We start from the raw sequence: 896,227 nt of genomic DNA on the forward strand, positions 1-896,227 counted from the left end.
TATAAAAATATGTCCCTTTAAAATCAGACCTTTTAAGGATCCAAATGTTTCTTATGTTCCCTGAACTAAAACTAGGAGCCATAGTTAAAAATTTTCCTAAAGTATCTAAGTATCCCCACAGATTTGATGAGGAGTGTAACATAGTCATTTAAACATATCAGTTTCATTTCTCTGACTTATATCAGCTAGTTCCTATGCTTGTTCAGTGAAGGCTAGATCCAGCGCCGAATGGAAATTGCTAATTGTGATGCTCTCAGGAAGTCTTTAAAATTACAATCTGGGGGAAAACCACTGTTGCTTATTATATGATCAGAATCAGGAAATTGCCAGATAACTCCATTTCCCAAAGCCAGCTGAGAGAAAGAAAATTCAAGCTTGTACCCAGAAGCCCAATGAGCTGTTCATGGTTGTTATTGCCAGCTCCAAATTGTCTTAAAAAAAAAAAATTCTAGTCTTCCTTTGAATGTTGAATCCATTCAGGTGGCCTTTAACACTATGTTGGTTCATGGGCTAAACCAGGATCTTTCTCTTCAAGTTAAAAGCATCAGGATGAATGGGAAATTACATCTTCTCCATATTTAATTAATTTAGCCAACCAGTTCACCCACACCCCGGATGATTCAACTAAAAGCCCACTAAAATCCTCAATTTTCAACTCTAGCAAATAGAGGTCCCTAAACAAACTTTAAACCTTCTTTGTCATCATTACAAACAGCAAGGATGTTAGAAGAAAGCCTATTATAAGCTGAAGTGCCAAGGTGCCTTCAGCCTTCTATCCAGCCTTTCAAATGCCCTCCTAACCCCCAATGATAGGACTCAGAAATTACAGAGTTTTCTCAAGACTTCCATTTAGTCAACTTGAAGAAGCCACTTTCCAGATTGGGAATGAATTTCTCTGTGTTTTTACTGACTCTGGAGCTATGCTCTTGGTGCTCAAATACTAAGATTTCTTACAAAAATATCATGCTGGAATTTCATTCTCCAAAAAGGGGAAATAACTCTAGAATTTGATATCAGCAAGGAAAATGGACAACTAGCCAAAACAAATGATCCTTCAACATCTTTTATTTGTTCTGTTTCTGATGATTCTAGAACTAATTCTAAGGACTAGTTGTTTGTCTCTATTGATCCACTACCACCCTCCTTAAGGACAACATCCTTAAAACATTAGTATAATCCAAGGTGCAACTTCTATTAAGTTGATTCCTCAAAGCCTCTCCCCAGAATTAATAGTAATAAATATTCTATAAATATGGAGGCCCTACATACCACTAAGCCAAAATCAGAATACTATAAGGCTCGGGCCTCATTTTCCCCCATACTAGTTCCTGCAGTACCCCTATTTTACCTGTCAAGGAACTCAGTGGCTAAGAATGGAGACTTTTTTTCAGGACTTCTGTGCCATAAACGATATTGCTACCCTTCATCACCTTGTTCCCAATCCCCATATTTTACGAGCCTCTATCCTCACTGAAAGCAAATTTTTCACTGTGGCTGATTAATGCAGTGCTTTCTTTAGCATCTCCATGGATAAAGATAAGTCAATATCTCTTTGCCTCTATTTGGGAATGACAACAAGAAGCATGGATGGTAACATCCCAGGGTTTTTTTTTTCCCCCAGGGTTTTACTTAAAGTCCTTCTTCGCGAACCTTAAAAACTGAGATGATATAAATTTCCTGGAAGCTCTACTTTATTACAACATATAGACAATTTGCCTCTCTACCCAGCTTCCCTGGTGGCTCAGATGGTAAAGAATCTGCCTGCAATGTCAGAGACCTGGGTTTGATCCTTGGGTTGAGAAGATCCCCTGGAGAATGGAATGGCTATGCATTCCAGTATTCTGGCCTGGAGAATTCCATGGAAAGAGGAGCCTGGCAGGCAGGCTACAGTCCATGGGGTTGCAAAGAGTTGGACACGATTTGGCAACTTTCACTTTCACCCTGTTTCCCAGGTCTACTCTCCGGAAGATGGCAGTCACCTGTTAAAACTTTTAGCCTCAAAGGAACATAAAGTTTCTAAGGAGAAACTACAGTTTATTCAGACCCAATTTTAGCATTTGGGGCCCTAGTCTCAGAAGAGAAGAGAAGCAAAGGGGAAAGGGAACGATACACCAAACTGAATGTAAATTTCCAAAGAAAAGCAAGGAGAGATAAGAAAGGCTTCCTAAATGAACAATGCAAAAAAATAGAGGAAAAACAATGGAATGGGAAAGACTAAAGATATCTTCAAGAAAGTTAGAGATACCAAGGGAACATTTCATGCAAAGATAGGCACCATAAAGGACAGAAATGGTAGGGACCTAACAGAAGCAAAAGGTATTAAGATGGTGGGCAAGAATACACAGAAGAACTATACAAAAAAGTTCTAATGATCCAGACAACCATGATGGTGTGATCACTCACATAGAGCCAGACATCCTGGAGTGTGAAGTCAAGTGGGCCTTAGGAAGCATTACAACGAACAAAGCTAGTGGAGGTGAGGAATTCTAGCTAAGCTATTTCAAATCCTAAAAGATGATGTTAAAGTGCTACACTCAATATGTCAGCAAATTTGGAAAACTCAGCAGTGGCCACAGAACTGGAAAATGTCAGTTTTCATTCCATTCCCAAAGAAGGGCAATGCCAAAGAATGTTCAAACTATTGCACAATTATACTCATTTCACTTGCTCAAGCAAGGTAATGCTCAAAATACTTCAAGCTAGGCTTCAATGGTATATGAGCTGAGAACTTTTGGACATATAAGCTGGGTTTGGAAAAGGCAGAGGACCCAGAGATCAAATTGCCAACATCCATTGGATCATAGAAAAAGCAAGAGAATTCCAGAAAAATATCTACTTCTGTTTCATTGACTACATTAAAACCTTTGCCTGTGTGGACACAACAAATGGCGGAAAATTCTTAAAGAGATGGAAATACCAGGCCATCTTACCTACCTCCTGAGAAACCTATATGCTGGTCAAGAAGCAACAGTTAGAACCAGACATGGAACAATGGACTGGTTTAAAATTGGGAAAGGAGTATGTCAGGGCTGTATATTGTCACCCTGTTTAAATCTATGCAGAGTACATCATGCGAAATGCTGGGCTGGAAGAAGCACAAGCTGGAATCAAGACTGCTGGGAGAAATATCAATAACCTCAGATATGCAGATGACACTACCCTTATGGCAGAAAGTGAAGAGAAACTAAAGAGTCTTGATGAAGGTGAAAGAGGAGAGTGAAAAAGCTGGCTTAAAACTCAACATTCAAAAAATGAAGATCATGGCATCTGGTCTCATCACTTCATGGAAAATAGATGGGGAAACAATGGAAACAGTGAGACTTTAATTTTTTTGAGCTCCAGAATCACTGCAGATGGTGACTGCAGCCATGAAATTAAAAGCTGCTTGCTCCTTGGAAGAAAAACTATGTCTCGACAAACCTAGACAGCATATTAAAAAGCAGAGAAATTACTTTGCTGGCAAAGGTCTGTCTAGTCAAAGCTATGGCTTTTCTAGTAGTCATGTATGGATATTACAGTTGGATCATTAAAAAAGGCTGAGAGCTCAAGAATTGATGCTTCAAACTGTGGTGTTAGAGAAGACTCTTGAGAGTCCCTTGGACAGCAAGGAGATCAAACAAATCAACCCTGGTTTGATCAGGAAATCAACCCTGAAGATTCATAGGAAGGACTGATGTTGAAGCTGAAGCTATAATACTTTGGCCACCTGATACAGAGTTGATTCACTGCAAAAGACCCTGATGCTGGGAAAGACTAAAGGCAGGAGGAGAAGAGGATGACAGAGGATGAGATGATTGGATGGTATCACTGACTCAGTGGGTATGAGTTTGAGCAAACTGGGGGAGATAGTGTAAGACAGGGGAGCCTAGCATGCTGCAGTCCATGGGGTCAAAAAGAGTTGGACATGACCCAGCGACTGAACAACCACTCAGAACAAGGACTGAACTGAGATCCAGATATGCATCATGGCATCCTGAATCTCCCAAAAACCAAAATCAAGCCCCAACTACAAAGTTTTTTCAGATTGGCTGACTGCTGGCAGAACCAATTTCTGAACTTTTTCTCTCCTGGCCCAGCCTTTATATACATTACTAAAGAACACCAAACTTGACCATATTGACTGAAAAGATCAAAATTACCTAGCTTTTAATACCAGAAAGAAAAGCCTGATAAAAATTTCCCTGCCCTGAACCAACAGTAGAATAATGGAGGCAGAAGATAGGATAGATAAGTGAGGTAGAAGAGAATGGTAGAATAAATGAAGCAGAGAAGAAAAAGGAAAAAAGAATTAAAAGAAATGAGAACAACCTCAGGGACCTCTGGGACAATGTGAAATGCCCCAACATTCGAATCATAGGAATCCCAGAAGAAGACAAAAAGAAAGGCCATGAGAAAATACTCGAGGAGATAATAGCTGAAAACTTCCCCAAAATGGGGAAGGAAATAGTCACACAAGTCCAAGAAACCCAGAGAGTCCCAAACAGGATAAACCCAAGGTGAAACACCCCCAGACACATATTAATCAAATTAACAAAGATCAAACACAAAGAACAAATATTAAAAGCAGCAAGGGAGAAACAACAAATAACACACAAAGGGATTCCGATAAGGATAACAGCTGATCTATCAATAGAAATTCTTCAGACCAGAAGGGAATGGCAGGACATACTTCAAGTAATGAAAGAGAAAAACCTACAACCCAGATTACTGTACCCAGCAAGGATCTCATTCAGATATGAAGGAGAATTCAAAAGCTTTACAGACAAGCAAAAGCTGAGAGAATTCAGCACCACCAAACCAGCTCTTCAACAAATGCTAAAGGATCTTCTCTAGACAGGAAACACAGAAAGGTTGTATAAACGTGAACCCAAAACAACAAAGTAAATGGCAATGGGACCATACTTATCAATAATTACCTTAAATGTAAATGGGTTGAATGCCCCAACCAAAAGACAAAGACTGGCTGAATGAATACAAAAATAAGACCCCTATACATGCTGTCTACAAGAGACCCATCTCCAAACAAGGGACACTTACAGACTGAAAGTGAAGGGCCTGAAAAAGATATTTCACGCAAATGGAAACCAAAAAACAGCAGGAGTCGCAATACTCATATCAGATAAAATAGACTTTCAAATAAAGGCTGTGAAAAGACACAAAGAAGGACACTACATAATGATCAAAGGATCAATCCAAGAAGAAGACATAACAATTATAAATATATATGCACCCAACATAGGAGCACCACAATATGTAAGGCAAATGCTAACAAGCATGAAAGGGGAAATTAACAATAACACAATAATAGTGGGAGACTTTAATACCCCACTCACACCTATGGATAGATCAACTAAACAGAAAATTGACACGGAAACACAAACTTTAAATGACACAATGGACCAGCTAGACCTAATTGATATCTATAGGACATTTCACCACAAAACAATGAACTTCACCTTTTTCTCAAGTGCACACGGAACCTTCTCCAGAATAGATCACATCCTAGGCCATAAATCTAGACTTGGTAAATTTTAAAAAACTGAAATCATCCCAATCATCTTTTCTGACCATAATGCAGTAAAATTAGATCTCAATTACAGGAAAAAACCTATTAAAAATGTCAACATATGGAGGCTAAGCAGAACAATTCTGAATAACCAACAAATCATAGAAGAAATCAAAAAAGAAATCAAAATATGTATAGAAATGAATGAAAATGTAAACACAACAACCTAAAACCTATGGGACACTGTAAAAGCAGTGCTAATGGGAAGGTTCATAGCAATACAGGCTTATCTCAAGAAACAAGAAAAAAATAAAATAAATAACCTAACTCTACACCTAAAGCAACTAGAAAAGGAATAAATGAAGAACCCCAGGGATAGTAGAAGGAAAGAAATCCTAAAAATTAGGGCAGAAATAAATGCAAAAGAAACAAAAGAGACCATAGCAAAAATCAACAAAGCTAAAAGCTGGTTCTTTGAGAAGATAAATAAAATTGACAAACCATTAGCCAGACTCACCAAGAAACAAAGGGAGAAGAATCAATCAACAAAATTAGAAATGAAAATGGAGAAATCACAACAGACAACACAGAAATACAAAGGATCATAAGAGACTACTATCAGCAACTATATGCCAATAAAATGGAAGAAATGGACAAATTATTAGAAAAGTATAACTTTCCAAAACTGAACCAGAAAGAAATAGAAGATCTTAACAGACCCATCACAAGCAAGGAAATCGAAACTGTGATCAGAAATCTTCCAGCAAACAAAAGCCCAGGACCAGACAGCTTCAGAGCTGAAGTCTACCAAAAATTTAGAGAAGAGCTAACACCTATCTTACTCAAACTCTTCCAGAAAATTGCAGAAGAAGGTAAACTTCCAAACTCATTCTATGAGGCCACCATCACCCTAATACCAAAACCAGACAAAGATGCCACAGGAAAAAAAAAAAAAAAAAACTACAGGCCAGTATCACTGATGAACATAGATGCAAAAATCCTCAACAAAATTCTAGCAAATGGAATCCAACAACACATTAAAAAGATCATACATCATGACCAAGTGGACTTTATCCCAGGAATGCAAGGATTCTTTAATACCCACAAATCAATCAATGTAATACACCACATTAACAAATTGAAAGATAAAAACCATATGATTATCTCAATAGATGCAGAGAAAGCCTTTAACAAAATTCAACATCCATTTATGATAAAAACTCTCCAGAAAGCAGGAACAGAAGGAACATACCTCAAAATAATAAAAGCTATATGTAACAAACCCACAGCAAACATTATCCTCAATGGTGAAAAATTGAAAGTATTTCCTCTAAAGTCAGGAACAAGGCAAGGGAGCCCACTCTCACCACTACTATTCAACATAGTTTTGGAAGTTTTGGCCAGCAATCAGAGCAGAAAAAGAAATAAAAGGAATCCAGATTGGAAAAGAAGTGAAACTCTCACTGTTTGCAGATGACATGATCCTCTACATAGAAAACCCTAAAGACTCTACCAGAAAATTGCTAGAGCTAATCAATGAATATAGTAAAGTTGCAGGATATAAAATTAACGGACAGAAATCCCTTGCATTCCTATACACTAACAGTGAGAAAACAGAAAGAGAAATCAAGGAAACAATTCCATTCACCACTGCAACAAAAAGAATAAAATACATAGGAATATATCTACCTAAAGAAACAAAAGACCTATATATAGAAAACTATAAAACACTGATGAAAGAAATCAAAGAGGACACAAATGGATGTTCATGGATTGGCAGGATCAATATAGTGAAAGTGAGTATACTACCCAAAGCAATCTATAGATTCAATGCAATCCCTATCAAGCTACCAACAGTATTTTTCACAGAACTAGAACAAATAATTTCACAATTTGTATGGAAACACAAAAAACCTCGAAGAGCCAAAGTAATCTTGAGAAAGAAGAATGGAACTGGAGGAATCAGCCTGTCTGACTTCAGACTATACTACAAAGCTACAGTCATCAAGACAGTATGGTACTGGCACAAAGACAGAAATATAGATCAATGGAACAAAATAGAAAGCCCAGAGATAAATCCACACACCTATGGACATCTTATCTTTGACAAAGGAGGCAAGAATATACAATGGAGAAAAGACAACCTCTTTAACAAGTGGTGCTGGGAAAACTGGTCAACCACTTGTAAAAGAATGAAACTAGAACACTTTCTAACACTATACACAAAAATAAACTCAAAATGGATTAAAGATCTAAATGTAAGACCAGAAAGTATAAAACTCCTAGAGGAAAACATAGGCAAAACACTCTATGACCCACCTCCTACAGTAATGGAAATAAAAGCAAAAATAAACAAATGAGACCTAATTAAACTTAAAAGCTTTTGCACAATGAAGGAAACTATAAGCAAGGTGAAAAGACACCCTTCAGAATGGGAGAAAATAAAAGCAAATGAAGCAACGGACAAAGAATTAATCTCAAAGAACTAAACAGACAGTTCTCCAAAGAAGACATACAGATGGCTAACAAACACATGAAAAGATGCTCAACATCACTCATTATCAGAGAAATGCAAATCAAAACCACAGTGAGGTGCCATCTCATGCTAGTCAGAATGGCTGCTATCCAAAAATCTACAAACAATAAATGCTAGAGAGGGTGTGGAGAAAAGGGAACCCTCTTACACTGTTGGTAGGAATGCAAACTAGTATAGCCACTATGGAGAACAGTGTGGGAATTCCTTAAAAAACTGGAAATAGAACTGCCATACAATCCCACTGCTAGACATACACACCGAGGAAACCAGAATTGAAAGAGACACGTGTACCCCAGTGTTCATTGCAACACTGTTTATAATAGCCATGACATGGAAGCAACCTAGATGTCCATCAGCAGATGAACGGATAAGAAAGCTGTGGTACATATACACAATGGAATATTACTCATCCATTAAAAAGAATACATTTGAATTAGTTCTAATGAGGTGGATGAAACTGGAGCCTATTATACAGAGTGAAGTAAGCCAGAAAGAAAAACACCAATACAGTATACTAACACATATATATGGAATTTAGAAAGATGGTAATGATTACCCTCTGTGCGAGACAGCAAAAAAGATACAGATGTATAGAACAGTCTTTTGGACTCTGTGGGAGAAGGCAAGGGTGTGATGATCTGAGAGTATAGCATTGAAACATGTATATTGTCATATATAAAACAGATTGCCAGTCCAGGTTTGATGCATGAGACAGGGTACTCAGGGCTGGTGCACTGGGATGACCCAGAGGGATGGGATGGGGAGGAAGGTGGAGGGGGGGAGGGTTCAGGATGGGGAACACATGTAAATCCATGGCTGATTCATATCAATGTATGGCAAAAACCACTACAATATTGTAAAGTAATTAGCCTCCAACTAAAATAAATAAATTTTTAAAAAAAAGAAAGTTTTGGGAAGATGGAATTATGAAGTTGCCTGAAAAATGGCACAAGGTAGTGGAACAAAACTGTGAATGTGTTGTTCAATAAAGTTAGTGATAAAAATGAAAAAAAAATTTTCCTGCCTTTGAACACCTTAATTAACAACGTCCCCCCTCTCCTCTTCATATATGAGAAGGATTGAAGCACCCTTGGAGTATTTACCCAAAAACATGTGGGTTACCATTGCACCATAGAGTACTACAGTCAGCAGTTAAGTACTGCTCTTAAGTACACTATTAAGTACTAGAGTATAGCATTGGTTCAAGGATACCCCCTTCATTTCAGTCATTCCTGCCACTGTCCTTTTAGTTAAGGCCACTGAAGAAATAGCCATGGGATCCTCTCTAACCATCTTCATATCCCATGCAGTAGAAGCCCTCCTGAATTCTCAGCACACTCAACACCTTTCAGCCAGCTGTCTCACCTCTTGCTAACCACTCCTCATGTAACTCACTGTAATACTTTAACTCTGCCCTCCTCCTTCCCTCTTCTAAAAATTATACTCCTTGTGACTGGTAGACTCTAACAGATCACTTTTTGACCCCTCACAATGATTTACAGCAAACTTGGCTAACCAATGCTGAGTTCTCATGGTTTACCAATGCTCTGTATTTAACGTGGAAAAGTGGTGAACTTCGAGCTGGATATGTTGATGCAATTACTTTTGAAGTCACAGAGGCAGCATCTTTGCCTTTGGCTATCTTGGCCCAATAGGTTGAATCATATATTGTCACTTGAGCTTGTACTCTAGCCCTGGGCAGAGACATGTTTATTCCAGTAGTCTGTATGCCTTTGGAGTAGCCCATGGCTTCAGAATGCTATGGAAACAGGTTTCAACCTCATTTCTAATGGGAATAAAATGAAAAAAAAATGCTCTTATGTCCAAAACTTATTAGATGCCACTATCTTACTAGGCATTTTGGCTATTATTAAGGCCCCTAGGCATTCCAAACTTAACTCCCTGGAAGCTAAAGGAAACCACCTCACTGATATTTCCACGAAGCATTCGGCTCGCAAAGGAACCAACAACCAAACTCTATTATGGTCCAAAGGGATATTTCTAGATAATCTAGAAAATTTGACTAGGGGCTTCCCTAGTGACTCAGACAGTAAAGAATCTGCCTGTAATTCAGGAGACCTGGGTTTGATCCCTGGATTAGGAAGATCCCCTGGAAGAGGGACTGGCTACCCATGTCAGTATTCTTGCCTGGAGAATTCCATGGACAGATGAGCCTGGCAGGCGACAGTCCACGGAATCGCAAAGAGTCGAACACAACTGAGCGACTAACACTTTCACTTTGACGCCCAAAAGTCAACCCCAGAAGAAAAAAATTATTGGAATTTATTGGAAATCTAATAAAAAGAGAACTCTGATTTGAGGCAAATACTAACCCAGTCCTTCCAGAGACTCTAAGATTCTCATTACTGATCATTGCACATACATAAAACCATTAGTCTGTGGATAAAGTGATGACATTTATGAATTAATACTGGTGGGGAAATATTAATAAGGCTGAAAGGAGTGCCTACTTTGCTTGCTCTGCCTTCCCAAAATATAATCCAGGGAAACATGTCCACACTGCTGCTGAGTAAATTGCCAAATGGACCATTTGAAGTTTGACAAGTGGATTTTATGCAGCTTCTTTGTCTCAGGGATATAAATATATGATTTAGTCACGGTTTGTTTTTCCACTTGGTGTTAATCTTTCCATGTACATAAGCTACTACCACTTTGGTGGCTAAAATACTATCATAAAAGATTATCCCTAGCTGGGGAACCCTTCTTGAGCTCCATAGTGACTGGGGAACCAATTTTACTGGTCAAATATTATTTCAAGTCTGTGCTGTTTGGCCAGTTATATAGCACTTTCCACTGTGCTTATAATCATTCTTAAATTAGTCTTTAGGACTAGATGAAAGAACTAATGATGTCATCAAAATGCAATTGACAAAATTTATAGAAACCCTCCAAATCCGTTGACCAAAGGCATTGCTACTGGTCCTTCTAAATCTCAGATCTACCTTCTCTGGAACTCATAAACTCCCACCCTTTGAGATAATTGCTGGGTGTCCCATGCATCTAGGTCCTGCCTCTTTTGGTCCACAACTAATAAAAGGAGATAGACTTCAATATTGCAAAGGTCTAATCACATGCACTAAAAATAACCAGGCTTTAGCAGAACAATCTTTCCACAGCAATCTTTCCACAGTATGCTCCCAAAAGAGGAAGACCTCAAATACCACATTTTGCAGCCTAGAGGTTTCATCTATCGGAAAAGATACCTCCAGAAAAATTCTCATCAACCCCAATGGAAAGACCCCTGTGGGATACTGATAACCAATCCTTATGCTGGTACACTCCTGGGAGTGGACTCGTGTGTCACATCTAAACAGAGCACCAAACCTTGACTGAGCCTGTATACCAAGTGCTGACCTGAAAATAAAGATTTTTGGGAAGTGAAGCAGATGACAGCTGAAGGAGGTGGCTCTTGCAAGGTGACTGTACCAGATCTGCATACATTTTCTCCTCACTATTGCTTCTTAGCTTGTTTTCTCCCTTTCTTTCTTGGAAAGACAATGCTCTTATCCACATTTTCCCAAAAGGGAGGAATCTTCCTGAATGTTAGATCAGTCACCAGAAACTCTGTTCACTATGGCATAGACCACTTGGTCTTACATGTAGCCAATTTCTCTTTAGTCCCACATGGCAATGCCAGTTATACCTGTGAGCCTATGGATGTTAGCTACTGGGTTAGGCTGTTATGATCAAAGCTTGGTTTAATCTTTCCTCAGTCATAACCATACTAGCTCAACTAAACACCTCCACCCTTGTTAATTACATGACTGTTGTTCCCCCACATCTTTCCTTTATCTAAACAAGATGTGTCCCCCCTGCATCCAAGGGAAATACAAACAGGCTAACTCTTCTCTACAAGGCTTCCAGGAAAGATCTTTTAAGATGGAATGGCATCTCACAGAATGTCATCCCATTTCCTCTGATCTTTGGCTTAAAAGGTTAATCGAGAAATTACAGCAAATGGGTCTATCAATAACTAGATCTTAGCTAGGGTTCTCTGCATTACAACTGGTTTCATTTTTGTCTTCAATGAACAGCATCTCCCATGGGAATATGAATGTTTATATAACTGGTGAACTGGAGGCCAGTGCTTATTAGGACATTTAACTGTCTCTGTTAACATACATAACCAAGTCTCTTACTGTCCCACCCTATTAAGCCTCTGTGGCTGTCTTAAATGGAAACTTCTAGGAGGCATTCATGACTCCAGATTGCCTCTGAAGGGAGAGTGTTTCTCCCTTGGGTTGCAGTAAGTGCCAGTGAACGTATTATCAGAAATCCTTCCATAACATTAGGAGAGCTGTCTGATTCCCCAGTCAAAGCAAAAATGACCCAACAAAAATTACTTGTTGGCTAAACTGGTGCAGACTGGTTCCAAATAGGAAAAGGAATACGTCAAGGCTGTATATTGTCACCCTGCTTATTTAACTTATATGCAGAGTACATAATGAGAAACACTGGGCTGGAGGAAACACAAGCTGGAGTCAAGATTGCCGGGAGAAACATCAATAACCTCAGATATGCAGATGACATCATCCTTATGGCAGAAAGTCAAGAAGAACTAAAGAGCCTCTTGATGAAAGTGAAGGAAGAGAGCAAAAAAGTCGGCTTAAAGCTCAACATTCAGAAAACTAAGATCATGGCATCTGGACCCATCACTTCATGGCAAATAGATGGGGAAACAGTGGAAACAGTAGCTGACTTTATTTTTCTGGGCTCCAAAATCACTTCAGATGGTGACTACAGTCATGAAATTAAAAGACGCTTACTCCTTGGAAGGAAAGTTATGACCAACCTAGACAGCATATTAAAAAGCAGAGACATGAGGGAGAAGCCAAGATGGCGGAGGAATAGGACAGGGAGACCACTTTCTCCCCTACAAATTCATTGAAAGAACAATTGAATGCTGAGCAAACTTCACAAAACAACTTCTGATCGCTAGCAGAGGACATCAGGCGCCCAGAAAAGCAGCCCATTGTCTTCGAAAGGAGGTAGGACAAAATATAAAAGATAAAAAGAGAGACAGAAGAGCTAGGGACGGAGACCCGTCCCGGGAAGGGAGTCTTAATAGAGGAAGTTTCCAAACACCAGGAAACCCTCGCACTGGCAGGTCTGGGGGAAGTTTTCGAATCTCGGAGGGCAACCTAACTGGGAGGAAAAATAAATAAAAACAACAGATTACGTGCCTAAAAGCAACTCCCAGCAGAAAAGTACCCCAGACGCCCGCATCCACCACCAGCAAGTGGGGGCGGAACGGAGAAGAGCGGGCAGCATTGCTTAGGGTAAGGACCCGGCCCGAATGCCCTGAGGGCAATTGGAGGGAGCTTTCCTGAGATAGCAACTTAAACTGTGGGATAGCAAGAGAGAGAGAAAATTAACCGGCCAGAACACACTGCCGGCAGTTCGCAGGACAAAGGGACTGAGCAAGTCCAGAGAAGAGCAAGCTGGCAGCAGACTGGCCCATCCCCGCCGGAGGCAGAAGGCACGGGGGAGGGGAAAGGGACAAACTCTGCCCCAGAGACGGCATCCCCTACCACAATGCAAACAGACCTCCAGTTTCTAACCAAAGACTTCCTGAGATTCTGGATAGTCGACATCCGCCGGGAGGGACACGGCTAAACACAAGGCGCACGCACCCAACCGGTGCGGGTGGAAACTGAGGCTGGGACCGCGGAGGGGAGTAGGCGCACCGCACCTGGGGAGAGTGCACCCATCAAGCTCCTGGCTGCCTGAGCTGCCTCCGCTGGGGAAGGCACAAAACGCAGGCGCAACCAAGTCCGCGCTTTTGTGGAATACCCGAAAACTGGAACCACAGGTAACGCAGGGCCCGCTCCATATAGAGCAGCCGGGAGCCTGAGCAGTGTAGACGGGGACAGCACACACCCGTGAGTGGGGCCAAACCCAGTGTGGCCAGAACACTGCGAGTGCTCCACACACACAGCGATATCTGCCTGCAGCGCCCCTCCCTCCCCGCAGCAGGACTGAACCAGTGAACCTAAACAAGAGACCACCTCCACCTGCCTGTGTCAGGGCAGAAATTAGAAACTGAAGAGACCTGCAAACAGAAGCCAAATAAACAAAGGGAACTGCTTCAGAAGGGACTGGTGCAACAGATTAAAATCCCTGTAGGTAACACCGACTACACAGGAAGGGGCCTATAGATATTGAGAAGTGTAAGCTGGAACGAGGAGCGATCTGAAACTAAACCAAACCCACACTGACCGCAACAGCTCCAGAGAAATTCCTAGATATATTTTCACCTTTTTTTTATTAATTAAAAAAATTTTTTTCTTTTCTTTTTTATTTTTTCTCTTTTATTTTAAAATTCTCTATTACTCCCCCATTACTCCTTAACTTTCATTTTCATTTATTTTTATGATTTTTTTAATTAGGAAAAAAAATTTTTTTTTCTTGTTTTTTTTTCTCTTATTTTCTTTTAAAGTCCTCTATTACTCCTTAATTTTCATTTTCATTTCACTATAACCTTGCAAAAAAAAAAAAGAGAGAAGCCTTATTTTTAAACCGAGCTTCATATATATTTCTAAAATTTTTTGTGTTTTTGTTTTTAATATTGTATTTTTAAGAGTCTAACATCTACTCTAGATTTTTAATATTTGTTTTTCAGTATGTGATATAAATTTTGGACATTTAAGAATCCAATATTCAGTACCCATTTTTACTCAGGACTGTGTTGATTACTCTCTCCCACTTTTGACTCTCCGTTTTCTACCTCAGAACACCTCTATTTCCTCCCTTCCCCTTCTCTTCCCAATCCAATTCTGTGAATCTTTGTGGGTGTCTGGGCTACAGAGAACACTTTGGGAACAGAGAACTGCGTAGATCTGTCTCTCTCCTCTTCAGTCCCCCTTTTTCTCCTCCTGCTCATCTCTATCTCCCTCCTCCCTCTCCTCTTTTTCATGTAACTCTGTGAACCTCTCTGGGTGTCCCTCACAGTGGAGACTCTTTTCACCATTCACCTAGAAGTTTTATTATCAGTGCTGTATAGTTGGAGAAGTCTGGAGACTACTAGAAGGGTAAAACTGAAATCCAGAAGCAGGAGACTTAAGCCCAAAACCTGAGAACACCAGAAAACTCCTGACTACACGGAACATTAAGTAATAAGAGACCATCCAAAAGCCTCCATACCTACACTGAAACCAACCACCACCCAAGAGCCAATAAGTTTTAGAGCAAGACATACCACGCAAATTCTCCAGCAACACAGGAACATAGCCCTGAGCGTCAACATATAGGCTGCCCAAAGCCACACCTAACACATAGACCCATCTCAAAACTCATTACTGGACACTCCATTGCACTCCAGAGAGAAGGAATCCAGTTCCACACACCAGAACACCGATGCAAGCTTCCCTAACCAGGAAACCTTGACAAGCCAATCGTCCAACCCCACCCACTGGGTGAAACCACCACAATAAAAAGGAACCACAGACCACCAGAATACAGAAAGCCCACTCCAGACACAGCAATCTAAACAAGATAAAAAGGCAGAGAAATACCCAACAGGTAAAGGAACATGAAAAATGCCCACCAAGTCAAACAAAAGAGGAGGAGATAGGAAATCTACCTGAAAAAGAATTTAGAATAATGATAATAAAAATGATCCAAAATCTTGAAAACAAAATGGAGTTACAGATAAATAGCCTGGAGACAAAGATTGAGAACATGCAAGAAATGTTCAATAAGGACCTAGAAGAAATAAAAAAGAGTCAATTAAAAATGAATAATGCAATAAATGAGATCAAAAACACTCTGGAGGGAACCAAGAGTAGAATAACGGAGACAGAAGATAGGATAAGTGAGGTAGAAGATAAAATGGTGGAAATAAATGAAGCAGAGAGGAAAAAAGAAAAAAGAATCAAAAGAAATGAGGACAACCTCAGGGACCCCTGGGACAATGTGAAACGCCCCAACATTCGAATCATAGGAGTCCCAGAAGAAGAAGACAAAAAGAAAGGCCATGAGAAGATACTCGAGGAGATAATAGCTGAAAACTTCCCCAAAATGGGGAAGGTGAAACACCCAAGGTGAAACACCCCCAGACATATATTAATCAAATTAACAAAGATCAAAAACACTCTGGAGGGAACCAAGAGCAGAATAACGGAGACAGAAGATAGGATAAGTGAGGTAGAAGATAAAATGGTGGAAATAAATGAAGCAGAGAGGAAAAAAGAAAAAAGAATCAAAAGAAATGAGAACAACCTCAGGGACCCCTGGGACAATGTGAAATGCCCCAACATTCGAATCATAGGAGTCCCAGAAGAAGAAGACAAAAAGAAAGGCCATGAGAAGATACTCGAGGAGATAATAGCTGAAAACTTCCCCAAAATGGGGAAGGTGAAAAACCCAAGGTGAAACACCCCCAGACACATATTAATCAAATTAACAAAGATCAAACACAAAGAACAAATATTAAAAGCAGCAAGGGAGAAACAACAAATAACACACAAAAGGATTCCGATAAGGATAACAGCTGATCTATCAATAGAAACCCTTCAGGCCAGAAGGGAATGGCAGGACATACTGAAAGTAATGAAAGAGAATAACCTACAACCCAGATTACTGTACCCAGCAAGGATCTCATTCAGATATGAAGGAGAATTCAAAAGCTTTACAGACAAGCAAAAGCTGAGAGAATTCAGCACCACCAAACCAGCTCTTCAACAAATGCTAAAGGATCTTCTCTAGACAGGAAACACAGAAAGGTTGTATAAACGTGAACCCAAAACAACAAAGTAAATGGCAATGGGACCGTACCTATCAATAATTACCTTAAATGTAAATGGGTTGAATGCCCCAACCAAAAACAAAGACTGGATGAATGGATACAAAAACAAGACCCCTATATATGCTGTCTACAAGAGACCCACCTCCAAACAAGGGACACATACAGACTAAAAGTGAAGGGCTGGAAAAAAATATTTCATGCAAACGGAGACCAAAAGAAAGCAGGAGTCGCAATACTCATATCAGATAAAATAGACTTTCAAATAAAGGCTGTGAAAAGAGACAAAGAAGGACACTACATAATGATCAAAGCATCAATCCAAGAAGATATAACAATTATAAATATATATGCACCCAACATAGGAGCACCGCAATATGTAAGGCAAACGCTAACGAGTATGAAAGAGGAAATCAATAGTAACACAATAATAGTGGGAGACTTTAACACCCCACTCACAACCATGGATATATCAACTAAATAGAAAATTAACAAGGAAACACAAACTTTAAATGACACAATGGACCAGCTAGACCTAATTGATATCTATAGGACATTTCACCCCAAAACAATGAATTTCACCTTTTTCTCAAGTGCACACAGAACCTTCTCCAGAATAGATCACATCCTGGGCCATAAATCTAGTCTTGGTAAATTAAAAAAAATTGAAATCATTCCAGTCATCTTTTCTGACCACAGTGCAGTAAGATTAGATCTCAATTACAGGAAAAAATTATTAAAAATTCAAACATATGGAGGCTAAATAACATGCTTCTGAATAACCAACATATCATAGAAGAAATCAAAAAAGAAATCAAAATATGCATAGAAATGAATGAAAATGAAAACACAACAACCCAAAACCTATGGGACACTGTAAAAGCAGTGGTAAGGGGAAGGTTCATAGCAATACAGGCTTATCTCAAGAAACAAGAAAAAAGTAAAATAAATAACCTAACTCTACACCTAAAGCAATTAGAGAAGGAAAAAATGAAGAACCCCAGGGTTAGTAGAAGGAAAGACATCTTAAAAATTAGGGCAGAAATAAATGCAAAAGAAACTAAAGAGACCATAGCAAAAATCAACAAAGCTAAAAGCTGGTTTTTTGAAAAAATAAACAAAATTGACAAACCATTGCAAGACTCATTAAGAAACAAAGGGAGAAGAACCAAATTAACAAAATTAGAGATGAAAATAGAGAGATCACGACAGACAACACTGAAATACAAAGGATCATAAGAGACTACTACCAGCAGCTCTATGCCAATAAAATGGACAACTTGGATGAAATGGACAAATTCTTAGAAAAGTATAACCTTCCAAAACTGAACCAGAAAGAAATAGAAGATCTTAACAGTCTCATCACAAGCAAGGAAATTCAAACTGTAATCAGAAATCTTCCAGCAAACAAAAGCCCAGGACCAGACGGCTTCAGCGCTGAAGTCTACCAAAAATTTAGAGAAGAGCTAACACCTATCTTACTCAAACTCTTCCAGAAAATTGCAGAAGAAGGTAAACTTCCCAACTCATTCTATGAGGCCACCATCACCCTAATTCCAAAACCAAAGATGCCACAAAAAAAGAAAACTACAGGCCAATATCACTGATGAACATAGATGCAAAAATCCTTAACAAAATTCTAGCAAACAGAATCCAACAACACATTAAAAAAAATCATACACCATGACCAAGTGGGCTTTATCCCAGGAATGCAAGGATTCTTTAATATCCACAAATCAATCAATGTAATACACCACATTAACAAATTGAAAGATAAAAACCATATGATTATCTCAATAGATGCAGAGAAAGCCTTTAACAAAATTCAACATCCATTTATGATTAAAACTCTCCAGAAAGCAGGAACAGAAGGAACATACCTCAACATAATAAAAGCTATATATGACAAACCCACAGCAAACATTACCCTCGATGGTGAAAAATTGAAAGCATTTCCCCTAAAATCAGGAACAAGACAAGGGTGCCCACTCTCACCACTACTATTCAACATAGTTTTGGAAGTTTTGGCCACAGCAATCAGAGCAGAAAAAAGAAGTAAAAGGAATCCAGATAGGAAAAGAAGAAGTGAAACTCTCGCTGTTTGCAGATGACATGATCCTCTACATAGAAAACTCTAAAGACTCTACCAGAAAACTACTAGAGCTAATCAATGAATATAGTAAAGTTGCAGGATATAAAATTAACAGACAGAAATCCCTTGCATTCCTATACACTAACAATGAGAAAACAGAAAGAGAAATTAAGGAAACAATTCCATTCACCACTGCAACAAAAAGAATAAAATACTTAAGAGTATATCTACCTAAAGAAACAAAAGACCTATACATAGAAAACTATAAAACACTGATGAAAGAAATCAAAGAGGACACAAACAGATGGAGAAACATACCGTGTTCATGGATTGGAAGAATCAATATTGTCAAAATGGCTATTCTACCCAAAGCAATCTATAGATTCAATGCAATCCCCATCAAGCTACAAACGGTATTTTCACAGAACTAGAACAAATAATTTCACAATTTGTATGGAAATTCAAAAAACCTCGAATAGCCAAAGTAATCTTGAGAAAGAAGAATGGAACTGGAGGAATCAGCCTGTCTGACTTCAGACTATACTACAAAGCTACAGTCATCAAGACAGTATGGTACTGGCACAAAGACAGAAATATAGATCAATGGAACAAAATAGAAAGCCCAGAGATAAGTCCACACACCTATGGACACCTTATCTTCGACAAAGGAGGCAAGGATATACAATGGAAAAAAGACAACCTCTTTAACAAGTGGTGCTGGGAAAACTGGTCAACCACTTGTAAAAGAATGAAACTAGAACACTTTCTAACACTATACACAAAAATAAACTCAAAATGGATTAAAGATCTAAATGTAAGACCAGAAACTATAAAACTCCTAGAGGAGAACATAGGCAAAACACTCTCGAACATAAATTGCAGCAGGATCCTCTATGACCCACCTCCCGGAATATTGGAAATAAAAGCAAAAATAAACAAATGGGACCTAATGAAACTTAAAAGCTTTTGAACAACAAAGGAAACTATAAGCAAGGTGAAAAGACAGCCCTCAGATTGGGAGAAAATAATAGCAAATGAAGAAACAGACAAAGGATTAATCTCAAAAATATACAAGCAACTCCTGCAGCTCAATTCCAGAAAAATAAATGACCCAATCAAAAAATGGGCCAAAGAACTAACATTTCTCCAAAGAAGACATACAGATGGCTAACAAACACATGAAAAGATACTCAACATCACTTATTATCAGAGAAATGCAAATCAAAACCACAATGAGGTACCATTACATGCCAGTCAGGATGGCTGCTATCCAAAAGTCTACAAGCAATAAATGCTGGAGAGGGTGTGGAGAAAAGAGAACCCTCTTACACTGTTGGTGGGAATGCAAACTAGTACAGCCGCTATGGAGAACAGTGTGGAGATTTCTTAAAAACTGGAAATAGAACTGCCATATGACCCAGCAATCCCACTTCTGGGCATACACACCGAGGAAACCAGATCTGAAAGAGACATGTGCACCCCAATGTTCATCGCAGCACTGTTTATAATAGCCAGGACATGGAAGCAACCTAGATGCCCATCAGCAGACGAATGGATAAGGAAGCTGTGGTACATATACACCATGGAATATTACTCAGCCAATAAAAAGAATTCATTTGAATCAGTTCTAATGAGATGGATGAAACTGGAGCCCATTATACAGAGTGAAGAAAACCAGAAAGATAAAGACCATTACAGTATACTAACACATATATATGGAATTTAGAAAGATGGTAATGATAACCCTATATGCAAAAAAGAAAAAGAGACACAGATGTACAGAACAGACTTTTGGACTCTGTGGGAGAAGGCAAGGGTGGGATGTTTTGAGAGATCAGCATCGAAACATGTATATTATCTAGGGTGAAACAGATCACCAGCCCAGGTTGGATGCATGAGACAAGTGCTCGGGTCTGGTGCACTGGGATAACCCAGAAGGATTGGGGAGAGAGGGAGGTGGGAGGGGGGATCGGGATGGGGAATACATGTAAAACCATGGCTGATTCATGTCAATGTATGACAAAAACCACTGCAATATTGTAAAGTAATTAGCCTCCAACTAATAAAAATAAATGAAAAAATAAAAAAATTAAAAGCAGAGACATTACTTTGTCAGCAAAGGTCTGTCTAGTCAAGGCTATGGTTTTTCCAGTGGTCATGTATGGATGTGAGAGTTGGACTGTGAAGAAAGCTGAGCACTGAAGAATTGATGCTTCTGAACTGTGGTGTTGGAGAAGACTCTTGAGAGTCCCTTGGACTGCAAGGAGATCCAACCAGTCCATCCTAAAGGAGATCCGTCCTGGGTGTTCATTGGTAAGACTGATGTTGAAGCTGAAACTCCAATACTTTGGCCACCTCATGCGAAGAGTTGACTCATTGGAAAAGACCCTGATGCTCAGAAAGATTGAGGGCAGGAGGAGAAGGCGATGACAGAGGATGAGATGGTTGGATGGCATCACCGTCTCAATGGACATGGGTTTGGGTGAACTCTGGGAGTTAGTGATGGACAGAGAGGCCTGGCATGCTGTGGTTGATGGGGGTCACAAAGAGTCGGACATGACTGAGCAACTGAACTGAACTGAACTGTTGGCTAAAATATTTTTAGATGATCACACAGCTCTTGATTACCTGCTTTGTGAACAAGGAAGCATTTGTGTAATAACAAATACTACCTGTTGCACATGGATAGATGCCCCTGGAGGGGCAGAAACCCAAGATCAGAGAATAGCGCACTGGTTACAACAGTTTTCAGTTGGCTACCTTCAAGTCTAGAGTCCTGGTTTAAAACCATAATATACTCTGGATTTGTCATAAACTTTTAATTTTGCTTTGCATAATTGTTGTTAAGTTTTGTACCTACTGCTTGTCAAACCCTTATAGAAATAATGTACTAACAAGGTGATGCTAGCTTAGTGCTTCAAGATGATCTCCAACATGACTTCTATAAGATACAGACTTTTGATAAGAGATGCCTGAGAGTTCTCTCTCCTACCCTTTCTTGTTACCCAAGTGTGAAGTGCATCCTTTCCCTCCAAAGTAGGATATGACAACCAGGAAAGGTTCTTTCTGGCATCAAATGAATAAAACCACTAAATATGGAAAACTTGACTCTTGATCAGTGATGCTTTAGAGGAAAGATCAAAAGGGTGAAATATGAAAATGAATAAAGGGAAACCTCATTCAAAATTGAGTCAGGAAATCCTGAAAGGGGAGCTCTCACACAGATACCATTCCTTATAGCATACCTCAGCAGGAAGCTTACTTTACATACCCCAACAGAAAGAAGGAAAATATTCTCCTTGCCCAGAAACAGCCAGCCAATAAAACCCCAGGCAACTCAACCAATAAGAGAACTCTCGTTCTCCTCCAATGAGCTTTAACTCAAAACAGTCCCTCCCATCTTCCTTTCCTATGTGAAAAAGGATGCTTTTTCTTTGTTCTCTGGACTTGCCTATGAATTGCCATGTCCCAAATTTCAATTTCTCTGTTATTCCCAAATAAAGTGGATTTTGCTAGTTAAACCACTTACTTTTATGTTTTAAAAGTTGACCTTATTTTAATATCTTCATTAGTTAGTTACATCATCTCTTATTTCTGAGTATGTTCCTACTGAATGAGTTTTATTATGGCTATGGGTCATATTTTCCTGATTTTTTGATTGCCACACACTGTAAATTTTACACTGTTGGTTTCTGGATTTTGAAGCATTCATTTAATTAGGATTTGATTTTGATATGCAGTTAAGGTACATATAATAAGTTAATGTTTTTGAGGCTTGTCTTTAAACTCTGTCTTGGCATGTCCAGAGCAGCCTTAGGCCAGGACTAACTTAGCCCCACAACTAAGGTGATACCCATTCTGAGTATTCTAATCAAGACCTCTTATATTGCAAGAGCTTTCCACCCATGCTACGAGAACACAAACTATTATATTTACATTCCTGTGTGAGTCCTGTGTTCTATTACTGTCTATCCTGTACTACTACTTTAAAAACTTGGATAGTTCTCTCTCACATGTACCTGGATCAATACTCAGCCAAAGATCTGTAGATCTCCAGAACTCTCTTCTGCAGAACTCCCTTTTCTCTGGTTCTCCATCCTACAAACTTCAGCTTCCTTTCCTCCCCAAATGCTACTCATTGTCTCTTCAACCCAGTAAAAAAATCAGACTTATTTGCATTCCACCTTCCTATGCTGCAGACTAGACACTGTCTAGGGCTTCCATGGCTCAGTGGGAAAGAATCCACCTGCCAATGCAGCAGACACAGGTTTGATCCTTGGTCCAGGAAGATCCCACATACCATGGAGCAAGCCCATGCATCACCAACTACTGAACCTGAGTAGTTCTCCAGAGCCCAAAGTTGCAACTACTGAGCCCATGTGCTACAGCTACAGAAACCAGCATGTCCTTACCACAAGAAGAGAGGCCACCACATTGAGAAGATGGAGCACCGCAACTAGAGAGGAGCCCCCGTCGCCACAATTAGAGAAAAGCCCATGAAGCAACAAAGACCCAGCACAGCCAAAAATAAAGTAAAAATTATTTTTAAAAAATATATAGAAACTATCTGGTTACTAGTAAACTGGTGCAATTGTAGGGCTCAACTTGCTTGCTTCCTTTCTTTCATGGATCACAGTCCTATGATTCCTACTGTCCAACATCTGAAAGTATCTGCTTCTTTTTACTGCTTTTTATTTCTTTTCTAGGTATTTACTTGGCAGGATAGATCTGAACCCTGTTACTCCATCTTGGTCAGAAGTAGAGACCTATCACAGCTTTTATTGACCTTTTGGTTCTCTTAGCGGTCAGGCAGTGGTTCGACATTCTCCAAAGTAACATCCTCCAGAATGGAGAAAGCTAAGTTCCAGCTCAGCCAATAGAACCAGCAGGGCTACATTCTCCTAAGAGTAGGAAGAGGGTGTTGGGCAAAACACAGACAGTTCCTGGATGTCCCAGACAACATCTCTACCTCTAATTTCCTACTGTTCTAAAAAGTTCATTCCCTGATTTTGATTTTGCTGTTGTTGTTCAGTTGCTAAGTCATGTCCGATTCTTTGCAGCTCCATGGACTGCAGCCAGTCAGGCTCCTCTGTCCTCTACTCTCTCCTGGAGTTTGCTCAAATTCGTGTCCAAGTTCATGCCTTTGATTTAACACCATTTAAAAGAGTGGTTCAGATACCAAGTTTGCTTCAACTACAAGTCCACTTCTCCAAATATCTTAAAGCAAGGCTCTGTGGGAGTTAAAGTTTCTATCCTCTTATATCTGAAAATGTCTTTGTCATCACTCTTGACTGACAGTTTGAATTATCAAATTTCTATGTTCAAAGTCCCCCACCCCCGCCCCAGTGCTTTGAAAGTATTTTTTTTTTTGGACTTTTTTCTAGAACTATTGTTATAGATGAGAAATCTAACGACAATATTTTCTCATTCCTTGTAGTGTTCTGTGTTTTCTTTATGGAAGTTTAATGATTTATTTTACTTTTCACAAGTTTCATCATGAGTTTTTATATGAGTTTTTAAAAATTAATGTTGTTTAGCATTAGATAAGCTTTTAAAATACGAAGACATAGGTCTTTAAAAAAATTTTTTCTCCCACATTGATAGTTACTTTCTATTCAGATAATGCCCATTCTCTCTAGTATTTCCTCCTGAAAATATGTGTCCTAAGTGTCTTTTAAAACTTCTTTTATATTTTATGTCTTTTAATAGCTTGGTTCTGGGAGTTTTCCTCAGTTCCATCTTCCTGTTCATTAATTTGCATTTCATCTGTATTTTGTCTGCCATTTAGCCCGCCTGCTGAGGTTTTTAAATTTAAAATGTAGCTTTTATTTCTAAGATTTTTTTTGGCTGTTTTGCTTTACTAGGTTAATGTGTATGTTTCAACACCTATTTTTGTTGATTTTATTTTTCTCTTTGAAAATATTAAATGTATTTATTTAACATTTTCTAACCTAGACTTCTATACTCTGTCAAGCATCTGCTGGATAGTTTCTCCCTTGGATTGTATGGGGATAACTTCACCTACTTTATAGAGTTGTGAGCATGAAATTAGATAATATAAAAATTTTCTCAGGCAAGTGGCTAGTACATACAATCAGTCTACTATGTTCTTTTAAACATTTTTCTCAAGTTATGTTACTATATTCCTTTTTTTCTCACTAGTATTCACATCCTAATCTTTCTTTTTCAGCCATCTATTACTTTATAAAGAAAGAAATGAAAAGTACACGTCACTCATTCCTCCTCCCAATTGTTTCCCTCTTCCATTTTTAATTGCCTCTGAGAGATTCTACAACATTTCTCAAGATCAGAAAGTGTCTATTGGTGTATCTATTGATTGACTAGCAGCAGCTTTTCTTATATTCTACATTTATTTAAGGGAAACCTAAACCTACTTACCATGTTAATAAACTGATTTCTCATGCCTAGCTGAAATGAATTACTTTTCTTTTTTCTCAATCATGCAATTATCTTATATTGAATGAATGCATGTAAAATGCTAGAACACTATGCCATGCACATAGTGAGTTCTCAGTAAAGTTGGCTGTTATTATTAACATCTTCATCTTTTTAAAGGGAATGATACTCAAAATTAATAATATTCTTTAAATAACTCATTCTACTAATATAACAACTTAGATTTTTTTTTTCTTCACCAAAGAACATAATGAAAAGAGTGATTTGAGGGCTTCTGTCTCTAACATTTAAAAAAGATGCAAAGAAAACTTTCTATAGATTTTTAAGGACTGTAAAATTAGAACTGTTCTCAAAGGCAGTAAGATCAGCTACATCAAATCAAACCCCTTCTGATCCTGTGCCTGCTTCTAGTATTTGATAAATATAATCTTGTAATCTTCCCTGAGAAAGCACCCTGAAACACAAAAAATGTTTTGAGCATAAAGATATCCAAAATATCTTTTTATGTATACATGTTTAAAAATTAGAATTATCTTATGCAGTTGTTCAAATGATATTTAAAGACTCAGAGGAAATGGAAAATGGCTGTTACAATGTCAAAAGAAAACAATGGAATAATAAACTTGTATGGAGTGTTAGCTTAAACACTGGAATAGCACATAGAAAAAGAAGACTGAAGGAAATTCACCAAAATATTGACTATGATTGGTTTAGAGTGATCATTTCTATGTATTTTCCTGTATTTAAATTCTCTACAATGACTATGAATTGCTTGAATAATCAAGGAAATAGAAAAAAATCAATGGGCTAGTGTTAGCTGCATGACTTAAAAGTTGCTCAAATCAATTGAGACAAAGTATGTGAAAAGTACATTGTAAACTATAAAGTAGTAAGGTAAATTATTGTTATTATCAATAAGTGAAGGGTCATATAATTCATCTTCTGAACTCTCATCTGGAGAGCTCTCTTTTTGGTCCATTTCATCTAATTTATATTTGTCAATATAGATGGGGTTCCAAAACACTTGGAAATTCTCCCTGAAGATAATAAAAATGGTATTATTTCCTTAGTTTTGCTTTGAACTATTACAGTGATGACAATAAATGAAACTCTTTAACCTGGTTTTATTTCCTCTTCTTATACCCCAGAAGCAGCAGCACCCACCCCCCACAAGCTAAAACTATTGAGATTTAAAATACAGTTTTACAACAGCTTTCTTTAAAAGGTGAGTTAGTTAAATCATGGGCAAAGAAAATACAAAAATTTACATGAAGAAACATATGCCTATTAAGCAACACATTAACTGCAAGTGATTTCCTATGTAGATTGCCTATAATTTGAATGCAATTTTCTAAATTTTTTTAATGTGAGTAGTTCCAAAAGTTCTTTGGTGTTTAATAACATGCGCTATTATTAAGATAGTTGTTAAAGTGCAGATGTTTTGTTCAGTGCCTGATCCATTAAGATACTGCCTAAGAGAATGATATTACTTACAATTAAAAGTAACCATCTCTGGACCATTTCTGAGATGGTTGGATGGCATCACTGACTCAATGGACATTAGGTTGAGCAAGCTCTGGGAATTGGTGATGGACAGGGAAGCCTGGCATGCTGCAGTCCGTGGAGTCGCAAAGAGTCGGACACAACTGAACAACTGAACTGATTCCTGGACCTCCTGGCTTCTTTCCTTCTCAACACCAATTGTATATCTGATACTTTGGTAGGTAATGGAGATGTAGCTGAGAACAAGCCAGACACAGACTCCTTGGGTGGCATGGAGCCTAGTCACACACATATTTGTGTGTCTGGTATGAGTCCAGTCCTATCCTGAGAATTTGAGGGTTTCCAATGGAAAACATACTCCCTATACTTGAAGAGTTTCGTGAGTTCTTATCCTTCTGAATGTTATTTTCTTGACTACTACATAACAATTTATATTAACCACCAACCTGGCTTCCTTAAGACAGGAATTGAGAACAACCAGAGTCAGTCAACTTCTTTCCATTAAAGACTAGGAACCCATCTAAACTGAGGAAAATCCTGGTGTCGGAAAATTGGCTTAAAATAAAAGATACTGATTCTGCCCTGGGCTTTAGAACAGTGATGTATTCAACCATATCATTTGTTAATAAGCTAATGAATACCATTTTGTCATATTTTCTTGGAGTCACTTCAAATATTCAGACACATATATGCTATGCTTAGTTGCTCAGTCATGTCTGACTCTTTGCGACCCCACGGACTGCAGCCCGCCAGGCTCCTCTGTCCATGGGGATTCTCCAAGCAAGAATACTGGAGTAGGTTGCCATGCCCTCCTCAGGGGATCTTCCCGACCCAGAAATCACACCAGGGTCTCCTGCATTGCAAGCAGATTCTTTACCAGCTGAGCTACCAGGGAAGCCTGATTCAGACACATGGAATACATAAATCTAAATAGATGACGAGCAGCATAAATGAACACGATAGCAGCTAAATCAGTAGAGACTGTTCTTTAATTTGAACAGATTTAATGTCCTCTGAAAGGGTCTCCCATTTATTCAAAACAAGGATTTAGAGTATGGAATTTCCAAAATCTCACAATGGAAAGGTAAATATTTTTATTTAATATTAATTTTAAAACATCTTGCATTCAACTTCATTCATAGTTTTATGAAACTTTAAGATAGGAATCTATCATAAGAGGATACTTCTATGGACATTCTGATATAAATAAAACAATTCTAAAACAGGTTTACTGATGGTAAAACTATTTCAGAAATCAGTTTAGAGTAGTCAGTTTAGAATAAAGCAATTGTTTATGGTTTAAGAATATGAGGGAAGTATCATGTGATATCAAATCAAGTTGTATGGAGGACAGGGGGTCTGCCTTTAGCAAAATGAGAAACTCTACTTTGCATTCCTTAAACTCCTATTTTTATGCCACGCCATTCCTCACCATCAATCACCACCCTACCCCTTGTGTTTCCCCGAGTCTTCTCCTGTACTACAGAGAATTTTGTTAAAATAGTATTCTTGGAGAAAGTCATACCACTATGTGTACCCCTGACCCACTGCAAAATCAATCCGTGCTGCTCCAACTGGCTTCTCATTGCTGCTTGACAGTCTTGATATTGATCTCCCATTTATTCCTCAGCACACTTTCCTTAGCAGGTGCTTCGCATCTGTCTGCTCACACATCTCATTCACTGCTTATCCATTCCATTATCACCAGATAATAACCATCCTACTTTACAGAGAAATTTACAGATAATCGATTGTGCTTTCTCATTTTTCCTTATTCCCACCTTAAAGCAGCAAAATTTTATTGAGTATCAATCACGTGCCAGGCACTGTGCTTGGGCAATCATATGCCAAAAATGATGTAGTTGGCTGATCTTTGTATGCACCATGCCCTGCACAGTTCCCAGCACACAGTAGGTGCTCAAAAAATGTCTAAATGAATGTACATATTGATGGAAAGATAGGTCTAAAGGCTAAGATACTATAGGATGTATTTCCTAAAGAAAATACCATTCAAGAAGAGAGGGGGAAATACAGAATAGATATTATGACCCTAGGAATTCTTTCTTAGACAGAAGAGCCTGGCGTGCTGCAGTCCATGGAGCTGCAAAGAGTCGGACACAACGGTGACTGGACAACAACAACAAAAGAAGGATGATTCCTATTTCAAAGGGAAAGACATTTTTTTATTTCCAAGTCTAAACTCTTCATACCATTCCTTTCTGCTTCCTCTGTGAACTTGATTCAACTCTCAAAGGAGGACAACTTCACAATACTTAAATACACCTCTCCCTGCTGAAACCTTCATCATCATCATTAGCAAATGCTAAAATTCTGACACTGCTGACTACAAACATCCTATATTCATACTTAAAGAAGCGGTCTGCAATTACTACAGTATACTCAGCTTCTTGCCACCCACATTGCTCCCTTGCATTCATTTTGTCTATTTGACTAATCTTATCTATACCAACTGAAATCTCACCTATTTTTCAAGACTCAGCTTAAGACTCATCTTTCCCATTAAGCCTTCTCTGGCCTGTTAACTGACAGCTTCCTTGAACGAGCCAGAATTGCCAGTGCCGACCCTATGACATACATCCTAACCTGCCCCCTCCCTCCACTTCTGTGCAATGCCATGGTGGCAAAAGGAGTAAAATGGTTAAAATTATCGTTTTACAAAATGAACTTTTTTTCTATAATCACTCTAACAAACAATTCATTTTAATGTTACTTCTATTCATGTCTTGCTACTCAAATGAATAAAATGATCAGCAATTTGGCTAGCTTCAATCTTTAGCTAGCAGGATATTGTTGGAAATAGTGATATCAGAACATAGCCTTAGTTCCCTTCCTCTACTATGGGAGGAAACTAATGCCTTAATATCACACGTGTTATTAAAGTCTCAATTTCTTCAATGAAACATCAAGGGAATTGCAAACTACCTCTGAAACACTGGTTTCTGAGATAATTCTAAAGTGTATTACTTAGACTATAAATAGGGATTTCTGGTTTGCTTGTAAATAGTTCTGTTTTTCATTTTGTATGTTTTTCAGCTGGTACTGGTTATCACTGTACTTTATCAAATAGAATCCTCACTTCAACAAAGAAAGAAGAGATTCTTAGATAAAGAATTTGTAAAATTCGGGTACATAAAAAAATCATGGATGGTTCTTAGAACTTGCTAAAATGAAAGGCTGCATCTAAGTGCGATATAAGTGTAGCATCTTAGCCATATAAGATCATTATCATAAAGTAATCATCATGATTAAAAAAACTCTAATTGAATCATTATTCTTTCTAAAAGATCGGAATTCTAAGAATACTTCTCAGAAGCTCTCAAACTTAATATGGAGCAGGAAATATTGCAATGAGTCCTCAAGAGTGAGAAATAAAAAACAGTTGTACTGTTCTTTCATTATACTTTTTAATCATTTCATTATTCATAACTATACAGTACTTATGTGTGGTGGAGAATGTATTCATAGGAGAATGTATCTGTCAGTATATTGGTATATTAAAAAGAATAAAAGTAAAAACAAAATAAGTAGACTCAGTATGTTCTCATACTTCATATTTGAGACTTTTTATATATTTTCCTTTTTTGAAACAAACATAAGAAAACAATAAATATTTTAAAAGGTGTATTTATGCCATAACTAGGTGAAAGCTACTCTTAAGTCGATTAGTAAAGCCAGATCTGTGATTTCTTATTTTGACTCTCTGGACAACACCAACAGCAAAATAATGCCAAAATATGCATATCATTTTGTAGTTGGACCTACAAGGACACTAATGATATTTTAATATTCAATCAGAATAATTACATACATAAAAGTTATAGAAATCTATCACTGAACTTTGTGGTGATTAAGATTTTAGTGGAGTCAGTGGTTTCAAAATTATGTGCAGAGTTCAAAGGCAAAATGGATACCAAAGAGGAGAAAGGAAAGAAATTGTAAACAACTCAACAACAAGATGTTTAAGGATCTACTGAACTTGATTCTTCACCCATCAGTTTAAGAAATGAAATGACTAATCTTACATACTTCTGGTTCCTATTTGTAGATGTATTCATTTAGACACTCATTCTGTTCTTTCACTCTTGTTCTCATCACGACATTCTGAGCCGCATCTTGACTTAGTAAGCTGTTACATCAGGGAGCATAGAGTAAGCTATGCTGCAATAATAAAACTTAGTTGTTTAAAACAAGACAAGTGTGTTTAGTCTCTTGTTGAATGAGTTGGCTGGAGACTGCTATATATTATCCTTATTTAGAGACCCTGGCTGAGGGAAGGGCTCTACCTACATTCTTTCACAATCACTGCAGAAAAAGTAAAATGGCAAATAGCACAAGCTATTGAAGCTTCTCCCTATAAGTGATATTTGTCACTTCTAATCACATTTGTTGGCAAAAGCAAACCACATGGCCATATTAACTTCAAATAGGGTCATGGGTAATCCTCTCACGTGCTCAGAAGGAGAAAAACCAAAAATATTTAGCACATTTCAGTAGTTCTACAGCTACCTATAAAAGATTGGAGATGGCAACTCTTCTAACTTACTCTCTGTTCAAGCCAGATTGGAGGGTGGATTCCTTTCTCAGTTGTAGAACTAGAAGGGATATCAATGGATGACAACTTTCTTTGGAGACTAAATGTGAGAGAATATTACATGGAGCATTAGGATAAGCTGTTTTACTCTTCATTCGTCTATGGATTTATAGTCTTCTTTTTCCCCCCAAGGAGGTTATCATTTTGTGGAAAAAGGAAACAACTATAGGTCTAGTGTCCATGAAACAAATGGAGATTGAGGCATTCTATCATATCATTCAAGCAAATGGTGACAGGCCACATAATAATGTAATGGGGCAGATGAAATTAACTTAAAGATTAGTGTTGAGTGGAGTGAGTTGAGAAAATTTCCTTAGAGAATGTCTAATATTAGATGGACATGGAATATTAGGTTTAGACTTATAGAAGGAAGGGAAGAGGGTGTTTTTAGTAAGAAACAAAGCAACAAAGCAAAGAGGCCAGACAAGAGGATGAGGAAAGAAGTAGAGATGAGATTTGCTCAGCTGGAATGTAGGGTGGGATTAGGGGTTTGGGATTGGTTTTCTATGAACTTGAACATCATGATAAAATGTTTATATTTGACCTGATGGGTAGCATCAGGAGGCTTAAACCAAAGAATAAAAGTGCTTTAAGTTGTTGGAATTTTTAGGATATACCTAAAGAAGAAATTCCTAAGAGGTTATGTTTTGTCACAAAAACATCTTGAGGAAGCAGACAACATACAGAGTTCCTCTTAGACCTTTAAGGCATTTCTATGTGGTTGGAGAGATAGACTGTGACTTCGAGGTAAAAGCAGTCTTTGGTTCAATTTTTCAAATATAAATTTGGTTATTGATGGAAATTCTTTCCCTAGGTAAAACAATGAATAATATTCTAACTCAACTATCCAAAAAGTTTTAGTGATTCTACCTGAAGACAAGAAGTTGATTTAACTTAGAATGATTGAACACGTACATTTATAATAAAATATAAATATATATATATATGCTATTTAATAAAAGAACATATTGTGTTCTCAAATCATGAATAAGTAAAAAATATCATGTTCTACTAGTTAAAACATGAACCAGGGTTTCAGTACATAGGATTGCAAAGAGTCGGGACACAACTGAAATGACTTAACATGCAAGCGCAGGGCTTCATAGAAAAACCATGATCTTTAGAAGGAGACAGATCTGTGTTCCAATTCAAGCTCTACAACTTAGTAGAGAAACACAGAAGGTTCAACTATTGTATCTTGCAGCCTCAATGGTGAAGATGACTATATCTGCCTCAGAGAATTGTTATGAAGATTAAACAATAAAACACATATAACACCCTTAGCATATAATAGGCAGGATAGCAATAATGGCAATGATTGCATATAAGCAGTTATTAAATACTGAATTGAATTAAATTTAAGGAAATCTTGTCTTTACATTCGTAAGGATTATAAAACTAATAAATCAATGCATTAACTATTAACTAAAGTCAACCTCATAATTTTATTTGTATTCTAGAAATTGAAAAAAGAAGAAATAAAGAAGAAAATAAATGTTAATTCAGAGAATGCAGTGTTATATTTCTAAAGTGTTCATTATCCTTGGTTCGTCCTACTCCACTTAGTAGAAGTTCTCTCTTCCTACCCTAAGGGTAAAAGCTATCAACAATAACTATTTCCCCAAACTGTCTGTGGTACGCAATGCACTCTATTTAAGAAGAAGAAACAAACATAATAAGTAGCACTCAAGAAATTAGTTGAAAAATTAGTACTTTAACTCAAAGCATTTCGTTTACAGATTTTGTTGTTGCCAGGAGTTTTATGGTACCTGGACTTTCAGTGGAAAAGTTATGGTCATCAGTGTGGCCATCTTCAAACTGTATCTAAAGGGCCATATTTAGTCAATCTAAAGTCCCTGAGGATTTAATGACTTTGTTAAGTCGTGTTCCTAGTTTTTTCATTATAGCTGCTCCATACTTTGAGTATAGATGTGAGAATATGGAAGTGAAAATGAAATAAAATAGAAATTCATATTTAACAACCTTAAGGCAGTAATCACAAAATTTTAATTTAAAATGTCTTGCTAAATTTCAATTTAATTTAATTTGAAAACATCCTGTATATATGATAATGGGGCCACTGACTTAATGGAGTATTGAGGTCTGATACTTCCTCTAACTGGATAGATCAGCAGTGTGGAGTTAATGTTGTTAGTTGAAGCAGTTATGAAGAAATGAGCAATGGTAATCATTCTCTTGAAGTATTTACCTTGGTGGTTTCTCAGGAGTTGGTCCAGAATTTCTACTTTACTGGAAAATCATATAGCCAATAACCACTTTTGCATTATTGATCACAGACCTTAAAATGGAATGTATGTGCGTGTCTGTGTTAAAAAAAAAATGCTTAAGGTGATAAAGTAAATTCTTTGTGATTCCATTGTACCAGGTAAGTATTTCAGCATTGATGTGTGAAGGGGCTTTGGGGCAAATATATTTAATAAGTGAGTGATGAAAAAAGACCTCTGTAATTAGACATGAGTGTTGCTATGTCATACAAAAAAATCTATACCTCCTCCCTCCCAAAAAAAAAGTCAAGAGAAGAGGAAAGGGGAAAAAAACACCACCACTTCAATGACAGATTTTATAACTGTTCCGCTGTTTTACATTTTTTAGTTGGAACTACAGTTTCCTTTTTCTTCTTTCTACTTTTATACACACAGCCCAGAAGATGGACATTTGGCAAGACATAATAGACTGCTCCTTTCCCAGGTATCTCCTGCTTGCTTCCTTTATCTGTGAATAGGAAATGGCTTAAAGGCACCTGTGTGATGAAGGTCCCAGGGGCAGCTGCCTGACTAGTGAATGCCTGATTATGTGTTAACATGCTTTGTCAGATATTGGCAGAATCTGTTCTCTTCTTTTGCCTTTTCAGCCGGGGTACCATTGACAGCCTGGCTACCCATTTATAGAAATGTTGTCCATCAAACTTGAGGAAGGACAATAGTGTTTTTCTGTGGCCAGTGACTGTGGGAAACTTTTCTTTGGCTATTCAGGCAATTTTTGTAGCTTGCTCTGAAGAGGAGAGACTGATGAGTGCAAAAAGTACAATTAAGCAAAGCCAGACTTCCATTGAAGGCTCTAGTGTAGTCTGCTGTTCTCATTTTTTTTTTCTTTTTTTTTTTTTTTAATTTAGAGGAGGAAAAAACCCTATGGGTTTTCACGTTGCTGTGTGGCATTCAGCAGGGGGCTATTACAATCCTAAATTTTTTTCTAGACCACCTAATTCTAAGTTAAAATTAAATGTAATGAGAGCCACTTGGAGTTCTGAATATTTTAAAGCATAATTCCCACAGAAGGGATTCGACCTAAACTGCAGTGCGCATCAGTTGGCTAATTATAGCTGCATTTTATATTACAGCAGGTGTCAGATGCAGTCATCTCAATAAAGTCCACATAATACTCTGGAAATAACAAAGACTTTTCTTTGAATGTGGGTACTAATTTCTGCTAGGTGTCATATGAGCCTCGATACTTCTTATTGGCATTAACAAGAGAACTGCTGCACTCAGAAATGCTTTTTGCTTGGGATGAATTGATACTGTAAAGCACTTACCAGTCAGACTTGGCAGATGTCAGTAGTTAATACTAATGTTGCAGAGGTCGGAATATAATGCAGAGAGTCTTATGTAAATACTCTTAGATGATGGACTGGTTTTGAGAAGGCGCCAGAGCACTGCACCAACTTACTTAATGAAAGTTAAATAGATAGCAGTGGGGTATCTGCATTTACTTGTTCTCCTGCTTTATTGCAAGTCCTCCAGAAGTGAAGGGCAGATGGTAAGGCAGTAAACTAGGTGAACAAAATACACTGGACTTGGGTAAGGACTTGCTATGTTCACAGGACTTTCCCTGAATTTGTGTGGGTGATTCAAATTACTAACATGATGGAGAGAGCAAAAGCATGCCTGAGGATACAGACTCCTGCACATATCCGCACATAAAAAGTAAATTTAATTTAGAAAATATGTCCACAGTTGACATATAATTGGACAGTAATATAGGCAGAAGGGATGTCACTTTAAAATCATGACAATTGTCCTGCACTGTTCCATACTTCTAGGAGATTTACAGTTTATCCAGACTTTTGTTGTCCCATGGGATCATAGCAAATCAGATCGAAATGGAGGACCTATTAAAATCTTATTACAAAATACCAAGTAAGATATGACAAATGTGAACTCTTTATATGCTATCCACTCTGGAATCAACACTGTTTACTTTAAATCTAATTCAGAGCTAACAAAGCAAAGACAGTGTCCTTAATTATAATCCCCTAAATCAGCTCTGGGTTCTCATTTCGGCAGGTTACAGTTTATGTATATCTCATAGCAGACCCTACAGTGTGCTGTCAGCAATTAGGCAGGACTTCAAGGAATTTAACTGTTCATTCAGCATTGATTCAATCAACACCTGAGCACTGGTGTGGGCAAAGCTCTGGTAAGCCCAGCAGTGGAATCTACAACGGGAAAGAGGACACAGAGTCTGTCCCCAGAGTGCTGACCATCTATTCACAAAAACAAGGTCCCTCAAGGCTCTCCTGAAAATTTCTGCTAATTTTTGTTTAGATCAGATATGTCCATGAATTTTGATACAGTCCAGGACAAAACTGTTAAATAATGTCACCCAGAAATCACTACAAGGAGCACAAGTAATCTGCTCATTGACAGTTGATTTCTTATAGTACTCAATGCAGCCCCAATTAATTTGGTTTACATAAATATAGTATTTATTGTAGAAAATTTAGGAAAGGCTTAAAAGATCCACAAAGAAAATGACCCATAATTCTACTACCTAGATTTAGATAAGATTATTAATATTTTGGTATGTATCATGTATCTTCTCCATTCTTCACTTACATACATATACAGTGTATATGTACATTTAAAAAAATGGGATTGTACTATTTTGTAAATATCTTTTAAAGCAAACCTTATGATATATTTATAATATATTTTTATACTATTATATATTCTTCCACAAGATAATTTTTATTGATTACATAATATTCTAGTTCATGAATATGCCACACTTTATTTTTAAATTTATATTATTATATTATATTATATATTTAGCTTATTATATATTTAGCTATATATTATAGATTTAGCTTATTTCCAATTCTTTGCTAGCAAAAACCAACATTGTAACACATACTCTTGTGGATTTTTTTTTCTAAGTCCATGACAATTTGCTTATTCCTGGTAGTGGGAATGCTGGCTCAAGTGCAGTTTTAATTAAAGATACAGATTTTAAGACACTTGTCATAAAAAAGAAAAATGTATTTCATACGAAATTCTTTATAGCTTTCCATCCAGGTATGAAATTTTAATTGTTGAGAGAATTTAAAGTAAAAATCAAGCCTTTAGATTAAATACTAAATTGTGAATAAAAGATATTCTGCCTAACTAGGAAATTGATCAGCAATTATCCAATTAGTAAATAGTCACCATAAGGTAGCTTTTGTAAGCCATGAGATTCTCAGTTATATAGGATCTATAAACTGACCTATAAACACACAGTGCCTGGCAGTAAGTTTGAGTATCCAAGGTACTGGAGACATTATTTAAACCTTTATGTGGAAAGAGTTCTGGTACACACTGGGCTGGCCCAAAAGTTCGTTTTGCAGAACATGTTTTCAAAGAACCAGAACTAACTTTTGGGTCAACACAATATTTAAACATTATATATACGAGAGAGAGAGAGATCTGGTGAACATTGTAATATCATATATGTACACATTAATTAGTACTGTGACTATAATATCATGAATTTAAGAGTAAATATCAAGAGTGAAAAGGCCATTAGTCTGGGATTGCCTCCAATTTAAGTGCTCCAGTTTCAATCAGCTTTCACAGTGGCTTAGAATCTTTTGGTACATCAATTTTTACCATGCTTCCCATAACAATTATTCCAAATCCTTTTTCTCCCCCAGGCTAATCCAACAAGACTCAGAAGAACAAGAGAAAATTAAAGGCACTAATTTCAGTTTTGCATTAATAGCAAAATAATGCATATTTTACTTTTTAATAGAAAATTAGGGATAGTAGATGATCTTGGAAACACTGTTGGGCTCTGTTTTCCAAGTCAGGTACTGTAATTTTAATCACTGAAACTAAAGAAGTGAGAGAAGTTAGATGATCATATTAATCCTTCATCTAACCCTCACTGAGAGTTGAGATATCCTGCTTTGGAATATTTTCAGTTAAATATCTATGTTCTACCTTAGTGGTGCATTTCATAATTTAATAAGTTCTTTAAGTCCCTTAAGTTATTTCACAAAGTAGACACAAACTGAGAGTTGCCCAGCGCTTAGCATTGCTACAGCAGTCTGTCTGGGCTGCCTGTCTACATGCTTTTGAGGAATCAGTTCTCTTTCACCCCTAGACATTAGTAGATTTTAATACCTGGTTGTAATCATGGAGAGAATAACTATGGACATACCCTGAGATATACTTCTTGAAGAGCAACATCAGAATAAAGGAATGTAAAGGAATATAAACTTTACTAAAATAAACCAGCAATCCAAATAAACAAGCAAAAGAAAATAACAAAGCCCAGAGTGGGAGGCCAGTATCTGCAATACCTAATCCTCCTTCCTTACATGATGATTGATTCAGGGATGGGCAAAATACCTAAACAGCTGCAGAAAGCTACCCCTAGCATTTTTTATAATGTGAGATACTGGATAAGATTTCTCTCCACTCTAAGACCTGAGGATGTAAGCTTAAAACTGCTGACAGTCATGCCCCCTACCCTACACAGAAACTGCCTGCAACAGGAGAGAATGAACCCAACACGGAAGCGAAAAAGAGAACAAGAGACAAAGAACAAGGGATGAGACCAAGAGAGAAAATGGATGCGAGAACAGCTGGGCAGACAGATTGACCCATCTGATTCTAGGTATCCTGAAGCCAGTTTCAGGGCCTCTTTTCCTGTGGTATGGCTATATAAGCACTTACATCTCCCCTTTTCCTTTTACATGAACTATTGAGAATTGGGGTTCTATTATTTTTGTAACAGAGCAGGATTCTATGGGGCCTTCCCAGGACAGAACCCTCCCACCCCAAAGTCCTCCATCTGCCCCCTTTCTGTAGAAAAACTTTAGCCAAAGAATAAATTTAATCAGTGAAGTAAGAAAACACAGAAGCAAAGAAAAGCAATCAAACGTGACAAAATAATAATAGCTTAGCCATTAAACAAAGTCAAGGATCTTTAGTTCCTCCTCAAGGGCTACAGAGGATATTTTGAGCTATTTTGAAGATACTGAAAGTCCCACCAGGTAGAAGAGGTTAACTACATGATGATCAGATTGTGGCTACAACATAAGATGCTGGATCTCACACAAATCTAAGAACTGTACTCAAAGAAACAGGAACAAATCATCCCTAGAACTAATGATTAACTGTACTTAAAAAAATCAAGGTCACACCACTGGTTGACCAATTTCAAGATGATTGTCAGAGCTGACTGTGCTGTCTCCATGTAGCCCCCTCCATCCACCTGTACATCCCTAAAACTCCCCTTTAAAAGCTCTTGCTCCCTGACAGTGGGGAGCTTTTGGACATGAGTCCTCTTCTCCCCAGGTTCCTGGTCTCCTGAATAAAGCATTACCATAATTCCTTTCCTTTCCTACCAACACTTGTCTCTCATATATTGGCTTTAGAGCAGTAAGCAGCCAAACCTGAGTTTGGTAAGACTTTCATACAGGGTCTTGGCTAATATACATTCTAAGTTTGTGGCTTACTTGTGTGCCCTCAGTAAAATTTCTAGAGTTTACAGTAAAAAATTAGAAGTGGATTTCCTTCCTCAGAGCTCTTAGTAGAGAACCAAAGAGAAATACTGACAGAAATTTTACACTTGACAATACACAAAATCTTCCAACTTTTGATTTAGTCACGATGTAGTTCTCATTTCAATTTTAGTCCTCAGATTAGTTAATCCTATTATTCATTCTATAATCATTTACTGATGTTTTTCTATGTGCTCAAGGTAGTGGTCAAGAAGCTACCATAAAGAAGCTTCCAACTTGGTAATAATCATGATAACAAATACATAACTGGGCATAGTTCTAAGTGCTTGACACATTTAAAACATACCACAACCCTATGAAACAGGAGTTATTATCACATTTATTAGGAGTTATTATGCATTTATGGATAAGGAGGCTGAACTACAGAGGTTATGATTAGCTTGTACACTGTCTCATAGCTACTAAGTGATAGAGCTGGGTTTGAACCTGAGTTGTGTGGCCTGAGCCCAAGCTTCTAAACTTTACTCTGCCATCTTTTCTAGTAGTAAAGACTAAAACTATCACCATAAGCCTTTACATAAGAAAGAAAGGTATAGTCATCCAGGCATATTAAGTTCTCTATGTAATAAGTTTCAGATGTAGCAGATGATAATTGTACCTTATAAAATGAATCTCTAAGTTGTTAAAGTAGTTACATATGCAGAAACACTCATAACATGGAGGTAAACAGCTTTATTTACATGTTTAGCAATTAAGGTTTCTCCCCATATGAACACAACCTTCTCTAGTGCTAACATTTAACCACTCCTCTTCTGACTCCAAAAAAGATACATTTATTTCAAATATATAGAAAATCTTAGAAGTCAGTTCTAATTTCAGCACCAATATATATACTCAGTGATAATACTTATTATGTAGTTCATGGTATAATCTTATCATTTTTATTTCTGCTAGGTAAGACAGTAATACCAGCACATGCTGTTTCTCTATTTCACTAAGTATGGTTTTAGTATGTATCATGAAATTTCTACTGCAATTTGGCTTTAAAGGGATGTTTTTCAGTATTGGGGTTTTTTTTTTTATAATTTGCATTGAGATTGGTTGATGTAACACCCAGCTGCATTACCATAATTCCTAGAAATTAAGAGTGTGCACTAATTGTACATTTCACAGCTATTATACCTCATTTAATTCAGAGCATGTTGCCCATAAGCAGGGCAAATAGGCCATTCTTTGAGAGGCACCAAATTTCTTTTCTTTAAGAAATAATTCTATCTCCTGTTAGAAATGTTACTTTAAAAAAAACCTGAAGGCATTTAATTTTTAAGATTTAATCATGAAAACGTGAATATTATAGAGTCTTAATAAACCTAACTAGTGTCAACAAATGTCTTTTTACATGTTAAGTGGAAATAGTTGCATTAATGCTCTGGAAAGCAAACCAGTATCTGGAAGTGAGAAGAATGGAAATTCAATCTAATAGTCAAGTGGCCTGGGTTCAAATCCTGCCTCTACTATATGCTGACTGCATTCAACTTCTCTGTACCTCAGTATCTAGAGAGTAGGAAGCATTGCTATTAGTTATTATTATTATTTTTGATCCTAGATCTACTTTAGACAATTTAACACATGTAAGGTACCAAGAAGATTATTTTAACAAAAAAATTTTAGTGCCTACTATGTTCAGGACACTTGAAGTTCTAAGGATTCAGCAGTGAACAGAAAAGGTTTTCTTGTTGAAGTCCCTGACCAAATAATAATGCAAAAGGCGAATAAGATTGGGGGTGGAGAAGTCAATGTTAAATTGGGTGGTGAAAGAAAGCCTTGCTAAAAAGATGATTCTTGAGCAATCATCTGAAGGAGGAGAGGGAGTACATTATGCAAATACCTGGGGAAAGGGTTTTCTTTCTAGGCAGAGAGAACAGATAGTACAAAGGCCCTGAGGAAAGTGGCAATTATGGATAATGTAAAACAACTTTGATGGGTAGAAAGTCTGAAATGTATATGAGCTACGCATCATGCTTATACAAAAACAATGCAGCTAGTTAAGAAGTTGAGAATTCAATTTAAAATTCTGAAGATTTCTGAGATTAATTTCTGGTATGATAGCATGAGATGCTCTGTTGACTTGTTCCCCAGTGAAATGGTCAATACTGTTTATAATCACAAACAACAAAGAAACAAGCCAAAATAGACCATTTAAAACCTCTGGAAATGATCCTAATGGCAAATGGCAAACGGGAAAAAAAAAAACCTATTTAAGAAAATCTAGGTTAGGGGCTTCCCTAGAGGCTCAGTAGTAAATAGTCCATCTGCAAATGCAGGATCGATCCCTGATCCAGGGATGGATCCAAGATCCCACATGCCATGGAGCAACTAAGCTTATGTGCCACAACTATTGAGCCTGTGCTCTAGAACCTGGAAGCCATAATGACTGAGTCCATGTGCCCCCAACTATTGAAGCCCAACTACAAGAGGAACCACTGCAATGAGAAGCCTGTGCACAACAACTAGAGAGTAGTCCCCACTCGCTACAACTAGAGAAAAGCCCAGACAGCAACAAAGACTCAGCACAGCCAAAAATAATAATAAATTAATAATAAATTAAATTTTTTTAAAAAAGAAAATCTAAGTTAAAAATTAGGGGAGAGGGGAGGAGAGGGTGAGATGTATGGAAAGAGTAACATGGAAACTTACATTACCATCTGTAAAATAAATCGCCAACGGGAATTTGCTGTCTGGCTCAGGAAACTCAAACAGGGGCTCTGTATTAACCTAGAGGGGTGGGATGGGGAGGGAGATGGGAGGGAGGTTCAAAAGGGAGAGGATATATGTATACCTGTGGCTGTTTCATGTTGAGGTTTGACAGAAAACAACAAAATTCTGTAAAGCAATTATACTTCAATAAAAGAATTAATTAATTAAAAACAAAAGAAAGGCAAGTCTGTGGTATTTGAACCAGAAACACCCTTCCTCTCTCTCCCCCAGTCAGTGATGCAGAGACTCCACTCCAGCCCGGAAGATAAGGCTTCCTCTCTTCCCAGGTCCTCAGACTAGCAGGACTTCAGCATTTTCACTCCGCCCTTATCTGCCTATTGCTGAAGTTAAGTCCTGAGTCAGTGCAGGCAAGAGGTAAGGGATCCCTTCTGCCCAACCCTCATTTGTGGAGCAGAAGCTCTACCTTGGGCCTGACATGCCGGAAATACTAGGGCCCTGATAACCCTTCCCCCAGTGCCCCAGAAGAAGCAAGTTAAGAAGACCTCATTGTCTCTGTGCCCAACTCCAGTGCCCCGACTCAGAGACTTTGCCTAGGGGGAGAGGCAGGCCATGAACCAGATAGCTCCTAACCTCTTCTCAAAGGAACAGACTTCATTTGCAACAGAAAATGAAAAAGTTAAGCCTAAAGGTACTCTTAGGAATAGCAGACTGGTAGTGAAAGGCTGAGAAAGATTGAGGGTAGGAGGAGAAGCGGGTGACAGAGGATGAGTTGGTTGGATGGCATCAACGACTCAATGGACATGAGTTTGAGCAAACTCTGGGAGACAGTAAAGGACAGGGAAGCTGACCTGCCGCAGTTCATGGGGTCGCAAAGAGACGGACACGACTGAGCGACTGAACAGCAGCAGCAGTAAAAGGCAACTGGTAGGAGATCTGATTTACAAATCTAATGAAGATATAGCCAAGACTGAGGCTGGCCAGTTTTCAGGAGAGAAAAGAGAATAAAACAGCTGTACGGAGCCCTCCTGGAGTCAAAACAAGTATCAGACACTGACATCAGAAACTACTCCTAGGAGACAAAACTCATTTTTGCTTCCCTGGAGGCTCAGTGGTAAAGAATCTACCTGCCAATGTAGGAGACATAGATTCAATCCCTGGGTCAGGAAAATCCCCTGGAGAAGGAAATGGTAATCCACTCCAGTATTCTTGCCTGGAGAAGTCCATGGACAGAGGAGCCTGGTGGGTTACAGTCCATGAGGTTGCAAAGAGTCAGACATGACTGAGCAACTAACACATTGTAGAGGAACTAGTTCCCCAGGGCATTATTGAAAATGATCATCAGTCGGCAACAAGTAGTTGAACAGCTGCATGTACTCAGAGAAAGAGCGACTCTGAGTGTCCCCAAAGTTGTACCTCCTTGAGGGGCAACATCAGCAGCTTAACACTGTGGGATAAAATCGTTGTTGTTTAGGCGCTAAGCCATGTCTGACTCTTTTGTGAACCCATGGACTGTAGCCCACCAGGCTCCTTTGTGCATGGGATTTCCCCAGGCAAGAATACTGGAGTGGGTTGCCATTTCCTTCGCCAGGGGATTTTCCCAACCCAGGGATCAAACCTGAGTCGCCTGCATTGGCAGACAGATTCTTTACCACTGAGTCACCAGGGAAGCCTAGGACAAAAACAGACTTCATTAAAATAATCCAGCCTATCAATAAACAAGCAAATAAGCAAGTAACAAGCACTGGGTGGTGGGAGTGGGGACCTACAGTACCCAGAGTTGCTGCAATATATTATCTAAAATTTACAGTTTCCAACAAAAAATTATGAGGCATACAGAGATTCGGGAATATATGACTCAGAAAAAAAAAGCAGGCACCATAAACTATAAAAGCGACTAGATGTCAGATTTAATAAAAAAAAAAAAAAAATTTCAAAGTAGCCATAACATATATGTTGACAGAACTAAAGGAAAGAATGACTAAAGGAGTAAAGGAAGGTATGATGCCAATGCATATCAAATGTGAAATAGCAAGAAAGAGAAATTATAAAGACAAGAAGCAAATGGAAATTCTGAGGTTGAAAACTGTAATAACTAAAATAAAACCTTCACTAAAGGTGCTCAGAAGATTTAAATTGGCAGAAGAAAGAATTAGTGACCTTGAGGATAGACTGACAGAGATATTATGGAAGTTGAAAAACAGACAGAAAAAAGAATAAAGAAAAATAACAGAACCTCCAAGACGTGGGACACCATTAGTGTAATGGAAGTATCAGAATGAGAGGAGAGAAGAAAAAAATTCAAAACATAATGACTGAAAACTTCCCATATTTATTGAGAAACAATAACCTACACACCCAGAAAGCTCAACAAACTCCAAGGATTATAGGATAAATTCAAAGAGACCCACAGATACAGCCCAGTAAAAATGCTTAAAGTCAAAGACAAGGAGAAAATCTTGAAAGCAGCAAGATAAAAGAGATGAGGCAGATATAAGAGAACTTCAATAACATTATTAGCTAATTTCTCAGCAGAAACAAAGGAGACCAGAAGACAGTGGGATAAAACAGGTAAAGTACTAAAATGTTAAAAATAAAGATCAACCAGAAAGTCTATATCTAGCAATGCTATCTTTCAAAAATGAAGGTAAAATAAAGACTTTCTCAGATAAACTAAAAGCGTATATTTTTCTCAAAGATCCAGGTGTAATGGAGCCACCTTTGCCCAACAACCACTTTGATACAACACAATTTATTGCCATCTTTTCCTTTCCAGTCCCGCTCCCACTACTCCTTCCCAGAATTATCTCCCAAGTACCCGCAGATAATTTCTTGTCTTATCAGGGGGGCACTGAATCTAAGACAAAGGCATTCCCCAGAACTGAGGATACTCAGTTCAAATTCTCCTCCTTCAAACCAACATGAGTTTGCACATGGCAGGGGAGATTATTAGAAAGGCAGGACTGGAGCCCAGTGGGTATGACTCTCCTGTTTTCTGACTTGGATCACATTGCCAGATAGTCAGTGGCACCAAGAATGCACTGGTTTAACAGACTGATCTTGAAGAGCTCTCCAGCTACATTTCCGTTATTGGTACCTGCTCGCCTTTGTTTTACTGTGTGGACATACAGCTAGGTCTCCTTACAGTACTAATGAGGAAAGATCTCTAGTGCTTAAATCCTCAGTCTGTGACTCACTAGATAACCCTGGACCTGCCTCAGTTTCCACATCTAGAAAGAGAGGATAATAATTCCACCCTCATTAAGTTGCTGTAAAAACAAAATGAACGTCATACAAATAAAAGTACTTTATAGATTGCAAAAGACTTAAGAAAACATTGGAGCTGCCACAGTATATTCGTTAAGGGTATTAGGAGTAAAGCTACGTGAGTCCAACTTACTAGATGTATAACTTTGGGTAAATCGCTCTTTGTGCCTCAAATTCCTCATCCTTTAACAGGGACAATGACAATACCTACTCCAGAGGGTTCTTGAGAAGATAAAATGCGGTGATGCACATAAAGAATTAAAATAGCACCTGAATCACAGCAGTTAACACATATTAAGTATTAATAGTACTACTAGTAGATATTTGTACAATGAAACAAGTTATTAAGTACCTAAAAATAAGCAAAGCTCTACACAGAAAGGATTGGGTCATTGTATTACATTAAAAGCAGCTAACGTTACCTATCCTGGTGAATACAGCCATATACTCAGATATGTATGATACCAAGCAATATGTACAAAATGTTGGTGGAGAGTTGGAGTTGAGCTGGGCAGGCAATGAGGGATGGTTACTATCTTGGTATATGAAGATGCAGGGCGTAAGTATTTTAGTTAGTGAGAGGTACATAAGCAAAGCCACAGATATGGGAGTGTCCTGGGATTTAAGGCTAGACTAGTGTGTTGGATTCAGGTTGTGAAGAGTCCAGAATGGCAGGATCTAGGTCTGGATTCTCTCTTTGAGTGCAGGAGAGAGCCACTGAAGGACTTTTGAGCAAAGTGATGTGAACAGAGCACCACATTAGGAAAATTAATTTGATGGTGGTTTGTGTAAAACAACAAGAGTGGGCAGCCTTAGATACCAAAATATGATTGGGAGGAAAAGTGTGGTACTCCAGTAGTGAAGGGATAAGGGCCTGAATCAAAGTGGAGAAGTGGGACCAGAAAAGTCAAGACAGATATGAGAAGCATTTTGTTGAACAAGTCAAGAGGGTGAGTGGTTCTTTAGGTTTCACTCCTAGAAAAGATCTTACCTACCTGTTTCACTTCAACACATAGCAACCAATACACAAATAACCAGAGATTTGTACCCAGCTACACAGAACATTTATCCTTATGGAACACTTTTGTGGGGGTTGCAAAAGGTCACCTTTCCACTAGAAGGCTGATGCCCTATCTTTCTAAAGTGCTTTGAAAGGCGACCTGGAAACATAAACAATGAGTTAATAGATAGTGGCAAGTGTACACATTCCTTGAGAAGTAACTATTATTTATGAACTATCCATGAAGTTCAGTTGATCCTGTAAACATTACTACAGAATAGTCTGTGAGAAGTACCATTATCCCTGTTTTACAAACGAGAACATAAAGACACAAAACGAGAGTTCTACAAGCTCCCTTTAGAGATCCTATCCATCCTTCCAGTCTGAGCTGGCATGCTATCTCTCCCTGAGGACTTTTCAGAGCAGAGAAGCAATGTGAACTCCTGAACACTTGTTTAGAGTCTTTCGTGGTATTTAGAGTTTGTATTAGATTCCTCTGTGTGTATGTTTGATCTCATTTATTGGATCATAAGTTTCTTTAAGATAGAGGCTATTGTAGTCATCTGTGTATTCCCCATAGAGCATAGTCCTAGTGATGGACACATAGTAGGCGGCTCAATAAATGTTTGTTGAATTGATTGAAGTATGAACACTAATAAGCCCTTGTCTGCTATGGGTATGTTTATTTGAATGTGTAATTGGTAGTTTCCCCATGGATCCCTTGAAGAGTGTGTTGATACCTTAGCCGCTCTTTAAAGTTCTGGTGCATTTAATTAAATGTATAATCTTTATCATATATTTAATTAAATGTATTTAATGTATTATACATTTAACAGAGGATAAGATGGTTGGATAGCATCACTGACTAGATGGCAGAAAGTGAAGAATTACAGAGCCTCTTGATGAAAGTGAAAGAGGAGAGTGAAAAACCTGGCTTAAAACTCAACAGTCAAAAAACGAAGATCATGACATCTGGTCCCATCACTTCACGGCAAATAGAAGGGAAAATAATGGAAACAGTGACAGACTTTATTTTCTTGGGCTCCAAAATCACTGCAGATAATGACTGCAGCCATAAAATTAAAAGATGCTTGCTCCTTGGAAGAAAAGCTATGACAAACCTAGACAGCATATTAAAAAGCAGAGACATTACTTTGCCAACAAAGGTCTATCTAGTCAAAGCTATGGTTTTTCCAGTGGTCATGTATGGATGTGAGAGTTGGACCACAAAGAAAGCTGAGCACTGAAGAATTGATGCTTTTAACCATGGTGCTGGAGAAGACTCTTAAAGTCCCTTGGACTGCAAGGAGATCAAACCAGTCCATCCTAAAGGAGATCAGTCCTGAATAGTCACTGGAAGGACTGATGCTGAAGCTCCCACACTTTGGCCACTTGATGCGAAGAACTGACTTTTTGGAAAAGACCCTGATGCTGGGAAAGATTGAAGGTAGGAGGAGAAGGGGATGACAGAGGATGAGATGGTTGGAAGTTTGAGCAAGCTCCGGGAATTGGTGATGGACAGGGAAGCCAGGTGTGCTGCAGTCCATGGGGTTGCAAAGAGTCGGACATGACTGAACTATTGAACTGAACTGAATGATACATCTTTTCATGGCAACTTTGCCTCCTCTGCCTAAAGAGATGCATGAATGCATGCCCTAAATTTTAAATACCAATGTGTTTTCCTAATTACTAGTGAGAGTGAACCTTCATAAATTTTGTTGTACTTTTGCCTAGTTTTTATTTACCTGAATCAATGTTGCCTCTATTAGACTGCATATTCCTGAAATTCAAGGATTTCCTTTTTTGCCTTGTCTTACAGAAAACTGCTGTACAAATGCATAAATGCATGAAAAATATGATGCTGATGTTGGTGGTAAATACAATAGAACTGGCAGGGTATGATATTGTCTTTGTTTCAGTAAAATTCGATCCTGAGGTATATCTGCCTGATTCTTTTTCACTTCAGAAACAATTTAATGTACAATCTTTATCTCTGCATTTCAATTTTAAGAACTTTGTGTGTGCTAATTTGTCAAGCAAAACTTTTAACAAACAACTCCTAGAAATTTAGAATATAGAATTTTGAGGCATTCATTTGCTTTTTCTGGCATTTACTTCCTTAAAGAAGTCAAGAAATTATTGAAGCATGACTTTTTCATTCCAGAGACTGCATTGGCTATCCTTAATCAAGCTGTGCTTTTCTCAATGTTCCCCATTTAATCTCCTAAAATACTTCCTAAGACTTTGCCCCCCACAATGGAATCAAAACTAAATGGTCTGTAATTTCCTCAAGTGTTCCCAGATCCTGTTGTAAATAATGACATTGTGCTGGCCACTTTCCAGTCTGAATGAAGTGACCTTGTAAAAATGTCTGCTCACTCTTCTATAATGTCTTTTCTACTTTCTGTAGGGCTCTTGGATACGGCTCAGCAAACAATACCTATTCCAAGAAACACCATTCTTCACCTCAGTCATGTTATTTCCTTCATATAGGCAGTGCTGTATCCAGAGCTAAAGGATTATGTTTAAAAGTTAATTAATATTTTAAAATAAGGAATTATAGGTGCACTGTGGCAGAAGGCCAGACCAGGACACCTATGAAAATCTGAATTGACAGAAAGAAAATCTATTGTTGTTTTGTAAACTCTAAGAAACTGCTGAACTTTCATTCAGATAGCTTTTATTGTAATCATATTCAATACCTCTTTTTTTTTTTTTAAGGAAAGAAACCATTTCCTACTTTATAATACAAATGCATTTAAAATTATTTATTTCAGGCTAATGAAATAGGAGTATTTCACCTTATTAGTAAAGATATTCTGAACAATTATGTCGCATTCAAATGAGAAATACACGATGTTCTGGTAGTCCCCATGCTTGCCCTCTGCAACCCCCATAGGTCAAAAAAAGAAGAAAAAGAATTAGGACATCTGGCAAGGCCTGGGGAAAAGCAGCTAAACTCACTGAAGGGACAGGGTACTTCTCACATGAAGACAGACTAAAAATACAAAAACCTATTAGTGTGAAATAACAAAAGCTGAAAGGGGAAGAGGTAACTGGGACCTCTGCTGAATTCCCAGCTATGCCAGACCACCAGCTCAATGAGCTAATTAAAATCAGAAACCCCATTTTTTGTGTATGGCCTACGTGTATACAAGTTTTATAAAATTACCTACAAGTACTGCAACTAAAAGTAGTTTAATAGATAAAGATACTGGGAATTTTCAACCAGATGGCAGTGATTTTTTTTATTATTTTAAGAAAAACTAAGGGGTAATCAACTTGGGAGAGTGTTTTACTTCAGAAATCAAACAAAACTTAAGGACATTTTTAAAGAAGAATTTGTAGAGCTAGCAGATAAGACAGAAAAATTTTTTCCTTTTAACATAGGAGCAAAGTAACAATTATTCTAAAAAGTGGTTGTTCGGTTTTGATTTTGAGTAAAGCAATTGCTTCTGCTTGTGTTTCATAACTATAAACATCACATGCACTAGTGGGGGGTCAGTGTGTACACATTTACCTTCCCTGGCATTGTTCAGCTCTAGCAAACACCTACAACACAGTATGCTCTGTTGTAGGAGACTGGCAGCGAGGTCCCATTTAATTAACTAATTAGACGGCTACATCTAAATTAGCATTATTAGATCTTTTATAATGCTTGTTGAAACATTGCAAATTAATTTTCTTACTGGCTATGACCATCATTTGCTGCTATCACAGTATTAAGAGATAATGCCATGCACAGTAGGAAATCTCTATCGGCAGAAAATGAACATGGTCATCCTTGGATCACCAATTAGGAAACCTATTGTGTAGCAAAAACATCATTTTCTATGCTGTAATATGATCAAATAACCATTAATTACCTTCACTAGTGAGAATTACCTTCTTTGTTGGAGAAGTATTGCATTCCATATTATAGTTCAAAAATGTCAGGAGAAACCAGCAACAAAAACATCAATTTCTAAAAATGATACATGTAATCCAAATCATATTAACCTAACATACTCCATGTCAGGTTAAATTAACATAAGCTTTGTTACCGAGCCTGAATGATATAGCTTACCTCTTAGCCTTAGATGTATTGATTAAATAGGTCATCCTCACCTGCCTACAAATACAAATATAATCAAACTGTACTGTTCTCCTGGGAACCGAATGGGAAAAAAAACCCTGATAAATATCCAATCCAGATTCATGACAACTGAGAGCCTGTTACAAAGATGACAGAATGAAGATCAGCAAGTCCCTGGAGCACGCATGTATGTGTCCATCTGTGTGAATATACATGCTTCCTATGACCAGATTCCAGGAACTTTCATGAGATTCTCAAGTCAGTCTATGACAGACTCCCCACGGCTCCCATCCCCGGCAAAGTGCACGGCTTTAGATGGCTCATGTGTAAAGCAGTCACTGCTTGGGTACGATTGTACGACTTAGCAGCCATGAATGATGGGTGGGGGTATGATGTGATAGTCAGAAGAGGCAGCCCTGGATTAGGTTGCCAGGGTTTGGTTCCAAGTTCTACCCTTTACAAGCTATATTCCCTTAGCAAAATGCCCAGACTTCTCTGTGGCTCAATTTCACTCATCTGTAAGCTATCACCCACTTAAAAGTTTGCTGTACCTATATATATCCTCAGGGGTTTCTGAGATGGTAAAACCCCTGTTGTGTTGGTAATCTACACAACAGAAAGCATAAAATGAATGACTAATAAATTTGTCTATGCAAAAATTAAAGTCACTGTGGGAATAAATTACCAAAGCCAAAAAGAAAAACATAAAATGATATCTTTACTTAAAAATAATCCTGCAGGGCAGAGGGACAGCGGTAATGCAGGAAGAGCCAGTAGTAAGTGAATTCAGTTTGTCTATATATTGATAATGCTGGGTATTTGGCCCATAAAAACTTATTAATCTATCCTATTTTTGTATATGTTTAAAATTTTCTGAGATAAAACATCTAAAAAAAAAAAAAAAAACATAAAAATACCATAGACAATATCAGAAAAAATGATGACAAATTAAGGGGAAAATGCTTGTAAGGCATATAATACTAATGGGTTAATTTCCCTAACATATAAAGAGCTCAAACAAATTGATTTTAAAAGGGAAAAAAGCCAACATAGAAATAGAATCAAAATAGAAAATAAGCCCAATTACGGAAAAAAAGGAAAACTATATATAATAAAAATATATATATCATTTTATCTTTATAAAACATTTAATAGTATTTCTAGTATTTATTTTAGACTATTTAAACTTTAAATTAAATTTTAATTAAAGTATTATAAATGTCATTTATATTTTATGAAATAAAATTTCATTATATTTAAAATTATCAAGTAATGCTCATTTTACTCAAAATAGGAGAATTACAAATTAAAACAACAGGAAAAATCCATTTTTGACCTATCAAATTGGCTAAGACCAGAAAGCTGAATAATACATTGCGGGTAAGAATATAAAGTAGAATAACTTCTTTGGAGAGCAATTTTACAAAATCTGTGAAAAGTTAAAATGTACATTCCCTTTAATGCATCAATTCTTTCCAGGAATTAGCTTATAGACATACTCACACGTGAAGTAAAAGCAAAACATCTAAGGATATTAAATATAGGTGTTTGTAATAGCAAAAATTTGCAACATCCTCAATGTCTATTGGGAAGGAACTGGTTAGATAGATTACAGCACATCCATATTATGGAATACAAGGAGGCAGTTTAAAAGAAAGAGACAGTCCCAGAATATGAGTTGATCTTTGACACATTAAAAGTGAACAAAAAAGGAGTAGAAAAGCATATTAGTACATGACCAATTGTGTAAATATATATATATATAATATATATATTTATAAATACATATGCTTCCATATTGGAGAAGGGAATGGCAACTCACTCCAGTATTATTGCCTGGGGAGTTCCATGGACAAAGAAATCTGGCAGGCTACAGTCCATGGGGTCACAAAGAGTCGGACTCGACTGAGTGACTTTCACACACACACACACACACACACACACACACACACGCTTCCATATACACAGAATAAGGCTGTCTAGAAGGATATACGAGACAACAGTAGCAGTGGTTGCTTCAGGAGAGGAGAAGGCAGGTAGACGAAAATACAGGCAGGGAAGGAGTCCTACCTTCATTTTATTTAGCTATTAACATTTATAAATGTATATTTTTGCATTTAAGTGTTTAGAATTGAGTTGGCATGTACTAAATGCTCTGTAAATGTTATTTCCTTTTATTATTGTTACTTCACTTTTACTCCAGCCTCCATTTCAGGCCTTACCTTCCACTACACCATTGCACATATCCTTTTAACAATACCAAAGTCAACAATAACTAGTCCCCAATATGCCCTGTGCTTTGCTATTTCCCTACTTATATTCATGTGCTTATCTCCTCTTTGAAATTCCCTTTTCATCTTGTCAAAATTCTACTTACCCTTCAACTCAAATACTGCCTCCTCCTGAATTATATAATGGCTGTATAATCTTGAGAAATGTATGTAACTGCTTAAGCCTTGGTTTTCACATCTGTTAAATGGAAGGTAATAGAAATCATAAGGATTAAATGTGATAAGACAAGTAAATCTGCTTATGCATTCATCCAACATATAGTTCTTGATCACCTATTTTGTGCAGGCATTGTGATATGCACTAGGGCTAGAACTGTGAAAAAAAAATTGACAATATCTTTGCCTTTATGAAGCTCATAGTCCAGAAAAGAAATTTCCATTCTTAATAGATGCTATGAGACAGGGTATGAAAGTACAGGGGAGAGGCACCTACTGAAAAAAGTCAAACCTGCAGGGGAGAAAGTTGAGCTGGAAGACCTGAGAGCTTTATGAAAGCCACCACCTAAAATAGTTGGAAGAATGGGTAGCAGTTCTAATAAAAGCCAGTAAGATCCTTTTGACTCTAGAAATCCTTCTGATAGAGGTTAGAGAAAGGTTTTGCTGGTTCACAGAGCCACAAGTTGAATCATTTCGCTATCAAGAATTTGTTTGCCTTTTTCCCTACACACACACCAAAAAGTAAACAAATAAACAAAAAACCCATCTCTGAGCCAAAAATGAAAGTCTGTGATTCTCCAAGGAAACCAGGAGTAAGCCTAGAGGTCTCCACATGACATCCGTAACCACGCCCTGCTGAAACAATAGACGAGAAGCTTTCATTCGTTTTGATCAAGTAGTATGAACTGGAGATATGATTAGGTTTCACAACACAGAATTGTATGTTGTCCCAGGGACCCCTGCCTGGGTAGGTGAGGAGACACCGGGAGACCTCAGTCGGCCTTTGGAGAAGGGGGCTGCCCAGAGCCTCTCTGAGCATGTGCAAGGCAGCAGATTTATGCTGCCCTCTGCTGGTGAGCAGCTTTACTGCAATTTTTTTTTTTTAAACAGGGCGACTAGGACCTGAGTAGGTCGACTATTGCCACATTCCCAGCAACCTGAAAGAGAAATAATCTGCTAAGCTTAGAAGCTGAGGAGGGTGGGGCTTAGGTGAGAGTGAAGTGATGGACAAAATAGGCCAGGAGAAGCAGAAAGACCACACACGGGGATATGTCATGATTAGAATCCAATATAGCTCACAGAGTTATCTGTGTATTTGCTTTGTGGAGAGAAATTTTCATTTGAACTCTTGTGACATTCGAGTTGCTTAGTACTGAATGCATTCTGTGATGTATTTAGAAAATGCATTTCACTAATGCTTCCCTAATTCATGGAGGCTGCTGTTTTACCAGTCACCATGATCCTTAATCAGTAGAGTTGTATAGCATGTAGATAGTTTGTAAAAGTGCTTAATAAAAATCATTTAATTCTAAATTACATGAGTGCACTTAACCCTAAAGATATTAAAACTGATTGTTTGATGTATTGCCATGAGTAGGTAGAAATTCAAAAATAAAAGCTTCCTGCACTTAAATCAAAGAGCACCAAGCTCATAGCCACTCGGTACAAGCACATGCATCAGTGTCATGAAGCTGGGCTATGATAAACTCACCCATTTTAGGCTTTTAAACTGTAAATATGAAGTACTTGAATTTGATCAGTGATGAGATACATAAGTGAGTTTTTCCCGAGCAAAGTACTGTATGTGACCTGATAGCCTGTTAGAACCCTGTGGAGATCACCTGTCGCTTCTTTGCAGTGTTAGTGAGGGCAGCAGTGGTGGGGCCAGCCGCTGGTGTATGGCAGGGCTAATATGAGATGCTTGTCCACACTCTAGCCTCGAGGCAGGTCTGGTCTAAGTCAATAGCAAGGCAGGTATTTTCACTGACTTCATTTTTCCCCTTGGGATTTCACCACGACTACATTCATACTTGCTTGACACCTTTAGTACAGCCCTCAGCACAAGACTATGCCCGTGAGAAAACTTAATTGTGGGCTTGATTATGGGTCAAAAATAAATTTTGGAGGGATATGCCTATCCAATCTGCATTCGCCTTAACTAATTCTCCAATGATTTGCTACTTTTTTCTCAAGTTGTCTGGTTAATATGATGTCATCAACATAGGGAACCAATATGATGGGTGGAATATCCTCATTTTCTAGGTACCTTCAGATTACATATGACAAAGAGTGGAAGAGTTAGCCTAAGTCTTGACCAAGAAGGTAAATGTACACCATTATCTGTCCCACACGAATGCACACCACTTTGCTCTCACTCACCAGATCACATTTACAAGGCTGTGCTAATCTCCCCTAGCAAGGATACCACATCAGGCATAGCAGTTGCAGTTGACACTACTATTTGATTTTGCCATAGTCCACTGTCATCTTCTAGAATTCAACTATTTTTTGTATTGAGCCAGACTTGGGAATTAAATGCAGATATGAAAGAATCCACCTGCCAATGTAGGAGATGTGAGTTTGATCTCTGGGTCGGGAAGATTCCCTGGAGAAGGGAATAGCAACCCACTCCAGTATTCTTACCTGGGAAATCCCATGGACAGAGGAGACTGGCAGGCTATAGCTCAATGGGTTGCAAAGAGTCAGACACAACTTAATGATTAAACAACAACCAATGATGAGGACCACTGCCCCTGCATCCATTATATCGCTAAGGGTGACATCAATCTCTGTCATTCTCTCCAGGATATGATGATGCTGTTGACTTATAGCTTGGTAGGGGAGGACGCAGGTTCAGAAGCTTCCTCTTGGCTTTTCCAACTATGACAGATCTTACTCCACAGAAGAATGAACCAAAATGAAGGTTCCCAAATATGTTCATTACAAATATACATTCAATGACTAGCAAAATGACCACAGGCTAGATCTCTGTTCTTGCTCAGGACCCATTCTTTGTCTGGTTTTCACACAATCTCCACTAATAAGAGTCATTCAAATACTTCAGGTATTAGTATCAACTGAAATCTTGTGTCCAATTGTCATGAAAATGTCTGGGAGAGGGGAATTCCCTGACAGTCCAATCACTAAGACTCAATGCTGCCAATACAAGGGGCAAGGCTTTGCTTCCTGGTCAGGGAAATAAGATCCCATATGCTGTGCATCACAACCAAAAGATTTTAAAAGAAACATCTGGATGTTCCCTATTGTCCACTCTACAATTACCTTAGTGAATTGCCATTGGTCCCCCTGAGGAGACGGATCATTATTCTATGTTCCAGTCATGGTGATACAGGGTTGTAGCCTCTAGTTCAATGAATGGATTCAGGATCTGAGAACTGGCTCAGGTCCAGAAAGGAGGCAGAGGATCACAGCTTTTTGTTTTTTATTTGGGTAGCTGCTCTTAGCCTCTAGATTATTCATCCTTGATTTAAGTGTATAAATTAAGAACTATCTTTGTCAGCTTCACATCCATCCTGCCCCTTGGGAACACCATGTTCTATAAACCATCTTTCTAGCTCTCCGAACCTCAGACCATGCTGGCTGCCAATCCAACCTGACTGCTCATTACAAGAACTATGGTCATCTTGCTGTTGACAGGTAAGTGCCACCATCTTGCCTCTGTATTTGCAGGATATGATCAATCCCATTCTACTATGGCTAGTTTTATAACAGATTTTCTACCATGAACCATAGCCTATAGAGGACAGCATCCCTGAGCTTCTCAGTAATGCCAGTGGCCTCCCCACCAGCACATAGCATTATCACTTTGATAAATAGTGTCCCCCAGACCCCATCCATAACTGCTTATTTCCAGTCTTACTTAGCATATCTGTTCTAGCATGCCCATTTCTCTATGTGTTTGATTCCATCTGTCATGGACTTCTCATTTAAATGTGAGGTCTTGCTTTTTCCAGACTTCCCTTGTGGCTCAACTGGTAAAGAATCTGCCTGCAGTACAGGAGACCTGGGTTTGATCCCTGGATCGGGAAGACCCCCTGGAGAATGGAAAGGCTACACACTCCAGTATTCTGGCCTAGAGAATTTCATGGAATGTACAGTCCATGGGGTCGCAAAGTGTTGGACACGACTGAGTGACTTTCACTTTCACACTTTTTCCAAGCTTCCTAGATCACACTAGCACTGTCTCCTGGGGCCCTGCCAGGAACAAAAATCTGTGACCCTGGTGAGTGTCCTTTTATTGACAAATTCTTCTTTATCCAACTTTACATTCCACCCCACCTTTTATCCAGAATCTTTAGGCTCCAATCTCATAAAACCACCCTGGGTTCTGTCAATACATTTTGGCTAGGTCCCAAAGATCTTTCTGCATCTAATCCCTTTTCTCCCTTCCAGGCCTAGCACTTCCCCAGCACTTGGGTTGTGCTGTGATTTGATCCTAGTGATTGGTCCGGTGGCCAGGAGGGAAAATGAGCATAGATCCTAAGTAGGATTTCTGAGATCTAGCAGGCAGAGACCTCTGTATAATCTTTGGGGGATTGTGGGAAGGAATACTAACCTTTAGCAGTAAGGAGTGGCTCCCTTCTGCAGGTCTAGAAGCTTCAGACTCCTCTGTGTTTTGAAAGTTCTTGAGTACAGTGACCCAGGTGTCCCCATATCAAGTCCCAGGATCCCAGTCCTTTTCCACCAGGACCCTGACCGTAGTGTAGGAGACTTGCTGTGGTTAAGAAGTCAACCTTCTTCTTTAACCCTTAAAATTAAATCCTGGATCTGGTCCTCAACATTTTCTGCCCTCCAGCTATAAGAACAGTCAAGGAGGCCCTCTGACTTTCACAGTTTGCCTTTAATTGGTGACTATTTAATCTCTCTGCCTTTCATCATCTTTCTCTAAAGTATTGATAATAGCCAACAGTAGTCAACCAAGTCTATAGTCTTTGTAAGGAGCACTTTTCCCGTTCCTCGACAACACCTAAGACTGTGTACCTGTCAGTACATCCCCTTCCACTGGCACCTGCTCCAGTTCACTACCTGTAAAAGTTCTAACAATCGCATTAGTATCATGCCAGGCCTATCCGTCCTTCACTTAGCACCAGTCATGGGATCCTAATTACCAGGTGGACAGTGCATAAACCAACCTCAAAATCCTATTGCAGTTTCCTAGGACCATTCCTGGTGCCAACTGTCTTGGGTTCCTGAGAAATAAACCCTGAGGTAGAGATTTGCTTGCAGTATGTTTATTGGGGAATTTATCAAAACACGTATAAGAAAGTGAGGGAAGCAGGATTGGGGAGAAGAGAAATTAAACTGCAATGTAGGTGCCACAGAGGCTTCAGTCAATCCTGTAAGATGTGCTGGTGCTGACCAGGGCCTTCTGAGTTATGACAAATCAAGGCAAAGGGGCCAGGGTTTAGTAGCACTGCCCTGGGTGTGGACTGGCCCTGGAGAGGAGGTGGAACACTGCGCAAGAGAGCTTCCTTTGGCCAGGTCAGGATTTCTCCACAGCGGCACTACTGCATTTTTGACCAGATAATTCCCCGTCGAGGGGAAGAGCTGTGTATTACAGGATGGTTAGCAACCTTCCTGGCCTCTACCTACTACATGCCCGTAGCATTCTCCTCCTCACCACCGGTCAATCAAAATACCTCCAGACAGTACCCATGTCTCCTAGGGGCATATGTGCTCCCAGTTCAGAGCCACTGAGCTGAGGGCATTTATACAAGGAATGCAGTTGTGAGCCCTTGAGAGTCAACACCCCCAGAAAGTGGGGGAACAGTGGGGTCCTGAAGGAGGCAGCATCCACCGCATGCCCCATGCTAAACCAATCAACCAATAAATGCAGGAGGAAAATACAAATTTCAAATATTATAAGGTTCCAACACCTTAGTAACTAAATCTTTAATCCATTTGTAATTTATTAGGGTATATATAATGAGAGGCAGAACATTAATTTCATTTTTAAAAATTTTCAATTAATTATGTAATATTTTTAATTGACTAGGTCATCACTTCCTTATTTGAAATGTTCCTCATCATATTGTAATCTCCAGTATACACATGGGTCTGTTTTTTAACTTCTTATTCAGTTCTGAAGATCATGTATCTATCTTGGTACCAATACCCTGCTATTCTGAAATTATGAAGTTAGTTTTCTTTTCAGTTAAGTATTGTTGTTCTTCAGAATTTCTTGGCTATTATCACCTATTTATTCTTCCAAGAAAAACTTAACATTAACTCATAAATACCCTAATCTCCAAAAACAATGATTTGAATGTTTATTAAAAATGTATTACATTTATAGGCTATTTCAGAGAGCATTGACATATTTACAATATGAAGCTTTCCCTCTAGGAACCTAGTATTTTGCTCCAATTACTCAATTTTTACTTTATGTACTTCAGTAAAGTTCTGTAGTTTTCTTCAATACAAATTCTGATGTCCATTGTTGCTTGTATGTGTGTGTGGGGGGGGTGCTACTGTGGGTGAGTTTTACTCTTATGTACAATAGCCTCCACTTATTTTTTGACATTTTTAATGTTTTACCAAAGATGATTGATTTTTATATTTGTGCTGTTTATCTGTTCCTCTTACTGAATTTATTAGTCTAATTGCCTTTAGTTGATTCTTTTAGGCTAAATAAAAATATCATCCTTCCCTCTGCAAACTTTATACATCTTTTTTTTTTTTTCTTGTGCATTGCCTGGATTCTCCAGAAGAGCACCATCTTTGTTTCCTTCCTGTTTAAAAAGAAGGCCTCTAACATTCTTTTATCATTAAGTTTGATGCTTGTAGTCTCTTCCTGATAAATACATCATTTTGTCAACATTTTCATCTCTTTCTAGCTTATTATGAGTTTTAATTAGCATGCATATTAAATTTGATCAATTGCCACTGGGATATTAATAAACTCATTATTGACCTAGAAGGTGACTGGCAGAGTACCACTCATACCAGAAGTATACTGAGCATGATGTTGGGAAAGTAATTACCTTTCTTTCTCAAATGCCTACCAGATATAAACCCCAAAATACGAAAGAGCATGTACTCCAACCTGAACTCTAGTGGGAACAAATGTGTAAGGAACACACTTGGGAAGGATGGAGAAAGTCGACTGTGCAACCACAGCCCCATCTGAGGGCAAAGGAACACCAAGAGATACAGGCAGCAATATCAGCAGCCAGAGATGAAGAAAAGGGGCCAAGTGCCGAGAATGTTATTTTGTGAGCACACTGGATGCCTGGTCAGAAAAAGGGCCCTGGGACTAGTTGGGGAGAGAACCTCTGTGCATTTATCACGGTGTTAGATGACACTATGGCAGCCACACATAGTGCAAGTCCGCACATAACGTAAATTTCAAAACCCTAGTTCCCCTCCTTAGCCTTAGAGTACACTGGAGAAAACAAACTTAGAAACTGAGACTAAAGACAGCCTTCTCAAGGAAATAGCAAATGAAAAGTGAACTTTCAAGGAAACAATGTAAATAAAATACATGTGGGCACCACTAAAGCATCTTTAGTTGAAGCTCACTTGAAACTTAGGTCTTTATTATCTTGCTAACATTTCCATTTACTGTTCAAACTTAACTTTTCCATATACTGTCAGTACTTAAGGAACTTGTATCTTTCTATGACTAGGTTATGCAATCTTATATGAGTTTCCACAAAGAAAGAAAAAAAGCTGTTATGTTTGCAGGGTGAACAAATATCATTTTTACCTCTTCTATTAAAAATATAAGCCCTAAAAAATCAACAAATAAATGAATTATGAAAATAATAAGTCCCATATTACCTAAGCAATCTACAGATTCAGTGCAATCCCTATCAAATTACCAATGTTTGTTGTTGTTTTTTTCCCACAGAATTAGAACAAAAAATGTTACAATTTGTTTGGAAACACAAAAGACCCTGAATGGCTGAAGCAATCTTGAGAAAGAAAAACAGACCTGAAGGAATTAGACTCCCTGACTTCAAACTATACTACAGTATTCAAAATAATGTGGCACTGGCACACAAAAAAAGAAATATAGACCAATGGAACAGAATAGAAAGTCTAAGAACAAACCCACACAACTATTAGTTGACCCACCATAGGTCAACTAACCTATGACAAAGGAGGCAAGAATATACAGTGGAGAAAAGCAAGCTCTTCAGTAAGTGAAAAACTGGAAGCTACATGTAAAATAATGAAATACTGAACACTCCCTAACACCATACACAAAAATAAACTCCAAATGGAATAAAAATCTAAATGTAAGGCCAGACACTATAAAACTCTTAGAAGAAAATATAGCAAAACTCTCTGACATAAATCACAGCAATATCTTTTTTGACCCACCTCCTAGAGTAATGGAAAATAAAACAAAAGTAAACAAATGGAATCTACTTAAACTTAAAAGTTCTTGCATAGCAAAGGAAATCATAAAGAAAACAAAAAGACAACTCCCAGAATGGGAGAAAATATTTGCAAATGGAGCAAACGACAAGGCATAATCCCCAAAATATACAAACAGCTCGTGTAGTTCAACATCAAAAAACCCAGTCAAAAAAATGGGCAGAAGATCTAAATAGACTTTTCTCCAAAGAGGACATGCAGATGGCCAACAGGCACATGGAAAGATGCTCGACATCACTAATTATTAGAGAAATGCAAATCAAAACTATACTGAACTCACACTAGTCAGAATGGCCATCAGCAAAAAAATCTACAAACAATAAATGCTAGAGAGGGTGTGGAGAAAAAGGAATCCTCCTACACTGGGAATGTAAATTGGTACAGCCATTATGGAGAATAGTATGGAGATTCCTTAAAAAACTGAAAATATGACCACAATATGATCCAGCAATCCCACTCCTAGACATATAGAACCATAATTTGAAAAAAATACATGCACCCCAACATTCACTGCAGCATTATTTATAATAGCCAAGATACAGAAACAACCTAAATGTCCATCAACAGGAGTGAATAAAGACACGGTACACAGATATAATGGAATATTATTCAGCCATTAAAAAGAATGAAATAGTGCCATTTGCAGCAACATGGATGAATCTAGAGGTTATCATACTAACTGAAGTCAGACAGAGAAAGACAAATATCATACGATATCACCTATGTGGAATCTTAAAAAAATGGTACAAATGAACTTATTTATAAAACAGAAATCAAGTCACAGATGTAGAAAACAAATTTATGGTTATTAAAGTTGAAGGGAGGGGTCCAGGGATAAATTAGGAGACTGGCATTAGCATAGACATACTAACACATGTGAAAAAGATAACTAATAAGTGTAGGGTAAGGGAGTTAGAGAAGGCGAGGTTTGGGAAAAGAACGAGACCGGCACTTTACAAGAACAGATCACCTGTAATGAGGCGAGAAGGGGCAGCAGTCAGATTAGTGAGCTACTGCACTAACCCAAGAAAAGAGTAAGTATATACAGGCATATATGTGGAAAGCTACTGTCTTAAGGGGCCCTGTTCTCCAAGCTTGTTCGGAGTAGTTATCTCTTAAACGGCGGGGGCAAGGAATTCTGGAGATCGGCCAGAGGCTGGACCGGCTGGGAGCTGGGGGTAATCAACCTTAACGTCCATTTTTTTTTCCTTCAGGTGAGAGTGCTCTTTGTTTTGCATAGCATGGTGGGGAGGATCTGGAGGGGAGTTTTAACTCCAGGCTATTTTGAGCTATGTAACTTTCCTTCAATAAGGACCTACTGTATAGCACAAGGAACTCTACTCAATATTCTGTAATAACCTATGTGGGAAAAGAATCTAAAAAGGAATGGATATGTATAACTGATTCATTCTGCCGTACACCTGACACTAACACAACACTGAAAATCAACTAGACTCCCAACTTTTTAAAAAATGTAAGCCAGCCTGGTCTCAAGGCAGCCAGGAAGCTCTGGGAAGGCTGGCATACCTCCTCTCTGGTCTGTTCATTTTACGCAACTGCGGTCAGGAGTGCAAGCAGCAGCTTAGGAAAGGTATCAGAGGAAGGTTAGCTTTAGTGTCCCTAAAAATGCCTTTAATAGAAGGAAACTGAAGCCTCTCAGAAACAGAACCCTTTATCAACTCTGCCTTGTAAGTCCTCATAAGAAGACTTTTGTGTTCTAAAGTGGGGGATAATAAGCAAACAATAAAAACCAGTGCTCCAGATATGATCCTGGGGCAAGAAACAAGGGTCATGGAAGAACCAAGTCAGTCAGCAAGGCCTGATAATTTGCCTCTCTAAATATCTCTGGCAATCATCCCCCCTTCCCATCTGAATTTCCACCGCCCTACTTCAGACCCTCCTCACTTCTCACCTTGCTTACTGAACAGCTAACACCATACAGGCTCAGAAGACCTTCCCCTGTCCACCTGCCTTGGGTTCTCCCAGGATCTTCCTTCAGTGCAGACATGATCAGGTCACTGCTTCACTAACCCCACCACCTTACCTGCAGTAGCATTTTCCCAGGTGGGGTCTGCATTAGTCACCAGGGGTGCTGATTTTAAATGCTGATTCCACGGCTTGGCACATCAGGACCAAAGTCTCTGGGTGTGTGATATTTTGGAAAGCTCCCCAAGTGACTCTTCAGCACATTTTGATGAGAGAATTCCTAAACTACAGTCTAAGTGCAGACTCCTCTAGGCAGGAGAGACCCATCCCAGAGCCTCATCTCCTCCACTCAAGCCCCACTATTATTGTTAGAGCTGCAGGCAGCTGAATTACATGTGTTGTGTTGAAGCAGGCCAGGCATGCCCCGCATTTGTCTTCATAATCACTGCCTTCTTTTCCTCGGACTGCTAAGACCCCTGTGTATCCCACTCCCTCCTCCTTGAAGCCTTCCCTGATGACGCCTCCACCCGGATGTCTTTCTTTCCTTGGGGCTCCCGCAGCACTGTGCATTCTCCTCTTCCAGGACGCACCCCAGGCTGCTGCTCTATAAACACCTGCCTCTTTCCTAGACTGGGAGTGTCTGACAGCTGAGTTTGGGTCTTATCTATTTCAGCACATTAGCTGCTCACTGACTATAATGGTACTCACTCCAGACTAGTGCTGTCCAACTGAAGTATACGTGCAGGCATGAATATAATTTTTAATTTTCTAGTAGCCATCGTGAAAAGATTAAAAAGAAACAAATGAAATTAATTCTAATCATATTTTTTGTTTAACTATCTAAAACATTACCACATTAACATATGATCCACATAAAAAACTACTGAGATAGTTCACATTTTTTTCTTATACTACACCTTTGAAAGTTCACTGTGTATTTTTTACTTAACATAATCTCAAAACAGGCCAGCCACATTTCAAGCTCAGTTGGTACATATGACTAGTGGTCCCCATATTGGACAGCACAATTCTGCAAGAAGATGAAACCAGTCAATCCCAAAGGAAATCAGTCCTGAATATTCATTGGAGGGACTGATGCCGAAGCTGAAGCTCCAATATTTTGGCCACCTGGTGCAAAGAGCTTACTCACTGGAAAAGACCCTGATGCTGGGAAAGATTGTGGGCAAGAGGGAAGCAGGTGACAGAGGATAAGATGGTTGCATGGCATCACCGACTTGATGGACATGATTGTGCAAGCTCCAGGAGTTGGTGATGGACAGGGAAGCCTGGCGTGCTGCAGTCCAAGGGGTGGCAAAGAATCGGACACAACTGAGCGACTAAACAAGACTAGAGAGGATGCTTATCCACATCTATGTAGGAACCGCTGCACATATAGAAAGCTACAGTCCAGTCCAGGGTTCATCCTTGGTGGTTCCACGGCACTGGAATGGTTGGTTACCCTAGGTCTCCCTGTGTGCTACACAGAGCCGTGAGACCAGGTCTGGCCATGAGGGTCCTGCATGTGAGCTGTGCCCGGCCAGCAAGCAGGCTTCAGGACCGTTAGCAGCTAACAAACCTTTGCTACCAGGCATTGAGCTGAAATGCCTGTAAGGTGCTCCTTTCAGGAACATTAAAGGCATTAAGTGAGAATGCGGCATTCTTTGGCATGCAAGGCCACACCCTCCATGCCATCATCAGGGAGGCTGGCTTGGGTCACCAAAAGAGAAAGCCGCAGAAGAGTAAATACAGCTCATTTGTAGATGCCTGGGTAGAGGTAAGCTCCAGATATCCACGCCCTCTAGGGACACCATTCCATCTGAGGGAGGAGACTTTAAAAAAATGTCTTAAGCAGGAAACTTAGAACACTTCCCAGACGTGAGCTGTTTGTCTTGCTCAGGCCTGTCTGCTGACTCCCTCTAACTCAGACGCTGGGAGTGTTTGCTGGGCCCAACCTCTACTCTCTTGGGGTCAGAAATAAGAAAACGAGTCTCTGTCTCCCGGCCCCACACTCTGGTGACCTCGATTGAGAAGTCTAGTGCCAGCTGGCACCCGGAGTAGGGTAGAGCCAAGTCGACTTGGCACTCCCAGCCTGGCACCCTCTTGGTGGGCAATAACCCAAAGCAGTCTTTCCCCCTGCTCCCGCTCCTGTAGGCCCTACTTTCAATTAAAACAGTCAGGTACACAAATTAGCATCAGAACCAAAATGGTTTCCTGGGAAACTAATGACAAAAATCCCAGTTTTAAAACATTTTCTTTACAACCTAGAGAGCAAAGCCATGCCTTTCACGAAAACAAAAGCCCTGAGCTAAAGAACTCCATCTCATAAAGAAGTGTCATTGACCAAAGATTCTGAAATAGATGAAAAGTGCTATTGGAAGCTTTCAGGACATGCTTTATGTCATTTCCTATACCTTGCTCCCATATAATCCCTGCCCACCATTCACTCATGCCTATTTTCCCTGAAGTGAAATGTTTCCTTGTTAATTTCTTTTCCCAGCAGTTCTCCTTCTTGCAAGAAGCTGAACTCTTTAGAATGTAAGCAGATGAGGATGGTCAGACATTTTTGCCCTCATCAGGTAGAGAAGATTCAATATCATACCTCTAACCATTAAAATATATTGAATCTGATTCAATATCACACTTCTAACCATTAAAATATACTTAATCTGATTCAGTATCATACCTCTAACCATTAAAACATACTCCTAGAAAATTATCTGAGAAAAATTTGCCAGTAATAATAATAATGTGCATTTATGTAGTGATTAATAGTTTATAAATGCCTTCACATATATTTCCTCAATGCAACTTCACCATAGTTGCAGTAGAAACAACACGTTCAGCCTTTATATGAGGTTTTTCCTAGGAGGGTTCATTCAACTGATGAACGAGCTGAGGGCTTTCTGGGTGCAGACTTGTGGGATGAATAGAAAATATACAATTAAAATTCACGTAAGCCTCTGACAGAGGTACACATCACGCTATGTGAACACGTTAAGAAGGGCCCTCAGTGAAGAATTTTAATATCAAATAATCTCTTAATCTGAAGAAATTAAACTCCTTTATAATGGGATTTCTGGAATCCTAACAAGCTAGTAAGGGAGGTATTGGTAGAGAAGCCCACCCAAGGATCCCTGAATCTCACTGTGCTGGCTGTGTCTTACCTAGAGGGTATAACTATAGTATGCACGTAATATGTATGTATTATATATGCAGTGACAGCATGAAACTAGAGTAGTGTGGTAATCATAACATCAGGTATGGCTTGAAATGGACAGGCTTGATTCTTTCACATTATACCACCATCCATGTGCTCTTAGCCTTAGACTCCCACAGTCTAGTGGTAACTTCTGAATGTAGCCACTGCTTAAAATATTTTGTAATTCGCCTTTACTGACTTTTTCTCCATATGCCCTTCATCTTTCCTCTTGTTTTCTAATTATAAAAGTAACACCCATACATACTCATGGTAAGCAATTCAATATTACACAAATATGAAATTTCAAAATGAAAGCCTTCCACAGTCACCCACCCCAAATATTGCTTATACTTTGGAGGCATATCCTTCCAAGGTTTTTAAAATGTATGTATTTACATATATATTTCAATAGGAATGGGACCATATTATGCATAGTATTTAACAACTTGCTTGAGAAATAGCTCCTTTAGATACTGTTCCATGCTTGTATAGACTTAACAATCATTTCCCCTTTATGGATCACAGCCTTGTCATGGTAAAGGGGCTTGTGTAACTCAATGAAGCTATGAGCCATGACATGTAGGGCCACCCAAGATGGATGGGTCATGTGGTCCCCTGGAGGAGGGAATGGCAAACCACTTCAGTATTCCTGTCGCAAGAACCTCATGAACAGTATAAAAAGGCAAAAATACATGACACTGGAAGTTGAGCTCCCCCAGGTCAGAAGGTGTCCAATATGCTACTGGGAACATCGACATCTTAGGAGTCAGTGAACTAAAATGGACAAGAAATGAGCAAATTTAATTCAGATGACCATTATATCTACTACTGTGGGCAATAATCCCTTAGAAGAAATGGAGTAGCCCTCACAGTTGAAAAGAGAGTCCGAAATGCACTACTTGAGCACAATCTCAAAAATGACAGAATGATCTCTGTTCATTTCCAAGGCAAAGCAATCAACATCACAGTAATCCAAGTTTATGCCCCAACCACTGATGCTGAAGAAGCTGAAGTTGATGGGTTCTATGAAGACCTACAAGACCTTCTAGAACTAACACCAAAAAAAGATGCCCTTTTCACCATAGGGGACTGGAATGCAGAAGTAGGAAGTCAAGAGATATCTGGAGTAACAGGCAAGTTTGGCCTTGGAGTTCAAAATAAAGCAGGGCAAAGGCTAACAGAGTTTTGTCACGAGAACATATTGGTCACAGCAAACACCGTTTTTTAACAACACAAGAGATGGTGCTACATATGGACATCACCAAATGGTCAATACGGAAATCAGACTGATTGTATTCTTTGCAACTGAAGATGGAGAAGCTCTATACAGTCAGCAAAAACAAGATCTGGAGCTGACTGTGGCTCAGATCATCAGCTCTTTATTGCAAAATTCAGACTTAAATTGAAGAAAGTAGGGAAAATCACTAGGTCATTCATGTATGACCTAAATCAAATCCCTTATAATGATACAGTGAAGGTTACTAATAGATTTAAGACATTTTATCTGGTAGACAGAGTGCCTAAAGAACTATGGACAGAGGTTCATAACATTGTACAGAAAGCAGCAATCAAACCCATCACAAAGAAAAAGAAATGCAAGAAGGCAAAGTAGTTGTCTGAGGAGGCTTTACAAATAGCTGAGGAAATAAGAAAAGTGAAAAGCAAGGGGGAAAGGGAAAGATATACCCAACTGAATGCAGAGGTGCAGAGAATACCAAGAAGAGATAAGAAGGCCTTCTTCAATGAACAATGCAAAGAAGTAGAGGAAAACAACAGAATGGGAAAGACTAGAGATTTCTTCAAGAAAACTGGAGATATCGAGGGCACATTTCATGCAAGGATGGGCACAATAAAGGACAGAAATAGTAAGGGCCTAACAGAGGCAGAAGAGATTAAGTAGAGGTGGCAAGAATACACAGAAGAACTATACAAAAAAGGTCTTAATGACCTGGATAACCACAATAGTGTGGTCACTCACCTAGAGCCAGGCATCCTGGAGTATAAAGTCAAGTGGGCCTTAGGAAGCATCGCTACAAACAAAGCTAGTGGAGGTGATAGAATTCCAGCTGAGTTTTTTAAAATCTTAAAAGATGATGCTGTTGAAGTGTTGTACTCAATATGTAAGCAAATTTGGAAAACTCAGCAGTGACCACAGGACTGGAAAAGGTCAATTTTCATTCCAATCTCAAAGAAGGACATTGCCAAAGAATGTTCAAACTACCATACAATTGTACTTATTTCGCATGTTAGTAAGGTTATGCTCAAAATCCTTCAAACTAAGCTTCAATAGTACATGAGCCAAGAACTTCCAGATGTACAAACTGGACTTAGAAAAGGCAGAGGAGCCAGAGATCAAACTACCAATATTTGTTGGATCATAGAGAAAGCAAGGGAATTCCAGAAAAATATCTACTTAAGTAGATAACTTTAAGATAACTTAAGTAGATAACTTTAACTAAAGTTAAAGTCTTTAGCATAGTCAATGAAGCATAGACATGATACAAAGGACTAGTTCCAAATTGGGAAAGGGGTACATCAAGGCTGTATATTGTCACTCTGCTTATTTAACTTGTATGCAGAGTACATCACGCAAAAATGCTGGGTTGGATGAAGCACAAGCTGGAGTCAAGATTGCTCAGAGAAATACCAATAACCTCAGATTAGCAGATGATATCACTCTAATGGCAGAAAGTGAAGAGGAACTAAATAGCCTCTTGATGAGGGTGAAAGAGGAGAGTGAAAAAGCTGGCTTAAAACTCAGCATTCAAAAAATTAAGATCATGTCATCTGGTCCCATCACTTCAAGTCAAATATAAAGGGAAAAAGTGAAAGCAGTGACAGATTTTATTTTCTTGGGCTCCAAAATCACTGCAGGTGATGACTGCAGCCATGAAATTAAAAGACGCTTGCTCTGTGGAAGGAAAGCTATGACAAACCTAGATAGCATATTAAAAAGAAAAGACATTACTTTCCTGACAAAGGTCCATATAGTCAAAGCTATGATTTTTTCAGTAATCATGTATGATATGAGAGTTGGAGCATAAAGAAGCATGAGCACTGAAGAACTGACACTTTCAAACTGTGGTGCTGAAGAAGACTCTTGAGAGTCCCTTGGGCTGCACGGAAATCAAACCAGTCGATCCTAAAGAAAATCAACCCTGAATATTCATTGCAAGGACTGCTGCTGAAGCGCCAATACTTTGACCACCTGCTGTGAAGAGCTGGCTCATTGGAAAAAAAGCCTGATGCTAGGAAAGATTGAAGGTAGGAGGAGAAGGGGATGATGGAGGATGAGATGGTTGGATGGCATCACTAACTCATCAGACATGAATTTGAGCAAACTCCGGGAGATAGTGAAGGAAGGAAGCCTGGGGTGCTGCAGTCCTTGAGGTTGCAAAGAATCGGACACAACTTAATGAATGAACAACAGCATTTATTTATAACTGCACACCTATTCACTTTATAGATGTACCATAATTTATTGAAGTCACCTTCTACCGATAAATACTGGGCTGTTCATACATTTTTTCAGTCTTATGAACAATGCTGCAATCAATATCCTTATAAATATTCATTAGCACATTAGTTTGAGTATTTCCAGAAAATAAATTTCTAGAAGTTGAGTTGATAGCATATCCTCAATAAGGGCAAAGCTTTAAGATCTAATAATAATAGATCCTGAAAATATTTTTGGTCAAAATAAAACTTGACAAAAGGTGAGGAGGAGAGGGAAGACTTATTGAGCGGCTGCTATGTACCAGTCGTGGTGCTAAAAACCTGCATTATCTCATGCGCTGTGATTAGTGGCTCAGGCATGCCTGACTCTTGGCGACCCCGTGGACTGCAGCCCGCCAGGCTCCTCTGTCCATGGAATTCTCCAGGCAAGAATACTGGAGTAGGTGGCCATGCCCTCCTCCAGGGGATCTTCCCAACCCAGGGATTGAACCCAGGTCTCCCTCACTGAAGGCGGATTCTTTACCAGCTGAGCCACCAGGAAAGCCCAGGAATACTGGAGAGGGCAGCCTACCCTTCTCCAGCGGATCTACCCGACCCAGGGATCGAACCGGGGTGTCCTGCATTGCAGGAGGATTCCAGGTGAGCTACCAGGCAAGCCCACATTATTTCGTAACTCCTAGAAATTCTGAACACTTGACATTATTGTTTCTATTTTAGAGAAGAGGAAGGTGCAGTACAGAGGCTGAACTTTTCCCAGGTTACACAGTCAGCAAATGGCAGAACCAGGACTGGAACTTGGGTCTTTCTGCTTCTTTCTACTTTCTACTACCGCCTCTAAGTAGTATAAAATCACATTGCTGGCTTCTTGGTTTAAACTTCAGTTGACTCTGAAAAAAAAAAAAATCTCAAAAATATTTTAAGCAGTTTCAGAACTGCTGAAATAAATATATATCTTCTCAAACTAATTCATCAAAGACATTACTCCTCTGAAATGTACATTTTTCACATGTTAATTATAAAATATCTCATTAATTTAGTCTCTTATTTTTCCTTTTCTTACTGAATAACAGTGCTGTACATAAAAATAACGCATCCAAAAATACATACATTTCTTTGTCCTTAAATCCTTCTGCTCTGGGTTTATGCAAATTCTATTGTTTAAAATAACAGTAAGGAAGCAAGCTCGTTCTGAAGCCAATTTGGCTACATGCTTCATTGCACTTGAGTAGAACTAACTTGTCATCTAAAGGGTCTATTCTTTGCTTATTAATTACCACCTCTTTTTTTTTTTTTAACCTGCTTTTGAAAAACAGGACTTCCCTGATGGCTCAGTGGTAAAGAATCCACCTGCCAATGCAGGGGACATGGGTTCGATCTCTGCTGTGAGAAGATCACAAATGCCTCGGAGCAACTAAGCCCGTGCCCCACAGCTATTGAGCCTGTGCAACTCCTGAAGCCCCTGTGCCTAGAGCCCATGATCCATGAGCACCACAACAAGCGAAGCCACTGCAACAAGAAGGCCATGCACTGCAAGGAACAGTAGTCCCTTCTCCCCCACTCTCCACAACTAGAGATAGCCCGCACACAGCAATGAAGACCCAGCACAACCACAGATAAATAAATAATAACAAAAAGAAAGAAAACCCACAAGTTCTACACTGTTTTTAAGATTTTTTTGTTTTGTTTTTTGTTTTGTTTTTTTTTTTTTTGCTGGGGCAGTTTCTTCTGGAAACGAAATACAGAAACCATGAGACAAGATGGTTGGGGAAAAAAGTGAAACCAGGAGGCCAAAAAAAAATAACATTCAGATACTCTTCTTTAAATAGTAGTGTCTCAATTGCTTCATTTTGGATTGTCAACTCACAAGGCAATAGCTATATTTTCCATTGTAATGTTTTACTTGTAAATGATTTGCTCATCAGCACCGGGTTTGCCCTTTGGTCCAGACACAATCCTTCTGTATTCCCATGGCACCTTCTGCATACTCCCATCATTTCACTGGGCACACCATTTCTCAGGCTTCTTCCCCATCAGACTGAAGGTTTTTGATAACAAAGACCAGATCTCTGTTATCACTGTGCCCTTGGCTCCTGGCAGAGGACCCAGCATATGTAAATGCTCAATAAATATGTTGCTTGAATGAATAACCTCAAAAGCATTGCTTTCCCTAATCTTTCTACCTGACACAACTTCAGTCAAAGAAGCAGACTCTCAAGGTGGCCTGATTTAAGGCAGGGATGTACAGTCACAACAGAGACTGTCAGGAAATTCAATGGCAGCTTCCTCAGATGCAGCCTTTGTTTTCATCTTTCACCAATATTAACCCAGAGCTCAGCTCTTTACACTCCCCCTAAAGAGATTCATTCATACCACAAGCATTAGCAGTCAAAGTTGATTTCACTGAAGATTTTGTATCAATATTAGGGAAGGGTGGACTCCTTAACAATCCTGATCAAACACCTCTGTTCCCAAAGGTTCTTTCTACCCCAGGGTGCTTCAACCTCACAAGCCTCTTCCCTGTATCACACAGAACAATGTAGCCGTTCCCTGGCTTCTTTCTCCAAACTTCCATGCTCACACCTATCAGAGCCCACAGTAGACACAAGCAGACACAAGGCTTTCAAAGATGGTGGGCGAGTGTGTGTGTGTGTGTGTGTTAAAAATAACATCTTCCTCTTACATCAGCATTTGCAGTTGTTAGTATTTAAATTTGATTTTCAAATCATTTTAGGCAACCTAACATAAGCAAAAACAAGTGATGAGGAAGCTAGACTTGCTAGTTTTGTAACATCTTACTGCTGCTGCAAAGTCGCTTCAGTTGTGTCCGACTCTGTGCGACCCCATAGATGGCAGCCCACCAGGCTCCCCCATCCCTGGGATTCTCCAGGCAAGAACACTGGAGCCGGTTGCCATTTCCTTCTCCAATGCATGAAAGTGAAAAGTGAAAGTGAAGTCGCTCAGTCGTGTCCGACTCTTCGCAACCCCATGGACTGTAGCCTACCAGGCTCCTCCATCCATGGGGTTTTCTAGGCAAGAGTACTGGAGTGGGTTGCCATTGCCTTCTCCGTGTAACATCTTAGGGTAGAATAAATTCCCCAAGGCCATCCTTAGAAGTGGCTGGCCTTCTTAGTTTTCTTTGGCTTGGAGATGACCAAGGGTTGACACCCCATGTCCCCTACCCTGAGATCAGAATGGGTTGGACATGACTTCAGGCTTCTCGGCATTCAGATCCATGTCCCTGGTGACCAGGGCAACCTGAACAACCCCTTCTACCTTTCGCTCTTGTGTTGATTTCAGGTTACTTAGAGGCTTTAACCTTACCCTTGCCTTACAGGCCACCTATGCCCTGGTCGACTGTCTTGCCCTTAACACAGGCTATGTGGTTTCTACCCTAGCCATTCACACAGTTGACTCTGGACCCTTCTTTTTCCTCCTTCTTGGGAGCAGGATAAATGGCAGCTCTTATAGCAGTTTATATCATGTGATGCTCATAGCAGATGGGATTTCACCCGGATAGTATTTTAAGTCTGATTTTAGAATCTTAAAGTGACTAAAAACAATGGGAGTAATGTGAAGCTAACTTTCAGGTTTGCCAATTCTAAGAGCTGTAGACAACCTCTAGTGGATTCAGTGAGTCCCAAGTTATTCCAGAGTGGGATCACACAGAGACTGGCAGTGGATATCTGGGCCCTTTCATTCCAGGAACCTAAATCTGAGATAATTATTATAATATCTGATAAGCAGTCTGACTTTTTGTTTTTCTTTTAAGAAAGACTTTAAATATTAAAAAAAAAAAAAAAAAAACACTTCTAAATCTACCTTGGGTTGCAGGCAGGTAGTTTATCTGGAGAATGCTATCAGTAACAAAACCTGTAAGGGAGTGAGGGAGGCAGAACAGGGCAAAAGGAGAGGCTGAACTTAATTCAGTCACAACAGACTTCAGCTGACTTCACCTGGGGAGCTTTGAAAAACCTGGGGTGGTTTTTCAGAGCTTTCTGGAACTGAGATAAGAGGGTCTTCTATCTCTGCATAGACCAGGCACTGGATACAGGCTACTGTGAGCTGCTGAGGTAGCTCCCTTAGGCTGCAGGCAACTCCTGAGGCAGGATTCATCTGCAGGTAGTCAGCAAGCACAGTCCTAGCAGCTGAGAGAATAACTACCTCAGACCTCCCAGGGGACCTGGGTGGTGCGAAGTAGCATCTACTACATAATCAAACACCAAAATGAATACCAAAAAATGCATCACAGCTCTGAAAGTAGCATGCAGTTAGTCCCAGGGAATAAGGTAGTATGAAATTTGATGGAGCCGTGTCCTGACTGAATATGTTAGGAAAGTTCTTGAAGCCATAATCGTCTGTGTATGATTACCTTCTGACTCTGAAATTGCCAGTTCAGTAAGCAAAAGGAGGCTGATTAAAAGTCATATATATTCTAAAGCCCTTGGAGGCAGGGCCTCTTGGGGCCAATTCAGGGAATTCTTACTACAAATTCTTCGGTATTTTTTCCATTTCTGTGCATTCCCTGAGCAGGTGGCCACTACCTGCAGCTGATAATTACAGGCTTTATGCATGCTGCACTGTGAAAGGAACTTGTCTGTGGTGCCAGGGCTGATGGGGAAGTACACAGCATATGTTTGACCCTGTGAAAAGGGGAAAATATCCTATTGTTATGGGCTATAGGGTTTTCAAGGCTGCTATCTATGGCAAATGTTCACCATGCTTAAAGGCTAAGGGCCCAGCATACAACCTTTTAAGAGCCTGTCAGCAGAAAGTCCATTCATTGAAAGCCTTGGCTGTCCCACGCGATCGGCGGGTAATCAAAGCCACATTGTATTCTCCCTTTGTAAAAAGGTAAAAGTTCTATGGCTTCCACCACTGAAAATATTTAATATTGGACCTTTATTTTCCAATGATAATAGTAATAGTAATAATAATAGAGAAAATGTTGCCATGGACTTTGTAGATAAAAATGGATATTTGGATCTTTGGTAAAACATTTTCTCTTCTGCGATGGAGCAAGGCAGCCATTTTGGCAATAGCTAGGAAAACGACCCAGCAGTTCTGGGCAGGAATATTGCAAAAGTTCGACTGAAATTACAAGAGGAGTTGAAACAAGGGATTGGCCCCAAGCTGGGTAATTATGCCCCTTCCCTTTTATTTCACTTACAATTCACATTCACTGACAGCTGGCAAACAGATGTTTGCTTGATGATCATGAGGCTTGAATCATATCACAGCATTATATTACTATCACTAGAATTTTATTCAATATTATTGGTCACTTAGATCATTTATAACAAGATGCTCATAATCTAAAAATTGGGTCACAAAGTGATAGTAGGAGACAGCAGAGTGACTGTTTTCCATTATGACAGCAATAGTTTTGGTCCTCCTGATTTCAAAAACAATTACTTGAGAATAAGCTAAAAAACTCACAACTTATTTGTTCAATCATATGAATATTTTGGTATTAGAGACAAAACTGTAGAAATAGAGGTTACCTCTGAGGTTACTGATTACAAGTTCAACTTTTACAAATGAGTAAGAGGCCAAGAGAGACAGAATTTAGCAGGGTCTTACCTTCAGAACAAAGAGCCAAGCCTCCTGAACCCCTTCAGTCTTCTTTCCACTAGAAGAAACACATGCTCTGGTTACTATTGCATGTCTATGTTAGTGGCAATTTTTTATTGACTAAAAGAAAAGGAAGGCTTAGATGCCTTTTGACTAGGGCAAGTTCAGGATTGTTTCCTACATCCCAGAGAAAACTGGATTTGAGACTGTGAAACCCAGCTTGACTTGAGCTGATTATATAGTAGCTTACGAAGCTTGTCAGCATATAACCAGCCAGGCTGGGAGCTCCAGCATTCTGGGTTTTAATATCACTGTGTCCAGAACCCTTGCAGACCTTAGAGGGTAGCATGACAGCAATACCCAGTGAGATCTCTAAAACCCCCAATAGATACGGATACACTTGAGGATTCCAGGGCCCCATTTGTTCAGCTTCCCACATAATGGCACACATTCACAAACCGATGACTTGGAGACATTCTCCTACAAAGAAGAGTGGAATCATTGTGTTCTGCTAAAGCTAAGCCAACAGATCTGGCCCTACACACTCCAAGGTCCTAGAAGAGTGGAAAAAGCCACTAGAGAAGTCAGAAGGCAAGTCACTTGTGTGAAAAAGCTCCAATTTTATAAATGTAGCCTTGCAAGTGGTATAGAGCTCTTCAAAAATAAAGCACCAACTCTTCTTACTTTTATTTCATAGGGCTTTTCCATGACTGTTGATTGCTGGGGATGGAAATCTATATTTCCCAATTCTTTATATGTCTTGAAAGTTTCAGTGTGGGCGTGGAGGTGTGAATGAAGATCAGAGATCTCCTTTAGAACGACTTGCAGCTCATCCTAACCAGTCCAATGCAGGATATCAATATGTGTGGATTTGTAAGCAATGTGTTTATTTCTTAAAATGAGGGTGTTGCAGATCTGTGATGCCAGGACCTACCAGCTGATGGTTGGTATATTACCAGTTGAGTTCATGTTAAGTCTGAAAATGCTGCCTTCATGTGCACCTCCTTTCTGAAAGGCTGTAGACCCTCACAAATATCCCTTCATTTCCCTTCCCTTCTTGCTTAGAGATCTTCACCAAGGTGGGTCTCCATATAGAAAAAAAGGGGTCCCTGAGAGTTTCATGACTTGTAAGCATGAACCACAGCCCCAGACCTTTCGGCTGTACCTGAGTTGGGGATGGAGTTGGGATCTTGGCATTAGGTTTTGTATTAGTTATCTAAGCCCACTGTAACAAATTACCACATTCTAGGTGGCTTAAACAACAGAAGTTTATTGTCTTACAGTTCTGGGGTTAGAAATCTAATATTAAGAAGCAGGATTGACTTCTTCTGAGGATTGTGAGGAAGAAATGGTTGCACAGGTTCTCTCCCAGCTTCTGCTGGGTTACTGATCATCTTTGACTTTCCTTGGTTTGTAGGAATAATCACCCCAGTCTCTGCTTTCATCTTCATGTAGAGTTTTCTTTGTGTGTGTGTCTGTCTCTGGGTCTAAACTTCCCCTTTTTCAAAGCACAAAGTCATTTTGGATTGGGGCCTACTCTAATAACCTCAGGGGCTTCCCAGGTGGTTCAGTGATAAAGAACCTGCCTGCCAATGCAGGAGACGCAGGAGATGCTGGTTCGATCCCTGGGTTTGAAAGATCCCCTGGAGGAGGAAATGGCAACCCACTCCAGTATTCTTGCCTGGAAAACTTCACATGGACAGCAGATCCTGGCAGGCTACAGTCCATGGGGTCGCAAAGAGTCAGACACAACTGAGCGCACAGAGGACTGTGACCCAATAACCTCACTCTAGCTTGATCATATGCAAAGATCTTATTTTTCAAACAAGGTCACACAGGTACTGGGGCCTGGAACTTTAACATCTTTGGGGAGGGACCTAATTCAGCTCACAATTGGGCTTCTAATGTAGATCCAAGCATTGGATTGGGCATGCTGCTGCTGCTAAGTCACTTCAGTTGTGTCTGACTCTGTGTGACCCCACAGACAGCAGCTCACCAGGCTCCCCCGTCCCTGGGATTCTCCGGGCAAGAACACTGGAGTGGGTTGCCATTTCCTTCTCCAATGCATGAAAGTGAAAAATGAAATTGAAGTCACCCAGTCGTGTCTGACTCTTAGCGACCCCATGGACTGCAGCCTACCAGGCTCCTCCGTCCAAGGGATTTTCCAGGCAAGAGTACTGGAGTGGGTTGCCATTGCCTTCTCTGTGGATTGCGCATATATAGTGCTAATCTCTCCCTCTTTATGCTATCTCACTGGGAGCTTCTTCATTCTCCAGCCCTATCTAACTGTCCCCTGGATGGGCTTTCTTTTGGAAAGCTTAGCCCTATTGGCCTAGGCTGGAGTGGAGCTTCCTTCTGTCTACTGAGCTCTTGGGCCTGCTGCTCAGAGTGGAGGCCTGGATTTCAATGGTTCTGATACCCAGCATCTGCTTGGGCTTCTGATCCCAAATTTAGACAAACTGCCTGTGCTCCTGGTCCTTTTCATCTAAATGTGTAGATAAGGCAATGTTATGTAAGGGTTAACTACATAGGCTCTGGGACTTCCCTGGTGGCACAGTGGGTAAGAATCCTCCTGCCAGGGCAGGGGACAAGGGTTCCATCTCTGGTCCAGGAAGATTCCATATGCCGTGGAACAACTAAGCCCACGAGTCAAACTACTAAGCCTGACCTCTAAGGCCCACAAGCCACAACTACTGAAGCCCATGTGCCCTAGAGCCCGTGCTCTGACGCCAGAGGAGCCACCACAATGAGAAGCCACAAAAAAGAGCAACCCCCACTCACTGCAATGAGAGAAAACCTTCACAAAGCCCCAAAGGCCCAGCACAGCCAAGAAAAACAGAGAATCTAGGCTCTGAAGTGAGACTCTCAGCTCGGAAGCTTAGATGTGTCTCCTGGACAAGCTGCTTAAACTGTCTGTGCCTGTTTCCTCATCTCTAAACCCATCACTCAAAGGGATGTGAAGATGATAACATGAAATAATTCATGTAAAGCACTTAGAACAGTGCCTGGCACCTGGTAAATGCTCACAGTAGAGAGCTGCCATTATTATTAGCATACCCCTGGCGCAATAAGCTAGTCTTGATTCTTGGAGAGGAAGGGAGGGCAAGGGTGATGGGTCAAGTGGCAAATTGGGAACTGGGCTCCAAGGACAAGCAATGGAGGAATCAAGCCCTTGAAGGGCAAACATCTACAGTGGAGATGGGAGGAAGCCAGAACTCATCAATAAAGGGGTAGGTGAGGGGGCACCAAGGGATATGGAATTATCTGGGCAGCAGACTCTGAGAGGCCATCAGGCAAAGAATCTGGAGAAATAGGTCAGGGTCTCTTGTTTGTATCCTCCACTGGAAGCAGAATGATCTCAGAGTGTGGGCTGGCTTAAGCCTCAGCAGGCACAGCACCCACAGGGAGGTAGACCAGTAGTACAGGATGGGTGGGAGGATGTGGTGTGACGGGGGTGGAGGGGGTGATGTGGGAGGGGCGTATAGGGTGTGTGTGTGTGTGTGTGTGTGTTTACAAGTCACCAAGAAGTTCCTCGTCCTCTCCCTTCAAGCCTCCCCTCTGGTTTTTCAGCATCAAGTCCATGCCGTTCATCCAAAGCAGCTGCCGCCACCAGTAGAGGCACTCTGCTTGCAAAATTCTCTGTTTCATTGTCACTGTTTGGCTATTACCCCACTGCAAAGGAACAACTCAACAAATGAGTTTAAACTATTCGCTTTTCAAATATTAGGTTAAGGCTATCTGAAGTTTGATCAAGATATGGTGGATAAGAAATTACTGCCCCTCCTAAAAATTTAGGTTATGATTCAAGTGCTCTTTCAAGAAGTGTTTCAGAATGTTGACTGTATGCATTATCCCAGTGCCCAGCAACCGCAGCATAACTGCACTTCATCAGTCTTTAGTGATGAAAGATGTGTATGGGTGAAGCATTTGGTCATTCAAAAAAGCACCAACCTTCTCCTGACCCTGCTATTCCCTTAAGGTACCACCCTACCTCTCGCTTTCCTTCTACTCCCAAACTGTTAAGAAGCTAGCCCATACTTGTTTCCACTGCCTCGCCACCCGAATCACATTGGACTGTTTAATCCTTAGCTCTTTGCATCCTCACCACTCAGCTAAAATTGCTCATTGCAGGCTGTCATTACCAGTCACATCACCAAATCCAATGGCTGCGTAACAAACTTTCACCTTCCTGAATTCTCTGTAGCATTGGGTATATTTAAGAACTTTCTCCTCCAAGGCTTCCATGACCCTGAGCTGCTCTGGGCTTCCTGTCTCTGTGACGGCTATTCCTCTGGATCCCTCTTTAACTAATTTTCCTGTCTTCTTGTCCTTCTCCTCCCTCTTGCACTCTCTCTTTGGCTGTGTCTAGTTAATTGGACACTGAAGGGCCTCCAGACAGTGGGTTGTTGGAAACAGAATATCCAAGGCTAAATATGTTTAGCCGTGGGATTTTGCAGAATCTTCTAGCAGGAAATGACAGCAGGCATTAGCCCAAGCACCAAAGCAGGAGGAACCAGCATAGCAATGAAGTGATGGGTTGCCACACCTAGATGCAAGGTAGAACAGGGGGTGGGCACCAGGGTGTTTGACCACAGGACAAAGGAAGGGTTCAAAGCAGTTTTAAGCTAGCATGATTGAAGAAGCTTATTTCTGATGGTTGTATGCAGTAGCTTTAATGGTGTTTCTGATCTCTCCATAGGGGTTAGATATCCCTCTTATACACTTCCCATCAAGATCATATCCCATTGGATATGGTGTATTGTATATTTAGTAGTCTATATCCTCCTGTGGGCTTCCTGGGTGCTCAGGAGTAAAGTATCAACCTTCAGTGCAGGAGACACAGGAGACAGGGGTTCTATCCTTGGGTCAAGAAGATCCCCTGGGATAGGAAATGGCAACCCACTCCAGTATTCTTGCCTGAGAAATGCCATGGACAGAGGAGCCTGGTGAACTACAGTTCATGGGGTCTCAAAGAGTTGGACATGACTGGGCACAGCACACACATATACACACATCACCCCCAGGAGATGGCAAGATCTGAAGAGAAATGACCATAGATATCATTTTTGCCATTGTATTTCTAACACCCAGACCAGTGTTTGTCCCATAGAAAGGGCCAAGTAAATATTTGTTGAAAGAGAGAATGAACTGAATTTTTAAACTTGGAAATAAGCAGAAATTATGGGAAAGAAATCATATGTAAACCAAGAAAAATCTGTACAAAGTACATACCATATTGTCACACAGCATCATTAGCGGTGGGCTGCAAATTCCATTCTGAACTACCTATCAGTCAAAGCAAAGCAAAAAAAAAACTTGTTAAAAATTTGATTTAACAAGTACCTACAGGATTTAAAAAGAAAAGTTGCTCAGATGAAGCGTAACCATCCCTGTGTTAGCTTAAAAGAAATGTCCCCATGAAGTCTCCCCAAAGGGTTGCTGGCTGGGCTACAGTGTGTTCCAGGATATACCTGTATTAGATACAACAGTAAATTCTTTAGGTCTATTTTTATAATGTCCTTCAATATAGACTTATTAAAGTAATTCTATGACAGAGAGACTAGAATAATGTAGCCAAGTACCCGGAACACCGATGAACTGACTTGATCCAAGGATAAAATTTAGAATATCTAGAATAAGGTATGTTGTGAGGAACATGAGTAGTCCTTGTAATATGATTAAAACAAAGATCTCTGTGGTCAAGTATATTTGGGTAATGTTGCATATTCTTATTAGACCTACCCTTTTAGATATTTATATAAACATATGCTAAATGCTCTAAGAAGCCCTTCAGTAAAGAAACTTTAATCCAGAGTTTTACCAAAATAATAATTCGGTCCTTTCATCATGTAATAGCTGTTTACATTTAAGGGAAATTTAAAGATGACACTTTGGGAAACAATTATATAGGGAAATTATAGACTACATGTTTTCAGGCAACTCTCTGTGAATATTGTTTTTCATTTCTTAAAAAAATTCCATTTTATCGAAGTATAGTTGATTTACAATGTTGTATTAATTTCTGCTGTTACAGCAGTGACTCAGTTATACATATATAATTCTTCATCTTCTTTTCCATTATGGTTTATCACAGGCTATTGAATATAGTTCCCTGTGCTATACAGTAGGACCTTGCTGTTTATCCATCCTATATGTAACAGTTTGCATATGTTAACCTCTAACTCCGTCTCCCCCTCTGCCTCCTCCCCACTTGGCAACCACAAGCCTGTTCTCTATGCTTATGAGTGTTTCTGTTTTGTGGATAAGTTCATTGATGTCATATTTTAGATTCCACATGTGTTATCACATGGTATTTGCCATTCTCTTTTTGACTTAGTTCATTTTATGATAATTTCTAGATCTACCCATGTTGCTGCAAATGGCATTATTTCATTATTTTTTTATGGCTGAGTAGTACTCCACTGTCTATATGCACCACATTTTCTTTTTCCACTAATCTGTCAGTAGACATTGAGGTTGCTTTTATGTCTTGGTTACTGTGAACACTGCTGTTATGAACACCAAGGTACATGTATCTTTTCAAATTATAATTTTTTTCTGGATATATGCCCAGGAATGTGATTGCTGGATCATATTATAATTCTATTTTAAGTTTTTTTTTTTTTAAGTTTTTTAAGGAATTTCTATACTGTTCTCCATAGTGGCTGCACCAATTTACATTCCCATCAACAGAGTAGGAGGGTTCCCTTTTCACCACACCCTCTCTAACATTTGTTATTTGTGGACTTTTTAATGATGGCCATTCTGATCAGCGAAGTGGTACCTCATTGTAGCTTTGATTTGCATTTTTCTAATAGTTTGTGATGTCAAGCATCTTTCATGTGCCTGTTGGCCCCCTGTATGTCTTCTCTGGAGAAATGCCTATTTAGCTCTTCTGCCCATTTTCTGATTGCATTGTTTTTTGTTATGAATATTGTTTTTCAGCACTAAATTCTTAAATAAGAATCTGAGTGTTCTAAGTTATTTCACCTGGCAAGAACATGGGAGTACAGATATTTTGTACTGTCAGATACAAATGGACATTTTGCTTTGACAGTCATCTAAATGACAGGTCATCTCAGGAAAGTAAAGGCTCCTAGTCAATCTCTGTGCCCACACCCTCCCCAGGTAGGGCCCAAAGGCAGGATAAATATTGTCTTCAGAAACAGTCATGACTCCCATCTATTTTAAAAACCAGCAACATAACCTAAATTATCTTAGTGGCAAGGAATCTGAAAATCAAAGTTAGTGTGAACTGCAGTAATGGGATTCTAGAAGTAGTGAGGAACACACTGCTATTGCTACTAAAAATAACTTCCAAAGATTTCTTTCCAGTGACTCCACTTTTCATAGGTTAATGGGCCAATAATTCCAGCTGCTTGACTTTCTCCACTGAAACTAAGATTTAAATCACTAGATCATAGAAAAATTATACATTAAATACATTAAATGTATTTTTAAAATATATTGTGGGCTGGCATACTTCAGACTAACAATAGTGGCTAAGTGTAATTTCTGCGGCAAGAGGGAGCGGAAATGAATTTTGTGTCCTGGTATATTCCTTCTAGGCACATGCAGTTAATCAGAAAAAACTTTAACTGAATGAAGGGAACAGAGACTTTCAGAGTCCAAATCACCCAGCCTAATTGGGAGAGAGTCCTAAGAAGGAAGAGGAAGAGTACCTTTGTGTCTTTTTCTGTTACCAATCTCCTTAAAATGTCTAAAATATTTCCCACCCTAACTTACCAGGTTTTGTAAAGCATCTTATAAACATATCAGAAAAGTGAGCTAATATCAGTTTCACATTTCATTCTGGATTTCATTATATTTTTGGCAGCAAGTTTATCTCCCTAATTATATTTTGCTTAGATTGAAATTAATTTTAATTGGTGTTTCCTGTGAACACACTGAATAGGAAGCAGGAAAATTTCCTGAGATTAAAAGTTGACCTTGAAGATTCACATTCACCAGGGATGACCTATTCATGCCTATGACTTGACCTGACTGATGTTTTGAGGGCTCCCCAGTCATCATTTCTCCTCCAACCTCTCTCTTGAGCTAAGCAGTGCCTCCCACAGATGCCTCCTCCATCCATCTGTGACATGTGCAAGGAGAGTTCATCTTTCCTACCATCTATCACCTCTGCTCCCTCCCCATAATCCCAGCCTCAGCGATTCAAGCTACCTCCCAACCACCTGTCCAACCAAAATCTAGAGACCATTCCAGACTCCTTATTCTCACCACCATCTTTCTCAAGACAAAAATCCAAATTCCCTGGCAAGATTGTGAAAGGCCTTCATGGTCCAGCCTAGTGTTTCTCCATGAAGGCCCTATTGGCTTTGCTGTTGTTTAGTCTCTAAGTCACATTCAAGTCTTTTGCAACCTCATGGACTATAGTTTACCAAGTTCCTTCTTCCATGGAATTTCCCAGGCAAGAATACTGGAGAGGGTTGCCACTTCCTTCTCCAGGGGATCGAACCTGTGTCCCCTGTGTTAGCAGGCAAACTCTTTACCACTGAGTCACCGGGAAGCCCCCTATTGGCTTTGGGACACAGCAATTTTCCTCTTTGTGCACACTGTCTTTCTCATTCCTAGGTCCACCTATGAAATGCCAGTAACAATCCCTAATCACCATGACAACCAAGAAAAAAAAAAGATCTCCACAGTTCCTAACGTTCCTTGTTGGGGTCACAAGTCTAGCCCTCTCTAGCTCTCCAGCCTCATCTCTTGCATGCTCCTCCACAGACTTGCATTTCAGCTCCACAGACTTGGCATTTCAGCCACACAGGATGATTGGCTCTTCCTGAACGTTGTGTGCTATCTCAAAACAAGCCTCTGGGCCTTTGTATGTGCGTTTCCTCTGTCTATAACGCCCCCTTTCAGGGCCTCTCCTTCCTAGACGGGTCAAAAGTCTATACCTCAAGATCCAATCCAAACCCATTTGTCCCTGTGAAGTCTCCCAGCCCCACCTCAACCACAATGACCCATCATCTCTGCAAACTTAGGTGGGAATTACTCTACGTTTCTCTCCTTGAGACATGAATCATTTTTCTGTACACCAGAAACTAACATAACTTTGTAAATTAACTCTACTTCAATAATAATAAAAAGATGAACTAGGCTCATTAGATTCTCTCTCCCTCTCTCATTTCTAGTAAGAAAAACAAACAGAATGAGCTGTTTTGTACTGTCAGGAGCTGCTATCACTGAAAGATCATGGGGAGAGATGAAACCAGGAAGAGGTCACAGTCAAAGTCTGTGTGGACCATGAGGGGCATGGGGAACGCAGCAGAGTCACACCGCTAGCACACAGCCTGGGCTCCTCTCCACCATCATCCCACCAGTCCTGGCAGCATTGACAATGATATTGGGAAACCCTGAGAAGCAGCACAGAGGGAAATCAGGGTACCAGGGGAACTGAGCTACTCCGAGGGCAGAGGTGATGCTTGTCTCTGATCTGCCCCCAAAGACCTTCCCAAACCCAACTGTCACAGGTCTGGCTTTTCTGCAAGGCACTGACCAAGACGGAAATGCAGGCCAAAGGCAAAGTCTGTTTCCTCATTCAGCTTCCACTGATCACAGTCCTCATGGTCTCAGGCAAGTGTTTCTGGAGCATTTTTTTTTTCTCATTTATATCATGGGAATTTTAGTATCTGCCCTGCCTGAGGTCCTTCTCAATGACTGACTATATGATCTTGAGCAAGTCATTTGGCCTCTATGAGTCCAGTTTTCCCAATTTTAAAATAAGATCTATAAAACCTACTTCACCAAGAAGATACAATAATCAAAATAGATAATAAATTTAGAAAATTATCTTGTAAATTGGTAACTGCTATATAGATTCTTTGCCATCTGAGGCATTAGGGAAGCCCCAGGAATACTGGAGTGGGTAGCCCTTACTTTCTCCAGATCCTCCCAACCCAGGGGTCGAACCTGGGTCTCCCGCACTGCAGGCAGATTCTTTACCATATGAGCCATCAGGGAAGCTCATATGTGTATACACATGGCTATTATAATTTCCTTTTCCCAGGTCTTCCAAGTAATGTCACAGAAGATAATTTTAGATATTATGTATTCATGAGCATTATTCTAAAATCTTACTCAGTTGTACTCTCTTGGCGTCACTTAAATCTTAAACCTCATTTTATACTATTTTGTAACCGAAGCTTATCATTTAAGTTCAGCAATCTGTCAAATAAGGGACTGCTATACTTCCAAAAACCATTATCACTTGCGTTTTATCATCACATTTTGGATTTAGATTCCTTGAGACTCAACCTTAAACATAATAACAGATGTTTATGGTTCTGAGCAGAAATGCCATGGAGTGATGTGAATGCAAGTTAACGATTTATTGTCAACAGATGCCTCACATTTGATATTTTGCTATATGGAATATAAAGGGGGGAAAAAAGTATGATATAGCAGCCGTCTTAGGTAACTCACATGATCTGAGAAGGCTGCTTCCCTGCACTCTGGTGGGAAACCTCTTCAGTGGTAAATTCCAGAGGTGGTTTGTAAGAGATATTTCTACTGAAATATCAAGTTTCTCAACTCCTGCGTCATTAACAGCATGAGCCCTATTTATTTTATGTGCATTTTACTTGTTTTAAGAACTTGAGGTGATATAGGCATACATACACCATGAGATCAATCGTAAAATAAATAAGAAAATAGAAGTAAAGGGATAAGTAACAAGGGTAGAAAAATAAGATGAAGCTGGGAGTGAATGATCACATAGTTTCCAACGTCTTCAGTTTCACTGCTGTTGGGCAGAATGCAATTTTTATATGTTTGTTAGGAAGATTTGCTATTATTTCCATGTTATGTGTACTGTGTACCCTCATTTAAGAAAATAACTAGAATTTACCCACATTTTCCCCCTAATTTTGTTTCTATGTTCCTAAAAGTAGACCCTAGCTGATACTACTATCAACATTTGGGTCATTAGGAGTAAATATTCTTTTCAGTTCTTCTATATTTAGTAAATATGGTTGATGAATTTAACACTGATAATAGTCTCTCACCGGAATGACATTCCCTGGTAAGAGTAAAAGAAATGTGATTCTGTCAGTTAAATAATTTGATTCTCCCAACGCATCTGGCCAGTGCGCCCAGAGCTCACAGTTCCTGCTGTAGGGGTATTGTGCTCTCCCAAGCAAACGTCTCTGTGCTGCCCAGGCTGCCTTTCCTAACCCACCAAGGCTCACAACTGTGGCCAGGGTTAAAGGGTACCATCATGGCAATATCCTAGGAAGCCACTAGGTGGAAGGGATTTTTTTTCTTATTTCATGAAACCTTTTTTTCCTCAACCTAAGCCACCTCCACAGAGGACAAGCATTTTAAATGACTTCATTTTTTGTCACTGTCCCTTCCAGGCAAGTTTGTGGTAGTTGTTGCTTTCTCTTACAAAGAGACTCATTTTGCAGTACTGATGAAACTCTTTGCAGGGCAGGAATACAGACACAGATGTAGAGAACAGTCTTGTGGACACAGCGGGGGAAGGAGGAGGCAGGATGAACTGACAGAGTAGCACGGACATATATACATGGCCCTGTGTAAAAGAGCTAGCCACTGGGAAGCTACTTTATAGCACAAGGAGCTCAGTGCTCTGGGATGACCTGGAGCGGGGGGACTGCGGTGTGTGGGAAGGAGGCTCACGAGGGAGGGGATGTATGCATACTTACAGCTGATTCATGTCGTCATACAGCAGAAGCTAATACAACATGGTAAAGCAATTAGCCTCCAATTAAAAAGTACAGCCTATGATAAACCATTATGGAAAAGAACATTAAAAAAGGATGTATATATATGAATAACCAAATCACAATACCACACAATAGGAATTAACTTCCGTAAAAACAAATCAGGAAAACAAAACAAACAAATAAAAAGAAACCCTACTGTATAGTATAGGGAAGGCTACTCAACACTCTGTAATAACCTATATGGGAAAAGAATCCGAGAAAGGATAGATATATGTATACGTATACCTGAATCACTTTGTTATATACCTGAAACTAACATAACATTGTAAATCAACTATACTCCAGTATAAAACTTTAAAAAATTTTAAATATAAAAAAGAGACTCATTTAAAGGGCACATCGTAGCATTCTCCCCAGTTACCTGAAAAAGTGCAAACATCATATTTGAAAGGAGCAGGGGTAATTATCCTGATCTGTTTCTCATGCGTCGGAGCCATGGATAGTGTTTCTCATGTGTCAGGATAGTCTGTTAGGTTAAAGACCAGCAGACAGGTAGGTAGGTAGGTAGGTAGGTGGGAAGGTGGGTGGGTGGGAGGACATGTGTGTGTGAGAGAGAGAGATCTGGGAAGATGGAAATGTCATGGCCAGGGAATCGGGAAGCAGTATCCCAGGTGCAGTGGAAAACTGCCTCAGGGTATTTATTACTAGTGTGTTCAAGAACACGGACTGATGTGAGTAGTATTAAGTAGCAACATGAGGACAAGGCAAGAGCAAGTAATGAAAGATTTATTCTTCAGTGAAGGAAAGGAGAAGTGAAAGATGTTGCCCACCCCTCGTGCTCCCTTCCCCAACAACATTAAGAATGCTGAAGCAGCAGCCAGGCTCAGAGGAACTGTCCTGGATTGCACAGTTTGGTTCAGTGTGAGGGTTCAAACCCCAGTCTAAGGAAGCCTTATTTAACTTCTTCAGAGTACAGGCAGTTTCCCCAAAGTTCTGCTCTACATCCTAACTTTTTACCTTAATAGTGGTCAACCTACCTCTTTAATAAAAAAGAGGGAATGAGGAGGGGGAATTAGTGGAGTTAATGGAAACAGAATGGCAAGGCTGAGAAATGTTCAGATCAAAGATTTCTGCAACCTGTTGAAAGCTGTTGATACTTTCCTTAAAAATTCACAGCCTCCCAGTTCACCTGATTGAATCAGAAATGACTGACTAGAGGATTTTATTTTATTTTTTAATTTTAAGTCGAATCATAAAAATAGAGAATATGCTCTTATTTTTAATAACATTTGACAAGCTGAGTGCACCTAGAGGGGTATTTAAATATTGGTTTGAGATGGTTTCATAGAATATCTTGGTTTTAAAATTAAGATAAAGATATAGAAGATATAGAGAGAAAAAGCATATAATGATTCTCCCCTCTGGCCCCAGCAAGTGTCCTGATGACTCCCGGCCTCCCTTTCCCTTCTGTAAAATAAGGGGACCATGTGCTGACCTTATATGGTACTGGAACACTTTTAAGTAGCAGCCTGAGCTGTTTCCTGGGAGAAAGGGTGTTATCATTACTAAGGGCTTCCCTAGTGGCTCAGATGGTAAAGAATCTGCCTGCAATGCAGGAGACCCAGGTTCAATCCCTGGGTCAGGAAGATCTCCTGGAGAAGGGAACGGCTACCCACTCCCATATTCTTACCTGGAGAATTCTATGGACAGAGAAGCATGGCAGGCTATAGTCCACAGGGTCTCAAAGAGTCAGACAGGACTGAGTGACTAACACTTTCACTTTTCATTATTACTAAGACCCTAAAGCCCCTCAGGACCAACATGAAGGGCTGGGGTGGGAAGCAGTTTACTTCTTCAGGGAAGGCAGTGGAGAGAATTCAAATTGTGGCTGATGTGAACAGAGTACCCAAGCCAACCTAGACAGACTTGGGGCTGAGGTTTATCCAGAAATTTGATACTTCAGAAAGCTGCCCTGAAGCTGTTGCCAAATCAGAGAGTCCTGAGTCCTGTTGAATTCAGCGTTGTGGCAAGTCAAATGAGCTCAGACACCAAGTCTAATGAGGCTCACTTTGTATGACTGTCACTGTGGGTAGCAGAAAACAATCTCCTCTTTCCTTCTGCTTCCAAGTATGGAAAGTGGATCTGGCTAAGCAACAGGAAGAGGCTACAAGGAAGTGTAGGAGGGCAGGGGGGAGGCTCCCCTGCAGTGAGGCCTGTGCAGGCATCAGCTTGATCTGTACCACTGGAGGTTTTCCCACCACAACCTGCATCTGGCTGGTGTGTCTTGCCTTTCTCTGTTTCACCTCAAGGGGTACAGTGCTCCTACATCCTCACAGCCTGGGGCCGGGGCATGGTGGGGGGGGGGGTGCATCCAAAAGCTGACACAAGCACCCAAGAGCTCAGTATAGTCAAAGCCTGCAGGTCACAGTCGTCACAAAGAGCAACCGTTATTATGGCTTATGTTCACCACACCTAAGAGGGATACAGAAATAGCCGAAGGCAAAATGCTTGCTCTGTAGGAGTTAACAATCCAGCTAGTGATGTGGAATATAGCAGAGACCACAATCTAGGACCACGTGAAGTCAGTGCAAGGGGGTTTCCCAGGTGGTGCAAAAAGTGACATGATGCAAAGGGGTCTAAAGAAGACCATTCTAAAGACTGAGTCCAGTGAGTCACAGAGGAGAGACTATGTGTATGAGGTGAGGGGGCACCAGTTCACAGGCCATATCTGTAGCTCCAGAGTACTGTTGTCTGATCCTAAGGCAAGTTTGCTGATTTGGGACTAAACTACAGTATTAAGCTTCCTGGTCTATTACATTAGGTGTCAACATTTCAAGTTTAAAAAAAAAAAAAAGATTGATGCAGTCTATTCAGCTTTTGTCTCAAGATATAGTTCACAATAAAACAACACCAACAACAAAAATCACTGAAATTGTGGCCTCTCAGTGTTATTTATCCCTTAGGTCAGATTAAATATTATCATAGGGCTTGAGTTATCCAGAGGGGATAAATGACCTCACAAAGAGATTAAAGGCATGAATTAAGACAGAGTTATACCTTTGCTGGTGTTAGCAGTATTTTGGTCAAAAGTAGTATTATTTCAGGAATCAACCCTGAGCAGAGAATTTACAGACCCAAGAAAGTGACAACTATATTCTGTATATGCAATCAACCATTCGGACACCTTGTCACTATGGCGTGGCACACAGCTCATTGACACCTAGCAGGGCACAAAAGCCACAAAAGCCAAGAATATTATGATGAGGGCATTCAGTGACTGGTTTTGCTTAGGCTAGTGATTCTCAGCCTGACTGGGCATCATAACCTCCTGGGGAGCTTTTCAAAGAGGAAGGATGCGGGGCTTGTACCGGAATCTGAATCTCAAAGGATGGAGCCAACATTTGTCTATACCACTTTTTTCTTAGCTTCCCCAGATACTTCAGTTGTGAGCCACTGGATTAGACTGTGAAGCTGAAATACTCTCACACAAAACACATGTGTGTTTGGGCACACACATAGACACACACACCTTCTGTGATAGCCTGTCAAGCTTGCCCAATTTTTTTTTTTTTTTTCACAGACAGAGGTGGTCACAGATATTCTGGGATTATCAGGGTATCAGAATCTCTAAATCCTTCCGTTAATAATAAGATCTGTCTCCAGGGTTTTCTTAAATCTTGTCCTATTAGATTACAGTACGTTCCCAACCACCATGGTGTCTTAAAAAGCAGTTTTCCTAAGTGAAGATGCAGTCAGCAAAAAACAAGACCTGGAGCTGACTGTGGCTCCTGATTGCAAAATTCAGACTGAAGTTGAAGAAAGTAGGGAAAATCACTAGGCCATTCAGGTGTGACCTAAATCAAATCCCTTATGATTATACAGTGGAAGTGACAAATAGATTCAAGGGATTAGATCTGATAGAGTGTTTGAAGAACTATGGACAGAGGTTTGTGACATGGTACACGAGGCAGGGGTCAAGACCATCCGCAAGAAAAAGAAATGCAAAAAGGCAAAAATGGCTGTCTGAGGAGGCCTTACAAATAGCTGAGAAAAGAAGAGAAGGGAAAGGCAAATGAGAAAAGGAAAGATATACCCGTCTGAATGCAGATTCCTAAGAACAGCAAGGAGAGAGGAGAAAGCCTTCTTAAGTGAACAATGCAAAGAAATAGAGGGAAACAATAGAATGGGAAAGACTAGAGATCTCTTCAAGAAAATTAGAGATACCAAGGGAACATTTCATGCAACGATGGGCACCATAAAGGACAGAAATGGTATGGACCTAACAGAAGCAGAAGATATTAAGACAGTGGGCAAGAATACACAGAACTATACAAAAAAGTTCTAATGACCCAGAAAACCATGATGGTGTGATCAATCACATAGACCTAGACATCCTGGAGTGTGAAGTCAAGTGGGCCTTAGGAAGCGTTACTACGGACAAAGCTAGTGGAAGTGATGGAATTCTAGCTAAGCTATTTCAAATCCTAAAAGATGATGTTAAAGTGCTGCACTCAGTATGTCGGCAAACTTGCAAAACTCAGCAGTGGCCACAGGACTGGAAAATGTCAGTTTTCATTCCAATCCCAAAGAAGGGCAATGCCAAAGAATGTTCAAACTACCACACAATTATACTCATTTCACAGGCTAGCAAAATAATGCTCAAAATCCTTCAAGCTAGGTTTCCACAGTATGTGAACTGAGAACTTCCAGATGTACAAACTGGATTTAGAAAAGGCACAGGAACCAGAGATCAAATTGCCAACATCCATTGGATCATAGAAAAAGCAAGGAAATTCCAGAAAAACATCTACTTCTGATTCATTGACTATGCTAAAGCTTTTGACTGTGTGGATCACAACAAACTGTGGAAAATTTTCAGAGAGGTGGGAATACCAGACCACCTTACCTGCCTCCTAAGACACCTTTACACAGGTCAAGGAGCAACAATTAGAACCAGGCATGGAACAACAGACTGGTTCCAAACTGGGAAAGGTACGTCAAAGCTGTATATGTCACCCTGCTTATTTAACTTGTATGCAGAGTGAAAAGTGAAAGTGAGAGTCGCCCGGTCCTGTCCAACTCTTTGCAACCCCATGAACTATACAGCCCATGGAATTCTCCACGGGCCAGAATACTGGAGTGGGTAGCCTTTCCCTTCTCCAGGGGTTCTTCCCAACCCAGGGATCTAACCCGGGTCTCCTGCATTGCAGGTGGATTCTTTACTGTCTGAGCTGCTAGGGAAGCCCTGTATACAGAGAACCTAATATGAAATGCCAGGCTGGATGAAGCTCAAGCTGGAATCAAGATTGCCATAAGAAATATAAAAAACCTCAGACATGCAGATAACACCACACTTATGGCAAAAAGTAAAGAGGAACTAAAGAGCCTCTTGATGAAGGTGAAAGAGGAGAGTGAAAAAGTTGGCTTAAAACTCAACATTCAAAAAACTAAGATCATGGCATCCAGTCCCATCACTTCATGGCAAATAGATGGGGAAACAATGGAAACAGGGACAGACTATTTTCTTGGGCTCCAAAATCACTGCAGATGGGGACTACAGCCATGAAATTAAAAGATGCTTACTCCTTGGAAGAAAAGCTATGACAAACCTAGACAGCATATTAAAAAAACAGAGACATCACTTTGCCAATGAAATTCAGATAGTGAAAGCTATGGTTTTGCCAGTAGTCATGTATGGATGTGAGAACTCGACCATAAAGAAGCCTGAGCATCAGAGAATGGATGCTTTCAAACTGTGGTGCTGGAGAAGACTCTTGAGAGTCCCGTGGACTGCAAGGAGATCCAACCAATCAATCCTAAAGGAAACCAACTCTGAATATTCACTGGAAGGACTGATGCTGAAGCCCCAGTACTTTGCCCCCTGATGCTGGGAAAGATTGAAGGCAGGAGGAGAAGGGGGCGACAGAGGATGAGATGATTGGATGGCATCACTGACTCAATGGACACGAGCTTGAGCAAACTCCAGGAGACAGTGAAGGACAAGGAAGCCTGGTGTGCTGCATTCCATGGGGTTGCAAGAGTCAGACACGACTGAGTGACTGAACAGCAACTGAGATGAGCCCTCGCTCACCACCCTGTGGAATGTCTGGAAGCTCTTTTCCTTGCTGTCCTCATTTTAAAGCCAATCTTTCATTTGCTTTCTGTCCTCCTCCCAGCAGTATTCACTAAGATTCACATTCCTCACTGATCTCTTCCAAAAAATAAGAAGGGGGAAGGTAATTGTTTCTAGAGCCTGTGGGGAAGAAGTTGCCTCCTAGGGAGGAAGTCACAGAAGAGCCCCTGAATTCCTTGAGTAATCTCCATTGAATAAAAACACAAAGAGGGAAGCTAATTTAATTAGCAAGTGATGCCTTGTCCTAGAATAAACTTTTTGGACAAGAAAGGGCACAAGACCCGTAGGGGCTGGTGCCCAGACTGCCAACAAGAAAACATTGGCAAAGCCTGCAGTCTGCCACCCAAAGGGCAGTAGTTGCTCACTTGAGTATTTTTTTATTGAAAAAGTACCAAAGTGTTAGGCTCTTTTTGGACACAGAGTTGTGTTCACAAGATAAAGTACACTGATAAAACACGGAGAAAGAGAAGGGATAAAAATATTCTTCAAGGAAATGGAGGTCTAAAGTCCAAAGGTGAAGAGCTTTAGGGAAACATTTCACATTCTGACTTTTAAGTGAATTGAAAACACAATTCTTGAAAGAAATGCATCTTGAGAGAGCACTCAGTGTAGAGCAAAGAGTTCTTACAAGACAATTTTTGAGGAAAGGTGGGGTTGCTTATTCAACCTCTAATGTGGTTATCTCGCATGTAATAGAACCAGAGAAATGTCTATTGAATAGAACATTATTTCAGTATAGATTGGGGTTATATTTTCACTCTCTTGAATTTGAAAAAAAGATACTCAGAATATTAGAGCTGATGCTTTGATCTTGATACTATAAACACCTCATCCAGAGTCCCAGCATTACTCTATTAGATGGGATGAGCATCTCATGGTGGGGGTGGGGAGGGTGGCTCTGGGTTTGCTGCTAAAGTTGTCCTCTGTCGTGGGCCCTGAACAATCTTGAGCAAACCCAAGGGCTTGGGGGCCATGGTTTGGAAGCCTCCAATCTAGCACCTCTGTCTTTATAGGTGTTTCCAGTGTTAATCGCTCAGTTGTGTCTGATTCTTTGTGACCTCATGGACTGGAGCCCACCAGGCTCCTCTGTTCATGGGATTCTCCAAGCAAGAATACTGGAGTGGGTTACCATTCCCTTCTCCAGGGGATCTCCCGACCCAGGGTTCGAACCCAGATCTCCTGCAGTGCAGGCAGATTCTTTACTGATTGAGCCACCAGGAAAGCCCATTTTTATAGGTGAGGAAACAAATTCAGAGTGTGGGAGCTGGAGTCAAGTGCTCTTTCCACCACACCAAGGTGAAGTCCTACTAGGAGGTCCATTTCTTTTCCACGCCTGTGAATGTTTTGTCCGGGGCCTGTGATGCAGAGTGAAAGAGCACAGAACTGGGGGTCAGACATACCTGGGTCTGAAGGTTGGCTCTACACTTCTTCGCCCTGTACTCTTGGCAGATTACTTAACTGCACTGAGCTTCCACTTCACTTACCAAGTCGGGACACAGTGCACATTTTAGATCTTAGCCATGCACAGAAGTGCCTGGTGTATGACCTGGGCTCAGTTTATGTTAGTGCCCTCTTTCAGGCAAGCAATCGAATATTTGAATAAAGTGACAAGAGCGGTGGAAGGCACTGTCATAATACTAATACCTAGCATTTACTATCTGTCACAGGCTATACTTGGCACATCACTCATGTTAACTCATTCAATCTCCAGAACAACCCCATACAGGAGGTACTGTATTTTATCCCCATTTTATCTCCAGGGAAGGAATCTGAGGCACAGATGGGTGAAATAAGTTGTTCAAGGTCACAAAACTAACACATAGGGAAGTTAGTATTAAATCCCAGCAACACGACTCAGAATCATGCTCTTAATCAACATAACATTTCTGGGTAGGATAGGAGGCAAGGGAGGACCAGAATAGAGATATATGGGAGGGGTTTGGTCCATTTAGGTAATTGGACCATGAAGATCTGGCATTAAAGGGTGTGTTTACATGGAAAGAGATATCTAGGGACAGGTATCTCATGGTTCTAGAGTGAGAAACTGAACTCTCCCTCTTTATATATACATAAAATTTGGGCTATTGCATATAAATATATATATGTATATAAACACACACACACACATATATGTTACACTTTCATGCATTATCTAATCTCCACAATAGTATCCTATAAGACAGGGCTGATATCCAGAAGGTAAAATAACTTGCTCACAGCCATATGCTTTCTAAATCATATTGCTAGTAAGTGAAACAGCTGGTGGACCCTTACTGCTGCATGGGTCCCCAAGCATTTTTTTCCCACACCAGTTATAAAACTACTTTTCATAACCCTTCTCTACCTTCGAAGGATTTGTTACCCACCAGCATTGAAGTCATCTATAGATATCAGTGGTCATGTAATTCTTCACTTGTGGCCTTTCAGGCTCTTTTCTAAGTTCACAAATGACATCTTGGTCTTTTCCTCTGCAAGAAGAGCCTCTCTTAAGGGCCCACAGCAACAACTCTTTAAACATCTGACCTCTGCCCTGTCGTCACTCTTTCATATAGCACCACAGTGGTGCAAATCAGCTCCCCTGTCCATAAACAACTGCACTTGTGAGGCAGAAATGACTACTAAAAAGAATGGTGGAGACCCCCTGTTGAGCGCTCTAATAGGCTCTGCCAGGGACCAGGGAGAATTTCTATCACGTCCATATGTGTCCTCTTACAGGGTCAGCCTCATGGAAACAGGCACAATACCAGCTTCAGATAAAAGCCAGGGGTGATACTAAACTCACTTTCCCAGGAGAAGCCTTTCTCAAAAGGCCACCACATTCTTGATTAGGGCCAGCAAGCCAAAGGGGAGGAATGGATTTGAGATTTTTTTTTTCATTTTTAAAACTAGTGAAATTAATTTGCATACACTCCCCCAGGTTTGTTGTTGTTGTTGCTTTTTTTTTTAACTGGGCATTTTAATTTGTAGACTCAAAGTAAGGGGCTCATCATTACTCACAAAGCCTGCTCCTTTCACCACACAGAGTATAGCAGGAAGCGTTCTTGCTATGTATTTTCTAAATGAGGCAGAGAAGCTAAAAGCCCTGCGTGTTTCTGACTCGAGTGATCAGATGCCAGGTTTCCAAAAAAGTTTTTGAAATATAAAGCAAATTTTTTTGCAGTCTGGTTAAAAAGAGTATTTGTTTGCCACGTAGGGTGTTAATGGTGATGACAAATAGAAACCCGGGTGACATCTCCATTTCTATGGAACACATGAAGCAATTCCACAAGGGCATTTTCTATGTGGATCCAGTTTTCTTTTCTGTTGCCAATGAGTGTAATTTCAGTTGTCATGTGTCAAAGTTTATACTCTTGCTTTAGAGCATCTCTTCAACTTGAACAGCATGAGTGAAATCACCCAAGTGTATGGCCTCACTGGTAATATGGCTTTTAAAATATAAGCTCTTCTCCTTTATACCCCTTGTCATTAACTGGTAAATTACTAATTTATTTCCTATTAGAATTTATATAGTTTTCAGCAATTAAGGAGAAAGGCATAATTGCTGACAAACCCAGGGCACTATTTAAATCACTTCCTTGTTGACAACATATTTCTCTTTCCTCAAACTGAATGTCACTGAAATCTGATTTGTGCAGAACCCTTGCGGACGAGCGCACTGCACCTGTCACCTGGGCGCTAGCATTCTGCTGAGGATCAATTTACATAACCTCATTTAATGGTTCATAAATCATACCCATTAAGCCCAGCTAACAGGAACCGAGGGTTCTAATTTATGCTGCCTTTCATAGCAGAAAATTGGGAGGCTGGAGCCTGTGGATAAAGAACCCAGGTCTTGCCTTTGATTGTTGATTGTGATGGTAAATGTATGGATGATGAGAACAGATTTTCACTTTATTGATTTCCTGCCAAAGCACAGCATGCTTTATTGTGAAAAGGCGCCTTTTGGCAGCAATGCTAAAAGTGGCAGTTGTTTAGGAGCCCTTTGCCAAGATGAGGTCTAAGACAATACAGAGTGGTAAATACTAAAATAATATCAAGCTGAAATGGTATTCTTTGGAAGAAAAAGAAAGCATCTCTAACCTTTTGGAAATCAGTGACCTTTTCTCCTCAGGAGCACCTCCTCCCATCACTGCCCCCGCCCCAACCCCAAAGCACGTGAAGCCAAGAATTGGGACAAGATGCTTTTAAGAAAAGGAAAAAAACAATGCTTTTCCTCCCCACTCTCTAAGTCACTTGCTGATGGAGTCTCATGCAAAATAATGCAAATGTCTAGAATCCTTCAGATAATGACATTTCAGCCAGCACGCTCTACTGGGCCAAGTTTACAGCCTCTGCACTCTCTCTTCTGCCATGTACTGCTTTTTGGTTGAATACCCGGAAACACCATTTTTCTCTCTATTTCATTTTTCCCCTTTAGGTCAAGATATTGTATCCAACTATATATAGCTCTCTGCAAAATGCAATATATAAAAGGTCATCTCACAAGTGCTTGGGCTGGATTTCAAAATAGCAAAAGTGGTCCTAAGATCATTTCCCAGATGAAAAACATCTCTTAAGTATTGTTGAGGCATATTGATTCCTTTCTCTCATCTTGGTTCTGCCCTATAATGGACATTGTATACTCTCATTTTACCTCGTTCTCAAAATCTTTGTTAAACATGGTGATTTTTTTTCGCTATAAAATGTAATCTCTTCCCCCCCCCCCACCCCCTTCAACTCTCCTCAAGGCAGGGTTTTCTGAAATGCTTGTATTTTAGGTTGTGGGTGTTGCTGTGGAGGTTGATTTAGCATGAATTAGTCCACACTGTGGACTCCTCTCACTCCCATCTCTAAATTCTAAAGCTACCATGTAGAAAACCAGTTGGAGCTAAGCAAGAGAATCAAAAAGCTTGGCAATCATTCTGTCTGCTTCTCCATCCAGCATGAAATGTCTCCTCCTTTGTTACTGCTCCTTCTTCATAAGGGGAGGAAAAGAAATCAATAGCATCAGTGTCTTTTCTACTACCTGGGAGGGTTTGTCCACAGTTAGATACACAGTGCTACTAATAGAATGCAAGTGAACATGGTTCTTTGCTCTCCCAGCAATAGAACTCTTCTTTCCAAGGGGAACCCATCCCATATAATGATGGGTTCCTGCTCCCAACTCTATCCAAAGAGAAAGACCCACAATGTGAGCCTGGCCAGAAGGAGGGTAACTGTGCCCCTTGTCCAGCAATCAGTTCAGGAATGGTCACTGGGCACAATGCCAGGAGTTAACTGGAGCTATTGTCAGGAGAGACTCTCTCTGTTCTCTGGAGATATTAATCTGTGGATAATATCTGGATAGAGTGTCCAAGAAACAGAGGGAGGGTGACAGAGTTTCACAGATGTCATTTGGGCCCCTGGATCCAGCAATGTCTGAAGCCCTCCTCTAGGCTTGTACCACATCACAGTGGTGCCACAAGATCATGATGTACCACCATCTTGGCCATATTTTTAATCTATTATAGGTAGGGTTGCCAGACAAGGCCCCACTGAAAAGATGATATTTATGTAAAGACCAGAGGGACCGAGCCATGTGTGTGTCTGGGGGAAGAACATTCCAAACAGAGGAAATAAATGTAAAAAGCCTGAAGTGGGAGGAGGAGGAAACTCAGGAAGTAGGAGGAAGGGGGCCCACGTGGCTGAAGTGGGATGAGCAGGGTTGAGAGCTCGGAGTAGGTGAGCTCAAAGTGATCATGGGGAGCTGGGCCTTGGAAAGAGCTTTGAAGGCCTCTGACTTTTACTCTGAGTCAAAGGAGGGTCCACTGGGGTTGGGGACAGTTGAGCAGAGGGGTGACATCACTTTACTTACAGACTAGAACAGGCTCACTCTAACTGCTGAGTTTTGAATAGATGAAAGGGTCAGGAGTAGAAGGGAGAAGAGTGAGAAATAAGGCCAGAAGACAGTTTGGAGCCAGTTTGTGAAAGATCTAGAATGCCCAACGGTGGGCTGGGGGAGTAGTGAGTTCTTCCAAATTGGAACCCAGAATTTCTTACCATCCACAGAGGAAGTAAAAGAGGACGAGAAAGGGGGACTAGTTTCAGTCTGTGAACCATATTCACCACTTCAGAAAGTTAAACGAAAACATTAAGTTTCTTTGCTTTTGCTTAGCATTACCCTCTTCCTGAGGATAGATAATCTTGGTTGGATCATGTTAATAGGAAACTTGGCTTGATTATCGCTGGCATCATAGGCATTTCTGGGATGTGGTTGGGATACTCAGCTCTTTATCAAACCTAGAGGCCAGGCAGTCTCTGCACAAAGACCATTTCACAAATGGGATGGTGTGGCCACCACAATTATGAGATATCTATGAACAAACAGTACTTAACTATACTTTCTTAACTTCATTGTGTTTTCACACTGCAAATTATTAATCTTATAATATTACTGTGTAACCTCTATAACCTGATGAAACTTAATTCTGAAATGCAAATTATGCTAACACTTACAAAATGCTGTTGGGTACATAGGCAGGGTGAAGATGAATTGCTTTTAGTTTAAAAGTAATAATGAAAGACATAGGTCTTGTAACTCTTTTTGGACCTGGATTTGGCACAAGTTATAAATAATAATGTCCTATATTTTTATTTTTTTAGTTGACATATGGTTTTGGCATCATAGGGCAAAAAATGAGGGAGAAGAAAATTTTCCCAATTTTGAATTTTGAACTTTTCTATTCTTAGAAAAGTTATTTCTAAGAGTCATTCTAAGACTCTAAGAAATAAACCTATTTCTTAGAGTCATTAATCTGGAATTATTTTTCAAGCAAATGAAACTTACAAGGGTCATAAACACTCAACAATCAGAGATTTGTTGATACATTATAGAACATCTGTAGATGGAATATTATACAGCCATTAAAATGATATTGTAAACCATTTACCGGGTGAACAAATTTAAATTGTAAAACCACAGACATGACATGATTACATTTTTAAATATATGTGTGTATGTATATATACACATATGTGCTTATCCAAAAATAGGAAGAACAAAGAAAAAAATCTATTAAGTTATTTCAGTGTGGTGAAATATAGGGTCTATATTCTAAAAGTACATCTACATTTTATATAATTAGCATGTGTTGTTTGTATGACTTTTACTGCTTGACACAGAATCAAAGGATACATAAATATGGCAAAGTTACTTTTTAGACCTGACATCCTAATTTTGGCTCATCAGACAAGATGGGTTTTCACAAAAGGCAGCCTGAGATCCTTCCAAGAATTTCCTTGAGCTACTCTTTCTGTTTGGGGTTTGAGGGATGTCTTTTGGTCATACTGGGTCTCACACCAAACCATTCTTCTTGGAACAACAATTAACATCATCAAGGACTGGGATTCCAAGAAATCCAATTTGTAACCTGACCTAAACATTTTCAAAATTATAAATCATTGCCATCATTAAGAGCCTTGTAGAAAGTGTCTTTTTCAAAGACACTGAGTCAAAACATTAGAGTGAGCAAGGAAGGGCTGACAGTGATGAAGGAGAAAAAGAATTGTTGATGGAAATTATAAATGAGCAACTTGGGAAATAGAAATCTTTTCCTTCTGATCTTATATCTTATAAACCAGTATAACAAAATGTCAATAAAAATATTCAGCTGCATCTAGAATAGAACCCTTCAAAACTTTTATTTGGGAGGACTTTTAATAACAAGAATTCACTTACATCCCATGCTTTTGAATTGGAAGAATTAATATAGTTAAAATGGCCATACTACCCAAAGCAATCTACAGACTTAATGCAATCTCTATCAAATTATCCATTACATCTTTCACAGAATCAGAGCAAATAATCCTGAAAGTTAGATGACCACAAAAGACCTAGAATTGCCAAAGAAATCCTGAGGAAAAAGAACAAAGCTGGAGGTATAACCCTCTCAGGCTTCATACAATTTTACAAAGCTACAGTAATTAAAACAGTGTAGTACTTACACAAAACCAGACATATAGGTAAATGCAACAGAAATAAATCCACACACATATGCTCAATTACTCTCTGACAAAGGAGGCAAGAATATATAATGGAGAAAAGACAGTCACTTCAGCAAATGGTGTTGGGAAAGCAGGACAGCTGAATGTAAATCAGTGAAGTTAGAACACTCCTTCATACCATATACCAAAATAAACTGAAAATGGATTAAAGACTTAAATATAAGACATGACACCATAAAACTCCTAGAAGAGATCATAGGTAAAATATTCTCTGACATAAATAGTACCAATGTTTTCTTAGGTCAATCTCCCAAGGCAATAGAAATGAAAGCAAAAATAAAAAGTAGGACCTAATCAAACTTACAAGCTTTTGCACAGCAAAGGAAACTACCAACAAAACAAAAAGATAACCTACAGACTGGGAGAAGACATTTGCAAATGATGAAACTGACAAGGGATTAATTTCCAAAATATACAAACAGCTCATATAACTCAACAATAAAAAACTAAACAATCCAATCAAAAGGGCAGAAGATATAAACAGACATTTCTCCAAAGAAGACATCCAGATGTCCAACAGGCACATGAAAACGCTCAACACTGGTAATTTTTGTTGTAGTGCAGTCACTAAGTCATGTCTGACTCTGCAACCCCATGAACTGCAGCACGCTAATTATTAGAGAAATGCAAATCAAAACTACAGTGCAGTACCATGTAACATGGGTCAGAGTAGCCATCATTTAAAAGTAATAGATGCTGGAAAGGGTGTGGAGGAAAGGGAACTGTCCTACACTATTGGTAGGAATGTAAATTGGTACAGTCACTGTGGAAAACAGTATGATTTTAAAAAACTTAAAAAGAGTTACAATATGACCCAGAAGTCCCATTCTCAGGTATATATCCAGAATAAAACATGGGCCAAAAGGATACAGGCATTCCAATATTCACTGCAGCACTATTTTACAATAGCCAAGACATGGAAGCAACCTAAATGTCCATTGACAGAGGAGTGGCTAAAGAAGATGTGGTACATATATACAATGGAATATTTGTCATTGTTGTTTAGTCGCTAAGTCATATCCAACTCTTTTGCAACCCCACAGACTGTATCCTGTCAGGATCCTCTGACCATGAGATTTCCCTGGCAAGAATACTGGAGTAGGTTGCCATTTCCTTCTCCAGGGGATCTTCCTGACCCAGGGATCAAACTTGCATCTCCTGCATTGGCAGGTGGATTCTTTACCATTGAGCCACCAGGGAAGCCCCTCAATGGAATATTAGCCAGCCATTAAAAATAATGAAATAATGCTATTTGCAACATGGATGGACCCAGAGATTGCCATACTGAGTGAAGTCAGCCAGAGAAAGAGAAGTATCATAGGCTATCACTTATATTGCCAAATCTAAAAAGGAATGACACAAATGAACTTATTTATGAAACAGATACACACTCAAACTTAAAGAACAAATTTATGGTTACCAGGGGGAATGGGTTGTTAAGGAATGTGGGATTGACATGTACACACTGCTATATTTAAAATGGATAACCAGATTTGGCTGGTGGTCCAGTGGTTAAGAATCTGCCTGCTAATACAGAGGACACTGGTTCGATCCCTGGTCCAAGAAGATTCCACATGCCGTGGGGCAACTAAACCCACGTGCCACACACTACTGAGGCCACGTTCCAGAGCCTGTGAGCTGCAACTACTGAGCCCACGAGCCTCAGCTACTGAAATCCACACACCCTAGAGCCTGTGTGCTACAAGAGAAGCCACCACAATGACTAGACTGCCCACCAAAACTAAAGTGTAGGCCCCGCTCCATGCTTACCGCAACTACAGAAAGCCCACACACAGCAACAAAGACCCAGCACAGCCAAAAATAAATACATTTTTTTAACCTGAAAAAATAAAATGGATAACTAACAAAGACCTACTATATAACGCAGGGGACTCAGGTCAATACTGCGTATTAATGACAACCCAAACGGGAAAAGAATTTGAAATAGAATGGATACACAGATACGTATAACTGAATCACTGAGCTGTACGCCTGAAACTATCACAACATTTTTAATCAATGATACTCCAATATAAAATGAAAAGTTGAAAAAAAGCAAAGTTACATGCACACTAATGTTCATAGCTGCACTATTTACAACAGCCAAGCCACGGAAGCAACCTAAGTGTCCATCAGCAGAGTAATGGATAAAGATGCAGTACCTACATACAATGGAATACTACTCAGCCATAAAAAATAATGGAGTAATGCCATTTGCAGCAACATGGGTAGACCTAGAGATTACCATACTAAGTGGAGTAAATCAGACAAAGAAAAACAAATATTGTATCACTTATATGTGGAATCTAAAAAATAGTACTTGTGCTTAGTCGCTTAGTCACGTCTGACCCTTTGGGCCCTTTGCACTGTAGCCTTCCAGGCTCCTCTGTCCATGATATTTTTTTCAGGCAAGAATACTGAGTGGGTTGCCATTTTCCTCCTCCAGGGAATCTTTCCGACCAAAGGATTGAACCCACATCTTCTGTGTCTCCTGCACTGCAGGTGGATTCTCTACCCACTGAGCCAAACGAACTTATTTACAAAACAGAAACAAACTCACAGACTTGGAAAACAAATGTACAGTTACCAAAGGGGACAGTGGGGAGGGATGAATTGAAAATATGGGATTAACAGATACACACTACCTTATACAAAATAGATAAACAGCAAGGATTTACTGTATAGCACAGAAAACTATAGTCAATATCTGGGAACAACCCATAATAGAAAAGAATATAATTATATATATATATATATATATGCATATATATAAATATATGCATAACTGAATCACTTTGCTGTATGCCTGAAACTAACACACTATTGTAAATCAATTGTACGTCAATAAAAATAAAGTAAAAATTTACTTCCCTTTCCCTTTGCAATAGAAGCACATTCTTAGATTTAGACTTACTGATGGCCCTCTTTACTCACAACCCTGTTCTCTTCCCATCTGCCAAATCTGGAGAGTATAGTCATGAGGTCCTCTGGGCAAGAGGCTGAAGGAGTACCTGCAGGCCTGAGGAAACTCAGCTGCATTTCAGGAACAATGCAGAAATGTTTCACATGCTTCATCCTCACTCTTGTGGCTTTTACTTAGAGCATTAGCAATATGTTTGATAGTATCAAATAAATAAGATTCTATCAATATATCAATACAGATATTATTTCATTAACATTGATTCCCTTTGATCATGGAAATGCATTCCTTCTCTTTAGGGAAGGATTTTGGTCAACTGATATCATCAGAATGTAGAAGTCTGACAACAGTGAGTTGTCTGTATTTCCTCTTTTAAATCAAAGTAGCCCGGATATCGTTTAGCAGTTGGATTATATGAAAAATCCCAAAACAACATAGCTCTTCTATTGAAAATTGGATTAATTTCTTTAGAGACCATCTGATCTCTAAAGCAGTCTGTAAAAAATCCTCTGGACCTTGAAAGAAACTAAAATTAATGGATTTTTTAAAAAATCTAAGCTCTCGGTTTTTTGAGCATAAAGATTCCTACTCCCAGTAATTTGCATCTAAAAGCAAAAATCAAAGTGTACGTGTCTGTACATATAAAAAAACCTAGTACTCCGTTCTTATGCTAAACTTTTTGATTTCTCTATTTACTAAAGAGAATCACCGTATTTTCAAACATGCTAACATTTTCTTTGAAATATCTCATCAACCTATAAACCCAAAGTTCTCCCAACTGCATACACTATTTTTAAATGTGCATAGTTTTTTAAAAAGGAATTGCCATGTGCTTCCCATGTTTAGATACAGAAACTCATTAACTATCTCTCCAATACCGTGTCAGGGTTCTCAACTTAAATACATACATCTTTCTCTTAAAGCAACTTGAAACCAAAACATGAAATTTTGAGATCTTTACAGTAAAGAATGATTATATTATGGTGATGATTCAAGTTAAGAAAAGACTTCTAGGTTTTTTTTTAATTGGTGACTTTCTCTGAAAGTTTTAAAGCAATTTAATTTGAAAACACGTTGTACTTTTTAGAAATACATATATCGTATGGAGCAACATTTCCCAAATCTTGAACTTTTGTATACCATATTTTTGGCCATATCTACACATCGTTTGTTCATTATTTACTTTATCGTTCTCTTTAAGAGGACTTTAAACCAAATTACTCTAGTTACTCCTTCTTGTCTAAGACTCATCCTAAGAAACAATATTCATGTTTAATATATTGATCATCAATTTTTCTGATACAAAATAAAGTTATAGACATTAAAATAAATATCTTTATGTATATGTCCTTGAAGATCAGTGGTAAATGTATCCCAGTTTGGGCATATAGGCATCAAGAAGTTACAGTATCTCTTTGATAGCAAGTTGTATGTGTCAGCTTGCCTGGGCTAAGAAATGCCCAGATTATTGGTAAAACACTAGTTCTGAGTGTATCTGTGGAGGTGTTTAAGTAAAGAAGATGTCTCTTACCAATGCAGGTAGGCGTCATCCAATCCATTGGGAACCCAAGCAGAGTGGAAAGACAAATTCTCTCTCCTTTAGTGAGCTGGAACAACTGTCTTTTCCTGCTTTCAGATGTTACACATCAGTGCTCCTGATTCTGAGGCTTTCAGACTAGGACTTATAGCAGCAGCACCCTGCTTCTCAGGTCTTTAGCCTCCAGCTGAGTTATACCACCAGCATTTTTGCTTCTCCAGCTTTCAGACGGTGGGTTGTGGGACTTCTTAGCCTTCATTTTGGTTAAGAAAGGGAGGAAAAAACAAAATTTGATATACATTTGCTTACACTTTTCTAAAGAAACTATAAGAAACTAATCAAAGAATTGATCAAAAAAGGAGATGGGGAACAGGGTGGACAGAGATGAAGCGATGATCAAGTCTTTTCAAGGAATATACTTTTATTTAACATTTATTTTTGAGCTATGTGACTATACTGTCTACTCAAAATGAACAAAGTCCAGTCAGAGATTAAGGGAAAATTAAGACTGTGTCTTTAAGGGGGATGGGAGACAGGAGGTGGCACAATACCAGTCATTTCGTCACAAGGTGAGGGAATTATCAGACAGCCATGGGCAGGATGTGGCCACTTAGGATCTGGAGGTTAACTTCAAAGTTTGATGAGAACCTATTTGGTATCTTACCAGATGCTGATCCTTGTTCCCAGTCAGGCATTTGGGACACAAGAAAGCATTTACCATCTGGGATACAGGTTACTGATCTGCAGCTCTGGGATGCATAGAACCTGGGCCCTTTTAGCACCTGTAGTTGGTCCCAAGTTACAGTTCTAGATTAAGGCGTCATTACCTGTGGTTTCCCCTGTTAAGTCAACAGCCCCAGGGGGCCTACTACCACTGCGACTTACGTACTAATATGTCTATAGGCATAAAGGGGTTGGAAAACATGATTCATATCTGTAGGTGTATATGTTACAGATACACTGAAGTCTTGATTAGCTACAAATGGAACCTTGTCTAGCTGGCAAGGACAGGCTCAATCAGAAATCTGGGACTGGGTACAGAAAATCTGGATACATGCACATAAAGGACAAAAAAGTGAGCATACAGAGGAAAGAGAGAGGAAGAGGGCCAAAACCAACAGGAAGGATGCTGCCTCTCCTTTCACTAACCTGAATACAGAGAGATCAATCAGAGGCCATGAAATTTTAGGGCTCAGAATGACATTAGAAATAAATTAGTGGGACTGCTTCAATTTACAAATAAGAAAACTGAATATAAAGCCTCTGGGTGGTAGGTGGGGGGAGGTACATATATGTACATAGATGTAACATGTATGTGTTATCTACTCACACAAAAATACACCTTGGGATGCTTTTCTGTTTCCCAGGCTTTATTTATACTTAGGTTTCTTTAAAATTGTAATATCAGCTCATTCTTTTTGCTAAAATGAGCCAAGAACAGCAAGCATCTATGTCCATTTATTATTTTGAAGCAATCACTGTGAAAATGGTTTCATTTACCTCCAGAATTCACCCCCTCCCACCCAAAAAAATCTGATGATGACTGAAACCAGTAATGACTATTTTCTGTTTTCTTTTCCCTAAGTAATTGACCATTAATTATAATATCAATAGGCAGTGGGTAAGGAAAGCAGACCCATGTTAGGGCTATATTTCATTTGTAACTGTTTTGTATATATCATAAATCTCTAATATTGGGCTATTGTCAACCATGATGAATTATTGTAAGCATGTCAGCACATGGTGGAAGTCAAGTACATTCAAATACTACTCAGTCAGAATTGAATTTGGCATGATAGTCTCATAAAAGGGGGCTCAATTGAGAGTTTCCACTTGCCTGCTCTAAACTTGTCACTTGTAGGTGCTAAAGAGCTTGTTGTGTTGGTTTAATTAGTCAACAAATCGGTCCTTACTTGATTGCGTGGTCGTATCACATATGTTAACACTTCAGTGTTTGATGGAGATATTAACAAGTGACAAGAGTCTCTTGGTCTGTGGACTTTAAAGAAGAGAAGCTCTTCTATATTATTTCATTTGGCCCTGCCAATATTTATTAGATCATGCAGCCCGCAGGCTGCCAGTTAAAGAAAGACAACACAAACATTTTTCAGGGTTATGCTCATCAGTATCCCAAAGAAGGGTCACTGAACAATCGATGGGAGAAGAGCATGAGTAAGATAAGTGTTTTCTTCCACCGCTTACAAATTCATTATTTGATACAGTTTGCTGCAGACCTCCTTTGAGCTTTTTTCACTTAAAGATAATTTATGACAAGAACAGAGAGGTTCTTGAAAATGCTATAGCAACTGAAGCTGAATGATACCATGCTGGTACAAGACGCCGAGTCACCAGAGGCGGGTAAAGAGGAGGTTTGTATTTATATTAAAAAAAAAAAAAAAAAAACCCTATTATTTAACATTCATCCATGGTGGATAAAATTCTCCTATTAATGGTCAATAAGAGATTCAAGAAAAAAGATTCAATGAAATGATTATTCCCCAGAGTGGGAGAAGGAGATAAAAAGTTGGTACCCTGAAAGTTTGCAAAAGACCCGTCTATTCACTTTTTCTATAGCAGAACAAACAAAGAGCCATGCTTGCTTTGAAGGACGGGCTTCATTTGTTCTGTCACCATTCCGTTATGGCTTTTATCTGTGCCCTGGCAAGAATCAGTCTCCACGCCATGGGCAGGAATGATGTAGAGCCTATGAAACAGAGTCATCCGGTAGTTCATTTTGGTTGGACATTGGTTTGCAAAAAAGCTTTTAAATAAGTGTTATCAATTCAAAATTTGCCAGCAGTGACTTAACCAGTGAATATGGCAGATAAAAAATCATGAGTGAAAGGTTTTCTGTGAAGACTCTCTAGTGGGAACTTCTATAATCTATTTTTATCTGTCTTAGGAAACTGAAAACCCAAAAGATCCTATCTCTTTGCCTCACAAAGGATAAAAGCTGCCATTTCTCTCCTTAGAAGAGCTCACATTGATGTATTCAGTATCTAATTATGTGGTGGTCAACCATCTTGTTGGGCTTCCCAGGTGCCAATGCAGAGACTTAAGAGACTCAGGTTCGATCCCTGGGTCGGGAAGATCCCCTGGAGGCGAGCATGGCAACCCACTCCAGTATTCTTGCCTGGAGAATCCCATGAACAGACGAGCTTTGTGGGCTACAGTCCACAGGGTCACAAAGAGTCGGATATGACCGAAGCAACTTAGCACACATGCACAAACTTGTTGGTCAGAGACCAACGTTTATCTCTTCCATAACTACCACCAGCTGAAACCCCATGGGCCTGGCCTAAGTGTTCATCTGCTGGTCAGCTGACAATTGTCTCGAAGCTTTGGCACAACTAGGGCAGGGGGTGGGACGGGTGGGAAGGTCGGGTGGGGTTGGGGGTTGCAGTGAGGGTAGTGGTGCTACACGTGAAGAGTTGCAAATTTGGAGAGCGTGAACAGCCCTGGGTTAAGGAAGATTTCCTCTAAATAATTAAAAATACTCTTCAGATAGTTATAGCACCTCCCTCCCTGAGGCCACTCCATTTGCAGCCAAGCTCTGGGGTTGGAGTAGCTGCGGCGTCCATGACAAAGCCTTTTCCACTCTAAAGTCTATGGAGAGAGTTGAAAAGGAGGAATGTCCTCTTTCTTACTTACTTTTGCCTCAGCTTTTGCTTAGCCTGTGCGCCAGATGAAGTCACCTTTAGATGGTAATTCAACTTCATAACTTCCTCAACCCATCCCCCACCATCACAAATGCTTTCTCAGGAGAGTTACAAATCCATCCACTCCCAGAACCAGCCAATCGGGTTTTGCTGTGAAGCGGGCCTTCAGTGAATGCTCGTTGATTAATTGATTGATTGACTAGGGTAAATTATGAGTGTTAGTCTACCCAATAGAAACAAAAAATAATCTGACTGAGTGACAGTGTTAATAGTGAAAGGTTAAAGGGGGCAAGGTGGGGTGTGCTGTGGGGTAGCACAAATTGACGTTCAGAATGTGAAAGCTTTGACAGACTATTTTCTTTTGAGGAGCTGGAGATGGGAAATGGGTTGGGTAGCTTGCAAAAGACATGGGTGCTCTCAGGGCAAGAATTTTCCTGCCTGAACTCTGAAGAAGAAAAAAAAAAATAAAAGAAGAAAGGCAAAGGATGCAGAGAATGAAAAGCCATTTGATGTGAGGTGAAGAGGAAGGGTTAGGAGGAGGGGAGCGGGGAGTGAAAGCTGTTATGAGGGAAGCAGGAACATGTGTGACTTAATCTAAGGCTCAAACTCCCACAGCTTCCAAGTTTTGCTGTTACCATGATGCTAAAAAGAACAGCCTTCAGAGAATAATTAGGAAGAATGGAAACACAATGACCTTTCTTCCTACTTTTTGTAATTCTGTAAGATTGGGATTTCATATAATCAAAATGGATTGATTTTATAGCTGGAAAAAAAATTCAGAAACAGAAAATTAAGAGATAATTCTTGGAGCTGTGACTATTTTCAGAGAAGGAAGTACCAGCCTCTGAGGTTTAATGAGTTAATAATGAGATGGGACTATTAAGAGTTTTTCAGTTCATTTAGGAATTTTTTACCTTTGCTTCTGAAATGGTTTTATCTCCTTAAGCGTATCTACTTTCCCAAAAGTTGTCATCTTATTCTTCAGTTCTGAGAGATTGTTACTTGCTGTTCCAGTCATATAAAATCACTTCCCCCTGTAATGGCAGAAAAACCTTATTTCAATTATTTTTCTAGTCCCATACCCTCCACAGGATGGGAAACTGTTCCTAAAAGTGAAATGGGCTGACAGAAAGCAGACCTATGTTGTCTGGGGCCAGGGATGAAGGGCAGGAACCTCCTGCTAAAGGGGACATGGGAACCTATTGGGGTGGTAGAAATGTTGTATATCTTGATTGAGGTGGTGGTTACATGATTGTACACGTGTCAGAATTCATCAAATGCACATTTTAAGTGGGCGAATTTTATTGTATGTAAATCACATCACAATAAAGCTACTTTTTAAATAGCTTTACAAATAAAATGAACTAGAACTTTTTTGAGTGATCATTTTACAAGAGTATTCCAAATTCTGGAAGATTTCAGGAGCCTTCTCTTTTTTCAAATGTCCTCAAACTGGTATCAAGAGATGTGCTAGGTTGAAAAACTATAAAGACTTTACCTACTTAAATGTCATCTTTACTTGAGGCTTAGTAGAAAAAGAAGAAAAACATTTTTTAATCACAGATTCTTATTCAGTAATTCTTGTGGTTCTTTTTTAATTTTCCTTGGAGGGAGGTATCGTCATTTGGGTACTGATATTTTGATTAAGACAAATATCCACCCATTCATTAAAAGTTTCTCTCATATAAAGGAATTCAATTTTTTTTTTTTTGATTGGTGCTAGACAGACAGAAATAAGCTGCCATTCTTCCATTTGATAGCCAGACGCTGCCAGTTGTAGCCAGGGCAGTCATGCTGTTAAATTAGGTCTAATGAAGGAGTAATTGCTTTAGATATAGTGAACCATTTCAAAGAAAACAAGGATTCTAATTGATTTGCAATTTGTTTGGCACATTGCATTGTCTGCGGCTATTGATTAGTCTTCTGGATTTCACACTGCATGTGTTTCCCTTTATTAAGGGAATAACAGGTTACTGATTACTTTCTTTCTGGGTTTAATGTAGCGGTTAATGTCTACTTTGTTCTTGTGTCATGTCACAGGCGAGAGAGGAATAATAGGCAAGTGGGTGGCCCTTTGCTAAGCGACTTCCCTGCTGCTCTGAGCTGTGTGCTCCGAGACAGGCTGAAAAGCAGATCAAGAGAAAGGGTTAGAATAGCAGGACTCACAAGTTAGGGCCTGAGTCAGGCTAGACTCGGCTCGCAACTTGGCTTTCCCCTCCTAGTCAAAGCGGAGCAGGGGGACGAAGCAGCTGGTGGTAGATTTGTTCTTGTATCATTCGATTATTTGGAGACAGGATATGAATCTATACCCATTGTTTTCTCTAATAGGTGGGCTCACTAAATGGGTGCAAGAGGAGAATATTTGAGGCTGAGGCCTTTGGGTTCATTTAACCCTTTGCAGAGTGACAGTTTGTTGGCACCTGGAAAGCACTTGCTGCCGAGGTGTCGATATGATCATCAAAATGGCTCTTATGTTTATATCAACTGCAGGGGAGGAAGAAGTTCTCAGGGCTGCAGTCATTTCATTGCCCTCAAAGCACAGCGGGAATTATTAGCTTACCCTGGCGCGCCCCTTTGTTTTCCTAGGGCTCTGCTCCTCCAGCAGACACTCATTTAAGGCGAATCCACTGCTTTCTGAAATGTGTTTAGCAATGGAGCACAGAACAGCTCTCACTTAGCGGATCTAATCCTTTCATGGCTCAGCTTGTTAATGTAGCAAACTGCTGAAAATGGGAAATGGATTCTTTAATGAGACCGGTTCCTTCCTGGCTTTATTCTCCCAGTTCAACCCTCAGGCATTCATTCATTCGAGTCCCCCCCTCTGCCCGGCCCCACCACCACAGTCCCTCCAAGCCAGGATCAGACACCTCCACTTCCCACCCAGCAAGGCACCCGTTTTCCAGCATGCAATCCCCCATCTCTAGGCCCCTTGCCTCCTTGCGACCTTCCCAGAGCCCTTGGAAGCTCACAAATAACAAAGGCGTGTGGGCAGTAAAAGGTTCTCTTTTCTCGGCACTGGTTACCTCCTTCCTAAGCCAGAGCCCATCTTTTCCTGAGCTCCTAAGCTCACCAACAAGGTGGGAGAGGGGAGCAGCATTCATGGGAGCAAATGCCCGGGGATTGCATCTAACATATCAAATAAACACAATATGACCCAACATATTTATACACTTAGTATTCTTATGTTGAAGAAGGAAATGGCAACCCACTCCAGTATTCTTGCCTGGAGAATCACATGGACAGAGGAGACTGGTGAGCAACCATCCATGGGACATGACTTAGCGACGTTGTAAACAACATTTTTATGTAATATAGTTTTGGGGCCCTATTGGCTTTTACAGTGATCCTAATTACAAATGATTTGAAAATAGAGCCAAGAAGTGAAGGCAAACTTGGACCCTGGTCTTCACTCTTTTTCTTTTACCATTTATACTACCCTGGGTCTTCCTAAAGACTTCATACTTCTTATCCAAAAATCACACTTTCTTGAAACAATTCTAACCAACCAAGATTCAGGTTAAGAGGAATATTAAAAGCAACTTGGAATTCATAACAAGCCAGTCTTCAGTTGGAAGCAGGCATTGAGAAGACAATGTGAGGAGAGTTCTGCCTATTTTGCTCCGGAGAGCATTGATTTGGGAAAGTAAATTATATATGCATGAGCTCAGATCTTCCTTTAGTCCAAATTCATAACTTTTTTCTTTTGTGTGTACCATGGAATCCTCTGGCAATCTGTGGATCTCTTCTCAGAATGCTTTTAAGTGCATAAAATAAAACACTCAGGATTACAAAGAAAATCTATTATACTGAAATAAAGTTATCAAGAGATTTAAAAAGCAAATTTGTATACAAGCAATTCTATGATGATTTAATGTTAATGAATGTATTGCTTTAAATATTAATAGTAAGATCTAGGTACAAAAGTAGCAACTCCCGTAATTTTTTAGTCATAATGAGTAATGAAGCTTTGAATGTTGATAATAACTTTAATGTGTTATTTTAAAAATCCTGTGATTTCCATTGGTGACACAATCACAGGTACTGATAGTCATTATTTTTGTTGCTTGCATCTATAATTGAAGGGGTAATAAAAATATTCATTTTTTCCCACCCAAATTAATGGACTTCTGTATTCTATCCACAAACCCACAGGAGCCCTGCCTCCTGAAGGAATGGCCTCTTTTAACACTTCATTAGGTGCCCAGCAGCCTGCCCTTGTAGCTGTGGGGACAGGAAAAAGAGGAGAAATGGGCCCAATTTGTGGTGCTAGGATCTGACCCACCACATGGAGTACAGAATTTCATGGAGTATAGATGCCCTCCATGTCTTCCTTGATTTTGGCTCCACCCCTGTACCCTCCTCCTACAAAACTCACGTCTAGGCCACACAGCAGAGACACATGGAAAGAGAAGAGCTGGCAAAAGCAAAGCAGAATAAGCACGCAAATGGTGCCTCTCTGCATTATATTATAGACATGCAAATTTATAAGATACAATTCGAGAAATACAATCTGGGGATTGGTAAGATGTGAAAGTAACAAAGTCAAGATATTATCATGGAGAACTTAGCGCACATTGAGTTAACTAGGGTTGACAGATTTAGCAAATAAAAATACCAATATTATGCAGAACATACTTAGATTGCAAAATTATTTCTTGCTTATCTGAAATTCAGATGTAGCTGATTGTTCTGTGTTTTAGCTGGGAACCCTGAATTAAGGTTTTGTCGAAGGCATGGAAGGAAAAATGTAAACAGTGACAGATTTTATTTTCTTGGACTCCAAAATCACTGTGGATGGTGACTGCAGCCATGAAATTAAAAGATGCTTGCTCCTTGGAAGAAAAGCTATGACAAACCTAGATAGCATATTTAAAAGCAGAGATATCACTTTTCCAACAAAGTTTTGTATAGTCAAAGCTATGGTTTCTCCAGTAGTCATGTATGGATGTGAGAGCTGGACCATAAAGAAAGCTGAGTGCTGAAGAGTGAATGCTTTTGAACTGTGGTGCTGGAGATGACTCTCCAGAGTCCCTTGGACTGCAAGGAGATCAAACCAGTCAATCCTAAAGGAAATCAACCTGGAATATTCATTAAAAGGACTGATGCTGAAGCTCCAATACTTTGGCCATCGATGCTGGGAAAGATTGAGAGGAAAAGGAGAAGGGGGTGGCAGAGGATGAGATGGCTAGACGGCATCATTGACTCAATGGACATGAGTTTGAGCAAACTCCAGGAGGTAGTGAAAGACAGGGAAGCCTGCAGTGCTGTAATTCATGGGGTCACAAAGAGTCAGACACGAGTTAGTGACCGAACAACAAGGCAAGTAAATCCAAGTGTAGATGATAATTGAGTGATGGGAGAGAACTTTTGTTTTACTGGTCAAATAATCTTGAAATAAACAGTGGCAAGTTTTGGGTGATTTGTTTTCAAATCAAAGAGGATTTTCAGGATTGAAAGGGGAATAAAGAGAAGAAGGAAATTCTCTGGCAGTTCAGTGGTTAGGACTAGGCACTTTCAAGCCCTGGTCAGAGAATTAAGATCCTGCAAGTCACATGGCATGGCCAAAAGATAATTGGAAAAAAAAAAAAACTAGTAGAGGAAGTTAAGAAGTGAGGAGGAGGAATGAGATGAGACAGGAGGCAGTGCAGAGTTATCCTGGCTGAGAATCCAGGGCCAGGTGGCTTCTGGTGGGACCTTACTCAGTGACATCTTCCCGTCTTAACACTTTTGCAATCGACAAATGAAACCGACACGGCCTGGGCTTGGTCTTCAGACTCATAAGACATAAAGGAACCAAGGCTCTTAGAGGTCAAGCAACTTGTAGGCAGCTGTAGATCTGGGATTCAAACTCAGGGCTGACACACCAAAGGCCTCATGCTTGCCACCAGACCCCACCACCTCTAGCAATTAATACCCTGGGATTTGCTACCTCACTGCTCCTTCCACTTCTCCTGTTTCCTATAGAGGATTGACACTGTCAGAGCCAGGAGGTTTGTGTCATGTGTCAAATATCATGAAAGCCCCACTCCCTGGGGGCCTTTCCATTGTCCAATAGAGAGTAATTAAATGAACCAGCTAGAAATCGTACTTCCTGAGAAGGAAAAGACAGGCTCAGCCTAGTTCCTTATTAACAACAGCAACGGCAGCAACAACACATAGAGTCCCATCACGACAGCATAACCCAGCCTTTCCCTTACTCTCTGGTCACTGGAATTTTGGGGGCTTCCCCAGTGACTCAGGGTTCAAGAATCCACCTGCAATGCAGGAGACACAGGTTCAATCCCTGGGTTGGGAAGATCCCCTGGAGAAGGAAAGTCGGACTACCCACTCCAGTATTCTTGCCTGGAGAATTCCATGGACAGAGGAGCCTGGCAGACTACAGTCCATGGAGTTGCAAAGGAGTCTGACATGACTTGGTGACTAAACAACAACATGGAAATTTAGACTTTCTAATTGGCAGATCCATCTCATTATGATTTTTTTGTTTTTATTTATTTATTTGGCTGCCACTGGGTCTTAGATGCCTAATGTGGCATGTGGAATCTAGTTCCCTGACCAGGGATCGAACTGGAGACCCCTGCCTTGGGAACTAGGAGTCTTAGCCACTGGACCACCAGGAAAGTCCCTGGACTTGGAGTTTTTAAATCGAGGAGGGTGCACATTCAGACTCCAAGAGCAGCCTGTGGACCCAGGTACTCTGAAATGGTTCATTTTTCCTAGGCTGGTTCCATATCCCAGAGATGTCCGGGTGCCATGTTCTGGAGTCCTGAGATAAAGCCTCTACAAAAGAACACGTTATTACATTAATTCCTTTTATGCTACAGAACACAAGGGCAAAGGCAGTCACAGGCAAACCTCAGACACTCTCTTTGGAAGTCCAGACTTGCTGTAAATCCCCTGAGGTGGTGATGCTGGGTCAGCCCAACCAGGGCCCGCCATCCTCGCCAGGAAGCAAGCCTGTGTTTAAAGCTGCTCCAAGGAAGAGCTTCCCTGAGTGAAGTCTCAACCATCACCCCGTGCTGATACTCAGATATTTCCCTGCTTTTAAAGGCATTTTCTTTCACTTTATCACAAGTGTCATCAATAGGTTATTTATATTTTGAACTCTATTGAAAAGGGGATTATATCAGGACATTTAATTTTAGTTAAGAAAATATAGAAATTACTCCCATGTATGAAAAGCAGTGCTTTAAAATGAAAGAAAATAGTTCACTTCTCACTGTCACAGCAGTAGCACTGGTAAGTACTTCTAAATTGCTCCACTCTGCTATTGTCTGAGGTCCTTGATAAGCATTCTGCATTTTAAGCTTTATCTATTTCCCATCATTAAAAAGCTCATTAGTTAGTCAGCATACTGGTACTTTCTTTACAGTTCATAAATTCAGATTATAACCTTATGGCCTATAAATGGTGCCACTCATTAGATCATCCAAAACACTAGTGTACAGACATTTAATGGGTAAGATTTAAAATTAGATCTCCACCTTTAGAAGTCTCAATAAAATACTGGACTGCTTAATGTTTTTATTGAGAGACATAAAATCAATAGTATTTTATTGTATGACAGGATTCTGCATCTCACTGAGCTATTGCAATGTTTAAATTAGGATTGGGACATATTGACTTAGTGAAGCTAAGCCCAAATTTTTGATGCTAGGTTCTTTTTTCCTATTTTCATAGTGCTAAAGTTTTGCCGTGATATCACCTCTCATATGGCTTCATTGTGAAGTGAACATATCTTCAGGATTTGGGCAGTCTATAAGAAGCAGCCCACCAGTCATAGACTGATAAGCCATGGGTCAGACAAGAACCCAATGACCTCCATACCCAGGTAACCTCAAGATGTGGAGAACGTTACTAAGGATATGACAAAATGCTGGATATCTTGATCTGAGATCAGTAATTGGGAGGAAGAAAAGAAAGTGGCAAAGAGTGCATTGGAAAAATGAAACCCATGTTAGACAAAACATTGTTCTGTCACCCTGGCTTGAACCAGTGGGCAAATGCAAACTTACCAAACTATGTCCTGAATGGAAGAGAAGGAAACTAAGTGCCAATAAAAACTGGGAACGACATCAAATGAAAAAGAACCAAGAGCAAACATTTTCTGAGGGTCCCTAGAAAACACAGACCTGCACCACACCCCTACATCCTCTTCCATGCTGTTATTCTTTCTACTTGATATTTTGTCCTAGACTGGATATCATCAATCTGAAAGGACTCATAATACACTTCTACTGCCATCTTTCCCTAAGGGGACCTACCCAACTTCCATTGCCTCTCTGTGTAATAGTGAACTACATCCTGGTGTAGTGTGTGAGAGAATGAGGCTGAAGGATGGTGGCAGAGCCGCTTGCAGGTGGTGGGCAAAGGTGGGGTGGTTCTGGTTACAATCTGTGAGGCATGGCATTCCCCAGTGAAGTGCTCTAGGCTGGGTCTAAAGTTTCTTAGGCTGGAGAACTTGAGGAACTATGATTCCTGTCCTGTGCTGCACTTGACAGATAGGCACATAAGTCATTTCACCAAAAATAAACTTGACTGCTTAGTTCACTTACAAAAACTACCTAAATTGAGGAGAGTAGTCTCTTTCCTGGCTACTTAGCTCCCTGTTCTTCCATTTCCTCTAATCACCCCTGAATATTCATTGGAAGGACTGATGCTGAAGCTGAAACTCCAATACTTTGGTCACCTGATGTGAAGAGCCAACTCATTGGAGAAGACCCTGATGCTGGGAAAGACTGAAGGCAAAAAAAAAAAAAAGAAGCAGGTGGCAGAGGATGAAATGGTTAGACAGCACCACCGACTCAGTGGACATGAATTTGAGCAAACTCTGGGAGTTCGTGGAGGACAGAGGAGCCTGGCGTGCTGCTGTCCACGGGGGTCACAAAGAGTTGGACACACACAACTTAGTGACTAAACACCACCACCACAGTGACTCTTAACAGTTTCCCTTTCCTCAGCTATCCCTCAACACCAGGTAGCATCTGGTTCAATAAATTTTATTCATTGAAGCCTGTCTTTAAGAATCTTCTGTAATGCCCAAGTCCTGGGGCTGCATGGGCCCTCGCTCCTTGAGAAGCATATGACTGTTTTCTAAATACCAGCCTCTCCCTCTCCCTTGCCATGTCCCTCCCTGCCTACTGAACCACCCCCTGCCCTCCACTCTCATCCCAAAGCTGTGCACACACAGCCCAAAGACACCAGCGTCAGAGCACAACTCTAGGAATTCTAGGTACTATTCCCAAGTCTACTGGGCCCGCCTCTGGGAACTTAAAACTATGTTCTAACACAGTGCGGCTTGGCATCTGTAAATCAATAATAATAATAACCTAAATACTAAATACTGTTAAGAAGCCAGCAGTGAAAAAACAGTGCGGGTCATGGAGAATGAAGGTGTTACACCTATTCTAAGCCAGTGTAGCTCCTCTATGGAAGCTACAATTGTTCTTGTGTGAAATAAGGACAGTCCTCTGGGGAGATGCCTCCTTATGAGAACACCTATTTCCTTAAACACATTCCCGAACTTTATTGCTATCATTCTGACGACCTCGCCACACCACTGAAAACATCATCTCTACATCTTGGCCAGCCTCTCAAATTGAGGCAAACACCTTGAAATCTTTAGCAAAACATTTTAAAGCTCTGACTCCAAATTTCCCTTGGTCTGCTATTTTTCAAGAATCTTAGCCTGTGTGTGAGGCTTGCTTTATACAACAGATATGCTTTTGGGAGTGGGCAGTACAATTTCTGTGGTTAAAATTCCGTTTTAGGTATACCAGAGGACCTCATTATACCAACAATCAATTTGAGGAATTGTCTTGTAAAGCAAAAAATCCAACGCGTTTCTGTTTTGGAGAGTAGATGTTCTTAAGCCAAGGCACATCTCAGCACCCCCACCTCCTTTAAAGCTGCCTGACCAGGAACATCTGTGACTGGGTGAGGTCTCACCTCAGTTCAACTCGGTAGCAGTTTGTTCTCTGGATGTTTGACTCCTACCTGCTTCACTCTTCTGGGCAGACTCTGCTCATTCCAGTTTCCTCCCGTTTAAGCAAACAACACGTTGCTATGTTTCACCACCGCAAGCCTGGCCCCCGTCTCTGCCACTGCTCACCTCCCTGACCTCTCCTACGAAGCCTGGCCCTCCTCAGCCTCTGCAGCCCACAGCCAGTCCCAAGGCCCGATTCCCCAGGCTTATCCTCATGTCTGCAGATGCCCTTCTGAGCCCCAACAACCGGCTCATACGCTACACAGACGAGGTATCAGCACTTCTCAGAAATCCGCCTGTTGGGCGGCACCCCGCAGGTCTACCAGGCCCGTCCTTGCCCAGCTCCAAGACCAAAGAACAAGCTCGGCACCAGTGACAGGGACATCAGTGGTTTAAAACTGCGGGGGAGCTTACATGTCGGAAGCCGGTCCTGAAGCAACACCCCCCCACCGTGCACTGCTGGCGGCCAGGCTGCGGGCAGAACATGGCGGCCATCCTCGCTCCTTGAAGCATGGGGAGGTTACCAGTTGGGGAAATTGATATCAGATTGGCGCATTGGTTACCATGGAAACCAGCAAGCCGCACGCCCCTCACCAACCCTTTGATAAGCATTGGAGAGTTCTGAGCTAACACTAGGACAATCACCAGCTGAGGCAAGGGCAAATAGGTAAGGGTCAGTCAGGTGAGTAGGGTGTAGGTGAAGCAGGTTCTGGGCAAAGGATGGATGTAGAGAGAGCAAGAGAACAGCCATCTTGGATGGCCTGAACTTCCACCAGAGCTTTGCCTCTCCCATCCCTGCATTTTAGAAGTCAGGGCTACAGCGGGTGGTGTTTCTTCCTATTATTCAGTTTTTTGTGGACAGCAATCCATGTCACTCATTCACACAGTAAAGCAGCGTGTTACAGCCCAACACCATAATAAAGCAGAGAACACATGATGACAGCTCTTAGCCTGGCCATGCCCGGCTCTAAGAGGCAGCCCTCTCATCAAGAGGCTGAAAAGGCCCTCCAAACTCAGGAGCCTAGGAGGGAGGGACAGGACAAAGCCTGGCCTATGCTGGTCCTGTGTTAGTTAAGACACCTGGCCCAGAAGGGCCATACAGAGTTATTGTCTATGCAAGCCATGGAAATCCACTGCCCCCAGCCTCCAATGCCCACCACTCCTCAATAACCCAGTTCCCTGACATTAAATGTGCCATGACTCACAGCTGTAGAGAAGTAGAAACTTACCTACCGCATGTATATTTTGCATAGGTTTGTGTGATAGGCAGAATAATGCCCCCCCTAAGATGTCCCCTGACCCTGTGGATAGGTTACCTTGCCCGGCAAAAGAAACGCTGCAGATGTGACTGAGTTATGGATTTGTGATGAGATGATCTTGGATCATCCAGGTGGGCCCAGTGTAATAACGTAGATCCTTAAAACTAGAGACTCTTTCCCACCTGTGGTCAGAGGGAAACGTGACTACTGAAGAACAGTTAAAGAAAATGTGGCTATGAAGAGACACAATCCAAGGAGTGTGGGTAGCCTCTAGAAGTTGGAAAAGGTGAGAAAAGGAACACAGCCCTGGTGACACCTTGATTCTAGCCCAGGGCGACCCTTTCCAGACCTCTGATGAGAAAAGCCAACTCATTGGAAAAGACCCTGATGCTGGGTAAGAGAAGGGAGTGACAGAGGATGAGATGGTTGGATGGCATCACTGACTCAATAGACATGCTGCTGCTGCTAAGTTGCATCAGTCGTGTCCGACTCTGTGCGAACCCACAGACGGCAGCCCACCAGGCTCCCCCGTCCCTGGGATTCTCCAGGCAAGAACACTGGAGTGGGTTGCCATTTCCTTCTCCAATGCATGAAAATGAAAAGTGAAAGTGAAGTTGCTCAGTCGTGTCTGTTTGAGCAAACTCAGGGAGATAGTGGGAAGGCTGGACAGGGAAGGCTGGCGTACTGCAGTTTATGGGGTTGCAAAGAGTTAGACAGGACTTACCGACTGAACAATAGGAAACAAACACAGTCTGGAAGAGTAATCTGCTGAAGTTGTTGCTACAGTTTATCTTACTTAAATGCTACAAGAGCTTTCATCACATCTTACCTCCCAGAGGTCTTCTGGAAACAAATTACTCCCTTGCTGCTTTTCTTTTTCCTTTCACATGTAGACTGAGGCTTCATTAGACTTATTCTACTGGAAGGCTCCAGCAATACTATCTCAAGTGTATAGAGATAGAGATCTCTCCCCAAATAGGAGAGCAAACCAGTCAATCCTAAAGGAAATCAGTCTTGAATATTCATTGGAAGGACTGATACTGAAGCTGAAACTCCAATACTTTGGCCCCTTGATGCAAAGAACTGACTCGTTGGAAAAGACCCTGATTCTGGGAAAGATTGGGTTGGCATCACTGACTCAATAGACATGAGTTTGAGCAAGCTCCGGGAATTGGTGATGGACAGGGAGGCCTGGCGTACTGCAGTCCATGGGGTCGCAAAGAGTCGGACACGACTGAGTGACTAAACTGATAGCCCCTGACAAAAACAATCCACACAGGATGCTACATTTTCTCCCTCAAAAAGGGGATATGGAGGGTATCATGTAGGGGCCAGCGAATGTATTAACCAAAGACACGCTCCAGGGAAGAAGAATGAAAAGAAGATGTTTTGACTAGCTTGACTATGGCACTTCATCCCTGGAGTCATTCCCTCAAGTCTAAATTGCCGCTGACTGGGTAGTTTTCCCTCTAAAAGCTTCGGGATGACCGCGTGTGTTGCCCTGGAGGAAGGCCTGAGGGGAGAAGACAATAGCTGTGAAAGAATCAGAGCTCTCACCCCTAACCACTCCCCTCCCCAACCAGGAAAAGTTAAGAAAACCACCAAATGTGGCCTCAGAAAAATGCCTAGTCAAGCAGTTGTTTCGTCCCTGCCTGTTGAACATTTGGGTTGCCCAATGCAAATGTTAAAGCTGTGTTCAAACCAGAAAAAATAAAAATAATAAGCTGTCAGAATAATTACTAAGAACATGCAAGGATTATACAAAGTAAACTGCAGCCTGCAAAAAAGAGAATTGCATGTTAGCTAATTGTTAATTTTAGCAATCGCAGTGGCTAATTACCACGGCTCACATTGACTATTAGCTTGATGCCCCAGCACCTGCTTTCTCCAATGAACAGATTTCTTCATCGCTAGCACAGGAGCAAAATGTGTAATTATTGGCCATCATTGGGGCGATTTTTCAGTGATTCTTTTGTGCGATGTGAATAAAGCATAATGACATATTTTATTAGAGGGCAAATAGCTGTTTGTTAATGGAAATGATTTGAAATCCAAAAAAAAACTAGAAGCTAGGAGCATGTTTTCGGTATCAGCATGAATTCAAATGTATTTTCTTTTAACTCTTTATAAAGGGAGCATAGAAATCAAATCTAAACTGAGTATAATATATTTAATGATATGTACAAACACAGCATTGATTAATTACCTCAAATGCTTTCACTGGTACACCATTTATTTTGTTTCAGTCATGTGTTAAATTTTAGTATTTCATATTTAAATTCTTATTTCTTGGTCCGAGAGTCTTGGCGAAGCTGGCCTGCGTCACACCTCATTTCCTAGAGAACTCTCTTTTCATTGGTATATGTGGCACTTTGGGAGAGCTCTGAAAACCCAGGCTCATTGCTTTGAGAGCTGACGTACCAGCATCTCCCTAAAAAGATGGGCAAGAATTAGGTTATCAACACCCAACTGTCAGCCACTGGGTGGACTGGACATTGTAAATAAGGTGCCCTGAGGATAAGACTGGAACTCTTTCAGGCTTGGAAATGACCTTCTTTTCCTTTTCCTGACAAAATTAATAGATCTACTACTGGAATCTATTAAATAATAAAAGCAACGTCCATCCTCAGCTAAGGGATATAAATGAAGAGTATGTCTGTGTGTGTTTACTTATCTGCTGGAAAACAGTACTTCCATTGGTCATAATGCAACATAGCAGGGTCTTTTCTTTCAACTCTGTCCCCGACAAGGTTCTCAAACCTCCGTCTAGCCTGTTTTCTTCTCCTACCCCTAACCAATTTCTATGTTCTCATAATGCACAATAATTCTAATTATGGTGCTATGAAGTTTGAGTATAAAGTCCTCTGAAACTCTCAAATGCAAAAAAAAAAAAAAATCCATTTAAGAATGGATTCATGAAGAATTAACGCTAACATGATCAGCTCACCCTGTTGGTTTGATCCAGCTCAGGGGTAAAAAGCTGGTTTGGAGTGTTTAATTCCACCACATATTTATACCTTATTTGTGTGTCTAACTCTGAACACCCTGTGCTGAATTCTTCCTAAACCATGACACAAGAAAAGGCGCCTCTCGTTCTCCACAGAAAAGATTAAAGGGCTGTGCTTGAGATGTGTTTGCTGAGCTTTCGTCACTTCATTCCACTCAGGTTGGATTATGAAAGTTGTGTATTTTCAAAGGTCACTGGAAGGCAACCCACCTCTGTTTCCTGAGTGTGGAGAACTGGCTCCTAATTGCCAGGCTTATTGTTTTATTACCACTGTTTACAAACAGGGAGAAACTCCCTTGAAGGGGCACGTCCCTTTCCTACCACAGGCCTCCCCACTAGTTTAAGATGTAGATAAGTTCAGTATTCAGGTTCACTGTTTGACCCATTAAACTGGTATTGAGGTATAATTTGTGTGTTTTCCCAGTACCGTAGCACATAGAATGGGGTTCATTTCCACACGTTTGAATAAATTTATCCAGTTCAGTGAACCTGTTGTGAAGCTCAGCAAAACTCAGTAGGTGGCTTTAAAGTCCTGTAATTAGCCCATTACAGAAAATCTGTACTTTGGATTTTTGCACATTGGTTAATAAGCATAACATGCTTCATATATAAATAACATTACATTAAATGATGCAATATAAAGGAATTAAAGGCCAATGGAATTAAACAAAATACTTGAAAGAGACCTCAAATTAGCATGCTTAATTCCAACTCACTGCGCAGGAAAAGCCCCTGGCTCTTACTGTACAGCGCTCCCCACGAGCTCAGGACGCCGCCGGCTGTGCGCGAGGGGCCGGGCTCTCGGGCTGCGTGGCCTAGCGTCATCTGTCGACTCTGTTCAGTTTCGGGTGGGTTTATCTTTACCTCATTTCCTTTTGCTTCTAACTATGGACAAGGAGACGAGTTGAGGGGACAGAAGAAAAAAAAATAAGATATTCACCTCTCTGCAGAATGAAGTTCTATTCCCATTTAAACATCAAATATAGTGTAACAGTAGGGTAAACCTGCTCCAATGACTCAAGAACAAGAACGACACAAAGATGAAGTCGCCCTACGGTCATATAAACAGTAACAGGAAAAGAGTTGAACTACCACTCCATAGAGAAGGTAAGCTTCCTGAAAGCAAAAACCCTGATGGTCTTTGCCTTTATATTCCACACCCCGCCCCCGGCGCCGCACCTCCACCAGCGCAGTTTCTTCATTCGTTTATTCACCCCACTGTTAATTGAGCATCTTCTGCATATCAAGCACTGCAACAGGTTTTGGAAACGGTAAATAAAAGAAACAGCAGAAAAGAAACTGACTAGTTAGCCAAAAATCGATCCTGCAAAATTAATTCATCAAATGATCAAATACTGAATCACTAACTTGTCCGATTTACCAAATGTAATGATCAAAACCCATTTCTTTTAACTATTTATACAATTTACATAATTTTTATAGGATGGTCTTAGTTGGTCAGTTTTTATTGGCTTTTTATAGCAGCATTTTGAAGAACCATAATGTATCAAAACCTATGGATACTTCAATCTTCTCATAGACAAATTTTATATTCATAAAATGTCATATTTTACCCAATATTTTAGTTATTATCTGAAGAAATATTTGGCCTTACACAGATTTCTTCTTTAACTCATTTACAGTTCTGTCAACTCTTTAGCGTTCTGGGATTATTTTTGTCAGTTTCCTAAGACGAATACTGGCTTCAGTATACGATGCTGTTGCTTCATTATTTCCAAGCTCATTTCTAGTTTTACCTGCCATTTTAGCATTTTTAGAAATTTTAACCAAGGTTTAAATCCTTTTTTGAAAACTTCAGTTTTATGGTAACATGTAAATCAAATTTAAACTTCTGCCATTCATTTAATCTTGCCAACCCCTTATGAGCCTCTTGATTTATGCAACTTTGAATACATGTGCCCTTTTATTTTAGATTTTTTGATGCATTACAACCATGTAAAAGTACCTTAGTTTTACCTTGCTAGAAAATAAAAATTGAATCTTCAGTTCAGTTGCTCAGTCACGTTCGACTCTTTGCGACTCCATGGACTGCCGCACCCCAGACCTCCCTGTCCATCACCAACTCCCGAAGTTGACGCAAACTCATGTCCATTGAGTTGGTGGTGCCATCCAACTATCTCTGTCATCCCCTTCTCCTCCCACCTTCAATCTTTCCCAGCATCAGGGTCTTCTCCAATGAGTCGGTTCTTCGCATCAGGTAGCCAAAGTATTGGAGTTTCAGCTTCAGCATCAGTCCTTCCAATGAATATTCAGCATTGATTTCCTTTAGGATGGACTGGTTGGATCTCCTTTCTGTCCAAGGGACTCTCAAGAGTCTTCTCCAACACCACAGTTCAAAAGCATCAATTCTTCGGCACTCAGGTTTCTTTATAGTCCATCTCTCACAGCCATACATGACTACTGGAAAAACCAAAGCTTTGACTAGACGGACCTCTGTTGGCAAAGTAAAGTCTCTGCTTTTTAATAAGCTGTCTAGGTTGGTCATAGTTTTTCTTCCAAGGAGCAAGAATCTGTTAATTTGATGGCCACAGTCACCATCTGCAGTGATTTTGGAGCCCAAAAAAATCAAGTCTGCCACTGTTTCCACTGTTTCTCCATCTATTTGCCATGAAGTGATGGGACCAGATGCCATGATCTTAGTTTTCTGAATGTTGAGTTTTAAGCCAACTTTTTCACTCTCATGTTTCACTTTCATCAAGAGGCTCTTTAGTTCTTCTTTGCTTTCAGCCATAAGGGCAGTGTCATCTGCATATCTGAGGTTATTGATATTTCTCCCGACAATCTTAATTCCAGCTTGTGCTTCATCCAGTCCAGCATTTCTCATGATGTACTCTGCATATAAGTTAAATAAGCAGGGTGACAATACCCAGCCTTGACATACTTCTTTCTCGATTTGGAACCAGTCTGCTGTTTCATGTCCAGTTCTAACTGGTGCTTCTTGACCTGCATACTTCTAATTTCCATAATTGTCTAATTTTTTTCAAATATAACCATGATTAATAATCTTTTTACAATTGCTGGGGCTTTCCTGATAGCTCAGTTGGTAAAGAATCCACCTGCAATGCAGGAGACCCCGGTTGGTCAGGAAGATCCCCTGGAGAAGGGATAGGCTGCTCACTCCAGTGTTCTTAGGCTTCCCTTGTGGCTCAGCTGGTAAAGAATCTGCCTGCAATTCAGGAGACCTGGGTTTGATTCCTAGGAGAAGATCCCCTGGAGAAGGGAAAGGCTACTCACTCCAGTATTCTGGCCTAGAGAATTCCTTGGACTGAATAGTCCAAGGGGTCTCAAAGACTGAGTGACTTTCACTTTTAATATCACTTAAAATTGCTTGGTAGACTTTTGCTGTACAATTGCCACTTACAATTGGCATGGTAGACTTTTGTTTCTAGCGATTAAATTTTTAAATTTCAGCATTACACATAGGATGAGATTGTTTCAGTTGACTTAGTTTCCCCATCTTTCTGAATATCATTTGGGATTGCTCTTTAAACATTTTTACATTCTTTCACCAATCCTTCAAATGGCATATTACCTTAATTTTATATGACTAGCAATTAGTGTCTAAGATCCCTGCATTTCATATGAATTCAGTTACTCTGAATTCCTCTTCAGCAATTTGATACTTAAAGGCATGAATGTTAGATTTGGGGTACTAATCTTTAAGTTTTGATTACTGGTTATTAATTACTCTTTCTTAAATATTTGATATATACTCTAAAAGGCTAACCCATTCTGTAATCCTTAGCTTTTAACAGTCCAATATTCTTTAAAATGCTGTTAAGAAAAAATTAAAACCAACCAAAAAAACCTTCACGGAAATCATCAAAAGCTTTTAAAATATTCTCTCCAATAAAACCAGCTGTATAATTTATAACATAAAAATAAATTACACTGTTGAACTGGTACATTGCTAAATGTAGCCATCACTCCAATCACTGGACTTCAGCAAATTATTTTTGTAAGTGACTCAGAGCTAAAAATAATGAAAAAATAACAATAAAACAGCCTTGCCCCTGCCCTCATGGAGCTTACCACTGAGACAGACAGGCATGAATCAAGGAATCCTATTTCCCAGGTTAATGATATTAGGAAGGCATATTGTGGGGGAACTGCCTCATTAGGGAGGCCAGATCTGGAAGCGGAAAATTAACCAGGCAAAGCTGGGGGAAAGCAACCCTCCAGGAAGAAGGAAAAGTGTGAGCAAGGCCCAGACCTACAGCATGGATCCGGAAGAGGCCCCTGCGACTGTCGAATGAATGATCTGCTGTTTGTGACTTCAGATTCAATGAGCCCTCCCTCAGAGAATGATCCTCCTCGAAGCTAAGGGGTCCTTCGAACTGCCTCCTGCAGAGTGTGTCTGGTAGGCCTGCCCAGCTAAAATCAGCCAGGGCACAGGTGTCTACCCTCTCACCCACACAGGGAGGGCTTCTGTGTCCCTCACCCCACCCTTGGTTCTGTCTCAGAGTTTCCCTAGAACAAGTTTTTCTTGTTGAAGAGAGAGAAACTTACTGCTAGTTGCTGAAGGCATTGTCAGCCATCACCAATTCTCCACAGACAAGCATTCCTAGAGACTGTTATTAATTAGCTTCATCCTAAATAACCCCACAGAAGATCAGCTCTTGTAGCACTTGCCTGATTTTCAGGCTTATTTTCTCTGAATTTACTTCTCTGATGAGGGAAATGAGATTCTCTTCTGGGGGTGGTCTGAAATGCAGAGCCCAGAAACTCACCCCAAACTCACAGAATCAAAATTTTACAGGGAAAGGATCTGGGCCTATTCATTTTAATAACCACACCCCCGCCAGGTGTTGGCTCAGCGGGTAAAGAATCTGCCTGTGATGCAGGAGACACAGAAGATGTGGGTTCAATCCCTGGCTCAGGAAGATACCCTGGAAAAGGAAATGGCACCCCACTCCAGTATTCTCGCCTGAAAAAAAAAAAAAATCCCAGACAGAGGAGTCTGGCGGGCTACAGTCCAAAGGGTCTCAAAGAGTCGTATATGACTGGACAACTAAACACACACACAGGTAATTTTACATTGTAAAATTGGAGAACCACTGGTATGAATGTTCAATAAATAAAACTTGAAGAAAATATTGTGGCAGGGTTTATCAGATGGGTTTTTACCTGTTATTTTGAGTAATTGTTGGTTTTTCTCTTGCCTTCATGTTGGAAAATATGGGTTGGGTGAAGGGCATTGCTGGTCTTTCTCTCCTAACACCAAGTCAAATGCTTCTCTGGGAGCTCTGTTCTAGGTTCCACATGTCAGCACCGATTTGCTTTGCACACACACTGGGGCTTTAGGGTGTCTGGATCTTGGCATATCCCAGGCTGAGAGCCACAGGTCCTCAGCGGGCTAGGGGAACACCTCTTTCATGCCTGAGCCCATCTCCCTGCATCAACTATTTCCATGCTCAATTGTGGGGCAGCACCTTCCCCACAAGAAAAATGTCTGCGCCTTCACTCAGCATCTTTTCATTTCCTAACTGCCCTCCTAGACCACGCGCAGTATATAAATTAGGTAGAAACGAGATTTCTAGGTAAGATATTTTTGGTTGACATCCATAGCATTATTGCCCAGGGCCCCTAGAGTTTGGTTTGCTCTGGGTAAGCAGTTCCCATAAAGGTGTACAAATACCCACTGGGTTCAAGTCTTCCATGGGAAGTTCACTTAGGAGAGGAGTCAAAGGAAACTGTGAAGCTAGAGAAAAGGAAGAAGTATTAAGAGCTCAGATTATGGATTGAAACAGACCTTGGTCCTCCTCCTGCTCTTTCCCAGAATTGTAGTATAACTTGGGAAAGCCATCCAGCTGCTCAGCGTAGTTCCCTCCCAGTGACATGGGAGTAATAATAGCTTTTCCCTCACGTCGTGACGATCAAATGAGACAATGTTTATAAAGTCCTCAGTACATCTGGCACACAACCCTCAAATATTTTCAGTTAGCTTTCATAATTTTTAAAATAAACTGACTAGTCCTGCCTGATAACCTGAATGGCAAACAAACATTATAGAGTTTATCTATCTTTAACCAAACAAGGGTACAAAGTGAGAAATCCCATGATGTCACCTATATTACACACAACCTTTTTGCTCTAGAAAGAGGGGCACTTGGTGGTACCTGGTTATTTCTCAAGGAATGAGGCACAACAGAAGCACAAGGGACTTTCTGTGTGTGTACCTGAAAGTTTTGGGGCTCTTCGTTTACAGCTCTTTGCTATCATAATGGGCTTTCCTGGTGGTTCAGTTGATAAAGAATCCGCCTGCAATGCAGGGGACTACCTGCAATGGAGGGGACTGCCTGCAATGCAGGAGACCTGGGTTCTACCCCTGGGTCGGGAAGATCCCTGGAGAAGGAAATGACAACCCACTCCAGTATTCATGCCTGGGAAATCCCATGAACAGAGGAGCCTGGCAGGTTACAGTCCATGGGGTTGTTCAAGAGTCAGACACGACTTAGCAATTAAATCACCACCAATGATAGATCGATAAGAGTCTTACAGGTAAAATTTATTCACTCAAGAGGTATTTATTGTATACTCACAATGTGTAAGGCACTAAATTGGTTTAGACTGGATCCTCCCAAGATGTCTACAGTTACTCAGGGTGACGAAATATATAAAAACAACAGAGAGGTTGAAAGACAAGTTGCTTTCACAGTTCAGAAGAGGGACAGATTCCTTCTTAGCAGGACAACAGAAAGCTTTATGGAGAAGACAACATTTAACCTAGGACTTGAATGAGGAAAAGGAATTGGACAACCCGATGTGGGAGTGAGGAGATCCCCAAAGAGAAGGCCTAGTGAAGCCAGGAGGTAGGAGAAGAGACACAGAAAACATCATCTATTAGTTTGAGTGAACTACAGTGAGATACTTTTCACTGAAGTTTTCCATGGAAACGCGAGGCATTTACTTGGGAGTTTCCTAGGGAAACAAGAAAGCTTCTTTATTAACGTAGACAGTTAAAACAGGAAGAATCCCCTACATACGTATTCTACCCAGTTTTTGAAAGAGGTTATCCCTTGGTAAAGACTTCCCTGATGGCTCAGATGGTAGAGAATCTGCCTGCAAGGCAGGAGACCTGGGCTCAATCCCTGGGTCAGGAAGATTCCCTGGAGCCCCAGAGAAGGTAGTGGCTGCCCACTCCAGCATTCTTGCCTGGAGAATCCCAGGGACAGAGGAGCCAGGCTGACTATAGTCCATGGGGTCGCAGAGTCAGACATAACTGAACGACTAAGCATGCACGCGTCCCTTGGTAAATATTCCAGGTGAAAATATTGTCATTAGATTTTTAGGGCAATGATATAAAACCTCCAATGATGCAGAGACTAACAGTTTAACATACAACAGATTTTCACCATTTGTGCCATCCTTTTTTTTTTTCTTTCTTTCTTATTTTAATTAACTATAAAGCCCTACTGTGTACCTCTCAGAATGTGGTGAAGATTTTGTTAGTTGATCAGGACGTGAACTATGTCATGAAAAGAATTATCCAGTAGTGCACTCCTTGGTTCTGCAGCTCTGTCCCTTGTTTCAACAATATTTGGACAGAACAGACCCCAGGGACACGCCTTGCTCCAGCCTCAGACCACCCCAACAGTTGCAACCTTCGAATCAGCCAATCAACCATCCTTGGCCACTGGGACCAGTTTTCTGAGGTTATTTCCTTATTACCGATCACCATGAACTTCCAGGTCGTCAGAATTATTCCACGGAGGTGGAGGCCGCCGTCAATATACACCTACGGGTCTCCGATACCTACCTCTCTCCGGGCTTCTGTTTCCACCAGGAGAATGTGGTTCTGGAGGGCGTGGGACCATCTTTTCCGCGAAATGGGCGAGGAGAAGCGCGAGGATGCCAAGCGTCTCTTAAAAATGCAAAACCAGTACTGCTGCCACGCAGTCTACCAGGACGTGCAAAAGCCATCTCAAAATGAGTGGGGTCAAACCCAGGACACTATGGAAGCCGCCATGCCCAGGGAGAAGGGCCTAAACCAGGCCCTTTCAGATCTGCGCAGCCTGGGTTCAGCCCAGCAGACCTCCACCTCTGACTTCCTGGAAAGCCGCGTCCTCGAAGAGCAGGTGAAACTCATCAAGATGGGCGACCACGTGACTAACCTCTGCACGCTGATTGGTCCCCAGGCTGGGCTGGGCGAGTATCTCTTGGAAAGGCTCACCCTTAGGTAGGACTAGGAGCCTCCATGCCCAGCGGCCTTTGGGGAAACCCTCTGATATCAGGGCTTCTGCTTGAAGCCTCTCTCTGCAGCCACAAGGCAGCCTTTTAACCACCCTGGAGCCCTCTCCGAAGCCGTGGACCAAATTGATACAGGCTTTTTGCGGGGAGCGGGAAGAATTACCCAGCTGATCACCGTGACTAGAACATTTGGGCTTCCCAGGTGGCGCAGAGCTAAAGAATCTGCCTGCTGATGCCGGAGACGCAGGAGATGCGAATTTGATCTCTGGGTCGGGAAAATCCCCTAGAGGAGGACATGACAACCCACTCCAGTATTTTTGCCTGGAAAATCCCATGGACAGGGGAGCCTGGCAGGCTGTAGTCCACAGGTTTGCGAAGAGTCAGACACAACTTAGCGATTGATCACGCACACAGTATGAAAATGCAGTTGACATTTCTCTGTGTTCTAACATTCCAATATATTACAGTTGTTTTTATAACCCTTGCATATACCCCACAAAGATAGGAATGAAATTTTACCCATAGTCCACTCCACTACATTGTTCTTTAGGAAGTCCGGTAGAAACATTTCACGAAGGAATAATTAGAAAAATGTTATAACTCACAGTCTTTCATTTTAAAATAGATTCTTGCAATTTCCTGGGTTAACTATAAATCATCTTGAATGGTAAAACTCTAATTTTGACTTGTTATTTGTTCCATTGGTTTAAAAAAAAAGAGTGAAAATAGAACAGAAATCACGCACAATTCTTTCTGGGCAGTGGCTATGCAGTTTGTTAAAGTTCTTAAGCATGACCTTTGGGCAAAAGCAATAATACAATGACCCAGAAACCTCCCTGGAGCTTGTTGTGAGAGAGAGTAGCAAACAAGCCTTGTTTGTAAAGTGAGAGAGGCCTGGTATCTGCTTGCTCTGTGAGAACATCATTTACCCAGATTAGATTAACAATAACTAATTGGGGCTATTTCCAATTTTGCAGTATCACAGGTTGGATTCAACAGATGAGCTAGGTCATTTGCTAATGAGTTGCTTTCATTATAGCATTTGGCAGAGGAATTTTTGGCATCACTGGATGATCTGAGTAAAAAGTCCTGTGTGCTTAGGTCTTAGGTAAAATGAAAATTAGGAGAGACTGTTCTTCCCTTTAGCTAAAAAATAATCCCCAAACATAATTTTAAAGACCAAAAAAAGTTACTGAGCTAGAAAAGGTGCCTAGGAAAATAATAAAATTCTTGAACCTTAAGATATTATGTGGAATACTTAGAATATGCAAATAAAATGTGTGAAGAATGGAAATAAGAAAGGACTTAGAAGTGTGAAAGAGAACATATAAGAGACCTGCTAAAGTAGTTAAATCTGGTCAGAGAACTCAGGAAAGTGGTCAGTGGATGAAAGAAACTTTCTTCTTTGTTTGAACAGCTAGCCTTTAAATGATTATATATTATCTTAAATTTTTTTAGAATAACTTTTGACACATTGTTCAAGTGTTCTTGTAGTGTTTGCTTTATTATTATTTTTATTCACAATGAGCTTACTTCAAATGAATTTTTGCAAGTTGTTGGATTACAAATGATAAGTGAAAAAAATAAATACATAGAACCCTATAAGAAAGCAGTTGGAGTGGGGTGGGCTAAGGGAGATTAAAACAAAATATTTCACTGCTCTGACTTTTACTCATTCCTTTTTTATATTCTACATTCTAAACCTCTTAGAATCACTCTGCAGATTTCATAATTTCAGTTTTACCAAACTCATCCACCTTGTAATTATGAATATATGGACATAATTAACTGAATCACTTTGAGAGAAGAAAAAAAATACCCTATTTAAGGCTAATTAGATGAATCATGAATGCCTGGAAGAATGCATTTCAATAAGGTGAAAAACTTTGGATAAAAATTAATGAAGTTTCCAAATGCATTTGACCACAGAGAATATTGATAAACATTCATTCCATGCAGATTATTGAATTGTATTGATTTAGAAACTCAACGTATCAACAGCGCCATTGCCTCCAGAGGAGACCTGATTGCACTTACATGTCACATTCATAAAAAACATGGTGTACTAATTGGGAGTCTCCCGCCATCTGCACACTTGCTTCCAGGCGCACATGAAATGATCAATGGGAAAGCAGGGTCAGTCCAGGCAGACTGTGAGTGAAATTAAAATAATAAAATGTCTAAACATTTAACTGCAAATAGGAAATCTTTATACCCACCCACACCCTATTCTGTAGCATAAAGCTAAGGCACAATTATTCATATACCTCAAGTAATTTGCAGGCTCCATACAAAATCTCATTTAAAATAAGAAATTGCTATTTCTGCACATTTATTCTACCAAATGCCAGCTAATTGCTGCAATGGCCATTATAAAGAATAATTTTCGCTTAGTGAAAAAAAAAAAGGAATGAAGAGAACATTTTCTGGTTTTGTTCCACTGCGAAGGCTCTATTCAGTGAATGCTGAATGCACAGCGTTTCACTGCTACATTTATTATGCTAAGAGGTCAAGTATTACACAGCATCTTGTATTACGCTTTGCATGCTAAGTATTTCACTTCACAAATTGACCCTCCGGTGTACTTACTACATAATGCTTTAAAAACCCAGCTAAAACGCAGGACAATTAGCAATACTTTCACTCCCAGTGAACAATGGGAACACCAATGTAGGTGATTGCATTTACAGTGTAGCTTTCTTCACAAAACATTTTTGACACATTAAGGTACTTTGGAATTGTGCAGTACCAGTCCTCTCTTGTGAATGGCTTTCCAGCATTTGCAGAGAGAAACAGTTACTGTATGTTAGCGCTTAATTGAAAAGAATTCAGCCACGGCCTATGAAGCACCAATTAGGGTGATATTATATCATAAAAAGCTGTAATATCCATTTTCAGACTTGTGCATCAGCCAATACAAAGTAGGACACAATTAAAAAGGTATACAGTTTAAACTCTTGAAACTGTTAAATTTAATTAGGAGTTCAGTATGGGGAAAAAAAAAAAGTGGGGGTGGGGTAGAGAGAAAAGGAAGTTCTCCGCAGAGCTGGAGGGCCAGCAGGCACTAGCCACCCAGGAGGACCGCAGAAGATGGTCCTTCCTGTTTAAAACACCTTGAGTTAATACAAGGTATTTGCTTTGCCCCAGTGACTATTTCTTCAGGTCAGATGAATATTCATGCTTGTCCTCGGGAAGCGCTGCTTTCCAGTAATTCTGGTATCTGCTGGTGCCTGGGAGGGAGAGAAGGCAGAACCTGCTCTGGCCAGGGAAGTGGGAACACGGTACTGATGAGTCTCTTGCCCACACAGATCAAACACAATTAAAAGGGAGCTAAATGCATTGCTTTTCACGAAGAAATTCACAGATAATTGTGAAATAAAATGGACATGGCCAGATTGGTATAAGTGTCTTTGCAGGCTTGGCTCCGAATGTAATGTTTAAATACAGGAACCTGCATGAAATCCCACATTGAGGTGACAGCCGGCAGGTAATTATCAGTAAAACAACATTATCAAAGTTCTTGTGCATAGCGTGTTTGATGGACTGGAGTGCTTCTCCGTACAAATCCCACTAATATCCATTTCAATCTGTTTTAATATGTTCACAAGTTGGGGCTTATTTTGAATTCCACTGGGTAAATGAGGACAGCACACTTTGAATTTGCATACTATACACATTTCTTTCATTTATAAAGGGTTTCCTGGGTTTTTTTTTTTTTTTTTAAAGGAAACTGCTAACATCCAGGATCCAAAAACATTCCTTCACTATAACTAGATTGAAAATATAAAGTAACTTGTTTATTCATTGTATTTACTCCATTTGAAGGTATATAACAGGTCTAAGAAAAATGGTCTTTATTATGTTCAAAGAAGAAAAAAGTGATTTTAATGATTTATCAGTGATCACACAATTTTCTAAGGTTTCAAGGTGTTGAAATGAAAGGTTAATTTATTATTTTTCAAGTCTGTGTTTGAAAACTGCTGGTGAAAAAGTCCTCATCTCTGATTTGGGGAGGTTTCTCTTCAATCCACAGGTCACTCCAGGCCTTTTTAAAGTTCCACCTCTATCCTGTCCAACAAATAAGCAGACCTGAAGTTGACATTTTATTGATGAGGCAAGTTTGGGATGATCTAAAACCAGATATTCCACGTTCCCTTCTTTCTCAGCCAACTCTTCATGACCTTTAAAAGAAATCAGCAAACAGAAAAGAGGTGTCCATTAAAAATCCAAGGATGCTCCCCTTCTCAAACGCACTCTGAGTCCTAGATAATTCAGAAGACACAGTCATTACTTTGGAGCAATATCTGATATTCAGTTTTGTTTCTAATGCTTTAAATTAAATTAAAACATTAATAAAATAGTGATAGTATTGTGGAAGTCTGCAGTAAGGTTATATTAAATTGTACATGCTGGTTTTATTTTATTGGTTGTACATATAATGAGAAATATTTTTACTAGGAGATTCTGCCTTTGAAAAGGGGGTCAATCAACAGATTCTAAGGTAGTACTGGTCTGAAGATGTCTTCTCTTTTAGTGAAAGTAGAACCAGCACATTTGATGAATGTGATTAACATGTGAGGAATTTTAAGGGATATGATAATGCTTGAGCAACTACATAGGAATTAAACACTGAATAGTCTAGATTCTAGACCTCTCTATCCAACCCCATTTCTGTGTTAGATCCCCCTTCCAAAATGAACAAGATGGGAGGTTCAGTTCATAAGTTTTAATGACAGTTCAGTAGCTTGTTGTATTAAGATTCTTTCTGAGATGACAGGAGATTTTACAAATGTTTTCCTGAGTTCATTTTCTAACTAATGGTATTTTTAAAATTCTCAACCTCTGAGGGGGCTGAAAGAATTAAGTATCTGATGTGGTCTGGAACTGATCTGATGATGAAAATTGCTATTGAGATACTGAAAATCTTTTTTTTTTTTTTAATGGACGAGAAATGTCTCTTCCTCCACTAATCAGCTCTATCAAAAAGATACAAAATGGCTTAGGTGGCTGTACCTCATTTTTCCTTTCATTGTAGTGTTTTATCTTCTTTATACCTAGAGCTCACTCTACTGCTCAAGAAACCATCAAATGTTCATTCACTATAAGTGCCCATCTATACTATAGAAGTAGTAGAAGTAGCAGTATACCAGTTGACTTGGGGACATCTTCTGGAGGCATTGCCCAGTGAGAGGAGTATATAATATGGTCCTATTTTTCAAAAAGAAAAAAAAAGGCCCCAAGAAGCCCGTTCATGGGAATGTATATATATACATATTACTGCATACCTATATATACTTACATAGGATTACATGGTCATAGATTAAAAATATGCAAAGATGTAAGCTAGTTTGATAGCAAGGGTTGTGTCACAGGTAAGGGTAGCAGGAAAAGAGATGAGAAGGAAGGAGATATGAAAAGGAAAAAGAAAAAATAGTCTGCACAAAACCCCAACATTTGTGCTGTAATCCCATTCATTCATTAATGCAAAGACTTACATATAATGTATGCATGCATGCTAAGTCACTTCAGTCATGTCCAACTCTTTTGCCAGGCTCCTTTGTCCATGGAGGGCTTCCCAGCTAGCTCAAATGGTAAAGATCCTACCTGCAAAGTGGGAGACCCGGGTTTGATTCCTGGGTCAGGAAGATCCCCTGGAGAAGGGCATGGCAACCCACTCCAGTATTCTTGCCCGGGTCGCAAAGAGTCAGACACGACTGAGCAACTAACACTTCACTTTTGTCCATGGGATTCTCCAGGCAAGAATACTGGAGTGGGCTGCCATGCACTCCTCCAGGGGATCTTCCCAACCCAGGGATCAAATGTATATGTACACATAATTTTTAGTTATAATAAAAATACAAATTTGATGGTATAATTACAAATGAAACATTCCAAACTAATGGCACTGACTATGATTTAGGCTTTTAGATTGTGGGAAGTCAATCAGAGAAGTTCTCACCTAGCTCAGTCTCCAAAGTTCATTACAGTTGCTGTTAGCTAACCATTGTTTATTAATGGTTCATTTTTATTTAAGGGCTTTTTTTTCCTTTTTTGGCTGTGTCGGGTCTTAGTTGCATCAAGCAGGATCTCCCGAGTTGAGGAGTGCAGGCTTAGTAGTTGTGGCACTTGGGCTTAGTTGCTCTGTGGCAAGTGGGATCTCAGTTCCCCAATCAGGGATCAAACCCTTACCCCCTGCATTGCAAGGCAGATTCTTAACCACTGGACCACCAGGGAAGTCTGTTCATAATTTTATTAATGATGGTTTCACTTGCGTTTTCTTCTAACTGATAAGCCAAGGCAAAGATTTGTAGCAGAAATTGATAGACATCTGGACTGGATCTTCCATAGAAACAAAACCACTTGTTTTACAGAAAAGTAGACTCAGGGAAGCTGTGAACCTGGTTGTGGCCTAGAAATTTTACTACAACTGTTTTCCTTTAATTGTGGACGTTGTTACTCCTGCAAACCATTTTCAGCCTCTAGTCAACCATATTGCAAGCAGAGATGCCCTAAAACAATTATTTTTAAAAATTGTTAAAAAAAACAATTTTCAAAAATTGTAAGCTTTCATCCTTAATGCAGGTATCTGGTGTCTCTCAAGGTTGCCCAACATTTCAAAGTAGTGAAGATGCCAATAAAGAAACTCATAGATTTCTAGTTTCCATCACTTGGCCCTGACTATTTGCCTAGGCTTCTACAACCAAACTGGTGAGACAGAGAGAATACGTGACAGTAATGCCAGCTCCTCAGTGACTTGAGGCCAGTCACTTTCTCTCCCTGCAGCCTAGTGTCTCATGTGGTCGCTAACACATGACCTCAGAGAAACCTGTTCTTTTACTTACTAGCATTTATAATAACTTGTAGTTATATTCTTTCAGGCTTATTTGTTTAATCAATGGTCCTCTCCACTAAGACATAATCTCTATACAGATAGGGACAATATACTAGTACCCCAACATCCAGCATAGTAGCTGACACACTTGGTTAAAAATTAACTGATTTAATTGATGAGTGAGTATATGAGAAAAGTGATCTTAAAGTATCCCCTTGACTTTTATAGTTTATGACCCTCTAAATGCATGAAACTGATTTTTTTTTAATTGGACCATAATTCCATCATTCTCCCCAAACATCATCTAGTAGATTAAGTGCCTAAGTGAGCTTGGTTCTTTTCTGCACAGTTGCTCTGAAACACAAAACAAGCAAAAAAAAAATCCCTAGACCTAGTCATAGTAGTCCCATACCTCTGTCGAGGGTCAGCAAGATACCATTTCTGCTCATTTTTGTTGTATCTTAGCAGAGCTACAACTCCTGCGAGATAGATACTTGTTGTATGTCCTAAAAAAATATTCCACCTTCTCTTGCTATTTTGTTTCTGGATCTTAAAATCCTAATAGTAATCAAGGCATTCCTAGAAGGAAAGGATTCATAGAAGGAAGAAGACTTAGAATTATCTAGTTCAGTGATTTGCAAGCTATATTTTAGAAGTGGAACCCTATTTTATGAAAAGAAATTGTCTGCATAAACTCAATATTTCTATGTGTTAAGGGAAGGGAGAGAAAAGGAGAGACAGAGAAGGAGGGAGGAAGAGCAGAAGGAAGGAATAAAAGAAAGAAACGCTCTGTCCTGGTTGCTGTGAGAACAGGAACTCCTGAGTCCTGCTCCTCAAACTGCTTCCACCTCCACCTTGGGCTCCTGCTCCACCACCCTCTCTGCCCTCTCCACCTGCCCTGCTGGTCCACGGTGTCCCTTAAGGTACCATTAAGACCAGTCATTACAAATAGCTTGAAAGCCACTAGTTGGAACAAATACCTCCTTTTTTAAAATTTATTTTTAATTGGAGGATAATTGATTTACAATCTTGTGTTGGTTTCTCCTTTTAACAAATAAGGAAACTAAGACTTAATGGCTGTCACATTCCTCTTTAGTATTCCTAATCCTTCCTTCCAAAAGTCAACCCATTTTCTTTTTGTTTCTTATTAGCAAGTTACTCTGTACATTTATCACCAAGATAATTTTAATGGACTCCAGATCATCATGGTTCAGCAGATTCTTCCTTTTAGGTAAACCACCATAATTTAATTTTACTCATATAGTTTTATTTCAATGAAATTTTCAAAAATGAAAAATTTTTGTATCTCACAGGCACTGCTTTCCTATTACAAAAATATAAAATTTGTTTTCAAATAAAAACAACATTAACCCTTATAATCACAAGTCTAAATTTTACTTATGTTCATTATGAAGATACAGAGAGAATTAAAAGAAGGTATCATTTAATATTGTCAAATGAAACAAAGATCTCCTTCTCCAAATAAAGTGGATGTAGATATGGTTACTTAACAAAGAAAAAGCTACGTCTACCAAAGCACAGACATGAAGTTATTGATCTGGACTTGGCACAATGACAAACTACTCTCAAATCTTCCTCTTCCCAATTAAGGTGTCTCTCTTGAACTGATTGAAAGCTGTTTGATAAGTATACTTTTTTCAAGATGGTATGCTCAGTTGGGGGTCTTTTTATTAAACTGAAATTCCATCATTAGCTTTGACTAGTACCAGCTGCTGTATAAATTCTGTGTTGATGTAGACCTCCACTGGTATTCCAAATATTGCAGGTGAATCTCTGACTCCAAAATCCTCAATCATGCAATATGAATAATTAACATCTGATAAATGCAGAATGGAAAGAGCTCTCATTAGAAGACACTGTGCTAAGTCGCTTCAGTCCTGTCTGACTCTGCGATGCTATGGGCTATAGCCTGCCAGGCTCCTCTGTCCATGGGATTCTCCAGGCAAGAATACTGGAGTGGGTTGCCATGTCCTCTTCCAGGAGAAGACACTGTAGTAGGGTCTTAATCCCGTCTCAGCTCCTCAGAACACTGAACTAAATAGGACTTTAGTTGTGGGCGGGGGAGGCGGGTGGAAAAGGCATTTCTAAATCTCTCTGCTTCCTGATTTTGCCCTATACCTGACTAGAAATGGAAACATTAGACACAAGATGAAAGGTTTTAGTTTTGCAGCAAACTTAAAGACAGAATCCAAGATTTAGCACGGTCCAACTAATGTTTATGTGAGCATTCTAATTCCTGACCAATTCCAAAGAATTTAGAGCTCATTCCAGCCATAATTGTTTACCCTTCTAAATAGTTTACAGTTTGTCATTATTTTAACACAAAGGCAAAACTTTCCCATTGATGAATCTAATAACATATTTACGAGATAAATGGTAATAAGGCAGGACAGAAGAATCTTAGGAAAGTTCTTTGCAATGATGAAATTATAAAAAACATCTACTTTATATATGAGGTGTGCCTAGTGAGACTTTTCCTAAATATAGTTGGTATGTTCAGGAGATAAGTTTTAAGTCATGATAAACTTGAATCTGTGAAATAATAAAATATATTAAAATGAAACATGCCATGATAGTACAGTGGTAGACAGCAGACTGTTCTGGAGCTCAATGTCTGAGCCTCAGTTTCCTCATCAGTAAAATGGGAATAATATCAATATCAGCCTTATGGGGCTTCCCTGGTGACTCAGATGGTAAAGAATCAGCCTGCAATGCAGGAGACCTGGGTTCAATCCCTTTGTTGGGAAGATCCTCTGGAGAAGGCAATGGCAACCCACTCCAGTGTTCTTGCCTGGAGAATCCCATGAACAGAGGAGCCTGGTGGGCTACAGTCCATGGGGTTGCAAAGAGTCAGACACGACTGAGTGACTAAGCGTGCGCGTGCACGCGCGCGCACACACACACACACACACACACACACGCGCTCGTGAGGTTATTATGTAATTCATGCACAGGAATATAACTAATAAAACAAAGTTGAAAAAAGTTTAAATCTAAGATGGATGGACAAACAAGAAAATGTTAAGTACCAATCCATAATTTGTGTTTTACTAGCTGATCATTCTGAGATAGTAAACTGTAAAATAAATTGCATTAGTATTATCCACCAAACACCTGCCACAACTTGTAACTCCCCCTCAGTGGATGAGTATTTGATGATAATTACCTCTTATTAGTCAGTGGTAAGGATGACTGCATACCCAGATAATCAAAAAACTCCTTTTCAGACCACAGGATCATATTAACTTGAAGCCAATATAGAGGAGAAAAAAGTTCTTTCTGATTTACTTCTACTACACTCGGAGCTGAAACACAGTAAAAACAGATATAGATTAGACTCAGGAACAGCAAGAAGACTAGGTAAAAGGATTTGCTGTTCCACGGGAAGAGAATCTGCTCAAAAATGAAGCCAGTGCGTTTCTTTCAGTGAATATTCTTAATAGCAACACCTCGGCTTCTGACATCCGGCTTATCTGTGATGGGTCACTGGAAGCAGTAGGCAAGCACCATCTCTGGACTTGGCACAGACAGTGAGACAGGGAGGGGTCTTGCTTTTCCCTCTCCTTGGGCCTGTTCTGGGTAAATGGAGTATTACCTTTTGTGCCCGTGATAATACGCTAATATGTTCATCCACATGTGTCATCAGATCTCTTCAGGATTAAGTTATAGCCTGTCTCCTGTCATGGCCAAGAATGGAAGGGCCAGAACCATTAAATGAATAATAGTAAGCACTCACTAGAGTTTCCCAAGGGGCGCTAGTGGTAAAGATCTGCCTGCCAGTGCAGGAGATGCAGAAGACACAGGTCTGATCCCTGGGTCTGGGAGATCCCCTGGAGGAGGAAATGGCAACCTACTCTAGTATCCTGCAGGAGAATCCCATGGACAGAGAAACCTGGCAGGCTTCATTCCATGGCAAGCTTCTCTGTCCATGAGGTCACAAAGAGTCAGACAGGACTGAATGTCTGAGCACGATCGCTTCAAACACTCACTAAATGTTTTTTGTTACTATCAGTGTTATCTTTATCTTTGGCAGGAATGAGGCAGACCAGCAAGGATTTGTTCCTAGAACCAAGAATGGGCTCTCTCATGTCAAGGAGGCGGGCCATCATAGGATACCTGCAGTGGAGGGTGGTAGGCGAAGGTCTGGTCCTGTGAACACAGTACCTGCAGTTGATGATGACAGACAGGCAGCAGATGGTGTCTGGGAGGGCTGCTAGTCACAGTCAGGGCCTGTACTTTCCAAACACAACTCCAGGGAGACAGGAGATCCGGGAGTGCCACTCATCACCTCTGATGATAAAGGGCAGGATTAGTCTGAGACCTGAGGCTGGGAGACAGGAAAGTGACATGGGAAAGGTGGGTCAAGAGGGAAATGGGGGAAGAATTAAAGAACCAAGAAGGGGGTTACAGTGCATTTCTGAGGGCAGCCGCTTGGTATTATGAACTGGAAGAGAGGAGGAAATAGGTTATAATAGAGACTTTAGAAGGAATGAGCAGGCTACACGTTTGGTCCAGGTGAACACTGGATGTCCCAGCTGGTCCCCACTGATCTCTTCTCCCTTCAGTCTATGTAATAAATGTTAATTCGGTCCTGATCCTTTAAATGTGATTGCCCTAAACTCATTGAAGTTTCATCCATGTTGTAGTTTTAACAGTCTTGGTAAATCTTAAGCATGCATGCCTGCACTGGTATTTCTCTCTTAGATTATAAACTTTTAGAATATAGGGATCAAATCTATATAGTTCTCTCTGAATAGTGACTAGGTGAAAGCCTTTGACTGAGTGGATCACAACAAACTGTGGAAAATTCTTAAAGCGATGGGAATACCAGACCACCTTAATCTGTCTCCCGAGAAACCTGTATGTGAGTCAAGAAGCAACAGTTAGAACCAGACATGGAACAATTTGGACTGGTTCCAAATTGGGAAATGAGTACCTCAAGGCTGTATATTGTCTCCCTGTTTATTTAACTCACTTGCAGAGTACATCATGCACAATGCCAGACTGGATCAGTCACAAGCTGGAATCAAGATTGCTGAGAGAAGTATCAACAACCTCAGATATGCAAGTGATACCACTCTAATAGCAGAAAGTGAAGTGGAACTAAAGAGCCTCTTGATAAGGGTGAAAGAGGGAGAGTGAAAAAGCTGGTTTGAAACTCAACACTAAAAAAAAAAAAAACTAAGATCATGGCCTCTGGTCCCATCACTTCATGGCAAATAGAAAGGAAAAAAGTGGAAGCAGTGACAGGTTTTCTTTTCCTGGGCTCCAAAATCACTGCATATGGTGACTGCAGCCATGAAATTAAAAGATGCTTGTTCCTTAGAAGAAAAACTATGATAAACCTAGACAGCATATTCAAAAGCAGAAACATCACTTTGCCAACAAAGGTCCATCTAGTCAAAGCTATGGTTTTTCCAGTAGTCATGTACAGATGTGAGCTGGACCATAAAGAAGGCTGAGTGCCAAAGAATTGATGCTTTCAAACTATGATGCTAGAGGAGACTCTTGAGAGTCCCTTGGACAGCAAAGAGATTAAACCAGTCAATCCTAAAGGAAATCAACCTTGAATATTCATTGGAAGGACTGATACTGAAGCTGAAGTTCCAATACTCTGACTACCTGACAAGAAAAGCTGACTCATTGGCAAAGACCCTAATGCTAGGAAAGTTTGAAGGCAAAAGGAGAAGAGGGTGGCAGAAGATGAGATGATTAGATAGCATCACTGAATCAACGGACATGAATTTGAGCAAACTCTGGGAGATAGTGAAGAACCAGGAAGACTGGCATGCTGCAATCCATGAGGTCGCAAAGAGTCAGACATGACGTAGCAACTGAACAACAACCAAACAGCAAACAACCGAACAGTGTGTAACATTACAAACAAATAGATGATTAGTATTGTAAATATAAGGAAGAGGATGCTACTTACAAAATATAAAAGATGAATGAGTCAAAAAGCCCCCCACTTTGGTGAAAAGTTAGTACTGTGCTGATGAAAAAACAGCCGTATCACTTTCAATCCTTAATATGAAACTAGCTTTCTTATTCCTCTGAAAATGTTTAACATTGTAGTCTCACTTCTAGAAGCCTGGTGTAGGGAAATAATCAGCAACAGGAACAAAGATTTGTTTGGAAACACAGGAGCACCTAGATGCCTAACAGTGGAAAAATGGCCAAGTGAAGTTTGGTATATCTGTAAGGTGGAACTATCTAGCAGTTATCAAAAATCATAGTTAAAACAGTAACATTAAAATAGCAAGTGAAAAGAATATATACAGTATGTTTTCAACTGTATTTTTCCAAAAGCATAGAATTATTGGAAAGAAATATACCAAAATGCTTTAAAAATCAAAAAAGTAGGAGACAGAGAAGAGGTGATAGCAGAGAAATGGTTTGAGGGTGAGCAGTGAGGAAACAGGCATGAGGTAAAGGGAAAGTATGACTTTAAACACCTACTGTATGCTGATTCAGCTTTAGGGTCACATGTCTAGCTATTCAGTGGACACTCCCAGCTTCTTCCAACCTCAAATTCAATATGTTCCAAACTGAACTCATCTTCCCCCCAAAACTACCCTAGTTTCATGTCTATGTTGGTAACTGGGACCACCAGCAAAGCCAGAAACTTTTGAGCTTTTTTGACATTTTTTTTTTTTTGGTCAGTGCTGCGCAGCTTGTGGGATCGTAGTTCCCCAACCAGGAATGGAACCCAGGCCCACTGCACAGGAAGCATGGAGTGCTAACCACTGGATGGCCAAGGAATTTCCTGGGCTTTAACCAGTCTTTCCTCTCTCCCTCACCCACAAGGCACTCTCCTTGTGGCACTACAGTCAACTGAGAACCTACCGTCACTCACCTGTATGCCCGTTCCCCCATTTTCCCACCACTGTCTCTAATCTATCCTTTGAAATACAGTCCAAGGGATCTTTCTGATGTGCAAGTCTAATTATGTCAGCCCTTCCTTTAAGACTTTTTCCATAGATTGCTACTTTGCCTAAAATAAAGTCTACACTTCTTAATGCGGCTTGCAAGATCCTCTTCAAGTTCATTTTCAACACGCCCCTTTTGCACACCACGGCCCAGTGATACTTCCTGCTCTTCCCACCCTGTAGGTACTCTCTTCTCTCTCTGGCTGTTTGAGGGGCTTGAAACACCATCTCCTAGCTTTCTGGTTAGACTGTTTCAAACCTTTAGATCTCAGTTTATAACCACTTACCCAAGCTCAGGTTAATAACCTTCTTATGTTTGAGCTGCTCTCCATGGGTCTGCAGGGCCTGGCAAAATCTGGCATACGATGTGCTCTATCTTTGTTGGGCTAATTCACATCACCAAGAAGTTAATTAATTTCTTCAAGGACACATAGCTAGTAAATGGTGAGTCACAATTTAAGCCTAAGTCTTCTCTCATAGCACACCAAGCAGAAAATGGGGCCTCTTGGGGGGTGAATTTAGAATTATCAACCACTCTAGAGTTGATACTGGGGAGGGCTCACCATGGGCCTGCCCAGTGCTGTTCTAAACCCTTTCCAAGTATTACCTCATTTAATCCTCCAACAACCCTACAAGATAAATACAACTATTAGCCCAGAAATTCTGGAGGGGGAGACAGAGTTGCCTACGCCCAATCAAAGAATCAGAGAGAACCAGAGGAAGGCTTTTAGTCCAGGAGTACTTTAGTCAAATGCCAGGAAGTAACCATCATTTTATCACTTTAGTATTAATAACAAGTTTTAGGACTGGTTTTAGAGAAAAGCAAGTTAGGTAAGATGACTGAAATGGAAACTTCTCTAGAGTTTGCCATCCTATTACACATATCATGTATCCATATTACACACATATCCATACACATATCCATATTACACACACATGCACATGCATCTGTTGGGTTGTGTGTCACATGTGCTTGGTTATAATGCTTGTGGAAGATGCCATTGTTATGCTTTTTGGTTCTTTTGAATACAGCAGCATCTTACAGGTACAACTACATCTACTGTACACTGGAGGGCAGAGTTCGGGATATTTGTCTTCTTTTTGCTTATCCATATTCTCTAGTTTTCTATAACACATATATATTGGTTACAGAGTAATAAATGAAGCAAAATTAAACAAGGATAAATATTCTCCATTTAGAGTTGGTACCCAGAGCTCTGAGGACTCAGTCCTTCCAAAGCCTTCACCTTCCTTGAGCATAGGATGGAAATGCCAAAAAAGAATCAGAGGACCTCTGGTACAATTTTCCTCTTTCGCATTCTCTGCTTTATCACTGAGCAAATGGATAGACTCAATACCTCATAAAAGCTTTCTCTGTGCATCAAAAACTTCAAGCTATAATGTTAAATAGTAACAACAATAATAATGTGTCTGAGGCTTGTACAAAATAAATAGATTGGTTGTTGAGTGACTATTCACCCAAAATAAAAGGCTTTAAACAAAATGCTTCTCAGAACGTCACTCTATTTTCCATTTCTTCCATGTAATCCTAAGTAAATTATACTGTAAAAATCATATTTTCACTATATACAAAAATAAATGAAAAATGGATATATAGACCTAAATCTAAGACCTTAAACCATAAAACTCTTAGATGAGAACATAGGTAGAACACTCTTTGACATAAATCATAGCAATATTTTTTGTCTATACCTCCTCAGTGAAAGGAAACAAAGGTAAAAATAAACAAATGGGACTTAATTAAACCTAAAAGCTTTTGCACAGCAAAGGGAACCATCACAGAATAAAAAGGCTACCTAGAGAATGAGAGAAAACATTTGCAAGTGATAACGACAGACAAGAGGTTGACAACCAAAATATACAAACAGCTCATACAGCTCAATATTTTTTAAAAATTTAAAAATGGGCAGGAGACCTGAAGAGACATTTTCCCAAAGACATACAGATGGCCAACAGGCACATGAAAAGATGCTCAACATTGCTAATTATTAGAGAAACACAAATCAAAACAAAAATAAGATATAATCTCACACCTGTGAAAATAGCTATCATCAAAAAAATTTACAAATAAGAAATGTTAGACAGGATGTGGAAAAAAGGGAACCCTCCTAACATTGTTGGTGGAGATGTAAATTCGTGAAACTACTATGGAAAACAGTACAAAGGTTCCTCAAAAAGTAAAAATAGAACTACCACATGATCCAGCAAATCCACTTCTGGGTATATATCTGGAAAAAATGAAAACTCTGCTGCTGCTGCTGTTTGAAAAAATACACGTACCCCAATATTCATAGCAGCACTATCTACAATAACCAAGACAAGGAAGCAACCGAAATGCCCCTCAACAAATGAACGGATAAAGATGTGGTGTGTATGTCTGTCATAGAACATTACTCAGCCATAAAAAAGAATGAAATTCTCCCATTCGCAACAACATGGATGGACCTTAGTGAAAGGAGTGCTTAGTGAAATGAGTTAGATAAAGACAAATCCTGTATGATATCATTTACATGTGAAATCTAAAAAATACTACAAATGAATGTATAATAAATGCAAAACAGAATCAGACTCACATATAGAAAACTAACGGTTACCACAGAGGAGGGGAAGTGGGGAGGGGCAAAATAGAGGTATGGGATTAAGAGATACAAACTATAAAAACTACTATGTACAAAATAGATGAGCAATAAGGATATACTATATAGCACAGAAAATTGCAGCTATTAAATTTAAATGGAGTAAAATCTGTTTTAAGACTGAATCACTATGATATACATCTGAAACTAATATAACATTGTAAAGCAACTATACTTCAAAGTTTAAAAATTTTATTCTTATACACAAAAGCTTTTAGTAAGCTCTCTTCTAAAAGCATATGGAATTGGGTTTTTTTGTTTCTATCTTTCTTTCTTTACTCAACCCATATACAAACAATACTCTTCTGTATAATTATCTTGTGAACCAAGTAGGTATTAAAATTTTTAGGGTCTGAATTAAAATCTCTTTAGGACTTCCCTGGTGGTGTGGTGGATAAGAATCTGCCTGCCAATGCAAGGGACACAGGTTCCATCCCTGGTCCGGGAAGATTTCACGTGCCGCTAAACAAGTAAGCCAGTGCGCAACAACTACTGAGCCTGTGCCCTAGGGCCCGTGAGCCACAACGACTGAAGCCCACTCCCTCTGGGCCCATGAACCCTAACTACTGAGCCTCTGAGTCACAACTACTGAAGCCCACTCGCCTAGGGCCCATGAGTCATGACTATCGAGCCTGTGTGCTATAGCTACTGAAGCCCGCGAGCCTAGAGCCTGTGCTTTACAGAAGAGAAGCCACCGCAGTGAGAAGCCCATGCACCACAAAGAGCAACTCCTCGCTTGCCACAACTAGAGAAAACCCCCCCAAAAGCAACAAAGACCAGCAGTAGCCAAAAATAAATACATAAATAAATATTTTTAAGTCTAAAATAATTAAGTATCTCTTTAACAAACGACTTCCTGTAACGTCTCTTTATGTCTTGGCCATCATCGTCTTCATCATCATCATCACTGCAAACATCTAGATTGGACTTGACGTTTACACATCATTTCTATACAGGTATCTCTCTCCACATTTGCCCCACTAAGCCCTCTTTGTTACTGAGGAAGAAACTGAGGTTCACGGAGGCCGAAGGACTTGCTTAAAGTACACAGCTGCTGCAAGTACAGAGCCAGACCTCAACCTCAAATCTGACAGCTCTACATTTGTTGTTCTTTATTCTACCATACTGCTGTTCATTTCCTTACCATAACATGCTGTTCATGTTACTGGTGGTGGCCTTCGGCTTGACCTAAAAATTTTAAATTAAACCTTTGAGAAACTGCCTTTACCACAATCCCTAGAAACCAACCCAGGCATACAAGCTTTGTCAGAAAAAAAACCCTCCTATCTTATTTCATATCTGTCCACCCTTTTAAATCTAGCGCTAAACCTTAAGGACAGGCCTTTGAAAATTCAAAATTGGCAGAGAGAGAGAGAAAGAAGAAAGTAGGTTTTAGCGAGTTTTCTCTGTATTACAACTGATGGGAAGGCAACTTTTGTCTCTCTCCAATCACTAACATTTAAAAAGTTCTTTGAAAACAAGCAGTATGAACAAAATGCTCTTTTGGGAAGAGGCTAATACAGTCATGGCTGACTCTTTGTGACCCCATGGACTGTAGCCTGCCAGGTTCCCCTATCCAGGGAATTTTCCAGGCAAGAATACTGAAGCAGGTTGACATTCCCTTCGTCCGGGGAACTTCCCGACCCAAGGATTGAACCCAGGTCTCCTGCATTGGAGGCAGATTCTTTAGCATCTGAGCCACCAGGGAAGCCCTTAGGGAAAGGCAAGCTTAGGCAATAGAGGATAAGGCAATACACAATAAAAGAACCAGACTATAGTGCTAGAGGGAAATTCTGGATTTTGGGGTTTCGAATGTGTGAAGCATCTTGCCTGAAGAGTAAGCACATAAGAGCTACAGCGTATGTCTGCCTAAGCATGTTGCATGTAATGTCTGGGGCATATTTATACTAAAAATTATTCAGTGTTTACATGAAATTAAATGTAACTGGGCACCCTGTATTTATCTAGCCACCCTACCCAGGGGCTGGTCCCCAAGGCAGCCTTGAGTGAGGTACAGAACATGCTTGCTTGGAGACATTCCTGATAAGCCAAGAGCTAGAACTCAGCTGACATGAGACATCTAAATTAAGTCCTTGTATATATATGTCTATTTCATGTGTTTTATCATCCACTTGGATATTTTGTCTTTGACTGAAAGTCTCTATAAACTGTGCCTGAATACCATGGCGTTAATCACAAGCTCCTGAAGTATCTTTATATTGTGTGAAATAAATGCCTATATACTTAGGAGTTAAAGTAAGAAATACTCGCCACAACATTTAGTTAAAATTACAAAGGGAGTATAAATTAAGCCATCATTTTGTTAAAGTGTATACTGTAAGTCTTATTTAATTTCCCCATGTTCTTAGATGTGTGTTTGTGTAACTGTTGTGTCAAGACTTTCACTGATAAAGTATTTCAATTAGCTGGTAAAAGAATACATTGAAGGAGTTACAACTGATGTACATTTGAGCTAAATACCTATAATCAGAGTTCTTTCTCACCTGAGTTGCTCTTACTGATGCTATGTTAACAAGTGGCCCTGATTGCTGGCAATAGCTCACCAAACATGTTCATGTTTGCATGGTAATCACATAAAAATAGTGACTCACTAGTACTTGGAAAAAGAACCTGATACTAGGTTTAGGCTGAATAAGTTATAAGGCTACTTTGTCATCTCTGGAAGCCTTGTTCCCAAGTCACCAGGATTTTAACACAGGACTGATTTGAGACCAATTGAGAGATGAAATGATACGGGGTGGGCAGAGGGGCACTGAAGTAAACTGGTGAATTGAAGGTGCCGAGTCACCTGCTTTCACGCTCACCCACCCCCACGTTTCCAGCCACTTGCCACTGCTCCCTGGGTAGTCGGGGCTTATCACTTGGGTGTAATCTTATAGACAAAAATGGCTGAAATAAGCCGAAAAGGCAGGAAGAGTGGCAGCTGTAGTAGTCGTCGTCACTGACATCGTAGTGGGGAAATTCAGGGCAGACACGTACAAGGAAGTAAAATCTCCTTCATCCACCAGCAGTCTTTTCTGTCCCTGGGTGGTTTGTGTGATGATTATATCACTCTTCAACAATCTCCTACCACTGTTTTATAATCATGAAATTATCATCAACACTTTTTTCCTCACAAGCTATTTATTCTCTACCTCATTTTTTCATAACCTCATAATCTCAGTTCACAGAAATGACCAAAGAATTCTCAAGATCTAATTCTATCCCGCTACTTTCCCCCAAATCACCTTAATGTGGTATTCTGGGAAATTTAGGGAGCACATCGTTGTCATGTAGAAAAGTAGCATTTCTGTGGCAAGGCAAGTAATCTCTCTTCTTTGCAACTCAGCATAAGACCTGCGTGTAAAAATTAAAGAAGAAAATGTTCACATGGCTCAATTTCATGACTTCAGCAGGTCAACTCAAGGTACGGGCAAATTATGCCTTTCCGACAAAGCCATCACGGGAAACCTGAGATGGCCACTCTGAACAGCCTGGCCTGTAGGAAGTTTAAAGAATGAAATCTACCCCATGTCTTAGATATGTTCCATGTTTATAAGCAATTTCATCACTGAGAACTTTGTAGAGAATGAAGTTCTTCCTCCTAGCTCTGCTGAATATAATTTCCTTGGGATAGTGGGTCTAACAAGACAGTAAGAAAAAGTCAGTGGTCTCTAAAAAGGCTACTTTCTCTTGCTCAGGGTCTCCTTGGCTAGTCCCATGTAGCTTTATCCCAAATCAATGTAGCTAAGCACTCCCATGTACCTCCAGAGCATGCAGAGCTTTGAGAGGGGGAATTTTATCTTATAATGTAAATATGCTTAATATAATTTTGAACAGACAATACATTTACATTGTACAAAAGTTAAAATGACATAAAAAGGCATGCATTGAGAAGCTATGCTTCACCCCTTTTTCCCATCCACCCTACTAATTCCTGATGCCCCCTAGAGGTAAGCATGTGCATTAGTTTCTTTGGGAGTCTTTAAATATTTTTATGCATATTCAAGCAGACATTATTAATTCTCCTATATTTCCTATCTCATTTTCCTATATTTCATATACAAAAAGCAACACATGCTATACATATTCTGCAGTTTGCTTCTTTCATAGAGAAATACACCCTGGAGATCACTTCCTATCAATAGATAGTGAGCATTTATTAAAACTCCATAAAGCGTCCTTGTCAACAGACACTCAAAATGTTCCTAACTCTTACCATCACAAACAATGCTTCAGTGAACAACTGGTTTATGTGTCCTTTCATACACACACAGATATATCTGTAGGATACATTTCCAGAAGTGGGACTTCATAGAACTTTTATTAAATACCTCCATCTTACTTATCAAAGAGTAGGCTGTACTTCAGTTTGTGCTCTCTTCACTATTTTATGAGCTTTTGGAAGGCATGAGCTGTGTTTCATTCGTCTTTGTATCCACAGCCCCTACATAGCACCTAGCATGTTAATGCAGAATACAAACTAAACTTCCACATGTAACTATATCCTTAAGAACGTTAAAGCAACCCTCAACTTAAAAGGCTGAAATCGAGGGTGTAAATTAAGAGGCACTTCCAAGTTTCTATTTAAGGATAAAAATGGGACTTACAAGATGCCAGGCCAGATGAAAATACTGAATAAGGAGTAGAAGTTTCAAGGATGAGAATGTGTCTTCAAATCCAGTGACTGGGACATGTCACATAAGTGTTCTGGGCTATTTGAACACAGAGAAACTGAATAGTAAATGGAGAGGATGCCTGGAGGACCCCTGCCTGCTGAAGACCAGCCACGAGTGACTGAGACCAGCCCTAACTTAAAAGCCCAGCCCAAGATGCAAAAAAAAAAAAAAAAAACGTTAAGTACACAGCTGGCTAAGAACCTGAGCAGATAAAGCAACTATACTCCAATAAAAATTAATTAAAAAAGAATCTGAACAGAAAGAAAAGCTGTGTTACGGTGTGTGTATGTGTGTGTGTGTTTGATATGACTCTTATTCTCCTCCATCTCCATGCTCATGATAGCCTGTGTGAATGACTCCTGATCCTGCTCTGTGACCACCCCCCCCCCACATTTGTCGGAAAGACTGTCCAGCAAGTTGGGGTGAAAGCTCAGATCTGGTCCTAATGATGGCAGCTGTACCTCCCGGCTCATTCCCTCACCATCCCAGGGCTGCGCCCGCCCAGCCATCGCTGCCACCGCAGCACACAGCCCACAGGAACGTTCTCTTTCTCCACCAGGCCTTCACGTACCATCGCGGCTGCCACTGAGCTATGCAGAAAAGCCACGCTTGAAGAGACAGGATGGCGGGCGAATGTGCCACACACAGAACTCCCCTCAGCCCTTGTCCAAATACCTGCCTCTCAACAGTGAGTGAAAAGTAAATTGAAAGACCCTCTTTGGTTGTATCAATAATGTGACAATATCATTCAAAAATTGTAAATGTGTTTTTATCTAGTACTTTCACGTCAAGCAATTAATTTTACCAAAATTTATGAAAGTTCACAAAATACACATATGTTTGCTAAACTATTATTTGAGAAAGCAAAAAGTCTAAAAGAAAACACTCTAAATATGCACCAAAATGGGTACATTAGATCCATAATATCATATTACCTGATACCCTGTGCAACTGCTAGGAGAATGGGGTAGACCCACATATAGGGCAACATACAGCCAAAATACATTGCTAAGTGAATAAAAGGAAGTTCAGAAAAGTAAATATATTGTATGATGTTACTGAGATTTAAAAGAAGATACACTTGCTTGTGAATTAAAAAAATGTCTGTTAGAGGCCTCCTGGTGGCTCGGTAGTAAAGAGTCTGCCTGCCAATGCAGGAGACACGGGTTCGATCCCTGGCCAGGGAACTGAGATTCCCACATGCTGCAGAGCAACTAAGCCCATGAGCTGCAACAACTGAGCCTGTGCTCTAGAGCCCGGGCACCACAACAACTGAACCCACATGGGCAACTGCTGCACCCCACTTGCCCTGGAGCCTGAACTCTGTAACAAGAGAAGCCAGAGCAGCAACAAAGACCCAGCGCAGCCATAAATAAATAAATAAAATTATTGTTGTAAAGTGTCTGTTAATGTATATGAGAGGGAGTTTCTTGGAGGTCCAGTGGTTAGGATTCAGTGCTTTCACTACAAGGATTGAGAGGGCTAGGGGGAAAGAAAGGAACATTTTAAAACTTTATATCCTGTTTGTATTGTTTTTATAAGTAAAAAGTTCACTCATAACCAATCTATTATTTCTTAGGTTGCTATGGTATATAGATTTTATGGGGTTTAGCAATCATTTTTGAAATTTTGGTCATAGTGAACAATGACCACTTAAAAAATCCTCCAGAAGAGTTCTGTGTGGCTGAGGGAAAAGTTATGGTTGATCTCAGTTGAGGCTCACAGACACAACTACAACTTTATGGACATACACTCAAAATCCAGGTCACACAGAGAGGTTAGTGAAATTTCCCATGGTTTCAAAAATCCAGGTGTTGAGCTTTCAGGTTGTTGACGAGATTAGCAGTAATTTTAATATCACTCGACCACCCCCAAACTTAGAACTGACACTTACCTACACGCATCTTTCAAAGGATGCATTTTAGCTTTTACATTGTGTTTGCAACGAGATTTCCCATGAAGTTAACTTTAAAAATTATGAAAAAAAAATTGATCACATTTTACAAAATCAGGGAGAAGTGAAGAAGAAATGATGCTCCCATATTATGCAAGTGTCCTGTTGCTAAAGAAGAAACTGCTCAAGGCAGACATACACCAAGTGGTAGGTTCTGAGATTTGGTTTTTCAAATCCTGATCAGTGGAGCCATTCAATCAGTTTCTGTGTCTGATCCTGAAGAAAGAAAACCTGAGATGAAGCAAGAAAAAGAGAAAATGTCAAAGCAAGAAAAAAAATTGACAGTACAACTGGCAACAGACCTAAATATAGGTTCCCTTGGGGCAAGGCTTTAATCAAGAAGCTTGAAAGTAGCAACATTTCATTTGAAATATCAATTTCCAGGTAACCTACCTTTTCCAAGATTTTCTGTAGCTAAGATGATGACATCTTTGGTTACTAATCTAACCAAGTTTTCCAGTGTCAAAAGTTTTATCAATTAGTCTTTCTCTCTGCAATACAGAAAAAGGAAGTTGTAGGGTATACAACAATAATTTAAATGCTTTATATGACTCTTCTTTTCTCTGGAATAGTATTTTGTGTTTGCAAATGTTCCTACCTCTCTTGGTACTAACATGGTAGGTCTATACTAGAAGGTAAATAAGACAGACAAACCAAGCAAACAGACAATTCCTCTTGCTGTGATTATAACCAGGTCTAGTTTATGGAAGTAATGCAAGCCTAAAATTCATAAACAATCTTAATAGATCTTTAGAACCAAAGCATACTTTTTAGGTTAGCCCAAAAACTAGCCCCAAATCTTCCCTTATAGCTCAGTCAGTAAAGGATCTGCCTGCAATGCAGGAAACCCGGCTTTGATTCCTGGGTCAGGAAAATCCCCTGGAGAAGGAAATGGCAATCCACTCTAGTATTCTTGCCTGGAGAATCCCATGAACAGAGAAGCCTGGCAGGTTACAGTCCATGGGATCACAAGGGTTGGACACAACTTAGTGACTAAACCACCACCACCAAAACTTTTGAGAACTTTCATTTTACAACTGAATGCTAAAGCACAATAATAACCTTTGAGATTTAAAAAAAACAAAAAAAACAAGAGAGAGGCTGAAAGATCAGCAACTCAGGAAGGAATAATAGAAATTAAGAGAAATAATCAAAACAGCAAATATATCAATAATTGTACCTTTGTTTGCCTAATTCACTTATTACCAAGCAATTGTGTATGTATCCTCAGTTACTCAGTCATGTCTGACTCTTTGCAACACCATAGACTGTAGCCTGCCAGGCTCCTCTGTCCATGGGATTGTCCAGGCAAGAACACTAGAGTGGGTTGCCATTTCCTACTCCAAGGGGCCTTCCTGACCCAAGCAAGCAAATAATCTTCAATTATAAAAATGAGTGTAACTATTTGAGAAATGTTTACTTCCACAAAGTACGTTCTAAGCATGTTTGGTAATTTAATTTTAAATACATGTTATTGTATTTTGGGGTTTTAAGGCACTGGCCTCCAATATTTAGATCAAGAAATCTAGAAATAAATTATCTTAATAACTAATATTAAGTTATCCAAGGTACATTGCTCAAATTATTAGAAAGGTATGGCTGAAAGTGTATTTTTGAACTCAATTATCCAGATAACTTGCACATAAATATCCAACCAAAATCCACAGAGTTGGGATACCTGTATATTCTGTATACACCTGTTTTGATATACAATGTTTTTTCCTTTGAACCACTAATCAAGTTTATTATGTGCAATTTCTACAATACAAGTCTATTTGCCCCAATGTCTTAGCATCATAGGACCCTCTCATCAGAATATTGGTTAGATTCCCTAGTGTGAATCACTTATCCAGTTGCTTGCCTGATTATTCATGTGTTTTTGAGATTTGTGAAATGCAGCAGATAAACAGGTTTATGCTGTGTGCAGCTTGGAGGGCAGCCAATGTCTGTCTGACTATCCAGTGTATTGACTCTCCTGCCTCAAATCTCTCTCATACAGAGAAGCTGTATTTTAAGTCTAAAATCAGTGTAGAATGCAATCCAGGAATGTCACTGCAGAAAACAGCAGGTGCTCATCCACTCATTTGCGGTGATTCTTACAGAGAAGAAAGTGAATCAATGATTCACCGAATGGACAAAGAAATGTCACAGTGAATATTTGGAATAGAAGTCAAATGCGGTAAAAGAACATTCTCATCTAAAAATGTGCTCTTATTTTAGAAAGGAAAACCTCCCACAAGAAAATCAGGAATTCTGCTGAAGTGCTCTGATTGTACCTGCAGTAAGCAATAGCTCCCTTCTCCCTGCTTCTCCTGTTTTATTGCTTTTGTGTTGTACTTCTAAAATAAATATCAATAAATCATTGCAGTTAGATACTCTAATATAGACAGAAATGTACTTGACTCCCTACAGTCATTACAATTGGAGGGGACTCTGATTAGGATGCTTTACTTAATTAAGTGATATCGTCTAAAGAGAGTTCTTCCCTCCATTTTCTGTTTAACAGTCTTATAAAACACCAACAGAGGAAATTCATTCTGTTGTTTGCTTTCCTTATTGTAAATGGTTTCTTCTCATTCATAGTTTACAGAAGATGTTGTGTTAATGAAACGGCTAATAAGCCAAAGGCTGTGGTTCAGGTACACACAGAGCCTTGTTCAAAGCTGCCCAAGCCACACTAGACTTCAGAACATTTTCCCTCTCAGCCCTAGAAATGTATTCTAAGATTTATTTTTACAGCGTCTGTAACCTAAAATTAAGACGATTCCAAAGGACATTTTTTCCTGAGAAATCACACTTCATCTGGTCTATACAGGGTTCAGCAGAGACCTTCAAAATCTGTTTCTTTGGAAAAATAGAAAAAAGATGGGCAAAGAATAAGCAGTCCTTATGTATAAGATGCTATTTGTGAGGCACTTTAATTTTACTGAAAGAAGTCATTAAATTTGGATTGCCAATACAAATATGATTATATATGTTTTCTAAATAAAATGTTATTATGTTGCAACTGAACTCATCCATTTATTGTTTGTTTACCTAGTGCTCAAACACATGTTTTATTCATAGATGTCTGGGAGAAAAAAATTTTGCTTGATAATCACACGAAGCATATTTAACAAAAGCGATTCTCCTTTTATTAGTGAACAAGTTTAAGCAGAATGATTTCATTTTTTTTTTTTTTCCATTTGGTTAATTCAGACTTGCAGAATCCTCAGTATACAGCTTTTGTTTCTCCGCCTGCTGGCTTTTATGCCTTTAATGTATGCATGCCTATCCACTGATGGGAAAATATCATTTCCTCCAAGTCTTCCTTTTTCCTTCTTGACTATACTCTCCGTTGATTTCTGGTTTTGGTTAGATTTCACTAGCTACTTCTGTCAAATCATATACAAGACAGTCAAACTGAATCCCAGTAAAAAGTTCACTATCCTGTTGGAGATTTTAAACTCTCCTTTACTGAAGTGAATGCGAATTCTAAATATATTTACTTATCCCTTTAAAAATAAATATCTGCATTCTAAAATAAATTTAAAATGTTAGAAAGTAGCCAAGAAAGTGAAGATTTATTAATATCTATGAAATTGTTTTCATTAACAAATAAAACATTAACAAATGTTTTTACATTTAGCAACTTTCTATTAAAAAGCAACATAAATATAAACACTCTCTTAAATGAAAAAGCGTACAATATATATATTCTTGCCATAACACAACATGTAGCTAAAATCATTTAATGATCTTAAATTTTTAAATTCATTTGAGTCTCAAAATATAAATATGAATATTAATGAATCACATGCAAGGGGCTTTTAATTAATTTCTAATCTATTAGAGAAACTTTAAACCATTGCCAATAACCTGAATTGTTTTAATTCCTTGCTTGTATATAGTTTGGTCATTTCTCAGGCAAAATAATAATAGCAGTAATAATAATCCACAATTGATAAATGAGTCAATTAATCTTATATGACTCTAAGGTTTTGGTTTTAAACTGCATAACACTAGCCCTGCATAAAACCACTACCTGACAACAGTCTCAAGTTATATAGATTTTCTTAACTCCCAACTTTAATCAGCTTTACCATAGAAAACCAAAGAAAAACAATAAAACAATGTGTCCCTGGACATGTTACCCAAAATGAATTCTAGAAGTTGCTTGTAACTGCTTTTATTTTTTTTTAAGGATGCTCTTTATTAAATATTAACCTTACAGTAGTACTAAAGTTCATTAGATTAGTTATTTTCTAATTTTGTAATGTAGATAATTTTTATAACCAAAAGTTTAGTGAGCCTACTTTCTATTAAACAACCTTCTTTATAGATTTCCTTAAAGCTCGTCATTTAAAAAGGTGCCTTTGTCCTGAAACTAAACATATGACATTCTTGTCCCCTAGGAAAATGTTTAAAGAATTGAATAACAGTAAGTAAATTCGGTTAGAAATTTTATTCCATCTTCCCTGCATTTGTTTACTTTTTAAAAAATAATTTTTAAAAATAAAGAAGGTGGCTCTTTTCTTAAGACTTCAAGATGAATGAGAATCGCGTCTAATGAAGTACCACTGAAGAGGAGCTGCTGAGTCTGGCAAAAGAATGTGAGTCCCATTTTACGTGAACCAATTATTTTTATCAAATGACGTTTCTATCTAAATTGTTTGCTTTAAGAAATAACAATGTTAGAGATAGCAGAGTTATTTTAATATATGTTTTAGAGCATTATTATTCTAATTCCTATAAATCAAATTAACTGCAACGGAGCCCATTTCAGGCTGTTATTTATTGAAACTGCTTTTCATGGAGCAGTGAACATTTGCAGCGAATGCTCCAAAGCTGGCAAGCAAATAGATCAGATTTTTAAAATGTAAACACAAATATTACTATGCATTTAACAGGCTCTATAGTCAGAAAAAAATTTATATCCTAACATAGTCTTTTCCTGTACTTGAAAGATGAGCATTCTAAAGTATTTCTCATCAAAGCTATCTGTCTATCTAAAGCAGTAGAAAGAGTAAATTTCCTGGAGAGAACTCAGCTAAGAGACACCCTTGGTAGATCAAATCTGTACCAAGAAGAGTACAAGAAACATGTAGTTTTAAAGAGAAGTTAATTCTTTGAAACTATTTTTTTGTTGTTGTTTCTACAGAGATAGTGAATGCTCAAGAAAGAAAATATTCAGCAAAAAGCTTTTTTGGGGGAACAGAGAGAAAAAAAAAATCTTGTGTGATGTGATAGGAGAAAGTATAGAGACTGAAACAAAACAAACAAAACCCAAAAACAGTCAAACTCGGACTGTATTCTTCTAAAGCATGTCTCCTTTCTGTAAGAGATGACTGCGGTCTGAGGAGTAAATTACTGCTGTCAGTGAGTTGCACTTTATAAATATAGGGGAAGGGATCATCCACTCCTTTGGAAGACAATTCTCTTATTAATAGCACCAGTTTCAGAGCTATTTTTGCCTCTAAAAGGGGCACCTGCTAGACATTTACAAATTACCTTTTATAAGGGAGAAAAACTTATAAACTGTTGTCAAGACGTATATATTTCTGACTCCAGTTAAACATTTTTAACAAGCCATTTTACCAATGTTTTGAAGCACCTCAGTGGCCCCGAGGGAGCTCTACCTTTAATGTAAAAAGACAACAGAGAACCAGACACACACCCAAAAAATAAAATTATAAAATAAAATCAAACATAGGACACACAGGGAAAAGAAAAGGGAAACACGTGTTGTTTATAATGAACAAACCATGAACTTCATGAAAATATGGCAAAAGCAATATTCGTGCCCTAGCAGAACAATTTCTGACGTATAATAAATGAAAGAAAAGTAAAACTTCTGAGTAGAACCAAGCACTGAATAAACTGTAGGAATATAACAGTGTTAAGTACTGCATATCCTTTTAAGACATAGTGTGATATAAATGTTAATGCAGTTAACTTAGTTCAGCATTCTGTTAATATAAAAATAGCTATAATGTAGTACGTCATTATTTGTAATTAATCATTCATAAAATAATGACTCAACAGTCCAGGACAATCCCAGTCATGTTTCACAAGTACAGTAATCATACATAAATCATATAAAAACTCAAATTCACATTTTAAATGTTATTTTCAAAATCAATATTTTTTTCTCATGTTCAAACGCATACAAAATCAAACCCCCCCCAGCTAAAAAAAAAAAAAAAAAAAGTTACTAAGATTATCCTCCTAAAACACTTACAGATCAACATTTGGGAATTTTCAAATCTTATTTTCACAGCAATAAAAAATAATCATTGAAAAGAGCAACTGAAATACATCATATATTTTAATGACTCAAATATTTATTTCTAGTTCTTTTTGCATCAAGGCTGTGGGAAATTTGTATTATGAAGATCAGATGGTGCACTGATGTGAGGAATGTTGCAAAGCATTCTGTTGATTGGTTCTAATTAACTGCAGTGCTCTTGTGTTCTCAGTTTTAGCCGGCACACACTACACAATGCCTTTTATTTTGCTTTGAATGGATTTTTACTTAAAAACAGCTGATCTCAATATCCAAAGCATTTTGGCTTTTTTTTCTTGAAATCTCTCAAAATTTTCTTGCAATATTTTCTTTTCAATTTTAAAAGATAAATTTGAAAATATTTCTAAAGCAGAAATTATAATCAGTTAAATTAACACCACTCGTGTGGTCTTTCACATGTATTTTGCATGTTCTATAGTACGTGATTACATTCTCAAACCACATTTCAATTCCTCTTTTAAAGTTACTCATCTGAGTGATGGTTTAAGCAGGAAATTCTGAAAAGCAATTTAGAGCATGCTGCTAATTTTTAATTTTTTTATTTTTGTAATCAGTCTACTAAATAGAGCAGAACTAAAACATGGGAACATGAGCAAGAAATGGGAAGGATTCCAGAACTAAAAGTATTAAACAAAATTCTTTACACTCACCTTTCTCTGATGATTTAAGCTCAAGCAGCCCTGACAGAGAGTGTCATGAATTTTCATCAACTTCACACATGTCATACATTTAAAAACATTTTGATTTGTCCTGGGCCCCCTGCATGTCTCTGGAGCATAGTAAGTGTGCTGAGCTGTTTGGTAGGTACAAACCCTATGAACTCCCAGAGCCCTGGAAGATATATTACTAATGTAAACAGGTCCTTAAGTCGGGGAAGAAAAAGGTCATTAAATAACTGGAAGCTTCCAAGGAAATGTTGAATTTAAAATAAGGAAAGTATTACTAGAAGCAGCGCATTTTCTATAATTTTTAAGGGCCACAGGTTTATCCATGCGTTAGTTTTCTGAGAATATACAGTTATCTGACCTGAGAATCATTTCGGAAAGGAAAATCCACAACCTAAAAATCGAGCTAAATTATTAACTTAACCTAGTAGACATTGAAAGTGATTAGTCATCTTTTTGTTCACATGAGGATAAGATGTGACTCATTTGAGCGGAAATTCCACAGTTTCAAAACGGCTAGCAATATCCTGCTATTTCCAGGAGGAAAGCTGTGTTCAATGCAGTACAATAAAAACAGAATTTCGCCCTAACAAATCCGGGATTATCTTCCAAATATTTCTGTCCCTTTTAAAATTGTGAAAAATCATTCAGATGAAGTAAGAAGGAGAGGTTAATAAGTGTGAACAAAGTCACAAGTCATAGAACAATATAAATATAGTAGCATTACAAATAACTTACACTGTGCCCTCACTTTATGACTAAGAAAAGTGAGAATCAAAGAGAGGAAAGTGACTCCCCCAAGGTCTTACAGAGACTAGGGAACACAGCAGGAGACACAATTGGCGGAACAATGTCTATAATACCATAGAGCCTTTCAGCACGGGAACAGAGATGGCAGCTCAGGCGGACGTCAATCATACAACTAAGTAAAACAATGAGCAATGCACCCTTGACCCCAAAAGGAATATGCAGTGCATACAAAATTAACCAACCATCTTTACCCAGTGTCAACAGTTATTTTTGCCTCTTTGGAAGCTATCCTTATGCCTTTATTCTTTCCAGGGTTTGAGGATTTCTATCTATTTAATGAAAGGTAGTTCTCGTTAGCACTCTTACACCAAGCAGGCAGGTAAAAACAATGATCATATGGTCTCATTGTCACTAATTTGTCCCCACTTCCAATCCATTGTCCCGTCTACTGACAAGATGGTCTTTCTAAAATGCACAACTCATTATGTCTGGATTTTTTTCTATGGCTTTCCATGTGCTACAAGATAAATAATCTACATTACCTAGTCTAGCATTCAAGGGTCTTCAAAATGTTTAGCTGGAACCATCCCTTCAGTTTTGCTCCTGACATTCTTCTTACACTTTCTGCTTCAGGAATACAAACTAGATATGACTCCCTAAACACAACCTGCTTTTCATTGCCCCCAAGCCTTTGCACATTCTGTATCCTCCAGCTGGGATGCCTGATAAACTCTGCTCTCTCCTCAAGAGTGAGCGCAAGTCTTACTTTTTCTCTTCCTGCTGAACATAGATGCCTCTTCCCATGGGATTCCACTGCATTTTTGCACAGACCTCACATTACTCCACTCATCGCATTGAACTCTGTCTAAATACATGACTGTTACCCCAAACACATTGTTTTTGAGGTCAGAGACATAGCTTTTTCTCCATGTCTAGTACTTTGCCTGGTGTAAGCCCTCAGTGAATATTCACTGACTGAATGAAAAAAATAAATAAATCACCATATTTTTGTCTTGTCACAAATCACCTAGTTCTTCTATATAAGGTCTAAACTGGATGTACACTGACAACAGGATATTTGTGTCAACCTCTGTTTTTGGTTTCTATCCACTGTTTGTTTTAAGCACAATTTTATAATTACCCTCTCACCATAGAAAGCTGCTTTTGGCATGAAGGTGGTGACAAAATATCAACTCCTATCTGTGAATCAAGAGGAGAATTCTTGGGTAAACAGTGGGTCACCAGTATTCGAGATACAGCATAGAAGAGTTGGTAAATGACAGTTCCTTTTATGGCTCCATTTCTTATTAGAAACACTAGTTGAAGGATTATCTGTCACCCCCTAAAACAGAAAATGCTCATTTGGATATAAACTGGAAGTGATATCAGTATCTTCGTGCCAAGTGAGTCCTTTAAAAGAGGATTTTTAGTCTGAAACAAATGGAATTTAGATCTGAGAGTCCGCTTATTCAGGGTTCTATTACTGTTTAACTCCTTCCAGTCTTTGTCATCTTGCTGAGAAAATGCTGCCCAAATACTAGTGTCCTCTCCGAGCCTGCTCAGCTGAAGTGGGGGACGTCCTTGGTACATAAGCACATATTTTGCACTTGAAATAATACCCTCACACTCATTGATAAAAGGCTTCATATTCAAAATAGAGAAGAATTTGCCAGTATGGTCTTCCCTTAACATGTATAACATCTTGAGCAGACTCCAAATCAATGAAGAGTGACTCCAGTAGAAGCTGTTTGGGCCAATAAAAGGCACAGGGCATCCCAACTCTGAACCTACTTCCAATGTTTTGATTATTGCCCCCAGTGACTTCATGCCAGTGTTCCATTTTGCCCCAGAGCTACAGTCCCTACTCAAACATGAGGGGTGCTCATAAGGACTAGAAGTTGGGAACACAGTTAACAGTAGCCATTGTGCCTGCATAACAGATTCCTCTTGGTCTTCGACCACCTTCCTTAGAGCAGCCCTCTGTGGCATTAATATTAACCGCCAAAGTGAGTTCTTGAATTCTTTTCTAATAGGTGAGACCACACTGGCCAGTTCCCACCCCCACCCTTTAACGAATGATAGGATTTGTGACCTTCTGGTCTCCTCACCACTTCAGAAGATGACTACTCTTTAGAAATTTAAAAGTCTTGAATGGCGGGTGTGCCATAGAAAGTTTAAGGCTGGAATGTAAAAAAGAGATTAGCTCTGTGGATTTTCCAAGTCATTAATTTTTAGGGTTCATCTTGTGTTACATCTAAGCTTTGGGGGGGGGGGGAGTTGTTTGTTTTAAACATTGCAGCATTACCTAAAACAGTTTTGTTTTCAATAGGCAGTGAGTCAGAGATTTCTCTCTTGCTAACCAGCATAGAATGGGGACACTTTTCTGTCATTCTGAGTCAAACCCACATAGAATTTTAACAATTTTTTGTTCATATTTTTAAAAAGGAAAGAAAAATGTTAGTAACACTCCTTTATTTTTACATTTTCATATATCAGAAAAAAATTACAACCAAGGAAATAGTTTCATAAGTTTATTCATCAGCAAACTTATTGAATAACTATTATGTGTCAGTCACTACACAGGTGTTGATTAACAGCAGATATACAAAAGAAAAAAAAAGAATATGTTTATTTTGACTTTCCTGGTGGCTCAGCTGGTAGAGAGTCTGCCTGCAGTGCAGGAGACCCAGGTTTGATCTCTGGGTCTGGAAGATACCCTGGAGAAGGAAATGGCAACCCACTCCAGTATTCCTGCCTGGAGAATCCAATGGATGGATAAACCTGTTAGGTTACCATCCATGGGGTCACAAAGAATTGGACACAACTGAACGACTTTACTTTCACTTTCACTTTACAGCTCTAAATTTAAGAATGTGTATTCTGACTGTTATCACATCACATAAGCTTAAAATTTCCTTTTGTCCACTTGCTATCTGTTCACTTGGAAGAAAAACTTCTCTGGCAAGAAGTGTTAGTCAATATGGAAAATACTCATTGGCATAAATTCCAACTTTTAACTTAAAAAGCAAGAAAAAATATATCTATGTCTCCAACTTGGGTGGGACCAGTTGAAAGTTCCTCATAAACCCATAAAAGGACATAGGCTTTGGTTTCCTTGAGGGTTTCTGAAATGAATCCATTACATTAAAATGGCTCTTAGTAGCAAGAGCAAGTAATGATTTGCATTATAAGCTAATAAAATGGGGGATTAGGTATATCTGTACAATAAGATCTTTTTTATTCACTTTTATAGAGATTCTCTCCCTATCCCTGCTTAAATGAACTTGGAAGATTATTCACCATTCAGTATTGCTTAAATTATAAGGCACCAATCTGTCATCTGGTTTTTAAATATTTTTCCCCTTTGGTAATGTAGATGAGTAATGTCTATCTCCATTCTTTAAGAATACACTAATATAATGACAGTCTAATTTTGAAAAAAAAATTAGTTTTTCTTAATATCTCACAGCTAAAGATTTCCTGACATATTAGAAACAGAATATTCTTCCAAAATACACTTTTCCAGCCATCCTGAACATTCATAGTTCAGTGAATTGTACTTTTCATTCCTGTTCAATAAGTGCTACAAGTCCTCTCACATAAGCAAATCTCCTGGAGAAGACTTGATTGATGAAGTCAGTGTACTTGTCACGGTGTGTGTTAAGTCACTCAGTCGTGTCCAACTCTGTGTGACCCCATTGACTGCAGCCCGCCAGGCTCCTCTGTCCATGGAATTCTCTAGGCAAGAATACTAGAGTGGGTTGCCATTCCCTTCTCCAGGAGACCCACTAGATCAGTCATGGTACTCACCAGTAAAAGTGATGGCTTTATCATCAATCATGATAGTTATAGATCCCAGAGTCACTTCCAGTGTAAAAGTATGAGAAAAGGGCCTATCCTGCCAACAAAGGGAACCTAGAAAGTTTTGTTTCACCCTTGTGACTCTTTCATGCGATATTCCTAGATTTTACATCATCAAGGTAAGAATGAGAGAGATGTATTTTGCTTTTGCAATTTTCCAATATGCCAAATACCTACTTGTTTCAATTTAAGAAAGCAAGAAAAATATTTTTATACATTTCAATTTCACTTTGCTCTGAAAGTTGAGTACTTAGATCTTATCAAATTAGCAACAATTTCTCTGGTAAAACAAATGTGAAAAGCCAGAGGTTTGTTCTATGGACAGGAAGTGATAATCCTCTAAATTTTGCTAAAGGCTCTTGATTTATTTTCCCCTCTACTACCTGATGAGGGACATTTTTCCTAATTGTTGCTCCCTGTTAGTAACGAAAATCCTATTTCTGTTTGTGGCAATTTTCAAAACTGAAGCTATCAAAGAATGCGCTTATAACTTACTTTCCAAGGAACCTGCTTGAGAGTTTCTATACCTAAGTCACTTCTTAACATTCCCCTCCCTGACCTTCCTACAAGTGAATTTTCCCAGAGGAATTTATTACATATATGAAGAATTTAGAAATGGATCTGCCTGCTGCCACTAAAGTTTTCCTGGTTCCTTCTAGCTACTAAGGGATTACATGACTGATTCACTCCTCTCCTTGTCTCCTGGCAGCTAAATGGGAATATTGGAGAGCTGCCAGAAGGGTAGGTAGCCAACCTGCTTGCCCTTGTTTGAGCCCGCCAGCTTTTTAATAACAGAAGTAGGGTCAAGTAAGTGAAATCACAAACTGAGGAGAGTATTCTGAGAATGCAAAGGCAGTTAATGTCCTTCCAAACCTCGGATGGCTGGCAACCCTTGGCAGAATAATCTATGATTTGTGGCACCTGACCCTTCCACTGTGACTGTTAGCTGTGTATTCACTAGAAACATATTTACAGAATCTCTCCATTAGCAAAGATGGCTAGTGTGTGATTACCCAATTGTCATGGTCACACTAGGATTTTGATACAGTCCCTATTCACAAAAGAAAAACTGCACTAAACTGCACACAGGACTCATTTAAAGCAGGGATCCTCAATCAATAGATCAAGACTTCTGGTAGATCTCAAAGAGATTATCACAGTCTGGCTCCCCCTCCCTCCCCACCCCAAGACCAATTCCCACCTCCCCCCATCCAAAGGCAAGACAGAATCTCCTTTATTCCTTTGAACCCTTAAGAATTCTTAATAAAGTTAAGAATAATTAGCTTTAAGAATTATCCAAAGAGATGAGACTGTTTAAAATAGACTCCACCTCAGAAAACACCGGAAGAGAAAACTACTTGTTTAAACTAGCTATCATTGCTCACATTTATGTAGCACTTTCAGCAAAGTACTTTTTCCTCATTTAAAATGCTTTATTTACAAAGGCAGAGCTAGGCTGTAGGCTGGCTTTCCTTCATTACTAGAATCAAATACAAAGAACATTAAAAAAAATTTTTTTTTGGTCTGCAGCAAGTGATAATGACAGCACTTGCTATTAAAAAGTTTATTGGGAAGTTTCAAAAGTGGTATCTCCCTGCTCCCTTTGCAGATACATAACATTGAGGTCTAGGCACCAGAAAATTCTTCTTGTTTACATCCTATGTTGGCCGGTTCCAGGGTGCATGAGAAAGGTGAAGCAGTCAATTAGGGAACTGAATCAGACTCACTGGGAGCAAATATGTGGTCGTGAATCAAAACAGAAAAATCCCGATAAACCGAAGTCACTGGTATATGTCTCCCAGATGAGATGATCTGAGTGACAAAGTCGCATCGGATAAATAAATGAAGGCGATAAACTCACCACAGTTCAAGAACTACTACTAAGGTGACCTGATCTGATACTAACCGCAGGCGACCCTGGGGAACCGCAGTGGGGTGAAACGCCCTGAGAATCGCTGACATCCTGCCGGCCCGGCAGGGGATGCCTGGAACCCCGCGTTCTGGACCGAGCCCGCCGGAGAGAGGCTGGAGGCCGCCCAGGGCGCTCCGGGCCTGGACGCTGGCCGGAGCCAGGCAGCGAGGCCCCACGCCGGCCGGGCCGGTACGAGGGCGGAGGAAGCCGGAGCGCGGAAGAGACCACCGTCCCTCTCCCACGTCCAGGCGCTGAGGGGCCACAGTGGATCCCGGGAGAGAGGGGGGTGAAGGAGCAGCTCCGGGCCACGCGTCGGTTGCAGTAACCGCGCCGCCTGGCAGTGGCGCCGGGCGCCTTAGAAGCATCGGCTCCACCTCGGAAAGCCGGACGCCGGCCCCGACCGGCGCCTGCTGCCCGGAGCTCGCGCGGGGACCAGCAGGCCAACCAGCGCGGGTGGAAAAGCCCCGCGCTCCAGCGGAACTGAGGAGCCCAGTCGGGGACTTGGGGACGCCCCAAGAGTTTGGGCGCCCCTGGAAGCAGGGAGTCATCTCCACGCGGTTCTTCCCAGGCGACCTGAATTCAGCCCTGAGAAGAAGCTCCGGGCATTAGCGTGGCCACAGGGGAAGAAAGAAGAGTTATTTACATGGGGGGAGGGGCGGGTGGGAGGACTGTGAGGAAACCTTGCCGAAAAGAAATCCCCCATCACCACCAAAACCGATCCTAAGAAGTCCTGAGGTTCTTCGCCTGGAGATTTCACTTTAAAAGCTGAAGAACAAAAAAAAAAAAAAAAAAAAATTATTCCACTGCTTTTAATTGAAGTAAACAGTGCAACAAATCCTAACTCAAATATGATTGCAGTGAGATTAGGGTCTAATTGCTTAGGGTTCAGGTGGAATCTGCGGGCTAAATCCTACAGGGCCAATCTGAATTTCACAATCATTCTGTCAAAAGGAGAGCGATGAGAGCCCACACGCTTCCTAACAAGTCATTTTTAACAGTTACAAGCTTCGCACAAAGACCACACAGGGCGTCTAAGAGATGCAAATCTAATCCCTGGTCATTCTACAGGCCTTCAACAAAGATGTGCTAAACCCTAATAGAAAAGAAATCAGTTCTCTGTCACCAGCTCCTGGTAAAATCTATTAGAGAATGGACAGAGCCGCATCTACAGCAGTTGCTGCAAAGGTTAAGGACAAGTACAAATAAGAGGGACCCAGTTTTGTTTTCCGTGTGAAATATCGGTCGAAGCTAACCCCAAATGAGTGACGGGATTCGATCCGTGGCTTCGCATTCATTTGAATGCTAGAAAATAATAATAATAAACACACGCATTAAGACTTTCGAAGACTCCGTTTCTGAATTTTAGGAGATGAAACAAATCCCTGCCCCCACCCAAAGTTGGATGTCTTTGCCTCCGAAATTATCGAAGAATATTAACGGAGGTGAGAGGTCCAGGAGGGAGGACCTGGGAGTCTGGAGCCGTCTGGCCGGCCTTTGCTTGCATGCGATGCCTCTTCATTCGCAGGAAAAAAACCCGACGGCGGAGCCGCAGTGGGGCAGGGGCCCGGGATGCGCCACGCCTCCGGCCGCTGGGGCCGAGCGGCAGCCGCGCTCGGCCTGGGTCCCTCTCCTCGGTCCCTCTCGAGGGCTGGGGGAGGGAAGGGGCGTGAGGCCTGGTGCCTCACAGGCCAGGAAGCATCTCAAATGTGCCCTTCTGCAGTCACCGAACACATGAGGTCCTCACGAACAGTGTCATCATGCTGAGGTATTAAAAGAGTTAATACATTTCCGCTCAAATGTATCACACTGTGCGCGAGACCCTTTAAAAAGGGAGGGCCCCGGGGAATCCAGGGCCCTGGGAGAAGCCGGCAAGCCGGCTGGGCGAGGGGAGCAGGGGATGCCGGGCCGGTCACTGAGGGTTGAGGGGATTCCCTTCTCTTCCCCGAGGGGCAGAGACCCCGGGGACCCGGCCAGCCCTGGCCCCTTCCCGGGCTGCGAGCGCCCCGTACAGCCGGGCGCGCCCGGGTAGAACCTGGGGAGCGCGCTCCTGCACAGACGTAGTTCTGCCCGCAGCGCGTTCTCCGGGGTCACGGGGAATCGACCGTCCCCTGCGACCCGCCTTCCACCAGGGGAAGCGGCCCAGGACCCGAAGGCAAGGGTTGCGGGGCGGCCTGGGATCCGAGTCCCAGCGGAATAGCCCTGCAGTCCTCCCAGGAGGCTGGGACCCTCTCCACGTGGCCCATCCTTCGAGGCTGAGTCGAAAGGACGGCGACGAGAGGGGGCGCTATCCAACAGTCACGGTCGGCAAGCATCAATTTTTCGGAAGTCCCTTCTCCACCTGCAGGGAGGAGGGCTAGGGCACTTGTACGAAGGAAAAAATTTTTGTATGTTTCCACGGAAGTTTCCAGAAGCCACTGTTTCCTCACCGGGTGGTTCCGCCCTCTGCCACCACCCTTTCCCGCAACCTCCCCCCGACCCCCATCAGATCTCTCGGAATTTGCTCCTCCCCGGGGTTCACCGCCTCGAGCTGGCCAGGCTGGAATTTGGAAGGCGAACTCCAGTCCCTAGCCCCTTCGCTCCGTAGCCCTTTAATTGGCTCTGGCAGAAAGTCTCCATTCGTAAGATATGCCTGCAGGGAAGGAAGGGGTTGTTAGATTCGCCTCTCAGTTCAAACACGGAACACCATACACAGACCTGTTCCCTCCTCAGCCCATTCAATGCCTGCCCAGGCCAGGCGTACCTATGCTTTAGGTGGGGGCTGTATTCCTTCCTTCCCATCTATTGACATTAATTGGATTTCTCGGCGCTTGCTGGTTCTCTTTGCTTTCCTCATTTTTCTCGCTAGTCCTCTGATAGGCTGACCTTGGCGGTTCTCTGGTCTCCTTACCCCCCAACTGGCCTCCCATATGGGTCTTGCTGGCTTTCATTCTTTATGACTTAGCACATCCACTTTATCTGCTTTTCCTTTTAGTACTGACATTAGGAAAATGATACCGGATTACCTATGAAGTAATACTGCATCTATGAGGCTGGAATTGGGCAAGTACGCAAGGAAAATGTAGGCACTGAAATGAAAAAAAAAAAAACAGAAAACGAGGAGGATGAGGAAACAAGGGGAAAGTAGATACTGAAGTCACTTTGGGCTATAAATACAAGAATATGATATTTCCTGCAGGTGATCTTTGGGTCCTAAGGAGAGTCTGCCACATCAGCCTTGCAAGTCAGGGACAGAACTTTCTGAGTAAGGCAGGCTGAAGTTTCCTCCCCCTGACTAGGATTGCTGCGGAAGATGGGCCAGCAGTTCTAAACGCTGTATGCCTGGTCCCCAGGGAGGTCCAGGAGGCCGGGAAGGAATTATCACGTATAGACCTGTGCTCCTAGAAATGGTCTGTGGTCAGCATATCTCTATGGGGCTGTCGGGTGGCTGAAACTTCCGGCCAGGAGTCTGCTCTGGCTCTCTGATTCTTTGGAGGGCCATTCCTGTGCTTCCCTTCTGACCACCCAGCCAAGGCCCTTGGGTGGATGAGCTACTGCCAGTCAATCACGTGGACTCTTTGTGAGCCCATGGACTGTAACCTGCCAGGCTCCTCTGTCCACAGGGGTTCTCCAGGCAAGAATACCGGAGTGGGTTGCCATGCCCTCCCTCCGGGGAGCTACTCCCCTACACCTAGCAGATTGAGTCCTACTAGTCCAGCCCCACCCTCCCCTCCTGTCAGTTGTATGAGTTCCATCCTCCTGCTTTGCAGAATCCAGAGTGTGGAGGCTCCCTGTGGTAGGAGACCTGTCCTGCCCCCACCCCTTGGCTCAGGGTGAACATGTGCCTGCAGACCCCTCTCGCTTATCCACAGAATGAGTCCTGGAGGGACGGCCGGATGGGGAGGAACCTACAGAGTTTACAGCTGGTGTGTGCACGTGGGATGTCTTTAGATCTGTGTGGTCCCTATAATTTGACATCTGTTAAAGAGAACATCTCCCCTGGAGGAGGGCATGGCAACCCACCCCAGTATTCTTGCCTGGAGAATCCCCATGAACAGAGGAGCCTGGGGGGCTACAGTCCAGAGGGGTCGCAATGAGTCGGACAGGTCTAAGCAACTAAGCACAGCACAGCGCAGAGAGAACACCCAGGCTTTGGGGATGAGTTTTGCAGAAAATTGAGCAAGTCAGCAAGCGCTGTACAGAATCTCCACCACACACACAGCCCACCCCGCCTCCACCTATGGGTTCTCCTGAGATCTTCCCGGAGGCGAAAATGCTTTGCAAGGACATCTAAAAACACAACGCCTGCCTAAGAGGCACTATCTTGAGGTTAATAAATTATCTCCTTGCAACAAAAAAATGGAATCGACATTAAACACACGCTATTATTAGACCGAATTTCAGCCTAATACAAAGTTCGTTAGATGTTGCTATCTGGGCAGCGACGACGGAATCTCTTTTCCTTAGGAACACTCATCAGGGAAAAATCAGCAGTTCGCTGGCTTTGTTTGATTTCACTTGTTCAAAAAAAGGTTGTACGGTAAGATCGTTTTAAAAATCCCTTCAGGTTAGGGTTTGGATCATCGTCATTACCCAGTGAAGCTAATACATTCATTATATAATCTGGGGTCAAAATACACGGAAAATTTTTTCTCAGCCGCACACCAGACTTCTTGGGGAGCTTTCCAGAAGGGGTTGGGGGCCGGGTGGACAGGCGGCGCTCCGGTCCCCAGCTAGGAACCGGGTGGAGTCACACAGGCTTGGGGATGGGGGAGAGGCTGGGTGGGAGGAGAAATTGGGGCTTTGGGCTGGGCGTTGGGGGTGGGGGAAGCCGCAGTGGGCGGGGTGCTGTTTGCAACCGGGGTTGGAGGGGAGACCTGGGGGGTGGGGAGAGCTGAGGCCGCCGGCAGAAAGGGGCGGAGGGGGGGTGCGGCGCGGTTTGCGGACTGCTGCTTCAACTGATCCTAGAAACCAAAACTTTCTACAGCGAGAGACCATACAACAGCTTGAGATTTTAAGTGCCCACCCTTCTAGCTGAGACCGCTGACAACCAATACGAAACCGCGGGGTCGGAATGGGGCGAGGGGGGGGCTCGGGTCTCCGGCGGTGAGGCTGGGAGGCCTCCGAGCCTGCCCCTGGGTTTAGGTGGCAGCTCACCGCCCCCGTCGCGCTCGGGAAGGACATCGTGGCTCTAAACCGCGAATCTTGGCCCCAGACAACCTCTTCAGGCAGCCCTTCCTTAAAAACAAGTTTGAATTTTTCATCAAATCTTTTACCTGTGTGCTCTTCACGAAATGATTGTTAACCAGCACCTAGGAAAAGCACTAACATGGTTTTTGTCACCTTTCCTGCCGGCTCCCGCGCCACCCCTATCATGGAAGCTCGATATTCTAAGCAATTAAGCTATATATTCAACAGGAATATTCGATTAAAATACATCGGGACTAGAGGCTGATGCATAAGGTCTGAGGCTAGAAGAAAATATTTAGTGCTTGCCTGCAGATTCTGTCACCCATCATCTGCTCAGAAAGCGCTCTGAATCTTTCAGCGTGTCCGGCTCTTATGATTGCAAATGGCCCTGTTTTCAAATGGAAATAAGACTTGCAAACTGATTATGTGTATTGAATCGGAATCACTCACTAGATCCTCTTGTTTAAAATGTATTGAAAAAAGGATGATGGCTGCAGACCTCTGTAACCAGCTCCCTCTCTTCTCAGGGAGGTCGATCTATTTTGCAACTTTTTGCCATTTGAGCATGTTTAAGCTGGATAATTATGTTGCCCTTGTGTCACTGGCCCAACGCAAAGACATGGTACACACACTATCTCCTATTCCGCTCCTTGGCCCTGCTTACTAAAAGCACCATCCCTTAAACACCAGATACACCAAGACACACCACCCACTCATCCACCCTGCCCCAATGCTTCCATCTAAAGACCAGCTCTAACCAGGGAGTCTCAGCTGTCACAAACACCAACAGAACCTCACACACTTCCACTGGGCACAGTTGTTCCTCTCTTCTCCCCTCCAGTCTCCTCTCCTTCCTCTCTCGTCTTAGCAGTGATCAAAACCACAAACACACAAAGCCCCAGCTTCCACAGACACCCAATGAACAGAATCTAAGTACTCAGCCATGCTGAGAATTTTCAACAACTAATTTTAGGTTGGCATGACATTATAGTTGATAGAAAACAGTTCATACAGGAAGGTTAATGTCAACTGTTAGGGATACATGATGGTCCTTGTATGGGACCATTGATGTCAATGATTTTCTCTTTACACCCCTTCCCAATCCTGTGCTAGATGATGGCTGTGGGTGAGTTGGCTTTTGTTAAGTATTTGCAAAGGTTCTCCTGTTTGATTTGCAGACAGACATCAGAGTTTTACCCACTGTGTGAGTTGTAGGTATGACACACTACAGCTCTTCCAAAATTTACTACACCCTGGCCTCAGCCTCAACAGTCCTACCAGGGAGCAGTAATCAACATTTCAGTGACTATTGCAGCTTGGTAAGTAGTAAGGAACTGGCTACAGTTTCTATTTGCCCTGGCCAGAGGCACTGATGTATGCTCTGTGCACACCTGTTGTGCAGTTCTTTCTGAAGCACACTCTCACGGAAAGGAAGAAGCCAGTCACTGCCCAGAACCACCCACCCTCCTTTAGACTCCACCCAGAAAACAGTGCCTTGCAGACCTAAAGGCACCAGAGTGCCCCAGAGGGGAGAGAGGTTTAACCCTCTAGGCTTCAGAGTCTCCTCTGAAAAACCTGCCTGAAAAAAATGTCTGTTCAGAAACCTGGTGCTTTGGGGGCACCTCAGGGGCCCCTAACTTGGAAGTTCTCTCTATACACAGCCATAGCCAGATTTGTAAAACCATTGCCTTGGTCTCCTAGGGTAGAGGAATCAACTTACGGGGACCAGCTCTTAGTCCTCTTCATATCATTACGGTAATTCCCAGTTTTATATCTGTGCTCGAGCGCACACACCTAGCCTTGTGTGTGCCCAGATCAGGTAAATTGGTAGCACACAGACCAAATAAACTCTTGTTTTCCTAGAGCTTTGGACACCTTCACACGACCACACTGGTGCTAGGTAAGGTGGAGGCTGGGCCGTTCTGGGTGACTCTTCCACAGGATGGCTCCAGGATGTAGCACCCAGAAAAGGGTATCCAAGGATACTTTTCAGGTCCTGACATCTTTCGTAGAAATGACATCATCAACAATCACCCCAAACCCTAGAAATGCGAAGTTTAACACTTCACCGACAGCCAGGTGTTACTGACAATTCCATGTAGCAATGAAAGACTGGACTAGCAGAAATGTACAAGATGTACAAAACGGGGAAAGGAGGAGGGAAAGTTTGTCTTTTTATTGTCAAACTCAGACCTGCCCTCTTATTTCCAGTGCTCTGTGAGGGCCAGAAGAGGGGGAGCTGCTAGGGGCAGCAAAGTTTCCATCTGTTTTTGCTCATACTAATGAACAAAAAAACCGTTCATACTAATGATTTCTACTAGTGGATAATGTAGGTGAAGCATATGACAACAACAATTTTTGTTGTAGATTTCTTCAAGAAGTCTCATCTACAGCTGCGTGTCTCAGGCAACAAGTTCATTTTCTTTAAGGACAAATTTTAATATTTTCCCCCAAAATAATTAGTTCTGTGACATGAAAATAAATTAATATTCCAATTTGAAGTGGGAAAAAGCTAACAAAGGTTTCTGTTTACTTGATTTTCTTAAGGAAAACTGTTTCATGTGACCTCTTCCTTGAGATAGTAAACACATTCAACTTTCTTACATCTAATGGTTTCTATAAGATCCCCTACTAAGAAAATCCTATGTTAATTTTTTCTTTTTGAAGATTTTATAAAGTAGATACATAAGATACATACACATGTACATATATATCTATAATACACATATAGACAGGTGTCTTTTTTTCAGACAAGTTGTCTTATGCAGCCTATGTACATGTGGACAGTCAGATGTGAATATTGTATTGGATAAAAGAACCCTCTTTAACAAAGTCTGTTACTGCCTGTGGTTTTTTTTTTAATGTTTGTTTCCATTTCAAGCAGAACACTAACAGTGTCCTGCAAATAACTAAAAGAGAAATAAAACAAGACAGTCCATTTAAATCTCAGCCTTTCCAAAACTTTGTTACAACTCAACTAATAACAAAGATGATACACGTTTAGGAAGCAGAGACCGAATGGCAAACATTATCACATGGGAAACCCGGGGCTGTGCCTAGATGCCCTCCGAGTAGGGCATTAGGTCACTATCAGAAAGAAATGCATCCAGCCACTCCAACTGTGGCTTCAGAGGAGGCAGAAGCTGTGCTATCAAGTTGCTGAGACTGGCTCCTCCTCTGTTTCTTTGAGAATCATAGAGGAAAGTTTAGAAACACAACTACTTGGAGGGGAGATGACATTCAGACCTGGTCCTCCCCTTCAATAAACACATTCTGTCGTGTACTCCCATCCACACCCGGTTCCTTCAGCGACTTGGATGGACAGGCTTGCCACAGAGGGTGGTTGGTGAATAGGACACTTTCCTGAAGCTACCTGCCAAAGGGACACCAGAAAACTTTCCGTGCTCCAAGTTGAGGCAGAAGCCCCAAATTGAGGCCCATAGAGGATGGCCCGAAGTCACAAGAATACATTTGCACAACCACAGGCACATCGGTCAGAAGGCAGGGAGGACCAGAGGGAGGTGGTATCCAGTATTTTCTAACAGGGAACTGATCAAGGAACACATTCAGTCTCATCCTTCCCAATACTGGAGGCTGTCGCTTTCCACCCATTCTGAAAGACAGCAGCATTTGAAACAAACCAGCTGGCAAACCATGCCCAAGAGCCACATCATCTCAGATTCACATTTCTCAACAGGCTTTCTACTTCTCAGCAAATAATATCCTCCATCCTTGGCTCCCGCTGCCACCCCCCAACACACACACCAATCATTGGGGGGAGGGGAGAGTGATGTCTAGAGAGACTGGTGGCATCAGATCAGAATTCAAGGCAGCTTCCCACAACTCTCTTGTTTATAGAAAATGAATGTCTGCCTGGCTTGCTTTTAGTTCAGGAAAGGGGTCAGTCTTTATCAGCAAGGTTCACACAGATCCTGGATCCCCCCCCCCCCCACCTCCTTATCTTAAATTGACCCGCTTTTAAGATAAAGCCATAATAGAGAAAGCATTGACCTTACCTGGTCCCTATTGAGTTGGAAGTCAGAAAACCCCGCTCTCCTCTCCTCTTAGCTCGGGTCGCCTGAGAAGAGACTCGGCGCTACCTTTTGGGCACTCGCGACTGGAGAAGGCCGCTCATCCGCGCCCAGACGCCCGCAAGCGCGCTCTGAGAGTGTGCGGCCTCTAACGTCTGAGGCTTCTTCCCTGGCGTCTCAAAATCGGACACCCCAGTGCCGAGCCCTAGGCCTGTCCCCGCCCCGGGAGGATTTCAAATCCCTTGGAAGGCTCCCGAGCCAGTCTTGCCCTTAGAAAGGCCAAGCCCTTAAGCAGTGGGAAGAAGAACTGCCTCCGGCGAAGCCCTTGGAAGTGGAGCGCGCGGGGCCTCCCCCGCCTCCAGGAGTTAGGGAGCGTTTCTTGCGGAGTCGGCTCCGGCCTGGCTCTGATTTCACTCCTGGGCCCTCGAGTTACTTCCCACCGACCCGGCCCGGGTCCCAGAGCCTCTGTCCGGGCTGCTGACGCATTCCCTGCCCCCTCCCGCCTTCTGGGCCTGGAGGACTCCAGCTGTACCCGCCTGTGTCCCTGTTGCGGGGTGGCGGCAGGCCGGCCTCCCCCTTCTTTCCTGCTCAGAGGATCTCTGTCCCAATCTTCACGCCGCCCCCAAGCCCGGCCAGGCCAGCTGAGAGGGTTGCTTTCCTGCCTCTCCGACCCACAACTCCGGGCTCCCAGGCTGGGGCGGGGGTGGGGGAGTCGCTTTGGGATGCTAAACATCAAACAAGCCAAGCCTGGGGTTTCAGGCCCTGAAGCCACTAGAGCCGCTCTCCAAGACTCTCCACAAAGTCCTCGTGTTTACATGGCGGCGTTGGGGGTGGGGAACAGGAGGAAGGGGGGTGGGATGCCGTCTGCAAAAATCTCCCCCATTTCCTGCAGCAGCCGTCGGGACCTCGGGATGGATGGGGTGCTTAGGTGGCGGCGCTCAGCTCCTCCTGGATCTGGGGGCAAACTGCGCGGCCCCCACGCGTGGGGAAGTTTCCCCATTAGGGACATCCCCAGAAAGCTGAGTTCTTCTTAGCAGAGACCAGAAGCTCCCCGGGCCAGAGATGCTGCAGACTTAGGGGAGGTCCATGACTGAAGAGGACAAAAGATCGAAGAGGCTGGCAGGGTGTGCGGGTAAAGTGGATCTCCAGTCTTTGGTGTTTTACTGAGCCCAGCGCTCACCCATTTCCCTATCGAGACGCTTCAGATTGCCTTCCAGGGCCGCTTCCTGCAGCTACAGCAGTCTCGCGGTCAGAAACGGAGTGAGTGGACCCCGCGTGACCGACGGAGAGAAGCGGCCAAGGCCCTGTTCGTCTCGGTCCTGTCTGCAGACACGACTCCGTTCGCCCTTTTCCCGGGACCAGTAAACAGACTTCCAAATTAAGTCAGCTCTAGACGGCGGGGGGGCGGGGAGGGGAAAGAACATATTCGGTAGTAACTCCATCCAGGGCAAGGGTGATCAGACTGAGTGCCATAGCTCACTAGAATTGTGAATCTCAGTGGCCCGCTCCGCAGCCAGTTGGAGTGGGGTGGGCAGCCCCGCTGAGGGCCCGCCCGGCCCCTTCCACGCTCCTGTGTTGGGCGTGGGGGCAGGTCGAGCGTAAGCTCCCACCCCACAGAATTCAGACCTTAGCTGTAACATCTTCCCTGCCCAGCCGGGTCTGACCTGGGTGATTTAACCACCTTCACAAACTGCCCCGGGGGCTACTGCTGCCCATTCCAACACCAGTGTTCAACCTTTCCAGATTTTCCTTTGTTTTCCAAAATGTGAGGCCTCCTGAGAATTCTCCCAACCAGCACACCCTGTAGATCCAACCAGTCACCCTCTTGAAATCTCTGAGTCTCTTCTAGATACTGAAAACAGTATCTCAGCAGTCAGACACGAGAGAGAAAGCCCTCCTCGTCCACAGTTAGGGCACCACGAGAAAAGAGTCCCCAGAAACTCAACAGAAAAGACTGCTGGTGCTAGCAAGCGGCACCCCCCCCCCCCCTTTTTCCTTACAAGTTCCTGGGGCTTGAGGGTGGCGATTCAGGAAGACAGAGATGGAATCAGAATGAGCTGAAAAAAAAGAGGAAGAAAAGGTAGAGGCAGGCGAGACAGGAAAAAAGAAAGTTGAAATTCTAGGCGATAAATGAGTACATGCCAAATAGGATCACACCCCCCCCCCCATTCAAATACTTTCGGACCTAGAGAAAAGTGCTGGGAGGGGCTCTGTCCACGGTGCACTCAGTCACTTTTCCTGTAGGTACATCAGAGATGACACAGAAGGAGCAACAGATTACCTAAGGACTATGACTTCTGTCTACACCTCTCTTTCTTCTTCCCCTCCCCAGAGCAACTAAGAGTTCCCCAACAGCTACATCAGTGTACCAAAGAGACTGAGAAATTAGAGGTAGCAAGAGAGGTCAAAGATTTTTTTTTTCCTTCCCAGGGGTGGATGTTGAGAGGGGATGTGATGGGGGAGAAGTGGAGAGTTGGGAATAGGAGAAAGATTCCTTGCTACAAAGATTTAGGAGGCCAGGAGCCCAGAGATGAAAATCTTGGAACAAAGCAGAAAGCCCTGCCAGGGGTGTTCCCAAGGCCAGCAGCCCAGTCAGACACCTTCCCGGGCCACAAAAGCTACAAGAAGCCGCTGCGCAGCTTGTGTGGGGGAATAACTGTTTTAGAGCAGAGACGAAACCCACGACTTCCCCACTTTCTCAAAAACAATCTCCCACCACATCCTAGTCCCAAGGAGGCTCTGCCAAGGATTAGAAATAAAGAATTAATGTTGAAACCTACAGGGATGATCCGTCTATAAAAATAATTGTTTATTCAGGATTCTTTAAAAATGGAATGTCCAAGGTCGACTGTTTTAAAAGGTTGGCTCAGCTGTATAAGACCACTGTAGATACTTCTGTGGTTTTAAGACACAGAAGTCTGGCTTTGAAAACTAGTCCTTTGGTGTCTTTCTCTTTCTTTTTCCTCCTGGTGGAAGTAGTTTAGCTTTTCTACTCTCTATTGCCGAATCCCAAGACTGCTCAAGGTTTGGTTCGACTTAATTCAGAAGCAGAACAAAACTCTCTCTTCCCGTGGGGCAAAGACTCTGGTCTCAGCCTCCTTCACTGGTTCAGGATCCTTTGAGCCCCCACACAATTCGAATCCTGTCAGGCCAATGCTGAGCCACTCCCCCTACTACCAAAAAATGCCATTTAAAGCCAAATCAAAACCAAACAAAAGATGGGGTTTTTAATCAGAAAAAGAATCCTTTTAATTTGTATAATTTATTAGAAGCCTCTTAGGAACTATATTTAAGCCAGATATCTACATAAGTTACAACAGAAAAAGACTGACGCTGCAAATACCAAACTGCCAAATATACACAGATTTGTCTTGGCCCATAAAAAATATGATGGGCTGGGGATGGGGACGGGGACTGGTTTTCTTGTTTTTGCTTTTTACAACAAAATGTACAGATTACTAAAAACTAAGTGTTTAGTCCAACTTTTGACAGCGTTTTACAACTACAAGTTCACATCAAACATAAAACGATTTTAACCAGGGCCGGTCTCAGCTGAGCCTGGGTGGCCAGAGGGGGCAGGAGGGGGCATTTCCTTTGTGTCAGTGGCAAGTGGGTTCCGTCTTTTCCTTTCCCCAGCCCCCTGTCGCCCCTTCAAAGAAATCCCAGTATTTACAAGCGAGTCCACTTTCCTGGCACGGTGTACCCAGAGTGAAGATTTCGATCTTAAGTGTCCAGAGCCATGTCAGCGTAGAGCCGTCTCCAAACTACATCCCGCCCGAGCGTGGGAAACCTATTTGAATCACCCCAAAGACACCCCCAAAGCGGTTCTTGTTATGTCCTTCTCTGTTTAAAGACTCCTTAGAAGAACTGGATTCGCTTGGTCGTTTTATTTTCTTTAAAAAAAAAAAAAATCCTGCACATTTTAGAAAAAAAAGGAAAGAAAAGAAAGACGTCCAGCAGTTTGGTCTTTGTGTTTTTTCCCTTGGTCTCAACGGGACAGGTTCTTAAGAAAAGTCGAAGCGCGGGGTGTAGCGGCTGGTTGGTGGTGTGTGGCCGGGCAGGAGGGGAAGCGATGAGGCAGAGCGCTGGGCTAGGCCGGCCCGGCGTGCTCTCACCAGGTCCGACCGTACAGCAAGGTGGAGCACGACATGGTGCCGTAGTCCGAGCCCGAGGAGTTCAGGTGGGGCAGACTGGAGACCTGGCCCTGCAGCGCCGCGGGGCTGGCGGCGTGGTGCGCCAGGTCCGGAGACTGGCCCGCGCTGCCCGGCTGGTGGCCCGGGTGGGCACCCAGGCCGGGGCCACCGCTGCCCACTGAGATGGCTGCCGCGGCCGCCTGAGCGGCCTGCGCCTGCTGCTGCGCCTGCTGCTGCGCGTGGCCTTGCAGGCTGGCGGCGCCCGGCGCGGGGGCGCCCGCCTGGCAGGGTTTGCCGTCTTTCACCAGGACCGGCACGGCCACGCGGCGCGGGGACTGCTGCTGCGCTTGCTGCTGCTGCTGCTGGCACCCCGCGCCCCCGCCGCCGCCGCCGCTGTCCTGCTGCAGTTGCTGCTGGGCCGCCTTGTCCTTGGCTTGGCGCTTCATCTTGTAGCGGTGGTTCTGGAACCAGATCTTGACCTGCGTGGGCGTCAGGTGGATCATGCTGGCCAGGTGCTCGCGCTCCGGCGCGGACAGGTACTTCTGTTGCTTGAAGCGTCGCTCCAGCTCATACACCTGCGCCTGGGAGAAGAGCACCCGGCGCTTCCGGCGCGGTGCGCTTGGCAGCGGGGCCATGTTCTTGCTCACGTCCCCCAGAGAGCCCAGGCCGCCCATGCCGCTCATGTTCATGCCGCTCGCCGGGCCCATGAAGCGGGAGACTGTAAGCGACAAACGCATAGCGTCGGCAGGGGCCGGGCCGGGCCAGACCCCCTCTGCCGCCTGCGCCCTTGGCCAGCCCGGCCCGCCCCGACGGTGCCCTTCTCACCTAGGTCGCCTCCACCCTGAGAGGCCCAGCCGCGGCGATCGCCGGCGCCTGCCTCGAGGCCGCGCCGTCGAGGAGGTTTACTGGAGAGCTCCCCGCCTCAACCCCGGCTACCTCCCTCAGTCTCGGTGGTGCTTTACCCAAAAAAGCAGAGTGGAGAAAGCCTTCCCTGTTCCTTTCCGGATTCGTGGGGTTAGCCGGCAGCAAACTGGGCTCAGGTCCGGAGCTGGGGTCTAACGGTAGACCCCCAGCTTTGGGAGCTTGGGAGAGGGAGGTGTTCACTTTTGAAAGCTTGAGACCCCAGACTCTTTGTGCCGTGGCCACTGTTTCCTGTCAAGCCCGGTGAGGGCACTGGCTCTGCCCATTTAGAATCCCGTCTGGAGCCGCGCGCCCTCCCACCTGCCTAGCCTGGAGAGTGGGCCAGGCCCCGGGCCCGAGCGCGTCCCAGCAGGGCACCCCCCTCCCGGCCAGGCCGCGCCTCTCCAAGCTCTGCTCAGCCCGGTTCTCTTAGCTGGGGGGACGCCTGCCTCCGCGCTCTCCCGCGCCGGAGCAGAGCGGCCAGTTGGCCGCGCCTGGCAAACGCCAAATACCAGCTCCTGCCCTCAGGACCCCAGGGGTACCGAGTCCCTCTTCTTGGACCCCTCAGCTCAACCAGGGCAGACTCCCCAGCTCCTACACCCGACTCCTTGGCGCCACTGCCCGGCCGCCCACCCCTGATGCCCAGCGCGCAGCCGGCAGGCGCGGCGCCTTCCCGGCAGGTCTTCCCCGCGCCTCCTGCGCTCAACCCGCGGCCCCGCAGTGGGGCGGCCTCACTTACTGGCGGGGAAGCGCGGGTCTGGGTTGGCGCCGTACCATCCGGGGCCCGAGGCGCTGTTCCGCATGGTGTCCTGGTACGGCGGCAGCTCGCTCATGTTGCCCAGGTTGCCGTTGCAGTAGCCCCCCACGGCGGAGTGCGAGAGCTGGGGCACCCCCGCCGCCGTCATGTGGTAGGCGGCGGTGACTGCGCCGTGGTGCCCCACGGCGTGCTGCTGCATGGCCGCGGCCGGCGGTGCCGCCTGGCCCTGCCTGTAAGCCGCCAGCGGAGCCCCGAGGCCGCCGCCCTCCATGCCCACTTTCTTGTAGCTTTCCTCCAGGGGACTCAAGATGTCAGACACTGAGAACGGAGTCGTGTGCTTTGGACTCATCGACATGATTCGGCGGCGGCTGGAGGAGGAAGGAAGAGGAGGAAAAAAAAAAGGGAGAGGGGGAAGGCGAAGCCTCGCTGCTTTTTTTTTTTTTTTTTTCTCCCTTTGCCAAATATTCTGGTGTTACCTTAACGCCGATCTTGTTGGATGTACACGTAACCGAGTGGACCGAGTCCGCCTTAATTGGCTTGAGTGGAGGCTCGGGGGCTGCCTCGCGTTTGTTTTAGCCCGGCGCCAGGTTTTAGGCAGCCACCAGAGGCGGGGCGTAAGCGCTAAAGCAACAAGACAATAGAAGCCTACATCTTGCCCGAGATAATTAGCTTACATGCTGATGACAAGGTAAACACCTTTAAGTTTCACTTGTCAGGATTTTTAGGTCTCAAAGAGGGAGAGAGACAGAGACAGAGACGCGACCCAAAGCATTTCTCCCCCAGACCCCCTACCCTCATTTTTGTGGGGTACGCTGGCGCGCGGGAGGGGGGGTGCGGAGGGGGGGAGGAAAAGGAGGAGGGAACCGAGAGAGGGGAGGGCGAGAGGTGGGATGGGGAGTAGCCGAGGAGGAGGAGGGCTGCTGGGGAGGAAGGAAGGTGAATGCTGCTTTGCAACCAACTTGCGGAGTTACAAAGTGAACCACTTTCCCATTCGGTCGGGGCTCCCGGGGCGGGGACAGGGAGTGGGCAGAGGACGGGGTGGGGGTTTCACCTGAGCCTGCCGGGGCCGCTCCTCCCTCCCGCCGCGGCCTCCCAGCCCCGCGCCTTCCCACTGCCTCCGGACCACATCTGGCTTCGCGGCGCCGAGCCCCAGTCGCCACCAAAGAAGCTCGGGAGTCAGGGGCCGCACCCCGGGGCCGCACTGTTGGTCTGCTTGTCTGTCAGTCTGTCTGCCTCTTCTGCCGCCGTCAGAAGGACACCTCTGCTCCCCGCCCCCTTTCCCCCCTACCCGGGAGAGAATCCCAGCGGGCGGAGGGGGCGCTGAGCAAGGGGGGGATCGGCTGCCGCCGAGAGGCTGTCCCAGATCCCCGCGCCCCCACCCCTTCTCCCCAGCTCAGGGTCTTCTCAGAGGCCCAGGGCCTTCGGCCTCATGCCCACCCCGCCCCCCCAACCCCCACGCGGCTATGCTTCCCCACCCCCACCCCCAGCTAAGGCAAGGACCCACCACTGGCCGCCCGAGCTGAGAAGCTGCGGGAATTCATGCGAAGGGACATCGCTGAAGTTGCTCCACCTCGAACAAACCTGGTGTCCCCGACCCTCGCCCATCGCCCAGACACGGGCAGGTCTGGGACGGGAGCTGACTTTCCGAGGACATCACAGCCCCGCACCCCAGCCCGGGGTCACATAGTTTTCCCCCCTCAGATGCTTCAGGGAGGCCTCGGGCAGGGAGCGGCGTGAGAGTCAGCTCGCCTGTTGCCGGCTGGGACGGAGCCTGAACCCGGCTGGACGAGCCGGCCGGGAGGGGGCGAATCCCCCGGCGTGAGCAGCCCCGCGGGCGGGAGGCAGGGCTGAGGCTTGCCTCCACCCGGAGCTCAGTCATGCAAAAGTGCACTTGCTTCCCGGGAATAACCAAATATCTTTGTTTAAAGTGGCGGCGTAAATGGCCAGTCGCTTTGTGGCCACGCTGGATATTAGTAGATGAGGATCATTCTGTTTCAATTGGGCGCCTCTCAGACGGCTAGCAAGAAACTGCTTAGGAGGAAGTGGGTTTCCTCTCTGCGCGTTCCCAGGCTTCAAGTGTGAGCCCCGCGCCTTGAGGGTCCTTGGGCGCCTGGAGAGGAGGAGCTGTAGGCTGCGCTTTCCGAGCGGGCGGGCGGGCCGGAGGCATCCGCCGCGAGGCTCCGGCCAGGCCCTGGCCTCCAGCGGAGTGGACAGCGGAGCCGAGCCCTCCGCCGTGCAGATCCTGAGACCCGCTCCGACTTTTCCTCTTGGATTTTAAACGTTTTGTTTTTACTCTTTTCTTTTCTCTTTGGCTGTTTCAGCCTCCTTCGCGCTAGGGGTTGGGAGGGCGGAGCGCTCCCTGGTCGGGCTGGGGCCGCCAAGACACTGCGGGGGCCGGTTAAGGAGGCTTCTCGATTTGGGTTTCTGTTTTCATATTTTCTTTCCCTTCCTTGTAGAGGAGCTCCTGATGATGAAAAGGCGCTTTTGAACGATTTAATTCAGCAGGTTAGATGCCTTTTCCATTAATAGTGATTATACTAAGGAAACTTATTGGCTCATTTCAAGATTTCAATCTTCCCCTTGAGAACTGCACTCCCTCAATACAAAGCCAATTTACATGCTAACATTGTTTCCTTGCCACCTATATTCCTTAAGAGGGGAGAGAAAGCTCAGGGCACCCCATCTCCTGCCTACAGCACAGGGCCATGTTTCCCAGCCCCCTTGGCCACTTTGGGGCAGGCAAGCAGGAATCTGAGGGTCCAGACAGCACTCCTCAGTTGTGCTTCGAAAGTCGGGTGCCAGGTCAGCTCATTGCGCTCCCCTCCGAGAGACTTCTCTGGGGGGTGCTCTCAAGAAGGACTCAGACTCCCATCGAGGGCGCCTTGGCCAAAGTGATGCCTACTTAGGCGAGGAGGGAAGAGGATGACTCTGGGTCCAAGTGAAAGGACAGAGGAAAACACTGTAGGGAGCAGACAAAACTGAATATAGGTCTTGTGTGCAGGCCAGCCCCCAGCCCTGGGCCTGCGCCTCAACTAGGGTCTTTAGGCCAAGGTGGGATGGGTCTCCGAGTCTCGAGTCTTCTCTCCTCCCTCTCCATTATTTTATATTATTACTAAATGTAAGAAACACTAGGTGTAGAACGTTGTAGTCTCTCCCGGTTTCAATGCCATTTAGAAATGGAGGTCATTCTTCACCAGGTTTTTGTAAGATCCAGGTAAGACAGGGCACATGAAAGTACTAGCTGGGTGAATCTTCCGCAGTCCTTGAGCCATGCCTCCTCGGCACGCGTATCCTCGCAGCTTTCAGCTCCGAGGCAGGCACGTGGCTGACAGCTCCCCACCCCCACCTCAAGCTTACTGTGGGGAAAGCTACCGTGTAGGTAGCTGGCTGGCGTTGGGTTCCGGCACTGAGCGGGAGCGGGAGCTCGAGGGAGGGAGTGGAGGGTAAGGGTCCCTGCTCCCCCCTCCTCCCCGCCGCTGCCGAGATTGTGCTGTGCGCTAGCACCAGATCTCGTCTGGACTTGGCCTGGGCCATCGCAGCATCTTGAGGCACCTGCCTCTTCTGCCCCTACACACACACACACACACACACACACACAGCTCCGCACCTTTCAGATGCGCTTCGCTGCCAAGAATAAGCCGTCTTGTGGGGAAAAGGCGGATATCCTTATCTCCGTGCTGGTCCAGGTGAAAGAGAGTCCCTCACCTGGCCCCAACGCCTCTTTCTGACCAGAGGGTTCTCTTTTAGCCGGCCTCCCCACTCCCCCGACTCATCTCAAACAGGGCAGACCGCAATTACGCCAGCAGTTTCTTTAGGGGATACTTGGGAACCCGAGTTCACCATGTAGGGCCCGCGCATCTTCCCTTATCTTTCAGCCAAGGTGGGGCGGTGGGGCAGGCTCAGAGCAAGGAGGATCTCAGGCCTCTCAAGTTTTCCCTGGGGCGGCCGCCGGTATCCGCCTCAATCTTGACCACGCTCTGCTTTGCGGCCTGCGGCTCAGACCGGGATCTAGAAGCTCTGTGGGTGCAGGCCCAGGCCGGGCCGGGGACTCGCGAAATTGCCTTCGGTCTTTGCTCACCACCCGCCCGGCTGAAGAGAAACGCCCTTCTTTCCCTTGAGCACCAGTTCTTTGAGAACTTAGGACAGAGGGCTCAGACAGAAGGCTAACACCGGCTCTATAGCTCTCACCAGGTTGGGGATGATGAAATAGGAACGCCTATTTTCTCCCCTCCCCCAGTTTTCTAATTTCCTTCATGGTCCTTCCGGCTTTCCCTAGGGCAGAAAGCGACCCTCTTTCCTGGTCGGGCTTATTCCGGATTATTTTGCCCCGAGTTACTGCAATTTGTGAGTCATTCAACAAATAAATAGTGGGCTCTGTCCCAGGCTCCCTGCTACTTTGGAAAATTCAGCCTTAAATCAGCTAGATGCGGTTCCTACCTACAGGAGCTTACAAATTAACAAATCCCTCAAATAATATGTAGTTCCTTTGTGACAAATATTACTTCCGGCTTCCACTGAGATAGACAGGGTTGTAAGGAAGGTTTGTGTGCGTGTGTCTGCACCATTTCCCGATCTTGAAGCGCTCAGGGGCGTGGGCAAAGCTCTGGAATATAAACTCAGAAGTCCTGGTTCCAGCCCGTTTTGCCACTTTCCAGCCAGGTGGTATGGCTCTTGTGGACGTCTGGAGCCTTAACCCTCAGGGCCAAAATATGCTAGGGTGTTGTTTTCAGCTCCCCCTCCCCCAAGGGCAAGTCCTTGCTTTATTTATCCTCCAATCCTTCAGTGTCTCAAAAAATGTTGAATTAAGGAAATAAAGCATTTTAGCACCTGGTTCCTGAGCTGCAAAAATGGTCATAACCTGTCCGATGTAGCTCTCAGGTTGTGCTAGGCATGCACGTGAGTCTGTGAACTGTAAAACTCGCTAGCACACAGAAGGGGTTATTACTTCTGGTTCTAAGCCTTGGGTTTCTAGAAACAGTCTCTTGGCATGAAGCTCTCGACCCCTCGTCTGCTCCCGAGCCCAGACCCTAGGCGGGCGAGTCTTCCTTAGTCAGGCGCAGGCTCCCGAGCCAGGCTGAGATGGGTTCCCGGGTGCCGTCGAGGCAACCCCGCCCAGGGAGCAGAAAGGAGGAACACAGCCGAGCGCTGGGGGTCGCTGGTCTCCAACTCGGAGGTGCAAGGAACCGAGGGAGGATCGGGAGCCCCCTGGGGCGGGGGGGCGTCTTCCTCTCCCTGAAGGATCTCACAGGGCCCCTCAGCCCCCTTTCCCCAGGCACCACAATCGAAAACCTCTGGAGAATCTGCACAAAGCCCCAGGGCGCGGCAGTCTGGCGGCTTTCCGCACGAGGATTTCGCAGACACGGGGAGGAGGAGAAATCTGGAGATTTCTCTATTGCTCTCCATCTCTCCTTGACCATCTAGGGTCTTTGAGGGGAGTCTTCCCACTCTCTTTAACCGTGGCCTTTGGGCAGGTCGTGAGGGCAGGAGAGAGGAGGTGGATGACCCTTGGACGTCCCGGCGAGGTTCCCGTGCAGCCCTTCCCTGCACACCACTCGGCCTTCTGGGGTGGGAATGGGAGGCGAGTTTGCGCCTGTGAAGGCCAGCACCTGCCAGGAGACGAGGAGACTCCCACCCTCAGGTCTTCGGTGTCAGAGAAACCTCTCCTGTCAGGTCTGGCCCTCCTGAAGTCGACACTAGTGGTCTTGAAACCCTCCTATGTTCCTATTCAATCCTAGATTCAACTTACGTCAGGGCCCCTAACCTCTCCACTAACTCCGGGGGCGCCCCCTGGAGGGAAGGAGTCTGGGGTAAGGAGAGAATTTGGGGTCTGGTTTACAAAGCGCGGGGTGGGGGGGCGGTCCCAGGGCTAGCAGCACCCTTTGAACGGAGGATAACCGAGATGCTGTAGGTGGGATGTGGGGGGCGCGGGCCTGCAGCTGCTCCGACACTCCGCAAAGCCGACGCAGGGCGCGGAGGAGTGGACTCAGGAGTGAGCCTGAGCTCCACATCGAAGCGGCTTCCGTTTCTTCCCATTTCTTCCCATTTCTTCGATACTCTTTAAAGGCCTCTGAACAGGCGAGAGAGAGGATGGTGGTGATCCCACCACATTCTGGACCGACACGGGAAGCCCCCTACAAAGCTTCCCTTAAAAGGGAGAGGGACACTCGCGGACTCGCTCTGGGGCGCGGGCAGCTCGAAGGAAAGTTTTGCAGTTGCTGCGGAGACCTGAGACCAGAAAGACAGATTTGGGAAGGATCCTCGTGGCGGCACCGCTGATTCGCCCCCAGGCTCCGTATGCAGCCGCAGTCAGTTTTAGATGGGCGAAACCCGCAGCTTTTTCCACCTTCTGTCTTCCAAATAAACCGCAGCCCCAGCGGTGTGCTCCCATGGGCTTTGAGCTTTCGCGTTTCCCGCGGAGTCACCAGTAGCGCTGGGGTTCCTTTCTCTGGTCCTTTCTCCTCTCCAACTTCCCACCATTTCCCCACCCCCAACACTTGGCTCAGGCAGTTTCGGGGAACCGAAGCACCAACCCCAGGCGCTCTCGGGGAGACGTCTGCAGCCCGGGGTTTTTCCGAGACCTGACCACGCGGGCTTCCCCTTCGCGCCCCAGGACTCTAGGTCTGTCTCTGACAGTAGCAGACCGAGACGATCCGCAGCGCCCTCTTCCGTCCATCGGGAGAACTGTATCCTCAGGGCTGTCCTGGGGACGCTTTGTCACTGGGGATGCTTTGTTACTGGGGATAGTTCCGCCCAACAAGACTGACTGGTCGTGTCCAGAGACTGACAGTGGTTCGTCCATCACGAATTTGTCTACCTTACTATTCACTGTATTATCTATCTGACCACATGTCTGGTTGCCAAAGCCGTTGCAATGTAGGTTAAAAACGACCCTTGGAATCACCCAGCCTCAATGCACCCAGTATTTGAAAGGATCATGGAAGGCGCTTTGATACAAAAAGCCCTCCTCTTGTTAAGTTTTGCCTGGGAAGCTCGTTATGAAAACTCCCCCTCCATGCATGATGGCAGCTGGACACATATTTGGTGGCCAGTGAAGAGGCTTGAAGTTTCTGCATGTCTGAAACCTGTAGAAAGCAGTGGTCCTACTAACTGTTGCAGCTTAATATGCTGCAACAGGTGCTTAGGGCCTAAAAAATACTGGAGCAAGAATACCCTATACTAGGGTGGGCGCTTCCCCTCCCCAACCTTCTAATCTCTGACACAAACTCAGCCAGCCAGGCTTTCTCCCCTATTATTCTCCTCTCCTTGGACTCTTGTTAAGACTGGATCCTCTCCATCACTCCCTATGTACCCAAATTACTCTGCTTTCATTTTTTCCATTTATCCAGAGTATCGTTATTCACACCTCTGTAACTCAATCCTGCCCTTCTTTTTATTAATAAAAAGCCCAATTGGTTACTGGCTAAAGCCAGATACACAGTAGGAGCTCAACATCTTTGTAGAATAAATGGATGAGCCTTTATTGCACTTCTCTGTTACACTAAGACAATTTACCCTAGTTGAATGATTTCCTAATTGTTTCATATGCATTTGTATTCTCTTTTTCAGCTAGACTGTACGGTCTTTGATTTTAAAAGGGCCATGCCAGACACTTAACATGTCCCCAGAAATATGTCCCATGTGCTGCAGCATTTGTTACCATTAACTCTTTTCAAAATTATCTCATTGGCTTTAGAGTCACCACTCAGTCATTGTTATCGTCCTTCTGTCTCTGGCCATTCCCTCTCCCTCGTTGGCCTTTCTGCTCCTACTGTATACCCATCTCATGGTTTCAACTGCCACCGATTGCTGACGGTTCCCAAATATGTACATGCTACATGCTAAGTTGCTTCAGCCATGTCCTACTCTTTGTGACCCTATGGACTGTAGCCCACCAGACTCTGTCCATGGGGCTCTCCAGGCAAGAATACTGGAGTGGGTTTCTGTACCCTCCTCCAGAGGATCTTCCCAACCCAGGGATCGAGCTCATGTCTCTTAGGTCTCCTGCATTGACAGGTGGATTCTTTACCACTGGCTCCACTTGAGAAGCCAATCCTTAACATGTACCTCTAGCCAATCTCTCTTCAGAGCTTCAGGCCTATATCTTAAATGGTTTATGTCCTCATGTGAATACATATCTCAGTCTGAACTCATAACTGTGCCAACTTGCTTCACATTCTGCATTCTTGATTTCGGTGAGCACTATGAACATATCTGCACTGCCCCTCCCTCCAAGCTCACAAACCCCCCAAAGCTTGTGTTAGTCTTCTTGGGCCGCCATAACAAATACCATAGACTGACTGGCTTCAATAACAGAAATTAATTTCCTCACAGTTCTGGAAGCTGGAAAGTTCAAGATCAAGGTTCTGCAGAGTTCACTTTCAGGGGCAGACTCTTCCTGGCTTACATCCAGTTCCTTCCCACCAGGTCCTCACATGATGGAGAGAGATTTCCATTTACTCCTCATCTTAGAAGGCTATAGTTCTATGGGGTCAGGGTCCCACCTTAGTTAACATATTTAACATTAATTACCTCCTAAATACCCTATCTCTAGATGTAGTCACATCAAAGGTCAATGCTTCAACATGTGAATTTAGAGGAACAAAATTCAGTCTAAAGCAGCTTCCAAGCCAGATATCTGACTATGTACCTTTTCCTCTTCCTTATCCAACTGGTCCTAAAGCTACATCAATTCCATATCTGAATTGTCTCTCAGATCCAGCCCCACTTCTTCATTACCAGTTCTTCTCTCTTACTGCCTCCCTCAACAGCGTCCATCATCTGCTGCCAAATCACTGAGCTCTTGTCTCTACCATCAGGCTCCCTCTAGTCTGCTTAAGCTCTCTCTGCTACTCATGGGCTTCCCAGGTGGTGCTAGTGGTAACGAACCAACATGCCAATGCAGGAGACATGAGATATGGGTCCCATCCCTGGGTTGGGAAGCTCCCCTGGAGAAGGGCACAGCAACCCACTCCAGTATTCTTGTTTGGAGAATCCCATGGACAGAAGAGCCTGGTGGGCTGTAGTCTGTACGGTCACAAAGAGTTGTTCACGACTGAAGTGACTTAGCGCAGCACTGCACCAGAGCCTACTCCATAAATCTGTCCATAGGACAGAGGCCAGCCTCAGTCTCCAGACTAATTTCTTCCTGCCTACTACCTGCCCCTTTACATTCTACTCTCTCTAAACTTTTCACAGTCTTATTCATTTTATATAGCTTTATGAGGTATAACATACAATAAACTGCACATGTGTACAGTGTAAAATTAGATGTTTTGATGTAGGTATACACCTATGGAACCATGATGACAAGATAATAAACATGTATAACACCCCCCAAAGTTTCTCATGACTCTTAGAGTAAGCCTTCTCTTTTATTCCTCCCTGTTCTCATATTGATGACTAGGCGAGCAGACTAGTGGCTTTCTGTCCCTATAGGTTAGTTATCATTCTCTAGAATTATATATAAATGGATCCAAACAGTATGCAGTCTCTTTTATCTGGCTTTTTTCACTTAGTGTAATTATTTTGAGATTCATCAATGTTGCTATATGCATCTATAGGTTGGTTTATTATTACTGCTATTGTTGTTGTTATCATTGCTGAGTAATAATCATATCGATATATGTGCTTTATCTGTTCACCTATGGATGGACATTTGGTTTATTTCCAATTTTGGGCTATTACAAAAAAGATATTAAAAACATTTATGTTACACATGATGTTTTCATTTGTCTTAGGTAAATACATAGGAGTGGAATAGCTGGGTGAGATGTCAAAATGACATCTTTTGTCACTGAGCATGATGTTAACCATAGGTTGTATGTAGGTGCCATTTAACAGTTTAAAGGAGTTCTTTTCTGTTCCTATTTGCTGGAGAGTTTATGTCAGGAATAGATGCTGGATTTTGTCCAGTGCTTTTACTGTATCTCTTGAGATAAGACCATTTGACTTTTCACTTTTGGTCTGTTAATCTGTTGCATTACATTAATTGATCTTTGAATGTTAAACCAATCTTGCCTTTCTGTGATAAATTCTACTTGGTCATCATTTGTTACCCATTTTATATGTTGCTATATTTAATTTGTTAAATGTTACTTAAGAACTTTTGTATCTATGTTCATGAGCACATTAATCTATAGTTTTCTTGTAATAGTTTTGTCTATTTTTAGTTTCAGAGGCTGGCTATACAGAACAAGTTGAAAAATACTCCTTCATCTTCAGTTTTCCAGAAGAATTTGTGAAGAACTTGTATGTCATCCTCAAATGCTTGAATGTTTGGTAGACATCACCAGTGAAGTCATCTGGCCTGAACTTCCTTTGTGGAAAGATTATATATGTGTATTATGAAAACAGATATTCGAATTACCTATTTCTTCCTGAATGATCTTCGTTTGGTAGTTTGTGTCTTTCAGTGAATGTATCCATTTCATATAAGTTGCTTAAGTAAAATTATTCATATAAGCTATTTCCTTATTATTCTTTTAATATCTGTAGGGTTTATAGTTATGTCATCTCCTCTTTTATTGTTATTGGCAACTTGTGTCTTCCCTCCATCTCTCTTTTTTGAAGAGTCTATCAATTTTACTGATCTCAAAGACTCCACTCTTGGGTTCATTGATTTCCTTATACTGATTTTGTGTTTCCCATTTCAATGATTTATTCTCATATTTTATTATTTCTTTTATGCTGCTAACAGTATGCTTTCAGTTTCTTAACATGGAAAATGAGGTCACTGTGATCACTCACATCCTGGAATGTGAAGTCAGGTGGGCCTTAGGCAGCATCACGATGAACAAAGCTAGTGGAGGTGATAGAATTCCAGTTGAGCTATTTCAAATCCTGAAAGATGACACTGTCAAAGTGCTGCACTCAATTTGCCAACAAATTTGGAAAACTCAGCAGTGGCCACAGGACTGGAAAAATTCAGTTTTCATTCCAATCCCAAAGAAAGGCAATCCCAAAGAAGGCTCAAACTACCACACAATTGCACTCATCTCACACGCTAGTAAAGTAATGCTCAAAATTCTCCAAGCCAGGCTTCAGCAATACATGAGCTGTGAACTTCCAGATGTTCAAGCTGGTTTTAGAAAAGGCAGAGGAACCAGAGATCAAATTGCCAACATCCACTGGATCATTGAAAAAGCAAGAGAGTTCCAGAAAAACATCTATTTCTGCTTTATTGACTATGCCAAAGCCTTTGGCTGTGTGGATCACAATAAACTGTGGAAAATTCTGAAAGAGGTGGGAATACCAGACCACCTGACCCACCTCTTGAGAAACCTATATGCAGGTCAGGAAGCAACAGTTAGAACTGGACATGGAACAACAGACTGGTTCCAAATAGGAAAAGGAGTATGTTAAGGCTGTATATTGTCACCCTGCTTATTTAACTTCTATGCAGAGTATATCATGAGAAATGCTGGGCTGGAAGAAGCACAAGCTGGAATCCAGATTGCTGGGAGAAATATCAATAACCTCAGATACGCAGATGACACCACCCTTGTGGCAGAAAGTGAAGAAGAACTAAAGAGCCTCTTGATGAAAGTGAAAGAGGAGAGTGAAAAAGTTGGCTTAAAGCTCAACATTCAGAAAACTAAGATCATGGCATCTGGTCCCATCACTTCATAACAAATAGATGGGGAAACAGTGGAAACAGTGGCAGACTTTATTTTTTGGGGGGCTCCAAAATCACTGCAGATGGTGATTGCAGCCATGCAATTAAAAGACGCTTACTCCTTGGAAGGAAAGTTATGACCAACCTAGATAGCATATTAAAAAGCAGAGACATTACTTTGCAAGCAAAGGTCCATCTAGTCAAGGCTATGGTTTTTGCAGTGGTCATGTATGGATGTGAGAGTTGGACTGTGAAAAAAGTTGAGCACCGAAGATTGATGCTTTTGAACTGTGGTGTTGGAGAAGACTCTTGAGAGTTCCTTGGACTGCAAGGAGATCCACCCAATCTATCCTAAAGGAGATCAGTCTTGGGTGTTCATTGGTAGGACTGAAGCTGAAGGACTAAAGTTGAAGCTGAAACTCCAATACTTTGGCCACCTCATGCAAATAGTTGACTCATTGGAGAAGACCCTAATGCTGGGAGGGATTGGGAGCAGGAGGAGAAGGGGACGACAGAGGATGAGATGGCTGGATGGCATCACCAACTCGATCAACATGAGTTTGAGTAAACTCTGGGAGTTGGTGATGGACAGGGAGGCCTGGCATGTTGCGATTCATGGGGTCTGATTCATTCATCGGACACGACTGAGCAACTGAACTGACTGACTGACTAATGCCTATGGTACAGGTCCAATAATATCAAAATTGCCCTAGAAAATCTTATAAAATGGTGACAAAAATTTGTGTATGTAACTTGATACAATAATTTTTATGCACATTAAAATTTGAGAACTACTGAGCTAGACAAAAAGGATAATTCGAGAAAATTCTCTAAGCAATGAGTGGACATTCATATGATCCTGCTATGGAAATAACTACAAAATTAGGAGATATAAATGGAGGGGCAGTAGAGAATTCTTAAAACTCCCTATTTGTCTAGGCTGTGACTTCTCTTGTGTTTTAGTCTGTAAAGTGAAGTGAAGTGAAGTGAAAGTCACTCACCATGTCCAATGTTTGTAACCCTTTGGAATTCTCCAGGCAAGAACACTGGAGTGCATTGCCTTTCCTTTCTTCAGGGGATCTTCTGAACCCAGGGATCAAACCCAGGTCTCCCGCATTGCAGGTAGATTCTTTACCAGCTGAGCCACAAGGGAAGCCCAAGAACACTGGAGTGGGTAGCCTTTCCCTTCTCCAGGGGATCTTCCCAACCCAGAAATCAAATTGGGGTCTCCTACATTGCAGGTGGATTCTTTACCAACTGAGCTTTCAGGGAAGCCCTTTAGGCTGTGACATGCTGGCAATCAATCAGCTCTGCTACTTACTAGCTATATAATCTTCAGCAATTCAGTTAACCTTTCTGAACCTTGGTTTCCTCATCTATAAAAATTGGGAACCGTTCTCTTGGAATATGAATGCCAAATTGCCTGGAACATTTCTTAGGATATTGCAGAAGAGAGGGTCCAGGACTTTCCATTTATCTAAGAGTATTCCGCAAGCTTTGTTCTCAAAAGACCCAGGCAAACTCATTTCTGATTGGTTTAGATTCAATCTATATTCTCCAAAAACTTAAAAAAAAAAAAAGAGTTTTATTTAGTTCTTTCTTTTTGGCTGCGCTGGGTCTTTGTTGTCGCACACGGGTTTTCTCTAGTTGCAGCAAGCAGGGGCTGCTTTCCAGTTGTGGTGCTTGGGCTTCTCCTTGGAGTGGCGCCACTTGTTTCAGAGCATGGGCTCTAGGGCATGAGAGCTTCAGTAGTTATGGTACGTGGCTTCAGTAGTTGAGGCTCCTGGGCTCTAGAGCACAGGCTCAATAGTTGGGGCACAAGGGGCTTAGTTGCTCCATGGCATGTGGGATCTTCCCAGATCAGGGATCAAACCTGTGTCTCCTGCATTGGCAGATGGACTCCTCACCCCTGAACCACCAGGGAAGCCCCAATACTTTGTTTTTAAAGGGAGCAACTTAAACACATGGTAACTTTTTGAAAACTTAAGAGTTTCCTGCTCACTTTCCCAAAAGAATGCAACTTGATGGATGATTTATAAGAGACCTTGGGCAACAGAAGAATAACCATGATCATGACAATTACATCCCGGAAAAGGCTTAAAATAACGATTATAGAATGTCTAGCTCTGATATATACCACCTGCTATTCTGGAAACAATCAGGGGCAGGTCTATCATTTCCATATAGGATACAATGAGAGAAAACAATCCTGTGTGCCTTCAGGCAGATGGGAGGCAGGGCCAAGGAACTATACTTACACAAGGTAATAAAAATAAACTTTGCCATATCAAAAGCTGGAAGGAGTTTTTAGAGATTTTTGGGGAATAGGTGAGGCCCTGCCAAGGCTTCTCACTTTTTGCTGTCCTTGGAAACAATGGAAGCCAGAAAATTGTGGAGCAACATCTTTAAAATATTGCAAGAAAAAAATACTGCACACCTATAATTCTACACCCAATGAAAATATCTTCGGAAAATGGAGATTAAAATAAAGACATTTTCAGATATGCAGAAGCTGAAATAATTTATCACCATCAGACCTGCACTACAAAATATGTTTAAATTATTTATGCAGAAGGGAAATAATACCAGGTGGAAGTATGGATCTACTGAAGAGCATGCGAAATAGTAACTATGTGTGAAATAGGAAAGTCTTTTTCCCTTAGTATTTAAACCTCATTAAAAGATAATGGACTGTGTAAAACAAAGGCAATAAACATTTACTGTGGAGATTATGATATACTTAGAAGTAAAACATATGATGACAACAGCGTAAAGGCTAGAAAATGAAGGGCTGGAAGTATGCATTTGTGAGGTTCTTATACTACACATAAAGTGGTATATCATTTGAAAATAAACTGCAGTAAGTTAAATCTTAAATCAGCTACTGAAATAACACAACAAAAATTATAGCTAAGAAAGCCAAAAGAAGGAGATAAAATGGAATCATAGAGAATACTCATTTAATCCAAAAGAAGACCAAAAGAGGGAAAGGGGAACAAAGGAGCAGTCTCAGATAAAATACAAACAGTAAGATGGTCAATTTAGCCCCAACAATACCGATAATCACATTAAATGCAATTGCTCTAAATACGGCAATTAAAGGCAAAAATTGTGGAGTTGGACTAAAAGGAAGACTCAACTATATGCTGCTGACAAGAAACCACATAACTATAAAGGCTAAAAGTAAAAGAAGGATAATAGATATATGATGCTAATACTAATCAAAGTAAAGCCATAGTAATATCAGAAAAAGAAGAGATCAGAACATGGAATAATACCAGAGATTTAAAACGTTCATTTCATAGGGTTAAAATGTTGAATTCAATAGGACATAACAATCCAAAATCCAAAATTTTATGAACCTAATAACACACCTTCAAAATACATGAAGCAAGAGCTGATAGACCCGTAAGGAGAAAACCCAATTTTTGAAGATTTCAATACTGCTCTCTTAATAATTGATAGAACAAGTAGCTGAAATAACAGTAAGAACACAGAAGATTTAAATAATACTATGAAGCAAATTGACCTAATTGACTTTTATAGAACACTCTACTCACCTTTAACAGAGTAAACATTCCTTTCAAATGTACTCATAGATTTACCAAGAGAAACCATATTCTGAGCCATTAATCATCTCAATAAAAACAATTCGAGTCACACAAAGGAAGTACACTAATTTGACCACAGTCAAATCAAAAGCACACAGAATCACAGCATATTATAAGAGAAATCAGCAAGAGCAAGATCGCTGGGAAATCCTCAAATGTTTGGACATTAAAGAACATTAATCTGCGTAACCCAAGAGTCAAAGAAGGGTTCAAAACAGAAATTAGAAAATATTTTAACTAATTTGAATAATGAAAGAAGAAATACAGCCTATCAAAATGTATAGGATACAGCTAAAGCAGTGCTTATAAGGGATATTTGTACTACTAAATGCCTATTTAGAAAAGAAGCTGTCTATAGTGGGCTGAATTGTGACTTCCAAAAAGATAATGTTCACATCCTAGTCCCAAGAACTTGTGAACATTACCTTATTTGGAAAAGGAATCTTTGCCGATATAATTAAGGATCTTGAGATGAGGATATCATTATTTGGGTAGGTTCTGAATGCCATTATAAGCATCTTTATAATAGAGAGGCAAAGAGAAGCACATTCAGAGGAGAAGTCCATCTGAAACAGAGACAAAGATTGTAGTAATGTATTCAGAAGCCAAGGAATGCCAGCAGTTATCAGGAGTTTGAAGAGGCAAGGAATCTCCCCTGGAGACCCTAGAAAGAACGCAAACCTGCTAACCCCTTGATTTCAGACTTCTGGCCTGCAGAACTGTGAGAGTAAAAATTTTTATTCTTCTAAGCCTCCAAGTTTGTGGTAATTTTTTTTACAGCAACAAGAGGAAACTAATATAGTCTCAAATTCAGTTCAGTTCGGCTGCTCTGTTGTGTCCAACTCTCTGCGACCCCATGAACTGCAGCACGCCAGGCCTCCCTGTCCATCACCCACTCGCGGAGTCCACCCAAACCCATGTCCATTGAGTTGGTGGTGCCATCCAACCATCTCATCCTCTGTCGTCCCCTCTCCTCCTGCCCTCAATCTTTCCCAGCATCAGGGTCTTTTCAAATGAGTCAGCTCTTCACGTCAGGTGACCAAAGTATTGGAGTTTCAGCTTCAACATCAGTCCTTTCAATGAACACACAGGACTGATCTCCTTTAGGATAGATTGGGTGGATCTCCTTGCAGTCCAAGGAACTCTCAAGAGTCTTCTCCAACACCACAGTTCAAAAGCATCAATTCTTCAGTGCTCAGCTTTCTTCACAGTCCAACTCTCACATCCATACATGACCACTGCAAAAACCATAGCCTTGACTAGACGGACCTTTGCTGGCGAAGTAATGTCTCTGCTTTTTAATATGCTATCTAGGTTGGTCATAACTTTCCTTCCAAGGAGTAAGCGTCTTTTAATTGCATGGCTGCAATCACCATCTGCAGTGATTTTGGAGCCCCCCAAAAAATAAAGTCTGCCACTGTTTCCACTGTTTCCCCATCTATTTGTTATGAAGTGATGGGACCAGATGCCATGATCTTAGTTTTCTGAATGTTGAGCTTTAAGCCAACTTTTTCACTCTCCTCTTTCACTTTCATCAAGAGGCTCTTTAGTTCTTCTTCACTTTCTGCCACAAGGGTGGTGTCATCTGCGTATCTGAGGTTATTGATATTTCTCCCAGCAATCTGGATTCCAGCTTGTGCTTCTTCCAGCCCAGCATTTCTCATGATATACTCTGCATAGAAGTTAAATAAGCAGGGTGACAATATACAGCCTTGACATACTCCTTTTCCTATTTGGAACCAGTCTGTTGTTCCATGTCCAGTTCTAACTGTTGCTTCCTGACCTGCATATAGGTTTCTCAAGAGGTGGGTCAGGTGGTCTGGTATTCCCACCTCTTTCAGAATTTTCCACAGTTTATTGTGATCCACACAGCCAAAGGCTTTGGCATAGTCAATAAAGCAGAAATAGATGTTTTTCTGGAACTCTCTTGCTTTTTCGATGATCCAGCGGATGTTGGCAATTTGATTTCTGGTTCCTCTGCCTTTTCTAAAACCAGCTTGAACATCTGGAAGTTCACAGCTCATGTATTGCTGAAGCCTGGCTTGGAGAATTTTGAGCATTACTTTACTAGCGTGTGAGATGAGTGCAATTGTGTGGTAGTTTGAGCCTTCTTTGGGATTGCCTTTCTTTGGGATTGGAATGAAAACTGAACTTTTCCAGTCCTGTGGCCACTGCTGAGTTTTCCAAATTTGTTGGCAAATTGAGTGCAGCACTTTGACAGTGTCATCTTTCAGGATTTGAAATAGCTCAACTGGAATTCTATCACCTCCACTAGCTTTGTTCATAGTGATGCTTTCTAAGGCCCACCTGACTTCACATTCCAGGATGTCTGGCTATAGGTGAGTGATCACACCATCGTGACTATCTGGGTTGTGAAGATCTTTTCTGTACAGTTCTTCTGTGTATTCTTGCCACCTCTTCTTAATATCTTCTGCTTCTGTTAGGTCCATACCATTTCTGTCCTTTATCAAACCCATCGTTGCATGAAATATTCCCTTGGTATCTCTAATTTTCTTGAAGAAATCTCTAGTCTTTCCCATTCTGTTGTTTTCCTCTATTTCTTTGCATTGATCACTGAGGAAGGCTTTCTTATCTCTCCTTGCTATTCTTTGGAACTCTGCCTTCAAATGGGAATATCTTTCCTTTTCTCCTTTGCTTTTCACTTCCCTTCTTTTCACAGCTATTTGTAAGGCCTCCTCAGACAACCATTTTGCCTTTTTGCATTTCTTTTCCATGGAGATGGTCTTGATCCCTGTCTCCTGTACAATGTCATGAACCTCCGTCCATAGTTCATCAGGTACTCTGCCTATTAGACCTAGTCCTTTAAATCTATTTCTCACTTCCACTGTATAGTTTGACAGAATGTGGCCCACTGGAGAAGGGAATGGCAAACCACTTCAGTATTCTTGCCTTGAGAACCCCATGAACAATATGAAAAGGCAAAATGATAGGATACTGAAAGAGGAACTTCCCAGGTCGGTAGGTGCCCAATATGCTACTGGAGTTCAGTGGAGAAATAACTCCAGAAAGAATGAAGGGATGGAGCCAAAGCAAAAACAATATCCAGTTGTGGATGTGACTGGTGATAGAAGCAAGGTCTGATGCTGTAAAGAGCAATATTGCATAGGAACCTGGAATGTTAGGTCCATGAATCAAGACAAATTGGAAGAGGTCAAACAAGAGATGGCAAGAGTAAACATCGACATTCTAGGAATCAACAAACTAAGATGGACTGGAATGGGTGAATTTAACTCAAATGACCATTACATCTACTACTGTGGGCAGGAGTCCCTTAGAAGAAATGGAGTAGCCACTATGGTCAACAAGAGAGTCCGAAATGCAGTACTTGGATGCAATCTCAAAAACGACAGAATGATCTCTTTTCGTTTCAAAGGCAAACCATTCAATATCATGGTAATCCAAGCCTATGCCCCAACCAGTAATGCTGAAGAAGCTGAAGCTTCTTGAATGGTTCTATGAAGACCTACAAGACCTTTTAGAACTAACACCCCAAAAAGACGCCCTTTTCATTATTGGGCACTGGAATATAAAAGTAGGAAGTCAAGAAACGCCTGGAGTAACAGGCAAATTTGGCCTTGGAGTACGGAATGAAGCAGGGCAAAGGCTAATAGAGTTTTGCCAAGAGAACGCACTGGTCATAGCAAACACCCTCTTCCAACAACACAAGAGAAGACTCTACACATGGGCATCACCAGATGGTCAACACTGAAATCAGATTGATTATATTCTTTGCAGCCAAAGATGGAGAAGCTCTATACAGTCAGCAAAGACAAGACCGGGAGCTGACTGTGGCTCAGATCATGAACTCCTTATTGCCAAATTCAGACTGAAATTGAAGAAAGTAGGGAAAGCCACTAGACCATTCAGGTATGACCTAAATCAAATCCCTTATGACTATACCATAGGCATTACATGGGATCAATACCTGGGTCAGGAAGATCCCCTGGAAGAAGTCATGGCAACCCACTCTAATATTCTTGCCTAGAGAATCCCATGGACAGAGGAGCCTGGCGTGCTACAGTCCATAGGGTCGCAAAGAGTTGGACATGACTGAAGTGACTTCATGCTTGCACCATAGGCATTATCACATTTAAAACCTAACAACCAAGGACCACACTGTCTTCTTCCCACTCTCCCACCGTGCTCTCTGATTTTTAACAAACAGGTTCCAGTCCCTTTGGGAAAATGTAGTAACAAGGAACACATTGTGGGGAAGAGCACAGTCATGTTTGTAGGACTTTACTTTCACCATTAAAAGGAGTGTGACTAATGTACCTAAGGAGTTTAAATTCTTTTTGGCAGTGAAGATGACTTTTTAAAGGATAAAGTTAAACACAGAGTTTATCTAAGAGAGCAGCTCACAAATGTTACAGTATAAAATAATCATCTTAAAAGCTTGTTTAAGTGTATATTCTTGAATAGGAGTTCTGATTCTGGTAATGGAAAGTAGCTTAATCAGACTAAGTCTCAGATAACAATAATAAACTCTTGACATTGCACACACACACACACAGATACACACATGTAATTATATTTGAAGGCATTGGAAAGTGATCAGAAGCAGGCAGAAACTGAAGGGGGTTCCAGTCCTTAATGGAACCACTCCCTGCATGAAAATCAAGTTAACCAGCCTATTTTACTGAGCACTACTCAGATCACACACAGGGCTGAAAAGCCCAGTGTTTTCAGATTGAGGTATTGGAGGATGAAGTCAGAGGCTGCAAAAACATCTGGAAAATTACGCTAGAGAAATTTCAGAACAGAGGAACCTTGCAGAGGATTTGGAGTATGGAGAGGAAAGACCACAATTTGCATTTAAATGCTATTCAAATCACAACCCAATTCTCCAAATGCTGATGCATGGGAGAGATTCCTAGGAGCTGAGCAGAAAATAGTACCTGGAAAGAATGTAAAAGCAGGAGAGTTTGGAGGTTGGTTCTCAGCAAGTTAAATAGATTAGTGGACACCTCTAGCTTTCTATCAAAGGAAAGCTTGCCTTTGAAAAAAAGGCAATGTCACAGCACTAAAAGATTTGCCTTCCCAGGTGGCGCTATTGGTAAAGAACATGCCTGCCAATCCAGGAGACATAAGAGATGTGGGTTTGATTTCTGGGTTGAGAAGATCCTTTGAAGAAGGAAATGGCAACCCACTCCAGAATTCTTGCCTAGGAAATCCCATGGACAGAGGAGCCTGGCAGGCTACAGTCCATGGGGTGGCAGAGAGTCAGACACAATGACGCAACTTAACACACATGCACGCACCAAGGTAGTGTTCAGTCACTCAGTTATGTTCAACTCTTTGTGACCTCATGGACTGCAGCACGCCAGGCTTCCCTGTCCTTCACCAACTCCTGGAGCTTACTCAAACTCTTGTCCATCAAGTCAGTGATGCCATCCAACCATCTCATCCTCTCTTGTCCCCTTCTCCTCCCACCTTCAATAATTCCTAGCATCAAGGTCTTTTCCAATGAATCAGTTCTTCACATCAAGTGGCCAAAGTATTGGAACTTCAGCATCAGTCTTTCCAATGAATATTCAGGACTGATTTCCTTTAGGATGGACTGGTTGCATCTCCTTGCAGTCCAAGGGACTCTCAAGAGTCTTCTCCAACACCACAGTTCAAAAGTATCAATTCTTCAGCACTCAGCTTTCTTTATAGTCCAACTCTCACAACCATACATGACTACTGGAAAAACCATAGCTTTGCCTAGACGGACTTTTGTTGGCAAAGTAGTGTCTCTGCTTTTTAATATGTTAGTGGCTCAGACAGTAAAGCATCTGCCTACAATGCAGGAGACCTAGGTTCGATCCCTGGCTCAGGAAGATCCCCTGGAGAAGGAAATGGCAAACCACACCAGTACTCTTGCTTGGAAAATTCCATGGATGGAGGAGCCTGGTAGGCTACAGTCAATAGGATCGTAGAGTCAGATAAGACTGAGCGACTTCACTTCACTAGGTTGGTCATAACTTTTCTTCCAAAGAGCAAGCGTCTTTTAATTTCATGGCTGCAGTTACCATTTGCAGTGATTTTGGAGCTCCCCAAAATAAAGTCTGTCACTGTTTCCATTGTTTCCCCATCTATTTCCCATGAAGTGAAGGAAGTGGATGCCATGATCTTAGTTTTCTAAATGTTGAATTTTAAGCCAACTTTTTCACTCTCCTCTTTCACTTTCATCAAGAGGCTCTTCAGTTCCTCTTTACTTTCTGCTATAAGGGTGGTATCATCTGCATATCTGAGGTTACTGATATTTCTCCCAGCAATCTTGATTCCAGCTTGTGCTTCTTCCAGCCCAGCGTTTCTCGTGATATACTCTGCATAGAAGTTAAATAAGCAGGGTGACAATATACAGCCTTGACATACTCCTTTCCCAATTTGGAACCAGTCTGTTGTTCCATGTCTGATGTTAACTGTTGCTTCTTGACCTGCATACAGATTTCTTAGGAGGGAAGTCAGGTGGTCTGGTATTCCCATCTCTTAAAGATTTTTTCCACAGTTTGTTCTGATCTACACAGTCAAAGGATTTGGTGTAATTAATAAGCAGAAGTAGATGTTTTTCTGGAATTCTCTTTCTTTTTCTATGATCCAATGGATGTTGGCAATTTGATCTCTGGTTCCTCTGCCTTTTTAAATCCAGCTTGAACACCTGGAAGTTCACAGTTCACGTACTGTTGAAGACTGGCTTGGAGAATTTTGAGCATCACTTTGCTAGCATGTGAGATGAGTGCAATTGTGCAGTAGTTTGAACATTCTTTGGCATTGCCCTTCTTTGGGACTGGAATGAAAACTGACCTTTTCCAGTCCTGTCGCCACTGCTGAGTTTTCCAAATTTGCTGGCATATTGAGTGCAGCACTTCCACAGCATCATTTTTTAGGATTTGAAATAGCTCAACTGGAATTCTGTCACCTCCACTAGCTTTGTTCATAGTGATGCTTCCTAAGACACACTTGACATTGCATTCCAGGATGTCTGGCTCTAGGTGAGTGAGCACACCATCATAGTTATCTGGGTCATGAAGATCTTTTTTGTATAGTTCTTCTGTGTATTCTTGCCACATCTTCTTAATACCTTCTGCTTCTGTTTCTGTCTTTGATTGTGCCCATCTTGGCATGAAATGTTCCCTTGGTATCTCTAATTTTCTTGAAATAACTCTCATCTTTCCCATTCTATTGTTTTCCTCTATTTCTTTGCATGGATGACTTACAAAGGTTTTCTTATCTCTCCCTGCTATTCTTTGGAACTCTGCATTCAGATGGATATATCTCTCCTTTTCTCCTTTGCCTTTTGCTTCTCTTCTTTTCTCAGCTATTTGTAAGTCCTCCTCAGACAACCATTTTGCCTTTTTGCATTTCTTTTTCTTAGGGATGGTCTTGATCACTGCCTCTTGTACAGTGTTAAGTTTGTCCATAGTTCTTCAGGTACTCTGTCTATCAGATCTAATCCCTTGAATATATTTGTCACTTCCACTGTATAATCATTAAGCGATTTGATTTAGGTCACACCTGAATGGTCTAGTGGTTTTCCCTACTTTCTTCAATTTCAGTCTGAATTTGGCAATAAGGAGTTCATGATCTGAGCCACAGTCAGCTCCCAGTTTTGCTTTGCTGACTGTATAGAGCTTCTCCACCTTTGGCTGCAAAGAAAGGGGTAAATAAACATGCCTATAAAGTGTAAACCAATCCTTGACAAGTTCAAAGGGGATCAGCTTGTAACTTAACTTCCTGGTAGAACAAAAACTAATACTCTTCAAGGAAGATTAGCAGAAAGACAAAGGAATCCAGAAACCCAAGACTTTAAGATGTATTATTCATAATAGCCAGACTGTAATAGAAAACTGCTAGGCATGTGAAGACATCAGAGATAGTTTCCAGGGTCAAAAGAGAAAGCAGTTGATAGAATTCTATATGACCAAGATGTTGGAATTTGCAGAAAAGTACATTTAAAAAGGTAAATATGTATAATAATACATATGTATATATTAAAAAACAAATGAAAATATTTTAATAATAACTAAACAAAACAGGGAACTTTAGGGAAATGAAAGCTATTTTATAAGTCAAATGAAAATCCTGAAACTAAAGAGCTACAATATATGCAATGAGAAAAATAGTCACTGGATGAGCTGAAGAGAAGATTGGAGACAGAAGAAGAAAGGGACAAAGAACTTGAAAACAGATCAATAGAAATTATACAATCTGAAAAGCAGAGGAAAAAAAGATCTCTCTTTTTTTTTAAAAAAAAAAAAGCAGAGCCTCAGTGACCTGTGAGACAATAAGTGAGCAAATAACACAAAGATTTGTTTTCATGCTCTATTAGATCATGAAACAGGCAAAAGTGAACTTTTCATTTAAAAATTTTTTCTGTCATTCAGTGAAGATTATTATTGCTTCTGGCATGACTATCAAAATATTTACTCTTGAATAATGTTGTTTCTTACCATTAGATTGGTTATAGCATTCAAGAGGTCCAACCACTCTGACAACAGAGTGGCAAACACCTTACCAGCATAATCAGTGCATTAATTTATGGATGCCTTGATTAAGTTTCAACAAAATAACATACTTCTTGACAAACTGTCTCAACAGAGTTTCTTTTACCTGTCTCACTAGCTAACCAAACATAGGTCATTATTGCTTGGCTTGACTTCTCCCTCCAGCAGAACCTGGGAAGCCTGATTCAGATGGTAAAGAATCTGCGTGCAATGGAGGAGACCTGGGTTCGATCCCTGGGCTGGGAAGATCCCTTGAAGAAGGAAATGGCAACCCACTCTGGTATTCTTGCTTGGGAAATTCCATGGAGAGAGGAGCCTGGCGGGCTACAGTCCATGAGGTTGCAAAGAGTCGGACATGACCAAAAGATTTTCACTTTGTTAAATAGCTAATAATATGTTCCTCATTGTTCCAGGGGATTAGGGAGAGTGCTGTAAAAGGAAACCATATCATATTTTTTTCTGATATCCTTTAGTTGAATCTCAAAGTTTTGAAATCAGCAAAATGCTTCTTTTACTAGTTTGTCTAGATTTACCTTTTGTCTTGGAAATCAGGCTGAAGATTTCTTTCCAACACAATGAGTATAGCCATTAATAACTCCATGATGATCCCTTATTCTTCAGCTAGCTGCTATTTTCCAACATGTCTTCAAGAAGGAGAAAGAAGTTCCTCTCATACATGATCATATCTGACAGATTGGTTGCTATGGTAAATGCTTAGGTGCAATGATACCATTCATTATTTTTTGCAGGGTATGCAGTGCTTGGTCAGAGAACCCAGGGAAAGTTCTATTCAAAGATGAAATCACCCTCTTACACTGTTGGTGGGAATGCAAACTAGTACAGCCGCTATGGAAAACAGTGTGGAGATTTCTTAAAAAACTGGAAGTAGAACTGCCATATGACCCAGCAATCCCACTTCTGGGCATACACACTGAGGAAACCAGATCTGAAAGAGACACGTGCATCCCAATGTTCATCGCAGCACTGTTTATAATAGCCAGGACATGGAAGCAACCTAGATGCCCATCAGCAGATGAATGGATAAGGAAGCTGTGGTACATATACACCATGGAATATTACTCAGCCATTAAAAAGAATTCATTTGAACCAGTCCTAATGAGATGGATGAAGCTGGAGCCCCTTATACAGAGTGAAGTAAGCCAGAAAGATAAAGAACATTACAGCATACTAACACATATATATGGAATTTAGAAAGATGGTAACGATAACCCTATATGCAAAACAGAAAAAGAGACACAGAAATACAGAACAGACTTTTGAACTCTGTGGGAGAATGTGAGGGTGGGATGTTTCAAAAGAACAGCATGTATACTATCTATGGTGAAACAGATCACCAGCCCAGGTGGGATGCATGAGACAAGTGCTCCGGCCTGGTGCACTGGGAAGACCCAGAGGAATTGGGTGGAGAGGGAGGTGGGAGCGGGGATTGGGATGGGAAAGACGTGTAAATCCATGGCTGATTCATATCAATGTATGACAAAACCCACTGAAATGTTGTGAAGTGATTGGCCTCCAACTAATAAAAAAAAAAAAAAGATGAAATCAATTTGATACCTATTTAGTGAGCATCTTCCATGCTGCTGAGGCTGCAAAATATCCAACAGAAGTTGCTTAACTTCACAAGGCATTGGGTTGGTCAACTATTGAACATTATCATTCTGGTGCCTGTAGCAGCAGAAAATAATCTCAGACATTTTATAGCCAAGCTCATAGATCCTTCTCTTGTCACAATCAGTGTGACTATACGTAAGAGTCAAAGGCACAAGCCTTAGAAGCACAGTCCTGGTATTCTAGTTATCATCACACCTTTTAGTGGAAAAGAGACCCACTGTTGAACCTTGAAACAGCAGCAACGTTAACTTGACATTTCTGTAATAATGACTCAATTTATCCTGTAAGGTTTAATAATTAGATCTTAGAATATTAATGTTTTTGAGAGGTTCATAAGCAGAGAGGAGTCTTAAGAAATTGGATGAAGAGGACAGGACTGCATCAGGTGAACCTGAAGTTGCAAATTATTGACTCTAACAATAAGCATCACGAGCTAAACTTAACACTTGGCCTGGACTTCCTCTGCTCCAGGGCTTTCCAGCTCACTTTGTCCATAAGCCCCACAACCTTACCATGTGCTCAAGCTGCTGCCTTGCTGTTTGGCTCTAATTTGAAGTTTCTACTTGTTCATTTATTACAGGCATATTCATTTATTACAAGCATATTCATATATTATAAGCATACATCCCTGAGCATAGTTATAAAAGTTGCTTTAAAATCCTTGTCTGCTAATTGCAACATTTGGGTCATCCTAGGGTTAGTATCCATGCCTGTCTTTTGTGTATGAGTCTCATTTTCTTTTTTCTACATAGTAATGTTGGATTTCATCCACTGTGAATGATTCCTTGTAGAGGCTCTGTGGGCTTCTGAGTTTTATTTTCCACTGTGGCCTCTCTTTAAGAGAAAAACCATAAAAGTCTAAACTCCTCCAGTGATGTTCTCTTCTTCCAAATGTTGACTCCCTTCTAGATTCTGCCTGCTTTTGTTACTCTCTGGGATGCTTAGGTAGTTGTTTTTATATTTTGTCTAGAATTTATAGTTATCTGTGGAAGATCGGTTAAATAGAAACTACTTTGCCATGACAAGAAGCAGAGCCCCATTTTTTTTTTTTTTTTTTTACTTTTGATCTATTTGTAACTTTACACAAATCTTTTTCCTGTAGATCACATGTAGTTAGATCTTGCTTTTTCATCTGGACTGATGACTTCTGCCTTCTTTTATGGGGATGTTGTCTTGCTGTTTAGTCTCTAAGTCATGTCTGACTCTTGTAACTTCATGACTATAGCCTGCCAGATTCCTCTGTCCATGGGATTTTTCAGGCAAGAATACTGGAGTAGGTTGCCATTTCCTTCTCCAGGGCATCTTCCTGACCCAGGGATTGAACCCAAGTCTCCTGAATGGTAGGCAGATTCTTTACCAACTGAGCCACCAGGGATATTTAGATCATATCTATTTGAAGTAAGTTTTTAACATATTTGGTTTAATTTTACAAGACTGCTATTAATCTAATATTTGTTCTCTCTATTCTATGTTCTTTTTTCCCCCTTTTTTCAGCCTTCTTTTGGTAGTTGAGTATTTTTAAGTATTTAATTTTAAAATCACATTGTTTCATCTACTTTAATTCTTTATAAATGGTTTCCCTAAAGTTCATAACTTATAAATAATAGCATTTATAATGCATATTTAACTTACCATAGTTTACTTTCAAATATTATAATATGTCATACATAATGTAAAGAACTTACTATAATTCAATTTTTCTTTATGCTATTTCTGCTATTGTCATACATTTTACTTCTATATATTATACATAAATAGTCTATTATTTAAAAATAACATTTTAAACCAGGGAAATTATCTTTTATATATACTCTTATCATTACCATTTATAGCAGTCTCTACTCTCGTGTAGATCCTATTTTCCATCTTGTATTATTTTCCTTCAGTATGAAGAAATTGTTTTAACATTCCTTGGAGTGCAAGTCTGCTGGCAATAGCATCTGTCATTTTTTTTAATTGGTCTGAAAATGTTTTATTTTGCTTTCTTTTTTGAAGATTATTTTTTATATGGAATTATAGGTTGATAATCTCTTTCTAAACTACTTTATTGCACTAAAATTATCATTACAAAAAACTGTACATATTTAATGTATACAATTTAACAAGACAATTTCTTTCCTTTCAGAATTTAAAAGACGTTATTCCATTGTCTTCTGCTGTGCATTAATTTTAATAGGAAGTCTACTTGAGTGAGTATATCTGATAGTCCTTTTTTCTTCTTTGTTTAAAAAAGGTGACCACAATTCCATCATCACATTTAATAAGATTAATGCTACCTTAGTAAATCTAATATCCAGACCATATTCATATTTCTTCAATTGTCTCAACAGTTTCCATCCCCCTTCAACCTGGGTGTGTCTTATAATGACCAACAGAACATGATGGAAGTGATGCTTTGTAAGTTCTGGAGCCTAGGCCTTAAGAGGAAACCCAGCTATGAAAAGAATTCAGTCTAATCTAATAGGGGAATAAGAGGCCACATGGAGGAAAACTGAGACTCCACAGCTGACAGCCAGGACGAACTGCCAGACATACCAGTAAGGTCATTGTGCATCTTTCAGTCCAGCTCACCATCCAGTTGATTGCAGTTGTGCAACAATGCCACAAGAAACCAGCAAAGAAACTGTCTACCCGCCCCATGGATCATGACAAATAATAATTCATTGCATCCTTAAGCTACTCTATTTTGGGGTGTTTTGCTAAATATAAAATATTTGCTAAATATTGGACTTCCTTGGTGGCACAGTGGATAAGAACCTGCCTGCCAATGCAAGGGACACGGTTTCCATCCCTGGTCTGGGAAGATTCCACATGCTGTGGAACAACAAAGTCCAAGCTCCACAACTACTGAGCCCATGAGCTTTAGGACCTGTGAGCCACAACTACTGAAGCCTGCATTTTCTAGTGCCTGTGCTTTGCAACAAAAGAAGCCACCACAATAAGAAGCCTAAATACTGCAACAAAGAGTAGCCTTCCTCATCACAACTAGACAAAGCCCATGAACAGCAACAAAGACTCAGTGCAACCAAAAATAAATAATAGTAAAAGAAGACAATAAAGATATTTGCTAAATATAAAGCATAAAAATTAGAGAAGTATTTAGATAGAAGAATTAAGTTGCCTTTAAGGAAATAAAAATTGTGTTAATCCAAGATACAAAATATTAAATATCAGAATGATAGCTCCACAATTTAGTGGAAAATAGTAAATGTTAAAATAAAAATTTTAAGAAGTATCTTAGAATCAATGAAATACAGCAAATCTGTGAAAAGCAGGATCCACACTGCTCTGAGAATATGAGTAAATGTTTAAGGACTTTCTCTGTGGGGTCTTTTAATTTGAATATCAGGATATTCTTGTTGTCTAAGAGAAACATACATACCCCTGTTTACTTAAGGACATATAAGATAAAAAATAAAAATGTATTCAAGGATGATGAACAGCTTCAAAGTAGTACTGTACATGGTGGCAAGATTTAAAGTTAAAAAAAGTTAAAAAGAAGTCTCACTGTGAATATATTTTCCCTAAAAACCTACTCTTAATTTTTAAAGATGGAAACAAAATCTCACAGCTCTAATTATTTTAATATTTTGCTTTTCTTTTGTACATTTAAGAATCTATCTGTGATGGCTAATAAACACATGGAAAGATGCTCAGCATTGCTCATTACCAGAGAAATGCAAATCAAAACCACAATGAGGTTATCATCTCACACCGGTCAGAATGGCCATCATCAAAGTGTCTATGAACAATAAATGCTGGAGAGAGTGTGGAAAAAAGAGAACCCTCTTACACTGTTGGTGGGAATGCAAACTGATACAACCACTATGGAGAACAGTGTGGAGATTCCTTAAAAAACAAGGAATAAAACCACCATACAACTCAGCAATCCCACGACCCTAAGGAAGCCAGAATTGAAAAAGACACATGTATTCCAATGTTCATTGCAGTACTATTTACAATAGCTAGGATATGGAGGCAACCTAGATGTACACCAGGAGATGAATGGATTAAGGAAGTTGTGGTACATATACACAATGGAATATTACTCAGGTATAAAAAAGAACACATTTGAGTCAGTTCTAAAGAGGTGGATGAACCTAGAGCCTATTATACTGAGTGCAGTGAGTCAGAAAGAGAAAGACAAATATTGTGTATTAACGCACATACATGGAATCTAGAAAGATGGTACTGACAATCCTATGTGCAGGGCAGCAAAGGAGACACAGACATAAAGAATAGACTTTTGGACTCAGTAGGGGAAGGAGAAGGTGGGATAATCTGAGAGAATAGCATTGAAATATATACATCACCATATGTAAAACAGATAATCAGGGCGAGCTTGATGCATGAAGCAGGGCACCCAGAGCCAGTGCTCTGGGGCAGCTTGGAGGGATAGAGTGAGGAGGGAGGTGGGAAGAGGGTTCAGGATGGAGGGGACACATGTACACCCATGGCCGATTCATGTTGATGTGTGGCCAAACCCACCACAATATTGTAAAGGAATTATCCTCCAATTAAAATAAATAAAAATTTTAATTTATTTATCTGTTTTCATTTTTAAAATGCCTCCAACACACCAGATTATAAGTGATAAAGTGATAGTTAATATCAAGATTAATAAAGTTAAGAAAATTTGTTTTAGTCAATATAAAAGTTTATTTGTAACCCCAAATTTCTTTTTCTTAAAGGAATATTTTTTTCTTCTTTTTTTCAAGGAACACAATTTTTTCTTGAAGGAACATTGTATTTGAGACATATAAAAGCTTAATTAATCTGATGGTTTAATTAATCTGATGGATAAACAATTAATTTCATTGTCTTTCTACTTTACTAGTATTTTATCAAGTTGATTCTTGACAGTTCAGTTTTAGACAGTTTCAAACACAGTGCCATATTTTTGCTTTATGAAATTTTGTATCATAGTGGTATATAACTGTGAGAATATTCCTTGTTTAACCAGAAATATAGGTCATCAATGATTAATTCTTAACTTGCAAAAGCATCAAAAACTGAAAATATTACACAAAGCCATAAAAGAATTATATCACTCAAAATAGATTAAGCAGTGGTTAACAAGCAAGCCCCATATCTCAGCTTGCCCCTCACGATCAGCAGGTGGCTCTGCTCAAGGTCATCACTCAGGGATCCAGGTTGTAGGCAGGCTTGTCTCTGATACTGCCCATCCCCACGCCAGAGGACAATTTCATACTGGGCCAAGAAGTGCCACAGCTAATTTCAGCTCACAATTCATAAGACAGGACTAGACACGTGACCAGACCAGACCAAACCAGAAAGGGGAGGATGGACATTCCTAACATATTTCAAGAAGTGTGGAAATATTTGGTGAACAACATTAATGACTATAGGCTTCCCAGGTGGCACAGTGGTAAAGAATCTGCCTGCCAATGCAGGAGACATAAGAGACACAGGTTCAATCCCTGGGTCAAGAAAATCCCCCGGAGAAGGGCACGGCAACCCACTCCAGTATTCTTGCCTGTAAAATTCCACAAACAGAGGAGCCTGGCAGGCTACAGTCTGTGGGGTTGCAAAGAGTCAGACACAACTGCTATTGAGCACAAACACACACACTAATACTACAACAGACATTCTTTCCTCTAGGCTTTGGGATAGAACTTCAACCTAAACATTACTCTTATTTCATTCAGGTCCAGTTCTACTCCATCAGGGGCAGGTCAATAATAGAGACCAATGGAACCCCAGTAGAGTTGCCTGGAAGACTGTAGCTAAAAGCAACTCAGATCTTTACATGGCAGACAAAAACATTCAGTCACAAAGTTTATCATCAATTTGACTCCTACTTTTCTCCTGGAATAAAAATGGGGATAAAATAGGTTAGAGAGGATGACTCTGGCCTGGATGTTAATTCACCAAATTGATTAACCAGAAACCTAGCTTTTCTGTGGGAAGCAAACTCTGAAATTTTAACACAATGAACACATAAGACAAACAATGAGAATTTCCTCGTGGTTCATTATTTCATTGCCCTTACCCTTCTCATTTGCTTATGTTTTTTTATCCTTTGCTTCTTCCCTTCTGGCTTACTTATCCTGGCTGCCCAGACTCCAGAGAATTTCTCTGTCTCCCAGATATACCAGCTAAAATTCTCATCCATGAAGCCAGAAGGAAAGTAGGCTACAGGAGATGAGGGTGGTTTATAGAGAGAGGCACCATGATCACTGACATGCGAGGGCAGTCAGCACCAATAAAATACTCCAGATCCACTATCTGCCCATATAGCGGTGGCGGCATGTGCACTTGTAGTCATGTCCGACTCTTGCGACCCCATAAGCACTTTAGCATAAATTAGAAAAAGACACTTACTTCCTCCTTCAAAATAGATGTAGCTTCGTATTCAGGGTATAGAAAATTCTTGTGACTCTGCAATGGGAAAGAAAAGGTAATAATAAGTCTATGAGTCGACAGTGTCCAAATAAGTCAGGATCCAGTTAACTACAGAGGGTTTTGAGTTCATTCTCAGTGGTTACTTAATCACTTTGAGCCTCAGTTTTCTTGTGTATAAAATGGGAATATCTTGGTTTGGAAAACTGTTGTGATGATAAAATGAGATAATATATGTAAAATTTCTTATTCTCATATATCTTCAGGTACCATAGTTAGAATTCATTAAAAAGTTAATTTTCCTTTTCTTCCTTAGAGGAGAAACCCTAACGCAGCAGCAGCTGGGGCCTATTGTCTTCTGTTAAGAGATCCTTAAGAGGAAGAAGACACCATTTAAACGACCTCCAAATCAATTCCTCCAGGCACTCTAAACCCACTAAACCATTGTTGTTCAGGGTCATTCTTTCCTCTAGCCACTGGGAACCATGACTCAACAAAATGTATCCGAACTGAACTGAACTGGCTTGCTGGTGCCTGAAATATCTTTAGAGTCTAAGGTAGAAAAAGGTAGAGATAAAACTACTCAATATTGGACACAATGCAGACTAGTCTAATGACCTTGGGAAAGTCACTTAATCTTGTCACATAGAGTAAAACCCACTCTTTTTAGCACACAGGTCTATAATTTTTGCCAAAGCTACATATAGTCTTGTAACCACCACTAGAACCAAGATGCAGTACAGGTTCATCATCTCAAAAATTCCCCCATGCTGCTCTTTTCCAGTCAACCCTTGTCACTCCTAAGCCCCTGGCAACCAAGTATCTGTTTTCTATGCCTATAACTTTACCTTTTGCAGAATTCCATATAAATGAAATGATATAATATATAGCCTTTTGAATGTGGCTTCATTTATTTAGCACAGGGTGTCTGAAATTCATCAGTTTTGTTGCATGTATCAGTAGTTCCTTTTTATTGTTGAGGAGTAATCCATTTATATGGATGTATCATAATTTGTTTATTCATTCACTAGATGAAGAGCATGTGAGTTGTTTTCAGTTTGGGGGCTTTTGTTTTTGTAATTAGGATTAAAGCTACTAAATGCATGCAAGTAGATTTTTTGTTTATGAACACTGGTGTTCATTTCTCTTAGGTAGATCTCTAGGCATGAGATTGCAAGCTGGGTCATACGATCAGTTCAGTTCAGTTGCTCAGTCGTGTCCAACTCTTTGCAACCCCATGGAGTGCAGCACGCCAGGCCCTGTCCATCACCAACTCCTGGAGTTTACCCAAACTCATGTCCATTGAGTCGGTGATGCCATTCAGCCATCTCATCCTCTGTCGTCCCCTCTCCTCCTGCCCCTAATCCTTCCCAGCATCAGGGTCTTTTCCAATAAGTCAACTCTTCAAATGAGGTGGCCAAAGTATTGGAGTTTCAGCTTCAACTTCAGTCTTTCCAGTGAACACCCAGGACTGATCTCCTTTAGGATGGACTGGGTGGATCTCCTTGCAGTCCAAGGAACTCTCAGGAGTCTTCCCCAACACCACAGTTCAAAAGCATCAATTCTTCAGTGCTCAGCTTTCTTCACAGTCCAACTCTCACATCCATACATGACCACTGCAAAAACCATAGCCTTGACTAGATGGACCTTTGTTGGCAAAGTAATGTCTCTGCTTTTTAATATGCTATCTAGGTTGGTCATAACTTTCCTTCCAAGGAAAGTCTTTTAATTTCATGGCTGCAGTCACCATCTGCAGTGATTTTGGAGCCCCCCAAAATAAAGTCTGCCACTGTTTACACTGTTTCCCCATCTATTTCCCATGAAGTGATGGGACCATCACTTAGTTTTGATCTTAGCCATGATCTTAGTTTTCTGAATGTTGAGCTTTAAGCCAACTTTTTCACTCTCCTCTTTCACTTTCATCAAGAGGCTCTTTAGTTCCTCTTCACTCTCTGCCATAAGGGTGGTGTCATCTGCATATCTGATGTTATTGATATTTCTCCCAGCAATCTTGATTCCAGCTTGTGCTTCTTCCAGCCCAGCATTTCTCATGATATACTCTGCATATAAGTTAAATAAGCAGGGTGACAATAGACAGCCTTGACATATTCCTTTTCCTATTTGGAACCAGTCTGTTGTTCCATGTCCAGTTCTAACTGTTGCTTCCTGACCTGCATATAGGTTTCTCAAGAGGCAGGTCAGGTGGTCTGGTATTCCCATCTCTTTCAGAATAAGTCCATTACTCAAATTCAATTATTAATAGCATTTCAGAGTAAATTTCTTAGTCTTTTATTCTTACAAATTACTTCACTTGATAGTACATATAATTTACAAAAAATTTTATATCTTTATCTTTTCAATTTACATTAAATCATAGGCATTTCACAGTGTTATTTCATGCTATTAAAAACAATGACTATACAATATCCTGTTAAGTAAGTAAACATCTTTTTATTCATTCTTTTCTGGATATTATTTTACCATTCCCTTCAATTTTTTACTATTATAAAAAGTGCCGTAATAATCACATTCAGGCCTATAGATTTTGTTTTTTGTTTTTTATAATTTTTCCCTTAGGATAGATTCTTAGGAGCAGGATTACTGACTTCAAAGGATTTTAATATTTTAGTGGATCCTAATGCGTATATATAGATTGCTTTCCAAAATACTGTATCAATTTATGTTTGCTCCCAACAAAGCATGTTTTATCACATCTTGGCAACTGCTAGATGTTATAATTTCAAAACTTTAATAATTAAAAACAATGTAAATGGTACTTTGTTATTGTGTGTCTCTTTGATTATTAGTGAGGTTGGATATCGTCAAGGGCAGCCTGTAAGGTGGTCTCCAGTGATCTCCGCCTTCTGATATTCTTTCCCTTGTATAACTCCTTCCCATGAGTGTTAGCTGGACTGAGTTACTTGGCCTAAGGGAGAGAATATGGCAGATATGATATAGTAGATATCTACCATAGAACAGGCTGCTTTCGGTTCAGGAAAATTAGAATCAGCCCTTTTGTAACAAAAAATATATAAATTAAATATTATCAACTTTTCTTAGATAAAACTATTAATTTTTAAAAGTCTGACTGCAGAAGCTGCCTATCTTTGGTGGATTGTTCCCTCACCAAGTTGGAGAATTATTTCCTTGTATTCTAAGTAAAACCTTAGAATAGACTGCCTAACTCATAATTCAGATTATTGGAGGACTGGTTTTGGCCATGCCTGACTACAATGCATTTGACAGACCACAAAATTTGTGGTTCAGGTTCAAGGATGGGCAAGAACAGTAATTTAGACTTGGTTCAAAGTTGCTACTACTTTCTCCTAAAGCAATCAATAAGCATACGAAATTTATGCCTGTGATAGAGATGCAAGTAGATAGATGTTGTTTTCCATTGTCTCCTTTGAATCTCTGGGAGGCACACTAAAGCTTAATACCTCTTGTCAGCCTGCCCAGAGTCAGGTATTCCACCCAACTAGAGAAGTGTGGACTTTATATCTCGCCACTAGCACACTATGTTCTATCGCAAAGAGTGATAACTCAGCTACACCATCCATGCCTAATGTCTAGGTTCCAGGCCTTGAAGTTCTTTCTGTGCTGACACCAGGGAAAATCCCCTTAACAACCTTTGTTCTACTGTCCATCACCTCTGTTGAGCTAATCTAGACCTAGGCCAAACCCATTTACCCTGTCCCACCCTAGTGGGGGACAACCCATTTATCCTGTCCCACCCTGTCTCCCCTAGCAGACAGTGAGCAGCTTAAAGGGACCATAAACCAAGTCTTTTTCTGGACTCTCTCTTAGGATATATGTACCTATTTAATGTATATGAGAGTGCTTTCTAATAAAAAAAAAAAATTCAGCAAGCATGTATTGCTGTTATTACTAGACATAGTTATTTTAATTTATCCTAGTTCTGATACTGATTTGGATAAATCTCTTTTTTTGTACCTCAGCCTAGATTTTCATAAATATTACACATAATTCTTAATCATTTGGGAAAATAAACTGAAACCAGTTTATGAACATACTTATTTTGAATTTCCTGTACATGAGGGTTTACTGCAGTTGTCTCCTTTGTAACCCAGTCCAATGGCACAGATTTTAATGGCCTCATCACATCCTAGATTCAGCATAGTTAAGTGTCACTGAGTTTATTTTTGCAGCCACAAACCCTGCTAGTTTGAATGACAGTCTTTCCTCAAATCATATCCCTAAGTTCAGAAGCTCATTTCATTCACTCATCTTTTTATTTTTTGTAACATTATTTAAATTTAACAAATTGCTGCATGTGATTTATTTTGAATTTAATTACAGAGCCAAACTGCCACATATAATTATGGATGTAAGCTGCAGTCAATTCTTTACCCTGATGGCTTGAGAAAGGCTGAAAAGTGTAGCACAGTCTTTCTACATAATCTCCTATGAGCCTTCTCTGCTTGCCATTGAATCAGTGCTGACAAATAAAGTATCAGAATAGCAACTAATAAGAGGTCATGCTTTTGTGCCGAGCCCACCCCTTGCTCCTCATTCATGATGATGCTAATGGGATGCTATTTAACAGAGCTCAGGAAAATTTATAAAATCGGACTGCTTGGGAAGAACCTTTGATCCAACATGGACAAATCGCAGCACTCCAGGGGTTAGTTTAAACTAAATTGTAATATGACATACTTCCCTTTGTTATGGATTAAAGCTCTAATGTGCATTTTTATACTCTGGGGGAAGAGACTTGGCAATTTGAAATAGCACAGGCAAATATGAAGAAAACAAATACCTCATTGATGATAATACTAGTTTCAATTGTATACAACTAGTGAATTCCAAAATGGGTAAATATTAATAATTTTCTGGGGTTCTTTACTCAATGAGGTTTCTGATATCTTCTTTTTTTAAATTTGTTTATTTAAATTATTGACCATGCTGGGTCTTGGTTGCTACATGCAGACTTTCTCTAGTTGGGGTAAACAGGGGCTACTCTTTTATTGTGGAACACGGGCTCTAGGGTGCCTGGACTTAGTTGCCCTGTGGCATGTGGGATCTCAGTTCCCAAAACAGGGATTGAATCTGTGTCCTGTTCATTAGCAGGTGGATTCTTAACCACTGGACCATCAGGGAAGTCCCAGGTCTGATATCTTTTTAACACTACATATATAGAGATTAGTTTACAGCTGTGAAAACTTGGGCAGGTTATTTAAATTCTCTGAGCCTTAGTTTCTCTATTTCCAATTTAGAAATAGAATTGTGTGGATTAACTGAATGTGTGTAAAGCACTCAGCACAGTGCCTGGTGCATAGTGATGGCCAATAACGGCAGCTGTCATTATTCTTTATATTTGGCCTTTCTCTACTGCTTTTCTTTCAATTTCTGCAGCCAGACAAATAATATATGTTTAGGGATTGCTTATGTAGCCAAAATTTGGTATTGGTAGCAACTTTGTCTCAATGGCTGTGAACCCTGGGGAGCTTGGATCTGCTGACCCTAGGATTCCCCCTCAGCAGCTGTCTTAGTTCAGGGTTCTATAACCAACACACCATAGACTGGGTGGCTTAAATAATTGCTTCTCAGCCTCAGTTCTGGAGACTGTAGTATCCAACATCAAAGTGCTGACAGACTTTGTGTCTGGAGAGGTCTGCTTCTTGGTCTGCAGATGGCCATCTTCTTAGCAAAATCTCACATGGCAGAGAGAGAGGAAGTAGGTTCTCTGGTTACTCATAAGGGCACTAATCCTATTCATGAGGGCTCCACCCTCATGACCTACTTACCTCCCAAAGGCCCCACCTCTGAATACCATTAGGGATTAGGGTTCAACATATGAATTTGGTGAGGCCATATTCAGTGCATAAGCAGCAGCCCTATTTTCAGATAGCTCCTTCTCTAACCTTGCCTGGATACTTTTACACAAAACAAGCAGAACTTTCCTAAGAGCTTAAATAAACCTACAATACATATAGGCATATTTAAAATTTATTAGGCAAATTTGCTAATTTAGGTGAACTAGGGAAGATTTCATAAAACAAATCAAAGTTTTATACTTTAGTAATTGTCTGCTCTGATGTTTTCTATACTTTTTATGCATTTCTTTTAAAAGAAAATTTAAGATGTTCCTGGTTCTAATAACAGGATGAGTTTTAGAAGGCTACTCTAGAAGGAATAAAAATATTGGATTGGCCAAAAGCTCATTCAATGTTTTCCATAAGACCTTATGGAAAAATCCAAGTGAACTTTTTGACCAACCCAATAGAAAATGACAAAAGGAGATGTGAAAAACAGAGAAAACTGGAATTAGATGCATATGTTCAACAGAGGTTCATATCCACTGACTTTATTTTTAAACAACTTAATTGAGATATAATTTCCATACCATAAATTTCCCTCTGTAAATTATAATTCAATAATTTTAACTTTAGAATATTTACAGAGTTGTGCAGCCATCACAGCAATGCAGTTTAGAACATTTCATCAGCTCAAAAAGAAACCTCCTATCCATTAGTATTAATAGTAACACCCCACTCCTCCACTCATCACTAGTCAATCATTAATCTACTTTCTGTCTCTACAGGTTAGTCTGTTCTGGACATTTCATATGAATTGAATCATATGATATGTTATCTTTTGTGTCTAGCTTCTTTCAGTTAGCACAATGTTTTTGCGCTTTGTCCATATTGGATCATGTATCACAGAATTTTTAAAAAGAGCATTTTATAATTTTATTTCATTTTCAGGTGAAATTTCTCATTTTAGTCTCTGTTGAGAATCATAAAACATGCGATATAGTTATTATAAGAGAATAACTTATCAAAACGGAATACTAGTCATAAAAAGGAACACGTTTGAGTCAATGCTAATGAGGTGGGTGAACCTAGAGCCTATTATACAGAGTGAATTAAGGCAGAAAGAGAAAAACAAATACCATATTTTAACACATACATATGAAATCTAGTAAGGTGGTACTGATGAACCCATTTGCAGCACAGCAATGGAGATGCAGACATAGAGAATAGACTTAGGGACACGGAGCAGGGGGACAGGAAGGAGAGGGTGGGACAAACGGAAACAGCAGCATGAAAACATATATACTACCATATGTAAAGTAGATAGCCAGTGGAAATTTGCTATATGACGCAGGAAACTCAAACCAGGGCTCTGTGGCAACCTAGAGGGGTGAGATGGGGTGGGAGGTGGAAGGGAGGTCCAAGAGGGAGGGGACATACGTATACCTACGGCTGATTCATGTTGATGTATGGCAGAAACCAACACAATATTTTTAAGCAATTATCCTCCAATTAAAAATAAATACATTTTAAAAATAATAATTCATAAAACCTGCAGGCTAGTGCATTTCAAGCAAGCCCTAGTGACTTGTATAAAAAAGAGAAATAGTTTCAGACAGTAGACTTGACCATTAAAGGGCAAACAGGGTTGTTTGGTACTAACGTTAGTTGAGAAAAAAATACCTTAGACAGGGGAATTAGAAAAGGTAGAGGACAGAGAATCTTTCATTGGACAGCGAAACATAGCTTTAGGAAACGAAGTCCTCCTTACAGGTGAAATCAGTGCTGAAAGTTTCTAAGGACTCTTGAAAGAAATGTGATAAATCAATAACTACTATAAGACACAGCTACAATCTACCCAAGGAAAAACGATGGGCAAATCTGTCAAGGAGACAACCTCATGTCCCTTTAAAAAAATACTGGACTTTATCTTTTAGAGCAGTTTTAGATTCACAGCAAAATTGAGGGGAAGATCTAAAGATTTCCCATACATACTCTATCTCCACACTTAGTGCTCAGCCTTCCCCATTATCAATATTCCCCAAATGAGGGGTACATTTATTATAGCCGATAAACCTACACTGACACATCATTGTCACCTAGAGTCCATAGTTTATATTGGTTCGCACTTGGTGCATACACAATCTATATGTTTGAACAAATTTATTACGATATGTATCTACCATTATACTATCATACACAGCAGTTTCATTGCCCCAAAATTCATCTGTATTCTGCCTATTCATCCTTACTTCCCCTCCCCAACATCTGGCAACCTCTAACCTTTTTGCTATCTCCATAGTTTCACCTCTTCCAGAATGTCATATAGTTGGAATCAAATAGTATATAGCCTTTTCAGATTGGTTTCTTTCACTTTGTAATATGCATTTAAGTGTTCTCCATATCTTTTCATGCCTTGATAGCTCATTTCTTTTTAGTGCTGAATAATATTCCATTGTTCAGATGTACCACAGTTTATTTATCCACTCACCTACCAAAGGACATCTTGATTGTTTTTGAGTTTTGACAATTATGAATAAAGCTGCTATAACCATCATAAAAACATGCACGTGTTTGTGTGAACATAAGTTTTAAACTCCTTTGGTTAAACACCAAGGAGCTTGAAAATGCTGGATCAGATGGTAAAACTATTTAGTTTTGTAATGTTTTATTTATTTATTTTTTATATATAAAACTCCTAGAGGAAAACATAGGCAAAACACTCTCCGACATAAACCACAGCAGGATCCTCTATGACCCACCTCCCAGAATATTGGAAATAAAAGCAAAAATAAACAAATGTGACCTAATGAAAATTAAAAGCTTCTGCACAACAAAGGAAACTATAAGCAAGGTGAAAAGACAGCCTTCAGAATGGGAAAAAATAAAAGCAAATGAAGCAATGGACAAAGAATTAATCTCAAAAATATACAAGCAACTCCTGCAGCTCAATTCCAGAAAAATAAAAGACCCAATTAAAAAGTGGGCCAAAGAACTAAACAGACATTTCTCCAAAGAGGACATACAGATGGCTAACAAACATATGAAAAGATGCTCAACATCACTCATTATCAGAGAAACGCAAATCAAAACCACAATGAGATACCATGACATGCCAGTCAGAATGGCTGCTATCCGAAAGTCTACAAGCAATAAATGCTGGAGAGGGTGTGGAGAAAAGGGAACCCTCTTACACTGTTGGTGGGAATGCAAACTAGTACAGCCACTATGGAGAACAGTGTGGAGATTCCTTAAAAAACTGGAAATAGAACTGCCATACGACCCAGCAATCCCATTGCTGGGCATACACACTGAGGAAACCAGAATTGAAAGAGACATGTGTACCCCAGTGTTCATCGCAGCACTGTTTATAATAGCCAGGACATGGAAGCAACCTAGATGTCCATCAGCAGACGAATGGATAAGAAAGCTGTGGTACACAATGGAATATTACTCAGCCATTAAAAAGAATACATTTGAATCAGTTCTAATGAGGTGGATGAAACTGGAGCCTATTATACAGAGTGAAGTAAGCCAGAAAGAAAAACACTAATACAGTATACTAACGCATATATATGGAATTTAGAAAGATGGCAATGATAACCCTGTATGCAAGACAGCAAAAGAGACACAGATGTATAGAACAGTCTTTTGGACTCTGTGGGAGAGGGCGAGGGCGGGATGATATGGGAGAATGGCACTGAAACACGTAAATTATCATATGTGATGTTTTATATTTAGTACCTTCCTGCTTTTTTTCCAGCATTTTTGCACTAGGCCCTGCAAATGACACAGCTACCCTGCCAAGAACTCATTGAAGAGGCAAGGAGCTGGGTTGGTGGCTAGGAGTCATGTCTTGATTGAGAGGGAACAGAATAGCCAAATGAAGGTCAAGCTTGGAGGTCATGATGCCTAAATGATGGATGTAGGAAGCAAATCTTGTGGGATATGAGCTGATGTGTGGACACAAATTTACAGGAGGGATAATATTGCCGGGAACCTAGCATCATATGGGTGGAGAGTTCTTTCTTTACTTTGAGGGTATGTTTTACTTCATTTTCCTTTTTACAACTAAAAGATAAAAAAGTTAACAAAGGTACGCAGGGATAAATTATTCCCATTTTACAAATAAGGAAGTTGATAGTCAGAGTTAAGTATGTATTTCATAGCAGGGGTTGCTGCTGCTGCTGCTAAGTCGCTTTAGTCGTGTCCAACTCTGTGTGACCCCACAGACAGCAGCCCACCAGGCTCCCCCGTCCCTGGGATTCTCCAGGCAAGAACACTGGAGTGGGTTGCCATTTCCTTCTCCAATGCATGAAAGTGAAAAGTGAAAGTGAAGTCGCTCAGTCACGTCCAACTCTTAGCGACCCCATGGACTGCAGCCCACCAGGCTCCTCTGCCCATGGGATTTTCCAGGCAAGAGTACTGGAGTGGGTTGCCGTTGCCTTCTCTGATAGTAGGGGTTAGCCAGTGACAAATCTGGCCTCAATTCAAATATTGATGCCTGATTCAGACACTATTCATTGTTTGCCACTGTTAATCACAGCATGCACCATTATTAGTTTTTGATAATCTTCCACTTGCCAGTGGTTTATATACAATGTCATTTGATTCTCACACAATTCTTTCAAATGGTAGGTATTACACACATTTTATAAAGGAAGAACCTAGAATCAAAAAGACTAAGTAATTAACTCAAGATCACAAACTCAGTAAATCTGTCTGACTTCAAAATGAAAACTTTTTCTACGTCACCACAGCTGGGCTTCAACATGGAGCTGGCTTAAAGTTTGATGATTCAAAGGGAAAAAGAATCTGTTTTAAAGTCTATGATAATGTATATGAATTTTTATTTTTAAGAATTAAATATCATAATTTTTTACTTACATTAATAATAAATACATATAGGCTATCAAAAATTAAGTAGATTAAAAACAATAAAGAAAATAGAATTTTTCAAAAATTCAAGGTAAAGAGTTGGCATAGACTGATCTATCACTCAACTAGCTAGTTAGCGTCTAGCAAGCTGGCAGCTAACGTGCACACAGGCAGGAAAATCAATCAACAAATTCATGAAACTTGGTTATTTACAATTATCATTTGTTTTATATTGTCACATATCCCTGTCAGTTAAGATGGCAATTTCATGTGTTCACTTTACTGGTTTTCTCTACAGGGACCAAGACTCAATATTTCACATAGTGCTACCTGTAACTGAAATTACTACCTGTATTAGAAATTCCTCAAAATTATATTTCTTCACATTAAAAGTCTCCTCAAAGTTATGACTCAATAACTTCACTTTTCTTCCTATTACTACTATAGTTTGTCTTACCTTTTAGTTTATAAAAGAGAAGATCTTTTGTAGGATGAACCAACTGTCCAGTTGCCAAGGACTAAGGGTTTCCCTGAATACACAGGGCTTTCCGTGAAAAAAACAGAACAGGAGGAAATATTAAAACAATAAAGTGTTGCATAATTGAGTACTGGAATTTTTAAAATATGGGACTCTAATCTCATTTTTGTCTCCAATTATCTACATTATTTAGAATAAGATAATTTAACATTTAAACTAAAAATGAAGATATTAGTGTCCATCTTTTGTATCTTTTTAATAAGATATAAAAGTATAGTTTTTAATGGAAAGAGAGGTTTCAAATAGCAACTTTATATAGAGGATTCTCCTAGTCCTCTCTCGATAACAATCTATATATTAAAAGGGGCTTCCCAAGTGGTGCTAGTGCTAAAGAACCTGCCTGTCAATGCAGAAGACATAAGAGACTTGGGTTTGATCCCTGGGTTGGGAGCATCCCCTGGAGTAGGAAATGGCAGTATTCTTGCCCTGGGAAGTCCCATGGACAAGGAGTCTGGAGGGCTACAGCCCATGGTGTCTCAAAGAGCTGGACTGAAGCGACTTAGCATGCATGCAAGCATACATTAAAAAGTCAAACACTGAAACTGGGGATTTCTGGTGATCAAGGATTAATAAAATAACCTTAGACAAATTTAAACAATTTTTCCAGGGTGTGTGATAGAGACCTAACTTCATTTTCTTCTACATGGGAAATGATTTTTGCTGGTTCCATAAACTACTCTTTTCGCACTGAACTGAAATGACACATTTATCATATAAACTTGGACCCATGGTTAAGTTTCTAATGAGTTCTTTGCCTCTTCTAATTATGCATCACTTTCATACTGTTTTCACTCAGGAAAGCAGAAGTGTTAGGACTGATGTCAAGCAAAGATGTAATGTGGGAAGAGGTAAGGATGGCCAGAGAAGAGAAAGGAAGCCCTCAACTCTCTGCAGGGTGAACAGACAAGGACTGTGGTTGGGGTAGTTACAGCTTTCGATGGCTAGAGAAAAACAAGCAGTATAAAAGGCAGTGGGATCAGAAAGGAACCAAATTTATCAGGAAACTCCATCTTAGAGAGCACGATTTAAGAGAGGTAAAAGAGGCCAGAGTCTCTCCTTTTGAGTCTAACATAAGGATACCAGGTTACCGAAATCTCAAGAGGCAGCTGTATGAAGCTGTATGAAAGCCAGTGGGTGGAGGGAACATAAGCATTTCTCTTCTAGCCAAGTGATCAAACAGCCATTGTCCTGACTTTAGCACAGACCGCAGCCAAGCTGTATTACCTCTTAATTTATATAATAAGACTTGAGACCATCATCCTTTCTGAAGAATGCTTCTTGGCCTGCCTAGGGACCTAGGATATTTCATTACTCATGCCAGACAACCAGAGTGTAGTGTTTAAAACCATATCCACCATCCTACCAGTGTCCTGTTAACCTCATAACAGAGACTTGATATCCATGAACTGTGATCATCAACCAGTATGACAATGAGCCACTGAATTCTACATTATTCTATCTTGTAATACCTAGAGAATTTTCATGTTAATTTAAGTGGTAGTGTTAGCATCAAAATATGTGTAGAATCCCAAAATAGCTGAACCTTAAGGGGAAAAAATAAAAGCCACCCATTTACTAAGATGTGCTTTGTGATCTGCAGAGAACAGTCCCTTCCACCAGGGGTCTCTAGCTCACTGACATTATCAGAATCTAACTCCCATGGACAGAGGAGCCTGGCCAGCTACATGGGGTTGCAAAGAGCCAGACATGACAGACACTAAACAACAGTAACAAACTCTTCCATGGGATATATTAAATCTGTGCTGTCCAATACCATAGCCACCAGCCACACGTGGCTATCTAAGTTTAGTTAAGAATAAATAATGAATAAAAATGAAATTTAAACCTCAGTTCCTCAGCTGTACTAACTGCATTTTTAGTGCTCAATATCTACACATGGCTAGTGATTTCCATGCGGGACAGTGCAGACAGCTAACAGGTGCAGTATAAATTCCTGTATGTATAATTCATCAATGTAGAAATACAAGTTTAGGATCTCACTGTTAAAAGAACAAAGAGGCAGTGCCTCTCCTGAGCGCCCCAGCTAAGTCTGCAGTATGGTGTCTGAATCCTCCCTTTATCCCAGTATCCTGGGTGGACGGCGAGAACATTCTTCAAGATCACATTCAACTTACTCTCCCTGCACAGCCTGCATATTCTATCTCTTTAATAATTCATAGATTCATTTTTTTTCTCATATGGAGAAAATTGGGGCCAGCAAATTTTAAGAAATAGATGTGGTTTTTTAAAAAAAGAAGAGTTACTTACCTCTGTCCGTAACAGCTGAGAGACAGAGTTGCTGAACTCTGGGCTTGCAAATGCTCCTGGATAAAATGAGTGGGGCGACTACACGCTCTCTTAAGACCTAAGACACCCAAGTACAGCAAGACTAATATGTGTAGTCCTTACAAGTAAAACTAACCTCTGGCCCATACAATAGGTTCCAAAATGCTTAGACTGTGTGGACAGCTTCTGCCTCATGTCACAGGTGAGTTTTAAAGTCACAGAATGGTGTGGCTTCAGAGCAGTTTTGGTAAATAGCCTCAGCTAAATATTTAGACCATATGAGATGATAACTGCTATTTTCAGTATATGTATGTATATATATATGTTTTCCTTTTATTTAAAGTGAGATTGTGACCTTAAGATAATTGTAAGCTCAAGAGATAATGCTTATTCCATTCTTTATTGTGACTGTATCACAATGAGTACATCGCTTGTCAGTAAGAATACAATATTTCAAAATAATGATGCACTTTATTCCATGGAGCTCAATGACAGACTTAATCTAACATTGTGGTCATTAAAGAAAAAATCCTTCCTAGGTGGCCCCCTGAATTATACCTCTCTATAAGATGCCATTCTTTTAATAGATAAAAGAGATTGCTCTTTTAATAGAAATGTAGGCATGGGCTCTATTCTTTGTTCTCTACACTTACATTTTGAACAAGTGGCTGAAAGTTTTTTTTCTTTTAAAGAAAAACATGAGCTTCTTTTCAGGCTTAATGGTGCCACTGCTCTCAAACTTGAGATGAAAATATTAATATGTTTGCACCTGGGATTTCTCTTACAGGTAGCATTTATCCTCAGTTCATGGGCCAAACCCTTGCCTGTCTGCATATAGTTCACTGCTTATCATGGCTATAAGTCATAAAGGGTTGAATATGGGGGAAATGGGTGATAAAATGAAGTTTAAGGAGAGAAAATCGTGGGCAGGAGGAAGCAGTGATTAAAGCAGGAACGGTGGTCAGGAGTGTCAACCTGGAGTGCTTTCTCCAGGTGCTTTTTTCCCAGAAATTGAAGGGGGAAAAAGCAACTTTTCTACCAAACTCCACCTGAATTCTTTCAACTACAATGATGTGAAGAAAATACACCCTAATTATGAGCAGGAACATTATCTATTAATATGTTAATAAAGCAGGTTTGTTAATGGTGAAAGACCTGAATTTTAATAAAATTTTAAGAGCTTCTTGATTACGTGTTTGTTAGTCGATATGATCGTTTAAAATTATCTCTAGGTGGCTTTACACGGAATAAAACCTACATTAGAACTGTATTCTAAACAGGCCTTAATGAAGCAGGTGAGGATACCATCTGTGACATAAACACTGTCAGCCAGAAATTCACTTCAAAAGCAATGTAAACTAGTTAACAAGAAACGTGTTATCATATCTGTCAGTAACAGCTTTCAATGTAGGTAATTTATGCATTTACTTGCTAATTTTTTCAAACATATTTGCTTATGAAAATAATGTTCAATTGAATTAATAGATACTGCCTTTTAATACTGGAAGGGTTATTTTTCATTAAAAAAGAACCAACTCTAGTGTCCTGTTTTGACAACATCCCATACACAAGTGTTTTATCCACCCAAACCCAGACGCTGTTTGAGGGAAAAAAGCGGAAAGAGTCATCCCAATCCAAGTCAAACCAGAACCTGTATAGAGAGCTCACTGATGCGTCTGGATGAATAGGAGAAATTGCACTGCCTGTTATCCAATATGATTTTGGCATCAAAGTGACTGGTAACCCCCATCTGCCACTCCAGGATGTGGGTGAAGGTGCTCGGCGTCATTCCCCTCTGCGCATCAGAAGCGAGAGGCCCTGGTTAGAGGTTGAGCCTGGATTACAAGCCAGGGCTTGTGAAGCAGGCAGGCCCGAGGAGGCCGCGTGAGGCCCCGGCTGCAGGGACCTAGCGCGATGAGCCAGGGCGGAGCCCGCGAGGGTCTGAAGGGCGCGGGCCACGGGCCTGGCTGCATCACTGGCGGGCTGTGGTGTGGGTGTGGGTGGGGCCCGCGTCTTCCTACTATATGTGAAGCAATGATGACTATGTTAGCAAGGAAAAGCACGCGTTAATCCTAGAATCCTAGGAATCGCGGCTAAGAACCCTGCGTGTCTCGAGGGCTTGAGCCACCCTATTTCTTAACGCGCCAAGAATGAAGGGAAGCGAACGGGGTGGGTGGGATGAAGAAGGGCAGAGACCTCTTACTCCCTCCATGTCCCTCTGAGACACCTTGAAGAGAGGCTGCAGAAGAGAGCTTCTGATGGGAAGTCTCTGTCGAAGAAGCAAGCCCATCTTAGAACCCGGAGGTGCTTCCTCCTGAGCAGCCTTCCTTCAGCCAAGGTGGTGGGGATTCAACCAGGTTCCTTAATTTCCCAGTGTTTGCAATGCTTTTTGTTTGATGGTGTCAATGGAACAAATTTCTATGGTAGTTATCAGAAATCGATTAGTTCTCCTAAGTTCTTGGTAGGGTTTCTAATGAGATTTTAGAGGGTCTTTTGTAAGGTTCAGTTCAGTTCAGTCGCTCAGTCGCGTCCGACTCTTTGCGACCCCAAAGGTTGATAAGAGACAATTCAAGAAGGTGATTGGCCATTTCAGTGGCTTCCAATTGGGTCTTGGGTAAGTTTCTTTGAGGGCATGCTGCCCTCTAGGGGTTGAAGCACTTGCCGTCAAGGAGGATTTCAGAGGTTTAAGAGCCTTGCTTGTTTGAAGGAATGAAGTGCTTTCCTAGGATTTTCATCAAAATGATTCAGTCTTTTCAACCAATTGTATTTAAGCTCTAAAAATATTTTATTTCACAGAAAGTATCACCTATTCTAAAGGCTATTTAAATACAACAATATTAAATTCAATATAGTGCTTTCTCTCCTCTCTCCTCTTTTCAAGAGTCAGTACAAGCCATCATGTGGGGTAGGTGGGGACAGAGAGATAATGTGTAGGCATTAAAAAACCCTAATACTCCAGTTCCTGATTACTCAGTGCAAAAGTCTCTTAGCTTTTATTGGTGGCTCCTCTCAGTAGGACCTTCCACGTGCGGCCACATTAAACTCAGACTTCAATTTTACTGAGCCAGATGTCAAGAAACAGCAAAATGTCTATTTGAACCCAAGTTTTCCTATTCCAAAATCAGTGCGTTCTCCATTTTACCACCAGAAAAAATACAACTGGCTATCGCTTAACTTTTAAACAATTTGTAATTTGTCAACAAATTTTGACACTTTTCTTTTTATGCTTCTTTGATTTTGCACAGTAATCACAGCTTTCATTGTAAATGAAAGGATTTACAGATAGATAAGTAGATATGTGACAACCATACAGTTTATCATTTGGCAGTACATTCATCCAAAACCTCAGTGTCGCTAACATAGCCTAGAAAGAAAACTGAATATGAAAATTATCGTGGTATAGACCAAGAGCCAGAGAAAAAGGCATGTTCTAAAGACCTAGAGAGTGGGCCGGAAAAATATAAAATAGCAATAGAAAATGAACCTAGAGGCACAGAGTAAATGAAAAGAAAAATGGGATAAAGTATTAATAAACAGTAGAATTCTGACCTCCTACGGCCGGGGTGCTTCATACATCGCAAACAGACCATTCAGAGAATCTGGCCCTTTCTAGGCAGGATGTGAGCTCCCTCCCTCTGGGGGGAGCCCCCAGCTGGACCCTTCTCTCCCTTTCCCCTGCGGCCCCCCACCACTCCCACTCTAAACAACATCAGCAACAAAAAGGTCAAGGCAGGCTGTAAAACTGTTCCATAGTTACTGTGTGAGCAGAGAGGGAGTTTGTGGCGTGGAAACCACGGCACAGAGAGAGGTAATTCTCAGAGTGATAAACAGCTGCAGATGGAACTTCACACACAGTGTGCCCTGAACACACACACACACACACACACACACACACACACACACACGAATAAATAATAGCATCACAGCATGAATTTGAGAAGAACTTTACCAACTGGTTTTCTAACCCACTTACCTTAAATGCACAACTCTTCTGAGCTCCCCTACTAATCCTCTTTCAGCAGGCTTTTGTCTAAATTACATTTATTTAAATCTGCCTTTATCTTGAAATCCACTAGTCCTAGCTCTGATGGATTTGAGAAGAAATTTTTACAGTCGGATCCATCTTTCCAAAGTTCTGGCTCAATATATCAACACATAATAACAAGGAAGAACCCTATCCTATTCCTAGTCTTGGTGACCACACCCTGCCTCATTCTCACCATCTATTCTATTCCTAATATACTGTACAGAGAGCATACATACCAGCGTGGTTGCTTTTCTAATGATGGTGTTATTATCAGTGATTTTCACTCTTTTTTCATAACTTCTGAAAATGACTCCTTGAAGTGGAGAAAAACAGTGCTTGGAATTCCCTGGTGGTCCAGTGGTTAGGACTCTGCACTCTCACTGCCTAGGCCTTGGGTTCAACCTCTGGTGGCAAAACTAAGAACTACAGCATGGCCAAAACAAACAAACAAAAAACAATGCTGACAGGGCTCTAAACAAAAGAAATCAAACTGTGTAGGGTCCTCTTCTTTCAGGAAAGGAGCTACTATGGAATGGTGGGGGGATCTGTTATTTAAGGCTTGAAGTTGCCTTAGAAAGCAGTCTGGCATACCTTCTTCTCTTTGAAAAAGAGCTGCTTTTAAACAAAGTATAAATTGATCTGCTAGTGTGTGTGTGCCTGTGTGTGTGGAGAGAGAGGCTCTGCGGCCCACTACCCCTGCTAACTTAATACATTCTGCTACAACAGCAGGCTAGTTCCTCTAGTCTAGACCGCAAAAGGGACTACAGACTACTCAACACCTCCCCTACCTCCTCCTCATCCTTTTCCTTAGTAGGCATTTGAATAACTTTTTTTCCTTTAGAAAGTTTTCTTTAGCCTTTGGGGATTTCTTTCTCAAACCTTTTATGAGCTTAATTACCTTTCTCTGGATGGCTTAAGCTATAAGTTGACAAAAATGGAGATGTAATATTCACTACCTCTCTCCCATGCTGAAATTAAAGAGGACAAATCACAGAGGTAAATAAGGTGTAAAAATTTTTATTGTGTCTTAACAACACCGGGTTTCTTATGACTCTTGTTCTTCTGTCAAGTCTAGTCACCCCTGTCCTCATTTTAAACTAGCTTAAGATCACAGTGCTTACTATTACTGATGGATGGATGAACTTTTTTAGGCATAAAGAACTAAATGACCCAGAGTGAACCTAGAAGAAATTTCCCAAGAAAATGCTGTACTTCCTCTTCCCCTGGAGACCAATTTGGTTCTAACTTAGGGTCAGAAATGAAGGTTTCTGATCTCCCCAACCTAGGCCCAACCAGTAATCCCAGCAGAAGTGTTAGAAGCCTGAGGCATTTCTCAAACCAATGTCTCAGCTTAGACCCCTCTGGGAATACTTAGATCTCCTCCCTGCCCAACTCAGGCCCGGGCCTAGGGCACTGCTGCTTTGCTCATCCATATACATTTTACACATATTTCAGGAAAGACTATTACATGCCAAGTACCATACGAGGTGTTGGCACTACAGAGGCAAATACAATTTATATGGTCCCTGTCCTCATGCCAAGTAAAGAAGTAAGTAAGCCGTTATAGAAGTGTGGTTAGGGCTGTAATGGGAAAGCAGAGAGTGCCATGTTTAGATGGAGTGGGTCCCTGAAGCTGACCTACACCGGGGGACAGACAGGAAAAACCTGAGGAGGATATGCTTAAATCAAGGTTGGAAGGGTCCTTTGATGACAGAACAAGAAGAAATAAGCAGGAAGAGCTTGACGTCTTTAAAGAACTGGACTAAATTAAGTATAATTGCCTGTACAGTCTGTAGGGTTGGGTGAAGTGGGGGGGTTTGGTGAGTGAGTGTAGGGCATTAGGAGGCCGGAATGGCTCACAGCAAGAAATGAGACTAAATAATAACTATAGCCCATGTTTGGAAGTTTGGGCTTGATTCCACAAATGGTAGGAGCCACTGCAGGGTTTTAAGCCTATGAGCAAACATGATTCTGCATGCATCATGTAAATATCACTGTGAAAACAGTGTGGAGAAAAAGAAAAGTAAAAGGAGATGCAATGAGGAGACTGCAGGAACCCAGCTGAGACAAGATGGTGGTCTGGACACTGCAGCAACTCTGGTGCCCAGCCACAGGACCCAGGACAAGACCAGAGTCTGCGTGAGTCACTGTATCTCCCCTTTCTTGTTCCCTGATGAAGAAAATCTGTGTGAGGTAGGTTGGCTTGCTATTGTTGCATGTTAAAAATGTCTTTTATGATTTGTATTTTTATGATGCTTTGGTATCTTAGGGCCTTGTGGACAGGGGAGGGATAGCCCCTCCCAGGGTTAGCTAATTCCTAGAGACAGCAAGCAACCTGCCTGTAAGCATGCCTTCCATATGCAAACTAACCAATCCAGTGTCTATACTCCAAACCACCTCCCTGTCTGACTTTCACAGTCGAGGAGGCAATATCCCTCTCCTCTGTTCATCTCACATCCAGGTACTGGATAACTAGGGACCACCCCTGTAACCCAGAGCCCACTGAAATTGTTCAAACAAAGTAGCCCTATGATCAGCTGCCTACCCGGCCTTGCTCATTTCTTCCCACAAAAAAACATAATAAAGTCCTTTGCCCATGCTTTCTTCTCCTTCCCTCTGCCTCCTGACTGACCTTGGTCCTTCCCTAGGTGGCCCTGTGTGCTGTGGCATGCCCCCCATTCTTGGAAACAGTAATTAATAAACTATCACTCCAATAGCAATAGTCTCCTGATCTGTTGTCCTCACCATCTTGTTGTTTAGTCCCTAAGTCCTGTCTCTTTTCTGACCCCATGGACTGTACCCTGCCAGGCTCCTCCGTCCATGGGATCCTCCAGGCAAGAATACTAGAGTGGGTTGCCATTTCCTTCTTCATGGGATCTTCACAACCCAGGGATCAAACCTGTGTCTCCTACTTAGCAGGCGGATTCTCTACCACTGAGTCATCTGGGAATCCCTGTCCTCACCATAACTGAGTAAAACAAAATCCCAGGTACATTTTAAAACAAGTTGCATTTCACCTAGGTGAGCCCATACTAAGAAATGCTTAAGAATCAATGACAAATTTTCTTTAGACCTAAAGTGCTATATAGTTTTACTTAATGCTCTTACATGTCACCCTACTTGTGTCTTCTTCAGTAGTTTCATAAGTTTCAGAGGAGCGTTAACAGTCTTCTGTGAATCTTAAATACAAATAGTATTGGATTTAGCAACCGGGAAGTCACTGGAGGGCTTGATGCAAGGAGTTTCAACAGAATGGTGGAGCAAAAATTTATTAGATTAATTTTATAGGAGACTGGGGGCTTTCTCCTCTGACCATGAAGAATTAGCAGCAATAGGAATCACCTTTCAACTGTAAGCAACTGTAAACTTGATAAAATAGATGAAATAATAGTTTTCAGACACTGGACAGTAGGCAGTATAAGTGTGATCATGAGAGAAGGAAGACAAATGAGATAAGCTTTAGGATTTGCTAGCTTACTGTTTAAAGCCAGTTTCAGGCCACACTGCAGGGCAGGGGAGCTCAAAGACCCTAACACTCCTACTGAGTTGAAGAGAATAAAATCAAAGTTTGAGGACACCAAGATGGCCAGAATTTATAAGGCAAAGTATTGAAAAGAAGAGTGCTTCACAGAGAAAAAGCTCTGAAGATCCTTAGAGAAGTCCTCTTGAGTCTCTGGCTGAGTACTGATTTGCATGCAAACGAGAGAAAATTCCCCAAGGCTGGGAAGAGTAGCCAGAACAATTCCCAGAGATCACACAGTGCTAGAAGGAGTTCATGCCCTGAACCAAAATGGAGAGATCCCGTAATATATTGGTTAAAGTTCTCAGAAGGCTCATGCTTCCATGATGGAACTAAGTTAAGCCCTTCTTAAAAAGGCTGTTCTGAACTCAACCTAATAAAGCTTAAAATCAAGCTTCACAAGGATCAAAATGATCCACAAGTACTTTAACTGGATGTCAGGGGAAAAAAATCAACAATCTTTAAACGCATACAACAAAATCCAGTAGCAAGGAAAGCAAATTCACAATTCTGTATCCAGGTAATTACCTGGACTGTGAGGGAAGGAGAGGGCGGGACAAATCGAGAGAGTAGCATGGAAACATGTACATTACCTTATGTAAAACAGATAGCCAGGGGGACTGTATGACGCAGGGAGCTCAAACCAGTGCTCTGTGACAACCTAGAGGGGTGGGATGAGATGGGGGTGGGGGGGAGGCTCAAGAGGGAGGAGACATATGTGTGACTACGGTTGATTCATGTTGAAGTACGGCAGAAACCAACACAATACTGTAAAGCAATTATCCTCCAATTTAAAATAAACTAATTTTTTAAAATTACCAGGACTTTAAAGAAGCAAATAAATATGACCCATAACCAGAATAAAAAGTACTTTACAGAGATGGAAACAAAAATGAAAGAGATCGTGGATTTCATAAACAAGGACCTTAAAACAAGTATTATAAATCTTATGAATGCACTCGGGGATTTCAAGAAAAATATAACCTTGATGAGGAATGAAGATATAAAGACCCAAATAAAACTTCTAGAGATTAAAAAATAAAATAGCAGAAAAGATAAGTGAATTTGAAGACACTGAAAAAGAAACAAACCAACATGAAGCACAGAGAGGAAAAAAACACTGGAAAAAAAAAGAAACACTATCTTAATGAGTTGTGGGACTAATCAAAGTATATAATATGCCTGTAATTGGAGTCCCAGGAGGAGAGAAGTCTTCGGGAAGAGAAGGGGACATAAAATATAACTGAAGAAATTTTTTAAAAATTTCAAATGCAAATTTATTCAAAATTATAAACCTATTTATCCAAAAAAGATCAAGAAACCCAAACAGAATAGACATAACTTAAGTCACTTCAAGGCACATCACAATCAAATTGTTGAAATCCAGTGATAATGAGAAAAAATTTTTAAGCAGCCAAGGCAAAGAGATTCATTACCTAAAGAGGAATAAAGATAAAGAATGACAGCAGACTTAATATCAGAAACCACACAGGCTAGAAGATACAACATCTTTAAAGTGCTGAAAGGAAAAAACCTTCCACCCCAAACCCTGTACCCAGTGAAAATATCTTCTAAACATAAAGGTGATCTATAAGTTCAAAGTAATTTCAACCAAAATTCAAGCAAGCTTTTTTCCTAAAAAAATACAAATTGATAAGCTGATTCTAAAATGTATTTGAAAATGTGAATTACCTAGAATAGCCAAAACAATTTTGAGGAAAAAAAAGCAAAGTTTTAGGACTCACACTACCTGACTTCAAGACTTACTATAAAACTACAGTAATCAAAAGAGTGCAGTGGTACTTGTCTGATTTAGTATGAATAGAATCCTAGATTTCTAATTTATATTTACTAAAAACTTTGATATAGTTCCATGTATTTTGGCATCTAGTTTTACTGCTAATGGGCTTCCCTGGTGGCCCAGATGGTAAAGAATTTGCCTGTAATGCAGGAGACCAGGGTTCAATCCCTGGGTTGGGAAGATCCCCTGGAGAAGGGAATGGCTACCCACTCTAGTATTCTTGCTTGGACAACCCCATGGACAGGGGAGCCTGGCAGGTTATAGTTTATGAGGTCACAAAGAGTCAGACACGGCTGAGTGGCTAATACTTTCATTTTCATTACTGCTAAAAGTCTAGAAAATTTATTATCTTAGTGATTTTTTTAAAATTTTGAGTAAGGCTTGAAACTTCTAATCCAATTCTGAGAATATAAAGAAATACTATGTTGTAAAAAAAAATAGTATTATTAACTGAAGTACAGCTTGTGTTCAAATTTCACAAAATTTTATGCTAATGTCCATTATTTGTTTTCATACATTATTCAAGACTCCACACTGTATTTAATTGCATTGACCAGCTTCAGCCACACGCAATAAATTCTGGTAAATTCTCTTTTCATTTTTATTCTATTGCATTGCAAATATTTTCTAATTTTCCTCATTATGACTTCATAGATACACCCGTCATTTAAAAGTGGACATTTAATTTCCAAATACATGGAATTTTGTTAAAGTACCTTTAATATTAATTTCTTATTTTTTATTCTTTAATTATTAAAGAATAATGTTAATCTTTGAAAGTTTGATATTGAAACTTAAAGTAAAAATCTTAATTTATCTACTTAAAAAATAATTGTAATATAGAGTGGAACTGTATCTACCTTGTTCTATATTTTTCAAATCTCTTATAAATGTATTATCATACTTTGATAATTCAAAAAAATACAAATAAAAAATACAAATCAATTGGTATGTCACAAAGGTATCAAGGTAATTCAAAAGAAAAGGATAGTCTTTAATGATGATGCTGGCACCATTTACTGTGGTAAGAGCTGGGAAAACAGAGTGTAAGGAAACACTTATACAAACAAAACAGCTGGACATCAAGATGGAAATAAAAAGAACCTTGACCCTTTACCTCTCAACACAAGTTAAATTTAAGTGAATCAAAGACTTAAGAGCTAAAAGTACAAAGCTTCTAGAAGAAAATCTTCTAGGAAAAACTATCTTCATGACCTTGGGTTAATAAAGATTACTTACAGCAGATAAGCTTGAATCAAAAAAGAAAAAAATCAATAGATTGGACCTCATCAAATCTGAAACTTTCACTCTTCAAAAAACATCATTAAAAAACAAATGTGCAAGTCACTGAGAGAAAATATTTATAAAACTCATGTCTGATTGAAGAGACTTCTGTCCAGAATACGTAAAGAACTCTCATAACACAGTAACAAGAAGACAAACAACCCGGTTTATTTTTTTCAAACGAGCAAAAGATTTGAAGAGGCACTTGGCCAAAGAAAATATTTATGATGTCAAATAAGCACATGAAAAGATGTTCAACACCACAAGTAGGTGGTGGTGGTGGTTTAGTTGCTAAGTCATGTTCATCTCTTGTGACCCCATGGACTGTAGCCCACCAGGCTCCTCTGTCCATGGGATTCTCCAGGCAAAAATACTAGAGTGGGTTGCCATTTCCTTCTCTAGGGGATCTTCCTGACCCAGGGATGGAACCCCTAGTCTCCTGCATTGCAGGGAGATTCTTTTTTTTTTTTTTTTTTTTAATATTTATTTGGCTGCACCGAGTCTTAGTTGCAGCGTGAGGACTCTTAGTCATGGCATGCGGAATCTAGTTTCCCGGCCAGGGAATGAACCTGGGCCCCCTGCATTGGGAGTATAGAGTCTTAGCCACTGGACCACCAGGGAAGTCCCTGCAGGGAGATTCTTTACCAACTGAGCTATGAGGGAAGCCCCCACAAGTCATTAAGTGAATGCAAATGAAAGCATCATGAGATACCTCTACAACTCACTAGGATGACTAAACTGTAAAAAGTCTGAGTAACCCAGTGTTGTTGAATATGTGGAGGATTTAGAATCCCCAGTCTACTTGTTACTGAGAATGCAAAGTGCTACACCCCATTTGGAAAATATCAATAGATTGGCAGTTTCTTTTACAGTTCAATGTATACTTTTACATGACTCAACAATTGCATTTCTAAGTATTTACTCAAAGAAAATGAAGACATATGTAAACTCAAAGACTTTTTAATGAAACAATAAGGCCCTACTGTGTAGCACAGGGAACTATATTCAATATCCTGTGATAAACCATAATGGAAAAGAATATGAAAGATAACATAAATGTACAACTGAACCACTATGTAGTACAGCAGAAATTAACACAACATTGTAAATCAACTGTATTCCAATATATATATATTCTAAAGCATTTAAAGAAATAGAGCCTTAAAAAGGACTTGTTCATTAAAGTTCATAGCAGTTTTCTTCATAACAGTAAAAAAATTGGTAGCAAATCATATGCCCATCAACTGGTAAATTGGTAAACAAATACTGTAGTGTAATAATACTCAGCAATTAAAAGAAACAAAAGACTACATAGGTAAGTCACAAAGTGTTATGCTAAGTGAATGAAGTCTTACAAAAAGGCTACATACTTTAGATTACATTTATATATAATAAAATTACAGAAAAGCAAAACAATAATAGAGAATGCTGATCACTGGTTCCCAGAGTCTTAGGGTGAGGCAGGGAATTGACTACACAGAGGCGGTGGGAATACTTTTGGAGTGATGGAAATGTTCTCTATCTTAATTGTAGTGGTTGTTACATGACTGTTTACATTTGTCAAAACAATGTCAAATTGATGAATGCTGTTGTATGCAAATTCTAACTCAATGATGACTGTAACGAGAGAGGGGAAGAAGAGAAATTGAAGACTGTGAGTTTAGACAAGTATTTTAAGAGTTTTGCTTAAAGGGATGATAGTTGTCAAAGGAAGGAGGGTCAAGAGAAAATACTTTCATTTTTAAGATGGGGGAGATAGCGGCATATTTGTACGCTCAAAGGAATGGTGCAAGAGAAAGAAAAAAAATTGATAATGTAGAAGCAAGAGAGCAAAAATCACTGGAGTGATATCCTAGAGAAAATCAAAGCAGGGGCCACTCATTTATGGTAAGAGCAGGGAAGACAAAGCAGAAGGAAACACTAGCTTTTAAGGCAGTGATGTCACGGGAGACATCTACGGACGATCTCTCTTCTGTTACTTCAGTTTTCACAGTGACGTAGGAACCTGAGTGTAAGAATGAGGAAGTGGGAAGTTGAGGAGAAACAAAATGGTATGAAACAGTCAAGGAGGATAATGGGGAAATGAAGGGTCTAGAGACATCTAACATGATGGCCTGGCAACATTAAGGGCTTATTTGAAGTTAACGGTCATAATTTAAAGTCAGATCAGTCAATGCAGTTGTACCTTTCCCCAGCCATACTTTGCAGCCTGGATGCCAGTGTACAGTAGAAGGAGAGCTGGATTTAACAAGAGTTATATAGTCATGCTTCGTGTGAGGAGGCTGAGGGCATGTTCAAAGGAATGATTATAATGACTGGTCATGGAATTTAAGCTGGGTAAGTAGGGAAGTGAGGGCACCAGGGGATAGTGAAGGGTGGGAGAACTAATGGGTTGAAATAAAAAGCCTTTAAGATGTACATACCACTTCGGTCAATGATGCCTTTTTAGGAATTTATCCTTGAGAAACATTGAGGCAGATGCACAATGCCTGTAGGAACATTCATTTCCATCTTTTATATAACAGTAAAAATTATACTGTATATCATACAATTATATAAATATTAATTGAAAATTGGTTAAGTAAATTATGGTTCTATGTTTAAAACCAGTTTTGTGTGATTGTGTGTTTATCTGTCAGGTAATATGTGAGGCTCTGCTATGGCTTTATCTGGATGTCGGACTAAGAAACATATTCTGACATTTCAAATAACTTGTTTGTTCTTCCATTATTCTGATATCTATTTAAGCGAACTTCCTGGAATGATAAGTAACAATTGCAATTAATCCTTGCAGTGGTTTTTTTATCACCTATAATGAGTCATGGCAGAAGAGGCTCCGTAGGAATAACCTCACACCAAGCAGTTAAAACTGTATCTTGATGATGGTTGCTCACAGTATCTTCAGATGGGCTCTTACCTGCCTGCTCACCTGAGTGTTGACCATTCTCCTAAATGTCACCAAGAGCATGTGGCACAGGTGCTATTCAAATAATGGAAAGAGACAGATTTCCTATTCTTCTTATACTATCTGTAGTATAAAATGTACTTTACAGTGTGAAATAGCACACTGTGACATTTCTTCTTCTGAAAATTTAAAGGAATAATTAACACCGCATAGTATGTGGTCATAAATTAAAAATTTAAGAACACAAATGTAGCAGATTGTATTATTATTCAAAATAACCACTTTCCCTCCTGCCCAGCTGGTATTAAGCTTGCTCAATTTGCTTTAACCAACTAAATGCAAAAAACGATATAGATCATTTTCAATTGGAAGTTTTAACAGCCAAGGGCATGTTCTCTTTCTCCTCTGAAACATCCTATATAAGGGATTGTTCCTTCTGCTGAAGTCTCAGGATGAAAATGAAACGATGCAGGCTGTAGGGACATGTCATACAAATAAGAAATGACCCTTTGCAGCTAAGGCACTGAGATGTTGGGGTTGGTATTTTATAAAACTTAGTCCTAGCTGATTGTTATGATAAGCTAAACAAATTGAACATTATATTGGATGTATGTCTGCAATATGGAGTAGGGACTATGTTGATGCACAGCTGACTAGTAGATATTCATTCATTCAATACTCTTATTAATCAAATGTGGTAGGTGGTATTATCTCTAGATGATGGTCTAAGGCACTGAGGTGAAAAGTATTCTCATGCGATGAATGTGACAATTCAGTTCTCTCTTCCCAAATTAAGGCTCACTCAATTCTCAACTCAGGGAAAGCTTTAGCGACAAGGAAGGAGTTCTGCAACAGTAACCATGTGCAAAAAGAAAAAGAGCTAGGGCATTGTAGACTAGGGCATTTCTGAGCAAAATAATATTCTCAAAAAAGTTCTAAGGCATGAGGATGATGGCTGAGTGATGAAGCAGAGTGGACTTAGGAGACGATAAAAGGTCTCCAAGCCTTAGTGAGTAAAGGAATGAGGGAAGTGAGGAGGTCCTGGTGAAGACCTCCTAGAAACAGGATGAAGGAAAGTCTTCAAAAAGAGTCATGAGGTTATGGGAAAGAAGGACCTTGTTACAGCAGCCATAAATAGCTATGCTCACAGGGGTAAGACTCAATTTAAAGAGAATTAATTTGGATTTTTTGGTACATATTTTGGCTTTCATTTGCCTTATATGCAATGATGTGCTGTTATCACATCTGTGCAGAAGTGGGCCCCTGTGTCCCCACAGAGTCCTTAGTTGGTAAGAAGCTGGAGTTCTCACCATCCTGGGAATCTCCACATCGAGATACCTCCAGTTGGACAAGTTTCTCAGCCTCCCTCTGTTGTCTGAAAATTAGCTGGCTGACACATCATATAATGGCAAAGATGGAAGAAAGTTAAACAAACTGCAAAAATGCCTTTTCAGAGGGACTGGAGGTAACTAAAAATTCTAAAATCAATTCTGAACTCCTCTACCTTCTAAGGCTTCACAGACATGGGCTTTGGGCAATGGAGTTTTCAGAAGTCCATAATTTACCAGAAGCTGGTGAACTGCAGCTCCCTTGGAAACCATATTGCCCTGTTTGAACTCATACCAAGTAATAGCCAGTTCCTCTGTCCATGTCCTTTTGAACCTCTTCACAGTCTGTTTTTACCTTGCTAAAGGCAGAAATGATTGTGGTTCCCACTGCATGACTCTAGGCAGAGGGAACAATTTGAGGCTGAAGAAAAAAGGAAACTAAAGGATAGAGGAGAATTGTTCTTTCCAAACCAATATGATCTCAATCATTTCTCTTTGTGATTGTAATTTACAGTGATACAAATGAAATGTACCCTTGCACTTTCAACAGCTCACCTGAATCTCCTATTCATCACACCACTATCATAGTAATGAAACCAAATGTCATATGAAAGTAACTATCCTTAAGACCATAGATTATTTATACATTTCAGTATTTTCCATATTATCTTACAAAGAAAATATTTTTAGAACGAGAATAACAAACTATCCATCCTCTCTATGGGTCTGACAAGTGAGACTATAAATTAGAGGTTTTCTTTCTCATTAAAAGAACTGAACACTCCCAAAATCTGCTTCCTACCTACTTATACGTGTATTATATGCATATTTAAGAATTTAAAAGAACTGTTGTGGAATCAGGTTGCTTAGCTGTTAGGCGTACCTGAAGAATTTCAGCATGTGTTCACTTTTCTCTCTGTTAGTGACAAGTTAGGTGAAGAAAGAGAAGATTCTTGTTTTCTGGATGACAACATTCTAGAAGCTTCATTTCATTCTGTTAGTTGCCTACACTCCCACACACCTCCATACTGATAAAATGATTAACCTTAAGATATTTTATCCAAAAATATGGAAAATAAGAAAATTCTACTCTATTTTTTAACTTAAGTAGGAAATGTTCCCCACAATGAATTAGGAACTCTGCTGAACACTTGGCTGGACAGATGATTGAGTCCATCCATGTGATTAGGCAGGAAAAACAGTTTCTCAGAAAAGTGGTTACTCTCTACTCATGAGGTTTCTTTTGCCTTCTCCTGGTTTTCTGCGTGTCTCTTGCTCTGAATTTCAATTTTGTTGTTTAAAAAAATAAGCTTTCTTGTTATTTCACTTTTTGCTGAAGCTTGTTTGTGTCAGACCCTGATATGTTATGACAACTCAGGGTTGCCTCCGGTTGAAAATTTGCCTCCCAGGAGGTAATTTAAACCTAAACCGGTAAGTTCTTTAAGAGGAAGCACAGCTTAAAACACTATCCTTCAGCAAAACTGGAGAAGGAAGTTATAAGAGACATCTCAGGTGAGAGAGTCAAGGGTCCTTTTAATGGGTTATTGGGTACTTTTGTCTCTGATTTAATTTGCAAGCAGTCTCCACTCCTCTTCCTAGGGAATTCTGCCAAGTATCCTATCCAGCCCATAGGAAAGGAGAAGGGGTGGGTAGAGGGGGAGATGGTATTACAAGAAGAGAAAAGGGACAGTCCAATTCAGAGCCTTTAGCTGGGGGAATGCATTTGAAAAACCGTTGACTCATAAAGGACCACCCAGTCAGAACGCAGGAGGAGATTAAGCATGACCAAGGTTCCCTCAGATGGTCTTTCCATAACACCCTCCTCATAGCAACTATACTGAAACTAGGGCAGCTTTTGCAACTACAGGACCTCGATAAAGAGCTAGAGATTTTTATTGGTCCACAGGGCAGGGTATTAAAGAGAGTATGATCTTATGCTTCTAAAATCTGATGTTACTTTTCTGGATACACAACAAGAACTCTCCGCAGGGCATAGTTGAGAAAAAGGAGAACCCCCCATGCTTAAAAATTTGGGAAGGACGTAAGACTGTTTTAACAGCCTAACTGATTCTTCCTGGTTTAAAAAAAAAAAAATACTGCTCTATGGATCAGCACTGACGGGAATACTGTTCACATTTCTGGTGAGCTTACAAACTGAGTGACATGAATGGTGGGAACACAGGAGAAAAGGGAACGTCACATACCTGTAGCAATTAGTCTGAGCAAGGGTATTGGAGGGGTGTTAACAGGTGCAGAATTGGACTTCTGAAAGTAATTAAGGTACCATTTAGCAAATCCACTCCCACATCATGGCTTGGAGAGATGATGAGTGACCTGGAGGGATACAATTTCTCATGCAAATTTTGAATATCAAGTAACGCAGTCATATCTATAGAAATGATCATGCCCTGGGGTAGAGACGGTACTTTCTTAAAATTCCAAAAGCTTTCTTGACTGTTATTCATTTTACAGATAAACTGCCTAGACTGGTTAACTGAAATACCTAGAACAGATAAATATGGTTAACAAATAATTAATCATGCAGTGTCCATAGTTATCCTGCCTGGGCATTTCATCCCTAAGTCTAAATGTTTTAAAGGTAGTGAAGTGTGTGGGTTGAAGAGGCAACAGTTGTGTGAATGCAATAGAATAATAAACAACTAAACATCACTGTTAGAAAGGAAGGTATACATTAACCTGAGCTCAAATAACTTCCTACTAAGCCATCAGTAACATGTTATCTAAGATTCTAAAGTGTTAAATTGGTCAGATAACAGACATGTTAAGATGTGAGATCCTCTGAACAATGGGAGAGAAAACTGAAGTAAAAATTGCAATCTCCACCCAAAAGGGACTTAAGTGAAATAAAGTGAAAATGTTTACCATGGCAGGAGAGTAAATGTGAAGAGGATGACATTTAATAATAAAGATAACACTGGAGAGGTAGGAAGGAAAAAGATGACAGGGGAAAGGGCTAGGGAAGCCAAAGTCATAAAGTTCCCCAGGGATCTGGGCCTGGGAGTTGGGGAAGCTTAGAGGAGCTTATCAAAGTCAGCAGCAACCAAACGCTGAGTGGACAATTGGTGTCAAGGCAGCGGCAGCAGATGTTTTTCTGGAAGAAGAATGGTGGGACGATAGTCACAGGAAAATATTGTGACCTGCAGACAAGAGCTGTGTTTCATTGACAGCTGGGCAAGAACGCACACAAACAGACACAGGGCAAACACAGAGGCTGTGTCCAAAAGCTCGAGCTTTGGTAGATGGAGGGAGGGGTGTGTGTGATGGGGGAAGAGATCGAGAGACACAGAGATGCTAAAAACATGTCTCTTACAGAAGTGTCTATAAGGTAACCAAGACTGTTGACTGGGAGGAATAAAACATAAACAAAGAATGGGAAATAACTGCCACCATGTAAAGGTTTGAGATCTAATGTTAGACTGCCTGGGTTCAGATCTTCTCTGTTACTTACTAGCTGTGTGATCTGGACAAGTTACTGATAACCTCTCTGGCCTTCAGTTTCCTTACCACCTGTAAGGTTCAGGAAGAGCAGTAGCATCTTACGGGGTTGTTATGAAGATTACATGAGTTAATCCGACTTAAAAACTTAGAATATTGCCTCATACACAGGATCATCAATAAATGTTAGCAGCTACTTTGATAGGCCATGGTCAATTTCTCTAAGTGGCCTTAAGCCATGTATGGTACTTTTGGCATGCTCTTCCATCCTTCCAGATCATCCATAAGACAATTTTATGGTGGCTGGGTAGCATATATGTTGTCATCACATAAAGATTTCAACTGTCCACTTTAAGGGCAGTTTACAGGGTGGCTTAAGTAAGGGCTAAGCTAAGGACAATGGCAATATTCTGTGAGGTTTATGACTGCTTACTCCTACACACTGAGCCTCAGTTTCTTATCTGCAAAATCGGTGTATTATATATGCAGTGGTTTCTGTGAGATCAGCTGTGAAAGTGCCTGGAACAATGCCTAGAACAGAGCAAGTTTCAATAAAGTTTGCTTAGTGTGACTCTGCCTTGCAATATTGGTGATGGGTGACAGGTATGAAACATTCTCATCTGGGGAGAGAGATCCCAACAGTTCTCACAGCTGCTGGGAGAGGCCTTGGGTTTAGCTTCTCTTGTCAGGGCCTAGGGGAATTGATCTTTTAGGTCAGAAAGGAAATTGACATTCATCAGTTGCAGCTGATTGCAGGTGTGAACAGAAGAAAAATGACAGCCTGAGTTTCTAAAATGGGTGGGTGGTGATGGGAATATATTAATAACTCTCCCCTATGGCTTTTCCTCTACAAAGGAAGGGACCTAAAGGAAAGGGAGCAAAAAGAAGTGGGTAACTGATGCTGGCAAGGATTGGGGGGGCAGGAGGAGAAGGGGACGACAGAGGATGAGATGGTTGGATGGTATCACCCACTCGATGGACAAGGGTTTGAGTAAACTCCGGGAGTTGGTGATGGACAGGGAGGCCTGGCGTGCTGCGATTCATGGGGTCGCAAAGAGTCAGATACAACTGAGCAACTGAACTGTAGACGCGAGAGATCCTGATGCCAGAGCCGGAAAAAATGTCTGCTCTTCTCTTCCACAGGACATGGGCTGGCCTCCTATGGCTGGGACCACCTCTCTGGGTCCTCCACCTGGGTGAATTCCCCTCCAGGTGAATCTGGTTGAAGATGCTCTCCCAAAGATCTTCCTGGGAAGTGAGTCTTTCCAGTCAGATCCTTTAGTCCTATGGGCCTCATAGCTAATAGACTCTCTGCTTTGCATACCCCAAGTCCTACTTTTTCTGGAGCTCCAGGAAAGAAAAGGCAGGAAACTAAACAGGTGGTGATTTTGCACTTTCACGAACGTTCAGGTCTTGGTCACCAACAAGAACAGAAAACTAGCTACGAGTCTTTACTTCCATTACTGGAGAAACAACCTTTCAGAAGAGCATGGAAGAGCCAGGCTCCCAACCAGCTGACTGCAGGGACAAGTTCTGAGCAGGGCCTTCTTCAGAAATCCTTCCCTCCTCTTCCTTCCCATCCGCTCTGCCAGGGCTGACTGGGAAGCCCCGAGGGCAGTTTCCAATATGTGTCTTACAACATCCAGCTCCCACCCCAGCAATCATTTATTAGAAAGAGGTTTTATGATACAAATTTGATAATCTCCCATGCACACTGACACTGTTCTAATTGAAGTTGTAAGCCCATGAAATTCAAGCCCTTTGTCTTCCCGAAGGCCACAAGGTTTAAAAAGATACTATTGTCCTCCCTAACACCCAGTACATTGTCACCAGGGACTGATTAAACAGAGTCCTGAATCGAAACAGTGCGGATTTTGTCTAGGTCCTTTTCAGGCCTGACAATGCTCTTTTCAGTTCCCAAGACAAAAGGAGGTTTAAGGATAGAGATTCTTCTAAGATAACTGCATCCATATGGAAGGCAAGGTGGCCAGCAGCTGAGACCCAAACACCCCTCTCCCTTCCCCCTCTGCCCTCCTGTCTCTCCCCACCCCCAAAATCCCAGGTGACAACAGGACCTCAGCTATCCACCCTCCCGCTACCTCCTCCTCCTTTTCCTCCTGGGACAAGAAAGCTAAAACCCAAAAAAGGGCCAATGGCTACTTCTCACAGGCCTCATCGAGCCCTTGCTCCCGCCCCTGGATCTGATGCCCCCAAATTGCTCTTTAAACTCGAATCTCCCTTCACTGGGCGCCAGAGAGAAAGGTCCTCACATTTTCTCCGAGAGAGTGAACACTGGCACCGCATGGGAGGTCCTGCGACTACGGATACCAGAGATGCCCAACGAAGCACAGCTACAAACCCGGCGGGGTAGAACCCTAGATCCCGGCCCGAGCGGTACACTGGGGCCGTGGGTGACACGGGCTGAACCAACGGGTCCCACCCGTGTGTCATTCCCCACCACACCACCCGCTCCCGGTCCCACCCTGGCCAGGTGTCACGCCAAGAGGCGGAAAATCCCAGCTGCCCAGTGAGGCGCTCGCAAGGCATAACTGGGGGTTCCCCGCGTGGCCCTCGGGTCCCAGAAACGAACCGCCAGCAGCGCGCTCAGCCCGGGTCCCGCTGGCATTCCCCGAGCCCTCACGGAGAAGCTCATTATGCCCTCTCTTTATGCCCTTCGTGGCCGACTCGGTTGACTTTCGGAGTTAGAAGCTCCAGCGGCTCAGGGGCCTCCGTCTCACTTTGGGAGCAAAGCCTCCACCCCACACCTAAAGGACCCCCACACTTAAAGGGTGCCTCTGCTCCCTCCTCTTCTCTCTGTTCCCCTTGTTTCTTCCTAAAGGCGTGTGGGGACTGTGTCCTGCCCTTCTACCCAGCTCGGGGTGGGCCTTAACTTCGCGGGTGAGGCGTGGCCCGGAGCCCCAAACTCCGGATCGGGAAAGCACTGCTCCCACCTCCGTTTCCCGGCAGACACGCAAGAAGGGGACCCAACCCCACACATTTTATTCTCGCACCACAAAGAGGAAAAATATTCTATTTCTCAAAATAAGCTGCTTCCCATACAAATAGCTATTTTTAAATGTACAAATAAGGTTCAAGCAATAAAATCTAGCTCTGGGTTTGGCGGTCCAGGGAAGAGGAGACGGGGTGTCTTGGCGAAAGCTTCCCTCGGAGTGCCGGCCGGTGGGGGCGCCGGAGAGGACCCCCGCGCCGAAGGAGGTGGGGCGGCGGGACGCGCTCCAGGTCTCCGGCTCTAGCCAGGCTGCGGCTGCAGAGCTCACTCCAGGTCCGGCGTAGCCCCCGGGGCCCGCGCCCCTCGGCTGCCTCACCAGTTCCAGGAGACCAGGGCGGGGGGCGCTAAGTGCTGGTAGGCGGGGAAGAGGCCGAAAGCCGAGCCAGGCCCGAAGGCGGCGTAGCCTGGCACAGGGCAGGCGGCGGCTGGCGGCGCCGCGCTCTTGTCCCGGGCGGCGGCCGTGCCGCCCTGGGCGCTGCCGCCGCACGGCTGCCCGTCGCGCACCAGCACGGGCACCACCACGCGGCGCAGCAGGCCGGGCGCGGCGCGCACCTCGGCAGCCGCCGCCAGGTCGGGCGCCTCGGCCACTCCCGGCGCGCGCGCGCGCTTCAGCTTGTAGCGGTGGTTCTGGAACCAGATTTTGACCTGTGTGGGCGTGAGGCGCAGCAGGCGCGCCAGCTGCTCGCGCTCGGGCGCCGACAGGTAGCGCTGCTGCCGGAAGCGCCGCTCCAACTCCAGCGTCTGCGCCTTGGAGAACAGCACCCGCCGCTTCTTCCTCTTCTCGGCGTCCGAGCCCGGAGACGCAGGCCGAGCGGACGGCCGCTGCGACGAGTCCCTCGGGCTGGCCTCTGGGCTGCTCTCGTCCGAGGCTAGGGACGCAAGGGAGACACGGCCCTGTGAGACGCCGGCCGCCGCTGGAGCGCGGGCGCCGACCCACGAGCGGGAGGGCGCCCCCACTCGCCCGCGGCTTTCGGGATGAGGCCGTTTCCTTCCCTGGACCCATATCTGGACACCCACCTCTCTGAATTCGACGACCTTTTAGACCACAGCCTGGGACTGCACCTCCAAAGAAACCCACCCCGGGGGTCTATTAAAACCAACCCGTCCTGGTCGCTGTGCTGGCAGACGAATTCACTGCAAGCTGCCTCACCAAGACGGGCCACTTTGAGGTCGACTGCACTACGGTTTGCCGACGTTTGCAAAGCCCTGAATCCAGGCTCGCCAGTACTGCTCATCCCAAACCGAGGCCAGAAAAACGTGGCCACTTTTTCAGGCATTTAAGGACGGCGTCTTAAATATTTAAATGTTCTGATCCCTAGAAACGGAAACCCAAATCCCGGGCGTTAGTGCCAGGCGCAGGGATCTGCTCTCAAGATATGCCAACTAGCCTAGGGGTTTCAGGAGGACAGAGTCTGTGGGTCCAACACTGAGGAAATCCAGACCTTGGGCTGGGGTTTCCGCTTCCCATCCCCGCACTGAGCCCGCTCACTCCCCCCGCCTCCACCCCCGCCGCAGTCCTCTGCTCACTCACAAGGGTAGTGGCCGCGCTCGGATTCCAGCCAGGTGGCGCAGGGGCCGGGCGCAGGGGCGCGTAGCTCCGGCTCCCTCCTCCGCAGGTGCTGCGCATCCTGCTCCGGTAAATCCAGGAGCCTGCGCACGGTGAAGCTGAGGCGTCCAGAGGTGGCCATGGCCGGGCAGGGGAAGGAGGCGGGGGCAGGGCAGATCTGGAACCGAGGGGCGGCCCGCGACGCCGCTCCTATGGGTGGGCGTGAGAGGCGCACGCCATGCGCTGGCTACCGAGATATTAGCGCGTTTACCGTGGAATCCCAGTTTATATAAATAGCTCTTCCCACCCGGGACGCTTTGAAAGCCGAGGTCCGGGTCTCCCGGATGTTAAGTACCTGAATGAGTGCTGCACCAAAGCCCCGGCGAGCCCGGAAGGTGCCACCTCCGCCCCCCGCCCCGCCCCGTCCCGTCCCCCGCCCCTCGGGCGCCCCGTTACCTCCCAGAGGCGGCAGGAAGCTGCCCTCCGCATTAGTGATTCTGTCTGATTAGTCCCAAGTGGGGACAGATAATGGGGATTGTTGCCAAAGAATAACATCTTGGGTGGCGAGCAGTGGCCACCGCCCTCTGGTCCCGGTTTCCTCCTCCTCCTCCAGGGCTGACTTCGAGCCTGGCCCCGCGGGAGCGCCGGGAAGGGTGGGGGCGACTTGGGTGGGTTTATGAGCACCCAGGAATTTATTCCTTGTTAGCTTTATTCCTCGAGCTTGTTTGCTGGAGTGTTCGTTTCCCGCAATTATCCGGAAAGTGATTTACAAGGCGGCGTAGAACACTGGCGCGCTCTCTTTCTCTTTTTAGCTGGGCTCCTGTAAGGATTCAGAGGCGAGAAGTTGCAGGCGGGCGCAGAGGAGAGGCCTGGCCTCGCCAGCGTCTGTGCAGAGGGTTTCGAAGACCGCTAGGAATCTCCCACACCCCAAGCGCCCGCAACTTCAGCGGTGCTCGGGAAGGGCTGGGAGCATCCGGGGAGCCCCAGGCCAGCAAAATGGAGGCGGAATCAGGCCAAACAATTTTCCTACGAGGTATTAGGCTCGTTTTCCCACTCTGCCCGGTGGCTGGCCCAGGCCCAGGCCCACTCTAGGCCTCACGGGTGGTGGCGTTTGCAAGGGCGCTCTAGGAGGGCGTTGCTGCCTCCTTGGCGTCTGGGCACCTCCTGGCCTCCGTAGCCTCAACGTCAGGCCGGGGACTGGAGGTGCGTCCTCTGCCCCAAAGCAGGCCTTGGGTGGCTCCGGCTCTCCGCTCCACCAAAGCTGCTGGGCCTGGTCTGGTGAGGGACCGATTGCGGGAGTTAGGAGTGCGCCCGCCGGGCTGAAAAGATGGCCTGCTCGGGGTTTCCCGACATCTTCTCGTTCCCTACCCAAGGAAATGGTCGTGTAGAAGGTGCAAGGAGCCGGACACATTTTCTTGGCTCATGGTTCCACGGTAGCCGCGCTTCAGCCAAGGGCCAAGCGAGCGCGCTCTCAGAAGCCTCTCCTTCCGCAGCCAGTGGACAGGGTAGTGGGTTGTTAAATTTTCGTGCGAGCCGGCGGCACTCAGGTGGCCGCACCTGAAATCCTGCATTCCCCTGATCTGAACTCGGACCCGGCTCCCGTGCAGTTGCGGCCGCCCCACCCGGCCCGGCGCACCCTCCCCAGCAGCTTCCCTGTCAAGCGTGCCCGAGGCGCCGGCACTGTGCGGCGCCCTGGGTGGTCGGGCGGAGGCAACCCCAATACAGGCCAACTGCTAGGCCGCGGACAAAGGGGAAATGGAGCTCGACGCCCCGGACCTGTTGGAAGCATTTGTTCCAGTCAAGATTTTGCATTTGTTCAGTCCGAAATAATGCGTGATTGACGCCTGCTCACAATGCGCTTCAGCGCGCCGGGATAAATCGGAGCTTGTCCTGTGTTGTCATGGTTTTCAATGGGGTTCAATGGGATTGGGAGCACGATCCACTCTGCTGGCCGTCTCTCCGAAGTCTCGGCAATAGATTTATTAGTTATGTCTTTTTAAAGAAGATTAAATTGAAATGGCTTGGCTGTCCCGGCCGAGCTAGGGCGGAGGAGGGAGCCGGGGTGGAGATCGGCAGAAGCCGGAAACCCTGCGCGCACAGTGCCCAGCACCTACGCTCCGCACCCTAGAGGTTGGGCAGGTCAGAGACTGACCCAGGTCCGCGTGGCCTTCTCTCTGGCTGGCGCCCGATGCGTAGCAACCTCTGTCAGCCCCTCTCCTGGGAGAGGTGGAAGGAAGGTACCGAAAAAGACTGTCCTAGGCCAGTATTAGGACAGACTCCCAAATTTGAGTCTGAACTTGGGAGGCTTGTGTCAGGTAGAAGCAGCTCTGACCTGGAAGCCAATTGGCATTCCTAGCGAGCTTTAATCACCTCACCACTCTGAGGCTTTTTTTTTTTTTTTTCATCCAAAACAGAAGAGAATAGATTTAGTAATTTCTAAGGACTCTACCAGTTTTATAATTACATATCTCTTGAATTTTTCTAAAACCGTCTTCATCGCATTAACCAGCAGACTTTGGTCTTCTTACCCTTCTAGACCTCTCATACCTAGGATCCTGGCCCCACATTTTCCAGGATGTTCTAGAAGAGGATGTGACATCTTTTGAGTTTCCCAAGGAGCCTCCACAAGAGTGGGGAGGGGTAGGTAGATAACAGTTTTGCCAAGAGAACCAAGTCAAGAGAAGCAAAAGAAGCGTCTTTCCTGGAGTGACTGACCTCTCTTAGCCTTTTAATCTATTTAACATCCTAAGCCCACACTGACGTGTAGAAATAAGCAAATGGCACTCTTCAGTTCTTAAGAGCTCTTCAGCATCAAATATTTGCTTTTACTCTTAGTATTTGGCTCCCAAAGAGGAGATACATCCCCCATCTAGCAAATGTGCTCTAGGAAGGACCTAGCTCTGGGATTAGCTCCAAATATTACTTCTAGCCTCACCTCCCTTGATCTGGGAACAGTGTTCCTGGGCCCCAGTCTGTGTTTTGAATACCCCAAGGAAATTGTGTACCTCCTGGTTCTGGAAAGCACTGTAACTTCCCTACCTCGTCGTGGATTCTGCATTAGTCCAGTCCTCCTTTCAGCTGTTCTCTGGGACTTTACCTAAATTATCTCCAAGAGCCAGAGCCCAAGGACTCCAGGAGATAGTTCCACTTAAACTGTGCCTTCTGAAGCAATGCAGAGAAAAAGAGGGAGAGCCAAAATTACTAGACGCAGGTGCTTTTTTAAATTGCCTCTTCGCATCAGATGAGCTCAAAGACATGGGAGGAGAAAATCATTTTTTGATATTGGGTCATTAGAAAAAAGGTTGTCGTGATATTGTTTTATACATATTAGAAATATCCTAGAAATCACTGGTGAACAAATGACTGGCTATTCTTTTCCACTTTTAAAACATTCTTCGGTGCTCTGGACACTTGAACTTATTTTGAAACTCAACATAGCTTGTGAATATTATTATTTAATTAGATAAGTATTTGTTTCCCTGTAATTGGATGTAGTACATCTCAATCCCAGTAAGAGTTTTTAATCTTAAAGCATCTGTGCTATAGTAAGTATACTTAAGCAGTCTGCACTAATCACCCTTTCAAAAGTATTAGCCAAGATGGTCATCACTGTTGTGTGCTTGAGAATTTAAGACTAGAAAATTCTGAAATAAAACTAAAGTATCTTGATTTTTTTTTTTTAATGATTGCATCTATATCTTGCATTCTGCTTTTAAATCCTTCCATTTTGGTTAAGTGTTTCACAAAATCCTGCAAATCTATACAGTCTTGAAAAGAGGCAACATTGCAAATTCCCCTTGATAGATGGAGGGCCCTCAACTGCCAGGACATTTTTCTTTGCCTCATAGCAACTGCTCTCCCCTTTTTATCAGTATTCTGGTTAAAATAGCAAAAGGAAAATAAAAATGGGCTTTTGACATTTCCAAGAAGAAGTGAATGATTTTCATCAGCCTTAGGATGGAAAGAAAAGGCAGCATTTAAAATCAGACCTCTTTGCCTTTCCTTCTAAAAACTACTTGCCATGAATAAGTAAACATTTCCCTTTTAATGGCTAATAATCAATTGCTTGGCGGTGGTCCAGGCCTGGCTGCAGTTCTTTCTTAGTTGTGCTGATGATATATACACATGGGACAAGGAACAGCAATTACTTTCAGATTGGGAATTTAGTACATCTTTGAAATGGGCTTTAGATTTTATTGTTTAATGTCAAATGACAAGATTTGAAAGATCCCACCTTAAATTCCTTAAAATATTGATTTTACATGGACTTTTTTGTTGTTGTGCTTGATCACAGAAGAAAAGTTTTTCTCTCCAAATATGTTTATCTAGTTGTTTAGTTATATACATGCAAAAAGTGTAGGGGGTAAAATGGTTCAATGAATTAAAAAGTAAATGTATTTTATTATAGTCTCCATTTCCTAAAGAACCAGCAAATAACTTTTTATTTTTAAACTAGTTTATTAAATATGTCTGGTCTTTCTCATGCCTTTCCATGGTATAAGAGTAGCTGTGATAGCATGGAGTGTAAATTGTCAGAATAAAAATAATACTACATTTTGCGGAGGGTGCTAAATCTTATTTGTCCAGAGCTAAACTCAATTTTATCTAATCTTTTCTTTTTAAAAAGGTAACAACTTATAATCCTTTGTTTGACTGATATAGATGTAACTTATATCATACCAAACTCTTATTGTGTTTAAAGATCTAGGTCCTAAGTCACACTTAATGTCACACCCAGACATCAACAGAGTAGACTGACCCCAGGAACACATTTTATATTAAACATGTTTTATAATACTTGCCCTGGTACATCACAGACAGGCCTGCCTACAGGGCATGCATATGACCACCAGCACTTCAAGTCAGTTGTTATTATTTTTCCATAAGTTACCCAAGCAATTATGAGGTCTTTTTAAATATACCTTTACTTTGTCTGATATTAGGGATTTTTAAAGGGCTGCATTATTAAGATGAGATACTATTTGTCTTATTTGACAGCAATTCAAACTCTAAACCAGTTATTATTCTGGGAGAGTCTTTGTTAATACTTGCTGAAAACAAGGACCACAGTCTCTCAGAATCAAATATTCCATTTTCTTATCAGTGATGAGGATAGCATTAGTAATATGATGTCACTTCATGTTTTATACATTTGAGAATGTTTGCAATGTGCCCTCACCCTTGTTATCACAGGACAGATTACCTAGAAGAAGCAAAGCTTAAGGAGAGACTTGAAGGCAGATACACTGTGATATCCCTAGAATTGAAGAAATTAGGGAGGAGAAAGAGCATCAGCTTTCCTAAAGAGGAAAAAGAGCATCTATTGTAATAGAAGGTATTAGAAAAGAATGATTCGAAGGTGAAAGAGAAAGAGAGGCTGTGCTAGCTTAGAGGTATAGGTTCAATTTGATCTCATCAGCTCCAAGAGAAAAAAAATGCCCGAGCCAAAAGGTCCAGTCAATAGTGGCTTCTATTATATATTCTCCCCCAAAGTCTTTATATTTCTAAAAATTAATGACAATAGCTTCCAGTTGTGAGACAAATAAATCCTGAGGATGTAATGTGTAACATGAAGACTATAGTTAATGGTACTGTTTTGTATATTTGAGAGTTGCTAAGAGAATAGCTCTTGAAAGTTCTTATCTCAAGAAAACCAAATCTGTAACTAAGTGTAGTGATGGTTGTTAACTTATACTGGCAGTCATTTTGCAATACATCAAATCATTACATTATACACCTAACACTAATACAATGTTATGTGTCAATTATATATTTTTTAAAATGACAGTAGATAAATGTCAGCTAAATTTTAAAGCATTTCAAGTTTTTCTAGATTTGATTCAGCTTACTCTGAAATGTTCCTTTGGAAAAATCTTTTTCCCTCTTCTAAGAGGAGGCAAAAGTGCACAACAGGAGCATGAAATGACAACCTCACAGGAATTTCCTCACAAAAAAAGGAAAAGAGCTATATATGTTTACTGCAGTCTCTGGAACGCCCTTAGCCAGCAAAGGTGGCAGTCTTTGTATTCTTGATTAAATGGGTATTTGCACTGAAGTCAGATACCACACAAAGGAAACAAAACAAAATAAAAATGTCCTTCGTGTTCTGTTTTTCAATCATTTGTGTGAAGGAGGTTCTTGGCCTTTATCACTGTCAGTGAAAAGTTCTTCATTGGAAGGAGACATTCCACTCACCCTGCTTCTTGTGCACAGGGAGCTTACCATGGAAACTACCTCTGGAGCCATCAGACAAATATATAAATGACAAAGCTCAACACTGGGCATTTTAGGTTTGGCTTTATTTCAACAGCAGGATATGAGGAAGGGTGCTTGGAATTTCTTGAGAAATTTATTGTTCTAATTTATCTTGCTCTGAATCTTAAAACTCATGAATTGGACTTAATTCAAGTTAGGAAATAACTAAGAAGTGACTTTATCTAAGGGATTCTAATCCTAATATATGTATGCTGTGTATTTAATATAACTATGTATAGTAAAGCTACACTTTTTTAGGTGATTTTTTAAGTGACAGCTTGCGTATCCCCAAGATAGGAAATTTAATATATGCTTATATTTTTAGTTGCTTATGACCTTTAATTAACTGAAAGAAAAAAATGTATTCTGCTGAATGAGTTTTTTGTTGGTTTGTTTAACAAGATCCATACTAAACTGTGGTTGACTTATCCTTAAAATATAGCATTTTGCTTTACGACAGTAACCTGAAGAAATTTAAAAGAGTGCTTCACAAAACTTATATTGTATTTTTTTCCATTCCATCTGCTTGTCAAGTTCTCATTTAATTTAAAATTTCCATAAAATTTGTGTCCAGCTTTCCTCAGCCTATGGTCACATGAACCAACTGTAAAGACCACCTGAGGCTGACAGTGAGTTTCTGTTGCTTGTTTTCCTTACCAGCTCCTCACATCAAGGCAGTTCACAAAAACTAGACTGATATATATTCTTGGATGGCTATGGCATCAGGACCTGCATACATATATTTAGATACATAATTGGAATTCAGTTCCTTCCTTAGGCAATGGTGCACAGGTGTGTTTAGGTGGTTTGTGGTCTAAGAAAGAAATGGATGGCTACACACTGGATTTTAGTTGCTCTTTGGCTTTGTCTACTTCAAAAGAAAAAAGAAAAGAACCTTTTCTTCCTTAAAGAAAAGGATTGGTCTGTAAAGCAAATTTAGAGGGGGGGAAATCAAGGAAATAATAATATGTATGCCTACAAGCTATACATTCTATTTCTTACATATTACTAAAAGGACTATTAAAAGTGATGAACTTTGTGAAAGCGAAGGTGCCAGAAGGCAGGGGGTTATACAGTACAATTGATAGGTTATCTCTGGTGAGTTTAGTCCTCTGGTTCTTTCTATAATAAAAGATAAAGCCACTCAGGTTTCAGGAATTATCATCTTAATCATTTCTTTTATAGAACCATTAGGTAAAGTACATGAATATCTCTTTTTATAGCGTACACTCATTTCTCCACTACTGAGATTTTCTATTATGCAAATCCTAGAGAAGCCAAATCCTACAGATTTTCTATTATTCAAGTCCTAGTAGGTTCCTGATTCCCCCAACAACTGATTGGTTGCGAGAACATTCCCAAAGGGCAGGCAGCAGAGAAGGGAAACTGCTAGTGTCTCAAAAGGGAATGGAGATGTTTGCCAGGAATGGAGGTGGACGCAACTGGGTGAAGGGAAGGGAAAGTGAGTGAGGAAGGAGAAAGGAAAGAGAACAAGAGAGTGCCTGTGTCAGCTTGGTGATCACCCATTTCCATCCAGCCCTGGTTTTTACCAGCCTGAGGTGGGAAAAGGGCCAGCCAGTGGCAGGGAGTGGGTTTTACCACCTCTGGAGCAGCACAGAGAGGAGAAAGGGTGGTTTTGTTCAGATGCCAATTAAGGGACCAGGAGGCCTGCAGCATTTCAAAAGTCCTTGTAGGGAACAGAGACTAATTTCCAGGAATCCTTTGTGATTTGTTTTTAGCAGCATCTCTCAGTGACTAGAAGAGTGTTATTTCATCTTGTCTAAGTTGTATTTGTTTCCAAACTGCTTAACAATGCTAATTGGGGGTACAGACACTCTTTGCAAGTTGCATTTTTTGAAAAAGACAACTCACCCTAGCAATGAACATAGATTGAAAACCAGTTAAAAGCCCGTGAGAACAAATGGGTCTTAAATCGAGGATGGAACAAAGGGAAGGTGGGGGCACATCCCCTAATGTCAACAGGCAGAAAGCCACACGTGCATAATGGCCATGGGAGCGACCACCCACGGGGACCCGAGTCACTTCCGGAGACAGACAGAGACCTGGAGCCAGGGGCCAGGCCAGCTACCCTGAGTCCTGCTCAGGAGGCAGCCGGGGTGGCCGGGATTGTCTTAGTCCTGTTTCATGCCCTGCGTGTATCCACAGCCCGTTTTCTTCCTCCAAATATATCCCAGAGGCAGGAGGGGGACGCTCTGGCAGCTGTGGGCAGCAGCCACGCTGGTGGTGATCCAGAGGGTATTAATGAGAGTGACTGAGCACCAGTTAGAGTCAGTTGAATTACACAAATTGATAATCCTCTGTACTGCCCACCGAAAGGCTGCCCAGCCAGCCTTATTATCAAGCAAGGCCCTCATGAGGAAGAGAAGTTGTAATCCACAAATACACTGTTTCATTCCAATCCCAAAGAAGGGCTGTGCCAAAGAATGTTCAATCTACCTGACAACTGTGCTCATTTCTCATGCTAATAGTTATGCTCAAAATCCTTCAAGCCAGGCTTCAGCAGTAAGTGAACTGAGAACTTCCAGAAGAAGTACAAGCTGGGTTCAGAAAAGGCAGGGGAACCAGAGATCAAATTGCCAACATTTGTTGGATCACAGAGAAAGCAAAGGAATTCCAGAAAAAAAACATCTACTGCTTCATTTACTACGCTAAAGCCTTTGACTGTGTGGATCACAACAAGCTGTGGAAAATTCTTACAGAGATAAGAGTACCAGATTATCTTATCTGTCTTCTGAGAAATCTGTATGCACATCAAAAGCAATAGTTAGAACTGACACAGGACAACAGATTGGTTCAAAATTGGGAAAGGAAAACCACAAGGTTTAAAGTGAAGTTGCTCAGCCGTATCCAAATCTTTGTGACCCCGTGGACTGTAGCCCACCAGGCTTCTCCGTCCATGGGATTCTCCGTCCATGGGATTCTCCGTCCATGGGATTCTCCAGGCAAGAATACTGGAGTGGGTTGCCAGCTCCTTCTCCAGGGGATCTTCCCGACCCAGGGATCGAACCCAGGTCTCCCGCATTGCAGGCAGACGCTTTAACCTCTGAGCCACCAGGGAAGCCCCATACCACAAGGTACTCCTTATATATTGTCACCTTGCTTATTTAACTTATATGCAGAGTACATCATGTGAAATGTTGGGCTGGATGAATCACAAACTGGAATCAAGATGGCCAGGAGAAATATCAACAACCTCAGACGTGGAGATGATACCATTCTAATGGCAGAAGGTAAAGAGGAATTAGAGCCTCTTGCTGAAGGAGAAAGAGGAGAGTGAAAAAGCTGGCTTAAATGTCAACACTCAAAAAACTAAGATCACAGCATCCAGTCCCATCATTTCATGGCAAATAGAAGGAGAAAAAGTAGAAGCAGTGACAGATTTTCTTTTCTTGGGCTTTCTTTCTTTTCATGACCACAGCCATGAAATTTAAAAGACGCTTGCTCCTTGGAAGGAAAGCTATGACAAACTTAGACAAGCATTTAATATGGCAAGCATATTAAAAACCAAAGTCATCACTTTGCCGACAAAGGTCCATATAGTCAAAGCTATGGTTTGTCCAGTAGTCATGGACATGTGTGGGTTGGACCATAAAGAGGGCTGAGTGCCCAAGAATTGATGCTTTCAAACTGTGGTGCTGCAGAAGACTCTTGAGAGTCCCTTGGACTGTATGGAGATCAAACTAGTCAATCCTAAGGGAAATCAATCCTGAATATTCACTGGAGGGACTGATACTAAAGTTGAAGCTCCAACACTTTGGCCACCGGATGCGAAGAGCTGACTCATAGGAAAAGATGCTGATGCTAGGAAAGATTGAAGGCAAAAGAAGAAGAGTGGCAGAGGATTAGATGGTTACATAGCATCACCAACTCAATGAACATGAATCTGAGCAAACTTCAGGTGATAGTGAAGGACAGAGGAGCCTGGCACAATGCAGTCCATGGGGTCACAAAGAGTCAGACCTGACTGGGTTACTGAACAAAACAATAATTATGTCATAAGCACCAGGCACTGAGCTAGTGCTGAGGCTGATATGGTCAAGCATAAGGCCTAGTGCAGAAGACACAACCTGATTTTTCTTTCCAACATGCACCAGATTTGGGGATCAGAGAGCTAGACCAAACCTGGGTTTGAAGTCTGGCTCTCCCAGTAATACCTGAATGACTCAGATCAAGCTTTATAATTTCTTGGAGCTTCACTTTCCTCACCTATAAAATGGAAGTGACCATTTCTATAGGTGTTGAGATGACTGAGATATTTTGTGTGAAGTGCCTGGCACAGTACTTACCACAGTTAGGAGGTGCTCAGTTAATGGTGGGTTGTTGCTGTGATAATGAATTGTTGGGAGGAGGGATTCCTGTGGGGAGGCTGCATTTTAGCCTCATATAGCCAATGGGGAGCTTGGCTATATGTTTAGGATCATCAGTCACAGAGCTGACGTGAACTGTATCCAGTTCACAGAAGAAGAAACTAAGGCACAAATAGGGTGACTTGCCCAGTGTCTCCCAGAGTCTGGCTTGGAGCCCGGATTTTCCTCATCTAGGGTTCTTTCTACTTCAGCACATCCTGCATTACTAGTCCCTGAAGTAGCTTTTCTTCTCCTAACAGAGTTAGGAAAAAGCCGCATATAGAAGAGATTTCCTTAAATTCAGCAGCATTACCCAAACCCTCCAGTTTCAGATTTTCAGGCTCAGATCTGCTTGCTGCTATGGCTCTCAGATCTCTGCTCGAGATGCAAAGGCTCTCATTGTACTTAATGGAAGGATAGAGGCTTGGCTTCTGTCCTTAGAGTCCTAATGTTTTCATTTCTCGGTGCTTCTGTAGCTGCTTCAGGTGTATTTCCCCCAGTCTCTAGGCTTCATTCTTCCTGGTGTGTGAATCCCTGAAGTAGCATTTGAGTCCTCTCAATTCAGCCCAAGCATCTTGCAGTAAAAATTCTCTCTCTTCAGCACATATGAAACACCACGTAAGAACAGAATCAGATGGATCAGAAACAAATGCATTTGCCAGGAGAGGAACCAGAAACAGGGCAAATGTTGACTGCTTTAAGAAAGCAAGGGGAAATGCATTAAGATTTTTTTAAAAGGAGGCAGTGTATAGAATTCTTCTACTCGGAAAAATGGAGGAGAAAAGAGTGCTTTGCAGCAAGGCTGCCTCTCTCACATCAGGACCTCTGATTTCCCTGTGGGGCTGCAAGTGAGTGTGCTGGAAGAAAGGTGTGCGTTGGACTGCGTAGGTCCTGCCTTCCACATCTCCGGATGCCTTCCAGAGGCTGGACAGTCCTCACCCATTCTGCAGGGAGGAGGGGGCTAGCTCCAGAGTCCTCAAAACCCAGGCCACCCCACCCCAGGCTGTATGTCCTCTTGCATTCTTTTCTTTTCTAGACTCCTTTAGCTCTTCCAGTCTACACCATCTGCTTATCCTCTTAATTGCTTCCTGAACATTTCAAAGTGCTCATTTCATCTCCCTAATCTGACTGTCAGCCTCTTCAGGACAGGCACCGTGCTCTCTAGTTCTGTATTTTTAGAAGAAATACCTGAGTTTGTAAATGGACACCAGAATACATTGCTATTAGGCAACTGGACTTTTAAGGTTTAGAAACATTTCATTAGAAGGAACAGCTTTCTTCTTTGCCATAGGTGTATCTAATGGGACAAGAATCTGAGTTGGGATTAATTTCCCACCCAACCAAAGTGATGTAAAATAATTTCCTGCTTGAGGTATCATGGAATGCCACAGGCTAGGGGTATGTGGAGAGAGGTCACGCTTAATTTAAGAGGACTGGTTCCGATCTCAGACCAACCAAAGGGGATTTCACTGTTTGTATGAAAAGTTCTCTTCCCTTGGTCTGTATAAGACACAATAGAGGATAACAGCTGATTCAGAACAGTTATACTCTAGTGTATAAATATGTAAACATGGGTAAGTATGTATTTAGACAATTTAAAAGTGTGTCTCATTTACCCAATTATAAACAGCTGTCTGAGAGCAATTACGATTTATCATGTAAATGCTTATTTGCATAATTCAAAATATGAATATTATTTGCTCCATAAAGACTGTAAATAAAAGGCAACCTGAACTTTCTCATGCTTAGAGTTTTAGGCTAAGTTTTTACATTATAGGAGAAAAAAGCATTTTGTTCAAAATGGTACTTAAGTTTGTTAGTTCTAGCAGGTCCAGATAATAATTAGTTTAGTAAGAAAAGAGCAAGAGTTTTAAAGTGAAGGTGAGTGGCTCAGAAAATAATGAAGAAGTCACACTACTCTGCTATTTTCACTCCTGGAAATTTACTATGTAGGGATGATGACTTGCCTTAAAACTGTTTTCACTGAACATGGATGTTTAACGGTGCATTCTTTCAAGGTATTTAGTATATTATTTTATGTACTAAAATTTGATATACATATAATGTTTCAATAATATATCATTATTTTTTAAAGTGTAGAATTATTTAATGAGTATGCTCCCAAGTGGACTAAAATTCATATCTCCTTAAGAGTATGCTTCCAAGTGGACTAAAATTCATATATCCTTAAAATATAACTTCTCTATTGATGAGAACAAGTAATAAAATGTGGACATCAAAACGTCCACTCAGGTATTGCCTAATGTATTAGCTATCTAGGTTTGCCATAACCAGTTACCACAAATTCAGTGGTTTCTAACAACAGAAATTTATTCTTTGCTCACTACACTCAAAGAAAGCCAATATGCAAAGTAATATACCAGCATCCTTAGTAAAAAGTAAAGGATCTTGAAATATTATCTGAATTATCCTTCTTTTAAGAGTGATTTTTATGTTGCATGGTTTTGATATTACAGACAGAATATTATATTATTTGAAAAACTGAGAATTCATATGTGATATATACCATATTATCATATAGTATATTTAAGGAATATTTATAGAGTTTCCACGATGTAAAGAACAATATGATAAGAACTCTCCCTTAACCAAATTATTCAGTGAACCAAACATTGCATTCTTCCACTATTTTTGACAAGGAAAAGCTCATGGTATTTCCTTGATATTAAGACTCTCTCCAAGGACATTATTGCTACTATTGTACCACTAAGTGTGGACAAGTCTCCCCAGATGAATTAAATCTCTCTCTGCAGCCTTCCTTTGAGTTGAGGGATCAATCACTGCCTTCTGTATGCAATTCTTTTCATGCTTCCAGAAAAGAAGTATGTCAAGCATAGTGCTAAACATTTTACAAAATGTAGCTCATTCAGACCTCATAATCCTAGGAATTATATTTCATGACATTCCTGTTTTATAGATATAAATACTGATACCATGACGGGGTCCAAAATCAAGCAGCCATTCAGTGACAGAACTAGGACACGGATCCGGATGATTGTGTCTCGAATGCTGTACCTTTGCCATGTGTCTTTAGAGGCATCACCATGTGCCCGGCTGCCTGCTGTCACTTTCTTGGCTGACTCATGCTCCCGGACCTGTCCAGGGGTGTGTTCTGTGCTGCTTCAGCTTGGCTGGTTTTGCCACATTGCTGTGACCCTAGTTAGTGACTTCTGATTCTTAGAAGGGTGCATTGCCCAAATGACTGAGTTAAGAACTTGGAAACGTGCCTGGATCAGGAGAGAGAAGAACAGATCATCTCTTAAAAGGCCTTTATTGATTGGCCCCCTGAGAAAATCAGAGCAAGAGAAATCAGGGCATGACAGTGGTTCAGAAGGGAGAAAACAAGCCCTGAAGTCCAAACACACACAGGAGTAGGTTACAGACTTCCGTGAGCAAGACCAAAAATTTCAATTACATAATCAGAACTAGTTAGATGATTTCCAATCAGAAAAAAAGATCAGTTCACATTAGTGGTGAAAAATTCAGGTCATAAAAGTGCACCCAGGCAGAGGAATTTCCACACTGGCATAAGCAGTGAATTTCCCTTGGGTCCTAACTGCTCCTAAGTTAAACAAGAATCAAGAAATCCACTTTGAATCACCAGCCTGGCTCAGTACTGTGTAAAGGTTATCACCTTTACCAGAAAGCCAGGTATAGTAGGTCCCGCCCCTCTCTAGTTACTGGTGAGTCCTGACGTTACGCAGAGGGCCAGTTTGTAGGAACCCGACTCCTTCGGTCACCTTCAGTCATGCTTTGGTCTCATTTACCACCGTCCCTAATATTTTTAATTATTTATTTCCTTTCTAGTCAACAGAGGATGAGATGGTTGGATGGCATCACCGACTCAATGGACATAAGTTTGAGCAAACTCCAAGAGATGGTGAAAGACAGGGAAGCCTGGCGTGTTGTAGTCCATGGGGTTTTTGCTAAGAACTGGACACAACTTAGCAATTGAACAATGAGTCCTCACAGTAAGCCTACGGGACACGTTTATTTTGCTATTATATATCTATAGATCAGCTTCAGGGTAGGGTTGTAAATCAGTTTCGATTGCTAAGTATAGCATTACAATTTAAGTAGAATTGATCGTCTCCCCACTGAGGGGTGCTAATTTATTACAAGTTTATTCATTCTATTCATTCAACTAACAAGCACTTACAGAATGCTTACTATGTGACAAAAGCTGTGTTAAGTTCTAGAAAATGACATTGCATAATGTTTTAAAATTTCTAAAACATAAAATTACTGTTTCCTTTTATCTGTTTGCAGTTCTAGAAAGTAAGTAATATTATGTCCATTGTACAGATCATTTAAAAACTGAGGTTCGATCCCAGGGCTTTTAAGAGGGCAGGACAGTCATCAGCAGAAGAGTACAGAAGACTATCAGCTGCCTCTCCTTGGCTGTGAGATTTAATAATAACAAATGACCCAGTCCCTAACCTTGAGGGACTGAAAGTCTGATATATATGTGACCATAGAATTTGCACATAATTTATCATCTAAACATGACACTTCTGAGAGGAAGAAAAGAGGCACTATGATAATTATGCTGGGACAACTGTACCAACTGGAGGCATGGTTATTCCCTTTCTCCCAGCTCCCAGCCTGTCTGTTCAAGGAGAAAAAAACAGTATACTATCTATGGAGACACATTTGCCCTCATAGAAGCTGGCATAGCTAAGGAGCGTGAGCTGGGGGGACAGACGGGAATGAAGTGGGCAGGGAACAGTACCTGGGCTGACTTCATGGACCAACCAGGTAATCCGAGATGAACCCAACTGGGGAGGCAGGGCTGCCGACGGGGCAGGCAAACAGACCGTGGCTGTCGCCCTGCTGCTTAAATTTAAGCTGCAAGAGAAAAGAGGGCAAGTGAGCTGAGAGGCTCTATTCTCCGGACAAAATTAGTCCATCTTGTTTCACATTTCCCTCCAGTAAAACCAAGCCACAAAGTGGGTGAAAGTCCCTACGATCTTTTTCAGGGGAAAAAAAAAATGGTTGGATCTTTTTTACACACTCTCCACTCCCAGGAATTTATTCTCTAACTAAATAGTTCGATATTATTAAAAATAATTCTTCCCACTGGGTAGATGTTAATCATTAAAAGCCCCAGAAGGCAGGAAAGACACCTTCCCTTGGTTATTGATGAGCTAAGTGGAGGGGGTTGTGCTATTTGAGATGGTGTGCCCAGGACTGAGACTGAATTGTTAGGACTTAGGTGGGAATCACATCTTAGAGCTGGAAGGAACCCGAGGAGATTATCCATTCAGCCTCCTGCTTCCAGATAGTCAACTCCAAACAGCTACGAGGGAATTACAGCTGCCAGGGTAAAAACTGTCCTATTCAAAACATTAGAAAGGCCTTTGTGCACTGACCCTTCTTCTGCCAACCCCACATCTCCCACCACGTCCTCCTCATCGTGACTCAGTGCATCCCCCAGAATGATGACCGTGGTGATGGTATGACATCTCCAGAGGCTCTAACGATGCACCAAGAAGTTTTCTATCTATGTTATCTCAGTTGTCCTTCACAGCCCCATGAAGTAGTTTATATTAGTGGTATTTTTACAGATGAGGAGTCTGAGGTATAAAGAAGTTAAGTAACTGTCCCAAGATCACAAATCTCTGAAGGTGACTCTACTATGAGGAGTTTGCTTCAAGATGTTCCCACTGGGCAGACTGTTGACACCCCGGGTCTCCCATCTGGCACCTCTTTGCCCTTGAAGTTACAGTCTAAGTGCTGTATCTTAAATGCTGCCTGTGCCTGCAAAGGCTGAGTTCTGTGCGTTTGGGCCGGGCTGTACACAGCGGGTGCAGGCATCCTTCATAGCAGCAGCATCTAAAATTCTGTTCTCCCTGCTGGCTTCCATGACTGTCTCCCCCTCCACACCTAGAACTACCTGAAGCCACAAAGCCTGTCTTTCACCTCTGCTCTTGAGCACACGCACGTGGCCTACCACCTGTCAATCAGTAGGCTTTCTGATACATTTAACACAGTAATGTGTACATAGTCAGAAAGCAGCCAGCTTCTCTTTGCAGTGCAGGGTAGGGATGCTGTTGACCCAACAGTCTAAAGAAACACAGTCACAGAGGGGGCTGGGAGTCTGGTTTGCAATTTTAATTTACAGCTGATGTTTGGCAGCAACTACTTTAGACTGTGGACCTGTCAACACTGAATTGATAATAAAATGAGATACGCTTTTGGAAAAATACCCTAAAAAGTACCATGAAGCCAGTTGGTAGGTGTGTCAGTTGGCATCACCTACCTGAAAAGCAATTGGATAAAATGTATCACAGGCCTTAAAAATGTAAATATGTTTTGACCCACTTTTAGAAATTTTTTCCAAGGAAAGATCAGAAATATATATAGAAACATGTATGCATACCAATATATTGCAACATTGCCTTAAATATAGAAAGTTGGGATGCCGCCTAGATGTCCCATGTTTAAGAGCACTGTATTACCATCAAAAATAGACTACATGAGCTTTTTATATCATCTACACAAAGAATTTATAATAATAGGTTAAAGTTTTATGATCTGTCAAACAAGTAAACAAACAAAACATCTTAGAATATGAAACAGCATGATTTCAACAGTGTAAGAAGTATCTGAAACTAGAAAGAAATGTACTAAAACATTAGTAATGATTTATCTCCAATTGGCAAAATTAGGTAATTTTTTTTCTTTATTTGTTCCATAGGTATCCTTTGTTTATTTCCCAAGTTTTACACATTGAGCATGTATTACTTTAATGTTTGGGGGGTAAAATTATGTTTTTTAAAATACTGTATGAGATATGACATGTTTTTACTATCTGAGAGATGATACTTAATGTCTTAATTAAATTAAAAATAGGCCATTATCTCTAAAATTTAAAAAAATGATTGGAATTAGATAAATATCATTAAAAAGGAGCTATAATAAGTAGAAGGATGGTTTGGATGGTTTCATGGGAGGAAAAAGAAATTTGGATATCAGAAGATCTGGTTAACAATATTTGTGTCAGCAACTACATAACCTAGGAGGGTCATTTAACCTCTTTCTAAGTTTCTTTATCTGTAAAAATAAGTTGGTTAAATCAGATGACTTCTATATCCCCTTAGCTCTAAAAAGCCTATGTCCTTTTTCCACTGATTGATCCACTGTTTATCTCATGTGCACAAAAATCCACATATTGGGTTGATGTGACTGCACTAGATGAGGTGCTGAGTGCGAACCCATGGAAACCTCCCCTGGTCAGCAAAAAGCTGGTGACTAATTCCTGAGATTAGAGTCATTGTGACTGTAAGGACCAGGGAGTAAAAAAGGAGGAAAACACGAAAGAGGAAGAATGGTGGGAAAGTCATGGAGGTGCTGGGAGAGGCCAGATGGGTTGAGGAGGAAGATTCCCATTTTGACAGAGTCAGTGAGGGCTGCAGTAGGCAGTCTGCCGTCGGGGTTGATTGATCAATGGTTGAGAGGCTGCCTGACAACTCGCCAAAGGAAGAACAGGGGCTGCAGAAGGGGATGACCTTTCACCCTCAGGTTCCCAGCACAAATTCCCCGGGAGACCCAGTGTCTTATCACCCCGTGCAGTTAGAAGTGATTGACTGAAAACAAAGTTCCACCCAGGAGATGGCCAAAGGGTAGGTTTTTTGACTTGTGGTTAAAAACTAGTGAAAGAGATGCTTTTAACCAGAAAGAAAGCAAGCATTTGGCCCAAAATGTAAAAGAGGGGTAAAGAGAAAGGGGCACCACTGTGGAATTCAAAAGGCCTGTGTCCTAATCCTGGCTTTGCTGTGTCTTGCTGGGTGGCCAGAGAGCCATTTACCCTTCCTGCCTCACTTTCTCTCAGTAAAAAGGAGCTGACAAGTCCTGTTTCCAGCACCATGGAGGGTGTTAGAGAATCACAGAAGCCAAAAGTGATGGTGCTATATAAATCCTGAGCGTCCGAAGTCCTGGTTTTCTTTTTCCTTGGACCAGGTGAGTCCGTCAAGGGCTAGAGGGGAAGAGACAGAGAAACATAAAAGAGAGGACCAGTCTCCTGTCGGCCTAAGGAACCAAGGCTCTATCACACTCCGAAAGACCGCAGATGTTAAATAATGGAAATCCTACAACCTAAATTGTGCCCCAAATTATCTAAGCTCTTCTGAATCAAAGAACATTGAAATTCTAGGAGAAACACTGAACACTTGGAATATTCACATGACCTGCACATTTGGCAAGCAGAATGCTGTTCATTTCCCTCTAATGGTATTTTAGTCTGCGGTGCCACTAGTCGCTGCTGCATTTTGTTGAGCCTGTGGAGCCTTCTAGTTTAGTGCTTTTAATGTTGTTGTAGCACAGTAATATTCCACTAACATGTCCTCAAGGGTAGAGGCTGTCTTCTGCTCCTCCTCCATTTTTCAAAGGGCAAAACAGATATCCAAGTTCAAGTTTCACTTAAAACCCAGTACATCTTCTTCTCATGATCATTACTCTCAGTATCTGCGTGGAGGTCTGCCCCTTCCGGGGCAGCAAGCCTGTCTATAACTCCTGCCTGACACTGGACTGGGCCAGGTGAAGATGTTGGGATATTATTCAGGGGATAATGATGGTGGTTCATTTCTATTTATGGATTTAATTGATTCTAATCCAGAAGCTCTAAAATCACATGGATCCTGTGCCAAGTACCTCCCATGAAGGATGATGGTTTGAAGACCTCTGTCAATCACCCAGCAGAGGAGATGAAGGGGGCAAGTATTTCTGATTTTAAGGAGCCCCTTTAATCCAATCAATTTCAGAGAGTCTTACTTCCTCTGAGCCATGCATGGATTAATTCTATAAGAGAGCTTTTTCCATTAAAGAAACTGATTGCAAGCTTCCCTTCTAATTGTGAAAATGCTCACCTGCTCAAAGTAAACAGTTCTGGAAAGATACCTTCATTTTGCTTCAGTTATTTGGCTGAGGAGAGTGGAGCTTCAACAGAAATTTAAGAAGTTAAAATTCAACATCCAGCTTCACTCATAGAGCAATTTGTTCCTAAGGCGAGTGCAGAAACTACAAAATGACCTTGATCCCATCAGCCCCTTTTAAATTATTCAATTATTCAGCTATGACAAAAAAACAATCCCTAAGTAAAGGAGCAGTGGGAACAATAAGTGTAAGGAGCCACTAAGATGATCTTTAAAAAGGAACAATTGATCAAAAATTGAAAATGGGATTTCCCTGGGAGTCCAGCAGTTAAGACTGCACTTTCAATGCAGGGGGGATGGGTTCTATCTCTGCTTGGAAAGCTAGATCCCACATGCGACACAGTGCAGCCCCCAAAATAGAAAAGAAACTGAACACAACCTAAATATCCAATAATTGGAGAATTATTAATTTTAGTATGTTTATGCTAGAATGCTATGAAATGATTAAAATCATATTTTCTGAAGAACGTATAATGAGACAGAAAAATATTTACCACATATGTGAAATGGAGAAAGTAGTATGCAAAATTATGTGTACAATTTTTTAAGACTCTCCAGTCCTAGAGAAAAAGACTGTGCCCTGCAGCAGTTCAAAAGGACTAAATGGATCTCAATGCACTAATATGGAAAGACTCCGAAAACCTGACATCACGTCATGAAAGCATGTTTTGAAACGATGCAGAGCACAATGCCACTCAGCTAGGCTTTTGGATTGGGAAGGTTAAAGGGGACTTTAATCTCATCTGTATCATTTGAGTATCTGTAATAATAATATATTTATCATGAAATTTAAAATCATATTTTTAAAACTTAAAGCGAGGGAAGAAAATGAGAAAAAATACTGGAAGAAAATATTCCTTAAACCTTAACAGTTGGCTATCTCCAAATGGTTGTGACTGCATTAACTGATGAAACTGAAGCCCTTGCAGGGGAAATCATCTGACAGTTGAGCCAAGATTCAGTCCTGGTTGTCTGTGGCTCCAAAGTTCATGTTCTTTCCATCCCACATCACCTTTCTGGTTATGTGTCCTTAGGTGTTTTGGAGTCAGGTTACGATTAGGGGGAAAGAAGGGATGAGCAGGTACTGGGAAATGGGGGTCTATCTTTATTCCTGAACTTTAAGGCTTCTTCAGTAGTGAAAATCTGGTACCAGGCCAATAAACCAGAGACAGCAAAAGAGATGGAAACAGCATCTCCAGCTCTTCAGAAACCTCCCCCACCCCCCACCGCCAAACTGCAGCTCCCTTGCCTGTGGTCCACTGTTCAGTCTATTTAGGAGCTAACAGAAGGTTCCAAGAGCCATCCCCAAAGACTGTGACACAGCAGTCCAGAGTATGACCCAGAATTCTGCATTTTCCCAACCATCCCATGTTGTTCTGAGACCATTTCTCAAGAAAACTTACTCTAGGGATGTTATAGATCCAGAAAACAAATACGTGAAGTGCCACTCTCTTTAGTCCAACTCAGACCATTCTCTGAAACTTTGTTCTTTCAAGACAGTCCCTTATGCCCATTTAAGGCTGATTCCACTGAGTTAAACTGTTGGGTAGGGCACCAGGGTGAGAGCAGGGGGTAGCTATGACTGGGCCGAGGAAAATGGGGAAGGGGCAGGGGCTGTTTGGTGAAGAGGGGCAGCAGTCGTCTGAATGTTATGAAGTTTAAAAATCAATAAAAATGCTCTAATCTGTAGATATGACCCTGCCAAACAGATGACATAATGGAATCTGACCTGTTAAATAAGTCACCGTCAGAGGATCATAGTGAAAATAATTTTAGCATCTAAGAAGTGAGCATCCGAGCCCTGATCATCAGCTTAGCCAAGAGAAAATGCCATTAGTCTACCGGGGTCAAGAAGAGTCACAATAATCAGGTTTCTTCCTCTAAGAATTTATCTAGATTGCTGTTGCTCCTGGAAAGCAAACCAAAGGTCCTATGTTGCCACCTAGAGACCAAAGCCTGGAAGTATGGGCAGGGGAAATTTGAATTGATCCGGCTCTGGAGAAATCTAAGTTGAATTAATTACAGCACTTAAAAAGCACCAGCTTCAGACTTAGGAATGTCCATCAGTCCTTTTTTAATAGGACATGAATGTGTGTCTGAACTCAAGCCTCCAGATGATTTCAGAATGGAAAAATACTTTCTAGAACCTTGATTAAATGTAAGAGAGAACACGTCTGTGAGTTTGTGTGGGGGCGGTAGGGAGGGGGGTGGGAGCAGTCCTAACTTCTGCTACCACTAGATGATCTGGGGAAAATCACTCAACCCCTTGGGGGGCCAAGGTCCTCTTATATAAAATAAGAGGGCTGAACTAACCTGACAATATTGCAAGCCTTCTAAGGCCTAAATTTCCCTATTTCTATAATAATCTAGACTCTATTTGAACCCAGACATCAGTCAAAAGGGGCTTCCCAGGTGGCATAGTGATAAAGAACCCGCCTGCCAGTGCAGGAGACACAAGAGATGTGGATTCCATCCCTGGGCTGGGAAGATCCCCTGGAGTATGAAATGGCAATGCACTCCAGTATTCTTGCCTGGAAAATTCCATGGACAGAGGAGCCTGGTGGGCTACAGTTCATGGGGTTGCAAAGAGTTGGACGTGACTGAGCACACACACACATCAGTCAGAAACAAAAATTGGCACCATATGCAAAAAATGTTAGTACCTTGCATTTTTGAAAGTGACCTTCTTCATCAAGGAAACCATATCTCTGCTGCCCTCTAGAGCTCTACCTGAAATCTGCATGAATTTAATGCAAAAGTCTCACCAAATGAAGGACCAGCCTGCTTGAGATTTAGAGCCTGCCAGATCCCTGCTGTTTTTTGTGTCTTTTGGGACAATGTATTTATTCATTCTTTGCATTCTTGTTTCATACGTCTTCTGAAACGATTCAGTTCAATTCAACCATTTATTCCAGAATTCTTTCCTAGCTCTTCCTGTTTATAGATTTTGGCTGTTGGAAGTTAAGCCCACATCATTTTTTTAGAAGAAGGGGCCAATCTTTCTAAAGGATTTTCCATTCCATAGATGTGTCTCCTCTGAGTAAGTTGTACAGTGGCACCAGGGAGAATTATTGGTTCTAACTTCTTAAGCCAATGCTTATAAAAAGAATCCCAGGCTCTTTTCTTGTGTCATTTCCAAGAAACCTGTGCAGCAGGACTGCTACTGAGTTGACAACACGAGAATTTTGCTATGAAAGTGCCAAGGAAACATGGGACCACTAAGTGGATGTTCTCCAGCCAGGTCAGCAAAGGAGCCCCATTCTCAGTCTTGTTTTGGAATTATGATTCAGTTCTGACTCTTTTCAGAACTACAGCCAATCTTTGATCCATGCAATATGCTAGTTGGTGGACTGCAGCTTAGAGAAAAGTGGAAAGAATGCCTCTTAGTTGTATCTTAACGCTGGCAAAATCTCCATTAAAGGCAAGAACGTTCCAGTTCAGTTGATACTTTTTACCCTGAGTGGGACTGCCACTCTTGATAAAACAGGAGTGACGTATTTCGAAATTTATGCCAGAAATCCAAGTGTTGATAGTGACTTATTATAAACTCAAAGACCCATGAAGCCAGTTCTAGGATTCCTAGAGGTTATGCAATGGCCCTTTTAGGGTTACTGCAGCAGAGGAGACCCAGGATCCCTCCTCATTTGATTTACAGCCTTGTTCAAAGTCTAATCCACTCCAGGGTCCAGACCTCTGCAGGGTGTGAAGTCAGGCACAGTAGGGGCTCCACAAAACTTTTTGGGCACTACTGTGTCAGGAAGTGGACAGCACACTGGGGAGAGATTTGCAGAGCTGCAAAATGTTCTTCACTGTTCACAGTCATAAAGGATATTCCAGTGGTTAATCTTAAGAGATTATTAGTATTTATTAAAACTCTTAAAGGACTGCCCATAAATCTGACTTTTCTAGTTACCCATAAAGCAGTTACTGGGACAACCTAGCAACATAGTGATTTCCATTGTTCAGCCAAGGCATAGCATTCTTACATCCTCAGAGAACAGAGAATAGTAAATAACCTAGTCTGTTAGAAAGAACCTGTTCTCTGATACTGGCCATGTGTTCTGTTTTTAAGCTCCCGGAGTACCTCCCTGCGCCCACCCAAGACCTGCCCCCTTTGCCCTGGCATGGTCCTTGGGGCATCTTTCATTCTACCCACATAGACCATGATACTGGGGGGGACCAAGTGAGGAATAATCAAACCACAGCAGCTCCAAAAGAGTTTCCATCCACTCAGAATTACAGAGTCAAATGAGAACCCTCTGTTTACTATACCTTATTGTACATGACCTAAAACTTGTTCCAAGTGTCATGAAACATAGGGTTGTAGCAGAACTGAGGAAGGAGGTAGAGACAACTTATGATGGGCCTTGCTGCTGCTCACTGATATTTCTAAACTCCTCTCCTTCCACGTGCTCAGGAGGACTGTCCCTTCCCACTCCCTCAAAACGAGGGACCCTGTGACTTGCGACCGCCAAGGCAATGTGAGAGGAAGTGAAGACTGTCACCATTTCCATGCGGAGACATTTCAGAGAACCCCTGTGCCCCTCATCTCCTGTGTGGAAGCACAGGTCAAAGTCACAGGGCCACAGGACCAGAGTCATCTGGCATGTCAAGTCAACACACGGAGGACAGCTGCCTAGAAAACTGACTGAACCTGTAGAGGACTTTCCCTAAGTGAGAATTCAGCCTTTGTGGTCTTTTTGGCATTGTTTGTTATTGCAGTGTATCCAGGCTCTCCTGCTGATACATGCCTCTGTGTTACTGAAAATTCAGTCTTTTCAGTCTGAACATCATTTTCCTTGATGAGGGAGATGGAAACCATCAAGAGTTCATATTTTCCTCTGATCTTCATAAATATGACAACAACAAGCTATATATTTAGTTGGTCAAAAGGTTCACTCAGATTTTTTTTGATAACATCTTACAGAAAATCCTGAATGAACATTTTGGTCAACCCTATATTTGGCCTATCACTCCTTACCCTTTCTTCCTCTAAGACTAATTTCCTTACTCTCAACATTAATTTCCCTTTTAGCTATCTTTAGTACTTTTTGTAAGACTTGCTTTATTTGGGACTTCAACTTTTCTAGCCCTGCCATTGCATATTTTAGAAGAAAATGAAATGGTAAATCTTCATGACCTTAGATTTAGCAATGTTTGTTAGATATGACACCAAGTGAAAGTCAAAGTCAAAGTCGTTCAGTCATGTCTGACTCTTTGTGACCCCATGGACTATACAGTCCATGGAATTCTCCAGGCCAGAACACTGGAGTCGGTGGTAGCCTTTCCATTCTCCAGGGCATCTTCCCAACCCAGGGACTGAACCTAGGTCTCCCACATTGCTGGTAACCAGTTGAACCACAAAGGGAGATGACACCAAAAGTACAAGTGAAAAAAAAAAAGATAAGTTGGACCTTGAAAATATTTTTCTCATTAAAGGACACTATCAAGAGAGTGAAAAGACAACCCACAGAATCAGAGAAAATATTTGCAAACCATATATCCAGAGCATATAAAGAATTCCTACTGCTTCACAGCAAAAAGGCAAAGAATCCAATTTAAAAATGGGCAGATGACTTGATTAGAAAGTTTCTCCAAATATACAGGTAGCCCACAAGCATATGAAAAGATGCTCAATATAATTAGTCATTAAGAAAATTCAAATCAAAACCCAGTTAAATATCACTTCATACTCACAGGTTGGCCATAGTGAAAAACAGAAAATAACAAGTCTTGGCAAAAGTATGGAGGACTAGGAACTCTCACTCGTTGGTGACAGGAATTTAAAATGGTGCAGCCATGGTGGAAAACAGTTTAGCAGTTCCCCAACAAGTTAAAATAGAGTTACCAAGTAGTCCAACAATTTTATTCATGTATTAGTCACAAAAACCATAAACAATGCCAATGTCCATCAACTGATGAATGGATAAACAAATATGGAAAATCCGTAGAGTAGAATGGTATTCAGACATAGAAAGGAATGAAGTACTGATACATGATACAATGTAGACAAATCTTGAAAACATTAAGTTATGTGAAAGAAGCCAGACCAAGATAATGTGACCAACAGATCATATATTGTATGACTCCATTTATAGGAAATATTCAGAATAGCTATATCTACAAAGACAGAAAGCAGCCCAGTGGTTGCCAGGGACTGAGGAAGAAGAACTAGGGAGGGACTGCTTAATGGATACAGGACTTGCTTTGAAGTAATAAAAGTTTCCTGTAACTTGATAGTTTCACAGTATCATGAATGTATTAAATGCCACAGAACTGCACACTCTGAAATGGCTTATGGCTAATTTTATGCTATGTGATTTTTATCTCTATTATACATACATGTATAAAAAAGCATGGTCATCTTCTCCCAAGATTTCTGTAACTTCTGTTCTACCAGCAATCCCCAGTTGCTGGTAGAATCAGTTAGGGTCATTGTATCAGGGATATGAGTTATCTTTCTACCTTGTAAGATAGGTTCTTAACCTTCAGTTCACCTTCAGGGAGTCAAAGGCCCCTTCAAAACTCGACATAAGGGAGCAGAGCAGCCAGGCACCCTGGAGGAGGTGGTGCAAGTGTCTTAGAAAGTGACCTGTGCATACTCCCAACCCCAGAAACCAGGGGTGCAGGGCTCACTCAGGGACCCCCAAGGAACGCTTTGCTTTCAGGAGCGTATCTGGCTCCCGGGGTCCATCACAACAGCCTCCTGCTGGCTCTTGGGGTCGGTCTGTAGGACAGTGAAATCCTTTGGCCTCTCCTGAAAGGGTCCTCAGCATGGCCCTGAAGCCCTGACTAGTGAACTAAAGGGTTTCTTATCCCACTTTCCCTGGGCTGTTAAGCTTGGGGTAGAAGGCAGGGGGCAGGCAGCAAGTGGGTCCCCAGGCATGGTACAGAGGCCAAAGCTGAGCCAGGAACATCCACCCGTCTGCCCCCGGCCTTCCTTCCATGAATCCTCGTGTTTGCCTTTAGCCTGTGCTGCTGTGAGTTGTGGTGCCTTTCTTTGTGAGTTGTTTTTATTTAATTGTGTAACTTTGTTTTTCCTGTTACTGTGAATCTAAAGGTGTTGTGTTTTTAATGATTTTAAACAAATGTTACCATTTTTAAGAGAATAAATTCCAAACAATCAAAAAAAAAAAAAAAGAAAGAAAGAAAGAAAAACTCTACATGAAATTTTGTGTCCTTATGTAAGTTCAGTTCAGTTCAGTTCAGTTGCTCAGTCGTGTATGACTCTTTGGGACCCCATCAATCGTAGCATGCCAGGTCTCCCTGTCCATCACCAACTTCTGGAGATTACTCAAACTCATGTCCATCGAGTCGGTGATGCCATCCAACCATCTCATCCTCTGTCATCCCCTTCTCTTGCCCCCAATCCCTCCCAGCATCAAGGTCTTTTCCAATGAGTCAACTCTTCTCATGAGGTGGCCAAAGTATTGGAGTTTCAGCTTCAGCATCAGTTCTTCCAAAGAACACCTAGGACTGATCTCCTTCAGGATGGACTGGGTGGATCCCCTTGCAGTTCAAGGGACTCTGAAGAGTCTTCTCTAACACCACAGTTCAAAAGCATCAATTCTTCAGTGCTCAGCTTTCTTCACAGTCCAACTCTCACATCCATACATGAACACTGCAAAAACCATAGCCTTGACCAGACAGACCTTTGTTGGCAAAGTAATGTCTCTGCTTTTAAATATGTTATCTAGGTTGGTCATAACTTTCCTCCCAAGGAGTAAGTGTCTTTTAATTTCATTGCTGCAGTCACCATCTGCAGTGATTTTGGGGCCCCCAAAAATAAAGTCAGCCACTGTTTCCACTGTTTCCCCATCTATTTCCCATGAAGGGATGGGACCAGATGCCATGATCTTAGTTTTCTGAATGTTGAGCTTTAAGCCAACTTTTTCTCTCTCCTCTTTCACTTTTATCACTTTCTGCCATAAGGGTGGTGTCATCTGCATATCTGAGGTTACTGATATTTCTCCTGGAAATCTTGATTCCAGCTTGTGCTTCATCCAGCCCAGTGTTTCTCACGATGTACTCTGCATAGAAGTTAAATAAGCAGGGTGACAATATACAGCCTTGACATACTCCTTTTCCTATTTGGAACCAGTTGTTTTTCCATGTCCAGTTCGAACTGTTGCTTCCTGACCTGCAAATAGGTTTCTCAAGAGGTGGGTCAGGTGGTCTGGTATTCCCACCTCTTTCAGAATTTTCCAGACTTTGTTGTGATCCACATAGCCAAAGGCTTTCGCACAGTCAATAAAGCAGAAATAGATGTTTTTTTCTGGAACTCTCTTGCTTTATCGATGATCCAGTGGATGTTGGCAATTTGATTTCTGGTTCCTCTGCCTTTTCTAAAACCAGCTTGAACATCTGGAAGTTCATGGTACATTGTATTGCTGAAGCCTGGCTTGGAGAATTTTGAGCATTACTTTACTAGCGTGTGAGATGAGTGCAATTGTGTGGTAGTTTGAGCCTTCTTTGGGATTGCCTTTCTTTGGGATTGGAATGAAAACTGAACTTTTCCAGTCCTGTGGCCACTGCTGAATTTTCCAAATTTGCTGGCACATTGAGTGCAGCACTTCCACAGCATCATCTTTGGGGATTTCAAATAGCTCAACTGGAATTCCATCACATCCACTAGCTTTGTTCGTAGTGATGCTTTCTAAGGCCCACTTGACTTCACATTCCGGATGTCTGGCTCTAGGTGAGTGATCACACCATCATGATTATCTGGGTCATGAAGATCTTTTTTGTACAGTTCTTCTGTGTATTCTTGCCACCTCTTCTTAATATCTTCTGCTTTTGTTAGGTCATACCATTTCTGTCCTTTATCGAACCCATCGTTGCATGAAATGTTCCCTTGGTATCTCTAATTTTCTTGAAGAGATCTCTAGTCTTTCCCATTTTGTTTTTTCCTCTATTTCACTGCATTGATCGCTGAGGAAGGCTTTCTTATCTCTCCTTGCTATTCTTTGGAACTCTGCATTCAAATGGGAATATCTTTCCTTTTCTCCTTTGCTTTTTGCTTCTCTTCTTTTCACAGTTATTTGTAAGGCCTCCTCAGACAGCCATTTTGCTTTTTAGCATTTCTTTTCCATGGGGATGGTCTTGATCCCTGTCTCCTGTACAATGTCACAAACCCCTGTCCATAGTTCATCAGGCACTCTGTCTATCAGATCTAGTCCCTTAAATCTATTTGTCACTTCCACTGTATAATCATAAGGGATTTGATTTAGGTCATACCTGAATGGTCTAGTGATTTTCCCTACTTTCTTCAATTTAAGTCTGAATTTGGCAATAAGGAGTTCATGATCTGAGCCATAGTCAGCTCCCGATCTTGTTTTTGCTGACTGTATAGAGCTTCTCCATCTTTGGCTGCAAAGAATATAATCAATCTGATTTCTGTGTTGACCACCTGGTGATGTCCATGTGTGGAGCCTTCTCTTGTGTTGTTGGAAGAGGGTGTTTGCTATGACCAGTGTGTTCTCTTGGCAAAACTCTATTAGCCTTTGCCCTGCTTCATTACGTACTCCAAGACCAAATTTGCTTTTTACTCCAGGTGTTTCTTGACTTCCTACTTTTGCATTCCAGTCCCCTATAGTGAAAAGGACATCCTTTCTGGGTGTTAGTTCTAAAAGGTCTTGTAGATCTTCACAGAACCGTTCAGCTTCAGCTTCTTCAGCACTACTGGTCGGGGCATAGGCTTGGACTACCGTGATACTGAATGAGGGAGAAGGTAAACCGAAATGTGGTTGCAGAGGTCTGAGCCAGTCCCACAGTGGGTTGTGAAGCTGGGATGGTCTTCAGGTATACCAGAGGGTCCAACATTGCTTATAAAGGAAGAGATCTCAGGCTGTTCAAGGAGAGGACAAAACCTGCCAAGAGCAATTTCTGGAGAAGGACAACAGTGAGCTGGTGAATGAGCATCTTGGTCCTTAAAGAGGGATCCAAGAGCACACAACAGCACCCACACAACTGATAGAGTTGCAATAGGACATTAGTACTGCCTGGGTGTGGCGTTTCCAAAGGCCATTTGCGTCTCTTGCCTGCTGCTTCTTGATTCTGGATCATCACTGGAAATCTTCGCTTGGGTGATACCTCCTCCAGGTGAAGTTGCCCAACAACTTTCCTTCCAGCTCCCGGTTTCACTGTGCATCTCTGTTGGGGTCTCCTCACCCCTCCAGGTAGCCTTTTTGGGCTGAGCCCCTCTCGATTGACCCAGTCCAGCTCCCTTCCAGAGACTTTTCTAGCATGTACTATAAGTAGTCTCAAAAAAAACTTTTTTTAACCCTGCTATCTAAATGTTACCAGAAAGAAAGATCAACTTCTCCAAACCAAATTCATTATCCTTGGCAGATGGGCTCTGTGTTTCGAGTGGCTTATATCCAACAATTCTCTACCACTGGTCAAATCATTTTACTATCTAAGAATCTGATTTGCAACTAATTCATCTTGAAGTGTTTGACCAGAACCTACACTGCTTAAAATTAGAAATGCTATGTGTATTTTACTGAGATTTTTTTTCAGTGCCCATGATGCGTGATTGCTAACATCTGCTTTGAAATTTTTCCAGACTAAAATCATTATAGCCTCACACTATAGCCTAGAACTTTGGATCTCAATTGCCTGTTCCCCCGTGTGTCAAAGCAGGCCCTGGGACTGCTTCTTGGGAGTATTTTCCACCCTGCCCGTAGTTTTTCCCTTACCCCACTGCGCTGCAGAGATGGATTTCAGTTAGACTCTTTAATTTTCAAAGGATCTTAACTCTTCTCTTAGCCTGTGACTGTCTTTTCTTTTAATTAGCAAAATATTCACCTTTGAAATTCTTGCCAGAAATTACAATTTTGAACTCTCTGCTCTCCAACACTTACCAAAAGTTTCAAGAACTATTTAGAAGGGCGGGCTTGAAAAGCCACACAAACATTCCTTTAGATATTTAAAATTTTTACCTTAGGATTACTTCAAACCATGTGAGTCTCATGCTTTTTACTGAGGTGTAGATCTGTGATTTGGCCAACACTGTGGGATTTTATAAGAAACTCACTTCTGAGGTTATGGGGGTTGTGGTTGGGAAACCATCCACTTTACGACTGTGCTTCCTCTGTTTGAGGTCTCTGGGGTGTAAGGAAAATATGTATTTCTCCTCATGACCTAGCTTGTTGGTAGTTAGTGGAAAGTCTGAACCTTGACACTAGGCATATCTTCCTTTTTACATTGAATTATTAAAAATTTCAAAGCCAAATTAGTGACTCATCTCTAGCAACATACCAAGATCGTAGGATACGCATTTTCCTCACCACCTAGCTTGTATATAGCTGGTGGAAAGAATGAATCTTGAAACTCAGTGTATCTTCCTCTTTATATTGAATTATCAAAGCCAAACAATGTGACTCATCCATAGCAACTATCAAGATCTTCAGAATATGCATTTCTTGGTATTAATATTATAATTTTCTGCCCATTTCCTTGTCATAGGCTCCTTTGATTATTTTTATCCTTTTGTTTATATATAATTTACCTAAAGGACCATAGAATAATGCTTAGTTATAAATAAAATGAAATAGCCATATCAACTTCAGGCTGACCTCTTCCTTGCCTAACCACACATTCTGATTTTTTAGAGCACTTCTAATCAAGTCTAATTAAATAATTAGGCTACACATGGACATCACCAGATGGTCAATACTGAAATCAGACTGATTATATTCTTTGTAGCCGAAGATGGAGAAGTTTTATACAGTCAGCAAAGACAAGACCAGGAGCTGACTGTGGCTCAGATCATGAACTCTTTATTGTACAATTCAAACTTAAATTGAAGAAAGTAAGGAAAACCACTAGGCCATTCAGGTATGACCTAAATCAAATCCCTTATGATTATACAGTGGAAGTGACAAATAGATTCAAGGGATTAGATCTGATAGACAAAGTGCCTAAAGAACTATGGACAGAGGTTCATGACATTGTACAGGAGGCAGGGATCAAGACCATTCCCAAGAAAAAGAAATGCAAAAAGGCAAAATGGTTGTCTGAGAAGGCCGTACAAATAGCCGAGAAAAGAAGGGAAGCTAAAGGCAAAAGAGAAAAGGAAAGATATTCCCATTTGAATGCAGAGTTCCAAAGAATAGCAAGGAGAGATAAGAAAGCCTTCCTCAGTGATCAATGCAAAGAAAGAGAGGAAAACAACAGAATGGGAAAGACTAGAGATCTCTTCAAGAAAATTAGAGATACCAAGGGAACATTTCATGCAATGATAGGTATAATAAAGGACAGAAGTGGTATGGACCTAAAAGAGCAGAAGATATTAAGAAGAGGTGGCAAGAATACACAGAAGAACTGTACAAAAAGATCTTCATTACTCAGATAACCATGATGGTGTGATCACTCACTTAGAGCCAGACATCCTGGAGTGTGAAGTCAAATGGGCCATAGGAAGCATCACTACAAACAATGCTAGTAGAGGTGATGGAATTCCAGCTGAGTTATCTCAAATCTTAAAAAATGATTTTGTGAAAGTGCTACACTCAATATGCCAGCAAATTTGGAAAACAGCAGTGGCCACAAGAATGGAAAAGGTCAGTTTTCATTCCAATCCCAAAGAGGGGCAATGCCAAAGAATGTTCAAACTACCACACAATTGTGCTCATTTCACATGCTTGCATGCTCAAAATTCTCCAACCTAGGCTTCACCAGTACGTGAACTGAGAACATCCAGACATACAAGCTGGACTTAGAAAAGGCAGAGGAACCAAAGATCAAATAGCCAACATCCATTGGATCACAGAAAAAGCAAGAGAATTCCAGAAAAACATCTACTTCTGAGTCCTTGACTACACTAAAGCCTTTGACTGTGTGGATCACAACAAACTGTGGCCAATTCTTCAAGAGATTGGAATACCAGATCACCTTACCTACCTCCTGAGAAACCTGTATAAAGATCAAGAAGCAACAGTTAGAACTGAACATGGAACAACAGACTGGTTCAAAACTAGGAAAGGAGTGTGTCAAGGCTGTATACTGTTACCCTATTTAATTTACACGCAGAGTACATCATGCTAAATGACAGGCTGGATGAATCACAAGCTGGAATTCAAGATGGCTGGAAGAAATATCAATAACCTCAGATATGTAGATGACACCACTCTTATGGCAGAAAGCAAAGAGGAACTAAAGAGCTTCTTGATGAGGGTGAAAGAAGAGACTGAAAAAGCTGGCTTAAAACTCAACATTCAAAAAACTAAGATTATGGCATCTGGTCCCTTCACTTCATGACTTATAGATGCAGAAACAATGGAAACAGTGAAAGATTTTATTTTCTTGGGCTCCAAAATCACTGTGGATGATGACTGTAGCCATGAAATTAGACGATGTTTGTTCCTTGGAAGAAAAGTTATGACAAATCTAGACAGCATATTAAAAAACAGAGACATTTACTTTGCCAACAAAGGTCTGTCTAGTCAAAGCTATGGTTTTTCCAGTAGTCATGTGTGGATGTGAGAGTTGGACCATAAAGACGGCTGAGCACTGAAGAACTGATGTTTTTGAACTCTGTTGCTGGAGAAGACTCTGGAGACTCTGGAGAGTCCCTTGGACAGCAAGGAGATCAAACCAGTCAAACCTAAAGGAAATCAACCCAGAATATTCACTGGAAGGATTGATGCTAAAGCTGAAGCTTCAATACTTTGGCCACCTGATGCGAAGAACTGACTCATTAGAAAAGACCCTGATGCTGGGAAAGATAGGCAGGAGGAGAAGGGGAAGACAGAGGACAAGATAGTTGGATGGCATCACCAACTCAGTGGATATGAGTTTGAGCAAGCTCTGGGAGATGGTGAAGGACAGGAAAGCCTAGTGTGTTGCAGTCCATGGGGTCACAAAGACACAACTGAGTGACTGAACAACAACAATAATTAATAATGATGATGATAATAACAACTGTTGGTTGAGAAATTCTACATGCTGGATTCTTGACATATTAATATAGGCCCCATTTAATATTTACAGACACCTCTCAAGGCAGGTATTATGTCCCTATGTTACAGAAAGGAAACCAAGACTCAGGAGGTTTAAAGTATTTGCTCAAAGCTAAGATTAGTGAGTGACAGATCCAGGACTGGGAATACCCTAAGGCCCCTACTCTCTTCTCTGTGTCAGCCCACTCTGTGGGATGATGCTTTTCAAAATTAGAGATACCAAGGGAACATTTCATGCAATGATAGGTATAATAAAGGACAGAAGTGGTATGGACCTAAAAGAGCAGAAGATATTAAGAAGAGGTGGCAAGAATACACAGAAGAACTGTACAAAAAGATCTTCATTACTCAGATAACCATGATGGTGTGATCACCTTTATACATGCTGCAAGGTAAGGGTTGAAATTTGTGATTTTTACATGTGGATGTCCAATTTTTTCAACTGTCCAGCACCATTTTCTAAAAAGTCTTTTTTTTCACCCAGTTACCTTAGTATCTTTGTCAAAATTCAGTTGACTATACTATGGGCTTCCCAGGTGGTGCCAGTGGTAAAGAACCCTCCTGCCAATGCAGGATATGTAAGAGACACGGGTTCGATCCTGGGTCGGGAAGATCCCCTGGAGGAGGGCATGGCAACTCACTCCAGTATTCTTGCCTGGAGAATCTCATGAACAGAGGAGCCTGGCAGGCTACAGTCCATGGGGTCACAGAGAATCGGACACGACTGAGTGACTTAGCATGCATACATGTGTGGCTCTACCAGTTGGCCAAAAAATTCATTCTGCCTTTCCCATAATATCTTACAGAAAATCCTGAATGAACTTTTGGCCAACCAAATATTTCTAACTTTCTATTGATATACATGTCCCTTTTTATACCAATACCATACTGCCTTTATTACCATAATTTGATATTAAGTCTTAAAATCAGATATTATGAACACATCTTTGTTCCTCTTTTTCAAAATTATTTTGGCTATTCTAGGTTTTTTTGCATTTCCATATAAATTTTAGAATCTGTTTTTCAATTTCTAAAAAAGACCAGCTTCCTGGAATTTTCACTGGGACTTGTTCAATCTGTTGATCAATTTGAGGAAGCACTGACATCTTAAACAATATTGAGAATTTCAATCCAAAAGCACAGTGTATAAATCTATTTCTACAGATCTTCTCTGATTTTTCTCAGCAATGAACAGGTATTATAAATAGTTTGTTAAATTTATCTTTGAGCATTTCATTTTCATGCTATCAGAAATTGTATTTTTTGCTTCAGTTTCCAATTGCTCATTGATAATACGGAGAAATATAATTCACCTTTTATATTGACTTTGTGTTGTCTCAACTCACTAAATTCATACAGCAGTTCAGTAATTGTTATGATTTCTTGGGACTTTTTATGTAGATAATTATGTTATTTGCTAATAAAGATAGTTTTCCTTTTTCCTTTCCAAGATATATGACTCTCTTATTTATTTTTCTTCCCTTACTGCTGGCTAGAACCACCAGGACAACCTTGACTAGAAGTGATGAGAGCAGACATCTCCACTTTGTTCCCAGCCTTTGAGGTAAAACATTCAGAATTTCGCCACAACGTATTGCATTAACCACAGCCTTTTGTTGATTCCCTATTTCAGGTTTGGATGTGCTCAGTCGCTCAGCCGTGTCCAACCCTTTGCAACCCCATGGACTGTAACCCGCCAGGCTCCTCTTGTCCATGGGATTATCCCAGCAAGAACACTGGAGTGGGTTGCCATTTCCTTCTCCAGGGGAATCTTCTTGACCCAGGGATTGAAGCCATGTCTCCTGCATGGGCAGGTGGATTCTTTACCACTGTGCCACCTGTATATTTCCTTCCATTGCAAGCCTATATAAAGTTTCCATTATGAATAGATTTTGGACTTCATAAAATGTTTTTCCCCTCTGCATTGTTTCAGATAATAATATGATTTTTCTTTTTGAGCTTACTGATATGGTGAACTACACTGACAGATTTTCAGATGTTGAAGTAATCTTGTACTTCTTTGATAAATCTCCCTTCATTGACAGTCCTGATTTATTATTTTTATATATTACTGAATTTGATTTACCAGTATTTTGTTAAGGATTTTACACATATGTTTATGAGGGTTTTGGTTCAGTAGTTTTCTTGTAATGTTCTTATCTAGTTCAGGGATCAGGGTAATACTGACTTAATAAAATGGGTTGGAAAATGTCTATTCCTCTTCTATTTTCTGGAAGAGTTTGTGAAACCAGTAATTTTAAACGCATCTGTTTCTATTTATTTTACCCCTGACCTTCTAGCCTCACCTCAGGGCCTTTGTACATGATTCTTTGAAGTATTGGGTTGGCTGAAAAGTTCATTCCTACAACATCTTACTTTAAAGTTGTCCTTATTTAACTAAGAAGGCAAGGATTTACTTCACACAGAAAGGTTCAAAGGCCCTTAAAAAGAATCTGCCTACAGTGCAGGAGACCTGGATTCAGCACCTAGGTTGGGAAGATTCCCTGGAGGAGGGAAGGCATGGCAACCCACTCCAGTATTCTTGCCTGGAGAATCCCCACGGACAGAGGAGCCTGGTGGGCTACAGTCCACAGGGTCACAAAGAGTTGGACAGGACTGGGTGACTAAGCACAGCACAGCACATGAGAGAAAAACAGGAAAGAGAGTTTTACATCTCGGAAGATGTGTGACATGTGTGACATAAGGCCCCTGTGTGACAGCCCCACATGACAATGGCTACTTAGCAGAGGGAAAGGACACAAAAATCTACTCCTGCAGGAAAACAAGGGTGTGCAATGCCAAAGTAAAAACCTTCTCCTTGCTAAGTGTGGTTCCATCTACTCATGTTACCCTCCAGAGCCTTCTGCCTTGAAATCCAAAACCTTCCAGTGAGCCCAAACCCTTCAGGCCTGGAATAAACCTACATTTGAACATGGTTTAAACACACAGGCCAGTTCTTTGAGAATCCATATGTTTTGCTATCGTCTCCTAATTTGCCAGAAGCTAGACAAGTGACAGAGAGCCATCCAAGAGGATGGAAGAAGAAAAGGCCTGTGCAGGCCTGTGATGTTGCCCTCCTTTCCCTTCAGCCTTTTTCTCGGGAGGCCCAAGTCCTCCAGGGGCTCCCTCTGCATCACGAGAGAAAGGCTGAAAGGGAAGGAGGGCAACATCACAGGCCTGCACAAGGCCTTGTCTGCACGTGGCAGCTTAGGCCCCAGTCCTGGCTGACTCTCTCACTGCTCCCCAGGAAGGGCAATTCTGGAAGATCTGGTTATCGGTCCACGTTCTTGCAGCAAACAGAGGGTGCACTCAAAGAAGGTTGATGGTAGGTTGAATAAGCAAGCTCTTGGCCAAAGTGTGGGCAGCAATGGGCTAGCCACGGTGGGGCTCCGTTACTGCCCCTGCTCTGAAGGGAAGAGGTGAACCTGGCTTCTGAAACATGAACAGAGCAACTTGTGTGAAGAGGCTCTCCTGACGAGACCTGTAGCCCCATGGCCCGGGTCCAGGGAAGGACACGCCCACCCCCATCTCCTGCTGGTGTCCCACACCCGCCAAACCCCAGGGAAGGCAGAAAGCCAGGGGGCAGGGGAGCTGTGGCGGGTCCACACAGGTGAGCCTTGTCGGGCCCTGAGTTGGAAAAGGGGGGTAAGGAGTGAACCCAGATGGACAATGGCAAGACAGCCAGGGATATCTGTATACCTCAGAGCCTTGCCTGTCTTCTCAGCCCCTCGTCACTGGGCTGATGGGCTTCTCTACGCCCTTCTTGGCATCTAAGCCGGGGAGGGAAAATCTCACCATCTCTGGAGGGGAACCGGGGGGCCAACCACTCGGTTCTGGCTCTTGCCTCAGCAGCTGGGCCACCAGCTGGGGGCAGCCGGAGAGGAGCCAGAGCCATGCTCATTCCCTCCCCCAAAGAGAAGAATCCCTGGAAAAGGCTCACTGGCGGTGAGCAAAGTTCAGCCCTACTCAAGCCTGTTAACATCCTCTAGCAGCCAAGGGCACTGGAAGGGGGCAGAAGTCAGGAAAATTCCAAGAAGTTTTTACTAAAAATAAATAGCCGCCTCTTACAAGATGCCCAGCCATTAATTAGCCGCAGTACTTCTGTAAGAGGAGAGGCCCTTTGGCTACAGAATATGAATTTTTAAAACTAAGCTTCATCCAAAGTGGCAATTAAGGGCTTCACCCAATCATAATAAACCTTGGTCTTCCTTTCCTAAGCGAGCTCCGCATCTTGCTGCCAGAACAAACCCATCAGCTCATTCCTGGTTTCCTTCTTAAAACAGAGCAGAGCCACACGCTCCGCAGAGCGAAGGCCCACGGGCTGCCCTCGCCAGGTTCCCCGTGTCACCGGAGCAGAGCTGACACGGGTGCAGCAGACCCCATGCGTGCTTCAGCCCAGGCCCACAGGACTCCTTCCACAGAGGCCGTGCCGCTTCAGGGCTTAAGGACACAGGCTTTGCAATCATCGTCTTGGTGTTGGCAGGCACTGAGCAAGAATCTATGCTCTTTTCCTTCATGGCATTTATCAGAGTTTGCAATTTTACATGTAACAGGGACAAGCTTTCTTATCCTGTGTATATTCTCTGCCTCTTTCCCTTCCCGCACTCTGCCCCCTAAAGAAAATCCTGGCTTGTCCACTGGGCACAGTCCTTTCTCTTCCATCTCAGAGTCAGCGTGGGGAGCTGGGTGTGAAGCTGCAGCAGGAGGCACAGAGCGAAATGTTGGCAAAGCCGGGCCGAGGTGCAGTGGGCAAGGCCAGTGGAGAAGCAGCAGAGAGTCGGGGCCTGAGAAGCAGAAGCAGGTGAGATGCAGGCCTCCACTCTGCCAGGCCAGAAGGGAGCCCCCTTGTGGTCATATATAACCCTGTCTCAAATTAAGCCAAATTTGCATTGTGGTAGAAGCCAAACAGAAAAAGCCACACGCAGTGTGGCCCTACCCACCTGCCAGCATGTGACTTGTGGACAAGAAGATGTCCATCAGAAAGAAACAAGAATGAAGGGGAGGGGCGCGGTAAAAAGCTAGTTTTAAAAAGTCCTAAGGACCTCCCTTGGTGTTCCAGTGGTGACCCCACTGCCAATGCAGGGGACACGGGTTCACCCCTGGTCCTGGAAGATCTCACATGCCATGAGGCAGCTGAGATCCTGTGCCACAACTACTAAGTCTGCACTCTGGAGCCTGGGAGCTGCAGCAAGAGAAGCCAAAACAATGAGAAGCCTGCACACCACAACTAGAGAGGAGCTCCCACGGGCCGCAACTAGAGAAAGCTGGGAAGCAGCAGTGAAGACCCAGGGCAGCCAAAAGTAAATAAATAAATAAATTTTTAAAAAATAAAAAAAAATATTCTGGTGGGTTTTTTTTGTTTGTTTGTTTTTACGGGTTTTTTTTTTTTTTTAATGTAAAAAAAAAAGTCCTAAATTGGGAGTTGAGAGGGAATGAGGAGGAGCAGCTGCCAGTAGTGAGGAGGAACTTGAGAATGGCTGAAACTGAGAGAGGTGATTCTGAAGATATTTTGCTGTGCATTAAGTATGGACTCCTGCAGCCACTATGGGAAACAGTATGCTGTTTCCACAAAAAACTAAACAGGTTCCTCAAAAAACTAAAACTTGAATTGACATATGATCTAGCAGTCCAACTCCTGCACAAAACTATAATTTGAAAAGATACATGCGGTCCTATGTTCATAGCAGGACTATTTACAATAGTCAAAACATGAAGCAACCTTAATGCCCGTCAACAGATGCCATTTGCAGCAACATGGACCTAGAGATTATCATACTAAGTGAAGTAAGTCAGACAGAGAAAGGCAAATACCATGTGATATCACATATGTGGAATTTAAAATATGGTACAAATGAACTTATCTACAAAACAGAAACAGACTCACAGGCACAGAGAACATACCTGCAGTTGCCAACAGAGAGAGATGGATTGGGAATTTGGGATGAGGCAGATGCAAACTATTTTTTTAAATTATCTTTTTATTGAAAGATAATTGCTTTACAGAATTTTGTTGTTGTTTTCTGTCAAACGTCAACATGAATCAGCCATAGGTATACATATGTCCCCTGCCTTTTGAATCTCCCTCCCATCTCCCTCCCCATCTCATCCCTCTAGGTTGAGCCCCTGTTTGAGTTTCCTGAGCCATACAGCAAATTCTCATTGGCTATCTATTTTACATATGGCAATGTATATTTCCCTGTTACTGTTTCCATACAGCTCACCCTCTCCTCCCCTTTCCCCATGTCCGTAAGTCTACTCTCTATGTCTGTTTCTCTATTGCTGCCCTGTAAATAAATTCTTCAGTACCATTTTTCTAGATTCCATAGAATACAATATTTATCTTTCTCTCTCTGACTTACTTCACTGTAAGGTTCTAGGTTCATTTATCTCATTAGGATTGACTCAAATGTGTTCCTTTTTATTGTGTATATGTACCACAACTTCTTGATCCATTCATTTGTCGATGGATATCTAGGTTGCTTGCATGTTTTAGATATTGTAAATAGTGCTGCAATGAACAATGGGATACATGTGTCTTTTTCCATTTTGGTTTTCTCAAAGTATATGCCTGGGAGTGGGATTGCTGGGTCAAAAGGTGGTTTAATTTCTAGTTTTTTAAGGAATCTCCATACCATCTTCCATAGTGGCTGTATCAATTTACATTCCCACCAACAGTGCAAGAGTGTTCCCTTTTCTCCACACCCTCTCCAGCATTTATTGTCTGTAGACTTTTTGATGATGGCCATTCTGACTGGTGTGAGGTGATATCTCATTGTAGTTTTAATTTGCATTTCTTTAATAATGAGTGAGGTTGAGCATCGTTTCACGTGTTTGTTAGCCATCTGTATGTCTTCTTTGGAGAAATGTCTGTTTAGGTCTTTTCCCCACTTTTTGATTGGGTTGTTTGTTTTTCCGGTATTGAGTTGCATGAGCTGCTTGTATATTTTGGAAATTAATCCTTTGTCAGTTGTTTCATTTGCTATTATTTTCTCCTTTCTGAGGGTTGTCTTTTCACCTTGCTTATAGTTTCCTTTGCTGTGCAAAAGCTTTTAAGTTTAATCAAGTCCCACTTGTTTACTTTTGTTTTTATTTCTGTTACTCTAGGAGGTGGGTCATAGAGGATCTTGCTTTGATTTATGTCATTGAGTGTTCTGCCTGTTTTCCTCTAAGAGTTTTATAGTTTCTAGTCTTACATTTCAGTCTATAATTCATTTTGAGTTTATCTTTGTGTATGGTGTTAGGAAGTGTTCTAATTTCATTCTGGACATGTAGCTGTCCAGTTTTCCCAGTACCATTTATTGAAAAGGCTGTCTTTGTCCCATGTAAATCCTTGCCTCCTTTGTCAAAAATAAGGTACCCATAGATGCATGGGTTAATTTCTGGGCTTTCTATCTTGTTCCATTGGTCTACGTTTCTGTTTTTGTGCCAGTACCATACTGTCTTGATGACTGTAGCTTTGTAGTATAATATGAAGTCAGGAAGGGGATTCCTCCAGCTCCATTCTTCTTTCTCAAGACAGCTTTGGCTATTTGGGATCTTTTGTGTTTCCCTATGAATTGTGAAGTTTTTTGTTCTAGTTCTGTGAAATATGCCATTGGTGATTTGATAGGGGTAGCACTGAATTTTAGATTGCATTTGGTAGTATAGTCATTTTCATAATATTGATTCTTCCTACCCAGGAACATGGAATATCTCTCCATCTGTTTATGTTGTCTTTGATTTCTTTCATCAGTGTCTTACAATTTTCTGTGTACAGTTCTTTTGTCTCCTTAGGTCAGTTTATTCCAAGATATTTAATTCTTTTTGTTGCATTAAATCTGTTAAATTCATTTGTTGCTTTTAATTATTTTTGTTGCAATTCTTTTTGGTGAATGGGATTGATTTCTTAACTTCTCATTCTGAATTTTCATTGTTAGTATATAGAAATGTAAGTGATTTCTGTGTATTGATTTTTTATCCTGCAATTTTGATAAATTTGCTGAATAGCTCTAGTAATTTTCTGATACTATCTATAGGGTTTTCTATGTACAGTATCATGTCATCTGCAAAGGGTGAGAGCTTTATTTCTTCTTTTCTGATCTGGATTTCTTTTATTTCTTTTTCTTCTCTGATTGCTGTAGCTAGGACTTCCAGAACTATGTTGAATAACAGTGGTGCAAGTGGACACCTTTGTCTTGTTCCTGATCTTACGGGGAATGCTTTCAGTTTTTCACCATTGAGAATAATGTTTGCTGTAGGCTTATCATATATGGCCTTTACTATGTTGAGGTAGGTCCATTCTGTACCCATTTTTTGAAGAGTTTTAATCATAAATGGGTGCTGAAACTTGTTGAAGGCTTTTTGTGCATCTATTGAGATGATCATATGGTTTTTATCTTTCAATTTGCTAATATGGTGTATTACATTGATTGATTTCCGTATATTGAAGAATCCTTGCATCTCTGGAATAAACCCAATTTGATCATAGTGTATGAGCTTTTTGATGTGTTGCTGAATCCTCTTTGCTAACATATTGTTGAGGATTTTTGCATCTATGTTCATCAGTGATATTGGCCTGTAGTTTTCTTTTTTTGTGTTGTCTTTGTCTGGTTTTGGTATCAGGGTGATGGTGGCCTCGTAGAATGAGTTTGGAAGTGTTCCTTCCTCTGCAATTTTTTGAAAGAGTTTCAGAAGGATAGGCATTAGCTCTTCTCTAAATGTTTGATAGAATTCTCCTGTGAAGCCAACGGGTCCTGGGCTTTTGGTTTTTGGGGAGGTTTTTGATCACAGCTTCAATTTCAGTGCTTGTAATTGGGTAGTTCATAATTTCTATTTCTTCCTGGTTCAGTCTTGGAAGATTTAACTTTTATAAGAATCCGTCCATTTCTTACAAGTTATCCATTTTATTGCCATATAGTTGTTCATAATAGTCTCTTATAATCCTTTGTATTTCTGCATTGTGTGTTGTAACCTCTCCTTTTTCATTTCTAATTTTATTGATTTGATTCTTCTCTTTTTTTCTTGATGAGTCTGGCTAAAGTTTTGTCAATTTTGTTTATCTTCTCAAAGAACCAGCTTTTAGTTTTAATAATCTTTACTATTGTTTCTTTCATATCTTTTTCATTTATTTCTGCTTGGATATTTATGATCTCTTTCCTTCCACTAACTTCAAGGTTTTTTTTTTTTGTTGTTCTTTTTCCAGTTGTTTTAGGTGGAAAGTTAGGTTGTCTATTCTATGTTTTTCTTGTTTCTTGAGATAAGATTGTATTGCTATAAACTTCCCTCTTAGAACGGCTTTTGCTGCATCCCATAGGTATTGAGCTGTTGTGCTTTCATTGTCATTTGTTTCTAGAAATTCTTTGATTTTCCTTTTTGATTTCTTCAGTAACTTGTTGGTTATTTAGAAACATGTTGTTTAATCTCCATGTGTTTGTGTTTCTTACAGTTTTTTTTCTTGTAATTGATATCTAGTCTTATAGTGTTGTGGTTGGAGAAGATGCTTGATACAATTTCAATTTTCTTAAATTTACTGAAGCTTGATTTGTGACCCACGATGTGGTCTATCCTGGAGAATGTTCCATGTGGAGACACTTGAGGAGAAGGTGTATTCTTCTGCATTTGGATGGAATGTCCTGAAGATATCAGTGAGATCCACCTCACCTAATGTATCATTTAAGACTTGTGTTTCCTTATTGATTTGTTGAATATTTGCTAAAGACTAGTTCTTTAAGCTCTGACATATGATAAATCCAAATGGCAGTACCTTATTGTTTACTTAGCTTTTGTACTTATATTTTTCAGAGGAAAAAATACTACTGTAAATTGTAAATAGCCAATACATAACTGTATCGTATGCAAATCTGTGACTGTTGGCAATGTCATCTCAGAACAAAAAAATAAAGTTTATTTACTGTATGAAAAAAAAAAAAAAGACTTGTGTTTCCTTATTATCATACGCAAGGTGAAAAGACAGCCTTCAGAATGGGAGAAAATAATAGCAAATGAAGTAACAGACAAAGGATTAATCTCAAAAATATACAAGCAACTCCTGCAGCTCAATTCCAGAAAAATAAATGACCCAGTCAAAAAATGGGCCAAAGATCTAAACAGACATTTCTCCAAAGAAGACATACAGATGGCTAACAAACACATGAAAAGATGCTCAACATCACTCATTATCAGAGAAATGCAAATCAAAACCACAATGAGGTACCATTACACGTCAGTCAGGATGGCTGCTATCCAAAAGTCTACAAGCAATAAATGCTGGAGAGGGTGTGGAGAAAAGGGAACCCTCTTACACTGTTGGTGGGAATGCAAACTAGTACAGCCGCTATGGAGAACAGTGTGGAGATTCCTTAAAAAACTGGAAATAGAATTGCCATATGACCCAGCAATCCCACTCCTAGGCATACACACCGAGGAAACTAGATCTAAAAGAGACACGTGTACCCCAATGTTCATCGCAGCACTATTTATAATAGCCAGGAAAGGGACGCAATCTAGATGCCCATCAGCAGACGAATGGATAAGGAAGCTGTGGTACATATACACCATGGAATATTACTCAGCCATTAAAAAGAATTCATTTGAATCAGTTCTAATGAGATGGATGAAACTGGAGCCCATTATACAGAGTGAAGTAAGCCAGAAAGATAAAGACCAATACAATAAACTAACGCATAAATATGGAATTTAAAAAGATGGTAACGATAACCCTATATGCAAAACAGAAAAAGAGACACAGATGTACAGAACAGACTTTGGGACTCTGTGGAAGAAGGCGACGGTGGGATGTTCTGAGAGAATAGCATTGAAACAAGTATACTATCAAGGGTGAAACAGATCACCATCCCAGGTTGGATGCATGAGACAAGTGCTCAGGGCTGATGCACTGGGAAGACCCAGAGGGATGGGATGGGGAGGGAGGTGGGAGGGGGGATCAGGATGGGGAACAGATGTAAATCCATGGCTGATTCATGTCAATGTATGGCAAAAACCACTACAATATTGTAAAGTAATTAGCCTCCAACTAATAAAAATAAATGAACAAAAAAAAAGGACTTGTGTTTCCTTATTAGTTTTCTGTTTTGATGATCTGTCCATTGGTGTGAGTGGGGTGTTCAAGTCTCCTACTATTATTGTGTTACTGTCAATTTCTTCTTTTATGTCTGTTCGTGTTTGTCTGATGTACTGAGGTGCTACTATGTTGGGTGCATAGATATTTACAATTGTTATATCTTCCTTTTGGACTGATCCCTTGATCATTATATAGTGTCCTTCCTTATCTCTTGTAGTCTTCTTTATTTTAAGATCTATTTTGTCTGATATGAGGGTTGCTACTCCAACTTTCTTTTGCTTCCATTTGCATGGAATATATTTTTCCATCCTCTCACTTTCAGTCTATATGTGTGTTTAGGTCTGAAGTGAGTTTCTTGTAGACTACATATATATGGGTCTTGTTTTTGTATCCATTCAGCCAGTCTGTTTCTTTTCCTTGGAGCATTTAGTCCATTTACATTTAAAGTAATTATTGATTTATATGTTCCTATTGCCATTTTTTTTTATTATTTGGGGTTGATTTTATAGATCTTTTTTCTTCTCTAGTACTTCTTGACTATATAAGTCCCTTTAACATTTGTAAAGTGGTTTGGTGGTACTCAATTCTCTTAACTTTTGCTTGTCTGAGAAGCTTTTTATTTCTCCATCAATTTTGAATGAGATCCTTGTTGGGTACAGTAATCTTGGATGTAGATTTTTCCCTTTCAGTACTTTAAATACATCCTGCCATTCCCTTCTGGCCTGCAGATTTCTGCTGAAAGATCAGCTGTTAAGCATATGTGGTTTCCCTTTTATGTTACTTGTTGCTTCTCCCTTGCTGCTTTTAATATTCTTTCTTTGTGTTTAGTCTTTGTTAGTTTGATTAGTATGTATATTGGTGTGTTTCTCCTTGGGTTTATCCTATATGGGACTCTTTGTGCCTCTTGGAATTGATTGACCATTTCCTTTTCCATGTTGGGGACGTTTTCAACTATAATCTCTTCAAAAATTTTCTCATACCCTTTCTTTTTCCCTTCATCTTCTGGGACCCCTATAATTCGAATGTTGGTGCATTTGATATTGTCCCAGAGGTCTCTGAGACTATTCTCAGTTCTTTTCATCTTTTTACTTTATTCTGTTCTTCAGAAGTTATTTCCACCATTTTATCTTCCAGTTCACGGATTCGTTCTTCTGCTTCAGATATTCTGCTATTGATTCCTTCTAGAGTATTTTTAATTTCAGTAATTGTGTTGTTTGCCTCTGCATGTTTATTCTTTAATTCTTCTAGGTCTCTGTTAATTGATTCTTGCATTTTCTCCATTTTGTTTTCAAGGTTTTTGATCATCTTTACTATCATTATTCTGAATTCTTTTTCAGGTAGTTTGCCTGTTTCCTCTTCATTTATTTTGACTTCCATGTTTCTGGTTTGTTCCTTCATTTGTGTAGTATTTCTCTGTATTTTCTTCTTTTTTTTTTAAACTTATTGTATTTGAGGTCTTCTTTTCCCAGGCTTCAAGGTTGAATTCTTTCTTCCTTTTGGTTTCTGCCCTCCTAAGGTTGGTCCAGTGGTTTGTTTAAGCTTCGGATAGGGTGAGATTTGTGCTGAGTTTTTGTTGTTGTTGTTGTTGTTGTTTGTTTATTTGTTTGGTTTTCCTCTGATGGGCAAGGCTGAGTGAGGTGTAATCCTGTCTGCTGCTTATTGGGTTTGCATTTTTGTTTTGTTTGTTGTTTAGATGAGGCGTCCTACACAGAGTGCTGCTGGTGGTTGGGTGATGCCAGGCCTTGTATTCAAGTGGTTTCCTTTGTGTGAGTTCTCACTATTTGATACTCTCTAGAGTTAGTTCTCTGGGAGTCTAGGGTCTTGGAGTCAGTGCTCCCACTCCAAAGGCTCAGGGCTTGACCTCTGCTCAGGAACAAAGATTCCACAAGTGGTTTGTTATGGCATTAAGTGAGATTAAAACAAATACCCGCCCCCCAAAAAAAACACAAATACCCCAAAACAATAAACCAAAGATGAACCTCAGACAAATGACAGTTACAAAATCAAGCAAATAATAATTAAAATAATGGAATACACACATATACATATACACCCATGAGCAAAGTCAAAACAGTTCAACAAAAATAAAGTACAACAGATTGATCTGGCGAACAAAAGAAATAAAAAATTATATTAACCAGTTAAGAACAAAACTAACTAAAGCACAAACTGGAAAACAAAACTAAAGCACGGTGCCAACTGGGGAATAAAGCAATGAAAACAAAACTAACACGTATGTTGAGAGGAATGGAAAGAAAGAAAGAATAGATATGCAAAGTTAAACAGAGGTAGATGAAGAAGATTTATATCCATTAAAGATTAACTGCAAGGGAAAAAGAATAGTAGGAAAGGCAAACAAAGAAATAAATGTAGAAAAAAATATATAATAGGTTTAAAAAATTAAAATTAGGCCAGAGCCAAATGCGAGTGGGGGGAGCGGCCGTGGCTCAGCAGGGCCAAGGGGACGCGTGGGCAGCGGCGTCGCCATGTCGCACGGCCGCAGTCGCGGCGGGGCCGGGTGCCGCCGCGCCGCCAAACGGGAGCAGCCGCCAGAGCCGCGGCCGGCCCACGGCCTGCACCTGCGCGTCGACCCGGGGCGGCTGCGGTGCCTCGGTGAGAACTGCGCGGGCAGTGGCCTCCTCATCTCCAAGCTGCGAGAGGAGCGGACAGACGGCTCCAAGTTTGTTGAAAATGATGCAGACCAACAGTTTCTGTTTAATATTCCATTTACAGGCAACGTCAAGCTCAAAGGCATCATTATAATGGGAGAAGATGATGACTCACAGCCCTCTGAGATGAGACTGTACAAGAACATTCCACAGATGTCCTTTGATGATACAGACAGGGAGCTAGATCAGACTTTTAGTCTGAACCCAGATCTTACAGGGGAAGAGTATACTACAAAAATGTCTTGTTTTCCAAATGTCTATCCTTTCTCAGTTCATAGTTCAAAAAACTCTGGAGCCGATACCACAAAGGTCTTTTATATTGGCCTGAGAGGAGAATGGACTGAGCTTCACAGACATGAGGTGACCATCTGCGATTATGAAGATCAGCCAATCCAGCTGACCACAGAGTCCATCAGGTTACCCCACAGACACACTTTATTTCCTAAGGGCTGGCCAAGACTCCCACAGAGGCATTGTCAGTGAAGACGTATGACATCCTGCTGGGAAGCACAAAGAGAGATGTAGCTCCGAAGAGAGCTGGCTGCCACAGCCTCTTTCAAGCTTTGTCTCTGGGGCTTGCTGCAGAAACCTGATCTATGGAAGTCACCACATCCCCAGGAAGGGTTGTATGGGTGCCAAGGGACAACTGTGGTTCTCTGGGGCCTTACAGAAATTGGGTCTTGGACTGGTCAGTATCTGGCAGCCATGGATAATGCCTGCCTTCCCAGTTTATGTGGCCATGGGATCCCCATTGTCTTGTTGTTTTGTGGCAGGATTATTGTGTGACTTGTTTTTTAAAATGGAAACTATTCCTGGGCTGCAGTAAACTTTCTGAAGCCTCAGCATTGTGTTTGCCTTAACCATCAGGAGGGTCTCCAGCTAGAAATACTTGTCCCTGATTGCTCCTTCTCCCTGTCATCTTTCAACATTCTTGTCAAATTGCCCAGGTTGGAGTTGTCTGTCATGCACCAGTGTTCCACGGTACAGCTTGAAGAGCACGAATCTCCTGATGCTGGTTTATAGCTTGAGAGGGCCTTTTCCCCCTCTTGCCCAGGTCAGCAGTCTGAGGAGAGCATGGGCATTGTTTCTGTGTTTGGGGGTATCCTGGTCAGGGTAAGACTGGGACTTTGATACGCTTCTCTTTGGGACATCCTTAATGTTTATCAGCTTCTAACTAGTGTTGTAAGCCCAGTGGCAGAATTTGGAGATCTCAGTTCTTCTGTTCATGGCTTTTTATTCACTGTGACTAATAAGTTTCCTAATAAATCCTTGCCAGACTTAAAAAAAAATTAAAATTATTAAAAAGAGAAAAGAAAAAAAAAAAAAAAAGGAAGAAGAAAGAAAAAAAGAAAACTCCACAGAACTGCAAAAGCTCAATGTATAAGCAGAGGTTTATAGCAACAATAAAAAGTGTGACTTAATATACACATATACATATACACTCATAAGCAAAATAAAAACAGTCCAACAAAAATAAAGTACAACAGATTGACCTGGCGAACAAAGGAAACCAAAAATTATATCTACTAGTTAGGAACAAAACTAATTAAAGCACAAACTGGAAAACAAAACTAAAGCAAGGTGCCAATCGGGGGATAAAGCTATGAAAATAAAACTAACAAACATGTTGAGAGGCAAGGAAAGAAAGAAAAGAAAGAATAGATATGCAAAGTTAAACAGAGGTAGATAAAGAATATTTATATACATTAAAGACTAACTGGAAGGAGGAAAGAACAGTAGGAAAAGCAAACAAAGGAATAAATGTATAAAAAATAATAATAAGTTTAAAAATTAAAACGAGAGAAAATTAAAAAAAAAAAAAAAAAGGAAAACTCCGAAGAACTGCAAAAGTCCAACTGAGAGGCAGAGATTTATAACAACAATAAAAAATGTGACTGAGGAGGAAAAAAAAAAGCTCAAAAGCTTAATTAGATTTCACAGTGCCAATAAAATCAACAACTACAACAGAGAGGGGGGAAAAGGACAAAAAAAAAAAAAATCCAAAAGAATCTACAGAACAAATCAAACCATAAGAATAATAAATGTTTTTCTTGAGCCACAGCTGTCAGAGTCCATTCCCTTGTGGGGAGTCACAGTCCACCTCACCTCCCTAGGATGCCCTCCAACACTGTGCTGGTCTCTGGACCTGCTGTGGGGACAACTCAGATTCTAATCTGGCCCTTCTCCTGTGTGTTCTTGCCTCCAATGTCCACAGCTACCAGAACTAGTGTGTCTTCTTTGGTGGGAGCTCTCAGTGGTCTTTTATATATTCCATAGACACAGAGTCTGCCAAGTTTATCGTGTGGATTTAATCTGCAGTTTGTACAGCTGGTGGGAAGGTTTTGGGTCTTCTTCCTTAGCCCCACTGCCCCTGGGTTTCAGTTGTGGTTTTATTTCCACCTCTGCACGTGGGTTGCCCACTGGGGTTTGCCCCTGAGGTTGCCCTGGAGGACTTGGGCTTGCCCCTGTGAGGGCCAGGTGTGGAGGTGGTGCAGCTGCTTGGGTCACAGGGGTTCTGGCAGCACCAGGTACTCAGGGGGGTTGGCGCCTAGGGCAGCAGGAAATAGAGTGCTCTAGAAGGGCATGGCAACCAGTATTGGCCAATACGCTCCAGTATTCTTGCCTGGAGAACCACCCCCTCCCTGACAGAGAAGCCAGGCAGGCCACAGTCTACGGGGTCGCAAAGAGTCAGACACGACCAAAGTGATCCTGTGCACATAGATGCAAGACTATTTTCGCCTCTGGCAGCTCTGCCCCAGTGAGAGTTGATCGTGAAGGTGGCGCAGCTGCTTGGCTTGCGGGGACCCTGGCGGCGCCAAGTGTGCAGGGACACAGATTGCCTCCCCTGCAGGAGTTGTGGCCCTGTCGGAGTCTTTTTTCGAGCCACTTGTAGCTGGTGATTGAAGGTCTCTTTGGCCAGTCTTTCTCTGTAGCTCTGCCCATTCAGGCACTTAGAGGCTCCCTTGCCTGGGTCCTTATCTGTTGTTCTGCACGTCAGGCACATAGAGGGGCACCCCTGGCTGGGGTCCTACACTGTAGATCTGCATGTTGTCACTTAAAGGGGCACCCTGGGTGGGGTCCTACTCTATAGTTAGGTGCATCAGTCACTTAAAAGAGCACTCTGGGTGGGGTTCTACTCTGTGGTTCAGTGCATCAAGTGTTTGATGGGCCAGTGTCTCTATTGTTCAGCTGCCAATGCTGGCATGTGGGGAGGGAAAGGCTGTGGTGATGGCTCCACCCTCTACATGTGACTTAGCAGTATCACCTTGCTTCCATGGCTGCTTGGCTTTCCTCCACCGGCATTTCCCACCACACGTCCTCCCTTACATCCCCTCAGTCCGTCTCTCGGCAGTCAACAGCAGCCCTCACCCTGGGATTGCTCCGCAATCCCTAAACTCCAGCTCCTAGCTGCTGCTCCTTCCAGGAGGCCCATGTTCCTGTCCGGGGTGTGTATGGCTTCGACTCTGATTCTCATCCCATTTAGGCTGCCACAGGTCCGCTGTTTCACTCTCAGCCTTAAATGTCCCTCCCCTGACTCAGACAGTTGCCCTGATGTGGGGATCAGAGCCCCGCTTCAGTTCCCCCACCCACCGAAGGCAGGTCCAGTTCTACTAACACTCCTGTTTTTCCCCCTAATTCCTTCATCCTACCAACTTTTCCGTGGTTCTATATATTCTTTTCCACTGGTCAGGAACTCCTATCTGCTCTCGGCAGGTGTTTTGCATGCAGTTCTGTGTCTGAAGGTGTATTCCTGATGTACCCGTGGAGAGAGATGTACTCCACGTCCACCTACTCCTCCGCCATCTTGTTCCTCCAAACTATTACATATATATATATATATATATATATATATATATATATATATATATATATATATATAATGTGTATTAGTTTCTGAATCGCCAGAAACTAATACACATTGTAAATCAATTCTACGTCAATAAAGTAAATTAAAAAAAGAAAACCTGTGAAATCTTGGGCTAGTCATCTAGATAAGTGTAGGTTGCCTATAAAATGGGACTCAATAATATTTTTTTAAAATGTGTTGGGAGTTGTGAATTTCAAATACGATAAAATTATTTGAATCCTTTAAAAGACCCACCTCCCAGAATATTGGAAATAAAAGCAAAAATAAACAAATGGGACCTAATTAAAATTAAAAGCTTTTGCACAACAAAGGAAACTATAAGCAAGGTGAAAAGACAGCCTTCAGAATGAGAGAAAATAATAGCAAATGAAGTAACAGACAAAGGATTAATCTCAAAAATATACAAGCAACTCCTGCAGCTCAATTCCAGAAAAATAAATGACCCAATCAAAAAATGGGCCAAAGATCTAAACAGACATTTCTCCAAAGAAGACATACAGATGGCTAACAAACACATGAAAAGATGCTCAACATCACTCATTATCAGAGAAATGCAAATCAAAACCACAATGAGGAACCATTACACGTCAGTCAGGATGGCTGCTATCCAAAAGTCTACAAGCAATAAATGCTGGAGAGGGTGTGGAGAAAAGGGAACCCTCTTACACTGTTGGTGGGAATGCAAACTAGTACAGCCACTATGGAGAACAGTGTGGAGATTCCTTAAAAAACTGGAAATAGAACTGCCATATGACCCAGCAATCCCACTCCTGGGCATACACACTGAGGAAACCAGATCTGAAAGAGACACGTGTACCCCAATGTTCATCGCAGCACTGTTTATAATAGCCAGGAAAGGGACGCAATCTAGATGCCCATCAGCAGACGAATGGATAAGGAAGCTGTGGTACATATACACCATGGAATATTACTCAGCCATTAAAAAGAATTCATTTGAATCAGGTCTAATGAGATGGATGAAACTGGAGCCCATTATACAGAGTGAAGTAAGCCAGAAAGATAAAGACCAATACAATAAACTAATGCATATATATGGAATTTAAAAAGATGGTAATGATAACCCCATATGCAAAACAGGAAAAGAGACACAGATGTACAGAACAGACTTTGGGACTCTGTGGGAGAAGGCGAGGGTGGGATGTTCTGAGAGAATAGCATTGAAACAAGTATACTATCAAGGGTGAAACAGACCAGCAGTCCAGGTTGGATGCATGAGACAAGTGCTCGGGGCTGGTGCACTGGGAAGACCCAGAGGGATGGGATGGGGGGGTGGGGTGGGAGGGGGTTCAGGATGGGGAACACATGTAAATCCATGGCTGATTCATGTCACTGTATGGCAAAAACCACTACAATATTGTAAAGTAATTAGCCTCCAACTAATAAAAATAAATGGAAAAAAAAAGAAAAGAATGAACTCCCCACTTGGATGCTACCTCAAGAGACTGAATAAAAAATCTAATCTTTGGGTTGTTCTTTGGCTGGCAGACTGTTGTTTTGCACTGTCTCCACATCATGAAGGGTCACGTGGCTGCAGGCCGTCTCCAAGGATGACTCACACCTGTGTGGGAGGGGCCGTGAGCTACCTGAGGGCAGGATGAGGGCCTGTTAAGCTTCAATTTGAGTTTGTTCCTCTGCCTTAGACCTGGTTCTTTTTTCAAGAGCTACAAATTTAGTTCAGTTTCACTCTCCCCTGAGCTAATCAGCACAATCAGTCCTGATATAATAAGCAGGCGGGAAGAAAGCTGAGCCATCCACCCATTAACAAAGAGACTAGAATGCTCCTGAAGCCACATCCTGGCTCCAGCTGGGCTGGTGTTCCAGTGACAAGAAATGGCCTGAAGAAAACATTCTTGTGCCACGTTCCTTGGACCAAGGTTCTCGATTAGTTCTCCCAAAGGCTACTCACAAGAGGCAGGCTTACTCTCCTCCCTTCACCTGTAATAAGCATATATGGTTATCCGTGTAGAAAGCTACTCCAAAACTTGGTGATCTAAAGCAACAAACAGTTACTATCTGAGTTTCTAATTGTTGGGAATCTATGAGCAGCTTAGCTGGGGCCTCCGATTTCAGGTCTCACAAGGTCAAGATGTCAAGCTGAGGCCAGAGCCTTCTCAAAGCTTAACTGGGAGAGGATCTACTTCCAAGCTGAATTTCCTGGCTGTTGGCCAGAAACATCACTCGATAGCCAAGTGGGTCTCTCCTTAGGGCCTCTCACAGCATGGCAGTGGGCTTCCTTCAGAGCCGACTAGCTAGAGAGCCAGTCTTTCTGACCCAAACTCAGTAGTGGTGGCCCATCAATTGTGCTGTATCCTATGTATTAGAAACAGATCCATCTCACATACAAGGGGAAGGAAGTCCACAGGCTTCAATGACAGAAAGCAAGGATCCTTGGAAGTTTTAATCCAGCCTTGTTATTTCGGGGCCCACAGGGGTACAGGCAGTGATGTAATGGTCATATGCCTCTGGACATAACTCTGGTGTATCTCTTTTAATAAGTTGGAAAGTACACATAACTATCAACCATCTTCCTACAAAAGCAAGCACTGATGTGGTTACACACCTGCACCACGGACAGAAACCAAATACACATCCTGGGGAGAGTTGAGTTACACTAGTTTGTTGAGGACAGTGAGCCTGAAACATACACGCAGTGTATTTTCTCCACATTCTCCTGTGACCCACCCCCCCCCCCCCTGCCGGGGTTGAGTTCTGGTTCTACCTTATACCAGCTGTGTGACTCTGGGCAAGAAACTCCCCTGAAGCTCCATTTCCTCATCTAGGGATGGAGGGGTAATAACAGAATTCATGCCACTGGGTTTGGGGTGGGATTAAATGGAAATAATTATACATATAAAGGGGCTTCCCAGGTGGCTCCGCTTGCCAATGCAGGAGATGCAGGTTCGATTCCTGGGTCGGAAATCTCCTGGAGGAGGAAATGGCAACTCATCCCAGTATTCTTGCCTGGAAAATCTCATGGACAGAGGAGCTTGGCAGGCTACAGTCCATCGGTCTCAAAGAGTCAGACACAACTGAACACAGCATACACACACACACATAAAGATCAAGCACCGTGCCTGGCACACAATGTGTACTAAAGAAATCCTGGGGCTTATCACCATTAGTATTCCATTGCTATTCTTTAATCTAATGGATTTTGTTTCAGACTTTCTGCTCTTAAAGCCTGGCTTGGCTCCCTTTAAAATTTAACAAAAGCTAGTCAATGCTAAAAACCCATGGACAGTTTTTTATGACACCAATAGGTACAAGCTAAAACCACAGTCTTTGGATATCTGAGGCTGGTAGTTGGCATCAAAATACAGCATTTCAAAAAAAAAAAATATATATATAGCATGTCAAAAATAGGTTACTGCAGAAATTTTAGGAAACAAAACATTATAGATTGGGAGAAGGGGAGTTGAATTTTCACATTTCACCTCTTTAATCTTTGCCTGCATTTTGAATGGGTGATTTCTGAGTGAATCCACACAGAGAAAGAAAATACGGTCTGATATCTTGTGGCTTGGGTTCAAGGCCCTGAGTGTCTCAGACGGAAGATGGACCACAGACACTCTGCTTACCGAAGTTATAATCTGTACTTGAGCAGAGTAAGTGTCTTTTACTGCTTGCCCCAGGCAGTGTTCGTTGCATTCCAAAAGTTTAGAAATACATGGGTGGACATATGATCTATGAAATAACTGTTGACTTTTCCATGTGCTTTGGGAAGGGGCTAAGGAGGACAAAGGCACTTTTTTCCCCTTTCTCTCTCAACTTTTTTTTTTTCCCTGAGAAGCCGCAGAATTTTGACCCACTTCACATCTGCCTCCTTCCTCTGGTTTTGAAATCTGCAGCCTGATGGCTTGTTTGCTTGTTAGCATGAAAGGCTTGCTCTGGGTCTGTGCTTGCTTGTTAGTAAAGAACCAACAAGCGTTGCCGTCCAAAGGTAATCACAGACTGAAATCACTTCCAGATGCCAAACCCCACTGCTGATGGTGAAAGCAGACTTTACGATTGCAGCGAACCAGGTACTTGATGGCTCTCACCCAATCCTGTTAGGGTTCTGAACATGCACGTGTGTTCCCCTCCTTTCCTTTCTCTCCCCTTGCCCCTCTTTTTCCCCTCGCTGCCATTCCTTGCTTTCCTCAGCCGTGAATCAATTTTAATCTGAAGAGCAAAATCAAAACTGGATACAGCCCAGACTCAATTCTGCTGCAAGCATCTGAACTGCTGTTACCCTGGGACCTGTTAGGTGATGAGAGCTCCCAGTTACAGCGGCAGCCACGAGGGAGAGGGGTGGCTCTTTGCTCCAGCCCCATCCCCACAGGCTTCTAGATAGCCTATCCCAGGCAAAGTGCAAACATGGAGAATACTGTTCCTCAGGCAATTTGTGAAGCTGGGACCAGAGGGATTATCCTGCCTCCAGAAAAAGGATCACTGCTCACATTCAACTCAGAGATAAGGCTGGTTGGCAGAGCTGGAACTAACACTGGTGGACTATGTGGGACTCAGCAGGGACCTGGGAGACTCTGGTTTCAGTCCCTAAAAGCTGAGACATATGAGAGCTTTCCACAGAGTTTGAGAAAAGAAAAAGGTAGAGGAGGAAAGGGAGGAAGCAAAGCTAAAAGGAAGAAAAAGACTCAGTACTAACAATATTCTCAGTTATGTAATTAAAGTACTGAAGTCTGAGAAAGAACAGAATCAAAAAGACTTTCAAAAGAGGAACTGATCATAGACGTATTGATTTTCTCCCCTCAAAGGGTGAGTACCATGAAATTCAGGTTCCATCCCAGTCTACCTACTGAAAGGGCATAAGTGACAGAATCTTTCCTTCATTCACTAATTAGTCTCCTTCTCCAAAGCTCCAGGGAGACCTGGCCATTTGTGAAGACAAGAATCTGTATGATTTGATTATATGCACATAGATAATACCCAAAGAAACATTTGTATATTAGCCAGTAGAAAAGCTTTTTTTTAAAAATATCCCTCATTTTGGCTTATGTGTAGTTAGTATACTTAAGTTATTACTTCCCTTGTGAATAATTCATTAAAATTTAAATGTAACACAAATGTATTTCTTCCCAGGCACAATAGCATACAGCTTGCACTCAACCACTTATTCCCAGATGTTTATACCAACAGGGTCCAAGAACTCCATAAAACTAGGATAATAGCACATTGAAAATATCTGGCCACAACCCATAAAGGGACGTGCATAATAAAACTGCTCCCACTCACCCCCATCCTCCCACCGATGCAAAATTTCCAAATGTTTCAAAGTAATTTTCTAAAGGTGTAGTGGGAGTAGATGCCCCAAATCCTATATTCTCATATTACTGAGACCTGAGTTCAAGATCAAATTGAAGTACATGTTTCCAAACCCTTTAAACAGAATCTCTTAAAAATGAGCCCTGAAAAAAATAACCTTGAATGGCTGGTGAGCAGTTTGTTTCACTGTAAGGAAAAATAAAAGGGAGGGGTGTGTGTGTGTGTTTGTGTGTGTGTGTGTGTGTGTGTAAGTAGATGCCCAAAGTGATGAATGTATTCTCCAAACGGCCAGGTTTTTACCACCTTACTAACATCTATATGGTCAAAGGTTAATTATATAACAAAAGAAAACTATTTGTTAATGCTACTTTCCCCTTTGTTTTGGGAATATTAATTATTTTATGTCAGTTCCTCAAGCAGCTACTCACCTTAGATGCACAATAATTTACACCAAACAAACAGCAAAACACTCTAGTTCATTCAGTTCTGGATTCCCGTTAGAAATAAGGGGCATCTGAAAACTGACCAGTTCAGTGTCTGGTCAGTCAGCTGTTGGGCCTCATCTATTTAAGAGGATAGAATTAGGTACATAAATGAGAAAACTCTGCTTCTGTATTAAGGGAGGTAATAGGGCAATAATAGGAAACTGGTTAGAATGATAACTAGGAGAAAGACGTGATAAATGAACAAGTCCATAGCATATCTTGGCCACCCAGAAAGGTATGAATAGTAATGTACTCAGGGAGTGATAAACGATGACAGACTTGTGTCTGACAGTGAAATAAGGCAGTGGACAGACAGGGGAGGGGTGTAATCTGCCGTGAAGTAGAAACAAACTGTATTTAATGTCAGAAAATCTGGGATCCAGTTAGGCTTTTCCCGTTAGTAGTCATGTGGCTTAGGCTTAGTTACCTCATCTACAATCTTATGATAATTGCTCCTATTTTGGATGCTTGCTGAAGAGACCAAGGAGGCTAAGAGGCTTTGCAAGTTGTAAAGTATTCTGTGTATTTGCCCTATCAGAGTGGGTGACATTGTATAAACACAGGCCGCTGACAAAAGTTTTTATTTTGTCAAAATCTGGAACCCAGTTTCACTTTTATTTATACCTAACATATACCTAAAAAGATGCTGTCCATCTCTCTATCTGTTAAATGGGGGTTGCAATATTTGTCTTATGTGGTTGTTGCATAAATAAATGAGAGCCACTAGAAATTTGTAGAGGATAAGGTGCTACTCAAACTCAAGGCTTCATTACACTTTGGTGAAACACAACACATGCTCATTCATTCATTCACTTATTTAACAGACATCATTCTTGAGCATTAAATGACACCAGGTTCTGCCCCACTCAACAAATATTATGGTGAATAAGACCTGACCTTATCCTCATAAGACTTTAGACAAGTTTCTTAAGCAAATGACTTGCAAAGTAGAAGACCACATTTTTAAATCACAAATATTTACACTATCTCACCATACATATACTTTAACACACAGTCAAGAATATTTAGTAGAAAAATAACTAGATAAGAAATCAGGAAAATAGATAAGAAATTAGGAGATGGGGATTTGGTTTCAGATCTTTAAAGGTACATCAGTCAAAGTCTTTGTACCCCTGTTTTTCCATCAATAGGAAATCAGGGTCTATGTGATTCAAAGGCATTCTCTTAAGTGGGTAGGTGCCTTTACTCCAAATTTAACAGATTAGACTACTGGACAATGGATCTGATTTCTTTAACAAGTCAATGGCTTGAAGAAAAAAGGAGAAAGAAGGAGGTATTAAAAGATACCTGAGATATATAACAACCAAATAACATGTAGACTTTAAATAACCACCTGTAACAGAGTTTCTGAAATAACTGTGGAAATTTGAACACTGTCTGAGTTTTGGATGATACCACAGAAACATTGATTATTTTTTGTTAGGTATGATAGTAGCAGTATGAGTGGCTCATGATTTTTAGCATCTGTAAGAATGAAATGGCTTAACACCTGGACTTATAGAAAATAAAATACTAAATAATCAAAAGGTTTATTATATAACAAGAGAAAAGAAACTAAAGTCTTCCACAAACATGTGCATATACAGACCGATCTTACAGCCAGCATTACTCTCATTTTTTTCTCTCACCTGATACACAAAATATATTACCAAACTCAGTGAGGTAGAAATACTTTCCTAACTACTTGAGTTAAATTTGATGTGGGGAAAGAATATAGGAAAGAAAGTTTCCAAACTCACTTCTTTGTGATAAGATTTCATTAAAGTCATGGGTGCTAGACTTGAACTGGGTAATTGAGGAAACATGGATGCTTCTAGCACTATATCTGGCTTTGGTATGGTTGCAAAGTTGTGGGAGGGAGGATAAAAGTAGTCAAATTCTGCCACAAATGCCTTCTGACTCAGTAGATCAAAATTAGTAATGCATTTTTTGAGTTTGCATATTTAAACTAGACATATGTATGTCTTTGCTTATCTAGGACTGACTGGCTGCTGAAATAGGGTAATTCGCAATGTCTTACATGGTCATTACTCCAAGTGTAGTCCTTTCACCAGCAGTATTGGCATCACCTGGGAACTTGTTACAACTGCAGTAGGTATGACTCCACCCCAGACTTAATGATTTAGAATCTACATTTTATCTAAAAGAAAACGATTAAAAAATGGGCAGAAGACCTGAATAAACACTTCTCCAAAGAAGACATACAGATGGCCAACAAGCACATGAAAAGATGATCAACACTGCTAATCATCAGAGAAATACAAATCAAAAGGAGATATCACTTCATACCTGTCAGAATGGCTACCATCAAAAAGTGTACAAACAACAAATATTGACAAGGATGTAGAGAAAAGGGAACCCTCACACACTGCTGGTGGGAATGTAAATTGGTTAACTATGGAAAACCATATGGAGGTGACTCAAGAAACTAAACACAGTACTACCATATGACTCAACAATTCCTCAGCTGGGAATATATCTCAAGAAAGTGAAAACATTAATTCAAAAAGATACAAGTATCCCAATGTTCACAGCAGCATTATTGACAGTAGCCAAGAGAAGGAAGCAACCTAAATGTCTACCAGCAAATGAATGGATAAAGAAGAGGTGGTATATATACAATGGAATACTACTCAGACATTAAAAAAAGAATGAAATTTGCCATTTGCAACAACATGGATGGATCGAGAGGGTATTATGCTTAGTGGAATCAGAGGAAGACAAATAGTGTATGCTATCACTTATATGTGGAATCTAAGCAAATAAAACAAATGAATAAAAACAACAAAACAAACTCCCAGGTAACAAACTAGTGGTTACCAGTGGGGAGAGGGGAAGGAGGAGGGGCAAGATAGGGTAGAAGATTAAAAGGTACAAACAAATATGTATAAAATAAATAAGTTACAAGGAGATATTATACAGCATAGGGAATATAGCCAATATTTTATAATAACTTTAAATGGAGTATAATCTTTAAAATTTGTGAATCACTACATTGTACACCTGAAACCAATATCAGTAAATCAATTATACCTCAATTTTCAAAAAGCAATGTACATTTTAACAAGATCTCTAGTTGTCTTATGGTCATTAAAGTTTGAGACGCTTTGCCTTAGAATCTAAGACTTGGATAATTATCAAAAAAGAATACAAAGAATACATGTTATTATTGTTATTTGTGTGAAGCAGCTTCCAGGAGAATCATATCAAAATAGCATTCAGGTTTTGAAATAGTGACACAGTGGAAGAGTTTGCCTTACATGTATAGTCTCCAAAAATTATCCACCTATATTTATGGACGTAGCTGCTGTCTGTAGTCTCCCTGCCTGATAAAAACCAAACCACCTCAGTGTTCATTACCTCCACCCCAAGTGTCTCTCTTTTTAATGTCTGAAATCACTGACTACTCTTAGAATTTAAGGCAGAAGCACCAATAGTCTTGGGAAGCCACAAGACTTATCTTGAAGGCTTATCTCTTTGTAAACTTAGAAGTTCCCCAGAAGTGTTCTTAAAATATCCTGATGTTGATTTACTCAACCTTTTCAGTGATCAAAATTGTGTTCCTTATGGATTTTTCCCTGCACTTTCGCAGGCTAGAGCAGAGATAGCGGGCAGCGCTCCCCCCACCACGACAATGTCACCACTTTCTCCTTCACCCACCACCTCTGGGCATTTTGTACATGGCTCCCCACAGCAGCACAGCCTCTCCCTGACCTTTTGTCAGAGAGTGTGGCTGTGAGGATCCCCCAGACTTGATGCACAGAAGGGAGGGCCCTCTCTGCTCCACACCAGGTTATCATCCAATTTCACTTATCCTGCTAAGGTCCACTGTGAAAGTTCTACATGTTATTCTTTGTCTGGTGACATTTAGGAAATGAATCGTATAGTTACCAGCTTGCTACTCCACTTAAGGCTGTTCAAAGGCCCTTTCTACTTCCGTCTCTCTGTATTAAATGTGGGTGAAGCATCCTGAAAGTAGAATTAATGCTGAGTTCAAAACTGAAAGACAACAGTGTAAACCCAGTCATCTGTGTTACAGGGAAAAGCACATCCCACTTTAAAACATCTCGAGTTTGTCCTTTTCTGTGGTCCTGGAGGTTCAAATGGTGAGTATAATAGGAACATCCTAGGCGCCATAACAGCCCCATAAATATCTCTTGAGCAGAGCACTGCATCTCTCCCTGGACTCCAAGAGCCTTCTTTGAAGTCGCAGAGCAGAAGTTGTGCATGTGGGAGAGGTATGCAACTTATTATCATTACTTGCCACTGCTTTAGAAGCTTTTAAGTAATACTAGATTTATCACATTTTTCTTACAGCAAATTTTAGCTTCATCTAGTGTTTCTTCTGAAGCCTGAACCAATAAACTGGTTTGTCTTTGTAGTTGATCTGCCACAGTAGTTCCCATATTTTTCTGCCAAGAAGCCCTTTTGGAATCCTATTAAATGGGTAACATGACATTTATAGTCTCAGAAATTAGAACACCTGGAAAGAGGCCCAGAACTTACCCGGTCTCTTGGGGGACCCTCTAGTACAAAGCAGGCTGGACCTTGCTGCTTTGATGCCCTTTCCTCCTGAGGTCCACTCTCATCTGGAGCAGCCCCTTTAGACTGCATTGCCGAGCATTGGGCAGGGTAAACATTTATATTCTTGTTTGATTCTGCTGAGCGACTGATGTAAAGTTAACATGCTTGTAATCAGCTAGAGAGGGCTTCTCTGATGGCTCAGCGGTAAAATATTTGCCTGCAAAGCAGGAGACCTACCAGACGCACACGACGCACGAGACGCAGGAGACGCAGGTTGCATCCATGGGTTGGAGATCGGCGGGAGGCGGAAATAGCAATCCACTCCAGTATTCTTGCCTGGAAAATTCAATGGACAGAGGAGCCTGGTGGGCTACAGTCCTTACGGTTGCAGACTCGAACATGACTGAGCGACTGAGGACGCACGCAATCAGCTTGCACCACACTGTAGGGGAGGAAAAGGACAGTTCCACACCAGCTGAAAACCAGCATTCCTGTGTAGATTTATACCCTTGCTCTCTATCTGTATATGACAAAACGATTATTTCCTTCTTTAACACACACACACCTCACTTTCTTTATCATTACAAAAGCAAATCATGCTCACTGTAAAAAAAAATAAAATTAAAATAAACAAGCATTTTTAAAATTTTATTTAAATAAAAAACATTTATTTTTAAAATTTACTTAAATAAATAAGCATTTTCCTACTACTGAATACCCACTGTTTCAACCACAAAACTATTATTCCAATACTTCTCTATATGTGTGTGCATGTATATACACACTCTTACATATGTTTCAGTTAACACCTGTCTTGCATTTCTACACACATCGACCCTCTCTGTCCCCAGAGGTCCCACTGAAATGATAAAAAGGTTCTTTTTAAAATTCAAACCATTACAGCAATGTAAAGCAAGAAAATAAGACCAAGGGTCTTCAACAGTTTGAAGGGTTCTAATCAATAGAAAAGAAAAGGCAAATGGCAAGTGGAGGAGTTACCCTGGAGGCAACAAAAGCCCAAACTCAGACACAAAGGAGGAGTCCCTTAGATGATTCTAATTTGAAATTGACAAGTTAGTCTGGGATGTTAAAGAACTGCATTTGGGACAGCTAGGTTGGTGGGGCTTACTGTCTTTCCTTCTCTAAATAGAATGGCTAATAAGGCCGATTCTGTGTTTCAGAGGAGGGAGTATGTCTGGAGGGGCTATTGGCGAACAAGATGGGGGCTAGCAAATGCAACATCAAGTTGGAGATAGAGCTGCACTTCCACAGCAACTCAAAAAAGAGGCAGAGCCACCCAGGAGTGGATAACTCTGAAGGCCTCCACCCTGCAGAAAAGCCCACCTGCCTGTGGCAATTGTCAAGAAACCACAGCCCAATTGCAGACACACACTAGCATCAGGGAGCTCCAGACAGCAATGGTGGAGTGTCTCCAAAGTCCTCAGGGAAACTATTTGGAACTTAGCTTTCTACACTCAGCCAAATTTCAAGTGTGAGGGCTAGAGAAAGGAGCTTGCTACTACGTAAGAATTCAGTAATGTTTAGTAATCACACAGCCAGGAAGAAAAAATTACGTCTGAGGTAACCCAGCAAAAGCTAAAAATAAGCCAAGAAAGAAAAAAACATGAGATATAAGAAGCTGCAGCTACCTGATATGACCCAAGGAGGTTTACAGAGATTAAAAAGAAAATTAAAGGTGAGCCCTTAGACATGGGTGTGTATAAGGTTCTTGTTTGCGGGACAAAAATGTTCAAAATTGAGGATTACATTTGCATCTCTAGAGAGATTTGTGGTGGTGATGGTGGTTTAGTCGCTAAGTCGTTTCTGACTCTTTTGTGACCCTATGGACTGTAGTTGGCCAGGCTCCTCTGTCCATGGGATCTCCCAGGCAAGAATACTGGAGTGGATTGCCATTTCCTTCTCTGGAGAATCTTTCTGACTCAAGGATTGAACCTTCATCTCCTGCATTGGCAGGTGGATATTTTACTGCTCAGCCACCAGGGATGCCCAGAAAGATTTGTACTCAGGTATTAATTTTATAAATGTTTCACATTGGTTTTAATAGTATAATCAACCTTCTGAAAAAGAACATAAGACTAAGTTGTGGTTTAAGAGCTTCATTTTGCTGACAAAGGTCCATATAGTCAAAGCTATGGTTTTTACAGTAGTCGTGTATGGATGTGAGAGTTGGACCATAAAGTAGGCTGAATGCCAAAAAATTAATGCTTTCGAATTGCAGTGCTGGAGAAGACTCTTGAGAGTCATTTGGACTGCAAGGAGATCAAACCAATCAATCCTAAAGGAAATCAACCCTGAATATTTATTGAAAGGATTGATGCTGAAGTTGAAGCTCCAATATTTTGGCCACCTAATGCAAACAGCCGACTCACTGGAAAAGATCCTGATGCTGGGAAAGATTGAAGGCAGGAAGAGAAGTGGGTGGCAGAGGATGAGATAGATAGTATCACCTACTCCATGGTCATGAATTTGAGTAAACTCCAGGAGACAGTGAAAGACAGGGAATTCTGGTGTGCTGCAGTCCATTGGGTTAGAAAGAGTTGGGCACAACTTAGCGACTGAACAACAACAACAACAAATTGCATAAATACTAATGCAATTTAAAAACAGGAGTTAAATAGAAGGAGAGCTGAGAAGACATTCAAGTTATAAATTCCTCACATTTTTTACCTTGGAGCCAGTGTATATGCCTGAATTTGATAAAAATAAGAAATAGAAGAATAATTATATACTTTTAAAGTGAAAACTGTTAGAAATAGAAACAGAAATTGTTTGTAGAATAGGAAGACACTGGGGATTAAGGAAAGGGAGATTTTACTTTTTATTTTAAATATGCCTATGTGGTGTGATAAAAAACAAAACAAAACATGAGTATGCACCACCTTTACGATTATATATCTTGAACATCTTTCCAGGTGTAACCCAAATGTTACCAGCCTGCTGATATAATTGAGATCACATTTATATTTATGTTTGAAATGTGTGTGTGTGCTCAGTCACTCAGCCGTGTCCAATTCTTTGCAGCCCCATGGACTGTAGCCCACCAGGCTCCTTCTTCTGTCCATGAAATTTTTCAGGTAAGAATACTGGAGCGAGTTGCCATTTCCTCCTGCAGGGGATCTTCCAGACCTAGGAATCGAAGCCAGGTTTCCTGTGTCTCCCGCATAGGCAGGCGGGTTCTTTACCACTGAACTACCTGGGAAGCCCAGGAAGGCAGAGATTGTTGGCTAAAAAGGCAAGTACAGTGTGATCTCATTTAGCAAACACATGCACATAGATATACAGAAAAAGATCTGGAAGAATATATATTGAACATTGATATCAACCACTGAAAACTGACAGTCGTTGTCTCTGGTAGGAGTGTTTTAATTTTTGTTAACTGAAGTATAGTATTTTTGTTAATCAAAGTATAATAACATATTATATATATAATACATTATTAAAACATATATAATACATCGTTAAAACATTATACATAATAAATACATCATTAAAACATTTTGTATATAATGTTATAAAACATATAATATATATAGCATATATGTATAATAATATGTTCTAGGTTATTTTCATTATAGGTTATCACAAGATATTGAATATAGTTCCCAGTGTGATACAGTAAATTCTTGTTGCTTATCTACTTTATGTATAGTGTTTTAATTTTTTAATCTATGTTTATTTTCATTTTCTAATTTGCCACCATATGTACTGCTTTTGTAATAATGAGACTTGATTTTAGAATTCCAGTTTCTGTTTCCTTAGCCTGGAGCTTGGATTCCCTTTCTCCTCTTTCAATATCTAACTCATAAACAACGTAATGGCTCCTCCCCTCCATATTTTCCCTCCTCTCTATCAACAATTTTACTCTTGGAAATACAAAGGCTATACAGATAAGTAACATGGGTAATTAAGGCTGGTGAGTCACACCACTGGGATTCTTCCAAATTCACACTGGTCTAGGTAGACTCAGACGTCATGTGCACCCCTTGTGTTTTTAATTTCTCACCTTCACCATGGGAAATGAATGAATGTCTGCAGGTCAAGACACAGCACATTCATTCCTCAGATTATAACAATGCACCTGAGTTAAGATGGACTATAACATCTCTGTGCTATTGCTGACAAATAGCTGATGGAAACCTTAAGGCTTCCTCTGTCAGAGAAAACAGCACTAGTTCTGAATGGCACGGGAGACTTGGTGAGAGGCCTTTCTCATCTCACAGTGTGAGCTGCACATGTGCACCCACACTTGACTCTGACCCCGAAGCATTTCCAACACCAGAGATGTTAAGGGTGTGCTTTTTTTGAAACAGCTCTGTCCCAGGTATTCACAAAAGACAGAAAGAACAATGGTGTGTTTATAACTCTCTGAAACCAATAAGAGTTCCACATGGGGAGAAAGAGGGGGACTATCACAAGATTAATCGGCAACCGTTTATATTATTCACACAAATGTTTGGTCTTCTGGGAAAGTGTGTAAGTAAAGCCCCATAGCTGAAAGCAGCAACACATCATAAGTCCTGGGAGATGTGTGCTGGATGGCGGGAGGCTGGAAGGGACAGGAAGGATAAGAATGAATTTAAAGTTTTAAGAAAATTGAAGTCGAAGTGAAAATAGTCATCCTATATGAGAAAAGCAATAATAAGAGAAAATAACTTAATAGGTTTTCCAAATCCTTGCATTTAGAGAAGAACTCATACTGTAGCCTTCCTGTACAAATGTAATGTACAGTTCCAAAGAATTAGGACCTACTTGAAATACAGCTAACCATTGGATTCTTTTATAGCATCCCTGTCTTATCATGATTCAGGTGCATCCTGATTCAGGCTATTACAACTAGATCCAAAAAAAGATTTTTGATGGAACACCTAAGCAATAGCCTGGATAGTAACCCTGATCTCCAACATCTCCATATTTTCCTCCATTCTCAATATTAGTAGTCAAATCTAGGGACCTTACAGGATAAAAATGTCTTTCAAAACGTCTCCTTTCCCCCCATTTTTCTCCCAAGATCATCTCAAGGCATTGGAGCTTAGAGGGTCCTTATGGGTCATTTATTTAAGCCTCAGATTTTACAGATGATCCAGAGAGAGAATATGGTTTCCCAAAGTAATTGGTGACAAAATCCAGACCTGTATCCGACTCTCTTAAATCCCAAGCCCAAACCTACTTATGATGAACCCCACACAGTTCATGATCACTTACAGATTGGGTATCTTACATTGTGCTTAATTTAGTTCTCTTCTCAGTAAAGCAATACCAAGCAAAACAAAAATGAATGAAAATCCCAAGAAGTGCACACCCCTTCACACACACCCTTCCCTTAAGGACAGTCATAACATTCTGCCACAATGACATGTAACCAACAAATACTTAAACGTGAGAATATCCTTAATGTATAGACTCCTTTGATTTTAGCCTGTCAGAACTAATCACGTCTTTCTATAGCTTCTCATAGAAATGTTTAGCATATTGTTTGTCTCTTCAAGGTAAGCATGGCATTCTTTATTATCCTAAAGGTTTGTACTCATCATTCCATTATTTGTAATTAGCTGTTTGCGTGGCTATTCTTTCCATGTGCTGTAAGACCTTGACTAACAGGCATTTGTCAAGTCCATCTCTTTGTCCTCTTACACCTGCACAGAGGAGAAAAATGAACGAATTAGATCAATAAGTAAGCCAACACAGTCCACATGTTTGGATGGCTCTTTCTTCTTTTTCAAGAAGACAATCTATTGTAGTCATCAAGAAATTATGTTATACACAACTCTAATTTAAAACCTGACGTTTTTGCCACTTAAATACTTCTAAAATAGGTAAGATTTAGTAGAGATTTTGCAACTACTGGCATTTAAAAGCTAGAAGGTGTAGTTAATTGTCAACTGCAAGTCTCTTCTATCTTGTGAACTGTAAAATGTGTTTTAAACTACCTTAATTTAACTTTTACCCTGCCTAGCTTCTAGCACAGAGTAGGGATTGAAAATGCCGAGGCGATAAATTAGCTTTTTTTTTTCTTTCTACAGCCAATAAGTGATCAAGCCATGATTCAAATCAGGTAGTCAATCACCAGAAACCACACTTCTAAAATATTCTTTGACTTCATCTCTCTATCGGTTTCTCAGGTTCTATGCTTATAGCACTGGGTTTGGAAGTCTACTTAATAATATAGACCTGGCTCTCTGGGGGATGAAAAGCCCTGTTTGAACCAATTGCTGGTTTCTGTAGTGTAAATACCCCCACCATAGCAAATTTAAAGCTACTGACATGATGTCACTGAACAGAGAGTTGGAAAGAGGTAAATGGTAGCACACTATTATATTAACATAAATTATTATATGGTATTCTTACCATATGTGCATAGAAGACACAAATAACCACCCAGTGATAATAGTAAAATACAAAAATATAATTAGTAATAAATATTAAACATTTATTACCTGTTTTTTAACAATTTTAAATTTATATAATTTGGTTGTAAATAATGGCTGAGTTTAGCAATTGCCTCATTTAATTTCTAAAAATGTAATAACTCTCTCTCCTGAGCCCACCACACTCAATTGAGTCTATCCCTAAAGTGCCAATATGTATCTTATGTGAACTTAAGCTATTTGATCTTTATCACCTCTGTTTTCTCACCTGTAAAATAAGACTAAATAATGATAATACCTACTGTGTAGGGGTTTTTTGAAGATTAAATACATAAAGTGCTCAGAATTGTGCCTGGCATAAGGTAAGTACTACATAAGTATTATCTATTATTGCTATTATTCCCATTAGTAATAAACCAAAGGCACAGTTTTAGGATTCAGAAGAATAAGCAGTTTGGCTATCTGAAGACCACTGACACTCTGTGATGATCGCCGAGACAGAAAACAGATACAAAATGTGATCAGCCTGGATATTATTTCATCACATCCAACACTCTCTGGACAAAATTACATATTATAGAATGCGTCCTCTATTCTGAGTAATTGAAACCAGCTGAAAAAAATATGAACTCTACTATGCAAAAAGATCTTTTAACAACAATAAATTTTTAAATAAAAATAAAATGATGGCTAAAAAACAAGTTGTACTTCTTTGGTTTCCATCTCTCCATGATGCCAGCATCAGTCAAGAATAACAAACAAGGTAACTTCACCTTGTGATAAAGACACTTTGAATTATTAGTCCACTGTGTAACACCTATGTCACCTCAAATGAGTTACTTAGCTTTCCTGCATCTGAGTCGCCTCATCTATAGCAAGAAGTTCATCAGAGTCTGTCCCTCATGGCTTTGTTGTGAGGATTAAATAAGAAATGTTATGTGCTTAGCACAATGCCTGGCACAGAGGACATCCTAATTATATTAGCTTTTATTACTGTGTGTCTTCTCATTGCTGAGATAGTTACACAGCGTCTAAGCAATTATTTTGATAACTAATTCTGTGCATTGGGGAAGATGGGAGGTAGAGGACAATAACATACTTTATCCTCAGCAAAATGGGGCTACTGATATCTTTTCTTTCTCTCCTTCAACTGTAATGTTAATCCACAAGCATTTTAAGATGCTCAATAAAAAGAAAATGTTACTGCTTTAGGAAACAGACAGTGGGGGAGCTGATGTCTGACACACTTCGTGACTTTGGTACGATGAAGAAATCAAGTAAGTCTGTGATTAAGCATTCTTTGGCAACTGAGGAACATTCCTCATCACCCCTCCTCTGACTTCATGAGCATAAGAACTAGCAAGCCCCCAAGATCTACTGGCCAACTACAACATATTTGGTTAAGGGACATACTATCTGCTAAAACTCTGAATAAAGACCAGTATAGAGAAAGTAGCAACACAGGAGTATAAAATAGACAGGCTGGGGTTTAATGAGGGCTAGAAGTTCAGTTCACCCAGCCTGAATTTCATACTGTGGGCTGGTCAGGGCCCAAGGCCATAATATCTGTGGTAAAATAGGCCTGTGGTTTACAGACTGAATTCTCTAGAAACCTAGGGCCACTTAGTTCTTCTATGGTTCCACAACCAGCATTTATTACTATCTTTTTTATACAATATGCAAGCTGTCCCTTTGAAAATGGTTTAACACACTGAATTAACAGATAACAAAGCCAAACCTAAACAACTCTTTTCCTAAAGGATCTATATATGCTTGGGACCACTACTTACAGGTTGAAATCACAGCTAAAATCAAACGAAAGCTAACCGAGGCCTTCCCTATGATCCTCCCATTCTCAGGAAGAACCTACATAATGGTGTGTCCTCCAGTATCAAGGAGCTAGAATGCCTAATAAGGGCCAGTAAGGCCATTTACCTATTCTTTAGTTAACATCCTTTGTGAAGAAAAAATTTAATGACAATAAATTTCCTTTCCAAACAGGTGAGTGCTGGTTAAAATTAAAAATCTGGATCATGCACCTTTACTTACATTGTTGATCCTAACTAATAGTCAAATTAATTGACTTCATCTGTCACCCTATTGCACTCAATTCACATGCTAGCAAGGTAACGCTCAAAATCCTTCAAGCTAGGTTTCAGCAGTATGCGAACTGAGATTTTCCAGACATACAAGCTGGATTAGAAAAGACAGAGGAACCAGAGATCAAATTGCCAGCATTCACTGGATCATAGAGAAAGCAAGAGAATTAAAAAAAAGAAAAAACATCTGCCTCACTGACTACACTAAAACCTTTGATGGTGTGGATCACAATAAACTGTGGAAAATTCTTAAAGAGATGGGAATACCAGACCACCTTACCTGTCTCCTGAGAAATCTGTATGCAGGACAAGAAACAACAGTTAGAACTGGACATGGAACAATGGACTGGTTCAAAATTGGGAAAGGAGTATGTCAAGGCTGTATATTGTCATCCTGCTTATTTAACTTATATGAAGAGAACATCATACGAAATGCTGAGCTGGATGACTCACAAGTTGGAATAAAGATTGCTGGGAGAAATATCAACAACCTCAGATATGCAGATGATACCATTTTAATGGCAGAAAGCAAAGAGGAACTAAAGAGCCTCTTGATGAGGGTGAAAGAGGAGAGTGAAAAAGCTGGCTTAAAACTCAACATTCAAAAAACTAAGATCAAGGGCCATAGCATCACTTCATGGCAAGTTGATGTTAAAAAGTGGAAACAGAGACAGATTTTATTTTCTTGGGCTCCAAAAATCACTGTGGATGGTGACTGTAGCCATGAAATTAAAAGACACTTGATCCTTGGAAGAAAAACTATGTCAAACCTAGATTGCATATTAAAAAGCAGAGACATCACTTTGCCAACAAAGGTCTGTGTAGTCAAAGCTATGGTTTTTCCAGTTGTCATGTATGCATGTGAGAGTTGGACCATAAAGAAGGCAGACTGTCAAAGAATGGACGCTTTCAAACTGTGGTGCTGAAGAATACTCTTAAGAGTTCTTTGGACAGCAAGGAGATCAAACTAGTTAAACCTAAAAAAATCAACCCTGAATATTCATTGGAAGGACTGATGCTGAAGCTCTGATACTCTGGCCATCTGATGCGAAGAGCCAACACATTGGAAAAGACCCTTACACTGTGAAAGATTGAGGGCAGGAGGAGAAGGGGGTGACAGAAGATAAGATGGTTGGATGGCACCATTGACTCAATGGACATGAGTCTGAGCAAACTCAGGGAGATAGTGAAGGACAAGGAAGTCTGGCGTGCTGCAGTCCATGGGGTCGCAGAGAGTCAGACATGACTTGGCAACTGAACAGCAACAATTGACTTCATTTGTCACACCACTTAACACTTTTGTCCTTGAATCTCAGCTCTGTCCTTCTGAGTCACATGGAATAATTCATTCATTTGTTCCTACAACAAAATTTCCTTGGCTGCCCTCGAAAGGAAGGGACTGGAGTTACTAGGAGAGTAAGAAAGTCGTGGTCCCTATTCATGGAGTATCTACCAAAAAAGAACTGTCATAGAGGATGGCTTGCTCCATCAACCTCTGGATTACCAACTGAGAAAACCTTGACTGCATTCCTTTGATATAGTTCAAAGGAATAAGTTCAACATCTTTTCTGTATGACAGCCTTTCAGGTATTTGAGGACAACTATGCTGTCCTTATCCAACCAGTCCATCCTGAAGGGGGTAAGTCCTGGGTGTTCATTGGAAGGACTGATGCTGAAGCTGAAACTCCAATACTTTGGCCACCTCATGCGAAGAGTTGACTCATTGGAAAAGACCCTGATGCTGGGAAAGATTGAAGGCGGGAGGAGAAGGTGACGACAGAGAATGAGATGGTTGGATGGCATCACCGACTCAATGGACATGAGTTTGAGCACACTTCAGGAGTTGGTAATGGACAGGGAGGCCTGGCGTGCTGCAGTCCATGAGGTCACAAAGAGTAGTACACGACTGAGTGAAATGAACGGAACTGAAAGAGGAATTACCTCTGCTCTGGTGTGGTCCTGTTCTAGTGACCAGGACTAACTAACAGAGAAGCCCACGTTTTTAAAATAAGTCAAGGATGAAACCAGAAAAAGGAACTCGAGTAGTGTGCCCCTGCAAGGCGTCTGTCTGTGTGTGTGTGTGTGTGTGTGTGTGTGTGTGTGTGTAACTGACGTCAGAAACCTAACTCGGAAAACTCTTCTTTCTATGTTTCTCAATATTTTGTTCCCATCTTTTGACTTAATCTCTTTTTAAAAAAATATTACTTTCAAAAATTTCTATCCAAGTTGGTAGAAGTGGAAAGGAAACGCTTTCTCTTTTCCGCCGTGGTGCAGAGAGGCTGGGTACTCTCGGGGAGGGTGCGGAAGTGACCGCAGACCGGCTGGCTTTGCTTGAGTCCCGTGAGCAGAGCTGGATCCCTTCCAGACGGCTGGACCCCACTGCAACCCGGTGTGTGGGGCACAAACACCCAACCTTGAGTCATCTCTTCCTACGACTTCTGGCTGGAGTCTTGAGGACACGGCTCTGGTGTTAGTCACTCAGTTATGTCCGGCTCTTTGTGACCCCATGGACTCTAGTCCACCAGGCTCTTCTGCCCATGGGGTTCTCCAGGCAAGAATACTGGCGTGGGTTGCCACTTCCGTCTCCCTGGTGGACGTGAGGAGGGTCCTATATCCCCTGGAGGCTGATAGAAGGTCGTCGCGTCCCCGGGAGGCTGCAGCCTTCTATGCCTGCCCCAGGCAGGGGCCACAGGAACCGGGCGCCTGCGTGAGCGTGTGTAGAGCATCCCGGGGAGCTAGGACCTGCCCTCCGCCACTCGCGGAGGTCACAGACCAAGGGCTTAGTAATTGTTACCGCAGGCGTTTCTGGAGGCATTTCGGCGCGTTATTAGGGGAAATCGCTCCAACTGGGGACGGAGGACACTCGCTCTCCCTCCAGAAGCCGCACTTCCCGGGAGGCTTCCTCGGGAGGTGGCGCCACAGCCCGCCGCTGCGCCGCAGCTGCCGCCTTTCCCCAGCGGAACCCGGGCAGCGCAAACACCAGGTGGAGCGCGTCGGTGGCCCCGGCCTGAGCCGCGGCCGGACCCCAGCAGCGCGGCTTCTCTGGCGCTCTGAGCTTTGGCGCGTTGCGATCGGAACCCCCCCCCCCCCCCCCCCGAGGCTCACCAGCGCACAGAGGCAGTGCAGGGGCCCAGGACCCGCCCCGATGACCCAGGAGCTCTTCGTTAGGCCACGGCTGCTCTTTATGCCTTAGTGGGAGCGCCCACGGAGGACCTCGGTTGGTGACTGAGAACCAGTCCCCCACAACATCCATCTGCCGTGGGGTGCCCCAAATCCGCTCGCGAACACCATTTTAAAAAAAAATCTTTAGCGATTCAGAGCAGGCAGTTCTTAAGTCCTAAAAATCTACGGAGTTTCCCGCTTGCGGCGCAATTAGACATCGGTCCGGCAGCAGCGACCGTGAGCGAAATGCCGAGCAGCTTTGGGGCACATTTCCCCAAGAGAAAAGTCGTGTGTGGCCATCATCTCTCCGCGGCCAAGCTATGAGTTCCAGCAGGGGCTCGGGCCCTCTTTGCTCCGCCGATCCGGTTCAGGACCCGGTTCCGGGATCCGAGGTTCTGGCATTCTCGGCTCTCGGGAAAAGGACTCGCGGCCCGCGCGGTCGCTTTGGGCTAGAGGTCCCCCGCCGCGGCGCCTGCGGGACGCCGAGCCTGAGAAGGAGCCGATTCTGAGCGCTGGAGAGTTTCCAGAGATCCGGGAGAGGGCGATATTCGCCAATCCCTTCCCCCTAGAGCAACCTTGCAGACCTGGGGTGGCTGGGGTGGAGGATCTGCACGTGTCGGTAACGAAACTATGGAGCCGAGGGCCTTCCCACCCGGGGGCCTGCTAGACACGGGACCCGGAATGGGACCAGAGCGTGCGGCCAATTTTCCAGGTTTCCTCTTGCCTCTCCTCCGGTCACCGTTCTGATCAAACTCCAGCCACTCTCTCCCCCGGTCACAACCCTCACCCTTGTGTGAAGGAGAATGAGTCCGAAGAGCGCACTACAGCAGACGCTTCGTTTTCAACTTTTCGTTACAACTGTCTTCATCCAAATCCCAGGCCATTTTTCTCGGCTTCGTTTCCACGGAATAGTTGATAGCAGACAAGGAAGCGCTAGTAGTGGCGGACTTGAACCTCAACCTGAGAGCTGACGCTGTGAATTTGATATCTTTAAGTCTTGGTTCGACCTTCGGGAGCGCTTCTGGGAATGTGTTTGGGGACAGTCCCGCAAGCAAGAGTCCTGCTTCAACCCTCTTTCCCTCCTTTGGGACAGTTCAGAATAGGACGACATGTGAGGTCTCCTAAGCCATTAAGATCCTCTGGTCGGCCAGAGGAGTCTCAAGTAACCAGTTACTTTGTCTTTGAGAACCACTATCCATTTGTAAGCACCTACTTAATGTCTGTTCTCTGGGGTATGCAGATATCCATGGCGTAGCATTCAAAGACAGCCCTCCACCGACCTAAAACACACACACACATACATCCCACTGCCATTTATCTTACCTTTATTTAAAATCTAATTTTAGACGTTCTTTATTCTGTATATCATTTTCATCATGAATAAATAATTTCCATGTAGTCCTTGAACTGCCAGCTGATGGGGGAGAACAGATTTGAGGACTTTTCAACCTTCAATAAAAAGAGAAGGACTTTACGACTGGGGTGAAAAGGGGCTGCTGAGCTAAGCCAATGGGGCAGCCGGCCTTTACTGTGTGCAAAAGCATTCAGACACATGGCGACCCTTTCGCAATAAAACTTTATTGATGATCGTTTGAAAGTTATGGCAACTCCAAGGTTATAAAACCTGCCATAAAATACCAAACAGTCATTAGTTTACCTGACCTCATTTCAATATAAACTTCCACAAAACATTTTATTTTGTTCCTTCCTATAAGTGGGGAAAAGAAATTGAGGAGGCAAGACACAGTGGCCCGTTATTGAGGACCCAAGATCTGCAGTTGGACACTCTGACCTTCATCCCCACAAACAAAGCAGTGAAATTCACACTTTGTTATTTTCTATGACTATTACTGTAGAAAAGATGATAATAATAGCAATGTTTTTGTTCAATCACCTGTTTTTAACACATATCCAGGTTCTAGTTAGGATGAGAGTTGTTCCTCTTTGAAAGAGCTTGCGAGATACCTTTAACAGTTGTTAAAGTGCATTTGCTCCCTAACCTAGGTGTGAGAAGCCTAAGGGCAGCCACTGTGGAAAACAACATGGAGGTTCCTCAAACAAATAAAAAATAGAACTATCATACCACCCAGCTATTCTGTGTCAAGCTATTTCTCCCTCAAAAACACTAACCCAAAACACTATTCAAAAAGATATATGTGCCACTATGTTCATTGCAGCATTATTCACAATACCCAAGATATATAAGCAACCTAAATGTCCACAGATAGATATAGCTCATATCTTGTTTATATAAAAATTCCATTATATATAGTAGAATATTAATCATCCACAAAAAGAAGGAAATCTTGCCATTTGCAAAGATGGACAGACCTAGAAACAGACTCTTTGCTGGAGAGAACAAATTGCTGGCTGCTAGAGGGTAGATGAGTAGGGGAATGGGCAAAACTGGTGAAGGAAGGAAATTATGACAAAATTTCAGTCATAAAATAAATAAGTCGCAGGGATATAATGTACAGCATGGGGAACAGAGTCAATAACATGGTAATAACTTTTTATGGTGACAGAAGGTAACTATACTTATCATTGTGATGAACTGGTAATGTATAAAATATTGAATCACTGTGTTGTATACCTGAAACTAATACAATATTGTAAGTTAACTAAATTTCAATACCAAAAAAAATTTTGCTTTCCCCCCAATAGTGCCAAATCCACATTGAGGGCACAGATTAGGCTGTTTTTGCTGTTTTACAAATAACATTCTAGTGACACAAGGAGGAGTAGCTGAAAAAGAAGAAGGGAGAGGAGGAGGGGGTGGGCTCTGGGTGGGAGGAGAAGAAGCAAATAGCCACACATTATTTGGCAGGTGACCTGAAGAATGAATTGTGTAAAATAATCAATTTGTGTTTAGAGTTACTGAAAGGTCAGATGAATAATGAATTCCCCACCACAAAATCATGAACTTCAAAGAATGCATCTACTTTAGCTGAGATCAGCAATTCGAATTATACTGCAGAAAAGAACTCAAAGTAGTGCTCTAGGAAAGCTCCAGGAGGTAACGAGCTCAAGTTCGGTCATCATTGTTTCCAATACAAATATGTATGTGTACCAGAAAATATACTAACGGTACAAGTGTACCAGACTTACACTGCTGATCAGAGGAAGAATCAGCCACAAAACTGTGACAACTTTGAATAGTTTCTCATTTGTCCAGATTCCACCTTGGATGGACTGAGGCTGATATTCTCTTAACGCTGTGTAACTAAGGTCAGCCTACCTGCCCTAAAAAGGGCAAAGAGATTTGTGAGCATGCCCAGACGGCAAAGGTTGACCTTGTGTGAGCTGTGTGCTAATTCTCCCCAAACAAGGAACAGTCTGGGTGTACTTTTCACGGGTTGTTTAAAATACAAGCACCAAGACAGACCCAGGCATATATGCATTTATGATGGTTTAGGAATCTAATATGAAAAACGCTAACTGCTTTATGACCTCACTGGAACTCATCTTGGTAATATTATGCTTAGTTTCCTGGTGTGCTTTAAAATATTTCAGGGATTTCATGGAATTTTAACTAGAAAAGAACATTTTAAAAATAAAAATCTTATGTAAAATGCTGCTTTCTTCTACAGAGTGTATAGCGGGGTGTGTGTGTGTGTGTGTGTGTGTGTGTGTGTGTGTGTGTGTTTAAGAGAGAAAAGTCATATATCAGAGAAAGGGAAAGAGGTGGAGCTGGAGAGAGAAGTATAGGATACAGTACTAATTAAAGGGCACATTTTCCTGGTATCCACAGCTTTCCCTGTTGGTGGGTACAAGTTCCAGTAATTTGGGTTACCATTTCATACTCTCAGGCAGAGTGATGCCAGGCATCAAAAGAAAGATTCTATTTTCCCAGTTTAGCAATGACTTCCAGGAAGAATAGAAGAAAATGACCTTGTGGACCTACAAAGCAGTCCATAGGCTGAACATGATGTTTTTATTGGACTTGAGAAGCAAATAAGAGATCTAAATTCAGATCTTTGAGCTTAGGACATTTTCAAAAGACTCCTGCAGTTATAAGAAATAACTTACTCAGAGATAAGTTGACAAACTGTTCTTATAATTGAGTTCATTAAATTTATTTGTTGAGATAGACACACATGCAGTACTGTATTATCAATATGTGTTGTAACAGCAATAGTAATGAATTTAGTTTGTAATGTTTGTATTAATATCTCTCTGCTATTAATCCTATTACTCATTTGCTTTTCCTAGATGTCTTAAAAGAGTGATATTAATATAAAGGAGAAAAGTATCTATTTTAATCTTTTATAAAAAATATTTCTCTTATTCTATTTTCCTTCTCAAAACAACTATTCTTCACCCAAAAAGGTCATTTTGACTCTCTTGAGTATTGTCACCTATCTTCACATTCATATGAATGATCTCCATTCAGCTCTGTTTAAGCATATTTACCAAAGAAGCACCCATTTGGACTCACTTTTCTGAACTCTCCCTTATACCATATTCTGGAAAAGGCATGGAAATTACCCAAGGATTTTTAAAATAGTTTTCATGTAAAAAAATTGTAAAAGGACAACACGTCATGCACACAGTTCTTTTTCTTATATCCTCCTCTGTTTAGCGACACAGAGGTCAATAGAAAACGTTCCCAAGATGCTATGTGCTCCTTCAAATTCCACCCACCCTTGTTTTCCTGGGTGATCTGGTTCATTAAGGCTTAACTACATAATGAGAAGTATGTCTTCAACAGCGTGGCAAGGTGGGGGCTTATAAATATGTTTGTTTGAAGTTTTGGGGACAGCTGGGTGGTAGGATTGTGAAATCCTCAATTAGGCCTTGAGTCCTGTACAGATGACATGTACAGGCTGCATAGCTCTGCCCTCATCATTTCTATTGACACAAGAAATTTTCCCTCATGAGGAAAAAGCACAGCTTTTATGTAGCATCATCCAAATAGCGTTCATTCCTCTTATATAATTTAATATATCTTACCCCAAGGGCATATTTTCTACAATGAGACTAATTTGCTCTAATAGGAATAATAATGCCTCCATGTACCTAATACCTTTATCCCCCGCCTCAAAACCCTCATGTGACTTAGCAGTTCCATGATGAAACACACAGATCATGTGCACGTGTGGCCAGAAGCTGTGGTTCATCTTACATACAACTCTACGGAGTTAACTCTCTAGTTTCTGTTCACTTTTCTCCCTCCTTCTCTCTCTCTCTCTTTTTTTTGGTCCTTTTTGACGTAGGGAACCCTTGAGAAACAGAAAATCTTTTTTTTTTTTTTGTTTCACAGTTAAAATATAAAAGGTCTAATTCCAAAGTATATTTTTTGTTTACCTTCATTGAAAGAGGACAATTTAGAGAAGACTCTGGAAGTCATAATTCATATATAACTTAGCAATGTCTGAAATTCCAGCACAGAATTTAAATGACACATCTTTCTACTGTATATTCTCTTGGGGAGAAGAGTGGATGGATACACACTTTCAGTTCAAAAATAAAAATTGAAGAAATGATGCATACTCACACAGGTTACCATTTGAGGACTTCATTTTATATCAGAGTTGAAGAAAATGTATAGAGCTGGTTTTGAATGATAAAACTCTCTGGATTGAGTATCTGGGAGATCTGAGAGGTATGTAGGTACTTGAAGCTATTCTCTCTGTTGTTTTGAGTTGGCTTTTTGTTCCCTACAAGTTGATTTGCTTTCTTTAATATTTAAATCCATTTATTAATACATGCAGTGCAGCACTTACAACTACCAAGTAAGCACTGAAACTTACTGGCATGAAACATTCAGATTGCAAATGGAACATCTACCCAGTTAAGTACCACACTCTCCTTTAAACACAGCAGTGGCAGTGCTTGGTTGACCTTTCAGGGAAGCCTTGTAAAAGTACCCTGTATTATAAAGCCAGCACAGCAAGGGTGATTTAATCCAGCTAAAAGAATTTTAACTTTTTTATTTCCTGACTTTTAGGGGTTTAAATTTTTAGCCTTAAACTGTCGTTTTTGAAGGCTTTTTAACATTGAGTAATGGAATCACTATTTCTCCCCCCACTGAAAGGGGTATCTCCATGCAGTTAGGCAGAATGTACTCCCAAAAGGAACTATGCAGGAATTGCTCAACCAGTAAAAACTCCCAAGGGAATTTTTGCTGTCAGCTCATCAGAACATCCAATTCACACCTCTAGTCCTGCAGGAAGAGGTTGGGGGCTTTTTAAAGGTCCCTTATTGACATGACCTTAGTTTTCTATCCTTTTAAGAAGTGGCTTCCAGCCCAGCCACTGTCATGGGCTCACTTCTTGATCCTACAGAAAAGGGAACCCGCCTGTTCTCCCAACCTTCTACACTCTAGAGTCCATCAAGGACGGCAGCTGCACTCCTGTAGCCCTCACCTCACAGCACTTCTGCTGCTAATCCCTGGTTGGTGCGGTCCTCTCCCCTGCCCCCCAGACTCCTAGAGGCTGGATGTGATTCAGCAACAGAACCAAAATTGGAATGCCTTTATAGGTCAGACAGAAATAACACAAAATCGTAGGGATTGGGATAAAATACAGTGGGTTGGCATTATCTAAAAACTTTTTTATTTGCCTAAATTCTCTCCTCATTTCTTTCTCCTTTGTTTCTCCTATGCCCATCCTTACTGATTATAATAATTTTTGTTAAAGTCTCTACCAAAAAAGTGATTTTTATTAAGTGCACTACCAAAATAGATCTGCATAATAGGTGCTTAAACATCTTTGCACACATTTAAAAATGTGTGAGTAGCTTTGAAATGTGCAAGTTCCTTAATAGCGTTAAAAAAAAAAAAACCTTCATTGTTTTTCACATTTGCACATAGGATACATGTGTACAACACCACTTACTTGGGTTTTCTTGAAAAAACTTTGGACTAATTTATATGAATTTTAAAACCTATCATTTGAATGAAAAAGTCAGTCATATAAAGGCAGTAGTTCCCTACCCCCTTCTCTTTTCAGGAAAAAAAAACTTTTTTTTGAAGTTTGTTTACAAAGATGCACGATGTTTTATCTCTTGGCTTAGAAAAGAGGAGCTTTTGAGAGGTTACCTTTATTTCTTTTTTAGCTTTCTCTTCCTTAGCCTCTAGGTACTCACCAAAAACCACGTTGTTAGATCGGTCCTCAATTTCCCAAGAACTACTCTGCAGTCCTGTCTGCAGAGAGGTGGTTATCCTCTCTGTTCCCACGGCCTGGGCACAAAACTGGTCTCAAATGCTACTGCCTTTGGGGAGGAGGTGACAGGCTGGGTCTTTTCGCTGATCTTGGTGAGGGTAGAGTTTTTAGACTGACCAGATCCTGAACTGGCAAAGGGAGGAAGCGAGAGAGCGCCCTGGACGCTGCAAGTGGGCCTCTTGGGACCGACAGCCTACCCAAGTCGAGGAGCCTACCCAAGCCTATCCAGTGGGAAGGACCCAGCACAGCCAGGAAGATTTGCGGTGTAGGACCTTCGTCCCCCACGCTGAAGATTTTCTGAAATACCGGGTCTTGCCGCAGGAATAGGCTCCTGGCCTGTAGAGCTCTGGTGATCCTAGCAAAGACAGATCCTAGTGTGGATTGCAGTTTCTTTCCAAAACCTGAAAGCACCAGCCTGGGATTTCGCAGACCAGGTCTGTGGCTGGGAGGCGTCCTCCTTGTCCCCCTCCCCTCCTCCTCGGCCCCGCGTGTCGAATCCCCACTCAAGGGACAAAGGCCGAGGCAATTATGTGAGGGCCACAGCTAGAAAGCGTTTCCCCAAGCTAGTAAAAAATGACCCCTGCCCATAACAACGTGGGGGCTTTCTCCTCTGGTTACCACCTTTCCTAATGTGCGCTGAAATCCTTTAATCATTATTATTTCTATGAAATCATTTATTTCTCCACTGTATCTAAGATGACGGAAAGAGTTGAGCTCGACTCCAAGATGCACTCCACAGCAAGGAAAACCTAATTATAACCCGAACTCCCGCGAGCGAGGGAGGCGAGCTGCCACGTCTATTTCCCACGCACTTGGGCCCAACTAGTTAATTATGAGTTCTAATTTTATTGCCTCTCAGCTCCTCCCGGTTTTCCCCACTATAGTGGTCTTAAAAAGAAACACCCACAGGGACACAACAGAATGAATTCCCAAGAAAGACGAGCGTGGATTTCTCTGCCTGTAGATAGATTTGAGAGCGCACGGGGAACCAGATGGGAGCATCCTGGCAGCCGGGGAAGAATCCCAGGGAAGAGCAGTTCTTCCCATTCTTCTGGACTTCGCCTCGCCCGTCTCCCTGCGGTTCCGCCCGGGCGGTCCCCGGGGACGCCGCGGATTCCCGCTGTCGCTGCAGTTTCCGCCTCCAAACCCTGCGGTAGCCTGGGCCGGGGGCAGGGGTGGGGAACAGAGTACGCATCCGGCCTGATCCCGCTCTCCCGCTCTCGCCCGCAGTCCCGACCTCCTCGGCTGGCGCCGGGTCCGTGCCCACGGGGAGGAGTCATCGACGCGGGGGCTCTTTCCCGCAGGCTCTCTGCTCGTGCGGCCTGGGGCGGGTTTGTCTTCGTGAGGTCGTGGAGGGGCAGACACCTACAGTAAACGGGCTTCTCTTGGGGCTTCGACGTGAACTGTCCCCGCAGAAGAGGGAAATTGGGAGAGCGACGACATTGAGACACAGTGGGGTTTATACACCGTGGGATCTCATTTAAGAGTCTTGTGTGCTCTTATATAACCCTAGTCTCTGATTTCCCTGGAAAAAAAAAAGGAAAAGAAAAGAAAAAAAGACAGACGGTAATACTGCTTTTCTAAGTTTATCGTGAATGCTTGGACGTTGGGAGCCCTGAGCAAACGGTAAGACGGGTTGGGCAAGAGTGGTCCCCACACTCCCCTTCGAGGCGCGGACTCGTTTGCAGTTTCAGCCTCTCCCGCCCCAGTGCACGGACAGCTCACAGCCCAGGGCCCCGAGTACCTCCTGGGGACGGCAAGAGGATCCAGTCCGAACCGTGCAAGATGGGCTCTCCGGTAAATCATGACAAGAGTGATGTTCAGGATTGCCTTGGACCATGATGGGTAAAGGTACGGAGGTTTGGAATTTAGTGGAGAGTTGAGGGTGGAGGAGGAATTGGAAGGGAGAACTAGAATTTTCGGGCTATGACAGTTTTGTGGATATTCAACCTTGCCCCATCGTGGTAAAAATTGCGCGAGCGCAATCAAATGCACCTGTAGGTGGCGCTATGATGAGGCGACTGCCCGCAGAAAGGTAGCCAGGGACTCAAAGAAAGCAGGACATTTTTCGTGAATCCGACCCTGACTTTCTGCTCTTAAACCCGGATTCCTGTTTTCGGAGAGAGAATGCGAGGACAGTGTAGCATGAGTCTCCGTTCTCGAGGTCAGCGCGGGGCTGATCAGTGGTGGAATTAGGCTGGAGAAGGCGACAGGTTGGAAATCCCGCATCTCGACCGCACGGCGCCAGGCGGTCCCATCACCCTGTCCGTTGCCTGGGTGTGAGGACTCACGGAGCTGCGCGGGACCCGAGGCGATTCGTGCGGACACTGTGCCAACTGCAACCTCCCCCCCACCCCCAGGGGACCGAGAAGTGAGCGGGTCCGGGTTCTCTGCATCCCTGAAAACGAGAGGAACGCAGATGCTTAGCACCAAGGCTGGCCCTCACATTGATTGCAGTCCTTTGAAGCCAACAGGCAACCCCAACACGCTGCGTTCAACAAAACCTGGACCCAGGTGGGGGACCCGAAGGGTTTGTATGTGCTTGAGATCTGAAACCTAGGCTTACAGGCATGGCCTGGTTCTCGTTTATCTTTTCTAGGAACCTTTAGGCCAATCGGGTCTTCAGTAGGAGGCAGTCCCACTGCCTTCTTAAAGACCGCCAGAGCCTGTTCTTCCCACAGGCAGCGGCGATTCTCTCTGGCCAGCGCTGCTCAGGCTGTAGGCACCGCGGACAGTGTCCTCGTCACAGCTCTGTGGCTTCTACAGATGCTTCGAATCAGGCAGGTCGAAGCGTCCCTTGGGCAGAACGCTCAGCCCGGCGTCTCTGCTGGACTCCGCCCTGCTCGTGCCCCCAGCCGGGACCCGATCCTTGATCGCACTTGCCACTCTGCAGCCAAGAGTTTTGCCCCTTGCCCCCAAAATGTATTCTCTTTCATTTGTGGATTTAATAAACAAATATAACCATATCACACGGGGGCAACGCGCCGTCCTTCTGAAAACAATTCCGCTGTTGAAAACTGAAAAATGGGTGTAATTTGCGTTCAGAAAGTGATGTTAGGGTCACAGCAATTTCCCGGGCCGTTATTTATTTTTACTTTAAAGTCTTTAGGGAAGGTTTGCTTATATACTCGGGAACCTTCCAATGCGAGGGCACCAGCAATCCCGCTTGCCTTCAAAGCGGGGGGAAGGGGGGTGGGGAACAATTACTGAGTGACGCTAATGTGGGGAAACTGAAAAGAAATGTCGATTGTTTTTATTGTAACTGAAGGAGTGTGCAAACAGAAAAACCAACCCCGGGTGATCGGAAACAGGCAGGCGGAGAATTAAAAGCGGGTTTCAGGCGGCAACAAGCCCCTCCCCTGCCCTCGGAAGGAGAAAGCGGGTGAGAGCGCTCGCAGCCCCAGGGCGGATCCCACGGCCAGCGGCGGGATTTCCGCGCTCCCGCAGGACCCCGCGGGCTGCTGCCCTCTGGGGAAAGGGTCTCAACCGTGAGCACCAGCAGCCGGAAGGCAGCGAGAACGCGGGGAGGCCTTAGAGACTTTCGGAGAATTTTCCAGGTTCCTCTTGGGGGCCCCAGCGGCCTCTACTTGGGCTGGTGCGTCCGGACGCTCCCGCAGCCCGGCGAAGTACAGGCTGGCAGGTCAGTGCCTGGACACCCCCTCCCCTCTTCAGCACCACCACCACCACCCTGGCCTGGCTGAGGCTCAGCGCCCGGGCAGGCGGTCTCTCCCACACCCCCTGGCTCTTCCCTCTGGCCGTCGCCTCCGACCCCGCCCGCGGCCCCAGGCGCAGATGGGGTCCAGCCCGCGGCCCAGGGTGGACCCTCCCTCTCCTTAGGCACCCGGTGCGCTTCCGGCTGCCACGTGCGGCAGCAGACGCTGGGAGGTCCAGTGGGCGGAGGGGCGGCCAATGACCCTACCAGGCCGGAACGTTGCATCGGGCCGATCCGGGTTGGAACCCGCGGCCCGGGCGTTGGCAGCGCAGTTTGGCGAGGACCGGAGAAGTTCGGCCTCTTTTTCTCTCTACGAAGTTTGCAACCCTTCACCTACTCTGGAAGAGGCGCTCCCGTGGGGGGACCGGATCGGAGGTCTTGCCTCTATCGTGTTCTCCCTCAGACGACTGGAAGAATTAACTGTGTTTTGAAAACCCATCCCCGAGCTCAGACTCTGGCTGCTGTTGATCCCCGAAACTCCCCCTGGCAGGGCGAGAGGCGGCCGTCGTCGCCTGAGCCTTTCTTTTCGGTCCTGTCTTTTCCCGACAGAGGGGCAAGTTGGAGGAATCTGCTCCTTAACATTCTCCTCGGCAACTCTAGTATCCCTAAAAGCGCCTGGGAATAGCAGGACCCCTCTCCCGCGCATACACATGCCCCTCTCAACCCACCCTCGCGCTCCGGTCCCATCTGTGGTCGTCGCTAACCTGCAGGACCGGGAAGAGGCGCGAGGCGGAGCCGCCAGGGACGTCGGTCCGGGTTGGAGAGCCGGGAGGTCCCCACTCCCCGCACAGCGTGTGGCGCCTGGGTTCGGGCGCGGTCTGCCAGGGCCACGCGGGGGCGGCCTCGGAAGGAGCCAGAGTCCAGTTCCTTCCCCGCATCTCTTCCCAGACCCCGCTGGTGCCAGGAGGGGCACGCCGCAGGTGATCGCCCGAAGCACTGGGACCGCTGACAGATTTATGAAGATTTTACGGGATCTGGCCGGGGCCCGCAAGGGCAGGGAAGGAGTCCAGCCAAAGGGGCGCGCTAAGTTCCTCAGCCGCGCGCCGGGACCCGGCCGTCTCTGAAATCCCCGGGCTCCGACTCCCCTCGGGCCCGTGCCCAGGTCTGTCCCCGCCAGTGTCGAGCGTACGGAGTCTCTCCACCCCTTGAAGCCCCCTCCTTCACACGCTCCCGTCCAGCCAGCTTCCAGTCTCCCACTGAGTAAATATTTACGGAGGACGGGTCGCTCCTCCGAGGAGATCTAGACAGTGCCCTGGGAAGAGCTTTTGGCTTCTTCCCGGCCGGTGTCAGCTGCAGGCCTTACTTGTGTTTTGGTCTTACATTTCTTTAGCCGAAATCCTTCCAATCTCTGTGTGATCTCCCGGGTTCAGAGGGGGCAGTAACCAGGGGGCGCTGACCTCAACTGACCCTTGCTTTTTCTCTGCATCCCTACGCCCACCATCAGTCGAGGCGTACTGGCCCTTACAGTTTCTCTCTCCCTTTCTCCCCCCGCCCCACACCACCAAGCCCCCTTTCCCGCTTTAGGTCACTGTCTCTCGCCGAGTCTCAGGCTACCTGGCCACAGCGCTCAGTGTGCGGCCTGGCAGGGGGTTGGTGGGGGGGAGTGGGGGGAGTCTGCATCAGCCCCTTCATCTAGGGTTGGGCGCCTCTGTCTTCTGAAGCTTCGACTCCTCTTGCCCCCGAGCCCCGGCCTCAGGTTGCCGCTGATAATTAGTGCTCCCGAACAAGATCCTTCTCTCGCTCTCGGGAATGCACTGAGCTGAGAGGGCTGAAGATACGCACTCGCCAGCGTTAAAGGGCATGTTGGGTCGAAAGAGACGCGAGCAGGGGGCCGACACCGCGTGCGACCACAGGTGGCAATGGAGAGGCAGCAGCAAACCTGTTGGTGTGGAGTCAGTCGCTCAGTCCTGTCCAACTCTTTGCGACTCCATGGACTGTAGCCCGCCAGGCTGCTCTGTCCGGAGACTTCTCCAGCAAGAATACTGGAGTGGGTTGCCACCTTCTTCTCCAGGGGATCTTCCTGACCCAGGGATCGAACCCAGGTCTCTCGCATTGTGGGCAGATTCTTCATCGTCTGAGCCACCAGGGAAGCCCAAACCGGTTGGAGAGTCCCGGGAAATATGAGGAAGCTGAGGGATTTGGGGGCGAAGGAGAGGGTGTAGTGTGTGAGGTCCTCCTAGCCAGAGCGCCAAACAATACGAGTCTCTGATCACTCCAGGCTGGTGCCGCAGAACTGCTAAAGCCCTCACAGAGCATAAAGAAGCACACCGCAGCACTAGATCTTGGCCAATTAGAAGGCAATCGGCCTTTTATCAACATCACAGCCCAGCAAAGTCCGAGAAGCCCTCACTGGACAGAGCATAGAGTCCGCGCAGGGGTCGCTTACTCAGTATGTGTTAGAGGGAAAGAGGGGTCAGAGGAACTCTTGATCAAAATGCCCAGCACATTCATTCCTTTGCACAAGCCTAAGGCAAAATCGTATGCTCCTCTCAGATGTCGCAGACTCCAACTGCCCCAACAGCGATCTGCTGCTTTTCAAAGTTGGGATACACAAAGGCCCTCCGAGTTGTAGAACACCTGCATTACATGTAGATGCCACATAACAGGTATTGGGGGATCAGACCCTGGTGAAACCGCTATCAAGTCAAACTTGGAGATTTTAAACAACTGAAACAGAAACAACAACCGCAAAGGCAGACACGTTCAAGTATGTCTAGTTGTGGGACTTTCCACAAGAAGCCAGTTGTAAAGAATTAAGGATGTTTGACTTCACTGTTCCTTTATCTTTCAAATCCTTCATACCTGTACATTTCAACTTAGAGTGCACCCCTGCCATGGAAGTGTGAGGATCTGGAGATTACTGCTCATTTCAAAAAGCACAGCTGATCATGAGTTTTTCCTGGGCTCTTGTCACTTACCGGCCTAGACTGGGGCCCAGTCAGCTTCCCTATGTGTAAACCAGGGCTCATCCCTCAGGACTGAAACTTTTGCGCACCAGGAGGTAACCTTATGACTGTCAAGAGGCAGTGTCAATAGCCTCGACCTTGAAGCAGTGCAAACTCCCAGGTTCATTAAAAATGTTTCCCGCCTTGCTTTTAATTTTGATTCGAATTCTCCATAACCCATACTCAAAATGTGAATAACTTTGACCGCTAAAAAGACACTTTACATTAGAGTTTGCGTGACTGAAAAGGAAAATTAGGAAGGTAGGCTTAACTGCAGGGCCTCTGGCAGCTAGTGAGAAGATGCGGGACTCACATACATGTGATGGTGTTCACATTCTTAGGAACCAGTCTTTCACGTTTAAACATAAGCCCTTTGCAGTGGTTCACTGGTGGGGGAAACCCGGCGGACGTCGTCGGCACCAAGGGCCAGCGAACCAGCAACATGACTGAGCTCTCCAGCGCACTGGGTTCCGCAGAGAGTGCCCCATGCCTGTCAATGGTTGAAGTTGGCTATGCGCTCGCTGTAGTCGCGTGTAATTACGTTCGTGCTTGGAGCCTAGGCTAATGTTTGACCCCGCATTCCTGGATGAACTCTCTAGAGACTGTTGTGGGGAGTTAGTCACGAGGCGAGGAGAGCGGTGTCCACCTAGAGGTAACAGTGGCCTCCATCTCTGGCTCCTGCTCGTGTTTAGTCGCCCAGTTTCTTATCCGACTCTTTGCGACCCTTTGGCTAGGTCTCCCCTATTCTCCTCGTCTCTCCGATGGGCCTACCTTCTCACACCTGCGCTCTGGTCTCTCGGCGTAGGATGTAGTGCAGTAAGATCCGCTGGTAACAGCCATCCTCTCTTGACAACCTCTTGAAGCTTGCATGACAGGCTATTCTAAGAACCCTCGCCATGACCACCATCAAAGACTGCGGCGCTCACCTCCCACCTAGAGTTTTAACTTAAATTCTGAGATGTCTGCCTTCCCCCCAAAGAAGTCTTCTCGGCCCCTTCTCCCTTCGGGTCTCTCGAATTCAGACCAAAAGCTTTAGTTTGCTTATTCAGCATTTTTAAGAGCCTGATTTTGCTGTTTGCGCTGCCCCTGGGAAGGTGTCAAACACCTCTTTTCATTGTATTTAGTCACCCAGGTGCAGAGCGAGATTGAAAGAGACAGCGGAAGAACTTTCCCGGACTGTGCTGTCGCTCAACGGGCCAAACCAATCACCACGCAGCTTGCCTCCGGGCCCTCCTCTTTGGGGGCGTGCCCCTAGTGAGTGATAGACGGAGCCGCCCGGCCCCGCTCAGGCCAGCCCACGTTGCTGCTTAGATTGAAATGCAGAACTCAAGCCTCTTTCAGCGGGGCACAGACTTCCTTTTACTCCTTCCTTTTGCACTCTCGCCGCCTCCTCCAGGGGGGAAGCGGAGGCACCGGCGGCCCGGGGCAGCAGCACGACGGGCCACTAAGGCCAAGCGAAGAGTTTCTTTCTGGGAGTGCGGAACTGGGGCCCGGTTGGTGTACTGCTCGGAGCAATGGGTGAGTGGCGGCGGGGTACGCTGTCAGAGCCGGGAAGGGAGGGAGGGAGCGAGCGGGCGAGGGAGGGAGGGAGGGCGCGCTAGGGCGCGCACCACTGAGTGCTCACACTCTCCTTATTGACTTTGCTCGTGTTCCTACAAGTTGTAGGAACACGCTAAGGGTCAGCGGCTCGCAGCAGTTCAGTCTGAACGCTGGCTACTGGATTGCTGCTGTTGATGCCATTTTCTGATTTCAAGACTAGGGAGCGGTGGCATCAGGAAGCCCCGCGCCCTGGTGGCGAACCAAATTTTGTTTCTCGTACACCGGGTATAAAAGCCAACCAGAAAAAAAAAAAAAAAAGGACTAGACTTTGTCTAATTGCGCAGGTCCCTAGGCGGGGCGCTGGGGATCAAGGGGGAGCGGCCCAAGGACATTAGCGCCGAGTGGGCGAGAAGGAACCGCTTTGCAGGCGTCAAGACCGACTTCCCCGCCTGCTTCGGAGGCTTCTGAACAAATCGGAGAGGCCCTGCGTCTCACCACTTTATTTGCTTGTATCGGCCGCAGGCACTGCCGGAATGAGGGAGGAGGGTCTGACTCAACCGCGGTGATTTGAGGCCGTTCCTCAAGGCTCGGGGACCGTATGGTTTGGTGAAAGCCCGGGTCCTTAGTCCCAGGCGGGGGCCTCCGCCTTGCCCCCTGACGCGCGCGAAGGCCGAGTGGCAAGCGGTTGTCCCAATCTGTGGGTGCGCGTCCCCGCGCGCCGTGTGTTCGTTTTGCAGAGCCAGCCTTTGGGGAGGTAAACCAGTTGGGAGGAGTATTCGTGAACGGGAGGCCGCTGCCCAACGCCATCCGGCTTCGCATAGTGGAGCTGGCCCAACTGGGCATCCGACCGTGTGACATCAGCCGCCAGCTAAGGGTCTCGCACGGCTGCGTCAGCAAGATCCTGGCGCGCTACAATGAGACAGGCTCGATCTTGCCAGGAGCCATTGGGGGCAGCAAGCCTCGGGTCACCACCCCCACCGTAGTGAAGCACATCCGGACCTACAAGCAGAGAGACCCCGGCATCTTCGCCTGGGAGATCCGGGACCGCCTGCTGGCGGACGGCGTGTGTGACAAGTACAACGTGCCCTCGGTGAGCTCCATCAGCCGCATCCTGCGCAACAAGATCGGCAACTTGGCCCAACAGGGCCATTACGACTCCTACAAGCAGCACCAACCGGCGCCGCAGCCGGCGCTGCCCTATAACCACATCTACTCCTATCCCAGCCCCATCACGGCGGCCGCCGCTAAGGTGCCCACGCCTCCTGGGGTGCCCGCCATCCCCGGCTCAGTGGCCATGCCGCGCACCTGGCCCTCCTCGCACTCCGTCACCGACATCCTGGGCATTCGCTCCATCACCGACCAAGGTAAGGGCACGGGGGTGGGGGGGCCGGATATGGGATTGTGCAGAGCTTCCCTCCGCACCCTCTCTGGGGTTACCGCATCTGCGCCTCCAGGGGCCTGCGTCTGTCCCACCACCTGAGACTTTTTCCTTTGGAAACGTCAGGAGTCCTCCCAGGGGGTGTCCTGATCTCATTAACGTGAAATTCATGCCCTTCGTTTCCTTGCCACACACAGTCTACTGCCTCATCTCAAACTACCAGACCCATAACATCCCCCATCCCCAACACATGGTTCGCATTTTCCACCCTCCCCCGCCTCTCGCGCCGCGGCAGCCTCGGACCAGCCCGCTCACTTGGAGAGCGCGGCCGGGGCCGGACTTGGGGCGCAGCCCGAGAGGCCCGAGCGGGCCCGTGGAGCTGCCGGCTGCAGAGACGACTTCGGGCGGCTTGTTTGGGGAGTCGGGGACTCTGTAGAAATTGCAGTATTCTTCTTGCATTCTGGCAATCAGACCAAATTTGCTCAGGCAGGAAGTTCAAATGTCGCCTAATTGGTTTCATTCTTATGCTTCACTTCATTTTCCTCGGAAACGGAGGTCCCGAAGTTACTACTAGTAACTTGCATGTTAGAGCACTGCTCATTCTGGGACTAATTTTCTGCTTTATTTCTCTCTTTCTCCCGCTCTCCTCCTCCCCGCCACTGGACACTTTTTACCTTAACAGATTTCAGCACATACATATCCTAGGAAGTGGCGCCAACCACCGCTATAATGAAGGGAAAATGCACGGCGATTCCACGCTGTCCTCCTGTTCTTTCCCGTTTTCCCCGCGCCTGCCGCTTCCTTTAGGGTCCCCCAGTCCCAGGGAATCCTAGTGGACATCCCGTCCCTGCACGTTTTCAGTGGTGCCACCCCACCGTTCCTTTCCTTTCTCACCCTTGACGTTTCGTGTTGTGAGTGTCTTATTCTGCTGCTAAGGACGGTTCCCCGCGCCTTTATGCTCAGTCCGGCTTCCGCAGGAGACCCGAGTTTGTTTTCTTTTACTGCGTTGTTAAAACAGAATATAACAAAACGTAAAACCGCGTTAACTTCTTTCTCAGTAGGGAGAAAACAAAGTCAAAAATGCCCTAGACGCAGAATTTAAATAATACAAAGAGCCTACCTTCTTAATTTCTCAGCCAAAACTTTAAAAAGAGCTGGGGGGGGGGGGGGATTAAATAGGAAAAGGGGAAATAGTTCATTTAATTATTTCCTGCCTTTCTCGGTTGCCACCACATTGGCACAATTATCTTTTTAAATAATTAAAGCATAGCCCTGATTTCTCATCTTCTTGTTTTCTGACTGTGACTTTATAGGATCCTTCTAAGGGCCCAGTTTTGTCTTATTTGGAGCTGGCTGGAGCTTTAGTTGGAGAGAGTTTGCCCTTGATTTATAGGATAAACTGACCTCACTGACATTTAAAGGAAGCCCCTGTTCATGGGAAAGTGTGAGATCAGCAGAAATGGGGGCGCGCAGGGGGATCTCAATTTCTTAAGATAACTTCAGGCTTGTGCCCACCGATTGCCTTTTGTCTGGGAAGGCAAGGAAAGACTGGCAGTTCTGGGCCAAAATACTATTTCCTGGTGCAAATTGGAACACAATCTTAATTCTTTGGAGAGGGGGAGGTATAGTGAAAAAAGACTGACAGAGTTGAAAAGAAAACCTTTCTTCCCTAGGGAACCTACAATCAGACCAAATGTCAGTCGGAAAAGTATTCGATTATGGAGAGAAGCAACTCTTCATTCTACATATTGTTGATTCTGGGTGCCAGCTTTAAACAACCTGTTTTCTGACAAATCTGTGAATATAAAATGATTATTTCTACAAACGATCTTTCCTCAAAATGATTGCCCTGCTTTTGAAGCACTGTATCAGATGGAAGCGTTTAAGATCGTTGTAGTAGCTTTGTCAAACTTCAGTCCTCCACCCATGGGTCCCAACACAAACTGCTCCTCGTTTTCAAATATCTTCTCTTTAAAATTGTACTTGCTCACTTAAAGATGCCCATGATTCAACATGCACACCTCTTGGTATTGTGGTAATCGGTTTACATCATATAATTTTCTTTGCATCTCTATAAAGAGCATAAAGGAGAGTTGACAGCTTTACCTCTTGTCCAAAACACTTAATTCCACTTTAATTTTCCTAACCTTTTGTTTCATTGAAAAAGTAAACCTATGACCTTACCTCTGACACTGGTGGCACTTACAGTGGTAATTGTACTATTTGTTTTTTGAGTCATATGCACATCATCTCAGTATTTAATGTATAGAGATAGAGCACGAAGGGCAGTCACACACAAGGGAGGCACACACCTATGCACTTAGGCTTTGCATGTATATTGTGGGCATCCTTTAGTCATTTGTTTGCAAAAGACTTTACGGGTCTTTTGTTCCATCTGTTGACTTAAGTACTAGATCCCCACAGCACAGTGAGCACTTTCTGGATGTTTCTGAGCGCCAGAACAGGCATAGTTCGTCCAGCGCGACCCTATCTCCCGTTTCAGCCCGCACCAGTCTCAGATTTTTGTCAACCCCCAGTCGACCCTGAGTTAGGACTGGGGAGAACGGCGCATCCAGTTTCACGCGTTCTTTCCCCGATTTGAGAAAATTCGAGGGAAAACTTTGATTCCTTCCACTCGTTTCCCCGGGGGAGCGAGGACGGGAGGAGGTAATCAAAGGCCGGTTGAAAAAAGAAAAAAAAAAAAAAAAAAATGTCTTCCCGCGGGCGTGGGGCAGAGAGCCGGGAGAGGCCTACTCCGAGGCGTCACCTGGGCCGGGCCCCGGGCTGCCGGCCGGAGAGGCGGGCCCGCGCCCCTGGGAGGCGGAGGGCAGGGGGCCGCCCGAGGTCGCGGCCCTGGCGCTCGCGGGTCGCAGGTTCCGGGCGGGTCTCAGGAGGGGGCGCGCGGTCGGCCGTCCAGCCTGACGCCCTCTCTTCCTCCCCCCAGGAGTGAGCGACAGCTCCCCCTACCACAGCCCCAAGGTGGAGGAGTGGAGCAGCCTGGGCCGCAGCAACTTCCCCGCCGCCGCCCCGCACGCGGTCAACGGGCTGGAGAAGGGGGCCTTGGAGCAAGAAGCCAAGTACGCGCAGGTGAGGAGGCGGGGGCCCCGCCTGGTGGGCCGCGGGGCTCTGGGCGATGGAGGTCCGGGCCCTTCTCGGAGCCTCGACCGAGGAGAAGCCCCAGCCGCCTCCCCGTGGCGGCCACGAGCCCCAGGCCAGGGCGGCGGGGGTGGGACGACGCCCGGACGCGCGAGGGCGGGGTGAGGCCTCGACCCCTCAGCCGGGGGCCGGGGTGGCGGCCCTGGAAGCGCCTCGCGGCCTGTTGGCCAAACGAGTTGCGCCCGAAGCCCTCTCCGCGGCCCGAGTCGGGGCTGCACTCACCGGGGAAGGCGTCTTCGAGGGGCCAGGCGGGCGGCCATGGGTTCCCAGCTGCGCGCGCGGCGAGCGGCCTGCACGCCCGAGGGCGCGGCGCCGCGGCTCCTCCCGCACGGACGGCCCGCGGCTCCCCGGGCACAGGCGCGCGTGGCGGGCCCCGCGACGGCGAGTAGAGGGCAACCAGAGCAACTTCAGACAGTTCCCGCGCCCCGATTAAAGGTCACGTCGTCATCTCCCCAGGGAGGTTAGTGAGAAAACCTCAAATTATACGGACTGGCTGTCGACCGTTTAATTTTTCTTTCCCTCTGTCCCTCCCTCGACTCTCCAAAAGAAAACTTAAAACACCCCGTGTTGTTGTGTTTTTTTTTTCTTTTCCTTGAGAAAAGCTAAACAACCATAACAACAAAAGCCCCAGAGTTTTGAATCTAAATTCATCACCACGGTGGAGTCAGGAGTTCAAAGCTCTCAAAAAACCAAACAACAACAAAGCCGGACCTTCTTTGAACAGACCTGTGTAGGTTTGCAAATTTATTCATGCCAAACTCCTATTCCAGAGCCTCAAAATACCCAGTTTTCTTTTATTATTTTGAAATCTTAAAACTTCCAATGTTTTCATATCTGTAAAAATCAGTTTTTTCCGCTCAATGGAACTTGGAACTTTTATTCACTTGGGGAAAAAAAAAATCCTAGTCTTTATTTTCTCTAACAAACACCATTTCCACTTTGTCTTCCCTCCTTTATTTTGTTAAAACAGAATCCCATATATATTAGTAGCTCTCCCATGACAAATATCACAGAAAATAGCAGCAAGGAAGGAGGGTCCCTTTCCTGAATCTCTATTTGTTAAGCATGCGAACGAGAAATTATAAGAAAGTTTGTCACTACCTTCTTCTGCAAAAGAGCAGGTAGGACAGAAGAGGCATTATGATCAATAGCACCATTGCCACTTAAGCAGGTTATTTAACCTTTTAGGGTCTCTCTTTTTTCATCTATAAAACAGGGAAACAATAGGCCCAACCTCAAGCAGTGTGAAATTTCAGTGTGATAATACAACATGGGGCACATAGTAAGTATGCATTATATATTGCCGATGGATAGAAATGGCGCTTAGAGATTGACTTAAAAACAGGCAGTTTTTTATTTTGTCAGAATATATTTTGATCAGGGAGTTCATAGAAAGTGTCAAGGTATTTTGTTACAAACAATAGAGTGTCTATAAAGCACCTAGCCTATAGAGTAGTAAGCATTTAATAGGTGCTCAGTAATGTTTATTAGGTCATCATTTCCTGAAATAACATTGTGAAGTATAGAGCTGCAAAAAAAAGTCTCCCACATAAAGTTGATGAACCTAGTTTATAAATAAAGCAGTGTCATAATACAAGAATCTTTAGAATTACTTTTATTTTTACTCCCTTGAATTATAGACCTAGTGTTTAATCTTGTTTAGAAGTGGTTAGTTAATACACACACTTCAAAATGAAACCAATCAATTTAAAATAAAAATAGAACAGTGTGAAGTAATCTACTTTGTATTTTCTGAACATTAAAAATCCATTACATTTTATGCAGTGACTATCAAATCATTAAATTATCAATTTATAAGAATGAATAATTTAAACAAGTGGCCAATAAGTATTGTTCTAAATGCTTGAGAAAAAATTAAAAATTTTTGAAGAAAAAGACATTTGTATCAAACTTTCATTTGGAAAGTTCTTAATGGCAATCTGCTAACCTTCTGCATTGCCATGTTGTAAGATAATATAAATGATGTAAAATTTCAAAACTTGAAAAATTTCCATGCATAATTAAGTCAGCAGCTACTCTATTATAGCTGTCAAAATAGTGCTTAATGCTGAAGGTGTGCTAAGTAGACACATATACTTAGAATGTGTCATTTTGTGAGCACTTTTGGAGTTTAGACATTAATTTCCTTGAGGGTAAAGTTATACATTAAAATTTGCTCATCAACAGACTTGCAAATATAAGGTGTGTTGTGTGTGTGTGTATTCCATATATGTATATGCATTTCTCCTACAAATATTTGAAGGGTAATTTTATTTTTTAAGGTTATTTTTCAAAATGTTATCAGCATATGTATGTTTCTGCAATCCTAGTGTAAACTTGGGTAACACTTTTCTCTGTGTTATGAACAAAAGTTGAAAGTCTTTGGCAAAAAAAAAACTTCTCAAGATTTTTGCCCATAATACTTTTATGGTATTTATGGTTGTTATTAAATAGCGCACTATTATATGATCTCAGTTCCATTTTAGTTAATAAAGGAGGAAATTGAGAGTTCAGGATCATAGGACTTAGAGCATAATCCTTTGTCAGAATATACCTGTAAAATTACCAACAATTGATCATAGGTTCTATTGATTACTGTAATCTAGAGTTTCTGTTTTCAGCTTAAACTGCAAAGAAAGTTGCCCGATTGCTAGTAATTAGAACCTTATGCACACATCTATCTTGTTTTTAAAACATTAGAATATTCAAACTTGCACACATTACTGTTACACTGCAATTGATATTTTATAGTGCCATTCAGAAATCCTTATTGTCTATCTTTGAGAATAGAGGAAGAAGGATATTTATTTTTACTTTTTTCACCTACATTTAATGTTGGGCTCGAACTCTTTAATCTCATCTAACTCTCAATGACAATAATGTTTCTCTGGGTCCTAATGGCTGGCTCTTTTCTGTTGAAAATATAAAACTCTCTGAATGCAACTGCATGGCAAAAAAAACCAACAAACAAAACATATACAGAAACAGGCGGTTGGAATATATCTACCCTTTTATATGGTACTTAGTGAATTACTACCTCATTTTTTTTTTAAAGAGTTCATAAACAGTTGTATAGGTGTTGAAATTTTCTTCGTATTATTAGGCATACTTTCTCAAGGAAAAAAAAAAGAATATCTGGTACTCTGATTCAAGTAATCTGAATGGTAGATTTATAAGCTTTGAGTATCTTTATTTTGGGGTAGTGAAATCAACTTAGCAAGTTTAATATAAAATTAGCTATAAATTGAGATATCAGGAATGGAGAATAATCTATAAATACTTGAACTTAAGAAAAAGTTCAGAGTTAAATGAGATGTGAAAAGAGTTTAATTTGGAGACATAAATTAATCTGAAATTCTTATGAAACATTCATTTGTACATTATATTTAAAATATAGTATTTCCTGAGTATAATTTTCTAGTGCATTATTTAACAGACTGACTGTCCTTGCAGACATACTGTTCTTGTGAAAATATAAATGAAGTTGCCCTAGATTTTTCTTCATGTTAAATAAAGTTATTTTGTGCTAAATAATTCATAATTTTATAGAGAATCAATTTTAGGCAAATGTTAATAGTCTTTGAAATTCATACTACCTATTATGAAAAATATTCTTTGACCTGGCTAGCTTTTAACTATGTTTTAAAATTAGTAATTATGTATTGGTAAAACATATCATATGAAATACCAAAAAAAGCTATTTAAATTTTTTTCAAGGATACATCAATTTTATTAACATTTTGGAAACATAAAATTTAGAAAAACATTTAAAATAGCAGCTTTCCATTACCTAGAGACAATTAGATATGCAATGTGATAACTAAATATAATTAAGATCCTTTTGGATGAATGTTGAAATCATATTTACAACTGTCATTTCGTTTTGTCAGATTTATTTTACTAGGTTATTGCATAATGAATTAAGAAGGGTAGAACAGCAGCCAGAAAAATGACTTCACAAAAAAAAAAAAACGAGAGAGAATCTTGTTGATCTGAAGCTTTTTCTTGCTTATGATACCTAGGTGGAAATTCTAGGTGAAGCACAGCTGTTTGTGGCTGAACATACTTTATTATAAAGCCAGGGTAAACTCATTTTATCATAAGGGAAGGACCAGGTTGGGCTGATGAGTGGATGAAAGATTGTGGATTGAAGACTTGGCACTACTATTTGCATTTTTGCAAAGTTGAGTAGACAACTCCCAGAATTTGAGGAATTGTCTATAACCTCTAGATGCCAGACAGTTGTCATACCAGTTTTCTTTCCATGGTCATGAGTGTTTGGAAACTAATGCATTTCCTTTTTCTCTGGGGGCAGTGGTGGGGGGAGGAGAATAAATGCAATGACCATAAATTAAATAATGAAATAGCTAGGTTACAACTTTTATTTACCTTTTCAACAGCTTTACTCATTTTGCTTACTTAAAATGTAATGCTTATTCTGCGATAAAGGGTGCCCAGTTTTTTTGTTTGTTTTGTTTTTTCTTGTTTTTAAAAAGCAAGAGCATCACACATTTTGCTTTCAAAAGGCTGCACTAACTTAAGTATACAAGTGATTACGAAACACCTATAATGTGTCCCATTTTGTGAGGACATGAGATGATTAAAGGCAAGACCCTGTCCTCAGACTGTTTATAGTCTAACTCTCTGCCAATACAGCTTCTCAACGTAGTCATTTGAAAATATTTTTAAAAACTGGCAAATCTGTGTAACATTTTAGAACAAATGCAATGAAAAGTCATACTTTCATTCATTCTTGTGATAACCGTAACTAGACTACATTGCATCTTAACGTATTTTTTCCCTGAACTCTTTTGTTTAATGTCAGTGGGATAAAAGGTATCTTTTCCTGGAAACATTCAACAAAACAAGAAACTTACTTTTTCCAGGGTATACAGTTTGGTCTATTTTACTTTGTATTAGTAAATCTCATTCTCAAAATTAGGTTGAAGATAGTTTGTCTTAGGGAGGACCCTTGTACAGTTCTTTAGAGGAAAGGATTCTCGTGGCTTCCATGGAAGATCCACATGATCCACATGAAAAAGGGGTTGATAGATTGAGGTCTTATTTATGGAATCTTTAGGTAAAGTCATTTTCAGAAATGAGATTTCCATTACATGCCCATTGCTGGGGTTTCATTTGGAAAATTTGTTTACTCTTCCCTGGGGATTCCATATGTTGGTCGATTTATAAATCATATTTACAATCCAATTAAATAGAGTAATTTAGCATGTTTGCTCCCACGATATTTATGGTGTACATTTGGTAGTCTCTACTCAGCCTAACTAGCTTTTCAGATTAATTACATGCCCTTCACTGAAAACATTAAACAGATTTGGGAAGTTTAAGTCATGTGCTCTTTTACTGGAAAGAATAAACAAACATCAATGCTACCTGTAGTTGTTTTCCTTTATGGTGGAAAATTTTACTCTTTCAATGATTGCTTCATAAATAACAATTACTTTACCTGGTAGAGATTTATATCTTTTACTAATGTCATGTTTCACAATTAATAGTGAGAAAATTGATGTGTTTATTGGGTCACTAGAATGAATGGTGATGGTGGCAGGTCATTTTATTTAAAGCATATTTGTTCTCTCATCTTGATTATGCCGTTTAAAAGAAATTTTTAAATGTGAACTTTAAAAGTAAAAAGGGAAATTAAGACAAAATTTTTCCACCCCAAATCTAGGTCATAATTTAACATGAGTGAAAGCTAAGAGCTATTTCTATGCTGTTTAAAGATCTCTCTTTTTTTTTTTTTTTAAAGCAAATTCTTGAGCCTTCCCTTGCCTCCTAACGATGAAGAGGTCAAACCTCTCGAAGGTCCCCTTCCCAACCTTCCTTTCTGCAGTATAGTGGGGCCTGCATCACTAAAATGACTCTAAAAATATTGCAGATTTTAGAGGACTTTGAAATATTTAACATAAAAAATAAATTTGGTGCCTTAATAGAAAATGGACAAATCTGGAAAGAATTATTAGTGTGTGTGTGTTTTGTTTTTTTTTTTTACAGTTGGTGAACAAATGTAGTTATGGCATAAATAAGGCACCTGATGGTAACCTGGGCTTAAGTTCAATGTTTTGACTTCCCACAAATCCTAGGAGCATTATCTAAAATGAGAATCCACTCCATCCTGACTTCTCAGGAGAACATCTCTGGGCAAAAAGAAGTGGACCCACATCAAGGATTGTAGACATTACATTTGAGGAGCTGAAGAGCCCCCAATAAAGGGGTAACATCAGAGCAATGGTTCTAGCAGCAAGGGTGTAAGGGAAGGAAAGGGAAAAGGGGAATATGATAAAGTATTTCACAGAGAACTGTAAAGTTGAATGATAGAAAAAATATATATAAAGAAAAAAGAATGAGTAGGAAAAATTTAGCTGTGATGAAAAACAGAATTCACCAATACATTTTTTTTTCTGCTGTGTTGCTAAATAATATGTTGTTTCTGTATAATACTACATAGTCTAACCCATGTATTGGTCAAATGTTGAGCAGAAGTTTTCATTAGTTTTAAAGTAATTTTAGCCTTAACACTTTAGTCTTAACATTCTTATTTTATGATACTTGGTGTATAAAATATTAATTAATACTAGAATAGAAGAGACCAGATACAGATCCAGACACCTTTCCATAATAGAACTGGAGCAATTCCTTTCCAAACTAATTTCTTTTAGGTTATTGGGAAGATTCTAGATAATAATGATCAGAAATATAATCTCTGTGCAATGCTAAAGTTCTTCTGCAGGTTGCCAGTTCTTGATCTTCATACTCATTTGCTGAGAGAGCCTTAAAGTGTTTTTCCTTTGAACCATTTTCTAATGAGCTATTCTCAGAAAACAGGAAAAAGAGGGGTTTTTTTTAGAAGTTAAGAAACAGAATTAGGGCCTAAGACTGAGTGTCAGGTTCTAGAAGAGGAAAGAAACTTTTACCAGAAAAGATGCTCTAGTTTGGAATGAAATCGTATCTTTTAATTGTCCGGGAGAAACAGTATGATTTGCTGCAGAGAATCCTGTATCAGAAGGGGTGATAACTTCTTTTAACACATGGTCATGGACTTGCTGATTGATTGGCCTAGGATAAATGGCTGAACTCCTTAATCTATATTCTCTTGTGTAAAAAGAGGATAAGATTTCATTTATATTCAACAGTGATGTACAATGGCTTCTTTCTTAAAAATCAGAACATCATCCTTTGTAACACATTTTAGTTGCAATTAAACATAGAGTTTTACTCATTATAAATTATCTTGTAATTATTATAAACTCAGTAGGTTAAAATGAGATACAGTTTATCAGTTTAATTCTTTGATAAAATATGTTGGGTATTTCTTAGTGCCTGAGACATAGGACAGATTCAGGAAACCTCAGTTTTCTTTCTTCTTCCCCATTTTTCAAAGAACAAGCACTCTGACAAAAAAAAAGAACAGGAGGTGTGTGTTCTTATAGAACTAGCTACATAAAGTTAACCCCTGTACTTTTATTCTTATTTTGACAGAAATTCACAAGCAGTGTTAAATTACATCCATGTATATATTTTACTCCATGCACTACTCTACATTGAGAAAATAATTTTTGAGATCCCACTGTTGCATTCTCATAGACATGGAAGTGAAAATAATAACCAAATAAATTACATTGGAAAACAATTTCTATGTTGCTATTGAATTGGAAATAGTATCCAACATATGTCTGCTTTTCTTACCTCTAAGAATTAATTGGTGTTATGAATTATATTTCTATTATTTACATTATATTTTCATTAGGAAATGTGGTGATATGTTTATTTATTCAGATCACCACCAGGAAATGGCATTTTCCTTATTTCTAAACAATGTAGAAATTGAAGGGGGAAAATTAAGTTACTTAAAGAAGGGTGCTGAGTATTCATGCCAGAATCAGGATTAGAAATCAGGGTGTTTTTGGTGTTGTTAATAGTAACGATACCAACAATAATTTATTGCATGCCAAGGTTTCTAGGCAGACTTGCCTGCCAGAGTTGCTGCGTTTTGTTTGCAAACTAAGATTTTACATTTAAATTCATTTCAAGAGATTTATCCACATGGCTTCTAAAACTTCAGATCACAGAGCCGTAAAACTTTTGCAAGCAAATTTTCCAATTTCAAAACCATGCATATGTAATCCTTTCATATTCTGACAGTTTCCTTTTTAATAAAGTAACTCTGGAAGAAATACCCGCCTCATCTTCATTAAAAAACACTTATAGACAAACTGCCTGATCTTTGCATGTCCTTTGTCCAACAGGCATTTTCAACATGATGTTTTAAAATATGGCCGTGTTTTATTTAACAAAGGTCATGCTCATTTTGAGTTTCTCAAATGACAGCACACACTCTGCCCTTCTTTACTGGAAATGAAAGTACCCCGACCAGGCCCTTCACAAAGATCTCAGCAAAAGCGCCAAACAGAACTGGAGTGTGGGGGGGAGCTGACAGAGGCGGACAGAGAGCTGCACGGATTCTAAGAGTACTTCATCACAATTCATTCTTTCTTCACCTTGTGTTTCCTTCCTATAATTCCAAGTAGCAAAAGCAAATACTGTGGATTTTCTGGTTTTAGCCTCCTCAAAATCTTTGTGGAAAAAAATACGTTTAAGTAGCAAGACTGAATGCATTTAGAATATAAACAGAGTCAAATCTAAGAAAAAAAAAAAAAAAAGAAATTAGAAGGTAGAGTCAGAATATTGTCAGTTACTGCTCAGAACTTACATTCTGCGTTTTTCTAAGAACTGGTGAAATATCAACCACTCTAATGTGATTATTTTCACCTCTTCTCTTTTCCGACTCCTTTTAGGCACCAAACGGTCTCCCAGCTGTAAGCAGTTTTGTGTCAGCATCCAGCATGGCTCCTTACCCGACCCCGGCCCAAGTGTCGCCCTACATGACCTACAGCGCTGCTCCTTCTGGTTATGTTGCTGGACACGGGTGGCAGCATGCCAGTGGCACCCCACTTTCCCCCCACAACTGTGACATTCCCGCGTCGCTGGCGTTCAAGGGAATGCAGGCAGCCCGAGAAGGTAGCCACTCTGTCACAGCTTCCGCGCTCTGATGGGAGATTCTGTCTGCAGCAGCTTCACCCGAGGAGTCTCCCTCTCGGCACACCCTCCCCCTCTTCCCTTGTCTCGGATCCCACCCCTCTGCCCTCCAACCCTTTTGCCGGAAAGCTGGCTTTATGGACTCACCTCCTTTGTGCTGATGACACTTAAATATTTCTCGCCATAACTTCTCTCTGACAGAAAACCTGACATGACTTTAGGATTTAAAAAACAAAAGCGATGTTAAGGATTGAATGAGATGTTTGTGTTGCCCACACACTGTTTTTAACGTAGTGAAGAAACCTGCACCCCTCAAAGGGCTTAAGGAACTTTTAAAACTAGTCTTTGGTAAAACCACATGTGTATATTTATTCTAAATCAACCTGAACTTCTGAGATGTGCAATTGTTGAGATTCTGCAAAATCAATAAAAGAAAATACATATAGAAAAAGTTATGCTACACCGTCTAATCAAATAAGGTAATAAAATAAGCCTTAATTCATCATTAGGAAACCAATCAATAATTGACTTGAGTGATCCTTTATTTTTAACAGATGACCTATTTTGTTGGAAAATATATGTATAACTTAAGCAATATCTGAATTTAGCTCCTCCTGGTGTTTTGACTTGGTTCCAAATACAATAATGTTTATATTTTCTATTAGTTTGTAAATACGGACTCTGGATGGTGCATTTGTGTTTTCATTCCATGGGATGACCCCCTCCCCACTGCCCCCCCCCCCCCACCTCTCCTTTTTTTCTCTTTCTTTTTGCAAAGGTGACTTTCCGGCAATGTCTTTGTCTCTGTTTGGTGGTGGGCTGCTCAGGCTCCTGGGCCTGGACTTGCCCCAGATTTTGTGTGTGCAGTGAAGGCTTCGACATCTCATGAAGGACATTTTCTTTCTACAACAGAGGACTCAAAAACAGATAAAACAAGCCAGTCTCCCATTTTGTATCCCAATCAACACACATGCCAAGCATATAAAGACAAGAGGGTGGAAATATCTGAACGAGGCTCTAAAGGAAGTCACTTAGAAACTTAAGTTTAATGTGAAATGCTTTGCAAAGACACTTAAAATGAACTTTATGTTAAAAAAAACCACTGTGAAACTAAATTGTACTGTTATTGTTGGCTTACCTGTGTGTTCAGCAATCTCAGCCCAAAATTACATTGTAATTTAAAGAAAATGGAAAATTCCGCTCTAATGAATGTAGAAATGGCTTGCTGTGAAGTTTACATTGTTGTACAGAAGCATGTGTGTCTCGTGTAGGTAAACTGGTGATGGTATTAGAAATACAAATGCTATTTAATTTTTAAAAATTCCTTTTATTCATTTCTGGAGCTACAGGACATGGTTTAACTAATGGGTCTTTTGAAACCAATTTTCTTTTCACTTTAATGTCAATAATAGAACTGAGGGGGTATATGTGTGTGTGTGTGTGTGTGAGAGAGAGAGCATGTGATTATGTTTCATATTTTAAAACAACTGATTTTCTTGGGAAAAAATCTACAGTTTTAATCTCTTCTGTTTAGAAAGTTCTTCCTGCTTGGCAATATAGGCTTGAAAATACGTTTTTAAAACGTTGGTACAATTCATCTATTGGAAAATTAATATATTGTGGGGCTTTTTTTTGGTGTTGATTCTGTGCAATAACTAACAGGGCCCATCACTAGATATGGATGTTAGGTGGTTTTGATTTCTTCCTGTCTGGGCTGTGTACAGCCCACGGGGCAATCCACTTCTGTCACATCGGTTTCATGGCCTCATTTAAACCTCGGATGGCTAGATTAGCCAGGTTTTCAAATCACTATGATATAAACAGTAAGCAGATTTCTGACACACAAGTTATGTTCGAGGAATTGCTTTTTTCAAGCAGCAGATATCTCGTAGAGAGCTTTGAACTGCATTTATTTCTAAAGCAACTGAAATTCAGTGCTACAAACAGAGGATTATAACTTCAGGAGAAGAATAAGCAGAAGGAGCAGATGAACTCTCAGGGCCATAGTCTTCCTTTGATCTTGTAAAACTCCTATTGACATCTGGAGTTCCCAGTCTGGTGAGAAAATAGAACTATAAACCAAATGGAACAAAATACCAGTCCGATATTTGGTGGAAACTTTAAAACCATACGGTACAAGGACTCTCCTGCCATGCAGAAAAACTGACACAAGGTACAGAATGATTTCTGATCAGATGTTTTTAGGAGGCTATTAGGAGTCTTTAAAAAATATCAATAATTTGTATGGAAATACAACTAAATGTTATTTTCCTTATCTAAATTAAGAAGTCTCTTGTTAATATGCTATTTATAATTTTTTCCTGATTCTTGTATCTTTAAAAATCTAATATTAATACTATAAAAGTTTTCCTTTTCTTTTCTCCCCCGGAGGCCTTTTCTTAGCAATGGTGAATTCACATGGAGTAAATTTTAAAAGATAAGAGAAAGCCCAAATACAATTTGCTATTCAAAGCACACTATGATTTAAAACTACTTTTAAAAATGAGAGAAGGGAAGTGGGAGGGGAGATGAGGTTGTTTGATTTTTTAAAACATTATTATTATTGGTTAACATTGACTTTTTTCCTCTGTTTCTTAGGGGGTAAAAGTGTTGTTTTTAACCTGGCAAATGCACTCTTCAGAGATCCTTTTCCATCTCATCCACATGGAGAGGTTAAAGGTTCAATTTCATGGCCTCTGGAGGCAGTGCTCTCTCTCAAAGGGTGCAGAGTGTTACCTGCAAGGATAGAATGCAGTTGGACAACAGACACATTCTTACTTCTCTTGTTTTGTCCTACTTTTAATGACCCTCTTACTAAGTATTGGGCTGAAATATAAATTAAAGAACACGCTGGAAAGGATGTACAAGTGAAGGCCGTGTATGTATATACAGTATGTCAAAAGCCTTTATTTTTATACTTCAAATGCTCTAAATTAATAAAAAGTAATAACTACCATGTTATCTTTCATTTTTTATTTTCAAAATGTTTTAGTGATACAGCTTCATGGTAGACAGATCTTCTGGTTATAGTTAAGAACAGGTGTCATCCTAGAACCGATATCTTTGTTGACTCGAGCTACTGAAGGAGCATCACTTCAGGATGCAGATATAAAATTAAGCCTCGTTACATCAACGTCAAGGAAATTTTTTTTTTGAGTGCATGTTAGTACAGGCATCTTTGGAAATGCTAAGAATGAACTTCTCTTTTGAAACATTTTCTCCTTCGTAATACATATTTTAACATTGAAGTTGGTAGACTTCACATCTGAAACCATCACTTAAAACTAGTAAGCTAGAAATGTAGTTTTATTCTAAACATCCTTTTAAAAAAATGGCATAGATAAGAATTCTGAGAAAAGGTATGTGATGCAAACACAGACAGCACACACAGGCCTAAGGAGCAGTTCAAATTTTGATTTAACATAAAAATATTTCAGCATTAAAACTTGTTTTCAAAGGGAACTATGTGAAGAAAAGTAGTTTTAATATAATTTCATGGTTTATCTTTGTCACAAAAGACTTCAAATATCATAATTTAAAAATATGACCTGCTTTAACCAACAGTGCAAAATATAAAGTAGGTTTAGGAAAATACAGATGAGATGAAACCAACAATTCACATTTTAACATGAAATTTTAAAAAGGCCATTTTAGTACCCTTCAGAAACATTTTCCTTGTATATGATTAAATAATATTTATGGAAGAATTTAGTTCCTTATAAAACTTTAAATTTTGGCATATTTTTTTCACTTATAAGCACTTCTTTACCTTTCAGGAAAAAATAATCATCAATACAATGAATTTTTATTGTAAAGCCGCATAAGAGGAACATAGGTCATAACATTGGTATTGTTTTTTATGGAATATATCTAATTTCCATGCTACTTTTCTATATTCAGTTTATATATTTCATTGCTTCACAGTATTAATTTTCTCCTCTTAGTTTTAAGGATATTAAAACGACAGTTTCAAATTGTCTAGAGATAATTTTTGAAGTATCAAAATAGGTTTTGTTCTTGAACACTGTTTTACCTTTTACAACTGTATCTAAGTGTATAATTATAATTTATCATTGTATAGGCTTAACTGATAGATAGTCTTGCCTCCTGATGGTGCTGTCTAATGAAAATCCATTTTCACAAGGGGGAAAAATACACCGTAGGCAATCACCAGTTCTCCTGAAGCCATGAATAGGTGTATTCATAAACCAGCAGCATCACTGCACCACCTAGAAAAGAAAAGAGCAATTTTTAATCCTGTGAGATTGTGTTGTCTTTCCCACTGGGTTTCTGAATCCCCTGGAGTCTTATGCAGCCTATCAGGCAGAAGCCATTCAGAATCATCTGTTCTCAAGCTCCAATGCATAGACAGAAAACTACTGTGGAAAATTCTCAGAGCAAAATCAAGACCATTTTGAGCCTCCAAATACATTTTTTCCTCATGAGTTTCTGTAACCTTCATCATTTCTCATCAGATTCTTTTTCAGGCACTTTTAATTTTTAAAAGTAAATAAATACACATTTAGTCATGTAAGGGCATGTGACTTTCCCGTGAACAGAAACCTTCGGATTTGTCACATGCAGGCAAAGGATTTATCTTTTCCAGTTTATAATGAGCATTGTTGTAGCTGCATTCAACAGGGACATAGAATTCTAAGATGGTGCTTGATAGATGGGCCTGGTTTTCTCTTACAGCTTTCAACTGGATTGTAATGTGAAAAATAGCTTCTGAGTCCTTCTAAAATCTGTATTTCAAAACTTAACCAGCTTTCAACCTCCTTTTGTTGCCTTCATTCCTTTCATCTGCCTCAAATAGATATGGATTGCACTTGCAAATCTGGTAGTTGTATTAGGTGTCATAAGACCATCATTTATCTGGGAAGAGAAGAGTTATATAACTGGCTGCAAAAAGGCTTGCTATATAATATGTCAACAGGAATACGATATAGGAAGACAAACACTGAGGCTGCTGAATTCCTAGACATCAGAAGCACGTGTATGTGAATGATTTTGTGTTCTCTCTGATGCGGTAAACAGCACACATCCTGTGCCCTTTAAAATGTTCTCTGTCCTTTCGTGTCTATGTGAACAGTATTACAAAATCAAAATGTGGACAAATATCCAGAGCACATCTTAGAGAATACTTGGCTATGTGAACAGAAGACTGACTTTTGACAGAAAGAAATAGAACTTGATTTTCATCTTATTTTGTACACACTGCCATATGCTTTTTTTTTTTTTTTTTAATCTACAGGCTGCACATGTTTGTGTAACCTTATGCCAAAGATAATTATCTGCCTGTAATTTTCATTTTTAACCCATGAAGATACTCTATTAGCCCCATCTTGGCTGCTGTAGCCCTCCTGGAGTTCTGGCAAACAAAAAGGGATGCACTACAGAGGGCTGTCATACATATGTAATTGCTGTATTTCCTCTTATTAACCGTTTGCAGTGTAAGACAAGAACACACAGAATTGAGTAGTGATATTTGGAGTCTGAACCACAGACTTTAAAATTCTTCTTTCCTAGGAGATCCTGATCATTAGCCACAGAGAGCTGCTAAGACTTACAAAACTAAGGTATTTTACCCTTCACAATCGTATATAAGTTGGGATGTTTCTCCAGAATGAAGGATGAGAATTCCAGGTTCATCCAGCTTTTCTTTTTTACCCTCTCTCTCAAAAACAAAACAAAACAAAACTCTTATCTTTAAGTCTTACCTTCCTCTCTACAACTTTCTTTCCTTTGAGGTTGGTAGGACTTGCATGTTTGGGATGACAGTGCAGACCAGTTATTCACAATTTTGTTTAGCCTGGACAGTATGTTCACAACAACCCTTTTCATTGGATTTAACACCACAGCAACTCAGGACACCTCATGCGAAAACATTTAAAAAGCCAACCAAACATTTGTAAGCCTCTAACAAAACTTGGGGTCAGATTATTTAAGAGTTTTGGATTGAGGTTCCAGTCAATTACCATTTTAGCTAAACTCTCCCTGATCACTCTCCCTTTTCAGGCCCATGGCCTCCTGAGAATGCTGGAGGAGGGTCAGTCCTATGATTTTCTCTAATACTAGGTCTACTAGCAGGTTTTTACTGTGTGGTGAAGGAAAAACACCACATTCTTGCAGAGAGAGTTCCACAAAATCACCAATATTCTTTATGACTGAGTTCATTTTTATACATGGACCAGTAAGAGGTCTGAATCTCAAATGTGAAGCAAAAATCCATGCTTAAATGCCTAGGAAGTCTGGGATAGATGGACTGGGAATTGTAAAAGTGTTTTCTAAATATATGAAAGTATGAACTGTTCAACAGCTTCAATTTACAGACTGCTGTTCTATATCTCAGGTTGGCAGAAAGGCTGAGATTTAAATGTAAATATGCACGTGTGTGAGTGTGGCCGGGAAGGGACACATGGGGTGTTCAAAGGGAGGACGGAAGGGGAAAGGGAGGGGGGGAGGAGCAGGGGAAGGTTTGGGGGAAGATTACCAGGATGTCTAAGTAGGTGAGTGTGGCTTGGTAAAAAAAATCTGTGTGGCCTAGTGCATACTTCTGTACTTATTCACAAGGTTGCTTATAATCCAAGACTATTTGCCCAGGTGGTAGAGTCTGCAGCAGTTGCTTTCTTATCTATTTACATAGAGGCAGCTGACTCTCCCTGTGGGAATGGCAGCCGGCTTTTTGTGGGCTGGCATCCTGAGGTAAGGCCCCGAGCCAATCCCCTCCGCCATCACGCTGACAGGAGCCAGGAAGGCGAGAGCCAGGCTGCAGCTTCCCCGCTCCCCTCCCCAGAGGCGACCGTGCAGAGATGTGGCCAGCTGTTCATGGAGTAGTCCTCCTGCTTTTCTCTCTGTCAAGCAAAGTTGAGGCAGGAGCAAGAACGAACTAGAACCAGAGAGAGGTTTATTGGGCTGGTCCCTTACTCAATGAAAATCCTCCCCTTTAGCCAGAAGCCACTCAAACTCCAACTGACTGTGGATCCTTTCCTATTGACTTAAGCTGGGCTTTGGCTTCTATCAGCCTCTAGCAAGGCCGTAAATAATACTTTATAAACAAAAGTACAACACATCTAATGGACTCCCTTAGTGTCTTACTGCTACACAACTTTTTATTCTTAAGGTTTCCATGTTTCACAGTGTGACCAACTTTTATTGTGTTACTGCGGCTACTGCTAGGTCACTTCAGTCGTGTCTGACTCTGTGCGACCCCATCCCTGGGATTCTCCAGGCAAGAACACTAGAGTGGGTTGCCATTTCCTTCTCCAATGCATAAAAGTGAAAAGTGAAAGTGAAGTCACTCAGTCATGTCTGACTCTTCACGACCCCATGGACTGCAGCCTACCAGGCTCCTCCATCCATGGGATTTTCCAGGCAAGAGTACTGGAGTGGGGTGCCATTGCCTTCTCCGATAGACACAAATAAGAACAAGAAAGATACTAGAACAATAAAAAAGGAAGGCTATAAGTAATGAAAACATAATTACCTGGTCCGAGCCTCATAATCTTGGGAAGCAGGCCTTTATACAAAGCTAAAATGCTAGAAGCAGGAGAGAAAGAGCACAAACATTCTTATTCTGAACATGCAATGGATTTGCACCTCAGCTTTATAGAGATGTTGACCCAGTATTTACCCAAACAAGTCATTTGAAAAAAATTTTCAAATCCCCAAACAGATAGTATCTGGCCAGGTATTCCCTGCAGCAAATTGGATGAGAGGAAAGAGTTAATTCTTTATTACTCAAGCTATGCTGATCTTGTCCCATCAGAAATAGGACTTTCATCAGCGAGATAGTTTTTGTGTTCAAGACAGGCCTTACTTTTAAGACAGCTGTGTATATGGACAAAATGACTCTTGTAATTGAGTTTAAAAGACTTAGTCTTCACAAAAAGAAATATGATGCAGTTTAGATCAAAATCATAAAACATTACTTGCCAACTTGAGAATGAGACCTGGTAAGGAGGGGCAGAAAGACAAAAACAAGACTTAAAAAACTAAAAAAGACCAGAAGAAAAAGGCACATACTTTAAAAGGAAACTACTTTCACAGAACTATCATGTTTAACTCTCCCAGGAGAATATAATTAGGTGACATTTTGATTAGGTTTATAGTCAGAGGACACTCGCTCTCCTGCCCATGTGGGAACAAGGCATATTATATGCAATAGCGTATTATGCAAACTGTCAAGCGGAAAGTTCACCTTGGCATTCTCGGACAAACATACTGTATACTGAATGATCGTGGCTCATGTTTCTTGGTGTAAGAAGGTTTTTGGCAACATCTCATTCCTGTGTTATCTCACAAAGTTCCTGATCTATTCCCTAAAGCTTCTCAGACACAGACCCAATGGAGGAGGGCTTAATGGCCCTCATCAAAATAGAAGTATAATACGGCTTTAGCAATGCTTTAGTCTTGCTCATTTATTAAAATAAGAGTGTGTTACCCTTCTTCCTGATAGACCGTGGCCATTGTTTTAAAACAGGTTCTGTACTTGATCTCTCCAGGAACTGGCTGAGGCCCTTGAATCCGACTTTTGGCAACATCAAAAGGGATGTTAATGACTGAGGCTATTGTGCCTGAGAGAAGACCAATCCCAAATTTTCTCAAAAACTCCAAGGTTGGATCCTAAAAGAAAAGAAGAATAAAATAACAGAAAGGGAAGCGGAAGCCCCTAAATCGGTTAAACACGATAAAGCAATATGTATTTAAGCAGAGCATTGCGCTGCCTGGCACCCTCCTGTTATTCCAGCGGAACACATTAGGATTTCCTAGGCTGGAACTTGTTTTCTTGACAATCCCATTGGCTATGTTTTTACACATGGTCTAAATTGCTGAAGTACACATTTCCTCACACAGGATTTATAAACACAGTTCATAAAGAAAGACTGGTATGGCATATGGGGATGATTTGTATAATTGGGCTTCACAATGTACTTAGTATTACTGTATCAAAACAGGAGAAATCCAAGCACACTATTAGCTAATTGGCCAGAATATTTTACAAATGACAGCAACTTCCACCATGAAGCCTACTAAAATGCTCATTTGTGTGTGGACCCCCAAATGTTAAATTAAATCAAGGCTACTCTCGGTCTGCTGCTATTCCCCTCCAGGTTTTTTGCATTTATTTTCACGTGTAGCTGATCCACTGTACTGAGAAGTGCTAGCTTCCTGTTATTAACAAACCAACTTGGGGAGGCTGCAAAATAGCCTTTGACATTCTGTGCACTAGAAACAGTAGTAAGTCACTGGACTAATTGGCTGAAGAATTTATAGCCCATTGTTCCTCAATCGTATTCTTCCTTCATGGCAAAGGAAGAAAAGAAGAGAGAGAGAGAGAGAGGGAGAAATATTTCTTCTTTCCATTTGAATTTAGGTCCTTCACTTTGGTCTGATTTGATTTTCCACCCCTGCCTGCTCTGCTTTCTGACATCAAAGTATTTAATTAGGTCTGATGTTGAAGTTGCTTTCCTTCAGCCTATTTTTGTGCCCAGCGAGCTCACATTATACTGTGTTATAATGAATTTGCCGGGAAGTTCTAATTTTGCTCTCAACCTCAGTCCTTACCCAAAAGAAAGTTCATCTCACACACCATAAGTTGCTGACAGAGACCTCCCCCATCCTCCCTCTGCCCTCTCTTTTGGTTAGTACTTCAGAAAGGTCTTCAGAGAGGAACAACACCGGGTCGTGCCGTGATGCTATTTTATCTAGCAGGAGAACTTTAGGGGGGAACCATTCTCTGCTTAATTAAAAAAAAAAAAATCAGGTCTTAGAATTGCATGCTTCTAACTTTGATGGAAGAAGAAAAATTCTGGAAACTCTGAAATTTTCAATGAAACCAAGAGCCAGATACCATCACAGAAACTCCTACGTGTTTAAATATAAAAAGCGAGCGGTTCGATAATAATTCTTGGATCTGGGCCATACAGGTGCCGAGTAGGTTTAAAGGGATTTAAAAACCAACAGGGTGTTTCAACAGGAAAAACAATGCTGTGATTGCAGTATGAGTGAGGTGTGTTTAAATAATTCCCCCTCCCCCATTTTCTTCTCTTTTACAAGGAGAGAAAAATGCCTTTATGTTACCCTCCTCCATGCTGGCACAGGAGCAAAACTGGAGCTCAGGAGGGTGGTGGATTCAGGGCCAGTTCTGGGTGTCTGACCATGCGCTGGCCACTGCATCCCATGGAGCCCAGCAGACAGAAGGGACATGTTTAACACCTACCCTACTCTTGTGCTGTATGGTTTCTCTGAAAAATAAAAACAACACTAATAAAAGTGCTATGAATATTGTATGAGCCTGGCAGAAAATGGATAGTATTTTTATGTAGCCTGTTTTCTAAAGTCTCAAAACACCTGCCATGAGACCCTCATGGTGCTCCTGTGACATGGCCAAGGACAAGGGTGAAAGTGATGACTTGGATGCACACAGACCTTTGGGACATTCAGGGGATCCTGTCAAGCACACAGCTCTCCCCCACTCCTGATGTGTTTGCTGAGGATTGGAGTTGAGGAGGGAGGGGTGGCTAAGACACTCAACGAGGGTCATTATGTTTGAGACAGTGTTGGGGACCAAATACTAAGGTCTTCAAGCCATCATAGTGTTCACTAGCACAAGCTTACATTGAACCCATGGTTTCTACACATTTCTCAGCTCAGCAGGAAGGTCCCACACTAGTTCCCAAATTCATCTGTGCATCAGAGTCACCTGGGAGCTTTACAAAATATGGATGCACAGCCCTACCTCATACCCACCTTAGAGTCCCAGATCAGAATCACCTGGGAAAGTGCCTGAACGTTGACTTAAAAGAAATTTAGGACTTCTCACCTGGCCAGACAGAGGGCCCATATCTGAGAACCATTGATTTTGATTGATATTCCACACGGGCAAAGCAGATGGCCAATTGCTACCCCTCTGGACATTCTAGGGAGGAGAAAAGTCTTTGGGGATAGCCAAGAGGTGCCCCTCACAAAAGCCCTCTGGGCCCCTCTCAGCCTCTTCCTCTGAGCCTATGGTCTGCAAGAGGCAGCAACCCGGCTGGGAATTAGGTGCGCCAAGGAGAGCCTGGCCAGCTCCCCTCTGCTTTCTTTGCTGCATGTCGCAGCCATCCTTGGATGAATCCAGCCCCTCAAATGTCCCTCCCCTTCATCCCCTCTGGCTACTCTCACTTCTCTGGCTTTGGCTCAAGCCTGTGACTTTCTAGGTCTTGCTTTCTTCTTGCCTCTGTCACCTGTTCTTCGCAGTGGCACCAGGGTTCTCTTTTTATAAAAACAGATCTGCCTCCCTACTCAAAGGCCCTCAACCCTTCCCCACTCCACGGAGAGTAAGGTCAAAACTCCTTGTTGGCCTTTGCTTTCTTTCCCACGATACGCTTCCAGCTTAAACTTTCGAGCCTCAAATTCTACACCTCTATGCCCAACCCATACTATAGTCAGGCTGGTTAAATCTTAATTATAATCATGCAAATTTTCTACCAAATACTTTTCTAACTCCACATCTTTTTTCAAACAACTCACACAGCCTAGAATACCATTCACTATCATCTTCATGGACAGCAGCCCCACTCTTTACAGTCCAGCTTAAATCCCAGCTTGCCCGAGAGACGTCTATGCATCACCATTGAAACTGACTTCTCCCTCTCCTGTGCTCCTGAAGCACTGTCGCGATCATCGTTCTTGCTACACTTCTCTTTGTGTCTGGTTTGTTTTTGCTCGTATCCATCTTCCCTGTTGGACTGTGAGCTGACACAGCATGTATGCTGAGGAGCATGTATTACTCCTCTTTGTGTCATCTACCGTAGAGTGTGCACAGTAAGTGCAAAACAAATGTCTGCTGATTAGCTTATCACTGCACTTATTATTATTATTTTGTAGAAACAGTGAGCATCAGGCTTTCCTCTTAATCACTGTTTCTCAAAGCTTGGTATCTTCTACCCTGGAAATGAGCTCCTACTAGGACTTGACGTTTCTGTCTCTCTGCCAGGAAGCATTAACATGGGGACATGACAAGGCATTGGACATTTGCAAAGTGGAGTATTTCCAGGCAAATGAATTGAGACTCTCGGGTCATGGAGCCAGGCCTGGGCTTGCCAGACCCCATGACTCAGTGACTCACGGAGAGAACCATGATATGGCAACCTGTGACCAGATTTTAGCAAAAGAATGCAATGAGCATAGAGTAAAGTCTTGAAATATTACTCTTTGGGCTCTTCTTTCTTATACTTCCTGATCTTTCCCCTAGTGGGGAGAGGCATCCACTTGCCTCAAGAATGAGGATTGTTGTAGCAGGACTAGAAAGAGAGTGCAAAAGGTAATATTTAGTGGTTTTGGTTTTCAAATTAGCCTCTTCAGTGTGCTATATCAATTAATCACTCTTTGAGGTAAGGACTACTATTTTTACTTTTATTTTACAAATGTGTGAACTGAAAGGTATAGAAGAAGTATAAGAAGAACTTGAGTGCAAATCCAAGTATAAGAAGAAACTTTTTGTTACATCCAAGTGAACCCAAGACTTTGCCTTAAGGGGACAGTTTTTCTCCTGATACTCTTATGGGTTGGCAGGTGGGCTGTGGGGGGAGGTACCTGAGAACCACCTGAAATTACAAGCAATGCTCTGTGTATGTGTATTTGGGTTTTTCTGGAGAAAGTTTCAATAGATTTTATCAGGCTCATGAAAGTTAAAAACAACTTCATCAAATCATTTTTCCTACCAATAAATTTATAAAGTAAGAAGAGGACAATGCAGTGTTGAAAACACTGGGGTTGAAAACAGGAAGTCCTCATTTTCATGGGAGTTATCAGGCAATTCACTGTAGTGAAAATATTTCTGCAAATATTCCCACTCTGGAGTCGGGTTACTTATATCTCAACTGTATCGGTGAACTCAGTGGTTCTCACAGTGTAGTCCTTGAACCATCACCATCAGTATCATGTGGGAACTTACTAGAAATGAAAATTTGGGCTTTACCAGGACTATAGTACCTAAAACTCTAGGGATGAAGCACAACAATCTATTTAAACAAATTTTCCAAATTATTCTTATGGATGCATAAGTCTGAGAACCACTGATTAACTGAAGCTTATGGTTCTTTTTTTTGGATCCTTGGCTAGATAAAGTTAAAGAAAATGAAAGTCGCTCAGTTGTGTATGACTCTGTGACCCCACGGACTATACAGTCCATGGTATTCTCCAGGCCAGAATATTGGAGTGGGTAGCCATTTCCTTCTCCAGGAGATCTTCCCAACTCAGGGATGGAACCCCGGTCTCCCTCATTGCAGGTGAACTCTTTACCAGCTGAGCCACCAGGGAAGCCCAAGAATACTGGAGTGTGTAGTCTATCCCTTCTCCAGGGTATCTTCCTGACCCAGGAATCAAACTGGGGTCTCCTGCATTGCGGGCAGATTCTTTACCAGCTGAGCTACCAGGGAAGCCTGGCTAGGTAAGTGATGCTCTAAAGGGACCTAGATGTACTGCGGAGCATTTTAAAGCCTTCTTTGGTGGAAACAGGTCTTTGTTTCTTTAAGGCTGCATAACTGAATGCAACACTGTTAACTCTGTTCACCTTTTCCTACCCCAGCTCCATCCAAATCAAGAATGCATATCTGTGAGGTTGCTCAGTCTGAGTGAAACCTATGACATAGTTTGAATGGGTCATTCTGTACTGGCAATCAGTAAATCATTCTTGTCAATAACCACAACAGGAAATAACAATAAAATAGTAAAAATAAACAGAAGTAATAAAATAATATACCTTATGATATTTGTGCTATTTTTCATAACTTTCACTAACAGAATTAATGGTACTGTTAATAATAGTTACTTATTTCTAGACAAGTTTATATGCAGAAAACATGTATAAAGCATATATAAGAACCCTATGAATTAGGTACACAACCCCTTTTTATAAATAAAGACATGAAACTTAAAGAATTAAACCAGTTGATCAAGACCGCATTGCTTATAAGAGGTTGAGCTTGGATTTGCACTCAGGTTCTTCAGACTTCCAACCACTACATTTTATTACAATTCATTCACTATCTTATATTGCCTCACATTCACCATTCATTTGTTGTATACTCATCCAACCTACACTTATTGTACGTTACAAGTTGCTGTGCATTAGCTGAATGCCTAGCCTTCTGGCTTGATTATCATATTACTTGGGATGTCATTTTGCCCTTTTAGTTTATTTTATTAAAAATTGAAAAAGCCGATGATGATAATGATAACACACAATCTGCTAGGCACTGTGTTAAGCACTTTCTGTATATTTAAGCCTCACAACATTGCTGAGTAGATGAGGCATCTGAAGCTTACAGAAACTATCTTACTAATGAATATAATTTTGAATTAACCAAAAAAGAGCCATGCTTCTATTATTTGGAAGTGAAGAAGTCAAAATACTGAGAAGCTCTGAGATTGCCAGATATCAACCAGCAGAATTAGAGACATACACTTGCCTCTCAGGACTGTACTTCACTTCAATAGTCAAGGAGCTCACCTCTCAGTCCAAGAAAGATTTAAGTGGTAGAAAATAAAATCACAAGACTGGAAGTGAATTCAGAATGTCCCCTAACCTAAAGAGTGACATCAGCAAGGTGGCAGAGCAGGAAGACTTGAATTCTCCTTTCTCACACAAACCCAACAATTCATGGACAGATTCTCTGCATGAGAAATCTAGAAATTAGTTGAAAATTCCTGTACCCTGGGTCCACATGAGCAGACTTATAGAATTCAGTAGGGAGATTCGGCACACCCTTCCACCAGAGTCCCTACCCCTAGTGTATTGCCATATAATCAGGAAGACTCCCTAACTTCCTGCTTCTCCTAGGGGAGGGAAGGGATTAATTTGCATGTCCACCTTCTCTGGGGCTGAATGAGAAGAACTGGTATAGAGAAGAAGAACTGGTATAAAGTTCTGTTGGCTCCAGTAGAGTCTAGCCACCTTGGGGAGAGCTGAGATGAAGGGTTGGACTGCTAGAGGCCATCTCTCTCCTTTTGCTCCTTACAGAGTAAGAAGACAAAAACGACAGCTGCGTGCTTCTTCCTGAGGAAGGAAAGAGTTAGTACAGGTCCCCAGAATCTCTAGCCAGCCTGAATTGTGGGGGTCTTCTCCTGCATGGAGAAGGAAATGGAGAAGGAAATGGCAACTCACTGCAGTATTCTTGCCTGGAGAATCCCATGGACGGAAGAGCCTGGTGGGCTATAGTACACGGGGTCGCAAAGAGTAGGACACGACTGAGCAACTTAACTTTCTAACTTTCTCCTGAATGAGGGCTTCCCTTGTAGCTCAGCTGGTAAAGAATCTGTCCACAATGCCAGAAACCTGGGTTCGAGCCCTGGATTGGGAAGATCCCCTGGAGAAGGGAAAAGCTACCCACTCCAGTATTCTGGCCTGGAGAGTTCCATGGACTATATAGTCCATGGGGTCGCAAAGAGTCGGACACAGCTGAGTGACTTTCACTTCTCCTGTATGAGGCTAGTCTATGAAGACTGCCTTGTCTAATGCACAGATACCAACAAAGAGAGTTAAGGAAAATGAACAATCACCAAAGATGTTCCAAATTAAGAAACATGATACAGCTCCAGAAACTGACTATAAGGAAAGGGAATTACATGATTTACCTGACACAGAATTCAAAAAAACTGTTATAAAGATGCTCACTGAGGTCAAAGGAACACATGTGAATAAAATGAGAATTTCAATGAAGAGATAGGAAATATAAAAAATTACCAGACAGAAATCATGGAGTTGAAAAACACAATAATTAAATCAAAAATTCACTAGAAGAACTTGGTAGTAGACTAGATCAAACAGAAGAAGGAATCAGCAAACACAAAGACAGACTATTGGAAATAATTCAGTCAGAGGAGCAAAATGAAAAAGGAAGGAAAAAGAGCAAAGCTAGTCTAAGAGATTGTGGGAGACTATTACACAAAGTCCAAAATAGAAAATTTAGAAAATACCTTAAGCCAAATGAAAAAGAAAACACAACATACCCAAACTTATGAGATTCAGCAAAGGAGTACTAAGAGGGAGGTTCACAGTGATAAACACCTATATTTTTTTTAAAAGGAAGATCTCAAACAATCTAATTTTATAGCTCAAGGAACTAAAGGGAACACTAAGTCCAAAGTTAGCAGGAGGAAGGAAATATTAAGATTAGAGCAGAAATAAAATAAACATTCAAAAAACAATAGAAAAAATAAATGAAATTGAGTTGGGTTTTTTAAAAGATAAAACTGACAAACCCTTAGCAAAACTAATTAAGAAAAAAAGGGAGAAGACTCAAAATCCAAAATGAAAGAAGAAAAATTACAACTGACATTATAACGGATGCCACAGAACTAGAAAGGATCATAAGAGGCTATTGTGAACAATTATATATGAACACACTGGATAATCTAGAAGAAATGGGTGAATTCCTAGAAATAAACTACCTATCAAGACTAAATCACAACGAAGTAAAAAAGTCTGAATAGACCGTAACTAGTATGGAAATTACATTAACAATCAAAAATCTTCCAACAAAGGAAAGCCCAGGACTAGATAGTTTCACTGGTGAATTCTACCAAACATTAATTCTTCTATTACTGCCAATGCTTCTTAAATTCTTACAAAAAATTGAAGAGGAAGGAACACATCCACCTAATTTTATGAGGCCAGCATTATCCTGATATCAAAGCCAAAGACACCACAAGACAAGAAAACTATAGGACAAGATCCCCAATGAATATGATGTAAAATTTCTCAGAAAAGACTAGGAAATCAAATCCAACAGTGTGTTAAAAGGATCATACATTATGACAAAGTGGGATTTATCCCTGGGATAAAAGGATGGCTCAACATATGACAATTGATTAATATGATAAAGCACATTAAAAGAATAAAGGATTAAAAAAACCACACAATTCTCTCAATACATGTAGAAAATGCACTTGATAAAATTAAGCAAGTTTTCATGATAAACTCTCAAGAAAATAGAAACAGAAAGAAAGTACCTCAATGTAATAAAGTCCCAACATAATAAAGCCCACAGCTAACATCATACTCACTGGTAAAAAAACTGAAAGCCTTTTCTCTAAGATCTAAGTAACAAGACAAAGATGCCTGCTCTTATCATAGTAACATAGTAATGGAAGTCCTAGTCAGAGCAATTATGCAAGAAAACAAAAATAAGAGGCATCAAAGTCAGAAGAAATAGAATTGTCTCTGTTATATATGACATGGTCTTATATGTAGAAAGGCTTCCCTCGTGATTCAGACAATATAGAATCTGCCTACTATGTGGGAGACCCAGGTTCTATCCCTGGGTTGGGAAGATCCCCTTGAGAAAGGAATGGCTACCTACTCCAATATTCTTGCCCGGAGAATTTCATGTTCAGAGGAGCCTGGCAGGCTACAGTCCATGGGGTGTCAAAGAATTGGACACGACTGAGTGACTAACATTTTCATTATGTGTAGGAAAACCTAAAGACTCCATAACAAACATTTAGAACTAATAAATTAGTAAAGCTGCAGCATACAAATAATCATATAAAAATCGTTCATGTTTCTACACACTAACAGTGAACTATCTGAAAAGGAAATTAGAAAAGTAATCCCATTTACAATAGCACCAACAATAATAAAATACTTAGCAACAAACTTACCTAAGAAGATGAAAGACCTGTATACTGAAAACTACAAAACGTTGGTGAAGAATTTTAAAAGACAAACACAAAGACAGTTCATGTTCATGTATTGGAAGACTTAGCGTTGTTAAAATTTCCATACTACCCTAAATGATTTTCAGATTCAATGCAATTCCTGTTCAGTTCAGTTCAGTTCAGTTGCTCAGTCATGTCCGACTCTTTGGGACCCCATGGGTTGCAGCATGCCAGGTCTCCCTGTCCATCACCAACTCCCGGAGTTTGCTCAAACTCACGTCCATTGAGCTGGTGATGCCATCCAACCATCTCATCCTCTGTCCTCCCCTTTTCCTCCCACCTTCAATCTTTCCCAGCACCAGAGTCTTTTCAAATGAGTCAGTTCTTCACATCGGGTGGCCAAAATATTGGAGTGTCAGCTTCAGCATCAGTCCTTCCAATGAATATTCAGGACTGATTTCCTTTAGGATGGACTGGTTGGATCTCCTTGCTGTCCAAGGGACTCTCAAGAGTATTCTCCAACACCACCGTTCAAAAACATCAATTCTTCAGCACTCAGCTTTCTTTATAGTCCAACTCTCACATCCATACATGACCACTGGAAAAACCATAGCTTTGACTAGATGGACCTTTGTTGGAGAAGTAATGTCTCTGCTTTTTAATATGCTGTCTAGGTTGGTCATAACTTTTCTTCCAAGGAGCAAACGTCTTTTAATATCATGGCTGCAGTCACCATCTGCAGTGATTTTGGGGTGCCAAAAAATGAAGTCTGTCACTGTTTCCACTGTTTCCCCATCTATTTGCCATGAAGTGATGGGACAAGATGCCATGATCTTAGTTTTCTGAATGTTGAGTATTAAACCAACTTTTTCACTCTCTTCTTTCATTTTCATCAAGAGGCTCTTTAGTTCTTCACTTTCTGCCATAAGTGTGGTGTCATCTGCATATTTGAGGTCATTGATATTTCTCCTTGTAAATATTTCGATAGCATTTTTCATAGAAATAAAAAAAATACAACTCATATGGAATCACAAAAGACCAAAAGTAGCCAAATCAACCTTGAGAAAGATGAATAAAAGAGGAACACATTTCCTTATTTCAAAATATATTGCAAAGCTACAGTTAATTAAGACAGCATGGTACTGACACAAAGACAGACATAGAGACCAATGAAACAGAATAGTCAGTCCAGAAACAAATCTAAGCATGTAGTAAGTGTAAGTGCAAATGTTAATCGCTCAGTCGTGTCAATCTCTGTGACCCTGCCAGGCTCCTGTGTCCATGGAATTCTCTAGGCAAGAATACTGGAGTGGGTAGCCATTCCTTTCTCCAAGGGATCTTACCAACCCAGGGATTGAACCTGGGTCTCCTGGACCACAGGCTGATTCTTTACTGTCTGAGCCACCAGGGAAGCCTGAGCATGTATGCTATATGCTTATAAATGGTCAACTAATCTTCAACAAAGGGGCCATTGGTCTTGGCAATGATTCATCAATATGACACCAAAAGCACATAGACATGTGGGACTATGTCAAAAAACTTCTGAACAGCTAAGGAAACAGAAGAGTAAAATAAAAACTTATGGAGTGGGAGAAAATATTTGCAAACCATACATATGATGAGATGTTACTATTAAAATATATAAAGATCTCCTATAATTCAATACCAAGAAAACTAATAACCTGATTTAAAGATGGGCAAAGGACTTGAATAGACATTTTCCAAAGAAGACTTACAAATGGCCAGCAGGCATAGGAAGAAATGCTCAATGTCATTAATAATCTGGGAAATGTAGACAATCTGGGAAACGTAAATCAAAAGCACAGTGAAATCTCATTTCACTTGTGTGAGGATGGCTACTATAAAAAAATACAAAAGACATGTGTTGGTGAGGACAACAACCTCACCAACCTCTCCAATGTGGAAACATTGGAACACTTGTACACTGTTGATAGGAATGCAAAATGATATAAGCTTTATAGAAATCAGTATAGAAGTTTCTCAAAAATTAGAAATAGAAGTATTATATAATCCAGCAACCCCACTTCTTGGTACTTCTCCAAACAAAATGAAATCAAAATCTCAGAGTAATATTAGCACTCCTATATTCATCATTGGAGCTTCCTGGGTGGCTCAGTGGTAAAGAATTCACCTGCAATACAGGAGATGTGGGCTTAATCCTGAATCAGGAAGATCCCCTGGAGAAGGAAATGGCAACCCACTCCAATATTTTTGCCTGGGAAATCCCATGGACAGAGAAGCCTGGCAGGCTACAGTCCATGGGGTCGCAAAAGAATCAGACATGTCTTATGACAAAACAACAACAACAAATTCATCATAGCAGTATTCACAACAGCCAAGATATGTATGCAACCAAAATGTACATTGGCAGATGAATGGATTAAAAATGTGGTATATATATATACAATGGAATACTATTTATCTTTACAAAGAAGGAAATTCTGCAATATATAACAACATGGATGAACCTTGAGGGCACCATGTAAAGTGAAATAAGCCAGTCACAGACAAATACTGCATGATTCCACTTATATGAGATACCTAAAATTGTCAAATTCATAGAATCGAAGAGTGGAACAATGGTTGCCAGGGGTTGGGGGAGGGGGAAATGAGTTACAAACCAACAGGCATAAAATTTCAGCTAAGCAAGATGAATAAGCTCTAGAGATCTGCTGTATAACACTACCTACAGACAGCTATAATAAATTAAGCATCTAAAATTTGTCGTGTGTAGATCTCAGGTGTTTTTACCATAATAAATTTTTAAAAATTTATGGTAAAACAGGTCACCTAGCCTAAGTAAAATATTTTTGATGGATCATATCTTAATTGTGTAAATGGATACTAATGATAAAAAAATCTATTCTGTTATTCAATGTTTTCAACTAACTTCCATAATTTGTTCCAACTGTCATCAATCAGTAAACTTCCTTTGTTCCTAACCCACATTCCTCATGCATATGCCTAAGTTATTTTACTCCGGTTTTTTGCTCCCTTGCAAGGGCAATCAGCTGTCACCATTCTCAATGTAATTCATCATGACTTAAAAACCATTACTGCAATAACCTTTTATTCCACATGGTTAAAAATTATACTTCCTCTCAAGTATTTGAGTAGTAGTATTATTTTCCTATCTACAGATGAGTTTTATTCTTTTCCTCTAAATATTTTCTAATTTTCTCATAAAATATGGGACTTTAAATTGGTGCTGAGTAGCCTGACATGTTAGTGGCTATTATATGCATTGACCTCATTTTGTGACAGCAATGCAAAGTCCAACATTCATAATTTTCAAACATTATTTAACTCCCCTGCAAACCTTTTAAGCATGATGTTAACATTTCATTTCACAAATAAGAAAACTGAGACACAGAGACAGGTATAATTTGTTAGAGAGACATGGCTAACTAGTAAGTATCAGAATTGGGAATTATACTCAGGTCTCTTATTAGAACTCTCTGGCTGTTTTCATCACATTGCAATCTTGGAGTAAGTGCAGAGTTAAAGAAATCTGTTTACCAGCCTCTGTTTGGGAAGATCAATGAATTTTCCTGACAGGACATACTGTTTATAGACTCCACAGCTTGACAAGAGACACTAATTTAGTTGTTTACTTGTTGCTCATACCTGATTCTTTACAACCCCTGGAATGCAGCACACCAGGCTCCTCTGTCCTCCACTGTCTCCCAGAGTTTGCTCAAATTCATGTCCATTGAGTCAGTGATGCTATCTAACCTTCTCATCCTCTGCCATCCCCTTCTCTTTTTGCCTTCAGTCTTTCCCAGCATCAGGGTCTTTGCCAATGAGTTGGCTCTTTGCATGAGGTGGCCAAAGTATTGGAGCTTCAACTTCAGCATCAGTCCTTCCAATGAACACCCAGGACTGATCTGCTTTAGGATGGACTGGTTGGATCTCCTTGCAGTCCAAGGGACTCTTTAAGAGTCTTCTTCAACACCACAGTTCAAAAGCATTAATTCTTTGGCACTCAGTCTTCTTTATGGTCCAACTCTCACATCCATATATGACTACTGGAAAAAACCATAGCTTTGACCATACAGACCATTGTTGGCAAAGTGATGTCTCTGCTTTTTAATACACTGTCTAGATTTGTGATAACTTTCCTTTCAAGGAGCAGTGTCTTTTAGTTTCATGGCTGCAGTCACCGTCTGCAGTGATCTTGGAGCCCAAGAAAATAAAATTTGTCACTGCTTCCATTTTTTCCCCTTCTATTTGCCATGAAGTGATGGGACCAGATGCCATGATCTTAGTTTTTTGAATGTTGAGTTTGAAGCCAGCTTTTCCACTCTCCTCTTTCACTCTCATCAAGAGGCACTAATAAGTGATCCCTAAACATTGGTGGCAGTAATGTTCCACAAACAAGTGGGAACATAAGACTCAAAATAGTTAACAATCAACACACTACCTATTTGTAACTAATTTAACCATCTAATCCAAACATACAGTAGTAAAGACTGCACCAATAATTTAAAGCAACGACACTTAAGGAGTTAATATGCAGAGAGGCAAAAAATATCTTGATCAACAGAAGCATGTGCCTCCTTTTTTACCTTCCCTGGCAGGGACTCTGATGCCTTGGTTAGTGACTGGCCAACTGGCTGCTCGCTTGATAAACAGAGAACCTTCGCCCATCTCACAGGCCTTTGTGATTAGGGTCTGGCATCTTCAAGAAGACATTCCACACAGAGGTATGCCAGATGGAGGGGGTTAAGGAAGATGGGAAAAGCAGGATTTGTTAGCTAGTGAGAACTAGGGATGGTGAGGGAGACTGGCCAGGAAGCCTGCTGCTTCCTACAAGGCAAGGCTGAGAAAATTGCAGTGATGGGCTTCTCATTTAAGGGAGCTCAGCATGAATATATACATTCAAGTCCACTCTTAGAATCCTCCTACCTCATGTCAACCCAAATCAACCCAAATCAACCCAAATTTGCTGTAATTCACTCACCCTTTAATTCCTCCTGGTACCACACCAAACCTGAGGTCCTCCCTGATTTTAGCTTTGAGTCATTTTTACAGAGTTCCTAACGACCCAGCTTAAAGTCACTATACCCTGCTTCCTCAGACAGACAACCTTACAATGAGCACACTGACAAGACTGTTCTATGCTCAGGTTTGGCCTCGGATGATCCCAGAGTGGATTTCATGTTACTTGTCAAAAATTGCTAAGCTGGGTTTGCCGTTTGAAGAACTAAAATTACTGTTTAGAAGTGACTAAAAGAGACTGCTATAAAATGCTTTGGATAGGAAAATTAAAGACAACATGCTAGCCCTACGAGGAGTCACATGATTTTCAGGGTATCGCAAAGTATTTCTTTGAAGAACTCTTTTACTCACCTCCCTCCTCCCCCAGTGGGTAAGGAAACTTTTGATGATGTGAATGTTATGATCATAACAAGAGCAATTCAAAAAGAATCAAACATTTTTACAAATCAATTCATTAGTAATTAGATTACATATAAACATGTGGTCAAAACCAATTTTAATAGAATCCATCTATTTCTATAATTTTACAGATGGTCAGTCTGGACTGTCAGTACACATTAATTTTCTGCTTAGTTCCATCCCTCTCATAGCACATCATCATCAATAGTTGAAGGGCGATCGTGATGGAGTCCTTCATTTGTCAAGGCCACAGGTAAGAGGTAATACAAACATAAAGTTCATGATGTATCCTTATATAAAGAAACAGCAGAAAACCCAGTCTGGTAATAAATTTCACTCCAAAGCCCAGAGCCTCTTAAAGGAAGGGGCTGTGCTGTGTCACATTCACCTTTATAGGTACACTGGACCTGACACATCATAGGTGTTTAATAAATGCTCTATCTCTCCTCTGTAAAGACATAATACACAAAGAACCAAGGTCTCAGAAGCAAATTGCAGAGGAGGTACCTACACACGCTGGTTAGGCACCTGCACAACCACAAGGCAAATAATAGCAGCTTAGCAGTGCCTTTCCCACAGCCGGCTGCAGTTGTCATGAAAATGATGTGGTGTGTTGAAATCACAGTTGCCTCCTGGTAACTGAGCAAGAAGGCAGATTGAGTGAGAGTGAACTGCCTTTCTTTTTTTTTTTTTAAGAAGAAATTTGCATGTTAGACATTGTTAGTTTCAGTGGATCCAAGTCAACTAGTTAAAGTCAGCTCTTAATATGCACCTTTCATTTTCTCTAATCTTGGCTCTCTTTTGTTGTTTTGTTCATAAACTTTTGCTGTTTTGTTCATAAACTTTGACAAAAACATGTTTTCCCTCGATGTTATGGTATCATGCTGTCTTGTCCCCCAGTGAAAATAACTCTATTGGAGCTTAATTAAAAGTTACAGTTGTTTCCATTCACAGCTATCAGAAGAATCTATTACAGTGTTTGTTTTTTCTTCATGTGAGATAATTTGGGGAAATGCTAGCTCCTCACTCCACAGAAGGTCACTAAAATGAGATGGTTTAATAGATAAGCATTCTTTAAGGAATGTGGAATATTCCCAAGATCCTATCCTTGTAGGGCTCTGGGCTTTGGAATGAAATCAAAGTTCTTGTTAACTCAGCATCTGAATGTAGCCATTCAGAAAATAGCCATGAAAATTCCTTTCCCCTCCTAAAATAACTGTTTTTTAAAGGGTTGTGATATGTAAAATAATTGTAAAGGTCTTACACATGTAGCCAAAATTACAAAATACATACAGTGTCAAAATGGGTTTGGGTTTAAGAATAACAGTTATCACTTCATTATTTCATATATATATATGTGTGTATGTATATACACACATATATACATATCTCTAATATCTATTATTTATAAGTATCTCTCTATAAATAAATAAATGTAGAGAGATAATACCTTCTGAAAGTCAATTATATCACTGAGTATTATCATACAAAATGCAGGAAAGTATTAATGTTTCCTTGGGAACCCAGTAGGATTTTTCTGTTTTTGTGTATTCTATTCTTTGCCTTAATAAAAGCACTGACCCAAAGGAAAACCAAGGAAAACTAATAAACCAGGATCCCAAAACAAAATTCCAAATGCTGAGAAGTCAGGACAAGGACACACTTGAGATGCTTTGAGGTGGAGTTAGGCACATGATCAAGAAGATGTCTTTGAACCAAGTTTATTTCATGAGATTCTACTTCGGGACTTCTGTACATGAGACTTTCCCATGCCCATTTAGATGCACTAACGTGACGTGCCCCCTCAGTTAAATCACTGAAGGGGACTCAGCTGCCTTACCACCGTGACTCAAACATTCTGACCAGCTGTCCTCTGCAGCTTCCACTGCCTCCCTTCCCCCAGTTCAACACACACCAGCCACCCTCCTCCTCTCCACGCCTCTTTCTGCTTCTGTGCACTCACACATTCTGTTCTCTCTGGCGTCTGCTCATCCTCCTCATCTTGGCCTGACTAAGCCTCATCCTTGAGCTCCAGCCTGAACATCTCTTTGGAAGGAAAGCCTTTCCTATATTCTCACCCTACCCTGCCATGGGTTTAGTTAGGATCTTTGGTTACAAATTCCCACAGCTTCACAGTTGTCTGTCATGGCACTTATCACAATTGCCACAATTCAGTTCCCTGTGTAGGGACTTGTTTATTGTCTGTCTCCTCGACTAGAATGTAAACCCCATTAAGGCAGGAGCGGAGCTGACAGTGAGATGGTGCCCGGCCTCCAATGATAGATGTGCCATGAACACTTCTGTAATGAATGAATAGAAGCACCCACTGAGAATCTAAAGCCACTTGCACCTCATTTCCATCCACTTGGGTGGTACCTGACGGAAAACTTTTTGGCCTGAGGTTTACTTAAGAAAGTGCCTGAACCCCTGCCCTGCTCCCCTCCCCCAGGCCCTCCTCCCCCTGCAACACATACACCACCCACCCCCAGGGAGACTGTGAAACTGCCAATGAAGGATACCACTTTTTACCACAGAATCTTGTCACATGTCCTGGAATTTTCTAGATAATATATACGTGTAGTTTTACCCCAGTGGTTACCAGAAAGGAGAGTTGTTCTTAATGAAACTTTAATGCTCTTGGCCTTCCCATTACCGGATGATTGGTAAGACTGATGACCAAGTAAGAGAGGATCAGAAAAATAAATGGTCATAAATTAAATCCTACTATGATCTAATCCTACTGAGATTCTTCTTTTCAAAATATAAACAGCTCTGTCTAAGTTCTCCACTGGAACCCAAAGGTGCATTTGTCATTCTGCTCTGTGCACACCTTAGGGAAGAACAGAGCTCTAAATCATGAAACCAACACATTCCCACATTTCTTCTGATAAACTGAAGTGTGTCTAGCACCACCCTCAGACTTTCTACAGAATTTACAAAACAAAGAAAATGTTAAAAATCAAAAGAAAAACGTTTGGGTTGCTTAAAAGGCAATCTTTTATGAATATTACCTTATGAGAAAATAAAATGTTTGACTTAATGCTGTCCATAGTAAAATGACCACAGGGACAGGTCTAAATGGTTTATTAAGTAAGAAAGATTGAACTTATGAAGAATTGTTCTCTCCTAGAATATTTCTAACCCACACATGTAATTTATATCACGGCAGAATTCAACACAAAAGGTCTATTGTTTTTGGCAAGACAACCTGCAAACATGCTTAATTAGGATGCAAACTAAAAGCACAGTTAATACTGTTGACAGCCATGAGCTCTAGACAGCAGTTTCTACTGTTATCATTATTTTACTTATGGAAACATAGGAAAAGCAGTAAACATGGAACTAGAAGATAAAAGTTATCAAAGCAATGTAACATTTAAATCTTAGGATTCCCATTTGTGTGCCACCATCACAAATAAAATGCTCTGAACACCCTATCTAGGAATGAAAATGAAATAAATTGGTTTTGCAATGAAAGCTTACCTTCATCAATATTTTAAAAAGATGTCAGTGTTTAAGGTAATCAATATCTATTTCTAGAAGGCTTTACTTTGAGAGGTGATGGCCTCTTTCAGAGAAAGGATAATTCTTTATACTGACATTGCATTCCATTTACTGAAAGATGAAAATGAATGTCGCCATTAAATGAATTCCATGGTCACTTACTATTCAAAGCAAACTTTTTTATTGTAGCCATCTATTCACTATCTTATAGGAACATCTAGGTTCTAAAAATAAGTCTGCAAGAATATAACATGGCACTATTTTCAAACTGGTAATGCCTAGCTCTTCCAGGGTCATGTCTTGTAATTCTTTGTTTCTATGGATCAGAGACTAAGGAGGTGAAAAAGGAGGACCAGCTTCCAGGTCTGAATGGGGCAAATGTGGAATCTGGTTATACTGACTGGATAGTCTACCAAGTTCACTTATTTAAATTTTAGTAACCATTTTAAAGTGACAGTTTATGTGCAACACAAGTCAAGGTAAGAGGCAGACGTAGCACTACAAGGCATAGCAGAACGAATTCTCCCTCTGGTTCTTTCCTTCCCCCTGCTGTATGCTCCTGCTGCTGCTAAGTCACTTCAGTCGTGTCCGACTCTGTGCGACCCCATAGACGGCAGCCCACCAGGTTCCTCTGTCCCTGGGATTCTCCAGGCAAGAACACTGGAGTGGGTTGCCATTGTCTTCTCCGCCCCCTGCTGTATACCTTCAAATAAATTATGTCAGTAGCTTTCACCTCTGGGCATTTACTTCCTGTTTCTATTTCCTCACCTGAAAATGGCAGTTATTGTGACAAGGATCAGGCAAAATCATGGAGTTTACAAAAATGATTTTAGTAGTACAGAATGGTATAGGAGGTCGGGATATCTCAGTGAAACAAGAAAAAGGAATCTACCAGAGATCATCAATCGGAAAAACCAAAGTTAAAAACTTCAGGGTGGATATCTGACCTGAGTTATCTGAACTCACTCTTTGAAGTTCTTATTTTAACTCTGTAGACACAAGGTTGAATAAAATGTGAGAAAGTTAACTAAGTACTCTATAAGATTCTATTAAAATTTTCACTGATTTATTTCCTATTATAAAATTTATACAGGCTTCTTGTAGAAGCTCCCAACAGCTCAGAATGCTGTAAAGAAAAAGTACTTTTCCTACACTGCTCCCTGCTTTTTCTTGCTCTTCCCTCCCCCCAACTTAACACACACACACACACACACACACACACACACACACACGGCTCTTGACTTCCACTCCTCAGATATGATCATACGGACAGTTTCGTATAAAATCAAATACTTTGAAAATGGAAAATATTGGTAGGCAGTTTATAAAGTTTAAAAAATATTAAAGAAAAATCTAGAATTATCTCATGCCAGTCAGAGTTGGTGAAATCTCAAATTCCTTTGGGACAACATAATGAACAATTTCTGGGTGAGGGAACTGAAACAACAATCCTGTAAACAAACTGTCCAGAGTGTATGGCTGGAGCTGGCCTAGAGTGAAGATGGAAAAAAGCCTTCAAGGAACACCACCTCCTCCTCGTGGTTAACAACTTGATGATGTTCTTCAACATGTTTTAATGATTATCATACCTTCCCCTGCACAAAGCATTGATTTATTATGGTTTAAATTTAAAGAATACTGGTTTCCCAGTTCTGAATCAGGCTTAGATTACAGAACACATAAAATCAATGACTTTGTTCTAGGCAAAAAAACCCTAGAAAACAAAACCCACAACGAACCCCACAGTGTTCATTTAAGTGCAAAAAGGAACAGTTCTAGGGAAAAGCTCTTCACACATTCTACATGCTGACTGTTTCCACTACCCTCCTCACCACCTCTACTCCTCCCCCATCCCTGTCATCAGCAACCCCCACACCTAACACTTCTACGGCAACTTAAAGTTCACAAACTTCACTTGCCATTTATTTTGATCCTCAAATAAATTTGTCAGGTAGAAAGAACATTCTTAGCTTTTCAATTTACAGATTTAAAATACTCAGATGCTCAAAGCGTTAAAGTGATTGGCCCATGATCGTTCCCCAGAAAATGAATGTTTAAGTGTCTGTGTCTCTATTTCTGCTTTGCAAATAAGATCATCTATACCACTCTTCTAGATTCCACATATATGCAGTAATATATGATATATATGGATACCAAGGGGAAGGAGGGTGGGAGGAATTGGGAGATTGGGACTGATACATACACATCATTGATATAAAATAACTAATGAGAACCTGTAGGGCACCGGGAACTCTCCTCAGTGCTCTGTGGTGACCTAAATGGGAAAGAAATCCAAAAAAGAGGAGATACATGTATCCATATAGCTGATTCACTTTGCTTTACAGTAGAAACTATCACAACACTGTAAAGCAAATACACTCCAATAAAAATTAAATTTAAAAAAAAAAGTGTGCTCGCCTTGGGTATACCGATGACGTCTGGATGTCTATCTCCATCTCAGGGCTCTCCTCTCAAGATTCCACATGCAATCATTGCCTCAGTGTCTGCACTTTGAGTTCAAATGTGGTTAAATCAGTTTTCCAGGCTCAGGAAATAATATTTTCCCCCAAATCTGTTCTTTTTCAATGGTTTTCTTTCCCAATCAATGGCACCATTATCCTTCCAGTTGTTCAAACCCCAAACCTAGGAATCATCCCTACCCATCACTCTTTTATCAACATGCACACAGACTCCATCATCACATCCTACAGATTCTGCCTTCTAAACATTCCTCAAATCAATTCACTTCTTCTTGCCTTCACCATGAACACTAGTTCATGACCCCTGCATTGCACCTAACAATCATTTCGATGTTATACTATGTCTTTTGCTCACTACCACACTATACCCATTTTCCACCCTGCAGCCAGAATTATCATGTAATTCCTCTGCTTAAAATCTTTTGTTGGCTTCCCAGTGCTCTTCAGATAAACAGAAGAATCCTTAGTGTGGCCTATAAGGGCCAATATAATCAGAACCCTGTAAACTGGCATGATAAACGAGCTCTTTCCATAATTTCAGAATACTATGATGTCTTTTAACTAATAAATAAATATTTAAGCTTCTGCTTTTTTCACAAAGTGTAAAATTTAGTAACTTAAGTGTATTGATTATTGTTAAATGAAGTTTGTATTTGTGGACTTTTTTTTAAAAAGCATTAGTAACATACAATCAAGCTTCCCAGATGGCTCGGTGGTAAAGAATGTGCCCATCAATACAGGAGACTTGGGTTTGATCCTTGGGTCAGGAAGATATTCTAGAGAAGGAAATGGCAACCCACTCCAGTATTCTTGCCTGGGAAATCCCATGGACAGAGGAGCCCAGCAGGCTACAGTCCATGGGGTCTCAAAGAGTCATACATGACTAAGTGACTAAACAACACAACACATAATCATATATAAATCTTATTGATCTTTCTGAAATTCTTCCTTAGATATAACCAAATTCATATTATTGTGATAATATATGCATTAAAATAACGTACAAATAAATGTAATGAAATATATATTATTTATTTGATATTTGTAAATTATATCCTTCATTTCATTGTGTGTAATTTCTATTTGCTTCAAGCCTTTAGATAGCTAGAGAAAGAGGTATGGACATTTCTCCCACATTGTATGAATCACCCAGCTCAGAGTTTAAAAAAAAAATCAGCTTCATGGGTGTGTGACTTGTGCAGTTGCCCAGAGCCTGCACTTAGAGGAGTCCCATGCTTGGTTTATTGCTCCATAATTTTTTGTGTGCATGCTCAGTAGTGTTTGACTCTGAAATCCCATGGACTGTAGCCCACCAGGCTCCTCTGTCCATGAAATTTTTCAGGTAAGAATACTGGAGTGGGCTGCTATTTTTCTCTTCCAGGGGATCTTCCCAACCCAGGGATCAAACCAGAGTCTCTTGCATCTCCTGCATTGGCAGGCAGATTCTTTACCACTAGCGCCACCTGGGACACTACGGTCTTGAAATTGTTTTTTTTTTTTCCCTATTTTTTTTGTCCTTACCGTGCCAGTATGCAAGATCTTAGTTCCCTGACCAGGGATGCCCCTTGCAGTGAAAGCATAGTGTTTTAACCACTGGACTGCCAGGGAAGTCCCTTGAAATTCTTAATTTTTTAAAATTAATTAATTTATTTTAATTGGAGGCTAATTGCTTTACAATATTGTAGTGGTTTTGCCATACATTGACATGAATCAGCCATGGGTGTACACGTGTTCCCCATCCTGAACCCCCCCCCACCTCCCTCCCCATCCCATCCCTCAGGGTCATCCCAGTGCACCGGCCCTGAGCACCCTGTCTCATGCATCGAACCTGGACTGGCGATTTGTTTCATATATGATAATGTACATGCTTCAATGCTATTCTCTCAAATCATCCCATCCTTGCCTTCTCCAACAGAGTCCAAAAGGAAATTCTTAATTTTTGAACATTTTCATTTTGCCCTGGGTTCCACAGATTATTTAGCCTGTTCCTGCTAAAAGCATTTTTTTAATGTATTGAGAGTTGAACTCTCTCATGTCATCCAGGACCAAAGTATTTATTGCACTCTATTTCTGTATTTCATGAGCTCAACAGGAGAAGAACACCGAAGACCACCAGTGTCAGCACCGTCACTCAATGGGGAAATCTATATATTCTGTGGTTATTCATTGATTTCAGACCAATAAAACATGAACTTATGCTAAATAAGTGAGATTTCTAAATACAGTAAAACCTGGTTAACAATTTTGGCTAATGAGTGAGACAACATCAATGCAAGGTTAATGGGGAACATGCCTTGAATTTAGCTGTTACTTGGAAGATCCCCTGGAGAAGGAAAAGGCTACCCACTCCAGTATTCTGGCTTGGAGAATTCCATGGACTACAGTCCATGGGGTCACAAAGAGTTGGACATGACTGAGCGACTTTCACTTTCACTTTTTGAGATAAGTACTGACCTAGATTAAAAGGGATAACTGGAAAAAAAAACAAGTACAACCAACATTACTTTACCAAATCAGGTGACAGCCATATTAGGAATATTTTTATGCTTTATAAAAAGTTCTTCAATACTTTTGTACTAGGCAAAATGAAGAATTGAACCCCTGTGGGAAAATGCCTGCATGTGAAAAATGTTTCCCTAGTTGGTGCTTCCAGAATTACACTTTTGATTGCAGGCAAGCAATATGATGGTGGGGAAAAGTTTGTGATGCTCTAGTAAAAGACGCTCATTTTAAGTCACACGATGTGCTACTTTTATCTTATCGAAGTGGAAAGTCTGCTGACATATGTGAGTTACTGTTAAAAATTATTATTGTTATTTCATGTCAAAAGTGAATGATCCTAGAAGAGTTAATTTAGTACTTACCCTAATTAACTTAGGTAAATTTAAAAATTACTATCTATGTAAGATTTAAATTTTAGGCTGATAACTTTCTTTCATAAACTTAAAATGTATTTAGACTATGAAAATTTCAACTTTGAGAAAGTTATACTTCTGAGATAAAAATTAAGTAATAACAGTTGTTAGAAATTCCTATTAGTGATAAATATTAAACATTCAGGTATAATGGCATATTCTTCAAGAAGAAGAATTTTGGTGTCAGACTTGGGTTCAGGGGTCTGCTTTGCTCTTTATTATGTGACTCTGGGCAATTTACTTGATCTTTTTAATTACATTTTAGTTTCTGAATTCAAAATAAAGATAACAATACTCAGTGACAAGGCTGATGTGAGGATCAAACTAGGAAACGGATGAAAGAGTTCAGCACAGTGACTTGGAAGGATAAACACTCTATCTATGTAGCTACCATCATTGATAGGATTTTTCCTCCAGGATTTTAACCTATGAAATGGTTACCTGATTGACAGGAATAATGTTTTTGACATTGAAGTAGAAGCCAAAATAAACCATATTGAAAACTCCATGACGTCCCAAAGTTGCTGTAAATCCTTTGTTGAGGCCTCGGAGTCCCAAACCTTCCTTCTTAATGATGTGTCTTGCATAACTCACAGTGGATGGTTGCTGCAGGAGAGAGGAGCAAAGCCAGAAAGGTCATCTTTGGGACCGTGAAACAGGGCAAATTACCATTTCAGCTTCCCTTCAAGCCCAGAATTTTTAGGGACCTCCTCCTCCAAACATGAATTATCATGCCTAGATCCATGCTTTTTAAAATTAGGAAACCCCAAATGTAAATAAAATTGCATGCATGACAACAGGACTTAAAAGGAAGATTGTTGGCAAAGAAAAAAATACCTTTGGTAGAATTAGTGAAACTAATGTCAGATAATGACTAGCATCATTTTCAACATGTCAATAGTTGCATCCAATTCTGGATCATCCACACTAATGGAGGGGATTAACCATGTAGATAAACTGGAAATCCATAACCATGCATAATCCAAAAGGAATGTATATTTGGCTCCTGAATCCAGTATATTTACCTTCCTAATTATGTTTTTCTAAAGCAAATGTTACAATTAGTCTTGATTCCATTGCCTCAATAGTTTAAACTGGCGTTAGGTTAGAAATCAGTCATGGATAAATAGTAGTTGATTGTAGACTTCCTCAAGAAAGTGGGCAATCAGTGTGTGTAACACTTGCTGTGATAAATGATAAATCAATGGTGTTGAGAGGACTGGGTTACTTTTAATTTACTTCTTTCTAGCCTTTGATTGATTACCCAAGGTTGAAATACCTTGACTGCTAGAATCCAATCTATGCTTCTTTTGGAAATTGCTAAAGAAATCACTGCAGTTTGCCCTGAGGTTTATAATTCATTACAATACAATTACACCACTTCACATAAGCTTTAAAATAAGTTTGAGTGACTGTTTCCTTTTTTGGAGGTACAGCACAAAGGATATCTCTCCCTCTTAAATTTTGAATACTGAATAGCAAATAAGGGGAAATGTTCAGTGTTTAATTTTTTTTTTCCCCCTACAAGGCAAGCACTGACATGACATTTGTTTGAAATTTCACTGGAGCAGGTTGCTGGAGTGGTCATGGCAGTCTGATGCACTTACTGACTAAAAGTGTTTTCTTACATGTGCAATTAAGGCTGTGTCAGCCAAACAGAACAGGACAAATTCAATCAAGGCTTTTCATCCAACTTGTATTTGTAGCTTAGGTAATTAACCTGATACATTTAAATGAGTTTGTTTATAGAGTAAAATCCTATAGCTTTTACTGGTAAATGTTTTAAAAACTCTAGCTACAATTTTACACTCAACTTCTTTTCATTTAAGAGGATTAATGACAATATATTAATCCTAAGAAAGCCCTTTTTTTGTGACGTGAAGGAGAAAAAAAAAAAAAAACCATAGGAACATATCTTAAAACAATAAAAGACATTTCATAGAGGAAAACCAAAAATCTCAGAAGGTAAAAATTCATTCTCTCTGCTACAAAATGAGATTTGGTTGTTGTTGTTGTTTGTGTTCTGGCACAGTAACTATCAACTTAAATTATTCATTTTGGTTTTCAAAGGAGACTTGAAGACAAGTTGAGCCACAGTTCATTTCTGTTGGAAAGACTCTGAAGGTGCTAAGAAGGCTTCTGGGCACTGTGTTTGTGCTCTGAGAAATGCAGCCTAGAGGGCTGAGGAAAGGAAAGAGGCAGTTCTCCTGGGGATGGGAGAAACAGGGCAGAAGTGAGGCTGCCTGGGTCCAGACTGGCCAACACCAGTTCTTCCTGCTTCTGGCCCAAGCTTTCTCTCCATCCTCACCCACTCTCAGTATCTGAGAGCAGGAGAGATGGAGAGTGTAGAGATCATCTAGATTCTTCAGCAACAGAGGAACCAATGGCTTTAATTGAAAGCACAGATTAACATGTTTTTTAAGATCATGGCATCCAGGCCCATCACTTCATGGCAAATAGATGGGGAAAAAGTGTAAGCAGTGACAGATTTTATTTTCTTGGGCTCCAGAATCACTGCAGATGGTTACAAAGCCATGAAATTAAAAGATGCTTGCTTGGAAGGAAAGTAATGACAAACCTAGATAGCATATTAAAAAGCAGAGACATCACTTTGCCAACAAAGGTCCATATAGTCAATGCTATGATTTTTCCAGTAGTCATGTATGGATATGAGAATTGGACCATAAAGAAGGCTGAGGGCCAAAGAATTGATGCCTTCAAATTGTGGTGCTGGAGAAGACTCTTGAGAGTCCCTTGGACTGGAAGGAGATCAAACCAGTAAATCCTAAAGGAAATCAACCTTGAATATTCATTGGAAGGACTGATGCTGAAGCTGAAGCTCTAATAACTTTGGCTACCTGATGCACAAGAGCCGACTCATTGGAAAAGACCCTGATGATGGGAAAGATTGAAGGCAAAAGGAGAAGAGGGTGGCAGAGGATGAGATGGTTAGATAGCATTACCACCTCAACGGACACCAATCTGGGCAAACTTTGGGAGACAGTGAAGGAAAGGAAGCCTGGTGTGCTGCAGTCCATGGAGTCAAAAAGAGTCAGACGCAACTTAGTGACTGAAAAACAACAAAGATGTTTTTAATCAGTTTAAACTCTAGTGTGCTAAACCATAAGAATTAAAAGAGAGGACTTTTATTAGGTCTTTTTTAAATGAACTTTTATTGGAGTAGAGTTGATTTACAATATTGTGCTAGTTTCTGTTACACAGCAAAGTAAATCAACAATAAATATATCCACTCCTTTTTAGATTCTTTTCCCATTAGGTCATTACCGAGTACTGAGTGGAGTTCCCAGTGCTATACAGTAGGTTCTTATTATCTATTTTATAAACAGTAATGTCTATTATGTCAATCCAAATAACATTTACTGACCGCTAACTGCCTGATTCCCACCAATTTGGGTGTTAGGTGGACATGGGAAAATGTAACACATGGATTTTGAGTGAAATGCTTTGCTGAATTTGAACTCAGTTGTGAATAGTTAAGCAAATCAGTGGGTGGTACTGTAGTTAGAAAGAGGGGTCAGGGCCAGACAGTCCCAGCTTTGAGCCCCAGCAATACCATTTGCCAGGTTAAGTAGGTATTTTATTCTCTGGTTTATTCTCACTTTACTCATCTGTAAAATAAGGATAATAATAGAATCATCCTCATAGGATTGTTGGGATGATAAATAAGTCAACGAACTTTGCCCTGTATAAGCATTTACTATACATTAGCTGTTAATAATAATGGCAATTATGATGATAATAATAAAACTAGTTATCATAGTAAAATAACAGGTAATTCCTTTTGGTGGCTGAAGACAGTGACAATCAAAAGGTGGAGGCTGATGTGAGGGAGGGGAAGCTAGCTTCTTCCTGCTCATTCCTTCCGGCTGTTGTTTCCTTTGGCAGAGCCCTGAACCTTTGTGAGAAAGTCCTATAGAAACATATACAGAGTGCAAGATCATAGGACTGCTTCCTCTGAGACTGAACCATACCTACTCCTGGGCTAGAGATCTCTTTTGAGGGATAGTTCCTCAACCCAGGAAGCAGAAGATCCTGTAAACTGGTCTCTTCCCTGCCACTTGGTAAACATCCTCAGTAAGAGCTGTCCCCTGGACAGGTCTATGGACAGTGGAAGCAAGGCCATCACACGGGAGCAGACTCTGAGAATGGAGAAGTGCACTGACTGGTCCTCCACCTCCCATAATGTACTTACACCCTAGCGGGCACATACATGCAGGTTACCACGTACTCGCAACACAAGAATTGCTCATTAGTGGCAGCCATTATCATAGATGCTTGATACTTTACATATATCATCTTACTTAACCCTTTCAACAAGTGTATGGGGTGGGTATTATCATTACCTCCACTTAACAGATGAGGAAATTAAGCTACTTGCTCAAGATCACAGAATAAGTGGAGGTTCCAGAGCTCAAACTGAAGCCCTGCAGACTCAAAGTTCGTGTTTTAATACTCTGCATGGTTTTGTCATCTGAACATATCCGGTTGCCCCTCTTAACAACCTGTAAGATGGGCAGCAGGTATATTCTCTATATTTTACAGGTGAGAAACCAAGGATTGAGTAATATTTTAAGGGGAAAGGACTGAAAAATGGCTTAAGCAGAATTCTACATCTCATCCAATGGTGCTGTCATCCTCGTTGACTCATTCTTGTTATACATAGGCTGTAAGGTTTTCAGAGTTTGCTAATCCAACTGATGCACGTAAGAGATAAAATACAAACATATATTTCTGGCAACTTGGGACCTGGAAATAAAGAAAAATTTAAACTCTAATTCTCATAAGAATTAGAAGTGCCCTTTTTGCTTCATTCAGAGACATTGTATCACACATGTAAGCAAATATTTAATTAGAAAGGCAAAACCTGACTTCCACTAGGATGCTTAAATAGGAAAATACAGAATCATTTTGACTAGATCTCTGTAAACACAAGGAATTTTACTAAACTTATTTGATTACTGGGCTTCCATTTCAAAACAAAATGGTGACTGATTAGCATCATCAGCCAAATGATTCCAATACTATCCAACCCAGCAGGTCACCCACCAATTCGGTTTCCTCCCAATATTTAGATTCACTACAATTTTCATATTTAGTTACCAGCTGTGGGCCAAATTGCATTCTAAGTTTCTTAGATATACTTTTCATTGACTGCACCAGACTGCAAGTGTGGAAGAATAAGTGAGTCAGAATGTAGCTAATATTACCATATCACACTGCTCTCCACATTGGTTTAGAAAAATCTTCAGTTCATCGGTTACCTGCCAGAAGTATTTCCATTTGAAGGAACTCAGAGACTAACTCTGATGTCAGCTATTGCCAGTTGCTAATTCTGGGAACTCCCTGTTCTTCCATGCATTCACTTATTTAACAAGCACCTATAGAGCCCTACAAGGTACCGTGCACTGTGTTAACTATCTAGTATGGCACTTTGCTCGTATTCTAGAAACAAAAATATTTTTATATTGCTTCTTATTTGGAGAGATATACTGAAAAACATTATATCTATCCATGAGAATATTCTATAATGATTATGAACTATGAAATAGAATTTCTGTAATTGGTGCAATACTATGGAAAACAGTATGGAGTTTCCTCAAAACACTAGAAATAGAACTACCACATAACCCAGCAATTCTACTCCTGGGAATTTATCTGAAAAAATGAAAATAAAAAATTGAAAGATACATGCACTCCAATATTTATAGCAGCGCTATTTATAACAGTCAAGATATGGAAGCAACCTGTATCCATCAACAGACTAATAGTGGATAAACAAGACATGGTATACACTGAGAAATCACCTCATACCTGTCAGAATGGCTAACATCAAATAGAACACAAACAGCAAACGCTGGAGAGGATGTGGGGAAAAAGGAACCCTCATAAACCGTTGGTGGGAATGTAAATTGGTGCTGTCAGTATGGAAAACAGTATGGATGTTTCTCAGAAAAGCTAAAAATTGAACTATCACATGACCCAGAAATTCTACTCCTGGGTATATATCTGAGAAAAACAAAACACTAATTCGAATAGATACATGCACCCCTTGTACACAGCAGCATTACTTACAATAGCTAAGGTACAGAAGCAACCTGTGTCTATCAACAAATGAATGCATAAACAAGATATGGCATACACACACACAAACAAAATGCAATGGAATACTACTCAGCCATGAGAAAGACTGAAAATTGCTATCACTTATATATGGAATCTAAAAAGTAAAAAAGTGAACTTAGAAAAAAAGAAACAGACTCAGGTACAGAGAACAATCTAGTGGTTACCACTGGGGGAAGGGGAGGGGGGAGGGCAAGATAGAGGTAGGAGATTAAGAGGTATAAACTATTGTGTAAAAAGTAAATAAGCTACAAGGATATATTGTATAATACAAGGAATACAGTCAATATTTTATAATAACTATAAATGGAGTATAACCTTTAAAAATTGTGGATCACTATGTTGTATACTTGCAATTTATCTTGTATATCAACTATCAGTTCAGTTCAGTTGAGTCGCTCAGTTGTGTCCGACTCTTTGCGACCCCATGAATCACAGCATGCCAGGCCTCCCTGTCGGTCACCAACTCCCGGAGATTACTCAAACCCATGTCCATCGAGTCAGTGATGCCATCCAGCCGTCTCATCCTCTGTCATCCCCTTCTCCTCCTGCCCCCAATCCCTCCCAGCATCAGGGTCTTTTCCAATGAGTCAACTCTTTGCATGAGGTGGCCAAAGTACTGGAGTTTCAGCTTCAGCATCAGTCCTTCCAATGAACACCTAGGACTGATCTCCTTTAGGATGGACTGGTTGGATCTCCTTGCAGTCCAAGGGACTCTCAAGAGTCTTCTCCAACACCATAGTTCAAAAGCATCAATTTTTTGGTGCTCAGCTTTCTTCACAGTCCAACTCTCACATCCACACATGACCACTGGAAAAACCATAGCCTTGACCAGATGGACCTTTGTTGGCAGAGTCAAGTCTATGCCTTTTAATATGCTATCTAGGTTGGTCATAACTTTCCTTCCAAGGAGTAAGCGTCTTTTAATTTCATGGCTGCAATCACCATCTGCAGTGATTTTGGAGCCCCCAAAAATAAAGTCTGACACTGTTTCCACTGTCTCCCCATCTATTTCCCATGAAGTGATGGGCCCAGATGCCATGATCTTAGTTTTCTGAATGATAACCTTTAAGCCAACTTTTTCACTCTCCTCTTTCACTTTCATCAAGAGGCTTTTTAGTTCATCTTCACTTTCTGCTGTAAGGGTGGATGTCATCTGCATATCTGAGGTTATTGATATTTCTCCCGGCAATCTTGATTCCAGATTGTGCTTCTTCCAGCCAAGCATTTCTCATGATATACCTCAGTTTAAAAAAAGATGTGCTATACATACACAATGGAATATCACTCAGTCATAAAGCAGATTGAAATTCTGCCATTTGCAGCAATGTGGATGGATATAGAAATTATCGTGCTTAGTGAAATAAGTTAGACAGAGAAAGACAAAGTATGATATTACTTAAAAGTAGAATTTAAAAAATAATACAAATGAATGTATGTAACAAAACAGAAACACACAGATACAGGAAACAAACCAATGGGTATCTATGGGGAGAGGGAAGGGGAAGGGGTAACATTAGGGGTATGGGATTAAGAGATACAAATTACTATGCATAAAATACATAAGCAACAAGGATGTATTGTACAGCACAGGGAATTACAGTCATTATCTTGTAATAACGTTTCATGAAATATAAATTGTAAAAATACTAAATCACTATGCTGCCCACCTGAAGCACAAATAATATTTGAAATCAATATGCTTCAATAAAAAATTCTTTTAAAAATTAAAAGTCCTTGAAAGCATTAGTTGCTCAGTCACATCCAACTCTTCGCAATGCCATGGATGGAGGCCCACCAGGCTCCTTTGTCCTTGGGGATTCTCCAGGCAAGAAAAGTGTGGAGTGGGTAGCCATTCCCTTCTCCAAGGGGTCTTCCCAACCCAGGGATCGAACCTGGGTCTCCTGCATTGCAGGCAGATTCTTTCATCTGAGCCACGAGGAAAGCCCAAAAGTTCTTAAAAGGCTAAAGTAAAAGAGAAGATCTGGTGCTTAAACAATGCTCCCTGGCACCACTGATTCCTTCCTGAGAGCCCAGAATCATCAACATATCACTGAGATGACTTATGGCAGCCCAAGCTATTTTTCTTGGAGTTTTTCCATCAAGTACTGACCATAGCTGGCTCTGATTACCTTGTGAGATCATGGACAGAGGTTTCAGGCATTGTTCCTTGGGTAAATAGCTATCAGAGCATGGCCAGTAGGCACAGGCATGGGGTGTGGGTCAGAGAGAGATTTCCTCTCTCTCTAAAGTGAGAGAAGAGCGCTAGGCACACTGTGTCCAAAGACAGCATGCTCCACGTGCATCTTTTTACCTGCTTCCCACGGCAAGGGGAACTCGGGTGCATTTTAGAGCCAATGGGATAAGGATATTGCACTGGATTTCATCACATGACTAGAAAGCAAACCGGATGATATCTTTATACAAAGAAGTGAGTGTCCATATCTGGCCTTAAGAAAAATACTGCTTTGTTAAAAAGAGGAGATCCAGTTGCTACACTTAGGTAGGAAAAGTACCTTCGTTCCATTAGGAGATAGAAGATCACTGAAGCCTTTTGTTCCTCGAAGTCTTGAAGCATTTTCATAAATTAAAGAAAAAAAAACCCCTTCCTTTTATTTGAAAACAAAATGTAAAAGAAGAGGAATTGGGCTCAAAAATCCCACAGTTACACATCTCTTTTTGCTTAGGTATTACACTAATTCGTCACTGCAGTTTATTTTACTAGGGCATGATTATGGACAAAAAGACATCCAAAATATAATTATATTCTTTCTAGAATTTACATTTGATGAGCAGGCCTATTTTTCAACAATCTGTGAGTGGAAAATAATTTGCTTTAAGCAAACTCTTCCAGATGCTGAGCTACGTCAACACCAAGTTGCTGCCCAATAGCTGTCTGGAGGAACACGGGGCCTCCAGGTGACGAGATGTTGGCCCTGTGCTTTGCCCCAGCATTGCTGGGAGGGCGGGAGGGAAGGAGACTGGGCTGTGGACACAGGCGTGACTGGCAACATGGAAGGACCCATTTGCTTTTCATGTTTCCCCAAACATTTGTGATTTCCCCTTAAGCTTCTTCATTACCCACATTTCTTTATCCCAATGAAAACAGTGTGGTTTCTTGAAGGAGACCTCTGTGTTAATGCTCAGTTCATTGGAGCTAATAACTGATTAGGCTTTATTTCCATTCCCTTTAGAGATAAAGTCACCAGCCTTACAGGGTAATGGGAGGATTTGATATCAGGTGTGTATGAGCACTGGAAAAGGTGGAAGGACCCACAGAAGTTACCAGAGTGATTGGATTGGAGGGTGGTAGTGACAGAAATCATCAATTATTTTTTCTCGACATAGCTCTGTATTACATAACTTGTGAGAAAAAGTTACTTTGGTAATTTATAAAAAATGTATAAATTTTAAAACTTAAATAAAGGAAAAAACATGTGAGGCATCTTGCACAGTATCTGGCATCTAATGCATGTTCTGTAAATGGTAGCTATTATCATTACTTCAAAGTCTCAGTTCTGAAAGCAAAAACCTAGGGTTTCTGGCACAGCCAAATGTAAGACTGAGATCTATTTTCTGTAAATGATAATAGAGAGGCAACTTGGCTGCTGCCTTAGGTATTGTTGAAAGATAACTATATGAAAGGATTCATATACATAATTCACTTTTCTGCCCACAAGAATCATAGACTGGAAAGAAATAATTTAGGTACTGAACAGCTTCCAGGCAGGATTTCACAGAGTAATGCAGGAAAAATTTGAACTTAACTCAATACATCATCATGAATGTTGACATGCCCTTGAAGCTGGCTTCTCACACTATCTGAAAACAGAGCCACACGTTCGCTCTCTATTTAACTCAACTCCTCTCTTTCCTGAAAGTGAGGATCACAAAGTATCATCCTATTCACTTTGCGTTGTGTCTACATAATACAACTAAGCTTAAGCATGTGTTCATTGCCTACGGAGAAAATAATCACTAACCTTTGTGACACAGTACCTGACCTAATTGGGCTCTAATAGATAACTAGGCTTCCCTGGTGGCTCAGTGGTAAAGAATCTGCCTGCCAATGCAAGAAACATGGGTTCAGTCCCTGGGCTGGGAAGATGCCCTGGAGAAGGAAATGGCAGCTCACTCTAGTACTGTTGCCTGGGAAATTCCAAGGACAGAGGAGCCTGGTTGGCTATACAGTCCATGGGGTTTCAACAAGTCAGATATGCTTAGAGACTAAACCACAACAACAGATTATTAAGTTCACAGGATACAGTGTATAGAGCTATATTTAATGGTGTTATCCCAAACCAGAATCAAGCCCTGAACTAATTTTTTTTTAAATCCCTATCTTTAGAATCTATCATTGATGACACATTTGCTATCAGTTCATTGATCCTTAACTTTATCATAGAGCTTAGGTGGAAGACTATTCTCTTCTTGAGCTGAACATCTTCAAAGACTAAATAGAGGTGAAGCAGGCTTTTGCAATTTCCTAAAGGTTGAGTTTCACACTTGGGGTGAGAATGATTATGTTCATATGTAACATAGATAAAAATGACAGAGTAGAAGGAAAACCTGTGCCCCATCCACACATCAGAGGCAAATCCTATAGACCTCAAGGGACGGAAAACATAATCCGTTAGCCAAATAACAACTTTGAAGTAGATTTCAAAGTGAAGAGAAAAACTGGGAAACAATTCATACAAGATTTTGCTCCTGGGGAGAAATTCACATTTTCCAGGCTAGCAGAGAGCATGCCAGTCAAACACCACTTGGCTTAACAGAAGTGATAGGGGACTTCTTTTTATATGTGTACAGAAAACAAACAAACAAAAAATGATACACTAGTTAGGAGGGAGCAGGTCTTATAAGGACAATAAGCTATAAAGTCACAGTTTTGGCAAGACTGGGTGTACAAACCCTCTCCAATAGAGAAATACTCTGGCAAGTATAATCCTCAGCCAAAAAGACTACAAACCAGAACAACACTTTGCTTGGGTTTAGTTTGAAGGACGGGGGGAAATTTGGGTCTATCCCGATTTTATCTGAACATGTTTTTACACCCACTGAACCAAACCAGAGCATGACAAAGCTGTGATTACTTTGCTCCCCACAGAAGGTCAAGCATATTTAAATTAGAGACCGGTTTTCTTTATTCACTGTGAATTTTAAGATGCTGGCCAAGATTCTGGTATTGGAATTGAAAGAAGTGTGGCAGGGATTATAGTCTTTGACTGATATGGTGGTAATTTTAAAAGTGGAGGCAAGACAAGCACACCTATTGAAATACTTTATACAGAAGCTGGAAGGATATGAGGGAAATATCAGGAACCAAATTAACCACAATTTCCTTGAAATTTCTAGAATAGTTTAGGGCTAACCGGGAGGGAAGGCATATTTTATGGATAACATACCTCCGGCTGGCTAGAAAATCAGCCCTAGACCACAGAGAGGAGAATACAGGGAGCTGAAGCCAGCAGGGTGCCTACAATTGCTCTGAGAACCCAGCACATGCAGTCTCTGCTCTCAGCCAATACTGTCCTTGGACCCCAGCAAGAGGGGCCCTTTTCCTGCACCCCATGCTTTAGGGGGCCCATTCTAGCCCTTTGCCAGCCATGTCCTCTCCACAAGGCCAAGTAGACATCTACCCACATGCCACAAGCTCCTTTTAGACCATGCTCTGTGCACCTGGGACCACGGCAGTCCTTTTGCTCCATCTTTATCACTCTACCATTGCCCGCAAGACTCTCACTGTAATAATTAAGAGTAATATTGACTACTGTTACCCTAGGCTGTCTTCCACTGCAGACAACTTCTGGGAAAATTTTTATGTTTAAAGGACCATGTGGACTCGCGTTCCCTAGGCTGACAAATTAGGAAAATTCAGGATTCCTGTGTTGGAATCTATGGTGGTTAAAATATAAGGCAGGGAGGTAGAAGGGCTGAGCCGCAGATCTGAGGCCTGAGAAACTCATATTATTGGTGAAACGGCAGTTACCTTCCTGTGAAATAAGCCTCCCGGGAAACTGCTCTGCTTTTCGTAAAGGTGTTGTCAAGCCCTCTGGCAGTTCCACGTGCAGCTCATCCATTTAGTGTTTCCCCACAGCTGGTCAGTCAGTCAGTTCAGTCACTCAGTTGTGTCCGACTCTTTGCGACTCCGTGGACTGCAGCACACCAGGCTTCCCTGTCCATCACTGACTTCTGGAGCTTGCTCAAATTCACATCCATCGGGTCAGTGATGCCATCCAACCATCTCATCCTCTGTCGTCCCCTTCTCCTCCTGCCTTCAATCTTTCCCAGTGTCAGAGTCTTTCCAATGAGTCAGCTCTTCGTATCAGGTGGCCAAAGTATTGGAGTTTCAGCTTCAGCATTAGTCCTTCCAATGAATATTTAGGACTGATCTCCTTTAGAATGGACTGGTTGGATCTCCTTGCAGTCCAAGGGACTCTCAAGAGTCTTCTCCAACACCACAGTTCAAGAGCATCAATTTTTCGGCACTCAGCTTTCTTTATAGTTCAACTCTCATATCCATACATGACTACTGGAAAAACCACAGCCTTGACTAGACAGACCTTTGTTGGCAAAGTAATGTCTCTGCTTTTTAAGACACTGTCTAGGTTGGTCATAGCTTTTCTTCCAAGAAGCAAGTGTCTTTTAATTTCATGGCTGCAATCACCATCTGCAGTGATTTTCAAGCCCCCCAAATTAGTCTCTCACTGTTTCCATTGCTTTCCCATCTATTTGCAGGAAGTGATGGGACTGGATGCCATGATCTTAGTTTTTTGAATGTTGAGTTTCAAGCCACCCTTTTCACTCTTCTCTTTCACTTTCATCAAGAGGCTCTTTAGTTCTTCTAAGCTTTCTGTCATAAGGGTGGTGTCATCTGCATATCTGAGGTTATTGATATTTCTCCTGGCAATCTTGATTCTAGCTTGTGAGTCATCCAGCCCCACATTTCTCATGATGTACTCTGCATAGAAGTTAAATAAGCAGGTTGAAAATATACAGCCTTGATGTACTGTTTTATGTCCAGTTCTAACTGTTGCTTCTTGACCTGCATACAGATTTCTCAGGAGGCAGGTAAGGTGGTCTGGTTTTTCCATCTCTTTAAGAATTTTCCACAGTTTGTTGTGATCCACACAGTCAAAGGCTTTGGGGTAGTCAATAAAGCAGAAGTAGATGTTTTTCTGGAACCCTCTTGCTTTCTCTATGATCCAATGGATGTTGGTAATTCGATCTTTGGTTCCTCTGTCTTTTCTAAATCCAGTTTGAACATCTGGAAGTTCTCAGTTCATGTACTGCTGAAGCCTGGCTTGGAGAATTTTGAGCATTACTTTGTTAGCATGTGAGATGAGTGCAATTGTATGGTAGTTTGAGCATTCTTTGGCATTGCCTTTCTTTGGGATTGGAATGAAAACTGACCTTTTCCAGTCCTGTGACTACTGCTGAGTTTTCCAAATTTGCTGGCATATTGAGTGCAGCACTATCATAGCATCATCTTTTAGGATTTGAAATAGCTCAAGTGGAATTCTATCACCTCCACTAGCTTAGTTCATAGTGATGCTTCCTAAGGCCCACTTGACTTCACATTCCAGGATACTTGGCTCTTAGGTGAGTGATCACACCATCATGGTTATCTTGGTCATGAAGATCTTTTTTATATAGTTCTTTAGTATATTCTTGCCACCTCTTCTTAATATCTTTTGCCTCTGTTAAGCCCAAATCATTTCTGTCCTTTGTTGTGCCTCTCTTTGCATGAAATATTCCCTTGGTATCTCTAATTTTCTTGAAGAGATCTCTAGTCTTTCCCATCCTATTTTTTCCCTCTATTTCTTTGTACTGATCACTGAGGAAGGGTTTCTTCTCTCTCCTTGCTATTCTTTGGAACTCTGCATTCAAATGCGTATATCTTTTCTTTTCTCCTTTGCCTTTAGCTTCTCTTCTTTCCTCAGCTATTTGTAAGGCCTCCTCAGACAACCGGCTTGCCTTTTTGCATTTCTTTTTCTTGGGGATGGTCTTGATCCCTGTCTCCTGTACAATGTCACGAACCTCCATCCATAGTTCATAAGGCACTCTGTCTATCAGATCTAATCCCTTGAATCTATTTGTCACTTCCACTGTATAATCATAAGGGGTTTGATTTAGGTCATAGTTGAATGGTCTAGTGGTTTTCCCTACTTTCTTCAGTTTAAGTCTGAATTTTGCAATAAGGAGTTCATGATCTGAGCCACAGTCAGCTCCAGGTCTTGTTTTCGCTAACTGTATAGAGCATCTCCATTTTCAGCTGCAAATAATATAATCAATCTGATTTTGGTATTGACCATCTGATGATGTCCATATGTAGAGTTATCTCTTGTGTTTTTGGAAGAGTGTGTTTGCTATGACCAGTGCGTTCTCTTGACCAAACTCTGTTAGCCTTTGCCCTACTTCATTTTGTACACCAAGGCCAAACTTGCCTGTTACTACAGGTATCTCTTGACTTCCTACTTTTGCATTCCAGTCCCCTATGATGAAAAGGATATCTTTTTTGGGTGTTAGTTCTAGAAGGTCTTTAGGTCTTTATAGAACTGTTCAGCTTTAGCTTCTTTGGATTAGTGGTTGGGGCATAGACTTGAATTACTGTGATATTGAATGGTTTGCCTTGGAAACGAACAGAGATCATTATGTCATTTTTGAGATTGCACCCAGGTACCGCATTTTGGACTCTTTTGTTTACTATGAGGGCTACTCCATTTCTTCTAAGGGATTCTTGCCCACAGTAGAAGATACAGTGGTCATCTGAATTAAGTTCGTCCATTCCAGTCCATTTTAGTTCACTGATTCCTAAAATGTTAATGTTCACCCTTGCCATCTCCTGTTTGACCACTCCCAATCTACCTTGATTCATGGACCTAACATTCCAGGTTCCTATGCAATATTGTTCTATACAGTATCAGACTTCCATCACCAGTCACATCCACAACTGGGCGTTGTTTTTGCTTTGGCTCTGTCTCTTCATTCTTTCTGGAGTTATTTCTTCACTCTTCTCCAGTGGCATATTGGGCACCTACCAACCTGGTAGTTCATCTTTCAATGTCATATCTTTTTATCTTTTCATACTGTTCATGGGGTTCTCAAGGCAAGAATAAGTGAAGTGGTTTGCCATTCCCTTCTCCGGTGAACCTGGTGGCTCAGATGCTAAAGTGTTTGCCTACAATGTGGGAGGCCCAGGTTCGACTCCTGGTTTGGGAAGATCCTCTGGAGAAGTAAATGGCAACCCACTCCAGTAGTCTTACCTGGAAAATCCCATGGATGGAGGAGCGTGGTAGGCTACAGTCCATGGGGTCACAAAGAGTCGGACACGATTGAGCGATTTCACTTTCTTTCTTTCTTTTTCCAGTGAATCATGTTTTGTCAGAACTCTCCACCATGACCCATCTATCTTGGGTGGCCCTACATGGCATGGCTCATAGTTTCACTGAGTTAGACAAGGCTGTGGTCCAAGTGGTCAGTTTGATTAGTTTTCTGTGACTGTGGTTTTCATTCTGTCTGCCCTCTGATGGATAAGGATAAGAAGCTTATGGAAGCTTCCTGATGGGAGAGACTGACTGTGGGGGAAACTGGGTTTTGTTCTAATGGGCAGGGCCATGCTCAGTAAATCTTTGATCCAATTTTCTATTGATGGGTGGAGCTGTGTTCCCTCCCTGTTGTTTGACCTGAGACCAAACTGTAGTAGGGGTAATGCAGACTGTGGGGACCTCCTTCAAAAGGTCTAATGCACACACTGTTGTATTCAGTGCCCCTGACCTGACCCTGCAGCAGGCCACTGTCTCTGCTGGAGACTCCTGAACACTCACAGGCAAGTCTGGGTCAGTCTCTTGTGGGGTCATTGATTCTTTCTCCTGGGTCCTGGTATGCAAAAGGTTTTGTTTCTGCCCTCCAAGAGTCTGTTTCCCCACTCCTGTGGAAGTACTGTAATCAAATCCCACTGGCCTCCAATGTCAAATTCCCTAGGGATTCTCAGTCCCTTTGCCAGATCCCCAGGTTGGGAAATCTGTTGTGGGTCCTAGAACTTTCTTAACAGTGCCAGAATTTATTTGGTACAATTGTTCTGCAGTTTGTGGGTTGTCTGCTTGGCGGCTCTATGGTGGGGTTAATGGCGACCTCCTCCAAGAGGCCACATGCTGTGTCAGCCAGATCTGCTGCGCCCAGAGCCCCTACCCATGTGGCAAGTCACTGCTGACCCGTGCCTCCATGGGAGATGCTCAAACACTCTAAGGCAGGTCTAGCTCAGTCTCTGTGGGGTCTGGGTCCTAGCATGCACCAGGTTTTGTTTGAGCCTTCTGAGCTTCTCTGGTGGGTATGGGGTTTGATTCTAAATGTGATTTCGCCCCTCCCCGCCCTCCCCCCCCCAATGTCTTGCTTGGGCTTCTCCTTTGCCCTTGGCATGGGGTATCTTTTTTTTTTTTTTTTTTAAACCACAGCTAGTAATTGACTGAAAAGGCTGAAAATGAGCTTCGTTCACAACCTCCAGGTGAGGTGACCATGAAGCTTGATGAAGAATACATGCTTACTTTATATGACTCTTCTGAAGGAAGAACATATTGATGGAGGTAGAATTCTTTCCAAAGTGGCTTCAAATGTTTTTAGTTTCCTCTCAAACTTTTGCTGCTACATGCAAGTTATTTACAGTAAACAGATAGCCAACTACTACTGTTTACGATAACAGACCTCATTTGAGTTTAAAGACCTCAGTGGATACTGAAGCTGGGCTGCCTGCCCTTAAGAATTCAGGCTAAATGGATTGTATTGGCAGTTGGGAATGACCTAAGGGAACCATTGCCCAGTAAGCTGTTTTCACACCCACAGCTGGATTGGGCTGTGACTATTAACTGGAACATATCTCAAGATAGATCTATTTCTTAAACCTTAAGCGTTTATAGGATCAACTTACGTCTAGAAATTGTTATTGGTTGAGTGCCTATAATGTACCAGACTCTGTTAAGACCTTTGTGTATATTATCATATTTGCTATTGTTCAGTCACTAAGTTGTGTCTGACTCTTTGTGACCCCATGGACTGCAGCATAGCAGGCTCCCCTGTCCTTCACTATCTCCTGGAGTTTGCTCAAACTCATGTCCATTGAGTCAGTGATACCATCCAACCATCTCATTCTCTGTCGTTCCCTTCTCCTCTTGCTCTCAATCTGCACTTGCCCAAAATGGTAGTTGGTTTTAAATGACTAGATCTGAAATTTGCTATTCTTAAGTAATGCTCAAAATTCTCCAAGCCAGGCTTCAGCAACACGTGAACCATGAACTTCCAGATGTTCAAGCTGGTTTTAGAAAAGGCAGAGGAACCAGAGATCAAATTGCCAACATCTGCTGGATCATCAAAAAAGCAAGAGTTCCAGAAAAACATCTATTTCTGCTTTATTGACTATGCCAACACCTTTGACTGTGTGGATCACAATAAACTGTGGAAAATTCTGAAGGAGATGGGAATACCAGACCACCTGACCTGCCTCTTGAGAAACCTGTATGCAGGTCAGGAAGCAACAGTTAGAACTGGACATGGAACAACAGACTGGTTCCAAATAGGAAAAGGAGTACGTCAAGGCTGTATATTGTCACCCTGCTTATTTAACTTATATGCAGAGTACATCATGAGAAACACTGGGCTGGAGGAAGCGCAAGCCGGAATCAGGATTGCCGGGAGAAATATCAATAACCTCAGATATGCAGATGACACCACCCTTATGGCAGAAAGTGAAGAACTAAAGAGCCTCTTGATGAAAATGAAAGAGGAGAGTGTTGGCTTAAAGCTCAACATTCAGAAAACTAAGATCATGGCATCTGGTCCCATCACTTCATGGCAAATAGATGGGGAAACAGTGGAAACAGTGGCTGACTTTATTTTTGGAGCTCCAAGATCACTGCAAATGGTGACTGCAGCCATGGAATTAAAAGATGCTTACTCCTTGGAAGGAAAGTTATGACCAACCTAGATAGCATATTTAAAAGCAGAGACATTACTTGGTCAACAAAGGTCTGTCTAGTCAAGGCTATGGTTTTTGCAGTGGTCATGTATGGATGTGAGAGTTGGACTATAAGGAAAGCTGAGTGTCGAAGAATTGATGCTTTTGAACTGTGGTGTTGGAGAAGACTCTTGAGAGTCCCTTGGACTGCAAGGAGATCCAACCAGTCCATCCTAAAGTAGATCAGTCCTGGGTGTTCATTGCAAGGACTGATGCTGAAGCTGAAACTCTAGTACTCTGGCCATCTGATGCAAAGAGCTGACTCATTTGAAAAGACTCCCATGCTGGGAAAGATTGAAGGCAGGAGGAGAAGGGGACGACACAGGATGAGATAGTTGGATGGCATCACCAACTCCATGGACATGGTTTGGGTAGACTCTGGGAGTTGGTGATGGACAGGGATGCCTGGCGTGCTGCGGTTTATAGGGTCACAAAGAGTCAGACACGACTGAGCAACTGAACTGAACTGAACTGATCATGTCACTTCTTTCTCTCAGAATTTTTTGGTAATAGGCATAACCCCATTACTTTATGTTGGGTGACTATGCACTACTTTTCAATTTGATCACTATTGCCTATAAAGTGCCTCCTCTGATCAGCTACTCAATCCTGATAACTGCTGGAAATAAATGCTGACACCTGTGACCTACGTGATCCCTCTGTTACTAAGTTCTGACTAGTCTGACTATGACAAACATTTTATAAGGAACCTAACAGATTGTATTTTGTCTAAGTAAATGAATTCTGAATGCAGTTTAGTGAATTCTGCAAAAGAAATAACACCAAAAGTTCTCCTCTCTCCCCAACTTAAACAAACAGTTGCATATACACCAACAATTTACACAGACCACATTCGGTCAATGAACTAGGAGCACATGCACATGCAGCATTTTTGTGTTGGGCTGCAAGGGCATTTAATGTGTTCTAGCAAGGCCTTGGCACATGCAAAACATAACTAGCGCTTACATGGCCTCAGTGCAGAACCTCCTTGAAGGCAGAGGAGAGAAAAAGAACAGTAGGCTTGAGTAGGGGTGCTATGATAATTTGTTATTTTCACTTCTGTGAATGCTTCTTGGTGCTCTGTCCCATTTTGTGTTTCTCTGCTTACAAGCTGTCTTGATGAAGGAGTGCAGTTGGAAGGCCTGTGTATTCTTTTGCTCACTCCTTCCTGCCCCAAGACATGCTTCCCAATGGGTAAAATGGGACACTGATGGGGAGCTCCAAATCTCCTAGCTGGTAATTCTCCCAGTCTAACAAATCAAATTTTCCTTGAGCACATTCCATTGGGGCTGTCTTAAGTGCTCCATATTGATAGGACATTGAAAACGTGTTTCTTTTTATTTCCTTCTGGTCCCTGCCATCTTTTCCCCATCATTCAAGGAAGAACAGAGAAAAAGCAAAACAGAATCATAGTAGGGCAACACAGGAATTTTCAGCCTTTTCTAAAGTGCTGTGTATCTCTGCAATTAGGACAACCTTCTGAAACTTAAAAAAAATCTCCCTTAATTAGGACTGACCTCATCTGAGGAGCTGTAGCAGCCCAGCCCTGTCCTCCACAGGCCTTGGCAGCTAAGGTGAGTAGGGCTCTCTCTCTTTCCCATAGCCCTGCTCAGGAAGCTGCCAGAGAGCTCTCAGGCAGTATCAGCAGACAGGAAGTGGGGTGGGAGTGAGGGGGTCTCCACCCATTAGCAGCTGCTTAAGTGGTAGGCAGGGGAGCTTTTCTACAGAGAAATTCAGGTCAGCAGATACTCCAGACCAATTTATACCACATGCTACCCAGTTGTGGAAGTGAATTCAAATGCTAAGAAAGGACCTGAACTGCCAATCTCCTTATTTTTTTCCTACCTTTGGCTTGGCACCCAAAAGAATAAAAGAAGAACAATTGGACTTGCTGGTTTAAAGGGAATTATTAGGCAACTGGAAGGAAGTGAAGGCAGCACAGACCAAGGGAAGCTGTCTTCATGGAACATCATGTACCAGTGATTAAATGTCAAGACCCATCATTGTCCAAGTGGTGATGTCTACACAGGTTTGGTAACCCGCTCATTCAGATTTAACCAAAAGACAAGCTTGACAGAATATCAGAATCTTTGGGGGAGGGCAGTGGGTGGACTAGGGAATGGAGTGAAGTAATTTTGAAAAAATGATTTCATAATTTTTTTTAAAAAAGCTCAACAATATTATCACCTCAGTGTTTTTTTTGCTACAGTCTATTCTAGTAAAATGTGAAATAGAGGTTTTGCCAAAAGTAGAGAAAATATTTCCAAATAAGTCATTATATATTACATTACAACTCTAAAATAAAAATGTCTAAACATGCTTGTCCATCAGACTTTAGTGCTTTTTTGTTAGCACTTTCCTGTGGAAGAAATTGGACTTTTTCTTATGCTACTTCCTTAACAATAAGTTACTATGGCTTTAGCAAGTGGCTAGGAGCAGGGTTCATAATTTTATACTGTATACTGAAAAATAATTTTTTACATTCCCTCAACAATAGGAAAACATTAAATGATTACCTCTGTAAATCTGTTCCGATTGGCTTGCAAGCCAACTTTTACTACCTCAAAAGGGTTGACCACGATGGCTTCTGTTAGTCCAGATCCCAATCCAGCAATGGCAAATGTCTAGAAAAATTAAGTCAATCAATACTTTAAAACAAGTTATCATGTATATGAGGTTAAACATCTTACTCATTACACTATGCAGCTGAATGGTATAATGAGAATGGAGAAACTCACATAAATGCACCATATACCATTACTAAACAGCTATAGATCTTGATTCGATGCTGACAATTCATGAAGCAGAAATTACAGAAGCCACAGACCACATCCTAACAATTCAAAATAAAACGTCAAAGCCCCATCAACAATGACTTTGTCCTTTAATGAAAAGCAAGGTTGTTTTATGTATTTAAGGTGGATACTAAAACATCTGCACATGTAACAACTAAGAGTTTGACTTAGTAAAAGGAGAGCTTCATTTTTAAACAGCTGCTTAAATATATTTAGTGAGCATATAAAAAATTCAAGGAGCAGAACCAGAAATAAAACGTTCATAAAAAGCTAAATTTCAGGTAACCAGAATATAGTTGAAAATATTTAAATATATAGCCACATTCTTAGAGTCATTATTCTAGGAAGTTAAGAAACAAAAATAATTTTAAAATTCATCTGTTTTTTTTAAATTGAGCCCTATTCTTCTAGACCTAGAAGCTGAGGGATAAAGGCTGAGGTCAGAAATTGCTAGGTTGTCTTGAAGGGCTCAAATAAAATCTAGAACATTCAGCAAGAGGCAGCTGTGTCTCAGGTTATTTTCTACCTGTTAAGAATTTCTGCACTAGGAAAGAACAGCTTTCTAGAATTTTCTTCTGAATAGAATGCCGAAGGGTTTTTTCAGAAACTTAAATAACTACAACTATTAAAACACACACACTTGGCAGGAAAACAAAACAAAACAGTCTCAAACCTTCAAAACAGATGCTGGAAAAAATAATTCTTTAGTGCTGAAGCTCTAGCTCCAGGAGAAGAGTTATACTATATACAACTAGGAGAAGAAAAAAGCCAATGAAGAGTAAAGAACAGAAGCTCTTATTAGGAGTCTGTAATAGGAGACTAAAAGAGAAAAAACAATGTTCTATATCCTTAGAAGGGGAGGCAAGATGGAACCAGGGCAGAATCCAGAGCCAGGAGGTCTGGGTTTAGGTTCTGATTCTGCCATCTTATTGGCTGTGTGAACAGAGCTGCCATGTAGAGTAGTTTATGCACAAAGGTGCATGTGGAGGCTGAAATCAGCCTGCACCCTGTTTGCCAAGTAGGAGTTCTGGAAAAGCACCAGGCAGGAGAAAGGAGCACCTTTTCATAATCCACATAAAACACCATGTGTGTCAGCTGCAACTCTGTATATAAATAACTGAATCTTTTAAAGGCAATGTGGTACATATATACAATGGAATATGACTCAGTCATTAAAAAGAATGAAATAATGCCATTTGCAGGAACATGGATGGACCTGGAAATTACTACTAAGTGAAATGTGTCAAACAAAGACAAATCTCATAGGATATCACTTATATTTGAAATCTAAAAAAAAAAATGATACAAATGAACTTATTTACAAAACAGAAACAGATTCATATACTTAGAGAACAAACATTATTACCAGAGGGGAAGGGAGGAGGGGAGGGATAACTTGGGGGTTTGGGACTGACGTGTACACATTACTAATTGACGCGTACACATTACTATATTTAAAATAAAATGCCTTTCCATGAAAAAAAAAACAATGAATTTTTTATATCACAGTTTTCTCATCTGTAAAATGGAGACTATAATATCTAATCTTTGTATTTAATAAGATTATTATGAAGGTCAAAATCATGTGTGAAAGCCTCCTGTAAATTGCTGTTACTGCTACTAAAGACCACTGTTACTGTTGTACAAAGAGGAAGAACAAGATTTCACACAGATTTCAGGAGAGAATAACTAACAATGTTTTCCTGTAATGCCCCTTCATCACAATTTTAAACATATCTGTATGTAACAGGGTACAGACCAAATATTTCATTCATTTATCTCAGACTCCCATCATGGAAGCCAAAAGCAGAAGAAAAAGAAAAATACTAGTCCCAAACTCTTCTGACTGAAAAAAGCTAAAATCCAGATGTTCAGGTTTTTATTACTATATGCACCCTTCCAAGTAATTTACTTTTTTGTTCTTCTATAAAACTCAGCTACATTTGCTGTCAGAACTAGTGTTCAGCAGTCCCTTGTCAAAAGAATTGATCAGCTATCAGCATATCATGTTACTCAGGTTGTTCCAGAGATCAGTGGTAACCATCAGGTTCCCAGCCTCCCAGGCTCTTCAAGTGAGAGCACCAAGGGACATTTAACGGCTGTTTAAGTGTCTAGCTGCATCAAAGAGAAACTGAAATAAATGAGTTCAAGAAAAGAGAAAAACTGTACACAGTTTGCATGAATTCAGTGAGAGGATCTGGAGTGGCCAAACGCTTTTCTTCTTGAATTAGCAAGAAAGAAGCATGGTCTCTCACATAGTACAGATGCTCTACCCAGGAGCACCCAGCTGACCCGCTGGAGACCATCCTCTTTTTAACAAGATATTTCCAAAGCAAAGGGAGACATTCAGGGAAGACACTGAGGAATTAACAAGAAATCTCAGCTAATTTTAGGACTCATGCTACCACTTCTCCTTCCAGAAGAAGCCTCCTCACAGCCCCCTTGTTGAAGCAGGAGCCTGGACCAGAGGTTTCCTTGTCGTAACACAAAGCAACACTATTGGGTTTCTTAACTGGAGCCTTCCTAGAAAGGGAGCATGCATGATTTTTTTTTTAAATAGCAGCTAATTCTTAATTAGTCTTTGGTGTTGTTTAGTTGCTCAATCGTGTCTGACTCTTTTGCGACCCCACAGACTGTAGCCTGCCAAGCTCCTCTGTCCATGGGATTTCCCAGGCAAGAATACTGGAGTGGGTTGCCATTTCCTTCTCCAGGGGATCTTCCAGACCCAGGGGTAGAACCTGCGTCTCCTGCATTGCAAGGGGATTCTTTACCACTGAGCCACCAGGGAAGCCAAGTGAATTACCGATTCCCCGGTGGCTCAGCGGTAAAGAATCCCCCTGCAATGCAGAAGCTGTGGGAGGCACTGTTTTGAATTCCTGGATCCAGAAGATCCCCCGGAGGAGAACATAGCAACCCACTCCAGTATTCTTGCCTGGAGAATCCCATGGACAGAGAAGCCTGGTGGGCTAGGATCCATAGGGTCGCCAACAGTTGGACAGTGAAGTGACTGAGCATGCAAAGTAAATAAAGAGCGGAAGCTCAGAATGCCGCCCCCTTGGCTGAGTTCTGCGGTGCATTCCACCAGGTAAACTGGAGGTTGGAAGGCACATTGTCACTTGGAGGGCCAAGGTAGATTTAGTTTAGTTTAGTCGTGTTTTGCAGATTTTGAGGAGAAATTATTGCACTGGCTCTTTCTGGGGCTCTTGCTGCACTCATACTAATAGAACATACTTGGCCAATATAATTTAACTTGTTTTGTGAAAAGCAACAAAATCACTAAGAAAGAAAGGAGTGGTATCTACAAATGTTCAAATCACCAAATGACTTTTATCGTAATAGTTGATCTGACATGGTAAGATCACTATTCTCCCCAACTATAAAAGGCTTCTCAGTGGGCATCTGACCACAGAGTGACCTGAAGTCCTATACTTACTACAGCTTGAGCAAGAGCTGGAAAAGTGACCCGTTAGGAAATAATTTTAGGTACATGGACTTTCACATAAATAGATATGTGTAGTATGCATGTAAACACATGCATTTTGGGGGTTTAAAGGAGTCTTTGACAAATGCACCCTTTATTTTATATTCTTGACCATATCTCATATGGGCCTTTCCACACATATCATTATTATCATAAATTCATCACTGGGAGCTATAAAATAGCCAAATTGTGAGTTATTAGGAAGATGGCTTTCAACAAGTAGCTGAACATTGAATAACTCAAATTCATATTTTAGTAGCTGAGCTTGGGGAATCAAAAGGGTTTTTGTTTCCAGATTTTGCTTTATGAAATAACACACACACTTAAGTATAATAAATACTCTCACTTACCAATGCTGGTGACAGTGACACATATCCAAGCAATTTCTTGTACTGCTCAAAGGTGAAAAACTGTGAAACAAAGCCAAACTCAGAGATTTATAACAATTTCCTGCAACAAACCTTTAAATTGACTCAAATTTCTTTAGTAAATCATTATATTCACTAGTAACTTAAAAAATGATAAACCATCGAGCACAGTTTTTAATCCAGTCTTGGGTAGTTGCTATTGAATCTTACTTGAACATTCACATTTTTAAATGCCGCTATAATAACCTACAGAAGAGAAGATGGAATCCTTTATAGCAGTAAATGAACCATACAGCTGCCATTTACCATGACCATTTTCAGTTTCCCTAGACATCAATAGACTTCTTTTTTATGGCAGTGATTCAAAATTATAGGCATAGAGACCTGAAGTCTTCGGTCTCCTATGTTTTCCCTATGACCTGCTTTCCCAGTGAATGCCCAATTTTCTAACCCCCTTGTAACAGACACCCACTTCTCGGCTGTAACTCGCATTTATATTGCTGTGTATCTCTATCGTCCCATGGGATTTCTAAACACTCAATAATGATGAAGATGCCATGATAAACTAGGAAAGGACCCAGCAAGGACACATCTAATCTGTCCCCTGCCTGAAAGTAAAACTGTCCTGAATCTGAATGAATAAACAGCTGTTTAATCTTCCCTTTAAAATCTGATGATGATGATGATGATGATGAAGATTTTGTTGGTTCTTTCAATAGTTGATGTTTAATATACTTTTCTCTGTGAAGGGATTTCTATGGAGGCAAATCTAATCGGTCACTTTGTATAATATGCCCCAAATAAATTTTTCTCCTCTCTTTCTATCCTATGCATTTTGGACAACAATCTGGTTGAACATGATGTTTTGCCCCTGGATTCTCTGTTAGGTACCCTGCCAAAATCACCAATAAAACACACTCTTAGGTCCTGCTAGGGTCTGATTCTCAAGACTACAGAAATGGCATGGGCATTTTATGGCATCCAATGTTAAATGTCTTCTACTCTACTACTTTATAACCCAGTACAATGGAACAATAAAAAAAATGTAGATTTGAAAGCCAGATAATATTCTGTTGTTAGAAAGAGGTAGTTACATGTAGATGTGGCTCTCCTGAATCTTTGGGCAGTTCAAAGGTCTTTACGTCACCAGATAGATTGACTCTTTTAAAGACTCAGGAATGATTTTTGTGCTATGGTCCTTTAGATCACCTATGGATGTAGACTTCCATAGAACAGGAATTCATTCTTTCACTGATTTGACAAATATTTCTTGGTTCACACACTGGGGATGCAGCATAAACAAACAGAAACCCTTGCTTTCTTGGTTTAACATTCTAGTGGATGGCAATAGCCCTGAAACTATCCTGATGTTCAACTAGTAACACCAGGAGCCATCACAGTTTTGATGAGAGATGTACTAGAAATGATTAAAAGGAAAAGGGTTATGGTCTTTGGGTTTAAAAAATAAATTATGTTTTTCTTTCTTCTCATGGTCATCATCATAACAATTCTTTGATAATCACTTTGTGTGGATTTTGACATAAGCAGTCCTAGGTTTGAATCTTGACTTAGCTCTGGAAGCATAGCTTGACCTTTCTGACCTTGAGGACGTAAGACTTCACTTCTAGAGTAGTCCTTAAATAAGAGAACTGGGGAAAGATGTCTTGACAGTCCCGGCACACAGGAGACTTTCAGAAAAATCTTAGTTTCCATTTCCTTTCTTCACTTTGGGACGAAAGCAACCATAGATCCCTTATTGACATGGGTCATTCAGAAGAGCCTGCTGCGGTCCAGGAAACATGCTAAGGCCTTTGCACATGCTACTGCATTAAATCCATGAGACAGGTTATAGCACAATCATGATCCCCATTTGTAGATATCTGTCCTGCAGCTAGGGAGTCAAAGGATGGAGGTTTCTCGCTACGTCCAACTCCAAAGCCTGGGTTTGCTCTCAGCCACTATACTGCACTGCTCACTGGTGAGCCACGCTTTTCAGTGGTTTGGGAAGAGATTCTCTGTGCTACAGTTTTCTTCCTGCTGAAATCTCCTTGCCTTCCCTGACCCCAGAAGCTGAGTTCCTTAAGGCAGAAGATTTCAAACTTTTCTGACCACAATCTAGGTAAAAATTACCCAACTCAGATACATACATGCCTGCAGCACACACTCACATTTATCACTGAAACAAAACACTGCCATAAAACAATGTTTACCACTTCACTGTGTGAAGAGGGGTAATGCATTCTGTTTCTACTCTATTTCCTCAGAAATTTTTTTCTGGTGACCCACTACACTGATTTCAGAGCTCACAGGTCATGGCCCATATTTTGGAAACATGCTCTAAGGGGTCTATGTGAGTTCAGGAAAGTTCTGGGAGAGGATGGATCTCGCAGAATGCCTCACTACCTTGTTCCCTTCCAGTGTGAGTATGCATTTTTTCTTTCTGACTTTCTATCATGAAAAGAAATTATAGACCAAACAGATCTTGAAGAAGTGTGGGAACATGGACTTGACCTGTGATGTGCTGTGATGTGCTGGGCTGTGCTTAGTCGCTCAGTCATGTCCTACCCTTTGTGACCCCACGGACTGTAGCCCATCAGGCTCCTCTGTCCTTGGGGATTCTCCAGGTAAGAATGCTGGAGTGGGCTGCCATGCCCTCCTCCAGGGAATCTTCCCAACCCAGGGATAAAACCCAGATCTCCTACGCTGCAGGCTGATTCTTTATTGACTGAGCCACCAGGGAAGCCCAAGAACTGGAGTGGGTAGCTTACCCCTTCTCCAGGGGATCTTCCCAACTCAGGAATCAAACCAGGGTCTCCTGCATTGCAGGTGGAATCTTTACCAGCTGAGCTACCAGGGAATCCCGGACTTGACCTGTAACTCTAAGCAGTTCTCACAGGGAATTCCAAGTCTACACTTTGGCGCAATTCTAGGCTTTTCATTTTCCTATCTCTAAAACTGTTTAAAAAAAAAAAAGAAAAGCTACCACTAGCTGGTTGGTACTCATCAGCAGTCTGGCTGGAAGATTCTGGTTATGGCTGGGATGAAGTGATTCAGGTTCCTGGCAATAAAGAAGCCTCATAGATCAGTGATAAGTTGCTAATAGATTAAATCCAAAAGTAATGAACAATATATATTACATATTCTAATAAACAAATAGTGCTTTGAACTAAAAAAAAAAGACTTGTTTTAATTTCTACCTTTGCAACCAAAGTCTAAATTACTGAATATAAAATAAAATAATATCTCGAGAAAGGAAAAGTCAAAATCTTTTAAAATGGATTTCCAACAAAATTAAAATAATATAATGTCATTACAATGTGAAACCCATTATTAGCTAAAAATATTTGTTCATTCAACAGATATTTATTGGATGTCTCCCATGTGTAAAGTTTAGAAGATATTATACTAGACTACATCCTTAAGAACTAGTAGGTTAATTGTTATTTTAATTCCTTTCTATGCAGCACTAATACTTTACTGCCTTCATGATATTTAGTGCAGAGAAGTGATAAAGTTACCCTATCACATAAAATATGAGATTACACTCTAAGGATGAAATTAGGAGAGTCAACATGTTGAAGCTCCAGTACTTCGGCCACCTAATGTCAAGAGCTACCCATTGGAAAAGACCCTGATGCTTGGAGAGATTGAGGGCAGGAGGAGAAGGGGGTGACAGAGGATGAGATGGTTGGATGGCATCACTGGAAATAGTGAAGGACAGAGGAGTCTGGAGTGCTGCAGTCCAGCATTGCAAAGAGCTGGACATGATTTAGCAACTGAACAATAACAACAACATGTAGTAATGTTACCTATTCAAAGTCATGCAAATGTGTACTAAAGAGTTTTGAAAACATTTATAGTCAGTCAAGGTTTTGGGAATCTTGAATATAAAATCTGGAATCCAAATTACTATGGTATACATAATCTATCTATTGGAACCTTGAAATTGGTAGTCTGGTTGGGAGAGGGGTTGGACCTGGAGGACAGGCTGCGTGGTCCCTGGAGACCAAATGTCAAGCTGTGGTTGGACAGGGGAGGTGGGCATGGTTTGCCTGGGTGACCCAGCCCTCTGGAGGGTGCTTTCATTGCTCACTAAACAATCTGATGTCTAAGCTGACCTCCCAGATCATCTGTTCTGAGAGGCAGTTACATTACAGGGAAACAGTCTGATCCATTTGGGTCATACTTTTAACAAGTAGGCCCTGAGAAGTGCCCAGACTAGGACTGACTATTCCCCATCACAGAAGCAAGCCCTTCTGGGTACCGCTCTCAATGTCCTATACGTTTTGAAGCCTCCCAGTTTGGTTGGTGGTAACAGGCACTATTCCCAGTCCTGTGTGAGTGCTGGGCAGTTTGCGGGAACCCCTTCTGACCACTCTTTCCAGGCCTCGCTAGTTTCCTCACGTGTGCGCTGGTCAGCTGGATACCGGAGGTGTCCCTCTGCAGATCGTAGGTGTCTCTCTCTGTGCAGATCTCTCTCTGGTGCTCTGTCCTGCGACCTCTAGATGCGTTTCCCTCCCAGCCTCTCAGCTCCTTCTCAACCCAGGGAGTCCACTGGTTGAGGGAGTCTACTGGATTTCTCCTGTGTATTCCTGAGCTAAGAACTCAAGGAAGTGAGTTGGGACAATCTTTAGGGCACATCTCATCTGTTTTGCATCTCAGGTATGACTCTCCCTCTTTGTTTAATGTCCAGTGTCTTAAAAATATTCTGGTTTCATATATTTTGTTCATTTTCTGTTTTAGCTGTTTCAGGCAGCAGAGTAAATCTGGTCCCTGTGACTTCATCTTGGCTGGAAATGGAAGTCTCAGCCTTTCGGAAACTCTGAATAGTAGATGTGGGAATTTGGGGGAACAGGACAGGAATTCTCCTGTTATAAAGTAATAAATTTTCTTTCTGTTTCTTGTTACATGAAAGTGAAAGTGTTATTTGCTCAGTTGTGTCTGACTCTTTGCGACCACATGGACTGTAGCCCTCCAGGCTCCTCTGTCCATGGGACTCTACAGGCAAGAATACTGGAGTGGGTAGCCATTTCCTTCTCCAGGGGATCTTCCCAACCCAGGATTGAACCCAGGTCTTCTGCATTGCAGTCAGATTCTTTACCACTGAGCCTCCAGGGAAGCTCCTGTTACATATGTTTCATTTATTCATCTAATATCCATTGAACATCTACTTGTAAGCACTGTGATAAGTGTAAAGGATACAGAGGTGAATAAATAGACTTCACAACATATAATATTTTGTGAGTTGGTTGGCATTAAGCAATCCTTGAGAATCTGACCAAGAACTGATGGTGTTTCCGGACCTGTGATGCTCAAAACTGGATCCTGGAATCCAGCATGCAGTGCCTGCCATCTCTGAGCAACCAACTGGTCTCTTTCAGAGGTCTTCATTTCCTTTTGCTAATTCCAATACTCATTCTGTCTGTATTTGTAAAGGGGAGTTTTATTTATTTAGCATCAATGAATATTACTATTTTAATACTGAAATGAATTTCAAAGAATAAAGTACAGACAAAAATAATCTGTTTCTAGACATTGTCTCTGTTTCTCTCTATATACATACACATACATATATATACATAATTTCAGAGACCATATATACATATGTATACATGTGTGTATATATCTATGGCCTGAATATTTTTTCAAAGTAAACTGTGATGGCATACAATAAAGCAGTTTATGATGTATGAAATCGTTGCAATCAGATGATCATTTTTCTCACAAATCCTAAGATAAATATCTATAAAAGGAATGTTTTCATAAATTGTGTTGAAAAACTGGTGCTATCCATCTGGCAAAGATACACTTAACTCGAAGTCATACTTAAAAAGCCAACATACTTACCATATGTCTCAATAATTTTAAGGTAAAATCTACTTGAAACAAGATGTCTGGGACACATACACCATATCCAGTTGCCCAAAAGTTCATCTGTTAACCATTGTTCTGGCAGGGAGCATTGTTTTTTTAAAGTAGAGACTAGCTCAGTTTTGTAAAGCTCAACTTTTTTTTCTTCCATAAAAGACTGTTCAACATTGATAAACGTTAATCCTCTAAAAGCTTAAATTGTCTCCAACGTATAGTATTAAGGAAAAATATTCCAGGAAAAACTGTAATTACAGTTTACTTTATTTATACATGTAAAACTCTGAACAAATGAATATATTATTCCATGGAGACAAAGTGACTTTCCTTGAACAGGAACTATGCTCTGTTTGTTTACTTGGGCAATCTTTTATCAAGTGAAGCCATTTCATAATTCAATTCAGCCCTCTTGTGTACTTTGGTGAACTTTTTCCAGATTCTCTATTGCAATTCAGATCCTCATAAAGAAATTTGTATTGAAGTAATAATGTAAAATCACAAAAACTATGGCAACGAAGAGGTGAATTTATAGAGGAAGTATGTTTTAAAGCTTTGCTTTCTGCACTCTAGACCGGAATTAAATCCTATTATATCTCTATTTTCACATGAGTAAAACTTTGGTGTCTGTGTTATATGTTGTTGTTGTTTTTTTTTAATCATAATTTTTAACTCAGTCATCTTCTTGACTAACTGAGTATAAGCATATAAGCTGCATTTTATTACCTTTCAGGAATGTTGGGAATACAAATTGAGTAATGTGTGCGAAAAAAGCTTTATGTCATCAGTTGGAAAGGAAGTCTTTAAGTTTATGTTATCTTTATTATGGAAAGACAAAGCTGTATTTGGTGATGGCAGTGGTGTTGCGGAGTGGATAGGGCCACCAGAGTCACTCTGATAAGGACTTCCGTCTGAAAGAACCTAGAAAGCAGCATGATCAGATTTATTTCTTTTTCCCTTGGAGGTCCTGCTAGATCAGGAGGCTTCCCCAGTGGCTCAGCTCGTAAAGAATCTGCCTGCATTATGGGAGACCTGGGTTCGATCCCTGGGTTGGGAAGATCCCCTGGAGAAGGGAACAGCTACCCACTCCAGTATTCTGACCTGGAGAATTAGTCCTATATAGTCCATGGGGTCACAAAGAGTCAGACACGACTGAGTGATTTTCACTTTCACTTTCCCCTGGAGGTCCTGATAGATCTCCATGTTCATATCCAGATACTGAACCAGCAGGGAGTGCCTAAACCTCCATAGGTGGGACTTCCCTGGCGGTCCAGTGGTTGATACTTCACGTTTCAATGCAAGGGTTGCAAGTTTGATTCCTGGTCAGGGAGTTAAGATCCCACATGCCTTGTGGCCAAAACACCAAAACAGGAAACAGAAGCAATATTGTAACAAATCCAGTACTTTAAAAATGGTCCACATTAAAAAAAAATCTTTAAAAAACTCCATAGTTCTGTGGTTAAAGAATGGAAATCAATGTAGTAGAAGCATTGATAGTACTTTTGTGAAAACGAGTATAGAATATTTTAACAGAGGAGACCAGGGTGGAGCAATGAAGTTAGCACACCAAATAAATGTGTTACATAAGAACCACACACAAAGAAATATAATGTATTAGTTCACTCTGTTCATAAAACGAGAATGATTTAGGGAAGGTTTTTCTACCTCTCCTCCCCTCTCTCTCTTTTTTTTTTTTTTTTTACTAATTACTGCTCCAAAGGCAAGTTTACAAATTGCCTTGAGAAAAAGTCCAAGCTCTTTTGTGGCTGCTGTGGTTTGATTACATGAATTTCATTCACCATGGTGATTTTTGTGTAATTTTGTCATTAGAAGGGAATACTTTTTACCTGGAGAAAGAAATCCACAAACCAATATAGCAATATTTGAGAGAATGACCAAGTCTAATAATGATAAAAAAATATAATTTCTATATAAAAATTTTAGTATTTCACATTAAATTCCCATTAATGTCCCATAGCTTATTGTGGGATGTGCTAATGCTGAAGCACTAAGTCCATTTTCACTTGATGGGAAGGCATATGTTGTTTACCTTTACTGCTCTTTTTGGTGTTTCAGCCAAGATGGGTGGTATAATCCCCTTGTAAAAACCGAACAACCTATTGGAGAAATGAAAAGATTTATGTAAGTAAGGAGGGCTTCCCTAGCTGGCACGGTCTCCTGCCAATGCAGGAGATGCAAGAGATGCAGGTTCTATCCCTGGCTCAGGAGGATCCCCTGGAAGAGGAAATGGCAACTCCCTCCAGTGTTCTTGCCTGGAAAATTCCATGGACAGAGGAGCCTGGCAGGCTACAGTCCATGGGGTTGCAAACAGCTGGACATGACTGAATGACTAAGCAAGCACGCACATGTAAGTAAGGGAATTAGGATGGATAAAGCAACTTATCTTAAAATATTCCCAACTATTCAATACAGCTCATTAGTCATGAAATCTTCCTTTGTTTTAATGCTAACGTGGAGAGACTATGAATTCTACATTTATACGTTCTATGACATTCAGAAGAGGAATAAATGATGCTGAGACTGGAACCCCTTAGGTAAGCTGCTAAAGATAATCATGAGTTGTACCTTAAAGATAAACTCAACCCTCCTTAATCTAAGGAATCTTCAATTTATTTTCTAAGTTGTGTGGTTGGTAGTCTTGAGCTCTTTACCATCTTATATCTCTTTTCTGTGGACACCAAATGAAGTGAAGGCTACACCTGAGCCCACTAGACTAAGACTTCAGAGGCTAACCAGGTGACGAAACCCTCAATTTTAGCTTCACTAACACAGGAGAAACTAACACACTATATGGCTGTGGAACTAGGGCTCCTAGCCCTATCCCAAATCAGTCATAATTTTTTTTAACTTCCTTGATGGAGATGAAAGAAGGTCAGGGAGGGCTAATGACAGAGACATGTTCCTGATAGTAGAAGTATCAAGCTTTCCTGGAGGTGGTGCATGCTCGCTCAGTTGTGTCTGACTCTGTGACGCTATGGACTGGAGCTCACCAAACTCTCCTGCTGATGTGCAATCTCACAGGGCATGGGACAGCTGTTGTTTTCAATACTGACATGTGGTCACATATTCAGACATTTTTAGGAAAAAAAAAGAGTGAGTGTCATATATGCCTGTAAGTTTTATAAAAAGTCACCATTTATTTCTCATTAAAATTTAAGATTCAAAATCTTAAATCTGTCTGCCCTGGAATTTACACACTCATATACACATATATATGCTATGACAGTATAAAAGTGAAAGTTGCTCAATCGTGTCTAACTCTGTGACCCCATGGACTATATAGTCCACAGAAATCTCCAGGCCAGAACACTGGAGTGGGTAGCCTTTCCTCGAGGGGATCTTCCAAACCCAGGGATCGAACCCAGGTCTCCCACACTGCACGTGGATTCTTTACCAGCTGAGCCACAAGGGAAGCCCAAGAATACTGGAATGAGTAGCCTATCCCTTCTCCAGCGGATCTTCCCAACCCAGGAATTGAACCGGGGTCTCCTGCATTGCAGGCGGATTCTTCATAAGCTGAATTATTAGGGAAGCCCCATGAGGGTATAGTGTAAATATATATATAGTATGAAAATATTTCAATAGGAAAGAATATTCTGCATTATTCTCTGAGATAATCAATTCCCCTGGTCAACCAGTAAGTGGCTACAGATAAAGGTAGGACTCAACCAGTCCCTATTTTAGGATAACCACTTAATATCCTAGAGAAGGCTGGAGCTTCTCTGATTAACCCATCAAACTTTACTCCAGCACCCTTAAGTTGGCTTCTGCTTCTAGCTATGCTCTGGAACAAAAAAGTTAAGAGTTTATTCAGACTAACCCACTGTGGCACTCAATCCAACATGGCAACCTCTTGCTCTTCCTCAACACACTGGCTGACACAGTACCTTTCCATGAAGGGAGCAAAAGCCTCATTTTACAGCTTCTAATTGTTAGTCCCTTGAGGGCTGGTGTTCCCTACAGTGCTTACCCCAGAGTCTTGTGCGTGTGTGTGCATCTGCACGTGTGTATGTAAACAGGACACAAATATTTGCTAAGCTTACAGATTTTATGAAGAGAAAGAAAGGAATCAAATGGTCCCTTAATGTGGGCTTACTATGCCTGCTGTTTTTGACTTAATGAATAACACTAGCATTTGTGTTCATATAAAGGAAATAAAGCAGACGTGCTTTGAAGAACTATGAGAATTCATGAATTCCCCCACTTCCTTTCCATTTCAACTACTGAGGCCTGAAATTTACTTGTAAAATTTAAATACTCTTTCTAATTTGAATTTCATTATAAATTATTATATAATTTTCAGCGTGAGAATGATTCTGCCTAGGTTTGATCTTCCTAAAAGATAAATGTGATTTTCTTGAATAGAAGTTCTATATTTATAATAAAAAACATTATTAGTTCTGTTCTTTTTGTTCTGTTTTTTCACCCCTGGATGATTATGCCTGGTTATGGGGGGGAGGCAGGAATGAAGAAGAACATTTAAGGACAGAAAGCTTCTGGAACAGAGTGTCCCTGTTAATAGATCTACTTGAAATCCCATGCAACAGAGAACAGATATAGGACGAACAGTAGCTCAGCTGGAGAAGAAAGATCTTAGGGACAAACATCTGATGAATCTTCTGAAAAGTGAGCATGTAGGAAACAGATTAGACTTTTCTGTTTGTTTCCAGGTGGTAGAACTAGGGCCAACAGGTGGAAGCAACAGAGAAAGACACATTTTTGGCTCAGTAGGAGCTTGATACAAGGAAGTACTTCTAACAGTCAGACCTATCTAAACATAGAATGGACTCTCCTGAAGAGTGGTGTGTTCCCTTTGGAATGTGGATGACCACTCATCATGGATGCCAGAGATGGATGTACACAACAATGGAAGGATTTGATGGCCCTCAAGGTTGGTTTACTCCAATCCTCAGATTTTGTTATTCTAAAAGAAAGAACAAAAAGACATGGAACAGCACATTTCTGAAGACAGACACTCCAAATTACTTTAAACTTTTGCCTAAAGTGGAGCACTACTTCGCTAAAGGAGGACAGAAGTCTTACAGCAACGCAGAAGGTCTTCATTTTAAAAAATGATGAAAGAAAATATTAAAAAGAGGTGTAAGGCAGGAGGGAAGAGAGGCAGTAGGGACAACCATAAGGATTTAATCTGAAAAGAGCTGGGAGGTCCAGAGCCCCCGGCTTCACGTTGGTGAGGCTTCCGTGATGTGCGCGCTCTCTGTTCTGCTCTTTCATGTGCGGTCATCCCCTGCTCCCTCACCAGCTCCAGCCAGCTCATCATCCTGAACTCTCTAATTGTGAATGAACAGCTTTAACGGGAAATTCTCAAGGACCATAGGCAGCATTTGCTGACAAACGAGAAGTGAGAATCATCTACTTCCTTGCATTATTTTTACAGTATATCCATGCAACAGTGGGTATCTATGGAATAGCCAGGCTGGCAACTCTTCTGTTGAGAACTGTCCCACCCAATTTTTTTAAACTACTAGAACCCATATATTAGTACAATATGATACTACTTGTAGGCAGTGGTTGATTGGGCAACTTGCTGAATGGATCCAAATGGTACTCCATTTCTTTGTTCCTGTTAATCTGATCCAAGTAGAGTTTTTCTCCAGGATTTTGGAATTGGAACTGAAAAGGTCAGCCTTGCTCTGTGTGGTTGAAGCTCTAAGATAATAAGGCTAGAATATTAACAGTAGTCATGTTTTCTGTCATTCAGGGAAAGTCAATGTGCAGTGATAAGAAAGAAGGAAGCCATCATTCAGGAAAACAAAGAAGCAAGATGCAGAAGTTCTGGTACTATAAGTGTGATTCTGCGGCCAGGATTTCTTTAAGCCTCGTTACATCTTGACCCTTCTTGAATACTGACATTTCCCTTTGCTTTTGATTCTTTGAGATACCCAGTAATATCTATAATAAATTCCTTTATTTACTTACAAACCAAAGTCCTGGATCCAGAAATTGGCCTCTACAGTCAAAGTGACTGTTGCGGTTCCTCCATACTGTGGCCTCTCCTATGAAGAGCCTTTGGTCAGGTAAGCGTGACACTTGGGCCAATTCAAATAATAACACCCAAAATGTGAGCAATAATGCAAATCAAAACTACAATGAGCTACCACCTCACACCAGTCTGAATGGCCATCATTAACAAGTCTACAAATAACAAATGTTGGATAGGATGTGGAGAAAAGGGAATTCTCCTACACTCTTGGTGGGGATGGAAATTCGTGCAGCCATTATGGAAAACAGTATGAAGTTTCCTCAAAAAAATAAAGATAGAGTTGCCATATGATCCAGCAGTATATCCAGACATACCTATAATTTGAAAAGATACATGCACCCCCATGTTCATAGCAGTACTATTTATAATAGCCAAGGCATGGGAACAACCTAAAAGTCCATCAACAGATGAACGGATAAAGAAGATGTGGTATACATATACAATGGAATACTATTTAGTCATAAAAGAGGATGAAATAATGCCATTTGCAGCTATATGGATGGACCTAGAGATTATCATACTAAGTGAAGTAAATCAGAAAGAGAAAGACAAATACCATATGATACTGTTTACATGTGGAATTGAAAATATGACACAAATGAACACATCTACAAAATGGAAACAGCCTCATAGACAAAGAAAGCAGACTTGTGGCTGCCAAAGAGGAAAGAGGGTAAGGGACGGAAGTGCTGGGAGCTTGGGATTAGCAGGTGCAAACTGGTACGTGAAGGATGGATAAACAACATCTCGCCGTATAGCACAGGGATCTGTATTCAATACCCTGTGATAAGCCAGAATGGAAAAGAATAAGAAAACAAATATATGTAACTGAGTCACTATGCTGTACAGTAGAAATGTAAAACAACTATACTTCAACAATTTTTTTTTTAAAGTCTGAGCAAGAGAATGTGGGCAAGGCCTTAAGCTGATGACTTATTTTTTTGACTTGATTGATAATTACTGGAAGTTTTCCGAGTGTAAAAGTATGACATACAGATCCTAAAAAACAAAAAGGACTGGTAATATCTTATGAAGAAGATACTATTTCTGGCTAAAAAACCTGATGTTTATATTCACATGCACTGTTCATTCTGTCAATTTTTTTTTCTGTGCTCATGTAGTCTTGGCTTGAAATACAGGGCATGTAGCTTATCAGGACAATAAGCAAGGAAGTTAAGAGATTTGCAACACTCATATCAACATGCTTCAACCTGGTTACTTCTCAAGAACCAGATTGACACATTTCGTCTACTCCCTGAATGAATGGAAAATGAGATTCTAATGTCTGCTGAGAAGATAGTAAAGCCACTACTATGGTTTTTAGTTTTGACCCATATCAAGCCAATTGGGGAACTCTGTGGAAGAGACACAAGAACCAGTTCAAGACCTCCTATAAAACTGCACTATGAACTGTTTGGAAGACCTCATATTTTGTTTCTCAAAGTTGTTACTTCTAAAAATTATGAGTTCGATGTTAACTACCCTGTGTAGGAATATGCTAACTTGGATGTGTATCAACTTTTATTAATACTATTATAAGTAAAAATAGTCAAATTTGGTGAATGCCTAATGGGGACTTGCTACTCTGTTAAGAATAAGTATATGAAGGCATATGGACATATTTTAATCTCATTCAACTCTCACAACAATCCTGCCTTTGAAGCAGGAATGATTATTTTCTTCATATTGTAGATGAAGCCTGTCCTCACAGTCTCTTGTCCTTGTCCACAGTCTTCAGTGCTTGTCCACTGAGGTGTAGAGGTATCGCAGTTTTTCTTAAAATAAAACTATTTTTACAAGCACATTTGAAAAGTCAAGTTTTGCATATAGGGTTATCATTACCATCTTTCTAAATTCCATATATATGTGTTAGTATGCTGTAATGTTCTTTATCTTTCTGGCTTATTTAGAAAGATGGTAACGATAACCCTATATGCAAAACAGAAAAAGAGACACAGAAGTACAGAACAGACTTTTGAACTCTGTGGGAGAAGGTGAGGGTGGGATGTTTCGAAAATACATGTATATTATCTATAGAGAAACAGATCACCAGCCCAGGTGGGATGCATGAGACAAGTGCTCGGGCCTGGTGCACTGGGAAGACCCAGAGGAATCGGGTGGAGAGGGAGGTGGGAGGAGGGATCGGGATGGGGAATACGTGTAAATCTATGGCTGATTCATATCAATGTATGACAAAACCCACTGGGAAAAAAAAAATAAATAAATAAAGGAGAAATTGAAAGAAAAAAAAAGTCAAGTTATTTCTATTGCAAAAATGTCTTGTCATGTCTTATTTTAGGAGAAGCAGTTAAAAATCATATTTCTATTCCGCTTCCATTCTCTTTTAAAGTAATATGCAACATTTCCTGCATAATTGATAGATCTGGTCTGAGATGAACAAGATCATTTTCTGGAAAAACTTTTGGGATGTTTATAAAATATTTCCTAGGTGAATCAGATGAGAAAAAAACTTAGGCTCTAGGATAAACTTTTTCCCCATAAGATACAGTTTTGCTCTTAAGACAAATATCAGGATAATTCTGTGTGGGAAAAGACAACGCATAGTTTAGTAATATGATAAAACAATGAAATATTCATACTAGATATTAAAATAAAAATAGTTGTTGTCCAAAAAGTCAGTGGGGAGCACTTTTAGCTGTTGATTTAACAGATACCCTCCTCAACTGTCTTTGTTCCTAGAGGTGCAGGTATTCACCATTCCCTGCACTTTGGGAAGAGAGCCCTTTGCCAGTCCAGGGGGGTAAAGCAGAGTTCTTCAAGCCAATCATGGTGGTCCCATTCCCTTCCTAGCAAGGAGGTTAAACATGGACATACAACTCAAACCTAGCCCCTTGGACCAGCAAAGAGGGAGGGATGCATGCTGGAAGTCTTGAATTTCTAGCCTAAGGAAAAGAGTACATGGGGAAAAATGACCCTCTTTTTCACCAGATGTTGTCCGTGCTGCATGATATCCCTGTGTACTGTGGTCAAGTGAAATATCACTGCCTGCAAGCTGAGGATGTCCAGCAAAAAGAAAAGACCTTGACCTTGATGACATCATCAGACTGCTCAATGAACCAATCCTGGCATCCTACCTCCAGATGTCTGGTTACATGAAATTAAAAATAAACCTTTACTATTTGAGCGCTTTCAGTTATATCTTCTGTTAACCCACAGCTAAAAGCATTCTGATACAAATAGCTTTAACATTTGTATTTTTGAAAAAGTCCCAAATTCTTAAATCATAATATAATGAAGATAGTTGTTAAATGTTAAGCAAAGCACTTAGAAGGAGACTGTGAAAACCATTTTTAAAATGTTTTTAGTTTATTTCTTTCAGGAACCATATCATATACTATAACTCTATCCCATTATAATGATTACATATGAGAAACCACCACACCAAAGACAGAACGTGGAAAAGTTCACAGGCAAAAATGAGGATGGGGTTCCAGTTTTTCGAAACCATTAGATCATGATGGTTCACATCCTGATTGAGAGTTGTTATTCAGGAATATAAGTAGACAAAGAGTATTACAACATTGGATCACATTTGTTTTTAATTGTATGATCAAAACAGGCCTTGTATTACTTATGTACATCTATAAAGTGAAGATCAAAACTGCACTGCATGTGTTCTTCTCAAAGACACAGCTCACACATAGCTTATTTGAAATACAGATTTATGCCAAGCCCCACAAAATAATTTTATCCCTCATTTCCCCCACCACTTTTTTAAACTGTGAAGTTATTTAACATATTGGGTGGCTCCAAGGTTGTAGACAAGCCAATATAAAGATGTTGATTGTACAAATCAAGGAAATGCAGAATTTTCTTTGAGTTCCAGTTGGTGGTTCATTTACAAACCCTGGAGGAAGCCTTCCTGCTGTCTCTCATTAGTAGGGACCAATCTTAGGTTACCTTCTTTGGGGCCCAAACTTTAGAATCCCTGCCCCCCAAGGAGACCAGATAGATCCTTAATGAAACATCTTGTACCTGACAACATCTTTAGTCCATTTGGATGGCTGAAAAAAGTTACCTGCTTTAAGTCAGCTACTGAAATCTGAAGACTTTGTGGTTAATAGTGGGTAGACAGGACAGGGCTTAACATTCTCAAAATTCAACCCAGGTAAAGAAGCCAGAAAGGAATGGAAAAATGACATGTCCCTTCTGCCCCTCCTTTTTTTCCCTCTGAGTCACCTCCTTGTTGGTTTTGCTGTTATTTTTCTAATTTAGTATGTAGAAATGTTTGTTTGGAAGTAATTTGTACTGTAGAGCTGGACTACTCCTATAGGCAGGCTGGGAAATTTTTGAAGTTGCTAGCCTGGTAAACAGGATTTTGGCCTTAGAAGCCACAACATGTAATCTTTTCTTCTTTGCAGCTCCCAAGGAGAAAGGGAAACAGCATAACTGCTTCACCAGTGACCTTTAGAGAGAGTCATACCACGTTGTCCATCAGAAAAGTTATCAACTCAACTGGTAGATTACTCAACCAGTTGATTATAAAACTCAACTGGTAGATTACTGAGAAATGAGTATAAGGAAATGGTGAATAAATTATCTTCCCTCCTAAGAGAGGAAAAGTACAAATCTGCTGCCTGGGGACACCAGGCTTTCCCTGGTTGTTGGAGAGGAAGGGTTTTGGGGGGTCCAAACTGCTGAGATTCATAATTTGGCCCAGCAGCCAAGATAGCAGTGCACCTCATCCAAGCCTGAAAAGGCCAATTAAAGAAATGACTTCAAAGTTGAAAAGCCATTTTCAAAGCCACCTGCAGCATACTCACATGCAGCAAGAGACGGATGTTTTCACCTGGATCCCACTTCTTTGCCAAAAACCTGGCATTCAGTAAAAGTCCAGAGCAGCAATAATACTCATCGGTGAAGCATGAAATAGGAGAGACAGGGAAAGTGACACCAGATCCCCAGTTGGGGAAATTGGAAAGCATTAACGTGTCTGTGTACCTAACAGAGCACAATTACTACATTTTACTTCGTTTCAACAGTCAGGACCTAACTGAACATCACCATTCAGTTCTGTTCTGGGCAATGATCCAAGCTCATCTTTGGTACAGTTGATTTTGAAGCCTTACAGTCAATCATATCTTCACAATTTGTTCTTCTTTCAGGCTTCAGGCATCCTCCTGATTTCCATTTCTTGTTTGGAAGTCTTGAGTCATCTGTTCTGGCAACATGACCAACCCAAATCAGTCATTTTCTCCAAATTATATTGAAATAGGGATCTTGCTAGTTTGTTTTCTTCCTCCCCTCTTCTTTCACATAATTTCCCCTTTAAGGATCTTCTAATACAAAGCTGATTGAAGGCATACAATATCCTCTTTCTTCTGCTGTTGTCAAATCCAAGTTTCTTACCCACATGCTATAGCTCTGTAATTAAAACAATGAGGGTGGCACTCAGCCCTGGGTTATGAGGGCATGGCTTCCATCACTCGATGGGTCCCGTCTCCCAGGGCAGAATTTTGGCCTCGGCACTACACCTTTAGGGCAGAATTCTGACATCATTTACGCTCTGCAAGTCTCAGCGGTTCACAGAATCCAAATGAAAGACTGCAGTTCCATGGCTCTGTTATTTGAATTATGTAGAATCTGCAATCTGAAGTTCTCGAAATTGCATGCATCTTGGGGCCATTTTCAATTAGGCAAAGGAGAGAGGGAAAACTAGATAGCCTTCAAAGGAGAAGGAAAACAGCTTACAAAGAGTAAGTGACACAGATTCTTCTTTCAGAAGCAGCAACTGAACTTTGAAGAAGGGCAGGAAGCATAAAGAAAGTTTCAGCTAAGATTCTAACATAAAACTCAAGAAAGTTTCCCTTGCTTCAACTCGTATCAGGTCTCTGGGCACAAACAATATAGTTATTATTTTTCATTACAGAGAATTAAGTGAATTGAGTTTCTGCATATGGTCCTTGGATCTATTTGTTACCCCAAACCATACCACTTTCATTACACGCTATACGGAGGAATTCTTTAAAAGTTTTCCTCAACACACGTTTTTAACTGAACTTTCAGTATGATTTTACCACCACAATTAAACTTTGCTGATGGGTCTGAAATAAACTACAACCTTGATTTTCTAAGATACGAAAAATTAGTTTAGCTGTCAGTATCATTTAGGAGGTAGGTCCATGGCTCCATTCCCTGGAAAGCTGGCAGGATGCTCAATGCACCAAGCATGTTGCACAGGGAAGGCATTAGTGTGATATAAGAACCAGAACCCTGATAGAAAATGCTAAGGAAAGAAAGAGCAAAAAAGATATTTGAGAAGCAACTAATATGTAAATAATATGGGAAGAATGTGGTATTAGTTGCTGCATTAATCTATAAGTGAAGAGACTTATTTAGAACTGAATATGCAAAAAGTATAGTAATTTTCAGTGACAGCAGATTACCTTGCTTATAAAGATGAACACATTTCCATTAGAAAATAAGAATCATGTAAGAGCAGTCTTTCACTCATGTGGATGGTAACTCTGAGAGAAAAAACTCAAAAAAAAAAAAAGAAAGAAAAGAAAAGAAAACCAAAACAACTCTATTTCTTGGACAGGGACTGAAAACCAGGAAAAAGGACCTGACTGTGGAGTCAAAAATTCCTTTGCCAGCCAGTTCCCTGTTCTCTGCTAAAGAAATTCCTTCTCCATTCTAGTCACCCCAACCTCTCACCAATCCCCCTTTTCTTATTTCCTCTGTTCTAATTTCTGTTGTTCGCACTCAAGAAGTCATCATTCATTTATTCACTCACTTATTCTTTCTGTATATTTTGTTCCAAGCACTAAGCTAAGCACCTTTTTCTGGGGTCAAATGTTAATAACAGAGTAGTTCCACTGTCCCCAAATCAAGTAAGACCTTAACTTTATCCAGGAAGCCTTCTCTGAGATGGTAGACAAAAATCTTGATATTGTACCTGCTGGCAATATTTGACCAAGATGTTGTCTTCATACATGCTTGGCACATAGCAACATGCAGATAACATTATATTGAATACACTGACATTCAAATAAGAATGTATATACTTATGCGTATATGTCTATACATATCGTGCATATGTGCTCAATTGCTAAGTTGTGTCCAACTCTTCTGCAACCCCATGGACTGTAGCCTACCAGGCGCCTCTGTCCATGGGATTTCCCAGGCAAGAATACTAGAGAGGGTTGCCATTTCCTTATCCAGGGGATATTCCTGACCCAGAGATAGAAACTGCATCTCCTGCATTGGCAGGCAGATTCTTTACCACTGAGCCACCTGGTAAAACCATGTATATACATTTACATAGAGTATATATATATATATATAGTCCATATTCACAGACATGACTCGGTATCCATATAAATAGTCTGAATGACTCGCATATTTTTAACAAGAGTATGTATTATTCACATGATTACCATATTTAATCCAGGTAATAAATTGTTTGACAATGGTCACTCCTGTTCTTTATCACCAACTTCTAGCATTTAGCATGCATTTGAGTCTACCTGTCAGGAAAGGCAATGTGATGTAGTGGGCAGGAATGAGGGCCTGCCCTTATTCCCAAATGGAGACACACTCCTTGGGTTGGAATTCTAGGTCAATCATGTGTTAGCTGTTTATGTAGCATGAAAAACTGTTGGCACAAAAGGTGAGTAAATTAATTCCAAAAGATAACTGCCAGAATAGAGATTTTTTAAATGCCAGCTCCCTCTACAATTGCTTATGGAACTAAGTTAGTACATTGTTGTAAGTTGCCTGATTTTATAATTTGGTCTAGCTGAAAGGTTGCATATGACCACAGCTGGGGCAAAAAGCCTCAGAATTCAGAGATGTCCTTTCCAAATGGACCCTTACTTAAGTGTGTGACCTAGGGCCTCAGGAATTCACACCCTATTGTGGAATTCTGCCACAACCAATGCATACATGTTTGAGACCAAAGATGCTGGGCACTAAGTAGGCTGCTCCTAAAGTAAAAGTCATATTTGGAAATGCATTAACTGTTTTTGAAAGCCGCTCAGTCGTATCCAACTCTTTGTGACCCCATGGACTATACAGTCCATGGAATTCTCCAGGCCAGAATACTGGAGTGGGTAGCCTTTCTCTTCTCCAGGGGATCTTCCCAACCCAGGGATAGAACCCAGGACTCTAGCATTGCAGGCGGATTCTTTACCAGCTGAGCCACAATGGAAGCATTAACTGTTTTTAGTCACCAGTTATTACAGTAGGCTCCAGATTAATTTTTTGAGGTGCCCCCTAGTGGTACCAGAGTTAAATGCAACTCAACAGCTGTGCAACCCTCGATGTTGCTGTTCAGTCCCTACATGGTGTCCCACTCTTTTGTGGCCGGATGGACTACAGCACGCCAGGCTCCTCTGCCCTCCACTGTCTCCCAGACTTTGCTCAGATTCATGTCCACTGAGTCGGTGGTGCTCTCTAAGCATCTCATCCTCTGCCGCCCTCTTCCTCCTGCCTTCAATCTTTCCCAGCATCAGGGTCTTTTCCAATGAGTTGGCTCTTCCCATCAGGTGGTCAAAGTATTGGAGCTTCAGCTTCAGCATCAGTCCTCCCAGTGAATATTAAGGACTGATTTCCTTGAGGATTGACTGGTTTGATTTCCTTGTAATCCAAGGGAGTCTTCTCCAGCACCGCAATTTGAAAGCATCAGTTCTTCGGTGCTCAGCCTTCTTTATGGTCCAACTCTCACATCTGTAAATGACTACTGGAAAAAAACATAGCTTTGACTCTATGGACCTTTTTCAGCAAATTGATGTTTCTGTTATTTATTTATTTATTTTTTAGTTTTAAAAGACTTTATGTTTTATTGGGTATAGCTGATTTTTTTTTTCATTTATTTTTATTAGTTGGAGAATAATTACTTTACAGTATTGTAGTGGTTTTTGCCATACATTGACATGAATCAATGACATGAATCAGCCATGGATTTACATGTGTTCCTCATCCCGATCCCTGTTTCTGTTTTTTAATACACTGTCTATGTTTGTCATAGTTTTTTCCTTCCAAGGAGCAAGCGTCTTTTAATTTCATGGCTGCAGTCACCGTCTGCAGTGATTTTGAAGCCCAAGAAAATAAAATCTGTCACTGCTTCCAATTTTCACCCTTATATCTGTCATGAAGTGATGGGACCAAATGCCCATTTGGTTTTTGATCTTAGTTTTTTTTTAATATTGAGTTTTAAGCCGACTTTTTCACTCCCCTCCTTCACTCTCATCAAGAGGTCTTTAGTTCCTCTTCACTTTCTGCCATTAGAGTGGTATCATCTGCATATCTCAGGTTGTTGATTTTTCTCCTGGCAATCTTAATTCCAGCTTGTGATTCATCCAGCCTGACATTTCTCATAGAAGTTAAATAAGCCGGGTGACAATATACAGCCTTGTTGTACTCCTTTCCCAATTTGGAAACAGTCAGTTGTTCTATGTCCCAACCCTACCAAAGAACAAAGCCTTGGACCAGAGCATTTTGTAGGTTACAAACTATAGTCTGATCTAGCAGACTTTCAGTTCATCAAATGAGGCTCCAAAGGAACAGTATTTTAACAGCTTGGACTGCTCATGGAATTGAGATTACTGACAGAAACTTTAGACACAAAATCAGCAATGACTGTGCTTGATGCTTTACAAAATCATCCCATTCAACTTTACATGAAAGAGATTCTGCTCTTTTCCATTTTATAGAGAAGGACACAGAGACTTAATGAAGTTAAGCAACTTTCCTACTAGTCAAACAGCTTGTAGTACTCTTACCTGGAAAATCCCATGGACAGAGGAGCCTTATGGGCTATAGTCCACGGGGTCACAGAGTCGGACACAAAACCACCAAGTGGGAGAGTTGTTATAAGAATGAAAGTCTACTGGAATCTAAACAGTCCACCTTTGGATGTTGTGCTCGCTTCCCTGTGTCCTCAGGCAGCGAGGACTCCCGGTGTCCGCAGAGTCAGAGTCAGGTCAGGGAGAAATGTCATTCCATCCCCTGGCCCTCGTGCTCCTCTGCGCCTGTGTCTCCAGTGCTTGGGCCCCAGGTGCTGCCTGGTTTCTGAGAAGGGCCAAAGTGCAGGGTTTTGAACAAAGGAACAGATGAGCCAGAGTTTACAGCCCCTTTTGTCGTCCACAATCCTCTGCACCAGTTTTTTTTAAAAGGGCCTGAGTTCTCACTTGCTTGATTTAAACACAAGATGAATGGGCAGTAACTGAACTTTCTGGATTTACTTTATGGATGTCCACAGTCTTCCAGGTCACTTTGAAAAATTGTTTCTTTCCTATCACATTATTATCAGTGAATAGTGAAGGGTTAACTATTTTCCTAACTAACTCTTTCAGTCAATGTTCTAGAAAACTACAAGTTGGATAAAGTACATAGAATTTAAGACATTTGAGAAACAGTGCAGAAGCCAACCCTGGGGCTTAGTTTCTGGACCTCATCTATCTCTCCCTGGTGATTTCATCCAGCCATATGACTTTAATTACCATCCTTACGCTGTTAACTGCCATCCATCTCCAGTTCATCCAGTCACCTAGTCAACACCTCCACTTGAATATCTAGGAGGCATCTCATAATTAGCATGTTCAAAAGAAACTCCTGATTCTTCCTCCACAGACTTGCTCCACCCACAATATTTTCCAAATCACTTCACGGTAAGTCCATCTTTTCAGTCACGCGGGCCAGAAACTCCGAAAGCACATTTGAGTTCTGTCTTTCTCTTACTCATCTCTATTACACTGGCCCAAGCCAGAATCATATTGCGTTTGAACCTTTGTGCTAGTCTCCTAACTAGTTTCTCTACACTCTATATTCTCAAAGCAATGACAGAATAGTCCCATTAGGATAAAAGGCAGGTCATGTCACTCCTTTGCTCCCATCCTGCAAGTGTCCGCCCATCTCCCTCAGAGCAAAATGAAAATCCCTTCAAAGGCCCCAGACAGTCTGCTCCTACACACTGAGTCACACGTTTCACCTCATCTGCTCTGCCTTCCTTGGCTCACGCCCCTCCAGCCCCACTGACCTTAATCCTCAGAGCAGGCACGATCCTACTCCAGGGTTTTTACATTTGCAGCATCTCATCTGAGATCCTCTCCCCCACTTATCCCCATGTCTCACTCCTCACTTCCTTAAACTACACAGATGTTACAGTCTCAGTGAGGCTTGACCTCACCTCTCTTCTCTTTATTGATAAAATTGCAACACCCTCACTGGAACACTACCTATTCTTTTGGCCTGCTTTATTTTTCTTCATTGAATTTACCCCTTTCAAACATGTTTATAGCTTATCTGCTTGTTTTATTTACTGCCTGTCGCTCCTACCAAGACACCAGCTTCAGGAGGATAGGGCAGGTATTTTGTCTATTTGCTGATGTATCCCCCAGTTTAATACGGGAACTGACATATAACAGGTGCTCAGTAAATAATTGTTGAATGAAAGAATAAATGCATTATATTCCTCCTGACCAGTGCAGTGATGTTGTGAATAGAAAACTGGACCTGGCATTTTGAACTATTTCAAGATCAATCTTCTTTTTTCTTAATTTTTATTGGAGTATAGGTACTTTACAATGTTGTCAGTTTCTTCTGTACAGAAAAATGAAGCATTCATACATATACATATATCCCCTCACTTTTGGATTTCCTTCCCAGTCAGGTTACCACAGTGCATTCAGTAGAGTTTCCCGAGCTATACAGTATATTATCTTTATACACAATATCAGTAGTGTATATGTGTTAATCCCAATCTCCCACTTCCTCCCATCTCTCTTCTCCCTTGGTATCCATACATTTTTAATCTACACCCATGTCTCTATTTCTGCTTTGCAAACAAGGTCACCTATACCATTTTTCCAGATTCCACATGTATGTGTTAATATGTGATATTTGTTTTTCTCTTTCTGACTTACTTCACTCTTACTTCATTCTCTAGGTCCATCCATATTTCTACAAGTGACCCAATTTCATTCCTTTTTATGGCTGAGTAATATTTCATTGTATATATGTATCCTAGTTTCTTTATTCATACCTCTGTTGATGGACATTTAGGTTGCTTCCATGTCCTGGCTATTGTAAATAGTGCTGCAATGAACATTGGGGTGCACGTATCTTTTCCAAGATCAATCTCTTTCACTCTCCGACCAAATGTCAATTCTTCCCTGTTTCTTTGGAGTCACTTAGACTTCACCAAAGAGCTTCCCTGGTGGCTCAGATGGTAAAGAATCTGCCTGCAGTGTGGGAGACCTGGGTTCGGTCCCTGGGTTGGGAAGATCCCCTGGAGGAGGGAATTATGCACTCCAGTATTCTTGCCTGGAGAGTCCCCATGGACAGAGGAGCCTGGTGGACTGCAGTCCATGGGATCACAAAGAGTTGGACATGACTGAGCGACTAAGCACAGCATAGACTTCACCAAAATGGCTATCAAAGAGGAATGTTTTGGGCATTTGAACTAGTGAACATGAATAGAAGTCAAGAAATAGTAACTGAGGAAGCCTAGATTTCATGTGAGTTATTATCCCTCATCAGCTTGTAAGCCATGATAGCAAATGGTAATTTTACCCACCAAACCCACCAAACCTGTCATCACTCTCCGTGCTGGCAGAACCTAATTCTAGGGTTCACACCTCTGAGGCCATGTGCCCATGGAAAAGGAACTCTCTCCAACCTTGCTATGATGGAGTAAATCATCTGGTCTTATTCTCCTGGCTTGTAATAGTATGAGACATGAACATGCAACTTAATTTTAGCCAATAAAACTTTAGGCGGCTTTTGAGAGAGGATTTTTTTTCCCTTCCTAAAAAAAAAAAAAAAAAAAGGATTCTTGTGCCTCACCTCTTAAAATTTGGATTTGGTAGGTCTGAGTGGAGGTTCAGGTATTTGAATTTTTAATACCACCCCCAATTCTGATGCAGAAGGTCCAGAAACTACATATTGAAAAATAGAAAGAAAAAAAAAACTTCCCTATAAGATTAATGACCTGGGGCTGTTCTTACCCAGTTATCTGTTAGGAAGCCAGCCAAATACTCATTTCCATTATCAGGTAATTCCCCCAGGAAGGTCATGAAATCATCCTCACTTTCCTCTACTTTCGGGTCTAGAATGTACTCATTTTGTGAGCCAAAGACTGTTAATTGCAGGTGTGCTCCATCTCTGGCCTCCAACACCAGGAAGCTACAGATATTTTTACCATCAGTGACAGCTAAATAGGGGACCAACTTGCGTTCTCTCCAAGATATGCTTAGTTTAGAGGAACTTTGTTCTTACCTCGGTTTCCTCTTTGGTTTATTTAGGAACAACACTGAGACATTCAAAAAGCAGATTATTATCTTACCCACATCTTTTCAGAAGAGATTAATATTTCATTCCACCTCCCACAAGACCTGCAGAAATCTTGGTTGGCAAAAGCATGTTTCACTGATTAAATATGAGAACAAAATTCAAATGAGGGTACTTTACTTTCATTCCCAAATAGTAATGCACTCTGTAGAACAGGTACAACAGGAAGTAGCCCCTGGTGTAAAGCAAGCAGGACCACACCTATGGCTGTTTCAGCTGAAGAATGTAGGAAAATGCTTTCCTTATGCTTCAGGGAATGAACCAACAAAGAATGCAGGCTTCTCTGGGTTTTGCAGGGAACTGATTTTCAGAGAAGCGACATTGCATGGAGAGTGGGGCTACAGATTTAGCTTCTAAGTTGATTACTTACTTGAAGAAAAAACTTGTGAATTACTCAGCTGGTAAAGAACCCGCCTGCAAAGCAGGAGACCTTAGTTCGATTCCTGGGTCAAGAAGATCCACTGGAGAAGGAATAGGCTACCCACTTCAGTATTCTTGGGCTTCCCTTGAGGCTCAGCTGGTAAAGAATCCACCTGCAATGTGGGACACCTGGGTTCCATCCCTGGGTTGGGAAGATACCCTGGAGAAGGGAAAGGCTACGCACTCCAGTATTCTGGCCTGGAGAATTCCGTGGACTGTATAGTCCATGGGGTCGAAAAGAGTCACACACGACTGAGTGACTTTCACTTCACTTGATGTTTATATTTTCCATCAAAGCCTTGATGTTTATAATTCACACCAAAGCCACTAAGTGTCTGGAGCTCTTTTGTCCCAAAGAGTTACATATCTTTTCAGTTCAGTTCAGTTCAGTTGCTCAGTCGTGTCCAACTCCCTGTGACCCCATGGACTGCAGCACGCCAGGCCTCCCTGTCCATCACCAACTCACAGAGTTTACTCAAACTCATGTCCATTGAGTCGATGATGCCATCCAACCATCTCATCCTCTGTCGTCCCTCCTCCTTCTGCCTTCAATCTTTCCCAGCATCAAGGTCTTTTCTAATGAGTCAGTTCTTCGCATCAGGTGGCCAATGTACTGGAGTTTGAGCTTCAGCATCAGTCTTCCAATGAATATCAGGACTGATTTCCTTTAGGATGGACTGATTGGATCTCCTTGCTGTCCAAGGGACTCTCAAGAGTCTTCTCCAACACCACAGTTAAAAAGCATCAATTCTTCAGTGTTCAGCTTTCTTTATAGTCCAACTGTCATATCCACACATGACTACTGGAAAAACCATAGCTTTGACTAGACAGACTTTTGTTGGCAAAGTCATGTCTCTGCTTTTTAACATGCTGTCTAGGTTGATCATAACTTTTCTTCCAAGGAGCAAGCAAGTTAAAAGGAGCAGCAAATTAAAACCAAGTCTTCTAATTTCATGACTGCAATCACCATCTGCAGTGATTTTGGAGCCCAAGAAAAGAAAGTCTTTCACTGTTTCCACTGTTTACCCATTTATTTGAAATGAAGTGGTGGGACCAGATGCCATGATCTTAGTTTTTGAATGTTGAGTTTTAAGCCAAACTTTTCACTCTCTCTTTCACTTTCAACAAGAGGCTCTTTAGTTCTTCGGTTTCTGCCATAAGGGTGGAGTCATCTGCATATCTGAGGCTATTGATATTTCTCCTGGCAATCTTGATTCCAGCTTGTGCTTCTTCCAGCCCAGCATTTCTCATGATGTACTCTGCATATAAGTTAAATAAACAGGATGACAATATACAGCCTTGATGTACTCCTTTTCCTATTTGGAACTAGTCTGTTGTTCCATGTCCAGTTCTAACTGTTGCTTCCTGATCTGCATACAGATGTCTCAAGAGGCAGGTCAGGTGGTCTGGTATGGCCATTTCTTGAAGAATTTTCCAGAGTTTGTTGTGGTCCAAACAGTCAAAGGCTTTGGCATAGTCAAAAAAACAGAAATAGATGTTTTTCTGGAACTCTCTTGCTTTTTCGATGATCCAACAGATGCTGGCAATTTGACATCTGGTTCCTCTGTCTTTTCTAAAACCAGCTTGAACATCTGGAAGTTCATGGTTCATGTATTGCTGAAGCCTGGCTTGGAGAATTTTGAGCATTACTTTACTAGCATGTGAGATGACTGCAATTGTATGGTAGTTTGAGCATTCTTTGGCATTGTTTTTCTTTGGGATTGGAATGAAAACTGACCTTTTCCAGTCCTGTGGCCACTGCTGAGTTTTCCAAATTTGCTGGCATATTGAGTGCAACACTTTCACAGCATCATCTTTTCAGATTTGAAATAGCTCAACTGGAATTCCATCACCTCCACTAGCTATGTTTGTAGTGATGCTTCCTAAGGCCCACTTGACTTCGCATTCCAGGATGTCTGGTTCTAGCTGGTTCTAGGTTGGTGATCACACCATCGTGATTATCTGGGTCGTGAAGATCTTTTTTACATAGTTCTTCTGTGTATTCTTGTCACCTCTTCTTAATATCTTCTGCTTCTCTTAGGTCCATACCATTTCTGTCCTTTACTGTGCCCATCTTTGCATGAAATATTCCCTTGGTATCTCTAATTTTCTTGAAGGGATCTCTAGACTTTCCCATTCTATTTTTTTCCTCTATTTCTTTCCATTGATCACTGAGGACTTTTATTTACCATTTATCATTTTTTTTACTATTTTTTTTTTACTATCATTTTTTTTACTACTATCATTTTATTTACTATTTATCATTTTCAAGACCATTCACTTATTTATCAGCAAGTATTTCTTGAATACCTACTATCTGCCTAGTACTAATTACCAACAGTACATGGAATTTGGTCATTGAAATAGGAAACATGCTATAATTTTATCAAATATCAAAGGCATGAGACAGAGAGATCCATTTTCCAAGGAACACTGAATAATGGAAAGGTGACATTGACTATTATCTCAGGCAAAAAATTGAGTTCTTGAATATTAATCTGAGTTCTATATAAGGGGGTTGTATTTTTCTCTCATGTAAATCCATCTTTTCATTCATTCAACAAATAATTGAGTGTCTGTTATGTTCCAGTCACGGCTCTCTGGGTTAGAGATAAGGCAGTGAACAGGTCAGATACAATTCTCAGACTCACAGAGCCTATGTCCTATTGAGGGTGCAAGACAATGAATAGGCAACAGACAAATGAACAAAATGACATCAAATCAACATCACTAATCATTAGAGAAATGCAAACCAAACGACAGTGAAATACCACTTCACACCCACTAGGATGGCTGTCACGAAAAAAGCCTGAAAATAGCAAGTCTTAGGGAGGATGCAGAGTAACTGGAACTTTGTACATTATTAATGGGAGTAAAATGGTGCAGCCACGGCAGGGAACAGCATTAGCTTTTTCTTCATAAAAGTTAAATACAGATTTGTCATATGATCAAGCAATTCCACTTCTGGATTTATACCCAAGGAATTGCTAGCAGAGACTCAAACAGCCATTTGTATACCAATGTCCACAGCAGCATTTTTATTTACAAGGGCCCAAATATTCATCAATAGATGAATGGACAAACAAAACGTAGTATATACATACAATGGAATATAATTCAATGCTATAAAGGGAGCAAATTCTGATACATGAGACAACATGGATGAATTAAGGATATTATTATGCTAACTGTAGCCAGACACAAAAAGCATTAAGTACTGTTATGATTCCACTTATATGAGATACCTAGAGTGGTCAGATTCATAGAGACAAAAAATAGACAGGTAGTTCCCAGGGACTAGGGAATGTGGGGAATGGGGAGTTAGTATTTAATGGGCAGAGTGTTACATCTGCAATATAAAAAGGGTTATAGAGATAGATGGTGGTAATGGCTGCACAGCAATATGACTATACCTAATGTTGCTGAAATATACACTTAAGTATGATTAAAATAGCAGACTTTATATTATGGATATTTTACCACAGTAAAAACATGATGCCAGAGAGTAGAAAGTTATAAAGAAAGTAAAACAGGAGGGTAACTGGTTACTCTATGGAATGGAAGGAGGCTCAGTAGCCTGAGCCTGAACCACAAAGGAAGCCCAAGGTTTTGCTTTCCTCTTCACGTAATCATGGAAGAAGCCCTGATTTCCAACGTAGTCTCTTGGGATGTTCTAAAAACTAATTTTAAAAGTAGTTCCTGCTCTTTAGAGTCATTTATATCCCTACAGGGAACTTCATGCATAGGAATTATACACTGTGATGGCACTGAAGATTTAAAACCAAATAACTAGGGAAGACCCTCCAGAAGCAAAGCTAATGTTGAGTATGGAATTACCGAACCACAGCATCTGGACTAGAAAGGACCCTTCAGAGTCATTAGCATTCTCTTCTGAAGTTGGAGTTCTCACTATAATGTCCCTGCTAAGTCATCATCCAACTTTGGATTAGGCACCTCTAAATGACATTACTTTGCCAACAAAGGTCCGTCTAGTCAAAACTATGGTTTTTCCAGTAGTCATGTATGGATATGAGAGTTGGACTATAAAGAAAGCTGAGGGTCAAAGAATTGATGCTTTTGAACTGTGGTGGTAGAGAGGACTCTTGAGAGTCCCTCGGCCAGCAAGGAGATTCAACCAGTCCATCCTAAAGGAGATCAGTCCTAAATATTCATTGAAAGGACTGATGCTGAGGCTGAAACTCTAATACTTTGGCCACCTGATGCAAAGAACTGACTCATTAGAAAAGACCGTGATGCTAGGAAAGATTGAAGGCAGAAGAAGGAGGGGACGACAGAGGATGAGGACTCACTTAATGGATATGAGTTTGAGTAAACTCTTTGAGTTGGTGATGGACAGCGAGGCCTGGCGCGCTGCAGTCAATGGGATTACAAAGAGTCGGACATGATTGAGCAACTGAACTGAACTGAAATGCCAGGATCCTATATCCTTTCAGAGTGTCCATATGATCCTGGGATGATTTTGCTGTTGGAGAGCCCCGTTCCATTTTTTAGGTGACCTTCATCTGATTCTATTCAGCAGGTGAGATGGTTAATTTTATGTATAACTTGATTGGGCCAGGAAGAGATTGAGTAAAGCAGATTGCCATCCATAATGTGGGTAGGCATCATTCAATCAGTTGAAGGCATGAAGAGAACAAAAGACTGAGCCTCTCCCACAAAAAAGAAAATTCTTCTGCTTGATGGCCTCTGAACTGAGACATCAGCTCTTCCTGTTTCCAGCCTTTGGACTCAAAGTGGGATGTTGGTTCTGCAATTTTGATACTTGCATATCATAATCTTGTGAGCCCATTCCTTACAATCTGTCTATCTGTCCATCTATCCATTCATCCTATTGATTTTGTTTCTCTGGAGAATCCTAACACACCAGGTCATATAAAATAAGTTTAATGCCAGTCCTCTTGAGGAACTGCCAAATATCTGAACATGGTACTGAGCACCCTGATGCCTTTCTTCAATAACTAAAATATCTCCTGACTCCTTATCAGTCCACCTTGGGTTCCTTGAACCAAAATCTACATTTACTGTGGGCTGATCTGGGCACAAGAGAGCAAGATCATCATCTCCTTGTTCTACGTGTTATATTCCTATGGCAAAAGTCCAACTGAAGTTTGTTTCATCCATGTCATCCTGTTGCTTATATGTGTAACACAAATGCACATACATGTACATACCATCTACTGCTGTAAACTTATTACTCTTCTGCTTCCTTGAGGTCATGATAGAAGGAAAGGGGGATGAATAAAGATATAAATAAGTTCCAAGCACATTAAAGTGGAGTGAAATAAGATTTAACAAGAGTTGTATGACATAGAAAATCTTTTTTTTGTTTTTTAGTATCTTAAGATTTTTATTCAGGTAAAAACTAAATCAACAAATAGGAAAAAAATACCACGCTTGATATTTGGTACAGCAGGAAGTAACCCGTTTCATTAGTTTTTAGCATGAGACCTCTGTTTTTTGTTTGTTCTCCTCTAAACCCGTTTCTCCCTCAGCTTCACAGTCTCAGCAGCTCCAAGATTTTCATTTTTCTGGTTTCTCAGACCAAAATTTCTGAAGTCTGTCCTGATTAGTTTCTCAGTCCTTAGCAAATTCTTTGAACTCTGCCATCAAAATACAATAATCAAAATCCAGTTGCATCTTATCAGGTCCTCATTCTGGTCCAAGCCCCCATGACTCTTCTCCAGAGTTTCTGTAAAGGTCTCTTACCTGGGCTCCAGGCTGCTCCTCTGGCTACCACCTGTGCCTCCTCCCATCTTCATCGAGCACAGCAGCAAATTAGGACTCGTTGTTTCCGTGCTCCAAATTCTCCATAACATCTCCTGCATTTAGATACCAGCTGAAGCCCTTCCAAGGACCTGTACAGGGCGCACCCCACCCAGGTTTTCCTGTCTTTCATCTCACCCTTTGCTCCTGCCCTCTGGCTTCGGTGGCCTCTGTATTGCGTTTCCTCTAATGCGCCAGGCTTGCCCTTGCTTCCCCCTGTATCCACCTACCTTCTCCCCTCTACCCCCTCACTCAGAGAACTGTGCTTCTGGGTCACCTTTTCAGAAGTCCCAGTCTGACACTCTTTTTTTTTAAAATTAATTAATATATTTATTTTACTTTACAACACTGTATTGGTTTTGCCATACATTGACTTGGATCCTCCACGGGTGTACACGTGGTCCCCATCCTGAACCCCCCTCCCACCTCCCTCCCCATCCCATCCCTCTGGGTCATCCCAGTGCACCAGCCCCGAGCACCCTGTATCATGCATCAAACCTGGGCAGGCGATTCGTTTCACATATAATAATTTACATGTTTCAATGCCATTCTCCCATATCATCCCGCCCTCGCCTTCTCCCACAGAATCCAAAAGACTGTTCAATACATCTGTGCCTCTTTTGCTGTCTCGCATATAGGGTTATTGTTACCATCTTTCTAAATTCCATATATATGTATTAGTACACTGTATTGGTGTTTTTCTTTCTGGCTTACTTGACTCTGTATAATAGGCTCCAGTTTCATCCATCTCATTAGAACTGATTCAAATATATTCTTTTTAATGGCTGAGTAATATTCCATTATGTATATGTACTGCAGCTTCCTTATCCATTCATCTGCTGATGGACATCTAGGTTGCTTCCATGTCCTGGCTATTATAAACAGTGCTGCGATGATCATTGGGGTGCACATGTCTCTTTCAGATCTGGTTTCCTCAGTGTGTATGCCCAGGAGTGGGATTGCTGGGTCATATGGCAGTTCTATTTCCAGTTTTTTAAGGAATCTCCACACTGTTCTCCATAGCGGCTGTACTAGTTTGCATTCCCACCAACAGTGTAAGAGGGTTCCCTTTTCTCCACACCCTCTCCAGCATTTATTGCTTGTAGACTTTCAGATAGCAGCCATTCTGATTGGCATGAAATGGTACCTCGTTGTGGTTTTGATTTGCATTTCTCTGATAATGAGTGAAGTTGAGCATCTTTTCATGTGTTTGTTAGCCATCTGTATGTCCTCTTTGGAGAAATGTCTGTTTAGTTCTTTGGCCCACTTTTTGATTGGGTCGTTTATTTTTCTGGAATTGAGCTGCAGGAGTTGCTTGTATGTTTTTGAGATTAATTCTTTGTTGCTTTGTTTGCTATTTTCTCCCATTCTGAAGGCTGTCTTTTCACCTTGCTTATAGTTTCCTTTGTTGTGCAGAAGATTTTAATTTTAATTAGGTCCCATTTGTTTATTTTTGCTTTTATTTCCAATATTCTGGGAGGTGGGTCATAGAGGATCCTGCTGTGGTTTATGTCGGAGAGTGTTTTGCCTATGTTCTCCTCTAGGAGTTTAATAGTTTCTGTTCTTACATTTAGATCTTTAATCCATTTTGTGTTTATTTTTGTGTATAGTGTTAGAAAGTGTTCTAGTTTCATTCTTTTACAAGTGGTTGACCAGTTTTCCCAGCACCACTTGTTAAAGAGATTGTCTTTTCTCCATTGTATATTCTTGCCTCCTTCGTCAAAGATAAGGTGTCCATAGGTGTGTGGATTTATCTCTGGGCTTTCTATTTTGTTCCATTGATCTATATTTCTGTCTTTGTGCCAGTACTATACTGTCTTGATGACTGTGGCTTTGTAGTAGAGACTGAAGTCACGCAGGTTGATTCCTCCAGTTCCATTCTTCTTTCTCAAGATTGCTTTGGCTATTCGAGGTTTTTTGTATTTCCATACAAATCTTATTTTATCTTTATTTACAGATGTAAGCGGAACAATAGACACTTGGAGCCTAAGTAACTTATCCACATCTTCATAGTTAAGAAGTAATTAAAATGGGGTTGAAGCCCAGGAAGCTCTGATCCTGAAACCAATGGGCTGTCCACTGCCTCACACCATATAGCAGGCACATTGTGGGCACTTAAAATAATTTCCAGAGTCATATAAGGTGATGGCATGAAGCTATGAGAGAAAATACCCCAAAGAGGAATAAAGGAAGAAAACTATAATGCAAGGAAAAATTAAGTAGCAAAGGTATTATTAATTTATCTATTAGTTCTTATATACTTTCCTATCCAATTCAAGAATTTTCCTAGAAAAATTCTCACCATCAATAGCAGAATGTGTGGCAAAGGAGGCATAACTATAGGTTTACTAGGTGAGCTAAGGGGTGAGGGAAATTGAATTAAAAAAAATACACACTCAATATGGTGATTGTTAACTTTAAAATTGGTATTTATAATGAAAACTATCAGTGCTGGGGAAACAACAGTGCTGGGAAAACAAGTTTTAAATATAAAACTATGAACTCCTATATACAATTCTGAAAAAAAGGAAATAAAAGAGAAAGTCATTCAGTCTTGACCCTTGAAAATCAGTCCAAAACATACCAATGTACAGTAAATAATAATGAATGGGGACAAATCTGCTATCTGAATACATTTTAGAAAAATCTGACACTGAACAGTTTTCATCCAGCCATAGGCATTAAATTTTCTTGTTCACTGAAGGAAGCAACAGCGTGCTATCTGAGTAGAATTGTTACCATCCATCATGAAAAACCAATACTGTATTCAGAAAGTGGGCATTCTGCACACAGAACAATACCAGGAATCACAGTGTGCACACACATAGGCACCCTCACATGCGTTGGGGTCTTTCTCTCCATTTCTGTCAGTGCCATATGGTGATGATCACTGATTGCTATGCATCCCACTCCCATGTAGCTTGCTTGGCAACACACCTATTCTATAGAGCTACCAGCTGATGTTCTTGGTGACGGCCTCAGAGCTGTCCCTCTCCTTTTGGAGACCAAGTGGATTCTGCATAGAGGCCTGGCATCTTTATCAGGACAGCAAATGAAAGCATGGAACTCGGGGCTGAAAGTGGATTTCCTGCACAGCTGAGCCAAGGGCTTCCAACTGTCCAGCCAGATGTTTCTCTATATGGTCCTGGCAGCCATGTCTTGGGATAAGGCCAGAATCTGGCCTGATTTCTACACTGAAAAGCTTGATGGAATGCTGGGGTGGTGCCATCCCATAATAAAAGAAGTGGTCTTTCAGATTGGCATACCATTTCCATTTGCCTTGGGAGCCCCTCCAAAAGGAAGAGGGGTTTGAAGAAAAGTGGGTGTGTCCACCCAATTCATGCCAGGGCCTGGGCAGAGGAGGGGAGGGTGGGGATGGGGGTGGGGGAAAGTGGATGAAGAAAAGCTCTGAGTGACTGGAGGTCGGTGCCAGATGGAGCTGCAAGACAGCGCTTTGCCGCCTCCCTCCGCACATGTGTGGTCACCAGGGGATTGCCTGGCTATGAACACTGCTTCACATCTGTCAGCTAAATCAAAGATGCATAATGGAAGATGCAAAGCGAGAAACATTACGTGGTTCACAGGGCTCCCCAGAGGATTTCGGATCTATAATCCAGTGAGGAGATTTTAAATGAGACATGAGCCTAGTGCTCTCATCTGTGAGAGAGGATCTCACTCCAGCTGTGTTCATGGATGTGGAAAACTTCTTTTGCAAAATACAGGCAGTCTTTCCTGATTGGTCACCTGCCTGCCCATTTCTCCTAGAAGCCTTTGGCCTTTCTGCCAAAGAAATGCTTTTGAAGCCTGGGCAATTTCTGAACATGAGGAAGGCTCATGAGTTGCTATGATTGAAGCTTTAGGACAAACATGTTAGGGAAAGGTGTGCTAGATAAGAACATGGACCTGGTATAATTTCTTAGACTCAAATTTAAGCATTTCCAAATGTTTAATCATAAAAGTAATTCAAGGTTTGACTTTTTACTCAAACAATACATAAATATGGCAAGTGTGAAGTAAACGTGTAAATAGGATTTCTTGTTCACATTCCTAGAACAGTGCTTCCCAGATGTTCTGAGGTAAAGGAATAAATTTTCCTTATCTCCAATCCTCATGGACCAGTACTTTTGAAAACACAATAAAAATGAATTACTAGAACAACTACCAAAAACCACCCAAAGGCATATAAAGTACAAACCCATCCAAATAAAAAAAAAAGAACATTTAAGTTCAACAGATGACAAGCTTGTATGTAGTGAAAGTATCAATTTGCTGTAACATTTTTAAGGCCTCTCAATTTCTATACTCATTGTGGACCACACTTTGACAACTCATTTTCCACTGGAGATTTTTAAAAATTTCTACATATATTAAATATATGTACATTCAGGTATATGTTTTTAAACATAAGAGGAATCATAGTATACATATTGATATATAACTTGCCTTTTGTACTTAATATATTCTTACATCTTTCATATTAGTTCTTAAAAAAATCTACCTCATTCTTTTTTGTGGCTGCCAGGCATTCAATATTATGAATACACTACAATTATTTTTAGCTAGTCTCAATATTTATGGACATGAAGACGGTGTCTAGATTTTGCTTATAGTCAAAATTCGATGGCATGACCTCCAGAAATGGCGTGGTATTAATTCCATATGCCTTTTGATGCCAGTGTCACCACTAGCACTTGTTAGAATTTAGACTTTGTGAGCAAAAGCAAAATTTCTTGCAGTCCAAAGGTTCTTTTCCCTCAAACTAGCTCGTTGGGCTCCTTGAATCACATTGGTGGTGAAATGACTCAAATAGGCACTTGTCACCACAGGGTATTAAAAAGCAGAGAAATTACTTGGTCTAAAAAGGTCTATATTTTCTATATGGTTTTTCCAGTAGTCATGTACAGATGTGAGAGCTGAACAATAAGAAAGGCTGAGCACCAAAGAACCAATGCCTTTGAACTGTGGTGCTGGAGCAGACTCTTGAGAGCTCCTTGAGCCAGGAGATCAAACCAGTCAATCCTAAAGAAAATCAACCCTGATTATTCATTGGAAGGACTGATGCTGAAGCTGAAGCTCCAATACTTTGGCCATCTGATGCAAAGAGCCGACTCATTGAAAAAGACTCTGATGCTGGAAAAGACTTAAGGCAGGAGGAGAAGGGGACAACAGAGGATGAGATGGTTGGATGGCACCACTGACTCAATGGACATGAGTTTGAGTAAACTCTGGGAGACGGTATAAGACAGGGAAACCTGTCATGCTGCAGTCCATGGGGTCACAAAGAGTCAAACAGGACTGAGCAACTGAATGACAACAATGGCATAAGGCACCTTCTTCAGAGGTTGCAAAACTAAAGGCGGTGCGAATGAATACTTTAATGGAAAGGCTTTGCCTTTCCCATTAAGTGGCAGAAAAGTGACTATCCAACGAGAATGCAGGCTGCCTCAGGGGTCCTACACACCACTGCCCCTCAGCCGATGCTCAGTTCTTAACTTGGTGGTTCAGAGTTCAGCAGAGAGCCTGCATGAAGGGGAGGTCTGCCTGGTGACTGACCTCAGCTTAGGGCCCAGTTCCTCTCTGGCAGTCTTTCCCCTGAATTTGGAGCTCCACATGATTACCTGCCTGAGTTTCTGCACTGCTGCTCAGGCTTCAGGTGGCCCATTGTGGGAGCAGTCAGCTTTGAGTATGTAAACCACACTCCCAGGCAGGCAGGTCTAGTCAAGATGAACCCGAGCATTTGGCTCCAGTATTCTCGCTCCAGGCGCAGGGCACGACCCAGTGAGGGGTGGGGTGTTTTTGATGTTTATATTTCAGATATCTCCAACACAGCCAATTATGTCAGGTCCCCGGGCACGTATGGAGCTACTGGAAAGGGTTTTGTGTTGAAGGCAAAACTGCTCAAGTAGAAAGACAAGTTTTCCTTTCTTCTAGGTTATCTAGGTCAAAAGGAAAAGGAGGTTCTAGACTTGAACCATGAAGTTCATCCACTTGGGTCTGGTTAATCCAGATGGGGGAAGTCCAGCAACAACTTCCCTCTGTGTTTTCCGTCAAGAAAAGAAATAATTTTGGATACCCTGAAGGCTCCCAAGACCTGACATTCTCTTGCATGAGAATTAAATGAATACTGCAAGGCAGTGAGGGGGCCTAATTCTTTGGTCTTGCTAAAACTGCCAGTGGTCCTGAGGAGAGCAGCCCTGAGTAGAAGCATACAGACTAACAACCAAGTGAATGGATGAGCTTCACCAAAGGCTGATCCACTTCCCTTCTGGAGCAAGCATTCTACATGTCAAAGGAGGCAGAAGAGAGCTTTGGGTAACAACTGAGAGACAAGGGGATGTTCTCATTATGAACCCCTGTTCAGTCTGGGCTCTGAGATGACACCCTGAGTCCCAGGCATCATCTGCACCGGGAGAGGACTCAGGGCTTGGCATTTCCTCTGTGACCTGCCAGCCCCTAACGTGCAGCTCCCGTAGGATTTTTCTTTAAAAACCCTGCAAAGATCCCTTTGAGCGGAAACCTGCCCCAGCAGGCCTGCCTTACACATCCCTTCAGAAATGTTTTCTTTTTCCTCTGAACATGCACTTTGGCGAGGACAGCCTTCCCACTCTCAGCCTCTTTTGTATGAAAGTAAGGTTGCCATCTAAATCCACAGAAAGTATTTTAAAATGTGTATCTAGTTTCCTTCTCAGAAAGGCAGGAGACCCTTTCCTTGTAAACATCATCTCCATTTCAAAGTTCTTAGAGAGACATTTTGTTGTGCTGACATGGAAATGCTTACTCCTGTCTTCAATCTCCCCGGTTCCCTAAAACTCTCCACTGATAGGCTCTAAATGTTTCACGTTGCTGACATAACCCCTTGGCTCCAAGTGAGCCCTCATAGCCCTCATGATCTCTCTCTGCTGTTTGGTTTAAGATGACCTCATGTATGTCTTACGGGGAGAAAATCACATCCCAGAGTGGGAAAGGCCAGGATCAAAGAGCAACTCGATTAATACAGGTAGAAAAAGATCGCTCATTTCCCCTCACAGCATATAACTCTCATCTCCAGATGACAGTGACTGGCGGCTCAGCAGTAAAGAATCTGCCTGCAATGCAGGAGACCCAGGCTCGATTCCTGGACAGGGAAGATCCCCTGGAGGAGGACATGGCAACCCACTCCAGTATTCCTGCCTAGAGAATCCCACAGACAGAGGAGCCTAGCGGGCTGCAGTCCAGAGGGGTTGCACAGAGTTGGACACGACGGAAGTGACTAAGCAGCAGCAGCAAAGCAGTCACAAAAGTAAATTGCTGAGCGCCTGGGAAATTTCTTCCTTACATCATTTCAGTAAATAATTCAGTGGACATCTTTCCAGGCATGTGTTCAACCTGGATGAGTAAGGAGAGAACCTGGCTGTTCACTGGCCGCTTACTGAGGACTCTGCACCAGTGATGTACCCAGGAGATGTGGATGCTACATCCAGGGCAGCAAAGGCTGCCTCCCCTGTGACAGACCCTTCTCAATGCTTATTCCACATAATCACAAGCCATGGCAAAGTCAGCCCAACTCACATTTTACTAGGTACGACTAACTACTTTGTTGTTGTTGTTTAGTTGCTAAGTCACGTCTAACTCTTTGGCGACCCCGGGGATTGTAGCCTGCCAGGCTCCTCTGGCCATGGGATTTCCCAGGCAAGAATACTGGAGTGGGTTGCCATTCCCTTCTCTAGGAGATCTTCCTGACCCAGGAACTGAACCTGGGTCTCCCTCATTGGCAGGTGGATTCTTTACTGCTGAGCCAGCGGGGAAGTCTGACTAAATAATTACTGTGACATTGTTACCATGTTGGTTTATGAAGCTAGGGTCAAAGAAAAGGCCATGTAGATGGTAATATCTGAAAGAGAAACTACATTTTTTTTTCTTGCACTGTCCTATGAAGGTGAGGAGAAGCTTGGCCCCAATGAAATCATCTCAAATTTTCTGGGAGTGAAAAATTAAAATTAAACACAAAACTAAGCCCATTCCCTGCCTGTCACTGGGGAGGAGCTATCAACTCCACACCAGCACACCAGGGTTCATCTAAGCACCTACAGCTTTTCTGTCCTACAGGGAACAGCTTAGCTAGAGATGCTCAGAGCAAACAGCTACCCTAATTTTTTTAACCATCTGGGAAATTTATTGAATTCATAGACTAATTTTGGTAGATTTGACATCTTCCCAGCATTGAACATTTAGCTAAGTCATCTTTAATTTCTCTTAATATCTTGCAGTTTTCATTGCAGAAACCTTGCACATCTTTTAGTTGGATTTCTTCCTAGATATTTAATATTTTTTTGAAGTCACTATAAATGCCATATTTTTAGAGCTTAATTTTCTGATTATTGCTGCTATATAGGGATGCAACTGAATTTTTTACATATTGATTCTCTATCCAGCACTGTTTTATTTCATGTTAAATTAACCTTCCACTAGGTTCATGATGTTTTATCTCATTTATAAGCCACTGGTTCTGCTGGTAAATATTTCATTTAAACTTTTTGTGTCTAATTATACCAGTTATTCAGAAAAGTGTTTTAAATTGCTTCTAAATCCCTGGTGGTCCAGTGGTTAGGAATCCACCTTCCAATGCATGGGACACGAGTTCAATCCCTAGGGGGGAGGGGGCAACTAAGATCCCTCATTCCTCAGGGCAAGTAAGCCCATGCACCACGACTAGAGAAGCCCGTGGGCCACAACCAGAGCATGCTGGAACAAAGACCCAGCACAGCCGAAGGAAAAAAAATGTTAAAATATCTATGATCGTGGATTTATCTATTTCTCCTTTAGGTCTGTCAATTTATGCTTTATGTATTTTGAAGTTACATCATCAACTCATTTAAATCTCATTAATTTTTCAAAATGTTTTCACCTCCTGTCTAACTCCCTCTCTTATTTCCATATCTACTAATGACATGGAATACCAGGGTGTGTGTTTAGAAGAAAACACTTCTGGAGAATACTCAGCTCCTTCCCAAAGAGAGAGGGAAAGAGGAAAGGAGGAAGGATGATCATAAAGATAAGAAAGGAAGGGGGAGAAAAAAAAGAAGGAAAGAAGAGATAGAAAAGAAAGGAAAAGGAAAAAAAAAAGGGTATCAAATGGTTTCTGCCTCATTATTTTTCATTGCTGCCAAAGTTGCTGGCACATTCTTAGAGATTGCAGAGTCTATTCCTTGAAAACCAACTGGATGTCTAGACCAGGCTTAAAGGCATCTCTTTAATTACAGCCACAGAGATGTTCCTCTTCCCTTTCATCTCGGGCTTTTCTGGGGCTCGGCTCTGGCCCTCACCATCATCTTCTGAAAGGTTAGATGTGCCATGGCACCATTCATTTTGTGCATCCAAACAGAAGCCTTGAAGCATTTTTCTCTTGCTTAGGTTGGCACGGCCAGCCCACAGGGTGTGACTTTGCTACTCTCTCTCATCCTTTTTTTGTTCTCCTCTTGAGCACATGTCACATTAGTGTCCTGCCTTGTGCCAGACATGTCTTCAGGACAGCATTCACTTTAGACAGCTTCCTTGAAGGTGCAGCAATTCTGTGCCTCTCTCTCAAGAGAGGCAAACCAGGAAAATATCTGCTGCTCTCTTTATAGAGTTGGCTCATTTTAAAGCCAACCCAATCAAGTCACACAGCCTGCTAATGAGCATTTTAAAATGATTTGCAACAACTACTGAAAATCAGTTAACCTGCACAAATGTTCACGGAGATCATAAGCTGTATTTTGTAAATAAAGGAACAAACCAATAATCTTAACTGACTTCTCAGAGGTCACACAGCCAGTTGGAAAGGAGCCAGTTTAAGAGCTTAGTTTGTGAATCACTTTTCTGATCTACCAACTTTAGGGTATGTTTGCATAGAAGCAACTTAATAATTAAAATTGGATTGATCTACAGAAATAGAAATGATACATGAAATATGAACTATGACAGCATTTAGGTTGATCAGATTACCAAGTCAGCTAATAAAGATATACAGATTGATGCATAACAGATCAGGATTCAAGGATATAGTGAATTCTGGTTATTAGGTGCTAATTATTCATCTTGTATGGATAATTTTTAGGATTTTTGTTGTTGTTTTCTTTTTGTCCTTCCTATTGCCAGATGTCTGTTCATACTATCACTTAAAAATGGCATATGGGGACTTCTCTGGTGGTCCAGTGGTTAAGAATCTGCATTGCAATGCAAGGGACACAGGTTCAATCCCTGGTCAGGGAACTAGGATCCCACATGCTGTGGGGCAACTAAGCTCAAGTACTACAACTACTGAGCCCACACGCCACAAGGGCTTCTAGACAGAAGCCCTCATGATGAAACAAAGAGGCTGTATGTCATCATGATTGATCCCACATGCAGCAACTAAGACCCAAAACAGCCCAAAACAAAATAAATAAATAATAAATAAATATTTTTTAAAAGATGAAAAAAATGACATATAGATAAGAGAGGAGAAAATGTATAGCTTAAATCTGCTCATTTTTATTGTCGAAATGTAGGTATCATCAGGGATTATAGGTAGATTTCAATAACATGAAAGCTATATTTGCATGTGCAAGAAGGTATCATGAGTGATAAACTTAGCAAAGGCAACAGCTAATTAGACTTCTTACAGAACCAATGACCTCTCTCTGCCAGTGGCAGTACAGAATAGATTCAGAAAACCTTTATCTCAATAGTAAAAATGATACTATTAATACAAATTCATATTGAAGTGCTTATTACATATCAGGCACTGAGTTAGTAATTTTATACATAATATGTCATCTATTTTTCACGGTAAGAGACCGTGATTGATTTTCTTAATTCCATTTTTACCAGCTGAGGAAATGGAGCCCAGTTAGCAGTACCAGTAGAGGAGAGAGAGGGGTCCTGGGTCAGAGTGCTGCCTCTCCAGACTGAAGATTGCTCGCCTGGCCCAGGCCTCAATGGAAACTGGGTCTTTGTCCTGGGAAGGGCGGCTCTGAGGCTTGTTCTAAGTCACACACACAGCAAGAATGTGAAACTACATGTGTAACACCACAATCAAGGGGGTATTTAGGAAGCTCAGACTTCCCTGAATATTGCAAACTCATCTCAGCTTGAAAAGTCTAAACTCTAATCAATTCTAGTCTAACATGTGGTTATCAAGCATTTAAAGTCTATAACTGGGCCCTAGTTAAAATCCTAGCTCTGATACTTGGCAGCTGTGTAACCTTGACATAGATCTTTCTAAGCTTTAGCTTCTTCATCTGTAAAATGAGATGTTATGCTGGCCTCGCTGAGCTGGTATGGGGATTTGAGATAATGTTTATAAAGAGCTTACACCTTTGCCTGGTTCATGGTAAGCCCTTAATAAATGTTAGTATTACTGCATCTCTGTAGCATAAAGTAGAGTTTAAGAATATGTCACTGAATTAATCCAACATACTTAGACAATGTAGCCAAAATAAACCCATTACCTAAATTACATAGACCCTCATAGTTACGTGAATGCAAACACACGAGTTTATAACTTACTATAAGGTGAACATCATGTGATAATTATCTCTGTCTAAGTTTTAAAAGCCTGCATTAAACCACGCAAAGCAAGGAGATTAGATCTTGGAATTTTAAAAAGTAACACTGTAATTTTATAAAACAAGGGAGACATGCTAATTAAATTATATTCAATGTAGGCTTCCAAACATCAAGTAAAAAATGGGCATACTGATTCTAGGATGAGATTGAATTAGGACTGCAGAGGCCCAGACCTGGGTTTTTCTCTGCAAGTATTTAGGACAGAGAGAACATTCATTTGCTTTTTTGTTCATTTACTCAGTCATTCTTTTGTTCATGTGACAAATATTTATTGAGTGTTGCTAAGCTATGCTCGGGTGGTGCTGGAGATACTGAGGTGAATCACAGGAGCTTTTCCCCTGCCCTTGTAGGGTTTATAGTCCATTGGGAGGAGAGGATATTCTGTTATTAACAAATAACTGATTTATTAGAAAGGTGATGAATGCTTTCAATGAGAACTATACATCTCTTAGTCATTCCCCACTGGAGGTGAGACCAGGAAGAACTTTGAGCTGTTTGTGCTGGATAAGAAATGCTTGCTAGACTGCCTCAGGTACTTGGGTAGGAGTGGCAAGCTTGAAATAGTCTATGTTCACTGTTGGGGTGTGGTCAAAGTGATTCAAAGTGGTGCTCACGTAGGAGCCAGACACAGTGGGGCATATTGAGATCAGAAAAAGAAGCCCCATCACATTCACTACCATAGACATGGTGGAGCCTCTAAGGACTAAAGGCACACCAAGGGAGCAGCCACCTAGGAACCTTCGCTTGGCCCAATAACAGTGCCCCAGCCTGGGTCAGTGCTGTCTCTCATTGAGATTGCTTCCCAGGCCCAGCCCCTGGTAGGAACTGGGGGTGAGTCCTGGGGACTCCTATTAAAAACAGAAATGATGGGAAAAAAAGTTAGTCCAAGAAAAGTGGTTTTCATATACAATGTCCATGAGCTGCACTGCTTGGAGAACAAGGTAACAATATTAATAACAAAAGTGATTCCAGGTGTGCACTCCAACACACACACACACACACACACACACACACATGCTCCTCTGGCACAGGACCCAGCATGGCTATGATATATCTGGAGCCCTAATAGTTGAGGTAGTGGCCCAAAACAAAGCACTCCACCAGCAGGAGAGACCGAGACCAGCGCTTTCTCAGTAATGGGCGACAACGCTGCTGAAGTGTTTTGATGGCAGGCCCCCTCGCAGGGTCCGTGACAAGCCATCGCACATGGTTTTGCATGTTGCAGGGAACCTGAAGATGAAAGGAAGAATGTGGTGGGCCACAAAGTAACTGGCCGTCTTACTCTTAAGTACATCTGAGACCCTTTGTACAGACTCTGGGAACTAGTTGAATAGGAGGGTCTGTGTCCCTTTTCTTTCAGTCTGGGTGGGCTCTGTGACAACTCTGACCAATATAACATGGTAGAAGTGATGCTGGATCAGTTTGGGAGCACCGGCTTTATTCAACTAGAAGCTTCCCCTTCCTGTATTTTGAAATGGTTGCTCTTGGTACCTTGCGCTGTCATGTCAGAAGTCTGATGACCTTGAGGCCACCACGCTCTGAGGAGAGGCCCTGGACGATGAGACCCCATGTGGAGAGAGCTAAATGCTGAGGTACCAGACCTGCCAGTGAATACACCATCTTGGAAAGAATCATCTAGCTCCCACCCTCATCTGACCAGGTGGACCCTTCCCAAACTCATGGCTTGCAAAAAGTCGAAGAAAATATCACTGTTGTTTTAAGCCCCAATGTTTTGGAATAATTTGTTCCACAGCAGAAGATAACTAGAACCCGAGGGTTGAAGGAAAAGTACAAGTACCGGAGATTTAGCTGTTAGATGCAAGAGAGTAGAAGCCAACTTTGTTCATCATCCTTTACTGTTTGGGTACAGTCTGCTGTGGCCTGTCAAAGCTCAGACTGTACTAGAAAAGAGAAAAAAACTAAAACAGGAAGAAGTTACCGACTGCAATGTCTGAGTTTTCTTCCTGCCTTTCGACTTTTCTGGCTCCTCTTTTGTATCCTTTTCCTCTGCTACTCCCCAAACATATGTGCTCAAAAGGGTCTGTCCTTGGACTTCTCCCTTCTCTCACTTGGATATTATTTACTCTCTCTCTCTCTCTTTTTTAAATGTTCATTTTTATTTCTGTATTTTTGGCTGTGCTGGGTCTTTGTTGCTTTGAGGAGTTTTCTCTAGTTGCCGCTAGCAGGGCCTGCTCTCTCGTGGTGGTGCATGGGCTTCTCACTGCAGTGGCCTCTCTAGTTGTAAAGCACAGGCCCTCGGGTCCACATGGGCTCAGCAGTTGCAGGTCTCGGGCTCTAGAGCCTAAGCACAGTAGTTGTGCTACACAGGTTTAGTTGCCCCTTGGCATGTGGGATCTTCCCAGATCAGGGATTGCACCCACGTCTCCTGCATTGGCAGAATGATTCTTTACCACTGAGCCACCAGGGAAGCCCTATTTACTCTCTTCAACTTTAACTGCTCCTCTGTACAGATGGCAATACACAATACTCAATACACAACATTCAATACAGAATACTCATTATACAATGTCCAATACAGAAGACTCAAAATACCACACTTGATACATAAAACTCAACATACAACATTCAATACAGGATACTCTAGCCCCAAAGTCTCTCCTGGCCTACAGGTTAGGGCAATTACTCAATTGTCTGCTTGATACCTCCTGGAACCCAAAACTCAGCACATCCAAAATCAAACTCTCATCCCACACAAAGCCAGTTTCTCCATCCATCTTTTCAACTTCTGTTGATGATCAGCAGCCTCAGAGGCTGTTGAATTGCCAAGTCATTCCCTTCTGAAATATCTTTTTTTAGGTGCCCCTCCCATTTCCCTGGGTCTAGCCTCCACTCCTGCCAGAATTTGTCATTGGTTTCCCCACCTTGTTCCATCTCTCCCAACTATGATCTAAACCCTTGTTTTTCTTACTGTGAGTTGTAACCCATCGCTGAGTTATGAAAATCAATTACAACTAGTACTATTTTTTAAAAAAAGAAACAAAGAATATAATACAACAGAATAGAAAGCATCAGTGTTTTGCATGTGGTAAAGATATTTGTCTTACACAATTTTGCTTCAGTTTAAAACATGTTTTAAATGTATATGCACTAGGTTGCAATACTAAATGTATTTATGGGTTGTGATTAAAGAAAAGTGAAAGATATTGGTCTGAACTATACATACCTTTCAGACGAATGTTCCTAAAGTATAGATCTGGTCCTGTTGCTCTCCTCCTCAAAAGCCTTTGATGGCTACGTATTGCTGACCACAGGAAGGGCCCACTCTCACTCTGGGTTCCACAACCTTCCTGATTTGGTCTAAGCCCTTTTCTAGTTTATCTCCTATTACTTGTCTTCACAAGCTCTGACCCAGAATGGGCTGTCACGTGTTCCTTGAATCTACTCCAGGCTTTCCATCCTCTGAATCCTTGCTCCCTCTGCCTGCCCCAGACTCTCTGAGATACCCACATGTTTACTTGACTTCAGTGAGTCCACATTTCAGTGTCTGTGGTAAGGGATCAGGCCTTGGAGTCACACCAACCAGAGATTGACTCCAGGTTCTGTCACTTACTCTGTGGGCAAGTTATAGAATCTTCAAACTGAATCTCCTCATCTCTAACTGGGACCTTGGGGGAAGCCCTAGTGCAGTGGCTCAGTGGTAAGGATTCCACCTGTAGGAGATGTGGGTTAGATCCCTGGGTCAGGAATGTCTCTGGAGAAGGAAATGGCAACCCACTCCAATATTCTTGCCTAGACAATCCCACGGACAGGGGAGCCTAGTGGGCTACAGTCCATAGGGTCACAAAAGAGTCAGACACGACTCAGTGACTAAACAACAACAAAAGGGACCTTGTAGGACTGGCATGAGGATGATATGAAATAAAGCACATAATGCATTCAGCGTAGTGTGCGGCAGCCAGTAGGTATCTATGAATGGGAGCCTATGCCTTCAACATGCCAATACTGGGTGATGATATTTATATTTCTAACGGTATGTATGTGTGTGTGTTTGTGTGTGTGTGTGCGTGATGTGCTCAGGTGTGTCTGACTCTTTACGATCCCATGGACTATAGCCTGCTCCTCTGTCCATGGGATTTCCCAGGCTGGAATATTGGGGTGGGTTACCATTTCCTACTCCAGGGGATCTTCCTGACCCAGGGATCAAACCTGCATCTCTTGTGTCTCCTGCACAGGCAGGTAGATTCTTTATCACTATGCCACTTGGGAAGCCCTTCTAATAATATAGCTACCATTTATATTGTTATAAGTATAAACAAATATAACAAAACATCAGGTATATTGGAGAATCTCAAATATTGGAGACCCTTAAATATTCTTTTTTTTGGTCTCCAAGCTTTCTTTCTAATTTTATTGTTTTAAATTCTGTGATTCTTGTGCTTGTTAATCTTTCAGTGGACTTAATATTCCTAGACTAGGCATTTAAAAAAAATCTATCACCTGTATCTTATAATGCTTTGGTAAAATGGCTTTTATACAGGTAGTATTAAAAAAATGGAATGGACTTGGAAGCAGAAATATTACCATGCTATATTCTGGCCAGAAAAAAGTTCTACATCTGCATGTGGGACCTGCATAAACCAACTGAGAGTGATTATTCTGATTTTCTTCCGAACTCACAGGATGGTTGCATGTATATAAAACTTAAAGTCTATGTCCAGGAGTACCTCTTCTTAGAGTAAGCAATAGATTGTGGTATTACAATTTGCCTTCGAAACTATTACGATCAAATCTATAAATTCTGTGTAGAACTTTGGGAAAATCAGTATAAAAGTAAAAAGTGTGAGAATCTGAAACTAGTTTTGTTTTGTTTTTAGGAGAAAAAGGAGCCATCAAATCTTGAAAAGTTGGAGTGAGTCAAACACACCCAAGATCAAATGTGTGAATCCCAGGGCTGCACTTACTCACTTCTTGCAGGGAATGCTCTTTTCCTCCTAATCCATTATGCTAATACATATGCCACATTTTATGAGGCCAAGGTGAAAACTAATCAGGCTCTATTGTAACTAAGCCTGTTTAGCTGACACATGACACCCACAAGGATTTCTAGCCCAGCAAATCAAGCCCGCTGGTATCTGCTGGGAGGTGATGAATAATGAGGTAATCACAAAGGATTGTCTCGCCAGGGCACTTTGTGAGGAGGTGGCAAAACAGGCTTTGAATCTGAAGTTTTAACCCTTTTTTACTGGACATCTGGTGCTGCAGATACCGCTGAAATGAAGTGGCTGTAATCCTGACACACATCTGGACCCACTACCGTGGCACTGTTTCCCTGAGATCTGCAGTGTGGAAAAACATGTAGCTGCCTGCAGAGCTGCACTCTAAGAATTTTCAGGATTCCAACGGACTGTTCACGTTTCTGTGGCCCTGGAATCACCCACCAGCAACAGCCTTTGTTGAATGGCTTCAGTGCATTTGGGATGGGCTTCGTAGTTTAAGCATCAGAGAGGGAAGGGCCCAATGAGCTGTTGACCTAAAGAAGGTGGTGAAAAGGAGCCAGGCTCAGGGTGAGAATGAGCAAGAGAGATGCACCTAACGTCAGTGTTAGGGTCCAAACGAACCAGGAGAGAAGCAATCATGTCTTTTCTGGTTAGTGCCGGCGGCTTTAAAACACCAAGAGAAAACCCAAATCAGTAAACTGACAATGACGAGGGCTTAACTACCAATTAAGTAATTTTAAGGAATTAATGATTAAAATGATCTTAATGTCTACCCCCTCTTTCTTAGAGTAGCACTGCTTGACTCTTATTCTGACTTCACAGTCACTGCTTCGGGCTTTCCCAAGCATTGTAATTGTGGCTGCGGCATCTCTGTTAGTTGCTCAGTCGTGTCTGACTCTTTGCGACCCCATGGACTGCAGACCACCAGGCTCCTCTGTCTATGGGATTCTCTAGGCAAGAATACTGGAGTGGGTAGCCAGTCCCTTCTCCAGGGAATCTTCCTGACTCAGAGATCGAACCCAGGTCTCCCTCACTGCAGGTAGATTCTTTACCATCTAAGCCACCAGGGAAGCCCAGCACCTAATCCCTCTGCCTGCGGCAAGGAGACACAAATTGACCTCAGTTGACTGAAAGCTGCTTTCAGACAGACCTGGGTTCAAATCTTTCCAGACTCTATGATAATGGGAAGGTCACTTAACTGCTCTAAATCTTAGCTTCCATGTCTGCAAAATGAGATAAACAGAAACCATATTTTACAGTTGTTTAGAAGACAATACAGATCATGAAAGCACAGCCTAGCACCAAGCCTGGGGAAGTACCCAACAAACGGTAGCTAGTATTATAACTGGGCTTCCCAGATAGCTCAGTGGTAAAGAATCTGCCTGCTGATGGAGGAGATGCAAGTTCGATACCTGGGTCAGGAAGATCTCCTGGAGAAGGAAATGGCAACCCACTCCCATATTCTTGCCTGGAGAATTCAATGGACAGAGGAGTCTGGCGGGCTACAGTCCATGGGGTTGCAAAGAGCTGGACAGGACTTAGTTGGACAGGACCTTAAAACAACAAGGTATTATGATTGCTCCAGGCGATAAAAACCTACATGCTAGATTTTCTTTATATTTCTTCACAAAGCAATGCAGTATCACTTGATGTGACGTCCCCTGGCATTGTTGCAGCTGAGGATAAGGGGAACATGACGATAGGGTGTTACTAAATGTCCGGATAAAACAGATTTACTTGGAGGTGTAACAGTGGGGCTCTTTAGATAATGTGACTCAAGATTCCTTTGCCTTCATTTTCTTTCATGGTTCTAGTTAACATTTCTATCACACTTCCAACAATTACAAATTTTCCCTCTCCCTGGCAATTGTTAGGCAGGCATATTTCTCCCTCTTTCTTCAGTATCCTCACAAAGGGAAGAGATTGTTTTTGAAGGAGTTTTCTCTTTCCTTGTTTAAAAACCACTTTATTGAGGTATGATCAACATACAGAAAGCTGTACATGTTTGATGAGTCTGGAGACAAGTATACAGTCATGAAACCATCTCTACAATCTATGCCATAAACATATCCATTACCACCAAAAAGTTTTCTTCTTGCCTTCTTTATTTATTTGTTATTATTAATCTTTAAAGGAGTTTTTCATTGCCCTTCAAGTATTACTGTTGTTGAAACTGTATACGTTTTGAAGGTCATTCATAATTTGGAAATTTTTCATCTATCAACATTAGAAAAGTATTTTAAAATAAAATACCAGTGACAACAAAACAGACCTAAATTTCAAAAATCCCAAGGAGAACTGCTCTCATCCCATTATTTCCATATTATCCAAATGCTTAATAACAAGGATGGCAATTTATCTTTGGATGACCCATGTTTACATATTTCTTCTCCCAAGGGTGTATGAAGATTTTTAAACTTTCCTTAGTCACTTAAAATTCTTTACAAAATATGTAGACCCATTTTTCCCCCACAAAAATAGAATTCATGACAAAGAAACTGAACACATCTCTCAGTAGAAAACCTCAAGTGGCACAGAAATACATCAACTGCTGTGTCGTTGTCATGTTTACATTTCTTTAATGGCGACTTCTCTCTCTTAGACTTTTTCTGGGGCCACCTTTGTCTTCTATCTTATTTACTGTCACATCCTCAAAGGGCCTGGCATGGTGCCTTGTTTAAAGAATGAAAAATCTACATTTCCTGTCAGGTCAGAGACTATCTCTGAACATAGCAGCTACATGTGTTCAGAGAGTTGTCTAGAATTCATCCTCCTCCAAGTCAAGGGCCTCTGGTCTAGACAGAGCTTGTCTCTATGCCTGGGACCTGAAGGATTGCCCTGCTTGGTTTATATCTATTTCAGAAAGCATTACACCATGTATACACAGCATTTGCTGTTGATTATTTATGATTTGTGGTGATTTCTAGAAAACTTCAGGCATCAGGCTCTTGGTGAGGCATATAATCCCCTATTATAACAGTTTCTATGAGGAAATCAGATTTGACTTATGTCTTTCCTACTTACCTTGCCTTTACTGGGAGGATAGGTAGATTTGGAAGCTGCATGTGTTTCATTTTGCCATATGTAATTATATTATATATATAATCAGTCTTAAGAATTGGTTGGCTATATTCTATTTCTCCTGAAACTATCTTGACTTTCTGCATATCTGTTTTATTTAGATGTTGTTTATCTTGTGTTCTGCTGTCCACCTTATGCTCAAATTTAAACTTAAAGGCCCTTCTTGGGGATCATGTCTAAGGTGCCGGATTCTGACTTCACAGAGCAGTAACTGATATGTCAACATTCCACTGTGATAAACAACAGGTGAAGATGTAGGTCTTCAAGAATAATCTCTTGTTAGCTCAAGTTTTGCTCTCTGACAGCCCATCTGGTTTTCAGTCTGCTGCTATATTTAAATCTTTAATAAACTTAAAAAAATTTACTACCTAAAATTTTGCTTAATTTGTAAATCTCACCATTTCTTGAGTACTGTATGAGTTCTACAAAAACAGAAACACTACAACCAAAACAACTAAAAAAGAAAAGATACAAAAATAAATCACTGATTCAATCTTATTTTTTGCAATTGTCATTTTTGGATGATAGCCAAGAATGAATTTTTTTTTTTTTTTGATGCAGCTTATGAATTCAAAGTACAACTCCTTCCATTGTTATCAGAACAAAGATCACTCACTCTGAATGGCTCAAGATATGTAAACACAGCTGGTCTAATAGCTTGAGTAGCAATGAAACACCACACAGAAGAGCTGGATTCAGGTGTGACCTAAAGACTCAGACGCTCTTGTGCAGAAAGCCCAGAGGCGGTACATTCTACTCCTGATCTATACAATCTATTCCTGATTGAGAAGAAAAACTTACGCTCTCTAGAGAAGTTTCCTTCTTGATAAACCTTAGAACTATGTTTAGCCTTTTGGATTTCCCAGATAAGTAAGATTTCAAAAAAAAAAATGTTGGGGGACTCAGATAAAACTGCCAACTTTCAATCATGCTTAGTAAGAAACCTAAAAAAATCGACCTTCTCTATCATTTTATGATAAAAGAACATTATAACATAAAAATACTAATAAAGCATACCCTTTTAAAATTGAATGCATTTAAGCTGTACCAAAATCTCTGTCTTCTTATTTTGCAGGGTACTAGACAACAGTTGATTACACACAGTGTGGTGTTTGGGCCCAGAGGCCTCATCATCCTCTGGTAAGGGCTGTTGACTGATGCGCTGATGTCTGAAGCCACAAGCAGCATCAGGTGGGGACCACTTTCCTCAGGGCCAGGCGAAGAGTGAGCTTGTAAAACCCTAACATTTCACAGAACGTGCCACTTCAAGCACACTCTGGCCACAAAGCAAGGCTCATATGCTGCCTGGTCTCCTTCAGGAGCAAGTCATGCCACTGAGGGCCTTTGTGAGCTGTGAAAAGAGAGAGAACTCTTGTAGCCTGGCACTCGGCACTCATATTTTAACTGTACCAGAAGCAAAGCAAAGGAATTGTTTTCAGTATTTTAAAATCTCATCCAGACCTTCCAAACTTCATGTTTTGAAATCCTTGATATTTGCAAGGGGTAAATCCTAAAACACGCCAAAGAAAAAAAAAAAAACAACAAAACTTCCAAATCTGTGAATATGAGGATTTTTGCACAGGTTCCTCATGTTTTAAAGAATTATTTGGGTTTTTTGTTTATTTGTTTGATTTTTGAGACATATTTATTCCCAAAGCATATCATCTTCTGAAATCAGGCAACTTTTGAAAGATTTACTCACTTTATCTTTCATATGATGACTATTTCTCCTTTTCACTAAAACCAAGTTTTTAATCACCTCAAGAGTGACTGCCTAGGTCAGGAGTAGAGAAGAAAAAAGTCTGATTGGAGAGGGTTTCAGAGTGACCAACTAGGCTAGCTTACTAGCTCCTCAATCACCCCCAACACTGGCTTCAAAGTACATGTGATTCGAATTTGAACCTCAGAAAAACTGCCAATTAACACATCACAAACCTTCATGGTCGATTGCAAATATTCAAAACCCAGAGTGTTAAATCTGTGAATTCCAAGGGTCTCCTGCATAGTTCTCTGGCAGTTCAGTGTTACATAATTTGGGGTGAGAAATCCAGGCTCCTGCTGGAATGGTAACGATCACTAACGACATCTTCTTTTGTTGCAATTCAAAGCACAATAGAACACAAGTGAAATATATATGTATATATAGGAAATATATTTTTAAAAACAAACATGCCAATTGCCAACATGATCTTTGCTTGTTTTCACTATGCACTGGCATGATGGTAAATGGGTATTATGAATTAAGAAACTGGGAGATGGCTGAACACTGTTCAGGAGGAAAAGCTGGTTAAAGGTCTCTTTAGTGCTGAGGTACTGGGTTAAAGAAAAAATATCTCACATTTACCAGCATTCTTGAGGATTTCATGTTCTTTCAAAATAAACTTAAAATACTTTGCCTGGTTGCATGCATGATGACAGATTTTGAGAAGAAAAATAGTCACCTACCAGCCACTGGGTGGCTAAACAACAGTGTGGAATGTTTACGCCTTTCCAGCTGTGAGTGATGAGTTAGTCCTCCCAGACACTGCTACACTACAAGGCTCACCCTTGAAGGCACCCATGTCACAAAGGCCATATCACTTCACTTTCCTCTGGAAAGACCCCTGATGGGCATATAAGTGCTAAGTCAGAAATAGAATATGTGATGGAAAAAGACGCCCTGCATGGCTCATCCTCAGATTGCATGGGTCTCAGAGGGAATACGTTCCAAAGTTTAAAAAGTCCAAGCGATGTACATCTATTAAGTATTTATTTGAAATCTATAGTTGTTTGGAATAAGTTATGAGAGAAGAAAAATAAACAGTCCCTGTCCTAAAAGAGCTCAAAATCTCATTGTGTTGATAAGAAGCAACATGCTAACGGCAAATATAATAGTGCCATTTATTGAATGCTTACCAGATGGCTGCTGCTGTGCAATTTCATTTAATCATCACGATAATCCTACGTGGAGGATTCTAAGGCTGTCAACAGTTCTAAGGTTGTCTTGTCTAAGGTTATGGTCAAGAAAACTGAGGCTGAGAGAAGTAATTTGCCCAGTCAGGTGTCTTTGACTTGAAAGCTCATGTTTTTAACATTTCATGATACATACATACATACATATGTACATACATACACAGATGACACTGGGAAAAATAGAATTGTGACAAGGTGAAGAGTCCCTGTTACTTGTTGATGCTTTATGTAATGAACGAACATGAACTTTACTCAATGTCCGTCTGATGGGTAGTGGTAGATGTCTTGGTTTAATATGCCTACCTCTACTGAACAGGTGAGGGGAATGTCCAGATACCAGCTCGAATTTCTTCTTTCCTTTATGACAGATCTTCTGAGTCTTCCTTTGTTCTCTTCTAATAATGCATGTCACCTTTTTGCAATTTATGTTTCTGTACCAGACTATAAGCTCTTGAGCAAAAAGGATGTAGTTGCTCTCTTAATACTCCTCAAGTGTTTTATATATAGTAGCAACTTGACATCTGTAAATTCTAACAGCTTCATCCATTACTCAGCAAGTATAGGAAGTAGTTGCCTTGTGGATGCTCTTGATTTCTTTGCTTATATTGTTAGTTTATAGAAATTCCTTTGGTTTACATGTTATCAGATATTATTCCATGTGACATTGGAAAAAGATTCAGAAAGCAACAGAAAAGTTTTTTTCAATATCTTTCTTGAGATTACTTCAGGTAAACCAGTAAAAGGAAAAGAACTGACAGCTTGCTAGATAGATTTTGATAATGATATATTCTGGACTGCAAATTCTAAGATGAACAGAAGACTCTATATACATCTTATTAACAAGGGTTGGGTTTTTTAAAAGACTGTTTTTTAAAGTCTTTACTGAACTTATCACAATATTGCCTCTTTTTTTTTCCATTTTTTTTTTTTTTTTATGGTCACGAGGCATATGGGATCTTAGTTCCTCGACCAGGGATCACACCTGCACCCCCTGCACAGGAAGGTGAAGTATTAACCACTGGACTGCCAGGGAAGTCCCAAAAGACTAGGTTTAAAGGAAAAAATTTTTAAAGGGACAGTAAGAACTCACATTATCTACTTGTCTCTGAGGACACTAACTCTGGAAACCTTTCTTTCCTTAATAATATAAAATTTCTCAATTATCCTCTTATTTAATTAAAACAAACTGTTGCAAATTAAAGGGAAAAGCTGAAGTTTCAATTTCAGAAATCACCACTTTTAAATCATTTTCATGAAAATTTAAAATAATTTAAAATTGATCCCAATGGTTCTCATGTGCAATAATTTTAATCACCTTTGCTAGATTTTATAAACATAACAACAGAAGTTCACATACTTTATTCCTATCACTCATAAGATTTTACTCCCCTCAGCCAAGAGTTGTCTACGAAAAAGTCTACAATTGTTCATTTCCAAATAACTGTTTGAATAGAAGTTCATTCCCATATGACTTGTAAGAAGAAGTATGTCAGCTTTAGTGAAAGATGAACAATTGCCACTCAGGAAATCAACAGCAGAAAAGGGGAAGAGTAGACCCATGTATAAGTTTGGTTCCTAGAATACTTCGATAGATTTACCCCCAGAAACTCAACATAGAATGGTTGAAAGGAACCAGGGATGTGAAGTTTGTATAGAGCTCTGCAAAAGATCTATTCCCAGCTAACTTGTATAATTTTATAAATTGTCAAATATTTAAGGACTTTGAAAGTCACAAACAGTCAACTCTGGATGTGGAAAAAGAAACATTGCTTTCCAGAGCTGGGTTTCTAGGAGGGCAATATATTTAGCTAAGCCAGGGGTTCTGGACTGCAAAGTCGCCAGCATAGACATTGTAGGCAAGGTTTGGAAGACTGGATGTGTATAAAACCCACTGAAAGAGAAAGAGCCTTCTTTACTCCAAAATAAAACAACCAATAAATATCTGTTTCATGGCTGTCCCCAAGCAGAGGAGTACTCATCCTGCTTTCTCCCACTGTTTAGGGCTGGGAGTAACCTTTGCACCAGTGGCCCACATTTAGTGAGGACTGAAATTCTTTCACATCGCACTCATTAATACTAGCCATCACACTAAATAGTTCTCTCACAGCACCCCCCTCTCGCCCCCAAATGCCCTGGCCTAATATTTCTTTGACTTCCTCACTTCTATTTTTTTTTTTTAACTACCACCTCATTTTAGCAAGCTGTTCCCAAAGTCTGGGCTTTACATTACCTGGAATTGAGACATCTGGAGACACTAAGAGTCACCAGCCCATTTTTCCATCCTTGCCCCACCCCTCTGTCCATCTTGGTTCAGTAATACCTGCCTTTCAACCTCATCTGGACCTGCTCCTTTCATCTCTCCCACTCATCCCAGTCTAATGAAACTCTTTCCTTATTTTTGGTATGTTCTTTTACTTTTTGCAATCACACTCAACCCATCATTTCTAAGAACTTCCACCAACTGCTTTCTTTGCTGCTATCCTCAGGTTCCAGCATCACTGGAGAATATCACATGGTCTGAAAATTGGTGCCACCTCAAATGTATGCCCCATGTCAACTGGGAACTTAATGACTCCTAATACTGCTATGAGTTCCTGGTCTTTTTTCTGTTCTCACAGGTGCTATTTCTAACCTTCACACCACTTTTCTCAAGTTCCTTCTTCACTATCAGCAGATAATCTTGCCTTCCATTTCACAGAGTCAATAATGGTTGTCAGGGAGGATATCTGTCAACATCCAGCTCCCCACCTTTAACTCTATTTACCTTCACACATCCTGTCTCAGAAAACTGGAGACAGCTCATCCTGTTAGATTGTATTCTGCTACCAGCATCATCAACTCCTGCCTCCCTAGAGGTTTAGATCTGGAAATTACCTCTTTCTCAGATAAAATCTAGAATAAATCCGTCTCATCTTAAAAAAAAATTAAAAAATGACCTCTCTTGTGGGTTGAATAGTGGCCCAAAGATGTAGGTCCAAGTCTTAACTCCCAGCACCTATGACTGTGACCTGATTTGGAAATAGGGTCTTTGAAGATTAATTATCTCACAATGACATCCTCCTGGATTTGAGTGAGTCCCAAATCCAATGATGGATGTTCTTAGAAAAGACAGAAAAGGAGAAGACACACAGAGGAGAAAGTCCTATGAAGACAGAGGCAGAGCATGGGGTTCTGCTGCCCCAAGCCAAGGAATGCCATGGACTGCTGGCAGCCACCAAGAGCCAGGAGCCAGGAGTTAGGTACAGAGTGGGCTCTCTCTCAGAGGCTCCGGAAGGAACCGACTCTGAAGACACCTTGATCGTGGCCTTCTAGCTCCCAGACTGAGAGAGAACACGTTCCTGTTCTTTAAAGCCATGCAGTCTGCGGTCTTTGTTACAGCAGCCCTGGGGAACAAATACATCCTCCCTTCCACAAGTCCTGCTACTTATCAACGATTTCATGATTCTCCTTTCCTACTAAGACTCTTTGCGTTTATTATACTCTATATCATACCCTGCCTGTAAAACTGGACTTGTGCTCCCCAAAGACATTATTTCCCACCACCCACATCCAGTGGGAACTCCCAGTCCTCCCCTCACTGGGCTGTCTGCTGCATTCCTTGCTGTTTGTGGTCCCCTCCTTCACTCTTCACAGCTCTCTTCTCCCCAGGTTTCCGAGATACCTCCTGCCCCTGCAGCACTTCCTACTTTTTGGTTGCTCCTTCCCTCCTTTTTGTCTGAAATTTCAGCATACCTGGGCTTCTTCCTTGGCCCTCTTCTCACTCTCCAAGGCATTCTGGCTCCATCTCCTACACACACGTCACGTCTAGACTTTCTAATGCAGTCAGAAAAGGATGATGTGTAGAAAGACTAATTTGTACAAACATCTCTGAGCTTCAGTTTTTTCCTTTATATTATGATGAGGCCACCAACTTATAGCATTGCCTCCAAGGCATGAAAAGTATGTAGTGATGACTCAACATAGATTATCTTCTTCCCCTGTCCATCTCCTTAGCTCAAGTTCATTTCCTCATTCATTCACTCTAGAAATACTTATTGAGTACTACCATGAACAGGTCTGCTCTAGCAACACTAGACAGACAAGGTAACTTACACTCTAGTGGAAGCAAAAGAAAATGAACAAATAGACACAAGGGAACATTTCAGATAGTAATGACTTCTATAAAAGATAAGAAAAATAGACTGATATATATTAGTGAATGATCAGGAACAGGTGATATTTCAACCAGTGTGCTTAGGGAGTATCTCTCTGAAAAGGCTATAAATGAGCTGAATGCTGAGTGACGAGAAGACAGCCTTGCAAAGAGCTGGCAGAAGGAACATTCTGGGTAGAAGGAACTTTGAGTACAGAGGATAAAGGTAGAAGTGAGCTTGGTAGGGTGAGAACAGGAAGGAGGCCACAGGTCTGCAGTGCAGTGAGCAGAGAAAGGTCACAATCTCTCATCTGGACGACTGCAATTGCTTCTGAAAGGACCTGTCCCTGTGGGTCTCTTCCCACTATGAATCCTCCTTACTGTTGCCATTGTGATCTTATTAAAATAGTAATAACAGAAAACAGTGTGGAGCATATCAAATGTATCAGACATTGAGTGCTTTGCACACACTGGACAATTTAATCACATCCCAGCAACTCTCTGAGGTAAGTATCATCATCTATTTTCTCCATTTAACAGGTGGGAAAATGAGACACAGAGAGATTAAGTAACTTTCATGAGTCCCAGAGAATGTCAGTGATGGAGCTGGGATCTGAATCCAAGAAGTGGGGTTTGAACATATATCTGGATGTGTCACACTCCTGACCTAAATCCCTCAGAGGCTGCCCAGGACTTTCAGGATTAGAGTGTGAGCTATTTCGTCATCTGCCCCTGGCTCCCTCCCCAGCTTGGGTTTCCCCTGAATACACCCAGATCACTTACTGGCCTGGAACATGCCATGTGTTCTCATGTATCACCCCTTTGCATGTGGTCTGCCCTCTGCCTGGAACACTCTTTCTCCTCCTGTCACCTGGCCGTTTCGAGGATTTGGTCAAGACTCAGCTCAGCTGTCATCTCCTCACTGACAGTTCACCCATCTTTCCTGTGACACGGTCATCATAACACACATCATTAAGCAATGTATTGTACCTACCTCCGGATTACACTGGGGATGGCTTAGAGGTGAACACTATCAGATTCACATTTTTAGCCCAGCACTTAACATAGTATCACACGCATAGATGACTCTCATTAAAACACTGTTGAATAGATGAATAGGGACAGTGAGGGATGTACCACTATTTTGAGTGCTTACTTTGTGCCAGGAACTGAGTTAAGCTTCTTCCATATTGTTTTGGACTAAATGGTTGTGTTCCCCCAGATTCATATGTTGAAGCCCTATCCCCCAATATGATGATACTTGAAGACAGGGTCTTTAGTGACGTAATTAAGGTTAAATGATACCATAACGGTGGGACCCTAATCTGATGGAATTATGTCCTTTTAAGAGGACAGAAGACCAGGGAGTTCTCTGTGCTGCACAGAGAAAAGGCCATGTGAGTACAGAGTGAGAAGGCTGCCATCTGCAAACCAGGAAGAAAGCTCTCACCAGAAATCAATTGTACTGGCACCTTGATCTTGGACTTCCAGACTCCAGAAATGCAAAAAAATTAATTTCAGTTGTTTAAGCCACCCAATCTGTGTATTTTGTTACGTCATTAAGTGGACAAATACATACTGTTCGATTTGATGTCACAGTCACCTGATAAGGTCAGTACCCCCTTATTTAGAAAGAGACAAATGGAGGCTTAGAGTGAATGACATGCTTTTGATCACACATAGTGGTGCAGCCATGATTTGGATTACTGAGCCCAACACTCAGGAACAAGAAAAGCAAAAGGGTCTGTTCATCAAGATCTTAAATTTCTTTGGGGCATAACTAAAACACCCAAGCAAGATGATGTGGGCAATGCCCAAATCTTTCCCTTAGTTTCCTGTTTTGTGCTTCTGGTAACCCAGACAACATGTCCACTTTGATGTCTCCTTTCCCCCCAGCTCAATCCAACATTTGCTCTTTCCTAAAAGCTTTCTTTACTCTTAGATGACATCGTGTTTCTCTTTATCACCCCAAAAGAAGCCCTTGGGATCACAAAGCTGATTCATTTCTGTATTTTGTCACTTCATCCCTGTTAACTGCCACCTCCCTACCCAAGTCCCATAATTTCTTGTTTCCTGATGTTCCTTCATAAGGCCCCTCCCCGACTTCCCCAGCACCCGCACCCACCACAGCCCACCTGATTTCTCTCCTAAGTTTCTGCAAAAGCCTCTGAACTGTGGCTCTGCCTTTAGCTCCAACCACCCAATCAAGCACTAAATTACAACTCTATTCAACTCTTCCAGGTGGGGATAAGTGTGGCTCTTACTAAGACATCAACAGCTCTGAGGCAGCGGCTACACATTACCATTTCCTTCATACCTTTTAACAACAGCAGTGCTTCTAACCTCATTTATTTCCCCCTCCTATCAAGGACTGGGTTTCCCTCGTGGCTCAGTGGTAAAGAATCCACCTGCCAATGCAGGAAACACAGGTTCGATCCCGTGGGTTGGGAAGATTTCCTGCAGAAGGAAACAGCAACCCACTCCAGTATTCTTGCCTGGGAAATCCCATGGACAGAGAAGCCTGGTGTGCTACAGTCCACGGGTCACAAGAGTCAGACACGACTTGGCAACTAAACAACAATCATGAATCTTCCTTGAGAAATGAAGACTATGGATTCTTCCCCAAAAAACACATGTACATACAAAAACTGGCTGAAAGCTTCACACCTGCTGAGGTCTATGAAGCCTAAGTTAAGATTGCTGCTTTCTGAACATTGATAACCAGGCTGGTTGGTTAGTACCTGTGCACTCCACTTTCTGCTCTCATCCCCCCATGAGTGAAACTGAAAAGTTACATTGTATACAAAGGTTAGGGAGGGAAGAAGTCATTTGGTAAGGCTCAACTAAGGTGGGGCGTGATCTAGATTTTCAGGTACGGTTAGGATTGAGAAAGCAGGGGGAAAATGGTATTCAAGGCAGGGAGAAAGGCATGAATAGGGTATGATGTGGAGACAGCAAGGTGACCCACTTGAGGAGATCTAAGAGCATGCTTGAACAGAGCAAGGGATGTAAGAGGGTAAGGTAGAATCAAACCTGACCTGGCGTGGAGAAGGCAGTGAGGAGTCTGTGGAAGTTTCTGAGCAGAGAAAACATGATGAGAGTGATGTTCAGACAAGTGGACACAGAAAAGAAGAGCTGAGGGGTATTGGAAATAGAAAGGCTGGCCAAAGCAACTACAATGATAACAGTGGGAATTGGAGAGGCAGAGAATTGTTCCAGAAACAGAACCAGGATTTGGTGAGGGATGGATTCAAGGATCTAGAGCTGAAAAGAGCCTGGAAGTTGGCAGGACCAGTGGAGCAGAGGGAGAAACCACAGGATAGTGTGGGTGCACCAAATTAAACCAGCATACTTGCTCCCTTTACCAACTTACAGTCTAAACCAGACACCAATGTAGGGATCTAACATGCTTCCCAGAAAACTTGCAGTCAGTTCTACCAAGTTTTATTGAGTGAAATAAATACATGGGTAATGTTTCCAGGATGTACACTAAAATGCCCACATTGAAAATATCTCAGAGAATCTCTCTTTTTAGCACATGGTGCCATGCACAGAATGTGCTTTTAATGCAATAGTATCTCATCATTAGTCATGTTTTCATTTTGGTGCCTACAGAGTTCTCAGCAATAGCAGCATTAATAATGCCCGCTGGCATTTCTATTGGCTGTGCAAAACTCCAAGGGTTTCTGATCTTGGCATCATCTAAAGATGCTCTCACAGGAGACAAGTCACTTGTCACAAGCCTTTGCAAAGGCACAAAAGTGTGTTTAAGCAATAGCAGCAGCAGCATTGCTCATCCAGTTTCCCCACACACATCAAAATTGCCCTCCAGGGCCAACTTATGCATGTGTGTGTGTGGGTGCACCTGATAAGAGTTACAAGTAGAAATTAAGTGATTAGGTAACTTTATTGACTCTTGGATGATGAAAACTATTTCAGTGTCTAAAACCTTCTCCATTGTACTCAATCATTTTAAGTGAAATTGAGCATGAACTTAAAATTGGGGGCCGGGGTGGGTGCGGAGATCAATTCACGATCACCGTGTTACTTAAAATCATGAGTTCTAATTGTTCAGAGAAGACCAGATTCAGTAAAGACACATTCAAACTATGGTTGGAAGGGGGAAGTGTGCAGCTTTACCATTAGAATGGAGGCCCAAGGGAGCCCAGAACTAATCCCAGACTGAAGAAGGAGTTGACACAATCAAGAACCAGCTCCTGGGTTCTGTTCTTCACCTCCCAACCCCAGAGTCTTCACCAGCCAGTGAGGCACACTGCCCAAACTTGTATCATGCCTCTGAGATGAGTAAATTTAAAAAATATCAGAGAGTTAGCTCAAAATATGAAAGAATATTTAAGGGATTAGACATTCTTTTCACCTTTTTTGGTTGAAAAGTCTCCCTGCACCACCAAAGATTACTCAGATTGTCAGACACTTTGTTGATGAAAATTATTATTAGTCCTTAGCGGAGGAGCCTAGGCACCATAGACGTGCTCTTAATGACAGATTTGAGGAATATTTAAATCAAGCTGTGGGGCATTCTTCAGCACAGAATCCAGAAGATACATTTGAGCTCCATGACTATTCAACTATTCGCACAAGAGACAGTGTTAGGAACTATCAGTTCCTAACTGATAGTTTAGCTTTCAGTGCCGGTGTCACTGGGAGTGAAATTAGGCTTGTTATGCAAGAAAGTCAGTGGTTCCCAATAGAAACATTTACATTTCTGATAGAAACAACAGAAATATGCTACATTTATGCAGTCGGGATGACCCATGTGCTACCAGAACATTGGCCCTGGTTGTTCCTCTTCTCTGGGCTGGAGATCTTGCGAGTTAGCTCACTGGTGGCAATAGTTTTATGTGAGAGATGCCTGGGACCTCCCCTAAGCAGAACTCTGTCTTTTCTAGAACTACCCTCACCCATCCCAGTCAGAACAAGCTAGACTGGGTTTGTAACCTCAGGTTTCCCCAGATGGGAGCACATCCCTTTCTTTCAGAAACAGAACTGTAGACTAAGGCCAATTAGTTACCATCTGGAGATGGGAACAAGAGTAGTAGAATAAGGGGCCGAATCAGCTCAGTGCTTCTTTCCTGAGCAGGAGCAGGGAGAGATGTGGATGCAAACGTGACTCGAGTGCTTACAGGCACTGCTTGCTATCTTACCCCAAGAGCCAGCTATCATGATTCCCACTTTACAGATAAGGAAACAGAGTTCCAGTACATAAAACATGCTTACTATACTATCTATATTTGGCAGTTTGCGTCTTAAAAAAAAAAGTTTTATATGGGAAACAGAGGGTGTGACACTGGAACTGAAAGCTAAAATGAACTCTTGGAAGCTTTGGGAATGACATCTCTCCTCACTATTCCTGACCTGAGGGGCTCTCAGAAAAGTTGGCAGCCAAGGAAAGACATCCAATACAGTGTCTCAACGAGTTTCTCAACTCTCACGGGGTGCAAAGTTAACTCAAGGTCATGTGACTCAGTCCTCCTACAGGGACGGATCAGGGAAACTCACTTTCTGGCCGTTCCTTTCTGGCTGGAAGCTGGATGCTCATGAACGGGGAGCAGAGCCAATCACAATGTTCTTTCCTGTGGAACTGATTCCATTTGAATCTTAGATTTGATAACCAAGTCAAATCAACTTGCAAACAAGCAAATAATAGTATGTGTGTTGGATTCACTGACATGTATTTAGTAGTCTGACACGTCCTTCTGCCTCTCATCTAGAGAGTAACCTTGCTGTGCCCGACTTCCTCCACGTGGGAAGTAGAGATGTACACATTTTCCCTCATCTGCCCCCGGGGGATGGTGAGAGGATTACCGAGACAATAAACATAAAGCTATTTGAGCTTCTTATCAAAAGGTGCTTCTGGAATACAAATTATTATTAGCATTACCATTGTTCTGTGGTTTAAAACAGTAATGTGAAAAGCAAGATCTGTAGATCAGTCAGCATCCAGCATAATTTAAGTTCAATCTGGAGCTGGCTGTCTTGGCAAGCTCAGGTCCCATACTAAAGCATTCTTTTGATGCAAGCACATGTAAGGGGCCAGATGTAGTCACCCTGCAAGAAGAATAATGAAGAAGCAAGAACAGGCATGCACAGGTAACACCTGTGCAAAATGGATGTCTGAGCTCTCATTTCTTTAATGCATGTTTATATTACAAAAGTCCCACCACGGTGAAGTTGGGGGACTCTTACAAGTCTTTATTAAGTGCTTAATGTGCAGATTATGTGACCTGGGATCAGCTGGAAACATATACTGAAATTTTGCTTTGAGAAGTGAAGCACTTTGATAGAAATTAAAGATGTGGAATCACAGGACACTCATCTTGGGGACAAATGTGAGATTTCTGGTCATTGAAGACCCTGCCCGTGGGTTTGATGCTCAAGAGGCATCCTGGTGTGCAGGCAAGAGCATGGGCTCTGGGATCAGACATGCCTGGATTTATTTATTAGCTATGGGACCTCAGGTGCCTTGGTTTCCACTTATAAAATGGGGACAATAAACTCTACCTCAGAGATCACCTATTGTACTGTGTACAAAGAACCCAGCGCTGGAGCAGGCACTTGTTAAAGATTACTCCTGTTTCCTGCTGTTTGGCACATTTCAAGCATCTATATTGTTCTTTAAATATAATCGATATACTGGCATATAAAAAATACCTAATTTTGAATACCTGAATCTAAATGCTGAGCAATTCAGAGCTGCTTTTCTTCTCTAAAAATAACTCACTAAAGGAGACGTTCTGCAATACTTCTGCAATTAGGACAAATCAGAACAGCCCCATTTGAAAAGTAATCAGGAGAATCAGCACTAAGTGAATTCCAGGAGATTCCTAATTTGTGTCTAAATTCCCAGAGATATCATTATGCTGGCAGAGCTTAAATTCTTCAACAGTTTAATCCCTCCAACTATGTCTGTGCAAAGTTCTTCCTTTGAGTCCTGAGATCACTCCAATTCTTTTCTCTTGGAGCACAGAGGTCTGATCTACACCTGCCCCCCTGCCCTGCATCCTATTAAATGGCCCTTGAAAAAAATGTCGCAAAGGTGGGGGTGGGGAAACTTTGAAGGAGCTTGGCATATCGCCCATACCCCAGGCGCCAGCCTTTGTACGGGAAACACTCTGGGCCATGTTGTGGGCACTGGTAGAGGCTCACAGGCTCTCATAGCAATTAGAGCCGACGGAGGTGAGGCCCCTCACCTCTCTGATCATTATGAGCCTGTGGTAATAAATACACGCAGCCCCTGTCCGCTATAAGTTTTCTTGCTCAAGGGTTGCAGAGTCAACACTGAAAGCCTTGATAATGAAAGAGTGTCAGGGCAGGGACTGGGGTGGTGTTCTTTCACATTTACTCAGCAGCCTGGATGAGACAGAGTCACACGTAACTCCAGGGACCTGCTCTCAGTGATGCGAAAGAGTTTTGCATAAGTTGGCAAAAGCAGTAAAGAGGAGAGTGGCCAACAAAAGAGAGTCAAGGGACTAGCCCTCCCAATACACTTTCCTCAGAATAGCCTGAAAGTGAAAGTCACTCAGTCATGTCCAACTCTTTGTGACCCCACGGACTACACGGTCCATGGAATTCTCCAAGCCAGAGTATTGGAGTGGGTGGCCTTTCCCTTCTCCAGGGGATCTTCCCAAGCCAAGGATCAAGCCCAGGTCTCCCACATCACAGGCAGATTCTTTACCAGCTGAGCCACAAGGGAAACCCAAGAATATTGGAGTGGGAAGCCTAACCCTTCTCCAGTGGATCTTCCCGACCCAGGAATCGAATAAGGGTCTCCTGCATTGCAGGTGGATTCTTTACCAACTGAGCTATCAGAGAAGCCCCAGAATAGCCTGAGATGCCATGAAAAGCATGGTGGGAAGAGCGAGCAGTCATGGATTCTAATCCTGCCGAATCCTCATTTATTACAGTGTTACCTCAGGACTGTCACCATTGATTTTCCTTTTCTTTGCAAAGGGGCCAATGGCATTTTCCAAAAAATTTACAAAAACAATAGCTAGAAATTTGAAGGGTTTAAATATAGTTAGTATGCCAATTCTGGAATTTAATTTCTGGATATTTTCAAAAAAGATAAACTTTCTTGAAGAACCTCAATAATTAATAGTGAAATTGACACTAATATAGAAAAGATGAAAAGAGTGAAAACACAGCCCATTTCTACTGTGTTTAGCCCATACTAAACCGAAATCACATCATTCCAAATAACTGTATACATATATTTATAAGACAGATGCAAATGTTGGGTACAAAATAATGTTGAAAACAATATTACTTTCTATACACATTTTCTTCCTGAAATATATCAAGATGTTTTAAAAAATTATTACTGCTTCCTGTGATGCAGAAACATGTCTGACTAATATAGGAATAACTAAGATGGAGAATTGCCTTGGCCTCATGCTATTTTAACACCTAAATTCCCTGTTTGGGTTTTTTCATGCAGGAACAAATGGTTTCTTTGAATAGTCCTTTGCAAGCATGCCTGTTTTAATCAGATTGCTTGCCCAACGCATAAACTTAGCTGTATCAAATCAAGGTGAAACGTGGTGTAGACACTCTGAGAGTAATTTGATGTGGACCCTAAGCAAACTACAAACACTAACTTAAAGTACATTGCTCTCTGTACTTTGAAAGGAAAAGACTAGCAGCTCTGGGGGACTCAGCTTTTATTTCTCAAGAAACGGAAGAAATAGAGCAGCCATTTTTATAAGGTTGGACGTATTTACAGCATTGCTTTATTTTCTTAGCGCATAACAGCATCCATTCATCACTTGAGGGTAACAAAGCAGAAACCTGATATATGACAAATATTACGAGCTTAATGGCTGATGTCCATTACTGATGGGTCCCGCTCAGTCTTTGCGGGAGATTGGCACTGAAGGATTACTGAGCAAACAGAGCACCTGAAAAAACTTGCAGGCCACAGTCTGTCGTCAGGGCCCCGATCGAGGGCGCTACCTGAGAACGGCGGCTCTTATCTGAAGCTGCAAACTGCTGCCATTGCCAACAATCCTCAACAAAGAGCAGCGGTCATGGAAGGCTGAGCCACCGAGGCAGGCGCCCAGGGACACTGCCTCCCAGAGCCCAGCCCCTTTATGGATCACTTGAGCCCAAGCATGAGACTGCGCTTTAGTCGTGGATGACCACGGCGACTGAGAACAGGGCTCCCGCATCTGTATGTGTTAAAAAACAAAAAGGCTCCAAACATTCTCTTGTAACACTATAAAATATTTAGCATTTTAACTGCATCTTTTAATTTCACAACCAACTAAGGAATGAGTCTGTGTTTATGTTTGAATTCTGATGGAAATCTTTGGATTCTATCAACATTTAACGTATGTGTTTTGCTGTCATCTATCTTTCTTCTCCTTTTCCTAAGAGGACCTCATATTCCTGAGAACTAAACTTGTCTTACTGGTTTGGCCCTCAAGAAAAGTAAGTCACTGCTCTCTCTTTAGTTATTTTACTTACCTAGAAAAGATCAGTTTTCCAACCACAAGGGTTTATGGCTTAATGAACTTGTCAAATTTATAAATTCCAGGTGAAAACAGGATTTTTGAAGATTTGGTTTTACTCATTTTACTGTTTCAGCAACCAAACAAAATATCTAAAATATCTACAGATTTCCAAGAAAAAGATATTTACCTAATGTTTCTTTGTTGCTTCTGTAGGTGTATTTTATTTCAATTATGTATTAACATTTGATTTCTTTGTTCATTTTCAATAAATTTCTTTACAATGGGCTGATAAATATAATACGTGCAAATGTTAACTTTATGACAGGAATAAAAAGTACTAACTCTGTGACAGAAATTTTAAAAACATTATCGGAAGTTGAATTATTGGGAGTTAATACTGACATTGTATTACTATGATAATCTCATAAATAATTAAATTCAGTGAAATGAACAGAAGTCATTTGAATTTCTGCTACTGGGAATCTGTTTTCCTTAAAGTATTTTATAGTTTTTTTGAGGTGGTGGGGGCAAGAAGGTGGAAGCAAGTATCTTCAGAGAAGAAAGGACAAGTATTAGAGTGAAAAAAGGACATGAAATTTTGTTTTGAGAAAACCATTGAGAGCTTCATATACCTATGTATTTAAAGTGGTCACTATGCTTTCATTTTTCTGACACCTTTCCTTCCTGAAAAAAATTTAATTCTATCAATCCTCATTAAAGAAGCTGGGCAGCACTCAATACACCTTATGTCTGTCATTTGGCACAAACGCACACGAGGCAGAGTCGGATAAAAATACAATGTTAGAAAATATATAGAAAACTAAAAGGTAAGCAGGAAAAAAAAATGTTCATCTTGTTCATATAAGAATTCATCTTTTTACTATAGTTAGGTTTATATACATATTTTTTCTAGTAGAGAAAAGCACTCTATCTAAATTAATAATTGATAAAAACAGAAAAGTATACACTAAGTACTGTTTAGGAGCATTCAAGGTGAGTTCTGCAGCTTCATGGGGTAGTAGTTAACATCTGTTGGCCCCAGGATCTAGAGGTGTTTTTGTTAAGGTTAAATTTTCTTTCTAAAGTATGGTGGCATCTTAGGATACAAATATATTTACAGTGATGACTCAAAGGTAATAGGTAGAATAACAATTATTAACTATCTCAAAGGAAATGTCCAAACCAAAATAAATAACCATCATCAATGTTTCTGATCTATACAAAAAGTCCAATTATTTCCAAGCCTAATTTTTGAGGGCTGGTGCCATGCTCTGTTTAAATCTATAAACTGTCTATATCTCTCCTTCTGCCTTTGAAGTTGTGCTACATCTGCTCTTGCCAGGTAAAATGCTGAACTTATTCTGCTTTAGCTAGTTAAAAAAAAAGAGAACCATAGATTTTGTGTTGTGAATTCACAAAATCCTTTCCCTGAAGAACTTATATTATATATTCAAAATGGTCCCTGTTTGGTTTGTATTTAAACAGAGAGTTTATTAAATTATGGATTATTGAGAAGTGTCCTCCAAAAAAGTCTGCAACACTTTTGAGGGTGTAAAAATAAGTCCTCTGTTAGAAAAGCCACAAAATATTGGATTTGGGAAATCTGGTTTAAGATGAAAGGTTAGTCAGCACACACAATCACACGATGATGACTGCCCCACTTTGAAAAATTAACTTTTCAAAGCAGGAATTTGGGAAAGTTGGACTATTATAAAATTACATATATAATGGCATCACAGTACTGGAAACCAGAGGAAGTATAACCAAAATCTATATCACATCTTCCAAAGATAGTATTTCAGCCATAAAAGGAACATGCTATATATCAATTTTCATTTAATAACAGAGTTCAAAGTTAAATGCAGCAAGAAATACCACCAAAAGATTTGTCCTTACTTTGTAAATTTTTCAAAATATATAGCAAGCAAGCAAATGAACACAAGCAAATGACTACAGACATTAAAACTACTGTTTATATTAGAATGGTTAATATAATTAAACCATAGAAAATTTCTAAAAGGATCCTCTCAGAATTATTGATATCTAATCTAAAAATTTTTAAAGAGAAAATTATGCTATAAGTTGCTAATTAATAATTAAGCCCATTTTTTTCAAACTGAAGTATTTCTATGAGGCAACATTTTATAATGCACATATTATTGCATCTAACTTAAAACTACACCAGTAAATCACCTTTCACAGGGAAACATTTTGCCCTTTACAATAATACTCTTATTCATTACTTATTACTTCCTCTATCTAAACAAAAACACTTTACCTGCCTTTTAAAGTCTAGAAATTTCTTTGATAAATCTCAGTGAAAACTTCTAGGTTTTAACAACTAATATCTATGAAGAAAAACCTGACTTAATTATAGTTAGCTCCACCAGCAGTCATTTTAAACAGAAACTGGTTTAGTTGTGTTGACAATCACATTTTAAACTGATTCTTTCCAGATGAAAAGATACTTTTTCAAACAATGTAATAAAAATGTAAACTCAGCTGTTTCACAGACATAAAAGTGATTTATATCACATGTACTGTGCTCATGGAGTTTTTCTCCTTACACAATGGAAGTTTTATTTTAAGGAAAAGTTAATAATTAACAGCTAGGAAAATCCCACAATGCAAAGAAGTCAGCTATAGGGGATTAGCCACCCCCCTTTGCTTTCCCACAAAAATCAGCCAATAAGCCTGGTGAGAAAACAATGTGATATTTGAAAATTAAAGAGAGTCAACATCAGGATGGTCCTTACCTATGGTGGGGGCGGGTGCAACAGTGAATAGAGAGAGGCACCAGGAAGATTCTGGGAGTGAAAAATAGGCTGTGTTTTGATCCGGATGCATGAGTATCTAGTTTGTGAGAATTCAGTGAAGCTAGACCTGTGCTTTCTGTATTATGCTATACTTCAATGAAAAGTTTTAAAAAGAGATTGCATACTTTCTGTTTTAATGACAGTATGAATAAAATTTTAGTGTAATTAGATAAGTACTCTCCTTTTTATAAATACTCTGAGGTACAGTTGGACTATCAACTATTCTCCCATGAAACTATTACAAGAACTAAAAATTATGTCAGTGGCTCATGTGATGAGTCCCATGCTAGTCCTAAAGAAGCAGAGAATATTTTACATTTTAGGAGAGAAAAATACATGTGAGAGAAAAAGAGCATGGTATATCCGAGGTCTCATACAGGAAATCTCCACAAAAACATGATTTTGGAAGACACTTTAATCGCTTCTCGGCCTTTTGGCTAAGATCAAGTGTGGAAGACACTTTAACAGAGGCTTGTAAAATTCACATTTCTAGCAGAGTTTTTCTATGACTGTGAATCTGTATTCTATACATCCAGTTTCCAATTATTCCTGTTAATGGGAGGCAGGCCACATGGGTAATTGAAAACCCTCAGTCAAGAGTTGGAATATATCCTCTCCCATGAAAATAGGGACCCAAGTATTACATAAATAGAAAAATTGTTCTATGTTTGAATTGCTAATAAACTGTGAAATGTCCAAAATTTAGGCCACTGCAGGGCAAGTAAAGAACACCATCCAGCTAACGATCCCCTGAAAACTCAAGCACTGGACACATTAACCTTTATGGAACAAAAGCTTAATTTTCATGTTTGCTCTATGGTGAATTTTGGTATTTAAAACTCTAAGGTTTAGTCCACCAGCACAAAAATATTTATTACTTCTATTTTTTCAACATTTCTTCTCTCATTAAAAAGCTAAAAACGATGCACAGGATTGAGTTTTGGTATCATGAATGCTGAAATGGTGCCGAGCTGTCCAACACCACTAAGACTTCCCTGAAGGAAATATCTTTGCCCTATCACAGAACCTCCCCACCTTAGACTCCACATCTTAAAGGCAGTCCTCTCTGGTTCTCTCTTTCTAAAACTCCTCTTTCATGTTCTGATTTGCGAAACCTTGTCTTCCTGTAGTGTGCCCTTACCCTCTGAAATGAGGTCTTATACCGGCTTGATTTTTGCGGTTCTTTTTTTCCAAATCTGAGTAAAATAAAAATATCATCCTTAAGCATACATACACATGCACAAGATCTGGATGGAAATAGACAACATATAGGCAAAGATATTGTGATCTGATTATCCCCCTGGAAATCTCCTATTAGTTATTTACTGAGAGAAAGTAGAGGCAAGGTGTTGGGGGAAGTAACAAGGATAGAGGAGGTAGGTAGGCAAATTGCTTTTGGTTCTGGCAAAGTTACAGGAAAATCTGAACAAACAGAATCAATGGGAGAACCTCAGGTACTTAATTCTAAGCAACAAGGACGCTAATATGAATACATTATTCTGTATTAGCTCCCAGTCAGCCTGAAGGAGAAGAAGCCTTCCCACATTGCTCTACTGGCTGCTGTCTCCCCCCACCCCAAAGACACACAAAAAATCCCCCAGCATGAATACCTTGATGGTCTCATCCACCTCATGTTAAGAATTAAGGAGAAGGATAAGCATATATATATGACGAACTCAAAGTTAAGGGACCAACTGTTTTCAGAGTTACTTGTGTACCCCAGGGTCAGATTCAACCCTCAGAAAGCCACGTGCAGTTTCCATAGAAATAACTATAAACATCAAGCAGGAAAAAGAGCTGCAGTCAGTCTCTTTCTCTGTATTGACATATGGCCTTTATTCTTTCCTGGCTTTATCTTTTGAGTGGCAAGTTTTGGCTTGGTTTTATTTATACAATGGAACTTCATCAACTCACACACACCTTCAAGAGAACCAGAGTAAAATACTCATTGTGAAGTTCAGCAAAGAACTAGAAAAAAACGGCAAGAAGAAACAAATCAAAGAAGTTCATGAAACACATTTATTTTATTGGGCTATGAAAAAAATACAGACTTGGAAAGTGAATATGATGTAACTTCAAAGGCAAATAAATAGTTAATAGAGATGAAGGTGTCAATCAGCAAGCATCAAGGCAAACATGTGAAAATAAAGGTCTATGGCCAAGTCTGGTGGAGATAAAATACCATGCATACAATCAGGGCAGGTGTGCGGAGTGTGAACAGGGGTGTAGGATGGAATAAGAAGTATTTTCTAGTTAGTGATGTTTACTTTTTAATTTCTCCCCAAGAATGGTTTTTATTTCCTCAAAAGAAGAAAGGAGAAGAAAATGAAACTTCTACTTTAATAAAATTTAATAAATCACAATGCGTCTAGCAGACACACAATACCAGTTTCTAACACGCTTGTTTCAGACTGAAACAGGGTTAGAAAATATGATTATGTAATGGATCAAAAATTTAATTGTAGACCTGCTTATTGGTGATGCATAAAAACATACTAGTAAAATAAGACTCTTGATCAAGTAGTAAAAACTAAAGCTATGTTTATGTCAGTGGATCAGTGCATAGCATTGACCAAAAAATCAACAGTATAAAAATCTCATAAATTTAAAATAATCTAAGTTTTACTTTAAGCATGAATTTATGCATTTGCTATATTTGTTTTTACCATACACCATGCTTACATTATTGGAGGCCACTGGGCCATTCTGGTGAAAAGTTTATTTATTACAAAGGGAAAAGAGGAAATTCCCAGGTCACCCGACATGACTCCAGCTTATTATAATACCTTAAAGATACAATAACATAAATTAATCTATTTAAACTGTTCTTTTTGTTATGGGGGCTTTCGGGGAAACTGCTTTTTAAAAAATGAAATTGGAACATGATTTTAAAATGCTGCTGAGTGGTATACAGCTTGGAAAATGGATTTTAACTTTGTTATTAGGTCCTAAGGATCATAAATAAAGTGGTCAGTTTGGTCAATTTGTTACAAGCAAACCAATCCATTCTGAGCACAATTTTGCTCCTGGCAGAGTTTTATTGTGTTCCGTGGCTCCTTAGGTCCAGTTCTGAAGTCTAGCTTCATGTGGTGAGAGTGCAGCATACCTCGGACCATAATTCTGTTTGCCCAGCAGATTCTAATGAAGGTCCAGACGTCTTCAAGAAAGTGTAAAATAAAATGAAAATTGTTCAGACTTAGCAGGCTGCTAGAGGTTTTTGGTTTGGGTTTTAAAGGAAGAATGGATTTACAAGTCGTTACTGGTAACCTCTAGATTCTAATCGCAGAAGCCCAAGACTGCATGTGGGTATGTGAAGCGTCTGTGTAGTGTGACTCACACACCATGATGAAGCCTGTCAGCCGTTCCTGGGACGATACAGTGGTAGCCGACTGTTTGCCAAGCCAAGATTCCTGTCACCAACCCCAAAGAGGAATCAAACTCACAGAGTAAGTTAAAAAACCATGGCAGTACCCTGAGCTGAGCCTGAAAAGTAATAGGCAGCTAATGCAGACCAGCCCAGAGGGTGATGGGAAGAGAAACAGAATTCAATACATGCAATACGGCATGTGCATAACCTCCTCAGGACAAGCATATGCTAAATGCGAAGGACTTGCTCCAGGGCATTGGAGTCATGGGAAATGTGATAGATGTGTCTGATCAAGGGAGGAGATGCCCTCCTTCATTTATTAAGAAAGCGAAATACTGCACAGTATAAATCAAAAGAAGGGCCCACAGGCATCTCAGTTTTGTGTTGGTGCTCTGGGAATGAAATGAAAATTCCATAGACACGGTAACTAGCAACTTACTAGCAACTTCTGCAAGGCAAGACGTTATGACACTTTAAAATGGAAGCAATCATCATCACCATGGACATGATGCAGAAAGGAATTAAGAATAAATTAAACCTACTGAGGAATAAATTCCATGTTCCACTTAGTAAATTTTTAAAAATGTATGTTATTTTCTTTCTTTTTAAAAAAAGGGCCAAATCTATCTTTAAACAGAGTTAAAAATTATAATATGGTTCAGTGGAGCTCAACAAACATTTGGCTGAATTCCGTCTCCGGTTCAGGCACCATGTCGGGTTCCAGGGACACCAAGATGGTGTAATAGGATCCTGACCCTGAACAGCGTACTACTTACTGCCTGGCGGTGATGTGTTCATTAGCTTAGATGCATACTTGGTGTAAGATTCCTTGAAAAAACTACCTCTCAGCTGCTGGAAGGTTCTGACATTCTCATAATCTCTTTGGTCTATTCGTGTATATGATATATAGCACACTTGCCCAAAGACCTACCCATATCCATGGAGACAGTTAGTTCCGTTGATAAAGTTGAAAACTGAGCTATTTGTATGATCACATATTAGCCTTGTCAGGAGATAAGCAGATTTTTCAAAGGGAAAAAGCTGGCGCAATTTAATTGCCTTGGGGCTCTGGACTCAGTAAACCTGGTTTCCATTTCTAGCTCTGCAGCCACTCCTTAGCAAGCAACCTTTAACAAGCTGCCTAATTTTTCTCTCCCTTTTATTTTCCTCAATGCAAAATAGGACCAAGTGAGGGTGAGGGTGGGGGGAGCATAGTGAAGAGAGGAGTAGTAAGAGCTGATGTGAACACACTACTACGGTGAGTTAAATGCGAATAAAATTCTTCTTTATCTTTTGGTGGAAATACGTTAGGAAAAGAGATATTAGTGGTAATTATAATTAACATCAAGCTAAAAAAAAAAACCCTGAAGTCAAGCATTGTTAATCTAATAATAGTTTGATGAACTCCTTTCAATTAAATAGATTATTTCCAAAAGGGTAATATTTCCACTTACAGAAAGAACAATTTACTTTTAAAACATTTCAAATGTCTCGTTTAAAATAAAAATAACAATCTAATAATGTTGATACTCGGCTAAAGGCAAAACTGAAAACAACTCCTTAACAGTTTAAAACTAGCTCTGAAACAGTTTAAAGTTATTTCTATTCCTTTTGTCCAACAACAATGATTCAAAATAACAAAAACCACTGAAAAAAGTTAGAGTTCTTACTATATGTAACCTATAGGAAATAGTAGAAAAAGTTTATATTATGAGCAATGTGGTTTAGATCTTGCTTTACTGTTAGCTTGCAAGTTTGCATGGCTCATGTAAATTCTATGGTACGGAACCTGTGAACGGTAGCATCCTCCCTTTCAAGGTTTTATTCACTTCGAAACCCCTGTTGTAAAACATCCTTTGAGTGAGGTAGCCAAGTGGAGGAGATTGAGTAGTGGGAAAAATTAAGGGAAGAGCGTCAAAGAAATCAACACAAAAAGTTTTTATGTAGTTGATCCCAAACCTTATTTGAAAAGCCTGAATAGGATGAAAAGGTTTTCTCTTCTCGGTAGTTTCACTTAATCCTCCATCCAAACATTTGCCCCAATAAACATTAGATTATTTTTATGTTAGCTGTAAAGCTGTCAGTCCTCAATAAACAGATACACTCCTGGTGGTTTTACCTTTGCTGTCAAAGAATTGTCAATATGCATACTGGCTCTTAAATTAAAACAAACACACAGGAAGAGAAATGTAAAATAGAATCACGCAGCAGAGTTTAACGGGAGGCTGTTGAAATCCTAAATAGTTGGTGGTGATTAGAAGTTCAATATACTGTGATATAAAGTAGTCATTGCGTTGTTAGCACCTTGCTGTCTCCTTAATGGAATGCTGTGACCTCTCCCATTCAGGTAAGCCAGGTCTTACTTTAGTGTGTCTCAATTAAATTTTATGTCTGATGTGTCCATTTGTTGTAGGAAAAGAAACAAATCCAATGAAAGGGACACTTTGAAGGTTTTTATTTCCTATGGGGACAGTTTACTTTTGTCTGGAAAGTCCCTTCACAGCTTTCGTGGGTCTTTTCCCTGTGATTGAGAATGGTTTTTTTAAGCGTGTTATGAGATACGGAGGTATTGAAAATGCAAACCGACTTTCCAACTGGTCAAATCTCTATCGTTTATTTATGCTTTCGGAAGAATTTTTTCACAAAGGCTAATAGAGTCATGTGACTGAGACAAGAATTTTTGTTCATTACAGTCACTGCATTGCAGAATTAAGCTTTCAGAAGGCCAAAGCTGTGTCTCTTTTTATGTACTCTGTGTGCTGCGTAACAGAGGGCTGTGTATACATAGGCAGCCACTAAATACTATTTGCTTGGTGGGTTACAAGTGTTACTCTAAGGCTGGCAAAGAAACAACATCAGTCTCGGGTGGCAGAGTGGTAAAGAATCCGCCTGCAGTGCAGGAGACGCAAGAGATGTGGGTGCGATTCCCGGTTCGAAAGGATTCCCTGGTTTGAAAGGATTCCCTGGAGTAGGAAATGGCAACCCACTCCAATATTTTTGCCTGGGAAATTCCATGGACTGAGAAGCCTGGCGGGGCTACAGTCCAGGGGGTCATAAAGAGTTGGACATGACTGAGTACACACACATACACATAGAAAGATGTAGATGTCTGTTCTTAGCTGGCATAATGTTCACCACCTATATAAAGAAGCTTTGCAAACTTTAGGGAACTGGGCCTCACACCAGAGAGAAATTAATATATACTTATTAATATGATTATATATAGTATCACAAAAGTGGTTCTTTTAATTCTATTTAATTCTGTCTGAAACGAGTAGTTCTTTTTTCTAGAAAAAGAGGGGGAAAAAAAAGAGAAAGGGAAAGCAAGGGAGAGGGATAAAGAAAGATCTTTTATATTGGACAGTCCAAAATAAGGGATCAAAATAGTATGTGCGGCACTCAGAGGTGTAACCTGGTTGAACAAAGAGTTTGAGGGAAAGAGAGCTGAAGGCAAATATATTGGGAATCTTAAGGTCCTGATGAATACTCCCTTTGTTCTATGTACTAAACGTATGATCTTCCCTGCCAAGGCTGAAAGAAAATGGATTTCCCCAAGGAATGTCCCATCACTGGGGAAGCGATCTGCCATCAAAAGCCAACATGCTGTTAGGTGCAGCAAGAAGATTAAACATTTCAGACAGATGATGGGGTAGAGGAAGGAGTGAAGACAGGGATGTAGGAAAGGGAAAAGGTCAGCATCCTGCAAGTGAGACCCACAAACATGAAAGGAGGAAATTGAGAGTGTCAACTTTAAACCCTCAGTTTGTGTCTTGTGGCCCTGAGCAACGTGGAGTTTCAGGAGAAAGAGGGACATTCTGTTCATTAGGGTGGTGTTTCTTATATGTCAAACATGCATAACAGAGCTCATGCCAAAATACATTAAGTAGTGCCCTGTCATCCAGAAGGAACATCTGAAAAAACGTAAAGGTCACATTACAAAAAGAGTTTAGTGCCCTAGCAGATGTCACCATGCAATTTGGTTTCTCAATTTTCCATTTATTTCTAAAATTTGCAACTAGCCCAGTCAGCCAAAGCAAAACAATCTATGTTTCTTTTTTTAAAAAATTCTTTTAAAATGATGTAGATAGAGGTAAACATCTGGATCCAGGTCACCTGGGTTCAGATTTCTTTAACCTGTGAAACCTTAGACAAGTTATACAAAGTTTTTGGCCTTGGTTGTCTTACCTATAAAATGGGAAGAATGGTAGTTCCTCTCTATAGGTTGCTGTGAGAGTTAACCAATTTACTGCATGTAAAGCACTTAGCAAAGTGCCCGGCTTCTGGTAAATTTAACTTTCTTCCTTTTTGGTTATTTAAAATGAGTTTTCAAAAAATTTTGTCATCTCCCTCATCAAAAGTATATGTATTATTATTATTTCTGTACTTATTCAATCAAGTAGTTGTAAAAATTGAGTATGTACCACTGCACACTGGCAGGATAAAACATACCCTTTAATATTTAAGAACTAATAAAACAGTTAACAAGTTACATGCTGCCAATGTAACATGCAGATTGAAAATCCCCCTACTGAATTCTTATTTTCTGTTATAATATTTTTCAAGATTTCCATGTGAGTCTTTTATTTAAAAAAATAGATTTCAAATCTCTGGTGAAATTCTCCATCTTGTCTTGTACTTTCTTGAACATATTTGCTGCATCTTTTTAAACAGTCTTTTTAATATTTGAATAAATATTTGTACACTTTTATTTATAGCAGCATTGTTCACAATAGTCAGAATGTGAAAACAACCCAGTGTCCACTGACATACAAATAAACAAAATATGACCTGTACATGAGTGTGTGCGTGCGTGCTAACTCTCAGTCGTGTCCAACTCTTTGTGACTCTATGGACTGTAGCCTGCCAGGCTCCTCTGTCCATGGGATTCTCCAGGCAAGAATACTGGAGGGGGTTGCCATGCCCTCCTCCAAGGGGTCTTCCTGACCCAGGGATCGAACCCACGTCTCCTGTGGCTCCTGCATTGCAGGCAGATTCTTTACCACTGAGCCACCAGGGAAGCCCAATCTGTACATACAATGGGATATTGTTCAGCCTTAGAAAGGAAGGAAATTCTGACACGTGCATGATCGAATCTTAAAGACTCCATGCTAAGTGAAATAAGCCAATCACAAAAAAGACAACTACTGTATGATCTACTTATATGAAGTACCTAGAGTAGCCAAATTCACAGACATAGAAAGTAGAATGTGTTTGCCAGGGGCTGCGAGGAAGGAAAAATGAAGAACTATTGTTTAATGGTTACAGAGTTCAGTTTGGGAAGATGAAAAAATTTTAGAGATGGATAGTGGTAATGGTTTCACACAATGTAAATGTAAATACTTTATGCCACTGAACTGTACACTTAAACATGGTTAAAATGGCAAAGTTTATCTTATGTATGTTTTACTACAGTAAAAATTCAATTTACTTCAAAAGTCCCTGTCTGATAATTCCAAAATTTGAGTCACTTGCTGTCTCTGTTTCTCTTGATATCTGGTCATTTAGTCTTTTCCCCCAAGACCCTGCAATTTTTTATTGAAATCAGGACATTGTGCATTAAAAAAAATCAAAGAGCCTTTGGATGGTGGTATCTCCCCGTAAAGAGGAATAAATCTCTTAGCATACAGATGGAGTCTAGCAGGTCACCTTCATCTTTCTGAGGGCTGGTTATAGGCTTTGTTAGGAACAATGTTTGTGTTTTACTCCTAAGGTATATCCCTATCTTGAGAGTGGACATTTTGGATTTCAATTGAAAACTCAGTGTTTATAAGAACTCTCCCACCTGGCTGGTCTCACCAGAATCATGGTGCTGCTGAAATCTCTGCTCATTTCTTGTCTGTTTCTGCTGGGTTTCTTGGAGCTTTTTCCTGCTCACAGGAAGCTTAGGAGTTGGCAAACCCCTCAAGGTGAAATTGCTTATAGATCTTTGGGTTCACTTCTCTGCAGTTCCCTCTTCTTTGTGATTTTTGCTTCTCAGGTCTCAGCCATTTACCAGCCCTGAATACCAACCTCCAGTGCCTCTCCCTGCCTAAGACTTGGTCTCATTTGCCTCCCCTAACCCTTCCCCTCATGACTCAGCAACACCTTTATGGGAAAAGTCAGAGTGAGTGTAGAGTTCAATGACATGGGCTTCCTTCTCTCAGGCCTTATGGCTCCTTACAAGTTCTGCCTGGTTTGGAGATGCTCTATTGTCTTAAAAAAGTAGTCTGTGTATTTTGTCCAAAGTCTACAGTTGTTTTCAGCAGGAGAGCTGTTCCAATACAAGTTACTGTGGTTGTTGAAATCAAAAGTCTGTTAATTTTGCCTTTAGAAATTTTAACTCTTGATTTGCCTCTGATTCTGTTCTAAACATTCTTTTGCTTTCATTTTAATTCCTCTTTTTATGGACCTGAGTATTTGGTTTTTATTTTTAATTTTCAAATTTTTATTGGAGTATAGTTGATTTCAAATGTTGTGTGTTCTGCTGTATAGCAAAGTGAATCGGTTACACATACACATTTATCTACTCTTTTTGAGATCTTTTCCTACATAGGCCATTACGGACTATTGAGGAGCGTTCTCTGTGCTATACAGTAGGTCCTTATTAGTTATCTACTTTATATTATATATAGTAGTGTGTATATGTCAATCCCAATCTTCCAGTTTATCCCTCCCCCACCCCCCCCACCCCTCCTTGTTTTTATTTATACTGTTTTAGGTCCCCATGCTTATTAAACCTCAGTCAGGCAGTGTCATAAGTGCAGTACTGAAGACAGACACCTTCTAAGCAATAGGAGTAAATTGTTTGTCCTTCACTGGGATCATCAGCCCTTTGAATTTCCCTAACTAACCCCTCCAGTACCACCCAGCACTGAGTCCCTTGAATCGAAAAACCCTCTACTTTCAGCCACCAGATCACTCCAAGGAGTTTAATGGTTATTTAAACCATTTTCTTTCTAACTGTACCTAAAATAATAGCACATCTTACATGGCAAATAGATGGAGGGAAAGTGAAAACAGTGACAGACTATTTTCTGGGGCTCCAAAAATCACTGTAGTCAGTGACTTCAGCCATGAAATCAAAAGATGCTTGCTAAACCTAGACAGCATATTAAAAAGCAGAGACACCACTTTGCCAACAAAGGTCCATCATAGTCAAAGCTATGGTTTTTTAAGTAGTCATGTATAAACGTGACAGTAGCACCACAAAGAAGGCTGAGCACAGAAGAATTGAAGCTTTTGAACTGTGGTGCTGGAGAAGACTGTTGACAGTCCCTTGGACTGCAAGGAGATCCAACTAGTCCATCCTAAAGGAAATCAACCTTGAATATTCCATTGGAAGGACTGATGCTGAAGCTTCAATACTTTGGCCACCTGATGTGAAGAGCCAACTCACTGGAAAAGACCTTGATGCAGGGAAAGATTGAGGCCAAGAGGAGAAGGGGGCAAGAGGATGAGATGGTTGGATGGCATCACCGACTCGATGGACATGAGTTTGAACAAACTCCAGAAGTTGGTGATGGACAGGGAGGCCTGGTGTGCTGCAGTCCATGGGGTCACAAAGAGTCAGACACGACTGAGTGACCGATCAACAACAATCCTGTGGCTTCTGAGAGAGGAGCTTGTAAACATGGATGCAGACGGAAGCCAGATCACGAGGATTAAGGAGCAAACAAGTGGTATGAAATGTTTTGTAATCTAATGTATATTTTATTTTCTATGTGAACTCAGACTTTTCATAATTTATATGTCTTATTGCTTAGTGGATCACATTGCAATACTCGTCTAATTTTGGTTCTTTTACAAATAGTGCCAACTTCTGGGAATTTAATTTGAATTTTGAAATGCATATTGAGCTGTTCACTGAAAACTTAAAAGGATGCAAAATGGTAATGACACCAGAGCACATTATTGTCTCTTATTGTGGTTCTTGATTCTTCTAATTTAGGAAAAACTTTACATAAGGAAAGCAAAGAACTCATTCACGTAACATGAACTTACAAACTCTATCAGTTTCCAAAACTCATCTCACACTTTACCTCATTTTTCGTTACCACTGAGACTGTGTCCACATTAGAATTCCTGCTAACTAGGGCTTTGTTTTCCCATGAGTTCTCCATGGCCACAGGAGAATTATGGACATAGTGTTTATCAGCAGGAGAACTAGGCTGCTGCATATGGCTGTCATCTGCTCTAGGTTTTGGTGACCGCATATTTCAACATATCTTGCAGTCATATGATGATTTCCACCCCATCTGACAGTTCATCCAAGGAACTTTGGTTAAATGTCTTATCTCATGTTTCATGAGGTTTTCCTGGTTATTATTCAATATTCAAGTTGAGTTAGGCAAAGTCACCAACAGGTCAAATAACAGTTAGTTTATGCACTGAGGCTTAACCCTAAACTAATACTGTAACTTCCTTTTGGAGAGGGCTCTGTTCTGAGTTGACAGCTTTTATTGTGGTTTCATGGGATGATGGTACCACCCTTCAGAACATATATTTTTCTAATTTCATTTGCCTAAGATGTCCTCAAAAAGTCAAACCTTTGTATTCTTTGAGTACTGATCTTAGGATCTAATCTATTATTCTAGGAATCTCAATAAATTCCTTTCTGCCAAAATTTTCTGGTTTGTGGAATGTAACCAACCATACCATCTCTCCCAGATACTCTTCAGCCAAGTGAGGTATGTGGCAATGCTTTGAACTCATAATGGAAACAGTGTAAATCTGAGACGTTGCTTCTATTATTACTAATACTACTATTAAGTTATTGACAGAAGGGGGAGCATGATACAGGATGTAGAAGACCATGGATGAATGCCTGCCCCAACAAACACCAGCAATGAGATGCTGGGCAAGGTTTTTACCATCTCTTATCAGTTTCCTGACCAGAAAATGAAACATCATACTCCCCACCTTTCTAGCTGCTTGGTTCTTGTGGAGGAGCATCAGGATAAGTAAGATGTACGGACACATTTCACAAAAGGGTAAAAATGGCAACAGTGATTTTGAATATAATCACTGTTATGACAACAGAGCCTGAACCTTTTCCTTTCTTTCGGTTTTAAACCACCTGAAAGAGCTGGAGGAGACGTAAAGCTAGAGTCATGAGACTAAACAAAGAATTCACAGGCCGAGAACTCTGCAATTGGGTGCTAAACAGATTCCCAAGCGGCAACTGAGAAAAGCCTGTCATAATTCGCACTGATGGATTCTCCAGTGGAATCTGACCCGTGGGATTTAGAGAAAATGTAACAATCTAAACTATAAGCAATTAAATTTAGTTTAAACACATATATGTGTGCATATGTCTGTAGGTATTTTGCCAATGCTTTTAACTTCTTAACAGCATTCTAGAATATTAAAAATCCATGTCACCTTTTTCTAAGAAAAATAAAATAAGCTTAAATATTCATATTCTAGCAATAGAAGACTTCCTGCCAAAAAGATAGCATATTGAAAGATGTAATTCTTTTTTTTTTTTTTTATTTTATTTTATTTTTTTTTTTTATTTTTTTTTTTTCCAGTGGGTTTTGTCATACATTGATATGAATCAGCCATGGATTTACATGTATTCCCAATCCCGATCCCCCCTCCCACCTCCCTCTCCACCCGATTCCTCTGGGTCTTCCCAGTGCACCAGGCCGGAGCACTTGTCTCGTGCATCCCACCTGGGCTGGTGATCTGTTTCACCATAGATAGTATACATGCTGTTCTTTTGAAATATCCCACCCTCACATTCTCCCACAAAGTTCAAAAGTCTGTTCTGTATTTCTGTGTCTCTTTTTCTGTTCTGCATATAGGGTTATCGTTATCACCTTTCTAAATTCCATATACATGTGTCAGTATGCTGTAATGTTCTTTATCTTTCTGGCTTACTTCACTCTGTATAAGGGGCTCCAGCTTCATCCATCTCATTAGGACTGGTTCAAATGAATTCTTTTTAATGGCTGAGTAATATTCCATGGTGTATATGTACCACAGCTTCCTTATCCATTCATCTGCTGATGGGCATCTAGGTTGCTTCCATGTCCTGGCTATTATAAACAGTGCTGCGATGAACATTGGGGTGCACGTGTCTCTTTCAGATCTGGTTTCCTCAGTGTGTATGCCCAGAAGTGGGATTGCTGGGTCATATGGCAGTTCTATGTCCAGTTTTTTAAGAAATCTCCACACTGTTTTCCATAGCGGCTGTACTAGTTTGCATTCCCACCAACAGTGTAAGAGGGTTCCCTTTTCTCCACACCCTCTCCAGCATTTATTGCTTGTAGACTTTTGGATAGCAGCCATCCTGACTGGCGTGTAATGGTACCTCATTGTGGTTTTGATTTGCATTTCTCTAATAATGAGTGATGTTGAGCATCTTGAAAGATGTAATTCTATAAAGTCAGAGACACTAGCTGAAATCAATGATGAAGATAAAATATGAACTCCTTTAACCTTGTCTATGTCAAATAATACCTAAGTTGTGTTGTGTGTTCTACAATAAGAGAATCAGACAAAGGTAGAAGAGTTTTTGGAGATTTTCTTTCTCATTCTCCTCTGAAAATGTTCAGTTTAACAACCTAGAAAAAGGATTCTGATTTTTGTAAAGATATTTTTCCTCCCAAGGTGACTGCATCTAGCCCATCAGAAATCCAGAGCAAGTTGAAATAAAGGCCTGGAAATATTTTCAAATGGACATCTCCCACTGACGATGAAATTCCCTCACTCCCCATTAACACTCTATAAAAACATGAAGAATATCTTCTAGGGCTCTGAACTTAGAGACGGACCTTCCCAAAAGACAACTACTTCCACCCAAACAACTGGTCCTCCTTTCCTTCTTGTCAGCACTGCTTGCTGAGAATGGCCATGTTTGGTCTCTTAATCAGACCTTGATGACGGGCTGACATCACTGCAAACGTTTTCACTTACTCTTTGGCAACACTTAAATCCTTGCCAAAGGTCAGTCAGTAAGTCAGAAAGCATTGTTAGTGCGAGGCTGGTGGAGAGGGGTGTGTGACTGTCAGCTAGCAATCTATGGTGATGACAGGAGGGAAATTTAGGAGCTGAAACCATTTTAAAGGTCACTCAGTGTACAGAACAAAAGATCTCTAATTTAGAAAAGGAAACAGAATTCTGGGACATAGAAGCATCAGGATGCTGCTGTCTGAGTTCTCTGAAAATTCACTATCCGCACCTTGCTTGCAAAGACCACTTTACAAGCCAATACAGCTTAAACCAACAGCTATTTTCTTCAGCAGCAGTGCGAAATAATCTGGCAAATAGGAAAGCTAAATAACGTACCAGTGGTTCAACTGCCTGTTTTTTAAATGTATTTTTCTGAGGTAACATTGATGTATAACACTGTATATGTGTCTTACGTACATTATTTGTCTACTTCTGTATACACCACAGCATGCTTACCACCAAAAATTTAGTTACCATGCATCAACACGGAGTCAATTCCCATTACCCGTTTTGCCTTCCCCACTGACCCTTCCCTTCTGGTAACCACTATTCTGTTCTCTGTGTCTGCATGTTTGTTTTTGTTTGGTTTGGTTTGTTCCTTTATTTACTTTGTTGGTTTTTTATATCCTACATATAAGTGAGATCATACAGTATTTGTTTTTCTCTGTATGACTTATTTCACTTAGCACAGTACCCTCAAGGTCCGTCCATGTTGTTGCAAATGGCAATAATTCATCTTTTTAAATGGCTGAGTAGTATCCAAATGAATATATATATATATATGTATATATATATATATATATATCACATTTTTATTTTTTAAAAAGATACTTCTTCAGTATTCTTTCTCTTTACCTTTCATTTAAAAAATAACTTTATTTATTTATTTTTTATTTATTTATTTATGCTTGGCTGTGCTGGGTCTTCACTGCTGCATGGGTTTTTCTCTTGTTGCAGCAAGCGGGGGCTGCTCTCTAGCTGCAGTGCTTGCAGACTCTTCGCTGCAGTGGCTTCTCCTGCTGTGGAGCACGGGCATGTGCAGGCGTCAGTGGCTATGGCTCCTGGGCTCCCTAGCACAGGCTCGATAGTTGTGGCACAGGGCCTTAGTTGCTCTGCAGCATGTAGGCTTTTCCCAGATCAGGGATCAAACCCATGTCTCCTGCACTGGCAGGTAGACTCTTTACCACTGAGCCACCAGGGAAGTTCCTCACATTTAAAAAAATTTTCAAACTTGAATTGCTAAATAGAGTTTAACACTCTTAGCAGAAGCTTTCAGTGAAAAGCTATTACATATATTGTTGTTGTTCAGTTGCTCAGTCGTGTCCGACTCTTTGCGGTCTCATGGACTGCAGCATGCCAGGCTTCCCCGTCCTTCACCAACTCCCAGAGTTTGCTCAAACTCATGTCCATTGAGTCAGTGATGCCATCCAACCATCTCATCTTCTGTCATCCCCTTCTCCTGCCTTCAGTCTTTCCCAGCATCAGGGTCTTTTCTAATGAGTAGGCTCTTTGCATCAGGTAGTGAAAGTATTGGAGCTTCAGCTTCAGTATCAGTCGTTCCAGTGAATATTCAGGACTGATTTCCTTTAGGATTGGCTGGTTGGATCTCCACCACAAAGTCATCAGTTCTTCGGTGCTCAGCCTTTTTTATTGTCCAGCTCTCACATCTGTACATGACTACTAGAAAAACCATAGCTTAGACTATAAGGACCTTTGTAGGCAAAGTAATGTCTCTGTTTTTTATTATGCTGTCTAGATTTGTCATTACATATATACTTTATGACTAAAATTTTGGGAGTATAATATACTAAATCTTTGATAAATTATATTTAAAAGGAACATGAATCATTAGAGGTTAGTAATAGTAGGCCCATGCCTGAATTGAGATCGTCTCTTTTCTCTAAAACAGGAGAAGGCCTGGGAGAACACAGTGGCTTCAGTCTACTGAACACCACATTCTGGACCTGGGTTGATCACTTATAAGACTTGTCAGAGAGATCTGCTATAGTTTTACTCTCCAAACTCTCACTGGCTGTGTTTTTTTCTTGTTTTCCTTTTTTTCTGAGCTAAAGAGGACACTTGTTCTGCCATCATTAAGAAGCCCAGGCAGGCCAGGGCTGAACTCTGCCAAGTGGAGGCAAGAGCAACAGGGACCATCTGCTTTCCCTCTCATCACCACTTAAAAACAAGGGAGAAGGGACGTAATATACAGCATGGTGACTATAGTCAACAATATTGTATTGAACACTTGGAAGCTGCTAGGAGAGTAGATCTTTAATGTTCTTACCACACATAAAAATGGTAATTATGTGAGGTGATGGATGTTTTAACTAGTCTTATTTTGGTGATTATTTTGCAATAAATGCATGTATCAAACCATCATGTTGTACACTTTAAACTTACGAAAGTTTATATACCAATTATATATCTCAATAAAGCTAGCAACAAAAGAAAACAAAACAAGGGAGGTCCAGCAGGTACCAGAAGGGGCTGCTTTGGTAAAGTGAAAAGGCTAGAAGAGAAGGTACTCAAAGGCACCAGGAAACTCATCACGGAAGGCACACTGCACTTCTAGTTCCCACTCAAGAGTGAATTCACTTGGGTAAATCAGTCTTGCAAACCCAGTCAACACCCAGTGACCTACACACAACTGATTTATACTATGGATTCTCTGCATAGGACCCTGGGATATGGTCTGTAATTATTTATCTGAGTGAAAATTCTGCATTTGTAAAGTGGCAGAGTCCACAGTGATACGTGACCTCCACGGGATCTGTCGTCAGCTAAGAGGGACCAGCCGGAGGATCCAGAGACCTGAGGCCGAGAATCACCTGCTCCGCTCCAGCTTGGCCACCCTGGGAAGGTGAGTGGGTTTCTGCTGGCTGAGAAGTGGGGTTGAGAGGAGAGAGAAAAAGCAGCAGCAACTGCTGGGCCTTGTGACGTTGGAATTTGGCTGAGGTGGTGAGGATGCTGATTGCTCAGATAACCACAGTTTCTGGTAGTGGGAAGAGTTATCTCCTCCACCGTCTCCTGAGATCTAACACTTCCCCCAACTTCCATGTGCGAGCGAGAGACAGTTTCCAGACACCATTTTACTTAGAGGGTTTCAATAGGAGCAAGTCTTTCTATTTATAGCATTACTTTAAAAATCACCTGGCCCTGTTAGACTAGGTGAACCACTATAAAAAAGGCAGACCCACCTAGACAACAAATTAAGCTAAAGACCTTGGAGTGAGTCTGCCTGTTAAAAGAAAATGTCCAAGTCTTACTCGGTTATTGTTGCTTTCGAGTGTAGACATCCTGCTTCCTTTGTCTGTGTCACAAGCCACTCATTCCCCTTCTTAATGAAAACAAGAGGGAGTGATTATACCTCCTGGGGCTGTGCCATTTATGCCGTCTGAAAGGCACTTAAACGAGTGGCACATTGTCTCACACATCTGGAGTTTACCAAATTAGCCAATTACGCTGGAGCTCATAAAACGAGGCCTTAAATGTCATTTAACTAGAAAATATTATAATCACCAAGTGGTCTGATTGTAAGATGATACTTGGGGCAACATAGGTGGTTACCAGAAAACAAATCGTGAAACAAAACACAGTTCAAATGCCCCCCAAATGCAACCACATATTTTCTACAGTAATACTTTCTGAGGAATACCATATTTCTGAAGGCACCAGCAATCAACATGTTTCTCATTTGAAACTAAGTATAATCTGACCTCCTTATTTCCTAGTGATTTGCCTTGGGCAAACCAATGCCCAAGAATTTTTCTCATAAGAAAACTAAGGAATAAGCAGAAGGAGAGGAGACTGATGGAAAGCCATGAATTCATCAGAGATATGGCGCTCTCTGCAAGAGGTGGCACAATGATTAGATTAGGAGTCTGGAGTTGTCAGAGGTTTGCGGTGCTGTCTCAAAATCAGCAGGATTTGGTTGACTGAACATTTACTGGTCTCTCATACTTCACTTGATGGAAGAGATAAAAAACTGCTTTAAATTGCTATGTGATTTGAGGGTAGGAATATCAAAGGTTTTAGAAAAGCTATTTAAAAATTAGAGGTTTATACACTACTTCCACATTGTCTTCTTTTCATTTAATAAACAACGAACTTTGGGGTTTAGTGAAAGGTGATACAGTGTAATGGAAAAACCATGGTATGTCACTAGTACCTGTTTGACTTTGGGCAAGTTAACTTCTCTCATCATCAGTTATCTCACACAAAATACAGAAATACATAATGATGCTGAGTTGTGTTGAGACTAGTGCTATGTTGAAATAAATATATTAAAAAAGTCCTTAGCACAGTGTCTGGTACACTGAAGAAAATAAACATTATTTTCACATCTTTCTTTACCTAGGTCACCAGAATATCTTAAGTTCTGTTTAACTCCCTTTTCTCTTCATGTCAGAAAGAATGGCCACTAGGTGCTTTTGTTAGGGGAACCGCTGACTGAAACTGACTGCCCTGACCAGTTACCACAGTAATATTTGCATGAGTTATCTTACAGGAGAAGGTTCTGGTAAGGAATGTGGAACTAACAAGCTACCACCAACTGGAAGAATTTGGGAAAGGTTAAAAGGAGAGAGTAGACTCCAGTCCACATGTCCTACCAACCTCCCAGAATCCTTCTTGCTGGAATCCATCTTGGCTGAGTGAATACATGCCACCAGGAATGACCCTGAGTCAGAGTAATTGACCAGAGAGAAACCAAAAACCAACCTGGTTACCATAAAACCTGGACTGTGAGCCACATGAAAGAGCAGTTTTCTTGGGTTCCCTGACCCTGCTGCGCTCCACCCGAGTGCCCCTTCCCGGTAAAGTCTCTTGCTTTGTCAGCAATGCATCTCTTTGGACAATTCATTTCAGGGTGTTAGATAAGAGCCCACTCTCAGGCCTTGGAAGTAGTCCCCCTTTCCTGCAATACTTTCAGAGAAGAGTAAGGAGGTAGGCAGTCCTATTTGCATTTATTTTTTTTTTTTAAGCAAAATTTATAATCCCTTCATCCATCTGGAAACATCTCAATCACTCTCTTTAAAGGAATGGTAAGTACAGCAAAGACTAGAAGAACACTCATGAGATACTTTGAAACAAAAGAAAATTAGGTATGATGTCTGAACGCATGGTAAATAGAGATACCAGCTACTCTTTTCCAGGGGAGTTTACAAAATGAAGATTATTGGTTTTGAAGGCACCTAATCAACTAGGCTAAATCTTTGTGTCTTCGGGGTTCAGGATTACAGTAGATGGACCTGTTAGTCTATTTTGCCAAACCAGAGAAAGATGAAAAATCACAGTGAAGATAGAGGTGCTCTCAATAGTGACAAATTCCTTCCCTGTGAGTTTTCTACAATGATGGCCTTTTTGGTAAAATCTAAGTAAATAAAATCTAAGTAAAAACCTAGACAGCATATTAAAAAGCAGAGATATTACTTTGCCGACAAAGGCCCGTCTAGTTAAAGCTATGGTTTTCCCAGTGGTCGAGTATGGATGTGAGAGTTGGACCATAAAGAAGACTGAGCGTTGAAGAATTGATGCTTTTGACTGTGGTGTTGGAGAAGACTCTTGAGAGTCCTTTGGATTGCAAAGAGATCAAACCAGTCAATCCTATAGTAAATCTATCATGAATATTCTTTGGAATGACTAATGCTGAAGCCGAAGCTCCAATACTTTGGCCATCTGATGGAAAGAACTGACTCATTGGAAAAGACCCTGATGCTGGGAAAGGCTGAAGGCAAGGAGAAGGGAATGACAGAGCATGAGATGATTGGGTGGCATCATCGACTCGATGGACAAGAATTTGAGCAGACTCTAGGAGTTGGTGAAGGATAGGAAGGCTGGTGTGCTGCAGTCCATGGGGTTGCAAACAGTCAGACTTGACTGAGTGATTGAACTGAAGTGAATACGATGATTCCACGTAACAGAAATTCTTACTTAGAATTTGGAAGGCTTTTCAAAAGAAAACAAATTAACTTCACCTCTGTAAAACTGGGTTGAAAAACTATGCCTTTAATAATAGCACAGTGTATTTATACTTTAAAAAAACCTTAGAAGCAGTAAAGGGATCCAGATTCATGTGATTTAAATTTAGCTATTGTCTCTTAGAAATGTGAATTCTGGTCTAAGAGGTGGGGAACTGCATCTCTAAGAATGGTGACAAGCACCAATTCACTTTCTTAGAGTGGAGAAATGGGAGACTGTGCAGATTCTAAGTGCATTAAAAGACTTTAATGTTTTTAAATAACAGAAAAGGATTAGCTTTCAAAACTTCTAACTTGCAGGGGCTGGGATGAGGGGTTAGATAAGAAGAATGAAGAGAGATGAATTCTCCTAATTATGTAAATAGTCAAATTGACTAGCACTAGCATCTCTGTAGGCCACAGACCAAACTGGCCTCTATGCACCTGAGTGAAAAAAACATCTTTGAAAGCAGAGTGTACTCTAAGAGCTAACTAAGAAAATAAAAAGGAATTGTTTTACTAGGAAAAAAATTCAACACAGCATGTGTTAAAAGGTTTTCTTTTTTCTTTCTTTTTTTTTTTTTAAACTTAAAGCTATAAAATGCTCTTGCTCTGTATCAAAAAGCAGCTTTTTCTTTTGTATTTTTACAAATATTTCCATCTTTAAGACAAGAGCTTTCTGACTTTTGTTAACAATGTATCCAGATCTAAAGGATTACAGAAAGAATGTCAATTTGCTTTAGAAGCAATTAAACGTACAGTTGAGGGAAAAGGCCAATTTTACTATGCAAGGACCACACATACTGTATGTTTGTTATATTACTTGATATCAAAGCAGAAACATCCAATTCTTCCTAAAACACACTTGAAATGAAGAGTCTGGCTAAGGAACTCCCACATCCAATTCAGAGATATCTGTTACTGTTTACAAAACTGGGTAATGCTGACACTATTGTTTTATAGGAAAGAGATACTTTTACTGACTACATAATACACTATGGTTTCTTTAACTTTATATATATTTATTGGGTAAAATGAACATGATTTTGATCCTAATCGCCATAAATGCAGGTATATTATCAATGACAGGTACCACATCGCCAGAGGAACAGCAAGAATTTGCTGATTCTCTGTCATTAGATGACCTCAAAATATTTAACCAGCCTTCATAGCTTCAGAGGAGGTGGTCAGTAGCAAGAATTATCATCTTTCTTCTTCATTTTGCATCATCATGATGTTGGTGTGATGACTTTCATTCATTTGTTCAGCATACCTTTACCAAATATCTCTCCTTAGTGCCAAACACAGGCATAGGGAATACGAGGGAAGTGAGACATGGCCATTAGCGAAATGTATTATTAGGGTGGGAGAGGAGAGATAGAAAACAAGCTCAGTAAATTAGGGTGGTGCCTGCTATATAACGGACCTGTGCATGGGGAATGAGACTGGAGAAGAAGGGAGGCCATCCTAGGAAGGGCTCTGTACACCTAATAAGGAGTTTAGACTTTACCCTACAGGCCATGTTTTTACATATTCCTGAAATACTCTAAAAATAAAATAATGAAAATAGTATGGTACTTGCATAGAGCTAGAGAAGTTAATGAAACAGAACAGAAAATGGAGAAACCAAATAGAAAATTTAGCTGATAAATATGTGCAAGTTTAATAAAACAAACAAACTGGCATTTCTAATTAGTGAATAAGGAATAGAATTCTTAACCAGTGGCATTTGGACAGTTGACTAACCATTTGAAAATAAAATTTGATTCCTATATGCCACACTGCACATTAAAAACAAATCTCAGATTAAAGATTCGAATGTAAATGTTTATCTCTTGGAGTTTGAGGATATTCTTTTTTAATGTGCCATCAGATATCACAGAGGAAAATAGATATAATCACAAAATCACAATCTTCAAAGATCACAAATTTCCGAAAGGTTTAAGATATTATAATTGTAAGACAAAGAGCATTCATGTCAATGTATGACAAAACCCACTGAAATGTTGTGAAGTAATTAGCCTCCAACTAATAAAAAAAAAAAAAAAAAAAGACAAAGAGCAAGTTAGGAGAAATATTTGTAATTTACATAATAGTTAAATAAATTAATAAAAATTAATAAAAGCATCTAACCTATGAGAAATGGGTAAAGAACACAAATATGCAATGCATGGAAAAATATGACAATGATATAAAAGTATGCTCAACCCCAGTTACCATCAATGCAATTTTGTTATGACAGTTTTCTTTTGTATCTGTTAGATTATAAACAGGAGATGCACATGAGTAAAAGATATATCAAATAATGATTGATATTGTCCAGTGTTTGAGAGACTGTGGAGAAATGAAAACTCTCAAATACTAAGTCAGTACATACTTTTTGGAAGACAATTTGGCAACATATGTGATATAAGGTGTGCATATCATTTGATCCTATAAGTCCATAGCGGACAACTTTTAAAAACAGAAATTTTAAAATGTGAAAAAGTAGTATAAGAATATATACTGTACTGTTGTTTAATAGTAAAAATCTGGAAACAACCTACTGGGCCACCAAAGGGGATTAATTTAGCAAACTGCAGTATGTAGATAAAGAAATTACTATGCTGTTGTTCAAAAGGACATATTGGCATGGAACAACATCAATGACATACGTTTAACTGAAATGAACAATCAGCAAAACAGTATCCCCAGTAAATTCTGCTAAGAAAGATAGTGAACTACAGAGGTTAGGAACATGGGCTTTGGGGAAAAGTTGACTTGATTTGAGTCCAAGATTCATAATTTATCAGATATGTGAAAATTAACCTTTCTGAATCTTGGTTGCTTCATCCGACTAACTTGAATGGATGCTCACAGGACCTACCACAAAGAGCTATATGGAAAATTCCTAGTGCATAGTAAAGGCTAAATATATACTAATTGTTATTATTACTGTTATCGTTTTGGTATAATTATTATTGTCAACCAATTCTCTTATGAAAACAACTGCAAAATGCAAATCTAAAATCCTTTGTAAAATTATTTATGCTTAATAGAATCTTTACCTGAATCTATACATCAAAGACCATTTTAGTTTATGTAACTAAAATATTCTATTTATCTGATCATCTAATGGACAGGATGATGAACTTGACACATTAGTTTTTGACAACAGTATGTTTTGATAGAATATTCATAAATCAGAATGCAAATAAGGAACACATATTTAAGAAACAAACAACTATCACATTTAGACATTTCCAGTTATAAGAACTTTGAAAAGCTTTAACAGCACAAATTGAAAATTGTCCTATAGTCATCAAATTATTTTTAATAAAGGATATTATTAATATCCTTTTCGAGGTAGTTATCATGTGTGTGTGAGTGCTGGGTCACTTCAATCATGTCCAACTCTCTGTGGCCCCATGAACTGTAGCCCCCTCAGGCTCCACGGTCCCTGGGATTCTCCAGGCAAGAATACTGGAGTGGGTTGCCATGCCCTCCTCCAGGGAGTTTCTATCATATACATATTTAATTTTCAACTGTATTATCAAGAAAAACATGCACAAAAATAGAAAAACACTCTTTTCAATATTTTTCCCTAATAAGACTAGGAAAAGAAATCATTCAAAATGAGAAAATTTGTTATGTAGTAATATATTAAAATGTCTACATCAACACAGAGATTGTGTGAAGAACCATACATACCCTTCTGTGCGCAAAATCATTCGAAAGCTGTCTCCTAAGCTTTTATAACTGTTTGGATCAGTTGCACATCTCTGAATCTGGAACCTAGAAACAAAATCAAACAAACAAAAAAAATCCAAGTTAAAGATTTCACCAAATGGCTTTTCTCAGTTTTCAAAGTCTTAGGAGACTCAGCCTTTTCAGATTAACCTAAAATATTCTGGCTTTTGCTATAGATTTTACTGATTTATTTGCCTTATATAATCTTTACCTTATTTTTGTAGCCTTTAAAATTATGATATTTCTCTGTGCTTTAATAGAACTGCAAAAAGTGTGTTTTTCCATCTGTTTCTTAGGCAGATGCACCCTGAGGCATTTATGCTTTTTTCCTTTGTGAAAACCACATGCATATGTCATAGATTGTTTTAATGTATAATTCAGAAATCTGAAGATGCATATGAAACAAATAAGTAGCTCTATTTCTTATCTTAATTAATGCTCTTTGATGGTAATTTAATACAAAGGTTAAAAATACAAAGCAGCTAATATGGCCTAACTTTGATCCTGATTATGAATTTGGAATTCATTCTGGCAGACAGGAGCCGTTGTTTGGAGGAAGAGTTCAGGGCATACCGTGATGCCATTTACTACCATGACTTCATGATGGAGCAGAGTTGGTCATTAGGAGTAGTTCAGATTACCTGGACTTTCACAGAAGCACAGTGCTCCACATGTAGTTTGTGTGCAATAAACAAAATTTTTTTGTTTTCTTCTTCTTTTTGGGTATGAGCGTGCATCTCAGAATTCTAACCTTCAAAATGTGGAAGTTTCCAGTACGAAGGTCTTAACTTATTATCTTGTATCTTACCGGGGGGTTGTTTTTAAATGAGATTTATGACAAGTGCTCTCATTTCCCTACATCCTGGCTCCTCATTTTTGGTTTTCTTTAGTCTGCCTGCCCCTTGTGTTTAACTTCCTTGTCCCAACTCTAAGGTAAGGCCCTTCCCCCTTCTGTACATCCCTCCACAATTTTAGCAAGTCTTTAAAAATAGAAATTCTCAGATATACCTCTAATAGTGTCTACTCTGAGATGTTTTTCTCAGATTGTTGGATTTATGACATGATCACAACTTCTACCTCTGAGAGTGATTTATTTTATAGTTCTAGGCCCCAGGGAATTAAGCTGAAAACTAACACATACATCACAGAAAAGAGAGACTATTTTGCTTTGTTTGAAGTGGTTGGAAAGAACAGTATATGATAAGACTGGCAAGTGAGGCTGGATTACATTTGAGTTTGGAAAGTGGAGAGTTGCTGAATGTGATTGTGCAGGAGAGCTGCCATCCTAAGATGAGGGAATTGATTCTTCCAGTAGATTACTTGAAACATACAAATTCCTAATAAAATTATTGTCTGATTGGGTGGATTAGAATGGGAGTATGGAGGGCAGAACAATGATGAAGGCAATTATGACAGTCTGGGTGAAGATAATGATGCCAGAATATGAGTGGAGGTTAAAAGAAGTGTCATAAAAGAGGTGAGCTTGTTGGGTGATCCTTTTTCTCTTTAAATCAAACTGGTTTTTTAAATGATACATTTAACACAATCCCCTCTTGATCCTCATCAACCCAGAAAGCAATAACAGTAAGTCCTAGATTCAGTATTGCCCAAGTCTGCATGTATGTGTGATTGGTCACTCAGCTGTGTCCAGCTCTTTCTGACCCCATAGATTTGTACGTGCTCAGTCACTCAGTTGTGTCTGACTGTTTCTGGCCCCACTGTAGCCTACCAGGCTCCTCTGTCCACGGAATTTCCCAGGCAACAATACTGAGCAGGTTTCCAATTTCCTTCTCCAGGGGATCTTCCCAACCCAGGGATCGAACCCATGCCTCCTGCATTGGCAGGTAAATTCTTTATCACTGAGCCACCTGGGAAGCCCTGAAGTTCATTAACCTCTGTCAAATTCCTTTCTAGATGCTTTTCTCCCAAATTACCAAGTTTTTTTTTTTTTTTTAATATTTGCCATATGAAATAAGATGCTGTGGATTTTATAAAAACCCAGGGAATTATCCTCACTCTTGAGAAGCACAATAAATAAATGAGAAAAAAAAACAACTGATAATATAAGGAAAACTATCCAAAATGTCAAGTAGCATCAGCATAAGTTGCCCATGTGTTCATCAGAGGGAGCAATTACTGCTTTCTGCAGAGAGTCAGGAAGGATCTGAGTAAGCAGAAGGGATTGAAGCTGCTCTTATAGGATTCAGAGAGGCAAAAAGAGTAAGAAAGAGGAAGCATTCCAGTGGGGAAATGAGAGAGGAAAAGATGTCCTCTTAAGAGATGTGAAGGAAAAGATCTCCTACTACGACAACGTCCTCCATTTCCTGTAGGATAGATGTTTCAGCACCCTGCTGGTGGCATTCAGCTGCCCAGGGTGGGTGGAGACCCGAGCAGGTTAGAGGATGGTGTTTATGAGATCAAGTCAGCAACCAATATAGAGCATCTGGCTTTTTCCTGCTCCTCAGCATTTCAGCTAACTCTGTGGCCATCTCACAGTCATGTGATCAGTCCTAGAAGGAACTGTGAGTCAGCAGAAGGACCAAAGTAATCCTTTGAATCCTAATGGCAAGAAAATCGACCTTGGCTCCTCTCTTACTGATGGGGTTAGAGAGATCAGCTTTGTCTATGATGTCTGCGTGTTCCAGTAATCCCAAGGTCTGTCCTTTCTTAGCTTATGCAAAAATAAAACACAGAGTACAATTATTTCTTAAATAACTAGTTATCTAACTTGGCTATTGAAAGTTTAGTATTTCACTCACTGGTTGCGATTTCTTTCTTTTTTCAGTATCCAAACAGATATTTCCAATACACTATTCCCGGTTAATGAATTCCTGAATACTTACTACTAGGTACTCCACTATTTGGGGCATTCTGAAGGAAATTAGACATAATCCTGCCCTTTAGAAGCTTATAGTTAAGTGAAGGAGATATACAAATAGATGATTACCATATGCAAGGAATAATGTTTAGGAATATATTTTGGAGTATCACATGTCAGCCAATGAGTTTTACTAGTGCTGAATAAACACTAGTATTACTCTTAGGGGAGATGATCTCCCATCTGTGGCCAACTTAAAATATTATAGTACTACACAGAAACATTGGAGGGAAGAAAGAAAATGAGAAGTATATATTCGGGCTAAATATATGTGATTAAACTTTGTGTGTATGTGTGTCTTAGTCACTCAGTCGTGTCTGACTCTTTGCAACCCCACAGACTGTAGCCTGGATTCTCCAGGCAAGAATACTGGAGTAGACTGCCATTCCCTTCTCCAGAGGATCTTCCTGACCTAGCGATCGAACCCTGGTCTCCTGCATTGCAGGCAGATTCTTTACTGATTGAGCTACAGGGAAGTCCTGTGACTAAACTTTACCCTCCCACTTCAAAACTGGCAACAAGGACAGTTGGTGGAATCTTTGAGGAGTGTTCCATTTAGAAGCTATCTGTCTGATGAGTGATGCTGTGATCATTATAAACAGGAGTGGCAACATCAAAACAGTATCGCATGAGGAGGAGAGTCCACAGGCTATGTTGTAGAGTAGTGCAAAAGGATGGGCAGACATGGTAAATACTAAGTCCTCCATCAAACCTCCCACCATTCCTTACTCTCCTGAAGCAGCTGGAGGTCTCATTAAGCAGGCTAGGGCAAGTACAACTGTCCCTTCTACTGCACATCTCACATATTGGCATGTCTACTCTCTGCAGAGAAGGTCCATGCTGCATTTAGTTCCACTACACATGACTTATTCTGATCACAGAGTTATCAGTTCTTCTAAGGAATCTGTTTCAAGTCGATATAATTACAGTGCATTTTGGCCAATCATGTAAAATAGCAATTTCCTTCTTCCTTTCCATTACATTTCAGCAACTTAAAAGGTTTCTCTCTTGGATTGAGGCTTTACATCAGCATTTCCCAAGCTGCATTCTGTGCTAACAAATTCTCTCTATGCTCGGGGAGACAATTTTCCAGTTACGTAATACAGCTCTTTGTAAAATTACAAAGGCAAAGCCACACTACTCCTGACTGTGTTTAGAAGAAAAGATTGGACTTTCCCACTGTCCTAATAAAAGCAGCTCAGACACATCTGGAATCGCCATCTGAGTAACGTCTTTTTATTAGAATGAAAACTTGCTGCCAAGTGGGCAAATTGGACAATGGAGTAATACTTAAGAAATATTCAGAGCCTAATATCAGGTCAGAATGAAACACAGGGAAAGGAGTGTGGCTCAGACCTTGTGCCCCATTGCCCAGGAGTCAGCGGTCTCGCGCGCTGTGGGGCCAGGGAGCCTGGTATTGCACTCTCTTCAAGTTGGGAGGAAACAGCCCTACCATCTCCTGCACCGTATATGTTAGTATGAAGCAAGTTACTGTTGTAGTTTCCACAGGGCAAGGAAGAGCTGCTCCGTGTTCATAAGCAAATGTATAAGCACATTTTTAAAAGCCAAAGAATGTTCTTACTCACTAAAGTATTTTTCTTTAAACTGGTCAAAAACGATTACTGTAGTATTTTCCCTAACTTACTGGTGGACTTAGTCAGTGATACCAAAGTCTGTTGCTGATTCTTTGCACGGTTAGAAATGCTGCTTTAAGCATTCAGCTTGTCTGAGCACTTGCTAAGATACCACAAAAGAGATAGTCTTGCCTTAAAAGCTGTAGAATGAATTCTTTGAAAATTCCTAAATCTCAAACTTATACAATGCCTTTATTTCCAAAGTAAATTTTATATCTATCAACTTCATCTACTGTTGGTTGACAGTGTCTATACTGGGAAGTGGAGGCTTCAGGGCACACACACACATGCACAAATATATATATATAATGTGTTTATACATGTATATGTGATCTACATACTTATATGAATGGTGGCAATTGAGTTGCAAAAAGTCAGATTAGGATAGGTGATAAGACTTGTTCTGAAGCTTTGCATAGCACATAATTTACAATTAGTTAGATTGTATGATTATTTGTGGTGCTTTAGGGCTGGGAAATGAAGAGTATTTGGAAGTCAGGCAAAAGCCATCCTAACTCATCTCTTCTGCACTGCCACCAATCCTAAGCAAAGCAGTGAGACAGGTGGGTTTTATTTTTAGCGTCATCTCCAGATCCTTTTCTAGTCCAGGAATAACCTAATGCTCTCTCCCACCTTGCTCTCAGAAGAGCATTCACACCAATTATTTATCCCTATTGTGTCTTTTTGGGCTTCCCAGGTGGCTCAGTGGGTAAAGACTCCACCTGCAATGCAGGAGATGCAAGAGATGCAGGTTCAATCCCTGGGTCAGGAAGATCCCATGGAGGAGGATATGGCAACCCACTCCAATATTCTTGCCAAGAATACCCCACGGACAGAGGAGCTTAGTGGGCTACAGTCCATGGGGTCTTAAAGAGTCAGACACAACCAAAGGACTGAGCATGCACACATTGTTGTTTTTAATTTGATATGCTCTCTTTCAGAACTTGTCCCCTGTTATAGACGATTTCAGCTCTCAAGGAAGAGGCAGGAAGGTTTGGTTTTGTTTAGGATGGGGATGCATGGGTACCTTTACCACCAGAGACAGCCCCAGTGGTTCTTTTCTCCCTGAGTGGACTTTTATGCTATCATCATGCACTGCTCCATAAAAACTACACCCTTGTGTTAAAGAAGGTGAGGTACTTGGGAAACTGAGACACTGACTAGGAAACACTAGTTTCGCTTCCAGTGCTGCCGCCAATAAACAGTGTAAACTGGTGAGAACTGTAATTGAATCCCTCCTTGCCTTTCTCCTCAGTGGTAAAATGGCACCACAGACACTAGAGGACATTTGACTTTGAAGGGACAGTGACATACTGACTTAACATTGGACTTTGTTAGCCATAAGAGATAAGAAACATTTCATTTTGCTTTGTAAAACCCCAAATTCCATATTTTATAAGGGTGAGAGACTGCTAATAAAAATTGTACACTGACAATAAGGGGTGATGAGCCTAAGGAAACTCCCTGCAGAGATCCTTGTAAATGTGCTGTGAACAAAGATTACTAGTAATCACCAGAATGTTACACGTGCTCCTTAATAACACTTAAGAAACCCACTAATGAATCAGAGATTAACAGACTAAAGGTTTGCAATTACAGAACACATTAAAAGAATAACTGTAGGGAGATTAAATAAAGGTTCTAATTCACTGTAATTAGCCTATCTTACTGAAATAAGACGTTGTTCCTACAGAGTATGTTTGCTTGCTCACTGGTTGGTTGAGCATGGCCAAATTACTGAACAGGCAAAGACACGTCTGAGACTTTGAAATTCAGGTGTGCATGCTTACCTTACAAACTTTGGAGAAAGGCCCTATAAAGCACATCTGTAGAGAAATTCCCACCAAGTATGTTGTTTCCCGTACTCTGAAAAATTACCTTACACTGAAGCTGCCCCAAGAGAAGAAATACCCCTTCCCATGAAAGGCTAACCATTGAACTGAAGGGGGAAGGGGCCATTGCATTGGTCATCCCTGCAAAGGGACCACATCGGGTGGTGGAGAGTTAAGGCTGCTGATTTAGGAGATGAGTGTGTCAGTTTTCTTTACCAAGTGCTGAGGAGAAAGGTTTTCTTCTAACATTTCTCTATTGTCCATAGCCTTCTTATTCTAATTTTAAGTCCCTGGTGATGATGAATGGTAATTTTAAAAAAAATCTTAGCTATGGGTATTTTGTTTTACATCAGATTAAATATAACAAAAATCCACATACTGTTGCCTTCGCCATGATGAACATAAGAGCCCTTTAATCATGTTGGAAGGGTGTGGTTTACAGTTCTAGACCCAGATTTTGGTCTCAACTTTTCCCAAGACCTCGATCAGCACAAGAGGCAAGGTTAAGAGTTTGGAAGACCCAACAGTGAACAAACCACAGGTCCTGCTTTCAGGAATGGAATAAACGTGGGCTGGGGGGCAGGTACAGGGAGATGGAGTAATTAGTTATAAAATAAGAATAAGGCAGGACACAATATTTAATAGAGATTCTAGGAATTTAGTTCATCTGCAGTTTAAGCATTGCCTTTGTTTGCTGGGTTCACAATCTAGTCACAGTCTAGGCCTGGCATGAATTAACACCCTAAAATAATGCTAACAAATCCACAGGGTCATGCGTTTGGCTCTGCCTCAGCAGTGATCACTGACTGAAGTTCAAAAGCTGTACTCACATATTTGGCTGCTCATCAAATTATCCTGACAGTGCATGGGGGGAAAAGATACTTCTCCTGATGGTTGCTCAGTTATCTAAGAGAGAGTCTCTTTATATGAGAAGTACTTCTCTGGTAAAATTTAATTTTTCTCTGGTAAAAATTAAGACGTCCTTTGTCTGTTTAAAGTCTGAATGTCTTTACTAGGAGTACATGGGTTGGGCTATGCTTTGGCTTACTGTTTATGATATTGTAAAGAAGACCAATAAATTTCTCTGTGTTATTATAAAACAGTTTATAATTTTGAAGAAACACGTAACCTGGAGTGCTCAGTCAACCTAGATAATTACTACAGATAAGGTAATAACATCTTGGCAAGGCCACAAAAGCGAGGGAAATCTTCTATGCCATGTAATTTTGAACACGTTTTTGAACAGAGCCTCAAAAATATTATCTCTCTGAAATATCAGATCAACCCAGATAACCTGATTATACTTTCGGTGATTTCCTGTGATCCAAGACACCTCTAATTGCAGTCTCCTTTCACAAGCCAGGGAGATTTAAAACCTGATATCCTGTGACTGTACATTGTACAATTCACACTTCGACAGTACACTTAGATATCCAGTAAATGGCTCATCGTTTTGTTAACCACAAATTTTGTTACAATAAATATTTACCTATGTGTCCTGATTAATGTGATGAAATAGATCTAGTTTCATATATCTTACACAATTATAAGGTAGTATTTAGGACCTGGGTAAAATTTGACATTGTAAAATGAATCGTGATAAGAGAGTTTATTCTACTGTCTGGCACAAGTTCTTCCAGTTGTTTATATTACTTAAGGGATAATAACTATGTACGCTGACAATATAATTCTACAATTTATTTTAATGAAAATATGCTAGTTAACAAGTCAGAGACAAATGATCATTAGAGATTACAACCTAAATCTAATAATGTTAAACCACAAGCAGTAAAACAGGCTAATTGACAGAGCTATATGATTTAAATGCTCCAAGCATAAACTGGTCTCAATTAAACAAAAGCTTGACTAGCGTGTCTTTCAGTCCTTTCACTTTGTAAATTACCAGTCACATTATAAAACTATGCTTAATATCAGATTATAGTGCTACCACTCTTTGAAAAGACATATATGTGTAGGTATCATATCTATATTGAATTAAAATTCACTCTTAATGCCAACAAATGACCTCACACCTGGACACACCTACCTATATTTCCCAAGTATATTAACCTGGGCTGGTCATTTACAGTGGCTGACTAGCATGAAACCAAATTGTACTTGGGAAATAAGTGGGATGGATTACAGATTGGAAATAAAACCCATTACCAAGGTGATGAACATAGAGAGGGCGACATCAAATTCAGCAATCAAATATTAAAATAACCACAGTCATGATAAGTATCACAGTTTCTCCATAGTCCCAAAATAATTGCAGTTTTTCAAAATTTGAACCCCCCCAAAAAAAAAGTTAGCTATGTTCTTTCTCTCTCTGGGCCTCCCCTTTCCACCCCTCCCAACTTGGGTTCACAACTTTCCTTGATGTTCACCAATAGCACCTACCACCTCATGACAGCAGACAACACATCATTCTTAGCTCAGCATTCTTGAACCTTGGCTCATTGCTCTGGATAGTACTGAAATTCTTGGGTTTCTAGCCTTCATAAAAGATTTCCGGAACAGGGAATTAAAAAACAGTCAAATCTACCAGAATCTTTTTGCTGGCCCTGGGAACAAAGCCACTTGACAGAAATTAATTATGCATTAAGGACCATAAGCCTGGGTCCCAGTGAGGGGGAATGTCAGAGAAGATGTCCCTAGAGACCTAATATATACAATCCATGTTATTTTAACTTATCAAATGTGCCTATTTTATAGTTTACTTAGTATTGATAAGAAAGGCTGCTTTTGAATAATGTCAAAGAAAGAAAGATGAAAAGTGTGGGTGGTTTCTTTGTATTCATAAGCATAAATGCTTATGCTAGAAAGAAATTTGAAGAATGGAGATAATAAACTTGGCTATTAACGAAGAAAACATGCATATGCTTATCAAAGTTGAGGAAAATTTCAAGGGAAGTTTATATTTTTATACCAAGATTGACCTCATATGTTACCAAGATATGGGTGAGTTATTGGTTCCAAATGAGGACAGTTTTCAAAAGCATTTCATAGGTGGGCAGGACCTGAAAATGACCCCAAAATAGTAATAATCCTTCTTACTTTTAACTATGATTGCATTTTTACATTTTTCCTCTCATCTCAGAGTGGCCCTTAGTTTCATAGTTCCTTCTATTAATAGGGTTAAAAATCACTTAAAAAAAAAGAAAAGTATCAGCCTAGAGCTACAAAGGCATAAGACTGAAGGGAGTAGGCTTCCCTGGAGTCTCTCAGTTGTACTAGAAATTTGTCTAACTCAGTGAAAGATCAGTAAAAATCACTATTCTGAACCCAGGCTTTTTCATTTGTTAAAAAGGGAATAATGTTACGTGCACATCACCAAATGAAAGGCAACTATGTCCACTTAATTTGATCTCTCCTTGTCAGGGGTATACACTATGGCTGGAGAGAAATCTCTGCCTGGGGAAAGTGGGCAGGACATCTTTGGTAGAAGAATTTCAATTCTATTTGAAGAGCAAAGACATCAAGTGATTCCTTTCAGGCCTCTCATTGTAGACAACTGGACTGATACATTCTGGATCAAAAAAAAAAAAAACACTTTCTATGTTTATCTAGCATCTATTCTGTGGGATTTACTTCCAAGTGTTTCAAGTGCCCAATGTGTGCCTTGAAAATATTGTCAAGACCACTGTCTACTAACTCTGTAAATTCTTTTGCTCACTTTCTCCTTCTCTCAACTAATAACTTTTAAGGATGAATACTCCATTATGTTAATGAGCCCATGGTCGAGAGTGCCCTTGTGGAAGGATGTGGTTTCATTATTATCATCAAATAACATGCTAAAAATAATTAATAATCACTTAGAATGCTAGCAACAGAAAAGATGTGAATTATTTCCACCCAGGAGAAGGCCTAACTTGTTCAAAGAACTTGTACAGAAATCTGTGTTTCACTAATTAACCAAATGTTTAATAAAATACAACTAATGCTTTTGGTTGAATTATAGATGGGCACTTTGGCAGGTAACAAAGCACTTCAAGACAGTGCAAGTCATTTAATTTTATAAAATGCTGATCTAATTTCAACTAAGCAGCTTCTAAATAAAGCTAACTTCACCTTTTAAAGCAATTAGTTTTTTAAACAATAACTCTCTGTTCTACAATTTAAGATCCAGATAACCAGATATTTTGGTTAATCTAGACTCCCTAAAATCTTAAAGACTAAACATAAGACATTCACATAAAATGATACCCACGTGTGAAACCTATAGTAAATATGTGAGTTTAAAACCCCTCCTTCAGAATTTTGCTAGGGTGCATTTTGGTTGTCTCTAGTGAAACTCCACTTACTCTCTTTCATTTAATCATCATGAATTTAACGATCATGAATTCTAAAGTGTGAAAAATAGACTTAAACATTTGGAGCTTTAGTCCCTCCCATCACAACTGATATCTTAAAACTGAATATAAAAGAACAAAAGTGTTCTTTTATACAGTGAAATTTACAGAGAATTTAAGCCAACTGGCACTTATGGAATGCCTATTCTATATGGGGCACTTGGGTGTGAGACTCTGCTTAACTTAGACACTGACCTTCTTACAGATGTTTGCATTCTAAAAGGAGACAAACATGAAGCATTAAAACATTAATAACAGGCAAGGATTCCCAGATTTGTTGTGTTCTTGCTTGCTCCCTTGAACAGTACACCGGGAACCCCTCCCCACACACATCATTTTTGTAGTGCCTGGGGTTGGAAGGGACCTTCTAAATAGGAACCACCCTCCCATCCTGTTGCACAGTGATCTGATCAAGCTTTGCAAAGTGTTGACTAGTCCTTGCACTAATGGCCCCATAATGCTTTTCTAGTTCTTGGTTTTCCTGACATGGTTTTGTTCACTCCCTTCTTGCTAGGCCATGAGCCTATCTTTTCTTGCCCATTGGTGTGTCTGCCCCTAAACACTCTCCTTGCTTCCCTCTCCTCCCACTTTTCTCTCCTGCATTCCTCCCATGACCTTTAATTCATCACTTACACCCAGCAGTGAACCGAGGACCAGATAAACCAGCTGGGTCATGCCTCTCAGTGGGGGCTGGAGGGGCCATACTATGAGTCAGGCCCACGGACATCAGTACCTTCTCTGTAAAACATACAAGCTGGCTGTCCAGTGACCATTCCCACATCTGCGTCTCAGTTCTGTGTCAGAACTGAGGTTCTGAGATAAGTGGCCTCTGGCTGAGTTTGAACTCTCCTTGAGAATGAGCTGTGCTGAGAAGGGGAAGGGACAGCCAGCCTCTGATTTCCTCTGGTGTCTCTCCCCTGATGCTGGGTCACGCTGAGGGAGAGCCCCCCAGGCAGGTATAGTCTCTCCTCCTGGTGGAAGGATGGCCCTGCTGCCATGTGCCTATTTCTTTGGGATTCCTCCACTCTGAGGACTTCATAAAGAGTTCTATGGCTCCTAGAAGCCAAATAAGGATTAATTTATAACACAATGAGGACACAGAGCCCAGCTGACCTCAGCCACAACGATTCCTTCTGCATTCTGCTTCTCTATTTGTTTGGTGGATTTCATTTGTTTGTTTCTTGAAATAAAATGCCCCCTCTAGCTTTTTTGTATGTTTGTTTTCCATTTCTGCATTATGGACTAGTAGTGTCTGTTATTTAGATTCTCATAGATGCATGTTTAGCCTGAAAACGTCTTTTTAAAAATATATTTATTTTCAGAAATCTGGCCAAATCCCTGTGGCTTTCTCTTGGCTCCACTGGTACTGCACTAGGGGAGGTACTTGAAAGAGTAAAGGAAGGAAGAAAGGAGGAAGGGGACAGAAAGAGAGAAAGAAAGAAATAGAGGGAGGGAGGAAGGAAGGAAAAAAGAAAGAAAGGGAAAGAAACACTGTAAAATACTGTACTTTCCAGTACGAATATTTCTAATACTTCTGGAACTGCTAAGCCCACTCTTACTCATTTGTGTTAGGTCAGATTCTGGCAAAAATCACAGGACAGCTGCAAGTCCATACTTTGAAATGTGTATTAAAAGAAATCTTGATATAATTTATAGAAGAGATGGAAGGTAGTCTCTATTTTTTTTCATTCCCTTGAATGCAGACAACTTTTTTGAATAAAAGAAGTAGAGAAATGAGCATTTTCAATGGTGAAGTCAGTATATTCACAACTTTAAATATATAATGCCAAGAGAACTTTCTGCAAAGAAGATTGGTTCATATATATATATATATATATGTATGAAAGTGGAGTGAAACTGTTAATTTTTCAGTTGTGTCCACTCTTTGCAATCTCATGGACTGTAGCCAGCCAGGCTCCTCTGTCCATGGAATTTTCCAGGCAAGAATACTGGGGTAGGTAGTCATTCCCTTCTCCAGGGGATCTTCCTCACCTGGGTCTCCTGCATCTCAGGCAGTTTCTTTACTTTCTGAGCCATCAGGGAAGCCGCTATGTATGGTATAGTATGTTATGATATGTATGTATATATAGTAATATTACTTAGGTCAGGTTGAGTTTAAGCTAACTACATGAGAATTAAAAAGCTATACTATTTATGAAAGTTTACATGTTTACAGGTAAATAAGCATATAATCGAGATATCACACTTTTAGATACAAAGAAGAAAAACAAAATTTTCTTTAAAATAGTAAATATAAACATTCTAGAAATTTGAAGACATAAACAGATGCCTTTTTTATATTGCAATACCTATGCTAAATGAATGTGGCTTCACCAAGGGCTTTGGTTGCCAGGACTGCCATGTGACACGTGTCATATCAGGGGGAAGTGGTTACTACAGAGACCATGTATGTCAAGGAGGTGCCTTGAAATCTCTTGGTCTCCTGGGAATTGGGACTGGGATGTGGGAATCCATCAGGGGCTGTTGCGGAAGTGATTCCTTGTGTAAAGTTGATGCTGGGAGATACCTACCCAACCAGAGAGTACGTACATCTCCAGCCCTCTGTACATCCTGGTGTAGGTCATTTGACTTGTTCTTTTCAGTGAAAAAGTAATGTATGGTACTTCCAGATTGAGGTTTTAAAGAAGTGAGTGGGGCTTCTCCAGTCTCTATCTTATTGCTCCTGTTGAGTGGTACTTGCAAAATACCTTTACTTCAAGACTACCTGCATCTTACATCAAATCTGTATCACCTGCAAGAAGGAAGCAGAGAGCTCCCAAGCTCTAATGAGTGCAGAGACACCAGATGGAAGGAGCCTGGATCATTAAATCACACACTGAGGAAATCTCCTAAATTGGATTACTGTCTGAGTATACTTGGCGGAGGGTAAACCACTGAAATTTGGTTTACTGGTTACTGCAACTAGATTTGCCTTAACTGATCCAAAGATTAACACTGCGCTGTCTCTGTCTCTCTCCCTGTCCTCGCTGCAGACCAGCTCCTTCTGGTTACTCATAACTCCTTCTTCTCCATAGCACTGACCTTGACGAAGCAACCCCCCTTGGTATAATAGGACACAAACCCAGGGCCCACCACTTACTGTTTTCTGACACTACTTGTGCCAAATCCCTCCAGTCTGTTCCTTCAGACCCACTCTCTACTCTTCACCCAGCTTGCTGCCCTGAGAGGTGATCTGAACTGATTACATCAAAAGACTGCTATGTTCTCTGCCTTCCAGTTGGATTTGGTCAATGAGAAGCCCTGGCAGGTGACAACAAGAAGGGAGGAAAATGAGTTGGGGACATTTATTTGTCTGGTTCCTTCCTGTGAGACTTCTTCAGGCTTGTCTCTGTCAACACAAGTTCACTGTTCCTCTCAAGGAGCTCTTTCTTTGTGACGTTCATCTTTCAAGTTTTGGTAACCTTTCCCTTCACACACACCTTTGAATTTAGGCATAGGGATCAGCTTTACTTCCTCCTGCTGGTAGCCCCAGAATCCTGAATTCTTCCTTGTAATTTCCTTATATCCTGCCCATACTCTTTATAATGAATCCATTTATAAACCCTCTTCAAATTGTCCCAATTTGAGAGTTCTGCTTCCTGTTGTTTTCTCACTGCAAAATCACATCACAGTTAATATTCTCTAGGGAGTCAGCAATCTATCCCTTACTCACTTGTCTGTATCCAAGGGATGGAGTTATTGTACAAACATGGCTATCAAGCCCACCCCATCAGCAGAGCCTTTGAGTGATGGCAAATTGCAGAGGAGGAGCATGCAGGCAACCCCAGAACATATCTACCAAATAGTACATCTTCATTTCTTCTGGTAAAAATTTCCCTTCTTCTTTTCACTCCTCTTCAGCTATATGATTGCCATCATCTGTTGTTGCACCTTTTTCCCTTACTGGACTGCTTCACCACTGACAGAACACATTACTTTTCACAGGATCATGCACTGTCAATAGTGCATATTCCCAGTACCTCATTTAGAATTCAATTCTTTACATTTAAAAATAGAAATGTTCATAAAAACAAAAAGGGAGAAAAAAGTAGAAATCACCACAGAAGTACTGCTATGTTACTTCTTATGGCAAAACAAACAAAAAACAAACAAACAAACAAAAAAACCAACTTTGTAACCAACTTGGATATGCTATGAATATGTCATACAGAATTTGCATCCAAAGATCTAATCACAACTTTCCCTTTCAGATTTTTCTGGTATTATGAACAATTTTTTACTGCCATTGTGCTAAGTCACTTCAGTTGTGTCCAACTGTTTGCAATCCTATGGACTATAGTCTTGCAGGCTCCTCTGTCCATGGGATTCTCCAGGCAAGAATACTGAAGTGGGTTGTCATTTCCTCCTCCAGCAGATCTTCCTGACCCAGGGATGGAACCCGCATCTCCTACATTTCCTGCATCGGCAGGTGGGTTCCTTACCAATAGTGCCACCTGGGAAGCCCCTCTACTGCCATTGGGTCCCAGCAAAAGATGCTACATAAGCATCAAATCGAACGGGAAAGCATTATTATTAAGCCAAACATCTCATCACTTCCATTCAGTGTGAAAAGTGCCTCATAGATGGGCGTGGGGGGACAGGTAGTCTCAGTAATACATGTAACCTGAGGGATTATGAAGATTGTGTGAATATCCAGGTATAGACTCCAAACATTCCATTTGAAGGGCTTATTTTTCTCTAAATATTTTATCCTGGTCCTTAATAGCTCAGCCATGTCTGACTCTTTGTGACCCCTTGGACTGTAGCCAGCTGGTTCCTCTCTCCAAGGGATTTTTCACATAGGAGTACTGGAGTGGGTTGCCATTTCCTTCTCCAGGGGATCTTCCCGACCCAAGGATTAGACCTGTGTCTCCTGTGTCTCCTGCATTGCATGTGGATTTTTTACACTCTGAGCCATCTAGGAAGTCCCATTTTATTCTAGGTTGCTAGTTAAAACTTCAGTGATAACAGTTGTATCCTTTTTCTTATTTCAGGAAATGAGAACCTAGAAAGCACTTGCACTTCTCCTCTGGGAAAACACAAAATGGGAGAAAATACATATTTTCATTCTACTTAGTTTTAAAGTTGCATGTCTTATATAGGATGAAAAAAGATCAATATTGTAAGATAGGTGTTTTTCCAAATTAACATATTCTTTTTTTTTTTTCCAAATTAATATATTCTTAAGGAATGTTGCCACTGCCCTTCACCATACAGGAGAAAACCCACACTAACCTCTTCTCAGCATCCTACATCATCAATTTCATTACTTGAGCTGTAAGTGAAAGCTTAGGTTTACTAGAATTTCATGATGGGGTTCAAAGTGGGAGATGGTTATGTGGTTTTAAAAGTCACAGGCTGATAACATGGCCACAATTTCTATCCCTCCATCCTTGTAAGCCTTCCAACACACAGAAGCAGGGGTTAGCTAAAATCATGGGAAATAAATGTGTGCTTAGAAATCAGTGCAGCACAAAAGAATTTTATTTACACTGATTTCCAGTGGACATATAGCAATTTATCTTTGTCTTATTGTGTTTCTTCTAAACAGTAACTACATACAAAAAGATCATTAAAATAGCACTAGAACTCTGAGTAAAATCCACAAGCTTGTGGATTTTAAAACTACCTTGTTCAATATAGCCACTAATCACATGTGGCTATTGAGCAGTTGAAATGTGGGTAGTGCAATTGGGCAAATGGGTTTATTTTAATTAATTTAGATTTAAATTTAAGAGCTCAAAAAGTATTAAATATTTTCCCATTAAACACAACTGCATCATTTTGCTAGGACTACATTTTAACCATTGGATCCCAAAAGATACACAGTAGTAAAAATCTAGTTTTTACTTCTAAAAATGTGGCTAATAGCAAATTTTAAATTATATGTATGGCCATATTATATTTCTATCAGAAAGCTCTGGCTAAAAAGTGAACACTTAAGGCTAAAATGCTAGTTTATTTTTTGCATGCAGCTGAACCCTGGGGAAGAAAATGTCAACCTGCTCCAGTATTCTTTCCTGGAAAATTCCATGCACAGAGGAGCCTGGCAGGTTACAGTCCATGGGGTCACAGTGTCAGACACGACTGAGTGCACACACATGCATGCACGCATCTTAATATAGGTAACATTATCATTTCATCGGGAGACCATCTCTAACACATAAAGTAGGTATGATATTGGGAAGAAATCCTGAATTTCAAATTCAACTCTCCTCTTATAAGTTTAGTGTTACTTGTTGTATATAGTCCCCCCACTTACTTCAGTTGTTTACCTAGGTTTAAAGTAAAATGAGTTTCCACCACAAGTTAATTTTATTATGCCAATTTTGAACTGATTAAAGATGAAAATGTCTCCTTGATATTTCTCCAACAATCTTTCATGAGATGCATCAACCCTTAGAATGAAGCCACAGTGCCTATAAGCCTGGCAAAAATGTTTTCTGAGAAATCCAAATTGGAATCTACTGAATTAAATTCCAAATCAAATTAGAAACATTGAAAAGACTCAAATACACAATGTTCTTTTCCTTCAAGCTATATGAGTCCCAGCTGAAGATACCAGTACAGTCTTTTCCAAGTATAAAACTTGAGAAAGATCAATACATAGATATGCTCAAGTCATTTCCCTGCTGTGTCTTTGCTAGGTAATCAAAATCTTCTAAACTTAAGGAATTGTCAGCATAGACTTAAAAGAAAACCAAATCCCTCACTGAAAAAACAGAAAGAGCCAGTTTCTCAGGACGGTGCTGGAGAGAAGTTGGAGCTATTTTTGGAGAGATGGTGTCTTGAAAATCACCAGAGTATAATGAAAATTAAAAGTGCTTTTTTCTTCCAAATCAGCCGACTGATTCTATAAAACAATACACTTATCTTCATTACAAGTCATAACAATGACTTGAGAATTTCCAATTTAAATGTAATGCCTCTTTGTTTTTCCTTAGGCAGGACAAGAGACGAAAACTGGAAAGTTTGGGTCATATGGATCATGGCAGTACTGCTATGTCTGGAATTTTCTTATAAATATCCTATTGCTTTGAGGCTCACAGGCCTGGCTAAAACAGCAGGGACAATCTCATTTGCACTTTTATAGTTGTAGAGGGATTTTCAAGAGTTAAAACAATTTTCCATAATATTCTGTATTAACTTAACGGACCTGAAGTGTGATTATTACACTTTTTCATGCTTTTCTGCAGGCTGACAGTTTGAAAGTAATTTTAGAAAAACAAACAAAATCATAAACAAATGCCAATAAGAAGGCATTCTTGGGTACTCAAAAGAATCTATCTGCAACAAATTTTTACTGCCTATTTTCGGCTTTATGACTTTTTACGTTTCTTTTTTTTTTTTTTAATACTATAAATGACTGTTTCTACCCTTATGAAAATCATCACTTCAAAGGAACACCTTGTGGCACTCTACAATGAGGAAACAAATTTCAGAAAGCAAAGTGGATGCCACTCTTTATTTGTATGATTAAACAATAAAGAACATTTTATCAGAATCTATAAACCTTAATAAAGTAAATACTCATTTACTAGAGTTTGAATAACTTTGCTTAAAATTAGAAAAAAATACTAATTTCACTAAAATGTAAAACTTCCTTATGTCTATCAAAGTTAAATTTTCAATCCATCTACAAAGTGCATAGCAAACTATACCAGCCATAAGAACACTAAAAATAGATGAAAAGGAAGTTTGAAAATCAGTATGTGAGAATTCAAAATAGATATGCAGCACTATTAAAATAAATTTTATACAGAGAGAATATAAATAAATGCTTAAAGGAGATAGGATATACAAATTGAGTTGATGGACTGGAGAAAATATCGGGTTAAAAGGAGAAAACTTATTCGAAGCAGTTAACTTGTAATGTAGGGGAGGACAGTTCTGGGCAATGAGCAAAGTGATTTCATGGGTAAATGGGAAGTTAAACCAGCACAGAAAAAAGCCTGTCAGAGTTTTTAAAGGAGGTATGTATATACCGGTAAGGACCGATAACTTTCTCCTAAGAACGAAGTTTATGATTTTGAAAGCTTAGGAGGAATATTCGAGAAATTTATTTGGAGTCAGAAAGAAGTAAGTATCTGAACAATAAGCTGAAGTGAGAGTAAATTATCAAATAGTTGATTTGCGTCTACTTAGGGCATTGGCGTCCACTGAACTTGGCTCTGTGAAGGGAAAACTGTGCCAGATCAATTTCATTTCCTCCCGCAGCAGAGTGACAGGCAACGTCAACCAACAGGAAGCAATAGCAAAAAAAGGATGTTAAAATAGGCCAGGCATGAGAGAACCAATATCTGGAAAACAAATTGATAAGGGATTTGGCAAAGTAAGGGCTTATCAGGGGGCTCAATGGTAAAGAATCTGCCTGCCAATGCAGGAGGCACAGGAGACGTGGGTTTGATTCTTGGGTCTGGAAGATCCCCTGGAGGAGGGCATGGCAACCCACTCCAGTGTTCTTGTCTGGAAAATCCCATGGACAGAGAAGCCTGGTGGGCTATATGGTCCATAAGGGTCTCAGAGTCGGACATGACTAAGCACACACACATATATTGGTAAAGTAAGGATACACACAAGGATAGCTGTAATTCTTTTAAAAGTCCACCTCCCCTATGTAAAATCATTTAAAATTGTGGCAGTTGATAATGAAGCAAGGGTGGACTTCTAATAATTGTGCTCAAATTGGCAATATCTGTTGGATCATCAAAAAAGCAAGAGAGTTCCATAAAAATATCTACTTCTGCTTTATTGACTATGCCAAAGCCTTTGACTGTGTGGATCACAACAAACTGTGGAAAATTCTGAAATATATGGGAATACCAGACCACCTGACCTGCCTCCTGAGAAATCTGTATGCAGGTCAAGAAGCAACAGTTAGAACTGGACATGGAACAACAGACTGGTTCCAAATTGGGAAAGGAGTATGTCAGGCTGTATATTGTCACCCTGCTTATTTAACTTATATGCAGAGTATATCATGCAAAATGCCAGGCTGGATGAAGCACAAGCTGGAATCAAGATTGCCGGGGAAAATATCAATAACCTCAGATATGCAGATGACACCACCCTTATGGCAGAAAGTGAAGAACTAAAGAGGCTCTTGTTGAAAGTGAAAGAGGAAAGTGAAAAAGTTGGCTTAAATCTCAACATTCAGAAAACTAAGATCATGGCATCCAGTCCCATCACTTCATGGCAAATAGATGGGGAAACAGTGGAAACAGTGACAGACTTTCTTTTTTTGGGCTCCAAAATCACTGCAGATGATGACTGCAGTCATGAAATTAAAATACGCTTGCTTTTTGGAGGAAAAGTTATGACAAACCTAGCTGCTGCTACTGCTGCTGCTGCTAAGTTGCGTCAGTCGTGTCCGACTCTGTGCGACCCCATAGACGGCAGCCCACCAGGCTCCTCCGTCCCTGGGATTCTCCAGGCAAGAACACTGGAGTGGGTTGCCATTTCCTTCTCCATTGCATGAAAGCGAAAAGTGAAAGTGAAGTCACTCAGTCATGTCCGACTCCTCGCGACCCCATGGACTGTAGCCCACCAGGCTCCTCTGTCCATGGGATTTCCCAGGCAAAAGTACTGGAGTGGGTTGCCATTGCCTTCTCCTGACAAACCTAGATAGCATATTAAAAAGCAGAGATATTACTTTGCCAACAAAGGTCCGTCTAGTCAAAGCTATGGTTTTTCCAGTGGTCATGTATGGATGTGAGAGTTGGACTATAAAGAAAACTGAGCGCCAAAGAATTGATGCTTTTGAACTGTGGTGCTGGAGAAGACTCTTGAGAGTCCCTTGGACTACAACGACCAACCAGTCCATCCTAAAGGAAATCAGTCCTGAATATTCATTGGAAGGACTGATGCTGAAGCTGAAACTCCAATACTTTGGCCACCTAATGTGAAGAACTGACTCATCTGAAAAGAACCTGATCCTGGGAAAGATTGAGGGCAGGAGGAGAAGGGGACGACAGAGGATGAGATGGTTGGATGGCATCACCAACTCAATGTACACGAGTTTGAGCAAGTTCCGGAAGTTGGTGAAGGACAGGGAAGCCTGGAGTGTTGCAGTCCATGGAGTCACAAAGAGTCAGACATGACTGAGCAATTGAAGTGAACTGAATAATTGTGCATTTCCTGAATTAAAACAACATGTAGTTCCTAACTTCAGGAGACCCTCAATTTCTTTGAAATACCTAAGAATAGAGAATTCTGTGAATTCTCATATGCACCTATCCCCCAGTCTTGAGCCTTTTGGGCATTTATTTCACAACCACCTTATAAAGTGTTATGAGTGAAAGTATTAACTAATTTTGTAGTTATGCAGTAAATGGAACTGTAAGCAACTTAAAAATATGGTAAAAATAAGTCATCATGTTGCATTAAAAGAAATCACAAATTAGCAGAAAGAGGCATTAATATTCTAGGCTGCAACTAGGTAAACTTCAAGGATCTCTAATATTTGGGGAGGGGGTTGAATTTCAATCAGGCAAGGTTTCATTGATTTTCCAAATCTTTTATCATTTCTTAGAATCAGCTTCTGTGATACAGTGGAAATAGAAAAGGTTGTAGAGTTTTACAGACCTGTATTCAAATTTTGACTATGTCACCCACTATACAAACCTGGGCAGGAAATGTAAACTTCTCTGTTTATCTGGAAAAGTGATCCCTACCCTTTGCCATTTGCAGTGAGGATTAAATAAGACAATGTGTGTAAAATGCTCAGTATGTATATTTCTACATAGTAAATATTGGCTCCCTTCCACCACGTCTCAATCCTAATCTCTCTTCTCCCTCTCTCCCTAACTGACCATACACCTTGGAAAGAAAGATACACAAAAAGGCTAAGAATAAAGCCCTGTCTTGTGAAACAGGAAAAGGGACACAGCCTTACTTCCTTTCACTCTTAAACCCTTGTTAAAGGTTTCCTGACTCCACAAGGAACCTTTCACACTTATTTGGCTTTCTCCCAGTGTTTCCCGGTTTTCCCATGTCAAATGTCAATAAGCTGAAGGAAAGAGCCTCCTTGTCAAGTGATACATTTTAAAAAAATTCTTTATTCCTGCATATGTTAGGTAAAACATAGAGCAAACTTGAATATGATCATACTCATCATGAGTATGAACAAATAGTAACTCTATCAGGGCTAAAAATAGAGCCATCCAACTATGTCAGGTTTACAACTGCAACTTTGAACTGGGAAACCAGTCTCTTTGTTAAAGATTTGTCCAGTTTTCCCAAGTAAACAAAAATCAACTTCCTAGTGCACTCTATAACATCTTGATAACAATTTAGCACCTATGCAATAAAGAAAGAATCAGGGATTACAAAATCACTTAGAATGTATTATTTTTAGACTGAGCAGACATAAGTCTTTGAGGATTAATTTCATGCTGAGGGTTAAATTTCACTTTCATGATAGGCTAACCATTGCCCGGGGCTGCACAGATAATGAACCTGCCAAGGGATTAGCAAGGAAACACTTGTGTTATTCTAAAGCGGGTACACTTCCCTTTCTAACCAAGTTCATCCTACATGACATTAACAAATTACTCCCTCTCTCTGCCCACATTTCAATATAATGTGAGCTAGCAAGTGACCCTGAACCAATAGGACACGAGATAAGATCTTCTCAGTGTATGAACGGCTATTAAACTCGTCTGAGAGAGCTTGACCTCCTGCAGGGAAACATAAGGCATTTTTATCTCCATAGGGCCCCTGCCTCCCTGCAGAAACCTTTCTTTGGTCATAAAGCCTCTAAATAGACACAATGCCAAGAGGTAGGAACGTCTTAACACAAATATTTAGCCCACAAAAAAGGCACTCTCCGGAAAACACAAATGGCACAATTCAATCTTAACAAACTCATAAGGACCTAGTATCTTCTAAATACAAATTTAATAGCTTATCATTTGTTAAAATATGTGTTCAGAGAGATTTCTGACTTTCCAGATAAAAGTATCCTTTTCTCAACACAGCCTTTTAAAAATAACAGGTATATGTATTCGTAGGCATCAAATTTGTTGACTTTTCTCAGTCTTCATTCTCAGAGGATCATCTTCTCCTGCTAGGGGTTAGAGTGGCCCCCTTCTTTTGGAGTGGTCCCTCCCTCCTCTGAATGGCACTTACCATTGCCTCCTTTCAATCGTGGTTTCCAAGCACTTGTCTTGTTTCTACTACTTGACTATAAGCTCCCTCAGAGTAGGGAGTTCATCTCAATTTACTTCTGCATCCCCTCCCTCCAGAGTCTGACCAAATACCTTGACAGAGTGGACACACCTACTACTGGCAAAATCGAATCTAACCAGAATCAGCCATTTGACCATACCCTGATTCCACTGTACAACGTTTGGAGAAAGGAGAATTTAATGGATCCACAGAACATGTGGTTCCTGTTATCGATGAAGTCAAAATTTAGGAGTGTTTAGTATCAGTTAAGAGTGCTTTTGTTAAGAAGCTGTTCTGTTGTTGAATGGACCAACTGCTGCCACAGTGAGACCTGCTACTTCTGCGACTTGCTAATAAGCAGCAGGAGGAGATGTGGAATGCCTAGGACACCCACTGGTATTTGCTACAATGCTACTTGGTTCAAACTATGAACCTTATGGGAAAGCACAATATAGTTTTCTTATGATGTATCAGCAAGGCTCTATTCAAAATATGGTCTTGTGAACAGTAGATAACGTTTCTATACATTCATTGGAAAAGACCCTAATGCTGGGAAAGATTGAGGGCAGGAGCAGAAGAGGGTGACAGAGGATGAGATGGTTGGATGGCATCACCAACTCAATGCATGAATTTGAGCAAACTTTGGAAGAGAGTGAAGGATAGAGAAGCCTAGAGTGCTGTAGTCTATGGGACCGCAAAAAGTCAGACACAACTTAGTGACTCAACAACAGCAACATGCATTCATGTTCTTATTTGCCAGCTTGAAGGGTTTAGAATTGGGCCCATAAAGCTCTCGTTGCATTTCATGTATATTCTCAGACTAATACAGTTCGTTCAGTTCAGTCACTCAGTTGTGTCCGACTCTTTGCGACCCCATGAATTGCAGCACACCAGGCCTCCATGTCCATCACCAAACTCATGTCCATCGAGTCAGTGATGCCACCCAGCCATCTCATCCTCTGTCGTCCCCTTCTCCTCCTGCCCCCAATCCCTCCCAGCATCAGGGTCTTTTCCAATGAGTCAACTCTTCACATGAGGTGGCCAAAGTATTGGAGTTTCAGCTTCAGCATCAGTCCTTCCAATGAACACCCAGGACTGATCTCCTTTAGGATGGACTGGATCCAGCTCCTTTAGGTTGGATCTCCTTGCAGTCCAAGGGACTCTCAAGAGTCTTCTCCAACACCATAGTTCAAAAGCATCAATTCTTCGGCGCTCAGCTTTCTTCACAGTCCAACTCTCACATCCATACATGACCACTGGAAAAATCATAGCCTTGACTAGACAGACCTTTGTTGACAAAGTAATGTCTCTGCTTTTTAATATGCTATCTAGGTTGGTCATAACTTTCCCTCCAAGGAGTAAGCATCTTTTAATTTCATGGCTGCAATCATCATCTGCAGTGATTTGGGAGCCCAAAAATATAAAGTCTGACACTGTTTTCACTGTTTCTCCATCTATTTCCCATGAAGTGATGGGACCAGATGCCATGATCTTAGTTTTCTGAATGTTGAGCTTTAAGCCAACTTTTTCACTTTCCTCTTTCACTTTCATCAAGAGACTTTTTCCTTCCTCTTCACTTTCTGCCATAAGGGTGGTGTCATCTGCATATCTGAGTTTATTGATATTTCTCCCGGCAATCTTGATTCCAGCTTGTGCTTCATCCAGCCCAGCGTTTCTCATGATGTACTCTGAATATAAGTTAAATAAGCAGGGTGCCAATATACAGCCTTGACGTACTCCTTTTTCTTTTTGGAACCAGTCTGTTGGTCCATGTCCAGTTCTAACTGTTGCTTCCTGACCTGCATACAGGTTTCTCAAGAGGCAGGTCAGGTGGTCTGGTATTCCCATATCTTTCAGAATTTTCCACAGTTTATTGTGATCCACACAGTCAAAGGCTTTGGCATAGTTAATAAAGCAGAAATAGATGTTTTTCTGGAACTCTCTTGCTTTTTTCGATGATCCAGCAGATGTTGGCAATTTGATCTCTGGTTCCTCTGCCTTTCCTAAAACCATAAATTCTAAAACTAATACAGTAGGTAGCTCTTAAACACAGGTTGTGTTTAATGCCAACATGAAAGCATTATGTAATGGAGAGGCAGGGATCTGAACTTTGACCCTTGAACTCTGCTGGAGTCAAACACTCTAAAAGCCATGTTTGAGAAGGCAGCTTCTGTAGACTGGTGGAGGTGGGCATCAGAGGTGGGCACCTGCATAAGAAATGGGCAGGTGGCATAGAAAAATAGATGTAGACAATATTCTTTGTCAAAAAGTTTTATAATTAAGAAAAAGAGAGGGCAACAAGAGGAACAAATAGGAAGATTTTTTTTTTTAACGATGGGAGAGATGAGTATATTTGTAGAGGGGGAAAACTAAAGAAGCCAAAGAAAGGAGGGATAGAGTTAATCCTAGAGGAGGAGTAGAATCAGGAGGAACTAATCTTAGAAAAAAGACCAGACACATACATCCTCTTAGAAACAGTAATAAAGAGAAACAACTCAGGTGTGAGCCTGAATAGAGGAATTTTGAAGGAAATCATATCAGAGGTTCCCAGTTTCTTCAAGACAAAGCAAAGTCACCTGCAGGGAGTGATGGGAAATAACTGCAGGCCTGTGCAGTGGGAGGGAGCCCGGAGAGGCTGCTGTGGGAGTGAGACGCAGACTCAGAAAGAAAGTAGTCAGAGGCATTGCCGAGCTGCAGTAGAACCAGAGGATATGGAGCTAGAGTCACATGTGCACGAAAAGGCCAACTGTGGGCGTCAATATGGAGAGCCAAGAGACATTAGAAGGGAGTGGAAGACGAGGAGGAGGGGGAGTTGAAGGGCAAGAGTCATGAATAGGAGGAAAAGGAGTGCAGCACATACAGAGGAAGGAGCGGCGGAAGAGCAAGAAGAGGGGGGATTTCAGATTTAACCTTAGGGAGCTGTTTCCTGTCACCACCTTGCAGGGAGATGAAGGTCAGGGTTGGTGCAGGAACTGTGGGCAGTGACGCTCAACGTTTAGTGGTGCTGAGGCTGATACTATCAGAGAGGAATTCTCTGGAGTCCTGGAGGGTTGTGGAGCCATGTCTGGCCAGTTGGTAAATGACCGAGGAATGAAAGAGATGTTGAGTGAAGGTCAAGGACGATGGCGGGTGAGGAACATGCCAGGCCCTTGTGTGCGAACAGGAGGAGCAGCCTTCTCCAGAGAGGTAGAAAGAGGAAGTGAGGGGGTGTCTGATGAGCAGGTGGGCGGGACTGTGAGCAGTGGCTAGAGGCGGAGCAAGTTCAGGGTGACCTAGGGTTGGCCTAGCCCGGGGTCAAAGAGCATGAGGTCACCCTGGTTTTATAGTTCCTTGGTATCCCCAGCTCCAGAGCTCTCTGTCTCCACAGCACACTCCTGTGACTCCTCCGTGGAGCTAAAGCTTGACCTGAGCACACCAGGAGATTTCAGTTTGTTGATGCCTTGTCTTGATTTTCCTGATGAGTGAGCTCTTTGGGCCTGTGACCCAGTGCCCGTTACTATCTCCCCCACCCCACGCCTGGGCAGTGGGGCCTGCACATGGGCTCCAGGTTTGCACTAGCAACAAGCCCTGGGAATCAGGTCATCATCAGGTCTATGAAGGGATTAGCGATCCAGGTGTGCCGCACCTTTCCCCATGGAAGGTTGACGTGGGCAAGTGCTTTTATGATCATGGTGCTTAAACTAAGCTGGTACCACAGACACCAAGGTTACTCATGGAGGGAATTATGTCAGACTCAAGAGGCAGGACTGTGAAGGAATGGGGATGGCCAGAGGTGGGCAGAGTGCTCACAGCTGCCAGGGCTCTCCCTCAGCTTTCTCCTCTGGGTGAGGAGTTGGACCTGCTGATGTGGAGTTCAGATGGAAAACAGACAGGCCCAGAGGACTGTAAAGATGTCCTACTGGCTCCAGGAAGAATGAAATAGTGCCAATTACAAAAGAGTGTAGTTCAGCATATCGGTACCTTCTCCAACACCAGTCCTAGCAGCTGCACAGCCCCACTGGGGTCTGGGCAGCTACACCAGTACACACTGCACCTGCTCTGGCTGTCCACCTCACTTCTACCAGATCGTGTAGCTTTTGCTCAATAAATCAGAACTATAATACAGACTCACAGAGCATGATTTGAGGTAATGCAGATGGGGTGTAAAGAACAGGACATGACATCATAAGTTTGACATCCCAGAAAGATGGCCTGGTCTCCAGAAAATCAATTTTCAAGATGGGAAAAAGCAAATTTATGGGGGGGCTAGAAGATGGGAAAGATCCTTGTCAGAAGCAATTTACATGCCTTTGACTGATATTCCAGGCTACAGTAATAGGGAGATATTATTTGATACATTAGCTAGCCTGTCTGTTTGTGGTAGCATGAAACAATGATGCTCATCTCTAAAGTTGAGTGGGAAGCCTTTTTCATTTGTTAGTAGGCAGTACTTGCCAGAAGAAACACACCTTTCCCTTTTAATAAGCATTTTAATTGGCTAAGTACATTATACCCAGCATACCTAGTAGTTTCAGTGGAAACTTCAAGTTGTTACAAGGCTAGTACCTTTGTCAGCATCTCACTTGCATGGAGTGTGCATTCTATAATCTGCCAAAAAGCATGCAGCTGAATGAAGTTCTTTAATCTACATAATTGCTACATAAAATATATTTACTATATTTTTATTTGATGTCTCCTTTAAAAAGAGTCACTGGAGTTTTTCCAAAATCACTTACCTAATTTTCCATTTTCTGAAGGTTATTAAACCTTAATTAAAGTGCATTTACAGTCAACCATGAGAGGCTCTCATTTAAATTATATTGACAAATTTTATTATAAATCCCCATGGTCTTAATACATGAACGCGTCTCTCAAACCAAATTCTAGAAACATCATTTGCATTTGTATGTACTGTACTGTGCTGTGCTTAGTCACTCAGTCATGTCCAACTCTCTTCAACCCCATGAACTGTAGCCCACCAGGCTCCTCTGTCCATGGGGATTCTCCGGGCAAGAATACTGAAGTGGGTTGCCATTTCCTCCTCCAGGGGGTCTTCCCAACCCAGGGATTGAACCCTGGTCTCCCCAGATTCTTTACCGTCTGAGCCACCAGGGAAGCCCAAGAATACTGGCGTGGGTAGGCTATCCCTTCTCTAGGGAGATCTTCCCAACCCAGGAATCCAACCGGGGTCTCCTGCATTGCAGGTGGATTCTTTACCAGCTGAGCTGACCAGAGAATCCCGTACTGTACTAGGGGAATTTAATAAACATTCATTGGGTATTTACTATGAGGTGGGTATTCTTTCCCAGGAACACAAAACTGGGAATGAAAACAATCAGTTTTGTTTAAATAATAATTGGCAGGTAAATCATCTTCATCGCTTAAATGGAACTCATCAAAGGGAACTAAATTAACTTCCCTAGAGGTCAATTTAGTATAAGGCCACACTCTTAACTCCAAATGACACCCTTTTGCTCTGAAACATTAACGTGACATATCTGAAACAAATTTCCCTGTCTGCCCAAATCCAGTCAAACGTTGACAATTATAACTAGGACAGAAAGCTCCTAAGCAAAAGAAAAGATCCTCTAGAGATTTAGAGGATCTTGTTCACTTCTAGGAGATGGTCAAAAGCTGGTGAGAAATGGACCGTAACCTGATGACTCAGGCCCTAACCATCCAGCAGTGGCACCACAGCGGTGACCTTCCAGGAGGGAAACGGGTTCACCGAGCTAAGTCCAGAAGAACATTCTTTGATAGCCTTCACTGCCACATGTCAAAGGAAAACTGAATTCACCAAGTCAAAACAGGAATTTTTAAAGAAAAATTATTATCCAAGAAATCACTATGGAAAACTCAGGAGAGTCCATCCTCTGTGATTAGAGACAAGAAACTTTTCTAATGGATAATGAAAGGAGAAGTTTATTTCAACCACAAATATATTTGTTTGCCTTTATCTTTCGAATTTCTCAAGAAAAAGAACTGTTATCCTATCCCTAGTTGGAATGATCTTTTATCTACCAAATATTTCAGTGTTCTCAACAACATTAAAAAATAAGCTCTCCAAATGAGTAACTTAAGCAAATTCCTGACTAGCCTCACTAACAAGAAGAGAAGAATCCATTTGTTTTGGACAGACTTTACTCAGATAAACTTTCTTGAAATGTATCATCTTTCAAATGGCATGATAGCATCAATTTCCTTAGCTTAGGCTTTGAATGACCAAATGTTGCTCTCCAAAAGTTCTTCCACAGGATATTATAAAATAGAACTGTGGAACCCACAAGGTTTACAAAATATTTCTAAATTTTAATAAGCTGTGACTTTCAGAAACCATAGATGAGTAATTTTTCAATAGATCTGAAGATCTGATGAACCAGAGAGAAGAGAAAAGGAACTGAGAAGCCAAGCAGCTTTGAAAAGAATGGAAAGAATGAGTAGTGATTTGGGGTTTGAATGCTAGTTCGACCACTTAGCTGTGTAACTGAGGACAGCACTTACTGTTCTGAGTTTAAATATAAGAGTGTTGGAGGTTGAAATGAAATTGTCTGGCAATGTGTTAATGTTGATTTATATTTTAGTTTATTGTTTTTATTGTGGCACAAATTAAATGTTAATTATTTTCCTTTTAGGAACTTTAGGTAAATGAGATTACCTTTTTATGAAGAATTAACATAGCAAGCCTTGTTTTTTCGAAGTATATTCAAAGTATCAACATGATCTTTGTCTACTCTCTCTCTCTGAAGACTTTACTCCTAGAAAGAATACAAACTACTAGGTATGTTCTAACTAGAAATACACATAGCTAAACACAGGAGCATAGTTCAGGCCTCAGTTAACACAACAGAAATACATTTGGGGCTTTCACTTGTTTAAGAATTACTTAATGTCTCTTGCTATATCTCTTCCACCCACTCTTACAGTTAGTTTCTCAAATGTACAATATCGTCCAGAATTTGTAATTATCCCCTCAGAGTCATCTTGTATTTTTTTCCTTTTTTCTATTTCTTGATCATCATTCTACCTCAATTTTTCTTTCAAATATCTTTCAGGTTTATTTTTTCCCCTCAATTTCCATTGATTTCTTTAACACGGGGTCTATAGTAAATCAAGACTGTACTTATTTACTAACTCAAGCTTCTTCACCTACTTTTATTTGCAACTAACAACTTCCTGAAAATGGCACTTTCACTTCAATAATATCCTGCTCAAGGACCTATTAATACAATGGCTCCCTGGTGCCTAGTCCATCAGGACCAAACATGTGCCTTGGGTTCAATCTCCTCCATAATCCCTACCCCTTCCACCTGGCTCTTTAGTTTCTGCTTTTCTCCAGACCATGTCCTCTGTCCAGCAACCAGACCAAGGCACTGACTGCAGCCAGTCTGCTCATTCTTCCTCTGCGCTTTACTTGTGCTGTTGCTTTCCTTAGGAAAATTCTCTTACCATGTCTCTTATCTAAATCAAATCCAGAAAACTTGCCTGAAAACTTTGGCTCTCTTTCCTTTGAGTTCCATTTAGATTAGCACCAAATTTTCTTCTAATTTCCCCCCATCTTTTGCCTCCTCTTCTAAGTTTCGAAGGGATTAAGAGGTACAGGAGATGTGTCCTATTTTTTATGCATCCCCCCTCAGCCCAAAGTTTATACTCAAACGTCTGACTCAGTGAATGATGTTCAGATGCTGGAATATCAGGTTGCTAGCCGCCTAGCCAGTGTTCCTTCTCCTCTTCTTCCTGATACATTTTCCGATTTAAGGGCAACAACGTGACCAGGGGAAAAACTACATTTCTCAACCATCTGTGCTTCTTGGCAAGATGCTGGCAGTATTTATTAGCTAAGACTCCCCAGAAACTACTTTGAATGGGGCTGACTCAGCTGGAAAGCATGTTCTTTTTGCCTGGAAGCTGGATATATAGATAGAGTTCTGGCAGCTGCTTTGCACTATGAGGTGACTTTGCAAAAATGATGGAAGGAGCAAAGGAGAGAGAAGTCATAGAGAGAAGGAGCTTGGGCCCCACATGATATTGTAAGGCTACATTCTTGATTGATTCGGCAAAGAGGGCTTCCTATTACTTACAGCTATTAGCACCTAACTAATTTGGTGTCAGTGAAGGAGAAAGAGCCTTGGGTACAAGGTAGTATAAAGTGAGGAGAAAATCACAATCCTTGCTCTAAGTAGGAAAACACAATTGAAAGGGTATAAAAACTGGGTAGAAAGACATGACATATCAAAGGGTACATCCATATGGCTCTCCATCCTGATGCCATAGAAGTAGAAACTTGGACTGAGGGAGGCAGGAAGACTGGGACTACAGATCTGATCCATTATCCTGAGAGAGTTGACCCCTAGGTATTAAGAGGAAACAAATCACTTGGGGACATGTTTGGTACTGTAAGTGTTGGAGCCTGGCTAATTTTATAAAGAACCTTGGTTTAAAAATGCATCTGTCAAGTAAGACATTCACAATAGCTGTCTGAGAATTCTAATCAGGTAGGATATTGTATGACAGAAATTCCATGGCTGACCTAAAGGCCAGGCTATCATGACTTTACTGTTAACATCATTAGAAATAGCGGCATTTTGCTAATCAGTGTGCTAATCACCTTGCTTATATAATTTTTATTTAATTATTAAAACAATGCTACGAGGTAAATATTATATGCCTCATTTATAAAACTCATCCAAAGTTATCTGTTTTCAACACTTTGCCACACATGTTTCTTCTCCCTCTCTCTCACTCCATATGTGTGTGTGTATCAATAGATATAGTTTTATAACATGAACATTGTGCTGAATCACTTGATATTCAATCGAAGACATCATGACACTTCACCCCTAAATACCTCATAATGTATCTCCTAAGAACCAGGACATCTCCAACATAACCAAATGCTATCATTTCATTCACAAAATTCAGCATTGATACAATAATATTGGTTAGTGCATTCAACTATTTCCCAGTGGCGTAGCAGTAAAGAATCAGCCTGCTATGCAGGAGCTGTGGGTTCTATCCCTGGGTCAGGAAGATCCCCTTGAGAAGGAAACGGCAACCCACTCTAGTATTCTTGTCTGGGAAATTTCATGGACAAAGGAGCCCAGCAGGGGGCTCCAGGGGGTCGCAAAGAGTCAGACATGACTTAGTAACTAAATAACAACAACAACAACAATAATATTATCCAATATTCAATCAATATTCAAATTTCCCAACTGTCTCAATAACATCATTTGTAGTTTGTTTGGTTGTTGCAGCCAGTATCACATATTATATTCAATTATCATGTCTCTTTAGTATCCCTTAATCTAAAAGAGTTCCCTCATCTTTTATTTGGTCTTTTAAGATATTGACCTTTCAGACTATAGACCAGCTATTTGTAGAATGTCTCACAATTTGGATTTGACTGACTGGTTCCTTATAGCTCTTTAGGTTAAACATAATCATTTTTTTTTATAAAAATACAAATACAGGTGATGTTCTGTCCTTTTCATATGTCACAGCAGGAAGCACACAATGCCAGTTTGTCCCATTATAAGCAGGCAACGCTACAGCTTTTAATACTGTGCAATACTAAAGAAGTCAGTTATTTCAAAGGCATCGTACTTATTTGAATGCTAATCTGGCAATAACCAGGTTACTAATGATTTACTTAGCTTTTATTTTCTTGTCACATCTTAAGAATATGTCCTTCCAAATTTACAACTCCCCTTCATTAGAGACATGAATGTTTTCTTATTTCTGACAAGTCTTCTGTCACGGAGAACTGCTCCTGCTCTAAACATGTGAACACAGTATCACTCAGTTTCCCTTCCATGTGCCCTTGCTAGAAGCTGGCAACAGGTGGACACCAGCAATGCCAGCTGCAAACAAGGGGAGAACCCAGCAAACCACATAAAACTGTTGCCCAGAGAAGGTGTGAAGAAGAGATGAAGCCAAATCTGAACTATGATCCCCCCGAGTACTCATTTTCATTTTCTTACACCTAATGAGGCAGGAGTTGAAACGTTGGCTGATCAGAGTCAGATGGAAGCCTTAGAGGAGCGGGACCCCCCACTGCCCTCCTGTCCCGACACCCTTTGTTACCTCCAAGTGAGCTGAGACCAGCCTGTGAACCATGTAAATAGAAGGCTTCCAGGTTAATGAAAAGCTTCAGCACCATTCAAAAACCTGGACAGAGGGTCATGCCGTCTCCTAATCCAAAGCAACTTCATGCCGCTCGGTAATAAAGTTTAATGAACGCTGGTCATTTTGAATCATGAGCCTGAAAGACTGGCCAAGGGCTAATAGTTTCCTTATAGAATCTCTTCTTTAGCTGGGACAGAAGTACTCAAAAGCTGTATGGGAAGCCAGAGTTGTGCATGAAGGGTAATATTACATATGCCCCAATCCAAGGGGAAGCTTCTGAAAAGGGCAGTAAACATTTCTCATAAGCTGATGTTTTTATTAGGTGATGGCATGCTTTGTACTGCATTTCATTAATTATCTGCAAGAGAAACTTTCTTTCAACGCCATGTCAGATTTGACCTACTGCAATCATGGAACATTGTATAAAGCAAGCCTGCTAAACAGCTTCTGCATCTTTCTAGGAGCACAAGACTAGAAGGTAAACTAACAATTTCACTAAAACTTACCCTAGAAAAACTCACATCTCCCAGAGAAGCAAACAAGGATTTCTTTTACATTATTTTAAAAAATCTGTCTTAATTGGTTAGAAGAATAATGCAGAAATGGATGGCTTTCTGAGGGAAAAAAAAAGTGTGCATCATTTTCAGAGTACAAGAAAAAGCCATACATACAGAAAAATGTGAAGACCAAATGCTACTTTGATGGGGGTAGATGCAAACCTTACATCCTTCAGATTCATTTTAAAATATAGCAGAAATTATATTCCAGTTACCTAGTACATAGATATTCCATAAATCAAATCATATTCTAAGAATGTTCTTGCTTGTACATGGCAGAAGTCTAAAACGTGCCAAGCCATGTATAAGGCACTGGGATTTTCAGGAATGCAGAGAACGTTTCCACATTTAAAAGAGCCTCAAATTGAACTATTTCAAATAAAACTTTTGTAGAAGTGTATGATTCAACTGATGGCCAAATTATCCTATTTGCCTCAAATGCCTCTTTCAAGAAATAGGTCTTGCTATTGGTTTCCACCTATTCTTGCAAAACAATTAGCCAGAATTTTTAGACCTTCTCTTGACAGGCAAGTCTGGGAATTCAATGTAAATACTGGATTTGAAGATTTATGGGGCGGGATATTGTGATTGCACACCGGCGCTTCTCCAGTTTTCCAGAGATCATAATTCCTGCCTCTGTTTATTATTCAGTTTATGGTTGGAGCATAACAGATGATTCATTTTTAATGTGATAAATGTTTGGGGGTTTGTTTGAGGGAAATAAAAGTTTATAGTTCAGCACTGGACATGGATAGTAAACTGGAGTGTAAGGCAATATATTTCTAAAACATGGTGATTAGGATATTTATTTGCTTCTTTATACCCAGAGCTCTAGTGAAGAGTGACTGATAGTGTTTACCTTTAAACCCCTAAACTACATCACTCTGTTTGCAACTAGTGAACTTTCTAAAAGGAATTTTAATTTCCTTAAAAAATCCAAACTACTAGTTGTGAAAGGAATTTATAATTCCTTACATGAAGGCAGCACTAACTAAATCTACACAAAGCATCAAAGAACAAGATATGAACAAAATAAAGTATCCTGACCAGTAAGAACTCACAGTCTATGAAAAAGTGCTTAGAAACAATACTTTACATTATTTGGTCATTACATTATTAAGTCATTACATTAAGTACATTACATTATTAAGTCAGGGTTTTGTCTAATTCATATATACAACTACTCATTCATTCATTTGACAAAAATTTATTGAGCACATACTAGACATTAGAAACAGTCCTAGAACTAGTGGCATAGGATTGAACAAGACAAAGTCTATGGCCCCAATGAGTTTATATTCCAGGGAAGGAGATGAACAATAATCAAATAGGCAAATTCATAAACAGGTCCTAGTCCCTTCCATAATTCCCAAACCCCAGTGCTCCAAACATTCAAAAACCATAGTTTTACCGCTCATGGAAAACAAACTTAGTGGCAAAACCTCATCTAAAAAGAAGTGAGGCTACCTGTAGTTTTTCTCCCATTCAGTGTGAATGGCTATATGTTGAGTTGCATAATTATTGTATTTGACTATGGGATGCTGCCTGTACCCTACCCAGGTTTTTGTGGTACACATGATAAGTACCCTACGACTTTTATAAAATACAAAAATGCCTGAATTCCAAAATTTATATGTACCTAAGAGTTCTCTAAAAACAGTTTTAATGAGGAATAATTGATATACAAAGAATTGCACATATTTAATGTATACAACGTGATGAATTTGGACATCTGTAAACCCGTGTCATCAGCACAATCAAGGTACTGGATGTATCCAACACCTTAGAGTTTTCTTGTGTCCCTTTGCTTTTGTGATAAGAACACAACATGAAATCTATCCTCTTAAATTTTGAAATGTACAATGACTCTATCATTAACAGCAGGCACCATGTTGTACAGATCTCTAGAATTTATTCACCTAGAAAACTGAAGCTTCATACCTATTGGAAAACTCCCCACTGTCTCCATCTTCTAGCCCCTGGCAACTACTATTGTAGTCTTTGATCCTGAGCTTGACTATTTTATATACCTCATATAGATGGAATCATGCCTGATTTGTTCTTCTGTGACTGGCTTATTTCCCTTAGCATAATATCCTTCAGATCCATCCATGTTTTTGCAAATAGCAGGATTTCCTTCTTTTTTAATGCTGATAATAGTCTGCTGTATGTATCTACCATATTTTCTTTATCCATTTATCTGTTGGTGGACAGTTAGGTTGTTTATCCTAGCTATTGTGAATACTGCTGCAAAGAACACAGGAGGACCAATATCTCTTCAAGATCTTGATTTCAATTCTTTTTGGATATTTACTCAGAAATGGAATTGGTGGATCATATGGTAGTTCTATAATATTTTTAATTTTTTGATGAGCCTCTATACTGTTTTCCATTGTGGCTCTACCAACTTACATTTCCACAAACAGTGTACAAAAGTTTTGATTAAGGAATTTAGGTCTGTATATCATAACATCCAGAAGTGAATGAATAGATGCATGGACGAATGGGTGAATAAATAGATGTTTAGAATTATTTTTTTCAGGTTAATCTGATCACACCATGTCTACAACCTAAACCCAAGTTATTTGATATTTAATGGTTCATTTATTATACCTCCTTGGTTTGCTGAGGAGACTAAAATGAATGAGGCACAGTCTTTGTCTTTGTGACGTATAATCCAGTAAAGGAAATGGATATAAAAACAGAAGAATGTCACGCACTGTGATAAATGCCACAATCAACCTTCTTCTGCCTGGGAGGATGGGCAGAGGGGGTGACATTTGAGGAGCGTTGAAAGATGAGTAGCTGTTTTCTAAGCAGAAGTAAGAGAGGACCCTCCAGGAGGTGGATTTCTATGTTCAAAGGCTCACAGAATTTGAGAAAGACGGGGCTTGTTTGCGGAAAAGGTCGGAAGGTCACTGTGGTGGTAGCGCAGGGGGTAGCAGGTAGGCAGCTCTGAGGTGAAGAGACTGGAGCCACAGGACAGCCTGTCTGGGGCTTTGCAAAAGAGCATAGATGTTTTTCTGCAGGACATTTTCAGATCTGGAAGTGGGTGAAACTCTCAGCTTTTTTGCTTTGTTTCATTTACCGTTTCACAGAGATCACGCTGGGAGTAGTATGAAGTTAGGTTTGACTATGGACCAGGAGTGGAAGGCAGGCCCTGGGGAGGAGGTGATAAAGGTTGAAACGAGGCAAAGGCAGTGAGGGCGAGAGGATAGATTTAAGAGACATTTCCAAGGCAGATACAAAAGGGTGTGGTGACCGATGGGTGTGTGCAGTGAGGAAGAAGGAAGAGTCAGGGTGTCTCACCTGGAATACTAATGAGAAAAACACCATAAGTGAAGATACTCATAAGGGCTTGCTAAATATTATCCATCAACACCCGGATGTTCTCCTGTTTTATCACCTTACCTCAAAAGGTCAATTATATTCTGTTTTACACCACTGTGGATGCTATTCATAAGACACAATAAGATGAAAAAAATTTTTTTGTACTTAGGGACTTTCTAGTGGGACAAGCAGAAGAAGGAGACATTCAGTATATTCTCCATACTGTCAAGGACCAGATTCGTTTCCAGTGTCATAAATCATCATAATTAACAACCTTTCAACCAAATGGATCCCAAAGCACTTTCCAAATTATGCAACTCTGGAGGTGAATTGCCTCAGCTGTCCAACAGCTGTCAGCAGCACTCTGCCACGGGGACAGAACAAGAGGGAGGAGGCAGGGTCTCCGCGGAATCCCCGCAGCATTTAGGGTTGTGGAATGCAATTCCCCAAAACAGAACTTGGCCCAAACAGGGTCTCATCTACTCTTCGTAGAAATGCAGCAGAAATGCATTCTTATCCCTAAATGGTCAACAAATTTCTCTTTCTTACAAAAGATACCTGTGAATGGAATCAATACTAGTCCTTTGCCTAAGAAAATCTTTTTCTTAGAATAGAAATAGAAGCTAAGAAAAGCTTCTATTTGAGATTACGTTTTCTAACTTTGGTAGTGGCTTCCTTAATAGTTGATCAGGGCACAGTGGTTTCAGACAGAACCTCAATTCTTTTTTCACATATTGAGAGATCAATAAACAATTGTGGAGTTGAATTAAAGCAAGCTGTTTGGAATCTCATGTGCTCAAATTCACTCTGTTTTTTCTTTTTTTCATCTAAGTTTGAGTTTTTGAGGGAGTCACTTTTGTAACCTGATCAAATCCTAACTTTTTCTCTCTCTCCCTGTTAGCTCAGGCCCAGTTGATCATAGTAAACCCATAGTAAACCCTTCAAAATATTCTCGTGATTCTGTGCTTTTCCAACTAAGGAAGGCAGGGAATTTGCGAAGTCATAAAATCAACTCTTGGAAGTTCTAATTTATCCTAAGATTTGAGATAATACCAAAATTGATATATTGTGAAGTGCAATGTAACATTAAAGTAAGTTTTAAAGATAAAATACAGGAATTTGAGTTTGCTGTGTACTACTCAGGAACACCCCTGGACAGTTCTCCTCTCATTCCTCCCATTCCCATATGTCCATTTGTATTTGTTCCCCTTTCATTTGATAGGGAGAGGACTTTGGGGAATAATTTTATGAGATGCTCCCGTAAGTACTTTTAAAGTATGACTCTCCTGGATAGCAGGGGAATTAATTACACATTTTTGAAATGACACCCCAATGCTGAGATTCAGCAAATCTCATGTTAAGGAAATAACAGCAATGAAAAGGGCTTAGCTGTTTCATAATAAGAACTAACACGATCAGTCTGAGAATAATTCAAAACAATGTGACTCCAGCCGACAAAAATTATTTTACCAATACTATTCTAAAGGGAAAAGCAAGAACATGGTATTTTTCATATCAATTCAACAAAGTAAAAGTTTCTGGATTGCCCATCTAGTACAAATAACTGAGTAATACAAGGTGCAAAAAGATAGAAATGACATTTCTAAAACTTTGGACTATGCTAATACTTGGGACAGTCTGTCTATATATCTCTGATGGATCTTGAAAAATCAGTTACCCAGAGCTTATTTCCTGCTATGCCAAAACTGTAATGGATGCATTAGGATCTGTTATCATGCTCTATTAACTTGGCAGAATCAAGAGCATAGACTTTTGTAAATAGTTGCACTTCTTTTACTTTGAATTATTTGTTAAATCACCAGTTAATTAATTAATTCATCTATCCATTAGTTCAAACCTTTATTGTTCTCCAACCATGTGCCAATTTCTGGGCACATTTATTTCTGTAATTGACATACAGTTCCCACAGCCACAGGACTTTCAGTCTCACATGAATACAGGTAAGTGAAAAGATAACTGGCAATACTTTGCATATGAAGTGTGGTGATGAGGGTGGGGAGTAGCAGGTAGGTACCTGACCCTAACATCTCAGGGGGAGAAGGCCTTCCAATGGAAGTGATGTGTAAACAAGGACCTAAAGGATGGGGCATTATCCATGGGAAGGGGAAGGAAAGAGGAGGAGAGAAAAGTTTTCAAGATAGAGGAACCAGCATGCGCAAAGGCAGAGCGAAACAAGAGAAGTGTTTGGAGCAGAGTTCAGGATGGGAGAATGGCAGGAGAGGAGGAGGAAAGTCACAGGGGTGAGATTTGACAGCCCTGTAAATAGGGCTGAAGAAAGTGGGCTTCATCCTGAGGGTAAGGGGGATCTGAGCCACGAGGATCAGAGAGGAGTTTGAACTTTATTTAAATATAGTTATCCTGATGCCCTGCTTACAAAGCAAACAAGATATTCATGTAGGCTTCCTATCACACCAATCCATGTTTGTAGAGAAGTAACGATTGCTACCTGCAACAGACTCTTTGCCAGAAACTGAATGGCATTTTACATATTTCAGAGCATTGAACACAACTATTTCATTAGGTAGGTAGGTATCACGACCTCTATTTTGCAGATTAGAAAACTGGGGATCAGTTAAGTAATTGGTGAAGTCATGCTCTAAGTTTCAGTCAGGATTTGAACCCAGGCCTGTCTTGCTCTATAACTGAAATTCCTTCCATAGCTCAGCTTGCCAGCTACAGAAAGCAGTAGAAGATGCAAAGAAAGGTCCCACCTACAGTCTCTGTTAAGAAAAAGGCTTATGATTACAGAAAGCTATTTAATCAGAAGTCACATTTGACACTTTTTATTTTCAGCCTCTCAAAAATGATATTCACCATAGTGTCTTGTAACCAGCCTTGAAAAACTGTTTGATAGTTCACTGCTTTATTATTAGGTATTACTTTCTCCGTATTACCTGAACTTTCCAGGCATCTAATGGAGCTGCAGCACAGGGCACATAAGTCTACTAAAGACTCCGAATGGATTTTAGCACCATTCACTGAAAGAGGAGAGTGGGGATTTAGCATCTATATTTAGGAAGCAATATTTTGGTCTTGATTATGCTCCATGGGACTCCTTCATTCACTGCTAGAAATTCAGATTTAATGCATATTACAGAGTACACAAAGGGACCAAGGCAGGTGACAAAGATTCCTGCTTTCTACCTATTCTTTCCTTCTACTAGAAATGTTAGTGGTAAAAATGGTGATTAAAGGTTATGACAAGCAACAGTCCTCTTTAAATAAGATATATAATTTAAGTTTTAAAGTAGAGTGTATACTCTGTACGGGGGTTTCCTTGGTATCTCAAAAGGAAAATATTCTAATTCTGGACAAGCTCACGGGGGCTGGGTCACCAGCAGTTTATTAAACTTACCCTTGACTAGGCACGAAGTATGCAAGATAACCTGGGAACCATATGTGTCACATGATTTGTTAGGGCCCAATCACACCTAATTTCAGTGGCCGAAGAAAAAGAGGCAAGCAATTAAGGGAGAGTTCGGTCAGCTTCTGTGCAACCAAGGACGGAAACCTGCACAGCTGGAGACAATCCTCAGCAAATTGATCAGAATTCCTTTACCTTAACTAGGGCCTGGCTAACAAGTCAATACCCATGAGTTTCTACAATCAAGCAGCAACAATTTAAGAACCCAGAACAGCAAGTCACCTTGGAGTAGGGAATAGCTCTCGGCCATGTTACTTTAAGGAGCGGAGACACCTGTTAGCTTGGGATAAAGTGGACTATTTTTCATGAATAACATAATTTTCTGGGTAACAACATGCTCATTCTGGGTGTCAGGAGAATTAATCAGTTGATCATTATCAGTTATAAAATAAACGGATAAATGACAAAAATGGGAACTAGGAAAACCTATGGAAATTATTACTCTCAATGGCATAATATCTGGGTATTCAGAAAGCTGGTCTCCTGTAAAAATAAAAAGAAAGACTTACATTTTAATGTATGTTCTCCACATGGGCAGCTAGGAGTCTTCTCTGAGTTGTTAATCCCCAGAACCCCACAAAGCGCTATTTTATATATACTAATGTTTGCTTTTCTCTTGTTTGCCAATATGATGACCACATCTAAAAACAGTCTTTTCCTGGGACAGATCAGCTACTTTAAGGAGGTTTCCCTAATTCCTAAATAATGAACATGGTACTCTGGAAGGATACCAAGGACATTAAACATTTGGACGAGTTAGAGAAAACACTGTTACATATTTTTTTAATAATAAAATAGATTTACCTCCCCTCAGCCGTATGATTATTTTTGCAGTTGCAGACTTTAACTCAAAGCCAAAAGTACTGGAAACACACTTGTTGCTATCCAAATGAGTGTATTGTGGATCCTATCCTTTACTGCATGGAGCAGGAAGAACCTACCAAGCAAAACTGCCTACATCCAGAGCAACAACAAAAACAAAGATAAGGTCCAATCCGTTTCCACTAGCCAGCAAGAGCGAACCTGGTTAGTTTGCTTTAGTGCTGAAACACTCTTCTTGGATTCTAGTCTTTTCTTAAATATACAATTGCTATTTGGGAAAAAAAGAAAATGAACAATTAGACACACCTGCTTACATCTGTCCTGCGCTCTGTTCACTCTTCATGGTGTATCTTAAAGTGACCGCATATTAAAATGTCAATGTAATTCTTGTGCATGATGTGGCTAAAATAGCTGAAAGTACAATTAGATTTCCTAGCATTATGTAACTAAACTTGAATCTTTTGGAGTGCCAAAAATTCATATATTATGTGAAATATGTAATTTTTATAAGATTATAAAAAATTGGAGAAACTGAAGTTGACATAAATTCATGAATTCCTATTGGCTTTTTTGTTTGTGCATTTAGAGTATGGTCCTAGAATTCTTTGGGAGTCTACCATCATGCATTAGGCATAATACAGGAAATTTTAGATAAGAAAATTGTCACTCGAATATTTCCAAGACAAACACACAGCTAACCATATTCAGCTCTAAATATATATATATTAAAAAACCATACAGGAAACACTCCTAAAATCTTACATGGAAACCAAATATACCGAATTTGACTATAATGAATATCATAAACATGAAATGGGATCAAATTGCTTCCAAGCACCGAAAAAGCAAAATTGTAAATCTGTTAGAACATACATTCTTGCTAGTAAATTGTGACATTCTTATTGTGAAAACCAGGAATGCAGCAAAATACTTATACTGTACAATTATTTCAGTAGCCAAAATAAAATAGACTATTACAAAGGAATTTGGAACAAAACAATTGTTCAGGGGAAAGCAATTTAATTAAATTGTTCTTTTGAAAATTAATGATAAGATATGAATCACATATTCCAGATAAATGTTTTGGTAGAGTTCTGCTTCCACTAAAATCTCCCAAGGACAAGCATAAATTTGCAAAATCTGAGATCCAAGTGAGTGAATATTGTACTCAAGTAAAGCATTTCATGGGCTTCACTGGTGGCTCAGACGGTAAAGAATCTGCCTGCAATGCAGGAGACTAGGGTTCAATCCCTGGGTCAGGAAGATCCCCTAGAGAAGGGAATGGCTACCCACTCCACTATTCTTGCCTGGAGAATCCGCACGGACAGAGGTGCCTGGTGAGTATACAGTCCATGGGGTCATAAGGAGTCAGATATGAATGAGCAACTAAAACTTTCAAAGCATTTCACAGCAGATTGTCTGAACACTTCTCAGCATAATACTCCATATTTCAACTTATTACTCTCTTATAAACAAACACTTAGCCCTCTCTGAAGTGCGGTGTGGCTAGGGCACACTGTTTTTTTATATCTAAGCTTTCATTTCTAACTTCTAGAAATCATTTCCTAATATGCCAAGTAGTGCCAGGACCATCTTAATTTCTCACCTCTCAAGACTACCACCAAGTCATGAGCACCTAGTTCCTATGCAGGGCCTGCCTGCCTTCCTCTACTCATGTGGATAAGCAAACTAGCACTTACTCCAATAAATAACTGGTTATACAGGGGGACGTGCTGTGACGGCTGCAGTTGCTCTGGCTTGGCTACTCTGCGTTCTGCTGGACCAGTGACAAATGCCACAGCTTTTTAATGGTCTGATCCCTGAGACTTTCATCAGCCAACACCCTATTTTTCAGAGGTCTTAGGTGTCCTCTGAGACCCTCCAACAAACACTGCTGCATTATGCATCCAGTGCTTTTGTTCCACTTGGATTAGAGAGCACAGTTAATATATTGTCTTATTTTTCCCCTTCTTTTATACAAGAGTAGGTAGGGTGAAAATCTTTTAAACTATAGAAATCAGAAGTATATGTTTCAGTGTTCATTTCAGCTCAGGTTAGACAATGGGTAGATTGGTGTGGACTGTGTACATTGAAAGCAGTATTTAAAGTTGGGATATACTATCCTTTTACTTATTCACTCCTTCAGTTAGTACATATATCTACATGGCACCAGGCACAGTGCTAGATACTAGCAATATAAATATCAATGTGGCATGATCTCATATTTTAAGAGAGGACTACAAAAATCTAGTAACACTATGATGTGAAATATGTGTATTACATATACTCTAGACACATATGCACATGGCACACATGCCCTCATGCATGCAACATACACATGTATAGAATTTTACTCAGTGTCAGAGAAAGGAACTGTTCATACCATTTGGAGATACAGAAGAGGATTCATGGAAGTAGCTATATTTGAGTTGAGTTTTGAAATACGACAGAATTTATCCTGTCATATATTATCCTGTCGTAAGGAGAAGTTGGGTGAGAGTATATTAAAAGACGCTTACTCCTTGGAAGGTAAGTTATGACCAACCTAGACAGCATATTAAAAAGCAGAAACATTACTTTGCCAACAAAGGTCCGTTTAGTCAAGGCTATGGTTTTTCCAGTGGTCATGTATGGATGTGAGAGCACCGAAGAATTGATGCTTTTGAACTGTGGTGTTGGAGAAGACTCTTGAGAGTCCCTTGGACTGCAAGGAGATCCAACCAGTCCATCCTAAAGGAGATCAGTCCTGGGGGTTCATTGGAAGGATGATGTTGAAGCTGAAACTCCAATACTTTGGCCACCTGATGCGAAGAGGTGACTCATTGGAAAAGACCCCAATGCTGGGAAAGATTGAGGGCAGGAGGAGAAGGGGATGACAGAGGCTGAGATGGTTGGATGGCATCACTGACTCAATGGACATGGGTTTGGGTGGACTCCGGGAGTTGGTGATGGACAGGGAGGCCTGGCGTGCTGTGGTTCATGGGGTCGCAAAGAGTCGGACACGACTGAGCGACTGAATTGAACTGAACTGAACTGAATCACTGCAAATATAAATAGTGCATATAGTACTTCACAAAGAAAATTAAAGATGAAAGAAAGAAAGCTTAAAGTGATTGTCATCCTCATCTGTAGCTACTTCACCATTGGTGGTAAAGTACCAATCCAGAAAGGTCCAGTGTATAGAGTCAGACTGCCTGGGTTTGAATCCTCACTCTCTCTTTTACTCATTTCTTGACCTAAGTTCCAGATTCCTATTGGTAAAAATGGGTATAATAATTCACAGGCTTGTTGGAAGGATTAAAATAGACAACACAGTAAAGAACAGTACACAGCACATGGTAAACATTCAATAAATACTTGCTAGTTACTTTTATTACTATTATGACTATTATGTGTAGTTACAGGCCATGTTTAGAGAATAATAAATGGCAGTTTGGCACAGATAGAACATATATATGCATCAGAGTCAGTGAAAACAGTGGATTCTGAAAAAGGTAAGTTGGGGTTCTCCACAAAAATCCTCATATGTCTTGCTAAGGAATCTGGATTTGATCTCATCAACAAAGGGGTATCATGACTGGTCACAGAGTTCAGTAAAGCACCTGCTAAGAAACCTACAGTGTATAGACACCTGCAGTGCAACAAGGTAATTGGTATCTTTTGTACTTTTCTAGGGCATGAGGCTGGGGAGGTCCATCCTTGGAAACTATCAAGGTAAAGTGATGATAGTAATTGCATCACATTATCTGTGCAGAGTTTTTAAAAGATAATATACTTTGGCCTGCTTTTTATTATCACCACGCTCTGGCCATTAGGAACAATGTCACTGGTAAAATATGTTCTTCCTTGCTGGGTGGGCCATCTTCTCGGAATGCCACTGCCTGGTAGTTTGTTTTGTGAAATCTAAGGAGGATTATCAAGTACTCAGAAGTGTCTATTAGTATTTCCTGACACATGAGTTTGGGTTCATTCAAGAGCAGGAAGTAGACCTGAGGAACCAACAGCCAAACTGAAAGCTTTCGTGGGGCCAAGTAACTGAGAAAAATTAGGGGCATCTCCCAAGGGAAAAAGGTCAAAGGGGGAGGCATCATTAAGCAGACCCTTGGAAAAAGAAGTCAAATGACACTGGATGGCGGCGATGACGAGGAAGATACAGGCACAGAGAAGACTTCAAATAATGTAGCTTACTCACCTGTAGCTACATCACCACCGATAGATCAGGTGCCAATCCAGAAAGGTTCAGGCTTGTGGTTTTCAAGAACGTCAACATCAGCAAATTGTCAAGAATGCAAATTTCTGGACCCCACCCAGAATGGGTGGATTAGTAACTCTGGGGTTAAGCCAAGACATCTGCCAGCCCTCCAGGTCTCCCCCCATCTGTGGAACAACTCCCTAAACACAGTACTATATCTTCTGGGTCATGAAATCATATTCTGATGCCTCCACTGGTATTTGTGACATTTACCACATATCGATATTTATGACTGTTTATGCTTATTATGCATGAGACCAACAGATTTGTTCCTTTGTTTAACCCAATGGTTTTCGAAGGAGGTGGAAGGTGATTTTTGGTTCCCTAAGGGACCTTTGACAATGTCTGAAGACATTTTCGGTTGTCACACTGGGAGGAAGGTGCTTCCGGCATCTAGTGAATCGAAGCCACAGAGGCTGATAAAACATTTTACAATGCACAGGGTGGACCCCACACAACAAAGAAACAACCAGCCCACAGTGTCAGTAGAGCTGAGATTGAGAAACCCTGGCTAACATCACAAAAAAAGAAGTTTCTTGAGGATCCCTGTTAAATCGGGGGTGGGGGGGTGAGGGGTGAGGGGTGGGAGGGGCGGCGGGTGGTGGGGAAGGAAAAGCAGAGTGGGGAAGTCAGTATCTAATCTGGTGTCTTCGAACACAAATCCCCACTCACGTGTGAGGACTGTTTACTGATTGATGACTGACTGTTTATTGTCGGTCTGTAAAGGAAGTAGGAGCTTTATGACCCTGACCAGCAACTGCTGGCTCTGTTTGCTCTCCCTCTCTTGAGCTTGTCCTTCTGTATATTGTTTCTACCCCCAACTTCATTCTTTGATTTGAAAGCAGTCGGGCCAGTCCTGATCTGGATCTCAACATACCCCTTGGGTCCTGGCTGCTTGGACACAGCTTCTGAAAAGAGAGGGGGACTGTTGGCGACTGCCAGTTCTGGGAGTGGGCGCTGGGGGGACAATCTCACTGAATTGCTGATGCCAAGATTCCCTCCTTTCTTAATTTGGGGAAAGCCAGTGAAAAGGGGGCCACTAGCACCACCGTGGAAAGATAGGAAGCTGGCGAGAGCTGTGCCAGACCCAGGATGTGATCCATATGGGAAAGCAGCCCTGGGATCCCCACACCTTGGCACATGGAGACACAGCAGAGGTGGGCACACAAGTCACTTATTGAGTGAATTTGGCTAGACCTTGAATGAGGCAGGAATGGAGCTTAATTGTGGGACAGAGGGGCAAGAAGGAGACAGATCTATGGAGACTGAAAGCTGGACGTTGGAAACATGTCCCACACAAACAAAAATGTGGAATCAGAACAAGTGAGAGTCACAAATATTTGGCTTGCTTTCTTTTCATTTAATGTGGGGGAGGCTTGTCTGCTGTGCTGTCCAAGAGAGCTTGCTGCTGGTGCAAAAGGCCATTACATTCCTGTGAACAACTCTTGGCATCTTTTTTTCACAATGATTTTTACAGCCCTCACATTTCCACAGGGTCTTTTCACATTTACCACTGTTTGATGTATCTATCATGCACTCCAGTAGCCAAATGGAACACAGTTCTATTTTAATTTTAAAGGACATTTTTTGCCTTTAGAGTCTAAAATATGCTTTATCTTACACCTGGGGTCTGGAGATGCCTGGGTTTGGGTCTCCAGTTTTCTAATTGTCAACTGCCATGGAGATGGGCAACAGATCAACACTAGAAGGCTCACTTCCTAAAAGACACCAAGCGAGGAAGCAAGAGGCTGGAGGATGGAAACACCTTTCAGGCAGCACCCTGGGAGTCTCTATTTAAACAGGTGACCTTGTGGGGAGAGGCTCCAGATCCCATTACCAACTGGCTGGTTGAGAGGCAGATTTGTTTTTATGGGCTCTCAAGGCACATGTGGGGGGCCAGGAGTAAATATGGAGAAAACTTGTTGAGGTCTCGCTCCTCTTACACACAATGTAAAGAAAAGAACTTGATGCAAAGGCTTTTGTGAGAACAGCAACCTACGAATAAATGGCCAGCAAACCAAGTGGTCATCATTTAATTAAAGTTTTAAATTGACTTTATGTAGTGCTATGCCGTGCTTAGTAGTTCAGTCATGTGAGACTCTTTGAGACCCCATGGACTGTAGCCCGCCAGGCTCCTCTGTCCATGGGGATTCTCCAGGCAAGAATACTGGAGTGGGTAGCCATGCCCTCCTCCAGGGGGATCGTCCCAACCCAGGGTTCGAACCCATGTCTCCTGCATTGTAGGCGGATTCTTTACTATCTGAGCCACCAGGGAAACCCATGAACATTGGAGTGGGTAGCCTATCCCTTCTCCAGGGTGCCTTCTTACCTAGGAATCAAACCAGGGTCTCCTGCATTGAAGTCGGATTCTTTACCACCTGAGCTACCAGGGAAGCCCTGACTTTATGTAGGGGAATTTGCAAAAGAAAAAAAAAGTGTATGAGACATTTCAGCCTTCCTGCTTCCTTCAGGGAATGGTGAAAACAGGAAAACAGCTGCCTGTATATGAAGGAGTTTAAGGGTCAAATATTGCTCTGCCCAGCGGTGCTGATATCATTTAACTCTCCCCAGGAGAAGGGCACTGGCATCACTCGCCAAGTTGGCCAACCACAGGCCTGAAGATGGGCTGCCCCAGCTCCCACTTTGTTTCTCTCTGAGTACCTACGGGGTCAACAACTGCAAATGAATATTGCAATTCGATTCTAAAACTTTGTTTTTATTGGCTTTTGGGGGCAAGAATTTTTTTTTCACAATTTATGAAAACACAATGTAGCCAGTAAGTTATAATGTGAATGTGAGCTTCAAACTTTGCATAGTCATTAGGCTAATCATTAGTCATTTGCGGCTGACAAGGAGGGTTATAGTTTGACACCTGGCAAAAATCAAGCAGATTTCGGAGAATTTGGAGCTGGGAAATGAGATGGAAAAAACACCCTCTTTTTCCCTAGGAGGTCCCATGAAGTAACGTTTGCAAACCTCTTTTCTCCCCATAGAAGTGAACTGCCCATGATTCAGGGCTCTGATGTCTCTCCATCTCTGACTGTTGGACCCCCACCCCGCCAAGAGCCTTGTAAGCACTGGCCAAAGAATCCGCCTCCGAGGGTTCCCAGAAGTGAACCTCTGGGAGTTACAAGAAAGAGATAAATAACTTCTCAACCTGATGCTTAAGCAACAAGAGACCACCAGAAAGTTTCAGTGTCAATTCTGAAAATATTTTTTGAAACATCATAGAGTCATGGGAGAAAGGAGTTTTAGAATGACAGAATCCTTAGTTCCTAACATCTCCATAAAATTCCAAGTTTTCTTCTGTCCACTATCTAGCACCATTTTCTTTTGTGTAATGTGATCAAAATAGCGAACCCTGAGTTTGTCTTTTCTGACCTCCGACCTCTCACAGGTGTTCTGGCTCATTTCCTGAGAGTTATGTTTGATTTGGGAATGCTTCCTTCTTTTCTCCTGTTCCCTTGTTACAGTTTGAAACCTGGAACACACGCATACAAGACCCCGACTATCTCCCTGTGCTACCCAAAAACACTCTTAAATGTTCTCTCAGAACTTGGCAAGCATCTGGACAGGGACAGTTTTCTCACACTCTGGGAAATCAAAATGTAAAACAACAGTTCTTTTCCAATTTTTCAACCTGAGGATAAATTTCGAGGTCATTTTCTTTATTCTTTTCCTATTTAACCTAAAAGTTTCTCTGTTTTTTTACTAAAAAGAAGTCAAATAAATAATCTACTCAAATTTTCAGTATGTATTAATAACAAGGAAGCAGAAGCGCTAATGTGAGATCCTTAGGACCAAGCATAGCAAAAGGCCAAAACTTATTCCAAGATTATTACTTCAGAAGCAATGATTAACATTTTCTTAATACATCTTTCTCTTCCTCCACCCTCCCCTTCCCCTTCCCTGCCTCTCTCAGATTCCAGGAGAAGAGACTAGAAAATATTACTTTTGGAAGTCATGCATAATTTTTGTTTTGAAATGAAGCTAGAGCCCTGCTTGACACTACTGCTCTATTAATCCTGGTTGCTTTAAAAAAGAAAAAGCTTAAGATACCTAGCAAATCCTGATAGAAAAGAGATTTCTATATTTTTTTAATTCAAGAAGAGGTATGCCACTTTACTGGGCAATGCAATAATCTCTCCCTACTCCATCTGGCATTATTCATTAGAAATAAGCAAAACAAACAAACAAAAAAACTAGCCTCTTGAGCTGTGCAAGTAAAAATATGATATTGTCTGCACTAAAAACGTTTCCTTAAGGAGTGTCCAGGCTGGCCTCTAGAAGCCCACCCGTCACTAGCATCATTCTCACCAATCCTGTCATCACCCATGAGAGTCCTTTTTCTACTCTAGTGGGTGGGGTCATCCCTGCATTGGAAAGGAAAAAAGACCCTTGGACCTTGGCAGAGAAGAATGGACAGGACTGAGGGAGACACAGCTATCTTGGGTCTAGATGAAACCTTCTCAGTGTCAAGAGTAGTAAAGGAGCAGCTGGTGCAGAGGTCCTGGAAAATTCACTGACACAGAGTAGATATACGAAAATCATTTTTAACTCTCTGTGGTATACAGCTATAAACCACAAGTTGAGCACTGAAGAAAATACAGCATATGCTGTATAAAATGCCCAGGTTACGTGGCCAAAAGAAACATGTGAATTCCATAAAGTATGTGAATTGCCCTTGTGTGAAGCTTGGCTCATGATTGGAGCAAAAGACAGGTTTAGTGTTTTTGTTTGTTTTATTTTTCCAAATATATAATTTAAAAATATACATGCATCAATTTTTAAACTACCTTCATTCAATAAGTACTTATCGAGCACCTACTTTGTGCCAACACTCTTCTAGACACTGCATGCATACATCAGTAAGCAGAAGAAGGTCTCAGCCTACATTCCAAGGGAGCTAGACAGTTAACAAGTACACACAGAAATCAACATGATGAGATCAGAAGACTAGAGCAAAGATAAATGTGGTAATGAGAGCGAGAGAAACACAGAGGCCACTTCAGATGAGGTGGCCAGGGAGGACTCTCAGTGGAGATGACAAGTGAGCCAAGGTCTGAAGGCTGAGATGGAGCCAGTCGTTTCAGGAGAAGGGATAGCAGGCACACGGGTTCTGAGACAGGAGAAAGCTTGGCATGTTCAAGGAATAGAGAAATCCCACTGCTGGACATGTACTAAGATCATGCAACATTTAGCCCTGAAGACGTGACTTTGGAAACATAGAATATCAGACTAGAAGAAGCCTCCGAGATCATTTAGGGGAATAGCCTTAATTTCCAGGTAAGAAATCAAGTCCCAGAGCATTCCATTGGCCCAAGCTGCTCGAGCCAATAGCATTGAACTAGAATGCTGGGCTCCTGCATTCATCTTCCTGCTTGATTAGATGTCTCTCTGAGCTAATGTTAATCACATTCTTGCTTGACACTTAAAGCCTGTCTACAGAGGATCATTTCTGCTAATCTATCCTTTTAGGATGAAAATGGGTCAGAATTCTAACCAGTTCCCACTTTAGGACATCTCAAAAGAAAATTTTTTTTAGGTATATTGGTTACTTTTCAGAATTTAAAAGGACACAAGTATAGAAATTTAAATTCTAAAGACTCTTTTTCCTTGAGACTTCAGCAGTACTCAATTAGATCTGATAGACATTTGCCATATTGTATCTTTTTTTTTTTTAAAAAGAGAAATGCATTTCCCAGATAGAGTTTGATTACAAAAAACTGAGGATATTCAGCTTAATTTTGGATTGTTTTTCCTATAAAAGTATGTAACTTATTCAGTACTCAAAACTGGAGAAAATATTATTCAATAACCCCCAAATGGGAAAATTTTATTCTGTAGGAACTTGGCCCAGACTATGTAGAGTTGTATCCAGAGAATATACAGCTCTATTTATCATCTTGCAAACTTCTTCATTATGTCAAAACTAAATCTCAGCTGTGCCCTGACTGCAAAGGAAAAGCAATACAGGCTATTTTAGCCATCCCAATAAGAATATTTTGAGAATTAATCGATTTTCCAGGAATGTTTAAACAATTTTATCAATTTTTGGTTAAGGTTCACAGTTCTGATATTACATTATCAGCCTTGAATTTAAGTTTGTCTCAAGAAATTTTTGATTTTTTTTTTTTAATTCTTGGAAAGGAAAACCAATCTTCCAGCATGTCCACAACAACCACAGTTTTCAACTGCGCTACAACCCCAACATTTCTGATGTCATTCTTCATTCCCATTATACGCTCAACTCAAGAGGAGCTTTCCCACGGGCAGGTCCCCAGGTTCCAAGGGTCAGCTCACAGTTGTGCTTTCTCTTCTCAAGCAGCTTCTTTCTCAATGCTTTCAGGGTTCTTTTGTGATATAGGAAGAGCCCGAGTAAGTAACTCAAGTATTTTCTGCATGACACACGACTTTTAAGGGATATTGCAGCCCTCTATGACAGACTATAGATGCAGGTGAGGCGCAAACACCCCTAATAAGACAATTTTATTTTCACTGGTGATGTTGCTTAGGGTTTAACTAGAAATCATTTAAAATAAGTGCTATAGCCAAATAAACAGCAAACATTCTGAATTTTTACTGTACTTCTTGAATTTAGAGTTAGAGCTTTTCTCAAATAGCCTTTGGATAGCTGCTGAAAATAGACATGGCTATTAGTTCCAAATTCTCTCTTTCCCCCAAAACCTGTGCTTAAAATAGATGATAGAGAAAAGTTTATGAATGCAATTTTTAAAAATACTTAAAATATCCCATTTGTTTTTTAAATCAAAATAATCCCAAATCAGTTTATTTTAATCCTATACTTTATGCTCATATTATATTCTAATAATCTAAGATGGGAATCTAAGCCATGTTTAAGGCAATATCTCATTATAGGGGAACCTGTCATAGGTATTGGCTAAATAAGTAGATTAATGAAGTTGCTGAAAATTTTAAAGTGATTGGGATAAAACCCTGGATGGGGACTAAGGAGTGGGATGGGGGAGGTGAACAGAGGAAACAGTCATCATGCTGACACTCACTTTAGAAGCAATTCACTTTCCCATGACAAAGATAAGAAAGTCATTTAAGAATAATTTACCTTTCAGCTTAAAAAAAAAGGATGTCTGGAAAAGCCCATTGACAGGCATGAAGAATCCATCGGTGCTTTGCCTCATCCTCTTTGGGCTCCTCATAGAAGGAGAAGCCTTTGCAAATAAGCAGAAAGAAGACAGAAGTGTCAAAATAGAACACACCTTACATGTTAGCTAAGGGAGAATCTTCTAACTAAGCCCATGTCATCAGTTGAAGAATAATAGCTACTGTATTTTAAACAAATACCAAATCTGTATTTTAAAATTTTTAGACAAAAACATAAATTAAGGAGACACGACATTTTACAAAGTTTCCACAATGTGAGTCATAAAAACAGCATGCTTCTCTGGGGAGTGATTTAAAAAAGACTTCCATTTACAAAATAGATAAAAGAAAAGAAATTAGAAACAATATTTCAAGCTTATGAAATGAATTACAGTGGATTTAACCTAGTAGAACTTTGTTATTTTATGTAGGAGGAACTGGCTGGATTTAAATATATATATATATATATTATTAAAATATATTTATATTTATTATATACATATATATTTATTTGGTTTCACCAGGTCTTTATGTGGCATGCAGGGTCTAGATCCCGGACCAGGGATCAAACCCTGGCCCCTTGCATTGGGAGTGTGGACTCATCCCCTAGGGAATTCCCGTGGATTATTTTTTTTAAAGAAAGGATTTGTTTCCCTTATCAATAAATCTGAAAAATAATTTTAGCCTATCGTAGCAAGATTATTCTGCATAAGATCTTTGAGACAAATTTTTTTCTTCAATGCTTCAGAGCAACAGGTCCTTAGACAGCCTCTCTTTCTGTCTACTCTTCATTATTATTGGGCTGCTGGAGAAATGATGAAAACTGTCCAGTAGCAACAAAGGCCCACATGCATGTAGCATTCACTATGGATTAGGAAACTCTTGCAACCAACCCAGCCAATGGCTTGGATTTATGTTCAGTGGAAAGGATTGCTGAACGTGAGGGAGGGGCAAAACTGTTTACCGTGGGCCCTCCTGAGTTTTCCACAGTGTAGATAAATGTGCTTATGGGGCTCCTTGTTTCCCAAAGAGAGGCAGAACATTGTCAAAGTAAAAAATCCCAGGAGTAATATTAATGAAATTTCTTCATGGGGTTACAGCCTCTCATCCCCCAACCTTCTGTCTTTCTCAAGAAATCCACACCTATCTAGAACATCAGGTAGCATTCCTACCAGTGCTCAAAATAGGACGATTTTCTCTTGTTTTAGGGTCAAGCTTAGATTATATTAGTCTTTTTAATTAAATCACTATACAAATGTGGGACCTTTTTAAGTTTGTCTGAACTCACTGGCAATGACAAATTTAATTTGTAATAAAGCAATTAGGTGGGGGCAAATGGCATTTTAAAGCATTTATTCACTTAACACATATTCACCACAGCCCTATGATATGCCAAGGAGAGCATAATTAATTGTCACCTCTACCCATTCCAAATATATTATCCATCCTGTGCACAGTTTTTATTTGATTATGTCAATAAATAAAATCTCAAAGGATGACTGCATGGAAAAAATGACATGCTGCATCAATGTGAATCTGTGGCGTGCCCACCACCCAGGACTTTCTGGCTTTGGCTCAGTAAGTACAGAAAGACATTTCAATTAAATAAAACAAATCCCAGAGAAATCCTGATATGCTCATGCAACTTCAAAAGCAAAGTTGAAGTTACACTCACAACGCCTTTCGGGAATTCTGTAACCATTTTGTGCTATTATAAGTTGCCATTGATTGATTTAGCTAAAGGACAAAGACGAAACAAAAATACAGTTTATAAAAATGTGGTTCTACTCCTTGCTTGCTTTACTTCAGACACATTCTCTTCATGGTTAGAAACAAGCCATGACAGTGGTCTAGCCCCAGATTTCTATGCATGGTGAGAAATCAGGCAGAACCATGGTCTAACCCTGAATGTGATCTTAATGTTTTATACCACGGACAAATCATTAACATATGGAAATAACCCTCTCAGCTGCTCTATAATTGTTTTTAGACCTATAGACTCTACTGCCTTGACTTTATACTCCATCTTGAATTTTTTGCACTGTTCTCTCCCAATTATAAAAGGATTTTCTTTTCTTTTCTTTTCTTCCTTTCTTTTTTTTTTTTTAAAGGATCTATTGGGGAGGAAAAAAATTTCGTTCCTTGTTTCCACCCTGCTGTTCTGTTGGCCTCAGTGGCTGCTCAATGTCCCCTCTTCAACCTCTAAATTAAGTAATCATTTTCAAGTTCACTGCTGTGCTCCCCTCCCCCTGTAAAGGAAGGCTGTGGATGGTCCCCAGCCCAGTCCCTCGCTCTCTGCTGGGCTCCCCACAAAGCAGCCTCTCACCAGAGCCTGTCCTCAGATTTCTCTTTTCAATAAAGTTTATGGTGGGCTTACACCTCTAAATCATTTTTACTCATCAGGGCCGACTCACCTTCCCTCTGTAACAACCGACACTCACTCCCCTCCCATCACCTGGCACTGATTTTTTGCCCCTGTAACCTCTCTCAGTAGGACAGAGTGTGTTTTCTCTGGCTGGAGATAATATATTCCCATATCACTCTCACAAACCACAGAATGAGCTCCGCAAGGAAACTGCCCTTCCACTTCCCGTCATTGCTAACAAAGCAGTTTACAGAAATAAAACCAATGAGAACCACAGGTTAATGGAAATAGTTAACATACACACACAAAAAGAATTCTTTACATGAAGACTTTTTTTTACAGAATTGCCTGTAGGGTATTCAGCCATGGTTCCCAAAGGCTGACCCAGTGACCAGTCAGGCTTAAGATTCACCCAGGAGGGTGTTAAACATAAATATCCATAGGCCCCACCCCCAGAGTTTCGGATTCAGTGGGTCTGAGGTTTGGGAGCCTCAGAGAGAGACAGAATCTAAATCAATCTCAGCAGCTTGAGTAAAAGCCCCATAAGCACATATATAACAACACATGAATGCCAAATTTTCAAGCCATGTGAGGCCTTAGAATTCACACAGTGATTAATACGTTTGAGGAGAAGTATGATAAGACTTCTCAGTGCAAGTTAAGTCCTGACGTGAGGAAGATGAAAGCCAAGGTGTGTATCGGCCTGTCCACTCACCAGCAGCCTGTACCTGTGCCTGTGCAATAAACGATGAGGACGCCACCTCACCCCTACTTCTCCCCGCCTTCCCCAGCACACCCCAAAAGATGTGCTGCACATCTCTTTGACAGGACATGTTTGCAAAGATCAGTCTTTATAGGATGGCCAATTCAGTTCATTTGCAACTGATTTATGTCCCATTCAAAAATGAAACAAAACAAAAAATGATGAAAAATGACTCTGGGCAAAATAGAATGAACACCTCAGTAATTCTGTCTTCCTGAAGCACAATGAGCCATTTCCCTTCCTGGGAATAAACGTGTGAAGGGGATGTAAGCTAAAACCCCCATGGAGTGTAACTTCGATAAATCTGTGGGGTTTTGAATATCACTCTTTCCACACCAGCACAGACCATCACATGTGTATGTAGTAAAATTCCCTCCCACCTAGGATCTTGCTTATTTGCAACTGTCAACCTATTTTAAGCAAGTGTATTTTTCTTACTAAGGAACCACCAGACCACCTCTCTTTCTCCATAAAGAAGTCCTTTCCCCACTGCACTCTAGGCTTGTGCTATCTAATCCCATAACCACTAACCATACGTGGCTATTGAGGATTTGAAATGCGACTGTCAATAAGTAGATGTATTCTAAGTGTAAAACAGGCACCAGATTTCAAGGGCTGAGTATAAAAAAAAGAATACAAAACATTTCAATAATTTTTCCAGAGACTAATATATTGCTATGACAATGTTTTAGATATATGAGGTCAAATAAAATATAGTCAGATGAGATATATTGTTAAAATTAATTTTATAAAATATTTCTTTTTACTTTTAAAAATATAGCTTTTAGAATGCATTTTATTTCAAGTAGCCACTGCTGTCCTAGGTGAAGTCCAAGACATTACTTTTCATCTCAAAGCTTGTCACCCGTCCTCCACTGGTACCTTCAGAGCCATGTGCGGGTTCACTCCACCCACCTCTCATCTTGACATACCCCCTGGAAACCCTCTCATCTCACTGTTACCCGGTCCCACCTCCAAAACTCCACCACAAGCTTGAAATGTTTTGCCCACCATCCTTATCAAGTAATCTCTCCCTTTTTATTTCAACAGATTCTTATTTCCCACATCTCTTTCATGAAGTCATCAGTTTTTCAATGAAGAAAACACAGTTGCATATTATTCACTTCTAGACATTCCAGTTTGGCCACAGAACTCATAGGGCTCTTATTTCTGATTGTTTCCCAACACTCATTTATTCATTTGTTGAACAGCATTCACTGGGCCCCTCCTAGAGACCAGGCACTGTGCGTGCCGTGGGGGTTACCGAAAGATGTCAGTGCACAGACCCAAGGTGATATGCAGAGTAACGTCAACAGGAAGTCATAGATAAAACTGATGCTCTCCTGTCCTCAGACCCAGGGGGACTCTCTACTTGCAAACACCCTTCTGAGGAAGGATTTAAATGCAGTGCTCATGTAACATAAGTCTTCCAACTTGGAAACCTGAAACCTCCTGACTCCATATTAAACACTTCCCCTCTCTCACACTTTGTATTCTCCCTAGTGTTTCCCTGACTACCTTATAAACTCCATTTGTCTTTGTAGTTCCCGTTTCCTTTGCTGACACAGTATTAAACACCATGCTTTCATATAAATAAATATACATATATGCATGAGTGTGTGCTAAGTTGCTTCAGTCATGTTTGACTCTTTGTGACCCTATGGACAGTAGCCCACCAGGCTCCTTTGTCCATGGGATTCTCCAGGCAAGAATACTGGAGTGGGTTGCCATGCCCTCCTCCAGGGGAACTTTCCAACCCAGGGGTTGAACCCACATCTCTTATGTCTCCTGCACCACTAGCACCACCTGGGAAGCCCCATATACATAAATATGTATGTTATATATAAGACTGTGTATATGTATAGTCATTTATTTCATACAATAAGGTAGGTACTATTACTGTTTCTATTTGAAGATATGAAAAACTGAGGCACAGGGAAGTAACTGATGTTACATGGATAATAAAAAAGCAGAATTTAAACCTAGGCAGCCTAAGTCTAGAGCCAGATTTCTTAAATACTAGGTAATCCTGTCTCAGAGGGAATACAAACACACACCAAGGAGCATGTAAGCTTGAAGCTGGTGAGGCCATCTGGTGCCAAGTGAGAAAAACCACACCAAAAATGAAGCCCATGTAGGAAAAGGAAAGCTCAAGGAAAAGAGGGAGAGACAGAGACTGAGAGACAATATGAGAAATGTATGAGATATTACTGATTATTTTATTTTATTGATATAAATCTCGAGGATAAGAAGCCAGAAACTAAACTACCTTTAGTCTTCCTAGTTATACAAGTAAATAGTCATTTGTAGCTATGGGTCTTAACTGGGAGTCCAACAACAATTGTACACAAAGTTCTTCCTATAAAAACAGAACTATGAAACAATGTACATGCATATCTCTGGGTAGAATCTCAAAGGAGACCTTGATTCTATCTAACTGCTGTGCTTACAACATCTTAGCCAAATCTCCTCTGCCAGATCAGGTGGGGACACTTACAATAAGGTTGTTTTCATGTGATAGCCTATGCTCACATTAGGTCTATCCCTAGAGCTACAGTACACTTACGAAGAGGGAAATAAGTTATTTCTCATATAAAGCTGAGTGCTACAGTGCCTAAAATCTTTCCATAAAGGATTTATTAGTTACAATTTCTAATCATCTTTCAAAGTGCAAAGTGTGTTTCTGTTAACCATAACAGAATTGAAAATACATGCTTGCAACCTAAGGGTCCATCAGTGGATGACTGGACAGTGGATGGAGAAAATGTAATATATCATACAGACACACACACACACACACACACACACAATAGAATACTACACAGCCATAAAAAAGGAAACTGCCACTTGCAACAACACAGATGGAATCTGAGAACATTAGGCTAGGTGAAACAAATCAGGAAGGGATAGACAAATGCTATATGATCTCACTTATATGTGGAACCTGAAAAAGAACAAATCAAACTTATAGATGCTGAGTATAACATTGGCAACTAACATTGGTAGTTGCCAGAGCCTGGGGGTGGGGGTTGAGGAAAATGGATGAAGATAGTCAAAAGGTATAAACTTCTAGTTATAAGATAAGTCCTGCGGATATAATATATGATTAGTAACACTATATTGTACATTTGAAAGATGCTAAGAGTAGATCTTAAAAGTTCTCATCACAATAAAAAGAAAATTGTGACTATGTGTGGTAATGGATGTTAACTAGACTTATTGTGATTATTTTGCAAAATATACAAACTTTGGATCATCATATACACCTGAAACTAATATGTCAATTACATCTCAATTTAAAAAAAGAAAATGCGTGTTTATGTCAGTTCTTTCTCCAAATCCCACTAAAACGACCGTGTGTCAGTTCTGAATGTTTGTCTTCAGACCATTTCTCACTCTTCCCTTGTCCTCTGCTCTGTTATTCAGAGGGACCACCTTCTGCTTGGCTGAGCCTCTCAGGCTTCCGTAGGTTCAGCATCTAGGAGCACTGATAGGAGACAGTAGAGAGAAGAGAGAAGCCAGAGGATCTTCCCTCTCCCTGTCTGCCTCAGACAGGGAATCTGGCAGTGGTTGGGGCTCCTCTGAGACCAGCTACCACTAGACAGATGTACTCTGGTTCTCCAGCTATCGCTGAGTAGTCCTGACCCTTGGGCTTAGGTCACAGTACCACCTCTCCCGTCCCTCCAGCCAGGGGTAACAGAATCAGTAATTTACAGAGTGAAAAAAAAAATTCCTGTGAAGAAAGAACTTGGAAATATATTTTTAGAATCTGCTATCTTTCATTCGACAAAGAAAAGGATTAGGTACAAACAGAACCCAAAAAGAAAGAACTAGACTTATTGATTCTGCCACATCTCAGATGGTAACGCACCTGCCTACAATGCGGGAGACCCAGGTTCGATCCCTGGGTCAGGAAGATCCCCTGGAGAAGGAAATGGCAACCCACTCCAGTACTCTTGCCTGAAAAATCCCATGGACGGAGGAGCCTGTTAGGCTGCAGTCCATGGGGTTGCAAAGAGTTGGACACGACTAAGCGACTTCACTCACAACACATGAGATGTAGGGGAAAATGAGGCCTTTCCACGCTCAGATTAATTCACTGTACCATTCTTCAAGCAATAATATTCTATGAGAGGCAAAAACAGCCCACAAAAAAACTGAAGCCACGAGGTTTGGCCTGGTGTACCCCATGCCCACTTTGACAATGCTTCCAACAACTTAGAACCCAATGCCCTTGACTATCATCAAGGAAAGCAACCTGGTAAAATCACTAATGCTCTGTGGTTTCATGTTTTATCCTTTAGACTTTACAGTCTGTCTTATTCAGAAGCATAGTCACCTCCTGTACAATATAACAGTGACAATTTCAGCAATAATTTAGTCTGTCCTGTGCCTCCCTGTCACCTGCGTGTTAGTGCCCCACTGACACATGCTCGTGGTGCGGGAGGGGAGGAATTAGGTTTAGATGAGGTCATGGGGGACCCCATGATGATGAAATTTGTGTTCTTATAAGAAGAAAGACATGAGAGTTTCCTTTCTCCATCACCAAGAAAGGATACAGCAAGAAGGTGAATGTCTACAAATCAGGAAGAGGGTTCTCACCAAGAATCAAATTGACTGGCACCTTGATCTTGAGCTTTCCAACCTCCAGAACAGCCTCCAGTTTATGTAATTTTGTTATAGGTGCAAAAGCTGACTGTGAAAGAGCCCACATTCTTTTCTTCTCTATCTCTATCAGAAATGTAATATTATTTGCATGTCACAGACACCTTCCCTTACTTTCAGCCACCAGCCTAGCTTCTGTTGCCTCTTCAGGTAAATTAAGCAACACGTCCATTCAGTGACCAGCCTGACTCATCAAGCATTCCCTAACTGTGGTCACAAGGGTTTGCTTGACCATCACTGTTGGATGGCACTTCTGCTATTAAGCTCCACCTTAGGCATATTGTTGGGTTTGACACAATGCAAATAAATGGAAACTTTCACTACAGTTTCAGAGCTTTTAATTTGAAAAAATAGAGTTTTTTTTAGTAATTTTTAGTAATTTAGTCACAGATTTAACTTTAAAAAAAATGCTCCAAATCATATTAAAACCCACAAGATTTTGCTTTCTCTTGGTAAACAGACTTAATACATTGCCCTGATTTGCTCCCTTTAAGAGCAAATGCATTTTCCAGGAAATACGGCACTCTGCACTGGCAAACAGATGTAGGAATAAATTCTTTAAGTACCATTTAAGAAGTTTATTTGAAATTTTGGAGTTTCACACCAAAATGCTAACTATTAAATAGCAATCTACTATATGCAATGCTGAGTGGAAGTCAGACATGTATATGTGTGTATCCTGACAGTTGAGTTTTTACATCATTTTGATAAATTTCCTTTGCTCACCAGTTAAGTCACAAATCATACCTTATGGTTGTCATGTGAAGGCAGTAAAATATTATATACCTTCAGATGACCTCTATTGAGAAATGTTTTTCACTGCTCACATTTTATCTGTCAAATAGTATTTTCTTTAAGAAGTAAATACAAATGCCATTATTGGGAGAAGCTACCGGCCTAGGACAAGTTCTAGCATTTAGTGTTCTGACAGATCTTAATTTGGATATCAGCCAAAGTCAATAAAACTTGTTCATGCAGAACCTTACCTGGTTTTCACCACATCGAGAGGGTGCATCAGGCAAATTTCTACAAGACCTGAAAGATGATAAAGAAAAGTCCAATAAACACTTATGCAAAGACTGGTTCCTATTTTTCTTGACCCTATTGGTTTCTCAAGTATGAAGATTCAAATAAAACACTTGGAACTTTGGACATGACAGGTAACGGAGGCTAATAGCAAAAGGCTAAAGTACAACAAAATTTTATTTCAATGAGAGTAAGATATGTGACTACTTTTTTTAAAAAATGGAGTATAATTGCTTTACAATGTTGTCTTAATTTCTACTGTACAATAGTGTAAGTCAATTATATGTATACATATATCCCTTCCTCTTGAGCCTTCCTCAAGGTCATCACAGAGCATTGAGCTACATTTTTATAAGTGCTCTGGCACAAGCAGGGATTTTAAATAGAGGGGTGATGCTAACTTCTATGAATATGTGCTCCCATCAATCTGATCATCTGTCCAGGAACGCTTCCACTGCTCCCAATCACATTTATTAACATGCCAACACATGAGTGGTGATACTCCAATCCTCTCCCCTTTGGTAAATACACCATCTCTCTCATCACAGCATGGAAGTTCTGGTGTCCCAAGCACCTCTAAGTCTGAAAAGCCAATGCCCAACTAGAAGAAGGGCACAAACACTATCATGCAAGGATTAACTGTGAATGGTGAAAGAACAGTTTCTTCAGTGTTCAATTCCCTGAGCTTTTCCTTCTCTCTGGAATGTTGTCCTCCAGTCAGGATACACACATATACACTTCTGAGAATCCTACTTACCCCAGATCTCAATTTGGGCAATTATTTTCCCAGAAATCCTGAGGCAGAGACTGTTAGTTGTCCGCTAGCATTCATCCTCTTTCTCTTCCTGGTTGCCCAGAATAAATACATCATTTCCCAGCCTCACTTACTGCTAGATCACCACGTGACCAAGTTCTGGCCCATGGGAATGTAAGTGAAAGTGGTTTGAGCAATTTCTAGGAAGTCTTTTAAAGTTACAGAGACTGCTCCTCCCCTCTCTTTTCCTACTTCCTTCTGGTGGAATGTGGACCTAGGGCAGGAGAAGTCACCTTGCACAATGAGGTGATTTGGGGCCTGGAGGTCACACATAGTACAGTAACAAGACAGAAGTAGATCTGACATTATGCAGTTCTGGTCTACCTTGAGACATTCATGTTAAAAATTTTCTATTTCTTTTAAACTATTGCTATTTGGGTTTTGTGCCACTTGTCCTTGAACCTAATTCTAACAGATACAGGTGCCCTTTGATGTGCTCCTGCAGTACCCTGGACTTGGGTTATTACATGGCACTGAAACTGTTTGCTTGTCCAAAAGCTCCATAAGGACAGAGATTCGACCTGCCTTATTCACCTTTACAACCCCACCACTTTGCACAGTAGCTGGCACTCAGTAAGCTCAATAAAAGTTTGTTGAATAAATACTAATAAGGGTTCCTGAACATGCCATCATGCCAGTTAATTCTCCAGATGAATTCTTGAATTGGTAGCTGCTTATTCTAGATTTATTTCATTAGTCTGAACATCATAAAAATAAGTAAGGATAGAGAAATATGGTAAATATTGGTAAATATGACATGAAATAAAGCACAGGAAGTACTTGAATGAAGAATCGCAGTACTGTCGATCATATATACATATGTTCAGCTGCTATGTGAATGAGAGAAAGCCACCAATGATTCAGCACCTAATAGACTGACAAATGGTTCTTTAGAGAGGAGTGCATGCAGGGTACTGTGCTAGGTGCTGGGACATAGCCTAATGTATAGTTAAGGGTGCCTGAAAGAATGAGGCTTTCAAAGGTGGGTACATAAGTGACACTGAGAATAACCTTACATGTAAAGGGAAAACAGTAAGCAGAGAACAGCAAAATACATAAAACGAAGTTTTAGGCCCAGTGATGTAGTGTTGCTATTTATAGTGTCAAATGTTGCTATTTATGCTCTGCACCAACTCTGGTTTTGCCTAACGGTTTACTTTTATTGTCAAACTGTCAACTGTCTTCAAGGAACTTTGTCACGTTCTCATAAAATGAATGACAGAAAATACAAATGTTTGCAATTTTTAAAATATATTTATTTGACTGTGCAGGGTCTTAGGTGCAGCATGTGGGATCTAGTTCCATGACCAGGGATTGAACCCAGGCCCTCTGCATTGGGAGTGTGGAGTCTGAGCCACCAGACCACTAGGGCAGCCCCAAACATTTACAATTTTTAAGTAAAATTTTAATTCAGTTATGGCCTAGATATGCTTTATAACTGAGATTATTCATAGGATACAAGGCTGATGTCATGAGGTAAAGACCATTTAAAAATGTTAAAGATGTACATGTGTGTGAGTATATATATAGTCTTCTCTTGTGGCTCAGCTGGTAAAGAGCCTGCCTGCAATGAGGGAGACCTGGGTTCAATCTCTGGGTTGGGAAGATCCCCTGGAGAAGGTAAAGGCTACCCACTCCAGTATTCTGACCTGGAGAAGTCCATGGACTGTATAGACCATGGGGTCATAAAGAGTCAGACACAATTAAGCAACTTTCACTTCACTCACTTCACATATATATTTGTGTGGGTGTGTGTGTATTTCACCTGGAAGCATTTTTTTACAATTCTCACCTACTTGGCCAATAACCACTGGTGGATGACTCAATAGTATTCTTAGAGCTGGAAACAGAAAAATCACATTAAAGGCATCACTTCACAGAAAAGATGTTTTTTTTTGTTTTTTGTTTTTGTTTGTTTTGAGATTATAATGCTTACAACAGAAAGTAGAAGACCCACTTTTTATTTTATTTTTTTTCCATTTATTTTTATTAGTTGGAGGCTAATTACTTTACAATATTGTAGTGGTTTTTGTCATACATTGACATGAATCAGCCATGGAGTTACACGTATTCCCCATCCCGATCCCCCCTCCCACCTCCCTCTCTACCCGATCCCTCTGGGTCTTCCCAGTGCACCAGGCCCGAGCACTTGTCTCATGCATCCCACCTGGGCTGGTGATCTGTTTCACCATAGATAGTATACATGCTGTTCTTTCGAAATATCCCATCCTCACATTCTCCCACAGAGTTCAAAAGTCTGTTCTGTATTTCTGTGTCTCTTTTTCTGTTTTGCATATAGGGTTATCATTACCATCTTTCTAAACTCCATATATATGTGTTAGTATACTGTATTGGTCTTTATCTTTCTGGCTTACTTCACTCTGTATAATGGGCTCCAGTTTCACCCATCTCATTAGAACTGATTCAAATGAATTCTTTTTAATGGCTGAGTAATATTCCATGGTGTATATGTACCACAGCTTCCTTATCCATTCGTCTGCTGATGGGCATCTAGGTTGCTTCCGTGTCCTGGCTATTATAAACAGTGCTGCGATGAACATTGGGGTACACATGTCTCTTTCAGATCTGGTTTCCTCGATGTGTATGCCCAGAAGTGGTATTGCTGGGTCATATGGCAGTTCTATTTCCAGTTTTTTAAGGAATCTCCACACTGTTCTCCATAACGGCTGTACTAGTTTGCATTCCCACCAACAGTGTAAGAGGGTTCCCTTTTCTCCACACCCTCTCCAGCATTTATTGCTTGTAGACTTTTGGATAGCAGCCGTCCTGACTGGCGTGTAATGGTACCTCATTGCGGTTTTGATTTGCATTTCTCTGATAATGAGTGATGTTGAGCATCTTTTCATGTGTTTGTTAGCCATCTGTATGTCTTCTTTGGAGAAATGTCTGTTTAGTTCTTTGGCCCATTTTTTGATTAGGTCATTTATTTTTCTGGAATTGAGCTGCAGGAGTTGCTTGTATATTTTTGAGATTAATCCTTTGTCTGTTGCTTCGGAAGACCCACTTTTTAAAACCATTCCTTTATAACCTAAGCCACAGAAAAGAGACAGTGGAGAGTGCAAGACCACACTGATGGACTGATCGTGGGACACAGCATCCCTGCTAACTCCTCACAGAATCCCCAAGTATAGAAAACTAGAATGCTGTGGTCCTCTTGTCATTCCTGTGTCTTCCTTCCTCGTCCACCTCTGCCTTCAACCTTGAACAGTGCCGCAGTGGGCTTTGGTAGCCTTTTTAGCAATAGGATGGGGGAACTCAGAAGACAAACTAGGTGCCCAAAGGTGGACCCGAATGTAGGTTATTAAAAGATAATGTCAAGTGATCCTTCAGTTCAGGTCTTAAATTTTATTGTAACTACACACAACATTACTATATATTAATCTGTTCTAAGATACATTGTTTGAGAACAGAGTCTTCTAAATTTAACTCCACCTTTTTATTGTTGAGTCAAATCACATTTCCTTTCTCTACAATCCCATGACATATACCAATTCTATTACATTTTACATTATTAATATTATATTACAATTCTACTACATATATCAAGAATAGCATTTACTGTATCATGTTGTGGCCATTAACATGTCTAGTCAAAGCAATAGCTTTTCCAGTAGTCATGTATGGATGTGAGAGTTGGACTATAAAGAAAACTGAGCGCAGAAGAATTAATGCTTTTGAACTGTGGTGTTGGAGAAGACTCTTGAGAGTCCCTTGGACTGCAAGGAGATCCAACCAGTCCATCCTAAAGGAGATCAGTCCTGGGTGTTCATTGGAAGGATTGATGTTGAAGTTGGAACTCCAATACTTTGGCCACCTGATGCAAAGAGCTGACTCATTTGAAAAGACCCTGATGCTGGCAAAGATGGAGGGTAGGATGAGAAGGGGACGACAGAGGATGAGATGGTTGGATGGCATCGCTGACTCAATGGACATGAGCAAGGGTAAACTCCGGGAGTTGGTGATGTACACGGAGGCCTGGTGTGCTGTGTTTCATGGGGTCGCCAAGAGTCAGACACGACTGAGTGACTGAACTGAACTGAAGGCCATTAACATACAGAAATACATAACTGACTCTCCACACTGCTCCTCGCATCCCCATACTGGCCATTGCAATATTCATCTCCAGACACTACAGTCTATATGAATAGTATCTGCTGCACTTATGAAAATGTACAGTCAAATAGAAACCATGAGTTCTTTGAGAAGAGGGCGTATTTAACTTTACAGGCCCATGGAGTAAATCATGCCAAATATATGAAATTCACTCAGGAAGTTCTCTATCTATACTCACTCCCTTGGTGACCTCATTCTAATTCATGGTTTTAATTATCATCTATATTCTAACAACTTGCCCAATACATGTCCAATACAGACTTCTCTTTCAAAGTCTAGACTTAAGTATCTGATTATCTATTTGATATCTGTGCTTGGATATCTAACAACTTTCTCAAAATTCACATGTGTAAAACTGAACTCCTTCCCCAACACCCCTATTCAATAAAATAAAATAAAATAAACAAAACAAAAACCAGCCTGTTCAACCTTAGAATCACTGTGGACTCCTCTTTCTCTCAAAATTCTCTTCCAATCCATTGGCTCTACTTCAAAACACAAACGGACTTGTACCATCTCTCACTGCCTCTATTGCGTGTACTCTCGACCCTTTTCTAGTTAAGTTATGGTCATCATTTCTCAGCTGATTAACTGCAGCACCTCATTAACAGGTTTCCCTTCATCCACCTTTGACCCCTTCCATCTGTTCTCACCCAACAGCCCGAGTGATCCTTTTTAAAATGTAAGTCATTTCATGTCATCCCTCTGGTCAGCAACGACTCCCATCTCACTCATGGAAAGGCCATACATAATCCAGACCTGCACTACTTCCCTCAGCAGCTCTCTCACTATTCTCTCCCTCACTGATCCTACTCTGGCCACAGTGGCCTCTGCTGTTTCCCAAACATGCCAAGACTGTCTCAGCTTTCAGCCTTTGTGCTAGCCATTCCCTCTGCCTGGAATGCTCCTCCCTCAGATGCTACGTGGCCAACTTCCTTCACATGGTCACTCAGTAATCTGACCACTCTAATACAGAGGTCTGCTCCTCCCGACGCTGGCATCAAAAAACAAACAAACAAATAAACAAACAAAAAACACTCCTTGCACTGCTCTTTTTTTTTTTTTTTTTACCAAAGTACTTATCAACTTCTAACATAATACTTTATTTACTTCTTTTTTATATTTATTGCTTCCTGTCTTTTCCAGTAGAATATAAGATTCACCAGGGTAGAGATCTTTGTCTGAATTGTCCACCAATATGCACTAAGTACCTAGAATATGCCTGAAACCTAGTAGTTGCTTGATAAATATTTGTTGACAAAAGAAACGGATTATATAGAATAATAAACTGTGACAATGATGGGACTCCTTCATAACAATATGTAGAAGATGAAGTTTTCAGTTTAGTGTACTCAAAGGGAACTTCACCCAGTTATTCAAGGAATCCATGATAATGTATAATATAGGAAGTTAGTTTACTGAAACACTCTGAGTTTGTATGTATCCTCTAAGTAGAACGGATTATTCCAAAGATAATTTTGTTAAGTAACTTTTTACAAATCAGAAAACATCTCAACATCCTCATGAAGATGAAAAGGAATAGTGATGCAGAGAGAGAACTGAAGCATTCAAGCATCCCAAGATGTCAGTTACAAGTAAGACCTACGTTTTCCTTTCACCAAAGCCAAAAAATTTTGCATTGTACTATAGCCCTTTCCTTGGCATTTTAAAATAAAACCTAAGTCTTCTATTTTGTCCTCTGAAATTCATAGTACCCTAACCATTACCCTGATTTTGGGTGACATCTTTAACTCTTTAAAACATAAAAGAATTTTTAAAAAAATTTTAAAGAAAACCACGAGGGATAAATGGTCTCAAACTGTGCAAATCTGAAATTCAAAAATAGAACAGCTACAGACAGAACTAATATTTTTTCATCTATTCTACTAGTCAAGCAAATCATTACAACATCCTATTTGATAGCCTGCCCAGAAAATGTGGTAGCCCTACTGAATTATAAGCAATGTGAGACTCATAAAGGGAAATCAAATAAATACTTTCCCCTAATAACAGCTAAAGCATACTACCTTTGTGGCATAGTAAATTAATATTATGCACACTGAATTGGCTAAATAGGCAATGTAATTTAGCAGGTTTGAAAGATGTTGTTAAAAGTTAAGCTTTGGGGCAAGCCACAGACTTCCTTGAAAATTCTGAGTAAATATTATCATGGAAGTTTACTATTAGTTTGTATTTTTCTAAAGAAACTAACTCCAAGCAATGGTCATTAGCACAAACCTAAAGGGAGTGCAGTAACTTCCTTGGCACAAACTTCTTGCTCTCATAAATTTTATTATTTCATTGACTTCAGAATATAGGAAAATATATTTCAGAGTTATAAACATATGCATACATTATGCATGAAATCATGGTAGATAGAGAATGTACAAGGAAGGAAGAAAAGTTGAGGCAGAGCTTAAAAACAAGTAGGTTTTCAAAAATCACACTTTGAATAAAAAGACAGAAAAGTTGAGAATTATTAAACTAATGAAAATCTCACTTGTAAGCAAAGTTTTTACTGAACTCAATTTCAGCTCAATGTAATGTATTTTAAAATTATTGTTTGCTATTTTAATTCAATGGAAGCTATCACTTTATTTTCCTTTACTTGCTATTAAACTTTATATTAGACCCCAAGTAAGCTCCAAGTGCACTTAGGTAAGTGGTTCAATTTTCAGATATGCTGTTGGTCTTTTATGGAAAGTTAACTGCTATATACAGGCCCAAATACAATAAGTAATGCAATGAGAAACACCAGGGGAAAAGTAAACTGTGGATTAGGTTGGCAGATGGTAAAATACCCCAGTTCAGTCCAGTTAAGTCACTCAGTCTTCTCCAACTCTGTGACCCCATGGACTGCAGCATGCCAGACTTCCCTGTCCATCACCAACTTCCGGAGCTTACTCAAACTCGTGGCCATCGAGTCAGTGATGCCATCCAACCATCTCATCCTCTGTTGTCTCCCCCTCCCACCTTCAATCCTTCCCAGCATCAGGATCTTTTCTAGTGAGTCAGTTTCTTGCATCAGGTGGCCAAAGTATTAGAGTTTCAGCTTCAGCATCAGTCCTTCCAATGAATATTCAGGACTGATTTCTTTTAGGATGGGTTGGTTGAATCTCCTTGCAGTCCAGGGGACTCTCAAGAGTTTTCTCCAACACCACAGTTCAAAAGCATCAATTCTTCAGTGCTCAGCTTTCTTTATAGTCCAACTCTTACATCCATACATGACTACTGGAAAAAACAGCTTTGACTAGATGGACCTTTGTTGGCAAAGTAATGTCTCTGCTTTTTAATATGCTGTCTAGGTTGGTCATAGCTTTTCTTCCAAGGTGCAAGCATCTTTTAATTTCATGGCTGCAGTCACCATCTGCAGTGATTTTGGAGCCCCCAAAAATAAAGTCTGCCACTGTTTCCACTGATTCCCATCTATTTGCCATGAAGTGACTGGACCAGATGCCATGATCTTAGTTTTCTGAATGTTGAGTTTTAAGCCAACTTTTTCACTCTCCTCTTTCACTTTCATCAAGAGGCTCTTTAGTTCTTCTTCACTTTCTGCCATAAGGGTGGTGTCATCTGCATAACTAGGGTTATTAATATTTCTCCTGGCAATCTTGATTCCAGCTTGTGCTTCCTCCAGCCTGGCATTTTGCATGATGTACTCTGTATATAAGTTAAATAAGCAGGGTTACAATATGCAGCCTCGACATACTCCTTTCCTGATTTGGAACCAGTCTGTTGTTCCATGTCCAGTTCTAACTGTGGCTTCTTGACCTACATACAGATTTCTCAGGAGGCAGGTCAGGTGGTCTGGTTCTCCCATCTCTTGAAGAATTTTCCACCAAATCCACACAGTCAAAGGCTTTGGTGCAGTCAATAAAGCAGAAGGAGATGTTTTTCTGGAACTCTCTTGCTGTTTCAATGATCCAACTGATGTTGACAATTTGATCTCTGGTTCCTCTGCCTTTTCTAAAACCAGCTTGAACATCTGGAAGTTCACAGTTCATGTATTGTTAAAGCCTGGCTTGAAGAATTTTGAGCATTACTTTGTTAGCATGTGAGATGAGTGCAATTGTGTTGTAGTTGGAACATTATTTGGGATTGGAATGAAGACGGACCTTTTCCAGTCCTGTGGCCACTGCTGAGTTTTCCAAATTTGCCCACATATTGGGTGCATCACTGTCACAGCATCATCTTTCAGGATTTGAAATAGCTCAACTGGAATTCCATCACCTCCACTAGCTTTGTTTGTAGTGATGCTTCCTGAGTCCCACTTGACTTCACATTCCAGGATGTCTGGCTCTAGGTGAGTGATCACACCATTGTGGTTTCTGGGTCATGAAGATCTTTTTTGTATAGCTCTTCTGTGTATTCCTGCCAACTCTTCTTAATATCTTCGGCTTCTGTTAGGTCCATACCATTCCAGTCCTTTATTGTGCCCATCTTTCCATGAAATGTTCTCTTGGTATCTCTAATTTTCTTCAAAAGATCTCTCATCTTTCCCGTTTTATTGTTTTCCTCTATTTCTTTGCACTGATCACTGAGGAAGGTTTTCTTTTCTCTCCTTGCTATGCTTTGGAACTTTGCATTCAAATGGGTATATCTTTCCATTTCTCCTTTGCCTTTAGCTTCTCTTCTTTTCACAGCTATTTGTAAGACCTCCTCAGACAACCACTTTGCCTTTTTGCATTTCTTTTTCTTGGGGATGATCTTGATCACTGTCTCCTGTACAATGTCACGAACCTCTGTCCATAGTTCTTCAGGCACTCTGTCTATCAGATCTAATCCCTTGAATCTATTTGTCACTTCCACTATATAATCATAAGGGATTTGATTTAGGTCATACCTGAATGGTCTAGTGGTTTCCCCTACTTTCTTCAATTTAAGTCTGAATTTTGCAATAAGGAGTTCATGATCTGAGCCACAGTCAGCTCCCAGTCTTGTTTTTGCTGACTGTATAGAGTTTTTCCATCTTTGGCTGCAAGGAATATAATCAATATGACTTCAGTATTGACCATCTGGTGATGTCCATGTGTAGAGTCTTCTCTTGTGTTGTTGGAAGAGGGTGTTTGCCATGACCAGTGCATTCTCTTGGACAAACTCTGTTAGCCTTTGCTCTGCTTCATTTTGTACTCCAAGACCAAATTTGTCTATTACTCCAGATATCTCTTGACTTCCTATTTTTGCATTCCAGTCCCCTATGATGAAAACGATATCTTTTTTGGGTGTTAGTTCTAGAAGTTCTTGTAGGTCTTCATAAAACTGTTCAGCTCAGCTTCTTCAGCAGTACTGAAGGGGCATAGACTTGGATTACTGTGATATTGAATGGTTTGCCTTGGAAATGAACAGAGATCATTCTGTTGTTTTTGAGATTGCATCCAAGTACTGCATTTTGGACTCTTATGTTGACTATGATGGCTACTCCATTTCTTCCAAGAGATTCTTGCCCACACAGTAGATATAATGGTCATCCGACTAAATTCATCCATTCCAGTCCCTTTTAGTTCACTGATTCCTAAAATGTTGACATTCACTCTTGCCATCTCCTGTTTGACCATTTCCATTTTGCCTTGATTCATGGACCTAAAATTCCAGGTTCCTATGCAATATTGCTCTTTAGAGCATTGGACTTCACTTCTATCACCAGCCACATCCACAACTGGGTATTGTTTTTGCCTTGGCTCTGTCTCTTCATTCTATTTGGAGTTATTTCTCAGAAATACCTCAAGAAGTGCATTAAATGCCTCTAAGGGCTTCTCAGGTGGTGCCAGTTGTAAAGAACCCATCTGCCAATGCAGTAGATATAAGAGAGGCATGTTCAATCCCTGGGTTGGGACGATCCCTGGGAGGAGGGCATGGCAACCCACTCCGGTATTTTTGCCTGGATAATCCCATGGACAAAGGAACCTGGCAGGCTACAGTCCATAGGGTTGCAAATAGTCAGACACAACTGAAGTGACTGAGCATACACATACACACAAAATGTCCTTAAAGAGAAGGAAATGTGAAGAGAAACAGACGTATCACTTGTTTCACAGACTGCATGAGTATATAATATATATACATTTAGGGAAAAGTTGCATTGTATTTTGTTTATCCAGAGTGAAAAAATGTTCACGGTGACTAGCATTTCAACACTGGAAGTCTATCAACATGCAGAAGGGTAGTTGTAGAAATTAGGACTCCACGCTATCTCTGCTGAGTACCAGGACCTCTCTTTCCACTCAGAAGAGACTTGCCCAATTCTGGGGATTTCTCTATCAGTCACAAAGATGACACATTGCTTTAACTCAGAATTTCTTTTTTCTTTAAATTTAAATATATTTGACATATGACACTATGTAAACTTAAGGTGTACAGCATGTTGATTTAATACATTTACATACTATAATTAATATGGTTGCCATTGTAGCAACAATTAGCACTTACATCACATAATTATCCTTTCTTTATAGTGGTTGAAATAATTAAATTCCAGCCTCTTCAAAAGTTTGATAACTTCTACACAGTTGGTCTTCCATCCTTCTATTATTGAACTGCCTGGAAAGAAAGATCTTTCTATTTGTCACAAGACTCAGCAACAGAGCCTGGGCCCTCCCTGCCTACTCCTCCAGTTCTGGTACTAAAGCTGGTCCTTACCGGCCAGATGCTACACCTCTCTTCCCAACCACGCATTCAGTGGCATCATGGTGGTAGCGTGAAACTGGCCACGGTAGGAGTATTTACACTAAGAAAAATGCCAAAAGGTACAAATCAGAGAAGAGCCAGTTATTAAACACTTACCAGAACAACACTGCCCAAATCCAACTACAAAGTCTGTTACCTACATTGCCTAGTTGGTCAGTTGTGTCTGACTTCTTGTGACCCCAGGGACTGCAGCCCGTGAGGCTCCTCAGTCCATGGGATTCTCCAGGCCACTGGAGTGGGCTGCCATTTCCTTCTCCAGTGTTACCTATATTAGGTTCAAATAATTTTAAAAGTATAGTATATGGAGAGTTTTTAATTATCAGTACTTTAACTCAGAGGCTTCCCTGGTGGCTCAGTGGTAAAGAATCTGCCTGCCAATGCAGGAGACTTGGATTCGATCCCTGGGTTGGGAAGATCCCCTGGAGGAAGAGATGGCAACCCACTCCAATATTCTTGCCTGGGAAACCCCATGGACAGAGAAGCCTGGCGGGTTACAGTCCATGTGGTTGCAAAGACTCGGACATGACTTAGCAACTAAACAACAGCAACAACTTCTTTAACTCTGCTTGTCACAAATTTCCAAGGCTGCCGTAAATCAACCTTTAGCCTATATTCTCTGTTCATGATAATTTAACAATAAAATTATAATCCTATGCCAGAATTTTTAAAGAAATCCTTAGGAATTGATACCCAAGAAAACCAACCAACCCACCAAACTACCGACCACACATGTGATTCACAATGCTGTTTTCCCAATGCTTAGACCACATAGAGATTTGGTAATGAGAGCAACAATCTTCCAGGAAAACAGCTTCCAAGGGTATGAGCACCTTAAAAGGGGCGGGAGGGGGGGAATGTTGCTTTAAAGACAGCTTCGCTTCAGTCACTGGATAGAAGTCTGGAAACAGGAAGAATTAGTACTATTTCTTGCAATCTCATTGCTCATCTTGATAGAGTAAAAGACTTAGAACTGTTAAAATATGTGCCACTATTACCTTAATTAATATATAGCCAAGTGTTTTGCACTTAATCACACTGCTTTAATACTTGCCTTTATGTAATAGCTTTTAATTTTTTATTTGCCAAATGACCTAGAACCACAGCTATAGAAATTGTTAATTTTGAACTGCTATTCCATACCAGCCTTGGTACCATGCTTTTATGAAATCCAGCTTACTGGGATTTATTCTAGATAAATCCTGCTATGTGCTGTGCTTAGTCATTCAGTCATGTCCAGCTGTTTGCGAACCCATGGACTGCAGCCCGCCACTCTCCTCTGTTCATGGGGCTTCTCCAGGCAAGAATACTGGAGTGGGTTGCCATGCCCTTCTCCAGGGAATCTTCCCAACTCAGGGATCAAACCCAGGTCTCCCACACTGCAGGCAGATTTTTCACTATCTGAGCCACCAGGGAAGCCCATGTCCTTTATCAAGTTCTGGCTTACGGGGAACAAAGAAGAAAGCTGATTCATTTTCAGTTATGTAGTCAGCCATACAGTTCAATCATACAGAATTTTCATTAAGTTTGGGTTAAGCTAATCTTTACTTCCACATGAAAAACTTACAAAAATGAAACTGCCCTTCAAGCAAAATAAGTATCAACTGAGAAACAATATTTAGATACCAAAGTGTGAGACATTACACAAACAAGACGGCAGATAGATTTTATAACACAAATATTTAATTATAATAGCACTGAATATATTACTACTCACAGAAATATAATCTAAATAATAATCAATGTTTGATATCAGTTAATATGCTTAACTTACTAACTCACTAGAAACAATATCTGCCTTCATGGCATCCATCCAAACAAGCACCGTGGTATGTGTGTTTGCTACTGTGTAACATTAAACGTGCTTAAACCCAGTTTTCTGGGAGCCAGACAAGTACATGATCAGGAGGGTTTTCATTCATCAAATTTTTCTGAGTGCGTACTGTGTTAGTTATCCTAGCATAGTTCTAGGTATTGGTTCTCTTCTGCTTGCTTCCGTTTTCCATTTTCTCAGGAAGCAAGGTCATCAACTGAGAGTGAGGATAAGGAAGAGGATGTTGGAGAAAGCAGAGAGAAGGTATGAAATAGCTGTCAGTAGGAGTGAGGGAAGAGATGGATGGGGAAACATACAGTAGTATGATTATGAGGCAGCACTGAGGGTACACTTGAGGTCAGAGGTCATGACTTTAGTGTTATTTTCTGGAGCCACAATTTGGCTTTGTGTGTGCGGGCAGAATAGGCAAACCAGAATGAGGTTTTGCCAAGTGAATATGAGGAAGTGTCAGAGGGCAACGAAAAGAATGTGTGCCAGGAAATGATTATAATGGTTGACTCTGGAACTCAAGCTGAGTAGAGGGAAGTGAGGACGAATGGGGATGAGGATATGGTGGAAAGAGCATAGGCTTGCTATTCCTGTTGGAGTCAGGATATTAGAGGAAAGCGTTAGAAGGATAAGAGGTGGAGTTAACACTGAGATAACTAGTAAATTCCTGTTTTTATGAATACATAGTAACTAAATAGCTTGTTTTTCTTCGTCAGTGTCTCCAGTATCTAGCACAAGGTATGGTATACCATCTATATACTGAATAAAAATGTTGAATGAACAAACTGTTGGTCATATTATTGAGTAATACCAAGTATGTAAAGAACAAACACACTGATGGAGGTTCACTATTCCCTGAACTAGATTCAGCAGATATTCTCTTTGTTTTGTTTTAATCTTCAAGGTTTCCTTGGGTTTATGGTTTGGCAAATATTTAACTAAGATCAGATAATGTACCAAAATGTGTACACCTTAAGCAGTTAATATACTTAATGGCCAAATTACATCATATAGAAATGTAGAAAACTGGAAACATCAACTAAAATAATTATACAAATAAACATAGGCCTCTAAAGATGGGTCACGAACCCAATAAAACTACTTTAAGAAAATTTGAATCTACAGTATTAGTCCTCAAGTAAAAAAGGACAAAAAGTTAAAAAAGAAAGTAAAAGGACACATTTATATTCTTATTCTTAAACAAAATTCAGTTCAGTTCAGTCGCTAAGTCATGTCCGACTCTTTGTGACCCTATGGACTGCAGCATGCCAGGCTTCCCTGTCCATTACCAACTTCCGGAGCTTACTCAAACTCATGTCCATTGAGTCAGTGATGCCATCCAACCATCTCATCCTCTGTTGTCCCCCTCTCCTCCTGCCTTCAATCTTTCCCAGCATTAGGGTCTTTTCTAGTGAGTCAGTTCCTTGCATCAGGTGGCCAAAGTATTGGGGTTTCAGCTTCAGCATCAGTCGTTTCAGTGATTATTCAGGACTGATTTCCTTTAGGATGGACTGGTTGGATCTCCTTGCAGTCCAAGGGACTCTCAAGAGTTTTCTCCAACACCACAGTTCAAAAGCAAAGTTAGATAGCAATTAAAATGAAAGATTTTAAAAATGAATCATCTTTTCTAGGGAAGGCAGGCCTAACTTTTTGCCAAGCAATTTAAAATGCATCCTCACTAAAAGAATCTCTTGATGGAAGAAAATTAAAACCACGAAAATCTACCCTGGAATTCTCAGGGTGTCTAAAAAGTCTAAAAACAGACAAATAAAATTTCTTCATGTGCTACTTTGGTGCTCCAAGAATCAATGTCTTCATTTTTTTTCCCTTATGCACCAAAGTAATGCATGTGATAAATGGACATGTGAATCAGTGGCACAGTCTAAAAGGGTAAAATATCTCTGGAAACAATACCTGAACTCCATCAAAATCCAACTTCTCTTTCTTCCATGATCCAGGATATCTCAGAAATATGGCAGTAGCATCTTTTGTGTATGACCATGTGACTAAGTTCTCTATCCATGGCATGTAAGAAGCAGAGTGCATAAGACCATGAGTATGCCTCTCTCCTACCTAATTTGCTCTTCCCACTAATTGGAACTTCAGGGTGATAGTAACTGAAGTTATACCTTACAGATGACCAGACAGTGCCCTAGGGGATGGCAGAGCAACCACTGGAAGGGACCCGTGTCCCAGAGTGACTATGAGGAGCAAAGACTCCCTGATGAACTGAACTATTACCATCAGAACTGTCACATGAAAGAGAAATATTTCATTCTTTAAGCTGCTGAATGGTTGGATCTCTCTGATACAGCAGTTAATCTTTACCCTGACATATGGTTTGTGGTGGTTTAAGTCGCTCAGTCACGTCTGAATCGTGACTCCATGAACTGCAGCCCAGCAGGCTCCTCTGTCCATGGGATTTCCCAGGCAAGAATACTGGAGTGGGTTGCTATTTCCTGCTCCAGAAGATCTTCGCGACCCAAGGATCAAATCTGAGTCTCTGGCATCTCTTGCACTGCAGGCAGATTCTTTATCACTCAGCCACTGGGGAAGCCCTGACACATACAAAGGCCAAATCAAATAGCATCAACACATAGTTGCTAGCTATATTATGAATTCATAAATGGCACCTTTTCTGAACTAAATTCAGCTTACAACCAACGAGGAGAGAGGATTCCCCTGTTTCCAAGGAAGAAGAAGAAAGACATTATGAAGTGTGTCAAGACCAACATTGTGAAATTACAGTGTGTGTATGTGTGTGTCTCTGTGTGTGTGCACATGCCTATGCTAAGTTGTGTCTGACTATTTGCAATCCCATGGACTGTAGCCCATCAGGTTCCTCTGTCCATGGAATTTTCCAGGCAAGAATATTGGAATGGGTTGCCGCTTCCTACACCAGGGCATGTTCCCAAAGCAGGAACTGAACCCTCATCTCCTTCATTGTCAGGGAGATTCTTAACACTGCACCATCTGGGAAGCCAAGTGAAATTACAGGTTTACTCAAGCTGTACCTAAGGCTTTCTCTTGCCTTGGAATGGGCTTTGGAGCAGTCGTCATTGAAAATGAATTTAAGAACATGAGATTAAAAGTTAATATGGAAGATACAGCTCCAATTAGACCACAGTACAATTATTAAAATGAGAACAGAATCTAAAATGCCATTGTTCAATAAATGAAGCAATACTGTTTTCTCCATTGCGGTTTAATTTATTCAGTATTTGTTTCACGCAGTTTGAAAGCTACTCCTACAAGGAGTCATTTGTGTTTTAAAGTGGTGTTTTCCAGGATGAACAAACACAGAGTTCACATTTTCTGTTTTACCTTACCAGTGAAAAGGCAGGAGAGTTGGTGTGAGAGAAACAATGCCTTTTATTCATGCAGGTAGTCAATTCCAACCAAAATCATTTGTCAGGGCTCTTTTGGTTGTTTAAGTCAAAATTCAACATAAATCAGCTTAAACACAAAAAGGGAATTCATTGGCTCATAATTGAAATGACAGAAATGGCAGGGATGCTTGGCTCTAAGACTTTCTCTCCCCTACCCTCATCTGCTTGCCTCTGCTTGTCTTTATTCACTCCTGCTACAGAGGTTTCCTAACAGAGAGGTATACTGCCTCTGAGAGCCCCTGATTCCCATCCTGTCACCTTTCAGATGCAGAAAGCAAACAGGACACATCCCTGCTGGCTCCAACAGAAAGGTCCTGGGAGGGCTCTGATAGACCTCACTTCGGTCACATGTGAGTCCCTGGGCCAATCGCTGTGGGAAGGAGGTTTGGACATCTGATTGGTGGGGATCTGGTCACACGTGAACCCCTGGATGGAGGGCTATAGAAAAGAGAATTTCAGAGTTTTCAAATCTCTTTGTAACATCTTTTTCTTTGTGCTTTGGAAAATAAGAGTGGGTTTGGAATGTTTAAACAACACTCTTGCGGCTTCCTTATCTAAATAATTAAGTTTTAATCCTAATTAACTGACTTATTTTCCACACTGCTGACCATCCAATAACAACAGTACTGGGACTAATTAATTGCACTTCATTTCAGAAAACACTTTTCTATTAGGAGCCCAGGTTTATGGTTTGGTTATTCTATATTCCTGTGAGATTAGCAAACTTGGAAAGAAAATGGAGTGGCTCAAGTTTTAAATACACATATACTACATAAGATGTTAACTTGTGGATAAGGCCCAGCTCACCTAAACCTGTCATTTAGAAAGTATTTATTGTATAGGAAAGTTGTGAAGAAATAGGGAAGACATAAGCCCGGCTTGAAAGGTTTACATAATAACTCTGGAAGTCATCGCAATAGGGCATCATGATTATTAAAACTGCACACTGCTTCCTAGAGGGGCAAACAGAGGTAACTTTGGCTGCATCTTACAATCCACAATTCAGTCTGGCATAGCATCTTGCACAAAAATGTATCCCAAACCACTTTACAGAAGTGAAATTTCCATTCTCAAGCCAATATATGCTATACATTACAGAGCAGCTGTGTGCAAACATTGCCTCATGGAAAAAAAGAAAACACCTAAGGCATTAGATCATGAGATGGAAATCCAAAGAAAAACTCAAGCGGCACTGACCACTACGGCAGGAAACAGGGAGAAGAGGAAAGAATGACAAGAAAGGAAAAAGGTTAATCTTCAGGTTTTAGAAACGGATCCGTGATAAGCTATAGACACATCACATGCCTTTTCTCCCAGAAAAAATTGAGATTGAGATAATCTTTTATATGATCCAAAGGAAGTTGGATAAACATAAAAGCAGCAGAAGTTAAATAAACGTAAAAAGTAAGAAGTGAGGGCTAACAAACATTTATAGTAGTGTAATTACACAGGATTAGTAATCTTAACTAATATGGGATAAAGGCAATACAATGATGTATTTGAGCCAACAAATTATAGTAAACTATTATCTAGAAAGGTTAGGGGATGAGATGTACTTTAAAAACTAATTTCATAAACATATACATTGCACATAGTTGTGTATTTAAAAATAAATAGAATTTTATAAAATATTACTAATAATACTAAGATAAACCACATACTTTTAGAATCTCACTAGGTTTTAAGAAACCATAAAATATCAATTTTTATTTTATTTTTGAGTACTAGAGTACCAGATAATGGGTAATTGTAATATTTAACAGTTGGCAATAGAGAGTTAGCTGAACTTAAATTGGATTCCCAATATAAAATTTTACTTTTAAGTCTAAATTTTTTAAGTGAAAATTATTCCCAAGTATATAAAGGTACAAAATATTTGACTATGTTTCCCATCATTTAAATAACAATAAAATATGTTTTTAAAATTCATATTCTCCATTTTGGATGTTTATTTGAAGCTTAAGTTGCTATTTTAAGTATCATCCACATAGCAAATTAACCTATATACTCCGTGTGTAACAAATATCATTCTAGTTACATAAACTCCAAGATTATCCACTTAACAGGGGTTTATATAACTCAGTAAAAGCTATGCACTTCTTTTAAGGCAATGTACTCTTGAGTACTGAAGTTTTCCACATAAAAATATGATTAACTCTGTATCTTGTATAAGTTATTCATGTTTGGCATCTCCTCACTTTAATTTGGCAAGTATCCCATTTTACATGACTCATATAACACTATATATGAAAATGGAATAAATTAAATCTAATATGCATTATTTCCCCAAATATTTAGAAATACTGGATACTCAGTTCAGTTGTAAATGAATTTGGTATCACTGACCTTTAAGGGACACTGAAGATAATGCAGTTTATCACTGAATTTGGCAGCTGAACAGGGTTTAGCAATAACTGACTATATATATGTCAGGGGAATGACAAGAGGATGAGATGGTTGGATGGCATCACTGACTCAATGGACAAGAGTTTGAGCAAGCTCTGGGAGATGGTGAAGAACAGGGAAGCCTGGTGTGCTGCAGTCCACGGGGTCACAAATAGTTGGACACGACTGAGTGACTGAACAGCAATGTGTGTGTATACATATATATATATATATATATGAAAATTTCCACCAGACTGAGTATAATTAAAGTTTTTCCTTTATCTTCTTAAATGCACAGTATTTTTCTTTAAGCCCATGCTATCTGGGAAAAAAAAATCATTGTGTCTTAAAAGGAAAAACAACCTTTCAGGAATTTTTGTACTGTCACATATCTCAAGAAGGGTTCCCTGATGACTCAGTAAGGAATCTACCTGCAATGCAGGAGACGAAGGTCTGATTCCTGGGTTGGGAAGACCCCTTGGATGAGGAAATGGGAACCCACTCCAGTATTCTCGCCTAGAGAATTTCAAGGACAGAGGAGCCTGGTGGGCTACAGTCCATGGGGTTGCAAAGAGTCGGACGTGACTGAACAACTAACACACACACATATCTAAAGAAGGATGACAGAATAAGGCATCCTCCCCTGCACCTTCCACTACCTCATATGCTCACTCTACAATGAATAGCAGTATCAGAGAGTGGCTAATGGTGTCAGAGCCAGAGTCAGGATGATCATCTTGGTTTAGCAGTTCCTTTAATCTGTGTGATGGAGGTAAAAAACTGTACTGACTTCAGCACTCAGCACAGTGCCTGGCATATCACAAGCATGGGGTGCGTAGTGGCCACTCTCACTGTTGCTGTTACTATCTATAACTCTGAGATGTCTTCGAGAACACTGAGAGGTTTTTCAGAGACTACGGTGAGGAGGGTTCTAACTGCTGATGTCTCCTCCCCAGTCCCAGCCTCATCTCAGAGTCCAAACATTCCAGCGGTGGTGGCTTGCAAATGATTCTTCAGCCTGGGCAGGCTCTACTCTGGTGGCTGCTCTCTCAATTATTTGCTTCTCTAAGGAGGGAAGCATCAGGTAATAGGAAAAGATACACACACACACACACACACACATGCGTGCGGCTCTGAAGACCTCGGTTTGAGTTGTGTATCAAGTTTCACAGAACACTTATTCCAGGGGTTCTGTGGTTGGACTTTGGAATGAGGAAGGTGTCCATGACCTCCCAGAAATTATGTGCTAAGTTTTTATTTTAATGTTCAACTTTATAGCAAGAGAAGTCTGTGACTTTCAACAATTTCTCCAAAGATTCTTCATCCTTAAAATGATTAAGAACCTCTCACTGAGTTTCAGTATCCTCCTCTGTAAAACAGAAATAAAAATAATAGTCCTAATAGCCCAGCAGGGTTGACCTGAGGACGCCTCTAAATGAGAGTATGAAAGCACACTGTAAGATATCACCATACAAGCATTTGTTCTTCCTAACTTTGCTGTCACTATTTTTTAAAATCAGTTTGTGCTACCATTTCTGATGACACAGTGTCATCCACTCAAAGTCTTCCATGTATTTTTTGAAAGCCATGTCATAGCTTGCCCAAGCAGTAAGCGCTGAAAAGAAGATTGAGGCACTACCTCCAGAAAATAGTCTACAGATGTGCCTTGTTCAGTTCACATAGTGTTCTTTTTAAAAAATGATTTGGGTTGTCAACATTTACCTATCAGAAGTTTTCACATATAAGAAAATCAGACTTTCAGGTGATTTGAGAAACTAAAATATCTGGCAGCCCTGAATCATCTTTCTGCAAGGCTGCAAGTGGCTGGAATTGAGTACAGGGACATGTACCACCACCCCATACCACTCCCAGAGTTGAATCTGGCTCTTTTGTTCCTCTCTTTGGACTGACTGGCCACATCATAAGTGTCCCTAGGCTTTAGATGTTAACTCTAAATCTTAACCAAGCATAATCATTCTGCTTTGAAAATATACAAGGTGCCTCCTGCTCCCTTTTTTGTTCTTATAAAGTCCTTTCAAACTTCAAGTATAGAATAGTCAGGATAGACATTCAGGTAGTTGAGGACAAAATGTCTATAATTTCCAAACACACTGCTTTTTCTATTAGTGAATTCTTGTCCTTTGAAAGAATGGGCTCTAAGAGGAATATAGAAGGGCAAGACCCATGACGTGATTAAAAGATCCAGAAAAAGAGGCAAGTGATGCAACTGAGGAAACTGAGGAAAAATTTTAGCCAAGGGGAAGTTTGGACCATGACTCATAATTTGGCCATACACAAGTCAATAGGTACAGAGAAACAGATTGCTGACATATCATTTGGGAAAACTCAAAGTGAATCAGCAACTCAGAGAGCCTCCTAGTTTTATTCTGAGTGAAAATGTTACTTTTTAAGAATTGTGAAATATAGGATAGTGCTTTTCTCAAACTTCATAGGTTACAAGACATTGCATAAGGCTGACTTTTCTCTGAAATTTAAGAGGAGGAAGAGCACCTATAAAAATTGAACATGCATGGTAAAAAATGAAGGGTTGGGAAGTCTTTGATCTTCTTTTCTCAAATCAAATGTTCTCTCATGTTATTAAGGACCCCCAAATAATGATGCTATGGGTTATAATAAAGAAGAAAAAATGACAACAGGAAATTCACTTAGATATGGTTAGAATGGACTCCTTTCCAGAAGAGTTCTTAAGCTCTAGTTCAAGATTATTGACTCTAAGGAACACTCTATTTTTTAAAAAATTGCTGATATTGGCATTTTCATTCAAATGAAGATTACATCAGTCAGCTTGACTTGTGAAAGATTTCAAGATTTATGCAGTCATTACCAAAGTAAAATTTATGTTGGCTCATGTTCTACTTAATACATAGTAGATGCTTCAGCAAAAGTGATGATATGGTATAACAGAGGCCGTCCATTCCATCTGTATAGGCCATAGGAAGTTTTTCTAAACCTAATTGCAGGGGCCATTTGGGTTAGAGCAAGGGTGCACTGTAAATCTTCCATTCTTAGAGGGCCAACATTCTCAATGCATACTGAACCAATATTCCTGCTATGAAACTGTGTAAGCTAGATTCTGAGCCACTGTAGTAAAATGCCCCTCAATAAATCTGTTTTCACAAGAAGTTTGCCCACTCATGCATCCCAAAGCTGTTGTAATCTTCATTGTTGAGGCTGATCTAACAGCAGGAACATTATTCTATTTCTTGACATGTTTAAAGTTCTCTAATGAATAAAGCTAACAGCTTATGGCTGCTTCCACTGTCACTTGATTACCCCGGAGGGATTTTCTTTTTCTTTTTTTTTGTCTTTAAAATGCCCTCCTAGTTTGTTTTTAACTACCTTGTGTGCAGAGGTCTGAAGGGGGAAGCAGATCAAAGATCAGTGTGCAACATAAAAAGCAGCTGCAGTTAATTAAAGGCAAATGAAGGACATCTGACCAGATTCTTTATGAGCCGCCTTGTCACACATTCAACAGTCCATAATCTCTGTGACCTTGTCCCTTGGTCCTGAACTGTCGCCAAACCTGAGAAATGGATACGTCTCAAATTATATACAAATGGAAAAATGAGAGGAATGTTCAGGGTGTGGCTTAAGAAAGAGGAAGTAATATGGAAGAAGAATGTAAATGGAAGTGAAGTTAACTGAAAATACATAGAAGTCACCCGAGTTTCCATTGGGAAAGCAGAGAATCTTTCCCCCATTAAAAATAAGATGGCTTGTTATAAAGAGGTAGTGGTAGATAAATCAGATTATAAAAGATAACATTTGACATGTGATAGCTATTCTGCTATGATTTTAAAGAAAATGAACTAATAACACTCTGATACTTATTTAAATTTAAATAAGTTTAAATAAGGATTTAAATTTTAAAAAAATTACAATTATTCTGAGTTTTTTAAATGTTATTAAATCTAAATCGGTCAAGTAGAACAATAACTTTCTATAATTTTGAAAGCAATGTATATTCACTCTAAATACTCAGAAAATCCCAGAGACATGGAAGAAAGAAAATGAAATTCTCTCCAAACACAGTCTCCAGGAGAATTTCATTATGATTTATATTTAAATCAAGAGAAAAAAATTGAATACTACTAATAAAAAACTGCAGTAAAGTTGCACAGTACCTGTGTTTGTAGATGGCCAAGATAGCTATAAAGGATGGATGACAGAGTGAAACTTTGGGTTCTGGCAAGTCATTAACCTCTACCAACACTAGAAAAATGGCTGTGAGGGTCTGCATTGATCCCTTAAAAGTCCATCTCCAGCATGGATAAAAGAAAAGCCACTGTATCCTCTATAATCCCCAAAATGATTGGACAGTTTTTAGGTCTGCCTGTTAGCATACATGCGATAGGCCCAGAATAGCAAGTTTCATACCCTGACTCCCACTTTCTCTTGACTGAAGATTAAAGATCATAGAGAAAATGTCTAATTCATAGTACTACATAAAGAAATGTGTTGTTGTTGTTTAGTCATTAAGTTGTGTCTGGCTCTTTGCGACCCCATGGACTATACCCTGCCAGGCTTCTCTGTCCTTGGAATTTCCCAAGCAAGAATACTGGAGTGAGTTGCCATTTTCCTCTCCAGGGGATCTTCCCAACCTAGGGATTGAACCTGAGTCTCCTGAATTGGCAGGCAAATTTTACCTCTGAGCCACCAGGAAAGCCCATGTAAAAAAGAGATCATATCTCCGGGAATGCATTCAAAATTGCAAAGTATTATTTATTAACTATTATTAATAGTAATTGAAGTGTGGTGGAAGACACTAAAAATGAATAGGAACTTACCTTCCAGGAATTTTTATCATGTATCTAGAGGTACAATATATAAACAAATAAAATATTAGTTAAAGTTTGCACATAGGTTCAACTTACAGCGTGTCAGATAATCATCAAGTGAAGTGTAAAAATCTGAGAAGGGATAATCAAGTATGGGTTTTGGGTTTGCTTATTTTTTTCTAAACAAACATCAGTACTAACACAAATGAATCATTCTTTCTGAAGCCATCACCTTCACCATCTACAAGTATACTAAAAAAGTATTGCTACTGAAACATTTCTGAACTTTATGAGATTCCCTTGAGCTTACGGTATATAATCTTTAAAAACCTAAAATGATAATTTTGAAGATAAATCCAACTACTGGAAAGAACCAAGAATTATTCAGAACCAAGAGTGGTGAATGCAGAGGTGATCAATTATCATACCAGTAGATCATACCACCTTAGATAGCAAAAACAGGTGGCCACAGAATAATGAAATTAATCACTGTATATAAGATATAGTATTTCTGAAGAGTATTCCTAGAGTATCTGTGCCAAAAAGTATTTTGATTAAAGCAAGTCTTTAAAATAAGCTACTAGTTACAAGGGCAGGATTAAATGAAATGAATGTGAATAGTGATATCTTCATTAAAAAAACCAAAAACCTGGTTACTTTATAGTTACACTGCAGTTGCACAGGACTTTAGAAGAGAGAGATATAGAAAAGCTTTACAGTCTAATTTGGGTTTGATGTTACTGAAGGATAGACAAGATATTATTGGGAGAGTGGATGAAGTGTAAATCTCAGGGAGGTGGAGTGGTGTATAAAAATTGATGGTGGATACAGAGGATTCTTGTGGCAGTGAAACTATTCCTTATAATACAACAATGATGGATACACATCCTTATACATTTGTCAAAAACCACAGATGTACACCACCTAATATAAATATGGGCTCTGGATGATAATGGTGTGTCAATGTAGGATCACCAAATCATAACAGATACACCACTCTGGTGAGGGGTGTTGATAAGTGGAAACTGTTGTGTGTGTGTATGGGCAGAAGGCACATGGAAATCCTATATATTTTCTCCTCATTTATACTCTAAAACCTAAAATCTATTTTAAAAATGATGGTGGGAAAGCACAAGGCATTAATGGGGAATGTGAGGAAAGATCAATTAGAAAGCATTCCAGGGAAAGGATAAAAGACTATAAATGAGAGAAAAAGGCAGGGTTCCAGGAAACAAAAGAATTTCAGCATGCATATTCCTGTCCAACAGAACTTTCTGCAATGATGGAAATATTTTATAATCTGGGATGTCGAGTATGGTAGCCACTAGCTTCATGTAGCTACCAAGCAAATGAAATGTGGCTAGTAATACTGAAGAAATGACATTCTGTTTTTACTTACTTTTAATTAATTTAAATCTACATAGCCACACATTGGTCACAGATACACTGAATAGTGTAAGACAGAGCACGAGTGATGGTCCTGTGAAACTCAGATGGACAATTATATGGAGGATAAAGAGGAGAGTTATATAGGAGATATATAGGAATTATATAGGAAATTACTAGATACCAGAGGATCTTCCAGCTATGTTAGAGTATTAAATTTACCCTAAGGAACATGAGAAGCCAGTGAAAAGATTTAAGAGGGGTGGCAACTAACATGATCAAATTATTTGCTTTCTGACCTCAAACTACAGGCAAAAGAACAGATTAGGGTTGGGATGACGGTTTACCTAGGAGGCAAGGTACCAGCGAAAAGGCTATTGGATAATCCAAGCAAGAGATGTCATGACACAAAATGGTAGAAATAGAGGGACTTGAGGGACATTTGAGAGGTGGAGGAAAGGATGGATTAGTGGTAGAGGAATGGATATATGAGGCTTAAGAATGGAAGATGGAGGGACTTGCCTGGTAGTCCAGTGGTTAAGAATCTGCCTGCCAATGCAGGGGACACAGGTTCCATCCTTAGTGCAGGAACTAAGATTCCACCTGCCTGTGGGGCAACTAAGCCTGTGCACCACAAATACCGAAGCCCACGCACCCTAGAGCCTATGCTCCGCAACAAGAGGAGTCACCGCAATGAGTAGCCCCCACTCACTGCAACTAGAGAAAGCCAGCACACAGCAATGAAGACCTTGCCACAACAAAGACCCAGCACAGCCATAAATAAACAAACAAGTAAAATACCAACGACTATTTTTTTTTTTAAAGAATGGTAGATGGTGGTGCCATGATTGGGAGATGAATCCAGTTGGAGACACATTGAGTGAGGGGTCAGCTAGGCATCCAAATGGGATGATACACATTTGGGAGGCATGCATAGGCGGATGGAAGCCACGGGGTTGGAGGGGGTGGGGGGGGAGGTCCGACCATCCAGAGTGAGTCTGAAAGTGAGAAGAAGAGGCTGGGACAAAACCCCAACAATACCAATACCCTGACATCATTCTTCTCCTTTAAGTCAGTTGCCTATTTATTCCTATATACTGTAGTGAACCACATTACTCTGCACTTGTGAGTCTTTTAAATAAAAACCCTAACTCACTCTCAGCACTCCATGGCTCTCTCTCACTAAGTTGAGATTCTTTCTCCCCAAAATCCCCCTTTAAGGACACACTGACATATGAAAAGTATTATCCTAAATTCATTTTTTTTCATGCAGAACACAATTTCATATTGGAAAAAAGTAAATCCCAAAAAAAGAAAAAAAAGTGAATGCTAATGTGAAAATAAAATAATTACTAGTAAAAGAAAAAAAAAATACTAGTAAAAAAAGACTATATTCTTCATAGGTAAGCCATGTTTTAAAAGAAGCTAATAATACATTCATCAAAAAGAAAAATCTACAAAAAAACTAGTGAACTATGAATAAAATCTTGAATTTAGTTAATAGTGATGCACTAGTGTTGATTTCTTAGTTGTACTCTGGTAAGTTAATAACTTTAGGGGTATATGGATCTGTAGTATCTTTGAAGTTTTCTGTAAACCTAAAATTATTCTAAAATTAAAATTTTATTTAAACAATAAAATAAAATCCACAAGTGTTTATCTCTCCTGTAAATTTATTATCAAGCAAATGTCCAGTGCCCTTTCCATATCTGGCGAGCCATCAAATAAAGCACAAGCAACTACTTGTGGGAATATACTGATTTTTAAAACTGGAACCACGTCGAGCAGCAACCAACCCCTTTGTATGCAGTGATGCCCGGCACGCCCAAGTGGAGGGCTGGGGCCCCGCCATAGCAGCTTCGTTCCTGGTGTAGTCACAGTGGACAGGGCTCTGCCTATAGGAGCTCTGGGAGCCCACAGGCACTGACATGGTTGCCCACATGCTGAGATGGGGCTGACATCTGCGCCGATGAGCCATCTCCCAGCAGCTGTGCCACTCCCAGGCTGACGTGCCTCCCAGGGCTCTGAGCTCGGTGCCTGCCCGTGGGACATCTGAGCCGATCACTGGTGCTCCTGTGGATGGGGCAGGTCCGGGTTAGCGGCTGTGGGCTTTGTCACTCTTGGAGGTAGAGCCGGAGTCCGGGCTGTAGTTCCAATAGCGGGTCCAGGCGCTCAGCTATGGCTATCCCAGTGCCTGACTGCAGCAGATGTGTGCCAACGACTCCACGCTGGTGGCATTGCAAGCACAGCACCTGTGGGACATCCAGGCTGATGGCCTGCATCCCCACAACTGAAGAGGGGCCGGGAGCAGTGCCCACGACAGTGTGTTTCTGAGCCCCCACAAGAGGTGGCAGGCAACCCCACAGAGCTCCTGTGGAGGGATACTCTCCCAGCGGGAGAATTCCAATCCTGCCTACCTCACACCACAACTTATAAACAGATCTGGGGGCTTCTACTCCAACAACTAGAGCGCAGACCCTGCCCCCAACAGGACCGTGGCAACCACAGAGGGAAGAGGAGGCCCCTCTGGACACTTGGTGTAGGCTCTGGTCACCACCACACCAGTCACAGTCCCCATCGATGGGACAATGGCTAGCACACACCGAGGAAAGACATGGCAGGCATCCATACGAAAAACTGCCCTCACACCAAAAATATTAGATTCAGGCAGGCTATACACAGATGCTCCCACATAAAAACAGCCCTTTAGGACCAGAGTAGGTGACTGTTTCTCCTAAATGTATACTTAGTATAAGTCTTTTGATTATTATGAGTCATTCTTATTTCAAGAACCCAACTGACATTATAAATAAATCATGACAGAGTACATGTTGGGCTATTTCATCTAGCAACCTCTTATTAAGCATTTAATAAGTATAGTGGTTTTGAGCATTATGTTGAACAGTTTGGACTTCACAACTATGAGAAAAGAAGGCATCAGAGTGTTGGGAGATGAGGCATCGTGTGGCAGTGATAGGATCTCATTCATGTTCTCAGAGAGACAGCATTGGGAGCAGAATTAGGGCAGAGAGACTGGCCTTGTGAGCCTCCTGACTAGAGGTTTTTACATTAACTTGGATAAGAAAGGTTTGATGCCTGAAACTGAGAAAGGGGTATGGTAGGGGGGCTGGGGAGAAAGAAATTAATCAGAAAGATACTTAGAAGTTGATTTGGAAATTGAGAAATAATTCTGAGGTTATTATATGGGAGGATTGTGTAGATGTTTTTGATCCCAGGAAGTGTCTCTAAAGATATTAATTATTTCTCAGTCTCTATTTGTGGTACTCCCCTAGAGGTACCATGGAAGTGCTAAGCACTCATTAGTGACTTATTTTGGAATTATAGTTATTTCTTCACTAAACAGCCTGTTAAGAAGTTAATGATCTGTAAAACTCTTAACTGAACCAGGAAGAGTTCTTCAAATTAATTCTTTAAACCAAAGATCCTTTCATTGTATTTTTTATATTCTGATTTGCTTCTCTAAATGAATTGTACCTATCTCTCAGGGTGTATTTTCTATTCCCTGAACTGTGAAGAAATTTCATTAGTCTTTAATATGATCCAGTGGAACTGAACTCAACCTGTTGGTTTTCTAAGTATCAACATATCAGATATTTTTAGCGCTCTAGTGAAACTAAATCAGCAGCTGTCAGGAAGATTCCTAAGATGATATTTCTTCTATACGTCTATCACTGCGACTACTACTACCAATGCTATTATTACTCCTTTTATAACTACCACTATCATCACCGTCACTACTAGAACTGGCTTACTTTGAGTGCTTTTCTGTACCAGAAACTGCTGTATGAATTTTACATGTATTAATTCATTAACTCATTGCTGACGTACTAATACAACAGTACTCCGAAGGCAGTAGGGCTATTTTCCCTATTTTATTAATGAGAAAACTGAGGCACGGGGAGGAGAAGTAACTTGCCCAAAGTCACACAGCTATTAAGGGGCAACCCAGTTGGAGACTGTTACTTTGATGGTCACCAATAACCACACCTCGAGGGATTCCTGCCCTGGTGGAATGCCCTCTAGCACTGACAGCCAAGCTTGGTCACGTGACTTGCTTTGAACAATGAGGCATTACCATGTGTTATGCAACTGGGGTCTGATAAGCGGCCTGCACATTGGTGTGGTGTTTGCTCAGCTGGTATACTTCTTTTTGGGACTCAGCTGCCTTGTGCTGAAAAGCCCAGCCTCTGGGAGGACGAGAGAGGCTCTCCAGTCCCAGCCAACAGCCTGAACCAACTGCCGGCAGCGTGAGGAAGTCATCTCAGCCACTGCAGCCCCAAACACCATCTGACGGTAACTGCACGAAATACTCCCATCAAGAGCAGCAGCACCACCCGTGTGAGTTCACACAACCCACTGAATTGTGAGAGATGATAACAATGGTTGTTTTAAGCTACTAAATCTTAGGGTGACTTTTTATACAGTAATAGAAAGAGCAAAACCCAATCAAGTTTGGCTCCACATCTGTGCTCTTAACCACTTTGCTATCCTGAGCTGAAGTTCCTAAATAATCATTTAAACTATATAAAGACATAAATGTATATAATATATATTGTATATGTAAATAACTTGAGTATTTACTGTATGCTTATCATAACTAATTTAAAATCCATGTTTATTAAATTTGTCTTCTCTGTGTTCTAATATATTACTTATTATAAATTTCTGTCTTAAATCCAAAATGTATCCTGGGAATTAAACCTAATAACCTACCTGTCCATTGCCAAGAACGTTCAGTTTTACCACAAGAACTAATTTGCAGAAAGGATTAGATCTATTTCATTAACTCTTCTAAGACTTTATAACCGTAATATTCATTCATATATTCAATCATTCAACAAATAGTTAACATTTGTTGCACAAATACTATGTGCTGGTAACCATGCTAAGCAGTCTACATGGATTTGCTCCTCACAACTGAGGTTGTCCAAGAACTGGGAGGGTACCAGGAACCATGTCTCAGGTCACAGCCGGTAGGTGGCAGAGCCTGGGTCAAGGCTCAAGTCCATTTAACTTTAGAGTCCAAGCTCTTCGCTCACATTTTGCTGTACTTTACGCTGCCATACAGGCACTGTAAATTCTGACAACTAAGAATCTGACTGAAAGCATCACTGAATATCCAGTCGCATTAAAAATATCTAATCCCCTGCACTCCTAATGCAGGGGGCCCAGGTTCAATCCCTGGTTGGGGAAGATCTTGCATGCCATACAGTGCATCCAAAAAAAGAGAAAAGCATTCAAAAGTTCCTGTTCTTAGCTTCCCTTTAAATTATATAGTCTACAATTTAAGACAAGTCAACAGATTATCTGCAAATTAACATTTGTTGTTACTATTGTTGTTTAATTGCTAAGTTCGTATCCAATTCTTTGCAACCTCATGGACTGTAGCCCACTAGGCTCTTCTGTCCATGGGATTTCCCAGGCAAGCATACTAACTAGAGTGGGTTGCCATTTCCTTCTCCATGGAATCTTCCCCATCCAGGGATCAAACCCACATATGCTGCATTGGAAGGCGGATTCTTTATCGCTGAGTGTTTGATGCAGAAAACTCATTCGTGGGTAACAGTTTACTCACATGTTACTTCGCAAATATTTTAAGACTCTGCCTAGCTAACATCAATGCTTAAATTATTAGCTCAATACTCTCCTACTTAGGCAACTCTCACATCTATATATGACTACTGGAAAAACCAAAGCTTTGACTAGACAGACCTTTGTTGGCAAAGTAATGTCTCTGCTTTTTAATATGCTATCTAGGTTGGTCATAATTTTCCTTCCAAGGAGTAAGCGTCTTTTAATTTCATGGCTGCAGTCACCATCTGCAGTGATTTTGGGGCCCCAAAAGATAAAGTCTGCCACTCTTACCACTGTTTCCCCATCTATTTGCCATGAAGCGATGGGACTGGATGCCATGATCTTAGTTTCCTGAATGTTGAGCTTTAAGCCAACTTTTTCACTTTCCTCTTTCACTTTCATCAAGAGGCTCTTTAGTTCTTTGCTTTCTGCCATAAGGGTAGTGTCATCTACATATCTGAGGTGATTGATATTTCTCCCAGCAGTCTTGATTCCAGCTTGTGCTTCATCCAGCCCAGCGTTTCTCATGATGTACTCTGAATATAAGTTAAATAAGCAGGGTGCCAATATACAGCCTTGACGTACTCCTTTTTCTTTTTGGAACCAGTCTGTTGGTCCATGTCCAGTTCTAACTGTTGCTTCCTGACCTGCATACAGGTTTCTCAAGAGGCAGGTCAGGTGGTCTGGTATTCCCATATCTTTCAGAATTTTCCACAGTTTATTGTGATCCACACAGTCAAAGGCTTTGGCATAGTCAATAAAGCAGAAAAAGATGTTTTTCTGGAATTTTTGCTTTTTTGATGATCCAGCGAATGTTGGCAATTTGATCTCCAGTTCCTCTGCCTTTTCTAAATCCAGCTTGAACATCTGGAACTTCAAAGTTCATGTATTTGTGAAGCCTGGCTTGGAGAATTTTGAGCATTACTTTGCTAGCATGTGAGATGAGTGCAATTGTGTGGGAATTTGAGCATTCTTCGGCATTGCCTTTCTTTGGGATTGGAATGAAAACTGAACTTTTCCAGTCCTGTGGTCACTGTTGAGTTTCCCAAAATTGCCTGCATATTTGCCCACAATTTCACAGCATCATCTTTCAGGATTTGAAATAGCTCAACTGGAATTCCATCACATCCACTAGCTTTGTTTGTAGTGATGCTTCCTAAGGCCCACTTACTTCACATTCCAGGATGTCTGGCTCTAGGTGAGTGATCACACCATCATGATTATCTGGGTCATGAAGATCTTTTTTGTACAGTTCTTCTGTGTATTCTTGCCACCTCTTCTTAATATCTTCTGCTTCTGTTAGGTCCATACCATTTCTGTCCTTTATTGAGCCTCTCTTTGCATGAAATGTTCCCTTGATAGCTCTAATTTTCTTGAAGAGATCTCTAGTCTTCCCCATCCTATTGTTTTCCTCTATTTCTTTGCACTGATCACTGAGGAAGGCTTTGTTATCTCTCCTTGCTATTCTTTGGAACTCTGCATTCAAATGGGTATATCTTTCCTTTTCGCCTCTCTTTTTTCACAGCTATTTGTAAGGTCTCCTCAGACAGCCATTTTGCTTATTTGCATTTCTTTTTCTTGGGGATGGTCTTGATCCCTGTCTCCTGTACAATGTCATGAACCTCTGTCCATAGTTCATCAGGCACTCTGTCTATTAGATCTAGTCCCTTAAATCTATTTCTCACTTCCACTATATAATCATAAGGGATTTGATTTAGGTCATACCTGACCTAAATTCTTCAATTTAAGTCTGAATTTTGCAATAAGGAGTTCATGATCTGAGTCACAGTCAGCTCCCAGTCTTGTTTTTGCTGACTGGATAGAGCTTCTCCATCTTTGGCTGCAAAGAATATAATCAATATGACTTCATTATTGACCATCTGGTGATGTCCATGTGTAGAGTCTTCTCTTGTGTTGTTGGAAGAGGGTGTTTGCCATGACCAGTGCATTCACTTGGACAAACTCTGTTAGCCTTTGCCCTGCTTCATTTTGTACTCCAAGACCAAATTTGCCTATTATTCCAGATATCTCTTGACTTCTTACTTTTGCATTCCAGTCCCCTATAATGAAAAGGACATCTTTTTTGGGTGTTAGTTCTAGAAGGTCTTTTAGGTCTTCATAGAACCGTTCAACTTCAGCTTCTTCAGCATTACTGGTCAGGGCACAGACTTGGATTACTATGAAATTGAATTGTTTGCCTTGGAAATGAACAGAGATCATTCTGTTGTTTTTGAGATTGAATCCAAGTACTGCATTTTGGGCTCTTTTGTTGACTATGATGGCTACTCCATTTCTTCTAAGGGATTCTTGCCCACAGTAGTAGATATAATGGTCATCTGAGTTAAGTTCACCCATTCCAGTCCATTTTAGTTCACTGATTCCTAAAATATTGATGTTCCCTCTTGCTATCTCCTGTTTGACCACTTCCAATTTGCTTTGATTCAAGGACCTAACACTTCCAGTTTCCTATGCAATATTGCTCTTTACAGCATCAGACCTTGTTCTATCACAAGTCACATCCACAACTGGGTACTGTTTTTGCTTTAGCTTCATCTCTTCATTCTTTCTGGAGTTATTGCTCTACTGATCTCCAGTAGCATATTGGGCACCTACCCACCTGGGGAGTTCATCTTTCAGTGTCCTATCTTTTTGCCTTTTCATACTGTTCAAAGGACAAGAACATTTAAAGGACAAGATTGAGTTAATTGTATGAGTCAATGTTTACATTCCCTTCCACCATTAATAGTAGAAGAACCAGGGTTTGAAAGTATAAGAGAAGAGATTTCTTTTGTTGTTGTTCAGTCGCTAAGTTGTGTCTGACTCTTTGCAACCCCATGGACTGCAGCATGCCAGGCTTCCCTGTCCTTCACTATCTCCTGGAGTTTGCTCAAATTCATGTCCATTGAGACAGTGATGCCATCCAACCATCTCATCCTCTGTTGCCCCCTTTCTCCTTTCTCTAGTCTATGGTAAATGATATGTTGTCCAAAGAACATTTTATAGATCATTTAATTGTCATGAGAGTAAATTAATCACAGCAAATGTTAAACATTAATTATCTTAAATACCAAGTTAAATATTTAAAAACATGAATGAAGAGTGGTACATGAGTATGTCTTTGATAGACATGGGAATTCAGAATCAGATAAATCAGAATATTCTGAATTATCACAGCAAAGCAAAGTTTGAGGAGTCTTCTAAGAAGGATCAAAAGACTCCAAGAAATATTAGGTTTACAACATGTGATTGTTGCTAAGTCATGTAATAACAAGTCATAATAATATGGTACAGTCAATTCTATAAGGATTCCCCTTAACAAGCAACTTCTCCAAGGCAGATCTTCAACCTATAAGCTAAATACATTAACATCAGTTGGTGGAAGATGAATAGGAACAAACAAACATAAACCTTCTAAAACTCAGGAAGACTTTGAGGAAATCTTCCAGCTTAGAATAAATATATTTAATTTGCTTCCAGATTCCCTTATACTTGACTGGTTTTAATCACCATAATGATAATTAATAAATGATTTGTCAGTGCTCTAGGAGACAGTATAGTCTCCATCTGGTATATGCAAGGCTTGTGAAAACATTTTCCAGTACTACCCAGTGACAGAAAACATTGGAAAGGTAAGCTCTTACAGCTGAAATGCAGCAGTTGATTACCAATGGAAGCTACAGGAAAGGATGATTAATATAAACAGACTTTTGCCTGTGCTTCACAGCAACATTACATAAAGCAGTGCTATTTCAGGAGACTTTTATATTTTAATTTTGAAGAGTCCATAGGGTAACGGATTTTTTTTCTTCATCTTGTTTGATCTTTGATATTTAAGACCAACTTCTGTGTTTTGTTTATTTTTTCTTTGCATTGGAAAAAGAACATAAAGTGAGTGACAACACATAATCAGGGCTAATTGGTATTTTTCAGAGAGAAAAAAAAAGAAAACACCTTTTATGATGAGCCAAATGCAAACATTTTACAAATAGGGTATCTTGCACCAAATAATCATGTCAGTAAAAAAAGTGGTTATGTTGCATGCATGAAAGTATTTGTTAGTTTCAGATTTAATCATAGCAAGTGGTTTTAATTTATATTTCCCTAAAATTTGGCTATTACACAAAGCAAGAACTTTAAAGGACTAAATGATTGTCTTTTCCCTGAAGGAAAGAAACTGAAAGTTGATTTCAGACTGCAAGGAGTAATAGAGACAAAGCATTTTAAATAAAAATAAATAAAGGGGGTAGGTAAACCATGCGGTGGCCAGCTTGTTTAATGTAAGATGATTTAGTTTCCTTTAAAAAAAATTTGCTATTTTTTTCACTCAAAAAATGATCAGGATGATGCAAGCTACCTATTCCTCCTTAAAATACTATCAGATATGTTGGGGTCTTCTTGTTGCACTTTTGCTAAGATCTGTGTTGTCGAAACAGGTGATGACAGCAGTACTATTTTGTGTTATTTTAGCCGTCACTAGCCTTCCTAGTATTTTTCACCACTCCCACTTGCTGGCAGTATATCATGGCACAGTTTCAACAGAATTCTACTATGAGCTGTGAGCTAACTGGGAAATGTCAACATGTAAAGCCATGTCTAGAATTAACCTGTCTTTAGCTGGGGCAAACTCCCACACTCTTTCTTCTCTCTCAAAACTTAATTATGGCAGAAGTGCAGCAGAAAGGAGTGGAGAGGGTTGGATGAGGAGAGGCTAGACACTTCTATAACCAAAGGTAAGATAATCATGCAAAATCCACCATGAACATTTAACTATGGAACTAGAAAACAATACTGTTTGTCTCATCAGGGAACAAACTCTTCTAATTAAGAACCACATGGCCTTCTGAGTAAGAGTCTTGATCCCTCCAAAGTGAAAGGATCATGCCCTTCAGCTTATTGTGATGCATGCCACATCCTTTCCTCTGTGGAACATCTGACTCTAATTGAACAGCTATTGAGGTTCCTGCTGTGACATCCTAGAGGCATCATCACACTTTCAAGCATCAACCTTGGCTGTGATCTGCCCCATGTCCCCTTTAATGACAAGAGGTCAACATTCTATCCCCTAGCCAAGTTACACACTATATGATGGCTCCTCTTAGTACCGCCCCATGCCTGTTGACCTTGAAAAATGACCAGCAGCCACAGGACAAATCGGCCAAGCTCCTGAAGGTCATGACCCCCATGTAACCTAATCAGCATCTCTAAATACTCTGTCAAGTTGAGAGTCATATACTAGGGGGACTTTGCTGCCCACATATCTGAAACCTTTCTCAGATAAGCGGATCCATAAAGATTTCTGTGGAAGGATCATAGAAACAAAAAAGAAATGTTCAAAACTTTTAAACATTTGAGAAAACAAAGAAGTAAAAGGTCATTTTCAGACTTTTAAAAAATCTATTAAAGCATTTCCTGGATTGTAAACAACAGAAAATTTCACCGAGAAAAGAACAGAGATCTAAAGATCTGGATTGTCTTCAATACAAGTGGTCTCTGACAATGCAAACAGCATCCCAGGAATCATAAAATGACATGAAAAGATATCAGATGTTGTATCTTGAGGAGCTCACTTCTCATTTTGGCTATTTATCTTGTGTCCTCTCAAAAACTAATTTAACACCTCACTGTCAAGGAGAATAAATATAAATACTTCTCATTCTCTCTTGTGCTTATATAGTTCAGAGCTACTCATGCTGTTTTAGCACAAAACAAAACAATGTATTTCCAACCTAGTTTTGATTGAGGTTTCATTTAAATTCACTTTTTAACTATGGATAATGTAAATACGGGCTTCCCAGGTGGCATTTAGTGGTAAAGAACCAACCTGCCAATGCAGGAGACAGATGTAACAGATGCAGTTTTGATCCTTGGATCAGGAATATCTCCTGGAGGAGGGCATGGCAACCCACTCCAGTATTCTTGCCTGGAGAATCCCTTGGACAGAGGAGCCTGGTGGGCTATAGTCCATAGAGTAACACAGAGTGTAGTGACTTAGCATGCATGCACACAATGTGAATATGCTGATGAGTTGACCAAAATATTGAAAAAGATGCTATTCACTTGCAAGCCATATGATGTACATTGTTGATTTTGTTTAACTAGTATAGATTTAAAGTTAAATTAGTTTTGATAAAATGGACACAGACCCTGATAGAATTATAGGAATTATTAAAATAAGTAGCTTATAATGACTGCCTTCTAACTGTTGACTTCCAGATCTATATTATAATATTTATTGACAGACTGGATCTCTCTAAGGCCCAGACTCAGCTTTTAAATTGCCTCCTGAGCCAGCTCCACCTAGATATCTCTGGAGCCCCCAAATCTCTCTGACCAGAACACATTCTTCAGCTCTCTTCCCAGTCCACCATCAATCTGCTCTTCCTTTGACTTTCCCATATATTCTACATGCAGTAATTCAAATCAGAAACTGATCTTCATCCTAGATACCTTTACCTCTCATTTCCAAGCAGGCTTTAAGTCCTGGGATTTCTTTGACTTCTCTCAAATTTCTTCCCTTCTCTGCATTTCTACTGTCTTTACCAAATGCCAAGCCTTCATTATTTCTTGACTGGACTTTAACAACATCCTCTACTATGGCTCTTTCTGCTTCAAGTTTCTCTTTACTCTTCATGCATTTCTAATGTTACTATTCCATGACCTCAGTGGTTACCCACCACCCACAGGACGAAGACTCATCCAAACGCTATTTCTTTGTCTGGGACTTGGCCTATAACCTTCAACTCTCTCTCCTCAGTGGGCTTCCTGGTTTTGGCCCTAGAAAAGTAACTGCTGGTCCTGTTTGACCCTAGTCCTCTGAACATCAAGGGTTCGAATGCCCTGAGTTACTTGTCTGCCTCTGAATGCCACTGGGGCAACTCCAAAGAGAGTGAATCCCATTCCCACAGTTCTGTGTTTATGCCTTGCTTCTTATAATTTTGTACATATCTATTTCTTTCCCCACCAAACTATGAGCTCCTCAGAAAACAGAATCCATGTACTGCCCATATTTCTGTCTTAGCATCTATCACAATATATGGTGCATAGGAGGAAACTCAATAATGCTGAGTAGATAAATAAATGAACCAATCAAGCACTGAAAGATGCTTCAATTCTTGGATTCAAAGCTATATAAATAAGGCAGAAAATATAGAGGTAAACCAATGGTATTTGATAGTTCCCAATCAAACATTAGTGAAATACTATTTGTAAGGAAGAAAATAAAGTTTCCTTAATTAAGAAACATAATGCTAATTACATAAAAATCCAGGAGGTACCTTACATTTATATTGTAACATTAGTAGAAAAGAGTAAAAACATTTACAGATAAAGGTTAAGTTTTAGGAAATCTGAATTTCATTTTCAGTCAACTACAACCTAAGGGCAAATTAAAGCTTCTCAACTGAAAAACTAAAAATTGGCATCATAATCATATTACTTTTTTTTTTTTTTTTACCATTTCATGATTAGGTGTTATCATCAAAGTCTGTGGCTTAGCATCACTTTTTTGCATATGAATACCTAAAGCGATCAAGGCATTAGGCCTCAGGAGAGGGACAAAGACTTCTTAAGTGACTATGATGCAGAAGTACACTCCCTAAAAAGGAATATAAAATGGAAGGCCCCATAAGTTCCTTAGCTCAGGCCAGCTTTCATATTGCATAAGATTTACTACAAAGATTGAGCTGAAAAAGTTGCAGAAAATCTTAACATCAGTATAGCAGATGTTAGACAATACTTTGAGCTCCAGATGTCCACAAACAGGCTTGTTACACTGAGTCAGACCCATGGGTCATCCATCCCAGAATCACATGTCTTTACAGAGATCAAGGGATGATTGTGGATGCCATGATTTTCCTCCAAAATGCCAAACTCAACAAGATAAGCAAGTATTTCTCAAATATCCCCAGTTTCCTAAATAACTTATTGAAAAGCTGACATCCTGAAGCTGATTTAAATCCTTCCTGAAAAACAACATTTGCCACAGACTCCTGATCTGGACCGAGGGAATTGGCTGGACTTGAATCAGAATTGCTTTCAGAACTGCAGGATGAGAAAGTCCAACACAGAGGGCTTTAAAGGGATTTCATCAAGGGCATGGAAATACTGTCCACAATTCTGTGTAAATCTAGAGCCATTTTTAGAAATTATCTTCAATTTAATACAAATAAATTTCATACTTTCTCATTGTAAATGATCAGAAACCAATACAGCGAATGTAGAAAAAATGCAGAAGCTATAACTTTGTCACACATCTTTATTACCTTTAAAAATAACCAATGAAAAACAGTAACACACACACACAAATCAAATGGGGGTAAAAAAGAGAGAAGTTGTAAAAGGAAAAGAGCACCAGATCCTTTTAAGTGTAAAACACATAAATTTTTCTTTTTCTCTTTTTTTTTAACAGCCCTCTTCTGTGGGAGGGGGAGAGGGGGGAGGTTTTATGTGATCAGTCAGAACTTCTAGATAGTAACTAAAACAGAGAGAAGCGGACAGTAAAAAGAGTTAGCGTCCAATCATGGAAACCAAAACAGAATTCATGTTCTTCCCATTGCTCCTAGAAATATTCACCCTCAAAAGATAAGATAAATTTATTCTTATAATGTTGGATGCTATAGTTCTCTCTAAATCTTTTGAAACCAAAATTCTTTACCAAATCCACTTTGGCATCAGATAAAATACTTTAAACTGCTTCACAATGAGATTTAAACCTAATTCCATGCTAGGAATTAGGAAATTGCTTATTAGGTTATATCTTCATTAGGTTTGTTTATCCATGTTTGAATGTGATTTGTTTATGGAGTCATCTTTTTAGGTTAAAAACTCCTAATCCATCTTTAGAAGCACTGAATTATTTCTAGTACAATTTAATCTTTGTATGAATACTTGTTGAGAGGTATAGCAAATTGACATTGGGACGACATATTATACCAAAGTTAGAACTTCATAATGGCACTTTCTATGTCCAAAGCAATTTCTCTACCTCCTGGAATGAAGATGTTTCTCCTTGACATTCCTTTCACAGAATGGGAGAAATATATGTATGTGTACATATATACACATACATACATCCATCAATACATACATATATATTAATACATATACACACATGTATATATATATATATAAGCCCAAAGACTTGAAATATCATAGGGTCAAATTTTTTGTAATAATTCAGGAGAACAGATAGTAGGAATTTTGATTGAATCAGAGATATACACTCACTTGATTTGCAATCAAGATGTTTCCTTAATAAAGACCACAGACCACATTATTATATCACATATTTAAACACAAAGACAAATAATGGTGATGAATGAAAAAGTAAAGATCTTGCCAAATGAATTTCATTCTCTGTAAATGAAATTACACCACCATGAAAAGTTCTTATTCTGTATAGATGTCCTGAAGATATTTTGTTTTGTCAGTTCTCTAACCCCTTCTTTTCTGATTACTAATTTTAACTCTGGAAATCAGTCAAATAACTAGAAACAAATACACAAAATGCAGCTGAAGAAGCAAGTTTAGAAGTTTTCATGTATTTGGCAAGTAAACCAGATAACCTTTCTTCTAGATACTGTGTTAATCTTAATTAATTTTTTTTCTAGTTACATTTATGGCAGGAAAAAAGTGTTCTTTAAACAATATATCTATCCTCTTACAGAGATACATGTGTGAAAAATCTATTGGTTCAGGTAAAATAATTCTTGGTATCAATTACAGCTTTATTTTCACAGAAAATTTAGAATTATAAAACAGGCTCCCTGTAAAATTTTATGTTCACACACAGGTTATAGGAATGTGATATAATGTTTTAATGTTGTAATTTAAGTCAGTTTAACTATGTTCATATTTACATAATTTTAAAATTATGGCAGGTTAAATATTCTTTATAATCAGGAAAGCTACCCTAATAGAATCTCTAAACAAACTAATGTAAATATTATTTGAGAGGCTCCCACATGATGAGAAGGTATCATATATCTTAAAAAGATTTGGGCCATTCTTAAGGAGTGACTTCATCACACCTCCTTTAAGTGTCCCTGGAAGAAGTGCCCCAAGAGAGAGAAAAGATCAACATGTTTTATGTAGTAATGCTATACCAAATGAAAAATTTAGTATTTTACCTCCATTTTTCAATCTGGGTTTCAATTATAGTAGTTAAAAGTTACAAAAGTGGAAAAAGAGAAGCACTAGCAATTCCATAGCTCTAATGCAAAATATTATGGCACTTAACCCAAAAGGAATTCTAAAATTAACCAAAGTTATTTGCTGATTTTTGTTCAACAAATATGGTTACATACTACCTATGTATTAGGAAAACAAATTATATTGATAATTACTGACTCATGATTTACAGTCAGTCATATGGGAAAGTAGATCTCTTTGCTTTCAACTGTTCCACAAAACAGCTTATAGACTTTTAGGTCTGATGCATTCTTAAAAATTGAGTTCACCTTTAAGGTTGTTCAGATAGTAACATACAAGCTAGAAACTGTAGCCTAGTGAATTTTGCCCTAGACTAACAGTGAATTGCCCTTGTTCTATGTGAAATTCACCTCGCCATAGTCTGGACCATACTCAAAGGAGACAATAGTGGTACTGATGATTTTTCCATTAAGGAGGGTGATATTTCATTTGTTCATTCAATGAACATACACTGAGCACTTCCTACATGTAAGGCACATACTGGGTTCTAAAGTTACAAAAGTAAATAGAATCCTTTACCCTCAATGAAATGACAATATAGCAGAAAAAATTACAGTATGTTTATGGAAATTAACATGCTAATTCTTGTCCCGAAGATGCAAAATCTACATGAAAATGCAAAAGCTCAGAATAGCTAAGTCTGCTGTGATAAGACACAAAGTTAGAAGACTTATACTACCACATATCAAGATGTATGATAAAGCTATAGTAAGATAATGTGACACTGGCAAAAGAGTAAACAAATAGACCAATGGAATAGAATTTTAAAATCTACAAGTACATCTATGCATATAGGATCACAGGATTTATAATTAATGTACCAGTGAAGAACTGTAAGGAAAAGAAGATCTTTTCCATAAATGATACTGGGACAATTGGATATCCATACAGGAAAAAAAAAAAGGAATCCTGATTCTTATAACACATTAAATACAAAAATCAACTCCAAATGGATTGGACATCTAAGCATCAAAAGTAAAACAATAAAACTTTAAAGGAAAACCATAGGAGATAATTTTCAGAAATTTGGGGGGGACATAAGATGAAACAAGTTACAGAAAATGTTATATAAGAAATAATAAGTTAGGCTACATTAATTGTTACATAATTTTTACCAAAAGATTAATCATAAGAGTGAAAAAGAAAGTCACAAGGTGGGGGAAGATATTTGCAGAATGTGTATCAACAAAAAGCCAGGGAACAAAAAGACTTACAAGACTTACAAGTTATTTCATATAAACAAATACATGAAAAAGTTCTCTACTGTAATTATTCATCATGAAAATGCAAATTAGACCCACAATACACCCATCAGAATGGCTAAAATGAATAAACACACACACACAAACATTATCACGTGTCATTGAGGATGTGGGACAACTGAAGTTCCCATATATAGCTGGACTATTAACTGGTAAAACTAGTTTGGAAAACTGACAAGATCTGCTATGGCCAAATATGGACATGCTTTAAGACACAACAGTTCCATTCTAGGAATATTTCCAACAGGAAGATATATATTCACCAAATGCTGAGTATAAGAATGTTCATAAATGTAGCATCTTTAAATTAGACCATTAGGAGTAAAACAAATTATTTTATACTATAATACTACACTGCAATTAAAGTGAATGAATGATAGCTATGTAAAACAAAATGGATAAATCTTCTAAATAGATTGAATTAAAGAATACAGACCCATACATACTGTATGAGTCCACTTCAGTAAAGTTCAAAAGAAGGCAAAACTAACCTAGGGTAGTATTAATAGCTTCTGGAATAGTGGACACCCTTTCTTGGGAGAAAGGAATATCTTGGGGGAAAAGGGGATACTTGTTGGGTGCTGATTATGTTCTGTGATATATAGGTGTGTTCACTTGGTGAAAGTTTTATTAGGCTAAATATTCATGATTTGTGCACTTCTTGTATGCACTATACTTTAAAAGTCACTTTAAAAAATTACAGTATGAAAACTTCCAATTCTGGCTGTGATTTTGGTCTCCCACTATAAACAAATGAACTTGCCCTCCTACCAAAAACAACAAGAAAACTGGACAAAATACAGGGCAGCTGTTTTTAGAAAATAGATCAGTAGCAGTGCAGGGCTGTTTTCCCTAAAAAAAGGGAAACAAATTATCTCTATGATTGCCTCTGCATTCCTCTTGGAAATAATTTCTAGACAGCAGTGTAGGAAGGGGCAATCCAACCAAAGTACAGTAGTTTCTTCAATTGAGGACACAGAGATTAGAACTCAGGAAGACCAAGGCAGCTCTAATGTGGAAGACAAAGCCACAGAGGAATCAGCTACGCAGCGAAAGAGCTCCGAAAATCTTCATGAGGGTCCACCCTGTTGCTATTTTTCTTTGCCAAATGTAGGATGAATATGGGCTTCTCTGGTAGCTCAGCTGGTAAAGAATCCGCCTGCAATGTGGGAGACCTGGGTTCAATCCCTGGGTTTGGAAGATCCCCCTGGAGGAGGGCAGGGGTTCTATCCCTGGGTTGGGAAGATCCCCTGGAGGAGGACATGGCAACCCACTCCAGTATTCTTGCCTGGAGAATCCCCATGGACAGAGGAGCCTGGTGGGCTCCAGGCCATGGGGTCGCAAAAAGTCGGACACGACTCAGAGAGTTAACACTCAGCATAGCATGCATATATGCATAATAAAATTCTATGAGACCAAGCAAATTCCAATGAGGGAATTGGAGCTAAAATATTCTTAGAGCTCACATAGGGCTGGAAGATATTCACATGCTTTAAACAGCCAGAATGGAGAGATATCATTGAAAGCAGGGAACATTGAGTACAGACTCCAGAAGGGTCACAACTTTGTAGCAGGGCTAAAATAGTGGTAAGATAAAAGATACTCTAGATCCATTCTAAGTAATTTAAAAGAAAGCTTTGAGAGAATCAAGATGATCCACAAGTAACTTAACTACTTGAAAAACAAACTAAAAACACTTTAATGGAGAACAGTGAAATCCAGGCACTCAACAATATAACATTTACAATGTTCACTGTCCCATCAAAAATAACAAAGAGGCTGGAAAACATGACCCATATCCAGGAGAAAAATTAGTCCACAGAAACAGACCTAGGAATGACAGAGATGATGAAATGAGCAAAAATTTAAAGCAGTTATAATAAATACATTAAGGGTTTAAAGGAAAGCTATAAACTGTGTATTTAAGAAGTGCAAAAAATCTCAAGTAGGCTAAAGAAAAAATCATTCAAAGCTAAATTATATTCAAATTCCTGTAAAGCAATGAAAAAGAGAAAATCTTTATTTCAGCTGCCAAAAAAGACATTATATAAAGAAGAACAAAGACAAAAAATGATAGAAAATAATGACAACCTAGCTTTCCACATCCAGAGAAAAACATCTTTAAAAAGCAAAAGTAAAGTAAATATTTTTTCCAAACAAAATTTTAGAGCATTCATTGCCTGCACCTCTTTGTACTATAAGAAATACTAATGAAGTCCTATAGGCAGGAAGAACATGATACCAGACAGAAATTTGAAACTCCACAAGGAAATGAAGAACATCAGAAATGATAAATGTGTGAGTAAATGTAAAATAATTTTTCTTATTTTTAAACTTTTAAAAAATAAATCTTAAAACTTTCTTATTTCTTTAAACAACAGTAGACTGTTCAAATGTATTGTGGGGTTTACGCATGCGTGCTAAGTCACTTCAGTCATGTCTGATTCTTTCCAACCCTATAGGCTGTAGCCCACCAGGCTCCTGTGTCCATGGCAAGAAGACTGGAGTGGGCTGCCATGCCCACCTCCAGAGGATCTTCCCAACCCAGAGACTGAACCCTCATCTCTGGCAGCTCCTGCATATCAGGTGTATTCTTTACCTCTGAGCCACGGGGGAGGCCCTGTGGGGTTTATAACAGATGCAGAATTAAGGGGCATGACAACAGCGCGAAGAACAGGGCACAAGAAGTGGAAACATTCTGTGGCGAGGTTCTTATGGAGTGTGGTGCAATATTAGTTGAAGGTGGACTAAATTAAGATAAAAAATACATGTTGTAAACCCTTAAGCAAGCACTTAAAAAATAAATTCATAAACACAGGATGCCTCTTTATTTATCTGTGTCATGTTAATTTCTTTCACCAATGTATTAGAGTTTTCAGTATGCAAGGCTTTCACCTTTTTTGTTAAGTTTATTCATATGTAAAAAAAAAGTTCATTCATATGTATTTTATTCTTTTAATGCTATTGTAAACGGGATTTTTTTCCTCAACGTCCTTTTCAAATTGTTCATTGTTAGTGTATAGAAATGCAACTGATTTTTATATGTTGATTTTGTATCCTGAAACTTGGCTAAATTTGTTTCTTAGTTCTAACAGTTTTGGGTAGAGTCTTTAGAGTTTGCTTATAAAAGATCATGTCAACTGAAAACAGAGATAATTTACTTCTATCTTTCAGATCTGGATGCCTTTTATTTCTTTTCCTTACTCTAGCTAGTATTATATGTAATAGAACTGGCAACAGTGAGTATCCTTGTTTTGTTTCTGATTTGGAGAAAAATCCTTCAGCTTTGCACAAGCTGTAGGCTTGTCATGTACTACCTTTATTATGTTGAAGGACATTCCTTCAATAACTAATTTTTTCATCATTTTTATCAAGGGTATAAAATTTTTTCAAATGCATTTTCTGCATCTATTGAGGTGACTATATGATTTTTATCCTTCATTCTGTTAATGTGATGTATTATATTTACTGATTTGTGTATGTTACGCCATTCTAGCATCCCAGGGATAAACACTTCTTGATCATGATGTTTGATGCTTTCATTGTACTGTTGAATTTGGTTTGCTAGTATTTTGGTAAGGATTGTTTTATCTATATGCATCTGGAATATTGCTTGTAATCTTTTTTGTTAACTGTCCTTATTTGACTTTGGATTGATTATAGAAATTAAGGAAGACACAAATAAATGGGATGACATCACAAGTTCATGAATTTGAAGCAATCTACAATTTCAATGCTATTCCCAAACTCCCAATAATATTTTTTATAGAAATAGAAAAAAATTCTGAAATTTATGTGGAACAACAAAAGATCCAGTGGTCTTTAGAAAGTGACCAAAACTGGAAGCACCATATATTCTGATTTCAAACTATTACAAAGTTATAGTAATGAAAAATTATGGTGTTGGCATAAAGACAGACATATAGACTAATGGAATAGAATAGAGAGTCAAGAAAGAAACCCATTCATCTAACTTCAACAAAGGTGCCAAGAATATATGATTAGGAAAAGATAAGTTTCTTTAACAAATGGTATTGGAAAAACTGGATATCCAAATGCAAAAGGATGAAAGGGAACACTTATCTTACACCATACACAAAAAATCAACTCAAAATAGATTACAGACTTAAATAAAAGACTTAAAATTATAAAACTCCTAGAAGAAAACATAGTGGAAAAGCTTTATGACATTGATCTTGGCAATGACTTCACAAATACGACACCAAAAGTTCAGCAACAGAAGGCAAAAATAGTCAAATGGGACTAAAACAAACTGAAAAGTTTTTGCAGTCAAGGACCAGCAACAGACTGCAAGACAAGCTACAAAATGAGAGGAAACATTTGTAAACCATGTATCTGATAAGAGGTTAATTTCCAAAATACATAAGGAACTCATAACAATTCAAGAACCAAAAAAAAAAAAAAAAAAATTAACCCCCAATTTAAAAATGAGCAAAGGACTTTGAATAGGTATTTCTCCAAAGAAGATATGCAAATGGCCAGTAGGTATAAGAAAAAGTGCTCAAAGTCACTAATCATGATGGGAATGCAAACCAAAACCAGAGGGAGATATCACTTCCTATCTGTTAGAATGGCTATTACTAAAAAAAAAAAAAAAAAAAAAAGGTAAGTGTTGGCAAGACTGTAAAGGAACTAGATCCCTTATGTACTGTTGGTGGGAATAAAAAATGGTGTAGCAGCTATGGAAAACAGTACGGAGGTTCATCGGAAAATTAAAAATAGAATTACCACATGATCCAGCAATCCCACTTCTGAGTGTATATCCACAAGAATGGGAATCAGGATCTCGAAGAGATTATCTGCACTCACATACTCATTCTACCATTATTCTCAATAGCCAAGAATATGCAAACAACCCAACAGTCCATCACGAGACAAATGAATAAAGAAATGCAGTACATATGTACAATAGAATATTATTCTGCCTTCAGAAAGAAGAAAATCTACCATTTGTGAGAATATGCATGGAACTGAAAGACATTATGATCAGTGAAACAAGTCAATCACCTAAGGAAAAATAGTGCATGATCCACTTATATGAAGCATGTAAAATAGTCAAGGTATCTAAAATATCTTAAAAAGTTATAGAAACAGAAAATAGGTTGGTGGTTGTCAGGGAATGGGGGGTGAGGGAAGCAGGGTGTTGTTGTTCAGTGGGAATAAGGTTTCAATTTTGCTAGATGAAAAAGTTCTAGATATGTGCTAACTCTAACTCTAGTGCCTATAGTTAACAGTGTGGTATTGTGCACTCAGAAATTTGTTAATAGTGTAGATCTCATGTTAAGTTTTCTTACTACACACACACAAGGAAACTTTTGGAGGTTATGGATATATTTAATACCATGGTGATCATAGCATGGGTGTACGTATATGTCCAAACCCATCAAATTGTATACATTAAATATGTGTTTTATATCAATTAAAACCAAATAAAGCTATAAAAATAAGAATGAAAAGCTAATGAGGTGATAAAGATGATACAGTACAATAGTAAAAAATAATCCTAATGAAACAAGAATAGAGAGATATAGGAACAAATTAAACTGAAACAAAGAGAAAACAAGTAGAATAGTAATCTTCAACCCAACTACATCAATAATTACATCAAATGCAAAAGGTTTAAACTATTACATGGCAGATTTTATCCACTTAGAGTAAATTAAAATGTAAGCCCCAATTATATGCTATCTGGTAGATTAACTTTAAACATAGTAACACTGATAGGCTAAAGAAACCAAAAAAGATATATTATGCAAACACTAATTATTACAAAAAATCAGAAATGACTATGTTAATAATATTAGACAATATAGACTTAAGAATATTATCAGAATAAAGAAAGACATTCTATAATGATAGAAGAGTCATCAAAAAACCCCACAGTAATCCTAAATATGCATTCACCTAATAACAGAGCTTCAAAATACATGAAGCAATGACAGACAAAACTGAAAAAAGAAACAGACAAATTAAAAAATGTACTTGTTAGTTGAAGACAGGAAATCAGTAAGTATATTGACGAGGTGAATATCATCAACCAACTTGACTGTACTGACATTTATAAACCCCTCCATTTCAACAACTGCAGGATATACAGTCTTTTAAGTGTATGAGAAACATTACTAAATGGCCTATTTGCTGGACCATAGAAACTAGTTTCAATAATTTTGATGAAATTGAAATAAAAAAGAGTATGTTCTCTGACCAAGACTGAATTAAAATAAAAATGAGTGATTGATAAATATCCAGAAAATTCCTAAGTAGTTAGAATTAAAGAACACAATTCAAAATATGTCACAAAGAAGAAACCATAACAGAAATCAGAAATAAGAAATATTTTTAACTGAACGATAACAAAAACACAATGTATCAAAACTTGACTTTGGGTAGGCAACAATTTCTTAGCTAGGACACACACACACCAGGTAACAAATTTAAACAAAGACATTTGAGGGAGAACAGAAGAAAACCCTTGGAAGAGGGAGAAGAAAGATTAAGTCAGTTGTGGTAAGTGGGACAGTAGGAGGGGACTTCTCAGAACTACCTAAGGATACAGATGGAGTAACATTTAACTTTAGGTGCCAAAAATAAAACCAAGAAGTCAGGTAAAAGAGAAAGCAGAGAGGGCAACATAGTAATGAAATGCATTAAGATTAGTACATGAAAGAGTACGGGCACCTGGCTGAGAACCGAGAGTGTGGACTTGGAAGAGATTGTGGCTCAGAACAGTGGCCCCTACAGTAGTTCAGACACTTTCTACACCGGTACTCATGTGTTAAATATTTTGGACTACAGTCATAATGTTTGTGTAGTGCCCCCACCTACAAAAAGAAAAAAAAAAGTGAACTGTAAAGACTATCTGCTGCTTCCAACTAAATCTAAAGAGGATACTTGTATAGTAATTCCATATAACTGAAAAGTGATAATAACCAATCCCTTGTGGAATGTCTCAGTTCTCCAGTTTGACACATTAGAGAGAAGTCCCTAGGTTGTATTGACGCCACTAACAACTTTTTTCAAAAAGCATGTAAAATTATTGAATTAATAAGAATTAATTATTGTTTAATTATTGAGTTGAATTATTATTAAATTATTATTATTGAATTAATTATTGTTTAATATTTTACACATTTGAATAAATTAGAAGATTTTCAATAGCTCTTTAGCCATATCAATCCAGAAACAGCCTGACCCTATTTTTTTTTTTATCACATATTTTCTCTTCCAAGGGTCATCTTTATGTCTGGAGGTCTAAAGATGGGTAGGTGAAAACAGAGGGCTTTCTTTCTATTTTATTTTCCTGGACAACATGAAGGAAATTGGCAATTCTGCAGCAAGGCTAGGAATTTCCCATTGGAGTCTGCAGCAACAGCATTCACTTGAAATGTTTGGCTGTGTCTCTGTTTTTATATAGATTCTGACGCTACCTCTAGCTAGATGATCAGGAAACAGGCAACTCTAGTAGCATGGAAAACCAGCCCAGGATACAATTTGTGTGGAGAAAAACTTTACCTTTTAAAACAAATTCTCTATATCCACAGTCGTTGTTCAGTCGCTAAGTTGTATCTGACTCTGGGACCCCAGGGACTGTAACCTGCCAGGCTCCTCGGCCCATGGGGGTTTTCTAGGCAAGGATACTGGAGTGGGTTGCCATATCCTTCTCCAATATCCTTGCCTAATCGTGGAAATAGCAACCAAAACTGACTTGAATCCAGCTTTGTGCCTGTCTCCAAAAATATTAATAATGAACTCTGTGGGGTCTGAAATCACAGATTCAACAGCTAGTAGCCTCAGGAGTGGTGTATGAGCAAATATTTGGTGAGGGAAATCTTCCTATTTTTTTTTTTTTATTGTGTAGAAACCAGTCTTCATTAGTAATTCTTGGGACCTAGCACAGAACTTGAGGCAATGGAAGCTAAGGTCCTAAAACACTGACTTCTTAATGACACCTCAGAGACCCAGAAGCATTAATGCTAACTTCCTAAAGCATCTAATCTTTCCCAGGGAGCAGTTTTCCCTCCTGATATAGTTTGCCTCATTATGACAACATCGAGTTGATATCCTTATCTTTAAAACAACTCAGAGTAATTCCTAAGTCCTGGAAACAGTCACAGCATAAGAATTTATAATAGTCACATGTGAAAAATAAACAGGTACTCCAAAGAGGACTAATTTACTTACGGAATAATGCCAGAAACATTAAACGTGATGGTTTTGCTTTTAAATAAAATGCAGTTAATTTGATTACTATTTATTTTATTTTTTGCCAGATTTCAATCAACTTTTATGGTAGGATTAAGCTTGTAAGTAGAGTGTTGTGTTTTTTAAAAAATAATGGAAGCACTTTTCCAAACTTCACCATGGTTAACTAATGGGAGGATAATGTTGTACATTATGGATCCGTGTTTATCCTCCAACGTATTTATCCACAATGCATGCGTGTTTAGGGTCTGGGTTAGAATGAGTAGGTATGTGTATTGCAGACTCTCATTAATTCATAACAGCTTAAATTGTGATTTTTATTTGGCATCCTACTGTGGAACCCAGTCGAGAATGCCGAACTACTCAGCTAAACATTTTCAAATCCGTGACTCTCCATCTGGTTATTCAATCAGAACAAAATCCCTGCAAAGAAAATCCTCTTCTTAAAATGTACCCCATTTTCCTGGCTAAGAATCATTTTGGAGAAATGTGAACAGTTTGCCCAGTTGTTCAAGGAGTTTATTTGCAGGAAAAACTAACACTATAAATATCAACAGCACTTAAATGGAAGTGAAGAAAGAATTCCCTCATCCTGCATAATGGCAGGTTTGTTAGAAGTAATTATACAGAGAAAATGGAAATGGAATTTATTATTTTGGAGCATTTTTTCAAAACATGAAGTCACCATGAAACAGTCTCATATGACTTCATTGACATATCAGGAGTAGCTATATTAGTATCATTATGTTTTATAAAAACATCAAAGTAATGGTAATTTAGTACCTAACACCATGTAAAGCCTTCATAAAAAATAAAAACTGCTCTAAACAAGCAAGAATATTCTTGTAAGAGTAAGCAATTCTACCAAGCAAGATGCCTGGACACAGTGGCCTATAATAAATATTTGTCAAATGAATACCGAAATATTCCACTCACAGTTCATGGGACTTTTGTTCCTATTAAAATGGTAGAGGATTAGACTCCCACCTAAAGTAGCTAAAACAGAGCCTTTTATAGAGATATTCTGTTTTCAATGTGTTTTTCATTGCTTTAGTTCATTGACTATCCCTATTTTGGAGAAAAATGGGAAAAGTAAACATTGCAATTATTTTTTTTTCTTCTTAAAAGGTAAGTCTGTTTCTAATTAGAGAATATTAGATAAAAGAAGATTTGGGGGGTGTGGCTATGGAAAAGTGATAGGAATTGTATAGGTTAGAATTAGCAGGCTTGGCTATCATGTTGAACAGAATAAACATCATGTAAACACTGGATGCTGGAAAACATTTTGTGTTTCTAAATAAAAAATGGTTCTGTAATTCCTTTACCATTAGAACAGAGGAAAAAAAATATTTAAGGGGAAATGGTGAAAGTCACCTTGATTCACTTAAGAACTATGACAAGAGGTTATAATATAGCTTTTCTCCAAGATGGCTAACCATGTATGTGTAACCATTACTTCTTTGGAAGTTGGAGTCAATTCTTCTATGCTCTTGAATCTCAGCTGGTCTATAACTACCATGATCAATAGAATATAACGATATATAACTTCTCAGATTAGGTTCTAAGAAGACTTGCAGCTCTCACTTGGCTTCTTGGAACAATCACTTCTGGGGGAAGCAACCACTCTGTAAGAAGTTCAGAGTACCATGCTGTGTAGAAGCCCAACACAGCCATGCACAGAGGCCTCTTGAGAGAGAAATGTCCAACCAGTCCTTACAGCCTGGAATCAGATATGCAAGTTAAGAAGCCTTCAGATGACTCTAGCCCTCCCTGCATCTAGCTGCACCCCAAGTGAGAAACACCTTGCTGAGTTTATGAAACCACTGCCAACAGAAGAAATATTAATAAATTGTTGTCTTAAGTCATTAAGTTCTGGCAAGCTAAAAAACACAGCATAAAACCACCAATAGTCAGGTTTGCAGCACAACATTTAACATTATTCTATTGTTGAACATTTAAAGAAACAGTGAGATTTTTTTTTTTTTTAAATCTTTTTTTTTTTATTAGTTGGAGGCCAATCACTTCACAACATTTCAGTGGGTTTTGTCATACATTGATATGAATCAGCCATGGATTTACACGTATTCCCCATCCCGATCCCCCCTCCCACCTCCCTCTCCACCCGATTGAAACAGTGAGATTTTAGAATAAAGTGGGAACCAAACTAACGTTCACCTTTCCACAAGTTGCTAAAATCAGAAAACCAAGTCATGTTAAACTCTCCCCATTCTTTCAGGCTCCTCATCCAATCACCGAGTTCTCCAGTTTACCTTCCTAATATGACTTGATTCTATGTACTCCTCCTCATCCACATTGTCGTTGCCTTATATGACATTTGGACTTCTCGTCTAAATGACACAATATCACTTCCCTCAGACCCTCTAAACCCACTTCATAGCTAGCTATCTTTCACATTATTATCCTAATAATCTTTTTACAGCAAAGCCCTCTCATCTTTCTATCTAAAATCCTTCAATGGCTCTCAGTAACAGTTACATGAATTTTAAATTCCTCAATCTAACACATGAGGGTCTTTATGTTCAGGCATCCTCCTGCCTCTCAAGTCTCATCCCCTACCATCTCCTCATATGTCCCCCCTATCATATTAAATCTCTTGTAGCCATCAGAGAGAGTTAGGTACCTCTGCACTGATTTACCGAATGCTCTGCATTCTGCTTATAACACGCATCCCTCTGCCGTCTAACTCCTACTTGCTCTTTGAAATTCAGCTCAAAAATCACCTCTTTTTAGGAAGGTTTCCCTGAACTGACCTATCTCATTTTTCTCATCATTTTGAATTTTTGTGGTTGTTTGTTATTAAACTTTTTATTTGGTATTGGAATATAGCTGATGAACAATTTGTGATAGTTTCAGGAGAAGAGCAAAGGGACTCAGCCATTTTGTCTATCTAATTTTGACATCTCTCCTTCAGACTCCCATGGACTCATTTGTTTTTCCACTTGTGAGTTCAGTGCACCTTGAGTTAATTTCCTGAGTCCCTTATTTAAAGCAAGAGAGACTGCGATGACACCTGACACATATCAGGCCTCAATAACACATTCCTAGAGGGAAATAAATGGGTTATTGAAAGCCATGATATTTTCATTTATGCAGTGAAAATCATAAATATCACTTCCAACTGTGAGTATAAAGCTGTTTCTTTGAGGAAGGGCACGCAATTCAAACTAGAGGCAAAGGAGAAGCTTGTCAGAGGTCACCATGACAAGTACGAGGATAATCCAGCAGATAGAGTGTAGAGAAAAGTATCTTAGCAGATGGATAAGCCTTCACAAAAATGTAGAAGTAGAGAGTTCAGGAAGCATACATAAATCAATGTGGTGAATGCTTCACACTCTGAATAGCAGAATGTGAGGCCGGTATGATGGTCAGAAGCCAGAAGACGGGAGGCTCTGAGAAGGACATTATACTGAATTGTGTAGGCAATGGGGAGTCATCACAAGATACAAACCAGAAAAGAAACACTTTGGGTTCTATGTTAGAAACCTTAGTTGTGGGAAATTGTTTAAAGGAGGGATACAGAAAGGAGAGAGGTGTGGTTAAGAGTCTAATGCAGTAATTCAGATAAATTTAAAAGACATGGAATTAGGATTCACAAGGTTTGTTAACTGTATATAATGAGTGGCAACTAGAATGCTTCTCAGAATTTTGCTCTGTGTCATTCTGTGGTGGTGGCAAATTAAGCTAATTTTCAAGGATTTTTGAGAATTTTACCATGCATTTTGAGCTAATTAGAGACGTTTTATAATATGAGACATGATATTTTGAAAGAGATGTTTCTGACACTAGTCTCCATTTGCTATGAAATAGCCAAGAAATAGAATTCCTTTGGATTATGCCATAGAGTCTCCATGTAATCCTAAAGAGTCATTAAACTTCATGCACCCCAATCTGGCAAATTTTTCCATATAAGTTAGAAAAAATAATGCCTCCCAGATAACTCAATGAAACAATTTATAAGTAAATTTGTCTGTTTGGTGATTTCTGTTTCTAAAAGGCAAAATGAAATACAACCTCAATTTCCTCCTCTATTAAAAAATTTTTTTGAAGAGAAGGCTTAAATGATTTCAAATGGCCCTTTCAGCTCTAAGATCAATACCTACATAAGTCAAAACACTTGGTTGGAGCTACATTCTACCCAGATCAGCAGCTGATGCTCAACAAGAACCAAGGGATTTACGTGGAGGTAGGTTGTCCTATTTAGGCACTTCCTGCTGAGTAAAGTAGTACTTCCTTTTATTTGTCTTAATAGTCTGGTTCTTTATCGCGCTACTTTTTTAATGAGGTGTTTTCATTTAACAACTATTTGTTGAGTGCCTACTGTGTGCCAGGCACCACATTAGGTGCTAGAGAAACAAAACTAAATGGCACATGTTCCCTTTTGTTACATTTGTTAACTGTAAAGCATGTTCAAGCCAAAATCCATCAACTTCCAAAGTAATATTTATCATGTACACGGTCCTGCTCTAGGAACCGTGCCAGGCTACCCCATTAAACTTGATGGGCCTGAGAACAGTAAAACTATACACTGTATAATGTATTTATAGTATATTGTAAGGCAACAAGGTCCCCTGAGAAGGGAGGGCAGGGAAACTGAAAAATCATCATAAGTGCACTTGGAACTCAGAACATACACAAACTCCCTGACTACTTCATGACTCTATTTCTTTACCTATAAAATGGAGATAATAAGGCCTACTTCTAATATTCTTCACAGGATAAGGATTAAATAAGTAAAAGCACATTAAATACTTCAAGCCTTAAGAAAGAGCACTAAACAAATATTAGGTATTGTTATTTGGTAGCATTACATAAAATTACATTAAAGTTAAAAGCCTACTGTAGTTATTCTAATGGAAGTTTAAATCCCAAAATGAAAGCAAGGTGAATTGAATAACTAAAATCAGGACACACCCCTAATCAGATATAGTTAAAAACTAAAATTAAAACTGCATGACTAATAAAAGATGGTTTCTTGCACAGGACAGAGCTTACAACATGTTTACTTTGTGTCTATAAAGCTGGGGAGGAAAGCATGAGCCCTGCCAGGGTTGACCACTCTTGGATTTTAAAAATGAATCTTCAACTGGTGGCAGCTTTCAGAGAAACTCCTCATTGTTGGGGATCATGCATCCACTGAAGATTATGCTACCAGCTCTCCAATGACAAAACAGGGACAACTGCACACCAGGGTATTTGATGAGTGTCAGCTTTAACAGCAGAACCAGTTGTTAATCTTGAAAGGTTGACTGTAATGGAAATCAGTTGTCTCTGCTCAAAAGCTTTACTTAGGTTTTGTTCTAAGGTTCTATTATAAAATATCTAGGCCCTAGGAGGTGTGTTAGTCGCTCAGCTGTGTCCGACTCTTTTGGGACCCAATGGACTGTAGGCTTTTCCGTTCATGGAATTCTCCAGCAGAAATACTGGAGTGGGTTGCCATTCCCATCTCCAGGGGATCTTCCCATCCCAGGGATCAAACCTGGGTGTCCTGCATTGCAGGCAGATTCTCTACCATCTGAGTCACCAGGCCCTAGAAGAAGACAATTTCTCATGAACATTTTTTGATTAATATACCCAAAGCTAAGAATTTCCCACGTGGCACTAGTGGTAAAGAACCCACTTGCCAGTGCAGGAGATGTAAGAGAGGCAGGTTCGCTCCCTGGGTTTGAAAGATCCCCTGGAGAAGGGAATGGCAACCCACTCCAGTATTCTTGCCTTCAAAATCCCATGGACAGAGGAGCCTGGCAGGCTACGGTCCATAGGGTTGCATAGAGTCGGACATGACTGAAGCGACTTAGCACGTACCCAAAGCTAAGGTAGGCACTAATACCAAACAGAGAAGCTAAACTAATAAAACCTTCATCCATCTCCACATTAGAACTATCTTCAAGCTCAATAAGAGGAATCAGAATGCAGTTCAGTGCCCTTCTCAAGTCCCAAGATGGAAAGCTTCATGAATAGGGAAATAACGAACTTAGCAATACTATAGTATTTCTTTCTCTTTCTGCTTCTGTGCTCTAGATAAGAGGATAAAAGAGAGCAAAGTGGAGTTTCTTTTAACCTTACTCACAACAATTCTTTTTTTAGTTTCCTAAAGAGGAGATGAATAGAAGAGATGGGTGAGGAGACGTTTGGACCCTAAGATTTTAGTATCATTAGGTTCTCAATGCTAAGAATGGCTGAACGTTTAAAGCAAATCTTCAGAAATGGCTTTTGACTACAAGCTAGCTTTCCAGGAAAATAAATAAAGGGAAAATATTAGTTGGAAAAATACCAAAGTTTAACTAGATTTTTTCAAGCACCAAAAGAGTATTTTTAAAATTCATATTTGTTTAAACCCAAATGGTTTTAAAAAGAGGCTCATTTGGATAAAAAGTGGAAATTACACTGCTATTAATCTTTAAGGAAATAAGTAGAGAACCACTGACTAAATCTCAGGCAAAACTATACCTTTTCTATTAAATATAATCCAGGGAACCTCACATACTTTATTTCAAATGTGAATAAATCTCTTAAGAAAGGTGACTCTCTAATAATTAAAGGATCTAAGCAAAAGCAAGTCCACAAATTCTAGTGAGTTACATAACTTTCTGAGTAACACATTCTAGAGTCTTAAAATTCTTAGATTCAAATTCTCCCTTACAACAAATCTGTATCTGTTTTATCTTGGGAGATAAAAAATATTAAAAGTATAAAATCCCTTGGGAATTAACTCTTCGTCTATATTAAAGCTATAAATCACCAGCTACCAACCACTGACCAAAATTAATGACACTAGACCCTATGCCATTTCCACTTAACTTCTAATTCTCTAAGACTTACAAGGTGAAAAGAAGATAGCACAATTTGGCTTTTAGTTTACAAAATAAATTGTTAAAACTCTCACTCTTGCTCTTTAATTAGATTTTACACAAACACACACACACACAGTAGAGGAGCTAAGATTTTGAAACTTTTTGTATACTTAATGTCTTTTATCCTCAAAACTTTAAGATTTATTCAACATTTATTATGTGGCTCAGTGGTAAAGAATCTGCCTGCAATCCAGGAAACACAGGCTCTATCCCTGGGTCAGGAAGATTCCCTGGAGAGGGAAATGGCAACCCATTCCAGTATTCTTGCCTGGGAAATCTCATGCACAGAGGAGCCCGGTGGGCTACAGTCCATTTGATCACAAAAGAGTTGGACACAGCTTAGTGACTAAACAACAACAAAAGCACCTCCTATATTTTCTTGGCACTATTTCCATCTACTAAGATGGAAAAAGCCTTGCTTTTTCGCTTTTATGAGCTTCATTCCACAAGATATTTCAAACAACATACCATACCTAGCACTACCCCTGACAAATGAATGAAACCCGGGTGGGCAGATTCTTTACCATCTGAGCAACAGGGAGGCCTGAATAAATAAATATCAGCAGCTAAAACCTCATGGTTCTCCCCTCTCTTTCTCCTGAGGGCTATCACCAAGACTCTAATCTATCAGCATATTTTAAATAGGGAAGATAATTCAAGAGATCCCAGAAAGCTCTCAATTCAGTCTAAAATCCATATTCTGCCACTGACACCTCCAAACAACTTTTCAGGATCCTAAAGTCTTGAAGTAGTGTAGACTTTCTAGCTGCCTACATAGTATTTCAAATGCTGTTCTTGCAAAGCACCTTAATGTTTCACAGATATCTCCTAACAGGATAATTTTGAATCATAATTAAATTTCAGTTCCTCACATCTTTCCATTTCAACTCATCCAGACACGGAGCAAACTGTTGCCAAACGGTCGGGGGTGGGACCTAAGGGAGAATCTGACTTGAGAGGGCCCTCTGTTCCCCAACCCTGCCTCTAATATGGTAACTGTTTTCAAAGGATCCTCCCACCTGGACTATGTGAAAGATGATGCCTCTGTGCACACACTGATTTTCCTTCTTGGTTAGTCCTTAGAACTAAATTATTCTGTAGACACAAACAGGCTCATATGGGAGGCATCTAATATCTACATTCATCACAATGTCTTAGTGAAATAAATCCACATTACTTCATTATTGTCATTCTTTAACATCTGATTGGTTAGAGGATTTAACTCCAAATTTCCTCACTGTGGGCTTCCCTAATAACTCAGTTGGTAAAGAATCTATCTGCCTGCAATGCAGGAGGCCCTGGTTCGATTGCTGGGCTGGGGAATTTGCTGGAGAAGGATAGGCTACCCACGCCAGTATTCTTGGGCTTCTCTTGTGGCTCAGCTGGTAAAGAATCTGCCTACACAGCAGGAGATCTGGGTTCGATCCCTGGGTTGGGAAGATCCCCTGGAGAAAAGAAAGGCTACCCACTCCAGTATTCTAGTCTGGAGAACTCCATGGACTGTATAGTCCATGGCGTTGCAAAGAGTCAGATACGACGAAGAGACCTTCACTTTCTTTCCTCACTGCCACCCCCTGCAATATATCAGACTACAGTATATTTGAAACAGAATAAAGCACTGTTTGCAAACCTAGCAAAGAAACCTGGAAGTAGCGGGGGGGACACCCTTCAAGTACTATCAGAATAAATGTGGTTTATATCTAATTCTGAGATTCTGCTCCCAACCACTCCCCTCCAAAAAAAGTAAGGTCGTAGATTTTTCATCTTTCTCATTTTTAAATTTCAGACTGTCTGTAAAATAATATTTTTAAGCTTTCCTTTTAAAAGGCAAATACATTTAGATTCTCTGTTTTTAAAAGGACCACCTTAGAGAGTCCTAAGAGCTTAAAGAGTAGAATTCTGCCTGGATATTTCTTGGATTTATCCAGGATTTATCCAAGAATTTCTTGGATTTATCCAGGATTTATCCAAGAATTTCTTGGATATCAAGAGAGAAACAATTTGTCTCTAAATGGTGGAATAGTAACTCTAGGGTAAATTATTCCACATTTCCTTCAGCTACTGGTACTGGGTTTTTATCTATGGGTACCATCAGTTTTGCAAACCTCAGGCCAACAATCACAGAAGTTGAGAGAAGCCCATCAGGGGAAATCAATCCTAGTCAGGCTTAAAGAAATCTTTAGCATCTACATTTCTTCCAAGCTGAATCACAAACAGTCCACACCCATCATGATCCCTCTTCAAATAATTTCTTCATTTACCTGTGTGGCATTTCCTGAAAGTAAGGAATGGGCTTGACTGGATGAGCTATTATCTCATTAGGATTTGTGAAGGACCAAGCAGACTGGAATGCTTTTCATGATCCCCCCCCTCCCATGTCCCGTCTCCATTTCCCATACCCTGGCCACCGTTTGTACTGTTTGCCTTTTCTCAGTTTCTGTGTTGCTCAAGGCAGATAGATAAGCCCTTTAAATGATTACTACCACCCTGCATTAGCTTCCAAAGCCTCTGACAATTTTTCCATGTTTGGGAACTGCTTTGTGATAGAAGTGTTGACAATGTAAGGTGATAACTCAATCACAGACCAGAACTTCTCAGCATAAGTGGAAATCACCCAAAGACTCTCTGGGAATCTTTTCCTAAGGATTTTAAACCATAGGTCTGTCCAAAGCACATGTGGAAGGCAAGATCTGTTTTTCTTGTTCTTTAATCAGCAGAAATACCAGGAATAGTAATAAAGGTATACATACGAGGCTTTTGGGGGGGAGGTGTCAATATGATAGTTTTCACGTAACTTGTATTTTTTCCACTTTCTCCTTTTAGATTATCCAGAAGAAAATCATACAATTTCTCAGTCTGGTATCCTAGAAGAATTACAAACTTCGATTTTCATGTAGAAACAAAATAAATGCTTAAAGGAGGGGGAGATCAACGCATAATGCTTCCCCTCCGACCTGCTGCATGTATTTTCATGCTGCCTGAAGTTCATTCATATCAGTGTAACTGGAGGTACAAGGACACAGTCAGAACTCTTTCTCTGGTACAACAAGGACAGATAGGTATTACATTTCAGCTTGAGAGACAAAAAAAAAAAAAAAAGGGCAGGGAGAATTTGCTAAATATTTGCTTCCTTCTCAGAGCACTGCGAAGTTTTCTTTCGCTAGTTGATTGAATGCCTGTTGCTGAACAAAATCCTGCAGTTGCACTGTAAAAACCACTGTGTCCGAATAAATGGATGGATGCTGAAGGCACACTATCCCACCTTGCCTCACATCATCCCACAGTGCGTGGGGCTCCTAGGAAGAACAGGGCCACCAAAGAGCCCCCCACCCCCGAGGAGTGGTATTCCCACTTGAGCTAATTTGGAGTGGACAGGTGTGGAGAGTAGGAAAAAATAAAGGAAACCATGTCAACTTAATTTTGAATCATGAAGAAAACAAACAAAAAACAAATGACAGAGTAATGGGGCAGAGAGAGGACAGACTATCATAGATAAAGCACTCTATTAAATGGAAAAAGAGCCAGTCATGCAAAGAGCCAGAGGAGCAATCTGGGCAGAGAGCAAAGCAAACGCAACGGCCATGAGGTCAGAAAGAACAGAAAACTCATGGCACAGAGGAAAAAGACTTTTTTCTTGTTGTTTTAATGGTTGAGTTTCTAATGCATGGTCAAGAAATAAAACTATATGCTAACCAAGCATGGGTTAACTAACATGTCTACGTTTAAAATCAACCTATTATTTCAGACATTTTCTGGAGAGAGCACTTTATTATTATTATTATTTTAATTTATTTTTTTCTCAGGGACCAGTTATGTCTGGCTTGTTGTTTCCTTTGAGAGCCCAGGAAACTGCTCTGATGAGGCCTAATCAGTCTATACTTCTACTCCTGATTTATTTTCTCAAACACCCCTGAAAACATGTTGTTAAGCTGTATATATAGGTCTGACTGTTAAATTGTTTTTTTCTTTTTACTTTATCTTTCATACAGAAGCCTTCTCCTGGCAACACCTAGAAGCTGATTTAAAGATGGATGGCAACAAATCAGATCTTCATGCACAGGGTAGATGGTGCCCTGGGCTTTGACCAAGATTCCACAGGAGTCTATTGATGTAGGACTCTAATTAGCCAGGTTTACTTCAGATGACACATCTCTTCACAAGGGCAAGACCACCTTGTTTGTGCGTTGGGGCAAAGTACTTCATTGGAGACTGTCAGACTCTGGATAGCGTTAGAGGAGCAGAGGGTCGGATCCCCAGCATCTCTGTGTCATCCCCTTCTACTCTGCATCTTACTCAACATTTGTCTAAAGTTGGGATCACACTGGCTTTCTTCTGCTTGATTGATTTTTATTTTTCAATACATAATAATAAATGATTGCCAACAATCAATGGGATCATTGCACAGCCAATCCAATTTAATCACAAAGATCACATCTGGTTATTTTACTCATTTTAATGATCAAACAGGATCAACCATGAAGAAATTTTTGGCTCTTTAAGCAATCAGTTAATCTCATAAACTTCTAAACAAGAACCTGATGAAAAACAGTCAAGTTGGGTTGTGTATATATATAACATACACACACACACACACACACATATATATGTATATATATACATATATAGATGGCTTACATGATGAGTAAAACAAATTTATTTAAAAATAAATTTATTTCTTTCACTGCATCATGGAAATAGATCAACCTATATTATATTCAGATTTAATGTTCTTGTGCTTAGATAATAATAGATTCATTCACTACTTTTAGCTTTCTAAAGTTTTATGTAAACCAAATTTTTGCAAATCTAATCATGTTTTAAATACATTAACAGAAGTTACTACTTAAATTATGAATCTGTGTATAATCAATGAAATTCCCTCAAACACATCTCTTGTGTAGAGGTGGAATTTCATATAACAGAGTTTCCTTAATAGTGAGTTTGGTTGCAAAATTCTGTTTCCCAGATAACTTGTAACAATTTTTAGTATATCTAAATTTGTCAGATTCATTTATGGAAAAACATAAGAAAACCATGTTTCTGTATTTCAAAGAAGTGAAGGAGGGCAGCTTGTTTCTTCCTAAACCAGTAAGTTGGATCCAAAGGGGGAAAATGTAAATATGAATTCTCTATCAAGCACATTTCCTTCTGTGAGGGGTTTCATGGCAATATGATTGAAAAGAATATATTCACGTACATTGCTTGTTAGGACAGCATTTGTTAAGTGGTTCTGTCAAGTAAACATGACTTATGCCCCTCTTTCTCATCTCCATAATCTTCTTGTTGTCCACCTAAATCTTCCTGACATACCATCACCAGGTTACCTGAGCTTTGTCAGATCTTTCAGAACCAATCCAGTCTCTCTCCTTTCTCTTACTTTCACAATAATCTCCCTCTCATTGTTGTATGTGAAGAAGAAGCTGTTTTAAGAAAATGTATTTTATAGCAAATAGATTAATAGGTTCCTCAAGGGGGAAATAGTCAGTGTTTACATACACACATAAATAAGTTGTATATGTATAGCTTTGCTTATGGATTTAGCAAAAGGGAAAAAACAGATTTAGAAGACACAGGGAAATTTAAAGGATCAACCACTGTTAGCAACACTTACCTAGAATTGGAAATGAATGAACAGAAAACATGGACACTTTTAGTGACTAAGAATGTAAACTGTAAGAAATAAGGAAATCTTGTTTCTGATTATTGTGTTTTCTTTTTTATGCTTAGTATCATTTTGTACTTCAGAGTTTCCTAAAGAAATCTGGATCATCTACAGTAGCTCTCCACAGGGCACAGAAGCAGACTTTTAAAATCACCTTAGCTCTGTAGATACCTACCTTCCCACATGGTTTTATAAAAAGAGAATCGAACAGGAAATTTTTAAATGTATACTCAAAAATATTTATTGTAAAAGTTTCATAATTATACTTAAATTCAGCCAACTTTAAAAAAAACTAACCTTGGCAGTCTCTTTGAATGAATATATTAAAACATATTTTCCCATATAACTAATGAAAAAGAACAGAAAAAATGCATTCAAAACCACTGAAATTTTTTTCATTTGGTTTCTTCCAAATTTAAAACGATGAAACTGCCATGATTTCAAGTTTTTAGTAAAATTTTCTCTCAGATTAAAAGAAGAAATACACGAATCTGAATGTAGGTTTTTTTTTTTTTTTAAACGGTTGAGTTATAAACCAAAACTCCTAAAAATAGGAGTTTATGGTGGAAATGACAGCATTTTAACTATAAAGGCATGAGTGGTGTCCTTTTACAGACGCCTAAATCAAACACAGAAAAAAGTGCTGGGTTGCCAGGACATTCGGTGCACTTTCCTTTAATTGCCATATATAGTTAATAGCCTGACCTTTTTTTTTTTTTTTAAGAAAATAAATTGCAAAGATGGAAGCAACTCAATTACATAGTATCTTCCCATGCAACATATCAAAAACAATGAATTTAATCATTCTGTGGTCTGGGTTGAATTCAACACTGAAATCTTTTATTGAACTTCACAGGAACAAAGAACTTCAAACTTACAGATGACCATGTTTGAAGTTGGATAGGACGCTGACCATACTATGATTGTCTGATACTAAAAAAGGACACAATACAGTATTCCAACCAGGATTTGGGCTGATCTGAGAAACTCAAGAAAAGTACTGTGAAAGAATTAGAGATGTAGAATAACTGGATAGGACATTTGATCTTACTTCTGAGACTGAACTTAGGAACCTCTGTTTCAGATTAAACAGTATTTCATTGCTTTTCTTTTCCTTTTTTTCTTGTCACAAAAGTACTTCTACAGATTAAAAGAAACAATCAGAATGGAGAAACAGAATTATGCAGGATGTATTACACCTACATAGGTCTGAAAGCTTCCTGATATTTGAATAATTCAAGCTTTACTCAAAATATTGATACTAAGCAGTATCAAACCAAACTCTGGGATCACGCAGTGGTCTTTTCTACAATATGTGTGATGAGTAACAGCAGTGATCCTATTCTATAATATACCATAAAACGGGGTAAAAATCATCTCACATTTTAGAAATGCAACTGCCCCATTAACCTAAATACACAGTGTAGGCAGTCAGCATTTTATGGTTTTCATTATTTTCAAACATTATGTTGCAAAAAATTGCACAGAGAATGTTTTGACTATATATTTGACATTTAGAAAAAATAAGAATGATGGCAACAATAGTATTGACTATAGCTTTAACTTACATTATCAAGATAACTACATCAAATAAATTTTGAAATTAATGTAATTTTGATATAAATCTTGAATCATATAGTTTCCAACATTTAAATAAATATTTTCACCACATTAATTTGCATTTTATAGATAACCAGTGAGGAATTATACTCAATATTTTATAATAACCTATAACAGAAAAGAACCTGAAAAAAAGTATATGTACATATATATATACACACACACATATATAATACTGAATCATTTTGTTATACACCTGAAACTAATACAACACTATAAATCAACTATATTTCAATAAAAAATAAAATTTTTAAAAATGTGCACTTCTGAAAAAATAAAAAAGTGCACTTTTGATATTTTCTAGATAGAAGATCTGTGGTATATATTTAGTTATGGCATGGAATTTTTTATTGTGCTTCCTTCCATAGCTTAGGATATGCAAAATTAAATATAACTATGCTTTTGTTCATAGAATAATTTTTACATTCTATTATTACAGTTGCTAGTTATTGAAAAATTCAAGGTTTCATTTTTAAAAATTAATTAAAAAATAATGAAATCTATGATGGTAGGTGAACAATAATGTGCTTAAATACATAATTTCAAAGCTTGTTACATACATAGACTTCTTTAAAAGAATGAGTGTAAATATGGTGTTATCTTCATTCTGAATGTGTAAGAATTACTTCAAATAAATTTTATACATGTAATTGGATGAAAGAAAACAAATGACACATTAAATTACATACACAACATTGAGAGAGGAATAACTGTAGCAAATTAAAAACAACTATTTGAATAACAAAACCAGTGAGCATCTAAAATTTTATTTTTATTACTTTAGATATATACCACCCCACTTTAAAATTATTTATATTATATGATTGCTTAGTTTTTAATTATATTTACTATTATTTATTCTCCCACAATTAATACTGAGCTTGTAAGCAAGAGCTCAGACTAAAAATAGAAGATCTTGCTGTTGGTATCAACTTAAATTCATCGTACCTTGAATAATTTTTGAAAGTGAAATTCTTAGGGTTTAGAAAACCAATCTAATGAGACTCTTTTTGATTCAATTTAGTCAAAATTACCTAAACCAAACCAACCAAACAAGAGTACACCATACATGCAAAACCCACGTTATTCAGGAGTCTGGAGCATTAGCTGAAATCACCAGACATGAACACAAGCAGGCTGCGGGGCTGTGCTGGCACCTAGTGGAGAAGGCAGCAGAGGAGCCTTTTACCCGGCTGAGAAAAGAACACGTTTTAGTTATTTCAATCTACACCTTCTATCACACACCTCTGAAAAGAAAAGTGACAAGTATCTGGGGTAATTCAACTTAAGTATACAGCCGAAAGCTACAATTTTCATTGTCTGCAAGGACTAAAAAAATTTTGGAGAGGTGGGAGGGAAGCAAGGAATATGACTAGCTGTGGTGAAAAATATAACATAGGAAAAACAAGGATTGTGCAATTTTCTTCTCCCTTGATAAATTCTGCCAAACCTGGTCACACTAGTCTATTCTCTGTCAAGCAAAGAATTTTTATGAACTCAAGTGACAGGCTGTTTGTGAAGTTCAGTCTGTATTTGGGACATAAGTCACCAAACACTACTTAACATTAAATGTGGAATTTTCAAATGTCAGTATTACATGTGGAGTTATAATTATTTTTCCTTCTCAGCATGTTTAGGGAAAGGACATATTTAAAGTTAAGCCCTACTTTCTCTAATGTTTTGGAACTAGGGTACAGTATGTTTCTGGTAGAGAACTTCTGCCTTAGAAGGCAATGTGCTCCCCAATCCAAAGCAAGCAAGTAAAGGCAGAATCCCTAAAACTTACCAGGGAGTGTCATACATCAATTAAGTTCCCCAAGTGAATCAATGATCTCTTCCAGTTGGGAGATTCTATAATTTCCAAAAGGAAAAGTTCTTATATTTTTCTACACTAAGAAATTTATCTTAGTTCACTCTCTCTATCAGTATTCCAAGGACTGCATTGATCTCCTTATTTTTTGTTATTCTTGGAATGGTTGGTAATTATTTTATGATGAAGACAAAGAAGGATCAAATCATACTAAAGTCAAATCAAGACTGATCTTACGGTAGGTGAGGAGTCAACTTTTTCATAATTGCATAACTTAGGTTACTAAAATGCAAGTACTCCATGATTTACTCCAGGTCCACTTTGCTTTATCAAGCAGCTACACTGTTTTGTGAAAGTCGCTCAGTCATGTCCGACTCTTTGCAACCCCATAGATTATACAGTCCATGGAATTCTCCAGGCCAGAAAATTGGAGTGGGTAGCCTTTCCCTTCTTCAGGGGATCTTCCCAACCCGGGGATCAAACCCAGGTCTCTCACATTGCAGGTGGATTCTTTACCAGCTGAGCCACAAGGGAAGCCCTTGTTTTATACTGTTTAAGGAAGCTAGTTTAATTTTTAACTAATACATGATGAGAGGGATTTACATACACAGTCTTTCTTCTTAATAACCTTTTCCCCTCATTTTTAATCATGGAGAGCAACCCGTTTCATCCTGTTGTATTAACCTGATGACATCTTGCACCTAATCAGGTGCTAAGACTTATCCTATATTACTGTATTGATGCTCAACTTTAAAAACTGATACTTTGGCTAACATAATTGGTTTGTCTGATATCATGTCTTAGACACCTAGAAGTTTGTTTCAGAGGAACTATTCTGTGTATTACACTATTGGAGGGTTGGTACTGCCCTGGCATTCTCTGACCTGCTGCAACCCTAGAGAGAACAGGATCAGTGACCCTTTGTGACTCTGGTTCTCCTGAAACTGCAGGGAACTGCCGGACAATCCACATTCAGGGCAGCATTACTCCCCTGGCCCCATACACCAGATACACTACCTAACCATCAGGTCAGGGTGGTTTCTCAAAACATAGGACAGGACTCATGTCCTGGACCACACGACTTGGCCTTCCAGTGAGCAAGTGTCCTTTGGCTGACGAGGAAACCTCTTCGCAACAAATGTGATTAATTGATTGAGAAAATAAATAGTCACTGACTTTTTATACAAAGTTTGATATGACCACCACTAAATATATGAGAAAAATAAGAAATTCATTGGAAATTTTTTGCAGGTAGGCACAAGTTTATTGGTGGAGCTACAGTAGAGTTCTCCTTCTCTCTGGGATAACCAAGGGCACAGCGCCAACAGGGGAATGGACAGACAGACCCCAAACGGATACATGGATGGTCAAGTTCACTGGCGAGGGAAAGCTTCCTGTGAAGGACACTCCAATTCCCTTTGAAATTCTAAATTCAACCTCTTCCCTAACCCTGCTCCAGTCACATCACAGAACCATGGTCTTGTGGCCATCTCTGTACTTTTTCAGGTGACTTTGCCTAAGAGTGACCAGAGGTCCCCAGAGATCAGTTATCAGGATCATGTCCTGAAGCCTGTCCACATTTGGGATCTTGGCCCAGCTGTGTGACAAGGACAAGGCTGAAAGATCAAGAGCCTGCCATGAATGTGAGGGAAGGATATGGGGACAAGTAGTAGAAAAAAAGCAATAGCCACAGTGGGTGCAGATAGGCTGTCATAGAAATTCAGAGGGAGGGACCTGCTCCAGCTAAGGAGGGGATCTGGGGAAGATGGTATCAAGGAAGACTTCCTGAAGGAGGTGGCTGAGATGTGAGATATGGTTAGGACTTGGGAAACCATCATGGTGGAGAAGAGCACACTTTGTATGAAGCTACATGGCAGATGGTGACAGGATTTTTTTTTTCTCTCTTAGACATACAGCCTGAGGAGAAAGCCATCTGTTCCAACATCAGAAGGGTGGGGCTCCCAGCAGCCCGCCCAGACACAGGCATGGACAAGTGACTACGACCGCCCTAGTTAATCCACAAGAAAACCACTGCATATTGGTAACATATTTCTAAGCCACTGAGTTGACCGGTGACCTCAACAGCAATGATAAATTCCATCTTTCTCTCTTTCTCCCAGCCTATTCCATCTCCTATCATTTTCAAGTATAATGAACATTACTTCAGAAGCCAAAACAGAGAACCAAAATTGAGTGCCCTAAAATGAGGTCCATTGCCTGCAGCTGATTATCCCATCGTTGTTCATTTCTGTTGTGTGAATCAATTTTAATTTTCAAACTGAAATACATCATGCTTTGTCATCATTTTGTCCTTTCCATAAAAGCCCTGGAATAATTGTTAAGAACATGCCAAATCATGTTTGTTTCTCCAGATTCCTTTCTCCAGGAGTACCCTTCCCAGCCAACCTTCTTAGGACAACCAAAATCAAACCAAATAATAAAACTTCTCCCCTCTGATCCAGATTGCTATTTTTAGTTTTTAAGGACTACATGTGAGTGTAAGAGGAGGTGGTTATTCATTCTGCCTCTAAAAGGTTCCCATAATCATCTCAAAACTACTGGGTAATGAGACAGTTATCTTTATTTAAAGAAGAAAATGAAACTTTGAAGTTAAGAATATTACTACAAAAAGAAGTAGAAATGTGAATTGGTACCATGTACTCAAGTGATAATATCTCATTTTTAGCCTGTTCAAAACAAACGTCAACCATATGACTCGTGAATCCGCTTCTGGGCACAGGACCCAAAGAACTGAAAGCATGGAGTAGAAGAAATACTTCTGTACCCGTGTTCACAGCTGCACTATTCACAACAGCCAAGAAGTAGAAACAACCCACCTGTTCATCAACAGATGAATGGATGAACAAAAGGTGGTATATACATACAATAGAATCTTATCCAGCCTTAAAATGGGGAAGGAAATGGCCACTCACTCCAGTATTCTTGAGAGGATCCTGTGGACAGAGGAGCCTGGTGGGCTGCTGTCCATAGGGTCCCCCAGAGTCAGACAAGACTGAAGCGACTTAGCGTGCATGCATGCGTTGGAGAAGGCAATGGCAACCCACTCCAGTATTCTTGCCTGGAGAATCCCAGGGACAGAGGAGCCTAGTGGGCTGCCGTCTATGGGGTCACACAGAGTTGGACACGACCGAAGTGACTTAGCAGCAGCAGCAGCAGCCTTAAAAAGGAAGGAAATTCTGATACGTGCTACAACATGGATAAACTTTGAGGACACTACACTAAATGAAACAGGCCAGGCAAAAAAGGACAAACGATGAATGATTCCACTTATATGAGGTACCTAGAGTAGTTCAATTCCTAGAGATAGAAAGCAGAATGATGGTTGCCCAGGGCTGGGAGGAGGGGAATGAATGAGGAATAACTATTTAATGCACACAGAGTCTCAATTTTATAAGACAAGAAAAATTTTAGAGATGAATGGTAGTGATGATTGCAAAACAGTGTGAATATATTAATACTTAATGCTACTGACTGTACATGTAAACATAGCTGAGATGGCAAATTTTATGTTATGTATTTTATCATAGTGAAGAACATACCTAAATTTTAAAATCTGGCTGGCAAAAAAAATTTCACCATTCGAACTCGAGGAGTTTGAACATATGTATGTAAGCAACCTAGCCATACACTCTCTACGCCTGTGATATATGCATGCTGAGAGTGATGACGCTCAAGCTTCTGTGAGTACAAGATAAAGGCATCAGACAAATGATCAAACATCTCAAGAATGTTGTGAATAAACAGATAATACTAGATTCAGAACAAGAAATAAAGAGAATGATGTTATTATTATAAGTAATATATTTATTATTATAAATAAATATAATTATTATTATAAATAATTATAAATAACTCAATGAAACACATTTGCAAATGCCAATTAACTCCTGTGTTTCACATTGTACTAATATAGTAAAAGTTTATTGTTAAAATACAATGTTAAAATCTTTGGCAACTCTAAAACTGTAGTGCATTCAAGAATTAAGTCCTCTCCCTTCTAAATTTTGTATTTACTAAAGCTATTAAATAAGTGTTAGTCACTTAGTCGTGTCCAACTCTGCGACCCCACGGACTGTAACCCACCGGGATCCTCTGTCCATGGAATTCTCCAGGCAAGAATACTGGATGTGGTAGCCATTCCCTTCTCCAGGGGATCTTCCAGACCCAGGGATTGAACCTGGGTCTCCTGCATTGCAGGCAGATTTTTTCCTGTCCAAGCCACCAGGGAAGCCCTTTACTAGCCATTAGCCCTTATCAAAGCAAAAGAAAGAAGCGTGTGTGGTTACTTTAAATGTAATTCATTGAATTTAACTATGCATACCATAAATAAACTCATATTTTGTCAGTTATTAATGCCAATAAATATATAGGCTCATAGGTAAATAACAGCAATGGTAATTCTAACAAAAGCTGAGTGTCTGCATTTTTAAATCTTTCAATAACATTAACATGTGCCTCCTTAAACTTCTATGTTATACATGCATCTGCCTGTCTGATACAATCAGCATTAAGAAAAAGACCTGCTAAATACCGAGTAGGTGAAATTTTTCTTCCATAAATCATGACTTCAAATGTGTTGTCACAATTCTCAAAAGTCCAATTAATTAAAATCCAAGTAACAGTTGGTTTTGCTCAACAACTGCCCGGCCCAGCAGTCCTCTGAAAGATGGCCACCCCTATAATCTTACTAATACCTCTAGGCTGTCAGCGTGTCATGGCCCGAGCATGAAATCTAACTTGACAGATAATGGAAATGAGCTATTAACACAAACCAACCTATGCTCAGACCATGTTTTAGTATTTTATATGTGTTTATTTGGCATAACATTACAACTTTTCTCCAGACTGTCTTGGAGCAAACCCATTCTGGAAACTATTTCTCTTTTGTAAAAAATTTTTTAATACTGAGAAGTTTCTTAATTCTATATCCTCCAACCCTCCTCACTCTACCCCACATGTTCAGCAAAAGTTTCTAAAAGTTATTTAGCTCTCTAATCTTTAGGCTATTTCAACTCTGGCCTTTTGAAACAGCCCATAAGTGATAATGAAATGCATAAAGGAATGAGAGAGAGAATCCAATTACATCTACCTGCATAGCTCAGCTGCACACCAAGTAACAATAAACAGGCATTCTTAAGTCACAGCATTTCACTGGAAATGGGGCAGAACTTGTGTATTTTAACAACTTTTTACAACTAGCAACCACTATAGCATTTATTTTACTTTCTCAAAGAAAACCAGAGAAGGTTCATAATTTAAACTAAAGGGTCTTTCAGCCTTGAAGACAAAAAGCACTTCTGCTTAGCACCTGAGTAATAATGTGAGATGTGTACAGGTGAATTAAGAAGACTAGACTCAAAGATAGTTTGTCTTTGGTCAGTCTGAAGCACATGACTCCTTTCCAGCCCTGCAATCATTTATTATCCAGCAAAGAAAAGCTGGGTTTTTGCTCCGTAAACACAGTGGTGGTCCTCAGCTTACGATGATTTACCATGTCTGCTCTGAAATGCATGACACAGACTGTTCCAGAAAGGTCTCTCTCATATACAGACACACACATCTGACGGTATTTCAGGTCTGATTTACTTTTGTGCCACTAAAGCCAGAGTTTTGGTCACCTGCACACATTTTCCCTCTCAAATGTGACACTCAAAACAAATTTTAGGGTGTACTTTATTTTAAGCGATATATATGTGAACATACACAGCAAAAGCATCTCAGGTTTTATGGGTTAGTAACCTGAGATTCATTTTTCCTTTTAGAAGGGACTATTTTTAAGACTTAGAAGTACTGCACCCAAAACACATTTTAGGCATTACTCTATTTTAAATGATGTGTATGTGGAAATAAATAGCAAATGCTTCTCAGGGAACGTTGGATTAGTAACTAGATATTTATTTTTCCTCTAGGAAGGGACCATCATTACTCTAAAGTATGAATATTTTATAAGAGCACAGAAAAATATATAGTATTAATAAGAAGGAGCTTTAACTCTGATGGAAGTTTGGACACATCACTTTAGAAATGCCAGTTCCTAAGTGTGCAATTATGACTTTAAATCTACATCATACATACATTCAACTATATACACAGTTATAAGTACTTCCTTATGTATGACATATGTAGGTGTGTAGAATATCTAAGTCATAGGCTCCAGTTTGTTAAAATCGCCACCCTAATTAGTTGGTATAATAATACAAGTCAGAAAACACTAATTTTTAAAAATTTGCTATATACATATAGATTTATATACTTTCCGAAGATATTTACAGAAGCACGAGTTCTGACGCTAAATTAGAATATAAATGGATTCAGTTAGGCTTATCATCCTCAGCAGGGGTAAGTTACAAACACAACACAGAGTCTGGCACAAATGACAAGTCTGCACTCAAAGAAAACTATTCCATGGTGAAAAACAGAAACGAGGCAGGAGAAAAACCTAGTAAGCAATAATTTAATGAAAACCTTCTTGAAGATAATGGCGGTAACTAGACACCTACCAGTATATAATAAAACAGCAAATACTGAGAAGCAGAGAAAGTTACTCTCTGGTACCGAAAATGATAAAAAGTTTGTCTTCCTAATGCTCTGAGTCTAAAGCTGTGTAGCCAAATACGAGAGCCACTAGGCCTAAGTGGCAACTGAGCATGTGAAATATGGCTAGTCTGAGCTGAGACGTGCTGTGAGTGTAGAATACACATAGGTTTCAAAGATTCAGTACTAAAAACATAATGTAAAATCTCATTAATGTTTTTAATGGATTCCAAGTTGATAGGTTAATGTTTTGAATTAATTACATTAAATAATATAATCAACTTCATCAGTTTCTTTCAACTTTTTAAAAATGTGGCTATTCAGGACTTCCCTGCTGGTCCAGCGTTTATGGATTCACCTTCCAATGCAGGGGACAGAGGTTTGATCTCTAGTCGGAGAGCTAAGATCCCACACATCTCAGGGCAAAACAGACCCAGTGTGGCCAAAATAAAACTAAATAAATAAAATTTTTTTAGAATGTGGCTACTCAAAAATTTAAACTTACATATGTGTTTGCAATACTTATCTAAAGAATAAAGTTACAAAATGTGAATATTGGCTGAGAAATTACAAATCAACTAGTTCAAAGCCCCATATTTTACAAACAAGAAAACCAAGGCTTAGATAAAGTGATGGGTTCTGGTTAAGTCCAAATTGAGCTGTAGATTCTTTCACAGGCCAGTATTCTCTTCATGAGAGTATCGTGAAGCAGAGACAATAATGTGACTTGTCTCTCAATCAAAAGTATTTTCACACAGGTTCAAAACCCTTTTCTCATTTTTTTTTCCTTTTCTCATTTTTTGAGCTGTGATATAAGAACTTTAAATTATACTTACCCCAAGACATGACTTTTACGTACCATTGACATTATTAGTATGCATTTCACTGAAGATTTTTAATTCATGTCATAAACTAACAAATTAATTAGAAGTTTGTAAGCCAAACCATTTAAAAGTATGCTTTAAACTTGTCTTTAAAGCACAATAAAAGTTACGTCAGGGGATTCGCAGATGACTCAGTGGTAAAGAATTTACCTGCCAATGCAGGAGACACAGGAAACACAAGAGACACAGGTTCGATCCCTGGGTTGGGAAGATCCCCTGGAAGAGAGCATGGCAACCCACTCCAGTATTCTTGTCTGGAGAATTCCATGGACAGAGGAGCCCGGCAGGGTACAGTCCATGGGGTTGCAATGAGTCAGACACCACTGAAGTGACTGAGCATGCACAACATGTACCCTCGCCCCCTCTACCATCCCTCCAGGCCACACACCCATACAAAGGGCCTTCTCTTTTCCACAGTCACTCCCATATTTAAGAGAGAATTTTTTATCTTAAGAAAAAAATTTTTATTGTTATTACCATGATACCAAGTTTAAGTTTATATATTAATGTCTATTTCTAGATTCCAATGCCCTGAGAGTCTGAAGTTGAGTTGAAATGGTAAATGGAAAACAGGAAGGACCAGAAATCTCCATTTGCTCCTCCCCTTCCAACTCTGAGCCTACAGATATTACCCTTCAGCAGGGTTTGAGGCATTTTCAAAATGGGCAATAAATAGCACTAGTTTAAAAAAAAAAAAAAAATTGGAGGGAAGGTTCTGTATCCAATATGTGGAAGCAAAGTCTGGGCTAAATACAGTTAACAGTTTTCTTTTCTGACATATCAGAGATTTTACTATGCTAAAGTATAATCCGACTCTCCAAGAGAGGGATATAGTATACAGAGTTCTCCAAATGTATTTAAACCATGTAAATCCTATTCTCAGAGAGCATCTTGAGAGACTAGCATCCCATAGAATGCATTTGAGGAAACCCTGGACCATGGAATTTGCTGCAAGATACTTTACAAAATCACGTGTCACCCTTAACCTTTGTATTATTGCTGAAATAACTACCATTTATCAATTCATTTATCGAATAGACTTTTATTACCTTGTTATGGATTGAATTACATCCCCCTCCAAATTCATATATTGAAGCCTGATCCCCAATGCAATCGTATTTGGAGACAAGGACATTAAGAAGTTGTTGCTGTTGTTCAGTCACTTAGTCGTGTCTGACTCTTTTATGATGCTGTGGACTGTAGTCCACCGGGCTCCTCTGACCATGGGATTTCCCAGGCAAGAATACAGGAGTGGGTTACCATTTCCTTCTCCAGAGGATCTTCCTGACCCAGGGACTGAACCTGCATCTCCTGCATTGCAGGAAGATTCTTTAAGGTTAAATGAATTCATAAAGAGGGCTCCTTATCTGATGGGATTAATGTCCTTATGAAAAGGAGAAGAGATACCAGAGATCCCTTTCTCTTTCCAAAGGCCACGTGAGGACACAGCCAGGGCACAGCTGTCTACAAGCTGGGACGTGATGTCCCAGCAGAAACACACTCTGCTGCAGCTTGTTGATGAACTTCTGGTCTCTAGAACTGTAGGAAATAAATTTTTCTTGTTCAAATCACCCAGTCCGTGGTATTTTATTACTGCCACCTTAGCAGACTAATCATAGCTCCTACCATGTTTTAGAAAGTGCACATGGTGAGTAAATAGGCATAATCCCTGGGCACTGGAAGTCTGCATTCTAGTTCAAGGGCAGTGTGGGAAACACTGAGGATCTTTCTGGTGTTAGACTAGTCAATTACTTGACTTGGCGTCAGCAACAACTTGCCCCACAGCCCAACCTCCAACTCACATTCTCATTTCAAGGGATAATCAAATGATTTGTTTTATAAATTCTTACTTGAAGAAATGGGCTAACTGGACCTCTTATTCCCTCTCATTTTCTGGAAAAACCTGGAATCCCAGGAATCAAAGCCTAAGTCCCTGCACCCTTGTTTTAGAGTATGGAAGGATATTTCAACCAGGCAGCCAGGAATATACATTCCATGCTCCCCACCCCACGCCTCAATAGCCCTCCAAGAGACCAAACACTAGGCTCCATATCCTAACTCCAATATTTCCTCCACCATGGTTGCTGAAATCACATTGTTGATACTCTCTGCCTTGACTCTACAAAATAAAAAAAGAGGCAATCTGAAGCCGACCACATGTATCCACACCCTACAGACGCAGCCTTCTCTCTCTGTCTCAGGGACAAAGTTTTGGTAACCAAGTCACACACTATGAACTATGTCCTTCTTTAAAATTACACAAAAAGAGAAATAATTTGACTTCTCGCTTGTTATTACAAAACAAACAAACAAAGCAAAGAAACCCCTAGTAGTTACCAAGACAAATAGCCTATTTTTAAGGAATCATTAATGGTGTTCCAAAACATGGTGTAAACAACATAGTAACTTAAAATAGTGATAACATTCAAAAATATATAACTTGGGAAATTTGGGGACTACTGATTAGTTACACTATTTCTACCACATTTTCCATTGCACTGCTCTGAATCCTTGCAACTCTCTGAATCTCAAATGCCAAGCTCCTTACTAACCAATGCACTACTGCTAAGTCACTTCAGTCGTGTCTGACCCTGTGCGACCCCATAGACGGCAGCCCACCAGGCTCCCCCGTCCCTGGGATTCTCAAGGCAAGAACACTGGAGTGGGTTGCCATTTCCTTCTCCAATGTGTGAAAGTGAAAAGTGAAAACGAAGTCACTCAGTCATGTCCGACTCGTAGCAACCCGATGGACTGCAGCCTACCAGGCTCCTCCGTCCATGGGATTTTCCAGGCAAGAGTACTGGAGTGGGGTGCCATTGCCTTCTCCAATGGAGAAGGCAAATTCTCCATCAATTTGCTGAGTATACTTCTCAGAGGTAATGGTTTTGTCAGGATTCAGAAACCTGTAGTGGATCAGACACCACCAAACAGTGATCATGACCTTTTTTGGTGCAAGTTTGGCTTTGGAAAGTGCTTTGGAGCTTCCTCTTGGTCCAACCACTGAGTTGGTCATCGCTGGTTGTCATATAAAATCTACTTTCTGTTTCATGATATAATCCGATCAAGAAATGGTTTGTTGTTGCTGCACAGAATAAGAGACGATGACACTTCAAAGTGACGAGTCTTTTGATTTGCGGTCAGCTCTTAAGGCACCCACTTATCGAGCTTTTTCACCTTTCCAGTTTGCTTCAAATGCTGAACAAACATAGAATGGTTGATGGTGAGTTCTTCGGCAACTTCTTATGTAGTCATAAGAGGATCAGCTACGATGATGGCTCTCAAGTTGGTCATTACCAGCTTCTGATGGCCAGCCACTCTGCTCCCCATCTTGCAGGCTCTCTTCTCCTTTGCAGAACTTCTTGAACTGCTGCTGCACTGTATGTTTGTTAGCAGTTCCTGGGCCAAATGTGTTGCTGATGTTGTGAGCTGTCTCTGATGCTTTACAACCCACTTTGAACTCAGATAAGAAAATTGCTCGAATTTGCTTTTTGTCTAACATCATTTCCGAAGTCCAAAATAAATATGGTAAACAGCAAGTAATGTCATTAGCAAAAAAACATAAAACAAGAAATGAGCATTAAAATATGATGTGTAACATAACCACATTTATTAAGAATGTATTCCAATATTAAACAGCAAATTTCAAGATGCAAAAACTGCAGTTACACTTCCACCAACCTAATAGTAATATTCAAACAAGTCAATTGGTATTAAAATGATCTAGCTTAGATCTGACTGTCCTTCTTCAAAAAGTAACTTATCCTCTCTGAGCCTGCTCCCTCAAACTCAAAATGAAAGGAAAAGTTTATTTGATCTTTAAAATATTCCTAAATGCCATTACTGAATAAAAGAAAAATGATTTCTTGAAAAAAGTTAACTGTAAGAGCTATCTTTAGAACTCCATTCCTTTTATATTTAGCAGTGCTAAATTTTAGCCAAGTCATGATCCTCTAAGAAAATAGGCTAGCTCTACTTAACTTTTAGCCATTGCAAAACTATCCAGTTGAGCTGGTTTTTATTTAAATAGCAAGAAAAAGTAAAACAATGCTAACTGTATGCTTCTACTTTCTGTCTAGGCATAGAGACAAGACCAATTTCTTGGAAGGAATGAGTATGAGATTTGTGAAAGCTGATTATGTGTGTGCTTGTATAAAAATGGCTAATATATTTTTGTATATTATTGTACATACTCACATTGTTTTAAAATACTCTGCCTTGTGATTGCAGAAGAATTGGGAATTTGGTATCAATGCAGACCAAGTAAAATTATTCCATTCAGGACACATTAACTGCTCTTAACCTCTGTTCTGTCCAGTGTTCTGTACTGGACATGCCCAGGACTCAGAGGAGTAGGGCTATGGGGCCTGGCCCTTCCGTTTGGGCATTTACTGTCTGCACAAAGGAAGGCTGTAGATGTAAGACTTGTAACCATTTGGTTGTGTCGCCAGAGTTCTGCCACAGGTGCAGATCACAGTGAGGAAAACTCTTAGCTTTTCAGATAAGTGGTAGGTGTTAGGAAATCTCATCCAATTCAGTGGTTCTTTATCAGTGAAGCAGATAAATCTGGAGTGTTTATAATTATACTGGAAGCACAAACATATCCAGTTATTATAAGACTATATCTCATTAAAACAGACATTGGTCCATGCTACAGAATTTTCTGTCTCTGACATGGAACCAGGGTCAATTTTGTGGTAAAGTATGGTTGACAACCATGAGTTCACAAAAAGGACAAGGAAAGGAGCACTTGACAGAGCTTATTCAATGATGACTCTGTCTGTTTTGAACTGCCCATGAGGACACTTTACACTCTTTGAAACTAATTATCTTTTCAGATTCTCTTGCCATTTGAAAAATAATAGTTCTGGATTTACTAGCTTCTAACTATTTTCAGGATTTGGACAATAGGTAAACCTAAGCAAAAGCTAACCTCAAATATTGTCCACGTGGTTCTTAAATGACCAGACTTCACAAACCAGTAAATTAAAAAAAAAAAAAAAATTTAAGGAATAACTGAGTTGCCAAATTTTCACTTTGCCAAGCAAGAAAAATTTTTAATTACCATCATCAACTCTTACCATTATTTCACAAAAAAGAAAGGACATTTTAATAGCACAGAAGTAGAAAGGACAGAATCTTAAAAATGACAGTTCCTTAAACTGATTAAAATTAATTATGACAATGTATTCTTTACTTTTCTTATTTCACACAAACCAACAAAGACTCCATTATGGATCGGCATGCTTTTAGGAAAAAATTATTTCGGAATCACTGATTTATACTGTAAAGCTTTTCCTTATTTCTACTCTATCAGGGTATTTTCTTTCTCCATTTCCCTTAAGAATGTGCTCATATTAGTTCTATTATATTAAAGAAGTAATCATACTATAGTATATGGTAATAGTTACACTGTATTATATAGTTGTTCTTTCTGTGTGTCCCACTAGACAAGGTTAAGAATCATTTTATTCATTTTCTGACTTCAATGCCTAAGATAACACATTCTGAATGTCTTTATAAATGAACAAATGAGTGAGTGAATGAAAAAGAGAATAAACCAGTAAAGGAATAAACAAATGAACGGATGAAAGTCAGGCACACCAAAGACACTTTCTCAATTCCATGGGTTAGCCTGTTTTTCCCTTCTATGGAAATAGATGGCTGAGAAATTCTGGCATTTCCTACATCAATAAGAGAGAAATCTTGATCTGCCATTGTGGATGTATAGCATAGTTCCACTCAAACACACAGTATCAATTCAGAGCTTTGATTACAATCTTAGGGTTTTTCCAGAGATTTCACCAGTTAAGACTTTGTATTCTGGAACCCCACAGAATGATTCACTGGTTACATACACCCTAAGCAGAGGAATCCTGCAAAAACTTCGTTTTGCTCATGTTTCAGATAGTCTTGCTTCAGGTACAATGAATGCAGGGTAAACTTGAACCAAAAAAAAAAAAAAAAAGGAATCACAGTAGAATGAACAATTATCTTCTTTTCAGTTCCTGGCAGTACAGCTACTGAAGCAGAAAACAGTACATCAATTTTTTTTGGGGGGGAGGGTATCTATTATTTTATGTTCTTAAAGATTCCTATATTTATATGTATCCATAACTACTACTATCTCTGTGGATAAATTTCTTGAAAGGTGGAATTATTTTCTGAATTTTATTACTATATATCACATACCACTGTTCCCTAAATAAATAGTGAAATTTTTATGTGGTGGTTTAGTCACTAAGTCGTGTCTGACTCTTGCAACCCCAAAGACTGTAGCCTGCCAGGCTCCTCTGTTCATGGGATTCACCAGGCAAGAATACTGGAGTGCATTGCCATTTACTTCTCCAGGGGATCTTCTTAACCCAGGGATCAAACCCAGGTCTCCTGCATTGCAGGCAGATTCTTTACCAACTGAGCTAAGGGAAGACTCAGTAACAATAAGTGACATCAGGATTAGAGGTAAATCATAAACCAAAGAAGTCTAGATCTCATAAAGTCTCACCAATTTCCAGATATTTAGAGTTCAAACAGACAATTCTTGGGAAGTCTGTGCTTTTTCTGTGTTTTACACAATAAAGTGTAAAAACAAACAAACAAAAAAATCAGTGATGCCTTAACACCATAACAATAAATCCTAAAAAGACAAATCCCCAAAGCACAATACAAACAAATCCCATTTTTATCCAGTATACAGGGCTGGGGTCTTGGGAGAAAAAAAGACTACACCTTCTAGAGTTTGGGCTTAGTCTACAAGTTGTCATGTTTCAGGTATGAAGAATGGGATATTTCAAGAAGACTTCTCTCAAATGGCTGGGTATTTACAGAACATTTAGATCTGGTTACTCATCTATCATCAAGCTGTGGCCACCCAGTCTTCTCTGAACCCTTCAGCAGTGTTGTGGAATTTGATTTTTATCATTTTGCTATTCTATCTCCACCTCTACTTATTTACTTTTGAAGTATCAATTGCCTGCATTATGGTCCATGTCTAAACAGTGCTTTTGGTTATCAGGGGTTGAATGTCAGAAAATATTTGGTTAATAATAATATGACATACTACATATAAGCTATTGCTAATCAGCAATGTGCTTGAACTTTAAGAGGTTTCTTAATCATCAACTCTTGAATTTAATATGAATACAGCGGGATACTTTTGGGCTACTTTCTGTAAATGGAAGGCTGGGCTAAATAACAAAGATTACATTAATATTTCTATTTTGTAACCCATAAGGTTTGTAACATGAAAACAGCATAAATGGCGTGCAAAATCAAGTTGGAAATCTTAACGTATATATAAAGTTAGGGATATGGAATACCAAGGAAAAATCAAAATGGAACAAAATAGGATATAAAAGTTTATAAGTGGTTAGCTCCAAACTAAAAAATATAAATCCATGCCTGCTAAAATTAATATTCAATAGATGGCAAAATGAACAGAGGTGAAAACTTTTGAATAATCATCTTTATTTGTTTTGCAAGCAAACGGCTAGAAGTGTCGTTTACTGCCACAGTAGAGGACACTTCACTATTGGCACCAAGTTTTTTGGCATAAAATTTTTCTCAGCATAAGATCACATATTTCAAATATTGTGATTTGTATTATCTGGTAAAAAGGGTATACATATCATTTTTGAAATTACCACAATAAGAAAGAAACATTCAAAAATATTTATTTACTGTTTATGTATTTTAGCCACTCTCCTGGTTAAGAAATAAAACCTACTAGATATTTAACTGTATCCTACAAACAAGGCACTGTGAAGAGAGAAACTAAATTATGACTTGCCTGACTTTCCAACTGTCTATTGAACATCTTCACATGAGATAATCTGTTTGTCAAATAACATTTCAACTTCATTCAGCATCCACATTTTGTTAGAAATTGGGGATCCAAAGATATATATATATATATTATGATTCTGTAGATCCAGATTATCATACTGGTGTCCAGAAATGAACTTGGCATTTTACCCCTTCTAAACCTGCCCCCATTTTTTACTGACTTTCCTAGTCCTTAACTGAAATCTGAAAGTTGATCTTGATGCATCAGTCCCCTAAACATGTCTCTGACCCTCTGATGTGACCTCTGCCTCATATTTCCACTCCACTGCCCCCCTCTTTCTCTCCATGTTCTTTCACACGAATTCTTTCCCACTCATCAAACTAGCCTCCTCACCTTTGTTCTCTTTATCCTCCACCCCATTCTGGAGGCTCAGCAATAAAGAATCTGCCTGCCAATGTAGGAGATGCAGGAGACGCAGGTTTGATCCCTGGGTCAGGAAGATCCTCTGGGGAAAGAAATGGCAACCCAATCCAGTATTTTTGCCTGGGAAATCCCATGGACAAAGGAGCCTGGTGGGCTACAGTCCATGGGGTTGCAAAGAGTAGGTCAAGACTTAGTGACTAAAAAATAGCCACCACTTTTCTGGAGAGTGCTTTTCTAAGTACAGTGCTAATCAAGTCTGTTCCTGCTAAAGACTTTGAATTCCTCCCCACTGACTAAGGAAGAAGGCCTGAAATCTTTAGTTGGCCTCTCAAGGTCCTTGGTGATCTGGTCCCATCTTCTGTTTCCATCATTCTTTGGTTTCTTCACTTCTCCCTCCCTTCCTTTCCTCTGTACCTTTCTTCATTTTCCTTGTGCCTGTTGTGGCTTTCCTGTTCTCTGGAGGGGCAAATTCTAGGCAACCTTTAAAACCCAACTCAAATACTGCCATTTCTAGGAAGTTTTTTCAGAGCCCTCCAGAAAGAAATAATGGTCATTCCTGCATCTTCACCTCCCAGTGCTATCAGCAACAATCTAAGGATGTGTATCACATTCTACCTTATATGTGGAGCATTTTCACACCTGTTTTATTTACTCGACTGCTTTTTAAACCACTGGAAGTTCCTTATCTGATGCATTTTTGCCTCCTCCTAAAAACCTGGCACAGGAAAGGCTTCAGAAATATTTACTGAATAAAGTGAATAAATGAAAGAACGAACAAATGAGCAAACAAACTAAAAGTGACTAAAGATGGTCATGGTAAAATTAACTTGAAAGGTGCAACCATCAGGAAAAAAGAATGTACAGCATTGCTCAAGAGGTTATAATAACTAGTATAATGGCTGACATCATGAAAGGAATAATTTATGCTAAGTACTTGGAAAATTTTCCCAAAGGGATTACTTTTGTATAGTGATAATTTCCTACTTAGTGGTGAAAGGAAATTATCACTTGGATTGATACTAAAAGTTTTTCCTATTTTTTATTTTAATTCTGTTTCCATCCATATGGGAAAGGGCACCATGGGGACAAGTCTATGCTGTCACTCAAATGGCCTGGTTGACTTGTGGGTCTCGTGATTTTATCTACAGGCACTCTCGGTAGCAACTCACTATTAATCATGGGAATTTTAACTGTGGACACATTAGAGATGACAAACAGATTAAAGATATATGATAAATGTGTTAAAAATCTTCTCTGCCTAATTTTTCATATTTACTCATCAAAAATTTCACCTTTGTTAATGAATACTTAGGCTTAAGATATTTTTTAAAAGAGAGTAATCCATCTTGTGGAATAGTATCTGTGAAACAACTTAAGAACTATTGCCTGTGAGGGGGTGGGACATAGAAAACAGTTTTCACCAAAAAAAAGGTGGGGGGGACTGTTCAAATCCCAGCCTGGTCCTACCCTTTGGTGCTGGTCAATAAACTTGGTACCAGATATAAACAAAACATTCCATTCAACACTATGTCAACCTTCAGCAAAAAGATCATCCATCACTGTACATTAATGTTCTGAGCACCTGTAAAATCCAATGTGCATTCTTTCAGGCCATTTTTTTTTCAACTGTGTGTCTGTCAGAGATACCCCCCACCATATACATATTATTTATGTTGGGAGTAGCTTTCTAAATGTCACCCAAATGAATTAGTATCACGCTGAGCCTCGGAGTTAAGAGAGTCGCCATGTGCATTTATGTGTTTTCTCTCCCCGAATACTGACACATTTATATCCCTGCCCCGTCTGCTCTGGCTTTGGCAGGGATGCATAGTACAAGTAGTTTATTTTACTATGACATGGTGACAAAATAGAACTTTATTTATGTGAAGCTGGTTAAAAATGCCCTGGCCAAAAAAATATGACACCAGTTAAGGAAATCTAATAAAACCTCTTGTAGAAATGGTGTAAAGGATAGAGTTTTATTTGGAACTTAATGAGGTTAGCAATGCATACTGTACCTTACTGTGTCTACCAAATAACATTAGGCTAATGTTGCCAATTTTTTTTAAGCAGTCCAATCTCTGTTAATTTTGTCGGCCACTTTTAGTTCCCTAGCAGCCCTCATTCATTCATTCTTTCAACAAAGAAAATATTTATCACATATTTATTTTATGTAGCTGGAGAGGAATTATGTTAGTTTTTAAATATATGGAAACTCAAACCATTTTTATCAATATTTACATGTTCTCTAAGGGTCTCAGCTGAAGTAAGTCACTAATCACAGGGATATCCACTGAAGCTGAAAGCAAAAAGCCCTGAAATTCATAAAATTTTGTGCTAAATGCCCATCATCTAAAAATTATTTTTCCATTGGCCAAAAATAGACACTTCACTTATAGATCATGTCACATGGTTTGGTCATGGACATAAGCAACACGTACAAATAACACAAAAAAATTATTAGGTACCCCTAAGTTCATGACTCTGTCTGCACACAAATAGAAATGAAATAAAAGTTTTTCATCCAAATTTCTGTTGTTTTTGAAAGGCACTACACTGAAAGGCTGGAAACACTGTCAAATGATGCTATCAACTGCTTAAAGCATTTCTGGCTTTTGTCTTGGATTTGGCCATCAGACACCCTTTTCAGTCACTAGAGAAAGTCCATCTTATTATTTTACAAACAGGGCCACTCTTCTATGGTCACCTTCCCCCTCCCTCTTTTCTCCTCTTATTTCTTGCTTCCTCCTCATTCCCAGGCCTGCTGCTGATGCTGGCAGAGATCCAGAAAGTCAAAGAAGGGCAGCAACCTGCAGAGGCCCTTGGGAATAAGAGGGGCCTTCTTCAGTGTTCACTGGGAAGCCTACGGGAAGTGTTCGAAACTGATGCAGGGGTGAATCAGGCTGACTGTGGCTGGATCCTGAGTTCCCATCCTAGTTCAGTCACTGATATGCTACTTTAATAAGGGAACACCTCAATGGGTTTTAATTTCCCCATAAGATAAGGTGGTTGGGTATGGCAATGGGGGTACCACAGGTAATCTTTACAGATCCTTCCTGCTCCACAATTCTGTGCCCCACTCCCAGACAACCACCAACAGTCAGAAAGCATCCTGCATCAGCCCCAACTAAAATGACATAAAACTTCCAAATCTCAGAAACCAATCACATTGCCTGGACAAAATTTAACTTTGATTGGGATTTCAAGCGCGGCTGCCAGTATAAATACCCACTGAAACAGCATATTTCTGTTGAGAAACATGTGCCTGCTCATCGGTTTCTCTTTCAACATTAATGCATTAAGTTCACTCTAACACTTAGCATTAGAGACTTCTGACCAGGTCAGGAAAAATGGATTTAACATACAGAACTTGTTCTTTAAGGATATTCATTTCTATTCAATTTTGTTTATGTCTCATTGCTTGTGTGTGTGTGTGTATATATATATATATATATATACATATATATATGTATATATATATATATATATATATATATATACATTTCCCCCCCACCTGGGTAACTCTAGGTAAGAGTCTACTCTTTCCATTGGAAGTGATAAAATACAGTATTGACTAACCTGAACATACATAATAGCATAGGTCATGACTGGGTTACATGCTATCAGAGAATAAATGAAGAAGGTCTTCAGAAATTATTCTTTAAGGCTCATTTCAGCCAGCCATTAGGCTACTGTCATACATATATATAACTCCTGAGAATAATGCAACTAGGCCATTTCCAGGTGCATGTGCTCAGAACAGTCAAACTGCCAAAACTCCTCCACTATCCCACTCTGCCTAACTGCCTGTGTGCCACAGGCACAAGTGAGTAACCATGCCCACCTTCCTCAGCTCTCCTGCCTAAGACAGAAAACATTCAGAAGCACAGACAACTACAGCTCCGGCAACATTCAGTTTTACATTCTGTCTTATGTAATCAGCACACACATTTATTTCACATAATGAAATTTAAAGTAAGTCTGAACAAAGTTTCATAATTAGGAAACCATTCAAGAAATTTTCCTCTTAGGAATCTCCAAGATTAAACTCCTTTGAAGTCTTCCTGCATGTATGTTTCATTATGATCCTTTATGCAATGAACACCTAGCACTAGTTCAGAGACAATCTTCCTGACATTGGAGATATTAAGAGTCATTAAGTGTGCCCTGTGGAAACTAGCCTTGTTACTAGGTGTTGAGGCCTTACCCAGATATGGGAGACTGACAATCTCCGCCCACATAACACTGTCAGACTCACACACGCATGTGCATAGGCACGTACGCACGCATGCGTGTACAAAGGAGCCAGAGGGAGGACACAGAGAGAAGCCACTTGGTTTTCAAGAGTTTACACAGGGCTGCCACACAAACGAATCAGAATGGAGTGGAAAGAGCCAAACCCACCTGAAGGATGCCACCAAAGACAAGACCACACTCCAAAACTGTCTTCTGCAACCAGCTTCTTGGTAGATTTGACAACACACTGCTTCAGGCTTCTTTGTTTAACCTTTCTTGCTAGACAGTGCATATTGACCCCACAAATTCTTAGGCTACCAATAAATAAATGAATCTGCCATATACAAATATGGAGTGGGGTAAACACTGTCATGTACTTCTTGTGGTTGCTTTGCCTGTAAGTTGAAAATGTCTTATGAGGGTGTTCAGAGTGTGTGGCATGAGTTTAAGGCTTAGTTTTGCTATTAGTCAGTATTGCTGCTGCAACAGATGTGCGCCACTCTTCCGGGGCACTCATCGTGAGGGCAGCGGGCTTGTAGGAGCAAGCAATGTAGGAGCTGGCACTCCTCCCTTCCTCTCCTCCATCAAGAATCCTATGATGAAGTGAGGGCAAGTGGAGTCGGCTGATTTAATTGCTAGATCCCAAGCCCTTTGTATCTGATCCTACTCACTGAAACCAGGACATTCTTCTCTTTACTGTCTCTAAAAACAAACCCCAAGAAATGTCTTTAAGTGTTCTAATTCCCTGTAATTCCCCACTGACCGCAAGTGGAGGAGGTGATGTTTCACCTGCTTTTACAACCTGAGAAAAAGGTATCTGAACACGAGCACGGCCAGTTTTGCCTGTGTTTCTAGAGGCCTTTAGAAAGGAAAGCTCTCCACAAAGCCAAAGAGATGGGGAAGAAAGGGCACAGGCCACCAGCTGACCTGAAACACATATAGAAAACAATGAAAGGAAAGAAGGGCAACCCAATTTTTGGCTCATTTCCACCTTCACCTCTTTGTTTCAATTTCCTAAATCTGGATTGCACAATTTAGATCCCAATTCCTCAGTCTGATCCTAATAAACAGATCAACTCATGATGGATGTTCCAGTACCTATTTAGTAATAATTTAATCAGTGACCAAGAAGCAGTCTTAACATCTATCTTTTCTTAGAATATTAAAAGAAAAGGCAGCACATTGGTAAGATCACTGAACTCAAGAGTCAGAAGAAATGGATTTGAGTCCTCCTTGGCCACGCACTGATCATAAAATGTCCAGCAGGTCACGTAAGCTCTTTAGCTGTTAGGTTCTCCATCTCTCCAGTTTGGGCGAGAATTCGCTTCCTGCTTCTCTGCAGACTGTTCAGAGCATTAATGAGATGAGATGGGTATGAAACCCGCAAAAGCCCAATGTGGAGAGATTCGTGGGTGTCTTTTTTTTTTTTTTAATTTAAATGAGAAAATGGGAATCTAATTATTTAATCTAAAATACACAAAGCTGTTTACACAACCAAGATCTATTTTCACTGGTCAATTAATGTCATCCCTATTTCTAGTCTTGTGAATCTTATTCTTATCTAATTCCACCTTTTTCGTTTCAGTAGTTTGACCACTTATTCACACACACACATGTGACTGAGAAAGACATATGGAGGACTTCCCTGGTGGTCCAATGGCAAAGACTGAGCTCCCGATGCAGGGGGCCAGGATTCAATCCTGGTTGGGGAACTAGATCCCATATACGGCAACTAAAAAAGATCCTGCATGCCTCAACAAAGATCAAAGATCCCATTTGCAGCAACTAAGACCCAGCACAGCTAAATAGATATTTTTTTTAAAAAAGGCAAAGGAAAAATAAAATAAAGTTATGTGGAATTTCTAGGATAACAATGGTGAATAAACCAGGATTGAGAAAATCTGTTTTCATAAAACAGAACTAGATTTTCATGTTCCAGGGCTTCATGTGATAAAGAGTTGAGAGAGAAGAGGATAGATAGAGATAATATTAGATAAACTACTATGTTTTTTAAAGCATAAAATATCAATATTTCTTTTATTGAGAATGAAAAAAAAAAGTGAAAGTTAGTTGCACAGCCATGTCTGACTCTGCAATCCCATGGACTGTAGCCTGCCCGGCTCTATGGAATTCTCCAGGCAAGAGTGAGAATGCCTTTCTCATATAATTTCCTGTCTTACAATGCAGATTCTGTGATGTCATGCTCTCGCTGTCTCTTTCCTTTTGTCCTTTTCCCTCCTTGCCCCAACCTGCCACCTCAGTCCTTTCCTTCCCTCGCTGTCTGACCCACTCTCCCTGAATATGGCCTCACCATTATTTGGTTTCTTTGCTGGCCTGTACCTTTCCAACAAATCTCTCTTGAGTGAGAAATGTAGAGCGATGGGCTGCAGTTCCGTGCACAGCCCTGCTCAGCAGCACCAAACACAGTTACAGCCAAAACAAGCAAGAAAGTCCGTGGGAACACCTATCTAAACAGCAGCAGTGATTCCACTCTCCAAGCCACCCCAAGCATGGAGCCATTCTCATTATGTGTAACTCTTGCTTTTTGCCAATAATCAGAAAAAGGAAGGTTCGCACAATATAGAACACAATGGCCTAATTGCTCAAATGGAATTCTGACAGCAACAGTGCTGCTGTCCTCACTGTACTAATCACAATCTGTTAAGGTGAGGAAATTTTAGACAATGGTTCTCAAACTTTCAGGTGCAGGACTATCTGAGTGAGCTTGAAAAAAATCCACCCCCAGAAAGTCTGATGCTGAAGGTCTGGGATAAGACCTGGAAATTACAGCTTTAGCATGCCTTTCCTAGTTGTTCTGATAAAGAACATCCAATGGCCACACTTTGAAAAACATTGCTCTAAGGCTTTGCTGAGAAAGTGGCCACTCTTATAAGAGGCCTGGAAATTTTCTAAGAGGGTCGCTTTGGCTCCAGGCCTGGTGCTGATCCCTTACTGTCCTTAGCCTCAGTCTTGACCCACAAGCCCGGGGCCATTCCTCTTCCTGCCATCCCCGCCCCAGTGCTGATGAGGAACAGAGAGGCAGGGGGCGTCCCCAGTGGACTCCCAAGCTACGGCTGTGCGGGGAAAGAGCAAAGGAAACACAGGCCCTTCCAAGGGATGGAAAAGTGTTCTACAAACGCCTTAGCACAGAGATGCTGCGTAAGAAGTGGAGAGGTGCATCCTCTCCCTGGAGCTGGGCAGGTAAGAGGTATTCTCTGAATCCCTACTCTAAATGCTGACACAACTGTGAGAGCTCCCTCCAGGACAGACACGTTCCCTCCTTGCTGTATGTCTTAAAACATAATTTCCCATACAAACAATGAAAGAAGGAGAATTAGAGCCCCGGCCAGCCTATGAATGATGCCACATCTTGGAAGTATTTCAACTCCAGTTCCACAGTCCAGATGTGAGATCTCCTCATCTTTGTCTGGACAACTGCAGCACTTTCAAGGTGGTTCACTGCCTCCCCTGTCTCTACCACTCGCCCTTTCTCTATTTTTCTATCAAAGTTATTTGTCTCACATAAAAATTGTTACTAGTGTTAATATTTTGCTTCTGGCTATTAGGCTCCATGCTATTCTTTGGTGTATATAATTTTCCAATAAACTGTGGAAAATTCTGAAAGAGATGGGAATACCAGACCACCTGACCTGCCTCTTGAGAAACCTGTATGCAGGTCAGGAAGCAAGTCAGAACTGGGCATGGAACAACAGACTGGTTCCAAATAGGAAAAGGAGTATGTCAAGGCTGCATATTGTCACCCTGCTTATTTAACTTCTATGCAGAGTACATCATGAGAAATGCTGGGCTGGAGGAAGCACAAGCTGGAATCCAGATTGCTGGGAGAAATATCAATAACCTCAGATATGCAGATAACACCACCCTTATGGCAGAAAGTGAAGAAGAACTAAAGAGCCTCTTGATAAAAGTGAAAGAGGAGAGTGAAAAGGTTGACTTAAAACTCAACATTCAGAAAACTAAGATCATGGCATCCGGTCCCATCACTTTATGGCAAATAGATGGGCAACAGTGGAAACACTGGCTGACTTTATTTTTGGGGGCTCCCAAATCACTGCAGATGGTGATTGCAGCCATGAAATTAAAAGACGCTTACTCCTTGGAAGGAAAGTTATGACCAACCTAGACAGCATATTAAAAAGCAGAGACATTACTTTGTCAACAAAGGTCTGTCTAGTCAAAACTATGGTTTTTCCAGTAGTCATGTATGGATGTGAGAGTTGGACTATAAAGCTGAGCACCAAAGAATTGATGCCTTTGAACTGTGGTATTGGAGAAGACTCTTGAGAGTCCCTTGGACTGCAAGGAGATCCAATCAGTCCATCCTAAAGGAGATCAGTCCTGGGTGTTCATTGGAAGGACTGATGCTGAAGCTGAAACTCCAATACTTTGGCCACCTAATGTGAAGAGCTGACTCATTTGAAAAGACCCTGATATTGGGAATGATTGAAGGCAGGAGAAGAAGGGGATGACAGAGGATGAGATGGTTAGATGGCATCACTGACTCAACGGACATGAGTTTGGGTAAACTCCAGGAGGTGGTGATGGACAGGGAGGCCTGGCATGCTGTGGTTCATGGGGTCGCAGAGAGTCAGACACAACTGAGCAACTGAACTGAACTGAATTACTTTACAATATTGTGATGGTTTTGCCATGCACCAACATGAATTGACCATAGGTACACATGTGCCTCTAAGGATGAGTCTCATTTAGGGGTCAGACATAAACACAATGAAACTCATTTCTAAAAATTTATAATTTTACTGCTTCCCTTGATTCTAGGATTTGAGGTAGAGGTAGTAGATATGAAGTTTTGACTGAGCCAGAAATTTTCTTTCTGTAGTGGGGTACAACTATTAATATGAATAGCAGTAATTTTAGTTTTTGGCAGAAAACTTATTGTGAGACCTGAGTTGGCAGCCTTCAAGTTTTTATTTTATTATTCCATATTTCTTTTGAGTCATTTAAGAGGTTGAAAGAAAGTCTAAATGTTCCAGAAATATTTTCCACTTTCTTTTGGTTAGAAAATGGGCCCCTCTCTACCAAAGGTTAGTGCATATCCCCCCATAGTATATTAAACTGGTTAAAGAAACGATAAGTGAAAAAGCCATTAAGCTTATTCTATTTTTAAAATTTCCCCCCTTTCCTGTTTTATTCCCCTAAGTCATGCAAAAATGCTGCTTAGATCATGTGAACAGAGGTTATAAAATGGCCCTCCCCAGATTATGGTGATTCTGAACAGCATGATAGCAAAGAAGGTATTTATGGTTGACAGAGTAATGGGAAAACTTATATTTGAAAATAATAGATTATTCATGCAGGGACCATAATAACTCTGCCTTCGGCACAAAGATACAAGACCACGTATGAATCTGTGATCAAAATAAAGAGTTGAATCAATGTGCATGACCAATCAGGCCATTCTCCCTGGTATTCTGCACCCTCTTGGTTAGAGGGCATGTTTTGACTCTTCACCAGTGGAAAATCGAGCTGCTACAAACTTTAACCCTGCCTGCAAAATGAGCTGCCAAAGGTACATGCACAGAAGTGCATCTATGCCCATTTCAAGCCAGGCCAATCTGGCTCCAACTTTGCAAGCCTGCTCTAAGAGTGCCAGGAGCACCTGATGACCTCTCATTATACGGCACAACCCTAAAGAATCATAGATAGAACATCACCATTTTTTCGTTTGTGAAGAAAGCTCCTAGCTAAAGTGGAGGGACAAAATACTCGGTGAAAAATGGATTTTCCTGTCTATCAGGATCGCTTGCATTCACAATTCCACAATACTCTTCCACATTTTGAAACCACTTTTAGAAACTGCACCTTTGCCATATTTGTAAACATGATTTGGTGCTTTTGTTTTCTAAGACTTCTTATGTAAACATATAATTTCCTAGTCTAAATAAATCCATTGAAAACAAAATGAATAAATATATTTTTAAATTAATATAGATTTTCCACCTTCTCATAAATACTAATTATGATAGACTCAAACAAAATACCAATAAAATGTTTCTAAGAATATGCATCTTAATTTATGAATCAATAGCTTGTTTATAATCAGCATATTGAATATAAACCAGTGCAGATGAAGTGCTTGGCAACCTTTCGGTGCAGCAAGTTAACCATTTTTTCTCTACATTTCTATTACTTTGTTTGCTCAGCAAACCCTTTCTGTATGGACTCTACAAAGTGGATCACTTGTTCATGTTCACAAATGCTTATTAATTTAATGGAGTCCACATGACCATTCTCTGGGTTAGAGCCATCACAGAATGCCTCCTTCAAGTGTTAATCTCGAGGGTGGAACAGTCAAGCCCTGGAATCAGGAGCGGCTTTGTAGCTACATTAGAGACTTCTTTTGCAGACTTTGAACAAGTTACTTATATCCATGGGAAGCAGTTTCCTCAGTTATAAAACAGGAAGAATAATCCTGGGAATAACACACTAATGTGAGTAAAGCTCTTAAAGATCCTCTCTTGAGAGGTGCAGTAAAAGGACAAAGGAACATTATTGGTACCTTGTCAACACTCAAACAATACACTCAGGTATTAGGTAAAAGTGAATATAAATATAAGTAGAATCAGCGCCTGCAGTATAATCACATAATCCCACCCAGTATACTTACCCAGAACTATAATTTAGCAGTGCATTTCAAGAAGATAAACTATTTATATGGACATATCTATTCCAATATCAGAATTACAGACTTGCTTGTGATGGGGAAAGTAACAATTTGCTTATTTCTGTCTCATCAATTTAGTTCTGATTTGTATGATTAGGTGAGTTTTTTCTATCCATGTGGATAGTTCTATAGATTGAGAAAAGGGTTTTCTAAGTTACCTAAAGGAATGGCTCTGGTTGGATCTGACTTTGTCTTCCAATTACCTACTCCATGTTCAGCCAGTTTTAAATGTTCATGGTTACTTTCAAAGGATAGGAATCAACTGGCTAGTAGATGTGCTCATTTGATTTTTTTATTTTTGCAGATATTTGTTAGCCTTACTTTTCTTTTGGAATCTGACTTTTTGTGACCCCATGGACTATAGGCCTTCAAGGCTCCTCTGTTCATGGAATTTTCCAGGTAAGAATACTAGAGTGGGTAGCCATTCTCTTCTCCAGAGGATCTTCCCAACCCAGGGGTCAAACCTGGGTCTCTCACATTGCAGGCAGATTCTTTACCATCTGAGCCACCAGGGAAGGTCCTTTGGAGTCCTCAGAATTTATTAATTTGAAGGTGAAAATGCTCCCTTTTGATCCTGACCTATGGAATAGAGCTATGCTTTAATCACAGGACATCATTATTTCATATCATAATCACCATGACTTTCCATGTAAACATAATAAATTCATAATTCCACAGTTATCCATATTTTCCACTCCACTAAATTTAAAAGCTTAGGCTTCATTCTTTTTAAAATAATCTCTCCTCAACCAGATTGCTGAATCTTGATTATGATTTTTGATATGTTTAAGACGCAAACGTTTGTTATTTTTAAAGACTGTCAATAGAACATTAAATTTCTTAATTTTTAACAAAGAACAAAGACCCCCATGAGATACAGAAATTTACAGAGAATTTTATAATCTCTAACATTCCAATGTTTGAATAATCTCACTTGGTTTTGGTATATAAATACACATGAACTATATATAGACATACTTTCCAAGTAAGAACTATAGCATTCCTATTTATTCCTATCAAAAATAAAAGCAAAATATTCTGGAGCAAGTCCAATATTTTTTGGAGACACTAGACCAGAAATATTTTCCTTCTGAATTTATTTCTCACTCTAACAGATTCTCATGAATTATGAAAAATAAATTTCATAGTCTTATGAAAATACTATACTAACATTTTATTAAAATATATTTTCATTTAATTCAATTTTTAGTTAATATAATATTCAAACATAAAAATAAATCAGAGTATCTAAGACAACCCTAATCAACTGAGAACAATCTGTAAATATGCTTTTGGTTTGGGATAGGAACCATGTAGAACAAGAAAGTGGATGGCACAGAGGTGTCACAGTCATGAGAAAGAGCTGAATCTCCATTTTCAAAGTGACCTCTCTCTTTCCTCTGCTCTCTGCCTCATTTGCTATCTCTACAGAAACATTTCAAGAAAGAGTCCAAAAAAGGGAAGAGGGGAGTTTCCCATCAGCACAGCGATCTATGACTTTATGGACATTCCAACAACTTCCCACTATTTCCACCACAGAGAATGAACCTCTAAGCATCATGAAGGCATGTTAGAGGAAATTCCTGAGTTGATCAAAGGAATTGCTCAAAAGTCTCTTTCTAGTCAACTCAGATACCTCAAAGAAGAGCCCTTGTGTATCCTGGAGCAGATTCAGCACAGCCTGACCTAATGTCTTCACTGATCAGTGGATCAGTGTTACGATCTTATCAATTCCTTGCTTTTCTTACAGGATATGTGACTATGTCTCTCTTTGTCGACACATTATACTCACACTTCCCTGCTTACTAACATTGTTCTCCTCTGTCATTCAAATTCACTGACTTTTGTCATCTGCCCTGAGAAAGAATTCTTGAATTCTGCAGTTTAAACAAAAGTCCGCGAATCATGGCAGCAGAACTCTTTTCTTCTACTGAGATTTTAAAATTCTAAAAAGAAGGTTTCAACACACAGCCCTTCTGGTTGAAGGCCTATTGGTGGGGGAAGGCAGGGGGACCAGACCTTTATCCCTTGAGTTCCTCCCTTCTTGACCTCTCCTTCAGAAGCCTCTGCAGGGACTTCTCAGGGAATGAAAAGCCTCTAAATTAGACAGCAAGAGGAAACCTCCAAGTGAATTTTTATTTCCCTAAACACTTAATGCCTTTGCTCTGTTGAAACACAACTGTCAACAAAATTCACCTGCTGCCACCCTGAAAATCTTGTAAGGAATCTTGATTTTTTTTTTTTCCTTTTGAATATTGGGTTAATTTTAGAATGAAATCACAAGATTTATGGGTTGTAGATTGAACAAATCACCACTAACCTAGGGTCAGTTACATTTTTATCTTTCTTGAGTCCACAGATCTGACCATGTAGAAGGAGAGAGAATTCAACTTTCTTCATATCTGTGATTCTCTCACATTTCCACAAGTGAACTTTTTCTCCCCTGGTCTTTATCTGCTGTTTCTTATTTAGATGATAAGCCTCAGAAGGGCAGGCATTTTGTCTATATCAGACAAAAGAGCAAAGGACTGTCCTAAATAATAACCAGAACTTGATGACCATTGTTTGACAGGGTCAGTAAGAGAGAACTTTATGTGAAATACATATATTCATTCGATCTGAAGATACTGGACTCTTCAATCACAAAAAAGAGGGGTTGCTACACTTGTTACTAAGTAAGCAACTCAGCTTTGCTCTTAAAAGGTACCTCATACCATGAATGTTGTGTATCTGTTTATGCCTATAAAAAGGATATAATGACAAGTTTCTGCTTTCCTAATGATACAGAAATTAAACATCACTATATCCAGCAGTAACAAATATGCATTGAGTAGTGGGCAATCGAAGTACAACGATGGAGACTGACAGCTACCATTCCTATTCTTGAGAAACCTGAAGCTGGAACAAGGAGAACAGGCATTCATGGTGCAGTCGTGTGCGTGTGTGTGTGTGTGTGTGTGAGAGAGACAGAGAGAGAAATAGACAGACAGACAGGGTACTTAATAATGTAGAATGTGAGAAAGACATCCATTGAATGGTCACTGAAACTGTGCTGCCAAAGAAGGGACATTGTCCTATGGACATCGCAAGCAGGAAGCTCTGACTTAAGCAAGAAGTACAAGGGTTCTGGAAGTAAGGAGGATGTTTCCTCTCATAATCTGAGAATAGAAAGATGAGCAGCAGTCAAGAAAGAAGTAAAGCAAGGAGGGAAAAGCCTGCACAGTCGAGGGAACAGCATACACCAAAGCTCTGTGGTAGGAATGAGCTAGGCAAGTCTCAGGGCCTGAGAGAAAGTCAGGGAGGAATAATGTCTTAACATGAGGTAAAGTGAAAATGCTTCTGAAGACAGAAAAGGTCAAGCAAACTCTGAAGTCACTTCTGTTATGTGACCATTGGCAACCTGATTCTTTTCCGTCACAGAGCCTCTCCCCTGCACCGACAGCACAGCTAACCCCTCGCCTGAGAGTGGGAGGTCCTGCTGATGGACAAGCAGTCACTGGTGGGTCATAGTCAGTCATTCCTGACAAGCCCAGGTTATTATTAAATGTAGTGGAGCAGTGAATTCAATGACTAGAAATGGAACGGAGAGAGCCTGAGAAACGTGGCGAGGCAGCCTAGAGGAAAGCCACCTCCATGGAACAGGAAGTCTTTTCTCTTTTCAGAGCATCATCCATCATGCTGGGGGAAACGGCAGGAACGTAACCTACTACTTCTTAATAGGCTTCTGCACAGAGAGTGGCTTTGAAACAGCAGCTGCCCACAGTAAATTTCACTGACCCTTAGAGCCTTTCCCCAAGTTTTCCAACTGTTTTGTCTCCTGAGCTGCTGCTCGGTGTTGGGTCCAAGTTACAGCACCTGACAAAACTAAGGAGCCTCCGCCGAATGAGAAGGGATAGCGTTCAGTGATGTTGTCTTTTCGTGCTACCCCAGCAGTGAGACATGATGCCATTCCATCTGGCCATAAAGTGTATTCTTTCCCAGGGAGAAGACGCCCAGTGAGGGATTTTATTTTAGGATCTGGTATTTTACTGTACATATATCAAAGAAAATACAGTAAAGTATAGCCTGATCCCAAGATAAAGTAGCCAAGGGGTCAAGTCTTCTCAATAAAGCAGAAATAATAAGTCTAATAAGAACACATGTTTTTAGAGTTCATTTGGTCTTGATTTTTCTAAATTATGAAGTGGCAGAGACACAAAAATCGAAGGATGGCATCAGAAAAAAATATGAAAAATAAGAAAGCATATCAGAAAAAAATTTAGCTGTTTCCTCTTCTGAAGAGGGCTTCCCTGGTGGCTCAATGGTAAAGAATCTGCCTGCAATGTGGGAGACCTGGGTTCAATCCCTGGGTAGGGAAGATCCCCTGGAGAAGGAAATGGCAACCCACTTCAGTATTCTTGCCTGGAGAATCCCTATGGGCAGAGGAGACTAGCGGGCTACAGTCCCTGGGGTCGCAAAGAGTCGGACATGACTGAGTGACTAACACTTTCATTTTTCTTCTGAATAATCTCAGAACAATTACAATTAAATTTTGGGAAGCATGACTCATGTACAAAGCAGAAACAAATTAATGAAGTAAAAAATATGTGGCCTCTGAGGCCCAAGGTTGAAGTTCCAGGGTCCTGCTCTAGGGTTTGTGGACTGTGCTGCTTTTCCAGGAGTGGGAATAGGTTTGTTTAGATCCTGCTATCCTGTCTCAGTCTGGTTTCCTCTGTGGGCTATGGAAGACCGTTGTGCAAAGAAAGGCTGAATCACATTGAAACTACTTTACACTTGAGGGCCTGAAATCACACTCTTGTTTTTATTACCACCAACCAAGCTGAGGAGTAGAGTCCAAAGAAGCCCTAGACACTCACTTCTGTACTTCTGACAGCCTATCCCAGGCAGGCAATAGAGGCACATGCAAGCAGGACTGTTTTGGTGGTACAGGTTTTGAGCCATGCTCTCACGGGGAAAATGCTTCTCGGTGCTTTAGCTCCCAACAGGGGAAAAGCAGAAAGAGGAGTGAGGCTTCAGATCCTGTTGTCTCTGCTGACGTGGAGCAAAGACCCAAATAAACTTCTATAAAGTTGTCACAATAGAACATTTACTTAATGATGACACCTCTAGATTCCTCTCATTCTCCTTAGTATAATAAAAAATTACTGCCAGAAGGAAAAAAAAAGTATGACAGTAATTTTTTATTATTATGAAGAACAATTCTTAAAGTATAGCTTGCTATCACTTGGGATTATGACCATCATCATAATCATGATTATCACAGCAAATGTTCAGTGAGCAAAGATTATAGGCCAGGCACTGTTCATAGCATCTCTCCTTGAGGCCAGGAACCCTATGTTATTTGAGGTGGTATCCCAGAGCAGATGCTCAAGAAACACTTGCTGATGGAATAGTCAATGAATGGATGAGCCTAAGAGCATAATTCACCAACACACATGAAAGTTACTGAGTCAGAGTCATGACATGGCATGTATATACCTTTAGGCCAACATGAAAGAAAAGAAAATACTCAATTAATTTTATATTTTAATTACTAGTATAATAAAACCAACTAATCATGAATATGAACCTGTAACTAGAGAATTAAGCCAATAATTACCAGTAATGACTAACAACTAGCATTACTAATTAGCACTTTATCTGAGTCAAAAATAAAGTAACAAACCAATTTAGAGTGAAGAAAGAACCAGATATATACAGACCCACGGTACTAATAGTAAGTTCTATAGATTCAAGACTTGTCCCAATCCACACCTACATAGGTTGAGCCATGTGAAATTGCTGTTTTTGTTTAAATGCTCGAACGTCTCTAGTTTCATACAGTTCAAACTAATATTTTCATGCAGCTATCCTTGTGCAGAACTAAAAATAAAGGTAACTAATAACTACAGATTAGTCATATTGCTAATCTTTTACTCTTTGAAGAGCTCTTAAAAGAAGTAATGTGAGAACATCCCATTTCTTTTATATTTATACATTCTATATTTATACATTCATCTGTATATTCAACATTTACACATTGAATATATTCAATCAGTCCCTGCCTGCAGGGATTCAAAGGCTTCTTAGCAGAGGAGATAAATTTATAAGCAAATAAAGCTCTTCAAGATTTTTAAAGTTCAGGTAAATATGTAAGCTCGCCAGGCAAGGCAAACTGAAATGAACTTTCTGAGTTCCTTCATCATTTCTTCATTAATCCAAATGTGATTATAACTGGTTTTTGATTCTTTCCCACTTTCTTCTATAAAGTACAAGTCCTGGTTGGGAAGGGGAAGTCTTGAATCTTGGAGTATCGCAACAGTAAAGACACACTAGTTGTGAAGATTATGTTAAAAAAAAAGAAACAAGTAAGTGAAGATATTGGAGATTATATTTAATTATACACACACACACACATATATATTTTCAACATATATTTGTCAAGTACCAAGCATGTATTATGCTGGGCAGCATGAGGAATACAAAACTAATTAAGGCAATGGTTGTCACCTTTGTGGGTATTAAATTCTAGTCAAAAAGAAAGAAATACAATAGGCTATAACAGACAATAGAGGTTGACAGACGAGGAATGAGGAATAAGTATAGTGAGACTGGCCAGTAGGGGTGGGAAGCAATATAGCAGAACCACAAGGATGGCTTCCTGGAGCAAGTCTTGAAGAAATGACCAGTGTCCTTGCAGTAGTGATAGGGAAGGGAGGTAGTAGGCAGCAGAGAGACATTGAAAGGTCTGGGGAAGAAATAAACTACTAGAGCCACATATTAGGAAGTCTGGTAGCTGTGTGTATAATGGATTAGAAGTGGCAGGAAGCAGGAAAGCTGAGGGTGGGACATGTGGTTGGGGTGGTGGCAATGGCAGGGGCATGAGTTATAAGTTGGGAACAATGCAGGAGGAGAAAAGTAGTGAAGGGTTGAGGGAACTCAGTGATATAAGCACAGAACTGAGCACATCAATGAGAGAAACACACTGGAAGCTGATTTATAGGATGTGGTACCCAGTTGAATGTGAAACAAGAAAAGGAAGTATAAAATAAAGAAAACACCAAATCTGTGGGTTACGCTAACTGAGAGGCTCCATTACCAAACACAGGAACATCACGAGCTTACAGCACTGGAGGGACACCAATATAACTGATGTTAGGTAGCCAAGGAGGAAGACAGATTCGAGTTCAGGGGAGAGGCCAGGGTCAGTTTTAGAGTCAACCTCCTTGACTTGGAAAACTGACAATTTATAGATTCAGGAAATGTTACATAACTAACAAGAGGAAAAGTTTTTGTTTACCATGAAAATTAAACTAAAAGTACAATAAATTGTAACAGGTAGTTACATTGATCCAATTTGACTGTAAAATAAGTTGTAAGGCTGGAAGGAAACAAAGTAAATGAAGAAATGAACTGAAAGCTCTCAGGGGAAAGGGGAAAGAAAACAGCACAAGAGAATTCCTTTAAAGGATGAAGATCAGGCCTAACTCGGGCAAGAGAAGAAAGTCTGGCAAATTGAATTTTCAAATCAGAATTAGCAAGGACAAAGTCGAATGTGGTACTAAATTAAGAAAGCAGTTAGCTGAGGATAGGTAAACCTCTTTGGGGGCCAGCCTTATTCCTAAGGCTACAGATGAGGGGGAAAAAAGAGCAACATTTGAATAAGAAGATTTGACAAATCTCAAAAGAGTTGAGTGGAAGTGAAATAAAAGGACACTGGGATGGGCTCACCAGAAATATTTGTTTGAAAGATAGAAGGAGATTTGTTTTTCCAGTGTTACGTAAACTAATCACTGGTATTTAAACTTTACTGACTCTTGGTAATCCCAACTTCTAGAATGACTTAGACGTTAACAGACGTGCTTTTGGACTGTTTCCACACAAAGTTGGTGACTGCCTTTTCTTGTTAGGAACATGACTCATACCTTCTCTTAAATATCCCCTCTACTCCTCCCTTTTTATTTGCTAATATAATTCTGAAAGAGTAGCATGTACCAAGACCTTCATTTCTGACAACTCTTCTACTTTTGAGAACTTGTCTTAAAAAAAACAGTAGGCGCATGTATTATTTCTGTTTTCTAATCACTTCAGGTGCCTGCCAAGTATTCTAAAAGTTTTTACTTTCTGAGCCTCCAAATACTTTGCTGTGAAAAAGTACATACCCTAAAAGCCCGGGCCATTCTGAAGTCTGACCTGCAAGAATACAATAGATATTGCTGCTTCTGCTTAATGGTCTCAATCATGTCTGACTCTGTGCAACCCTGTAGACTGCAGCCCACCAGGCTCCTCTGTCCATGGAATTCTCCAGGCAGGAATACTGGAGTGGGTTGCCATGCCCTCCTCAGGGGATCTTCCCAACTCAGGGATCAAACCTGGGTCTCCTGCATTGCAGGCAGATTCTTTACTGCAGAGCCACCATGGAAGCCCATAACAGACATTAGTAGCTGCATAGCTGCATAAAACTTAAATTGAATGGAGCTACTACAACCTGGCCATCTGATACACAAGAAGCAATGAAGCATCCATGCACGCCTGCCATTTTGAATCATCACAGGCTGTGCAGATCAGAGTGGGTGGAACTCTGAGGAGAGAGTAGCAAACTGGAAATAGATGGAAAGGCATGGGATCTGTCTTCAGCATGTTTCAGTATATTTCACTCTGTCTGTGAAGGTTTAACCATGTGACTGTAGTTTTTTTTCTTTTGTGAACAACCAAAGGCAAAGATCAAAATAAATCTTTAAATGTGATAATTACTATACCATGTTAAAATTATAATATAAACCTGGGGATGCTTAGCCCAAAAAGCTATAATATTTATATCAAGTAAGACCAAAAACAGTTCAATAACTGTATCTGAGTATAGTTCTCTGGAGATATAAAACAAAAATAATGCAGAGCTGGAATACATAAGATATCATGTAGTATAATAAAAGGCAATCAAATTGGCCCCTACATTGAGAAAAAAGAGATAATAAATTATTAGTGCCCAACATTTCAGCAAGGAAACGATCAAGCTGAGTCTTCTGACACCTTGACCTACTAATGATGCAATGATGATGAAGAAGATGATGACGAGTGCCACTTTGACAGCACTCTCTAGGCATACATTATCTCATTTAATCCTCATAATTCTATAAGGAAAATACTTTAATTATCCCATTTTACAGATGAGGAAATTGAAGCTTTCTGGAACTCTGGGCAGGATATAAAAGATTAGGAAGAAGAAGTAAAGACATACATAAAGAACTTGACTGATGACATCAAAGAAGAAACACCCCTACCAAAGAAAGATGCTTGAGAATGAGGAAGCAGATGACTTAAGGTTACATTACAATGAAATATATATTGAAAATCCAATTTAATAAGGAAAAAGTGTAAGATTTTTTTTCTTCCAACCCACAGCAAACATTATCCTCAATGGTGAAAAATCGAAAGCATTTCCCCTAAAATCAGGAACAAGACAAGGGTGCCCACTCTCACCACTATTCAACATAGTTTTGGAAGTTTTGGCCACAGCAATCAGAGCAGAAAATAAATAAAAGGAATGCAGATAGGAAAAGAAGAAGTGAAACTCTCACTGTTTGCAGATGACATGATTCTCTACATAGGAAACCCTAAAGACTCTACCAGAAAATTACTAGAGCTAATCAATGAATATAGTAAAGTTGCAGGATATAAAATTAACACACAGAAATTCCTTGCATTCCCATACACTAACAATGAGAAAACAGAAAGAGAAACTAAGGAAACAATACCATTCACCATTGCAACAAAAAGAATAAAATACTTAGGAGTATATCTACCTAAAGAAACAAAAGACCTATACATAGAAAACTATAAAACACTTATGAAAGAAATCAAAGAGGACACAAACAGATGGAGAAATATACCGTGTTCATGGATTGGAAGAATCAATATTGTGAAAATGAGTATACTACCCAAAGCAATCTATAGATTCAATGCAATCCCTATCAAGCTACCAACGGTATTCTTCACAGAACTAGAACAAATAATTTCACAATTTGCCTGGAAATACAAAAAACCTCGAATAGCCAAAGCAATCTTGAGAAAGAAGAATGGAACTGGAGGAATCAACCTGCCTGACTTCAGGCTCTACTACAAAGCCACAGTCATCAAGACAGTATGGTACTGGCACAAAGACAGAAATATAGATCAATGGAACAAAATAGAAAGTCCAGAGATAAATCCATGTACCTACAGACACCTTATCTTCGACAAAGGAGGCAAGAACATACAATGGAAAAAAGACAACCTCTTTAACAAGTGGTGCTGGGAAAACTGGTCAACCACTTGTAAAAGAATGAAACTAGAACACTTTCTAACACCATACACAAAAATAAATTAAAAATGTATTAAAGATCTAAATGTAAGACCAGAAACTGTAAAACTCCTAGAGGAGAACATAAGCAAAACACTCTCTGACATAAATCACAGAAAGATCCTCTATGACCCACCTCCCAGAATATTGGAAATAAAAGCAAAAATAAACAAATGGGACCTAATGAAACTTAAAAGCTTTTGCACAACAAAGGAAACTATTAGCAAGGTGAAAAGGCAGCCTTCAGAAGGGGAGAAAATAACAGCAAACGAAGAAACAGACAAAGGATTAATCTCAAAAACATACAAGCAACTCCTGCAGCTCGAATACGTGTAAATCTATGGCTGATTCATATCAATGTACGACAAAACCTACTGAAATGTTGTGAAGTAATTAGCCTCCAACTAAAAAAAAAAAAACATACAAGCAACTCCTGCAGCTCAATTCCAGAAAAATAAATGACCCAATCAAAAAATGGGCCAAAGATCTAAACAGACATTTCTCCGAAGAAGACATACAGATGGCTAACAAACACATGAAAAGATGCTCAACATCACTCATTATCAGAGAAATGCAAATCAAAACCTCAATGAGGTACCATTACACGCCAGTCAGAATGGCTGCTATCCAAAAGTCTACAAGCAATAAATGCTGGAGAGGGTGTGGAGAAAAGGGAACCCTCTTACACTGTTGGTGGGAATGCAAACTGGTACAGACACTATGAAGAACAGTGTGGAGATTCCTTAAAAAACTGGAAATAGAACTGCCATATGACCCAGCAATCCCGCTGCTGGGCATACACATCGAGGAAACCAGATCTGAAAGAGACATATGTACCCCAATGTTCATCGCAGCACTGTTTATAATAGCCAGGACATGGAAGCAACCTAGATGCCCATCAGCAGATGAATGGATAAGGAAGCTGTGGTACATATACACCATGGAATATTACTCAGCTGTTAAAAAGAATTCATTTGAATCAGTTCTAATGAGATGGATGAAACTGGAGCCCATTATACAGAGTGAAGTAAGCAGAAAGATAAAGACCAATACAGTATACTAATGCATATATATGGAATTTAGAAAGATGGTAATGATAACCCTATATGCAAAGCAGAAAAAGAGACACAGATGTACAGAACAGACTTTTAGACTCTGTGGGAGAAGGCAAGGGTGGGATGATCTGAGAGAACAGCATCAAAACATGTATATTATCAAGTGTGAAACTGATCACCAGTCGAGGCTGGATGCATAAGACAAGTGCTCAGGCCTGGTGCACTGGGATGACTCAGAGGGATGGGATGGGGGGAGGGAGGTGGGAGGGGGGTTCAGGATGGGGAACACATGTAAATCCATGGCTGATTCATGTCAATGTATGGCAAAAACCACTACAATATTGTAAAGTAATTAGCCTCCAACTAATAAAAATAATTGGGGGGAAAAAAGATTTTTTTTTCTTCCAACACATTAGCATTCGAAGAAGAAATTTCTTTTGCGTCTTTGCACTGTAAAGATAACAGTTGTTCAATGGGTACAAACTTAAAGGAACATATACATTAAAGTTTTACAAGTCCAACTGTTAAAACTGTAATTTTAAGATGGTCTGTTTGGCTTAACAAACACCTAGAAAAAGTTTAGGTGTTTTAGGTTCAGCTATTTCCCAGATACTTTGGCCACCTGATGCGAAGAACTGACTCACTAGAAAAGACCCTGATGCTGGGAAAGATTGAAGGCAAGAGGAGAAGGGGACAACAAAGGATGAGATGGTTGGATGGCATCAGAGACTTGATGGACATGAGTCTGAGCAAGCTCCGGGAGTTGGTGATAGACAGGGAAGCCTGGCGTGCTGCAGTCCATGGGGTCACAAAGAGTCAGACACGACTGAGGGACTGAACTGATTTCCCAGATAACCTTGTTTGGTCCATGGCACATACACATCCAGTGTCCAAATCCTGAGGGGACCCAGATTGACAGTTCTGTCTCCTCACTGGCAACAGAAGTAGAACCCCAACAAGTGACAAACGGGAAGAAACCTGGGAACTGTGGGTGATACCAGTGAGGTGATCAGGCAACAATCACAGGAAGAAGAATCAAAGTTTAAGACACCCTGCTGAAGTAGAGTCCCAGGAAGAAATAAACTAAATATAAGTGTTGCAGAGAAGACAGCTGTAGGCAGTGCTACTGTTGGGGGAGGCAGACGCTGGGGCAGTCCCTTACCAGGCAGGCAGTGTAAACCAGCACCTTAGCCTTGGGGATTTTTGCTCCAGATCAAAAGGACAGCAGCAATGCCATCTGCTGTTTGCTTAGAAAAATGGTAAGAGCAGATGTTTTCATGTGCTGACCTGCCGTCCTTTGACTAAGAGGCCACTTGAAAAATAATCATGAAATAGCACAGGAGAACATCTGTGCAGTTACAGCAGACCACCAATCATGCAGCACAGGAGAGAAGGAATATGCATGAAGCCCATGAAATGACAGTAGGCAGGTCCCCAACAAGTGGTGGGGGCCCCCTTGTGTAAACGTCATATGAGAACATCTAAAAGTGAGATCAGTATTGGGCAAGGAGTGGCTGCAATGTACCCCAGGGCCCTGAGGAACTTCAGTGGCAAACCCTAACCTATTTAGAGTATCTTCACAAGGCTCAGAGCTACACAGCTACCCCTCAGACGTCTCTCTGCTGTTGCCTACAATATCATTTGATTTTGTTTAGCCCACATTTTAGGCATCACTGAAATTAAATGACTAGCGGCTCCTTAAGAACAAGCCATGGCCTGTAGATGAAAAAAAAAAAAAAAAATCAAATGCAAAATGCCCGTGAAAAATGGGGTCAGGATATGGTGAGAGGATTTGCATCTTACCTCTCCTGCTAGCCCAAGCTCCAGAGGGACCTCACCCTCAGGGTGAGGCTGATTCAAACCAGGACTCTTGGAAATTGCTGAGTCACTCTCCAGGCACCAGATGGGACAGAGGAGGCTCAGCTTCAGGAGGAAGTAAGTTTCACTGAGGATTTGCACCTCAGGTGTGCTCCCCTTCCTTTGTGGCCACACCTGCTACCTAGCCGAGTTCATCCTCTTGCTTTGAGAGCCTTGCGTGAAAAGCACTAGTCATCTCTTCCTGCCTCCCGGCTGGATGCAAGGCCCTGCGCCCCATTTCCCCAGCAGCTAATCATCATGCAGCTGCTCAAATTGTTTACCAGATCACATGTACTCGGGACTCAATGTTATTCACAATTTTTCAAAATCATAAATTTTCCCTTTGTGCACATGGAGGACAAAATGTTTACATGACCTGTATTTCATCTCAAATATGTAACACTTTTCTATTTAGGACTCTGCTTTCAAGGCACTAATTTTTTTCTACTTTCATTTAAGTATGTGTTCCATCCTCTTTCCTTAGTTTACTTTTCTGACCTAGTGATTGATTGCCTAATCTCTCCTCAACAGTTTAGGTTTGGGTTTCGTCATTTGGGGAGGAGAAGATTTGGCTCATTTTTAAATGAACACTTTCTTTTCTTTTTCTTGATATAAATAAAGCATTTTGACTGATCAGAGAAGGAGGGTTCAGTCTTATTTTCTTTCATCTGCAGACCTACTGGCACATGGTGAATGCTAAGTGTTTCAATAAATTTTTTAAAAAAAGAGATTTTTCAGGAGAGGGCTTACTGAAAATGTCTGCTATATAATAAAACCACTGGAAATAACATATTCTCTCTAAAAATGAAACATAGATACCGTAAAGTCTAGACCCTGGTGGGGACCTTCAAGTCTAAAATAGCTATCACTGCCTTCTCCCAAATTCTTGAGAAAAGAGAATGTTTATTGATACCTCTCCTCTCTTACAGCAAGACAGCTTTTGGAGGAAAATGTTAAAAGAAAATGATTTTCTATATGTTCTAATGCAAGTGGGATTTTTTAATAAAGTTTGTTTACTTAGATACCATCAATTATACAGACTACTAATGACAGTATTACTTATACCACACATCATTCCCAAAGAGGGAAAGAAGACATTACTTAAAAGATAAAGATATTATTTAATTTTCAAAACTTAAAATAGGATTTATCTCCTTTAAAGATGTGGTTTTCTTAAGGCAAATGCATATCATGAACATTCCCTTTGCACAGGGCACTTTAAGAATTCTCTTGGAAATGTCCTCAAAACTTTTTCTTTCCTTCTCCTTTTTTAATTTTCCTATTCACCTCAGTGGTCATAAAGTTTTTCTTTGGGGAATTAATTTGAATTTTGTAAATATTCAAATTTGGAGGCAACGATGGGCAATAACATGGTCAAGCTGGGTACCATTTGGTTAAAATCAAGGTATGATTGTAAAGTATTATATGCGTGATTAGTTGTCTTCTTCTGTGACTCAACCCGACTCCAAGAGTATAACAAAACTTTTTGAGCAGTGGCAGTACTGCAGCAACAATTCTAATATGACAATTTAGACAGATAATACTTAATCTGTATGTAAATAATCAGTATACATACATGTACTTGAAAAATACCTGTATATGTAAACTGAAAAAAAAATGCACAACCTAAAAGTTGAGAATTACGTTTCATTTGGCAGACAAAACTAAGAACTTAAATCTGGAAGACAGCTTCTCAGATAGCTCTGAGGAACTGCTCTGAAGAGATAAGGGAGGAGCCTAGGATGCAGAAGAGTTTTGCAATAAAAAACCAGGTATTCAGAATATCAAAAGATTACTATTAATTAAAGAAAACGAGACACCTCAAGTTCATGAATTTAGTGCTTTTGTAAGTTTGGGAGGATGAAAGAGTCTGGGCTGATTGAAATCATTCCTTTGACATGGGCTTTAACTATCTACAGCACTGTATCTTATCCTGAATCCCCTAAGGGTGCACAGCTGGGGGTGGCTGCAATCGCTGATGGCTTGAAGGCTACAACATCCTGTGTTTACTGATCCATGTGTGTTAGTTGCTTAATTGTTTCTGATTCTTTACTGGTAGAGCTGGCAGCATTTTTCATCCATATACATACATACATACATAAACTCTATTTCATGATGATGCTCATGCCCCAAAATAGAGTATAGAATCTAATGTAATATAAAATTACAAAATATAATACCCCCCTCTTACAGTACACTCAGTTCAATTCAGTTCAGTCATCAGTTGTGTCTGACTCTTTGCGACCCCATGAACTGCAGCATGCCGGGCCTCCTTGTCCATCACCAGGGATGGTGACTGAAGCCATGAAATTAAAAGATGCTTACTCCTTGGAAGGAAAGTTATGACCAACCTAGACAGCATATTAAAAAGCAGAAACATCACTTTGTCAACAAAGGTCCGTCTAGTCAAGGGTATGGTTTTTCCAGTGGTCATGTATGGATGTGAGAGTTAGAGACATGGATTTGGGTAAACTCTGGGAGTTGGTGATGGACAGGGAGGCCTGGTGTGCTGTGGTTCATGGGGTTGCAAAGAGTTGGACCAACTGAACGACTGAACTAAACAGTCACCATCTGAGTGATTTTGGAGCCCCCCAAAATAAAGTCTGCCGCTGTTTCCCCATCTATTTGCCATGAAGTGATGGGACCAGATGCCATGATCTTAGTTTTCTGAATGTTGAGTTTTAAGCCAAATTTTTTACTATCCTCTTTCACTTTCATCAAGAGGCTCTTTAGTTCTTCGCTTTCTGCCATAAGGGTGGTGTCACCTGCATATCTGAGATTATTGATATTTCTCCTGGCAATCTTGATCTCAGTTTGTGCTTCATCCAGCCTAGCATTTCACATGATGTACTCTGCATATAAGTTAAATAAGCAGGGTGACAGTATACAGCCTTGACGCATTCCTTTACCAATTTGAAACCAGTCTGTTGTTCCATGGCCAGTTCTAATTGTTGCTTCTTGACCTACATACAGATTTCTCAGTAGGCAAGTCAGGTGGTCTGGTATTCCCATCTCTTGAAGAATTTTCCACAGTTTGTTGTGATCCATACAGTCAAAGGCTTTGGTATATTCAATAAAGCAGAAGTAGATATTTTTCTGGAACTCTTCTGCTTTTTCAATGGTCCAGTGAATGTTGGCAATTTGGTCTCTGCTTCCTCTGCCTTTTCTAAATCCAGCTTGAACATCTGGAAGTTCATGGTTCACGTACTATTGAAGCCTGGCTTGGAGAATTTTGAGCATTACTTTGTAAGCATATGAGATGAGTGCAATTGTGTGTAGTTTGTGAGCATTCTTCGGCATGGTCTTTCTTTGGGATTGGAATGAAAACTGACCTTTTCCAGTCCTGTGGCCACTGCTGAGTTTTCCAAATTTGCTGACACATTGAGTGCAGCACTTCCACAGCATCATCTTTGAGGATTTGAAATAGCTCAACTGGAATTCCATCACCTCCACTAGCTTTTTGTAGTGATGCTTCCTAAGGTCCACTTGACTTCCCATTCCAGGATGTCTGGCTCTAGGTGAGTGATCACATCATCATGATTATCTGGATCATGAAGATCTTTTTTGCATAGTTCTTCTATGCATTCTTGCCAACTCTTCTTAATATTTTCTGCTTCTGTTAGGTCCCTACCATTTCTGTCCTTTATTGTGCCCATCTTTGCATGAAAATTTCCCTGGGAATCTCTAATTTTCTTCAACAGATCTCTAGTCTTTCCCATTCTATTGTTTTCCTCTATTTCTTTGCAGTATGCTCTAGAATATTACAATTATTTGGCTTGAAAGATTGAGTTTTGTGTATTGTACAACACTTCCTTAGCTATTCTCCACTAGATTAGAAGTGAATGTCCTTTCCCCAGAGAGTTAGATGATGTCAGTGCCTAAGCCATTCATCAACATTGCTAGGATCCTCGCTTTGTTAGCCAACTTACTGGTCACTGCTGTTAAGCAGCTATTCTTAGTCTTTAAAAGACAGTTTCCCATAGGATAGCACTATGCTGTTACCAGGTTACACATCATGATTCTGGTACCCTCAAAACCCAAGAATTTGCCAAGTACCTGGTCCTCTGAGATATTCAAACTAAGTAGAATATGGAGTCTTTTACCCTAGAGTTTATATTACTATTTTGGAAAACAATCAACCAAAAATTTCAGTAAAAGTTAATATAGGAGATTGTGAGGTAATCTGAACAACCTGCTGAGGTAGTACTTTTTAAAACTTGCTTATACAAACCTATAATCCAGCAAGCTATAAGGCCACAGACATGAGTCTGAGTAAACTTCAGGAGTTGGTGATGGACAGGGAGGCCTGGCATCCTGCATTCCATGGGGTCACAAAGAGTCCAACATAACTGAGCGACTGAACTGACTAATTTGAAGGCTACAGAGATTCAATAAAGAAAACAAAAATTCATAACCTGTGGCCTGGAAACTATTTCTCCATTAAACAATGAGATTTCCTTTTCAAAAATAGCCTCTATCCTGGTCAGCAGAGACAGTGTATGCTCTGATTATATTCCTTCCAGACCTACTCTATGGGCTTCCCAGGTGGCTCAATGGTCAAGAATCCACCTGCCAATGCAGGAGCTGCAGGAGACGCAGATTGGATCCCTGGGCCAGGAAGAAACCCTGGAGAAAGAAATGGCAATCCACTCCAGTATTTTTGCTGGGATAATCCCATGGACAAGAGGAGCCTGTATGGAGACCTAGACCAGTGCTTTAACCCCACAGTAGTTATCTATGGGGCAATTGGAAGGTCGCTGACGTTTTTTTTCTGGCTTGAAGGATGAGACCATCACAGAAGAAGGGGTTATTCTTTACCTTCTATTTATTTACTAAAGTTTATGCTGGGTATATAGAGTGAAAAACAACTACTTATAAAGAAAAATATACTGAGCTAAGTATTTACTTCACTTAATACCCAACAGGCTTGTTTATAATTGAATTTACTCTGCATTTTTCATGAACTGAATGATTGTTTTGGTGTCAGGTAAAGAACACCCTGGGGCTTCCCTGGTAGTGGCTCAGAGGTAAAGAATCCACCTGCTAAGGAAGGAGATGCAAGTTCCATCCCTGGGTCAGGAAGATACCCTGGAGAAGGAAATGGCAACCCCCTCCAGTATTCTTGTCTGGGAAATCCCATGAACAGAGGAGCCTGGCGGGCTTCAGTCCATGGGGTCACAAGAGTCAGATACAACTTAGCGACTAAATAACAAAATCAACAAAACAACACTCTGAGTTTTCTACTGACCATCTCTATGATTTTGTGCTTTTTAGAGTACAGTCAAATATTCTGAAAAGTGCTTGTAAAAGTGCTTGTAAAAGTGCATGGAGAATGTCTTACTGTCAACATTATGTAATCTTAGTGCTTATAGAAAACAGTAAAAGTTCAACCCAATTGAACCTAGAACTGATTTTGGAATCTTTTAAACTCATTTTTAAAGACTGTATGTCATATAGGAAGATCTCTTAAAATATACCATCACAGGGACTTCCTCCGCAGTCCAGTGGTTAAGAGCCCCACTTTGACTGCAGGAGGCACGTGTTCCATCCCTGATCAAGGAACTAAGATCCCACATGCTCTGCGATAGGGCCAAAAGGAAAAAAAAAGAAAATATACATCACACATCACACAAAGATATAGTTACACATCACAGAAAGTGTGATTCATTTAAGAATTTAAATTATTCCTTGTGTATTATTCATAATACCATTCTTAGTGTGAATAATCCTGAGTGAATAAACTTCCAGTGTCCCAAAATACAAAAATGTTACTCAAATATCACAACACAGTAACTCTATTTTCATCTTGCTGGGCTTGCACACATGAAACAAAAAGCAAAATTTTAAAAAGAATCATGGCAGGGGGGAAGCTAACACACAAACAAACAAGCACAGGAATACATGAATAATGGCATTCGATTCTAGCACATTTTAAAGTAGATTGATTTTTTTTAATTGACTAATATAGATATAGTTTACTAAATAACATTCCCCTTATTTAAGGAAGAACTTCCCAGGTGGTGCAGTGGTAAAGAATCTGCCTGCCAATGCAGGAGTCACAAGTGACACCGGGTTCAATCCCTAGGTCAAGAAGATCCCCTGGAGAATGAAATGGCAACCCACTCAAGTATTCTTGCCTGGAAAATTCCATGGACAGAGAGAGGAGGCTGGCAGGCTACAGTCCATGGGTCCCAAAGAGTCGGACAAAACGAAGCACACACACACACATATTTAAGGAAACATATTTTGCTTACTTTTCCAAGCCTACATTAAAGACATTAATTTCTTTTGAATTTTCTTCAAAATAGGCCAAAGGAAAGGCTAATAACCACCATAAAGTATGGCTGAATATGCTCCAAAATAAATATCTGATATTAAGTATCCTTAGACTTGAATATCTATAAAGTTTTAAGAAGAAAGATATTTTGCTCTTCAGTTGACATTTAAAAGTCTTGAATATAAGACTCTGAAACATGGTATAAAAGTCTTCTAGATGGTTTATACTTATTGAGTGATTTTCAGTGAATAGTCTGTATTGCTGGGTTCACTGTCATAACTTTGCATATTTCCCTTATTTTTAATCTAAAAACTAGACATTCAAGGAAAAAAACATAGTTTGGTTGGTATGGCTCTGATTTATTTATTTCACAAATATTTTGGGGTGCTTACCTATATTACAGGCATTGGCATAGGTGCTAATATAAAGCAGTAAACAAAACAGACAAAAAACCCTGTGCTCATAGGTTTATATTACCTCTGCCTTTCTAATCCCATATGCTTAAGGGTAATACATTCCAAGTAATCTCAGAATAGTGGCAAAATTAATTGGATTCTGTAAAATTATCTCTTTTTTTTATTTGCCTCATCAAGGCTATTTAAGGCACCGTGGTGTAAACAAGGAACTGCAGTGACTGGTATTATGTGAAGTTGCTTACAATATTGTTTGAAAGATAGAAACTAAACAGTATGTCAACTAAAAAGTATGACATAATGTGCCCCCCAAAGGAAGGTATTGTCACATTTTAAAATCCTCTTATCTCTGGGTCTTACCCAGGCATTTTAACTGGGTAAGAATTAAAATGCTACCCAGGCATTTTAACTCCTACACAAACAAGTGATGAATATGGAGTTAAAACATCCATGAGGATCACTATCCTTATATATTCAAAGAAACTATGCTTGCCTATGCCCAACTGCAACTTGTCCTGTGGAAATGATCCCATTTACCTATAGTTCAAGCTCAAAGAGAGATGAGAGAAAGAGTAAAGCCTAACATGGCTTTTGATAAATGGGAAGACTAACTCTGTTAGTTTTCTAGAGTTACCATAACAAAATGCCCAAGAACAGGTTGCTTAAGCAACACAAATGTATCAATATTATCTCACAGTTCTAGAGGCTTGGAGTCCAAAGTCAAGGTACTGGCAATGTCTCTGTCTCCTGAAGTTTCTCTCCTTGTCTGATAGATGACTACTTTCTGTCTGTTTTGTCCTCACATGGTTGTCCCTATGTATATATAATATGCACCCCTGGTGTCTTTTTCTATGTTTTAGTGCCCTCTTCTTCTTTTTTTTTTTTTTTTTTTTAGTGCCCTCTTCATATAAGGACACCAGACAGTTTGGATTAGGGTCCATTCTAAAGAAGTAATTTTAACTTAATTACCTCTTTAAAGGCCTTATCTCCAAACACAACAACAGTGTAAAAATGTTATTCTACTATTTCTTGGCTTCCATTGGTGCTGCTGAGAAATCTACTGTTATCTAACTTTCATTTCTTTTCAGATTATTTGTCTTTTCTCTATGGCTGTTTGTAAGTTCTTCTCTTTGTCTTTGGTGTTTAGTAGTTTTATTATGATATGTCCGCACATAGACTTTAAATTTTTTTCTGCTTGGTATACAGTAGTGCCAACCTTTATTTGTAATGTATTTCATGTTTTGAATATTGTTGTTGTTCAGTCACTAAGCTGTGTCCTATCTTGCAACCTCATGGACTGTAGCACTCCAGGCTCCTCTGTCCTCCACTACCTCCCAGAGTTTGCTCAAATTCAAACTGGGTCAGTGATGCTATCTAAATATTATTTTAAATATTACTTTTTTTAAAAAAGTAATTGGGTCAGTGATGCTATCTAAATATTATTTTAAATATTACTTTTTAAAAAAAAAAGTATTGCTGCTCCTCTGTCCTCCTTATTCTATCATCTGGAGATTCTATTAAATGTATAGTGGACCTTTTGGCATTGCATTCTCCAAATCTCTTAACTTCTCAATTCTACTCTCAGTCCTCTTTGAGTTACATTCTGATCATTTCTTTAGCTCTTTCTTCCAGCTAACTAATATCCTTTTAAACTCTTTCATCTTCTGTTTGGCCTTTACATTGAACACTTTTTTTTTCTTTCATTTTTACAAGTTAAATTTAGTTCTCCTCTAAAACTTCTTCTGCCTAATGGTTCTTTGAAAGACTTTTTTTCCTTATGTACTTCTTAAATTTCACTTTTTAGTTCTTTAAATATTTTATAACAGTATTTTACATTTTTATCTTTATAATTCAAATGCCTCAATACTTTGTAGATTTGTCTCTTTTTTTTTTTTTTGTTACTACTGCATCTCAGTCCTCATTTGATGATTTTTTTAACTTGTGATTTTTTTTTAATGTTTTATTTTGAAATAAGTTCAAACTTAGGAAGGGATAGCAAGAATAATACAAAGAATTTCCTTACACATTTCACCCAGAGATCCCAGTAGTTTCTCCAAGTGCCCCAGTTATGCACTCTACGGCAAAGAAGACAATCAAGGATCACAATGCACTTAATTCCTATCTGTCTCCAGTCTCCTTCGATCTCAAACAGTTCATCAGTCCTTCCTTGACCGTTATGATATATCATTTTTTAAGGCTAAAGGTGAGTTTGTAGACTGTATTTCAATTGTGATTTTTATGATGCTCACTCATGATAAGACTCAGATTCTAAATATATCATTACTTCAAGGAAACAGATCAAGAGACACATGATGCCAAGTTTTAACAAATATTGATATCTCTTGACTGAATGAATTATTACTATAATGGTTGCTATAATTTTCAATTGCATTACTTCTTCTACACTTAATAGCATTCTACTATAAAAAAGAACTTTCTCTTGTCTCTACGTATTTATTCATTCATTTATTCATATCAGTGAGGACTCGGGCTTCCTATTCTATTCAATGTGATAAAATTCATTAGCATCATTATTTTAATACTCAAATTGTCCCAGATTTGGCCAGTGAGAGCCCCTTCAAACTGTTTTATATGTCCTTTTCACATGTCCCCATCACTCTTTGACTGTGTCCTTATTTTCTTATATAAGACATTCTAATCTTATCTTATACTATCCCTGCCCCATGCCCTGAAAACGCACATTTCTCCAGAGAGCCCTAGTTCCTTTTAGTGGAGAGCAGTGCTTAGAAACCAAGATTTACCTATTAGGTGTGCTCTTTAGTTGGTGGCTCAGATGGTAAAGAATCTGCCTGCAATGTGGGGCCTGGGTTTGATCCCTGGGTTGGGAAGAGCCCCTGGAGGAGGGCATGGCAACCCACTCCAGTATTCTTACCTGGAGCATCCCCATGGACAGAGGAGCCTGGCGGGCTACAGTCCACGGGGTCGCAAAGAGTCGGACACGACAGCAACTAAGCACACAGCACAGTGCTCTTTACTACTGAGGTCGTTCAGGCACTCTCGAGTGGACAGAGCAACCACATATATGCATGTGTAGATACACACACTTATCTACATACATACATTTTTAGATTTATATTTATTCCTATATCTATATAAATATAGATATAGAAAGTCATGAGTTCACATCAATATTCGCAGTTCCAACTCAACACTACAAAGTTTACCCTGTATTCTCCCTTTTTATATTAATAACAACCATCTCCAAAAGTAAGACATTTTATTCCCATTATCCTCAATCCATCTACTTACGTGCTCATTCCCCGCTGTATGTAGCCAATGTCCTGACCCTCCTGGGCCTCCACCCCCATTGATCTGCTTGGTTGATCCTTATAATCTCGCATCTAATTGGACTTAATCTGTGGGAATCCTAAAGGCAACTGTGAGGTTGCTTTCCTATACAGAAGATTTGCACTTACTTCTCCCAGGAGCCTAGGGCACAATCAGTGTGAGATCATGTAAACTCCCCTACTGAGAATTCTGGCTAATTCAGAAACTTAGGTTAGCAATCTCATACTGCAGCAAGCCTCAGTCTAAGTCTCCTTATCCCACCATTTACTGCTCTCCTTTTCAATTTCAGTTCTCTGAGTATTTGGCAGAAGACTTTTTTGGAGGGTACAGTATTCTTTGCTGGTTTGATTTTATTTTTTGTTTTGTTTTTGTGTTATTTGTCTTTTTGCTTGTTCAGGTGATCTTTGTTTATCTTTTGTTTTCGCCCTTAAAGACTTCCATTGGCTTCTTGCAATCTCAGGAATGCTTTCAAAGTTAGCCTTCTATTTTATCCAGATTCAGGTGTACTAAGTAGTGGAGCCTTTCAGAGTTTCCATTTAGTCATAATTTGTCTTTATGTGTCCATATGCTTATCTGAATTGATCGTCTCCTGTGCCTCAAAACTATTAATGCCCCTTGAAACACCTTGGGAATCTCTGCTATAGCCTAATTATTATTTCAGTTCAGAAAAAAAGTGAGACAAGAGAAATTATTGGGTAGCACTTTTATTTTTGCTCATATTGGAAAACAGAGATTCTTTACAGCAGGTTGTGATAAGAATGTCTTTTTTAAAATCTTAAAGATAAAAAGGTTATTAACATTACTTTGATCTATTCCCCTAATTTGACACAAAGGGAAAATGGAGCCCAAATAGAGAGGAAGAATTCCTACCAAAGTATATTGTCACCCTGCTTATTTAACTTATATGCAGAGTACATCATGCAAAATGCCAGTCTGGATGAAGCACAAGCTGGAATCAAGATTGCCAGGAGAAATATCAATAACCTCAGACACGCAGACAACACCATCCTTATGGCAGAAAGTGAAGAAGAACTAAAGAGCCTCTTGATGAAAGTGAAAAAGTTGGCTTAACGCTAAACATTCAGAAAACTAAGATCATGGCATCTGGTCCCATTACTTCATGGCAAATAGATGGAGAAACCATGGAAACAGTGAGAAACTTTATTTTGGGGGCCTCCAAAATCGTGGCAGATGGTGACTGCAGCCATGAAAGTAAAAGCCGCTTGCTCCTTGGAAGAAAAGCTATGACCAACCTAGACAGCATATTAAAAAGCAGAGACATTACTTTGCCGACAAAGGTCCATCTAGTCAAGGCTATGGTTTTTCCAGTAGTCATGTATGGATGTGAGAGTTGGACTATAAAGGAAGCTGGGCACCAGAGAATTGATGCTTTTGAACTGCGGTATTGGAGGAGACACTTGAGAGTCCGTTGGACTTCAAGGAGACCAAACCAATCCATCCTAAAGGAAATAAGTCCTGATATTCATTGGAAGGACTGATGCTGAAGCTGAAACTCCAATACTTGGCCACCTGATGCAAAGAACTGACTCACTGGAAAAGACCCTGATGCTGGGAAAGACTGAAGACAGGAGAAGGGGATGACAGAGAATGAGATGGTTGGATGGCATCAGAGACTTGATGGACATGAGTTTGAGTAAGTCCTAGGAGCTGGTGATGAACAGGGAAGCCTGGCATGCTGCAGTTCATGGAGTTGCAAAGAGTCAGACACGACTGAGTGACTGAACTGAACTCAACTAAATGGCATTTTGGTGAGTTTGCTTAGACTTATTTGGAACTCAGGACTCTGGTCTACTATCCTTAATCTATTTCTGTCCAATCCTTTTTAAATGAAACTCTATGATTATTTTTGAAAGTATATTTTAATGTGCTTCCCACTTACTAAAATAATACATGATCATTTTAGAGAAAAATTAAATGCATAAAAAGTATTTCAAACCTTATTTATAATCCTACTGCCTGGAGATAAATACTGTTAACATTTAGGGGTTTTTAATGCTTACATCCTTTATTTTCATAGCTGAGATCATACCATATAGTTTTGCATCTTTTTTTCACATATCATTAAAATTTCCTCACCTCATTAAAATCTCTTCATAAGCATTATTTTTGATGCTACATAATATTTCATCATATGGATGTACTTAAGTATAGTGAACTATTCACCTTCACTAAATATTTAGATTGTCCCCCTTTTTCCTATTATATATAATGTTCTAAAGAACATTATTTTTACTCAATATTAGTTCACACCAATAATTATTCCCTAAAAACAGATTCTTAGAAGCAGATGTTCTAGGTCAAAGGATGTGAATGTAACTAAGATTCCTGATATATACTGCCAAATTACTTTCTAAAAAGACAGTAACAATTTGTGCTACAAATTATGGGTTTAAGAAAGCTGGTCTTATCATGTCCTTTCCATGGTTCTTCCATATGGGTTTGACCATTCTCAAGCATTCTTCTTCATTACTAAAGTTCCAAGTTAAAGGGTTCTTGAATTATGGAGTGGAGCCTGGGGATATCATGGATAGCCCTCCAACTAGATATACCTTGCAAGAATGACCTTGGAGTGCCTGAAAAGCCCTGCTTATGCTGAATGGCCTTCTTCCCTTCTTAGCAGCAGTAAGATCTTATGGGGAAACCACAGGTTCTGGAGTTAGACATACCTGTCCCATTCCAACTACCTGTGTAATCTTGAGTAAGAGAGATAAAACCTGACTTATTTTCCTTATCTGTAGAATGGACTATTGATGCCTTTCTGATTACAAGGATTAAAGGTAAAGTTTCCTGATACTTCTTTATCCCCTAATTATGCCTCTCCATCAAGTTTGAATATCTACCCTTAAGACGATTTCATGAGCTAGATAAAATAGGACAAGCTTCTTATACAGGTCACAGTCTCCACACATCAGTTAGTATACACAGCATTCTACCACATATATGACAGGTGAGTTTATATATGGGATGCTTACATTTTGTAATGTAACAGCATGAAAGCAAAGCATGGAACTTTGAAAGGACTGGCCTAGGAGAGAAGGCAGCCAGGATACAGAAGCCAAAATAGAAAGGTTTCACAAGATACTTGATCATGTTTTAAATGATCAGATCAGGTTGCTCTACCCAGGAATACAGAAGTACCTGGCAAGCAGTTAACTATTTATTGCAATCTCACCCATGGTTGTACATCTACTATTTTTAAGCTTTAAGAGCTTCACCCAGACCTACTAAAGTGGAACTTTGTGGGATGGAGCCCAGGTATCTGTATTTTTTTAAAGCTCCTAAGCTGATTCTGATTCACTGCCAAGCTTGAGGTTTAATGGATAACGTGGTTCATAGATTCTGGAATGAAAGAACTGGAAATAGTCATCTAAACCTTTAATTAAACACCCTTGATTTATAGATTAGGAACTAAGGCCTACAGAGGTTCAATTACTTGCTAAATATCACTTAGTTTGGTAATAACAGGACGAAAATGTAGAATTCTAGCACACTGCCAGAATGTCTTAAAGAAGCTTATTAGATAGAAGACAAACATCTCATAAAATGCAAAAATCAATTTTTGAAAGCAATTACTGCCATTTGGCAAGGGGTTGTTACTGCTCTCATTTTTAAATTATCATATTTCATACTGTACATATGGGCAGGATGAAGAAATTGGATCTCAGTTCTCACCTGGATGGAGGGCCAAAAAACACTTGCCTTGCTATTTGCTCTCCCCCAGGAAGCGAGCAATGGTTGCTGCAATGCAGAATCTTTGTTAGTTCTCCTCAGTGCACTAAGTTCTCTTAACTGTTGGCTTTTAAAGCTGAAACTGTAATGGTTGAGGTGTAACTGTTGTCAGAAAGGTTCTCCATGAGCTGCCATTTCCAAAACTCATTTTAATTTCTAAAATGTAATTGCTATTGTTACCATGAACATTGTGAAGACTCTCTCCCTTAACATATACTGTTTCTTCTTTAGATATTGGGGAAAAGGTGAATGTTGACTGTTGATTAGGTATGATGATCTTAAAGAACTTGGGTGGAGAGGGAGGTGGGAGGGGGGATCGGGATGGGGAATACATGTAACTCCATGGCTGATTCATGTTAATGTATGACAAAACCCACTTCAATATTGTAAAGTAATTAGCCTCCAACTAATACAAATAAATGAAAAAAAAAAAGAACTTGGGTGGTAAAAGACCTTAAGCAAACCAGTTTTTTTACAGTTTAATTTTGACTATGGATGGCCTACTAATGAACTTTTAATCACATCATTAATGAAGTCTTAACTATGGCTTTGTTTTAACTTTTAACAGTTTCCAGAAAAAAACATCTAACCATACAAAAATGCCTTGCTAATTTTTATTCCTCTGGGGCCATGTGGGGAAGAGCTGGGTCCTAAAATATTGCTTAAAGGCCTTGAGTTCACAGCTGACATGTTCTTAACATTTAGAGTGATTCTAGAGACCCTTGGTATCTAGTGCTACAGTTCCTTCTTGCAGTGTTTTTCTTGGATTGGATTTACAGCCAACTGGTTGTAATTGACCCTCTACTGGGACAAGTTAGGATATGAGCATATGACTCTCCTTTAAAAAAAAAAAAAAGAGCAAGAGAGAGTGACCAAGAAAAAAAATCACCGTTGATATTTATCTTAAACTTCCTTCATTTCCAGCTTCTCTGGCAGCAAGTCAAACTGCTGTCATAAAATAGAACTCTCAGTGAAAGGGTTTCTTAGAGAAAGGGCATAGTACTGCATGCAGAACCACACAGGAGAAAGTATAATAGAAAAGACAAGCAGTTTCTGTCTGGTAGGGCGCATAGCACCTGAGTTTTGTCACAAAAGTGGGATTTGTTACCTGAGATTCCAGGCTGGCACTTCCCCATAGGAAAACTCTTCATAAACAGTCAAAGGACAATGGGGACACTGAAAATCACTATCAATTCTTTAAAAAAAGCAAAGGCCTGTCCAATTACACAAGCCCTCCCAGCCCCAACTGCATTGTTTTCAGCACTCCATGGAACTGTCCCCAGTTCTCTCCATGGAACCGATTGGTGGATCTTTTTCTATTTACTCATTTAGGAGGACACCTTCATAAAGAAAGAAAAACTAATTAAGGCTTTACACACTAAATGAGAGCCTGAAATTCTTTTCTGTTTAACCTATCATGGTTGGTTTTGAGGAAAGAGAAAAATGAAACAGAAATAATTCTGTATTTGGCACACAGCATGCTTACAGATTCATCCCCCAAGAAGTCTTCCCTATCATGGCCACTATACAAACTGCAAAGTACTGATTTGTAAGAATCTAAAGTTAGCCATGTCCCAAGCTTTTTAACTTTATGGTCAGTAGGATGGGAGTTCCCATCCCCATGTGCTGGAAAACAAATCAGTGCAAATCACTCTATCCAAAAGCATACAGTTTTTCCTTCAAATGGAATCTTTTAAAAAGCTAACTCAATCTGAAGTCTGTTTTATGTAAAAGTTCTAATAATATAAACAGTCAAATGAGCATGTTTAGTCATTAGCACTGAAACCCACCTGGGTATGAACAAGGAGGGTTACTTTCTCTACGGAGAGGTTGATCACAATTGGAGTTGGGCCATCTATCAGATGGCTGAACAACATGGACCAGAAGTGGGAAGACTGTTAATGGGGACTGCTTGATGCAAGGCTTCAGCTCATCTCAGTTTTGGCTCCTCACCTTCACACTCAGCTTTATAGTTTGTGAGACTGAAGCAGGCAAGAGGTGCCTGACACAAGGCATTATGACCTTGGCTGCTTGTTTGGAGAAGGGTACATGGAAGCAATGCCTTGCCACCACTGACTTCAGAAAGCATTTCTTAAGCACTTTGCTCTATTATGACAATCTTCACCCTCTAGTAATAAAAAGAACCAAGAAATTTTGAGTGCTTCATTGTGCTAAGGCCTTACCAGCATTACTTCGTTAATTCCTCATCACAGCACTCTGGATGGGAAGTAATACTATTATTCCCTTATAGTAATACTATCACAGAGGGAGAAACTAAGGTTTGAAAAAGTTAAGTAGCGTGCCCCAAGATCACACAGCCAGAAGGGCTCAAATTTAAAACTGGGCCTACCTATTTTAAAGTCCAAGCTCTTCACCACCACACAATACAAGGAAGTTAACGGTCTCTCCAAGCTGCTCTCTCCTACCCTGGGCTCTTCCCTCACACAGCAGAAACACCGAGGCAGAAGGATGCCCACTCAGGAGAGACAGAAAGAATCGACTGCTTTGGGGCGTGTTCCAGGAACCTCAGTGCCCAGGACTCAGCATACTTTAAGTGGGGCCTATGTTTGACTTGACAAGATCCTTATAAGATCTGGGCAACATATCCCATTTCTACAGAAGTGGTATAGTAGTTGGGTGTTCTGTCAGTGGTTTCTCCATTTCTCATGTAGCAAGAGATCAAGTGATTCTTTTTCATATAAAGCAATATGAAAACAACATTGGCGATTTATTAACATATATATGCGTGAGGTCTTAGACTGGGGGAATGAAATGGCATCAATAATTATATGATCCTCGCAAACCTAACCACCTGTGGGTGGAACCGTCTACCTCCCTATGGATAAAACCCCTATGTTGATGGGCCAGAGAAGTCATATCCTCGATTCCCAGGGTATTAAGAATAGCTCTGTTCTTTGGTCACTTACTCCGAGAAAGGAGCCTTTTTTTACATCTGGTTCAAGCCCTGAGTCAGCAACTGGCCACATAAGCTCAAGGTATGCTAAGGAGAAACCATTAACCATGCAAACTAGCCCCAAATGGCTTTTCTGATTACTTGCTAGCATGCAGGTGGCTTGGAGAAGAGGACTGCAATTCTAGAATGTTAGTTTTTGTAGTATGAGAAAATCATAACTTTTTTTTTTTTCCAGGAACTTGTTTTGCCACAGATTTAAGGCAGTAATTTGTTACAGGCAAGACATTTCTAGGGGCTGCGTTATCGAAGCTAGAATCATCAAGAAATTCTATCAGAAGACACAATGTTTAAGTATAGGTCTAATTACCGCAATCATTTCTTTTTTGTTTCCTTTGCAGAGATCCACTTAATCCCATCTCTTAGTGTGGGCACAAGCTGACAGTTGCATGACAAGGAATGTTTCCCTTTGTAAAAAACCCACTTCCTTTCTATGTAGTTTTAGCCTAATTGAAATGTTTCCTATTAAGCTCAATCAAGGCAGCAATTATCTAATTACTCACTTATGCTTTTCCAGCCAAAAATTTGCCTATGCTGGTATATCAGAATGAGGGAGAACATACTTATTATTGCTCTTACATTTTCCTGTTTGGCTTCAGACAACAATCAGAAACATTTACTTCTAGCTCACCAGAATATATCTAATTAATACTGCTATTTTCTATAAAATTGTGTCACTGCAAGCTACAGCCCAGTGCCAAATGTGACCCTGGCTACGAAATATGCTTTAAAAGGCTTGTGGTTATGCTACATGAATGGCGTCATTGGAGAAGGGTAATAAGGAAAGAGGGTAGTGAAAACAAATCACAAACATATATTCAATCATTTCAAAGCCATGAGTTTTATGGCTTTACAAAATAAAAAGTGAATCACAGATTTAATTGAGAAAATAATTTTTATAGCATCACTTTAAAGAAAGATGTATCCTGCATGTCTGGATTTTCTCCTGATACAAATCCCTTAGGTCTCAAGATGATCACAACCAGTCAACAACACAGGTGGTCCACACTTTTTGGGTATAAATTAGAGACATATATCATTAAAACCAGAATTAATTTTAGAGTTAGTGACCCTATGAGGTCACTCCTGATTAACTCCATTTCGATTGAGGTTGTACCAAAACACAACGGACAAATTGGGTATGAAAGATTGATATTTTCATTTCCAGACAATAAATTTTATCATTTTCATCAAAAATACTAACAAATGTGGGACCAATACAACTCTCTATATGAAAAAAACATTCCCTGGAAAACTTGTGTCCCTCTGGGTGAATTTGTCAGGAAGGACAGGAACACTTCATCAATCCCCCAAATGTGACCACTTGACAGTCTTTCACCTAAGTTTACCGTAAGCCCAGAAAATGACTACACTCCATGAGAATTACAACAACAAAATAAGTCTACAAGGAGAACAGTTCATTTACTGGAAGGAGGTGAGTTTTTGCATTGAATTGGTAAACGGAAGAGCTTCTTTTCACTTACACATAATGATGAATGAGACATACACAATATTAGTAACCTCAGAGATAACAAGTTCTGTTCAAAGAGGACATCTCAGTTTCTAATAACTGATTTCTCTTAGTTATGCTCTGAGTGATGACTGACTAATAAATTAAACCTGAGTGGTCAGACATTTCCGGGTGGGGGAGATGTTGTTCTCCAAACCAAGTTAGGTCACCTGCTTCTCAGGTTGGAAAGAAGTTCAGAAAAAGAAAATGCATTATATCTTAAAGGTGGTCCCAAAGATTCCACGTCTTGCTCTGTTTATTTCCTTCAGGAGAGGAAGGAAGCACAAAAGGCACAGAGAAAGGAAGGAATCAATTTCTTTGCAGGAATGGGGGAAATAACCAGACATTTCCCTTTCACTGGTCCTTACTAAAGAACTTGGAAATTTGTGAAGAATTCAATAAAACGGTTGGAGAATGAATTTCGTTTCTTCATGTGCATGTTCATTGAAGAGGACAAGATAAGTATCCACATTCTGTCTGCAGTTGACTCATCCCCACTGTTCCCTGACCAAGCAGCTTTACAGACTGGAAACAAGGTGTAAGTCCACCTTACAAGAGGCAGAACATGAGCCTGGGGCATGAGGTGAATCGTCTGAGAACAGACACATAGAGACCAGCACTCTCCTACCTGTCTAGATCTGCTTGCAGCTGACCCTGAGCAGCACCAGGGCCGTGAAGGCAAGTACACTAAACCTACCAGGACCTCTTACATACACGGGCCCATGGACCTCCTGCTTAGTGTTCAGCAATAAATAAAAGGAAACAAGCCATTAAACCAAGTGGTCCTTGTGTTGAGCATTATAGAGCTCTTGAAACTTTCAAATTGAGTCACTATTGCCTTTATTTTCCCTCTGACTTTGTACCAGTTCTCATATTTCTATCCTCCCTCCACTGCAATAATTCAATAGAACTAATTAGGTCTTTAAAAATAGCTACATAAGCAAATGACTGAAGTTCTCCTTCCGTTTTCCCTAATGCTGGGCAAATGGCTTCTCAAGTTTGTCTGAAATGATACTCTCGAAGGTCTGTCCTGGGTCTTCTGTTGGGATCTCTTCTTTTGATGTCTCATTATACTTCCCAAAGTGTGTTGAAGTGTGCTATTTAATTCAGCTTAAAGTAACAGTGGCTGGCAAGGCTTAAGATCACAGAAATTTAACACTAACTTTTACTAAAGAGTAAATATCTCACAGTTTCTTAATTGTAATTATGGATTATATATATGCTTATTCTAAATTTTCCATTTGTGAATTATTTTCCTATCTTGTGCAATTTTAATATCTGATTGGTCTGTCAGTTATTTTGTTCCTAAGGCCTTTAGTTTTCTATAATGGTAAAGACTTTGGAAGAGAGAATATGGAGAAAAGCATTATTTACCTTCCAGTTTTCTAAAAGTGCAAATTAATCATTGGTGCCTTCTGGAACCCACCTTCCTCAGCATGGCTGCTGGCCCTGTCGTGAGCCAGGAGCAGCTGTCGGGTGGTGGGGAGCATGGCCTCTCCACAACACCTCACGGGAGTGCAGAGCAGCAGCAGAGGCCATTCAGGCTTCAGGGAGTTGGAGGTCTGTGAGGTGCACCACAGGGCCGGCAGCCATGCTGAGGAAAGCGCGTTCTGGAAGACACTGGGTTCCTCTGACTGCCTATGGCAAGGCTCCATTTTGTGACGGTTTTCCTGCAAGCTGAGACGCTTCCAACCACCTTCTCTTCCTTCCACCTGCCCTCAAAGGCCAGCTCTGCAGAGAGGTCTGACAGAGTTGCTCTGCCTCTCCTGTCTTCCTTCCCATTTACTTTCACAGCAGTTTCCTCCAGGACCCACCACATCACTTTGAGTACAAAATCAAAATGTGGGGCACTCTGTTGAAAAAGCATGAATTTTAAGACCGGGAAAGCAGAGCATTGAACTAATTGTTCTAAAACGGAAGGTCTTGTGCAGCTGCATAGGTAGCTCCCCCCTCAGGCTGGCCCTGGTATCTTCTGGTAAAATCCTTGCATATATAATATAATCCCAGTTTGGTGTCTGTTCAGAGAATGCTTACTAGGAGGACATTCTAGCACAATTCCCCTGTAGTTGCTTTGGGCATCAAATCTGGCTGTGATCAAGTAAGTGGAAGTCACAGAGTTTCACCCTGCCTTTCCAAGCCTCTGGTACAATTTTTAAATTAATTTTATTGGTTCAAGCTAGTTATTTTTGTTCAGTGTTGAGGTTTCCCTTTTCTCCAATAAATAACATATAATGTGTAAGAAGTAGTGTAGGCTTTTGAGCCAAGCTCATTGGGGAAAAAATATGTAGCGAGAATTACAGTTGTGATTGCAACATTTCACTTGAAATAAACACGAAGGCAAAATTCAGGCAGTAAAACTCAGAAACACATTCCTTCAGTTCATATTTAAAGAAAAGGAGCTGGAAACAACTAAAGGGCTACTTAGACGAAAGGAATAAAACTTTCTCCTTCTGCTCCCATTTGCTATTTCATGAGCAATTTTCTTTTCTGAGAAGGTGGTTTCCAAACATTCAGCAATTTTAAATATCAAGGCAAAGTACTGTGGCCTTTAGCAACTTCTCTAGGCCTCAGTGTAGCAAGCACATTGGACTCAGAGATTCTTTTTGGCAATAAAATTCTTCAAATTTTCAAAAAAAAATTCTGCTTTAGTTAAGTCTGTGAGTTTTTGTTGCATTATATTCTTCAGTATATATTCTACCTGGAAGTGTATGTCTTTTCAGGGTGTTCCAAAGAAACTGATTTGCTTAATACTCCTGACATTAAGATTTGTTATGGAAGGCATTATAAGTGAGATAAAGAAACTAAAATGAAAAAATGCAGTTGATGAAATGTTCAAATCATGAGCCCAAATGCTCAGTGTTGGTTAGAGACAGACTCTGGAGTGGAACCTTAGTCTTCTGACTATTCATCATATTTTCTTGTCTGTGTGATGCTGCCTTTTCATAATTTGTCATAATAAGAGCCAAGCTGTTCAGTTTTACATTTTTGCAATACCAAGTTAATATATGAACATTTTCATTTAATATATTCCCTTAAATAGTGCACAGCTCTGACCAAGACACTGGATTTCCAAGGCAGGCTAATAATTTGGCCCCTTCAAGCTGATGCTGTTTATTCACCTAACACTGTCGTAAACTAAATGTGGGGGATGCAAGAAGAGGAAGACAGGGAGGCAGTGGGGCAGGGTGGGGAGGAAGACCACCAGATCCCCATTTGTACACCAAAGGCCTGCAGAGAGCAGAACCCACTGCCCTTGGAAGCTGTACGGCCACTGTAGATGCTATTGTTGTGTACCTTCTGTGGTCACCCCCTAAGCAACTCATTCACAGAAGTGACCACACTACTACACAGAGTCATGTGTTGGTGCCCTGAATAGCTATCTGACTGCTCCTGTCCTCAGTCCAGCTTTTGATATTTTAAATGATTTTTCCTTCAGGGCCACTGCGCTTTTATAATTTGAGACGAGAGGGAATGAAATGGTTCCTGCATCATATGCCCCTTATGAAATCTGAAAACCTGTTTCAGATTTTTCTCTTTATTCAGGTAATCTGTTATCTCAGAGATTTAGATATGCAGAGAATTTATACATCTCGATGAATAAGAAAGAAAAAAGAAACCTCAAGTCAAAGGCAAACTAGAGCCATACACAGCATTAAAAGACTTGTATTTATTGAGCTGAAACCTACAGAAACAATGTGTCTTAAATGTCAGATTTTGAGACTATTTGCCTGGAGTAGGAATAGGAACAGGAACACAGGATACTTACTTTTATGTAGGTTCCATGCCAGCTACTACAAACCATGCCAAACCTCTTTCCTCCTCATCGGGAACTGAGATGCTTTATTAGCTTATGATCCTGTCCCAAATACACTGATATACTTGCCAAGTATATCAGAAAATTGCATAGAGACTCTAAACACTTGGAAAAATCTCTAAAAAAGTAATAAATGATATAGAGTCAACACGTTGTTCAGATCTTGTTCAACATATAAGTTCAACATATTGTTCAACCACTGCATTTTGAGCATTACTGTAGGTAGGCCACCTACAAAGTCAACTAAAACTGGCAAAGCCTGGTTTCCAACCTATGCCTCCAAAAGTTCTTCACCATTCGGTGGCACTACCTTGCCAACCACTCTGTTTCTGTTATTGCTATATCTGTTTTCACTCTCCCTGCCCTCACAGTCGATCACATCCCTTGTGTCATCTCTTGATTAATGTCTTCAATAATATCAGAAATCTCTGTACCAGTATTCTTGTTCAGCTAACCTACAACTCCTGGTCTACTATAATTTCATCATCTTAGTTATCTGCTTCACTTGATCATAATATTGAAGCCATGCTACAGCTCAATTAGGTCCTCACAGATACTCAGCATCAGATATTAATGACAGACTGTATATGATAACAGTGAATAATACCATGGTTAAAAGACAGGCCTCTGAAGCCACATGCCCAGGTTTCAAAGCCTGGATTCTTTGTATTCTGGCTTGGGCAAGTTAACTTTTTTGTGACTCCATTTCCTCATCTGCCAAATGTGGATAATACATTGTTGTGAGCAATGAATAGAAGCTGATTAATCACATTGGCTACGTACATCCTACTCCTCCTTTACACTGTTAGGATGTTTGCTCTCTTCTCTCCTTCAGTTCTCACACACTGCTGCCTGTATGAGGAAATGGCATTGTGGAGAACTTACAAGCAATGAAACCAAAACAATCATGTGAAGGAATAAAAGAGAAAACAGTGGGGTTAAAGAGAGAGAACAAGGTCAGAAATGAGCCAAGAAGTCAGCATTTTCTTAAGACTCAGGTGAAATGACAAAGCCTTGGGCTCTGTCTCCTCAAAGTGTCTTCAGACAGAAATGTGGTGACAAACACAGAGTACATGAAAAGCGGATAAAGAGGTTCAAAAGGAAGAGCTGTTAATTCAAATGAAAGAAGAAAGAAGGAAGCTTTGGAGTTGTTCCTACTTCTACTGATGACTTCACTAAGCAAAAAGTTAGGGATGAGAGAGAAAGAACATCCCAAATCCTGGTGGGGAAGCAGGCAGTGCCCTGAACCACAGGACAATTTGTTCTCAGAACTAGAACCAAAGCAAAGCCAGTGAAGGATTATGTTGTGGGAATCCTGATGATAAACACACTCAAGATGAAGGAAAGAGGGCACCCCTCCCCCAACTTCGTGGGTACCATAATTGAAAACAGGATGATGTAATTCTTAAAAATGGAACAATCTAGGATTCAGCTCAATAAATGCAACCCCTACTATGGGCCAGGTACTGACGATGTGGTCTGTGCCCTTGCAGAGCTACAAACCAGAGGAGAGGCAGATTTTCTCAATGAATGACCAAAGGAGTTAAAAGGGGACAAATGAGAGAAGGCCAAACTGAGGATGACTTCCTATAGAAGGAGATGGTTTACACTTGGCTTGGATCAAAGGACATACAAATTAGACTGTTGGTAAGAGAAACTTCAAAATAAAATTACTATATAAGTTAAAAATAAGTATTACTTCAGACTATGCATGAGATGGAAATTAAATGCTTGAAGAGACGCAAAAATAAGATTTAAAACTACATTATTTAAACTCATACAAAGTGCTTTCATTTAAACTTGTGCAAAGTGCTTTTCATTCATGGTTTATACACTTAGAGGTACTGAGTAAAACCTGAAGCAAGCCTAGGAGGGCCTGTTATTATCACCATTTTACAAATAGGAAACCTAGGGAACAGAGAGGTTAACTGCCTTGTCTACGGTTACACAAACAAAGCCAGCCTCAACACTGGAACACATTTCTCTGGATTTCTTGCCTATGATGCCGTCAACCCACTCAGCATTTTCCCAAGGTTCGAGGCCTGACACACAAGTTATACAGAATGTTCACACGTTTCTGTCTCATAGTAAAGGAAGTGTTGGATATGCTGAGTGGACAGAGTTAAACAATTTCATACTGTGAGACTTCTCAGAGCCTTAAAAATGATCATGTGCAATATGAATTTCCAAGTGGTTGTGACGCGGAATGTGGCTTTCCTTAAACTTGTTTTATCATGGAACACATTTCTTGTGGTCTATCTCTTGGACTTAGAGTAATATGGAACACACTGGAAAAATGTTGCATCAGAGTGGACTGACTGTGAGCAAGAAGCTAGACAGGTTTTTAGTGTGAGCAGAGAAATATAAATTTGATGTAGAATAACTATGACAAGATGATTCTGGAATAAATTACTTACTTGAAACAACTTACAATTAAGCAGAAATGAGCTGGTGCCCCTAAACTAGACCACCATACACCCATAAATATCTATGCAATGCTCAGTTTAGATAAGTGTGCATGTGCATATTTCATTATGGAGAATTCAGATATAAATTAACACTAGAGATAGTAATTGGTATGAACTGTGTGACCAAAAAAAGCCTATTTATTGCATCTGAACAGGGATGAGGAGAAAAATGCAAATTGGAAGAAAGTATCATCAGACACAATGGAAAAGGTTGTGTCTATTCCACTTAAATTCAAATCAACACCTTTAGAAGCAGACAGAGCTGACCAGGGCAGTGAATCAGTAATGGCAAATTCAACAGTGAATGAATCAATGAATAAAAGATTATACTGAAATCAGACCCTTTGATCACTCCCAGCACCCAGAAGAAATCTTCCTCATCTTTTCCATATTAGTTAATGACATCTCCAGTTACCCTTGTTCCTTGGACCCCAAAATCCTGGGGTTTACCTTCACTTCACTTTCTCTCTCACCCTCTTCCAATCAAATAGTAAACCAAGTCAAGTCTAAATTTATCTGTATCACAATTCTAATCTCTTCTTCCCATCTCCACTGCTACTACCCTAGTCTAAGCCATCATCAACTTTTGTCTGGCCTATCTTGATAGCCTCCTAATTATTATCCTTGTTTCCTCTGACATCTTGCTACTATCTTGTCTCACATAGCAGCCAGGATTATCCTTTACAATTATAAATCAGCTTCCATTGCTCCTATGCCCCAAACCATACAAGTCTTTAAAGCCTCCTACCCCTTCCATCCCACTTATTGCTCCTTGCTATTCCAGGCTCACTGGACCCCTTGCTGTTCCTGGTTACATCCAGCACATTCCACACTACAAGGCCTACACTTACTGCTTTTTCACCTAGGTTTCTTCCCCCGGACATCCACACTCCATTTCCGCTTCCTCTAGGTCTCTCCTAGAGGCCACCTCACCACCATGATTCCTTCTGTGCTTTTATCCTTTGTTATTTCATTGCCCTCACCAGGCTCTGATTTTGTATGGCTATTTGTTCTCTGTCTCTATACCCTTCTTGAATATAAGCTCCATAAAACCTGTTTGGCTAAATTCTGTAGCTTCGGCACACAGAAGAGTGCTTGGAACAGTATAGCCCTGATAAAAATATGCTAAATGAATTAATTGCTGGTGTTTGTCAAGTGCTTATTATACCACTAAGACCTTTACAAGCACTATTTCATGATCCTTAACAGTCAGCTATTAATATTATTAACCCACTTTATAGATGAAGCAATTGATGCCCAGAGAAGTTAAGTAACTTGCTCCAAGAAAGAAGTCAAGCTTTATACCCAAGCAGACCAGCTCTGGCTCTGAACCTCTGTGCTCTAGATTTTCTTACATTGCTATGGTGAACATGTATCAGCCATTCCAATATTCTTATGAAAATTCCCAGAAATGTCTTTTCTCTCTTCCTTTTTTTCCTCTTTTTTTCTTCTGTTCTTTCATTCATTCATTCATCTGCCCACATGTTAAACACTGTGACTGACTGGCTCTGGGGATACAAATTTAAATAAGACACATTCCCCATTCACAACAAGCTGCCCTATCTAGAAAGAAGGAAGACATATAAATAAACAATTCGAAGATATGTATTTATTTTCTCCTAGAATATAGGAACCATTTTACTCAACATATGTTCCACTTTGCATTAAACTACAAGAAATTTAAGTCAGTCATTGCCTAAATGGTGTACTCTGCTTATCTCAATTGCCATAAAACATGTAAATCCCATATTTTGCATTTTTTTCCTTGCAAGTTGTTTCTGGTTCTTCGGAAAGTAGATGCAGTTTAAATAGTAAATGTCATAAAATGCTAAGTATTTCACTGCTCCTGAAATAATTACTTATTGATGTTTATCATTAAGATATGCACTAGGCACCCTGAGGGATTAAAAATAACTATGATGTAGCACCTGTTTCTTAGTGAATTCGTGGTCAGGTAGAGAGACACAGGGAAAAAAAAAATAACTGCAGTACAAGACCCTAGCAGAAAGCATCACAAGAGAAGTGCAAGGTCTCATGCATTTTCTGCAGAGAACTAGGTTTTCTGGATGGGCTATTGGGGATTTAAATGCAGACAGCCCAGTTCCAGGGCCTGTATTCTTAACCATGGCTCTCAACTATGCCCACTGAGGTTGGTATAGATTTAGCATTGGTAAATATCATATGGTAGAAATTTTTCATCTGATATTTTTTAATGTTTTTCCAGTTTTATTGAGAAATAACTGGCATATATCATTGTATAAATTTAAGGCATACAGCATGACACTATGGTTTACATGCTGTAAAATGATTAACACAATAGGTTCATCTAACATTCATCTTTTTTTTTCAGCATTCAATAGGTTATTATTTTTTATTGGAATATAATTGCTTTACAGTGTTTCATCTCAGATGTTTTAATGTAAATTATCCAAATGCTTTGTCTTCTACAGAATTATTAATGGCTCTGCTGAGCTTATAAGTTTTCTCTGCATATAGGTCTGGTCTTCAGGATTATATCTGGTCAGACTTTTAAGATCTTGTTTTAAAGATGTTACATGTAAACAAAGAGTGTATATTCTTCCCTACTTCCTACTATAGAATTTTGGGAAAGCTACTTCTCTGTACCTTGTCTCTAAAATGAGCTTAATAGGAGTATCTACAATATAGTGATGACACTGAGGGTACAAACATGGTAAAAAGTAAGAAGAAAACTGAAGGCAGTTAGATAAAAAGCAATATTCAGGTAAAACTATTACAAACTGTATATAACAATACTAGTAAATATAGTGCATATAGTGAATATAGTTGGAGAAGGCAATGGCAACCCACTCCAGTACTGTTGCCTGGAAAAATCCAATGTACAGAGGAGCCTGGTAGGCTGCAGTCCATGGGGTGGCTAAGAGTCGGAGACGACTGAGTGACTTCACTTTCACTTTTCCTTTCATACATTGGAGAAGGAAATGGCAACCCACTCCAGTGTTCTTGCCTGGAGAATCCCAGGGATGGCAGAGCCTGGTGGGCTGCCATCCATGGGGTTGCACAGAGTCGGACATGACTGAAGCGACTTAGCAGCAGCAGCAGCAGCAGTGAATATAGTATATGTCTATGTACAAACATGTCTGCGTTAGGGTTAAAGGCTAGTCCATAAACTTTTGGTACAGTCCTTCCATTTAAGTCTATAATTCAGAAACCATGGTGCAGCAAGAGCGCTGCAGTGATTATTTGCATTTTTAAATGGTAATACATATGATGAAAAATTGGTAGTACCTACTAAAACTACCACACAATTTCACTCATCTCACATCCTAGTAAAGTAATGCTCAAAATTCTCCAAGCCAGGCTTTAGCAGTACATGAACCGTGAACTTCCAGATGTTAAAGCTGGTTTTAGAAAAGGCAGAGGAACCAGAGATCAAATTGCCAACATCCGCTGGATCATCGAAAAAGCAAGAAAGTTCCAGAAAAATATCTACTTCTGCTTTATTGACTACACCAAAGCCTTTGACTATGTGGATCACAATAAACTGTGGAAAATTCTGAAAGAGATGGGAATACCAGACCACCTGACCCGCCTCTTGAGAAACCTATATGCAGGTCAGGAAGCAACAGTTAGAACTGGACATGGACCAACAGACTGGTTCCAAATAGGAAAAGGAGTACTTCAAGGCTGTATATTGTCACCCTGCTTATTTAACTTATATGCAGAGTACATCACGAGAAATGCTGGTCTGGAAGAAGCACAAGCTGGAATCAAGATTGCTGGGAGAAATATCAATAACCTCAGATATGTAGATGACACCACCCTTATGGCAGAAAGTGAAGAGGAACTAAAAAGCCTCTAGATGAAAGTGAAACAGGAGAGTGAAAAAGTTGGCTTAAAGCTCAACATTCAGAAAACTAAGATCATGGCATCTGGTCCCATGACTTCATGGGAAATAGATAGGGAAACAGTGTCAGACTTTATTTTTGGGGGCTCCAAAATCACTGCAGATGGTGATTGCAGCCATGAAATTAAAAGACATTTACTTCTTGGAAGGAAAGTTATGACCATCTAGATAGCATATTAAAAAGCAGAGACATTACTTTGCCAACAAAGGTCCGTCTGGTCAAGGCTATGGTTTTTCCAGTGGTCATGTATGGATGTGAGGGTTGGACTGTGAAGAAAGTTGAGCACCGATGAAAAGATGCTCAACATCACTCATTATCAGAGAAATGCAAATCAAAACCACAATGAAGTGCCATTACACGCCAGTCAGGATGGCTGCTATCCAAAAGTCTACAAGCGGTAAATGCTGGAGAGGGTGTGGAGAAAAGGGAACCCTCTTATACTGTTGGTGGGAATGCAAACTAGTACAGCCGCTATGGAGAACAGTGTGGAGATTTCTTAAAAAACTGGAAATAGAACTGCCATATGACCCAGCAATCCCACTCCTGGGCAGACACACCAAGGAAACCAGATCTGAAAGAGACACGTGCACCCCAATGTTCATCGCAGCACTGTTTATAATAGCCAGGACATGGAAGCAACCTAGATGCCCATCAGCAGACGAATGGATAAGGAAGCTGTGGTACATATACACCATGGAATATTACTCAGCTGTTAAAAAGAATTCATTTGAATCAGTTCTAATGAGATGGATGAAACTGGAGACCATTATACAGAGTGAAGTAAGCCAGAAAGATAAAGAACATTACAGCATACTAACACATATATATGGAATTTAGAAAGATGGTAATGATAACCCTATATGCAAAACAGAAAAAGAGACACAGAAGTACAGAACAGACTTTTGGACTCTGTGGGAGAAGACGAGGGTGGGATGTTTCGAAAGAACAGCATGTATATTATCTCTGGTGAAACAGATCACCAGCCCAGGTTGGATGCATGAGACAAGTGCTTGGGCCTGGTGCACTGGGAAGACCCAGGGGAATCTGGTGGAGAGGGAGGTGGGAGGGGGGATTGGGATGGGGAATACATGTAACTCCATTGCTGATTCATGTCAATATATGACAAAACCCACTGCAATGTTGTGAAGTAATTAGCCTCCAACTAATAAAAATAAATGAAAAAAAAAAAAAGTAGAGCACCGAAAAGTTGATGCTTTTGAACTGTGGTGCTGGAGAAGACTCTTGAGAGTCCCTTGGACTGCAAGGAGATCCAACCAGTCCATCCTAAAGGAGATCAGTCCTGGGTGTTCACTGGAAGGACTGATGCTGAATTGAAACTCCAGTACTTTGGCCACCTCATGAGAAGAGTTGACTCATTGGAAAAGACCCTGATGCTGGGAGGGATTGGGGGCAGGAGGAGAAGGGGATGACAGAGGATGAGATGGCTGGATGGCATCACCGACTCGACGGACATGAGTTTGAGTAAACTCCGGGAGTTGGTGATGGACAGGGAGGCCTGGCGTGCTGCGATTCATGGGGTCGCAGAGTCGGACACGACTGAGCGACTGAACAGAATTGACTGACTGACTAAAGCTGAACATTTCTATGATTCTTAGTTAATTCCCCCTCATCATTATATACCCTACAGAAATGTTCACATGTTCACCAAAAGACATTTATAAGAATATTCATAACAGCACTATTTATAATCAGTAGAAACTGGACACTACCCATACACTCATCAACGTAAACTGTAGTTTATTCATTCAACACTAGACATCAGTTATAATGAACAGATCACAACTGAATGTAACAACATGAATGACTTTAACAGATACAATAATGAACAAACAAGCCAGATGGAAAAGTAAGCATGCTCTTTGCATCAAAATCAAGTTCAAAAGCAACAATACTAGGATGTTAGAAGTTAGGACAATGGTTTCTTCAGGATATGTTGATACTAATTAGAAGGAGTTACAAGGAGAGCTTTTAATGGTCTAGTAACATCTGTTTCTTGCTCCTAGTCAGCTGGTCATAGGCAATTGGTAAATATTCATCAAACTGTACAGTTAAGAAATGTACTTTTCTTAATGTATGTTATTTTTCAAGAAAACACCCCCACAAAACATTATCTTCCCCTCACTGTCCCAACACCCAGGCCACACATTCCATAGCTTTGCGTGTCACTCTACGCAAGGCCAGGCATTCTGAGAACCCACCCAACGTGTTAATAATCTTTCCCTCTGTAAGCATAATGCAAGTAGAGAGTACTGCTGCAAACCACTCTTAGAATCAATGTTTTCTTTGACTATGATTAGCTCATTGGTGCCACATGTTCCATGGGGCATTAAGACATTTTTTAAATGGCAAAATAATGAAAGAGTCATTTGGTGGTAAAGCAAGTAAATAGCTTGTCTTTATTTTCCAAAAACAACCTGCAGCCACCCACCAAATTCTATTTTGAAATGTCATCAATGCTTGGAAGAAAAAACTATCAACTGACAACTATTATTTATACAAGACCCTATAAAGGGTATTAAAGATGTCAAGAGTGTTTTATCTACTAACCTGAAACCTGACCGCAGAGCCAACACATGCATTTCATGTTAGTGCTGCATTTAAGGGCACCTGGGCCAAAGTTACGTGTTAAGTCAGTGAAAATGTATAATTCATGGGGTAACTGAAAAAGCCACTAGACAGGAAGATGGATGGATTGAACATTTTCTGTGCCACCAAATGGCTAATGATCAGGTAAACACCTTTGAGAAAAACAAGATCCAGAATTGTTCCACCCGTTCTCTGACCACCTCTTGCCTCTGGCATGAGCAGCCATTAGCCTGCTGAGGGTTCCTCCAGAAGAGAGACCAGCTGCTAAGCCCCTGGGAGGCCACATGCTCCCTCCCTCCCTTCAGAGCCCAGTAAATAGCTCATTAGTCAGAGGCACCTGCTGTGGAAACCTGGCATGGGCAGAGCCAGGGCTCAAACCAAATTTGCTGATTCTGTGGCTGAGTCTCATAACTATTACATTATAGTGCTTCCTAATTTTAAAACATCTTTCTATGCCCTCATTCTACAAAGAGGAATAAGGACAGAGGCCAGACCAAGGAATTAATTATGATCCATACCCATCCCTTCCAATTCCTGCTCTAGATTCAACCAGCCATATTATCAGAGGCAGCACTCCATGCGACACACGTATGTGGAACTTCCAAATACCCTAAGGATACTGCCCTCCAGAATATTACCTCCCCAATTATTTCATGTAAGTAGCCATCGTTCATACATCTGCACCTCATGCACATGCATGCACGTGTGCACATACACACACACACAAACGTACACACACCACAATAAAAAGAATTCTGGAGACAGCAAAGGTCAGAGAAGCAAGTCTTCAGGTTCAATCCCCTTTTGACTGACTTCCACAAGAAGCTCAGACAGCTCTACAAAATTAACCTCTTGTTTTTGGTTCTTAGTTCCCATCTATAGCCAACATGGTATCTTGTTTAGTTTCTCTTATTTATACCCTAAGAATTATGTCAATTTCCATCCATGATATTTTATTAAATAGCCATGATTGGGTAGTAGAATGACACACAAAAGTTTTTTAAAAAAAGGTTTGTTACAAACTATGAAACATAACGCAGCATCTGTTAAGAATTGAATTCACTTACCTAGTTATCATACATTTTAGTTTTTAAATGCTGGACTTATGGATTAGATTTGTTTTATGTATGTTTTGAAATTTACTTTCCTCTATAAATCAATATACTGTATACCTTTCATGCATATATATATGATATGATTCAAAGTTAGGATTTTTCAAAGTTAGACATACCAATGCATGTGAAATTAATGCACATTACACACAAAATGAAAAGAACTATAGCATAAAACACAGACAGTATGTTCCTTGCCTAAATAAAATATACAGTCATTGTATCCCTAGAATATTTTGTCTTTTTTCTTCTTAAAAAATAAAGCCCATTATCCACTCATTGAGTAAATAACAATGTAATTTTCTTAAAAAAAAAAAAAACTGATAGGTAATGGAAAACCCACTGTGTTCTGGGTTTTAGCCCACCAATTACTCCAAAGATATTAAATTAAAAAAAAATACCAGTACATGAAAAACAATGTAAACTGTTCAGATAAACATGTTTACATTTAAATAACTGAAAAATATACAGAGTATCACATTTGCAAAGTGTAGCTTTCCCCACTGTTGTCTCACTAATGATAGAGAACAGTCATTGGCCTCCTTTTCTAAGCTTTTTGCAGTATTTTCAAATGTTCATGAAAAATTCCCTATATTAGTTTTAGTATTTTGTTTTGAAATACGGGATGACCAAGAAGTTCATTTGGGGATGCCGCCAGAAAACTCAAACTTTTTGGCCAACCCAATATATATATCGATTTTCTCCCCTTAGCTCAAATCATACCCCATTCTTAAAATATTATATGTATGTAATATAATAAACATATAAAATAATATAATATAAATTAAATATAATAAATATAAAATAAAATATATAATTAAAATATTATGTGTATGTAACAGCATGCATATTCATGTATTTATTAAACAACTTGCTAAAAGAAGATCCGTGTGAAAAGATTTACCAACACAGTACAAAATCAAGAAGGAAACCTCTAGCAAAATCTTTCAACAATATGTTTTACTTAGTGGCAAAAGCAGAGAGCCTGCAAAATTACATACCATCCAAGATTATCAACAATTAGTTTCCTAAAGTCCTGTGCCAGAATCTCAGCCAAACCTTAGCCAACATTATTTCCTTAATTTCCTTAATTCCTATTTTCCCCATATTTTATTGTTTCTAAAATTGGGATTATCTTACAAATAACATATATTTTATGTTAGTTCTCCTTTTAAAAAGGAAATAACTACACTAACTTGATGTCAGATGCAACAAGAGATAGAGGTGTAGAATCACAGAAATACAATAAATATAGTATTACTCACCAAGGGTAACTCTAAGGTAAGTATTTTTTAATTTGCCATTTCTTCCAGTAATACGTGCTAAATTTACAACTCACCCTACCCAAAGTGGAGCTCTCACAATCTCCCAAAATAAAGAAATAAATAATAATCCTGCAACCAATCAATTTTTTTAAACATTTTTTTCCTATAGCAGCAACTAATGCCAAGTCATTTTATCACTTACCAAAGTGAAGACACCAGAGAGTGATTTACAGATTAGAAAGACAGATGATACAGACCAAAACTTACTGAAAAGTAATGAGGTTAGTTGCCAAATCACCAGTATGAATTATCTGTTGTAGCAGGACTCTCTTATGAGATGACATGTTGTTATTTATTCCAAGAACTGGTCATTACACTAGGTTGGCCAGATTACATGCAGCACTTCCAAGAACTACTCATGCAAAAACCTTGGCTAAAAATTACCTCTAATAGTCTGGAACTTATTTTTTTGGCGTTAAAAAGCCAGAGTTTTCAGACCACTCACCATAACTTGCCTAAGAAATCTATTTCTCTTGGTTAAAAAAAAAAAGTGCTCATTCATCTACCTTGATTTTACTGGCACACTTTAAAGGAAGAGTTAATTTATTTAATATTCATTCATCTTTTCAACCAAAGTATGACAATCACATTAAAAAAAAAATACCAACCAATTTAAAACCTCTACCATCTCAAAGTTTCTGCATTTACTTCTAATTATTTTAAAGAATGTGTCTATACGATTGCTACTCAAACTCCCAACATCACTTCTCACTCACTACACTCAAATAAACCATCAGGCTGAAAGGACTGTACAGATTTTCAGATTGCTCAAAGCTGATTGCTGGAAGAGACGATCAAACCAGTTGCCATGCTAGTCAATGCTCCAAAAATCATTGCATGTATTCTTTGCTCCAAAACAAGAGTTTATTCTGCTGAATTACTGAACAGAATTTTAGGCACTTGCATTAACTATCTTTATCCATATTTGTAGGAAAGTGCTACAGGTTAAATATATAATCTTGATGCTGCTCTGTCCCTATAGAACCCAACAAAAGAGGCTGGGATCGGGATGGGGGTAGGGGTAGAGGTGATGGAGTTTCAGTTATTGTAATAGATGTGGTATCCAAAGCTCATATAGTCTTCTGCAGCAACAGGGACCATGTCAATATAAAGGCACCACCTCTGCGATTGTTTTTGGTTTTTGTTTTTTTTCCATTTTACATAACCCAAATTTTACTCTAAAGAGATATTTGTACAGAAAGGTAACATTTAAAAAGGAAACATCTGATACAGTTTTACCCAAATTGGTGTTTCTAGTTTGCATAAATTAAAAATAGAAAAGTTGAAAGCAAAGTGACGGAAATCAAGCTTGATACTTTTACATATAAATCTGATTTTTCTGTTCTACCTTTGAGTTTTAAACTATATCTTATGATTACTCACCATATCTACCCAGTCCGCCTGCTAAAGCAGCATTCCATGATTTTTAACTACCTGGTGTAATGCAGAGAGCCTTAAAAGAGGTACAGCCCATCCCCAATTAGGAGATGATACTGGAGAACGAAGAGAGGCTTTGATTAAGTGCTAATGTTCTGTTCCTTCTTCAGAGTTTTTTCCTCAAAGATTTATGTCTCAGTTATTTTATGGGCAAGTTAAAGGACTGTTTACAAAAACAATTTTATATCAAGAGGCAGCACATATATTTTCCTATTTCTAGTACAACATCTGTGTAACCAAAGGAATCCAGCAAACAACAAGTGAAAATGGAAGACAATCTTAGTCCAGGAGAACAATTCTTTATAGACAGAAGTACGTGGAGATAAAACCTGCCCGAGGAACCCAGAGCCCGGGTGTAGGCAAGTGCATAGCACAGCAGGACAAATACAAGCCTTTTCTTAGTTTGTCTCTCCAACACCTGTTCTCATTTCTCTCTTTCCTTTTTCTTAATCTCACTCCATCAGAGCCCATATGTATTCATTTACCTCAATGACAGGCTTGGTGCTTTTCCTTGGAAGTAAAGAATAAAGGATTTAGTTTAGAAGTCTTAGTTCAGAAAAATCTGGATAAGAGAAGGAAAAACAAAAAGGTTTCCACTTGTCCCTTAATGTTTTTTTAGCATCGTTGGTGACATCTCTGAATTAGTGTTGGTGTCTAAACATAATGAAAACCCTGACTCATTTGTGGCCCTCTAAGCAAATTTTCCCCCAGTAAAAGCAACAACCTAGCCAGAGAATGCTCAGTGAAAGTTACAGACACACTGATGTCTTGACATGGTCCTCTCAGTGGCCCTACTAGGCCAGGTGTTAATGCTTAGAACACAGGATTGGACAGGCAAAATCAACCATAAATCCATGGCGCAGATAGCAGGAGAGGCAGGGCTCTGGAAATATATCATACCTTTGTATGTCTTAACAACTTAAGACATCTTGACATAATGTGAAAAATATCTCCTGTGCTCAGATAATCGTCTAGGTGAGTAAGAATTAAAATTTGAATAGAATGGTGGGTAGAAAACTCCAATTGAGTCAGAACATCTGGTTCAGATTTTAGTCTGCCACTTATTACCTGTGACTTTGGCTGTACTGCTTCTCTTAGCCTTAATTTCCTTATCTGAAAATTGGGAAAATACAATGATATACAGAATAGGATTGCTGTGAGGATTGAGTAAGATGAAACATTGAGAAACAATAGCATAGTACTTGAAATGCAGTAGATACTCAATTGTTTTTACAAAAACTAACCACACTAATTCAAAGATATCACCAATGATGCTAAAATAACATTTAGGGACAAATGAAAGCCTCTTTATATTTTTTCTCTTTTCTAGATTTTTCTGAATGAAGATTTCTCTTACAAAAGTTGTTTTTACAAAAACAACTTTTCCTCTACTGTTGCTGTGTGCTATCAACTCATAATTTAAAATCTTTTTCTGGGGGATGGGGAGAAACTTACAGTTTTTCTGCCATGGTCACTGCCTGGCATCTGCATTGCTTGAAATATTGCTATTGTTATGTAGTTGCTAAGTCATGTCCGACTCTTTTACAACCCCATGGACTATAGCCCACCAGGTCCTAGCCCACTAGGTCTCTCTTATCTCCTTTTGTCACATGTGAAATGATTTGAGGTTCATTCATTTAGTAAGGACCTATTTTCTTTATCAACAGGCTTGCTATCTAGCATGAGAAATGCAAATTATGACAATTCAGGGTATAACACAGCAAGGCAGACAGTGGAGCACTGGCAGCATGAAGTCCATTAGCCGGGGGGAGCCTGGGAGACTTCAGCAGGAAGCAGGACTTGGACTCAGGCTTAAGGATCAGGAAAGGGATCTGCCAGGCATCCAAGAGCAAGAGGAAGTCTTTAAGACAGAACCTAGAGAAATATCTAAACTCGATTTTTTAAATGTTTAAAATGCTCCTTTTAAAGGTGCCTAAATTCTAAATTTAAAGTGAAAAAAAAAAAAAGGTATTAAAAAGCATAGACATCACTTTGCCAACAAAGGTCTGTATAGTCAAAGCTATGGTTTTTCCAGTAGTCATGTATGGATGTGAGAGTTGGATCATAAAGAAGGTTGAGCACTGAAGAATTGATGCTTTTGAATTACGGTGCCAGAGAAGACTCTTGAGAGTCATTTGAACAGCAAGGAGATCACACCAGTCAATCCTGAAAGAACTCAGTCCTGAATATTCATCGGAAGGACTGATGCTGAAGCTCCAATTCTTCGCAAACTTGATGCAAAGAGCCAATTCATTGGAAAAGACCCTGGTGCTGGGAAACACTGAAGGGACAACAGAGGATAAGATGGTTAGATAGCATCACTGACTCAATGGACATGAATCTGAGCAAATTCCGGGAGATGGTGAAGGACAGGGGAGCCTAGTGTCCTGCACTCCATGGGGTCGCAAATAGTCGGACACAACTTAGCAACTGAACAACAACAAATTCTCAATTATTATGTGTTCATATTAAACTACTCACAAATGTACACATTTTCCCCCAGAAACTCTAATTGAGATAATTTTAAAAGTAATGGAGATATTTATGCTTTTGAGATTCATGAGAACTTCTAAAGGAACAAGCAGTAATGAGAATAAATTCATCAAACCATATCAAGCATTTTACTTTTGAATACTTATTATTAACTGGGAGATATCACAGCAGACCCTTGATAACTGATGTATGCAAATACCTATAGAGGTCTTTGGTTTTCTCTCACAGTCTCATCCAGAATTACATCATCATTAAAATCACCACGATCACAGCAGATAATATTTGCATGGTTTTTATGTGCTTTACTGTCTCAAGTACTTGATAGATAAGAACACATTTATTTCCCCAAATGGTGAATATTTATCATGCCAAAAGTCAATGGCCTTTTCAACTCTGCTCAAAATGCTTATTTGATGAGCAATTCTTATATTGGCTACAGCATTCCCAGAACAGATTCATAAGTCATTTCTCTTTCTCTGTGGAGCATATAATAAGCTCACTTCATACACCTAAATCATGGTGAAATAAATAAACATCACTTTTCAGAGGCTTTTACATTCTCACTTTTATCATACTCACCACTTGGCTCTTAGTTTTTTTCCTCTGGACTATTTTTCACGAATACAGCAAATCTTTACTCTTCGCAAGAATTACCATATAGCGATGATCAAACTGGAACAACTAAATTGCCCTGAGAAGTTCTTGCACTGTAATTGGCTGGGCTTACTCTCTAACCACAGTGATTTGCTCCTACCCAATTTATGAAATGCAAAGCCATGCTTCAGCAAAGTGACAAATTAGTACCCATCACGACTTTGGGACTATGCATGAAGACTGAAGTCAAAGATATTAAATCCAAAGGTCTATTATTGCATGTGACCGCTGAAGTCAGGAGATAGCATGATGTACAGACTACATAATGAGAACACAGCTATACTATTTAGAAATAAAGTTTAAAAGCTGCTGCTATCAAATGTCTTTTTTATGTTATCTTGCTGTATACTTTTTACATGTAATTCACATATTTCATCACACTTGCAGTTAACCTACTCTAAGAAAACTTCAGTACTATAACTTCTTCCTTTTCCACCCTTAAAATAAGATAATTAGGAAATTAGAAGCTAAATTATATGGCTGAGTAATATCATGCCCACAAGTAATATAAGCTGTACATGCAGAAAGTAGTAAATAACTTGAAATTATCACTGAAAAGTTAACCTCAGTTTCAAGGCATTAACAGACATTTCATATTGTCTTTAGTACTGGTAAATGTTAGTCAACTTCTGACTCTTATTCAATTCATGATTCCATCACTTAGTACACAAAACATTTTTAGAACAGAGTCTGCACATGTGTGGTAGCCAGATTTCCCAATTTTAACAACAGTTATTTGGGACTTCCCTGGTGGTAGAGTGGATAAGAATCCACCTGCCAGTGCAGGGGACACAGGCTGATCCCTGGTCCGGGAAGATTCCACAGGCTGCGGAAAAACTAAGCCCGTGCACAACTCCTGGGCCTGCGTGCTGCAGCTACTGAAGCCCATGCACCCTAGAGTCTGTGTTCCACAAGCCAAGCAGAGAAGAGACACCAGTAAATGAGAAGCCTGCATGCCACAACAAAGAGCAGCCCCTGCTCATCACCGCTAGAGAAAGCCTATGCATGGCAACAAAGACCCAACACAGCCAAAAGAGTAAAATAAACTCAAAAATACTAAAAATAGTTATTTGGCTTAAAGGACTCAATTTTCCTAATAGACCCACCACTTAGGACATTGAGTGTAAAACAACTGCTCTTGAAGTTAGAGGTCACCACAAAGAATCCACAGTGCTGGGCTATGTTTAACTTGTCATTCCTACTGTTGAAATGACAAAACTGATTTGATCATAAATAGTCTCCAATGAAGGCCAGTATACTCTGGAGACATGCCAACTTGGTCCAACCGCCATGAACTTGGAACTCTGAGAGCATAGTATCAGGCCCCTTGCAGGGATAGTTGGAGAATATAGTGCTCAGAGTCTAGTTAAACAAAAGTTAAATTGCTTTGTAATTAAAAATATATACTCCAAGAACCCTAATAATTGGAGTAGTATTTGAAAATAAAAGCTTTAACAAATATGATTTTTAAAGACTTCTTGCCATTCAGAGCCACTATTCCATGGGTTTGAAATGAAACAGCAGGCTTTATCCTACTGAAATTTGAAAGGCAAGGAGCTCATTTTAAATATTCGTATGTCTGTGTTGGCTTTACAGATAAAGATCAATTCAATGACATTTTAGAAAAGTAGTTGTGTCTAATCCCCAGTGTCCTAGTCAACATTTCCTTTATTAATAGAACAGGATACACATGGCTGTGGGTGACCTCTTACTGGGTTTGCTCCGATTATGGTAGTAGCCTGCAAAGAACAGATGCTCTATGAAGTACACTGGGCTACTCCAAGGGAAAAAAGTACTTCATGGGGCTCCTCGTTATCATTGTCTAATTTTACCATCAAAGCTTCTTGAGCATTTGCAGATTTGTTTTCAAGTCTCTTAATATATAGGTAATAATATTATATATATATATATGTATATAACATAGGTAACTAAAACAGACATTAAAACATTGATTTCCAGGGACTTCCTTGATGGTTTAGTGACTAAGACTCCACGCTCCCAATGCAGGCGGCCGAGGTTCGTTCCCTGGTCAGGAAACTAGATCCCACATGCAACTAAGACCTGCTGCAGCCAGATAAATAAATATTAAAAATCAATAACAACACTGATTTCTAAAATGCCTTCCAAACCCTACCTTTAATATTTTATTAACATATTTTCATACACAAAAGCATAACGTGACTGTCATAAAATATTTAACCCTCCTCCAACCAGTCACTCTTCAAAATTCTCATAAGTCACCTTATGAGACTATAACAAAAAAGCAAATAGTAATTAGGCCTCTACTTCTTTACTTTATGCTTTCCTGTTACCTTTCTTCCTTCTTTTCTTCCTTCATTTTTTAACTTCTCATTTTATTTCTCTTAAATATCTGAATTTCATTTTGCTTTTTCATTTCTAGAATGATTTCATATCTTTTTTAAAGAAAACCAAAAAATGGAATGGCTAAAAAAACATGAAAAAATGCTCAACATCATGGATAACAAGAAAGTAAAGTAAAATAACACTGAGATTACATTTTTCCCCTTTCAGACTGTAAAGCATAACACAAATTGATGAGTCCAATGTTAGATAAATTGGCAATCTAATACCTGGTTAAACGGTACAGTTCTTTTCAAGGGCAGCAGTTTCTATCTGAACTCAAAATGTGTATACGTTTTAATCGATAAATTCTACTTCTTAAAATCCTATAGAAATACTTTAAAAATTATGTAATAATATATATAATAATGACCACATATGTAAATTTTGATTATAGTACAGCTATACTATCATGCAACTTTAAAAAAAATAATGAAGTAATTCTATATTATAGATAATGAAGAATTCTCATAATTTGGTTTTAATGAAAAAAATAGAATTATATTCATAATGTGATATTTCTTTAATTTATAAATACTTACAGGTATATTACTTTCAAATCCATATATTTAGCTGTCTACTTAAAAAAATCTTATTTAGGCACAGATGTCTAAAATTTAATATCTCCAAAATTGAACTACTGATCTTGCCCCCAACACTGTCCCCTATTTACTTGACACCTCTATCTACTTGTTCATTCAAGAAACCAGGGACATTTTCCTCTTTCATATTCCCCACATCCAGTCTAGTCCTAAACACTTAGAATCTGTCTACTCCCTGCTATCTCCCATTGCCATTACTCTATATCTCCATCATATTCCTCTGATTTTTACAACAGCCTCCTATCATATTTGTTATCTTCTGCTTTTGCAATTTTATAATTTACTTTTTACATACCTTTAAAAATTCTGAAGCATGTCACTCCATGCCTAAAACCCTCCATGGTGTCACTTTGCGCTTGGAGAAAATCTACTTTCTTTCCCTTGGCCTGTGCTACCTGCATTACCTCAACACTGACTACTTCTCCAGTCACTGGCATTATTACTGCAAAAGCAATAATAATATTGCCAAATAATTCTTCACTTGGGTTTCAAAAGAACTTTTAAGAGGCATATAGTTGGTCCCTAAATAGTCAAAAAATCCACCTATCTTTACACTCAGCCCTCCTTATTTGTGGTTGCATCTCTGAATTCAACTGATGGCAGATGATGTAGTACTGTAGTATTAATACATAATAACTGAAAATAATCCAAATGTAAGGGGACCCCAATAGCAGAAACCCAAGTTGATCGAGGGTCACCTGTAACTATTAGTAACTGTTCTGAGGATAGTAGGATCTCAAGATCAACTGTTTGAAAGTTATCCCTAGCCCAAACATGTGCAATAGCCTCCTTGCTGGTTCCCCTGAGATGCTTGCTCACCTACAATCTATTATACAACAGCATCAAGAAAGGTAAAATATCCATAACATTCCTTTACTTAAAAGCCTCCAATGGTGTCTCGTATATAGGGTCATCGTTAGCAACTTTTTAAATTCCACATATATGCATTAATATACTATATTGGTGTTTTTCTTTCTGACTTACTTCACCCTGTATAACAGGCTTCAGTTTCATCCACCTCATTAGAACTGATTCAAATGCATTCTTTTCAACAGCTGAGTAATATGTGAGACAGCAAAAGAGACACAGATATAAAGAACAGACTTTTGGACTCTGTGGGAGAAGGCAAGGATGGGATGATTTGAGAGAAAAGCATTGAAACATGTATATTACCATGTGTGAAATAGATCGCCAGTCCAAGGTTGATGCATGAAACAGGGCACTCAAAGCCAGTGCACTGGAACAACCCTGAGGGATGGGATGAGGAGGGAGGTGGGAGGGGGATTCAGGATGGGGGACACATGTACACCCATGGCTGATTCATGTCAATGTATGGCAAAAACTACTACAATATTGTAAAGTAATTAGCCTCCAATTAAAATAAATTAATTAATTAAAAAATTTTAAAAAGCAACTCAAGCAGCCCTGTGGAGATGCCCACATGAAAAGAAAGTGAGGTCTCCCTTAGCAAGAACTTGAGAATTACACCAGGAAAACACCCTGAAAGTGTATCCTCCCACCCCAGTCAAACCTTCAGATGACTGTATTCTCATGAGATATCTCAAGTCAGAACCAGACATTCCTAAATTCTAGACTCAAAGAAACTATGAAAAGTAATAAGTGGTCATTCACTTTGGGGTAATTTGTTATTGGCAATGGACAATAAAATGTGTGTCTATTGACATTAAAAACAAAAAGTCTCCAGTGGTCTGGCCTCCATTTAGCTCTCCAACCTTATCTCATGCCATCATCCCCTTGATCACTATACTTGAGGCAAGTGGCCTCTTCTCTGGTTGCTCAGATACACCAATCTCTTCACCTTGGAGTTTTGTATGTGACTCTCTGCCTAAAACATTATATTTTCAGTCTCAGTTTAAATGTCACTTTTTAAGACTCTTTCTTGACCATTAAGTAGCCTAATCCTACTTTTCTTTCTCATAGCACCATACTAATTGCCTTTAAGTCACTTGACACAGTTGAAATTGTTTACTTGTCTGTCATCTGTCTTCCCAATACTCTGAACATTCTGTGCAACACAGCCCATGATAGAGGCATTGGTAGGGGGAGCTGTGAATCATGGAAGACTTCTTAGAATATGACATTAAGTCCTGCACTTAAGGGAATGTGGTAAGAAAGGAAATGAAGAAAGTCATTCTAGGTCAAGAGGATAACTGATGAAGCTGGGCAAAAGCACTTAAACTCCAGAAGACTATATTTGGGACCTAAAGAGAAAAGTGAGGAATGGGGCATTGAGGCTGAAGAGATAGGTAGGTACCATATATACCATAGGTACCATATGGTAAAGAACTAAGGAGTCCTTTTTTGTCCTATAAATGCTGGGGAGCCACAGGAAGCTTGAAAGAAGAGTAAAATATCAGATTTATGATTTAGATGGAAAACAGACTACAGAGTGTCTTCTAAAAAACAAATCTGTAGCCCCAGCTCTTCGTATTAACAAAATTAAGATATGTAATATGTCTAAAATATGAAAGGTGAAATCAGTATAGTTTTTAATTAGAGTTGAGTAAGAAAAATGCATGTATATATTTGGTATAAATTCAAATATATTGTTAAAAGTTAACTCTTTTTAAAGTAATGCAGTTTTGGGAATGTCAGATAATTTTCCAGAGGAGCCAGTGGCAAAACTGTGCTGGATAAAAGTCAGTCAATGTAGCTAATTTATAAGAACAGGAGCAGAGTAATTTGCCCTAATTTAAAAAGAAAAGAAAAAAATTTTAAGGATTATAATCCATGTATCACTTTGGTAAACCTTATATGGTAAGGTTGCTGGACTTATAGGAAAACAAATGACATCAAATATTTGTACATAAGCAAAAGTTATTAAGTTAAAAATAAATTAATTGGAAAATACATGAAACTCAGTGTTTTCCATTTAGAGATTCATCCAGTAATCTAGGGGGGAAAACTTAGCAAATACAAAAAAAGTCAAAACACAGAGTTTAGATATGACCTGATTTGACCCCAAATTCCACTGGACATTCTGCTACAAAGTAATTAGGAATACACAATGTACTTGTTCGATTTGTTTGTACTATGTAAAATTGATTTTTTTCTTTAATACTAAAATTTGGTCCATCTGTTGGGAAAACAGAAAATGTTCTAAATATATACAATGAGTGGAAATGCTTCATTCCACTGGCTGTATCCTGTGGTATATGCATTTTCATCAGTATGTTTGTCTTGCAGACAAAATGAATATCAGATGGTGGGTTTGAAAAAGGGCAGACCTAACATGAGGTGATTAGTTTCAAAAACAGATTTTTATTCTTGATAAATTATTACCAAATACAATCATCTGTTGATTGAGGATATAAAACAGATTGGTCATACTACAACCCACAGGTTAAATGAAAAACGGAAATAATAAGTTTATTTAACATGGTCTTGCATTAGGTTCCCAGCAGTGCAAATCTAAGGCAAATAATTAGATTTCCAATTTAAAGATATACATTTGTTAAGCCAGACATTTCCTGAGGTCATCTATTTCTCTGTTGGCTAGTCTTACTGCATTGGCAATGTGTTTAGGACATTTCCACTTAGAACTTTATATCACTACACCTTGTACATTACCCTGATCAAACCTGTATTATAGTTTGATTCAGGGACAATGCAGAGAGGGCGAAGGGCTGATTGTAAAATCTTCTGGCTATAAATCAGATTCAAATATACAGTCACACAGATTTAAAGAAAGTGAATCCCCAAAAATAAATCCCAGGAGGAAAAGAGAGACAACTGGTAAACCAAACAAATCAAAACATCTAGGACAAGAAATACAGCACACTCAATTTCTTAAATATCCACTCTTCCTTTTCTTGGGACAACCACTTATTTTTATGGTAAAAAAATAAAAAGTTAAAGACAACTGCTTTAATCAATAGTACATCCTATTTTTACTGAGCATACTCCTCCTCCCACCCCTTCGTCCTCCTCTATTTCTTGATTTACAGCTCTGCTATGTAATGTCTCTCCTGGGAGCAAAGAATCCCATTACAGATGATTCCTCTGTGCAGACTTCAGCTCTGTAAATCAACAGCTGAGCTCTCTAACAGATTTTAAATCCCTGCTTCAGTTAGGCTGGGACAACTTGCAAATTGGTAGGGCCAGAAGTAGGGGGAGGAAGGAGAGTTTGGTACCAGAATAAGTCCCAGAAAAAGCACTTGTAACACAACTTATACTTTGTTAACTTTCTCCAGTAACTATTGTGCCTTGATGCAGAACACAGGAGGTCCAGAAATACTAGGGGTTGAAAAAGAACATGCAAAGGAGAGTTTCTCCCCAGAGCATTCTCAGGGGAGTCTAACAAGCCCAAGAGAATGTATCAGAAGCATAAAGTAAGCTGGACTAATGCCTCCTTAGAGATAAAGATTTCTGAATGGAATAGAGCACCTTAAAAAGATAGAGTGAATTTGTATGACAAAGATGGTAGTGGGGATTATTTTTAAAATAAATCTCTGAGAATTAGATGGCTCATAGGGAATTTATTTTCCTATAGGGCTTTTGATGCCTTTATTACTCAGTAAGTGAAAAATTCTCTAGAAATCCACTGATGTGGTGGAAGACATTTGAGAGACTGCCATTATTTTTTGTATAGTGTAAGTCTCACTTAAAATAATGGTTAATAACTGTAACAAGGATGTAAAGCATAGGTAATTATGTAAAAACATATTTTATAATAAGAGTATCTTACACATATTATACCAACATTGGGGTTTCCCAGGTGGCACAGGGGTAAAGAAGCCACCTGCCAATGCAGGAGACTCCAGAGATGTGGGTTTGATATCTATGTCAGGAAGAGCCCCTGGCAGAGGAAATGGCAACCCACTCCAGAATTCTTGCCTAGAGAATCCCATGGAGAGGAGTCTGGTGGGCTAGAGTCCATGGGGTTGCAAAGAGTCAGACATGACTGAGGGACTGAGCATGTAGCACATACCAACACTGATCATATTAGGAAATAGACTCTTGGATATTTTCATTAAAAATCCAACATGCTGTGGTTTTAAATGCTTCTATTAAAAAAAAAATACTATGTTCAAGATGAATCAAGTGTTTATTGAAATAGAACAACAACAAGAAGAGGGGCAGGGAAGGCAGTTCAATATTCCAAACCAAACTGTTTCTGAAGATCAGTGCCATATAAGACCCCATTACTTGAGTTTAACAAACTACTCTTTTATTGTTATCAATAACATAACATAGATCTCTCTTTCTCTGCCCCACTTCTCTCTCTCTCTCTGACTCTCATAATCTCAGCAAATCTTTCCCCAGCTGGCCCTAACCAACACATCTCCTCTTTTCTCCTCAAATTATTTTCACTTTTTAAAGCAAAAACATTTATTTATTTGGCTGCCTTGGGTCTTAGTTGCCACAGACAGGATCTTAGTTGCAGTGCACAGACTCTCCAGCTGTGGCTTGCGGCATGTGAACTCAGTTGCTGCTCAGTATGTGGGATCTTAGTTCCCTGAACAGGGATCAAATCCACATCCCCTGCATTGCAAGGTGGATTCTTAACCTCTGGGCCACAGCAAAGTCCCTATTTTCACTTTTTACCTTTTCCATTTAACCATTTCTGTGACCAGCATTCCAACCCCTCTATCATTTATTCTATCTACATGCCATTGTTACTTAATCTTGTCCATCCTTCCTTTTGTATTTCTCTTATTTTGTTTTTTACTGTTTTCTACCACCATTATCCTAGTACTAGGTCTCATCAACTCTATCCTGGATTACTACTATTTCATTCTGTCCAAACTCTTTTGCTTGACATTTTACCAGATCTTCAGCTTCTGCACACATCTCCAATTAATCTTCCTAAAACATTACTACAATTATGAGTTAATAAAACCTGGAATCTGAAATACTTTCCTTTACTTAGTTCTGTGGTGGCAGACAACAACTTTGACTATGCCCAATTTTTTATGCTGAAATCTAATGTCATATGTAAAGGGATAAGAAAATAAATGGATTGGGACAAATCTCTTCTAGACAAACTACTTCAAGCACATGCTTCTGTTATTCAACATTTCCCCACTTCGTATAAAAAAAATAGCATATAATTATTAAACTGGAAGAGGTTTAATGGAACCCTGATTATCAATTTAACTTCCTAAAGGATCCTTTCTGTTTTCCAGTATCACTTCTCCAGGTCACCATCCCAGCTCTCAAACACTGCTTCTGATTGCTATGATTACCAACAGACTGAGATTACCTCCAGCACTGTTTTGCTCCTCTGGTGAAAACCCAAATGATAGTCTGTAACAATCTTTGATTCTGCTGGTTTTCTGGAAGGCATCTCACTGTCAATATTTACTCCAAAAGTGTTCCAAAAGTCAACATTTCCCTTAACATGGATTAGTATGTAGGAACTTGTCTGTGCTGCCAGGAAACTTCAGACTTTATTTTTAAATGGAAGAAAAAGCCTAGGCACAATTGTTCATCCATGTGCTGCTTTAAAAATGATGTGTTTGTTTTAAATTGGTGCTCCATCACTAAAGTTCAAGATGAATCTTTTAAAAAAAAAATCAGTGTTTAAAACAACCCAATTTCTCTGCACCTTTGGTCAAGAGTTCATAGTTACTTCCCTTGTTAGGAGAACTAACTTTTCTTAGCAACAGCAAAGAAAGTAAAAACCAGTGGATTCCCTGTTCTCCATCTATTGATTGATCAATAAATTAACTTCTAAAACTATCTTTGCCTTTGTGTGCAAGAACTTTAATTCTCTACTTATTTGGCATTTACAATCTCAAATGTAAATAATGAGAACGTTCTTCCACCCTGTACTCCTTCTCACACTTACTTCAAACAGTACTTCCTTGACTTCTGATTAACATTTCTCTTATGTGTACTTGCACAGAACAGGCTCCCTGACCCTCATCACTAACACAGCACTTAACACATTGTATTACAGGGGTGATACTACAATTTGCTTCCTCCTACCAGCATAGTCTGTGAACTCCTGAGAGACAAGACCACATTTTAGTCGCCTCTGAATTTCAAAACACAGCATAGTAATTAACATGTACTAGGTGCTCCATAAATTTATTTGCTGAATTGAACTGGACTGACAAATTGTAATTCAGGCCATGTTAATTACTGGTTAAGGCCAGGCTCCCACAGACAGAGGATAGCAGTGAAATGAAGTAATTATCCAGATCACTGAGGACAAAAAAAAATGTGCTAATTTGGGCAAAGTGAGTAAGCAAGAGTTTGCCTAACTGAACTAATCCATCATTTCATTCCAATGCTTAGCTTTGCTAATGGAAATCTGACCTCTGTGGGGGCAGTCCTGTTCTCTCCTGTGCTTTTGTGTTATAATTCAGTCACCTGTTTTATATCGATGCTGAACATACCCTACACTTCTTGGGCACACAACAAAAATCACATCCTAATCCCTGTCAGTGTCTCATGGGAGCATCATTGGTTCCAAAGAGGATCAGTGGAGGGCAGAGTATAGCTGGTTCTGAGAAACCTACAACCGAACCCACACTTTAAAGACCACACCCCACTGATATATAGTGAGTCACTGGTATCTGTATATTAAAGTTAGCAAGTTGCATAACGGATTCAACTTTTAGCACATGGATTCTCCAAACAAATTCTGCATAATCCTCTAGACAAAAAGTTAGGTGGGTCTCTCAACACATTTAACTTTGGGATGAAGATAAACATCACTGGATTTGAAGGATTATTAGAGGAAGAAAATAATGTGGCTTTTTAAACAGACCAACAGCTTTGTTATTTATACTGTATATATTTGTTGGCATCTTTCCTTTCCCAGATAATTTGTATTTGATCTAAGCAGGAAAAGCAAAGTTACTCAAACAATTAAGCAACAGATTAAAATTTAAGTACTTTTAATCTTGTCATTCTGTGCATGTAATTAACTTCCTTATGTACATGTGTCTAGCTTCAGAAATGGTGGAAAAGTTTTTATGTGTTTCATGAGGAAGCATAATTTTCAGAAAATACTTTGCACTTGTAAATTTAAATCTTTCAATTTGCAAGCAGTTGTTTACTTTGCAAATAGCTGGGAAAAAAACAATACTGAAAATATAAATATATTTGACATTAGCACTGTCAAACTTACAGGACTGTTTTTTTATATACCCTTAAGGTTTAAAAGAAGGATGAATACTTTAACTTAGTGGCAGACAAAATATTTAATGAAAATTACGGCAAGACAAGAGCTTCCCACGTGGCGCTAGTGGTAAAGAACTTCCCGCCAATGCAAGAGACACAAGAGTCATGGGTTTGATCCTTCGGTTGGTAAGCTCCCTTGGCGGGGGGGGGGGGGGGGGGGGGGGGGGCGGGCATGGCAACCCACTCCAGTATTCTTGCCTGGAGAATCTGATGGACAGAAGATCCTAGTGGGCTACAGTCCATAGGGTCACAAAGAGTCAGACACAACTGGAGCAACTTAGCATGTATGCACACACAATAAGATAATACTTTAGGCAGTATAGAGAAGTAGAAAGAACTGATGTCAGAAAAACTCTAGTTTGAATCTCAATTTTCCTGTCCTAACTTCATGACAGAGGGCAAGTCACTAAAACTTTCTGAACCTGACTTTACTCATTTCTAAAACAGAAATAATAGTTCCACTATTATCTAATTCTTGAGGCTGCTTGAAGAACATAAGGTAACATAAATAGAAGTAATTTTAAAACATTGGAAATCTATACAATATAGACATTATTTTTATTATTTTGGCATACGGCTATTGATGGTGGTGATGGTAGTAATGGCCTGACATTTGCCATCAGATGTATCACTAATGCTCTGCTGTTAATTAATGCAATTATCATAACGGCAAATTAATTTTGTTCAGATTCAACCAGCTGCAAGGCCAAATATTTGTTTCAACACCAAGTGAAAACAACTTATAAGAGTTTAAGAATAATAAACAAAGGCTATAGTTCATATTTCTTCCAATTGAAGAGTCCTTTTCTCACCTGGCTTCCTCTTCACTCTTATAGAATATACTTGTTAGTAAATATCAATCATATTTTATTAAATTGACTGTGAAAAGAGTAAACTTCTGGAAGAGATTTGCAGTCTTCTGCTTCCTTGATTTGCTTGTTGCAGATGCAGTTTTAGCAACTTCTGCTCAAGTTTCTTTAAAAATAAAAAAGAAACAAAAGAAAAAGGAGAAAGAAAGAAAAACAGGGGGTGGGGGCAAAAAGGAGTGAGATAAAGGGACTAGTGCATAAATTCAAACTGGAGTGGACAAAACTAGGTGGTAGATATCAGAACTTACAGTGAAGGAAAGAAGCCCTAGATGGAACGTGCAGTCACTTACACTTTACCATGGGAGTCAGGAACTGTCTCAGACATAATCTTCTATGTCTTAGATAACAGGAAAGCACCACAGGACACCAGCCATCTTCCTAAAGACTAGACTTCTTGACTCCCTGCTGGTCCCCTGGTGGTCAGGTGGTTAAGAATTCGCCTGCCAATGCAGGGGACACGGGTTTGATCTCTGGTGCGGGAAGATCCCATGTGCTGCAGGGCAACTAAGCCCATGTGCCACAACTACTGAGTATACTCGCTGCAACTACCGAAACCCCACGCAACCAGAGAACCCACCACAATGAGAAAACGGTGCACCGCAACTAGAGAGGAGCCCCCACTCACCACAACGAGAGAAAGCCTGTGAACAGCAACAAAGACCCAGAGCAGCCATAATAAATAAGTAAAGACTTGGAAAAGGACTAGACTTCTTAAATAAAGAAGCAATCTTCAACTAACTTTTCTTCTTTGTGAAATACTAACATCTGCGATACAATCTATGGCTCTTTGTAAAGACTCTGTTGCACCACAGGAAATAATCTTTGTTTTTCTACACATCAGCAATTCTCAACTAGTTTCAATAAGACTCTTCTCCAACACTAACTATTATGAGTTGGCTAGAAAAAGGTAGAGGCATCACTGTAGTTCTCTGGGTTTTGTCAAAATGATTACCCTTTAATAAAGGTTCTTATGAAGAGCCTTGACCAAGCTAGTAATCTTCCAAGTGTCTTTCTTAGCTAGCAGCAGGAAGACCTCCAAATTATTTTGTTATTAAAAAAATAAGCACCAAAAAGAGCTCCTTGTCTCCACCAACTTTAAATTCCACATATTATGCATTTGAATAAATAATTAGATAATATCTAAAGGGCATATGCTCCAATGGAAACTAGCATCCAGAGCAAAACTGTTTTATGGGATATTGTGGTGTCACGTGAAAAAAAAAGTGTTTCACACTCAAGTGAGTTTGATAAACACTGAATTAAACTAGGTTTAAAAGATTTTTTTCTCTGCTGGATTTCTCAGAACTACAATATACTATGGTGTATTGTGATATTCTAAGGAAGTGTTTGAGCTTCCCCAGCGACTCAAATGGTAAAGACTGGCTGCAATGCGGGAGACCCAGGGTTCGATCCCTGGGTCGGGAAGATCCCCTTGAGAAGGGAATGGCTACCACTCCAGTATTCTTGCCTGGAGAATTCCATGGACAGAAGAGCCTTGCAGGCTACAGTCCATGGGGTCCCAAAGAGTTGGACATGACTGAGCTACTAACATATACGCATGGAAGTGTTTACAAAATTATTTGAGCATGAAAGGCTTTTTCAGGGAACTTTAAGACTCTAGAGCTCTTTCAAATCCTAAAGGATGATGCTGTGAAAGTGCTGCACTCAATATGCCAGCAAATTGGGAAAACTCAGCAGTGGCCACAGGACTGGAAAAGGTCAGTTTTCATTCCAAACCCAAAGAAAGGCAATGCCAAAAAATGTTCAAACGACTGCACAATTGCACTCATCTCACACACCAGCAAAGTAATGTTCAAAAGTCTCCATTCCAGGCTTTGACAGTACGTGAACCGTGAAATTCCAGATGTTCAAGCTGGATTTAGAAAAGGCAGAGGAACCAGAGATCAAATTGCCAACACCCATTGGATCATCAAAAAAGCAAGAGAGTTCCAGAAAAATATCTACTTCTGCTTTATTGACTACACCAAAGCCTTTGACTGTGTGGATCACAACAAACTGTGGAAAATTCTTCAAGAGATGGGAATACCAGATCACCTGACCTGTATCCTGAGAAATCTGTATGCAGGTCAAGAAGCAACAGTTAGAACTGGGCATGGAACAACAGACTGGTTCCAAATGGGGAAAGGAGTATGTCAAGGCTGTATTTTGTCAACCTGCTTGTTTAACTTATATGAAGAGTACATCAGGAGAAATGCAGGACTGCATGAAGCACAAGCTGGAATCAAGATTGCCGGGAGAAATACCAATAACCTCAGATATGCAGATGACACCACCCTTATGGCAGAAAGTGAAGAAGAACTAAACAGCCTCTTGAGGAAAGTGAAAAAGTTGGCTTAAAACTCAACATTCAGAAAACTAAGATCATGGCATCTAGTCCTATTACTTCATGGCAATAGATGGGGAAACAGTGGAAACAGTGACAGACTTTATTTTTTGGGGCTCCAAAATCACTGCAGATGGTGACTGCAGACATGAAATTAAAAGACGCTTGCTCCTTGGAAGAAAAGCTATGACCAACCTAGACAGCATATTAAAAAGCAGAGACATTACTTTGTCAACAAAGGTCCGTCTAGTCAAAGCTTTGGTTTTCCAGTAATCATGTATGGATGTGAGAATTGGACTATAAAGAAAGCTGAGCGCCCAAGAATTGATGCTTTTGAACTGTGGTGTTGGAGAAGACTCTTGAGAGTCCCTTGGACTGCAAGGAGATCCAACCAGTCCATCCTAAAGGAAGTCAATCCTGAATATTCATTGGAAGGACTGATGCTGAAGCTGAAATTCCAATACTTTGGCCACCTGATGTGAAGAGCTGACTCTTTTGAAAAGACCCTGATGCTGGGAATGATTGAAGGCAGGAGGAGAAGGGAATGACAGAGGATGAGATGGTTGGATGGCATCACCAACTTGATGGACATGAGTTTGCGCAAGCTCTAGGAGTTGCTGATGAACAGGGAAGCCAGACGTACTGCAGTCCATGGGGTCGAAAAGAGGCGACACAATTGAGCGATTGAACTGAACTGAACTGAACTGAAGACCCTAGAATAAAAGTGGTTAAGAAATGCAGGTCTGTAATATGGCATAAATGTGTCAAAGAATTCATCATGACCATCAAAGAGTTGTCTCTGTGTAGTTCATTCTATTTATGCCAATCTGTGTAACCCATTGTCTTTACACGTTCTGTTTATTTAAGGAGTAGATATAGACTGCTTTGAGGGAAGAAAAAAACAGATTTAATCAGCACCAACAGTTCCAAGGAATCTTTTTTCTTTCCCAAGTGACAGTAATCTCAAGAAATGGCTTAAGCTACTCTTTCCATGATGTCACAAGGTCCCAAAACAGTAATTGCCCACAATAGGAACCTTCAAGTTGCAAACTTCCAAAGATACAAACGTGTGTTCATATGTCCAATCACGTAAGTTAGTTTATGTGTCTGGTGTACACTGTCATGTTCGTCCTCTACAAATGGTTGTGTTTTGTGTATTTTAATGTACAGTTCTATATAGAGTACAGTAGTACAGTATCTTTATTTCAAGTCCAGGATGTCTGGAAGCAAGGGTAAAAGCAGCAGTGATGTAACTGGTACTGTACTTACTGTACCTTTTAAGGTACTATACTATGAGGTTTAAAATGTTTTATCTTTTGTGTTTGTTTTTGTGTATTACTTATGTGAAAAATATTATAAACCTATTACAGTATAGTACTAACAGCTGATTGTGTTAGTTGGCTACCTAGGCTAACTTTGTTAGACTTAAGAACAAACTGGACTTATGAACAGGCTCTTGGAATGAATCTCTTTGTAGGTAAGGGACTTACTGTATTTTTCACATTTTCACTGGGGATTGTGGGAACAGAATAGCTATGGAATTACAAATGGCATGATATAAACCACAAAATATTGCATCCAAATTTTTAGAAATTATAGGAAAACTGGTTTCACCATTTAAAACAGGACATACTACAGCAAATAATAGACCAATTTTAGGGGTAATGACTTAATATCTAATACATCTGAATCTAGCTATAAGTAACTCATTTGAATTCAAATGTCTTACCTCTGTGTCTCTGGAACATTCCTTTCTCTAGTTTCTAAGACAGTTACTATAGGAACTCAAATCAGTTCATTGATTTGAACTAAAATCAATTCATTCCTAAAGCCTTCTTTTATAGTCAGCCTAATGATGATGAGTTTTGTTTTGTTTGTTTACAGGGCAGCGAGGAGGACCTAGATTTTATCTGTTTGCGTGAAGCTCCTCTTTTCCCAGCTGAAGTGCAGCCTCCCCAGAACACTACAGTAGCTCCGGAGCGTGTTCAGCGGCTGTGGCAGCTCAACCATGCAATTTTACAGCAGGCAGCAAACAAGGCAGAGAATTCAGGGTTAAAAACTCAAGTGAAGTTTTGTCTTCTACAGTAATGAAAGCTGACTAAAAGAGTAAATCAAATGGATCTCCTAACAAAATGAAAACAGCTGTTTGGCCTGGCTTGGTCTCTGATTTAGGTTAAGTAATTATTGCTCTAGTGTGGTTCAAGGTTGTTCTGTATTAGTGAAATAGGATATCACATGAAAATCATCCAACTTTTTAATTTACTGTAGCATCAGAAATTCCACTGTATAAAAAATTCCAGAAACGTAATCTTCTAAAAACTTTACCTATAAACCTTTTCAAATACCAATTGATTAAATCTTCCAAGACATAATTACACAATACATAATTACATTATAGTAATAACTTTCAGTATCTATGCTGAGAAAATATTTAAAACTTAAAACACTAAGTTTTTCAAGTTTTACTGAAGTGATATATTATAAGCCCATTCTCAAAAAACTGTAAAGATAATTTCTGAATAGAGATTTTACAAAGAGTAACTAATGAACAACTACTTCTTGAGTCCCCAAACAAGTCTATTTTAATAGTGTAAATTTTTTAATTTTTTTAATTCAACCTTGGCATACCAATAGTGGTTGAGAAGAAAAACAATTACAATAAAGAACCACAACAAAGGAAGATTCTTGAGGAAGAGGTTTTTGTGTTTAGTACTACTCAGAGTAAGATAAATTACTCAAGTCACTTCAAATACCATTTCCTGTTTGTGGACTTTTGCTTTTCATTCATCTATCATCATCATCATCAATGCTATTCCTCTCTTACTTAAACACTTTATTTCTACTTCAGCTTGTCTATGATAACAAAGGACAAATCAATGGTTGGCTGCTGGTAGTTTTTTTTAATGATGCTCCAGTAATTATTTTTAAATGATTAAAAGAAGCTTTAAATATTGTCTAATGCAGATGTTAAGTTTTTTAAGAAAACAAGGACTTAAGTCTTGGCCAATTTAACTTTTAACTCAATCTCCATTATGTCACTAAATGGATACTTAAATGTATGGAAAAAAAACCATAACATTAAAGTATTTTCTGATACTAACAACTATTTAAATTATAGGATAACATTTCTTCAATAAGGTGACATCTTTCAGTTCAGTTCAGTTCAGTCGCTCAGTCGTGTCCGACTCTGCGACCCCATGAATCGCCAGGCCTCCCTGTCCATCACCAACTCCTGGAGTTTACTCAAACTCATGTCCATCGAGTCGGTGATGCCATCCAGCCATCTCATCCTCTGTCATCCCCTTCTCCTCCTGCCCCCAATCCCTCCCAGCATCAGGGTCTTTTCCAATGAGTCAACTCTTCTCATGAGGTGGCCAAAGTACTGGAGTTTCAGCTTCAGCATCAGTCCTTCCAATGAACACCCAGGACTGATCTCCTTCAGGATGGACTGGTTGGATCTCCTTGCAGTCCAAGGGACTCTCAAGAGTCTTCTCCAACACCACAGTTCAAAAGCATCAATTTTTCGGTGCTCAGCTTTCTTCACAGTCCAACTCTCACATCCATACATGACCACTGGAAAAACCATAGCCTTGACCAGACGGACCTTTGTTGGCAAAGTAATGTCAATGGCAAACCACTTCAGTATTCTTGCCTTGAGAACCCCATGAACAGTGACATCTTTAAAGTACTGTAATTCATTTAGATTACATTCAATCTGATTCCCAACAAAAAAACACAGAAAGAGGGAGAGAGAAAAGACTGCATCAGAAAATTAATATTGTGAAGAAAACTAATTAGGTGGTATAAAGCCCAGGGAAATATCTCAGATGTTCTTGTTGCAATTAGTATTGCTGGACACAAAACATGACATATTTACCTTTCCAGTGGGATAGTTTTGTAGCTTTCCTAAGTCTAAACAGTATTTCTTGCTAGCCCTTGCCAATTATTGGAACTAGTGCTTGCCAGCACATCAGAATAACAGAAACAACAGGGTTACATATGTTCCTTCTCTAAAATGTTTCCACATTATGATCCTTCTTCGGGGTCAATATTCCTTAAATAAGAGAATATATCATGTTTGGGGTTTCCATTCAGAAAATGTGCTGTGGAACTAGAGCAACAGGGTACAGTTTACTGAAGGATTAGAGAGGAACTCAGGGAAAAGCAATATTTAAAAGGAAGGTTTAATTTTTCCTTTTCAGACAGTTAACGTAAATTCCACTGAGATCTTCAGAAATGATAAGGCACAAGAAGCCAGTCTACATTCTTAGCTGTCTGCAATCTGAGGAGGGTAATATGGACGCATGGTCCCACCATTTTTGGCATAGCTGGTGTTTCCTTTTCAAGAAGCACAAAGCCTGATGTTGTTACTGTGTAAATCTGAAGTGATAGGCAAATGTCATTAACTCAGATTTATAAAGAAAAGGGAGCTACTTAAACAGTACATCTTTAACTGCTAAGTATAAGGTCAAACTCTATTTACTTCTCAGACATGTTTTCATAAGCAGTGTCAGAGCAGTACCTCCAGACAGAATCTTTATGCTGGAAAGAGAATCTTCCTCCGTGAAAATTTTACTCTCAAATATGTATATGGAGTCCTGGTCTTCCTCTAGCTCTCAGTTACTCCTGATATTCTTTTCTACTTCCTTTGCTTCTTTGATGATTCACATTTACTCTGAAGGTGAGCAGGACACCACTGTTCAAGGGAAATGGATTTTCCAAAGACTGACATTCTCTAAGCCTCTCCCTTTGCCTTCTTCCTCCTTTTCCTCGGGACTCCAGAAAAAACCTGTTTACCACAATCCACAGCCTTCCAAGGCAGCAAGACTTTCTTCCCATTTGCACTTGAATAGTGAACATTACTTTTTACAATCACAGGGCTTACACTCTTATAGCCAACCATTTCAAAGCAGCTTTCCCACACATTTTTCCTTTTCCTCTTAAATTCTCTAATGAAAAAATTCCTCTTTTAAAAAAATTCTTTGGTTCAAAGTAACTACGTAAGCCCTTACGCAGTTAGGCTTCAAATTATTTCATTATAGATTATTTTCATTTGAAGTTTTAATAATTTAGAAATAAAATGAATATAGAATATAAAATACTGTTTATCACATCAACTTCAATGAAACTTTCATAGATCTTACAAAAAATGTTTGGTAACTATTCTACACTAATTTACAGATTGCCTTGAATCATAGGTATTTTTTCACTTAATTTTGGCTATGATATGAGATGATATCTCAACTTACATAACCTGTGAATAGTGGCAACCACATCAAAAGTTAGGGCCTTTACCGGAGTAAATTCAGGCATAAATTTGATCTATTGAAACACTCTGTAGCAAAATATTCACTCCTACTCTCATATCATAGGATTCTTAAAATTAGAAAAGCCCTTAGCAACTATTCTTTCCAAAGCCATCTTTTTACATGAAAATGAAAGTGTTAGTCAGATCCGACTCTTTGTGACTCCTAGGGTTGTAACCAGGCTCCTCTATCCATTGATTCTCCAGGCAAGAATATTGGACAGGGTAGCCATTCCCTTCTCCAGGGGAATCTTCCTGACCCAGAGATGGAACCTGGGTCTCCTGCACTGCAGACGGATTCTTTACTGTCTTAACCACCAAGGAAGACATCATTTTACATACAAAGGTATTAAGGCCCCTGAAAGATGAAGCAAATCACCCAAGGTCATAGGATTGATGGGTGGATGAACCCAGACTAGCTCTTTCTTCCTCTCTGGGCACAAGTGGTAAAACAAACACATATTGTTTAAAAAGATTTTACCTCATATTATATTCAAAATATATATAGATATTCTTCTTAAAGAATTCCCAATTCCTAAAATTAATATTTTAGTCCTCTTTCATACTTCCAAAGCAGGGCCAAATTAAAGTCATGAGGGTTTGATCATTCCCATTCAACATTCCTATTCCTGTAATCACAGACCTTCCCCCACAGTCTTTCCTACACAGCTATCTGAGTTTTATATTTGAAGCAATTAAGGTACAATAGAAAATATTACATTTAAATAACAAATATTTGTATATGTCAAGATTTTTAAACAATGCCCTCTGAGTTTCTGAAATAAGTGCCAAGTCTATAAGTAAAACCTAATCTATTCATTGTTTCAAAATATTCCAGGAGGAATAAAAGGTGGAAAAATAGATGAAAATAGATTGGAAAAACTAAAACTGTAATTATAATCTAATTATAATTATAACATAAATTATCATTGGTAACAGATGGCTCAGTGGTAAAGAATCTGCCTGCCAATGCAGGGGACACGGGTTTGATCCCTGGGTCAGCAAGATCTCCTGGAGAAGAAAACGGCAACCCACTCCAGTATTGTTGCCTGGGAAATCCCATGGACAGAGAAGCCTGGCAGGCTACAGTCCATGGGGTCACAAAAGAGTCAGGCATGACTTAGTGATTAAAAACAAAAAAATTTTTTAAGTGGAATATATATGGTTGATTATATTAACCCTAACAGAAGTAGAAGACATTAAGAAGAGGTGGCAAGAATACACAGAAGAACTATACAAAAAATATGACCCAGATAATCATGATGGTGTGATCACTCAACTAGAGCCAGACATCCTGGAATGCGAAGTCAAGTGGGCCTTAGGAAGCATCACTATGAACAAAGCTAGTGTAGGTGATGGAATTCCAGTTGAGCTATTTCAAATCCTAAACGGTGGTGCTGTGAAAGTACTCCACTCAATACGCCAGCAAATTGGGAAAATTCAGCAGTGGCCACAGGACTGGAAAAGGTCAGTTTTCATTCTAATCCCAAAGAAAGGCAATGCCAAAGAGTGTTCAAACTACTGCACAATTGCACTTATCTCACACACTAGTAAAGTAATGCTCAAAATTCTCCATGCCAGGCTTCAACGGTACTTGAAACATGAAATTCCAGATGTTCAAGCTGGATTCAGAAAAGGCAGAGGAAGCAGAGATCAAATTGCCAACATCTGTTGAATCATCGAAAAAGCAAGAGAGCTCCAGAAAAATATCTACTTCTGCCTTATTGACTACGCCAATGCCTTTGACTGTGTGGATCACAACAAACTGTGGAAAATTCTGAAAGCGATGGGAATACCAGACCACCTGACCTGCCTCCTCAGAAATCTGTATGCAGGTCAAGAAGCAATAGTTACAACTGGACATGGAAAAACAGACTGGTTCCAAATCAGGAAAGGAGTATGTTAAGTCTGTATATTGTCACCCTGCTTATTTAACTTATATGCAGGGTACATCATGCGAAATGCCAGGCTGGATGAAGCAGAAGCTGGAATCAAGATTGCCGGGAGAAATATCAATAACCTCAGATATGCAGATGACACCACCTTTAGAGCAGAAAGCGAAGAACTAAAGAGCTTCTTGATAAAAATGAAAGGGGAGAGTGAGAAAGTTGGCTTAAAACTCAACATTCAGAAAACTGAGATCATGTCATCTGGTCCCATCACTTCATGGCAAACAGATGGGGAAACAATGGAAACGTGACAGACTTTACTTTGGCGGGGGCTCCAAAATCACTGCTCCCCTCATAACTCAGTTAGTAAATCATCTGCCTCTAATGCAGGAGACCTGGGTTCAATTCCTGGGTCAGGAAGATGCCCTAGAGAAGGAAATGGCAACCCACTCCAGTATTCTTGCCTGGAGAATTCCATGGACAGAGGAGCTGACAGGCTACAGTCCACGGGATCGTAAGAGTTGGACACGACTTAGCGACTAAACCACCACCACCAAAATCACTGCAGATGGTGACTGCAGACATGAAAGTAAAAGATACTTGCTCCTTGGAAGAAAAATTATGACCAACCTAAACAGCATATTATAAAGCAGAGACATTACTTTGCCAACAAAGGTCCGTCTAGTCAAAGCTTTGGTTTTTCCAGTAGTCATGTATGGATGTGAGAGTTGGACTATAAAGAAAGCTGAGTGCTGAAGAAGTGAGGCTTTTAAATTGTGGTGTTGGATAAGATTCTTGAGAGTCCCTTGGACAGCAAGGAGATCCAACCAGTCCATCCTAAAGGAAATCAATCCTGAATATTCATGGGAAGGGCTGATGCTGAAGCTGAAACTCCAATACTTTGGCCACCTGATGGGAAAAACTGACTCATTTGAAAGGACCCTGATGTGAGAAAGATTGAAGGCAGAAGAAAAGGGGACAACAGAGGATGTGATGGTTGGATGGCATCAACGACTCAGTGGACATGAGTGTGAATAGCCTCTGGGAGTTGGTGATGGACAGGGAAGTCTGGTGTGCTGCAGTCCATGGGGTCGCAAAGAGTCGTACACGACTGAGCGACTGAACTGAACTATTCTATTCAGTGAATGTTTACAGTTTTTGATAATATAAAGTTCATTTTAAAAATTAATCCACATACTTCCTTTTGGGAGAACTTAACAAAGTACCAAGTCGCAATGTATACCAGCGGACTGTTGTAATCAACAATAATAAAGGTAAAGGAGAATGCAACCAATGTCTTCATCTTTTCTTTTAATTAGGTTAAAACACACACACACGTAACTTGAAGTTAAATAGCTTACCCATTTAAGTGACCTTTAATAGTGTTTGGTATATTGACATTGTTGTACAATGGATCTCCAAAACTTTTTCATCTCACAAAACTGGAATTCTATACCCACTGAACAACAGCTCACCATTTCTCCTTCCCTCAGCCCTCTGAAACCACTACTTTCTGTTTCTGTGAATTTGACTGCCTTAGAAATCTCAAGCAATGGAATCATACAGAATTTGTCTCTTTGTGACAGACTTATTTCAGTTATCATAATGTCCTCAAGGTTCATCCATGTCATCCATGTGACAAGATTTTCTTCCCCTTTAAAGGTGAATAATATTCCATTGTAGATATGTGCTACATTTTATTTTTTGTCCATTCATGTGTCAATGGACATTTGGGTTACTTCCACCTCAAAGTCTTCATGTTAATATATTTTCTGAGGAAACTGAAACAAAATTGCTCTTAGAAAAACTCAAGTAAGCAACAAGAAGAAAGAAGCATATTCAACTACTGGAACAAAGTCTAGCCACTTGATTTTCATCACTCCAGGGACTATAAGAAACAGGGCACATCTAATGGACATTATTGAGTGGGTCTAAAAGAAACTAAATTTATTACTTATTGACTTCTGTTTTCTACCCTCCTCTTTATTTTGGTACCCTTTCTTGATGGAACTATTTGGAGGATGTTGATGGGTAGAAATATGTTTTTAGTCCCTTAATAAGGGATAAAGCTGTAAGAGATGTAGCTAAACTGAGAAAAAAAGTATCACAAATGGATGGATGAAGACTGGGAGAGTGCCAAATATTTCAGATTAAAACTTTTCTGATTAATAAAAATTACACATAAATCGTATTACAGGTACTCCAGGGTTTATTTTGATGATGAATGTGCTAAACCATTTGATGTCTAAAAGGTTCCATTTAACCACTTTGAAAACTTTTCTGAATGACAACGTGATATCAGGGGGGCTAATTATTTTATTATTTATTAGAAATAATGAACCTACCATAGAGGACATAGTTCTTCAGATGATTATATGCCATCTGATTCTACATGGACAAAGTCCATCCAAAATCACTTGGGTTTCTTGGGCACTGAAAAGTCACTGCCATCTTATCTGGAGCCATTTTTGTATTTTATATTTTGCCTCTAGTTCACTTTCTCAGCTCCTACTCCAAGGGGTCATGGATCCCTTGGGTTCATTAAATTTCTGGCTTGGATTATGTGGAATGATTAATGGTGGTGGGCCTGATACATGTTGAGGTCAGCATGCTGAGCATCCTGTATGTCAGCGACAAATACAGCAGTGTGCATCCACTAAGTCACTTTGCCCCTTTGCAACTGTAATTTATTCATCCCAGAGTACACTCGACCATCTGCTATTTATTTTGTTTTCTTTAAGCATTATTTCCTTCAATTGGCTAAGCCAGGGCACAGGTGAAAAGTGGTAAGAAGCAAAGGGAAGTTGCTGTTGTTGGACACAGGAGGGGCGAGTTGAGCTCCCCTGGAGGAAGAGCATTCAGCTCCACAGAAAAGGCCTAACTGTATTGTTGAATACTTAAATCCCTGTCTAATAGGAGCATTTGGGCCAGGCCCAATCATAACTAGCTAAAGCTAGACCCCTGGGGCGAGAAGTGTAAAGCTGGGGAATTTTAAGCATCCTTAATAGTAGCCTTGTAATAAACTGATGCTCTGAATCTATGCTAGAGTATATACAAGACTGGACTATAAATCTTACATTTGGCTAAGTGACTCATAAAGAAACACCCACCTGATTTCAGACATGCATTTTTGGCAGTGAGGGTGCTAGTTAAATTAGCTACAGTTCTATTTTTAGCTGCTTTCTTTCTCTGCCTAAAATACAATGATTCCATCTGTACAGTTTTACATCTGTGCCCTCCTCCACTACTTATTAGACTGTCTCCTGGATTGGGAGATTGCTTCTTTTTTTTAATGCCCAAAACATGGGAATAAAATTTATTTTTTATTTTATCTATAAGCGTCTGACCCAGGAAGCTGTTTGTTTTATGAGAGTAACAATAATAAATACTTATCGAAATGCATTTCAGCTTATTTCCACTCAAACAATCTCTGCTATTTACAGAGTGATAAAAATATAAAAACACTTTTTCCTCAGGAAGAGTTGAAGTGTCTCTTGTCCGGGGAGGTCCAGTGTTGACTTGAGGAACTTTGGTCAAGCTGGTATTTGACCTTTGGCAGGAGGCTGCCCTGGGTCTTATATTCTCAACAAACTGGACCCAAGACAATAGTGTGCTTTATAGCCCAGAGCCTGATCAGTGTGTTTCTCCAAGGAAGACCTCAAGCTGAAAAGCCAACATGCCTGACAAGCACCGTCAAGGTACCAAGGGCATAAGCACTAGACATTGGAAAACAAATGGAAAAGCACACACAGCTACATCTGGAATCCTAATGGGCCGCCAATAGTTCCCAGCTAAAGGAAGAATTACCCGTGTTATTTTATCATCCCTTGCGCTGACTTCGCTGTTTATGTACAGCAATAAATGATTTTTTAAAAACATATTTGGGTCATTATGTCATATACCACCAGCAAGTAAGGTTGTTTTATTGTGCTTGGAGTCAAAATACACTGCTGTACCCAGATGTACGGGAAGTTTAAAATCTCCTGTCCTTCTGTATTCATTCCTCCCGGACAAATGAGTTAAGTTTTTAAAAGGGAAATTGAGAATTTTTATGGCTTCTATTCCCACCTCGCCAGTAAAATTTGCACCAGTATTTTCCTACCCAGCAAAGGTGCTTGGCCAATGATAACACTAAATAGTAATGCAGAAAGCCAAACAGCTTCCAACCAACAGGAAATGCCAGAGATTTTTTTTTTTTTTCTGGAACACTTTGAGCAAGTAGAAATTTTATGCCAAGGCTGTGCTACAATCCAAAAGCAACTGCACCTCAGGAACACAGAGTGAAATCCAAAGGTTTAAGCAGACTCTTCCCATGCACTATGTGGATTTCTAGCTGCCTTTCTCATTGCTGCCAGCAGTTGTAAGATACACCTGCTCTGTTCTCATACATACCCTACACTTACCAACAAAATGAAGTCTCTTCTTAGTTAAAAAAAAAATCCAATGTGCCTATCTCTCTATAATGTAACCTTCTGCACGCTCTTTAATCAATGAATCTGATTGGCTTCTTTTTCTATCCCTTCCCCATACCTTCCAAAAAAATATTTTATTGGAATATAATTGCTTTACAATATTGTGCTAGTTTCTGCTATACAACACAGCGAATTGGCTAAATGTATACATATATACCCTTCCTCTTCAGCCTCCTTCCCACGCCCTCCCCCATTTAAAGCTCAAGTCACCTAAACCTGCTTCCATTCTATTAAAGGAACTTTTTTCACATGAATAAAGTTAAAGACATTCTACATCAAGGGAGGGAAAAGCAGAGGAAGGCTAAGAAAAGCAGATGTTCAGACCTGACTGACCCACCTATCCAGAGAATCAGACCTTGTGTGAATGTTTGGTTTCTGAAGCAGAGGATGGTGGCCTTCCTGTTTACTTAGCTAGCCCTGTCTCTGGTTTACAGGTGGCCTGGAAAGAAGATTTAGGAAATGTTTTCTCTTTCCATAAATGAACATCAAATTATTTTACAATGTGCCCTGGTACATGCATCATGACAGGTTAGAAGGCAGAGACAATCTCAAAAGGGGAGAAAGAAGTGAAGAAGTGGGGCAAGGAGTTGAAGGTTGTGGGATAAGGAGGGACGGTGAGAAACTTGACTGAGTTCTCGGTGAAACAAAACTATTTAAAGTTTTTCAAATGTTTTGCTAACAGATAAGTCATTTTGCCCTTTAACCTGGCACACCTTCCCTTCCCAGTCTCCTTCTTTGGCAGGATTTCTAAGTTCTGGTTCCTCCTGCAAAGTAACAGACAGATTTTTTGAAAGATCCTCTTTAGTATGCAGCACTGAGTTCCCTGAAAGTCTTACCATGATCTTACTTTTGCTAAATAATAGTCATTATTTTATTAAAAAAAAAAAAAAAAAAAAAACAGTTAACTTGATTTTGAGTTAGTATTACTGAATCTCCTCAAAAGGGAAGACTAGAATCGCCAGCACTGCTTCCATATGGAAGAAGTCATTATGTGACAATTTATCAACTAAGGCTAGAGTTCCATCTCTTTTTCCCTCCCTTTTCATGATACTCCATCTTTTCTTTTGTCTTATTACTTAACAATTTTTTTCACCAAACTTCAGAGGTGATTTTGGTGACTTCTTCCCTTCTTTCTTGCTTATTCTTGACCTTGTCCCACTGACACATTTCTAGCCTGCATTTTAGCAGTATCTGATTCTTGTTATTTTTCATGTTTCCTGAGAGTTTTAGTCTCTTGCTCCTAACTCTACATTCCCTCAGCCCAGCAGTCTTCACAGATCATCTCTGTCAATTCACGTCCCTCCTTCTTCAGAATGCTGCCAGGAATCATCTCTTAAACTAACCCCACAGGGCTCTGCTCAACTAAATCCCTTCAACAATCCTGTTTGCACAATGTCAGGAGAAGCTGCCTAGAAAGAAGTTTCTATATTCTGCAGATGTTTATATTTTTTATATGACTCTTCTTTCATTTGCATATAACTCCTGGTCCTCACTGAAACTCAAGGCTCCTTGTAAGCATGGAATGATCTTATAACCAAGTACTTTTTGTGTGTTTCTAGAATTCTCAGTTCAGTGCTCACTGTATTATAATGGAGGAAAATCAAGAACTGTGGTTACCTGACTGAAGTCTGAAATTACTTTTCTGGCTATCATGCTATTTGGCCTGTGATAGCAAAGCATCTCTTAAATAATACTCACTCAGGGTCCTTTTTTATCAGGTAGGCTTATTGGTAACATCCACTGGACTCAAGATTTCTGAGGTGACATGGGGTATACTCACCTTCTATTTGTTGGCACAAAAATGAAGAATAAATAGAGCTGGCAAAATAATAACATTTGAAAAATATTTCTTTTGCTTCCAACCTTCCTTTCAACATTTGTGAGAGTCCTCTCTCCTTTCTCAATTTCAGATATTAAGTGCCTCTTTAAATTCTAACTTCTCCAATTAAAAGCAGCAAGATGTAGTATTTTTAAACTTTACCTAAAATTAATTATCACAATGTTAATATATTCACTCTTTTAAGAATTTTCCATTTTAAGCCTCATTTCCTGTTACAAAAGTATCTCCTGAGAGAGGAGTTTAGAGAATATTTGGAAGCGAGAGGGCTTCCCTTGTGGCTCAGCTGGTAAAGAATCCACCTGCAATGCAGGAGACCTGGGTTCAATCCCTGGGTTGGGAAGATCCCCTGGAGAAGGGAAAGGCTACCTACTCCAGTATTCTGACCTAGAGAATTCCATGGACTGTATAGTCCATGGGATCTCAGTCAGACACGACTGAGTGACTTTCACTCACTCACTCACTCAGAAAGTGAGAAGAATGTTATAGGGGGAGGAGGATGTAGAACAGAGTCTTCTCCTTGACCCTAAAATCAGTGCTGCATTTAATTCCGATCTTTGTAAGAGACTAGCATAGTCTCTACCTTTCTACTTTCCTTAAGACAAAGATTCCTGTGCCAGAAAACTCATAAATGCCAGGGGGCTTGAGACCTCAACCTGCCTGGGTCTTCCAGTATCACTGCCATTCACACAACTCCTCTCCCCCACCATGACAGGGACATGGGATATGCTTTTCCCCAGCCCCCTCTTTGCTTCTTCTAGAATGTTATCTATAATCCCAAGATCCCAAGTTCTAGTTACTTCCAATAACTTCCTCAAAATACTGAGTCTGACACTGCCTTAGAAGCAGAGGACAGTTGCTAAGTAGTCATCAGATGAAGCAAAATGACAGTAAGGTACGGTGTGGGAACCATCAGCCCAGAGCACCATGGTTATTAGCAGACATGATCCTGCCTCTCTGTCAAGTCCCTGACTTCATATCCCAATAAAGTATAAAGGTATTTACTGACTCTGTCTTATTGGTAGTGTTTTTAACTAAGGTACAATTGACATGCAATCAACTGTATATATTTTAAAAGTACAACTTGAGGAGAAGGAAATGGCAACTCACTCCAGTATTCTGGCCTGGAAAAATCCATGGACAGAGGAGTCTGGTGGGCTGAAGTCCATGGGATTACATGACTGAGCATGTGTGCACGAGGGTGGAGGGAGATGGGTTGGTAGCAATAAACTGGTAGAACTAAAAAAAAAAAAAAAAGTACAACTTGATAAATTTTGACATTTGTATATACCTGTGAAACCACTACCACAATTCAAGATATTAATGAATATATTCATCACCCTCAGGAGTGTCCTTATACTCCTTTGTTATCCTCCCTTCCATTCCCAAGGGATTCCCTTGGTAAACCTAAGAGATTCTCTGGGAGCTCAGCTGGTAAAAGAATCTGCCTGCAATGCAGGAGACCCTGGTTTGATTCCTGGGTCAGGGAGATCCACTGGAGAAGGGATAGGCTACCCACTCCAGTATTCTTGGGCTTCCCTAGTGGCTCAGCTGATAAAGAATCCACCTGCAATGTGGGAGATGTGGGTTTGATTACTGGGTTGGGAAGATCCCCTGGAGAAAGGAACAGCTACCCACTCCAGTATTCTGGCCTGGAGAATTCCATGGACTGTATAGTCCATGGGGTCACAAAGAGTCAGACAAGACTGAGTGACTTTTACTTGCACTTTCCTCACATTCCTGTCTCTTCAGCCACTATAGATTAATTTGTACTTTTTAGATTTTACATAAATGGAACCATATAGTATGTACTCATTTTCCTCTGGCTTCCTTCACTTGGCATGATTATATGGAGATTCATCCATGTTGCTATATGTATCATTAGTATATTTATATGTATTGCTGAGTAGTCTTTCATTGCAAGGATACAACTATCTGGAAGGTGTTAACTGGGCCTCTTCTTTGTGGTAGACACTGGAAGATAAAGTCACTCAAGTCTAGACATCAGTTCTTAAGGATCTAATTTGGTATCTAGTATCTGTGTGTCAGTCATGTCCAACTCTTTGAGACCCCGTGGATTGTAGCCCACCAGGCTCCTCTGTCCATGGGATTTCCCAAGTAAGAATACTGGATTGGGTTGCCATTTCCTACTCCAGGGGATTTTTCTGACCCAAGGATTGAACCCCCACCTTTAGGTTTCCTGCATCGGCAGACAGGTTCTTTACCACCTCATCATCTGGGAAGCCCATGGTGTCTAAGATGGAGACTGAGAAAAGAGTTGATGGTTATAGTAATGTGTGATCTTTGGTGTATGGGAGATAAGTATAGGGCTTCAGAGGCCTCAGCAAAGACCATGAAAATTAGACTTCAGGAAGAGTGGTTCAGCAAAGACTGTTGGAGGAATTAGTGCTTGAGGTGGATTTTGGTGGATATGCAGAAATTTGTTACAGAGTGAGGCCAAAGAGTTACAAGTAGTTCTATATGCCTGGCATGGTGGGGGCAGAGGAAGCTACTTAGAAGGACTTTTATATGCTGGGTAAGAAGTTTAAATTATATTGAGATGTATTAAAATAATTTAAATAGCAAATGAATTCATAAGTAAATTTACTTTTTACTGTGTAGAATGAGCTAGAAGAAAACAAGACCAAAGATAGGAAGACTAATTAAGAGGGTATCAAAGTAGCCCCCAGATCAGAGGGGATGGAGGTGTAGGCTAAGATGGTGGATGCATAGACTGGGGGAAGTGGACAGACCACAAATAAAGTAAAAAAGACAAAGGAAATAGAATTCTAAGTACTTGTTTTATTTTTATTTTATTTTTGTAATTTTTTTATACCAAAAACATTTTGTGTTGGGGTATAGCCAATTAACAATGCTGTGATAAACACATGAAAAGATGCTCAACATCACTCATCATCAGAGAAATGCAAATCAAAACCACAATGAGGTACCATTACACGCCAGTCAGGATGTCTGCTATCCAAAAGTCTACAAGCAATAAATGCTGGAGAGGGTGTGGAGAAAAGGGAACCCTCTTACACTGTTGGTGGGAATGCAAACTAGTACAGCCGTTATGGAGAACAGTGTGGATATTTCTTAAAAAACTGGAAATAGAACTGCCATATGACCCAGCAATCCCACTCCTGGGCATACACACCGAGGAAACCAGATCTGAAAGAGACATGTGCACCCCAATGTTCATCGCAGCACTGTTTATGATAGCCAGGACATGGAAGCAACCTAGATGCCCATCAGCAGATGAATGGATAAGGAAGCTGTGGTACATATACACCATGGAATATTACTCAGCCATTAAAAAGAATTCATTTGAATCAGTTCTAATGAGATGGATGAAACTGGAGCCTATTATACAGAGTGAAGTAAGCCAGAAAGATAAAGATCATTACAGCATACTAACACATATATATGGAATTTAGAAAGATGGTAATGATAACCCTATATGCAAAACAGAAAAAGAGACACAGATGTACAGAACAGACTTTTGGACTCTGGGAGAAGGCGAGGGTGGGATGTTTCGAGAGAACAGCATTGAAACATGTATATTATCTATAGTGAAACAGATCACCAGCCCAGGTTGGATGCATGAGACAAGTGCTCGGGCCTGGTGCACTGGGAAGACTCAGAGGGATTGGGTAGAGAGGGAGGTGGGAGGGGGGATCGGGATGGGGAATACATGTAAATCCATGGCTGATTCATGTCAATGTATGACAAAACCCACTACAATATTGTAAAGTAATTAGCCTCTAACTAATTAAAAAAAAAAAAAAAAAACAATGTTGTGATAGTATTCTAAGTATCTGTTGATTCATTAACTGCATAGGGAAAAGTTAAGTAGATTCCCATATTTAAGGCTTGAGCAACTATGTAAATAGACAATGGATTAAGAAGTGACAGTAGGATTTGGGAGGATGATAAAGTTCAAAAGAAGTACAGAACTTAGATGGATAAAAACATGGGTTTAGACTGTGCAGGAGTTTAGAGATGGAGATACACTTCCTCATATTTACAGACTTGAAGGACAAAAAAGATAAAGGATGAAAAAGAGAAACAGGCTTAAAATGAAGATCTTAGAAACACTGCCTTTGTGGGGGAAAACTAGCTCACGTATCTCATACATTTATTTCTGCTCCTTAATTAGTTTAGAAATTCCTGAAGAAACAAGCTTTGCCTTAAACTTTTTAGTAACTCAGCCCCTGTGACAAAGAAGGAGTTCAGAACTCATTATTTGCATACTTACAAACTGGAAACATAGTCAGTCTGACTCTATAACCAGCTGTCTCTAAGAAATCAATCCATCTGGCATACTAAATGCTAAAACAATTATTTAATGATACTTGGGCATGAGCTATCACCACCACCTAGATGTGGTCTATTTCTGTTGAGCAGAAACAAAAATTGCTAGTTACAGAATTTTCTGATATTTAACCACATATGTAAAAGGAAAAAATTGCTGCCAGTTTCAAATCTAGTAATGTGACTTAAGCCAAACCATGATGGCTAGGTCCAGCAGTGGGTTTACATATACAGCTAAATAAAAAATCAGACAACACATTGAACATTCCTCTTGCCATTTTTTGCACATCATGCAGAATTTAGCAGGTGACAACCTGGGATACATTTTTGCATAAATGATTAAGAATCCCAATTTTCTCAACAGCACCCCCACCAAAACTGGGAAACTTTTCCTAATACAAATTAAATCTAAAGACTGCAAATATTATTGTATCTTTAAACTGGATTAACTCAAGGTGTTAATGAGTGTAAGGTGGTCAGGAAAACCTCAGTGAATTAGTCCTCATTTTTCCTACCACATCAAGTGGAGAAGCTATGATTTAGGCAATTTCTGCTAGGGAAAGTGCTTCTCCTGTAGCTTTTTTCCTCCATGATCTCTCCCCCATAATACATTAAGGGGTAACCTTTACTTGCCATAGAAAAACAGACTTGTGAATTTGATACTCTGAGTTTGTTGATATGTTTTTAAAGCTGGCGAACAAATAGAGTGCAGAATGTGAAATTTTTTTTGCTTCAGCTGCCACATGGCTAGCTGGAAGCTGTGTTCAGGACATAGCAAAGTGTCTATTCTGATTTCCAAGAATAGCAAAAATATTAAGTTATGTTTAGGGAGAAAAATTCTTATTCTTGATATCATCAAACTTGTTTCTGAAATACCCTCCAATTTCTTCTAGGTGGAGAACCTCACAAGTGAAATAAAAACAACAAACTTAATTTGATCATCTCCAAAAGATGTCTAACAATTCTCATAGGAATTTCTCAGACCCTCATTTTTCCAAAGTTTCTTTTTTGTAAGTAGAAAACAACAATGTAGTTTGAGTTGTAAGTACATTTCCTAACTTTTTAAAGAAATATTCCTTGAATACAACTTGATTTAAGAAAATTTATATGCAAAATCTTTCTAAAGAAGATAAATTACAAAGATATTAATTGTATTAAAAAACTTTTTCACATTATAAGATCCATTAATATACTAATCTCCTTGGAGAACTTAAAAATTAATTGATGAAAGTTTTGTTCACTCAGTCTTTGGGAAAACACATTTATTGCATAATCCATGGCATGTGTGAATTTTTTTTATAACAGTGGGTCTATGATACTTAGTCTATCATTCTCTTCTATTTCTCTTTACATATTCAATTTCCTTCTAATGTGCCAGAACAAGAGAATTCCAGAAAAACATCTACATCTGCTTTATTGACTACACTAAAGCTTTTGACTGTGTGGATCACAACAAACTGTGGAAAATTCTGGAAGAGATGGGAATACCAGATCACCTGACCTGTATCCTGAGAAATCTGTATGCATGTATATATGTATGAGAAAACTGTATGCAACAGCTATAACAGGACGTGGAACAACAGTCTGATTCCAAATTGGGAAAGGAGTATGTCAAGGCTGTATATTGTCACCTTGCTTATTTAACTTATATGTAGAGTACATCATGAGAAACACTGGGCTGGATGAAGCACAAGATAGAATCAAGATTGCCAGGAAAAATATCTATAACCTCAGATATGCAGGTGACACCACCCTTATGGCAGAAATTGAAGAGGAACTAAGGAGCCTCTTGATGAAAGTGAAAGAGGAGAGTGAAAAAGCTGGCTTAAAACTCAACATTCAAAAAACAAAGATCATGGCATCCAGTCCCATCACTTCATGGAAAAATGATGGGGAGACAATGGAAACAGTGACAGACTTTATTTTTGGGGGCTCCAAAATCACTGCAGATGATGACTGCAGTCATGAAATTAAAAGACACTTGCTCCTTGTAAGAAAAGCTATGACCAACCTAGACAATGTTAGAGTTGTCTCAACAATGTGAGAGTTGGACCATAAAGAAAGCTGAGTACCGAAGAATTGATGCTTTTGAACTGTGATGTTGGAGAAGACTTGAGAGTCCCTTGGACTGCAAGGAGATCAAATTAGTCAATCCTAAAGGAAATCAGCTCTGAATATTCATTGGAAGGACTGATGCTGAAGCTGAAGCTCCCATACTTCAGCCACCTGATATGAAGAACTGACTCATTGGAAAAGACTCTGATGCTGGGAAAGAGTGAAGGCAGGAGGAAAAGGGGACGACAGAGGATAAGACAGCTGGATGGCATCACCGACTTGATGGACATGAGTTTGAGCAAACTCTGGGAGTTGGTGATGGACAGGGAAGCCTGGCATGTTACAGTCCATGGGATCACAAAGAGTCGGACATGACTGAGCGACTGAACTGAACTGAACACTCACGTATTCAACAGAAATTTCACTGCAAGTATACTTTGATAGATTACATAAAAGAGATCCTGAAAAATTAAGCAAGTTTTAGAAATACTACCAGCTTTGAATGTACCACTGGAATGTTGGCTTTATTATTTATAGGAACACAGGCTTTGTCTAATGCAATGAATCCGTCTCTTGAGTTTTAGAAACTTGAATTTCTATATACAGTATTGGGTTTTCTTAAGGTAAGGTCCAGGGCTTCCCTGGTGGCTCAGTGGTGAAGAATCCACCTGCCAATGTGCAAGACATTGGTTTGGTCCCTAGTCTGGGATAAGCCCACATGCTGTGGAGAGCATCTAAGCCTGTGTGCACAATTGCTGAAGCCCACGCACCACAGAGCCTGTTCACTATAAAGCCCATGCTCCAAAACAAAAGAAGCCACTGCAGTGAGAAGCCCGTGCACCACAACAGGAGCATGGCCCCACTCTCCAGAACTAGAGGAAAAAACCTGAGCAGCGTTGAAGACCCAACACAGCCAAAAATAAATAAATAAAAATTATTTTAAAATAAGGTAAGGTACAGTCACAAAGCACTAAAATCCAAGGAAGATTTCAAGCTTGTGAAAAAAGGAAAAGTAAATCTTGAAATTTTATACTGAATAAAGTTCTCCTAACTTTGTCTTGACTTAAATCAATAACTGACCTGCAAGTTTTGGTTGATCTTGTTTTTAAATTTGTGGCAAAATCCCCAAATCTGAAAATTAAGGTATTTACTTGCCATTTGTTTCCTACTGGGCAAATGGGGAAACTGGGCTGGATCAATGTTCCCCAAACATGAGTCCAACTGAGAAGTCTTTTCTTTCTTTAAAATAAATACTACAGAGATGACCAATATATAAAAACATTTACAAAATTCAGTTGGGGAAATGAAAAAGGGAGATACTCTTGTTCCCTATCCCCTTTTCTCCACAGCACGTTGCTTCTGAAGTGCCAAGAGTTAGATGGAATACAGCTTTAAAACTACTTGTCTGTGAGAGCTGCAAAGACTCGTTTCAAATCTGAAGCTACACAATTTTAAAATTTACAAACATTTCTATGTGTGCAGTTATCTAAAGAAGAAGGACTAAATAATCAAATCTCTATGCTGGGACTTTCTAGGGAATATGAAAGTGTTTGGTATAATATAGGTGTGATGTAAACTACTACAGTTATGAAGGAAAGCTCTCTGGAAATCATTGTCATAGAATCAATGGATTCTATAATGTTTCTGTAATTATTTTTTTTTTATCTAATACTTTCCATCATTTAAAGGAGTCCATGAGGGTATGTATAGTTGAATGAGAAAGGCAAACTGCTGGAGGAAAAAAAGTTACTAATATTTCAAAATTGGAAAGTGAAAAGAGTGAGTTTCAATGAGAACCACAAAATAATGACAGGAACTCAGTTTGAAGAAACCCCAAGACATCCAGAAACTCAGAGTAATGAGTTTAATTCCCCAAAGTCGAAAGCAGTTTCCACCCCAGGGTAACAAAAACAAGACCTCATGTTTGTTTGTTTTGGAGTCTCCATTTGGACCTGGAAGGTCAGGCTCTGAACAGCAGAGCCATTGTTCAACATCATTCATCCTGATCGTGGTCCATCACCTGACCAGGAATTAGGAAACCTGGGTTCTCTATCTGATTCTGTGACTGACTTGCCCCTAGGGTTTTTGAAGAGTGATAGTTTCTTCCCTCTAGAGTATCTGTGAAATGATCTTTTCCCTCTGGACGATGGAGGAATTACAGAGATTATGCTGTCTCCTAGTAATACTTGGAAATATGCTTACCAAGGTTAGGCTGACACTTTATTACCCATGTTTTTCACGTCAGTACCTAAAACAACATCAGTGAGGGATTCTTCTGTGCCAGGACCTTTTCTAAATTCCTTACATAAATTAACTCAATTCTCACAACAACACTATTACTTAGGTGTACTATAATCCTTGGCTTCCTGGTGGCTCAGTGGTAAAGAATCTGCCTGCCAATGCAGGGGACACAGGTTCAATCCCTGGGTCAGGAAGATCCCCTGGAGAAGGAATGGCAACCCACTCCAGTATTCTTGCCTGGGAAATCCCAAGAACAGAGGAGCCTGGATGGCTACAATCCACGGGTCACAAGAGTAGGACACGACTTAGCGACTAAAGGAACAAAAAAAACAAACTATAATCCTCATTTTGCAAATGAGGCAGCAGATTATAAAGAAGCTGAGTAACTTGCCTAAAGTCACACAGTTAGCAAGTGGTGCTGCCAGAGCTCTGAAGCAGGCATTGCTCTTCACACTGCACTACCTCTTCCCCAAAGAAGCTGTCTGGTTTCTCCAGATTTGCTGCAATGAACAAGAAGGCTAGAGCATATCTCATCTTTTAATTGCCTGTCAAATCAGATTAGCTAGGTTTTCTCTCACACAGTCAGAGACTATGACATATATTGGCCTTACATTTTTTCTTACTACAGATGCAGGTAGTTGAGGGAGGGTTAAATAACTTCACAATGACATTGTAACTGAATCGGACTATCTTTCAATATGTTTGTATTTAGAACAAAAAAAAAGGTTTGGAAAATTTTGTTAAAGTCATTTTAATAATAATGGGAAATCCTGAACTTTCTGTTAGAGATACTTTGCAATTAATATCAAAGTACCAACAAGATATAGTGAAACTTGCAGATCAAGTTTCCATGAAGCAGAAGTTGAGTTGATTTTGTAAAGTCTGTATGCCTTCATGATACAGGTCTGCCTTTACTGCTCTCCCCTCTCCCCCCAATTAAACGTTCTATCATCAGATTGTACAGGATAGGGAATTCTTAGGTCCCAGCAGAAATGAGAAAACAATTGATAGTGTATTGTCTGTTGATCACAGCTAGCTGCAACACTGAACTATTCCTGCCCCCCACAACGCCCCTGGTTCCTACTCACCCAAGATTCCCTAGGTCTGTCTTCAACAGGAACCAAACAGGACAATGGTATCCGGAACATTTGGCCTTATTGCAGTTTGTTTTAAGACATTACAGTTCAAAAGCCTCTAAGCAACTACTGTGCTGCACTAATCACAAAGAGATCTCTCCTACAGGAACTATGAAATAATTTAACTAGAGTCTTCCTTCCAAGAGTTCAATAATTCTAAAAGTCACAGTGAGTCACAGGACTTGGAAAGGCATTGAGGCTAAGGAAATGCATACTGGTGGGGTTGTATTAACCCTAAACCAATCTGGAAATGGATTCATGTGAGATTAAGAAGAGCACACTGCAGGCTAGAGGAAATGAAGTCTGGGTGTCAAGTTCAGACCCTTCGAACATGTAAATAAGACACTTGGTCCAGGCAATTGAGACATATTTTGAAGTGTACATTTTGTTCACTAACACAAGGATAACCAATACGAATCAACTGCCATGAAACCAGAGCAAAGTCAGAAGTATGGGAGCAGAAAGAAAAACATGACCTTAAGTGGCAACGTAGCAAAGAGCAGACCATGGTCCATTGCTGGAACTTTGCTAAGAGGCAAAAGTAGGAGGCTCTGGGTCTCACCAAACCCAGATGGCAACGTAAGAATAGATGAATGAGTGCTGAGTAATTATTTATCAAGCAGCACAATCATTCCAGAAACAAAGAAAATATGTAACATAACAAGAAGTATTAAATCAGTCCCAGCAGAGTTTTGAAATGGGGCAGTAAAGAAGTTCACATTGATTAAAAACCAAAATGCAATCTTGTGCTTTTGATTTGCTTTGCTCTTACAAAATAAAAGTGTCTTATTGATATCCATATGTGGAGACAGAAAGCAAAACCTTTCTTGAATTTCATGCAAAGTAAATGTGGTTTTCAATGTTTCACCCATTCCATGTCAGGCTTCCAATTAACTTTATCAAGCTTATCAGGAAAAACAATAAGAATATGTTAATAGCACAGACTTGTAGGTGCTGGATTTCATGCCACTCCTAAAAGAAATATAAATATATACGGGCTTGTCCTTTTTACAGTGGGAAAAAAAAACCAAACTTTAACTTACCACAATCACCCAAGGAATGAATACCTTTTTAGAAAGAAGATTATTCTTTAAAAACTTCTTTTCAGGTCCACTCACAAAGTTCTTTCATTGTTTACAATGTTTGTGAACCTATTTAGGTTGTTTTGAAAAACAACCACTACTTCCATTCCTCTCTCAACATAATATCTGAAAGGAAGACAAGGAAAACCTTCAGGAAAAAAATTGTGTCTTCTAAAGCCTTTGACTATGTGGATCACAAGAAACTGGAAAATTCTTAAAGAGATGAGAATACCAGCCATCTTACTTGCCTCTTGAGAAACCTGTATGCAGGTCAAGAAGTATCAGTTAGAATTGGACATGGAATTAGGGACTGGTTCAAAATCGGAAAAGGAGTACGTCAAGGCTATATATTGTCACCTTGCTTATTTAACTTAAATGCAGAATACTTCATGCAAAATGAAAGGCTGGAAGAAGCACAAGCTGGACTCAAGATTGTTGGGAGAAATACAAATAACCTCAGATATACAGATGACACCACCCTTATGGCAGAAAGTCAAGAGGAACTAAAGAAGCTCTTGATGAAGGTGAAAGGGGAGAATGAAAAAGCTAGCTTAAAACTCAACATTCAAAATCTAAGATCATGGTATCTGGTCCCATTACTTTATGGCAAATAGATGGGCAAAAAATGAAAACCACGACAGACTTAATTTTCATGGGTTCCACAATCACTGCAGACGGTAACTGCAGCCACAAAATTAAATGACACTTGCTCCTTGGAAGAAAAACTATGACAAACCCAGACACCGTGTTAAAAAGCAGACATATCATTTTGTTGACAAACGTCCATATAGTCAAAGCTATGGTTTTTCTAGGAGTCATGTTAAGATGTGAGATTTGGACCACAAAAAAGGCTGAGCGCCAAAGAATTGATGCTTTCAAACTGTGGTGCTGAAGAAGACTCTTGAGAATTCCTTGGACAGCAAAGAGATCAAGCCAGTCAATCCTAAAGGAAATCAACCCTAAATATTCATTGGAAGGACTGTTGCTGAAGCTGAAGCTGCAATACTTCAGCCACCTGATTCGAAGAGCTGACTCATTGCAAAAGACCCTGATGCTGGGAAAGACTGGGGGCAGGAGGAGAAGGAGGTGACAGAGGATGAGATAATTAGATGGCATCAGTAACTCAACAGACATGAGTTTGAGCAAACTCCGGCAGATAGTGAAGGACAGAGAAGGCTGGCAGGCTGCAGTCCATGGGGTCACAGAGTTGGACAGGACTGAGTGACTGGACAACAAAGAACTCATGAGAACAGTAACACCTTTTGATTTTGCAGGATTAAGGCAGGCCATACAAATTCTCCCAGAGGCTGTGTCAATTTTAACATGCTAAACCACCACTTTCTAATAACATACAGGTAGGAAAACAACTGTCAACATAACCCAAGTCATGTGTCTCAACCAACTACTAAGGAAAGTTACATGACTTGGGGAGGGGAAGAGGCAGAACTAAATTTCTATAGCTTTCCTGGTCTTGCAGTAAAAAGTGTACCTCTGCACTTAAAAGAGAAGGTGCCAACGCCTGAATAGATCTACACTATTCAATAGACTCAAAATACTGTAACCATGGAGATGTCACTGGCTACTTGCCTCTGACTTCTGACAGGTGAGACGCACTATTACAAATCTCCATAGAAAGGTCCAAAACTTTGCTATGGTATTTAATTGAGAAAGTACTTGACCTGATTCTCAGCTCACATTTGTGAAAAACAGGTTTGGCATGGGTGCCTCTTGCTCAGAGTTCTTCAGAGGACCAAGGGATCTAATATATAGTGAGCACCCAAACTTTTACAGACTTGAATCCCGGTGAGAACTGAGAGTTTAGCCACTTAGATCCATAACTAGAGCAGCTACACCTTCTAGTTTTATCCTGACAGCCTTGACTTCAAATACTGTGTCCTGCTGTAGCCTCATTAATTAGCTATTCTCAACTGTTACTCACCTCTAAGGGGGTTGCTTTAATTTTTGTTTTTTAAAATACATGCTGGACTACTCCTCCTCCTTGCCCCCCAAAACTTTCTGAAACTGCAGGGGAAGGGTTAAGGTAATCTTTATTTGTTTTTAATCTCCATACAGGTTATAAAGCAAGCAGAGTTAAAAATCACTAACAACGGCCATTGTTGAATTTCCAATGTTTCAACTACAGTAACTGAATAAATCAGTCAGAAAGTCTTGCCTAAAAAAAAATTCATGAATGGAAAAAGACTGAACTCCATCACAGATTTCAAAGGATCCAAGAATTATTAAAATAACAATTACAAGGTACATACTTTAAACTCTAAAATTTAGATCAATGCTGTGCAAAGGACATGCAGTAAGACACAATTGTGAGTCATATGTGTAAATTGTAATTTTCTAGTAGCCACATTGAAAAAAAAAAAGAAAACCAGATGCAATTAATTCTAATATCATGTCTTATTTAATACAATGCGTGTGTGCATGCTAAGTTGCTTCAGTTGCGTCCATCTCTGTGCAACTCTATGGACTGTAGCCTGCCAGGCTCCTCTGTCCATTAGATTCTCCAGGCAAGAAGACTGAAGTGGATTGCCATGCCCTCCTCCAGAGGAGTTTCCCAACCCAGAGATTGAACCTAGGTTTCCCACATTGCAGGTAGATTCTTTACTGACTGAGCCACCAGGGAAGCCCAAGAAATAAGCAGTTTTATTAGAATTAATTCATTTAGGGTAGAAGTAGATGACAAATCTGGCCCTACTTCTACACCTTCCAAGCCAAAGTCATCTCCTCCTTGCTAAAGTCAGTAATACAGAGCTGAAGCAGCAATCAAGTAGTTTTAAGATCCAAGGTAACCTCCTATGTAAATTATTAACCCAAAGCCTCTACCAGTAGAAAGTTTGAATGGTTCACTCTCTGGGCATAAGGCAAATCAGAATTTTAGATTCCTAACCAAAAAATCTGGTTAGCCACCTATATGCCTGGTTTTCAAGTATTTTGACCTTATTTCAGACAACACAGAGATATCTACTCTTCAGGCTTCTTCATCTAAAAATAACAGTTCCACTTACCAATTTAGACTATTCCATCTTTTTCACTGCATTTAGTACTATCTTAGTTACTTTGTTTATCTAATTGTTTACCTCTTTACTATCAGGGACCACCAGTAGCACATCTGGGATAAGTGAAGTCATTTCCACCCAAGAACCTAAAAGGACAAGGAGGGCCAGATCCTGAAAGGACAGCTTCAGGGCAAGGGCTATCCAGAGCTGACAGTAGCTGTGGTCTTTTTCCTGGGGTCAGAGCCGAGCCACTGTGACTAGGTAGCGAGGGACATGGTCGATAAACACTCTAACTTCATCCTTGCTTTCGCCTCCCTGGTCTCCCATTGGGACCTCCCATTAGATTAGACTCTGTGCTCTCACTGCCAGGAACCGGTTCTACTCCTTGGTTGGGGAACTGAGGTTCAACAAGGCATATGCTATAGTAAAAAAAAAAGAAATAATAATAATAATCACCTGAAGAGTGCTTTAAAACTAAAGATTCTGGTATCTACCCACTTGACTCCCCCGAACTCTAACTCTTCAGAAGAGGAGAGGGATTAGACACACAGATTTTAGAACTAATGTTTTAAAATGTCCCTTCCAAATATTAAATATCTTGATTTTTTTAAAGTGTTTTTATTTTTCCATGCTTGTTTTTGTGCTGTTTTAAATTAAGTATTCATCAAAGATAATTTGTTATTCAAATTTCTGAAATCAATCAGTAAAATCATTAATAAACATAAGCATTTAATAAAAGACTTTTGGGGGTTCCAATTCAAGATGGTGACATGGGAGACTCCTGAATTCACCTCCTCCCATGGCATTAAATATAAAATGATTTTCAGAACTAAGACCAAAGAAGGATGAAAAGGGAAGGTTAAAAATCATAGGTAATGGCTACACGATCTGACAATGTATATACAGTATTTTTTACAAATTAAGGAAAGCAAGTGTAAAAATCATTTTCTTAACTGTTTTCATAATCCTTTTGGTGGGACCATCCAATTTGTGGTCTTACAATATTATTTCCTACCATAACATACCAAAACGTCTTAGATAAATGGCTGACTCTAGGTTTAGGGAAGAAATCTAAAGCCTGAAACATTTTGTCATAACAGATAACACGGAAGCCATCACATGGTATTAGGATCAGGTCAAAAGAATCCAGAAGTCAACTTGAGGAGGCTCATATTAGTCAAAAATAAGACAATTTGAACATCAATTAAAAATAATAGCTTTGATGGATTGAAGCACATCGAATATATTTATACCTGAATTGATAATGATCCATTTTTTTAAAGTTCATCTTAGAATAATAAGTATGGTAGATTAATATTACTAAAAAATCTCTGTTACTCTTCCCAATGAGAAGAGTAGCAAAGAACCTATGAGTTACTCCTCCCTTGATATGGGCTGGTGTTAGCAATTTGCCTATGCAATAAAATGCAATGGAAGTTACATTCTGAGATTTCAAAGCCTAGATCAACATGAGATTTGCAACTTCCATCTTGTCCTAACATTCTCTAGGAACCCTGAGTTGTCATTAATTAGACAATTCTAGTTGACAGTCCCAGCTAAGGCTAGCCTCCCAGCCATCCCAACCATCATCAGACATGAACTCACATACACAGCACCTTAGATCTCTCAAACCAGCTCATCTACAGCTAAATATCACCAAGTGACCTTAGTTGATGCCACATGGAAAAAAAGAATCACATGGCCAAGAACTGCCAAAATTCCTAACCTACGAAATCCTGTAATATAATAGTTTTTATTTTAAGCCACTAAATTTTGGAGTAGCTTGTTATGCATCAATAAATGGAACATATTTTTATATCTGCAGTAACAAAAATCTAAAACATGTTTAAAAAAATTGGTTTGGGGACCACAGAAGCTAGAAGAGCTTCAGGGAGACTAGCAATGACAGCTAAAAAGTTCAGAGAGACTTTGGTGAGGATTTAAAGGAGAGTGAGGAAAAATGCTAGGGAGTTTGGAAAAGGAGAGCACCCTCATACAGTGGAAGTTTGACAATATTACAGCCTTTAGAAATGTGGAATACAAAAGAGACTAAAAGAAGAATTGTTTGGTTTTTAAGAAATGGTTTGAGGGGAAAAAGAAGATCTAGAACTCTCAATGGTTATATAAAACTGTTTCTCATCTCTATTTTCTCCAAGCAAAATATTCTTGTTAGAAATGACTTCAAGGCAAAAATCAAATCCAGAATCCAATAAGTAAAACTTGGTCTCAGATTAAAGCTGTCAAGTATGACTCCAAAACTCTCTCCAAAACATTTAAGGGTATGCCTAGTAGAGTGTCTAGGAATCATATAGGTACGCTTCTTAGACCCTCTCTGCTAGACAATCTGGTGTCCCGGAATCTGAAAGGTTGGCCTCACAACCCTGTCTAACTAGATGATAGGCTTCTATTTTAAAGTTATTGTCCCACAGCACCCAGACATTCAGCTCAACATTGAGAAGAGCAAGTTTCTGGAATAAAATGTAGATGTTTCTTTTGACTAATTAAGTGAATTGTAACTTGATACACAGGAAGCCTACAAATTGCTTTAAGAAAGTGTGTCAGCTTCAACCAAAAGGCACAAAGACAATTCAAGAGAAAGAAAAAAAAAAGGAATTTGATTCCCTATCTTCTACTAGCAGGAATCAAGACTGGGAAAGGTTGTTCTTTTGTAAAGAGAAAGGAAAAGAAAAAATGACTCAGTGTGAAAACAAAATCCCAGAGGTCCATGCCAAGAGCTACAGAGAATCATTTCCAGGGAAAAGGACTGGGTCCTGATCAATGAACTGGTGACATCTGCCCAGCTGGAATTCAGAATTGCCACAGACCTTCTTGGCTATGCACCTCCTGTTTTATCCCTTTGTGAATGGAAATGTATACTGTAGACATCTTGTGCCTTTGCCAATACCGTATGTTAGGTATATGGGAAAGGGGGTGAGGGTTTGGAAAGATTTGATAGATTTGTCTCTAATTCACAGATGTTCAGATCAAAGGGAATGACATTATACCTGAGAAAATCACACACAAGTAACTTCATTAGCATCTGGATCTGATTTAGATAATGTCTTAGTTCAGACTGTTACAACAAATTACCATAGACCGGGTAGCTTAAACAACAAACATTTGTTTCCCACAGTCCTGGAGGTTAGAAAGTCTAAGGTCAACATGCTTGCAGATTTGGTTCTGATAAGAACTCACTTTCTGGTTTGTAGATGGCCATCTTCTAGCTGTTTCATCACACAGAAGAGCAGAGAGGGAAAAAGCAAGCTTTCTAGTGTCTCTTCTTATAAGGGCACAAATACCATTCATGAGGGCTCTACCTTCATGACCCAATTAACCCCCAAAGGCCCCACAACCTGATATCATCACACTGGGAGTCAGGATTTCAACATAAGACTTTTGGAATGGACATATTCAGTCTATAACAGATAACGGGTGTTAGGCTTCAAAGAGGAGGCCACAGTGAGATGAGAATTTGGAGGAACTGTGAAGAAGATAACTCTCTTTCGCACTTGGTAGGAATGTAGGAGTGTAGCCTGAAGCAAACTCTGTGTGTGTGCATGTGCTCAGTGACCCAGTCGTGTCCAACTCTTTGTGACCCCATGGACTGTAGCCCACCAGGTTCCTCTGTCCATGGGATTTTCCAGACCATAATACTAGAGTGGGTCGCTATTTCCTAGTCCAGGGGATCTTCCCAACCCAGGGACTGAACCACTCATCTCTCGCATCTCCTGCACTGGCAGGCGGATTCTTTACCACTGCACCACGTGGGAAGCCCCAGTCCCACCTGAGAAGTAGCTTCAAATTCTTCAATGCCTCTCCCATTGAAAGGTGGCATCTCACATCTTCTTCCTTGAATCTGAACTCACTTTAGTGGATTGCTTGGTCAAAGAATGCAGTAAAAGTTATACCTTAGAATTTCTATGACTTAGAAGCCTCCTGGCCCTTTTGAAACATTTGTTGGTAGACCTAACCTGTCATACATAGAAATCCAACTACTCAGAGATCCTTCTGCTACAGGAGCAAGGAGTAAGCTCTCCAGATGACTGTCCTAGCTAAGCCTAGCCTTTCAACCATCCCCATCAATGCACCAAACACATGAATGACTGTCCAGAGCTATAGACTGGACACAAAGATTCCTATCTCACTCTGGTCTTTAAAAGATTAGGTAACAGCCTAAGTGAAGACACTATGAAACTTCAGCAAGTACTATATAAATTCTATAAAATAGAATACCCAATCTGTACGTCCATAAAGTGACACATGTACACCTCTGTAATTTATGCATTCTCCAAATCTATGAAATGACTCACACTCTTTCTTACCATGTCCACACACAATGGACCTGCACAGCTTTCTTCCTTCCATCCTGGCCACCCTGCTGTGCACTGACCTCCAACTACAGACTCGGAGTCTGTAGCCAAGTCAACACTGAAAGATAATTTATTTTTACATACGAAGGGGCAAGCATTCATCCATATCCATCACACCTTTGCAAACTATCTGGCTTTTCTTTCTCCCATACAAACTTCCGAAAATCTTTATCTAGACATGGTATTGATTTTTAACCCTCAATCCATAAAGACTAGAAACACTTCAGATTTCTCATTCCCCTCCCTGGAAGCATTTAAATACATTTCCACACACTGAGAGCTGGATTTTTTAACCATATCTCAAGAGAAAGTAAAAGACCATTTAAGATATATTTCACAAATGTACTTTTTTATTTGAGCTTTAATCTAGATCCTCCTCTAAACTGTTACCACTATATCTAAAGTAACGCAGTACCGTTTTCTTCCCTTTGGATTTAGAACTTTCAAATATGTATACAAGCCTACAATAACCTCCCTTTAGTCACAGACTCCCTAACTATATTTAGCTTTTGCAGTCTTGACATTCCTCACCCCAGCTCTTTTTTCGAAGCAATTTTGTTTTGCTTTCATCTGTGATACAGTGACAGTTGGAACCTAAAGCTGTATTCCAGGTGGGTCTTGAGTTACTAGCCCATTACAAAGTATTTTTTTTTCTGGCCAATCAATTTTATGATAAATTCAAGTTAGGAAACTTTTAGCAAGTTCAGCTAGAAAAAGGACAAATTGTTATAAATGGAGGATATTCATATAAACTGTGCAATTTCCTTTGATTTTTCTAGCTCCCTTTTCATATCCTCAGCCAAAAAGTTACTGGATTTGAAAATCTTGTGAAATTCTCCCAGCTAAATCAATAGACATTAGCAACAATAAGATAAAATATAATAATTCTTTAACAATAAAAAGCTTATAGCACTGACTGAATCTAGTGAATACCCATGTACAATTGGAAGTAAACCCAATCTTATTCTCCTTTTTTCTTTATAATGATGAACTACATTGTTGTCTCTTTTTATGTTAACTTGAGTTTTCATACAAGTACAAGCTTTCCTTTGGTAAACATTTTATTCCAAGAGTTTTAATTCTATCTTGTCAGTGGATGCTTCCTTCAGAATTTTGAGTGCATTTTCCATTTTAACAACATATTCGTATTGAGATCTAGAACACTGCTATCTTAACAAATTAACATCAAAAACCCAGATACTACGGATTGCACAGATGAACCTTCAGCCTAAATCTCATAGTGCCTGGAATGGTTTGCTTTTTTATGTTTTCCATATGAACAGTTTTCTACCCACATAGCAATGATCATACCCATGCAATTTTGAATTTGGAATATGTTCATGGGATCCTATAGCCAGAACTTTCCCACATTCAAATAACAGCAGAACTATAGTATATTCATCCAAAACTTTCAAAATTCTATTAAATAATTTGAAAAATGATTAAAGCATAAAAATGGCAAATTATTCTCCATGTGTACTATTTGTGTGTGCTAAGTCGCTTCAGTCATATCTGACTCTTTGCAACCCCATGGACAGTAGCCCACCAGGCTCCTTTGTCCATGGGATTCTTCAGGCAAGAATACTGGAATGGGTTGCCATGCCCTTCTCCAGGGAATCTTCCCAACCCAGGGACTGAATCATCTAAGCCACTCAATTCGATTAAATTTGTTGAAATCAAGTCAGCAAATATTTACTAAATGCCAGAAATTTGGGGCCTCCCAGCTGGCGCTAGTGGTAAAGAACCCACTTGCCAGTGCAGGCAACATGAGAGCTATGAGTTTGATCCCTGGGTCGGGAAGATTCCCTGGAGGGGGGTATGGCGACCCACTCCAGTATTCTTGCCTGGAGAATGCCATGGACAGAGAAGTCTGGCGGGCTACAGTCCATGGGGTCACAAAGAGTCAGACGAGACTGAAGCAACAGGGCACGGCACAGTAAGAAATTTAATAATGAAAAAAACAATCTTTACTGCATAACAAAGCCCTTATATCTCTACTACCAATAACGTGACCCTTGCTTTCCTGGTAGACTTTAAATTGGTAAAGATGCAACTCATTTGACCAACTTGTATATGCAACTGTTAAAGCAGACCTTCAGTGGCTATCTTTGTTTTATATCACTTCTGTGAAATAATCAAGGCATCTCAACACTTATTTCAGGTCCAGGGCTGCCAGGTATGTAATCAATCATTTTATAAAGATCACTTTTCCTCTGTGAGTTTTGATATTCTTGGCTGTAAGGTGAAGGGATTAGACCAGATGATGTCTGAGACCTTGTCCAGTTTTAGGGTACTTGGATTTTGGTCTGTCTGGTTAGAAGGAGCATCACTTGGACTAGACAGATGCTGCTCTGTTATGCATTGTAACAACAGCTGAAATACTGACTGAATTTTGGGGACATTAGAGTTTGAAGACCATAGCAAGATCTGTTGAGGGCCTGTCACATTTGTGGCCAAGTTTTGCTAAAACTGACAGATCCTTTTCCATGCAGGAGTGTACAGCCTAGCACCAGCTGTCAGTCTGCCCCTAAGAGCCTTGCTTGGCCTTGCACTCTTGGATCACATGAATGTACATGGTGTCTCAATTAATGGCGACTCCTTCCCTCTCCCTCAAATACTTCTCTCAAGAAAGGTTAAATATCTCCATGAAACCTTCCATGATCTCTGCAGATAGGGGTACCTTCCTCCCAGGTCACTATTCTAACCTGAATGTATCTGTGGTATTACATTTACATAATGGTAAATAATGAATTACCATTATTTAAGTATATTCTCATATATTAAGCCATCAGCTTCTTCAGGGCAAGGCTCATGTCTTATTTATCTGACACAAGAGCCTACCACATAAGAGATATTCAAATAACAGTAACAGTGTACATTTATAGAGTACTTATTAAGTGGCAAACACTGTATAAACATCAGCTTTTACATTACAACAACCTTGAAGTATACACTGTTATCATCATCACTAAGTCAGAAGGTTAACAACTTGTCCACAGCTACACACAGCTAGACAGTGACAAAGTACGAATATGAATCCAGAGTGTCTGGCTCCAAAGTCAGTGCTACTAATTATTATGCAGTGATTATTACATGATAGTATCATTCAGTATGTTATTGTGATATATATTATTTATCAAATTATTCTTCCTCTTCTTCTGAGGCAAGGCTTATTGTTTCTTAGCTGGATCTCTATATGATATATGGAAGTTTATATAGAATTATATAAAGTAGAATATTTTAAGTTTTTGACCATGCCACACAGCTTGTGGGATCTTAGCTCCCTGACCAGGAATTAAACCTGGGTCACTGGCAGTGAAAGTAGAGTCCAAAGCACTGGATCAACAGGGAATTCCCAGAATCACACTTTTTAAAACAGCTATAACTCCATTCGGGATAGGTTTACTGAAACAAACAAAAAAGCTTGAGAAATAGATTTTTGGTATTTGGCATTGGGAGAAACTGGAGGAAGAAATGGCAACCTACTTCCGTATTCTTGCCTGGAGAATTCCATGGACAGAGGAGCCTGTCGGGCTACAGGGGTCGCAGAGAGAGTCAGACTGAGTGACTGATCACACAGTGGGAGAAAATAACCACAAAGGCAAACCTGCAAGCATCAGCTTCTATGACGGAAGTCTTCATAGAGTTGACAAACATAAACAGGGTCCTGTGTGGATGGAATCTGGCATCGTCAAACACTGCCACCCCAAGGTAACTAGTCTGGGATTTCCAAGTGAGGGCACTGGCAGAGGGTCAGCCAAAACTAGAGTAGCATTGAGCAACACCGTCTGGATCCGAACTTGGGCCTGACACCTAGGAAGTTCCACTCCAGCAAGGCCTAAGGAGTGGTCACAAGTCAATGCTTTTAAGGGATCAGGAAGCTAACAAGCTTAAAGGATATATCTTGCTAGAAAAACATTTACAAACACTGGGATAAAAGAAAATATACCATTTCTCTCTTTACTATATTAAAAAATAATAATAACCACAAGAAAAGCAGGAATGGTGGAAACTACAGCAAACTAAAGAGAGAAACATACACCGTTCCAGGCATCAGCTGCCAAACCTTTCCATTTTTCATGGGACACCAGATTTTAAGGTGGAAGTTTTCAGTTCTGAAAATATTATTAGCAACCAATCCAATTAAAACACACACATGATGCAAATAAACTCTAGATGTGGCAAACAAAACTGTTGGTCAGATTTGGCCCATGGCACACAGTGGCAACCTTGGAATTACAGGCTCTGAGTTTCCCGGCATTTAGAAAAGAAGAAACAACTACATGGGTAAATATGGCTACTTGTAGTCGGAAATAAAACAGAGAATAGAATTCAACAAGTTAGACCAGGTGAGTAGAAGCAGAGAGATCTGGATGTAAAGCAGGAGAGAGCCCAGAAGTTAGGAAGATCAGTAGGTTAAGACAATGGTACCAGAAATCCAAACCACAGAGAACAACCTGAGCCAGGGCATGTTTTGCCCACTAGAGCCTTCTCTTCTCCCTGTAAGCTGAGGCTGGGAGAGGGTGGTGGCCATCTCTGGAACCAGGGTACGCACAAGGAAGTCAATGTGGGTGGTTGCAAGAGAAAGTCCTCTTCCTACAGGTGTGCTCTGATCCTGCTGGAACGGAGACAGTCCAGCTGGGATTCCAGGGAGATTCTTGGGTTAGGGCCCCTGAACTTTCTATTCTAAATAGGAAGCACACCTCAGAGACAAGAAGGTTAAGCCCTCCTATATTTCAGAGCCTGCCTTGTCTGCCAGGGTTCCTCACGTGTTCTACAAATTAAGCACATTTTGCTATGACATCAATGAACAGCACTGGTCCCAAGCAACAACATTCAGGTCGATTCCTCAAATGTCAGTTTGCACAATCTGCCCTCTTTCTTGTAGACCACCCAGTCTTCCTATAACGATTCTACATTGTCTCATTTATTTTCTTCATGGCAGGAGAGATCCCAATTTCCTTAGTTAAATTTCATTCCCTCCCTTATGCAACTGCTGATTTATTTGTAATTCCCTGACTCTCTATTAGTCAGTTCAGGATGATTTTTTTCTCTCTAATCAGCTGAGAAATATAGCAGAATTGATAAGCTTTTACTTTTACTTTCCTACTCAGAGAAAAGTGAGAAGCAACAAAAAGGGGGGTGGGGAGAATGTAGAGGAGAAAAATTAAGTACAAAGCAATTAGAAGGGAAAAGAAACAAAGAAAGGAGATGCTACATGTAGGTAGTTCATAGTTCATAGTGTCCGTTTTGCTGAGTGTTTTGAAAGAAATGGACAAGAAAACAGTCTTAATGAATTTACCCTATCATTTGGTGCAGCTCATGTTATTGCATTATTGTAATGAAAAACACATCAGAATATGTCTAGACATATGACATACTCCTGGTAGAGAGTTCCCTGAACTTCAAAAAAATTGTGGTTCAATTTCCTTCTGGGAAACGCTCCAATGGCAACATTTCAGGTTCTTGAAAGGCTCTTCAGAATGACTGCCTAAGGGGAGGCCACCTCCACAAGAAGACTTAAAGCACCAGGGCACTGTAAGGGCTGGCAGAGCTTTCCATGGGAAAATGGTCCGAACAGCATGGCCCCCCTGGAGAAACTCCACGTACAATAATTCACTGATAGCTTTTGCTATGTACAGAGTAGCTGTGACAGTCTAAATAAAATGCTAAAAAGAACCTGTAAACAGAACAGAAGTAATGAAATACTTTGTTTTGGTGATTCTTTAATTTTAACTACATATGGATTAAACAAATCCAATTGGTATAACTTTCACCAATGTGTTGATTTAAATCAAATTCTATAGACACTGGAAGTCAGGAAAGGAAAACAACACCACATCTCCATGGTATACTACCTATTAGAGGGTAAAAGATGCTACGCCTGTGCTCTCTCAGAAAAGTCAGGAGAAGAGTAAGTCCTAAACTGTAGTAATCAATGCTTAGACTGTAATTCTGGCTATGCCACTCCCAGACTTAAATCTCTAAATGCCTGAAGCTGGGAAAACCACAAAATCTCCTCTTATACATCCATAAAACAAAGAGTATAAAACAAAACAAAAAGGACCCTCTATTCAATCCAACTCCTAGAATTTTCTAGGATGCTATCACATACAGGACAGGATGATTTGAGAGGTATGGGGAGGCTCTCTGTCTATACTCAACAAGTCAAAAAGCATTTCTTGAGTGTATAACTAGTACTACAATTAGCAATGAGCAATGAATGGCCCATCAGGTGAATACAATAGTCTCTAAGGAGTCAACAATCAAGACTGGGAAAGAGGATTAACCCTAGTTAAATAATTAAGAAGCATGACAAAATTGAATATAATTAAATGCAGAATGTTAGAGTTTAGATAAGTTCATAGGAGTTTGGTCGATGGGCTAGATAATATAGAGGATATCTTATGAGAGGTGGAATTTTAGTTGGGCCTTGAACCATGAGCAGATACAAAGAAAGGTATTCTAGAAAGGGAAAATAATATAGCAAAGGCAAAAATTGGGGAATTTGTTGTGGAGGGAGGGCCAGGAGCAGCAATTACCATGGATTTGGGGATTCTTCAGCTTGACTGGTACTTATTGGAAAGGTGCCAGGTAAATCAGGCTAGAAGGAGCCAAACTTTGAAGTTTTAAAAGCAGGCCTGGTGGAAGTAATCTCTCTCCAGAGAATTTAGCCCTCAGTGCAATAGCTAACCCAAAAGAAGTTTGCCTTACGCTAAGGAGCAGCTCACGTGTTGCTCAATACACACAACAGTCCCACACAACAGTCAAGTTAAGGCCAGAATGCAAGCCAAAGGCCTTTGCTGAAACCACCTCCACTTGTGCCACTGAGAGTCATCATCTAACTTTCAAGTTCAGGAATAGTTTGAACTATGATTTCTACTGATCCTCTTCCCTAGTCTGTATCTCTGAACAACTGTGAATTACAAACCCCTACACATTTCAAATTCACTTCTGTTTGGTTAGATAAACCAGAATTGTATCCCTTCAAGACTCACAGTAATTCTACCAGCACTGCTACTACCATCACAAACACCACATCCTATGAATTAACCTGTTTAGGTCACCTGTCCTGTATTCTGCCCTAGTCATTCTGTCCCATAGTCTATCTCAATTCCAAGGTGACAAAAAAGTCCTGTCAACAAATAATTATTAGATACCTACTATGTATCTGGGAACATTAGATACCTACTAATCACTGGGGACACAAAAATCTGCCAGCCACAATACTAGGTCCTGGGGGTACAAAAATGAACAAGATATGATACCTGCTCTCAAAGAACTCATAGTCTCTTTGGGAAAGACAGACAAGAAGGCAAACTGGATCAAGAGAATAATCTATTGTACCTCGGGAGAGGGATTTGTTCAGAGGTATCTTAATGGAGGAGGCAACATTTCAACTGATATATGAAAACTAAGGAGGTATTTGAGGGACAGAACAGATGAAGAAGAACACTCAATATAGAGAATATAGTATGAGGGAATACCACAACTTGGGTTATTCAAACCTGTCTTCCCACTGAAAACAATGTTAGTCAATGCAGAAAAACATCTTAAACCCATTAAAAAGCTAACAAGTATAGAATAACCAGGCTAAAATCTAAGGAAAACAGAAACTCAGAGAGGTGAGCAGAGCTCTGGAATTCATTTTGCTCCAGGACATTTGACAGCTAGGTAACTTTTGAGTTTTTATTTGTAGACCTCTTGGGATGAGAAGAAATCGAAGCTCAGGTCCTTTAAGGTAGGGAGCCAAATCAAAGAGATCCCTACATTCAGCACTTTCCCCAAAGGACTATATTCTCAAGGAAAGGGTGAACTAGAAGTAAACTCACCCTATCCCATACCCAGCCCCAGGGGACTGTAAAGAAACATGTCTTTACTGAGCAGATTAGAAGGGAAGTCCTTAAGAAGCTGCAACCATAAAATGACCCTTGAGTAAATGTGAAGATCTGACTCACATCACTTTAAAAAAGTACTATGAGTACCATGAGAAAGAGTAAAATGCAGAACCAGATCTTCAACAGACTTCAGATAGTGAATCATTGTACATATATTATAAAACAGTTAACTTTACTATATTAAAAGAAATTAGAGAAAAGTAGAATAAAATTTAAAAGGAAAAGGAAAATATCAATATGTGCCCTAAGCAAAACTGAAAAGAACAGATTTTATGCAGTTGAAAAATAAAACTAATTTAAAGTGTTTTTGCAACAGTTGTAGTAAAGATTAGATCAGGCAAGAATCATCAGTGAATGCCAAATCTAGGGGGAGATTTTTATAAGGCGAAGACTATTTAGTTTTGCTGTTTTTGTTGTTTGTTTTTACATGCACGGCTAACTTATTTACTTGATTTTATTACCTTCTACAGACAAAGGGTTCATTTTTTAATTGATGTAAGAACTCTTAACATGAGACTTACCCTCTTTATTTTTAAGTCTACAAGAGAATATTGTTAACTATAGACACAGTGTTGTAAAGTAGATCTCTTGAACAGTCACCCTGCATAACTTAAATCTTATACTCACTGAACAGAAACTCTTCCCCATTTTCCATTCCCAGAGTGAGAATATTTGTATCATCTTAAAGTGTTACTCTGTAAACTGTTGATTAGTTGCAAAAGAGGGGGAAAAATAATTATACAGTGGAGAAATCAGATAAATTGACTGATCAAAATTACTATCACTACCTACAGATATAATACCCTGAGAAAGAAACGGCATCACTGATGTAGTATTCTTGCCAAGAATGCATAACCTAACTCTAACCATGAAGGAACATTAGACAAACCCCCAAGTTAGAAATATTCTTTTTTTTTTTTTGAAATATTCTTTTTTTTTAAAAGGTGGGTATAGGGGCTATAGTCTTTTAAAATGCAACTATCATAAAAGACAAAGAAAGACTAAGGAAATGTTCCAGATGAAAGAAGGTTTAACAGACATGACAAGTGAATACAATACCTGACTCCAGACTGGACACTGAAATGGAGGAGAAAAACTGCTGTCAAAGACATACTTGAGTTAACTGAAAAACGGAATACAGCAGTAAGTTAGATAAAAAGCACTGTTTGTCAGTCACTTAGTCATGTCCAACTCTTCGAGACCCCATGGACTGTGGCCTGCCAGGCTACTCTGTCCATGGAATTCACCAGGCAAGAATATGGAGTGGGCTGCCATTCCCTTCACCAGGGGATCTTCTTGACCCAGGGATCAAACCCAGGTCTCCTGCATTCGGGGCAGATTCTTCACCATCTGAGTCACCAGGGAATCACTGTACCAATACTCTAATTGTTGAACTTAAATTTACCATGTCAAAATTTACTGAAGTTGATAGCTTTACTGTAGTTACATGAAAGTATCCTTATTCTTCAGAAACAAATAGTGAAGTAATCAGGGGTAAAGGACCATGATGTATACAAGTGCTACAAGTGCTTCTATTCTTGCAGCATCTTAAGAAAGAAAAGCTCTAGCAGGAGATTGATACAGATGTCGCACATGAAAGGAAAGCATGTAACAAAACGTACTACCCAGATGATTGTGCACTTTTTTTTATTTACTTGGACTCCATCTTGTTAAAATTGAAGAGGCTTACAAAAATGCATATAATGTGTAAAAACCCAACAAAAGAAAGTAAAGATGAAGCAATATCTAGCAACCTAGAATTTGTCATTCTGAGTGAAATAAGTCAGAAAAGCAGAAACATTGTATGACACCCCTTATATGTGAAATCTAAAAAGACATAATACAAATGAACTTATTTACAAAGCAGAGAGACTTGTAGACTTAGAGAACAAACATGGTTGTTGGTGGGGGGGAGGGAATTAAAAAATGCTTCAGAAAAAGTACTTACATATATATATATATACATATATATATACATATATATATGCATATATGTATATCTATCTAAAAATGATTACTTATCATGTATATATACCTTTAATTTATATAACATATACAATTATACATAGAAAGACGGAGCAACAGAGCACAAATGATTAAGCAAATGGAGTACAACCATAATAGGCATATCTGGGCAAAGAGTTTACAGATGTTCTTTGTACTGTTTTTATTTTTTCTTCAAGTTATCCATGTGTTTTAGATGTTTGAAGTTATTTCCAATAAAAAGGTAAAAAATGAATCTCAATGAATAGATTCAACTGCAATCTAGATAAGAGGAAACTTAGTACACTAGAAAGCAGGGAAGAAGAAATTATTCAGAATCACATCATAGTGGGAAAAAACAGAAATATAAAAGAGAGGTGAGAATACATGGGCTAAGGAAAGAGGGAAAATATATGTTTAACTGGAGTTTAATTGAAAGAGAAGATAAAAATACTGAGGCAAAAAAAAAAAAATACTGAGGCAGGAACAGGGACAAAATTGAAGAAGTAATGACTAATATTTGTAAAGTGATAAAAGCCACTAACCCTAATTCATGAATCATAATGAACCTTGAGCAGGTAAATAAAATGCACCTAAAGGAACATCAGAGTAGAACTTCATTACACTAAAAAAGCGAAAGCAGCCAGAGGAAACAGTAACAGATTACTTCCAAAAGAGCAGTAGTTTGGCAGCTGACTTCACAAAAACAAAACTGAAGTCCAAAAGTCAATGGAATTACAATACAACTTTAATGTGCTGAGAGAAAACTACCAACCTAGAGTTCTACACACAGCAAAATTATCTTTATTATAAAGATGTTTTCAGGCACATGAAGAAATCTTCCTTCTAGTACACCACAGATAAAGGAATTTTAAAGGAATATACTTCAGGGGAGAGAGGAGGGAGGCTCAAGAGAGTGGGGATATGCATAATTATGACTGATTATATGTATAATTATGTTGTTGTATGGCAGGAACTAACATAACATTGTAAAGCAATTTTCTTCCGATTAAAAAACAACTTAAAAAAGAATATACTTCAATGAATGTGATCATGGAGGGGAATGTCTGAGAGGCAAAAAGGAATAAAAAGTAAAAAGAATGCTAAATCCATGAGAGGATAGCATGAACAAAAGCACAGAGGCAGAGAACAGTCTGGTACGTCCTGAAAATTGCCAGAAGCCTTGGCGTAGGTTGGTAGAGCAGACAGTTAATCTCTCACATTTACCAAATACAAATCCTACAGTAAAAAATAATATTAACCATGTGCATGGCAAAAGAAATGACAACCTGCTCCAGTATTCTTGCCGGGAGAATCCCATGGATGGAGGAGACTGGCAAGCTGCAGTCCATGAGGTCACAAAAGAGTCGGACATGACTTCCCGACTAAACAACAACAACCGTGCACTATGAATAGCCTAAATTTTAAAAGTCAGCATATTATGGTTGGGGAACTAGGATCTTGTATGCCACACAGCACAGCCAAAAAATAAATTAATAATGGTAAATAAAAATTAAAAAGCAACACATAAATATATATATATATATATGTATACTATGTATAAATATAAATTATACATAAAAAATTCTTAAAGGATAGAATTAAAAACAAAATATAAATAAACTTTCTGATGATTTCTTCCTATAGTCTAAGGCATTTTTATTCTAAAATCAGGATTGGCAAACTAGCCTGCAGGCCAAATTCTAGGATATCACCTTTTTTTGTAAATAAAATTGTATTGGAACATGGTAAGACTCCTTTGTTTGCATATAATCTATGAGTGCTTTCATGCTGCAGCAACTGTTGTATAGACCATGAAGTCAAAAATATTTGCTGTCTGGTGCCTTACAGAAAAAGTTTCCAAACCCTGGGCTTGAATATGGACAGGCAGAAGGGAGGCATAGGCTCATAAGTCACTACAATATGGACAGAAACACACAGGCAATACCAAGTATTCAAAGGAATTTAAGCAGGAGAAAGGTCACTCTAGCAGCCACATCTAGCAGATGTAAAAAGAACAGAGATCAGAAAAGGGAGACATTAGGAGATTTTTTTCTATGATGTTGATTAAAGTGCTTTCTCTGAGACCAGTTTCCCTGTCAATAAAGTGAGAGTGACAATTTACACAGAGTTATTTTGTGGGCCAAATAAAATAATGTGTAATAAAGTGTGTCTTAAATGTAAAAGCACTATAACAAATTAAGGTATGATGTTTTTACTTGCAGTAGATTTTCATTAAATGAAAGCTTCACAAAGATGTACATATGTTTTGTTCTCTCAGTTTGGGCTGCATTCAATATGCATACATATTGTATTAGTATCACATAGCTATATTGAAATCGTTTAGTATCATCTAATTTTAGATGTGATTTAATTGTATTAATTGACTTAAACTCACTAGTTACTTGCCTGGAAAAATACTTCCAGATGATAATATCCAGTGTAATTTATTTGCCTGTTCAGTTACAAATGATGCTCCTTGGTTGAAAAATATATTGTATAGGCATTGGCTTCTTATTAACACCAAGCATGCATATTCCATGTAAAAGACATATGAAGGCCATAAAGAAGTAATACAGCAGAAAAAGATCTGTAAACATAATCTTACATTTTCTTATAATTTTTGAGACTACCAAAACATTAGGAGCTAAATCAAGCATTTCAAGTCTTTAAAAAAAAAAAGTCTAAGTGCTTCTCTTATTAATACTTAACTCTATGATCATAGTAGTTGATCATTTTTCAGACTCAAGGATATGGTTTTCAATAGCATCTATCTGCATCCACCATCTCATAACACAAAGTGCTGAGAGCATTATCCGTGGCAATAACAGATTATGCCCTCCTAATTTTTAAATGCCTCTGTCCTTCATGCATGTACAAATATGTGCTTATGAACACATGTGGAGATGTCTTTTTAAAACATGCCAGCAAATTGGTGAAAGAAAAAACACATTATTATCATCAGTGAAGATAGAAGGTGAGAAACAGTACCACATGCATCCTAATAGAACTGCAGGCTGTTTTAATTTAAATTAGTTTCAGCCTTCTTTGTTGAAAACAGAAGTAAATCATGTAAGGAACTAATTCATACTGGGAGAGACAACAAAGAATGCCAATAAAATTTATTTGCAAAAAAAAAAAAATACTACAAAAATATTTCTACCACATTTCCCATTTTGTTTTAAATAAAAGAATAGAGGCCCCCTTCCAGGAACATTTTAAAAGGATATAGCTTAAAGGAAACTTTCATTTCTTTTTTTTATATGTATTTGGCTGGGTCTCATTTATTATGCATTAATTGCAGGCAAAAATCTTAGTTCTCTGCAAAACGAGACTTGACACAAGCAACATGGTGGTCTATGAAACAGAAGGTTACATGATCCCTAATTCTGCCTATGTCCAACATATGCACATTATTGTTCGCTCCTCTGATAACAAAGATCAGATGCTCCCAGCATACAAAGCACACTCTTTCACAGAGGTTTTCCACCACCAAACGCTCTAGAATTCACATGTAGCTCTTTTACTTACATATCTTTGGAACCTGGATAATTCAATGAGCCCAATTTCCCCCACATTTTTGCAGTTGTCTTACATGCCTAAACCAACTGCTATATATACATTCCCCAGGGTCCATTTCATCACGATATTCCTTCTCTGATGGGCACACCAAGGGACATAGAATAGAAGAGTATGTCTGATCCCCTTTAAGAGTTGTGGACATACCCCCAAAGTGTCATTGTTTCCCCAATCTGTTATTCATGAGCTTATCTAACTTTTAATAAATCTATTTATATTTTCAATCTGCACCACATCCTGTGATAATGCATTCCACAAGTCTCTATTCATTGTAGACCTCTTTTAAGTTCCTGAGAGTGCTCTGAGTCCTACTATACCAGAATTCAATAAATAAGAAACCAGAGCTTTCATAATTTTATAGATTTTAATCACATCCTCTATCTCAACCTTCTTTTGTAAATAGAGTCCTCCTCTTTTTATGTTACATGTGGAAAAATATTTAGTGAATGAATTCACCAATTTAAGCTAATTAATCAATATAGAGGCCTATTCTTCTGCCCGTGTTAGTTAACTTTCTCTGGACCCGCTCGCTTTAATCACATCTTCGTTGAGGGTTGCTCACCAGAACTGCACACCATGTTCCTGGTACAGTGCATAATGAGACACAAAGAGAAACTGTTTATTCTAAAACAATTTATAAGCAAGCCTGGAAATGATTAAGACACTTGTGGAATCACCACATACCACCACGCTGGAATCAAGAAGGGCTTTGGGTGAAATGGTGCTTGTCAGTGAAGATAGGGTACAGAGGGGAGAAGCAAGCTACCCTTGTCAGGCTCACCTCCTCTTAATCCTGGGTTGCCTTCCTCACTGGACAAGCCATCACATCAGTTTCTCCAGGATAAGGCCTCTTCACACAAGGCTCTGAAATATCCAGAGTTTCCTTGAAAGCACAATTTTCAAATAATTTTATAAGACAAGATGAAGTACCGTGACCATACATGCAGAAAGGTACTAGGATATTTGTCCGTTTGTGCTCATATTAAGCCACATTCCAAAGTGATTACCCATTTATGAAACGTCCAACAGAACTTCAAGGGCATAAATCCCCCGGAAAGCTAATTCAGAAGGTTTCTTGGCAAGTAGAGAATAAAAGCAAAGATGTTTACATGATATTGGCGAAAAGGGAAAAGCATGTTACATTGATCCTACTGCAGAATACATCACTATCATGACAGTGACAGACAACTTGTGCCCATCAGATACTATTTTTCACAGACCTGGACAATGCCAGATAAACAGTTATAAGCTAGCGATTTCCAATTTCCTTTTCAATATAAGCCCCAGGTAGAGAATTCCTTTCCAATTACTTTATAGGAAAGAAGAAAAATGCCTGGCTCATAAGCAGCCATCTTTCTAACCCCCACCCTTATAAACGGCATAGGCTCTGAGACAGAATGCAGTCTCAGAATGTCTCAATTCAGTATTTCTGGTAATCATTACAAAATTATTACTAGGTTACTGTTTTGGGGGTTACATTTTAGTGCCAGAGATACATTCCAGTTATTGAAGATAGAAAAATACCCAAATTATATTTACAAACATCCTCCCAAGGTTCAATTTTTCAAGGACTCTCAGAGGCCATCAATCATCAAATGCACCATTGTTTTTATGTAGCAAAAGGAAAATGCCGCTAATTATTTGTAAGGCTTGTTGCTGTTGTTGGTTAGTTGCTAAGTCGAGTCTGATTCTTTTGAGACTGCATGGACTGTAGCCCACCAGGCTCCTCTGTCCATGGGATTTTCCAGGCAAGAATACTGGAGTGGGCTGCCATTTCCTTCTCCAGAGATCTCCTTGACCTAGGGATCAAACCTGCCTTTCTTACGTCTCCTACATTGGCAGGCAGATTCTTTATAGCTGAGGCACCAGGGAAGCCCTTTGTAAGGCTACAGAAATTATACAATATACCCTAGTTTCAGAGCTCTTACAGTGTGGGGGAAATGTATCTTGAAATCTATTTAATACAATGTTTTCATTTTCATATTTTTCTCAAACCAGTCCCAAATTTTGAGAGCACTCTTCTAGGCCCCATGCTCTGATTTCCAAAGCTGTCTTAAAGGCCACTTCAAATTAGTGAATTCTGGGAAATTGCATCACTGTCAGTAGGCTCCCACACTCAGTCATAAGTAAGGGACAAGCAAGGGTTTTATTTGAGGTAAGGATTCTGGTTGACTGCAAACCAAAGAGCAAGAGTCATATGGAGAACAGTTTCTGGAAATATTGTTTAAAATGAGAAGTCAGGAAACGGTCTTCTTAAAAGAACCACTGCTTATGAAGTAGACCTTCCAGTCACACATGCATATATAGAAAACACAGTCACCATAAAGATATATAACCTTTAAATACCAACAATAATAATAAAAACCATACACACTTTAGGTGACAACTTAGTCCTGGGACAAGGCATCATTCTTGAGCTTGGTTCCCAGGTTCATTCAGTACAGCCCATCCCTGTTCCCCAGGCTCTCTTCCTGGCATTGTTCCTGAAGCCAACAGGCTTTCTTAGTGTCCAGGTTAAATGCTCTGCTACTGTGCACTCTGGCATTGGTTCAGAATAAAGTGCGAACCTGTCTTAGTTGAGCAAAACCCAGGGTGGCCTCCTGGGAACACATTACTTGTTGGTTGACCATGGAACTCAACCATTTCTCTAGACTTCAGGGCTTTCCTGGTGGCTCAGTGGTAAAGAATCCACCTGCCAATGCAGCAGATGTGGGTTCAATCCCTAGGTAGGGAAGATCCCCTGGAGAAGGGAATGGCAACTCACTCCAGTATTCTTACCCGAAAATCCCATGAACAGAGGAGCCTGGTAGGCTATAGTTCATGTGGTCACAAGACTTGGACACAACTTAGCAACTAAACAACAATATAGTCTTGAAGCATATTGATAGTGCTCAAATCACCTCCTGGCTTTCTTCTACACTTAAAAAAAAAAAAAAAAAAACCTCTTTGTGCAGCTGAGATATAGAATTCCTAGAAAGTTCTAGAAAGAGGCTCAGAAATCTGGCTTTTCAATCCTCTCTAGAACCAGTCTCCTTATCTCCCCAGTTGACCTCTGTCTAAATCAATCAGGTAGCACCTTCCTTTGGAAAATGGAAAGAAGAGCAAGCAATTACTCCAAAGACAACTTAACACTTTACTCATTTAATAAATCTTTAATTTTTTCTGTAGCATTGCCAACAACAAAACATCTCACATGCTGCAAAAAAGAAAAAAAAAACTGTGTTTTCTTTTTTTTTTTTTTTATTTTTATTATTATTTTTTTCCAGTGGGTTTTGTCATACATTGATATGAATCAGCCATGGATTTACATGTATTCCCAATCCCGATCCCCCCTCCCACCTCCCTCTCTACCCGATTCCTCTGGGTCTTCCCAGTGCACCAGGCCGGAGCACTTGTCTCATGCATCCCACCTGGGCTGGTGATCTGTTTCACCATAGATAGTATACATGCTGTTCTTTTGAAATATCCCACCCTCACATTCTCCCACAGAGTTCAAAAGTCTGTTCTGTATTTCTGTGTCTCTTTTTCTGTTTTGCATATAGGGTTATCGTTATCACCTTTCTAAATTCCATATATATGTGTTAGTATGCTGTAATGTTCTTTATCTTTCTGGCTTACTTCACTCTGTATAATGGGCTCCAGCTTCATCCATCTCATTAGGACTGGTTCAAATGAATTCTTTTTAATGGCTGAATAATATTCCATGGTGTATATGTACCACAGCTTCCTTATCCATTCATCTGCTGATGGGCATCTAGGTTGCTTCCATGTCCTGGCTATTATAAACAGTGCTGCGATGAACATTGGGGTACATATGTCTCTTTCAGATCTGGTTTCCTCAGTGTGTATGCCCAGGAGTGGGATTGCTGGGTCATATGGCAGTTCTATTTCCAGTTTTTTAAGAAATCTCCACACTGTTTTCCATAGCGGCTGTACTAGTTTGCATTCCCACCAACAGTGTAAGAGGGTTCCCTTTTCTCCACACCCTCTCCAGCATTTATTGCTTGTAGACTTTTGGATAGCAGCCATCCTGACTGGCGTGTAATGGTACCTCATTGTGGTTTTGATTTGCATTTCTCTAATAATGAGTGATGTTGAGCATCTTTTCATGTGTTTGTTAGCCATCTGTATGTCTTCTTTGGAGAAATGTCTGTTTAGTTCTTTGCCCCATTTTTTGATTGGGTCATTTATTTTTCTGGAATTGAGCTGCAGGAGTTGCTTGTATATTTTTGAGATTAATCCTTTGTCTGTTTCTTCATTTGCTATTATTTTCTCCCAATCTGAGGGCTGTCTTTTCACCTTACTTATAGTTTCCTTTGTAGTGCAAAAGCTTTTAAGTTTCATTAGGTCCCATTTGTTTAGTTTTGCTTTTATTTCCAATATTCTGGGAGGTGGGTCATAGAGGATCTTGCTGTGATTTATGTCGGAGAGTGTTTTGCCTATGTTCTCCTCTAGGAGTTTTACAGTTTCTGGTCTTACATTTAGATCTTTAATCCATTTTGAGTTTATTTTTGTGTATGGTGTTAGAAAGTGTTCTAGTTTCATTCTTTTACAAGTGGTTGACCAGTTTTCCCAGCACCACTTGTTAAAGAGGTTGTCTTTTTTCCATTGTATATCCTTGCCTCCTTTGTCAAAGATAAGGTGTCCATAGGTTCGTGGATTTATCTCTGGGCTTTCTATTCTGTTCCATTGATCCATATTTCTGTCTTTGTGCCAGTACCATACTGTCTTGATGACAACAAAGAACATTGTTTCTCCTGACTTGGTATTCTTTTCTAAGGTTGAAACCAATGTTTTCTATATTTTATAACATAACTTAAATCCAGTATTGAATGAAATTGGACAGCGCTCCATTGTTTAATTAGAAACAAAGATCCTTAATTATGCTAATATTCTTCATTTGCCCCTTTGCTTCCTCTCTTCTCCACCTTTTTTCCAAGAGGCTAATTTCCAAGAACTATATCAACTATACTCCCTTTTTGCCTTCTGACACCCAGTTAGATTTGACCAAAGGGAGATACTGATAAGAATTCAAAGGCAGGAGGGGACAGAGAGTTGAATACTTCTTTCCCAGCTTCCTCCTGTCCAAGCCTAGCTTAAAATTGTTTCTGCTGGTTGAGGCCAGAAAGCCTATAAGGCAGCCTTCTCCTGCTTCAGCTATGGCCAGGGTTGGGAGTGGTTTCCCATGGCTGTCAAATCCTGGTGCTTCACTCTCCCTTCCTTAAATATGCCCAGTCTTTTCAATAGTTCTTCCATTCATCTCTCTTTATTTATGCTTTTTCCATGAGCCATTTCCTCCTGGGACTTAATAGACACATCAGAGTTTACAATAATCCATGCTACCTAACATTTAGTGTGCCTCTGTCCTTCAGTCTAAATCTAAGGATATCTCTTCCTCAGACACTTGCTAATAATCTCAATTTTTAAAAATTAAAAGAACTTTAACTATTCTTTTACTGTCAAATCTTGCCTGAAACATCTGGCAGTCAAGAGGATGGTCTATATTAACCACTCTCTCTTCAAGAGCCCAAGTGTTACCCTTGTTTTAGGCCAGATCAAAAGGCAGCTACATACCTCAACCATGTCTGTCTGTACACACCCTACAGCCCTGTTCTGGTCTCAAAGGATTTCGTCTCTCCCATTTCTTTGGTCTGCATTAGCTACTCTTCCTGTGGGCTCTCACAGCATCCTGAACTTATCTATCTGATTCTCTGTATTGCAACTGTTGTTGTTTTTTTTTTTTTTTTCCTAAATTTTATTTCTCTATCTGCCCCATTTGATTATAAGCTCTGTGAAAGCACAAACTGTCTTAACTCACTTTAATATTTACAGCTTCTAAAATTATGCCACTAGGCACTTGCTAATACTTGTTTAAAAAAAAAAAAGAATGAACTGAACATTATGCTCTTGAATTTAATGGGTGATGACATAATAACACAAAACAATCATAGGTGGAACACCAATGCATTATAAGTAAACTGCTAACAAGTACTGTGGTCAGTCTCTCATTGCTTCATTCACTGTTTCACTCATTTGCTGTTCTATTAAATGTGCTTAGGGTGTGCTATTAGACAGCATAGGGACTTCCCTGGTGGCTCAGTGGTAAAGAATCCACCTACCAATGCATGAGACTTGGGTTCAGTCCCTGGGTAGGGAAGATTCCCTGGAGAAGGAAATGGCAACCCACTCCAGGGGTTGCCTAGAAAGACCATGAGCAAGAGGAGCCTGGCAGTGCTGAAGTTCATGAGGTCACAAAAGAGCTAGACGCGACTTGCCACTAAACAACTGGACAGCATGGTGCTAGGTCCTAGAAACACACATTTGTGTGAACCATCGTCCCTACCTGAAAGCGACATTGTTAATTACAAGGACCCTGTGAGGGTCATATTTTGACCATAGATGGATTCCTATGCAAATTCATCTTGAAAGAACTGGTTTCCTATTGCAACCCAGTAAGAACTGGGAAGATCACTTTGAAACGTTGGGCAATGTTTTTTGTTTTGTTTTTTTTTATCAAGCAGCACAGCTTTCTACCACCCCAACTTCTTGACTTAACATTCCGCTCTTCTCTCTTTCCCCTTTCTTTCTCTTATTTACACTTTATGAGTGGTTCTTGCTTGTATTTTCCTTTGCCCTGGTTTTTATTGTAAGCTGTTTCAAATGCTTCTTGAAAAAAGTTGAAGCATGAATAACAGAACAAAACAAACTGCTTTATTTTTTCCCACTTAAATTTTATCTACCTTTGAAGTTCTTTATTGATTGATCCAGCTAATTTTTCACTTAAATTAATTTTAAAAGGCCAAAATTGCATTAGTAAAATATCAACAATAGAAAATTCCATGAATGATTAAGAAGTAGTTGATACACACCAAACTGTTAACATGTCAAGTGATAGGGAGGAGGGGAGGCCCCCACTGGAGATTTTAGCTATTTATATTATATAATTTTCAAAATTTTACAGGCATTTTACTTGTGTATGCAGAAAAACACATTTAAAAGAAATAAAACAAAGAGAAGACAGCCTAAATTATTTTTGCTTTTCCATGTCCATATGGTGGTCAAATGAACATACAGATTTAAGATATATAGGGTGGTAATTTGATTATTGAGTCATATGTGACCCAGCTGAATGGATGTAATAACAGACAGATGATGGTTTATGTTGTTGATAGAAACTGATTTCCCTCGTTCCATATTTTAGCAGCCAGTCATTTCCAGAATTGGCTTAGACCCTGAAAATAACCTCAGCAGGGATGCTGTTTTGAGCCCAGGACATTCTCTAACAGCTGGAAGACATTCAGTGACTCCAAATGATGAGGGCCGGTGGGAGCATGTGAGGATGGGCACCTGTCCTGGAGCTTCCCTGAGCTGGCAAACACCTTGCTCTGGCAATGAACTCTCCCTTGGGCTCTTTTAGGTATTAAGTTTCAGAACCAAATCGAAGGATGACAGTTCATTTGAAATAACCTTCATACCTAGAGACCACACTGTAAGACTTTTTAAAGTTTAATAAGCGTCTGCATTTAGAGAAGAATAGAAGGGAGGAGGAGAGAGCGACATAAATAGCCTTATTTTCAAATTCCGAGGCCACCTTCTTCAGAATAATTCCAAAGATTCACAAAGCAGGTTCTCTCTATTACAGAGTAAAACAAAGTCTCCATAAAATATAAAATTAAATGCAACGTGTATGAATAATGAAATATTGGGGATCCATGTTTGTACTCTCATAGCAAAATATCTGAACTGTTTAACATTAAACTCCAAAGATCTAATCATCTATATATCTGAGTGACTCAGATGTTGTAAGTCGTTTCAGCATTGCAGTATTGTATTTGCCAGGAGATACAGTCAGTTCTTTCACCAACTGAGATATCATTTAGTCTACAACTTAAACAAGCATTGATAAAGTTTTTTACAAAAGATGCTATCAGGAAAACAAACAGAGGACTTTGTATTACTTCAAAGCTTACTTATAATGTGTTTAGAAAAATTTCAATGGAAACAGGAAAATAATGTCTTGGTTTTCTAAACTTTACAACATCTGCTTTTACTTACTTTTCAGCATTGTAAAGGTCTGTGGATTTCAAGTGAATTACTTTCCTTTCCCTCTGTCTCTTCCTCTATTCGGCTATCTCCACACTATGTTACATCCAGGCACAGTGTATGAACCCATGGAAATTGCTGTGGCATGAATAACAAAGGAATTTTAAAATATGCAATACACTACATGGTAGTATGCCTCAGAAAAAAGACCCGGTGTGCAGGAGCAGATCCCTCTATAAAAATATTCAAAACTCTGTATTATTCTTTCTCATACCATCCAACACTGGTTATTTACATGTCATTCATAATCTTTGCTGGATAATATTAAAAATGTTTCCTAAAGGAAAAGAAAGGACTTTTACATATACATGTATACTTGAATATGCTTGTGTGTTTTCCCCAAGTCTAAATGAAAGTATTAATATAATATTCAGTAAATCCACAGGTTTTGGAAAAAAAAAAAAAAAGCTACTAAAATCTGCCAGGAAAATAACCTCAATGTTAATCTAATCCATTGGGTTTTTGCCTTCCTTCTTCCCAAATTAAAAGAACTTAAAGCCAAAGACATTTTAGAAATGTTTTCTAATTTATTTTTTAAAGAAAGGTATTTCTCTATATTGAGTGAGAATTGCCCATAAAAAACACTATCATCCAACTATTTTGGAGGGCATGTATGTCTCTCACTCCTTGACCTTAGCCTGTCACAGCCTGTCACATTCATTTATTTCATTTAAAAGCAGTTACCTTAGAGAAATATAATGATTTCTTCTGCTACATTCCTGATTTCTTAAAATTTGAGATTTCAGTAAATTTTGCATCAATAGAAGACAGTGGGTAAAAGAAGAAAGTTGATATATTGCCCATCATACAAACACAATTTTATTTAAGACTTTCTTGGAAACCTTGTTGAGATGCCTTAAACACTTGTTGGTGGCTTTTTGTGAAGCTGATTTAAAGGCTATGGGTTATTTGTGGTTAATATACAAAAGGAAAAAAGAAAAACAAGGAGAAATGGCCTTTATGGAGCACACTCCTGAGGTTTCACTGCTGGGTTAACTGACATTCTTTCCTTCACTTCCCCAGTTAGGCTGACCTCAACATTCTTGGTGTCCAAGACTTCCAAAAGAATGTAAACCACATTATCTTCCCCAGAGGGGAAAACAGAAACAAAGTTGGATGATATGTCAGGATAAGGAATAGGTCCACCATGTGTTTAAGAAGGAGGAAGAGTTCTACGGCAATCTTACCAAAAATCAAAGTTTTGTGGACATGGGTTTGTCCACATAAAAAAGAAGAGTGGCTCTGCCAATTACTTAAAGGTCCTTTACAGGCAGTTAAAGAGCAAGTTGGGAGCCATTATTCTTGGTTTTTGCCACACACCTGTGAGATCAAGATGGGAGAGAGAATACAAAGAGATCCATATCTCTAAAGGATTTTAAAAATGGCAAGATACTGTAAGTCAGTGGTGAAAAGAGGAAAAGGAAGCAAGGTTCTTCTTTGGCCATCACTGAATGTTGGCAACACTGCATTTTATGGTTGCTTTCATTATGCGCTAAATTCAAAAGTTTTAGCCATGGATAATTTGATGCTTTGATTTTACTTTATTCTCATTTTTTTTCATTGCATGTTTTAAAATGGTTTGTGTTCAAGAATCAATTTAACCACAACAGAAGAGACTCTGATTGGAATTTGTATGACTTCACTTGAGGTGCAAGTAAAACGGGAAATCAGTTTTGAAAAAGAAAACTCTCAGGCTTACAAACTTTCATTTTTTCTTTAAAAACATTTTTAAGATGGTTTATCTTTAAACCATCACGTTTTGAAAAAGATTCTTTCAATGTCAGTGTTTCTCTGAGGCTCCATTATAGGTCCTCCATTGTTCCCATTCAGGCACTCTGCGTAACTAACAGCATTAACTTACAGAGCCTCAGTTGGCATCCATGTACTGGTCACTCCTATATTTCATCTCAGTTCACATCTGCTGCTCTTTGGACTCGCTTACCTAACTGCCTGATGAACAACAGCCTACTTGGTATCTCATTAGCCCTCCAGTGCATCATGTTCAGAAATGAAGTCACTGCTCTTCTTTGCTCTCTATCTAAGCTTTCCCTCTGTGGCTTTAGAGTCTACCCAGGGAGTCCATATATCCAAGGATCTCTCCAACTCTTCTGTCTCATCCAACTAAAGACAAAGTCCTGTCAAATGCCTCCCCAATATCACATTAATATCTTTTATCTCCATCTCTGCCACCACCCTAAGTCATTGTTATCTCTGACAAATTTTGCTTAAACAGTACCCTAACCAGTCTCCTTACCACTTACTCCCACCCCGTTCATTTTCCCTCCACACAGCCCTCAGAGTAATCCTTCTTGAAGTGATCCCCGTAAGACACAAATATGATCATACATCCAGATTAAAATCCACAAATAATTCTCATCATTCCTAAAATCAAGTCTAAACACCTTAATTTAAAAGATTCTTACTATCTAATCTATTTCTACCTCTCCACTGAAGATTTTCACTTCTCCTTCCAGGCACACTGAACATCTTTTCGTCCCTAGAACCTGCCATGCTTTCAGTTGGAACATGTAGTTTGCACTGCCCATTTTTAGTCCAAATGTCAGCTTCCTAGGGACATATTCTTAACCTAAAATAGATCAAGGACCCAGATATGTTTGTAAAACATCCTAACTTTTAGTGCAACACTCATCATATACTAACTAATAGTGAGTAATGTCTCCTCCATGTTACTATATGCTCCCCAAGGGCAGAGACCACATTTGTCTTAATTACTACTCAGCACGTGGTACTTGGAAGCTATTTAATAAATACTCACTGAATGTATGTACATGTATATTTCTTTCTTCATTGGTACATCAGGCCACATGACCTGCTATAAACTTACCAGTGACTGGCTCATTCACCACAAAGGAAGTATGAACCATTCTATATCCAGGATGCTCCATAACCAGTACATCGCATAGAATTTATAGGTATCACTTGCCCCAAATTCTGCCTAGTTAATAGGACAGTAACAGTGTCATACAAGCTTAGCCAGACCCAAATACTTGCTTACCTTTGGCTAATTCAAAAGTCAAGAGTGAAATAAATAAATAAGGTTGTTAAATGGTTATTTACTACCTTTATTTATTCTCCTTGATCCTGTCACCTAGTTTAGAGAAAAGTAGGGAGTCATTCATAGAGAAGGAAATGGCAACACAAGATGTTATTAAGCTGGAGGAATATTTTACCCATCCCCTGAGTACAACTGATAGTTACTACCAATGACCACTTAGTTCCAAGTACCACTTAGCGCCAGTAAGGCGCTCTTGTGAACTTCTTCAACCTTGAGAATATGAGAAAAATCATGAGTTTATACAGGTATTACAGTGATACCTCAATCAGAAGAAGGTTTTTTAAGAGCTATTTTAACTCTCTCTAACCCTTGGGTATGTTTCCCCTTAATATCAGATAAAATATCAGGTATGATCTCTTGAGATAGTTTAACTGACAGAAGATGTGATGTTAGTGATATATTGTGGAAAATGACAGAATTGTGCCAAAGATGGGACAGAAGACATGATCGAACAAGAGGTATGCCACCTGCAGTGTCTCACCTCACGATAAGGGCTCAGTTCACCACTTATGTTCTGCTCCTTGCTGCTGTCTTCTCCAATCAAACAGGAATTTCTTACTGTCTTATTTACTCTTAAGATTTACTGATAGAATGCTATATTATTATGCCAAAATCATTACTGGCTTGACAGTTTTATTGCTCTATAACTGCTTAGGGTGATGAAATACAATCATAACTAGAAATTAAAATAACTTCAGTGGTCTCTATAATTCTGCAAGTCAGCAAGACATGCTTCAAACCCCAGCACTGGATGGTGCATAAAGTAAGATGCCATAAAGAAGAGAAAACTATGAATAGACTGAATTAGATCAACTCTGGATAAACACAAAGGCTTAGCAAGAATGCTGTGCTGTGCTTTTCTTAGCTGCTCAGTCGTGCCTGACTCTTTGCAACCCCATGGACCCCAGCCTGTCAGGCTTCTCTGTCCAAGGGGATTCTCCAGGCAAGAATACTGGAGTGGTTAGCCTATTCCTTCTCCAGGGGAACTTCCCGACCCAGGAATCAAACTCGGGTCTCCTGCATTGTAGGTGGATTTTTAACTATCTTAGCCACCAGGGAAGCCCCTCAATCCATGCCTCCAATTCCATCACTGGGTATTGAATAAAGTAAGATGCTGCATAGAAGAGAAAACTAATGAAATGGAATGAATTAGATCAACTCTGGATAAACCATAAAGGTTTAGCAAGAATAATCCTATTCAATTACTGTACTAGAATCTCTGAGGTACTTCAGTTGCTGTTAGAAACAAGCCAGGAAACTATGACAAGGCAGCAACTTTGCTGGAAAACCATACGGTGACTTTCTGTAGAAGTGCCCTTTCCAAAGGGAGTAGTAACAAAAGAGAATGGTGTTTACAGTGACACCTGAAGAAATTTGGCCCCACCTATTTCTCCTTTTGTCTCTTTAAAGTTTCAGATCTCAGAAATGAAAAAGGAGTGATGATACCTATCTCACACAATGGCTCTAAGCAATGAATTAGTACATGTAATTCTCCTAGCACTTGGTGATGTATCTGGCTCATAACATGTATTCAAAAAATTTAGCTCCCTTCCTTCTTCCTTTCTCCACCCACACTCAAATACCTACTTTGTGCTGTGGGAATCACACAGTCACTGAGAAAAACAGAAACCATTCCAACCTGATATTAGCAGGTCCTATTCTCTAGGTATCTTTTCACAATAATTTGATCTATCATTGGTCCTCTAGAAATAGGATCATCGAGGTGCATCTTTTACTTTTGTGTTTAACTCAGCTATAATTTAGCACAACAATCTAAATAAAACTAATTTTAAAGTATATAATTTTACAACTAACTCTAATTTGAAGATAATATAATAAGTCTAAAATTCATTGTATATCAAAACACCAAGAAACTCCCAACGTATCTCATCAATTTCAAGTTTAAATCTATCCTAACTAGCTTAATACATCAAACTGTTTGCAGCTATGAGGCAGAATTTTCTTGTTTTCTTATGCTTATGTTTCTTATTCTTACACTTAGCAGCAGGTAAGGTAGACTCTAAGAACAAGAGAGGTGTGATAGGATGGAAATAATTATTTCAGTCCACATAGTACTATTAAATGGATTCACAGTTTGTTAATTCAGCCAAGTACTATGAAGAGCCTGCTATATGCCACTGTTCTACGGTATACAGTTGCAGGTATCTATTTCTAGTGCTGATTCATAATGTGGCACTAATTCATGTTCCTAGTTTTATCTCATGAGTATTATCTTCTTTATAACTACGGTAATAACATATGCTAAGTGCTTGTGACAATATTAGACACAGTACAAGTGCTTTATCCCATTTACTCTTCACAACACTCATACGAAACAAGGATTATTTTAATCCTTATTTTACCAGATGAAGAAAAGAGCTATGGAAATAATGTTTAACTTACCAAGCCCACCCAGTTAGTAACCAAAAAATCTGAAATTCAAACCAAGTCTGTCTGATTCTAGAATCCACTCCCTAAAGTCTAAACCAATGCTACTCAAAGTATGGTCCTCCATGGACTGGCAGTATCAGCAGCACCTGGGAGCTTCTTAGAAACACAGGAACTACTCAGTCATAACTTGGTGGAGTGGGGCATAAGCCCTCAATGCTAAAGTTTGATAAACATTACTCTAAACCACTACCTAATACACTATCAGCCTCCCTAATTCACAGTACACTAATGGTATCTGGTCATATTACTACTCACTTGTATTTAAGAATTTTTAAACCTCATCATAGGTGTCCTTCTGGGTAGTTGAAAAACAACTCTGTGCCATATCCTTTAAGCAAAGTGGTGATTCATCCTAATTCTCCTAGGAAAATCCCATTAATTAACAGTGGTCATGATATAATTAACAGTAGCCGCTTTTACTCTCAGAAGTGCTATGGTCAGACCACAAGTCACATGGCAGTCCTAGCTATAAAGCACTACCTACCCTGGCTGCCAGTTTCTCTAACCTCACCCCCAGCTTCTATTCTTTAGCTACAATAATGGCCTTCTTTCAGTTCCTTAGAGATGTCAAACTCATGCAAAGCTTTAACATTTCTGTTTCCCCTTCCTGGAAGACTCTTCCTCTAAATTTCAGAATAATTTGTTCCTCCTCAGTAGCATCCCGAGGGTGGGCTGGTGAAATAGTCTGCACAGCATACGGGCAATTTTGAGAATTTTAAAACAATAGTAAAGCCAACTAAAAGTCAGCCTACTTTTCATTTATCACCATGTACCAGCAATTGTAAACAATGTTAGTGATAAAACACTGCTCCCCCCAAAAAACACTTTGTGATTTGTCTTTTAATAATCATTGTATTCTACAGCAAAGTTAATAAGGAGAACTCTCAGGTATATAGGTAGCCCCCAACAGACACAACACAGATATTTGTCTTGCATTCATTTCAACAGTAAATTCCTAATAGTTTCAGGACAGTCATAGTTTATTTGGGGTAGTTTGTGTCTCCAACCCCTGTGTTACTACATATTTCTTAATTTAAACAGTAGACTTGAAGTAAATTGTGGTAGTGATTATAAAGATGAAGAAATAGAACTTGACTCATTTGAATTGTCATCTTATTTGGTTTCCTGGAATTTTTATTTGTATTTAAGATTTTAAGCATAGGGAAATTCAGTGGGCCAGAGTAGCCAAAGCAGTCTTCAAAAAGAATAAAGTTGAAGGATTCACACTCCTCAGCTTAAATACTCACTGCAAAGATACGGTAATCAAGACAGTCTGGTACTGGCATAAGGACAGTCACATATGTCAGAGTCCAGAAATAAATGCTCACCTCTAAATCAATTAGCTTTCAACAAAAATGCCAAAACAATTCAGTAGGGGAAAAAGCCTTTTCAATACATGGTGTTAGGACAACTAGATATCCATATGCAAAAGAATAAAGTTGGGCCCTCATCTCATATTAACTCAAAATGTACCAAAGACCTAAGTTCAAGAGCTGAAACAGTAAGATTTGTAGGAAAAATATAAGTGTAAGTCTTTGTAAACATGTATCATGCCATTTTTTTTTTTTTTGTCACTCAGTCATGTCCGACTCTTTGCAACCCCATGGACCATACAGTCCATGGAATTCTCCAGGCCTGAATACTGGAGTGGGTAGCCTTTCCCTTCTCCAGGGGATCTTCCCAACCCAGGGATCAAACCCAGGTCTCCCACATTGCAGGCAGATTCTTTACCAACTGAGCCACAAGGGAAGCCCAAGACTATTGAAGTGGGTAGCCTATCCCTTCTCCAGCAGATCTTCCCAACCCAGGAATCGGACCGGGGTCTCCTGCATTGCAGGTGGATTCTTTACCAACTGAGCTATGAGGGAAGTCCACATCAGGCCATAGGTTTTTAGATAATGCCAACAGCACGAACAACAAAAGAAAACTAGAAATTGGACTTCATCAAAAATAAAAACTTTTGTGCTTCAAAGGAAACCATCAAGAAACTGAAAAGACAATCCATAGCATGTGAAAAAATATTTGCAAATCATAAATCTGATAAAGGACATAGCTAGAATATATAAAGAATTCTTACAACTCAATAATAAAAAGACATAACAATTCTAGAAGGGACGGGCGTTTGGCAGAGACTGGATACATGTATATGTACGGCTGAGTCCTTTCAGTGTTCACCTGAAACTAACACAACATTGTTATTCAGCTATACTCCAATGCAAAATAAAAAGTTTAAAGTTTGTGGAAAAATGACAAAGCAATTAAAATGGGCAAAGAACTGTGAAAACAGTATGGAGGCTTTTCAAACAACTAAAAACAGAACTACCATATGGAGGTTTCTCAAACAACTGGAAACTAAAAACAGACCTAGCAATTCCACTCCTGGGTATATATCCAAACAAAACACCAAGTCAAAAAGATACATGTGCCCCAATGTCCATAGCAGTATTATTTATAATTTTCAAGATATGGAAGCAATCTAAGTGTCCATCAGTAGATGAATGGATAAAGAAGATGTGGTATACATATATAATAAAATACTATTCAGCCATTAAAAATAAAGAACAAAGTTTTGCCATTTGTAGCAACACGGATGGACTTGGAGGGCATTATGCCAAGTGATACACATCAGAGAGAGAAAGACAAATATGATATTATATTACCTATCTGTGGAATCTAAAAAATACAACAAACTACTGAATATAATAAAAAAAAAAAAAAAGAAGCAGATGGCCAGCAAACACACAAAATGATGCTCAACATCACTAATTATTAGAGCAATGAAAATCAAAACTACAATGAGGTATCACCTCACACTGGTCAGAATGGCCAACATAAAAAAATCTACAAACAATAAATGCTGGAGAGAGTGTGGGGGAAAATGAACCCTCCTATGCTGTTGGCGGGAATGTAAACTGGTGCAGCCACTATGGAGGACAATGTGGAGGTCCTGAAAAAAAACCAAACATAGAGCTGCCATATGACCCAGCAATCCTACTCCTGGCATTTACTGACAGAAAACCACAATTCAAAAAGATACATGTACCCCAATGTTCATTGTTGCACTATTTACAATAGCCAGGACATGGAAGCAACTAAATGTCCATCAACAGAGGAATGGATAAGGAAGATGTGGTACATATATACACTGGAATATTACTCAGCCATAAAAAGAAACAAAATTGGGTCATTTGTAGTGACATGGATGAACCTAAAGTCTGTCACACAGAGTGAATGCAAGTCAGAAAGGAAAAACAAATATTGTATATTAACACATATATATGGAATCTATAAAAATGGTACTGATAAACCTATTTGAAGGGCAGGAATAGAGACACAGATGTAGAGAAAGGACTTGTGGACATAGAGGGGGAAGGAGAGAGTGGGACGAATTGAGAGAGTAGAACTGACATATATACATGACCATGTGTAAAATAGATAGCTAGTGGGAAGCTGCTATATAGCCTGGGGAGCTCAGCTGAGCACTCTGTGGTGACTGAGATGTGTGGGATGGTGGTTGGGATGGGGGATGGGTGAGACCGAGGCTCAAAAGAAAGGGGACGTATGTATATGTCTGTGTATACATCTGTACATGTCAGAGCTGATTCATGTTGTACAGCAGAAACGAACACAACATTGTATAGCAATTATACTCCAAATAAAAATTAAATTTAAAAAATGTAATGGGCAAAGAAAACATACAAATAGCCAATAAAAAAATGAAAAGATGTTCAGCATCATTAGCCATTAGGGAAACACAAATCAAAATCGCAAAATAACTACCACCTCACACTCACAAAGATGGACAGAATCAAAATTTTAGATAATAACGTGTTGGCTAGGAGTGCTGGAGAAGTTAGATCCCTCATTCGTTACTCGTGGGTATGCAAACTGATGCAGCCACTTTGGAAAACAGTATGATAGTTCCCCAAAAGACATAACATAAGAGTTGCCATGCTGCTGTTGTTGTCGAGTCACTAAGTCGAGTAGCCCACCAGGCTCCTCTGTCCATGGCATTTTCCAGGCAAGAATACTGGAGTGTCCTTGTCCATGGAGTGCCATGTCCTTATCCAGGGGAACTTCCTGACCCAGGGATTGAATCTGAGTCTCCTGCATTGCAGGTGGATTCTTCACCAGTAAGCCACCAGATACTATTGCACTCCTAGGAATATGTGTGAGTGTGAAAGTCATTCAGTCATGTCCGACTCTTTGTGATTCCCTGGACTGTAGCCTGCCAGGCTCCTCTGTTCAGAGAATTCTCCAGGCAAGAATACTGGAGTGGGTAGCCTTTCCCTTCTCCAGGGGATCTTCCCAACCCAGGGATCAAACCCAGGTCTCCGGCATTGCAGGTGGATTCTTTACCATCTGAGCCACCAGGGAAGCCCAAGAATGCTAGAATGGGTAGCCTATCCATTCTCCAGCGGATCTTCCCAACCCAGGAATTGAACCAGGATCGCCTGCACTGCAGGCAGATTTTTTACCAGTTGAGTTATCAGGGAACGCCTAGGAATATACTCCACAAAATATAAACATATGTTCAAATAAAATCTTGCACATGAATATTCATGTCAACATTATTCATAATATAAAAACAGTAGAAACAAACCAAATGTCCATCAACTGATAAATAGATAAATGAAATGTGGTATATCCATACAATGGTATATTATTCAGCAATAAAAAAATGAAGTATTAATAAATGCTACAACATAGATGAACATTAAAAACAAGATGCAAAATAAAAGAAGTTGGCCACAAAAGAACATATTTATGATTTCATTTATATGAAAAGTCCAAAACAAGCAAATCTATAGACCCAAAAAGTAGATTAGTGGCTTCCTAGCACTGTGCAGAAGTGGTGATACAGGGAAACAAGAGATGATTTTAAAGAGAATGGGATTTTTCTTTTGGGGTGATGAAAATGTCTTAACATTGACTGTGAAGATAACTGTACAACTCTATGTGTATACTAAAAACCACTGAATTATACATTTTAAATAGGTGAATTTTATGGCATGTGTATCTCACTAAAGCTGTTCAAAAAAAGGATTTATAATGTAAAACAGTGCAAACTGCATATGATATAGTTATGTTATTTTTATCTTTTTATAGAAAAAAATACAATGATGTAATTTAAAAGTACTAATCCATTATTCCCTCCCTCTTTTGTACAGTATGATTATTTTATTTTTTAAATTTGTTACTGGCATGATACTACCATAAAGCTTGATAACATTTTGTCATTGTCACTGTTTTTTCTAGCCATTATTATCATTCTTTTCATTACATTAACATTACTAAAAATAATTTTATCTAAAGAGGATAGAAATGTTAAAAATTACTTATCCTAGGTGACAAATGCCACTAATATATTATTTATTTAGATTACTTAAGAGTTTAGCTCAAATTGTATCTCCTAACCATACTGTTAAGCCTATAATCCTTTTGTTAGGAGAAGGGAAGCCTTCTCCCAATCACTTTGTTTAAAAGAGTCCACTCCATGTCCCCAAAGACATCACTTTTTCTCCCCTTACTCAACTTTACATTTTTTATAACTTAAAATTATCTGACATTATATTATTTGTTTATTCTTGTCTCCTTCTCTAGAATGTTAGTTCCCCTCTGTCTTGCTCACTCTTGCATACTCAAACCACAGAACACATTCAATCAGTTTTGGTGAATAAAAAAACACAAAATTTTATCTACTGCTTAAATTTTTTCACATACATTTTATCCTTGTACACACTATCTGTTTTTTACCTTGAGATGAAAGCACTGGTTCTCACCAGTCTCCTCATCAGAGTATTTCCTGTATGGACATTGTATTCTGCTAGATAATTCAGAGACGTCTGGCAATCAAAATCTCTTTGTCTAGGAATTTGAAATCCCCCCAAAATTACACATAGCATTTTATACCTCTGAATTATCTTCAACAAGGTTTATGAGCTGTAGTTCACCCAACTTTGCAACATTCTTTCTTAAAGTTATCAAAAAAGTATAATTTTTTAAGTTTAATCAGCTTAGATTATCCCAGAATTCATTACTCTTCTTTAGTGATAAAAACCAGTCTCCCTTATTGAAACTAAATATTGCTGGACTTCGTTAAACAGACTTCAAAACACTCACTTCTGAAAACTTGACAAATTTTTATAGCAACTACTTCTTAGAGCCTAGATTTTTTTTTTTTTACTATTGTTTCTATCTCCTTTTCAAAATAATAGTTGTGTTTTTAAAACAAAGCAGAACCCTGTTACAATATGGCTCAATATTACAACTGCTTGTGTAGGCCATAAGTCAAATCCTGTCCCTCCCAAAATGCAACAACCACACATGGTAAAAACCTAATCACACTGTTAAGCCTATAACCCTTTTGTTAGTCATGTTCTGGGATATGAAAGCTAAGAAAAAAGGATATTACTATGTATATAGGTATATTAACATGATATTCCTTCTGGAAAAGTTTCTCCAAACATAGTGAAATAATCTTTGGAACACCATGCCTGAAGTCTTTTGAATAATAAATTTGGTGGATTTAGATATTTGTGTATAGATCTTCAACAACCTAAACTAACAGCTGCACTGCAGAATGGTTAAGAGCCTTGAATGTGGAGTCAGAATGCCTATCTTCAAATCCCTAATCTACCATTTCCTAGCTGTGTGACATTGCCCAAGTTACTTATCCTTTCTATACCTCAGTTTTATAAACTTTAAAGTGAAGATAATAACAGCACCCACCTCAAGGGGCTATGATGATTAAATGTTAATCATGTATAGTACTTAGAACTGTGCTTATGATACAGGACGCCACCATATTTAGGTTGAAAGGGAAAAGCATTTAAAGTCTTAGTTACCACTAAAGTATCCATTTAAAGTTTAAAATATAATTTCACACATTTTAATATAAAATTAGCAGGAACTTTATTTTAGCTTCGGGTTTTCCATGTAAAAGTATATTTTATCTGTTCAGCTAAAGTAATGACTTTCTGAAGTGAACACTTATGCAGAAGCCTAAAAGATGCAAGATTATTTTCTTATACTGTTGCAGCCTAGTAGGAAAAGGACCCATGGCCCTCCTGCTAAGTTTAGACTAGACGGTTTTCTTAAACAGTCACATATTTCTTCATTAAACTGTTTTTAATGGCCTTTTTGATGACTGCCAGTTTCCTCCACAATAAAGGGAGTTTTGACCTGTGAATTCATTTTTTTAATCTAGTAATAACTTTGAATACATTAACTGAACATTGTGGACCAAATAAGGAGTCAATTACTTGTATTTTCCATCCTCTGAATAAAATACAAATGAACCAACTTCATCACTAAACTTAAAACGTTGTCTTCATTGGCAAAGAAGTCTAACTATTTTCTGCTAACTCAAGTTCTTTTAAGAGAATAAAGAAAGTTGAATTATCTGTGACCTAAAAACAACCAAGTTTCATTTTCCCTTGCCTTCTGTGAACACCAGTCAAGTGACCTAGTACTGTTTCACAGTAGCGCTCCCCATAAAATTACTCTAAGAACTCATTACTTAGAGAGCTGCCTATAAATTACAATCCAGCACAGTCTTCATTTTCATAAATAGATGCTGTTTATTTTTCCTTCCTCATTCATTCTTTATTTTCCTTTTTCACTCATCTAGCTATTGGGACGGTGTGATGAATGCATACTCCGCAAGTCACTATCTTTGGTAAAGAGACCCCAAAGATAATCTCCTCATCAACTAGTTATAACAAGTCAGAAGAGAGACAACCATGAATGAGTCTGAAATCTTAGCGCAAACACTCTCCAACCATGTTTGCTTTTTGTAAAAGGACATCCTTTCTCCTCAAGTGTTTAGTTTTTATAGATGTCAACTGAAAAGATTTCAAGCTACACACACACCACACACCACATCACCATTTTGTGCCCATTCAGATAGTGTCTGTGTAGGACATTTAGCATACAGGAAATACAGTTCATCTCACCAACACACATTGGAAAAGATCCTCATTTTCAGCATTTTCATGTGTACTTTCTTTGGAGTTTCAAAAGAGAAAGTGAAATATCAGTTTTAAGTTTAAACATGTCATCACAATTTGGGGGATTTTTCACACTATAAAAGTAAAAAACACAACTGGGATATACTAATTACTCACAATAAAATGTTTAAATGCATCTATGATGCATTTTTTTCTCTTGAAAATATATCTTTAAAATTCTGATGACCTTTTGTTTTCCTAATTACTTCCTAATTATTTGCTTACACTGTTGCTAAAATATCACAATACATACAAGCTACAATTTTTAATACCCTGGTTTGAAAATATTTCTACAGCTGTTGCTTTTGTAGGAATCCCTTTTTTTAAAGTTGAGGAATAATGCCGTAAATGAAATATAGATACTTAATAAACCATTTTTATGTTTAAAAGCAATTCATTAACTGGGCAGCTAACTAAAGAGAATACAAAAACCTCACTTTTAATACTCACAGGTTCTTATTGTGAATATTTGTTCTGTTGAATACTTTTCTGTCAGGCAAAGTCTCCAAGTTGGGAATGGACCCCTGCCAAGTCTCTGAAAATCGATTGCTCAAAAATCTTAATTATAAGAAAGTAAACAAAGAGCGGGTTGAAGCAGTGCAGAGTTCTAATGAGTTAATGTAACAAAACTCGGCAGAGTCAACTGTCTTCAAAGCGGCAGGCTCGGCTCTGACAGTCATCCATCAAACTGAAGGTCTCCTTAATAAATGCCAATTATAGGGCACATATGCACAAACGTGGCTAGCCTAAGCTTGAGGATCATTTCCTTCCGAGAAAACTAGTGACCAGGAAAACACCAGGCAGTATGAGCAACCAGCCCACCAAAAGTAAGGTTTGCTCCTGATAGGAATAATAACCAGCATTATTTCTCTCTTTTTTTTCAACTTTGGAAAAGTTCAGAACCACACAGAATTTTGTTTGGGGTTATACAAATTCCTTCACAATTTGTATAGAAGTCTAACATAACTTTTTAAAAGCCATGACATGCCCATAATGTATACAGAGTCTCCGACTTCCGCCGTAAGCGAGGCTTTTTCCTAACTTAATCATACTCAAATTTCACCCCTTTTAAAGATCCTGATTCAAAAATGTTCACTCATTCTCCACAGTCCACAAATTTATACCATCTCTTCCTGTGGTATTTTATGTGCATAAATTAAAAAAGAATGGCCTCCAATGAGGATTAAAAGGTTGAAAAAAATCATAGACTTTCCAAATTTAGTTTCATTTTTTATTTTAACTCTCAAAATGTGTGTTAACAAAATATATATATTTTCCTATACTCTTACAAAATAATCCATTTATGTTAACCTTATTACCTAGAGGAAATGCTGAACTAAGATAGGAAGTTACATTGTAGGCTTAGGCTTAGCATCATATCACTCTGTAACCCAGCATACATGAGAAATACATGTTTGAGGACTCCTGAAAAATAATGAAAACATTCCCCCACTAGTATATTAACTCTTACTGTGGAACTCAAACCATTATATGAATCCTAAGTTTCAAAAATATTTCTCTCCTGCCTTTTTCATTATCTACCTGGCCAGGCATGGAGTCCATCCTCAAACAGGTTTCTGAGAGGCGTATGATGACATCAGGGGAAGGGAGGGAACTTTCTTAGCAAGATGGCCACAGATCTTTTGTTCAGAAGCCATGAGCCCCAATTTTATACCACAGCACAATTTCTTTAATGGAGATAGATGGATTTTTCAAAAAGAAAGTCTGTATCCTCCTATGATGACAGAGATAATTAATGGAATAAATGAAAACGTTCATGTTTGATATTTTTATGCAAATGAATTAGAATAGTCTGCATTAGCCCCAAGTTGATGTCTTATCTAATTGCCGTTTAAAGTGATATCTTCCATTACACATGCAGACCCGTGCTAAATTCATTTATTTCCATCTTGCCTGAAATTATGATGAATGGTCTGAGCTCCATTCAATTATTTAAAATGTGCAAAGAAACAGAAACAATGAAACTGGCAAAGCCCTCTACATTCTTAGGAACAATTTAGGCTAATTAGCATCAACTTCTCCCCCATTCATCATACCCCTTTAGAAATATAAACAAACTGTCAGCTCTAACCTAACAAACAGATCACTGAGCTACTTAACACAAATTATTCTTACATGAAAAGCTCCTTCTCAGGCAATATTCTCCTTTAGGGCATCTGGGAAGCTGAGCTATTAAAATTGAAGACATATGTTCCAGTCAAACTTAACTCCCGGATTGTAATGATCGCTGTTGTGACAGTTTTCAGTCAGCATACTTGCTGCTGGCAACACAGCCCAAGCTTGAGCGAAACAAAAGTCAAATGGAATGATGCACACAGAGTCCTAGATGCAGAGGACACCTCCTCATCCTACCCATCACAACTGACTTAGCGGGCCTCAACTCATGATCTCCAGTGGCAGCTCAAAGTTTCACAAAGTTTGGTCTGGGAGCATTAAGGAAAGGAAGGCAACAAAGGTGGTCTTCGACAAGAGAGTGGATTTCATCATGTGTTACTGTTCGTTGCATCCAGTGAATGAGGCTGAAGCTATGGTCAGTGGAAGCCTGTAAATCATGACCTTTCATTTCAGAGAAAGTAGAGAGGACACAGATAGAAGAGTCCAGGTGGAGAGAAATGTAAATTGCAGATAGATTGCGTATGTCTCCTCAAGTGGACTACTTAGAAACTCTGAACTCTCCTTTTAACTAACAGGGATTAAAAATAAAGTGTTTACACACTAGAATTCTGTGACTGACTCCTTGCCTGGATATTGGACTAAGATATTTTTTTTCATTTGTTAAATGAAATCACATATATACAGTCAATTCTCATTACTTGCAGCAGTTACATTCTACAAAGTCATTGTGAGCACTGAATTAGTGAGTACTGAACCCATTACTCCTAGGGGAAGTAACAAGGCTAAGTTCCTGAGAGCCTCTGGATCACAACTTTTTCATCAGCCAATCAGTACATTACTTTATGTGTGCCTCAGTTTAAACACACTTTACTTAATTTACAGTTGACTTATTAATACTGACCTCACAACTAACAGCATTATAACCTGAACATGTTCAGCATCATGCCTGAACACAGCTTACCTAACTGATGTGTTTTCTCATAAGGCACATCACAGTCTTCTTGCATTTAGAAACAATGGACAGTGCTTCAGCACCATGCTTGGAGGCCATTTTAAATAGTGAAATCACCAACAAAAGGCACAAAAAAATGTGAAGAATGTGGCGCTAAATAGACTGTGAAAGAGACATGTGTTTACAGCATGAGAGCTGAAACAGGAAGGCAGAGCATCTTCTCACTTGACCTCAGGTGGGAACGTGGGCTTCAGATGGCTCAAATTGCTCACCATCCTGCACATGTCTGCAAATGACCGTGAAAGCACCAGCACTGATTTTGAGGTTCCAAACAAATTTTAGCAAGTAGACAAATTCACAAATACTAAGTCTGCAAATAATGAGGATCAAATGTGTATACATTCATACACTTTTTTTTTTCCTTCAGATTTCTCACGGAACGCCTCTGAGTTTTTTTTCTCTTAGTAAGCAAAAGTCATAGCCTAAAGTCAAGCAAAGGCTTTCATGAGCTAATGGATAAAGCAGGTGGCCACATTCCTAATAACATGATAAGCAACAAAGGCTTTCAAATATGTTTCTGTTCTTTAGCATCCTAGGAACATGAATATTGATGGCACCTATACTTCTACACTAAAGAAGTATAGAACTCGACATGGAACAATGGACTGGTTCCAAATTGGGAAAGGAGTACAAGGCTGTATATTGTCACCCTGTTTATTTCATTTACATGCAGAGTAGTACATCATGTGAAATGCCGGGCTGGATGAAGCACAAGATGAAATTAAGATTGCCAGGACAAATATCAATAACCTCAGATACGCAGATGACACCACCCTAATGGCAGAAAGCAAACAGGAATTAAAGAGCCTCTTGATGAAAGTGAAAGAGGAGAGTGAAAAAGCTGGCTTAAAACTCAACATTCAAAAAGCGAAGATCATGGCATCCAGTCCCATCACTTCATGGCAAATAGATGGGGAAACAATGACAGACTTTCTTTTCTTGGACTCCAAAATCACTGCAGATGATGACTGCAGTCCTGAAATTAAAAGATGCTTGCTCCTTGGAAGAAAAGCTATGGCCAACCTAGACAGCAAATTAAAAAGCAGAGATATTACTTTGCCAACAAAGGTCCATCTAGTCAAGGCTATGGTTTTTCCAGTAGTCATGTATAGATGTGAGAGTTGGACCATAAAGAAAGCTGAGTGCCGAAGAATTGATGCTTTTGAACTGTAGTGTTGGAGAAGACACTTGAGAGTCCCTTAGACTGCAAGGAGAGCCAACCAGTCCACCCTAAAGGAAATCAGTCCTGAATATTCATTGGAAGGACTGATGCTGAAGCTGAAACTCCAATATGTTGGCCACCTGATGCGAAGAACTAACCCATCGGAAAAGACCCTGATGGGAAAGATTGAAGGCGGGAGGAGAAGGGGAGGACAAAGGATGAGATGGTTGGATGGCATCACTGACTCAATGGACATGAGTTTGAGCAAGCTCCGATAGATGGTAATAGACAGGGAAGCCTGGCGTGCTGCAGTCCATGGAGTCGCAAAGAGTCAGACATGACTGAGCAACTGAACTGAATACTTCTACAGTAACAGTGTTAACCCACACCCAGCCTGCCCTACACAGTACAGTGTACTATATCTCCTCCTTACCGCAGCACTCGAATTATTGTTACATGCTGCAGCGGATAGCTGTTGTTACCAGCATCCCTCTCTCTCTTCCCCCTACCTACCTAGGTTTCAGATTACTCACTCCCTGTATTTGCTGGGAAAGATTGAGGGCAGGAGGAGAAGGGGACAACAGAGGATGAGATGGTTGGATGGCATCACCGACTCAATGGCATTGGTTTGGGTGGACTCCAGGAGCTGGTGATGGACAGGGAAGCCTGGCGTGCTGCGGTTCATGGGGTCACAAAGAGCTGGACACGACTGAGTGACTGAACTGAACTGAACTGGTATTTAAGTGGAGCTGTCTCTAGGACTAGAATACTGGCCTTTAAGCCAGTTAGTGCATCCATCCCCTTGGCCACAGTAATTTCTTTGGGAATAAGTACATGACTCAGTCTGAGCTAATGACACACAAGGAGATATTTGCTGAGTTCATCTGGGAAAAACAGTTTCTGTTATAGCCATGGTGGGAATCAGCCTCAGGATGAAGCAGGCACTACAAAAAGCAGAGCAGAGAAATGCAAAGAATCTAGGTCCTTGGTGACAGTGTTGTGCTCCTGGAAAAAAGTCGCACATTTATCCCACTCTATTTTTTAACATTTCAATTCAATAACTAATAAATACTAAAAATATCCTTCATTGTTGAAGACAACTTGGGTAAGATTCTCTTTTCCTTGTACCCAAGAGAATCCTGATATTTTTACATGTTATTTTTTTATTTCTCCTGCTTCTAATACACACATACACACACAGAAACATTAGTTACCTGAGTTATTTTTTGCTCATCTTTTTATATACTCTTTACTTCCTGGCATTATGACCGATAATAGCAGCCATTGATAAATACTGGGTTGGCCAAAAAATTCATTTTGATTTTTCCATAAGGTGTTATGGAACACATAAGGTACTTTTTATGCCAATCCAATATATAGAATTCAATTATTAGAATGGAGAATTCCTCCCATGGATATAATCACAACAGTTCAGTTCAGTTCAGTTCAGTCGCTCAGTCATGTCCGACTCTTTGCGACCCCATGGACTGCAGCACGCCAGGCCTCCCTGTCCATCACCAACTCCTAGAGTTTACGCAAACTCATGTCCATTGAGTCGGTGATGCCATCCAACCATCTCATCCTCCTCCCATCCCCTTCTCCAACCAACGTTAACTGCACAATGGTTAACCAAAATGGCTGCTGTCACATTGCTGCTCACCCATGAGAACAAAGCTCTTGCTATGATCACCTTAAACATAAAGTTATTCATTTTACATTATACATATCTGTACCATAGAAGGTTAAAATTTTAAAACAACCAACAAGGATCATCTTTTAACTTTATCAAGGAAAATTACAAAGAAAACACAATCATATTTCCTGTCCACTCCTCCCAATAGGACAACTTTGGAATACATTTTCTTCAGTATCCCTAACTCCAGTTTCTGAGAATTGGGATAAAGTGAATAGGACTGAATGTTACCCAAGCTTCATTCATAAATGCTAAGCAAAATGCCAACTTTTAAAAAAATTTCTGTCCACGTTTTTTTTTTTTCTTGATGGGTGGTTTTAACAGCCATGGTTATTTGTGGATGCAAAACTGCATATAATAAATTGCAACTGCAATTGACTAACCTCAGAAGGACTGACAAGTGACTAATTACTCCCACAGGTGGCCAACTGCTTTGGCAATTAGCCCACTGTGGGCAAAATTCATGGCATGGAAAAAAGAGGCTTCCTTTTCAAAATATCCACACCTCTTTTCTGGAGGAGGAAAGGAGGGAAGAGGACTTATGCACAGGGGAGGGGAGTGGTATGGGGAAGCAGGGATAAGGGATAAATGGAAAAATTAATGGTTTCTTCAACAATGACCAAAAAAAAATTTTAATCTGAATTTCTCTCCCAAGATGGTGGAATTCTACCCAACCACCTTCTTCCAAAATAACTTGAATAATCATTTTAGAGAGAAATCAAGCCATCTAGCTAGATATTTAAAATAATTATAAGGCCATCTGCCATGAACAAATATTTCCTCTTGAGTTTATTATATGTCTCAGAAATGTTTGAGTGATACTGTAGCAGTTTTGGAGACTCTGTTATAGGCCATTCTTCCCAGAGTACAGCAAATATATAGCAATAGCATAAAAGATTTGTGTCTAAATGTACATTTTTTTATTAATCTATGTTTATACTATGTCATTAGCTTTCTACTAAAACATCTCAAGATCCTAGATAACATTCCCATACCACAACAACATAGTCAAGAGGGGAATTTAGCTTTTTAAAAATTTACTTATTTATTTTTACTTTTGGCTGTGCTGGGTCTTCGTTGGTGCACAGGCTTTTCTCCAGTTACGGTGTGGAGGCTTCTCATTGCAGTAATTTCTCCTGTTGCAGAGCATGGGCTCTTGAATACATGGGCTTCAGTAGTTGCAGCACATGGATTCAGTAGTTGTGGATCACAGGCTCTATAGCACAGGGTCAATAGTTGTGGTGCATGGGCTTAATTGCTTCATGGCATATGTGGAATCCTCCAGGATTGGAGATCGATCTCATGTCTCCTGCATTGGCAGGCAGATTTTTTTATCACTGAGCCAACAGAGAAGTCCTGGAATTTATATTTTAAAGATTTCTCTCCTAACAGGCTTCAATCAAGAATTAGATGTTTAAAATATTCATACTACCCAAAGCGATCTACATATTAGATGCAATTCCTAACAAAATTCTAAAAGCATTCTTTTAAAAAACTAGAAAAATCAATCCTAAAATTCACATGGTATCAGAGAGGACCCTGACTAGACAAAGCATTCTTGAGCAAGAACAAAGCTAGAGATGTTATTCTTCTGCCTGATTTCAAAGTATACTACAAAGTCATAGTAATCAAAACAGTATGGTACGAGCCTAAACGTAGATTATGTACATCAGTGGAACAGAATAGAGAGCCTAAAAATAAATCTACACATCTACAGTCACCTGATCTTTGACAAAGGTGCCAAGAACACACAAAAAGGAAAGGACAGTCTCTTCAATAAATGGTGTTGAGAAAACTGGATATTCATATGCAGAAGAATGAAACTGGACTCATTTCATACCATGCACAAAAATCAATTCAAAATGGATTAAAGACTTAAATGTAAGCAGTGAAAGTGTAAAACCACTAGAAAATAGATAAAAAGTTTCTTGACATTGGTCTGGGAAATGATTTTTTCAATATGAACCCCTGAGCACAGGCAACAAAAGCAAAAATAAAAAATGGAACTGAACCTAACTAAAAAGCTTTGCACAGCAAGGGAAACAAAAAAGTGAAAAGACAATCTACAGAATGATATAAAATATCTGCAAACCATCTGATAGGAGATCAATATCCAAAATATTGAGTTGGCCAAAAAGTTCATTTGCAGTTTTTCCTATAACATCTTATGGAAAAATCCAAACGAACTTTTTGACCAACCCAATACATAAGGAACTCAAAGGACTCAGTAACAAGAAAACAAATAATCCAATTAAAATATGGGTAAATGATCTGAATAGGTATTTCTCAAAGGAAGAAATACAAGTATATGAAAAGATGCTCAACATTAGTACTCATTCAGTTCAGTTCAGTCGCTCAGTCGTGTCCAACTCTTTGCAACCCCATGAATCACAGCACGCCAGGTCTCCCTGTCCATCACCAACTCCTGGAGTTTACTCAAACTCACATCCATCAAGTCAGTGACACCATCCAGCCATCTCATCCTCTGTTGTCCCCTTCTCCTCCTGCCCCCAATCCCTCCCAGCATCAGGGTCTTTTCCAATGAGTCAACTCTTCGCATGAGGTGGTCAAAGTACTGGAGTTTCAGCTTCACCATCAGTCCTTCCAATGAACACCCAGGACTGATCTCCTTTAGGATGGACTGGTTGGATCTCCTTACAGTCCAAGGGACTCTCAAGAGTCTTCAATACCACAGTTCAAAAGCATCAATTTTTCGGTGCTCCGCTTTCTTCACAGTCCAACTCTCACATCCATACATGACCACTGGAAAAACCATAGCCTTGACCAGACGGACCTTTGTTGGCAAAGTAATGTCTCTGCTTTTTAATATGCTATCTAGGTTGGTCATAACTTTCCTTCCAAGGAGTAAGCTTTCAATTTCATGGCTGCAATCACCATCTGCAGTGATTTTTGAGCCCCCAAAAATAAATACTCATTAGAGAAGTGCAAATCAAAACCACAATGAGATATCACCTTATACCTACCAGAATGGCTATTATTAAAAAAATTAAAAGATAACAAGTGTTGGTGAGGTTGCAGAGAAACTAGAATCCCATACACTGTTGGTGGGAATGCAAAATGATGCTGCTATGAAAACAGTAAGGTAGTTCCTTAAAAACTTCAAAATAGAGCTACCATATGACTCAGCAATCCCAATACTGGGTATATATCCAAAGGAAATGAAATCACTATCTTGAAGAGATATCTGAACACCAATGTTCACTGCAGTATTATTCAAATAGCTAAGAAAGGGAAACAACCTAAGCATCCATCAATAGATGAATCAATAAAGAAAATGTGACACATTATGTATTATTCTACTGTGAAATGGAATGGAATAATATTCAGCCTTTAAAAAGAGTGGAATAATATTCAATGGAATAATATCCAGCCTTTAAAAACAGAAAATCTTGTCACTTGTGACAACATGGATGAACATGAAGGACATTATACTAAGTGAAATAAGCCAGAAACAGAAAGACAAATACTGCATGTTCTCACTTATAAGTGGAATCTAAAAAAGTATAGCACTTAGAAGCAGAGTAGAGAGGCGGTTTCCAGAGACAACAGGGTGGGGGAAATGGGGAAATGTTCAAAGGGTACAAAGCTTCAGATATGCAACATGAACAAGTTTTGGAGTTCTAATGTACAACATGATGAACACAGTTAACAATATTGTATTGAATACTTGATATTTGCTGAGAGAATAGATCTCAGTTATTCTCACACACAAAAAAAGTTAACTGTGTGAGATGGCAGATGTGTTCATTAGCATGATTGTGGTAACCATTCAACATATATCAGAACATTACATCATACATCTTAAATATGTACAATTTCTGTTTGTCAATTATATCTCAGTAAAAGTAGGAGAAAATGATTAGGTATTTTTCTCCTAAAGATATAAGTATCCACCTTGTGATCAGTCTCTCCATTCACCAGAGGTGGGTCTCATGAAGGACAATACTAGTAGCACTAGTAGCAACAAGCAAACAAAACAGATACTTTACACGCCAGACTTGGAAAAAGCTGGATCTACCTCGTTGCCATCCAGCTGAGATGATCCCTACGTGCTACATACTCAGTTGCATCAGACTCTGTGACCCCATGGACTACAGCCCACCAGGTTCCTCTGTCCACGAAATTTTCTAGGCAAAAATACTGGAGTGGGTTGCCATTTCCTGCTCCAGGGGATCTTCCCAATGCAGAGATCGAACTTGCATCTCTTGCATCTCCTGCATTAGCAGGCAGATTCTTTACCACTGACCATAGGGAAGCCCTAAGATGATCCCTACTAGTATGGAAAAGATGAAAACCTTTGACTGTGTCCAGTTGGTGAGGACTGGGAGAAATAAGCACTATACTGAAGACAAAATCCACTGCACTGAAAACAAAAACTAGAGGGAAATTGTAACATCTATCGGAATATAAAAAACAAATTTGTTTGACTCATAAATTCTCTTTTAAGGAATTATTCCACAGATAAACAAGTTTATACACAGATATACATGCTTGCTGAAACATTCACACCTAACTATAAATACACACATTCATATATATGCACAGATGTACATACATACACACACATGCAACTAGATAAATATACTACATTGCAGGGTGCTGCTATAGCAGCATGGTGCGTGCATGCATGCTAAGTCATGTTCGACTTTGCGACCCTATGAGCTGTAGCCCACTAGACTTCTCTGTCCATGGTATTCTGTAGGCAAGAATACAGAAGTGGGTTGCCATGCCCTCCTCCAAGGGATCTCCCAACCCAGAGATCAAACTTGAGTCTCTGCATCGGTGGCCTTTGGGAGGAGGTCATGAGGATGGAGGTCATGAGGACAGAGCTCTCATTAATGGGATCAGATCTCTTACAAAAGAAATCCAGAGGACTCCCTCACCACTTTCTGCTTTGTGATGACAGAGTGAGAAGACAGAAAATCATCTATGAACCAGGAAGCAGGCCCTCACCAGACACTGACTCAGCAGACATCTTGATTTTGGACTTTTCAGCTCCAGAATTGTGAGAAATAAATTTCTGTTATTTGTAAGTCACCCAGTCTATGGTATTCTGTTACAACCCAACAGACTAAGACAGAGAGTAAAGGGCCAGGGTGTTAACTACTTACTCTCAGTTGGATCAGACAAAAACAGTATCAGTTGATGGATGGATGGACAGATAGATAGATAAATAGGTAGACAGATAGACAGAGAGGTGGACATAGAGAATAAATGGTAAAGCAACTTAGCCGAAATGTCAATCGCACTGAATCTGGATAAAATTTCTATCATTCTTGCACCTTTTTTTGCAACTTTGAGCTTTTCTTCAAATAAAAACATTTTTAAAAGACACACTTACAGTTTCTGAAAGCAAATACTAAAAAATGTTTATGGCATTTACCTCTAGGAAATGTAACTAGAGGGCTTTGGGGGGACAGACAGCACAGGATCATTGAAAAGGAGGAGGATTCTGCTTTCATTCCGTATGCTTCTCTACTGTCATAATTTAACATGAACATATGATGCCTTTGTCATAAGAACATCTGATTAATCTAAAGCAGCGGTATGGAGTTGTAGAAAGTGTGTAGTCCTGGAGCCAGACAGATGTTAGTTGAAATCCCCTCAGTGCCCACTTTACCTTGGGTGTGGCCTTGATGAAGTCAAGTAATTTTGAGTGTGAAATTCCTTAAGCTGACCTGGTTTCCTGTCACAGCTCTGTCACAAACCAACTGGGGAATATTAAGTAAGTCATCTCACCTACTTGAGTCTCAAATCTCTTGTCTATAAAAGGACAGAACACAGCCGTATTTCAAGTTCATTTTTGCTGCAGAGAGGTTTGTATTTTCAGGACACTACCATTAACCCCTGCTTTTCAAACTTCCTCAATACTCGTCTTCGCTGTTATCAAAGACCTATGTCAGTACCTGTTTTCACTAACTGAAAGGAACCCAAAGAGTTTTGCTTTTATTCAAAAAGGTGAAAAGCGAAAATAGCATTCATCGTTGGTTTTGCAGGAAGTGTAACAGCACCCCTGAGTGAGAAGAATGTCACCGCCAAGCTCCTTCCCAGGGAACTAGACTCAGCCTTGAACTGTTGTGTCTGTGAATATCTGAGCCTTATCTCAATTATTTGTGTGCAACCTTTAGCAAGGTGTGTCCTAAGGTAATTGCTTCTTTCGCTTTACAACACTTAGGAAAGGTTTCATAGGAACTCTTTGCTTTTGGATATCTGGGGAATCCTCTATCTTCTTTAACAAGAAGAGTTTTTAATTTTACCATTCACATGAAGAAAAGATGATCTACCATCTTCTGGGCCGATGCTATTACCTAAACTCCTCCTGCTACTGCTGCTAAGTCACTTCAGTCATGTCCGACTCTGTGCAACCCCATAGACAGCAGCCCCCCAGGCTCCTCTGTCCACGGGATTCTCTAGTCAAGAACTCTGGAGTGGGTTGCCATTTGCTTCTCCCAAACTCCTAATGGGACTTAAAATGTTTTTCATACTCTGGAGTTGAGGCCACACTGACATGCAATCTTTGGACTTCACCAAAGTTGGGGCTGAGGGTACAATGTCCATCCCTGATTCTTCTCCTCCTGACCTTCCCCAGGGTGCACTTCTCAGTCTTTGCTTTGTGAGTCCACCTAAAACCCTGCTGAGGCAAACATCAGAGACTGCTTAACTCGGGAGGGCCCTGTTCTCATTTCTCTTTCCCGTTAACATTGAAACCAGTGCATTGCTGAAAGGAAATTTAATCCATATGCTTCTCAGTAATTTACACTTAACACATCACAGTATTCTGTTGTAACAGTCATTTGTTGTCCCAAGAATTCTCTCGAGTCTTTTTAAGGCCCTTTATTCTTAGCAGTCTCGGTTCAGCAATCATAAATGGAATTTGACCTCCAGAAGGACAGTACTTTATCCTTATTATTCCTCACTTGTTTTGGTAGACCTTGCAGGCTTTTTTTCCTCCCCTTAGGTAAGAAAGTTTAGTTCTAAGATGCTTTTTACATTCTTTTAGTTATATAATCAGGGTATTAATAATTACTATTTGCTGGGCATCAATAATGACAGGCTCTATACTAGGAACTTCTCTGTATCTTCTTTAACCTTCACATTGAAGTAAGCATATTTTTTTCCTACTTTTCCAGATTGAGAATTCAAAGCTCTGAGAGATTAAGTAATTTGCATAAACCATATAGTTGATCAGAATCTAAGTGTGACCAACTCCAAATATTGCACTGTATATCTTCTTTTTTATCATTACAATTATTTATTTATATTCTTGATCAAAATAGTGTAAGTATTGCATATACTGTAATTTTGATGAAAAAGTGGAAGTAGTGGCAGATTTTATTTTCTTGGGCTCCAAAATCACTGCAGACAGTGACTACAGCCACGACATTATTATAAGAGATGCTTTCCATCTATTTGGAAGGAAAGCTATGACCAACCTAGACAGTGTATTAAAAAGCGGAGGCATCACTTGCCAACAAAGGTCCATATAGTCAAATCTATGGTTTTTCCAGTAGTTATGTACAGATGTAAGAACTGGACCATAAAAAGGCTGAGTGCCAAAGAATCGATGCTTTTGAACTGTGGTGTTAGAGAAGACGCTTGAGAGTCCACTGGACTGCAAGGAGATCAAACCAGTCAATACTAAAGGAAACCAGCTCTGAATATTCATTGGAAGGACTGATACTGAAGCTGAAGCTCTAATACTTTGGCCACCTGATGCAAACAGCCAACTCATTTGAAAAGACCATGATGCTTGGAAAGATTGAAGGCAAAAAGAGAAGAGAACAGCAGAGGAGAAGTTAGTTAGATAATATCACCAACTCGATGGATATGAATTTGAGCAAACTCTAGGAGATAGTGGAGGACATGGGAGCCTGGTGTGCTACAGTCCATCGGGTCACAAACAGAAACGATTTAGCAACTGAACAACAACATAGTACTTACTAAGTACTAGACGCTATTCCAAGAATTTTACTCATTCAATCCATATAACATCCCTAAAATGTTATTATTATTATTATTATCATCATCCCCATTTCACTGAGGAAGAAATAGAAGCAGAGAAAGGCTAAGATGCTCGAGGTACACCCAGAGCCCACAGTTATTAAATGAAGTTCAAACTCTGCCATTCTCTCTCATAATGTAACTATTATATTTATCTGCACATACTTAGTGAGAACAGAGGGGAAGTCTGAGAAACATTGAGAAATGGACATACGTGAGAATCAGTTTTGAATCCTAGTAGAAATGATGATAGGTCTCAGTTTCCCTCGGGACAGTCTAAGCTCATAACTATTGTCTCAGTAATTATTAATAGAAATCCTTTCACTATCAACAGTATCCAAGTCTGGGCAATAAACTATAGGTCAAACTTTTAGAAAAGCCCTATTTTGCTACCATGAGCAAGGCTCTTAAGCTTTGTTATCCATAATTCCATCTGTAAAATGGGAATGCTCTCTTTTTGCCTCCCAAGATGATATTATTAAGGCATTATAAAGAAGAGTATAAATGTAAGATATTTTGCAGTGTTACAGACATCAGAGAGCTGCCTAGGGAGCTTCTATAACTGTGGAGCTCCCATCATGAACAGAGCATGAAGGTAGATGCTTTAGATTTCTTAGTGGTCTCATTGTCCTTGAGTACATAATGCCTTTTTTATTCTTATAAAACAAACATTTGTGATAGAAACCTTGGTGTCAGGATAGAGTACAAACAAACCATTGTCACTCTTAACCATCATTACTGAACTAGAAACTGTGACAAGAAACTTGAAAAGGAAGCTTTGCTAATTTCATTATATAATATCCACTTTATGGCTGACTCATTATTCCTATATATGCAAGAAAAATGAGCAGAAGAAAAGAATAAACTGTTTTGTTATTTAAAATTCAGTTTAAAAAGCTAGTACTGCTAAGTAATTCATCAGAAAGAAAAGCTTATGGTTTTTTTTAAAAAAAAGAAAAAGTATACTGAGAACTTGCAGCTATAGAAATGAGTTGAAATTCAGGAAAATAACACACATAGTAGGAATTAAAGAGTTCTATCGTGTGTGTGAAGGGGGAGAGAGACAGCATATTCCTTTGTGTTCTGGCTTTTTGGTATAGAAATTCACAAAAACAAGAGAAAGATCATCTAAAATGGATAAAGGTATTACATCCTTTTTATCTTTTTGTATTTCTCCCCAGTTTTCAAGTTTTTGTTCCCAGATTTCTATCCATTCATTTTGCCACATGCTACTTTCTGACTTATTGGTCATTTTATCAGTCTATCACTTTCCTTTGCTCCTCTTTATTATCTCACTAAATGTACTCATTTCTTTGTAAATAAGGGAAGAATAAGTATATTCATTGTATTTTTTTCTTACATTTTGTCCCACTTTGTAAAAGCAGAGTTTGGGTTACAGTTTTCTTACCTATAAATTGAAATGTTTCATTTAGTTGATCCCCATGAAATTTACAGCTTTGCAGTTCACAATATATTGCATGAGTCGGGGGAGTTTAATAAATGCTTCAAACTGAGACAAGGATAGTAATTACAATGGTGTGAATTATTCTATCTTCCTTTGGGAAGAAAAATTGCCATAACAACTAACTCTGCTTCAATTAAGCAATAAATCTCTGGTTAAACAGAAAAAAGAGAGGACTAAGGAAAAGAAGGAAAGGAGAAAGAAAGAGAGAACAGGAAAGAAGGAGGGGAGCGAAAAAACCTCTAGGTACATAAAAACATGGGTCAGATTTGTGGCATTCCCTTAATTTTTTGCCCCAGTGAAAAATTAGTCATTAGAATGTGAAATATGAAGCCAAAATACATAAATGCAACTTTGGCTTTTTGAAAAATTGTTTTATCTTTACCTGTCATAAAGAGTGGTTGTGAAAGTAAACAGTGTCATGTAGTTAGGAAACTCATATGCTAGCCTTAGCTCTATTTCTAACCAGCTTTCCAAGTCACTTGGTTCTTTTCAGCCTGGATTTTGTCATGGTTCCTGAGGCATCTCTCAGAGTGGGAAATAACGATAAGGATTATACCTTCGGTGCATCACAATTTTTTTCACATAGCAAAATTGCCATAGAATTGACTCTTTTTTATAATCTGAAGTCTTTATAAAAGAAAATAAAAACAGAAATTTGATAAATAATATTTTTCTAGTTCGATTTCTCACAGATACGTGAAAATTAACACTGCATGTCTAAAACCAAAACAGCTTAAACGTATATAATGAAAGTAAACTATTACAATTTTATTAAATATCTTATGAGGTTTCTTTATAACATCATATTACAAAAACCAGCACTTCTGACTTTAAGTTGACCTGTGCTTTCCATGAAGAACATTTTCACACTTGTGAAAAAAAAAATGTAAAATTGCTGTAAAACAATAGTTTGTGAACACTATTTCAGACTTTCTAATCATGCTCCAGGGAATCCAAGAGCTCATTTCCTCTGAAGTTCTATTACTTATGTTTTATGTTAAGAGGTTATATTGGTTTGCAAAGGCATTAGTTAGCCAGAAAACTAGTCCCTAGAGAACTTGCTTTATTATTAAATGCAAAATAAGATAGTAAATAGTAGGATGAAGGTAACTTTCACATTTATTTAATGCCAAAATTACCTAATAAGCTCATAGAGAACAGGTGAGTATCATTCAATTCTGAAGTATTAAACTCATCCATTCAAAATACGGCACTTGCAGGGCCTTCAAGGGGCTTCCCAGGTGGATCAGTGGTAAAGAATCCACCTGTAATGCAGGAGACACAAGTTTGATCCCTGAGTCAGGAAGATTCCCTGGAGAAGGTAATGGCAACCCACTCCAGTATTTTTGCCTGGAAAATCCCACAGACAAAGGACCCTGCTAGGTCACAGTCCATTGGGTCACAGAAGAGTCAGACATGACTTAGCAACTAAAAAAGAGGGTCTTCAAAGCATGAAGGAGACTTCATCTTTTATTTCTCAGAACCCAAATCACAGGATATAGAGATCATTTTCTACGATAAAGACACAAGGAAGGTACCTGCTGCTTGGGTTGAAGAGTTCAGAAGAGAAAGTGATGGGGTGACTCATTTCTTTGGAGGTCAGTCCCTTTGCTGGGACTGGGTCATCTCCACCCACACAACCTCTACAGAACCAGGATTCAGTGATACAAGGGACCTCACCTACTGCACTCAATAACTTCCAGGCAATGCCACAACTAAAAGACTCCTCATGCTGCAATGAAGATGGGAGATTCTGCTTGCCACAGCTAAGACCTGGTACAGCCAGATGAAATAAAGAAAGGAATATTTTTTAAAATTGTCAGTTAAAGCCATGACAATGAAAATACTTCATTCTCAAACAACCATTCATCAATAATAATAATAATTGATAATATAATTCAATGGAGGAATAACCTGTTTGAACCAATATTTATCATACATGTTTTCTGGTTTTTATGAGACAATAACTATTGGAAGAACTTGGTTTCCTATTATATGCCAAACTTCATCACATAATTTTCCAAAAAAGATAACTACTCACTTTTTTGAACAAAGTCGCTAAATCACTAATATAAGGATACTTTGGAGCCGGTACACGCACAGTGGGAAGATAACCAGCCCAGGAGTAAGGAGACTTGAATTCTGGACCAGGCTCTGCTTTAGAAATCTCTGAAAAATTAATTCTTTCTAGCCCTCTATGTTTTCAGCTATAAATTAAGGAAGTTGGGTTCAATGGAAGGACTCTAAGCTTTTGTTAGAATAAGACCCCTTTTTTTCAAGAAAATTTATTAATGAATCTAATCTGCTAAAATGAGCTAAAATCTGCTCTGCTTTGAAAAGAGGGCAGGAAACCCAAGTTTTACCAACCACCTTCCTGTCAAAGAAAAGCCAAATTATGTTTAAGGTATAGGTTGCCTCCTTTATATTTTCTCCTTTACAAAATAATTCTATGTCAAATATCCCTTAGAGAAACAACTAATTATAATCTTATTCAAAGATGAAATCCAAACTAAAACAAAGTTAAGTCTGACTATTATGTGGCAGTTTAAGACAATACTAAGTTGAATTTGCAGACAGCAAATTCCTACCACATTGCACTCAGGAAAGAGTTTTCAAATGGAAAACGAGTGCATATGTTGGATAAGCTGGAAGTCTGAAGACAAATCCTGAGGTGGAAAAATAAACCCATTCATTTGTTCACTTAACAAACTTTGTTGAGCACTAACAATGAGCTGGGCACTATTCCATATGGTAGAGATATAGCTGTGAACAAAACAGACAAAAATTCCAGCTTTCCTAAGGCTCACATTCTCATTTCTTCATTTTCTTTTCTTTTTCTCTTTCTCTCTCTCTTTCCTTCCTTCCTTCTTTTTTTATTTCCATCCTTCTCCCTCTTTTTCTCCTCTCTCTCCTGCCCTTTTTCTCTTTCTCTTTCAATTCTTTCCTTTTCTACCAACTTCCTACAGAGCACAGGCTACTCATGAACACTAGCTATTTACATTGAATATTAGCATTGTCATTACTGTAGATTAAAATAAGGGAAAGGAAGCAATAAGCAAAGAAAAAGAATAAAGAGGGAGAGAGAAAAGTAAAGAGGAGAGGAAATAAAGAAAATCAGAAATCTGAATTAGAGAAGATCAAAACTGTCAGAGACCATTCTAACAAAGACCAATCCAATACTCATTCTATATACTCTTCTTTCCTTTTGATAATAGAAAACCCCACCATTACCACTTACTTTTAGCTGGACACATAATTGCCTATTTCCAACTACACTTCCTGGAGAAGGCAATGGCAACACACTCCAGTACTCTTGCTTGGGAAATCCCATGGACGGAGGAAACGGCAATCCACTCCAGTATTTTTGCTTGGAGAATCCCAGGGACAGGAGCCTGGTGGGCTGCTGTCTATGGGGTCGCACAGAGTCGGACACAACTGACGTGACTTAGCGGCAGCAGCAGCAACTACACTTCCCAGAGTCCTTTGCAGCTAGGAGTGGCCATATGACTAAGTTCCAGTCAATGGGATGTGAAAGAAAGTAATGTCAGTAATTTCAGGTCATATCTTTATTAAGGAAGTTGCTGCTTCTCCTTACTTATGACCACCCCATCACCAGTTCAGGCTGGGATGAAGACAGTGATGGTAATCATGCTTTTACCATGCAGATAGGGATCATATTCTAAGGAAACCAGGGAAAAATGAAGTAACCTATATTCCTTGAACTTACAGAACAGAAACTCCTGTATGCCTTCCTTTTTGAGTCTCTGTATTTTAAAATCTCTTTGTTACAGCATCTTAGATTATACTCTAATTAACATAAGTTAGTTCTACTTTATTATAATTAAAAAACAGAAACAAAAATACATGGATAGATGCAAAGAGATAACACCCAACAAGTGGCTCTGCCTTGATGTTATGAAGGCTAAAATCACCAAGGAGTCTTAGCTTCTAGAGTGTCAAGTCACTGTAAGAAAGCTTCATAAAGTGACTCTGAGGGTTTCCATAGACACTTCAGCTAGGTCAAATTTCAACAAACCAAAAGATATTTCAGCAGGAGGCTGAAATCATTCACCATGCTCCTATGTTCGCTATGGCCGTCTACTAGTTTCCTATTACATGGGGCTTAAAAACACACCTTTTTTCCCCTATCACACAAACATCTCTACCTTTTTGAGGGATGGATTTGGGGTGGAACTGACTAAATATTTCTAGTCTCTTTTTACTTTTTAATTCCATTCCTTGTGACAATAAAACAGAGAGTGATAGAGAGTGTATACAAGCTAGGCAAATACAGACACAGCACCCAGATATATGTAGGCACAAACCAATTATATGTTATTTTATCATTGTCATTGCCTTCTTTCCTCAGAGCCTTTTCTCTAGTTACTTGCAGAATACCGTATATAATTATTGAAACTTTTGCTTTGAAATAATAATGCTAAACTTTCCTCTTCCATTAAATATATTTTATACCTGCTTGAATATCTGCTACCAAGATACATGAAAACTATTTTTGAATCCAACATGAAAAGGTATTTATATATATTTTAATAATCCAGGGACTTAAGCATTAAAAGTGGTAGAGAAAAATAGGTTGAACATGGTGATGTAATAAAAATATTTAGCATGTCTTGACATTACATTTTTCCTCAGACTCTTTACTGTTTGTATTTCCTCCTACATATGATAATAAAACATAGTTACAATTCGTGTGTGATGACAAATGGTCTCCGGGTTGAGTTTCCATTCTTCCAAATATATTGGCATTTATAAGTGGGAAAAGATAGATGTAATCAACCACCCTCAGACAAAAGCAGGATGACTATTCTGGCAAAATGTTCAAACCACATTAAGCCCTAATTTGAAATGATGTTTGAAAGAAAGCAATGCAACTAGGACCAATTTATTTGTACAGCAACTAAAAACTGAACTCACCAGACATATTTAAGAGATGGAAACAATTAAATACATTTGTTTTCTAAATAGACCAAGTATATTAGAAGGTAAAAAAAAAAAAGCCGATTTTACTAGACACTATTATTTGTTGCTGCGTAATACTTAAATCATTTTCTTTAATGGCCCTCTGAGGCTGTTCTAATAAAACATGCTATTTTTAAGAGTGAGTAAACAATCTGTTTAATTTTACATTATCAATATATCACAGAATTTCATTCTAATTAGCAGCCTATGAAAGGAAGTAGCTGTGAAGAAGTGTGGGACAACTTAATGTCATTTTATTGTGAGGGGTATTGTTGATTTTCACTTTTATTTTCAGAAAAACTGAATTTTGATGCTTTCTCCTTTGTATCCAAATCAAGTTTCTATGGTATTCCGGTAAAATTATGTCAAGTGAGTTCTTTTGGGTACATATCTAGACACAATACACACTTCATCTGAAGATAACAATTGTTCTGGCTCCAAAGAGATTGAAATAATGATGTTTCTATCCAGAATAATATTCTGCTCCAAATGCGGGATGGCCAGATACCAGCATATCATCAAGTCTTTGGCTAATATATGGACCCTGACCACTCAATCAAGGAGAGTTTCTTTAAGACCAAGTGTCCTAGACTCTCTGGCGTCTTCTCCCTTGGGCTATATCCTGACAAGCCTGGCTAAGAGAGGTGGCTCTTTATACACCATAATGAAGTACATGTCCGTGAGGGCAGCACTGCCAAGGCCCCACTGAAGTCTGCCAGGAACTGTACAGAGTATTGAAAACAGGACAGGGCCATTTTTAGTTCTCCTCTCTGCATCACTAGTTTATAGAAGAGTCTGATGAACATTTGAATAAATAAAGACCAAGAGGATTTTTTCAAATAAGGATCACACATCACAAGCAAAGGATATAAGGCCTGCCCTAGCGTGGAAGATACCGGAAGGACTGGTGGGAAAGGTAGAACATGCATCAATTTCTTAATTGCATTACTACATGACTTCAAAGTACTGAAGGCTCTCCTCAGGGCTTCTTCATTTTATGTAGAAACTCTAACAATTCAGTGCATAGCATTTTCCTAACACTACGTGTTCCTCTTAGAGATCCATCTAGGGTTAAGAGAGTGTATTTGACTTTGATGTTGTACCTATTTGGGCTTCCCTGGTAGCTCAGCTGGTAAAGAACCTGCCTGCCATGCAGGAGATTCTGGTTTGATTCCTGGGTCAGGAAGATCTGCTGGAGAAGGGATAGGCTACCCACTCCAGTATTCTTGGGTCCCTGGTGGCTCAGTTGGCAAAGAATTCTCCTGCATTGTGGGAGACCTGGGTTCAACCCCTAGGTTGGGAAGATCCCCTGGAGAAGGGAAAGGCTACCCACTTCAGTATTCTGGCCTGGAGAATTTCATGGATGTAAAAGAAATTTAGGGCTTCCCTGATAGCTCAGTAAAGAATCCGCCTGAAATGCAGGAGACGCAGGTTCGATTCCTGGGCTGAGAAGATTCCCTGAAGAAGGAAATGGCAACCCACACCAGTATTCTTGCCTGGGAAATCCCATGGACAGAGGAGCCTGGTGGGCTACACAGTCCATTGGGTCTCAAAAGAGTTGGACACAACTTAGCAACTAAACAACAACAACAATAACAACATTGTACCTATTCAGTTTGCTAGGAAAAGTTAAGGAGATTCTGCTGATAACAGCATTTAGTCTCAAAGATATTTAAAAGATTTAAAAGATTACAATACTGGTGAGACAACTAAAGCATGACTGAAAAATCAATTCCAGTGAATTGCTTCATGGCATACCAGTATATCATATCTAGCAAGTATAAGGCACATTCCAATTGACCTAAAAACCGATGAACGCTTCAGATACTGTAATTGTAGCTATTCAGCACTTCAACTAAAATATTTAAAGATTTCAAGTGTTTCTTCTACTTAATAAAAACATGAAGAATTAAAATACAAAGGAATTCCCTCATGGTCCAGTAGTGGGTCCAATAGTGAGGACTCCTCACTCTCATTACAGAGGGTACGGGTTCAATCCCTGGTGGGAAAACTAAGATCCTATAAACCATGCAGTACAGACAAAAAAAAAATTAAAACATAAAAATACATGTAGTAGAAATACACTTTAATGAAATTCATATCATAGATTTATTTATCTAAAATAGAACTTGTCTAGAAAAATGAGCCTACTCTAACACAAAAGGTAAGAAAGTTCAAAAAGATTTTTTTTAAAGGATGAGCTGCTTTTTAAAAAAAGGTGAAATTTTTGAGCAAGAATAGTCATAAAATTTAAAGCAACCAAAAAACATTAAGTGACCACATGTTATGCTTAAGACACTGTGTCTCAAGCATCAAGGCACACAATATACAATCTCTCACTTCTACCCACCTCACAGGATGGGCTTGGTACTGAATGTATAGACCTTAGCCCATCCAAAGTAGCCAATCTTTAAGTAGGCTACTCTTAATTGGAGTTCTGAGGGTAGTATTAATATAAACTCCCTTACTAGGCTTATGCATTCACTGTGTTGTACATCTTATAAAACACAAGACACACTGGTACTAAAGATATATGTTACATCCTCTAACTTTAGTATTACATTTTAAGTCCTTAGACATGTTATTGGAAGCCTTTACTCAGCAGACCTTTCCAAACTAACCAGAACATATCCTTTTAATAAAAAATAATAGCTATGTTCTCATTTTCAAAGTTTGCGATTAAAACCTACAGTGAAAGAATCCAGCTGAGAAGAAATTTCCTTTTGGTTCAAAAAAATAATAATGTCATTAAATTTATCGGAACAATATGAAATGAAGATGTTGTTGTTGGGTCCTTCACTTATAATGGAAACCAAATAGGCTTGTTGGCTTAGTTATATCCATAAATTATTCGTCACATAACATTTCAACAGTAATTTTAAGCATATAAAAATTAAGGCACAAAAGAAAACCCCACTATCAATGATAATCAAACAACAATTACACATCTTTTTGCATATGGTTTAATTGCCCAGATTTCAAAGAACACCACATAATCTCACGTGTTAAAATATTGCTTTTACATGTTGTAAGCATGGCAGGACAGCTTTTCAAAATATAGCTTGTAGTACTGGGTGCCATTCCAACTGCTGTTTCAGATCCTTTGACATGGCAGCTTAGTTTGCTAATCTTGGCTTATACTTTTAAAAACAACTTATTCCAGTTTTATGTGGTAGCATTCTATCTTTCTCATAGTTTATAACCTGAAAATGCACTGTTAAATTGCTTTTGATATTGACAAAGGGCACTGTTACTCACTTTATTTTTCAACATAGAGCTAAAAGGTATATGAATCATCCTTTTGAAACCTGGAATGCAGGCAAAACAGTGGATGTGAATGGAGACTAAGCAAATAATTCCTCTCATCATCTAAACTTTTTTTTAGGGCATCAGCCCTGAAAAAAAGTCATTTTCTTAGCAGTAGCCTACTGCCCTAAAGAAAGAAATGGTGAAAAATTTGTTCACAGAGAGCAGTTTATTTACCATAAGATGTGGCTCAGCAAAGGTTTTGTGTTCTGGAAATGTAAAGTTAATTCTTCCTGTCAAAGCCTTAGGAAAACAGGCACATTGTAAACATATTTGCACTTAAGAGCTGGCCCTCATTTTATTTCGGAAGAGGGTTGTTTCTATGTGTCCCATAAATCGGTGTTCTTAGATGTGCAGAAATGAGAATAAGTAATTTAATAGTATCTTTGTATGGCAGACCTAATATAACATATGTTAGAGCACTCTTTCATTCTCCATATGGAATTACAAAGGGGAGTGTGGGTAGAAAATGAAATCCCAAGAGATGAAACTGAATTTAGCTAAAGTGATACTTCTTAGGAAGAATTTTAAACTCCTTCAAATAAAAGAGAGCTAAGGCTCAATACTGCCATCTCCTTCTTAAATGCTGAAATACAAGGAGCAATCTCAAGATAAAAATACAAGATAAAAATAACAAAGCAAAAGGAAATAGCGATGAACACATAAAACTCACCAAATGCATAATTTTTATGCTTGGCATCTTGGAGGGAAGATTCAGTCACTAAAGCTTGTATATATGTTTTACTAAATTAACAAACATTTTTAACTACAAAATGACTAATGTTTTGTGGATTCCCCTCTCCCCAAAAGGCCATATATACAATTAATTTATCCATCCTATTACTGACGAGAGTCCAACTTATTTTTCTTATTTTGAGGATAAGGATTGAGACAACTACTAAGGAGTCAATAAAGCCAGCCTTGAATGTAGGCGGAGTAATTTCCTACTTTCCTAGTAGCTTCCTAGTGGCTCAGAGAGTAAAGCATCCGCCTGCAATGCAGAAGACCTGGGTTCAATCCCTGGGTCGGGAAGATCCCCTGGAAAAGGAAATGGCAACCCACTCCAGTATTCTTGCCTGGAGAATCCCACGGACAGAGGAGTCTGGAGGGCTACAGTCCACGTAGCCCACCATGGGGTCGCAAAGAGTCGGACATGACTGAGTGACTAACACACACACAATTTCCTACTTATTCTTTGACTCTAATAGTCTCCTTACCTAGAAATTGATATCTGAAAATCCACCATTAGGATGCTCTTTTAACTTAAAGATTTGAGCTCTACTAAAATGCAAAGAGCTCACTGGGAGGTACATTTGTAAGGTATTATCAAGTGCGTAGAACTTATTGTGCACTGTTCTCACACAGGGTAACAGTTAGGTTCCTAGACAGTGCCAGTTGACATCTCTTGTCCTACAGTAATGATTTAAAACTCTGCTTTATCAATCTTGATAAAGTATATGGTTATCCTAGTCTTAGGTCCTTCTTGAGGGTAGGGTTTAGCAGAAGAGAGGAGGCCAATCTGGCAAGTGGGGGGCCACTATCAAAGCAAGTGGATGAAGAGTAAGTAGAATGGGAAGGTTGAGGGTAAGAGTGCTTCTCAGGGAGTTATTTAGGTATTACATTTATGGGATTTAAGAGGCAAAATCCATGTAGTATGAAATGCAGCACAACCTTAATTAACAATGGTAAAGAATGCATTTAGCTAAAATAAATGTTAAAGAACCATACTTGTTTTATCATTAACTTCTGGAGCAATTTATCTTTTTCAAAAGAACAAAAATGCTAATTTAGAATCTCTCCCTTCCAAAATGAATAGATTACTGAATATATTCAGAACCAGCCTGAGAGATTCAGAGGCTTGGAGAAGGCACTGCTCCACCATATGTACTCTCATCCTGTTTAGAAAAACATCTTTTCTCCCTCTGGAATATTGAGATCTGCAAGAGATGTCTAGAAAGAACAAGGTAAGTTACCATCTTGTTAAGCTGCTGGACAGGCTACTCACTGACAGAACAGCTCTGTTGCCATGGCTGACACACCAAAGGCCCACATCTTCAAAGGTGGGGTTCAAGCTCAAGAAGGGCCATTGACCCAAGGGGGAAAAAGGGGATGAGCTTACTCTTACAGAAGTAGCCATAACACACTAATACTCTAAGTAATAGAAAGAGTATTACTATTACTGAAGAATGTATTGCTTCTAATACATAACTAATAGAAGGAGATTCAGTGTTGAGACTTTAGAAGTAGAAAGTACAAAATAAGGGGAATTCCCTGGTGGTCCAGTCATTAAGAGGACCTGGCACTTTCACTGCTGAGGGTGCGGGTTCAATCCCTGGTTGAGGAACTAAGAGCCACCAAGACTCTTGGTGCAGCCAAAAGTAAAAATACAAAATTAGAAAGTAGAAAAAAAGATAGAAACATCTCCACGACTCTATCCAATGAAGAACATACTTCTATAAGCTATAAGAATTATATTGAAATTTAACCACAAAAATATAGTAATAGATCTTTTTACACCTTGTAAATTTATTTACTCAAAACTTCAAGAAAGTCTTTCTATAAACAAACTGGCTATGAAATGAATCAGAATAAAGAGACATTTTCCCTTCTTCTAATAACTTAGAATTTTTACATAAAAGTTAGTGGAGCAAATTATTACCTCATCTACCACCTCCAAGTTCAATCAATCTGTGTTTTAAACATCTGGGCTTTAGACCTTTAGATAAGAAGCATGGACTTCACAAGTGGCTCAGTGGTAAAGAATCTGCCTACCAATGCAGGAGATATGGGTTGAATTCGTGGGTCAGGAAGATCCCCTGGAGAAGGAAATGGCAACCCTTCAGTATTCTTGCCTGGGAAATCCCTAGGAGAAAGGAGCCTGGCGGGCTACAGTCCATAGAGTCACAAAAGAATCAGACATGACTTAGCAATTAAACAACAACAACATATATTTTACATGCATTTAATGTCTTTGGAAAGAAAATGTCTTGAAAAGTTATTATAAAACGTGTTACATGCATGCTCAGTCACTTCAGTCATGTCTGACTCTTTGCAATCCTATGGACTGTAGCCGCCAAGCTTCTCTGTCCATGGAATTCTCCAGGCAAGAATACTGGAGTGGGTTGCCAGGCCCTCCTCCAGGGGATCTTCCCGACCTGGAGATTGAACCAGTGTCTCCTGAGACTCCTGCATTGCACGAGGATTCTTAACCCATGAGCCACCTAGGAAGCCTTTGTGTAACAGAAAGTATGTGTGTGTGTATATATAAATACATATATAATAAATATAACTTATTTATGTATATATATGTATACATATATATGTGTGTATATATGTATACATATATATAAATATGTTTATATATATGTATATATATAATTTTATTTATTTATTTATTTTTGGATGTGTTGGGTCTTCATTGGTGTGTGGGCTTTTCTCTAGTTTCAGTGAGCTGGGGCTACTCTTCGTTCCAGTACCCAGGCTTCTCATTGCCGTGGCTTCTCACTGCAGAACGCAGGCTCTAGGGCGCGCAGGCTTCAGTAGTTGTGTGGGCTTGTTAGTTGCAGTTCTCAAGCTCTAGAAGACAGGTTTATTAGTTGTGGCACACAGGTTTAGCTGCTTCTCATCATGTGGGATCTTCCCGGACCAGGGGTCAAACCCGTGTCTCCTGCATTAGCAGGCGGATTCTTTACCACTGAGACACCAGGGAAGCCTAATGACAAATGTTTTCAAATGACCAAAAAGGACTTCACCAATACTGCCTTTAGTTCTCTGAGAAAGCAATGCCAATTTTAAGTCCTCTCACTTTTCATCCAGAGTTAGAAACAAAGGATACCAAGCATAACTGCCATCTCTGTACGATAGGTGAGGCCACTGATGCAGTGCAAGGAGCACCATCACTGACCACTTCCCCTTGACCTCTTGAATAAAAAGATGCTGCACACTAGAGTAGGTCTGCCATCCCTTAAGTTTCGTTACCAGGTATGTTGGCTCAATTTGGGGGATTAAAAAAAAATTGTCAAGGAAAAACATTCAGAGCTGTGATATTTTTTCTAAGGTCTTCTTCTTGGTGTTAGTACATGGCAGCATTTCCAGCAGGCCCAGCAACACTACACAGAAGCTTTCCATATACGAATTAGTAGAAAAAAATATGTTCCACACCTCCAAGAGAGAAAATGTCCTAATTAGTATAAGCACTAACAGCCTCATCCTTTCATTAGTTCCTCTCATAAAGGAAAAATTGAGAGAGCTGTTGTGGTGTTACAGAACTGAAGTGAAGTGAAGTCGCTCAGTCGTGTCTCTTTGTGAGTCCGTGGACTGTAGCCCACCAGGCTCCTCCGTCAATGGAATTTTCCAGGCAAGAGTACTGGAGGGGGTTGCCATTTCCTTCTCCAGGGGATCTTCCCGACCCAGGGATCAAACCCGGGTTTCCTGCATTGTAGGCAGACGCTTTATCATCTGAGCCACTGTCCCTCGTTAAATGAGGACAGGACAGCCTGAAGCTTATAAAAGGGCCAAATAAACATTTCTCTGCAAAAAGTATCCTGGCCAAGGTCTTTTTTTTTTTTCTTTTATTTTTTTTTTAATTATTAGTTGGAGGCTAATTACTTCACAACATTTCAGTGGGTTTTGTCATACATTGATATGAATCAGCCATAGATTTACACGTATTCCCCATCCCGATCCCCCCTCCCACCTCCCTCTCCACCCGATTCCTCTGGGTCTTCCCAGTGCACCAGGCCCGAGCACTTGTCTCATGCATCCCACCTGGGCTGGTGATCTGTTTCACCATAGATAGTATACATGCTGTTCTTTTGAAACATCCCACCCTCACCTTCTCCCACAGAGTTCAAAAGTCTGTTCTGTATTTCTGTGTCTCTTTTTCTGTTTTGCATATAGGGTTATCATTACCATCTTTCTAAATTCCATATATATGTGTTAGTATGCCAAGGTCTTTTAACCTTAGTTACTTCAGTAAACACCCAAAGGGCATAGCAGGTGGCCACATACCCTTTAAAAGTGATTTTCAAACTTTTTCAGAACCCCAGACCCTTTGTGCTGGGCAAAAAGTTTAATAACCTCACTTGCTCTCAGATACAGCTCAACAAAATAATTGAAGATTAGCTTTGATGTTGGGAAAGATTGAGGGCAGGAGGAGAAGGGGACGACAGAGAAGGAGATGTTGGATGGCATCACCGACTCGATGGACATGGGTTTGGGTGGACTCCGGGAGTTGGTGATGGACAGGGAGGCCTGGCGTGCTGCGGTTCATGAGGTCACAAAGAGTTGGACACGACTGAGCGAGTGAACTGAACTGAACTGAGCTTTGATGTTCATGATATCCTTATTGGAGAGACTGATCATGTCTTCAGTTATTTCGTCCTTTCTTTTGGCTGATTACATAATGGGGCATGATTTTTACTTTGTGGTAAGTTGTGTGAATGTGGCTCAATTAATTCAGTGTTCCTAATCTTACTGATCTTTCTTATGATCTTTCTGGATCATAGCAAAAGCAAAAGAGTTCCAGAAAAACATCTATTTCTGCTTTATTGACTATGCCAAAGCCTCTGACTGTGTGGATCACAATAAACTGTGGAAAATTCTGAAAGAGATGGGAACACCAGACGACCTGACCCACCTGTTGAGAAACCTGTATGCAGGTCAGGAAGCAACAGTTAGAACTGGACATGGAACAACAGACTGGTTCCAAATAGGAAAAGGAGTACGTCAAGGCTGTATATTGTCACCCTGCTTATTTAACTTACATGCAGAGTATATCATGAGAAATGCAGGGCTGGAAGAAGCACAAGCTAGAATCAAGACTGCCGGGAGAAATACCAATAACCTCAGATATGCAGACGACACCACCCTTATGGCAGAAAGTGAAGAGGAACTAAAAAGCCTCTTGATGAAAGTGAAAGAAGAGAGTGAAAAAGTTGGCTTAAAGCTTAACATCCAGAAAACTAAGATCATGGCATCTGGTCTCATCACTTCATGGCAAATAGATGGGGAAACAGTGGAGACAGTGTCAGACTTTATTTTTTTGGGTTCCAAAATCACTGCAGATGGTGATTGTAGCCATGAAATTAAAAGACACTTACTCCTTGGAAGGAATTATGACCAATCTAGACAACATATTTAAAAGCAGAGACACTACTTTGCCAACAAAGTTGCATCTAGTCAAGGCTATGGTTTTTCCAGTAGTCTTGTATGGATGTGAGACTTAGATGGTGAAGAAAGCTGAGCAAGGCAGAACTGATGCTTTTGAACTGTGGTGTTGGAGAAGACTCTTGAGAGTCCCTTGGACTGCAAGAAGATCCAACCAGTCCATCCGAAAGGAGATCAGTCCTGGGTGTTCATTGGAAGGACTGATGTTGAAGCTGAAACTCCAATACTTTGGCCACCTCATGCAAAGAGTTGACTCATTGGAAAAGACCCTAATGCTGGGAAGGATTGAGGGCAGGAAGAGAAGGGGACAACAGACGATGAGATGGCTGGATGGCATCACCGACTCGATGGACACGGGTTTGGGTAGACTCCGGGAGTTGGTGATAAGACAGGGAGGCCTGGCATGGTGCGATTCATGGGGTCGCAAAGAGTCGGACACGACTGAGCGACTGAACTGAACTGAATCTTATTGACATTTTCCCCCTAATCCAGGAGAGTCCCACATGCCATGGAGCAACTAAGCCTCAGAGCCACAACTATTGAGCCAGTGATCCACAAGAGAGACCCACTGCAATGAGAAGCCCATGCACCACAACGAGAGAGTAGCCCCACTTGCCACAATTGGAAAAAAGCCCACCCAGCAACAAGACCCAGAACTGCCAAATATAAATAAATTTTAAAACACAAAAATGTGAGAGAGGCACGTAACAATTAAGCAATACATGGATACCAGCATGTCATCTGTTTTAACTAAAAAAGTACTGACTTCATTAAACACCATGAGAAGAGAATTCATGCTGGAGAAGCTGACACCCCTCCCTATGCCCCACCTCCTATCATGCTCCAATTTTTATCTCTTTCAAAAATTAGCTCAAAAGTCATGCCCTCATCATGTCCCCGAAAGCCCAGAAACAAAGGTAAACTCTTCTGATCTCCACTGAAAATAGTCTTTCTATTCCCCTTATCATGTTCTATATCTTACATTTTTCTTTCCTTTTCTCTCCCATTTTATTGAGATACAATTGACAGGTAACATTGCATTAGTTTAAGGTATACAACATAATGACTTGATATAAATATATGTCATAAAATGATTACCACAGTAAGTTTAGTTAATAGCCATCATCTCATAGTAAGCATTTTTTTTCCTTACTATGAGAACTGTTTTCTTTCTTGAGGAACTTAACCATCGTGGCTATCCCCAGGACAACTAGGATGATGTCTTACGCTAATAGGTCTTCAAACTCCTTCCTAACATTTCTGAGAATGTCTCTTGTGATAAGAAATAATTCTTTATTTTTTGTTGAATTCCTTTAATTGTTTACAAGCACTTCCTTATGTTAAATCACTTTGTAACTCTTACCTATAAATCCAAATTATACATTCTAGAGTTATACAAAAGCCTAATAATAAATCGCAAAGAGTCAGACACGACTGAGCGACTGAACTGAACTGAACTAAATCTAACTCTAATGGTATAATCCTTCAGTATTATTTCTAGACTAAATGCACTGTCCCAAAAGAAATGGCTTCTAGATCATTCATCATCTTTGTCATTCATTTGAATTTGTCTTCCATTTCATTGATACCCTTAAAAATCTTTCTATAAAGATTTTTCTTTATTTCCATAAGAAATAAGAAAATAAGATATACAAGAGAAAATAAAAGGACAAGTATATTAAATAACAAAATACTATAGAAGTACAGTGGAAGAAACAATCATCTGAGAAGTCACCAATAAAAATAATCAGTAAAACAATTTAGTAAGACTAGACCAAAGTCAGAGAATCCTATAGCACTCCCTCAAACACCTATCTGTGAGTCACTGTTTTCCAAGGTGTATAGCAAATAGTAAACAAATAACAACTTACGTTAACTGAGCATATAGCATGTACCAGGCATCGTCCATGCACTTTTTATGTTTTAGGTCATTTAATCCTCACAAGAATCCTTTAAAGTAGATAAATAGACCCAGGCTTGGTGAACCAGCTTTGAACCATCCTTCCAATTTCTCACTTTCAATCATCAACAACTAAATGAAAACAAGCACATATAACAAATAAGAATGTTCAGGTGTATAGAAAGTAAAGAATGTGATTTTCCTTGTTATGAAGCAATTTTTTAAAACTAAAAAAAAAAAAGAAAAAACTCTGCATATCAACATGCAACTTAATTCTGTTGCTCCATGAGACATTCCCTCTGACTAGGCTCTGAAATTTTCCTGTTTAATACAATGATGTGCTTTGTAAACAGTAAAAAAGCTAGAATGAACATATAGCCAACAATCGGAGACTGATTAAATAAACTGTGAAATGCCCACATTAAAAAGTAGTATTTACATTCAGAAAATGACAGAAATGTCCTTAAAATTAAAATACAAAACTTTGTAAAATGTATCATGAGAATATTATGTATATCATTATAAACACACAAACTAAAGAAAAGACCATTAAGAAATAAATCAAGATAACTATGATTATCACTGGGTTGGAAAGTTACTAGTGATTTTCATTTTCTTCATTATATTTTTCAATATTTTTTAAATTCTCCAAATTAAGTTCAATTGGTTTTAAAAGAGAGAAAAATAATGATATTCTCTTAAAGATACTTCCTTCTAATTTTATTTCTCTACTGGGGCACTGACTTAGGACTTTGAATAATAACAGAATTTTCCATTTATAACATTTGCCCAAGGACATCTGTCAAGAATCCTGTAAATAGAGTATTCAGCTTAAAGACTGCAGATCTGAGAAGAATACCTAGGGTTATATAACAGGGCATATATGACACTATATGTAGGCTATCCCAGTATATTATTGTTACCTGCAGCAAAGATAAAAATCAATTCCTGAACATATGACCATGTTATACTGATTCTTTTCTTAAGCTGAAGGGTTTGATTTCCAAGGCTGAAATTATCAGTAAGACCCCTCTTGGTTACAAATAGATGTCACTTACATGCATATATGGGCTTCCCTGGTGGCTCAGCTGGTAAAGAATCCACCTGCAATGTGGGAGACCTGGGTTTGATCCCTGGGTTGGAAAGATCCCCTGGAAAAGGGAATGGCTACTCACTCTAGTATTCTGGCCTGGAGAATTCCACGGACTGCATAGTCCATGGGGTCTCAAAGAGTCAGACGCAACCGAGGTTGCACTTTCACTTTCGTAATGCAAATATAGGGTAGACTCTGAATGGGACCTGGATGGATGGCCACCCAAAAGAAAGAGCTGTGCACTAAGTCAGGACATCAAGACTCCTGTCCTGGTTATGCTACTAAAAAGCTATGTGACCTTAGACAAATCACAACTTCTTAAACTGTCAGTTTCCACATGTGTAAAATTGGGGAATTACACAATTTACTTGTTCAAGGAAGGACTCTGCTGAAAAGAGGGCTGCAAATGCATAAACACTAGACAGTCACATACAGAACAGCGTGACACTTAGGTCAATACAAACAGGTATGAAAAGATTCTCTAGGGGTCCAGAATCGATAATTCCTGGTCTGCCACTAGCTAGCTGTACGATTTTCTGAAATTCATATGATCTCTTTGAAAGTGAAAGTGTTAGTCACATCTGATTCCTTGCGACCCCATGGACTGTACCCCACCAGGCTCCTCAGTCTATAGAATTCTCCAGGCAAGAATACTGGAGTGGGTAGCCATTCCCTTCTCAGGGGATCTTCCTGACCCAAGGATCAAACTTGAGTCTCCTGCATTGCAAGCAGATTCTTTATCATCTGAACCACCAGGGAATCTCTTTAGGCCACTACAAAACACAGGTGAGGGAACCAGATGATCTTTAAGTTCCATTTGACCTCTAAAATCTATCATTTGGAATTCAAATATGCATCTAGAGAAGACAAACAGGTTTTAAAAAAAAAAAAAGGACTGAAATTCTCTAACTTCCTTGTTTCTAAACCCGGTTAGATTTTCTTTAATTCTGTTATTTGGTGGAGGGATTAGTGGGAGTAACATACATTCTAATTGATGGTAAGATAGCAATTATTTTAAAAAATAAAACATAACAATTATGATTAGGTTAAGAGGCAGAAAATAAGTTCTATACTCACATATAACAATATGTGACTATATTAATATATACTAATAAATTGCTTCAGGAGGCAGAACCATCTTACACTTTTTGGCAACTAGAAAGTACTTCATATTTACTATATGTCACAATTACTATTGTTCTACTTGAGTGAAGACAGACCAGAAACAGGCAGCCTTAAGTGGAGGATTCTACTGTTTAGAAATCCCTTTCCTTTCTGTTTCAAAAGACTCCAAATCTTTGACTCCATTAAACATCCATTATGTGTTTATGGTCTATCACAGTGAGAAGGAGTCAACTGGGACATATAGTACTTCTGTTACTTTGAGGGCTATCCAAATCCTGTGGCAAGATCTCATTGTTATTGAGTGAGGGTCAGAAGGAACTCAGGGTACCTAACAATTCAAAAGAAATACTCTTTGCTCATATAAATTAGGAACAATTATATTTCTCAACCTAGAGTCTGACAAATGACTTTTTTTAAAAAACGGATAATATATAAAGATGTGGTCCTATAGTCTTTCACCACATCTCTTATTAACCTACATACCACTTAGGTTAAATATACTATCTATATTTTTATTTTAATCATAAATCAGGGCATTCTTCCACCATGGCCTGGCCGATGGCTTTCTTCCCTACACATGTGCTATGTATATACTACAATCAGGAGTTGAACAACTTTGTAGTAATAAGTACTGAAGTGAGCATTACTTGTTCTGACTGCCACAGAAGTGGCAGTTTACTAACACTGGCTCAACAAGACATCATTACAAAACCATCAGCCACAGCTTGGCAGCATGAGTACTTTACTAGAACCACTGAAACAGAATTACCAGTATCAATGCCCTTATCATTATACACCTAAATTAGAGGAGGAAAAGGAAACTCATTTGTAGAAATTTATTTAATACTATTGAGTTGGCCAGGAAGTTCATTGGGTTTTTCTATATAATGGAAAAACTAGAAAAAACTTTCTGGCCAACCCAAATATGTATTAGTATTCATCCTTCATCTCATATTTGTAGTGCCAGATTACATTTCACATACAAGTTATTGAGACTATAAAAAAGAATGTTCACCAAGGAAGATTGTGCATGTGTGTAATTTTATGTTTTTGGCAAAATTACATGACACATGCAATGAAACGTAAAAAATAAGAGGCTATTTGTCACCATGTTGATTTCCATAATCTCAACATGATAGTTCAATTACAGCAAAAAGTTTACATGAACATGTCAGTCTGATCCAATTTAACAAGCATTTACAAAGCCATTTACATGGCTTTAACAACCATTTTCATGGCTGCTAGAGTCAGGGCACAAAGCGACATCCAAGATGTGTTCATCACCTCCCTACCTTCAAGGAGTTTATAAGGACATTTTAGTCTCCCTTATAAAGAAAGTCCTAGAAAATTAATGTTTCTTTTTATTCTTTAACAGAGTTCCCAGGAAGAGGTTTTTCTGGAAGTTAATGAATCATAGTTTTGCTACAGGCCGGTTCTTCAGAAGATGCAACTGATGACTTGAAAGAAAATAGCAAGATCTACTGGAAATTCCTGAAACACATGTTTCCACAACACTAATATTAAAGGGATATTGTTTGCCCACCCTTGTTCTGAAAAGACCAAATTCCATTAAGGTAAAACTAAAAAGAAAAACAAGAGAATAATAAGGGTAGCACTTCCATAAAAAGACAACCCTAGGTTAGGCAGGACTAATAATAAATACCATTTAATAAGTGCCAATCAAATCCCAAGCACATTGCAAACATTATCCTACTAACCTTGCAAAATGGGCATTTTTACCCTTGTTCTGCAGGATGGAGAAACTAAGGCTCAAAGGCCTTAGGGATTCTGTGTGAGGTCACACAATGAAGAGTGGCATAACCAGGATTCTAAGCCAGGAATGTCTCACTTCAAACACCAGGAATTTCATCAGCTGCCTCCACAGAGAGATACCTCTATAAATACCTAGGGATATCTACCATTTGGCCAAAACAAATTTCTCTGACGTGAACTTGACCTAAGTGCTGCACAGCGCATTTCTAGCACCCTCTCAGTTTTTCCCTCCTCTGTAGCCAGATCTTGTCTTTGACTTCTAGTGCTTTTCTACTTTTTTTCCTCTCAACGAAGAAAGCCTGAAAGAGGGTGTGGCAATTACTAGCTGTTGGCACAGAATCAGAGTGGGTCTCAAATTATTCTTTTTAACTTGTACAAACCTAAAATCCAGTATCTTCATTGAGCAAGTGCAAAGTAAAGCTTCGAAACCAAAAAGACCAGTTCTCTAGCTGCTACATCCAATTGTTCTTCTCAAATAATACACACACATAGAAAACCAAAGACCTGATGAGGAAGCTGGAAGTAGCCTAAAACCAACATAATTTCTTACTTCGAACGATGGTGGAATTATTTTGGTAAAGTTGGGATAGATTGACACTAGGTAAAGGCCATGTCAAATTGTCAAAGAATAGGTTATTAAAAATTTTAAGAACTAAGAAAAGCCAAATATTTTGCTATTAATCAAAATGCTATGAGAATGTGACTCAAAGGGACCTATGAATTCAAAACACAAACTTTCCAAGAAAAAAGTTATGTTACAATCTATATTTAATAGTTAGGTGCTAGCTTTCTTGTCTGTTGTGCGCTAAACACAGCCATTCCTATAAAAACAGAAATGCCCATTCATCATCTCCTTATTCTCATGTCAACAGATATTCACTTTAAGAAATACCCACACTACAATGATTTTTAAATATTATGTTGTTTAAGCCAAGGGAAGCCTAGCATTATCAGCAACTATTAGAAGCTAGGAGAGAGAGGCTAGATTCTCCCTCAGACCCCCAGAAAGAACCAACCCTGGTGACACCTTGATTTTGAACTTCTAGCCTCCAGAACTAAGAGACAATACATTTCTGTTATTTTATGCCCAACAACATTATATTGTTCAGGAAGAATTTTATCTCTTAAATTGAACCATAAGTTAGACTGAATTATTAATATTTTGATGTGCTAACACAAAAGAATCTTCCCACTCCAAAGTAAATACACAGATCAATATGGTCCATTCTTCTACATTTTAAATGTTATTTTTTGGTTTCAGTCCAGTCAGTTCAGTTCAGTAGCTCAGTCGTGTCCAACTCTTTGCGACCCCATGAATCGCAGCACATCAGGCCTCCCTGTCCATCACCAACTCCCGGAGTTTACTCAGACTCATGTCCATTGAGTTGGTGATGCCATCCAGCCATCTCATCCTCTGTTGTCCCCTTCTCCTCCTACCCCCAATCCCTCCCAGCATCAGGGTCTTTTCCAATGAGTCAACTCTTCACATGAGGTGGCCAAAGTATTGGAGTTTCAGCCTCAGCATCAGTCCTTCCAATGAACACCCAGGACTGATCTACTTCAGGATGGACTGGTTGGATCTCCTTGCAGTCCAAGGGACTCTCAAGAGTCTTCTCCAACATCACAGTTCAAAAGCATCAATTTTTTGGCGCTTAGCTTTCTTCACAGTCCAACTCTCGCATCCATACATGACCACTGGAAAAACCATAGCCTTGACTAGATGCACCTTTGTTGGCAAAGTAATGTCTCTGCTTTTTAATATGCTATCTAGGTTGGTCATAACTTCCCTTCCAAGGAGTAAGCGTCTTTTAATTTCATGGCTGCAATAAACGCAGTGATTTTGGAGCCCAAAAAATAAAGTCTGACACTGTCTCCACTGTTTCCCCATCTATTTGCCATGAAGTGATGGGACCAGATGCCATGATCTTAGTTTTCTGAATGTTAAGCTTTAAGCCAACTTTTTCACTCTCCTCTTTCATTTTCATCAAGAGGCTTTTTCATTTCTCTTCACTTTCTGCCATAAGGGTGGTGTCGTCTGCATATCTGAGGTTATTGATACTTCTCCCGGCAATCTTGATTCCAGCTTGTGCTTCTTCCAGACCAGCATTTCTCATGATGTACTCTGCATATAAGTTAAATAAGCAGGGTGACAACATACAGCCTTGACGTACTCCTTTTCCTATTTGGAACCAGTCTGCTGGTCCATGTCCAGTTCTAACTGTTGCTTCCTGATCTGCATATAGGTTTCTCAACAAACCCATAACCTAAATAGTCCTGTCCAATACAGTAGCTACAAACAACATATAACCATTTAAATATAAACTAATTATAGTTAAATAAAATTAAAAATTAATTTCTTCAATCCCACTGGCCACATTTCAAATGTTCAACAGTCACCTGTGGCTAGTAGCTACTGTAATGGATGGCACATTATAGAACATTTCCATCAATGCAGAAAGATCCACCAGAAGGTGCTGGTAGAGAAGAGTGCAACAGAGAATAGAGAACCACTGTGACAGCCACTGTTTCTGTTTCAAGAAATTTCTGGCTTCTCATCCAACACTGACTTCATAACACTCACACAAACAACAGCTACACTCCACAATCCCATAAACATCACTTTCCTGGATTTACATCCTAGAGAAACCAACAACTGGCACTTTATTATACACAGTGGCAGGTCAGCATCTAGTTTGGAGATGCTATTGTCCTGACCTTTCTGTTGGCAAGAGTTATCTGTGCAGTTCCACTTGTCTGGATTAGAATACAGCTGGGTGAGAAAATGGAAAACATGACGCTCCCCTTTCAGCAATAACCCAGACGCACCCAGTGTTCTTTTCAGGACTGTTCCTAAGTGACTATGAAGTACATTTACACAAGCAACAATCCTGCACTTTTCAAAAACCACAGTAAGCTCTCAAGATAACAAAGGATTGATCTTGGATACAGGAAAGCTGTGCATTTCCCCAGGTCCCATATTCTATCATTGAGATAGAAACACTGTGTTAAATATATTATACATAATAAGAGTGCTTAAAACAGTCCACCCAGAAAGTAGATAATCAATATTCCATAATATGCCTACATGTAGCTCTTGAAATAAGTATAGAGTCTTTTTATATTACATTATACAGTTTCAAAGTTCTCATAAACATAATTAAGGAATCTATATTTATTTCTTGCCTAAATTAAAGTCTCCAAATACACATGAGAATTATTCCAATAATTTTGTTCAAGACCAGTTGCTTTGACAGTATCAAAAACTTTTAAAAGTCTTTTTTAAAAAAAAAAAAAAACAAGGACTAAGTATCCATAGTATCCTACTAGAATGACAAAGAATAAAAATAAAGCTGACTCCTACTATTAAGGCAGTCTATACCCGTTTCATGGGCTTCTGATGTGGCACAGTGGTATAGAATCCACCTCCCATGCTGGAGATGCAGGTTCAATCTCAGGTTAGGGAAAATCCCCTGAAGAAGGCAATAGCAACCCACTCCAGTATTCTTGCCCGGGAAATCCCATGGACAGAGAAGCCTGGCAGCTACAGTCCAAGGGGTCTTAAAAGAGTTGGACATAACTTAGCAACTCAACAACAAGAAGATACATTTTTATTACAGGTTGTCCCCAATCAGAGTCCACAGAGATTCATGATATAAATCCTGAGACAGCAGCAAGACATGTTTGCTCTGCATTAACATGTAAACTGGATCTATCCTCCAATTATTTTTAACTTTTCTACTTATAACAAGCATATGCACTACAATATGTTATGTTGCTTAATGCATAAATTGAAGAAAAATAATAAAGTATATCACTAAAACTAGAAAGATGATGGGAACTCTGACCTAAGCAAAAATTAAAGGAAAAAAAAAATGTTAACTCACAGCAGTTCATGTGCACGGCACGGCTCTTTTGAAAAACAAGGGTCCTGAGAGAAACTTACAGCCGAGGAAGATTTGGTGGTTTCTCATTAAGCCCCTGGCAGTGAGTATTTCAGAAAATTAAGTACTTTATGGAGCACATACTCTTGAGACATTCTCTCGCTTGATTAGATGAGGCAACAATACAATGTGGATGTGAATTCTAAACAGATGGGGAAAATAATCATAGAAAAAAAGCTGCTGGCTTTGGTCAGATTGTAAAAGGGTTCTCCTAATGGGCAAGCAAAACACACCTCATTGAAAAAGAAGTTTGAGGGGATCTGGCCACTGTAAAGGAAAAGCCAAAGTTAAATGCCCTACTGTTGTAGGGGAGGAAGAAGGTAATAATTGGAGGGAAGACTAAGGGGGGCTTCTAGGTTGCTGGTGATATTCTATTTATTAACAAGGGTGTTGGCTACACAAGTTTGTTTACTTTGAATGATTTGTCAAGCTCTATACTTAAAATTTGTATATATTTATGGGTGTCTGTTACACAAAAAAATTTTTAAATGTAAAGAAGTTAAAACATCTCCCACTCCTCAACAGAGAGCCAAACAAACTAACCTCAGAATCTTCGTGGGTTTCTATGAAAGAAGCAACAAAAGGAATTTGTTTAATGTAACACTAGGGCATGTCATTGAGTTAGACACACGTTGTGGTGACATTTCATCTTAGGAGGTCCCTTTGTGAACCTTTTGGTGTGGCATCAGTCCAGGTTCATTGGTGCACAATCAACAAGAAGTTTTATGTCTGACTGTTTGGTACTAACCGATGCGGTTGTCAGCCAGCAGACATATGCAGAAGACCTCAGATATGCATAGCACTGCCTATGCTGGTAAGAGAGATATTATGCCCATAGTGAAATAAAAATGACTGACCTTTTTTCCCCCATAAGTAATACATCAGCAAGTTGCTGATTCACATGGTTTAAGTGCTAATGGGAGAATGATTAATCATTTAGACTACTTGAATCAAAGAAGATCTCTTCTAAGAATAGTTAACTAGTTTAGGGCAATGATCTTAAGCTTGGCTGCTCAATGGAGTCACCTGGGGAAATTTTTAAAAACACTGACGCTTCGGTTCCATCGCCAGAGATTCTGATTTAATTAGTCTTGGGTGTGATCCAGGCATAGGTTTGGTTTGAACTCTCCAGACAATTCTAATGTGAAGCCAAGGATGAAAACTACAGCTCAGGCTAGGATGTTGATAGCCTACTGCAAAGCCATTTCATGTAAGAGTAACATCATGTAGAGAAACATGAGACTGAGTAGAAAAGTACTGTAATTCAGAAGAGCCAGCATACTTGACCAGAGACAAAGGTTCATGTTGAAAGATCTGGTTAAATCAGTGGTTCACAAAGTCCCAGGCAATTTCTGCCCCAGGGTAACAAAAAAACAAGAACTCCTTTTCGTTTCTTTTGGAGTTGCCATTTAGGCTTAGGAAGACCAGCATCATTCATCTTGGTTGTAGCTATCTGCATCTATGATCTGTGATTTCTGAGAGGGAAAATCACAATATTAGTCCAGAATAGTGCTTGTATTTTCTTCCTCACCTTAAATGATGGAGATATTAAGGATACTATGTTGCTCGTGAAGTGTTTTGGTACATGCTAAGGGTATTTAGGACAATACCATTCTACCAATGTTTTTAGTTTCGACACATAGAAATAATTGACTCAGGCACATTAATTGCATTAACTCATGTAACCTTCATAGCAACCCTATGAGACTGATAGCTATCCTAATCCCAAAATGCAAAAACTGAACCCTGGTGAAGTAGAACTTGGCAAGGTCACCCATCAATAATTGGAGAAGCTGGGATTCAAAGCCAGACACTGATTGTCTTTCATTTCACTATACCCACAGGTAAGCTGGGAGAGTATGGGTTGTAGAAGGTACAAATTTAAAGGTGAAAATTTTAAACACCAGGACACAGAATTTTAACTTACTGGTGACATATGCACATGGAGAGAAATGTAAAAAAAAAATGTTCAGGCAACTATTTTTGGATGGATTGGAAGTGCATTTGACAATATTGACTTCCTTGAAAAGTTCTTTAGCTTTCAGGGCACTCTTCTGGTTCTCCTTCCATCTCTCTGATGATTCATTTCTTTAGACTCATTTAATACAGCTGCTGCCTCTTCCTCTTCCTCTCTTTGTTCTCTTACTCTGATTTCTGAATGTACTGCTCTTCTGTTCTGGCTTCTCTAATAGTTGTGGCCGTGAAGGTATGGAATTTTTAAGTATCTCAAATAGAGATGTACTTTTTAATCCCCTCAAGTGACCCTGATACCCATACCCTACCCCAACATACAACACAGCTTCCCTGAGAGCTCAGCTGGTAAAGAATCCACCTGCAATGCAGGAGACCCCAGTTCGATTTCTTGGTCAGGTAGATCCCCTGGAGAAGGGATAGGCTACCCACTCCAGCGTTCTTGGGCTTCTCTTGTGGCTCAGCTGATAAAGAATCCGTCCTGCAATGCAGGAGACCTGGGTTTAATCCCTGGGTTGGGAAGATCCCCTGGAGAAGGGAAAGGCTACCCACTCCAGTATTCTGGCCTGGAGAATTCCATGGACTGTACAGTCTACGGGGTCGCAAAGAGTTGGACATGACTGAGTGACTTTCACTTTCACTTTTCTTCACCCCAACATACAAACAATGTAAGAATAACTAACAAATATGCTGATAACTCTCAAAACTTCATAGACAACTCATATTTTCCAACAACCGAATGAACAATTCAAACCTCACATACCTAAAGCATATATTGCTGAGTTCTTCTTCTGATATTCCCTATCATCCTTAATGGCATCAGACATCAGCTTTACCCAGTCTATAACCATGAGGCCTTTTCTCATTCGTCTTCCCATTTCAATCCCCTCCTAAATCCAACTGATTCTTCAAGCTTCCATGCCACTGCAATTACTACTTCCTCTGCCTAGAACATCCTTCCTCTCGCAGAAAACTCCTACTCACCTTTCAATACACAACACAATTATTTACTTCCCCAGTAAAACTGTTCCTGGCTCCTTCTTTGAGGTCTCACAGAACTGGCACACTCCTCCAGGCCCAGGACTCACTTGTTTTCTCATGTTCAAGCATAGCACCTGGTACCAGGCAGGCACTCAGTACACTCAAGGTTTATTAAACTATGACCTGAGAAACTTGACCCAGGAAGCTAAATAATTATTGAGGTCATCTAGCCAAGAAACTATAAGAAACCAAAATAATAGTGGTCAGCAGAGAGAGGAGGTAAGCCAGAGAGATTAGCAACAGTTTTGATGAGGGGGGGCACACAGCAGCAATAATAGAAAAATTAAAGGATGAAATACACTTTGTTCCCTGTGATGGCTTTCACACCAAATCCAATTTTAATTTATGTGAAAAATGTGTGACAAAATGTTCAAGTTTTTGAGCTTCCTTGGTGGCTCAGTAGTAAAGAATCCACCTGCCAATGCAGGAGACACAGGTTCGTTCTCTAATCCAGGTAGGTCCCACAAGATGGCAGAGCAACTAAGCCCGTGTGCTGGCAACTATTGAGCCTGTGCTCTAGAAGCCGGGAGCCACAACTACTGAAGCCCATGCACCCGAGAGCCTGTGCCCTGAAGCTAGAGGCCCCAAGGCAATGAGAAGCCTGTGTACCACAACTAGAGAGGAGTCCTTGCTTGTTGCAACTAGAGAAAAGCCCACGTAGCAACGAAGACCCAGGCCAACCAAAATAAATAACTAAATACAATTTTTTTTAATGTTCAAGTTTTAAATTTTTCAAATTTCAATCCTAGAGTTAAGAGAATGCTTAGGTAAAATAAGTTTCCTGAGGTCCTCAATGGCAGAATGTTACTAAAAACCAAGCATCCTGACGTTCAAAATGTCTTCCACCTGTAGTACACTGACTCTAGATCGGCTTAATGTTCTGAGCTTGAAAACTGAATATTCCAGAAAAAAATATCTAAGCACAAGGAGTTATCAGACAGTTCCCTTGAAAGGGAGATTCATAATAAAATTTAATAATTCCTATCCTTTTGTCCCTTGGCAAATTTACTCAACATCATTTTTTTGGATCTCCTCCTCCCAATTGAAAGCCTTCTCCAAGCTTGTATCTTATAGCACCCTCTTCACTGATTCAACAAATATATATACTTAACTCTTTCTGCACATAATTTAATAATTTAATTTAACAGGCAAAATAGTAATGTTTTGTGCTTCTGAGTGAGAGCTCTGGAACCAAACCATCAGAGTTTGCTTAACAACATGAGCAAGAATTACTTAACTTTCTCTCTTCCTCAGTTTCCTTATTTGTAAAATGAAGTTGTTGAAGTTTGTTGACAGGTGCCACAAAATCTGATTCCGCTCTCATCTCAGAATAGTACCTGACACAGTGGTGAAGTGTGTGCTCAGCCGTGTCCGACTCTTTGCAGCCCCATGGACTGTAGCCCGCCACGCTCCTCTATCCATAGGATTTCCCAGGCAAGAATACTGGAGTGGGTTGCCATTTCCTACTCCAGGGGAATCTTCCTGACCTAGGGATCGAACCCACATCTCTTTCGTTCTCCTTCACCGGTAGGCTGACTCTTTACCACTAGCACCTCCTGGTGCTAGGCACTATGATAATAACTATTGTTATATCATTTATATAGTTGTGATTCTCCTTGAATATTTGTATTTATATTATCTACCATAGCTTAAAATGTCCTTGGTTGGTCGAAGTAGAAGGATACACCCACAACCAAAGATTTTGAATGATACCTAGCACGGAATCAAATTCTATAACTAATATAGAAGCAGACCGTCAGTAACCAAGGGGGACACTCCAATCTCCTGACTATATTCTAGTTGTCATCTTTTATGGGCTATGTTTTCCACTGTCTTTGAGATGACCCACCCTCAAGGATTAATTGGAATGGTCTCATCAAATTACGAGTTTATCTCACCTTGAAATCTCATCAAAAATCAACAAACATGGATTTGAATAGCTTTTCGTGCCTACTGCATACTATGCAGGAAGAATAAAGTGAAGATTTATTTATCCTGAATTCAACTGTAAGAATCCAGGAAATACATTTTTACCTTTCCTAATAAATTAGCTTAAAATATATATATATTCTTCCTCAATGTTCATACCAGCACTATTTACAATAACCAAGACATGGAAGCAACTCAAGTGCCCATCATCAAACAAAAGGATAAAGATGCAGTTTATATATACAGGGGAATATTACTCAGCCATAAAAAGGAAGAAAAGTCTTTCATTTGCAGCAACATGGATGGACCTACAGATTATCATACTAAGTGAAGTAAGTCAGAGAAAGACAAACATCATATGATATCACTTATATGTGGAGTCTAAAAAAATGACACAAATGAACTTATTTACAAAACAGAAATATAGACATAGAAAACAAACTTACAATTACCAAGATGGGGATAAATTGGGAATTTGGGATTAACAGATACATACTCCTATATATAAAAAACAGAAACAAGGGCCTGTATAGCACAAGAGACTATATTCAGTAACTTGCAATAACCTATAAAGGAAAAAAAATTTTTTAAGGAATATATATATATATATAACTGGATTATTTTGCTGTACCTCTGAAATATTGTAAATAAATTCTATTTCAGTTAAAAATAATTTTAATTAATTAATTAAAATTTTAAATAAAATGATATGGATATTCTTAAATACTGAGATATTGCTACAGGTAAATTCATTTTAAAATATTTCAATTATTCAGAAATCACACTCCTACATATTTAACCAAATGAGTTGAAAACATATATTCACACAAAAATTTACAGTAGCTTTATTCATAATCATCAAACTTGAGAGCAACAAAGATGTCCTTCAATAAGAAACTGATAAACTGTGGTGCACTCCATACAATGAAGGGTATCCAGCCATGAAAAGACACGGGGAAACTTAATTGTATATAGCTTATTGAAAGAAGCCAGTCTGCAAAGGCTCTATACTGTATGATTCCACCTACATGACATTCTTGAAAAGGAAAAACTATAGAGATAATAAAAAGGTCATGGTAGGTGGGAAGGGGGTTCAGGATGGGGAACACATTTAAATCCAAGGCTGATTCATGTCAGTGTATGGCAAAAACTGCTACAATATTGTAAAGTAATTAGCCTCCAACTAACAAAAAATAAAGGAAAAAAAAAAGTCATGGTTGTCTGGGGTTGTAGAAGGAGGGATAAATAGGTGGAACACAAGGGATTTTTAGGACAGTGAAATTATCTGTACAGTTCAGTGATGGTAAATATATATGACATTATTGACAAAATCAATATGGCATGAATTTTTAAGCACCAGTTTTAAAAGGTTACATTTATGTTTAAGTATTACTGTTTACTTACCTGTATCATTTACATTTATTTTCAAAATTTAATTTTTCCCATAGGCAACAATCCCAATTTTAGTTCCCTGTTACAAGAATAGACACCAGCTGATTTTCTTTAAAATGTCAACTGTGTGGATATATATAAGCTGAAATATAAGTAAATAAGAAAATTTCCTTTAGTGGCTCTCAAATGCATCTTCATTTGGTTTTTATATATCACTACATTACAGAATCACAAGTAAAGCCAAAAGGAATGGTATGATATAGTATAAGCTATCACTACCATGTAGTCTGCTTATCTAGGAAGTGGCAATTACAAGCGCTATTCTCAAAGGCAAAAACAAAGGCTACATCATTAAAGGGTCCACAGGCATTGACCCTTCTTTAAACTTACAGTCTACTATAGTTTTAACATGTCTATATGTCAATGAACTCATTTTACTGATATTCATTAACTACTGACACTCAACAAAATATGTAGAAAACAATTCAAGGATCATATAGATGGATCCTCCATTATTTTTTCATTGACATTATTCATCAATATCAGTAAAATAGTCTTTTATTTTTAAGTGCTTTTACTTATGATGCTTGCATTCCTAGATTCTTCTTGTCTTCATTTTGTCCCAAAACATTTTTCTTAAAATAGATTTCACATATTCCACTTGCTTTTCTCTCAAGTGACTATAAACCACTTAGGGAAATAACAGCCACTCTGTTATACTGACAACAAGAGCAGATATAAGATCCCACCCCCAAAATGGCATTTATTGCCCATGTGATTTTTAAAAAGCAATAGAAGAAACATGGTCTCAATTTCAGAAAACTGAGACAAGCAGAAAAACAATAGAAAAGATAAAGAAAAAGAAACAAATAATAGTTCTTCTAGAATTTTTAACTCATGAACTACCTCAAGTAAACTATGTACTTTGGCATTTAAAAGAGTCATATTCAAAATTCACATGATAAGGCCTTTAAATCTAACTTATTTGTAAAATAATTTCTAAAAGAAGTAATCCTTAATAACTGTTTAAAATTTGAGGGGAAATGTAAAGATTTTCATTGAAGACCATGTTTTTTAATTTGTAATGTCCACAGCAATGTGATTTCCAGGATAACATTCTAGCTAATGATAAAAATGAGAATATGCTTATTCCTACATAGCTCTGCCTTAAACATATTTGTCACATACATTAATTTATTATCTTCAGACAATATAACTTATCTTTTATCTATTTTACTCTACTCAATTGCCTATACATTTCTAGTAGCTCCCTCTGCTAATTTCTCTTCGTTGAAATATTAAACATTGTTTATGAGCTCCTTAAAAATCTTCCCCCCAAAATAGCTACATATTATAGTTACATTGATTTTCGTAAGTATTCAATATAATTTTGATTTTGAAAAAGGAAAAACTATTTTAAATGTTTATATAATACTCTACAAAACAGTCTTCAATGAATGTTTTTTTTGGTAAACTATGGTTGCAGTCTTTTACCAGCGTTGTTTGGTTCAGTATAAATGATATGGTAAATTTGCATTCAAATTCATGGAACTTTTCAAATCTGTTTCCCATTTAGCTGACCAGCCAAAAACAATATTTTCATTTGTAAACAGCTGTTTCATAATCAGCTCTTTTGTACTATGTGGAATTCCATAAAAGATAGAAAATTTTATTTAAAATACAGGAACTGCATTAATCCACTGCAAATCATTGATTAGTTTTTGTATACTACCACACAGTTTAACTTATAAGGAAAGATTTTAAGGAAAATTTAATCTTGTGTCCAAATATAACATTACTTTAAACATGAGGTCATCTAAACATCTGTCTCCAATATATCACTGGGGATTTAAATCAAAAGTCTGCTAAACATGTACAATCATTTTGAAAATAAATAACAGGACAAATTTTGTCTTGATTATGATTATCATGCATTTTAAAAGGAAACATTTATTCTAATAAGAAAAGTCTGAACTAATTTAAACTTTATTGACATTAAGTTAAAATAGTTTCATACAAAAGAGATATATTTCATTTATTTGCTGTTTAACAATACTTATATTTTAACTTTTCAACATTATACACTGTTCCTTTGTCTCTTTGTATATTTTTAACTGCAAAATATTCAAGGAAAATTTTCAAGACATAAAATGTTTCCACTCAGTAACTGAAAAACTAATAATATTCTTTCTGAACTTTTCTTCCTTTAGGGCAACTATGAATCCTCAAAAAGGACTAAAATAGGTCTATCCATTTAACTGACTCATGCTTTATACATTAAAATAAAATGAATTTGGCCAATTACAAAAGACAAGGCAAAAAGTTCTCTTCAAAACTTTACAACTAGCTGGAAAAAAAAGGATTATTTTAAAGAGTTTAATTAAAACAAAGTATATACCTTATTGTAGAATTTGTGTATAGTAAGCATGATTATGTATTTTAATTCAGCAACAGGATTACTTTAAAAACCAGCTATTCAATAAATACTTCAGATGAATTAGCATTAAAAATAAACCAAATGCTTAATCTTCAAAACAGTTTCTGCCAAAACCAAAATGAATGTTAGCACTTGAAAAGCCGGAGAAAGGCAAATTGAAGCATCCCTGAATAACACATTCTTAGAAAAGCACTATAGCATTTCCTTAATGTAGCAGAAATCACTAGAAAAAATTCAGCCACAAGGGATGTAAAGGATATTATCATGTCCAGGCTGATCATGCATCTAATAGGCTGTGACAAAATATAACTGTAGAAGGTGATAGGTATGGATTTTGGAACTCCCACAATTCTTTTCTTCTTCCTGCCTATGTCTCAGAAAAGCTGACAGCTTTCGCCGTGGTAATTTCAGGTCGTGTATTCTACTTTGGTGGACATGGGCTAAGAACTTTAAAATGAATTTGTGACACTGTGTGTGGAATTCCTTAAAAGCAAGAAGTGTGTCTTACTCATCTTGGATGCCCGTTGCCTACAGCTGCATCAGACTCATCCTTACAGCTTGACAATGCTTTGTAAATGCATGAATTAGCTAATGAAAGGAACACCTGACTAAAAACCAAGAATTTTGCCCTGGGTCAGCTGGAACAGCCTACTATTAATAATAAACTGCCTTAGCTTTCCCACCTATTAAACAAGGCTAATTTTTGACCTGGACCCTCACTGAGGTATTATGAAAACTGAATGAGAACATATATACAAAAGTATTCCCAGAACTAACAGTAGTAAACAAGTATAATTATTATGATGATTCTCAACAATCTATGTGGGTTAAAACTGTATACACAGAGACACAGATATGGAGTGTGAGATAGAGTATTTATTAAAACAAAGATTTTTTGAAGGTTAAAATTAAAATAATTTGTTTACAAAAATAATGTGATATGTCAAAATATAAACCAATTCACTTTAGAAATGCAGTTTAAAAACTGGGAGCTAAGAAATCCCTCGGGAAAATTTGTCTTGTATCATTTTGTTTAACTTTATAGGATGTTGAAAACTTTATAATTAATGTCTTCTGGATTACCCAGAAATTCAGGCTTTCTTATATAGTTAATACAAATAAGTTTATCCTACATATTAGCCTTCTCATTCAAAAGGCTTAATCCTGTAATAGATGCCTACAGATGTTGATTCAGCATAAGCAATATAAAGTTATAATTCTTCTGTTGCCAGTGGTTTTCTTCAAAATTTAAACAAACACATATATGACCTAACTGGGAAGTATTTGAATTTATATTCATCTTTGTATTAAAATAGCACAGACTTATCTTTACAATCACTGCTGTTAATTCCATTTTTTAAAAAAACACTAAAATATAAAAATAATTTTGCCTCACTATAGTTTCTATTTGTATAACTTCCTAACATTTGAACTTTAGGTTCCTACATGTAAGTTTCCTTTTCTTTCTTAGTAGATTTGCTCTAGAATGATATTGCTAGTAAGTGGCTCCTTGAAAAATCACTTTATTTGGCTTTTCCACATTCAGTTATTCAATTCATGCAAAGTACTACGTGTCATTTTTTTTCTAAATCATACTGAATTTTATTTTTCAAAACATCCATATTAGCAAGATTTTCAAACATTCATCTAAGTTCTTTAATATGACACAGTCCCGACTTTCAGGGACCATATTTCTCAATTTTGACTGTACACTGAAATCAGCTGAAAGCAATTTTTAAAATGCTAATAAGTCCTAGTCTCAACCCCCAAAGATGCTGATTTAGTCTATCTGGGTGTGTGGCCCTGGCTGTTAAGGTTACCCAGGTGATTCTAATGTGTAATCAAGGCTGAGAATCATTGCTTTGGAAGTTTACAGCCTTGTAGGGGAGAATTACTAATAACAGCAACAAACACATTTATGGGGTGCCTCCTTGTGACAAGCAACAGGCTAAGCTCTTATATGCAATATCTCATTTAACTCACAACAAACTAATGAGAAAAGATTCTGTTACTAATTCCTACTTTATGAATAAGGACATGTAGATTAAAAAGATTAAGCTCTCCCAAGGTTCCACCACTGTTCATTGACTGAGAGAGAACTCAAAGACAGCTCTCCCCAACTCCAAATTCAGAGAGGGAAGTACTATCATGGTAGAAACTAAGCCATAAACCTGATCTTTTAAAGGAGCAAGTCAGAGTACTAGTGAAAAGAAGTGACAGAAGAATTACTTTTGAAGATATAAAAACAGTAAAATTACCAAGATATTGAAAATGTCCATTTTTCTCCTTAGCCTGATTGTCAGAATAAACTGCAAATGTTCTCAAAATTGTTGTATTGAAGGGAAAAATGAAAACAAAAAACAAAAAACAAAAAAACACCACTCCCAGGCAGTGTCTTGATCTAGCTGCATACCTCTAGTTGTCATGGACACGAGAAGGAACAATGAAATCATTATTTGACTATTATTTTTCAGTTGCTAGTCAGCATATGATTTCGTCTGTAAACTACATCTCTGTACTCCCTACGGATCAGGGGAGCTGTCCCTCCTGGTAGTGACAGAATAACCACAAACAAAACAATCCTTCTCAGGGGAAAGCCATCTTTATCTGTCAGTATTAGTCAGTTTAGAAACAGAGCTGCAGGCAGCTGAAAAAACAGTTTGACTGTTTTAAGTTTACAGGTGGCCTTATAATGGAAAGTTTTACACGCTGAAATTCCTTTTTCAAGTTAAAAAAGTGTGGATATAAAGGGACAAAATTTGGCAGTGTTTTAATGCAAAGCTTCTAACCAGCTTGCAAAAGCAGAATATCAAATTTTAGTGAAGCTTGGTGAACCAAGCCCCAGCCTTCTGGTAAATGGATTCAGTTCACGATTAGTGTTTATGGTGTTAGCCGCTCACTCGTGTCTGACTCTGCAACTCCATGGCCTGTGGCCCACCAGGCTCTGCTGTCCATGGAACTCATCAGGCCAAATACTGGAGTGGGTTGCCGTTCCCTTCTCCAGGGGATCTTCCTAACCCAGGAATTAAACCTGGGTCTCCTGGATAGCAGGCAGATTCTTTACCATCTGAGCCACCAGAGAAGCCCTCACTTAATAACTGTTACCACCCTTTCTACGCCACACACTCCTCATGGTTAAAGTCAGATCAGACACATGTACCTATTATCACAGGGCCTGGTATATATGAGACACTTAAGAGATGTTTTCTGAATGAATTCATGGACATTGGGGAGAACTAATTCAAAAAATACTTTTAAATAGCAGACTATATACACAGTGAATAATAATAATATCAGTGTGTACATAAATGGACAGCTGTTTAAAGTCCAGCTAGAAAGTATTCTGATGTGTATGTTTATTTGCCTCTGTGTGTGTGTGTGTTTATGTGTTGTTTTTTGGGAGAGACAAAGTTGAAAAGAGAAGGCATTTGAGTAAATAATTCCATAACCATTAGTCTTAAGGATCAGAAACTGGGGGTTCTATGAAAGGCACCATCTATACTTTCTCCATCATGTGTAGAAGCAGATGGGGTGGGTTTATTTTACAGGTGGCTCAAAACACTTTGCCTGCTTGGCTTATCATAAGTTAAATGTTTTCTGGGGCAAAGGCACAGTATGGAGACTATCCCATGGTACAAAGCACAGTTAATTAAACTTAGCTACTAGAATAAAATTTTCCTAGAATAAAATCAGGGTTTTAAAAAGTCAGATAAGGCCACCATTGATGAGTTAGAAAATACAGGGGAATTTGATGGGAAGCCCTGCACAGGCCCTGAGTGAGTACACTGAACCTTGGAGTTAAGGGACTGGAAAAAAACACAGAAACTAATGAGAAAAGAACCATTAATTACAAACTTGGACAATAATGTTTCCTGGGAAAATGACTAACAGAACCTAATTAACCTATAAATCAGAAGTTGGAAGTTGTCTATCTGGTGGTCTCTTTATCACTGGTGGGATATGGAAATAACTACATTAAAGACAAGGTCTTTATTACTTGTCTTGATTAGTAATGCTTGACAAAATTTATTCCAAACGTTACTATACAACTCAGATGCCAAAGTTTTTATGAATGACAAATATAATAGAATAACTACAAAAATATAAATGCCTTTCTCTTACAAAAAAGTAAGTCTTGGGATAAGGGAATAACCCAAGCTATTTGATAAGGAGACCACTGGATTATGAATTGAGAATAATCACTCCTCTACGCCCAGGGGGTCGCAAAGAGTCGGACATGACTGAGCAACTGAACTGAACTGAACTGAACTGAAGGCCCCACTATGGAATACTAGAAAAAAGACTTCCAGAAGCAACCTAATGACTCCATCTGGGGAATAAAAACACCACTTCATCTGATGAAAAATAGGATTATGTTAATGATATCCAGGTTCGAGACCAAAACTCTATCCCCCCAAATCAGTAGAGTTAAGCAAAATATGATTAAGTTTCTAAAAGGTAAACAGAAAAATAGAGTTTACATTATAAATTGTAGAACAGAATTATAGTTAGCATCTATTCATATAATGTGCCACTCACCTATGAAGACTTTCTAAAATGTTTAGAATACACCTAAATACTTCCATGTATTCCCTCTCCATTAATAATAACTACACTTACAGAGTGCTTACTTGGTGCTAGGTACATGTATAAACACTTGACAAGGATCAGCCCATCTGACCCTTCCAACAGCCTTATGAAGTATTGCAATGGCTCTGTATTGTATGGATGAAGCACAGACATGTTAAACTGCCTGCCCACAGTAACACATCTAGTGAGTATGCGAGTTGGGATCTAATGCCAGGTGTAACGCATCAGAACCCCCACAGGACACTACCTTCCAGTACTACCTTTACTCTCTTCATGAAGTAAAGTTCATACACCTTAAAACAGATGCCTCTTGATGGGATGTCCTACTTTCTTCTTTTTGTTGACCTCCGTTTGTACCTCCCGTGGTGTACTGAAAAGTTTGCCATCTATGTAATCAATTTTGGAAAATGATGTAATTTCAAAACAAAGCCCCAACAACAAAAGTGAGGCAGATTAATGTTTCCATATATTTTTTTTCCAAATATATATTTCATAAACACACACACACACAAATGTGTTAAATAACTCTTTGGGACACCAGAGTATAAACTTAATAGACCAGAAGAGAAAATTAAGATTAGTTTGCTCTGACCCCACTGAAGAAATCCCCTGTCATGTGACCCCATGCATCTCTCTGTGTCGACAAATCATGTGGGAGTAACCCACCAGTTCCGGAGAGTGTTACTGGTATGGGACAAGTAGGAAGACGACTGACTGGAAAAACACAACCAACACAGCGGCCCTTGAGCTTAGAAAATAAACTAACCTCCAAAAAGTAAATGACTCAACAGTCAGACAGTCTACACTTGTTACAGTCATTCCCGGGAAACCAGGTATTGGGAAGAAGCCAGTCTGCATCTATGCACAGTCAAGATCCAGGAAGACACATACCCCAGAATCAATGGAACTTCCAGTATCGAGGATTAAAGTCCCTCCCAGATTGACTCCCCCTTACAGCAATCAGGGCAGGAACACTAAGCCTCCTTGGATTTCCTGTTTCTTCCTTTGCAGCTGTTGGGAATAAAACGGAACAGTGCACCTTAGGTAGTGCATGGTTCCTGGGGTAGTGTCTCACTTTGGTGGCAGGAGAGCAGCAATGATTTCTCTCACCATCAGTGACGTGTATTGGGCCTGGCAGGAACTCAACCAACTCCGTCAGGTCGTTAAGTAGTAATATAAACTCTAGCATCTTGATGACATGTTTAGAATTTTTCAAATTAACATTCAAAATTGAAAACCAAAATAAATGTGACATTCATTCATTCAGTCATCTATTCATTCAACAAATGTTCACTGAGTATCCATCCTGTACCAGATTTTATTTTAGGCCCTGGGGATACAGCAGGATACCAAACAGTCAAGATTCTTATCTTCAGGGAGCTTATTGTTTTCTGAGAGAAATAAGAGCATGTTTTAATACGTCATTGTTCTACATGGTTTATCTAATGATTAATATTATAAATTCTTACATTTAAATAAAAAATAAATACGTCAGTGTTACTTGCTGCTGCTGCTGCTGCTAAGTCACTTCAGTCGTGTCCGACTCTGTGCGACTCCACAGACGGCAGCCCACCAGGCTCCGCCGTCCCTGGGATTCTCCAGGCAAGAACACTGGAGTGGGTTGCCATTTCCTTCTCCAATGCATAAAAGTGAAAAGTGAAAGTGAAGTTGCTCAGTTGTCTCCGACTCTCAGCGACCCCATGGCCTGCAGCCTACCAGGCTCCTCTGTCCATGGGATTTTCCAGGCAAGAGTACTGGAGTGGGTTGCCATCGCTTTTTCCGGTCAATGTTACTTACAGATCAATAAAATATAAAGGATATTTTCTTTTAATTTAATATATGGCTATCTTCCCAGCTATGTAATGTTAATAAAACATATACTAAAAGTGTGATTTCCTCATGTTCATTCAAATCAAGCATACATAAATTCATATAGACTGCACTGCTGCTGCTGCTGCTAAGTCGCTTCAGTCGTGTCCAACTCTGTGCGACCCCATAGACGGCAGCCCACCAGGCTCCCCTGTCCCTGGGATTCTCCAGGCAAGAATACTGGAGTGGGTTGCTATTTCCTTCTCCAACAGACTGCACAAATCATAACAAAAAATGCGGACATTTTCCAATGCAGAAAAAGCGAATTTCCTAACAACCTATGCATACTAATGACCACAGCAACACTTATTTTACTCCAACCTTGAAGCTTCCTGTACTATAGTTCTTTGGTTTGCGCTTTCTCTTTGGTCCTCCCCTGCTATCCAACTACTCAAAATCCATTTATCCATCCATTTATTTATTGCACAAATATGTCCAGAAACAAATGAAGTGAGAACCTCTAGGATCCACTTGCCCTTGTCCTTTAGGATCAGAGTTTCTCAGAAGATGAGAAAGACCTAAGGTCTTCTATTTTTTTTTTTTGTTGAGATTCTCAGTTTACTTTATTAAAAAGTAAAGAAATGGCAACTAACAGAGTTATTAAGATATAGCTGATCTTAAATGCTTAAATTTCACAGAGTAAAGCTTTTAAAAAACACAATCGCAATGACAGAAGCAATGACTTCATGTCTAGCTTTATTTGAAAGAAATGCCAAAGGTTTTTGGCATTACAAGGTCCTCTGTGAACTTGAAACTGCCTTCCAAGGGCCCTCCTTATCCTGCTGGCACATTTCTGTCTCATTGTTAAGAAGAGGCCACCAGGCTGTGTCCACCTATGACTGTCTTATTTTCATTCCCCAGTGCGTATGGCCCTTGGACCTCAGAAGGGCACAGGATCCTATATTTGGGCTTAAAAGTCCTAAATATCCTAGGGCTCAGGGCTCCTGATAGTGATATCTCACTCCTATTACAGGTTTAAAAGAAGGATTTTTGTGGCCCACCTACAAATTTCATACCATTGTTCTAGAAGGAAATGCACCTTATTGCGAAAAATTAACTTAAAACTACAAATTTTTGAAATATGACCTACACACTTAGAGTATTACATGAAATTCTGTATTTTCTCAAACATGGTAACTGCATTTCTTCTCTTCTTGCCTATTTATCTTATATGTTCTTCCCATACATGGTAACTGTCCATGAAAAAACTTGCCATTCAAACTTGCCATCCATTTATAACTTATGTAAATAATGGAAAATAACAGACCTCCTTTTTGAGTTTACAAGGTAAAATATTTCTGTATATAGCTACACACAAGCGGCAAATATACAACTTATACAGATTAAATGTCAAATATGCCATTATAAAAAGCAAATCATACTGTTCACATAGGACTATTATCATTTAGACACTTTTGAGAAAAAACGTAAGTTTATTTTCAGTGCTGTCCTGACAAACTATCACTCCTATAAAGATCATTCCCTCCACCACTGGGAAAACAAAAGATACCACGAAAAAATTCAAATCACTTGGCTTCTAAACTAAAAGGTCTTTTTTTTGTAGGGGGGCTGCTGTGCTGAACATGGTCTGTGCGGATCTTAGTTCCCTGACCAGGGGTCAAACCCATACCCCCTGCGGTGGAAGGGCAGTGTCTTAACCACTGGACCACCAAGGAAGTCCCTAAAAGGTCTTTTCTTTACCTCCTCCACACTGGGGGCTGCTTAGGCCACAAGGGGCACAAAAGCAAAATAGATCTCAGCAGAAATGTACTGCTTTGTGGCAAATGCAATTTAAAGCAAAACAGATTTACTGAGTGGTTACTATATTCTAACCACTGTGCAGGGCCTAGAGATATAAAATCAGTAAGACTTGTATGTATGTGTCCCTGTGACACATATACAGGGACCCATATATAGACCCTAGGGTCTCTGTGTGACCCTTTGGACTTTAGCCCATCAGGCTCCTCTGTCCACGAGATTTTTCAGGCAAGAATCCAGGAGTATGTTGCCATTTCCACCTCCAGGGGACCGTCACCACCAAGGGATCGAACTTGCATCTCTAGTGTCTCCTGCATTTCAGACAGATTCTTTATGCGCAAGTAAGACTTGGTCTCTACTTAGAAGGTGCTTCATAAGACTTAAGAAACCAAGACACAGATCCAGTGTAATCTTTTAAATTAATCACACACAAAAACTAAAGTAATCGTGAAAAACATCTATGTAGGGTGAAACATAATACTATATAATATATAAACATACCAATGAAAACATTAAAAATACAGATACTACTGGATGACTATTTAAAAACCCAATGTTGAATGGAAAGATGATACATTTTTAGACTACAGAATATATAAATCCAGCAAGGGTCACTAGACATCATTACCACTGCCCGCCTCCCCACCGCCCCCCCCCACCGCCCATTTTATACTTAGGTGCCAGTAGCTCTACTTTTCATTCCTTTCTTTCCCTTCTTTGCTTCTCTATTGGCCTTCTAATCTCCAGTATATGTGTGCTTAAAAGACTAGAAGGTATAGGCCAATGCAGATCTTCATGAAAACATGAAGGAAACAAAAGTTTTATTTCCTGATGCAGCATCAGGCAAACATGAGACTATGTTTCACTGTAAAAGGAAGTTGCTGATATGCCCCTACGATTTTTATATCGTGTTCCTACTTTCAACTTAAAAGAATATAAAATAAATGTAATGAAAACTTGCTCAATCAAAAAACAAAAAAACACTAGTCTTTAGTACTTCTTATATCAATTTACTTTAAATATTCACCTTCTTCATTATTTTCCTAAAATTTCATAGCTGTATACATTTCTCATTAAAAAATAATTTGAGTCATCATTTTAGAAACAACTTATAGGACATGGGAAAGTGATACTGCCATCTTGTGGTTAAAGATTCATTTACAGCAACAAAGACTTAACTGGTATTTCCCACCAACTCCACAACACATTATGTATTAATCTAAAGAAAAATAATTTCCTGTTTGGAAGTTATCTTTCAGAAAAATATACTTTTCATACATCTCTCTCACTTTCTTATGTTAAATTCCACTAGGTTAAAATAAGAAATGGCATTTTGAGTGGCAGCCTCAGATAAATAAAAAGAACTGTGCATTTGGCCCTCTAGATCCTGCTCACAGTGGCTGATCATTTACTTTCAGTGTAACACACACTCTAACCCTAAGAATTTAGAGAAACAAAAATATGGAATCTAGGAGCACTGTTTTCACAAAGTAATCTCCAAGACCTACAAGCAACTAATGCGATATTTATGCTAAGCTTATAAATAATTTTTATTTTACCTAGGACCCTAAATTCAAAAGCACTACAGATAAAATAAACAATATAGCAATAGAAATACTTTCTCCCATCCCTCTTATATATGGTAGTGGTGATTTAGTCACTAAATTGTATCCAACTCTTGCGATCTCATGGACTGTAGCCCACCAGCCTCCTTTGTCAATGGGGTTTCCCAGGCAAGAACACAGGAATTTACTTATGTATAGCAACCTATTTTTCCATATATAGCTAAGAATTATACTTAAATGGAAAAAATTAATTCTAAAAGTACAGTCCTCTATATTTTTCAAGTGTGTATTCTTCTGTAATCTATGCAAGATACTTGTTGCAAGTGTTTTACAATGGTGGAATCTAACTGAAAATCAGAACACTTCTACATCTAACTCTTGTCATCAGAAAGTTTTCCTTTTTTTTTTTTTTTTTTCCTTTTTGAGCATATCACCAAAATTATAGGAAGACAGCACCATCTATAGGTCTGCCCAGGTACAGAATAAAGTTATTAGATGTTACTACCCACTGTGATGGGCTTCCCTGGTGGCTCAGATGGTAAAGCGTCTGCCTGGAATGCGGGACACCCAGGTTCGACCTCTGGGTTGGGAAGATCCCCTGGAGAAGGAAATGGCAACCCACTCCAGTACTCTTACTTGCAAAATTCCATGGATTGAGGAGCCTGGTAGGCTACAGTCCATGGGGTCACTAAGAGCTGGACACGACTGAGCAACTTCACTTTCACTTTCACCCACTGTGATACAGTAGCCAACCAAACATACTACCCCAGCAGGAAGTTCCAAAATAACCCTGTTTATTCTTGACACTCTCCAAAGCATTTTACTCTATCTCTACAACCATCTTCCAGGATAATAATTGTAATAATCACAAAAACAGTCACAACAACAAAAACTAAAACCAAAGTTTCCCATAATTGCATTATTTTGATTTTGATAGACTTGATTCATAAATAGGTAAGTTTTCAAGAAATATTAGGGCATTGGCATTTTCCTCTCCCTCTCTCTCTTTCTCTCTCTCTCTCACACACACACAAACACACAGACACACACACACACACACTCACACACGCACAAAATGTAAAACTTTGTGGTAACAATTCTATCTTAGGTGTCATTGAATTCTATTGAAATACATATTTCATTATTCTTTCTCCCAAGTTACATCTTCTCCTTACAATAGTCCATTGTAGTTTCTACAGACATTCAACTAAATTTACCATTGTGTCTAACCTAAAGCTACCAGACTCATACAAATGAAAAGGCTCAAGACAAATCAATGTTTTATGCAACTTAAATATCCTCCTTCACAGATAAGCTTGTCCAGTTGGCTCTGGGGTTGCTCTCACTCCAGTGAATCATTCTAGAGCCTAAGGTGATTTATAAGGGTTGAATAAATGATAACCTGAGTACCGAGGCTCAGCTCATTCCTAATCATTACTGGCAGAAATGATGTAGCCCTAAAGATGCTGAGCCCCCTGTGGGTAATATGGAGAGTTTCATACAATTGGTGGGGCTGGCACTTAAAGATCTAGCAAAAACAAGAAATGGCCGGTTGCACCAAAGGTAGACTCTGTTTGTTCATCAATACTCAACCTACAGTATTTAATCCAACTGGATTAAAAGAGGGCTGAAGAAGGCATCACTCTGTATGGGGCTGATAACCTGATATCTCATTCTGCATATTACAAGGCAGGGTGGGGTAGTGGGTAGGAGTATAAACTCTGAAAGCAAAGAGAACAGCTTGAGCCTGGGCTCTGTCACTGGTCTTATGCAAGTTACTTAATTTCTCTAAGCTTTATTTCCCTCATCCTCAAGAAGTTACAGATTAATACTGATGATTTAAGCAAAGTAAGGATTTTAAGTAAAGAAATGATGTATTGAATAGTATACACATAGTAGGCATTTAGGAGCATTGAGGATGTATCTTAGCATTTCCTGTTTGTCTTATTATAATTATTGACTAGATAATTATGTAGGATCCACCCAACCCAAACAAATACCCAGAGAAGCTCATTTGCAACTTCTTAACAAGCAGAATGAATGAGAAAAACTGGACTCAAAATAAGGATGGACACGGCTATATAACAAAGGGAAAATGGTATTTGAGGCTCTAATGTCAGTTTCAAATTTTAGCTCCAAAATGTTTTTTAAATCATTAGAATCCACATGACTCTTGATTTCCACATTATTTTTACTGGATAATTTAGAAATTTAAGTCTTCAGGGCACAGAGAAGTTAGAAATACAGATCAGAGAGTTACCTGCACCTGGATAGTACAGAAGCCAGAGAGCAAGGACACCTCAGAGTGGGAATGGGTAGAGAACTCGGAACCCTGCAGAACATCAATTCTCTGAGGAAACAGAAAGAAGAGAGAAGAACCGGCAATTCTTTGTTGCTGGTGCACAAGTCATCACGGTACACAAGTGATCATGTATGGAGAAGGGGGTAAAAATCAATAGCAGAGACAACTTTAAAGAGAAAAATTGGTTACAGGTGTGAAATCCCACCAAGATTAGGTAAAATTAAGAATGAAAGTCAGTAGTTAACAGTTCCAGCAAAAAGGTAAATGCAGATATGCCAGCTATACTGGGTAGTCAAAACTGAGTGAGGAACTTTTCACAAAAGTTGACAATGAAAGGAAGAAAAATACAGGACCATAGCTTGAATTTGAGAAACGCAATATGAAGAGAAAAATACAATCGATTGTTGTGACTTGAACTGTGTCACCACCCCCCTCCCCGAAAAGATATGTTCAAATCCTAACCCCTAGTACCTGAGAATGTGACCTTATTTGGAAATAGCATCTTTGCAAACATAATCAAGTTAAAATGAGGTCATAATGGAATGTAGTGGGCCACAATCCAATGAGTGGTGTTCTTATAACAAGAGGGAAATTTGGATACAGACACTCAGGCAAACAGGGAGAAAGCGATGTGACAACAGTCAAAGAGCACAAGGATTGTGGGCAACTGCCAGAAGCTGGGTGAAAGGCAGACAGCAGACTCTCTCTCAGACTCCCTGCCCACACTTTGATTTCAGACTTCTAACCTCCAGAACCACGAGACCATGAATTGCTGGTGTTTTGAGCCACCCAGTGGGTGGTACATTGTTCAGACCACTAGCAAACTAATAAACAAAAACTATTGATAACAATCAAAAGATACAGACCTACTAGAGTATCTGCCATTGCTGTTGTTTAGTCTCTAAGTTGTGTCCAACTCTTTGCACCCCTACGGACTGTAGCCCACCAGGCTCCTCTGTCTAAGGAATTTCCCAGGCAAGAATATTTATAAGCTGTATAAATCATGATCACATAACTAACACAAACATAATAGTTTAAAAGCAAAAGAAAACTGGTAAGAAAAAAAAAAAAAAAAAGAGTTAAAATCTAGAACAATTATAAAGAATCCTGTAGAAGTCCCTTAACCTGGTTTCACACATTGCCATTTCCAGATACCGCACACTTCAATCATAAAGGTGTTTGAAAATGATTGGTGCATCTCTTTTCAGTTTGGGGTCCTGAAACGAAAGATGACACATAAATTTTAAAAGTGATCACGGGGACTTCCCTGGTGGTGCAGAGGATAAGAATCTGGGCACACGGTTCCATGCCTGGTCTGGGAAGATTCCACAAGCTGTGGAGCAACTAAGCCCCTACGCCACAACTGCTGAGCCTGTGCTCAGAAGCCCTCGAGCTGTAACTATTGAGCCCTCGAGCCACAACTAGAAGCCCTCCCACCTAGAGCCTGCGCTCAACAAGAGAAGCCATCACAGTAAGAAGCCCTAGAGAGTGCCCCTAGAGAGCAGCCAACTACAGAGAGTTGCAAACTAGAGAGTGGTCCCCATTTGCCATAACTAGATAAAGCCCATCCAAAGCAATGAGGACCCAACACAGACAAAAATAAAATAAATAAATAAAAATTAAAAGTGATCATGGGCCTCTCAGCCAAAAAAAAAAAAAAGGTGGCAGAGAGTGCAGACCTGAATGTTTTCACATCATTTATCAAACGACTACTATCAAATAAAATATTGTTGAAAGAAAATATTGTTGCCATATCAGTTGTCTGATTATTAGAATCCCGGAACACTTATCTTTCTTCAGAGTAGGACCCTAAGAATAATATTCTATGGCTTGGGCTTCTGATATCTATTCATTAATACAGTCAATAAACATTTCTGAGCACCGACGGTACTATACCTAAAAGGCAGCTTCTCAATGGTCTGAGACGCTGTAGTCAAGACAGTGGTGGGACACAGGGCCAGAGGTAGGGAGGTGAGGAATGCCTGGTTTAACAAAGTGTATCTAAAATGTGTAAAGTTGTTTTATGTTCTTACATCACTTGTGCCCACATACGATACTTATAGTTTTAAAACATGTTTCAGTGAAGGACAGTAAAATAAACCCTCTGAAATGTCCCATGTAATTCATATTTTATTGGCTCTTAAATTCATATTTTTGAGAACTAGATTTTCTTAGAGACAGACTATAATTCAATTAAAGCATATCCTTTAAAGGTATTTCATAATTAATTTGAGCAATAGAGTTGCTTCCTCCTATGTGGTTGAAATAAGGGGAATTTTTTCCCCCCTAATTACCCATATAATGGGTTCCAGCCTCCCTTTGATGTGTCATAAAGGCTCACCTGTTTCACTACAACCTGCTATTTATTATCAAGCAAACGCAGTTTGCCAAATCCTGAATTTCCAAAGGTGTCATTTATCCAAATCACATGTGTATCCCCTTTGCACCCATGCTGAAAAAGAATTCTCCTTGATCAAAATTTTAACCTTGATTACCCCCCCAGTGCATCAGCCCTTTTATTACCAAGTCCAAATTAAAATCCAGAGAACTACTAGTATACACACTGCCTATTAAGGCATTTCTTTTAACTGTATTTTAACTGATTGGGGTTAGGGTAAGAAAAGGCAGAAATCTTGTGAAAACGGAGATATGTAAGGTATATAAGAGAGGAGTTTTGAAAATAATATTTGAAATTATTCTACCTTTTTAGTGACCTTTTTGGGTTGAAAGCCTTGAACTCTCTCCCATCAATATAAAGTACATTTTACATATACTCTCAATAGTTTATCTCCCAGGAGCCGATTTATGAATCCCAGGTTTCTCTCCTCCAGAAAAAGTCTCTCATTTCATTTCCTCATTTGATCCCTTGAAGATGATTAATGAGATGAACTATACAAAGTTGTTGAACTGTGTTTAGTGCAAAACTGGAAAACTTATTTCTGAGATACTTTGACTAAAGAATTTGACTCAAACATCGCCAGCACGATGAACAAAATAAAAACAGTGATTGAAGCTGTGGTAGGATGTTTGCTTACAAGATACAGAGGACTAGGATGGTGCTGCAGAGGAAGAAACAACAGCCTGGAAATTTGGGGAAATAAATCAGGGTTGTGCCAGCACGGTGATCGTGTAAAAGACAGATGGAGGAGACACGCCTTAAGAAGAATTCGGAGTGAGACCTGAAGACGTCAACGAATATGAGTGTCAGATTTGGGGAGGCAGGAGGAGAAGGGTCCTAGTGATGTCACCATGAAGAAAATTCAGTGTGGACAGGATCTAGGTGTGCCCTTGGTGGGGAGCCTGACAGGTCTGCGCAAGAGCAGGGTTTCTCAGGGAGCCAGGGGACTTCATTAGAGACCCAGGAGAATTGTAAAGCTGAATGCCAGAGCCCTATGAGAACTTGGGTAGAATACCCGTTTGAGGGGGCCTAAAAAGCACCCACATGACATGGGAAATAAAAACTGAAGGAGTCTTTTGGGCCTAGAAAAGAGAACAACAGTCTCAAAGGCCCCTTGCTGAATCATCTAACTTGGGAGAAACCAAAGTATAACTTTAGTTCCACCCTGATGCTCCAAGGCCGGTTGCATCTATCTGGGACTTATCACCCCTTGTCCGGAAACCTACCACCCCCTACACCCGCCCAGAAGACTTATCACCCCCTGCCCAACTACAAATGTCATCTCAACAAAAGAATACTCAAAATATCCCGCCTGATTGACGTTTCCCTTATCGCTTCCACAAACCTCCCTGTAAGTATGAAGCCTCCCTGATCCCTCTCTGCCCTCAGCCTGGTCATTAGGCCAACTGTCGCCCCTCCTTGCCTGAATAAAGGTAACCTACTTCCTTTTCTGCCTCGCCCGAACTATGCCTTACAAAAACCCCACAAGCTTTGCAAACACATGGAAGCACCCACATGGGTCACTAGGGAGAATGGGAAGGTCTGAGATGGAACCATGCTCCTGGCTTCAAAGAAGAGATAAAAGGGAAACTTCCCAGAGCCACACTGGGAGCAAACCCATGGAATGATGTGGGCCCCAAGGGACTGGGCTCATCTCTGCTCTAGGATACACAGATTATGAATCAGACCACAGGCTAGATTTCAGCTCCCACTTGCTCAAATGGACAGAGCCCTATCTGCCCTACTGCACATAGAGGCCCTAAATGTAATGAGAATTTTCTTTTCACTAAATGATAATCTTGTGCCTGTACTCATGGAATTATTTAGAGAAAGCAAGATATTATGATGCAGCAGAAAGACTATAAGGATTGAATCTGTAGATAAAAGTTGTTTCAAGGGATGTAAACTAATAAAAGATAGATAATAAAGGATAGTAGACTTGATCTCTCCAACTTCTAAAAATATCTGCCAGTGAGAATAGTATTTTCCTAGTTCTTCTCTTATCCTATTCCTTTAAAAATGATTGCATGCTTGTGCAACCACAGGCAAGTGAATTATGCCCTCTGGGTATGTTTCTTCATTCTGAAGGTGTGGTGAGGATTTAAAATGTTGATACATGTAAAGCTTCGCACTGGGCGTGGCCCTTGTATTTATTCCAGAAATGTTAGCTATTTTTATTACTTGTATCATTCAATGCTAATGAGAATGTTAAAACTGGATGTGGCTTCAAGGCCATCTGGGAGCATTTATGCAGAAAATGGTTTTCAAGTCAGGCCTTGAAAAGTGGCAGAATTTCAATAGGTAGAGAAAATTAGGGAAAGACATTCCAGGCATTGGGAATAAAGGTGCAAAGGTATAGGCAGCATTCAAGTATGGTGAGCAGATCTACTGAGCAGAAACCAAATGGAATGTACGGCAGAGGACAGGAAAATAAGACTGAAAGCTAAACTGGCAGCACACAAGTAAGGAGTACAGAACTTATTCTTCTCTCTATGGTCAGCATGAAAGCCAAGAAAGATTTAACTTGCAACCTACTTCAATCTGGCTACAACTCTATGGAATCTCTTTTCTCAACTCTTCTAAACCAGTGCTTCCAAAACCTTAAAGAATAAACTAGTGACTTGAGGACTTTCCTAAAACTCAGGTTCTGATATGGTATGTCTGCAATAAGCTTAGCCTGAGGTCCTACATTTTTAACATGCTTCCAAGGACTACCAGGCTCCTTCTTCCTGCTCATCCATGGATCACACTTTGAATACTAATCCAATGGCCTCTTCTCCATCTCATCCTTAACCCCTCTGAAGTGTAAGCCTTGCTGATCTTCCTGAAGCTATCATCACTGGCTTATATTCACTCACCTGAATTTTTGGCTATTACTTGAAGCTGAGAAGGCAAACTAGGAGCCTGCTTTGTGCATGCTGTCTTAAGCACAGCTTTCATCATGTAAAACAAAGTTGCCACTGGTAACAATATAATAGCTATAGCTACAAACTCAAGACAAGTCTTTAAATATGTATTATCCAAGCAACTACCAGTACATCATTTGGTCTTTTAAATGCAAATATTACAAACATCTTTTAACAAAAGACACACATATATCATTACAAAAGACACCAATTGCCCATCTCATGATGTGTTTCAACTTCTTTGTAAAATAATTTGCCCTGAGATCCTCACCCCTCCCAGTGGGGATTGGCTACAACTGATTGGTACAGAGGTGGGCCTCTGACCAATACTGGATTATTTTGAGTCTCACCCCAGCATCATACACTGGAATTGAAAAAAAACAAGTCAGTCTTCTGTTTTCCTGGTGGCTCAGTAGTAAAGAAACCGCCTGCAATGCAGAAGACCCAAGAGACACAGATTCGATCCCTGGGTAGGGAAGATCCTCTGGAGGAGGGCATGGCAACCCACTCCTGTATCCTTGCCTGGAGAATCCCATGGACAGAGGAGCCTGGCGGGCTACAGTCCATGGGGTCGCAAAGAGCTGGACACAACTGAAGCGACTGAGCATGCACAAATGCAGGTATGAATCACTAGTCCCAGGTTAGGATGTTCACCAATGAACTATATTTCCCTCCTGGGTCAGCTGAGTTTTATTTAATAAGGGTTGTGGACTCCAAATCAACCAAATCAAGGACAGTTGACGGTCTTGGACATTGTGGAATTTGACCAAAATGGCGAGTAAATTGGTACAAATTCATTATCACTACCGGGAACAAATAAAAAGTAGAAAGTGGGGGCACTGACAACATAATGAATAGACACAGCACAATTACATATAAGAAATGAATTTCTTGATTGCCATATTAATGAAATGTCATAGTTAGAAAAGTGTAGATTGTAAGTAATACATCAGTTTGTGGTCCTCCTAGATGCAAGGAACTTGTGCCAGGATGATAAATAGTCATAATTTGTAACAGTCCCTTATACAAAGTTCAAATTTGTTTGAAAATCAAATTTGCTAGTCAAAGGTAGACATTAGACATTCAGTCATCTTAATATGATTTACTAGCATTACCATAATTTTTTAAGGGGTATTTACATTTTAAAAAATATTTTGGGACTGCCCTGGTGGTCCAGTGGCTAAGACTTGGTGCTCCCAATGCAGGGGGTGCAAGTCCCAGGCCTGGTCAGGGAATTAGGTTTCACTTGCTGCAACTAATGAACTCCCTTGCTACAAGAAAGATTAAAGATTTGAATGCAGCAGCTAAGACCCAGAGCAGCTAAATAAATAAATAAGTACATTTAAAAAAATGTTTTTATGGTGATGAGTCAATTACAGTAATTATTTTATATATTTGTAATAAAATATATCACAATTTGTAAGATTAAATTTTCAATCAATTCATAATTTATATTTTAAAATATCTTTAAAATACATTCACATAATGTAACTCCTGTGTTAGTAACTTTCTCTTAGTCACACTTAGTAATTATTTCCATGATTAGTTATAACAGATTTATTCCTAAAGATTCTTCCCTACAGCATAACTCTCCATAAATTACTGTGAGCCTATTATATCAAAGGTGTTTATATGCGTCAACATTTTCATTTAATTTTAATATGCTTATTAAGGCAGGAATAGCTGCAAGCAAGAAACAGGATGCAATAAGAAAACCTGTGGAGTCCCGAGGCACATACTTTTACGAGGGAGGTAGAAATATGTAGCATTTGAGTTAGCTGAGGAAAAAAGAGGCTATAATGAATAGCACAACTAAGTCTAACGCAAACTGGATCATTTCAAATAGAATAGCCAGCCAGGCTATAAGACCTCCTCAAAGTGGCAGGCCTCGGGACTGCTGCCTACCTTGCTTTCCAGGCTAGGAACACAGAAGGCGGGGAACTCGAGAGCGGCCGCCGCAGGCGCCACGGCGACTGGACCTGGGACACTCGGGGCCCGCCGCCTGATCCCGGCTTTCTTTCCTCTCGCGCTCCGCGGGCTCGGGCTAGTCAGGCTCTGAACCCCGAGCGCGGAAGGCAGAGGAAGAAGGCAAGACCTATGGTGGGGAGACTTTTCGGAGAAAGGTTTTCGGAACACGCGAAAGGAAAGGCTACTAGCCCCCGGCGGGGCGGGGCGGCCTTACCAGCAGAGCCACCGGCTAGGATCTGCCGAGAAGCCTCGTTCACGAAGCCGACAGAGGGCTTGGCGGACATCTTCGCAAGACAGTGGACCACGGCGTGGGCTGAGATGCCGGGGCGAGCTCGCCTGCCTCGATGCCGGCCTGCGGAGCCTCTCCGGAGCAAGAGAGCTGGGGCTGTGTTGCTTCTTGGGCCGAGTGGCTCCCTGGGGGGCGGCAATCCGACGACTGCTCGGAGGCGGCGGGCGGTTTGGACCACAGATTAGCAGCGTGATCTCCGGCGGGTTGAGACCTGCCTGTGGCTCTCCTTCAGGGGCTCCCTCTCCCCACTCCTGTCTCCCTGGGCTCCGAGGAGGACCCAGGGACCCCGGGGTTGGGTTGGTCGACCGCAGCGGGTCGGTTTGGTCTCCTAGATTGGCGCTCACGGGTTTCCCTATCGGGAGCCTTCTGCAGAGTTTGTCAAGCTGGACGCTCTGCCTCTGATAACGCAAGTAAAAAAAAGTGACCCTGGCCTAGAACTCCATCGGCAGGGCCCCGGCGACCCTTGCCCCCTGGAAAGCCAGAGCACAGTGCAGTTCTAAAGAAGGAACAGGTGACTACATTCCTTGCAGTTAGTTGTCCTGAAACTGTAGGACTGAAATTGACAAAAACTAAGTCAAAATAAATCCAATTTATGGTTATCTTACAATTGAGTTAATGTAGTATTTTTCTAAGAAGTGATTTTGGCTTAAGGGAATTTATCTCATACCTCATTAACTTGAGTTTTATTTGCTGAAAGACCAAAGGGGAAAAAAAAGGCCTTAATACAAGTAAGTCGCTTCTATACCTAATATCCATGAGCATCCGTGTAATGTGTATGTAACAAAAGCAGATTCATGTTCCAATCCTGACCTACTGAATCACAATCTGTGGTATAGGGCTCAGAAAACTGTGTTTGAATAAGTTCTCCAATGATTATTATGTATGTTAAAGTTGGTGAACCACTGACCTAAATAATCAAGGAACATTAAGGAACTCCCAGTATATTCTCTCTATGAAGCGATTGATTATTCATACTAGCCTTTTAGGAGAGTTAGCAAAACAAAAATACTATGACTTATATACTAGTTTTAAACCACAAGTTGATGCTATGTAGGAGAGACAAGATTCTCAAAGTTTAGGAAAATACTTGCCACACCCCTAACAGGCAGGAAGTGATAGGCCTAAAAAGGAGGAGAAGCTTTGAAACCCTTATTGTCATATTATTTCTTAAACACGGTATTCAGTACTAAATATATTCAGTTTGAACCATATAAAATTGCTATTTTTGAAGGCCATTGAATATCAGTATATGTAACAAGGTTCAACTTAATATATATGATTTCCAATTAAATGTACAAAATACAGTAATTGGTTTTATATTTTGTCTTTATTTCTTAAGTTGAGCTATTAAAAGCTGATAATAATGACAGTGAGCAATTGGAGAGACTTATTACTTCTGTGGTCAGATATGCAAAAACAGATTTTCTCATATTTGATTAAAATTACCTAGTTTGAAATGCTTACCAAGAAATCGTTTTCAGAAATATTTGCTATTTAGTTATAGTAAAAGCTTTTAAGCAATGTTTCAGTTTATTGCTAGTTAAATATGAGGCCCTAAGTATAACATAGAATCACTTACTCATTCAGTAAATACTGAGAACCTATTATATACTAAGCACTAAAATCAGAATTTCAGAGCTCAGAGAAAATATTTCCCTCATTTTCCATTGAGGAAACTAAGTTTCCCAAGATCACACCATAAGTTATTGGTATAGCTGGATTCAATTCCAGGATTCCTTCTTCTAAGAGCCATGGAATTATAGATTTAAATGTTAATCACAGACCAAATTACCTTTGGTCATACTGAAACCTAAAATAATTAAATGCTACCAAAATTAATTTTGTATATAAGTAGATAATTTTCTTCAATTAAATAATTTTTTTAGATTATTACATACAATTAAATCCCAAAGCACACAGGGAAGCAAATTCTACATTGATTCATTGAGAGTTTTCTACATGTCAGCATTATGCTCTGGCAATATTACAGTTAAAATCCCCTCTGGAGTATATAATCTAATGAAAGAGATCACACCATGTTGCAATGTAAGTAAATTTTTCCCTTCCCCAGGAAATACAGCAGTACTCCCAGGTCAAGATTTAAAGACAGCCTTTTAACATCATTCATGTTTCCATTAATATCTTTTTTTTTTTCATAAATATCTTAATCTATGAATATTTTAACCTGAGGAGGTAGATGCAAGTTTGAGGTCTCACTCAGACCTCAACCTTTCAGGATCCCAAGGATTCAGTCAGAAGACTCCCAGACTCTCTCCAAATACCCTTTTAGAAAATTGCTATCTTTTTTTAACCTCTCTGCATTAGAACAGATTTCTTTGAGTAAAAAAAGCAAGACCTGATATCACAGGTGGTCTAATCCTATACTTCTAGATAAGCTGAGAAGATAGGACCTGGGTATAAGAACATTGTGGAGCTTAGGAGTCAGCCAGTGGTAACCACAGTCAACAAGTACCCACTATGCTCAGAGCTCTGATTATGGGGCGTAGCTCTTAGCTGCAGCCAAATTTGCCCATGGCCAGTACTGGAACCCTGGGAGGTTAGCACTGGGAAAAGCAAGATTTACTTGACTACTATTTCAGATTCCTTGGACACAATCCATCACATTACTCTTTCTATTATTATTTTACATAATGGTGTAATGTCCTGATATTAGAGCAAAACTGCTAAAGTATCAAGTTTATATTTTTTAATTATTGATTTATTTACTTGATCTTGGTTGAGAACTACATAGCTAAATTATGGATTTATCAGTTTGCCAAGTGACTAGAAATTAAGCTTTTAGGAACCTTAAAATACTTACTGAAGGGACTTCCCTGATGGTCCACTTATTAAGACTTTCAATGAAGGGGGGTAAGGTTTCCATCCCTGATTGGGGAGCCAGGATGCCATACGCCTTGGGGCCAAAACATAAAACAAACAATATTGTATCAAATTCAATAAAGATTAAAAAATAGATACTGAACTTAAGTATCTGACAATTTCTTCAATGTCTTTTTGGAATAAAGCTTTTGTATTGCGCCATAGGATCAGCTACTGTTCAAGGCCAAAATAATAGTGACTTAAATGAGATAGAAATTTTATTTTGCCCTCAGATAATGACACAATTGTAAGCCAAAATAAAGCTCAGGGCTGCAGAGAGGAAGAAAAGTAAAAAGGGTAAAGAAAACCCTCGAAATTACATAAATCTCATTGGTTAGAACTTGGCCACAAGGGCTATGCCTAAGTATGAGGGAGGTTGGGAAAGGTAGTATTTTGCTGGGTGACAATGTGTCTAGAAAAAAAAAAAAAAAAAAAATATATATATATATATATATATATACCATTATGGGGAAAATATTAAGAAACAACTGGCAGTGTCAACCACAGTTTGGGAAAAAGTTTAGGAACCAAGAGCTATGCTTTAAAATTATAGTATTTCTCAGTTTGAAAGATTCTGTTTTCCTCAAGTCTAAAGTTTATCTTCATCAGTTTCTGACTAGAAAATGCAATATAATCCCATGGTATTCAATGTACTGTGACTGGAGCCACATTTACAAATACCATTCCCTAAAGATACATAGACATTGTAGGCTAGAGACTCTTCTTTAGATGTCAAAACACACTCTATATACCCATAGACATACAAATGCAGAATTTGGCATACATAGAGCCCATCCATGGAATAGTGTGGGAAGTTGGGAAGAATGCTCTGTGGACACCAGATTAAGAAATCTTGACCAGTAGAAGAGATTTCAACTCTCGAACGATTCAAAAGACCTATATTACTCTCAAGTATTCTCTTGCAGAAATATTAAAGAAATGCTGTGTGCAGATGAAAGGTGCTTTAAAATCTGCAGGTCTGAGTATCACTGCTCTAAGTCCTCAGTGATTTATAGTTTACACTATAAATATAGTTTACACTTTATACCAAAGCAACATGTTATTTAGGACAGATCCTAGGTTCTGATGCATTGGATTATTCTATCACCTAACAGAGCAGCTCTAAGTTTCAAGGAACTTCAACTGGGCTGTATGAACAAAATAATTATTTGGCAATCTTTTTTCAATGTATTATTGTGATATGATAAGAACAACACTTAGAGGCCATTTATTTACAGAGGTCTATTACTTAAGAGGTAACTGTGAATGTAGAGTTATGACCTATGAGTCATCAACATGCAGAAATCCTTTTACTTGCTCCTGGAAGCTTCCCAGGCCTTCACTTAGAACTGATTTTACACCCAATTCTAGAAAGGTTGATAGGATGGACATCTAATATTTTGGTTCACAGCAAATTAGAAAAAAAAATAATAAGAGAATAGACCAGAGGGAAAGCAGGGAGATTCTAGAAGAGTGAAGGGCCAATCTGCAACCTTCAGGCCATAGTCAGCCTGCCTAGCAAATTGTAACAATTACGATAATTACAATATTCATGTAAAACTTACTTATGCAAGGCGCTAGGCTAAGATTTTTACAAACCACTGTCTCATTCACAATATCCCTGTGCTTGGGCTTCTCATTGCAGTGACTTATCTTGTGGTGGAACACAGGCTCTAGGCACGTGGGCTTGGTTGTTCTGCAGCATGTGGGGTCTTATGGGACTAAGGATGAAATCCGAGTCCCCTGCATTGGCAGGCAGGTTCTTAAGCATTTGACCATGAAGGAAGTCCTGAAAATAGTCTCATCTTACAAATGAGGAGGATCGCCAAGTGTCAGATGTGACTGAGCGCAGCACACACACAGGGCTGTTTATAATGAATATAAATTAAAAAATAATTCCTAGAAAAGCTGTTACTTACTCTCAGATACATTTTGGGCTTCCCTGGTAACTCAGATGGTAAAGAATCTGCCTGCAATGCAAGAGAACTGGGTTCGATCCCTGGGTCTGGAAGATACTCTGGAGAAGGAAATGGCAAACCATTTCAGTATTCTTGCCTGGGAAATCCCGTGGATAGAAGAGCCTTGCAGGCTACACAGGGTTGCAAAGGGTCAGACACAACTGAGCGACTAACACTTTCACACTCACAAATGAGGAAATTCTGGCACAGAAGTGAAGTAACGTTTGCCTGAATTCATTCTGAATACTTTATATATTACTGGAACCTAAGTATACATATATATGCCTCTATATTCCTCTCCAAACTTTGTTATTTTCCATTTGAAAAAAATTATAGCCATCCTAGTCCCAGAGGATGTGAAGTGGTATCGCACAGTGGCTTTGATTTGCTTTTCCTCAATGACCGATGAAGTTGGTCATCTTTTCATGTGATTATTGGCCATTTGTATGTCTTCTTTAAAAAAAAAAAGTCTGTTAAAGCCCATTGCTCATTTTTTAATTGGACTGTTTGTATTTTTGTTATTAAATTGTAAGGGTTCTTTATACATTTTGAATATTAAGCTCTATTAGATATATGATTTGCAAATGTTTCTTCCATTTTTTACTTTCTTGATAATATCCTTTGATGCACAAGTTTTTAATCTTGATGAAGTCCAAGAGTTGAAAGACTATTCTTTCCCCATTAAATGGTCTGGAACGCTTATTGAAAATCAATTGGCCATAGATACTTGGGTTTCTTTCTGGATTCTCTACTCTTTCCACTGGTCAGTATGTCTCTCCTTATGCCCCAACCTCACTATTTAATTAATCTAGCTTTGAAGGCTTTGACATCAGAACACATTTCTCCAACTTTCTCTTTTCCAAAATTGCCTTGACTATTTGAGGCCCCTTGCAATTCCATATGAACTTGAGGATCAGCTTACTGATTTATGCAAGAAAGGCCACTGGAATTTTGATAGGGATTGCTTTGAATCTGCAGATGACTTTGGACAGAAGTGCCATTTTACCAATATTAAATCTTATGATCTATGAATATGGGATGCCTTTCCATTTAACTATGTCTTTAGTTTCTTTCATCATTTCATTGTAGTCTTTAGTATGCACACCTTTCACTTCCTTGATTAAATTTATTACTAGGTCTTTTATTATTTTGGATGCTGTAGTAAGTGGATTTTTAAAAATTTCCTATTTGGATAATTCACTGCTGGTATATGGAAACACCACTGATTTTTGTATTTTGATCCTGTAACCTGCAACTCTGCTGAATTTATATATTAATTTTTCGGTGGATTTTTTTTTTCCTACATAGAATCATGTCACTTGCAAATAGAAATAGTTTTATTTTTCTCCCAATTTGGAGAACTTTTGTTTCTTTCTTACATAATTGCTCTCTCTAGGAATTCCAGTACAATGCTGAATAGCAGTGATGAAATTAGGTGTCCTTCTCTTGTTCCTGACATGAATATGTTACCTGTGAAATTTTCATATGTGCTTTTTATCATGTTAAGGAAGTGTTCCTTCTATTCCTATTTTGCTGAGTGCTTTAACATGAAATGATGTGGAATTTTGTCAGGTGCTTTTTCTACATCTATTAAGATAATCATGTAGGTATTTTTCCTTTGTCATATTAATATGAATGTACTATATGGATTGATTCTATCATGTCTTAACACCTTTTTATTCCTGGGATAAATTCTGTTTGTTCATGGTGCTTTCTCCTTTTAATATGCTTTTGAATTTAGTTTGCTAGTATATTTGCATCATAAAGGATATTGGTCTGTACTTTTTTTGTGATATCTTTTTCTGGCTTTAGTATCAAGGAAATTTTGGTCTCATAAAATGTATTAGGAAGTATTTTCTCCTCCCTATTTTTGGGAAAAGTTTGAGTTGAATCATTGTTAATTCTTTAAATATTTGGTAGAATTCACCTGTGAAGCCATCTGGTCTTGAACTTGTTTTATTGGATTGATTTTAATTACAGATTCAATTTGTTTACTTGTTATGGGTCTGTTGAGATTTTCTATTCTAGAGTAAATTTTGGTAATGTGTATATTTTGATGAATACGTTCACTTCATCTAAATTATTTAATTTGTTGGCATATAATTATACATAATATTCTCTTAAAATCCTTTCAGTTTCTGTAAGGCCAGTAGTAATGTCCCCACTTTCATTTCTGATTTTATTAACATCTGTTTTTTCTTAGTCAATGTAATTAAAGTTTTGATGTTTTCACTTTCATTTCTGATTTTAATAACATATTCTATCTTTTTCTTAGTCAATGTAGTGAAAGTTTTGAAAATTTTAAAACATTTTTGAAGAACCAAACTTTTGGTTTAGCTGATTCTATTATTTTCCCTATTCTCTATTTCATTCACCTCTGCTATAATATTTCTTTCCTTCTGCTAATTTTGTTTTCTCTCCTTTTTCTAATTTACTAAGGTGTAAAGTTAAGCTATTGATTTGAGATGTGTTCTTTTTTAATATGGTCATCTATAGCTCTGAATGTCCTGAGCACTGCTTTTGTTGCATCCCATAACCTTAGCATGTTGTGTTTTCATTTTTATGTTTCTCAAGTTATTGTTATGGGCTGAATTGCCTCCTCCAGAAAAGATGAATTGAAGCCCTAACTCCAAGTACCTCAGAATATGACCTCATTTGGAAATGAGGTATTTATAGAATAATCAAATTAAAATAAGCTCATTAGGGTGACCCTAGTACAATGTGTATTCTTATAAAAAAGGGGAAATTTAGACACAGGAAGATATGCATAGAAGGAAGACTGTGTGAAGAGACACAGACAATGCCACTTAATTATAGTTGTCTATAGTATGCTTTGAGTTCAGGAAGTGTGAGACTTCTACCTTGTCCTTCTTTCTCAAGATTGCTTCAAAGGTTTTTGTGGTTTCATGTGAATTTAAATTTTTCCTATTTCTGTTAAAAATGCCATAGGGATTTTGATAGGGATTGAACTGAATCTGTATATCACTTTGGGTGGTATGGACATTTAAACAATACTGTCTTCCAGTTCACAAGCATGAATGTCTTTCCATTTATTTGCATCTTCTTAATTTCTTTAGAAATGTCTTACAGTTTTCAGTATACAAGTTTTTCACCTCTTCAGCTAAGTTTATTGCTAATTATTTTATCCTTTTTCATGCTATACTAAGAGCAATCATTTTCTTAATTTCCTTTTTACATTGGTCATTGTTAGTGTATAGAAATATAACTGATTTCTGTGCATTGATTTTTATATCCTGAAACTTTGCTGAAATTGTTTATTACCTGTAGTAATTTCATTGTGGAACCTTTAGCATTTTCATCTAAAATAATATCATCTGCAGAAAGAGTTAATTTTACCTCTTTATTTCCAATTTGAATGCCTATATTTTTTCTGCCTAATTGAAGTGACTAGGAACCTCATGTTATGCTGAATAGTAATGGTGACAGTGGGCATCCTTGATGTGTTCCTGATCTTAAGGGAAAAGCTTTTAGGTATTCACCATTGACTATAATGTTTGCTATATGTTTTTATACATGGTTTTTATTATGTTGATATGTGTGCATGTAAGTTCTGTCACATATGACTCTCTGCGACCCCATGGACTATAGTTCTACAGACTCCTCTGTTCATGGCATTTTCAAGACAAGAATAGTGGAGTGGTTGCCATTTCCTTCTCCAGGGGATCTCCTGACCCAGGGATGGAACCTTTGTCTCCTGAGCCTCCTGCACTAGCAGACTGATTCTTTACCCCTGAGTCACTTGGGAAATCCATTATGTTGAAATAACTTTCTTCTATTCTTAGTTTGTTGTCTTTTTTAAATAATGAAATCAAGTGTCAAGTTTTGTCAAATGCTTTCTCTGATTTCAGTTGAGATACTCATGTGATTTTTGTTTTTTGTTAGTGTTGATTGGTTTTGATATGTTAAATACAGCCTTTGTTCCAGATAAAAATCCCACGTGGTCATGGTAAATAATCATTTTAATGTGCTGTCAGATTCAATTTGGGAGTATTCTGCTGAGGATTTTTTCATCATTGTTTATCAGGGATGTTAGTCTGTTGTTTCCTCTTTTTATCTAGTTTTAGTATCAAAGTACTGCTGACCTCATAGGATGAGTTTGCAAGTGTTCCTTCCTCTATTATTCTTTGGAATTTTGAGGAGGATTGGTGCTAATTCTTAAATGTTTAGTAGAATTCTCCAGTGAAGCCGTCTGGTCCAGCACTTTTCTTTGTCAAGAGGTTTGATTACTGCTTCAACCTCCTTACTAGTTATAGATCTGTTCAGACTTTTTTATTTCTTCATAATTTAATCTTGGTAGATTGTGTTTTTCTAGGAATTTATCAACTTCTTTTAGGTTATCCATTTTGTTGGCATATAACTATTCATATTTGTCTCATGGTCATTTTTTAAAAAATAATGGCTTTAACCGTCATTTTAAGTATACCACAGGGGAAAGTGTGCTTTAATTAAATATACATACCAGTGATGCTGGCAAGGTTGAAAGTTACTCCTAATGTTAATAGCTATAAAAAGTAGTTTTACATGATAAGACAATGAGAAGGGAAAAAAAACCAATCCCTTTGAAACAAAAAAGTTCACAGTGGTTTGTATCCAACAGTATGCATTTTATGACAACATGTACAGACTGAGCACCCTAGAGCTCTTTATATCCTAAAGAAAAGGAGCATTTACATTACTCAGGGGCTTTACTGAATTAAAAAAAAATCAGTTGTACACTCACCCCTTAGACAGGGTACACTGTTCTAAGTGTACAGCTTTTACATCATCATTAAAGTTGTTTACAAAAGGAACAGAGAACAAAACAAAACACTTTTCCTTGGGAGTGGAGAGTCTTTCATATGCTGTTATAACCAGCAAATACCATTCCTTAAGTAAAAAATGGAAAAGGAAGAAGGCCCAAAACACTGTTTGAGCAAGCTGACCAATACACCTTACAGTTTTTAAAAACGAAGGTTATATACTATATGTTACAAGTCCCAACTAAGCAGTGTCAAAATGACATCTATTTCTTTGTTTGCTTTGTGATGATACCCCTTGGAGGTGTTATGGGTCTCATGGCATTTGGCTTCTTTTTCTCTGCTGCTGCTGCTAAGTCGCTTCAGTCGTGTCCAACTCTGTGTGAAGCCATAGACGGCAGCCCACAAGACTCCCCCGTCCCTGGGATTCTCCAGGCAATAACACTGGAGTGGGTTGCCATTTCCTTCTCTAGTGCATGAAAGTGAAAAGTGAAAGTGAAGTCGCTCAGTCCTGTCCCGACTCTTCGCGACCCCATGGACCCGCAGCCTACCAGGCTCCTCCGTCCATGGGATTGTCCAGGCAAGAGTACTAGAGTGGGTTGCCATCTCTGCAGGCTTTAAAATCTGAAAAGAACACATCAGATGTGTTTTGTTCACACTCATCATGGTACCTGCATTGTCAAACTCTCCACAGTAATTGGGCATGGAAAACAGAGTGACCAACTGCCTCTTTGCAAAAAAGTCATATCCTTCTTCAACCACTTGATGGGCTTTACATATAAGATCCAAAGTATGCTTATGGAGAAATTTTACAACCACTTTTGCATCAAATGTGGACACTCTTCTGTCATTTTCACCCCAGCTTAAGACATCTTTATCAGGGTCAGACCACAAAAGATCACAAAGACGACCTTGATCTGGTACACCAGTTGGTTGCATAATTCACCAAATCTGTTCCATGGATTGAAGATCTGGTGATAAACCTCCATGACAGCAGAATATTTTCTCATCCGCAATGGCTGCTATCAATAAACAGTTAAAGTAGGCTATGAAAGCTTTCCATGGTTTAATATCTTCTTTTACATTCATCATAAAATCCATAAATTCTATTGATGCTGGCACATTCATGGTTTCCTCTGAGAAGAAAAAATTTTTCAGGATATTTGATTTTGTAAGCCAACAAGAGGCTGATAGTCTCCAATGACTGCTTTCCCCTATGCACACAGTCCCCATTAAACAGGTAATTGCTTTCTGGCAGGATTGCATCACTCTACTCAAAAAGTCGAAGCAAATCGTAGTATTGCCCATGGATATCACCATGTGTCTTGAGTGGTGCTTCAAGTTCTAGCAGGATAGACTGATTGAGAAAGCTCTCTTGGGACTTTAAGCACTGTCCTCTGATTTCATTCTCCTGTAGCTAGACATTCTTACTAGGCTTGGACTCTCTCTCACTTAGAGCAGCAGTTAGATGCCACCGCTAATATTGAGTTTATTTATATCCGCCTTCACCTTCCCACCGCTAACCTTCTCGCAGAGGCTTCACCGCAGCCTTGGGCCAGGATTCACACCTCCTTTCCCACACCACAAGCATAGAGATGGTAGTGGCAGCGGCGGCAGAAGCTGCGGCAGATCCTCCCTCAACCACCCCTCTGCCTTTTCTCTCCACTGGACCCATGAGCTCTTGTGGTCATGTTTAATTCTGTCACATCAGTGGCACTGTCTTCTATTTCATTTTTAATTTATGAGTCCTTTTTTTATGTTTTTTTCTTTCTGAGTTTAGGCAAAGGCTTATCAATTTTGTTGATCTTTTTAAAAAAAATCAACTTTGGATTCATTAATTTTTTTAAAAGCTGTCTTTCTAGTCTATTTCATTTATCTTTGTTCTAATCTTTATTATTTCTTCTCTTCTTTGAACTTTGGACTTAGTTTGGCTTCATTTTCCTAGCTCCTTGAGGACTAAAGTTAGGTTGTCAACTTGAGATTATTTTTTGATGCAACCATTTACTACTATAAACTTCCCAATTAGTGCTCCATTTGCATCATCCCTTAGTTTTGGTATTGTGCTCATGCTCAGTCCTTTCAGTCATGTCTGACTCTTTGTGACCTTCTGGACTTTAGCCTGCCAGGCTCCTCTGTCCATGGGATTTTTTTTTTACTTAATACTGGTTATTAATTTGCAGATTTTCCTATTTTCTTTGTTGTTGATTTCTAGTTTCATTTATAATTGGAGAAGGTACTTTATTTCAAATTTCTTAAATTTACTAAGACTTGTTTTCTGGCCTAACATATCTTGGAAAAGGAACATTTCCGACTCTTCATGACCCCAAGGACTGTGGCCTGCCAGGTTCCCTTGTCCATGAGATTTTCCAGGCAAGAAGATGGAGTAGGTTGCCATTTCCTTCTCTAGGGGATTTTACTGGAACAGGGATCAAATCCTCATCTGCATTAGCAGGCAAATTCTTTACCATTGAGCCACCAGGGAAGCCCCATTGTTGAATATAATGTTGTTCATACGTGTGCTAGGTTGGTCTATAGTGTTGTTCAAGTTGTCTGTTTCCTTATTTGATCTGCTGTTTTGCTGTCCTACCTGTAGTTGAAAGTTGGGCATTAAAGTCTCCTATTATTATATTGCAATCTATTTCTCCCTTCAGTTCTGTCAATGTTTGCTGCATATATTTAGGCATTCTAATGTTCAGTTCAGTTGCTCAGTCATGTCCGACTCTTTGCAACCCCATGAATCGCAGCACGCCAGGCCTCCCTGTCCATCACCAACTCCCAGAGTTTACTCAAACTTATGTCCATCGAGTCAGTGATGCCATCCAGCCATCTCATCCTCTGTCGTCCCCTTCTCCTCCTGCCCCTAATCCCTCCCAGCGTCAGGGTCTTTTCCAATGAGTCAACTCTTCTCATGAGGTGGCCAAAGTACTGGAGTTTCAGCTTCAGCATCAGTCCTTCCAATGAACACCGAGGACTAATCTCCTTTAGGATGGACTGGTTAGATCTTGCAGTCCAAGGGACTCTCAAGAGTCTTCTCCAACACCCACAGTTCAAAACCATCAATTTTTCAGCACTCAGCTTTCTTCACAGTCCAACTCTCACATCCATACATGACCACTGGAAAAACCATAGCCTTGACTAGACAGACCTTTGTTGGCAATGTCTCTGCTTTTTAATATGCCATCTAGGTTGGTCATAACTTTCCTTCCAAGCGTCTAGTGTTAGGTAATGCCAAAGAATGTTAAAACTACTGCACAATTGCACTCATCTCACACATTAGCAAAGTAATGCTCAAAATTCTTCAAGGCGGGCTTCAACAGTACGTAAACTATGAACTTCTAGGTGTTCAAGCCGGATTTAGAAATGGCAGAGGAACCAGAGATCAAATTGTCAACATCTGCAGGAACTCTCTTGCTTTTTAATGATCAAATTTATATTTACAAATTGTTACATCTTGTTGGTGAATTGACACTTTATTATTACATAATGTCCATCTTTGTCAGTTGTGACAGTTTCTGTCTTAAAGCTACTTTATCGGACAGAAGTTGGCCATTCCTGCTCTCTGTAAGTTCTGATTGTATGTAGTACCTTTTCTCTTCCTTTTACTTTTAATATTTCCTTAGATCTAAAGGGAGTCTCTTGTAGGCAACATATAGTTGATCTTGTTTCCTCACCCATCTAGCCAATCTACATATTTGAATATACATTCACATTTAAAGCAATTGTTAAAAAAAATAATTACTGACAGGATAAGATTTACTATTGCCACTTTCTAAGCTGCTTTTCGTATGCTGTGTAATTTTTCTTCCTATTCTTTTCTTTATTGTTGTCATTTTAAAATTTTAAATCAATGGATTTTTTATAGTGAACTGTTTTGATTCCTTTCTCCTTTCCCATTATGCATATGCATACGTAGAATATATTTTCCTTTGGTTACATCTGTCCTACCCTTTATGTTGATGACACACACAAAAAAGATGACCTTTTATGTTGCAAATCCATTAACAGATTTGTAGTCTTCATGCTTTTGTGTTTTAAATTTTATACATTTAAAAGTGATTCATGCATATAGATTACGATACTATAGAAGTCTATATTTGTCTATAAATTTACCTTTACCAGGGAGCTTTATATTTTCTTATGGCTTTGTATAGCTGTTTACCATTCTTTCATTTCAACTTAAAAGAGTTCCCTTCAGCATTTTCTGTAGAGCAGGAGTAATGGTGATGAATGCCTATAGATTTACTTTATCTGGAAAAATCTTTTTTTCTTCTTTGTTATTTAAACAGATTTTTGCAGAATATAGTATTCTTGATTGGCCATTTTTTTCTTTTAGCACTTTGAATACATCATCCCACTTCCTTCTAACCTGAAAAGTTTCAGCTGAGAAATGTGCTTATAATCTCATAAAAAGCTCCTTTGTACATGACAAATTGTTTTTTCTCATTTTCAAGATTCACTTTTTGTCTCAGATTTTTGATAGTTTGTGTATCTCAGTACAGGTCTCTACATTTATCTCATCAGAATTTTTGAGCCTCCTAAATTTTATGTCAGTTTCTCTCCTCAGTCATTATTTCTTCAAATAGGCTCTCTGCCCTCTTTTTCTTTTCCTTCTAGGACTCTCATTATGCTTATGCTGTTTCACATGATGGTGTTCCATAAGTCCCTTAGCCTGTCTTAATTTTTCTTCATTCTTTTTTCTTGCTCCTCTGCCTGAGGGATTTTGAAAGTCCTGTATTCAGTTTCATTGATTCTTTCTTCTTTCTGGTCAAGAATTCAATTTCAGAATTTCTGTTTAGGTCTTCTTCATAGTTTACCTTTGTTAATGTTGTTGTTTGTTAACATAATGTTTTCCTGACTACACTAGTTATCTATCTGTGCTGTCTTAATTAACTGAGCATCCCTATGATGGTTATTTTGAATTTTTTGGTAATTCATATATCTCCATTTCTTTAGGGTAGGTATCAAATTTAATTTGTTCCTTTCAATGGGTAATGTATCCCAATTCTTTGTATGTCCTGTCATCTTCTGTTGGGACTTTAGCATTTGAAAAATCAGCCACCTCTCCCAGTTTTTGTGGTCTGGCTTCATACAGAGAGAAATTGCTATAATCATTCCAGCTAGAGATCCTAGAGACATCTTAATCCTTACACGCACTTTGGGCTTGTGTGTGTAATCTAATAATTGAAGAGGTTTGCCAGTTTCTACTGAGACTCCCCTTCTGGATCTTTCTGCCTTACTGTGGCCTCTGTGTGCAGTAGTAAGCCAAGATACTTGTCTCCCATCTAACTTCTGCCATAGTATAGTGGAATCTGGGGCATATTGATTGCTTTTGTTCTTAGCAGCCCCAAACTGGCTGCCCGTTCCTGTCAGTTTTTAGATTCAAGAAAGATAGAAACCAGTCCCCTAGGCACCTTCTTGAAAATTCAGATCACTGGATATATGTTCTCCTTTTTCTTCTCAGTGAGAAGATGGGAGTTGACTCCCAATCATGTTATATTGGGGGTGAATCACTTGCAAGTGAGTGCCACAAGATTTCTTACTGGGTACTGATGCAGTTGGTTTCACATTAACCTTGGGTGCAGGACCCACTTAACTGGTTTCTGGATTTCTCACAAAGGCAATTGGCCCATGTATTATTGTTAAGTTTGTGTCTCCAAGGGAGAAGGAGGGTCTGGGGTTGCCTATTCCACCATCTTCTTAATTTCACTCCTGATTTGAATCTTTTCCAATGAATTTGTATTTATGATATAAATTATGGCCTGTCTTGGAATATTTTATGCATACCTGAAAAGAAAGTGTATCCTGTTGTTAATGGCTTTTCTATAAAAGTCAGTTAGGTAAGTTGGTTAATACCATTGTGGTTGATTGTGTTGTTCAAGCCTTATATACCCTTCCTGATTTTCTTTCTGCTTGCTATCATTTTTTGAGATGAGTGTGAAATCTGATTATAACTTTAAATTAATTATGGATTTCTCTCTGCAGTGCTAACACATTTTGTTTTATGTATTCTGAAGTTCTTTTATTAGGTACATAAGAAAGGGAATGTTGTTTAGTCGCTAAGTTGTGTCTGAATCTTTGCAACCCCACGGACTATAACCCATCAAGCTCCTCTGTCCATGGGATTTTCCAGGCAAGAATACTGGAATGGGTTGCCATTTCCTTCTCCAGGGGATCTTCCCCACCCAAGGATTGAACCTGAGTCTCCTGTATTGGCAGGCAGGTTCTTTACCCCTGAGCCACCAACAAAACCCTAAGAAAGGGAATGGCAGAAGACAAAGACACTGAGATCAGGGGAGGATTAAGCTCAAAATTGCAAATTAAAACAAGATACCCTTTACAATAAAAACCTATCTATCTATCTACCTAACCTTGTAGTTTCTATATCTCTAGAGAACACTAATAAAAAAGATATTTTAAGCTACATGTGTGCATAGATTTTATTCATTATTTTATTTCCAGAACTGATCGGTGTGGCTAGCACATTGTGGGAAACATATTTGTGAACTTAAAAGTATTCATGATCTGACATTCTTTTGCTCTCTGTAATGAAAATGAGGTTCATTTTCTTTACTTCTCTCATACTTATGCAACTTATAAGAGGGATAAGGACATATTGGCTTTGATAATTGGCTTGAGAAAAAAAAGCTCTAATTGGGGCCTTTCATTTCTTGTAGACTCGCAACTGTTAGCAGGATTAAGAATGAAGAAATGTACATGTGAGTGATAATGGTGGTGGAAGGGGTTGGAAAAAAATTAGTTATTGTGGCATGTAAAGTTCAAGAAAAGAACATTAAAGAGTTACTTCTGGTAAGTGGGAAGGACTAAGGAGAAAAGGCATAATGTTTGAACTCATTGAATAAAAACAATGGAAGAAAAAACAGGTTACTAAAAGGAAAGAAAACATGGATTTTCTTCTTACCCTAGAGGTTTTTCGCACCAAGCTAATGGACTTTAAAAAACCAGGGTTAATGTACCCTTAGCCAAAGAAAAATAGTATAATGACATTGTTTTAATTTAACTTATAAATTCATTATTTGGTTTGACTTTTCTCAGTGTTGTGATCACTAGTCTCTCTTATTTCTTGCTATTCCATAGCTAGGAAAAGCAACTCTCCCTACTTTTTTTTTTTAAATAACATAAATTTGAGTAGCCCTTAAAGCTTTTCACAAGTCTAACCTTTTTTTCCTGATTGGGGTCCTCTTCCCATCTACTCTGACCCGTTTTCCTTTTTGCCTCCCATATTTTTACGGTACTTTTTGTCCATAAATATCTGGTTCAGACCTTGACTGAAGTAAAGAAAAATGGATTTCAAAGCTGAATCTATAAAAAAAGAAAATTTCTTCAGAGCCCCGTGCATTCATTACAATATAATAACCAAGAGCTTGTATTACAACTGTGTTCCAACTAATTCACATTGGTTTATTCACCCGCCCCACTCTTTTTCACTAAAGTGTAAGTTCCTTTCATTAACGACTAACATAGGAGACCGTCAAGACTTTATATTATACATATTCTTCGGGGATATTTAAGAAATCATCACTATTGCTTATTATCCAAACCCAGAAGAGTACCTGGCACATGGTATGTCCTCAATAACTATGTGGCGTCTGAAGGAGTTAACGTGACATTTATAAAAGCAACAATTTTCTGTGGTACAAAAAAATCACATTTGAATTACTATCAGCTATAATCCTTTCTTGTTTCAACACGGAGGTACACGAATTGAGGACTTAATTTTTTAATTCTGTAAAGTTCAACCTTTTGTCTTAAAGAATCCATATCTTGAACGTTAAGCATCCATATTTTTTTCTTAAGTACTCGTCAAAAGGTAACCACCTCCTAGTTTTAGTCAGAAGCGTTCTTTGTCTAAGAGGTGGGTACTGCTTTTTGCTAGCCCAACTGGAATCCGACTGCGGCCTTTTTCTTTCAACCATTCCTTCCCAACACGTCCCTCTTCTCTCCCTGGGGTACCATCCCCAGTCTCCCTCTCACCTCAAGGCAAAAACAGAACCGGAAACCCCATTTCCGCCAGTTTCTGTGGAAACTCCACAACACTCAAGTTGAGGCCACAAGACACGTTGTTACGGACGTGGTTTCCCTTCCCTACCCAGATTAACTTTTGTCCGGGGAATATTTGGTCTCACAGAATGCGCCGTTCATCTCAGACCTGACAACCTCAACTACTAAAACTGTCTTCTCCAAACTCGAGGGAGGACTTGCTCCGTTGCCTAGGGTCCCCGCCCCGCCCCACGGCCCCAGTGGCGCGAAATGCGCATGCCCGGTGCGCGCCGCCTGCCCCCGCCCGGCGTCTGCTCCGCCTCTGCTCGTCGTGGATCCTCGCGCGCCGCGCGCGTCTGGCCGCCTCCTCCGTCGCGCCCCGCGGGGGCATTCACGGGCGCGCGCACCTCCTCGCGCAGAGGAACCCGGGGCAGGGACGCTCCGGGCGAGCTGCGATTGGCTGACGTGGAGGCTGCGCGTCTGGCCTGAGAAACTGGGCGAGAGCGCAGAGTCGGCTGGCTCCCGGGGCTGTGCGGGGCGCATCTCAGGTAAACGGGTAGGGTGGGAGGTTTGGGCGATCCGAGAAAGGGAGGGGTGGGTTGAGACCAGCCCTGGAATTTCCGGCCGCAGCCTCCTTGGAGAAGGGGAAGGGGCCGCGCAGGAACTGCACCGGGTGAATGCTGGCCCCGTGCGGCCGGCAATGATGGGGCTCCCTCGAAGGTCAGCGTTGTGTGGTCCTCCGGTCTACTTTCTCGGCAGGATTTAGGCATCTTCCCCTGTTTCTTATTACAAGAGTGCTGCAGCTGAGTTTTTATTCGAGGTTTTTTTTTTTTGTTGTTGTTGCTTTGCTTTTCCCTTAAGAGGCAGTGAGTTGGAGGTCCTGGCTCAACCTAGGATTGACTCCGTGCCCTTGAGAGTCACTCACTGGTTTGTATTTCAGTTCTCACACTTTAAGTTTCGGCAAAGAATACGGTGATTCCTTAGGTAGGCGGAGCCGTGCTGTAGAAAGATACTGTTAGAATTTTTTGAGTTCATAGTGTCTCTGGGCCCACATTTCTCGTCCTGGCTGGAAGATGACACCACCCGATAGTATTTGTGAAGTATTTACTTTAAGCACCGTGGGTGGAAGGAACTGAATGAACACAAGATAACAGCATTATTAGGATGTCGTGGGAAGAAAAAACTTTTCCACCAGAAGAGGCTTTTTGAAAAGCTCCTCTGAACATGCTATGCAGATTAAATCACAGTGGTAGTAGATAAAGGTGAGCCAAAACAAAGGGCCAAACAAAAGTACTTTTTAAGGAGCTTTTTTAACCGCCTCTTCTTTCCCAGATAACTTTCACAATGACAAGTTACTGGCTTTTCAAAGTTTCTCTTTGGGATCTATTGTGGAACTAACCTGAAATGACGGTTACATAAACATGTGGTTATCCTGTGCAGTAGTATACCAAGAGAATTAATTAAAACTACTTTCTATGTAAGGTAGCAGGAATTAAGATATCTCATTGGTGGTAACGATGACAAATCAGAAAAGTGAACAGAAGATGTACACAATTTTCCTTCAAAGGCGTAGAGTTTGTAAATATGAAATGTTTTTAGTGTGTTAATTATTAAAGGTTAATAGACACACAGAAAAGTGCATGAATCATAAGTGTACAGTTCACTGAATTTTCACAAAGTGTGTATATCCAAGAAAGAGCGTTACTCACATTCTAGAAGCCCCACTTTTCAGTTTCTGACATCATCAGTAAATTTACTGATTATTGACTTTATATAAATGGAAACATACAGTGTATAGTCTTCTGTGTCTCACTTTTGCTTAATATTTGTGGGATTTATGCAAGTTATGTAGCAGTTGTTTGCTGTTAATGCTGTGCAGTATTTTATCCAGCCTTTGGCTATTACTAATAGGTCTGGTATGAACATTTTTTCTAAGTATTTTGGTGAATGTATGTATACATTTCTGTTGGATATATACCCACTGGTGAAATGACTATGTTATAGGATATGCGTATATGTATTTCTGATATTCTTGTTGTTGTTTAATAGCTAAGTAGCGTCCCACTCTTTTGCCACTCAGTGGACTATAGCCTGCCAGGTTCCTCTGTCCATGGGATTTCCCAGGCAAGAATACTAGAGTGGGTTGCCATCCTGTTCTCCATGGGATCCTCCCAACGCAAGGACTGAACCTACATCTCTTGCGTTGGCAGGCAGATTCTTTACCGCTAAGCCACCAGGGAAGCCCAGTTCTGGTATGTTGTTGTTCAGCTGCTCAGTTGTATCCGACTCTTTGTGACCCCATAACCTGCAGCATGCCATGCTTCCCTGTCCACGTTTCCATCACCAATTCCCAGAGCTTGCTCAAACTCATGTCCATTGAGTCAGAGATGCCATCCAACCATCTTGTCCTCTGTCGTCCCCTTCTCCTCCTGCCTGCAATCTTTCCTATCATCAGGGTCTTTTCTAATGAGTCAGTTCTTTGCATCAGGTGGCCAAAGTGTTGGAGGTTCAGCTTCAGCATCAGTCCTTCCAATGACTATTCAGGACTGATTTCCTTTAGGATTGACTGGTTGGATCTCCTTGCAGTCCAAGGGACTCTCAAGAGTCTTCTCCAAGACCACAGTTCAAAAGCATCAATTTTTCGGTGCTCAGTTGGATCAATTATTGTTCAACTCCCACATCCACACATGACAACTGGAAAAGCCATAGCTTTGACTAGACGGACCTTTGTTGGCAAAGTGATGTCTCTACTTTTTAATATGCTGTCTAGGTTGGTCATAACTTTTCTTCCAAGGAGCAAGCATCTTTTAATTTCATGGCTCCAGTCACTGTCTGCAGTGGCTTTGGAGCCCAAGAAAATAAAATCTGTTACTGTTTCCACTTTTCCCAATCTATTTGTCCTGAAGTGATGGGACAGGGATACCATGATCTTAGAGTCTTGAATGTTGAGTTTTAAGCCAGTTTTTTCACTCTCCTCTTTCACCTTCATCCGGAGGCTCTTTAGTTCTTCTTTGCTTTCTGCCATTTCTGGTATACATTACTGAAAAATTGTTCAAATCAGTTTCCACATGCTTGAAACATTTAGCATCATCCTTTTCATTTTACCCATTCTATTGGGTAGTGATATCACATTGTGGTTTTTCCCTAATTTCTCTACTGATGAATGATATTTACAGCCCTCTGTATGTCTTTTGGCCATTTGGGTATCTCTAGTGTCAGGGGTCATCAAATTTTTTGCAAAGGGCTAGATAGTTAATATAGGCATCTTGCTTTGTAGAGTTTCAGTTAAAGCAATATTGTGTGAAGCTAGGACTGCTCGTATTTTAGGCGTTGCGGGCCATATAGTGTCTATTTCATATAGTTTGTATTTTCTGCTTCCCCCCTTTTTTTTTTTTGCTTGCCTATTTGCTTGCTTCCCTGCCTCTGTCTACCTTCCCATCCTTTCTCCGCTCCTTTTCTTCTTTCATCCCTCCCTCTCATTCTTCTCTTTAATTTTCTTTTCTCCTTCCTTCCTTCCTTCATTTTGTACTTCGCTAACCATTACTATGTTGAAAATGACTATTCATATATGACCATTTGATCTTCTGCTCACTGTTGGTGGTGACATCATTCCATTCACTTCAGTCACTCAGTCGTGTCTGACTCTTTGTGACCCCATGGACTGCAGCACGCCAGGCCTTCCTGTCCATCACCAGCTCCTAGAGCTTGCTCAAGCTCATGTCTGTTGAGTTGGTGATGCCGTCCAAACCATCTTATCCTATGTCATCCCCTTCTCTTCCCGCCTTCAATCTTTCCCAGCATCAGGGTCTTTTCCAATGAGTCAGTTCTTCGCTTCAGGTAACCACAGTATTGGAGTTTCACCTTCAGCATCAGTCCTTCCAATGACTATTCAGGACTGATGTCTTTTAGGATTGATTGGTTGGATCTCCTTGCAGTCCAAGGAATCCTCAAGAGTCTTCTCCAACACCACAGTTCAAAAGGATCAATTCTTGGAACTCAGCTTTCTTCATAGTCCAACTATCACATCCATACATGACTACTGGAAAAACCACAGCCTTGACTAGGCAGATCTTTGTCGGCAAAGTAATGTCTCTGCTTTTTAATATCTGCTGTCTAGATTGGTTACAGCTTTTCTTCCAAGGACTAAGTGTCTTTTAATTTCATGGCTGCAAGTCACCATCTGCAGCGATTTTGGAGCCCAGAAAAATAAAGTCAGCCACTGTTTCCACTGTTGCCCCATCTATTTGCCATGAAGTGATCGGACCGGATGCCATGATCTTAGTTTTCTGAATGCTGAGCTTTAAGCCAACTTTTTCACTCTCCTCTTTCACTTTCATCAAGAGGCTCTTTAGTTCTTCTTTGCTTTCTGCCATAAGGGTGGTGTCATCTGCATAACTAAGGTTATTGATATTTCTCCCGGCAATCTTGATTTCAGCTTGTGCTTCATCCAGCCCGACATTTCACATGATGTACTCTGCATATAAGTTAAATAAGCAGGGTGACAATATGCAGCCTTGACGTACTCCTTTTCCTATTTAGAACCATTCTGTTGTTCCATGTCCAGTTCTAACTGTTGCTTCCTGACCTGCATACAGATTTCTCAGGAGGCAAATCAGGTGGTCCGGTATTCCCATCTTTTTCAGAATTTTCCACAGTTTATTGTGATCCACACAGTCAGAGGCTTTGGCATAGTCAGTAAAGCAGAAATAGATGTTTTTCGGGAATTTTTGCTTTTTCAATGATCCAGCAAATGTTGGCAATTTGATCTCTGGTTCCTCTGCCTTTTCTAAATCCAGCTTGAACATCTGAAAGTTCATGGTTCACGTACTGTTGGAGCCTGGCTTGGAGAATTTTGAGCATTACTTTGCTAGCGTGTGAGATGAGTGCCATTGTGCAGTAGTTTGAGCATTCTTTGGCATTGCCTTTCTTTGGGATTGGAATGAAAACTGAACTTTTCTGGTCCTGTGGCCACTGCTGAGTTAGTATTAGCATACATTCAAGTAAATACCTAAATTGACTTCTATAAACCACCTAAAAAAAGAGTTGTTAGCTAAATATGTTAACCTACTTTCAAAAGTTTTTTTTTTTTATACTTTTAGTTCTAAGTGAAAGGCAAGGGGCCAAAAATAAGAGATAAACTGGACTGCCCAGTGAAGCATTTAAGGAAGACAGGACCTCAAACTTAGGGAGGGGTGCCACAGTTGAATTTCATGGCTCAAGCCATTGGTAACTGAAAGTGAAAGCCGCTTAGTCGTGTCCAACTCTTTGCAACCCCATGGACTGTACAGTCCATGGAATTCTCCAGGCTAGAATGCTGGAGTAGGTAGCCTTTCCCTTCTCCAGGGGATCTTCCCAACCCAGGAATCGAGCCCATGTCTCCTGCGTTGCAGGCAGATTCTTTACCAGCAGAGCCACAAGGGAAGCCCTTGTGGAAGTAATTGTTAATTACCTTATGAGTGTACTCAATCGTGTAGATATAAATTTCAACCAAACCATCCCAAGATGGAACAGCTCAAAAGACAATATCCATCTCAAAATATGACAAAAAGTTTATGCATTTTGATACTTTTTTTACTCAGTGTTGACAACTGCCTGGATATCCGTCTTTTTCGTAGCCTTCAATGTAAAGCAACAAAGGTTGTATTTCCTCTCTTTTCTTCTTCTTACCTCTCTTTATTACTCAGGTTAAAAGAGAATGAGGGATATTTAACACCAAAACATTACAGTCACACATTGCTATTGTTCATTTGCTCAGTCGTGTTCAACTCTTTGTGACCACATGGACTGCACCATGCCAGGCTTCCCTGTCCTTCATTATCTCCCAGAATTTCCTCAAACTCATGTCCATTGAATCAATGATGCCATCTAACCATCTCATCCTCTGCTGCCCCCTTTTCCTTCTGCCCTCAATCTTCCCCATCATCAAGGTCTTTTCCAGTGAGTTGACTCTTTGCATCAGGTGGCCAAAGTATCAGAGCTTCAGCTTCAGCATCAGTAAGTATACTTTTATAAATAGCCCCATTGAATGATGTCTAACTCAATGAAACTATGAGCCATGCCGTGCAGGGCCACCCAAGACGGACAGGTCATGGTGGAGAGTTCTAACAAAATGTGGTCCACTGGAGAAAGATATGGCAAACCACTTCAGTATTCTTGCCTTGAGAATGCCATAAACAGTATGAAAAGGTATAAAGATAGGACACTGAAAGATGAACTCCCCAGGTTGGTAAGTGCCCAATATGGTACTGGAGATCAGTGGAGAAATAACTCCAGAAACAATGAAGAGATGGAGCCAAAGCAAAAACAACACCCAGTTGTGGATGTGATTGGTAATAGAAGCAAAGTCTGATGCTGTAAAGAGCAATATTTCATAGGAACCTGGTATGTTAGGTCCATGAATCAAGGCAAATTGGAGGTGGTCAAACAGGAGATAGCAAGAATGAACATCGACATTTTAGGAATCAGCGAACTAAAATGGACTAGAATGGGTGAATTTAACTCAGATGACCATTATATCTACTACTGTGGGCAAGAACCCTTTGGAAGAAATGGAGTAGCCATCACAGGCAACAAAAGAATCCAAAATGCAGTACTTTGATGCAATCTCATAAACAACAGAATGATCTCTGTTCGCTTCCAAGGCAAACAATTCAATATCACAGTAATCCAAGTCTGTGCCCTAACCAGTAATGCTGAAGAAGCTGAAGTTGAATGGTTCTATGAAGACCTACAAGACCTTCTAAAACTAATACACAAAAAATGATGTCCTTTTCATTATAGGGACTGGAATGCAAAAGTAGGAAGTCAAGAAACACCTGGAGTAACAGGAAAAATTGGCCTTGGAGTACAGAGTGAAGCAGGGCAAAGGCTAATAGAGTTTTGCCAAGAGAACGCACTGGTCATAGCCAACACCCTCTTCCAGCAACACATGAGAATACTCTACACATGGATATCACCAGATGGTCAGTACTGAAATTAGACTGATTATATTCTTTGCAGCCAAAGATGGAGCAGCTCTATACAGTCAGCAAAAACAAGACCAGGAGCTGACTGTGGCTTAGATCATGAACTCCTTATTCCCCAATTCAGACTTAAATTGAAGAAAGTAGGGAAAACCGCTAGACCATTCAGGTACAACCTAAATCAAATCCCTTACGGTTATACAGTGGAAGTGACAAATAGATTCAAGGGATTAGATCTGATACACAGAGTGCCTGAAGAACTATGGATGGAGGTTTAGGACATTGTACAGGATACAGGGAACAAGACCATCCCCAAGAAAAAGAAATGCAAAAAAGCAAAATGGCTGTCTGAGAAGGCCTTACAAATAGCTGTGAAAGGAAGAGAAGCTAAAGGCAAAGGAGAAAAGGAAAGATATAAACATCTGAATACAGAATCCAAAGAATAGCAAGGAGAGATAAGAAAGCCTTCCTCAGTGATCAGTGCAAAGAAATAGAGGAAAACAATAGAATGGGGAACACTGGAGATCCCTTCAAGAACTTTAGAGACAACAAGGGAACATTTCATGCAAAGATGGGCACAATAAAGGACAGAAATGGTATGGATCTAACAGAAGCAAGAGATATTAAGATGAAGTGGCAAGAATACATGGAAGAACCATACAAAAAAGATCTTTACATCCCAGATAACCATGATGGTGTGATCATTCACCTATAGTCAGACATCCTAGAATGTGAAGTCAAGTGGGCGTTAGGAAGCATCACTATAAACAAAGCTAGTGGAGGTGATGAAATTCCAGTGGGGCTATATCAAATCCTACAAGACAATGCCGTGAAAGTGCTGCACTCAATATGCCAGCAAATTTGGAAAACTCAGCGGTGGCCACAGGACTGGAAAAGGTCAGTTTTCATTCCAATCCCAAAGAAAGGCAATGCCAAAGAATGCTCTAACTACCGCACAGTGGCACTCATCTCACATGCTAGCAAAGTAATGCTCAAAATTCTCCAAGCCAGGCTCCAACAGTACGTGAACCGTGAACTTGCAGATGTTCAAACTGGATTTAGAAAAGGCAGAGGAACCAGAGATCAAATTGCCAACATCCGTTGGATCATTGAAAAAGCAAGAGAGTTCCAGAAAAACATCTATTTCTGCTTTATCGACTATGCCAAAGCTTTTGACTGTGTGGATCACAACAAGCTGTGGAAAATTCTGAAAGAGATGGGAATACTGGACCACCTGACCTGCCTCCTGAGAAATCTGTATGCAGGTCAGGAAGCAACAGTTAGAACTGGACATGGAACAACAAAGTGGTTTCAAATTGGGAAAAGAGTACATCAAGGCTGCATATTGTCACCCTGCTTATTTAACTTATATGCAGAGTACATCATGTGAAATGTCGGGCTGGATGAAGCACAAGCTGGACTCAAGATTGCTGGGAGAAATATCAATAACCTCAGATATGCAGATGACACCACCCTTATGGCAGAAAGCAAAGAAGAACTAAAGAGCCTCTTGATGAAAGTGAAAGAGGAGAGTGAAAAAGTTGGCTTAAAGCTCAGCATTCAGAAAACTAAGATCATGGCATCCGGTCCGATCACTTCATGGCAAATAGATGGGGCAACAGTGGAAACAGTGGCTGACTTTATTTTTCTGGGCTCCAAAATCGCTGCAGATGGTGACTTGCAGCCATGAAATTAAAAGACACTTAGTCCTTGGAAGAAAAGCTGTAACCAATCTAGACAGCAGATATTAAAAATCAGAGACATTACTTTGCCGACAAAGATCTGCCTAGTCAAGGCTGTGGTTTTTCCAGTAGTCATGTATGGATGTGATAGTTGGACTATGAAGAAAGCTGAGTTCCAAGAATTGATCCTTTTGAACTGTGGTGTTGGAGAAGACTCTTGAGGATTCCTTGGACTGCAAGGAGATCCAACCAGTCCATCCTAAAGAAAATCAGTCCGAATATTCATTGGAAGGACTGATGCTGAAGGTGAAACTCCAATACTGTGGTTACCTGATGTGAAGAACTGACTCATTGGAAAAGACCCTGATGCTGGGAAAGATTGAAGGTGGGAGGAGAAGGAAACGACAGGATGAGACGGTTGGATGGCATCACCGACTCAATAGACATGAATTTGAGTAAACTCCAGGGGTTGGTGAGAGACAGGGAAGCCTGGAGTGCTGCAGTCCATGGGTTGCGTAGAGTCGGACTTGACTGAGCGACTGAACTGAACTGAACTCCTTAAGAACTGAATCCTCCCAAAAGCCACTGAGGGAAGTTGGAAGATTGTGTTCCAGTTAAATTTTGAGATGACTGTTGCCCTGTGTTAACACTGTGGCCTCAACCTTGTGAGATACTCTGAACCGAGGACTGAACTGATCAGTACCCAATTCCTCAGAAACTTTGAGATAATAAATGTGCATTGTTTTAAGCTGCTCAGTTTTGGGGTGACTTGTTAGGTGTCAGTTGTTCAGTCACGAGGTCATGTCTGACTGTTTGTGACTCCGTGGACTGTAGCACTCCAGGCTCCTCTGTCCTCTACTGTCTCGCAGTATTTGCTCAGATTCATGTCCATTGAGTCGATGATGCTATCTAACCATCTGTTCCTCTGACATCCTCTTGTTTTGCTGTCAGTCTTTCTTGGCATCAGGTTTCCCCCCAGCAGTCTTATTCCACAATGTGTTTCATCCAGCCCAGCCTTTTCCATAATGTACTCTTCAGTAAGTTACATAAAAGCAGGGTGACAGTATACAGCCTTGTCATACTCTTTGAGCCAGTCAGTTGTTCCATGTCTGGTCCTCTTGCTTCTTGACCTACATACGGGTTTCTCAGGAGACAGGTAAGGTGGTCTGGTACTCCCATCTCTTTAAAAAATTTTCACAGTGCATTGTGATCCACATAGTCAAAGATTTTAGCACAGTCAATGACGTAGATGTAGATGTTTTTCTGGAACTCCCTTGCTTTCTCCATGATCCAATGAATGTTGGCAATTTGATCTCTGGTTCTTCTGTCTTCTAAATCCAGCTTGTGCATCTGGAAATTCTCTGTTCATGTATTACCAAAGCCTAACTTGACAGATTTTGAGCATAACCTTGCTAGCATGTGAAATAAGCACAATTGTACAGTAGTTTGAGCATTCTTTGGCATTACCCTTTTTTGAAATTGGAATGAAAACTGATGTTTTCCAGTCCTGTGGCCACTGCTGAGTTTTCCAAATTTGCTGACAGTTGAATGCAGCATTTAAAAAGCATTATCTTTTAGGATTTTAAATAGCTCAGCTGAAATTCTGTCACTTCCAGTAGCTAACTAATAAAGTACTCTTGCTAATTTCCAAAAAAAAAAAAATTTTTAATGAAAAGAATAGTAGTTCTTGAAATTTTTTATAAACATAGCTTCAAAATGTTTTTATCATCTCAAACAAATTTGAGGATATTATTTTTACTTTTTTGCAAAGTAAAATATTAACCAAGAATACAGCAGGGATGATTTTATTGGAAGCCCTAATCCTGAATCTTTTTTTTTTTTTTTTTAATTTTTCTGTTGGAGCTTATGAGCTTCCCATCTTCATAGTTTTATCTTGAGGTTTCTGCTGCTCAAGATAAAACAAGTTTTGAAAAACTGGAAAAACAAAAAGAGTATGTAAATAAATAATATAGGTCAGTTAACTTTTAAAAATATTTATTGTGAAATTTAATACATGTTAAAAAAAGTATGTAAAGATATATGGACAGTTCAATGAGTAAATAAAAAGTTAATATCTATGTAGCTACCATCAGATATTTGAATTGAAGAATCATTGAAATGTGCTTTTTCAAATTTTATATGTGTGAGTGATGTCTTAATAACTTCTGCGGTTAAGAGGTACAGTACTTTGTGTCTGTTACATGAAATTTGTTAATGCTGTTGTTAAAATCTTCTCTTTCCTTATTGATTTGTGTGTGTGGGTGTGTGTGTGCGTGCACTCACATGTGCCTGCCTGTCTGCTACTGATAGTTTACTGTGTGTTAAATCTCCCTGTGTAATTTTGGATTTTGTTTCCTCCTAGTAGTTTTCTGCCAATTTTTGATTTATTTATTTTTAAGTCATATTATTAGAAGCATATTCAGCTTTCTAATTCGTCCATCTTCCTATGAATTGAACTTTTGTTCCATGAAGAAGTGTCCCTTTTTATCCCTAGTAATACGCTTTGTTTTAATGTCTAATCTGACTTTTTGAAAACTTTTTGAAATAATTTTAGACTTCCTGAAAAGTTGCAGAAATAGCACAGAGAGTTCCTGTAAACTTTTCAACCTACTTTTAATGTTAACACAATGCATAATCAGTGCAATTATCAAAGCCAAGAGATTAGTATTGTTACAGTGCTCGTCACTAAATTACATACTTTATCATTAGTTTTCCCATAACAGTAGTATTCTTTTTTTGTTCCAGGACTCAATCCAAATCCCACACTGTTTTTAGTTGTCATGTTTCCTGTGTCTTATCCAATCTGTGACCTCTTTCTGATTTTGGTTTAACTATATCAGCCTTTTTTTGGCTAATGTGTACTTAGAATTGGATTAAAAAAATCCAGTGGGATATCTTTGTCTTAAAATCGGAGCGTTTGGTGGTTGGATCATTTAATCCATTCATATTTTGTGGGTTTTTTTTTTTTTTTACCCTGTTATTCTGGAAATTATACATACCTTATAATGCTTTTAATGGCTCTTGTAAAAACTGTAGAATCCTGGAATGCATCCTTTCAGACTTTAATGCATTTCCTTATGTCTATATATGTATCCAATCACATAGTTTTGCTTTGCTTGCTTTTTTCCCTTAATGTAACAATGGTCCTACTGTATTATTTTATGACTACTTCTTTTCATTTATTAAAAAAAAAATGCATAATGGTTATAAACTCTTTCAAGCAACATAAATCTATAAAAGTTGACAGCAAAACATTACCCCAGGTTCTATCCCAACAAAAATAACCTTTATTAAAAACCAGGTGTACAACATTTATGTGTCTGTTCCTAGGAGTGCTCAATTAAAAAAAATAAATGAATAAGCCTAGCCATAGGCACGTGTTTGTGAAATTTCATAGCACCAGGAATTTTAAAAAAAATTCTGAAGATTTCCAGAGAGAAAACCTAATAAGAAAAAAGAATATATCACCATCAGTTTTCTTGATCAGCAGAATGGCTAGTTAACTAACAATATGTAAAGTATGGAAGTTAGAATAAAGATTTTTTTCAGATCTGAAAAGGGCCTCAGAAATCCTGCTGTTGAAAAATAAAGAAGTGAAAAAAAGACCTGGGGTGTAGGAAGTAGTAGATTCAGTGCAGGAGAACAGTGAAATGATGTCCCAGAAAGGAGGGCTATATAGCAGGCTTAGAGAGCAGATGGTCCAATTTGAGAGAATCCTCAGATAGGAAGTTTCCAGGAGAGAAAGGGGATTTAAGAGATCCTATATCCTCTGGGGCTGGAGTTTTCTCTCTTGGAAGGTTTTTTAATCTATGAATTCAATTTCTTTAGTAGATACAGGCCTATTTTGATTAGTTATTCTTACTGAGTTAGCTTTGGTAGATTTTATCTTTCAAGCAATTTGTCGAATTTATAGGTGCTAAATTGTAATATTCCCTTTTAGTCTTTTTAATGTATATGGAATTGTTTTAATAGCCTTCTCTTCTTTCTGATGTTGGCAATGTATGTCGTCTTTATTTTTATCTTCATCAGTCTGGCCAAAAGGGTTATTAATTTCATTGCTCTCAGAACCAGCCTCTGGTTTCATTGATTTTTCTGTGTTGATTTTACATTTTCAGTGTTGTTAATTTTTCTCTTTACCATTTTCATCCTTCCGTTTAATTTTCTCTTAATTCTGCATCTTTTTTAAGGTTGCAAGCTCCAGTATTAATGAGAGGCTGTCATACACATACATATATCCACTCTTTTTTTTTTTTTTTAGATTCTTTTCCCATGTAGACCATTAGAGAGTACTGACTCGAGCTCCTTGTGCTAATAGTTTGCATATGTCAATTTATCCCAGTTTATCCCTCCCTCTCCTTACCCCCTGGCAACTATACGTTTGTTTTCTCCACCTGTAATTCTTTTTCTGTTTTGTAAATAAATTCATTTGTACCCTTGTTTTCTTGGAGTCCACATATAAGCAATATTATATGATGTTTGTCTTTCTGTGTCTGACTTCACTCAGTATGATGATCTCTAGGTCCATCCATTTTGCTGCAAATGGCATTATTTTGTTCTTTTTTTAATAGCTGAGTAATATTCCATTGGGGCTTTCCTGGTGGCTCAGTGGTAAAGAATTTGCCTGCCAGTGCTGGAGATGTGGGTTTGATCTCTGACTGGGGAAAATTCCCCTGGAGAAGCAAATGGCAACCCACTCCAGCATCCTTCCTGGGAAATCCTGTGGACAGAGGAGCTTGCAGGTTGCAGTCCATGGGGTCACAAAAGAGTCAGACACAAATTAGCAACTTAACAACAACAAACAACATTATTCCATTGTATATATGTACCACAGCTTCTTTATCCTTTCCTCTGTTGATGGACATTTAGGTTGCTTCCATGTCCTGGCTATTGTAAGTAGTGCTGCAGTGAATATTGGAGTACATGTATCTTTTCAAATTTTGGTTTTCTTCAGCTGTATGCCTAGGAATAGGATTGCTGGGTCATATGGTAGTTCTGTTTTTAGTTTTTTTTAATCCCTAAAAAAGCTCCTTTTTTTTTTTTTTTTTTTTTTAAGAATTATAGGGATAAAGTTCTTTTATCCCTAAAGAACATCTATATTGTTCTCCATAGTGGCTGCACCAATTTACATTTCCACCAACATTTGCAAGTGAAGCAACCAACAAGGATTTAATCTCCAAAATATACAGACAATTTGTGCAGCTCAGTATCCAAAAAAATAACCCAATCAAAAAATGGGCAGAAGATCAAAATAGACTTTTCTCCAAAGAAGACATACAGATGGCCAAAAGGCACATGAAAAGATGGTCAACATCACTAAATATTTGAGAAATGCACATCAAGACTACAATGAAGTTTTACATCACATCAGTCAGAATGCTGCTGCTGCTGCTAAGTCACTTCAGTTGTGTCTGACTCTGTGCGACCCCATAGGCGGCAGCCCACCAGGCTCCCCCATCCCTGGAATTCTCCAGGCAAGAACACTGGAGTGGGTTGCCATTTCCTTCTCCAATGTGTGAAAGTGAAAAGTGAAAGTGAATCTCAGTCGTGTCCAACTCTTTGCGACCCCATGGACTGCAGCCTACCAGGCCTCTCTGTCCATGGATTTTCCAGGCAAGAGTACTGGAGTGGGGTGCCATTGCCTTCTCCAACCAGTCAGAATGGCCAACATCAAAAGATGTATAAATGCTGGAGAGGGTGCGGTGAGAAGGGAATCCACCTCTCTTTTTTAACATATATGTTTAATACTATAAATTCCCTCTAAACACTGATCTTGGGCTTCCCTTGTAGCTCAGCGGTAAAGAATCTGCCTGCCAATGCAGGAGACACAGGTTCGATCCCTGAGTCAGGAAGATCCCCTGGAGAAGAAAATGGCAACCCACTCTGGTATCCTTGCCTGGGAAATCCCATGGACAGAGGACCCTGGTGGGCTACAGTTCATGGGGTCGCAGAAGAGTTGGAAATGACTGAGCAAATAAACAGCCTTGCTGATGTAGCCACATCCCACCAATTTTGGTATTTTTGTGTTTCCATTTTTATATAGTTTGAAATATTTAAAAATTTCCCTTTACTCTTCCTTTTTGAATCATGTACTATTTAGAAGTGTTTGGGCATTTTTGAGATACCTTTCTGTTAATGATTTCTGGTTTATTTTGTTGTGATAAGATAGCATTGTATGATTTCAGTTCTCATCAATGTGTTGAGGTCTTTTTTTGTTGTTGTTATGGACCAGAATAGGGTCTTTTATGGTAAATGTGCCATGTGCACTTGGAAAGATTGTGTATTTTCCTCCTCTGGGTAGAGTTGTCTATGAATGTCAAATAGGTTAAGTTGGTTGTTAACACTGAGTCCTCTGTATCTTTGCTGATTTTCTGAGTATTTATTGTCCTGATCACTCAGTTTTCAGCTATAATCATGGATTTGTCTGTTATTCTTTTCATCAGTTCTCACCTCTTCTATTTTGACATTTTGTCAAAGCCTAAATATATAGTTTATGAAAGGGTGATTTGCAGGATAATTTCATTTTGCGTTGGCAAGGTTCAGAACACACTATCCCCCAAATAAGATACCTTGGCATATTGAATATTTTAAAGCTGAAGGATTTTGAGAAACGGCAGGAGCAGGAAGGACTCTCAGACCTTCCCTTTCTTCACTAAAGCAGATCATAAGACCCTCATGTGAGAGGGTCCCTTCTGCCTAAATCTGGAGGAAAGGAACATCCTTATCTTCAGAGATGGAGGATACCAAGAAGAATCTGAACGAACAGGCCTTGCTAAGTTTTTCCCAGTTTACTACCCATTGGCTCATACTCTTTTGTCCTATGACATTTTTTCCATGACTCTCAACTGTTCATCATACCTAGTATTAAAATGCTTAGACCTGTTTCTTCACATCTTCATTTCTTTGTAAAGGTTCCCCTGTCATGTAAAACTTAGATTAATTAAATTTGTCTGCTTTTCTTTTGTTAATCTGTCTCTGTCAGCTTAATATTCAAACCCCTGCCAGGTATCCTAAGAGGATCAAGGAAGTTTTTCACCCCAACAGTGCATTTTGTTATTTATGTATTTAATTTAAATAATGTTTTGATTTTAGCAAGTAATGTCTTACTAAGTATGACCTAAGCTCATGTAGTGATAATTTATGTTAAGGTATAACGATATAAATGTTCATCACACAATTAGAAAAAATTTTTGCATTATTATTCTAATTCTCTGATGGAATTTGAATGGTAATTTCTTACAGATACTGTTTGTGTTTGGGTGTTGAGATGCTGTTTTGCATTGTCTCAATCATAAACACACAACCAAAAATTTTAAAAAGACAATTCATTTTTTTAATGATATATTTTCTGAAGTACGGCAGACTTCTTTAAGCAGCATGTCTTGAAACTAATTAGTAATTTAATACTTTATTATCTTTGAAACTTAATGTAAATTGAAGCTATTTCCTTAATTTATGTCAAACAGCTTGTTACCAGCATGGGAGCTGCAGATATTGTGTGATGTAGCTTAAGATAACCCAAAGTAGAACATTTTATTCAGTGGCATGAGCTGGCTCAGTGGGCAAGATTATTCTAATTCATTTGGGTAGGTGAACTGAACTTAGAAAGTTCATATACAAAAACTCATTGTCTAAGTTTCTTTGTGATTCTTTACTGGTTCAGAAACTCCACTTAGGATTTCAGTGGCTTAATTTCTATTGCCTTTATTTCTGGCAGAAGATTAATTTTCATTTTAGTTAAAAATCTTCATCCACATCTTTAAAATGCCTGTATTTTTGTTTGTTAGCCATCTTAGAATTAAAATCTCTTTTAAAATATTTTGTTACATGATTATTAACTGGTTGGTTTTGGTAGCTTTGGAAGGTTTTGACCTGCACGTTAAATATATCTTTAAATTAGAGAAATTAATTATTTTCTCCACTGAAGTTTTTCTTCTAAAACATGCTTTAAAATATTAGGGATTACTTTATGAGAAACAAAAGGCTGTATTATTTGCCTGTTAGTGGATAGAAATTTAGACTGCTCTTTAACATCGCCACATTTCATTTTAATGAGACTTTTAGGTTGCCAAAACATTGTTTCTTCTTGTAATATCCCTAACAGGAGATTATGATACTTCCATCCAATGGAATTAAACAGCCGTTGAAGTGGTTTGAAGAAAAATACTTATGATATAATTTGTGAAAAACAAGTATTTGTAGACTTTGGCTGCGCATATATAAATATGTAAAACAAAAGTGACAAAGAAAACACAGTTTTAATTTTATATTTTGTTGTTAAATGTAAGGGATTCTCTCTTTTTTCCTTCTTCCTATTTTTGTGTATTATGGATTTTTTTTATAGAATGTGGGCATTTGGGCAGTGCTAGAATTTCTATCTCTCTTTTTTTTTTTTTTATCAGTGATTTCTACCAAATCAAGAATCCAGCATCTTTTACCATTACTGTTGGATTCACCCTGACTTCTAAAGATTATTGTGGATTGTAACCAGTGTATTTGTTTTAATGATATAATAATTTTTAAGCCCTTTGAAATCTTGCAAATGAGCTGTCAAATTTTTTTAAAGTAAGTGATTATTTGGAAAACTGTTTCCTGTTTTTGAGAAGTAATTTTCTAAGATCATCTGTGTATATCACCTTCCCTTCTCTAGCTTTTGTCTATACTTTTTTTTAAAGCTAATTTTTGTGTGTTGTTCATGTTGCTTTATTTTTTAATGTTTTTGGCCCTGCCACATGACTTGTGGGATTTTAGTTCCCCTGCTGGGAATTGAACCCAGGCCCTGGACAGTGAGAGTGCAGAGTCCTAACCACTGTGCCGCCAGGGAATTTCCTGGACTTTTGTTTTTATTTTGTCCATGTTGTATCTTCCCTACTGAGTTTAGACTGTTTTCAGTTTCTCCATGTGCAAGAAACTGCCAGATGTTTTGAGAGTTGACAAGGCTTCGACCGCTCCAGGCCCCTCACTTGAGACTTTGTAGAGGCCCTTTGCTTGCTGAGAATGTAATTGCTGTGCAGAGAGATGCTCATGGCTCTCAGATGCCACTTTGCTCTCTGTTGTTCCCTTCTCTTCCTGCACAGATGTTGAGTATCATGCAGGTCTTATAGTCATTGGTGTTGTATTTTTGTGTTTACCTAGTTTTGAGGTTGGTATTTTGTCTCTCTTTTTTTTTTTCTGGGTTTGTTTTTGCTCTCCTGGTCTCTCTGTCTGTTTTTATGGAAATATTTGAAGAGATTCAAAAATTATGTAGCTCCTACCATGGCCTTCCCAGAATGTTCTTGGTTTTTTCACAAAGTTAAATTTATTCAGTTTGAAAGGTTGTCTGTTTTGAAGATATATTCCATTAAGATGTTCTTCATTTTATAAGATACAAGTCTAGAAGCAATTTTTGTTTTGGAAACTTGACTGGCCTGTGAAATCGAATGTTTTAGTGACCACTTAATTTCTCAATTCCCTGAAACAGAAAAAATAAGTGACTTGTCAAAGGCTACAGCATTGAGTGACAACATCAGTGTCTAAACATTCATTTTATGCCCATAATAATCAGCCCTCAATTAGTTGCAAGAAGTGACTGCATGAAAGTGAACACTGTTTAGAAAGTGTTTTATCCTTTAGCTAATATGTGGTTGTACTGAGTTAGGATTCCCTCCTGGATGGTATGAGAAACAGCCTGTCTAGGGAGAGTGGAGATACGCTTTTTGGCAGGCTCCTGATAATCAAGAACTCAGTTTCCAGTTGACTCATGACTGTGATCCCTCTTTTATTTTAAATTTGTTCTGTAAGAGAAGCTGAAAATGTCTCTAAACACATAGGTGGTATGAGAGCTAGAAGACTAACAAGACATGTGTATTTAGTTTCTATTGCTGCTGCAACAGCTGTAACAAATCAGCACAAATCTAGTGGCTTAAAACAACACACATTTATCATCTTACAGTTCTGGAGGTTAGAAGTCTGACAGGATCCCCACTGCCCTAAAAAGATGTTACTAGGACTGCGTTCCTTTGTAGACTCTCCAAGGGAGGTTCTCTTTTCCTCTGTTCCTACTTTAGAGGGAGTCCCGCTTTTTAACAACTGAAATGGTGCATTTCCCCAAGGAGATGATCAGAGTTAACATTTTACAGTCTATTCATGTATTTGGTCCTTTGAACTTATTTAGTGTAATTTAACCAATAAACAGTCACTGTCTATTATCTCTCCTCATATCTGGGGGTTGAAAATGGTGATGGAGCTGAACAGGTATATCCATGATCTAAAAATATGAAATGTGTGTGAGAGGGAGAGAGAGAGGGTTATTGTATGTGTGTGTGTATTTTCAGAAGAGGGTACTGGATGAGCTTGCAGTGAAAGAGTTTTGGGTATATTCACTGCTGACATTTGTTGGTACTGCACCAAGAAACTCCTCAGTGAGAACTGAAGGAGGGAGGGTAGCAGTCTCTTAAGTTGTTTATTAGGATAAGAGAGCTCTGTTGCACTTTGTTGTTGTTTAGTTATGTCTGACTCTCCGAGACTCCATGAACTTCAGCACGCCAGGCTCACTTGTCCTTCACTGTCTCCCAGAGTTTGCTCAAAT

The 896,227-nt window shown here is 39.9% G+C and overlaps 4 protein-coding genes and 3 pseudogenes across 6 annotated transcripts; 3 read left to right on the top strand and 4 right to left on the bottom strand.

Annotated features, from left to right (window-relative positions):
• Nucleotides 1–124,293: 124,293 nt before the first annotated feature.
• Nucleotides 124,294–131,457, top strand: LOC133068036 (ferritin light chain-like; annotated as a pseudogene).
• A 49,861-nt stretch (nt 131,458–181,318) lies between these two features.
• Nucleotides 181,319–184,125, bottom strand: NKX2-1 (NK2 homeobox 1). The gene is made up of 3 exons (XM_061159672.1): nt 184,049–184,125; nt 182,980–183,365; nt 181,319–182,058 (listed from the first exon to the last, which is right to left on the bottom strand). Exons 1-3 carry the CDS (start codon nt 184,123–184,125, stop codon nt 181,319–181,321), a joined length of 1,203 nt encoding a protein of 400 aa, XP_061015655.1.
• Nucleotides 184,126–249,849: 65,724 nt separating this feature from the next.
• On the bottom strand, nt 249,850–251,225 carry NKX2-8 (NK2 homeobox 8). Its single transcript, XM_061159673.1, has 2 exons — nt 251,069–251,225; nt 249,850–250,406 (listed from the first exon to the last, which is right to left on the bottom strand). Exons 1-2 carry the CDS (start codon nt 251,223–251,225, stop codon nt 249,850–249,852), a joined length of 714 nt encoding a protein of 237 aa, XP_061015656.1.
• A 46,943-nt stretch (nt 251,226–298,168) lies between these two features.
• LOC133068448 (PITH domain-containing protein 1-like) lies at nt 298,169–298,797 on the top strand (annotated as a pseudogene).
• A 40,499-nt stretch (nt 298,798–339,296) lies between these two features.
• PAX9 (paired box 9) lies at nt 339,297–356,008 on the top strand. 2 transcript variants are annotated; one of them, XR_009695448.1, is made up of 5 exons: nt 339,297–339,520; nt 340,279–340,905; nt 343,864–344,006; nt 352,889–355,302; nt 355,728–356,008. XR_009695448.1 is itself a non-coding variant. In XM_061159187.1 (4 exons), the coding sequence occupies exons 1-4, from the start codon at nt 339,517–339,519 to the stop codon at nt 353,141–353,143; spliced, it is 1,029 nt and encodes a 342-aa protein (XP_061015170.1). In that variant the 5' UTR covers nt 339,297–339,516; the 3' UTR covers nt 353,144–355,915. The 2 variants fall into 2 exon arrangements, 1 of the variants encoding a protein (XP_061015170.1); XM_061159187.1 differs by having other exon boundaries at nt 352,889–355,915.
• Nucleotides 356,009–356,060: 52 nt separating this feature from the next.
• On the bottom strand, nt 356,061–859,546 carry SLC25A21 (solute carrier family 25 member 21). 2 transcript variants are annotated; one of them, XM_061159188.1, is made up of 10 exons: nt 859,352–859,546; nt 565,542–565,590; nt 504,231–504,314; nt 417,806–417,872; nt 409,873–409,932; nt 405,763–405,870; nt 385,537–385,701; nt 361,573–361,754; nt 360,616–360,668; nt 356,061–357,358 (listed from the first exon to the last, which is right to left on the bottom strand). In XM_061159188.1, the coding sequence occupies exons 1-10, from the start codon at nt 859,419–859,421 to the stop codon at nt 357,297–357,299; spliced, it is 900 nt and encodes a 299-aa protein (XP_061015171.1). In that variant the 5' UTR covers nt 859,422–859,546; the 3' UTR covers nt 356,061–357,296. The 2 variants fall into 2 exon arrangements, with proteins under 2 accessions (XP_061015171.1, XP_061015172.1); XM_061159189.1 differs by lacking the exon at nt 859,352–859,546 and adding an exon at nt 659,309–659,348.
• Nucleotides 859,547–859,804: 258 nt separating this feature from the next.
• On the bottom strand, nt 859,805–870,696 carry LOC133068037 (serine/threonine-protein phosphatase alpha-2 isoform-like; annotated as a pseudogene).
• Nucleotides 870,697–896,227: the final 25,531 nt, after the last annotated feature.

This window comes from Dama dama, chromosome 13, assembly GCF_033118175.1.
Source record: "Dama dama isolate Ldn47 chromosome 13, ASM3311817v1, whole genome shotgun sequence".
NCBI lineage: Eukaryota > Metazoa > Chordata > Mammalia > Artiodactyla > Cervidae > Dama > Dama dama.

Excerpts from the sequence above, each read along its gene's own strand:
- SLC25A21 (XM_061159188.1), bottom strand. The coding sequence starts at position 859,421 with ATGTCCGCCAAGCCCTCTGTCGGCTTCGTGAACGAGGCTTCTCGGCAG. Across the intron at positions 409,933-417,805 it reads CACCAAAAAGAGCAGTAAAG|TTTTTCACCTTTGAGCAGTA; the intron begins GTAAACAACATA and ends TTTGTTTCACAG. Across the intron at positions 357,359-360,615 it reads GATTATGAGGCTCGGACCAG|GTGGTGCAGTGATGCTGCTG; the intron begins GTAATTATGTTT and ends TTTCTTTTCTAG.
- NKX2-8 (XM_061159673.1), bottom strand. The coding sequence starts at position 251,225 with ATGGCCACCTCTGGACGCCTCAGCTTCACCGTGCGCAGGCTCCTGGAT. Across the intron at positions 250,407-251,068 it reads CGAGCGCGGCCACTACCCTT|CCTCGGACGAGAGCAGCCCA; the intron begins GTGAGTGAGCAG and ends TTGCGTCCCTAG.
- NKX2-1 (XM_061159672.1), bottom strand. The coding sequence starts at position 184,125 with ATGTGGTCCGGAGGCAGTGGGAAGGCGCGGGGCTGGGAGGCCGCGGCG. Across the intron at positions 183,366-184,048 it reads AGCGGCCCCGGCAGGCTCAG|CCGCCGCCGAATCATGTCGA; the intron begins GTGAAACCCCCA and ends TTCCTCCTCCAG. Across the intron at positions 182,059-182,979 it reads AGACCCGCGCTTCCCCGCCA|TCTCCCGCTTCATGGGCCCG; the intron begins GTAAGTGAGGCC and ends TGTCGCTTACAG.
- PAX9 (XM_061159187.1), top strand. Across the intron at positions 340,906-343,863 it reads TCGCTCCATCACCGACCAAG|GAGTGAGCGACAGCTCCCCC; the intron begins GTAAGGGCACGG and ends TCCTCCCCCCAG. Across the intron at positions 344,007-352,888 it reads AAGAAGCCAAGTACGCGCAG|GCACCAAACGGTCTCCCAGC; the intron begins GTGAGGAGGCGG and ends GACTCCTTTTAG.